This window comes from Podarcis cretensis (assembly GCF_951804945.1).
Source record: "Podarcis cretensis genome assembly, chromosome: 6".
Taxonomy (NCBI): Eukaryota; Metazoa; Chordata; class Lepidosauria; order Squamata; family Lacertidae; genus Podarcis; species Podarcis cretensis.
This window is the reverse complement of record NC_137175.1, coordinates 77,342,482-78,471,182: the sequence shown is the minus strand read 5'-3', so window position 1 is coordinate 78,471,182 and position 1,128,701 is coordinate 77,342,482. Positions and strand designations below refer to the sequence as shown.

The window sequence follows — 1,128,701 nt, the reverse complement described above, 5'->3', positions numbered from 1 at the left end:
GTAAATACCTTAGGGGTGTGTAGCTACAAAATGGAGTTTGATGTGTGAAGTGAGCTTCCTAAAAACAGTGAGCCCACCCAGGAATGGCTGTGTGAGGGGACACTGTTCTTTGCAGCTCAGCCTACATAATCCTGGTAAGAGAATATTGGCAGCAATGCCATTTAGATGTTTGGGAATTGGATTTAGTCTCTATAGTCTTTCGTTGAGAAAAGCAATGACAAACCTTGACAAACCTAGACAGCATCTTAAAAAGTAGAGACATCACCTTGCCAACAAAGGTCCGTATAGTCAAAGCTATGGTTTTCCCAGTAGTGATGTATGGAAGTGAGAGCTGGACCATAAAGAAGGCTGATCGCCGAAGAATTGATGCTTTTGAATTATGGTGTTGGAGGAGACTCTTGAGAGTCCCGTGGACTGCAAGAAGATCAAACCTATCCATTCTGAAGGAAATCAGCCCTGAGTGCTCACTGGAAGAACAGATCCTGAAGCTGAGGCTCCAATACTTTGGCCACCTCATGAGAAGACTTGACTCCCTGGAAAAGACCCTGATGTTGGGAAAGATGGAGGGCACGAGGAGAAGTGGACGACAGAGGACAAGATGGTTGGACAGTGTTCTTGAAGCTACCAGCATGAGTTTGACCAGGCTGCAGGAGGCAGTGGAGGACAGGAGTGCCTGGCGTCCTCTGGACAACAGTCTTTCGTTCCCCAAAACAGCAGGTTGGTGCCTTTCTCCTGACCTGGCTTGAATTGGAACAGCAACCCTAGCTGCAGCGTGTGAGGATTTGTGTGTTTCTGGATCAAAGACTACAGGTTTCTTTTGATGAAGCAGAGACCATGTTACTTCTCGCTTTCCTTTAAATGTCAGCTTTCCCATGTTCCCCAAATGACCGTGTGCAGCCTTCCCCAACCTGATGCCCTTCGTTTCTTGTTGAAATCCAACTTCCATCAGCCCCAGTCAGGGAAAATGGGAGTTGTGGTCCAAAACACCTGGAAGACACCAGGTTGAGAGAAGAGTGACTCTGTGTAATGTTCCAAGCTGAATGAACTCTGTTGGATAAGCTTTGTTTCTTGAAGTACAAAGAAACCTTTTTGAAACATAAGGGACAGTTCTGCTGAAAAGAAGGAACCAGGATCGCCTTTTCTAGGAAATGTTGCAAGAGCTCTACCTGCTGCAATCAGGTGCACATAAAGTCATAAGTATTTCCTCTTCGATGGGTGCCTGTGAGCTTCAAGGATGCATCATAATTTTAACAGGGATGACTTACTGAGCACTTACAGAAGACAATTGTTGCTGACATCAGTTCGTAAGTTGCTATAGCAGCTGTTAGCCAGAGCAGTCAACACCTTCCCCAAACACATAAGCAATGTACCCTGTGGCTTATTCCTCTCCTGAAGACATGCCACAAGGCAGTGGAGGTTTAGGGTCAGTTTTCCTTCTCCTAGATGGGCTATCTTCCCAGGTTGACGAGCCACATCACTTCCCCCTACAGCACATGCAGAAACTGCTTTCTTGACTGTTGGGCCTACTAGTGGTTGCTCAATCTGCCAGATCCTGTTTACACATGCAAGGAAAGTCCCTAACTCACCAAGGATTTGAGACCAATCATCTGATTTAGCTGGAGTCAAAGCTGTTTCCCGGGGTGTGGCCACTGTCCCATGCTGACAGCTTCTAGGAGCCACAAGTGAAAGATGAGTGGGGACCATAGGTGAACAAACTACCCCAGAAGGAGTATGGCACGCCCTCCACCAGAGTTACTAAAGGTAAAGAGACCCCTGACCATTAGGTCCAGTCGTGACCGACTCTGGGGTTGCGGCACTCATCTTGCTTTATTGGCCGAGGGAGCCGGCGTACAGCTTCCGGGTCATGTGGCCAGCATGACTAAGCCGCTCCTGGCGAACCAGAGCAGCGTACGAAAACACCGTTTACCTTCCCGCCGGAGTGGTACCTATTTATCTACTTGCACTTTGACGTGCTTTCGAACTGCTGGGTTGGCAGGAGCAGGGACCGAGCAATGGTAGCTCACCCCATCGTGGGGATTCGAACCACTCCCCTAACACTCCGTACACCCTGTGTGAAATATATATATAACAAACTTGCAGAAGCCCATGTTTCCATATACTTGGGCTTCTGCAAGTTGGACCTTATGAGCAGTGCTATTTTTCTAGAAAAAGAGGTGCCGGAACTCACCATGACCACCTCCCTTGTTCTCTTAGAATGCCAATGGCGCCCACCTGAGAGGTGCTGGAACTGAGTTCCGGGAAGTTCCGGCTGGGAAAAAAGCCAAGTCAAGAGTATGAGCTTCATGTGACATCATCATAACTAAGGTAAGCTGGATGCCTCATCCCATGATGTCAGGAACCAGACTAAAGGTTATTGCTCTGGGGAAGAATGGTGGGAGCCCCCCTCTCCCTCTGCTCAAGGGCCTAATCCTGAAGCTCCTCTGGAGCAGGAGGATAGTATTGACCTAGAGCAATGGTTCGTGGAAGGACACAGTTTGGGAACTGACTGTTGGGCTGAGCTGGGAGAAGAGCAACCAAGGGGAGAGGAAGAGGAAGAGAGAGAGAGATGGTTGCTTCTCCCTCACTAGAAAGTATGTATCCCATGAGCCTGAGAGCCAGAAGGCTCAGTGGTGGAGGGATCACATGGTGAGGAGACAGGAAGACGGAAGTAACTAGAGGGAAGTGGGAGGAACTCAAATGGGACCTGCACAGTGAGAATGGATGCTGGATGTTTGTGCTGGGTTCAATAAACCTCTCTGTTGCTGCAAAAGACCGCTTTCTCTTTGTGCTGTTATCTACAGAGAGGGGGAAGCTAAGCCTTGCCGGGCAGCCTGACACATAAGTAGAGTAGATGTCCTCCTCCCTGTTAAGTGGGGGAGGTTGCCTCTGTGCTGTGCAAGCAGGACTCTTGGAGTCAAGATGACTTACTTGCTAACCCTGCAGAATGAGAAGAGCTGGGCGTGTGGCCACTGTGTACAAAACCTATTATCTCTCCATCACTTGCCATCCTGTGCTGCAATCGCTCAGGTGATACCAGATCATTGTTTCCAAGGGAACAACACAGGGCAACTTGGCTTTCTGTCATTTATATCCTGATATTCAGCCTCTGCTCTGCTGGCTCCAAAATCAGTTTCATTGAAAGTGCTTTGAGGCATGTCCAGCCAAGTGTCACTATGTCTTAATTTTAGGACATGACTGCCAAGAGGTGTGGCTTGGAAACACAAGGAAGCCCAAGCAAACCATGCTATATTACACAAGTTTATGTTAAGTTACAGCACGGATCAACAGCTGTTGTTTCAATAGAGTCACCCAGTTGCTTCTTATAAAGATGTGGATTATTAATATAGGGTTATGAATGCATTGGTAAGATTACAAAGCTGACTGAAAGAACCCAGTTTGACTTCCTAGTCAGAACTGGCCAATTGTAACTGACCCTGCAGGGGGGCCCGGCCGCACCGGGTGCAACATCTGGGGGTTAGGGTTAGGGGGCGCAAATCCACGGGTTAGGGGGCGCAAATCCACGGGTTAAAGGTAAAAGGTAAAGGTACCCCTGCCTGTACGGGCCAGTCTTGACAGACTCTGGGGTTGTGCGCCCATCTCACTTAAGAGGCCAGGGGCCAGCGCTGTCCGGAGACACTTCCGGGTCACGTGGCCAGCGTGACATCGCTGCTCTGGCGAGCCAGAGCCGCACACGGAAACGCCGTTTACCTTCCCGCTGGTAAGCGGTCCCTATTTATCTACTTGCACCCGGAGGTGCTTTCGAACTGCTAGGTTGGCAGGCGCTGGGACCGAGCAGCGGGAGCGCACCCCGCCGCAGGGATTCGAACCGCCGACCTTTCGATCGGCAAGCCCTAGGCGCTGAGGCTTTAACCCACAGCGCCACCTGCGTCCCAATCCACGGGTTAGGGGGCCCAAATCCACGGGTTAGGGGGCGCAAATCCATGGGTTAGGGGGCGCAAATTACTTGCCTTGCCCCGGGTGCTGACAACCCACGCTACGCCACTGGCTCCTGTTGCTCGGTCCCTGCTCCTGCCAACCTAGCAGTTCGAAAGCACGTCAAAGTGCAAGTAGATAAATAGGTACTGCTCCGGCGGGAAGGTAAACAGCGTTTCCGTGTGCTGCTCTGGTTCACCAGAAGCGGCTTAGTCATGCTGGCCACATGACCCGGAAGCTGTACGCCGGCTCCCTCGGCCAATAATGCGAGATGAGCGCCGCAACCCCAGAGTCGGCCACGACTGGACCTAATGGTCAGGGGTCCTTTTACCTTTACCTAACCAGGCCATCTGATTGGATTGCTGCAGCCACTCTGCCCAGTTTCCAACAAATATAATAAAACATCAAAGATTGAAAACTTCCCTATACATTATCCTGCTGGTCCTAGTACTGTCCAGCTCTGGATGCTGGAACCAGTAACGCCAAGATCCCCACACTCTCAGCCTGTCTCAGGTTGTCAGAGGCATTTTCCTGCATTACAGTTGGTTGGGCCAGATGACTCTCAGGGTCCCTTCCATCTCTACAATTCTTCGATTCTCTCTGCTACCTTAATTTGAATATTGCTGTTCTCATCCCCCTAAATAGTACTGGTTTTCTGTATTCCAGATATCAAAAGTCCTAGTACATCTGAGGAAATGAAAGAAATGGCAAGAAAATAAGGTACGACTAGGAGCAACTCCATATGAGAGAGAGGTTTCGCAGGGACAGCGGAGGGAGAAATAATAACATTGTGAGCTCATATAAAGTTCTCTGTAGCTGCAGAAAAGAGCACATAATACATCAACAGTTTGTCCTGTGCTCATGATATTGACCAGATTTAACATAATCTGAAGCCCAAAATGTAGATTCTTTAAGAGGAGAGCTCCTTCTGTCAGCGGATTATAACAGATTGCTAATTATCTGTACACATGAATGCCAGTAATTACTACTTCCTTGTCCTGGAGGATATGAGGTTGCCAGCAAGCTATGCAATGAGGCAACGATGATTGGTACAAACAATAGCGAATACCTATAATCATTATTGTGTTAGCGTTTTAATGGCCATGGATGGAAGGCAAATTATGAAAGGGGTCTCCTGTGTTACCAGCAGAGGAAGAGAAGTGATGCACAGGGTAGGAATGTTCATCCTATTTCAGGGTTTGTCCATTTCCCCCCTCATCAAGGATGTGCTGTGGTTCTCTAGAGATTAGCAGATCAAGTTGCCTTATATCCTGTGGGATAGCTCAGACAGCAGAGCATGAGACTCTGAATCTCAGGGTCCTGGGTTTGAGCCCCACGTTGGGCAAAAAGATTCGTGCATTGCAGGGGGTTGGACTAAATGACCCTCATGGGTTGCAATCTGTATGTGAACCAGGAAGGGGCTCCTTCTTATCCTTTGCATCAGACATCAAACATCTTGGGCGGCAACTCTCCAAATTCTGAAGAGTTATAACCATGCTTCCTGAGCTTCTCTGAGCTGTTTGTGTAGGGAAGTTGTAGGAAAAGAGAAGACCTGCTTGCATTTGCAAGAGAGAATGCCACTTGTCGCTCAGCAAGACTTTTATTTCTACAGATGCAAAAAGAATTGCATTTAATCATATAAAATCTGAACAATACAAAAGGAATATTTAAAAATCAGCATATGAATAATACAAAAGTTGATCATAACATTGATGCTGGTGTTTTGCTTTGGATTATTACAGACGTAAGAATTAACATGCTGAACCAGGCCAAGGTCTACATAGCCAAATGGACTGTTCCCATTGGGGCTGTCAACAACCCGGGGGGGGGGGGAATGGAGCTCTCCTCCCCTCTTTCTGGCCACTGTTGCCAAGAAGAGAATAGGATGGGTAGCTCAATCAGTTAGAGTGTGGTGCTGATAACTCCAAGGCCGCATGTTTGATCCCCGTATGGGACAGTTGCACATTCCTGCTGTGCAACTGCAGGGGGTTGGACTGGATGATGCTCAGAGTCCCTCCCATCTCTACAATTTTATGGTTCTATGTATTCAGGGACAGGTGGGGGGTGAGGCTAAATAGCAAGTGCTGTCTTGTGGAGGAAGACCACAAAAGTCCCTTTGGACATTGTTGAGGATTGCAGATTGAAGGCAAATAACACAATGCAGGTATGTGGGAAGCAAAAAGAAGAAGTCATCTCTTCTGTGCTGGATGGCTGGAGTGAGCAAGCATCAAGGAAGAGGATGAAGAACAGAGAACGAGGCTCAGGTAAGGGGCAGGCAGGCAGTATTGCATTTAGACTGCAGAGCCAAATGGATTCTAAATTCATAAATCTGTGCTTTGACAGCTATCATGATTAGTGTTACATGTGAAAGCCACTCCCGACATAAGGAGGGGGGTTGCGGGCTCACGTCCCCATCTACATCCTCGCAGGGTTGGCTGCAGCCCCGCGGGACTAGGGGATTCCCAGGCTATTAGTATTCATTATTCATTGCGCCAGCCAAATGGCTGGCGGCGGGGGCGGGCTTACCAGGGGGCATTTAAGGTCGGGGCAGCCCGTGCTCGCCCCTTTTCTTCCCTTTCAGCTGCTGCGGTTTCCCACCCACCCACCCTCTAGGTTTGCATTTGGACTTTGCTATGGGCTTCGGCTGGTCGCCACAAGGGGCCTGGTAGGAGTTTTTCCATTTGGCTAATTGGCTGTATTTTGGAAGCCACTTGGTTTTTTCGCCTACCTCATAGCAAAACGTCACAGCACCTTTGGTTTTGGCGGTTAGGCATTGGCAGGGGGATTATTATGCAAATGAGTTGGGGGGGAGGAACGCCATCACCTCCCCCAAATGTTGAAGGGTAGTTCGTTAAAGGACTCCGGGGGGCGTCGCCTCGTCCGAAACCTACGGAGGCTAGGGCCGAAAGCGCGCCCCCGAGCGGTAACCTCTCGGGGAGCGCCTGGGGATGTTCATCTCGGGGGCTCCCCCTGTTGGTGCTTAACCCTTCCTGGTCTTATACCGGTTAGTCTGATAGGGCCAATGCCTAAAGCCAATACTGCTCTTACCTGTAATCAATAAAGTTGTGGCCATTTTTCGCCCGTTAACCTAAATTCTGGTGTCCGGTGTCTTTATTTATTCCATCTGTGGGAGGGGGCGGGAATCGCCATGCAAACATCTTTCTATTGCTAACTGTTTTAGAACACTGGCACTGAGTTGTAAAATGTGACAAAACATTTGCAGCTTGGGACGATCCAAGGTCTTGCCAATAGCTGCTGGACTAGATCAGTAATTTAAGGACAGCAAAACCATGGGAGAAAACATTAAGAGAGTAATGTGATTAATTTGGGGGTTGTCATAATTAAATATATGCTGTGCTCCAGTAATTGTTCACTGATGAAAGAGCTCCCTAGCACAACTCATGTCAAGAAATGTGACCACAGATTGTGTTCTACCTCTGAAATGAATGGAGCAGTCTGCAGAGGCGAGAGATCTGTGTTTATCTCCATGCAGCTGACCACACAGGCACTGCAGTCTTAATCAGACATGCATTCCAAAGCAGCCAGTAGGGTTTACTTGCAAATAAATGTTTGCAGGGTTGCAACCTCAGCGTGGTAGAAAGAGCGTGTTGATTGTACTTGCATTTGTCAAGTTAAGGGGAGTACTAATGAAGCCTCTGTAGTACAGTGGTGCCTCGCAAGACGAAATTAATCCGTTCCGTGAGGCTCTTCGTATAGCGGTTTTTTCGTCTTGTGAAGCAAGCCCATTGACAGCTTAGCGGATTAGCGCTATTAGCGGTTTAGCAGCTTTTAGCCGATCAGCTGATAAGCGGCTTATCAGCGGATCAGCTGATAAGCGGCTTAGCGGCTTAGGAAAAGGGGGGGGAGGGGAAAAAACCCGCAGGAACTCGCAAGACATTTCGTCTTGCAAAGCAAGACCATAGGGAAATTCGTTTTGCGAAGTGCCTCCAAAACGGAAAACCCTTTCGTCTAGCGGGTTTTCCGTCTTGCGAGGCGTTCGTCTTGCGGGGCACCACTGTACTTAGAATTTGTCTGAGAGTGAAATTGTAAATCCAGCCTTAAATTTAAAGTAACAGAATAACTGATTAAGATGGCATCACAAAAGAAGGGGGAGAGTTTCTCTTGCCATGGCTTGAAAAAGAAACCCTACCAATATCCAAAGGTTGCTCAGGTACATCAAACATGGTCAGGACTAAAGATGCATTTCAAGTCAACACACTCACATAATTGCATCTGCCATATTTGGCTTCATTTGTAAATTAGTTTCCCTTAGAATCATTATCAGACAACTTTCATGATCAGTGTTAATGCCTTTCGACAAGTAGTCGGTACATCCAGGTAGACAATTGCACAGAGGAGGTTGGAAATTTCTGTCTGGGTAGAAAAAGAGCAGAAGCCATTTTCATTCTTCCTCCAAATGGGAAACCGATTTTAAGAACTTCCAATACCTATTAGCAGAGCTATTAAAAATGCCAGGTTGCCACACAGGTACAACAGCAGCAGTATCACTTCAGTTTTCACCTAGAAAGGAAACAAAATTAAAACAATGAAAATTCTGCTTAACAGTTATAAGTTTTTGAATTTTATTTCCGCAGTTTGTACGCAGCTTAATCACAATCTCTACATGATATACAGTTTGAGATCTTCCATGAGAAAAATCTGTTCACTATACAGTGGTACCTCAGGTTAAGAACTTAATTTGGTCTGGAGGTCCGTTCTTAAGCTGAAACTGTTCTTAACCTGAAGCACCACTTTAGCTAATGGGGCCTCTCACTGCCGCTGCACCGCTGCTGCGCGATTTCTGTTCTCATCCTGAAGCAAAGTTCTTAACCCGAGGTACTATATCTGGGTTAGCGGAAACTGTAACCTGAAGCGTCTGTAACCTGAAGCGTCTGTAACCCGAGGTACCACTGTATTCCTTTTGAACGGCTCATCGATGTTCATAAAAAAGAGAAGACCTAATAACTGTGGCCTGGCAAGTTTGTCAACACCATCTGGCTGCTTTTCCCCCTTCCTGAAGCAACTTAGCTTTTTTAGGCTTCCTCCAGACTTTTTTTTGGGGGTGGGTATTATTCTACAAAATGCCATTGATGCAATAATACTGCATTAGTGGTGGGTTTATACGGGACTGTCCACATGCCATTCCACATTATTAGTTTTTCTGTGATGCTGCCCCAATGTTGTTGGATTATTGCTGTCCGGAAGGGCACGCCTGTGCTATAGCGCAACAAAAGCAGGAAAAATAAATAAATAAATAAATAAATAAATAAATAAATAAATAAATACCAGAATATTTGTGATTGCAAGGTTTCAACAGGAAGTTGCAGGATGCACACCGACTGGAAACAAAGTAGTATAACTGCCCCCAAACTTTTGGAGCTGCACATATAAGCAGTCCAATACTCTCATGAGCACAAATCATAATGCATGCATAATAAAAATAATGCCTGGAGGGTTCCTTAAAGTGGGGCAGAGCTAGCAACATTTTCAATATTGTTTGGTTTTCCCAATAACCTTCTGGTTTGGAGCTTCCACACAAGTAGAAATCTAAGAAAACAAAACACTGATAATGCCTGCAAGAACAAAAAGATTACCTTGGTGTTTGAATCTTCATACATTTCTGTAAAATACAAAGCAAAACAAAAAACAGGAATGTTATTAATTCCTACTTGTGTGCTTTGTTAAGAAAATCTTTTTAGACATAGATCCGAATCAAGCTTCACCTTTCTTTTTCAACCACAGAGTTACATCCATCAGGATAGCAGCTAAGACTTCCCAGGCCACAAAGCCTCCCATTGTTTTAACCATCCATTGGCTAGGAGAGCTGCTGAGCATTCGCAGTCCCAGAAATATGGCAGCAACTAAAGAAAGAAGAGGTGAGGCATTAGACCTTTCCATGATCTGGTGCTTCCAAGTGGAAACTTAACACCACAAGCAGGTTGCTTTAGCAACAGGGTTGGGACGTTGTTGTTTTTAACATCAAATTTTCCTCGCAAAGATAAAATCTGAATCAAATGGGGGGGGGATTTAGGGGTGGCATATCGGCATCCATGACATTGTGTGAACATTGTTGCATGAATGAGGAACACTGACACCCACAGCATCTGGAAGCACCTACAAACGCATGTGGAAAAGTAGCCTGTTGGAGACACACTGGCTGGTTATTTTTAATTAAAAAAAAACTAGGCGTAATATTCAATACATTTAGTCCCCCAGCTACAGGGGGCAATGGTACAGGAGAAGTTTTATCACCACCCCTACCGGGTTCATAAAGTGTCCCTGAAATCCTGCCTCCTTGAATTTTTATATTTTGGGTAGTGTTCAGCTAACACCTTGCGCACGTGGAATGACTTCCGCTTGCACAATGGGAATGTTTCCACCTCTCTCTGTGCATGCCCTGCACCCTCCCCAAATCTGCTCGGGGTGTGTGTGTGAGAAAACTCCAGAACAAAATTAGGAGGCCCATTCTACAGGAAAGGCCACAAGCCTTGTACAAGCAAAAGGTCTTCTACACAGGCAAAGACTGAGTTGAATACTGCCCTATAAACATACATTGGGGTTTTTTTACCACTTAAAACTGTCACGCCTTTCCATAGTCCGAAGATTACCCCCCAGTCTACAAAATTTGCAGGGCTCCCAAAAAATAAGTAGTAAAAATACAGTTATACCATTATCTCTGTAATATGGATATACAGTATGTCCTGTCTGACTTTGGCAAACGTTAACCTGGAGCCCTTGCAACAGAAATGGCCCACTTGTACTTAGGTTTCTCTGGACAATGCAAAGCTAGAATCTTTCTTGTTCAAAACAAAAACAGAGATTCCCTGCAGCCTGATTTTGAACACACGTGTTTGGAGCTACTAAGTCATGTCGAGTTTTGCTTATGTATATTACCTGCTATTGTGTTCCAGGTATCTACCTATTGCTGGAGTTTCTCAGTATGTGTCCTTAGGACCAGGGTGTTCACATTCCACTGCAGCTGCTGACCTGATTTTACTGAGGTGGGTGGCATCTCATTCTGTGCCGCATCACCTTAGCCTTGCGCCTTTCTAGACTGCCTTCCGCAGTGGGAATCAAGCACCCTACTTGTAAGTTACAACAGAAGCACCCATCCACTTACCTGCCAAAACTTTGATGACTAATGCGTTTAGCATGTGAAACCAATTAAAAATAAACCTCCTGTTGGTGCAATGCAAAACACTGTTAGATATCTTTGCGCTCCCAAGGAGTAAACATCAGCTGGTTACATCATGCCTACTCTGTCCATTGCATTCTCTTCGTGTCGGAGCAGACTTTGAGAGGGCAGTAAGGTTCAGTTCTACTAAATAGGAGGTGGAGAACTCATCTAGCACACCTATGGCTGCCACTGGGGGAAATGGAGCACAGCAATGCTGCTGTTAGCCTATTGAAACACGTTCAGAGGGCATGTGCCACTGACTACAAATTGGTGGGGTGCAATAGCAGCGAATGCTGGTGCCTTCAAGTTCTGCTTGAGGACTTCCTATAAAGTATCTGGCTGGTATCTGCATGAAACACAATGATGAATGAGATGGCTCTTTATTCTGCTCCAGCAGGTCTCTTTTTATGCACACCATTGTATTCAGTTCACATTCCAGATTTGTTTTCTGTAAGTCCTAAAGGCACTGCACCAGAGCAAAGCATTATCTTTCGGCAAATGCAATAGGGGTTGGTTTGTTTTTACCGTGAGCCAGAAAACAACAAGGCACTGGATGTGGTCAACAACAGCGGGCCTAGCTAACAGGCTTGAGTTACACAGCAGTGATTCTGACAATGCTGTCAGAGGGGGGCAGAATTAAAACCACTTATAGTACATCTCACAGGGAGAGCGTAAGGGAGAGAGCATGCAAGACACCTACTAGTCCCTCTTCCCCAACGTACATATGCATAGACACAAAGAGCTCTCACACGGATGGAGAACCTGTGGCCCTGTAGACATGGTTGGACACCCAACTGCCATCATCCCTAACCACTGGCCATGCTGACTGGGGCTGATGGGAATTGAAGCCCAAGAACTTCTGAAGGGTCAAACAGATTCCCCAACTCAGATTCACCTTCCACATTGGATGCCAAAAAGATCTTGTAAGCTGGCCACCATCCATGCCCTGTGCCAGGAATTCCATTGCTACTCCTGGCACACTGCACAGTTGGCAAAATACAGAGCTATGGAATCAGGATCTCATTGTTATCTAGTTCTAGAAGTGCCAAGGCCTTGCCTTCAGCCCCATTAGCTTTGCCTAATCCCAGATATGGTTGTGAACTGGTTTTGGTTGTAATAAATAACAAGATGAAAGGGGAGGAAATTATTAAAAGATGATCCAAAAAGAACTCCCTTAAGAGAATCAAGTCTTATTGTCTTAAGACAGTCTTTAAAAGAATATTTCACAATTTTTTAAATAAAAAATAATTCCAGTAGCACCTTAAAGACCAACTAAGTATAAGCTTTCTAGGTATGAGCTTTCGTGTGTATACACACTTCTTCAGATACTCTGAAGTGGAGGTTGCTACAACTTTATAACTGTTGATGACTGTTAATGATGGCAGTTGGTTCCACAGGGAAGGGCAAGGGATTTTTAAAGGGATAGATGACCAAAATTAGCTTCAGCGTGTATAATGGGACATGAATCCAATATCTCTATTCAAACCAGGTCTCTCCATAGTTTTTAGTTTGGTAATGAGTTTTAACTCAGCAACTGCTCTTTCAAGTGTATTTCTAAAATTCTTTTGCAATAAGATAGTTACTTTAAGATCTTGTATAGAATGTCTTGGGAGACTGAAGTGTTCTCCTATTGGTTTCTCTGTTTTATGATTCCTGGTGTCAAATTTATGTCCATTTATCCTTTGGCGTAAGGATTGTCCTGTTTGTCCAATATAGAGAGCTGAAGGGCACTGTTGGCATTTGATGGTTTTGGTTGCTCAGTGGCTATGCAGGTAGCTCACAAAACAGGTGCCAGAACACCCCTAAAAGGTGCCAGAACTCCGTTCCTGTGAGCTCTGATTGAAAAAAAGCTCTATGAGAAATAAATGGCTAAAAATAACACTTGTCTGTATTTACAATTTTGCTCAGCACAATTAAAAATCAAGAAAACCCTATAATTTCAGTGCTTCTGAAATGATAATGGGAAAGGGTAGCTTCTGCGAACCTCCCTGAGATCTTACGATGAATATATTTTTACTCTGCCACAGGCAGTTCTGAAGAAGCTAGCATCCAGCTGTCACTGTGCTGAGTTACTGATGACCAACACATTGTGGTATGCAGCTCAGAGCCAAAGCAGCTTTTTGAGGAAGGCTGTTCTGCCCATTTAGCGCATAATGCCTCTGCAATTCAAGGAAGTATTTATTTATTTTTTACCTCATTAATTACATTTGATGTACTGACCGGTTATCTTGAAGAGATGGTCGGAAGAAAGCTATGGCTGGTTGAATCAAAGAGAGAATCAGGACAATGCATCCAATAACAGCATGGGCTCCTGCACTCTGTCAGAGAGAAAAGGGTATGAGTCCTATTTACGCTTTGCAAAAGCCACCTCTCCTTTAGAAAAGGCTGCATCTTAATTCTTCTTGTAGGAAATCCTTGTTCACATTCAATGTCCTTGCAAAGGGACCGTGGGGCAGCAAAGAACATTGTATAACGAAAAAGGAAGCTGCCACCCATAGGTAGAAGTGGTCAGTCGGCTATTTCTCTGTACAGTCACTCAGGAAGGTTTGACATCTCTTAACATGCCACCATTTCCGGGGCATTTTTAGATGACATTTCCTTTAAAAAACAACCAACCACTATTACTTAAAACTTAAACTGCAATCACAAAACACACAATTACGAGTAAGTCCCAATGAACAGTTCGGAAGCATGCTTGCTTATGAGTAAATATGCAGAGGATTGTGCTGAATCCAACACTTTCTGCACCCTCAAGATACCATGTGGGTCCCTGCTGCTAACTCAGAGGTGTCTTGCAGTATATGTGTGTTGCACGTCTTTTTGGCTTTGGCTATAGGTTGCTGGCAATCTGCTTTGGAAAGGGGTAGCAAATTGGACCCTGCTCTATCATCAGCCTCCTTCATCACCCTTCATCAAAGTAAGTTGTTCAGCAGGGATCTAGGCGCTGTAGAAATCAAGGAAAGCTAAACTTACTTCACTCCACCCATTTGCTGCCACAAAGCTTAATATGAAAGCGATTGCCGTTGCCACGACAGTTAGCAACATCATCAAAAAGTGGATCTGAAAGGGAAAAAATGTGCTTAAATTAGATTGCAAACCAGCGAAAAGTGAAGGATTAACTGGTCTATTGCCATTATATAGAATAGATATGTATAAAGCCATTTTTATTTTTTATTTTTAACCCTCATTCCCCCTCACAGAACAGCAGTTCTCAAAGAGGTACCCCGGATTCCTTGGAAGAAGCCATGACAGTTGAAAGTTGAATGTTACTGCCTTAAATATATAGTACAGATGGGGAAACAGTCTCTCAGTGGCCTTGGTTCCTTCTTTAAAATAGCCAATTCACTTTCACCATCTACAGGCAGAACAGGGTAAGACTCAAAAGTCTGAGGGCTTCTAGAAATCTGGGGAAGGATGAATCTTCCCGTTAGGGAAAATTGCAGCAATAATGATGAGTGCTTTGCCAAAGATACTATTTCTATTTCAGAAATAACAATATATCCTTCAAAAAATGGCAAAAAGATATTTCAAATTTTATCTAGAATGGGAAAAGACCAAGGATAAAACATAAGATACTAACAGACTTAAGAGATAGAGGAGGCTTTTCTCTCCCAGATTTGAAATTGTATTTTGAAGCAGCATGTCTTGTATGGATAAGGGATTGGATAAAATTGGAAAAAGAAGAAGAGTTAGAAGTTAGAACTTAGAAGGACACGACACTAGATTTGGCTGGCACTCATATTTATGGTATGGGAAAGGGAAAATACATAAAGGTTTTTCAAACCATATAATAGGAAAGTCATTAATAAGAGTGTGGGAAAAATATAAAGATCTGTTAGAGTGGAAAACACCATGGTGACTGTCACCCACTGAAGCATTTTCAGCAGAGAGGGAGTTGAGGGAAGTCCAGAGGAGGGGAGGGAGAATAATTGTAAATAACATGATGAATGAGATTTGTATCATTAATTGTTATAAAATTCAATAAATTAAAAAAAATCTGAGGGTTTATCCACACCTCCATTTGCTCTGCCTCTTTTCTCTGGAGAAACAGTAACTTTACCGCAGAATCAGAACAAATAGCGGTGGTTGGATTGTGGTTACTGCTGCTGCTGCATTGAACTCAGAAAAAAACACCTGAAGATGTGCACACACTTCTATTACGATCTGTGCAATCCCAAAGCTTGAATGCGATTTCGCCATCTGAAACTACTCTAGTCCCCTGTTTGTAGGGTCCAACCTAACAGTCCTCTCTACCCAACCATAGATCTATTAATGTGCGTACCTGAAACCAAATATCTTTACCCAAGAGAGGTTTCTTGATGGATTTCTTCAAGTACCTGGCAAATATCATTCCCACACTGCCTGTGGTCATCCAAGCGATCAACATGAGGGCTCCTTAGAACAGAAGCAAAGAAAACACATGGAGACAAAGAAAAACCAAATTATCAGTGGCCTGAGAAGGAGCAGCTCCATGGAACTTGCTTCAGCTGCTCCCCGCCCGAAAATTACAAGGTTTTCATTAAGTGTTCAAGAGTGTGTTTTTGTGGGGGGGGGGGGAGTTTTCCCTCCTCTGTCCCAATCTCCTATCCTTTTGTGTTCTATCTTTTAGATTTTAAGCATGAAGGCAGGGGCCATCTTGTTTCGTGATTGTTGTGAGTCACTCTGAGAGCTCTTTTCCATTGAAGAGGAGTTGCAAGTACCTCAGATAAATAAGTGTACAGTGTGTTGTGTCTCACAAACACATTGGTATGCCCATCATTCTTCTACGCCAAAGGAACACAAGAAAAATAGAACGTATATTTACTAATAAAAATAAATATATGTTTGGCAAAACTCTAGGAGCTATTCTGGAAGATGTACCATTTCTCTAGTAAACTGACATGTACTTTATTTTGTTTTTACAGGCGACGTAGGGTACTGCACCACCCATGTTTATAAGATAAAGCAGCTCTCAAATTACTCAGCAAGCAGCGCGATCCTTAGTAGGAAATGGAAAGAAGAAGGTGTCCCAGTTAAAGAAGATTGGCAAGTTAAATTAATGGAATATGCTGAAATGGCAAGATTGACATTGATTTTAAGAGGAAGAGACGACAACGAGTTTAAAGAAGACTGGAAGGACTTTGTTGCATATATACAGAAGCAATATACACAGGTTAATACATTAGCAGGATTCTAGAAATATTTGTAAGGAAATATGAATGGACAATAAGTGATTTTAATGACTTTTAAAAATTAAAATGGACATGCAGGATGATGATAAATCGGGTCCTCCCTTAAAGAGGGCACGTGTTGCGGTGAGATCTGGCAACCAAACTCTGTGTTGTGGGTGGGTTTAATTGAATAGCCACAACACCCAATTGGTAGGTCCCTAGATGCTGGGTTTAATCAGGCCAATGGATGCTGGGTTTAATCAGGCAAGCTAAACGGATCAAGGGACCTATATATACCCATGCACGTGACTCAGAGCTTCCTCTTTTGGCGCGTGCATTCGGAACACCCACCCACCTCTCCCTATTTTGGGGGCTTTGCGCTTGACCTTGCTATGCCGTTGTGTGTCTTCTGTCATTGGGACAGGGGCACGGCAGGAATTTTCCCCACTTGGCTGATTGGCTGTTGCCATTTGGGTTTTGTGTAGCAAATCGTCACAACTCGTAAGGTTGCAGATAGGCTCTGGTTCAGGTGATAGGGATGTGAAGGGTATTCCATTAAAGGAATCCAGGGACTTGATGGTTTGGTCAACCCCTGAGAGGGGGTTGTGCCTGTGCCTGAGTCCAGGGGGACATTTGGGCGGCAGAGTTAGCCCGTTCCCGGCTTTCCGCTTATCCGGGTGTTCACCCTTGGCTGACCTATGCTGGAACCCTGGGTCAGCGCTACCTGCATGGCAGGGAGCTAGTCGAACCAGAGCCTATGCAACCAATCACTTTCTGTAATCAATAAAGTTGTGGCATAAATTCTGCCAAAAACCAAAACCAAAATTTGAGTCATGTGTGAGTTTATTTAGGCAGGAGGTTTCTGGGTCTGAACACACAATGGGTGGCGCTGTGGGTTAAACCACAGAGCCTAGGACTTGCTGATCAGAAGGTCAGCGGTACGAATCCCCGCGACGGGGTGAGCTCCTGTTGCTCGGTCCCTGCTCCTGCCAACCTAGCAGTTCGAAAGAACGTGAAAGTGCAAGTAGATCAATAGGTACCGCTCCGACAGGAAGGTAAACGGCGTTTCCGTGCGCTGCTCTGGTTCACCAGAAGTGGCTTAGTCATGCTGGCCACATGACCCGGAAGCTGTACGCCGGCTCCCTCGGCCAATAAAGCGAGATGAGCACCGCAACCCCAGAGTCGGTCATGACTGGACCTAGTGGTCAGGGGTCCCTTTACCTTTATCAGAACTTGAGTGGAGGGACAAACAAAGACACAAAGCAACTAATCCATCCCCACTAAACTGAGCTCACTTAAACATGTACGGAATCTATCTACAAGACCAAGAGCCACCAGGAGCATCTCTCACAGGAGGTACTGCAAGAGGTGGAATGGAAAGAGACTTTGGGACTCCACTCTCAAAACAGTTACTTACCATGAGCTTTGATGATCAAGGGTCTAGAACTGGTCCCACCTACTGCTGCAAAGCTTGAAATGTTCACCTTCTGATCAGTAATAAAGGGTGTCCTGGGATGTTTCCGTATCATCCCTCCAAGTGTTTTTGTTTTTTAAAAAAAGAAGAAGAAGAACTAGTTATCACAGGGCCTCTTGCTATAAAATGAATTCCTGCTTGAACAAAGCTATCGACAGTATTTAAAAATCAACAGCTCTTTGTAGTCAACAGGTCTCAAGTATACAAGAAGGTTCTGTAGAGGCATCGTTAAGGAAGATGATTGGGTCTTCCTTTTTTAATTTTTATTCAAAATTAAAACAAAACATATTATCCAGAAACATATCATCCTTATTTTTTTCCCCATTTTTCCTCCCACCCTCCCACACAAAACCCACCCACCCCCACCCCCCGGCTTCCCTCAGTTCCAATCTTTGATTTCTCTAAGTATGCTGTTTTCAGCATGTTACACAGTTGTATAGATCCTCAAACTATTTAGCTGATTATCATCAATAAAAAAGTTTGTGAATGTTAATGATGACTGGGTCTTCCAAACTTAACACTTTATCATAGTAAAGTAGATAATACTGATAATGCAAAACAAGAATAAAATCTTCAGGAGAGGAACCGCATATGGGCACCTCAGCCCCAGGCTACAGGTGCTAATATTTGCTTCACTAAGCTATGGACTATTTCCAAAAAATATCCAAAGTTACACTTAGGGCAAGTGTGGAGTATGGTTCTAGCACCACCACACTCTCTGGTGTTTCCATTTCCACAACTCAAACTGTTTATACTTTTCAGAGCTGGTAGCCTAGAAATTTTGGTCTAAGCATGATCAGCTTTGTAAGAGAAGCACTGTGCACAACCTAAGTAGGTACTGACTTGTATGTTAACCAAAACTGTGTTTAAATCTTCAGTTATGAGAAGGCAAGGTTATTTATGATTCAGAACGAATCATAAATTGTTCTTGTTTTTAAGCTAGACTTTGTGCTTTTAAAACCCTAACTTTGCTTGCATCTGATGAACCCGACCATCTCCTTAACCAAGGGTGGCCCTTCAATGAGGCAAGGTGAAGCCATCTGCTTTGGGTGGCAGATCTGTGCCCCTCCCTGACCGTGGTGTTAAGTTGTGGGTGAACATATCAGATGACACAGCGATTCTTCAAACAGCTCTTGTTTATTCAGAGGCCAGAACAGAACTGAGCTGAAGGGCTCAGTCAACCTGCTTATATAGAGCTCCAGTACACATAATTGTAACAACTTTCTAAAACTATGCAATCACTGAACGTCACTTTCGATCCCTTATTTGCATAACTATCTACAGTATCCCCCTGCTGGCCCAGGGTGAGAACTTCAGTACATAACAGGTGGCACCACTGCCAGCTCCACCACAGTGCTGCTGCCGCCCTCTCACCTGCTGCACCCTGCTTGCCGACGCTGTGTCAGGGTGCCATTGCAGTGGTGAGGTTGGCGATGGAAGCACACATGTGACAGCAGGGGCCGGGCAGGAGCTCAGATCAGCAACAGGGCATTGCTGGGGCATTTTGCCTTCAGCAGCAAAATGTCTCAGGCCAGCCCTGTCCTTAACAAGGCACTGGTAGTTCAGTTTCAAGCCTAGGACCCTCGTACCTATGGGGCCGCCTCTCCCGGTATGCCCCACGGAGGACCTTAAGGTCCATAAATAGCAACACCCTAGAGGTCCCAGGCCCTAAGGAAATTAGATTAGCCTCAACCAGAGCCAGGGCTTTTTCAACACTAGCTCCGGCCTGGTGGAACGCTCTGTCTCATGAAACCAGGACCCTGCAGGATCTGATTTCTTTCTGCAGGGCCTGTAAGACAGAGTTGTTCTGCCTGGCCTTTGGCTTGGAGTCAATTTGATTCCCTCCCCCTCTTTCTTTTTTCCTTTCTCCTCCTGTGATGAGGCTGCATTTTAATGTTTTTTATGTTTTAATGTTGTATTTTAATCTTGTTTTTAAGTTGTATTCATTCAACTCGTTTTTATTATTGGTTGTTAGCCGCCCTGAGCCCGGCCTTGGCTGGGGAGGGCGGGGTATAAATAAAAATTATATTATTTTTATTATTATTATTATTATTATTATTATTATTATTATTATTATTAAGCCTTACTTCAGATTAACATTCCACATATGGTTTTGTATCCTATCCTCAAGTCAGCAGTCCATGGCCACTGAGCGTGCTTACCCTAACGAGTTGTTTGCAGAGGAATCCCTACCCTTTGGGCTTTTTTCTGTTCTTCCACAAAACTTAGCATTCCACCCAAGCTTGCTGGTAAGTCCTGTTTCCTTCTTCTTCTTTGCATAGGTAGGTTTTTTTTTGGGGGGTGGTATATGAGCAACAACACTCCTAGTCTGAGGATTAGGCAAGAATCTAAGATCTCTTTGCATCTTATAACATGTTTTGATTGAGTACCATTAGCATTCTAAGTATCTGCAGACGATATTGGAGCGATAAAAGCCTTCCAGCTATTACAAGTAAAGGCATTTGCTACAATTAGGCTCTTTAAGCCTTGAGCTCCAGAATTCTGTATGCAGTTGCTATTGTAAACACTGTCCCCATTTCCAGTTTCTATGTGGAACTCACCATCAGCGTGCGATGGCCCAAAAGCCAGAAATACGTAATACAAACTGTCAGTGCTTCTTGGCTGGGTTGATATGGGGTTTCTCGAGATGAAAGAACACCTGATAATTCCCTCGCTGAAGGATGTTGTCAGAACGTCCACGTTACCCTAAACACACACACCACACACACACACACACACAGAGCAAAGCTATCTGTCACAGTCATTTTGACCATTATACATAAACTTATAGAACTAGACACAGTAGTAATGAATAAACTCATAATAATCAAGTAAAATAATGTGATGCTATTATAATATCTCTGCCTTTTCACCTAATTGTGGAGATACAATCCACAATTTTGTGTATCTGCCTTCTTCCTATAATAAAGAGCTAAAAGGGGATAAGTTTATACAAATCCTGAAGATTCATCATTATTGCACCTCAACCCCCCTGAGAAGAAAACCTACCGGTATATTCTTTCCCATTCTTTGAAAAACCCACCACTACAACTCAGGATGAAAAGGCACTATTCCCTTGTGCTATTCCAGTTTGACTAGTTTGACTCATTTCCAGCATCAGACAAAAGGATCGAACTCTGGGTGTTTCCGGCATAGGCTTCAAGCTTACTGACTTCCCTGAAAGGGATGATCGTCATCTAATCTTTGCCCTATTAAGCAGAGATCAAATCATTTCTGCCAATGGGCCTTTAGATGTTGTCTGACTGCAAATCCCACTGCCTGCGGCCAGTTTTCGCGGTCTGGCATTATGATGAATTTGTATTGTTTATTGTCTGTGGATATATATTTTTTATGTACACCACATAGAAATACGAATTAAGTAAGTGGTGTAGAAATGCCTTAAATAAATAAGGATGACTTTTAAAATTATCCATGGCGGTTGGGGCTGAGGAGAGCTGTCATCCAATAAGAAATCATGGGGCACAGGTTTCCCACACTCCTGATAGTTCCACACATCATACTTTAAAAAAACAACGGAGGTAGCAGAAGACATTTCCAGTACCAGAGGCCTTGGGCTGGGACGACTACGTCCAGTTGAGAAGGCGTGTTGAACCTCTATGCGATCTGTTCCATTCTTACCACAGATATAAACATCATCATCTCCCTGGGAAAAGATACAAAACAGTCTCCTGTTATTCAGAATGAGTGCACGCTATATTTGTTTATTCTAATGTTACTAGCCCACGGAAAATCTGCCAGTTTAGCTAAGGGTACCTTATGTCCAAGTGTACCTGGTTTGAGTATGGGATGCATATTGCAGAAGAAAAGAAGAAGCTTTGATGACAATGAATGGAGGTGGGGAAAGGGAAGGCAGGTATGTGATCTGATACCCTGGAAAGCTACTGCCATTCAGCGTACAGAAAACTAAGCAAGATGGACCAATGGTATGATGGTATTTGGCATCTTACTATGTTCCTACATTCATGCTTGCTCTGGTGTCCATAAATGCTCTATGCTTTCATAACCACAGGGATTGCTTGTTAAGTTGGTGGTGAACATATCAGATGACATCTTGTTTATTCACAGGCCAGAACAGAACTGAACTGAAGGGTTCAGCCAGCCTGTTTATATAGAGCTCCACTGCAACGCAACTGTAACACTTTCCAATCACTGAACGTCACTTTCAATCCCTTATTTGCATATGTGAACCTGAGTGAAAATATCTACAGTGTCCCCCTGCTGACTTTCAGCGACATGTAACGCAATACAAATAGTTTTTCTTACTTGTTTTTTTTTTAAGGGTTGCTTAATGTTTAGGTTTTTTTTAAAAAAATAGCGCTTTCAATTTTTGCAAGAACTAAAATCTTGCAAATTTGTATGCAGAATCAATGCAATGTGAACACCTGTGAAATTATGTTGAAAACAACACAATTTTAACTTGTTCCTCTCTTATTACCTTTAGCTTTACCTTTGTCATGTTTGCTGCACCTAGGGCTACATTTTTTAAAAAAATTGTGACATGGCTGCAAGCTTTGTACATTAAAGTAATATAGTTAGACCCTAAGCATCTTTTTTAAAAAAAAATAAAAATAATTCAGTATCTCACCATTATGGTGTCATCAGAAAAGGCAATGGCTACATATCCGTCTGAAAGTCCACTGATTTCGAATTGGAAAGCATCGCTCCCTAATGCTGCAGATGACATGAAGTAACAGTTTGGGTTGCTTGGGCTGCAGCCTGCAGGGTTACTGAAACAGAACTTGTATTTGCCACACCCTTCCTCTGTGGAGATCTGCAAGGAAGAGTAGATACCATCAATCATCAGCAATAAACATGGCTGTTAGTTATATCCCTAAAATATTAATTCCACCTCTAAGATAAGACTATGTTCACCTGTCTAAAGGTACATGATAAATAAATGGAATCCTGTTTGAATGTGTGTTCAGGGGTACATGTAAGTCCCAGGTAAGTCGATAGATTCATTGCAACCATAATGAACACATTACACACAGACACACACACCTGGAGTGCATAAATGCTGCCAGGCCTTCTTGCATTTGTTTTTAGCATGCTTTCGATACACAATCCTTGTGACATTTCCACTGGAGGGATTCTCGGAGTTTGCCAAACTTACAGCACCCTTTATAGCACAATTCCATACATTACCTAGAAGCGAGCCTGGGTTTCGGACACAACGACTGTCCTCTCCAAAAGAAACATATTTAGGTTACTTCTGACATGGAAGAAATGGGCTTGGATGAAGTGGGAAACAAGTCACATTAAAACAAAATGCAAAGATCAAACACTTACTGTTGTGGAGGAGAAGGTCTGTGAAAGAAAAGAACATTGGTTACATAAAAAAATGGTTAAGGAAAAGGATTTTACTTCTCAGCTTTTCCGTCAAAAATCCTGGGATTGAGGAGGAGATTGTGAGCTATCTATATTGTTTTAATTGTTGTACCCTGCCCTGCCAGGAAATAAATGTCAGGGGAGTGTGTATGGTGTTAAGTTGTGGGTGAACATATCAGACGACACAGCAATTCTTCAAACAGCTCTTGTTTATTCATAGGCCAGAACAGAACAGAACTGAAGGGTTCAGCCAGCCTGCTTATATAGAGCTCCACTGCAACACAACAGTAACCACTTTCTGTAACTATCCAATCACTGAACGTCACTGTTAATCCCTTATTTGCATATGTGGACCTGAGTGAAAACTATCTACAGTATCCCCCTGCTGGCCCAGGGTGAGAACTTCAGTACATAACATATGGCACTTGTTACTCCATATGTCTGTATCGTATGTATAGGTTGCTGGTATTTGGCCTTCAGAGATGTGGGTTACAGTCAATGTAGTTTTCAGGCCAAAAAAAGGTTGGTCTCCTTTGTGCTTATGAGTGTGGTCCCCCCCCCCTGCAGTTTTCAGCAATAGAATGTTTAAACTATTGACATGACCTGGTAGTCCTTACACCAAAAAATAGAGTTCTCTAAGAATAGTTTAAATGAAATGCACAGTATTATTATTACATGCTTGTAAAAAAAGGTGGCCAGTAAACCAGATTAAAACTTACTGGAACAAGTGGTGAACTGGAAGACACGAGAACTTGACTTTGAACTTGAGTCCAGTATACCGAAAAATTATAGACCGCTGTTGCTCTGAAAATGGTGGAATACACAGCATGTAAATAATTTTAGAAAGCATTGACCAGGTACAGCCAACCAAGTCTTCCACATTGCACTATTCTATTTTTCAAATATAAAATTTGATTTATTATATAGCCTGGAATTTGTGGATTTAACAGCTTCAGTCTACACTGTTAATACCACCACCACCCACCCTTTACCCAGGGTGAGCTATAATAACTTAAAATTCAGAATCAAAAACAATTAAAACAGATTAAAGTCATGGGAATTATGCATGCTGCTTATTGTTTTCACTGCAGCAGTTCCCAGTGCCAAAGAGCCAAGCCACAGTGAAATTTAGAAAAATGCTTGGCCCTTCTGCAGCAGAGACATGGATTCTTGTAGCCAATCCCAGCAGGATGTAGGCTTCCTAGTCTAGTATACATTTACAACCATAAAGTAATTTAAGACTTTGGGGGAAATTAAGGCATTAGGAAGTGCTGCTCCATTATACAGAGAAAACAAGCCTGTACCTGAACTCAACGTGCCCTACACCAGGAGCAGCAATCCAAATTGCTGTTATGTTTTGCTTCTTTGCCTTGTTTGTGTGACTCAGGGAAGAATTCTACAGTGGGGGGAAAAGAGAAAGAAAACCTGACGCAGAAGGAAATCAGGCACATTTCAGATGCTAAAAACAACTCAGAACAGTGGGCCCATGGAGTCCCTTGAGAAGCTGGGTGATTACAGAGAACCATGCCCCAACTCTAAAAACTTTCATTGCATACCCTTCAACTGTCCCAAATTAAGCGGGACACCTTAGGCTTCTGATTGGATCCCGGAATATCCGGATTTTGGTTCAGCTTTCTGGTGTGAGTCAGCCGAGCACCGGACCAAAAGATGCTTGTTTTTTTTATCTCGATCTCTGGTGCGAGTCAACTAACTCCTGTGTGAGATCAATTTTTTTTAAAAAAGGAGTGTCCGATTTTGATTAGCAGGATGTTGGACAAACAAGAACCATGCTGGCCTTGTAAACAAAATAATACTGGTATTGGGGTGATGGGGAAGTGGAGCAGTCTGATTAGTCACGCTGGGGGAGATGGGAAAGTGTCTCCCACTCCCCTAGGAACACAAATTTTACACCCCTGCCAGTAGTGCAAAGATGGGGATCTTGTGGCCCAGATATTGTTGGGCTACAACACCCACCACTCCGACCACTGGCCATGTGCTGGCTGAGGCTGATGAGAAATGAAGTTCAGCAGTGCTCAGAGAGCCAGAGACCCCTTATCGCTTATAGACAACAAAGATACACTCTTCTTCTTCTTCCCATGGGCTTGCTCTCCTGTGGAACTGGAAGGGGAGTATAAGACATACAGAGTCTCAGAGCTGCTGGGTTGAGGACTACAGTCATACGTTGGGTTGAAGTAGCTTTGGGATAAGTATTTTCGGGTTGCGCACTGCAGCGACCCGGAAGTAACGGAGCGCATTAATTCCGGGTTTCGCTGTTCGCGCATGCGCATACGGTCAAAATGATGTCACACGCATGCGCAGAAGCAGCGAGTTGCAACCTGCAGGTGCGCGGACATGGGTTGCGTTTGCTTCTGGATGCGAACAGGGCTCTGGAACGGATCCCGTTCCAGGCTGCGCACCTGAAGGACCAGGTGAGCAGCCTGGGAGCCATTTTGGACTCATAGCTGTCCGTGGAGGTGCAGGTCAATTCTGTAGCCAGGGCAGCTGTCTACCAGCTCTACCTGGTACGCAGGCTGAGACCCTACCTGCCCGCGGACTGTCTCGCCAGAGTGGTGCATGCTCAAGTTATCTCCCGCTTGGAATACTGCAATGCGCTCTACGTGGGGCTACCTTTGAAGGTGACCCAGAAACTACAACTAATCCAGAATGCGGCAGCTAGACTGGTGACTGGGGGCAGCCATCGAGACCACATAACACCGGTCTTGAAAGACCTACATTGGCTCCCTGTATGTTTCCGAGCACAATTCAAAGTGTTGGTGTTGGCCTTTAAAGCCCTAAAGGGCCTCGGCCCAGTATACCTGAGTGTCTCCACCCCCATCGTTCTGCCCACATCTGAGGTCCAGCGCCGAGGGCCTTCTGGTGGTTCCCTCATTGTGAGAATCAAAGCTACAGGGCAGAGGGCCTTCTCGGTAGTGGCGCCCGCCCTGTGGAAGACCCTCCCATCAGATGTCAAAGAGATAAACAACTACCTGACATTCAGAAGACATCTTAAGGCATCCCTGTTCAGGGAAGATTTTAATGTGTGACATCTTAGTGTAATTTTGGTCTTTGTGGAAGCCGCCCAGAGTGGCTGGGGAAACCCAGCCAGATGGGCGCGATACAAATAATAAATTATTATATTATTATTATCTAGAGGTACCACTGTAGAGCATTTTGAGCCCAGAAAAGAGTATTGGTGGTTGGGTGGGGGGGGGGAGAGGAGAAAATATCCATCTCTTTCTGCCAACTGAGGCCCAAAGCTGTGATTGCAGCCCTGACTTCTTCCCTTCTTCCTTCCTTCCTTCCTTCCTTCCTTCCAACCACATGTATTGTGGTGAGGGTCAAAAAGAACCATGAATATAGTTCTGTGCACCCAAGACACCTGCAGAGCTGCTGTTAGTCAATCAGCATTCCCCTCTCCACACCTTTTCACGGCCAACTGCATTTGAAAACAAAATATACCTTTAAAACATGTGTGGGGAATCTGTTTTGACCTTCTAGAAGCCGCATGCCAGACGTGGGCAGAGCAGGAGACAAAGGTGGGCAGAGCGATGAATGTCTACCATTGTAGAGTAGGCTAGGCTCTGCATTCACGCCTCTCTGTCCAGACAAGCCAGAGGCATCATCAGATTTCAAGGACACATTTCAGCCAGACAGGAATACTCAAGCCTGAGGAGAGTCCTGAGAGCCAGATAAAGAGGCCTTGGGAGGCCTAAAGTTTCCCATCACTGTTTTAAAATAATATGTGGTAGGATATAGCGTGGGATTAGCTCTTCAGACAAAAAAACAGACTATCCCCCGATCATATTCAAGGCCATAGGATAGTTCCCTCAGTGTATATGAGTCTCTGCTCTGCAACCAAAGCTTGTTTTTGCATCGCAAAAGCTGCTAACAAAAGAATTACACAAGCCCAAGCCAGACAAGTTACACATACCTGAATGTCGTTACACGCAAGGCCTTGAGAGTTAGGGTCTAGGATTCGAAAATGTCCCACAGCAACATCACCTCCAACTGCTCGGGCCTGGAGTAAAAATCCCTCAAAACTGGAATCGCCGCTTGCCGTAAGAGATACTGAGTAAGAAGGATGTTGTAAAAAGAGTCAGTTTAAATGTTTTGCCACAACAAATATTAAGGGCAAAAAGCAACAACAAATGAAAGTTGCATTTATTACTACCATCACTTCAGTGTGAGAACCTACAAGGGCTGTGTACACACACCAGGGTGTGTCACACAGATCTGATTTTAATTTGTGCACTTTTGTCTGCACCCAAGTGCTTTCAATTCAAATCTATCTTGATGTTTCCTGTCCACACTAGTAGGGGCTGATTGATGAAATGTATTTGTGTTCTGTGTTGTTCTCCCCTGCCTTTAATGACTTTTCCTCCAGTCCCCCAAAATTCCAGAGACTAGGGATCTGTACTCACTCAACTCTATCTATCTATCTATCTATCTATCTATCTATCTATCTATCTATCTAGTACATTTTTCTGGAGGAATGCAGGGGTACGCATGCCGCAAAACATTTTGTGAATCTTTGTACTTTAGCCATTTACTGTATTTTCTCCAATGTGAACTGTAAAATGGTGATTTTCTTCAGTCAAAATGATTGTACCCTTAAACATTTTTTTAAGAAAAAAATGACTGTATCTATCTATTCATCCATCCATCGAAGACCATATAACACTGGTCCTAAAACACCAACATTGGCTCCCAGTATGTTTCCAAGCACAATTCAAAGTGTTGGTGCTGACCTGTAAAGCCCTAAACGGTCTTGGCCCAGTATACCTGAAGGAGCGTCTCCACCCCCATCGTTCTTCCCGGACACTGAGGTCCAGCGCCGAGGGCCTTCTGGCAGTTCCCTCACTGCAAGAAGCCAAGTTACAGGGAACCAGGCAGAGGGCCTTCTCGGTAGTGCGCCTGCCCTGTGGAAAGCCCTCTCATCAGATGTCAAGGAAATAAACAACTATCTGACTTTTAGAAGACATCTGTTTAGGGAAGTTTTTAATGTCTGATGCTGTATTGTTTTTAATATTCAGTTGGAAGCCGCCCAGAGTGGCTGGGGAAATAATGTTGTTGTTGTTGTTGTTGTTGTTGTTGTTGTTGTTGTTGTTGTTACTACCACTACTACTACTATTATCCCTCCCTCCCTCCCATGGAATATCACAGTAACAATCTATAACCAAAGCCCAAATTCTGAACACATTTGAAAGTGGGCAAAATGGTCTCTTTAAAAAACCTACACACCTTATTTTTTTATTTATCACTAAACAGCACCCAGCCCCACCAGGTAGAAAGCCTACTAGGTACTGCCTCTCTAGGCTTGGCATGCAGAGATATGAGTACCTCTGATCTCCAGACCCTCCCTCCCGCTACAGTGTGGCTCAGAGAAAAACAAACTGTACATTTCACAGACAAGCACACATGGCAAAGTACAAAAACATGCCTACTTTCTTTATAGCAAACTGTAATGTGATTGAAATAGGAAACGCTTTCCATTGGACAAAGAATCCTTTTGTCTCTCCAGAGATGACTAATCCATGTGATCTTGTTGGCCAAAGATGACACACTTATTGCAGCTCTGAGCAATGATCCAAAAGAATCTAGCATGGCATTCAGGGCTCCCCCCCCCCCCCCCGCCGTTCCAACAACCATTCCCAAAAGACTGAGATTGTCAAAAAAGGAGAATCTAATGTGAAGGGCTACAGCAAAAAAGTGAGGCAGAGGGCAGGGAGACATGGCATCAATGCATATACATGCACACCCACAGAGCAATTTGGATCCTGTTCATTTCACATTTGGGCTTAAACCAGGGATAGAGAACTTGCTTCCCTCCAGATATTGCTAGACTTCAGTTCCCATCAGCCCCAGCCAGCATGGCCAATGGTCAGGAATGACGGTCAAAGCTATTTATGGAGTGCAACAGATTGCCCATCCTTGGCTTAGAGATAAAAAGTTATTTAACAAAGGTTTGATGTTAAGCAGAGACACGGGGGGGGGGGCAGGGAGAGTGGGAAGGAAGCACTTCCTAGAGTGGACCTTTGACCTCACTTTTGGTTTACATCGCAGTCAACAAATGGTTCTGAATTCACCTATAATTTCATCTCCTGGGGCAAATGAAGTTTGGGAGGTGGAGATGGCATATGGCGGTGCAGAGTTCTGTGCAGTGAGTCCGTGTCCAGGAACCATAGAGCTACAAGACGCACTGATTTTTCCATTTGAGTAGCCGAGGACTCCTGAAGAAAACACTCCCCATAAAAGGAAGAAGCTAGCCAACATTTCCATCTGTGAAGAAAGCAAAACATTTGAAACATTTAAGTGAGGATAACAGACGATTGCACAAGCAGGCTTAAAGGCAAATGGGGGAAGGATATCTCAATATCCTCTGTTATGGGGGTGGAGAACCTGCAAGCATGGTCAATGGCCAGCGATGATGGGATTTGTAGTCCAGCCGCACCTTGAAGGCCACAGGCTCCCCAGCCCTGCTCAACTGCTTAGACTTTTGCAATAAAATTAAGCTGAAAGGAAACACACTTTCAGATGATAAGCCACAGAATAAGACATTACCTTAGACAGCATGTATTTTGCATCCATGAAGATGCAGACAGCAAATGTCCTCAGCGCTGGACCTCAGTGTCCAGCATAGGCGCCGACTCCATGGGGCCTGAGGGGGCCCGAGCCCCCTCAAAAATTCATTTGGGGGGGCTCTGCCCCCCCAATAATTTAAGAAAAACAAAGCCACTCCCGATCTAGAGAGGGGGTGGGGTTGCGGGCTCTCGACCCATCAACAATCTCACGGGGCTGGCATCAGCCCCGCGAGAAGCGGGGATTCCCCCTAGCTCATTAATATTCACCGCCCACGGCGGCAGCCAATCGGCTGCCGCAAAGGGCGGGCCCTCACAAGTTCACTTAAGGTCGGGGCTCGCCCCTTTCGTTCCCCCAGCAGCAGCGGTTTGGAGGTCTTGGGCCCCCCCAATATTTTTTATAAGTCGGTATGGGCCCCCGCCCCCCCAATATTTTTTATAAGTCGGCGCCCCTGGTGTCCAGGCAGAATGATGGGGGTGGAGACACTCCTTCAGGTATACTGGGCCGAGGTCAACACTTTGAATTGTGCTCGGAAACGTACTGGGAGCCAATGTTGGTCTTCCAGGACCGGTGTTATATGGTCTCAGCGGTCGCCCCCAGTCACCAGTCAAGAGACCAGGGGCGCAATAATGCTACTTATGTGGTGTTCCACTGATACCAGAGACAAGGTGAATTACAGCAGCAGCAGCAGCAGCAGCAACTGTAACCCAGAGCAGTTATTTAGCAAGCTGGAACAAGCACATGCATTCATAGAGCAGCACACTTACAAGCCTCTGGGTGCAAGAAGCAATACACAGTGAGTCCAAAAAGCCAAACCTTCCACCATGCCAATGAACTGTTTTGGTTATTGTGCTGACATGCATTGGGTGGGGCTGAACAGGCAACGAGGTGGTAATAATACGCTATGCACTGATTTGCTTACTCCAACAACAAAGTTGTTGTACCTGGGAGACTGTCCTATACACTGTCATTAAGACCACCAGGGTCAGTCCTGCTATTAGAGTGATGAAGCTGCCTCAGGTGGCAGATGGTGGGGTTGGCAGGAGCCCCCAATTCATTTCCCTGAGTCCTGGAAGCAGACACTGCTCATTGCATGGGGAGACACCAGCAGCTGGGTAACCAAAGCAGAGCAGGGTGAGGTGGCCAGGAGGTTGTTTTATTTCACAACATTTATATACTACTTGATGGTAATAAAACAATAAAACTAAGAGTGAGAAACAGTGAAAATCAAGCATTTAAAACTAAAAATAATTCAAAACCGCATTAAGCTAGAATTAAATAAAACACACGACGGCTTCTACATGTCAGAATAGCCTTGCTTGAACAAAAATGGTTTTAGAAAGTGCCAAAGGGAGATACAGTGAAGGCGCACATGGTTGAGGTCAATGGGCAGGGAGTTCCAGGGTTTACACTAAAGAAAGAGTATAATATGGCAGCTGCGACAGGGCCAGTTTTGCACTGTGCGATGGGTGTCCTCATGTAATTTGTTTTGGGGGTTCCCCCCCCCCAGCATTCATAGGATGCCATTGTCCGCAAAATGTCAGTCCGTATTTCCCTACTCCACCCCCGTTTAATCTGGATTTATTACTTTTTCCAGGAAAAAAATCTGTTTTTCTTAAAAGGTAAAGGTAAAGGTACCCCTGCCCATACGGGCCAGTCTTGACAGACTCTGGGGTTGTGCGCCCATCTCACTTAAGAGGCCAGGGGCCAGCGCTGTCCGGAGACACTTCCGGGTCACGTGGCCAGCGTGACATCGCTGTTCTGGCGAGCCAGAGCCGCACACGGAAACGCCGTTTACCTTCCCGCCGGTAAGCGGTCCCTATTTATCTACTTGCACCCGGAGGTGCTTTCGAACTGCTAGGTTGGCAGGCGCTGGGACCGAGCAGCGGGAGCGCACCCCGCCGCAGGGATTCGAACCGCCGACCTTTCGATCGGCAAGCCCTAGGCGCTGAGGCTTTAACCCACAGCGCCACCTGCGTCCCTGTTTTTCTTAAAAGTTAGCAAATTTCCACATTACACAGAATTCCAGGAGTGGTGCAAAGGTGGTGAGGTCAGGGCTCGCATAGGTGCACCAGTAGGTGTGCAAGATTGGCTCCATCAGCATATCATCACCGCCCGGCCCCATCCCACAGCTCACACGAAGCTCTTAAGTACATGTGGGCGGTTCTCTTCTTAAACTTATCAGCTTTCAATTCATTCAGCATTTTTCATTGTTTCTGAGATTAAGACTTCAGGAATAGAGCCAAACCACTAAAGTCTCCCGGCTGCACGTATCTCACGTAACCCATCCAGCCTTTTAAAATAAATAGCTATTTTTCTTCCAATTAAAAATGAACTTTGTCACAGGGTTCTGTTGCTTATTGATTTCTGGCACATGAAAGTGAAACTTCAGACAAATATGAGAGCAAATTAAGGACCTGGAGGTTAGGGTGGGACAAAGAGAGAAATAGGGGAAATAATAATAATTTTCAAGTTTGGCATTTTTAAACTAAGGATGACTATTCAAAGCTATCCATAGTATCCTGGTCTGTCCTGCTCAATACTGTCAACACTGACCATCAGAGGCCAAGAGTGGGTAGCCAGGAGGAGCAGGGCAAAGTCACTTGCTTGGCTTCCCAATGTGGAGATTTGCGGCTGCCAGTAAAGGAAATGGCAATGTCAGTGGGGTGCAGGCGCAACGGTGGAGTCAATCTGCAATTCCCTGTGTCCACACCGCACTGACCTCCCCACCTCTCTGCTCTCCCTTAAAGGTAAAGGGACCCCTGACCATTAGGTCCAGTTGTGACTGACTCTGGGGTTGCGGCGCTCATCTCGCTTTATTGGCTGAGGGAGCCGGCGTACAGCTTCATGGTCATGTGGCCAGTATGACTAAGCCACTTCTGGCGAACCAGAGCAGCGCATGGAAACGCCATTTACCTTCCTGCTGGAATGGTACCTACCGTATTTCTCGCCCTATAGGACGCACTTTTTCCCCTCCAAAAATGAAGGGGAAATGTGTGTGCGTCCTATGGGGCGAATGCAGGCTTTCGCTGAAGCCTGGAGAGCGAGAGGCGTCGGTGCACACCGACCCCTCTCGCTCTCCAGGCTTCAGGAAGCTATCCGCAAGCCTTGGGAGCCCGGCGGGAGTTCCCGCCGGGCTCTCCAGGCTTGCAGGCAGCAGCCTGCAGCCCGAAGCACGAGGCACGCTCCGGAGCGTGCCCCGTGCTTCACGCAGATGTCTGCAAGCCTTGCGAGCCTGGCGGGAGTTCCCGCCAGGTTCGCAAGGCTTGCGGGCAACAGCCTGTTCTGGGGGCTGGGGTCGGGGGAAGCTCGGGCTTCCCCCGCCCCCAGCCCCGCAAGCAAGCTCCGGGAGCGATGGCGAGGGTGCGCAACCTGGACATCACTCCCGGACTCATTCAGAGGGCTGGGGTCGGGGGAAGCTCGGACTTCCCCCACCCCCACCCCTCAAGCAGTGATTTCTGTGCTGGGAAGCTGGGTAAGGAGCTCTGCTCTGCTACACTGGCAGCTACTGACAAAAACTCTCCAGGGTTTCAGATAGGGGTCTCTCTCTCTCTCTCTGCCCTACCAGGACATGCCAGGGATCGATCCTGGGACCTTCCACATGCCAAACATTTGCTCTACTGCTGAACCTCAGTTCTTCCCTTTGCAGATAACTCACCACAGAGCTCTTAGATCATTGATGTCCCTCTCAGATCAGATACTTCTCCACAGAGGCAGTTCAGAGATACCTACAAGATGCTGGGCGCTATATCTCTCAGTGATTTCCACAGACAAGTCAGTTCTGGTTTAAGATCTACTATGACCAAATACCTTCTCATTTAAACCACCCCTTATGAAACTGCTGGCCCTTGTTAAGTGTTAGTAATACCTGAGGCACTCAGCTGTAAGTCGATGCATTATAAAGGCAGATATCCATCACCTACCTTTCACCTATTCCTAAGAAGCATCTCTCTGCCTAACACTTCAAGATTTAAACTTTAAGTGATACTAAAGTGCTCCTTCAACAAAGCCTAGTGTGATTTGCTTACTGTTCTTCCACCCTCAGTAGTGGCACTTAAAGCTGCCCTTCGTTCTTGGAGAAAGGTAGAGGCACAAATGTAAGATACACAAAGTGATAAAATAAGTAGCTGCTACCCTATACATGTCTACTCTGAAGTAGACTACAATGAAGTCCCAAGTACAGCAGGCATAGCCAATACTGTGCTCTGCAGTTTTTGTTGGACTGCAATTCTCATTACAGTGGTAACTCGGATTACATACACTTCAGGTTACAGACGCTTCAGGTTACAGACTCCGCTAACCCAGAAATAGTACCTCGGGTTAAGAACTTTGCTTCAGGATGAGAACACAAATCGTGCTCCGGCGGTGTGGCGGCAGCGGGAGGCCCCATTAGCTAAAGTGGTGCTTCAGGTTAAGAACAGTTTCAGGTTAAGAACGCACCTCCACAATGAATTAAGTACTTAACCCGAGGTACCACTGTATTCCTGACCATTGGTCATGCTTGCTGGGACTGATGGAAGCTGTAGTCCCACAGCACCTCAAGGGCTAAGTGCCTGGTGTATAGGATTGCAACCTTAGTTACTTTGAGTGCTGGTAGCATCCATTTATTCCCCCTAAAAGAGTGCTGTGTTCTTTAATGCTTGGTGCTAGGCAAATACAATAGAACACACAAAACTGACCTGTAATGAAATTAGCAAAATTAGGACTGGGGAACTGGGAGGTGAGAGCATAATATAGATGTGGCTAAACTGGAGTCTGTAAGGGGTTCTGGATTCACCTTTAAGAATACAGCGGTACCTCTGGTTACGTACTTAATTCATTCCGGAGGTCCATTCTTAACCTGAAACTGTTCTTAACCTGAAGCACCACTTTAGCTAATGGGGCCTCCCGCTGCTGCCGTGCTGCCGGAGCACGATTTGTGTTCTCATCCTGAAGCAAAGTTCTTAACCCGAGGTACTATTTCTGGGTTAGCGGAGTCTGCAACCTGAAGCATATGTAACCTGAAGCTATGTAACCCGAGGTACCACTGTATAAAAAGAGCCTATGCACTCTCCCAAGTTGTGATTCCCTGTACTTCAACAGTGGAGGCATAACAAAGTCATTGTGGCTAGTAGCCACCAATAGCCTTACCCTTTCAAAGTCATCTAACTCAGTGCCTATCACTACCATTTCCTGTGGAAGCAAATTCTAGACTTTGCATTGCATAAACCACTGCTTTCTTTCATCAGCCAGGTACCATTTCCTCCACCTTGGAAGAAATGCAGCACTAAAATAGGTGAAGGGTGCTTTGTATGAGTGGGCAGGCACAGACCTAGCACACTTGCCAGGATTGAAGCAGCGAGCCACTGTGCTCTTGTGCTTTCCATTCTGTACAATGGGCAAACTGAAAAAGTGAGAAGTTATTTCCCCATAATGACATCTCCCATGCCTTTTGCACGAGTAAAGCCACAGGCCCCAGCTCGGCCTCATTCACACAGCATTTTCAAACATATGAGCTCAAAGGAGCAAAGCTAACAAATTCCACATGCCAGCAATCTATAGGTATATAGCGAAGAGGCCAGTAAAATTGCATCCAGGGGTGCAACACACACCTCTCATTCTCTGTCTCGCTCCCCACTTCCTACATCCCATTAACTGCACAGCTAAGAGTTGCGAGGCAGGCAGCCCATTCAACAGGTGCAGATTTCATCAACCCCAAAATGCACTAACTGGAAAAGCTTCACCTAGTGAATATCAGGAATATAGGAAACTATGTTCTCTTCCTATAAAGATCACTGGTTCATCTCATTCAGTATTGTCTACACCAGCGATTGTGAACCTGGTCCCTACCACCCACTAGTTTCAGGATTCTAGGTGGGCAGTAGAGGGTTCTACGGCACGAGCTGAATCCTCCTTCCATGAGCACTGGTGGGTGGTAAGGAAATTTTACCATTGAGAAAGATGCATTAGTGGGCAGTAGGTATAAGAAGTGAAGAAGAAGAGTTTGGGTTTGATATCCCGCTTTATCACTACCCGAAGGAGTCTCAAAGCGGCTAGCATTCTCCTTTCCCTTCCTCCCCCACAACAAAGTCTCTGTGAGGTGAGTGGGGCTGAGAGACTTCAGAGAAGTGTGACTAGCCCAAGGTCACCCAGCAGCTGCAGGTGGAGCAGCGGGGACGCGAACCCAGTTCACCAGATCACGCTCTTAACCACTACACCACACTTGCTCACATATAAAAAGGTTGACTACCCCTGGTCTACACTGACCGGCAGCAGCTGTCCAGAATTTCAGACCAGAGTCCATGGGCGTAGCCAGGATTTTTGTTTGGGAGGGGGCAGGCCTTTTGTTAGGGGACCAGACCTTTGGTGGAAGGGGCAAAACCTCAGTTAGCTATGTATTTTTATTGATTTATAGGGGGGCAGCTGCCCCTCACTACCCCCCACCCCCTTGGCTACACCCATGCCAGAGTCTCTCTCTCAGCTCCACCTGGACTGAGCCTGGGATGTTCTGCATGCAAGGCAGACGCCCAAAGCTTGCCAACATTTCAGTCTCCAGCCCTACCTGGCTAGGTCGAGGAATGAACCCGGGACCTCCTCCTACGTGAAAAGATGCAGCCGTGCAATGCCTCTCCCTCGAAGTCAGCTTCTTGAAGGCACAGGAGCCTTTCAAGACGGAAAGCGTGGCAGACTTAGGCGCATTCCGAATATTCCTGCTGCGGCCACTTTGCAGCCCAGCCTTGGGAACCTGCGCACGAGCCGCCTGCCTGCCTGCTGGATGCCAAGTGGAGCCTTTGCGCTCGCCCCTCCCTGGCTTTAAGACCACGCCTGGGCCCTCTGCTGGCCAGGGTGGGCCACTGCCTTTCCCGCGGAGCTTTGCTTATTGCTGTGACCCGGCGACACGCGTTTATCAATAAGGCACGCCGGGCGGGGGTGCCTTTATCTTCACGGCCACTCGGGAAACTTTAATTAGACATAAAGGGTTGGATCCGGACGTCAGCTGAACTTGGGTCCCCTTGAGTTCAGTGGGTCAAGTTAGTCGCGAAGAAAAAGGGAAGGAATCGAGATGTTGCTAGACCCACATTGAATGGTCCCGGAGACATCAAGTCGCATCTAGGCTAAGGGTGCAATCCTAACCCCCACATTGTGTGTGTGGGGGGGTTGTTGTTGTTTATTGAATGTATAAACTGCCCTATATGCAGGGGTCTCTGGGTGGTTCACAGAATAAAATCAAGATATAAAACCACAAAATGCATAACAAAAATAAAAACAACAACCCAATAGCGCCCCCCAAAAAACACATTTTAAAAGGGCATGGGATGTAAATCAGATCAACCAAAAAGGTAAAGGGTAAAGGGACCCCTGACCATTAGGTCCAGTCATGGCCGACTCTGGGGTTGCAGCGCTCATCTCGCTTTATTGGCCGAGGGAGCTGGCATACAGCTTCTGGGTCATGTGGCCAGCATGACCAAGCCGCTTCTGGCGAACCAGAGCAGTGCACGGAAACGCCATTTACCTTCCCGCCGGAGCGGCACCTATTTATCTACTTGCACTTGGATGTGCTTTCGAACTGCTAGGTTGGCAGGAGCAGGGACCGAGCAATGGAAGCTCACCCCGTCACGGGGATTCGAACTGCCGACCTTCTGATCGGCAAGTCCTAGGCTCTGTGGTTTAACCCACAGCGCCACCCGGGTCCCTCACAAAATACATAATAAAAATAAAAACAACAATCCAATAGCCCCCCAAAAAACCCACATTTGAAAAGGGCATAGGGTGTAAATCAGAGCAACCAAAGGCCTGGTTAAAAAGGAACATTTTTGCCTGGCGCCTAAAGGTGTATAATGAAGGCGCCAGGCGAACTTCCCTGGGGAGAAGGGATGGGGAGCCACTGCAGAGAAGGCCCGTTCTCATGTTGTCACCCTCCGCACCTCTCGAGGAGGCACACGAAGAAAGGCCTCAGAAGATGATCTCAGGGTCTGGGTAGGTTCATATTGAAAGCGACGGTCCTTGAGGTTTCTCAGCATGGTTTTCTCCCCACGCCAATCTCCACCAAAGAATGCTACCAGTTGGGGAGGGGGCTTCACCATGGTGAAGGAAGGTCCCAGTGCCACAGCAGTTCCCCCTTTAGTGGTAGCCAGTGGGGAGCCTCAAAGCAGAGATTTTCTGTATAGGGCACCTCCACTGCTATTCCCAATGAAGTTCACTGTTACCTTGTTCAAGTTATGAAAAATATAAACGAGGGAGGGAAACATTTGTCTTAGGCTTGTGTTGTACATGCTCCACCGATATGTGAATGGCAAATAGTTCCACAAAGACTTTTGTGGTTTGTGCAATTTGCTCCTACCCTTTTAATATGCTTGTTTCATCCCACTGCTGTGGGGTTGGGAAATATTCCATTCCTTTTATCCTCTCTACCCAACCCTCAGGCTTCCTTGCCTGACCCAATGTGAGGTAATATAGCCTTCCATATGCCTAGGTAAAGGTAAAGGTATCCCTGCCCGTAGGGGCCAGTCTTGACAGACTCTAGGGTTGTGTGCTCATCTCACTCTATAGGCCGGGAGCCAACGCTGTCCGCAGACACTTCCGGGTCATGTGGCCAGCGTGACAAGCTGCATCTGGCGAGCCAGCGCAGCACACAGAACGCCGTTTACCTTCCCGCTGGAGCGGTACCTATTTATCTACTTGCACTTTGACGTGCTCTCGAACTGCTAGGTTGGCAGGCGCTGGGACCGAACAACGGGAGCGCACCCCGCCGCGGGGATTCGAACCGCCGACCTGACGATCGGCAAGTCCTAGGTGCTGAGGTTTTACCCACAGCGCCACCCGTGTCCCCCTTTCCATATGCCTAATTACTTCCAAGATCAGAATGTTTGTCTAAATCCTACTAGAATGGGCATGGGTAGTGGGCAAGGGGTGGGCACCATAGCCCCAGGTTCACAGCTTTCATTTCTTTTGAAAAAGTAAGTTTTCAGCATCTGTAGAATTCAAGGTGAGGCACAATTTACAGGCACTACAAGTCTCATTTTTGTTTTGTTTTGTTTAAGAAGCTAGCCCCCTTTGCAGTGTTTCACTTTGCTCCCCACCCTCATCCACCCACCAAAAATTCCTGTGGACACCCATGAATGCAATACAAACAGCCCACAATTTCACTCAGCTGTGCGTTTGGAAGCTCCTCTCAGTCCTTCTAAATGTGGGATGAGATTTCTTTCTGCAGTTTAAAGGATGAGGCTTTAAAGGCCACATATGCATTTTGGATAACGTCACATGAACATGGAGTAAAAACCTAGCACTGGAAACACAATAAAATAGGACTGCAAACATAATCTCTGAGAAGACATGCTCCGAGGTGAGCATTCTCAATTGTTCTCTGGTGTGGGAGATGTCCGTTCGGGAGGTGCAGAATCAGCTGCATGCTTATTTGCTCAGCTAGTTTGCTTCTCCCATGATAGCTCCCTGAAGAGGTTCAATACAAGCATGGATGGCCACCACAGCTCCTGTGAGCAACACAGATGCCTTCCCATGTGCCCAAACAAGCCTTCGGTTGTGCATGCTTGCATGTGCTCATGGCAGATGTTTCCAATGGGCCCACAAAAGTAGGGAAGCCCTGGTCGGGAAGAAATTTGCTCTTGCAAATTGGCCCTAACATTCAAGTACAGTGGTACCTCGGGTTAAGAACTTAATTTGTTCTGGAGGTCTGTTCTTAACCTGAAACTGTTCTTAACCTGAGGTACCACTTTAGCTAATGGGGCCTCCTGCTGCCACCGCCGCACAATTTCTGTTCTCATCCTGAAGCAAAGTTCTTAACCCAATTTCTGGGTTAGCTGAGTCTGTAACCTGAAGCATCTGTAACCAGAAGCATCTGTAACCTGAGGTACCACTGTAAATATTTTGTGTGTGTAGATGTATAGAGATGTATATAAATACATGTATATAAATGTATTTATTTAGTTATGAAAATATTTCTATATATGTTATAAGTGTAGGATTTGTGGGGGGGGGATTCTTTCCCCCCCAACTATAAATGAGAAGTTTTTGTTTTTTTAAAAAAGAACTGTATATTGCACAACCTAAAGAAAATCTGATACATGAGTGAGTGACGTCCAGGATAGCATGAGCAGGCTTCCCCTTCCTCCTGCAGCCCCCACAATCTGCTCCAGAGGATTGAGAAATCTGCTAGATTGGCTTTTGGGCCTGTGGGGGTGGGGTAAAGGTGTGTGGGGAAGAGAAACCAGATACTGTATTGCACAAGTGGAATTCCATTTCACAAGTGGGGAGACGTCACTGGATACTGCCCATAATTAGGAATCTCAAATACAGACAACTTTTGACAAAGTGCTGCAATATACTTGGTGGTGGTTGTTGTTTTAAAATGAATAACAATAGAGCTACAACAGGGATTAGGGAAGAGTATAAGAATAGCCTGTCCAGTCCAGCATTCTGTTCCCATTGTGGGCACCACATGTCCATTCAACACCTGCAAGCAGAACATGAATGCATTAGCCCTCTCTGCAACCTGGACTCCATGGCAAGCGGTATTCAGATGCATGGTGCCTCCAGTGCGGGAGATCATAGTCATCAAGGATAAACAACATTTGTCTAATCCCCTTTTTAAAGCCATCCAAGTTGGCTTGTGGTTGCAAATTCCATAGTTGTGACTATGTGCTGTGTGAAGTGGTACTTCCTTTTGTCTGTTCTGAATCTTCCAGTATTCAGCTTCACTGGATGACTCCAGCATCTTCTAGTATTTTGAGAAAGGGAGAAAAAGGCCTCCCTATTCACTTTATCCACAACATGCTTGGTTTCAGACACATCTATCATGTCCATCCCCCGTTACCCACCTTCCCCCCCCAAAAAAAGCCAGAAAATGTTAGGATCTTTCTTCATAGGGCAGTTGTTCAAGCCTCATGATCACTGTGGTTTCCTTATTCAGAATCTTTCCAGCTCTTCAATACCTTGTTTGAGATGTGGCAATTAGAACTGTACACAGTACTCCAAGTGCGCTTGCACATGGTGAGATAACATTTCAGCTATTATGGTCACCTAGAGTTTTCATCTTATCAAAGCACCAACATGAACAAATGAAATAGTAATCAACTCTTGAAAGATTAAATATCCCTTAATACAGATGTAATGGAATTTATTCCTAACCTACCTGCATGCTTCTATAACCCACAACTTTCCAAACTTTTCAAGTTGGTGACAAACTTTTTAGACACGCATCATTTCGTGACAGTAATTCAGTTTTCCTCGCAAACCGGAGGTTAAACTAATCCTTTTCCAACCCTGGGCTGATCGCAGAGAGCATTCCTGTGACACACCTACACACTGCAGCTGACACACTAAACATGTCACAACACACGGTTTGGAAAGCTCTGCTATAGCCAATGGCCACAGTCCTACTCAAGGTTAGGTGCAGGGATACTTGCATTTACTTCAACTGGCTTAAATGCATCTACCGCTGTATTGAACTGTGGCCAGTATGACCTCAGCTAAACTCCACACAGTATGATTTTGCTCTGCAGATAAGCATTAGCAACACTGCTGAAATAATTAACCTTTGTGCTAGCTATAGTATGGCTCCAAAGTAAAAATAGCCAATCAGATCTGCAGTACAAACACATCATATTTTTAATCAGGCAAATCAGCATATTCTCCTGCAGTGCTGAAGGTATAACTGGCTAATCTCACTTTAGAGTGATTTATTGCACTGAGATAGTGGCACAGTTGGATATGAGACCAAACCATATTCTAAGTGCACAGAACAAGCACTGCTTATATGTCATCAGCGGTCTGAAGCCACTGTGTTCTTTGACAGGATTTTACCAATAATAACGTGGGCATATATTGGACCACCTGAGCTCTGACTGTTTGTGTTTCCTTGCCAGAACTGGTCTAGAAGCTCAATTTCACTCCTTTGTGACCAGATTCTCCCCGCAGAAGAACTGGCTTTGTTGTCAAGCTGAAATGAAGATGCTCCCTGACTGGACCACCCTGCCGAAGGTAGCCTGGGAACATTTCCACTCTTCTTTTTGTTATTTGAATAACATTGCAGAATCATCACACAAACATAACCTCCCTATCGGACTCTCTCATCTCCTTCCATCAGTGAAGGAAGATAACAACAACACTGCAACCTTCTCTAGATAGAAAGCAACAGTTACAAGCTCCCCCTAATTCAGGCTGAGTCTGGGTCATGGTAACACACTGACACTCACCCAGCCCTCCTTGCCCCATCTTTATTTGGGTTTCCATAATAGTTGCATTTGGTCTATTGGTAGAATCATAGAATCATAGAGTTGGAAGAGACCACAAGGGCCATCGAGTCCAACCCCCTGCTAAGCAGGAAACACCATCAGAGCACTCCTGACATATCATTGTCAAGCCTCTGCTTAAAGACCTCCAAAGAAGGAGACTCCACCACACTTCTTGGCAGCAAATTCCATTGTCGAACAGCTCTTACTGTCAGGATGTTCTTCCTAATGTTTAGGTGGAATCTTCTTTCTTGTAGTTTGGATCCATTGCTCCGTGTCCGCTTCTCTGGAGCAGTAGAAAACAACCTTTCTCCCTCCTCTATGTGACATCCTTTTATATATTTGAACATGGCTATCATATCACCCCTTAACCTCCTCTTCTCCAGGCTAAACATGCCCAGCTCCCTTAGCCGTTCCTCAAAAGGCATCATGTCCAGGCCTTTGACCATTTTGGTTGCCCTCCTCTGGACACGTTCCAGTTTGTCAGTGTCCTTCTTGAACTGTGGTGCCCAGAACTGGACACAGTACTCCAGGTGAGGTCTGACCAGAGCAGAATACAGTGGCACTATTACTTCCCTTGATCTAGATGCTATACTCCTATTGATGCAGCCCAGAATTGCATTGGCTTTTTTAGCTGCCGCGTCACACTGTTGGCTCATGTCAAGTTTGTGGTCAACCAAGACTCCTAGATCCTTTTCACATGTACTGCTCTCAAGCCAGGTGTCACCCATCTTGTATTTGTGCCTCTCATTTTTTTTTGCCCAAGTGCAATACTTTACATTTCTCCCTGTTAAAATTCATCTTGTTTGTTTTGGCCCAGTTCTCTAATCTGTCAAGGTCGTTTTGAAGTGTGATCCTGTCCTCTGGGGTGTTAGCCACCCCTCCCAGTTTGGTGTCATCTGCAAATTTGATCAGGATGCCCTTGAGTCCATCATCCAAGTGGTAATAGAAGTGGAGAAAGGGCGGTTGCCCTGTGCCCCCTTTTGTAGGCTTTCCAGAGGAACCATGATGTCAGAACCACCAAATGTGCCTTGTTGGGCCTGATCCACCAGGGCAGGGGAGCAGAAACATACAATTTTCTTATATGTGCTGGAACAGGCTTCCTCAACCTCAGCCCTCCAGATGTTTTTGGCCTACAACTCCCATGATTCCTAGCTAGCAGGACCAGTGGCCAGGGATGATGGAAATTGTAGTCTCAAAACATCTGGAGGGCCGAGTTTGAGGAAGCCTGTGCTGGAAGCTGCCCAGAGTGGCTGGGAAAACCCAGCCGGATGGGCAGGGTATAAATGTTGCTGTTATTATTACTATTACTATTACTATTACTATTATTATTATACCTCTCTGAGCTGAAGCAGGGACATAGAAGAGCAGCAGGGAGGCGACTGCAAAACACCTTCGCTAGGAATGCATTTTTATATTTCAGAAATATATACAGGATAGAGTATATCCAGTGCTTTTTTCTGGGGCTACGCAGGGGCACGCATACCCCTAAACATTCTGTGAATCTTTGTACTTTTGTCCATTTACTGTATTTATTTTTCCTGATTTGAACTATAAAATTGTGATTTTCTTGAGTCAAAATGAGAGTACCTCTAAACATTTTTTTTAAAAGAAAAAAAAAAGGACTGAGTATATCGCTGTTAGGCAAGAGCAGAAGTTGTCCACTTCGGTCTCGAAGCTAAAGGCTCTGCCTTGTTTCCTAACACACATTCCCAATTTCCTTCCAAAACTCTCTCTACCCGCGCTGGAGAGTTCGCTAAAAAAAGACGCGGAGGAGCAGGAGGAGGGAACCGTGTCTCTCTGTTAAAATAATCCCTCTTTGTTCACCCGCAGACAAGGCACTCTCGCGGCTCTGTGTCCTTCCGCACGCAGCTAGAAGCGGGCGGGTTTGTTGGTTGGCTGGCTGGCTGCCTCTTGCTCTCGCGCTCCCTCGCCCCGCCCCTCGCCGAAGGTGATTCGGCGCGAGGCCGGGGCCGGCGCGTGGGAGGGGCCGCCGCCGCCGCCGTTGTTGCCGTTGGAAAGCGGCTCCTTTTGTGTTTTCCCCCACAATGCACCAGCGCCTCCTCCTCCGCGGGAAAGCAAAATGGCGAAGGGCTGCGGTGGAGGCGAAGGGCTGCCCGTGAGGCTGCCTTGAGCTTCGTCCTCGTCCAGCCCAACCCCCCTCCCCGGTCCAAGGGTCCTATAGAGCCCCCAGCCCACCCCCGTGAGGCGGTTGGTTCGCGAGGAGCCCGGTCGGCGGGAGGCTTCTCTCGGGAGGAGCGCGTTGAGCTCACTTGATTTCCCTGTATGAAGCGGGTGGCCCCACCGGAGAGACCGAATGAGGTGGGTGAAGGGAGCGGGTAGGGTAGCTGTGGGGGGGGGGGTCCCGGGAAGGGAAGCCCCCCCCCTCGGCTGGCGCAGAGAGCGGGAGAAAGAGCTGGGCTCCGTCTCCCCTCCCCTCCGCGCCCTCAGTTTCCTCCGCTGGCTGGATTTCCTTTCTCTGTTCTCCCCAAATCCGGTTTTGTTGGGTGGAGGGAACCGACATCACGAAGGCCTCTCTCTCTCTCTCTCTTCCACCCTCCACTCCGACCTTATTTTTAATTGCGCTTTGTTAAAAGAAGGCGGGGAGGGGTGTGTTTGGGTGATATTACTGGCGACAGAAAAGCTGTATTTGTGGGTTTGAAGGGGCTTCTGGTTGTATTTCCCCTCCCCACCTCCCAGCCTGGAGACCAAAACAAAGGCGAGGGCCTCCCGGGTGGGGGTGGGGAAGAGGGTGGCACTTTGATAGCTCGTGGCGACCTCGACTCCCAGGGAACGGGGAAGTTTCCTGGCTTTGTTGATCCGTACCTATGAACGAGCCCGCGGCGTTTTGTTGTTTTGTTATGATCGTCGCTCTTTGCCTGTGTAGATGTTTATGTGGTGTTTAGAAAATGAGGGGGTCCGGTAATTTTAGACTCTGGATTTGCAAAAAAAACAAAACAACCCCCAATAAAGATGGTATTGCATATTATTTCAAAGGGTGTTCGTTACTCTCCTCTTCATCCCATGTTTATAGTTTTAACACATTCCTGGTATGTTAGAGCAAAAGAAGTTTAGCAGCCCTGAGATAGATAAATGGCCACACACAGTGAGTCTTCTAAAAGAGGCCCCATGGAATATGTGTACTCTGTATCCGTGGGGCTTCTTTTAAAGGACTCACCCTGTGTGTGTGTGTGTGTGTGTGTGTGTGTGTGTACACATGCACACACGCTTAGGCTCGATCCTCATGATGGGCAAAAGATTCCTGCATTGCAGGGGTTAGGACTAGATGATTCCTTGTGGTCCCTTCCTACTTGTGATTAATTGCAATTTCTGTCCAGCTGCTGTTTGCTTAGTGGTCTTGGTTGATGTCCTTCCACTGTCACTTCGCTATTGCAAAGTATTTTATGTTTTTTCTCTCTTTGATGTGGATAGCACAGATTACATTATTCTGGTTTTCAAATGTTACTGTGCCACTCATCTCAGTGTTTTGGTTGTTTGTTCCTTATGTGAAAAGCAGATTCAGTTCATGAATTAAATTGAGGGTGTCCTCTTTTCTTTGGGGGAAAAATCAGTTTCACAAGCTTTTAACTCATTTCTGGGATGCTAAATTCTCCACTATGACTGCCAGCCTCTCTTTAGAATTCCTGAATTCCAGGTACTCTGTGGCAGTATGGTGGAATTGGAGCAGCAGTATGTAAGAAAACTATCTTGAGAAAGTGTAGATAAGTGGGGCATGGCAACCCTCCTGGTGAACAAAGGTAATAGGTGTATATATATATCCCACCCTTTCTCTGAGGAACTCAAGGCAGCATACATAGGTCTCTCCACACCCTTTTATCCTTGCAGTAACCCTGAAGATGGTTAGGCTGAGTAAGTACAGTGCGATCGCATCTTGCACAGAGGGTAAGTTTTGGGGATGGTGCGCACACACAAAAATACATATACTCGAACAACCCCCTTGGAACCACTTCCATGCAAGCAATCTTACCTTCTGGAGCTGATGCACCACATGGGTCTTACTCCAACAAGCAAGGCAGAGAGCTTTTAAGTTGTCAGTCTTGCTTACCAGACTCTGGGAGGCTCTCAGAAGATCTCGTGAGAGGCACCCATAGCCTGGTAAGCAAGACTAAGAGCTTAAAAACTTTCCACCCTGGGGAAACCCTGTACAAGAAGAGCTTTTAAGCTCTTCAGCTTCCATGCATTTAAATTGTGTGATTTTAGCCAGCTGGCCTTCAACTGCATAAAGCTGAAATTGCATGTGTTAAATGTATGTTGCAGGTTACCTGTACAGGCAGTCATTGTGACAGCCCAATAACGAAGCCTCCACTAACACTATACAATGAAAAATGTCAGTTATTCTTTGGTGAAGAAAAAGAGAGAGCCAGTATTGTGAAAGAGCAACATATCTCAACCTTGGGGCCCCAGATGCTGGACGACAACTCCCATCATCCCTAGCTAGCAGGACCAGTGGTCAGGGATGATGGGAGTTGTAGTCCCAACAACATCTGGGGACCTAAGGTTGAGAAAGGCTGGTTAGAGGTTAAGAGTAGTACGACTTTGGAGAGTTGGATTCAAGTGCTTCTTCAGCTGTGAAGATTACTGGGTTCCCATGGGCTAGCTCAGGGGTCGGCAAGGTTTACCTTCCCTGGGCCGGTTCACTCCAGCTGAGATCCCACTGTGGACCGGATTGTACACGTGTGTGAGTGCGCACGCGATTTCCGGCACCGTGGAAGCAAGTCCCCGCACCGTGTTGCACTGGTTTAGCGCAGTGGGGAGGGGGCTCGCCGAGCAGGTGGCTCGATTCGAGGGCAGCTCATGGGCCATTTAAACAACCCCTGTTGACCGCTTGTGGCCCATGGGCCTTAGGTTTCCTATCCCTGGGCTAGCTAGTCACTTAGTCTTTGCCTAATTTCTTCACAAGATTGTTGAGAAGAAGAATTTGGATTTGATATCTTGCTTTCTCACTACCCTAAGGAGTCTCAAAGTGGCTAACAATCTCCTTTCCCTTCCTCCCCCACAACAAACACTCTGTGAGATGAATGGGGCTGAGAGACTTTAGAGAAATGTGACTAGCCCAAGGTCACCCAGCAGCTGCATGTGGAGGAGCGGGGAATTGAACCAGCCATGTAGGGTGCCTTGAGCTCCTTGCAAGAAATATAGTATATAATTAAATGATTTAAAATATATTCCAGGTAGTTGTTATTTATCTACTGGAATATTTTGGTAATTAATCTCACTTGATTTAACAAGAGGTTGCGGGGACTGCAGGCTTACTGAGGGCACATTAGCATGGGACTGGGTATTGGGGAAGCATGTTTTTTCTGATATATTAATTGGTATATTCAAGCTAAGTGCACCCCTGCATTGTCTTTCTGCATGTTCGCACAACAAATGAAAGAAATTGTGGATTCAGTGATAGTGATAAAATCAACACATGGGAGCTTGGTTGCTTGTGAAGCCCACAAACGAGGGGGAGCATAGCAGCCTCCAACTTCTGTGTAAAAAAGTAAGATAGTCACTTCCTACAAAGTTCATTGCACAGCACACAGTTCCTTACCTGCTCTATTTAGCTGTTTATTTACACACTTATTATATCACTTTTAACTACAGTAACCTCTAAGTAGTTTACACCCACACTGTCCTTGTTGTCCACCTTAAGGGTTCTAGGTGGAGGTCTTCCTAGCTAGAATACACACAGTTGTTAGAACTAGAACTGCCTGGGACTGAACATGTTATATTATATGCAAAAACATGAAATGTACCGTATTTTTCGCTCTATAAGACGCACCAGACCGCAAGACGCATCTAATTTTTGGAGGAGGAAAACAAGAAAAAAAAATTCTGACTCTCAGAAGCCAGAACAGCAAGAGGGATCGCTGCGCAGTGAAAGCAGCAATCCCTCTTGCTGTTCTGGCTTCTGGGATAGCTGCGCAGCCTGCATTCGCTCCATAAGATGCACACACATTTCCCCTTACTTTTCAGGAGGGAAAAAGTGAGTCTTATAGAGCAAAAAATACAGTAATACAGGCAACCGCCTTTTTGTGCACATTCAAAGAATGTGGGGAACCGGGTTTGCGTCTCCGCTCCTCCACATACAGCTGCTGGGTGACCTTGGGCTAGTCACACTTCTTTGAAGTCTCTCAGCCCCACTCACCTCACAGAGAGTTTGTTGTGGGGGAGGAAGGGAAAGGAGAATGTTAGCCACTTTGAGACTCCTTCGGGTAGTGATAAAGCGGGATATCAAATTCAAACTACTGCTGCTGCTGCTGCTGCTGCTGCAAAGCACAATGACATATGAATGCACCTCACTTTTCAGTCCAAACTTTGGAAAAGGAAAAAAGAAAAGCTATACTCTGTTATCTGTATGTTTTCTTTATTTTAACTTGAAAACTAGTGGGCAGGTTGTCCCAATCCTCAAAATCCCTTGTGCATCTTACCAAAACAAGAGAGGGTCTTCAGCTCTTATCTAAGCCTTACCTCCTCATTGAAGCATTGACTTCCTTCTGCAGAACAGAAGGATTGGTGATTGCCATGTTCCATTCCTCATTACCTCACAGCTGCTTCCTGGCTGCTGTTCACATTCCCTGGAGCATGTGAAGTGGTCATTGATGGGCAGTTAACATCTCATCTACCTTCAGTAGCCAGCGACCATTTGCATGGCAGACAAGTTGAGTCCCCAACACTTACTTCTATGTCTTACAGCATGTAGAGCGGCTTCATTGCTGGGTCCTCATTATTAAGCGGTTGAAATGGGACTCTGAGCTAGCCCTACTCTGGAAGCAGGGCTGTGGCATCCTGTAGGTCTACTTGAAGTCCAATAGAGTCAGTTGCAGCAAGCCCTTCTCAGAGCAGCGGCAACTCAGAATTTTAACCTTTTCAAGCTTACCAACTTGCTCGAGCAGAAGAATACGTGCGGGAGCAAGCTCAACTTGCTTCGTGCAGTGGCGCTTTATCATCTTGTGTGCACAGTGTGAACATGTGTAAGTCTCAGTCTGCTGCATCTGTGTGTCGTGTTTTCTGATAGTTGTGGTGTGCAGAAAGGGGAAGTACCACCTTCTGGATTACCAGCATCAGTTGGTGGTAGAGTAGGAGGAAATGGGGATGGGGGGAGACCACTTCTATTGCCATGATCTGCTCTAGACTTTGCCAGCTCTGTTTCTGCCCCCAGTTTAGTCATGTCCAGCTATCTCTGCAGTATTTTACCATTTTGCTTCAGTGTTGCACTATTGCTCTCCTGTTTTGTTTGCACTGAGCTGAGAGCTAGATTGCAGTGCCACTGATCAGCTATGAACATCTACTCCTTATGCAGTTCTTCCAAGCTACCAACCTCATCCTGGTGCACTTCTAGTTCCATGTACGTTTAGAAATCGTATGTATTTAGAAACCAGTGTAACAAGCTTTGTGTTCTTGTTTGGAGAAAGTTGGGGGTGTGTGTATATATATATATATATATATATATATATATATATATGTAATTCAGCCAATTATATGAGGTCTAGCTGAATGCAGATATCTATCAACTGTGGGAGCAGAAGCCCGCTTCCCTATGTGGATTTCCTATACAGTGGTACCTCGGGTTACATATGCTTCAGGTTACAGACTCCACTAACCCAGAAATAGTACCTTGGGTGAAGAACTTTGTTTCAGGATGAGAACAGAAATTGTGCTCTGGCGGCAGCAGGAGGCCCCGTTAGCTAAAGTGGTGCTTCAGGTTAAGAACAGTTTCAGGTTAAGAACGGACCTCCGGAACAAATTAAGTACTTAACCCGAGGTACCACTGTAGTTTCTCCTTCCATCACTAAGAAAGTAATAGCGTATTAAAAGGAAAATATTATTCTCTCATGTCATCGATGGTATGACGGAAGATTACCTTTTTTACTACTGTTTTCATAAGCATAACACTTGACAATCACAAAAACATCATAATTTGCTTATCTTAAAAAATGATTATACAAGTATTAGTGGTATATTGACTTTTCTTAATGATGATATTGCCTTTTTAAATTATTGGGGTATATTTGGGTATTGGCAACCAAATGCAAGTTTGTAGTATTAATATAAATTTAGAATTGCAGTTTGAATATCCTAAGTAGCCATGGCCAGTGGATTGTCACTTGGTAAAAAAGTAAAATGGGCCTTCTTGGTGATAGCACCCACTCTCCAGAACGCTGTCTCCAAGGTAATTGGGATGGAAGCAGCAATGATCTCTAAAACATATTCAGCAAACCTTTACTCAAAAGTAGACCCATTAATTTCAGTGTTTGTTCTGAATAAAACTTAGCTGAATACCACCCTATATGTTTATCCAAGCTTTCCTGGACTCTTGATTATGTTCTTTTTTAAAGGGGTTTTATTTGTGATACATGTTTTGCTTTTTTATCTAGTTTTTAGGAATTTTTAAATTGAATTTTGTATTTTTATGTGGACTGCTTAAAATACTGTGGAGCAAGCCCCATTGAACACAGTGGGGCTTCGTACAGTCATACCTCTGGATAAATATGCTTCAGGATAAGTATTTTTGGGTTGCGCTCCGCGGTGACCCAGAAGTAACTGGGTGCGTTACTTCTGGGTTTCGCCACATGCGCAGACGGTCAAAATGATGTCATGAGCGGAAGCAGTGAAACGCGACGCACAGTCGCGTCTTATGTTCTATTCAGGATGCGAACGGGGCTCCAGAACAGATCCCGTTCGCATCCTGAGGTACCACTGTAGTGAACATGAGTAGGATTATAATAATGCTAATTTTATTATTTGTAGCATACCCATCTGACTGGGTTGCCCCAGGCAGTATGGGTGGCTTCCAGCATATATAAGAACATAATAGAATGTTATGTTCTCTTTTAACACAATTCTGTACTTGTCAATATTGTTGTTGTGTTGTGTACAGCTGGTTTTGGGGGCTCTTCTATCAGTAGACATTTTCAATGGATGAGTTCCATCCCTCTATCCCAGTGTTCCCCAGTGATTATAGGGAAGATGAGGCTAGCCTAATTCACTTGTTAAAATTTGGTAGATAAATTATTGGGTGCAGGGGAACACTCTTTCATTAATACCACATTCTCCTTTTCACTGTGTGCGGAAAGTTGGAATTCATGATTTACCTGGCACTGCATCCATCCCAAGATTTAGAAGCCAAGAGCAGTGTTTGCTCTATTTCCTTACAACTTTCTGTAAGTGTCTTGGTTATGGTTTTGTGTTCCGATGTGTTATGCAAATACTCACTTTTTATTATTACAAATGGCACCAAATGACCATTTTACTCGTTAGTTGTGCAAGTAATTCAGATGACACCCTAAAATATAGGCTTAGCATGTGCAAGTTTCACTGCTTACGGATCAGTACTACTTGAGTATTTGGAAAGTACTGCAAAGAAACAGGTTGTAAAGGAAATTTCAGAGGATTATATTGGCAGTAGAAATGGCAGAACTCTGATGTTTACAGCTCAATCTTGACATCCAGGAATATGACCTACTTCCCCAGCCCTGAATTTTGATATTGCACTAGCTACAATTCCCCAGGAAAAAGGCTAACTTCATCTTTCATATTCATATCTCAGATTTTTCTTCAGATAAGTTCTGCTTTCAGTCCCACTCCTATTTTGAGTACTCTCTTTTTTCAGTATATTAACTTAATTAGATTGTATTTATTTGCATTGTAGTGTCACATGGCTTGTAGTTTTCTGATGGCTTTTAACTGGAGGGTTGCAAGGTGCAAAGAGGGCTTTATATTTTTACTACAAGAAGAAGAGCAAGTGACAAATTATTCATATTAATTCTACATTTATTTTTGTTCTTACTTTAGAGACTCTACGGGGGTGGGTAATTCAGTGGTCCACAAGCGGTCTCCTTTACGCCGAAACCAAAAACCACCAACGTCCTTGACCAAACTGTCCTCGCGGGATGGACAGAAAACCAAAAAGCCAGTGTGCAAATTTGAAGAAGGTCAAGATGTCCTAGCTAGATGGTCAGATGGCTTGTTTTATCTTGGAACTATCAAAAAGGTAATTTGTGTCCAACATCCTTGTAAAATTATCATACTTCTGAGGCTGTGCCACCTAAACACTAACATTTATTCTCCTTTTCAGATAAACAAACTTAAGCAGAGCTGCTTCATAATATTTGAAGACAGTTCCAAATCCTGGGTTCTCTGGAAGGACATACAAACAGGCAAGAACCTTACTTTATTTTTATTGACACTTTGAAATTTCAGACCTCATCTATTTCCAGTCTTGTCCCAGTGAGAGACCCCACGGGAGGGAACAGAATAAAGTTGAAGGCTTGGTCAGGGAGTTTGCGTTAATAGACACTTTAGGTCCCTTTTTGACAACTCTGCATTGATCTTGGATGGGCAACATTTATCAGCATTGGCCTTAAAGCAGGCACAGGCAAACGCCAGCCCTCCAGATGTTTGGGACTACAGTTCCCATCACCCCTGACCACTGGTCCTGTTAGCTAGGAGTGATGGGAATTGTAGTCCCAAACACCTGGAGGGCCGGAATCGATTTCTTATGCCTCTGCTGGAAGCAAGACCTGGCTGAGCCATCTGTATGGCAATGTCCTGTTTGAGGAACTTCCCCAGGGAAGTGCATCTGTTTCTGTTTAGATGTAAACAGCTGGCCCCCAAAATATGATTAGCTATTGCAATCATTTTTACACTGGTCATCATCCTGAGCTTTTATAGGAAAGAGGCGAAGAGGGTGATATAAAAATCAGTTTAATAATAACATGTAGTTTTATTCCGCGAGCTGGCTGGCGGTGTGCAGCTTCTCTCTCCCCCCCCCCCAAGATGCGGGCAGGAAACACCCCCCAGATCGCTCCCCACTTGCTGCAGCATTGAGGGAAGCCGCACTTCTGCCAAACGGATGGCTGGCGGCACCCTGCTTCTCTCCCCCCCCAATGCCACTATCGGTGTATTGGATGACCCCAGTTTTTTGACGTGATTTTTGAGTCAAAAAGCCTCGTACAATATACAGAAAAATACGGTAATACAACTGGTATCCGTTTCGTGTATGTATTTTATTTATTTAATGTAAGCTATAACTTTTTATTGTTTTAGGAGCTACTGAAAGTGGGGAAATGGTCTGTACAATATGCCAGGAAGAATATTCAGAAGCACCCAATGAAATGGTTATTTGTGATAAGTGTGGTCAAGGTAAAGTGAACTTCTTAATGTGCAGATTTTTTAAGAAAATCAGGATTGTATTACACAGTGTCACTCAGCTGATGGCAAGGGTTCCATCAGCAAAAGAGGAAGGGGATTTTATTTTTTTATCTATGTATCTGTTTATTTATTTAGCCAATTCACTATTCCCTCTACAGCCTTTCATATGCTCTTGAAGCTACTCCACAGGTTCCCTTAATATTCTGGAGCAGATTGCTGGAGGCAGGGGTTTGCAGAAAATTGCTCCCCTTCCTGTTTTGCTGATGGAAGCCTTACCATCAGCTGAGTGACACAGTTAAGTTAGTGTTGTGTCCACTGTAAGTACATGGGGTGAGATTGAGTGTTGTGCCAGCGGACCTGACAGGTCTTCCTCGTCCTTCTCTTCCCTTCTCCAGCTGGAGGGTCCTCTAGCCCTTCAGAGCAGATTTGGTGTATGTGTGGTGTGTGTAGGAGAGGAATTGGAAGTTCTCTTGTAGGTCTGTTACATAAGCAGGCTGGCACTGTTACATGTCGTCCTGTTGATACGGTTGTGTACAAATGGGATATGCATTGTACCTCTTGACATAAAATACATTTGAATTATAATGTAAATCAGAAGATGGTTTGGGTTTTCTTTATTGTCACGTGCCATTAAAGGTTAAGGTGGCAAGGGTGTTTAGTAACCTTACTGTAATAAAAATTAAAAAAATATTTTTAAATTCAGGTTATCACCAGCTGTGTCACACACCAAATATTGATTCAAGCGTGATAGATTCAGATGATAAATGGCTTTGCCGGCAGTGTGTCTTTGCAACAACAACAAAGGTAAGTTATCCACTTAGTGAAGTGACTACAGTTTAAATTTGAACTTGATTTTGTATAGTAGTGGTCGCTGCTTCAATCTGTTTTATTCCAGAGAGGTGGCGCACTTAAGAAAGGACCAAATGCCAAAGCACTGCAAGTCATGAAGCAGACATTGCCTTACAATGTATCCGACCTTGAATGGGATGCAGGCCATAAAACAAATGCCCAACAGTGTTATTGCTACTGTGGAGGTCCTGGAGAGTAAGCATGTTGAAACTCTTATGAAAAGATTTTCTCTCAGATTTATTGCTGTATATTCTATTAAATGCCAGTAATCTGTATGAGAGCTGAATGCTGTGTTCTGTTCCAGAAATATTACGTATATACCGTATTTTTTGCACAATAACACTCACTTTTTTCCTCATAGAAAGTAAGGGGAAATGTCTGTGCGTGTTATGGAGCAAATGCCTGCGGGTGGCGGGGGGGGGGGGAATCTGCTGCAGTCATGAGCAGAGGATCTATGGTTCCCCTTCCTTCCCTCCTCCGTGGTTACAAAGCATGGATCCACATGGATCCTCAGGATTTTTGCATTGGGCTACTCCAAACTCACTGTCAGATCACATGTCTGTGGCCACAGCATGAACCACAAAAATCATATATCCACTATTTCATTTAGAATATTATTTTTCTTGTTTTCCTCCTCTAAAAACTACGTGCGTGTTATGGTCTGGTGCGTGTTATAGAGCGAAAAATACGGTATTTATAAGGCAATTTTAGTACAGTAATGGCCATTGTATCAGCGACCCTAGGCTTTCATTACACTTTCTGTTCAGTTTTAAAGTCTGCATTCATAAAAATAGGATTGTTAAGCTCACGTTCCTACACGTTTAACTTGGGAGCAAGCTTCATTAAACATATTGGGCTGTATTCAACTAAGTCCTACTTGGAGTAGAGCAGACCCACAGAAATTAATGAACCTAGGGTTATGTTGATTACCTTAGGTGAGTCTACTCTGAATAGGACTAGCATTGAATAGCACCCAGTGGGAGTTACTTTCAAGTAAACATGCATAATATTAAGCCACACATTGGAGTAAAATTATGATAAAATTTCCTTCAGCTTTTTGCCCGCTAAGTGTCACTTTTCCATTTACTGAAATGGAATGGATTTCATCCAGATCTGCCATGCAGAACAGGCTTCCACTCATCACCTTTCTTTCTTCCCACCTACAGCCTCCTATGGGCCCTCAAAATCTCCTACGGGAGGTTGGGGGATTCTCCAGAGCAAGTTTTTTTGGGGAAGGGCTGCAGTGAGAAGGAGAGAAAGGTGAAATCATGTTCTGTGAGCAGAAGTCTGTTTGCACAAATTTGGATTCTGCCCCATGTGTTTGCACTTCAGTAGGGAACACGTAACACATTCCAATTCAATTCTTTCCTTTCTTCCTTCTGTTAACGAAGCTGGTATTTAAAGATGCTACAGTGCTGCAAATGCAAACAGTGGTTTCATGAGGCTTGTGTGCAGTGCCTCCAAAAGCCAATGCTGTTTGGTGACAGGTAAGGTGTATTTTCTTGATCCTACTTGTGTTTGTCAGGGTTTTATTCTGGGGGGCAGGGCAGGGCAGGGGGAGAGACAAGGAAAGAATGCATTTATACCTATAGCATCATAATACTATTATTTTCTGCACACTTGCAGTTATGACATGTGGTGACGTTCTTATTGCTGTTCCTGATTAGGATTGTATTAGTCTATATTTTTATTTGTAATTTGTTACAGAAAGACAGAATATATACCTAGCTATGTATTTAGTTAGCCTGTATAAATAAAGTTACCTAGATAAAGATAGTTATCTTAACAATTATATTTATAATAACCGCTCCTTATGCAAAAATTCAGTTTTCCAAACATAAAGAATTATGCCCAAACCTCAATATAAACGCCACAGATTTAGATAGCCAAACAACCTTTTCCGTGCTTTGTTGGTTGACTGCAGCCATTTTGGGCAGAAACTATGGAGGGAGTGGGGAATAAGACAAATGAGAGAGCAGGAGAGATCAGACAAATCAGTTTTTCCTTTGTCTCTCTTTTGCTGGTTGGCTGCAAGCATTTCAGGAAGAAACCATAGAGGGTAGGTGAAGAGGTCAGACAAATCCAGATTAGAAATGTTCCCATAAGAATCAATATGAATCATGGACTTGTTTTGTGAACGCTCACTTAACGAACAATTTTCAGGGAATGCATTGTGTTTGGTAACTGGGACTTGCATGTATATAAAACAAAGGAAGCATTTTAAGTTCACAAATCTAGATAACTATTAATTATTTGCTATGCTACTAAGTAGCATGTATTGGCTCCTTTGGGCTTTGAAGTCATAGACATCGTGAAAAGTGAATATGTTGCTACAAGTAAGTACCTTCTCAGCAATTACTTTTTTGGTTATTTATTTTTATTTTTAGGTTTTATACATTCATTTGTTCAGTTTGTAGTTCTGGACCAGAATACCTCAAACGTTTACCCTTGCAATGGTAAGTACAATGTTGCACTGGAGGAAATCATTCAGTAAACTAATAATTCAGTAAGTTGTTTTTAGTTGGTTCTCATAACATGCCTTTCGCTAATGTTTCTGGGGCAAGGGCCCCATTGACTCATGATCAGGCTTCTAGGGGTCAGATGTCAAAGTTGGCATGTCCAAGGAAGGTGCAACAGTTTTAAAGGTTTTTCTAAGGGACATATTTGGGGATTTTGTAAGGTCACAAAAACGTTTTGGCAGCACAGAATTGCAGTAGGGTGCACATGAGAGTAGTCAGTTAAAATACTTTTTAAAAAATGGGTTAAGGGAGGTGACGTTGAAGGATGACAAAAAACTGGGTATCACAGCAGGGCACAGATTAGCTACCCTTGCTGTAAACAAAGCACAAATAGTCCTCTAGTAAGTTTGTGAACAATTACTGTTATTAGTGTATTCCTCCTCTCTGGCTTCATATTGAGAAACAGAAATAAAATGTCTAGTAAGTGGTCATTCTTAATAAAAAGGTAAGGCTGTTGTCAGTTTTCTTGGTCACCAACAGGTAGTGCTGTGCTGTGCTGTGCTGTGAAATATGGCATGACAACAGACTTCTGCAAGCTGCTAGGCCATCATATCAGTGTTGGAGGGTGAGAAGGGATGTGGTGGAGAGAGAGGAAGGCTCTCCAGCTGTAGTTTGTTGCCCTCTTCTGTTCTTCTGTTGCCCTCACTTCCTACCTCTTCTGCTGAATCTCAAACAGTGTCATTGGTGTGAAGAAGACAGTATGAGCAGGGGAGGGGAGAGCAGGGAATGGAGAAGGGGGGTTGTCAAGGGAGCGGGAGGTAGGCCTGGCTGGCAGGCAAAGCAAGCTGGGGCATGACCCCAGTAGTTTATAAAGTTTATAAAGTTGTAAAGTTCCTTAATGTAGCACAGTATGCTGGCTGATTTATGAAGAGTCACATCACTACTTTAGCCGGGTGGGGTTCATACCTATGACATTTTAAAATTTCCTAATTGTTTTTATTAAAACCTTTTGAATTCTAGGGTAGATATAGCACACCTATGCCTTTACAACCTAAGTGTTATTCACAAAAAGAAATACTTTGATTCGGAGCTTGAACTCATGACATACATTAATGAAAACTGGGATCGACTCCACCCTGGTGAGGTAAGTTGTTGAAATGCTATTGGTCATCAGGTCAAACTATTGTGATCAGTAGACTTTTAAAAAATGGGCTAGTCCATTTACAGAATATATCAAGGGTATAACATTCTTGTCCTAATGAAATGATAGCTGGTTTTCAGAGGATTACGTTAGGGTTGTAAGCGAGGGACTTTAACATGCACACCAGTAGCTACAAAAGGCTGTCATTTAGCACATTAAGCCATAGCTTAAAATAAACAATGGTTTAATGTAAATGATCACTATGTTGGTGCACACTGCCTGAGAGTTCCATTGTGGTTGCTGCACCACAGACAAAGCAAACCAGAGTGTGTGATTTGTTTCTCTTCAACAAATCAAGAATGGTGACCAAGAATTGTCTTTGGCTTACCACTCATTGTTTGTCTGGAAAGAAACAAGTGTGTTTAGACAACATTACAAGCCAAACACTGTAGGAACTTTGCACTGCTCATTCATAGTAAGCCACAGTTTTAAAGAGTTGGTTTAAACTGGTTGTGGTTTCATATGAGATGTGATCCAGGCCAGTAAGAAGCTCTTAGTGCAACTTGTGGACTGCATCGTGGCCTAATTCCACCCCCACCTTTCCCTCTACTGTAATTTACCAGTTGATCAAGCATTGTTGCCCAATGTGTTTTCTCATCATTGCGCCACATCACTGGCTGCTCTTGATGTATTGTGTAATGTTGATTTTTTGCATTGTGGTTCTAGTTTTGTTTTTAATGTTACATTTCTGTTAGCTATCCTGAGCTCTCATGAAAGGAAGGGTGGGGTATAATAGGGAGGGGGAGGTTTATGAACGTGATCAAGTCATGGAAAAAGTTGTAATACCGGTTACAGAAAAGAGTGAAGAGAATTCAAGAAAGTCAGTGCATGAGTTGGTAGCAGCTCCATAGAATCATAGGTTTTTTTGCAGGTACAGCCTGATTTCCATTATGCACAAAATTGAATGGAAACCGTGACAGTGGCCTGAAACATAATTTTATGTACAGACAACGACCGATAAATATCCGCCTGATTGACAGTGCCAAACGCAGAAGTGACCTGAAAAATTTGCTAAACATACCACTAAAAGGGCCCCCCCACTCTGCCAACATGCGTGGGGGCTGTGGAAACCCCACATGCAAAGTGGTCAGCTCTATTGTACAAGATGACAGAGATCCCACTACACTATTAGAAAAAAACCCTAACCGCTTTATTGCATTTATTTGTGTAAAATGTGTGCCACACAAATCTGGCATCATTTTCTGTGCGCTTACCTCTAATAAAAATTGTTAACTCTATTTGTAAAATGCTTGTTTCCTGTCATTATAATGATAGTTGCAGTAAATTCAGTACCAAAAATAACAGGCTGGATGGTGATTACTTTTCCCTGATTGCACCTAATCTAGAAAAGATTGAGGATTTCAAAATTATTTTTAATAACAATGTTTTAAAAATTCATAAATGTACCATTAAAAAAACACTGAGACAGAATAATGCACTATGCATACAATCTCAATAAGACTTCATTCTCCTCTCCTCCCTCTGTAGCCCATCACACTCCAAAAAACAATTCTGTTATTTAGCTGCTTTGTTTCATTGTACCTGATACAGAAGTAGCCTGTTGGTAATATGTAAATAAAATAAAGCATGTTATTTTATTAACATTTATTGCTTTATTAATAAAACACTCCTAAACATGAATGCTATGCTTAGTTGTTTGAACAGATGTGGAATTTAGGAATTCTCCCTACAATTTCCATACTACCTTGTTAGGATGTTGAAGTTATTCAGCATACTACTTTTTCAAATTTCATTGTCTTAATAGTCAAATGCAGTAGGTATTCTAGAATATTACTCTAGAATTCCTAATGCATGTAGGAATTCTAGAATACAAATACACTTTGTCTCTTTGAATGGCTGAAGGTAATAATTGTGATTAGAAGTTTTACTGTAACTTTTAGTAGGTTAAATCACTTCTTAATACTTTACAGCTGGCAGACACACCAAAATCTGAAAGATATGAGCATGTTCTGGAGGCATTAAATGATTACAAGACTATGTAAGTTGATAGGGTTTTTATACACTTTTCTCTTCTTGATTTTGTCCTGAGGTTTCTTTGAAAGATTCCCTAAAAACATGTCCATGGTAGCAGCAGGAGGAGGCACTGCAAAATTGTTTAAAGTCAAATCTGTAGTTATTGAGATACAAGTTAGGTGTTTAGCTGTCCTTTCACTGCATTTGAAGGGAATTAAAGAAGGGACATAATATTGGTACTAGTAAGTTAAATTGGGGTTTATGTGTATAGTCAAAGAAATACTTGTAGCTTCATGTTCTGTGTTTAATGTTTAACAATGTAGGTTTATGTCTGGAAAGGAAATAAAGAAGAAAAAGCATTTGTTTGGTTTGAGAATTCGAGTTCCCCCTTGCCCCCCAAATGCTGCTTTTAAGGCTGAGAAAGAGCCTGAGGGAACTTCACATGAGTTCAAAATTAAAGGCAGAAAGTCATCTAAACCTGTGCCTGATCAGAGGTAAATCATGATTTGTTCTCTATTGGAGTAAATAAATTATTTGGCAAATAACTGGTAAATGGTAAACTGGTAAATGATACTTTTAAGTATCCAGATATGCAAATATTTATTAATTCCAGATTAATTACCACTGATTTCAGTGGCAGTTTGCAGGAATTATTGGGGGGGGGTGTTCTGTAGGATATCTTCAAATAGCACTGGTTAATATGTTACGCTTTCTCTTTGAAACTGAAGTTTTGCTTAATAGAATTAGTTTAGGCCTAGAATATTAACTGTTGTGTATAAGCTAATACTATAAAATGTTGCTTTATAGTAATAATCCTTATATAATAAGCAAATTAAATCAATTGGTTGGGTTCATATCTGCTCAGAGAACAAAATGTCCCTCCTGAAGATGTCCTCCGTGGAATCTGCAGTATTAGGCAACAGTTGCCCAGTCTTAAATTTCTGTTTCTTGAGCAAAGTGACATGAGACATAGCATGTTTAGTGGTGGCAACCTGCCTATGAAACTCCTTCCCAAGTGAGATTCAGTCTTTCTCCACTCTAGAAGGTGAAAGACAATTTTATTTGTCCAGGCTTATTAATCATTGGATAAATTATGGTGCCGCTGCTGCTATTTTTCTGTTTTACTATGACTTTGTGGTTTTAATGATGATTTATTGATGTGTAATTTTATTCTTTCTCAGCCACTCTGAACTTCAGATTGGAAGAAGGGCAGGATATAAAAGTACCATATAAATAAAGCTTAAAGTCTGACCCAGATTGGGTACTACATCATATATTTCTAGAATGTTTCCCCATGTGAGTTATGGCCTTTATCACATTGTGCTAGCCTAAAAGTATATCAGTATGATGAGGATGAAGGGCTCCAACAAAATCCTCCTGGTGCCAACGCTAAAATTCTTTCCCCATAGATCACAACTAACAAGAACAGCAACCTCTGCATTTCTGCTGTTTACATAGGGCAAGACCATGAAGAAAGGCTCTTCTTCCTTTGCTTGGATATGTGGTAGCACTGCTAATGGGGATGCTTCTCTTTGGCAATAGCCATATTCATACATAAAGAAAGAACATAGTTTAAGACTACATGAACAAGTCTCTGTGCAGCCAAGCAAAGCCTCAAGACTAATAACACTCCCAGCTCTCCTATTATTCAAAGACATGCATGCATTCCTGCAGTGGTTATCTTCTGGGTCCTATTAGTGTGTAACAAAAAGTCACAACGTGAGTTTCTTATAGAGAAAGTAATCATGTTTGATAAATGATGATGGTAAAAAAATGAAATCATAAATAATACTCAAACATGCATTCTTTTGGGGTATCTTTTAAAAATGACTGTGGACGTCCTTGTAGGGAAGTTACTAATGGTGTAGAACGAAAGGGGAAGAAAAAATCTGTAGGCCGTCCACCGGGCCCATATACCAGAAAAATGATCCAGAAGATGTCTGAGCCATCTATTTTAGTAAGTGGCATTTTCATTTACTCGCTGATTACTTTATCGACTTAAAAATGGCCAATATGTTAAACAGTATTTAAAAATAAAAAGCTATATCTCCTTGAAAAGGCAAGTATTTGCACAGCCTGAAAAGTTCTGTTCTTTTTTTTTTTCCCCTTCCCCTTGGGAAAAGGAACCTGTTGTAGTGCAAGAATCTCCTCCTTTGGATTTACCTAGCACTACTGGGTGAGTAGGGGAAATGTACTCTTAAATTTGTATTGTTCTTGCTTGGCTAATGTCTGATCAGATCAGATTTTAATATTTGATTACTTTTATCACATGGCAACATGAAATGGCTCAGATCTGATGGAACTGCACATTCATCCAATACCTCAGATGTGGAATCCACAGGTGCTGCCAGTACAAAAGAAACTACCTCAAACAGTATTTCCAAGCATTACAGGTACACTGCCATTTGCTTTATGCTGTGTGAGTGAAATGGTGGATTGCAGCTATTACTGGAAAGGTGACCCAATTATATGAAACATGTTGGCTCGGATTCTAATATAACTTCTCTCTGGAATGTTGGCAAGTCTCAACCATGGGGGGCTGCTGGAGGAAGAGGAGGTAACTGCACAAAATAGGGTCCCAAGAAATTAGAAAGGTCACAGAAATTTTTCCATCCCTTTCTTTCAGCAGTCTCCTGTTCCACACCCACCATTTGCCATTTTGTTAAAATTCTTTTACCACCCTTCATTCTTTTCAGGGTTTCAAGGTACAGTGGTGCCCCGCAAGACGAATGCCTCGCAAGACAAAAAACCCGCTAGACGAAAGGGTTTTCCGTTTTTCGAGGCGCTTCGCAAGACGAATTTCCCTATGGGCTTGCTTCGCAAGACGAAAACGTATTGCGAGTCTTGCGAGTTTTTCCCCTCCCCCCTTTTTCTAAGCCACTAATAGCGCTAATCTGCTAAGCCGCTAATAGGGATGCTCCGCAAGACGAAAAAACCGCTAGACGAAGAGACTCGCGGAATGGATTATTTTCGTCTTGTGAGGCACCACTGTAGTATACAGTCGTAATACAAATACAGTAATAGAACAACCATTGCAGTCAATCAAATTGGCTTGAAACAGAGTAGCAAACTACCTGATACTAGAAGAATCGCAACGGTTGCCACCAGGTAGACTGTTCTAGGGACTGTCTCAAAGTTTGGGGGTGTCAGCAGTGCAAGTCCCGTGTTGTTTTTTGAGTACCATATCTGATAAGGAAGGCACATGGAGGGGAAAAGATCTTAAAACACATACAGATTGGTTTGTAATGGGGCTCAAGTTGTGCAGGATATAGATATATACCCACACATATACAGAAAACAAGAGAAAGTAGAAAAATACAAACAAGAAGAAGGAAACGGATATACAAAGGGTAGACTCCCATTGTTCAGGGTTTTATTGGTAATTACCGGCATCTTGAATTGGGCCTGGAAACAAACAAGCAAGCAGTGATATGTGTAAATCGATGCTTTATTTTGCATAAACTGAAGCTTTGATCACCTTCAAGGATAGTCCCTTGGAGGATAGCAATACAACAGATGTATTGCTATAATCCAACAGATGTATTGCTATAATCCAACTGGAAAATTACTAGGCCATGGATGCAAATTATATTATGAGGGTGGAGCTCAACTATTGCTATCCTCCAAGGATTTCCACTGGTGCAACAGGACATTTCCCCACAACCCCACCCTGTCATAGGTTTGGGGGAATCCCTGGAGCAGATTTTGGGGGCGCACAGGGGAAGAACATTATGTAAGGAGAAATAGTTGCTCTGAAGGAAAGTTCACTTAAACGCTATGTTGAATACCACCCTCAACCTTAAATTATTGTTTCTTATCTTCCGTAGTTTGTCTGAATCCAGGAAAAGGACACGAACAGGAAGAACTTGGCCAGCTGCAATCCCACACTTAAGGAGAAGAGGGCGCCTTCCACGTAAAGCACTCCAGATTCAGAATTCCGAAATTGTGAAAGATGACGAAGGCAAAAATGATTACCAGTATGATGAACTTAATACAGAAATACTTAATAACTTGGCAGATCAGGAGTTACAACTTAATCATCTTAAAAACTCCATTACCAGTTACTTTGGTGCAGCAGGTAGGATAGCTTGTGGTGAAAAATACCGTGTTTTGGCACGTCGAGTGACACTCGATGGAAAAGTGCAGTATCTTGTGGAGTGGGAAGGAGCAACTGCCTCCTGACTGTAGTACTGAACATGTTTGCTGCACTGTTTTATTTATAGGCACTGTTTATATAAATCAGGAGTGCAGAAGGAAACCAAGTTAGCCTTAACATTTCTTTCTTAACAGTACAAAACATTGTGCTGAAAATTCTACCATTTTTTAAATGAGGCTGGATTTTTTTAAGATAAGGATTTAGATTGTTTAGGGCGGGAATCTGGGATTTCATTTGCTTTTAAATGTGCACGACTTCAGAAGAGACTTGTCTAGAGAACATTCCATGTGGGTAGAGAATATTTTCTGTAGCTAGAACAAATTTTTAGTAAGATTTCGTAATCTTTTCTTACCCAAATGTTTGCAAAAGTGTATTTCTACTTTGACAACCCTAGATTTTCATAAGGTGCAGTGTATATAATTCCTACTGAGGACTGTAAAATATTGAAATCTTTCAAGCAAAGTGTAAAAAAATATATTGAGCTTGTAAATTGCTCTGTGACTAGACTTCATTGTCTTTTTAATATATTCTTTGCATGTGTGTATATATACACATACGTGTGCATGTGTATATATGTGTGTGATTGTGACCTATGCAATATAAATTATGGGATTGGGCAGCTTTTGACTATATATCCCATAATTCTTTTATCAGGAATAGTTGCAGTATTTACACAGCAGCATTTCTTCTCAGGCTTTAATGGGTGCTGTTGTTTGCCACATACTACAGAATATGTGTCAAATGAGTGCTGTGTGTTTTCGCAGTGAGTGCAGTCGTTAATGTCATATGCCTTCGGAAAATAATTCAGGCTGCAATCCTCCACATAGAGGCCCAGTGAAGAAAAGATTTGGTATACCTTTCAGGTACACATAATCCCTCCCTGTCTCTCCTGTGCAGATTCCCCTTCCTTTCAGCATTAAGATATGTTTCAGCACTACATATACATAGTGCTAGAGATCCATGTATAGTTGCCAGGAGTACTTTTGCTATACCTTAGCCAAGGTTAAGAAATATGGGAATAATTTCATCTATTGTGGACCAGGTTGCTTTGAGGCTGCAAACCTGTACACACTTACCTGGGAGTAAGCCCTAGTGAGCTCCATGGGACAAACTGCTGAGCAGACATGCTGAGGATTGTGGTGTAAATCTTCTTGATCTAAGCAGCCTGGCTGCACAGTATTGCAGCCTCAGTTAATGTTGGAGAAAGTTAGCTGTCTGACACAAATCTGAACTTGAAAATTTGAACATAAACTCTGGCTAGGAGAAAAAAGGATTTGTGACACATTGATTGTAAATTTTGTCTCCCAGTTAATTAAAAAGTCTGCAGGAATCACAATATTCCTTTTGTATGTAATGTTCTGTAGTCATGTTTGATAAACATAGTTGGAGCAAAGTGTTTAATTGCACAGGGTCAACAAACAGTATGTTGCCACTTGAAGTAACAATACTGCTTTTATTACAATATTACCTCTTCTGTTCTTATAAATATGAATCAAGTTTTAAATGAGTAACTTTATTTTACTTGTAAAATAACAAGTGTTTTTGTCGGGGCTAGATGTATTTTCTTTATTGGTTTTGAGTTGTTCTTTGTTTTTTGTTTTGCCAAAGAGTGTAAACAACTACTTTTTCTGATGGTTTCTCATTTTACTGCCTAATGGTTTACTGTCAGACACGAGCTTGCCAACAAAACAAAAAATATGACTTTAAATAGTGAGAGGCTATATGGCTAAACCTAATTGTACTAAAATTGACTTAAAAACAAAATGCTGTTATGATTGTTAAGGGAAATAAATATTTTGTCACCACCTTATATAGCCAAAGGAAGCATAGACAAAATATGTTGTTCTGTGCTTGTGGCTGGCCAGTAAACTTACAAGCTTTACAAAGGTGATAATTTAAGTATACTTTTCTTTGCCTTCACTAGAAACATGAATCTCTTTTCCCTTCACACAGTCTTGGCTATTAAGTTAAAGTTGCCTTGCCTATAGCTGCAATATTTTGATAAGACCCAGGTTACTTTTTGAATGTTGGTCTCTTGGGACAATGCAAATTGTAGTTGTGATGTTAACAGCCAGATTTCCATTAATTTTCTTTTCCACAATCTTTGTAATTCACATCAAACACCAGCAGTATTTGCAGTAGGGCTTCCATACAAAGACAGCAGTTGGAATTGAGTTGGGGAGAGAAATTGACAAACTATCAACATATTTTTAGCTGTTTTTGTTCTCATTTTGTCACAGTGGTTGACATGTTTGTATTACTGAAACTGTTCTCACGTTTTTAAAATCAACATTAAATGTGTGTATTTTTAAGAAGTTGTTCCTATTTTTGTTATACAGGTGTGAACTGTAGTTATATCTTAAAAGCCTGAGTTAAGTGTGTTTCCTTAAGTAAATTCAATGGGACTTTATAAACATGTTCTGGATTTAAGCAATGTGGATTGTAGCCCAGTCCCAAGGTTTCCTACTCCAATCTTCAGTGCAACTTTCTTCCAAGTGATTTAGGCAACAGCACAATCCTAGACATGTTCAGACAAGTGCAAATGCAGGAACACAGCAGCTTGGCAATGCAGTCTCCTTTAACTCAGTGGGATTGATTTTGGCATAAATATGGGAATGAGGCTAATTATCTGAAGATTGCTCCTCCCTTTCTAGGGTCTGAAAGAGCATTATTGCATGTTGACTACTATATAACCTCCTTCAGCTTTTATAAACTGCAGGACATAAAATTTGGCAGTGTAGATTACATTACAAATGTGAGAAAACTATTTAGACCACTAAATAATAGCCCATTCTAAGCCACCGAGTCAGATAGGTGGATAATGATGATGATTGTTGTTATTATTTAATCTTTAGATTGAGTAGTCCACAATTCAGTATTGGTTTTAGCACCTGTATGCCATAGTTGAGACCACATTAATTTGATCTATTTCTGTTATTAGTTCAGAATCTCTAGTGAGACCCTTTTAAAACAAACTAGTGAATTATATTCTGCTGTACAAAATTTGAATGCTTGTTTGCGTTTTTATAGTTGTATTCTTAAAGATGTTATTTTTGCATAGTTTTGCTTCATTAATTAGGTATTCTCAGTAGCTTCCAGATAACTACTGTAATTTTAAATGGTCTGCATAAGTTGCAGTGCTAAAAATAGCGACCCCGCAATTAGCAAGCAGACGGAACTAAATCACCCAGTATCAGTTTTTATGGAGGCAGCTGCTATACTTTGTTTTGAGGTCATAGCATTGGAGCCCGTCCTTCCGTGAAATAAATGTAACCAGTGTTTGCCCGCTCCACCGGCAGAGGCCATATGAACAAATTGAGGTGAGAGGGAAAATGGCACAGGAATTTTATATTGCCAGGGGTCACAAGAACAGCTTTGTTAATAATGCAGACATTAGTACTAATCGTGCCTGGCTGTTATGGCTGTTCAACCTTTCTCCTATTTCAGATGGAACTCCTCATATGAGATAGAGTCATTGCTCCCAGTTTTGTCTACTAACAAATTAAACTGTGCTGTTGATAGCTTACTACACCATGTAGTTGCTGGACTATAGTGCTTCAGAAAGAGAATATCCCATTTAGTGCAGATTTTTGAGTGTAGAAAATATTGTCATGAGTCCCAACCTGAAATTGGAGATGGCACAGCCCACAATCACTGTTTGAAAACTAAGCCATGCTTGTATAATACTTGATTTTATAGCAGCCTGTTTTGTATTATTTGCCCTAACTTCAAAGACTAAATGGAAAAATTATTTATCTATATAGCATTTCTGCTTGCTGCTTACCTTCTTGCTATAAATCAGTTATTCCACTTGTAAAAAAAAGGGGGGGGGAATTATTAATCAGATTCTGTTGCCAAGTACTGCTATGCTTGCTTACTTGGCAGTAGTTAAAATAAGTCTGGTTGCTTCATGAGTATATAATGATCGTGCATATTTGAATTTTCTAAATTTTGCAGTCTGAGTAACTGGGATGAATTGATAATATACAGAACAGGGATGTGGAATCTATGGCCCGAGAGCCAATATTGTGTCCCCAATTTGGCCTGCCAGGCAATTTCAACTATGACCTGCCCTGGGACTTTAGGTGAAATGGGTAAGAAATCAAATAATAAACACTGAAGACACATTAAGTTTAGAATTCCTTTATTAAATCCATTTCACAGCCAGAAATTTATCCATTTACCGTCGTGTTCATTTTTACTGCTCTGTTCATTCTTACCTGTGGAATTGCACACACTATTCTGTAGCATTATGAAAATGTACAGCACAACCATGAGTGCCATAGTAGGCAATTTGTTAAGTCCCCAGCAATGTGGATGGTATCCAAATAAATTAAGTTCACTGATTTTAATAGGTCTGCTGAGGATGACTGAGAATGGGTACGATGTAGTTGGCTATCACCCTATTTTATACACATGTTAAGTTTTGTTGGAAACCAGAACTGTAAAGGACAGATCAATTGGCATTAGCATAAACCGAGAGGTAGAAGGCTTAGTCACAGCTTTTTGGTAAAGATACTTTTTAACATTACAGTGCTAAAAGATCGTATATTTTGAAACCTTGGCATCCACATTTGCATGACATATTTAATACTATGTTGCCTCAAATTGGGAATAATTCTCATATAATTGGCTTTAAGACTTCGTTTCTGCTGATATTTAGTAGATAACTACAGCCAGCTAGAGATCCCACTGCTGCAGCCTCAAAATGTATAGCTATGGGTCACTAGTACTAAGTCTCATTTAAATCAGCCCAATTATTTGACCCATTGGTATGTAAAAAATATGAATATGGGCAGAAGAGGATAAGCATAGATGCTGCCACTGTAGCAGCTGTAAATAACTACTTGGTCTGCTACCTGTAACTTAATATGCTTATATGTTCACATAATAATTTTTACATTTATAAACTGGTAACAATTTATGTATCATTAGCCACACCAGTATTAACTTTATGGCAAAAGTACCGTATGTGACATCTAATACTGTTGAAAAATAGGTTCAAGTTCACAAAAATTATTACCTGGTGGTTCAAAACCGTGAGCTATGTTTGAGGTGCATTTCTACACTTACCCCCACATAAGCTGCTTAGCATAATGGGAATTGAATTAATATCTGCATATCAACTTCAGCAGCTGACATGTTATTTGTGTAGTTTCAAGCAAAACAAACAAACAAATCCAAAACATGTTAACCATGCTAAGCATGGAATATATACACATATGCATGTTCAGAAATCAGTTTGGGACATCCAGGTTTGCTGGATTGGAGCCATCTCAGCATGCAAACATGCATGGCATTTTGATGAGCAACTGTTAACTGCTTTAATCAAAGTTTGGAAACTCACACTGTAACCCTTAGCCCATTAACTAGGAACCAAGTTCCACTGCATAATAGGATTTGCTTCTGAGTATGTATTCATAAATCACAGTGCAAGTTTTCCAGCTATTTTTAAGTTGCATATTTAAATTTTCATGCTAAAATTTAAAAGTGAAAACTTGCTGTTTTTTAAAAATCACAATAAGGGAAACTGGGCTTTTAGCTGTAAGTCAATTTCAGCTACCCTACCCAGTAACCATGAAAACTGGAGCATTCTATCTACATCCTCTCTCACATATTCAGAACTACAGTATCTAGGGCATAGCTGTCAACTTTTCCCTTTTCCTCCGAGGAATCCTATTCGGAATAAGGGAATTTCCCTTTTTAAAAAAGGGAAATGTTGACAGCTATGAATTCTAGCCTTCTAAATGTTGCTGTATGACAACTCCTGTTATCTCTAACAATGGAGTATACCGGCTGTAGCTAATGGGAGTGAGACATTGGCAAAGCAACAGGTTGACCACCCCTCTGGTGTATGAGGGGAATGTGCTATTATAGTAAACCTGGTTTGAAACACATTAGATGTGCCTGTGTATAAAAAAATCAAATGTTATTAATTTGTGTGGTAGAATAAAAGCGATTCACAAAGTCCCCCAAATTGGACATAATGAGTCCTTTTACAAACATGTATGCATGTAAGTGGCTACATGGCCTCAAAACTGGTTGCTAATATGCCTAGGCACTTGCAGGGTTCGTGTTACATAAATAATCCAGAGGGGAAAGCTGGTGCCTTTCAGCACTCTTGAGTTTGTGTTTTTGCAGTTTTGAATTATGAAGGCTAGCTACAACAAACTAACAAACCCTGATCTGAACTTAAAATTAATTCACAAAGTGAGGAAAATTAAAGAATTTGGAAGCAATATACATTTTAGATGCCAGTTAATTTTTGTTGAATAAGTTTGTTAATTAGTACAAATAAGGCACAAGAGTCTTCACTTACACCCATTTAAAAATATTGTCTAAATAACAGCATAGTTTGCTGTAGCAAATATTCCATTTAACTGACATATCCAAGGCAGGACTCAAATACTAAATACACAATTCAATTCATAACTTCATGAATCTTTTTTCTTTTTAAAATATTACCTTTAGGCTAGCAGTCATTAAGACATAGTATCAAATATTGGTAAATATAAAATCTGAATTTGTTGCAAAAAAAATTGTGCAGTATAGATGGCTGAGGAGATTCAGGCAAGTTTTAAGTTATCCACCATCTTAATAAACCAAGTTATTGCAATTTATTGGAGCAAAGAAAAGCATTCTGCTCATATTAAAAAGTCACATACGAATGTTAAAAACTGTTCATTCAAAACAAGCTGGGAAGAAACATCAATCTCCTTTTTCTTTAGCAGTGTATTGCATTTCCCTCTGTTTAATGCTGTTTAAGACACTGGTGTTACGTTCTAGTTTTCCTTTTATCTTCAAAAAGACTCTTCAGCATGTAAACTTGAACAGCTGACACCACCACCATTATTGCAAGGTTGACCATGGACCAGAAGTTTACCCTGTCAAAGTTGCTTTCTTGTATGTTTCTATCACGAGCTTCAAATGCTTTGAGCAGGGTCTGAATATGGATACTTTTGCTTAGCCTGGACTTCACACTGTTGACCGATTCCTGATAAAGATCAAAACACTAGTTTTAGAAAAATAAAAGAGAAGCACACAATTCAACACAGCAGACTCATCTACAAAATATAGCAATGACCTTGTGAGCCCCAACTCCTTGCCACCGTGCTTAGTTCCAAAGCCTCAAAATGAGAACTTGCATCTGTTACTTCCAAAGCTGAGATATGTACACTTCCCTTTCTTTTCACACGCTACAGAATTTAGGCTATATATTTAATCAATAATACACTTATCATAATTAAGGCCACTAGAGATAGTTGTGCAGCTTTCAATAGGGTGATCATTACCAGATAGTAGTAGCAGAGGAGCAAGTAAATTCCAAGCGTACAGAGCCATTCACTCCATAGCTTTTTAAAAAAGGATTGTAGATACATACCAGAATATCTTCTAGCTTCATATCCAGAAGATCTGTGCCAGTGATATACTTCTTCCAATCTTCCTCTTCATCTCCCATGTTATCCAATATCAGTTCAAAGAAAATAACCTTATCTGACAGAGTACTGAATGTGTTGTCAAAGCAGAACATATAGTCACCATCCTCTGTTTCCACCCTGTAAACACAAAAGACATTACACTTTAATGAGTGCAGGAAGGGAAGAGGGAACAGAAAAATCCCCTCCGGTGAAGTCCCATTCGTACATTTCAGGAATGAAGTCTTAATTACTAAGCTCTTAGAATGCCACTAAAAATGGTTTAACTAACATTGAATGAAATCATTTAAAAACTTACGTATGGACTCCATCCGATTTTCTCTGTTCAAAAACCAGTGCTTCACCTTTTGGTGATAATAGATGGAAATCAATATCTAAACCTGCTCCATCGAGAACCTGTAAAGTCAACAAACAGTGTATATGAGCAAAGTGTAATTTCTGTTGAAAAAGGCAAACCTAAAATGAATAAATGTTTAATATTCAAATCTTACTTGAAGACAAATCCACATGAATCTATATGAATACTGAGATGTTTTCTAAGATTACTACTATGTATTTTAGCTTTTCAGGAAACTATAGATACAGTTGGCAAAAGTAGTTTGTTTAAAGATTTTTTTACCCTGCTCTTTGGCCAAAAAGTATCCCACAGCAGCTTAGAGATCAATAAAAATCAGGACTATCCCTGCCCTCAAGCTTACAATTTAAAAAGCTGTGACACAAAAGGAAAAAGGATGGGGAGGAACAAAATAGCAAACCAGCTGGAATGGAAACAGTTCAGGAACATAAGTCAAAAGGAGGTGGGTGATCTCTCAGCAGAGCTGACTGAGAGCTGCTTCCCATTTCTCTATATTGTAATTTTATTCAATGCATTCAGATAGTGCTTGGTACTTCAGTACTCACTCACAACCACACCACTAAAGAACAAATGGCTGCATTCATAGACAAGATGTTTTAAGAAAGAATGTCAGTGTACATAAGACCTTACACCTTTGAGTAGCAACTGTGATCTCCAGGAACATTTAACACAGTTTCTAGATTACAGTTTGAAGACCTCTTCATTTTTTTTATGAACATTACTTGCCTTTGGAAGATATGCTGACAAAAAGGATGAAAAGCAAGTAAAAATAAATGCACTCATTATTACAGTGGACGCTCGGGTTGCGAACGTGATCCGTACGGGATGCACATTTGCAACCAGTGTCTGTGCACGCGCAGGTTGCGATTTGGCGCTTCTGGTCATGCGCAAAGCGTGATTTAGCGCATGCGCGACCACTGAAACCTGGAAGTAACCCGTTCTGGTACTTCCGGGTTTCGGTAGTCTGCAACCTGAAGCGGCTGTAACCCGAGGTATGACTGTATTATTATTTACTTCCCAATGTGATGATGGAAACCTCAGGCTCCTCTGAATGCAGCCCTCCATGCTTTTCTATCTGGCCCTTGGGCCTCTCTCCAAGGCATGCCCCCTCCCCACACCCCTAATTTCTACATCCATACATCATGCTCCATTAAATACCACTACAGGAACATGTACCAGTTGCATTCCATGCAACTAGAGCAGAAATACTGCTCATTTCCACCTTGTCTCAAACCTCCATTCAGCACTATTTCAACATATTTGGCTTACGTGGCTCTAAATAAATTTCAGAAGTCCTCTGGCTAAGGTCATCAGATCAAGCTCGCAAACCAGTTTGACCCAGCCTTTCATGACATTTATCTAGCCTGTTTCCTCCATGTAAAAAAAAAGAAAGAACTGTCATTCTGAAGCTAGAGGGAAGTAATACTCACACGGCTTTCTTTCTGGCCCTTCAGAACTACAGTGGTACCTCGGGTTACAGACGCTTCAGGTTACAGACTCCGCTAACCCATAAATATTACCTTGGGTTAAGAACTTTGCTTCAGGATGAGAACAGAAATCGTGCTCTGGAGGCGTGGCAGCAGCTGGAGGCCCCATTAGCTAAAGTGGTGCTTCAGGTTAAGAAGTTTCAGGTTAAGAACGGACCTCCGGAACGAATTAAGTACTTAACCCAAGGTAGCACTGTATACACTAATATTCTGATCCTGCAGGTATATCCAAATATTCAGGTTGGTACTTTGAGGCTAAAGGTGACTTTCATGCCATCCCACCCCATCTTTTATAGTTAAAGTCCTGTTTTACTTCATGGCAACAGAAAACACAACATATGGCTTTCCTCTTCAGGACCCAGCATTACTACCTCTACCGGACTATGGAAAAACAAAATGCAAATTACAATCCGAAGCACGCTTCCCTGGACATAAGCCTCTTTGCATACAGTGCTAACAGACACAGGTCTGCATACTGGAGCCCCAAACAATACCTCCCAGGAGTGATGGTGGACGGGTCTCCTTCCTCGGTGGTTTTAAAGCAGAGATTGGCTCGCCATCTGTCACGTATGAGATTCTCGCCTTGCGGGGGGGTGGACTTGATGACCCTTGGGGTCCCCTTTCCAACTCTATGATTCTATGTGGCTGTGCAGCAAGTAAGGGAGGTTCAGAAAAAGGCACACACATTTTTCCTTTCTGGCATGCAGGGCGTTTGTGTGCGTTTCCACTCGCTTTGCAGCCGAGGGAATGGATTTTCCTACGACTCGAACACGCGAGCTGGTCCTCGCCCGGACACGAGATTGCACGTTGGGCGCGGGTGCCCGCGTTCACACGTGCGCTCCTACCCCAAGCAGTTGAGGAAACTCGGAAGGGCACCGGTTCCCTCCCTCACCTGATACTCGATCTCCAGAGAGGCCTCCTTCTGCATGCTCTGGAAGAAGCACTCCTTGCGGCCGGCGGGCAGGGTGAAAGTGAAGTCGCTGTCCAAGGCGGTGGCGAAAGCCGAGGCGCCCGGCGGAAGCAGCAGCAAGAGCAGCGGCAGGAGGGAGGCCAGCAGACATCGCCGCATCTCCGCCTCCATCGCCGCCGAGCCCTCGAAACCCAGGAAGCGGGAAATTCCGGAGGAGACGGCACCTCCTCGCCGTCCGCTCCCGCTCCCTCGCTCGACTCAGGTCTTCTGAGGCGAAGAACGAGGCTGGGTACCCACAATGCACGGCGCGCCGCAGCTCCGCCTAGAGGAGGAAAAAGCGCGAAGGGAGCGACTTCCCCCCGTTTTGAAAAAAACGCGTGCCCGCCGCCGCCGATAGGAGGGTTCTCGGCCGCCGCAAGGCACTGCGGGAAATGTAGTTGAGGGCAGGGAAGGAAGCTGAAGGGGCGAAGCGGGGAGGGCGGGGAGGAGGGACTTCGACTCCCGAGAGCTTTAGCGCGGAAGGATTTAAGTAGCCGCTTCGCCCGCAACCGTCTCCTCCCCCTACCTGTCAGGTTACGGCCCGCGCAGTTCGAACGCAGGAGAGACGGGTCGCCCCGAGGGCCGCGATTCGGAACGCGCGAAGCGACAGGGCCGCACTGATTGAAAGAGGCGTTTCCTCAGAGAGGGCCTGGTAAGCAAGGGCTGCCGCTCTGGCTGAAGGGATTGAGTCCGGAGCGGAGTGCAGTAGCTAAACGGTTAGGGCTGGTTATAATGGGGAAACCAAGGGGACGGGCCTTCGCTTTGTGGGACGGCGCGAGGCCTATATGCTTGAGGGGGAGAGGCGTGGAGGCAGTGTTGCTAAGCAACGCGAGGCGCTCTGGCCTGGAACCCGCGCGGCTGAGGCGGTTCCTTGGAAAAATGCCGCCGCCTGCTAGAGAGAAGGGTGGGCCCTGAGGCGAGAAGGTCAGCCTGCCTCCGGGGCAGAAGCTGTGCAGGGTTGGTGCTCTCTGGGACTGGCAGAGTGGAGAGCAGCAGCAGCAGCAGGTGGGGGCCGGGGAACAAGACTGAATGGCTAGAAATAAGTAGGTGAGGCCTGAGGCTGGTTGGTAGTGATTCTGGACTCCAGCTCCCATGAGCTCCAGCCAGCGCGACCAACGTTGGGTCAGGGGTAATGGGAGTTGCAGTCCAGTAAAACATCAGGAAGGAGAGGCACAGCTTTAGTGCTTCTCAAGCTTGGCTCCCCTCAGCTGCTGTTGGACTACAGCTCCATTCACCCCCCAACCCCTGGTCCCTGCTAGCTAGTAATGATGGGATTTGTAGTCCCCACAGTAGCTGGGGACCCAAAACGCTGCTAGTAACGGGTCAATTTCAGCTAGGCAAAGGGGAGTACTGGAATAGCACATCACACATGGCAATGCTTTGCCTTGGAGATGCCAGAGTACAATGTAAGGGTCGCAGCAGACCACTGAAGAGCTGGGTATAAGAAATGAGCTGTTCTATATGCTGTAAAAGGCAGCATTGCAGTCGGCAAAAGATTGGGTCACCATTGGGTGGTAGGGTAGCGGGGAGCCTGTTATCACCCTGGTGTTCTTGGTCTCCCAACACCTTTGTTTATGGAAATGCACCCTCAAAAATTTGGATTTAAAATGCTCTTTTCAGAAGAGCAAGGAGCAGCTAAGCCATGCAAAAAACAAACAAACAAAACCTTACTTGAGTGCTGCTATCGCTTTCTGCAAAATACAGTTTGCAAGTGAATTTAATTCTCACCCCTTGCCTTCCCCCAGAACAATTCAATTTCCAAAGTTAACCTTACTTTTGTTTGTGCTTGGAATGCAGAGGTACAAACCACAGTTCCTTTACAAACTTTATAATCTTATCTGAAGCTTGTTTGCAAATAGTGTTTATGAGGGGGATTTTCTCCCCTGAGGGTTAGCTGTGTTTGTCTGTTGTGACAAAACAGCATTGACTTGTGGCACCTGCAAGACTAACACATTTTATCATGGGGAAAGGGTTTGAGGACTGCCCTCTTCATCAGATGTCAAAAGTGTAATCTTAAATTGGTGTATATAGGCGCACTGTGGTGCAAATGGAGAGGTCTGAGGTCTGAAATGAAATGTAAAAAGGACAGTGGTAATTACGTGAAAGTAAAATAGCCAAAATGACAGTAGACAAAGCAGTATTGGAGGAAGCCTGAATTGATCTGGCCATTGTGAATGCCTGGAAGGGGAGAGTGTGAGGGAAGTACATGTTCAAGAGGCCAACTCCAAATTTGCAAACTGGTTGCAGGAAGCATTATATCACGATTCTGTCATACTGTAAAGCCGAAATCTGAAAAAGAGGGCTATTTTCTCTGTCTTTTTAAAGGGGTTCTTCTTCAAAAAGTGGAAGGTGCTTTATTGATATGTTTTTCGTAGTTATCTTTTACATTAGACAAATGTATAATATCAATGGAACGTAACTTATGGACTTCTCATGACCACGATACGGATGAGGAAGACTTGTTTGCAAATGTTGTGTCATTAAGGAGTCAGCTAAAGAAAACAGAAAGAAATTTACAAGACTTAGGAGAAGAGCTTTATGTATGTGTCCAAAGGTAAAACTTACTGTGTTTGTTTACAAATATATTTGTTGCAAATTGTCCTAATTTTGATAGTCTGTTGGAAAAATTGCTGCAAAAATCAAGGGAAGGTATTGATATTTGTTTTTTTTCCCTCTAGTACCAATTCATATGATAATTCTGATGACACGCTTGAGATTTTAACCATGGAAGATCTCACTGATCCTAGTGAATTACATAATTGTTCAACTCAATCTTCTCTGAGCAGAATGCCTTGGCATAACAGGGATTCTTCAAGGAAACACAGGAACAAAGTAATTATTCAGAATTTGATGAACATTTGTTTGTTCTTTCTGGCAGTTTGTATATAATATTTTTATGGAGTTAGTTTTATAGGTCAGTTCATAATGTTAATCATAAAAAAAATAAGATAAATGAATCACTTTGGTTGGTATTTGTTGCAAATATTGTTCTCTGCCTTCTAGTGTTACTCGCTGTCTTTGGATAAAAGCCTGGAAGAAGAAAATGAAATACTAAGGGATAAATTGAATATAGTCCGCGAAAAAAATGCATCCTTGACTTCTCAGAACCATCATCTAATGAATAAAATTGAAACAATTAACTATGAACTGAATCAGTCAAGAGCACGGGTAGGTATTTGAATAAGATAAAATTTTGAGGCATTCTGATTTGCTAAAGATTTTGTTGTTGTTTAGTCGTTTAGTCGTGTCCGACTCTTCGTGACCCCATGGACCAGAGCACGCCAGGCACTCCTGTCTTCCACTGCCTCCCGCAGTTTGGTCAGACTCATGTTTGTAGCTTCAAGAACACTGTCCAACCATCTCGTCCTCTGTCGTCCCCTTCTTCTTGTGCCCTCAACCTTTCCCAACATCAGGGTCTTTTCCAGGGAGTCTTCTCTTCTCATGAGGTGGCCAAAGTATTGGAGCCTCAGCTTCACAATCTGTCCTTCCAGTGAGGTTTCAGGCAAGTTTCAGCGGGTTTCAGGCAAGGCAGATCCACCATAGACCACTGCTTCACCCTAGCCTATTTAATTGATAAATATGCCAAAAAATCCCGCGGGGTGCTATATGCAGCCTTTATCGATCTAAAGGCTGCCTTCGATTCAATTCCACGTGCAAGACTCTGGGATAAATTGAGCACATCAAGTATAGACAAAAGACTATTATTCCTGATCAGCTGTCTATATAAAGACACGGTGCTGCATGTAAGAACTTCGTTAAATGGCCATCTTATAGGACCAGTTCCTGTCAGCAAGGGGGTCAAGCAAGGTTGCATCCTGGCCCCAGTTCTATTTAACTTTTACATCAATGATATGGTTAACTGTTTGTCATCTCCGGACTTCCACGCCCCCAAACTGGCTGACAAATCAATATCAGTACTTTTGTATGCTGATGATGCGATACTCCTATCTCGAACAAGAATAGGCTTAAATAGGCTCATAGGTGAATTTTCAGCATACTGTAGGAGAGAGCAACTGGCAATAAACTATCAGAAAACCAAAATTATGGTTTTTGCAAGGAAACACAGACAGTACAGCTGGAGGATGGATAACCAGACAATTGAACAGGTTAAAGCCTTCAAATATCTGGGTATCGTGTTCCAGTCGACCGGGTCCTGGGATGTCCATCAAAAATGTGCCAAAGAAAAAGCAGCTCAAAGTATTAAGATGCTGTCCCGCTTCTTCTACACAAAGGGGGGCAGATACATCCCAGCAGCCCTTGAAGTTTTTCAAGCAAAACCTTTGGCGCAGTTACTGTATGGGGCACAAATCTGGACGGGGAACCACTGCTCCAGTCTTGAAACTGTTCAGTCTAAATTTCTAAGGCAGATATTCGGCGTCCCCCCCTGTGTTCCAAACGCAGCATTACGACTCGAGGCCTGCCTTCCATCTGTAGAAACTCAGACTTGGCAAAGAACATTCAACTACTGGCTTCGTCTTAATCTAAACCCACCTGGTCTACTGCCTCTAGTAATGCAAGATTCTCACAAAAGCAAGTGGTTCAAAACTGTGCATCAAAAACTCCTTACATGCGGTTTGCATTCACAGTCCCTACTATCAATGGGCCTCATTAAAGCAAAGAGTCTAATTGGCCAGCGCCTGAAAGACATTGAACGGCAAAACAACCTGACCATCTTAAAGAAACTGTGCCCATGGTATACCTACTTTCCCCCTTCTCATTTTGACTCCCCAGCCTCATATTTGTCTAAATTAACCATCCCAAAATACAGACGTGCCTTTACATTGGCTAGATGGGATGTTCTTCCTTCTGCCGTACTCGAAGGTCGTTACCAAAAGACTCCATTTGAAAAACGACTCTGCCCATGTGGAGATGGTAACACGGAAACAGTGTCCCATGTCCTTCTATCCTGCCCTATTTACAAAGACCTAAGGAATGAGATTATTACTCCACTTATTCTCTCCAACCCCGGCCGTTCACCAGACATTACACTGTATTTTCTCTTATCTGATACGGATAGTCAGATAATAGAGAAGGTCGCGAGGTACATCGAGAGAGCTGTGAAATTGAGGGCCACCATCTGAGCGACAGACTTGTTCATCTGACGGACCCCCTTTTGCCTGTTCTTTTCTTCTTTTTATTCTTATTTTTATTTTTATTTTTAATTCTTGTCTAGCTGTGGCCTGTTGGCTTTGCTAATAAAGTTTTGATGATGATGATGATACGTTTGATCTTCTTGCAGTCCATGGGACTCTCAAGAGTCTCCTCCGGCACCATAATTCAAAAGCATCAATTCTTCGGCGATCAGCCTTCTTTATGGTCCAGCTCTCACTTCCATACTAAAGATACTATTAAAAGATACTACTAAAGATACTGCTAAAGATACTATTCTAATATAACTTGAGTTAAGGAGCTAGTTCTATATTCAGGAGTATGGGGGTTGTGGGATGTGAAACACAGGAGCAGTCAATTACAACATTCCTAGAGTGTACATGTTTAGACATGGGGAGGGATGTTTGTCCAGCCAGCAGGTAAACTTCCTGGGACAGACTTCCTCCGCATGTGACTAGAGGTGGGTGTGGCCTCACCTGTGCAGGTAATGATAAAAGCACAGGGCAGGGGCAGCCAACTCTCTTCTCTTCTCTTCCTTCAAAGAAGCAACATCTGCTAAGATGCCCTCTTGGCTCCCAGCCAAGAGAGGACAAAGGGACTATCTTCTTATAAGATAGATTCTAAATGTATATTACTGTATTAAGCTGTCTGCCTTCTGGGATCCAATTGTGAACAGAATGTGAGTAAACTCTTTTTATACTTTTGTAAAGGACTGTGTTGTGTCTTCTATTTTAATAGGGAACAAAGGGGAAATTACCAGAGTGATTATTATAGAGGTACTAGCGAACCTGAGCACACGTTACCGTTGTGAACTTAAATAAAGGGGAATGTCTTACTCTGCTGATATTTTGGGAACTTGTTAGCAGAAGTTGGATAAGGATATAATCAGGCAATATATCCTCTCCTGCATCCCTGAACATTCCCACAGGGGTGACAATCATTAAAACATGTTATGAAAGTAAACCTGTGAGCCATATGTTCAGATCATGAAATTATTACTTCAGGGGTGTTACCCAAAAGTTGTATTGCACAAAGTTAGAAGGCAATTATGCATATGTGGATTTGCAGCATTATGCATACATGATTGGGAATTGTATGTTACATGTTCATCTCATTCACAGCTTTTATTCTAGGCTTACATTTAAATCTTAGGTATGTGCCAAAGAAATCTGTGAAGCAATAATAACTTGTGAATTTTTACAGTTTTATTTTATAGTATGGCAATTAATTAAGTGTTGCTTTCTCTGCATAACAGGAAGGATTGCATATGTTAAGAAATTATAAATAATGTTGCTCAAGCATCATCCACCACCCTAGAAATATTTTAAGCATGTGAAGGCATACTTTGAGCCCTACTGTTTGAGGGAAAGCGCTTCAGATATCCAAATTCTTAGATAACCCCTCTTCCCTCAGGCTTATCAAATACCAGCTTTCTAGCTAACATTAGAGTAACACTATCATTTTGGGGGACAGTTGGAATCCTCAGTTTTGGGGAAGAAATGTATAAATATTCTGTTCTCAAATTACTTCCCAACCCCTTCCTAGTAGTTATGTGTGCCTTGGACTATGTAGATAAACAAATTTCAGATCTCTGGCTCATTGTTTTGATAATGAATGTTAGTGAGTGATTACTAATTACTAACAAACTGGGTAGATATAATGAAGTGAGAATAAAATACAGAAAATATTTTCATTCTGGTCAATTACATATAATTGAACAGTATTAATTTCAATGATTGGACTATTTGTAATTTTCTTTAATTAAAAAACCACCACAGTATAGCAGAGATAGCTTTTTGGGAACTAATGAAGGAATAGCCTTCTCCAAAAGAAACTCCTATTCAAATGGCTGTGTGTGTGACTATGATGTTCAGAAGTTAAGAGACAACTCATTAATGGATTCTCCTTATTGTATTTATATTTTAGATATCTTTCCTTGAATCTACTTTGAGTACACACTCTGTCAGCATCCCAATGTTAGAAGAACAGATAGCAAGTTTGGAAGCAGAAGTTCAAGCACAAGATAAAGCTCTAAAGTAGTGAACCCTTTGTTTTTTATTTGTTTTTTTCAAATCTTCAGGGTTGGTTCATCCATTTTTTCAGCATGGGTCTCAGATGCACATATGATCCTTTTCCTTGCCACGTGAAGTAATGAGAGAATGGGGCTATATAATGCTTGTTTGAATGTGGTACCTTCATCCTAAAATAGATAGCCTAGCTCACTTATGGCACCTCATAGTGAGGGTGAGTAAAGAGTCTTGGATTTCATGTGATTTATCTCCTAAAAACAGGAGTGTTTATGCTATTTTTTCAAATTTGGAAAACTCACAGCAAAATTAGAATTACTTGTACACATCTCCAACCTCTGACTTAGAATTCTATTGACCTCAGTGAAATTAACTCATTGCAAACAGGTTCATAGTGTTAGGCAGGCAAATGCAATTAGGTCCAGTTAAGACACAATGGTAAACCATGGTTTTTGACTACACTTGGTTGTAGCTCACCAAAGCCATGGTGAGCTGCAGGCTTGTGTACTCTATTCTTCACCTCTTTCACAGTCCAGATGAGGAGATCAGAAAGATCTGCTGTGTTGCTCTGATCATACTTTTTTCTTATTATTGTTATTCAAAAAGGTTTCCCCCCATACTTTCCATAGTAGGACATAAAACACCATAATGGCTTAAAAGCATTCAACATAGCACGATAGTTTTAGTTGGCTACTCAGCACAGCTTTAAATTAACATAACAAAATTCTAAATTGTAATAATTACTCACAAAACTCCTTGATATTTAATAAATAATACAATGATATTTCCTTAAACCCATCAAATTTAACTATGGTATCATTCTATTCTATCCCACCAAACAACTAAATTGATATTTGTTATATTTTTATTTTCCCCAATAACTTATGCAGATTGATTGCATCTTGAACTTACTGTTTTTCCAATAGAAATTAAGTTCTATATTTATTAGTTTTGATCAGGTTTTTCGATTTTTAAAATCTCTTGTTAGGAGAAATAAAGGAGAAAGTTTGTGGCTTGCTTGCTTTGGGCAAAATGCTTAGTAAAACTTGTTTGTTCATTCAGGCAAGCACTTGGTATAGCTAACAAGATCCAAACCATCCGTATATACCCACCAAAATACTAGTTTGAATTTAAAAAACCTGATCTGTAGGATACCTGATTGGCCACTTCTCTCAAATTTGTGTGCTAGAGGAAGGGGGAAATTCTCTCCATTACCTGATGATCTTAACCAGATACATTCATGTTATTTGTGTGTGTGTACACATGCACACAATTACGCATACACATCTGTGAGTATTATGTGTTGTTTAAAATGCTGTTTTCTGATTTGTTTTTAGAGAAGCAGAAGATAAATTAGAGGAAAGCCAGAAAAGGCTAATGGAAAAAGAATATTCTTTCCAGAAGCTGAAGGAGGAATATAAAGAAATTAGATTTGATTTAATTGAACAATGCAAACAAGGAAAGAGGTGACAAATTACATAAGAGCTTGATTTTTATTCTGATAGCTTGATGACATATCTCCTTGCTACAAATTATTTGTTTTAAGATGCTTTGTCTTATGTTGAACAAAACCCACAACATTCTTTCAGAATTAATCCTAATTAAATAAGAAAAAAATTGGAATGACTGGCAGTACTGGTACCATGTAATATAGATGTATATGACTTTTTTTTTACCGTTAAACAAATTTTTAGGCTGGTTGATTTTGGAACAGATTAAAACAACTTCTCAAATTGAATAGAAATAAGTATTTGCAAGAATGTTTTCTCAATTATATTACATTTAGTAAATCCTAGTTTAAGCATTTCAAACCTTGATCCAAAAAGGCCTGAACTGAAATATAGTTGCCTATGCATAGATACATCAAGGCTGTTAAGAGGTCATTTCCTCCTGGAGAGATACTGGAAGTAGTCTGTGGTATATGAGTGCTATTCAAATAAATAATTGCACAAGTGGAACTACTTCACTTGCACAATGGGACTATCCCCCTTCCTCTCACAGGCACTGCATGCTATCCCAAAACCTATTCTGGAGGCTTGGTAGACCCCTCCCCAGAACAAATTTAAGAGGCATGTGGGGAGGGGGAAAAAGACTCCTTGCACAAGCTGAGGTTATTCTACTGGTGCAAGAAGTTACTTAGCACTACTTTTGAGTACACCCCTGTGTGTTTCTACCCCTGCCCTATTCTGCTCCCTATGGGGAGAAGTGAATGACTGAACCAATAGATTCCATATTAAGTTGACCATTGAGTCTCCCTTACAGTGCAGCATGAATGGATCAGGGAGATATCAAGTTAAAGTTATCTTCTCCTGGTTTCTTCTTGTGTCAGGAGCAAGGAAGGGACTGCATAAAAGCATGTTCCTGAAGCCCACTCCCAATTTCCAGGAAATAAATCATGTCAAAACAAAACCCTAGAACAGAGGTGGGGAGCCTTTTTTTATGTGAATGGCCATTGAGCCATGGGAAAAGTCAATTGGGTTGGAGCCAGTGGTAGACAGAGACAAAGCCAAAAGTGGGTGGTTTACAAGAATACTTAATTCGTGCTCTGTATGTGCACAGGAGATGGTAGTCAAGGTGCAATTTGAGTTCCACTTGCTGCTTTGCCTTTTGTGCCCTCCTGTGTGCCAAGTGAAGCATGCCAGCCAAATTGTTGCTTGGCTTTCAGCCCACTCTTGGCTTCCCAGATGATATAGGCTGAGGGACAAGTTGTGCCAATGGACAGGCTGAGTGGAGGAGCCCAGAAGGAGTTAGAGAGATGAGTGTCCGGCTGTGGCCCAATGTTCACCACAGCCAGAACCCAGAGTGGATCAGATGTTGCTGTAGCCAGAGTGTCCCTTTCTGGATGAAATTGATCAGCAGGGTGAATAGGACTCATAGGCTGTGAGTTCCCCAGCCTTAGACAGAGTAGATCAGGGTTCTTGCAGCGTTCCCTGATAGCTTTAACTATGTTTGCATATCCCCATTACCTCTATATATCTGTCAGTGCTGTGGAAATAAATTAGCAGTGCATAATTATCATAGAGTTTTATGTTTTCAGTATTGCAGGGAGTATTTATTCTCATATTTTAGATGTGATGTATTTCACCTTTCTTTAGTGGTTGAATCATTTATTGCTTGGAAAATGATGAAGAAATAAAATGCACCCAGTCTGCTTAATTCATTGCTGTCATTCAGCGAAAGGCATACATGTTTTTCTCAGCGTTCAAACTGGAGAACGCTGTTGTGCTTCATGACATTCAAATGCTTAACTGTTCCTATGAAGGAAATGCTCAGCAAATACTAATTTTCACTGTTAATGCTCCGATGAAATATTTACATCTGTAAACCTTGTCGTGTAAAATATCTATAATGCCATTTATTAAGGTGCAGTTGAATGAAACTAAAGGCTAAAAGCGAATGTCTGTTACCGTGTGTTGTTTTTTTTACAATGTTTTATGTTCCAAACCTTTGATATTGTGAGTATAATATTATACCATTACTTCACTTGGTTTGTTTAAAACTGCCATACCTTTTTCATTTAAAGAACTGAATGTCAAAGAAATGAAGCTTTGTTTAATGCTGAGGAGCTGACAAGAACTTTTAAAAAATACAAAGAGAAAATAAGTGAAAAACTGGAAAAGGTAAGATTTGACTAGAAAATGTCAATCATTTTAATAGCGTTTGATGTGTATTTGTCTCAGTGTTAAGATCCTGTCTCAGTGCTATAATTATTCATGTTCTTCTAGCATGCTCCTATGTCTTTAACTATAGCCTGACCAGCAGAAATCATCTTTGTGCCAAGAAGAGCATAATTCCCTTAATTTAACCACCAGGTTCACTGTTAAGGGCACAGGAGCACAACCTAGTCCTGGAGGGAAGCAACTCTAGCTAAAACAGCCCATTCAGTTGCATTGGAAGAAATGGTTTTCTTTACACATATTATGAATAGTTGTAGTTTTAGACAGCTTGTAACTTTAATTACTGCTGAGCAAATTCAGTGCTGACATAACCTTTTGAGTCTTAGTACCAATAAAATTTGAATCAATATTATGTCATAGCTACAAAAGCAAAATTATATTTATAGGCAAAGGCAATCCTGTGCCTGCTCCAGTGATATCTTGGAGGTCAGGAGGTGGGGCGAACCCTTCATTTACATCAAATAGCAAAATAGTATCATGCAGCACCTGAAAACCTTTTTGTCCCGGCTTTGGATTATACTAATTCAAATGTGTTGCCAAGATGCCATTCTGATGCAATCAATAGCAAAGTGGCAAAAAGTAAATTATCTGGTTGCTGTCTCCTGACCTGGACAAACACAGAGACCAATTCTTTGATCTTTGCACATCTTAGGTTCCAGTTGTATTTATATAATTTGGGTAGTGGGAACAATGGGACAGAACATTTCTATTCCCTCCCACACCAGTGTAGATTTTCACTGAAGAAGATTCTGAAAACAGGACTGTAGCCTTAACTTTTCCCCTCTAATAACAGATTAAGTATTGCTGATAACTGTCTTCTTTTTACTCAGGTTCAGGAAGAAGAGCAAACTTTAGAAAGAAATTTAATGAATTGTGTGAAAGAGAAAGAAAAATTGCACGCAAAATGCAATAGCTATAGGAGTGAGCTTGAAAGCACAAAGGAACAAGTGAGGTAAAACGTTTCACCTTTGACACCTCCACATGGAAAACATTGATACATGATCATTTTTTTAATGGGTATTTGGTTCATGAAGTACTCCGACCTTGAGCTAATGTCACAACACTATGTGACCAGCTCAATCTATGTGACAGATGACAAAGCAGCAAAGCTGTAATGTGATTGATTTTTCCAAACAAAGTTTTCTCAACCCATCTCACGTTGGGAGGGATCAGTTTGACTGCACAGTGGAACAACTGGATGACTGTTTAGTCCAACAGTCGGCATGTATTTTTACTAGAAGTGATTTGTTTTCTCAGTTCTTGTCTGTTCTGCCACTAGGCAGCAGCCACAAGGTCACTCTCAAGTGGGTGGTAAGTTTGTCCTGTTGAGGCAGGAAACAAAATCCATGGAACCTCTGATTGACCCTTCCCTACAGTGACACTCCCCCCCACCTTGATGCTTCCTTCCGATAGAAATCATAGGTTTCGTAATTTTAATAAGAAATCACGGATTGTATCCAATGGTGGCTTGATGCTTCCAGCAGTGCAGCACAAGGCACCCCATCTTCATATTGTTCTAAAGAAAGCAAAAGTCTGGCCTATTTCTCAAAAGCTTTTTTTTTTAAAAAATCCATTCTGTAAGACAACAAATGCAAAAATAATTGAAGCCCCATAGATTTCAACTTATGAAACAAGAAACTGAAACACAATTTTTCTAGCTTAAAATGGCTTATGGAAATTGAACTTAATACTGTTGAGATGCTCCAGCTCATTATCTGCTTCACTTTTTTTATTTATACTCAGATTTTCCTTGTGATTTTGATCACCCTATATTTTTGTTTTAAATTTTAGTTTTTAAATCCATGGTGTTTGCAGTTAGAAAATATGCAGAATTAAATCCAGAAACATGCTAGTTTTTTAAAAAATAAAGTATTTCTGGTGCAGTAGATTTTTTTGCCCCCCCCCCCCCCCCCGTTGAACCTTTCTCCTTTTGTATTTGTTTAGACAATTAACTGAAGAGAATAGTATTGGAAAAGAAAATCTAAGAGGTGTGGAAGCCAAATGTGCTGAAATGGAAGTGCAACTGAAGCACTCTCAGCAGAATATCCTGAAGCTCGAAAATAAACTTCAGGTCCAAGACACAGTACTTGAAGAAAAGAATACCCTATTGCATGAAATTGCTAGCTTAAAAGCTCTTGTTGCACAGCAAAATGATCACCTCAAGTTGTATCATCAAGAAATTGAGAATTCAAGAACTGAACTAAAAACCTTAGAAAATATTATTTCCCAGTTGTCTCATAGTTCACCAAGAGAGGTACAGTAACCTTTTTATTTTTTGTTACTGTCAGCAGACTAAATATACACTGGATGAAATGCAAAGCCTGTGTGTGCAAGGGAGGAGCACTTCTATTTATGCACAGAGGAAGGGGCAACAATGTCTTCTAATAGTAACCCGCCTGTCATTTATGCAGGGCATTTCACAGGGTCCTCAAACTTGGAAGTGAACTGTGGGAGGATACAGAGGGCAGCTTCTAAAAGGGGAAGCTTTATAAGCACCTCTGCATACAAGAACATCAGTACCCCAGTGTTTGTTAAAGTTTTTATAGTTCATTATTGAAGAAGAAGAATACATTTTAAAGGGGCCGCTGCTTGAATAGAACATTCATCTAAATTCCAAGCACTGGACTGACTATTGCTGTGTTAAAAGAATATAGAGTAACCTGTTTTATTGGATCTTGCACCGGAACAGTGTTCATTGATTTCTACTCTTATTAAGGGTTGTTTCAAGCACTGCAATCTATCTACATAGTAAACACATTGATGTCAGAATTGGTTTGTTAGTTTGGATTTTGGTTATATAGTCTAGGAAGCGATAATTGAGCAATGACTTGTCTCCAGAATAGACCACAATTTCTTCCTTGAAGAAGGAAGTACCTTGAAGTAGCTGCTGCTACTTCACATACTCATGTTGAGTAACTCTTCTCATTGTCCCCTGAAAGGTTTGCCTCAAAGGAAATATCCCCACGTTTCTCATTTTTACCTAGCTTTGTGTGCTACACATCCTTCCCTTAATTGAATAAAGCTTCTATAACTCTCAAATAGAGCAGTGCACCCTGAACAAGTTCTTAGGATGCATTACATCAGTGGTTGCAACCGATGCAATTGTCTGAAAAGCAATCTGCTAATCAAGAGGCAGAGATGATGGAATATCAACCACAATCCCAGTCCCTTGGTCACACAGATTTTGATTTATAATCTTGGCATAAGTGTGAAAGCTAATAATGGGGGAAGTAGATCAGAAATGACAATGGTGGAGAAAGCTAAGCAATTTTCTTTTCCCATCTATGTCACATTTTATGTTACTTTTTAAACATCGGCCAAGTTTTGCAGTACTGAAAAGTGGCTTGCAATTTGATGGCCTGTTGCATAACCTTGGGTCTTCACTAGAGTTAAGCACTTTTAATTCCTGCCAGGTTCACTGGAAGAGCACGTGCTTAATCCTAACTCTGTTGAGATAAGGAGAATTTAAACATTTTTAGTTTGGGTTGGGTGGTAGAGATTAAAGTTCCTCAAATAATGACCGATTATGCCATAAACAACATTTTTATATGTCTTTCCCCCCTAAACTTGCAGGCTAGTCATTCCATGCATCATTCTAAAGAAGCATCATGTCCCAATTGCTGTGATTTAAGTAGATCCCTGATAGAAGAGCTAAGGTATTATATTTTAAGCTGAAGTAATTGCGTGCATTTGTAACAAGTGTCAAAAAAGAAAGGAAGAATACAACTGCTCTCCCTTCTTTCTTTTTCCTAGATTAAAGCTGACAATGAAAGAAGCATTGATTCAGCAATTTCAGGCAGAAACTATGACCAGTAATCCATGTCAAGATCTCTTTGATGAAAGTGAGAGACAAGAATTGAATGGTCTAGAAATTGAACCGGTAAAATTGACAGGAAACCAAACAGGTATGCATACTATAATATACAATAGTTGAAACTGTACAGTTTCTTCTGGTATGGATTGTTGCTTCAGAACAATCTGCTGAGCAGTAAGAGCATGCACGCCTGCTCCTGTAATTTAAAGATTTTATAAATCAGTACCCTTAGACACATGTGTTTCTTTTGTGAAGAGAGAAAACACCAACAACTGGAACTTGTCGCTAAGCAGTTTGAAAAGGTCAAGCAAAGATTGCATGGACAGTTAGAAGAACTACGTACTAAACTGGAAAAATGTGAAGCTGAAAATTCATTTTTAAAGGAGACCATGGCCCAGCGAACTAGTCAGTTTCAAACAATACAGGATGAACTGTTGGAGAAAGCTGCAAAATCTAGTAGCTTGGAACGAGAAGTAAGTAGAAATGAAGAAGTCTGTATTCTTAGGAGCTCTCTAGAGCCTTATCCAGTGCTGCAGCCATGTGTTTCCTCCTCCTCTCCTGTCCCCTCCAGCCCACTGTACACCCTTAAAATCAGCGTTGGAGGGTATGGAGACCTTCCAGAGATTCTGGAGGTGCGTGTTGGAAAACAAGTTCTTTTTATGTTGTGAACTGCCCTGAGATCTACAGATGGAGGGCGGTATACAAATTTAATAGATGGTGATGATTATGACAACAACAACGATTTTGCTACTGGAACTATAATACTGTAATAACATTTTTTTTATTTATACTCCACCCATCTGACTGTGTTGTCCCAGCTGCTTTGGGTGGCTTCCAACATATATATAAAAATAAAACATGACACATTAAAAGGCTTCCCTATACAGGGATGTCTTCTAATGGTTAAAAAGTTACTCATTTCCTTGGCATCTGATGGAAGGGGGTTCCACAGGGTGGGTGCCACTATCGAGAAGGCCCTCTGCATGTACACGTACAACGCCTTGGGTACAACCCACAGTTTTTAATTTCATATAGTTCCTACTGTGAAAGGCTATGCTGTTTCTGGAGGAAATATCATTGGAGGAAATGACAGCATACAAATCAATATGGCTAATTTGACCCAACATCCCCCAACGCCTCACACACACAAACAAAAGTCACTGCAATCAGCTGTATGCAACCAACCATGATCTGGGCCCTCCAATCTCTTGCACCGCCAACAAAATCAATCAACCTATTTATGTGATGCTAACACAAAAACTCCGCACATACAGTATGCAATAGAATGAAAAATCACTAGCCCCCTTCTTTCTCCCACCTCCCTCTCCCCACTTCTCTCCCCAACCTCACAATGCCTATGATGGCAGTGTTTCACACCCAATGTAAACAACCCATAGAAAGGACTCTGAATTGAAACAGATATGATATACGTACCTTTGTTATCCATGAAAATCTTTTAATAAAAACATTTTTTAAGGCCCTAATCATATAGTGGCACCTCTTTGATTGTTACAGGAAAAGCGCCTCTGCAGCACCCTAAAGGTGTAATTCATCTAGAGATCCTATCCTTGGAACATTCCTTCTTTCACAGTGATAGTTCCTCTTGGAATTGGATTGCTGAGGTTGGCACCTGCAATCCAGCTTAGCAGCTAACTAGATGATTAGACAAAGAATGCCCAAAGTACATTGTAGTGTTTGTGGCATAGTCCCACAAGACCCAATGCAGTACAGTAGCAATATATTTTGTTCGCATGTCATGCCAGGGAGCGGGGTGCAATCCATTTCATCCGTGATACTTGATTGTGGGAAATGAAAAATGTCTAGTGAAACAATAGAGCATTCCTGGGTGATGAGGTGACTTGTGAATGTGCGTTGCACAAAGTTTTTTTCTTTAAGGTGTGGACAGAAGGAGTTGTATTATCACTGACATTTTATGAAGCGCATGTGACATTCATGGAAACACTTTTAATAATTTCACCATTGTTTATGCTAAAAATCTTTCTTATTTAGCCTGTGTGTTCTCAGTTTATATATTTTCTTTGTAGGCAGCAAGGAAATCCTCTAGGCTCTCAGCCCTTGAAAAACAGCTGGAAGAAAAGACTCTTGCTTACACAACTGCTGCTGAAAAAAATACTGAGCTGGAACGGGAATTAGTGGTAAAAGTCCTATTACCTATTCACAGCTTCTTGGGATGGAAGGAGATGTATTTACATATGTAATTTTATATCAAATACACCAACAGGCATTAGCGTTTTCAGAGTTTATCTCTAACGTGATTTTTAGCAAGCAAATTGTTTTACTTTAAGTGCTTTCAAACAGTGCAGTACAATGCAATTTCTGTTTATACTGTTTTTTAGATGCACTTTGGTTTGTTATATGACATAACGTGGCACTGAAAGATCCATATAATTTTCCACTGAAGCATTAATTTATGCAGCTCAATAATGAGGTTGTTTTTCCTAGGAAGTGAATGCTCAGCTTCACAGCTTAGAAAGAAACTTCAATGAGGAACGTGGGCACTTAGCCACAGTGCTTAAAAAAACAAAGATGATTCATCACGAGCATCAGAAAGAATTGGAAAAGCAGATTGAATTGGTAAGCTTCTAATTTGTATAGTATTTTTCCCCCAGTTCCTAAATATTTTGGTGATCTCTTAATAAAAGATTGAGTGTCTCTCCCATGCTGCCTTTGTGCTCGATGCATACATATAAGATCAGTCACATGTGAGAGGCCACTTGAAATTTAAGTGTAAGGAAGTAGCTTCAGGTGGCAAGTTGTTTCTGAGAGTTAGCTCAGATTTTGCCCTGGTGTTCTTTCCAGCTACAAAAATAATTCTGAAGCAGCAATAGGCTGCAGACATTGAGCTGAGTGAAGGGAAAGCCTTCCCAAAAATGTTCATAAAGGCACAAACCTACTTTCACTGATGGATGATTTGTTATCTCCCCTGCACTTTCAAGAAGCAACTCCATCAAAAAATGAAAATGTCATCGAGGACTTTCAGCTCTCTCCCTAAATTCAGCATACCACAGAACTTATAGCTGCAGAACATTCTTTAGTAAATACCTCCAGACATACAGTTTTACTCAGAGTAGACTTACTGAAATTAATTAACATGGCTTGTTTAGGCCCATTAGTTTCAACAGGTCTACTCAAAACTTACTTGAATGCCACACATAAATATATTGTTAGCGACCCTGTTATAATGAGTATCATGTCAATGTAGCCAATATATGTAACCAATTGTTGCAGCTATATTATTTGTCATTCTCTAACAAATACTTTATGGGTCAATAACTAATTCTTCTTTTTAATAGCTTGAGTCTCGACTAGAAACGAGATGCCAGCAATTCCATGAGCAGGAGAACACAATGTCACTTTTACAGCAAGATATCTTATGTAAACAACGTCAGATTGAATCACTAGATCTAATGCTAATAGAAAGCAAAGAGGTATCTTTTTTGTCTTGTTTTTTGAGGGCTGCTTGCAAAATACTCAGGGGTTTTTTTTTTCATATGGTCATTCCCGGTGCTGTGTGTTGTTGCTTCAGAAAGTGCTGCTGGCATGCTCTGTGGCAGCAGCAAAATCTTAAGATTTCCTCAGGGAGGGGAGATGAGTTTACACAGTCCTTGCGCAGGGCTTCTGCTGTCAGGATTTATTAGTTCCATCACTCCTGCTGAGTTTATTTTTCTTGGTGGACTAGTATTTTTTAAAAGTGAACTGTAAAATCATGTTTTAAGGTGGTATGTTTTCTTCTTTTGATGCTGTATTCAAACAGGAAATGGAAAATCAGAAAACCAAGAAAGAGGAAGCAATAAGGATATTACAGAGCCAATTTACTGAGGAAACAATCAAGGTATGTACACTTCCTTTTCTTTTTTGTCTTCTTGTGACTTCTCATGTCTTGCAATATTTTATTTCATAAAATTTATACACCTCTGATCCTAAAAAAAAAACCTCAAAATGATTTACAAGAAGTTTAAGCAATAAAATCAAGAAACGTTTGCTAATGCATTTTGAAACCTGCAAAAGTTAACATACAAACAGATTAAAATTGACTTATTAATTTAATTAGCTTCTTAAGCATCTTGGTAGGCTTTCTGTTCCTTTCTTTGACCAAAATTTTAAAATATTTATACTGAAGGCTCTCTTTCCCATCAATTAATCTCCTTATTTCATTATGAAAGGGAAGAATTTAAGAGTGAGTACCTTGAAATGATTTTTTCCTTAGGCACCAAAGCAATGTTTGAGCTATTTAAATTTGTAAAGAAAAACCCCTTGTGATTCTATGTTTATACTTATATCTGTTATGGTTTATTAAACTAATCCTTAATATTATTATTTTCCAAAAAATTATTGGTTTTCACAAAATTATAAACAAACAAACAAATAGACAAACAAACATAAATCATAATCTTATTAAAATTACTCTTATTAACATTGTTAAGTGACTTCCTCACTTTCCCTTGGTTGAATTTCAATGTATATCCTTTTAACGGTTTTCCAAATCAAAGTTCTTATAAACTTAATCAGTTAACATCATTCTATCATATCAATTCAGCATTAAACATATTAATTCATCACTTAACTTGAATATAAATCCTGAGCCGATATAGTACTTGCAAGCTATTTCCAATTAATTTAACTTAATGTATTTAACTAAATAATCATTAAATTTCGTCCATTCTTCCTGATCTCCTCCTTCTGGTTGCAGACTCTTCTGCTCAGGTCAGCTAGCTCCGAAAAATCCATCATCTTTATCTGCCATTCTTCTACAGTTGGTACTTCTTGCATTTTCCACTTCTTAGCTTGTAAAATTCGAACAGCAGTTGTGGCATACAAAAATAGTTTAACATCTTTCTTGGGCAATTCCAGACCAGTTATTCCAAGAAGAAAGGCCTCTGGTTTCTTTATGAATGTATATTTCAACATTTTTTTCAATTCATTATAAATCTTTTCCCAGAAGTCTTTCACCTTGGGGCAGGTCCACCACATGTGAGAAAAGGTTCCTTCCTTTTCTTTACCTTTCCAACATAGATTATCACAATTATGATAGATCTCTGCTAGTTTAACAGGAGTCAAATACCATCTATACATCATTTTCAGTTAATATTATTATTTATATAGCATGATCACAGTACAAAACACTATACATGCTAACAATCATCACAGGCAGGCCTCTGCCCCGAAGAGCTTACAATCTAGATTTTTAATCATGGAGCTGGCAACAAAAAACGGGGAGGGAAGAAAGGCAAGGATGATTAAGAATGAATATGAACAAATGTACACATACATTTATTTTCCTTATGGGCTAAATAACCAATAGAGTTCCAAACATAATCACATGATACTTTTGCCCCATTTCCCACAACCCACAGAAAAGAATGTTTGAGGGAGAGAATGAGACATCCTATAACATTCTGTCTGTATAACCTACAGACAAGAATCACAACATTAGGGTTCTTGTAATTTTAATTTATTGCACTGATGAGATTATGCCAGGGTTATTTTTGAGTCCCTGGAATACTGCACTGTGAATCCTGATGAATTCCTTCTGCTGCATAGCTATTAGAGGTGCAGGTGAGCTACAGCTGAAATGTTTCTTTTTCTCCGAGGTATAATAAATTAATAAGTACTGCACCACATTCAACTTTAATTTGTGAAAAACATTTGTGGTGTGGGTGTGCAAACATGCAATTACTTTCTTATGGCTTCATTTTAAAATGTTGTGCTGTTCAAAGATGTGCTCAGATATTGTTATTTTAAAGAACTGGTTTACATTTCTGCCAGTATATTAACTAAAACTACATTGGCTTTGTACCCATAACAAAAAGTAGCATATTTTATTGCAATTTTAGGTTCTGGGGGTGTTTCAGAAGAGCAATTCTTTCCCAAATTTTATCTCCCTTTGATTCTCATTAGGTCAGACAGCTACAAGCCGCACTAGATGACTGCAAGGAAGATCTCGCGGTATATTTAAGTAATCTCGAAGAAAGTAAAGTGTTATTTGAAAAACAGCTGGCAAAGAAAAATGACGAGGTAAACTTTTTTGATGCCTACGTCATTAATGCCTACATTAGAGCATTAATGTGTGCATGGGCCATTTTTATGTGAGCACATTTGTGCAGGTTCATCCACCTGTGAGTGCTTTCAATTTTATGTTTCCAAAATCTGTCATAATGTTTCTCATTCAAATTAGTGAGAGGTGCTTGCTGGGGTGTATTCATTCTATCTGCTGTTTCTTCCCCTCACTCAGTACTTTCCCACCCTCTGCGAGTTCTGGAAACCCTAGGTCCATTGTGGGTGTGCACATGGGTATTTGTTTATGCACAAGACAAAGACATTGCTCTTAGATTGTTAACAACTTTGTGTTCTTCTGGACATTTTAACTGTCACCCCTCTTTCAGATGGTTCTGATTATGTTAATGCTTTGCAGAGGAGGTGGGGGTGCTTTGCTTAGAATTGTACATTACAATTTGTTTAGTTTTAATTGTTGTGTTTTATATATTGTGTTTTTATATCGTAAGTCCTCTCAAAATTATTTTAGTAGTAAGTGTATAATAAATTTACACACATACACACTTATATTATATTATATTATATTATATTATATTATATTATATTAATATTCCGCCTAAAGGTGGCAGACATGAAGTTGGCCATAATCATGGTAGCTCTATGTGGTGGCATTTGAATCTTTGTTCAGAAAAAAAGCTTTACTTGAGAATTGGCTTAATTGTGGAAAATATTTTACTCGTAGGAAATGTAAGGAAATACGGAAGCATTAAAATCTTCAGTGTGACTTAGGATAGAAAGTGTGCCAGCAGTATTCAGATATAATAATTTAGGATGATTTATTTTAAAATATAAGTAGGTTTTTCCCAAAGTTTCTCCTTTTTTTTTAGATAGATAGAAGCATGTTTTTAAATATAGACCATACTATGTGAATTTGATTTTATACTATAATGAAATTCTGCAATGATGTGTGTTTTAGTAGTAGCTTATGTATGTTGTCAGGCTGCTCTCCTATGAATGATGAAATGGGAGCAAGTTGAGAATGTATCTCAAAGTTAATACTTCATCCTTTTTATTTGTTTCCAGATACAGCGGTTGCACAAAGAAATAAAGTTGAAAAATAACAATCTTCAGTCAACTAGTGAACAAAACTTCATTCTGCAGCAAACACTGCAGCAGCAGCAGCAAATGTTAAACCAGGAAACCATTAGGAATTGTGAATTAGAAGACAGCCAAATTAAGCTCCAACAGCAGGTACATAGTGATCAGTAAAGGATTTATATTGTCCATGTTACTATTTGATACACTTTCATGTACCGTGTATATTTGGGAAACAAAATTATGTTATGGCATATGCTGCTCTTGAAATTGCTTTCTCTATCAAAATAGTTTCCTATGAAGTGTGAGGGGCTACTGTTTGAGGAACACGTGCCTAAAGCCCTGTTGGCCTTATAGAATTAGTTTGTTTATTTAGATATTTGCCACTGGATGTGGTCTATAAAGGCACAAGTGCAGCATAGGTCTGTACACATTATATCCTGCCGTCAGATTTGCAAAATTCACATACACAGGATTAGGCAAATGGCACAACTTTTTTTTCCCTGAAGTTTGTAAAAGCTTATTTGCATACTAATAGCCTGTTGCTATAGTTACAGTACAATCTTATGCATGATTATTTAGAAGTCCCACTGTGTTTGTTGGAGCTTATTCCTTAGTTAAGTGTTTTTAGGAATGTGCAAATATGCACTTCCCTGCTTTAGTTTCATTTTGTTTGAGTGATGTTTTACAATCCATATAATGCATTGTGTCCATTATATGGAAGCTTTATACTTTTCATTGATACCAATAAAAATTGACTTTAGGGTAGTGGTACCACTTGAGCAGTCTCCAAGCCATCAGTTCCACAGCAGTCTTGTTACATTAAAATTAACTTCTCTGTTGCAACTGGTTTCTGGTAATTCTTCAGTAGTTTTATGCCTTAGTTGCCTTTTGACTGGAGAATTATGCTCTATACCTGTGAATCAGAAGGTGAACGGACAGTAATTTTTTTTTAATTGGACATGTATCTTGAAAATTATTTCCAAAGGAGAGGAACTTTATCCATTGGGCAAACAGTAATCAAAGGCCTTTAAGATAAAGCTAGATACACAAACTTGCACATGTGTATATTTGTTTGTGGTTTCAGGGGATGTATACCTGCAAATGCTCTTTCTTGGCTTTCTCTCTAAACTTTGGATAAGTAAATAAATATTGAATAGCCTAACAGTGCTGTTCTGTGTATGTCTACACACTTACCTCTATTAAATCCTTTTAAAAATAGGTATTAAAATTAGAGCAAGAACTTCAAAAACAGAAGGAAATTATGGAGGAAGAGTTGAGAAAAACTACCGAGAATCTCCATTTAGTCTCTGAAGAAGCTGATTTGAAAAGACAAAAAATAGCAGAACTCACGGGCACAATCAGGTAGGTTCTCTTCTATACTGCATATATCATTACTTTTAAATTCTTTTTCTGAATGTATCATCTTTTGAAAGAAGAGGATTCCAGAACAGAACTTTTTAAGCAAGTTAGTTCAAACATTAAGGGCCTGGTAGCTTAAGCCCACCTTCCTCAACTTGCTGCACTCCAGACTTCAAGGACTACAACTCCCATCAGTTGTGCAGGCTGGGGCTGATGGGAGTTATGGTTCAAAACATATAGAGGGCAACACTTTGGGGAAGGCTGGTATAAGCTATTGTGCTGTTGCAGACCCATCTTACTTGGAGACAGATACATAGTTCCAACTTCTTAAATACTCAAGTTCAAACTCAGTGTGCCGTAGATCTATATTTTGCTCAGAATAGCATGACGAACATGCTTATTTCAGTTACTGATTGAGATTTTCTAATTCTGCTTGTTTAGGCAAATTAAGATAGAGATGGATCAATGTAAAGATGAGCTAATAGACATGGAGAAAGAGTTAGTTCACTTAAGACGAGATGGTCACGCTAAAGCATCGCAGCTGGGCCACTTGGAAATGACTTTGGAGGAGAAACATGAAGAACTGCAGAAAAAGACGCAGCAAGGTAATCTCTTTACTGTGCTTTTTCAATGCAAAGGCCACACATAACTACTTTGAAATGAATGTGATGTGTTTCTCAAGGATAATACACATTGGAATGGTAAGCCTACATGAACGAAACTGACAGGGAACAGGGCTGTAGAATCTTTGCAGAGCTGTCTAATATGTATGACTAGCACAGATGCTAGCTTTTTCACTGCTAGAACACAGTCGTGAATTCAGTATGTAGTCCTCAGTCTACACACACACACACACACACACACACACAAAAAAAAAACACACACTTAACATCCTTTTCTGCTTTCCATATGCACTACAGTGAAACAGTTAGAAGATAAATTGCTTCAAGCTGAGACACAGCAAAAGGATTCTGAGCAGAAAATAGGAACACTGGAGACTGACTTGCAGAATGCCACTGGGAAGCTAAAAACTAGTTTGAGACAACTGCAAGAACTTCGGAATATGCTACAGGAAACACAGTTGGCTCTGGAGGAGAAGTATGCTGCTATCGAGAATTTAACAGAAGAACTAAGGTAGGCTGAACCCTTGTTACTGAGCTTCATCACCATTGTGAACTAGTACTTTGGAAACCTTATGCTTTATTTTTAAATTTAAATTGCAGAGATTGCAAGGATGAACTTGAGAACAAAAGGCAAGAACTCCTTGAGATGGAAAAGATACTAAAAGAAAGGAATTGGGATTTGAAACAAAGAGCAGCTCAGGTTAGAACTTTATCAGTATAATTTATGAATTTGGAGAAGCCTCATACATGTTTTGGGGGCCTAAGTGATAACCACAACTCTGTGGTGCATAATTTCATACATGGTAAGCAACTTCTAATTCTTGTTTAATGTTTCTGCCTTCTCTCTCTCCCTTTTTAGGTTACACAGTTGGATATGTCAATTCGTGAGCACAGGGGAGAATTGGAACAAAAAATAATTAAATTAGAAGGAAATTTGGAAAAAGCAGAGTTGCAGATCAAGGAATGCAACAGACAGGTGCTTTGATTATCTGTTGTTGGAAAAAAATTATTGTATTGAAGTCAAATGTAACCCTTACTAATATAATAGCTTGCGGAGTTTTGAAGCATGAAACAGTATATGGGCTGTGTGTATCTTAACTAACAATATAGTTTTTTAAACATAGCAATACATGTTGTGCCATTAATGTGCATAAAATTATAACAGTTGCACAAGTAGAACAGTACCATAATCACAAGTGAGTTACAAGAAGGCTCACAGCACATGTTACCTGCCTATACACAATCAGTGCATCAGTGGGACAGACAAAACAGTTACCTGAAACACATTGGTGCTGCAACATTCTTTTGTACCAACCACATAGGTGACCCCCTTTTCCTTTTATTGGTGTCAGCAGTTGCAGGCCCTGCCCATTCTGAGGATGCCTTTTCTGAAACTACATATGTATGAGGGTAAAAAAATGGAAGGGAAGGAGCCAACTTGAACCACAATTAATGAAAATACTATTGCATTAACTAAAGTGGAAGAGTTAAATACTGTCACAGAATCTGCACAACTGACCAACTGTAGATTTTAAACAGAAGTTGTAGAGTAATTCCCATAGTGTATATAAGATGTGCTGTGGGGCTTTTGTTACAATTCCTAAAATAGATAATTCTCTTAATAAGTAATCCTGTCCTACACCCTGTTGCCAGATTGAGAGTTTAGAGAGCAAGCTACAGCATTCCAAAGGTGAACTTCAGGAGAAAGAGTTGAACATCCTCCAACAAGATCAAGAGATAAATCGTCTTAAAAAGGAAACTGGAAGAAAACAGGAAAAAGTAACAGATATTGAGAAAGTAAGTTTTTTATTTGCATAATGATTTTTGTCTGTGACTATAGTCACTATCTGATTTTTTCATCAGCCTAAACCATAAAGGATAGAGAGAAATGCTTCCTGTTCATAAGGAGTTGAATCCAGATTTGCTCTTCTGTAAACAGAAGGCTCCTGCTGAAGGAAGCAAGGGGTATCTGAATTTTTATTTATTTATGAATTTATTATTATTATTAATTATTGCTGAATATACACACACACCTCTCTCTCCCATTCTTCACAGCAGATTTTTATAAGTGCAAGGGCACTTATAAGAAGTAATTAGCAAATATTACTTCCCATGCAAGCAGCTTTTTGTGCTCTTAATCCATCAATTTGACAGTAAGTGTCTATATAGGATTGTGGCATTGTTTGTTTCCCTTCCTCTCATGGTGGTCTTTTAAGTCTCCTAATATGCTACTGATTAGTTATCATAGCGAGGACAGAAGGCTACCTAGATAATGGATCTGATAAGGCATGGCAGCAGAATGGTATGTTAAAAATGGGGGGGGGGGAGGATGTAAAAATGCTTATGTTTTGTTAATGCACATTGTTTACCCCTTTTAGAAGGTGGAGGAACAGGAAAGGTTCATGGCAGAACAGCACAAAGAAATACTTGATTTGGGTCAGCAGCTGAGGCTAGAACGTGAACAGATGAAAAAGGTCCATTTGGAGCTACTGGAAAGTCGCCGTCAACAGGCTCAAGCTCAGAGAGATGTGGATAGGCTCTCTCTTGAACTGGAAGAAGTGAACCACCTCTCGCATGAAAAAGTAACCGTTTTTCATAGTTCTTCCTGTCAACAGAATTGGCCCGATACAGGAGTGTTCCTGTACCCAATTCAATGTGTATTGGGCAGCAACAGCTTCCTCACTTTAATGGGGGTTCATTGGTTCCCTGCAAGCAGAAAGGGAAAGGAGGAAGGAGGACTATATACTACATGCTTAAATATATTGTTGCTGATATTATTCATTTCATAACTGCCTTTTAGGAAAGTCGTACAAATCATTTGGCAGAACAACTAGGGGCAGCTCAGGCACGGGAAGCCCAGTTAGAAGCAAGAATGCAAACGGAGATTAGGAGGCTCTCAGCAGAAATACATTCACTAAAGCAGTCTTATACGTCAGAGGTAAAAACAAAATTGCTTTTACCAACATGTGTTGTATTTTTAGATGTATTAGAACTGAACAGTTAATTTTTATCTTGGAATTTTAGAGACTGGCCGTAGGTTTTGCTTGGCACCTTGGTTTAAAAGGAAAACTTTTGATTCTGGCATTGCAAATAAGGGAGAACATAGGAAGGTCCATTGGCCAACCTACAGTGATTGGCAGTGGCTCTCCGGGGTTTTAGGCAGCGTTCTCTCCCAGCCCTACCTAGAGATGGTGGGGATTAAACCTGTGACCTGCATGCAAAGCAGATGCTGTACTACTCAGCAATAGGCCTTCCCCAATGCTTCAGGACCATTCATCTTTCTCATCCCTTCCCAAACGTAAGTTTAGCTACCTTCATTAAATTACTAAATCAACACTGATAGACGTCACTTTAACAGCAGAACATTTGATTTTGGGGACTGTCATTTGAATTCCGTAATTATGTATCAATTGGGACATTAGCTTAATAAGGCTGTTTGTTCCGTGTCTCTATTATAAGTTTAAATAAACGGATCATAAAGTTTTGAATATATTTTGTTGTCTTACCTTTATCTCTTCAGAAACTCTTACATGAAACAGAGGAAACAAAACGGAAGGAGTCGATATCTAAATCTCATCACCTTTATGGGCAGTTGCAGCAGCTGAAGCTAGACCTGGAAGATGCGCAAGGCACTGTCTGTAATCTACAAGAACAGCTTCAGTCCAGAAATGACATGATTGACGCAGCAAACGAAGCTCTGCTTCTCAAAGTGAGTAAGCACAAGAATGTGTTTTCTTGACATACAAGGCAGTATGGCAAAAAAATCTCCTGTACAAGGAGAAATTAATAAAATTATCCAACTTCACTGATACTTACTACCAAAGATTATTAGCAATTAGGCTTTTGTGAGACTTGAGGGCCAAAGATGGTCCTCCGAGCCTATTTGGCTACTGAGACTCTCCCCAGACCACATCCTGTCTCCCCAGAACCTGCCTCTCAGTGGCCGTACTCTGTATCTTCCTAGAGTACCTTTGCTTGGCTGGAATGTGTCCTTGATGGTGCCTCTTGCTTGGCTAGATGGAAAGGTAGGGGTGTGTGCAAACCTCTGGCTTTTGCATGATAGAATCCAAAGCTAAGAGTTCCATCCATTGCTAAGAGTTCCATCCACTTTTGCCTCTAGCTCAACTCGTGATGGGTGTTCAACCCCAGGGAATGCAACTATGGGACTTAAAAATTTCCCCTGGTTTGGAGCCTGACTAGACATTTTTAGGGGGTGGCTGTTGTTGACCTATGTCTTCCCATTTCCTGGATAATATCTAGAATAAAAAATAGGAAGCCCAATCATGTTCAGTGTCTTCCTGCCCTCTGTAGATGGCAGCCAATGAAGGGAAATGCTGAAAACATTGTCACCGAATGCAGTGCTAAGCTAATATGAAAGACATAATATTTTCTTAATAAAAGTGTTGAGTTATTTGTTTTTGTTACATTTTTAGGAATCTGAAGTAACAAGACTACAAGCTAGAATTGCAGGTCACGAAAGAACAGAAAGCATCAAGCAACTATCAGCCCCACAAAGCATATCCACTCATCAATGGTTAGATCAAGAGCCAGACTTTGACAGGCATTCTCAGAGAAAATCTGCAAGCGCTAATGATCCAAGTTTTAAAGATGATGGAAATCTATTAAAACCGAAAAACATTTTTACAACCAATTCTTTGGTAATTTGTAGGAAGCCAAAAGACACAATTCACGACTCGCCAAAAAGTCCAAATGAATCCTCCTTTGATCCTTTGACACACATTGTGGAAGAGGATGAGACTTGTGATAGCAGTGACTTCCAAACTCTTAGTGGCATGCTAAAATATATCAACAAAGAGATGAGTTCTGAAAATTCTCCATAATTTTCACCTGATGTAAAGGACAATTCAAGTATGTATTTCTGTACCATAGTATTTCTTAGGCAAATAGGAGACAGTGCACTTTGTCTGGAGTTGGGGCAGGGAAATGATAATATTGTTTCCTCTTTGAGTTACATTTTGTGGAGCAAGCATGACTACTAAGATGTGGACAGACTTTACAAATGTATCAAGAGTGCATATAGGGTCCCCCCCCTTTTTTTTTAAGGACACGAGCTCAATCAAAAATAAAAAGCATGATCCTTTGCAGAAGTAAGCAGCGGCGTAGCGTGGGTTGTCAGCACCCGGGGCAAGGCAAGTAATTTGTGCCCCCTAACCCGGGGCAAGGCAAGTAATTTGCGCCCCTAACCCCTAACCTGCCGCCGCTGCCAGCTTCTTGCTGCTGCCTGGACTGGTCGGGTGTGGTTCTCTCCCACGCTCAGCGCTGCGCTGGGCGGCTGCTGCACTGTCCCTCCCCCAGATAGTCCCTCCCTCGCTCTCGCTCCGCTCCGCACCGCAACGCACGCCTGGCACCCTCCATCTCCACAGTGGGCGGCGACCCAGCAGCTCGGATCGGATTCGCATAGCCAGCACTGTGAGAGAGAGTGAGTGAGCCAGGTAGGGGCAGAAAGCTGCGAGTGTGAGCGCGCCCCCCCCAAATGTTGCGCCCGGTGTGGCTGGCCCCCCCTGCACCCCCCACGCTACGCCACTGGAAGTAAGTTCCACTGTTCAATGCTTACCTATCAGGTGAGTGTGCGTAGGAGTGCAGCCTAAACCTGAAAACCGTTTTGAGGAATTTTCTTCTGGACTAGTTTTTACCTGATTGTAATTGCAAATAGAGCATTATGAATAATGTAATGGAATGCTTTTGATAGATAATAGGATATCATCAAGTGCATAAGTTCTGATTTAGACCAGTTAATGCTGTATCCCAAGAGGTGTCCAAAATCATTTATGAGAGCTGTCAGGGTAGGGATGGATCTCTCTGGGTTTGTGATAGTGAGTAGCATGTCATCCACAAATAAGACTATCTCTTGTTCCCTAACAGCTGCATGGATACTGCTGATCTCACTACTGTATATCCATGGGTTGCACAGGTCAGAGGTTCCAAACACAAATAAAAAATTAAGGCTTATTCCATTTCTTACCAGGAATGAGGGGGGCGGGGGAAAGTATCCTATTTGTAAATTACCCAGGAAGACCATAGGATCCTATCAAAGGCCTTCTCTGTATCAAATAAGGGGAGGGCAGTTGGGTAATTATTATGCTTGTTCAAGTACTTAGTGTGAGACCAGTAATTCATTTTAACTAGAACTTGAGGTCTGCATTAATTTCACATTAGTTAATGCCTATGTTAATATCTGTTTCAGGCACAAAGATTGTGAAGTAACAGTGTGCTGGCAAGCAGTCAACCACAGATGGATTTATTGTCTTCATGAATATAATGATGTGCCATTTTATACATACCCTGTATATATGTGAGAAACATAGTGACTCATAATCCCTTCCTATTTATCCCAATTCTATTTTTTTATTACTGCTTTGAAGTAATTTGTACAGTAATAAAGGTGTGGTGTGTTTTTTTTTCTCTTAAAGAGAAATCTGAAGGATCTGGATTTTTAAAAAAACTATTTTCCTGATACTTGAATATTTCATCTAAATGTATTATTATTGAATTAATAAACAAACAATACACATTGTGTTACTTGGCTTTTCTGTTACATATCCACTACTATAGTTACCATGTGAGGGGAAAAATCCATAAATTTGTCCAATTTTTATTTTTTTAAAAAACTGAAAGGCACCAACTTACCTTGTGAATTTTGGGATTGTGTTGTGTGGATAAGTCCTTCCTTTTGTTTTTCTGAACCCAATGCAAATTAATATTATCGGGTGACCCACAGTTATGAGAAAGAGATCAGAGGAATGTATCTCTGGGCAAGCCATGCTATTCATAATTCTATAAGCCTTTCATGTCTGCCTCTCCCTTAGCAATAATGTTCAAATCAAGGGCTATTACATATGCCCTTTTGCTCCTAACAAGCCCCCTTTACGCATGATGAATCTCTTTTTTAAATACACGGCATTTTAAAAAATCTCAGCAGGAATATCTAACAGAAAACAGATATTGCAACACATAACAGAAGGCAAGTTGTTTCCTCTTCTAGATGCTGAATGTGAAGTGTTACATAGCGCATGTTTACATTGGGAAGACCAAGAAACCCCCAGCCCGGCCTGCCTCCACCATACATTCTTTGATAGCCTTGACGGTGTCTCCCTGCTGTGGAACCCCTTGATATGTTTCTGCTAGTCCTTCAGTGTCCAAGCAGCCATCAACACCAGTACTGCCTGAAACAAAGGATAGCTTCAGCAAGAATGTAATTTGGCCACAATGTTTGTGCCCAACAATGATAGTTATAGGAATTGTCAAGACTGAAGGCCCCAATTGAGTTTCTTTTAAGGAGGCAACTGACTTTGAGTTGCCTCAGATCTTTTGAAATTAAAGCACCTATTTGAAGGATGCATGCAATTTGCAAATACAACTTGGGCAAAGTATTGTCCTCTAGGTTTTGGTATAGTTGATCTCCAGTCCTGTTACCTGTTTAAATTATAATAACCCACCCTTCATATTTTGTTGTTCAACTTTTCAGTTTAAAAACTGCTGAAACCTTGAAGCCTAACTTCCCTACAATGCATCATCAAGCCAGATTATGCGACCTTTATATATAACCATGCCCAAACATCTATTTTTGTTTATTGCTGTCCATACGGAGATTATCTTCTTAGCTCTGTAATGCATAGGTATGCACCTTTAGATTTGCTGACACGTAAAGTCCTGTGGATAAAAGCATTCAGGGGAGTATTAAGCTTTTGTCCTGCAAAGCTACCAGACTATCCATAGACTGTCTAAGGGAAACGTTCCAGCGCATCTGCTACCATCCACAATGGCTCAGAAAACTGTGCTTATCACAGGTTGCTCCTCAGGAATTGGGCTGGCGTTGGCTGTAAAAATGGCCACTGATGAACAGAAAAGATTCAAAGGTAACACCTCTCTTTAATTTTGCTCACCTGTGTTGCTGAACATTACCTAGTGTGAGCTATGCTCAGTAGTAAAGCTTTACATAGCACGACTTGATGCAACTTTGCATCCTTGCAGGCTCTGCAATTTAATTTTAGAAACAAAAGGGTAAGGGTTTTTCTTTCTTGGAGAAGCCAAATGTCACTAGCCTCCATTATTTTACAGCCTGGTCCTATGCTTATTAAAAAGTAAGTCCCACTCTGTTCAGTGGGGCTTGCTCTTAAAGCTACACAGGAGCTGTTTATTTTGATCTATATGTTTAAATTAGAACTGATGGAATATTTCTATTTTTAATGTCAGCTGATTATTTTTCTTTCTCTTTTCTTAAAAAACAGCCACAATCCTCTATCCACTTGTATGGAAGTATGCCATTTTTTAAAAAGAGAGAAAAACCAACTGGTTGCAGTGTTCAGGAAGTGGAATTCTATACATGTCTGTTCAAAAAGAAGCCCTGAACGCTGCAACCAGTTGGTTTCAATGGGTTAATTGTGTGTTAGGTTCCGACCATGCTGTTTTATTTTCTTCTAATCTGGAGCCTCTATCAAATGGAAATATAGTTGGGTTTCTATGACCTTAGAGTGTGGAGCTGAAGGTTTATGTAATCGGTGTTTAATTTTCATAACCCTTCTGAAAGGAAAGGCTAAATACTGCTGTTTGTGATATTTATTTTCCTCCTTTTTTTTTTGCAGTTTATGCTACAATGCGGGATCTGGCCAAACAGGATAAACTGATAGAAGCTGCAGGCAATACTGTTGGAAACACCTTAGAGATTAAACAGCTGGATGTGTGCAGTGATGAATCTATTAAAATGTGTGTCAGTAGCATCCCAGGAAGGCGTATTGATGTCCTAGGCAAGTAATAAATACCAATGGAACATTCATTTTATGTATATATTTTAATGTAATATTTAATATTTGTTACATTTCTATCCCACCAATCCTCCAAAGAGCTCAAGGTAGTTCTCTTCCTACTCATTTCATCCTCACAATAACTGGCCTGTTCTGGGAGCTCCTGGTTGTATTACTACCCTAAGGTAAAGGGACCCCTGACCATTAGGTCCAGTCGTGGACAACTCTGGGGTTGTGGCGCTCATCTCACTTTACTGGCTGAGGGAGCCGGCGTACAGCTTCCGGTTCATGTGGCCAGCATGACTAAGCCGCTTCTGGCGAACCAGAGCAGCGCACGGAAACGCCGTTTACCTTCCTGCCGCAGCGGTCCCTATTTATCTACTTGCACTTTGACGTGCTTTCGAACTGCTAGGTTGGCAGGAGCAGGGACCGAGCAACGGGAGCTCACCCCTGCCGACCTTCTGATTGGCACGCCCTAGGCTCTGTGGTTTAACGCACAGCACCACCTGCATCCCAGTTTATGGAATACCCTCCCCATAAAGGCTTAACGGTACCTACATTATAGTCTTTTAGGCAGCCAAGGAAAAGATTTTTATTCCCCTTTCAAGTTACACATTTCATGCTCTTAATTTCCGCCCCTTGTTTTAAAATGATTTTATGCTGCTGTGTTCATACTAGCATTTTGATGCTGATTTGCAATGGTGCTTATTGTTTTACATTTTTTATTTATTGTTGTAAACTGGCCAGAGACCTGGGTTAATAGGTGGTCCCACACGTTTGTTGCACATGAAAAGAATAAGAGCAACTTGAGTGGCAAGTGATGGCTGGTCGTTGTTGTTGTTCTTTTGCATTTATACAGTTAGCAATGCCGGCATGGGACTCATTGGACCTATTGAATGCCAGACCATCAAAGAGATGCAAAACGTGATGGATACAAACTTCTTTGGGCTGGTCCGACTGCTGAAGGAGATTTTACCCGACATGAAGAAGAGAAAAAGCGGCCATATCGTGATTATTAGCAGTGTCATGGGAGTACAAGGCAAAGTAATATTGCATCTAATTAGTTACTGCAGCGTGTATTGCAGTTTAATGATGGCTATGCTCTGATCCCACAGATGGAGGTAGTTATGCTTCTGAATGTCAGTTGCTGGAAACCGCAGGAGAGGACTCTTGTAATAGGCTCCCGGTTATGAGCATCTAACATAGGCGTCTGGTTAGCCACAGTGAGACCAGGATGCTGGACTCAATGATCCAGAAGGCTCTTATGTTCCCATATTCAAGAGCCATCTCATCCTACATTTTTGTCCCATTTTAAGTGGCAACACTAGCTTTAGATTTGCCCTTTGTGCTTCCCCAGAATTACCGTATTTTTTTGCTCTATAAGACTCACTTTTTCTCTCCTAAAAAGTAAGGGGAAATGTGTGTGCGTCTTATGGAGCTAATGCAGGCTGTGCAGCTATCACAGAAGCCAGAACAGCAAGAGGGATTGCTGCTTTCGCTGCGCAGCGATCCCTCTTGCTGTTCTGGCTTCTGAGATTCAGAATATTTTTTTTCTTGTTTTCCTCCTCCAAAAACTAGGTGCGTCTTATGGTCTGGTGCGTCTTATAGAGCGAAAAATACGGTAATTCTGCCTCAGCCAGTGTTTGAAACTCCCATTGTTCTAGGACGGCGCATTTTGCATCAGGGAGTTTCATTAGCACAAGCAGTTTCTGAGCTCTGGGCGCAGAACTGCACCCAAGATTTCAGATTAAAATTGCAGAGTGGAAGGGAAGGAGGACCTCTTTCTGTCTCCCCACTTCCAGCTACTCATGGAAGACTGGAGAAAAGACCCTCGTAGAATATTAGGGGGGTGGGCAGGAGAAGGACTAGATCATGTGAAAAATGAACATAATGTTTTAGCTGCAGTTCATTCATTTTCAGCTTTATGTTCTTGTTACAAAAATGTGCCTAGACATTCCATTGTTGCGCCCATAACCTAGATTTAAGATGCCATTTAGTTCCTAGCTTTCATACCTCAGTTTTTAACACTGGCATCAGCTGAAGTTTTGCTAACGCTGAAACATCTCAGCCCTGGTTACTTCTGCTCCTGATTCAGCAGAAAGTGATTTTTGTGGCTTTTCCTCCCTCCCTTATTCAAGTAAAGGAATGCCAGATATCTGGCTTGTGGTTTTCGGGCAAGAAACAAGATCAATGACGACAATGATTTTAGTCCTATAGGCAACTGAGCTGCAATCTGCAGCTAAAGAGCAAAGTCTGCTCTTGCAACACAATGCCCTTATTTGTGGCATTGTAACCCAGAACATTGTGTCAATGGAGTTGTGCCACAGTGTGTAGCAACAGCAAAGACTGTACAGAAGTGTTGTGTCAAGCCCTTCTGGGAGAAAGGACTGGGCTGGAGATTTATGGTGAAGCAACGGCAAGACTGAAGTTTACTTGCCTGCGTGTTATCCAAAATGTTATCTGAAACGCTTTCGGTTTGCATGGACTTAGAAACATTTGCCTAACCTAAGGGATGGGAACCATCTGGTGCCTTTCCATCCCCTTTCCTGAAAACTGGATGCGATTTGAAAGAAGGATGGCATGTGCATTCATCCCATTTAGTAAATGAGCTTTGTCGCAAAATCTTTTGGGCAAGAGGTGAAAGAGGGGCAAAATAAATGTCCGTTCGTTGTTCCTTCTTCTGGGCCTTGACAGTGATTCACTCTAATTTTCATTAAATAAAAAAGCATTTGTAATGCTGACAGCCTAAAATGATGTTGATCTGATGTTGTGTATAGTACACAGGAGACTCTTACACAATGGTTTCATCATCAGCCCAGGGTATGTTAAGATTAGCAACTCACTATTTTTTTAATTTTTTTTTAATCTATAGGGATTTTGTTCAATGATGTTTATGCTGCATCTAAATTTGCGGTGGAAGGATTCTGTGAAAGTTTAGCCATACAAGCACTCAAGTTTAAACTTAAGTAAGTATCAGCCTGGCTCATTTATTACTTTAACTTAAATTTACTTCAGTGCTGCTAAAGCAGCTGTTTAACTTCACCCCAGGAGGTGCACTCCATTGTTTCTTGAGACAGATGGATGTTGACTGGCAGAGTGTCTAGGACAGGGGTCTGCAAGGTTTACCCCGCCTGGGCCGGTTCACTCCAACGGAGATTCCTCTGTGGGCTGGATCGTGCACGCGATTTCCAGTGCCACGGAAATGAGTCCCCGTGCCGTGCTGCGCCGGTTTAGTGCAGCTCGCGGGGACTCGCCGATCAGGGGGCTCAATTTGGGGGGCAGCTCATGAGCCAGTTAAACGATCCCCTTAGGTTTCCGATCCCTGGTCTGGAAACCACGTTATACCACTCGTATACAATCTTCAGGTCGTATAAATCTTTTGCCTTTTACTAAAGATGTCCAAGGGTGAAATGCAAGATGCAAATGCAAGAAAACAAACTTGTCGTTTTGAATGTTCACTTCTGGATATGGATTAAAATTAATGCTAAAATCAAGCATGGCTTTACTCTTTGCCAATTTATGCCCAGTAACTAAGGGTTTGCATCTACCATCTTATGCGTATAGTAGTTGACTTACACAATATATCCTTTTTCTTTATTTTCCCAAACAGTCTAAGTTTAATAGAACCAGGGCCCGTGGTTACAGAGTTTGAAAGAAAAGTGTTTGAAGATGGGATGAACATGGATCTTTCGGCTGCAGATAAAGAAACAGCAGACATGTTTGTAAATATTTACCTGAAAAATTACAAGCAAATTTTCCAGACCCTGGGACAAACAGCTGAAGACATAGCAGAGGTAATGCATTGGAAGGTTTTTGTGGAATTTAAGACTGGGTTACATAATTATGGTTCGCCAGCCTTGAGACATTATGCGACTGGCAATTGCTCAGCATCAGCTTCTGATGAAATTACAATCCAATGAAAGTGGGGGGAAGTGACAGCCAAGTCTAAAAATATCTGTACTCACAAGGCTCTGTTAATGTGAGTAATAACATTTTAGCCAGGAAGAGTCTAGCCAACGCCAAATGTAACTAGGCAATGGGCCAACCTTTGTCTGAGCATCTTACCGAAATCACTTGCATGTTCAGGATGAGCTCAAGTGGATAATATCTTCATTGCATATCTTTAGGCGCCAGGCAAAAACATTCCTCTTCTCCCAGGTTTTTGACTAATTCACAGTCTATGACCTTTTTAAACGGTGGTTTGTGTGTGTGTGTGTGTTACTATGTTATGTACCCTATTTTTCCGTGTATAAGATGATGTTTTTTGCCTTAAAACGTTAGGCAAAAATTGGGGGTCGTCTTATACACGGATACTGAATGCAGAGTGGGGTATGGTGGCGATTTTCTGCAGCAAGTGGGCGGGCAGGGGATCAGTTGTGACCCCCCAAAAAAGCTCAATAACTTTAGCGATTGTTGGCGATGACTGGCGAAAACACATTTGGTGGCAAGTAAGTGTGCGGGGGATTGGCGTTTGTGGTGGTGAGTGGACGGGAGATTGGCAGTGGCCAATAACTTTGGCGATTGTTAGCAACGGCTGTGATTGGTGGTGAGTGGGCGGGTGATAGTGGAAGCTTCATTCCATTTCTTCGGTCTCAATTTTTCCAGAAACAAATAACACATTTGAAACCAGGAGTACTCTATTACTGGTAGGGGACACTTATCTTGAAGGAATGTTCTGAGAGTGTCACTGATATAGCAGTTTCAGATTAAAAATAGTCCGAGGTGTGTGTGTGTGTGTGTGTGTGTGTGTGTGTGTGTGTGTGTGTGTTTAAACTGTTCCTGCTCTTCCAGTAAGCTCACTTGCAAAACATCATTGCTGGAACAATGTAAGCAACCCAAACAGCAATATTGAGTTAAACTGCTGATTTTATTCCCCAGAGTTTTTTCTCTTTGCGTTCTCCACCCCCACTTCCAAATATATTTACACACATACTCAGTCTGGTGCAATTCCAGAATGTTATCATGCCTTCTCTTCTCATCCTTACAGCATACAGTGAAGATAATTCTGGCCGAAAATCCTCCTTTTCGCCACCAGACCAACACATTATACACTCCAATTACAACACTGAAATATGCTGATCCAAATGGAGACCTGCCTATCGATACCTTCTACAAAATGGTTTTTCAGCACGATAAGGTTTTCAGTGCGAGTCTTAACTTCATTAAAATGCTGCGTTGGAAAAGCAGAAAAAGCTTTGACTTGGGAGGAGGAAGATCTTCCCAATGAGCAAATGGGTGATTTCAGCTGCCATGTGGGCTGTTTCACACACTTCCATGTTTCCTTATGTGTAAGTGCTTGTGTGGGATGGGAGACATCTGAAATAGCCCTGGCTGAAGCTACAGTCCTATACACAATCCTTACTTAGGGGCAAGTCCAACTGAAGTTGGTGGGGCTTACTTCTTTTTTAAAATTTAACAATCCAATAAAAGCCACATTAAAAACATTCCAAATTATAAAATAATCAAACAGTCCAAATATTATGCCAATTTATAAATCTTTGTTTGACTTCCCATGCTCTTAGGTCAGGGGGTGGCGATCATCTCACATTTGTTCTGCTTCTAAGTTAGTCCTGGTGATTCCCATAAATCAATCCGATGTTAATCCTTCGTTCATTTTTCACAGCCTCCGAGTTCATCTAGCAAGCAAGTTAAAGTAAACAATATGTTCCTGTGTGGGTGTTTATTTTTTTCCATGTCTTTCGCTTTTGTTTCTTCATGACTGAAATTATAAGCTACATGTCCCAAAATGGAGGAAATCTGGCTTTCTGCCAATTGTACCAGGCGTTATGTCCAAATCTCTTCGTTTTAAGTCTGTCCATATACTATTCTGACCACCTCAATATTTTTCCAACACATACTTTCATTTACCTGCAAAACTGGGTAGGCGTAATGTGAAATCTATTGAAAGATCAAATAGTGCTTTAGTGTAAATGATCTGCTTAAGGGCAACATATACCACTTTAGGCTAGCAATGGGTGTGTACATGTTGCACTTCTAATGTTTCCCCATGTGGGGGGAATCGTTTACATGGAAAAGTAGCATGTCAGGGGAAAGGGTTTATCATGCCTCACAGTCTCCCTAACAGACTATGTTTCTATGTGAAATGGTTCCTGTTTTTAATTAGAGAAGTATTCAAAGATGCAATTCTTCTCACCAGCAGCCTGAAAGCTCTACACTTTATGCATAAGAAGAGCCCAGCTGGATCAGACTAAGTTCCAACATGCTGTTCCAGAGCTGTCAGGGCAGCTTATCCAGAGGAAGGATGAAGCTACAAAAAAGACACATAGTATCTTTAAATGAAGCCTTTTGGATCCTAACATATCTTTTACCTGCTTACTGCATATAACCCTCTCGTGCACAGCAAACTATGTTGCTCTATGTCTCATATGCTTTGCTCCAACCAATTTTCAGTTTCTTTGTTCAAGCTTCTCTCCTACTCTATTTTAAATATACCCATAGCTGTCAACTTTCCCCTTTTCTTGCGAGGGATCCTATTCGGAATAAGGGAATTTCCCTTAAAAAAGGGGGAAAGTTGACAGCTATGAATATACCTCCCACACAACATACCATATACTCATATCTTTGTGAGGATTTCTAGATGCTGCCTCTACAGAAAGTACAACTGTTTGCTGGTGGCACTTACAATAAAGGTCAATTCACATAACAAACTTCTTAGGATCCTGGGTACATACCAATTCCAAAATAGCTAACTGTATATAATTTACTGTGTGTACAGAAAATGGGTAGAAGACAAATTGCTTCAGCAGAGATTGCAAGAAATGTTGTAGTGGTTTGTAACCTAATCCAGCTGTATTCACACATTTTAAAAGCATTTACATGTTACTTGTGGGTTCAGAATGTGGTTAGAAATGTACATTCAGCTGAAAGAGATGTAGTGCACTCTTGAATGTCTAGGTTTCACCTGTGGTTCTTGATGCAGTGTTTTTTTATATGGCTTTCCTTAAACTGGATTTAGAATAATCTTATCCACCAAGTTAGTAAAAGTCAAATGTAACCATTCTTGTACTGAAGACATTTTATGCTTTTCAAATATTTCTAATTGTTAATAGGTATTAGATTATTAATCCTGAATAAATCAGCATTCAGAAGGAAAAGCAGCTGATGAGCTGGCAATGTATGCACCAAACAAGTACACTGTGTTGCACAGTGCAGTGTATGGGGTTATCATTCAAGGAAGAGAACTGTTTGCACTGCTAGCTCTAAAAAATTAAAAACTGCAGTTTGCCTAATAACTCGACTCTACTTTTAATGGTAATAATATTCACATGCATTGCTTCTATAAAAGATACCAGGTTTCCTGGTACACCTTTTATACCTTATTATTATTATTAAATCAGATGTGGGTGCCTAAATGCACACATGTGGGTAAGGAACAAACACACACAGCAGAGACTATGACATCTTTTATTGTACCATTATTAAATGCCACTTTAACCCACCACCAAATACTACTTTCTCCAACAAATACAAAGTAGTTTTCTGCCTGCTCATTTTCTCCTAACACCATTGTGGGATAGATTAGGCTGAGAGGATGCCCAGCCCATAGTTATCTTAGTAAAAAGTTCATGGCTTTAAATCTTGGTAACAGCCATACGTAATTCTTCATGGGCACATGCAGGGTTGTGTTTTAGGCTTCACTAGTCTAGGTCCACCTTCTTTTCCCATTTAGATTTCCACAACAGAAGACAAGAGAAATCATAGAACTGTAGAAGCGACCAGGAGGGTCATCTAGTCCAAACCTTGTGCAAAGCATTAATCTTTCACCCAACTTGGGGCTCGAAACTAAGAAGAGTTTGGATTTGGTATCCCGCTTTATCACTACCCGAAGGAGTCTCAAAGCGGCTAACAATCTCCTTTCCCTTCCTCCCCCCAACAAACACTCTGTGAGGTGAGTGAGGCGGAGAGACTTCAGAGAAGTGTGACTAGCCCAAGGTCACCCAGCAGCTGCATGTGGAGGAGTGGGGAAGCGAACCCGGTTCCCCAGATTATGAGTCTACCGCTCTTAACCACTACACTACACTGGCTCTCTAGAATAGAAATACTGACTTAAAAATAAATAAATCACACAACTAAAAGGATACACCATAAAGGTAAAAGGTAAAGGTACCCCTGCCCGTACGGGCCAGTCTTGACAGACTCTGGGGTTGTGCGCCCATCTCACTTAAGAGGCCAGGGGCCAGCGCTGTCCGGAGACACTTCCGGGTCACGTGGCCAGCGTGACATCGCTGCTCTGGCCAGAGCCAGAGCCGCACACGGAAACACCCTTTACCTTCCCGCTGGTAAGCAGTCCCTATTTATCTACTTGCACCCGGAGGTGCTTTCGAACTGCTAGGTTGGCAGGCGCTGGGACCGAGCAGCGGGAGCGCACCCCGCCGCAGGGATTCGAACCGCCGACCTTTCGATCGGCAAGCCCTAGGCGCTGAGGCTTTAACCCACTACAATTCCCATCAGCCCTGACCACTTGGTCCTGCTAGCTAGGCCTGATGGGAGTTGTAGTCCCCCCCAAAAGGGCCCTGGATACCCAAGTTGTGGAAGGGGGGGAAGCAGCCTAAAGCACCAGTGAGGGGACAGACAGAAAGGGGTCCACAACCGCGCCCAGACCCACGCACCCCGTTCGAGTACCACAAAGCCGCTTCCGGGCCAGACCGGAAGCGGAACTGGCGGCGTGAGGGAGGAGGAGAGTGGGTGAGGAAAGCGCAAGGAAAGCGCTTCCGGCGGAAGTGCCGCGCGCCGCAGCCTTGTGTGTCGGCTGCCCCTCGCGAGCCTTTCGGCAGCCTCGTTCCCTGCCGCAACCGTCGCGCGGCGCGTGAGGAGGGAGGGAGGGAGGGAGCAAGAAGTCGGAGCCGCTGCCGGCGCTACGCGGAGCCTCCTCCTCCTTCTTCGCCGGCGGCGGGTCGTCTGTCATCCCGGCTCCCCTCCCCCCCCCGACCCTCTCTCTGAGGCGGCAGCGCTGACGGTTCGCCTCCGGGCGCCTGAAGGGATGTTGTGTTGGCGGAGGCGGCGCCGGTGGTCGCCGTTGCTGTAGTGAGGCGGGCGGCTGTGGAGGAGCCGCCCGGGGCGGGACGAAGAAGGGGTGGCCGCTTCCCGCCGAGGCTCCCGTGTCGCTCTCGGTCCCGTTCCTGGCAACCTCGGCGCGGGGCGGCAGTTGGGCCGCCCCTGCCGTCTCCGGCCCGGAGCCCTTCCCCTTCGAGGAGGCGCTGCCTGGGCGGCCTTTGACGGGGCTTCCCCGCCATGGCTTCTTCCTCCGGGAACGACGACGACCTGACCATCCCCCGCGCCGCCATCAACAAGATGATCAAGGAGACGCTGCCCAACGTGCGGGTGGCCAACGACGCCCGGGAGCTGGTGGTCAACTGCTGCACCGAGTTCATCCACCTCATCTCCTCCGAGGCCAACGAGATCTGCAACAAGTCAGAGAAGAAAACCATCTCCCCGGAGCACGTCATCCAAGGCAAGGGGCAGCCTGCTCTCTTACCTCTTTAGTGCCCAACCGGAACAAAGCCCTTCACTTGCCACCCTCTGGTCTCTTGCTGTGGGGTAGCTCAATCGGTACAGCATCTCGATCTCAGGGTTGTGGGTTCGAGCCCCACATTTGGGAAAAAGGTTCCTGCATTGCAGCGAGTTGTGCTGGGTGACCTTTGGGTCCCTTCCGACTCCACGATTCTGTGATTCTCCGTAGGCTTTCTGTTGCTACAACTTCAGAAGTGCATCCAACCACCGCCACACTCTTACAGTGTGCTGTGTAGCAGAGAATTACAAAAGGCTAGATTGCCTGGAGGACTCTGGTGAGCTGTAGACTAGATAAACATTTCACCCCTTCAGGCAACTGCGTAGCATTTGCTGAGAGCTACAGCTTCATTAAGGTCTAGAAACGCAGGTCTTTGTTTGTGTCATAAACTCCCAGGCACGTCTGAGAAACTTGCTGATGTCAGTTGAACTTCCAAGTAAAGTTATTTAAAACTCCTTGCGAATTATAGCTATTGTTTTAGTAAAGTGAGCACTTTTTGTGTTTAGCTACATGAATCTGAGTTGAAGTAAAAGCCTCTTGTTTTTTGGGTTTTTTTTAGAAACAGGATGTAAGAGTTTAAAGAGTATTATGAGAGGGGAGTTCGCCATTATGCAATTGTTCTCACACGTGTTCATTTTTTCCACTACTTTTCATTTAGCTAGATTTCTAAACCACTGTTCATCAATTAAGGCAAGCAATCCTAACCTCACTTACCTCAATAGGACTTACTTCTTTATAGATGTGGTTAGGATTGAACCTTCAGATCCCAGGGTAGTTTACAACAATTACACCAAAACAATAAAATACAATATGTTAAAATCCCAGAAAATATTGATTTTAAAAAATTATTTATTGAATTTATATACTGCCCAGTACCTGCAGGTCTCAGGGCAGTTCACAGGATAAAATCAGAATACAAAACCGCAAAATACATAATCAAAATAAAAACAACTACAACCCAATAACCCCCTCCAAACACATTTTAAAAGGCATAGGATGTCAGTGACATCAATTATAGCCAACATTACCATAGATTCCTTGCAGTTTGTTGGAAACAACTTTTCCTCTCTTTATTTCCTTATCTAATTGTTTCCATTTTATAAAACAAGAGGATTTTAGTCAAATATATATAGTTGCTCTTTCCTACGAAAAAGGAGGGCAAATTTCATTAGGCTATTACTTTGTTTTATGTTACTTTCCCTTTAAAATTCATGTTACTCATGTTCAGTTCAGCATTCAGAACAGCAAAAGTGAAAGTAGCTGGAGTCTTGGTTTCATTCAGCTGTTGCTTAATGATACTACTTTCAGCATTAAGAAATGTAATATGCCTGAAATGAAAACCCTGTTTTTAGAGTGTAAGAGCAGTACAGCTGGATTTGATCAAGGGCCTGTCAAGTTCAGCATCCTGTTTCCCAGTGTCTTTGGGAAGCTCTTGAGCGGAATATGAAGATAATCATCATTTCCCAGCAACTGGTATTCAGTGATATGCTGCCTCTGGGCCTGGAAGTAATATATGGTTGCCAAGGCTAGTAGCTGTTGATAGCTATAGCCTTTTGGGGTATTACTGCTTCATCTTGACTTTTGTGCAGTGCTGCACCAGAGAAGTTCTGCTTGCATAATGACACATTCGTATCAGCTATGCCCCCACAAAATCTGCTCTGGAGCTCCCCTCAATCTGCTGGAACTGATTTTGAGGTCACACAAGGAGGGTTGAAAGGGACAGGAGAGAGAGAGGAAGTTCTGCTACATGAACAAAAGTCTGTTACATGGACAGAGCTGTAGCACAGGAAATAGCTCTTAAACTTTTTTTTATTGTAATAGGAAGACCCTAATACGGGAAGATACTTTGGATGATATACAATGTTAAGTCATTCTTAGAGCAGACCCACTGAAATCGTGGGCTTAGAAACATTTGGATATCACCCTATATTGAGAGTTGTGCCACTTGTGTCCCTGACATAGGTAAATTATGCTAATTTCTAAAGTTCTTTTGCATAATTGCAAACTGTTGTTATGGGAGAAACAATGAGAAATTATGGGCACTGAAACAATGACCACTGGTTAGGCTGCTGAGTTTCATCTGGCTGTTGTAGAGCAACCTTTCCCAACTGATGCTGTACCAGATGTTGTTGGATTCCAACATCACCCCCAGCCAGCAGGGTCTGTGGCGAGGGATGAAGGGCAACCAGCTGGGGAAAGCTGCTCTATAGAGCTCCATCTGTTTTTGAATGCTTATCTTCGCAACTGAAAACACATATCCAAAAATGAAAACTAAAGTCAGGATGTTGAAATATGAACCCGATATCAAATTCTGTATTTTTTTTTCTGGTAGAACACACAAAAAGGTCTGGATTCTTCTGAGTACAAAGTTAACGGGCTTGTAGAAAACTACACAGGGCCCACACACATTCAGTAAGTAATGTCTCCAACTCATCATTTTGTGCTGGGTTGGATGATCGATGAGTAGAATCGAGGTTTCCATATATAGGTGCAATATACACCATAGGTTTCAGCACGCGCTACTGGATCATTACCTGATCTAACATGGGTTGCAGCAACAGCACTGCCATCATACAGATACATGGTAAAAATATTAAGGGCTTCCACACTGATGGTTTGGTTAAAGGAGAATCCCAGGTCTGAAAAGGTTAAAAATTGGTGACTTATTTAATTCACCTTTAAGATGTTCCATCGTCTTGCAAATAACAATTACTACCTCCTAAGAGAGCACCCCAGGGGATAACTGATGCCATGGTGGCCGTATACATAGGGTTCTTTCTAACTTCTGGCCACAGAAACATTGTTATTTGACCACTTACAGAACTAATAATCATAGAATCGTAGAGTTGGAAGGGACCACGAGGGTCATCTAGCCTAACCCCCTGCACTGCTGGAATATTTTGCTCAACATTGGGCTCGAACCCATGACGCTGAGATTAAGAGTCTCACACTCTACTGACTGAGCTGCAGGGGTGAGGAACTTTCAGTCTGCAGACCTAATTAGCCGTCCCAGGCCTCCCCATTTAGCCCACAAGGCCTTTTCGACCAAGCGATGTCCATCTGCTGCACACCTGACATCAGGTGTGGGAGAGGTAAAGTGTCTGGACCAAGAAAAGGGTTTGTGGGTGCAGCTGATTGGGGTCATCTGCAAAGCCCTTTGCAGGGTTATTTGAAATCCTGATTATCAGCTGGTTGGGCCTCAAAGTGCGGTGTAGGGCTTTCTGCAGCCACTGAGCTTGTTGGGGCTTGAAGAGAACCATGCACAGCCAAATCCCTGACAATCAACTGAAAATGGCTGGCACTAGGGTGTCTGCACTTGTCTATCCCGTAAACTGTTTTTCACTCTTTCCAATGGTGTTACCACTAAACCACAAACTCGAGCAAATTGGGCCACTGCACTTTCAGTTTTGGTTTTGACTTTTTATATTCACTGTGCCTGGCTTAAAACACCAAGACAAGCTGTGCAGTATCTCTCTGCAGGTTTGGAGCTTATGCTTCCTCCCTTTCAACTGCTTGCTACCACATGTCGAATTCTATACTATCTTTGGGGAAAGTTCTTTGTATCTAGCTTAGTCATTTTTGTTTGCATTTATCAACACATCTTTGGTAAACTTAAGTCTGACAGTGCTCAATGTAGTCACTGCTGTTAATTTCTCTTCTCTTTAAATTAGAATTTTTAACTCTTTATATGTTGGATATAATTTGCACACCATGAAAATAAGGAGGGATAGCCTTAGTTGGTAGAGTCTGAGACTTTTAACAGTCTCTTAATATCAGGTTTGTGGGTTCAAGCCCCACGCTGGATGAAAGATTTATGCATTTGACTAGATGAGCCTGTGGTCCCTTCCAGCTCTACAATTTTGTGAATGTGTTTCTATGGAGTGATCCACCCATTCAGCAGTGCATTCCTTTAGGTTTGCTACTACATGGTTTAGAAATAAATATTTATTATATCCCGCAGTTCCCAATCATTCTCTTGGATCCACACATGCTTAGCCTCAACACATCAGGCATTCTCAGGCCACTGTCATGTTTCCCAGTGTTAAACATCTTGTGTGTAAGTTGAATCCAGACTTTCATGGAAGGGACTTAGATCCAGTGGATGCTGCAGCTGGAGGAAGACAATTCGCTGCTGTCACTGATTTCCACTTCTCTTGCGAACCCTCAGCATCGTATCCCACTGTTTTGGAGGGTTTCTGCAATCATCCAGAGCAGATTTTTAGGGGGCTGCATAGGGAAGGGAGATCTGGTGAATATCAGCCCCCTCCATTTGTCAGCATTTATTTTATTTTTTAACATTGATAGTCCACCCTTCATGAAAAGACCAAAGGGCAGTTTATAACATACAACATGATAAGCAGTATATGTCAGTACATAACCTAATATCCATACAATACAAGAAAACCAGAACAGTTATATAAAAACAGTTCATACTAATAAATAATACATAATTATTACTTCTTATTACTCATCCCAGCATTGAACTCCACGCCTGTAAAATGCAGTGTTTCATGGCATAAGTTATTTTTGCTCTATTTTTTGCTCTATAAGACTCACTTTCCCCCCCCCCTAAAAAGTAAGGGGGGAAGTGTGTACGTCTTATGGAGCGAATGCAGGCTGTGCAGCTATCACAGAAGCCAGAACAGCAAGAGGGATTGCTGCTTTCACTGCACAGCGATCCCTCTTGCTCTTCTGGCTTCTGAGATTCAGAATATTTTTTTCCTTGTTTTCCTCCTCCAAAAACTAGGTGCGTCTTGTGGTCTGGTGCGTCCTATAGAGCGAAAAATACGGTACCTACTTTTCTCGGGTGCAATTAGGAAACATAATGCATATCTAGTAACAAAAGCCTTCTGAAAAAAACGGAGAAATCAGCAGAATATCTAAAGTGCAGAAACAGTATACAAGTACATATACTTATCTGTACAAAACTAGCTGTTAATCCCTTTGCCCAACCTCAGAAAATGAGAAACCCAGCTCTCACCTGGGAGCTTTCCTTTGCTCTCAGTTTCTCACTTTGGGAAATCTTCACTTCCTTGCTTCTCACTCAGAACCGTTCCACCATTAGCCTACCATTTTCATCGGGCACTTGCCTCCTGTTGCGCCCCATGAAGGGGAGGCACCAGAGGGGTAATTTCCTGTGGACTTTCCCCCTCAGGGTGTTCCTCACTAGCAACAGCCTGTCATTGGACAGCCTACTGCCTGCAGAATGCCCACCTTCTCTCTCCCCATTTTGAAAAACACCTCAGGTTGGGTAGTCTGATTTGCTTGCCTTTGTGCAGCAGCAGCCGCTAAACAGTACCATCTCATGTACCAAATTGCTCGTAAAGTAGAAAAGGCTTCCCTGTCAACTTGCATATATCCACACCATACATAGTCTATAACAGATTGTTACTCAGCTAGTAAAGGAATAGAAGTCAATAATACGTCACTTGCAAGTGCTGCCCAGTATAAGGAATTGTTTTTGAAAAAAGGTAAAGCTTGCTTAAGTGAAGCTTCAGATCATATAAAAAAATTCATTCCAGTAGCACCTTAGAGGCCAACTAAGTTTGTTATTGGTATGAGCTTTCGTGTGCATGCACACTTCTTCAGATACCTGATATCTGAAGATAGCTGAAGAAGTGTGCATGTACACAAAAGCTCATAACCAATAACAAACTTAGTTGGTCTCTAAGGTGCTACTGGAAGAATTTTTTTTATTTTGTTTCGACTACAGCAGACCAACACGGCTACCTGTAACCTGTAACTTCAGATCATATGTTCTTTGTCCTTTTAAAAGAAGTGGCCTGACTTAGATATGCCAATCTGCGGATTTCTGTAGTCCAAAATTACTCCCTCCCTCAGAAGGTAACACTATATAGCAATCATTGTATGTTTTTTGTGGTAGTGGCAACTGTGTCTGATAGGTTAAGTTGGTGTCTTGTTGCCTAAAATGCTTGAATTTTACTAACTAGAAACCTTTTTTTACCCTAGCACTTGAAAGCTTAGGTTTTGGCTCCTACATCAGTGAGGTAAAAGAAGTTTTACAAGAATGCAAAACCGTAGCACTAAAGCGAAGAAGGGCTAATAATCGTTTGGAAAATCTTGGCATTCCTGAAGAAGAGCTCCTAAGGCAGCAACAAGAGTTATTTGCAAAAGTAAGTGAGGAAACAATATATGCAGTGCTTATATTTCCACATTTAATTGTGGAAAGATACAGTTTGTGAAGATGAATCAGCTAAGCATCCTAGACTTGGATATTGCATACAAATCTAAATTTTGGAAATGACTTGAGTTTTCATTCTTTGAATATGCAAAACTTGATTCATTCAGCTTGGGTATAAATGGATGTGACTGTCTCAGTATGTATTAGCTTGAAATAGCTACATCAAATAATGTGTCAATGCAAAAATATAGGGTTGCACCTGAACTTTGTATACTCAAGTGAAATCAATGGGACTTCAGTTGGTTATGACTAACTTAATTCTCATTTATTTCTTTGGGTCTCTTTTAAGTACAGATAATTTTTGGGAACTAATTTGGGCTGTAATCCTGTGCACACTTATTTTGGAGTAAACACCATTTGATTCAGTCAGACTTCCTTGGTGTCCTTTCCGCTTCAAAATCAGGATATCATTAAAAGCCTGTCTCCCAAAATCCATTTCTGACAAGGGTTAATGTAATTGAAATGGTATAGGTTTTGGGTTCTCTCTGATTAATTCCAGATTGCAGAATCTATCTGGAGTTATACATTAAGCATACCTGACAGCAATCCAAATGGCTGGGATTAAGGGTTGGATTAGGTGAAGGTGTCCCTGTGTCCTGCTCTCCTTGCTCAGCTGGCCTCTTGCTGGCTGCATGAGTGGGCAGGTATGGCCCCTGCTAGTTGTATCCCTGCCAGTGGAAATCGCTAAAATTGAGTGTTCTGAGGGAGGGGCTGAGTTGGCTGAAAATTCACTGGATTCCAAGACACTCTGTGTCATGTGATGGCATCAGGTCCATTCCAAGTCCATTGGTTGAGCCTGCCTGAAGCCTTAGTTGACAGAACTGTTCCTGCTTTTAAGCCCTTCTTGTACTGAGAAAGGAAGTTGAAATGGGAAAGATGCAGGAGTCGAGAGGGAGAGGAGCACAGTCCCTCTTCTCCCCACAGCAAAAGAGAAGTTGTGGAGGGGAAACCAAATCTGACTAGTACAAACCCCTTCCTCCAACCAACCTGAAAAGTGCAGTGGGACAGGGGAAATGACCTCTTTCCCATTCTCCCTGCATTGTCTGAGAAAGACACTCTTCAATCTAGGGCAGGGCTTCCCAAACTTTGGTCTCCAGCTGTTTTTGGACTACAGCTCCCATCATCCCTAGCTAGCAGGACCAGTGGTCAGGAATGATGGGAATTGTAGTCCAAAAACAGCTGGGGACCCAAGTTTGGGAAACTCTGCTCTAGGGAATTTTAGCTCTTCCTAAAGTTCTGTACCTTTGGAAATACTTTTTCTCATAAGCATCCCTCATTTGGAGTTTGTGTCAAACCCAGCAATATGTTTTTTTAAACACGACGGGAAGTTCTCAAGTGTGCAGCAGGGTTAGGCAACCTATGGACCCACGGATGATGATGTTGTTTCACTTGTGAAGTAGTGGTCCTAATTTCTTCTCTCGAAACAGATCACGAGAGGATGCCATAATGTTCTTGTCTTACCTCTTGCACTGATCTCCCCGTGCGCATGTGTGTGTCTGTGCACAACTGTGTTAGGTCATGCTATAGACACTGAACTTACGGTTTTGTGTCCCTAGGCTAGACAGCAGCAGGCAGAGCTAGCCCAGCAGGAATGGCTACAAATGCAGCAAGCGGCCCAACAAGCACAGCTTGCTGCTGCCTCGGCCAGTGCATCCAACCAGGCAGGCTCTTCTCAAGATGAAGATGATGAGGACGACATCTGAAATCTTTTGGGCTGAGTTTCAGTCCCCGCAAGGAAATAGTTTTCGCTGGTTTTGCTGTGCAGGACATGAATGCTTACCCGTCACTTTTGTCTGCATCTTGGACCGGCCGTTGGTATTTTAGGGATGTCTGCTGTTGTGTGCTGTACATGTCGAAACTGTCTCTTTGAACTCTTGAAGACTTAAGGTTCAGTATCATATCAACTTTGGATTTTTAATGGTGTTTATGGAAATTTTAGATAGCAGTGTGTCACTTATTTGATCAACAAACAGTGTTACAATAAAGTTTATAAAATATAGCAAAATTTATACAGAGGCTCTAAATTCACATTTGCATTTCTCTTCCCTTTTAACCATAGAATCTTCTGTAGAAATTTTTAATTTGGGTTTTGTTTTGGTTTATTGGAACGGAGCAGCCAAGCAAAGGGTTCGGCATAATTGAATTCTTTGTCTTCAAAAACGATATATATATGGGCAATATATACTCTGTGCTCATATACCACCAATCTTGAAAAATGATACGTTTTTGCCAAACTAGGAAAATGTATGTTTAATAGTTGTACAGATTGAATTTCTTTTGTATAGAGGTGAAAACAAACCCAATACTTTATTATGTCATCAATTCAGTGTCATGAGCAACATTAATATTTCATTTCAAATATTGTCTGCTTTGAAGAATTAAATCTGTTCCTGTTTCACAGCCATTTAATTTTAACTTTAGGTGGTATTAACATGCATCGTGCATGTTCCAAGTGTTCAAATGGAGTTTGGTGGAACAGAGTTGTTTTAATTCTGTTTTGACTCAGAATGCTGAAATAGTCAGGTCTATGAAAGCAAATATTGGAACTAATAAGCATGCTTGCAATGAGAGGAATCTTCATTTAAATCCAATGTACTTTTTTTTGTCAGCACAATATTAACACGACGTTTTCAAGACTAGTGTACCAATAGAGAAGTTTTATCTGTGAAACTGGCTGCTTCTACATTAGAAACTAGTAGGGTACTAGTTCTAAGTGTTGCAATTCCAAGTTCAGTTTGGTGACTGAGCCCCAAGACTGACCAACAAGACCTAATTATTCTGGGGCATTAGAGGTGTGGATTTTATATATATAACAATGCTTAGATTGTTATTTGTGTTGACAATAAGGAACAATAGAGTCCTTTTTAGAATCTGAAAATATACTTGAAGATACATCAGCATATTTTTCTGGTTCTTGCTTGCAGGGAGGTAGAATCTCATGCATTGCATATTAATGCATCATGCAACATTACCAAGACTGCAATTTTTAAAAAACTTTGTAGCACAGCCTTGATGGCTATAGAAAATTATGCAAGAGCTGAGAATGAATGGAGAAAGTCTTGTCTGTGAAGCAGAGAGCCAAACTGAGAGTCAAACTACGATCTTGAATTGCAGTTAGTTGAGTTTTATGGCTTCACCTGAAATAACTTGCACCCTTATTTATACACTGGTAGCTGAGAGATAAATTAGTTTGAATGTTAAGCTGAAACACATTTGTTCAGCAGGAGAAGTATTGGGCAAAATCTGGTGAAAGATTGTCTTCATTAAGGTTGAAGTACCAAAGGTAGAAACACTAGGCTAGTAAAACCATGTTAATGTGCAGTGTTGGCTTTCCTAATTTGTACTGTAACACCCTTGCCCTTCCTATTTGAAATAAGTCTTCTTCTTTTTTTAAAGAAAGATATACATTTTCACACTTCTTTTCTGATGCAGAATTCAGGTTAATATTTTACTGCATCTGGTATGTATCATAATATGTTTGAATCCCTGTGACCTTTCCTTTGGACATTCTTGTGCTTTTTCATATGCTGTATTCCTCAAGCAATAAAATTCAAATGTGTTTTTATATTCCACGTTTCAATATCCAACTTTCACGGTTTGTCATATAATAGAGAAACTTAATTTTGTTCTGCCATGAACCAACTTTGCAAACTTCACGGGATCAAGATGTTCTCACCAAAGAGATGCCTATAATCGTCCTTCGTGTTAGGGCTGGTTCTTTTCAATTTGCATAATTTTCTTCCAGGGACAGAACATATTCTGTCTAGTCACATCACGTACAGTTTGCTCGTAGATCCTGTACCATTTCAGCACATTTTGGACTACCATGCTAATCACACTTACCTGGGTGTCAGCCCCAACAGGACTTCCAAGAAGACATGGTTAGGAGTGTGCTGTTTTTTAAAAACAAATCTGTCCAAGTAAGTACTTTTTAATTTTTTTAAGGAACCACATTAATTTACCGTACTTTTATAGTTTGAGATGACTATTTAGATATTTTGAGAAAGTGTTATTGATATGATTTACTGGCTATGATCCAAAAATCCAGTACATATATGGAAACTTCCCCTGATGGGAGCTTCCAGTCTTCTCCATGATAAATTTCTGGTATGCAGAAAGATGTATGTGCTGTATTTTCATCTCAAGCAGGATTAAATTCATTGTGTATAGAATGCAAGATAGATCACTTTTTTCATGTCAGTTTTAATGGTTTTTTCTTAAATGCAACATGTCAAATAAATACTGGATTTGTGAATAATTCAACAAGTATATCAGCTATTGTATAGTCTTGCGTTAAAAGAAAATTGCAATAGAAGCAAGACAATGTCAGAGTTGGAAAATCTCCAGTTTCCGCCAAAGTAATCAGCTCCTTACGTTTTGTGTGCAAATGTTCTCTTTGGATCCCCTATTTAAAATTTCCTTTCTGGTATTAATTTGCGCTGCTTTAAAAAAATTCCCAGCTTCTGGAGTTGAATGTATGAAAACGGGCATTTTTGGTTGCGGAATTCCAATGCTTGCGACTGGAAGAAGAACTAGAAGTATGCTAAGAGCACAGAAAGACCTGCACGGCCCAGAAATCGCAAAGTAAGAAATTATAAAAGATTCTGAAGTTATTTTCCTACACTACTCCCAACCTCCATCTTAAGTAATGTTAGTGATAATTGCAGTGATGCTATTGTGTGGTTTGGGCTCAGGTTAGTAGCTGTTTCCACATCCATCTCCAAAGCAGTTTATTAATAAATTGAGTTGGGTGTGCATTTAATATTTGCTGCTTGGCATGTATAACAGCTTTTCTGGCTGCAGTGCACTAGGCAAAGGTTAATGCAAGATCAGTCCCAGGGTGGTGATGGCGTAATTAAATGTTCCTAAGCATGCTTTGAAATGAGAAATTGAGGCCTGGGAAGGTGTGGAAGCATGACTCTGCCTTGCATGGGAGAAGACCTTGGCTGGGATCCAAAATGCTGCGCAAGTACTTCCTCCGTGCTCAGAGAGGCCTTTGGACTCGCTATCTTTAAACAGAACCTCTCCCTGCCACATGGCAAACTCAGGACTTTCAGAAGCGGTTTCCTTTTTGTCTTCAATGGGAGGCTCCTGTTCAAAGAAAGCAATAAAAACAACTCGGCAACAATCCTGCTGGGTGTGCCGAAATCCTTGGGTGTGCCTGAAGTCACTCTTTGGATTCCAGCCCTTGTCCTGTTTTCACACAGGAGGGCATTTTCTCTGCTTAATGTCGGAATATGTGCATTGCCAAGCAAGCAACCTTTTAACAACAACAAAAAGCTTTACCCCAAATCAAATGAGATGAATTCTCAATTTAATTTGCTTTGTTTTCCTTCCGTTCCCTGCCCAAGCCTTGAGCCGGGGTAGTTTGTAGAGAGACAGACAGGCAGAAGCGAGGATCAGACTTTTTTACTTAATATAAAAAATCCTTGCTGGGTCAATCTAGCTTTCTGTCTCCTGCAGTGGTGGACCCCATTTCTCCTGAAGTAGAGTAGTAATCTTAGCAAGACCAGAAATTTGTACCAAAGGAATGCTGTGTGTTCTGCAGTGCAAATGTCACCACAAAGAACCAAGCGAGACATGTTGTGGACTTCCTTTATCTCCTTTGCAGAAAGCAGCTGTTTTATGCGTAAGGGTGGGTATATAATTTTCAGCACAGAAACAGCAAGAGGGGTGGGGAAGAGTTAAGCAGCCCCTACCCTGCTTTCAGCTTCTCAAGAGTGGCTCAAGGAAAATCACACTCAAATCCATGCATTTAAACATAAATAAAATTTAAATTTATTTAGTTCTTCGATATATGGTACATGTTATTAACTGACTTCTGTTTCTCCTCCCCCGTCTTGTTTCTTTTAAAAGTAATCAGCGAAGAAGCTCCACCTAGTGATCAGCCTGTGTTTTCAAAAGCGATGAACTAGAAAGTAAGTGTGAAACTAGGGCCATACGTTTCTTTCCTGCTTTGAGCAATTGCCTGCGACACCTGCTACACATAAATTTAATTCCACAACGTCATGCTGTAAGTTCATTGCTATAATTAATATACAAATAACACTGTGCTACTCAGTGAGCTGCAAGTACTTGATTAGCAGTTTTCTGGAGGAAATGCTCAAGTATGTCTGTTGAAAAGACCAAATGCTTTCATGAAATATCTTGACTCGCACAAGCTTCCTGAAGGACAAAATTGTTTGGGGTCATTTTGTGGATGTCTTGAGTGCAATTAGTTCCCGTCGAACACTCGAAAGCTACTGGCCCAGTGTTGTTGCTGCAAAGGTTTAAGTTACAGGGTCTGCTGCACAGCAAAAGTGATTGGTTGTTATAACTGAGCCTCCAATCTCCCCAGAGGCTAACTCATAACTACTGTCATCTACTCATGCGAGAAAAATTATTTTGTGTGTTTCAAATTTAGTTATGTTTGGGAGTGTGGGTGGTGGACAGCTGTAAGAATGTTGCCCCACTAGGTACCACTAGGTGGTGCTCATGCTTAACACAATAATTTATTGCTGCTGCCTGAGAAATAGTGAAACTTTCTATCTTAAGGAAACTTTCCTTTAATTATTACAAAGGTTTGATTATTAACTTTAAAGAAAAACAGGGATATTTTTTCATAATAAGTATGAGTATTTTAAAATGTTACGTGCATTAATTTCAGCATTGATTTTAACAATGTAGGGTCCAGATATGTAAAAGATCGACTCATTTTCTACAGGCCCTCTTGGGTGTTAAAAGATTATCAGAGTGGGCCCAATTGGTAGTTCCACCACTAAATTTGTTGCGAATGGAGGTAGAAGCCCTACAGTTATTAAATTTGTTCCCCACAGAAGTGAGTCTGGACCCTTCATTATGAGCTTTTTTGGACATTGAATGATGGGTAAGAAATTGAAATTTATCCGTATTTCACAAGATTTATATACTGCTTGATGGTAATAAAATGTCAAGGCAGTAATAATAATAAAAAGCTAAAAACAACTATTGAACCATAATTAAGATCAGTGATAAGCTGGTGTCCAGGTTGAAACACACGTCCACATTCTAGGCAATAATGAAACAAGCAATTCTATATTTATTGTTCATTAGAGGTTTGGAGCTATGTCACTGCCACCCAGCCTTCCTGAATGCATTTTGATACTTCTTTAAAGCTGAAATCTGCATCAGAAACACTGAACAAAGTCCAGGGGATTGTGGGTTGAGCAATCTTACTTATACTTAGCGTTCACCAGTTCAGAGAGATAGCACTGCTATGTTGGTGGAATGGCTTGCCAAATCCTGTGCCCCTTAGTTTAGGCAGAGAGGGTAAAAAGGAAGAACAGTCACAGAGGAAACAGAAATGAAATATATATATTTGGTAGAGAAAACATGTTTACAAATATGTATCTACTTATGAATCTTCAGGCACACTACTCCTTTTCCTGCATTGCCGGGGGTTGGACTAGATGACCCCTGAAGGGTCCCTTCCAACTCTACAATTCTATGATTCTATTATTATTTTGCAAATTAATATGGAAGTGCAATGGAACAGACTTATGCGTGAGTCCATATGAAAGTGACACAGACTAGAATTTGACTGATCTGGCTATTCTTACCCCAGAGTGGCACTCACTTTATTTGGTTTCTTGATCCGAGATCTACAATATAAGACGGGGTATAAAAAATTAAATAAATCAAAAATTCAAAAAAGGATTAGTGGTTACTGACAGTCAGTTAGATTAGCTGTCTCCCTGTACATTTGCATAATATCTTTGCACTTATGCACAGACATCTTTGGCCCCTAGCCTATGTATTTTAAATACATTTTGATTTTCAAATAAAAATTTCCTAATAATGAAGAATCAGATATATGGCTAGCATAGCTTATGGGACAGGATACAGTATTGCAAGAGTAGGCTTCCGCTAGCACAACAGAACTTCATCTGCCTCTCCTCTCCCCTGCAGCCCCTCCCCCCATGCACTCCCAAAATCTTTTCTGGAGTGTCCACCAAACCCCCAGAACAGATTCTAAGGGCGTCAACAGCATTGGACACATTCTGTGTCTTTGGCCGCATTGCAAAAACATCCAAGGCTTATACTGGACATCGTTTGCCAGCCAAACCACTGTGATCTATTTACTTACTGATCTATAATTGCCTGCTCCTCATTAATGCATTTTCCTGAACTTTGCCTCGGCAACTGGGGATTTCCATCATCTCCTGGGGAGATTTCTTATAACCATACCACATGCAAATCCCTGCTTTCTGGCACAAAGCTATAAGCAAATCATAGCAAGAAATGTGCGCCGATTATGCTAATCCAATGTTGCGATTGACATTTTGGCCTCTAAACTCCTCATCCATACATCTACATCAAACATGGCAATTACAAAGCATGACAGCTGATGTCATGCTCCATATGCGAACCACTGTTAAAAGAACAGTTTAAAAAGGGATTGTGCATTTCAAAGCCAGTGTTGTGTGTGTGCTTTTGCTTGAGAAACCTGGGAGTACAGCTAGATCTAAGAAAAGGAGGAAGAAGCTATATATTTTTTCCACTTTCAGCAGTAGTTCTGTGCATTTTATTTATTTAAAATATTTGCAGGCCATTATTCATGACCAAAATGGCATTGCAGAGCGGGTTACACTATTAAATCCTTCAAACGCCAACATGAAACAAAAAATAAAGCAGCAAAAACAGTATAATTTCATCAGAGCAAGCTTCTAATCCAGTAATGACAACAATATCCAGGCACATAAACAATGTACTTCCAGTTCCTTGATTCTCAGAGAATTATATCTTATCAGCAGGAAGCATACTTAAATTGTATCATCAGGATTTTGAGATTCCCTTGTTATGAATCATCAGATTGTTATGGGAAGATGAGGGGCATTTTCAGCTCCCCCCTCCCCGTAAAATGGTACCTTTCTACTGTATGCCACTTTTATCTGTTTTAATGGTATGCTATATGGGTTGTGAAAAAGGACTGAAAAGAAGCATGGTACCCCACACCCCTCATTTTTCCTCCTAGCACGGGGAAGGGTTGAGGTGGCTATGCTCTCGCCCTGCTTCCTTTTCTCTGCAAACAACAGGAGCTGTCCGCATCGCCTGCGCTCGTGAGCAATGTTCCACTGTAAACAAAAGGTTGCCAAATAATGGCAGCCTCACAGAAAGAATAATCAGCGTGTATCCTGGTGATAACTTGCCCCTGAAAAGCTGCCAACGTTCAGATGTGCCAGAACTTTCCAGAGTTTTCGTTTGCAAGGGGCTAGAACAGCCAGTTTGTTCAGTCCCAGAAGAAAACGGTTCAAACAGAAAGGTGAGGGACAAGGCTCAGAAGAAATGAAGATGGAGCCTCAGCAGCAGGGAGGAAAACAATCCTTCTTCCTCCCATCTAGTAGCAAGCGAGAGGTTGTGCGAGCAAAGACCCCTTGTTTAAGAACGCTTTGAAGACCAAAGGGAGACCGCACCTCTTTAGAATTGACACAGCTAACACATTTTTTTTAATGCACTTCTACAATGTCACATCAGGGGCTTCAGTTATTCTTTTTTCCTATTTTACAGAAGTATTGTTGTGGTACTGATTCTTCTGATCTTTTCTTATTTTAAAAAAATATTCTTCCAGTGTAGGTGTGCTTGAATCTGTGGCATGTTTCCAAGGGATTAGCTTCCCCATGCATATTTCCTTTAATTAGTCTGCACAATGTGTTGTTTTTCTTAGAGGTCTTCCTCCCAAGTTAACAATGTCCTTGTTTTCACATTCCTTACTTTATGAGATTTGATCCAGTCCTCCATGGAGATGCTGTACAAAAATGCAACTTCCTTTTTTTAAGGGTGGTAAATTTCACACAAGACTCGTGATTCTTTTTTACCATTCACTTCTCTCTCTCTCTCTCTCTCTTGCTGCATCTATTATTTATTCTCTCTAAAAACATGATTTGTCTTGCTTTGTTTTATTATTATGGTTTATCCATACAAGCCTGTACAGTGGCACCGTACAGAGTTACATGGGTTTCTACCAGGGGTGCTGCTAGGTATTTAAAAGATCTGGGATGGTACAGGACAAAGTTTTGCCTCTGGGAAGATTCAGGTGGCTGGGATCTCTTCTTTTAAAAAAATAATATTTTTTAAAGTTTCAAGAATTACAGAAAGAAAAAATAAAAATGCCACATTAAACAAAAGCAAAACAACACATCACAATATATATAAAAAAGAAAAAAAAACAGAAATAGAACCCATTAAACAAAAACAAAAACACAAAGAAAAATGCATCAAATCTCCTCATTACTAATCTTTCATTAGCTTATTTCCTTGACCTCCTCCCACCTCCCTTTTTTGTATTCTAGGTCAATTATCCATTTCAGCAAATCCTTTCCCTCTTTTAAAATTTTTATCCTGTAAATTGTCTTAATATAATGTAACCTTACTTTTCCTCCTTTCACCAATTAACAGTCAGTTATTCCCAAATCCTTTATATCATTCCTGCTAAAATCATATAATATTATTCCAACATCCTTCTAACAGATATTAATTTTACAATGTTTCTGTAAATAGTCTTTAAATTTCCTCCAAATAACATTTCTGCTAAATCCATAAAATATCAATCCATCAATTATCTATCACTCATTAATTTTGCAATATTTCTATATATAAACTTTAAATTTTTCAATCTTCTTCCATCAACTCCTCTCCCTGGTTTCGGATTCTGCCAGTCCTTTCTGTCAATTCCATATAGTCCATCAGCCCGGAGATCTTATGTCCGAGGCTCTTAACTCTTTTCCAGGTCCCTTCTGCCGATCTCCTTCATATTCTTTGATGCTAGAGAGCAAATCTCGAGAAAACTCCATCTTAACAATGTTTTTATTCCTTTTGGACAGTTCAGCCAGATTTCCATAGTTGAGGCTAGGGTCAATAAAGTATTTCAGGTCGTATTTCAAGATTCTTCCAAATCCAAAGGCCCCCAAACCTTCAATCTCCTCCAAGTCCAAGTCCATGTCCCAAAAATCAATTAATCCCTGGATAGAGGGATCATTCTGACTTTCCTTCTTCAGTCCAAACCGGGAACCAATCCTCAAAATCTGACTTTTTCTATATTCAATCATAGAAGGCCTCAATTTATAGTCCTCAATTTGCTTCTGTAAAACTAAGGGTCCTACTTGTGTTATTTTAGGTTCAAAAACAACAACTTTCTCCTTTTCCTCCACCATTTGTTCTGCCAAAGTAGGTTCCTGTGCCAAGTCCTGAATTATTTCTGTGTTGGTGCTCTCTTCTCGTATCAAATTAGTCACTTTCTGTTCCAAGTTATCAACTTTAAAAGTCGTGGCATCTGTCTTTTTATTAAGCTCTTCCAGCGAATGACTTATTTTACATAATAGAGTCACAATATCTTCTATTAACATTTTGAATAGTCCAAGGTCAATCACTGGTTCTCAGAATCCTTATCTTGCAGCTGGAGATCCGCCCCCCCCCGTTACACTCCTGTAACAGTTTCAAAAGCTCCCTCTAGAGGGAAACAGTCTCCACTTGTATGAGTTCTTTCAAGCACAGCTCAAGCAAAAGGTACCAGCCGAATCCCAGGTTCACAGGTTTCTTCCACCTGTGATTTCAATGGGTCTCCGCCTTCGCCGTGGCGGTCAGACCCTGTTTTTCACGGAGTAAGTTCCTCCCGATTGGAGGAGCTCAGCCATCGCCGGAGGCGCCAACCCGGAAGTCCCTCTCAGGTGGCTGGGATCTCATTGGCATGGTGTTTTGTAGTGTGCCCAGCCACCTTGTAAGCACCTTGTAAGCAGTGGCTGAAAAAGGGGAGGAAGAGACTTAAGATCTGGGGTGCACAACAAAAGTCTTTGAGCTTGTGCCCCATTGGGCAACCCCCAACAATGCCCCTGGTTCCTGTCCCCCAAGGAGCTTAAAATCTAATAGATGATGGGAAGGGGAAAGAGGAAGGAAAGTAATGACACTGGTAAGGATGAATGAAAATAAGCAAATATGGTAGCTATTCAGAATGTGGATTAAGGGAATGAACCAATGACCACAGAAGAAGTGGGTTTCAAGAAGAAAGCCTACATGAACATTTGCTGGCATCCGTCTGCCTCAAGCAACAATGGAGTGCTCTTCCAGGAGTGAAGTCAAACTGCTGCATTAGCACGTTGTGATCTCTCCTAGGCACAAACCTGGGAAGTGTTTATGGAGGTTCTGGGCTGCCCAGACGACAACGACCCACATCTTGGCCTCACTGATGTGGTTCAAAGGAAATCCGAGGTCCTGGGCTGCAGCAGTTGCCAGAAGGAGGTGAACAAGGCGCCATCCAGGTGTCTTAGGGACTCCACTCTGGATTTGTGTAGGCTTTACTTCTTAGCCTTTTCTTCTCCTAAGACATGGGTAGGCAAACTAAGGCCCGGGGGCCGGATCCGGCCCAATCGCCTTCTAAATCTGGCCGGTGGACAGTCCGGGAATCTGTGTAGAATGAATTTTGAGTAGAATGTGTCCTTTTATTTAAAACGCATCTCTGGGTTATTTGTAGGGCATAGGAATTCATTCATTTCCCCCCCCTCCAAAATATAGTCCAGGCCCCCACAAGGTCTGAGGGACAGTGGACCAGCCCCCTGCTGAAAAAGTTTGCTGACCCCTGTCCTAAGATATCCAGCAAGGCAAAACAAGGGACTTGGAAAGCGGTTGGGTGATGGATTGGTTTGAAGTTTGTGGCACAGCTACAACTAGGCCAAATTGTGGCACACATTGGGCTTGTTGGAAATATGTGAGTTGCCTTGAAGAGAGGACAGCCAGTCATTAAGAGTTCAGGATGGGGGATGGGCATATTTTACTTGAACCATTAAGCTGTATGACCCAGCTATGCCCCACTGAAGCAAATCACACAACTTAATTTTAGCAATTGACTCATCATCATCTAATTATCCAATCATGCTTGAGTAGTTCACAAGTTTCTGTTATGACTCAACCTACCTGTCATTTGTTTTCCTATTTTGCAATCTACCCCTTGTTTAAATGCACAGAGTAAGCGAGGTGGCATCTTTCCTCAGACTAGCAACAGTTTGGAGAAAATTATCTGAGAACTATGTTTTTGCTTATGGACGTCTAGCAATGAAAAGGTGTCACTGAAGATGTTTTTCTTGTAAAAATTTCGTTTGAGAGGATTTCCCTTTCAGTATATTTTCTACCAGTTTGCCAGAGGTGGTGCTGGGCAGACAAGTTGCTTTTGCTTTCCCTTTGCCAACTGCAGTATACATTGGCTACACCTTCCCTTCCTTTCCCTTTTGGATAGCTGCAAGGGTTCTCAAGAAGTGCCCATGTTCCAGAATTTACCTCTACACTACTGCTTGAAAGTCAACTGCACGAACGCCAACAGAACTTTCTTCAGACAAATCTCGCTATTTTTCTTTCAGAAATCCAACATGGGAAACAAAACTTGCTTCCCCATATATGCACTTTACCTTTTCCGCAGCCCCACCCCCTCAAATATATATTTCTGGTGCTACCTCTGCAGTTTAGAATTTAATGGACCTAAGGTACTCATGTCTATTTTCAATGGGTCTACTCTAAGTAGGACCAACATTGGGCACAACCCAAAGAGTTTCTTTATGTATATAAAAAGATTCGTCCTATGGTTTGCCAACCCTTTCCAGTGTTCATCAATTGCCCTCTGGTATCTCAAATTTCTGGAGGCTATAAGTGTCCCACTTCTCTTCAGAAGGTCACAAGAGGCCCAGGATACATTCCTCTACATTTAAGTCAATGCCAGGGCAGTATCGTAACAAATGAGGTTAATTCGAGGCTGTTTTAATATGGCTGTTTAAGATACAGCACCTAAGCACGTTCTACTTAATTACCAGTCTGTTCACATGGCTCCTAATTACTGTATTTTCTAATTTGCTCATTAAAGAATCTCACTACTACACTGTTCCTTTTTTGTTTTAAGAAAATGGAAGTGCCCAGTAACTCACCTGTATGAGACAATCCATACTACTTAGTATTTTGACCCCCCCCCCCCGGAAGAAGCGTAATGCAAAGAATTTCCACTAACAGTTAAAACCATTATTTCTGATCTTCACGCTTTGTGTTTCCTGTGGTTAAAAGCAAACAAATATAGGGGTGCTAACTGTGCCTGTGTGACTCATACAATGCCAGCTTTGATTTGTTTTTACTTACTTTTGTATTAGATGTTACAGTTCCCCTCGCCTGTACCACATTTAGATAAACTGAGCATTTAGGGATAAGAGTTTGTGACAAGATTTAAGAGTGTCCATGAAGGGTATAAAAATTCTTTTAAATCCACAATAAATTATTTCAGATAAGTTGCCTAAACCAGAAATAAAATTGAGAACACAGGCCATAAAAATGAATGACCAATACCACCTTCAAGACCAATCTTTAAAACTGGGTGTGTGCAGGCAACAGATTCAAATCCCCATGCTATCATGAAGTTCATTAGAGACCTAGCATCAGTTGCTATTTCTTAGACTAACCATTGCACAGGATGGTTGTGCAAAAGCAAAGTTTTCAAGTTATCATATTGCTTCACTTCCAATCAGTGCATATCCTGTAACTTTTAATGCTGAAATCCTGTAACTTTGCATACTACAAATGTGCCGTGGGGGTGTTATCCTGCTTTCATTGCACAATAGTCTTTTCAGACAGTGAAAACGTAAAATTGGGAAAGCATCGCAGAACAACTAATGAAGCAGAAGAAACCCACCACTAATGTGCTGTTATTGTATCAAGAATGCGTTACATCTGGAGAGCTGTTCGACAGTGGAATTTGCTGCCAAGGAGTGTGGTGGAGTCTCCTTCTTTGGAGGTCTTTAAGCAGAGGCTTGAGAACCATATGTCAGGAGTGCTCTGATGGTGTTTCCTGCTTGGCAGGGGGTTGGACTCGATGGCCCTTGTGGTCTCTTCCAACTCTATGATTCTATGATTCTGTGGAACTGAATGTTTTGAGGTTTACAGAATGAGGTTACATTCACACAAACAGTTATGCTGTTTAGCACTCTAATTCTCATGAGCCACCAAGTCACTCCATGCATTCAATTAGTGGTCCTACTCATGTTTCCCCCACTTGGCAAAAGGAAGATGGGCTGCATTTGACATTACTAAAATGGTGCAGATGCGTAGGGAGTAGCATAAAGAAACCACTTCCTATTCTATTCATTCCTTGAACAGAAGGACTGGCCAGACCTGGAAGTATAATGAGTGCAAACCAAAAAGTGTGCACTCCTACAATCCTCATTCACAAGTACAAATGTTGAACAGGGGAAGGCAGGAGGGTCTACTTTCTCTCAAACAGTTATTGCTGGAATAACAATGTTTCACTGCAATCAAAAGCAAACTATAGTAATTTGTGAGGTGGCTTATAAGGTATGGGTGGGACGCGGGTGGCGCTGTGGTCTAAACCACAGAGCCTAGGGCTTGCTGATCAGAAGGTTGGCGGTTCGAATCCCAGCGACGGGGTGAGCTCTTGTTGCTCAGTCCCCGCTCCTGCCAACCTAGCAGTTCAAAAGCACGTCAAAGTGCAAGTAGATAAATAGGTACCACTCCAGTGGGAAGGTAAACGGCGTTTCCGTGCGCTGCTCTGGTTCACCAGAAGCGGCTTAGTCATGCTGGCCACATGACCCGGAAGCTGTACGCCGGCTCCCTCGGCCAGTAAAGCGAGATGAGCGCTGCAACCCCAGAGTCGTCCACGGCTGGACCTAACAGTCAGGGGTCCCTTTACCTTTACTTTTATAAGGTATACAATGATGGAGCTTTTTTCAAAGTGGGACTTCATCCCTGGTATTACGACTATTAGATGAGAAGCAGGGACCCTGCTTATCTTAAGCAATGCACTGAGTGCACTGAATTTTAGATTTCACTGGAGGTAGTGTGACTTCCACACTCAAAACAACAATTAGCAGTCAACATTTTTGTTTCTTCACTTTGCTCCAGCAGCTACAAAAAATTCCTGGCCATCTCGTTCCTCCTTGAGCTTGGCAACTTTTACTGGAACCTATTCCAGACCGAGTGTTTCTAAGCATGTGCAGAGTGACCTTTCTTTCTGAAATGGAAGATTACTAGCTTCTGTCTTTCAAAAAAAGAAAAAAAGACCAACCGATGCATTACCCTTCAAAAATGGCTAGAACCTGTACTTCTTGTTCTGAAATTTGGCCAAGGGCTTGGTTGAAAAAGGCTGCCTACCTTCACCTTGAGGCATTATTGCAGTCCCTGACTGTGCTCAGATAAAACGAGGTGGCCGAGTTTAAGGTGGTCGTAGCATGGATTTTACCACTCAATGTTTGGAATGCCCCTTTTAATTAAAACAAGAACCCCAAAGCACCTAACTAGGGAAGCTGCAGGGCAGGCAAGGGTCTGTGTGCTAGAACCTGGATGTCACAGCCAGTACCATCATTAGGCTAACTAGGCATCAGCCTTGGGCACAGACCTCAGAAGGGCTCAGTATTAACTTTTGAGGGGCACAGTTCTGCAGATCCTCCAAGTGGCCCTATTTTCCTGGATTTACAGAAGCCATCCCAGTTTCTAATTTGATCCTGGAATGTCCTGCTTTTCCTTAAAGGTAAAGGTACCCCTGCCCGTACGGGCCAGTCTTGACAGACTCTGGGGTTGTGCGCCCATCTCACTTAAGAGGCCAGGGGCCAGCGCTGTCCGGAGACACTTCCGGGCCACGTGGCCAGCGTGACATCGCTGCTCTGGCGAGCCAGAGCCGCACACGGAAACGCCGTTTACCTTCCCGCTGGTAAGCGGTCCCTATTTATCTACTTGCACCCGGAGGTGCTTTCGAACTGCTAGGTTGGCAGGCGCTGGGACCGAGCAGCGGGAGCGCACCCCGCCGCAGGGATTCGAACCGCCGACCTTTCGATCGGCAAGCCCTAGGCGCTGAGGCTTTAACCCACAGCGCCACCTGCTTTTCCTTAGGATGTCCCTATTTTTATTGGAGAAATGTTGGAGGGTATAGAGTTATGCGACTCCCAAGCCAAGGAGATAAGTAACTATACAACTTTTAGAAGACATCTGAAGGCAGCCTTTTATAATGAAGTTTTCTTAATGTTTTACTATGTTTTTATATATGTTGGAAGCTGACCAGAGTGGTTGGGGCAACCCAGTCGGATGGGCGGGGTATAAATATTATTATTATTATTACTACTACGGGATAGGACCTCCCTTTTTCAACGGAGGAATGTTGGAGTGTGTGTTTTATACGGATTATTTTTGTTGCCTCTTATAAATTTCTGACAATAGTCCATTTTATATTTCGAATAATTTTATCACTTTTAAAGGAATTCAAACAAAGACGTTCCTTTTGAAAACCGAAGCTAGTCTTTTTTATTATTTTGGAGAGGGGTGCAAGCCGTCGGCCTTGCCGCAAAAGAGCCTGCCACCTGCGCTGCTTGGCGCGCTAAATTCCTAGGCGCAAAGAGCGGTTTGCTCGCGGGAGGAGCGCAATCCGCGCCTCGCCTGAAGCGACCCAGCTGCCGCCTCCTCTTACCTCCGACTGCCGCGCCTCCTCCCGGCGCTGCTTTGCGCGCGGAGGGCGCGTCCCTCGGGCGGGAACAGGAAGCGTGCCGCCCAAGCCACCCCCGACGGAGCCGCAGCCTCGCCTCGCGTCTTGTCCCAGGGCCTCCCTGAGGAGCGGCGGTGGCGGTGGCCGAGCCCGCCCCTCTCCCAGCCTCCATCGCGGCTGCCCGCCTTCCTCCTCCTCCTTCTCCTTCCTCCTCCTCTCCCAATTCCCATCCCCAAGCAAGGCGGAGCTGGAGATTGAACCTTCGGCTGCCGCTACCGCCGCCACCTCTCCGCCCGTCTCCCAGGCGCCCGAAGCGAGACTGCCACCCCCTTCCCTCCCGGTGCTTCTTTCGAGGGGGCGACGCGGGGGCAGCAAACGAGGGGCGGCGGGGGTCGCGCCTTCTCCGGCGGCAGCAGTAGCCGAAGCCGCAGCAGCGCCCTGACGAGAAGCGCCACAAAGGAGCGCCAGCGGCGGCGGAGCTTTGCGCCGCCTGCGGAGTCGCCATGAGCTGGGGCACGGAGCTGTGGGTGAGTAGTCCGCCCTTTCATTGTGTCTGGTGGTTGGGAGGGCGGGGGGGGGGTCGGGTCCACGCTCTGAGGGAAGAAAAAAGAGGGAGGACGGCTTCGTTGGGGGGGGGCGCTCCTTTGGGGAGGCGCCGTGCCGGGGATGCGCGCGGGTGGTCGGGGCGCCTTTGTTGGAGGAAGTGTTGTGGGGAAGCGCCTGAGGGAGGTAATGGGTACTGAGGGGAGGCGAGTGGGGTTTTTTAGGGGGGGCGGGTCGGGGAATTTCCCCTGGATAGCCGAGCAGAAGGCTTAGGAAGGGGGGGGGGACACACCACACAAATCCTCATTTGTAATTTTCTTGGTGGAGGCGACCCCCTTATTCCTCTTCCACCCCAATCTCCCCTGCTGGCGTGTAAAGCGGGGTGCCCCTCATTTCAGGACACTGGGAGCGGGGAAAGGCGAGTGAGACCCCCACATCGGCGCCCCCTCCTTCTCTATGGGCGGTGCGTGGCTTGCTCTGGTTTACTTGCCATGCAGGCCCCCCCCCCTTCTCTTTCTCTGTCTTTTTTCTTAAACAAAGGAAAGGTGTTCGGACACAAGCCAGCAGTGGCACATTGAATGCACGGCTTGGTGAGATAAGCCGGTGGCTCGGCGCGCAGTTTGTGTATGTAGCGAACCCCTCCCCTCCCCTCCCCCCCCCCCCCGCCGCTTAAGAAAATAAAGGTGAAAATGACTTTCAGGTTTGATTGCTTCCCTTTGGTGTGAGTCAGCTGCGCCTTGGATCCTGCTTGAAGAGTTTCAGACAATACTGGGCAACTAGGGAAGGGCTACGACGAGAAAGCGATGTGCTGGGGGGGGGGGAGTCGAAAAATACGAGGCGAGGGGCTTTTGCTGAGGGCGCTGCAAGCTCCGTTTGGAAGACAAGTTGCAGATCCAGCCTTTATTTGCGTTCATTCGAACTCTAGGGCTAAAGTCAGAGGAATTGCAGTCTTATTGTTGATGCAGGTCAGGCAGGCAGGTCTGAGTCACTGGGAAACCCATATATTAACATTCTAAGACGCTGCTCCTTGGTGCAGAAAATTTTGTGCATAGTACTACACTGCTTTCTGACAAATCCTTGGGTGGGTCGAGAAGCAAGCAAGCAGCTCGTTTTGCTGTTCAGGAGCACGCAGTTTCCTTTCTTGAAAATCTCATTACTTAGAGCTTGCTGATTGCGACAAGGGTAGGAAAGCCAAGGTAAAAACAGCTCCAAGGAGCCAACAGTATGACATAGTGCCTAAGGCACCAGCTGCCACTGGTCCGTTGTACAGATGAGCACTCCCTCAGTTGGTTCAGTAAATGGAAGGAAGGTCATGGTGAACTTTTGAGGTTGGGGAAATAATTTTGAAGCCCAATTCTGAACCATATAGTGGCTGGTGCATGACAGTCTTCAACAAAAATGACGTAGAGCTATTAAAAATAGGTTTTTGTTGTGTGTATGGGCTATCAGCAAGCCCTGTCATTCAGTGCTTTACGCTTGGCTCTAGCTTAAGGGGTACTTTGATGTTGGCTTCAGTAGACTACAGAGATTTTCCCGTCACCATCCGCATTATATTACAATAAGCATTTTTACAAAATTTTGTATTACATCAAGTGTTTATACACACCGTTAGCAAAATAAGGACACAGAAATACTGTATAGTCGTACCTCGGAAGTAGAACGGAAGTCCATTCGACTTCCAAAATGTTTAGAAACCAAGACGCACGTTTAGAAACCAAGCTCCTGCAGCCAATCGGAAGCTGAGTCAGACGTTCTGGTTCCCAAGAATGTTCACAAATCGGAACACTCACTTCCGGGTTTGCGGCGTTTCGGAGCGAAAACGTTCAAGTCGCAAGAGTAAGCTTCTTAACATTTTATAGCCTGTTGGTGTCATGTTAGGTTATAGTGTTTTCGAACCTGTTGGTTTGAAAATAAAATACATATTTTATGTGTATGCAGGCAGCAGCAATAAAGCTTGAAATGTGTCTGTTCATAACCCCTCTTTTTGAGGGATAGGTAAAGGAATCAGGCTAAGCATTTAGAGGGACGTGGGTGGCACTATGGGTTAAACCACAGAGCCTAGGACTTGCTGATCAGAAGGTTGGCAGTTCGAATCCCCGTGATGGGGTGAGCTCCCGTTGCTCGGTCCCTGCTCCTGCCAACCTAGCAGTTCGAAAGCACGTCAAAGTGCAAGTAGATAAATAGTTACCGCTCCGGCGGGAAGGTAAATGGTGTTTCCGTGCGCTGCTCTGGTTCGCCAGAAATGGCTTAGTCATGCTGGCCACATGACCCGGAAGCTGTACGCCGGCTCCCTCGGCCAATAAAGCAAGATGAGCGCTGCAACCCCAGAGTTGGTCACAACTGGACCTAATGATCAGGGGCCCCTTTACCTTTAAGCATTTAGAATATGGCAAGCAAATCTGCAATCCTAACCCTTTTTGGGAGTTAGCTGCAATGAACTCAATAGGAGTTGCTTCTGATTGATTACAGTCTGATTGACTGGATTCTGCCATTATATGCTACTTGAAGTAGCCCTAGGTATCATCTTTTTTACTGTGTGTCTCTTTGTGTGTACCTGACTGCAGTATAGTACATAGTGGCAGGCTTTATTCAGAAGAAACAGTGCAAAACATGTACTGTACGCTTTTGTTCTTTACTATGTCATTTACCAGATTTTTCAGGTTTTCTTATCGTTTTCTCATTTTCTTGTTTTTCTGGCTTTAAAGCTGACCTGGAAAATCCTTTGAAGACACAAATAAAAAACCTGAACTTTCAGTGCATTCTAAAACACTTGGTTTAGTCTTAAAATTGGGCCTACGTTTATTCCTTGTCTTTCTTTCTGTATGAAATAAACCTAAGCCTATGACTTTTAAATTGCCGAAAAAACCATGCTTACCATTCCTCCTGCTGACTTGGTGCCATTTGTTTCATGTTGTCAGACCCTCTTGACCTGTGTAGATGATCTGCTGATATGTTCCTTTCTAAAACCCTGTCCTGTCTTGTTCTATGCCTTCTGAGTCGTAACCGTTTCTGAAGGGGAAAGTGTGCCATTTCTCTGTCAATATATATTGCTATTGGGCTGTAGTGCAAGTAGCAGCAGCTTCTTCTTCTTTGGCAATCACTCGTAGCCGTGTAAGATTGTCTTTCATAAACACGGTTTTAACAATGAGTCCGTAAGTGACTGTGGAGGCCAATTCTGGATCCACACGTCCTTCCACAGTGGGGACATTGGTTTCCGGGCAGGAGTTGATCACTGTGTGGATTTGCCAAGCGTGCCTTCCTCTTAGCACATTTCTCCCTTGTGTCCTGAGTTTGAGTGTCTTCAAAGCCCATGACACCTTTGGTAAAGGCTGTTCTCCAGTTGGAGTGCTCACAGTCCAGTGTTTCCCAGTTGTCGGTGTTTATACATTTTTTTTTTTAGATTTGCCTTGAGACAGTCATTAAACCTCTTTTGTTGACCACCAGCATTACGCTTTCCATTTTTAAGTTCGGAATATAGTAGTTGCTTTGAAAGACGATCATAAGTATCACTACTATTCTGGCATATGCAGTAGTAATTGGAACCAGAGAAAAAATATTTATGCAAATGCAACAAAGCATAGCCAGTAGAAATGGGCATTTATTTACATTTGTATCATTTTATTTATCACCTACTCTTCACCTGTTATGGTCATTAGAAACAGTTTTAAAACTTAAGCAATCACAAGAAATAGGGTGGGTCCTGAAAATATATACCTCAAGTGCCAGAGGCCAGGGTAAATGAAGCCTTTATAATAGAAAGCAGTATCGAATCTGCTAGGTGAGTTTACCATCTGTAATACCCCCGCCAAATGCAGATTTCTCCTGCTGCCAGTGCCACTGCTGCTTTTGTGTGCAGTGGTACCTTGGAAGTCGAACGGAATCCAAAACATTCAGAAACCAAAGCGCGGCTTCCGATTGGCTGCAGGAAGTTGCGAACACTGCAGGTTGTGAATGTGCTTCCTGCATGGATCACGTTCGCAACCCGAGCGTACTAGAATATGGAGTACTGGCCTTAGCTGGAAGCAACCATAGCTGGAAATACTTGTGCCTCATGTGACAGTTTTGAAACCACCCGGGTTCCTAGCCTGCTTCTTCCATGTTCCAGCACAATGGAGTTATAGTAAAAACTTTCCACCCATATTAACCACTGAACCCTTGTGTACTGGCCAAAGATTGAGGCTTCTGGCACAACATGTCATCTTTGATCTAATTTACCGTATTTTTCGCCCTATAGGACGCACTTTTCCCCCCTCCAAAAATGAAGGGGAAATGTGTGTGCGTCCTATGGGGCGAATGCAGGCTTTCGCTGAAGCCTGGGGAGCGAGAGGGGTCGGTGCGCACTGACCCCTCTCGCTCTCCAGGCTTCAGGAGAGCCCCAGCCCCGCAAGCTCGGGGGACAGCGGGGAGGCGCAGGGCGCCATCCCGCTGTCTCCCGACGTGGTATGGAGGCCGCCAGCGGGGAGAAGCCCCCTTCTCCCCGCCTCCAGCCCTGCTAGCTCGGGGACAGTGGGGAGGCACAGCGCGCCATCCTGCTGTCTCCCGACGTGGTATGGAGGCTGCCGGCGAGCTTCCCCCTCCCCCAGCCGCGCAAGCTCCCAGAGTGATGCCGAAGCTGCTCTGGGACCCGTTCTGGGGGCTGGGGGAGGGGGAAGCTCGGGCTTCCCCCGCCCCAGCCCCGTGCCTGGGGGGGGGGGACAATAAAAATGTTTCCCTTTATTCCCCCCCCCAATCTAGGTGCGTCCTATAGGGCGAAAAATACGGTATATCATGGTAATATTTAGTCTTTAGCCCTGAAGACAGTTGCATTAGCAGGTGTGTCTCATTAATTTATGATGGGGATCAGCATGTGTATCTGGGACAGCATTGGAGATCTAAAGCAGAGTAAAGAAGAGAACCAGTATGTAAAAGTAATAGCTTTTCTCAAGTCCTGCTGTGAAAATCGTAGAATTATGGAGTTGGAAGGTACCACGGGGGGTCATCTGGTCTAACCCCCTGGGGCTCTCTTTTGCCCAACGTGGGGCTCTTCCGCTGCTCCAACACTTTTATGGGAGATGAACAAGAAAAAATCCACTGTGCACCTGACAATTAGGATCAGCTCCTGTTTGCACAAATAATGATGAATTAGACATTTGAAGGATTGCAGATTTTGATAACATTGATGGCAAAGGAAGACGTCATGAATTGTGGTGGCAGACAAGCTTTCAACTGGGCTTATCTTTAAATAACTGTCTAGGGTGTGATTGCAATGAGAACTGACAAATTTCAATTTGTATCTGTATTTCTAATAGCATATGCTATTGTATATTGTAGATTAGTGGGGGGGGTTGTTTTTTGTTTTAAAAGCACTTTACGAATTTGTTCTTCTGGCTATACTTTGTGCCTCATAACATTACTTATAAAACAAGTGCTTCATGTGTAAGGATTTACACTGTGTGCTCATAATACTTAAATATTTTTGTATCTTTTGATACAGAATTGGAGTCTGGCAAGTTCCAAAAATGATAATGACACACTTCACAGCTGACCTTTGGAAAGCTATAAATCTGTTTCTTTATAGTGCAGGAAAATGGCTTCAAGGCTTCTTTTGAGATGTGTGTCCCCACAGATTATAGGCACTCCCTGAAATAGCTTAATCTCTGGTGTGTTGTACACACTTGCTTCCCCCCTCCCCATGACCATGTTTTTATTTTTGCCTTTATATGCACCAACAAATGATGTATATTCATTACCTCAATTTGACTACCTTATTTTGGGAGGAATTCAACATTTGCTAAGGTGAACTTTCCACCAGTGCAAGCGTTTCAGCTTGCTAGACACAATGATTTCATCTCTCCTCCCACCTCCTCTCCTGGCTCCTCCAACCAATGGGGGGGGGGCAAGTGTGGGGAGGAGAGGGGGCAAAAGTTCTTGCACAGGGCTCCTGGTAACCGGACTTCTTACATGAATTCTGCGCTTTGTGATTAAACAAATGATTGAAAATTAGCTCAGGGGCTTAACACATTTACAGTGTATTAAAATGCACGCCTGCTCAAAAGTAAACCCCACTGATTTCCCAAGCAGTGTTAGAAATTAGCCAGGCGCCAGGTGCATTTTGCAACTGGCACGGGTCCAAATGTGACCAGAGATGGAGATCTCTGGATGCGAGGTTGAGGACTGACATCTTCATCTGGCTGGTTCCTTCATCTTTCTTAAGCAGGTCTGCCGAACAGCTTATTTACTGCATGTAGATTCCCACCTTTTTCTCCAAGCAGTACATGGTTCAACCCCACCCCACCCCCAGTTAATCCCTATTACACCCCTGTGAGGTAGGTTCAGAGGCTGTGGCTGGACCAGGGTCACCCTGTAAGCTTCACAACTGAATGGGGATTTGAACCCTGACCTCGTCCGACACTCTAACCCAGGGGTAGGCAACCCGCGGCTCCAGAGCCGCATGTGGCTCTTTTACACCTTTGCCGCGGCTCCGGGGCGGATACTAGCGAGGGGAGGAGGCGCATTGTGCGCCCCGACACTCCCCACTGTGGCGGGCGCTGTACTGGCTGTGATGTCGCATGGGGGCGGTGTGTGCGTTAGTCACGCACCGTCCCGATGTCACCTTCCCGCCCGCCCGCTACATTGTAAGGGGCATGTACGCTGGTCACTGCATTGAAAGGGGGCATGTACGCTGGTCACTGCTTTGAAGGGGAGTGAAGAACACACACACACAAAAAGGTAACTTGTTAATTTAACGTTTATTTCTATGAGGAGGAGTAATTCTGAGGGGTCAAACAAAGAAATAATTTAAAAAGTGACAAAAAAGTTATTTTTATAATGACGAGTTTTGCAGCTCCCAGTTTTTTTTCCTTCGGAAACGGGTCCAAGTGGCTCTTTTTGTCTTAAAGGTTGCAGACCCCTGCTCTAACCATTGCACCGCACTGGCTTCCTAGAGTTATTCTGCTATGAGGCAGCTATATAAATTAAGTAGGTAAAGAAATAGGGTGAAAGCAAAATGCCACTTAAAGAAGGATCTGAAATATTTTCCTTGAAGCCTGAATTGGTTTTATTATGTATTGTTCTATTTGATGTTCCAATGTGTTGCTAACCGCTTTGAGATTTTTTTTTTCTTTAAAATATAAAGCGGTATAGAAATGAAATGAAAAATAATAATTAATGCCATTGCAAAAAAGGCACTTAGACAGGGACGTTAACCTAGGCTTAAGGTGACACAGCATCCTTTGTAAATCCTTTGTAAATTGCCTCCATGTTGGGGCATCTGAAAGGGTCCTGAGGAGACCCCAAAGGAATCCACCCTTGACTTGTAGCTTAACTTACATTTTGCTAGTCCCCCCCCCCCCGCCCCGGCAGTGTATTTGGAAAAGAAAAATGCAGCAACTGTAACTCTATCTATTAATTTCTTTTGGAATGCTCTTTTGTGCTTAAGAGTAGGAAGCTGCAATGGAATGTGGTTGTGGCAGATAGATTTCTCGGCCACGTCTTGCAAAACGTTATGACTCTGGACTATGATGCAAGGTTTTTTTTTGTGTGTGTGTGTGTGTGCGCGCACTCTTGAGTGAGTGCCTTACCCTTTCAACCGTGTTTCTTATTTATTTCATGTGGATGCTTTCAGACTTGAGCTGATTCTTAGATAAGGGCTTTTTCCTCTGCAAGTTCCGTAATGGAACCGACTCCCTTAGCTTCAGTGCTGTGGACAGATAACAGAAAGCCCACAGAAATGTTACCAGTTTTCCTGCTCATACCGTAGAGGCAGCTTGAGTGACAGGTTAGGTGAGTTACTTGCCTGGAAGGAATTGTTATTGCCCACAGGTGAGTTGGCTAACTGTAATGCTACCTTACTCTAGAATGGCAAAGTTTGTTGAGGCATGAAAATGTAATGGGGGGGGGGAGCAACTTACTAGGCCAATTGCTGTTCCAACTGAATTTTGTTTTACTTCACCCTGTTAGTCAATATTTTTCCAGCAGTTGTCTGAGTCCATGAACATGTGTTTCCAGGGAACGTGAATCACTGATCCTGAGGGTTTTTGTTTTTCTCCGTTAGTTAAATCTTCCAGATTGACAGGGATATTCCAGTGGTTTTCAACCAAATTGTTCTAACCTATCTGCTGAAGTAAAAACTCTTCAATTATAGTTTATCTAGCTCAGTAGTTCCCAGAACTATTTGCAAAGTGGACATGGTATTATTTTTAAAATAATACCATCTGTCCCCATTTTTACTTTACTAAAACCACGTAGCTTCATTTTTTGCTTCTTTTTTTAAAGTTAGATTGTCTACACTTAACAACCCCCTGCTTCTTAAGAATTAAAAGATTTCTGATAAGAAGCTACCTGTCAAAATATCTGGCATATTTGAGACCACTGAAGTGCAGTTATTCCATCACAGCTGGGGGTGAAAGAATGAGGGAGGCTAATATCAAATTAAGCTTGAAACCATGGCATAGCGGAAACACAAATAATACATTCTGACAGCGGGATTTGTGAGTGTTGGCTGGGATCCAAAGGGCCACACAAAGTGTTCTGGATGTGCACTGAAGCTTTTCAAACTCTTCCCCCACCATGATCACCCAAGCTCTTTGTATGCTCTGAAAAGCCAGTTCTGAATGCCGGGCAACCCACCTGAGCGGTTTTCATTGCATTGCGAGATGTTCCATCCGGAAGAGGGGGAAATTAGCAATCCCTTCATGTCTAAGGAGGAGCCTAGGTGGTGGTTGTAATGGCTACTACTCAATTTATTTATGCACCATTAAAATCGCATAATGGTTTACGGGATTAAAGCCAGTTCATCAAGTAAAATTATAAATGCTTAAACTGGCAACAGCAACAGAGTATTTCCTGTAGGCACAAAGCAGCTTGATGGAGGTTGAGCACCCAGGTGGCTGTTCTGGTCCATGGGATCATAGAATTGTAATGTTGGAAAGAGACCCTGAGGATCATCTAGTCCCACCCCCACCCCCCCGTCCCCTGCAATGCGGGAATATGCAGTTGTCCCATACTGGGATTGAACCTGCAACCTTGGTGTCATCAGCACCATGCTCTAGCCAGCTGAGCTATCCAGGCTATGCAGGTCCCTTTTAGAACTTTGTCCTGGCATGGATCAGCTAACTGTGGGTTAGACAGAGGGATCTTGTTGCATTTCCATGCTGCGCAGCGCTAGCCCTTTCAGCACTGCACAGCAAAGAAGTTGACCGGGGACAGGGACACGGTTCTCTTCCTCCACGGTCTGCTCAGTATTTCTGAGCTGTGTGTCAACTAAAGGGGAACCAAGTTTCTGTGTGTGAGAATGGGATGCGAGCTTCGGCTTCACCCACTTTGAGGTAAGCAGCCTCCAACCTCTTTCCCCTGGGAGAATGGGGCCATTGGTGGCTGTGGAGAGACTTTATCCCTCCTGCTTTAGTATGCAATGAAACACCGTGTCTGTTCAGTTCCCTGCGAATTTGGATACAATAAAGGAACTAGAGGCCCCTCGACTGTCCTCAGGTCCAGTATTGGACCACTTTGACCGGATATCCCCAGCCGATGTGGACAGACTCCTCCAAGCTGGAAAGCCCACCCCCTGTCCTCTTGACCCATGCCTGTCGTGGCTGATTAGAGAGTGTGTCCAGACGAGGTGCGGCCCCCCCAGGGGATATCATCAATTTGTCCCTTGGCACCAGGACATTCCCAGGGGAATTGAAGGAGCCAGTTGTGCGCCCGCTCTTAAAGAAAACACCATTAGATCCTTTAGATCTATCCAATTACTGCCCAGTTTCGAATCTTCCATTCCTGGGTAAGGTGATTGAGAGAGCAGTTGCTGGACAGCTTGGTGGGTTTCTGGATGAAACATCGACCCTGGATCCATTCCAATCCGGCTTCCGCTCTGGTCATGGGACCGAGATGGCTCTGGTTGCCCTAACAAATGATCTCCGTAGGCAACTGGATCGAGGTGGGCCGGGGCTGCTGATTCTTTTAGACCTGTCAGCAGCCTTCGACATGGTCGATCACGAACTCCTGGACCACCGCCTCGCTGACATGGGGATCCAGGGCACAGTCCTTCTATGGCTGTGCTTGTTTCTCTCTGGTCGGGGACAGAGTGTGGCGCTTGGGGGCGGGGACTGTCGTCGCGCCGCTCCTTGGTGTGTGGAGTGCCGCAGGGTATGATTCTCTCCCCAATGCTTTTCAACATCTTTATGCGCCCCCTCGCCCCAGCTTGTCCAGAGTTTTGGGTTGGGCTGCCATCAGTATGCTGATGACACCGAACTCTATCTGTTGATGGATGGCCATCCTGACTCGGCCCCAGACACACTGATCAGATGTTTGGAAGCTGTGGCTGGATGGTTACGTGGGAGCCGGTTGAAGTTAAATCCTTTGAAGACAGAGGTCTTTTGGCTGGGTCAGGAGGATATGGGACTGGGGGGGCAACTCTCATCTCTTACGGGGGTGCAATGAGTGCCAGCACTGTCCGTTAAGAGTTTGGGTGTAATATTCGACACCTCCCTTTCCATGGAGGCGCAGATTGCAGCTATAACAAAGACGGCATTTTTTCATCTCCTCCAAGCTAATCAGTTGGCTCCTTACCTCTCGCGCCCTGACCTAGCCACTGTGATCCATGCGACAGTCACCTCCAGACTGGATTATTGTAACTCACTCTATGTGGGGCTGCCCTTGAGACAGACCCAGAAACTCCAGCGGGTGCAGAATGCCATGGCAACACTCCTTACGGGGTCTTCGCTGCGATATCGCATTCACCCAGTGCTATACCAGCTGCACTGGATCAGGTTGAAGGTGCTGGTTTTAACCTTTAAAGCCCTATACGGCTTAGGACCCTCGTACCTACGGGACCGCCCCTCTCCTGGAATGTCCCACGGAGGACCTTACGGTCTTCAAACAAAAACACCTTGGAGGTCCCAGGCCACATGGAGGTTAGGCTGGCCTCAACCAGAGCCAGGGCTTTTTTGGCTGTGGCTCCGATCTGGCTCTGTCACAAGAGACTAGAGCCCTGCGAACATCTTTCTGCAGGGCCTGCACAAGACAGCTGTTCTACCAGGCCTTTGGCCAAGGCACAGCCTGACCCCCTCCTTTGGTAATCCTCACAGAACTCTAGCCCAATGGTTGCCATTAATTTGATTTGAACTGATTTTATAATGAATTGATTTTAGAATGCTGTATTATTTTATTGTTGTTAGCCGCTCTGAGCCCAGTTCCGGCTGGGGAGGGCGGGATATAAATAAAATAATTTATTATTATTATTATTATTATTATTATTATTATTATTATTATTCCAGGCTTTGATTCTGCAGTTGTATGTGGCCAGCAGTAGCAGTGCTTGGATAGAGTGTGTGCACATTACCTGCTTGTAAGGTTCCGTGTCCATCAGCTTCCCTTCCCCTCCCCTCCCCTTCTTCTGCACCGTGCATGTTTACCCTTGCACCATCTCTGTGGGAGACATTGGTACTAGCTGTTAGAATCATAGAATTGTAGAGGTGGAAGGGACCACGAGGATCATCAAGTCCAACCCCCTGCAACGGAGGAATCTTTTGCCCAGTGTGGGGCTCGAACCCATGACTCTCTGAGTCTCAATCTCAGCAGAGCTATCCATCCCAGTGAGAAAGGATTGTTCCGCCACTGCAGTTTAGTGAAAACGGCATACACTTCAGAGAGAGTGAGACACGGGAGATACCCTGGTTACTTGTAGGGAGATGCTGTTGGGGACTTGTCTGACAGTACACTTGAAGTGGTTTGGAGTTCGCAGTGTTCTCTTAATGTTTGTACAGAATGCTGTCTTTTAGTGCATAGGGACTCGGGTGGCGCTGTGGGTTAAACCACAGAGCCTAGGGCTTGCCTATCAGCAGGTCAGCGGTTCGAATCCCCGCGACGGGGTGAGCTCCCGTTGCTCGGTCCCTGCTCCTGCCAACCTAGCAGTTCGAAAGCACGTCAAAGTGCAAGTAGATAAATAGGTACCGCTCCGGCGGTAAGGTAAACAGCATTTCCGTGTGCTGCTCTGGTTCACCAGAAGCGGCTTAGTCATGCTGGCCACATGACTCGGAAGCTGTACGCCGGCTCCCTCAGCCAATAAAGCAAGATGAGCGCCGCAACCCCAGAGTCGGCCATGACTGGACCTAATGGTCAGGGGTCCCTTTACCTTTACCTACCCTTTATCCAGTTTTAGTCACCAAAGTTTCCACCTTCTGAGCTCTGCAGTATGCATAAGTTTAAGCTGCAGGCATATATAGCCCATGCTGTTCACACTGGCTGGAGCTAATGGGAATTATAGTCCAAAACATTTGAATGGCACCAGATTTTTAAAGCGTCACATGCTGTTTATTAGTGAGCTCTGTTTGGTGCCTTGGCAGAAAGTTTGTGTACTCATCCTTTTGGGCAATTGTCATTTTTTCCAGCTCTATAAATCTTGAAAAGGAGGGGCGGAGGGAAACAGAAGGGTATAATTAAATGTGCATCCTCCGTACTGACTTTTATTGCCCAGTGCAATTGGTTCCCCAAAGTACAGAATCTTGGCTGATCTTTGTAGCTGTAGTTCCCTCTATAATAAGTGTTGCTCAGCAGCAGCTGGGTGATCCTTGATGAAATGAAGGCTGTCAAACAGCAGTATTAGGCACAGGGCTCCTCACATTTCCAATCACCAAAATGGTACCTCATTAAAAAAAAAGTTTGGTAAATGAAAGACGTTTTCTCAAATGCATAGATTTTCCATAACTCTGAAACGGGTGTGGAATCTGCAGTCCTCCGGATGTTATTGGATTGCAAATCCATGTCTCTGACTGTTGGCTATGCTGATTGGGACTGATGGGAGTTCGAGTCCAACATATGAAGGACTTCAGACCCCTGGATCTCTATTCTCAAACACTGCTTACTTGCTCTTGTTTTGTATGCTGTGAAATCACACTGGGTATTATTGTTCTACGAATCAAACACTTCCTTTGTATGATGCTCTCGTAAAAGACACATTGTAAAACATCAGCCATTGAAAATATCTTCTGTTTCAATAAACTGGTTTATTTTCTGGTACATAGTATTTGCTCTTTAACACTTCTGCTTATCTGATATTTGCTGAAGAGAGAGGGAATGTGGCAGAGGTTTGGGCGCAACAAATAATGCTCCGTGAATGTTCCATTCAAACTCTAATGGATTTGCATGTTTCCACCATTGTGAGGCAAATTGCCAACTGCTAATAGAGGAGGCCATTGATAACTAAATTATAAATATATAAAGCACTCTCGAACATATTTATAGCATTAACTATTACATAAGTAATAAGACTAACTCTACGGTCTTTGTACTCTTGGCAGCTGCTACCCTGTTTCGATGCTGGCATAATGTAGTAACAGGGCTGTTCAGCCAGCAGCAGAGTCTACATCATTGCAGTAGCTGCAGAAACCGCAATTTACACTGACAGCTAGCACAATCCTGGGAAGTTCTATCACTAGTAGTTGAGCACAGTGTTGCATGCTGATTGCGCCCACATTACTGAGCAGAAAAGGCACAGAGATCAGCAGCTACAACTACAATATACAGCTGTCTGCTGCTCAGTGGGAGAGGGCAATGTAAGAGGAAGAGAATATTGGTCTTGGGAGTCCTTTCAATGGAGGTGTAAATGTGTCTCCGGCAAAGCAAAGCCTATCCTAAGATGGTCCTGCCAGCATCTGTAATTTTGGGACATGCATTTCATGGGTTTGAGTTTATTTGTCACTGTGTGCTTAAAGACCACATTAAAAAATGGACATACCGTATTTTTCGTCCCATAGGACGCTCCGTCCCATAGGACGCACCTAGTTTTTTTGGGGGGAAATAAATTCCCCCCCCAAAAGCAGGTCGGGGAAACCGAACCAGGTCGAGGAACAGCAGGATGGCGGCGCTGTGCCTCCCTGCTGTCCCCCGAGCTTGTGGGGCTGGCCGATGTCTGCCCAGCGCGAGGGGCGCTCTGCTTCAGGGCGCTCCACCCACCGGGCGGCAGGCTGCTTTCCGCAGCGTGGGGAGCCCTGCGGGAACTCCTGCAGGGCTCCCCACGCTGCGGATGTCTGTCCGGCGCGCAGGGCGCTTTGCTTCAGGGTGCCTTGCCCGCCGGGCGGCAGGCTGCTGTCCGCAGCGTGGGGAGCCCTGCGGGGAACTCCTGCAGGGCTGCCTAGGCTGCGGATGTGTTCCCGAAGCGCCGGGCGCTCTGCTTTCAGGGTGCCCGACGCTCCGGGAAGCAGACTGCTATCCGCAGCCTAGACATCCCTGCGGGAAGTCCCACAGGGCTGCCTAGGCTGTGGATGTGTTCCCGAAGTGCCGGGTGCTCTGCTTTCAGCGCGCCCGGCGCTCCGGGAAGCAGACTACTATCCGCAGCCTAGACAGCCCTGCGGGAACTCCCGCAGGGCTGCCTAGGCTGCAGATGTCTTCCTGAAGCCTGGAGAGCGAGAGGGGTCGGTGCACTCCAAGCTTCAGCAAAAGCCTGCATTCGCCCCATAGGACACACCCAGATTTCCCCTTCATTTTTGGAGGGGAAAAAGTGCGTCCTATAGGGCGAAAAATACGGTATTGGCTGCATGAGCACACACAGCCTCTGTGCTTGTAGGCTCCTTTAGTCTGTTCTATAAGCCAGGGAAATCTTCTCTGTGCCTTGGGGACAAATGTATGAAAATGGAAGCACACATGTATTTGTGTGTGTGTATGTAGTTCTGTTTGAGTCTGTTTGAGTCTACAGAGTTTTACGTTGTGCTATTAATAAATCTTTGACTAGAACACCGTCTGTGTTCGACAAGCTTAAGCCTGTTTTAATCAATTGTACAAATACGTTAAAAGTAAGCAACTCATCCTACAGTTGTTGTTGTTGGGTTTAATTGGTGGCAGCATAGTTAATATCACAGCAGTTGATTAAATATTAAATGGAACTTCTGGTTCAGGCGTTATGTATGCTGACTTAGCTCCACATTAAGAAATGGATCTACTGTTCAAAATACATGATCGATACAAATTTGCTCAGCGTGGATTAATGTACCACTTCCTTTTCTGTCAAACCTGTAGACATCTTCCAAAACAATGTTAAGATGGGCTGCCAAAGAGAGGCAGATGAGAACTCCCACTGTGAACCAGGAAAGTCTTAACACATTTAGATAAAATGGAAAAACTGATAGTTAACCGTGAGCATTAGAAGTCTGTGCTCTCCCACGTATTACTGAAATCTGTTGGATAGGAAATTAACCCTGTATCATTTGTGTCCACCAGGTTTCAAGATATAGCACCAATTTAAATTTGAGGAAGCATAGCCCTGGTCACTACGTACTCCTGGTTAGGTACCCTGTTCAACAGTTGGCCTGTTTTTAGTTCTGTACCTGGTATCTGTTTTAATTATATTGTTTTATATATTAATGGGATTATTATTAATTTGTTGTAGTTTAAGGAAAGGTGTTTGAATCTCCTTAAATTATGGATAGGAGTGAATGATTGCACCTTAGCACTCCAGTTGGATATGGGACAGGTAAGGAAGATAATATCATGTTTCTGTTTCTAGTCCAAAGCATAATCTTAACATATTTTAAGGAGCTGTTTATAGTCTCTGGGCAGATGTTGATTTTGGTAGCAGTATTTTCCCACTTTGCTTTTTTGAAGAATGAAGAAAGAAAGAGATCCTTGGGACTACTAACGACACCACATGTCACCCGTGTTTGACATAGCTATTGATGTCCAAATGGGGGTGGAGTGGGGGATCTAAAATGGGTAATCATTTGGCCTGGTGGGTCAGAAGCCTGCTAGCCTACCATGTGCTTGTGGGTGAGACTGGTTGGGAAAGAGATGGGTAGGACTACAGTTAAAGAAGCCAGCTAAGACATCTGGCTGTAAAATACATGCTTGATTGGTATAACTTTTTGCAATATTACATGAGCAGCCATAATAATAATAATGCTTTTGTGACCTAAGGAGGCTGGCATACGTTGACTGCAGTGATTCACTAGCTTGGTGGGTTACAAGTTTCAAAGCCTGATATAAGACACAGGGGGAGTTGGGCTACATGTCTGCTCTGTTCTACTCCTGATATATTAAGCAACTTCAACAGCACTGGGGTGAAAACAGCAGCAGCTGGAGTCATTTAGGCCAATATGGAGAAATGGTATTGTCTGGTTGCACCACATGGTAGCTTAGTTAGTGTGTACACACACAAGTCCTGCCTATTGTACTCCTCACTCCACCTATAGATTATGATGGGAGTATTGCCAGGCAGGCCAGTATAATGTAGTAATATTCTGCTTGTGTGCCTAGAACTTCAGGCATGAAATGGTTTGCAACATCTATCTGGGTAAGGCTCAGATAAGGCCACCCAGTGGGATGTGAAACTAAGTGGATTCAAACTCTCACACATTCAAGTCTACAACACACCACACTGTTATATGCATTGCATATAAAGCCATTGCTTTTTTAGGATGGAAAAATGAGGTTCCTACCCGCATCCATTCTAAAGAGCTTTATTTTTTTTTAATTAAGAGACCATGCTCAAGTGGAGTTGGGAGAGCAAACTTATGACTTTTTCTTTTCTTAAGGCTTACTAAATGCTTTAAAATCATCAGACTAAGGAATGTGGAAGATGTATTGCTGTATTTAGTCCCAGAGACTAAGAAATATAAGGCACTTACTTAACTTTGTGGCCCAGGGAGGATAGAACACCATTAACGTGACTAATACCATTGCAGCTGTTAAAGTGACCCACCCTGTCCCTAACCGCTGGGGTGAAAATGAGTTTAACACTTCTGGATTGCTTTGTAAGTCTCTTTTTTTAAGGGGGGTCATTAATTCACAATAACGTGGGGATGCCTCTAATATTTATGTAGGCACTTGCTGTCATGGTGTCAAATTGATCAGAAGGTCGGCGGATCGAATCCCCACAACAGGGTGAGCTCCCATTGCTCGGTCCCAGCTCCTGCCCACCTAGCATTTTGAAAGCACGTCAAAGTGCAAGTAGATAAACAGGTACCGCTCTGGCGGGAAGGTAAATGGCGTTTCTGTGCACTGCTCTGGTTCGCCAGAAGCGGCTTCGTCATGCTGGTCACATGACCCGGAAGCTGCCTGTGGACAAACACCGGCTTCCTCGGCCTATAGAGTGAGAAGAGCGCCGCAACGCCAGAGTCGTCCGTGACTGGACCTAATGGTCAGGGGTACCTTTACCTTTAAGGCTGCAATACTAATCCATTTACCCGCGAGTAGGCTCCATTGAGTTCTGTAAGTCTTACTTCTTAGTAGACATGGTTCGGCTTACAATGTGAGTCCTGCTTAACTCAGTGGAACTGACATCTGAGTAGACATACCTAAGATGGCGCTGTGAATTTATCTCTCTTGGAAACTCATGGAATAGTGAGTGACACTAAATTTTTCTGTTATGTTTGCTCCAAACTAGGATTGTATATACAGTGGTACCTCGGGTTACAGATGCTTCAGGTTACAGGCGCTTCAGGTTACAGACTCCGCTAACCCAGAAATAGTACCTCGGGTTAAGAACTTTGCTTAAGGATGAGGACAGAAATTGTGCAGCAGCAGCAGGAGGCCCCATTAGCTAAAGTGGTGCTTCAGGTTAAGAACAGTTTCAGGTTAAGAACGGACCTCCAGAACGAATTAACTACTTAACCTGAGGTACCACTGTAATGTAAATGGAAGCTAGATGGACCAAATAATAGTTTCTTCAAGTGAGCCACTTGCTAAGATCCACCCCTCAAACATCCCTTTTCTGTCCAGATATATAATAGACCAGTAGGCTGGTAAAGTTTTGGACACATCTTCCAGACTGTCTTATATAATTCTGTGCTCCGTGACACCTACCAATGGATAGTTTCATGAACGGAAGCTATATGAAATATAGCTGACAAATAGATGACTAGCTTTAGTAATTTATTTCAGTTTCAACTAAACCCTGGAAAATCTTGTTCAACAAACAATTCAGAATTTGACAGCTGCCAACGTGGGTTAGTCTTTTCATTGTCTACTAAATATGCTTAACACATTGTTCTGATTTCTACAACAGACTGTCCTTGCTGTTAAAAAGTTAGTAAATCAATACGCTTGCTTGACTGCCCTATCTGGGAATGTCTTTAGATGCATATAAAGCATACAGAGCCTTTTTCATAACAACCAGTGTTATGAAAACAATGCAAGGTGATCATACAAGGCTGTATAAAGTACTGAACTTTGCTTCTGAGTAGTAGCTGAGAAGAATGTTACATCATACAGTACAGATTGTCATTTACTTTTCTTTCAGTTGTTATTTACTTTTCTTTGCTTAACGGGGCTTCATCCTCAGTGATGCAGTTCTAATTAAGAAATGCTGCTGTCAGCTACTTTGATGTTCGGAATAAAAGTGCAGATAGGGTTCTTTTTTTAAAAAAAGAGGATGTAAGAAAAGCTGCTGGATTGGACTATCAGGGGTCAACAAACTTTTTCAGCAGGGGGCCGGTCCACTGTCCCTCAGACCTTGTGGGGGGCCGGACTGTATTGGGGGGGGGATGAACGAATTCCTATGCCCCACAAATAATCCAGAGATGCCTTTTAAATAAAAGCACACGTTCTACTCATGTAAAAAACACCAGGCAGGCCCTACAAATAACCCAGAGATGCATTTTAAATAAAAGGACACATTCTACTCATGTAAAAACACGCTGATTCCCGTGGTCCAGATTTAGAAGGCCTTAGTTTGCCTACTCATGGTCTAGTTCTTCATCCTGCTTTCACAATCAATTAGCTATGGAAAGTCCTCAAGCAGCACATTAGGGCAATGGCCCTGTCCCTTTGTGGTCTCCCAGCAACTTGTGTTCAGTGAAATATTACCTCTGATCCTGAATGTAGCACTTCAGCAGCCTTATTCTCCATGAATTTATAGTGATTCCCTTTTAAAGGCATCTAAACTTGCGGCCATCGCTTCATCTTATACGTGCTGTGTATAAAGAAAGCGCTTCTTTTTAATCTGTCTTGAATATCCTACCATTCAGTGACATCAAATGGTACCCTATTATCAGCTTTCTTCACAACATGCATAATGTTATAAATAAATCTGTTATGCCTTTCCTTACTCATCCTTTTTTTTTCTCTCAACAAAAAAGCCCCCAAACATTTTAATTTTCCTTGGTTGCGTCAACTTCCCCAATCATTTTGGTCACAATTTGCTTTTGGTTTTAATTTATGTTGCTGAGCTTGTTCCTGTTGGAAAGCTGGGGTTTGTAAGAGGTGGTGTGGTTACTGCCCTGGCTTCCTTGCCCCCGTTGCTAAACTTGGGTGCTTCGACTTCTATTCTCCTGCAACTTCTGCTGCAGACAAGGAAGTCTGCAAGATATTTTGGAAACGTAATTGTTCAAAAAGTAGAAATGCCAGAAATATCCCTAGTAAGTTTGCAAGCAAAGCCGAGCAACGGGGGAAGAGTGTTTGCAAAGGCACCAGCTGTTGGAAAGGAAACTGCTAAATATAGGAATGCTGGTTAGGGCTGTGCAAAATTTTGTGGGTGAGATGAAGGGATGTTGTTGAGGTGTGTGGGCAGGGGAGCGAGAAGGGCTGCAGCATTTCCAATGACTCAGCATAAGCAGAGTCATACTTGGGGAAATACCTTTGCATTACTAGGGCTATTGGTGCGGACAGAACAATTAACATGTCCAGAACTGCTCTGACACATTCCCCTTAGCTTGCTGGAAATGCAAATCAGAATCTCTTCTAGCTTCCCCAACCCAAGCAGTGGGGTGAGAGAGAGGGAGGAACAGAAAAGCATGCAAGGCAAAGGCCTTCCACACCCACTGAAACTCACTCCTTGGTCAGGCTGTGTGTGTGCGTTCCCACTTTGCCATTGCTCAGCTTCTTCCCAAACAACTGAGCTGCAGGGGTTAAATCTCCCCAACTCAAACTTCTTAGCAGCTGGTACAGAAACAGCTGATTTAGGGCCAGGAGGGTAGTAGTCCTCCCACTCAGGGTGCTGAGCCGAGGGGGGTGCAAAATTGTGGTACCTCCATACAGTGGTACCTCAGGTTAAGTACTTAATTCGTTCCGGAGGTCCGTTCTTAACCTGAAATTGTTCTTAACCTGAAGCACCACTTTAGCTAATAGGGCCTCCTGCTGCTGCCACGCCGCCGGAGCATGATTTCTGTTCTCATCCTGAAGCAAAGTTCTTAACCTGAAGCACTATTTCTGGGTTAGCAGAGTGTGTAACCTGAAGCGTATGTAACCTGAAGCGTATGTACCCAAGGTACCACTGTAATTAAGAATATGCATTTGGGGGGCGCCAAATTTTGGCCTTGCATAGGTCACTATATTACGAAAGATTATCCAAGATGCCTCTGCCAATTTTCTTCTTTCTCTTTTATATGCTGTAAGTGCAGCAGTGCTAACTGTGGCACAGAGAACGACACCTCAGCCCAGTAAAGCAGAACTCAAGGCTACTTCGGGAGGAGAAAAGAAACACTGAAATAACTCTGCCAATTTTTTAATATTTCTTTTTGCTGGAGGAAAGAGAAGAAGTGGAGCTCTGCAAGTGTGGAAGCGGCACTTCTAATTCCTTGAACCAAAGATTGTATTAAATGCTTGACTGGGATTTACAAACATACCAGCTTTTCTTAGTACAATGGGTTGATGAATGTGATATTTTGACCATTTGCAGCCCCTTTTAGCAGAGTTTACATCAACATTTTTGCAATTTATTTTTTAAAAATGATTTTGTTGCTCACTTTTTATTTTAACTTTCAGACCGCTCAGGAATTGGTGTATTTGCTCTTATTCCCAGCTAGTAAAGCTTCTTTGCCACTTAGGGAGGAAAAACCAACAACATTAAAACTGGCATAACAGATTCTTAAACTCTTTTGTAAGTTCTGTAATTCCCACAGGTGATTCAAAGGGTGTTTTCTCTTCACTCTTGACATTGGTATTAAGAAGATTAGCATGTGTAAATAGGTTATGAATTTCTCAGTATGCATTAAGGGCAATGATGATTTTCAGTTTTCACCACATTGTGGCTAAGATGTTAAAGGCACATTCAGATACTGACCCCAAATATTCTGCCTGGAGATAAAATTGAGAGTGGACCTCAGTGGTCCTTTATAATCCCTTCTCTGACTCATTCTGGAAAGAAAGTTACAGGTCAGCTGGAAGGTTCTGTGTTTTGTTTAAATACAGGCATCCTGTGTTTGTTTGAATGTGTTACTTTCTTCTCACCCACCCCCATGGAGGGAGCATAAAACAAGATGCACACTTCTCATCTTGGAGAGCCAGGTAATATCTGAACAAGCGCTAAGAACTAATTACTTTTGAGAATAAATCCAAGCCACCATTAACTTTGTCTCAAAACAAACTCTGTTATGCAAGATGTAGACCTTAGTTGTCAGCAGTTGCAGCACTGATATGGATCATTTAACAAGTTTCTGACCGAGAAATTGTTGTATTGTGGCACCTTTTTTATTGAGATATGATTTCTCAGAGTAAGTTATATTGTTCAGCGTGGCAGGGGGGAAAGCTGACTCCAGGAGTTTTACCACTAAACAATATAACTTGTGTAATTTTCCGTAGTGATAGCTATCCTCTGAACAACGTGAAGGAAAATTGTGAATAATGAACTGAGAAACTATGAGCAAACAGCATAAGAAGCCATTCCTGATTTAGGATTTCTTTCCAAAGCTGACATTTTGGAAGGAGTTTACAGATCTTACTCACTTCAACGTAATGTGTAAAATTACAACACAATGATCATCACAGTCTCTCAGAAAAAAATATTTTTTTCCTACCAGACAACTTTAGGACCAGAACTCTGTGTAGCTGACCTGGTTTTCAGCTGGCAAGGCTGTGGTTCAGATATTCTGTAACAGGTGGTGTCATTGGGGGTCAGTCAGCAGATTTCAGAAGAAAACAAAATGTGAATTCAGCTGGCTTTCCATAATAGAAGGTTTTACATAAGTGCTTGACAATGACTTACCATTGGGCTTTTTAGAGAGTGCAAGTTTAAACAGGCAGACCTGGAGGGAGTCCTCTTAAACATATAACTATCTTAACTTTGAGAAGCCTACATAATACAGTTGTTTACACTAGTGACTTCTGGATATTTCAAGCACTTAGTGTACAAGGAAAGAGAGAGAATCTGGCAGCGAGGTTTCATTTGTTGTGTCTTAGATCTAGAAAAGTAGGATTTGACTCATGAGAGCTGGTACGGTACAGAACGATTGTACAAATACAGTGGTACCTTGGGTTAAGTACTTAATTCATTCTGGAGGTCCGTTCTTAATCTGAAACTGTTCTTAACCTGAAGCACCACTTTAGCCAATGGGGCCTCCTGCTGCCGCCGCACCGCCAGAGCACAATTTCTGTTCTCATCCTGAAGCAAAGTTCTTAATCTGAAGCACTATTTCTGGGTTAGCGGAGTCTGTAACCTGAAGCATATGTAACCCGAGGTACCACTGTATTGAATACTAGCAGGGACTTAGTGCCCAGTGCTGCCAGGGTATTCTTAGAAGCCTCAGAGTTGTGATTTTTAAAGGGATAATATAATTTGTGGATTTTGACCTGTCAGGTAATGTGTTATTACTTTGTATTTTATTCTGTGAACCACCCTGAGATTTCGTGATGAAGGGCAGTGTATAAATTCAATAAATAATAATAGTAGCAATAATGTCAAAAATCAGGTCATGTTACACACAGGTAATGTTTGGTCTACCATCTTGATTCAGAATGGCACCTGGCACTCCCCATATCAGTTCATGCCAAATTTGGCAGCTGAACCTATGCCAGAAAACAGGTGAAGTCATGCCAAAGTGACATTTCACTCCAAAATATTGATTCAGCATGGTGCCTGGCGTCCATATGACATTGAAGTCCACCACCCATGCCTCGGAAATCCCTATGCTGAGTTTGGTTATGATATCCTGACAGTCACCCAAACACATAGAGCACAAACAAACAAACCATTTCCCAACATATATTGTATTTAGTTAGATGCGAATTTAAAGGCCACTAGGGAAGAAGGTGCCAGGGCTTTTAATTGCCACATTTTGAATGTTTTATTGAAGTCAAGGAACAGGATAGATCTAGAAACCTATCTTAGATATTTAAGAAGTCAGTACTTGGGCTACTGCACACTGTTTCTGGATTGGTCATCTTGAACAGGAGCACCCATAAAACGTTTTCTGAAGTATCCATGTGACCTACGCAGATCCAAGCTTCAAGAAAAACACATTTATCAAAAAGTGATTTGCAAAACTAAAATGTTTTTCTTTTCTGGAAAACTTAAGCGTGGGGTATTTCATACAGACGTTTTTGAATGAAGATGGAGCTATATAAGGCAAGAGTGGCAGCCCTGTGTGGAGTGCTGATATAACTTACTGGTTATATTTGGTGTCATTAAGGTGGACGTCTTTCTGCCAAAGACATGTAGTGGGACACATAACCAAGTGTACTAACTTAAGATAATAGGAATACCGTTTTTGGTGGTGGCGCTGTATTCTGTTCTTAGTCTCTCCTGAAAGGAGAGTCTTTTTGGATGGGCAGATGTTGGTATTTTGGAACGCTTTCAACATAGTTACTTCCTATGACAACAAGTGAGCCATAAAGGGACTGTGCATATTAGTTCCATGTGTACATTTTCAAATAGTCTAAATTGTGGAACAGTGACTCTTAAGCGTGTCCTTTCCAAAAAACATTAAACAGCTACAGAAATGTAAATTCTCAGTACTTCCTTTTGAATGCTCCTCTGCGATTCATTATAGGCCTTAGTAGACTATGACTCTCTCTTCTGGTATGGAAGCGTTGAGCTTCATTCTGCTTGAAAGCTGAAGTTAAATATCTGCTAGGGCTCATCATCATAGCCCAAGAGACTTAATAATAATAAATGCAACATTAATTAACAAGTCATACAATTTATAGTTTTATTGTTAAGAATAAGTGTTGTATTAGCTGGGGAGGTGCTATGCTCTAACTCTGGCAATAGCAGACAAGAATAATTAACCATAGCAATATTTTCCACAATTTCTTTTTCTTTCTCCCCCCCCCCCCCCCCAAATCCTGTCTTTGGTACTCATCGAAGGCACCCTTCACATGCCTCACGCTGATTTAAGATTCTTGGAAAACAGATACTTCAGTCACTATGTGTTATCAGTTAGTGAATTGCCCATTGCTGTTTGCTCCAGCACTCAGAATGTATTGCAGGTGAACAGACCACTTCTTCAGTGCTTATTTAACTTAGTTCCCAAAGGAACATGATTGTCTTCTAAGTCTTAAATTCCTTGAGGATTAATGTTGGGGACGACGTAAAAAAGGGGGCCAAAAGCCACACCTGCAAAGGTTATCAGCCATCCAGGATCATAAATACTCTGCAGGTGTACATATCCCTGACATTCTTTATAAGTCCTTTCTTTTACCTGTGACAACTGAGGTACACAATGGAAAAGATTAAAAGGATCAGGCCTAGTGGGTTAGATAAACCTAGCTGGATAAGAGTTAGAATTAGATAAACCCCATGAGAAATTCTTCCAGAAATAAAATATCCAAGCTTGAGTTCCTAACTGTCTTGGGTTCAGCTTCATTATTAGGTTCTATGGAGAGTGGTAAATACATATATTGCGTGCACTTTGGCCTAACTGTCATCTTAGGGATGTGTACAAACAGGTTACCACTGCTTATATTTTTATATTATTGTAATAATAGGGAAGCTTTTAATGTTTAATGGGTTACTGTATTTTAGTGTTTTGTTGGAAGCCGCCCAGAGTGGCTGGGGAAACCCAGCCAGATGGGCGGGGTATGTATAAATAAATAAATAAATAAATAAATTATTATTATTATTATTATTATTCGATGATTATACTTGGTCCCTGTTCATTACCTTGCTGCATTTTTTTTTTTGTATCAAGTGAAGGTTGAGATCCTTTTTGAAGACAGCACTACATATTATACATCATAGCAACCTTACATTGACAAGAAAATGAATCGTTGCAGCAAGATCATCCTTATCCTGATAGGGTGCAGTTGGTGCACCAGATGATGTTGGTGGAAGCTGCTTTGTACCGCAGATACCACTTGCGTAGCTATAGACAAAGATTGATCACCACCACCATAAAGGGAAAATGCAGCATTGTTCAGCACAGGCTGAACTCCTACGTCCTGGTTAAGAAAAACAAAAACAGAAAGCCTTGCACTTATAGTACTTCCTTTTGAAACCTACAGGGAAGCTCTTAATATTCAATTTTCATATAGGATGGCCCTGTGGTTCCTTCTGATAGTTTGAGAACCTCTAGTCTTCCTACATGCATTAAAGCAATACTCTGCACTTGCAGTTGCAAAATATGCCAATCCCTGTTGACTTTGCTTTTATATTCTATTTCAGTTTGTGGTTGTAATATTGATAATGGGTATATTCTACTTCTACTTTGCCATGCTTATTTCCTACATAGTAGAAAACTTGTGTGATAAGATACCACCTTCTTCTGCTCAATGGTAATGAATGCCATGTTTGGCTGTAGGAATTCTGAGACATGTTTTATATTGCCAGTGTCTCAACTCTAATATGTGTATACCCAGTCCTCCTTCAGTCTAATCTGGGGGTGGCCAACCTGTGGTCCTCAAGCTGCTGCTGGACTTCAACTCCCATCAGCCCCAGCTGCATGGCCAACGGTCAAGGTTAATGGGAGCTGTAGTGAGTCAGCATCTAGAAGACCACAGGTGAGATGCTTCTGGTCTAATATCTCTAATCACAGGGGATCATGGAATCTGTTTGGTGATAAAACTGAACACCAGTTCTGAGAGTAGGAAGTGAACCCTAACAAATGACAAAGCCACTACTGTACACATATTTCATCTTGTGATATTATCTCAATAGTTACCTTGGGCATGGTGCAGTGTAGACTGATCTTTGCTTTGCTGCCAAGTGAGCCTGGTGACTTCAGCTTCTAACAAAGAATATAAGAGGAGCAGTGCTGGATCAGACCAAACAGCTATCTGGGCCAGCATCCTCTTTCTCACAGTGGCTAACAAGTTGCCTCTGGAGACCCCCAAAACAGGACTTGAGGGCAATAGCCCTCTCCTGTTGTCCCCCAACAACTGGTATTCAGAGGCAAAGTCATGAGTTGAGAATTCTCCTGGATTCTGAGAGTGACAAGGTATGAGATTTTACTCCGTTAATCAAATTTGTCTTCATCAAGTTGTGCTTTGGGATCCAGTGGCAGGAAATTACCGTAATTGCTTACATTGCCTTCCCCCAATTTGCTTGAGTTCTGTTTGTGAGGAGATCTAGCAATGTTTTAAAAAATGGCACTTGACTAGTTTTCCACAGACCTGGCAGCTTTTCAGAACAGTGAACTAAGAAGTCCAAACTAGGACAGCAAAAGCATTGTTCTTGTGTTCACGGCAGGAAGCTTGTTCTAATGTCTCTGACTGTTGGTTCAGTTCCAGAGCACCTTATTGGAGTTTCAGTGCAAGAGTGAAATAGTCAAAGCAAATGGATAAAGCAGAACAAAATGCAGAATAGCCAGATTCTATTAACTATTAACTTAATGAAATGCATTATGATGAATGGATGAGATAGTTATTTCAAAGCTGTACATGCGACGTTACACCTTCCCCCACCCAAACGTTGCCTTGCCTACTTCGCTGCGCATACTTGGACTCATTATTTAAGATCCATAGTGATGTGCTAGTACCGTATCACACAGCACAGACAAGGCTGTTGTCCAAGAATGGATGGCGCTCTAGCAAAAACATGGCCATATTTCAAGCTAGGTTTTCACTTACATTGTGTGATGCAGATGTATCACATCTCTGTGTGGTTGAGGCCATGGATTTACGGAGATGCTCTGTTGTTCTTCTTCCCCCACCCCCAAAATGCTTAATCGTTTGCACAGAACAAGGTTCCTGGATTATTAACCTCTTCAAACTAGAAATGCTTAATATTATTGAAGAGTAGAGCACTCCAGTGGCCAAGCTGGTCTTTACGGATCCAGTGTTTTGAGTTTGTCAGCAGCACATCTTCACATTCCTTCTCATTGATGCAGTGTTCGTCTACATACTTGGGTTGCAATGAAGAAGTAGATGAATTATAATGTGGTTGGGATGTAATATATGGCCATATTTACCCAGTATGCTGGATATGACTGAGAGGATAATAATAGAAACCTGATAGCCTTCATTCTTTCTAAGGCTGAGTTTTGGCTTCCATTTGCTGCCTCATATCGCTTTACCATCTACCATTGCCATTAATTTTTATGTATCGTCTAATCTTCAGGTGTTATATATATTGCATGTAATGTAAAATGGCTTTAATGTCAGTCTGAGACCATGCACATGTTTTGAATATCAAACAGTTAATTACTAGGTTTGCTGAACATTAAAGCTAAAGTTGCAGTTGAAGCAATCGTCTTAAACAAGGCAAACTAATAAAAATGAAATCAGCTTGAAGCGCAAGTTTCAATTATGGGCATGCTTTTAGAACTAAGCCTCTTGGCGATCATGAACAGTTCAAGTGTAGTCTTTGTGCACTGAAGCGTTGAGGTTTCCCTTTGTCTCATCTTCCTCTTCTCTGTGGCCCAAACAGTAGCTGCAGAGCCTTGGTTTATTTACTTCATGTGTAAGGTTTGCTCCTCTCTGTTGAACCCATTCTGCTTCACCACACTGTGGCGTATATATTGGGGCACATTGAGGCCAGGAGATAAGCATAAGTAGAGTTTGAGGGAGGCGACAGCCACAACTCTGCCACAACTGTAGGGCCTGGGTGTTTTTTCTAAAGTGGGGGGACACGGGTAAGAAGGAGCTATCTGCCAAAGTGAACTCCACCGCCATTACTAAGGAGAGAATCCAGTAGGGACTTCGTCTGAGCTCAGAAAGAACTACAACGGTGTTTCCCAAACTTGGGTCTCCAGCTGTTTTTTGGACTACAACTCCCATCATCCCTAGCTAGCAAGACCAGTGGTTAGGGGTGATGGGAATTGTAGTCCCAAAACAGCTGGAAACCCAGGTTTGGGGAACACCACAATAGAAGGTTCTTTCATGTTCAGCTATCTGAATCCTAGAGCATATTTCAAATATGTACTATAATCTGTAGTAATTCTATGTAATATACAGTGGTACCTCAGGTTAAGTACTTAATTCGTTCCGGAGGTCCGTTCTTAACCTGAAACTGTTCTTAACCTGAAGCACCCTTTAGCTAATGGGACCTCCTGCTGTTGCCGCGCCACTGGAGCACGATTTCTGTTCTCATCCTGAAGCAAAGTACTTAACCCGAGGTAATATTTCTGGGTTAGCGGAGTCTGTAACCTGAAGCGTATGTAACCTGAAGCATATGTAACCTGAGGTACCACTGTATATTGCACTGTATATGTAAGTGCTGTGTGAGAGAATCCAGCAACCAGGTTGCTCACTTGGGTGAGAAGGTTTGAGCATATAATGCCCATCCTGGCCTGACTGCACTGGCTGCCAATTAGTTTCCAGGCCTGGTTAAAATGCTACCTGCTCCCCTATAAAGCCACAACGGCTCGGGACCACAATACCTCAAGGACCACCTCTCCCCGTATAAACAGACCTGGACCCTGCAATCATCATCTGAGGCCCTTCTTCATGTGCCTCCTTCATGAGAGGCCCAGAGGGTAGCAACATGAGAAGAGGCCTTTTCTGTGGTGGCCCCTCACTTGTGGAATGCTCACCCCAGAGATGCCCGCCTGGTGCCTTTGTTATGTATCTTTAGGCGCTAGGCAAAAACACTCCTCTTCTCCCAGGGCTTTGGCTAATTAAACAATCTATGGCCTTTAAAACTGTGTTGGGGGGCATGTTTTTGTTTCTAAGTATGTTACATATTTTTGTGTTTTTATTTTGTAAACTGCCCTATGATCCTTGGATGAAGGGCAGTATAGAAAATTGATCAATAAATAGAATAAAATAAATAGATACACTTGGGTACAGAAACCTCCAGTGACTCACTATGTAGGATGGACATTGGGTTGCTGAACTAGAGATGAGAATTTGGTCCCTAGCAAGGGGGTGGGAAGAATATGGCTCTTCCAGGGAACAGGGGAGCTAAGTCAGCAGCAAAAGAGTAACAGAGCCTGGGATTAAAATATATACTGCAAGCTCCACAGTTCAGCTCCTTCAATCTTGACCCCTGACCCCCAGCTGGACCTCGTTTTCAAAAGATGCTGAACTAGATAGACTGTCAATTTCATTCAGCAGGACTGCTCTTATGATTGTGTCTTTCTAAAAACAAAAAAGCACCTTCTGTATTGAAGTACCGTATCCTAGTATCTGTTTTCTTTGTGTGATTATGTTTATATTTTCAATTCACTAAATGTGTAGAAGACAGAACGTAGCATCTGAAAACAATGTGGGTGGGTGTCATCTTGTTCAATTTAGATTTTTTCCCTGGCTTGTGTTTTACAGGATCAGTTCGACAATTTAGACAAGCACACACAGTGGGGCATTGACTTCCTGGAAAAATATGCAAAATTCGTTAAAGAAAGGATAGAGATTGAACAGAATTATGCAAAGCAGTTGAGGTAAGCTTTATTTTACAAGTTCCATTACCCTTCAAACTTCTATTACCTTTTAAACTGTTTTGGTGTTTTTCGTTTTTCATTTCCTAATTATATTTTTAGTTAAAAGTAGTTCCCGTACTGTAGGAGAAATCGAATATGCAAATATTGTTGTCCTGGAAGAATAGCCATACTTGTTCCATGTAGCTAAAATCACTTTTTCTTTTCCATCTGAATTAGTTACTCCTTACTACAGATTCACGGGCAACATGATTTTTTATCCCCCTGTTGCAGCAAAAGTAGAGACATGTTTGTCATTCAACACAAGCTTGCAAGTAGCATAGCATGCTTTGCAAAGCAGAGATGGACTGTCTTGATCAATATGCATTGAATGGAGGAGCCCCTTAACTGTGTTACACTGATGACTGGTGCTGTGGCTCACATTTCTTCCATTATGGTTTCTATGGGGAAGGGTGCTCAAAAAACCTCTGAATTAAAATTCGAGTGCTCCCTTATTTTCTTTTAAGGCTGTAAAGCTTATCTGTATGTAAAGGCGTAAATATGCTCGCATCCAGAATTGCTTTGCTGCATCCACTGCAGCTGCTTTGTGTTGCTGAAGAGGCAAGCTGTGTTGTTTTTGTGCTTCCATCAGCATGTGGTGCAAACATCAAAGAAACCTCAGCATTTTCCTCTACTATCTTCATTTTCATTTGTGGGTAGGCACCACTGGCCACCTTTGGAAAGCAAGGGGAAATCCTGTTGCTCTAGTTTTTCTAGCCAGTTCCCCTTGCATGTACTGGGAACTGTAGACATGTTTCTCCTGGGTGAGTTGTTAGAGGCACCGAGCAGTGACCCTACTCTGGAAGAAACCCTTCTGCAGTACTGCATGGAGACAGCCTCCCCCTGAGTCAAAACAGTAGTGCTGAAGACTTCTGTTAGTTTTATGTAGAAGCATAGAAGGTCTGCAGGGAATCTTGTAATAGATTATGGAGACCCAGTCCTTTAATATGCACAGCAAAGCATAGAACAGGGGTCAGCAAGGTTTACCTTGCCTGGGCCGGTTCACTCCAGCGGAGATCCCCTCCATAGGCCGGATCGCGCATGCGCCCATGATTGCGTAGAAGCGATTTCCTGCGTCTGCGCAGATGTGATTCCCTGCACCGCGAAAGCAAGTTCCCGCAACGCGCTGCACCAGTTTAGCGCAGCGGGTGGCTCGGTTCAGGGGCGGCTCGTGGGCTGGTTAAATTACCCCGTGGGCTGCTTGTGGCCCATGGGCCTTAGGTTGCCGACCCCTGGCATAGAATCAAATTATTTGACCCATTGAAATGAATGAACGACATAGTAATATTGATTAATTTCAGTCTGCTCCACGAAAAAGAATGAGTTGACTACTACCTATCATGTCTTAGCCAATGAAGCTTCAATATTTTTTTCTTGTTTTGACACCTGCAGAGGCTGTATCTGTATTATCAGAATTGCAGGAAAAATAAATGTAGGGCTGCATAATAAAGTGTGTGCACTGCTTTTCTTTACCAGTTTATTGAGCGGCCTTTTGGCTGTGAACTTTTCCACATGGAACTTAGCCGATATATTTTAAGCCTCTTTTCCATGAACAGTGTAAACAAGTAATCTGCTTACATGTATTATTTTCTGTGCGGGGGTCCATAGGTAAAAAGCGACAACTGTTTTAAGTGTATGCGTATCTTAATCTTTGGTGTTAACTGGTCTACTATATATGCATTTTTTAAAAAAGACTTCACCTATCAGCTTTCAAGTAACCTGGGCTTGTAGTTTCTTCTGAAATCGTAGTAATTTGGGATGTATGCCAATGTGCTCTATTTTTACTTCAATCTTGTCTTAGAAGCTGGTAAAGAAAATCGGGAATTCCAAGATAAATAATGGGGAACAGTCTTGATTCTCAGAAAGTTCTGGATCTGAGCCTCAGTTGCTCTTACCTTCTCTGTCTGCATTCAGTTGCAAACAGGACCTGAGCCCATTGTGGAGTTTTTGTTTTTGTTTTGCAATTATCCATTCTAATCCTAGTTATCAGCTGTTGTTTATGATTAAAGTAGCCAGTGTTGATTTAAAAGGGGAAACAGTTTGTTCTGTTTACTTCCTCTCTTGACTACAGCTAAGTGTTCTAAAGGCTAACTTACTTTCTTCTTATAAGCAACTGTTGTTGTTCTTTGCACATTAATACTCATGTCCTGAGTGCAGCTTCGTTGAGCTGTATGTATAAACGCTCATCTTCATAATAACCGAGTGGCTAGGAGACAAAAGTTTTGCGAATTTGCCTGACTTTTTCTCTCTGAAGAAATGAGTAATGTGTATTCCATATTCTAGATTTCCAGTCAAGGGCAATTCCGTTGTAACACGATACAGCAAGGTATCTAGAGGGAATTCCTTGATTTGGAAGCTGAAGAAAGTTGTTTAAATGGCTTGATTATCTTCTGCAGTGGGAAACTATGTAATTGTGCACAGCCAAATGAAGATTTAGTTACCTAAATGACTATATTTAGAAACTTGGCAAGCTGTCTGGATGCTCTACTAGTTTGAATTCTAAATTGGAAACAAATGGTCACGATGTGGGCCCTTGTTTCTGAAGGCTGTTCTTCTTTAATTGAAATTGAAAACATAAGATGTTGATTATTATCCAAATGTAGATGTGGCAGACTTTCCTTGAACAACTGTGCAAATGGACTCTTATTCAAAAGAGTTTCTGTGCTGAAAGTTATTCCTCCCCATTATTATTTACAAAAGTTTTTATCGGAGGTAGAATGCCTTTGTTTCATGAACAGAATGCTGCAGCTAGCCTGGTGACTGGGAGCAGCCTCTGGGACCATATAACTGGTCCTAAAGGATCTTCACTGGCTCCCAGTACGTTTCCAAGCATAATTCAAAGTGCTGGTGCTGACCTTTAAAACCCAAATGGCCTTGGCCAAGTGTACCTGAAGGAGCGTCTCCATCCTCATTGTTCACTGAGGTGAGGTCCTCTTCCGAGGGTCTTCTGGCGGTTTCCTCACTGCAAGAGGTGAAGTTACAGGGAACCAGGCAGATGGCCTTCACGGCAAGTGGCGCCCTCCCTGTGGAACGCCCTTCCTTCAGGTGTCAAGGAGATAAAGAACTACACAACTTTTAGAAGACATCTGAAGGCAGCCCTGTATCAGGAAGATCTTAGTGTTTGACCTTTTACTATGCTTTTATATGTGCTGTAAGTCACCCAGGGACGCAGGTGGCGCTGTGGGTTAAAGCCTCAGCGCCTAGGGCTTGCCGATCGAAAGGTCGGCGGTTCGAATCCCTGCGGCGGGGTGCGCTCCCGCTGCTCGGTCCCAGCGCCTGCCAACCTAGCAGTTCGAAAGCACCTCCGGGTGCAAGTAGATAAATAGGGACCGCTTACCAGCGGGAAGGTAAACGGCGTTTTCGTGTGCGGCTCTGGCTCTGGCTCTGGCCAGAGCAGCGATGTCACGCTGGCCACGTGACCCGGAAGTGTCTCCGGACAGCGCTGGCCCCTGGCCTCTTAAGTGAGATGGGCGCACAACCCCAGAGTCTGTCAAGACTGGCCCGTACGGGCAGGGGTACCTTTACCTTTACCTTTTTAAGTCACCCAGAGTGGCTGGGGAAACCCAGCCAGATGGGCTGGGTGTTGTTGTTTAGTCGTTTAGTCGTGACCGACTATTCATGACCCCATGGACCAGAGCACACCAGGCACTCCTGCCTTCCATTGCCTCCCGCAGTTTGGTCAAACTCATGCTGGTAGCTTCGAGAACACTGTCCAACCAACTTGTCCTCTGCCGTCCCCTTCTCCTTGTGCCCTCCATCTTTCCCGACATCAGGGTCTTTTCCAGGGAGTCTTCTCTTCTCATGAGGTGGCCAAACTATTGGAGCCTCAGCTTCAGGATCTGTCCTTCCAGTGAGCACTCAGGGCTGATTTCCTTCAGAAATGGGCCGGGTATAAATAATAAAATTATTACTATATTATTATTATCATTATTACATGCAGTGCGCAATCCAGCCAGAGTTGGTTCTGAAGACCCGTTGATTTCACTGAGAAAGTTAAGCAAATGTTTAAATTTCTTCCAGTGAAACCTAATTAAATACAGTGGCAGGAGCAAATTCTTTTTTCCGTGGAGCCTTCTGGGAGCTAAGGCAGGGCACCACTGTGAAAAAGGCCCTATTTTTAGTCACCATTCAGCTATGAAATGGTGCATCTGATTCATTACTATGTAACAGTACAAAGTGAAATCCACTAATTAGTAGATAACAATAGTACTAGAACTCTGATCGTAACCATTTAAATTAGATTTGTGACCATCACAAACTAGAAATCTTGGGTGAGAGTTCCATATGAAGTTGAACCTGAACAAGCAAGAATAGTACAGCTTCTATCCGAATTATATTTTTTTTAAGTGTTCAAATCAAAAGATTCCAGGGCAATGTACAACATTAAGAAGACGTTTTACAGAGCATAATACTAAAAACATAATAAAAACCATAATACAAAAATAATAATAAAATAACCATAACAACAGTCTCTGCCCCCCACCTCCGCCCCCCAGCTTTAACAGGCCATAGATTATATAATGGCCAACATCATGGGTAAAGAGGAATGTTTTGGCTGGCACTTAAAGATATATAATGATGGTGTCAGGTGGGCCTCTCTAGGGAAAGCATTCCACAGACAGGGAGCCACCACAGAAAAGGCCCATTCTCATGTTGCCACCCTCTGAATCTCCTGAGGACTTAGAGAAGGGCCTCGGGTGACAAGCACAGGGTCCAGGTCGGCTCATATCGGGAGAGGTGGTCTTCATAAAGTATTGAGGTCCTGAGCTGTGTAAGGCTTTATAGGGAAGTGGATGGCATTGTGGTCTAAACTACTGAGCCTCTTGGGCTTGCCGATCGGAAGGTTGGCGGTTCGAATCCACGTGGCAAGGTGAGCTCCTGTTGCTCTGTCCCAGCTCCTGCCAACCTAGCAACTCAAAAGTACACCAGTGCAAGTAGATAAATAGGTACCGCTGCGGTGGGAAGGTAAACAGTGTTTCAGTGCGCTGTGGCACTCCTCACGGTGCCCCGTTGCGCCAGAAGTGGTTTAGTCCTGCTGGTCACATGACCCAGAAAGCTGTCTGTGGACAAATGCCAGCTCCCTTGTCCTGAAGCGAGATGAGCGCCACACCCCATAGTCAACTTTGACTGGAAATAACCATCCAGGGGTGCTTTTCGCCTTTGCCCCCTTTACCTTTAGTGGTCAACACCAGCACGTTGAAACTACTTGGCGGCCAGTGCAGCTGGGCCCAGATTTCTAGTTGTCCTGGTGGATTTTTATGCATTGCAGCCTTTTTAGGAATTTAGTGCCAATACTACCGTATTGCAAAATGGCAGAACCTGGATTAACTATCTGCATGGCAATTAGTAATCTGCAGTTGTGACCCTCCCCCACTGTCAGTCCAGTCTGTCAGGGAGTATGCATGTGTGTGCTTTCCTGGTAAGTATTTTCCATTCTTATCTGCAGCACACCAGAAAATCTCTTCAAAAGACTCTCTTGTGCAGTTGCCTGGTTACAGCATTATTGTTTCGTCTCCTGAATAATAATGAGTTAGATTTTAAGCCTTCCCACTTTGCTCAGCTCTGTGCAGCAGACATAGAGATTAAAGATGGATAACGTAACGTAGAAAGGTATGGCTTTAGGTAGCTTAAGAATGACATTTCCCTCTTTTGGGCCAGATCTATCGTCGTCTAACTTTAGTATATGTTTTCCCAAAACAAGCGATGTAGTCCAGTATCTAAAAATTCTTCAATATATTCAGAGTGCTGCCCCATGTCATAATAAATTAATATTTATATTTGGTAATGTGATTTTTATTATCAAAATCTCAATACTGAGACTTCCTGAAATATGGAGGGAAGCATCAGAATCATGTGCTTTGTCATAACAGTGTATCTAGTAGGTGGGGAAACTGGTGAGATAATAAATACCCAACAAATTCTACAGGGACACATTTCATAAAGGTAAAGGTAAAGGTACCCCTGCCCGTACGGGCCAGTCTTGACAGACTCTGGGGTTGTGCGCCCATCTCACTTAAGAGGCCAGGGGCCAGCGCTGTCCGGAGACACTTCCGGGTCACGTGGCCAGCGTGACATCGCTGCTCTGGCCAGAGCCAGAGCCGCACACGGAAACGCCATTTACCTTCCCGCTGGTAAGCGGTCCCTATTTATCTACTTGCACCCGGAGGTGCTTTCGAACTGCTAGGTTGGCAGGCGCTGGGACCGAGCAGCGGGAGCGCACCCGCCGCAGGGATTCGAACCGCCGACCTTTCGATCGGCAAGTCCTAGGCGCTGAGGCTTTAACCCACAGCGCCACCTGCGTAGGCTGTAAAGCAGGGGTCAGCAACCTAAGGCCCATGGGCTGGTAGCGGTCCACGAGGCTTGTTTAACCAGCCCATGGCGACTCTCGCTGCCCACTCTTACTGGCGCAGCGTGGGGACTGACTTCTGGGTTAATGGCGCCTGTGCGCATGCACACGGGTGCTCCTCCAACCCGGATGTGCGCCGGAAATAGCGTGCGCACATGTGTGGGATGGAGAAGCGCCTGTGCGCATGTGCATACACTATTCCCAGCACACTTCTGGGTTGGAGGAGCGCCGGAAATAGCACGTGTGCATGTGCACGGGCACTGCTCCGACCCGGAAGAGCACATGTGCGCACATGCTCTTGCCCATCCTCCGACGGACGTAGTGTCGACCCACCCATCCTCGGATAAGGTTGCCGAACTCTGCTGTAAAGGATTGTGCCTACCTCCCCAGAACCCTTTTCACCATGGGAATGCTTTCAGCTGGGGTTGTCAGCCAGCTAAAGTTTTTTTAAAACTGATTTATCATTTTTGTCTTTGCCAGTTTGTCAATTACCTAGAAATTTGGGGGGGCGGGATGGGAAGGTGGCGTGGGGTGGGGAATGGAATAGAGTATCCCAAAGGAGGGTGGCTGCCTAGCTGAACAGGAGCACTCCTGTTCGGAGGTAAGGCTACACTGCAACATTCTGTTGCCGGTTGCTTTGTGTTAACAAAGCCTCTACAAAGGTGCCTTTTGAGATACTAAAGGACGTGTTAATATAATGTATGACTTAATGAACAAGAGATACTACTTAAGAAAGGTCTTTTAATAGCTGAAAAATTGTTACCCTTACAGTAACGTATCAGAACCCAAGGAGCCTTGAAAAAGAAACATAAGTGTCCTTAACATTCAGACTCGCTGATTAAAATTGTCTCCTCCCCCCCAACCTTGATTTATCAACAGACTAAGCTGATTAAAACTTGCATTCCGAGTTACACCATTAAGGAAGGCAAAAAACCTAACAAGCTCCTTCTAAAAATAACTTGCTTTTGCAAGTAAAATCACGGCTGCAAAATGCACAGGCTGTTATGGCTCAGTGCATTATTTGTGTAAGGTAACTTCCCTGTTGTATAGTACTGAAGCATGAAAGTATAATCTGAATTTTTAAATGCACAAAACTATAGCCCACTCAAATTGCTGCATAATAGTGAACTCTTTACTACATGCACTCAACGATGACTCAAACCTTTGGGATGCTGGAATACCAGCTGAGAATCGTTTACATTTTATCCAGTGGTGCACCTTCAGTGTTGTTAGGTTACATTGGTCCTGTTTAACAGGGCTGTCTTACACATATATGACGCAGCGCCCCCCCCCCAGGTTGCCCAGTCCCAGGCGCACAGGAGTGCGGAGCCGCCCGCCCGCCTCAGCATCTCACTGGCTCGGTCGCCCCCGAACTTGCTGTGCAAAGCGGCGCTCCGACCAATGGGTGGGCTCTTCCCCAGACTCAACTTTCCGGCCCCGGACTCTCGGCCTGGCGCCCCTGAGAGCCCGGAGCCAGGGTGCCCTGCACCCCTAGCGCTTATGGGTAAGACGGGCCTGTTGTTTAAGTTGATATGTTACAAGTGCATGGTTTTCTTCCACACATGTGGAAGATGGAGTGTTTCATTCACTCAGTTTTTTCTTCAAATGAACGAAACAATATACCGTATTTTTAGCTCTATAACACGCACCCGACCATAACACGCACATAGTTTTTAGAGGAGGAAAATCCGTAGGCATGCCACCCGTAGGCATTCCCTCCATAACACGCACAGACATTTCCCCTTACTTTTTAGGAGGAAAAAAGTGAGTGTTATGGTGCAAAAAATACGGTAATTTACCTTCTATCCCTGGCAAGCACATACTTGGTTTCTTGAACATTAAAACTAGCCTATTCTTTCCAAGCCGTTGTTGTTGTTGTTGTTGTTACAGCAGAGTTGGTGCTTGTTTCCCCCCAAATAGCATTAAATTGGAGCGTTGTCCTACCTCCCCCTTAGTATGTAAGTGTGAGCATCCAGATAACCTTATTGTCTGTTCCTTATGTAATATATTTGGAACCCCTGCCCTTATCTTATATTTGACATTCCTGTTGAGCCCAGTAGGATTGGGTTTGTGGCACCTTACGCTGACTGTGGACCAACTAGGTTCTCATGCTTCTGGCTTGGCTGTGCTAGTTCTTGGTCAGCTGCACAAACAAAGCGATTTGTCAGAAATTCAGAATTTTCCTGGGAAAGTACTGTCAAGTTTGTAGCTATTTTCCCCGAGGATGAAATTTAGTAAAATGCTATTTCAGGACTTTGGCATGTTTGTGTGTGTTGTTGTGTTTCCGGATCTTATAATTCTGCTTGCATCCGTTCTTGACATCCATTCCGTTTTGATAAATTCCAGAAAGTCTTGCTTGTATAGCTGCACCTTCTTTGCATTACTTGGTTGTGTTTCCATTATCTATATTGCCCTAGAAACTATTTGGCACTTACATAATGCCACTAAACAAAAGTGTGATTTGTGGGAGTCTTAGCTTTGGAGTGGGCCTTCCATACTGCAATAGTAGGGTTTCCTAAATTTGTCATAGCCAACTGACTTCCCCTTTGGAAAGAAAACCAATTTACTCCCATATGGAAAAAGGGAACTAAACATCACTGTTTGCTGTGATGTATCACACAATTCTTTCTTTAGTGTGACCTAAACAAAGCTTTTAGCTTTACATTTCATATACAGTCATACCTTGGTTTTCAAACAGCTTAGTTCTCGAACGTTTTGGCTCCTGAACCCTGCAAACCAGAAAGTGAGTGTTCCGGTTTTCAAACGTTCCTTTGGAAGCTGAACATCCAGCAGGGCTTCCACGGCTTCCAGTTTGCTGCAGGAGTTTCCTGCAGCCAATCAGAAGCCATGCTTTGGTTTCCAAACGTTTTGGAAGTTGAACAGACTTCCGGAATGGATTCTGTTCAACTTCCAAGGTACGACTGTACTAGTAGACACAAGTGCTTTTTGAAGAGATGGGTTGAGAACCCAGATCTCTGGTATAACAGAACACATTTTCATCAACATTCTATCATGGCCTCTTAAACTGAATGTGTTAACCATATGTTAATGCTTAAATCAAACCATCTTCCATAGTTTCCCTTTGTGGGGAAAGTTTCCTATTGTCATCAGCTCTTGCTATTTTTAAATAACTCAAAAACCTCTTTATTTCTTCGTTGCTAACTTCTGTGACTTTTCTTTCCCTGGGATTATGTGAATGTTGTAGTGTTTAGACGCAATATAACTTTTATATACCCAATGAGAATAGCAAGAGAGTTTGACTTTAAGGTTTGATAATAAAACCAGGATCCGTAGTGGGACTAATAGCCCAAGGGGAAAGTTGTACAGAAGTTTAGTTCCATTTCTTTAATGCATCGCTTGGGGAAAGAAAATAGATTTCCTGCTGAAGAACATGAAATATATACATTATTCCTTTGTGGGAATATTTGTGGGCAGTGAACTAACTTGAGGCCTCTGGAATCCTTGGAATTCCTGCTGAACTCTTTAAAATGTATTAAACTAGGCATTCTGTTACTGCTGCTGCTCTTTAGCATCATCTAGAGAATAGCCTATTCTGCCTGGCTGAAACAAGGCATCTTTTTACCATACTGGAAAGAAGTGTATTATAATTATCCATTAGAAATTAATTTGCAGTGTCTATAGGACAATTCTCATTCTCTCTCTCTCTCTCTCCCTCTCCCTCTCCCTCTCCCTCTCCCCCCCCCCCCAAGTTTTTGGCCCCTGTCTTTGTTTTAGTCTTTCTACTCTGGATAAGCATAAGATAAAAACAATAGGTTGGCTTTGTATCAGTTGCTCAGCGGTGGAACAATTTTCACTCCTTCCTGCTTGCAACATTTGCGAGAATTCAGGCACCCATGTTTATTAGTACCAAGGGCATTGTGCATTTATTTTGTCCAGAAATGGATAGATATTAAAACATGCACCTCACTTTGATGCTTTTTGTCAATCACTTCATTCTCCTCAACTTATAATATTGTAAACAGGAAAATAAGCTTCTTTTCTGTTTTGGTTTCTGAGAAGAACAAATTGTGGCTGTTTCATTATCATAAACTACATCTTTAGAGTGTGCTCCCGGATCCTTGTTTCTGATAAATTATTTATTGTCAAGAAAAACATCTTAATGCTGTGAGGAATCGAGGTATATTCTGACGGAGGTGCTGGCATTCAGAAATGATTACATCACAAGGTGTTTATTGAAGTAGGTCCTCTTCAGAGGAGATATGTGAACTGTAAACTGAGGACAAAGGGCTGTTTCCTTATTCACCTAGTTTTGAGACTGATCCTTAGACAAATACTAACAGAAATTTATTAATGTCCTTATTTAGTAGAACACTATGTTTTCTTCCCTTAATAGAAATCTGGTGAAGAAGTACTGTCCTAAACGTTCATCCAAAGATGAAGAACCCAGGTAAAATGAGCATTAGTTTTCTATTGTCTGTCAGGGGGAAAAATATCACAGTGTTCACAGTGTCCTAAATATTTTTACACGTCTGTGTACCTTTGTGATAGGCTGGTGTGGTTTTTTTACCTCCACTTGCGTGGTAATAAGCTCAGTTTAATTCAATAGGACTTACTTGCAAGTAGACCTAGTTAGGATTGTTCCATTAATTTCATACCAGCTTACATCAGAGTTTGGTTTTTAATGACCAGATATAAGGGTTCTGTATTCAGAAATCAGAAAGCGAAGGCATTATTAACACTTTCTGCACTGCTTTCCAAAGGATGTTGAATATTTAAGTTTTGAGATCATGTTTAACTATTCTGAGAATCCCTAACATGTAGCTTTGCTGTGAATTCTAAGACTTGGTTCTCACACACAGCAGATGAGGAAGTAAATTAGACTCTGGGCTGTACCACGTATTTTAGGTAGGAAGTAATGGTTGAATGCTCTACCATCCAAAAGAAATTTCATATGCAGAAAACTGGCATATTGGGAAGAATGCTAGAATTGTTCTCCCTTGACATCTAATTTTCTTTGTGGAGTTAATCAGTAGTATTCCGCGTTACTACTCCTCATGAGTAGCCCCACTGAAGTTAATGGACATGGCTAACTTAGGCTGAGAAATTTCAGCGGATCTGGTCTGAGTAGGACTTAGTTCAATATCACCAAGTGTTTCATAGGGAGAATCGCCAAACCACACAATTTTCCATCCGGTATATGAAATAGGTAAAGCCCAGAAGTCGTTTTATCTCCTCATTTTTGCTGTTTTGCCAACTAGACCTGAATTCATTATTTTAGCAATGTTCTTTTTGTTGCATTTCTAGACACCAGCCATGGCACATTAATTTTCTTTAGCTCAAAGCCAAACTTAAGTATGGTGACACTTTGCAGTGTCAGCGCTCCCTGATTAAAAGGCGGTGAGTTGAGTGCTACGAAGTGTTGTTTTATTTTTGGAAAAGGTTCCTTTGTGAAGCTGTACATTGAAAACTACTATAGAGGAACACTGCAAAGCTGTATGTCCTTGTCAGTCTTCACTTGTTGGGTGGAGTAACTTTCTCTCTATTCTGTACTTTATATAGTTAACAGTCTTTCAGCATAGTATAAGGGAGAAAATAGCAAACACTCACCACCACCAACCTACTAACATTGATTGCTTGGCCATCCTTAACACGGGGGGCGGGGGGAAATGAAATTTAGGTTATTCCATTATTACCAGTGTGGACAGCACAGGAAGCATCATTTTTTTTCAGATGCCCTGGTCAGAGATTGATCAAGGCTGATTTTACAATTGAAGGCCGTCATTGAAGGAAGACGGTATTCACTGGGTTACAAGAGACAGAATTTGGTCATCTAGCCCAAAATCCAATTATCGATGAGATTTAAGTTTCATCAGCCAAACACTATTTCTCACAGAAGATCATTTTGAGCCCCTCTGCTTCATTTTAACCTTTTTTTTAAAAGAACAGCACAAAACACAAACCTAGATGACAGGACTTCCAGAAGCTGATATGGAGCTCAAGACCTGAACCTTTGAAAGAGATGGCAAACATTCCACAGGCTTATGAGGTCTTAAACAAAAATAAAAAAAAATACAGTGACATGTTTGTTTGTTTCTCCCTTCCATACACATTTTCTCCCCTTATTTTTTCCTCCTTCTTCCCACCCTGCTCCCCCCTTTGTTTTAGTGCCAGCAATAGTGTGGCACCCTTTCCCTCCAACCAAAGAGGTGAGCAGGCCAAACAGGCAGCTGTCTTCAGAGCTGGTAGCAAACTTGTTCAGTAGATCCATCCACCGGGGTGCATAGGAGTGGCATGGTTGGCATGTTCCACCCTCAAGATCAAGCAAAATCATCTCTGCAACAAGTTCAGCTTCCCAAGCCTAGGAAATTAAGTCCTTTCCTAGGTTCAGTCCTTCTTCCATTTCGCATCTTAGGAGATACCACTATACTGCAGGGCTTTCCAGGTAGTGTTCTTTATTCTTTTCTACCTTTTGAAATCTGTTTTCATTTTTTAAAAAAACAAACAACCAATGTGCGTGAAGAGAAGTGTATTTGGGGAATCTCCACTGTGCATCTTTCTGCAATTCGTTTTATCAAGGTTGTACCCCACGCTAACTGTGACATGTTTTATGGTCCATTTATGGAACAAAAGCTGTAACTTCCGGATAAATAGAAACATGACATTTGTTTCCCTCCTTCTTCTTCACTGTGTATTGCCAGGTTTACCTCATGTATAGCCTTTTATAATATCCTTAACGAATTAAACGACTACGCGGGACAGAGAGAAGTAGTAGCAGAAGAACTGGGACATAGGGTATATGGAGAACTGATGAGATATTCCCATGAACTCAAAACAGAAAGGAAAATGGTAAATCACGAGGGGTTCACGATTGTAGAATTTATGCGATTATTCTTTTCACTGTTATCAAGGTCTCGTCTGTTGGACCAGCTCTTCTTCGGTGTAGTAGTGGTGCACAAATTTGAATTGCATGGTTTTTTCCATACTTCTGTGACAAGAGAACAGTGTACCACAAAAGCACGCATGCTTCTGAACAGAATGAAAGGCCACCCAATTTAATAAAGTGTTGCTTGCTATGTTATCTTTTAGAATGTTGGTGTTTGTGCAGTCCATTCCTCCAGGTGCCTGCTCAGAAGCCAGTCACACTGCAGCGCATTAAGGAATAACGGCTTGTCCCTTACTTGAGTGTGTTTTAGGATTGCAGCCTTTTTTTATACTTCGATTGTATGCCTCCTCAGGTGTTATGGAGAGTTGGAATACAAATGACTGAAATAAATAACTTTGTGTTTTTGATTCTGTGGACAACTGTTGTCTGTTGTAAAGGCATTTAAAGTACAGTCGTACCTTGGTTCTGGAACGCCTTGCGACTTGAACGTTTTGGCTCCCGAACGCCACAAGCCCGGAAGTGAATATTGCAGTTTGCAAACCTTTTTTGGAAGCCAAACGTCTGACGCAGCTTCCGATTGAGTGCAAGAAGCTCCTGCAGCCAATCAGAAGCTGTGCCTTGGTTTTTGAACCTTTCTGGAAGTTGAACGGACTTCCAGAACGGATTCCGTTTGAGAACCAAGGTACGACTGTATCTTTTAATTCTCACACATTGGTCTGAGAATTAAAACGTGTGTCACAGCCCAGAGCCATGCATTTAAGGGAGCTGCATGTGCATCCGCTGGTCTTTGCCACTGTACACCAAGTTATTTTTATTCAGATGATAAAGTCATGAGCCTGGGCCCTTGTAGATTTGAATGTTGCTGTCTGGTGCTTGGAACATTTTAGGTGCTTTTAGAATAAAACGCTAACCAATGATACTGTTATGAAGATGCTGTTGAGTTTTAATAGTTTGACTCCATCAGGCACGGGAGATGCGGCATCAAAAACTAAAAGACAAAACCCTGACTGCACTCATGGTGCAGTTTCCTTGTGCACATTTATAATGTCACCATAGAAATAGGGTAATATTTTCAAGTAGAACTGATGTTTGTCCAGTTGTTTCACTTTAACAAAATGGGTGGAAATCCATTTCTTCTGCTGTATTTCAGTAGATTGGAGAGCAGTGGAAAGTGTGGAACGTTTTTCTTTTGGAGGAAGCAATGTGCATTGTGGTTTGCTGAAACAGGTTTGTTTCCTCCATGCAGTAGCGAGGAGGAAATAAACAGACCCAAGTAGGTTTACTTTGAGGTGCAAACTAGGCCACTGTTGTTGTTCGGGTTTCTTTAGTACACGCAAGTAAAAGACTGTAAATGCCATATCAGATTTTGAAAGAAAAAGAAATTAAAACCCTCTTGTTCGTAATTTCGCAGCACCTTCAGGAGGGGCGAAAGGCTCAGCAGTATCTTGACATGTGTTGGAAGCAGATGGATAATGTAAGATTTCTTCTCTCTTCTCGCCCCTATCTTTTCCTGTTTACTTTTAGGATTACAAAGTTTGGTGGGCAATTGTTAAAGAAATTAACTGAAAATTAGCTTTGTTATCATTGTTATCTTTGTTAAATAGACCAGATAGATTGCTGTGTTTGCAGAGATCATAACAGCCCATAACTTCTAAGTGTGCAACCTATTGCGCAATTCAGTGTGCAGTTCAACAGGAATTCTGCCTTGAAGGATTTACAGACTTCATCTATGTCAGAATTTATTGAAAATGCCTCCCAGCTCTATGATTCTTAACATGGTTGCTGAAATCAGCCTCCAGCACAGCAGAATGGAAGATTTAAATATATGTTGCTATCGGGATCTTTTAAAAACAAGTGAGGATTTTGCAAGTGTCTTTTATTAATTAGGCTTGAATTATAACTTCAGTTTTTGTTTACTTTTTTTGTTTTTGGATAAAAATCTAAATGAACTACGCAAGACAAAACCTCGTTTTTGTTTAAAAGTTGTCAGTCATGGTATACTAATAGAAATTAGTGGGATTCTACCATATTAAATAGTTCAGTGAGAGCAAGTATATGAGTGTTTATATGGGTATACACATGTGAACTTTAGTGTGTCTTTTTATAGTATTTTGTAAAAAAAAAAAATAATAACATGATGATGTTACCATTGCAGAGTAAAAAGAAGTTTGAGAGAGAGTGCAGAGAAGCAGAAAAAGCACAGCAATGTTTTGAGAGACTGGACAATGATACTAATGCCACTAAAGCAGATGTTGAAAAGGTAAATATTATTATTATTATTATTATTATTTTCCTATAATGGTATTTGCATTTTTTCAAATAATGTTATCTTTTTAAAACTTAATGTGCCAGCCAATGGGACAGTGAATCAATGGCTGCATTCAGACATCATGTTTTGTTATTTTCCAAAGATTTGGAGGATCAGGAACAAATTCTGTGTGCATGTGTCCCAACACCACCACCTTCATAGGGCCTAGTTTATTAGAACGGTTTCTCATCTGATCAATTCACAGTTTACTGTTACATCTGAATTGCCAGAGCATGGTTTCTGCAATCTCTTCAAACCAGAATCGGAAGCCACAGTTTGCTCTTGGTTTGCTGTTCTCTTTTGGAGGGTTTGCCAAAGCCATAGTTTGCCGATTCAGAAGTAGCAGAGAACTGTGGCTTGATCGACCAGGACGTTTTGACCAGTGGAAGTTGCAGTTTTCTGGATGGTATCATCTTGGTTGCCACTGCTGAAAAGAAAACTTTAGTGGCTGAAATAGGAACTTTCAGCAAAATGGGGCTGTGTGCCATATTTGTTGTCGCTTGAAATGAATGGAATTGTACAAAGTAATGTTGGTGAGACAGTCACATATTGTCTCTCTTTCTATATGTGTACATGGCAATTCCTTATTTTTGGTCATTTTTAAATGTTTTGTTTGAGAATAGCATGGAGAGATATACATGCCCAGCTTAAAAGATGCTTTTCTCTAAATAAGAACAAGCTACTACAAATGTTTTGGAGTGGTTATGAATGTTTATAAAGAGAAGTTTATACACCTTAGGTTGTATTCAAAGTCCTGGGGTTCCTCCAATCCACTGAAGCAGATTTGGGTACAACACAGGGCATACACAGGGGAACAAAGGGTGGAAAAGTCATTCCGCTCATGCATTTATTTAGTTGAATACTGTCTACTGACCCTGCAAATGCTAATGTAAGGTAAAGGATACAAGGGCATCTCCAGGGCTCATGAAAGGTGATGGCATTTCACTTACAATGACCATGTTGCTAAGTAAGATTTTGTTTAAACAGAAGACTTCTAGAAAACACTGTCATTGAACTGTCTCTTATTAGGCAAAGCAGCAATTAAATCTCCGTACACACATGGCTGATGAGAACAAAAATGAATATGCTGCCCAGCTGCAAAATTTCAATGGTGAACAGCACAAGCATTTCTACATTGTCATTCCTCAAATCTATAAGGTGAGTTTTAGATCTAAATTTTGTTTCGATTTTTCTTTATTACATTTGTATACTTCTGCTGGGTGCCCAAAGTACTTTACAATTTTCAATATTAGGGGGAAAAACATTATTTAAACTGCTGAAAGTGTGACAGTGACTTCTAAGCTCATCCACACTGCTGCTCATCACATGATTTCTAGGCACAGGTCAGAAATGTTTTCCTTTTGTTCCTTCGCTTTCCCCAGGAAAACCCACTGTTTAGTGCTGAATCAAAACAAACATCAGTCTGAAGAAAACTCAATTGACATTTGTTCCCATTCAGTGCTAAACAGCCACTTTTCCTGGGGAAAGTGGCAGGAAAAACCTTTTGGACCCATGCTTAGATTTGAGATGGTTTGAGAACACTGCTGTGTTCATAAAAATTATAAATGTTTTATCAGCACCTTACATAGTTCTTCCTTAATCCTTCACTGTTAATTTACATTAAACTATGGTTATACAATATTTGAAAAGATATTTACAGTAGCATATCATTTGTCTTGCTTCCTGACATTCCCTGTTGTTTTTAAATGAAGTAGATTATTGATTTCCATTCATTTGCTGCTCCTGTATACTTATTTTTAACTTTGCAGTATTCAGTTGCTCCCACAACTCCTTGGTTCTAATTTCCTTGACACTTAAAATTTTTGCCATTGCTAAAATATGTAGTACTTTTGTTTGATATATTTGTGGAACAAAGCAACCATGCAGATAAGGGTTGAGATGGTGAGGGGAAAGAAAAAAGAAAATAAATCCTTTATTAAGTTACTATAGTCCCAAAATCATTCACCTTCTGGTACTTCCACTGCAAATGATGAATATCGCCTTTTCTTTCTACACAAAACTAGCAATTACTTTCTCTGGTTTTCTTCATCATTTTGAACTTCCATGGTGACTGTGGCCATATTATCATTATACACCTTTAGGCGCCAGGCAAAAACGTTCCTTTTTAACCCGGCCTTTGGTTGACATCCAACACCCTTTTAGAATGTGGCTTTTGGAGGTGGGGGTTATTGGGTTATTGCTTTTGGTTTGATGTTATATGTTGTGGTCTTGTTGTGAACTGCCCTGAAACCTCTGGGTATGTTGTTGTTGTTTAGTCGTTTAGTTGTGTCCGACTCTTCGTGACCCCATGGACCAGAGCATGCCAGGCACTCCTGTCTTCCACTGCCTCCCACAGTTTAGTCAAACTCATGCTGGTAGCTTTGAGAACACTATCCAACCATCTCGTCCTCTGTCGTCCCCTTCTCCTTGTGCCCTCCATCTTTCCCAACATCAGGGTCTTTTCCAGGGAGTCTTCTCTTCTCATGAGGTGGCCAAAGTATTGGAGCCTCAGCTTCACGATCTGTCCTTCCAGTGAGCACTCAGGGCTGATTTCCTTAAGAATGGATAGGTTTGATCTTCTTGCAGTCCATGGGACTCCAGCACCATAATTCAAAAGCATCAATTCTTCGGCGATCAGCCTTCTTTATGGTCCAGCTCTCACATCCATACGGTGGTGTATAAGTTGAATAAATAATAGTGGCATAGATTGCAGCTATGGAGAATGTTACCCAAAACAAGTAAGCAAACAAAAAACAACGCGTACATCATCTGGCCCATACATCTCTAAGCATGTGTCATTGTTTTTTAAAATGAGTTTGTATGTTTTGTGGAACTTGTGTTCCTTTTAAAAGCAAAAAAGCCATCACAGCTACCTTTTTGCAAGCCAAAGTTTCTCATTCCTTATATTAATTTTTTAACTCGGTTTCCCTCTGTTTATCCTTTGCTTTTGTTGCAATCTGTTCAAGGGTGTTCTCATTTGATGAACCAATAGAAAAACTGTTTGTATTAATCTGCACCCAGCCTGATATATGCCACTTACCCAAACATTGAACTTCCCTAGTTGTGTCCCATATTAAACATTCCTTCACTAATAAGAGTTTTTGTTCCTAAACAAAAGGACTCCAGCTCTACAATAGCTCCATTAAATCCCCCTCTTTCTATGCCTTACAGCTTACATTTTTAGGTTCCTTAGCTCTTTTTAACATTCCATATAAATACATTGTTTCTGCCATTATTGAATAATTTGGCCTGAGATTTTGGAGCAGGAAATTTTGGCAGTGCACAGACTTTTATTGTATTGGTTCTCCCCAATAAAGACAGTTTCAGGTTTTCCCCATCTTCATATCTGTTTCATTAGCATTATGTAATTAAGTTCACACAGATCCTCTAGATGTTTTCTTTAGCATTGGGTTATTGGCAAGGGAAGTATAAAGTTTGCTGAGGGGCACCTACACCCTTGTGCAAATTAAGTGAAACAAACAATGTAGTTTACTGTACAAAACTCACATATACCTGTACAAAACTCATACATTAGTAACGGATATAACCTCCGCTATTTTTAAGCAGCATTTGAACATGGTTTGGCATGGAGTCTACTACCGTATTTTGTGCCCCATAGGACGCACCGGCCCATAGGACGCACCTAGTTTTTTTGGGGGGAAATAAAGAAAAAAAATTATCTCCCCCCCAGGTGCGGGGCTGGAAGAACCAGGTCGGGGAACAGCGGGAAGGCGTGCTCCGCCTCCCCGCTGTCCCCCGAGCTTGTGGGGCTGGCGATGGGGAGAAGTGTGCTGAGCCCGGGACTGCAGGCAGCTCTGCGCAGCCACCGGGAGCCGAGCGGGACTTCGCGCCCCGCTCCCGATGGCCGCGCAGAGCTGCGCTGAGCCCGGGACTGCAGGCAGCTCTGCGCAGCCATCGGGAGCCGAGCGGGACTTTGCGCCCCGCTCCCGATGGCCGCGCAAAGCTGCGCTGAGCCCGGGACTGCAGGCACCTCTGCGCAGCCACCGGGAGCCGGGCGGGACTTCGGGCCCCGCTCCCGATGGCCGTGCAGAGCTGCTCTGAGCCCAGGACTGCAGGCAGCTCTGCGCAACCCTCGGAGCCGGTCTCCTGAGGGTTGCGGAGAGCTTCCTGAAGCCTGGAGAGCGAGAGGGGTCGGTGCGCACCGTCCCCTCTTGCTCTCCAGGCTTCAGCAAAAGCCTGCATTCACCCCATAGGACGAACACACATTTCCCCTTCATTTTTGGAGGGGAAAATGTGGGTCCTATAGGGCAAAAAATATGGTAGTTTCGAACAGTCACTGTTGATTTTCAGATCTCTGTACCACACTTGAATCAGAGCCTGAATGAGCTTCTCCATAGTCATACAGTCTGCAGCACGGAGGCGACTTTTGCATATAGCCCACAAGATTCTCAATGGGATTTACATCTGGGGAATTCCCTGGCCAATCAAATACCTGTATTTGCTGCTCTGTCATGAATTTCTTCACCACTTTCAATGTGTGAGAGGGGGCTATGTCCTGCTGCAGTATCCCAGTATCGTCAGGATACCTCTTTTCCAGCTCTGGAATAACTCTCTTTCGTAGAACCTCAATATATTGTGGCGAGCACGTCATTCCTTCTGTTGGCTGCAGGCTTCCGACACCATAATGATCAACTGATTTTTCGTGTTTGTTTTAAGTACAGGATTTCAAGTAAGATAGAAAACATCCTTTGTTTCAATTAATTTGCACAAGGGCATACATTGTAGTAGATGGGGCATCAAGTGGCTGAAAGAAGTTACCTCTTCTGAGCTCCCCCCCCCCCAAAAAAAAAAACAACAACCCTGAGTAGCTACGTCAATGTGCTTCACACCTGGTGGTTCTGTTGTTAAATGCCAGGTTAAAGAACAATATTCCTTGCCAAGAAACTTATTTGCCTGGCAGCCAGATGTGAGCTACAACTCCTCGTGTTGGGCCAGAGAGACAGAACTGCTTGTCTTGCAAGACTTCAGGGATCATACCTGGTCCGCCTCAACTGCTCTAGCTCAGCACTTCATGGTCACCGTGACAAACATGGAGCTGTCTCAATATATTGTGGGGCCAACACATATAAGTCATCTCCTCAGTCTGGTTTTTGCAATGGAGCAGATGAGGTAGTTGTCGGGGGAAAGTGTGCATAGGATTTCAGCCTCTGGTTTCTTTCTGAGGTTCTTAACCACATCCCTCAATTGTTTTGGGTTTTTTCTTCATCTTGTTTAATACAATACCGACAAGCCATTGCAAATGAACAAAATTCCACTGGAAGGCTATCGTAACATTTACAAGGAAATACTCTGAAGGAAAATCATGTTTGCTTCATAAACATGAGCAAATTTTCAAGAAAATATTTGTTACAAGATGATATAGAAGCTGCAGCAGTAAAGTCTGCATTCCGTACATGTAAAAACGAGCCTTTTATTTATGATGTAAAATGAATCTTCTATAGATGACAGGTAGTTAAAACAACATAAAACATTTATAAACAATAGTTTTTCTCAAGCATAAAAAGAAATAAGTAAATGAATGAATCTATTACTAACTCACTATGAAACTGAAAGTGGAATCTTTTCATTGCCTTGCAGATGCTAAAGAGGGAAGGGAGCCCTGGTCTTATTTTCCTAACAGGAAACCGTGGTTAGGTTAACCTAACCATGGGTTCAGTTAAAATGAACTTTGGTACACTCCTATGTCACACCAAGCCTAGGTAAAGGTTCTTTATTAAATGATCTGGTACAGGAAAGCAAACTCAGCAAATTGGTGATGCTTTAAACAAAGTTGGGAGGAAATGTAGCCCAAATATACGAGTATCTATATAGTACTGTATTGTCATAAGAATACTCAGGCTTTTTCTTTATAATTGTAGCATCTTCAGGAAATGGATGAACGAAGAACCATCAAACTTAGCGAATGTTATAAGGGGTTTGCAGATTCTGAGCGCAGAGTTATCCCAATAGTCTCGAAATGTTTAGAAGGAATGACTGCTGCGGCAAAATCGGTTGATGAACGCAGGGTAAGTTGACTTTATTTTGTAGGATTCAGATTATCAGTGTAGAACTCATTGCTTTGGAAGTAAATCTAACTAATTGTGGGTCTGCTCATGTCCTACCACAACTAGGCAAGGAATTAGGCAGATCAAACCTATGAAACTTGTTTTCCATGAAGGCAAACCAACAGAGGGTTTATCAAGTCTCTTGCGTGCCATAACTCTCTGGCAGACAGCTTTGTTGGGTCATGAGACCTAGGGCAAGTAATTGTGGAAAGGAGTCTGTGTTTTATTCAGACTTTTTTTTATTTTACCCATTCTCTCTTTAACCTCTCTCCCTCTTCCTCTTATTAATATATGATGCCCGAATAATAGATTACTTTATTGATTATAGATTATAGATTACTGTTGGTTATACAAGTCTGTTCTTGCAGACTTTGTTGTTAATCTTGATATGAAATTTCTTCAGCGGTCTGAGTAATCCCAGGGATTGGGACTTCACCTTGGCAGCTTATGCATTTCCTGGATGGAGGTAGAGTGGTGCCTCGGGTTTCAAACACCTCAGGTTACAAACACTTCGGTTTACAGACTCCGCTAACCCAGAAATAGTACCTCGGGTTAAGAACTTTACCTCAGGATGAGAACAGAAATCACATGCTGGCAGCACGGCGGCAGAGGGAGGCCCCATTAGCTAAAGTGGTACCTCAGGTTAAGAATGGACCTCCGGAATGAATTAAGTTCGTAACTAGGGGTACCACTGTATATACAAAAGTTTCATTTCGGATGTGATGGGATGTGGAGGAGCGGGATGCTCATGGCACAAGCATTGTTTGTTCTCTCTGCAAATGCCCTGTAAATGCCCTGTAGATGGTAGTCTGCAATTTCCCCTCTGTAAACGGACTTAATTCTTTCTGGAAGATCAGTAATTTCTCCTGCTGTTTTAAGTTACTCATTTTTCATCTGCTGCATTGGTAATAATATCATTTCAGTTAAGCCATCAGCTCTCTTGAGTAATCATTTTTTTTTTATAAACATTGCATCTCTCCCATCAAGGACTCTCAAATAGTAATAGACTCCTTCAAGTCTGGTTTTGAACCTCCTGGAGACTTTCCATTTGAAGATTACAGTCAGCACATTTACAGAACTGTTTCTGACGGAACAATCAGTACACCAAAGCAAGAAGGGGTGAAAATCGATGCAAAAACCACCGTGGGCAAGGCTAAGGGCAAGCTGTGGCTTTTTGGAAAGAAACCAAAGGTACAACTTTTAAAATATATTTCACATGAGAACACACTCAGGATTTGTGGTTAAGGGATCAAATGTAGTCCTTTGGATCAAAATAATGTCATTTTGACCTTATATAATTTTAAAAGACAGTTTGCATAGCCCCAACTGTCCATTTAGGAACTTGGTTTTTGGTATTATATGTCTGTTTTGCTCCACCTCAGCTATAGTATTCTAGCAGCACAGGAAACCAGTACAACTGGGGTAGCAAAATGCCGCACAGTAACTTAGCTGCTGGCTTTGCTGGAGCAATTACAACAGTAGTTAGTGACCAGGAACTGCAAACTCCTGGTAACATGTTCCACCAATACTCACGCGCAGGTCTTGCGAAGGAACCTGCTGCAACTATTTTGACCAGTAATAGCATCCTCTGTGGCTTGTGTATCCTCTGTATATGTTGGAGTTTTGCTATTGTGTTGAAACTGGAGGGAGATCAGATCAGTTGATTCTGATGGGTGTGTCAATCATCTCTTTAATATCAGAGATTCAGCCGCCTTTTGGCTGTGGTCCATTTAATTGTTTTAGGTACTGGAGGAACTTGCATCCTGCCTGTAATGTGCAATTTTAGAAACTGATGTTTCCATTCGAAGCGCATGGTTTTGGCAGGTCAGTTTAAAGATATTGAAAGGCACTTGAAGGTTAAAGCAAAGCAGGTGATAATATTGCTTTGGACATAATGAAAGAATAATGATGTGAAGGCAAATTGCACCTTACCTTTGCAGAAGTTCTTAGTATAGAGAGCAACAAATAACATAAGTAATATTCTTTTTTAAAAACAACACTAATTAAAATTTCATGCAGTGTGTGAAAAAATTGTGTAGAACACATGAGAACGGAATAACCTTCCTTTTCCAGCTGTGCTGTACATCTCCATTACCTTATGAATGCCATTCCTTAAGTCTTCCTTTCTGCCCATACGATTTGAGGATATAAGAATTTTAACATTAGAAGACTTAGAATAAATTTTACTGGGGTGCTTTTTTTTGTAGGGGATATGTTTTTATTCTTTCAAAAAGTTCTTAGATGTAAAACAAATAAATCTAAAGCCTGTTATCTTTCAGCAATGTGTGTTATCTGAAGGGTGGTTCTTGGTGTTGTTTCGAAACTCGCATGTAAAAGGACATTTTAAACCATTTTAACATCGTAACTTAAATATTCTCCCTCTCTTACTTTTTAATTTTCTTACTGTGTTGTATATTTCTGATGGTGAAAACAGCAGAGAGCCTTGTGATACCTTAAAGACCCAACACATTTATTATGCCGTCAGCTTTCTGATTATAATATCTGATGGTGGTTGTTATGGGGTGGGGGGAGACAGAAGGGGGGGGGGGAGACAGAATTTTCAGTTCAATGTTTGCCTTATCTGTTCCTTTCTTTATTTCCGCATCAGCCGCAGTCCCCTCCCCTTACCCCTACTAGTTTATACACGTCCAGTACTTCTAATGGTTCCCAGTATTCCTTATGCTCGATTGAACAAGTCCATTATTGCATGAGTGAGATAAAAACAGGGAAGCCCAGAATTTCTTCTTTCAGAAGCCTCAAAAGAGGGGTAAGTTTTATGACGGGTTTTAGGTGCATGATAGTGCTATGAGCAGTGTGCTTGTGGTGTGTGGCTTTTCCCAGTCTTCTCCACCCTCATCATAAGGCTGAAGATCCTATCAGAGGTCATTGTGCTTTGTAGCTCCTTGTTCAGAATAGCTGGCTCTTCGAAGGGTGCTGGGTCCGTGTTCTCACAATTTTCTCATTCGCAGCCATGACTGTGTTTAATGCATAATATGTTTGGGGGAAGGAGAAGCCAGGCCATTTTAAAGAACAGAACAATAATTAGTTTGCTCTTTTTTCTAATGATAATAATAATAATTTTATTATTTACACCCCTCCCATCTGTCAGGGTTTCCCCAGCCACTCTGGGCGGCTTACAGCTTGTCTAAAAACATCAAGTGTTAAAAGCCTCCTGATATAGGGCTGCCTTCTAACATCGGTATGTGGATTTCATCAACACATTGTCAATTTATTTGCAAGCTGCCAATTCCAGAAAAAGCACACACTATAAGAGCAGCTTACAGTTGGATGAAGAGCAACAGCGTATCACAAAATCAACGTTCGCAGTCACAGTTTCATAATGATAGCGATAATTAACACTACCTAGCAAATATATCGGTGTAAGTTTTAATCTTTTTTTAAACCAGAAATAATAATTAAAATTAAATAAATAACAAAAAGCATATACAGACCACAAATGTAACAGCGTTATTCCTCTCTCAGCAAAACCAGTAAGGGGCCAGATGAACTTTGAAAAGTTTCATTCTGTTCCTAAATGCCACAGCCATTAACTGCTAAATCCACTAAAAGGTAGCTCAGACCTTTTGAAATTTCTATAATATTTGTTCTTTCTTGTAGTGTGTGCAGCAGAGCTCAGGCGCAAGGCAGAACCACAGGGTTATTTTTCCTTATCTTTTATGAACTGGCCCCCTAGTGGGCATTTGAGTTCAGTTCTTTCCTAGTCAACATTCTGCACATGCACCCACTGACAATGCCCCATTATCAGAGCATATGGGTTTTGTTGTTCGTTTGTTTTTTAAAAAGCATGTTAGTAAATGGCTCAAATTGTTAATTTAACCAGTATGTTAAGGCATCTTCTGCAAGTCTCTGCAGGCCGTTTCGTGTCGTAGATGACAGATTGCATCGGCCGATTTAAAACACAGTTTATTGGGGGAAGTATTTCAGAAAAGTAAGCCAGTTTAACTGATAGGAGTACATATACCTAAAATGTTTTTTAAAAAATTTATTTCAATGTAGTATGATTTTTCATGCAATGTACTTTGACTCAAAACATTTAATTTAGATTTGTTTTCTTGGGGGCTTTGGGTGGTTTTCGTTGGTTTTGTTTTTGGTTAAACTGCATTCCATTCCTGGATAACTGCTAAATGCCACTTTTTGAGAAGAATCAAGGAAGTATACTTAACTAATTTATTCTGGCATATTCTGCAAAGTAGCATTTGTTCTAGGGATCAAGTGACTGCCAAACATTGATGATTTTGTCATGATAAATGAACCAGCAGTAACTCCTTAGGACTATAAAATACAGTCTTTTGTATATGAGAAATTGATTTTTTTTGGCTGTTGATAACCAGAAGCTGAATGCATTTGCCAATATACAAATATGCCAATATAAATTATAATTAGGAAAAATCACACCAATTTGATTGCAGTTTAATACTTTATACCAGTCTTAGCTGGGGCATGTTGTTCTAGAGAAGCAGATCATAGTCCATAGATATCCTAAGCAATGCCGGTTAATGATTAGAGGAGTTCTCTCTGTTATGGGAAGGCAGTTCCTTAACTTGTGGATTTTAAGTTGGAGCACCACAGCATGGTAACTTCTCTTTTCAGCAGTTTGATCTGTGCTCCTAAAGATTTTAACTCTACGCCCCAGAATTCTTAATTCTGCATTTGCAATATATTCCCTTTATCAGGAAGTTTTAAATGTTTGATTCTTTATGATGTTTTATATATTCTGCAAGCCGGCCAGAGTGGCTGGGGAAACCCAGCCAGATGGACGGGGTATTAAAAAATTAATATTACAATTACTATTATTATTGCAAAAATTGAGAGTTGCTTATATTTTATTACATTTCCATACCTTGTTATGTGCTCAAAATTCAGAGTTTTGGATACGTTTTTGGTAAGGGAGAAAGTAATTTTGGCAAGGGTTATTTTTGTTGGTAAGGAAGAAGTGGAGACAGCTGGAGTTAATATGTTTTCAGGATGTCCTCACAATCCATGGAACTGGATATTTAGCCAGATTCTGCACTAATATTAGATCTTACGCTCAAATTGCACATCCATAGACATGCAAATGCGCACAGGCCAAGCCATGCTCAGGACACAGAACATGTGTTAATGATCAGGACCATTCTTAGCATAATAACTTGTTAGCACAGCAGCAGAATCTGATCCTCAATGAGCTGCTTTGGAAGTTGGCTGAAAATGCTCCTGTTGCACTTGTTCTTCCTTTCTCCTATCGATGGATCCTGCTGGATATATTTGCAATTATGTGTTACTATTTCTTCCTTATAGACGAGGAAGTGGCTACCAATTCTTTTTGGCATAGTCATGGAAAATTAAAAGGTGATGGGATTGAAATTACCGTATTTTTTGCTGTATAAGACTCACTTTTTCCCTCCTAAAAAGTAAGGAGAAATGTGTGTGCGTCTTATGGAGCGAATGCAGGCTGTGCAGCTATCCCAGAAGCCAGAACAGCAAGAGGGATTGCTGCTTTCGTTGCGCAGTGATCCCTCTTGCTGTTCTGGCTTTTGGGATTCAGAATTTTTTTCTTCTTGTTTTCTGCCTCCAAAAACTAGGTGCGTCTTGTGGTCTGGTGCGTCTTATAGAGCGAAAAATACGGTAAATTTCATTTCAACATTTTCTTATCATGTTGTAAATTTGATCAAATTACTACCAGCAGTTACTAGCCTGTCACGTTGCATCCCTTGAAATATGCAACCAAATCTTTTTTTCCTTTGGTTTAAAGGAACAAGTTCAGGCCAGAGGTGCCTTGTGAAGTGCACACGTATTATCTCTCACTAGTTCCTTGCCAGAATCTGCAAATAGAGATTTTGGTGTGAATGCTATTGGCTGGAAAATCTTATAGGGAAAAACAAGTAGACCTGGAGACCATTTGTAATTTAGCTGACCTCTTACAAAATCCCTGGAATTTAGGGGTGTGACTGAGCACATATAGAAAACCCAAGGTTCAATCCTTAGGGATTTCTAGCTAAGAACTTTTTTTCTACAGCTCCAGTGGATTTGAATTAAAAGAAAGGAGATTCCAGCTAAACATTAGGAAGGATTTTCTGACAATGAGAGCTGCTTGACAGTCGAATGGACTCCATCAGAAGGTGGTGGACTCTCCTTCCTTTGAGGTTTTTAAGCAGAGGTTCAGTAGCCATCTATCACAGATGAGAGTCTTGCATTTCAGGGGATTGTTTCTATTCTCGATAGGTGCCTGCTACGTCATGCTCACTAGTCTTCAAAATTCCCATAAGCAAGCCTGCTGTTTGGCGATAATTAAAATGGGATTAGATTAGTTCTTCATGTAAGCAGTCGGGCTATTGTCTTGAACCAATGGCCCCACCTCACACGTAGAGCACCAGTTTGTGAGGGCTGGAGCTCTGCTGCCTTCCGGTGACTTGTAATATCTGAGCAGGTATAAAAGAGGTTCCTTGATATAGAAGAGCATAAATAGGCACTGCATGTTAAACAGAAGATGTTACTATCATGCAAGATGCTATTTCTCTTGGTGTAATTTACTATTCATACTATATAAGCAAAATAATGGATGGAAAGCTTCTGTTCATTCCTTGCTCTTGCTACCATATGTGCCCTCCAAAAAGCCTCTCTTTGGGGAAGTGGGGAGGATAATTGCTGCAATTTGGTCTTGATTTCCTGTCACTTCTTCCTCGCCCCTCAACTCCATGCCTTGCCTACGATATTTAAGATGGTCTTCCAAACTTCCAGTGAGACCTTACTGCAGGAGGAAGAAGAGGGTGGGATACTTTCATTCTAGGACCTTTCTTAAGTTATCTTAGGATCCAATCCATAGTTTTGCTGGTAGGGGCTAAATTTGTCAAAGCCTCCCAATCAATCAGTCAATCAATCAATCAATCAATCAATCAATCAATCTTTATTACGGTCAGAGACCAGACAGCAAAACCCCCCACTTTCTAGTACATTAGTGTTTTAACAGGCTTTTTAAAAGGCTTTTAAAAGGAAAAAGAAAAATATTAGTAGAAGTCAAGAGTGAAATGGTTTATGGATAACCTGAGAAGCAAAATATTTCAACTTCTTCTGCCTGCATAAAATATTACTCAAGACGCTGGAACATCATAAACTCTTAAACGGCTCTCTGCTTCATCCATCAGGAGTCCCATCTAGCAGCAGCTGGGCATACAGAAAAGAAATAAAAACTAATGAAATCTTCATGGGCATTTAAGTCTGAATTGTTGACATTGTCCATCCAAATGTAATAATAAATACAGCTGTATGCCTTGTTTTTTATTTAATACAAAAGAGCAGAGGGAAATGTAGCAGATGTCATTTGGTAGAAATCACGACATGACACACAAAGCTAGATATGATGGATAAATATTTTTATTGTTTGTTTATTACTTTTTTTAAAGGAAAATTTCCAAATCTTTACACATGGGACCTTTTAGTGCTTCAGTTTGCCAGTGAGACAAAAAATACTGCAAGTGTTGGTTTGGATATTGGCCCCAGTTGTGAGCTATTTTTGTTTGGAACTTAATAATTCTCCCTCTCCCTCCTTCTCTCTCTCTCTCTCTCTCTCTCTCTCTCTCTCTCACACACACACACACACACACACACACACAAACACACACACACAGGATCCCATAATTGACCCAAGTTGTAGCCAAATGAACAAATTGTGTGCTTGATTTCTGTTATCTTTCTACCCTTTGAGGGAGGGGGAAAAACTAGAAATTGGGCAGATCACACATTTCTATGCACAAAGCTACTCCTTTTCTTCCCTCATCCTCATAAGATAATCACCAGATTCAGAAAACCAGTTTAAGTGTGCAGTCACGATGACTTTTTAAATGAGCAATCCTGTATACCACACAGCCAACCTATACCACAAGACTCAACTGTAATCATGGTGTGATCCATGAACTTTCCTAATCACAGTGACTTAGCATTTCATCTAGTTTTGCCAAGCAATAACTTCCAAGGATAATTGCTAGGATAGAGAGCAATCCCCGGGATCCCAAGTCTAAAGATTTGTATCGGTGCATCACCTACAGCAGCACTTGCAAAACTGATAGCCTCCAGATGTTTTGGAGTCCAGTTCTCATCAGCACCAGCCACTAAGGCCATCCTGTTTGGGGCTGATTATAGTCTGAGACATCTGGGAGGCACCAGATTGGCAAATATTGCCCTACAATGTTTAGTGCAGTTGGTCTACAGCTCTGCCATATGGTCATATTACGTGGTACACCCTCTTAGTCACAAAGCATGTAGTTGCTCCAAATTTTGAGACTGGGTTCCAATGTATATTTTGGGTGTGCCTTGGCTTATGCCTTCGTTGTGGCTTTCTTTCATTGTGGCACAAAAGGGTGCTGTTTTGGGGGGAAACCTCCAAATGCTGCTTGGATAGATAGAAGATATTGCACAGAATTTTGAGCCTTGGCTTTTCATCGCTCGGTATGGTCCAAAGCAGTTTTCACAATTGATTGTTTCACAGTTCCTTGTTCTAACCCATATTTCAAGCATCCTTAAATGGAGTCATTTATAAAACAAATCATTGGCATTTTCTGTTACCACATCATAATACAAGGTTGCTAATTAAGAACCTTAATAGGAAGGCTTTTCCCAGTGCTTTTCAGCAAAATTGGATACTGCCAGAATAAGATAAGACGCCATCTGTGTCTTTTTTAAAAAAGATATCGTGCCCCAGAATCAATCTGTGTATGTCTTTTTACCCTTTCCCCGTTTTTATTGGTGATTTAGAAATGATATGTTTCGTAACGCTTGAGTATATAATAAAGTATACACAGTCATATGTAGAATTATAGACTACAGTGGTACCTCGGGTTACATACGCTTCAGGTTACACACTCCGCTAACCCAGAAATAGTGCTTCAGATTAAGAACTTTGCTTCAGGATAAGAACAGAAATCGGGCTCCGGCGGTGCGGCGGCAGCAGGAGGACCCATTAGCTAAAGTGGTGCTTCAGGTTAAGAACAGTTTCAGGTTAAGAATGGACCTCCGGAACGAATTAAGTACTTAACCCGAGGTACCACTGTATTACTCTATAATAGCCTCCAGTAATAAATATTTTGATCTAGAATCACTTTGATTAGAAAGTGTTGAAGATTTTTCACATGGGCTTTTGGGAAATAGTCTTCCAGTTATTCAGTTGCAAAAGTGTTGTTTCCTCTAACTATTCATTTGAGCCTTACCGGTAACTTGAATCTGTTTTTGAGCAAGGATGATGGAAGTCCTCTGATTGCCTAAGAAGATGGACTTCTTTGGCCACGACATTTCTTTACATCAGCCATATCCACCTTAATGACAGTTGTGTTGGCCGGCCAGCTACTTGCCCAAAAAGATGAAACCTAACTGTGGAAACTAGGAAAAACCGGGTTTCAGAACATCATAAAGCGTTGCTGTTTTGCTCCCGGAGCTTCGCTAAACAAGACTCTGTTTACAGTTAACCAGGTCATTGCCATTGTCAAACGCTTCTGCTTTGTGTGGTGTTCCTGTGTGCTTTGTTGTCGTTTCCTTCAATGTAGAAATACGTTAAAGAAATAATAGTTCAACAAGATTATACTGTATTGCACCTTTTCAAGCCATAGGCTGTCATCCCATGACTTGAATTGTGGCTGCTCTTCAATTCTGCAGTGCCTTAGACAATAGTTAAAATGTTGGGAACTTTATGGGGTTCTATTAATTAAGGTTAAAATATCACACACAAAATCTTACTTGGCATCAAGCCCCACTGGGGATTATTCCCAAATGAATATGCAAAGGATTGGGCTGTAAAAGATGCAGATATATATATATATATATATATATATATATATATATATATATATATATATAAATCTTCCTAAATAATGCTTGGTAGCATGAAAATAATACCCTGTTTCTTTCTGTTTTCAACTGTACCGGTCAGTGGTCTGTGAAGACGGTAAGGCCTGTGTGCTGTAAACTTCATAACAACAGCATGAAAGTAGCTTATTGAAATCGTGTCCATCTCATAGTTGCTTTGAGTGAATTGGTATTCAGATGCGTATTCTTAGTCACTCTTTGTCTCATTATCCATTTGTGCTTGGTGTGAACAAAATAGACTCCTGACATTGCGCAGAGGAAAGGAATTCAACCAATAGACAAGGATGTACTCCTGTTTTGCCTCCATAAAATGAGAGTGATACAGTACCTACTCAATCCAGAGCTTCCTTTTTCTACAAGGTGCTTGTGAACGAGGCCTACAAGGGAGTCAGTCCTGTGCATGCCTGGAGCTATACTATCTGAGTCTTATATTTTAAAAACATTTCATTTAGTCCATAACTGATAACCATGGTAGTTATCGCAATACCGTTCCTGAAAGTCTTTGTTGAAGACAGCAGAACCTGATTCCCCCCCACCCCACTTAACACATTCTCTTACACATGCAAAGTAGATGGATTTTCATGGCCAGGTAATAACAAATGAATGTACTAAGCGGTCATCCTCTGAGTAGACCCACTGACTTAACTTAAATCCATGGCCAGGTAATAACAAATGAATGTGCTAAGCGGTCATCTTCTGAGTAGACCCACTGACTTAACTTAAATCCATGGATTTCAACAGCCATACTCTATTGTGGCTTAGCCAGATATCACTCACTATTATTAGGACTTGGTCAAAACTGCTGTTGAAAACTTTTAGCCAATGATGGTGGTTTGTTTAAAATGAAGTCGCCTGGCTGTTTACAACAATCACTGCTATTTAACAATAAATGAAAATAAAGTAATTTAATAGATTAAAATAATTCTGATTAGCGTAAAAAGGCAAACTTTTCTTCTGAGCTTAAGTTGTATTGATCACAGGAGAAATATGCCTCAAAGCTTTCCTAGTTTCTCTGATGTGTATAGCATTGTTCATTGATCATACTTTTACATAACTTCTTTATCCTTATTTGTAAAATCAGCAATTTTATATAACTAAATTCTACAACTTAGTTAAGTGTTCACAATAGGTGTGGCAGACAGAATCTGGAGAGGAGGATTCGAGATAATCTGTTTCCTTTGGTAAAGGAGGCATGAAACATAAATAAGATGCCTATATTTATCCCAGTACTTAATATTTACATATAGATTCGTATTTTTAATTGTGTTCAGTACAAAATAATTTCTGTGGCAGGAAGCTGGTGGCAAATTTTGCTCCTTTATTGCAGACAGTTCCATTTTATTTCAAATAAGGTTTGAAGGTAGAATTATGGCAAAAGTACAATGGAAATGAACAGTTAAGGGGTTAAGTTCCATTGATTCTCATGGAAATTAGAAATGCCTATTTTTTGCGAGATTGTTTCCATAGTTTCTCCTTTGTGTATATTGAGTGAGGCCTTTATTATGCTTAAAAATAAAAGACAATTATGTGAGAGCAAAAGTTACCTCTTATAAACTACCTTGAATGACACAAACCTAAAATCCCTAATGCAGCTCATTGTTCTTAATTAGAACAACTTAATATAATACACAATGCATGATAATTTTATAGTTTTGCATTTAAAATCATGATTTATGTAGGAGCTGTTTAGCACAAGTTCAACACACAGAGCAATGCTTTTAAAAGGAAGGCTTACAACTCTGCTGAAAAGAAGATTAGTATGAGATTTTGGAGGGAAATTAACTTAATAGGCCTTATTGTTTTACAGCCCTTTGAAACAGATTCTCTGAGCAGATGGCAAACCGTAAACACAAACAGACTTTTGAATTCTTGTTTAGCTTGTAATTACTGGTTGGTGCTATAGTTAACTTATTAAATGTGCTCAAGTAGGTGGATTTGTGAGCCTTTTCATTGAAACACCCTGTTTGTAGCTCAGAACTTGTTAATTATAGTCCAAACCAACTAATGTTGGATGTAGTAGGAACTTTTTGCATTGACTTTGGTGGCAGCAACTTTACAAGACTTCGGTAAATTGGAGGTAAATCGTCACATTTGCTTCTGAGCATGTCTGCATTGATATTTGGCAGATTTTAGCAAGAGAAATCTTAGTTGGCCTATTCAGTGCTTTCTTCTTCTAGAAAAATAGGTGCTGGTACGCACTATGAAATTGTTACAGTAAGTTCCACACTTTTTAACAACAAAAAGTGGTGCCAGTACTGCGAATCCTTGAGTACCCCCTGGAAAAACAAACAAGCACGATGGGCCTATTTCTAGTGAATATCAGTAATAATTCTTAGCTGTATTCTGAACCAAGTGGTAAAGGGAATAAGTTAACTTCTGATCCATCAGACTTTCATGTAGACTTCATGCTGCTTTTGATATATCCTGTGGTTAGAGGATAGAGGGAATAAACTTAGATACAGTATGAAGATGCTGTGATGGCTACCACAAGATGTAGCGACGGGTACCAACTTAGATGGCTTTAAAATGATTAGAGAAATCTGGATGGCAAACTGCCAGTGGATGATGGCTGAGCACTGCCTCTCATCTTGGAGATGGGATGCCAGTTATTGGGGAGAGTTTTCAAAGGAAGCTCAAAGTGGCAAAGCAGCTTCTCTCTCCTCCAGATTTCAGCGTGATGGAAGAGAACCTCTGGGAGGTTGGCCTGTCGCCACAGCAAGCTTGGAGAATGGAATTGTGGAGCGTTCTCAACAGGATAAAGAGTTGCGTGCAACTGGGAAACCTAATAATGTATTCTGCTGTTTCTAAATTGCAGAGCACTTTGTTGTCACCATGTTTGCCTATTTTAACGCCATTGAAAATGAGTTAAACCACAGTTTGGCAAAAGGGACTTAAGAAATGGAGTATTATAGGCTTGGTTATGCTACAAGGCCTGCTTCCCTCCTTGCAGCCTCTCCCCGGTGCTGATTTCCCCTCCCTTATCATCACAATTCCCTGGCAAAGAGATTAACAATCATTACTCCTAACCAGGATTTCCCTTAAGTCAGGTGCCCATTTTAAAACTGACATTTCAGATCCCTGGGTTAAGCAGTGCTGAAAAGTTTTAACTTGGGTGCCAGTTAACTTTTTAGCCGCTATTCAGGTGAAAGGGAACTTGCTCTCACTGGGGAGGAAAGCCTCAGGATGGCTTTCAGTTAGCAGGGAGCCAGCACTTCATCTGTGCAAAGGAAATGCATTTTTTAAAAAAATGTATGTTGTGGCAAAAGGTTTAATGAATCCAAGCCACCTCTAGGAATGATGTCTCCTCCCAAAGAATTTTCAGAATTTGAATAGATCTATGGGATAACTACCCTGAGACAGTTACAGATAGGTAGCCGTGTTGGTCTGCCATAGTCAAAACAAAATAAAAAAATTCCTTCCAGTAGCACCTTAAAGACCAACTAAGTTAGTTCTTGGTATGAGCTTTCGTGTGCATGCACACTTCTTCAGAAGAAGTGTGCATGCACACGAAAGCTCATACCAAGAACTAACTTAGTTGGTCTTTAAGGTGCTACTGGAAGGAATTTTTTTATTTTGTTTTTACCCTGAGACAGCCATCCCTGCACTTAATGTGCACAGTTCAGGGATGTTTTCAGATCTGTTTAATAAGATTTTGGTTAAACCTCCGGGTATGCAATGTAAGCCACTTAATAACATCCCTGTTGCTAGTGCTTTGTTGTTGTTGTTGTTGTTGTTTAGTCGTTTAGTCGTGTCTGACTCTTTGTGACCCCATGGACCAGAGCATGCCAGGCACTCCTGTCTTCCACTGCCTCCCGCAGTTTGGTCAAACTCATGTTAGTAGCTTTGAGAACACTGTCCAACCATCTCGTCCTCTGTCGTCCCCTTCTCCTTGTGCCCTCCATCTTTCCCAACATCAGGGTCTTTTCCAGGGAGTCTTCTCTTCTCATGAGGTGGCCAAAGTATTGGAGCCTCAGCTTCAGGATCTGTCCTTCCAGTGAGCACTCAGGGTTGATTTCCTTCAGAATGGAGAGGTTTGATCTTCTTGCATCCATGGGACTCTCAAGAGTCTCCCCCAGCACCATAATTCAAAAGCATCAATTCTTCAGCGATCAGCCTTCTTTATGGTCCAGCTCTCACTTCCATACATCACTACAGTGGTACCTCAGGTTAAGAACTTTGCTTCAGGATGAGAACAGAAATCACACAACAACAACGGGGCGGCGGGAGACCCCATTAGCTAAAGTGGTACCTCAGGTTAAGAACAGTTTCAGCTTAAGAACGGACCTCCAGAACAAATTAAGTTCTTAACCCGAGGTACCACTGTACTGGGGAAACCATAGCTTCAACTATACGGACCTTTGTCGGCAAATTGATGTCTCTGCTTTTTAAGATGCTGTCTAGGTTTGTCATCGCTTTTCTCCCAAGAAGCAGGCGTCATTTAATTTCATGACTGCTGTCACCATCTGCAGTGATCATGGAGCCCAAGAGAGTAAAATCTCTCACTGTCTCCATTTCTTCCCCTTCTATTTGCCAGGAGGTGATGAGACGGAAGAACATTATTATGCCAGCTTTTAATACCTCTTTGGATATTCACAGCCTGTTTCCTCCCCACCCCCACCCATTGTTTTCCATCCCCAAGTTCCTTACGGGTTCTCTTAATGAAATTTTGCCTTCTCTCTGTGATGAGGCTGGCTTGACATTTAGAAGCCCATATAGATCGGTAGAAAATCTCCTGAACTGGAAATTTGGCAGCTCTAATAATGTTCAGATCCAATAATTTTGTGCTCTGCTAGTACTTTCGGGCACAAATAGTTTCATGTTGTCCCAGTAAGCTCCCTGTTGAGAATACCATGTTGGATATTTCTGGCATCGCTGCTCCTTATGACATTGATTACGTCACATTACTTGTTGGGAAAGGGGTTTCCGTGTTCCAGAAGTTCCTCCCTTCCTATTGGAAAAATTGGTGGGGAGCCACTAGGTGGCGCATCGGAAGATGGCTGACAATAACATCTCTCCGACCCACACGAGGTAATTTGGAGGCTATGATGGGGGTAATTAGCCTCCTTAACCCCCCCAGGATTATGGGGGGGACGGCCCTTGCCTGCTGTGCCCTATACCACCCCCGAATTTGTGGGGGTGGGGGCACTAGGCACAAAGCCCTCCTGTGGGATTTTCGGCACTCCTCGACGCCGTCCCCGATTCGCGCCGCTGGTTGCAATGATCTTTAAAAGGAACAAATTTGGACGTGATTAATTGCACATACATCAAGGAAAAAGGGGAGTAAATACTGCTGACAGAAGAGATCTCTGATAACAAGATAACAATAAAATACGAGAAGAACGTCAAGATACGGTAATGACTGAGGGGGGAGGGGGGGAAAACCTGCCTCTACCTTTTTATGTGACTTAACAAGAATCCCCCTCCCCTAATGAGTCAGAAATTAAGGACTTAAGCTGTGGATTTAAGGCTGTGTGGAGATAAACTTTCGATCCAAAGCAATGTTTCAAGATGAAGCTGGAAAGCTAAGAGTTTTGGAGTGACGCAGTCAGGAAAAAATGCCGTTCGCCATTTTGTGAGGCATTGTGGGAGCTCTTGGGTCTGGGAGGAGAAAGAGAGAAATAGAGTTGTTTACACATCGTGAATCAACTCCTCGGTGGGACTTAAGAGCGACAAATGCCAAAATTTACGATGGAAAAAGTGATGTTATCTACGAAGGAGATATATGGAAACCATCTGAACTTAGTGGAGGAACGGGAAATCCACACAGGATTATTACACTTGCTATCGGCTTAAGGAGACTAACAGAAGAGATCGTAAAGGAAAAAGAGAAATTATATGAACAAGATATGATGTGGCAACACCAAGATAAGACTGGATAGAATTATGAACTTTGTTTGGACTGATTGGGACTGATTTGGACATTAACGCAGTAATAAGATGATCTGAATCCCCCTTTGGATCTTGAAGTATGGGTTCCCCCAACAAAGTTTAAAAAATTGGCTTTGTAATTCGGAATTTATATGATGTGATTTAATTTGATGTGATTGGCCAGTTAATAAAAATTATTTTTTAAAAAAAAAAGAAAGAAAAATTGGTGAATAATCTGTGGGGATCGTCTTCAGTGGTGGGGAGGAGCAATGTGAGCAAGCTTTATCAGGGTTTGAGGTTCTAGGGGAGCCTGGGCCGATGTAAGTTACTTTTTACGTGGTTATCAGCCACGTTTTACATCTCCTAATACAACTTCTTCATGATTTGGTTTTTTAAAAACTGCCCAAATTCCCTGTAATTCCCAGTTTGGTTCTGACTGCCCTTTTTATTAACAATAGAAAATCCCAAGGCGATCTATGGAACTTGGCAATGAAAATGTTGCTCTGTTAAAATCTTAATAACTTGGAAATGTGTCTGTCAAAAATCATGTCAAGACTGAGAGTCTTGTCGCACTTCAGATTCATTGTGCCTTGTGATTTTGAGGGGTAGATGTCTTATCAGAAGCAGTAATGTTTGTTACAAGAGGCTAAACATGGCTACTTTTACCATAATTTACCCTAAACCTGTCTAGTCTTGCAACTGCTTGTTCCATAACGACCAGAGGTTTTCCAGCAGTGTCACCAATTGAGCCTACACTCCCCTCATTCAGGCATTTGAAATATTTTGCAGGGTTCCCCCCCCCCCACAAATTAAAGATCCTTTTTTCATTCTGGTTCACTAGTATATTTCCACACACACCCCTTCTGAGTATATTGCCTCTGAAATGGATTTGCTTTCCCTTCAAGATTATTTAACACATGGAAGAACTGTTTATAATCTGTAACATCTTGAAAATCTCAGATTGAGGGGGGGGGGGAGGAATCACAGACCATCAAGAAAATAATTCAGTCTGATGTGTGCATCCCCTGCCCCCGCCCTGGAGCTATGCTTTGCAGCATTGTGGTGTTTAAAAAAACAGTTCTTCCTCCAGTGAGGAAGTCCTGTTGGTTATGTGTGAGGTGCCAGCAGAAATGTAAGTAGCTGCACTTTCTGAGGGTTGTATTTTCACTTGGTTTCAGGGCCCTGCTCAAGAAGATTTCAGCCACCTGCCTCCAGAACAAAGGCGGAAAAAACTGCAGCAGCGAATTGATGAACTTAACAGAGAACTACAAAAAGAGACAGATCAGAAGTAATTTTGCTTTTCTGTTATTGTATCTTGACCTTATCTTTACTGCTCTTTTCCTAGGCATCGAGATGTCTCTTCTGCAAACATCAATTTGTCTTTATTTTTCTGTGTTGTTCATGAGTCCTCTCAAACCCCATAGTTTTGGGGGTGTCCTGAGTGTTAAGAAATTGTACTGCTTTCTCTTCCTCCCTCCTCAGTTTCATTGTTGCAAGGAAAACAATTTTCTGATTCGATATACTTTTTTTTTCTTTCTACAGAGATGCGCTCATCAAAATGAAAGATGTATACGAGAAAAACCCGCAAATGGGTGATCCGAGCAGTCTTCAGCCAAAGCTGGCTGAAACTATGAGCAACATGGACCGCCTTCGAATGGAAATTCACAAGAATGAGGTTAAAATCTATTAAGACATTTCGAAAGAAGGCTGGTATAAGATTTCAGATGCCTCTTGATAAGGAATCCTCCAAAAAATTCTGAAAGGGTATTCATAATGTGGGGAAAATCCTGGTTGCTTTTGCACTCCATCCATTTACAACAACTGTCACTTTAAAGCCACCTGGCTTTAATGTTTCCAATTTAGTTAAAAAGGAGAGATTTGTAAAAATCCTATGGCAGCCCTTGCCTGTACCTTTAGAGATGTTCGAGCCCTGAAACAAGAAGCATGTAGCTATTCTCTACAGAACCAAATAGCCGGAAGAGCACTGGTTTGAAAATATTTTTGCAGATTCAGTTTTTCTGTATCTGTGGTACCAGAGCTGACAAATCGTACACTTATGGGTGTGGATTGGGAGACTTCCTGAACAGATGAGTGAGTTAAGAGAAACTGAAGAATTTTTAATATAGTACTGGCGGCGTGTGGTACTTGTATATACCCATCAACTGCCCCCCCCCCCCAAGGGACATCCCATTTTTTTCTTGCAAGAGAACAGCAGCCAAAATGGCCGCCACAATCTCCGGCTGCACTTTTTTCGGGCATGGCACCACAAAACGCACATTTTTTGGGTGCTGTGTCCCAAAAAGCCCCTTTGGGAGGAGCCACGAACTTGTATGGGTCATGTGACTTGTGCAGGAGTGCAGCCCGGGAAGATGGTATCCCAGTTTTTGTGCCCCTTCATATTGCTTGTGGTGAATTTGGTAACTCACAGTTCCAGAATATTGCTTTAGAATACAAATCTGTTTTGAGAACAGTTAAGATGTGTGTTTGGTCTCTTAAGCATTTATTTTTCTACTGGTGCCAAATGATCTCTGTCTGTCTGTCTCTGTCTCAAGGCCTGGCTTACTGAAGTTGAAGGTAAAGTAGCAGCAAGAGGAGACCGTAGACACAGCAGTGATATCAACCACCTCGTAACCCAAGGACGAGAGAGGTCACTATATTTATCTTTTAAACTAAGTTCACTGTCTTTGCCACTGTCGTTTTCTAAAACAGCAGTCACTGCATCCATCTAGAATTTGATTAAACAAAAAGTATTGCCTTTGCCCCCAGGACCTCCCCAAACCCTTTTCCACTTGGTTTTCTGCCCTCTTCCCTCTCTTTCCTTACTTCCCAGAGATCTAGCCCAGGGGTGGGGAGTTGGAGTCCAGCAATAGCTAGAGGTTGATGGGTTGCCCACCTCTCATCTAGGCACTGCAGTTGTAATTGCTGTGTTACACAAAAGCAATGTTTTTGTTGCTGGAGCTGAAAAGAGAAGGTGGAATTGCAGATAAATTAGGACTTCCTCTTCAAATCTTGTCTTCACCTCTCATGTAACACTCTCTCTCTCTCTCTCTCTCTCTCTGTGTGTGTGTGTGTGTGTGTGTGTGTGTGTCCAACACACGCACGCACACACACACACACACACACACACACACACAGATGTGTGTGTGTCCAGCACATTTTAGTGTTCGTTTTGTACACCTTTTGAATTATGACCGTTTGAATGCTTGAAATTTGAGTGATGAGTGTTTAAATTTATAGGCTTTCCCTTGGAATGCTTTTTTAATTATTGTATCTTTTCATTGATTGCAACACTTTAAGATGAGCAGTATCCATTTTTAAAATGAATTATTTGCTTAAAGAATTGCACCCAACTTCAGATAGTTTCCTATTCCCTCCCTTCTCCTTAAAAGGGCCGGTGAGGTATTTAGCTCTCCTTAGCTGCAGTTAAGGAACAACTGCTCTTCACCTTTTTGTAACTAGCAAGGTGAAACTGAGGCTTAGACAGTCCCAGCAATGACCCAAGGAATGTGACCTCTGATTTAGAAAGCTGTATCAAAAAGATGAAAACCACACATGTACAATTTGTATTTTGGGTAGCCGATGAGGAACAGAGCCCGTACCTTATCTTTTGCCAACAAAGCAAACTTCAAGGACTGTGAATGTTCTTGCTTCATGAGTACAGTGGTACCTCGGTCTAAGAACACTCCTGTTTAAGAATCATTTGGTTTACAAACTCTGCAAAACCGGAAATAGTGTCCCAGTTTGAGAACTTTTACCCTGGTCTAAGAAAGGAATCCGAACAGTGGAAGGGCACCGGCAGCAGGAGGCCTCATTGGCGAAAGCGCGCCTTGGTTTAAGAACGATTTTGGTTTAAGAACGGACTTCCGGAACAGATTAAGTTCATAAACCGAGGTACCACTGTATTAGCATGCATGCAGTTGTCTTCTCCACTCTCACAGCCATGCATGGTTCTGAGGAGAAAATGATAGCAGTTGCATAATTCTGTTCCCATAGACAGAGCTTTAAAAGAGTGTTTCTGTATTCTGCCTATTTTGATCTAATAGGCTCTCTTCTGAAATCAGAGCTCCTTCTTCATCTAAGGACTGTCCTTGGATTCTTATCTATACTCCCTGCCTACGCCTGTATTCATCCGTAGCAATAAGTATGTATGTCAGGGTTTGCCATGCATAGTTACTGTGAGCTGAAACAGAGTCAGCAAATGTTATGATAAGCGTATGGGAAATGTTGGTGTTCTTGGTTTGCAAAGTGTGAAGGTTCCCTTGTCTCAACCATTGCATTGCAGCCCTGAAGGGAGCTACACTGATGATGCCAACCAAGAAGTTCGAAGCCCACCCCAGCAGCACGGCCCCCATAACGAATTTGACGACGAGTTTGAAGATGACGATCCCTTACCAGCCATAGGACACTGCAAAGCTATCTATCCTTTCGATGGTAAGATTAGCTTAAGGGAAATATATTTACACACACGCAAAAATGTGTGTGAATCCTATATATGGCAATTACCTTTTGCCTTACCTAGATAATAATTGTCTGCATATAAATGATTCTAGCAGCTGGTTTTGGTTCTGGGAAATCATGCCATAAATCATTTTTGTTTGACGGCAGAAAAATGCGGCAGCGTGGTAACAAAACAAATATGTTAGATTAGAAAAACAGCCATTGGCGTGCGTTCAGCTTTGCAACAAGAGACCATGTTTTGTCTCCTGGCCTACAATTGGAACATATGCTCCGCTTCACAGATTTGATGTATCCTCCCATGGGTGGAAAATGAGAGCCGAGGGAGCTTGCATGTAAACCCTGCGAGAGCTGTGGCGAAGATTTTCTTATTGTGTGCGTATGTGTGTATCCCCGTTTCCTTCTAGGTCACAATGAAGGCACTCTGGCGATGAAAGAAGGGGAGATTCTGTACATCATAGAGGAAGATAAAGGGGATGGGTGGACTAGAGCCCGGAGGCAGAACGGAGAAGAAGGATACGTGCCAACATCCTACATCGATGTAACTCTAGAGAAGAACAGTAAAGGTGCAGTAACCTATATCTAACCTCCAGCCCGTCGGCTTAACAATGAACATTCCTTAAAGAATCCTGAAGCACACAGATGGATGGAAAGTGTTAAGAGCATTCGGGAAGCCTTTCAATCTGTTGTTCACCATGTGAGCTCGTCCGGGGATGTCTGTACTGAAGCTGGAAGAACGTCTGCCTTTCAATGAGTTTCTTGACACAGCTTTGGCCAGTGCCATGTCCATAAGTCTTCTTTCTCTGCCTCTGTCTGCTTCAGGGCTTCTAAGCATTATCCTACAATCAATGGTTAATCTGTTATGATTTTGATGGTTTATTTTTTGGGGAGGAAAACCTTTTACTGGCTTAAATGTTTTTTTAAAAATTGATCACCATTACTATTATTTCCATGGCATCAGTGTATACAGTCCATGAGCCAACCCCTGCCCCCTTCCCAAATCCACCCCCACCCAAAAAAAAACAAAACATTTTCCAATACCCAGCTAATAACTATAAGCCCAGTGCAGTGAAAATGGCCCTGCTGCAAATAAAGTGGGCAAGCAGATCTGCTTTTGCTTTTCTGAATGCAAGCCTTTCTTCCTTGTTCTCTTGCCCGGTTCTGCATTGTGCATGGAAAACGGCTGACAATCCAGTGCAATGAGGTGCAGTTCAGAAAACAAAGAAACCGTTTCTGCTGCGAATGTACAAGCCATTGCTTAGGTGTAAGAGGTTGCTGCTAACGTTTACAAACATGCATGTCGCGTACGCATTATTGCAGTTTTTACTTTGCAAAAATCAACGAGCGGCACTTTCCCATCCTACAAAGGATGAATGTGGAAGGTAGCTGGGGATGTGCATAGCTAGTAACTGGGGACTCCGCAGGCGTGCAGCATTCTGATGTGCCCCTCTTTACTTCGTTCCTACCTGTTAAGAACTTTGAATGTAACGTGGGTTGCTGAAATGACTTCCTTCTCCTTGGGATTCCTGACGAGGTTATTCTGTCGGTAAAAGGCAACTTCCTCTTCTCTTGCACTGACACTGAAAAAACATCTCTCCTGGGAAATATCTGATCCAGGAGTCCAGGCAACGCTGCATCTCAATTTCATGTGCACAAATTCGGTGTGGACCACCCCATTCAGTCCACCAGAAGGAGCATATCTCATATGTGAAGGAAGGTGGGTGCTGATGAGCTCCCCTTTGCTCAAATGAAAATCCCTGTGTGCACATTGGAGCGCCTGGGCCTGGAATAGATCGCTGGACTCTGATGATAGTTGCTGATGCACCTCTATAAGTAGAATTTTCTAAGTGCTACTAGATAACCTGTACATTTTCACTTGGGCTGGGGAGTTATTCTGGTAGCAAAGTTGCACTAATTTGCTACTGGATGAACTGCTGTCTGGAAGCTAGGAGTGCTTGAAAAGGCTTGGTGCCATTACCTGTGCATAGGATTTATTTTCTAACCATTTAGAGGGGTTATTTTATTTTATTTTTTACTTTATTCTATGAGCACACTTCTCTCTCTGAAGGCCTCTGGTAATTCTGTTCTTCTCTTTTTTCCTCTTGGACTGCAGGTTCCTGAAGCGGGTTTCTGAGAAAATGGGCGAGATGTTGAAGGAGGTTACATGCAGCTGCTTTTTTTTTATTTTTAGGGGGGTGGGCGAGGGAAGGAAGGGAGTAGGGAGTTAGGCCCAGCAAGATGGGCAAAAGCCAGTTGCATGAAGGCATGCAGGCAAACATGACTCACTAACCATGTTAGCATCCCTCTGTGTATTCAAAATCGTTACAGTAAAGCCACAGCTCCATTTCAGCAGAACCAAACCACCTGAAAACGCATTCCTTTCGTGGTTCTGAAAAAGCCCTCCTTTTGCTGTCTGCCCGTTGCATTGCCTATTGGCTGTTTCGGCTGCCTCATTTTCCATGCCCATTTTGAGCTGGCATTGAATTGAAGCCATGTCATCCTTCACAGTCTCTGCCTGTGCCACCTCCATTCTCGCCCTAACCTCCTCCTGCATGTCTAGATACGTATCAGGACTGCCTGCCTAATGTTTTGTATTTCCATAGCTCTTCCTCCTCTTCTGCATTCGTAGCAAAACCCCACTTTACTGTAGTTCTGTTATCTCCAGCACTAAAGTTTGTTTTCCTTTCCATTTCATTTTCCACTTAATGCTGCTATTGTTACCTTTTTCTTTTTCTTTTTTTTTCTCATTATGACCATCATCATTACATTCCAGTTCTTCTTTTGTGTTGCGACTGATGTGCAAAAACCTAACATTCATTTTGATTTGGGGGAAAGGAACGTGTCCCAGCAGCCCATCTTCAGCACCTCAATAACCTGTGAGCACTGAAAAGCCTGAGATTTAACAGCACAGATTTTTTTTCCACCACAAGACAAAACGACTGTTTTCAGAAGTGCTTGCCATTCAGATGCTGCCTTAAAACTCTCGAGTGCCTAAATCTGTTGATTGCCAACACTTACCACTTCAGTATCCCACAAAGGGCTCTGAGCCTCTGCTCCGAATGACCTCCTGCATCTTTCTACAGTACTACAGCTGCTGGTAGCCTTGGCAGATGCTTTCTGGGCCTCTGCCTCAACATGATACATGGTGCATTGTAAACTTTATGCATTGGAAGCAAAACACATGTATCGTTTTCATTTTATGTCTAATGAATGTTTTTAATAGGATTTTTATGGAGCCTTTTTTTTTTCTTTCCTTGATTGTCTCTTATTTCTTGAGTTGGCGGGGCAGGGTTGGGTTGGGGAAAGACTCCAGTTTCTAATTAACTGCAGTGCTAGTCTGTTTCCAAGTGACGCTTCATTGTAAGGACCATTTGAAAAATTGGAGTGATACTTTGTAATGATCTATGTGCACTTTTACTTGTAAACATTTGAGATTTGAGAAATGTTTATACATGTAAATATAGTTGTCTGCAGCACACACCCCATATTGACCACGTTGTTTTGTCTGCCATTTGTGAGTTCTGTTAATGAAATCATCCCTACATCTAAAATAAATAGGGGAATCTTAGAATATGGGGAGTTGGGAGGGAGGGAGGGAGGGAGGAACCATTTAAGTTAAAAGCTTCATTGATCCAGCTTTTTTTGCTGTTTGTGGTAATGTTAAAAACAAACCAACCGGTTTTCTAGGGGTAGGGTGGGGGGTGAAGCAATATTTGGACACAGCAGTGCTGGATTCCTTTAGAACTTTTTTCAGTGTTATTAGGAATTGTACTACCAGTAAAACTAAAATCTGTGTGACTATTGTGGTCTCTTCTTTTTATTATTAAGTGTGCCACTATTACGCAAATGACATAGTGTATTTGCAGGGGCGGCGGCGGGGAATTAAACACTAAAGGTTAGATTTTTTCGGATATTGTAAACAGGGTTATTTATATGATGTGACCTCTTTACTCATTACTGACAAAACTACATTGTATTAGTCATTCAGCTTTTGGGTTTTTAAAAGACCAACCTAGTGGTTGTTTTTTAAAAAAGAATATTATTATTTCAAAGTTAAATATAATGAGAAAATGTTCTCAATATAACTTGCAGCCAAGAGCCCTGTAGATTGTGCCTAATGAACTCATGGGCTTCTACTAAATAACTCATAGCAAAGGACTAATAACCGTTCTTTCATGCTACTGTTTTTCTAGGAACAGGATTTGTTTCCTCAGGAGATATTCTTTCTGTGGTATAAGGCACAGTGAATTTATGAGGGTTATTACATTTAAAGGGAGGGGGGGAATATTTGTACTTGCACAGTTAGCTAAAATCATGCTGAAATTTTGAACATGATGAATTGTCTTGAGTCTTACAACTTTCCAGTAATTTTTAATCTTTTGTGCACGTGTTGATTTTTAAATGTTTAAATGCTTTGTTAAAAAATAGTGGTTCTCTTGAAAATATTTTCATGGAATTAAAAGCAACCTTTTCATGGCCCGGACAATTTCCTTGTCTTCTGTTGCAGGCGAAGGAATAGGTGGCTTTAGGTGCCGCCCCTTTTTAATGTTAACATGCTCATGCTTAGAAGAAGGCAAGAGCATTCATTTGGTTAGAAGGACAAAGCCCCCCATTTTCCTGTTAGCAGGCCCAGTTCAGACAAGCAGATTTAATCCCTGGTGCCAAAACTAAGCCCCCAAGTTACCTGAACAATTCCTTTACATGATCGGTTAACTTGCAGTTCTATAACCCTTAACTTAGTTCCACTTGAATTTCTTCACATGCTTTAGGAAGGAGTTAGAGGATGGAGCAAGCTGAGGGGCAAAGAACCTCTAGTAACATCAGAGCCTTTCAGCATGCCTGGGTAAGTGACCATATATAACAAATAAGCAGCATTGTTTTGTCTGGTATGCAGAGGTGGGTGGAGTACAGAATTCGGGGGGGGCAGCAGCTGGTGGTTGGGGAATTCGGGAGGATGGAATAGCCTGGGACATTGTCATTGGAGCTTCTGTGCAGTTCCACATATGCAGAAAAGAGCTTTGCAAAGTTTTTGGAGCAAGTGTCTATCCAGCCCCCTCTCCCTCTCCCTTAATCAGTGCCGTCTGTATGTATGCCAAGGAGTTGCAGCCAGCATGCTTGCAGATCAGTTACATTCTCCATTTGAGCCCTGCTTTCCTTGGTAGATCTTTGGGCAGCTGCCTCCTTCGTCTTCTGCTGGCTTCAAAATCCAGAGCGGGTCTTTTGTGTGCTCATTCCTTAGCTTTCTAATGCCAAAGAAGTGGAAACTTGTGTCAGAACTTTGTGACTCTTGACTGGGAAGCTGCAGATTAAGACATGCCTTGCGATGATTGCAGGGCACGTGCTTGAAAGCAATGAGGAATGCACTAGAGTGTGAAAGCTATCCAAAAAAACCTTGGCATTATTTTGCTTTACTTCTTTCTTTTTTAAGTGTCACATTTCCCAACTTCGCTAGTTTGGTAAAAAGCTGTGGGCAGCAGGCCATGGTGGAATCGAGTGCCTTTTTTTAATTAAGCCTGATTGTTTGGTCTGTCTTGGGATTCCTGTCATGGTCACCACCATGCGTTCCAGCATACAGGCAGAAAGATAGATGGGTGTTTTTTCTTTGAGCCATTGTTGGACAAACTGGTTGCAGGGAGAGAATGTTTTTGCCTGTATAGTTCCCTGATACTTTATGAGGGGGAAACGTATATACTTTAAATAAACAATAGTGTGGCTGGTGCTTTATGAAGTACCACAATCCAAAGTAGTCACCTTCCCTCCCAAGCCTTTGTCTACTCTTTTCTCCATATACTCTGCAGACGGCTTGATTCGGGCATCAGGGGATCTGAGAAATGTTACATGATACAAGTAATGAAATACATTTGTGGTAACAATTGTGGACAGAGGGCACTGAGGGCTCTCAAGGCAGGAGAGCAGAACATAAAAGCAGTTTTAGCCAAGGAAGGGGGCCAGAATTACAATGCTGTATGACGTGGTGAACTTCCAGATGCTGCTGGATGCAACTTCCAGCACCCTTTATTTTGTAAATTAGTTTTGAAGGATTTTGTGTTACAAAACAGACAGGGGTACATTTATCATTACCACTTCATTTACATTTAGTGATACTTTTGTTGTAGACACCTTGTGACTGGGAAGAAAAAAGTGTGTGGGGGGGTACTGGTCTTTTGTTCTGTTGCTTAGTGTTGTAGGGGTTTGGGTCAGCATCACTTGGGTAGGTCTTTGTTTATTTATTAATTTTTCATTGGTATTGTGAGAGATTAGGGGGGTCCTGAGCTTGCTTGGTTGCAGTTGCTTGTGTATATGTGGGGGGTCAGGTTAGTCATATTGATTTGTATGATTTTGCAGGGGGATAGGTCATTGTCCTGTGTATGTGATTCAGGGGAACCATACTGGGGTGAAGGCATCCTCCTTTGCTTGTCCCTGTGCTAGTTTTAAGTTTGTTGTTCAACTTTTCTAATAGAGCAGTTTTTGCCATACATGTTGGTACCAGTGGTCTATGTTCATTCCTGATAGGTCCTTGCAGTGTCTAGTTTTGTTTCTGGCTGCTGAGAGCAATTCCATCATCCTTTATCACTACCCTTGCTGCTTGGGACTGATGGAAGTTGGAGAGAGAAGAAAGTTCTGGAGCAAAGATGAGCAGGTCAGTTCTGGACAGCTTGGGCCCCTCAGTTTATCCACTCCCATTTCACAGAGGCAAAAAACAAAACACTTCCACCATGAGATGCTTTAATTCACAAGCACATGTACAAGTTTCCCTATCCATTTTAAGGGATATCATACAACTGATACCTTCTGCAAAGCCATTCCTGTAACTTCTAGTCTTACTTACATTACAGTTTATTAATAACATTTTTGATGCAAGACTAAAAATACTCTAATAAAACCACTGTGTCAGCAATACTTTACGTAACAGGACAGTGTCTTTGTTGAGCGAGAGATAAAGATATCCGTAATAAATAAATAATGATTTCTTTGTAAATCAGTAGTCAAATCTTATTAGGCAACTAAATTTTTAAAAAAATGCACATGGTGCAATTTACAAATCCCGAAGGTGCTGCAAATGAAACTGCATACAGCAAAAGTATGCAAAAACGATTGGCAGTGGCAACAAGTACTCTCACACCCCCTTCAGCAATTCTCTATCGATTATGACCCAGAAAGCGCTACCCTTTTTCTCAAGGAGCCGTGCATGTGAATTCACATTGTGATCCCTGTTTTGGCTGGAATCACTACTGCCAGTAAGGAGAAACAGTTTTTAAGAATGTGCCAAACAAAAAGTCTGTCAGGGAATACAAATATTCCTGTAAAATACTTTTCAGGAAGTACTTCCTCCCCACCCCCCAAAAGGCACCCTCTTCTTACTCTGAGGGGATAGGGAAAGGCAAACATTTGATGCAGGCCTGTTTTACAGTGTATTTTCTTTAAGTTAAGTAACTGAACCAACTATATCGTTGAGTGTCCATTGAGCATTTCACTGCTCAATCTGTTGTTTTGCTAAAGGGGGTTCTAATTTTCGGGAGAGTGCAGTTAAGATCTGGCTGAATTTCTCGTATCTTTCACTTTGGTTAACTTGTGCTCCTTTGCTGCCCCAGAGCAATCTCATCTGAAATTCTGTTTTGAAGATCTCATTCATCTCGTCATCTGGCTGAAAACCTGATGGGAGGAAATGGAAAATAAATTACTGTAAAATAGCCTTCTCACCATGAAGGCATCCAAGACAAGCACCTTTTACTGCAACAGACTGAAAAGGCCAGCTCAGAAGTCTGGCAATGCTTCTATGCAAGAGCATCTGTAGAAGCAAACTTTGTGATCTGGTGATAAACCACGTTGTTACCTTGCAGCGCTGTGGTAGGAAAGCAGGGTGTCAGAGTGACATCGCTGAGGCGGTTTCGCCCCAGTGAGGAAGCAGCTTCGCAACCCAATCCTTCTCCTGCTTCTCCACTGGCTTGCACAAGGCTCCGTTAACTGCTTAGTTAAGGGAAGCAGCAACCACCGTTCAGCAGAGCAGTTTCACGGAGCTGCCACCTTGGGCAAGCTGGTGGCTCCATAAAACTGCTTGGCTAAGGCAAGGACAGCCACGCTCCTCAACAGAGCAGTTTAAAGAAGTGGAAGAACAAGCAGTATAGGCGCCTCACCGAAGCAGCTTGTTCCTCCCTCTTTACTGGTATGAGGGCAGTTTCACTCAGTGGTATATTGCAGGTGAAGCTGGACTCAGGAGCAGTGGCAGTTTCACCCACAATATACCACCTGAGTGAAGCTGCTGTTGCAGTCTTCACATAAGGCAAAGGAGCCGCCACTGCCCCAGCCACCACACACACCCCTCCAATGCTACGCCACTGGGTCAGATTATCATCCACATGACTGCATCCCTAGGAGATGCTCTTCATATCAAAAACTAGCCACTTTGAGGAGGGTACCCAAAGTGGAGGGCTGCCTCCCATCCCCCCAGTGACCAAACTGGATAAACAAGGAAACTAGTTCTGGACCTGCCAATCTCATCCCATAAAGCTTTTGCCATCTTAAAAACCTATTCATCCAACCATACTTTAAACCTGGTAATGAGAAATGTTTCTCATAGATGTATCACCTACAACAAAGCCTAAACCTCAGCTTCTTAGGCCCAATTTGAAGCTGTCGTGCTATATAACTAGTCATGGCAAGTACCTAAAAAGGGCAGGCACTTTGTTCCTCAGTTCAATCAACTTGCAAGGCTTGGCTGATTCCAGCTTACAACACTGTATAGACATGGGCAACAAGCACAGCGTACACCAAAGCTGCTACTTTATGCAGACTGCAAATACCAGGAGCTGCGTTTGATGCATACCCATCCTGCAACATCACTCTGCAAGGGAAGATCTAAGAAACAAGACCTGTTTTCAACAACCCTGAATGTGATTCCCTCCCCCCTCATTTCTGTGGAATTAAACAGTGTGCAGCAAGTACATTCCCCTCCTACCTGCTAACATCCTTTCCGCATTTGCGCTGTACAGGTCAGCATTCTGCGCTATCAAGCGAGCAGTTGCCAAGTGTTTCAGCATTATTTCGCAGCTTTGGTCTGTGTTCTCCCACACGTCCATTCCATCAAACACAACAGCCTGGCGCTCCAAAAGCATAACAAGAGGCATCAGCAGGGGGACAGTGACCACATTTTGTGGAACGCAGGTTGCCTCTGAAAAACAAAAGGTAAAAAACAAAACATTTTGCCCCCTTGCTAGCTAGAGGAACCAGCCTATCTCATGTCATACACAAGCAGGATTTCATTAATTTGCTGGCTACGCAGTTCTGTAATATGACCACCAATTCGCCCCAGGCAAAATGCTGCCTGATGCAGATACAACCCCTTTCGTTGGTTCCTTCTTCTCTCCCTAACCATGACTTGTGCTCTTTGCTTGGCAAGTGGATAAAAAAGTTGACCTGCCCGTAGGTTTCTTCTTGTTGCATCACCAGAGAAGCAAATTAGATGTTCAGTGGAAATTATTCACTGTTCCTGAAGATCTAATTCATGCACTGCACATGGATTATTTTGTTCAAAGCATTTCAGTGACAGGGAATGATAGAATACCCCTCCTTCCTGAGTTATTTTTCCCACACAACAGGAATGAACCATGAGTAAGGCAGGATGTGGTTACATCTAATGCATTTTGTCCGTTACCATGACTTTTAGGACTTGGGCTTTCTCCCGCACTCTCCATTAATGCAATAACAGATGTGGCCTATGGACTTGATTAGACTCCACTGATGATGACAGTGATAAATGTGATGCAGCTGCCCTAACTTACCTCTTCCTTCATGCAAGGCTTTGCTGAACGGCTTTAGCTGCTTCTCATATATAATGGCTGTTTGTGTGTAGCAGTGCCTCAGAGCGGTCCACGTTTGCTCTAACCTTGTGACCTGTAGAGGAAGAATAACTAAACTGTCAAGCAGTCCCTGAACAACAAAAATTGAACATGGTGCAACTTAAAAGAAGGGGTATTTCATACAAATCAGCAACATTTGGCTGCTGTTCCATCAAGTGTGCAGTTTGCATCCTCAGAGAGCAGAAGCTGCCTGTGGGAAACTGCCCTAACATGCTGTATGAAGTGGCAGACTAGAACATTTGCTTGTTAGCTGAAGCCGTCCCAGCCACCAGCCCTGCTAGGTGTTTAAAAACAGCTCATCCCAGCAAAGGGCTGCAGCAAATCTGCAGCAAAGGACTCCCTTTTAACAGTAAGCTTGGTTGGGGCCCCCCGACCTATTCTACTCATCAGATGGTCAGGGTTTCCCAAATTTTGGCCTCCAGCTGTTTTTGGACTACAACTCCCATCATTCCTAGCTAGCAGGACTAGTGGTCAGGGATGATGGGAACTGTAGTCCAAAAACAGCTGCGGAGCCAAGTTTGGAAAACCCTGTAAAAACAGTTCTTCCCAGGTATCCAATCTGATCCCAACAAAGGGGTATAGCAAATGTGTCACACTTTGGAATGACTTGTTTTTTAGCAGTAGGCTTGGGCCCTCCCAAGTCAGCAGTTTAACTCAACAAACCCTCCAGCCTGCCATTTTACTTGTGAATGGGCATTACCCATAAGATCTAATGAGCTTGGCTACAGTAAAGCTAATACCTGTATAAATGATGAATTTGCATATCTGGAAGTGGATCGCTGATCACCCAGCATATTTCTTAGCGCCTATTAGGAATCCTTGTGCATCTTGAACTACAATTGTAAATGCTATTCTGCGGTGCCGGAATAAGAAGCACTGTGCGCAAGGATGGGAATGACATCTACTCAACACTGGCTCAACCTCTAGCACTAGGTTTACTCACCATATTTTAGTAAAGATACAAACAAATGTTAGCAGTAAGGAGGACAGCCATAAATACAGTAATGTCGCAGGACTGCAAACACTGGCCAACCCCACTTGATGATCAGGGAAGCTGGGACTAAATCTGGAGAATCATTCCAGACAGTAAGGTGGCGTGTTTTTTACCAGCCCTGTGGATCATTTTTACCTACCAGTGAGTAGCATTGAAATCCGTATGGATTTTTTGCTGCTCTTCACTCACAGGTCTGTAGCTCTTAGCCTACAGTTAATTCCTTATACTAGAAAAGGCTTCTTGATTATAGTTGAGGAAATCCAGGCTTACGTGCTACTTATTAAGGTTAGTAAGTCAGCTATGAACCTTGCTTAATGAGTGAACCTAAACCACAGTTAGTAGACGATAGTTAAGTTGCTGCGATGGGTTCAGACATAATGCTAAGCTGTGATTTAATAAACAATGGCTTCGTTTTGTGTGTGAAGCCCTCACGTGGGTGCAATCTTACTGTCTGCAAGGTGTCCCAGGAGTCATAGGATAGATTGGCTCTTCCTCTCTGATATTGGATGGGTGGATCCAATGTTGGAGACACCTCTTTGGTCAAGCCAGGGTGTTGGGAGGAGGAGAGTCGGGTATTCCAGAACAGGAAATGAACAGAAGAATGCCAGAACCTTATCCAATGCCTTGCTCAGCACAAAAGGCAGTTCCTCTTTCCCCACACCTTAAGATTGCATGCTATAGTTTAGTGTGGGGAATTCCTTTTACCTGAGGCATTTCCAGAGCTTTCATTATAGCTGAAAATGCATACAGATCCCCCATGGAGTCTTTGAGTTCCACAGCGACCTGGATGATCCTGTTTAACGTTGCAACTCGTTCTTCTAAGTTTCCTGTGCAGCCGAGAATATCAACCGCTATCCCTATTGCCATGGTGTTGTGTCTAAAGGGGGAAAGAAATCAGAAACAGTCTTAAGATATCAGGAGAGCCATGAGATTTCAAGCTGCCCATGGAACTGAATCCAAGCACAAATATGACCTTAAAGTACTGTGGTGACGTCATGCAGCATGCATTTATTTATAATAAAGCAGGAGATCTGAAGAAAACAAGTGCTCTCTGTTCTTAGAGGTTGCACAGCACACTCACAAGCAGGAACTTTCTCAGAAAGTTCCTTCCTTCCTGAGGAGCGTTTCTTAAAGTGTGTGTGTGGATATAGGATGAATTTTTAAAATTATTGTTTTTATGGCTTTAAGAATGCTTTCCTTCTTACTGGTCCCCAAAATAAATTGTCCAATTAATTATTTAGCCGATCAAAATATTTAAGTCAATTAAGTGACTAAAAATTGCAAATATTGTTACAATACATTTCTGTCAATCTACCACAGCGTGACAAATCTCTATGTAAGAGGAAAATACTCATTTAGAAGGATCACACCAGAATAATCAATCTGCCAGCTTTCATTGGCTTAATTAATGGTTTATTATAAATGTGGAGATGGCTCCCTCTTAGCTCATTTCTTTGTGCATGCAGCAAACCATGATCCCTGGGCTTAGATTTACATCCAAAATTGGAATTGTCATCTGTTCCGCTCAATCAAACCAAGATTGGCTATACTCTATGGTTTGTTTGAAGCATGCTAATCCAGGAATCATGGTTTGTTAACTCTTGCTTGCACTGGGAAAGGAGTGCAATGGGAGCCCTTTCCATGTTTACAATAAGCCATTATCTATGGTTAACCATGATGTGGGAACATAGCCATTGTTTCAGTATGAAAACTAGCCAATCATCAACCTAATTGGCAGCTTTTCAAAATCTTTGGGGCTATTTAAGCAAGCTCCAGCAGCGAGTTTGAGAACATTCAGAGTGAATTCTCTCAACGCCTAACAATCATTTTGACAATACTCTCATCGTAGCTACCCTCCCTTTCAAGGAAGAAGAAAGGGGAAAAGGAGACAGTAATGCCTGTGACCAGGCATGACAGGGCAACAAAAGAATGCCAGCCCAGTTGGAAGGGCCTGGTAGGAAAGAACTTGCCAGCCCCCATGCTGGCAGCAGAGGTGCCAAGACTGGCAAAGCAATTTGAAGATGTCTGTGACAAAAGCACAGGAGTGGATCATCTCGTTGCTTGGCAAGAGGAGCAGGAGGAGCTATTTGCCAGTCAGACCATTGTGTGCAATGGGTCTCTCTGATCTGGAGCAGGAAACCATGGCAACCACATGGCTGGCTAAAAGCTCTAAACCACTGCATGCAACTTTTTGAAGAAGAGGGGCGGCCTGGTGGCTTTGAATGCAGACAAGATATTATTTTGTAGGCCTCAAAGGAGGCTTTCAAAGTCCTTGGAGAGATGTTTTGCACTTAAGATTCTGGGATTATCTGTGTTGGCGACATGTGGGAACATAAGGCATTTAGCTTTTCAGGTCGTGCTACAGATCTTTATGGACTTTTTTCCTGCTTAAGAATATCTTCCATTAAAAAAAAAAATTCCCTTGATATCATGGTTTATTTACAAAAACCTGTGCACAGTTCATGATTAAATGCTTCCCAACCCACCCCTGCAATGTTGGTGTCCAGAAGCCTTTAAAAATATAATAATAATAATAATAATAATAATAATAATAATAATAATAATAGGTTCTAATTTTTCCTTGGATAGTCATTTTGTAAAAGGTGCTTAGCCTCTCAGCAGCCCACCAAAATCACACCCTATCACTGGGAATCTATTAGTATGCCATCCGTTAGGAATCTATGCCATAATAGATAAATAGTGGGAGGAAAGGCAGAACGGACAAATACCTTTTTTACAGAGAACAACAATGAATCCGACAATTTTCCTCGGCAGCCTGATATTTTCCGCAGAGCCTACAAGGGGAAGGAAACTTGTAAGGTAGCAATAACAGCGTTTACCTTTCAATTATGTCGAGGCGCAGTTGGTGTCCATACGGCAACGTAATAAGTTCCAGGCCTGAATTCACTCCCATGATTCTCCTCATCTCTTCGGAGACCTCCAGTATCCTAGCAACCTGTCAAGTGCAGCAAGAGTGCGTACGGAATGAGTCAGGGTGGAGACAAGGCAGCCTGAACATTAACCAACATTTATGCTGAAAACCCACAGCAGCCCCAATTGCTCCTTGCTGCTTTACATGCCAGAGCAGCTACCATCCAAAGGCTGCCAGCTTGCTCAAGCAATTCATAAAACGTAAAGCAGCTTCTCTCTCCAAGGGACACACGATTGTTCCGTTCAAACGCTTCATGGGGATCCAGTGTTGGTTATACAGAGCTCCTGCTAGAGTTGCCAACTTTTCAGCCTGCAACTGCAGCTGTGCTTTTAATAGCTGCTTTTATCAGATGGTGACGCTTGCCTCCACACTGTGAAAGGATTCACCTGTTGATTTCTACACATGGGTACTTTTAAAGGGGCAAAACCTCCCCACCCCCAGTCAGCTGGCAAACCCCCAAGCTCCCCTTTCCTTGCTGTTCCTCATTCCACTGCAGCCCATGAACCTCAAGAGTTGTTCCCCATAGACAGAATTCCACTGAGGTTTCCTTCCATGGTCCTCGCTTGGGTGGAACGGTTACCGAGCTCACGGTTCCTTTCACATCTTAACACTTAATTCTTTTTGCAATGAATTTTTGCAAAGGTCAATAGACTGTTTCTCTAGTTGAATTAGAAACTTTTTAAAAAGCCAAGCAAATATACTCTGAAGTTTATAGATTTCTACTGCATACAGTTTAAGCTATAGGTTTGTTTCAGCTGTGTTGGGAAACAGTAATCAACAAAAATTGTCCATTTGAGCACAGCTTAATCCTAGCAGGTAGTCCCAGGACATGGTATAGGAAAGGCACACAATGGGGTGTTGTCAAACATCCCAAGGGCTGGCCTTGTTGAAGCTACAGAGGTACTACCAGAGAGCCCTCTGTGTGAGATCCTAAGTTTCATCATGGAAGGTGGGTTACAAGCATAAGAAACAGTGGCATGGCCTTCTCATTTACCCTAACTACAGGTGGAGAGGGAGGCAGAGAAAAAGCCAAAACAGAAAGGCAGCAATCTCTAGGCTTGCCAGTGGAAAGGTGAACCAATCAAGAGATCAATCTATGTTTGTTAGGATTTGTTTAACCTCCCGCACAGGAACACAGCACATTTGTTGCACTAAATGACATGAAGCAAAGCAAATGCACCTCAAAAGGTGAATTTAAAGCGGTTTATTAAGGCCTGACGTGTTTTAAGTCAGACAGCTCTTCTTCAGGGCTAAACGAACCCCTAAGGAATTGGGTTTGGCTGCTGGCGGCTGTCTTGATTAAACTGTTGCCCACAAGTCAACCGCTTTGAAAAGCACTTGGGCCTTTCAATAAACTTCAAATTCACCTCCTTCCTGCATTTTTCTAACCCTTCTGCTAATTGTTGCCATCCACTGGTCTCAAAAGACAATGGAGTGTGCCTCCAGGGGTAAAGTCAAACCACTAGAGAATCACAGCACCTGCTGTGGCTGCAGAGACCTCTAACTCATAGCTGCTGCGTTACCAGCACCAAAATGACCTCTCCAGGGCAATGCATATGGAAGTCCTGGGCTGCCCAAACAAGTCCTCCCTCTCAGCCTCACTGATGTGGTCCAAAGGAAAGCAGAGCAATATGTTTTGGCACCAGATTGACTGCAGGAGTTGCCAGAAGGAGGTGTACAAGGTGCCACCCAACTGCCTGAGGGACTCCACTCTGGATTTGTTTAGGGTTTACTCCTTAGCTTTTTCTTCTCACAATGATGTCCCGCAAGGCAGAGGGTTTCTGCTAATAGGAGCCATATTATACACAAATGCAACCCCACCCATTCAACCCGCATCAGTTGGAGGTGACATGACCCTCGCTGCTAACAAAAGGGGCATGCCGGTGAAATACAGTGGTACCTCAGGTTACAGACGCTTCAGGTTACAGACTCCGCTAACCCAGAAATAGTACCTCAGGTTAAGAACGTTGCTTCAAGATGAGAACAGAAATCACGTGGTGGTGGCGGCGGCAGGCCCCATTAGCTAAAGCGGTACCTCAGGTTAAGAACGGACCAGAACGAATTAAGTTCTTAACCCGAGGTACCACTGTAAAGAGGTGTATGCACAATTGTCTTTCCCTTGGTGACCACCATGTTACTGTGATTTGAAGTCACTTGTGCATAAGTGAGGTCCTGTGTGAGATCGTCTGGGTTAGCCATTCAGCCCCTTCCCAAGATCATCACCAGGAGATATGTTACAGCAGCAGGCCTGTGACAGCATTGCCAGCTTTATCACCAACAGATAAGACAAGAGAAGCATCTGGCACATTTTACAACATCCGCCAGAAATCTTTGATGAGTCATAATGGCCATCATATTTTACAGCATCGTCGAAGTATCCAGCATCATCCTCATTCGGGACCTCTAGCCCCTCTGGGCTGCAGGCAGGTGGCACTAAGTGTCATTAGTAATATTATCCTCACTCTCTCTAATAACGGGCCCCAAATGCTACTTGGTTTAACCAATCTCATCTGGAGACCCTCCTGTGACCGGGGCAAATGCAATGTCAGGAGACAGGCAATTCCTCTAGTGCCCGGTTTAAACTGAACATAAATATAGATTAAGCTCTCAGAGTGGAGTGCTCTAAGTAATGAGGAGAGTGCCGGAAAGGTCTTCACCGTCCCTCTTGGTGCAGTGGACTGCAGCTGATGCCAACTTGATTTACAGAATCCTCAAAGAAGCTGTTGATTCTAAAAAGCCTGTAATAGCTTTAGGGGGAAGCATTGAAAGGAGTGTCACTGAACCGATGACAGCAAGAGGGGAGATAACGCTGTGAAGCTGTGTGTAGATAATGCCATTTGACACCTGGGTGGTATCAAGCAGGGGTTCCAAGTAATGGGTCATTCTCACAGAAAGTGAGCGGGGAAGATGTGCTGCAGCACAAAAGACTGCTTTTAATCCCCATCTCCCAAATAAAAACAAAGCTTATCCCATTAACTTAGGGTGTTTCCATAAAGCAAGCTCACCATCCAACTGTTGCCTCTAAACGTGAAACAAAACCTAGAAGAGGTACTTGTGATCACAGTAGCTTGAAGTGACTACTGCAGGTTTGTATACAGCTGTTGCCATGTCTTCCCACCCTGCCAGTACATTTGGATAAGCATTCATCAGCATGGCTCTTGCAGTATGCAACGTGACCAGCCCATAGAATCACAGAATTGTAGAGTTGAGAGGGATCCCAAGGATCATCTAGTCCAACCCCTTGCAATGCAGGGATATCAACTAAAGCACCCATGACAGATAGCCATCTCCTCCAAGGAAGGGAAGTCCACCATCTCCTGTTAGAATCTCCTTTCTTATAACTTGAATCCATTGGTTCAGGTCATACCCTGCAGAGCAGGAGAAAGCAAGCCTGGACCATCCTCCACGTAACAGCCCTTTAGATATTTGAAGATGGCTATCATATCTCATTTTTTTTTTTAAATAAATCTAGACTTGTTGTGGCATTCCTAGTGGTATCACAAGGAATTCTGCCCTCTGCAAAATCCTGCTGCTTAAATTGGCAAACTCGAGAGCTACTCCCAAGTATACCCCAAACAATTGCCAGGAGGATCTAAATTCTTTGTTGCTACAAACACAGATAGCTTCACTTATTTCAAAGACAGCTCCGCTAGAGGGCAGAATTAGCATGCCAGGAATCTTGGATCCAGCTGCAGTGGAGTCTATGTAGTTATTAGCTGGCTGGCTGCATCCTGGGACAGATACACGGGGAATCGAAAGTGATTTGGGCTTTTACCAAAACTCAGGTGACATCAATACTCCTACAATAAATGAGCATTCCTCTCTAGCTCTTGCAGCCTCTTCTGCCGCTACAATGCACAAAACTATTTCCTGGAGCTCTGCTGATTAGCACGACTGCTGTCTCCTGGGCCATTCTGCCTTTCACGGAAACACAGCCATCTAACCCCAAGCTCTTCTCTCAAGACCAGAAATCCTTTAAGTTTCATCAGGCAACATTGAGATTCCCACCACCTCACCCCAAGCAAACAATATGATAGCACTCCTCTTATGCAGACTTGCAGTCAGTTACTTGCCCAGAAGGAAGAGTTTTTACCGTATTTTTTGCACCATAACACTCACTTTTTTCCTCCTAGAAAGTAAGGGGAAATGTCTGTGCATGTTATGGAGGGAATGCCTACGGGTGGCATGCCTACGGATTTGTATATAGGGCATCCGCTTCCCGACAGTCACAATTCCTTCTGGGCAAGTAACGTGCCAGAAACCACTAGCCTTGATCTGTCCATATATGAATGCAGCCACAGTCAAATCATCAACGGCACAAACCAGCTGAGCTCAGAGGAGGCAGGTCTAAATTCAGCTCCCTTCTGCCTCTCTAATTGCTATGATTTGATTGAGGCTACGCTGTTCTGGCTGCTAAGTCGCACCTGGAGTCAAATGTGCTGCATTATGCTGTTCTGCATTGAGTGTGAAGAAGCAGAAATCAAGCACCATATATTTTGTGGCTCAAAAAATGCCTTTCACCAGAGATGAGTTGGTGCACAGGTTACATGAACCCTCTCCTGCCACACTGTCCTGCTTGTGTTAGGGTCCGTGTTGGATTACTACAATGCACGTGTTATGCGAAGCTGCTATTGAACAGCATTTGAAAACTTGCCACTGGTCCAAAATGTGGCAGCAAGCAGTGGAACCGCCAACACAGTAATTTTAAAGAACATACTATACACATGTAAAGCACAAGAGAACCATGGGAACTGTAGTTTCCCCTCATAGAGCTATTACCTCCCAGCACCCTTAAACTACAGTTCCCATGATTCTTTTTTTTTGGGGGGGGGGTCATGTGCACTGGATGTACTTTAAATGTATGGTGTGGGTTGGCTCCTTGTCATTAAGGAGGATCCATCACAATGAAATGCCCTTTTCCTAGGTTACTGGTTTAGACAAACTCCTGGTCTGATCTAAAATGGCTATTACTCTTGAAAGGACACTTCCCTTTAGCCTTATTTACCGTATTGGCCAGAATATAAGACGCACCTGCAAATAAGCTGCACATTTAAAATTCAAGGCTTATTTGTGGGTGCAGCCCACCTCCTGGCACTACCTCCCCAAGCCAGTGCTGGGGGAGGCTTGGGAGTGGTGGGTAGGCGGCAAGCCACTGCCCTGCACTCCCGGGGTGTTCTATGGGGGGCGTGCTGCTTTGCCAGCGGCCTCCCCTCCTTCCCCCTTCCTTAGGTGGCTAGGGGAGGCTTGGGAGCAACGGGCAGGCAGTGCGCTGCTTCCTGGGGGGGGGGGGAGCTGTGCATTAAGGTCACAAATAAAAGCTGCACTTTAACTTTTTACGGCCCAAATTTGGGGGGAAAGTGTGGCTTATATTCAGGCCAATACACTACTACTGCTTTTTTTAAAAGAAAGACAGTTTACCTTGCAGTCCATTTTAAGAATATGCAGAGCGATTCTCTTTGAACTGTTGTTTGTGAACAGCTCCTTCACCCTTTTCAGCATGGCTGTCTCCAAGGGCTTGTTTTCCGAGGGAAGGAGCTTGGACTCGAAATCGTTAGGCCTGAAACTGGAGAACATCTCAAGAACAGGCGCGACAAAGACGCTGCTCTCTTTGCACATCTCCGTCTGTGCCACGAGTGGGTCCGCAGCGCTCAGCAAAGAATCATTGTCGCCCAGGATCAAGTAGCTCCTTTTGGAATGCCTGGATGAATGTGTCCCATTCTCCCTCGTTGCCAGATGCTCTACAAAGCTGTCCTTCTGGCATAAAGGTTGCTTTGTCACCCCGCAGTCTGTGGGAAACGCTGCGTTCAATTCACAATACAGTGCCTCCGAACCGTGCGGTGGCCTCAGAAAGGGGACTTTGCTGGGCTTGGGCGGAGGCCTGGGGTACAGCTGGCTGTCAGAACCCCTGAGAGCATCGATGAGCTGCAACTCTGAGGCAGCTCTCCGGAACATCTGAGGGCTCAGTGCGGGCTCACTGCCTGTCCTGAATGCTGGCGACTTTGGACAAGGGCTGGTTTCAACTTCAGTTCCCTGAGATGGGTACCTTGAACCTGGAAGTTAAAAGGAGGAGGCAACACAGGTTAGGAGGTATCAAATGGCAAGGGAGCAGCGCTTGTCAGGGAGACAGAGAAGGAAGAAGACTTCCAAAATCTAGAGTCACATGCCTTGGCAAGAAATGGCAGGCTTTCCTTCCCATCACAGTCATTGCACAGGTGATGGGTGAGCGAGGTGTTGAAAGGCCACAAGTGTGGCTGACCTCAGGAGTCACTCACACAAAAGGGTATTACAAAGCAATCTACCCCTATCAGGTTTTCACACACTGAAGTGGCCTTGTGAAAGTGTTCACTCAACAAATTACTGGCTGGTTTTTGAAGGGTGGCGCATGCAGGCAACATGCAGCCCCCAGGCCCATCTTGCCTCCTCTTCTGTGCACTGCAACGTACTCACATTCAAGATCTGGAGTCCCCTGAAGAGCACAGAGGGAGGGAGGGATGCACAAACCCTCTCTGTAATGTCCTGGAGCTGAACAGAGAGGCATACTAGGCTCCCTTGTGCCCTTACTAGAGGAGCTGAGCCAGAGTGGAAAGGCATGATTTTTGCACCCCTCTGGGCCTGTGCCCTTGGCAACTGGGCCAAACCCTAGGTACGCCCTTGTCTGGAGAGGCAGGAGGGTTCAGAGAGAAAGAAATAGGGTTCTGTCAAGCCAAGCAGGCATTGCTCTTCAGGCAAGTGCTGCACTCTTGCACAAAGGCATCATTTCCATGCTGGACTTTTCATATCTGAACATAATGAATATGTCACCCCTGGAGCCAATTCTGTGCACTCATTATTTCCTTGGTTAAAGTATTTGTTTGTTTGTTTGTTTTTCTATCCCACCCTTCATCAGAGGATTTCAGGGCAGTTAACACAAATATACATACCATAGTTACAAACCAAACAATATATTTGGGATGCATTCTTCCCAATGCCACATACTTAAGATGCATAGTTTAGAGACAGTGAAGCGTAAAGCTCCACCAATATACAGGTCCTCCCCCCCCCCCAAAAAAAAATCAGAGATATACAGAGCAGCTGCACTGTCACATTATTCTGCAGTGAGTATGATAATGTACAGTCAGGAGTGGAAAATCTCCAGGGCTTGGAATAGGAACTGGTTTGTAACCGAATCTGATGGGTAAGAGCAGAAATGAGCGCTTGTGACTCACAAGAAATAGCCCCACATTTTGCACGGAAAGAACATTTTCCGAAAAGGGAACCTGAGTGCACAAGGAGTTATGACAGGAATGGATTTCAGAGCATAGCTCATGTAAAGCTAATTGTTTCCAGAAGGCAGGAAAATACCTACAAAGACCTTTAAGGCACATGAAAATCCCGTCATTGTAGATGCAAAGCTCCAGGTGGCATATGAGATTTTGCTGAGGGCAACTTTTGCTAGATGGAAAAAGCAGGGGGGAAGGAGGAGGGCAATGTCCCACACTCTCCAAAGTCTTGTGAGGCAAGTCCAGCCAACACTTCCCCCTCTTGTTTGGTTCTTCAAAATTGGGGGATCGAAGAAAAAGGCAGGGATTATGCAATGAATGGGTGGCATGTACTTTACGCACACACAATGTGTTTGTTGTTTTCTTGTGCCCAGACAATAAAAAGTGTACAATTCCCCAAGGACATGTTTAAAACAGAAGCTCAATGAACAGCAGCCCACTGCTGCAACACCCTCCGTTTTGCTCCAAACACATAGCTCAAGTGACACATACTGATGGGCAGGTAACTTTCCGACTGGTGAGCCTTCAGGGGGAATCTCTTCTCCTGAACATGGTCCAAGCAGGCTGGATGGCTACCGCTTTTTTCCTTGTTTCTGTAAAGGGGAGGAACGTCACAATGTTAATTAATGTTAATTTTTAAAAAAATGTAAGTTCTCCTTTACACTTCTGCACATAGACCATACTCTGAGCCGTAGGCTGCACATCCCTGCTTGATCTCCTCAATTCCAGGCCGCCAGGCATCTGACTCTCTTGACTGATGATCCCAAAGCACAAAACCATGAAAAATTCTGTCCCCACCACCATGTCTATAGACATTCTCACTCTGAACCCAAGCCACCCTCACAGGATTGTTATGAGGATAAAATGGGGTGAACTTTGTGAGCAAAAGGAGTGATATTAATGAATGTGGATTTAGTTGATTTGCAATGCTACTTAAAAGCAGTGCTAGGAACAAGGATGTCTGGATCTCTAGAACCGTAAACAGCTGGAGGATGGGGGGAAACAGGGAGATGGACTTGTAGCAGCGTGGGGGTGCCTAACTTTTCTCCCAGCAACAGAAATCACTGCCACAAAGCTACCAATAGGCTCATTCGGGTGGGGGGGAGAGATAAAAACACAGGCACCAGCCTTTTCCCCAAAGCACGGCTAATAGATGTTTTAAGAGCAAAGGGTTGATAGATTTTAAAAGAGAACCAGGCAGGGAGAAAAGGTTAAAGAGCCCTTCCCAAGTAGTAGTAGCATTTATTAAATTTGCATACCGGCCTATACCTGTAGATCTCAGGGCAGTTCACAACATAAAATTACAGTATTAAAAAGTAAGGCTTCCCCCAGCCATTTCAGACAAACCTAAGCTGTTTTAGGCTTCTTTTTAAAAAAAGTCAAGAAACCCAGCCATGGATCTTCCGCACGGATCCATGAATACAGATTGGCAGACAGTTGCTCTTCAACATGGAGTGTGATGGGAAGGGATAGAGCTTCCTTGATCATGTATACTCTCCTCTCCTCCCTTGTATAATTAGAGCCACATTCTGGTCTCCTGAGTAGGGCATCCATCTCAAACTCTCACAGATGGCGCAAGACAGTCGTACCTTAGAAGGTTTCCTCGGGCTGAATTCTGCTCCCTGGCCTGCCGAGTGCACATATTAAGGCTCAATCTTTTTGGAGTTTCCACTTTTCCTTCCGGAATGCTGCCCTCCCTTTGCAGGGCTGGGGAAGTGCCATATTTTTCTTCCAGACACCTCAATGGGACAGTCCTGTTGATGGGCTGAAATATAATTGCTCCGCTCTGCTTTGAGATTGGCCGGCGGTTCCCCACATAGCACCGGACCAGGCCAGGGATGCTGTCGAAACTTTCGTCCTCAAATTGGTACTGAACACGGCAGTAGGCTTCGTTGAGCCTCAAGATGGTTTTGTTGATCTTGAAGTGCTGAGAGGTGTTTTTCCATTGACAGGTAAGGACAAAATTCCCAGGGCTTGAGAGAGAGTCCCTGATCAAGAAATCTCCATCTCTCTGAACAAGGCTTTCAGACACCTTTAAGAGAAAATCAGAATGAGATTAGCCACTATTGGACAAGTGTGCCCTTACTTTCTTTTACTGAAAGCCTCAGCGTATATTTTAAAGTTACAATGCTTCGTTGTAATCTATCACAAAAGTTGTTGCATTTAAATAAAATGGCAAAACATTTAAGATATATCCTAGAGCAGTGTTTCCCAAACGTGGGTCTCCAGCTGTTTTTGGACTACAATTCCCATCATCCCTGACCAATGTTCTTGCCAGCTAGGAATAATGGGAGTTGTAGTCCAAAAACAGCTGGAGACCCAAGTTTGGGAAACACTGTCCTAGAGTAACCATTCCCACAACCTGGTGTCCTCCAGGTGTTTCCAGATGTTCATCATCCCTGACAATTCACTCTGAGGCTGGTGTGAGTTGTAGTCCAGCTATAGGACTATACCACTATTCAACATAGTCAGCTAAGCCACAGGCCCTTCTCCTTTTCTGAGGTTCACATACAATTTTTCCATCTCAGTGATACAGAAGACCTGGCACTCTGACTTCTGGTATTGTGCTTAGGCTCCAGCGCCTGACAAAGATAGTTCAAACTGCTACTTTTAAATTTGGACCTTGCAAAAGACTAAGATCAGCTTTGCAGCCCAAATTCTGATTAACCTAGGAATATAAGTAGAATCCATGCGATACCCTGTCATGATGAAGTTAAATTCCTACCCTTGTTTACATCTGGAAACAAGGCCATGGAATCCTTTGTAGCAAAACGAAGCTCTGGTAGGCACCTGGGACCCCAACATTAGGAAAGGGGTTCCTCATTCACAACTCTGAATTACTGGGCACACTGAGATCTGGACTGGAAGCCAAGACACCTCCATTCCTTCTTGCTAACACTGAGGGTATGGACACATTACAGGCTTAAAACACAGCTAGGTTTTTCCTTTTCTCAATTAGGATGGAAGAAATGGAAAAATGCATAAAACTGCGGTATTCCATAAGGAAAGACAGGATAGACATGGGTTGTGGGTAGCATCATGTGCTACCAGTGGTGGTAGTGTACTGGATGCAGAGTAAACATGAGTGTGCATGCAGCCTGAATAAGGATTGTGAATGGCTCTCAATAAGAACAGCTGAGTGCCATGTGGTCATGTACTGTACTCAACTGTGTACTGCTTAAGTAGTCAGAGAGTGTTTCATTAGCCTTAGCATCCCACTGATTCACTTTGTTTTCAGCTCAGATGAGGATACCTGCTGTGTTTTCAATCCACCTAACACAGCTAATTATGAAGGCCGTAGCCTACAGGAGCCCAAACCACAATAAACCAAAAACAGTTTAAGATTCCACACAACAAAACAAAGCCTTTTTTAAAGCTGCTACAAAACAAACATAAAATACGCTTCTGGAATTTTTACGGGCACACCAAACTGTAATTTGCAAAGGCAAAATAATAATAAAAATCATGATGTGATCAGAACACAAAGAGCTTTCAGCACCCCAAAGCTAAAAAGATGCAGAGCTGTGTGACTACACAATGCGGTCAAAGCCAACAGAGCTTACAGTGGCTCTCTCTTTCCAGCTAGTCTCCTATATTCCCAACATGCTGCATGTCAGGGACAAAATAGGTGTGACGTTAATTGTGTGAATATAAATTAATATACAATTATTTAAAAGAAATATAAGCTGCTCAAGCAGCAGGAGGAACACTGGTATAGTGAAGGAAAGTTTGATCCTTTTTCCCTTTGTGTTGGTGCCCACTCCAAAACTGCTACTGGTGTGTGAAGAACTTTGCACTAAATACATCTGTCTGTTCCTAGCTTCAAAGATGGGATTATCTTCCTGGGATAAATTCCTGTTCCTACTAAAAGACATGGATAAGTATTCTGCATCCAGGACAGTGAGGTTTCCTGCTTGCATACTGCTTAAGTGCATTAATACTAAAATATTAATGGAAATGCTATTGATTACAACAGAGATGCTTGACTTCCTTGTGGCATCAATATTTGATATTTGAAATGTTTTTCCCCCTTGAAACAACTTCTGAAATCTTAATTGTACGTGCAAGATTTGTTTCTTTGCTATACAGTTGTAACTTGGAAGTCAAACGGAATCCGTTCCGGAAGTCCGTTTGACTTCCAAAATGCTCAAAAACCAAATCGCGGCTTCTGATTGGCTGCAGGAAGCCGCAGAAGCCCCGTTGGACGTTCGGTTTCCAAAAGAACGTTTGCAAACCAGAACAATCACTTCCGGGTTTGTGGCATTCGGGACCCAAAACGTACAAGTTATAGGGCGTTCGACAACCAGGGTATGACTGTATAGTCCAGGGGTTGTCAACCTGGTCCCTACCGCTCACTAGTGGCCGTTTCAGGATTCTAGGTGGGCAGTAGGGGGTTCTACGGCACAAGCTGAATCCTCCTTCCCTCGAGCACTGGTGGGCGGTAAGGAAATTTACCATCAAGAAAGATGCATTAGTGGGCGGTAGCTATAAAAAGGTTGACTACCCCTGACATAGCCAAACCAGCACAATAGCAAGTGGCTGTGTCAGAATAAATGCATTCTGAATCTGAGTGAGGCCTGCTGTTGCTTGTCCCCAGCAGAGGGCGAAACTAGACATAATGGCCAAAAGCACCAACTGTGGCAGGCTGCATTTCACCACCTTCTCAAAATGGCTTGCTGGAACAGGGCCTTCTCGGTAGTGGTGCCCGCCCTGTGGAACATCCTCTCATCAGATGTCAAGGAGATATACAACTTTTAGAAGATATCTGAAGACAGCCCTGTATAGGGAAGTTTTTAAATGTTTGATGTCTCACTACGTTTCTATATTTTGTTGGAAGTTGTCCAGTCAGATGTGTGGGATACAAATAATAAAATTATTATTATTATTAATTATTCCTAATCTTACAATCACATAAATGCAGCTTCCTCCGCACCCACAAATTAATTCTGATACTCCCTCTTTTTCCAATTACAATTTTTTTTTAAAAAAGAGAGAGAGATAGTTAGAATGGCAACTACGGTAACGACCAGGTTTTCATCCCATGAAAAAATGTGCAAATGATGGCATTTTGTATGTATTTTACTATGGTGGGATTTTTTTCTGGTAAGCACAACTTTGGAAAACTCGCAAATACAATTGGATTCACTCTGTTTTCTCTAAATTGTGCCCATTGTCATAAAGTATCCTCCACACAACCAAAACCGTAGCTGGGCTCAGCTACCATCAAGGTAGAACTTTTTATTTAAATTGGCCCTAAAAGTGACCTCATCAACGCCTTTCTTCAGTGGGTTCAATATACTGGCTTTCTTTACCATTATCTGGCACAATTACTCATAACTCTAATTTTTTTAAGGCTCTCGTCTTTTTCATCAGACAAGCTTTAGCCAATAAGCATGTACATCACATGGCCACCAGATTCTGCTATCTCTGAATGGTTTCCAGGGCTGATATCCACAGGGAGGCTCATAACTCCAGAGGTCTGCACTTTGATGACTAGCTCATGCTGTTTCAGTTGCATTAGATTAAAATAATAATGTCTGCTTTCAGACAGATGTGGAGACGCATGTAAATATGGTGAAAACAAAGAAAAAGCAATGTGTTGCTTAATGCTGTAAAACGGCCTCCCATGTCCTGATTCCAAAATCATCATCATTATAACATCATTCAGTTTCCAGCAAGGATCAAGCAATTTCTGTAGCTAGAGCATATATTATGTGCTCAAAATCTTGCTAATCAGAAAACCCGATTCCTGCAATCAGGGATAAATGAAATAAATTAGAAATATCTGGCTGATTTTTACATAAATTTAGTCACGTTTTCAAGTAACATCGATCCCTTTTCTCCAGGATAGGACTGACAGGGAGTAAGAAAGGAACAGCAAAAATATCGAAACTGTGAGAGCTATCACCTTGCTTGTTGTTTTTTATAGTAAAGATTCTCAGAATAGATTGGAGTGTCAATTTCTGTGCCAGAAAGGAGACTTAGTGGTTGTGTGGCCAACTCTCTCATAGCTATATTCCCAGCTATGCTTAAGGCGTTGCCTGGGAGTGTATTTTAGAATTGAACCTCTGGTGATATAATTGGGTTCAAAAACTAACTAAATGACAGTTCCTGCAAGTCTCTTTAAGATAATCTTTATATTAAATAAACAAGCTGAGGGATAATTACAGGGAGAGTAAAATTGGGGTCTTGCAGGTTTCCTCCGTATCATTTGCGACCGCTCTAAGTGGGTAGCAGGCGTGACTGAACTGGATCTAGGCTCAGAGTCAGGACAAGGATAGGTTTCTGCACTTCCCTCTATATATCCAATTCCTCCTCCCATAATAACATCCTCAGGACGTTCATAATAAATTTGAACCGATTTGCAAAAACGTTCATAATAAATTTGAACCGATTTGCAAAAAAAAACAACAACAACACAGGTGATTGTGAAAGACTTGAGATAGAATTGTGAAGTACCTGGATTTAGCAAGCAAGGAAGAAAGAACAGGAAAAGAAAACCAGCTGGCAGAATCACCCAACTGAGAGAGACCGAAAAGGGACATACCTGCCGTGGAATACGTCCATGATACCAGGCATGGCTGCGCAGATCTTCACTGCTCAACTGGAGCTCCTCTTCCAGCTCTTTCTTGAGTTTTTCTGGGGAACTCTCCATGCCCAGCCTGTCCATAACATGCTTTTCCTTGGAAAACTGCAAGAGGGAAAGAGAAAGAAGGCTTGATCACCCCAGGCCTGACGGAACCCCTTATCTTGCTCAAAACTTTCATTCTGCCCCATGTGCCATGAGACTCGCAACAAGCCAATGAAATCCGCACGCCACGTTTTACGAGCCTTTGATCCCTAAGCAGTATTTGTGGAAGCTCCTGCCAGGTGAGAAGCTAGGTAATGATTACATGCTGCAAGGTGATATTGTAAAATGTCCCACCTGGATGCTTGCGATAATAACTGGCGTGCCTGCTGAGTCATTTCTGTACCTTTGCAATAATAACGCTTTATGGAGAAAGGAATAAAAAGAAGATCCCAATTTGGGAGAGCCATAATTGCTCAGTCATCAGCCATGTGCTTTGCATGCAAGAGGTCCCCCAGGTTCAGGGCTGGAAAAGAATTCCTGTCTGAAACCACTGGAGAGCTGATGTCTGTCATTGGACAATACCAGCTCAGTATAAGGCAGCTCCAGCACAAAATTCTATGTTTTACACAAGTTACACATTATTGCTAAACGATTATTGCCAAAAAAGAAGAAAAAGGTGCATCAAAAATTGATTCATATGACCCTGCAAAGTACACCATAATCACATTGTTTTCCTTTGTGACACCTCCTGCAATACCTTCAGCAACAATTTAGCTCTCTCCCCCCTAATCACTTACGGCTGGTTCGGACCCAATCAGCGTATAAAATAATAAATGGGCTTGGGTATATTTCTGTTACAAAGCTTAAAGTCATATATAGCACAGGGTGTTTGTGTTTTGGCTTATTTGTGGATGATCCTTATCGCTTTTACTTCCTGTGAAACTGAGCCTTGTCAATTTCACTTTCCCACTCTGGACTGCAGAAGTCAAACAGATAAAGCTCAATTTTCCAGCAAAGGAAACTGCCTTATACCCAGGCATACTACTTGTGTGTCTACCCCAGAACTGTCTACCTTGACTCTAGAGTCTTGGACTTATGTCTTTTCCAATTTCTTTATCTGGCAATTCCAAAGACTGAATCCAGGAATTGTACAAATAACACACTCTACATTACTGAAGGTAAATAGGTACCACTGAGGCGGGAAGGTAAAAGTGCTTCCATGTGCTCTGGCTTCCTTCATGGTGTTCCATTGCGCCAGAAGATTAAAAGCAAGATGAGTGCCACACCCCGTAGTCAATTTGACTGGACTTAACCGTCCAGGGGTCCTTTACCTTTTCCTTTACCTACACTACTGAGCTATGGTCCATCCCTAGAGCTCACTCCAAAGTGCCCCCTTTTTAAAAAGGTGGGAACAAATAGAAGCCAGAGGGGGTTACAGTTCTCTCTCTCTCCCCTCCACAATAATGCAGCCCCCTATCACCTATATCCTGTCCTAAGTGTAGCAGTGTTCAATATTAGGGATTATTAGGAAAGAAAACACATTTGGCTTATTGTATACATTTCTAGTCACAACATATTTTTAAAAAAAACAGTGCAGAGCAAATGGCAACCCAATGCTACCGTGTTTAGGGATTTTATTTTATTTTTAATTAAAAAAAAAACTACAGAGATACAGGATACAGTGGTACCTCCGGTTGCGGACAGGATCCGTTCCAGAAGTCCAGTCAGATCCCAAGGTTTCCACAACCTGAGGACCGCTTCTGCGCATGCGGCAAAACCCAGTAAAATACCTCCGGGTTTGCTGCGCACACATCCTGAAGTTTACGTAACCAGAGGGTTACGTAAACGGAGGTACGGCTGTACAGATATATAAAACTATTTGTGGTGTGGGCACAAATATGTTTCTCCCCCTCTCTGGGGGGTCATCCAATGAAAATGATTGGCAGAATATTCAGAATGGACTCAAGAACACAGAGACAACCCATAATTCACTTACAAAATTTGTTGCCACAAAGAAAATATGACCCTGAGCCACAGTTGTTGGGACAACACTGGGAGATGTGCTGAAAGCGGAGCAATCACACAATGCCAGTTCATTCAGTACACAACTTAGATGAGACTGTTCTCATTCACATTCTCAACACACCACCCTCACTGTGTCAAGTAACGCGCGCTCTCTCTCTCTCTCTCCTCATCTTCCCTTTCGACAGGGCTCTGGCTGAAATATCCCCACAATTCTTCTTGGCATGATGTCAGCGACCTGTCCAATGAGAGATTCTCATCTCTGGCACTCTGATTAAGGATCAGCTGCTTTGTTCTTCACGAACACAGAATTAGGAGACGCAGGGTTAAATTAAAAGATGTGGGAGCTGAGCTTAATCCCTCATCTTTGTTCTCTCCCCGCCAGTCTATGCCTGCTCCCTTAGTTCAAACAGACAGCTCACAAGGCTTCAAGCAGCATTTTAATTAAGCCCAGCTGGCTCTCTTGCTGCTATTATTGCAGATTTTGTTTCAAAAATAAGGTATCCGTTACAATGATTTGTCCCCTACTCAGACATATTTGCTTTCTTTTCAATCTGGACTGTTTACATTTTGCTTTGTAGGCTGTGACCTGGTCCCAAAACACAACCAAAAACTGAAGAAACAGAAAGCTCTCTCATCAAATCAGTGACTGATGCAAGAAACTGGTCCTGTGTTTCCCAAGACTCTGCTAGTCACACACAGTAAATAATAGTAAATTCCTGGGCATGCTACAGCATTATTATCACATGGTCTGATCCCTAAAGCCATTTGCACAAGCAACACTTAAAAATAATTTTTTTAATGGCCATCAATTTAACAAAAAGGCCATGTGCACTCACTCCCCTCCCCCCGCCTGGTCCTCTTTTCTAAAAAGAAAAAGAAAATATTGCCTGTCTCTAGCCTTAAAAGGTACTTTCACAGTGTCTATCACTTGTCTATACACACACACACACACCTATATCTGTATCTATAAATCTGGGTATCTGCAGCAGCTTGCTGGTTGCTAAATAAATCCTTGCTTGCTCCTTCCAAAAACAGCAGCACGCATAAAGCGATGCAGAGTTGGAGACCCCATTGACTGTAGAGCATTACCATGCAACAACAACAGCAGAAACATTCCCCTCACAAATGGCTGTGCATTTCTTCTTAGTAACTTGGATGAACCCCAAGGCCTCAAAGTGATGTGACTACATCTCTGCAGTACTTGAAAAAGACCAAAGGGTGCAAGTTATCATCCTCCAATCTAGGTTTTACTATGAATGCTCTGATCTTGAGAGCTCATCCTCCATTGTATGCACTGTAGGAGGCATTTGCTACAGACTTCCTCGTTGTGCTGCTCCCTTGTGCAGCTAGTCTATTAAACTACCGGCAATTGGCCATACCATTAAGAGAGCATTGTTCGAAGTGGAACATTGCCAAGAAGAAAGACTGTTGTTCTTAGCTGACCTTTTTAATGTGATGGGAGCCAAGGCTGGCTCTACTGTTGATTTTCCTCTTGTGTTTTGCCTTCAAAGAGCAATGCTTTAAAGTCAGGGGTCAGGGAGAGCATCACCAAATGATAGCCGTTTATATACATGTATGATGCAGGTTAGGAGCCCACCAGAATTTAGAAATACTATTTCACATCACTGGATATTTATTTCTACCAAGTTAACTTTGACCTGAACTCCCCAAAAAGGGGTAGATCACTGCCAGTTTTTGTATGAGTAGATTGCAGTCTCTTGGAAGTTGGCCGTCCCTGACTTAAGTCATAGTGCCATCATGGCTGCAGGAATAAAATGGGTCTTCCTTTTACTAACCTGATGGTAAACACATTTAAACATATTTATTTACACCATTTTGTTGTAAAAAAGGATTAGTATTTCTCTCTACATAGTAAGAATGTAGTGCCTCATCACAATCCTGGATTTGCATGAAGTCAGGACAGTAAAAAGGAGCACAAGAGAAGGCTGGTTTCACAAGAGCAGTTGCCATGGTATAGGAACAAGAGAGAAGGGACACTGAAATGGGGTAAGTGATGGTTTAAAACAACAGCAGAAGTTTGAGTAAAGCAGAGATGGAAAGGACTGGGAGGAAAATGGAGACGACGGCCACCGGAGATAGAAAGACGACAAAGTCCCTACCAGAGAAGAATGGCAAACTGGGGAGGCCTGGCCAGATGGGTGGTGTATAAGTAATAATAATAATAATAATAATAATAATAATAATAATAATACTATGCCAAAATGGCAAAACTGACTGGAAAGCTCAGGAACCAAGAATACCCAAACTTTTATAAAGAATGGGAAAAAATTATAACTTATCTGGGAGACCACTGTAAGCAGATGAAAACATTAGCAGGATTATAACAACACTTGTAATGTTGCAAATATTATGGACAAAATGGAGTGACATAAAATATGGATTACTTAATAATATGCAGTTGAATGGGTTGACAATAGGACCCATGGAGGGGAACGTGGGAAGTCCAGAGATTCGGATGAATCTCTAAATATGGATATGCATTTTGTATTGTTATAATTTTATACTTGTAAAACCAAATAAAAATTATCAGTAAAAAAAAAAAAAAAGCACAGAGGATAATGGTGGGTAAGTGCTATGGAATATTTGAGTGCTTTGCATCCTTCTCTCACACATAAGGCAGCCGAGGAACGGAAGCAAGAGAAGCTTGGGTAAAGTGAGAAGGGAAAGACACTGAAAGGGAGAAAAGTGGCTGTTTTGAACAAGGCAGAAGGTTGAGTAAAGCAGGGGTGGAGAGGCACTGAGAGGAAAGTGGCACCTGTAAAAAATAGCAGAGGTTTGAGTAAAGCTGAAAGTTCACATCATATCGAGCTGATAATGTTTTTTCTTCTCCAACATTCACATTATAATCTGTGGTGCAGAGACAATAAAGCTGAAGGTACAATTCTCAACAGTTCCCTTCTTTTCCTCTGTCCCCTCCCTTTTCAGTCTTGTGTAAATCATGCCCATATTACACATTACTGTACATTACATTAGATGCATTCACATTACATTGCGTGTACAAGTTTTACCCTCAAGAAAGGAATCAGCCAGGTAAGCAATTGAATCAGCCTTGAACCAGCAACTGACCCTGCTCTAAATGTCAGAGCTCAGCCTTGGAACATCTGAAATGATGGGAAACTGCTCCTGTACAAGGCAGCTTAAACCCAGGCACCTCTCGCTTTTTAAATAAAACACTCCAATCTCATAACATTCCAATCACGTAACAAATACTCCAATCTCACAACAAGTTTCTTCACCCCACCCCCAAATTATGAATTCGGCCTCCCAGATTTAGAAAGTCTCCAGATTGCCACTATTTTTCAGGAGGGCTTCATACAGATACCAAAACATGAACAAAGGGTTGCACAATTTAAGTGCATTTAAAGCACTCCAGTGGCCTACCACAACAAATCCACTTAAAAAAAAAACAAGCAACCCAGCCAGATGTGAAGGGTATAAATGATGGTGGTGGTGGTGAAAGTGTTATGAAAGTGACAAGGAAATGCACTGTGGGGTGTGTGGATGATTAATGGGAACCCGTTTTAATGCCCTGTAAGCAAATCAGGACAAATGCAGAATGAACGGCCACTGGTGTATGATCACCCTGTAAACAAAACAGAACAAATGCCCAATAAAGACCAGCCATTGTACAACCAGTGTGTAAGCTTTATGCAAGCAAATCAGGAATAAACAGGTCATCTGGAGGAACCCTTCACTGAAAATAAGCTCATTTTATTTTGTGTTTGTTTTTTCTCACAACGACAACAACAACAAAGCCCCTGGTGAAATAAAAGAAAACAAGACAGTGACTTCAATTTTTTTGTACATCATCTCTAGTTTCTCTCTCCTCATTAGGGGAATGCATTAGCAATCTTCTCCATCTGTTTCGTAAAGTATTATTTACATCTAGCGTACCTAAAAAATTAGTGTGGCTTCCTGCTCTCTATAATTAAAAAAAAAGGAAACCTGAAACCCTGATGAGATTTTGAGTAAGCTGTTTGTGCAACATTTTGATGTCCTTTGCCTTCCTAGTAGGCTATCAGCCTTTCCTGCTGCTATGCATAGAGCCCTGCCAGGATACACTGAAATTAACCCCAGGAGCTGCCATTCAAGGGCTTCTCACTTATGACAGGAAAGACCTCCGTGAGCAGATTTCACATTTATGATGAGACAGAATGCAGCATATTTAGAATATTCTGAATCTTCCTAAACGACAGATCCTACAGATGCCCACTTAGGAACGGCTTGCAGTAAAAAGTAGCAAAATGCACAAGGCAAGTAGGCCAAGGAGCCTATTATAATTTAAATAACAAAATACAAGAAGAAACTGAGCATAATATAAGGTTGTAGGAGCTGCCCTAAAAGCTGCTCCAGAAGCTGAAGCACGAGCCTGTCATGCTCATCTTATCGTGATCTTAAAGCAGTTGCATTGGCTGTTAATAAACTAACACACATGGTTTTAGTCTTGTCCTATAATGTCCTAAACAACCTGAGACCAGAGTACCTGAAAGTGTATCTTCTCCTTTACTGCCCCCCATGATTGCTACAATCAGCTGATAAGGCTCTCCTGTACTGCTGTCTGTGGAAGTGTGATTGACATCAACCAAGCAGAAGGGCCTTTTCTGTGGTGGCTCCCTTGTTGAGGAAACATCTCCCCTCAGAGCTTAAGCAACTGCCCACAATGATGATATGTACCTTCTAAACACACCTCTGTCCTCCCAAGCATTTGTTGTTGCTTCACTCTAGCAAGTCACCATACTTTTAAACTCTTCCCTGAGTTCCAAGGGCTTTTTAGCTGTTGTTATTTTAGTGTTAGATGTGTATTTTAAAATTGATGTACACTACCTCATGTACGCAGGTGGCGCTGTGGGTTAAAGCCTCAGCGCCTAGGGCTTGCCGATCGAAAGGTTGGCGGTTCGAATCCCTGCGGCGGGGTGCGCTCCTGCTGCTCGGTCCCAGCGCCTGCCAACCTAGCAGTTCGAAAGCACCTCTGGGTGCAAGTAGATAAATAGGGACCGCTTACCAGCGGGAAGGTAAACGGCGTTTCCGTGTGCGGCTCTGGCTCTGGCTCTGGCTCTGGCCAGAGCAGCGATGTCACGCTGGCCACGTGACCCGGAAGTGTCTCCGGACAGCGCTGGCCCCTGGCCTCTTAAGTGAGATGGGCGCACAACCCCAGAGTCTGTCAAGACTGGCCCGTACGGGCAGGGGTACCTTTACCTTTACCTTTACCTTACCTCATGTGAGGTGGTACAGAAATGTTTTCATAAATAAGCAGCAAAAAAAACCAAACCAACCCCAAATAAGGGTAGTCCAAATGACAGCTTATGCCCACAAGAGACACAAACAGCAACCTGCTTACTACAGGTCATTCCCCTTTGTACCATAACTGCTGCACTGTCTCTGCACAGACAAGAATATAAAATGATGTCACATAATTATGAATATTCATTTGGAATCCACCCTGACTGTTGTGCTGCCAACTTCTAAGAGAGATGGGAAAGAATTTGTGGTAGAGGCTCATGAGATCAAGATCAAGACCTTAGAGGATTAAAGACAAAGCTTTGGGAGGGTAAAGGGGTGGAGCTCATGCTACAAACATGATGCTCATCTAAGGCAGAGGGCAGCCAATGTGGCACCTTCTAGGAGTTACTGGATTATAGCTCCAAACATCCCTGACCACTAGCGAACAGGCATGGGCTGATGAGAGTTGTAGGCCACAACACCTGAAAGGCATGTTGGGTATCGCTCATCTGAGGTGCATGGCTATTCCATATGCTTTCAAAGTCCCCTGCTACCATGCAATAGGTAAAGGTAAAGGTACCCCTGCCCGTACGGCCCAGTCGTGTCCGGCTCTAGGGTTGTGCGCCCATCTCACTTAAGAGGCCGGGGGCCAGCGCTGTCCGGAGACACTTCCGGGTCACGTGGCCAGCGTGACGAAGCTGCTCTGGCGAGCCAGCACCAGCGCAGCACACAGAAAGGCCATTTACCTTCCCGCTATAAAGCGGTATCTATTTATCTACTTGCACTTAGGGGTGCTTTCGAACTGCTAGGTGGGCAGGAGCTGGGACCGAAAGACGGGAGCTCACCCCGCCGCGGGGATTCGAACCGCCGACCATACGATCGGCAAGTCCTAGGCACTGAGGTTTTACCCACAGTGCCACCCGCGCCACCATGCAATAGGGCCTAGCAATATTGGTTGGGCATGTAGAAAATAAAAATCTATCCCTTGCAATCTTATTGGACTACAGTGGTACCTTGGGTTAAGTACTTAATTCGTTCCGGAGGTCCGTACTTAACCTGAAACTGTTCTTAACCTGAAGCACCACTTTAGCTAATGGGGCCTCCTGCTGCCGCCACACCACCGGAGCACAATTTCTGTTCTCATCCTGAAGCAAAGTTCTTAACCTGAAGCACTATTTCTGGGTTAGCGGAGTCTGTAACCTGAAGCATATGTAACCTGAAGTGTATGTAACCCGAGGTACCACCGTATAACATTTCCTCGGCATCAAAGCTTATACTTCCAAGGCGGAAAATCAGGGCAGGGATCAGGTCTTCTAGGGCTCACAACCAATAATAATATACAAAACTATCTAAGCTCCACAGCATCCATCAAGCTTCACAACTATATTCTTAGCGTGCTTCTATTTAAACTAATGTACTGGCTCTGGTCAGAGCTAAGATCCTGCCTTACAATCTTGTCAGCACAGATCTAGCTGAGATTCCTGCACTGCAGGGGGTTGGACTGGATGACCCTTGGGTCCCTTCCAACTCGTATGATTCTGTTATCCATTTCAACTTATATCCTCAGAGAGCAAAAGTTAAGTTGCCATCTCTGGTCCTCTTTTTCTATGCTTACAAATGCTTTAAAATAGAACTTTATTGAACATGAAGCAGCAGAGATCTCTAAAGTTCTGCAGTGCATAACCAGCCTATTTTGAAGAGCTGGGAGCCTCTCAAATAGAATCTTATTTCTGAACAGGGCCAGATGGATTTCTATATAAAAATAATGTCCCCCCCATCATCCTGTTTCCCCAGAGGACATGTGGATTGGGTCAATGGAATGTTACCATGACAACATGCTGCATGATTTTAGGTATTAGGCCATTGTGCCAAGATAAACAACGTAGTCAAGAACTGTAGCTCTAATTCTACTTTGATAATGAACACTAAGTCTCAAAATTCACATGGAAGTTTTTATACCAGCCAGGCTAAAATAATGGCTTTTACAACCTTAATCATGACCTTAAAACCCCTTCTTAAGCGGCGTGTTTGAACCAGCAGCTTTCTTTCCATTTGCTCTTACATCACCCCGCAGTAAATTCCTAAGTTGCTCTTCTGCGAATTGCAGTCTACTCCACAAAGAGAAACATAGGGGACTCCTTGTGAGTAAATGCCTTCCAAGACAAGTTGACATGCTGGCTTTAACAGCTGCATGCACAGCAAAAACTCAACATGTTTTCCTCAACATCAAAATATAGTAGCTTGCATGGGCATAGCCAGGATTTTTGTTGGGAAGGGCAGGCCTTGGGGGGGGGGGGCAGAACCTCAGTTAGCTATGTATTTGGATTGATTATGATTGATTTAGGGGGGGCAGCTGATAGCAGGGGCAGCAAACAGTGGTGAGATAATATGCTGGGTGGTTTGCCCTGTACCCCCTAAACTAGCCAGCTGCACTGAGGTGTGGTCTAAGATTCTGCCCCATTACCAGTGTTGAAGTAAAATTCTGTTTCCAGTCTGGTCACCTTCTGTACATTGGAACAGAAGAGGGACACTATCTTGCCTTTTGCCTCAGGCAGCAAAATGTATTGAGTCATGAAATACTCCCTGCCACCCTGCTTGCCCTATCACCATTCCCCTGTTAGGGGCCCAGGTAAGCCCCACTCCACATCACAAAATGCAGTGTACACACACCATTTGAATGGCAATGCCCATCAACTTTGTTGAGGCCTGGCCCCCTCAAAATATTTTATGGGGTACGGGCAAAGGGCCTTTGATTCCCTAGAGGTTGGCTCCTATATCCCCCAATGCAAGTCTGTACCCAGACTAAACGATGCTGAATCATAACCAGGATTGCCCTCATAACCAGAGTTTGAAACCAGGATTTGAAGATAGTTATGTAAACCCTGGTCATAATGAATTGATCACATAATGAATAGATCACAAACAATTAAAACCACAACAGGAGGGCAAAATTCACAAAGGGAATATATGAGTCTATGGCATGTTTCTGACCTCCTAACTGAGGGATGGAGTCACTGTTGGTTATGAGCGTCATCTTTTGACAGTGATTAGTATTAATAATAAAATTATTCTTAGAGTTGCATACTTAACAAGATCTGAGATTTTGGTAACACAGTGCTTTAAAAAAAATGTATATAAATATATTTTGCTAGACCCTTTTCATGAAACTCAGTAAAAGGTATCTGATAAAAGAAAGTACATTGTGTAATGAATTTCTATATTAAGTGCCTGTGTATTATTTTTAGTCATATAGCATATCACTTTCAGGTTCCCGTAAAGAAAAGCAGAGATGTTTTGAATGCTTTATGTAATCTGATAACCAATTTGTAAATAAATCCTTCTTGCAACTACTGACTTCACATTTTCTTTATGATGCAACCTTCTGTCTGTTTACAACTTCAGGTTAGCAGGCAGCCTAAAGTTTAAAACAGAGGTTATTGAATAATTCAGTCTTAGTAAATTTCAATGCATGTTGACCTGATCTGCATGCATCTTCTAATCTAGACTATTGTTATTATTATTTTATTTATTTATTCAGACCTCATCTTTTTCCCTGATGGAACTCAAGGCGGCTTACAGATAAAAACAAACAAAAAAATCATTAAAATACAATTAAACATTAATAGAATTAAAACTATGTACATATAGAAAATTGGTTGAAAACATACCAATAATTACAATAAAAGCAGCACAAAGAAAAAGCATGAATCAGGAAATATTTATTCATCCTTCCCAAATGTTTCAAAGATCATGACCACATATCTAAATATGTTTTTAAAGGCATCTTTTAAAAGGAAGTATGTTTAGAAGAGTTTATCTGGAAAGAAAGGATGCATTTAAAATGTTATACTCATGAGTTTTCACACAGATTTTAAAACAAACATTGCAGATTAATTGTGGAAATGGCATGGAAAGGACTTGTGGGTAAAAGAATGCAATAATTACCCAGACTGAAAATAAGACTATTTTTTCTTATTTATCATTTCAGCTACTAGTAGTCCTTATACCATTTCTATCCACAAGCAGTTCAGAGTGGCATACCTGGGGATTTTCCACATTTTATCTGCGCAAAATCTTGTGAGATAGGGAGGGAGAGATTTGGCTAAGATCAGTCAGCGAGCTATGCGGCTGAGCAGGATTTTGAACACAGGTCTCTGTGGCAGACTCCAACATTTTAACCACTACACCACAACTATGCCTGGACAACAGTGTGTAACATAAAAATGTGACCTTTTCTTGATCTGTAGATAGAATATACGTGTAAGTACAATAGTGATATCAATCACACACACTTCCTTAACATTACAGACCACCTACCTTGACACCAATAATGGCCTTGCGGTGATAAAAACAGCAGAGAGATGCTATGAGCGTTTGAAGAACATTGGAATCTTTCGGCATTTTCAGATCTTTTGTCCCGCAGACCAACAACCTCCCTTGGCACACAAGAGGAATGGTCCCTCCCAGCTACTTCCAAGAGCTCCCACTGAGTTTAGCTCCTGCTTTGCTGGGTCTTCTACACTTCCCCCCGCCCTCTCCAACCTCATATTTTAATCCCAGGCCGTTTCCTCAGTGAAAGCTGATCCTGTCATCTAAGAAGGTCATCTCCCGCTTGCTTCCAGCAATGGATCAGAATCATCATGGGACTTCATTCAGCTTGCCAATGAAATCCTAACCCTCAAAGAGAGGGAGAGGAGGGAGCGAATCTCTGTTTGGGAATCCCCCAGATTACAAACCACATATCCCCAATCCAGCAAAAAAAATCATCACCTTGTTCTTCAGCACGTAATAGATTGAGTCATTGGGCCCAGAAAGGTTTCCAAGTCCAGTTATACCTCTGCAGCCACACACTAAAAAGCAATGCCCATGCTTGCATCAGTAACATTGCTACGTACACGACTGATAAACAGGGTTCGGGGGTGGGGGGAGAACAGTTGGTTGCCTAGGGGGTTGCATGTCTCTGTTACTCATCATCTACGATGTTACATCCTAGCGCACAGGTAACCAAGGGAAAAAAGTCGAGACTGTTTGTCTTGAAATAGGAAGCTGCTGACAACCTGTCATGCAGCAACAACAGAGAGCAGCCAGTAGCATCATCACAGCAGCTGCTAGCGTCATAGAAGCAAACGCAGCCTTCCTCTATTTAATTAGAAGATAAGTCGGTCAATTGCCAGATCTGGTGCACACAATTATGCAGCCTTCTGGAAAGCAGCACTTACTACAGCTTTCTAGGCAGCCTTTGGGTAGGAGGCAACTGAAAAACCACGGGATTGTTGCCATCGATTTCAATTGAAACAGGAGATTCCAGCTTCTGGAGTGGGTGGGGGCAAGTTCCTTTGAAAAGACAAGTTAAGCCAAACTTTGTCACTGGCAGACCAGAAATAAAGTTCAGTCTATACCCTATGGTTCTGGACATAAAAAGCTCAACACAAATAAGGATTATGCAAGGCAGCATGCACTTTTAAAACATATCCCTTTCAATGCTTTCCCTTAATTATAGGTTGCATTGCAGAATCCAGCCCACAATGCACCATGAGCAGAAAGTGGGAGGCCTGTAGAAAGGAACTTGCAGAGTAAAGCGTCCCAAATGTGTCAAGTTAGTGATCCAAGTCATATACTGCAAAGAATGAACAACATACATATAAAAACAAGCACACGGTGCATTCTCAGCTGGAAGAAAAGCCGCTCCAAATCTGCAATACAATGGTCAGAACTCTAAGCAAAACTCACCTACTAAGTCATGTCAAATGACATTTTGGTGCAACTTCACACCATCTAAAATCCTGTCCCAATGCTGAGGCAATTAATATAGAACTACAGTGGAACCTCGGGTTAAGTACTTAATTCGTTCCGGAGGTCCGTACTTAACCTGAAACTGTTCTTAACCTGAAGCACCACTTTAACTAATGGGGCCTCCTGCTGCTGCCGCGCCGCCAGAGCACGATTTCTGTTCTCATCCTGAAGCAAAGTTCTTAACCTGAAACACTATTTCTGGGTTAGCGGTGGTTAACAGTGGTACCTCAGGTTACATACGCTTCAGGTTACAGATGCTTCAGGTTACAGACTCCGCTAACCCAGAAATAGTACCTCGGGTTAAGAACTTTGCTTCAGGATGAGAACAGAAATCACGCAGCAGCACGGCAGCAGCAGGAGACCCCATTAGCTAAAGTGGTGCTTCAGGTTAAGAACAGTTTCAGGTTAAGAACGGACCTCCAGAACGAATTAAGTTCATAACCCAAGGTACCACTGTAGTAGATAGGAATCCTCCAATATAACTAAGAAACATTAACATCGTAACCTCATACATTTCTATTCAGAAGCAAATCCCGCCCTCAGGTTAAGTGGCTACAAGACTGCAGCCTAAAAGGTAACGGACCTATCCATGCATTGAAAAAAACAACATGTGGTTCAGTCCTTTCTGGACTCTTACCATTTCAGAGTAGAGCAAGGATTTGCATGTTTGAATACACTCCCATGTCAAAAACCTTTGCCTGTAGAAAGTTAGCATGCTGTAAATAAAAGAGTTCTTGCATAGCATCGTGTATCAATTCCAGTTTTCTGTGCTTAGATACATGTGACAGCGTTGTTTTAAAATGTGGTGGGAACATTCCAATGTGATTTCTAACCAAACATCTGAAACAGAGTACAGGCCAGAAAATATTTTTTTGAACATGAAAGTTCCACAATGCAGGCAATATGAAAGAAGTCATCTCCCCGCTCACTCTTGACATTATAAAAAGTTACTGGAATTCTCCACCACAATATGTTTATTATGAGGCAAGCATTTAAATAGTTTCAAGTACATGACCAGCCATATATAGTTTTGAAAACATCCAAATGTTTAATTTTAGGTGTTTAATTTTAGAAGGAACCAGAAATCCATTGCCAAACAGATGCATAACTTGTCCATAATGTGTTCACAGAGCAGCCAGACAGGGGATGGATTATGGGAACAGCTCTCTTCCTAACAGCCTTATTCTATAGTTTCGGTAAAGAATATTTTTTTCCTGTTGTTCTGACTGTATCTGATGGAAATTCTAAGTGCAGACAGGGTAGAAGAGCTTTGCTGGATTAACTAATCCAGGCTTCCTCAAACTCAGCCCTCCAGATGTTTTTGCCTACAACTCCCATGATCCCTAGCTAGCAGGACCAGTGGTCAGGGATGATGGGAACTGTAGTCTCAAAACATCTGGAGGGCTGAGTTTGAGGAAGCCTGAACTAATCCAAAATAAGAAACACTGCAACGAAACTGAGACGATCTAGTTGGATAGTGATTTATTATAATCCCTAAACCTGCTGTGTCATCAAACAGATGCTCAGGAAAGCAGATTTTGATTATAGGCCTACTGGTGATGTGATAAAAGTTTTGCTGATGCTTGCAGGGACATTTCTTTGCAAGTATAGGAAACACACATCTTTTTTTGGTATTTTCATATTCCATCAATGCTCAGCTCAAAAGAGTCCTGCAATAGCTTACAAAACAAAAAGTGTTTTTCAGAACAGCTAAAAATGACAATAATTCAATAGGATGGTCACTTAGGCATTGTAAAAAAAAAGAAAGACGTCACAGATTTGCATAAATGTACACCTCTTAAGTTATATGGACAGATGCAAAATTAAAAATAACTGTTTTAATTTAAACAGAAATACAATGCATCTCACCATTGTGGAAAAGACTATGACCTTATATAGAGATCTCAGAGCTTGTTTTTTGGGAAACCTTTTGTGAGCAAGAGCTGGTTGGACCCTCACTCATCCCAATTGTGATCTTTCGGCAGGCCACAATAAAGCTGTTACAAACAAGGTGGCCATTTTTTTCAATAGCAGCTCAAAAAAAATCACTATAATTTCCTAAAGACTTCTGCTGTGAACAGCAAACAGGACCACTCACAATAGTATGGTTGATGTTCTTGTTAATCTCAGTTTGTATTGATAATTATTAGGGTCATATATTATGAGTGCTATTTTCTGTCCCTGTTTCTCTGGTGTTTCTCTTAGCTGGAGTCCTAATCTGCAACTAATTTGTGATGGTTGGTATCTGTACTATTCCTCTGTTTTGTAATTGTCATTGTGACAAACGCAAATAAAATCGATCAATTCTATTCTACTCAGTTGGCTCTCCAAATACAGGCCCATTTTTATGGTTTTTTATCTTTAAAACTGACTTGGATCAGGACAACCTTTCAAATAGGACTGTCCTCTGCAAAGCTGAACACATGACCATTCTACATCTCAACTGTTTCCACTTAGTGCCTACTTTATTGATCCAATTGCACACAAAATGGATTGGGCTTCTGCATCAGACGAAATCCACTGAGGGCATTTTGCGCACAACACTGAAAGTGTATCTCTGCATTTCCTGTCCCTTTAATGTGAATGTAGAACCAACCTAGGATAAGTCACTTTGTATTCGATTTAAAAGTAGCTCTCCTGCTTTTTATCCCATGGGAACCATATACACAAATGGGAACAAACTGCCAGGGAGGTTCAAAGGTCAATTTTAAGGTCATGAGCAAAATAACAAAGCAGCAGTTGTCATATATTCCCTAAGCCTACTAATTGTGATGATATAGCTGGTTACTGAGATTCGTCTGGCAAGCAGTTGGTGTAGGAGGTTTGTTGTCTCTTCACATAAAAATAAACTGAAAGTGTATATTGCATGAAAGTACAGCATCAGATCTACCCAACAGAAAAGCTCTAGTCAGCACTCAGTTATAATCTGCCAGAATACGGATGTAACAGTCAGAGGAAAGCATCTGTTCGTAGATTCAAGCTCAAAGTGGGTGAACACTAGAAACTATTCTAACAACACACCTCATATTAATGCGACCATTCAGAATTAAAACAGCACTTACATAGCTGCAAAAATCAAGCTACTTATTTTAAATACAGTGGACGCTCGGGTTGCAAACGTGATCCATGCAGAATGCACGTTCGCAACCCGCAGCTTCGCAACCCGCGTCTGCGCACGCGCAGGTTGCAATTCAGCGCTTGTGCGCATGCACAAAGCACGATTTAGCACTTCTGCGCATGTACGACCGCCGAAACCTGGAAGTAACCCATTCCAGTACTTCCAGGTTTTGGCAGTCCGTAACCCGAAAAAACACAACCTGAAGCGGCTGTAACCCGAGGTATGACTGTACAGTCAAAGCCAAGTGACTGGCATGTGAAGTAAGTCAGAAGATGAACACAAAGGACTTCTAAATCTCACTGGTTTCAAATTTAAAAACATGCTTCCACCGAGATCTACTTCAGCAAAATCTAAATTGCATCTTGGCAGGTTGGAAGCCAGCAATGTGCTATTCCATCCATGTATGCATGCACTAACATAGTCTTTTGCACGTGCCCAGTTTTTGTAGCATTCACATGGCATTTCTGCACATTACATAAACGATATGACTCCACCACTGAAGTCTTGCACCACTCCTCTAAAGAACTGCTGCCACTGCTTATAGGGCAGCAGAAAACAAAGCTTTCCACAGTGAAGCTCAACACAGACAGCAGTTTTTAAGTGACTTAATGGTGGTATGAGAAGCTTTTCTGCTCATAGTGCACTGTACATGAATATTCTTTTGTCCCACTGCTACCAAATAGAAGGTTCCTGGTGCAAATGGATGCCGCTTCCAGCTTGCGACATGTCGGGTTGCCAATTTCCACTGGTTGCCCTCCCAACTCTCCCCACCTTGTGAAACAACGCAACACCACACACACTCTGCAACATACTGCTCAATTAGTGTCCTCTGACTTTGTAAGGACTCGCATCACAAACTGGTCAACTTATGTCTATCTGCAGCCTTTCACAGGATCAAATCATCATTTTCTCCAGCTCAATCCTGTTTGCTCTGACTAGCAGTATCTCCCACCCTTGTTCATTGGATCATTTAAATGGAGATGCCAAGGATTTAACTAGGAACCTTGAAGATGCAAAGCATGAGTTTCATCTTTGAGCCTCAGCCATTTCCAAAATAGTGACAGCCCAGAAAAATATTTTTAGTTAGAGACCACGGCTCAGCTGTAAGAAACATCCTTTGCATGCAGGAGGTCCTAAATTAAATCAATGGCATCTCCAGTTAAAAGGATCTGGTTAGTACGTTGTGGGAAATACATTCTGAAACAGGGCCAGGAGGCCGAATCTAGAACTGGCTGACCCTTCACAGGCCATTCTGACAGGAGGGCAGGGTAGCTTACCTATCAATTACCTGACACTGTATGACACCAGATGAGTCAAGGTTCAAGCCCTGGGTGCAGGCAAAGCCTTATCTCTGCTAAGATGGAGATCAGCCTCTTCATGCTCTTTGAGAGTAAAAGGCAGCAGTACAGGTTTGTCTCTGCCCCAAATGGCCATATGGATCAAATTCACAGACCTGGAAGGCATGGTTAGGCACATGGGCTGCAGGTTCCCCACTACTGCTGCAGAACCATTTCCATCTCCGATAAGCAACACTGGGCTAGATAAATAAATGGTACAAGGACAATCCCTAAATTCCAAGCTATATATATCTTTGTGTTATAAGGTCGCAAAGGAAGTTTTCATTCCCAAGAAGGCAACTGCAACTACAAGAAACAAATGGGTGTTGCCCATGCTCTAGGAAGCAATTGTTCTTCTATGAAATAGGGTGAATATAATCTGGACAATACATGTAAAAATGTATTGACAAAGCTTATTTTATGCATGCTACTGCTAACTAAATGGCCCTGCTGCATGGAGGAACACAATGCACCTCTTTTGTGTTAAGAGTCTGAATCTAGTATCCACATGGCAAGAAATTACACTCTGGCACCCCCCTATGGATAACAATAATATGTTGGGAGAGTTTGTTTTAAAAACGAAACACTGCAGTGCAGCTCCTTTATTTTCCTTCTTTTGAGGAGCTGAGAAACTTGCCAAGGTTGAATCTCCAGCAAAATGGTTTTGAGTAAGGTGCAAAAATGCCTCATTCTACTTTCAGAACTTTTTAGTAACCAGGGTGCCCCAAATGTCAGCTTTCTGAATTGCCTAGAAATACCTTTGCCACCTAGGAGTGCAGTTTTTATCTCTCTTCCATTCCTAGGTTTCTTATCCACTACTTCTTGGGCATCTGCACTAATTGAAGGATATGCAGATCTGTGAACCTGTGTCTATTTAAAAACCAACCAACCAACCTGTATTGAGAGAGAACTGACTAAACATAATGTGAAAGTCTTGAACCAACGAACCGTACACATACTAAATTTTGGAGTTCTAACCCATATCAGATGTACAGTTTAAATAACCCTGTGAGCTAGTCAGGGCAATCAATTACTGAGGCCCAAGAGTTGCGGTTCTCAAGGGTGTGGTAGAAGATAGAAAGTGAAACGGGAAGATTCAGTGACAATCAAACAAATATTTAAACATTTCAGTATTAGTATTATCAGTATGGGCTGGATAACAATTATTGTTAAAGCAGTTATTTTATATTTATCCTTTTCCAGAGAATCTGTCCAAGTCCAAAGTGAAGTTTAAGCAGAGTATCTCACATTTTAATACCAGATAACTTGTTTTCTCTTTTGTATCAATGGGGGGGGACGACATCATTCTACTTGTCACACTAGAGGGCAGTGTATTACCACAAGGAACATTGCATAAGTGGATCTAGCAACAGCTAAACCACAGCGAGTTATGTTCAACCATTTCAGTATAAGTCACCTGTCAATTACTGCCTTGGTCTGCCATTTTCAGAAGTTGAAATAAGACTGAGCAGTTAAATTGAAAATTAAAACAAACACACACACACACACACACACACACTTGAACGTTTGTGGGTATATACATATCCCTTTTTAGATTAATAGGGGACTGAGGGGCAGATGGGGCTCATCAACTTGGGAAGGTAGCCCCATCTAGAAGAAGGAAAATTCTGATTCTAAACTTCTGCTGCCTTGTGGCTATACTTATTTGTGAGACTTTGGGAGTAAACCCTGAGGAAAAACCTGAACCCACTGCCTTGTGGGACATCTTTGGGAGAAGAAAAGGCTAAGGAGTAAACCCTACACAAACCTGGAGTGCTGTCCCTAAGACAGTTGGATGGTGCCTTGCATGCCGCCTCCTAGCAACTCCTGCAGCCAAGCTGGTGCCAAACATTTTGCTTTGCTTTTCTTTGGAGCACATCGAGACGGGGGGGGGGGCGGTCTTGTCATCTGGGCAGCCCAGGACCTTTATACACACTGTCCAGGCTTGCACCCTGGACAAGTGGGATGGACAACCATAGCAGTGCTTAAGGCTACCAGCATCACAAGGAAAGGGCAGGTAGTAGCAGAAGCATTGTCATGCCTGCCTATTAGAGTTGCCATATTCTGAAGACCAAAAAAAGAGGACACATTTGTCAACTTCTACTTTTAACTATGGATCACTATGACAACTCTCATTTTATATACTCATGCTTGTTTAAAGTTGTTGCCTCCTAGTTTCCACCATCAGTTACCTTCATGCACTTTAAATATGTGTAGGGAATCTAAATGGTGCAACTGTGGATGATGTGCAGATTCCAGAACAGGCATGCATCACTCTAAAGCTTGATAAAATGAAATTTGGATAGGATATCCTTATTACAAGAATGTGATGTTCCAATATTTGGTTTTAAAAATAAAACAGTGCTTGGTCATGTTCATGTATTTATGTAATTGGTTATTTCTTTATTTTCTAACGTCACATCCACATCACACATTCAAAGCACTCTTATAACACTTTGACAGCCATGGCTTCCTCCAAAAATTCATGGGAACTGAAGTTTGTAAAGGGTGTGAGAACCTTTACAGAGGTACAATTCCCAAACTGCTCTGAGTACTTACTCTAGAAGAGCAAAATATAAACTACAAATAATTTAAAACAGTTAACAAGGTGTTCTCTACTAAATTTTCAAAGCCATTTGTGATTCACATGAAGCACCATTCTTAATAGATTTCATATGACCCTCTTTTAAAATCTAATAATGCCAAAAAGACGAGCTTCAGAAAAAGCCAACCTTCCATGTCCAACAGAGAAACTGTTTCAGTTTATCTTTTTTGGCACAAACATTAATCTGACATGTGGGTGTGTGACCCACAATGGCAAGAAGATTAGTGCCGGTAACCGGTCACGAGTGCAATCATTGTCCAAAGAACCAATGAGTTGTAAAAATGTGCTTAGCTTTAATTTGGCAAAAGTAATAAAAGCAATTGCTCTCAGTTCTCTCTTGATTTACCACCCAATAAATGTCACTAGATGAGTACCAATGTTTCCTACAGGGGAGGTCGGCTCTATAAAACACCAGCCTGGGCTGCAAAGCCATGCGGATCAATGTTTCCCAAAGGAAATGCAAGGGCAGAACCAACAATGAGTGGCAGGAACTGGGTGGGTGGGTTACGAGGCTGAGGGTGGGTGGTCAATGGGCATCAGGGACAATTCTTATTTTTATTATTCTTATACAAATTTAGAGACCACTTCACAGCATAAAGCCATCAAAGTTATGTCCACGGTAAAAACAAGAGTACACAAGCTCTAAGAACAATAAAATCAGTTCAGCAAACTTCAAAACAATAAAACTTTCCAAACAAACTCAAAAACAAAAACAAAACAATGGGTGGCATTCAACGTCAAGCTACTGTGATTATTCCATCTGCCCGAGCGTTTCAGCTAAACAGAATGTGACATACTGAACAATCCCCACACATACACATATGCTGTTTTAGGGGTTCTTGTGAACTCCCCCCTCCAAGCCATTTTGGGGTTGGGGGCACAGGGCAGAGAAAGGAACCCCCCCCTGTTCAAGCAGAAGGTCTTGTAGAAGACCTCCATGGTGGGGCTCCTTAGGTGAATGCTGCCCAGCTGAACAATTTCATCAGATATTAAACTGATCTTCCATAATGAATGGGTTTCACTTCAACAGGCACCTAAACATCACTGTCTGATTGCAGCTAGTAACTGATTCCAGAGAGCTGGAGCTGCAAACCTAAAAGCTCAGTTTCTAGTATAGGCCAAGTGCACCTATGGAGAATATGGTACTCTCAGCAGCACCCCATATGAGGAGTGCAGTTGCTGGCCAGAGACAGAGTAGGCAAGGTGGCCTCTTAGATATAAAGGTCCCAAGTTGTTTAGGGTTTCAAATGCTAGAAGCAGAAACTTGAACTGCTCCCCATAGCATGTTTACAGCCAGTGTAGCTCCTCTAGCAGAGGAATGAGTAAACGTAATGTCAATGGAGCACCACAGTCAACACAACCTAGCTTGCTGCATTCTGAACCAGCTGCAGCTTCCAAGTTAAACTGCAGAGAAGTCCCACACAGAGCAACTGCATAATCCAGCCTTGAGAGCACCAATACCAAAATCACAGGGGCCAAGCTATCTCTATCCAGAATCAATGTGTGAAAGAAAAGCTTAGAACGGAAGGTTCCATCTGAGAAAGAGGGCAAGGCTAACACGTAGTTCTTCTTCAACAAGATACAGAATTCTACCAGTGGGTGTCTTGGGTATTATCACAAGGACCATATGAACTTCATGATTGGTTCTTCTCTGCACACAGTTGAAAGTGAATTCAGAACTGTATCATGTTGCAAGGGCTTAACACAACTTTTCCAAGCTGTAGACAGTAAATTTGCAGTCCTCACTTAAGTCTTTCCTTGGTAGTATCATTGTCCCTGTTTTGCTGTTGGGGGAACATTTTGTGGGAGTGACTTTTTAAAATATTCCTTGCATGTGCACTAGAGATCTTTAGATTTCAGAAAAAGAAACCTGTTATGATCACTTTACTGGGAGCAGATGCTAGATAAAACCAAAGGCCTTTCTAGTCCAGCATCTTCTGTTTCCCAGAGTGGTTAACCAGGTGCTTCTGGGAATCCTGCATGCAGGAAACAAGGGCAATAGCATTCCCCTGCTTGTAATTCCTCAACAACTGGCAATTCGAAGAGTTACATCCCTACAGGTGCTCTGAGCAATGCCAGTGGGAAAACTAAGAACATGCCTTCTGACTGTAATCGCTGGGGAAACTGTAATAAATTCCGCAGTTCTATCCCATCAGACAATCCTCCGCCAAGTCATCTATAAAGAACTATTCTTCAAAGCTTGCGCCCAACATCAGTATTCAACAGTAATATTTCCTTTTAAGGCAGTGATGGGATTCATTCTTCCACCTTCCTTTCTCCAGATCCATGCACAGCAGAAACAAACCTTCTTCTATGCAAAACAGATTTTCAGTGCTGACAGTGGGTGAGGAGGGAAGCAATGCCAGAGAGCTTCTACAAATTTTATTGCAAACGCTCCGGTACTGTTCTCTTCTGCACTCACAGCTGGCACTGTCTTAGCTGCTCTCCCCCACAGAGACAAGGCATTTAAGCTGCTCATGTGCCGTCTCTGGGAAAGGCAGACAGTGAGGAAATCCTCTAGAAGCCAGTTTGCCTTTCCATATTATTAAAAACAAAACAAAAAACAAAACCTCTAAGGTGCATCTGACTATTGCTATTATTCTGCCTTACTAAAAAGCATTTCTCTTTCATGAGGAAATACAGAATTTCTTTCACAGCTCCTTGCAAGCAGCCATCCCAAAGAAGATTGGCCTGTTTTCACTTGGGGAATAAAAGCCCAACTCTAAAAGAGCCATTTAACTGTGACCAGTTTCATCAGAGCTCACAGAACAAAGGAAAAGCCCTCGTCATATGGCCACTTTCTCAGTACTGAGACTCCAGCAGATCAGTACATTTGCTTGTTCCCGAGACTGGTTTTTGTATAATTAGCAGCCTCCTTTTTTAATCCACAGAATGACCTAATGCATCAATACTTTAGAGGTTATAAAATGCATTCATTGGCATTCAGCTATTAACGCTAACACATACGACCTAAAGAACCATTAAGAATTCTGCCTCCCCAAGAATCTATGCAACAGGAAAAAATGAGTAGGCTAAAAATACCCCTCCTCACATGTCCCTGAGCAACATTAATTCCTTCTGCTTTCACTCTCCACTGCTGTATCCAAAGCAGAGCTCTTAATTTACATCCAAAAAGCAAGACTAATAATTTGCTTCGGAGACACAGAGAAGTGTTTGTCAAACTAGAGGAAAGCACAGATGATGAAAGGTATTGTTCAAAATGAGACTATAAATAAGACTATAAATAGAGTTTAAATGGCCATCATAACTCAGCACTGTTTATTGCATAGACACATGCAGGCTGTAATTACTTTCTTAAAAACTGGAGAAACTTTTATCTTCACTCAAATAAGTCTGACAAGATCACACTTTATCCACTGAAGGCAGATGCCATGACCATTTGTTTAGTAGTAACATTGGACCAGCAAGTCGTTGCATTGTCCCGCCAAGATGTGGAAGTGAATCTTACCCATATTTCTGCTGCTGATAAGCAACCCGGAAGTGGGCCAGTAGTGGTGGCAAGATTCCTAGGCATTTGGCAGGACAACACTAGCTTCTAAAGTGGCTTAATCCTATGAAATGCTACTATGTGATCCTATATCAGGTCGGTGGTGAAAAAGTTGCTTGGTACTAGTTGTTTTGACTCTTCTGCCATTGTTCTACCACTAACAGAAAATACTGAAGTATTTCTACTAGCGTATAATCTCCATGCAATCTTAAAACAAATTGCAGAATGTCCCCGTGCTACACAGAATTGTAAAATCGTAAAGTTAGAAGGGATGCTGAGGATCATATAGTCCAAGCCCCTGAAATGCAGGAATATGCAGCTGCCCATACAGGGATCGAACCTGCAACCTTAGAGTTGTCAACACCTGCTATAATCAACTGAGCATGCCACTGCAATCTTTGAGCTGAGTTCATCCTCATCCCTCATTTATGGAAACAGGAACCCTAGTCAGAGAAAACTGAGACACAGAATGTTATTGTTTATACCCCACTCATCTGACTGGGTTGCAATGAGCTGGGACCTAGAGAATCTGTATTACAGGACATCTTCCTATGTTTTGAAATATAAAGACGACTGAGACTGGCCAATGCAAGAGTTGAACTGATGAGAAATTTAATTTTTATAAGTAAAAAACATTGAAAATGATGAAGTTGGGTTCTTAAACTTGCAGTACAAATTTGCAAATATTCCTTTGCTTTGAATTCTTTATTCTCACTCTGCTAGTTATGGGAAAGGGGAAAGCGCTTTTCTAGGCCTGGCCTACAAACACTAGGAATCCTATTCAGGGAAGTTCTCCCCATCCCTCTAGTTATTGCCTTCAAACTTCTGAACAGATCTAAGAGCAGGGAAACCTTGCTTTTAATTTAAAAAAAATAAATTAAATTAAAAAGTAAGTTGAGATACAAGTGACAGCACTGTACCTACTCCTAATTTTTGCACACGTATGGTACAGCTATAGCATCCACACCAGATGCTGCAAAGCTTGCCATGTGCCTGTCCCAAGGTTTATCACTGCAAGAGCTTTTACTCTTCCTGTCACATGCACAGAATTAGTCCCAAAGTGGGTCAAACTAGGAGGAACTATTGCATAGATATCCTATTAGTTACACTTGAGAAGGCTTCAATAGCTAACTTCCAAACTTGGGTTTGGCCTGGTGGGTCAAAGTCTGAGACCCTCTGACCTATAGCTTTAAGCAAATGAATAATTTACCCAGACGTCTGTGAAATCCATTGATTGCACATATGCGACTATAAGCCCGTGCACATCCTCTCACGCCCTTGATGTGTCATGAAGACATCATTCATCCATGCTATGGTTCCTGCTACAGGAAGCTCTACAGAACATTTTTGGGACACCAGCAGGCTGGAAGGGAACCCATCCCATCTTAATGTATTTGGAATCAGTCCAAACCACATTCTTCAACACCCCTGAACGTAATCTGCCGTGTGTAAAAGACACAAATTGCTGCAGTGAGACTTTTCTGCAACCAAGCAGGACTGTTGTCTAACAGTCTGATCTGTTCATGATTACTTGGAATGAGTGGTGCTTACTCCCAAGTAAGTACACAGAGCTACAGCTGAAGGCCTATTTTTATGACCAGCTTCTTATCGAAGTTGTTTATTTCTATAAAAAGATTACTGGAAAGGAAGAGGTGAGATAACCAACAGACAGCCCAGAATGTGATTTAACTCTGAGCTCAAGGAAAACAAGCAGACTTTGTGCTTCAGTTGCAACTGCACTTCTTGTGCAACTTTAATACAAAATGAAGGGAGAATAAAAGTTAGCTACTTAAAAAAAACACCTGAGTACCCTCAGGATCTGACCGTGCTATTGTTTGACTGTCAACACTAATTCCATCCCATTCAGAAAGGGAGTTCAAATAACATATGGAACCTATTTATCATTATTGGGCTATCTATCTATCTATCTATCTATCTATCTATCTATCTATGAATTATACACACACACACACACACACACACAGTACTATGAAATTTATATGTAAATGGTGAACATTCCCCTAAAATGAATGGTTTTTAATCTTTTTTTCTGGAGAATACTCATTCTCACACACTTTTTTGGGGTAACTGAAACTGCATTGCAAAATCTGAAGGAGTTTGTGCTCTGGTTTAATAGCTATGTACATATAAAACTGGAACTGAATAATTTAAAATACTGACTGAAATAATTTTCTCCATCCCATGTTTCAGCAACATTCCCTAAGCCAATGTTTGTCTGCTTTCAGAACTCTATTAATGACCACCACATATATATATATATGAGACAGACAGAGAGAGAGAGCACACAAGCCTATGACTGAGTGTATGCAAAACTAATTCAGAGTTGAAATAAGTTGATGCTCTGTATCTCAAATACACAAATCACGAGAATGACAGAGTGCTTCACGCTCCACTGCCTGGACTGTCCCTCGCTGCCTCCAAACAGGGAATGTTGAACATTTGAATACTTTCCATTATATGAAAATATGCAAACTCTCCCTGCAGTTAGAAAACTAGCACATAATGGATATGTTTGCTATGAGTGGCAAAAAGCAGGTATCTGCAATCGCTTAAACACATACCCCATGCCAGATGTTTCAATTGGAGAAACATTTAATGTTGTTGCAGCAGCTTTCAAGTATGAGGCAGTAGCTTATCAGCCTGTAAGGCCTAGGAAATTTTTTTAAGGCCTTTTACATGATGGCGTCACAATATACGAAAAATGACTCCCTTCTAGAATTGCGCCTTCTAAAATTTTATTTATAGAAATAAAATATATCCCACAGTGGCTTAAAACATAGGCAAGCAATTTGAAACCCTATAAAATATCAAAACTATACACTATTAATGTTCAGCAGAATTAAATCAGTATTTAGATCAATTTTGATATGGGTTCAGTTCTGGCCATGGTCATTCTGATGGATGACCTTTACAGAGAGTAGGGCCAAGGGGAATGAGTGCAATCTTGCTCCTGCTTCTCAATCTTTCTGCAGCTTTCAATATCACTGACCAGAGGTTTTCAACCTTTTTGAGTCCACTGCTCCCTTGACCAACTACATTATTCCTGTGGGGAAACATGCTCTGAGCCCCAGAAGCCCTTGCCTGTAGAGCCAGCAGCCCCTCACCCCTTTTCGAACACCCTCCCTTGTGGAGTGTTCCCTCAGCCTCCTCTCCTCTCTCCTTGGGAGTCCTCCGGGCGGCTACCAACCCAGTCTCTGAGCTGCCCCCACCCCAAAGAGAGGTGCCTCCTCCCTAGCCAGCACCAGAGGCTTCTGGGGAGCTTGAAGCCAGGGCTGTGCACACCTTTGGGAGGCAGAGACGCAATAGGGCATCAGAGAAGGAAAGAGGGACAGAGACCAGTGTTGCCTGTGGCACCCCTGACCGTCATTCAAGGCACCCCAGGGTGCTACGGCTCACTGGTTGAAAACCGCTGCCATTGACCGTGGTATCTTCCTGGACTGGCTCTGCGGGAAGGGAATTAGAACGCTGTGTTACAGTGGCTCCAGTCCTGTCTACAGGACCAAGTCCAGAAAGCGTTAATAGGAGAGTGCTTTTTGACCCCTGGTCAAAATGCTGTGTGGTGTGGTGTGGCTGTGAACTATTCAATCCCCAGTGCTATCTAGCTGTGGCACTGGCACTATTACAGATGCCTCACAACACCTGTTCCACACCTGTAAGTCAATCTTTTAGTGTGGCAGCATCTACAACTTTGGAACTCCTTGCCTACTGACATCAGGCAGGTGTCTTTCCTGTATTCTTTTTGGTGCCTGCTTAAAATGTTTGGTTTTTGGTTTTTGTTCAAGCAAGCCATTCCAGACATGTAGAAGCTTACGTGTGTTTTTAGCTACTGTTGTTTTTAATCATCTTTTGACTGCTTTCAAATAAACTATTTTTATCAATAATTTTAATGTTTTATTTTAATTTTTTTGTAAAGCCATCAAATGGCATATAAAGCTTGTTTATATAAATATATAAACAAAATGTATTTTTAAAAAAAGTATAAACATAAAAATAAAATGTTCCCTTTTCCTACGTAGGTCAGTATTTGACTCTACTCAAAGTGCCCTGTTCCCAATGCAGTTTGTGGCACTAGGGATCAAATTGCAGATGCAAGACCATGAATACTGGAATATAATCAAAAGAAAACGAAAAAGCCCTTAGTGACAGTGCTGATTAATTACCAAGGTCACAAAGTGACCTTATCTACTTTCTACTTGTTTGATACAAGTACTGATTAATTACCAAGGTCACAAAGTGACCTTATCTACTTTCTACTTGTTTGATACAAGCAACTCTAATTAGCTACCCCTTTTTTCCTTGAGAATCAAATCACCATAATACTGTGGAACAATGAACCAGAGAAGAGATACACTTGCAGTTATTGGCATTTACTAATAAGATAATGAATTTTAGCCTTTTTTTTTTTTTTACAGGGACTTGGAAGTAATTAAATAATATTTCATACCTTTACATACTCCATAGCTGGGTCCATAGCATTCTGATCTCTGTAAAGGAGAAGTACAGCAATGAGTACAAAGGTTTTGTCTGATTTAGAACAAAATCAACATTTTATTTGCTTTTTGGATCAAGTGGCATGAATAATGCAACACACTACACGCACAAGTTGAAAGCTTAGGAACTGTAGAGCATCTGTTTATTTATCTGCCATTGTTATAATTCACATACTATGTGCATCATGATCATGTTCATCTTATCGTATTCAAAGGCAGAATTAGAATCAGTTTACACAACCACTTTAAACGACTGTTTACAATTCATGCTCACCTTTTAGAGAGATGATTATATGAGCATGCCATGGCCAAATAGGAAAAAAATACTGAAGACTGCATCTCTCTCATTTATATCTCTTTAAAAACCAGATGTAAGGAGATGTGAAACTGCTCAAGTAAATGAACCCATACTATCAAAGGCACACATCAGAAAAATACAGAACTGTACCGTGTTGTAATAATAAAGGGAAACCATCACAGAAGTAGTCTCTCTCACTTTGGGGAAGGGGCCATTTAAGTTGACTATATTGCTTTCAACTTACTGTGTTGACTGTGGGTTTTATATAAAGCATGGGATGGTATTAGTTCTATTCAAACCAACAGTGAGCTATGCCAAAAGTTACAAATGAGATGTGGACTGTACCCATAGTCTTAATTCTTCAGAACAACAAGAACTAGAAATTAATTGCATACACAGGCTATCATTTTACTGCATTTTCTACCACACTTTTTATCACATATCTACACTTGGAAGAGCAATAAAATCATTCTTAACACTTGGCAGTGAGATACAGATGATCAAGCTACTTCAACGATAGGTTGTCCAAAGGAAGCTTGGCTTACTACAGTCATCCTGCCAAAAATAACAAAAGTATTATAACACACCCTTCCAATGGGCAACCCAGTGTGCCGCACCACAACATCTTGTGTTGTGAAAGTTTCATTTGGATGTTCAAATTAATCTATTCTGGAGTAAAAATGAAGAGGGCCAGCTGTGAATGTATTTGTTTGTCTAAGGCGGCAATGTAAGTAAATCCCACTGAAATCTGAGGGCCTTATTTTGCGGTAAACACATTTAGGACAGATTGTGCTGTATGACAAGCATCTTCTCAGAGGACGTTTGTTAAGTTGATCTTCTGCTTGTAACTTGATATCCAAGTTCAAAAAAATTTAATGGGCTGCAATTTACTTTCTCTGGAGCCAATTTGATAAGGAATTCTGTTTTCCAGTCTCTGCATTGTTTCAGAAAAGATTATTTTAAGCTCTCCAAAATACTGAGGTCCAGTATTCATGCTCATCTGAGGTAAATGACATGTGCACAGCTTCTGTCCTGGCTGGGATACAAAACTAAGGTAGCAGCAGAGTAGAGTAAGGTACCAGTTCAGAGTAGAAACAAAGATTGGACCAGATTAAATACAAATGTCTCCCATTTGCCCCATGTGTGGGCCCATACTGGGGAGTAAGAGCATGTTTTAGCTCCTGTCCACCAGTGCCGTAGGAAGGGGGGATGGAGGGGGCAATCCGCCCCAGGTGCCACTCTGGGAGAAGTGACAAGATGGCCCCTGCCTCCCCCCAGCTGTAGAGCAGCCAAGGGCGCCCGCAGTCCATATGGGCGCCGCTTGTGCAGCATCCGTACGGAATGCCACACACGTGCAGTCCGTACAACTTGCACCGCCCCAGGTGCCGGAGAAGGTTGCTCCATCACTGCTGTCCACCCAGTGCACCTGACCCATTTTTGTTGTTCCTGGATGTCACTGGATTGTATGCAAGTCTTATTCAAGAAAATAAAGAGAACCTGCTGGATCAGGCCAATGGCCCATGTAGTCCAGCATCCTGTCCTCACAGTGGCCAGCTGGATACCCGTGGGACCCACAAGCAAAACTTGAGCAGAGGAGAGCTCTCTCCTCCTGCAGAACTGGTACAGTGGTACCTCAGTTTACGAACTTAATCCATTCCGGAAGTCCGTTTTTAAACCAAAACCATTCTTAAAGCGAGGCACATTTTCCCTAATGAGACCTCCCACAGCCAGTGCCCTTCCACAGTTCGGATTCCGTTCTTAGACCGAGGTACAGTTCTCAAACCGGGACACTATTTCCGGTTTTGCGGAGTTTGTAAACCAAATTGTTCTTAAACCGGACTGTTCTTAAACCGAGGTACCACTGTATTCTGAAGCACTGCTGCCTCAAACTTTGGAGGCAGAGCATAACCATCATGATGAGCATCCATTGATGGTTTCATGGAGGATAAGGCTATCCTCCAATAAACTCCTTTAAGTTACTACCGTATTTTTCGCCCTATAGGACGCACATTTCCCCCTCCAAAAATGAAGGGGAAATGTGCGTGCGTCCTATGGGGCGAATGCAGGCTTTTGCTGAAGCCTGGAGAGCGAGAGGGGTCAGTGCGCACCGGCCCCTCTCGCTCTCCAGGCTTCAGGAAGCTCTGTGCAACCCTCGGGAGACCGGCTCCGAGGGTTGCACAGAGCTGCCTGCAGTCCCGGGCTCAGCGCAGCTCTGCGCGGCCATCGGGAGCGGGGCGCGAAGTCCCACCCGGCTCCCGATGGCTGCGCAGAGCTGCCTGCAGTCCCGGGCTCAGCGCAGCTCTGCGCGGCCATCGGGAGCGGGGCGCGAAGTCCCGCCCGGCTCCCGAGGGTTGCGCAGAGCTGCCTGCAGTCCCGGGCTCAGCGCAGCTCTGCGCGGCCATCGGGAGCGGGGCGCGAAGTCCCGCCCGGCTCCCGATGGCTGCGCAGAGCTGCCTCCAGTCCCGGGCTCAGCGCACTTCTCCCCATCGCCAGCCCCACAAGCTCGGGGGAGACAGCAGGGAGGCGGAGCGTGCCTTCCCGCTGTTCCCCGACCTGGTTCTTCCAGCCCCGCACCTGGGGGGGGGGGAAATAAAAAAATTCTTTATTTCCCCCCCCCAAAAAAAAAAACTAGGTGCGTCCTATGGGCCGGAGCATCCTATGGGGCGCAAAATACGGTAATTTACAGTACCATTTATTGTTGCAATGTTTTAATGAAATGTTTTCTTGTAACAAAGCTCTATTTTGAGCTATCCCCTGAGATTTTTCCTTTTGAGAGGAATTCATGCATGTGTGTATCAGAATGGAAGATGGCAGAATCCACAAGGACGTGGTCTACAGGGAGATGGCCTCAGGCACCAGGCCCTTTGGCAGACCAACTCTGCGTTACAAAGATGTCTGCAAATTTGACACGAGGGCTGGCTACGTCAACCCTGCCATGCGGGAAGCCCTTGAAGATGACCACAGCACCTGGAGATGATCAGTCAGGTTGCGTATCCACAGCAGTGACCAGAGGAGGAATTACCACTGGGAGGAGCGCAGAGAGAAAAAATGCCATGGTGCATCTGCACAACTGAATGCCTTCATCAGCCCCAGCTACAAAGAAACATGTCTCTCCCATATCGGTCTGTACAGCCACAGAAGACGCTGTAATCTTCCAACGGTTTGACCTCACAAAGGCACACTCCTCCATTGTCTCTCAGGGCAGACAGAGGACAGATAGATGCCTACCTACCTACCTATATAAGCCAGGCTTCCTCAAACTCGGCCCTCCAGATGTTTTTGGCCTACAACTCCCATTATCCCTAGGTAGCAGGACCAGTGGTCAGGGATGATGGGAACTGTAGTCTCAAAACATCTGGAGGGCTGAGTTTGAGGAAGCCTGATAACAAGCTTTTTCATATTGACTTGCCATCTATCTCCCCACCCCACAAACCAAAGACAGCTGGCTACAGGCTTGCGTACGTATGCGAAAACATTCCCAGAGCTGTGCCTCATAAGGTTATCAGCTACAATCCCCCCCAATTTATTTCTCTGCAAGCAACATATTAAAGAGACCAATAAAGAAAACAAACCGTCACTGTTACAGTCTCTTACCACCAATTCTAATTAGCCATGTTTATGGGGTCACCGGAGATAAATCAACAGGATTACAACTGTGCTCAAACACAGCTGCTCATTGAGACCTTGAGTATCAGTTGCAGTTGAAAGCTTGTTTCGCTGCCTTAATAAGCCATCTTTCATCTGGCATTATAAAAAGTTCCTAGTTAAAAGGGATCTTAACTTTCTGTAAGAACCTACCTACATCACTACCTCCCTGGGGTATCTTTTGCTGTTTGCTTACAGGCTGCTTTCTACTTGCATATATGATGAAATCAAGTAAGCCGTGGGGCTCACACAAGTGTAGAGTTTGCACTGTATGTTTGGCTTCCCAGTCATCAGATAAGTCTTATTTCCATGTCAACAAAAGAGCATTTGATGTAGAGAGTAGCTCATTAGCATTGGAAAGGAAAAGATGTTTTGTTCTTTAGAAGATAAGAGAACAATTATAACAAAAAGCAGCTTCTCAATTGAAGAACAGCATCAATTTAGGAACTATTTGGGGTGACATCACAGACACTCAGAAACTGCACACTAGAGGCAAAACAACCCAATGTTGCTTGCCTTTAGAGCAGGGGGTCAGCAAACTTTCAGCAGGGGGCCAGTCCACTGTCCCTCAGACCTTGTGGCCGGGCTGGACTATATTTTTTTTTTGGGGGGGGGGATGAATTCCTATGCCCCACAAATAACCAAGAGGTGCATTTTAAATAAAAGGACACATTCCACTCATGTAAAAATATGCTGATTCCCAGACGGTCTGCAGGCCAGATTTAGAAGGCGACTGGGCCGGATCCAGCCCCTGGACCTTAGTTTGCCTACCCATGCTTTAGAGTGCTAACCTTTGGGTGCCTTTTTTTTTTTTTGTATAATTTTTATTAATTTTCCAATTTTAAGACAAAACAACATACATCGACAAACAAAAACAAACACACAGATATGATTTCATAACCTCATTTTCATAAGCCTTCTTTCTCGGACTTCCCCATACCTTCCCCCTTTTTGCATCCTTATTTTACAGTTTTTCAGCAACCCTTTACTCCAATTAATTAAAACTTATTATCTTATTATCTTTCTCGATTTCATCTTATTTCAACAAACAATTTCCGCTGCAATTCTGTATCTTCCTTTCCCTTGACATTTTAGCACTCATCAATATTGTAACAGTTCTTAAGATAAGCTTTAAACTTCTTCCAGTCTTCCTCCACCGTCTCTCTCCCCTGGTCACAGATTCTGCCAGTCATCTCCGCCAGTCCCATAAAGTCAATCACTTTCGTCTGCCATTCTTCCAGTGTGGGAAGTTCTTGTGTCTTCCAATACTTTGCTAGAAGGATCCTTGCTGCTGTAGTGGCGTACATAAAAAAAGTCCTATCCTTCCTTGACACCAATTGGCCGACCATGCCCAAGAGAAATGCCTCTGGTTTCTTGTGAAAGGTACATTTAAGTACCTTCTTAATTTCATTATAAATCATTTCCCAAAAGGCTTTAATCTTTGGGCAGGTCCACCAAAGGTGAAAGAAGGTACCTTCAATCTCATTACATTTCCAGCATTTATTATTGGGCAGATGATAAATCTTCGCAAGCTTGACTGGGGTCATGTACCACCTATAAATCATTTTCATAATATTTTCTCTTAAGGCATTGCATGCTGTGAATTTAATACCGGTGGTCCATAACTGTTCCCAGTCAGCAAACATAATGTCATGACCAATATCCTGTGCCCATTTAATCATGGCTGATTTAACTGTCTCATCTATTGTATTCCACTTCAGCAACAAATTATACATTCTTGATACATTCTTAGTATTGGGTTCTAACAATTCTGTTTCCAATTTCGATTTCTCCACCTGGAAGCCAATTTTCCTGTCTTGTTTGAAGGTTTCCATTATTTGGTAATAATGGAGCCAATCTCGTACCTTGGACTTTATTTTCTCAAAACTCTGTAGTTTAAACTCACCACTTTCTTGTTCTAAAATTTCAGAGTATTTTGGCCATTTGGATTCTATGTTAAGTTTCTTCACCTCCTTAGCCTCCATAGGTGATAACCACCTAGGAGTTTTATTTTCCAACAAATCCTTGTATCGAATCCAAACATTATATAGTGCTTTCCTAACAATATGGTTTTTAAAACCCTTGTGAACTTTACCCTTGTCATACCATAAATATGCATGCCAGCCAAACCTATTATCAAACCCTTCCAGATCCAGAATGTCTGCATTCTCAAGAAGTAGCCAATCTTTCAACCAGCAGAAAGCTGCCAATTCATAGTACAGTCTTAAATCCGGCAGGGCAAACCCCCCTCTTTCTTTTGCATCAGTAAGTATCTTAAATTTTATTCTGGGCTTTTTGCCCTGCCAGATAAATTTAGATATATCTTTCTGCCACTTCTTGAAACAATCTAGTTTATCCACGATTTGTAATGTCTGAAACAAAAATAACATTCTAGGCAATACATTCATTTTAATCACTGCGATTCGGCCTAACAAGGAAAGCTTCAGATTCGACCATATTTCTAGATCTTTCTTTACCTCTGTCCAGCATTTATCATAATTGTCTTTAAATAAATTCACATTTTTAGATGTCATGTTAATCCCCAAATATTTTACTTTCTTTGCCACCATTAACCCAGTTTCATTTTGGAATCTCTCTCTTTCGACATTTGTTAATTTTTTTTCCAAAACTTTAGTTTTTTGTTTGTTCAACTTGAATCCTGCCACCTGACCAAAGAATTGAATTAACTCTAAAACCCGAAGTCACAGCCGACACTGAGAGAAATTAAGCTTCATCAAGCACAATATTCTAAATTGATAAACCAGGAAATAGAGTGGAAGATTAAATTAATGAAACAAAAAACCTTTGAATCGGCGAACAAATGTGGAAAACTGCTAGCTTGGCACTTGAAGAGGAGACAAAAACTAAATACAGTTACAAATTTAGAGATTGAAGGAAGAAACATTCAGAACCCTGTGGATATTAGAAAGTGCTTCCAGAGATATTTCAAAAAATTATATACCCAAGGGCCACAAGATGAGAATGAGATTAAACAATTTTTGGAAAAAAATGGACTGCCAAAATTGTCACAAGAAAATAGATCAATCCTGAACTGTAAAATAACACGACAAGAGATGGAGCAAGCCATTCAAAATATGAAATTGGGCAAATCTCCAGGACCAGATGGGCTGACCTCCAAGTATTATAAGACATTAAAAGACTATTTGATACAACCACTGATGGATGTTAGCAATGAAATTATGGAGGGGAAGAGGGCGCCAGAATCGTGGAAGGAAGCTTTTATCACATTGATACCAAAATCGGAAGCTGAAAAGACACAACTTAAGAACTATCGTCCCATCTCTCTTCTAAACGTGGATTACAAAATTTTTGCAGATATTATGGCAAGTAGATTTAAAAAAGTTTTAAATGAAGTAATTCACAAGGACCAGGCGGGCTTTCTCCCAGGTAGACACCTGTTTGCTAACACAAGGAATATTATTGACATTTTGGAACTTTTGCAAACAGACATAAATACAAAAGCAGTGTTAATTTTCATAGATGCGGAGAAGGCCTTTGACAATATCTCCTGGAAATTTATGAAGGGAAACTTAAAAGAAATGGGAGTGGGACGGGGTTTTGAGAATGGGATTGATGCAATATATTCAGAACAAAAGGCTAAACTGATAGTTAACAATGTGGTTACAGAAGAGTTTAAAATTGAAAAAGGAACACGACAAGGCTGCCCTATTTCCCCTTTGCTATTCATTTCGGTTCTGGAAGTGCTCCTGAATATGATTAGAGGGGACAGGTTGGTGGAAGGAATTCAGGTCGGAGCGAAACAATATAAACTTAAAGCTTTTGCAGATGACCTAGTTTTGACCCTGCAGGAGCCAGAATCTAGTACGAAAAGAGTATTACAATTGATTCAAGACTTTGGTCGGGTGGCGGGATTCAAACTAAACAAACAGAAAACCAAGGTATTGGAAAAAAATTTGACAGTTACAGAGTCGGAACGGTTTCAGAGAGAGACAGAATTAAATGTGGTTAAAAAAGTAAAGTACCTAGGGGTAAACATAACAGCAAAAAATCTGAGTCTATTTAAGGATAATTATGAAAAATGTTGGTCAGAAATTAAGAGAGACTTAGATAGTTGGACAAAATTGAAACTTTCTTTGCTAGGCCGAATTGCTGCTATCAAGATGAATGTATTGCCAAAAATGTTGTTTTTGTTTCAAACACTACAGATTGTGGACAAGATGGAGTGCTTCCGGAAGTGGCAGAGAGATATCTCTAAATTTGTCTGGCAGGGCAAAAAGCCCAGAATTAAGTTTAAGATATTAACTGATGCGAAAGAGAGAGGGGGCTTCGCCCTGCCGGACTTAAAGTTGTACTATGAGGCCGCAGCTTTCTGCTGGCTAAAAGACTGGCTACTTCTCGAAGACACTGATGTATTGGATTTGGAAGGTTTTAACAATGCTTTTGGTTGGCATGCATACTTATGGTATGATAAGGTTAAAATCAATAAGGCCTTTAAAAACCATATTGTCAGAAAAGCAGTGTTTAATGTCTGGACAAAATATAAAGACTTATTGGAAAATAAAACTCCAAGGTGGCTATCACCTCTGGAAGCTAAGGCCCGAAAAAGACCCAATATGGAGGCCAAATGGCCAAAATATTGGGAAATTTTAGAAAAAGATGGAGACAATTGGAAATTGCAGAGTTTGGAGAAAATGAAGGATAAAGTGCGAGACTGGCTACATTACGCTCAGATTAAAGAAGTTTTCAAAAATGACAAAAAGTTAGGGTTCCAGGTGGAGAAATCGAAATTGGAATCAGAACTGTTAGAACCTAAGACTAAGGTACTTTCAAGAATGTATAACTTGCTGTTAAAATGGAATACACAAGATGAAATGGTTAAATCGGCTATGATAAAGTGGGCACAGGACATTGGGTACAATATCATGTTTGAGGACTGGGAAAGGTTGTGGACCACTGGGTTGAACTTCACTGCATGTAATGCTTTGAAGGAAAATGTAATGAAAATGATATATAGATGGTACATGACCCCAGTTAAACTTGCCAAAATATACCATTTGTCTGATAACAAATGCTGGAAATGTAAAGGGAATGAAGGAACATTCTTTCACCTCTGGTGGGCGTGCCCTAGAGTGAAGGCCTTCTGGGAAATGATATATAATGAGTTGAAAAAGGTATTTAAGTATGCTTTCCCTAAGAAACCAGAAGCTTTTTTCCTGGGTATTGTCGGCCAGAGGGTGATAAAGAAGGACAGAACTTTTTTCCTGTATGCAACAACAGCAGCAAGGATACTCATCGCCAAGCATTGGAAAACTCGAGATCTACCCACACTGGAAGAATGGCAGATGCAACTAATAGACTATATGGAACTGGCTGAGATGACCGGCAGAATCCGAGACCTGGGAGAGGAAAGGGTTGAAGAAGACTGGAAGAAATTTAGAATTTATTTACAAAAATATTGTAATTTGGTTGAATGTTAAGAAGGATGCCAGACTATAAATAATTGAGCACCACTAAAATAGATGTAATCTGGATGACAAGTGTGATGGAGGGAAACATAAACCTTTGGGAGAACTATTAGACTAAATTAAATGAACGGGATTTAAGAATTTAAACAAGATGATAAATTGCTGGTAAAAGTTTATAATGATGTAAGTGGGAGCGGGAGACGTGAGGGAGTCCAAAGAAGCTTTGAAAATATGTTATGATACATGTTATATTGTTTATTATTTTTGCATTTTGTATTTAAAAAACCTTAATAAATATGTTTTTTTAAAAAAAAGAATTGAATTAACTCTTGTCAGAAACAGCAGGAATTAATCACTTAAATTTCCTCTCATGCAGGTTAAGCCAGGTTCCCTTTTCTTCCCCCCCTGCTCCTGCTTGCTGGAGGGGTAGTTAGAGTTCAATGCCAAAGTTAAATAATTCAAAAGCTCAAAGTTACTTTTCCTTCAATTGCAGCTTTCCAGTTCCGTTGCTTTAAAAGCCATGCAGTCCGGGGGGGGGGGGGGGGCAGACTTCCTTTATTTACCATCCCCGTTTTCAGCCAAATTTCAAACGTTTTTTTCTTTATAATCCCAGTAGGTTTCCCAATCCTACTTACAGGTATTTCAATTTCAGTCCAGATTTCAGGAAGGAATCGGCGCTCTCCGCCTATGGCGACGTGGCTTCACTTCACGGGCTGGGTAGCGACTCTCAGCACTGCACAATCCCCCGATGCTCCTCCGGAGCCTTTAAAAAGGCTCTTTTGCAGTAAAGGGGGGCACAAATGGTGCCCACCGAGTCTCCTTGTTCACAAGCTTCCGCGCCTGTGATTTTAGGGGTCCCCGCTTCGCCGTAGCGGTCAGACCCGAACTCGTGAAGCAGCCCTCTCTCCGGAGATCGGGTAGAGAGCCGCCATTAGGCGCTGGCGCCGACCGGAAGTCAGTCCACTGTCCCTCAGACCTTGTGGCCGGGCTGGACTATATATTTTTTTTGGGGGGGGGGATGAATTCCTATGCCCCACAAATAACCAAGAGGTGCATTTTAAATAAAAGGACACATTCCACTCATGTAAAAATATGCTGATTCCCAGACGGTCTGCAGGCCAGATTTAGAAGGCGACTGGGCCGGATCCAGCCCCTGGACCTTAGTTTGCCTACCCATGCTTTAGAGTGCTAACCTTTGGGTGCCTTTTGGAGGCATCAACATTTCCCTCTAGTTTTAAGCATCTCTCTCTCTCACACACATACCTCTGACTTGCAAATCCTGCTACTAAATGAGATATTTCTATTCAAAGCAGCAAAGACATTACTGTTAGTATGATAGCATACTGCAGTTGTGCTGGATCCAGAGAACTCAGTTGTAAGCCCTATTTAGCATGAAGTCTTGGTGTGGTGCTTCAGTGCTGGAAGAAGAAATATTCGCCTTCCATACATAGAAAAATTGATTAACAATTTTCACTCCATGTCCCTATCTGAGCTGACAAAGTTTTGATGTGACTGCAAAAATGAAAAATACACAAACACTAAAATGAGCCTTTCTTGAGACATATGTCCCATAGATGGCAGCCCAGTTTATTTGTGTTCATAATTTATATTGTTAATGTACAAGATGAGAGCATTAATAAAATGAAATGAATGAAACAAATTTGGAAAACTATGGTATCCTTTTATTGAATTTGCATGTAAAAAGGGAAAACCATTTTGCACCACCTTGAATGCATGGTAACCTATGGAAAACTGATCTTGGTTAAATGCAGTGCTTTTTTCTTTAAAAAATGTTTAAGGGTACTCTCATTTTCCTACTCATATTGAAATACTGCTTCTCAATGAGGTCAAACTTAGATTCACAAGAAGTTTAGGGGTATGCGTCCCCCTGTGCATCCCCCCAGAAAAAAGCACTGGTTAAATGTATTATTTTTACGTCCTTCTCAGTACTGATTGGGGATGACTGACCTGGTGAACTGTACAACTGCTCGGTCTGCTGTCAAGGTGCAAAATGTCAATGCACAGCTCCAAGAACCCTGCTCTCCCTTCTTATGGTTCTTTATCAACTTGAACCACACAACCATTCAAATAGAGAACTGCAAACAACTAGGGCACATAACCACCACGTGTCAGTGGAATTTCAGAACCCCTAACTTCAGCAGGATCATGCATAAAGAGTTACATAAGATTACATGTGCAAGTGGCTCATCACAAGACTGATCCAAGAAAACTTTTTTGCATCAAGTAAATTTAGTTCACATTTCTACTGGTTACAATAATCTATAGCATTTTAGCACTGCATTTTGCACACAATATTTGAATACAGTCTTTGAGAAAATATTATGAAAATGATTTATAGGTGGTACATGACCCCAGTCAAGCTTGCTAAAATTTACCACTTATCAGATAATAAATGTTGGAAGTGTAAAGAAAATGAAGGTTCATTCTTTCACCTCTGGTGGACGTGCCCAAGGATCAAGGCTTTCTGGGAAATGATATATAATGAAATGAAAAAGGTATTTAAATATACCTTCTTGAAGAAACCAGAGGCCTTTCTCCTGGGTATGGTTAGCAATGTGGTGTTAAAGAAGGATAGAACTTTGTTTCTGTATGCCACAGCAGCAGCAAGAATCCTTATTGCCAAGTATTGGAAGACACCAGATCTACCCACTCTGGAAGAATGGCAGATGAAAATGACAGACTATATGGGACTGGCAGAGATGACGGGCAGAATCCGGGACCAGGAGAAGGAGACAGTGGAAGAAGATTGGAAGAAATTTAAAGACTACCTTAATAAATACTATAAGATTAGTGAATGTTAATAAATACTATAAGATTAGTGAATGTTAGATTGACAGGGGTTTAAAAATAATGTGGTTTTCAGAGACCTTGATTAAGAAAAGGAATGGAATTAGTAAAAAACTTTTGGGAAACAAGGGAATGGATTTGCTGATTGGATAATGAAATTAGAATACAAAACGGGGAGGTATGAGGAAGTCGGGGAAAATAGGTTGAGAAAATTAAGGTTTGAAATTATACTTGTTTTTTTTTTATTGTTGCTGTTTGTATTTGTATGTTTTTATTGGAAATGTTAATAAATATTATTTTTAAAAAAATGAATACAGTCTTTGAACAGTATTTTCACACCAAAAATAAAAGCTAAAAAGCAGTTTCCTTTAGGTTTCAAATAGCCCCACCTCTGTCATCTACCAAGCACTTCACAGCTGGACTCCAATTCATTATCAATGAAATGAAATGAAAAAGGTATCTTAGGCCTCTTAGATGCATAAATCTCTTGAGATGAGAATGCATTCTTTGGCATTTGGTATTTGTCAATTAAGTTAACCAACACGTACACTCCTCGAGTACATGGCATGTGCTCATTTCACAAGTAAAGAGTTGTCCGTGTGTGTGTCAGTCACTAGTTCAGGAGATCTGAAACTGAGTAAGGGTGTAAGTGTAAAACAAATTTGAAAGGCTTCCCCTACCCAGACTTAGAATCACCAGAGCAAAATGTGAAAGCTAAGACACAGAGCATTGCAGTGAAGCTGGATCTCGGAAGCCTTTTTAAAACAGAAGAACCAAGTGTTTGGGGGACAACTATATTGTTCATTAAGTTCCTTAAAATACCATTCAAACCTGAACTGTGCAAACAGAACTCCTATAGAGCTTCAGTACAGCATTCGCTGCCAGCAGCTTCTGAACTTACTGCAGTTCTGGGGCAGGCCATTACAAATCGTTCCTTGGTGTCACTGTGCTTATTTTTCCCAAGCTCCCAGCATGCAGCTCTACTCCTCCTGTACACAATCTGCATGTCAGGGGTGGTGTGGGGAACAGCAGGTTTGGGGAACACCAGGTGTTAGGATGTTTGCAGTTAAGGTGCAGAAGGACTTTGACTGGACTTACCGGTACATGGCCCGACTTGAGCATTTGCCAAACTATACCTGTATGTGCAACCAAGACTTCAGGAATACATTAGGATTCAAACGCCAAAGCAAATCCCAACAAGGTCAACAGGGTATCTTATCCATCTACCAAAGAAGAATGCTGGTATGTCAACTCTATATACCAACATTGCAACAGACCACACTGTGCTCATAGGAAACTGTTTGTGGCTTCCAGTTCTCTGAAAATTCACTTTTTTTTTAGCTCAAATGCAAAGAAGTGATCTCAAATGCCAAGATGTCAGAATGGAAGTTAATCATGCCTGCAGGATCCAAGTTATGCTCTCCCTCAACCCCTCCCCATTTTGCTCCTCTTTTACATCAGCAATGGACACAGCGTTACCAAATGGTGCTGCAACAGTAATTTCCTGTATTGGCAGGGAGTGGGAATAAATGACCTTTGAGTTACCTTCCAACTCCAAGATACCAAATCAGATGAGGATTAGGCAGTGGCGTAGCGTGGGGGGTGCAAGGGGGGCCGGCCGCACCGGGCGGAACATCTGGGGGGTTAGGGTTAGGGGGCGCAAATCCACGGGTTAGGGGGTGCAAATCCATGGGTTAGGGGGCACAAATTACTTGCCTTGCCCCGGGTGCTGACAACCCATGCTACGCCACTGGGATTAGGGAAGCTTGGCATGGAGTCAAAGAGCCAGGAGACAAAGCCTACCAAGCAGTCTTGAGTTACTAATGAGCCTGCCTTCTATTTTGTTGAGGTCCAAAGCAGTAGAACTCCCAGCTGATCTCAAAATAATTTCTACCATTCACTTTCAGCTGCGACAGAGCTTCCTAAGCCATAACAGCAATATAGCTGGTGCTTCCATTATCCATGTAGCTGATGAACATTTGCAAAGCAATGTGCACATCAGCGCTCTCAGAACTAAACAAGCACTGTGTGTTTCAAATGCTTATACCCCCTCCTTTAACAAGCATGCTTGCTCCTTTTAAATAGCCATAAATCTTTCCAGGACAAAATTATCAACAAGTTTATTTCTCTGCATTCTCACAGCAGACGTTCTTTGCTATGCACTTTTGAAATACTTTTAAATACTTGAGTAGCTGATACTGAATGATGACTTGACTGAGCATCATGTGATAAGAAAGGAATTTTTAAATAAAGAAAAAAAAATTGAAATCCGTATGCATAAGTTGCCTGAAGGGCACTGCACATTCCAGAGACCTACTTGCATTTTTCTTCCCTGCTTCTCTCTCATTTTTAATGTCTTTGTAATGCGAGTTAAGTTCTGTTATGCATTCACTTTCGCTCTAGGGTGCCAGTGTATATTTGTATTTAAAAATATGTATCATGATTTTGCAACCAGAGCATTCCTGCATTATAGCCAAATAGAATTTTTGCACTACATAATCAACTCTACAGGTTTACTGTGAGAGTTACAGAGCCAAACAACAACAGTTGAAATCAGGACACTTGGTTTGGTCAAGCCTCCTCAGGAACGTGCTCAGAGGTAGATTTCAATAAAACTGTAATGTACACAAGTTATAAAGCTGAAAATACTCTGCCATAGCTCACAAACCATATGTGTTCTCAGATATGCCAGTAACAAAAGCTTCTCTCAGGAATGATTTTACATTCTGCAGCTCGGGACACATCCCTGAACAGAACGTGCATGTCTGCTTCATGTGCTTGGATATGGATTTTACAGAGCACCAAAAAGGAAAACATATGAGAGCAACAATGAGGAAGCTATCACGTCCCCATTTCAAATATATTTTGGAAAAGACAAGTGTCAAAATATAAACATCACACTAAACCGTTGATGCATTTTGATGATTCAGGTTATTATTTCTTTTGTGCCTGTCTTATTTATTTATTTATAATAATTTTATTGTTTATACCCTGCCCATTTGGCTGGGTTTCCCCATTCACTCCAGGCGGCTTACAGAATACATAAAACTTAATAAAGCATCAAACATTAAAAACTTCCCAATACAGGGCTACCTTCAGATGTCTTCTAAAAGTTGTATAGTTCTTTATCTGCTTGACATCTGAAGGGAGGGTGTTCCACAGGGAGGGTGCCACTACCGAGAAGGCATTTTACATTTACTATGTAAAATAAATTTTATATACCACCCTTTTCCATAAAGGTCTCAGAGTAGTAATACAAAAATATATAAAAGGCATATATCTGAGCACTGGCAGCAAAAGGGAGATTTGGCCTGATGTGTCAATAAAGGCAACTCAAGGCAAACCTCTGCATCTCAAACATTCTAAAACTACAAGACTGCTTTGTTTATACTGATGGTGAAAGTGGAAAAGCAAAGTTGCACCAGCATAATGTTCACCATATAAGCTTGCAAATGCCAGATACTTGGGACTGTTATTTATTACTTCATATATGCTTAGGAATGTTCTTCATTACTTCATATGTTTCTTTAAAGAGGAGACATAGCTAGAACAGTGGCTCAAACGGTCTTTTGTGTCGCCAGGCGAGTTTTTTGGGGGGGCATCCTAGGCGTTTATGAATTAAATTTTAAGACACACTAAACTTAGGGCACACTATTGTGCCCAGGAAGAGTTTGGAATTATTATACTGGGTTAAGCAAAATCTATGCCTGCCCTGTTCCCAATTTCCAACTGCCAAGGCTGCACAAAACACCACTGGTTATGTACAAGCTAAACAGTCACCTGCATTTATAATAAACAATATGCTTAAACAGCTACATTCTTGCTTGCTTGCTTGGGGACATAAGTGCAATCTTTTACCCCACTATATCAACACACTACAGTAGATTGCTTACGTGAAAGAAGGCCTGTGAAATCCAGCAGCAGAGCATTCTTCTTCTGATAGTATCTCTGCCTATTTGTACCATCCAGTAAAATAGCAAAAGTTAGACAAGGCAATAAGTTCATAAACCAGCTCAAACAAGCAGCAACCTTCTGATAAGGTTGCTCTACAACAACAATAAGCCCCCTCCTTAGGGCATTTCTTTCCATGTGATCTCAATCAAGACTTGCACAGCATGGCCATGCACCCTGCACCACACAATTGTACTCCATGACAGCTCCTCCCAAACACCGTTGACGTGGTAGAGGACGGTCTGAAGAGGATATATCTAATGACATGTGTAGGCTCTATCCTACACATGCCAATCATGCAGCTCATGGAGACAGCTTACAATCCATTCAGCTGGATTTCCCCCTTCAGATCTTCCCCTGACAGGTTGACAAGTGTGAGGGTGGGGGCACAGGCAATAGCACACACAGGGTGAGCATGTGCTAATCTGCTGTCTCTACACAACTGAGATCACATGGAGGGAAACACAGGGGTGGGTCTACTATGAAATTAATGAAGCTTAAGCTTCAGGGCACCTAATCTGGGAGGAGCCCCAGAAGCAACTTTAGTCCACATTGCTTAAAAATTTGGTGTCTGGTAGACCCAATATAAGTCGCACTTGGATGTTTACAAAATGTGTCTGAACTCAATCAAAGTTCATGTACGTAAGTTGACATTCAACAACAAAAAACCCCCATATATTTACTGGTAACATTGAGAGTTCTAGTATCTGGACTGCCTGTTCTTCAAGCCCTTTTCAAAGCCAAATTATAAAGTTCAAGGAGAAATAATAGCAAGCCATTCTTTCTTCTTTACAGTGCAGTAAATGTAGCACCGTATTTTAAAAGATGTATTATCACAGATCTATACAACTATTGTCCAAATAGGTCTCTAGAAGTCAACCAATTTCCACACCCTTCTCTCTCTCCAGCATTCATCATCTGAAGTCTATCCACCTGCATGGAAAATAGGATTAACACAAACCACTCAAGAGATGATTATACACAGCTACTTTATAAAAGCTTCTAGAGCCAAGGATTCCACAACCTTCCCTTGGTGACTCAATAGCTGTTGGACTGTGGTAAGCAATATTACTGAGGAAGACCTCACCCACCACTGTCCCCATTATAGTACTTTGTGGCTACCGTAATTTAAGGAAAAGTTGAATAATGAGTTCCATGGTGAAGAGATACTTGGCATTAACAATCCAAGTACCGAGTTAGCAAACTAAAAAGATACTGAAGTACCTCGAAGTTTTGCGTCATTTGCAAATAAAGATCCCCTCCATCACTTTCACCTGAGTAGCTGGTAAAAATGTTGAAGGGAACCAGGTCTAGAACAGAGCTCTGCAGTACTCAGTTTGAAACCAAACTTCAGTTTGATGAGAAACCATTGGTGATCCCTGAGTACAGTTTTCCAACCAACTTTGCTGAAATCAAGGTAAATTACATCCACCACATTCCCATAATCAACTACACTACTAACCCAAAGAGAGGCGGGGGTATCAGGCAGAAATTACACTCAACAAATCCATACTAGGGTTTCTGCTAATCACTGAATTGTTATGAAGATGCTTACAACAAAATGCTTATTGGGACTTTATGTTCTAGCACAGTGGTTCCCAATTAGATAATTACTGAGGACCCCCTATTTTTCAAAAGCCAAGCCACGGACCCCTTACTTTTGAAAATTTTGATAACTCTATGGTAGTTAGCTCTACAAAGCATTTTTTTGAACAAAATGTGGGGTAGCAAAGGATTTTAGGTATACTAAAAAACACGGACCTTAAAATTTGTGATATTACCATGCAAAAATGACAAAAAATTAGTTGGGGGAGAGGCAAGGGATGGGGCCGCGGACCCCCTGGGTGCGTTCCGCAGACCCCCAGGGGTCCCTGGACCCCTAATTGGGAACCACTGTTCTAGTATCTTCCTTGGTAATGAAGTCAGATTGACCAGCCTGTAATCTGCTGAATTCTCCCTCTTCCTTTTTTTTTAAAAAAGATTGGCCATCAGCCTGTTTCCTGTCCAGTAGAGTTCAAAGTATAACGTAAGGAGGCACACATCCCTCTGGATATCAGATTACTACCCCTAGAGTTTTCAGTGTTCACTCTCTGTTCTAGAGAAGGGTCTAGATGAGCAGCAAACCATTCATAAAGTTGTTTGTTCTGTCTGAATGCTGCTTTCTGCAAACCCCACAAGATTATACTAGAAATGGCCATCCCACAATGATACACACATCTGCATAAATATCCTCAAGGATGATAAAGCACAGCCTTAGAGTTTTTCCTCACAGTGATGGGTTGCAGCCTGGGCTGGGCCTAAGCCCTTGTGGAATGTACCCATCTTTTCCGACCTTGCTGTAGGGTGAAGCGATGACACACCCAACCTAGTCAGACTTCAGGTATTCAGAGACTGTACAACTCAGTTACAAAAGCTCTCAGGCGGCAGTCTTCAGCCTGTAGCATCTTAGCTCCTGGACAGTCCAAGAGCAGCTGCTGTAGTCAGTCACAGCAATAGGAGCAGCTGCTGCACAGCAGTTGCACCCCATGTGCTTCCAATGCCAGGTACGCCAGCGGTTTGCCAGGACTCAACTGCCTCCATCGGTGCATGGCAAGGGAGAAAGTTTTGTGGATTGTGCCTTTTGCTGCTAAGTTTTGGAATAAATATATGCAACATGGTGATGTCAATGAATTCTTCTAACTATGCTTTAGTCAGAGTAGATCCACAGAAATTAATGGGTCTAAACTGGCCGCATCCATTCATTTCAATGGGTCTACTCAGAGTATGGGTCTACTCAATGGGTCTACTCAGGGCGCAGGTGGCGCTGTGGTCTAAACCACTGAGCCTAGGGCTTGCCAGTCAGAAAGTCGGTGGTTCGAATCGCTGCAGTGGAGTGAGCTCCCGTTGTTCGGTCCCAGCTCCTGCAAACCTAGCAGTTCGAAAGAACGTCAAATGCAAGTAGATAAATAGGTACCGCTCCGGCGGGAAGGTAAATGGCATTTCCATGCACTGCTCTGGTTTCGCCAGAAGCGGCTTAGTCATGCTGGCCACATGACCCAGGAAAACTGCGGACAAACATCGGCTCCCTCGGCCAGTGAAGCAAGATGAGCGCCACAACCCCAGAGTCGTTCACGACTGGACTTAACTGTCAGGGATCCTTTACCTTTACTTTTTCTACTCAGAGTATAACTAACATTGCACACAACCCAGTCTTTTTATGCCAACTTCACTTTCCTGACCCCCAACACAGAGAGACCTAGCAGTATCTCTAATGAGACAGAGCTCCCAATGTGTCAAATCAAAACTAAATATGTTTAACCAAACAAGACATGCTGTTGCAAACGGAGGCCAAAACAGACAAAGAAGCAATTTATGTGACAGATGCCTGCTGCTTTTGTTTGAGAGATGAAAGACGGACACATCTGTTAGTCTTTTTTTTTTTTTTAAGGCTAAAAAGCATTTCCCTTGTTAATAGCAATGCATAAGAAAGAACAACTGGGCACTGCAAAAGGAGCACATTGCTACAGTTACTGCTAAAAAGGATGAGCATCAAATGTAATATTGGTTCCTCTCAGGGCTATGCATAGAGGAAAGACAGCCAATAGATAGATATGGTCGTTTTAGGCATGGGCAGGGCAAGCAAGATGGTTTACTTTTATTCTGCCACTGTGCCTGCAACTCACTTTAAAAAAAAAGTTCAAGTTATTTACATATGAATGGCTGCTATAAGCAAACAAATAAAGCAACATCTGTAAAAGGACAGCATATTTACTTATGATGAGCATAAACAAATATGTGTTCACCTATGCATTACAATATTTTAAGCATCACTAGAAATACCAATAAACTTAGGTAGCACCCACAGCAGGTTTAAAATGTAACATGATTTACCTGTGGTGGAAGTTCTCACTCTTGTGGTTTTTCTGGAAATACTCCCCTATAACACCTTGCATCAAAGGTTCTTGGGGTCGATGTGCTTTGGAGTAAGGCAAAGTCCCCATGTGGCTAAAAACATCACAGGGTCCAAGAGGAATGGTTCCTTTTTTCTTCCTCGGAAGAGTGCCATGAATGGAAACATCTTGACAGGTATGGGAGCGGTGGTCTGCCAAAGATGGTTTGCTGCTCAAAAGGTCCATAGAAGATGCCAGCGAGAACTCATGGCTCATCTGCATATTTCTTGGGAGACTTGCAAATTTCCCAGCTGCTATCATTGTTAATTCTAGAAAACAAAAGTTGTGCATGGTGGAAGTTAGAGAAACACCAAAGCTAACTTCTTGGATCAGGATAGGCTAAATCATGGATCAATTGTTTCTATTCAAGTTGCTCATGTATATTAGATTCATAAAGGGAAAAAGAAAGAGTATATCCCTAAAATTAAGGCTTTGCAACTGAGAGCTCTGAAAGCAAGAAAGGCTGCTACAAATATACCCAGTTTTAGATTCTCGTGTCCTGGCTTTCACCACAGTAGCTGCTGTGACTTCCAAGTCAACATTGCACTGGCAAGACTTTGAAAAAAATTAGATGGAAGAGTGCAGTTGGAATAGGAACAACATGGGTAGCTGCTGATAACCCCTCAGTCATCCCTGATAGCTATTTATAAAGGTAACTGAAAATTCTGTAAAACAAGAGGAAAATCTGTCAATGGCTACTATTGCTCTGATATCCAATGCAAGAGCAGCTCAGCTCACCAAGTTGCAATTGTATACTGGTCTCATCCACTGGCACAATATCTCACACACTGCTTTGCCAGTACAGTGGTTTATAGGGTTGGCGCAATATGCATGACAAGACCCAGGGCTGGAGACTCAAAACATACACGCGAGTGTTCGGAAGGATTTCTGGAGGTTAGGCTGTTATTACCGGCAACATTTATCTTTCTAATTGTTTTTTAACCCCAAAGTTTTTAAGCAGGTCAAACATCAGCCAAGAATCATTAACTACAGCTAAGCTGTCAGAAAAGACTGATATTGTACAGACTATCCTCAATTTAAGAGATTACAAATCTAAGCTCAGCAAGGGGTGCCATTTGAAAAAAAATATCTTTAGTGCTGCAAGAAAGCAGCTTGAGAAGCAAAGGTATGCTCATGTATCTAAATGCCTGCCAACAAAAAATGCACACACATGCTTGGATCGTGAGCTCCTGTGAGCAAAACTCTGCTCATGGGACTTGCCCTCCAACGTAAGCAGGGGAGGCAATTTTCAGATTCTCTATCCCCTTGAAAATCTGTAGGGGCCCTTCCAGAACAATGAAGTGGGAATGCAAGGAAAGGGGGAACTGGCAAAAAGAGTGTCCCTGTCTTCTACCTGTAGGAGTCTATGCTGGATCAAAAGACCTTTGACAAATGGAATGAGACTTTCTCAAAAACCTGCAGCCAAGGAATTGCAGTCTTACAATAGATATAAATAGGGTGCACAAGTAAGCAAGGACATAACAGAGGTGTCAGTTGCAAGCATCCAAATGCCAACACAAATCAAAACATCTGAGTGAAATGAATGGAGGGCAGGGATAGTTGTGGGCCACACCAAAAGAAATAATATCCATTTTATGCAACTGTTAAAATCTGAGTTCTGGGCTGGGGGGAAAACCTGTAGCATTTATCCCATGGTAAAGTTAAGTGTTCTCAGTGTAAATGGTACAAATAGGTCACAAAATTACCTTCTTGTATACTTTTCTCATACATGTCTCCTCATCTCTACTATTTGTAGCTGCTGCACTCTATTTCCACTTACCTAGGAGTAAACCCCATTGAACTAAATGGGACATACTGCTGGGTACACATGTACAGAATTACACTGTAAGAGGGTTATTCATATTCTGTGTTATTCCCCTTAAGGTACACACTCCTGCAACACTTTATCCTAAAAACACCATGGGTGGAATTCAATGTCACACTATGTTGAACGTCCCACCTGTGCAAGCATATTAGCTTGCCATGTGAAATTATCCCCCTTTCCCTGGTTTTCTGGGGGTTTTCCTGAGTCCTCCTCCCAACAAGCCAATTTCAGGGGTGTGTGGAGTGGAGCCCCTTTGAGCAAGCCCAAACCCTTGTATGGGGCTTCTACCAACAGGGTTTGTTAGGCGAATCCTGCCCTATGGTTTTATGTAACCCTTACAGGAGGCTCAAGACGGAATCTTCCTCCCCTGGAGGGAATTCCCCATGCAAAACAATATCCCAGCATGAAAACATCCAAGACATGCTTACTAATACAAGCAACCAGCATAAAATGTTCACAGGTATGGCTTTTTGCTGAGCCTAAGCAGTTGTAGAAGTTGTTCACTACACAGCTGGGAGATCTCAAAATTTCTTAAAGGATATAGTATTAAATTCAGAGATGAGTATTGCTGAAAAAGCAGATTTGCTAGGAAATATTCTTTTCTTCTTTCTCTGCCAGTGTCAGCTCAGTCAACCAGCTTCAAAGGTTGGATCAAGATGCTGGAGGGGTTTATTACAAAAATATATGGAAACAAGTTTTGCATGTCTTTGCAGAAGTGCGATCAACTACAAAGCTTCAAACTCTGAGAACTAAGGTCACTTGGTACAATTTTTATCTAGGAGTTCCATGATGTCCCCAGTTAAAGCTACCAACTTTTGAACCAGCCTCCAAAATAACACCATTTATCTCCATGCTTTACAACTGTTCACACTGATTTCTCCATGCTGCTATTTAAAAGGCACAAGTGATATCACAGGGTTTTTTTCCTGATGAGTTGGCAACCTGGTGATGAATCAAGGTGTGGACTGGGAAACCCACCAATGTTGGTTGAGTAGACATGCTTATACATTCTTTTCACATTATTATTTTCATCAAGAAAATGACTACAAAAATAACCCTAGGAAAGAGTTTTTTTTCTGTTTTCCTTAGAATGTTAAACAGAATAAATGCAATGTAAGGAGCCTGTTGGATAATGATTAATGTGTGTCATTGTTAATCAGTTTCGAGTCCATTCAGGAAACCAGCAGGTATGAAGTACTACAGACTCATGTCAGTCATCAAAACTCTGGTTGTTGGGCACACCCACAGGGATAGACTGGAGTGACATCACTGCTTAGGTACTACAAACCACAAGAAAAGTTATGAAGCAGACTGTTAAATCTTCTTGAATGCCAGTACTGTGGTTCAATCTACGCTCATTAAAAGTTTGCAAAGCACAGTCCCAAACATCCAAGTGAGATCATTAGTGTCCTTGCCCTCCTTATCTTCTTTGATTTGACTGCGTCTTGGCAAGGTTGTTTGAAATGAAGTTAAACATGCCATCACACCCTTTTGAAAGTTTTACACCAGTATCAAGGGCTATCATTTTGTTCACTCTTGTCCTCAGGGAGCAAAAAAAAATTTTTAAATTCTACATACACCATATTTCCTGTTCCACATTCAAAAATTCCAAGGCAGGGATGGTCAACATCTTGGGGGTGGGTGGGGTGCTACTTCCTCATGAACGGTAAGACTTCCAATGAGAGCTTCCCACTTACTGATCACACAGTGATCAGGGCAGGACTTTGGGGCAGAAAGCCAATGCCTCACCAAACAGAAGAAAGAGGTGCTCCCAAAATGCACAAGAGCTAGCTAATAATAATAATAATAATAATAATAATAATAATAATAATAATAATTTATTATTTATTATTTATACCCCACCCATCTGGCTGGGTTTCCCCAGCCACTCTGGGCGGCTTCCAACAAAACACTAAAATACAATAACCTATTAAACATTAAAAGCTTCCCTAAACAGGGCTGCCTTTAGATATCTTCTAAAAGTTTGGTGGTTATTTTTCTCTTTGACATCTGGTGGGAGGGCGTTCCACAGGGCGGGTGCCACTACCGAGAAGGCCCTCTGCCTGGTTCCCTGTAACTTGGCTACTCGCAGTGAGGGAACTGCCAGAAGGCCCTTGGCGCTGGACCTCAGTGTCCAGCTTATCACATTTTGAAGCGAATTAATACATGCTACCATCAAAAGAGCATCCCCGCATAAAAAACATTAAGTAAAGAATCTAAAATTACTTAATTGCAGCACCGAGAACATGTGTGAACCAAGTAGCTAGTCCAATGGTGGAGCATCATTGAACAAGTGTACACAGAGCTGACCTGATCAAAGTTTGGAAGAGTGAATCTTTATTATTTCAGCCTTGCATCTTGCAGACACTGCTGGGTCATGAACTTGGATAATACTGGGATCTAGATCAAATAAAAATGGGATTCGGCTGTGGGACAAACAAACAAACAAAACCTTGAAACGACTTAAATTGCATCTCTAGAAACATGTTCTCTTATTAGCTGGGGGAATGCCTAAAACCATAACAAAAACAGATTCCAAAAACAACAAAGTATTATTTTAGTTTGCTTCTTTTGTATCTTTTCTTTTCAACATGTCACAGTAGAATTATATCTGCAGCATGGTCATTAACCCTAAGGCTAGTTTTGTTGACAGAAAGCTACAAGGAAGAGATAAAAGTTAAAACCTCAAAACTCACAGAGAAACAGGTTGTTACACCAGCAGTTAAGTTTATAGTCTGTGGGTAGAAAGTTACACTTAGATCTGGAAGACTTGGGCTGAAATCTATCTCCACCACAGATGCATTTGCCAGCCAATCCACTTATTCAAACTAAACATAGTCTGGCACTGCTGGGACCCTGAAACTTGAGAATGCAGATTGGGGGTTGTGGTAGACATCACATTATCACTGTCTCCAAACATCTAAAACTTCTTGCCCACAAAGCTACCACATCAGGGAGCATGGTTTTGGCCTAACCTTCTCCCAGATGTGCTTGTTTTTAATCTGTGCCAAGAGTTTTTATACATGAAATCACCAAAAACATCAAATCCCACACACCTGAATTGTGAAATGGCACAATGCTAAGGGCTACTTGATATTTCTGAAGATGTAGATTGGAGGAGTCACTGCCTGCAATATGGGAATAATTATATTAAAGGAAATGATGTGGAGCCAAACACAATAAAGGTAACTCATTTGCAATTAAATTTGTCGTTGATAGGGAAAGGGAAAGAACGCGTGTGTGCTGGCGATCCACGCGGCAATTCCCAGACCAACCGCGGGCCAGATCCAGAAGGCAATTGGGCCTGATCCGGCCCGCGGGCCTTAGTCTACCTACCCATGATCTAACTGTTCCATGAAGCCTAATGTGTCTCTGGCTCCAATTCCCTACTATGACCTGCTTCAGTTGTACCATTATTAGGGTAAAGCCAAATGGCTTTCTATACTGATCCTAAACATATTTGTTTCAACTGAGCCTCCAAGTGAAAAATTTAGGATCACAGAATTTTAATGAAAATATATATTCTGAAAATCATGAGCTCCCTACAGATAAATGACATTAAATTTTTGAGCCATTATTCTTTTGGATAATCTGTGAGGACAGATTAACTGTCTAAACTTTACTGACCATATTCTGGTCTATATATACCCAGGCTCTAGAGATCAACTTCTCTTCCATATTTTGGTCTAATGAAGATGCCTGTGCAAGAATATTAGTTAATATTTCTATCAACAGAAAAGGCTGAACAGCCTGACCCAACCTAAGTTGGTTTGCATTTCTGTTTTCACAGGCACAGTCTTCCAATATACATAGGCACTGCAATGAAGAAATCCAGGGCTTGCTTTTTCCTTTTTTTTACAAATGAACCTTTGAAAAAGAATACAAAGGGGCTGTGGAACACACAGCCTGATAAAGATAAAAGATTATCTGGAGGGAATAAACACACCAAAAGCAAAAAGTCTGCTTAATTCCATCACCAACAAGTGTGTCTGCCAATTGTCAAAACTCCAGATATCAAAGGGTTCCACCTTTCTCTAAAGAACACAAGAACAACCCTGGACCTTTCCAGCCCAGATCTAGTCCAGCATTCTGTTATTACTGTGACCAACAGATGCCTATGGGAAGCCCACAAGCATAAGAGGAGTACAACAGTTCCCCCCAGAACTAGTCTATGGTGCTACACCTTTTTTATAATTAAAAATGCTGACTCATCTTTAACATAATTATGAACATCTGAATGCGCATTGGAGCAGCTTCCCATGACGACAGCATTGTGCTGAATCAGCGGGATGAGCATGGCAGCTTCATTTCTACCCCAAGCCAAAAGTGAACACATTTGTGGGGGTAGCTCTTAGTTGCCTGAGCGAACTCTTTTTCTTTCTGTCTTTTTTTTACTCATTACTCATGCCGAGCCAGCCAAAATCATAAGAATTAATGATTCATTTTCCAAGTAATTTTAGAGCCAATGCATAGCCACAAGCAATCTATCTTACAAAAGGAAAAGCCAGAGCAGCAGCACAATACAAATAATTGTGTCACCCAGTGTGGGAACTTTTATTGTAATGGTTATGAATGTATTTGGTGAGGCTTCCTAGGCAGGTTAGGGCAGGAGCAGACTTCTCTCCCATTCGTACGCAGTCACATTTTTGTCTATGCTACCTCTGCCCTCCATTCTCCTCCAACGCCAGTATCTCAACCCCAGGACACCTTGTCATTGAGCTCTGGCGCTAATAAATTTGTGTATCTTCTCTGGTGTTGCACTGACCAACAGTACTGAGAACCAACAGAGAATACACTTTTAATCCCACTTTTATTTTGGGGTAGCTCTTTTCTTGGGAACTATACAGTGGATCTCTGGGGAACCTCTCATACATCAATGACAGGTTCTCCTGTTGTGCTGTTATTGGCTACAATTGCTCAATTGGCATTTCAGCTTTTCCCATCCACCGACTAGAGCATCCTGGGGAAATATTCCTCTTGAAGAACAGACCTTAAGTGAGGCAGAACAAAATACCTGATTGCTAAGCTTGATGAAATCACACCACAGCCCTCCCAGGTAATGAGGGTATGCCAAAAACTGCTTTGACCAATTCTGCACCCTGAAGTGAAGCCTTTTCTTGCCTTGATAAGATCAAGTTTTAGAATCACAGTTCTTAACACAGCATGGTGCAAAGGCCTTTTCCACTGGTATCTCCATATGCCTTCTGCAGTTGCTTCTAAAGTCAGGAGACCATCCAGAGTGGGATTCAACATGCAGAGTGGGAACACAAAATCAGCAACCCCTCTCCCTACAAGCCTAAGCACCTTTTGCTCATTCATATGGGTGTTAAGATCCCTGAATCTAACTGCCAGCTAAAGTGACAATTTTATTCATATCTTAATTGTTTTAAATAATTGTTTTTACTATTATACTACTTTGATGTGAGGCTACCATGCAGGTTGCTGATCAAATTACATGGTCCATCAACACTGGAGCAATTGGAGCTCCCAGGAAAATTACTGGACCTACATATTCTTAATATGAATTATTCCTGTCTATGGGATTCTATATGACTGTCACATTAAACCATATGCATCTCTTGTGAGAGTGAATTTAAAATACACTTCCAAATAACATTATACAGTCAAAAAGCAACTAATACTATTTAAGAAGCTTCCTGCCACTTTTACTGAAATACTATCATTTATTTTTAATCCATTGATTGCTTAAAAACAGGCCCTTAACTTAATACGTTCTGCTGACAGCTCAAATAAGAGCTAATAAGCAGATTTCAGAGAGGAATGCAATTCATGATTTAGCTCTTTTGATCATATTATATGACTCTTTGTGAAAGGTTCCCTCCATATTGAAGGAAGGGAACTACATTTAACCTTCTCAAATAGCATGTCACTCAGTAACATGTCAAGATATTTTACAGCAGGGATGATCAACCTTTCAACATCAGAGCTCCAAAACCCTTAATTCCTATGTAGAGAAAAATGAATTTGGGGCAGATGAACTCCAGTCACGCCACAGGGCTGAACAGCTTAAAAAGCTGCACCTTCCAAAATATCCTCTTTTATACAACTATGAAAGTACAGGATCTCTACTGCTGAAAGGTTGGTCATCTCTGGCTTACAGTGAGAGCTCTCTAAGTCTTACCAGTTAACAAGCAGCAAACTCCTCAGTCCAGTGGATGCTTTCTCAGCTGTTTATTATCAGATTTACTTAAAGGTAAGGGCAGATTCTAAAAGGACCGCTATGTTAGTCTCTTGCAATAAAATCAGACAGAACAGCCCAGTGGCACCTTGAAAGACTTAACTCATTTACTGTGACATAAGCTATTATCTGCCTTGTCAGATGCATGACAGAGATCATGAAAATGCTAAGCAGACAAAACAGAGGCCTGGTTTGCACATAACACTACATCATGGTTTGTTTAAGCTAGGGATTGCTAAAGTGTAGTTTTCTAGATGTTGCTGGACTGCAGTTCCCATAACCCTTGACCATTCACCAAGTTGACTAGGGCTGATGGGAGCTGGCACTCAACAAAATATGGAGGGCCACAGGTTCCTCACTCTTGATTTAAGTCATGGTTTGTTTAACAAACCACAAATTTCCCCACATGATTATATTCTAGCTTGTTTCTCCAAAGTTTCTTTTGTTTTCCAGCCGTTCTCACCTTTTGCCTTTTATTACTTGTTGAGCCTCTGGAGTTGAGTGGCCAACAAACCATAGTTAACAGTGCTGGGTTCCTGCATAATGCCAAGCAATAAGGCAAACACAGTTTCATAAGCAAACAATAAACCATGGCTTCACACTGTGGTTTGCTGGTGGTGATTGTGGTAAGCTTCTGGGCAGGATTCTCACGTAACACTAACCCATGATTTAATAAGGTATAGCTGAAAAAACAAAGTTTACGGTTATGTGCTAACCAGGCCAAACAGTCATACCTCAACAATCTTCACTAGCTTCATTCTCACTAAGGTGGTCAAAGGGGAAAATTTGCCATGTGAATCCCCGCAGGAAATATGGCAAGATGCAGCCCAGACACAGGCTAACCACCTCCATAAGGACAAGCAAGCTCTAGTCCAGAGGTGGCTAACTTATAGGCCTCAGGATGTTATTGGAATACAGTTCCCACCATCCCTGGACATCAGCTGTCTGGAGGGGCACATGTTAGTGACCCTCTACCCCAATGTTTCTCAAACTTGGGTCCCCAGCTGTTGTTGGACTACAACTCCCATCATCCCTGACCACTGGTCCTGACAGCTAGGGATGTTGGTAGTTATAGTCCAACAACAGCTGGGGACACAAGTATGAGAAACACTGCTCTAGCCCATTAAAGACTATGGCAAGATGTGCTAAGTCTTTAAGGTGCCACAAGGCTTTGCCGTTTTTACATCCAAGTATGCATAGTTGATATTGCAACCTTAGTAAGGATTCAAATTGGACCTAAAAAAAAAATAAACCTAGTGACCAACTAAAAAAGGGGGGGGGGAGTCCTCTGCCTCTCTTCTGCAACTAGGCAGACTTTTTTCTTTTCTTCTGCATGTCGAGTCCATCCATTGTCCTCCTACCATTCCGTTACCATGATTTCTGAGAGTTGTCATGGATATGCATGTGAACTTTCCCAGACAAATAACTTTCCTAAGAATAAACCTAAACACCTTTTTTTTGAAATAATGGACTTATAGGGAAATAAAGAAAATGAGAGAGAATGAATCCAGCCCAAAGTGGTTTATTGATGTAATCAAAGTATGTTTTTATTTACTCATCCAATTAAAACAGCCTAACTATGTAGTTAGCAAAAGTGGAATGTATTTCAGGTACAATCCAGAGTTATGGACATCCTTAAATGTCTCCCAATGGAATACAAGAACTTTAAAACACTTAATTTTGACTAGATTGGACACACCATTGTCATTTTTCTCATTCCCTGCCCCATCCCCTAATGCTCTATTATACCTTCTCACGCCACCCTTGCAATGTAGGCTAGGCTGCGAGACCCAGAGATCCTCTTGATTACTGCATCAAATGCAGTTTCAGTTTTTGCTTTGAAAAAAAATATTAAAAATTGAGTGGAATCTTTTCTCTCTCTCCCTCTTTACCAATCTCAAGCCATTTCCTTGCCTATCTAACCCAATAGCTCACACGGGCTCCACAGCCTCTCTGTCTCTTAGTAGCTTAAGATTCACATCAGTTCTTCACAAAGAGAGTTCAGGGTGAGTCATATCCAGAGAAGTGGGCTTTTCTCATCTCCCTTCCTCCTCTCAGGGACAAACACAACCAGCTATTCATTCCTTGGCCAAACAAAGCAGGAGAACAATGTTGTCAGCAGAGTTACACAGGCAGCCCACTTCTCACTCTTTACTAACTTTCCAAAACAAATTAGTTAGGAAGCCAGACCCATCCTAAAGTCCTGCCTTCACTTAAGCCTTGCCCATATAACACCACCAAGGCTTCCTGAGCCGTTCAACAGTAAGGTAATTTTGGTGCAAATCAGTAAAACAAGTGAAAGGGTTTAGGTTAGGGGGAGAAAAGCAACATAAATTAATTCCAAACTATAAGAATAAAATTCTATTTGATAGGACTCCTAACTAAAGAGGTAATTTTTTAAAAAAAGGCCAGCACATTTTATAAACTTACTTTAAGAGGAATGTTTTGTACTTCAATGCCAGTTGTGTCTGCTGAGAGAAAATCAGCTGGGATGTATAATGGGCAAATTCCATCACATTCTTACTACCATAGTAACCTGTTTTTTAAACAGACACACTTGCCTTTTACAACTCAAAATACGCAATTGCTGGCAACTCTTTAATAAAAGCTCTCTATTATTAACATCTTTCTAGTCCAAAGGAATCCCTGATCAAATTAAGCAAAGCCAACATAGTGGAGAGCACAAGCATTAGTAAACATCTTAAAGGCATCTGAATAAGCAGCTTAACCCTTGCAGAATACCGTATACACTGGAAACATTAGAAACTTGTATACTGCAGAGACAAATGAGACAGGTTGGCACTGAAAACTACAACAAAGCTGGTGATAATTATGATTATTGTTTTCTGAAGCACTTCATGGTACTTTACAAAATACAGAAGGGCAGGTCCTCGCCCACAATGAGTTTACAATCAAAAATTCAACACATGAAGACAGAGAAAGGAGAGTGAAGTGGAGGTGAGGGAGATGTGCTTGCTGCTATTACACATATATAGGCTTAGGCTGCAAACACACAATACTTTTAAAGCACATTCACACACACCCAGAACAAAACACAAGCTTGGGAACTGTAGTTTGTTATGCGTGGTCAGCATTGTAGCTCTGTGTGGGGCTAAATTACGGTTTCCAGGATTCTTTGGGACATAGGAACTGCACATAGTTGGTCCCGTAAGACACAGGAAGTACAGTACTATATACCTATACACTGATGAACCACAGAAAGAAATTTAAAAGCTCTTAAAAGACCATCTCCAACCGCCTATGCTAAGGAAAGATAACCCACCAACTTTGACTCTCACTGGTAGTTCCATCAAGGCAGAATGTTACAATAATAAGACAAGTGGATTAAGGAAGGGGGGGGGGGGAATCCGTTATGAATATTTTACCATATTATCCAGGATAATCTTTGACAACTGCATTTTTTAAGTCATATTATACATTCATTCCATACACACACACACCTTCTTTACATCTTCAGACTCTAACACAATTAGTAAACCACATCATGTGTGCTGTTTGCCAAATGTAAGTCAATAATCTTAGACGTTTGGGTATTTACCAGTTATTTGACTTTGTACATTTAAGTTAGCTCCATTCAAGGGTCTTTATATTAATCTTTGGGGGGGGAGGGGGAGAAATAAACATGCCATATCTATATACATGTATCAGCCTGTATTCACAAGCACTAAACCATTGATTATGCTCTTCACTTTAATGCCCCATCAACATGACTCTAATGTGTGATGAAAAACCCAACCTTTCGCTCTCCCTACTGAGGTTATGGAGGGAACTGTTAAGTAATCTGCATTCAACAATCTTGTGTAGCCTTTCCATAGAAATCAATTTCGTTCCCCAAAAGCATTCTCTTCTAAAACCTAAGTAGGCAATTTCAGAATGGAAGCTATTCCTCCTAACTACACTGGTACCTCGGGTTAAGAACTTAATTCATTCTGGAGGTCTGTTCTTAACCTGAAACTGTTCTTAACCTGAAGCACTGCTTTAGCTAATGGGGCCTCCTGCTTTGCCGCCGCTGCACGATTTCTGTTCTCATCCTGAAGCAAAGTTCTTAACCCGAGGTAATATTTCTGGGTTAGCAGAGTCTGTAACCTGAAGCATATGTAACTTGAGGTACCACTGTACAAACCAACCAGCATTCCTCTTGATGTAGTAGCCCAGGGCTAGGCAACCTAAGGCCCATGGGTCGGATGCGGCCCAATCGCCTTCTCAATCCGGCCCGCGTGTATTTACATACGTAGAATGTGTCCTTTTATTTAAAATGCATCACTGGGTTATTTGTGGGGCATAGGAATTCGTTCATCCCTCCCCCCAATATAGTCCGCCCCCCCCCACATGGTCTGAGGGACGGTGGACCCGCCCATGGCTGAAAAAGGTTGCTGACCCCTGTAGTAGCCAGAAACCCTGAGCGAACTTCATGGCGAGTAGGCAAGTCTCGTTGGATCCTGTAGGACTTACTTCTGAGTAAACATGCAACATGGGCCTGGACTACACACAGCCTACTTTCCCCTCCCTCCACAATTTACTCCCGTTAAAAATAAATCTAATAATAACAATAAAGTAATAAAAACTCCAGCAGCATGGTCGAGCTCCGCAAACCTTAAATCAACTTGTTGCTGTTGCATCGAACGGAACTTTCCTCAAAGGAATACACCGGGGTGTATTTTTTTTATTATTATTATTATTTTGGAAACCAACCACCCTGCTCAAGTTTTCTTTCATCGCTCTACAAAACCAAAAAGGCGCCCCTCTTACCTCAGGGGATGCTGGCTCGCGGCGCTGGAAGGGAAAAACTCGGCAGCCGCGCACTACTCGCCCCAATTTGGGCAGCCGGTGAGACTTAGGACGCCGCCCCGCTCGTCGGGCGCGGATCCTCCGCCAGGTTCCCTTCGGGCTCCGTCGTTCACCTTCAAGCGGCTTCGCCGGGGCAGGAGCGCTGCATGGTTCCCCGACCGCTGAGCCGGCGGTAGTGCGGCTGCGAGGCGAGAGTTTCGCAGCTCAGGCAAGCAAGCAAGCAAGCAAGCCGCCAACCAACCAACCCCGGGCGGCGCGCGCTGCAAACTCAGGCAGCTGCAGGCACGGCGGCCGAGCCCCACACGAGGCAGCGCCGGCGCTCCGGGAGTGATTGAGAGCCGCTCCACAGCCACACCCCTGCGCCGCCGGAGCCCCCTCCAGAGGAGCTATTTACATACGGTGACCTCCCGTTGCCCTTTGCCGCGCCGAGAACTTTTCCTTTAGTCCTCCCCATAATTCTTCCCTTTAAAATCAGCTCCCTGAAAAAGTCATGATTTACTACTTCCTAAAGGCAACCTTTTTTTTTTTAATTTTTTGCCGCTAGGTCAGGCCAGGCTGTTAAGCGCAGCTGATTTCATTAGCTTGAGCCCCTCCCTTGACTGGCATCCAATCTTCCCAGCCATAGTTTGTGGTGGGTGGTTTTTTTTCTTCTTCTTTTTGGTCTTCTTGTCAAAAACTATTCACCGTGTCAGCCAAAAGGGCCGCATACCAGCAAATAAGCATGCTTAATTAAAACAGCAGGTGAGGAAAGCAATAAACAAGACAGCCCTCTCGCCCCTGTGTGATTTCATCCTTCGCCAGGCTTAAGGAGAAGAGAAATTTATACCACCGCCCACCAAATGTGGATATCCGACGGGTCAAACTGAGCTGCAATACTGGCTGCCTCTGAACGGTCATATTATTGCCACGGTTCGAAGCAAAGCCGGCCCTAACATTGGGCAGAATTCAAGTGGTCCATCTATAACAGCGCATATACCTGAAGGAGTGTCTCCACCCCCATTGTTCAGCCTGGACACTGAGGTCCAGCACCGAGGGCCTTCTGGCGGTTCCCTCACTGCAAGAAGTGAGGTTACAGGGAACCAGGCAGAGGGCCTTCTCGGTAGTGGCACCCGCCCTGTGGAACACCCTCCCATCAGATGTCAAGGAAATAAACAACTACAGTGGTACCTCAGGTTAAGTACTTAATTCATTCCGAAGGTCCGTACTTAACCTGAAACTGTTCTTAAACTGAAGCACCACTTTAGCTAATAAGGCCTCCTGCTGCTGCCACGCCGCCAGAGCCCAATTTCTGTTCTCATCCTGAAGCAAACTTCTTAACCTGAAACACTGTTTCTGGGTTAGTGGAGTCTTTAACCTGAAGCGTATGTAACCTGAAGCGTATGTAACCTGAGGTACCACTGTATCTGACTTTTAGAAGACACCTGAAGGCAGCCCTGTTTAGGGAAGTTTTTAATGACTTGATGTTTTAATGTATTTTTAATCTTTTGTTGGAAGCCACCCATAGTGGCTGGGGAAACCCAGCCAGATGGGTGGGGTATAAATAATAAATTATGATGATCATCATCATTAATTAAAATATTTATCACAGGAACCACAGAGGTATATTTAAGGCAAGGTGTAGGTGGTTCAAGGAGGTCCAAGGTTAATTGAAAAGGGATCCCAACTATACCGAAATTACAGTTCAGGAATACTAGAGATCTGTAGAAGAACTAGAAGATTGCTGTTTGGAGCGTGTCCTCTTTACTGTCAACATCTGTTCTCCCTCCCTCTCATTTCATTCCCTTCACAACTAACTTCTGCTCCAAGGCACAGCAAGCAAGGCATCACAGTCTGTTTCTGAGTCCTAGAGTTAAATCTCTCCCTCTCCTTTATCAACTAGCCTCCTGACCACAAAAGCAGGCATTGTTGTGGGGGCCTCAATCCCCCTGGTCCATCTTGGGGGAGAAGGGCTGTGGTCCCCTCTCCCCCCTTTAGAGTCCCAGGTGTATCAACATGGCGGAAACACCGTCTGAATTTTCTGCATGACTCTGATCTAAATAACTACTTTATGAGCGCACAAGGACTTTGGCACACCCAGGAGGATATTTTACTTTGAGAAGCCAGTCAGCTCATCCCTTCCCCAGCCCCTATCGTATCACAAACTGCTTTAGAAAGTCTCCTCATTTCCAACAGGCATTTGCCTTGCAGCATGAAAAACTGCCCGTTCCAAAATTCAAGTGCTTATAAATCTAGTTGCTTGGATCCAGCAACATGCCCAAGGCATGTTTTGGTAAACTGTTTTGGTAATCATGTGGAAAACATGATTATATGACTTAGCCAAGAGGGACTATCATCATTAGTTGCCATTCGGACTGAACTAGGACTAGAGGCATACCTGGGCTTGTGTGCGCATTTAGCAAGGCGATGTATTGGCACGAGTGCAAACCCATCTCCATTAAAAAAACATGGCATAATTCACAATCACAAATCGCAAATGACCCTTAAGCTGGGCATTTAACAATGCAATCCTATAAATGTCTACTCATCAAGTTTGTTGGGGTTTACTCCCAAGAAGCTAGGTGCATAGGACTGCAGTCTAAATCTAGCAAGCCAACTTCAGACAATACCTCATTTGCCTTCTCACTTCTGACAAGGTGCCAGAAATAAGCCCCACTTAAGTCAATGGCCATTGCTCTCTGGGGTCTTGGGCGGGCAGCCCCTCTGCCAGATTGCTTGATCAGGTGCCTTTTCCAGTAGCACCAACTGTGACTTGTTGGGAGAATACAACTGGGCAAGACAGCTGGCCAGCAACAAACAAGCATCTAACCAGCATCAGATCAGGAGGGTGGCAATTGCTAGACAGCACCATCCATACACAATGTCCAGTGTCTGCCACCTGAAGAACAAACCATAATACTTAGCCACAGTTTGAAATTGGCTTAGTTCAATAAGTCACAGTTAACACTAGCCACAGTCTGAGCTTGTTTGCACAGAATGCTAAATAATGGTTTAGTACAGTACTTACCGTAGTAAGCGGGCTTTGGGCTTAGAAGCTCCTCTCACATGGACGTGAGGAGGAAATCTGAATCTGTGGCTTGTCTGTTTACCTAACCACAGTTACTCACTATGTTGAAACCCAGGTAAACTGTGGTTAGTCTTAACTTTGATTTAGGGAAACATGCCAACTTCAAATGACAGTTCACGATCTTTCCCTAAACCATTGTTTGCGGTTTGGATAAATCATGGTTAATTTAAAATGGAAGCAACTGCTTCCATACTCCCTGTCATACATGTGCTGGTGGAGGGAGAGTACCTGAAACTGAGGTAGTTTAGTGTTTTGTCTTAACCAGATCATTTGTTAGGCATGAGAAGTTGTGGTTAGCTAAAAACAGCAGAAAATGCTTCCAATTTCCTCTAAGCCATACTGGAGGAGGAGGGGGTTATATGGGCCTGAGGTTTGTGTATGTAACACTAAACTATGGCTTAGTGTTGTATCTAAATACAGTATATAAGTTTCCATATATGTATATTTTGTTATTTTGTAAAACTATGTGAGTACACTTTTTTAAAAAAAGCCTCTCTAAGAAGAAACCATTAATTTTGAGATAAGACAGCCACAGGCAGCCTCACCCAGAAATAGAAAAGGGACTTTCTTTCTTTTTAATTCTAGGAATTACTGTACAGCCTTGTTTATTCATAAGGCATGGAAGAGATATAAGAGTCTTTCAGATAGTCATGCTTTCTGATAAAGCAGAGGGTAAAGTATACATTACATGGAGAATGTACTATTAATATATAATGCAAAATAAGATAAAATTAGAATTTTTAATAGCCCTTTCTGATAAGAAAAGTTCTACTATCTTCTCATGTGTTACTCTTTTTTGCAAATAGTTCCTGGAATAGCACTCATCTATGTGGTCTTGCAGGAAGAGAACTGAATTCGGTTCTGGGTTGAAATTACGGTACACATCTGCCATGACCTCAAGTATGTGGCTTTGGGCAAATTACCGTATCTGTCAGCTTTGTTTGAAAAGAGCATAATAGTGACTATCACCTACCTCGCAGGGTATTGTGAGGACAATCAATAAAGTATTATGGGGAAGGGGAACAAAAGAATGAAAGAAAGCAAAATAAAAGTGTCTGAGTTGTTAACTAGAGGCTTTGGCAGTGTTCTATCAGTCTTCTACAGCCCAGAATTACAAGGAACTCCAGTGCATATTGTCCTGTACCGCATGGGCCTTATTTTCCATTCAAATAGCTGTAGACTTAGTTTCTAATGATTGATTAACACACTTACCCAGCTAGTTATCATTGTTCTGTGGTGGAGGGAGCAGGCAGGCATGTGCACCTTATTCTAACTAAGGCCTAAGCACAGAAGTCCAATTTGCATGATCCTTCCTCCTCATTAAAAGGAGGGAAACACTGCATGAATTAGATCCATGGACTGGAGTTCACCATATGAATCTATGAATCAATTCCTTTCACCATGTGAGTATATGAATCAGTCCTATGATATAATCTCTGTGTTTGGTTTCTGGGATTAAGCTAAATGCCTATCAATAATCCATTCTTTTATATGTTTTGAACATTTATATACACCTCATAATCTAAAAGAATTTGTGTTTTCAGATTTGCTTCTTCTTATTCAAGGGACGCAGGTGGCGCTGTGGGTTAAAGCCTCAGCGCCTAGGACTTGCCGATCGAAAGGTCGGCGGTTCGAATCCCTGCGGCGGGGTGCGCTCCCGCTGCTTGGTCCCAGCGCCTGCCAACCTAGCAGTTCGAAAGCACCTCCGGGTGCAAGTAGATAAATAGGGACCGCTTACCAGCGGGAAGGTAAACGGCGTTTCCGTGTGCGGCTCTGGCTCGCCAGAGCAGCGATGTCACGCTGGCCACGTGACCCAGAAGTGTCTCCGGACAGCGCTGGCCCCTGGCCTCTTAAGTGAGATGGGCGCACAACCCCAGAGTCTGTCAAGACTGGCCCGTACGGGCAGGGGTACCTTTACCTTTACCTTTACCTTTACCTTTACCTTTACCTTTACCTTTACCTTTACCTTTACCTTTACCTTTACCTTTACCTTTATTCAAGGTTATGTCCTCTTGCTACCAGTTCCTCAAAACTCCCACACTGCCTAAGAGTTGCCTCTCTCTTTCTTTGAATGTTGACATTCTGCAGCTGTGTTGTCTTCTGTAATCCCCAAAAGTTTTTCTTAACATTGTTCTATTACTTTCTTTCCTTTGTCTGAGTTCATAAACTAGGAGCTCAAAGGCTTTCCTGCTACTACATTGGTAATAATTCTGCCTTAGTCAGCAATTTATATTTCTAAATAAAACAATGGTTTTTAAACAAATATTGTTCCATAACTTTTGTCAGGAGTCTTGACTGCTTTTTAGATAACAATATTTTTTAACAACTTCTATTCCAGAACCTGTTTGTGTTTTCATCTTTCTCTTCATTGCAGAAAGCTATTCCAACAAATGTTTTCTTCTCAGGCTATAGCTAAATGACTACAATCAAATTCAAACTGTGTAGATCTGTTGACTCTATCTCAAGGGTACCATGATCACAATGATTATTTTAAAACAAACTGTGGGTGAACATAATAATTGTGTCAACCAGAAATCTTAAGAGTCAAGGGTATGTGAAAGGCACACACTAAGCTGGCTGAGACATACAAATCTTGGCTTTGTGCCTGTGTGCTCCATCCTCACGCTGCCTCTTCCTGCCTCAGCCTGCTCAGATTATATCTATTTAAACCGTAAAATATAGGATACAGCATAGACATAAAATCAGAAACATTTTTTAAATAGCATCAAAATAAAACCAAAACCAAACCAGCGAAGGGAAAGCAGTAGTACCAAAGACCTGCAAAGCACTGAAGTGCTTAAAAAACAACAACAACAGCTGTAAAACCTGGAAATCTCATAGTTGTAGAGTTGGAAGGAAGCCCAAGGGTCATCTATCTAAACCAGGCATGGCCAAACTCGGCCCTCCAGCTGTTTTGGGACTACAATTTTCATCATCCCTGACCCCCTGGTCCTGTTAACTAGGGATGATGGGAGTTGTAGTCCCAAAACAGCTGGAAGGCCAAGTTTGGCCATGCCTGATCCATTCCAACCACCTGCAATGCAGAAATTTTAACATGTGGTTCCCCAGCCAATTTGAAACCATACCGGACCCTGCTTAGCTTTGCAAATGTGCTAGCAGTTTCATTGCTGCACCACTCTTCACCTGGTGCTGAAAAGTACCACAATGTAGACACAAAGCAAGCTTCTTTGGGGAGAAAATTCCACAACCAGGGCACAAATGAAAAGGTTGTTTTCTTCATAGACACACTCATCCAGAATGCAGATGGCTTCTATTAACTGCAGTTTCCTGCTACATCTGAACCAGAAAGCCATGGTTACCAGGTTCACAAGCAGTCAGAATCTGAAACCACAGTTTGAACTTGACTTAAGATCCTGCTTTGTTCTGAAACTAGTAGCCATGATTTCCCAGTTTGGACATAACAGGAAACCCATGGCTAATGGAAGACTTCCTGGGTTAATATCAGTGTGCTGAGAAATAAAGCTCTTTTTTTGCTTATTTTAGAATTCCTCTTTTTTGCTGTCTTTTCTTTCGGACTATCAGGGTCATTGAACAGTAGATTGTTTTCACTTTAACAGGCTTCTGCCTCATCATCAAACTTGTCACAGAAGTGAGAGCAGCTGAGAGGCAAGGACAATTATTTCAAGATAACAAGATCCTGACAGCTGTAAGAATGTTATAAATACAGTCACTCACAAGGGCAGTAAAACAGATGAAACCACTGGAGAGTAGATTTAATTCACCTCAGGTGTCACCTTTCTCCTATTCTTTCATCTTCTTTGCACCTTAGCCTAAAATATTTATTGTCTTTCCTTAAGTCTTTTTTTTTTACCTGAATGATCTAGAATTGGATCAAACACTCTGTTTTAATATTTCCACCAGACACTGTCTAAAAAAAAAATCAAAGTATCTGAAGATTATAAACTGTAAATTTTAAAGAAGAAGTATTGAACTAAATATGGAACATAGGCAGAAATTACCTTCAAAACATTCATCTGCAAAGGAAAGAGGAAGCTCCAGTGGATTTGGAAACAAAGGGATGAAAGGAGGGCAAATAAAACTTATCGCTAAGAACATAAGAAGAACCTGCTGGATCAGACCAAATCCTGTTCTCAGTGGCCAACCCAATGTCTATGGGAAGCACACAAGCAAGACCACAATGCACCAGCACTCTGCCCAACCCTGCCATCTCCAGCAACTGCTCTTCGGAAACCTGGTGCCTCCAGCAGCAGAGACAGAACACAATCATCCCACCACTAGTGGGATCACAATCCATAGTTTAACTGTGCATGAAGAAGTACATTCGTTTGCCTCTCCTGAATCTTCCAGCATTCAGGTTCAACTAGGAAGTTAACTCAACATTTATTTATTTTTAATGGAAACTATACTGGGCCACTTCACAAATTCAACTGGCTTGAGGATTACCATGGTTGATAGTGTAAGCATAAATAAGGCACTTTGCAAACTGGGTGCTGTGGGATGAAAGCATCCCAAATGCCGAGTTAAAAAGGGTCAATGCTCACAAGGGCTATAGAACTGTGTGATGTCATATGCCTGAGGCAGTTATTTCAATTGGTACAGTTAACAGCAGTTAAGGAAAGTCTTTTAACAGTTTGAACAGCAGGTATGTTCTGTTGTGCTGCTGCCTGCCTCAGAGTTAGTCTGTATTTATCTTGGATGCACATCTATGTAAGATGTCTTGGCAACATAAGCAACGCCTATCTGCGTTGTGTATTTTAATCTGCAAGTGCAAGTATGCTAAGTAAAATGTATTTGTTATTTAAACTTTAAAAGAGAGCACCTTGCGTAGTTTTTGTACGAGGGAAAAGGGAACTAATTAAAGGGTCAAACGACCCGGGGAACTAGAGTTTAAATGGGAATTAGAGTGTAATTCCCACAGGTGTGCCATACCCAGGCCCAAGCATACATAGACTTGAATGGCACACTTTCCTCCCACCCTTAGGGAGCAGGAAGAACCATATGCATTGGACCTAAGTACAAGACGATGGCTGGAGTGTCCGGTTTATGTAATGTCTTATATGCACCATGGGGAGAAGTGACTGTACCTGCTCCTTCCACTGCAGAATGCCAGTCCTTAGTTATGACAGTGTGTAAGCTGAGCTTTTGCACCTACCATGCAACACACTTCTGTTATGTTTTTTGGGGATTCTCCAAATCTTAGCTGGCCTTGGTAGCTAGCCATTATTTGTGGTTCTCTCAACCCTACCCTACCTGAGTCTTCTTGCATACTGAGAGTATTCAAGGGAATGGGAGTGGAAGGGGCAGCTATTAATTTTGTAGTAATATTTGCAAGTGTTCAGAAGTAGCAAAAACCCCCACATCTTGTTGCTTTCAATCACCTTAAAAGGATGACATATAGTAGGGTGTATGTTTGTGGTTTTTTGTTTTTAAATGATTCTTTTTTTAATTGCCCCTTTTTCCAAGTTCCAGAGGAAAGGCAACGGAATAACCTCTCACCTCATGCCTGGATTTGGAGGTGCTCAACAAAAACAATAATTCCTAGTTCTGCAAATCCTGGAGCCATGTGTGAGACTGCATTCCTACCAATCCCAAAGTCTGCTGCATATGCCGGACATATCAAGGGGAGGATCTGTCTCTTCCATGCATCACAAAAAAGAGATCCCTCCCCCAACCTCCAAATCTGTTTCAAGCAGTAGTCAGCATGCTGCCTCTAGCACAGTGGTTCTCAAGGGGTGTAGTGCACCACACTGGTGTGGCAGGAGAGGGTGGCAAGTGTGGCAGGAAGATTTGAGGACAATTAACATTATATTTGAGGAATGATTCATGTTCTTATTTAGCTGCATTGTTTTATAGTTGCTGCATGTCCCATGATCATATTATAAAGTAGTTGTGTTCTATGTTATATAAATTAGGCACTGCTAGGAATTCTTTCTTTTTGTTTTGCAATGTATTTCTCATCAGTAAGAAATCCGGAGGGGCATGAGCAAATTTTTATTCTGAAAGGGTGACCCAGAGGAAAAACTACTGGGTCTAGGAAGAACAGAAGCAGGACATGAACGCCTTCCATTAATTTGTGACCCCATAATTGACACAGCAAATCGGGGGCTAATGCCCCCAAATGCAACCTTGTCCGATTGTCTCCAAACAGGTGAAGAAGAGTTTGGATTTGATATCCCGCTTCATCACTAACCGAAGGAGTCTCAAAGCGGCTAACATTCTCCTTTCCCTTTCTCCCCCACAACAAACACTCTGTGAGGTGAGTGGGGCTGAGAGACTTCAAAGAAGTGTGACTAGCCCAAGGTCACCCAGCAGCTGCATGTGGAGGAGCGGGGACGCGAACCCGGTTCCCCAGATTACGAGTCTACCGCTCTTAACCACTACACCACACTGTCTCTCCACCAAAGTTTTGTGCTCATTTTGTGCCACTTTGTGCTTCAAAGCCCACATTTTGTGCCACCACCCCCCAAACTGAGTAATCAAACATTCAAACCGGGGTCACAAGTAAATGGCCCAAAACCCAGCCTTGTCTGATTGACTCCCAACCAGTCCCAAGTTGTGTGCTGGTACATGAAGGCAACAGCCCTTCACGGTTACTTACCAGCATATAGTACCCAGAGGCCTCCTCCACTTGGTTATAATGGTTAATAGCCTTTGATAGGCCTATTTGTGTGAATTTGTGACATCCTTTTCAAAAGAGTCAACAAAGCTAGTGACATTCACTATATCTTATGACGGTGAGTTCCATAAAGTCAGGGATGGGGAATTTATGGCACTCTGGGGTTGTTAGACTCCATAGTCAGCAATGATGGGAGCTGTTCTTCAACATCTGGGGGCCAGAGGTTTCTCATCTCTGTGAACATATTGTGTGAACAAGATTTTTCCTATTTGCACTTACAAGAAGCCCTCAAACATAAAGGAAATGCCTAGTGGGTGGATTTCATGCAGGGCAGAGTTCATTAGAAGCATATTTGAAGATACCCAGAAAGAAGATAGAATAGTTCTCATTTTTTTAATTTCTGAAAAACCATTTATTAAAAAAACAAAACAACCAAAAAAACCCCCTCTCTTACATAAATTGTGCCTGGCTCAATTTATAAACTCACTCTGGAAGTTAATTCAAGTTAATATAATGAAAGATCTCATGTTGTCTCAGCAAAATGGCTCCTTTCCAAAGTTCCAACATAGCAAAAGGAGATTATTTAGGATAAATTGCTTTAAATAACATTTGGAGTTGTGTAAGAATTCAGGAGCCTATGTCTCAATTCAAAACAGTTTTTTGGCACACTTATAGAAGAGTAAGTTCGTATAACATTCTGACATCTGGCACTCAGTAGCTGTTATACAGAAGTTCGTTTTTGAAAGTTGCTGGTATAATTCAGAACTGTAGTGGAACACATACATTTCGCAGAAAAATTCTATTCAATAAATTATATTAATATGCAGTGCAAACATGATAAAAAGACAGAGGCCACAATCCATTAACAAATGAGTCATGGCTAACTTACTTATTGAGCAAAACAACTTTCTCAAGAAAGAATCATTGAATTGTAGAGTTAGAAGGTATCCCGAGGGTCATCTAGTCCAACCCCCTGCAATGAAGCAATCTTTTGCCCAAAAGATCTCACCTGAGACTCCAGGGGCCACTAGCAGCCAGAATAGACAATATTGTGCTAGTTGGACAAACAATCTGACCTGATATAAGGCACCTTCCCATGTTTCTGCATTTGTGGTCTGGTGACCATAAGACTGTGGCTCAGAAAATGTAATACATCAACACAGTCTTAAAATACACTAGTTAAAAGCAGTTAATAAATGGTACAAAATACCAGTTCGTTGAATGCACACATTGGTATATCTTATGATTTTTCAGTGGTCACATTACTATGAGTACAGCAAAAGAAACACCACACTTCCTCATGAAACAACCAAGTGCAACATAATGATGACAATTACTCGGGTCATGTGATCATGTATCACTCATATAATTCTTCAAATCATGCAGCATTACTTCCTATTAGTTTTCCATTTCTTCAGATTAGTACTTGCAAATGAAAATAATGAAATGCAGGAGGACTTTGCACCATTTCCAGAGTTAAGAATGGAACTATTGCTTTCAACCCAGGGCTACCGCCCCCATCCCCCAAAAATGGAATTGGACTCTGGGTCACAGTTCCTTTCCATTCACAAAAGGGCAACTCAAGATTGAAGCTCTGAGTGTCATAATGGCAACCTTATAGATATTCCCACTATTTGAAGGACGACTGGATCTCTCTCTCTCTCTCTCACTGTATGGAACTTCGAATAAAAAACATGCTATCTTGCAAGGATAGAAATTGCTTCAGTTTCTTCCAGGAATACAGCGGTACCTCTGGTTACGTACTTAATTCCTTCTGGAGGTCCATTCTTAACCTGGAACTGTTCTTAACCTGAAGCACCACTAATGGGGCCTCCTGCTTCCGCTGCATTATTTCTGTTCTCATCCTGAAGCAAAGTTCTTAACCTGAAGCACTATTTCTGGCTTAGTGGAGTGTGTAACCTGAAGCGTATGTAACCCGAGGTACCACTGTTATACAAAATGAGCAATAGCTTTTGTGAAGACTCAGTTTGTGATGTCCACAAAGAAGTGGCTCAGTAGGGTTCCAAACAGAAAAAAATAAGGATACAGATGGAATCTTCAAAGGATAGGGTAGTAGAGTCATTTGTCTCCTCACCCCACCCAAAATAGAACTTCCTTAACGACATACAAAAGCCAGATCTGTTTGTTTACATTTTTGGCAACTAGGTCTATGCGTTCAGCTCTTCTAAAAAAAAGGTAACAAGATGGTCTAGAAGTCTCCAGTTCTGATAGCTGTGAAGGGTAGCCAGAAGACCACACAGGTACTGATAGAATATTTGGATGAATAATAATATGGAAGAGTTTGAAGTGGAATGTTCTGTCAGCTGGCAAAGCTACTAGAGGGCTTGGCTCCAGTCTGCAATCTGCAAATCAGAGCCAATCAAATACACTCTTGCTGTGATAGTGAGGATTTTAAACATTATCAGAAGAACAGGCAATGATCACTACTTTGCTATGAAAACCTGATTGTTTTTGAAATGCTGCAATTGTAGCAGCATGTTGCTGTTGCTCTTGGATTTGTTTCAAATGAATCAGCATAGCTACCTGAAATTTGTTGAGAGATTTTACATTCCAGTTCAGTATGGATTTGCTGAAATAACTGGGTTCAGAATCAGTATGATTTTTTAAAATCTATTCATTTTATCCTGTAGTATTGGAAAAACTTTACGTAGAAAAAAATTAAATAAATATATTTTGCAAACAGAAGGATAAAAAGCAACAATAATTTGATGCTCAAGTGTAGTTCAAGTGCTAAAAGCAAGCATTCCCAGAGTAACTGATCATGCACTCTTGCTCCTAGACACAGCACTTTATCCATAGCAGACACAAAACAAAAACTCTTCACAATGGGCTGCAGACCAGATAACAGCTTCTCGTCCACACTATGAAAACAATAGCCTGTAGTCACAGTTAACTGACACAACAGATCTATTTAAAAGCAAGATTCCCAGGCCCTTTGAATAGGATGAACCTATTCTTTCACCAGCAATGCTGTGAAACAAGGCAAAGATGTAGTTCAGGATCTTAGTTCTACAACTTGCAGTTCAGTTTGTGTCTAAAAAACAGGAGCAGAAATTGTTCTACCTCTTTTCGTAAAGGTGGAAACCCTTCCAGCTTCTGAGTTCCCTCCTCAGTTAACACTAGGCACTCTCATTTGCACATGCTACATAAGATGTTCAATTAAGGAAACTCCCACACATTTATCAACAAACAAGGGACTCAGCATGCACAGCAACGACATATCCTATTCTCTAGCTGTGATTAAGAGATGAGGAGTAGGATGTGGAATTGCGAACTCCCCAGCCCCTCCTTTTTCACACATATTTTCTCACCATATTCTTGAGTGCCTTGCCCGAAAGTGAGATGTTTGATGCTGCTGGATGAACATTATAAAGGGCAGGAAGATCTTTTTCCATACTGGTTTTACCACCACTTCCTGCAATACTGTTGGAACAATGTCCTTTGTTCCCCAACCAACTCAGCCTACCCAGCGCTGGCTTCCTTAATCAACCAGAAAGGACAAGGATTGAGCATGCCAAGTGATGAAGCTCCCAACTTCAAGAATTCTGTCTACATCCACAGGCTATGCAAACCAAGAAGTATCCGTAGAAACAGGAGAAGCAGCTGCATCTGGTGCTGCCCTCAATTTGGAGTCAAGGCAGAAATGTCTATCAGAGATGTTGACTACAAAGTGCTTCGCAAATAAGGCACAACAGGCAACCATCTCCTCTCAGGAGGCACTTGGAACAATTTTGCCAGACAACTCTGTACGGACAAAATGGTGCCAGAAAACCAAGACTTATTTTCTACCATCACTGCCATGAGATGAGCTCTGAAATGAGCTTTAGCCCAACTTCAGTCAAATTCATCATGCATTTTCCTTTGCAGGAAGTGAAGTTTCATTGCTCAGGGAGCCTCAGAAAACTAGGGAGCCACATGGGCTCACCAAACAGAGAGATCACTCTGGAGTGAACATAGCAACTGCTCATGTAGTTTCTCCATTCCAGATGTTAGCAAGCGCTTTGATGGGACTGCCAGCATTACATTGCCCCAGAGCCAGCAGGACTTAATCTGGACTGGATCTATTTTTCTCTAGGGGCAGATTGTTCTAATAAGCCCTCCACTCAGTAAGCCTAAACCCTGCCAGGCAGAGCTCTATCCATGCCAAGGGAACCATGTCAAACTTCTCCACCCATGATCACCATCCTGTTCAGAATATAACACCAAATCAAGTATATGACCAGCCAAATGAAAGAGGCCGGATATCAATCGAGACAGATATTGTTGTCATGGAGACCATGAAATCCTGATCTGCAACAGATGCGAGGGCCTCAGCAAGGATGCTTGAAGTTGCCGTTCCCGTTCTGGTTTTGCAGAAAAGCCCACTTGGCACCCACTGACATGCTGTTGGGAAAATGATGATGATGATAATTGATTTATATGCCCATCTGACTGGGTTGCCCCAGCCATTCTGGGCAGCTCCCAACAAAAAATAGTAAAAACACAATACCACACACTAAAAACTCCTCTAAACAGGTGTGCCTTCAGGTTGAACAGGGCTGTCTTCAGATGTCTTTTTAAAAATCACATGGCTGTTTATCTGTTTGACATCAGCTAAAGTGCCTTCCACAGATTGGCAAGACTACTGAAAAGGCCCTCTGCCTGGTTCCCTTTAACTTCACTTCTTGCAATGAGGAAACCACCAGAAGGCACTCAGAGCTGGATCTCAGTGTCCGGGCTGGATGATGGGGGTGGAGATGCTCCTTCAGGTATACAAGGCCGAAGCTGATTGGAAGGAGGTAGAGCTCTCAGATGTCTAACCCCCTTATCCTGTAACAAGCCAACATAATTCACACTGCCACACTTCCTGCAACTGCCCACACTCCGAATGGTGCCATCTAGGCCACACACACTGCCAACCCTCACCACTCGATCAAAGCAAAGTTTTAGTAAGACTAAAATACAAGGCAAATTGCTTCTGAAGAAGAGTTTCAGAAGCAGCATGGCAGCACATTACTGAAAGGGGGGGGAATAAAAAAATTCACCAGGGCGGCCCATTCATATATATATATATATATATATATATATATATATATATATATATGCAAAGTTTTCAAGAAAAAAATATATGAAATCACAGATCGATGGAAAAAGAATTTGATGGATAAATAGTGCCTACAAAGCACACACTATCCCTTTTGATAATGGCTTTAATTGCAGAGAGGCATTCATTTTCTCATATTTCTCTTATCGCCCAGGACTCCTCTGTGATTATGTGTTTTGTTTTTTAAAAGTTCTCCTCTGCATTCCTGAGGAAAGCTCTTGAGTTTGTTGATCCTAAGCTGGCACTGAATCTGCAGAGGATGTCAACATTCACATTTGTTCAGGACAGTTCTTGCATGATAAGTCTCTTTTCTGTGCTTTCCTCTGCTCAGCTTCAATCGCCCCTTTCAGTAAAATAGAGGCAGGGACGAAGTAATGCAAAAAGAAGGCTGATTTGCTGGTAAGGACTGTTAATCCACAGTTTGCACAATCAAAACACTATTAGGAGATGAATTTGCTGTGTCTTTCAGAATCACAATCATCTTTCCAACAGGATGCAAAATAAAGTGTGTAACTTGTATATGAAACCTATGCATCAGAATGTTCATGTGCATTACAAATGCCTCTCTTCCCCACTATCGGCTGTCAGACACTTACTTTAAAAGCACAAGAGATGATTAAAAGTGATTTAATCTTAACTGTTTACCTTAAGAACATAAGAGCATTGTTCTGTGCTTTAAACTTGCAACAATCAGCTGATCATTGGCGCTTCAGAAGGCAGGTGTGCAGCACTTCTGAAATGCTCCCTGATGGGCTGATCGTTGGAACTTCAGATTGTGGACTAAGTAAACCACAAGCAATAAAGATAAACAATTGTACAGTTAATATACCATAAAACGACTGGATTATCTGAGAAACTGGATTTTCCCTTGGGGAATCTATCCTGGTTCTTCTTCAGGGAAGGTTACAACATTAAAACACATCTCTGAAGGTGAAATAAATTTAAAAATTGTCCAGTAGCACCTTAGAGACCAACTAAGTTTGTTCTGGATATAAGCTTTTGTGTGCATGCACACTTTTCAGATACTTTGTTGGTCTCTAAGGTGCTATTGGATAATTTTTTAATTTCAACTGTGTCAGACCAACACAACTACCTACCTGAACCTCTGAAGGTGGACGAACTACAAAGAAGGCCCCAATCTGCCAATCTTAACTTTCCAGAGTGTCTGTAAGGAAGGAGATGATCTTTCAGACATTTGGGGCCTGAGTCATTTAGTGTTCAAATGTGAGTACCTTGAACTGACCACGGAAATGAATTGGCAGCCAGTAACGAACTGTTCATTTTAAATTCACCAATAAGACTGACAAATTAATTTTAGATAGAAACTACTTCTTACCATCTTTTCTTTCTGTTTCCTTAAGGAGCAAGATATTAGAAAGGATTTGATCCTTAGCTCCCATTTTCTTCAGTTCAGCTCTTGTTAGGTGGAGCAAATCCTGGAACCGGCCCAACAAAAAAGTAGATGGATGAGAAAATATTGACTTTGTTCATTTTTTAAGAAATAATATTCTTTTTTAAAAATGATCCAACATTTTATGACAATAAATTAAAAGCATCCAGAACATAATCCCATAACATAACAAACACTGCTCATTTTTCCATAGGTACTGCTAAGAATTAACACCTATCAAATGAATGTATTGCCAAAATACAATGCTATCAAAAGGTTGTTTTTCAATAGCTAATTCTTGTTACTTATTTGTACCACCCTCCTAACCATTTGAAAGCACTGTGAGAAACTCTTTTAGTTCATTATCACTTTTCACTTTTTTCTCTCTCTCTGTGCCTTGTCTCTGAGGATCATTAAAAGACACATTCTTTGGAATTTACTTTGAGGAAGGAGTTCTTAACATCCAGGTCTATTGGGGGAATTTTTGTTTGTTTGTTTACAAGAACTGGCATCTAAGCTGTAGGGCCATAAAACACAGACCACACCATTTAATTACTGTCAGTGTATGGCAAAGAACCACCTGCAAGCAATTTCTATTTTAAATTGTGCCATGATCTGAAAAACCTAATTGTTCCCACCCAGCCACCCAGAAGTTGGTGGACTGGACAAAGGAGCTGCCAATTCATTTAGGAAACATCCTCCACTTAATTTTCTTAACCTCCATGACCTGTAAAAAGCTGGAACATAATGGTAGACTTGCACATTTGAAAATGTCTAATTATTTAGTATTATATTTTAATATAAAACCTTCGTGTGGCACAGGGTTGGGAGCAATCTCAGTAAGGAAACAGCTTCTAAAACTGTAAGATAGTTCATAGATAGAAGAATGACCTCAAGCACTGAACAAATCCATTGTATCCAGGATGCCACACTAGTCAACCAAGGAGGAACAGTTAATTCCTACCTTCCTACCCCCTCAGGCAAAGGTTCTGGTCTATTTAACTATGAAAGCACTTCTGTTGTGCATACTGTATTATCTTCCAGTTTGCTGTCTGTGTGAACTCAATCTTTCTCTTCTTCAGTTGTATAGTGCAGCCTTTTTGCGTGCATCTCAAAGAAAGAAACATTCTCCAGTCCAATGCTGCACAATGTTGACTGCCTACCTATTGAAAAATGGAACTCTCTGGTGAGGAGGGATCACTTGGGAAGACAGGCGAACTAATATCAGTGTACTGGAAGAAGCAAAGATCACCAGTGTTGAAGCAATGATTCTTCAACATCAACTTCGTTGGACTGGTCATGTTGTGCGGATGCCTGATTACCATCTGATTACCGCAACTGCTCTATTCCAAACTTAAAAATGGAAAGCGTAATGCTGGTGGTCAACAAAAGAGTTTTAAAGACTGTCTCAAGGCAAATTTTTAAAAATGTAGTATAAACACCAACAACTGAGAAACACTGGCCTGTGAGTGCTCCAACTGGAGAACAGCCTTTACCAAAGGTGTCATAGGCTTTGAAGACACTCGAACCCAGGACGCAAGGGAAAAACATGCTAAGAGGAAGGCACATGGAAGGACATGTGGTTCCAGAATTGGCCTCCACAGTCACTTATGGACTCACTGTTAAAACCATGCTTATGGAAGACAATCTTACTCGTCTACGAGTAATCGCCGAAGAAGAAGAAGAAAAAGTGTGTGTGTGTCCCACCCTTCAGAAGCTAGTACTGACTCAAGGCTATATCCGAAATCATTTTGTCTTTAATCATCAGTCTAGATTATCAGACTACATTTCCCCAAGAAGTCGTTGGCAATCTGAACAGAGACACAAGGGAAGCAGCAGTCAGAGGGGAATGGAAGTAGGTGTAAACAGGGGAAGAATGTGTGATTATTTTCATTGCAGTCACATATTCTTCGTCTGTTTACACCTACTTCCATTCCCCTCCAACTGTTGCTTCCCTTGTGTCTATTCTTAGATTGTAAACTCCTTGGGGTTAGGATCTGTCTTCTTCCTCTCATTATTTTCTAAGGTTCATGTACATACATGATGCTATATAAATAAGCAAATAAAAATAGCCCCAGTTTATGTACAGCACCAGATGGGCACTGTCCATTGTCTCTCTGTTTGGGAAGGTTCTACAGCTGGGGTGGGGAACCTGTGTCCCTACAGATGTTGTCTCATCATTCCTGACCACTGACTATGCTAGCTGAGTCCAGCAACATCTGTAGAACCAAAAGCTCCTTGTCCCTGTTCTACAGGACAGGGCAGATAGCGCTGTTAATAAATCAACTCCATTTAACAGATTAAAGCAGATAAAATCTCTCTTGCTCAAATCAATCCTTCTTTCATGTGATTTTAAAGACTGCAAATTGCATCTGAATCAGCTGCAGGGCCACCAGAACTCAGGGAAAGTGGCATGAGAGCACACCAGCAAAAACATCAAGCCCTAAAACACAAAAATAGTGTCATGTCTAGGACAACCACATTGGCAGACATCACACTACAGTAGTTGGGTTTACTCACTAATAAAGTTTAGAGATTTTCTTATGGGAAACAAACGGGAGGGTTACAGGATTTGAATTACATTATATCTGGTGCTGGGGGAAAATAACGATAAGTACTGATCCTGATTTAAATGCCTACTCTGGAATTGACCACCATTTACATGTGAATAATGTTTGATTTTCCTTATACAACCTGGTTGCTTGAGCTGCTGAGCTTTAAGAAACATGCTTCCACTTACAGAAAATGTATTATGCTCTGCTTCATGCCTTGAGATTTGCCTCTTTTGTCCATTACCCAAGCAAAAATTTTTCTGCCTGTTATGCAAAAAAGAGAAAACTAAGGAAATTATGGCTTCTTGGCATCAAAACCACTTGTTCTAGCCTGCTTACATGCTAAATATGTTACACACACATTTGCCCACAGGCTGATGTCATATGGTCAGCAACGTGTCAAAAACATCGTTACAGCCCACACTGCTGAGATCACAATTTTTAAACAGACTTGAGGGCTGGAGGAAGCTCAAGGCAGGCATGACATAAAGCAGTTTCAAGATTACTCCAAGTACATGGTTCCTTTATTACTAGAAATGTTGAACAAGCATTCAAGCAAGAAAAATGACAGCTCTGTTAGCAATATTTTGGAAGCCACCAAGGATTACAACTAGACCTACATTAGACCACTGGTCTGACTTGAAATAAGGCAACTTCTGATATTCCTATAACATAAAGAAAATTGAGCTGGGAAGTCCTAGGAAGCGAGCACAATTCATTCCCTATAATTCTTCCTGTTTTCTCATCTCCCCTTCCATTTGCATTTAACAATTTCTAGTAGTTCACATTCGTCTTTCTCACTGGGAGGACTTAAGGAAGTACTAACCAACGCTTCCTAACCAAATCTATATATCTGTTCAGCTCGCCTGCCCCACCAGGGGTGTACAATGATGTCAAAATCACAGCCTTTAAACATCACTTCCCTTAAGCCTGTTAATTAAAACAAATTTTGAAAATAAATTACTATGCAGTGAAACCCCACACTAAGCCCTGCAATTCTCTTACCCTTTTGCTTCATCCAAGTTCAGAAAAGTTAAACCTTCCAGGCATGTTGCAAAGTCTACCTTTACCTCAATCATTAAAGCATTTGGGCCTTGATCCAGCAAAACATTTATAGACATGCTTGAAGTTCATCAAGTGCGTATATGGGGTACTGCTGACTCAGTTGTTCGCAAAGAGGCAAGTAAAGTAAAATGAAATGAAATGAAATGAAAGAGGTAGTAGATGCATGAATCTAAGGGGAGCACCAACAGATAGGCATCACCAGAGCTTGCAGAGCTCATTTCAAAAAGGAACAAGCTCTAGTTCAAGTTCAAGGTGTCCAAAAATGAACTAATTCCAGTTCAGATTCGTCCCTTTACAAAACAAACTAGTTCAGCCCATGTTCAATTTGCAGTTCAAGGCCATCCAAATGATCCTCAGCACCCCCCATCACATTTTGCCCATTCTCGGAACAAAATAAAGCAATATTCTGAAGAGTGAGCAATTAACCCATCAAGCTCTACACAGAGTCATTGTGTCTCTCTATGTGCAACACGCTCTCCAAGAACTACAAGTCCCAGATTTCCTTAGTTCCTGCTGGTCTTTTCTGTGCATGGGCAGGTAGAGGCCACATCAGAACACAGCAGTAGGCAGCACCATCAGTAATTTAGGGGCACTGAGATAACATTTACAGCTCCCCGGAATATGTGTGAGTTGGGGCCTGTAGTTTCCTGAGTTTATAGGAGAATCGACCCTTGGTCCAGGGGCAAGGGAAGAGCAGCTAAATGTCATTTGACTTTATTTGCCAAAGATGTAAGAAGTTTTAACAAAAAATAAGGACCCAAAGAAGCTCAAGGGCAGACAAAGGATTTGGGGATGGGGTCTTGTATTTACAGAGTTGCTCCAGGCCCAGATGAATTACCGTATTTTTCGCCCCATAGGACGCACTTTCCCCCCTCCAAAAATGAAGGGGAAATGTGTGTGCGTCCTATGGGGCAAATGCAGGCTTTCGCTGAAGCCTGGAGAGTGAGAGGGATCAGTGCGCACTGAACCCTCTCGCTCTCCAGGCTTCGCGCAGATCTCTGTAAGCCGTGGGAGCCCGCGTCGGCTCCCACGGCTTGCAGAGAGTTGCCTGCATGCCGAAGGCTGGGCGCGCTGAGCTCAGCGCACCCAGACTTCGCGCGGCTCTCCGCAAGGCGCAGGAGCCCGGTGCTGGGCTCCCGCGGCTTGCAGAGAGTTGCCTGCTCTGGGGGCTGGGGTCGGAGGAAGCTCGGGCTTCCCCTGCCCCAGCCCCGCGCCTGGGGGGGGGAATAATTTTTTCCCCTTTATTTCCCCCCCAAAAAAACTAGGTGCGCCTTATGGGACGGTGCGTCCTATAGGGCGAAAAATACGGTATGTTTGGGCACTGTATTCAGATCCAGTATATCCCACAGCACTTTCTCTCTCTCCCTCTCCCTCGTGACCTCATGCCTTGATGCTTTGTGAGCTTCCAAAAGCATTTTGCTGGTTGGAATTGCAAAGCCAGGCAAGGTGGACTTTGGTTTCCTCCAGCAAGGCAGTTGCAATGCTTATGTGGTTGTCTGAGCCAAACCTTGGTTTTCCAAAGCTCCTAATTATTAACATGTTTTGTGTCTCCTGACTATTTTACCCGCCACCCACACACTCCTGTTTTATCCAAAGATGTTAATGTCCTGTACAGATCAATTGGATTCAATGAATTTTACTGTATTTTAGGTTTATTAATGTAAAGCTTTTCTTTTTTTTAAAGTATGTGGCATTCAGTATGAGCCCTGCCCTTCTTAGTGTGTTGAGGATTGCAACCCTCATGCTTGACAAACTTGCAATGCAGATCTGCTGCAGTTTGTATAAAGATTTGCTGCACTTTTAACCTTGGGACAAAGAGAAATGCCAAAGGAATTGGAGGATTTACAGAAAAGAGCACATACTGAACAATGAATGAAATAATAAACAATAGCTATCTAATCTCCCAGGGCCAGCTGCATTTGCTCTGCTATTAATGTGCTAAAGAAAACCCAAAGGCAAATCTAATAAATACAAGAGCTCTATGGCTTGGCCTCACAAAACTCTGCTTTCTATATATACTTAACTGTTTCGTGTCAATGCTCTGTGGAGCATTTCTTCCCACACTTGCAGCTTTCCATATCCAGAGCAGATAAAGGTTCTTTCTATCTATAACTAAACAAGCTGATCTAGCTGTTCACATTTTGCAGTCTGTTCCATGCATTTCAGTGGCCATGTTTGTTGCACTTCACAGACAACAATCCTCGACTTCAAGAGCAGTAAGAGAACAAACCTCTAATTGAAAGCATCCTCTGTTTTGGGAATGGGAAATGTTTTTCATTCTGAGGTGAACCAGAGACAACTGTGGATAGAGAAATGAATATAAATTTTATATTTGTACAGTAGGATAGTTTCTACACACTCATTCATGTACTCCTCTCTATCCTCCATGCAGTCAAGCAAGAGGCGTTATCAGATTTTCAAGGATGTCATCATACTTCAGGGTTGGGGACACATGTGGCCTAGAGAGAGCGGGTGTGGCTTAGGACGTGTGGGCTGGGGAATAAATAAATAATAGCAACCATGCGATCCCACCAGCATGGGGGTAATGTGTTAACCCCTTCACCTGCACACTATTTTCTGAGTTGCTATTAGCTCAGCTAAGCAAAGCACATGGGAAACCACATTTAACTGTTATGAGTTTGTGGGTGCTATACACCCTAAATTCCCTGGCTCCAGTAGGTGTTAGAATCTAATCAAGACAAATGTTTAAATATAAGCCAGGCCAGTTTCCTGACCAGGAAATCGCCTTGGGTGAGAGGCCATTAGGAAGACCTAATGGCAATAAGCCAAAAGAAGGCAATGAGCCATTAGGAAGGCAGAATGAGGGGGGGCTTTGTGCCAGAAGACAGTTGGGTAGGGCCCCTCCTTCAGGTGAGAGAGATGGTTAGAAGAACAAAAGCCAGGGTTTAGAGTTTGAGTTGGAGGGGTAAAAGGTTGCAGTCTGGTAAAGGCAATAAGCTGGAGAGAGGGTCAGAACATGATGTCTGATGGCTGGTTGAATCCTAAGCTGACTCTATTGGGGTGTCTTTGCTGTTGCTATGATGTGGAGGGGTTCGCGACACCCCAATAGGGTCAGCTTCCTTCACACTGCCACACTGTCTTGTCTGAATCAGCAATGCACACTGCTGCTATGATTGCTTGCTTGCTTGCTTGTTTGTTTTAATGTGGTAGACCCTGTTCACATGAGCACCCGCATCACGTCCGTTTTGGCTCACTGTTCGGTTTATGCAGTTTTGCATACGTACGCTTCAGCTGTGAAGAAGGCATGGACATTTCTTTAAAAGAAAAGAAACACGAAGTAGGTTATGCAGTTGATTCTCCCAAACACCCAAAAAGAATTCACACTGTCCACATTAGGCTTTGACATGTGTGACAATAAAGTCACACTAAATTTGTTGTGCGGACAGAACGCAAATTGCCAAAAATCTTCAGGACCAAAGGCTGAGAAGATACTGTTTAAGTGAACTATAAACATCAGATCACTTTATTCCTTTGTTTTTACAGAATCCAGCCAATCCTATTCCTCTTTCCTTCTTCCACTGGTAACCTCCAGCAGCAACTAGTTGTGCTATACCAGGGGTAGGCAAACTAAGGCCCGGGGGCCGGATCCAGCCCAGTCACCTTCTAAATCTGGCCCGCGGACGGTCCAGGAATTAGCGTGTTTTTAGATGAGTAGAATGTGTCCTTTTATCTAAAATGCATCTCTGGGTTATTTGTGGGGCATAGGAATTCGTTCATTCCCCCCCCCCAATATAGTCCGGCCCCCCACAGGGTCTGAGAGACAGTGGACTGGCCCCCTGCTGAAAAAGTTTGCTGACCTCTGTGCTATGCTGTAGCTTCTGCCTTAGAGCAACAGCTGATAGGATGAGGCATTTTTTTATGGGAGCTCATGGGAGAAACTGCCACAAGGATTGTTATTTTCACTGTAATTGATGAGCATCATTTAAGCACCAATAACCAGCAGAGAGGCAGTTAAGTAACAGAATAATGTGTTGCCATTCATGGGCCTGAGGCTCAGTCCCTGCCATGCAGGGATGGATCTGCTAATGGAGACCATGAAGATCTGCTGGCAGTCAGTAGACTGCAGCATTCCAGAAGAGGGGCTGAAGCGTGCCATTAAGCCCTTGGTACCATGGATGCCCCTATTCCCTCTGCCAGTATGGACAGTGATATTATCCAAGCAAAGTGAATAGGAATGCACCAGACTCCCTAGTGCTACCTGCACAACAGCAGGCTCACACAAGAGGAGATGCAGAAGCCTCAGCATTGAGAAGAAAGCACAATACCAACACCCGTGCTTTGACTCACTGGGCAAAGGGGAAGGTGGAACACTAAGAGACACTGAGCCGATGCACTTTTACCCATCATGCACTGGCTCCAGGGCTTCAACGCTGGTTAAAACAAACCACAGTTTCCCTGTTATGCCTGAAATGAGAAACTATAGCTTTACTGTCAGTTTACTAACCACATTTTAATCCTGGTTTCAGATCCTGGTTAACCACAGCAGAAGAGGATTTGGGGGAGCACGACTGGTGCAGTCACACTGGGCACTGAGTCTTGGGGGCAACGCCAGGGACCCCACAAATATGATTTACAATAGTTTTGCAAGAGGTGGAGGGGCGCCGGGTTTTAGCATTGTACAGGACACCGCTGAAATTTGAGACCCCAAGATCCACCATTGGGCAGAGTTTCTAGTGTTGGATTTATTAGGAAATGGATTTGCTTTAACTGAGATCAAAGTGCTAAAACCAGCATATGAGGAAGGAGAGAGGGAAGGCATGAGAAATGAACTCGAAAGGCTAACAGTCATTCCCAGCTTCATATGAAACCAGTATCACTGTATCCGAACTGGCTCAATTATAACTTGTTTATCACACAGTTGCAATGGTTGCCCCATACTGCAGTTCTAAGAGCTGACTGAGATCAGTGATGCAGTTAGGTAATAGGGGGAATTATTTAGATGGCAATGTGCTTTCCAAAATGTGTACTTCTTCAAAATGTGGTGGCACAACTCTGCTTGAAAGAATGTACACATTTTTTAGTGTTAAAAAAATAAAATTGTGCCTGAATATAAAACATTTCAGAATCACTGGAGTAGAATATTGCCCATGATATAATTCAATAAGATTCAATATCTCTTCTAAACAAAAAGTATCTGAAAAATGGATAAAATATCTTTATGCCCCTAGTCCTGGACATGCATACCAAAAAGTTTTTTAAAAAAACAACTGGCCATAATGTAGCAAACCATGCTAAGTGGATTTAGACAGACATTTTTCAAGTATTTCTGTACGCCCTGAAGCTGAGACAGCATCATACTCATCAGAGCTCAGCATTTGCTGCCAAATGGATAAACCCAAAGGCATGCAATGCATTTTCTTCCTACACGTCACACCAGACTATAAATTTGTTCGAAATGCACTACAGAAATTGCCTTGGAAACATTTGGCAAAAGACAGCAGATTTTAGGCTGCAGTGTGAGAAACGTTTTATATTCTAAATAAAGCACCGCTTCCCCCCACAGGAGATTTGATTAGGCAGGAACAATAATTATAAATGGGGAAAAGAGCTGTAATAAAGCCAAATCCCTAAATTAGAAGCACTTCCAAAAATGGAAGGAGAAAAATTGGCTTCTGAAACTTGAACTTCAATGGAATAATCAAGGCCCCTGGAGCAGAGTTAGTCATTCAGGTTGTTATATCCGCAAAGAGAAGTGAAAGGCACTCGGAGGGTTTGGTTCATTATTGAGACCTTTCCTTGTGTCTGGTGAACTGTGAAAATGCCTTTGTCCATACTGCAGATGTGCTGGATGCAATAACTGCACTGAATCTGGATCTGTATTTCAAGTTCCAGTGCAATGTGTAGGTGCAGATTGTGCCCTCTTTGGTACACTTCACTATCTTACCCCAAGATCACTTTAGACACTTCTTGGCCTCCTTCAAAAGATAGTGCAGGGCCATCCGCAATCACAGTCAAACTGAGATTAAGGTAGAAATTGAATGTGAAATGAGAATGGGAGAAGAAATTACAGGAGATGGGTAAAAATAGTTTAAGAAGCATGTGGGGGTAGGAAGGGAAAAATATATAAATGAAAAAGTCTTCTCTACTTAGAACCTTTGGATCAGCAAATTGTGCCTAAAACTAGGAGGCTGAATCATAATACTTGGAATGCAAATATCTGTACTTGGCTTGAGGAAAGCTGAGGTATAGAACTCCTTGCCACAAGGAAGATGCCGTGGCAAAGAATTTCAAGGTTTTCAAAGATGAATTCTAAGATGAAAGTGATGTCAGTAATTGCCAGCTGATTATACCAAACTCTACCTCCATGTGCCACCATTTTGTCACAGATTTGCCTCAGCACCACCATTTTGTAACTGGTGGGCGTCGGTAATCTTCAGCTATCTCAGGTGGACCCTGGCAGTAGAAAGTTTGAAGATCTCATGCTTTTGAGATCCTCTTGGAAGGCTGATGCTCTGAACCCCTCCATTGTAGGCTCATGTTGTATATATGTGTAAATAAACCATATATTATAAAGACATCAGTGCCTCATTATTTTCCAAAAGGAAACACAAGCACTTGGTAAGCACCTGAAACTGTCTGGAATCTTGCACTGCTGTGGAGACTGGGGGTGGAGTTTAACAATATTGTTACAGATTTGGGGTAACAGGGTTTGGGGTTGCAAGGGCACCCATAATTGCTAAAGTTAGTGAGTGTTAAAACTTATTAAAATGGTAGAATTTAGATAATATTTGGTGTATTGAAAGGAAGATGCAGGCCAGTGGAAAAATACAGGCTAAACTCCCTTTTCAGTCCAGGGTCTCACTTGGGGATAGTAGCTGTTAAGCATAACAAACAGTGTTGATATCCCATCACAGGAAAATCCTTGAGTCTGTGGCAATGGAGGTTGCCAAGGTTATGCAGAGTGATGACGTACGGTTACAGGAAAATGGTCATCTTTTAAATCTAGACTTGGCATAGCAAAGGGGCAGGGCAAGCAGACAGAAAGGGAGGCAAGCAGACAGAAAGGCAAGGTGTTCTGGGAACAAGAAGAAGGAAGCAGAGAGAATTTCATGCGACAGCTGAAGGTCCGAACCATCTTCGCAGGCTGGCTGAAGGCAGGCTGGGACAGAGACACGGAGATGCCTTGGAATTAGATGCTGCCCTACTGTAAGGAACAAACCCCTCTTGGGATGTGGATGCTATCAACTCTGCACTCCCTCCATTGAAAGCTTCCAGTGTAAAATAAACCACATTACTTAAAGTCCCCCCTGCGTCTTGATTCCCAACGAATACACGGCCTGGAACTCCCTGGAATTTTGCTACAACTCAACAGAGATTGGGGGTGGCGCGCAACCTTCGTAGAAATAGCACACCTTAATTTCAACTGCAGGCAGTTTCATTTTCTCCACAACAGGGCCTGCAATTGTTTAATTGCCTCCTTTAAAAAATGCCTTCCTGAAGCACCGAGCCTTGCCCCAGTGGAATTGTAGTGTCATGAGGAAGGGAAAAAACACACCTCTGGGTCAGATCTTGGCAGGTACAAACCAGCAAAGTGCTGCTCAAAGCAAAAGAGACTTGCCTGTCTGCATTAGCTGAGGCGCTGAAAATTTGCATCCATCTGAGGCAGCCTCCCCTTTTGTTTGCTCTTTCCACTTATACTTCATAACCATTCAGCTTGCAGAAGCTATTTCCATCTGAATGAATCTCTCCGCTTTATCTGAATAGACTACTCTGTTTAACCAGTTGCTTCTCTGAGGGCTCAAACTGTCACAGACATTACACATACTCTTCAGTCTGAAATGAGACAAGAGGTTCCCCGCTCCTCCTCAACAATAGCCCAGATCAGCCTGAACGACTACTTTAGCTTCTGCTTACAAGTAGGCAGAGGCCATATCAAATAACTCACCAAACAGCCCATCAATAACCCCATTCATACTTTATAATCCCCAAACTTACTTTGTTCAAATCATTGTGCGGAGCTGCCATAACGAGGGGCCATTAGCCACGATCCTGACAAATTGTTTGCCACACAAAAACTCTGGCCATTTGAAAAGATACAATTCACATGGTCTGTGGTGAGCAGACTCTGCTCTCAGACTTGAATATGCAGCTCATGCCCACGGTTTCTCTAGATCATATACTGCAGAGAAGCTTGAGGGTGAAACACAACTCAGGACCATGTTTTGGTAATGATACCCTCTCACAAGCAACTGCCTCAGCATTTCAAACACCCTTTGGATCAGCAAGTCCACTTCAGAATTAAAATTAAGGCTGCAATTATTATAAAGAAGTGCTTCTTACGAAGGTATTGTGTTAGATGTTGCCCGTTCGCCCCTCCACCGGGCGAACTCCCCCCTCAGTCATGTACGAACATGACTCTTTGCTGCTACACATTTTGGTTTCCTGGTGATATTCTCAAAGCTCTATCATTAAAACAACACAGTTAAGTCATCTCATCTCACCCCCAGCTGGAACTTTGGTGTCTCCTGTTGGGCAGGAAATCTGCTAGAAGACTCACCATTGTTCTTCAAGCTCAGATGAGTATTTGCGCTAAACCCTGTCTGTGGTGCCTACCCCCTTTTCCCAAATGATGACACAAGAGACCAGAGTATGGGTTCAAATTGGCCACAACTTTATTGAACTTCAGAAGTGGGAAACTTGGCACAGGCCTTGGCAGGTAACCCTCTCAGCCCGCCTGGCTGAGGATATGCAGGCAGTTGAGGCCCAGTGAGAGGGGACTGCAAAGCGCAAACTTACACAGCATGCCCTTCCACTGACCTTGTCCGGGGAGTTTGACCTACATGCCGCCGCTCTAGGGCCAGGGACTCCCGGTTTGCCCTTTAACGGGCCCTGCACGCGCCGCCGCATGGGGAGGGAGCATGAATGCATCCCCCCCAACTTGATGTTAGACTAAAGGCTACCTTGCCAAGGCCTAAAACCGCCAAAGTTGTGACGAAATTGCTACGGGGAAGGCGAAACCTGCCAATGCAGGGAAAATTCCTTCCCGGTTTTGAATATAGCAACCATCTTACGACCGCAGCAGCGCCTGCTGACTTGGAACGCAAAATATTAGCCTGCAAAGAAGAAATTGTTAAATTGAAGAACGCCGACCTAAGCTGAAATTAAAAGGCAAGAAATATTAATTGAGGGAGGGTGGGTGGGTGATCCCAGAAGGAAGAACAGCAAAAGAGGCTTGAGCTCAGGGGTCAGCCTCTTTTCCTTTGGCCTTAGGCCCACCCCCGGCCGGCTGTCCATTGTCCTCCCTGGCCGAGGGCGGGTCAAAGGCCAGCTCAAGCAGGTGGGTGGCACCCACCCAGGTGAGCGTTGCTTGGTGCCGCAAACCCCGCCCACCTGTGGGGAAGGGAGGGCAGATATTGTAGCATGCTGGAAATGGCCTGCTAGCGGTTTGTGTCAGGGCCTGTCAGGCAGAGTGAGGCAACTGCTTCAAGTGGCAGACGCTGGTGGTGAAAGCCCCCCCAGCCCAAAATTCGAGCCATTTTCCTGTCTTGGAAATCAGTTGTGCTGCTGGATTGGAACTGGGATTGTTAACTTTAAAACAGCAACCTTGCTGTGTGTGTCAAGGTAACCAGGCCTGAAACACACATAGGCCGGGATTTTCCTTTGAAAAGGGGGTGTAAGGACAAAGAATCAAGCAAAATAGAGGTTCAAAAGCTCTGTTTCCTAACCAGTTTTACACAGCTAGGGCTTCCTCTCCCTAATGGAAAACTACCCTTGAAAAAGGGAAATTGGAATTTGTAGAGAAAAGAGTTATCCTACCTAAGCAGACTAAGCAGACATATACTAGGGATGAGGTAATACTCAGACTCAGGAGCCTGGCTGGGGATCCTTGTGGCAAGCAAAAATAGGAGAAAGGTGAGGTGCTGAGAGAAGGAGATGCTGCAGATATGTTGCCTCTTTGGGTTCGCTGTGGAACCACTGGAACAGAGTGTTATGTGACAGAAAACTAAGTACATGTTAGTGGCTTGAAATGCAGTGAGGTCATTTCCCCCAACTGCATTTCAAGTTGCTTTCTTATGTTCCTATGCAAACCAGGGTGCAGGGCAGTCTTCACCTGATACGCATTGTTTCATCCCTGCGCTGAATACTGCAGCTTCTGTTTTCTAATCAGATGGATTAAAGCTGGTTTGAGGGAAAGTGCATCCAGCAGGAGTGTTACTCAAGAAGCTACAGGATACAGATGAATTCTGGCTAACATCATGTGTACTAAGTTCAGACATCAGTGGTATGTAAATGGTAATGTGTACAAAGCCTAAGTTGGGTCCATTCATTTTACTGGATCTACTCTGAGGAAAACTTAGTTGAAAATATGCACAGCACCCAAGACTAGTCAAGTTGTTTTGACATCTGAGGCAGATATGGCCACAAGGACCTTTCCTCCTTACTGGCAGTTGTTGTTATCCTTTTTGTAAAGCATTTTGAGGTTTTCTTTTAACAATCAAGTAGTGTGAATTTTTTGAAATGAATAAATATTCTTATTAGCTACCTTTTCATAATACCAAAAATCTGCCTGAAGTGGCCACCTCCCTCTGTCTAATTGGGTGCATCCTTTCATCACATTTCAAGACTCAAATTATGCCCCCCACAAAAAAATATGGAAATATTGTGTGATTCAGCCCCACTTATGGAATAAATGCCATAGGTTATATTATACGTGGTGGAGGGGGATTTCAACCTGCTGTTATGAATCTGCTTTGGACTTGCCTGCTTCTTCCTTCCACCCTCTTTCTCTTCCCTGCTCCAATTTCCCCTCTCACTGCCTAGTTTGTGCTAACCACAGTTTGCTGTGACATCCAGACTGGGCAAACTATAGTTTCCACATGCTACAGTTTACATCCAAGCTGCTGTTTGAAGTGAATTTGAAATTCTGGTTTGGATTCAAACTATTGCTCTGGGTTTGAGGGTGGGTCTGAGTGGCCTTTCAGGATGTCTTGTAAGCCAGAGATTTTGAGTGTGAATGGTTCAGGGTTAGGAAGAGTGCAGGAATCGGTTTGGCAATAACTTTGCCTGGACATGTCCCTGTGCTAACTGATGGTTTTTAGCTCAGCGACTACCTTTGTGAAGGAGCCTGAAAGCTGGTGTAATGATTCATATTTTTGCCCTCCGTCTGTTCTCAAGAAAGAGGACAACCTAAGCCCTTACATTTTTAAAATCAGTATCTGAAGAAAAGATCAGGACAAAGGTCAAAGAGCTTGGAAGATTTCTTGGGTAACCTTTGGGGGTCTCCCAGCCAGTGTGGTGTAGTGGTTAAGAGCGGTAGACTCGTAATCTGGTGTCCACATGCAGCTGCTGGGTGACCTTGGGCAAGTCACACTTCTTTGAAATCTCTCAGCCCCACTCACCTCACAGAGTGTTTGTTGTGGGGGAGGAAGGGAAAGGAAAATGTTAGCCGCTTTGAGACTCCTTCGGGTAGTGATAAAGCAGGATATCAAATCCAAACTCCTTCTCTTCCTCCTCCTCCTCCTCCTCCTCTTCTTCTCCTCCCATACCAATCATACAGGGTAGATGGTTGCATCCCTCCCTCATCCGTTCTTCGCACACCACAAAACCATTCAGCAACATCTGCAGTCTAAAGTTCCCTTAGAATAAATTATTTTAACACCCAGGAATGTATTTCAAAGGCTACTGAAGCTTAAGAGGAAAACCTCCCTTTGCCTTTAGGGAGCTTTGGAGAGGATTATAGATGACTAAAGCATTGCAAACAATTGTCTCCTCATTTCAGATGAACCAAGTGCGGTAGCCAGAAGGCAGGAAAGCAAGGTAGGTACAAGACATTCAAGTAACATTACATGCGCCACAAAATCACTCCCTTTCCACATGCCACACCAGTTTGTCTGCTGAGGAACAGAGGAAACAGACTTCCACCTGCTGAGACCGCTTCTCCCAAAGGGTCTTCTTTGTTACTGGCTCTCCCAGAATTGCGAGCAGAGAAAAATATTCAACGTTACCTGCTGCCTCTAACTGGAGACAGCAGGGATTGAAACTGGCATCTTCTGCATACAAGCAAGCAGAACTAGGTTATTTCTCCTGAGACACACACACCCCATGCACCTTGCCCTGGAACCACCCACACAGCACAGAGAATTCTGTAGAAAGTCCTAAAGGGTCCACTCAGTTTGCAGGGGGCATCAGAGCTTTGTTACACCCCTCCATGGGAGTCTACCCGAGAACAACCAACACTCCCTTGTGGTTCCACTCTTTTGTGGATGATCAGAAGTGATGTGCAAGTTGTCTTTCTGGAAGAGTTGTCTGCTGTTATGTATCTGCTCCTAGAGGAACCACAATATGCCCTTGAGGAGCCCCAGGAGCACAGCATTGAAAATCCACTAACTTACTGGCGAAGGTATGCTTTCCTGTTTCTATTCTGTGATAAAAGAGTCCTTGTCTGTCATCTTGAGGAAATGTCCTCCAAGCCTTCCATGACAGGATGCAACCCACTTATAGGCCAGAACATACAAATGCCATGTATGAGACCTACTGCTTTTCAGACCCTTCTGGTATAATTGCCAAGACTGTGCTGTCCTCTGTTGCCTTAGAGTCAAATCTGAGCTCATATCCTTTGCACATTCAGCTTCCAAAGCAATGAAGGAAAAAGCATGTTGTTTTGTAATATACAAAATGCAGAAAGAACTAGCAAAAATGTTTTTATTAATTCAAGATAGCAGTGAAGTGTTGTCTATTGTCATGCCGCCTTCAGAGGCTCAAAACAGAAAAGGCTCCATTTTCTCCCTCCTTAGAGATGAAACAACTGAGCAGAAACTGGACTTAGCTGCCCAGGGCCAGTGCAAAAGCAGAAAGAAATGAAGTTTCCAGAGCATAAGAAGATGGTACCAAGGATAAAGGTAAAGGTACCCCTGCCCGTACGGGCCAGTCTTGACAGACTCTGGGGTTGTGCGCCCATCTCACTTAAGAGGCCAGGGGCCAGCGCTGTCCGGAGACACTTCCGGGTCACGTGGCCAGCGTGACATCGCTGCTCTGGCCAGAGCCAGAGCCAGAGCCAGAGCCGCACACGGAAACGCCGTTTACCTTCCCGCTGGTAAGCGGTCCCTATTTATCTACTTGCACCCGGAGGTGCTTTCGAACTGCTAGGTTGGCAGGCGCTGGGACCGAGCAGCGGGAGCGCACCCCGCCGCAGGGATTCAAACCGCCGACCTTTCGATCGGCAAGCCCTAGGCGCTGAGGCTTTAACCCACAGCGCCACCTGCGTCCCAGGTACCAAGGATAGGTCCTCATAAAATACTGACTAAAATATTTCCAAATTAGGAGGCAGGCTGTAAAACCTTTCTTGTCCTAAGATGAATTGCTATTGTTAAGGAAACAACTGGGGTGGTGATACCACCTCTCTGTGCATATGGCCTTAGAATTTTGCATTTGTATGCAACCCCCCCCCCCCCCCGGGAACCGGGAACGATCCGCTATGAGAGACTGGTGAAGAGACACAGAAACTTTGACAGCTGTCAAAGTAGCTGTCAAAGCAGGAAAATAAAAAAAAGAGAACTTTGTTACGATGGCTTTGCTGGTTAGATTTGTTACAATTTGGACATAAACTATTGGAAATAAAGGCAACAAGTTATTTGACTTTTGGGTCTGATTTTGAAAGAAATTAAGTTACCATACTCCCTCTAGAGGGAGGCTGGGACATTGCAACAGTAGCAGCAAGTGGAAAAATACTATGAATTTGAGCAGGATCTGTTATCTCTTGGGAAAGCTGCAAAAACGAAGCATTATTTTGTCTACAGAGGTTTCTATACTAAAGGAGACAATGGATTTATCTATTGAAGAAAGGAAGGGACTTGACACAAGTTATGTTCCTGAATAACAAAAGCCTCTGTGGAGAACAAGAAGTTTCTGAATTAGAAGGTTTCTGCAGCAGAACAGGAAAAAGTAACCTGAGGAATAAGAGCTGGACCAAATTTGAAGCCGGAGTATTTGGAACATCCAGACTTTAAAAGGACCAAGAAATAGAATTTAAGTTAGACTCTTAAACATAGAGTTCTGGATGGAAGAACAATGACTTTTTCTGAGAGTTTTTTCGAGATTGGACTTTCTGAAATTAAAAGCTATCAAAAGACGGCAAAGTGGAGTTGAGATATAGACGTGGATACACCAGGCTGGCAGTAGACAATGGATGAACTTTGGGGATTGGAACCGGGGAATGGGGGGGGGGGAGAGATTTGGAATCCAAAGGCTGTAAAATTATATATTATTTCTTTCTTTACTTTTTTCATGTTTGTTGTTTGAAAATAGGGGAATTCGTGGAAGGGAAATGGGGTCGATCTTAGGGAATTATATAAAATATAAGGAGAAATGGTTCATTAAGATAAATAAGATAAATTAATTTGGAATAAATGGGTTATTTAAAATTACAAATAAGGTTTTAAAATTTGGGGTAAGAATCTGTGGAATCAATTTAAGGGAAATGGAATACAAGAGGGTGAGGGGGGGGAAGTCCGGGAAAGATGCCACTGAAACCAAGTGTAAATCATATTTGTTTTTTCTTTCTTTCTTGCTATCTTTCCTTTTTATTCTGGAAAATTGTTAATAAATATTATTAAAAAAAAAAAAAAGAATTTTGCATTTGTATTATGCTTCAAGATGCCATAATAAAAGCAAAACCTACAAGGATCCCCACACCGTCAGCAAAGGAGATGTCTGGAAATCTCAACTGGTACATTGCTTTGAGTGCAGTGGTACCTCAGGTTACAGACGCTTCAGGTTACAGACTCCGCTAACCCATAAATTACTGTTATGGTACAATATAACTCTACCTCACCATGTTCAGTAAAGATCAAATTCCCCCAAAAGATAAATACAGTGGTATCTCGGGTTACATACGCTTCAGGTTACATATGCTTCAGGTTATAGACTCCGCTAACCCAGAAATAGTGCTTCAGGTTAAGAACTTTGCTTCAGGATGAGAACAAAAATTGTGCTCCAGCGGCGCAGCTGTAGCAGGAGACCCCATTAGCTAAAGTGGTGCTTCAGGTTAAGAACAGTTTCAGGTTAAGTATGGACCTCCGGAATGAATTAAGTACTTAACCAGAGGTACCACTGTATGTCAGGGAACCTGAATACCACCATACAGTATGAAAGGTCCATGCAAAATTCCAGGAGCCTAGGGACTAACCTTGTCTCTTGAATCTAAGCAAGGTGTCATCTTGACAAACTAACTGCTTTGTTTCAAATGGCTTGCATTTTACAAGCTGGTAGTATGTTTTCCATGGAGTGTTCTTGCTAGTGCTAGTTTCCTCTGAACTATGAAAAGATCTCAGAAGCTATCCATGATCTCATGCTTCCTGGAATTTTCCTAAATACATAGGAAAGTACACAGTGGCTCTTGTAACTTCACAGCAAGAAGAAAGACCGAACAAAAGAAATGCCCATCTCTTGATGAAGCAACGCTGTAAGAAGTACACATAGTTCGAGCATGAAGGTTGCAATCGTGTGCAGTCAGGATGGGGAACCAGTGGCTCACCAGATGTTGTTGGACTCTGACTCCCATCAGACCCAGCCAGAATGGAAAATGGTCAGGCGTTATAGGAGCTGTAGTCCTATAATATCTGGAATACCACAGCTTTTCTATCCCTGGCAGTGAGTCCCATTGAACTCAACGGGGCTTGCTTCTGAGGAAGCATGTATCAGATTGCACTGTTGATTTCTTAGGCACATACTGGGAAAGCGTCTTACAGATACACCTAAAGTTGTTACGTGGTAATGTGACAATATGTGTTTGCAAATACGTGTGTCGTACAAGTGCACTTGTCAAGGAGCAGTGGGTAACTTGGTGGCAAACCCACACTTGTCTCTGTATAATGTTTGCAATGCCCCTAAATTCCCTTGTTCTTCCATGGTTGACATGCATAGTTATGCACAAACAGGGCCAGCCCACCAGGCAAGGCAAGGTGACCACCTCAGATGGCAGGTTCCACAGGAGCAGCAGATCTGGCGTTCAAGACATGCAGATCTGCCAAGGAATGCAAATCTTTAGATCTGCCACTGCCTCAGCAGCTGCCCTCCCAATGCTACCTCTAAAACCGTCTCTCGGAAGACACTGCTTGTCTCCTCCCACCCTTGTTCCTGATGTAGATCTTCGCATACTCATTCTTCCCTGGCAGGGGGCATTTTGTGGGTCTTACGTCAGCCCTGTGCATAAACTATCCCTACTGTTTGTGCAGATAGACAGTACTGCAGATAGAAACATAGCAGGTGCTTTTCAGATCAAAACTTAAGAACTTCTGATTCTGTCACCCAGTTCAGTTCCCACTCATTCCTCTTAGCCAATTAAATGGTGAAGCTATCATGATAAATTGCTAAATAAGCTTTGTCCAGGAAATGTACATTTGCTAGATTGGTCTTTCACTCCTGGTTGCTTGAATCAAATGAGATTAGACATATTTAGGAAGCAGCACTAATCTGATAACTATTTCAGCATAAAGAGCAACCAGCCTTCAGCAAAGGCAGATGGTTAGGGTGTTGTACAATTTGCTGTACAATTTTATTTCCTTTAAAAAATTATTCATTTGCAGTATTTATATTGGCCACCCAATAACATAGTTATCTTGTCTGCTCACAACTTCTTTTAAAGGACTTCTTATAGAGGGTCAAATCATACATTGTTTAAATTCTGACTTCTTCTGGTGTCTATAATTTTGTGTTCACAATAACAAGTAAACCTTTGTAGGTTAAAATTAACAGTAAGGCAATGCTGCCCTGAAGGCCCCAATTTGTAGGAAACAAAATGTTTGTTTGTTTGTTTAATTTATACCACACCCTTGTTACCAAATGAACCCCAGGCAGGAAACACACAAACAATTTTAAAATCTGCTTCTGTAAAGATCCAACTATTTTTTTCCTTAAAAACATAAAGTTGTATAGAAATGAACAAATACCGTAATAATAATGATGTCCTGCGGATTCGGTTGGACCCCCACTCACATCAGCTGTGGCCAGCATGGCCAAAGGTTAGGGTGGGATGATGGTAGCTGTAGTTTGACAACATCTGGAGAGAACCAGGGGAAGGCTGCTTTATAGCTTGTCTTTTGCTGATGAAGGGCAAAGGAAATCAAGGGTAACTGTCAATGAGTACAAAGCATTTTAAAACGGGGGATTTAAACCAGAGGTTTAAAAGACATTGGGTTGTGTCCAATGTTAGTTTTACTCAGAGTAGGTACATTAAAATTAATGGATTAAAATTAGTTGGCAGTTTTTAAGCAGAGGTTAAGAAGAACTAACATTGGACACAGCCCCTTAATTATTCTTATAGTGTAAAGCTGAAGTCTAATGCAAGAACGAAAGCAAAAAATCAAACTATTTTTTCCTTAAAAACATAAAGCTGTATAGAAATGAAACAAATAATAATAACAAAATATAGTAAATATTGTGTGGGATGAGAGTTTTCATATTCTCTGCTGTTTCACGGTACACCATGCTGCACATTTTCTACAGAAAAGTGATCCAAGCATTTTCATTTTTTAAAAAATAACTAAAATATGGTGCAAAGATGGATGCCCTTGACCATTTTAGATACCTCTTTGTTCAGACTTTCCCTCACCAGATGATTGGAGCTGATGAGGATTTTCCTAGCTTAATAGAAACTGACACAGCTGAAGTGTAATCGGCAAAATCTTGTTATGAACAATAAGGTGATTTTGAAAGCTGGTGGTTTGCCATTGCTGAGATTGTTGTTGTTGTTTAGTCGTTTAGTCCTGTCTGACTCTTCGTGACCCCATGGACCAGAGCACGCCAGGCACTTCTGTCTTCCACTGCCTCCCGCAGCTTGGTCAAACTCATGCTGGTAGCTTCTGTAACACTGTTCAACCATCTCATCCTCTGTCGTCCCCTTCTCTTTGTGCCCTCCATCTTTCCCAACATCAGGGTCTTTTCCAGGAAGTCTTCTTTTCTCATGAGGTGGCCAAAGTATTGGAGTCTCAGCTTCAGGATCTGTCCTTCCAGTGAGCACTCAGGGCTGATTTCCTTAAGAATGGATACGTTTGATCTTCTTGCAGTCCATGGGACTCTCAAGAGTCTCCTCCAGCACCATAATTCAAAAGCATCAATTTTTCGGCAATCAGCCTTCTTTATGGTCCAGCTCTCACTTCCATACATTACTACTGGGAGAACCATAGCTTTAACTATACGGACCTTTGTTGGCAAGGTGATGTCTCTGCTTTTTAGTCTTCTAGTAATATATAAAGCTTACTATTGTTTTCCCCACATTTTAAACCCTACCTTTCAAAGTTCCCCACAGCTAACGTAAACTATTGTTGGTCTTTTTCCCAGGAAAGTGAGCGTGGCATGGGGTGGCTGACTAACTCTGACTCAGCCACTTCCTTACTTCCCATGAACCGCTTACCACAGAAGGTGTAGGTCTGTTTACATATGATTTATTGTATATTAATGTGCAAAATAGCCACCAGATGATCTACCAGCTTCAGAAAAATGGAATGCGAATGATGTTTTCTGAATATAACACAACCATGCAATTTAGAAGCAGCTTCTCTTTCTAAACTGTACTCCAGCACTGACCATATTTGCCAATCCTAGCCCTAGGACAAAAGGTGAGGTTTCTGCTGGGAATACACTTAATAAATCTACTTCCTTCAAGCCTATGCTGCACTTCATCCCCTTCTTGTGGCACCTAGCATTCATTGCCATTCTCTGTGCTTTGAGGAGTAAGGTTAGTGCTGTGGTGAAGGACTGATTTTTCAGAGAACAATGATGTGCGCAAGGGCAGAGCAATACCTTTAAGAGAGACCATCCAAGCTCACAGATTCAATATTAAAATCTTTCCACTGGTGATCATCATCATCATCATCATCATCATTATCATCCCTTTTCACTGGGGAACAGACCTAACTCCATGGAAGAAAACAAGCTGTGTGCAAGAGTTGCACCGAATTCAGTACAGTAGATGATGGGAAAGAGCTTTGCTTAAGACTTTGGAGAGCAGTTTCAGGTGCTCTTTGGGTCTTACATTTATCATGCAACACTAGCAAGAAATAACTTACATGCACATTCCTGTTCCTGTGATTTGTTTCCTTTAGTAATACATATTTACTAACCCTATCTCAATTTTGCCTACACAGTAATCCAGATGACAAGGAAGTAATTCATAAATGCAATAATTTATATGTTGCGTCAACGTTTTCTTCCTTTCTGTTGCCGAAGGCAAGAAGGGATTCTAGTTAGCAGAATCATGTGAGGTACTTATCTAAGCCATAATAATGTCTTAGATGAGACTCCTTAAAGCAGCATTTTAAATCTCTCGCATTTTAAATCTCTCACAGACAATGTAGCTCAGCAAAAAATCCTCTTGATATGCACCAAACAATAATTAGCCCATTCATTAAATTTTATAACCCAGAGACTATTGCATTAAGTATTAATAGAAAAGAACACACAACCGTTCTTCCTGCTCAATTGGCTATCATTTCCCACTGATATATCCTTGTAACTGAAATGTCCTCTTGTTGAAAGACATACCTTGAAAAGTCCTTCCCAACCAACAAAAGATCAGACCTACTCAGATGTCAACAACTCGTGAATCATACTGTGAGGGCTGAATTCTTAAAAATATTCCCCATTCCAAGCAAATTTAGAGATTTATTACATCTTTAGAAATACTTAAATGCATAATTTAAAACACCATTGCTGTTTTTCTGCTATGCTGTAGTACATCTAATATAACCTTGATTATGTATCAGTTGGGTCATGTTGAACTAATAATTCCTACCAGCAGTGGAGGAAAAAACCTAAATGCATAAAAATTCATATAATATATAATGCATACATGACTAAGTGCCAGTAAGAGCCTGATCCTATATGCCGGTGAAGGGGAGCCCTCCAGATATTGCTGAACTACAACTCGCATCAACCCTAGCTACACGGCCAATGATCATGGGTTGGACTCCAACAATATCTGTAGGGCCACAGATTCCTCAGTCTGCTATACATGTTTACTTAGAAATAAGTCCCACTGAATTCATTGGGACTTACTCCCAAGTAAATGTGCATAGGCTGGCAGCTATGTGTCCTTATCTTATTGCATACTTGGAAATAAGGTCTTCTGGATAGCTCAGTTGGTTAGAGCATAGCGCTAATCATGCCAAGGTCACAGGTTCAATCCCCATATGGGACAGCTGCATATTCCTGCATTGCAGAGGGCTGGACTAGATGATCCACTGGGTCCCTTCCAACCATTCTATGTCTCTAAGTCCCAATGTAACTTATTACCAAATGCCAGAAGCCCTGCTGTGCTCTCTGGTTCAACGCCAGATATGATGCTGGCATGACAGATGTGCTGGCAGAACTCTCCTGTTATGCTGACAGAACCATTCTGCCTCTGCAGCAGCCAAAATAAGGCAGAGATGGGGGTTCAGATAGGGCAACAGGGGAGGAGCATATTCCTATACTCCTTTCAGGCTACATCTACATTGCAGAACATTCTTCTAGACACAGACCCTGGTGCAAGAAACTTGACTCCATTGGGAGATTTAAGAGAGAAAAGCTTGTCCCACTTCAGTGCGAAGGTCTATAAAAAAATTAAAGAACTGTCTCCATGACCAAATGTCTCCTCTTGGTTTACAGATTCATCTGTAACTTTTAACAAATCAGAAAGTCAAGGAACACATGCAACCTCTCTCCTACGCATGTCTTCTCAGAAGACATTTTATAACCACTGGAGAATCCTAGATAGCTAAAACCTCCCCCCAAATAGATGGATGACCTGATGAAGTAGTCTATATGCTTTCATAATACGGTTAATTAATATGTTACAACAATGAATGTCAACAGCAGATAATGCAAGTAATTCCTGCCACTCACATTCCTGTTCCTATACCCTTGAAACTGAAATATCCTCTTGTTGAAAGACATACACTGAAAAGTCCTTCAATCATTCATGTTGACATTCCAAGTCAAAATTGGTTAATGTTTTGAAATTCACATTTTTTCTCATCTGTTGGACATCAGTGAATAGTGACGACCACCTTCAGGCTAAGATCAACATTCATATTAGGGCTATACCTTTATTAGCACAACCAAAATGTCACAAATTATTGTACTGTACAAGTTCTCCTTAATTCTTCATCAGGCTAGATGTAAACAAAGCAGGGGGTGGAGAGACAGAAAAATTCGCCAGTAGTGTAACCATATCTGCCTGCATTCATCTTATGACAGAGTGCTGGAGGAGATGGGGACCTTCAAATAAGGTTTTGTTAGACACTATACACGAATGCACAAAGCCTGGAGATGCTTTCAGACTGTCACTATACTGGCAAATGAAGACCCCACAATTAAAGATGATTTGCTGCTTTTTAGCAACAAACTTTTTGTGATGCAGGAATTGATAGCAAAATGCATTGCAAAGTGTGGGATAACATTTGCTTGATGCAACAGTCATCTAATCACCCCTCAAGCAAATTTAGAATTGCTGATAATCTGGAAGCAACAATTGTGGGAAGAAAAACAAACTAACAATGGCAGTTCCCCCATCTCCGGAAATACAAAACCTAACCCTTACAACAGTCCATTTCCATCCTTAGGTGAAACACACCGGTACCTCATTGGGTGAAAAACAAAATTAATCAGAAGCTTTATATTAGAAGGTATGGAGATTAATTTTAGATAGTGTGTTCTATTTTATTTTTTAAGTAATTAGAATAAAATTGGGTAGCTTTACCTAGCAGTTTGAGGGATTGCTCCCTAAGGAGAACAAAGTTTCATCTTCAGGTAGTGCAAGACTCTATTCTTCCCATTTAGGATCACCAATGTGTCTCTGAGTTTTGGGACATTCACAACAATATCTGGGACTGCTGACATTCACCAAATTTTAGGCACTGATATATTATGCAACAAACTCTGCCCTTCACAAAATACTTTTGGTTATTTAATCAACATCCATTGCTCGCTAATATTTCTTTTTCTAAAAAGTCCAAAGGAACAATGTGAGACATTATTTCAGTGTAATGTTAGAATGTAGGACTATGCCATGCTTTCAGAGCATAAGAACGAAAGTGGCCAATTCACTTCACAGAAAGAGGCCTTTGTTTGGGTGCCATCTGCAGAGGGAGGCTTTGAAGCTCTGTTTTTGAGCTTCCCCACATTGTTGCTTCCTCAGAGTGATGAGTTTGAGGCAAATTCTGATATATGTCATCCTATCAGGGAGAATGTAACCGAGAGGTTTATACTGCTCAAGGGTAATCAGTCACAAACGCAATTGTTGTGTAATGGAGATTGGAATGAATGCCCCAGTAGGTGAGAGATGTAGTTTCTTCTTAATCTGAAAACTGACTGTAAAAGGGACATTTACAGTGGTACCTCAGGTTAAGAACTTAATTCGTTCTGGAAGTCCATTCTTAACCTGAAACTGTTCTTAACCTGAGGTACCACTTTAGCTAATGGGGCCTCCCGCTGCTGCTGCACCACCGCCACACAATTTCTGTTCTCATCCTGAAGCAAAGTTCTTAACCCAAGGTACTATTTCTGGGTTAGCGGAGTCTGTAACCTGAAGCGTATGTAACCTGAAGCGTCTGTAACCCAAGGTACCACTGTATATTCTAAACTAAGGTCCATATGCAACACTGCAGCTCTGCTGCTACAAGGGACTTCTTGTGAACAACATAACTTCCTCGCCCTCTCCTGTTGCCTCTAGTCCCCCTGCGCCCTCTCAAAATCAGCTTTGGAAGGTAGAGATACTCCGGAGCAGATTCTGGGTGTGTGTAGTGGAAGCTGTCTGTGGACAAATGCTGGCTCCCTTGGCCACTAAAGCGAGATGAGTGCCGCAACCCCCAGAGTCAGTCGCAACTGGATTTAACAGTCATGGGCCCCTTTACCTTTTTTAGTGGGAACCACCATAGCCACTAAAGGTAAAGGTAAAGGTACCCCTGCCCGTACGGGCCAGTCTTGACAGACTCTGGGGTTGTGCGCCCATCTCACTTAAGAGGCCAGGGGCCAGCGCTGTCCGGAGACACTTCCGGGTCACGTGGCCAGCGTGACATCGCTGCTCTGGCCAGAGCCAGAGCCAGAGCCGCACACGGAAACGCCGTTTACCTTCCCGCTGGTAAGCGGTCCCTATTTATCTACTTGCACCCGGAGGTGCTTTCGAACTGCTAGGTTGGCAGGCGCTGGGACCGAGCAGCGGGAGCGCACCCCGCCGCAGGGATTCAAACCGCCGACCTTTCGATCGGCACGTCCTAGGCGCTGAGGCTTTAACCCACAGCGCCACCTGCGTCCCTACCATAGCCACTAGAGGGCTGTAAAAATTTTTGTCCCTGGCTTTTTAGACTTGTCTACCCCTGTATTTGGGACGCGGGTGGCGCTGTGGGTTAAACCACAGAGCCTAGGACTTGCCGATCAGAAGGTTGGCGGTTCGAATCCCCGTGACGGGGTGAGCTCCCGTTGCTCAGTCCCTGCTCCTGCCAACCTAGCAGTTTGAAAGCACGTCAAAGTGCAAGTAGATAAATAGGTACTGCTCCAGCGGGAATGTAAACGGCGTTTCCGTGCGCTGCTCTGGTTCGCCAGAAGCGGCTTAGTCATGCTGGCCACATGATTCGGAAGCTGTACGCTGGCTCCCTCGGCCAATAAAGCGAGATGAGTGCCGCAACTCCAGAGTCGGTCACGACTGGACCTAATGGTCAGGGGTCTCTTTACCTTTACCCCTGTACTTTATGAAACCAAAAGGAATGCATTGGTTGCTAGTTGTGATTCCCACCCCCCACCCCCAGCTCTCCTACCACACTATTTGAGCAACTATTTGGTTCTTTATATACAACTCTATTATCACTAGCACCAACCAGTGGCGTAGCGTGGGTTGTCAGCACCCGGGGCAAGGCAAGTAATTTGCACCCCCTAACCCGTGGATTTGCACCCCCTAACCATAACCCCCAGATGTTGCGCCCGGTGCGGCCGGCCCCCCCTGCACCCCCCACGCTACGCCACTGGCACCAACTAGTGAAATTAACTGTAACTGCACTTCTTACAAATACCAGATTCCATGTATTACACTAGAGCAGGCTTCCTCAAACTCGGCCCTCCAGATGTTTTTGGCCTACAACTCCCATGATCCCTAGCTAGCAGGACCAGTGGTCAGGGATGATGGGAATTGTAGTCTCAAAATATCTGGAGGGCCGAGTTTGAGGAAGCCTGCACTAGAGACTATAGGAATAGTATTGCATCCTAAATTGTATTAATGATTCAGCACTACCATCAAGAGAATGTTTTAACTGCAACATACTGTACATTCCTTTTTTAAAAAAAGTTTTGAATTTTCAGACTATCTTCTGCATTTATAGAGTCTCTCCTGTCCTTCTTGGTCTTTTATCAAGTGTGCCAGTTAAAGCATAGAAAGGACATTTCTTCTTAACTGGAGGAAACATTCTTGCATTAAAGTTGATCATTTTAAAAGCTCATTTTAAAAGCTCATTTTAAAAGCATTTAAAAAACATTCTTGCATAAAAGTTTCATTTTAAAAGCAATGTAAACATTGGCAAGCATCCAAACCACACTTTAATACAGTAGTAGTGTTAACTGGAGGAAGTAGAAACAGGCAGTAGAATCGGTGCAGAGAGATCTCTGGGATGATTTCTATGATCCTGACTGAACAGATTGACAAGGGATGCACCAATGGTGTGCACATTCCACACCATCACTACACCACCTTGAACTTCACACCTCTTCCACGTGATTCCATTATGCCAGTGGTTTTCAACCAGTGTGCCATGGCACCTGAGGGGTGCCAGGGGTGCCGTGGGCAACACTTGCCTCTGTCCCTCTTTCTTTCCTTCCCTCCCTTCCTCTGATGCCCCCTCACATCTCTGCATCCCAAAGGCTTGCACAGGTGTTTGTTGCAGCAGCCCTGGCTACAAGCTCCCCAGGCGAATGGTGCCTCTGGGACTGGCCAGGGGGTGCTTCCCAGGCCCCTGTGGGGCAGTGTGAGGAGGCACCTCTCTTTGGGGCAGGGGGGGCGCAGCTCAGAGACCGGGGGTGGCAGCTGCGGCTGCCCAGAAAACTCCCAAGGAGAGGAGGCTGGGGAAACACTCCACAAGGGAGGGTATTTGAAAAGGGGTGAGAGGCTGCCAGCTCTGCAGTCAAGGGGTGACATAACTCCTGAGCCCCACAGGAGTTCCGCAGAAAGAATGTAGTTGGTCAAGGGAGCTGTGGACCCAAAAAGGTTGAAAACCTCTGCATTACGCAAACATTGCTGTGGGATCCAACGATGAGGAGGCAACAAGCGCACTGCCCTGGCAATGGGCAACTGGCTGGCAACTCTTTTTTCCAGCAATCACAGGCCCAGCACACTTTGAGCAATGAACGCCTTGGATCTGTTATTGTTTCAAATGATTGCTGCTGCTGTTGCTCCTGCTATCTTGCTACTCTGTAGTAAAGCACCCATCTGCAAACTTTTGTTTTGAGAATAGCGAATGCAAGCAACTGAAACTTTAATTTATAGAAAACAACACAATTCTTATCTCATTGATATGGCTGTGTTTTCTTAGGTTTAGTCACATTGCTCAGACATCTGCCTAGCCTGAGCATCCTGTTTACATTAGCAACTAGGCAGTTCTAATAACAGAAATCCCTGCTGGATAATTCCAGGTGCTGTGTGTGTGTTTCATATGCTCATTTTGCAAAGAGAGGCATTGTGTTGTTGTCAGCTGGGAAATCAATTTCATCACACTTAACCTTCTAGCAGAACTGAATGCGGCTTGAATATTTTTTTTACACATGTGACTAGGCTTCATAGAAAAGTGTTAATTAATAAAAGACTAGGTCAAGAATTTATTTCATCGGACAAAGTTAAGAAAAGAGGTGTGGTGATTTATGCAAAGGAGAGCCTGTCACCAAAACTCTTATTTAAAGACGAGCAAGGAAGAATTTTGGCAATTGAAATACAGGCCCAAGGAGAAAAGTTTTTAATATTAGGAATTTATGCGCCGAATGAGGGGAAATCAGAATTTTACAGGAAACTGCATGAGACAATTCTGGACTATCTGGACTATACCAACATCATTATGATGGGAGATATGAATGGAGTGGTCTCTACAAATATGGATAAGTCACAAAATCAAAATTTAACAAATGACGGCAGACTACCTAAAACTTTCTTTGAACTAACTGACAATATGGATTTGATTGATATATGGAGGACAAAGAACCCCTTAGGCAGAGAAGGAACTTTCTTTTCTGAAGCCCACCTGTCATGGACAAGAATCGACCAAATATGGATAACTAGAGGACTGGCACCTAAGACTAGAAAAGTGGAAATCTGCCCAAAAACCTGCTCCGACCATAATGCTATGAAAGTGGAAATGAGACTTATTCCAACCGGTTCCTTCAGATGGAAAATGAATGACACCCTATTAAGAGATCAGGAGATTGTCAAGAAGGCCCAAAAAACTTTAAAAGACTATTTTGAAATAAATTTGAATACTACGGTGGAAAAAAGAACAATCTGGGACTCAAGTAAAGCAGTTATGAGAGGGTTTTTGATACAACAGAACACAATAAAGAAAAGACTTTGGAATGAAAAAAAAGGATAAGATTTTAGGCAAGATAAGAGATGGTGAGAAAAAATTGAGATCAAAACCTAAATCACAGGAGGTTCTGAGAGAAATTAAATTTTACCAAGCACAATACGCTAAATTGATAAATCAAGAAGTTGAGTGGAAAATTAAACAGATGAAACAAAGATCATTTGAATCAGTGAATAAGTGTGGGAAACTGCTGGCATGGCAGTTGAAAAAGAGACAAAAATTGAACACGGTTACCAATTTAGAGATTGAAGGGAGGAATATCCAGAAACCAGAGGAAATTAGAAAGTGCTTCCAGAGATACTTCAAACAACTTTATATGCAAGGGCCGCAGGAAGAGACTGAGATAGATCATTTCCTAAAAATTTATGGACTACCAAAATTATCCCAGGAAAAGAGAACAATCCTAAATGATAGAATAACGCAACAAGAAATTGAGGGTGCCATTCAACTAGGCAAATCTCCAGGACCTGATGGTTTTACCTCCAAGTATTACAAGACATTGAAAGATTTTTTGATACAACCACTAATGGAGGTCTGTAACCAGATCATGGAGGGGAAGAAGGCACCAGAATCGTGGAAAGAAGCTTTCATCACATTGATACCTAAAGTGGAATCTGAAAAGACTCAACTTAAGAACTACCGTCCCATCTCACTCCTAAATGTGGATTATAAAATCTTTGCGGATATTTTGGCAAGTAGATTTAAAAAAGTGTTAAATGAAGTAATTCATAAAGATCAGGCAGGCTTTCTTCCAGGTAGACATTTGTTTGATAATACTAGGAACATTATAGACATTTTGGAACTTTTGCAAACTAATATTAACACAAAAGCAGTGTTAATTTTTATTGATGCGGAGAAGGCCTTTGACAATATTTCTTGGAGGTTTATGAAGAAAAATTTGGAAGGGATGGGCCTGGGACGGGGGTTTGAAAATGGAATAGAGGCAATTTACTCAGAGCAAAAAGCTAAATTGATAGTTAACAATGTGGTGACAGAAGAGTTTAAAATTGAAAAAGGAACACGACAAGGTTGTCCCTTATCCCCTCTGTTATTTATTTCAGTCCTAGAGGTGCTTTTGAACATGATTAGGGAGGACCGGTTGGTGCAAGGAATACAGGTTGGAGTGAAACAGTATAAATTGAAAGCCTTTGCAGATGACTTGGTAATAACATTACAGGAGCCAGAATCTAGTACGAAAAGAGTTTTGGAACTGATATATGAGTTTGGTCGGGTGGCGGGATTCAAATTGAATAAGCAAAAAACTAAGGTTTTGGTAAAAAATCTGACATCTTCGGAAGCAGAAAGGTTTCAGAATGAGACAGAGTTAAATGTGGTTTAAAAAGTGAAGTACCTAGGGGTTAATTTGACTGCTAAAAATTTGAATTTATTTAAAGATAATTATGAAAAATGTTGGTCAGAAATTAAAAAGGACTTAGAAATTTGGTCAAGATTGAAACTTTCCTTGCTGGGTCGAATTGCAGCTATAAAGATGAATGTATTGCCAAAGATGTTGTTTTTGTTTCAAACTCTACAGATTGTGGACAGAGTGGAATGTTTTGGAAAATGGCAGAAAGATATCTCTAGGTTTGTCTGGCAGGGCAAAAAGCCCCGAATAAAATTTAAAATATTAACGGATGCAAAAGAGAGAGGGGGGTTTGCCCTGCCAGATTTAAAGTTATATTATGAAGCTGCAGCTTTCTGCTGGATGAAAGATTAGTTACTTCTTGAGAACACTGATGTCCTAGATCTGGAAGGGTTTAACAATGCTTTTGGTTGGCATGCATACTTGTGGTACGACAAGGTAAAGATTCATAAAATGTTCAAAAACCATACTGTCAGAAAAGCAATATTTATTGTTTGGACAAAATATAAAGACTTATTAGAAAGTAAGACCCCGAGATGGTTATCACCAATGGAGGCTAAGGCCCGGAAGAGACTCAATATGGAGGCCGGCTGGCCAAAATATTGGGAATTAATAGAAAAAATTGGAGACAAATGGAGGTTGCAGAGCTTGGAGAAATTAAAGAATAAGGTGCAAGATTGGTTACATTACGCCCAAATCCAAGAGGTTTTTAAATTGGACAAAAAGATAGGATTCCAGGTGGAGAAGTCGAAATTAGAGACAGAACTGTTGGAACCAAAGACTAAGGTACTTTCAAGAATGTATAACTTGCTGCTTAAATGGAACACACAGGATGAGACTGTTAAATCAGCCATGATAAAATGGGCTCAGGATATAGGGTATAACATTATGTTTGAGGACTGGGAAAGGTTATGGACCACCGGAATAAAATTCACGGCATGTAATGCTTTGAAGGAGAATATTATGAAAATGATATATAGGTGGTACATGACCCCAGTCAAGCTTGCAAAAATATATCACCTGTTTGACAATAAATGTTGGAAATGTAGAGAGGCTGAGGGGACATTCTTTCACCTCTGGTGGACATGCCCTAAAGTGAAGGCCTTCTGGGAAATGATCTATAATGAACTAAAAAAGGTATTTAAATATACCTTTGTTAAGAAACCGGAGGCCTTCCTCTTGGGCATTGTCGGCCAGAAAGTGTTAAAGAAGGACAGAAGCTTTTTTATGTATGCGACAACAGCAGCAAGAATACTCATTGCAAAGTACTGGAAGACACAAGACTTGCCCACACTGGAAGAGTGGCAGACGCAATTGATAGACTATATGGAACTGGCTGAAATGACTGGCAGAATCCGAGACTTGGGAGAAGAAACAATGGAAGAGGACTGGAAGAAGTTTAAGGATTATCTACAAAAATATTATAAGTTGTATGAATGTTAAGTATTTGCACGATTTAGAAAATACCAGCTCCAGCAAATAGGCTTTGTAAAATAGAAAATTAAGTTATAAGTAAGAAAAGGTCAAAATTTAAGGCGATATTTTGTTTAATTTTAAGGTATGAGCAATTGATAAAAATTAGTTTAAATTTAGAAGAATAATATTTGGAAAGTACAAAATAAGGTATGAAATAAGGTAATAATTTGCTGACATTCTGATTGTAAATAATGCAGGGTAGGGAGACGCGAGGAAGTCCAGTTAGTTATATAAGAAAAGCTATATTGAATGGTTGGTTATATTTTTCTCTTTTTATTATGTATTTTGAAAATTTAATAAAATATTTATAAAAAAAAAAGAATATTTTTTTTATTTATACCAAGTTGTATTTGCATCAACAGCCTATGGGGTTACGTCTGGCTTTTACGATCACAGGGATGATTGCAATTGAAGCTGCCTAGGATGTATGGATGATGTTACACAAAGCAGGGACTGAGCGGGTTCAAGGAAAAGTGAAAATAGAAGTGCTAGGCTGTACTATAGACAGAATTCAAATGTGAACTCATTCCCATTGCTATATGCATGTGGCAAGAAATGGTGACATCTGCTGAATTTCTGCCAGGCAGTGGTTAATTGCACAGGGCCATTCGGGGCTGGGGCAAAAGTGCCTCCTCCTATTGGCCTGTGAAGGAACATCTGTGTGCACCCCACCAGTGGGCCAGTCAAGATGGAAGGAGGAAGAGGAAGGCAGGAACGCACTGCCAGAGCCATGTGCCTGGTCTAGAGCACCTCGCTGCAAGGACAGGAGGGTGAGGCAACACAGCGGTGCTCCAAGCTTCACGTTTCTCTGCCTTATCTCTGCTCCCACGTCGGGGCTAGTTTGCAAGGACAGACTCCCTTGATTAGACACTAGCTGGCAAAGGGACTGAACGCTGGCCAGTCCACCAGAGAGGCACAACACTTGCCCTGCCCTGGGCACTGGCAACCCACGCTACGCCCCTGGAGGTGGCAATTACTCCCCAGGGTTTTTAGCCAGGGAAATTCCTAGCCCTACTTGGAGCTGTCAGGGATTTAGCCTGAGACCTTCTGCATGCAAAGCTGATGCTCTGTCACTAAGAATCCCTCGTCAACAAAAAAGACCGTGGTGTTTTTCAGGGAGGTGGAGGCAGGAAGAGCAAAGCTTAGAATTCGTTTCATGTGAGGTGGGCGGGCTGGAAGAAAGCACAAGGACAGAGTGGGAGAGACACACAAAGGAGGCATTGAAATATATGTTGGCAAACAAAGACAGCGGAGAGGAATACATTAGGTGACAAGTTCACATAAAAAGTGCAATTTAAATGCTAAGTGTTGTTATGAGTTTGCGGGTGCCAAACCAATATAAATTCCTGCACCCAGTAAAGTGTTGGAATCTAATGAAAGCTTGGGGTGTTAAACTGGGTGCCCGACACCTAATCCCTGAACTCAGCAAGTGTTAGAAGCTAATCAAGGCAGGCTAGCTTATTGTGTTCAGGTAATCGTTTGGGTTTGACCGAACTGCGGGAGGCAGTGGAAGACAGGAGTGCCTGGCGTGCTCTGGTCCATGGGGTCACGAAGAGTCGGACACGACTAAATGACCAAACAACAATGATCGCTTGGGTGATGGGCCATTAAGGAAAGACAAGGTGATGAACCATTAAGAAAGCAAAGGAGAGGGGGCTCTGTGTGAGATGGCAAATGGGTGCAGCTCACAGACAGCAAGAAGGACAAAAGCCCGACTTTTGAAAGTGTTGTGGGTGATCTAGAAGTAAAGCTGCAGGCGGGAAAACCAGAGAGGCAGAGCACAATGTTTGAATCCAAGGCCATGGCTATGGGAGAAACAAGACCCTCTTGGGGTGCTAATGCTGTGAACCCCTCCATAGTAGGCTCATGTTGTATATATGCGTAAATAAATCACATACCCTAAAGGCACCACAGTCTTTCCAAAAGGAAACAGGAACTCTGAGTTAGCGCCTGGAAACCTTGGAATCTCGCACTGCTCAGAGATTGAGGTGGTGTGCAGTATGAGCAATCGCATCAGTGTATGAGCAGAACCCACTTCCACCCCACCCCCCGTGGGGAATCTCTCATTAGCTGCAACCCCTCAAACCGCCTGGCTTTTCATGGGCAACTCCTTATGAACATTGCACAAAGAACACGGGACACAGACTTTCCCATTTACCTCCAAGTTTGTGACAACCTGACTTGTGGCTATTTTCTAGAGTCCCCCCTTGCTGGCCATGTCTTTGCTTTCTGGCCACCTTTTAAGCTGGCAGGGGAAAGCTTCTTTCTCGGAATTCCTGAGGCAGTTCCTCCTAGCCCCTAGCTTTTTCATATTTACCACAATAATAACATTGTTCTTTGCAGCACAATCCTACAGAGGGGAAACTCCAAAGAAAGCTCCCTGAATTTGCTGGGGCTTATTACAAAGTAGGTGTGTAAAGAATGACAGCCTTTTATCTATTGTCAAACTGTCACCGCAGGTTAACAATTCCTTGTTGTAGCTTTTTCTTCAAGCCCCCAAAGATTTCAGCCATTGTCTCTGGCTGCTGCCCCTAACATCTAGAACTCCCTTTCAGAACAACATGCAAGGCTCCCTGCCATCTCTTCCCTAAAATCCCTTTTCCAAAGCCTCCTTCTCCATTAATGCCTTAGGGCATGCACACATAAGCAGCTTTGAAATGCAACAAGGCCGTTTCCATCTCCCCCGCCATGTTTCAAGTTGTGTTTTAGGCTACTGGGCGTACCATTGCCTGATCTATTTCCCCATGCTCGCAGCCCTGCCAACCCCTATTTGGCGAAACTGTCATCTGCGTGTGCGTAATTTGCACATGTGCAATGGACATCTAACAGGTAAACAACCCAGCTGGACCATGGCTTATGTTTTTGAACTGGGTGGAAGATGCTTTAAGGGAAAACACATCAAAAAGCAGCATTTCCCAAGACGCTGCAGGACACAGATGGTCTGTGGCTAAGGTCATGCCTTCTCAGCTTCAGACACGGGTGGTGGGAGCCCGCTGGAGCCAGGTTAAGTGGTAACATGTACACAGCCTCAGTCTGTGAACAGTACCTGCTCATTTCCTATGGTATGGCTCTCCCTCCTTCCTCTGCTATCTCCCCTCGTGTCTAAATTTAGATTGCATGCTCATCAGGAGAGGGACCGTTTTTCTTTTTGTTTATGTTATGCTGTAATGCCCCACGGACGTTGACATTGAAAGCACTTATATAGAGAAATAGATCCATGAACAAACAAATAAATGCACAATAAAGTATCAAATCGATGCCTTACACACACACACACACACACACACACGAACTAGACTTGTCTTGCCAACTCCATTTGCTCTCCTGAAATAAATACTGGGCTGGATTCCCTGTCAGATTTATGCTGTGCCCTGCGAAGATGCAATCGAGTGGAGAAAGTCGCCCAGATTGTTTGATCACAGATTATTCCCTTCTTCCCTTTTTCACATCGCTGATCCAAATGACTTCCTTTTGCTCGCCGCAGTGCACCACTGTCTCCACCACAGTCCTTGTTTAGTATGTGCAAACCGTTCACCGAGTGCATGGATGAAGGAGGGGAAGGGAGAACGCCGCATTAGGAAAGCATTGGAGAAAAAAAAGGTAAGTTTTTTCCCAATTTGCTTTCAGCTGCAGTAGCCTTTGCTGCTATTTTTGGAGCTTGGTTCTCATATCTTTTTGTGCAAAGTTTTTTTGTTTTTTTTTAATGTAACGGCAGGGTGAACTTTAGTCTAGCACATTTTATGCAGGTGCGTTTTAAAGGACACCAGAAACTATTTTTTACTTCCTCTCCCCCTTGCCCTTCAGCGGTGGTCTTATCATCTTCACTTTTGTTTCTGCCCACCTTTCCGGGACAAAATGTAAAATATTGATCAAAAGCAGCAGGTTAAAGGGAAAGGTGTGACAAAGCAGATAGATGGTACAATTTGCAGAAAGGCTTGAAGGCATTATAAGGAGGATCTGAACCCAGAGACTGAATTATGATATGAGGCTCAGCTACAAGGCAATATAGAGGAATGCAGGAATCAGGTGTGTTCCTACCAGATCCCTACATTCTACATATATCAGGGGGTTTCAGGCTGGTCCTCAGCCCCTCTTCCACAAAGACAACAAGGATGACTGTACAGCCCTTGTGTGGGTGTAGAATGCACAGCAGACTTTCACCAGACTTGGGGAACAGGCACTGGTCTTTTTTGACACCTCCTTTTGCAGTGGAGGATAGTCCATTAGGATGAATAGGGCACTGCGCTACCAACCTCAGTCTGCCTTCAGCCAGCCCCCACCTGCTTACTTTCTTACTTCCGTCCCATCCAGAGGGTGACATTGGCACTGAGCTACCTCCTCCTTAGTCTCAGTGCTGCTAGAAGGAAGATTGAGACAGGGCCAGAATTAACTGGGCTCTGCCTCTTATTGGCTCTTGCTCCCCCTACTGTTAGGCTCCTGCTTTGCATCCCAATGGACACCAGCCACGACTGTACAGTGGTACCTCAGGTTAAGTACTTAATTCGTTCCAGAGGTCCGTTCTTAACCTGAAACTGTTCTTAACCTGAAGCACCACTATAGCTAATGTTGCCTCCTGCTGCCACTGCGCCACCGGAGCAAGATTTTTGTTCTCATCCTGAAGCAAAGTTCTTAACCCGAGGTACTATTTCTGGGTTAGCGGAGTCTGTAACCAGAAGTGTCTGTAACCTGAAGCGTCTGTAACCCGAGGTACCACTGTACTGAAGTTTAATGGCAGAGACCACTTGTGTTGTATGCCAAAGGTCCCATGCTTCAATGCATTGTTTCTGCAATTTAAAAGGATCTCAAGCAACAGGATGCTTGCTGTGACCTTGGGGAGAATTCACCCTGGCCAGATCTGGGCTAGGTGGACTAATATTCTGATGCCCACACTACGCATTATGGGCTTCACCACATCTGAGCATCATTTGGGTGTTAATCCACTTTTTCCGCAATTGAATAAGATTGAAATAGTCCACACCAATATGTATTTGAATTTCTATACAAGGAGCAACCACCATCTTTCCTGTTCACACCACAGACGGTATTACTGTTGTTGTTCGCCCCTACCTTCTAAGTTGTTGATTTTATTATGCCAATTAGGTAGCTGAATGCAGACAACTGTGCACATACCTTTAAAAAAATTCCTGCAAAAGTCAGGCAATCATAAATGTTCAGCACACATTTGCAGTTTTCTGGTATATATATGAATGAGATAATCACTCACTTTTCAGATTGCTGTTGTAGATTTTTAAAAATGTGTTTTGCTTGTGCAGTTTTATAGTTTGGGGCAAATCTTCCACAATAAGAGAAGGATGAAACCCCATGGGGATGGTAGGATTTACTGGAAACAGTTTCATTCACTTTTTTGAAAAAAGAAGAATCTAATTCACTGGCTCTCATTGGGCTCCTAATCTGAATTTAAGATGCTGGCTTTGACTATCTATCATCTATCTATCTATCTATCTATCTATCTATCTATCTATCTAATTTCCCACCTTTTCCCCTGGAAAGTTTGGGAGCAAAATATCTCAGATCCCTCCATTCCCCCACTCCGTAGGTGCCTGCCTGCTACTTTCATTTAAGTTTAGGTCTCCTAAAGATCCTACTGCTATCTGATGTGAGTGACCGAGAAGGGGGATTCTCAAATGTGGTGGACAGTGAAAATATTCTTTAAGTGGGCCTTTTACGAATCTTGATTCCATTGGGACTCAGCTACTGTCTCAATTAGCTTATTAGCTTGTTTCAGATTTTGAGGTTGTATTTTTTTCTTTCTTGATTTGTATTATACTAACGTAGTGTAATCTACGTTAAAAGTATAAATCAATAAAATAAAAATAAATAAACAAAATTAAATAGAAGAAACAATTAATTTAGGCCTGCAAGAATCTTTTAAACAACTATCTGTCCTGTCCAACTGCAACCATGGAATGATTTAATCACTTGCCTCATGCCATTTCCCCTGATTAAAAACTAATCCCTGAATCTGTTTCTTGACTGGTAGAAGAAAATGGATGGCTACCAGTAAGATATCAGTTAGTTTTCCTTTACAGGGATCATACAAAGGAGCAAATAACAGCTTCAGGGAAAGATTTTAGTTGGGTCGTCTAGGGTACATGGGAAAAGTCAAGCCTCCCTCCTACATACACCATGGTCCCAGTGCACACACACCCTGACAACAGCTGTTAGTTTTTAAACAACTGGTCTTCTGTGTAGCATCTGGGGTTTGCCCCTTTGTGGCAGAAGAGAGGGATACAAGCTCCTAGAATAAGATTCTACCACCTGATCTTCAGCATTAACTACTAAAGCAAACTGATCCTGCATGTTCACTGGGAAATAAGCAGCACTTTATTACACGGGCCTTATTCACTTCTGTAAGAAATTGTAGGGTCATAACCTTAGGCACAAATAGTTTATTAGAAGCAGAGGTTGCTACTACCCACTCATTTTCATGCAAAGGCTTGATCCTGTCTTCTCCTGTCTCCCCCACTCCACAGACCTCTCCTTTCCACATATAGTATGTCTGGCTAGACATAGTAAACATCCAAAGTATTTAGCCAAAATTACAGTGGGTTCACATGTTCACTGACACACTGTTATACACATATGACACAATCTCCTATTCACTAATTATAAAATTCTATCTCTGTGGCATCTTGCTAGGTTGTTGTTGTTTTTTGTGTTGGTTTTTTTAGCCAATTTTATTAGCAAAGCTTTAAAAACCAAGGTACCCATCCCTGTAGGCTAGATTTTTCCATGTAGCCACTGCCTCTAAGGTGATATGTCACAGATAATATGATGCCTATTCTCACACACCCTCAGCAATTCCCAGAGCTAGCTCTTAAAAATCCCTGTGAAGAGCCTTGTTAGTGTCTCCAAAAGAGATACATATTTCTCACATGGATGGAAATGGGCTTGGAATGACTGGCAGGCTCTGGGACTGACAGACTGGGAAAAGGTGGGAAGCCTCACACTTCACAGTAGAAATGAAAATTCTGTTTGCCTTTGTAAAACAAAAAACCAGGAGTCTTTATTCTTCTAAGCACACAGGCAGATTGTCTTACAATGTTTACTTTTCTGCTCCCAACCCACAAATACTTTAAAGTTTATTTATGTCTGTGTGCGCCACACTGCACAAGTGAGGGTAAGGTGATAACAGAGATTAATGACCTTGCTCCATGGACCCCTTGATCAAGGAACTTCTGAAGAAGCCTTGGCCCTCAAGATAGTGTTGGACTCCGCTTCCCATCAGCCCCAGCCAGTATGGTCAATGGTCAGGAAAGATGGGAATTTGTCCAACAACAACGGCAAAGACCATAGGTTCCCCATCCCTGCTCTACACATTTTCAAACCCTGTTCTAGAAAAACTTGGAGTTCAATAAGAACATACTACAACTACTACCATCTGGCTGAGGCTGATGAGGGTTGCAATCTAAGAAATTTGAGGGCCACAGGTTTCCTATCCATGATATACCGTATTTTTCACCCTATAGGACGCACTTTTCCCCCTCCAAAAATGAAGGGGAAATGTGTGTGTGTCCTATGGGGCGAATGCAGGCTTTCGCTGAAGCCTGGAGAGCGAGAGGTGTCGGTGCGCACCAACCCCTCTCGCTCTCCAGGTTTCAGGAAGCTATCCGCAAGCCTCCCGCGTGAGGCTTGGGGCGGCAGCCTGCATCCCGAAGCACGGGGTGCCCTCCGGAGGACGCCCCGTGCTTCGGGAAGGTGTCTGCAAGCCTCCTGCGCCCGGCGGGAGATCCCGCCAGGCTCGCAAGGCTTGCAGGCAGCAGCTTGTTCTGGGGGCTGGGGTCGGGGGAAGCTCGGGCTTCCCCCGCGCCAGCCCCGCGCCTGGGGGGGAAATAATTTTTTTTCTTTATTTCCCCCCCCAAAAAAATTAGGTGCGTCTTATGGGACGGTGCGTCCTATGGGGCGAAAAATACGGTATCCCTTTCAAAAAGTAGATGGGAAGCACAGATCTGCATGGCTGTCCAACCAAAGCAAGGCTATTCTCTTGAGCATGTGAAATGTGGGGAAACTTTGGCTCTCCTGATGCTCCTGAACTACAACTCCCATCAGCTCCAGCAATTGTGGCCAATGGCCAGGGATGATGGGAGTTTCAGTTCAGCAACATATGCAAGAACCAAGATTCCCCATACCTGATCTGTCTAGGGTTGCCATATTTCAAAAAGTAAAATTCCTGACACCTGCAAAATTGTTGAGCATTTTTTAAAGAAATCAACAAAAATTGTTAAGCCTTTTTTGGGGGGAACGAACACAAATTATTGAGCTTTTGAGGGCAAACCTACCTCCCCCCATGGTGACTTAAAGTTTTTTTGAGCTGTTTCTGCTGCTTTTTCCATCACATTGGGGAGACTCTATGATAATTAAAGTGGTATAAAATTGACTTGTGTTTTCAGTGAAGCTAGGGCCTGAGTAGGAGCTGCTCTCCAGAGTTTCAGGCACAGATATTGCCTATCTTTGTTAGCAGAGACCCTTTAATTGACTTAATATGGGAACACTTTCATGCTCATCTTTAGCCCTCTGCCAGAACTTCCTTCTCTCCTTTTATCTAGGGGTGCAGAAGAGAAATTGTGTCATTCATATAGCTGGTACTGACCATGACAGTCATGCAAAGGGGTGGGGAGAAATGATTTTTGGGAAATAATGTTTATTGTGCATTCCATTTTATTTTACTTCCTGCAGTGCCATCTACTGGTGAATGAGAAATAAGGGGTATGCTTTAGCATGAAAATCTGGAAGAATTCACATTAATGTTTTTTTGATGTAATCAAATAAAAATCCCCAACTTTAACTGGCAGTGTTACACTTAAAGATTCCTCAGAGGCTGGTAACTTGAAATATACTCAGAGTCGCAAAGTGATTTCATGCTCTTTATTCAGCTCATAGTGGTGAGGAGGAATGAATGTCCCCTCAAAGTATCTGCTTTATATACATTATTTACACAATGGGCTGCACATGATTGGCTAATTCCGGAATTCTACTGGAAGCCAATCAGGTTGTGGATTCACTTCAATCTGGAGCATGATTGGGTGGTTCCTGCCAACCAATCATACTGCTGCATTGTTCTAGGACCAATCAGACTGCTGCATTCTGAATCCTATTGTTCTAGGACCAATCAGACTGCTGCCTTTTGGATCCTATTGTTCTAGGACCAATCAGACTGCTGCAGTTTGGATCCTATTTGACTCAGTACATAACATAACTGATGCAGAGGGTGCCTGTAAAGTTTATTCTGGAAGTAAGGTATAGGTATCTTGGGCTAGATCAAGGATGTTCATCTTCAGTGAAGCATCTCTCGAGGCTGCATGGAAACCTGGTAGAAATATAATCTCAAAACCCAAGCAGGTTCATATGTTTGTTTCAAGAAAAATTATTGAAGTGGAGGGGTGACTGATCAATCAATTCCACCCCACCCCCACAGAAAAGGTAGATAAAATTATGACTTACTGAATTGATGTCTCTTGGCAAAAGGTGTGGGCAAAATGGACTGCCAATGATTCACTGTAAAGAGAGGAAAGTTACTGGTGATGAGTGAAAGTTATTTCATGCACTTTGGAAAATAGTGGCCTTTTAAGAAAGGATCTGACACACATACAAAAATAACTCCTAAATTAGTGCATAATTTTACATGGAATTGAAGCATGAAATGATTGAATTGCTTCCTTAAATGACCGACAGTTTTAGGAAGTGTTTAAAAATAATCTGCATTTAATTTAAAAAACCCAATCACTTCTAGCAAAAAGATTATTGAGAATTATTAATCTTTCCATTGGTGAAGAGTTCTGTGTAATCAAAGAGCTTGCATATTCTTATGCCGCAATAAATTAGTCCAGTGAAAGGCACTACTTTATTATTCTCTCTCAGCAGTTCAACATTTTTATAAAAAAAACTGGAAAATACAGGCGAACAATTGCTAAATATTTTCAAATGATATTTAAAGACACAACCATAATGAAAAAGGAATATTGTAAGATTCAACAGGCTTGAAATGATCCGATCAGCAAAATTATTTACTAGAAGCACTAGATGGTTCAATTCCCACACTGAATAGATATAACCCTCTTTTTATTTAATGCCCAATGAATTTAGTTACTCTAGTAACATAGTAAAAAAAAGTATAGCTACATGCTGCTCTGGTACACAATAAATATTTGTTTTAAGGGTGTCCTTGGCAGCTCTGCCCTGAAATAATGAGTAGTATTGATTTCAACTGAAGTTCACACTTAATATGGAAATTAGTTGCATGAGCTGTTTAAAACTCGCAAGGAAAAAACAATAGCAACTTTTCTTTGTGGCGCCACGACATAATTCAGTTTTAAAAGAGCAATGGAACACACCCTTTCCTGCTGCGAAGGACGGGACGAAGTCTTTCTGTGGGTCGTATAGCGAATGTACAAAGAATCCAACAGGTGGCTCCGTGGCGCAATGGATAGCGCATTGGACTTCTAGAGGGTTGAAGGGATTCAAAGGTTCCGGGTTCGAGTCCCGGCGGAGTCGCAGGGAGAATTTTTGTTTCGTTTTGCTCCGCTTTTCTCGCCTACTTTTTTTTTGTTTTGTTTTTTTACAGAAAGCAGTTCCGCGTCTTAAAATCGGATAAATATTTGCTGAGGCGGCGAAAGCTTGCCGTGAAGGCCAGCAGCGCCAACCCTTTCCTTTATCTTACACAGCGCCGACTCCGGACTTCCCCTCAGCAGGGAGGCGTTGCCTTAGCGAGCCGGCCGAGTCTGAGGGGAGAAAAGGCCGCGGCCAGAGGGGCGAGGGCGGCCGAGTTACCTCAGAGCGCCAAAAGCCCGCCTTCCCCAGAGCCAAAATGGGGCGGATGCCTCGCTGCGCCCGGCTACACTCGGTTCGTCCGACTGCCGGCATGAGGAGGGAAACCCTTACGAGTCCCCGCAAAACTCGCCCTTGGCTGTCCGCTTTCTCGCCTGCCTGCGCCGCCATTGCAAGGCTGAGGGGGGAAGGAAGAGCCGCCTCAGCAAGGCTAGCCTGAGGCAACTGCCACTGCTTTACCCGCGCGGCCAGGGCAAAGCGGAGCAGGAGTTTACCGTTTCGACAGCATCTACCCCAAAAGCCTAGAAGCAGTTCTTCATTTCTTTTGCTTACATTATTTTTTAAAAATAAAAATATTCGCCCCCGCAGCTCCAAGGAGCTCGCGAAGTGGCGCAGCAGGTGGTTCTTTATTATTTATTGAATTTACTGTATATACCGCCCTTATACCCGGAGGTCTCACAGGGCGGTTCACATAAAAGGATCACCATAAAAACCACAAAATCAAACTAAAAATAACAGCCCAATTACACCCCCCCCCCAAAAAAAGAGACACACATTTTTAAAAAGGGCATTCCTCTTCCTAGTACCTCACAACGACCTTGTGAGGTAGGTTAGGCAGAGAAAGCGCGGGGAGGGGGGGACATGTTTGACTCAAGGTGGGCTGAGGGGGGCGGGATATGAACTCTGGTCTCCCACCCAGGATATTTTTTTTTGTATGTGAGCAAGTGGCCCTCATAATGCCACTTCAGAAGTAAGACCTGCCAAGTCTTGCTCTCAGGTAAGAAAAGGAAGGAAAGCATGCATGTGAACAAAGAGACGGGTTACAGAAATAGGGCAGCTTGATGCTGGTGCGTTTTTTATCCTATTTAAAGGCTGCTTTTGTTCATTTCTCTCAGTTAAAACTTTTTGGCAAGGTCTGTGTGCACATTCCAAGCACATTCGCATTTCTGTCTCAGCGACGTCTACGCTGGCTTGGTCTTGTGCACAGAACGGAAGATGGCAGGATCCCCACGGGCGTCTGGCTTTAGGGCACTGGCAGGCCAAAGATGTCGGCAAACATGACAGGAAGGCTAGCAACATCAACCCCACCAGTGGGAATAATCCCATCGCCTGGAGAAGGCTGTGTCAGGTCGTGTATCCACAGCAGTGACCAGATGAGGGATGACTGCTAGGAGGAGCGCAGAAAGAAGAAACGCCATGGTGCATCTGCAGCAGCACAACCGGATGCTTTCATCTGCCTCGGCTGCGACAAAACACGTCTCTCCCGTCTCAGTATCTGCAGCCACAGCAGACGCTGTAACTCTCCAACGGTTTGACTTATCCTGAAGGCGCACTCTTCCATATTCTTCCAGACAGATGCCAACATCATCAGTTCTAGAGTGCCGCATGCAGAATTAGCGCTGAGGACATCAAGGTTAGCTTGCCTTGCTAGGGGCCACGGAAATTGTGAGAAATGGATTGCAATCCTTATTTAGCAGCTACCACTTGACCTTCCCAGACCCAAGGGAGAGAATAAAAGCTCTTTCAACAGGCTATTTGGGCAGACAAGCCAAAGCTGTGGATATTTTCAATGGGAAAGGAGAACTGAAGCTGGCACACTAAGTGGGCCCTCTTTTTATTTATAGATATTCTAAAAGAATCTCTTTGTATGAACAACTTTCTGCTAATCAGACAGCTTATGTAATGTCCCAAATATTCATGAGGTTCAATGAACAGTGTTGCATCACTGCCTGTGTGGAGGGATAATTTGGCGATGTTAAGCATTTTAAAGCAAAATGGAGTCATCACCGAGAAGTACACTCTCAACCCATCTGGGAGAATAACAGTAAGACAATAAAACAAGTCCTTTTACAGTTTTCTGTAGAAGGGTTACCGCAAATGCGTTAAAAATACTTGTGAAGTCTGACCACTATTTCTAGAGTTCAGGAGCTGGGATAGTTCGCTAGCAAAGCCCTGTAAGTCACATCAGGCTTACAGTTGAACTAAATACAAATAGAATACAACGGTAAGCAGAAGCTAACATTCCCAGATGGATTGTACTCCTTCCACAGTAGTTTCAGTGCAGGTACTACAAACCAGTTTATCACATTATCTCCCTTCTGTCTTAGGTTGAAACGGCTACACAGCCTCTTCAAGATGTGCTGCAGGTAGTGCAAAGTCCATCCCATGATCTCAAAGAAGGAACCAGAAATAAGAGTAATCTATCAGGCCCAATGACCAGGGGACGGACACGACTGATCCAGATACTTCAGGTGAGGAAATTTCTTCTGAGTGGAAATTACTTTGTGGCCAGTGAGAATCTCACTAATTGGGTAAGGAGGAGGCAGGTATTCCTCTGGAAGGGAAATGGTTATTATTTTACTTTATTTCTGACCTTTCTCGTTGTTTCATCAACAGAGTTTGACCTTACGAAAATCATTTACCCACCGAAAAAAATGGGAAAACAAATGACTCAAAAAGTTTTGCAGCAAGTTGAAGGCTGCCAAGAAGGTACTGGGATCACATTGCTCACTGCTTTTGATGTGAAAGACTAGCACGGAGAGTCAATGTGGTGTAGTGGATTAGGGGGGGCCAAAGTGCTAGATACCACTCTTACTTGTGACATGAAAAATCTTTAAAATTCCTGTTAACACCATAATAATTCCTAGTGTAATGTCATTTTGTTTTGAGCTGAAATGAGTTGTGTGAACAGCCCATTTAAAATGTTTCGATCATTATCCCTTTTAAATATGAAGTCTTACCTTGAAAGAGGGTACTATCTTTGACCTTCATATTCACATTCATATTCATTTATAGAGCTCGGGTCAGGATTCATCTGAGTCCCATCAATTGAAGCCCTGTGCAACAACTTCTGCAGTGAGGTCTTCCCCCTCTTCTCCCCCAGGCCCTCTCCCCAACTGGTTGGGGTGGGTGGGTTGGGAGAACACCCAAAACAGCACTTCAGGAGCAGGAAGGAAAAGGCAGATCATTTTGTCTGGCAAGCTGAAATGTGCTGCCAGAATGATCAGAAGACTGTGATATTGAATTCCTACCTTTTCCAGAGCATACCTTCACAATATTTCCATAACAAAATAAATTTTCTTAAATTCATTGGTGAACATAATGCATTAACGTCACCTGATCGTGAATTCTTAGAAATATTTTAATGGGGAAGCACACATAGGTTTTACACTTTTCTATGCCAACATCACAAATTTTCATTTTAAGATTTTTAAGTTTATATTAGAATTGTCATTTTTTATTTAATTGACCCATAAATATTCAGAATGCTTAATCTTGCATACGTTTATCTTTTTCTTTCTGAAGGCTAGTTCCATCATCTTTTATTTATTTTATTTCACAAAATTTATGCACTGCTTGTTTGTAAAGAAAACCTCAAAGCGGTTTACATATTTCAATTCCACTTCCAAGATATTGTTGGAAAACTAGGACCGGCCTTGTCCTCTTCTTCCTGATAAGATAAGTCCAGTAGTTGCAAAATCTTATATATATAATCTTTAACAGGGAGTTTAAGTTCAGCCCCCCCCCCCCCAAAGCTATGTGCGGAATTTTTTCTTCTTCCGATACTTCTTGCCTGCTGCGAGGGCTGATTTTTCAGCAAGGATGTCTTGATACTTCCTTTTATTATATCTGAACAAGAGAAATAATGTTATAAAGTATGAATAACATACATTAAACATATGCAGGTGCAAAGTAACTTTAAGCAGTGTAGTGACTATCATCAGTTATAGACCAAACCAAAAAATAGATTTGATTTAATTTAATAATAGCCATTATTGTTGGCCATGATAGAGAAAATGAACCGTGGTATTCAATGCTGGTGCATTTGAGTACCAGAACAAACACCAGAAGAGAGCTGTTGCCTCATACCCTCCTTGTGAACATCCTGAAGACATGTGACTAACCACTGTTACAAACAGAATTCAGGACTAGAAGGACCCCTGGTATGATCCTACTAGCTACAATAAAACTGAGAAAAGATTTTAGATGGTTTTTTAGAATAAAACTAGTTCCAAGAAACTTAAAAAGGGAATATTTTTATAGCCAACAGCTTAGTTTTATATTAGTATAAAAGCTGCTATGCTATGATGCCAATTCTACTAGTCACAACTGAAATTACACTCATTAATTGATTAAAATTAAACAGAAGTACTGTTTTTCATACACCCTAACAAGAGATTGAATGGGCAGCCCTGAACCATCATGCAAGTCCCAATCAGGCACAGAATCTCAATATTGTCTCCAACATAAATACCTTAAAACAGGAAGAAAATGGGCTCTGTCTTAACAGGCACGCAAGATGCCACTACAACATGCAGTATGAACCGCAATATGCAATTCTTACAAAGACAGAGGCTGGAATCCAATGTTGCATAACTAGATGCTTGTTCAAAGGGGATTCACATTCATCTCTGCACTGCAGCTCCCCATTCACCCTCAAAATCTGCTCCAACCTACTGTACCAGATTCTGATGGCACTCATGAGGGGAGGAGAGAAAAGTGAAGTTCCACTGTGAGCATAGGTCCATTCTGCTTGCACACTGGGAACACCCCAAAGAGATGAAGTATCTCTGCCGACTTTTCAGGATTGTCTTTTTCTCCTGCATCCATGAATATGCAGTTTTAAAAATAAAGAAACCTACCCTGCTTTTCTTTATAAATACACAAAGCACTTACTCACGTGACATCAAAGCAATAAAAACACAACCCCAAAATTACTTTAAAAATGTAATATATAGTAGGACTAAAAGCAGGATAAACTAATTAAGTTTATAGGATGGGAAAGTACACTTTAAAAGGTATCAACAGAACACCTAACCATAAGAGAGAGGCAGCTAACCACAATCTCTAGGGAGACAGTTTCAGTATAATCTGAGCACTGAAATGGACAAGGCCCTGTGCCACAAATTCCAACCGACTATGCTTCTGAAAGTGTTTGGGATGCATAGCAGGGCCTCCGATGTTAAATGCAGAAGAGCATATGGGAGTAATGTGGTCCTCCAGATATTGCTAGTAAAACCTTAACACATTCTTTGACATCACCACATTGCTTGTATAAAGTTTTCAATTGAAATTCATTCCAAATACCTTCTAAACTCAGAATCTGCCAGAAGTTCTTCCACTATGTTCTTCTTCCTCTCTTTCTTGGGAATTCGGGCATGATAGAAGTCTATTGGAGAATCCACAACCGTTCCAACCTGAGAAAAGAAAATAGAAGATATTTTATTGTTACATACACTTGAAGGGCTATTTTTACAAAAGAGGGGTCACTGGACAAACAAAGAGCAGTGATGCCCAGTACATACTACACTCTGAAACACAATTGCTAAATACATACAACACAGTGAAGAACTTGCAATATCCAGAAAAGGTTTTGATATAAAAGAAAGAAAAGCAGCATGCTAAGACACTTTTATTGAGCATATCTTAGGGGGAGAGTCATAAATCTAGCACACAATTAAACATGTTTACAGAATTTAAGTTCAAATAATGGTGCAAGTTCAGCTGAATCCATTTGACTCTTCAGTATGCTTATCTGTAGTGATGGACAGCATTGTGGAGCTGTAATATCCCAGAGGTCGAGTTGCTGCTGCATAGTGGGGTGGGGGTGGGGGTGATGTCAGCGCAATGCAAAGACACTGGCAGAGCCACCAACTCCCCTCCCCTTGTGTGTCGCAGGGACTCAGCCATCAGGAGGTCTGGTGAACAATGCAGCCCCACCATACCATCTACTTACTATTGCTTATATGTGCTCTGGACTCTAGTAACTGTCTACAATAAAAAGATATACAAGGAGTGAAGCTTTGGATGCAGCAGGGAGCCATGCACTTTCTTTTTCGAGCACTAGCAATGAAAAAATTGAACACAGAAATGTTTTGCGCATACTACATTTGAAAGTCAGGAGGCAAAAAGCATTATGCTGAGCAAATGGAATGCAACTGTGAATGACTGAAGGAAGATATATGCTGGAATAGAATAAGCCCAAATTTTGGACCATATTTTAATGCAGTGTTTAATTCTTAAGGTGACATGCACATACAAAATTTGTTACCTAAGGAAAGTAGATAATGGTCAGTATGTTCCAAAGTATGCTTAACTTCAGCGTGGTGTAGCAGAAATCCAAAACCAGTTGAAAATATCTTCTCATTTTCTTACCTGGAAGTATTTGGGGAGACCTTCTCTGTCATTCTTTTTATAAAATCTCTTAGGATCTATGGCTGCCCTCATCTTCAGAGCCTTAAGGTCATTTTTCAATTCATCAGTCATTTCTGGGGCTTTCATACCAAACCAACCATTGCCAGTTGTTTTCTCTCGCTCTGCCTGTATTCAACACACCAAGAAACAGCAGTTCAATATTTGTCCACTTGCTAACAACTGCATTTTCATGCAATAAAGTCAGCTAGTTAAGAACTGCAAGCAAGCTTTATGATTAAAAGTGTTAGAAGCTGGACATATAACAAAAGGTTATCCTAACGTTTAGAGCTTTACATTAAGGCAGTTTTCACAATATTCAAACATTTTCCTTGTATTTAAACAGGCTTCAATGAATTTTTTAAAAAGCAACTGTAACTATCTAAACCAACATTATTAGTTTACCAAGGTCTTCATATGTTATTTTTAAAGTAAAGAAGCACTTTAGAGATTATACGGGTAAGAAGTGGGTAAGGAGTTTAAGTAGTGTGTGAATGTGAATGAGTGTGCACGTGTGTTATCCGCATATAGATAAAGCTTTGGATTTCCTCTGACAATGTTTTGATAATACAGCTTCCCACCACCATCCAGCAGTGGACATGGAAATACAGCATCTATGGGCTGAAGTCAGACTCTGTTATTACCCTTTAAACTTTAATTAATGTTTCAAGTTAATACATCTCGGTTTCAGTATTACACTTTAGTACCAAATTAACCCAATAACCCAAGAAGCTCCTGTAATATTAAGTAACCCACACTTACAAGCTGACATCACCATATGCGCAGTATCACTCTTTCCTCATTCATTGTAGCCATATCTTCCACATGAAGCTTACTTCCTCCTCTGTTCCCCCAAATATCCAATCTTAAGCTTTCACCTTTTTGTCCTCCTCTAAGCTATTGCCTCTCACTCTTGCATGGTTCCCCACACCCATCCTAAAGCCCCCGAGTCCTCTTGTCTCTTCAGGAATCATAATCTCTTGGCAAGCCCCTTTCTTCTGGCACCCATGTGCTCTTAAGTCTTCTTCACATGCTGCTGTCTGACTTCACAGGCTAAGCTGTAAAAAAGACCTACTGATTCAGTGTTGCAGTTGTCACATGCAACCACATGAACATTAAGGAGCACTTGAGTCTGATTTCGCTGGCATTTTACTCAAGGGCTGAAGAGTGCTTTTAAAATGGAAAAACCTGTTATTATCAACCTTCTACATCTTTCATTTGTCATATTTTCTGTTCTTCTTCCAAGAAGTTCAGAACAGCTTATATGTCACCACCCTTTGGCTGATTAAACATTCTATGGCCTTTTAAATGTGTTTGTGGAAGAGGGGTTATTGCTTTGTTTTTTGTGTTCTAGTTTTGTATTTTTATGTTGTGATCTTCGGATGAAGGGCGCTATACAAATTAAATAATAATAATCCCATTATCTAATCATTGTACGGCAGACTAAGCTGAGAAGTGAAGTGACGGGTGCTTACATGCCCTCAGAGAGCTATAAAGTCAGCCCAATTCTTGTAGCATTGAGCATTGCTCAGTGATCCTCTACTTACCCTACGTTGTTTCTTCAGCTGGTGGACCGATTCTTTTAAAGGTGGAACAGATTCCTTTTTTTCAAAATCTGGAGTTATAACACTCTTTTTCAAAAGCTATAAGGGTATATTAAAGTAGCATAATTACTACACAGTGCTAAGCAGACAAAACACAAAAGAAAATTTAGGAAACTTGAAAACTGCAGTTACAATAAAAGTTAAGCTCCCTAAGGACTAGGTCAGGACAAAAAACTGAGTCACAGGAAGGTTACTGATGACAGTGGCTCAATAGGACTTGTAGAAATCACAGAACAGTTCAGAAGTTAAGCTGAGAAAGGAGCATCAAAGAAAAGAAAATGTGGAAAATGCAGTTTTTCTGGCAAAAACAAGGAGTAGATTCCTTCAATGTTTTACTGAGGGCTTCCTTCTAACCCACGTTTAGCACAACAGTGAACATTGGGTACTTTACCTCATCTTTCTTTTTCTCCTTTAGTGGCACAACTCCATGAAAGCCAGATTTCTGCTTTCCTGCATCAAAACTAATATATGAGCCTCCAAGGTTTTTAACATTTAGACCAGGATCAATGCTGCTTGAAAATGATAAACTAGAAGAGAAAGAAATGTTAAATTTACACTCACTTTGACACCACCCTCTAAAGCTTATTACAGAAAAATATTTAAATGAGCAAACCAAATCAGTTTTGAAAGCACTGACACACACCTATTAACTCCTTCCTATAGGAACCAAAACATGCAAACAACTCTTTAACTGAAGTTTTAACTTTTCTCTAAGGCATGCGAGCTGCAACAGAGGCTTTCAACAGAATATACCAAGGTTGTACACTCCCAACACAAAGCTCTTAAAAAGCAGCTGAAAAGCATATGGCAAATCCACAGTCAACAGCCTAGTTTACAGTAACTTTTAAGCAGCTTTTTTGCCCCTACTCCATAGTGACTATTCCCTGGAAAACGAGAAATCATATATCAGACAATTCATGTCTGCCACTGCTTCCATTTTCTCAGACCTTGTAAACAATAAACAATTCTGCCCCAGATACATGCGTCTAATAATACTGCTTAACATAAACTATAACTAAGTTCATTGAGAGAACTTACATTTTATTATTTTCATTTATTAAATCTTCCTCCTCATCTATAAATTCTTCTTCACTGTCTTCCAATTCAGAGGATTCCTCACTTTGTTTATTACCTTCTGTGTCCTTCTCTTCTAAATACCATGATCTGGTGGAGTCCAAACCAGGAGTTTTATCAATTACAAATAGTTCTTCACTATGTGATTCATGTAAGGTGGTAGTGGTTTTTTTACTAGTATCTGTCGAATTGGCAATTGTTTCTACTTCATTAATTTCTTCTATATCACTGTTTTCAGATTCTTCACCCTCATCACTTGTAAGAAGTGACACAGTCAAATGTGATTCATGGCCTGTTTTGGTTGTATGTGAAGATGATTCAGCAACTGGTTCATCTTGCCTTCCATCACTGTCTGAACTTGCAACAGAAATCCTGCAGTCATCACTGTTGCTTTCTATATTTCGTGACTGGATAATATTCTTTTGTGGGCTATCTATTTTTGATGGCTTGCCTACTTCTATTGCCTCTTCTACTTGATACTGTGTAACCTTTCCAGTATCCATTTTTGGGGGTTCCACATTGCTTTTGTTTTTATTAGCAGTTGTCTGTTTCAGGGGCATACTAGACTGATCAAGTTTTATGTCATCATATGGAGAAATGTCCGAATTATTTTTTATAGGTGACTGGTTTTTAGTTACCTTTATGGATTTTTCTAAAGTTAGATCACACACTTCCTCTGTGCTCTCCGCAATTTCATATACATCAGCTAACATTTGTTTTGTGACAAACTCCTTGATATCTTTCTCCTGTCTTATCTTTACCTCCACACTGCCCACAGATTCACAGTTCCTCTCATTTGTCTTGTCTTTTTTAGGTGATTTTTTTGTGCATTCTCTTGCCTTTCGTGGGGGGCTGCTTGACACAATCTGTTTTGGATCATTGTTGAGAACAGATTCATAATGGCCCTTTGTTTTACAGGGGCTAGGTTTCTCATTTATCAAAAGAGTTGAGAGAGATGAGGCTTGGTCTACATCTAAATCAGAATTTGTAGGTTGCTCTGAATCAGAGATTACAATAGTCTCAGATTTTGTTACACAGTCAGTCAGTTTTGCTTCTTCCACCACAGCTTCACTTTTTCTTTCAGGCTGAGACATTGCTTCTTTGGACAATCTCAGCCCCATGCTCCTGGTTATTCGTTTAGACTGGACAGATTGCTCTGCAGAAATACCGGAGCACCATGATTCTGTATCAGAAACTTCTTCAGCTTGGGCCTCACACACTGGTGAAACAGTAGTCTTGACTTGCCGAATTCTAGTCATTCTTGCAACACTTGGAGTCCGTACTCCTGAAACAGTGGAAGAACATGATTCTGCTTCAGATATGTCATCATCTTCTTGACATCTGCTTCCTTCACTAAGAGGAGCTTTCTTGCTCTGCCTGCTTTTAGTGGGCGTCTCTGGTGGACAAGGAACTACAATTTTCCGCCTTCTTGTTATTCTTATAAATAAAGGTGTCTGAAGACCAGACACAGAGGAGCAATTTGATTCTGCTTCAGAAATATCCCCATCAGCCTGCAGTTCAGCAACTGAGTCTGCCAAATTTACAGCCTTTCTCCTATTCAGAGATGCCTGCACTTGCGGAGGCTCCTCCGCATCCATTTTTGTTTCAGACTCCTTTGTTTTCTCAAGAGGAGGCTCAGGAACAACTTTTGCAGGGAAATTCACTTTACTTCTCCTAGTTGTCCTGACAGATGTGCTGCCTTCCGTTGAGTCCAGCTGAAAGAAAGAGAATAATGTTGAATAATATGTAAAAGCTATTTCCACAGGCAAAAGCCACATGAGAAACTCCACTCTCAGATTCCAATGCATTGTGGCTTTTTAACCTATTAGCTATTGTTAGAATGAAACAACATTACACGAATTGTCACAGCAAGTCATCTTCTTAGTTTTACCTTGCCAACAAAAACCATTTATAAGTTTTTTGATAGACAATTCAAAAGATAAGACCCCCAACTGTTTGCTTTAATGTACTGTAACTCTCACTTGGAGAAGAAGACACTTACACATCTGCTTAGGGCATAATTCAGCAGCAGTTTAGGGTTTTACTAAAACACCAGAAAGCATCATTATGCCTGAAGGACTCCCGTGTTCCCATTTTGACAATGGCTGTGCTATTTAAGTCCCTATGGCTGTAAATGTTATGGGAGCATCATGTATCATGCAGTTTGCAGAAGCTAGATCATCAACACATCTACACTGTATGGCAACTATCTAGCTATAGGCAATTCTAAAAAATACTGCTACGCTTACCTCACAAACAGACCCATAAAATCAACAAGGTACAATCTGCTAGCAAGTACTGCCAGGCCAAGACATTTTGCCGCTTGAGGGAAACAACAAAATGACAATCCCTACTTCTATGTATGGAAACCACTGAATCTTACCTCAGCGCTAGCAATGGGACAGCATCCTCCGCTATATGTGAGGGCAGCCAGTACCACAGCTGGCGTATCTTGCAGTGGGAGCTCTGCTGCCCAATCTCTCACCTCTGTACCCTGCCCCTTCTAAAGGCAGAGGGTGGTCCTGCCTCGAGGGCTTTCCCTATGGGGTGAATGAGCCCCACTAAGAATAAGCCATAGGCGTGCAGCTGAGATATCCGTGTCCTCTCTGCAATGTTCTCCTTCAGAGAGGCAGCAGCCAGTACGGTTGCACCGTATCTCTCCAGCCCCGAGCCCATCTTAATATCCATCATGCAAAACACATATGCGCCGCCCTGCTCCCCCCCCCCCAGTGAAGACGAGTGGGGGGGACACCACTTCAAGGCACGCACCTCTGGGAAGGGCAAGGGCCCTTTAGCAGGAGCCCCGCGGCCGCCGCCATCAAGGCTGCAGTGATCCTCCGCAGTGGATCCACGGCAGTGCTCGCGGCGCAACGGTCTCCGGTCACGCGCACGGAGGCTACGCGCGCTCCCGGGCGGACTGAGGGGTCTGCGTATTCAAACTCCAGCGCGGGAGTTGCGGGGCCCGGAAAGAGAATCGCTCGGGCCGGCTGCCCCTTTGTCCCCCCGACTCTCCCTAGATCTCGCTCCGCTCCCTTCTCACCTTCGCTTCTCCAGGGTGGTCCCTGCTCTCCGGCTCACTCCGCCGCGCTCCCCGCCGCGTGGCCACCATCTTCTCTCTTCTTTAATACGCATGGGAAGGAAGCCACTTTCAGCTCGCTTCCGGGTTGGTGTGCTCTCCTAAGTTCTCCGGGTGAAAACTTTCTACCCCCCGAACAGTTCCCGTTAGCGGCACCGGACCGGAACGGCTCGCCTAGATCGCCGCACACATGAGCTTCCCCCGCCCGACTCTTCCGTTTTCTTAGTTGCTGTCTTGTGTGTTCTTGTTTTAGCGTACATTTTAACTATGGGATATTTATGTCTCAACGGTTTTGTGTATCTTGATGGTCTTTATATTCTGCCCAGAAGCCTCCTTTGGCATTGGGCTGTATATAGAATCATAGAATTGTAGAGTGTAAGGGACCCGAGGGTCATCTAGTCTCACCCCCTGCAATACAGGAATCAAATAAAAATAAATAAAACAAACGATTATGACAATAATGCTCTCTTAGTCTGCAGACAGGAGGTCTGTTGAAGGTGGGGGTGGGAATTAGAGCAAATTTCCTTCAGCAGGGTAAGGGAAATTCTGATAAAGGAAGGGGAAAAGCTTTTAGGAACTGGCGCCCTGGCTTGTCCGTTTCCTGAGAGCGGGACTGACAGTTTTCTGTTTTTTATCTGCAACACAACTTCAAAATGTTTTCTGAGCGAGGGCTGCTGCTTAATCACCGCCATACCTTTAGCATTTCCAGACGTGCTGCTTTTGACCTTTAAAGCCCAAATGGCTTGGGACTGGGTTACCTGTAGGACTGTAAGTGCCTATCTTAACCATAAGATCCACTTCAGAAGCTTTGCCTCTGTCACATGAAGAGAGGCAGGTAACCCCCACCCCCTGGAACTTTTAGTGGCACCCCACTAAGGGAGCAGCCCTTGTAGGGAAGCTGTAAAGGTAAAGGGACCCCTGACCATTAGGTCCAGTCGTGGCCGACTCTGGGGTTGCGATGCTCATCTCTTTATTTGCCGAAGGAGCCGGCATACAGCTTCCAGGTCATGTGGCCAGCATGACTAAGCCGCTTCTGGTGAACCAGAGCAGCACACGGAAACGCTGTTTACCATCCCGCCAGAGCGGTACCTATTTATCTGCTTGCACTGGCGTGCTTTCGAACTGCTAGGTTGGCAGGAGCAGGGACTGAGCAACGGGAGCTCACCCTGTCACGGGGATTCGAACCGCGGACCATCCGATCGGCAAGCCCTAGGCTCTGGTTTAACCCACAGCGCCACCCGCGTCCCTGCAGGGAAGCTTAGTTTGCACCAATTTACACCTTTCTATTGATAGGTAAAGACCCAGACAGTTGTAGCATGGACCTCTTTTAAACCCAAAACCTGTGTTCATATTTGGAGGTTTAATGAATTTTGTTTGCTGTATTTATGTACTTTTTGACTTTATGGGTTTTTAATATTTTATAATTGCAATGTTTGACGTATTCCAAGCTATAAAAAGAACATTGTTATGGAACAGCCTAGAGAGAAGATTAAGAAAACACCTGCTCCCTCTCAGCCGGTGCAGTCACTGCTTTAAAAAATTGTAGTGTGCAAGCACATTACCAAATGGATCTGACACATGGAAGATCACAGCACTTAATTCCTTGACGCAGGAGGGGCTGCAAATCCTGTAAGCAGCTCTGGGATTGCTCCTGGGATCAATTATATAGTGCTCTGCCTATCCCACCTGCCTGAGCACAAGAAAATCTGGGACTGGTAATTTTTGAGATAACTTGATACAAAGAGGGGCACAACTCTCTTCCCCATAACCTATGTCCTACTGACCCTACAGCTGCTGCTGGACCCCCATCACCTCCAGCCAGCACAACTATTGCCAGGGATGGCAGCTGTAGCATAAATAATATCTGGAGAGCTACAGATCCTCATCTCTGGTAACTTTTTAATGTATTTGCTTTTTTGATAGTTTTCTTGTCTTGTGTATTTTTGTTGGGAAGCCTCTGGTGTGTGAGACACACACACACACACACACACACACGAGTTAAGAGTTCAACATTAAACCAACAATGCCATATAACAGTGGTTTCCAATTAGCTAATTATTGAGGACTCTGTTTTTCAAAAACCAAGCCATGGAGCTTCTACTTTTGAAAATTTTGACATCTCTATGGTAGTTTGTGTTATGTGAATGCTCCCACACTGTGCTTTTTTTTCTAGGGGGATGCAGGGTATGCATACCCCTAAACATTTGGTGAATCTGAGTTTTGCCTCATTGAGGGGCAGTATTTCAATATGAGTAGGAAAATGAGAGTACCCCTAAACATTTTTAAAAGAAAAAGCACTGCTCCCAGATCCCCTGGGTGGGTTATGTGGACACCCTGGGATCCGCGGACACCAATTGTGAACCACTGCCTAAAAGACCTAGCTAGGATTTTACTCCTTTGTAGTTCTCATTGAGGTGGTAGACTTGCATCACAGAGGTGCTTCTTTTAGACAAGGATGACCAGCTGTTCATTGTTTTATGGCAGAAAGGTTTATGGAGGTAGAAGAACAGAGAAAAATAATGTTCCAGAAAGGAAAAGTCTTTTCTGCACTTAGAAGGAATTTGCATGAAGGAAATTTAGCAGCATTGCTAGTGTTGCTACTCTTAGTGTGGATTGGTAGTTACGCGCAGAAACTAAGGTTGGTATAGTTTCAGATAACTTACTCCTTTTGACTAGACTCAAATATATCTGAAAACACAAGACAGGGCTGCCATACACCTGGCTTTTCCCGGGATTTCAAAGGCGGCATTGACATCCGGGGGAATTTCCAAAAGGCGGTGCTTTGTCCTGGATCTTAGCCAAATCAATTAAAAAAAACCAGAGTGTCCTGGTTTTTACTTTTTGAAATATGGCAGCTTAAGATTAGAGTACAATATGTGTTGAGGAATTTGGTTATGTCACCTATTTGGTTATGTCACCCATTTTAATACAGTATTAAAATGAACAAAAAAGAAGTACTAAAAAGAAGCGCTGGATGGGGTAGAGCCTTGACTCAAACTGAGGCCTGTCTGAAAGGAAATCTTTCTCTTGGCATAGTGTCACCAAAAATGTGTTCTGCTTCCATATTTGGGATACAGTATGTGTATGTTTTCCAGATAACATGCATAGTTTAAAATCTGTTTTAAAGTTTTATTTCATCTTCTTATTTTATGGGAAGCATTCCATCTAGTGTTCTTCATGCTGGCTGGAGAAAATCCAAACCAAAATCTGCAGTTCCTCACTCCCTAACTCCAAAAAAGGACAACATAACCTGCAATATTATTTGAAAATTTATATAGAGATACACACAAAGAGGAGAAACAGTTACCAGCAAATTTCTGTAAAGCAAGGGTTTTTTTTAATCAACAATGATTTTCAAACTAGTAAAAGCTCATTAGGTACAGAAGTTTAAATAAAACCAGTTAATTCTGAAGCAGACTACATACAACTGCAGCTGTCTACATCTTTTGTTTTGCAACCCCAAATTTCCATAAACAGACATCCTGCACATTCAGTATTTTTCACTATTTTTAGCAATATCGCCAGAATTATTTGGATATTTATGCTGCAAATCAAAGTTTACGCCAGAATCCTGTCTGAGAAGCTTTACTTAAAACATTTTAGGACCCAAACATCACCACATGCTTAAACCCCCTTATTCAAAAACTTTATAAAAACTTGAGAAGTTTGCCCACTGGAATGGATTAAAGTACATAAACAGGATATGATAGACAGTACAAAAGCATTTACTCTTTCTAGCTACCCATTATGATGCTATTTTTAATTAGAATGTAGAACTCTGGACTTCAGATAAAAGTTTACCACCCCTCATGAAACCTGTCATTAGTGCATTAAATAGGTATACATATACAAATACAAATGTTAACCTTCCTCAAATGGTGTAAAACCTCCAAAATGTATTTGGCTATACACTAAATGAAAAACTAGAAAACTGCTTCAGTTATAGAAGTTTTCATAGGTTAAAGGCAGTCCAGAACACTGAATGCACCAAACTAGTTGACAAAAACAAAGGGTTGATGTTACACAAAGGGCTTGCCTACACTTTGAACGGGTCCAAGTGGTTTTCCATTTGCCCAGCCACTTTCCCCAGGAAAACCTGCTCTTTACCACTGAATCGGAGGAAACTTCAATCCATTGAAAACCCAGTTGACGTCTGCTCTGATTCAGCAGTGTATAGGTTTTCCCAGGATAAAGTGGTGGGAAAAGCAAAAGTGTGGATAAGCCCTTAGTTATGCTTTGAGTGGACCTGCTGTAAATCATCAGGATTTAAGTCAGTCATGAGTAACAAATTCCATTTATTTCAGTGGCTATACGCTTATTCAGTCTGGAACCAACCCAAACTAATTTTCGTTTAACTATGACAGCTCTGATTTTCAGACAGAATTGGGTCTCCTGCTTTTTGGGGGGACTACAACTCCCATCATCCCTAGCTAGCAGGACCAGTGGTCAGAGATGATGGGAATTGTAGTCCAAAAAGAAGCTAGAGACTCAAATTTGGGAACCCCTGATCTATACTGTATGTGATGTCAAGGTTATATATAAAGCCAATCATCTTTCTATGGGTCTCAAAATGTAAATCATGCTTTAGCACTGGCAAAATGAAACTAGGTAAACTTTGACAAAGTTAATTATATTTTTGACCAGTGCTCTCCAATACAGAAACACCCATCTCCGTGGGCGTATATCAAGAGAAATGTAGTACAGACATGATAGAAGAAAAAAGTTACATAATACAAGTATTACACTGTATTATGACAGGAGTGGTGGGGAAGTACATTCATGAATATATTAAACAATTTACTTGCATACCCTGAATTTTACATCTCTGGTTTAAAATCAGAGTGCTCATTCCACCAGTGTTCCCAAATTTACTCTGCTGTCCGCTTAGCAGCAATAAGGTTTAACAAGTTACATTACTCCTTGCAAACAGAAATATTTCAATCAAAATATACCTAGTCAAATTCTGTTTATATTAGTCATTAAAATATTTCAAATATTTTTATTTATATATCATCTCTAAATCACCCGAACAGTTAATGAAAAATAATATTTCACAAGTGAGCAAGCTGAACTCAACACAAAACACCCATGTATGAAATAAAAGGAAATTGATAGAGAAACATGGTATTAGCCTCTTACTCCAATATGTAATTTGGGCTTCACTGACTACTTGATAATAAAACATTTTGGTCTTTACAAATTCCAGTTTGCATCTTGGTGCAATGATATAGCAGAGACAGGGCCTTTCAGATACAGGTTAATGCCAAGGTCCATCTTAAGATGCTGGGATTCTTTTAGCTTGCAAGATGTAGCCTTTGGATTTGATGACTCCTCTGCTCTTAACAATGACTGAATATCGCAGAAGCCACAGTGGAGTCCATTCATGCACTTGGCAATCTGGGATACTTTCCTGAAGTGTTTCTTGGAAGCTTGCTTCGGAAAGGAGTTCTAAGGTTAGAACAGAGACAGGAGAAGGTGATGATTAGCAAAGCTTTTAGGAAATTGAGCTACCAGCATTCAAAATACCAATCTGAATGCCAATCATACTTGAAATATGTATACATGTAATTACAATAAAGCAAATTACACTATATGGTTGAAAGTCCTGATATTTGACATGCCAGAACATCACCAAGACCAACACTCCAGAACCTTCTACAGTTGTTCATTACTTGACCTTTTATAATATGTTAGTTTGGACATTATTTTAAAAGTCCAGGTTTGTTCAAACTAATCCAGCACTGCAGGATTTATCTCCTGGCTTATTGCTATGCACATCTTTGCTGCGGTGTTATCTCTACAAATGACTTTATGTTTTGCCTGCTGAATGAGTTCCTTGACTGCATTAAGTCCAAATCAATACCAGTTTTTAAAATCTCCAAACATACAAGTGATATAAGCCAGAAATTCATTGTTAAAAAGGTGGGAATAATGAATTCTTTGCTCAAATGATAACAGGCAGTGCACCTTATGCACATGTTGTCCTCAAACATTGGGCTGAGCTATTCTGGCTTTGATTTAAGCTGGCATCCAGAAAAAGTTCTTTTTGTATACATTGTGCCCTGCACAGAATATGGAACTAACTCTGTGATAATACAGCTAATTCTTAATGATCATAAAATGGCAAAGCATAAATAGACCTTTGGTCTACTCTATCAAGGCAATTAACAGGACCTTACCTTTTGGATCATTATGAGTCAAAAGCTGGATATCAAACTCTTTAGCAAATGCAGTCAGATCTGGTGGCATCACACAACAGGATGCAAGATTCACCTGGTTACTGCTTGGTTTCACCTAGAAAAAATTAAAAATTTCAGCTTTCCTTCAAATATAAGCTAGCGCTATGGTGTTTGCCTTACATTATATTTAATTAAGTGACTGCACATTTTTTATGACAATGGAAAGCTGCTCCGTTTTCTAAATTAAAAAAAAAAAAGCTTTACATATCAAATATAGCGATGCAACTACATGCTTGCCCAGCTGGCTATAAAGTGTCTATATTGTACTCAGGTTTAAAACTGGATCTGATTTCATAATATATTCAGCAAAACATATTAACAGAAAAAGCAGCAGATCCAGGTTATTTCAGTTGAATAGACTGCCTTTTACCTGCGCCCACAAGAACAGTTGCTCCAACAGTGCTTTATCTAGATCAGAAGTCCCTATGGCAACAATCTTTTTGTTTTGAACTAAGTTTTCAAGCTCTGCCCAGTAAGGTTGTAAATATTCTAAGGAAAGATTAATTCCGTCTTCGGTTGGAGGAGGAGCAATTATCACGGAATCTAACTGGTCGACACCAAGGGCAGAACATGCTAAAAAAAAAGAGAGAGAAACTTTCATGCTTAAATAGAATAAAAATGATTTACAGGAGGCTTTAAGAAACACGAATCTACTTGTCTTCTGATCACTTATTCTATCTCCTTGTATAAATGTTCAATTCCCTGAATCCACAAAATCCCTGCAGATACAAATCAATTTTACAAGATCAAGCTAAACTATTTTTGAATTACAAGAAAGAACCTATACAATAGGTATTTGCAGCAAAATATGCTGAAAAGAGAGGAAGGAAAGCAGAGTTCTTAATTGTTCTGAACATACAATAGTACACCAAGGAAACCACACAAAAGGGTTATTTTCAGAGTTTAGCTATCAGAAAAACAAAAGACTAATTTTTGCTTGAATTGAAGCTTGCTCTGCAATGCAAAATCTGGATTTCTTCCAGTTCTTAGTAAGTCGGTGTGCACTTCTGGCCTACTAAAATTAGGTTTGAAAAAAGCCTAATATTAAAGCCAATAGGAGCCCCACTCCTCCAAAGCCGAAATGTGGCATGGTCAATTGTGAGGGTCACTGCTGCCATACCCCCTTGCTGGAAATGCACCCTCGCCCAACTGCACTTAGGTTAGAAGTCTTATTGTCTCCAATGCAAACATTCCCCCCAAACCTAATTATGTGCGTGTTGTGTGCTGTATATGTAAGCATACATGTAATATGTGAGGTATGTTCAGGTATGTATGCATGCACTGGTCAGCCCTGCTCACATTCCATTTAGCTGCATCTATTATTTGAAAGATGGACCCTGAAAAGGAAACCACGAGAAATGCAGCCCCTCGACTGAAAGTTATTCCTTCCCCGCCCTCATTTCACTGTCTGCCAACTTTGTTCAAAGACAGTAGGGAAAAGGTACAAAGGTCAATAGATGTTTAAAACATTCATGACTAGGAAAAGCTTCTCTGTTTCAGAGCCAGAACAGGCTTTAAAAAGAAAAAGAAAAGACCCTGCAAACTTTGGATATGTTCAAATGTAAGTTGCCAACTTACTCATACTGACTGCTTCTCTGATTGATGAAGTGTTTGATCCCGCGATAAACAATTTTGCTGAAAATAAAAGACGAGTTAATAAGGGAAAGCAACACCTGCAAATAATGCAAATTCCCAACTGTGTGTTTCTGACCATTTAATAGCACATCAAATCTGCACAGATGAATGACCAAAACACTGCGGCCGAGGACATAATTTGAATGCAGAAGGTCCCGTGTTCAAATTCTAGAGTCTCCTAGAAAGGCTGGGAAGAATTATGCAGCCTCCTCCTTTCTTTATGTTGATGTCTTGCACAAATACAACTTCGCTATAAAGCAACAAGAACAACAAAAATGCAAGAAGTTCCCCTCCCAAAAGCAATTAATTCCCAAGAACACCAATTGTTCCAATTCAAAAGTCTGATGTATATTACACAATGTCCGCCTTTCAGAGACTGAGTTAAGGGTTATTTGCTGCTCTAGGTTATTTCTAGGTTTATAGATTTCTAGGCAAGCCTCCCATTCAGATGAAATGCAAAACAAGCTTATAGAAAGGTTAGATTTCAAAGCAATTTGACTTAAGACATGTTTGCTCAGGTCCTTTTGGTGAACAGCGGCCCACAGATTATTTCTCTACATGTGAAGACAAGGAATTTTTGCCAATGAGCTCCTGACGCACTGGATGAGTTAAAGAATGGCAGAAATGTTGTTTTATGTTGTTAGTCCAGGGGTTGGAGAACCTTTGGTCCTTCAGCCAAATCCCATCAGCCCCAGCAAGCATCACTGATGGCCAGGGATGATGGGAGTCGTAGTTCACCAACATCTGGAGGGACAAAGGTTCCTCACACTTAGCCTTAGCCCATGGCTCAGCCTAGAACATGGTGATGAAAAACCTGCTTCTTGATTTCACTTACAATAGATGTTTGGTTTTTTTTTATGGTAGGTACTCTCAGAATCATTGATGGAACTGAGATTGCCTTATCAACTCAGATAAAAACCTTGGTTCAAAGTAGTTCATTAACTTGTTGTTCAGGAAGCATATATGAAAGATTATTGGCTGTGCCTTCAATACCAAGCCCAAGAGAGACCCAGGTTGGCACACACCTCTCAGCAAGATTTACTCATATTTATGTAGCTATTTTTGAACTAACAACTGTTTTCATTTTCAGGATGCAAGGATAGCCACTATCTATACAGAGCACTAGGATGGTTCCACAACCCTTCTGCAACTGTGCTGTAACCTAGAAATGTCTGCCCTCTCTTTGAGAAACTTCAGAATTGCCCCTTACTGAAGGAGACCAGAAGGAGACCACCTAACACACCATTCTGTATCCAACAGCCGGAGGCCTCTGGAAGCTTACAGGCTGATGTGTTATGCAATTGGCCATTCCCTCACATTTGTCCCAGTTCTGTTTTCATTTTACTTCCAGCATTGCAACAGTGGCACCAGCTGCTTTAAGGAAGAAAAGAAAGAAAAAGATATGCATTGCCTGAGGCTATGAGATGATCCTGAAGATTTTTGTTGAGTACAGACTTTGGAAACAGCAATATGGATGCAATGATATATAAGCAAAGCAGTACCAAAGTTCTGGTGGTACGCACTTTGGATACATCTGCAAGCCCAGGGCTCATGCACTCTCCCCTCCCTTCTGGTGTGGCTGTGAGGAGGCGATCAAGCATTTATGCTTCTATTTTTTATTAACCACAGTATCCTTAACTGGGGTCACTCTTAACTATAGTTCTCCAGAGCAAGCCAGATAAACAAACCTGCGGTGTGCGCGTGTGTGCAAGCCAGAGACTTGCAAAGGCTTGGCCTCATAATGCTAAATCATGGTGCAAACGCAGCCTAAATGCAGATGAACTACTAACTGTGCAATGCTAACCATGTTTTCTCAGAAGTAAGCATATTAAATTCAAATACACCCAGGTAAGCAGGGTTTAATGATCCTTTTTTATTTCTGTGATCTCCTTTGGGAGAGGACAATTGTCTGAAAAGCAGGATAAAAATATTAAAAGGGAGTAAATAATATTGCTTTGTCCTATGAATTAGTCATCAGGTTGTTTAGTTAGCAGATCCTCCTATGAATTAGTCATCAGGTTGTTTAGTTAGCAGATCCTCGACTGCAATCCTTGTCAGCAGAGTGACTAGAATAATGCAGATAAGGGTCCCAAGAGAAAGTAAGTGATGATACTTTACTGAAGGTAATTGAACAAAAGCAGCATATAATATGCAGAGAAACGAGCTTTGGTCTCCTGGCCAATGGCAGACTCTGCTGCCTTTCAGCTCTACAGCCCAATCCATTCATAACACAGTTAAAATGTGCTATGCTGGACCTCTTACTCAATTCCCCAACCTGTTCAATTTAATATTCCATAAGTCCCCAGAGGAAAGTGACTCTCTGTAGCTAAGAAGCTGGTTGACTAACACTGGCCCCTGCTCCATCCCATCTCTCCCAATGAAGTCAACAAACAAATTATACCTGAAACTTTCAGTTCTTCCCTTTCTTCAGGATTGATCTTTTCTATTGCTTGGGCTAGAGTACATTCAAGGGTTTCAGGCAGCTCCTGCAAATAAATACGTTGACAGTCAGAAGAAGCTTACCAGTATTGGCAGCTAAGCACATCTTGTGTCATTAGAGAAGACATATAAAAAGCAGCCTTGAGCGTCACCAAAATTCTGTTTTCATATGGGGCGGGGAGGGAGAGCAAACAACTCTGCAGTAGATGCTTGAGACAAAAGTCCTGGAATCCCCCTGTCCAAGGCACCCAGTTGCAAAAGGCCTGGTCCACACTGCACAGCTGGAGGCCGCAGAGGGCAAGTCTGACAAGCACCTCATCAAACTGCGTGAAAGGCAAAGCACATCTTCAGTATGGAAGGCAGATTTGAAGCACTACACATATTCTGAGAGTCCTCGTTTTATGTTATGCCTGCATTCAGCCTCAAAAATGCAGGGCATGAAATAAAAACACATGCAACAAACAGTTTTAAAAAGAAAATAAAAACAGTCACGGGGTTATGTTTACACAAACCATTCAATTACAGGGCCTCTGGTCCCGTTCTAATTGCAAAATGGGACTGGCAGGAGTGGGTCAGCAATAAATCACATGGAGTAAGCGAAATTAACTCTTTATTAGAAGAAACAAGGTCTGCTCAGTAGTGCCAGGCCTCATAAGCACAGCAACTCTTCTCGGTAAATACTGTCCCTATGAGACAGTTGTGGAGAATCAATGTCTCTGTCTTGCCCCAGCTGCCTAAGTCTCCTCCTCTCCCAGGTCCTTCCCAAGCAATCTGAGACTCTGCCAGTGTGCCTGTTTTTGCTCTTCCCTCTTCATGCTTCTTCTGGTTCTGGGAGACCAGAAGGGAGGGGAACTTGACTCTCCCTGCTCACTAAACCCTGTTACCTCTTCAGCTTCCAACACCTCTTCCCAATCTTCTTCCTCTTCTCCTTCTGACGACTCATCGTCGTCCCACCACCAATCCCTGGGCTCTGAGCCTTCTTCCTTGGGGGTTCCCCAGCTGGTGCCTCCCACCATTCCTCTGTGTCCATTCAGTCCATGATAAAGTGCTGCTTTGGACATTTAAACCCCTAAATGGCTTGGGATTCCAATTACCTAAAGGATCGCCTCTTCCCACAGGAACCTGTCTGGACACTCCATTTGCCCTCCAAGGTCCTGCTCTGTGGCACAAAGAAGCATATGGAGGGCAGTGACCATGTACAGTGGTACCTTGGGTTACATACGCTTCAGGTTACAGACTCCGCTAACCCAGAAAGAGTACCTCGGGTTAAGAACTTTGCTTCAGGATGAGAACAGAAATCGTGCTCCGGTGGTGCAGCGGCAGTGGGAGGCCCCATTAGCTAAAGTGGTGCTTCAGGTTAAGAACAGTTTCAGGTTAAGAACAGACCTCCGGAACAAGTACTTAACCGAGGTACCACTGTATGTGTCAGCTCTCCACCTGCCCATCCCTACTCTTTGGAATGGGAAGGAATGCCTGCCTCTGACTTTATTATCATTTTGGTTCTAGGTAAAGACACTTTAATTCTTCTATGATAACTTTCATTATATTGTTTCTCTCTCCAGCAATAAATTTCATTTAACAAGGACAGACTGAGTTTGGGCCAGAGAAAAATCTAATTATTTGACTAGCATACTAGCAAGGAAACACAAAACATGAAAAGTCACTTACCTGCAATAGATCTGGGCTGATCTTTGAACTCCACTCATTTAAGGTTTTCTGAATGCAATCCCACAGCTGCAAAGCAACATATTCACTATTCAACACTGCTTGGTTTCAATTTTGCAATACAGTGCGAAAAGGAAATTAAACTTGCCTCTGCTGATCCCTATATCTTCTCTCTTATGTACACAAACAAAGCAAATTATATCTGGGTACATGGATAGAACAAAAATGTGAGGACAAATGTAAACAGGAAACAGTAAAAAGGAAAGGAATCCTATTTTTTCTGCAATTCACCATGCTGGTTTTAAAGTATTGCTCCCTTCTCCCATTAGGCAAAGCGGGTGGCCTGCATAAGGTCACATCAGGGGCCTAGATGGGAAATGAGAGGAACCCTCAAATAATGCAGCAGATTCATGACTTTTGGGGGCAAAGAAAAGGAGGAACAAGTCACCAAAACCTAAAGCACTGGAAAATTGTGCTAGAGGAGGGCAGTGGAGGGGTACAAGAATGTAAGGCTTGCTGTGGCTTGTTCCTGTCACAAAAAACAGTGGTTTATGTAACATATAAGCTAGAACCACAGGTATGAACTCTTGCTTAAGAAACTAAGTGTCTTTCTCTGTATCAGAATCCAGCAAACCCAGCAGTCGGCAATAAGCCTTCATCTAAAAATTGGCCAGTGGTTCACCAATAGACCACTGTCTTCTTTATGTCTCCTTGGACAAGTTTCAACTTCCTGTTCAACATCACTGTGATCTGAATTGAGAGTTGCTGATACTGAATGGAATGATCAATTAACTTTTTCAGTTAGCAAGGCATAGGGAAGTTTGAGTCCAGGTCTGAATGAGCAACAACTTCCATTATTATTTTTAAAAAGGGAAGAGAAGCAAAATCTAGCACCTGGTCTTGTAGTAGTGTATTTCTCATGCAAAGATCATTTGCAAAAGCTACAAATTCATCCTAAGTAAAGCTTTAAAATGGTTTGACTGATTTAATTGTTGTGAAACAATTCAATGAAAGGCAAATATTAAGCATGTTGTGGGCATGTTTAATTTTGCCAAACTTTCGGAATGAGAAAACTAAATGTGACTTTTAGTACTAGAATATAGTGAATTGGAAGCTACCTCACACTCTTTAGAATTTCAGAAAGGCACCTTATTAACTGAGATTCTGATACCATGTTACGGTATTTAAACATAACTCGTCAATTAACTTCATTGGTTAAGAGGCCAATAATAATTGGTTAAGAGGCCAACTAATAATTCTTTAATCAGTTAACAGCCCTCATATTTACTGTTCCCTGCTGTGATGGCTTTGGACAGTTTGTAAAGTGTAAAAAGCGCAGTTACAGAAATAAGCTTCAAATTTATTATCTGACTCAATTCCCCAGTGGTTTTCAAAGTTTCTAGCTTTGGGGAACCCCTTCCCCACTGAGTGGTCTGTGCTGAGGAATCTCTGAGCGGTCTACATCTTCCAAAGGATTCTGGGGTGTATTCTATGAGCCACACTCGGTTTTTGTAGGCTGCTGGCCAAATTTTTTGGCAGCCAGTGAATGCCATTTACCATCACCTGGAATGAACTGAGACTACGCCCTGTAACACACCCAACCCTTCCCTGCAGCTACACATTACAGGGCCAGACGAGTTGTAGTGCACAAACAGTCTTTTCAGAAAACCTGTCCATCGCTACTGAAATTCTCACTGAGGAACCCCCGTTTTCTGGCTTTCAGCTTGAAAGCCACAGGGTTAGAAACAATACTGTAGTTGTATGCAGAGAAAAAAAGATAATAAAATAGGAACCCATGCTTCTGGTAGGTATGTTTTACATGTGTCAGAGCAGTTCCCTTCAGGGAAGTACAGTATTATTATTAATTAGACTCGTTGGCCCTTTCCCAAGCAACACGCAACATATTTAAAAACATAAGCATAATACAAAACATTATAATATCAGCACATTCACACAAAAGCACATGAAATTCATAAAAACTACACAACTTCTCTAATAGCATACTAAGAACAACAATAAACTACACAAGCTGTGTTGTAGTTTACTATTATTACTAGTATTGCTCCCACCCTGCCTATTGTAAAAGTAATACTCACCTCTATTTTGATTTGAACTGAGGCTTTCATTATATTCAAGCAGGCTACGGGATAGCTGCCAAACATAACTTCATTACTGCCTCAGAATGGTATGGGGGCCTATAGTTTGCAGAACAATGGCTCCCAAGCCTGGTAATCCATGTTCTGAAACTAAGCTGCTGGCTTTATAGATGCTCAGTGCTAAGAACTGAACCTCATCTTTAGAATAATAATTAAAAACAACAGTACGGCAAGCCAGTTATCCAATAGATTAGCAATGTACTTTCCCAAGAAGCCACAAAGCAAATTTTAATTATTGCTACACACTCACTATACGTACTTTTGAAAGGGCGAAAAAAGGTTATTGTGATTTGTGGCTGTGATAAACTTTTCTTCTCATATCAAGGTGGAAGTATGATCTGAAAGCAAAAGTCCTCTAAATACCAACTGTTTTGAGTATAAATGGCTATTGTGGGATAGCTGAGAATAAAAGTAAGCTTGGGAAAAACTTTCCTCAAGCTAAGGATGACTACTTTGGGTTACAAAATACTATAATATATCACCTTATGGCACACTGGGGGTGAAGGAAATTGACAATTATAAGAAAATAACTAGGTCAGTATGATACATGAACACTTTAGTCCAGAAGATATCTTGTCTTTGAATAGATTGCATTAGCCATAATAAAATTTATTTATATTTATTACATATATTTAGGTGCCGGGGGGGGGGGAATGTTTCTCTTTAATCAGGCTGATTAAAATTCTATGTTCTTTTAAATGTATTTGTGGGAGGGGGAGTTATTGGTTTGTTTTTGTTCTTGTTTTTATTATGGATTTTGTGTCCTCGTTTTGTATTTTTGTGTTGTGAACCGCCCTGTGATCTTTGGATGAAGAGCAGTATACAAATTTAATAAATAAGTAATAAAACAAAAAGAAAATGATTAGAATGAAATGCAGTTTTACAGGATCATTTTTAGGCTGTTTAAAAGGGACTGACCCCCAAGCATAAGACCAATACAGCGCTGCCTGTCAGTATAGCCTGAAGAGGCAATACGATGCCAAACTAATTACAACAGGATTCCATATGTCAATTACAACCAGGGTGAGGCAAGGAAGTTTTTGCAGCTACATGCCACAACACAGTTCAAGATGCTCACATTTAACTGTTAAGCTAGACATGTATTTAGCTAACAAGTTTGGGGTCGTAAAAAGCCTAAACAGATTTAATGTAAAAACCTTTAGCACTACAAGGTGTTGAGTAGTTAAGTTAGGCTGATGTCAAAGGCATAACTGCCTATCCAATTTCCAGTAAGTTGCCTGATCAAACATGCAACAGCTCATCAAACTGCTAAAATGCTAGCAAGAGATTTGGAAAAAGTCGCTTGCTTATGATTCCGAAAAGTTTAGGGGAAACATAGCAGAATAAATTAAAGTGGAAGTGTATGCCCTGATGTACATGTGTATACCAAACATGTAGAAATGTTTGGGGAGTCTTTTCGCCTAAGTGCTTGTTAAGAGGGTTTTTAAAAATCATGTCCAAAATTTAGCAGAACAGCACTTGTTAAATTGTGATGGGCGTCAATGTTTTCCAAAAAACCCTACTCTTAAGGTTATTAAGAGAGACTAAGGATGCTTTGAGGCTATCACAATTTTTGAGATGGGGAATCAGTGACAAACCAGGAAGTTACGGCAGCGCACATTACTGGGCAACAAACCGGTTTCCAAACAAAATCAGACTTCTTGCAGCAAGGAAAGTGATAACAATTGCTTGGTGCGACGTCATATAACCTGCCTACAAACTTTGTGCAAAACAAATCAGGGGAATGCTCTACAAACAGGTTGTTTGCCTGGAAGCAACCTGTAAGGCATTGGACAAAAACACAATACAGTGGAAGAAGCAAATTGTTTTTGCGCTGAGGAAAATACACAGCAACATAAACAAATATCTACTTAACACTGACGCTTCTAAAAAAGATAACTCTCCGTGGTGGGATTCCAACATTGCTCTGAACCCACAAACTCCCCGGCTAAAGCGGAGCAGAGAACCAGGAAATCAATAAAGCTTTAATTCCCCTCCACCCCGATTCAGACAGAGACCTGGATTTTAATACCAACACATTGTTTTCAAATCATCGTCTCCGTGCTGTTTGGGGTCTTCCTCTTCTTTTCAACGCGAGAGAGACGTATAACAGCAACTAAAATCCCAGTCAATAAAACCAACGTGCTTTGGGAACACACATACCCAGCGCTGCTTCCCGCTGCTTTTGCCACAGAAAGGAGACAATAAATAACCCCTTTCAAGGCTCCGCGACGAGGAACAAAAAAACGCCTGTCAGCCCCCATATGTATTATTTATGAGGGAGCGGTCGATCCCAGCGGCCTGGCTTTGGTGGGGTATTTTTTTTTTTGGGGGGGGGGAGCTCATCCCGCGCGGAGAGCAAGAATCGGGACCCGCGCCTCCGCGTTCTCACGACCCAACAAGAGCGGGTCGTCAGAATGGACCGTCCACGCGTCTCCTCCCCGCTTCCCGCAGGCTCACCTCCTCGCTGGGGGTGGCCGGGCACTTCTTCCTCAGGCGCCCCCAGTTGAGCAGGTTGCCCGTCTGCAGGTTGAGGGTGCCCGCTTGCCCCAGCAGCACCCCGGCGCTGCCGCTCTCGGTCCCCATGTGCGCTGGCCGCCTGCTCTCTCCGCCCGCTGGAAGCCCCTGGCCGCCGGGTCCTGAGGAAGGAGAAGAGGAAGGGACTCGAGCCGGGCAGAGTCTGCGGCGCCGCTCTCCTTCCTTCCCTCGCTTTCCCTTCAGACAAGGGACGGTGACTCAGCAGGAGGGGAAAAGTGCCTTGTCACCGTCCCCGGTCACGTGGCTCGGGACGGACACACAGAGAGCCACAAGGGAGCGGGGAGCGCGCGCAAGGGGCCCTCCCAACGGCGGCGGCCAACTGCTTTGATCCCAGCTGAACCCCACACAACACATAGAGGGGAGTTCTTGCTGCCAGTGCGCATGCCCAGCAGTCAGGAGCATGTGCCGTGACAGCTGCGATGCGTGCTGCCCTCACCCGGTCTCTCCGCCGGGAGCGTGTTTTGGAGCAGCGCCCCCTGCCGGTTACCTTAAGGACCTCAGCCCGTAGTAGACGCTCCTTTCGCGCCAACACACGCCCCACAGCAGCCGTGCATAACGAAGTCGTTTTCTCTCTCGCCCCCCTCCCGCGTAAGGGCACCTTGCGTTGAGCGACGTGGGGGGGGGGTGTGCTTGGCTACGGAAACTCGAGCGCCAAGGCGCCAGAAGGATGCTCACGACACGATCCTGGACAGACCTATTTACATAGCTGTCAACTTACAGATTTGAAAATAAGGGACCAGCAGCCTCGAAAATAAGGGATCAGCAGCCAAAATAAGGGATTTTGCTTAGCCTATACAGAAATCCGGCACTGATGGATCCATGCTGCTTTTGCTGCCACTGACTGTGTTTTGCAGGGGGTTGGACTAGATGATCCTAAGCGTCTACAACCCCGACCAAAGAAGAGTGGCAGACAAAACTGATGAACGACGTCGAGATGGCAAAGCTTACAGGCAGAATTAGAAACCAGGAAGAGGACCTCTTTAATAAAGAATGGGGAAAGTTTATAATTTAGTTGAAAAGCTATTGTAAAGAGTTACATACATTAGTAGGATTGACAGAAAACTTGTAGTAAAAATTTGAACTATGGATGGACAAATGATTTATAAAAATAGAGTTATGAAAGGGATGCAGAGGGGGAAATCACTACATTAAAATGCTGCACTGTTTGGAGGGTATGCTAAGCAGCACGTCGGGGCTGCCATCGTCCTGGTGCAAGGAGTTCCATCGGCCCTTCCCCGCCTGAGAGGGGGGGAGGGAGAGAGACTCTTGCCCATGCCACCCGCGAGCCCGGCGTGAGGCGGTTGTGGTGCTGCCGCGGCCACTGAAGCACCGCCCTTCTGCATCCCTCCCCACCCCCTCCTCCCTCAGGCTGCCTCCTCAGCCGCCTCCGGCTTCCCCTAGCAGCGCGGTGGAAGTCTCGCAAGAGAGGGACTGCCTGCCCACCCGCCGATACCCGTCTCCTTACGACGCACCCCTGAGGGGGAAAAGGGAGAGACGGAGACGCGGCAGCTGCTCCCCCCCCCCCCCGCTGCTTCCCCCCCGAGCCAGGCGAGCATGAAACCCGGGAAATTTAGGGGACATCATCAATAAGGGACAGCAGCAGGACACGGCACTGGGATAAGGGAGTTTCCCGCCAAATAAGGGACGGTTGACAGCTATGCGTTTATTTTCGAAAGGGTGTCGCAAGCTGAGCACAATTTGATTTCCACAGACCGCTTTGTCAGGGAGGGTAGAAGTGTAGCATTGTGTAGCTTGGAACTCATCAGCATGGCTGGTTTTGAAAGCTGTGATTCTTTAAATTATGTGCCGAAAAATTAACTGCATTCAACAAGAGATAAAATTACTGAATTATGAAAGTATTCAATGAATCCAAAGTACCTGTCTGAGGAGCAGGTTTCCTAATGTATCATTGTGTGATTCGATGCCCTGGATTTGCTTCTTTCCCAGAGTGGTGGTGGGACTGGAACTTTCAAGCTGCAATCTACATATCTGCTTGGACCTAAGTCCCACTGAACCTAGTGGGTCTTACTCCAGATAAGTGGGTGTACGATTACCACTTTGATCACTCCCAAGTAGCATTGATCAACTTCCTTCCAACTGTCACAGAATTGTATTCTGTTCATTTAAAAAAAAACGCTTCAGGGACAATACTGTTTTAACGTGTTCAAGTCTATAGGCATCCTACTTTACATGAACAAAAGTCTACATATTATGTGATAAGCAATGAAAACAGCACAGAAACATCTATCCCTTTCCCATGCAAAAATAAAATCTCAAACGTCCTGAACAGTTCTGTGTTCACTCCAGAACGTAGCACGAATCAGTCCAAAGTGCCTAATCACTGGCACTCAGTTGTATCCTCCATGAAAATGACTCAGTTCCAATATCAAGATTTGAAATATTATTTAAATTTCCCTTTTCCTTTGTAGCTGATCCTTACAAAATTGCATGCTTTTAGATGCTGAACAATAGCATATGAATACTGTAATAGAGAAGGCATAACATATGAATGCAAGATGTGAGGAGTTCTATAACATTTTGTATGAAATCCAAAAACTGACTTGTAAATCATGCCTAATTTATTTATATTCCCCTTTTGGAATAAGTAATCCCCCTTTTGTGTGTATTCTATGCAAATAATGCCTTCCAGTATTTGGAATTTGCTGCTGCAAGCTTCTATTTATCACTGTCCATTGGACTCCAATAATGCTTAACTAAACCTTGGCAACATCCCAGAAGGCTGCATGGAAGGGATGTTAAAAAGCAGAGCTTAAACACTATTCTGATCATACACCAAATCTGGCTACATCAGTACTAGATAGTTGTTTTCTGGTAAGCATGAGGCACAATTAAGGACCCAATTCTGTACTTGATTTCCCTTGACTTGAGGGGGCTATAGGATGTGCTGGCAGCTCCATGTTGGCAGAACTGGAAATATGCTGCTGGCACAAAATGTATGCTGGCAGAACTGGTCAGAAGCAGAGGTTATATTTTATTTGGTCTTTATCAAGCATTTGTTCTGATTTCTTTGAGGGACTTTTTATATGTCTTCCCATTAATCATTTGTTAATTACACACGTCTCAATGCATTTCACCTAACTGCAAAAAGACAGCTTCTTTTTTTAAAAAAAAGGATTTATTGTGCAAGGGCAACAGAGCATTTAAATCCACCTTAATTGCACAAATCTGAATTTCCTAGTACTGTATACATTCAAATCCCACCTGCAAAATACTGGGCTGTATCTAATGCTAGGCCTACTCAGAGTAAACCTATTGAAATTAATGAACATGACAAACTTAGGCCTATTTATTTCAGTTGCTCTACTCTGAGTATAGCTTAGTTGAATGCAACCCACTGGCTGGAACTACTTAACATCCCAACCTGTGCCATATGTTTACTGTGCCTTGTTTAATGTTTTTGTAACTGATAAAACTCTGTAAAATATTCATAAAATAAAAAAGGAGATAAATATCTGGTTAGACTGATATGACAGTTGTTTCTAGGCTTCTGCACCCATGCATGTTCATTGTGTTATGCCTGTTTCATCAAGTGATGATTTGCATCTGTGCATGGAGTTGCATATTCAGCTGCAAGTATTCAAGGCCCAATTTGGACACTTACCTAGTCTGCAGTGGCCTTAATGGGATGGAGGAGCAGACAGGCCTCAGTCTAGAGCACCTGACATGGATTCCAATCATGCAGGTGCTGAGTCTGCATTTGGGGCAAAAGCAGACAGCTCAGTACTGTTGCAACGGTTGCATACAGCATTGCCTGCAGAAGAAGGTTCAGTCCTCAGCTTCTCTAGGTAAGGCTGGGAAAGAGCTCTGTCTGAAACTCCAGAGAGCTACAGCCAGCCAACGTGGCTGCCTTGAGTCCCATCAGGGACAAAATACATGTGGTGATGATGATGATGATATGACATAGACAACATAGAATCTATGTCAGTTGTGTGGGGAAACTTTCACTCTCCAGATGTTGCTGAACTACAACTCCCCTCATCCCTGGCCGTGGTTGCTAGAGCTGTAGTTCAATAACATCTGGAGGGACACAGGATCCCCACTCCTGGGCTATGAGTAGTTACAGCATCTCCACTAGTATCCAAAGGCATGTTGCTTACCACTACAGTGGTACCTCAGGTTACATGTGCTTCAGGTTACAGACTCCGCTAACCCAGAAATAATACTTCAGGTTAAGAACTTTGCTTCAGGATGAGAACAGAAATCGCACGGCAGCAGCGGGAGGCCCCTTTAGCTAAAGTGGTGCTTCAGGTTAAGAACAGTTTCAGGTTAAGAACGGACCTCCAGAAGGAATTTACGGTAAGTACGTAACCAGAGGTACCAATGTACTGTATGGGGAATTGCAGTCAAATACATAACTATGCATGAGTGCTAATGAAGGGGTTAAAACGACAGAGCTAAGTCACTCCCCCTCTTTTCCATGAGGAGGAATTCCTGTTTCTTCTCTCTGTGGCATTTTAATTGACCAAGGAAGGCATGTCCAAGCTTTGTTGTAAGCTTAAAGCGTATGTTTGAAGCCATCTTTCTGTATTTTCTACCCAAGAGTATTCTGCCCGTATCCTGCTGCTTCTTGGATAAATGCATGAATCTGACCTTTGGAACATTTTGTAAGGAAAGCGTTTTAAATTTACTTAATAGGGTGTGGTCTGTTGGTTGCAAAAGGCTGGAGTGCTGTATTTGCAAGCTGGCAGGATAAAAGCGTCGAAAAACCTGTATTCCTAACTATACCACTGCTTGATTTTTGCATGTTTAAACTGGGCTATTGGGGGCTCTCTCCTGCTGGAGAGTGTGCAAGGTCCCACATTTTGAATCCAGACAGCCTGCCGCTTCTTTTGTTATTTAGCCCCCACACGCGGGTCACAGGAATTCGTATTCACCACCACAGCTTCCTCGGTAAATGTTTGAACTGAGGACTGATTCTCAATACGAGGTAGCAGAGTTGGGGGTAAATTTGTAGAGGGGAGGCCTTTTATTCTTCTCGACTAGGAAGCTCATTGGGTGATCTGGGTTCAGCCAATGTATCTCTTTCCTTCATTGGGTTGTTGTGTGAATATGTTGTGTAAAATTCGCCTCCGCCCCCGAATTTATTACCCAGGTGGCAAGCAACCCAGGAGGACTAAGGGAGGATAAAAAAAGTGTTGTTGTGTTTATTATATTTTCTAGTTCTTGTTTGTGAGCTGCTTCGAACTTTTCTGAGGAAAAGCGAGGTATTAATACGTATTAAGCAAGCAAACACTCGACCAGACGTGGGTAGTCACGTGAGGAAACCCAAGGCACATGGAGAGGCCAGGTGGACGTTCCCGCGCGTTTCTGTGCGCCTCGCGCGTGGCGCAAAGCCGCGCCCAGCAGCAGCAAACCCTCGCCGCCCCTCCGGGTCTCTGCTTTCCCCCTTTTTGCTGCGGAGCTGCTGAGGAGCTGAGCGCACCCCGGCTGCATGCAGCAGCGGCGGCGGCACCTCCTCCTCCATCCTTCCCCCTCCAGGGGATGGGGCGGGAGTAATGGATGAAGGCGTAAGCTGGCCGAGCACCGCTGCCCGCCCCGGTCTGGACGCGCCCTCCACCTTCTTCCCTGCAGGGCTTCCTCCTCCTGGGGCTAAGGAATCACCTGACCGGCCGGAAGACCGGCCGGGGGCCCCCCAATTAAAGTGCATCCGCGGCGCAGACGGGAGGAGGAGGTGGTGGAGGAGGAGGAGGTGGCGCCGCCGGCGGCGGTGCCGATTGCATCCCCTACGCCGGCAGCTGGAGTCGGGGCCGGGCGGCCGCCTGCAAAATGGGCAGCAGGATTACTTTCTTCGAGGTGGGTGTCCCCCGCGAGCCTGCGCTAGGGAGGAGGAGGACGCGCCAGTGGGGCTGGGGAGAAACCCCCAAGGGGACCCAGGGTTCCGGAGATGCACGGAAGAAGGCTGCGCCTGCGCCCTCCATCCTTGGGCTGGCTCGCAAAGGGTCCCTCGCCGGCGGGTGCCTTGATGATGATGATGATGATGATGATGGGCGGGGGAAGGAGCAGCAACTGCTTTCTCTGCATTGGAGCCAGCGGGAACCCAGCACTGCCGCTGGATCCTTAAACACGTTGTCCTGCTGCAACCACTAGGGCTTGTTTCCTCTCCAGCGTGCTTAGGGGGGCATGGCCTTTAAACCCCTCCTAAAGTCTGAAGACCTAGGAGGACCCACTTTTAGACCAAGCGTGCACTTGGAGACCCACCTGATATCTAGTGTTTGCCATTGGTTGGTCCTGTGTCCTCCTGACCCATCAGGCTTGGGATGGGGGAGGTACAGGGTGGGTGGGTTGTGTCTTGCCAGCAGATTTTCCTGTCCTTTCCTGAGCAGGAACCTTGTCCGATGTTTTGGGGTTTTGTAGGTGCTGGTGTCTCCCATAGGGAAGCCCAAGAGTTTTATGTCTCTTTGGGAAGAGAATGACTTTTCTTGGCATTTTGGTACCTCCTGGGTCCTGGGCAGCCACTTTGCCATGGCACAAATACACTTTGCATGCCACAGCAAACATACCTTTTTCTGCTCTGCGAAAAGCTTAAAAAACCCTTTACACTAAAAGAGTGAGCCAATACATGCATGTTGGCAGGCATGGGACTGTATTCATGGACTACAGATTTCAGGGAAGGGCCATAGCACAGTGGTAAAGGAACTGTTTTGCTTTCAGAAAGTCCTAGTTCAACTCCCAGCATCTCCAGGTAGGGCTGTGAAAGACTTCTCAGAACGCTGGAGAGCTGCTGCCAGCCAGTGTTGACAATACTGAGCTAGATGGACCAGCCTCCTTTGACTATCCAGATTTGTGTAATAACTATCTCCAGGCATCCCTTTCTTGATTACCTACCTACATGGCTGTCACATCTTCCTACTAGTAATAGCTGCTGCACTAACTTTTGCCTGTGATTGAAGAAGAGATGGTTGCCACCTTTGACAACCTAGTTTTCTAAGAACAACAAAGGGCTTTTATTGACAAGAGATGGGAACATTGGGTTTGGAGGCCAAACGCACCCCTCTAACTGGCCTTTCAGACTCTTTGCAGGCCATGCTCCTTGCCTAACCCAAACCCATTGAGTGCCTCTGCCTGACAGGTTTCCTTGTGCTGTGCGCATGCCTCTTTGCTTGCCTGACATCAGATGTAGGGGCGGGTAAGTGTAGCTTGGCAGAAAGGGCCTCGCAGGCTGAAAGGGCTAGATCCAATTGGACCCAATCAGACGTTCCCCTTTGCTGCTGCAGCCAGGCAAAACAATTCAACTGATCAACTATTCTGGAGAGAATATGGGTGTCTCAGAGGAGTCTCTCCACGTAGCCCTGTCTTCCGCTATCGAAGGAGAAGCTGTGCCCATGCGGAGCACTCCAAAAGGAAGTTGGTTCGTGCCAACTGTTTTACGTTTGACAAATTGGGATTTTCGTTAACATTCCTTGGCGTCGCAGCTCCTTTGCCAGGAGGTAGGGATGACTCTCAGGCTGTCGGTTACCAAAGTTTCTCCTATGGTTTATGGCTTGTGTTTTGTCTGGGTTCAAACCACACACTAATCCCAAACATGGTTTTGTTTAATGCGGTGCTGAAGCAATCTCTGGTTGCTTGTTTTGGAAATCGACGAAACTACTGCTTTTCAGCAAATCTCCCAATTTTGTGCTTTGTAATCTTATACATGCCTTCATTAGCATGGTAAGTGTGCTACAATGGTGTCTTTTGTGCTTATAAAAGGGTTGGGTATATTATGACTGAAAATAGAACATAGATTTTGTTTCAGACTAAGGTGAAGGTGAAATTGCACTGGCCACAACGATGGCAACTTCCTGGAAGACTAAACCGCCACCTGCCCTGTCAGGTTTTGTGTTGTGCAATCTGAGCTGCATTTGAACATATGTAATCTTAATTGAGCATGGTGATTTAACAACTTAAGGTGTTTCAGAAAAACAACAATAACATCCTGTGGCCAATCTTAAAACAGTGAGTTTGTTCTCAGCTTCTAATCTTGAAATACTTGTATAGAATATTTTTCAAAGCACCTAAACAATATTGGAAATTAATTGCCTGCCCTACCCCTGCCAACCTAGCAGTTCGAAATAACGTCAAAGTGCAAGTAGATAAGTAGGTACCGCTCTGGCGGGAAGGTAAACGGCGTTTCCGTGTGCTGCTCTGGTTTGCCAGAAGCAGCTTAGTTATGCTGGCCACATGACCTGGAAGCTGTACGCCGGCTCCCTCGGCCAGTAAAGCGAGATGAGCGCCACAACCACAGAGTCGGCCACGACTGGACCTAATGGTCAGGGGTCCCTTTGCCTTTACCTTTACCCCACTTAAAAAAACAAACTACTGGTATTTCAGGCCTTGATCCAAAGAGAAGTGCATACTACACATTTGTACTCAGAAATAATAACAGTTGGCAAAAACACTGGAGAACAAGAAAAATTCACAGGGCAGTGTTTCATTTCAGTGTGCACTTGCACATGAGATATTTCATGTTTTGGACCAACGCTGTGTCCATAGGTGTTCTACAGATAGGCATAGTCAGTACCTGTGAAGAAAAAATTAGACACGAGAATGCACAATAATGAATCAACAATGAACCATGCTTTGTATGGTTTTAGTTTTCTTTCAAATGTATTATGATTTTTAATTACCTATAGTAAATTGCCTTGAGACTGTTGTTTAGATGGTGATGAATGTTGTTGTTGTTGTTGTTGTTGTTTAGTCGTTTAGTCGTGTCCGACTCTTCATGACCCCGTGGACCAGAGTACGCCAGGCACTCCTGTCTCAAACAATTGTTAATCCCACACTTTCCATTACAATTTCCCCAATACTTTGCTCCTTAATTTTTTTTGGGAGTGGGTTTGCTGTGCAAGAGCACCAGATTAATTGCACAACCAGAATTTGTTGGCACACCACTGAATCCCACCTACAAAATAGTGACGGTCTGTAAGCACCCTTTATGACCAATATTTGGGCATGTGCCTTGCTTCGGGTTTGTTTGTTTACCTTTCTGTAGCTCAGAAAGTTTAGATTCTTTTACTAGAGAAAGATAAGTTACCAGGATATTTAACAAGCACCTGTGATCTGCAAATAAGATACACAGTCCTGAATTACCCATAAAAGGGATGAGCCTTTCCTCTCAACTAAATAATGCAGACCAGTCCCATAATGTGTGGAATCAAACCCATCAATAATACATTGAATAATTTTTTGTCAAAAACATTATGAGCAGCAGCACTTAACTTGAGTCACCTGTAGTGTTTGGAGCTGTCTAGATCAGGACTCTGAAATCTTATACAGTCATACCTCTGGTTACGTCCGCTTCATGTTATGTTCTTTCAGGTTATGTCCTGCGGTGACCCAGAAGTACCAGAAAGGGTTACTTCTGGGTTTCGCCGCTCGTGCATGCACAGACGCGCAAAATGACGTCACGCGCACACACAGAAACAGCAAATCACGACTCATGCGTGTGCAGACGCGCTGCTGCGGGTTGCGCTCTTTTCATGTTGCGAACGGGCCTCCGGAACGGATCCCGTTCGCAACCAGAGGTACCACTGTATTCTGGATAGCACAATATAAAAATTAATAAGCATGTATCTTGCAAAGAAAGCCTCTCTGCAGGAGACCTGGCATAACCTCCAACCAACCCAGTTGAACACAACCCATCAGTCATGTATTGTGACTTGCCAGGCCCTTGACAAGTGCCCTGTTTTCGGAGTCCAAACAACCAGGAAAAATAGGAGTCTTCTAGAGGCCTGGTGAGTTGCCATATTTGGGCTGCATTTTGGCATGGGTAGGTCTGCTTTACAGAGTCCAAAGGCAAATTATGAGAAGTACTAATATTAAATGAGCAGGAATTCACTGTGTTGGCTTCCTTAGAGGGCTTTTGCATCCACCCTAGGCTTGGAAATAGGTCATTCCAGTGCATGCATTTCTTTCCGAAAGAAAAGCATTTGTACTTGACGAATAAAAAGCAAGCTCTTCCTCAATAATTTATCCCCCCTGCCACCCTAACTGATATTAGTGGGTTGTTGTTCTTGTTTTGCTGAGTTATTTGGAAAGCTGTTTGCTATCATTGGTGGGCTAGAGTTATTGGAGAAATAGCAGTTTTAAGCGGTGACAGCTATGCTGAGTCATGTAGCTTCTGGGACCAATAGCAACTTCGATTTTTTTTTTTTTTTAGAGAGAGAGGTGGCTCAAATTGTGTTTTCCAAAACAGCAGTTTTAAAAAATGAAGACACAGCCAAATTTCTTACACCCCTGTCCTGTGTAGGAAAGGGCTGTTCCCCTGAACTGTGCCAACGCGAATGGCTTCTAACTGGTTTCCCCCTGTGCCAGTGAGGTACAAAACTAGGCTGGTGGGATGCTGGTACCAGGTAACCCGTATTCCATCAGGACATTGCTGGCGCATGAGGCGGGAATTTATAGGCAGATCTGGGAGCATGTAAGGGTTGGTTGGAATCGTATGCTTTCTCGGGTTTCGGTTCCATTGCTACACATGGCACAATGCAGAGAGGGCACTTGGGAACCCAAGGCAAAGAGAGTCTGGGTGTGTGGGTGGATGTTAAGATGCTTGTTCCACACTGTGGCATTGTTTTATAAAGTTTCCAAGCAGCAGATATTGCAGTGTAGCTTAGAACAGGAAAAACCTACTACTGCATACCTATGGAATTACAATTGTGTGATCTAGACAGTCTACAAAGGGACAGAAAGTGAGGAGGAATTAAAGAACCTTTTAATGAGGGTGAAAGAGAGCACAAAATATGGTCTGAAGCTCAACATCAAAAAAACGAAGATCATGGCCACTGGGCCCATCACCTCCTGGCAAATAGAAGGGGAAGAAATGGAGGCAGTGAGAGATTTTACTTTCTTGGGCTCCATGATCACTGCAGATGGTGACAGCAGTCACGAAATTAAAAGATGCCTGCTCCTTGGGAGAAAGGCGATGGCAAACCTAGACAGCATCTTAAAAAGCAGAGACATCACCTTACCAACAAAGGTCCGTATAGTTAAAGTCATGGTTTTCCCAGTAGTGATGTATGGAAGTGAGAGCTGGACCATAAAGAAGGCTGATCGCCGAAGAATTGATGCTTTTGAATTGTGGTGATGGAGGAGACTCTTGAGAGTCCCATGGACTGCAAGAAGATCAAACGTATCCATTCTTAAGGAAATCAGCCCTGAGTGCTCACTGGAAGGACAGATCGTGAAGCTGAGGCTCCAATACTTTGGCCACCTTATGAGAAGAGAAGACTCCCTGGAAAAGACCCTGATGCTGGGAAAGATGGAGGGCACAAGAAGAAGGGGACGACAGAGGACGAGATGGTTGGACAGTGTTCTCGAAGCTACAAACATGAGTCTGACCAAACTGCGGGAGGCAGTGGAAGACAGGAGTGCCTGGTGTGCTCTGGTCCATGGGGTCACGAAGAGTCGGACACGACTAAACAACTAAACAACAACAACAACACAAAGGGGCACCTTTGCATATACAGTTGTGTGCTTGCATGTGCATCGTGTGAGTAGTGATCCCTGCACAGTCAGATGGTCTTTTGCAGATGTTGTTCCACTCGATAAACTTTTCTTCAGTGGATGCTCATCTAACTATTCCAGTCAAGCATCTGTTTGTATTTCCTCCAGTGCTGCTGCTTGGCAACAGACAATTGCAAAGAAATAGTTCCCTGGCATGGTTTATTGCCAACTCTGGCAGAGGAATTTTGATCTGGAAATAGACTTACATGGAGAAATGCTTGGAAAGATTAATTTGACTACTAAGAAGGAATCAGGTGCTTGGGTTATAAGGAGAAATTAATGCTCTTGCTCTAATTAAATCAAAAGGAGGCTCACTTACACAAGCACTTTATAACAGCACAGGCATGATTAATTCATTTTGCACTGCTCTTATCCTAGCCTGCTTGTTCATAGATTGCAAAGTAAGCATTTTTCTCATGAGTGATTTTTTTTGGGTGCGGATCAATATGGTATTTGGTTGTAAGTACCAAGTAGGACAATCTAGCAACAGGAAAGGGCTGGGATCCAAGTGGCTAACCATAAATGGGAAGAGGTGGTAATTAGGCCCACACGTGGGTGGCGCTGTGGGTTACACCACAGAGCCTAGGACTTGCCAATCAGAAGGTCGGCGGTTTGAATCCCCGCGATGGGGTGAGCTCCTGTTGCTCCGTCCCTGCTCCTGCCAACCTAGCAGTTCGAAAGCATGTCAAAGTGCAAGTAGATAAATAGGTACCACTGCGGTGGGAAGGTAAACGGCGTTTCCATGTGCTTCTCTGGTTCGCCAGAAGCAGCTTAGTCATGCTGGCCATATGACCCGGAAGCTGTACGCCGGCTCCCTCGGCCAATAAAGCGAGATAAACGCCGCAACCCCAGAGTCGGTCATGACTGGACCTAATGGTCAGGGGTCCCTTTACCTTTACCTATTCCTGCAATTGCTCTTACAGCTTTTAAACAAATGTCATTTTCTAGAAAAAAGAAGTTCCAGAACTCACCATGAAAACCTGCCTTGTTCTCTTAGAATGGCAATAGTGTCAACCTGAGAGGTGCCTGAGTTCTGGCGAGTTCTGACATAAAAAAAAAAGGCCTGTCTATGAGCATTTGATAAATTTAATTATTTCAAGGTTTATTTCCCACTTACAACATTGAATACTCAAAGAAGCATAATTTGACTTAGCAGTTCATTGGGAAAATACGTTGTACAGTGGTACCTTGATTCTCGAATGGCTTTGTTGTTGAACAAATCGGCTCCCGAATGCTGCAAACCCAGAAGTAAGTAAGTATCCCGGTTTGCAAATGTTTTTCGGAAGCCGAACATCCGATGCGGCTTCCGATTGAGTGCAGGAAGCTCCTGCAGCCAATTGGAAGCCGCACCTTGGTTTTTGAACGGTTTCGGGCGTTCCTGGAACGGATTGAGTTCGAGAACCAAGGTACCACTGTATGCTGTACTAAAGAAATGTGGTTTAATTCACGAGGGGGGAAAATACCACTCCTGTAACAATAGTATACATACAGTGCAATCCTATGTAATATGGTATACATGTCTTCCCAGAAATAAGCTCCGTTGAATTTGCTTCCTCAGCAAATAAAATTTCAGGGTGGGATGCAATGACATATCAAGCTGATGTAAAAGTCAAGGAACCACCTGGAACGTGGTGGAACCATCTGGAACATGGTGGTGACAAGATAGGGCACTATAACACCTCTGTGCTAGCATTGCAGGGGGTTGGACTAGACGCAATGGTGTCCAAACTTTTTTCAAAGAGGGCCAGATTTGATGAAGTCAAAGTTAACCTTTTTTAAAGGATTTTACCCCAAAGTTGAAAGTTGTTGAGCTTTTTTTAAGATTAAAAGGATTATGCCCTCGAAACTGACTTTGGACATACCTGGACTAGAGGGTCCCTTCCAACTCTACAATTCTATGAATCTATAATAATTAGCACTAGCAAGGGCACTGTTACACCAAGTTCATATACAATGCAAATACAGCTGGAAACAGTGCATAGAATGGATGAACTTCCTTACACCATTCCAGACACTACATTGGCACAACAGCATGTGCTTATTTCTTCAGTGCTGCAGGATCCTTAGCACAGCATGGATAATTTCATGGATAATTTTCATATATCATGAGAAACCGGTTTCAAATCCATATTGTGATACCGGTTTCATAGTTTTTGGCCTGGCAATATACTGCGAATCATGATGTGAATTAGAGCAGGGCAATAAATTGTCCAAAACTGGTTTCAAGTCCATGTCATGACACTGGTTTCATGATTTTTGACCTGGCAATATATCACAAATCATGGTGTGTGTGTGTGTGTGTGTGTGTGCGCGCGCTATTCAAAAATCACAAGGGGGGACGGACCATGAAGCCAGCCAATGCCTCTACATAGCTCCATCCTTATTTCAGACACTGTGATATATCAGTATTTCGGATTTTTTGTCTGGTGATACGTCATGGTGTTGAAAACTAGATATCTCCAAGACCTAATAATTTCCACTTGCCAGTTAGGTGCCACTCTGTTGTTATCCTACAGTGACTCTGTGGATCACAGTTAACATTCTGTGAAGCTAAAAGGCTTATGTACACCCCCTGGTTGCAGAATATGGCTTAGCAACCAGCTTAACAACTGTTGGTCAGATCACTGTTTCCTGTTCACACAGCTACAAGAAGCCGTCACGGCGAGATTGTTCTAGCTGATTTATTCACTTGGTATTTTCTCTTAGGTTGAAATCCTTGATTGGAAGACAAAGCAACAATTATGCTTTTTGGAAAAGGTAAGTAATCATAATGTTATTACTGCAATTTAACCAAATTTTGAGTGATCCGTGTGCTTTAGTTATATTTTCTTAGTAATTGTTTAAAGCATCCTGCTTGAGATGGATCAGCATCATTTTCCTCCATATCACAGATAGGGAAGCTCACCCTTAATTTCCTGTTTCCTAAAATGTAAAAAGGAACCGATTAGCTTGAAAAGCCTTTTTTTGAATGCCTGCATGCTTATAGATATATATTTTTTGTTACCTAGGTTGAGCCAAATGCTACAATAAGTGATATCAGGCTAATGTTCCATAAATTATGTAAGTATGCGTATTTTTCAAAAGAATCTGTTTAAAAAGTGAGGGAAGCTTTCCAGAAATGCTTGAATTATATGTCATTGCATGGAGCCTGAGCGCCACTGATGTCATACAAGCCATGTATCTTCTTCTATGTACTTTGAAGCAATTCTAGTAAACCTGTACAAAAAAGTAGTTATCCCCCCCCCTTCCTTGGTTGCCCTTCCACCAATTTGGTAATTTGCTCATATTTGTAAATTCAGAAGTTCTCTGTTTGTGGCACAGACATCCCTGCCCCAGTGCTAGGAAACTGAGTGGATTATTATTATTATTATTATTATTATTATTATTACTATTATTACTATCATTATTATTATTATTATTAAAGTTGTGCGATTTTTTTTGTCCCTACAGATCCTCAGTGGTATCCCTCAAGGCAGTCTATAAGGCTTGATCCCAGTAAGTATTATATAGTGAAGTATTATTCTTATTATTTCATTTAAATACCGCTTTTCTTATCTTGGAGCAGTTTATAGTGAAATGTAAAACCCCATTACAATATTGCTGTATCCTCCAAAAGATGTATTAATGTTAATTGGTAGCCACAGAAACTATGAAACTCCAATAACATTAAAGGATCTGTCATCAAGAGACCCCTTCACTGCCTTGCCGTGGCGAAGGGGCTTGAATAACTCAGAGAAGCTATGAGCTATGCTGTGCAGGGCCACCAAGATGGACAGGTCATAGTGGAGAGTTTTGACCAAACGTGATCCACCTGGAGCAGGAACCGGCAAGCCACTCCAGTATCCCTGCCAAGAAAACTCCATGGACAAAGACAACAGGCATGTAAAAGTTATGACGCTGGAAGATGAGCCCCTCAGGTCGGAAGGGATCCAACATGCTACTGAGGAAGAGCGGAGGACAAGTACAAGTAGATTCAGAGCTGATGAAGCGGCTGGCCCAAAGGTCGCTCAGTTGTGGATATGCCTGGAAGCAAAAGGAAAGTTGAATGCTGTAAAGAAAAATATTGCATAGGAACCTGGAATGTAAGAACCATGAACCTGGGTAAGTTGGATGTGGTCAAAAATGAGATGGCAAGAATAAATATTGACATCCTGGGCATAAGTGAACTGAAATGGACGGGAATGGGCGAATTCAGTTCGGATGACCATCATATCTACTATTGTGGGCAAGAATCCTGTAAAAGAAATGGAGTGGCCCTCATAGTCAACAAAAGAGTGGTGAAAGCTGTACTGGTGATGTATGGAAGTGAGAGCTGGACCATAAAGAAGGCTGGTCACCAGAGAATTGATGCTTTTGAATTATGGTGCTGGAGGAGACTCTTGAGAGTCCTATGGACTGCAAGGAGATCAAACCTATCCATTCTTAAAGAAATCAGCCCTGAGTGCTCACTGGAAGGACAGATCCTGAAGCTGAGGCTCCAATACTTTGGTCACCTCATGAGAAGAGAAGACTCCCTGGAAAAGACCCTGATGTTGGGAAAGATGGAGGGCACAAGGAGAAGGGGATGACAGAGGACGAGATGGTTGGACAGTGTTCTTGAAGCTACCAGCATGAGTTTGACCAAACTGCGGGAGGCAATGGGAGACAGGAGTGCCTGGCGTACTCTGGTCCATGGGGTCATGAAGAGTCGGACACGACTAAACAATAACAACAACAATCAAGAGAAGTCTATAATCCTGCAGTTGTAGATAGACCAATGGCTGCCTCCATGTTTATCGCATGTATGCTTGGGTAAAACAGAGCTCAAGGGATGGACCAAGGACTTAACCTGGAAGAGGCAGGCCATGCAAGCTGAGAATGTCTCTTGCTGTCTTATGTCCTTGTTCAGACCTCTGTGCAAAATGAGAACGGTGATGCTGTCAGGCCAGCGGGTCCTTTTCTGGTCTTGGGCGACGCCCAACTTTACTACCATCTGCAGCTGGTCTTGGGCAGGACAAAACCATGCGTGCATATATAAAAGGGCAGTCATTCAACACTTACTGCTACACTTTTTATCTCTTCAGCTATTCAAGCTACTCCAAACAATGTGCTTATGGGAGAGGCCATAGTTCTATTGCTTTGCCTTTCTCAGAATCATTAGTCAACTCTTGACATCTTGTGTTTAAGGTTTTTTTTTGGTATTGGGACTGGGCAGTACCCTTGCCTGAGCCAGTGGGGAGCTGCTACATGTGGGGAGTAGTCAGTTGTACACTAGACAGGTCAGTGGTAGGGCTGATCAGTGTATCTTTGTATCTTCCCAAACCGGTTTGAAGTCCAAATCATGATACGCGTTCCATAATTTTTGACCTAGCAATATATCACAAATCATGATGTGTGTGTCTGTGTGCTATGCAAAAATCACAAAAGGGACAAACCCTGGAGCCAGCCAGTGCCTCTACATAGCTCCATCCTTATTTCAGATATATCACAATGTTTAGCTGGGGATTAACCACAATGTTGAAAACCGGATATCACCTAACCCTAGCTGTCAGTAAGGCCGTATATAGTTCTCACACTCCCATGCCCCCCGCTCCGAGTGAACATGGAATTTAATTGGAGCAATAAGCTCCTTTTCAGCCAAGGCTGATTGCCATAAATGCAAAAGTGTTAGTAGGTCAACTGGAAATGCAGGCTTTTTGATTAGGAGTCATATGCTTCAGCGTTCCTCTTTGGCTGTCAAGCACCTTAATTTTTTCCTCTCTTCTTCTCAGAAGGAAAATCACTGAGGGATGAAGAAGCCCTTCAGCTGCTCCCTGTTGGCACAACCGCTACGCTCTATTTTAAAGATCTAGGGCCCCAAATAGGATGGACAATGGTGAGCTTCAAAGCCTCGAATGTTTTAATGTTTGCCTTAATTAATCCTTGCATCACTTTCTCCTTGTACTGGTGATCAAGTCCCCAATTGTGCTTTGGTTTGCCAACTAGCACAATTGGTAGGAGTCTTTCCCCAGCCCTGCCATCTTTTTCTTTCTCTCTCGTTTGCTCTCCCCTCCTTTTTGTGTGTGTCTGATTTATAAGATGGTGCGGTGAAGAATCCAAGGGCGGCGGCGGGGGGGGGGGCATAGAATTGCCACAAATACTTGGCAGGAAACACATCGCAAAGCAGCAGTGGTTGCTTGGCAACATGACAAAACACAGCTTGTGGAAGGCAATGGCAATTAGGGGGTGTTGCAAGAAACAACAACACAGGGATCAGGTTTTCCTAAATTAGGGCAAGAGACCCAGAGGCAGGCCAGCTGCCCGTCCCAGTCCTATTGAACAGGACCGTCAGCGACAGAATAGTGACCCTGGTTCCTTCTTCCTTTTTTTTTGACTGAGCCCCGGTGCCTGCAGAAATTCAACAGGTGAAGTGTTTCCGAGACATAAGGACATAGATATTTCCCCAGTTGACTTCTGTCTGTCACACCTGTTCAAGACACACATTGGCCTGATTGGAAAAGATAGCATGGGAGCTTTTACAAAGGCAAAGCCAGAATCTGTGGGAACAGGAAATAATGAATTTGCTATTCAAAGCTCCCCCCCTCCCCTGCCCCTGCCCCAATACCTTCCTGCTTCCTCTTTAATATGCCCTGTTATAGTGCTAGTAACTTACAAAGCTGAAAGCAGTAGTTTGAAATGTGAATATTATATGTATATAAATAGTATAATTCACACCTAAGTTCTCTACTGCTGGGCATAACTGTTTCTCATCCTCCAAGCTTCTTCTCATCTGGACATTCCTGGACAGATGGAGGCGTCCTTGGCTGGGTTCCAACATAAGCACATGCTGTGAGAGGGGACATGGGGAGAGGGGAAGGAGGGGAAGCGAAGGAACTAGCAATGTGTTGGAATCCGTGGCATTAAGAGGAAGTAAGTGGCTCATGCGAAGCCAAATTTAGGACTAGGTGTCTTCTGCCTTTCATCCTGCCAGGATAACCCAAGTTATACAATCTCTGTGAATTGTGCAGTTGGAGCGTTTTTGCATTGTTAGTTGTCTTATTCTACTTGCACTTTTTAGAGGAAGGATAAGGCACCCAAAGGCCTGATGGCTAGATATTCTGCTCTGGTTGGTTTCTGAGTTTTCACCAGAACTTGCAATTCACGTCTTCGGCGACACGAAGGCTGCAGAATTCCTTAAGCAGCAGCTTAGATTACTCACACGCCAAATTCTCAGTCCCTACCCCACCCTACGAAAAATCATGCAGGACCTTGTAAAGCTGCCTGACTTTTGGGGGCGTTCATCCAATCCATGCTATATGCCCACTTCAATGTGGTTTTGCATGGATAGGGATAAACTGCTGGTAAAAACTGTGTGTGTATGAAATAGCAAATGCTTCTTTGACATCCGTACTGATTGGAATAACAGCATACAGTGTTGGCGTAAGGAACCAAGCCATGGCCAACATATTGACTAAAGCAGCCCCCCATTTTTTAATTGTTTCCCCCAGGGGCCCACTTGAAAATCTTTTGATGCTTAGGACCCTCCCCCCCCCCATAAACCTAGACAAAAATGCCTGTTCCTCCCCCCCCCAAAAAAAACAGACAAAATGCCTGCCTCCCCCCAAAACAGACAAAACCCACCCGTGAAAAACAACAGACAAGAAAGCAAGACAACAACCTCCCTCAAAACAAGCAACCTGCCCACCAATACACACGTAAATAATAGGGCAAGGGGCCTTGACAGGTGCCATTTCTGAGGGTCCCCACAGGTGCCATACTGGGGACCTCGGTTTCCCTTTCCCTGGCATCCAGTGCTGCTGAAAATTGCCGTGGTAACCACCTAACCACCTCTCTCTTTTTTGCAGGTATTCTTGATAGAATATACGGGCCCATTGTTCATCTATTTTGCGTTTTATTTCCGTATGCCTTTTATCTATGGCCTGGATGACAGGTTTCCCTCGAGCCGGCACCCCGTAGTTAAGTAAGTCGCACTTCTAAGGCCGGAGGATTTAATTCTTGGGTTTGCCGCAACTTTATTCCGAAATGTCTTGCCGTATTTGTCTCTCTAGCTTTCTGAAACGCTTTTATCTTGCTGTTTCTAGCCTGGCATGTATCTGCCATTCTTTCCACTACATCAAAAGGTTGATTGAAACAATATTTGTTCATCGGTTCTCCCATGGGACTATGCCACTGAGGAATATTGTTAAGGTAAATTTGCCACACAATCTACTCACAGCCCTTCTGTAAAATTCAGATCTGGCCGCCACCTTCAGCACGGCAGTCACCAAACCCTTGGCACGGCTTTCGGGGTACGGTGCTGCCTCCTGCCACTCACAATGTTAACATCGATGTGACCTGTTAACATTAACACCTCACTACTGAAACTTGTTTTTTCCGCATTACCATTTTTATTTCTTCCATAGTTTTTTCTCCGACTGTTGCTCTATAACCACTTAATCCCTTCTAGCCAAGCGCAAAGGCCCTCCTTGACAGTGTGAGTTTCCTCCGCTCAGTGCTTTGCATAGCAAAGGTCCCGGGTTCAATCCCCAGCTTCTCCAGCTAGGGCTGGGAAATCTGGGGAAGCCTCGGCCAGTCCTTGTTTACAGTTCTGAGTTAGATGGACCAATGGCCTGGTGCCATATAAGGCAGCTTCCTATGCTCTGGAGCGTACTTTCGGCTCCATCTAGGGAGCTAGTGGGCTTATTGCAGCAAACAAGCTGGAACTGGGCTTGACACTTGATGTAGGCCTGTTGTTGAAAATGACAGCCCCCCTGTTGGATTCCTAGGGGCCCAGTTCTTTGTGGGGGGGCCAATAATGTTTTTTTGGGGGGAGGGGAACTGGGACCCCCAATGTTAAAAATATGAGGGCAAGCATGGAGCTGAGCGTGGCTTCAGTAGTTGACTCCTCCACCTGCCACTGCCACCTGCCATGAGGGGAAGAGGAGGCCAATCGTGGAGCCCAGTGTGGTGCCAATGGCTGGTGGCTCCTCTTCCTGTTGTGTAAGGGAAAAACAGGGGAAGCAGCCCTAGGCCAGTGGCAGGAGGAGAGGAGTTAGAGAGGAGGAGCCACAGGCCACTGAAGCTGTGCTACCGCCATGTTCAGCTCCGCCCTCCGGCTCCTCCGTTCTGACGTGCACATGCGCACCATCAAGGCCCTCCATCTCCCTTGCAAGTTGGCGTCTCTGCAGCCATTGATGAGAGCAGAAAAACACACCGCATGCTGATGTCATTGCACAGTAAAAGCTATTTGAAAAATTGGCATGGGACTACTGCGCTGTCCTGTTGCGTTGCCTAGTTCATTCCAATTTACTTCCAGGTCACCTTCAATAACCCATAACGATTGCCACACATAAAGCAGCCTCTCCCAGCCACTCTGCCACATTCCTTCCAGCTTTCACTCCTCTCTGTCCCTACATTCCTCAGTGTTGCCACATGGCCTGAGCCCTTGCACCTTTCCCTTGCCCATGTTCAGGCTCCCTACACCCCACTCTCTAGGGCTGCTGTTTTCCTTCACAACTTGTTTCCCCAATAGTCTTGTCTTCTCAGTTGCTTCCTTGTTAGCCTTCTCCACCTGAAAGAGGAGACAGGACTGTTTTTGAGAATGTGAAATTTGAACTGCAGCAATAATTGTCGGTGAATGCTGTACAGTTTGGAAAGTTGTTTTCTTTTATTTATTTTTTATGTTGGTTGGTTATGTTGGTTTATGTTGGTTATCTCCCACACACTTACCTCCTGAGACATGACCCATGTGGTCCTTGCCCAGACTGACAAGTGAGAAGCAACAGGGATAGAAGCTATTACCATCTTACAGTTCCCATTCCCCAATTGGTCCCTTCAGTCCTGATAATGTTAGTGGGAATTGTGATATCATCATGACATGATCTGTGGCTTCCACTGATGTGCTCTGAGGTACCACCCTGTGAAGGAAACGTCTGGTGTTTTCTAGCCCATAGACATGTTCTGCATTTTCTGCTTTTCTCTGTGAGCACACTCTGGGTTTAAGCTCTGATCTATATAGCATGCTAGGGCCAGTCCTCACATTAAAAATGAAATGAAATGAAATGAAATGAAATGAAATGAAATGAAATGTGGTGTAGCCCTTGGGGAACTGAACCATTCAGAGTGCTTATGGGGGATTGAATTATTTGAATGCTCTCCCATGCTAAAAACTCCTTCAAGGTGGAAATAAAACACACCTGGGAGAAAGTGTGTGTACTACCATTATATACTACCTTTCATCATCTAGTGTGGTGCTTTTTAAATTATTAAGTGGAGAATATATATTATATTTCACCTACAGTGTGAAGTGACACTATATCAAAATGGTTGTTCCTTGTGTCTTTATGAGTCTTAAAGACTTGGATGAAATTTTTGAATGGTAGGTGCAGAGCGCTTCACAGAAAATCTGCCTTAGCTATCTTAAACATACACTGGAAGCAGAGTATTATTAAATAATTCCACCTAGATAGCAAATAAGAATGGTTAGACTGTGCATTTGAAATACAGTTGGTTAAGCTGTTCTGTCAGGTGGCAATTGGAAAAAACTTGGCTTTGCGTGAATGCCTGCCTTGTTGGTGTTTCTAGGCCTGTATCCTTTGCATGAGTTCAGTTTGACTATTCTTTCTTGCAGTGCTCAGTTCTGTTTCAGAAATAACTTCTAGAGAGCCAGCTTATAGCACCCACAGGACCTTGGTGATTTCAGAAAACGTGGGACCGCTTCTGGGCTCACAATCTGAGCTGTTGGTTGACAAACAGTGCCTACACTTGGGAGTTTTTTGTCTTGTCACTACGTTTTGTTTGATGGTGTGGGCCATGTAGGAAGGCCATGTTTGGAGATGCTGGTATTACCAGAGTGCATATCGCATGGACGTTGATGTGTCTCTGGTGGCAGCCCAATTCCCAAGGCGCTTTTGTTGTAGACTGGTGTTAATATCTGAACTCAGCCATAGAATCAGCAACACATAGTGCCTTGTTCCAGCAAATCTACCCGTGCTTATAATTAGTTAAATTTTCTGACAGCTTGTATAAAACAGCTTGGATAAAATACTTTATTTGGCCTGGGCATGTGAAAATTCTATTTAGGAAATGCTATGATATATATTAAGGGACGCGGGTGGCGCTGTGGGTAAAAGCCTCAGCGCCTAGGGCTTGCCGATCGAAAGGTCGGCGGTTCGAATCCCCGCGGCGGGGTGCGCTCCCGCTGCTCGGTCCCAGCGCCTGCCAACCTAGCAGTTCGAAAGCACCCCCGGGTGCAAGTAGATAAATAGGGACCGCTTACCAGCGGGAAGGTAAACGGCGTTTCCGTGTGCGGCTCTGGCTCGCCAGAGCAGCGATGTCACGCTGGCCACGTGACCCGGAAGTGTCTCCGGACAGCGCTGGCCCCTGGCCTCTTAAGTGAGATGGGCGCACAACCCCAGAGTCTGTCAAGACTGGCCCGTACGGGCAGGGGTACCTTTACCTTTACCTTTATGATATATATTGTGTAGAATGGCTGATGGAATTGCATAGAACCGTTAGCAGCTCCTGTTAATATGGCTATATGAAGAGAAAAGTTAGTGATTTTTAAGTAATGAAATGGATCCAAATGTACTTGCCATGGCAGTGATGAAATGAATATTTTCGGTTTCTTTCTTCTTAGATCTGCTGTATCCTGCCTGTAACCCCACTTAATATTTTAAAGACAAATAGTAGCAAGGATTATTCATGTTGCACATGAACATGTTCACCTATATGGTACCCAAGATTTCTGTGATCTTTCCATGCACTTTTTCTTAGTTTTCACTTAAGGCTATAGACCTCCTTGGTTAGGATACAACTCTTAAGAGTACAGCTCTCTGGAATGTTTGTCGAGGTCCTTTTGATGGTGCTTTAAGTGCTTCTAGTAAACCCCTATGCTGAATGACAATGCATCTGAAGAATAAGTTGGCTAGTGGCAGCTGGCCAGTTATTTTATTACTGCTATCAATTTCAGGTGAAGTGGAGATCACTTACTCTACAGTCTGTTATTCAGACTGGCTTATGTTATTATGTAGTTCACATTAATTACAGCATTTACCATTCGATCTGGTCCAATGCAGATACTTATCCTTAAAAAGTATTTTTATTCTGTCTTGGAAGAACATCAAGATTGGGTGAGAACAAGCATAGCCACTGATGGCTTGCCTATACAGTAGCCGCTTTGGTTATTGTCAGGACCTAGTAAAAAAAATCTCTCTGTATCTTCTTCTAGCATACTCACCTGAGAGATTCCACAGTGTGGAACTGTCTACAGTTACGCAATGCAAAATGAAGGCACGCATAATATTTTTAAACCGGTAGATGTCCCTAGGAAAAGGGATTGATTGTTAAACTACTCTGGTAATTATACAGCTGTACCTTGGATGTCTGGGTTCCAAAGAACGTTTGCAAACCGGAACACTCACTTCCGTGTTTGTGGTGTTTGGGAGCCAAAATGTCCGAGTACCGGGATCCAAGGTACAACTGTTGTTAAGCAGTCACAGCACCCTTAACAAAATTACAGTTCCCAGGATTCTTTGGCTGTTTAAAGTGGTTTGATGCTGATTTACCTATAAAGTGCAGATAGGGCCTTAGGACTTCTTGACCTGGCCTTTCAGATGTTAGAATCATAGAGCTGGAAGGCAACCTGAGGGTCATCTAGTCCAACCCCATGCATTGCAGGCGCCATTGTTGGACACCTCTCACCATCACTGGACATTGGCCATGTGGCTGATGCAAGTTGCATTCCAGCAGCATTTGGAGGTCTCTGAAGTGAATGAGCATTCTTCTCCCAATGATACAAAAACGCATTAATACAAAAAGCACCTGCCGCAGCTGCATTAACTATTGAAAAAATATTTATAAAAGGGGACATCACAATTATTAAAGCGATGGGGCTGGGTAAATGAAAACATAAGGAATAGCAATGATACTCTGTGGAGCTTTGTTGCATAGGAATAAGAGGCTTTTGGCTGTGGCTGCATTTAAGAAGTTGGCCTGTGATCAAGGCCCTGCATTGCCAAGTTTCACACCAGTATTGGGGACCACTCACTTTTATTAGCTGCTGCCTCAGTGCATTAGGCTATGTTAGCATTGGAAAAGAAAAGAAAAATGTGTATTTGGGCACCAAGTTTCTTTCTGCTATGTGTAGTTGAACATTATTACAAGAAGCCTACCTTGGTCTAAGTTAAATTAACGTTTGAGAAACTGTCCATTCGGTTGAAGACTTTTAAGAACAGTGGCTCATTCACATTTCATGGGATTTCCACAATTCCCAACATTAGCTGGGAAAGCCCATGGGTGCCTTCTGCACAGAGAAAGTTCCAGAGTAAAAGACATTACAAATTGGGGCTCGGGTTCTCTCATTAAGTGCATTATAAACGCGAGTAGAGAGCTTAACTCTGGGGTCAGAAGCGTTTAAAAGTTATGAACTTTCCTCTGTGCTACAAGCAAATGAACATCAAATCCAGGCTTAACAAATAACTGTAAGGAAAATGTTCTCATTTTAAGAGCTATTTCCTTAAAATTTCTCCTCTGTTCTGAAATTTATAAACGTTGGGGTTTTTGGCGGAATGTTGTCAAATAATGGGCAGGTCCTGGTTTTTGTTTCAGTCAGAACTCTCCAGAACTGAGTTCTGGCACCTCTCAAGTGGGCGCCATTGCCGTTCTAAGAGAACAATTTTTCTTGAAAAATAGCACTGGGCAATAATAATTGGAATGGTCTTCTGTTTAGTAGTGAAATAGCTGATAGGAAGTGGGCTTGTCTCAATAAAGGGAAGAGAAACATAAGGCGTTTCCATATACTCTGTTCTTAGGCATACATTTTTGTGGGTGTCTCTCCTTCAGGGTAAGAGCAGAGAGAAAGCTTTGTCCCTCTTCTCAACTGTCTTGCTAATTTAGGGAGCAATTTTGTGTTCCCTGGACTGAGGGGCTGTAGGATTATGATGACCTCCCTCTCTGTGGGAGATCCACCGGGACCAATGGTGGAAAGTTAAATGGTAGAGCCAGAAACTGAATTCTTCCCAAGACAGGACAGGGAAAGGCCTTTGATTTGCCAAAGCTGCTGTTTCCCAGAAAGGGTAAAAAAACAAAGGCCAGCCCTGGAACTGGTGGACCAGTTCCTCACCTATTAGCGTCAACAGGAGAGAATTGAAAGTGCTCCCCTCCTCCTGTTCTGGATGGCGCAAACCACACAATCACTTTAGGATTGCTCTGTTGGCTTGTTCCATAGAACTTAATAAGAACCATTGAGAACAGAGACATTTCTTGCATAGCCCCTACCTAGGATTTGCTTCTTAGCCACATAAAGGTGTCACAAAGAAATGAAACACGGGAATTGGTATGGATATGCATCACAAACGTACATGGATTAAATCGTAGCAATAGCCCGCCCCACATAATGTAAAACATTAACACAAATATAAATGGCTTCCCCCCTTTTCCTTTTTTTTGTTTTTGTTTTTACAGAATTGTTTCTATTACTGGGGATTTGCTGCCTGGCTTGCTTATTATATCAACCATCCTCTTTACACACCGCCCTGTAAGTAGCAGCATAACAAACATTTTACTTTTTATTTGGTTTTAGCATTTCATTAACGGTGCTAACCGAGAGCTAAATTGAACCTTCCCTTGTTTTTGTCTTGCAGCTTATGGACAAAAGCAGGTCAATCTCGCTTTGATCATGTTCCTGGTGAGTAAGTTGCAAATATAAATACTACATTGTAAGAAATTTCCTTTGTTGTACTTTAGATAGTATATGGAATGGGCAAATGCAGAGGTACAAATGGCAACTATATTCCTGACTGCAGCTTAAAATGCCAGTTTCAGTAGAGAGGAAGCTCCCTCCCTCCCCTTTGTCTGACGGGTTTTATAGAATCTGGGATGCGGCAATTACATATAAACTCATTTACTACGTGCAAGCAAGGGGCAAAGGATTGTAGGAAAATAGATTTATAGAGATATGGGTGACTTGCTTCTTTTTGGATTGACAAATTTAAATAATTTAATAATAATAATTTTAATTTAGTAATTTAAATAATACCATGTGCACCATTTATTTTGGTTTGAAAAATGATTTTTAAAAGAAATGTTGCACACACCCCTTTTCATATAATAATAGGTTATAAATGCAAAATTAAGTAAACTGATTGAAATGGTGCTGAAATCTTCCAATGAATTAAACCACTGATGCCACTTTAAGGGGGATTTTTATAAAGGGACACAGTGTGCGGGGAGGGGAGCTTTATCCCTTCCGTCCCCAGCTATGATCCTGGTGCTTAGTATAGAGTGGGCTAATGAGAACATTGTTGTTTTACTAATCCTCATAATTGTATTTGTTCAGAGCGCTCTTTATTTAAAGCAGTCTTTGTCTTAATTGTCTTCATTTCTGTCTCATTGCAGACATGTGAAGCTGGAAACTTTTCTATCCATGTTGCACTTAGTAATTTGAGAAGAGATGGTAAAAGTTGAGTGCTTAGTTTCTATTATTATTACTGTTATTATTATCATCATCATCATCATCATCATCATCATTAATTGGCTTGAGTTAGGGTGGGCTTTCAAAGGTGTAAACTGACCTCCCCCTCAGCATTTATTTATTTTGGTAAAGATCATTAATACTTCTGCAATCCTTGAGGTTCCTCCAAGCCTGCTGATACCTACTAGTCGGTGCTGTTTTGGTTACAAAAGGCTTTGCATCAGAGAATTAGTTCATATTAGTATATTGGATTAAAGCTACAATTATTCTGGGCAGACAGTCCACTGCAGGAACTGCCTGAAGGTAGTTAGTCAGCATAGGTTATTGGCTAATGACATTGCCATTTAAAAAAAAGATTTCCAAATATGCAAGGCAAGGGAGCAGGAAAAAGGACTTCTACTCTAAACTGTCTAGTCTTACGGAGAGCGAAAAATGATTCCTAGCTTAGCTCATGATAGAATGGTCCTTTTCATCCCATCCCACAGCTGATCATTCTATAATCCAGAGAAGAGCAGACTTCAGACTTGCGGGAGCTACTTTGGGTTTTAGCAGAACCCCTATATTTACCAACTAGAGCCATGCTGTTAAACCATATACTATAGGGAAAATGTGTCTGTATACAGAAAGTACCACTAGTTTTACATTTCTGTGGACCTTTTAAATCAATAGGATCCAAGACCAGTAAGATCCCTTATCCGACGAAGAATCCTTTCACATGGCTGTTTTATTTTGTGTCCTGCCCTAATTATACTTATGAGGTATGTATGTTTGACAACTGAACGGACCGCTAATGTTTAGCTTATGCTTAAAGATTGGTGTAAGATTTTGCTTTCATAGGGGAGTGTAAAGAAATGTTCAGGATTCCATGGGGGCAACTTCTGGGATGAGAAACTCAGTAAAATGAATGTATTTTATTACCCCACCTTGGATACAAAAGCACAGCTGAGTTGCATCTCAAACACATCCTTTACTTTGAGACAGCGTTTAAGCTGCACCTCTCAGTGAAACTGATGAAAAAAGGGTAAGATAAAGATTGTTTTTTAAAAATTGCCCAGTGAAAGAGCTAAATTAGTGAGATAATGAATTGGAGTGTGTAAACAGGAGTATTGCAGGAGGTTGTTGGGAGGATTGTGCAACTATCCAGGCCCTATTACATTTTCACGTTGTGGCAGAGCTGGCTCTACTATGAATTAGGCCAGGCATAGGCAAACTCGGCCCTCCAGATGTTTTGGGACTACAACTCCCATCATCCCTGACCACTGATCCTGTTAACTAGGGATGATGGGAGTTGTAGTCTCAAAACAGCTGGCGGGCCGAGTTTGCCTGTGCCTGAATTAGGCCGTGTGACACAGCCCACCTTTGCAGTACTAGCAAAGGATAGAAAAATTACCTGTTATTTAGCTGCTTGCATTTTTGTGTATGTGTTTGTGTGTGTGTTCTTTGGATTTTGTGTGGGACATCAAAATATTCTGAGTTCTGTCTCTACGTCATATTGACTTTTGCGTTTGGAGCATAGGAATTTATTGTTTGGCTTCATTGTCTTACTTGAGACTTCCAGTGTCATTTGCTGCAAAGGGATGTTGCAGCAGAGTGTCACTTTTGTAGGAATATAGACTTTATGGAGCGAGCAAGAGTGGGGAAATGCATTATGTACCACGAAAACAGATGCAGTTACTATGCAGATAGCGACAGCATGTGTGCACATATATGAGTTTTCCATGGAGAACTCCCTTCAGAAGCAACCACCTAAAATTCAGAGAGATTTTTAAAGGATGTCGGGAGGACGTTTGTGTACATGTACCTGTTTTAAAAGCTCTCATACCGAATGTAAAGAAGTGTTGGGGGCAGCTTCTGAGGCCACTTCCAGATTATTAAGCATTCATCCTCATTGTTTGTGGGGAGATTGTATGACATCATATCAAACCACTGTTGTCCCTGTTTCCATAACACAAAGTCTTTCTTTAAAAAAAACTTTTTTGTACATGAGTGTCAAATCCACTTAAAATGTACAACCTGAATTTACCCGTGTGCGATTGAATCCCACCCGCAAAATAGTGACTCCCTGGAAAATGCCCCAAACTGGGAACATTCTTAGGAAGAAAAATATGAGCACAAAGACTTGGTTAGGATAGGGGTACAGCTGTATAGGCCATAGGTCTTGGAGGTGAGTGACTGGCTAACTGGTTGCATAAATTTTGACTGACCAGGTTTACAGGTGTGTGAGACTGACACTTACATTCACTGCCTCCATTCTGTCTCAACAGAAACTAAATGCAGTGTTCTAGAATTCTAGACTCATAATTTTAATTTTTTTCAAAATTGAAGTGTGTATGTGTGTCGGTCTGTCGAGGTTGCAAAAACAACACTACAAGGGGGCTGTGCTTTTGTGGATTCTGGTCCATATATCCAAACGGCTCCAGTTACTTATCTGGTTGTGTGCATGATTTTATTTCAGTTGTTTTATTACTAAGGTTTTTACAAGCTGATATTAAAAAGAGATGCGTTTTGTATGTATTTTTTAAAAAGGGGACTAGGTTGTTTTAGCAGTTTTTATTGTGTGAAATAGTTTTGCATTTTCTTCACCATTACAGCTGGGGACATGGATTGGTTTTACTATCATGACTCAATGCGTTCCAGGTGAATAAGATTCTTGGTTTGAAAATTTTGGGCTAATATTCCAGCTACAATATTTCATAAACGTTGACCTCTCTCTCTCTCTTTTCTCTTTCTCTTTCTCTTTCTCTCTCTTGCAGTGGGACTCTTCACCTTTCTTTGTTTCATTCAGATGTCAGTCTGGGCAAAAGATAAACACTGCACCTATATACGAGAGTTTAAGGATTATCCTAGTCTTAGAATGTCTATCATTCCTTTCTTACTGTAAGAACAAGGTTGTTGGGTTTTTAAAATTAAATTATCAGAAACAAAGTGGATGAGGCTGCATAGACACAACCACAGGCAAAGAAAATAAGTTAGGGTATGAAGATAATTTAGGCAAGGTTTCCCAGGAGCATGCAGAAATTACTATCTAGTGTGGAATTCCATGGGCTCAAAATCTACATAGTGGGGTTGGAGAGCTTGGGGGGGGGATTTCACATCTGGCAACCAATGCGTCCCTTTGGTTTCAGATAGTACATGGGTAGTACATCTACCCTTCAGGTAAGACCAGTTACTGTTTACTACGGTGGACAATAAAGTCACTGGATTGGGACATACCACAGCTATCCCCAAGTGGGCGGGACCCAACTGCAGATGAGCTGATCAAAGTACCGAGTGAAGAACTGTGCGACCAAATGCTGCATGAGCTGACGATAATTGGTCCAGCTTGTAATGCCTGGTGAAGGTACTTGAGGAAGACCAAGTAGCTGCCTTACAAATATCAAGCAGCGGAGCATTAGCAGCGAAGGCCGCTGAAGTAGATGCTGACCTTGTTGAATGAGCAAATAGATGTGTTGGCTGGGGCAGCTTGAGGGATTCATAAGCTGGGGAAATGCAAGCCCATATCCATCTGGCAAGGGTGGAACTTGAAACCCTCCTCCACAGAGATGAAGGGTGGAAGGACACAAACCAAGGAGTCCAGTGTTATAATTTCTTGCGTTCAATGAATGTACAGATTTAGTGCCCGATGAACGCCTAAAGAATGCCAGGCCTTTCCCCTAGGGTGCTTTGGATTAGGACAGAAAGTTGGAAGAATTGATTCCTGTCGGACGTAGAATCTCGAAAGTACTTTCGGCATGAAGGTACAATCTGTGCAGCACTACTTGTGGAAGATGCAGAGATGTTTCACCTACCTCCCACAATTCTTAGCTCCTTGGTAGCGTGGTGAGAGAATTACCCAATCCTGTGGCTTCATCGTCCACCATAGTAAATACATTACTTCTGGTAAATGAGCCACCAGATTCATCTACCCATGTACCAAAGGGGCACATCGGTTGTCAGATGTGAAATACATTGGCATTATTTTCAGCATTCCTACTCCGCTAATATCTTCATGTATTTTTAAAATTTGTGGGATTCAGTATTGGTTGTATCTTCTCCCCCAATCCTCATGTTGTCATCTTTAGCCATGAAGGGTGTTCAGAGCTAACTGTTTGGCAAAGGTATTATCCACCGTTGCCGAAAGAATACGCTTTCTGTAAAAGTCTGGGCCAGGCCCTGTGGCAAAAAGGAAGCATGAGAATTGGGTGTGAAACAGTCTGGAATTCCACAAACAGATAAGTTTTGAGGGAGGGCAGTTCTGGATGATATGTTTATTGAGCGTTCATCCTGATTTGTTTCCAGGGAGGTTAGATGATGTTGCATCAAAGCAATTATTATTGTTTTCCCACTCTTTCTGGTGTGTTTCCCTTCACTTTCTTTATTGCAAAAAAAGTCTGACTTTGGGAAAAAGTGGGGTTGTTGTGAAAGAGCTCCAAATCTGCTCTAATTGTGCAACCTGATTTCCCTAGTACAGTATGTGATTGAATCCAACCTGAAATAGCAACAGCCTGGAACTGCCCAGTCTCTGGACGAATTGTGCTTCAAAGCTGAGGCATAGAAAGCGCTGTGGGCAGCTTCAAATCAAGCATTTGCTGTGGGAAATACTTTTACAATGTGAATGAAAGTGGTACACACACACACACACACACACACCCCGCATTGGGAATGAGAACATCATAGTTTATATGTTCAGAATAATCATTTGAAACAGACCTGTTGGGAATGAACCATTTCAGACTGCAAGGTGAGAGTTGGCTATGTGAATGTTTCCATTGCAAGAAACTCCCAGATTTATATAAAACTTGAACATGAAGGGAAAAGGGTTCTTGTGTGTCTCTTGCCCTATTTAGCATGCTCTTGTTGTCTTAATGGATGGCTGATAGTTGTATTTTGTATTAGATTTTAATATTTTGGGACTTGATGCTATGTTTTGGATCAGCTGTTTTTTATTTATTAATTGTGGTTATTTTTGTATTGGTTTTTATTTAGTAAGTTGACTTGACAGGGTTTTAACTTTAAAAGTGGTCCAGAAATATTTTAAATTATTACATCCAGGGTGTCCTGTTAAATGGAAGAAGCATTCAAACATTCACCACCCTGCAGTCTGAAGTGATGCAATACCAACAAGGCTATCATGCGATCATTCGACTTGCATTTCTCATTCTTGGAAAACACTTCATGCTGTACCCTGGTGCATGCTTACTTGAGAGTAGGGATAGCAAATCAGTTAGTCTTGGTTCTCTCAGTTTCTCATGATTGTAGTCTTAAATTCGGCCCCCCACATTTATGCAGCATTTTGTGAATTTTCTGTTAGAAAATATCCTCCTGAAAATGCTTCAGCATTTTAATATGAATTTCTGCTAGAAAACACATTTTTGTATGCCGTTTTGACTAATGCACACATTTTTGCAAGCAATGTCTCCTTAATATAATGCATTTTTAATGTTATTTTCACTAATATTCATTTTTATGCACACTTTTAACTACTGTATGCATTTTTGTAAACATTGGTTGGTTGAAGAATTGCATCACAAAATTTGGATAAGTGTGAATTTTTAAGGGTGGCTATGTTCTGGTTCTCATAGTTTTGGAAAGCGTAAATTTGGCTTTAAATGCAAAGTGAATTGAATTTGCCCCCATAGTTATTATCAGAGTAGGCTCAGGGATGCTTCCTTTTAAGTAGACATGCATAGGAGTGGATTGCCCATGTACTTGCAAATGTAAGTAGAACAATTGGTACTTAACCTGAAGAGTAGATTTGTGTTGCCAGCACAGGACCACTGGTTGGGCTATGGCTTTGCCCCTTTGATGAAGGAAGGAGTGAAAATTTAGGAAATGGATGGCTCCTTTGTCCTCAGCATTGCAGACTCACTAAGCACAAGTAGTCCATGGAGTCTCATCAGTTAATAAGCAAATAACATACAGTAATAAAGCCAAATTCCTATGGAACAAGAACTTTTCCTAACTGTCTGAACTATTAAACAGTGTTGCAGGCCATTAGAGGGTGGGGCCCCAATGGTCCCACACTGGCAACACAAATCTACCATTCAGGTATGTACCAATCGTACTATTTCCTTTTGCCAGCATGACACCACTGGTTGGGACATACCAAAGCTCTCCCAACTAGGGTGGATACCACTGCAAAGAAAACACTGTGAGGAGGCCTGTTGGAGGACCCTTTGGCCAATGGCGGTGTCAGCTGACAACCAGGTGTCTTGTCTTAGTGTATGGTAAGGGTACTGGGAGATGCTCAGGTGGCTGCCCTGCCGATTTTCAGTAGGGAGGCATTTGTGAAGGATGCCACCAGGACGTCTGCTGCCCCAGAGGAATGTGCTGTCGGTTTGGCAGGGACAGGTAGCCTTTGTGCCTCATATGCCGTGGTAATGCAGGTGCAAATCCATCAGGATCGTGTGTTTGGGGTGACTTTTCTACCTAACATAGAATGGTGGAATGATTGCCAAAGTACTTTGGTATGGGTTATATAGACCTTAAGTACCCTGCCTACATCTTAAGGCAGAGCTTTCCAAACTGTGTGTTGCTGGAAAGGGAGCAGATGGCCCGCCGATTTGCTAGTAAAACTGAATTACTATGTCGTGAAATGATGCATATCTAAAAAGTGTGTCACCAACATGAAAAGTTTGGAAAGCTTTGGTCAAAGGAATGCCAGGCCTTTTCAAGAGGGTGGTATGGATTGGGAGGAAATCTACGTAGTATCAGTTCCTACTGTAGGTGGAGTTTGGAAAGGACATTAGGCAGGATCAGAATGGAGGATGTCTTTGTCTTTGTGGAATATGCAGGGGCGTTGGACCACCAATAGGGTGTTAAGTTCAGATACTCTGCAGGCAGATGTGATGGCCACAAGGAATAAGACCTTGAATGATAGCGTGCAGAGTGGTAGCTCTTTACTGGTGGCTCCAGAGAAAGTCAGTGGGGGTACAAAAGGTAGCAGGAAAGGGAAAAGCTATTTTTAAAAAGTTGTTTTAAATTTGAAAATGAAGGTAAGCCGATGAAGAATAAATCAGAAGAGAAAAGGAAGAAAGTGTCAAGAGGAAAAAAGGAGTTAAATCATGGGAGCCCAAGGAAACTGTGACTATCTTCCTCAAAGGTAGGAACGAAAACTTCCTAAATCTCCATCCCTGCCTTTATCAAAGGGTCATAGCCTAACCAGTGGTCCCATATTGCCAAAAGGAAAGGTGTGGAGGTGTGGTCCTCTAGTTACTCTTCATATAATCCAAAATACAAGGAAATGTGGAAAACATTTTTCCTTATTTTGTGTTCAATGCATTTTAAGAAGGCTCTGTGCAAATCAAATCAGTAAATGAATAAGACATTATGTTACAAAGTTTTAAGAACTTAATTTTAAGACTATCAGCAAAGGGACTCTGACTGTTTCTTGATGAAGTTTATTCCTCTAGAAATGTACATAAATTTTTGCAACAATTTGTAAAGAGAATATGCAATAAATTCAAACTTATATTTTGAATTCTGTCGAATTAATTATAGCAATAGAAGACACATTGCGACTGGTGAGTGAAGTTTTAATATTTCTTTAATACCCAATCTTTTTCAAGTTAAAAAAATGCATCCATGATAAGATAAAAAACCTCTTGTTTCTTTTCACACAGACAATAGGTAAATGTTTGTTATACAGCAAATTACATCTGAGAAATGCAAATCACATTTAATGACTTTCAGGATCTGCTTCAAGTTTGTTTCTTTATTCAAAGCTATGTTGGAATTATAGCATTGTCCGTCTTAATGCTCAGTAGAGGAAATCCTGAGCTAGACCTTCCCAACAGAAGGTCTGCAACTAATTCCATGGTTGAACTGCACTTAATTTTATGTATCGCCTAATATTCAACTGAAACATACTCCCTAGTCCTGCCATCAGAGCAGCTCTTCATGCTAGCCCTTCCAGTATTTGGAGAGCGCTTTTAGATCTTTGCCTCTTGAGTCACCCATCTGTGATGTAGTTATTGCTGGGAGTGGCAGTCGTGTATCTATTAATATATCGCCCAGGACTGGTATGAATGGAATGGCGGTTTCACTCAGCGTTGTATCACTGATGAAATCGCCTCCGCTCCAGAGTCCCTCTGCTACCAACACCCAGTGTGCCAAGGGAGAAACATGCTGGAGGCAGAGGGACTCTGGAGCAGTGGTGGTTTCACCAGTGATACCACTGCAGAGGGAGAAACAAGTGCCATCAGCAAGGCACCAATACAGCTTGTTCTTCTCTCGGCTTCTTGAAAGTGCTCGGCTGAGGAGCATGCAGCTGCCCTTGCCTCAGCCAAACAGTTTTGCAGAGGCGGTGATGGTTTGGGCGTTCTCTTTTAAAGTGCTCCCATTCCCCCAGCTGAGAGATCTTCAAAGATGGAGGAAACGCTGCAGACTGAGCCTGTCAGGTTGGCAGTGCTTGCTCCATCTGTGGGTGGGTGGGCGAGCTGCCTCCTTTACAGGAGGAAGAAGTAGCTCACCCTTGCCTGCAAAGGCAGCTCCCTCAAGTGTAATGGAGTCCTTGCCTCCGGCTTGCACAAGGCAGAGGTGGGCAGGGGGACTCCTTTAAACTTCTCTGTTCAGGGGCATACAGCTGCCTGCCCCGCAAGAGAGACATTGAGCTGTCTCAGCTGGGGGAGGGGGAGCCTTTACACCCCCCAGCTAAGTGGCAGGCAGCAGCCAGTTGCATTGGCCCTAGCCCGGCGAGACACTGGGGTGAAAGTTTCTCCCGGCACCTCGTGGGCTGGGGCCAATGCAGCTTGTTTCAGCATCGCAGTACATCACCAAATCACAATGTTCGGCTGGTGATACATTGTGATGTTGAAAATCTAACATCGCTCAGCCCTAGTTGTGTAAGTTACTTCTCATTGGAATGGTTAGGTTTTTAAACACCCAGTGTAGTCACTCAAAAAGGTGTGATGTCTGTGTGGTTGAAAGAGCTCAACACCCCAAACCCATGCAAGGAGCCATTTCCTGGCAGCTACTCTCCCAGACCATAACTTAATTAAACAGAAAGCTATTTATTTTTTTGAAAAGTTTTACCTTCAACAGAGCCCCACAGTGGTTATATAGCACTGAAACATAGAAAACAATACTAAAAGGTTATTGATCTAGAGATTAGAGCAGCTTGAATCGAACCTCAGCTAATGCAATACTCCTAAGACATAAATCCTTTAAAAAAAGATGTCAGAATCAATAGCACCTTGGGGGAACCTCTTCTAGGTGATTTCCTGTTGACTTCACTAAGAGCTGCATACAACTACAAGCTATGGTTGGGCTAAATCCAAATCTCCACCTGTTAAGATTTTCATGGTGGGAAAAATGGCACAACTGTGAACTCCCCCATTGTACCTTTTAATTAGGTTTTAAGTAGGAGTTAAGTAGTATCAAGAGTTGAAAAAGAACTGTCAACAGCTGAGGGCAATATTCCAACTTAAAACTAATCTAGTAAAAAGTGAGTCACTAATGTAAAGAAGGCTGTGAGAGACCAAATATTTCCTGTTCATCCATAAAATTTTGTGATTCTGTTGCTGGTAGTGACAGCCCATCTTGTGCTTGACTGCTGTCAAGTCTAGATTTGACCCAGAGCATTAATGCCACAGAACAATAGAGACTTTAAATAAACATGTGTGCTTGTTTCTCTTTTTGGTTCAGAGGCAAAGCACATGCATCCTTAAAAAATTTTTTACGAACACAAAAGTGATTTTGACTAAACTTAGTATCTACTCATTTGATCCCATCAGTGTGCCAAGCTAAAGTTCCTAATATTACATTCTACTTTGCTAAAAAAAATATTTAAGAAATGCACATGCAGCTTCACAGGGCAGAGCCCTCCACAGGCAGCTGTCAAATGTTAACGCAATATTTAAAAAATGCTTAACATACATTCAAAACAACCCATTTATAATACTAAAAACTGCTTTAAAAGCCCAGCGAAACAATTTTAGTAAAAATAGACTGAAAAGCAAAGCTGGTTTTTTTTGTTCTGTAAAAGCTTAATGAAGATGGATCCATTCATACATACTTCCTTTGCGGGCGAGTTCCAAAGATGCAGGGAAACCACTGAAAGGGGGCTAAAACCTGTGCTGGTGAGAAGCTTATTCAGGATTTGTAGCGCTCTGCTTGGGGAGTTTGCTTCACCTGTGGCAGAACTTCTCTATGCAGTTGTCGTCCGATAGAAAGCAGGGGTCACCTTCACCTCTCTACTAGCTCCCGCTGCACGAGGGTGGAGATGAATTTCCTCATCCTCCATCTGTTGTTTAGCAAAGTTGACAAAAACCTGTGGAAGGAAACCGGGAAATGCATAATCAGAACTGCACTTGCTAGAAGGAAGTAGGGAAATCCAGAATGTCTGTGACAATATCAAGAATAGAGGTGATTCATGACTCCAGTGTTGACCTTGGAAAGATCTCTCCACGTCCCGCCCCCCCCCCGATGTTCATCTCATGCATGCAATTTTCTAGATCAGGACTGGTGGCTAAGCCCAGTACCTCTAAGATCAGGACCCACATGAACTGCAATCACCACCTGAGGCCCTTCTTTGTGTGCATCCCCAAACAAAGTTAGGAAGATGGCAACACAAGAATTGGCCTTTCCATTGGAAAACAAATAACCTGTGGCCAACCAGATGTTGCTTTAGAGCTGGAGTGAAACATAGGGGAAATAAGCTCTCCTCCTCCAATTAGACTCATGCACAGGCTAACCTGGCAGAAGTCACAAGACGTGGCGTGATTGACAAGGCAATTCTCATACAACGTGTGCAGAAATAAGCCTGCTTCTTACTAACAAGAACTTTCAAAAAGCACACATTAAATACATGTAAGGGTTTTTGTGAGAAAGAAATGGATCTTTTTGTTCTGCAAAGGAAGAGCCATGTCTTGTGAAGTGAAGGCCATTATTATGACAAGTGCATCACCTTAATTAGTATAATTGGTCTGCAATGCTTGGTTCTACTGAAAATGACTGACCACCAATATCTCCTCTTTAAATCAACACTTTCCTCACTTAATGCCACTCTCTATTTTCAGATGAATGGAATCTGGAAGCCTTTTAGAAAGAATTGCCTGTTACTAAAACATACTAGGCATTGGGGGGTGGGTTTCCTAAGTGGCGGAGGGCTTGCATTTGTTGAGTTAGGTCCCCCTCCCCATTTTTAGCATATATTTTTTTACCTGATCCAGGGTGGTTTGTGTGACAGAGTATTCTTCAATATTCAGGTTGTCCTTGTTAGAGAGAATCAGCCGGAAGATCTTGGCCAGCGAATATGCGCATATCTGGTACTGGAGCATGTTATGGTGCTTTTCTCTTTGTATGCTGCCAGGGAAGTTCACTTCTATGAAGTGTTCAGCTAGGCTAAGGTCTGGAGGCAATCCAGGTTTAGAGGCCTTTATTTTCATGCTGATAATGTATCCATCTCCATATCTGTGAAATACCCATGGTATATGAAGTGACGGATTTACTACCCCAGTAAATAATATTCATCCATCAACTACACTAAATTACACTAAATCAATCAATAAACATAAGAAATGAATCATCAGCTTACTTGTACTTGAGATGCTGGATGGTGCCCAGGCATTTGAAGGTTCCCTTAACCATGATGGCTAGACGTGTGCAAAGCGCCTCACATTCTTCCATGCTTGTAAAGAGAGAAAGCTTGATGTAAAAAAGGCCTGTAGTCCCACTTACTCATATTGACCCCAGCCAGTAAATGCTCCATTGCATTGTAACTTTGTCAGGATGCTCAGCCATTATTGCAGGCTTGCTGCTGATAGGGGTCTAGAGAGAGCCCCTAACATTTGTGAGATAACCAGCCTCATACAGGCAACTCCCCATTCGTGCATGTTCATGGCACATGTGCTGGTTTCAGCACCGCAAGGGGGCTGACTGACATACACGGTGCCTTGGAACGCAACCCCCATGCTAATGGGGAGTGCCTGTATAACCAACACACTTAAGTCTAATTAATTCACGAAGAGGTTAATGCCATAGTAAGCTGTCCTGCTAGGCTTAGCTAAGTTGCTCTGTCCACTTGGGAGGAAAGTATTGCTTCCCTCAGTCTGCCACGTGAACTCCAGTATGTAAAGAGGTCTGAAAAGAGGTTGCTCCAAGCTTAGACTGCTGCCTGCATTTTCTGACTGCTGTATGGAAAAGCACATGAACTGGACCTTCAGAGAGTTTGTAAGTAAACCATTTTTAACTTTCCAAATGTGTGGTCTTTTTCTATGATAGGGGAAATGGTAGATTTCCACCTGCAAACTGAAGTAGTACAGTGGTGCCTCGCAAGACAAAATTAATTCGTTCCGCGAGTTGCTTCGTCTTGCAATTTTTTCGTCTTGCGGAGCGCGGATTCCCCGGGTATTAACGGTTTTACGAAAAAGGAAGCAAACCCGCAAGACGTTTTCATCTTGCAAAGCAAGCCCATAGGGAAATTCCGTCTTGCGAAGCACCTCGAAAAACGGAAAACCCTTTCGTCTAGCGAGTTTTTCGTCTTGCGAGGCATTCGTCTTGCGGGGGCACCACTGTACATTGCTATGAGTACTGTATCACATGCTTTCTCTGAAGGTTTACAACAGCAGCAAGTATTTTTTTTAAAAGGGTGTTAGATTCCCATACTGATTTTACATGGGGAGGTTTGTATTACCTGTGTGACGTAAGGACCACAGCTCTTCCGTCTCTGATCACACTGACAATTGAGTTCCATAAGAAGCGTCGGGACTGAGGGTCCATTCCTGTAGTTGGCTCATCCTGTGAGATGTGGATGATAATAATGATGTGGGTACCCTGAACAAAATACTGCAGCATATGCCCTATACGTAACCCAACAGCATTTCCTGCTAAGGGCTCCAGCCAGCCTGGAACAGGAGCTTTGTTAGTGCTATTTGGAGCTCAGTGAGAGAAGGACAGATACACCTTTTTATTTTATTTTTCACACTCTTGCAAGGCTCAGGTTTGCATTTTAGTATTCTTACTCTCACACATTCTAAAAAATGCATTTTTTCATGTGTTAGGATGAAACATGCCCCCAAATTTAAAGTGCAACTTAACCTTCCAAAAATATCAGAAACACCATTTGAAGTGGTTCAGCAGAGGACAGCAAGAAAATCAGGGCACTAAATTTTGCAAAGAACCACACCAGGCAAGAAAACAAAATTGGAGTCTGGCACTGTTTGGGGTGTTTCTCAGAGAAATTGGTGTTTTTAATAGTGTGTTGTGCACCGTCTTGATATCTTACGACATGGTGACATAGAAATTACTTTTAGAAGTAAAGTAATGTGCCCACCACACGGTGTACAACTGGAGTTTTTCACAACCTTACAGAATTGCCTTCATCTAAAGTGGCTACTTTTTACCTGGCCTCCTTGCTGCAAAGTGACTTACCAGAAGGACTAAAGGAGGGCAGCCTATCAGCGCAATGGCAGTGGAGAGCTTGCGCTTGTTCCCACCGCTGTATGTGCCTGCCAACTGATCTGCATACATCAGGAGACCAAGCTTCTGAATTCCCCACTCTGCAACCTGCGGAGAAGGGATAAAGGAGGTCAAAGGACTAGTAGTTACTTAAAACACAATGGGCTCAATCCAGTCCTTGATGGGAGCAGAGTCTATTAAGGAATGCAGTTATTGGGTTAATTCTCCAGAATCCACACGGAACTCTTATTATGCACTGGTAACGCAAGAAAACTGCAGATTGGCAGGATGGATTTGCAGAATTATTTTACCAGGTGCAAGGTTGGCACGTGGAAACAACAGCAGCAAGGTGGCGTGACTAGCCAGACTGGCTACCTGCAACTTTCACAGGAGTGAATGCATATCTGTACTGCAACATAGATAAGAATGTGCTTGGACATCAAAGAGCCACCCAGGGATCTAACATCATACGTAACTCCCTTTTGGGCCTGGATATCTTGGGATGAAATTCAAAGAATATATAAACAATTCTTGACTGATCAGCAACCATGGGATTTTTGGGTTTTTTTTTTTTTAAGCATCATACTTTTTTAAAAAATTGAACATTGAGGAAGAATTTGTCCTTACCTTCTCAACTTCTGCCGCTGGGACACCACGCAGATTGGCATAAAGACGCAAGTGCTCTCTCCCCGTGAGCAGGTCATCAATCGCATCAAACTGTGGACAGTAGCCCATGTTTTGATGAACATCAAATATGTGAGTCAATATGCTGAAGGAAAAAACCCCACCATTATAAGATAAATTGCACAGAACAGGAGTTACCATGTAGTTAAGAAGAAATGCATGCTAACAGTGAGCTTATTTACAATATCGCCAATTTTATTCCATTCCTGCCATGTAGGATAGGGGAAAGAAACCAAAACAAGCTCACCTCAGGCCACGTGTATCTTGTAGGAGCTGGAGGTGTTGGGTGAGCCTACTTCCCTCTCCAGCCACCAAAAACATAATACGTGTGTGTATGTGTGACTTTTTCTCCTGCCCTCAGCCATAGAACAGGGAAATATTGCTAACTGGCAATGCAATGACAGTTACTCAAGTTACAGGGTGTTTTTATTCCTACAATCAAGCGGCATGTAAATTTTCCTAAATAAATACTGTATTTTTCGTACCATAGGGTGCACCGGACCATAGGGCGCACCCAGTTTTTAGGGGGGGAAATCAAGAAAAAAAATATTTTCCCCCTCCCAGCCCCAAAGAGCAGCGTACAGGCTACGCACAACCTCTCCCTGCCGGAGGGGTTGCGCGCAGCTATGGCACAAGCCAAGGCAGCGAGCAGGATGGATCCCGCTCGCTGTTTTGGCTTCCCCTTTAGCCCCGTGCAGCCTCTCCTTGCCGGGAGACGCTGCGCAGGGCTTTCCTGGGAGGTGGGGGGATTCCCTCACCTCTCGCAAAAGCCCACAGAAGCCGCGCAACCCCTTTAAAGAGATCGCGGCTTCTCCTGGCTTTTCTGGGAGGTGGGAGAAGGGACTGATGCAGCCAGTCAGTCCCTTCTCCCTCCTGTGGAAAAGCCTGCAAGAGTGCACAGAGCTTATGTGCGGCTCTTGGGGGCTTTTCCCGCCTGCCTCCCCCCTGCATTCGCCCCATAGGACGCACACACATTTTCCCTTGCTTTTTAGGAGGGAAAAAGTGCGTCCTATGGTGCGAAAAATACGGGTAATTTCATTGTTCACTGGGCTGGGCTGACCCCTTCTGGCATTTTTCACGACATACCTGTGACCAGCAACTACAGCATCTCCAGATGTTACTTGAGTGTCTCCAGTCAGCATTTTGAATGTTGTTGTCTTGCCAGCTCCATTCACACCCAAGAGACCAAAGCACTGGATTTTAAAGTAATCACACACTTTGTTAATTCCAGAAGGTTGTAAAAGTGAATCACTTCAAAAGGCTTTACAAAGTTGTTTCACAACCCACCTCTCCGGGACGAATGCCAACACAGAGTCTGTCCACTGCTGGTATGTGTCTACCTGCATAAATCTAGAATAAGAGGAGGAATTGTTTAAAATAATAATCTCTTCTATTAAATCTACAGCTAAAGGAATATTTTGGAACCTGGCATCTACCGCTTACAGGGACAAGAGGGTACAACATAATGGAAATTAGCATACCATCAGCAAAGTTAAATAAGAGAGTTCTAGGTAAAAACTGCTAAAAGCATACATATGGTCTCTAACAATTTAACAATCTTACTGATGAGTATGTCAAGGTGAGTAAGTTATCAAGATTTTTTTTTTTATGCAAACATCGACTTTTTGTTTGCACATTTAGAATATTCTTCATATTTTTCATAATGAAGTACAGTAAACGGAAGTTGCAAGGAGTGATTCAGAGGTAGTGTCAACAGAAAGCCAGTAAAATGATGCTTTACAGTTATGTGTTAGATCTTCAACAATGGAGTAACAGGAAGGAAAACAATACATTCCAGATGCTCCAAGGGATGCAAGCAGCTTCAGACTGATGATCAAAAGTCAAGGAAATAAGGGTCCAGGATGTCCCAGCCCCAAACAGAGGTTTCATGCTGGGCATACTGTCTTCCATTTCCAAGATAAAAGTAAAGCAAACACACTTTTTGAAACGCTGCCTGGAAGAAGATTACCTTGGTCAGTTCTTGTAATTTCAAAATATCCATTCTGCTGCCTCCATTCAAGATTCGTTGCCTTTCCTCTGCAACATCCTCATCTTCATCCATAACGGGCACCATCGTGTTTTGGGCAAACCTGAAGAAGCCAGACAGAACAAGTTCCAGGTGTGAAGAGCAGCCTTCATATACATATTGAAACACACATCCCACACTCAGAACAGTACTTTAGAAGGCAGATGCATTAAAACTAACTAATTTCATACATATGAGACCTTTACAGGCCAAGAGTTTTCCAACATACCATCCTGTAGAGAAGAAACTATGTTGCGACAGAAGATTCAGAACAAAATAGACGACGCCCTGCACCGCCAGGGCAACCATGTTTTTTCCAGCAAAATCCCAGTGAAACGGGTTCAAGACATGTTCTTCCCCTTAGAGATGAAACCAACCAAAATCAACCTGAATTACTACCAAAATAGACAATGTGCTTCATCGGCAGCCACTGAAGTAATTGTTAATACCAAGACGGACTTTATTTTACCATTATCAATGAACTATTTTGCAATTTCTCTCTAGGTGTTTCCTCCTAATGAATATGCTATGCAAAAACCCCAACCCACCTCAGTTATGCTGCCTCAGATAGAGAAATAAAATAATCTATCATTTTTAGAAGGGCCAAATGCACACAATTTTGTATGCAGTTTGCTAATATATGATATAACTCATTGTTTTATTTTCACTAAATTCGGAATTTCAAAGTATGGCTGTGTTTTAATTGGCATTTTCTTCCGGAAAGTGAAAATTAGGTATGCCCTTTAAATGTGAACTGGATCAAAGTTCTGCACCCTCCCTACCCCTCCAGGGTGTATATTAAGTTCTGAAAGGGCCAGCTCCGTGTTCAAAAGCTTACTTGGGCATGGGGCAAAACAGAACAATTGCACGTTCCATCTGTACTTACCAAACCGAGCATATACATCAGTCACAGCTTGGTTCATGGCTAAGTCAATGAGTCCACGACCCAGGCAGAAATGAGGAAATACTAACAGGATATTTTTCAATGTTTTATTGAACTGCAGCAGAACCTGCAAGAAACAGAAATACACAATATGCTAGCGCTATCCAGATTTACTCAAGAGTTCCTTTATAATTTAAGAAAACGTTGGGAGTTAGGATGAAAGGCTACACAATTCTTTACCTTACTAGCTTTTATTGGCAAGTGAAATAGGATGCAGTAATTGCCGTGTAAATGAGGATGTGCAATTGGGATGTACCAAACAGGAAATTTAGGTGGCAGATGAATGCCCCCACCCCTTTATCCAGTGCTACTGGATTAAAGGAAAAGTGGACCTATAAAAGTGGATGCTGTTTTTGGCTAATCCCCCTTTAGAACTTCTAAACATCTTACGCTGGCCACAGCAGAGAGGCTCATAGATAGCAAAAGTTCATGGCAGTTTCAGCAACTGTTTCTAACAATATCTGACTTGGCACACATCTGCACATAAATACCCTTGCTGGATCATAGGTTAAAAAGTACAGTACTCTAGTCACAATAATGTCTATGACGAAAAGTCACTCACTGGGTTGTTCTCAAAGAGCTCCAGGACAAATGTAATGGCACTACTGTTGATACCAATGAAGAGGTTAATGCAAGACAAGGCAACGTAGGCAGTGCTTGGGATGCTGAAGAAGCAGGACAATGGGTACATCATAGGAATTATGGCCCATCTGCATGCAAAAACAGCAAAAAGTGGGGTAATAAATTATCTGCTTGGTGAACAAACTATGCCTGACCTTCTCTGCTTTTTTATTTTGCTGGTGGTGAGAGGTCCTGGGATAGGGAAGAGGTCATTTCTTGGCCACCCTTTTCTTGGGTGCCCTGCCACGCAGTTGATTCCAGAGAACAAGTGTGTTAACACCTGTAGCTAACTGACTTGCCTTCAGAGAAGAAGGCTGGTGCAGTGTAGACCTTTTGGGATCCCTATGAAGGCACTTCCCCTTTAATTCTGTACTGCATACCTGGTGAGTGATGTATTATTGGGTGGTAATCGGAAGTGTGTTTTGGTTGCCTGAGTGAGACTCTGTGTTGTCATGTCCAAGAGCGGGCGAAAGAGTTATAAATTATGCTAGATGCTGCTATGCATTTTTGTAGATCCAACATGTGCTCTTTTAATAACTTGTTGGCTTGGCATTAGTTATCTGTATGGTTGAGAGTGAGGCTTGGATCTGTAAGATAGCTAAGGATATACATTCAGATCCCCCACTATCTGCCCACTTGATATGCAAAAATTCACTTATTCACACATAGGAAAATACTCCTTATTCCATTGGAAATCATGGTCTTTTTATGCAAACACTTGCCTAATAAAGAATTTCCACATAACATATTGTGTTACTATCAGTTATTTCTAGTTGCTAACAATGCTGTTCTGTGGAAGTTTATTGCATTTTTTCAGGTGATTTTTATCCTTAAGGTCAACTTTAAGACAATACTTTTTAAAAAATTAGGCCGCTTTGAATCTGTATTTTATATTTGACCTTGCTTTTAATATAGGTTGTAAACCGCTTTGAGACTTCGTTTCTGAAAAGTATAAACTGGTATTTAAATAAATGAAACAAGCACCCACTCAATACAACAGATACCCATATTTTGAATGTGTCTGGCTTTGTTAAGAATTAATGAAATTACCTACCCATATAGAAGCAGCAATGTGATAAGTGCAGGAAGGTTGCTTGGGGACGTGTATGCTTTCTTTTTGAAACCAATGAATATTCCCACTACCAAGCCAGCACTCACTGCATAATTGACCTGGCACGGGGGAAGAAAATGAAAAATCATTACAAACAAACAAAACACCTGGAAATCATTTGGAGCCATATCCCCAAATTTTGCACCAGCTTTTCCAATATTTTCCAGGATGCTTTCTACTGTGTATATTATTCTCCTGGTGAAACAGGAAAGCTGCCCAGAAATATAGGCCTTAGCTGGAAAATCATTATCATCAATCAGCATATTATATATTATATATTATATATTATATATTATATTATATATTATATATTATATATTATATTATATTATATTATATTATATTATATTATATTATATTATATTATATACTTTAGTTTGGAATATTTTTGTTGGGTCTTCTTTAAAAAGAAGGTGGCAGGAAGAGACATATGTGCATATCAGGGTTGGCTAACCATTGTTGCTCTGATGGGCTGCATTCACCCTTGACCAACCTTGAGGTGTGGCAACCCCACACCCCTTCTCACATGCACACAGGCCCCCTTCCCAGCTGATCAGTGCAGATCAGCTAACTGAGTTATCACCTCCTTATCAAATGTCTGACTTTAGGAATGAGGAAGAGGGCGATTTGTTTCACCACTGTGCCTGCTTTTATTTCTTCTCCTTTTTGCCACCACCACCAAACTTGGCAGCATCTTAGGGACCAAGAAAAAAAATTGCTTAAGGCTCCCAGGCTGGAGGTTAGCTGCACTGTCCATAATGGGCAAAAGATTTTTATATGGATAAGTGCTAGAATGGGCTCCGGCACCTACAGTAAAGGGTCTTGTGGCATTGCTGGGGCAATCAGTGATACGATTCAACATCCAACAACTGCATAAATCACAATGAAAATTTAATTTATCACTTCAAGGTAAATAATATGACATGGATTGGGCTGATTTTATCTGATTAGAAAGAGCTGGGTGTCCGCTGCAACAAGGTTTTGCGGAAAGGCTGCATGATAGTATTTTACTGGGCTCATTGGAGTCCATTCAACAACATATGTGACATATATATATATAAGGAGCTGCCTTATAACAAGTCGGGCGATTGCTCCATCTAGCTCAGTACAGTCTACACTGGCTGGCAGCAGGTCTCCAGGATTTCAAAGAGGTATATCTTAGCCCTACTTGGAGATGCCAGGGATTGAACCTACAACATTTTGCATGCACTACCACTGAGCTGTGGCCCTCCTCTGTACTTTCTTACATCATGTCCATTGACTACTTACAATGTCCCAAAGGAAATTGGTAAACCAGTAAACAAAAGGCCTCACACCGCTGACAAACTGGAGGTGCTTGGCTTTGGTCATCCGTTCTTGGATAAGGTATAAGACAAAGCTTGCTGGGATGAAAGACATGGCAAAGATCACACAGATGGCAACAACAGCATCTACCGAAGTGGTCAGCCTGCAGGGAGAAAAGTAGGCGGGGACAGCTAATGATCAAGTGTTGTATTATTATTGTTTTAAAAAACCAACAGCAACACCTCGATGTACGTACTGTCTCTGAGGTTCTCTCAAGATCTCACAAGATTACATCTCCAAGCATGTGGCAATTGGTGAATATAAGCCCCCTCACATCATCTGAGCAGCCAGAAGCAACGTGGCTAGGATGCACGCCACTGAACAAACAGAAGTAGTGGTGTAGCGTTCATGAGCACCTAATAAAATGTCACTATATATGTGACAAACCTGCCCACCCACAAATAACTTGAAAAATGTGCCATTGGGTTGCCACACCAGCAGTGAATCTAGGTGAAAACCATATTATTTTTAAATAAGTAAGAGGAAATATAGATTAAATGTAAAAAATAAAGTATGGGCTGGCATTTGATGACACCGGGAAAACCCCCCTGCATACATGAGCAGCACCAATTCCACAATAAACTCCCACCTGAAAGCACCCTCTGTCATCTGTTCACCCTAAACCTGTTGCTAAATGAAAGGACAGTTTCTAACTAAATTAAAGAGTAGCTTGATTTCTGCACTATACTTAGTGAAAGTATCATAAATATTTTTATCTTTCATACAGGCACATTCCAAGTCACGGTACCCATGCTAGCAAGAAGGGAGGGAAACATAACAGCAAACTTTTCTTGCTTACACAGTGACTTCAGAGAGCTGCTCCTTCGTGAGGTTCAGTGGATGATTGATAGCAGTTATGCCATATTCCTCGGGGTCTTTGCCAGTCTGCAGATTGGCTCTCAGGATTGCATTGTTGGCTATGTTGAGAAAACTGACCATGGCATGCCAGCCTTTGTTGTTAAACCACACCTGGCAGAGGAAGTTAGCTCATTAGCAACTTGAGCAAGGCAAGTTCTGCCTCTTCTTTATTTCATCACCTGGCTATATAAGTGGAAATGGGTCAAGATCTCAGAACTTTGCTGGAGTGGTACTTCATATGTCTTGAAACAGGTGGCATTCGTCCCAAAATTTAATGCTTGCCTTTCCCTCTAAAAAGCAAATAAAACCCCCTTTTCATATCTTAAATAGGGTTTCCTTCTTTCTTTCTTTCTTTTTCTTCCTTCCTTCCTTTCTTTTCAGTTAAGGTAATACAACAAAGCCACTGTTCCCTTAGGTGTGAATGTTAAATGCCAGGAAAGGGAAAACTTGTCCATTTTTGATCAGGGGTTCCTCTTGTCCCATGCCTAGAAAGCAATGGGTTTGAGTGGTTTTCCACTTGCCCCACTCCTTTCCCAGGGAAACCTCACTCTTTAGTGCTCAACTGGAGCAAATGTCTACCTGGAGGAAGCCCAAATTGCCATTTGCTCCAACTGAGCATTAAAGAGCGGTTTCCCCCCGGCGAAAAGCACAAGAGGAAGTGTTGATAAGCCCTAGGTTTTGCAGGATCCCATAGTGCATGGATGGGAAACCTGTGACCCTCCAGATGCTGGGACTACATCGGCCACAGGCAGCAGGGCCGGTGGTCAAGGAAGATGGGAGTTGAAATGCAACATCATTGGTAGGGACACAGGTTCCCTATCCCTGATATAGTGCTTCTAAACATTGAAAGGTTTAGTCTTAAATATAAAAAAATACCTTAATATTGTATTCAGTTTCCATGTACTTAAGAAAATTTGCCATTTCTTTAGAGGCAGCCATTGTTGCTTCACCCTAAATAGCAGAAAGCAAGGGCTAAATTTTTCTGCAGTGTAAACATACTTTAATGCCTATAGACACGGGGTGGGGGGAGCTTACGATTACATAAAATCAGAACAATCCTTGCTTACCCCTGTTATGTTCATCATCTGACCAAGATCTCTCAGGAAACCAACAATCTGCTCTCCAGTGACATGCAGTATTGGAAGTTTTCCTCCAATGGAGATTCCTCCATATCTAAAACACAAAGAGGACATGACCATCAATTGGTCATGGAGAACTCCATCTTTCTATGAATAGATTGATATACTGAACATTTCCTTAATAATAAATGTGTCTTTCTTACAGAAAAGAAGTACATTACTCAATGTTGAGCGTGGAATATAATTATAAACCAGATAACGACTAGGTTAGTCATATCATGCTATCTGTTATGCTTTAGCAAAGTCTTTAGGCTTCAAAATTCAACAGAAAACCTACAGTGCCTTCCTACCTTTTCTCATTGACCCAGTATTTGCTCTTCAAACTGCAAAAGAAAATGAAAATATTATATTCCACACAAAGTCGGGTTCTTTCAGATTCAGGGAACTGCTGAATAAAATATCTGGGGACAATGGGCCGTATAAGAGTGTTTTCAATAAAAGTATTTTCAAAGCGCAAGGACATTTGGCTTTGCAATGGAATTTCCCCTCCTCATCTCCCCACAGATTTGGGGAGGACATGGGCAGGGAGGAGAAGTTCCATTGCACAAGTGGAGGTACTTCATTGGATGCTGCAGAGTGTGACTTCACAAGAATGTCTAATCCTTACTCGGATGGCGAGTGATCTTACCCTCTATCATTGTTCCTGACTACCACTCATTAATCTGACCTTCTTGTACAGGTACAGATGGATTGCCCAGAGATAGCCTACGCATGTACACCTGTTCTATGCTTTTTCTGTGCAGACGTTGGATGGCCATCTGTCATGGATAACTTAGCTGAGTTTCCTGCATTGCAGGGGGTTGGACTAGATGACCCTTGGGTCCCTTCCAACTCTTTAAGTGCGCATAACAAAGCTTGAAAAGCTGTGATGCTGAACAGGAACAGTGGCAAGAGCATCACAACACCAAAGCTGCTTTTAATAAAAAGCAAGAACAAAGCTGCTGTGGCTTCATTAAACATATTTGTGTATAACATATAGTTTGCCCTCACAACCCAACCTTGTGCAGTTAGGAGCAGCAAAGTTAATTGGAAGCAATGGGTTTGCTGCTTGCACACCTAGCTCTGCACAAAACCAGGGATGGTTAAGCTGTGGCCTTCCAAATATTGTCGGACTACAACTCCCATCAACCCTGACCACTGATTGATAGTTGGGGCTGATATTATAAACCACAGTTATTTTATTCAGTGTCCTAACGAATGGAGAACTGAACAGTGGGCTGGGTATTCAAAACTATTCAAACCATTTCAAGGTAATTGTTCAGAGCCTCAGTCTATACAAGCTGCCGTGGATTTGTAAAAAAAAGTTTCCAACCTGCTTCTTATGAGGGTGGGATAGGTTTTCACCAGGAAATCGGAAATATTTCGATGAGTGAGATCCTGAAGAATTTCTGTGCTACGCTGAGCTCTCTAAAAGGCAAAGAAAAGGACAAATGGATTAAGAAAACAACTGTTAAATCCCTCATGGTTAGAATTTGGCAGTTCAGAGAGGCAGGCACAGAAAGAGGTCACACTTCAGTGATTGTTAATTTTGATTTACAGTGAGAAATGGCTCCTCTACTGAAACCATAGAACTGCCCTGACTACTTGAAGTTTCAAGAGGAACTTCTGGTCTTATTCTATATCTTGAATTCTGATCACATAAAATATCAGCAATTTGCAATCAAAAGCCAGGCAAGTTTCACTGAAGGCTACCAAAATATTTGTAAGCTTTGATAAACCTCACCCTAAAAATGTATGCAAATGACATTCAAAACCCTAGCAATGGATCTTCTCGATTGCGAACTAGTGTCATTTCAGCTTTGGGGAATTAAAAGACAAGAAACAACTCGGCAGCTAGCAAAAACAACCACCCAATCACAAAGTATATGAATTTAACCACAGAGTGGCAGCACTACCCTTCATTGGAAGACAAATGAGACTATGCATGAGGGTTTTTTCAAAGTAACAAAATATGACCAACAAGCTATTTCAAGAAGAGCATTGTGAAACTGATTTTCTGCGCAGCCCTGTTTTCTGGGAAAAAAGCAGATAATGAAACCTCAATATTCAGTTTGGCAGTTGCCCAACAAGATTATTAACAAATGAATCTCTCTCTTGCAGCTTAACTATTAAAAGTGATATTACTTTTCTAAATTATCTTTACAACCATCGTGAGAGGCAAATCTCTATTCTATTTTAACAGATCAGGACACTGAGGTAGAAAGCTTGGGACATACTCCAAAGGTGAGCCCACAAAAGCTGAATAGGATTTGAACTCGGGTCTCCCAGATCCAAGTTGCATTTCACAAGCACATTGGATCAACTCCACAAAAAGCAAATCCACAATAAGCTTCTTACACAAGGTGTAACTGAATAAGAAGAGCCAGCTGGATACAGACCTGAGGCTGACAATGGCTTGTTGTCATAACCATGGTTTAATGTTACATTTGAACCAGAATTATATAAGGATACTCAACAGGACTCCCTTAAAATCCATGTACATTTTGCTTGTGAATCGGTCCTTCATGTATTAAAAGGATTTTCTCTTTATGTTTTCAATATATGATAGGTAGCGTACTGTAGAATTTGGTGCAAAACTGGGTTCTTTTGGGAGCTTTTGGTTATAGAAGAGTGGCCAAAAGAAACCTGCATGTTCCCAAAGGAGTGTCTCAAACTTTAAAAAATATCATAGCTGCTGCCCTTCTACTGTGGCTCCCCATATCCCCACGTAAGCTGTACACCGGCTCCCTCGGCCAATAAAGCGAGATGAGCGCCGCAACCCCAGAGTCGGCATGACTGGACCTAATGGTCAGGGGTCCCTTTACCTTTAAAGACGAATGTATTGTAAATGCAAAATTTGGTGTGTGTGAGTTTTAGCATACTTTCAATCCACCTGAAATCAATTCAGTGGCAACCACAGTGCTTCAAACAGGCAAATGCCAACCAAGCAGTCTTTCTTACCTGTGGGGGAGGAAGTCCTCCAGCTCCCAAAGGACACTCCGGTAGCATGGTGAGTTTCTTCCGAGTACTGCATTTGCAGGATGGTGAGGGGTTCTGGGGATGCCACGTATTAGTTTGGAAAAGGGCAGCCATGTTATAAGGGACAGCCGGTGTCCTCCAGGCAGTTGATGCATTAACGCAAGGGTAGTTCCTACACAAGGAGACAAGAGCACACATGATCTCATTAGCAATGTTCATATCAAACGGGCCATGCTAGATCTCGGAAAATTTGCAATTATATATCTCGCCTTTACAGTACCAACCGTTAAAAAGGAGCAGTTTCCTTAAACACATTACAAACCCAACTCCATGTATCAAGTATAGGGCTGAGCGATGTCAGGTTTTCAACTTCATGATATACAGTATCACCAGCTAAACACTGCAATATATCACGATGTCTGAATTGCTACTACTTAGGAGTCTAAAACGGATCCATTTTTATTTTTAAAATATTGTTGCAAGTGGTATTGTATAGTACAGAGCAACAAGGGCACGACAAGAATCGTGAGAGAAGTGATGACTGACTTCATGAATTTTCCCATATAATGATTTTTTTTATATAATGATTTTTTACATAGCACAGGCGCACATTGTGATTTGTGATATATCGTCATGTCCAGTGTTACAAAACAGTTACCACAATGTGGACTTCAAACCAATTTTGGACGGTGTATCAATACATCGCCCTGTCCTAATCACCTATCCTGTAACTAAAGGGCTATTTATACTACAAGCCCATACAACCTGTTTGGGGCACATCTAGGCCAGGGATTCTCAAGCATTTTAACATTAATGGAGCTATTGTGGACACCAATAGATATTGTGGAGGCAACCCATGTGTGGAGCGACCCCTAAGTCCTTACACAGAACCATTCCTTTCTTTGTATTTCATATTTTTATTCTCTTAAATTTGGGGTGCTTTGCTGTGTTTCTCTACACAGAATAGGGGACATGAATTCAATTGTGGGTCTGACTTTGTGGAACTCCCTCACAGCTGAGATCAGAAAGGCCCCTTGCCCTGCTGAACTTAAGGCACTTTTTATTACAGGAGGTATTTTAAGTAAATTGCATTATGCTTATTTTAGGTTTGCCCTATTATATATATACACACTGCCCATCTTACTTGGTTTTCCCCGCCACTCTGGGCAGCTTCCAACAGAATATACAAAAACACAGCAGAACATCACACACGAAAAGCTTCCCAAAACAGGGCTGCATTCAGATGTCTATGGAAGGTTGTATCTCTTTGACATCTGATGGGAGGGTTTTCCGCAGGGCAGGCACCACTACCAAGAAGGCCCTCTGCCTGGTTCCCTGTAACCTCACCATGTCATTTGATTGATGAATTTATTTCATGATTGTTCTGTAAACCGCTCTGTGACCTTCTATGGTGAAAAGCAGTTTACAAATTCGGAAGTAAAATAATTAAACTAACAGACAAAATCCCCAGTTTTGTCACTGATGACAACAACATTCTCGGAGATTTTCACTGGCTGGGAAACTTCCGAGGCCAGTTCCCTACTGTTTCAAGCACTACTGATGCCACCCTGCAATTGAATAGATTAGATTAGTAGAGAGAACAAAGTGACTTACTGAAGGGTCTCTCTCTTCAAGCAGCGATTTCCAAATCCCGGTTTATTTAAGAAGGCGTCAATAAGAGAAACCATCTGCTCACTGCCAGGCCGCTCATTGCTAATGAGATTGGATGAGATTTAAGGTTATAAAAAGATGCTGACTGCAGATGCAAGACAGTGGCGAATTAAAATCGGCTGATCACACAGGTAGGGTCAAGCCACAGGATATGTTAATGATCAACTGTCCATTGTAGGATAAGGCATACTAAGTGTAAAAGGATTATAGGAAGACAAGGGCATTTTCGACCCATGACCAAGGCACTGATTTCTAAATGCAAGGTGAAAACCACACATACATCCATTCCTTGTTAACAAGAAGACAATAGTTTTTGTGTCGGAGAGATAATTCCCTGTGCTGTACCTTGTCCATTCATATCTCCTGGCTATCCACACATTTTCCATATAGTCTAATGCTTTGGGCTGGTTCAGAGAGTCTGTATGTATTTTGTACTGGTTTCATACAATCTTTCCATCCTGCTTTCCAGGTGGAAAAATTATGGAAATGGAGCACACACATGTATACAAGTGACACACATCAATATGGTGTGTGTGCCCACAGGTTTTTTCATGTTTGAGGTTATACAAACTGGCCATAAGTGACAAGCATTCACATTCACCCAGACATCACCTGTCTGCATATTTTTGACACTGCAATAACTTAGCTATTTAGAGCAGTGTGGATGGACAGAAAAAGAAAAATATTGAGCAGCAAACCCAGTGTCTTGTTTTCATTACACAGAAGCCAAAGTATCTCAAACAAAGCAGAAATTGTACACGGCATTTTAATGGATCTACTGAATTAGCTAGCAACAATCCTAGAAGGTATGGCAGTGCTACTGTTACGCCATAAACATGACACTAGCTAGCCAGGAGGAAGATGCAAAATCTAGGCTGGAAGAAAAGATCAGTCGTGATCTGAAAAAGTCTGAGAATGACTTCAGCAGCTAACTACGGACTACATTTGCATGATTTAAACCGGAATGAAGCAGCAGGGAACTAGAATCCACTCAGCAACAAGGCACCACAAGTGCTATTTGGGAACGAGCGAGGAAGGTCTTTTCTGACCTGAAGAAAGTGAACTGGTGCCCATAGATCCAAGGGTGGAGAGTTAAACTGGGGTATTCACCAAATGGAGGAATGATTACTGTAAGTATCAGAGCCAGCAGCACAAAGCTGGCAGGTAGAACAATCTGCAGGCAATATGGAAAATGTCAGCCACTGGCAGGGTTCACAGCACACCAGCGGTATCTAAGTACCACTCAGATAACACAGAAGCGCACTGACTAACAACACAAGTGGACACTTGTGCTGGAAGTCCACATAGGTCTGATAACACTACATGTCATACATCAAAGAATAAGAGTCAAATCTGCATTTTATAACTCACGTTTTTCTTTAATCGTGCCAAATTTAAAGAGAATGGCAGCATAAGCTAATAGCATACAGTATTATGCTATAGCGGGACGCGGGTGGCACTGTGGGTAAAAGCCTCAGCGCCTAGGGCTTGCCGATCGAAAGGTCGGCGGTTCGAATCCCCGCGGCGGGGTGCGCTCCCGTTGCTTGGTCCCAGCGCCTGCCAACCTAGCAGTTCGAAAGCACCTCCGGGTGCAAGTAGATAAATAGGGACCGCTTACTGGCGGGAAGGTAAACGGCGTTTCCGTGTGCTGCGCTGGCTCGCCAGATGCAGCTTTGTCATGCTGGCCAGGTGACCTGGAAGTGTCTCCGGACAGCGCTGGCCCCCTGCCTCTTAAGTGAGATGGGCGCACAACCCTAGAGTCTGTCAAGACTGGCCCGTATGGGCAGGGGTACTTTACCTTTATATTATGCTATAGCACGTTATGCTAATAGCATATTAGTATATAACTAGAGATTATAAGAATGTGGGAACATAGGAAGATTATAAGAATGTAGGACCAGAGGAAGACCCCTCTTCACAAGTCAGACCATTGCTCCATCAAGCTCAGTACGGTTTACAATGGGACCTTCTGCACACAAATCAATGTGCTCTGCCAGAGCTATGGCCTCTCCACATATATGAATACATGGAGTTTTCAGTACCTATGGAATACGACAATTTTGTTCTCTGTTTTTGTCTGTATTTGGATACCTTGTTCTCCACTCAAATCGAACTTGCACAATTGGGCTTCTCTTACAGAAGCGTGTTGTTTTCTTAATTGTAATGGGATGCATCATTGACAGTAAAGGACAATAGGCCACCTACTCAAGTGGATGTCTCTGTTCTAAGATCTCATCATTTAAAAAAACAAAAACAGCTACATTCTTGGCTGCTGTTATTAAAACGTGCAGCAAGTTGATAGCAGAATTTATATCATCACCCTGATGTCAATAGCAAATTAGTGGAAGTACGTATGTATGCTGCTCTGGGTAATTCTGAAGACCTGGTATAATTTGTTGTGAACTGTATACACCCAATGAAATTAATTGACAGAAGCCGGCCTTAGCTTGATTTGTATCTGGAAAGAATGTTTTAGGATCTGGTTTATCGGGCTGCATTTTTAAGTACAGCCCAGTGATAGGCTTATAATGTAGTGAGGTGCTTTTACAATAAGATTGTACTTCTTTCTCCCCTTAAGCCTGTTATAAATGCAGGTGTGTGTAATTGTGAATGCCATATGGAAGAAACTAGGCATGCGCAGAGTTTGTCTGAGGCCCAGAGCGGGAGTCTTGTTAGAATAAAGTTCTAAACTCAAACAAAAAAGCCGGGGGTGGGGCCCCTGGCCAGCTTAGCCCTCTCAAAAATGGGGGCAGTATACTGGGCTGCCCCCCACCCCACATGGGCCTGGAAGAAGCCCTTGTGACTGTAATGGAGGAGCACATACCTGAGCAAGGAAGTCTTTAAAGCTACGTGTACTGTGGTGGAATCGTTTGATGAAAAGTGCTTTGATCTGCTGAAAGGTAAGTTGGCAACCTTTGTTCTGCCTCGATCCTTTCCCGCCGCTCCCATCCCCTTCCTGTGCCACAGGCATCCGAGAAGTGCCATTGGCTGCTGGAGCAGTCTGGTGGGCTCCCTCTTCTTGTCCAGCAGCACCGTTCTCCTGTGCAGCTCCTAAAGTTTGCAGATCAAAGTTGCCATGCCAATTTCTTCATTTACATTTACATTTTTTGCCTTGCCATTCATGAAACTGTTGAGTTTCTCCAGGGTTTGAACGTTTAGAAAACACCACTTCCAAAGTGGCATGATAATAGCGCAGCTACACTTGCAGCAGGAAACGTTTACAGATCTAATAGAAAATAAACTCAGCAAATGCCTACCGTACTGGTTCAGGTCTTCCCCATTTTCCATCAGTTTGTGAGCTGATGAGCTACATCTGTTTGATTCTGGATTTGCATCGCTATGGCTAAAATAAAAGCATGGCCCCACTGGACCTAGAACCGATGCTCAAATAGGTTCCCTAACCCTTTCATTGTTGAAGAATGCCCTCACCTGGAAACCTCTAGAAAAACATACCCATAGCTTAAGATCATAATGGTCTGGAGTTCCCTATTCCTACCCTATCAATGGCTAGGGATGTAAGAAGGCATCCTTCTAGGGAATGGAGCTGGGACTTTCTACAGTTCTGCCACTGATCTACAGCCCTTCCCACACACTAGTGGCTCTTGTTTTCAAATCAGTAGTCTATTAAGATGTGGCAGATATTTAAATCAACTTTTTAGCATGGTACTAGATGACAAGAGAGTTTACCTGCATTCTGTATTCCATGGTCAGCCTCTGCTGTAACCTTCAAGAAAACCTGCAAGAGAGATGCATAAATATGTTCTGTGGGGACATGAGGGTCTTGGAGCATCCTCTTCCCTCTGCCCCACAGTAATGTAGGCAAAGAGCTTGAATTTACTGGAAAACAGTAGAACCTACTGTACCATTAAGGTAAAGGTAAAGGGACCCCTGACCATTAGGTCCAGTCGTGACCGACTCTGGGGTTGCGGCGCTCATCTCACTTTACTGGCTGAGGGAGCCGCTTTACAGCTTCCGGGTCATGTGGCCAGCATGACTAAGCCACTTCTGGCGAACCAGAGCAGCGCACGGAAACGCCGTTTACCTTCCCGCCGGAGCGGTACCTATTTATCTACTTGCACTTTGACGTGCTGTCAAACTGCTAGGTTGGCAGGAACAGGGACCGAGCAACAGGAGCTCACCCCGTCGCAGGGATTTGAACCACCAACCTTCTGATTAGCAAGTCCTAGGCTCTGTGGTTTAACCCACAGCGCCACCCGTGTCCCCACTGTACCATTAGCTCCCCATAAATCCAGATAGGATTCTTGTTGTCTTAAGAACTCAGACACACGCTTAATATTTACAAAAATCTTATTACTGATAGGGTATAAATGTCCATCCAAAATTATGAAAGAAAAGGCGGGAGGGACAGAGAGCAAGAACACTCCACAAAGTTAACAACCTCTTCAAGGGGCGTGTCGGAGATCCCAAAACTGCTGAGTCCCACATCTGCCAGGGTTTCCTCCAATTCCCTGAAGAGACTTGCATATGCTCGCTGTTTGAAATTCTTACTGGGTAGAAGATAGATAAGTTCCTGACCAATACTTTCTATTAACTTGGCTTCTGGAACATGGTGGTGGATCAGTTCATTTAGTTCATTCACATCACCTGCAAAGAGGCAGAACAGAGTTTGGAAAAAATGAATGGCGAATTGCTTGTTTGTTTAAGTATTTACTTGCTTCCGACCTTTATATCCCAGCTTTCCCCAAAGGAGTTGAAGGTGCCTTCCATTGTTCTTCTCCCCCTCCCCATTTTATCCTCATAACAACCATGTGATACAGGCTAGGCCTTGAAGGTTATGACTGGAATAAGGTCATCCAGTAAGCTTCATAAATGAGTCAAGATTTGAGCCCTGGTCTCCCACATCCTAGTCTGACACTGATCACTACACCATACTGGATCGACAGTTGTTTGGATTTCAACAAGCCAGTTAGGATACACAGGATACACAGTACATGTAGAGGCTTACTAGAGACTGTGATCACCATAGGAGCCAACTCCTTGGAGCCAAGGTCCCTTTGCCCCCCTCAATAAAATATTTGAGGGAACCAGGGGCCCACAAAGTTGATGGGCATTGCCATTTGAATGGTGTGTGTGTGCTGCTTCTTGTGAGCTATTATGTGGGGCAGGACTTACCTGCCCCCCAATATTTTATTCATTGGCACCCCTACCAAAAAACACAGGAAGATCTCCCCTGGGTCAGAAGTAGGATCCACCTAGCATCCTGTTTCCGAGGATGACACCTCAGAGAGGCCTCTTAAGAGGGGCACAAGCAAGGCATGAACGCCCTTCCCAGTTTGTTTGTCCCAGCTGCCTCTGAACATGGATACTCCATTTAGTTATCATAGTTACAGCCCATGGAGGTATAAGTAACTCAATAAACATTATCATAATGTTGTGCAATGAACAAGTCGGCCAAACCCTGTTCTCACCATCCAGTTCCTGTTCCACAGTTTCGGCTTTGTTTGTGGGCACACAGCTGGAGCAGGAACATGAGCATTTGGATCCCAGGCTGCAAGAGGTCTAAAATCAGATAAGCAAGAGGAAGGTGAATGAGGAACAAGTCACATTATCAGCTTCAATGTGATCATAATATGCACTAAGTATAGTGTTTATCAGGAATGATTGCTGATCAGGCTTTCCAAATAATTGTTTTCAACCTTTGTTGAACCAGCTATTCTTGGGAACTGCTTGACACTTCGGTTGGGAGTTCCTAGGAGTTGGCAATTTTGTAGGCATGCCTTTTATAGTGTTCCTTGTATTTTGCAGTTCAAGGCTGCCCTATCGTAAGTCACATGCAATTGTTAAAATTACCTTGTGGACAATGGTGGAAAGGTGAGCTGGAAACCTTAAGAGGGAAAAACAAATAAATACGGAGAATAATAAGGGCTTGTGTAACCTTTGTATTCAAGTGGTACTGCAATGTATGCTGTTCTTGATTATGAGTGAGGACATGAGAACATAAGACAAGCTGGCTGGAGCAGGCCAGTGGCCCATGTTGTCCAGCCATTGATAGCTTTATCCTCCATGAATTCATCTTATCATTTTTTTTAAGCCATCCAAATTCGTGGCCACCTCTGCTACCTGTGGCAGCAAGTTGCACTCTTTAACTAAGCTCTCCTTATTTCTGTCCTGAATCTCCCAACCTTCCTCTTCACTGCATGTCCACGACTTCTAGTGTCATAAGTTAATCCGTTCCTGAAGTCCGGTCTTAAACCAAATCCATTCTTAAACCAAAACGTGCTTTCCCTAATGAGGCCTCCCACCACCAGTGCCCTTCCACCATTCGGCTTCCATTCGTAGACCAAGGTAAGGTTCGCAAACTGAAACACTACTTCCGGTTTTGCAGAGTCTGTAAACCGAATAGTTCATAAACAGGGCTGTTCATAAACTGAGGTACCACTGTACTTACCCTTCTATAAACTAAAAAAATCTCAAATGCTGCAACTTTTCCTCATAGACAACCCCCCCCCTTATCATTTTGGGCATGCAAAATGATTTGAGGAGATGCAGACTAGAATTCACTGTCTGGTCTAACTAACGTGAATGAGCTTTCTTTATATGATATATTAAACCAGGTAACACAGCCGATTAATTAATCACTGTTAACAACCAATACATTACAAAGAAAGGTAAGTTGTCTTATTGCTCAGAAACAGCTTCTGGTTTACACATAGGAACTTTCAGATCAAGGACTTGTTTCATCATAGCATTTCTTGTTCTTTATTTTAGACTTTTAGTTTTTGAAAACACTGAGTTAGAGCTGCATGGTCTTTTTTCAGCATATTATCATCTTCTTATTTTCAACTTCCCCTCTCCACCCAATTGTCACCCACTTTTTCTGTCCCAACATTAGAGCCTCTTCCACTCAACTGCCCTGCGTTCTATGGTGTCAATGGAGTAGGAATTATAGAACCTCACTGGCAAACCTTCAAGGGTGCGGAGCTGGAGAGAATTCTGAACAATTGCGGACAGGAAAGCTCATCTACCTGTCCCTGATTAATCAAAGTGCCTCTTGTTCCCCCCCCCCCCATTAAGCAGAATGTATACAAATAAAATGTCACTCACAGTGTACTGTATTTGAATATTGGGGGATGAATAATGCTTACAGGTTACTTGTGCAAAATGGTGCCAAACACTTACAGCCTCCTTTCCTCCACTGTCTTGGATGTTTTTCATCTTGCGGACTAAGGTGAGATAGAAGCCTGTGCCAAAGGAATTCTTTAGGAAAACAGGGGATCCTGAGCAGTGCAGCCTTCCCTGGGAAATGATAGCAACCCGGTCACCAAGGATGTCTGCCTCATCCATGTGGTGAGTAGACAGAATGATGGTTCTCCCTAAATGGGATCAAAAAGTAGTAAATCACCTGTGAAAACACTGGCTGCAGGCCTCTTGTCTATTATATAATCAGACATTACTTAATAACCTTAGGGAGTTAGCATGCAAAAGCTTGACAGTCAATAACACGGGACAATTATGTAAAGCTGAGAGGCTGGGGCAGATATTCCACCCACCCAAGGGGGAAAAATATCTAAGCATTGTCACCGCTACTAACTATCAACAACTACATAATTTGCTGAATTTAGCCAAAACAGATACTCAGTGCACCGCATATGCAGAGCCTATAATCTGTCAATCTTTGCTGCCTTTTCATTTGAATGGGAAGATTCCTTCATAGTTCTTTAGAAAGAATGTATAATTATTAACAGGTAGATGGACCACAAATTGCAGCCTTAGACAGTGAGACATCAAGCACAGTCTGCTTCGTCTGAAATCCACGGTCCTTTTCTGTGTATACACACACAGAGAGACTGCTATCTTTACATCATCAAGAAGCTTTTCATCCTGAGGACAAATTACCTGAACGATACTTCAGCAGGAGGTCCCAAATGGATCGTCTGGAATACGGATCAACTCCTGAAGTGGGTTCATCTAGGACAACCACTTTTGCTTCGCCTACAAACGCGATGGCGACGGACAGCTTTCGCTGCATGCCACCTAAGGAAAACGAGAGAGCAGCTAGAGTCAGCTAGAGGAAAGAGACTGCTCTTCAACAAGCAATAATCAAATATTTAATGTAACAGACGATTTAGCGCTTAAAGGCTGACATGTTAAATGTAGGATAAGCTTTTTGTAGACCAGAGACCACTTAAAAGCTTATGCCGCAATAAATGCATTAAGACTGCAAGGCGCCACAAGACTCCTGCCTGATTCTGATACAACAGGCAAAACACTGCTGTTGCTTTGGGATTTCTTAAAAAGCTATATTCTGCTTTACCATATAAAATATGGTAAGCAACTCACAAAGAAAACGACAAAGAACATCAACATGCAAAATAGGTTGAAAGCAAAAGCACATTTCTTCAATCCTTCAGAGAAATTAGATACCTGAGCATAGAATATCCCAGTCTCAGGAATGGCTCAGACTATGTGAACATCACATCCTTTTCAGCCTTAGGATAAGCAAACAACATGCAGTCACAGAGGGAGAATACTCCTCTGTTATGTATCAGTGAACGAAACCATATGTGGGGAAGACCCTCTTATAAAATAAAGTGATGTAGCTTCATCAGGTGGTGGGCTTCTCATGCCACTAAGAGGTGCAAAAATATCAGCTATTTAATCATGCACTCTACTTTTTAACTGTACTTTTACTACAATTTTGCCAATATGTGCTGGGATGAACATGGGTGAGGTTAAACAGAGCATCTAACTCTGCCCTCAGAGGCAGCAGTGAATGGTTAATATTCAAGAGCTAAAAAGGCGCACAGGACTTTGAGGGTTCAAACCTTTGGATACCTGATAAGTTTTGAGCCTCTTCATTCCTTTTATGTGGAAGGCCTATGTCCTCCAGCATCATTTCCATTTCCAGTTCTGCCTCCTCTCTGGTTCTCCCTTTTAGCTGGGCATAAAACAGGATGTGTTCTGCAACAGTAAGGCTATAGAAAAGAAACAGTGCTGTTTTAAGTTGGCCAAAAGAGACAAAGCATGTTGCACTATTATACTGTAGAAACAAGACGCAAAAGCTTCCACCCACAGAGAGCTGAAGCCAGTTTGACAGAGAGGCCTCTGCTGTAAGCTCATCTGGCACAAGGTTCCTGAAATGATTCAGAAGCTTGCAAACCTTGTTTATCCAGAGGTGACATAAGGGAAAAGGGAATACAGTACTATAATGTCAGAGTTAAGCTTTTCTCTAACCACTTATATCTACAACCTAGAAGATTTTGTGAGGGAGAGAAGAAGTAACAGTCCGCTGGAAATGCAACATCATCATAGAAAAAGTTTTGCAGGTTCAAAACGGATTGGCTCTCTTCTTCCCTCAAAATGGTAACAAACACCCATTAACTCGCCTCTGAGTTGCAGAGTGATGTACAGTGGTACTTCGCAAGACGAATGCCTCGTAAGACGAAAAACGCACAAGACGAAAGGGTTTTTCGTTTTTTGAGTTGCTTCGCAAGATGATTTTCCCTATGGGCTTGCTTTGCAAGACGGAAACGTCTTGCGAGTTTGTTTCCTTTTTCTTACAACTGTTAATACCCAGGGAATCTGCGCTCCGCAAGACGAAAAAATCGCAAGACGAAACAACTCGCGGAACGAATTAATTTCGTCTTGCGAGGCACCACTGTAATCCTTTTGAGTCTCAGTGTTGACATTTTGCCTAAGTTCATTCCCACGAGTGTGAATTATGGTCCTAACTAAAGCCTAAATAATTATCACAGAGCAAAACTAACACAAGCAGACTTTCATGTTGGGGTTGCTTGTATCATTATGTGTCTGCTAGGCGAACAGAAGACTTGCATCAGGTAGTCAGAACAATTACAGCCTTTCAAGTTAGGAAACACATTACTTGGAAGCAAGTTTGAAGCAAATCCCTGGCAGCACTTACTGATTGAACAAGATGTTGTACTGAGGGCACATGCCTAGACTCTGCTGTATGGAGTCCAAGTCCGTCTGGATGTCTTTCCCACCAACCAATATTGTTCCAGATGTAGGTGGAAACAGACCGGTGAGGATAGACCTAGCCAAACAACATGAGAAACAGGTAATGTTTATCAATAATTATACAGCTGTTATTTACAAAAAACAAAAACAAAAAACCAAAGCAGTATCAGATAAGTTGAGATAATGTCCTGGGGCACCACTAGGTGGCACTTTTGTCTATAGACACGTTTTGGAAAAAATGCAAATCTAAAGACAGCTTTACAGATCTGCTTGCTGAATCTAAACTTAAGAATAAACAAGTCATACGCACATGCACACATTTATAGGGGGAGAACAGCATTAAGTAATTATTATTAGTACAGCATTAGAACAGCATTAAGTCACTATTATTAGTTCTGCTGAGCTATATCATTAAAGGAATACTGAAAGAAAAACGGTTTAAGTTTTATTTTTGATAAAAACTATCAGAACATAATGACGGAGAGGAGAATGAGGCCGAGGAGGGGCTGGTGCCACAGCACATAGACTGTTGAACACGCCCCCTCGGAGGCACCTGGTTGGGTGCCTGCCGATGGGCGTGGGCGCCAGCCAGGTGAGTGGGGGAGGCAGGAGGCTACCGCCCCCTGCTAGGGGCGGAGCTCGGGCTCCCGCCCACAACCACTCCCCTCTCTTCCAGGGAGGAGAGTCTTTTCAAATGGAAGTTTATCTGTTCCTTGCAAATGCAACCCTTGGAACATTAAAACAAAAACATTTCATCCTGGCTCTGCAACTGGAAGTAAGACTGACTGGGCCTAGGAAAGGAATAAAAAAGGTAAAGGACCCCTGACAATTAAGTCCAGTCGTGAACGACTCTGGGGTTGCGGCGCTCATCTTTCAGTTTTTTGCACCAGTCTGCATTTTTTTTAAATGAAAAGTCATCAGTGAATATCTTCTAATATGCACACATTTGTGTGCAATTTTGCCTACTACAGAAACCCGCAATTTACACGGTTGTTATATTTTTGGGTATTGCACCTAAAGCCAAAATCGCATATAGTCAAAACACATTGGATTTCCAAAGTCACTTTTCCTGGAACCCTGTCCCCTTTTGAATTATTATTATTTTTTTGCCATGCACATAAAACTGAATGTTAACATGTTGCCAACATGCACATTTTATGCGCTCTTTGATCTAGAATAAGTATTATATATATATTTGGCACACATTGCTTAGATGAATAACTACATTGCAAAATTCAGAGAAGTGTGAATTTTGAAGGATGGCTGTGTTTCAGTTCCTGCATTGTTTTGGAAAGGGCAAATCAGGTTGTTTCACCTTAAAATGTGAACCACATCTAATTTCTCCCCCATCTCTACCCTTGGAGTGGTGGCACTCGGGAGTGGGGGGACAACAAGCAGGCACAGGATAGGGGAAGCAGCCTTTTTCTTGCTGATCCTCCCCCCTTTCAGCGCTTCCCACCCCTGAATTCCCCATTGATCTTGTCAAACATGGGATGGGGCACACACATTTGCAAAGATAATGTCTGTTCCAGCCCAAGAACAGAATCCAAGAGAACATAATGTGCAGCTCATATTGCAGAAAACCCCCAAAGTACAAGCCAAGTGACAAGAAAGGAAAGATGGAGCAGATCTGCAGTGTCCACAGTTTTTGAAAAACTGACCTGGCCACAGCATATAATAGCTACTCAGGAAGAAACCTGGGGGCAGTAGAAACCGAAAGCCAAGGAAATGTTTGTCCAGACCCCTGAGAAACAATGCACCTGGAACTCTCCTAGGCCCGAGGGGCATATCAACTTTGCTGACTTCATTGCTTTTTCAGTTCTTTCAGACTAAAGACTCCCCGTCTCTCTGAGCATATTTAAGAAGACCTGACCCCAGGAAAAAAATGCTGCTCTTCCAGAGAGACATCTGCTTTTGTTTCTCCTATTACTTCCACTTTTATAAGATAGGCATTTCCTTCTCCCGAGGTCTTGGAATTATCCCCCCACCCCCGCACAAGCCAATGTGATCACCGATAAGGGTAATCTCGTGTTTATAATTCACACTAGTTAAGACGGGAGAGTAAGAGCAATCCTCTGTAGGAAACGACAATTACCTTCATTTTAAGCAATATTTACTGCTGTATCTAAAACCAGAACTGCCCCAGGAAACAATATATTGCTATGTAAATTTACAATACATGCAGAAATTAAAATAAACCCCAATACCTAACTATGTGCCTGGGCTGCAAAGCAGAACAGGTTACTAGGAGAGTTACTAGGAGAGTTGATTAAATGGACCAAATCACTATGACAACAACAATTGGCATGCAATTTAGAGGGGAACACACACACATATCCACATCTTCCATATTGTTCTTAGTTATGCCTACCCAAGTATAATTGTCAGCAGCAATAAGCATTTAAGGTTATTGTGTCTATCTTTTGAGCCACACACATTAGAGAATTTCAGATTTGTTTATGAAATGAAGAACCATTCAGTGAAATTAACAGGAACTAGCATCAGAGCAGAGAGATAAATGCAAGCTCAGCCTCCTGTCATCTCTAGTGATGTTAGTGAATTTTGTAACTACTTGGCTCAGCACATGAGGTTGTCCATTTTAGAATGCTCAGCTTTATTGTGAATTGAATACCATTTTCCTGAGAAGTTCTTCTCTGGCTCAGAACGTTTAATGAGATTCTGCTGACCAAGCGCCCCAAACCTACTGCACTTTTAAAAAAAAAAGTTCATTGCTTACTCTTCATTAATCATGTGATGATTACTGCAAACTACCAGATCACCTGATAAACAAAGAGCAGTTTGTTTAGTGAGAATCTATGAGGGTCAATCACTTTCCTTGATTGTTCTTTACATGCATTTGGTTGTGGTTAGTGTCCCATATCTAGACTGAAACCCCTCTCTTGTTCTCAGGTGTGTTTGTTGGTGATGATAGTGGCAGTGGTTGAACTTTCCATCATGGCTGGTTCTCCACTGGGGCACAGGAAACTAAATTACAGTCTCAAGGCCAAAATGATCACACCTGCATACACACCAATGCCAACATGACAAGTCTGGAGAGAACGCTAAAAAAACACACACAAATATTTTCTGAATACAGAGACCACTCTGAACCACCAGGAGCTCACTTATCAGCAGGTTTACCCTCCTCCTTCATCCCACACATACTACCTGCAGCACTTCATTTCAGAAAGTGTTTGCTGAGGTTACAGGTGTGAAATGTATCTTCACTCTTCAACTCTTATCTGTAACTGGAGTTTTACAAGCCACACCTTCTTTTCCCTCCCTCTCTTTTAAAAAAGGGCATTACAACCTAGTTTTGTCTTATTTTCAGTGAACTAAAATTACGACTATAACTTAAGAATAATAGCAAAGGTGGCTATGCATAAAACCTGTACCTTTTCAAGTATAGTGTGTGTGTGTGTGTGTGTGTGTGTGTGTGTAATGTTAGTATATAGCATAAGAGGCCAGCATCTTGATGAAACTAAGCAGGTCTGGATCTGCTAAGTGCCCAGATGGGTGGCCACCTGGAAACGGTGTCTGCCACCTTGGGTTCCATGATGGAAGGAAGGCAGAATATCAAGTGCAAGAAAAAAACATATATGGAATTAGCAGCATGATAATCTTATCTCAGACTGACTCACATAGTGGTTGTCTTCCCAGCTCCGTTGTGGCCAAGAAAAGCAGTGATCTGACCCTCATAGAACGTAATAGTCATTCCGTCAACAGCTGGCTTAGAGCAACCGGGGAAGATCTTCACCAGGTTCTGAATACACACGCCTGGGACCAGACCAGAAGGCTCCTCTTCAAAGTGCAAGTTTGCTTGAAACAAAGATTAAAAAAAAGATTAAAAAATTAAAAATTAATGAAACAACTGCAGAGGTGAGCTGTAGAGGTGTGTGATCACAGCTCTAAGACAACACAGCATATTATAATTGTTAGAAAAAGCAGTTGCATTGCAACACATTCTGGTTCACCGTCCCCCTAACGGTACACTTTCCCCCCCTGGGTTGCATCATGGTTAGCCCACAAAGAATCGGACCTGAAGTGATTTCTGTAGAAACCATCAGGTCAGAGCTAACAATAATGGTCATGGGCATTTGTTGCTGACGAAGCTTTCATGGACCTTCTACCACACTGAGGATCGCCCTTGGCCATTACGAATATTCATAATAGAACTACTTTAAATTGCTCCACTTGCTGGTATAGCCAACTATGTGGTAAGCTGAGAACCAAGTCAAAATTTCTGATAAGAGACTTATGAGAAGGTAAGTTCTGAGAATTCCCCCTCCCAAACATACAAAGGGCATTTTTTTTCAGCCACCAATTGAACCCCCAACCCCCCTGAGGGTGCAGGGGAGCACAATCTGCAAACTGACCAGCAACTGTGCACAATAGTTCACTACAGAGTCACAGCCATGGCACAGAGCAATTTAAAGTGGCCTCTTATGGTGCACAGGAGAAAGCAGCAGGAGGCCTTTATCAGCAGTGACAACAAAATCTGGCATGTAAATAATCCATCTGTCCACTTGAAAACTTTATTTTTTTCTTATTCCACTCCTCCCCACACAAAAAAGGGAACAGAATGAGATCACCAGAGTTTAGAATAACATTGTTTTCTTTTTGTCTTGGTGGGAGAAACTCACCCTTGTGCAGGAGGAAAGATCAAGGCCTGGGTTTCCCACTGAATACAGACCATCCAGAAGACTGAGCTCATAAGACTGCCATTTTAAATGCCACCATGGGGACTGTTTTATTTTGCTTAATTCTGGGCCAAAGAAACAGCCTTTGAAGTAAACGACCCCCTTGGGCATTTGAGATGATGTAAATCAAGAGCCTTTTGACTTGTGTTTATCCAAGTTACCTTAAGATTTGCAAGGGGAGTTTCCATAAGGGTTTGCTTACTTAACTTTTCAGGATCAGAAGAGTTATGTTAGGGTGCAGTCAACTCAGTCCAGGCATGTCCCTTTCTACTAATAAGGTATTGTTGAGAAATGTATGTGACTCTCCTGCCCTATTTTTTTGTTTTTTTAAAAATACCTTCCTTCCACTTGCAGTCTGAAGTGACCTAATGGGACACAGGTTTACAACCAGGACTTCATGTGGGCTTCTGATGACATATTCAGCATTCAGGTTTGATGGGCAAAACTTGGGAGAAGAGAGGCTTGGATCCACCCTAAGCTACCAGACTCAGGCTGACATAGCAAGGCACCAGAGTGCCTTTTCAATCACCTATGATGGGCTGGAGACATGAGAACACAAGATGTTTTGTGCGTACATTTTCAACGCAGGTATTTGTGTTGGTGGGACAGCAGTATATTTTTAATTTAAAATTCATTACTTTTTTTTAGCAAGAAAACATGGAGCACTGCAACATGGATAGCTAGTTTTAGTCATCAGTCATCTGTGCAGGATATTTTTTAAGTTTCCTGATACTACTGCTGCATAAAGTCCTTGGATTTAATACTACAAAGATATATGAAAATTTCTAGAACATGGAATTAGCTTTCCCCGTTCAAAATACAATAAAGGAAGCTAAGAAGATATACAATTCAATGGATGCTGAATTATGTTCTTTTCAAAAACACATTCATCACACAAGCTGCCTAAAGGTCACAGGTTAGAAAAGGGAATGTCAGTTATTTATTCTAAGGCAGGCTAACTTTTGCAGAGTTTGGGGACTTGCAGCAATCTGGGGAACAAGCCAAGAAGGTGCTAGGAGGAGATGTGGTAAAGAGATCTTTGCTTCTTGACAGACTAGATCTTTTTGAAGGAAGACCCCTGCTTTCATTCACCCACCATCACACAGGATGAACCCAAATGACCTGGGGGTTCATTCAATAAGTTTGAAATAATGTGTGCTCGTGCTCAGTGCTTGAATCACCAGCTTTTCACCAAATGCAAAAACTCCAGTTCTGCAGAAGGTGACTCCCGGTGTCCAAATATTGCTTCAGAGGGTCAAGCTTGCACAACAAAGAGAATCAAGCAGAAGTCCCGTCCCCCCCCGGCCTGTATCACGTCAGTGTGCATACTATGTCTGAATGCTGACCCATTTAAAAAGGTTTATAGATGTCTGAGAGGAAGCTAGACCGAACTGTTCACCCTGATTGTGCTAGTTTTGTAGGCCAACCTCCAATGAAGAGTTATTCAGACTGTTTTGTTGGAATTGGCCCTCCTGGGACAATAAAGTGAGATGCCTCTACTATGCTACACCCACCTGGAGCTATTCACACACCACCACATAGGCAGACAAATGAACTGGTGACAAAGAAGCACATCAAATTTCAAATGTATAACACAAAAAGAGTTGCGATTACTCCGCTTCTCTCTCTCCTTACTAGTCATTTCATCTTTGCCTTTTGCCTCTGCCTCAGGCTTCCCCTGCTTGATGTACTCTGGTTTCCTTTTGTGTTTACATTTGTTTTCTTTACCATCCTTCTTCAACGGGCTGTCTGTCTGGGTTTTCCCTCTGTCGGGTTCGTCATCCATGGACTTTCTCATCTCTTCTTCTTCAGCCTTCATGTTGACGCTGCCTTCCTTCTCTGAACCTTTGTCTAGGTTAATCAGAAATCAAGTCATTTTTAAAAGGCAACCACTGCTGTCAGTCTTGAGTACACACTACACCTTTATAGCACATTTGAAGCATACTTCCCCACTCAAATAATTCTGGGCATTGTAGTTTGTTAAGGGTTGCTGGGCAGTGTAACTTTTTGAGGGGTAAACTACCATACCCATAATTCTTTGAGAGGGGGTGGAAAGGTAGCTTTGTGAGGGATAAACTACAGTTCCCAGGATTCTTTGGTGGAAGTACTATGATTTAGACGTGCTTTCAATGCATGGTGCGGATGTGATCTTAAGTTTCATTTAAACAGCAACATTTAACAGAAGACTCTGTGTGTGTGTGGTGTGTGTGTGTGTGTGTGTGTGTGTGTGTGTCACGACCACCAGAAGGCACATGCCTAAATAGTGAAGGCCATTTGGTTGGGTATAGGTCTTTTAAAATACATAGAATTGTTAAGTAAACTACAAAACGCCAGGAACGTCTTGGCCCTTGTCTAACAAAGCTTAAGGAGAAGCATTCTATGCGGTTTAAATCTCTTTTTTTTATAGCTCTTCTAGAGGACTTCTAGAGGACTAGGACCTTAAATGAGAGATTTTAAAACTTCCCAATAGGAAGTTTTGTTCCTAAATCACAATGACTGCAAGTGAGACTCAGAAAACAATATTAAATTGGATGCGATTCTTACTACTACAGAGTGTTTCCTATTTCACTATGTATTGTGTTCACAGAGTACTTACTGCCTCAGTGATCAGGGTGTGCTTTGCATTCCTGTGATGTTCAAGTCCTTGCTCTGTTAGCTTGTTACACGCAAGTGGCAAGGTGAGCCAATCACTTGCCTCATCTCCCAGTGTCACAGCACTTCTTGCATTTTCCCTATCAGTGTATTTGTGGCCACTGTCCCATGGTAGGAGGGGGCACCTGCACTGATACAGGTTTAACCCAGGTGTTTTATTGGCCGCCAACACATGTGTCGAATAAGCAGGTGAGGCTGTAAAACACCAGGCAGATGGTGATTCTAAGGACATGACATGGATGCACTACTCTGTTGTTAAAAGATTTAAAGCAGCCATTATCTGCCTCAGGTTCCCCAATGTCGTTGGACTACAACTCCCATCACCCCTAGCTAGCAGGAGCAGTGGTCAAGGATGAAGGGAGTTGTAGTTCATCATTATTCGGGGATCGAGAAAGGCTGAACTGAAGCTGGCAACATTTTTAAAATAATGCCTTTCAGTGGGCTTTGCTGATGCTCTCAACATGAAGATCCATGCTGCTACTGCTGATTACAGTGATGCCCCGCAAGACGAACGCCTCGCAAGATGGAAAACCCGCTAGACGAAAGGGTTTTCCGTTTTGGAGGCGCTTCGCAAAACGAATTTCCCTATGGGCTTGCTTCGCAAGACGAAATGTCTTGCGAGTTCCTGCGGGTTCCCCCCCTTTTCCCCCCTTTTCCTAAGCCGCTAAGCCGCTTATCAGCTGATCCGCTGATAAGCCGCTTATCAGCTGATCCGCTAAAAGCCGCTAAACCACTAATAGCGCTAATCTGCTAAGCTGTCAATGGGCTTGCTTCGCAAGACGAAAAAACCGCTATACGAAGAGCCTCACGGAACGGATTAATTTCGTCTTGCGAGGCACCACTGTACTTATTTCATTTAGGAATTGCTTCCTAAAACAGATCCCAGAGCAATTTACAGGAAAAACATATGAGCAATTGCATATATAAAAGCAATGACAGATATGGAAAAGCAAACAAGAGAAATGTTGAAAGGACAAAAGAGAGGATCAAATGGTTGTGCGCTAATTTCTAAGTCAGGACTGTGGGCTGGATGTGGCCCTCCAGGCCTCTCTACCTGGCCCTTGGAACTCTCTCCAAGCATCACTCCTTATTAGGCCTGTCTTGCACCCTCCTGGAGTGTTTTTGCTTTACTGGATTATGTCCTTTAACTCTGATAATGGCTCTTCATTGCCTGGGTGGAGGAGAGTTTGTTGTGTGAATGCATGTAGCCTACTGCACAAAGGTAGCAGTTGCATTAATTGTTCTGCCCACCTTACCCCCACAACCCATCAATGCCTTAAAAAGCTTTGCCTAAATCTTCCTCATAGTATATAGCCTTGCAAGGTTGCTTTGATATGGTGCATCCTGGAAGCTGGAAAACAGAAGCAATGTCAATAGTAACAAACAGATGCATCCTCTGTTCCTCTGAATTCCTCTCACAGGACATCTAGTGGGAAAGCTGTACTTTCAGCTGAGAATGCAACAAAAGCAAATCCACTTCCAAGGGGGGCAATGTTGCTGCCCTTTTTCCCGCTCTGACCCTAACATGTGCCATGACTGGGATGGTGCTGGTGGGAGAGGTTTCAGGTTGTTTGCAGAGGGGATTAGCCTCCTGCTGGCCCAGAAGTACCTTCATCTGCTGAGAACCAGATTCAAACAGCCTGTCATAGCCTGTGAAGTACTATGGTAGCGAGAAACGGAACAGCCATGCAAATAACAGATTTTCTCCTCCCTTCTCTGTAGTATAGCAACTGTTTGTCACTGTGGTTTTGTGGATTCATATGACTATTCCCAGGGACCCAACGGAGGACATAACACCTGACCAGGTTCTTCCTTGGATGTATCAGAAATCTGAAGAGCTGCTGTGTCAATGAGATGTTGCTAGGAAGTTAAACCCAAGCCAGGAATGCAGATGCATCAGCACCTTAAAGGTTATCAAATTTATCATGGCATATGCTTTGTGGACTTTGCTAAATGAACGCAGTATCATCCAGTTACAGGTGTATATATATATATATAAGCATCATTTCTCTCTTTTTTTGGGGGGTATAAATGTAAACCATGAGGTCAAAGGGAAATGAAATGTAGAAAAGCCCAAGCGAGTGGTAATTCGGGGTGAGGGGGGGAATACATCCTGGCATTGATATGTCAGTTAACACATATAATGTGCTCAAAATCCTTTGTCTCGGTTCAGTCGATAAGTGATAGCACTAAACCTCTTGGTGTGTTGTAATTCAGTAGTTTCACAATGCAGTCTTCGTTTGAAGTTCCTTTGCTCCATTGCTGGCCATGCTGAGGCTTGAAATTTTCACACTGGCTTTTCAATATCGCAGTTTCTGATGTCAGACTTCTGCCCATTTATTCTTTTGCACAGAGGCTGGCCTGTTGCAGGAGGTCTTTCTGGCAGATAATGGCATGTATCACAATGGAAGATGATCACATGAATGAACTTGGTATTGTTGGCAGATTAGACACTGGGCAGAGTTGGCATATAGGTCTGATCCCTGTGCCTGCAGCTCCATTTTGTGACCTGTTGTTGCTGTTTTAAGGAGGGAGGTTCTCTGTAAGCAAGTACATGCCCACCTCCAATGGTATGTGAGAAAGAAGTGCAGTTGTCCAGCATGGGCTCTACATAGATCACCAATGATACTTTTGAAACTACATGTACAAATATTCAGGTTCACACTTCATGCATCTGATGAAGTTGGGCTGTAGTCCATGAAAGCTTATGTCATAACAAATGGTTAGCTTTTAAGATGCTGTTAAGTCTCTTGTAGGCTTTTGCTAAAAATGCAGGAAACAAATCTGCCTCTATGTGTCTTGGATGTGTGCATCAGTTCCCAAACGGTCAGGATTCAAGAACACGCCTGTCTCAAATGGACTGAAGCACATTGCCTTTCTATTATGCATCTCTTGGTAGATGGGAGAGCATCCTTCTCCATGCTGCTGAAAAAAGGCAGCATCAGAAAGAGAGGACCTGGATCTTCCAACATATTTGCATTGAGAAAATAGGTCGTTTTTGAGTATCAGGCTTAGTTCAGACCACTTGCAAAAGCGTTGGTCACATCTGCGTGTTGGACCAGTTTTAGCCCTTGTTTGGGGACACGTCAGAAGTATGGTTTCACTTGGGGTGGGGGGCAGGAGGGAAGGGAGATTACAGAATATTTCCAGGAACAGTGAAATGCTATACCTGATGTTCAGAGTCACTCCAGTGCCAGCTCAGTTAACATCAGAATCACGCTACTTCCTTCAGCAGTTGCCATAATAGTCCTTGTCAACTATCTCCAGACAGATCAGTAAGAGAGACATGATTTGCAGGCCGCCAGTTAATCTCAGCATAATTTAGAAAGATTTCAGACAGAACCCCGACTCGCTCTCCGGCAACACTTTTAATAACAGTGGGCCACTCAGAGTTCAAAGCCACCTGCTAAGATTCCCACTGTAAGCCTGTGTCTAATCTTTACAATGGCTCCCATAATGAATGCAAGAGAGCATTCGCCTCTAAACGGATCAGCGGTTCTCAAGTTATTTCTGAACACCAGTTTTTCCACATAACTCACCATCCACAGTTGTTGTTTTCTCAGCCTTTGGGTGCCCTGACCCTAGCCAGTAAGACTGCTGGAAAGGGAAATACCAAGGCCGTGGTATCCCATAGTCTCCTGAAACAAAAACAAGTTGGTAGGGTGCATAAACCTCTTTGTGTTTTGCCATGGGGAAGAACCCATCTATGCAAATCTTACGCTGCAATAATTACTTGGTGTTTCATTAGCAGCAAACATTGCTGTGCACTAGAAGTTCAAACAAAGCACAGCCACCCACCACCGTCTTGGCTATAAAGTTTTTTTACATAGGAAAAGGGACAGAGGGAGAATAACCACATTCCCGATTGTTTTTGTTTTCAAAACTGAAACTCAATTTAATTAAGGAATTAAGCTATTCCCCAGACCAGGGATTGGTTGAATCTTTAATAAGCAGGCAGTGAAAGCCTGTACAGTATGTGTTCTGCCTAAGGCAAGGTTTGAAACAGGGATTTCCTAGCTCACTTTCTTAGCCACTACATCATCAGTTACACTATTACTCTGCATTCCATTACACTATGAAGTGACTTGATTCCTGTGGGGAAATCCTACCCTCAAAGTTAATTTCCAAATTCCAAAGATTAAGGGGCCACTGCAGATGAAACTGTCCAGCTGCCTTAAAAGATTTCATTCTATCTCTCTTTCTGCTGTGTCGGTGGCTCTTAAGAGAACTATCCTCCTGGTGTGCTGTGTAGCAGGGCACCAGAGAAGGAGGAACAGACCTCCTTCCCTTTTGTGCTGCTCCTGCTTCCAGTCAGTACATTTTTAACAGGAAGGGGGGGGGTCTGGGAGGGATGATGTTTTGTGGATCAGGTGGGAATTCTTCTCCAGCTCAGATTTTAATCCCTAGGCTCATAACACTCACCTCTTATTTCGGGCTATCTTTAAGAGCTCCTGAAGCTCATACCCAAACCATGACATAGCAAGCTGGATCTGCGTCTGTACTAAGGATGTTTTCTTTGATGACCTTACATAGGGGTGGGAAACTCCCCGCCTTCCACCACAAGCCAGCCAATCATCACAATGACAATAGGTGATCTATTTTTGCCTGTGCAGATGGTCAGCTAACTGTAGCCACTTCCATAGCTCTGTGTGCAGTGCTTTGCAAGTCCCAAGAACCAGTTCACAAAGCACTGTACACACAGCTTTGCAGGTGCAGGCAGTCAACCCCCCTGCAGCCCAGTGGTGTCTTTATCTTCCCCGCACCCTGTGTCATATATGATGTCATGTGGGTGTTCCCCCCCAAAAAAAAAAATTACCTCGTGGGACAAATAGGGAGGGTTTGGTAAATGAGGAAATGAGAAGCTTATATCTGCTTCCACCATGGATAAGATATGAAAATGCTATTTTAAAGTTCCTTAAAATGGAGTAGATTACAAGTCTTTTACAGAAGGGGAAAGGCTCTGAAACAATCCGGTGGTAACCAGCGTCATTTTTAGAAACCCGTATAAGAGGGAAATCAAGGGTAAGGTGTGAGATTACCTTGTTCAGATAAGATCTTTTGTGGTGCTTTGTTTTAGCTTTGGAACACATATAATATGCAGCAGGACAAGTTTCTTAAAATGCCATATACTGTACTCTTCTGAACAAAAGCAAAAGAATATAAGATCATATGATATGTTCTCCTGCCAAATTGCAAATAGTGGCCCAAGACTTACTTTGCCCCTTTGCCCTTGTGCATAATTTGCCAAAATGCTGACAGCAGGGACAAGACACCATAATGTAAGGGACAGGGACCAAAATTTTATATTCAAGGCTATAATCATGTTTATTAACTGCCTTTTTGCAGTGGTAGCTACAGAGAGCCACAGGACCTAGTGTTTGCACTAGGTTTCAACTAGTTGGCATTGAACATTCTGAGATGCTATTTATTTGATTTATCTTAATGTTCAGTTAAGCTCTAACTTTAAAATCCAGTTCTATTAAAATCACTCTTTAGCAGCAACAGTGTCCATAAGGCTACCTCTATTTAAAATGGGCAGGGAAGAGACATTGCCATACCTGGGAAGACATTATCCAAGTACCAAGCAAGCAATCCATAGATAAAACCATCCAAAACCATCATCTCCATAGAGAACAAGAAACTGTATTGATCTCCTTCTAGTGGGCTGGTTCGGATGTTATCCCACTGTAGCCCAAGGCCTTGCTCTTCATAGCGTGACAAGTATTCTGTACCAAACCCAAATGCCACAGGTGAAAGGAAGCTCTGGAAGAGGAAGAGGAAAGGAGGGTGTCAAGTTACCTTGAATGGGGGGGGGACTCTTAGCAATGAACATATGGCAGACAAAGGAATAAAAAGGGGATGGGTAGATTTCCTTGATTAGTTTTTCCTGAATGATCCACTCCACTCATCTTCCAATATTTTAAATTTCAGAGTGTCTGTATTTGCATTATCCCGCCCCCCTTACAGATAAACATTAACAACTGTGTACATTAAAACATTGTTGTTGTTTTTAAGCTAATGGAAAGCACAGCAATTTTCCAAGACATTTTCAAGCACCCCTAAATTGTTGGAGAATTTTGCCTCTCAACCCCCTACAAAAATTATTTGGTGAAATCCCCCCTCTCCATTTCCCCACCCACAAATATCAATCAATCAATCAATCAATCAATCAATCTCTTTTACAGACATAAAAAGCATATCGTATACATGGATCAGAACACAACACAGTTAACAAAACATAGTAGGAGATACTTTAGGATAAAACTGTCCATACATCATGAAGTACGAAGATGGTTCTTAGGACTTGTGGTGATATAATTTAATAGGTAAAGGTAAAGGTAAAGGTACCCCTGCCCGTACGGGCCAGTCTTGACAGACTCTGGGGTTGTGCGCCCATCTCACTTAAGAGGCCAGGGGCCAGCGCTGTCCGGAGACACTTCCGGGTCACGTGGCCAGCGTGACATCGCTGCTCTGGCCAGAGCCAGAGCCAGAGCCAGAGCCAGAGCCAGAGCCGCACAGGGAAACGCCGTTTACCTTCCCGCTGGTAAGCGGTCCCTATTTATCTACTTGCACCCGGAGGTGCTTTCGAACTGCTAGGTTGGCAGGCGCTGGGACCGAGCAGCGGGAGCGCACCCCGCCACAGGGATTCGAACCGCCGACCTTTCGATCGGCAAGCCCTAGGCGCTGAGGCTTTAACCCACAGCGCCACCTGCGTTTAATAGTGTCACTCAAAAATCTTGCCACATTCTCCACAACGTCATTACTACAACAGTTCATCAAATAAGATACCCTGGAAGAGTCAGTGTGAAAAATCCCCTCCTTTGATAAGGGGGCCAAATATTTTTTTGCATAAAATGGGCAATACAAATAAAACATGTCTGATGGATTTGGCCTGTTTTGTGCCACAAGGGCAGTATATTTCAGAGAGTGGGGTTTTCGAGAATCTACCTTGCAAAACTGCAGATGGTGGCATTAAATCTTGTGAGGGAAAGAGCTCTGCGTAGGTGGGGATCGTACAGCTGGTGTAAATATGGAGTGTCCTGGCCAAGCGAGTGTGTAATTCCCAACCCCAATGGGGAACAGGTTTTGTTGGCTGCACGGCAAAGGGTTTGGAATTCAAACTCTAGTATTCTACACTTGATTGTCTGATATGCTTCCAATTGTGGGAGCATAAGCAGTGACTCGAAGGGCAGTGCCAAAGAATGCTCCAAAGAAGGGCAGTGCCAAAGAATGCTCCAGCTACCGCACAATTGCACTCATTTCACACGCTAGCAAGGTTATGCTTAAAATTCTACAAGGCAGGCTCAAGCAGTATACGGACCGAGAACTCCCAGAAGTACAAGCTGGATTTAGAAGAGGCAGAGGAACCAGAGACCAAATTGCAAACATGTGCTGGATTATGGAGAAAGCTAGAGAGTTCCAGAAAGACATCTACTTCTGCTTCATTGACTATGCAAAAGCCTTTGACTGTGTCGACCACAGCAAACTATGGCAAGTTCTTAAAGAAATGGGAGTGCCTGATCACCTCATCTGTCTCCTGAGAAATCTCTAAGTGGGACTAGAAGCTACAGGTAGAACTGGATATGGAACAACTGATTGGTTCAAAATTGGGAAAGGAGTACAGCAAGGCTGTATATTGTCTCCCTGCTTATTTAACTTATATGCAGAATTCATCATGCGAAAGGCTGGGCTGGATGAATCCCAAGCCGGAATTAAGATTGCCGGAAGAAATATCAACAACCTCAGATATGCAGATGACACAACCTTGATGGCAGAAAGTGAGGAGGAATTAAAGAACCTTTTAATGAGGGTGAAAGAGGAGAGCGCAAAATATGGTCTGAAGCTCGACATCAAAAAAACAAAGATCATAGACACTGGGCCCATCACCTCCTGGCAAATAGAAGGGGGGAAAATGGAGGCAGTGAGAAATTTTACTTTCTTGGGCTCCATGGTCACTGCAGATGGTGACAGCAGTCACAAAATTAAAAGACGCCTGCTCCTTGGGAGAAAGGTGATGGCAAACCTAGACAGCATCTTAAAAAGCAGAGACATCACCTTGCCAACAAAGGTCCGTATAGTTAAAGCCATGGTTTTCCCAGTAGTGATGTATGGAAGTGAGAGCTGGTTGGAACCCAATACTAAGAACTTATCAAAAATGTATAACTTGCTGTTGAAATGGAATACACAGGATGAAACGGTGAAATCAGCAATGATTAAATGGGCACAAGATATTGGTCATGATATTATGTTTGCTGACTGGGAACAGTTATGGACCACCGGTATCAAATTTACTGCATGTAATGCTTTAAAAGAAAATATTATGAAAATGATCTATCGGTGGTACATGACCCCAGTCAAGCTTGCAAAAATTTACCACTTGCCTAATAATAAGTGTTGGAAATGTAATGAGACTGAAGGCACCTTCTACCACCTTTGGTGGACCTGCCCAAAGGTTAAAGCTTTCTGGGAAATGATCTATAATGAAATTAAGAAGGTCCTTAAGTGGACTTTTCCTAAGAAACCAGAGGCTTTTCTCTTGGGCATGGTTGGCCAAGTGGTGTTAAGGAAGGATAGGATTTTCTTTATGTATGCCACTACAGCAGCAAGAATTCTACTGGCAAAGTATTGGAAGATGCAAGAACTACCTACTCTGGAAGAATGGCAAACAAAGGTGATCGACTTTATGGGACTGGCCGAGATGACGGGCAGAATCCGTGACCAGGGGAAAGAGACAGTGGAAGAGGACTGGAAGAAATTTAAAATATATCTTAAAAACAATTGTAAAATTGAGGAATGTTAAGATGTCAGGGGGTAAGAGGTAAAGAATTGCAGCAGTAATTAAAAAAAACTAAAGGAAACTTTATGAAAGGGAATTAAGACAATGGACCTAAGGGTTGCTAAAGAACCATTAAACAAGGATGCAGGGATGGGGAGGTATGGGGAAGTCAAAAGAAAGAAGGGTATGAAATGATGATTTTGAAGCTATATTGATCTATATTGTTTTTGTTATTTGTCTGAAAAACGAATAAAAATTATTAAAAAAAAAAAAAAGGAAGTGAGAGCTGGACCATAAAGAAGGCTGATCGCCGAAGAATTGATGCTTTTGAATTATGGTGCTGGAGGAGACTCTTGAGAGTCCCATGGACTGCAAGAAGATCAAACGCATCCATTCTTAAGGAAATTAGCCCTGAGTGCTCACTGGAAGGACAGATCGTGAAGCTGAGGCTCCAAGACTTTGGCCACCTCATGAGAAGAGAAGACTCCCTGGAAAAGACCCTGATGTTGGGGAAGATGGAGGGCACAAGGAGAAGGGGACGACAGAGGACGAGATGGTTGGACAGTGTTCTCGAAGCTACAAACATGAGTCTGACCAAACTGCGGGAGACAGTGGAAGACAGAAGTGCCTGGCATGCTCTGGTCCATAGGGTCACGAAGAGTCGGACACGACTAAACAACTAAACAACAACAACAAGCAGTGACTCAAGTGATAGGCCACAGGTTCTGATTTTGCTCTCAATGCAACCTAGCAATTTGGAGTGGTGGGATTCTGCCAGCATGTGGAAAGTTAAAGAAGATAGATCGAATATGAAATGTAGGTTGAACCAGAATTTTATAGTGGTGAGCCACACTTTGGTTTCCAGCAGCCTTTGCCCAGTTTCCAGACAAATGGCTGTATATGGCACACAATTTGGCAGCGCCAGGAGTTTGCACATAAATTTGGATTGGAAGCATTCCAACGATTGCTTAACTGCACCAATCCATAATGGAATGCCGTACAGGAGTTTTGGGGCTACTTTGGCGTTGAAAACCTTTAGTGCAGCTGGGATGAACTGGTTCCCTCTGTTAAAGAAGATACAGGTGATAGCCAGAGCTAGTGTTAGAGTATCCACTCCATTAAGTGCAAGCTTACAATGGTATTTACAGGAAGCATTATATTGAAAGTGGATGCCTAAGTATTTAAAGTTTTTTACCTCTTCCAATGGGTTTCTACTGATCTCCCACCTATGAGGCTTCCAAGATGTTGAGAAAACAAGATGAAATTATAAAACTTTTAAATGACACAGTTTAGAGGGCACTGTGGTTTCTATTGAGTAGGGTGGTGGTAGTGGGTGAAGAGGATTTCTTACCGCCATAATCTTTAGCTTAAAAGTCAGCCGGTCCTGCCAGGCAAAGCAAACGATGTGAGGCAAGTATAGGGTAAAGTAGATGACGCCACTGCAGGCAGCTGCCAGATTAGCCTTGGAGAAGAAGGTGCTGAGCAAGAAGCACTTCATGATGCTGGCCGTGGTGAAGGTCAACAGGAACAGGAACAGGAGGTGGGGGTTGCTGTAATGAAGCACTCTGCCATACTGCATTGAAAGAAAGAAAGAAAGAAAGAAAGAAAGAAAGAGAAAGATCCAGTTAATCACAGTCTCCATTGACGGCATGGCGGAGACCAGAACTCATCTCTGCTCATTCATTGCTGTCCATCCTCTCTGCCTAGGCATTTATGTCAGAGTCTATTGGAAAAAGAAGGGCTGGGGTGAAACTCAAGTCAGTAGGTCTGATATTCTACCTTCTTCCAGACAATAAGATACATGAAGGGTGTATCAAGCTCTGTTCAACAACTGTGTGTGTGTTTTGTGGAAGGATGCACCTGTATGAGAATTTCTTTAAGTATCCTATGTGGTCATGCAACATATCCAATCCTTGTAAAATGCCACATCATAGTAACAGGCAGCTTAAGCTGTGCTGTTTGTTCTGTGCTGTGCATGTCATCAGTGTGGCTTCATCACACTTCTCCTTTCATGCAAGGGTGTTGCAATATTGCTGCAGCAGGTTGCTCAATGTCATAGAGTTGGTAGTAAAACCTTAGCTTCAAGATCAGGCATTTTGGGTAATGCAGCCTCCTTTAAGATCAGGGCATGGTTACCAGTAGCTATCTTGCAGGGAAGGTAGCCTGCCATGGATTAAAAGATGTCAGGATGACCCTGCACACTCCTAGATAGGCACTGGGTGAATTTCTCTCCAGATGTTGTTGGATTCCAACTCCCATCAGCCCCAGCCAGCAGGACCAATGCTCAGGGATGATGGGAGTTGTAGTTCAACATCATCAGAAGGGCCACAGGTTCCTCATCCCTGTACCGAGAACTGGGTGATAACAAGGCAGGAGTACCACCATCACAGGGTAGAGTTCAAACACAGCAGTTCAGAAGACTTGTTGTCCAGATTTCTGGCTCATCATTAAGGCAGCACCCTCACTTGCTCTAAGTGCAGTTCAAAAGCACAGGTCTAGTCTAGCATGTGGGTGTCTCGTGGACTGAATCATGAATTACAAAAGCAGCTGCCTTTCAGTAATCATTAGCCCATTGCATGGATTGTTGCTATTCAAAAAAATATCAAGTTATCATTGCTCCTCCCAGCATAAATTGTGCAGCTGCCCTCTGTTGGTCAAGGGACAATCACTTTGCTATGACTGCAACTCTATGCATGTCTACTCAGACATCCTATTGAGTTCAATGCGACTGTTTCTCAGATAAGCATGTACAGCATTGCATCCTATAGCAGTCAAATAGATAGTTCAACCAGACTAAAATTTTACAAAATGTGAAAAGTAAGAGATTTGGAATGGGGCTAAAAACATGTTCCTCCACCTCCCTAGTTTGCTTGAAGTGTTTTTATACAAATTCACACACTGCACCTTTGCCTGAAAGCAGATGCTTAAAAATAAATAAACCAAAAAGCCAAAATACTGAATTTTCAGAGCATATTCTGATTATGCATGTTATCTCTTCTCCCCAGATTACAGTTCTCTGAAAAATAGGGTCCATGAAGAAGGGAATCACCTGTCTCTTTAAAAGTTGCTGTCTTTTAAAAAGCTGAAATAGTATTTTGCTGCTAAATGACATTCAAATACCCAGAACCATGGAGATCTCATGAGGGTGGCTAAGATCTACCAGGATCCTTTGCACTGCTAAGTAAACCAAGGATGATCTTTATGAATCTTTAAGGACCCCATTACAGTGAACAGTTGGACCTCAACTGAATGTTAGCTTTATCTAATCAAGTGGGACAGATAATTGTTCTGTACTTTTAGGCCTTGTATATCTACAGCTATTTTTTGACAAAAGTTACAAATGACAATTGACCATCATTGTTGTTTTATCCCACACAGGAAGTGTGCTTGTTCATGTGCAGCAGTAATTATTAAGTATAATTATGCTTGTGCAAGGAAGAATGACACACGAAAAGTGGCAGTAATGGAATAGCACAATATACAGTATGAATTACTACTGGTATGATATCACTGCTGGCATAAACTCCTATAGAGGAATGTGTCGGCCTTTAGCGTATCTGATTATATCACCAGGGGTCTATTGCCAACAACCAGCTCATAGTTTGCCAATATGTCAGATGTCAGATCCCCTAATGTACTCTTCAAAAGATACTGCCAAAGCCATTCTCTTAACAGCAGTATTTGGCAACGTACATGTGGCACGTAAGGCATTAACTACCGTATTCTAGAGAAGAAGAAAAAGATATATTGGATACACTGATCTGAACTTGAAGTGGGAAACAACCTCAGTCCAGGGGGGAAACACCAGATATAAATAACATCAGCCCTGCTGGTGAACTCAAACAAACAATAAGCACCAAATTAATGTGGTGTCAAAGTTAAGTGCTAACTATTGGACTACATACCTAAGCCAAGCTACAATGTCAAAGCTGACACACCATATCAGTTCAGGTAGGCCTGACAGAGGAATAATTGAACAGGAGCAGGCTTTTCTCATAAAAGTAAACTGTGCTTTAGCAGTAGTTGTTTACAAATATTTGTTCTTTAGTAAGCGCTAAGATTCTGGCATCCAGAGTCATCTTTATCAGGAAGGCTTTGTCTTTTGTTTTAGAACGCAGCAGATCACAAAGCAATCATAATAACATAGAACTCTTATAATAAACAAACAGCAAAAGGAAGCAGAACATTAAATAAATAAAGAAATCCTTAGGGTCACCAGGAAAAAACAAGAGCGCCACACCCAACAAGAAGAAACAGAACAAAAAAAGCCAAGCCAATGGGTATACAGAGGTATGTTTTCATGCTGTTAAGTAGTTCCCAATAGGACAGAATAGTTCCCACTGCATTTTCAGCTTCGCCTTTGTCAGGAGAAATTTCCCAGGCACTATTTACTCAGAGGCATGAAAGGTGCACTCCACCCACCAGCTGCCAAGATGACCCGTGACTTAAAAGCAAGAGTTCCATCTTCTAATGAACTTAAGAATAGCTCTGTTGGATCAGGCATTGGCCCATCTAGCCCAGTATCCTGTTCTCACAGTGGCCAACCTGATGCCTATGGGAAACCCACAAACAGAACCTGAGCACAACAGCACTCTCCCTTCTTGTGTACTGCCTCCAAGCATGAAGGCGGAATGCAGCCATCATGGCTTGTAACCACTGATAACTTTATCCTCCATGAATTTGTCTAATCCTCTTTTAAAGCCCCCCAAGTTGGTGACCTGCAGGAGTGAGTTGCACTGTTTAATTATGGGCTGTCCTTTTTCTGTCCTGAATCTTCCAACATTCCACTTCACTGGATGTCCATGAGTATTTTGAGCAAGGGAGAATCCATTGGGAACTATCCTAGAATGCTCATTGGATAACATTCAGCATTTATATAAAGCTTTTGGAGAATTCAAAAATTTCCTTGTTGTGCAACTCTACAAGGCAGATCAATATTATTATTTCCTGAGAGAATCAACAGTCTGGATAATTTTGTGTGAGCAATTAAGCTGAAAGGTGGATTCTGGTCTTTTATGGCACCCTCTGCGTTGCGCATATTTGCAGTCACTAAGAGGGCCATTCTACATTTTGCAAAGCAATGCCCAGTTATCATGTCTGGTGGACGTTAGAAGGCCGAGTAATTCAGAGAGAAGGAAAGAAAGAGGTTAAGGGATGGGCTGCAGCTCAGTGACGGAGCATGCAACAGGTCCCCCAGGTTAAATCCACAGCACCTCTAAATAGGTCTGGCAAAACAACTGCAAAAGTTTGGCACAGCTTTGGAGGTTATCCAAAATGTGGGGGGTTTGTGGTTGATTTTCCTGAGCAAAACCCCTGTCTGAAACCACCGCCAGTCACTGAAGACAACACTGAGTGAGATGCACCAGTGGTCTGACCTGGCAGCATCCTATGTAAGACTTTGCAGACCAAATAGAGGAATGCGGAGAAGCTTATTGAAAAGATCAAAGCAAACGCCGAGGGACACACTTGAGTGGTATGACTCTGTGTGCCCCCTCCCGGAAGCAACGTATTTTTTCGAACCAAGCGAACAGCTGGTGGTTGTGACAAATGAGTTAGAGGGTAGATGCCTCACAGTAAGGTTTAAAAAGAAGTGAGAGAGAGACTTAGTCAGTGAGAGAGAGAAAGAGAGAGAGAGAGAAATTCCTGCTTTCTGAGGCCTTGAAGTGAGCAGCAATGTTTAGAACGTGACCTGTCAAACCTAATCCAACCTGAGGCACTGTCATGAAGGCAATCTTGCGAGTCTCTCAGGAGTAAACATATCTATCTCTGTCAAGTGCTGATGCTGCCTTTGGGGGCTACCTAAAGGAATGTGCCTGCTGCTACGTGCTCAGGAGGCTGATCCTTCCAGCATGTCTGTCTGTCTCTTTTTTGTATAGCTCCCATTATTCCTTGGTAGTACCGGCAGCGTGAGTGCAAAATGGCACGTATGGGCCTTGAAAAAGAAAAACGCTCCTCGCCTGGAGGTGATGCTCTTACCGTAATGAGAGTCGTCAGGAGAAACGTGCTCACAGCCATCATGATGAAGCTGTCTAGGAACCAGGTGAACCAGACAGCCCCACTAGTGACCCCCCTGTTCTTCATGGCCTCTTTCAGCCTCATTTCTTTTTCCAGCACAATACTCTTTACCGTCATGGAGACAGAGTAGATCCAAGCAAGCACCATGAAGATGGGGAAGGCACGATTCAGAGTAACCATGAAGCTGCCCAGGAAAGAAATAAAACAAAGGTTAAAATCATACCGTCTCCAAGAGGCAGTGCGAAAGGGACGCACGGATTGAAACTGGTCTATCAGCCGTTCCTTCTCTCTAGGGAAACCTCCAATGTTTCCCATGAGAATTCAGAGCATCCTCAAACTATGCTTTCTAGTTTTCAGGGGAAGTCGTGAAACTTAAGTTGGCATAAAACTGGTGTGAGTTCACAGCGTCACGGGATCCCTAAGACAGTGCAGTTTCATTATTAGGAAAGTGGATTTAAAAAATGGATTTCGCTTGAACAGGAAATGGTGCCCCATAAGGATTTATGGGTTCTGCCTTTTTAAAAATCGCCCTCCTCTGTTATTGCAGACAGTTCATAACCCATATAAACCCCCAATATATTTAAGATTCGGTAGAGTTGGCAATGGGTCGCGGGTGGCACTGTGGGTTAAACCACAGAGCCTAGGACTTGCCAATCAAAGGTCGTGGTTCGAATCCCCACAACGGGGTGAGCTCCTGTTGCTCGGTCCCTGCTCCTGCCAACCTAGCAGTTCGAAAGCACGTCAAAGTGCAAGTAGATAAATAGGTACCACTCTGGCGGGAAGGTAAACAGTGTTTCCATGCGCTGCTCTGGTTCGCCAGAAACGGCTTAGTCATGCTGGCCACATGACCCGGAAGATGTACGGCAGCTCCCTCGGCCAATGAAGCGAGATGAGCACCTCAACCCCAGAGTCGGCCACAGCTGGCAACAGCGCCTTTCCCCAGTCTGCTCGCTGCTATTTCCACTTGGTGGTTGATTTATCTTTGTCTAAGGTTTTTCATTATGGGAACAGAAAACACCTTCTGATTCGAACCTGTCTCCTTGATCCTTGCCCATCCTGGCTAATAAAAGCAAGCCGGGAAGGGTTGGGCGATGGGCTCTACGGGGTGGTGAATGCTTCCCTCTGTGAGGGAACATTCCCAGATCCGCTGAAAGAGGCGGTCATTAAACCGCTTCTTAAAAAACTATCTTTAGACCCGGCCAGTATGGCCAACTATCGCCCAGTCTCAAATCTTCCATTCTTGGGCAAGGTGATTGAGCGCGTGGTTGCTGAACAACTCCGGGCACGCCTGGAGGATGCGGACCATTTGGATCCCTTCCAATCGGGATTCAGGCCTCACCATGGGACTGAAACTGCCTTGGTCACGCTGGTTGATGATCTCCGGCGAGCTAGGGACAAAGGTGAGAGTTGTTTCCTGGTTCTGCTGGATCTCTCAGCGGCCTTTGATACAATCGACCATAACATCCTTCTGGACCGTCTAGAGGGGCTGGGAGCTGGGGGCATTGTTATACAGTGGTTTCGCTCCTTCCTCCTGGGCCGTGTTCAGAAAGTGGTGGTGGGGGATGAGTGTTCAGACCCCTGGGCCCTTACTTGTGGGGTGCCTCAGGGTTCCGTCCTCTCCCCCATGCTTTTTAGACTGGGTGTCCATCAATATGCAGATGATACCCAGCTCTACCTCTCTTTCAAATCAGAACCAGTGAAGGCGGTGAAGGTCCTGTGTGAGTGCCTGGAGGCGGTTGGAGGATGGATGGCGGCTAATGGATGAATCCTGACAAGACAGAAGTACTGTTTTTGGGGGACAGGGGGCGGGCTGGTGTGGAGGACTCCCTGGTCCTGAATAGGGTAACTGTGAACCTGAAGGACCAGGTGCGCAGCCTGGGAGTCATTTTGGACTCACAGCTGTCCATGGAGGCGCAGGTCAATTCTGTATCCAGGGCAGCTGTCTACCAACTCCACCTGGTACGCAGGCTGAGATCCTACCTGCCCGCGGACTGTCTCGCCAGAGTGGTGCATGCTCTAGTTATCTCCCGCTTGGACTACTGCAATGCGCTCTACGTGGGGCTACCTTTGAAGGTGACTCGGAAACTACAACTAATCCAGAATGCGGCAGCTAGAATGGTGACTGGGGGCTGCCGCCGAGACCACATAACACTGGTCTTGAAAGACCAACAATGGCTCCCAGTACGTTTCCGAGCACAATTCAAAGAGCTGGTGTTGACCTTTAAAGCCCTAAACGGCCTCGGCCCAGTATACCTGAAGGAGCGTCTCCACCCCCATTGTTCTGCCCGGACGCTGAGGTCCAGCGCCGAGGGCCTTCTGGCGGTTCCCTCATTGCGAGAAGCAAAGCTACAGGGAACCAGGCAGAGGGCCTTCTCGGTAGTGGCGCCCACCCTGTGGAATGCCCTCCCATCAGATGTCAAAGCGATAAATAACTACCTGGCATTCAGAAGACATCTTAAGCAGCCCTGTTCAGGGAAGTTTTTAATCTGTGATATTTTACTGTATTTTTGGTTTCTATGGAAGCCGCCCAGAGTGGCTGGCGAAACCCAGCTAGATGGGCAGGGTACAAATAATAAATTATTATTATTATTATTATTATTATTATTATTATTATTATTTTGTGAGCTCTGTGTTAATGGCAATCTCAATTCAATGGAACAAATCAAATTAAAAATGGAAGGGGGGAGCAGGTCTAAATTGTTCACAGGTGTATCAACGTCTGCTGGAATATTCTTTCCCTGCAATGCACAGGTAGCAATCTTGTGCTGTGGCTGAACCCACACTGACTGTGCCAAAGCCCTGTGATCAATTACCCATCTCAAATACCTGATCTAGAGGCAGATCCTGCCCTTTTGCACAGCCATGCCTCCTCCTTGAGGATACAATCAAGTCAGCACATGGAGATGTAGCAATTAAAGGGGGGGGAATAAACCTGTATCATATGTTTATGGGATTATCTGCGTCTGTTTTGTCTGTGCTGCTAGGAGAGGGGGTGGCATCTGGAGCCAAAGATAAGATCATGGCAAGACAGATCAAGTCAGAAACAAAAGGAACGCAGAGGCAGAATATTTCTCACCTTGGCTGCTAAGTGAGGTCGCTACTGGACAAATGGAGAAAAAGAGTGTTTTTGAGAATTAATCTAGGCCATGCTATTTGTGGCAGAGAAGGGATATATTTTGCAAGCTGGTGCCTCCCAGACAGACCCTTGTGTTTAAAAAGGAAACAGAAATAGAAACTAGAGACCACAAAATGCTGCCCTTGAGGATTCTGCTGTTATTGCTTCATGATAAGGCTTCCCTGCCAAACTTCACTTTCAGAGTGCCAAGCCGCCGTGTATTTCCCCTGTCCCCCTACCAATATCTTGTCAAATAGCCAGCATGTTGCAGCTAGTATGTTGGGCAAGGAATGGGGAGAGCTGGGTTTAAATTCTCATTTAGCCATGAAGCCCGTTCACTGACTTTCAGCCTATGTTGTCTAGAGAGAGAGAAAATGAGGGTGGATCATGAGTTCCTGGGATAAAAGATGGGATATCAATATGATAAGTATATAAACAACATACAAATGACACCCAACTAGAACAATACTTGTGACTTTACTTTCACATACTTCAACCTTACAAGGAAAGTAAGAAATATTGTTATATTTGCAGGGAGATGCTGCTATACAGTGCACACACTGAGTTGTACTCAGCATTAGTATACTCTGAGTAAACCCATTGAAATCATTAAATATAACTAACTTAGGTCCATTAATTTCAGTGGGTCTACTCTGAGTAGAATTTAGTTAGCTCCAACCCATTGCTATCCTGACAATGCAATCCTACACATGTCTACTCATAAGTAACTCCCACTGAGTTCAACTCCCAAGTTAGGACCTCAACCTGATTCATGCCACTTTTTTCCTGCATGGAGCCAGTATATTTACTGGGGAGGGAGCCATGCGAGACTGTATTTCCATAATCCGTCATGACAACAGATACACAAGAGTGATTTTTCACATGTGATGTTGTAAAATGAGCCTATGCGGCATTTTCCCCAAACTGAGGTGCCTTCTAGGTAGGAAAAATGCCACATATTAAATATATCTTTTACCTGGTGGAAGGTTGTATGCTCAGTGCAGTATTGTCAATGCTTAATTTAATTTAATTTAATTTAATTTAATTAATTATTTTTAAAAATGCATGAATCTAAAAGAATAGTGTTTACATTCAAGAATTATGCTATTGGGTCTAACCACCAGAGGGCTGTCTTTCATCAGAGGCAGGCACTTCATTCACAGACAAGCAGCTACGGCAGCACATACCCAGCATACTATGATTTAGAAGAAGAGACAGCCTTGAAGCAACTTTGAAAGCGGAATTATAAAAGACGATGTAAGTGGGATCTCGTCTCATTATGTGTTGGGCCTACGCTATTAATCTAGCTCTCGTTTTACATGAGCATTTCCCCATTGTGAAACCAGTTTAAAAATGGCATTAAGAGCCCTTCCCTGTATGTAAAGAAGAGACCTGGGGGTTAATGATGATTGATGATAAATCAAAGGAATGCGAAACCTTTAGAAAAAGCTAGACCCTGGGCCTGGTCTCTTACCCTCTGTAATCTGAAAAAGAAAGTTCATTCAGCTTCTAACCTCAGGATTGCTGAACTTAATGGATAGCTGAAGTTGAAGTAAGAGGCTGAAGAATTTGATATTGTTAGGTTTTTGTTAGGGGGCGATACACAAAACTCCAATGCTGTATGCATGACTATGACCCTACCACCCCCTACCCCATTCCTGCGCATAGCAGCACAAGCAGCTGAGCCTCCACAAAACCCTGCAAAGGAAGATGCTCAGATACTGTAGCTGCAGAACTATTCACAATGCTGATCTTTCAGAGGTGTGACATTTAAAGCTCTTCATTGTTTGGAGGCTTTGGTATCTGAGGAATGACCTCTTCCCACATGTCCCTACCCAAGCCATCATCTGAGGCCCTTCTCCGAGTGTCCCCGCCTAGCGAAGGCCGTGGGTGGCTATGAGAGAAAAGGCCTTTTTAGTGGCAGACCCCTTTGTTTTTTGTTGGCATCTGTCTGTCAATGGAGTGTGCCTCCAAGGGTGAAGTCAAACCACTGTGTTAACTGCACCTAAGTGACCACCCCAGGGCACAAGCCTGGACAGTGTGCATGGAGGGTCAGACAACAAGACCCCCCTCTTGGCCTCACTGATGCGATCCAAAAGGAAGCAGAGCAATACGTTTGGTACCAGCTTGGCTGCAGGAGTTGCCAGAAGGAGGCATGCAAGGCACCATCCAACCATCTTAGGGACTCCACTCCAAATTTGTGTAGGGTTTACTCCTTAGCCTTCTCTTCTCCCAAAGATATGCCGCAAGGCAGCAGAGGTTTAGGATCAGTTTTCCTTCTCCTCAATGGGCTACCTTCCCAGGTTGACAAGCCCCAACGGCAGACCCACCCATTGTGGAATGCCCTGCCTAAAGAGGCCTGGCATGGTGCCTACTCTTATATCTTTCTGGTATGGGGTTTTATTTCTTTGCTTCCTATTTTGAATTACCTGTTTTGGTTTTATTCTTGTGCTTGATTTGTTGCTTGTACTGTAATTTTACTGCAACATTATTATCTTCATGTTTATCTGCTCATAGACTGTTTGTTGCAGGGGCAGGGTGCTGATAAGTTATTCAAATTTCGTTTATCATTTATTACTTTTTTTACTTTTACGAAGGAGCTCAGGATGGCATATTATCACTCCCCACTCGCATACAAAACTTCAAAACAGGCCTGTGGGGTATGTAAGTCTGAAAGGAAAAGACTGCGAGCTTAATAGCTGATCAGGTGTTTGAACGTGATACGGACAAGGAAGTTTTTGACCCTCTCTCTCTCTCTCATACCACTAGAACTCAGGGAAGATCCTGTGAAGCTGAATGTTGGAATATTTGGGACAGACAAAAGAAAGTACAGTGGACGCTCAGGTTGCGAATGTGATCCATGCGGGATGCAACCCGCAGCGTTCGCAACTCGCATCTGCGCACGCACGGGTTGCAATTCGGCACTTCTGCGCATGCGCAAAGTGCAACCGCCGAAACCCGGAAGTAACCTGTTCCGGTACTTCCAGGTTTTGGTGGTCCACAACCCGAAAAAATGCAACCTGAAGCGGCTGTAACCCGAGGTATGCCTGTACTTCTTCACGCAGCCCAGATAAATGCTGCAGTTCGGTCCCATAAGGAACAGTTATAGCATCCAACTTGGGAGGTCTTAAAAGAGGATTAGACAAATCACAATGGTTATGCTTCTGATAGTGTGGCTCTGAGTGCCAGTTGCTGGGAATCACAAGTGAGGAGACTACACTTAGGCCCTGCTTTGGGGCTTCCCGCAGGCATCTGGTTGGCCACCGTGGGAGCAGGACAACAGACCTGATGGGCCATCGACCTGATCTAGCAGGCTCTTCTTGTGTTCCTAACATGGGTCTCCCTGATTCTAGTCAGACACGCTGTCGATTTCACCGCACTGGAATCCCCAGTGGCAGCTCCACAGCTAGGAGAGTCTTTGGCTCCCTGATTTGCAAGGGCATTTCTGGGGCACAACCGCCCACACAATATCTGTGGCTGCATGAGAGAAAAAGTGAACAAAATCCTGCTAGGTCGGTCAGTGTAAAATGTTTTCCAGAGATAGGGAAAGCCACTGATTGTTTTGGAACACTGTACCGTTTCACCAAACCTTCCTTCAAGTTCTTGTTAAAAACCAGAGGAGTTTTTAAAAAACAAAAGCTCTTTCCCCTCTCCTTTTGTTTTATGGCAAGATTCAGACAGCTATAAACTCTAACTTCTCCTGTACATTCCTGCTAATGAATCCATGGATTGTTGTTTTCCCAATGGAAGTTATCCTAGACCTAAGGTCTCCTTGCTGTTCTCTATTTTAAAGTTTTAAAACGCTCCAGTGCTTTGGTGGTGTTGTTTTTGTGTTCCAGCCTCCTTATCTCAGACTTAACCAGGGCAGCAGCCCATCCCGGACTCCTTGGGGGTGGGGAGGAGATTTGCCTAATACCTTCATCCTGGATTTCTCCAGCTTTTCAGCAAGATCAAAGGCAAAAAGCAGCCAATCCCCCTGTAAAATCCAATCTGCCACCCACCCAGCCACCCAATTAGTTATCAGAAACAGATCACTGTGGCTGCTCTTACTCACACATCATCTACAAAGCATGGATAGGGCATTTGTTGCAGGTAGATCCCCGAAGGCACTTCAACTCCAGTCTGCATCTTGATGATTCCATGCTCAACCATGTCTTGCAGATATGCAAACCCTCCCCAGATGTAACGCAGATCATCCACTGGGTCAGCTCTTGGGCCAGGATCCCAGTACCTGTGAAGACATAAAAACATTACTATATGCAACCTAGAAAGCTGACTAGGGTTGACATTACAATTGACAGAGCCTCAGACTTACACTATTCAAGGTTGAAAAAGTGGCAGCTCTACCTTGATGAGAACTACAGATCCCCGCCCAGCTAGGAACTTGTGTGTTTAGCTTAAGGCTGGAGATAGATCTAGGTCACTGTTGGTGTTTTATACTTTCCAAATTGGCTTTTCAGCCATTGCTTCTTTGTCTCAGAATCCTAAGTGTAACCTGAAACCCGCAACACCTAGCAGAGATTAATTCAGCCAGTCTGCAGCCTCCATTTTGAGACTGAGCCTAAATGCAAACAGTATGGCTACAATACCCAGCCAATTTTTAATGTACTCTTTGTGTTTTCTTCTCCTATCTCCTATCTCCTCCCCCCAGCTTTGTACAGCATCCAACCTGACGAAGAATTCTGGAGAAAGCTTGCTCACTATTTTGTAACTTTTTAAGTTGGTCCTATTCAAGTTATTTCCCAATATCTTGTTTTTTCCAGCTCTTCCTATGAACTAACACAGCTATCTTTGCTTTTTATGTTACCATAAATTATGTTACACCGAGTAAATCAGGCTTTCAAGGCTTCTCTTCTGTTACCAGTCTACACAATTTGGGGTCCAATTCTAGATGTGCATTCCACACTGTACCATCATATAAAGGATGGCTGTATATTATCAAGCATCTGCTCATCTGCCTCATAACACCCTCTGATTTAGGGATTACCATTAGGCAGAATTTGGGGTGGCAAACCCCCAAAGAGTAGCAAAATATCATTTATCTAGCTTTTTATTATAATATTTTCACCACCGGGATATTCCGTCTTAGTCACTGAAATGTCTTGGCTGCTCTGATTTATATTCTGACTCCAGCCAACCTGGGCCTAGTGCCATAGCCTAGGCAAGGCAAGCTTGGGCCAGGCCTTCAACACATTGCGAGATGCGAGACTACCATCACCTGTCTTTGATTTTGTTCGTTTTCTCCACTGAATCTATATCCATGCGAATCTTGAATTTGACATGAGGCGGCAGCAATCTGGTTTTTGGGTCCAGATCAGGAAAGATGAGAGCAGCCCAGAATTTATTCTCCTCCAGAAGAGAAAGAGCACGGTGAGTCACGTGGGTTTCATCAGCGTAGCCTTCAAATTTATCAAGAGCCAAGCACTGCAGAGAGTAAAAAGGTAGAAGACACATTGGAGTAGGACAGAAGGACATACGCATTACATAAGCACAAATGGGTTCACTATAACTTTTTTGCTTCTTACTCCAAGGCAGGGATAGCTAACATGGTGCCCTCTAGGTGTTGCTGGACTCCCCATCACCCCTGACCATGGGATTTGTATTCTGCCTGATGGTTTATTCTTTTTATTTTTCTGTGGGTTTGGGTCCTGAAAAATGACTAATAAATAACTGAAATAATTGAATAAAACCAGTATCTTGAAGTCACCATATTGGTTATCCCTGCTGTAAAACAACATCAACACAACACATTGAAGCCAGTTTGAAATTGTATTGCTGATAGTTTCTTGGTTGGGAAATGCATGAGACTTGAAAACAATTTAAAATTTTAATCTAGACACGCCTTAAGACTTCTATGCCTATTCTCATGCTAAAGTGATATGTAAAAACTGGTGATTAAAAGATAAAAGGAAAGACTGAAAAGGCCAACTTAAGAATATTCCACATCTAACATTTATACTACCATCCTGTAACGTTGGAGACTGACAATGCAACCCTACATACTTCTAATTCAAAAGAGAGCCCCCCCCCCAAGTTCAATGTGGATTACAATGGGTGTAGGATTGCAGCCTGAATGGAGTAATTGTAGGGTGAGAGTTGGGAGCCTGGTCATTAAAGAAATGTCTAGCCAGGAAGAACACCAAAGCAAAACCTTCATCTCAGCAAACAGAGGGAAAAGATAATGTGAGCCCACCACCTGGAAAATAAGACTGGGAGAGCAAACAAAATCACCAGGTAGAGACAAGAGGAAAGTGTCTCATCAGCACATCCAGCAGAAAGAACACACTGCAGTGAGGAGGCACCAAGACACAATTCACTATGGGTAAACACTTCACTCAGCCTCCACTTTACTCTGCATGCTTGGAAAAGTGTAAGGGTTGAAATCATGGGCTGTGGGTGAAAACTGGAGGCGTTCTTAGCATATATGCCCAGTAGGAATGAGCAGGAGGGCTGAGGATGCATCTGAAAACGTGTCTTTCACAATGAATACATAGAAATGATGAAATATGAATGGAACCATGGCAGCAATCCAGAGGTAGACACAGTTATTGGACTGGAAAATTGTCACAAACTTTTATTATTATGTAACAACCAGCAGAATCTATTTAAAAGTGTTAGGGGTGATGAAGGGATCCCATTCCACACTTCTTATATAGTCCATCCCTGCAGAAGACACTATGTGTACGTGGGATATACATAAAACACATTTCCCCTGCTGAAAGAATTCTGGGAACTGTAGTTCACCACCCCAACAAAGCTATAATTCCAAACACCCTTCAACTACAGTCAACAATCATTTTGCCTGGAGGTTCCATTCCTAGATACAACGCATGATGGCAGGGCACACATAAGTGTGCCCTGCCCCGTACCACCTTTTAAGGGACGTGTTTAGTGATATTTTCTGTCACTTCCGGGTTCAGCGCCATGCGCGCATGCGCAAACACACATCATTCAGAGACACATTAATTGGTCATTGCCTGTACAGTTCCCAGGATTCCTTTGGGGTGTGTGCGCTTTAAATGTATCTTTATATCTGCTGATATACTGACATTTGACCACACTCCTGTGCATTGTTACAGAAAAAGCAATTGGGAACTGCAAACGTGGCATGGCAAGTATTTAAAGAAACACACATAACCATATATTTGTATTTTTATTGAGCTTCCTAACTCCGAAACCAGTGAGTTATTATCATTGTCTCATCTTGGCAAGTAAGTAGGCAGCATTCAGTTCCTAAACGGACTAGGAAGAAATGTGTTTAATTACCTCACCTCATAGAATGCCACACAAAGCCAACTTGTTTGATCTTATCTTCTATCTAGATGGTCTTTTCGGCAAGCCAACAACCAACAATTACTGTACATCAAAGTGCTTGCAGACAACTTGTGATTTAACAGGCAGACTTCTCTGAAATGTAAAGTCTCCTTTGTTTGGCCTTGTCATCTAAAGAAACTTTTCTTATGTTGTTTTAAATGGTGGGGGAGGGTGGGGGAAGCACCTCTGAATAGAAAGGATCCTGTTTTAACTAAACTGATGATGTTCCAAAATATGCCTTACTTAAAGGATATGTCAAGGCTATATCGCTTTTTAGTGGATGATCAACAAAAAGCGATGTATTATAATTATGCTCGTATGTAAAAAGGAACATTGTACAGTTCTATCACTGAAAAGTGGACATTGATAACAAAAAAGATGACAAAAACATTGCCCCAAATTAATCTGTATTGATGCAAATCAGGAAAGTAATAACTATAATATAAACAGAAATACGTCTCACCATAGTGGGGAAGACTGACCAAGTGACAGTTGTCAGGATCCTGCACAATCAGAATCCTTTGAAGAAGAGGCACAAGATTTCATGAGGACATGGAAGGACCCATTAAAAGTCCTAAAGCTGACCAAAGTGCTTTAGGCTCACGGATGTCTCACCTGAGCCCCACTGATAACCCATCTGAGCACAGGCCAAGGCCTGGCCTGACCCTAGATGCTCAACCTTTGTCACCTGCACTTCAAGAGGAAAGGCAGCAACAGATTCAATGGGAGCCCAGAGTCTCCAGAAAGTTATGCCACCAAAGGTCTCTTCAAGTAGAGAGTTCCACTAAGAAGGATGGAGAAGACTTTGCTGTAAACAAAAATGCAGCACATCACCAAGAAGCGGAGTAGCTGGCAGTGAAGATATATGCCTTATATATCCTCCTCTGGATGCTTGATGGGTTAATAGCCCGTGTTGAGCTTCTTAGGGTCCAGCCCACTTACTCCCTGGCTGCAGTTCTTGCTCCAGCTACATCAGTAGGTACTGGTCATAGACACCTGTGGTCCTGCTCAGTATACTGCCCAGCTGCTAGCTGTTGGTGAGCAAATTCATATCCCTTTCTTTTATATAGTTATCTTTACACTAGACTTGGGCAGGACACAGCCTTTCAAATAAAGGACAGTCTTCTATGCAGTCTTACCAAATGCAACTATGATTTCCTAAAGCCTTTATTAAAATCCAAAATGGCTGTGAGAAGATGGAATCTAGGCCGCAACTGTGATGGGGAAGGTTGCTTATCTCCCCCCCCCCCCAGGGGGAAAAACTGGTTTTATGGCCCAGAAGGAAACAACACTGTCCTGAACAGAAGACCCCATGCATAACAGTAGTAAAAAGGTAAAGATAAAGGACCCCTAGATGGTTACGGTAAGTCCAGTCAAACTTGGATATGGGGTGTAATAGTAGCAACAACCAGGATCCAAATAGTTACTTAAAGTCAGACTTCCCCATCCTGGTGCTTCCAAATGTTTTAGACTCCAACTCACATCAGCCCCAGTCAACATGTGCCATGGTCAGGGATGATGGAGGGGAAGGCTGCCTTAGGCCAGAGTTGGGGAACCAGTGACCCTCCAGAGGACTACAATACCCATAATTCCTGACCACAGGCCATGATGGTTAGGGCTGATGGGAGTTGGAGTCCAACAACATGCAGATCAGACCCCGCTGCTATAGGCACACCATTAGGGCCGGCATGCCCAGTAAATTTTTGACTTTAAACAACAACAACAAAAACCCTTACTATGCCACAGGCTGGGTGTTGTTTTTTTTTTAAAAAAAAGTCTTCTCAGATTCAAAAAATAGCTTGCCTCTTTGTGTAGAGAGGCTGCTGTTCAAAAACCAGAAGCCCAAAATCCCCTTGAGCATACAGTATTGGTGGTTTAGTTCAAGGATAACAGCAGCAACAATATTAAGTAACTGTAGGCAACTTATTATTTCACAAAAGCATCCTTCTTCGCAAATAAAATTGTACAACACTACTACAATACAGGTTTTTCTTTACTGAACGTAAAGGAAACTTATGGATGAACCCTTCCCTATATATTTTTCAGTTGTAACTAGAAGTTAATTAAAACAGCCACAAAAATACTTAGTGTTTTTTATAGCACTTAACATTTATAATTCGGTAAGGAGAAGCCATCAAGTAAGACGGTCAGTAGGCTCTGGACCCTAGCAGGATACCATTGCATGCTCAGTTTTGAAATGCATATAAATGAATGCCCAAACAGAGATTGATTTAAAACTGCTTAGTTAAACAGCTTAGGTTCCACCTTCTTCAACAACATAGACACATACAGGGTGTTTTCTAAATCTCTTTCTATTGTAAGCTTCAAGGCTCTGGATCACTTTTTTGTATGCTTCCCTGAGCTATTCAGAGTGGCAACACAGAAATCCAATAAAATCAGTTTTTTAAACAAAATGTAAGTGTGTTGGAACTATCAGAGCTAGCAACAAATGCTTACAAATAATTGTTCACATCAAGTTGCTTTCTCCCATTATCCAAGTGAAGTCTGCCTCGCCCAAAGTCTTAAGTCAGAAAGATATGGGGCCCATAATTAATGCCTGCCAAGACCTCTCTTTAAAACCCCTGGGGAAGCAATCAAGCCATTGTTCTACTCAACTCTCATCCTGCTCCATGCCAAAAGTTCACCTGTGTAGCATACTTTTTGCTTCGTTAGCAAGACCTCCCTCCTCCCAAACCCAAGCAAGATCAATGCCCAATAACTGCGGACCTTCCCCCACAAAAAAGAGTACCACAATTTTACACATAAGAAGTGAGAAGCTACACAATTCCAAAATAAGAGGACACTATCAGCAGACTATTCATATAAAGTGGTACCTTGGTTCTCAAACGCCTTGGTTCTCAAACACCGAAAACCCGGAAGTAAGTTTTCTGGTTTTTGAATGTTTTTGGGAAGCCGAACATCCAACGTGGCTGTCAGCTATTGTTCCCAGGGCACCTGCACCAATCAGAAGCTGCACCTTGGTTTTTGAACATTTCGGAAGTCAAACAGACTTCCGGAACGGATTAAGTTTGGCGCTTTTGTTTTTGCTATTTATTTTGTGTTTTTGTTTTTGAGGCTTTCTCGGTTAATTTGTTTTTGTGACCATGTGGAACCCAGTTCAACTACTGATTGATTGTGTGACTGAGGAAACGGATAAAAGTCCCCCATCCAAACAATGACTACCATCAGTGCAGGTAAGAAAAAAAGTTAATTTTAATTTTTCTCATCTTCCATACTGTTTTATTCTTTTTATAGTACATTACATTGATTACTGCTTTCATTTTATGGATCAATGGTATCGTGAGATAGAAAAATTCATGTTAAATTGCTGTTTTAGGGTAGTTTTTAAAAGTCTGGAAAGGATTAATCCATTTTGCATTACTTTCTATGGGAAAACACACCTTGGTTTTGGAACGCTTTGGTTTTGGAACCAACTTCCAGAACAGATTAAGTCTGAGAACCAAGGTACCACTGTACTTGCTTTTAAGCCAACTCTTCCTTCATACATCACATGCAATTCTCCTTGCCCCCCCCTTTTCCTTTTCAAATCTAAACCAGCCTCCCAAGCAGTAAAACTGGGATCCAAGTCTTAACCCTTCCCTCTTAATTGGTTTTCAAACTCCAAATTGCTTCTTTGGACCCCATGGGAGAAAATGTATGTTTCTGTTTCTTTTTCCCAATGGGACCAAGGAGATGGAATTGGCCAGGGAGTAATAGGATCTGGAAGTTGGAAGACACAGAAAACTAGACCCAGTGAGACAATTCTAGTCTAGCCTTCCCTTAGACATGCTTGGTTTTGTTTGTTTGTGAGCTCTTCTCATGGTGGAGGTTTCCATCAAGTAAGTCCTCATCTGAATTAAAATTGGAGGCATATTATATGCTTATACCCAATGTTTGGTCTCAAGTGTATTACAGTAAGAAAAAGTAAAAGGTAAAGGAACCCTGGATGGTTAAGTCCAGTCAAAGGTGACTATGGGGTTGTGGCGCTCATCTCACTTCAGGCCGAGGTAACCGGTGTTTGTCCGCAGACAGCTTTCTGGGTCATGTGGCCAGCATGACTAAACCACTTCTGGTACAACGGGACACTGTGACGAGTGCCAGAGTGCACAGAAACAGCCTTTACCTTCCTGCTGCAATGGTACCTATTCATCTACTTATACTGGTGTGCTTTCGAACTGCTAGGTTGGCAGGAGCTGGAACAAAGCAACGGGAGCTCACCCTGTCACAGAAATTTGAACCGCCAACCTGCTGATTGGCAAGCCCAAGAGGCTGAGTGGTTTAGACCACAGCGCCACCCGTAAGAATTACCCTTCCCACTACAGTGGAGTCAACCCCCCATGCTTCTGTGTGCATCACTGTTGGGTGCACCTCTGGGCTCGAAGGAGCAGGCCTAGGCAGGTAATTCATGCAGACACAATAGTTATTTTCCTCTGAGGTCAGGTAATTTTGCAGCGGCCTTGCGTCAGAAATGATCCAATCACACTCAATATGGATCTGTGGCAGAACTACAAACCCTGATTGCAGGGAAGCAAGACCAGAGCAGTGAATCATGCCAAGAGGGATTGGGCAGCCTCCTTTCCTTGGCTTCACAGAAGCCCTTAATTACTGAATTAATTTATTTATCATGCTCCCATGTCTCTTGATCGAAAATCACCACACTGGTATTCCAGAGGGTTTTTTTTACTTATAGCTGCATGCTTATTCCTTCTTTGTCTTTTAGAATTTGCATTGTGGACTGTAAACTTCAATTGAAACTGCAAATACATTGTTTGCCCAAATCAGCCCCAATGCCAGCTCCCTAGATTATGACCCTGAACAGCACACACACAGCCTAAAAACTCTGCTGGCTGGCTGGAAGGATTGAAAGCTACTGCTTTACTATAGGAAAGAGATCTTCCAAACGTTGTCTGTGTGTCCTGTATGCTTTCTATTAATTCTTATTTTCTAAATGTTAGAGCATTGATGTTCTAATACTGTCATGAGCATCCATCCTCCTATTGAAAAAGATACCAGTCTTACCTGCAGGTACTCGTGGACCATATGCAGAGCCTGGTTGGCAACACTGAAGACATCCCTCCAATCAAAGTTCACCATGCCTTCCCTTCTTCTCTCTGGTGGCCCATTGTAGAGAAAATTGATCACATCTTCTGCAGTGAAACCTTCAGAACCCAGCTGCTCATTTAAGAAGCCTTTCACCGTAGGGTTTTGCAAAGTGTCCTAGGGAAGAAACATTAGGTCTAATTTAACATATTATATTTGTGCATGCGTTTGTATTCTATCACCTGGGAAACTGCAACCTTGGTAACTCCAAGGGAAGAATTACCTGCCACTAAGCCTACATGGATAATTCAGTCTGGGGAAAGGTCAGAATCAGACACCAACCATCCACACAGGTGTAGAGGAACCCAAACCATAACCCTGCCTAGGTCTGACCCCTTTGCCCTAACCAGCTACTTAGAGGCTAAACCTTAATTGCCCTTGTGTTCACTGGCTTTGAGGTAGATAGAACACGTGGGTGTGGCAGCATAGCCCCTTCTCCAGACCAGTCATAACCAAAGACACCCAACATGGGCTGCCATATATCCGGAATTTCCCGGACATATCCAGAATACAGCAGTCGGAAACCGTGTCCAGGTGGAAATCACTGAGATGTCCAAGGGAAAAATGGGCGTATGGCAACCCATGTTGGAAGTTTAGGTTTTGGCGAATTAGCTCAAAAACTTCATATATATTTTTGAGTTCAACAACTTTGGCAACACTATATTAGCCCTTGTAGCTAGAGTTAGCTCAAGACATAGTGCTGTCTGAGGCAAAGGGACAAGATACTTCCTCCCATTTGAAGTACAGACTCTGAACTAACAGTTGACCCTTCAGGTATGACAGCATCGTCCATTGTACCTGAGGGCAGCAGGATAGCTTGGGAGTCCCATTAGGAATGGGGGATAGGAGAGATTGCTGCCACCCCAGCACCTGCTGTCTGAAGCAATCACATCACTCTGCCTAATGGATTCCAGTTCCCTTCCCATACCAAGTAAGGTATCCTGCACATACCCGGATCATGTTCATTTGCACACTGTCTTGAAAGAAGCTCCACACTTGGGGTCCCACTTCCTTCCAGGCTTTAGTCAAGAGTCTGAGGCGCACAAGTTCCTCAAATGTGGAATTTGCCTGAGTTAGGAAGTTGCAGGAGGGAGAGGAAGAAAGAATCATAGGAAAAACAGAAGATTTGGGGATAGTCTTAGACACCAGCTAGTCCAAACCCCTCAACCCAGGAAACCCAGAGCTACAGCATCCCTAAGCAATTACTGAACAGTCGAACATTAAATCCGTATTTCTGCTGCCTTCAGAATACAAATGCCTATTGATAATGTGGCAATATTCATGTGGCAGTAATGTGCCTTGGGAACGAGACCCTGGCCCCTAATATCACCAGTGGCTTCACCTGAACATTCACATATTGAGTGGGAATATCTGAAGGGAGATGTTTTCATGTGTTTGGCTGAAGGCACTTGAAGCCCTTCTGCAGCCAGAAAGTCAGAAAGCAGGGAGGAGTCTAAGCATGTTCAGGGGAATGCACAAATAACCCCCCTTTCAGACAGCCCTGCCCAATCTGCAAAAGTTGGGGCTGGGGCTGGTGAGGACAAGTTTTTGTGGGACAGCGGGAGAGGCATGCATTCTGCACCCACATTCTGTACATTATTCCCCCCATACTTTTGAATAATGCCTGAACAGGGATAGTGAATTCATGTGAAACTTAAGAACCTGCACAGTTACTGTGATATAGATTGGTGCTTTGTTATTTAATTACTGCAACTGGTCTCTGGGTGGGCCAAAAAACATGGGATATCAGTGCAGTAAAATAAATTAGAAAGTGGCCTTGTGTATTATTTACAGTGGTACCTCAGGTTACATATGCTTCAGGTTACATACGCTTCAGGTTACAGACTCCGCTAACCCAGAAATAGTGCTTCAGGTTAAGAACTTTGCTTCAGGATGAGAACAGAAATCGTGCAGCGGTGACGCAGTGGCAGCAGGAGGCCCCATTAGCTAAAGTGGTGCTTCAGGTTAAGAACAGTTTCAGGTTAAGAACAGACCTCCGGAACGAATTAAGTACTTAACCCGAGGTACCACTGCATACCAATTCTGCTTCATTCCAATTTTTGCAATCCTGGGTTTGCATCAGCAAGCGGAAAAAGATCTGCTATAGTAGCTACATGGATTTCTTTTTTAAAAAAAAACCCAAATTATAAGTATTAGAGAACTAAAAGAGGCTGGGCTTCCCCCTTTCCTCCCCAGTCCTGAGTTCAAAGGCCACGTTACATTTTCTCGAGGGGGAAAAAGGTCTGTTGTTGCCTGCAGCAACAGCTTGGTTGCCACTTGTTCAATGGACCTCTCTTGCAAAGCGCTCAAGTTATAAACTGCAGGTGCATAGGTGTAGCAGAGAGAAAATAACTTACATTCTTCAGTATCTCGTGAACGGCAGGTGAATCTGGAGCAAAGAGGATTTTCCCCATCAATAATGGTTTCATAGCCCTCCAGGCTATTTTGGTTAAAGGATTTGATTCCATAGTCTGGATCAATGTGTTACAAAAGGGAGCTGTTGGAGGAGAGGGAGGGGAAAGGAGATACGTTATATAACACTGGCCCAGTTTTTAATTGTTCACGACATTCTGCAGGCTAGCCTTTCCATCTTACCAACAGAAAATTGCAGCTACACCAGTTTCTAGGAACTCAGCAAACAGAGCAAAAAAGGTTCAGGTTGCATCTATGCAGCCGCCATGCCTTTAGTTAAAAGAGCAGTGTAATACTACTTGACTGAAATCTAAAGGACAGAAATTCCAGGGTTTATTGAGCTCATTTTACAGCAGCAGTGCAACGGCAGCAGCAGAACTAAGCAGCCTTTTCCAAAACTGGTGCCATCCAGGCGGTGGTGGTGGCCTCCAGGTTAGCCTTTATCAACCGTGGGTCCCCAGATGTTGTTGGAGTACCACTCCCATCATCCCTGGCTGCTGTCCTTGCTGGGTATGGATGATAGGAGTTGTAGTCCAACAACATCTGTGAACCCAACAGTTGAGAAACGCTACTCCAGATGATGAGGGCTGTTCACAAGGGAATGTGGCCCGCTGGAAAAGGTTTCCCACCCTTGTCCTAACATAGCAGGGGTGGAAAACCTTCTTCCACCTTAGGGAAGCACTCCCTTCTGGTCAGCCTTCTGGTCCACAACAAGGTGAAAGTGGACGGAGCAACAAAGGTCAACTTTACAGTAGCTGAGTTTCTACACACACACACGCCTCCTTTCTTCCAAACCACGAGGACCTCTGTATTGTCCATTCAGACAAGCAAGAGGCATAATCAGAGCTCAAGGACACATTCCAGCCTGATGCAAAGCTAATGAGACTGTGGCTATGGCCTCAGAAGATTCCTAAGAGCCAGGTCAGTTTTTGGACTACAACTCTCACCATCCCTAGTTAGCAACACCAGTGTTCAGGGATGTTGGGAATTGTAGTACAAAAGCAGCTGGAGACCCAAGTTTTGGGGGAAATGGGGCTAGATAGACCGGGAAGGCCACATTGGAGTTCCCCACCCCTGGCCATAATGCCAATTTTGGAGTCTGTCTCACTGAAGCACCTCTTTCAGGTAATGTAGGCAAATCTTAAAATGACAGCAACCTTGCATTGCTAGCAAACACACACACACAAGTTCCTGCCCTAATGATTCTAGCTGCTTTATGCCTTTGCATGGATTAAGTTGTTAGGTGAAATTCCTGAAACAACTACAGTGGTACCTCGGGTTACATACGCTTCAGGTTAAATACGCTTCAGGTTACACACCCCACTAACCCAGAAATAGTGCTTCAGGTTAAGAACTTCGCTTCAAGATAGGAACAGAAATCGGGCTCCGGTGGTGCGGCAGCAGCAGGAGGCCCCATTAGCTAAAGTGGTGCTTCAGGTTAAGAACAGTTTCAGGTTAAGAACGGACCTCCGGAACAAATTAAGTACTTAACCTGAGGTACCACTGTAATGGCGTAACAGTGGCATTATCAATCTTAATCTTATAATACAAGCCTACATGAAGCACAGCCAATGGGGTGGGGGTGGGGGACTTACTGGTTGTGTTGTCATACACATAAATGGATTCCTTCTTCGTGGAGTCAACCCCAAGGAAGGCCTTGTAATTATTGTCTTCGTACCAGTTGAGAGAGATTATTCTGGAACCACCTCCCTCTGGGTAGCCACAGAGAAGATCAGATAATGAACTCATCAGCTGCCATAAGGACACAGGCTCCCCATCTTGCAGAAGCGGTTGTAGGATCGATAAAAGGTCCTGAACACTTGGCCTATGTGCCAGCTGCAATGAAACAAAGCGTTTTTAAATGAATGGTTATACTAAGAACAGAAAGGAATAATAAAGCTGAACAATATGCCCACTGCAGCAAACTTGCCCTCTTCAAGGCTTTTTGCTTTTTTAAAAGTAACAAACTGCTCCTGCTCTCTTCTACTCTAATTAAGGACATCTTTGGCTATGCCCCTCCTAAATACAAAAAAGGTGCTGAACTGGTATTATGGTGTTTGAAAGAAGTATTAAGCTGCACTGAGGCAAGATGCAGGTTTGATCAGGAATGTGAAGACTAAAGATAGTCACATCTGAGTGCATTACTAAGGGCTGCTTGTTAATCATCATCAAGTGGGCATGCAGAGATAAGCAACGGAATCTGTAGACCAAACCCAAAAGGAGGTTTGGAAGTCAGGCAAGGTATGTAACAGCAGAGAATGAGCTGAAACAGCACCCTCATACATGGAGACAAAGAGCAGCGTATTATCAGATGTCCTATATAGGTTCTGGATATATCAGATTAGAGATCACTGTTAGTCAGTCTGAAGCTGGATTCAGAAATGTAGGTTGTACAGTGAACTTCACCACTTCAAACTTCAGATGGTGAAAACCATTTTGGAATTCTACCTCATGTGAAAATAGTGTGCTCAAATGAAAAGCTAGTGCACATCAGAGGGTAAGATTCTAGCCTCGTCTTCTTCCTGCTGAGCTAGCTTTTTAGTTGCAGGTTTGTTTAACATAGAGGAATATGTAATCAGTTACCAGGACACTGAAGGTACAGATCTGTATAATGCATGGTTTCTTAAGTCACAGGCAGCCGGAACAAGCATTAAGGAAAACCAGTGGGTGAAATTATTAAACTGCCCAAGCAGTTGGCATGTTTAAATTCACTGCATAAGGATGCCTGCCTGTGTCCAACGCATGTTTAAATTCACTGCATAAGGATGCCTGCCTGTGTCCAACGCAAATTCCTTACAAGTTCCTTACTCAATTTTTATGCCAGTTGCACTCTTTTCCATACCCCACAATGCTAAAGTGTTACCTCTTGCACGGCTTGGGACACATTAGAAAGCACTTGTCCCCACATTTGTAGATCAGCACCTTGAGCATTGCCGTCTAACACGGTGGGAAGCTGTAAAAGAAAGTGAATGCTGGTGAGACATGACCAGTATCTACCTAAATGCTTTCAGAGTCAGGAGCTAGATTGTGCTGGCCTCCTAGGCTGTGTTTCCAAACCCCCAATGCCTTGGTCATCCGAGTTGCCCTTTTCCAACTCTCTACAAGAAGACAATGCCATTTCTCTAATCAGGGAAAAGACCCCCTTAGGGCCAGCCCTACTACAAGGAAACATCCTCAGGCAAAAAATGATGAAGAGAAAGAAATAGATTTGTATGGCCTGCCCTGTGCTTCGTAAGCTAACCTGCTGTACTTGGCCCGAGTGGAGGAAGTTTCAAGGTAAGATGCAATTGTCCATCCCGTCAGGTTGTGTACATGGAATGGGGGGTGGCTCCACCTTGTTCTTCATCTCAGGCAGCAAAATGGTTTGGGTTGGTCCTGAACACCCTAACACACCCTGAACACAAAATTCATACAAGCTCAAATAATCATGACTTCTTGTTGTTTAATCTCAACCACAGAATTCCTAGGATCATCATCACGAAGAACTTAAGGTAAGAGCTGTTCAACAATGGATCAGACTCCCTTGGAAGGTGGTGGACTCTCCTTCGCTGGAGGTTTTAAAGCAGAGGTTGGTATGTCCATCTGTCATGAATATTTTAGTTGTGATTCCTGCACTGATGGAGATTATTCTCAGGGTCCCTTCCAACTCCACAGTTCTATGATTCTATCAACGATGCAATGCCTAAGGAAAGCACGATGCCTTTCCATGTGTCCTCATGTTTCCTAACTTGGAAACATTTTAGATTTTACTTGGAAATCTACAGAATTCCTAGGATTTGCATACAATGCCTAGACTGATCAGTTTTCATCTGACTTTGTTTAGTACATTATCTATCCACGAATGGACAACATTCTGCAGAGTATCTAAAGTTTGTACTTTGTAGCACATGCATATTCATCAAATCTCATGGTTTACAAGCAGGTTACTGATTTCTACAAGGGCTGCTTTCAGCATAGGATGCCAACTCATAGCCCTGATTTTGCCACTGTCCCAAAACATGCACCACTACTGCTTCTGTTTACTGACCGTTAAGCCAGCAAGCAATATGTGATGAACTCAGGATAACAGCAGCAGGACCATGATCAGATGATTGAGTTTGTTATGGAAACAATGGAAACAGACCTGATTCCATGCTTGCCACCCAACAATATAGCTGTCCTATTAGGGGACAAGCATTTCTAGATGTGGCAAAGTGGATTGGACCCTGTGGTGCTGGCCAAGATCTTGCGACATCTGAAAGACTTCCACTTCTTTTCCTGGATGTGCAAGAAGAAAGCATGAGCGGTGTTGCTTTTGTTCCCACCCTGCAGGCTGTGGGGAATCACATATTCCAAACATGATCCACTCCCTTTTTTCCCTGCAGGTATCGTCTTTCTGGCTTGCTGAAATTATTTCAGAATGCATCATTCTGTGGCATCACACATACCATAGATTACAAGGGAGGCCTCTATAGTATTCATGGCCTGTCACCTTATGAGAAAGTCCAGTCAGACCAGGAAATTTTGCGGTGAGTGATTTTGCAGGGCAAACAAGGAATTTTAAGAATTTGCCTAATCCATATTGCTCTCTGTTCATTTCCTTGCTCTGTCACACACTCCCACACTCCCACCAGTGACTTGGATTAGTTAAAATATTCAACCATCCTTTAGAACATCTCGGAAGAATTTGATTTTTCATGTGACCACAGCTAGAGGCAGCAACACTCCTGAATGTCAGTTACTGGAAAACACAGGAGGGGAGAGTGCTCTTGTGCTCGTATCCTGCTTGCTGGACACTGTGAGAACAGGATGCAGGATTAGTTGGATCATTGGCCTGATCCAGCAGACTCTTTTCATGTTCATATAATGAGGTATATGGTATAAGGCTTGGTATAAGGCAGCTTCCAAAATGACTGAAGAGTTGAGGTGATGGCCAAATTGTGAGCTCATTTTGAGGCCCACCAGTATCTGTGGTCAATTTCTTCACAGTAGCTCTGCCGATGCCCTGCCTATCTTACCTCAGAGGTTAAAGATAGGAAATCAATGCCAGAATTACTTTCAAACCATAACAATGAATTCCCTTCCAGGGGGCAACAATCGTTCACCCGAGCGTAGGCTGAGGTAAACTCTGACACCAGAGTATTTGCTTTGCAGGCAAAGTTCAGATTTCATATCCTTGGGGCAGAGTTGTAAAAAGCCCTAAATCAGATTGAAAGTTGAAAAGGTTTGTGCGGGGACTAGCTATTCTGCTGAAGGCATCATTCCTTCCAGGCAGCAGACTAACACAGAATGGGAGAAAAGCACAGATCACTTTCAGGCTGTCAGGGACCTGACAAATTGACAGTTTTACGGTGCACACATGCTGGTATTTATAACCTGTCGTGTACAGTGAACAGGAACGCCTGTAACCCAAACAGCCCCGAGCTACTGTTGATGTTTTCTCTGTAGCCTCTGAAGGCAGAACGATGGAGAGATCATTAAGACTCTGCTATGCCTTCCGCTCACCTGAAAAGTTTTGCAACGCACAATGACATCCAACATAAACATGAAAGCAGTCCTGTGGATACGTTTTGCTCTGCCCTCCTCACATTCTGCCTGGGCCTCCACATAACAGCCTTGGCTGATTCCCACTGCCCACATTTTCCGTCCCTGGTACTAGTCTGCTGAACACTTCTGGAGGAAATCTGAAGAATGTGCTGACTCTGACATTTGTAAACACAGCCTTTCCTCCTTCAGCTCTACCCTTTGCTTTGCCAGAAAGAAAACACACACACACACACACACACACACACACACACACACACAACTGTACTATTCTCTGTGTGAATGTGTAGTGAACACTCCAGTCATATAACCTTCTCCCCAAATCTTCCCCTTCACCCCCACATCAATCTGCCGGCAAGATCTTGCAAACTTTTCCCAAGGAAAAAGATCTAGTAGAAATCCCCCTCCATCTCCCTTCTGACTCCTTACTGACGGGGGCTTCATATCACAATTTGGGGCCAATTTTTCTGTGTGTGCATTTCATGCATTCACTTCCATTCACTTCTGTTTTTACAGTCATGGATATTCACTGCTGTCTGCTATTTGCTGTCCACAAAAGCCCATGCCTAAGTGGGCGAAAGTTAACAGAATGCCTCTGCTGCATTGTCATTGTTTTGTCCCTCTGCAAAATGGTTAGAGTGTTGAACATGGGAAGACTAGGTTGCACACAGGTGAGGAGCAAACAGAAGTAGAGGCTGTTATCATTAGAGGCCACTAACTAAAACATCATTCATCACACACATGACAAACTACTCACTTAAAAAGAATAAGCTCTAACAAACTTCCATGCCAGAAGTGGCTGCCAAAATATAACAGGTTATTTTTACTCATTGGATTTTCCACAGAAAGAGGAAATCCGGATTAAAAGTTTTCTGAAGGTATGAGCTATTGTATTGATGATTACAACAACATCACACAAAGACACTGCAAAAAAACTTGTGTGTGTAAGCAGCACCAGTTCCACAATAGTCACATCTGGACGCACCCTGGCTCTTCCTCAAACCGTAAACCCACCCCAAGTATTCATTCCACCAGCCCAACTCTCATTCCTTCTCTGTCTCCCACCTGTAGTTTTGCAGCTCTTGCCCTACCCTTCTCTCTCTCTCTCTCTCTCTCTCTCTCTCTCTCTTTAATGTTTAATTTCCCCTCCTTAATAAAACCCTTAAGGGTTTAACCACATATCATCTTTCAGATACGTCGCACACCAAACCTCCTTGAATTCAGGGAATGAAGGAAAGGCTGGTAGCAGGCGGCGGCAGGGGGTGGGGGACGGGACAACCCACATCAACCACAATTACATCAGCAGATATACGTGAAGGGGCAATTAAGATATAATGGCGGTGTGCACATGTGTATTTTTCAGCAGGCCATCCCTGCTGAAAGAAGGGGGAAGCGGAGTGTCTTATGTTAACTGTAAAAGGAAGGGAGGTACTGAACCCTTCCCCCTTCCGTTCTTTACCTCCCCATAGTCTAATGAGTAAAAATAACCCGCAGTCACTGCTGGCATGGAAGTTTGTTAGTGCATTTTTAGTGAGCAGTTTGTTACATGTGTGGCACTCAATTCCCAGCAATCTGAACAAATCACAGTTCCCAGGATCCTTTAGGGACAGCCATGTGCATTAACAGTATGGGGCGGGTGCCTGCACAACCCCAGGGCTCATCCAGACTTCATTTTGTGCCACATGTTCTAGGCACATCTACAGGATTTCCAGGTCCAAGTCCAAGTGGATTTATTTTATTATTTTGTCCCACCGCTTTCCCAGGGAAAACCTAGTATGAGCAAAATTCCAGTTTTCAACCACAAATGCTGCCAAACCGCATCTTGACGGCTCACGAGAGCAAGGCATGCTCAAGGATACCAAAGATAAAACTCTGGCAGAATCTCAAGTGTGAAATGAAGGGCAAACAAACAAAAATGTGTCCTGGAAAGGGACCAAGTGTAAGAAGATGTCATAAATGAATTCAAAATGGCAACAACCTACTATCATGTAGTCTAAAGGTAAAGGTAAAGGTACCCCTGCCCGTACGGGCCAGTCTTGACAGACTCTGGGGTTGTGCGCCCATCTCACTTAAGAGGCCAGGGGCCAGCGCTGTCTGGAGACACTTCCGGGTCACGTGGCCAGCGTGACATCGCTGCTCTGGCGAGCCAGAGCCGCACACGGAAACGCCGTTTACCTTCCCGCTGGTAAGCGGTCCCTATTTATCTACTTGCACCCGGAGGTGCTTTCGAACTGCTAGGTTGGCAGGCGCTGGGACCGAGCAGCGGGAGCGCACCCCGCCGCAGGGATTCGAACCGCCGACCTTTCGATCGGCAAGTCCTAGGCGCTGAGGCTTTAACCCACAGCGCCACCTGCGTCCCTATATCATGTAGTCTAGAGTTATGTAAAAGTTTAAGCAATTAAAATGAAATGATAGCAAACCAAGCAGTTCTTATGGAATCACAGAATGGTAGAGTTGGAAGGGACCACAAGGGTCTTCAAGTTCAACCCCCTGCAATGCAGGACTCCTTTCCCCAATGTGGGGTTCAAACTGACTGAGCTATTGATCGCCTGCCCTGCAGAAAAATGCTGCAGGATGGCATACACCTCTTCAGGACTCCAGCCAGTCCGCCGTGCCCGCTTCCAAGATAGCCATTCCTTTCCACAGGAATCCTTAACCAGGATCCCACAGGACCCCTGCCATGGTGCTGGGCCACAGGTATAGCATACCTAAGGTTCCTTTTTCTCAGAGACCAGCAACATAACAACATCTAATCATTTTACCTCTTCCTCTGGGACAAATACAGCAGCAGCACTACTATCCAAGCAACACGAATTTTGAAAAACAAGACAAACGTAACCATATCTAAAAAGATCATCCAGTACTCACCAAATGGAAAAGCTTGAAGAAGTCTGTGTTGGCGTACAAAGAGTCCTCGACCTTCTGTAGGTCCTCCTGGGAAAGGGCACACATTGCCTGGTGCACAGCTTGGAAGCCCCCTGGACTGCTGAAGATAATGAAGCGATTCAGCAGGGCCTGGCTACAGGCAATATCTTTCAGAGTCAACTCTGGGACGCCAAAGGCAAACTGTAGGCAAAAGACAAACCATACAAGATTAGAACCCCCCGACCTCGGAGCATGGGAAGTCTGCCAAAAATTTATAATTTGGCACAATATTTGGACTGTTTGATTATCGTATAATTTGTATAATTTTGAATGTTTAATGTGGTCTTATTGGATTGTTAAAATGGAAAACTTAATAATTTTTTTTTAAAAAAAGAAGACAAACCATACGTATTCTTTATCAATGTGGTGAATCGCTGTCAATTCGCTTCAGTGCACAGCTCAGACCTTTATTTATTTGTGTTTGTTTTCAATACTTATATACTGCCCAACAACAAAAGTTCTCCAGGAGGTTCTGTATTGGGACCTGTGGTGTTGTTTTTTTAAACTTGCCCTTAAACCAGTGCCATTTTTCTAGAAAAAAAGTTGCTGGAACTCAGCATGAACACCTCCCTCATTCTCTTAGAATGGCAATGGCGCCCACCTGAGAGGCGCCAGAACTGAGTTCCAGCGAGTTCCGGCTGGGGAAAAAAAGCCCTGCTCTAAACAATATGGATTTAAGAGTAACGGTGAAGTAGTCAGGTTTGCTGACTATACTAAATTGTTCAGGGCCATCAAAACAAAAAGAGATTGTGAAGAGCTCTGAAAGAACCTCTTCAAACTGAGCAAATGGGTGGAAAAATGGCAGATGCAATTCAATGTAAGCATGTGTTGCATGCTGAGGCAAAAATAAAATAAAATTTCACATATAAGCTCATGGGGTTTGAACTGGCATTGACAGACCAGGAATGAGGCCTTGGGGTTGTAGTGGATAGCTTGATGAGGACCCAGTGTGTGGCAGCAGTGAAAAAGGCAAATTCCATGCCTGGAATCATTAGGAGAAGAACTGAAAATAAAACTGCCAATCTCATAATGCCATTATACAAATCTGTGGTGTGACCATATTTGGAATACTGTGTGCAGTTTTCGCCACCCCTCACCTCAAAAAGGATATTGCAGTGTTGGAAAGGGCTCAGAATGGCCCTTTGAACAAAATGATTGAGGGGATGCAGCAACTCCCCTATAAAAAAAAAAGGTTGAAATTTTGTAGTTTATAGACAAAAGGCAAGTAGGAGTCGACGTGATAGAATTTATAAAATTCATGGCGTTGAGAAATCCGCTCCACTTCCCAGTGGGGAGGACTTGCGGTGGACCACGTGGCCACCCACTCCCCTCCAGGGGTGGGGGCAGAGTCCCTTATCACCCAGAGGTCCAGACTTGTCATAGATCCAGCCAGCCAATCAGCTGGCTGGGGGGCATGGCCGTGACCCATTTAAACCAAGGCTTGAGCCAGATAACTTCCTTCTGGTGCACTTCCTTGATCTCCCGCCTGCCCTCCCTATTTTCAGGTCTTGCTATGGACCTCGGTTTGTCGCCATTGAGGGGCCTGGTAGGAATTTTTCCACTTGGCAAATTGGCTTGGGACATTTGGTTTTCGCCTACCTCGTAGCAGTCGTCACAACTTTGTAAGGTTTGGTGGTTAGGCATTGGCTGATCTTATGATGGGGAGGGGAGGTGTGGCCATCACCTGCCCCTCCAAGCTTAAGGGTATTCCGTTAAAGGAATCTGGGGGTGTGGATCTTGTCTGAAGCCCAGGGTGAGGCTAGGGCCATGCCATGACCCTGTCGGGAACTCAGGAGGAGCTCGAGTTGGTTTGCACCGACAGGGCTCCCCGTACTGGTGGTTGACCCTTACAGGACTCCCTGCATGACAGGTAGGAGTCAGATATAGTCAAGTCAATTCCAATGCCTAAGCCAATGCTGCTCACATTCTGTAGCCAATAAAGTTGTCGCCTAAATTTGCCCAATAATATTAACCTAATATCTGTGTCCTTGTGTCTCATTCATCAACGAGGGGGTGGCCTCGGGGTCTCGACATGTGAAGTGCATGGGTAACTTCTCATGAAATTGAATGTTGAATATTCAGGACAGATAAAACAATGTTCTTCTTAATGCAGTACGTAGTTAAACTATGGAACTCACTCACAGGGGAGTCAGTAATGGCCATCAACTTAGATGGCTTTAAAAGAGAATTAGGCAAATTCATGGAGAAGAGGACTGTCGAAAGCTACTAGCCATGATGGCTGTGCTCTGCCTCCACAGTTGGAGTCAGGAATGCTTCTTAATACCAATTGCTAGGAACCACAGTAGGGGAGAACATTCTTGTGCTTGAATTCTGCTTGTGGGTTTCCCACAGATATCTGGTTGGCCACTGTGGTAACAGGAGGCTGGAGCAAATGAGCCACTCGCTTTATGCAGCAGGCTCTTCTTGTGTATGTTTACAAGTAAAAAGAAAACAAAACCATAAGTACAATATGAAAATAAGCCTAAAACAGAATAAAAACAGCAGCAGAGGGATGTGTACACACACATTAGTTGCAATCCATATCTATCCTGTAGTTTTTTAGGAAATGCGATCTTTTGATACGTTTACCCCTCCCAAAAAAGCTTTTAAACCAAAAAAAGGAAAAAACAATGTAGCTACTATTTAAGCCAATAATGCACACGCAGTCTGACCTATCTGTCGTTAAAGTTTGTACAATGGAACTTAAAGGTACTAAAAATATATTTCAGATTAAGAAGCTTGGGAAAATAAAAGGGTCTGGCACCTGGTCCCCCGCCCAAATGATTACTGCAGCCAATATAAATTATGTAGAATAGCAAACACTGCAGGATAAATGGTGCGTAGTAAAATAAATGATGCAAGCATGCATAATTTTCAGTGTCTGTACAGGTCATAGACTATTGCTGCAGAATTTGTATTACTTTTGGCTAAGATTTATTATTATTTTTAATGCGTAATTTGGATGAAACACGAGCAGCTATCTTTTAGATTGCTGGGGAGGCGGGCGGAATAGCACTAACAATTATTGTTTTACTGTTGGTTTTTCTCTATGATGTTTTTGTTTTCTGAAATAATTTGCAGCTGCTGTGATTGCCACAAATACACTTTGGTGTAGAACAGCAGGATAAAAAGCACTGAGATCAATAATAAATAACATCTGTGTTCCCTGTGATGGATGGGCCAAGGACATCAGAAAACAACCTTGTGTTAGGACGCAGAAATGAAAACAAGATTATACATCAGCTTACTGAAATTAACCACAAGCCCATAAGATGTCCTTTATGTGCAGAAGCTACATCAAACAGAGGCCCAATTCAGAAAATGTCCCAGAACAGCAGAGTTAGAAAAATGTTACACCTCTCCATACAGTTTTCCTGGTAGTTCTGACTACAGCCAACCTTCCCCCCGCCCCACACACACCATTTTTCTTCTGGGAGTCAAAAGCTGCCTGTTATCTGCCCTGCAGCCTCAAAGCAGCAGTTGAGAAATACATTCCAGTAATTTTATCAGCGTGCCATTGTTCACTGAGCACTTTTGAGATGAGGAACAAAATATTTTCTCAGTTAGGTGGCCTCTAGATTAGGTTTAGCTTTCATGAGCAAGTGTGTGTCATTTCCTGCACTCCCAGGGTGCTGTGAGGTCAGCGCTTCAGCTGTGCTCAACCCTTTGCAGAAAAAAGAGGTTCAGATGCTCGTAAACAGGCCTAAGTTTGACCAGTATCCTCTTTTCATTCTCCAGAATGGCATTTAAACAGGAGGAGGTGAACAGGATATATGATTAACAGTGGGCAAAGCAGCATCAAAGCATCCCATGGTAATGACATCCGTTCACAAAGCGTAGCTCCAAGAGCAGCTTCTGGTCAACTGGAAACAGGAAGTTGCTTCGCAACTAGAAATATGCACTGTACGTTCAGATGCATTTCCAGATGAACACCGGACAGTCTTAAAAATTGAATTGCAGATGGCATGGCTTTGCTGCTACAGAATGGGGGTGGGGTGGGAATACAGGACTGAATGACGGCATGCTCCCTCTTACGTGAAAAACATTGCACAAAGAAAGCTAGACATTAGGAAGAAGGGTTCTAGCCTACCCGCACCCCTGGCATACTAATTTTCTATCTTTGGGGATTTTCATGTGAGCCTATTGAAACATGCCACCTCCTCACCCCATCTTTAGACTAGGCTGCAGTCCGTGAAAATGTTCATTACTTGGATGGCTGACTACGTGTAGATGAGCCCTAAGACTCACAATGGAGATTTGCAGACCTGGGTCAGCAACCCAATGGCCACTTTGACAAGGGAATGGGATGTAGGTTAATGTATACTTTGTATTAATGAGGGTTCACACTCATTAGTGTGTACAAGCACACTCTGATAAATTATGATCAAGAACTCCGCTTCACTATTCAGGTGCTGAAATACGTTTGATTTTTAGCCAAGTAAGCACCCTTACAAGAATACATGATGAGATGGCCAACATACTATTCTTAGGAGAACTCAACTGCGGTTTCTTTAGTGGGGGTGTTAAGACTGTCTTGCCATTGAACACACTGGTGTCTTTGTGATTTTCAACACCCATCAAAAGAAGACTGGTGAGTGTCCAAAGTCACCAACACTGAGCCCTGCAGGATTTGTTATTTGTTAAAAGAGCGGGAGAGATAGGATTTTATTTCACTGAAACCACTTGTGCTGGTAAAGACTGCTGGCTTTCACATCACACAGAACCTAACCTTTTTTTTTTGCAGGCTGTCAGGGTTAAAAAAAATAAAATGCTTTCTTCTGTGCAATTCAGAGAGCTGCCAGGGAGCTTCCTACAGCTCCGGTCAGAACCCAATCAGCTGAACAATCCAGCAACTGATCATGCAAGCCACCTACAATTTTCAAAACCCCAAAGGAGTGAAAAGTGAAAAGCAAGCTCATTAATTCTATCTCCTGCTGGCCACAAACAGCCACACACATTTCCCAGATTTGGGCATTGTACAGCAAAAATGAAAAAAGGGGGAAATAAAGAAAAAGGGATTGTGCCCAGACAGCTGGAGTCCTTCCCTCCTTCTCCCTGCACTCTCACACGGTCAGAAAGGCTTTCGTTCCAGAGATCTGATTCAGCCCGCCTCATTCAAAAGTGCAACATTCTTCTCACAGCTCCCAAGCCACAAGGACAGAAGGGGGCAATGGCAGCCTGGACTGAATCACACACAAACTATCTGCGAGGAGGAAATGCTGGGAGATAACCTGGGATTGCAATTTTCCACCAAAGGATTTTTTTTTTTTTTTGGCCGAAGTGCTATTATTTTGGTGAGCATTCAAGACAGGAGATCTGTCACCCGAGGGTCCAGTCTATTCACCTGGAACAATGCCCTGACAATGCCCTTCCACCTCTGCCCTCACTGACATCAGGAGTGGTGGATTTTCAACATTCCTCCAACATGGGCATTGGGGTCCCATTCACACTTCTATTGAGATAAAGTGATGCATAGACAACCACAGAGGGAGCCCAAGCCAGGTCTAGTCATGGATGAAAATTTCCTTACTGGGCATGTATCCATGACTGAGCATCAGCCTCTTCAGGCCTCAAAAGCAATAAAGGCAACTTCTGGTAATATTTGTGCCTTAGTCATGGATTGCTTTGGAAGAATGGCCAAGTATTATGTCTCATTACCAAGCCAGTGGTTAAAGATTTGCTACAAACCAGGATGTGAAACCAATAGGGTAGTTTAAGGTGGTCATGACTATATTCAAGCTAAGTCTATAGCTTTTAAGTTACTCAGCAGCAGCTGCCATTTGAACTGTAGACTGAGCAGGCATACATGTCACCTGCTGGTCAAAGTCTTTCCCACTGCTAAGATGTATTTTACTTTGTTTAAATTACAGCACTTATTTCTGCATTTGCATCCACACATATAAATTAGCATGTGCAAATTTTGTACAAGCTTGTACCCTCTCTTGTGGGGGGACACAGTTCCTCTTTTGGGGCAATGCATTTCCTCTTAAGTGATCGCCTAGAAACTATTGTTTAAACAGTGTTTGCAAACCATAGCTTGTGTTCCCTGTGGCTGTGTAAACATCTGCTCTGACCAGCCACATGACTGAGGCATGGCTAAAACATTTTCTCCATCCACTCAGCTTGCATAGTGAAAAGCAAGTCTCCTACACACACTTTTTGGGGGGCAGAGAACAAAAATAGGCAAGATAAGCTAAACTTTATGGGCTTCTACTATACACCTGGGATCTTAGCCAGGGTTAAGAGAACAGTAATTGGTTAGCACTAACCATGGTCAAACCTTAGAGTCAACTGATTTATTGGGTTGTCAGATATGGGCTCTTTTATTCTTGAGGCTACACAGTCCTACATATCTTATTAAAAACATTATCCTGCATGCCTTTTGGGGGGGGGGGGCTGCCTGAAGCCTATAGGAGAGATGCTGCTCCATGTACCACCTTTTTCCCAGATGACAGGAGTGATGGTCAGGGACTGAGTCTTTTCCATTATGGCATCCGCTCTGTATAATTCACTTCCAACGAAGGCCCACCCAGGGTCCCTGTTCCTTCATTTTTGAGGACTGGTGAAGGTGTTCTTACTCCAGAAGGCAATTCATTAATGATCTGTAGGTGTTCTTTGACATTTATAACTTATTCCGCAGTATAGTTGCATAAACCGTTGCTGGCTGTCAGGATCATGGGAGCATAGGAAGGTGTCTTATACAGTCAGACCACTGGCCCACCTAGCGCAGTATTTTCTATCCTGACTAGCAGCAGTGCTAAATGGGTTTCAGGTGGGTGTCCTTTGCAGTCCTACCAGGAGATGCCGAGGATTGAACCTGGAAATTTCTGGATGCAAGGAAGATGCTCAACCACAGAGCTACAGCCCTTCCCTTCAGAGCTTTTGTTTCTAGTTTTTTCATTCAAGGTGGCTGGCTTTTAAGCAAGTTTAATTGGTTTTAAAATTGCGTTATTTTATTGCCTATGCATTGCCTTAAGAACCTATGGGTACTGACAGCAGAAAAATACTGTAAGAATATTTACATGAGTGCGTTTGCTGCAATATTTACAAGACTCACCTGTTCAGGTCTGACTTGAGCATTCATCAGGTGGTGAACCACCATGTCAGGAAGACGTGCATCTTCACGCAGAAACTTAGTTAGGTTCTCCCCATTTTTCAGGATGTCCTGGATTCGTATGCCTCTTCCTGGGTGAAGAAGACAAAAAGGACAAGAGGCCTATTAAGAGTTGGTGCACCATAGTGGCTTTAAGAAAGCCAGTACAGTGGTTGAGCTTGAGCTAGAACCACAAATCCATTCCATGGCTTTAAGGAAACCACTTGTCAGAGCTGCCCCTAGGTCCCAGCTCACAGAGGACCAACGCGAGGCTGTCGTTATGTACAAAAGTCTTTATTGAGGTTCAGTTTCCATTTCAAAGCCGCAGCGCGCAGCTCTACGTCTTAAACCCTAGACCGGCGAAGTCCCGTCTGAATCTCCTCCCCTCTGACACCAGTTTAAGATCCTAGCCCTGCTCCACCTTTTCCGCTGCTTTCTCCTCCTCTGGGTCCTCCTGCCCGCTGGGGCATCCCCCTTTCTGGACTCTTCTGACGCTGAGTCGCTTAACTCCTCCCCCTGCCTCCGGCGGGCTTTAGGACCCGGTTCCCAATCCTCATTCTCTGCTGTCCCGCGCTCCTGTACATTTGAACTTGCCTCTCGCGCCAACCCAGTGACCTTCCTCCTGACCGTTACACTACTTCTGTCACTGCTTCCCTCTTCCGGGATACTGGCCGGATCTGACCTCCCCTCCGTTGTCTGACTCTCCGATGGAGGTGTGGTCAGCCCTGCCTTATCTTCTCTCCCTGGTGGGGAATGCACTGGCCCCGATCCTTGGGACTCTTCCCCCCCACTCTGCTCTGGTGGGGAAGCTGGTCCTGATTTCCAACTACTGCTCTGGGAGTCCCTGCTGCCCCCTTGCTCCTGGGGCGTTCCCCTTGGGAACCCCCTACCCCTGGCCACTGGCGCCCCCTTCTGTGAATCTTCCGATTCGCTGGAGAGGCTCATGGAATCCCTCGGTCCACTGTTCTCTTCTCCTACGCTCCCCTCGGATTCTTCCCCTTCGCTCTCCATCTCCTCTCTTCCCTGTGCCTCTGCTCCTGAGCCCCTGACACCACTGTTTCTGACTCTTGGGTGCACACCCAACTCCACTGGCCTACCTCACAAGATTGTGGTAAAAAATTGTGAGATAATGCATGCCAAGGGCTTTGAAGGCTGCGTAGACACTATACCTTTAAAGCACATTCAAAGCACACCCTCAAAGAATTCTGGGAACGGGAGTTTGTTAAGGGTTGCTGGGAATTGTAACTCTGGGAAGGGTAAAACTACAGTGCCCAGAATTCTTTGAGGGGAAAATGTGCTTTAAGGGCAAGGGGTTTTTTGAGCAGGAACTTGGAGGACACTGAGTCCCTTACCTTTTAAAAATTAATTAATTTTATGTTTGGGGCGGGGGCTGGAATGGATATACACCAGGCATAGGCAAACTCAGCCTTCCAGATGTTTTGGGACTACAACTCCCATCATCCTTAGCTAACAGGACCAGTGGTCAGGGATAATGGGAGTTGTAGTCCCAAAACATCTGGAGGGCCGAGTTTGCCTGTGCCTGATATGCACCCAATGCCTGAGCCAAAAAAATCTGTAATCAATAAAGTTGTGCCCTTTTCTAATCCAAATCATTGTCTGCTTGAGGTTATTAATCACATCTTACATTTAGACACTGCCTGTGTGTGTGTGTGTGTGTGTGTGTGTGTGTGTATGGCACTGCGACTGGGCCTGCAACCAACCAATAAACAAACAAACAAATAAAACAAACAAACAAACAAACAACTTTCATGGTGAGTTCCCCCACCTTCCCCCCCCCCGAAAATATTGCCTATTACAATATTATTTAAAGAAGTTACAACTGAGAAGTTACAACTGAGGAGTTGAGACATACATAGAACAAAAGTAATAAAGATAGAGAGATTAATTTCCCAGAGCTGTTGCTCTATTCCTCTGCCTGCATTACACATCGGCTTTGTCTAAAAACACTAGTACTCAAACTAGTGGGGTTGGGTCCCCTTGGGAGAAAGTGGGACATCCGAAAGGGGAGATAAGATGCTGAAACAGGCTTTCTTCTCCCCATCAGCCAAGGTGTGGGTGAATCATGCCCTCTAGCAGAGGATCAACACTGAATCATGTGGGGCTGACAGCTCCCTCAGTTGCCCCATCATTCTCAGCCAAATTTAGAAGAAACGTCCGCTTTGTTCCAACGGTGCTTCCTGATATGCCGTTTTAGGAAGCGCCAGAAACGTTTTGCTCTATTCCGCTGCCTAATGCCAATGCAGGCCCTATCCACATCAAAATCGCTGCACAGCAGGAACCATGTGAGAATTGCTCCACACTCGTACTAGGTAGTGCTGGATTGGGAGAGAGGCAGGAGGTAGAATAAGTTTGAAATGGAGGGCAGGGGGTGAACTTAAGAAGTTTGGGAAATACTGGCCTAAAAGAAGTGCATTCATTTAAAAACAAACAGTGTTTAAGACTCTTTATTTTATTTTTAAAAAGGTGCCTGAATGTGAAATGACAGTTGTATTGCACATTACACAAGAGACTTGGCATTTGGACCACGCTTGTTTATTTTTCTGAATGTTGAATGGGGTTGGCATGCTCATAAAATGCAGGCCTGGGATTTCAAAGAATGGAAGAAAGTTCCCAAAAAAGGCCTGGAGTGTGGCCCTGGAACTGTGAGCTTCAAAGCTCTTGAGTGTTTTGTAGTTTGGTGTGTGTGTGTCTCTGTCTGTGTCTGTCTGTCTGTGTGTGTGTGTGTGTGTGTGTGTGTGTGTGTGTGTGTGTGTGTGTGTTTTCAGTCACTTACTCAAGGAGAAATGGTTTTGTAATCTCTTTCTTCAGTTCACCTCCCAAAGACCTGCTTCCTTGTAGGGAGTCCCGAATTTCTCCAATTAGTTTCTCATGACCAGGGCTGGATTAATCATTATGCTAAGTAAACTACAGAGTAGACTTCTCCCAATCAAGCAGGAGAACCTGCTGTGGCCTAATTTTCTAGGAGCTTTCCTAGGAGCCTGCTACTTGCAATTCTTCAAAAACCTGCAAAAAAAGGCTCAGAATATCTGCATCTGCTCTCTCATCAGAGTGGACAGAGGTAAGCAGCCAAAATCTCTGACAGAACTGAAAGATTAGTAAGAATCTGTTTTCACATTCATTTTCACCACTGATCATAAGCCTGCAAGCGGGTCAACAACCTCTTTAACAAGAAAAGCATGTCCTTAGGGAACAGTTGACCAGACATGGACTTTGTGCTGGTGCTCAACCAACTCATGAAGGCCTATGCAATTTGTGACCCACCAAGCAGAATGCAGCTCACCAGCTTTACCTACCCAGGGGCAAAACTAGACTTTATTTCACCTGGGTCAAAGACCTAATTTGGCGCTCTCTGCATGCACATTTGCTTACACACTTGCACACACACACACACACACACACACAAACACACACACAGGCTGGGAGCCTCAGTGGCTCCCCTCTGGAGGCTTCACCCAGGGCAAAAATACCCAGCTAGCTCCCCACCCTCCGGTAGCTACGACACTGAACCACCTACCCTTTTTCTGCAGTCCCTGCAGGCAGCATAAAGTGCTCTTTGGCTTGATGAGTTACAGTGGGGTCTCCTGTAACCTGCATTGTGACAGCGTGCTGTAGAGTTGTCTGGATTTGATGTGTCACTGAGCCAAAAAATCTAACTTGTGGATGAAGGCTGCAATCATGGGCAACGGGAATGGGGAGCCTGCAGCCCTCCAGACTCAACCCCAGCCAGCATAGTCAAAGTCAGATATCATGGGAGTTGTAGTTCTACCACAGCTGGAGAGCTTCAATTTCCCCATCCCTGCTACACACACACACACTAACCAACCTAAGCCCAATAGCCGTGTATAGAATTGAACCGAAAAGAAATTACTGTGTCCATTGACCAAATGAGTGAATGGATTACTGCTGTACTTGCACAAGCTGTTGGCACAGATGAAGGGGAGTGGAAGGGTCTCAGGTTAAGAGCACAAAGGGCCAGGAAGTGTAGGAAGTGTGGCTCAAAGAACACTGGGGAGAACCAGACTTTCACCACTGACCAAGAGGCAAAGTCAAGCCCAAGTGAGAATCTGAGCCCATGTGAATTGTGGAAGCTGGGAGCTGAGACAGGCAGGTGGATATGATAGCAGATGGGAAGGGAAGCAGCAGAGACCAGAGGCACCTGGAGTGAGGGACTGGGAGTCTCATTGCTGTGTCACTGGCAAAAACTGCAGGTTAATCAAGTTGAAAATGTGTGACCGCTGCTTATCTTCTGAGCAAGGAAATAATTAACAGCTTTTCTCCAAATGACAGAACTATTATTACCTGCAATCCTTTCGGGATTTGTCCTCATGGTTTCCATAAACTGGGTCATGGAGCGTAGTTCTTCCCAGAGTCGGCCCAGTTCTGTTGCGTGTGCATTCAGCAAAAGTTCTTGAGCATCTTTGTACACTCTTGCTAAACTGAAGGAGGTGGAGGAGCAGGAGGAGGAGAAAGACTGCTTAGCGTGGATTGCTGCATTTCCCAAAGGAGGTCCATATCATGGTGGCAGGCAGCATTGCTGGGCACATGTGTGGAGAAAGTAATCACAGCAGCCAGTTGCCTTTCCCATCAGACTGGAGTCCTCCAACCTGCGGGTGAGCTATGCTACGCCTTTCTACTTATGCCCACCAACAGGGCTATGGAAAAAATATGACATATAACCCTGAGGACAAGATAGTGCCCCCTTCTTACATTTACAAGCAGGGTGACTGGACAAGCAGTTGACTCTTAACTTCAACCCTGGTGATGGGGCTGTGTCCTTCACCTGACCCCATTACCATGATGGTCCCATCCACACCATAAAATCAAAAGAGATTAAAACCACATTCTCCACCAACCCCAAAGAATCCTGGGGACAGAGCTACAGTCTCAACACCCTTAACAAACTACAGTTCCCAGGATCCTTTAGGGGGAGGCCATGTGATTTAAATGTATGCTGTGTACGCAGTGATACCTATATTTATAACCTGCCCTTCGTCTAAATCACAGAGTAGGCAGCAACAATATTTAAAGTCACCGATAAAAAACAATAAGAGAAATAAGCCTGTGTCACATCAGTTCTACCTAGCCTCCTATTTACCAGTTTTTTCACAACACAAAATTGGGTCACACTTTGTGAGCTCATCAGGGGGCTGTTTTTCATGCAGTCATATATCAGAGGCAACGTTAAGGAGCACAGAAACACAGGAAGGTGCCTTATACAAAATCAAAGCACTGGCACATCTAGCCAAGCACTGTCCACACTGCCTGACTGTGGTTCTCCAGGTTTTTAGACAGGGGACATTCTCTGTCTAATTTTGGGGTTCATAGTTAATTGGTCTATTCCCCTGGAGATGCTGAAGACTGAACTGCCAGGAACTTTCTGCAAACGCCCTACCACTGAGTTACGGCCCTCAGCTACAATTTCACAGTAGAACATGGAAGCCTATAACATGGGCAGATTTCTCCCCCTCCCCAAGATGCAAGAGACGCTGTCAGCTTACATAGAATTATTGTAGTTTGATACGACACCTGGAGACTCTCCACGGGTTGGGCTTTTGAAGCAAGGATTGTTCATATTACAGAAGATGCCCTGTAGCCATGGCAGAGTTCCTGCAGAGGGCATCGCCTTGTTTGGGAAGTGACCTTGATATGAGAAAACAGGAAGAAATAAACATAGCTCAAACTGCTTACATAGATACTAACCAACTGAGCTATCCGGTGGCATATTAGATTAAGGCACATCAGTTTTCTTAAAAGGTTAATTGGAAGAGCACAACCTTCCCCAACATGGCCCCTCCAGTTGTTTTGGACCAGGCATAGGCAAACTCGGCCCTCCAGATGTTTTTGGGACTACAACTCCCATCATCCCTGACCACTGGTCCTGTTAGCTAGGGATGATGGGAGTTGCCTATGCCTGTTTTGGACAATTCCCATTGACTCAGCTGTGTTAACTGGGGCTGATGGGAGTTGTAGTCCAACACTTCTGGAAGGCACCAAGTTGGGGAAGGCTGACCTAGCATTTTTTTATTTATGCATTTATTTATTTAATATATACCCTGCCCCTCCTCTCAAAGGAGCTCATTCTGTGATGAACACCTCCACTTAATTCCTGCACATGATAAGCTAGCATGCCAGAGCTGATATGTGCTGTCTCTATAAGCTTGGTGTCTATTTATTTTTGAAGGAGGGGATTTTTCAAAATATGGAGTTCCACACTTGCACTCTGAAGCAGGACAGATCAGGCACCATTCTGCGGCGTGCTTTTCCTACACATATGAATTTATTTTAACTCCAACTTCAATAAAATTATAGTGAGTGCCCCTTTCATTTCAGCAGGAGCATAGTAAAGTCTATGCTGTATGGTTCTTAGAGGCAAAATGGATTTTGGTGGAAGGGGAAATATTCCAGTGTTTTTCTACATTGGGTTTGGTTGCAAAAGTTCAGATTTATATTCTCTTAAGTCTGAATATTTTTGCTTACCATATGAATTCTGTTTGAATTAGGAACTTTGGGGTGGGGGGAGGCATAAAATTTGGTAAGTTGGCATTTAACATTGCTACCTTAACAGCAAGGCAAGATTTAAGTTACTAAAAAGTATTCTGCCAAGTGAAATTTGAAAACATTTCAAACCATACTGTAGGTGCAAGCTAGAAATGTGTGCAAAACTTTGTTTCAGCTCCAGTGGTTTGGAAAATATTAGCTTTTGAAGTGACTAAAGATACAGGCAACACAAATAAGAAGAATACAATGCTTAGGGGGAAGAGTGCTTTCTCTAGAATAGGGAAGTTTTTAATATCTAATGTTTTACTGTATCTTTAATATTTTGTTGGAAGTCACCCAGAGTGGCTGGGGAAACCCGGCTAGGTGGGTGGGGTATAAATAATAAATTATTATTATGGTTCACTTCCACAAATAGTACATGGTTAAAAAATCAGATTGACATCTCCTTCCCTTTAATAACAAACCAGACTGCATTCTGACCATGGTCAAAGACAATAGGCTGGTTAGTGAGCTCAGCTGGCATGTACTTTGCGCCAATTATGTGGAAGGGAACTCTTTCAGGCGCAAAGAGATGCAGTGATGAGGGTAAAACCACAACAGTAGATTAAATGGGCAGAAAGGGACAAGCGTAGGAGTCAAGAGCAGGATGATTCATCCACATTAATCCTCTAGACCTAGTGTACTGGTGCAATATTATGGGAGCTCTAGCAAAGTATGTAATTACTTCCATCAGCAAAGCTCAAAAACATTATATCATGCCCATTGTACCTTTCTAGTAAACATTTGCTATCAAGGCCCAAGCTACAGGCCATGGGAAGATTGATAGGCTCCATCAACCTCTTTTTCCAAAGTAACAGATAGGCAATGGTAGGGAATCAGAGCAGGCACGGGGCAAATCAAATGCCATCCTAATGATGCCACCTAACATGTTCTTTCAACATGCATAGTGCTGGGGAGCTCCAGGTTGGTGGCACTCAACCCTTACCCCACAACATGCAGGACTGGCTCAAGATAAACGTTGCTGTATCTGCTTCCTTGCTTACCAGCAGGTAAAAGAAGACCTAACTTGTTAGCATGTAACAGAAACCTAGGCCGCTTTGATTTATTCAAAGCCTAAGCAAGGAGTGTTGCATGCCAAAAGTTGTTTCCATTACCAATGATGCTCTTACATTCATGTTGGCGATAGAGTGGATTGGCGCTCCTCAGCCAGACAAGGATAAGAAACAAGGACATAGGCCACACAAGTTCAACCAGAAGACGAAGCTGAAAAAAAGTTGGATGAGTTAATGATGTAATCTGAAGACATTGTGACTTTCACCAATCACAGAAGTGTCTGATAAAACATGACTCTGCCATCCCAGTATACAACAAAGTATTAATATGTGGCTGCTTGCAGCTCCTTGGCTCCTCCCTGGGTCTTTTTGCTGGTACACTGAGCTAAGTTAAGCCAAGGTTTGGGCTTAGCATGTTGTCTGAACCCAGACTCGTGGATAAGCTCTCTTTGTAGACTAACCATAAGCTGTAACCAAGGTTTGTTTTTGGTTATAGCTTATATTTATTGTGGAGAGAGCTTAACCACAAACCAGGGTTTAGATGACATGCCAAACCTGGCTCAGATCAGCATGGTGCAACAGCAAAAAGGTCTGGGAAAGAACAAAGCAGCTGCAAGATCCACTCTCGAAGACTGTACACTTCCACTAAGCGATGGTTTGGCTTAGCTTGATGGGAGAACAAAGTCTATGAGACAGCTGGAAAGGCTGTTCAATAGCTCAGTCTTGAGTGACAGACCAACCCATGACACTGGAGGCTACTCCATTAGGACAGATGGGAGAATGCTCCATGAAACTCAATCTTGATTCCTTCAAGCCCATCTGCCTTCTTACATATAACCAGTGCCTCTCCTTTGTCTTGGTTTTGCCATTGTAGATGTCAAAAGGAAGGAGGATGGGGACAAAAGGTAGAATGGCTTGGCCATGCCTGTCACGAGCTCTGGCTCCACTTCTCACTGGCTCTGGCTCAACCTACTGTTGGACTGCCTTCTGCCCCATCAATAAGCAACATTAACCCATGGTGTACACCTAAAATATAAAACATGAACGGGAGAAACTGGCTGCTGAAAACATGTATATCTCTACAGGGTCACTCATCAGAAAGCCATACTTGAGTGCACTCCTTGTTTAGAGCATGCCTAGCACTAAACCTGTGTTTGTCACTGTATAATGCACAAGATGGCCCTCAATACATCATCACAAAAAAGCAGAAATGGCTTTGAAAAGGATTTTAGCTTAGAGCATCCGCTTTGCATGCAGGTTTCAGGTTCAATCCCTGTCATCTTTAGATAAACTAAACAAACTCATAGTTTGAAACATTGGAAAGCTACTGACAGTGATTTGACTATAGGTATTATTGGTATATGTTTCCTAGCTTCCAACTGTAATATAAAGATGAGAATTGTGCCTGCATTTGAAAACTTAGTGTGGAATTTGCTATTTTCAATTGCTCATACGCAAACTGCATATTACTTAAAATGTGTAGCTACTGCCACCCTACCCTTCTGCTCCGAGTCACTAGGTAATAGATAGTTAAAACAGATGACCGATTTGTCATCCTCATGGTTATGGTTTTCCCAGCCCATCTCTAGATCACTGGTTACTGCCTGTGGAGGGTGTGTGCAATGACTTCACACCACTATTAAATTACTGGAAGACATGATCTTAAGGAAGCGATACTCTTCCCCATGTATATTAAATGAACAGAGCAAGCCTTATGACACACCGGAAAAGGAAGTGCTCTGCATTCCAAGCACTAGCTTGTCAAAGTACAGATATCTTTCTCACCAGCTTTATATATGTTGAGTTAAGCAAGTTCAGTTCTGTATACAAATATTATCTTTGCTCAAAAGTTGATAAGGATGCAGGTGTATAAGCTTTTAGAGCTATGCTAGCCTTACATAATCATTTCACCCCCTCATTCTTGAATATTAAAAAGGTTATTATATTAACACTAGTCCATTAAGGGTTAGAAAACAAATGAATATTCCACAAAAATAAAATAGTTCAGTGTCTGTCTTTGAGTAAAACTAGACATGACACTGACTGTGTAAATGCAACTGGATCTCACTACAGTTATTTTTGCTCCAGTCAACTCCTGGTTAGACTACTGAAATCTGCTCTATGTGGGATTGCCCTTGTGGTATCCAGAAACCGCAAAATGCTGCCACAAGGTTCTTAACTGGAATAAGAAATTCAGAACATAGTATGCCCATTTTTTGTCTGATCTATGTTGGTTGCCAACATGATTTGTTTCTGGTGCTGGCTTTAACTTTTCAAACCCTAATTGACCTGGATATCTTACGAAGCACCTTATGTTCGTCCCCACATCTAGCCTTGCTCCAGATCTGTCTACCATCTGACCATAGGTGTCAACTTTTCCCTTTTCTTGCGAAGAATCCTATTCAGAATAAGGGAATTTCCCTTAAAAAAAGGGAAACGTTGACAGCTATGCATCTGACCTATGTGGAAAGCAGTTACAAGGATCAGGGCCTTCTCTGGTGGCATCCGTCTTGTCAAATGGCATTCCAGGCGAGAGTCACCAAGCCCTGACGCTGAATGATTTTAAGTGTCTGTTGAAGATCTATTTCTAAAAGAAAGCTTTTAGCTGACTATTTATTTTGTCTTATTGAGGCTGTCCCTTGCCGACATTTTTATTGCCGTTTTACGAGCTTCTTGTCTTGCTGTTTGTGGAATTTTTGTAGAATTGGGTCAAGTGCTGTTTCATTAAGACTTCTCCAATGCGATATTGGTGTGCTTTTGCTTTATACATTGTTATGTACTGAGTTGAATAGGATCCAGAATGCAGCAGTCTGACTGGTCCTATAACAATAGGATTCAGATGCAGCAGCCTGATTGGTCCTAGAACAATAGGATCCAGAATGCAGCAGTCTGATTGGTCCACAGGAGCCACCCAATCCAGCTCCAGGTGGAAGGGAATCCGCAACCTGATTGGCCTACAGGAGAATCCCGGAATTAGCCAATCACATGGGGCCCATTGTGTAAATAATGTATATAAAGCAGACCGTCTTGGGGAACTTCCATTCCTCCTCACCACTATGAGCTGAATAAAGAGCATGAAAGCCACTCTTGACTCCGAGTATATTTCATACATCATTATGTATTCTATTATTTTAAGCAGCAAGGTAAAAGAAAATAAATGTTCACATTATTTCTTAAATTAAAAGAAGCCACAAAGTAGTTTGAGGGAATTAATACACAAAGCTGCCACGACATTTGGCAAACCATATTCAGATCTTTGCCTCCCCACCGACACATAAATGATAATTACTCATGCTAGGGTTATCTTGCTACACTGAATACCCACTAATTACCATTCTATGAGTTCCTTAACCACAACACTGAAAAGTTAGACCAGGCCTTGAAACAAACCAGTGTACAATAAGGTTACAATGCCACTGATATGCTGCCATACATGGGTGGTGAGGTGAGCTGTCCTAGAATTATGGCCATCTGTCCACATTAAAGGTAAAGGTAAAGGTACCCCTGCCCGTACGGGCCAGTCTTGACAGACTCTGGGGTTGTGCGCCCATCTCACTCAAGAGGCTGGGGGCCAGCGCTGTCCGGAGACACTTCCGGGTCACGTGGCCAGCGTGACAAAGCTGCATCTGGCGAGCCAGCGAAGCACACGGAAACGCCGTTTACCTTCCCACCAGTAAGTGGTCCCTATTTATCTACTTGCACCCGGGGGTGCTTTCGAACTGCTAGGTTGGCAGGCGCTGGGACCGAGCAGCGGGAGCGCACCCCGCCGCGGGGATTCGAACCGCCGACCTTTCGATCGGCAAGCCCTAGGCGCTGAGGCTTTTACCCACAGCGCCACCCGCGTCCCTTCTCTGTCCACATTACTAGAGAGCAAATACGGGATCTTCTGGATGCAAAGTAAACTCCACCACTGAGCTATGGCCCTTTTGCTGTGGATGGAAATCTGGTGGGTTGACCTAAGGTCTAAGATGCAGCCTCATCCAAGGCATTCTTATGCAGAAGTATCTCCTAAAAAGGTAAAGGTAAAGGTACCCCTGCCCGTACGGGCCAGTCTTGACAGACTCTAGGGTTGTGCGCCCATCTCACTTAAGAGGCCAGGGGCCAGCGCTGTCCGGAGACACTTCCGGGTCACGTGGCCAGCGTGACATCGCTGCTCTGGCGAGCCAGAGCCGCACACGGAAACGCCGTTTACCTTCCCGCTGGTAAGCGGTCCCTATTTATCTACTTGCACCCGGAGGTGCTTTCGAACTGCTAGGTTGGCAGGCGCTGGGACCGAGCAGCGGGAGCGCACCCCGCCGCAGGGATTCGAACCGCCGACCTTTCGATCGGCAAGTCCTAGGCGCTGAGGCTTTAACCCACAGCGCCACCTGCGTCCCTAGAAGTATCTCCTATGTAGGTTTAAATCCTATGCATACTTACACGTTCAGCCCAATAGAATTTAGTAGCAATTATTTCCAAGTGTCCATCATATCAATAGCATAAGTATGCATTAGGGTTCTCTTCAATTCAAAACACACTTATTAAGGAGTAGGTCCCATTTAAGAATGTGGGACTTACTCATTAGCTATCATGGCAAAAGATTGTGCTGTTAGCCGCTGTTTTAAGAACTAGTCAATGCCTGCTGTCATGCTCAACAATCCCTCCCACCTTCTCCTTCTCCTTCTCCTTCTTCTTCTTCTTCTTCTTCTTCTTCTTCTTCTTCTTCTTCTTCTTATTATTATTATTATTACTTTACTTCAAACTATGATGAGATGGGCCCATCAAGTTTCACACATAAATCAGATTTTTTTTTTTTTTAATTGCAGCAATGTTTGCCCGAGGCTTTCTAATCTCCTCCACTCCACCCACTGGAAATGCCTCAGCAAGTGTTTTGAGTTTGGGGGCTTTGAATGAAAGGACCCAGATGTTCTAACTGGAGACAGAAATCCTTCTTCCCGATGCCTCAGGATGAAAAAACAAAAGAGCAGTGTTTCAAATTGCCCCATTCAGAATCACTTCCTCTTCGCTGTGTTTCTCACGTACAGTAATTGGAATGCCCTCATATAATATAAACCTTGGAGGCTCTGGCGCTGTGAAAGGTGCTCTGAGCTTTCCCGCCTGATTCAGCAAAATGCCAGAACCCAGTGACTTTTCTGGATCGGATCCAGTATCTTAAAACATCTCAAGACACACACAAAAAGGTCATCTTGATGAAAAAATAAGGTCAAGGCCAGGAATGTGAAATGTTCTTTTGGAAGAGGGGAAAGGAGGGAGGTTAACAGCTTGAGGCTTCTTAGAAATGCTGCTTGTCAATGCTTTCCACACTGTATCACCAGGAAGCATGATCAGAAATCCTGAGCAATCTTTACAAAAAAGAAAAGAAAGATGGCTCCCTTCCTTCTCCACTTTTCAAGTTTCAACTTTGTTTTTTTTTTTGTGTGTGTGTGTGTGTGTTCGTCCATGCCTTCCAAGCCCACACCCCAAGCCCACTAAATGCCACTCCATAAAATGGTTTAAGATCTCACGGAGCTTGAGACTAAACAATACTAGAAACAATCATTTTGCAGAATTCTAAGCTGCCATTGGACACCACTATTAAATACGTGTTGAGGCCTAAATGAAATTTTGCACAGGAGATCCATTATTGCAGAGATGGGCAGAAAGTAGGCAAGATCAGCTCTCTGCGTGATTTGTAAGATACTACAGAATCATAAGACTTGGAAGGGGCCATGAGTCCAACCCCCTGTAATGCAGGAATCTCTTGTCCAATGTGGGGCTCAAACTCAGGACCCTAAGATTGACAGTCTCATGCTCTACTGCCTGAGCCATCTCAGCTGAAGCACCAAGGATTTCCAATGTGCTGTTTTTAAAACGACAGCAACAACCTTTTCTTTTTATCTTTCCAATTAGGCTGCTGAAACGAATAACTATTTGGGGGGCAGGGGGTGACTAGGAAAGGATCAGTTCTGGTACTGAAATCAAATTCCTGAGCATCTGTTCTGCTAACTTAACTGTAAGTCTTCTCCAAAATAGCCAAGTTTATTGGACACGTGGAGCTGACATACTGAGCCAGAACCTGCATCACCTAGTCCAGGACTGCTCTGCTCTGGCACTGATTGCTGCTCCAAGGTCTCAAACAGAGGTCTTTCCAAGCCCTGCTATTTAAGAGCTGTTGAAATTGGTGATGCCAAGGAACGACTCAATCCGGAATCTGCTATATATAAAGCAGAGATGGGAAACCTATGGCCTTACGGATTATTAGCTGATTGCTCTCAATGGGGATCTGGATGCACATAAAAGAATGCCTATAGCTCAGTGACTCCCAAACATTTCTCCCTGTGGACCGCTTGGAAGTTTCTGAGAGTCTTGGCAGACCATGGGATGATTTTGCTGCCTGTTGTAGCCATTGTAATGTGCTATTGCTAGATGCTCTGTGCTTTTCAATTGCTTCTTTTCTTATGTGTTGTGCTTTATTGTATTACCATTTGAATCCCACACAATTAAAATCAATATGGATATTCAGTGTGAGGGATCGAATATCCACCCCCTGTCTTCAGTTACAAATCACAAACACACTGCAGGCCCTCTAAATTAAAATTGTGGACCACTGGTGGTCCACATACACCAGTCTGGGAACCCCTGATCTAGCTAGCTCCATGAGACTCAGGTGAACATTGTGATGTGGACAGAGATGGTGCATGCACATGCTCTCCCTCTGTGTGTGAATTTCCTTTTCTGGAACAGGACACATTTGTCTACATTTGCAGTTGAGGGTTCTGTAATTTAGCCCACAGTCTCATGGGATGCCTGCTTTTGAGTTGAGGTGCTTTTGTAGCAAGTTCCTGATCTTTGAGGAACCAAAGCACAATAAAAGATTTCAAGTATTTTGGACATTTGCTTCCTGTAGCAAAAGTCCATTTATTTTTATCTTCACAGTACTGTGTGCCACTAGATTCTCATGTAAGCATAGCTGGACCTCAAGGGGAAGTGAATCCTAGTCACCACTTCCTCTGTTGGTGGGGGCTGGTATTCTTCCTCATTGAGACTTTTAGTGACAAAACAGTCCAGTATGTTGAGTTTGTTGTTGCTGTCAGAAAACTCAACACCATGAACCTGATCCTAAAATCTACTTTGTAAAAATATTCTAGGAACAGAATGCATTAACTAACTCAGCACATCTCAGCAAAAGCCCTGAGCAAATGAACTGATTTTCCCAAAGTGATTTTAATTTCTCTTGAGCAAACTAAACACAGTCTCTCTCTCCTTCCCTCTGGCTTACCTTCTGCCTTTTTCTCAGTATCCAGTTTTTCCATAGCAGAAGCCTGACCTGTCTGAGGAAACTCATTCTTCTTATGCATTGGCAGCATCCCAGACTTGGAGAATAGAAATCCTTTGCTGTTATCTTCTTGCAGACAGCTGAATCCTGAAAAAGAAGTGAGCTTATAAGCAGATGTTCCTGAATGGCTGCAGAACTGCAGGCTGGATTTCATTTTGTTTTGTCAAACTCAGCTATGAACCAAACTCCAGCTGAGCCAGAAGTTGGAAGCTGATAGTACGTTACGCAGCGAAACTGTGCGATCTGGAATGGCCAACTCTGCGCTTGTATCTGTGTGGTGTCAGGAGTAGGATTAATAACAAATTGCTCTCAAACTTGGGTCTCCAGCTGTTGTTGTACTACAACTTCCATCATCCCTAGCTAGCAGGATCAATGGTCAGCCATGACAGGAGTTGTGGCCCAGCAACAACTTGAGACGCAAGTTTCAGAAATACTGTCTGCCATACCGCTTCTAGGGTTAGAGACTGTAATAATTGGCTTGTTGGATCAGCTGAAGTCTATCTAATCCTACATACTGTTCCCTTTTCTGAAGCCAACCAGATACCTGTGAATGCTCACAAGCAGCATGCTCTCAGAGTCTAGTCTGAACATAAATCTAGGGGAATATTTTTCAGTGAAAAGGAATGGTGTCCCATGGACACCTCTGAAGGGATGATGGGAGTTGTAGTCCAGCAATATCTGGAGGGCTACAGGTCCCATCCCCCCGGCCTAAGGCTGCAATACACAGTTGACCTAAAGTAGCTACAGAAATCTATTGAGAGTACTTGTTTTTGTGGCTGGTCAGGAAGGAATTTGCTAAACTGCTGATCTAGGAAAGTCCCAGGGATCTGGCTGACCAAAAATTGGCTCCTATGAATTAGAATAATCTTTCAGCTGTTTGTAGGACTCTATGCTGGCTCTTAAAAGTGCTGTAATACCCACCAGACATTTCTTTTCTCTAGTAATGATCACAGAAATCCTGCTTAACTTTTTTATGCTCATGTTGATCAATAATCATCCCTCCAATTGCTTGTTCTAGATTTGCAGAGTAAATCCCTGTTCACAACCCTTAAACTGCTAGCTCACCACCCCCTCACTTTTTCACCATTATAGTGCCATTCAAGTAGCAAGGGCTGGGTGGTCTCCATCCATCTATATGCCATCTTTATCACCACAGACACCTTTTCTGGACATCCTAGATGACAAATCTTAAATTGGACCATGGGAAAACATATTTTCCTCCCGACTGCTCTTGTGAAACAATGTTGGGCTCCCGAGAGAACAGCGTTCAGATTTGAGGCATGGCAATCTGAATACGTTAACTGTGTCTTCAGTAAATCAAATGTAAAGGTAAGTTTAGAAAGTGTGTCTCCTCCTTCAACAGACTGTGGCCGCATCTGACATATGGGATTAGACAGGACAAAGATCTTCCTTAATTAAATTGTAAATCTGATTTGGAGAAGTGGGGGCTGGCTTGTTGCTGTTACCACACACCTAGGCGGTGTCTGTGACCTATTTCTGCTTTGGATAAAACAAGTGGGATTTCTAAGCTCAGCAGTGCCTGGGTTTGTTTGTTTTTAAATGAAGATGTAAATAAAAACATCCAACGAGGCACCAAGTATTTGAATTCACTACTTCCTAATTATACTGGGCAGGTAGCCCAGCAACTTACACAAGATGCTGATTTCACTTCAGTAGATAGTTTTGATATCTATTTTGTCTTTGGAGATGTCTCTCCCTCGCACACAGATACATATTATATCCCACTTCCCAAGATGTCTACTGTAAGCATGTGTCATAATTTGCTGTGACTAACTGCTAAACCTAGGATATTTCTGACCAAGTTTCATGGGGCAAAACAATTCTAGGTCAGGGGTGGGGATTTTGCAGCCCTCCAGGTGTCACTGGACTTCAAATCCCATCAGCCCCAGCCAGCATGACCAATGGCAATTAGGAGAGCTGAAGTCCAAGAATAGGTCCTCCATACCCTCCAACATTTTTCCAGTGAAAATAGGGATGTCCTATTATTATTATTATTATTATTATTATTATTATTATTATTATTTTGCCCCAGCCACTCTGGGCACCTTCCAATATCAAACATAATAAAACATTTAAAGGGCTGCCTTGAGGGGTCAGGTAACTCCATATCCTCCAACATTTCTCAGATGAAAATAGACGGCTTCTGTAAATCCGGAACTGTCACTGAAAAATAGGGACATCCCTGGGCTAGACACTCAACGTTGACATTTTGCACAAACTGCATGCCATAGAGTTCCTGCAATATTTGAAGACCCTCCTCCAGTGCACCATTAACAAGTGGCATTTTACTAGTATATAGTAGCAATTTAGCATTTAGAAAGCCATTTTTAGAAATGAGATTTGAGTCAAGTCATTCTTGGCTCAAAAGCTTTGTGTGAGGCAGAGTGGCCATTTACACATTTCTTGCTTGGAGGGCGAGTTAGACCACCCAAAAAAACAAAAAACAAAACCCCACACAGGTTTTCATAAAATGTACAACTGCTCATTTATCTGTAAAGGTGAACATTCTGAAACTATTTCCATAATTTAAAGATAAATACAAGATAACTCACCATACTATGGAAGAACAGAAAAAGAGCTCTGCTGAACCAGGCCAAAGGCCTAGCAAGCCTAGCAGCCTTTTATCACAGACGCCTGTGGGGAAACCTGCAAGCAGAGCTTGTGTGGAAACTAAGTACAGTACTAATTCTCTCACCTGTGACTCTCAAGCGAGTGATATTTAAAGGCATAGCTCCTTCAACAATGGAGGCCATAATATTGTAACCAAGTCACCTGTGAGCCTCACTTCACTGCCAAAATGGTGCTGTGAGGGGTGACTTCAAGACCGTACTTATCCCTCCTTAGGGTTCTTTTTATCTTTACTCCTCACTTGGGCCTGATAGCCCTTCAAACAGAATACTCCTTTTCAGTGCTTTCCTCCCCTCCTAAAAAAATGTTTAGAGGTACTCTCATTTTGACTCACCACTTTATAGTTCAGATGGGGGGGGGGAATAAATACAGTTAATGGACAAAAGTACATAGATTCACTAACTGTTTAGGGGTATGCGTACCCCTGCATGCCCCCCAGAAAAAAAACACTGCTTTCAAATAGAAGGCTGTCTTCTGTAAAGGGATCGATTCCAGCTAGTGGGCTGCATGCTAAAGTCCCCCCTTCTTCACAGATCCTCTTGGGATCTCTTGCTAGTTCCTCTGCCCTCAGAGGCTCAGGGTAGGGGTGGCCTGGGAGAGGGCATTCTTTGTGGTGGCTTCTTCATAATACAGCTTCCGGAAGATTCCAAAGATGCACCTCTTTATCCTGCCTTTTGACACTTGAGGTGTATATATTTTTAGATCCCACCTTATTTTTTTAATTATTGTAAGTTGCTTTAGACCATTTTTAACATTGCTTTGATGTTGGAACCCATCGTGGGACCTTAAGGCAAAGGGTGAGAAATCAGTAAATAATCATCTGAACCTGTGCCTTAATTAGGGGCGGGATAGATGTGGCCTTTCTTCCCAACTTTGTGACGACCCCTTAGTTTGTTTTTGGAAGTCTATGTAGGCATGATTCGGCTAAAATTGTGAGGAAGCAGAGAATCGGGGCTTGTACATTCATTCATTTATTTACCTACCTTCTCCAGCTCCCAATATCTAAACATAGTTTGGAGGTGCGAAAACATGGGGTCAAATGCAACATTGCGCTGATGTAAATTGTTTGATTTGGTTGTGCATTTTTAATGTTTTATTTTATGACTACTTTTGTTATGCTGTAGTTATGTATTTTTTCATGTTGTAGGCCACCGTGAGTATGGTGTGGAAAGGCGCCACACAAATAAAATTATTTATCTATATGTATGCATGTAAAATGAGAGTAACCATTGAGAGCTTGTATTTAGTGGCTAGAACTGAGGAGAGCTTGTTGTTATATCAGATTGGGGCAGCAGAAGCAGCACCTGAAACGTTTGTGACCTTCATGAATTGGAACAAAGATGCCTCTTGTTTTCACAACTGAAGGCAGGGGTGGGACACTTGTGGCCCTCCAGATGTTGTTGGACTCCAATTCCCATCAGTCTCAGCCAGAATGGCCAATGGACAGGGATGATGGGAGTTGCAGTCCAACAACACCCACAACTTTCCTCACCTTGACCTATGGGTAGCATTTTGCTAGGTTAATGTTATCACTGACATGTAGCTAGCCAGCCAAATGGGCCCGAGGGCATGTCTTCATTCAGCCATGTCTGCATCCCATTTTGGCATAGGGAAACTATCACATGTTTTTAAATGATTGACATATAAAGCTAAATGTGGTTCAGCAGGTAATCTGTACTGCTCTAGGTCACACATGGTTTTAGGAACAATGGGGTGAACTTCTCCAGTACCAGAGGCATGAACAGACCATCTTCAAACATCATGCATCCTTTTCAGATGAAGGAATACTGGCATTGGAAACTTTTCAAACAGCTGTAACACAGTGACATGGTGACCTGTAACTACTAGCATCTTTTATTCTAAAGGTTCAGAAACTAGTGCGGAAAGGTTGCCAAAACCACCTGGATTCACGCCATGACTTGGGTCCAGGATGCACTGGGCAGCTTTTGGCAGCCACTACCCTTACCTTCTCAGGTATGCTGTACACTCAAATGCTAAATTAAATTCATCAAATGCTATTAATAAATCATAGGTGAAGACTAGAGAGAATTGTGTCTTTCTCAACGGGGGACTCATATAACAAAAAGTGGGGCAGCACTTTTAGGATTCATCCCAGGGAACTATACAACTGGCCCCATCCAAAAGCTGTTTGTGATTACAGCTTGTGGATCTACTGTTCCAAGGACTGAAAAAAGAGAGAGATACAAAAGTCATACTGGATGAACTCTCTGGATGTGTTCTTGGTATTGAATAACATTGGTACAGTATTGAAAAACATTCATCTATGGATTTCTGAGATTTCCATCTAGTTGGCTAGGCTCTTTTTTGGAGGACGTATACAAAAGTCAAATTATGAGGTAGAGCAATCACCAAGGTATTTTAGTCCTATGCCCAAATTACGTTCCCAGGACCAAGAAAATTTCTTTCACCAATTCTGTTTTAGAGGAATTGCTGCTGTTAGATGAGGTCACCATAAATAGCATCTAATAAATATGTAGATGATCAGAATCCATTCTTTGTATTTCAGATCAAACTTGTTAGCTATTTTGTCTATTTAACAACTTATTCAGAGGGGTAAGACAGAAAGGCGGCCTATAGATATAAATACATAAACATGACTTTTCCTGGTCACACCAAAGCGTACAGATATGTTTTTAATGTTTACCACTTGCATGATGGCTGATTTAACAGCCTACAGTGCTCTTATCTTTGTTTTATACTGCGATTTTGCTTTTATAAATATATTTTTATTCGTTATCAGATTTAAGAGCAGCTTATGGTACCTTATATGTTAAAATCCAAACACATCCAGTTTTGACACTCATCGTATTAGAGAAATGAGGGGTCTTAAAAAAACAAGTGCACCAATTAGGAATACGACAAGAAACTGTTTTCAAGCTTACCTCATTTGTGATGAGATCTCCATCAAAGGCATTGCATTGCTGTGAGAACTGAAAGAGGTTTTGAAAGGAAGTCCAGCATGACTGCAGAGGAATGCATCTCAGGAACAGTGAGCACTTACAAAATAATACAGCTCAGTTGTAAGGAGATTGCTTTAATCCTCAGCTTCATGTGGGGCAGCTCTGTTTTCAGAGTTTAAGCACCATTGCATTAGACACAAACACTGCATAGTGCATACGTTGGAAAAAGTTCGGACTTCTTATAATATTTATTTGTAGATCTAAACTAATGTTGTGTTTTAACAAATATTATTTGAGGCTATGGCTTTAGGAGCTCTCTAAACCCCTGGAGGGAAAGAAAAGAAAAACCCAAAACCAAGCACGCACACACATTTGTCATGACTAATTAGGTCAGGAAGTTATAGAAGCCAGTACCCCGTCAAAGTCTCAGAGGCACTTGGTGAGTTCAGTGTTAAGTATATAGAATGTAATTACCATGCAAATCTGACAGCGGTGGCATGTTGTGCCAGCTCTACAGCACACAAGTTCTAAACACACATTGGCACTCATGTTCCTGCACAGCTGACGTAATGGCAATGTTAAAATGGCAAGCGAACTATGATAACATCTCTGTGTTGAGAGTTGTCTGGATGTAGCAGAGCTAAAGGAACCTGAGACCCTATTACAACAGTGTTAAGACTTGACCTTCTGCCAGTCATTTCCTTCTCAGCCTAACCTACCTCACAGGGTTTGTTGTGGGGATTAAATGAGCACCTTGAGGTCCTTGGAGGAAAACGTGAGATATGAATACATTAAACAAACAAAGAGGAGCCCGGAGGCTGGGGAGTCAATCCTGGAGCACACCAAAGTTGGGAAGATGGGATGGAAAAAATTGAGCAAAGCAAAAGGGAATATTATGTTCAGTAACAAGACAGAAAACTCAAGAACTAAGTAAATGGCAAACAACAGGTTTCAGATACTTCACCAGTGACCCTTTCTCCCAATGGACTGGACTGAAAATCAGAGCTCTTCCTTTTGGACAAGGCCCCCTTTTTCATGTATTTTCTTTAATATTATTTGCAGACTTCCTTCTGACTTATTAATGTGGCTAGACTGTAGTTTACAGGCTGGAAAACTGGACTATGGGTGCAGGAGAATGGGATTCTAGCCTTGTTTCAGACCTTTCCTGAAGCTTAGTAAAGTCACTCTACTTCTGTTAAGCTTTATTTACCTTCTTACCATGTACACAGACAGCTTTTTATACCAGCATATTCACCAAGCAAGGGGTAAGGAGAGTCTGAAGTTTACAGTTGGTTGCTAGAATTTGCTTTTCCCATCAGATGCAGGAGAGAGATGTGTTTTGCCATCTAATGGGTGCATACTTAGGAGAATATATGCTTCAATGCGTGTTTCCTACAATAAAGCCTTTAAATTTTAGTCTAAATTCTGTTAGTGTACTTTATGTGATTTTGATTTAAATATAGTTACAGGGCAGATTACTCTGAATGTACTAAGGGTTTCAACTGGGACGCGGGTGGTGCTGTGGTCTAAACCACAGAGCCTAGGGCTTGCCGATCAGGTCGGCAGTTCGAATCCCAGCGACGGGGTGAGCTCCCGTTGTTCGGTCCCGGCTCCTGCCAACCTAGCAGTTCAAAAGCACGTCAAAGTGCAAGTAGATAAATAGGTACCGCTCCGGTGGGAAGGTAAACTGCATTTCCGTGCACTGCTCTGGTTCGCCAGAAGCGGCTTAGTCATGCTAGCCACATGACCCAGAAGCTGTACGCCAGCTCCCTCGGCCAATAAACCAAGATGAGCGCCGCAACCCGAGAGTCATCCGCGACTGGACCTAATGGTCAGGGGTCCCTTTACCCTTTACCTTTACCTTGGGTTTCAGTGTTTTCCTCTTCTAGCTACTGTGCTTAATAAAGGTTACACTGTAGAATACAGTACTCTGTTTTTCAAAAAAATTTTTGGCAAAACTGCTGGCTCTTTGGTGACACAGCCCATTGATTGACACAAAAGCCCTGTCTTTATATGGGATCTTTATATGGGAAATAGTATTTTTGAAATAAATTTCACTGAAGGGTGTAACTTAGCTGTAACTACAATCTGAAAGTGTAGCCCATACATTCACACTATATGGATATTATATAGTACATTGAACAGCAAGAGGATTTCAAGTCATAATAAAGGTAATGTTTTCAGCCGTGAAAAAGTACTCCAAACTCACTAAAACTAACAGTTGGTTCGTATGAATCTTGCACATTAACCAACCATGCACATTTTAATAACTTAATCTTAGTGCAGAAGAGTTTGCAACAACTGGAAAGTCACAGAATGTCAGTCCCGATTATGATTGGTGTCCAATCAGTAGTGCTTTGAGCTTTCTGTTCAAAGCTGCTTGTTGAGGAAATGCAGTGTTGCATGGAACTAACCCTGTAATTGAGAAAGGCCAAATAAATTTGAGTCAGTCACTATTTCCCCCCCCCCCCCGGAGTGGGGAGTAGTTTATTAACTAGTCATACTCCATTTTCAACAAGGCCTTTTGGTTGCATGACAATCACATTGACATGCATTATCTGATTGAACTACTGCAGATATGCAATAGCATCAGAAAGCTGACTTGATGTGTGTGATTGAGTGGTTGTCATACTGCTTCAATTGAACTGATGCTTAAAGAATTGCTTCAATCTCTATCAGGTCCTGTGTGCCTTATGGTATTCACATTCTCTGCTGTTTCAGGTGTTTTGCATGTTCAGAGGGCCTTTTTAAATCTTAGTTTGTGAAAACAGATGGCAAATATTCAGTGTAATTCCTCTGCCAAGCTGTAGTGCCACCCTCTTACTAAAAAAGCTCCTGGGAGAGGACTGTTACCACAGGGTAACGTAAGTTGCAAATGCACAGCTTGAGAATGCTTTTACATCTATAATTAATTTTGGATGTGCTCAGGTGGTATCAGTCATTCAGAATGCATTTATAATAATAATAATAATAATTTATTATTTATACCCCGCCCATCTGGCTGAGTTTCCCCAGCCACTCTGGGCGGCTCCCAATCAGTGTTAAAAACAGTACAGCATTACATATTAAAAACTTCCCTGAACAGGGCTGCCTTAAGATGTCTTCTGAATGTCAGGTAATTCTTTATCTCTTTGACATCTGAGGGGAGGGCGTTCCACAGGGCGGGCGCCACTACCGAGAAGGCCCTCTGTCTGGTTCCCTGTAGCCTCACTTCTCGCAATGAGGGAACCACCAGAAGGCCCTCGGCGCTGGATCTCAGTGTCCGGGCTGAACGATGGGGGTGGAGATGCTCCTTCAGGTATACAGGACCGAGGCCGTTTAGGGCTTTAAAGGTCAGCACCAACACTTTGAATCGTGCTCGGAAACGTACTGGGAGCCAGTGCAGATCTCTCAGAACCGGTGTTATGTGGTCCCGGCGGCCACTCCCAGTCACCAGTCTAGCTGCCGCATTCTGGATTAATTGCAGTTTCCGGGTCACCTTCAAAGGTAGCCCCACGTAGAGCGCGTTGCAGTAGTCCAAGCGTGAGATAACCAGAGCATGCACCACTCTGGCGAGACAGTCCGCGGGGAGGTAGGGTCTTAGCCTGCGTACCAGGTGGAGCTGGTAGACAGCTGCCCTGGACACAGAGTTATTTCATCAACTTACCTTGGTGTTCCACCTATACCCCTTCCTTGACCAATATGGTCTGGCTAGTTACACATATTCTTTACATAGTCTAGGATAGACTATGGTGAGATGTGAGATTATTTATCTGTAAAGGATCCACAAGCTTCAACCCATGTGAAAAGTGGCACACAGGTAGCTAAATGGTGGTAGGTGGCTACCAAAGAAATAGTTTTTTAACAGCAACACCCAAATTATCAACACTTCACAAACATTACCACCTGGTATCCTTATCTTTCAGGCAAAGTCCTTCTGTTTTCAGATGGCTTTTAGAAATCATTTGCATTTTATCTCCTGTTGGTTTTAAATGCTGATTTTATCCACTTTTATCATTTTATCTGCTGCTTTTTAAGCATCCTGCTTGGCCACTTCTTTCTGCCTACTTCAGAAGTGATAAGCCATTTAGGGCTAAAGCGGGACAATATGTATGGCCACATCTGTCTTGAGAGTACCAACTTCTTAAACGCAGGTATGCAGAAACAAATTATACCAAATGTATCAGCACAGAAGGAAACAACATACATGCTACAATGAACTACTGCAGCAATCTCCACAAGCATAATCAGGCCATTACATCATATCAATAACCCCTTTCCTCCAGAAGAATACTGTTTTTCATCAGTATGTCAGGAAAACCTGCAGCCTACCACAGACAGGCTGTTTACCAGCATCATAAATGATGCTCTCCCTCTGGCCGTACTGAAGACTTGATGGTTGGGAGGGCCCCCAGAGGCTGGATAAAATCTTGCTGACATCCACCCCTTTTCATTTTGAAATATCTGTTTAAAAGCAGATTTGTTAAAAGAAAGTTACCCCCACCATTTACTGTTGTCTTTTAAGATTTACTCATAACATTACCAGCATTTTAATGTGCAACAGAAATACAAACCCATCTGTACAGAATAACTTTAAAGAAACTTGAGTGTATATATTGATACATGGTATATTATATTAACATGTAAATGGCTCTATATACAGTAAGATGAAGCATAATAGAATACATGGAGTCAGTGAAACATTAACATGTTAATGTATATTTTTTAAAGCAACAGTGTACATATAAAAACAATTTTTAATACAGAGTGAAAAACCACTCAATGCACTTACTAAATGCTGGCTTTTTGGTTATTTTTATCTATTTCACTAAATCTCAGACCTATATTCTTCATCTATACCAAGCAATAAAAGGAGCTTTCTACAGTAAGGGGGAAATGATAGCTTATTAGTAACAAGGAACTTCCACATTATTTTCAACTGAAAGGCAATAAGCCAGCTAGGTTTTGTGCATTTAAACCACTTGGTAACTGGATGAGAACACTTTTTAAATATCTTTATAGTAAAGCTTAATAATGCATCTTTCCTGTACAAACAACTTTTAAGCAACAACATAGATAGTAAAAAAAAATCAATTGGTATATAAAACTATATATGTATATTCACACACAATATACAAAGGCCATGCTGGCCAGTACATAATCTATTCAGGCGCATTTCATTGCACAGAGTCAGGGGGAGGGAACTGATTACAGACACTTAGAGCACTGCTTCAAGCTTTGGTTTATTCTTAAATTAAAGTAGCTGTATTTCATATACCCTGCAGTCTTGACAAATCATTTACTCTGAGAAAGTGGCTACTTTCATTGCTGCACCCATGCATAATAAATTGCCTTTCACAAGCAATAGTACAATTCCACACATGAAATTTGATTATAGGGCTTTTGAATGTGCCTCCTTATTAACTTTTTCTATATTTGGAATGCATTTAAATACTCTCCGAGAAAAATCTAATGAATGAAAAAAATAACTTCATGGTTCTTCACAGCTTTTTTTCTTTTCTTTTTTAAACACATCCCATATTTTTAAAAGTCTATACAGGCATATATAAAAATAATTCCAATATATGGCACGAAGATGAAATCCTCTACCAAAAAAAAAAAAAAAAAAGTTCCCCATTGAAAGGTTGTATAGCAGTTGTTACCCTATACAAAGTGAGCTTCCCTGTGTTCTAGTTCTTGCATCCTCTTTGGCCTTAATCTCTGGTAGGTGGGCTTCAAGTCTGTAGGGGAAAGAGCTTCAGAAGTGGGTTTTTGTTGCTTTGCATGTTGGCCAGAGGAGCCCAAGGAGCCTTGGACAAGCCCAGGGTTCACAACTAGCTGTGGAGTCTCATCTCTGACGACTGCTGCACATGGTTTGGGTGCCAAGCTCTCATCGCTCTGTTTGGCCTTACTGATGGGTGGTGGCTTATAGAATGTCCCTGGTGGTGGTTGCAAAGTTCTCGGTGTTCTGAAAGCAGCAAGCGTATTAGAGTCTGAGGAATGCCCTTCTGCTGTTGCCCTTGCAGCCCTGACAGGTACCGTATATGGCTTATTGGGAAGTATGGCATTTACTGAGTTGCTAGCAAGGTTGCTATGTGTAGTTAAGGCACTTGAGTTTACAGAGTCATGTGTTCGGTTCTCCTGGGGTATATTAGTCACAATCATTGCTGTCCTTGCAGTCATATCATACTGCTTATATTGCTTGTCCCAAGTTTTCTTCAGAGTCTGTGGGTCAAAGCAAGAAAGCCTACAGCCGGCATTTACAGCTGGAAGTGGCTGCGTCTCGGAAACTTCTTCAATTACAGGACTTCTGCCAATATTTTCTGTACTTAGACCTGCATTTCGTGAGTTTCTCTCATTCAAAACACAGGGAGGAAGCATTTGACCTAGAGGTAAACTCACAGGACGAACAACTGGCTTTGTCCTATGAGTGCGTAACTGAACTTTGGTTATTTGACGATTCGGTCTTAAAAGGTGACTGGCTTTAACACCATCTTCAACTTGAGGGGGAGACTGCTCATTATCTGGATCTGAAACTGCAGCCACAGCATTGCCTAAGGAAGAAAAACATTTATTTTGACTGTCAGTTTGCCATCAGAAAGCATTAACTTTGAATAACATTAGCCAGAAATCAAACTGGTCTCTAAATGCAACTAAGTATATTTTAGAAGATCACACCTCTTAGAGAACAAGCAGAGAACACCAATATTGCCATTATATTCAAGACCATATTAATTCCAGGCTATTTTTAAAGTTTGCTTTTAATTTCTTTTTGTTTTTAACTTTTTATGATTTTATTGTTTGATTTTATGTTTCAATATTGTTGCAAATGGCTGTTATATATTTTTATGATACAGCGGTATTTAAATCTTTTTATAAATAAAATAAAAAGTGCCAGACATACTGTTTCAAACGATTTGACACCTGCAAGCCACAAAGAGACTTTTCATCTTCCTACCCCATAAGGCAGACTAAGGACTTGCAGAGTCAGTTTAAGTAGAACAGTTTGCATTAAAGACTGCAGCACCCAATCACCCTGATTTGTACCTGTATCCATACCTACAATTTAGGATTATAGTACTATATAAGCCATGGAGGAAGCTTCCATTTAAAGAGTTCTGGATATGAATCAAAAAGAGATCTTAGTCCTATTTCTATCAACTTTTTCACAAGAACAACCCAATAGTTAGGATAAATCAGCCTGGGAGGAATCAAAGGTCTCTTCTGGGAAAGGCAGGAAGGAAGCCTTTTTACAGACCTCAGGAAAAAGCTAATATATTGGGCCAACAAGTATAAATATACTGCTTTAAACAGCTGCTTTGGATTTTTATCCCTCTCCATATTATTCTCTTTCAAACAGAGTGAAAAAATGGTTGTTATCCCTCACTCACAAGATTATTTACATTAGGGGCATCATTAGTATAATGAAAGGAAATTAGCATTTGATAAACGTCTATTTATGTAAAGTTATGAAGTGGGTGGGGAGTTTTCCTCCTTCTCTCCCGATATTAGAACCCAGGGACATCCAATGAAGCTGAATGTTAGAAGATTAATGAGACAAAAAAGGAAGTACTTCTTCACACAGTGCATACTTAAAGAATGGAATTTTCTACCACAAGTAGGCTACGAACTTGAATTGTTTCAAAAAGGGCTTTAGACAAATTCATTGGGGGGGGGATAAGGCTGACAATGGCTACTAGGCATGTATGTCATAGCTAACCATGACCTCCAGTGTATTTCTAAACACCATTTGTGGTATGCTTATGAACACCAGTTGCTGGGAATCACAAGAAGAAGGAGTGCTATTGCACTCATGGCCTGCTTGCAGGCTTCCCATCAACATCTGGTCAACCACTTTGAGAAAAGAATGCTAGATTAGATGGGTCCTTGGTCTAAACCAACAGGTCTCTTACTATACTCTTACTCAGGGATTAGCAAACTTTTTCAGCGGGGGGCCGGTCCACTGTCCCTCAGACCTTGGTGGGGGGGACTATATTTTGGGAAAAAATATGAACGAATTCCTATGCCCCACAAATAACCCAGAGAGGCATTTTAAATAAAAGCACACATTCTACTCATGTAAAAACACTCTGATTCCCGGACCATCAGCGGGCCGGATTTAGAAGGCAGTTGGGCCACATCTGGCCACCGGGCCTTAGTTTGCCTACCCATGCTCTTATTCATAGGCCTATATATGCCTTTGTCTTGCACAGTTCTTAATTACATACATTTTATCTACTTAAATAAAGCAAATTAGCTTTAGGTTTCTGTTACTTGAGGGAACTCAAGGCATTTTTTCACTGAAAAACAGTTTCCTGTTATGTTTGAACTGTCAATTATGATTAATGTTGTCTAAACGAATCAGGATATGGAAGCCAACTTTAACCCATGGCTTCATTTTCAGGCTTGCTTGCTGTTAGGATGTAATGGGAAGCTATGGCTAACAGCAGTTTCCTGTCTTGTTTCCCTTTTCTTGTAAAGGGTTGAGTAAAACATCTGCATGTAGACAGATGAAGCTCGTTCACATCTCCACTTATTGAACTGAGACCTGACTTTCCAAACATGGCCAATAACTCAAAAGCAGCATAACCACCCTTTGAAAAGGCTTCATAACAATGTGCTTTTTAAACACACGCGATGTGCTGAGACAGTAAGCTGTCAACTAAGAATAGGCTTCTTTTCATTGCACCAACAGAAGTCATAATAACGAAAGGTTTATTTTGTACCTGAACATACAGGAACCTGAAGGATAGCAAGATAGCTGTATGAATACTTGCAATTCAGGAAACTGACCTGGATCTTTTGCTGGTGCAATGTGGTTTTCTAAAACTGAGACAGGAGAGGGTTCTGAAGGAGAATTCCTTCTACCAAGACTCTGTTTAGTTCCAAGTTTGGAGTTCCATTCTAGGAAATATGAACACAGCCAGCAACATAAATAGTTAAATCTCAACAGGAAAGCCTAATGTGATAGTGACTATAAGCCCGATGCATTTTCAATCTGCTCTATGGATTCCATAGCAAATGTCAATACAGTGGTACCTTGGGTTAAATACTTAATTCGTTCCGGGGGTCTGTTCTTAACCTGAAACTGTTCTTAACCTGAAGCACCACTTTAGCTAATGGGGCCTCCCACTGCCGCTGCGCTGCCAGAGCATGATTTCTGTTCTCATCCTGAAGCAAAATTCTTAACCCGAGGTAATATTTCTGGTTTAGTGGAGTCTGTAACCTGAAACATATGTAACCCGAGGTACCACTGTACTTGTCCTTTTAATGAAGAATGACATGCAGTGAACACGTGAATAAAAGTTCTGCTTCATTTTTCTATCCATCTATTGTACTGTAGAAATGCAAAACACTAACCTGTCACTAATGCATCAGAATTCTGGTGGGTGTCTTTGCCGCCATCTGGTTCTTCAAATGATATACTAGCCTCTGAATCCTTCCTCTCATTTTGGACCAACTGGATGCTCTGTCAATAACAGCAATATTAAAAATTGGCTGAGTACACTAGCACAAGTTCAATGCAGTAAATGAAAGTTATTGTTTCACAGCAGACACTCACTTCTTTCACAGCAGCACAGGGCGACGTTTTTCGTTGCTGATATGGATCTCTATCTTCAGCTGTTAAAATACTTTTAGCGCAAGCAGCACTGTCTTCTAACCGAGGTGCAGGTGATAAAGGCTGCGGCGAAATATCAAAGATCTTCTCATAATAGGTAATGAGGAGCTCAACTACCCGGGCCTGATATGGATAGTCCACAAGTGAAGAGAGAGAAAGGGTAGCATCTGTCTGACGTGGCCTGATCAGAGTTGGGCCAAATATAATACCAAGGTTGCTGGCAGACATTTTATTTTCATCGGATTGCTCAGTAACCCTGCATAAAAGAACAAAATCCAGAGAGGCTTTTTGAACATTGGTACGAACCCAACATGGTACATACGCTACAAAACCAACACTACCCAAATCTCCACATTAATTTCACTATCATCATCATCATCCAATTAGTGTTAACAAGTTGAAAAAGAGAGAAGGAAATATTAAGCCTCGTTAATATTAATATGTTCATACCACCAGCTAGGAACACAACAAAAATACTGCTTGCTACAAGAAATACACAGATCTTTACTGTTAACAAATAAACCCATGCTTAACGCATATTTCTGAATGTATATGTACAGGCTGAGTTGAAGTTCCCTTACCTGTACAGATGACCTAAAAGAAACTGGAGTGTGTTATAGTTTGGTGCAGGCAGCTGTTTCAGTAGATCTTTGATTTTAAGAATGATCCTATTCAGTTCAATACACACTGACTGTCTTTTTTTGGACCTGGGGCTCATCCGTTTCATATCCAGTTCTTCATTAATACTTTGGCTCTCCTTTGCAAGGCCAATGAATTCATTATAAAGCCGAAACAAAATCAAAGGTTCAGGGAGCTGAGGGAAAGAACGTCAGAAATTTCAGACTTCAATTTTAGCTCAAGTCAACTGTTTCCTTCCTATTACTTCCTGATGTCTAGTCTAGTTCCTTTTCTTTTTTGAGAGGCTTCTGAGCTTTAGTTTTACTGATGTCACTTAGTCTCTGTGTAAGTAAGATACTGCAAGCAAATGAGGTGGTATTTATTGATAAAGTAAGAAACCCAAATTATTAACAGAAATGTTAGTTTTTTAAATTGTTCACTAATAGTATATATTTTAAAAAAACGAATACAGCAACAAGAGTCCCATAGGTAGTGACACTAGTCTGTCCTTTTACAACATCAAAGAGACTGGCAAGTCTCCTCTTCTGTATACCTACCAGACATCCATAGATAGGGTATAGAGAACAGAGAGAAACCAGTCTTTTTCAGTAAAGTTGCTGCTAAATTTAAACTACCCCATCAAACCAAACCCTTGTAATTGATTCAAGAATATAAAATACCCTTTTCATATTGAGTATAGGCAAACAGTATTCTCACTTGACCTTCAGCAAAGTTAGGTATCGCCTGTGGCCCATGCAAAATGTCAAAACAGCTTCACTGGCAAAAAGGCAAGTGCTTTCAGCCTATTACAACTTGCTTCTCAAGGAACATTTTCTGAAGGATTAGAATGCTTCTTGGGTGGCGGAATCAACCTGCTTCAACATCTCAGCTTGTTAAATAAAGGTAAAGGTAAAGGTAAAGGTACCCCTGCCCGTACGGGCCAGTCTTGACAGACTCTGGGGTTGTGCGCCCATCTCACTTAAGAGGCCAGGGGCCAGCGCTGTCCGGAGACACTTCCGGGTCACGTGGCCAGCGTGACATCGCTGCTCTGGCGAGCCAGAGCCGCACACGGAAACGCCGTTTACCTTCCCGCTGGTAAGCGGTCCCTATTTATCTACTTGCACCCGGAGGTGCTTTCGAACTGCTAGGTTGGCAGGCGCTGGGACCGAGCAGCGGGAGCGCACCCCGCCGCAGGGATTCGAACCGCCGACCTTTCGATCGGCAAGCCCTAGGCGCTGAGGCTTTCTCCCCAAAATCCACAGCCAGTCAAATTTGTTGCCTGATTTTAGTATTGCTGGCTTTAGTGGCACAACAAATGCAATTTAAGACAAGTGTTTTCTCATAGTGGCCCAAAATATCTTAATTACAAGTTTCCAACAGATGTCTAGGATCAAGTCACACAAAAATCAGCTTCGCAAGCAGACCTCAACAAATTTCCACTATATTTTTAGTAATACAGGAAAAAGAGGAAGTATCCACATTTATTCTGGCATTCAAGGTTCTCATTTATTTTGTTTTCAAATATTATTTGTATTCTGCTTCTAGGTGGGAGTTCTGGAAGTCTCCCATTAAAACAAATGGTTAAAGTACACTCCTGCTATGCTGTGCAGCACCTGACACCATAAGTGGAACTTTCAGGTTTTACTTAAAAAGAAGCTACAAAAATACAGCTCAGTTTTTTTAAAAAACTGAAGCTAATTTGCAACCTAGCATTAATACAAACTATTAAAAATCTAACATTTATATGGTTAATACGTCGGAATTAGGACCCAGCACTATGTCTCCCCATAAGCTAGTAGGGAGCAATTTCATTGGCTCAGAGACAAAAAAGTTTAACCATTTTAGGAGTATTACTTGCCCCTTTTCCCTATCCACTGGGTGCAAGTAACAAGTAAGCAGCAGCTTCAAAGATGAATCCTCCCACCAAGTGTTTCAAAATTCAGACATATGAAAGACTAAAAAACAGCAAGCCTCCCATTTATACTTAATTTGCTAGTCAGATGAAACAAGAGAATTATGCATATTTACCTGGCGAAGATATAATTTAAGAACATTACTTATGTCATGTGCATAGAGTTCAGATAATTCCACCAAGTCCTTTCCATTTTCAAAAGCTTGACAAAGCTTTTCAACTCTTGATTTGGCTCCATTCACACGATATATACCCTTTTATATAAGAAAAAGTTGTAAGTACTTGCAAAACCAAAATGTAAGCTATTTTAAAGACAGGGGTGTTGATTCATCTATTCACTGAATATTTACCTTTACATTTAGGGCTCGGCTTTCAATTTCAGAGGTGCACTTTTTTATGATGAAGGGGATGCCATCTGGGGAATTTTTAGCAGCTTGCGTAAACTCAACTCCAAATAGATGAAGTCTTCCATGGAGTTTTTTGTGTCCACACTGAATAGCTAAAGTCTCCAAGCACTTCTTGTGACAGGCAAGTGAACACTAGAGGAAATGTAACAGAAATGAAGGTCCTTTCAAACCCTGTCCATAATGATAGCAGAGCAATAGCATCTTGTCCTAAAACTTAAAAGGGGAAATAATTTTTAGATCGTCTGAGTCCAATAGGCTCTTAAAAGTGGGGCCGATCCAAAATACAAGCATTGACCTCTCTGCCAAAGCTTCATTAATCACGACAATAAGGAGAGGGCTCAGTTTTGCTCATGCAGCCTTAATCAACCAAGATGGGCAAGGGCCAGTTGACTTATGTATAAACTTAACAGGCATTTGTGTTGTACTTGACATTTTTTCTTCACATAGTGCTTATCTCTACACAGGAAAACATGTCACTACTTCAATCCACTTGGCAACCCCCAAAGCTGCATTTTTTAAAAATCACAAGAACCTATAATGGACTTCCCATTTAACATGTAGTTTGGGTCTTAAGTCTCAATGAGCTCCAGGTTGAAGCCTGGATAACCTAGCAGCGTTTTTTTTTTGGAGGGGGTGGGGGTGGGGGCTTTGAGCCATTCAATTGGTCATGAGTGAAGAGGGGAGCAGCAACTTGGGAGTTCATCTAAGGCGCAAAATGCCCTGACACCAGCACTGGCTGCTTCAAATCAGTTACCTCACATCTCCAGAGCACCTCATAGTGAAAGAAGCCCTTTAACCTACAGAGAGCAAAATTTTCACATGATCTGACAGCAGCAACACAGCCTCCCCCAGGGAAGCCAAACAATGCTTGAATTTCTTACCTCTTCACACTCTGCTCCATGAAATACCACCAGACTATCACATTCTCTGCATTTAGATGGAGCCCTCAGCTTCCGCAGTTTGTGGGTTTGTGCTGCCTTAGATAAAATCGTGTTTCGAAAAGGTCCAGGTGAACTGGTCATTTCAGATGCTAGATCATTCAAACCTTAGAACACAAATTCTGTTATTAGCTCTTTAATGTACTAAGGGGGGGGGATGGCATAATAGAAAAACAAGTTCTTTATAAACTGAAATATGTTTATTGGTTACATAAACTACACCCAGGGGTCACTATTGTAAGAATATACAATACACAGGCTTGCCTGTGGGCCATTTTGACAGGTGAGTGGGGCCTCCATCTGTCACTCCTTTGCAAGCAGTGTCAGCAGTGAAATGGTCATTGACTGTACAGCACTAGCTCTGACTTGTGTATTTAAAAAAGTGTACCAAGGGAAATAAAAAAGACATCTTTGTGTGGGTACACACACACACACACACACACACACACACACACACACTTTTCTACCTCCTAATATATTTGCATGTTTCCATTCAGATACTCTGAAATGAGGCCTTAACATGAAACCATAATCCTGAGCATGCATGTAGAAGATTGCAGCCTTAGAAGGGCTGAGGAACAATTTGAATCATTTAATAATTATATGGAATAGCTCCCAATCTTGTACTTCTGTTTTTGGAAAAAAAAAAAAAAAAACCTTTGTCCAGTCATGCATTTCTACAAGCTCAAACATATGGTGGGCTTTGAAGTTTCCTGCCAATGCATCATGCAAGCCAGAAGAGAAGCTGCTTACTACTTTCCACTCTGCTATCAAGCAGGCATTTAGCAGAAACATTGGCATTATAACTAAGCAGTTAAGCCTAAATTTTTCTAAACTGGAGAAAAGAGTTCCAGTTCTTAGTGTATGTTAAGCTGAGAGGATACGCTAATCTACTTCTTTGATCCGACGAGGCAAACATTCCAATTATCTCTGGTTCCCTACTCTCTTTTAACAAAACTCAGGGAAGGGCATCCAAATATGATTAATACCATGAAGCCTACTTGCAGCAAATTATTAATTCAATTATGAAGATACATTACCAGAGTCTGAAGGTGAAGGTGGTTCTCTTTCATCAAGATCATCTGCAGATGACATGGTACCAGTAGATGGTGTCCGGGGAAGCCTTCTTTTAAAGTCCCCTAAGAAAGAGGCAAGGCTTTTTTCAGACTTTAAAAGAAGCCACCTATTTAATTCTATCTATATATTTAAATTAAAATTATATACTGCTTGAATGTAAGAAAACCTCTAAGTAGTTTACAAAATATATGAAATAAAACATTGAAATTCTTTACAAAAGCAGTTAAAAACAAGTATATAAAGGCATTCAAAAGATTATTATAATTTGACTAGGCCATAAACGCCAGGGGCTAAAAAATCCCACTATCTCAGTGCTACTCTCTGGACTCTGTCTCATAGGTAGGACAGAAACCACTGTATCACAGTGCCCCCTATTCCTATGGTAAGTGGTATCAAAAGCCACAGAAAGATCAAGAAGCAAGAGAAAGGGCAAACTGTCCTTGTCCAGCTCTCTGTAAGGTCATCTGTTAGGGAAATTCAGTCCTATGACCAGGTCTGAACCCAGATTGAAACAAATCTAAACTATCTGTCATCCAAGAATGCTAGGTGATACCCTACCACAACTCTCTCCACTATTCCCCATCCCCAAAGGGGGTATTTGCAGCTGGTTGATAGTTATTCTAGTCCATGAGGTCCAGGGCTGGTTTCTATAGGAGAGGCCACATCCGCAATTCATTCAAGGCAGAAAGTATGACCTCCTGCAACTCCATCTCCTATATTTAATAAGCCAGGTGGGACAGGGGTCAAGAGGGCATGTGGTTGGGTGTGTGACCATCAGCACCTTGTCCACATCAGCTGCCTGCATAACCTGAAACTGATCCCACAACATATCACTGATCTTGGCATTGGGTACTTCATCCGGAACTGCGACAAATGAAGAGTCAAGTTCACTCGAAAGTCATGTGACTTTATCCTCAAAGGATGTAGTCAGTTGGTCACAGCAGACCCACAATGGGAGTCAGTAACTTTCAGACAGTTCACAATAAAACTGTCAACCAGCTACTAGAGGAGGTAACGCAAGCTACAAAATTAGCATTCTTTGCAATCTGCATTGCCACATAGTAGGCATGATTATGAGCACTAGCCAGTGTTCAGTTGGATTCAGAATGAGACTTGCCCCACTTGCGCTTTAGTCTTCACATGATTTTCCATAGCCCAAAGCTCCCCAGAATACCAAAGATTCTTCCAGAGCATTCAGGAACTCCTCAGGTTACATCAGCCTCTGAGGGTGGGCCATCCAAACAAGCCCACCACCCTTACAGGGAGGGAAACTGTCACCACTAGTTCGAACTTTACCAGATAATGGTTCAACTATGACAAGGTTACACACACACATACCACCCAATCTATGGCCCATCCCTTATATCACTTGGCGGTAAAAACAACTTCAAGGTTGTGCCCTGCGTAATGTGCTGGACTGATGACCAGTTGACACAGCCCCATGGCTGTCACCAAGACCATGAAGTCCCAAGCTGGCTAGATCAGAGAGTGGGGCAATGAAAATGGAGGACAGGGGCCAAACATCTATCCTCTGCCCCAGATGGTAGTCTGTCAGTCCACTCCAGTTATGCCTTCCCCTGCCCACTGCTGCTGAAACTGGAAATTTCATCCAATAGATACTATTTATTAGTGTTTGAAAATTAATATTCTCTGTACCTGGGCTTGCAGATGGAGAGTCTACAGACCGTGATTCACTGCTTCCTCCCGCACTTTCAGAATCACTGCACATTCCTCCACTCTGGTTACCAACTGACCAGGATCTGAATGGTGGGGGGCCACGCACAGCTGTAAGAAAAGAAAAAGAATGAACTCAAATGGTAAAATAAAATATTAAAGTCAACCTTGTACTATTAAATTACAAGCATTTCAACAATTCTCTACTTTTGCTGCTTGGTTTGTGCTGGAAGCAGAACAGCTTCTAGTCATATTTTATCCGGTTTGCCAAAATAAGTACTGTTAAAATAAAAAATCAGTGAAAAATAAAACAAAACAGAAAGCAAAACCCCAATAACCTAAAAAGTTTTAATTTAATTATGATCTTTTGTTTATTACAATAACCATCTGAGTACTGGCAATGGGTTACTGTAGTGACCTTTAAAGGAAGACTACTTTACCATGAAGATTTAGAAACCTACTAAAATATTACCAGAGACATCTGTGGTGCTTGATGATCTTTTTTCTCCAATCTTTTGAGATCGATGACAGCTTGGATTTGTGATGTCTTCTAGTAACTGAGCGGGAAAATCTCCTGAGCACTGGGATAAATTTCCTTGTGATGCATGGACATTGTTTGATCGTTTACTGAAAACCCTGGGGAGAGGAAAACACATTTTTATTTTTGGAAATATCCACCCCCTAGCAGGCTCCAAGGCTCTTTGCCTGCCCCCATCTCCTGAATCGTTCCCACAGGACAGTAGACAGTAGATGGAGGGGACAGGTTAGTCCAACTAGAGCATGTCCTGAGTTGGATTTTGTGCTTTTTTGCCTTGTTTTGAAATGAAGTGAGTGTATGTGTTTGAACAAAGAACAAGGGCATATAATATTTATTAGTTAGTTGTGGGACTCTCTGTGGTAGGATGAAATTTGTTTCATCCAGTATTTTATTTTCAAATGTAAGCTTTTGGTGCTTACAGCATTTATCCATCAGCAGAGTAGATTGATTCAGTTTGCAGTTGAGGTGTAAGGCATACCAATACTGCACCGGACTTTTGTAATTAAGTTGTCAAATGCAACTTCCACTGCCTTCTTATATTTGCACCCTAATTTTAGATAATAATAAAAAAAAATCCACAACATCCAAATACAGAAAGAGCTTATTAGTCATGTTCAGCAGCAGGAAGTCTATGCTTAATCAGCTTTTCTCCTCTCAGCACAACAGAAGCTGCCCATGTCTCCCTAAGTAATAGCCTTAACAACTTAGTTATCAATCATAATAGTAATTTATCACGAGAGAGCTCAAAACAAAAGACTAAAATAGGTCCTCTCTTTGGATGACTTAGTTGAAGTGCATGTGAAAGCCCCTTTTATCTCTGGAAATGTTGGAGCATAGATTTAAAACAAATTAATGACAGGCAGGAAGTCTACAGACAAGTATCCCAAGACTAACTTTTAATTTATTGGCTATTATTACCTCAAGCTTTAAGTTAAGAACTTTTGAAAGAGTTACATTTTCTTATATCCAGCTTTTTTGAAACGGAAAACATAAAATGAGAATTTAATCAAGTTCCAAAGCTGACTTAATACTGATATTAAATGTTGCAAAAAAAAGTTTTTATAAATAAAACATTTCCAGGCTTTTTATGAATGTCTTGCAGAGGTTAAGCAGTATAAGAGCCCAGAGGCCTAACTTCGAATACTGCTTCCATCATTCTACCCTCTTATCTCCAATACTCAGACAGGGAACGTTGCTTATGTAATCTAAATGGCACCACCCATGTTCAAAAGAGGAGGTTATCAGCAAACTTCTGGAAACCCCAAGGTTTAATGTACAATATTTTTTAAGACAAAGTAGCCTTTAGGGGTGAACCACCAAAACATCTCAATGAGGACTGAGCATCTTCAACAGCCATAGAATGTTGACTTTCTGGTGGGAGGAGGACGACTGGAAAATGGGGAGAGAGGATGTAACAGAATGCAGTATCCTGACCAGGAATTTTTCATGCTGCAGTATTTTTTGTTGCAAGTCCCACTTGTCCCAAATTCTCGTGCTCAGCAACAAGAATAGACATAGTGATAAGCATCAACTGTTGCCGCAAATGGCTGAACAACGAACTTAAGTGAGAGCTAAGAACTTGTGCAAGCTGAGGTACCTTCTCCATATCTTTCTTTTTTTGGCTAAATGGGGAAAAAAATCCTCAGCAAAAAACAACAACAAATACTAAACTCTGCTCTACACTATGAAAAGTCACCTGTCTTTTAGGACCCATTTCCATTCACTTTTCAACAATGCCTGACTTATTAAAGTAACAAGTTCTTTCTCTCTTTTATTTTCTATCTACATTCCTCTAGCATTTTGTTCACATTTGCTGCCAAGTAAGCGAAGATGGTATCTGAGCTCTCACCCTCCAACCTGGGAGCTCTGAGTTTCAAAGGAACCCGATTCAATGGGAACATCATCTTTTGGCAAATTCTTCACAAACTCTGAGAACTTCTGTCCTGGGTCATAAAGCTTGGCACTCTCACAGAGGGACTGACAGTTAACTGGTAGAGACACAACCTGGGCATGCTGCATCTGGAACAGGTTAACTGTTGCCTGGGTGGAACAAAAAGATATATGAAATAGAGTTATTTCAAGAAACAAAGGTTTGAAATATTCCCCACATCTCTTAAAACTTACAAAAATAGGTCACAAATGATTTTTTTTCAGGTATTAAAAAACAACAACTAGCCTGTATGTCACCTATCACAATTACAGCTTTCTGTCATAGTTTGCTCAACTTTTCTTAAACTTCTCCATTTCCTTTCTGTCAGTATACTTAGGTTTCAAGAAAGCATGTGGATGCAAGATGTATTTATAGTTAAACCAATCTCTGTTTTGTGAGACTGATGGATAGAAGTCAGTGAAAGTGTGAATTTTGATTGCCTGTAGTGGTACTGGGTTTGGATCCAAAGAAGCATGAGTGTAATTCTGCTTACACAACAGGTTGTTCCCACCAAAGTTTGCTTAAGCCCCCTAAATGCCTGAAAAACCCTTCCTAGGGTTTGGGAGACCCTCTAGCATAGCATGGGATGTAGGCACAGGGAGCTGTAATGCGAAGAAGAACTGGTAGAACTCATAGAAGCCACTTTGCACAAGTGAAACTGCATTTCACTCATGAAAGAATTGGTTTAGATAGAAACCAACGTTTTTTGGAAACTTTACTTAATCAGCAAGACTAAAAAAAGAAAGAAAACTATAAAATGTTGAAAAACTAAGTCTCTCGGTATTCAGAAATCTGAAGAGAGAATATAAACAAATTGCAGTGTTTGTAGTTGGTACACAGCAGTCTGACTAGAAGCCTCAAGCTTCCATACTGTATTTAGAAATGTGATATGGACCAGCCTCTCATCCAAGATGCTGCTTAGGTTGCCCCCCATTTATTATAAAGTTAAGGATAAATATGCAAGGCATAGCTGCAGAACAAATTTAATGCTAAAATTTAATGCCCTTCCATTTCGGTATCATCCACATTTACAAAAAAGCTGTGTCCTTCAATTCAACATAAGTTGATGCATGTCTTAACAGACAGAATGCATCGTAGTACAGTTCATCCACTAAAGTTAAATAGCAAGTATGTATACAAAACAGATTTATCATCTAAGATTCTAGGCCTTTCTTCCCAAAGACAAATGGACACTTTATACTAATACACAACCTCATGAACTCTTCTGCTTGTTTTCCTTTTGTCTGCCTTCCATGAATTGCTTGCTATAATTAAGCTGTGGAAACTTATGTTATCTAGATAGATATTCCAATTTATGAAATAAATAACTTCATGGACAAACCATTCACAAACATCTTTTGCCACATGTTGTGTGAAGCTTGTCTAGTTTCATGAGATGTTTTGCAGCACTATTTAGCAATTCAGAGTGCTTGACATCATAGTACCAGGAAACCACTCAGTTCTGGATAGATTTCAAAAATGGGGTGCTAGGAACAATAGTATTCTATTTAATCTACTACAAACTATTATCAATCAATTCACAGAAGCTTCAAGTCAAAGGTAAGGCTGGCCAAAGCTGCAGCTGTATTTCCCCCCACTTGCCACTTTATGAGGTAAGGCTCTGAATGTTGGCTCACTGTTGTTTCAAGATAAAGGAACATGAAGAGATTCTCTACTTAGTACCAATGCACATAAAGAAAAACCAATGAAACTGGCATTTCTGATCTCCGACTCACAGTGGGAAAAGCAGAGAGCAGGGGGTGCACAAGACAAAGGGTTGCTGCAGCTCTTTCAGCACTGTGGAAAACCATTGTTCCCCATTACCTCTGAACTAGGCAAGTGGCTCTGTTTAGATAGTTCTCCAGACTACTTTTAAAAATTACTAATATATTGAATGAAACAATCATAGAGACACCATTAAGACAGTTCTGCAAACCACGGGTATGGAGGATGAGCAATGAGTCATGGACTTGCCTGTTTCCCCTCTCTGCATGGCTTTCCTATCAGTTTCCTGTTTAGCATTAACCATGATTTTGTCAGGGCATCTGAACTGGCATGCTATAATTGCAGAGTCTTCCAAAGCAGAATATGAAACCATGGTTTGAAGTGGGTTTCCAATCTTGGGTTGGAGACCGAACACTAAGCACAGCGTTCTAATTCAAGCAGCTTGGCAAACTATGGTTTGTGCTAAAACAATAAATGTAGAAGAAGCATTTCTACTATTACACCACAGCTTATAGGCTGGCCCAAATAAAACCAATATGATTGCTTTAGTCAATATACCAGCAGTGTTGGCCATAATGCTTCAGAGATATATATCAAATCATTTTCACACATGATATTCCAACAATAATGATTTTCTTCTAGTCTAGAACACAAGGAACACATTCTTACAGCTTTAAGTGTGAGGTCACACTGATAAACAAGTTCCCGTAGCTGGGTTAAGACATCACTTTTGAAATTTTCTAGATCATTTCGTTTTTCTTCAACTTCAGCCATGCTGGCTTTTAAATGTTCATTGGCTTCTTCAGCCTACAACAAATTAAACATGTAAAGAATGAGTGATGGTGAAGAAACTTCCTATTAAAATACCTGAAGAAACCCTACCTTTAGCAGTCCACAATAAAAGCACTTTATAATTTCATAAGTACCAGCCAACATGTCCTATGAATCACATATTTCCAAGAACTAGTGTAACACTGCATTTCATTGCTAACATATCTAAAGAAGTTTTCTTACCTTTAGGAGAGCCTCCTCTTCAAGTTTTCGTTTTTTCTCAAGTTTACTAACATCTTTAATAATACCCCCATTGGAGGTCAGATGCTCCTCTTCAGCACGAACAGTTGATGATTTTGCCTTTTCATATTCATCTTGCCGCTGAAGATATAATAGCTTTGCTTTTTTAACTGTGGATTCCAGTTCCTGCTGCTCATTCCAAAAGAAAGCATCTCAATATTAGCAGTTTCCATGTTGAAGAATAGTGAAATGCGACACATTATATTCTAACTCAAAGCTTGTTAATCATCATCATCATCATCATCTTCCAGACATAGAGCTGTGGGAATGGTAGTATGGGAAAGCATAGGAACTGGTGGCCTTTATGCCATAAATGTGAAGAAAATTGTAACTAGTGGGTTTTCTTTCTTTTTAAAAAATATGTAAACTTTTTCAATGAATTACAGTAAGTAATGTATGCTGAATGCCTATATTGTATGCTCCGCAGGCAAGTTTGGAAGTTTAGAATTTCTATCTGAAACAAAGGGTGATGCCCCACATAGTATGAGTGAAGTCTTCTCATGCAATGGGGCTTCTCCTCCTGCACCTCCCTAAATCAGCTCCACAAGTTCCCCAAATCTACAAAGCAGATTTTGGGGAACACAAGGGGATATTGGGGGAAGAAGATTTCCATTGTGCAAGCAGATGGACATCCCTGAATGCCCCCCCCCCCCGCAATATATTATTTTCAAATATACCAACCATTTTCTTTTGTTCTCGTTGCCAAAGCTCCTTGATCTCCTTCCTTTGTTTATCCAGTTCGCTTTTCCTTCCAAGGAGTGGCTACATGAGAGAAATCCAATGACTGTGTAAGGAAATGTCAATGACTAAAATATATATGCCTGTGAGCTATGCGTGTAAAAACGCTTTTAAATAGAATTGGTTTTACCTGAACAAATTTATTAGTTTGGAGAGCTGATGCCGTTTGTTGCCAGAGCTGACTGTTCTCTACATCATTTTGGAATGCATTTATGAATATTGATTGGAATGGCATGTAATCCTGTAGGCCAAAACATGTAAATTAGTAGAATATCCTTCTAGGTCAAATTCTCCCACTGATTTAAGTGGAAAAAGTGCTTTATACAGATCCGTGACAAAATTAAGTTGTTATATTACATCAATACCCTTACGTAAACCTTCATTCTATTAAGACAAAATGTTCAGTTAAAAAAAACCTAGTTCCAGAGTTGCACTTGTAACAATGCATAAAATATTGTAAAACAAAAGAAAAAAGTTTTCTTAATTTTTCTTACTTTCAAGTAGCAAAAAAATAAGCCAAAAGAATATTCATCAGAATTTAAATAGAAAAAACTACAAATAAAGGAAACAGCAAAGAAGAATTCATTGGAACTTCCATAATCAACAGAAGTGTGTGTTATTAACAGTGCATTTTTATTAAGTGAACACTCACCTGAGGGCCAACAATAGCTTTAGTTGTTTCTGCCATTTTTGCCAGGCTTTTAGCACATTCCATTTCTGTAGGGAAGGAAGACCAGTTTCACGTAGTGAGTGAGAGCAGTAAGAGCAAGCATAAACTTCTCTGTAGTCTTCATTTAACAGTATACAGACACTATTTTGCTACAAATATTTCAGTCACAGGAAACAGGCAACAGTTCCATTCATTTCAGTGAACAGCTACTAATTTAGAAATCACATTACTGACAGTCTGTAGCACAATCCTGACAACAGATTTAATTCCATCATGACAAAGCTCATTAGGTGCCAGAAAGAACCACTCACCCAAGTTAAGCTTTTTCTCTACCCATGCAACTATATCCTTCGTGTATTTTGACCATGCCTTAGCATAGGACAGAGCTGATTCAATTCCATTATCGTTCCTTAGGAGAACGCTATCAATCTCTTCAGCTCTAAGGTGCCCTGAAAATAAAATGTCAAATGCAAAAAAGTGAATTTTAGACATGACCACACAGCAACAGCACAGCTTGTATCAGCCAACTGTGGAGACTAAAGCAGCTCTGATCTTGAGATTCTCTTTAAATGCTAGTTGACACTAAATTGAACTGACAGGGCTTTTAGAACAAATTAAAGGGTCGCAGAATTAAATCTTAACAAATCATATGGCCAACATAAAACTTTCTTCTGTAATGAACTAAACAGGAAAAAATGTATAAATAAGCTGAAGTTCATGCTACAACTTCCAATAACACAGAGGTTTTGTGATTTCAATGGGGCTAACTTCAGTTCTAAACACACTTCTGTTAAATACCAATAGTTTCCCCCATAGTAAAAAAAGAAAAGAAAGAAAATTTTAAAATTTGATTATTTCTACATTATTTCTACATGTCTAAAAACATAACAGAGACCAAAAACACTGTATGTAATGCTTACCTGTCCCTTGTACGTCATCCTTTTCGTGCAGTGATCCCCCGGAATCCACAGAAAGATTTTCAAAAGACTAGCATTCAATAAAATGCAGCCTGTTAGCATCAGCTAAGCAAACAGATGATTAAACACTCAACATATACTAACTATGTGGCTTTTCAATACTAACATAGCAAGAGAATGGAGTAGAATGCACTCCTGCCCAGTAACTCCGTTCCCTTTTAAATCTACAATGGCTGAAAAAGGCAAGACAATTTAGGTACTGTAGTATAGAAAGCCTTTCAATGTGTCAAACATTTGCCTTTTAAAGCTTTGATGAAGCTGGTTACTTAACAAAATTAAGTTAACTATTCCCCCTGAATTCCCCCTGAACTATTCCCCCTGAAAAAAATGGCTAATTTATGAATGAACTTGATGCATAGTCAAAGCATGACCCCAAGTGTATTTTAAACTTTGCACAATATTCCTGAAAACATATTTTCAATTCAATAGCACAGTACCCTGTCCATTCAAAGTGGATGGAAAGGAAGCATTGTTGCCATTTTTCTCCAACAGAAAGAAAAATGCCCAAATGTCCATTATGGTGTAAAAGCGAACAGAACCTCCCCCACATCCAAAAATAATTTTTAAAAAAATGGAAAGGAAAATACAAAATTGGACAAAAAAGGTTATAAAATGCCCATGGGTAACCTTACCAACATGCACTACAATTTAAAATTAGACTTTCTAGCTCATATGAATCTGGACAATGATAACAGGCAAAGTCTATTAGGCATAAGAAAAAGCTTTAAAAATGTTCAGAATATAAGGCGGGCACAGCGTCATTGTCACAAAAATTCAACACGTGTTTGTTGCACATGTACAAACACATTTTACAAAGCATCCCAAGAGCAATAAATATAGGTACAAGTAAAAGTATTATATTTTCCCAGGAAAAAATGTACTGCAATTTCTATGCTTGCACAACAGATGCCAATTTTGGCAAAATGGTATGTGGACTGGGTGCAACAAATGAAGCATGAACATGCCTCAGTGGAAACAAAATCCGGTTTACATACAATGTGCCAATTGCTTGCAAGTTAAGCATATTAGAAATGCTTAACTTCAATTACACACCCCTTTCAGTCAATCAAGGAAGCTCTCAATGTGACAGAAGGTAAAAAGATTAGCTTCTCCTCTACCAACACACTGGAAAACTGGCTGGCAACAGGTGATATTTTCAGAGAGCTGAAGGTGATATGATGGAAGCATCGCTGCATGCTGTATTTTTAGCACATTCTCTTTGGGTGCTTCAAAAAGAGCCAACATAAAATTGCAAAATTTGTTTGATGAAAGATTGCAGTGGGACAAAAGAAATGAATGAGAGGCAATGCCTCCAATATTACCTTCAACTCTTAAAAAAGTAGCCTATTAGGAACATGATAAAGAAAAAAGATGGCTGCCTCATAAGCACATAAGGGTAGCCATCAAGGGTAGACTTCAGTAATCTTTCGTAATCTGGTGCCCTGTGCAAGGCCAAAAATTAGAACCCCCAAATGGATCTTCTCAATTTTGCACTCCCTCGGCTCAGCACCCTGTGTGGCAGAACTGCCTGCACCACCCTATTAACACTTGTTTAGTAAGATTTTCTGCCAATGACAGAGACCACATTGCTTATACCATTCCTCTAATGTTCCTTGAGACTTCCAGTTTAGTTTTGTGTCCCCCCCCCAAAAAAAAAAAAATCAGTTGGCTTGCTGCAACCAAGGTTTTCAAGCGATATCAATAGGACAATACAATAAATGAGCAACATTTTAAATTAAGCCTAGTAAATTAGTTAACTCTGGTAACTAGTGCAAGTGGTACAACACAGGTGTAATATGCTTTAGCTACCTGGCCACCCATCAGTTGGGTAGCCATATTTTGTACCAGTCAAAGCTTCAGAACTATTGTTAAAGGCAACCCCACATAGAGTGCATTATAATAGTTTAGCCTGGATGTCACTAGTGTGCATGGATAACTGAAATAAGATCCATTTTCTCCAGACAGGGCCTCAGCTAGCGAGCCAGGCAAAGCTGGTAAAAAGCACTCCTGGCCACTGCTAGCACCTGAGCATCCCCAGTTAGCATCATCCATGTTCACTACCAAACTGCCAGCTCTTCAGGGGTCCACAACCCCACTTAGGACTAGTTGCATATCTCTATCTGGAGGAATCTGTTTCCCCAACCACAATATCTTCATCTTACCTGGATTAAGCATTGACTTAATTTACCAAGTATCATTAAAGCAGCTGAAGCACAAGCAGGGCTTGAAAGTTACTTTTTCATCTAATACAATTTGACACAGTAATTAATTTGCAGCTTCCTACTTCGGGTCTGCTTGGCCCAAGCACCTTAACTACTGTACTTTTGTGTAAAGAAACTCCAAAGAGAAGCTACTATAAATTAGGCCTTATATATATATATTTACATCTAGGAACTACTTATTAGTTCTTAGAAAACATCAGTTTTAGATGTTCATTAGCGTATTTCTACAACAACAACAACAACAAAACCATTTTAAACTGATCCTGCTGGATAGTAAAAAAAATAATGCACTCTTCTATAATATTACTAAAGGCAAAATGTATTTTAACAACTTAAAAAAAATATTCACCCTACCTGACTTTGTCGAGATACGGGAAGACCCAATGTTGAGCTATTATCCACATCTCCCATAAGGAAGTCTGAAACTCTGCCATGAGAACCAGAAGAAAATTCACTCATGCTTTGCCCTGCTATACAAGAACAAAATGTCTACCTAATACTCAGAACAGACAACCACATGGGAATGTTCAGTGTTTATTTAAGGTGTCCTCTGCCTGTAAAAGGTAAGTAAAAAATAGATACAAAACCTAGATGTGGAACTATTTTACTACAAATTATTTTGAACACTGGTAGTTCAAGATTTGGTTCATTGAAATTAGAGTCAACCAAACTGAGAAGGCAAGAGTATATTTTCCAGCCATTGGGTAGACATGGAAAGCATTCAGCTGTCATGTTAAACTATGGCTCAGTGAGATATGAGCGAGCCTGGCTACCTCCCAGGCTCATATGCTTCCCCTCTCCTCATGCTGGGCTGCTGGGAGGAGTCTGGAAGCATCTGCTTTATGACACTGTCTAGCGCCATCAGAACCCAGAACTGTGATTAATATTAACTATGGTTGAATAAACCAGGTTCAGAGGTCACAGTTTGAAATTGGTCTGCTTGAAAGTAATCCAAGTAAACCTCTTCCAAGTAAACCTCTTGTACAAGAGGAGGGCAGGAGAAGCACGCAAGTGTGTGTGGGAGACTATGCTCTTCAATATCTTGCATTAGCATGTTTCTACAACAACAACAAATTCATTTTAAATCATTGTTCAGTAAGATGTCCAAACACAGCCATAGTTTCTTAATTTCCCCTTAAGGTACCTTCGCAATTACTGGAGCAAATAGGCAGAGCTACTGTGGGAAATGATTATGAAGAAGCAGTCACAAGAAAGGAATGGACCAGAACACAATGAAATTAAGTTTCTCAGCTAGAGTACTTTACAAATACCCATTCTTTCTCATGTTGTAAGAGCAGCATCTACGTAGTCCAAAACAGTATTGGCAGGGGGACAAATAAAGTACAGACCAACAAATAGACAAAAGTGTCACATTGCAGCAGAGTTCAAAGAAGGTGAAACGAAGGTGCTTCAGGAAACAAACCGAACAGTTATCGTAATTATTTTTTACTCACATGTTGCCAAATGTGAATGCCAGTGTGTCAATAGAAGAGAATATCTCACTTAGGACTTCTCGCTTGTTTTCTTCATTAACTTCCTTGAAGTTTACAGCTAAGGAAGAAAACAAAGAAGAGTAGATTAATCAGATTTTACTTTCACAGGCCATGAAACTGCTTCCAAGTCAAACCACAGGGCTATCTATATAACCTGTTGAAGTAATAATTATGGGGAACATAGAACATCTATAAATTTGACAGTAGCATCTAGGTACCCAAATATTCATTAAATGCAGTATACCGATATTATAAATTCTATCTCAGTATCTCTGAAGCCTGCTTTCTACAATTTTAAACTACATTTACCTACCATGAGACCCTCTTCAGGAATGCCATGTTAAAATGACTATGTGTGAAAACTGACAATGTAAAACAATGTTAAGTTTCTGCACTTACAAAAGCTGCTTAAGGACCTGAGAATTCTCTACATCTCATGACAAGAAGGGAAGTATAACAAGTTCCCTTAGCAAAAGACTTAGATGTGGTAACTGTTTTTCAGAGATAGGAAAACAAAATATAATCTCCGTAAAGGAATAATACCCCATAATAGATCAGACTAGTTAGGGCTACACCAGACAAGATTATGGAAATCTTTTTCTTTGCAGGAATTACAGAGTAGGATGGGAAGAATGGCTCATTTGGAGTGGTACTGCATCACAGAGGGAGCAGGATCAATCCTTTTCCCTTGTGCTATTTACCCAATAGAAATCATACAACCTCTTTCCTAGGCATAAATTTCTATTCATCCTATTCCTTCTATTCCTTCTTTCCTATGCACTTAATCAATTCTTGCAGATTTTTAATGCATTAAATGCATTTAAACTGTATCATTTCCCCTAAACTATGCATTTTGTCTACATTATTTCCCTAAAATATGTAGTTTTGCATGTTTTCAATTCACATACCCCTAAAATACACATTTTTTGTACACATTTTCCCAAAAATATGCTTTTGTGCATATGTTTTGAAGCAAAACTGCATGGGAAAATTCAGAGAAGTGCATAATCTGACTGATAACCACATTCTGATCTACAAAAAAAAGTCTGGGACTGGCAATTAGGGTGGCTCATTAAAAATGTGGACCAAATTCATTTTTTCCATCTGTAATCTCTATTTCTCAAGCTGCTATTTGCTCTATTGTGGAAAATGTAGAGGCACAGTCAGTGTCACTCAAAGCAGGGTAAACAGTAGCTTTGGTGTGTTCAGTTTACATCCCAATCATTTGCTATTGACCAAAATTTTAAGGATACTAGAGATGCAGTCCCAGTCCTATCACCTCATCTAGTTTAGCCCTGAGATTCATTACTACTAAAATGTTGATACCTAGGAAGATTGGCACATATGGCACTCCTCAAAACAGTTTCCATTTTTCACAGATAGCTGCTTGAAAACAGTTTGTTTGCAAAACAGTGGGGGCTGGGGGTGGGCAGCATACACTTAGAATTAAGGAACAGGGTTGCTCTAAGCACATGCTCTGCTCAGGAATTTTATTTTAATACCATAACAAAGTTCACAATCCTTTTACACAAGAGTTCGCTCCTGATTCTCCCCCAGCAATATTTCTTCATTTCAGAAGCCTAATTTAGAAGGGAGAATGTTATTTTTATGCTAGTGCTAAATGGGAATTGGAATCCTTACTGATCTATCTCAAACCATTGAGTGATCTACCAGCCGATCTCCATGTACTTTCTCCCACTTCTGCTTTGCAGAACCTCTTACCGATCACAGTAAAATGAACTAATTGGAATCAATTCCTAATCTTCAGTTCAATTTTAAAAATGAAGTATAGAAGAAAAATCATTGGAAGTATAATTAGAAGTTAGAAATAGTAAACTTGTTAGAAAGAAATTTATTTGGAACAAGATCATGTAGCTTACATCATGAATTGTGCAAAAAACCTAAAGTTTCCTGCCAGGTGTGTAAACACAAAAAGATAACAAATATACTAAGCCGGATATTCCATTAGACTTCCTCTGTGAAAGGAAGAGTTTTTCCAGTAAATTGATACAAATTAACTCTCTAGTAATTATACAATACTATGATAAGCTAATGAGCTACTTAGACTACATGGATTTTAACAGTTAGACAGACAGATATTTTAGGTGTGGTGGAAGAGGTTTCATCATACATTCTAAGTCCTGAAAACAATGCCTCGGCATTCAATGAATATGCGCCAAAATCACTTCCGCTAAACTTTAGGATGTATGTTTGAATTCATCATAAGCATTTTAACAAATGAGTCTTGAACTAAGCAATCCTCTATTGCACTGATCATTATTTTCAGTAAGAAAAATGTAAAACTTTCAACATGCCAGGTATCATCAACTACTTTCAGTTTTGTTAAAATTGCATGCTTCCCTTGTATAATATTCAAGCAATAAGCCTTCTCCTTGAGAAAAACGTATATATAACTGCACATTACAATACTCCTAACACAAATATAAATGAAGATTTAAATTTACATTAGGCAATTGGAGAAAAATTCTGTCAGGAAATCAATTTCCAAACTTCAGACAAATGGTTAACTATGAAAATTAGAAGGCCAGGAAATAAAGCAAGAAAATGCAAAGTATAATATACAATGCAAGTTGTTTAACTATTTTTCTCTAAATATATGTTGCCAGAAGAAATGCACACACTTTCCTGTTCTGGAAGCAATTCTTCATTGCTCCATTTACGACACAAAACATTTTTGGAAGTCATTAGCAGTGAATTCAGTAACTTAGTTCCATTATGTTTATTTAGGATTGCAGCCCTATGTTCATAACCTGAAATTCCAAACAAGATAAAGATTGTACATTTATGTTTTCTACAAACAGGCAAGCAGACAAATGTAAGATATAAAGTGCAAGATTCCTACCTTCTTCCTGAAACACTTCCCTCCAAAGATTCCTATAGCCTTCCTTTCGGCCATTACTGGCACACTGATATTACTTAACATCAGCTTTGAACAGAGTCTTTCCCCAGGACATCCTGGCTGCACACAATAGCACGGACAACAATGAGTAGTAGTACTGTTTCTATGTCTGGAAATGGCAACTATCTTTGCCTCTACATTTTCAAGTGAGCACACAACTTTACAGAAATGGGAAGGATTAATGTAAACATATGGCACCAACCACCATTTAAAGAAAACAAAACCACTATTCAAAGACTTATATAACAACTTGGCATATCAATCTAAAGGGATACTTGTCAACTACGTAATAAATTTTCTAACTGTATATTTTTCTAAATATTCACTGATTTAAATGTATGCGCTATAGAATACTACCAGGTTGCCCTTTTTTCCAGGGCAAAGACACCAGAAACTTGAGATTACTGCACTTTGCAATTGTTATGTAACAAGTGTTTGTTAGTAAAGCAAATTCACATTTCTTTAGCTGACATGTTTGAAGTTTCTTAAAAGCTTCAAAATTTCGGAATCCAAGATGTTAAAAGTCTTTACATTTCCCCTAATTACATATGATTGGGGGTTGTTGTTTTTTAAAAAGTAACAGGATGTTCAAAGAAAAAACAGATACAAGTGGAGAGTAATGAAAGGGTGTGGCAGGGCAGTGGAATTGCTAATTTTGGAACAAACCACAAGCTTCATATCATGTCTCCAAGGCCTCGTACAAGACTTTTCACTTAACTTTTGCCTTGTGATTTTAAGCTTTGGATCTCATGCCAGTCTCCTGAAAAATTTATCTCCTCATGGTATTGCAAAATGAATGCTCTCGGGAATTGCAATTTAGTTAACAATCACTATCGTAACTCTCCCAGGCCTCTCTGTTTTAACACAGTAACCACAACACTCACTTAGGTAACCAAATGAAAGTACAAACACACTTACAGGAGATGTATCAGTTTTTTATAGTTACATTATGCTTATTATTTTATGAGAACAATTTATAAATGCAAATGGCATTTCAAAAGTGTTAATGCTGGGGCCCCAACTAAAGATAAATTTTATATGGATAATTTAAGTAGTAACAATAGGAGTTTTATCACACGTAGCTAACACAAAAGAAGTCTACCTTGCATGCTTGAAGGCAGGCCCTGACTTCAATGTGACTAATTTTAAAACTCCTTTAGGAATATAGATCCAGAATGTAGACTGTATCCTTCAACAAATCTGCTACAAATGAACAGAACTGGTTGATTATGTGTAACTTTGTGTTTTTACATTGTAAACAGCTCTATGATCCTCAGATGAAGGGTGGTATAAAAATTTAATAAATAACAACTGTTATGGCTCTTCATCTGGTCAGCTAAACAACAAAGGATGCTGCCTTTTACTGAATCAGACCATTGGTCAACCTAACTAGGGTTGCCATTTTTTGAAGAGCAAAAAAGAGGAGACATTTGCTGACTTCTACTTTTAACTATGGATCTCTAAGACAACTCTCATTTTAAATACCCCTACTATATGTAGGCTATAGAAGCTGTGATATACTGCTAGTAGCAATGTTTTTAACTCTAAATAGCCCACTGGACTAGAGAAGCAGGCACCACAACTACAAATACCCATGTGACCATAACACTGGCCTACAGCCGCCACTCTTCATTGCCCCGGGTAAGAGGACACAGGCACGCTGCAGAGTGCCCCCATTCCATTCATGAAAAACGGCAGAGTGGGAGCATGAGACGTGGGGCTTTTAAAATTGTTTTTATTTTTATTTTTTAAAATCAGGTTACTATAAACAAAAATAAAAAACAACAACCCCCCAAAAAACTTGGACATTTTGCCAAATTTTAAAAATCTGCCCAGACAGAAATTTTAATCCTGAAAAAGAGGACGTGTCCTGGAAAAAGAGGACATGCAGCCAGCCTAACTAACTCAATACTGTCCACACTGACTGGCAGCAGCTCTCTGTAGTTTCAAACAAGGGATGTCTCCAGACTTACCTGGAGATATCAGGGATTGAACATGGACCTTTCTACATGCAAAGCAGGTGCTCTACCAGCTGACCCTTTTATGTTTCTATTCCTAAACAGAGTAACATCTGAACTTTCTAGAGCTAGGCAAAAGTTTTGGCAGAAAGTCCACCCCCAACCCTCATAATAAAGGCTTAAAGATATGTAACTCCTGCCATCTTACTCTGTTGCTCAGCACCTACACAACGAAACACAAGCTTGAGAGCTGGTCAAATGACATCTGCAGCAGGAAAGGAGGGCATGTTATGTCACTGTACAGATGAACTGTTATTTTTAAATTCTCTGTGCAGGACAACATATGGCACAATAGTAGCCTTGGCATTGATGTAGACTGTACTGAAGATGGTGCAGAAGACAGCAATGAGGTAGTCACGGTTTGAGGTCAAAAGGGATTGCACCTTGCAGCAACAAGGCTATAACGGTGGTAGGAGCTGCTTTCTTGGCTGTGGTGGATAGTATGGCGTGAGGTGGTTTCAAAACCATTATTGTCACTGGGTAGTGCCAGCAAGGCTCTCTCTACCCTGAAAAAGATCTGCTTCAGTGGTAGCATCATGACAAGCATTTTCATCCCTGATGAAAATAAGATTCACAGTGCTAGGGCTAATGAATTAAGACTATTTTTTAAGCAGAGATGAGGAAACGTTTGAGGGGCCCAAAGATAAGATGTGAAAGCCTGACAGACACACTCAAAAATCTGGAGGAACAGTAAAAAAAAGTTATTAAAGAATTTATCTTTTGGAATGTGTGAAATGCTTTAAGACACTTTTTACTCACTCCAAAAATACTATTTTTATGTAAAACAGTACACAGCATTAGAGAACAATTATTTCTTTGTGTTATAGACATATGCTTTGAGTCTCAAATATTCAAATGCAAGATGCAATTCTAAACCTAGAACACATGGTGCCCTCAAAGACATGGTTGGATTGCAACTTTTATCACCTACAATCATTGGTTCTGTTGTATGGAGCTGATGAAAATTGCAATCTAACAATATCCGAAGGGCACCATATTGGCTGCCTATGATTTATGGGGTGATACTATGTTCACGAGAGGAGCATGCAGGACCTTTTTTGCTTATGAATTGCTGCATGCTTTGTTCTGGTGACCTTTAACATCTCCTGTCCCTTTGGCTGGCCCCTCTCTTGTGATCAATCTTTCCACCTCTCTCCCAATATCTGTGACATGGACAGCCTGCTACAAAATATCACAATCCTATATGCATGTCTACTCAAAAGGAGTTCAATGTTGGCAACTCAGGCATTTACAATATTGAGGTTGCAATCCTCTGTGTACTTACCTCTTATTTCTGAGTAAATTATTTGGCTGAGTGATTTAGATGGTGCAGCAATAAAACTGCTATGCCAGAAAGTATGATTTTATGTTAAGTTATAAATTTTATGTTTTAAAGCAGTAAAATAAGTTTTGGCACTGTGGGTTCAAGCACAGACCCTAGGATTTGCCGATCAGAAGTTCGGCGGTTCGAATCCCCGTGACGGGTGAGCTCCCGTTGCTCGGTCCCTGCTCCTGCCAACCTAGCAGTTCGAAAGCACGTCAAAGTGCAAGTAGATAAATAGGTACCACTCCGGCAGGAAGGTAAATGGCGTTTCCGTGCGCTGCTCTGGTTCACCAGAAGCAGCTTAGTCATGCTGGCCACGTAACCCGGAAGCTGTACGTTGGCTCCCTCGGCCAATAAAGCAAGATGAGCGCCGCAACCCCAGAATCGCCCACGACTGGACCTAATGGTCAGGGGTCCTTTTACCTTTACCTATTGCATATATTTAATTTCCCCCCTAAGTTTCCATCCCCCCAAAAAAAAGTACTTTCATGACTTCAAAATGTATGGAAGTTCTACTTATGTTAAGTCAGTGGCAGATGATGTCATCTCTTCTCTCCACCTTCTTCCTCTCCACCTGATACAGCTGGAGGAAGGGAAGATTGCTCTTGCCAGTGGTCTTCAACTGAACTTGAAGAAAGCTTCCCCCATCCTCATTCTATCACTCCATTTCAGCTTCCATTCTATTTTTCTCCTCCTGTTGGGCTTCCTCCAATGACATGATTTTGGCACAGTGCTGTATGTGGGTCCAAGGACCACAGACTGACCACTGCTGATCTACACGAATCCTGTGTTGTTTCGTAGTTCTGATGGCATGATGGAGACCCAATACTGATGGAGCTCCCTAGATATTCTGAGGCAGGCATGCTATTTTGGCTGCAATGATAGTAGTAAGCCTCTAGACCAGGAGCTAAGAGCCAGTGGCCCATGGGGTAGATGGAGCCCATGAAGGCTCCCCATATGGCCCATAGTATTCCCTTGCTCCCAAGCAATTTGGCTTGAAAAAAGCCAACAGAACCCAACAACAGAACCCTTCCCAGCTGCAATCTTCATTTTTAAAAAATCCCCCACTGACAACTGGATTTGAATAATGTGTTTAAAAAGTGAAATCTAATTGCTATGGGAGGGGAAGCAACATACTGCATGCATGTGCATGGATGTGCATTGCAGGGGATTGGACAGGATGACCCTTGGGGTCCTTTTCAACTGTGATTCTATGTGCTCCATGTACATATGACGACATATGTACTCTGTCAAGTCTGCCCTGTCTACATAGGTTCTACCACTTTTGTTTTGACCGTACCCACTGTTGGCATGTGCCTCTAGCTTGAAGGTTAGCCATTAGATATGTGGCTTTGAAACTGTAAGGTTCCCTACTCTTAGTCTAGGGTTGGGTTGGGTCCCCAGCTGTTTTTGGACAACAATTCCTATCTTCCCTGACCAGTGGCCCTGCTAACTAGGCTTGATCAGAGTTGTAGTCCAACAACAGCTGGAGATCGAAGTTTGGGAAACCCTGGTCTAGACCCAAGAAAAGGAAAGAGCTGTCTCAATTTCTCCAGGATCAGCTAAAGGGGAAAACCAAGTCTGAGTATCTTGCAGAGGCTAGGTTGAACATGCTTATTAAATGGCACTCTCGAGAACTGGCTGATGATCAGCAAAGCTCCTGAGAACTGCTATTTGTTAATAATAGTAGTCTCACAGTTTCACAACAGTTTCACAACATAGTTGTTCTTACACTTGTGGTTTCTCTTTCCCGTCTTGAACCCTAAGTTATGCAACAACTGTTCCTCCAAATAAGCTGATAAACCCTGTACATCTAGCTTCAACCCTACACAACAATATACATACAAGTTACCAGCATATCACATATTTCAAATACAAGGGGCGGCCATTCCACACAGGCATTCTGTTCCCAGCTACTGTGTGCTTCAGCGGAGTGTTCCTCAGCCCATTACACCTTGCCCTGCCCCCATTCTGCCCTCTTCTGAGTACAAAATAACCCATGTGTTAGCAATCACGCGCCAACTGGACGCGTCTTCAATGGTCGACACCTGTACAGACATAAATCTCACTGCCTTAAATGAAAACATGCAACACAAATAGACTGGTACTTTTAATTTATAGCAGTAAATGACCTTTATCTCACTGGGCAATTTGAGTGTATTGGTCTGAGTAAAGACCTGTATAAGCTGAAACATTAAACAAAGATCCCTCCAGAATCACTATGAACAAGCTAAGTCCCGCAGTTCTGTTGTAGTACAGAGCTGTTTAAAACAGTGTTAATTTAACTTTGTAAGCCTACAAAGTTTGCAGTCTAGCATGCACCTGCTGTGTGCTAGCAAGAGAGGAATAGCTCTGTTCCTCATTTAGCAGTCCCCCACATGTCTGAGGGATTGGTTTGGGATTTCCCTCCTCTGGCAAATTATATGGTTGAGTGTCTCTGGAAGTATATACAGGAGAAGTGCTAACAGCAACATCTGTATTACATCACAAGGCAACTTTACTTACTATATCAAGTTGCAAAAGTTCTCCTTTTCCTTACCTTTCACTTTTGCGATGACTGTTCCTGCAGCACTTAGAATATCAACTGAATTAAGACATTGGTGCTTGCTAATGATTGCCTTTAGCACACGCAGGAGTTCGCCCAAACGTTCATGAACAACATGATGCAGACAATCTTGTTTTTCTGAAAAGGAAAGAAAAAAATATTTAACTATAAAAATCTACATGAAGCACTGCAAATATGTTTTACCTCTGATATCATGAAAGTTTAGTCATGTGGACCAGATCTATTTTGCCTTCATAAACTAGTTCCTGCTTGAAATGTGTAAGAACAATTGTTGCATTTCAAACAGAGCATAAAGAATCATTTGGGGTACAATTCTACAGTTCTTTGGAAAGGCAGCGCAGGAGTAATTGGAGATATCAGATGTATTATTTAATAAAAACATTTCTATCATTTTTAAGAATCCCAAAACAGCATTCAACAGTAAAAGAATGCAACAAAGAAAAAAAAACATATCCATAAAAAAATAGAAGACCATCATTACAGTACTATAGTCATTAAAAACTGGCATCAATGGTGAGCGAAAGCATTGGGCAAAGAGGAAAAATAAGCAATGGACATAGATCATTGTTTCTGCCTGCCATACTGCAGAGAGAAGTTCATTCCACAGCACAGGTGCAACCACAGATAAAGGCCCATATCCATGTTGCCTCAAAACGGAACTCTGCAGGTTGCAACACAACCAACAGGGTCTCTTTCAGCCACAGTAGTGATATAATGAGTCTATAGGGTGGCGGAAGCAGGGAGAGATGCTCTTTCAGGTAATCTTATATTGAGCTATTTGGGGCCTTATATGTTAATAAAATAACCTTTAACCCAGCTTGCTAACAAACCAGCAAGCAGTGCAGCTCTTTCAGCACATGTGTTATACATGCTGGGAAAGGCCCCTCACTCAGCAACCAAGCCACTTCATTCTGGGTCAGCTGCAACTTCTAAACCAGCCTTAAGGGTAGCCACACAAACTGGCGCAGTCTTGAGGTTACTAATGTATTGGTTCTAGTTGGCTAAGCTAATCCTATCCAGAAACAGGCATCACTGGTGTACTAGTTGAAGCTTGTGATGAGCAGTCCTCACCACTGAGGACACTTGGGCCTCCAGTGAAAGCAATGGAACCAGAAGCATGTACTTGTGGGTCTGGCACTATTCCAGCATAAAACTTTGCATCAATCAGGCTTGAGGTCATTTAAAGAGGTAAGGTAAAGGTAAAGGTACCCCTGCCCGTACGGGCCAGTCTTGACAGACTCTGGGGTTGTGCGCCCATCTCACTTAAGAGGCCAAGGGCCAGCGCTGTCCGGAGACACTTCCGGGTCACGTTGCCAGCGTGACAAAGCTGCATCTGGCGAGCCAGCGCAGCACACGGAAATGCCGTTTACCTTCCCGCTGGTAAGCGGTCCCTATTTATCTACTTGCACCCGGGGGTGCTTTCGAACTGCTAGGTTGGCAGGCGCTGGGACCGAGCAACGGGAGCGCACCCCACCGCGGGGATTCTAGGTGCTGAGGCTTTTACCCACAGCGCCACCCGCGTCCCCATTTAAAGAGGTAGCAGTATTTTATTAATTGCTTAAGCTGTTAGCCAGAACAATGGATCAACTCCTCACTACACAAAGACACTGAAAAAGTAAAATCAAAGGTGTAACACTCACTCTTTCTCTATATATATACATTTTTATATATTCAAGGGGATATATTCAATAATAGGGTTCTTGTACAGCAGATATGTAGAAGTAGGGATTTTGGAAGGCACAGATAGTCATGTTGCCCTACTAAAAGGGACTTAAAAAGCAGTACCAGCCAAAGTGTTATCGTTAAAAAGAACTTGGATGCTTTACTGAATTATGTTTGTTTTATATGGATTTCCTAACTTTAAATTGTTTTCAGCAGTTTCTGTACATCACACAGAGAACAAGAGTTACTCAGTGTCTGCTAAATGGAAAAAATAATGTTGAAAACTGCCTATCCAGATACAAGATTTTGTAAACAGATACTGGCAAGGTCCACCAGGCTAAGGCCCAAAAATGAGCTTCTTGAGCTCATTTTGCTCACCTCAAAGGGAAATGCAAGTATCAGAAGCTCAATAATTCTCTGCAGTTCTGATTAAAACCAGAGCAAGAACCCTGGCTAAGCCCTGCTTTGAACAACCACTTCAACCCAACCCGTGCAAGTACCCTTTTGCCCTAAAGAGTACCCTGCTTGTGTTTGGAGGAAGGGAGAATTCCCAGTCAAGCAGACTTCCTCAAACCAGCCCCCTATAGAAATTGCAAGTTGGGAGGATGCCGTTGCACTCAGGTCCTGGTTTTGAGCTTCCCATGGGCATCTGGTTGTCCACTATGAGAAGAGGACATTGGACTAAATGGGCCACTGGTTTGATACTGAAGAATCTTACTGTGTTCTTGAAACACCTATTGCAATGCCTTTCGGGCTGCTTTCAAAGGATGCCACAGGTCAAACTGAGGGGGCAGGCAAAAATTGACATACTCAATTTAGGTAAGATAGTGCTTCTCTAATTGTTTGGCCTATTTGTTTGGAAGGGATGCCCTTGGCAAACCTGGACTGGGGGTACCCCATATCCAACAGGAGAACCTCTTTCCCCAAAGGTCACCTCCAGGGACGGTAGACTTTTGACCCAACTCCCAGTTTTCCTAAAGCTCTGCAACTCATAATTCCATAGTTGCTTTGCCTCCATTTCTCATTGGAAAGAGGCCTAGAATTAGTATCAAATCATGAATCTCTGGATAATAAGCAACTATTGCAATAGTATATTGCAAAATAGTTGCAATAAGCAACTATTTTACTTTTAAAAGACAACTGAAGGTGGCCCTGTTTAGAGAAGTTTTTAATGTTTGATGCTGTATTAATATTTGGTTGGAAGCCACCCAGAGTGGCTGGGATAGGGTAATAATAATAATAAATTATTTATCATTATTATTATTAGCTCTGCTTTCACCTGTCATTTTACTCATCAAGAATTGTGATATTGACCTACTGTCTTTGGTCAGTGGTAGGGCTTCTCTGAGGCCATGGGTCTCTGCAGGTGCAACCATACCGACTCCTGCCATGTCTTGACATGGGATAAGAAATATAATTATGCATATTGAGGAACTTACTGTTTTAGAATCAGACTGTTTTATTGTTATTGGCTTATAATACCATGCATTGAAGAACAGTGTAAATAATAATTTATATGTAATAACTAGTATGGAAAAAACTAGACCTGCATTACAACCAACAACTTTAACCTGTTCAGCCAGACAAAACTTAAACACAGCAAGATAAAATATCTTCCTGAATGAAACAAATTATGGGCATAGCTAAAACAAATGGGAATTTGAGGAAATATCTGCAATACAGAAATTCTAGTTTTGAAACTTTACCTGCATTCCAATTTGCTTTGCCACCATAACCCTTTCTTTTATTCACAAGTCTAGATTTAGCAAGGCAAAACGATGACCTTCCTGAATGAAACTTCAACAGAAAAATCACAAGCAAAAAAGACAAAACTACTTTATTAGAGTAAGCCAGGGAGGAACAGGATGATGAAAATTCCAACTCTGAATAAATTTCCGCATATTCAGGTCCTAGAACAACAATTCAGCCTTCCAATGTTTGAAGCTGAAACATTACGATATAAAACATTTCCCATAAATACTGCCTTTATGGAAATATTATCATGTAGAAAACAATAAATGCTTTACCACACAAGTAGTGTACTAGAAAGGCATTGACCTTTTCAGTTAAAATATCATGAAATTTTAGTAAGGTTTTACACATCAGATAGCAAGAATCAAATGTCAGTTGATAATCTTAAAAACTTGTTGAGATGCTGCAATTATTTTCCAGTTTCAGACACAGAAGCCCCAAGTTGGTGTTAAACACACAATTTACCTGCTTTCCAATTGGAATACCTTTGTCTAACAAATATTAACTTACAATAATGGCCTCACAGTTAATAGATTCCACCCATCCAAACACAAAATAAAGTTCCATAATCAAGCTTGTCAGCTTCAACACAACTTCCTGCCAAGTCAGTTTCAATTACATTACATGCAGTTGAGAAAAGCACTGTTGTATAAGCCAGGTCTTCTTTTGCTAGACACTGTTTATGAGACTCAAACAATCCAACAATCTATCACCCATGGATGATGTCAAAAGGGTGTGAGTCCAAGACCCCTGTAAATGAGTTCTTTAAAAATATTTTAACCAAATTAATAATGAATAATAAAAATGATTCAAATGTAATGTAGAATCGTTGCTGGAAAAGCCTCTGAGAAGGTAGACTTGAGAACTGCAGTTCTCACCATACCCACTTTTACACTTTTGCCTCACCTAATTTTGCACTTCAGCACACACACACACCCCAGGGTTGACCATGGGTCAATGTGTCCCCTGACCTGAAAACAAATAGCCACTGCTTTTGCATCTCTGACTTTTCTCAAACTTTTCTCATTTCTAGTGCCTACGTAAGAGCTCTACTCTCAATATGATCTTACCAGGCTAGGGTGCAATAACACTTTTTGGGTGTCAGAAATTATGTTCTCATTAATGTAATCTAAAAATAAATAGGGTTTTTGATCCCCAGCCCAAAACTATTGGTTCACATTGAATTGATTTTTAACTGTAAACCCAAAATCTCTCTCCCTTGTCATATTGTGGGAATAGCAAGTATGCATAAGCAAGATTATAGAGTTATCTCCTCTAAGCCAGTGTTGGATGTGTGGGTGAAATTGAACTCAAAGCTACTTACTTCACAGCCACGTCTGTTACTTTCAGATCTACCATACTTTTCTGTATATAAGGCAAGGTTTTTTTAATGATAATATACCTTTTAAAATTGGGACTCGTCTTATACATGGATAGTGCAGAGTGGGGACAGGGGATTGGTTTGTGCCACGAGCAGGAGATTGTCAGCGATGATAGGGTAGCTGATTGGTGGCTACGGCAAGTGTTGCTGTCGATTGGTTGCTGTAGCGGCGATTGGGCAGACGATTGGCGGCTTCTGCACCATGTTCGTTTAGCAGCGTTGGTCAGGTGGGGGTGAGCAATCTCCCCCCAGAGGGACGGAGATAGGGGGGAGTCTTATACACGGGGGTAGGGGTTATACATGGGAAAATATGGTATGTCCTGATTCAGAGAACCTTTCTTACTCTCTGCACCTGATCAGTCAGCCATGCTGCATTGCAACCTATTTTCAAATTTAAGAGCACATTGACAAACTTGTATTACAGGGAGCCAGGTATAGGAAGAGATAGGCATATGTATAGATGAAAATCTCTACCATAAATGCACATCCTCTCTGAACGTTTGAGATTTTTAATGTAAACCTTCAAATTTTAATTCTAATTTGGTTATTACAAAGTTGAAATGTTCAATATAGTCCAAGTCACAGCACCTCAATTTTCTCTCCCCGACCCCAATCTAGACATGGGGGGGGGGGAAAAGTTTGACATTATAAATCAATATTTAAAAGGAAGAACAAACGCTGAAACTAGAGCCTTGAAAATATTAATACACGGAAATATAATTTTTCTAATAACTAAAATAGCACTGGGACAAATAAAGTAATTAGCAGATCCTTTAAAGAACAAAATACATAAAACGATCCAGGTTGATTCTGCATTTGAAACTCCCCAATGAACATTGCAGACTTAGCAAAAATGATCAAACAATGAATTGTGTTGCTGCTGTCTGACACACAGATCTGCAACTATTGGAAAAAATCCAAGTTTAACTCATCACACAATTTCCCCAAGGGAAAGAACACACTACACTATACTGAATGTTCTCTAGAAAATTAGGGAACATACACTCACAACAAAATTGACCAGAAAGCCACCTGCATTCTTTTCCTGTACAAATGATACAAATAATGCTATAAATACTTTTAGATTAATGGAGAGTCATGAAAACGCTATCAGCTGCACATTACTGAATACTGATGGAACTAAAATGGAAAGGAATCCTAAGCAAGGAAAAGAGTGTTTATTTTATTTCTCACTGGAGGGGGGGAAACAAATCTGAAGATGTACGTACATATTTCCGTCTCACATGCATAAAAGCTACACTATGCAGAAAACCATCAATTAATAATGAATTTGTTTTAGAAAGTGTACCTGGATCTGGAAACTGGTGCTTTATTAATAACTGGCCTTCTGTATAAAAATCCACATTATAGTTCAAAACATTTAATTATTTTGTAATACCACAGTATCAAACTGAATAGCTGACTATTTTGACTAATGTGTTATGTATAAATAGTAGTTGTAACTAGATTTTGGAATAAAAGTGACTGAAAGCCCCCCAAATAGTTGCTGGCATCAAGATGTTCTATTTGAAAAAATGCTTCGAAATAACTTTGAGAATTTTCAAACTGGAAGTCTCACATCATGTGTACATGAGGCAGAAGCCATGAGGAATATTAAGTTGAAGTATGTACCTGCACGATTACGTGTGCAAAATGCAATGTGTATGAAATGTGCAAATTTCCTTTCAGCAACCCTTTCACGCTTCTCACCATTGTGTCTCAGAGAGTGAAGGGTGAAGGGTGAAGTAAAACCATTCGAGAGTTACAGCGTCTGCTGTGGCTGCAGAGACTGATATGGGAGAGACGTGTTTTGTTGTAGCGGGGGCAGATGAAGGTGTCCAGTTGTGCTGCTGCAGATGCACCATGGCGTTTATTCTTCCTATGCTCCTCCCAATGGTCATTCCTCCTCTAGTCACTGCTGTGGATACACAATCTGATTGTCTCCAGGCACTGCAGTCATCTGCAAGGGATTCCCACATGGCAGGGTTGATGTTGCCATGTGCCTTCATGTCTCATGTGCAGACATTTTTGTAACAGGCCTGGTGCCTGAAGCCAGCTCCCTGTAGAGCACATCCCTGGGGATCATACCATCTTTTATTCTGTTGACATGACCAAGCCAGCCTAGATGTCGCTGAGACAGGAGTGCAAACATACTGGGAATGTCTTGCTGAGAAGTGGCTAAAGAGGTCAAAGGCCTTCATCAGGTCTATGAAGGCAACATGCAAGGGACATCTCTACTCTTAGTATTTCTCCTGTAGCTGATGCAATGAGAAAATCATGTTGACCTCTGAGCTCTAAAGACACATTGACTTGGGAAAGGACCCTGCCAATGAGTGACTGTAATATGTTGAGATCTACACAAGGAAAGGCTTTCCCCACAGTACTCAACAGGGAGATTCCATGGTAGTCCTTATAGTCATGGAAGTAACATTTGTTCTTGTAGAGGGTCACAATGCTGGAGTCGCACATGTCTTGTGGCACGGATCCTTGTTCTCAACACTGCAAGAGGTGGCTGTGGAGGTGTATCATGAGGAAGGAACTGAAGCCGGCTTTCAGGACTTCTGTTGGGATCCTGTCCTACCCAGGGGCTTTGGCCAACAGTTGCTGGCATATTGTCTGGCAATCTGCTGGACATCGCTCCTTGCCTCTTTTTGCAGGACACACGCTTGTAGCTCACAAGAGCCTAGTGCTTTGCAGCAATAACAGGCTCAATGTCCTTTAAATGATGGGCTCAAACCAGCCAGGGATCTGTTGCTCTCTTTTGCAAAAGGAGGACATAGCTGTGTTGTAGGTTGCCTCTTTGATGTAGTTCTGCTTTGCTTCGAAGGTACTGACTCACTTTGAAGTTTTGCTGTTATAACACAAAATAATCTTGACAATACCAAAAGATTTGTCTTTTTGTTGCAAACACTGAAACACTGAAATTTGGGCAATAATTTGGAAACTTATAGTACTAATAGTGTATGGAGCTTCTATACAGTCACCTATTTGGTTGCAGTAGCACAGCCACAACTTAGCAGTTTATAATATACAGTTTATGCTTTGCATGTACAGTGGTACCTCGGGTTAAGTACTTAATTCGTTCTGGAGGTCCGTACTTAGCCTGAAACTGTTCTTAACCTGAAGCACCACTTTAGCTAATGGGGTCTCCTGCTGCTGTCGCGCCGCCGGAGCACGATTTCTGTTCTCATCCTGAAGCAAAGTTCTTAACCTGAAGCACTATTTCTGGGTTAGCGGAGCCTGTAACCTGAAGCGTATGTAACCTGAAGCGTATGTAACCCGAGGTACCACTGTATAAGCAATGCCCCAGGTTATATCACTGGCATCTGTAGCTAAGAGACCCCAGGACCAGCTGGGATCAAAACTTGGAGGCACTGCTTTTCTTAATACTGTATTACTTCAGGCTGCATATTTTAATGTTCTCCTACCTGCACAAAGCAAGTTAGCATAAAACAGAGATAGCTGGGGTTGAACACCTTTCCTTAGAATGCTAGGTTTTGTGTGGATGGGTGAATGGATGTATGTACTTTATATGGAAGGCATTCAAACATGTGTTGCCCTCAGCTGCAGAATAACTATCCAGGAAAAGTTTTACCACCCAATTCTGATAAATGTTTAAATTGACCCTAAGATAGTAAGGTTTGCAAAGGCTCTGATTGAGCTATAAAGAATGGGTTTTCACAGGGAAAGCCACAGAGCAAAAAAAGGGGGCATTTGGAAACAGAACTTTAAAGCACAGACCATGCCTGGAAAGAGGAGAGGAAAGGTAAGTGTGGGTTAGCCCTAAGATGATTCCCTCAAGGGCAAAAGATGAGCAATATCAGACACATATGACAGAAGACATGAGGGGCAAGGGCTTTCTAAAGTAATGAAAACTTAAGTCTTCTGTACTAAATACATTCTTCCCTTTAGCTCTAGCATACTATCACTAAGTCAAAAGCTACCTTGTAATAACATTACCAGATCAAAACATCCTAAGTCTCAAACAATAAGAGCCCTATTGTCAGGAAGAAAACTTCAGGAAGCTCTAATCCTTTTATTTACTTGAACTTTCAGTTACTGGAACATATTTTACTTGAGTATTGAGTGGATCATTTTGGAAATAGCCTACCTTTCCACATGAATTAAATATATCTAACAATCAATTGCGTAACAAATGATAGGAAGCTGACAAATATTATATGAAATGGGAATCACTTCCAACACATTTAATTGTATTAACAAGTGGAAGATTTGTTTGTATAAATGAGGTTAACAAACTTTTAATAGACATTTTCAATTTTTTATTTGCAGCCAACACACTAGTGAGCTTATTTCACAAGACAAAACACAAAGCTGTATACACCTACCAAAAATTTATTTAGAAGCCTGAGCAGTTTTAAGTTTGGGTAACTTGGAGTTACTCAATTGCCCAGTTATTAGTAGACATCAGGGAGTTCTGTACAAGATTATAATTAGCCAATGAAGTTCAGCCTAAGTGCAAGAAAGTCTACTGGATCATGAAAATGTTTAATGTTTAATTGTCCAGCAAATGGTCCAAAGGCACACTACAAAAATTTCCCAATTATAACAAGTACAAATTATATTAAAATCATAAAGTAAAACTACAAAATCCATCAATAACAAAACTAGCAAAACAGCAGTACAGATAACTGCAATGCAATAAGAGGGAAAATATCCACTCAATCAAAGACCAATGCATTGATGGATCAGATAAAAGGACCATTTAGTCCAGCAACATGCTTCTACAGCAGCCAGATAGATGCCTCTAAATATTCACAGGCATTGTAACTGCCTTTTCCACACAACTGGTGCTCAAAAGCTGCTTCTGAACATTTATGAATTATTTCTTTACACAATTTATATACTGTTTAACTACAAACATTTAAAAGGGATGCACATAAAATAGGGAAAAAATATTTTTAAACAGTTAAAAACTTAAAACCAGACTTTAATCGAAACTCCTATTGAATTTTTTTGAAAAGTATTGGTAGGGACTGGAAATTCAACTGAACTCAATCGGAAGGGAGTTCCACAAAACTGGGCCACAATGCTGAACACAGAGATTCTCATGAGTACAATGTTTCTGAGCCCCGGGAGACCACTAATAGTGGCTCCCTTGAAGTTTGGCTGGTACAACACGTGGCCTGAGGGCAGCCCTTCACAACATTTGGCATTCCCCCAGGCCCCAGCAACACTTGTGCTGCCTTTCGTTAAGTCAGGCCTAGTTATCCTTCCAATCTCGGTGCCTCACTTTCCTGGCTTTGAAAAGTCAGCATGTGGACAGGGTGTCAAATTTTGGGCTCTCCGGCCCTGGTGTGCAGCACAAGACAGTGTCAAAGTACACTTACAGTCCACTTGGTATGAAAAGTTGGATCAGCCTGTTCTTCGACCTTAGTGATTGGGCAGGGATGTAAGGGTTTAGGCCAGGTTTCCTCAAACTTGGCCCTCCAGATGTTTTTGGCCTGCAACTCCCATGATCCCTAGCTAGTGGTCAGGGATGATGGGAATTATAGTCTCAAAACATCTGGAGGGCCGAGTTTGAGGAAGCCTGGTTTAGACAGTCCTTGAGGTATCCTGGACCCAAGTTGTTAGGGTCTTGTAAATTAATGCAAGAACTCTGAATCTGAATGTGAATTTATTTAAAGACAACTATGACAAATGTTGGACAGAGGTAAAGAAAGATCTAGAAATATGGTCAAATTTGAGGCTTTCCTTGTTAGGCCGAATTGCTGTAATTAAGATGAATGTATTGCCTAGAATGTTATTTTTGTTTCAGACATTACAGATTGTGGATAGATTGGACTGTTTCAAGAAGTGGCAGAAAGATATATCTAAATTTGTCTGGCGGGGCAAAAAGCCCAGAATAAAATTTAAGATATTAACTGATGCAAAAGATAGAGGGGGGTTTACCCTGCCGGACTTAAGATTGTACTATGAATCGGCAGCTTTCTGCTGGTTGAGAGACTGGCTACTTCTTGAGAATACAGACATTTTGGATCTGGAAGGATTTGATAATAGATTCGGTTGGCATGCATATATATGGTATGATAAGGTAAAAGTTCACAAAGGATTTAAAAACCATATTGTCAGGAAAGCATTATACAATGTTTGGATTCGATACAAGGATTTGTTGGAAAATAAAACTCCTAGGTGGTTATCACCAATGGAGGCTAAGGGGGTGAAGAAGCTCAATATGGAATCTAAATGGCCAAAATATTGTGAAATTTTAGAGCAAGAGAGTGGAAAAATTAAATTACAGAGTTTTGAGAAAATAAAGTCCAAGGTACAAGATTGGCTCCATTATTATCAAATATTGGAGGTGTTTAATCAAGACAGGAAAATTGGCTTCCAAGTGGAGAAATCAAAACTAGAAACAGAACTATTAGAACCCAATACTAAGAACTTATCAAGAATGTATAACCTGTTGTTGAAGTGGAATACACTAGATGACACAGTCAAATCAGCTATGATTAAGTGGGCACAAGACATTGGTCATGATATTATGTTTGCTGACTGGGAACAGTTATGGACCACCGGCATAAAATTTACGGCATGTAATGCCTTAAGAGAAAATATTATGAAAATGATTTACAGGTGGTACATGACCCCAGTCAAGCTTGCGAAAATCTATCATTTGCCCAATAACAAATGTTGGAAATGCAATGAGACTGAAGGTACCTTCTTTCACCTTTGGTGGACTTGCCCAAAGATTAAAGCCTTTTGGGAAATGATTTATAATGAAATTAAGAAGGTACTTAAATGTACCTTTCATAAGAAACCAGAGGCATTTCTTTTGGGCATGGTCGGCCAATTGGTGTCAAGGAAGGATAGGACTTTTTTTATGTATGCCACCACAGCAGCAAGGATCCTTTTAGCAAAGTATTGGAAGACACAAGAACTACCCACACTGGAAGAATGGCAGACGAAAGTGATTGACTTTATGGGACTGGCGGAAATGACTGGCAGAATCCGTGACCAAGAGAAAGAGACGGTGGAAGAAGATTGGAAGAAATTTAAAGTATATCTTAAGAACTGTTGTAAGATTGATGAGTGCTAAAATGTCAAGGGAAAGGAAAAAATAGAATTATAGCTGCAACTGATTGATTAATTAGCAGAAGAAATTGGAAAAGAAAATAAGTTATTATTTAATTGGAACGAAGGGTTGTTGAAAAAATTTAAAACAAGGATGCAGAGAGGGGGAGGTAAGGGGAAGTCTGAGAAAGAAGGTTTACGAAAAAGAGGATTTGAAATTATACTTGTTTATATGTTTTTGTTTGTTTATGTGTGTATGTTATGTTGTTTTAAATTTGTGTTGGAAAACTAATAAAAATTATATATATATATAAAAAAACAAGAACTCTGAATCTGGCCCAGAAGTGTATGGGCAGCCTGTGCAACCTTTTGAGAACCAAAGTTATGTGTTGTCAATGCATAGAGGAGTTGATTAACATGTAACACTGATTTCTGCAAAATAAGATCCCATTATATTATCTTGACTCACATATCAAAAGAAGACCTTATAAAAAAGCAACCTGTAACTGACCAATTATCTCTGGGAATTTATTTATTTTATGCAATACAATTTATTTCTTACATATAAATTCCACCTTTCTTCCTAAATGGAACCCAAGGTGGCATAAATGTGATCCTAGGAAGGTCTGCCATTCCATCTCTTAAAATGTACCTGAAGCTGCTCAGACCTGTCATTCTTACTTGTCTCACTGAGTGAAAAACTCATTACAATATTTATGTGGGACAGCTACAGGCCAACAGGTTTATAAACACCACAGCACTTCTATACTGCAGATTTGTAGCTGCAGGTTTAGGAACTTATTGTTGCAAGCATCTTCCAAATATGGAAATTTGCAATGATTTGAGTACACTGAATTAACAGGTGTCTCCTTTTCTCACAGTGTGGAATACAGTCTTGAGTACCATACGACCATTACTTCAACCAAAATGTAACAGCAATAATTAAGGGTTTTTAAGATACAGCAAGAGACAACCTTCTACAGTTAAATGTGCTGTCAACTATGGTTTATCCTTGAAAAATGCCTTATTCTTAGTTTTCCTCAAGCAATTCAGTATTTCAGTAAGGCAACTTGTCAAACACCAGCAAGCCAGTTCTTCCACATTCACATTTAAATTTACGGAGCAACTCTCCACTGGGGAGGAAGCACTGCCACAATGCTGCTTTTCATCAATCTATTTCAAAATGTTCTATGCCTCATTCCTTTAACTTCTTGAATTTTATATGCCTTAATATTCCAGTCTCATCCAACCCAGATGCATTTAGGCAAGCTAAGCAATATAATATCCGATTTAGCAACCTCTCTCTAAAATTAGGCTTTTAAAAATGAGTGCTATTACCAAGGAGTGATTTCTGGAATTTTGTTTACCTGATGTGGAGTGTTCAGAAATTCTAATGCAAAAGAAACAGAAAGCCATTTTGAAGCTTCATTAGGGAACAAAGCTTATTTAAGTAGCTATCTACGTTCAAACTGTAAGCAGTTTGCATTTCCTCACAGTTCTTCACTCACATTTTTATAGTATTATCGGCACCACACAACAGTAGTCAGTCATCAACTGTCATATAGTATAACACCGTTCCATTATAGATATATATTTTTAGCCAACAACTTATAGAACAATTCAGTCAGTTATACATACAGCATTTCCAAGATTTCAGAGTCCTGTTTTTCTCTCCCTAAGGAAGCACATGAAGCACAGCAATCCATCAGGGTGAATGAGAGGTCTGTACATGTCTTCAGTATCTTCATCCAATCCTCCCTCTCTCACCTTGATATAACAAAATAAAAAAATTCCTTCCAGTAGCACCTTAAAGACCAACTAAGTTAGTTATTGGTATGAGCTTTCGTGTGCATGCACACTTCTTCAGATACCTGGACTTCCATTTCATGCGGCTCAATGTGGTGCCTTCCATAGTTCCAGTTACAGATAGGTAGCCGTGTTGGTCTGCCATAGTCAAAACAAAACAAAACAAAATAATATAATAATAAAATACCGTATTTTTTGCACCATAACACTCACTTTTTTCCTCCTAGAAAGTAAGGGGAAATGTCTGTGCGTGTTATGGAGGGAATGCCTACGGCTGGCATGCCTATGGATTTTCCTCCTCTAAAAACTACGTGCGTGTTATGGTCGGGTGCGTGTTATAGAGCGAAAAATACGGTACTTCTTGGTATCTGAAGAAGTGTGCATGCACACGAAAGCTCATACCAAGAACTAACTTAGTTGGTCTTTAAGGTGCTACTGGAAGGAATTTTTTTATTTTGTTTTGACTATGGCAGACCAACACGGCTACCTATCTGTAACTCACCTTGATATAAGTTATTGATCCACCAGACCATGCAGCAAGCAGAGAAGGGCTGTATGGGGACACAGAAGTTTACAGATCTCCCTCCCACTGACCCCAAGAGCCCCAACTGCTGTATATTCATGCATGTAGGGTGTCCTCTGTGGGCAGGCTTGTACTCTTACTATTTTTGAACAGCTTATTTAGACTTTGAACTGCTACTTGCTTTCAAGTAAAAAAAAAAAAAGCTCTACTGAATAGGTTAAGGTTTTCAAGTATTAACCTGTTTTATCAAAAGGCTGCCAAAATCCAGAAACACTAGTTGGTCTCATGGCCAACATTAAACTTCAGAGTCACAAAAATCTGACTCCCAGTGCCAGAGTTAGATAGGTGGTGCTCTTTTTAAAAGTAAATACAAAGCTCCATTGCTTTCAAAATGGTACAGCTAACCATATATTCACTTTTCACCCACAGAACTTATTGCCAGAAATTCGGGTCTTCAGCTAGATTGAATCCTTTAAAAAATTGAGAATGGTATCTAAAGAACAGTAGATGCCAGCAGAAAAAACTTCTTGCTGGAGAGGAGGTTGTTGATTTTCCTCCCCAAACACAGCCCTTTGTGCCATATTGGGAAGCCATCTGGAGTAAATTCAGTCTTCAGAAATACATTTTTAAGGGCTCCCATGGGAAAGGCAGGACATTGTATATACAGTACTGCATTGTAATCTGGATCATGGCCAAAGTCATTTTGTGTGTGTGTGTGTGTGTGTGTGTACACACACACACACACACACACACACACACCCTCAACAAAAACATATGTATATGCCCAACAACATTACTACATAAATTGTTAATGAGGAGCTATAATTGTTATTAATTTTTTTAAAAAAAATATACTTTCAAACTCAACATAGTATTCAAAAGTTAAATACAAGGTAAAGTATAAAAAGAATCAAGTCACAACACACATACACACACACGTGTGTGTGTGTCAAAATTAATGTTTGAAATTAATATTTGAATTTTTTAGCATTCTAACCTGTCATCTGTCCTGTACTTTCCCATTTTCTAAGCAACTGAATAAATGAAAAGGCTATTCTCTTCCAGTCTACCTAAGCAAAGACCACACAACGCAAGGATTATGGGATTACAGAGTGTTAATAAAGAGGTGGACTTTGCTTTGTCAACCTTAAGTAGTATCTTACTGCAGAGGTAGCCCAAGATATTTTGCTGCCTGCAGCAGAAAATATAATGCTGATAAGAACAAACCAAATAAATGAAAATTTGAGGCCACTTGTGAATATGCCAACATTTGCTACCTGAGGGGGTTGCCTTAACCTGCCTAAAAGGCTTTTTCTATTTACTACTTTGCAGCAAAAACTTTCAGGGTCTATGCATAATACTTTGTTTTTAAAAACACTTCTGACTTTTTATATGCAGCAAATGGTCCAAAGGCATAATAACTATGGTATCTGAAGTTTCATTAAGAAGTTTCAAACTAATTGACCTATTACTATTTTCATATTCAAAGCATGATTAGATTGGCTGACAATTGGCTAACAATCCCATTTCAGGTAAAACAATGCTGTGTTCTTGACCTGCTCTGTACATTTTGTGGCTTTATAAACCAGAGCTTCACACATTTGTGCACAACCACTTTGAACTTTCTTTCACACAAGTGGGAAAACATGGCTTAAAGGTGGCCTCCAGATCTCAGCTTGTCTGGAATTAATTAATTATAATCTACAATTTTCACAAAACAGGAAACAATGGTGAACTGTGCCTTCCTGGTTTGTTTCTCTTTTTGAAGCAGCAGCCTCAGGCTAGTCACCCACATTTGTTACATGTAAAAGGTAAAGGTAAAGGTACCCCTGCCCGTACGGGCCAGTCTTGACAGACTCTGGGGTTGTGCGCCCATCTCACTTAAGAGGCCAGGGGCCAGCGCTGTCCGGAGACACTTCCGGGTCACGTGGCCAGCGTGACATCGCTGCTCTGGCGAGCCAGAGCCGCACACGGAAACGCCGTTTACCTTCCCGCTGGTAAGCGGTCCCTATTTATCTACTTGCACCCGGAGGTGCTTTCGAACTGCTAGGTTGGCAGGCGCTGGGACCGAGCAGCGGGAGCGCACCCCGCCGCAGGGATTCGAACCGCCGACCTTTCGATCGGCAAGCCCTAGGCGCTGAGCCTTTAACCCACAGTGCCACCTGTTACATGTAGTTTGCTCCAAAGATATCACTAAGCAAATCACATTGTGAGGTATCTATCTTATCTATCTCTCACCTTTTTCTCCAGACTGGAACTCAAGGCAGCTTACAGATAAAACAAACAGCTAAAAACATTTTTAAAATCATTTAAAACTAATTAAACACTAATAAAATTAAACAATATATTAAAAAAATCTACTAAAATACAGATAATAGCAACTATAATAAAATCACAGCACCAGCCCTTTCCTTGGAAATAGATAGTTCCTAAAAGCCTTCAGAAATAAGAAGATCCTTCACCTGCCAGCGGAAGGATCAGTAGGGAAGAACTTCTTGAGACTTCAAGCAGCAAAATTCTAAAATAACACTATTCTAACTTGATAGCTCATAGAATCATAGAGTTGGAAGAGACCACAAGAGCCATTGAGTCCAACCCCCTGCCAAGCAGGAAACACCATCAGAGCACTCCTGACACATGGTTGTCAAGCCTCTGCTCCAAAGAAGGTGACTCCACCACACTCCTTGGCAGCAAATTCCACTGTCGAACAGCTCTTACTGTCAGGAAGTTCTTCCTAAAGTTTAGGTGGAATCTTCTTTCTTGTAGTTTGGAACCATTGCTCCGTGTCCGCTTCTCTGGAGCAGCAGAAAACAACCTTTCTCCCTCCTCTATGTGACATCATTTTATATATTTGAACATGGCTATCATACCACCCCTTAACCTCCTCTTCTCCAGGCTAAACATGCCCAGCTCCCTTAGCCGTTCCTCATAAGGCATCGTTTCCAGGCCTTTGACCATTTTGGTTGCCCTCCTCTGGACACGTTCCAGTTTGTCAGTGTCCTTCTTGAACTGTGGTGCCCAGAACAGGACACAGTACTCCAGGTGAGGTCTGACCAGAGCAGAATACAGTGGCACTATTACTTCCCTTGATCTAGATGCTATACTCCAATTGATGCAGCCCAGAATTGCATTGGCTTTTTTAGCTGCCGTGTCACACTGTTGGCTCATGTCAAGTTTGTGGTCAACCAAGACTCCTAGATCCTTTTCACATGTACTGCTCTCAAGCCAGGTGTCACCCATCTTGTATTTGTGCCTCTCATTTTTTTTCCCCAAGTGCAATACTTTACATTTCTCCCTGTTAAAATTCATCTTGTTTGTTTTGGCCCAGTTCTCTAATCTGTCAAGGTCGTTTTGAAGTGTGATCCTGTCCTCTGGGGTGTTAGCCACCCCTCCCAGTTTGGTGTCATCTGCAAATTTGATCAGGATGCCCTTGAGTCCATCATCCAAGTCGGTTGATAAAGATGTTGAATAAGACCGGGCCCAAGACAGAACCCTTTGGGTTAGCTGTATGCTAACTTGAAGTATCTCAACTTTGAGGATTCAAATTTAAGGCTGTCTTAAAAAATGTGTATCCCACCAAATCCCAAGAACTTGTAAGAGTCTTTATTTTACAATTTTAATTGTAAAAACATAACACTGCTCCTGTTTGATAGTGTACCAGTTCCCCCAAATTGTAACAATCTTTCCAGCAGCAAGATAACACACAGTATGCTTTTAAGTAAACTAATAATAATAATAATAATTTATTATTTATACCCCGCCCATCTGGCTGGGCCTCCCCAGCCACTCTGGGCGGCTTCCATAGAAAGCAAAAATACAATAAAATATCACACGTTAAAAACTTCCCTGAACAGGGCTGCCTTAAGATGTCTTCTGAATGTCAGGTAGTTGTTAATCGCTTTGACATCTGCTGGAAGGGTGTTCCACAGGGCGGGCGCCACTACCGAGAAGGCCCTCTGCCTGGTTCCCTGTAGCTTTACTTCTCGCAATGAGGGAACCGCCAGAAGGCCCTCGGCGCTAGACCTCAGCGTCCGGGCAGAATGATGGGGGTGGAGACGCTCCTTCAGGTATACTGGACCGAGGCCGTTTAGGGCTTTAAAGGTCAGCACCAACACTTTGAATTGTGCTCAGAAACGTACTGGGAGCCAATGTAGGTCTTTCAAGACCGGTGTTATATGGTCTCGGCGGCCGCCCCCAGTCACCAGTCTAGCTGCCGCATTCTGGATTAGTTGTAGTTTCCGAGTCACCTTCAAAGGTAGCCCCACGTAGAGTGCATTGCAGTAGTCCAAGCGGGAGATAACCAGAGCATGCACCACTCTGGTGAGACAGTCCACAGGCAGATAGGGTCTCAGCCTACGTACCAGATGGAGCTGGTAAACAGCTGCCCTGGACACAGATTTGATCTGTGCCTCCATGGACAGCTGTGAGTCCAAAATGACTCCCAGGCTGCGCACCTGGTCCTTCAGGGGCACAGTTACCCCATTCAGGACCAGGGAATTCTCCACACCTGCCCGCCTCCTGTCCCCCAAAAACAGCACTTCTGTCTTGTCAGGATTCAACCGCAATCTGTTAGCCGCCATCCATCCTCCAACCGCCTCCAGACACTCACACAGGACCTCCACCGCCTTCACTGGTTCTGATTTAAAAGAGAGGTAGAGCTGGGTATCATCCGCATACTGATGAACACCCAGCCCAAACCTCCTGATGATCTCTCCCAGCGGCTGCATGTAAATGTTGAAAAGCATGGGGGAGAGGACAGAACCCTGAGGCACCCCACAAGTGAGAGCCCAGGGGTCTGAACACTCATCCCCCACCACCACTTTCTGAACACGGCCCAGGAGGAAGGAGCGGAACCACTGTATGACAGTGCCCCTAGCTCCCAGCCCCTCAAGACGGTCCAGAAGGATGTTATGGTCGATGGTATCAAACGCCGCTGAGAGATCCAGCAGAACTAGGAAACAGCTCTCACCTTTGTCCCTAGCCCGCCGAAGATCATCAACCAGTGCGACCAAGGCAGTTTCAGTCCCATGATGAGGCCTGAATCCCGACTGGAAGGGATCCAAATGGTCCGCTTCTTCCAGGCGTGCCTGGAGTTGTTCGGCCACCGCTCGCTCAATCACCTTGCCCAAGAATGGAAGATTTGAAACTGGGCGATAGTTGGCCATCGTGGCCGCATCTAAAGATGGTTTTTTAAGAAGCGGTTTAATAACCGCCTCTTTCAGCGGGTCTGGGAAGGCTCCCTCACGGAGGGAAGCATTCACCACCCCACGAAGCCCATCGCCCAGTCCTTCCCGGCTAGCTTTTATAAGCCAGGATGGCCAAGGATCCAGGAGAGAGGTGGTTGGCTTCACTCGTCCAAGCAGCCTGTCCACATCCTCGGAGGTAACAGATTGGAATTGATCCCACTCAACTTGACTAGACAGAACTCTAGCACTCTCCCGCCCCGGCCCTGCTCCCACGGTGGAGTCTACTTCTTCCCGAATCTGAGCGATTTTATCTGCAAAAAACTTTGCAAAATCATTGCAGGAGAACAAGTGTTAGACCAAGTGGTGAGAGGGATCTCAAAATGCTATGTAAAGAATCATCAAATTTTATTGAAAGGCAAGACATGAGGTCCACTTCTTTCCCGAAAGTACTGTGGAGTACTGCAAGACAAGTTTTACTCTAGGCTTATCACACAGCACTCCTGCAATATTTAACAACAAAGCTGTGGCAGGCTGCCAGTTCTGTGGGAAAGACTCACTTGATTGGTCCTGACCAGGTGGCTACAGGCTTTACAGATGCACCATGGGATAAACCCACACGAAAGTGCCTCCTTTAGCACTTTACTTAATTTTTAAAAATGAATCCTCTTCATAACAGCTTTCCATCTGCAAAGAGTTTTCCAGATTCATTGTAATATTTAACAGCTAAATAACATCCACAACAGAGGTTCTAATGTAAAGAACCTCCTGGATGAAACTGTCTAAATGAAGAACATTCAGGTGGACTTTCAGTAATATTACAGCATATGGCTGAAAACCACCATTTAATTCTTTACTCATTTATTTAGAAACTGCTTTCAGTATCACACACCTAGGCTGGTGTAAAGTTAACACAATATTATATGATAATATTTATCATATAAAACATGAAGAGGTGCAACTACAGGTTACTAAAACAACATTTAGCTGCTGTATTTGGTATAATTAATCTTCCTGAACAAAATGCAGATTTACATTGTGATACTCAGTAAACTTAAGAGGTGTTTTATAGTATCATTCTACATATGGCTGGCCTATTACTGACGGCATATATTTAAGTTTTGCATACCACTGCATGTCTTCCCAGGGACAGTTAGTGGAATGGAATAGTCATCACTGGTGCTCTAGATGAGTTATATCTTATCCTATTTTGAAGGCATGTAATGCCACAAAAATTATATATAGTAAATTATCTCCTACTCAGCTTACTGTTGACATGAAATGCCAGCCCAAATATTTATCCAAGTAATGTTTCCTAATTTGAGGAAACAGCTGCATGGTCAGTGTCAGGTTGAGTACACAGTAACACCACATACTAGATCTACCTACTTATAGTTTTAATGAAGGAGCACCAAGATGGAAGTGTTCCAAGTTATTACACGTCCTTTGAATTAATGTTAGACAGTAATAAAAATGAGTGAGAGTCAAAGAAGACTTCACCCAATTTCCAGTATTCAAAACTCGTAGGTATAATCTAAGTAAAATGAAGCACTTCCAAATCAAACCAGTTTCAATGGGCAAGATAAGCATGTACTTAAAAGTTCTTCCTGAAAGCATTTTGCTTCACCCTTCTTCTTCCCTAATAGCAAAATCCTGTGAGTCTACTCAAGTACCTGTCACTGAGCTTAATAGGGGTTTACCCAAGCTAAGCGGATGTTCCTATACACTGGCAGAGGAAGAAGAGTGCGGGGGGAGCACACCACCCCCAGCAGTGCGATCCCGGTGGGGTGCCATCGCTTCTGCCCAACTGCGCTGTGTGCCACGCCCACAGGATGTGCGCCACACCCCCGGGACGCACGCCGGTCCCACCCCTGCCTGCTCTCCGCCCCCCGGTGCCGGAGCATGAAGCTCCGCCACTGTTCCTATAGGATGTTCCTATATTTGAAGACAATGCTAACAGCTATACAATCAAATTTCAGAGAGATTACTTACCACCCTTAATTATTCACTCAAAAAACTGCATAAAACATACCTTAGATGCTAAGTTCTACACAGGTCCCTGGGATCTGTTTGCATGAATGGTGGCAAACACCATTTTAAAATTAATACAGGCTTTAATATATGTATACATACAGGAATGTAATATTCCTAAGGAAATTGTTTTACTAAATTACAGAAGTCTCCCAAGTGCCACATTTTGTTAAAAGGCCTCAGTGTACCAGTTTCAGATTTTTTAAAAAAATCTGACAAATTCTGAAAGCTAAAAATATGGCATTTTGAATAAGAGTAATTTTCAATGCTTTTTCATGCATCTTTTGAAAAAAGTAAAGGGAATGAATGGTGTAAAATTTACTGTATTTTAAAACTGAAAATAGGAATGAGTCAAAACACTGCTAACAAAGTTTCTTGCATTAATAATACTATTCTAGAATACATTTTAAGTTAAAAAAGTATTAAAAGTTCCACGGGAGTTGAGTTTAAATGCTTAACTACACTTGCTCATGAAACATACCCCTACCAACTGTTGATCTTTGACACTATAGCAACAAGTGAACATTTGTTCAGAAGGAATGCAGAGTATGCGATTGGGGGAAGGGGAGGTGGTCACAATTTAAGTCAGCTAGATCGTTAGACTTAAAAGTTAATTGGAACTCTAAGCTATCATTTATTGCATGGATTTCGCAGGTAATTTTGATAGTACATAGATTTAATCTGAACCATTTAAACATAGCTATATTATTCAATATACTCTTGAAATTATCTGAATACGGAGAATGTGGGCCTTCAACACTTGAGGCTAACACTGATATTTTTACCTAAATCTACATCAACTTAAAATGTATTCCCAAATAATCCCCTACCAGAGATCCCCAAACGTTTGCTGGCAAACATTTTTTCTAGTAGCCACAATGGCTTGACACTCATGTTTCTTTTCCCACTTGCAGTAAGGTTCTTTTGCCAGGTAATTTTGCCTGGGTTTTTACAGAGGCTTGCTGGGAAGGATGTGCAGGTATTTGTGCCAAGCCTTGTACGCACCACACTATTGCAGAATCTCAGTCTAGCCTGATAGTATTTTTGGAAAGAGGCATAATCAGTCTCTCAGAACTGTTCACAGTTATTTTCCAACATGTTAATCCAATAAGAAAGTATATTTAGATGTTCTCTCCACTGGTCACCAAACATAGGTTTATGGTTACCACTGTAACCATATCTGCAGGTGCTGGATATATCAATAAAATTCCTTTGGCCTGGAGTTTCCCTCTGTCAAGGAAGCATGCGTGGGATGCCCCATATTACCTTAAAGACACAGACAGGCAGAAATAAAGCTTCAAGCACCATAAGAGAGCTACAGGAATTGAAGAAATATTCAGAAGTCTTCACTTACTAGTTATCAAAAGGTCTGAAGAACAGAAGTCATGGGATACATAATGGAGCAATTTTCACTGAGTCATTGGAACTTGTGGTTGCCTCTTGCAATTCAGTCACATGCAGAAATGACTTTATCCGCTCCTAGTAAAGGTAAAGGGACCCCTGACCATTAGGTCCAGTCGTGACCGACTCTGGGGTTGCGCGCTCATCTCGCTTTATTGGTCGAGAGAGCCGGCGTACAGCTTCCGGGTCATGTGGCCAGCATGACTAAGCTGCTTCTGGCAAACCAGAGCAGCACACAGAAACGCCGTTTACCTTCCCGCCGGAGCGGTACCTATTTATCTACTTGCACTTTGACGTGCTTTCGAACTGCTAGGTGGGCAGGAGCAGGGACCGAACAACAGGAGCTCACCCCATCACGGGGATTCGAACCGCCAACCTTCTGATCGGCAAGTCCTAGGCTCTGTGGTTTAACCCACAGCGCCACCCGCATCCCTTATCCACTCCTAGCAGCATTCAATAAATTTAATAAAGCACATAATGGTAGCTGTACAGAGCCAGCCACACATACAGAAAGCACATGCAACAATACCAAGCAGTCCAATGGTCAGGTGAATTTTAATCTTGGAGTGGTACCATGTCCTTACTCAATAAAAATCACCCAATGTATCAGAAGAGCCACAGAATTAATTTCATACCCAGCAACGATTTGATTAAATTTCTGCATTGCAGGGGGTTGGACTAAATTACTCTCAGGGTCCTTTCCAACTCTACAATTCTATCGTTCAGAGCTTTATATAATCACTAAACTCTAGATTGCACAACACTCTGTTTTTCAAATTGGAATTCTAAGTAGCTGTCATTCGGTGTCTGTGTCCTACTCAGCATAATCAAACCCTAAAGAGAGCTTTCCAGATATTATAATATCTGAAACACCTATAATGATATGCAGCCAATCCATACCATGTAAAAGTCCTGATGATACTGGAGGGTGTCTGGTTTACTGATAACCTAGACGTCTGTGACTATTACATAAAATATGATTTGATGAGCCATAGTTTTACCTCATTGTTTTATAATTATTGGTTGTGAGAAAAGTGTTAATTTGCTGATTTATTTGTAATTACATTCTCTTGGAGAGGCAATACTATGCTTGGTACTTCTGTGGAGGAAATTCACAGGCATACACTACACCCTAGAGGAAACAACTCTTAAAAAGCACATAGTTTAAAAGCACATAGTGAGAAGGGATGGGAGCAGGAACCCTCCAACAATGATCTTATAGACCTACAAATCAGGACTTTCTTTTCCCTTGCTTTAATTCTTCATTGTGGCCCAATTATGCCAACCCCCCCCCAAAAAAACCCCCTGAGGTCAGGTTCCACACAGCTTCAAAGATTTTGATAATCTGGGGTTTCCCCTCATCCTTAGAAGCTGTCTTATATGAATCAGGCTATTGATCCACTGAGTTCAGATTTGTTTATGCTGACTGCCAGCAGATCTCCATAGTTTCAGACTAGGGACAATCCAAGCTATACCTAGTGATGCAGCAGATTGAACCTAGGTCCTTCTGCATGCAAAGCAGGTGCTCTGTCACTGAGCCACGGTTGTTTCAGGTCATATCACCAATGCCATGGCTACAGAGTCACTGGAGATTAGGAGTACTTTTTTAAACGGAAATGGCCTGGTTCACACATAACACAAACCAAGGTTTCATGAACAAACCACAAGTTTATCCAATAAGTTTTCCAGCAAATGAAAAAAACCCATGGCTTGTTTCTCTTAAATTTGAATTATTTCCAAGCAGCTCTTACCACGTGCCTTTGTAGCCTTGGTGAGTGCCTGGGTGTCAGGTGGCCAAACAAACCATGGTTATTAAGGAAGGGTTATATGTTCAGGTTATGCAAAACCATAATTAAAACAAAGCAAGATTCATAAGCCAACAAACTACTGTTTCAGTTTGTGCTTTTTGATAGCTTAACTCTGGTTTGTTTGCTAAGAAACAAATAAGGGTTTAATAAACCATAGTTTAATAAATCCTGGTTTAGCGCTGTGTACCAGTTCACACTGAAGCAGAGTGATCAGTGATTTTACCTTTTTTAGTATGCATATTAAGTTAACCAAATAAATGCATAATGCTGCCAAAATGACCATGATAGAAACATATTGATCAGCATATAAATTAATTGAATCTACTTGCATACCCCATGCTCTGATGATGATGCTAAAATTTTAGGAACTTTCAATGTAATTACTTTAAGAGTTTTAACCTGCTCCATACTAAAATCCTAACAGCATATAAGTTTTAGCTGAAAATGTCACTAGATTAAAAGCTTAATTAAAAACCATTAAATCTTTAAAGGTTAATGGTTAAAAGCACAATAACTCCCTGTTCTTCCACTACTACTCAATTCTTTCCTTTCTCAAACGGCTCAATCTATTCAAGAGCCCTCACATTTAGCAGCAGTGACATGAATTGACCAGAATATTAGCCATGGATATGGACAAAGCTCTGCTTAGCTATAAAGTTCATAAGGTGGTTTTAATCAAGTAGAGTAACTATATCCTGCTCCAAATTTACCTGACCCAACTACAACTTGTTCTGAGCTTCCTGGCAGAAGGGTGGGATACAAATGTAACTAAAACAAATTTAGGAGTATTTTATTCCAAGTTTCAGGGAATACTGTCATTTATGAATCCACATTCATAAACTGGCATTTCCATGCATAAATTGGCATTTCCTTGTTTGTATTATTAAGCCCACCTATTAATTTCAACTTCAACATTAGTAACTGGTTTTGAGCTATTTGGACATTAATCAGTATGGTGGAAAAAGCAGTGATTGGGGTTTCAAACAATTCCATGCCTCTACAATATAGATCACCAAGCCAAACAACATTATTCAAAATCATACCTTATGGAGTATGTGTTAAATATGACCACCACATATGCTCAATTTTACATCACAAAACAGCAAGGCTGTAAAGTCTATGGCAACACACACCACCCTCCAAAGTATTCTTCACTTTCACTATCCACAACATGATCCACAACACACCCATATCAAAGCAACTGAGTCGGAATCCTATTCTGCCTATCTATAGCCTGTGTGAACATATACAACCAAGGATGGCAATTAGGCAGTAGTAGTGACAACTTGTACTTACTGAAATAATGGAACTCCCACCAAATCCTCAAACTTCATCAAAATCAAAAGCCATACATCTAAAAGGTTTGGGTGACTAGGAAAATTTGGACCATGTTCACTAAGTAATGCCTAGCTATCATTTGTACTGATCTGCCAGAGCCAAACTCAAGAGAATGCACAGGCTGCATTCTTTATTTGAGGCCAAACATCAACTTATGAGTTCAGAGGCAATGGCCAGCAGAATTTATCACTACTTCCACATCACCTTCTTCTGTCTATGGAAGTTATGCAAAGGAGTGGGGCAAAAAGATGAAGTAAGCAAGACATTCAGCAACCCTCACTTTGAATTCTTGCAGTCCCCCATTTCAGTATCTCCAATCCAAATAATTTTAACCTCATTTTACAACCAAATCCACACCATTACTGGACCAAGCAGGAAATTCAATGTATTTTTGAATATTTATCTGTTGGCACTGCACAAGCATGTACAAGTAGGGCTCACAACCAAAGCTGCCCTTCACATAAATAAAGGCACAGAGACACAAACTTGCAGTTAAAAACCTATAAGCACAGGATCATGCATTTTCTCACTTAAATTTTCTAGGAGCTACAAATCTTCTGTGTTTACATTTTAGTACCATGACTCGTATGTCAAGACTAGGTTATGGGTATAAATGCTGCTTTAGGATACAACACAGAGAATTCCTTTTGACAGCACTATTTCCCCTAAAGCACAGAAGTCTCCTAAATGGAGAACTGTATGCTGACTAACAGAATCTCTGACATCCTAAAAAAGCGGGGGGGAACTGTTAGGAAATAAGTCTTAATGCACAGAAGCAAGTTTCATACTCATAGTGTATTGTTTAGATCTCACTGATGCCTAACAATCTAGATCTTGCTCTCGACACAATGGGATAGTGTTGTTTGCTGATTCTGCAACCAAGCCCATGTATAGGTATGATGGCTTTGTGTTCCTTTAAGATGTAAAGCTTAGAAAAGTTCTGCTTTTAAAAGCAGAAGGATAAATACCGTATTTTTCCCTCTATAACACGCAGATTTTTTCTCCTAAAAAGTAAGGGGAAATGTCTGTGCGTGTTATAGAGCGAATGTGTGGTCCCTGGAGCCCTTTGTCCCAAGTGCATGGCAAAAATCATATTGCGCCGTCAGGGAGGAGAGGAGGCTGCTGCTTTCCTGCATTCTGCCTCAGGGTCTTACTGCCCACCCTGTTCTGTTTCGGTTGCTGTTTGCTCAGACGGAACAAAGAGCAGTGAAATCCCCTCCCCTCCAGGCAACCCCTCCCCTCCAGGCAAGTAGAGAGGAAAGCAGAGCATCCCTGCTCCAGTGGTGCTGCTGCTGCTGCTGCGTCTGGGGACTCGGCAGGCAGCGGAAAACATGCAGATGAGAGAGAGAGAGGGAGGGCTGGCTTGAGTGGGTGGGTGGACTTTTGCCTTCCTTCCCCCCCCCTTTAAACCCCTCTCCTGCATTGTTAGCCAGCTGCTTCTCCGCACACCCCTCTCGTGCTCCTTGTCCCTTCTATATTTTTCCTTCCCTCCCCACTTAAAACGTGGTTACAAAGCACGGATCCACATGGATCCTCAGGATCTTTGCATTGGGTCACCCCAAATTCACCATCAGATCACATAGCATGTCCATGGCTACAGCCTGCCCCCCAAAAATCACGTACCCACTGTTGCCTGGGGCTGCAATGGTGCAAAAACGTGGTTACAAAGCATGGATCCACATGGATCCTCAGGATCTTTGCATTGGGTCAGCCCAAATTCACCATCAGAGCACAAAGCATGTACATGGCTACAGCCTGCCCCCCAAAAATCACGCACCCACTGTTGCCTGGGGCTGCAATGGTGCAAAAATGTGGTTACAAAGCATGGATCTACATGGATCCTCAGGATCTTTGCATTGGGTCACCCCAAATTCACCATCAGATCACATAGCATGTCCATGGCTACAGCCTGCCCCCCCAAAAATCACGCACCCACTGTTGCCTGGGGCTGCAATGGTGCAAAAACGTGGTTACAAAGCATGGATCCACATGGATCCTCAGGATCTTTGCATTGGGTCAGCCCAAATTCACCATTAGAGCACGTAGCATGTCCATGGCTACAGCCTGCCCCCCCAAAATCACGCACCCACTGTTGCCTGGGGCTGCAATGGTGCAAAAATGTGGTTACAAAGCATGGATCTACATGGATCCTCAGGATCTTTGCATTGGGTCATCCCAAATTCACCATCAGATCACATGTCTGTGGCCACAGCATGAAGCACAAAAATGATACATCCACTGTTTCATTCAGAATGTTTTTTCCCTTGTTTTCCTCCTCTAAAAACGATGTGCGTGTTATGGTCAGGTGCGTGTTATAGAGCGAAAAATACGGTATACTTAATTCAGTTGGATGAGGCAAAGCTGCTATAATACATTGGCAAGAAAGTGGGACTTTTGAATTCAAACAAAAGAATAAGGGCACACTTCTTGTTGATTTGTTGACAGCAGCATAAGAAGTGAGGAAAATGTATCATTGTTGCTCAAAAGCAATCTCACTGGGCATTTGGCAGATCTTCTCAGAAATTTATTCTGCTAAGGTACAGGTCTATAAAGCACAATGCTCGCTTTGAATCTACTACAAAGAAAGAAAGAAAGAAAATATTCCTAGAAAGGAATTCATGCCAGGTTAGCTGGTACCAGCTTCTTATTTACCTATATTATGAATATTATGTTCCATTAAGTACTGAAAACCTACTTGTCTGAAGGATTCAGTTCTTACTCCGCAGAGGATACAATGAATTTCTGTTGGATTTTTTTCCTTATTTCAAGTAAGCGCTACTCTGACCTACTTCACTCATTTTACAGAGCAACTGTTTAAGCATTCTCCTGAAATAGGCTATGAATTTATTTTAAATGTATTTTGTAAGAAAAACTGATATTCAATTTCAGCTCAAACAGGAACGTAAGAGATGTTTAGCTAGTTACCCACAAGCTAAATCAGTATAAAATCAGACCTTCTAAATCAGGGATGGGAAACCTCAGGCCCAGCAACCAAACACAGCCTTCCAGGCCCCTCTGTCGAGCCCTCAGAACTTTCGCCAGGTCACACACACCTCCCCAGCCCTGTTTTGCACCCTCATTTGGTGTTTTTACAGGGCTGGAATGTGTTCATAGAACTCCAATAATGTTTCTTGCTTGCCTAGATGGAGGGGGATGTGCGGGTGCGAAGAAACTAGCAAATTGTTCAACGGTATTGCTTCACTCATTTTTGCCTCTTGCTCCACCTATCAATAGAAATGGGCCCAAGAAAGCTGACCAAAAGGAAATGTGAATCTACGGATGAAAAGGTTTCCCCTTCCCTAGTCTTAATCATACTACTGTACATCACCAGTAGAGCAAGTATAATCAGCTTGCTTCTTACCCATTTACATCAGAATTCAAAGAAGAATGGAAGTATCTTTCTCTATCCACCAAAACAATGGGAAGATTGGCATAATTTAGCTCAAAGGTATGAAACAGAATCCTAAGAATTCAATGGGGCTTTGCAAGCCATCTAGTCCAAACCTCTGCTGCTTAATCAGGAAATCCAAAGCTACAACACTGCCACCAGTCTTTTCGCCACTGCTTAACAAACGATGGTGCCACTACCCCCTCAAGAAAAAAAAAATCTATCTCAAAAGAAGTCGGTGAGTCTAAACATTTTTCCATTTTTACCAGATGCCAATTTTTAAAGTTTTTTTTTTAAAAAAAGGGAAGTTTAATTTTGTTTATGACGTGCCCATTTACAAAACAACTTGCTCAATGTTTCACAGAGGAAGTTAGCAAAGAAAAAACCACAACTTCCTGTATACCGCAAAATATACTCAAGAGAAGACAGCCACTGTTCCTTCTAAACATTTCTTTGCTCATATGCTAGCAAGTAAGAAATTAGTTACAAAAATACATTTCAAACTATTGGGAGTTATTGAGAAGCAGCTGACACACCTTCTGAAAGAATGGCTTCTTTCAAATAAAGTAGAACATCTGCAAATTTCCTGACATCATTCACCAGTTGCATGATGTACTCTGGGTCCACAACAGTGCTGTCATAGCAGTCCGAGTTGGAGCTAATGCTGCTCAAAGAACTGCTCTTGGTGCTGCGCCCCATCCCCCAGGTTCCTGAATTAGAGATGGTGAAGAAATTGGAGGTAGACAGTTTGGTTAATCCTAAACCACGCTTGTTGCCACCACCGTTCTGTCGCAACATCCCAGCCACTGCAATGCTTATGAAATTTCCAGAGTTAACATTCAGTGTTGCTTATGGTCCATCTGCCAAGCAAAATAGTGTCCTGAGGGAGGAAAAAACAGAAACAAATATGAGTCAGTTGAAGAGAGAACAGGAATACAACATTATTTAAATGCTAAGTTGTTGAATATACCTTTTTCATATTAAAAATGTTATTCTATTAAGACAATCCCACATACTCAACATACACAGCCCACATGCAAACTCTTAAAATTACTAAAGTATATTAGTAGTAGCAGTAGTCTGTATTTGAAAATATATTCCACACTGCATTATCTTAAAATGTGCTACTATTATCAAGCCATTTCCAGATTTGAAGCTGTATACCAAAGCACAAAGCAACTTGATTTCAAAACTTTTCAAAGATATAGGGAGCACAGTATCACTAGAATTAAAGGGGTGTGTGCATTTTTTTTTTACCCTGCATCTTTAGTACTGAAATACACATTTCAATGCATTTCACCACCAAAACAAGTTAGGTTACTTCACCTGCTACAGTTCTAAGATGTATGCACTACAGATTCACATTTTGCATCTGTGAAAAAAGTTGATATATAAGGCAAATCCTCTGTTTCCACACCCTATATATCCTATAGAAAAACTGCAGAGAGCAATGATTGCATGTTTCATGGAAGCATGAGCACTGGCCAAAGTGGAAGCTTTAGCAGGTACACGATATGGGTAACGTATTCTCATTACAATGTCAATATTAAAATGGTAATAATGTGAAGGAGTTATAGTAATAAGAAATTGTGTATTTCACATAGAAAATTGTAATATTTGAATCTTTAAGCCAAACCTCTGAGGACTTCATTTACACAAGTTTCAATTAATCAATTTCTATGTCACAATCAATTAAGTCCAATTTTCTCCCCAGAACACCTAAATAGATACCGTTAAAAATGCAAGATGAAATACTACTGCTTTTAAAAGCAACTTTCTATTTTTGAAATATAAAGTGATTTATAAATCTTAGTTGCTTTTTGAAGAGATGATTTGGTTTGTCAATAGCCGATTATAAAACACATTAACTTGATCAAACTCTTTTGCTGTAATCTATGCCTCTCCCACAGCTTTACAAAGCAAGCAATACTTGAAACTGTGATTTGGCTGAAAAACACCGATCAGTTTGGGTTCACAAATGACTTTCATTAATTTACTGGATAAATAATTAAACAAGAAATTAGGATTAAATCTGAATTCCAGACCTTTTAGTCAATAGTTTTAAGCAGGACCAAGCCAGATAACTGACCACTTCCACTAAGCATTTCATATAAACATACCTGCAACTAGTCTTCGTTTTAAAGCAACATGCATGATACTACATGATAATACACACTGAGAAGCGGTCACAAATTATGAAAACCAACCATGTCAACAATGTAACCTGGTTCACTGAACCCTATGGAAAGAAGACCATACTAGGAGAAGTTCCCTTTAAACTGTTATGCAAAAGCTTTGTGCAACCTTCCAAAGTTGCCATATGCAGAGTTGTTCTGCAATCTTACCCTTCCACTTAACCATTTCCTTCTCTTAAAACATAATGACTAGTAGTGTGACAAGCAGAACTTGCTATACACAGAGAACTCTTGTGGTTTTGTATTTTGGAGCCCTGACAAGCTGCATTAAGGATCATTCTCATCTTAAAGCGTTTAAAATGCTTCATCACAGGCTTGTTATCTGGAGCTCACTCTCACCCCAGACACTTAAAAAGATGACAACTATTCAACTATTTAGTTTTGAATATATGCACTTGTTTTAGAATCTTATGGTGTCAACTGCACACTGCATATTAAATAACATTTCCATGAACAGCTAGGCTTTCAGGACTTACTTGCAACTATTACATCATATATTCTTTTGAGATATGGATTTTCCGTAAAACTTTCATCTAGATGTTTTAAGATTAAATACATATACTCTTGAATTACTCCCTTATACTTTATCAGAGAAGAGCACAGCTTCACTCTTGACAATATATATTTAATTGCACCGAAAGAAGGAAAGCAAGTCCCTACATTCCCCCAACAACCTATAACGTCCCTAAATTATTATTGGGGTCAACCCTCTATGCATGTTCATGCATAAATCAGCCCTGCAGGCTACAGTGGTCTGACTCCAAACCAAATGCATACAATACGGCTGCCCAGTTCCCATAACCATGCCCAGAGTTACTAGTGGACAGATGGGGGGGGGGGGTGAGTGGGAAGAGGACGAGAAGCAGCAGCAAAAGTTTCCCTCACCAGGGCAAGGCAAGTTACAGCCAATAGAAAGGGGGAGAAAAACTAAACTGAATAATTGTTGACAAGCATATTGTATGAGCAGTTGGAAACATATATATAAACCCACCCGTTTTTAGCAAGGGAGGCGCCCGAGCTCCCCCACCCCTTTCAAAGGAATATCTGGCATTCCTGGCCAGGCGCGGGCGGGGGTGCGCGCGACCGCAATCTCTCACTCTCACTCCCCCCCCCCCTTGCGCACCGCTCCTCCCAGCTGCAAAAGGCAGTCCAGGGCCCCCTTTCACCGGCCCATGCCTGAGCAGCCACAGCTGCCAAATCGCACGTCCACCTCCTCCTCCTGCTGTCCATGCCCAGGATTTAAATACAATCGAAATGAAGGAGACGCTCCGGCTACAAAACACACACGCGGCTGGGGGGGGGGGGGGAGAGAGAGAGAGAGAGAGAGAGAGTGTGAAAGGGAGAGTGAGCGGGGCTGGCTGTAACTAAATAGTAACTGAGCAAACTACGTGGTGTAAAATAGGGCGGAGGGGGGAGGGGAGGGGAAGGGCAGAGATTTGAGGGGTGAGGAACTGGCTGGTGTGGAAACACGCACCCGAAACGAGGGCGGGGAGGGAAAAAGGAAATTGTCAAGAGCGGGGTGTGGTGTGGCGGGGTGTGTGTGTGTGTGTGTGTGTGTGTGTAACACAACCCCCAGAAAAGCCAACTCGGAACCTGACTGGAGAGTTTGGGAAGGGGGAGAAAAGAAGCGGCGGCGTGAGAAACCTCCTCTCCTCACCCCTCATACGAGTCTCCCTCTCTCTCTCTCTCTGCTGCCTCACTGCATGTGGGGACGGAGCGCCCTGAGGAGAAAAAATAAAACACACACACCCCTCAGGGGAAGGGGAGGGAGGGAGGGAGAACTGACAGATGTTGGCAGCCGACCCAATCCCCGTCGCGCGCTCCCCCTCAGCCGAAACCGCCCGTCCTCCTTACCCGGCAAACTTGAGAGGAAAAGCTGAGGTGGGGGGGAGACGCGAAGGCAGCTCTCAGAGGCGTCGCCAGGTCGCTGCCGGCGGCTCCGAATCCCCGGGGGCGAGGAGGAGGAGGAGGAGGAGGAGGCGCGGCGGCATCAGCAGCGGCCGCCGCATCCCCTCCGCTTGCTGAACTCTGTCTCTTCTGCTCGCTCACACACACGCTGCTCGCTGCTAGACTGGCCAACGCCGCCACCCGCACAACACAACCGCTCCCAAGGCCCCGCCCCGCGCCGTAGCTCTCGCATGTGCCCTCCTCCTGCTCCGCCCCGCTTTCCAAGCGCCGCCTCCCATTGGGCGGCTAAGCGCGCCCGGGGGCGTGGCTCATGCCAATCGGGCAGCAGGTACCGGCGAAGAAGGCGTGAGGGGCTTTTTCGGGAGCGGGGGGGAGGGAGAGGGGGCCTCGCTCGGCCCCACCCACGTGTGAGCGCGAGCGCCCGGCTGGTTCTGTGTTCAAATTTCCCCTTCTTCTTAGGAGGTGGAGGGAGGAAGAAAAGGGAAAAAAGCCACCACACGCTCCATTGGCTCCATTTGACCAGGGAGGGACCCCATATTCTGGCACATGCCTTGGATAAATCTGTCCCGTTTGAATTTTGGGGGTGTTTTGGGTTGTAGGTCATTTATTTATTTATTTATGCATGCATGCATGCACGCATGTTGATAACTATCCTGCAAGTGTTGATAAGCTTCAGACTTTCCTGCCTCTGCAGGACAGGAAACACAAAATCGGGTGGGTTTCTTCACTCTGCCTAACAGGAGGGCCCGACATAAGTAGGAATGAAGCTACCTGGCCTATACTGTGCTGAGTCTCACCATTAGGACTGCCTAGTTCAGTATTGTCTACTGTAAACGACGTTTCCTGGCACTCTGGCACTCCTATGGTGTCCCGTTGCGCCAGAAGCAGTTTAGTCAGGGCCACATGACCCGGAAAGCTGTCTGCGGACAAACGCTGGCTCCCTCGGCCTGGAAGCGAGATGAGCGCCACAACCCCATAGTTGCCTTTGACTGGACTTAACCATCCAGGGGTCCTTTACCTTACATTGACTGGCAGCAGCTCTCTGGGTGTTTCAGGCAGCAAGTCCCACCCAGTCCAGAGATTGAATGTGGGGCATTCTGCATGCAAGGCAGATGCTCTGCCACAGAGCTACAGCCCTCCCCTGAAGTCTGATGGCTTCTGTTTTCTTACTGCTGCCATGCCAGAGGTGACTCAGCATGTGTATTTGCAGGGGTGGCATGGGTTGGGGTAGTAAGATAATCCAGGAAATGATATGGGTGCTGCCAGAAATGTACTTCGACACAGTAGCTGAACCCTTCAGGGGTTGCCAGGCTTCATAGTAATGCTGGCACATGGGAAGCTAGCTAGCCTGGACATCTGTTGAAGCACAACAGCAAATACAGTACAATACTGAATGTGCATTTGAATGCATGTTATCTACAGAAACAGCACCACTACATTATGTAGCATTAAAGTATGGCATGTCTATTCCTTATGACATGACACACTTTGGACAACCCATTGTGCCATATTTTGATTCACAGCTGACAGACCATCAGAGCATCTATAACGTTCCCTAGGACTGGGTATTCTCCAGTTGTTGTTCAACTCCAACTCTCATCAGCCCCAGCTAGGGTTGCTACCTGTCCCTAGAAAAACGTGAATGTCCTTTTTTGGAGAAAACTGTCCCATGCCCTGTTTGGACTTCAAATGGGTTGCCTTTTTTCACGTATTCAAGCTCCTCTTCCTCCTCAAAACTGTGCTGGCAGAGGGTGGGTCATGGAGAGTGAGGGAGTTTGCAGTGCATGGGCCTGCTATAGTGGTCTCATGTTTTCTGCAGGCAGGGGGGTGGCCAATAGGTCGGAGAGCAAAAGAGGGGGCTTGCAGGGGCCTCTTGTCGGGGTCTGGTGCAGGAGAGAGCGCTTTTGCGTGGGCAGAGAGGGTGGGGGTTGGTTGGACTCGGAGAGCGAGTCCCAGCTATATATGCAATGTGCAATATTTTTCTTACAGTTGTAAATCATAGTGCTTTTGTTCTTTTTTATTGAATAAACCACTGTAAACCCCGTGTGCCATTGCAATGGGTTGCTCTGAAGTCATTTCTGCACTATGTAAAGTAATTTTTAGCCGCCCCCCCAGTCCCCTATTTTGCCTGACCAAAGGTAGCAACTGACAGCCAGTAAAAATCTGGGAAAGTGGGAGGTGGGGTTCAATAACATAGCTTAGGGTATGATGGCTTAGGGTATGATTGGCTAACCCTGCTGTGGGTGCACCAATGATTGTGGTACGTAACACCTAATTTTAAAGCATGTAAGGTTGCTTTGGTAGGTCTTCTTTGGCTTTTGCTGCCTCCACTTAAAGCTGAACCGTGACCAACCCATACCTTTTAAGATCCTGGTCTTCTCTCAAGAATCTGCAATTCTTCACCCTGAGCATAACTTAGAGACATGAGGGGAATCTTTACACCCTTCAGCTTTGCTGCATCAGACAATAATTTGGTTTAACTTCTCAGCAGAATTTAAAACTAACTTGCGGACGAAGACAAAACCTGCCATTTGCACTCTTTACCTTTTTCCTATTGCTTTCAGTCTGCTTCTAACATATTTCTCACTCGTTCATTTTCTTTTCATGCTGTGGCTAAGCAATATGCTCCACTAGGTGGGCTTTAATTAAAGGCACTCGTTTCCCTGCTCAAAGAGTTCAGCTGCAGCTGGGCCCTCTTGTCAGCCAGGTGATTGCTTGCATCCAGCCATATCTTAAGCACACAGTAGTTCATCTGTAAGCCCAGTTTATCTGAGATGCCCATGAAATACTAGCCCCATACAGCAATCCGAAATGCAGAAGTCAGTGACAGAGGGCAAAGGCATGCAGGGGGAAAGTGTGAGTTGAATGGAATGGGTCTTTGGTAAAAGGTCAAAGGTTGGAACAAGCTGACCACCTAAGCAGTGAATAGTGGGCCTGTTTAACAACAATAAAAGAGAGTGTTTGTACTTTGGGGGCTATTACATCAGCATTTGTTGGCTATGCTGGTCATACATCACTGGAGGTTAGATGGGTGAGGATTGCTCCACAGTTAGTCTTGCTTGAAAGAAGCCTTCTTGAAAACTTGCTTCTCTTTAGCCAAGAGCTACTGGAAACACATGCTCTCATAACCTTTAGAAGAGTCAGAAAGGCATCTGAGGGCTGAACAGTAGGTTCTTTCCAGCTGAAAAAGTAAAGGCATTCTATGGCACTGCAGGATCTATCAAATGCCATGTGGTATCATTATACAGATGGTTTAAAATACTGTACCTTTAAAAAAAGGAAATAATAATAATAATAATAATAATAATAATAATTTATATCCCGCCCTCCCCAGCTGAAACCGGGCTCAGGGCGGCTAACAACAATAAAATAATACAACATTCTAAAATCATTTCATTAAAATTAATTCAACTCAAATTGATGGCAACCATTAGGCTAAAGTTCTGTGAAGATTGCCAAAGGAGGGAGTCAAGCTGTGCCCTGACCAAAGGCCTGGTGGAACAGCTCTGTCTTGCAGGCCCTGCGGAAAGATGTCAGGTCCCGCAGGGCCCTAGTCTCTTGTGACAGAGCGTTCCACCAGATTGGAGCCACAGCCGAAAAAGCCCTGGCTCTAGTTGAGGCCAGCCTAACCTCTCTGTGGCCTGGGACCTTCAGGATATTTTTGTTTGAAGACCGTAAGTTCCTCTGTGGGACATACCAGGAGAGGCGGTCCCATTAAAGAGCATTAAAAATGCATTAAAGAGATGAGCATCGGGGTTAAGGTACTCTAAAGTCTAAAACATTTGTGGACCTATGAAATATTATCATATATTACTATTAATTATTATATAGTATATGGTGCTTTAAAATACCTTAAAATATCAGTAAGCGTTTCTGCTATTGGAGCCATAGTGAGCGTGAGATTGTGGGTGGGTTTGTATTTGGTCAGCAACTCCCCGTGCATCATCCGGAATTCTGAAATTTTAAAGTTTTAGACATATCATGCTTTGAGCAGACCCACTGAAATCCATGGGAATTGGGTTAGCCACAACTACCTGAATTCCTACTGATTTCAGTGGTTTTACTCTAAACATGACTAAGTCTGGGTCCAGCCAATAAGTGGAAGTAACCTCCAATGGATTTTAGTTGGAAATGCTTTCAAGCAAGTTGCTTTGGTTTGCAATCCGAAGCGCGCGCGCACACACACACACACACCCCGGAATAAGCAGCACTAAAGTCAGTGGGGCTGACTGCCAATAAGGCAGTAAGATATTTGTGTTTGCTACCCTTGAATATATGCTGGACGTTAAAAGCCCCCTCCCCCCCCCCCCTTCTGCAATGATCTGCTTTACTTGTAATTTCAAGAAATATGTATAGTTCCTGGGTAAAGTAGAACATTGCAAAAACAAGGCATTGAACTGTTACTCATTTTACCCATAAGGCCAAGGACATCCCTAGACTTTGTCCTCCTTAACAAACAACAGTGCAGTACTGTTGCAAAGAGGGCTGTATGAAGCTTCCAGAAAAAAATGCAGTCTTTTGCAGCCTTCAGAATCAAGGCAAAGCACAAGTTTCAAAATGTGCCATTATTCCGTAAGGCTATGCTCATTGGTCTTGAAACCTAGCGCCACACTCCTGCATGGGCTTTGCACATTTATTAGTAGTTAAAGAACAAAACTAATGTAGGTTAGAATGTGGATTATTTCTATATCTGACTAATCATACTCATTAAAACTAATGGATTTAAATTAGTAATGATCATTGGTTTCAATGGGTTTTCTCCGAGTTTGACTTAGTAATATGGTTACTGTCTTACTAGCAGCAACTTTTTTTAAAAAAATATACTGTATTTCACAACCCATAGTAACCAATGAGTATTAGCTGATTTTAACCATAGTTGACCCTAGAATAAGGTCTAGGGTCAACAGGTTAACATTTAGTAGTTAATCCATTTTTTCTTTCCTCTGTACCTCTTCACTAAATTAAAGGACTTTTTTTGGGGGGGGGTAATGCATAAAAAATATGATTGCCTTGTTGTTAGCAGCTGCATGCACAGAAATAGCGAACCATTGGAAAGTCCCAGTCCTGCTCTGTTGAAATAGTTGGATGAATAAAATTGGGACTGTCAGAACTACTGACTCAACATTGAAGGGTTGTGGGAGGCATATCAAAAGGCAGTAACTTTGCTTTGACTTTGTTTCTTCTCATTATGTGAGCAAATGCCTGCCCCTTTCTGAACAGCTAGCCTGGCTTCCCAGGGATGCCGGTACCTGCAACCGTGTTACGTTTGAGTTTTGGTATGTGACACAGTGTTTGTATTGAGAATGCTCTTTGTGCACCACTTCTTTGTGCGTTATTTCTTAAACCAAATGTTGTTTGTATTCTCAAAAAAATGGCAATAGAAACATTAAATTAAAAATAAAGCTTTTGTAAATATATAAACCCATCACAGAGTTGCAAGCTATCAATTCTGCCAATAGTAAATCTAGAGGAAGAATGAATAAAGGCACCGAATGCAGAAAGATTAAAAAGAAATTGGTTCCTTCGATGGATTGGTGCTATAAATGCCAAAATGAAGTGAGAGTAAACAAATGTAAAATAATTCCATGTGTGGTCCATGGTCAGTGGTAGAGCACATGGTTTGCATTGCAGAGGGTCCCAGGTTCAATATCTGCCATCTCCAGGCAGAGATAGAATAGTCTCCTGCCTGTAACCCTGGAGAGCTTCTGCCAGTTGATATAGACAATGCTAAGGTAGATGGTCTGATTCAGAGTTTCCCAAACTTGGGTCTCCAGCTGTTTTTGGACTACAGTTCCCATCATTCCTGGTCCTGCTAGCCAAGGACTGATGGGAATTGTAGTCCAACAACAGCTCAGAGCCCAAGTTTGGGAAACCCTGGCCTGACTCAATATAAGGCAGCTTCCTATGTTGCTATGTACTGCTTTGGGATCCTCTGATTCCCTATCCTTGTGAAACTGAGCTTGCACAACTAATGGCTTCAGCAGCAATTGCAGTATCTGATCTCCAGATTCCTCCATGTTCCAGGATGTTTTGTCCCTGTTGCAAAGTTTACTTTTTAAGATCAATGTTTCAGAGGTAAGGAAATGGCATGAAACGAGAGCTATGGCCTTACCAACTGTGTTTTGGTTAGTATAATTGCCCAAGTGAATCCACTGCTCATCTGTCCACCACATGAATGACAGAAAAACATTCCTCATCGCCCTTTATCCAGCAAAACTTTCATCATACAATACTATGAATTTCTGCCAGTTTTTCAGACATGTGCTGACAGCCCTACTGGATTTCATAAATATTCCATTTGGATCTGACATTTTGACCACGAATGTATCTGGATACATGAGGAACTTTATGCAAAGCTTTCAGTTGGGGCACTTAAGTAAACAAGAGGCTAAGAAGGGAAGCAGAAATGTAGCTAAAAGCTGCACATGGTATTTGAGAAATTTCAAGGTGGAGCTAAAAGGAATTCACCAAATCACTACAGAAATGCCATGAGGTCCTCAGCTTCCTGATTTTCTGCCTTTATTTGTCCTCTGCCCTTATAAGTCCACTATAACAGCAGGTGGGTTGGGATCTGCTACTGGATGACAGAATGACCTAAGGTGGGTGACGGCAGCAGCACGACAACCATACAAATACACAGCAAGAAAATAGGAAGTGGGTCCCCAGATGCATATCTGAGCTAAAGACGGGTCCTGAGTCTGCAAAGCTTAACAACTATACAACTCGTGATATGACATCATCACCCTGTGCCTGCCCTTCCAGCCAATGATATGAGGTGGAAGGATGGGAGTTGTACTGTGCAAGTATGCTGTAATAGAGCAGGCATGGTCAAACCTGGCCCTCCAGCTGTTTTGAGACTACAACTCCCATCATCCCTAGCTAACAGGACCAGTGCTCAGGGATGATGGGAATTGTAGTCCCAAACCTGCTGGAGGGCCAAGTTTGGCCATGCCTGTAACAGAGGTTTAGAGGAAGAGATAGAAAAGAGTGCAGCAGCAGCTATGAATATCTTATAACGTTCATGCACTAGGATGGATCTTTATAACTTTCTAATAGCTATTCATCCCTCTATTTGAATTTATCTAGTCCTTTTTCATATTCAGCTATCCTGCAGCCCACTCTGCTGGTTCTGGTAATAACAGTTCAACCACGAACTGTGTAAAATAAGTCAATGCTCTCTGTGATGGCATGGCCTGAAGGCATGCAGCCTGCCCCATGAGAAGGGAGAGAGGCAAGTAAACTGACTAACTAAACCAACCCTTCTGCCTTCTTAACTTAACCACATCAGAAAAGGAGGTACTGATGGGGCAAATTTTCCAGATTTCAGTTCATGTTTCCCAAACCCAGAATAATTGTATATGTTTTTAATACATTTCTATAATTTTTTCCTTTTCTAAAAGTGAAAGAGTTCTAAGGAATGTAACATTTAGCAAAGAGTGCCTTTAAACAAACCTTCATTTCATCTGGAATTTCACTTGATTAGAGGAAAGTACTTTTTCACACCCATAATTCATTGATGGAATTTGCTGCCAGAATAGGGTGGCAACGACCACTTGGTTAGGTAGCTTTAACACGTAATAAGTCTATCAGGCACTAGTTATGAAGTAAGCAGGGGTATTCTGATAAACAACAGACAAATAGAGTTCAAGGAAAATCACCTTTATTTCATAACTTATGGTCCCCAGTCCAGACGGACTGATTGACACCTCCTACAGTTATACAGACTCCCCAGATTCAGAGGCAGCATGCTGATAATCACAGGTGGAGAGAGTGCTGTTGTTACACTCATGTCCTGCTTGTGGCCTCCACAAAACCTACTTTGCTATTGTGGAGGCAGGAAGCTGAACTAGATAGTCTTGCAGTCTGATTCATTCAGCAGGCCTCCTCTTACATTCTTAATATTTATTTCTGGATAATGAAATTGCATCCAGTTGAATTTGCCCTCATCCACATGTGTTTGCAACACATCCAGCCAGTTTGTTCCAAAAAGGTTTTTTAAAAGATGAGAGGTCCATAAATCTCTTCGGAGGAATGGATCCGAACAGGCATCGTGCTCTGTTGTGTGTGCTTAGGTTTTCATACGTTTTTGCATTCCACAAAAGCAGATAAGGGATTCCAAGTCCATCTAAGCAATGGGGCTCTGTTAGTAGAAAATGTTAACGATGCATATTAGCACAGGGCATTGAACGGGAGCTTCAGCATTAGTGCAAGCAAAATTCTAACCAGAGAGAAACGGCTTCCCCACTGACATGGGTAGGAGAAAGTTCCTGTACAGCTGTTATTGATTTCAATGGGGCATGTGCAGGAGAACCTCCCAGTGAATTATGCCACTTTTAAAAGGATGTTCTTTTATTTTTCCACGTAATTATCACCGAAGCAACCAGCCTGTCCCATTTAAGCAAAAACAAAATACAGAAAGCAAGCCACAACACTGCCCCTCTATTTTGAACATTAAAAACAAAACAAAATTGTTTGGAGGCTGTGTACTTTCCCTGCACCTGCACTATGCTGGAGTGAACATCAATCTACAAACATGGGACAAGCCGAAAGGCAAATCCTCCCCTCTCTGCTCACTCTGTTGCCCCCCCCTTTTTACACAAAAGGAAAAAAACTGGTTCTCAGGAGAAGGGTGGGGGAGGTCAGGACAAAACATGCAGTAAGAAGTCTTGTTTTTTATGCCAATCTCAACTATTTTGTTTGGCGTTCAGCTGCACATTCTTTGCCAGCGCTCAATATTATGCTGCAACAGGCACAAATAGAACAGTAACTAAGGAGCAGACTAGCATGTTAATATTTCAGACATCAGGGGGGAAAGCCCATCTTTGATCAAATGTAGGAAGTTTCTGTGATGTACTCAAGAGTATGTCTATGCATTTGTGGGTCTCCTATATAGCACTTTTGTCATGCAGAAAGTTAGTTACCTAAGTTTCAGAAGGGACATTAGTTCCTTGGGGGGGGGGGGGGGAACCTGATATCCATCCAAACATTGCTGTGAAGGCAGAAGAGCTTTTAAGTCCAGTCACACATAAGCAAGGTTTATGTACCAATAGGTTTTTTTTAAAAAAAAATCAAATGTTTCAGTAGAGATCTGGTCTACAAGCCAGTGCTGTGTAGTGGTTAGAGTGTTGGGCCTGGGAGACTAGGGTTCAAATCCCCACTCAGCCATGAAGCTCAGTGGGTGATCTTTGCTCAAGCCACTGCCTCTCAGCCTAACCTAACACAGTGTTTTTTGTGGAGATGAAATGAAGAGGGGGAGAACAATGCACACCATATTGAGTTCCTTGGAGAAAATGGTGAGATATCAGTGTAAATAATATAATAACAATAAGAATAGAATTCTACACACAGAAATACCATATAACTCTCATTACTTTCAATGACATTTAGGGAGCCTGAGTACAGGACTGTAGCCAGGATTGAAATATAACACAGGCCTCTTGGAGGGAATTAGGGCAGGGTTGGGGAACCAGCGTCCCTCCAGATGTTGCTGGACTAGTTTCTTTCACCCCTGACTATTGGCCCTATGTGCTGAGGCTTATGGGAACTGGAGTCCAGCATTTCATAGAGCTGGAAGGGACCGCAAGGGTCATCTGGTCCAACCCCCTGCAATGCTGGAATATTTTGCCCAATGTGGGGCTTGAATCCAGGACCCTGAGATTAAGCACCTCATGCTCTACCAGCTGAGCTATCCCAGGTCCATAGGGGGTGCAAAAACTGGAGGCTCATGACAGCTGCTGTCCTAGATTCAAAGAAGGAGCATGGACATCACTTCGAACCAAATGGTTGTACCTTTGAGGAAACTGGTGACATACAGAGATTCTAAAATGATGTCTTATGGCTTCAAAGCTGAAAGCTGGCAATAGACCACAGTAGCTTGAAACTTTCACTTACAGAACACTTGTCCTTTAGCAGTTGCATGACAGGCAGAATTTCAGCGCATGATGCTTTCCCATGAATAAAGAGGTGTTGTGACCAAAATTTTACCAGTTGAATTTCTACCCGTGTTGCCACTATTAAAGACTCCGGAAAACCCAGTAGAGGGGAAATGCACTGCCTTTGAGTGGGGAAGAAATCGATTTCCCTTTAGGAATAAATTGGAAAGGAGGGCTACAAGGAAGGACTTGGTTCACTTCAGGCACAGGCAAACTCGGCCCTTCATATGTTTTGGGACTACAACTCCCATCATCCCTGAACACTGGTCCTGTTAGCTAGGGATAATGGGAGTTGTAGTCTGAAAACATCTGGAGGGCCAAGTTTGCCTATGCCTGGTTCACTTAGTGCAACATTCAAACCTTCCTTATTACAAGGTGTTCTGTATACGCCCTAAAGTAAGTAAAGGAACCCCGATTTTTATATATCTAAAAATGTGGTAATTAGTCATAAAGTCACCCGACTTCAGCTTATAACCCAAAACGTCCAGAGTTTTTATTATTCTCCTTGATGTACTGAATTCCATAAAATGGATGGCATGCTGGGTGAAGTATTTCCCTTGATAAAGCATTTCATTCCATGTCCCCCTCCCCAACACTTGCCCCACTAAGGAATGTAAACTAAATGAGTGATTAGCTTCCATGTCAGCCTGCCTACATTTTGATCTCTGAAACCAAACAAAAACCCTCGTAATTTTTCTTCGCAGCACAACTGCCCGCTTGGATGACTGCCAGTGCACTGAAGTGAAATCCTGACAAGTCAGAGGCATGGTGAGCTGGTAGTTCTCGTGTGGGACTGAAATGGGTGTCCAACCAGTTCCCCATGGGGTTGTACTTCCCCCAAAAGAGCACAGGTACAAAGTTTTGGAAGATCCAGCATTGTCACTCAAGCACCAAATGTCTTGGGTGGCTCAGAGTGCCTTTGAAGGAGCTTCAGCTGGGTTGCCAGCTGCAATTATTCCTGGACAGAGATAGCCTTGCTATGGTGATTCATACTCTGGTAAATTCCCAGCTGGATTTCTGCGATGTGTTATATACCTGGGACTGCCTGTAAGATGCCCTGGAAGCTTCAGTTAGTGCAGCGCTTGCTTAGCTGTCAGAATTTTGACTGGTATATCCAGCATTGCTCATATTATACCTGTTTGAATTCCATTTGCTTCTGAGCCCAAGGTGCTTGGGACTCAGGTGCCTGAAGAAATGCCTCTCCTTTTATCACCGTGTCTTAAGGTCTTCTGCAGAGGCCTTTCTCCAATTCTTTTCTTCTGCGATACAGTGAATGATCTGGGGCCACCTACTGCGCTTCAAGGTTGATTTGAACTCTGGTCTCACATGTCCTAATCCAACACTCTAACCGCCATGCACCAAAGGCTTTTAACAGAGATACATTTTGCAGTCACAGAAGAGAGAGGGCCTTTTCTGTGTCCCAACTTTGGAATGCCCACCCGAAGACGACCTGTCTGGTGCTTTTTAACATCACCAGGCAAATATCTTCCTACTTGTTCAGGCATTTGAGATGGTATCTTAATTAAAATTGCCTCCTCTGCTCCTTAGAGTTATGTTTTTATCGTGCTGCTTATTGTCAGCATGTAGTATTCATAAGTTATCTGAATAGTTTCACACACAGTTTTGTACACCACCCTGGAAACTTCTGCTTAAGACAGTTTAAGAGCAAATACATGGTTTGCAGCCTCAGACATATAGAAATCTTAGCTTCTGGGTAGGATTTGAGATTTATTATACAGTAGTTCTACAGAAAATCGTCTTTGGCAGCAGATCCCCCCCCAAAAAGTAGTGGGGCTTGGGAACCCTTCGCTGTGTATCCTCGCTCCTCTTCCTGTTGAACAGAGGGCAGGAATTCAGCAGAGCACAGCGTAACTGAGAAATATTTGGTCTTAAGATTATTGTGGAATGTTATCACAAGGAGTCATTATATCCCCACAGCTTGCATCACCACTCTTTGCACTGTAGAAGCTGTGGGTTGATTGTCTTTTATTTTTTTACTTGATTCAAAAAGTTGTTACACTGTCTGTCAACAGGGTAAAAATAAAAATCCCAGGGAAAATTATATAATGCCAGAGAACACATCCTGCTTTTAATACACTCTGTTTTTCGGTGATCCGTTTTCTTCAAGATAACACTGCATTAATATTCACTGATTAGGGAAAGAGTAACAGCTGACATAATGTGATGCTTCTGTTCTCTGGTGCTTAAGTACTTGACAACTTCTAAAATGCCAAGGCTTCAGTGCTCCCATTCCACCCTAGTGGTATTCTTTACCCGTCAAGTAAGTGACCGAATATGCTGCATTTCAGGATTTGTCCAGGATTCCCCCAAAACATTTTTCTAGCTGCCGCTGGTTTTATGGATATTTGCTTTATATTTGACTGCACCTTCTGTGTATATCCTACATCAAGATGAACAGAATGAGTTTTAAAATTAACAGCAGCAGCAGCAGCAGCAACAACAGAAAGCCGTACACAACAAAAATGTGCATTTGCTTCTGCTGTCAAACAATGGGCTAACAATTTTGTTGAGACATCAATGACTCAATTTGCTTCCTGCGAGTTTCCATTAGCAAACAGGAATCTAGATTACTTTTGCCAGGAGGCATTACAATGCTATCATTAATTTGTGTCGCACCCGCACATCAGGGCACCAATCAGCTTTTTAATATTTTTTTTTTTACTTGGAGAGAATGTTCAGCCAAGTGGAGTTGAAAGGGTATCATTGCAGCAGCATTAATTGTGAAGGCTTGTTGTGGTCAAAGGAAGAGAAATCTCTCTCTTTTTTAACCTGAAAGCTCTCAGCAGAAATTGTAGCTGTTTTGCAGAATGCTCATTCTTCTCTCTCTGCAATAGTCCTTCTACCCAGTCTGTGGGACTTCTGAGCCTCAGTTACTTAACTTGGTTTACCTCCACAATAATTATACGTTTTCTGTGACTGCTGAATGGTCTTATGTGCACAATATTTGTAATGGAGGTTCTCTTTCCAACAAAAAAATTGGGGCTACTGGAAACCTGGAGAGCTTCTACCAGTTAATCCTGAACTAGATGGACCAACGGTCTGATTTAGTATAAGGGAACATCCTATGTTCCTTTGAGCAGTTTGCGGAGAGAGCACAGATTTGTATATAAATTATATAAATAAATATGTAATGATAAGCCACTGTGTGCATGTGCATTCAGCTGCAACAATCCTGATGAACACAAACCAGGATAAGCAAAATGTATTAGCTAAAAGGGAGAAGGAACCACAGTCGGCGCAGACATAAGATTGCATCGGGGTTAACAATAGTAAAACAAGAAAAGAGATGAAGTGAGTGAGCCCATATATAACCAACAGCATGTGAAGTTAGCACGAGATCTTAGTGCAGGGGTGGGGAACATTTGTCCCTCCAGGTGCTGCTGAACTACAATTTCCATCCTCCCTGGCCATTAGCCATGCTTGCTGGGGCTGATAAGATTTGTAGTTCAGTAACATCTAGAGGGCCAAGGGTGCTCCACCCCTGCATTAGTGGCACTGAGGATGTAATCACACAACATATATTTTCTTGGGATAAGAGACACAGACTATGTGTGGAGCTTTCTGAGATCTTCTAATGTACAAGCCTTTCCAGGTGATAATTTTATAGCACAAAAATTGCAACATTTGTTGAGTTGGATCCAGCTACCTTGAAGTATCTATAGGGATGTTTTGCTTTCAGAGGACTTAATCTGTGATGTTTTGCCAATGGGGAAAAGCAGCACCCTTCTGTCTACTAATGTATGAGCAATTTTATTTTTAATCTTCTTTCTCTCTTGTAATGTCCTGGAAGTGATACTGGGAGTATCTCAAAAGGCAGCCTTGCTTTGTCCTTTCTGCCCCCTGACTGTCTCACTACTTTCTTTCTTTTTGAAAAACCTTGCTTGGTATGCAAATATGCATAATCAGCATTGTGCATAAATCAGCACATGTAGCCATGACTGGGGCTAAAAGGCCCATTGTAAGCTTGGTGGGCAAATGCTCCACTCTGGCTAACACCAGCCTCCTTTATTTTTAACCATGTTGTTGTCGGGTATCTATCTGTCTCAGTTGACAATGGAGGAGTGTGCCTTTGGGGGTGAAGTCAAACTGTTGGAAGGTTACAGCACCTGCTGTGGCTGTAGGGACTGATGCAGGAGAGACTTGTTTTGTTGAAGCTAGGACAGATGAAGGTGGCTGGTTGTGCAGCTGCAGCTGCACCATGCTGTTCCTTCTATTCGCACTCCTCCCAGCAGTCTTGGTATGAATGCACAACCTGCTTGTCTGTCTGTCTTCAGGCACTGCATTTGTCGGCAAGTGATTCTCAAACGGTGGGGTTGATGTTGCCAGCCTTCATGTCACGTTTGCAGACAACTTTGTAACACAGTATTGGTTTGCCAGTGACTAAAGCCAGCTCCCTGTAGAGCACGTCCCTGGGGATCCTGACATCTTCCATTCTGTGTACATGACCAAGCCAGCGCAGATGTTGCTGAGACAGGAGTGCGAACATGCTGGGAATGTGGGCTTAGGAGAAGAGCATATCTTTGTTTGAGACACTGTCCTGCCATGTGATGCCCCAAATCTTCCTGATGTAGCGCATGTGGAAGGCACTGAGGCGTCGCTCCTGGTGGTTGTAAGCTGCCCACAACTTACTTCCATGAAACATCATGCTCAACACACAAGCTTGGTAGATCTTCATTTTGGTGCTGGTCCAAATGTTAGCACCACATTTTCCCACACCCTTTTGAAGAAGTGAGCCATTGCCATAGCTGCCTTGCTAATAAGCTTGTCCAGCTCAGCGTCGACGAGAGGTTCTTGGCTATGGTGGAACCCAGGTAGGCAAAAATGTCTACCACCTCAAGCATGGAGTGCTGGTGACATCCTGACCCAGGAAGTACAGCACTGTAAAGAGAAGTGCTGGAGCATGTGGTTGCTGCTGTTACCAGCTTCATTATCCTCAGTGCTTTTTTCTAGAAAAAGAGGTGCCGGAACTCACCTTGTTCTCTTATAATGACAATGGCGCCCACCTGAGATGGGCCGGAACTGAGTTCTGATGAGTTCCAGCTGGAAAAAAAAATGCCCTGATTATCCTCAATGCCTCTGGTCCCCAAATCTTGGAATATACTATATCAAGGATGGGAGGCAGAGAGGCATTGGGCATAATGAAGGTGCTGGCAGCAGCTGCCTTGTTCTTCACAGTACTGGGCTGAAAGAGTGTTGGCAGAAGGAGTTGTGATGCTTTCAGCACCACTGCCAGACTTCACAGTTGCCTTCCACCGCTACCCCTATCACTTCTTGGTAAGCTTGGGAAAGGCAGAGGGGCACCGAAGAGCCATCAGAGGCACCATGCCCAGTGCCCCTTCTCAAACCTAGTGCCAGGCCTATTAACATTGGCTAGGGTATCAAGAAATAAATATAGCTGGCTGTTATCTCCTTTCTCTTGGAGGCCCCCTAGCAATGGCCTGCTTCATTTTTGTTCAGGGTGGAGTGGAGTGGTGTTCAGTGGTGCTACACTCCCTTTTGTTAAGTGTGCTTTGTTGCTAATGAAGGCAGGAATCATTTTCCCCACCCCTCCACTAAAATCTCAAGGATGGCTATACTGATTCCAGAACACGTCAACTATTTTCATTAGATTTTCTGCTTACATTTTAGAGGCATAAACTAATTCCCCAAATCTGCATTCCTTTTTATCAACATTTCCTCTGATGGTAGTGGATGTTGCACGATTTCAAGAATGTGAGGCCCCTAATCCACAATTCACCACAAAGCTCAGTCATCCAAACAAACCTTTTTTGTGATCCTTACCTTTCCACTAGCAAAACCTACCCACTAAAGACTTGAGTGCATCGTTCTAATGATTCCAATTTAGTTATTGGTACAGCTGCTCTAAAATTGCTTTGCAAAACTCCAAGCATTTGATTGTGCAAAGTTCCCCAGTCTTTCAACATCTTATCATGAAAACTTTGGAAATGTATATAATTCCTTTTAATACAACAGTTTCCACCTCAGGTTTATGACAGGTCTATTAATCAGTCATCACTGAAGGTTTGGGAGCTCCCATTTCATCACAGCCATTCCTACATCTATCAGTCAATTATCTTTATTTCTTAGCATCTTTTTAATTATGTTTGACTATGGATGACGTAGGCTAGGGGGCTTCACCATTGCAAGTGTACTAGAAGCCTGAAGCCAAAGAGCAGGCTGCTTAGGAAAAATCATATGTACAATTCAATATCTTTCCCACTCCCTCTTTGCCCTCCTTACCTAGCAGTCACCAGTGCTGTAACCTGGTGATGGTAGTAACAATGGATTGTAAGAACTCTCGTCTGGTAATAAATAATTATTTTCTAAAGAAGGTGATTGGAGGAACAGCTGCAGACATTCCTGGATAAGACTGATTATCTGGATCCATGTCAGTGTGGGTTCAGGCTGCTCTTTCTTCTCTATATCTCAGCAGCTTTTGGTACTATTGACTATGGTATCTTCCTGGACCAATGTCCTACCTGCAGGGTCAGGTAAATAAAGTAATATTGGGAGAGGGCTCTTCAGCCCCCTAGTGTTTATGCTGTGGGCTGCCACAGGACACTATTTTCTCCCCAAAGCAACTACTCTATTCCAAACTTAAAAATGGAAAGTGTAATACTAATGGTTAACAAAAGAGGTTTAAAGACTCTCTCAAGGCAAATCTAATAAAATGTAGTATAAACACCGACAATTGGGAAACACTAGCATGTGAGCGTTCCAACTGAAGAACAGCCTTTACCAAAGGTGTCATGGACTTTGAAGATGCTTGAACTCAGGACGAAAGGGAGAAACATGCTAAGTGGGAGGCACGTTTGGCAAACCCTCACCATGATCAACTCCCATCTGGAATCCTATGTCCCCACTGTGGAAGGACGTGTGGATCCAGAATTGGCCTCCAGTCATTTACGGACTCACTGTTAAGACCGTGGAAGACAATCTTACTTAGCTATGAGTGATCGCCAAAGAAGAAGATGACTACTTTCTCCCCAATGCTATGAAGCCATACTAAGCCATTAGGCGTGGTCGTTGGGAGTTTTAGAGCGGAGATGATAGCCAACACTACTTCTCCATTACATCTGAGTCAGCGGGAAAGTCCCGGACTGATACCTTGATGCAGCAGTAGGCTGCATAAACTGAGATTGAATCCTGGAAAGATGGAGAGCTTATAGGTACATGGCTCTCATATTTGGGAGAGGGGTCCATTGCTTGTCCAATACTAGAACCCAAGTTCTAGTATTGTGAGGGAGGAAACTTCTTCATATCTATTTTCTCCATACCATACATGATTTTTTATATCTTCTCCCCACCTTTTTTCTAAGTTAAAAGGTCCCAAATCTTTCCTCAGAGGAGAGTTGCTCTAACTTCAGTTACTGGTTTGACTATATGACTTAGTATTATATGAGTTGTAGTTATTGTTTTAGTGTGAACAACATTCCAGTGTAGAGGAACCATGGAAAGCAATAAATTTTCTATGCCCCAAACTTTCTGCTTCAGAACTAGAACCTGTCAAAGCAAACAACAGAGTACACATCTTGCTTAAGAGAGAGGTCTTCAAGAAAAGGACAGGAAAACCATTATTCCTATATGCAGTAGACACTGCAAACCTAAGCCTTTTTTTCTGACTTCAGGAGAGACAGAAAAACCTGTAGGTGCACTTTCATTATTCTAAAACATTTTTTCCTCTTTCTTTACAAAAGTCAGGCTATCTCACAGAAGTTTCAACTTGATTCACTCCAACTGGATAAGTGCATTATGGCTAATAATCAACTGAAAAGATGAAACCAATGGACTTGGAACACTGACAACAGTTGGGGTGAGGGGAATGGAAACTTGGGAGGAGGGAGAGTGATATTGAATATCCTGGAAAAGGACATGGCAGGCTGGGGGACACCCTGAAGAGAAGAACTCCGCCCTGAAACATTTTGTTGCTTGTCCCATGTATTTCCCTTAATAAGGAAATCAACTTAAATATGGCTGTCCCAGTATCTATGAAGCTGATTTGGATGAGGGGGAAAATGTGTTGGTAACAAAATATGATTGTTGCTGAGCCCTGCGTATAATTTAGGAAGTTAAGTATGTCAAGCACTGTATATAATTTAGGAAGTCTAGCCAATGGTAAAGTTCACTGAGAGAGAAAGAGAGACAGATAAGGGGACTTCCACAGCGCAAGGCAGAACAACTAAGTTCAACACCTAACAACAAAATGGAAAACATTTAATGAGCCAGAAAGACACAACAATGTGCATATGATACTTACAAATAATTGACAAATTGCATTTAATTTACGTTGTTGTTCAGCTACAGCTGGTAGATGTGTTATGGAGCTCACACTTTGACTAGAGGCCTGCAACCAATGTTTCAGCTGGGAATTATGCCTAATGTCCATCTGCACACATACACTCAGCAGGCCGGGGGAGAATCCCCTGCCTCCATGCAGTCTCTTTCAGCAAACTTCCGCATCCTTTCTCACACCATCTTAACCACAACCCCATTTCCCTGTCTCTCTCCCTCCTGTTCATTATCCTGTGATAAATAGATTCTTCTAAAAACTGGCCATGACTAGAAAGAATGGCATTCCGATTTGTAACTTTCAAGACACTTGCTGAGCAGATCTTGAGCCTTGCAGCATCACTACAACATACTTACACAGGAATCTTGACCACCGCCTGAGGGAATCAAAGTATTATTTTTGAATAGATTCTTATAAAGCACTTCAGAATTGAGGCTGGTTATTATCTAGATGATTCATTACCATTTTATTCATTAGGGGACTAAAGGCAGAGCGACTCATTGTGAAGCAAGCATGGAATACTGTCCCCAACATTTCCAATGAAGTGCTAACATAGGGTGAAGTGGTGCTTAACCCTTTTGTCCATCCATCCATTATTTCCTTCAGAAAGTACCCATAGGTTGTTTTCAAACCTATTCCCCCAGCTGGGATCTGAAACCAAAAATATAGATAATGTAGTGACCAGGGAAAATAGATATGGGTCAAACAGCACACAGTTTAAATCTCACCTTTGTGATGAAGTACTACATCTCAGTTTCAGCCCACCAATTTTGCAAGGGACAATCAGAGGTCAGGGGAAGGGTTAAGCACCTGCTTCCTACCCACCCACCAGCAAATCCCCAGGGTGGGTGGGTGTTGCATAGTGACAGGATGGGAAAACTGTTTGATTTATAATGTGAAACTCTGCCATTAATAACACTCGGTTGATTATCTTATACATAGAGAGACAGTTACAGTGAAAAGAGGTGAAAAACACAGTTCCTAGGTGGTAAAGTCTTGTAGAGTAACCAATAACAGGAAATGCGCTGTGGCTGAGTTGCTAACCGCTTAGAAATCAAGGGCCTGGATTGTGATTAGGCAGCGAGGCGTGCAGAGCAGGTAACACTCAAAGAGTGTTTTCCATGAGGAAATATGGATGCCTGGGGGCCACTGCTGGGTTTAATGAAAAACAATTACAGAATTTGCAGGCAGGCATTTTGGTGGAGATAATTTTCTCACTTCGTAGCCACAGAAAACAATGTAACTAAGCTAGGATTAAGAGGGGGGTTTGTGGCTATTATCAGCTCTGTCGGAAGAAGATGAAATGGTTACTGTTCAGGTGGGAACAGATCCATTTCCCCCCTTTTTTTTGCACTGGAAAATAGATGGCTTGCACTGACTCTATGCAAGCTCCAGTAAAGACAAACCAGGACACATTCCTTCCTTCCCTTATAGCCAGCCAGTGGTTGCTCCAAGCACATTCCAGATCTGCTAGGATACCTTAATTGTCTTCACCTGGATGAGCTTGCCAACATTCCTGTGAGCTATTACAACTCCTATGGAGTGGAGCATGCTTTCCTTGTTTTTCCAAATCTTCCACTGCCAAGTCTCAGTGGGAGTGATACACGCCTACGTTTACGTACAGTTTTGCTAATTCCCTTATCTGCTAATGATGTACAAGGTTCCTTCGTGAAAGCGCTCCCTTTAGTGAATGCTCACAGTAATAGTTTCAGGACAACCCATAATGAGAGATCAGAACTGATAACAGGGAAAGAGGTGAAATATGTGACTTGTTGCAATACGACGCTAGGTATTGTGTATTGTTTTTAAGCAGTGCTTTTTAAAAATTAATTATAGCTATTCCACACAGGTTTGTCCAGAACAAGAATCAATGACAGTTTTTAATTTCCGCGGCTTCAGTCTTCACAACATTTAATTCAAATTAGTGTGGAAAAACGAACGAAGCAGTTTAAAGGACCCTAACCTTGGGGAAAAGGTTGGGCAACTTTTTTTGGGAAGGCTATGCCGTTTTTTTCAGGGCTTTCTTCCCGAACACAAATTATGTAGGAATGCCTGGAACAATTTCCCCACCACTGAGTTTGATTGTGTAATTATGATAACCAAAGGCAGAAGGCACCAGTGAAGAAAAAGAAACCTCTCCAGAGGTCACACTACCATAGCTCCTGGGAAAGGAGAATCTGTTCCAAACCATAGTTCCATAGACAGTCTCAAGTTCATTTTTCAGAATATGATCATGAAAAACCACACAGAATAACCACACTTATAAATAGAACAGCTGGATCACAAACAGGAAACACTCGTGTCTTTTACATGCTTAATGGGGAATAAGGTCCACTGAACTCAGTGAGCCTTACCTCTGAGTAGGCACAGGCAGGAATGCATTTACAGATGTTTTGAAATCATTAAGGAAAAAATGCTGATATATATTCAAGCAGTGTTCTCTTTTTAGAGATTGCAACAGCTTTTATAACATTTTTTCATTAATGTCGACTCAGAACTAAGTCCCACTGAGTTCGATGGTCAGATGATGATGATGATGATGATTAACTAGCGCATCCCATCAGTCCAAGGATTTCCGTTTTTGCAATGGTACTTCCCCCCCCTTCCCCCTGTGTGTGTTCTACAACTCCCCCAAATCTGCTCTAGAAGAAGGGGGGAGCTCCTAGAACCAATTTATAGGGTGCACAGTGAGAAGAATGTTTTGTTGCAGAAGCAGAAATCCTCGTGCTGGTGGAATGTTCACATGGTGCAACAGAGAATTACCTCCAGGTGGCTGCATAGGACTGCAGCCTAAGAGGAGAAAGTGACGCAATGAATATAAAGGCAGTTCCTATGACAGTCATGTGCCCTCTTCAACAATGAGTGGGAGACTGTCCACCAACTGCTGACCTTGCGAGCCCTCCATAGATTACAATGAATCAGTTTTATTTATCTGTGCCATTTCGTGTGCCATCTTCCTGCCCTTAGGACCCCTGGACAACAACAACAGAAATCTTAAGACAATTTAAAATTAAAACAATTAAAACAGCAGTATCAAAACACAAATGGTAAAACCACCAGAGAAAAGAACAACAACAAAAGCACGACACCGAAAACAATTCTCCAGCAGCATATTATGCTGGGATAGCTCTGTTGGTAGAGCATGAGACTCTTAATCTCAGGGTTGTGGCTTCATGCCCCACGTTGAGCCAAAGATTCCTGCATTGCCGGGGGTTGGACTAGATGACCCTCATGGTCCCTTCCAACTCTACGATTCCATGATTCTGTAACATAGTGTGGCCACTTATGGATTGTCAAAAAAGGGGACTAAAGAGGACTTGGATTTGCATCACATTTGCACATGCTGATTTTTATGTATAGATACAAATAATTACTGTGATTTAAAAAGAACTATAATACATTTCACCCAAGTGGGGAAGCAGACCATGTGATCTGTCTGCTGCTCAGGTGCTAAAGGTTGGCCTTGCCCTGCTGTTTCTTCTTTTGGGTCTTTATTTTCAATCTAGTCTTTGAATAGAAGCTGCCTTCAAATAAGAGGGCTGTCCTTGAATTCACAGGCCTGCAAATATAGGGCTGCCTTCTGTAAATAGGACACATGCTTGCCATTTAATACCAAGGTTCTCCTAAGACATTTATACATTATGTTTTCACCGACCAATGAAAGGCAAGCAATGATTCATTCAGGTGAACCTCCCTAGGGAGGACATTCCAGGTGGAGGACATTCCTCAATGAAAGGTGCCACAGTGTTTGAGCCTGGTGGATTGAACACAGCAACTAGCAAAATTTAGCTCGGGGTTCCCAGACACTGTCAAACAAACTATTTTTCAGACGGGCAATAATATCTGATTGCCAACATAATTATTTTGCCATATTTCTAGGTCACTTTCTTAAAATACTGCCTGTTCTTTAAAATTATGTAACTACTGGTGACCTTATTGTAAGGAGTAATTAAACATTAGAATAAGCAGCTGTAAAATGACACATATTTTTGATAATGTGTAGCTTCGTGGTGCACAGTGAGACAACACCGATGAATGTAATGCCTATTACATGAGCACTTGGGTAAATGAGGTCAAAAATACTTTGTCAGCTAGCATAAGTGAAGGGAACAGAAATTCAAGAAAACCAAGACCAGCAGCATAAATTTGAGTCTTGTGAAGAACTGGAAACCCAAACACAGCCGCTGAAAGGAAAGAAAGAAAGAAAGAAAGAAAGAAAGAAAGAAAGAAAGAAAGAAAGACTCAGAATGTGTTTGAGCCTTGAGAATGTGGAAAATAATATTTTAAATATTATTTGCTGGCCTTGAATTGAGAAGATAGGTGGGCCTACCTATGGGGCCAAAGACCTCCCATTTGAAGGCAGATAAAGATTTCAATAGAAGATTATCTACAGTCTACAGTCTCAAGCTCATTAACTTCATCCACATGAGCAGCATATACCTTTTAAAAAAGTTTTTGAACTTCTTAGGAGATGAGGACGTGTTTTGGGACGTTACAGAGGTGAGCCAATCAGTGCTGTGCATTATTGGCTTCTGCAACAGAGTTCCAGATCTGGTTAATTGCTCTCAGTCCTGGACAGAAAAACCATTTGACAAGAATGCAGTAAGTGCACTTCCAGAGCAGCTTCACTACTCAGAATGTGTACATCTGTACACATCATTTGTCACCATAGACAAGACTACCAAGTCTAGCATGACAATATTGTGCAGAAATGCAAGTTTGCTGTTAAACTATGCCATTGAACTTTTGTTTGGCAGCCTGGGGTGTGGGTGCAGGAACAGCAGGCTGTGCATACTAACCCACAATGTAAGGTTCAGGGCTCAAGCCAACACTTGTGAGTGGCCCTGATCCAACCCAGGATGGTCTGCGGCAAACCTGACCCAGATCCAGAACCTGAACTGATTCGGGGCTTTGCTCAGTTATAAAGTAGAGAGTGAGGAGATTGAGACATGTGTCCCCTTCTTTCCCCCTTCCTTCCCATATGTTTAATTAAGGTTTTAAACCCTAACTAAGCATGCAGTCAGGAGTGGTGAAAGGAGACGTGAGCCTCATGGCCAGGATGGGGGAGCTACCTGCACATTTCCTTCCATCCCTTGCTGCCAGACCACCACCAACCATTTTGACAACCTCAGATTGTTCTGGGTGGGCCCAGTCCAACCTTGGGTGATCCAGAGCTGCCTCAACCTGTTCAGGCCAAATCTGCAGTTGGCCCAAATTGGCCCAGTTTGATTCGAAACCTGGGATTTAGCTGGAACCTGTGTGCAGCCCTAGCAGGAAGTGTGAGACCCCTCTTTAGGAGGCCAGATATGCCACTTTTTTGTACTAGAAATAGAAAATCCGCCTCCCTCCCTCTACATTGTAAGAAATGTTCTAGTCTACTAGCTTTTCTAAGAGAGCAAAAGAATAGGGATGCCCACAAGCATTACACAATTATGAGAGCAGCCCTGCAGGGCATCTTTAAATAACATGATGCAAAGCAAAACAACCCAAAGTTACTGACAGGATGGGAGGGGGAAAGAACTCTGTGTTCATATTTCACCCCATTTAAGAGAAATATAAATTCTGGTAAGGTTTTTGTTTTGTTTTCACCACTAAGGTTTAGATAACAGAGGCTGAAGTCCTAAGTGCACCTGCAGGAAAGGAAGTTGGTGGGTCTCACTTCTGAGCAAACAGGGGTTGTACCGTAGATGTGAAGGCAGAGAACTGCTGCATTGCTCTATAATACATTTACCTAAAAGAGAAGTGGATGAAATTATTGCCTTCAGTCAACTCTAGAGAAATGGCCAGTTCCTAACTGGGGCAGAAAAATTAAACCAAGTGTAATACGTCAGTTCCATACAAAAAGAACAGAGGAAGTCCATCACCGAATTACATTTCTAGGGTGTGTAGAAAGAAATTAAGGATATTTGCAATTCCATTTGAACACAGCTTGATAGCCTCAAACTCCAGACTAAATGAGTTACACCCACTAAATCCTGAAAGAGATGGTTACAGAGATTAGCAGTGCCCTAATGAAACCTTTTGATGGCTACTTAGAGGGGAGGGGGAGAGGGATAAAAGGCAAAATATACATGTCATTCCCTTAGGAAGGAACTTCAGTAGGGTGGGACCAGGAAATAAGGTTCCTAAAACATTGACACAGTAATGTATAGTTTTCTTAGAATACCCAGAAACAAATCTGGGTAATGCAGAATAAAAATGGTCAAAGTAAACCCATAATGGAAATGTCTCCTCTAACTTACAGTCACTTACATATAATACAAATGGGCAAAAGAGTAAAAAGAAAAATACTCTAAAGGATTACAAAAAGGTATTAAAGATTAAAAAAGGAATATAGGAAAAGAACCCCCCCCCCCCGAGAGAGAGATGGAATTCAAAGAGAGGCACAGCACCTCCAAACCAGTGGACACATTACTACAAAAAGGAAATGGTTTTGCACTTAGCTAACAACAGATTGTTCTGGTAAACACTTCTGGGACGGACAGGAAGGAAAACACACTGAATGGGTAGCATGACGACATTGTGCTGAAATGTAAGGTTGCGGTTGAGCTATGTAAAGCCACGCAAATAAGAAAAAATATTTCACACAAAGGTATTTAAATGAGAAATATAGGTGCTAAAGTTCAGCCTTGAATAAAAGTCCAAACCTTATGGTGGCGTATACATGATATGGCTCTGTAAACATTACAGGCAGCTAGGTTGTGTGTCCCCCCCCCCCCCAATTCAGGAAAACTCATCCAAACACAGAATTTCAATCAGTGGTGGGAGTGGGCTGGATGCAGAGTAAACGGCCTTGAGCTCTGGGTTGTTGTCACGTAGAAGTCAAACCAATGTATGTAGTTTTAAAAGTTGAAGTGGAGGAGGGAGGAGGGAGCCTTGCTCACTGCTTTTCCCAAGCAGCTCTCTCTCATAGTCACGTTTTTCCTAGCAGGGCTCCAAGACTAAAAGCAAGCCCAGCTTGGTAGGGCAGTGCTGGGCAAAGGCCTATGGGAAAGGGGAGCAGCAGTCTACTTTTGTATCCATTTATTTAAGGCTGCACGCACAGCATACATTTAAAGCACATCACTTCCCCCAGAGTGCTGGGAGTTGTAGGCCTGTGATGGGTCAACTACAGTTCCCATAATTCCTTTGGAAGAAGTATTGGGCTTTAATTGTCTGGTTTCTACACAGCCCACATGTCCCCTCTAGGCAGCTTGAGGAGGGAGGTTCCTTCCTTGCCCTAAAATCCACTGTGTTTCCCCATGAAACCCAAGCCCCCACTATGTGCCACTGTTTGGCACAACCCGCGCTCTGCGTCTAAGACATATCCCTGTAGCTGTAATGTCTTGTTTGGATGTGAATGGAAACCCTGAAAGTTTGCATTCTGAAACCCTAGGTCATCTCTAGCAGGGCTGGCCCTACCATTAGACAGTGAGGCAGATGATGACCGTAGCACTTTGCTGATGGACAGAGCTGCAGGTGCTCCCTTGTAGCTAGCCTGCTGCCCCCAGGTGCCATGGAAGATGCTGTCCCTTCGCTGGTGCTGAAGGTTTCATCAGCTTCTGTGTGTACTGTGGAAGGGGGCACCATCTTGTCCTCTTACTTAAACAGCAAAATGCTTTGGGCCAGCCCTGCTCTCTAGCAAAATAATGAGATTCGGATTGGCACAGAAGAGGCTGTCTGTTGCATCTCTGAATGCTTCTCCTTCAGCCAGGAGACATGCTCAACACTCACACGAAACACAGAGGGTAAGGCCTTCTTATACGTTCCCATTCTAGTTACAGATAGGTAGCCGTGTTGGTCTGCCATAGTCAAAACAAAAAAATTCCTTCCAGTAGCACCTTAAAGACCAACTAAGTCAGTTCTTGGTATGAGCTTTCGTGTGCATGCACACTTCTTCAGATACACTGAAACAGAAGTTTCCAGACCCTTCTATATAGTGAGAAGGTGGGGAGGGGTATTACTCAGAAGGGTGGTGGGAATGGGTGATTGGCAGATAGCTGTGATGAGCCTGTTGACGACTCTTAACGACTGCAATAGGTCTTACAGGAAAAAGCAAGGGGTGAAAAGGTGAAAAATGGCTTTGTCATGTATAATGAGATAAGAATCCAAGGTCTTTGTTCAGACCAGGTCTCTCCATGGTTTTAAGTTTGGTGATAAGTTGCAATTCAGCAGCTTCTCTTTCCAGTCTATTTCTGAAATTCCTTTGTAGTAAAACAGCTACTTTGAGATCTTGTATAGAATGTCCTGGGAGATTGAAGTGTTCTCCTACTGGTTTCTCTGTCTTGTGATTCCTGATGTCCGATTTATGTCCATTTATTCTTTGGCGTAAGGTCTGGCCTGTTTGTCCAATATAGAGAGCTGAAAGACACTGTTGGCATTTGATGGCATACACAATGTTAGACGATGAGCAATTAAATAGTCCCGAGATGGTATGTGTGATGTTGTTGGGGCCAGTAATGGTGTTGTCACAGCTATCTGCCAATCAGATCAGGCTCATCACAGCTATCTGCCAATCACCCATTCCCACCACGCTTCTGAGTAATACCCCTCCCCACCTTCTCACTATATAGAAGGGTCTGGAAACTTCTGTTTCAGTGTATCTGAAGAAGTGTGCATGCACACGAAAGCTCATACCAAGAACTGACTTAGTTGGTCTTTAAGGTGCTTACTGGAAGGAATTTTTTTGTTCCCATTCTAATTATTTAAAAATCAAGTCATCTGGTGCCATCTAGTGACACTAAGTGGGAATTAAATGGTTTTTGAAATAATTGCCATCAGCCATGATTTCCGGCAGCTCCCTGATGGTTGTTGCTGAGCAACCTATGCATATTTATTTGGAGATGTTCCCTACTAATTTTAATGGATGTGTTTTCAATATGTTTTGAGCTATTTGGGAGGGTTAGTTCTGAGAGATGGCATATAAGTACTGAAAATTTAACTAATAGGGCATAAAGGTAAAGGTAAAGGTACCCCTGCCCGTACGGGCCAGTCTTGACAGACTCTGGGGTTGTGCGCCCATCTCACTCAAGAGGCCAGGGGCCAGCGCTGTCCGGAGACACTTCCGGGTCACGTGGCCAGCGTGACATCGCTGCTCTGGCCAGAGCCAGAGCCAGAGCCAGAGCTGCACACGGAAACGCCGTTTACCTTCCCGCCGGTAAGCGGTCCCTATTTATCTACTTGCACCCGGAGGTGCTTTCGAACTGCTAGGTTGGCAGGCGCTGGGACCGAGCAGCGGGAGCGCACCCCGCCGCAGGGATTCGAACCGCCGACCTTTCGATTGGCAAGCCCTAGGCGCTGAGGCTTTAACCCACAGCGCCACCTGGCATACTCCCAGCTAAATGTATATAGATTGCTGTTAGGAACTTACTTAATGGGTCTTACTTCTGAGTAGACATGCATAGGTCTTTGCAGTTACATTTATACTCTGAACATTTAGTTGACTATATATACATGACCCATTGAAGTCAGTAGACTTATTCCCAGATATTCAGAGTAGGCCCATTTAAATTTCTGGACCCAACTTTGTCATGTTAATTAATTTCAATGAACTTACTGTGAGTAAAAATTCATTGCATACCACCCGCATTTTTTATTTGCAAATATAACAAAAAGAAAGTAAAACAAACAAAGTACCATTGATTATTTAATTTCTATACTACCTACTTTATTAAAAACATTTCTAAGTGGTGTACAAAAAACAGAAGCAACAACAGACAACTTGAACAAAATGTTACAAAAATACACATCTGCATATAAAAATGTTACAAAAATACAAAGTTACTAACATCTATAAACCAATATCAATTCATTTTCCTTCTGACACATCCTCCTTCTCAGCCCCTGGGTTCTCACCAAACAAATTCTCAAAAGTCTCAGAACGAGAAGAGTTCCTAGAAACAGCGGACATCCCCCTAGTCTCTCACTCTAGACTTGCTTTTTATGGGCAGGCCCAGGATGGATGGTACTTCCTCAGGCTGCCCTCAGCTGTGTCCCATTCAGCTGCATTCTCCATACCCATTTCCAAGTGCAGTTGAGTTTCCCAGGGGGTCCAGAGGATGGGGGAAAGGTCCCCCTACACTCACCGCTCTTTCTTCACCCTCTGTCTGCTCCTCCTCTTCCAGCTTCCACAGTACTAGCTGATGTTAACAGGAAGAATGTCCCATCAATCCTGAAGTGAAGGTATCAATTAATATAATCAGTCTAAATCTAAAGGTAAGGGGACCCCTGACAGTTAAGTCCAGTCGCGAACGACACTGGGGTTGCGGCTCTCATCTCACTTTACAAGCCTAGGGAGCCAGCATTTGTCCACTCCGCGGACAGTTTTTCCGGGTCATGTGGCCAGCATGACTAAGCATCATCTGGTGCAATAGAACACCAACACCAGAGCAGCGCACGGAAATGTCATTTACCTTCCCGCCAGAACGGTACCTATTAACCTACTTGCACTTTTTGGAGTGCTTTCAAACTGCTAGGTTGGCAGGAGCTGGGACCGAGCAACGGGAGCTCATCCTTTCGTGGATTTGAACCACCAACCTTTTGATTGGCAAGCCCAAGGCTCAGTGGTTTAGACTACAGCACCACCTGCATCCCTTAAGCAGTCTAAACAGGTACCTAAACGAAACAGACAGTTCTAAGCAATGCACTCAAATGTAGAAAGGGCAGTAAGATCATTGGGTAATACAGTGGTACCTTGGGTTAAGTACTTAATTTGTTCCAGAGGTCCGTTCTTAACCTGAAACTGTTCTTAACCTGAAGCACAACTTTAGCTAATGGGGCCTCCTGCTGCCGTTGCGCCGCCGGAGCACGATTTCTGTTCTCATCCTGAAGCATAATTCTTAACCCAAGGTACTATTTTTGGGTTAGCGGAGTCTGTAACCTGAAGCGTATGTAACCTGAAGCGTATGTAACCCAATGTACCACTGTAAAGGTAAAGGGACCCCTGACCATTAGGTCCAGTCATGACCGACTCTGGGGTTGCGGCGCTCATCTCGCTTTATTGGCCGAGGGAGCCGGCATACAGCTTCCGGGTCATGTGGCCAGCATAACTAAGCCGCTTCTGGAGAACCAGAGCAGCACACGGAAATGCCGTTTACCTTCCCTGCTTGCACTTTGACATGCTTTCGAACTGCTAGGTTGGCAGGAGCAGGGACCGAGCAACGGGAACTCACCCCGTCACGGGGATTCGAACCACCGACCTTCTGATCGGCAAGTCCTAGCCTCTGTGGTTTCACCCACAGCGCCACCCGCATCCCACTCATTGGGTAATAGATGGTGGCTATTTCTCCTTACAGCCTTGCATTATTTATTATTATTATTATTATTATTATTATTATTATTATTAATGTCCTTCATCTGAAGATTACAGGGCAGTTCCCAACACAATATGAGAACACAAAATACATTAAAAAAATAAGCATTTTCCCACAAAGACATTTAAGAGGACATAGAATGTTAATCAGCCAAAGGCCTGGTTAAAGAATAATGTCTAAATATATGCAATGAAGGCACCAGGCAAGCATCTCTGCGGAGAGCATTCTCGCAAATGGGGAGCCACCACAGAAAAGACCCACTCTCGTGTTGTCACCCTATGGACCTCTCACGGGAGAGACATATGAAAAAGGGCCGCAGATGGTTTGAGAAATGTGTGATATATTCAAAAAATAATAATATCAACACTTGTTGCTCTACCCACTTTTGCCCCTGGCCCCAACTACCCCTGGCCTGTGACCCTAGGAAGGATGGTCAGAATGAAATGTGGCAAGAAATGTTTCCCATTAGATCAACAAGCCCCTTTACTCAACAGTTTGGAGGGACACAGGTTAAGAAAGCACAGTGTAGCCTCAAGCAGCACTGTTGCTGCTTCAGACATGCAGTGAGAATGGCTGGGAGGAGGCCTGTCACCATTTGTTAGTAAACCGGCACATGCCTACCCATTGCCACTTCTGGGCAAACACTTCCACATAGGATGTGAGCCAGGACACATGGCAGACTGTTGTATAGTCAGCACCGGATGAGTGCGGGACAAACCACAGTTAATACAAGTATCATCAGTCAGGGAGGCTGACCATTCGGATTGTAGCAGATGCGGATGGGGAATATAAATTGTTGCTTCCCTGCTGCAATGCTAAGGAAAATCTCTCTTCCATACACTCCATCATTTTTCCAATGAAAATAGGGACGATGCCCATTCTATAATGATAATTTTACTATTTATACCCCACACATCTTACAGGGTTGATCCAGCTACTCTGGGCAGCTTCCAACATATATAAAAACACAATAAAACATTTTTTAAAAACCTTCCCTTCAGACGGCTCAGCGGTTGGACAACTCCATACCTTTCAACATTTCTCCAATGAACATAGGGACATCCTAAGGGAAAGCGGGACATTCTGGGATCAAATCAGAAACTGGGATAGCTTCTCTAAATCAGGGACATCCCTGGAAAATAGGGCCACTTGGAGGGTCTGCTCTTCTAAACCAGACATTTGTTTTTTTTGGCGGTGGGTGGGTGAAGTTTCCTCCACAGATCATTTTCTGCTGATGCAAATATAAGCTTTTCCGTTCTTAAAGTGCAGCACACATTTTGCAGTGTACCACTTAGCAAGTCTTTCACGCTTGGATCTGCTGGGCCCTTGTATTTTTCTTCTCCAAATCTGCATTTGAAGCACTAGCCTTGGCCTGCCTCTCTGTGCAACAATTTCACAACAGCTTTTTAAGATTAGATGGCATAACTGGCATGGATAGCGAACTAGATGTTGTCAGGCTCTGACTGTCCTGGCTCCCACTTGCTGAAGATGATGTTTATAGATTACTATAAACCAATGTTTAATGTGTTTGGATTACTGTGGTACACATGCAAACTGCCGAAGGCACTTCATGCAATACACATGGTCAGTCCTAAATACATCTATCAAAAACACAGCGATTCTTCAAACAGCTCTTGTTTATTCACAGGCCAGAACAGATCTGAACTGAAGGGTTCAGTCAGCCTGCTTATATAGAGCTCCAGTACAACATAACTGTAACAATTTTCTAAAACTATCCAATCACTGAATGTCACTTTCGATCCCTTATTTGCATAACTATCTACAGTATCCCCCTGCTGGCCCAGGGTGAGAACTTCAGTACATAACTAACAGTAGGTAGAACCCTCTGTTCCCTTCTCTTTTGGCTTCTCCTAGTGCTTCTGCTTCCTGAGGGGTGGCTGAGACTGGTGAAACATCCATCCTGGGTAAGCAGAGCTACTCCCAGTATCTGATTGCATCTCAGGAGTGTCCGAAAGATGCTCCAACAGCCCTGGAGAGGTAGATGGGGATGGAAAGCGAGGTGGGGCTTGCAGCTTTATTCACAGGGGTGGATAATGCAAGAGAGCAGGCTGCAGGAGCTACCTGCCCTGCAGGATCCTCACTAACAGACTGCCCCACTCTGTGTAGAGGTCCCTGTGAGATTTTGACTAGCTTTGGCCCATCTGAAGCTGATACAGGCTCGTCTTATCTTGAGCCCAAGCAGAGCGTCGTCACACAGCAGAAGGATAAGCAGTATGTGCTACATTCTTAATTTTTATTTACACTCTATGCTGAGAGAATACAAACATGCATCTTGCCTCTGTGAGAGCAGAGAAGCAACACCTCTCGGAAACAAAGAACACCGAGAGAACAGTGAAAAACAGGAAACCAGTGAACGTCACATCCAGTCGCCCATTCCCATGGGAATCCAACAGTAACTCTGACTGTGGAATGCAAAACAATGTCTTGTGACTGCAGTTGCTGCTCAGTGAGGGAAATAGAAACCAACAGTCCCCACATCCCACTGGAGATTTCCCCTGGGTGCTCGGCCAGTCTTCCATCTGCACTGCCCTGACTTGGCCAGCCCATGACACTAGCCCTAGTCAGCCCCAGCCTGTAATGGCCAATGGTCAGGGAAGATGGGATCTGTAGTCCTGCCTTCCAGGACTACAAATACCATCTTCTCTGAGGGACTACCTTGTCTTAACTGAAGTCTACAGGAAGTGCACATGACCGGAACAGTGTATGAGTGTCCCTTCTTAGGGCATTTGTCACAAATAAATTTGCCTTGATACCAGGCCTGCTAAGTTCAATGGAATGTCTTTGCAAGTGTGCCAGCAGCGCAGCTATCTCAGATACAAAATTAGAAAACTATGTTGTGAAATGAGTCTCCACCAGCACAACATAGTATTTTATTCTCACTCCCCCCCCCACCCCTGCTGTGGGATTTTATTAATTCCTCACTTTTCTTTTAGCATAATGTTTTTTCTGCCAGCTTGTCTTCCCACCTCCTCTACAGGCTTGGAATCCTCCCTGTTTGGGGCATCCTTTTTAAAAATAAATGTCATATTTTAGAAGTTAAGCTCCTTGGGAGCTGTCTGTGTTTTGGTTTATGAAATTCTGTGAAACACCATGCTGGTGCTGTCTAATTGATATACAGTAATAAAAAGTCTGACATTTATAGGAATAGGAAGCGTGGGCCACTGTTTCTACTGTTCTTATCTGAACCGCCAGCATCATTCCCCAAATACAAGAGGATGGGGAAATAAAGGGTAAGAGATGCATTTAGGGGGGAAAGTAGGCAAAAGAACTCTGGCTTTATAGATAGACTTTGCTAATGTATTAATAGGTGAGAAAAATCTGCTAATACTGTGGTATCCTTCAGTGAATCAAGACAACACGGGCTGGAGAGAAGACAACAGTTTTTCAGTGCCAGAGGCACTTTGATAACCCTGCTCATTGTGTGTACACAGTCCAATGCTGCCTCTTATAAAGAGGATTTGGGTTGTTTAAAATAGTAACAACTTTGATCAGAGGTAACAGTGGGATGAAAGACATGGCCCACAGCACACCATGGAAAGGGAAACCTCTCCCAATACCACTCTCAATTCTTGTAAGGCGTGTCAATAATGTTCAAACCAAGCAGCTTCTGGGTTCAAAACACCTTTGCATACATGAAGAAATTCTGCCCTGCTCCACAAATTCCACACCAGCTCTTAGGCATAGAAGGAAACTAAATTAGGTGCAGATGTGGGGGTGTGAACGGCATGCCTTTGGGACTCATTATGCTGTGGGAAAAAAGCTGGAAAAATTCCTCCTACGCTGACTGGAAATGACACAATACCGTATGCCTTGAAGCAAAGGCATGAAGATAGCACTTTCCCCTAGGTTTCTTTCCTTGTTTTATTTTGCTATTACTGTACATACATACCGTGTGGTGTGAGACTAAATATGATCTATTATCCCTTCCTTTCTCTGATCAATGAGGGAATGTAGTATCAACAAGAAGATAGGAAATGCTTTCATTGAATCTGGCTGTCCAACATTTGGCTGTTGGCTTCTGTCTGTCTTGAAAGACAATGGAGTGCTCCTCGGGGGGTGAAGTTGAACTGCTGTGTTCCCAGCACCATAGTGACTACCCTGGGGCACAAGCCTGTGCAGCAGCGGTGTGTGGTGAATTCTTTTGTAGGGAAACAGTTAGGGCCAGAGGCGCCAGCTTGGGAGGGGCCCAGCGTCCCACGTGTGAGCATTGTGCCTCCCTCCCTAATCTGGGCAGAAGCATCCCGGGCTTTGGGAAGGAGGCACAAGACTTTCGATAGGGTGCTGGAGCCTTGCTACTTTCTTCCCAAAGTTGGGTTGGCTTTGGGAATGTGGCGGAAGGGCTCTTGGATCCCTTTGGAGCATCGCGCCTCTTTCCTTAAGCTGGGCAGAAGCTTCCCAGGCTTTGGGAAGGAGGCATGAGTCTTTAATACTCTAATTTACTGGAAACATTTAGGAGACTAGTCCGGTCCTCCTAGCCCACTGACTGCACACCACTGCTATGCAGTGTGTATGGTAGTCCTGGGCTGCCCAGATGACAAGACCCTCCCCCTTCGGCCTCACTGAAGTGGTCCCAAAGCAGAGCAATACGTTTGGCACCAGCTTGACTGCAGGAGTTGCCAGGAGGAGGCATACAAGGTACCATCCAACCATCTTAGGGACTCTACTCCAGATTTGTGTAGGGTTTACTCCTTAGCCCTTTCTTCTCTCAAATATATCCCACAAGGCAACAGAGGTTTAGGATCAGAGTTTTCCTTCTCTTCTGCAGGTTGATGAGTCCCATCTGCCCCTCACTTCCCTCTACAGCACTTGCACTAACCACTTTCTTGACGGTTGGACCCACTATTGGTCTCATTTGCTCAATCCACCAGAGCCTGTCTTTGTCTGCAGGGCAAATTCATGGCTCACCAAAGATTTGAGACCCAGTTGAAGCCATTTCCCAAGTTATGGTCGCTGTCTCATGCTGACAGCTTCTAAGATCCACAGGTGAGAGGTGATTGCAGCGCGGGGACCAAAGGTGGACAAACTACCCCAGAAGGAGCACAACGTGTCCCACATCAGAGGTACTACCGCTCGCCTAACAACCCCATACACCCAACATTTAAACTTCACAATACATTATGAAGCACTAACACAGTGCTTCCCAAACTTGCTACTCCATGGATCACCTGAAAAATGCTAAGGGTCTTGGTGGATTTTTTCTGCCCATTGTAGCAATTTTAATGCACTGTTCTAGATGCTGTATGGTTTTTAACTGTATTTTTACAAGCATACTGTGGACCACCTGAATGATACTCGTGGACCACTGTTGGTCCAACGACCACAGTCGCTCTTATCTTGTCTTCCTTATTTCGACCCTTGCTGGATGTCAGCCTTCTGCAATGTAACCTGTTTCTATCCCTTCCATGTTGCCTTGGTGCAATGCAACAGTCATTTCCAGATGGGCATGTTGGAATAGGGGAGAGAAGGGAACCCAAATTGTTTAGCATGGTTAAAATGGATTATTTATTTACACCAATCTCTCAGTGCACACCAGGTCAGCGTGTAAAAAACAACAACCCATTGAGCTGGTTGGTGATAGGAAAAAAATTATGTGATGTAAAACATGGGTTTGCATAGTGCTCATCCTCCTTTCCTAAAGGATGCCCTACAAAGGGAAGATATGGAAGACTTCTGAAAATTGTGTGCATGAAGGTCATTTTCTCCATGTGCATAAGAATTAAGAATGAAGAGGTGTCTCCTGCAGCAAAATACTTGCCTGTCATAATTATCTTATGGAGCTTGACTCACCCTCGCCTCAACTTCCAAAATGAAGCTGGCAGCTAAAACTTTGTGCCTTCCCTGATGCTCATGGCATGCCCCTCCTCTTGAATTTTCTATATTTTCTTATTGTACTTCATGGATGATTCTAATATTCTTTACTCCACTTCTATTTGCCTGGCTTTTAAACCCTTTCCACTCACTAAAAATTATTCTCCCACGAGTGTTATTACTCAAAGACCAAGAGATACAGCAACTAAGATGTAACTCTTACAAAGCACTACCAACATCTTGAACCGGCTCCAGGGATTAATCAGAAGACAAAATTAATACGCTCCCTGTGGGAAACCTGTCAGAAGGCTTGTTCACATGAAAGAGACACAGGACCTCAGGCTAACTGCAGAATGCTATGTCAGTTTAGCAGAAATGCAAGTTTCATACAGGTCTCCTAGACACACTGGGATGGAGCAATACTGCACAGGCCAGGTTAAACATGCATAGGTAAACAGGAATGGCAATTATCAGAAAGGGGAAGTAAATTTAAGATCATTAACATTCATTTGTTGCAGGCCCAAGATGTGGGCCGTCCTATTATGCTAAAAGATTGGGAAAACTTATGGAATGTAAATTTGAAATTTACAGCCAGCTATAATATAAGAGAGGACGTGGGTGGTGCTGTGGGTTTAACCACAGAGCCTAGGACTTGCCGATCAGAAGGTTGGTGGTTCGAATCCCCGTGACGGGGTGAGCTCCCGTTGCTCGGTCCCTGCTCCTGCCAACCTAGCAGTTCGAAAGCACGTCAAAGTGCAAGTAGATAACTAGGTACCACTCTGGTGGGAAGGTAAACGGCGTTTCCGTGCGCTGCTCTGGTTCGCCAGAAGCAGCTTAGTCATGCTGGCCACATGACCCAAAAGCTGTATGCCGGCTCCCTCGGCCAATAAAGCGAGATGAGTGCCCCAACCCCAGAGTCGGTCACGACTGGACCTAATGGTCAGGGGTCCCTTTACCTTTACCTTTATAATATAAGAGAGACCACGATGAAAACGGCTCATAGGTCACTCCTTCCAGATTATCAAGAATGTATAAAAATTTGTCGGATGCTTGTTGGAGATGTGGAGAAAATAACAGTGACATGATCCACATGTGGTGGACGTGTGAAAAGATTAAGATTTGAGGGGGAATATACGATGAATTAAAAAAGATGATGGGAATAACCTTTACTAAAAAAACGGAGGCATTTCTATTAAGTATTTTAGATAAAGAGATCCCAAAAAAACTAAGAGAGGTATTCTTGTATGCAACCACAGCGGCTCGTATACTTGTGGCCAAGGGATGGAAAGATCACAAGGCTCCAAAAATAACAGATTGGCAAATCAAATTACAGGAATTGGTGGAGATGGCTCAATTGACTAGCAAACTCAGAGGAAACTCAAAGCAAAAATTTGCAGAAAAATGGGATGGTTATAGAAGATATGTTCAAAAATACAATAATAGTTTTGACTCCGTGCCAGCATTCGAGTGATAAAGGAACTAAAAGGAGGTGGACAACAATTAAGGATTTATTATGTTTTCAGAATATATGGGTAAATTTATATAGAAATGTTTATTGTTCTGTGTACATTCGATTGTAAGATAAAATATATGCTAAGGGACTTGACAGGAAGTCAAAGTTGAAAAAAGATTTTGGAAGCTAAAAGGGGGGGAAATTTACTTTCATTATTATCATTTTGTGTTTGGGTGTGTAGGTGTCTGCATATATGTGTGTTTTTGTATGGAATGTTTGGGAGGAAATAAAACGGTAAATAACAAATAACAAACTAAATATTGATGTATGTAATTTTTATTTCTTAATTATATTTAGTGGTAGTATGGTTGTATTGTTTTTTGTAACATAAATTCATTCAATAATTTTTTTAAAAAAACACAACAACATTCATTTGTTACCATGTCCCCCAATACGGTATCAGCATCGTTTCAACTTAGATGTTATAAAACTGTACTACAAGTCCCCACATGATGTGCTGCACATTTTCTGTCCCAAGCTCTGCCCACACAAAAGCATTTTTATTTTTTTTTGCAATAGCAGACTGCCTACAGATGGCTTGACCTTAATTTGCTGGGAGTGTCTCCTTCCTCAGCAGGTTATGGCTCACTCTAGCATTACTGGGTTCCAAATGAGCATTACCTCCCCTTTCTGGAGGCTTCATGTGGAAATCCTGGGATCCCAAGCATGGCACAAAGACTTTCTCGTGATACCCACCAAGACCTCCTATTCCACACAATTTTTATTTGTAAATGTGGTTTTTTAAAGCTCATATATTTTGGGAATTTGCTTGAATTTTTCCATTGCTTTGTTGTTCAGGGGGTGTTCAGTTTTTCTTCTGCTAAATGGGTATTTTGTGGTGCCCATGACAGATTTCAAAATGCACCCACAGGCCCACAGGGGTTAGGGACCCTTGCAGGAAGTCAACACTTCTCTAGTAGTTATGATAATCCTGGTTCTCACTTTCCTTGATTGCCTCCCCGCCACCTTTTCTGCTTCAGTCTCCTTTACTCAGAGCCCTGCATGTCTTTTATTTATTTATCACATAAATATAGAAAAAACACAGTATATAATAACAATATCCTGCCTCCTCTGGCACATTGCCTTTGGTTATGTTTACAGCCCTCTACCAGTTTCAGGGCAAATCCTGTGCAAAGCTCTAAATGATGTGAGAAGCCTCCATGAGTAGAGAACTTGCCCTTCTTCAGAACTACATCCTCAATATTACAAGATGAAGGGCAATGCCCCAGAGGAAGCAAAGCTTGGCAGCATGCACTCACACTCATGTGCACATTTCTTTACACACAGGTAAATGGAACGCCCAACCTCGGCTATAATCTGATAGCATGTGTATGATTAAATCATAGACAGTATTGCAAAAGCACAGCTGCATTCAGATGCAATGGCAAATCATGCTTCCTTATCACTTGCAAGGGAATGTGATTAAGAAGCTTCCCTTCCTAGTTAGGAAGGTCTCAAGCCATAGTTTCGTCTTATTTTTCTAAAAAAAAACACAGGGTGAGGAAATGTGAAGTTGTTGTGTGTGGCCCTCAAAAGTAGGAGTCTGTAACTCCATTTTTGTTGCCACCAAGGACATTTCCCATAACTTTACTCAACTTGCAGTAGCTAGAATAGTGAATGCGGCGATGCCTGTTTTCTAAAATGGTGACATTGCAAAAATGGTGCTTAAATCTTCCCTTGGGGCTTGGATACACTCTAAACAATAGACACAAATCTATAGTTCAGTTAACACTCTGAAGTTTCTGTAATAAAAAGAATATTTAAGCGGCAAGTCAAAACACGAAAGATGGACAACTCCTAACAATTATGTCTATGGAAGAAAGCTTTGAGCAACCTAAGTATGAAGAAAATAAGCTATAAACAGAAATGTTTGATTCATACAGGAAATGTTAATCAACTTTCACACTACCAAGTCTTGGATTCTTGGGTGTACAATACTTAATTAATTACTTTTCCATCTTTCACTGACTAAAATAAAGGCAGATCTCTGGTTTTATTGATGAAGAGGTTGTGATCGAAAACTAATGATAGGTAAAGATAAAACACCCCTGACAATTAAGTCCAGTCGCAGACGACTCTGGGGTTGCGGTGCTCATCTCGCTTTACAGGCCAAGGGAGCCCGTGTTTGTCCGCTTCCACAGACAGTTTTTCCAGGTCATGTGGCCAGAATGATGAAGAGGCTTCTGGCGAAACCAGAGCAGCACATGGATATGCAGTTTACCTTCCTGCTGGAGCAGTCCCTATTTATCTACTTGCACTTTGACGTGCTTCCAAACTGCTAGGTTGGCAGGAGCTGGGAGTAAATAGTTAATTCCTTTTATTGGCATTGCTGGCACTGAATACATTTGCTTCTCTTCCAGCACTGCATCCATGTTATCATCCTGAAGAGCTGTTTTAGGTAGTTGAAAAACTCAGCCATCTTTTTTGCTCATGAACTCATGACCTTTAAAGCCCTAAACAGCCTCGGTTCAGTCTACCTGAAGGAGCGTCTCCACCCCCATTGTTCTGCCCGGACATGGAGGTCCAGTGCTGAGGGCCTTCTGGCGGTTCCCCTGCTGCGAGAAGCCAAGTTACAGGGAACCAGGCAGAGGGCCTTCTCGGTAGTGGTACCCGCCCTGTGGAATGCCCTCCCACCAGATGTCAAAGAGAAAAACAACTACCAGACTTTTAGAAGACATCTGTTTAGGGAAGCTAGCAGGCATTAGGCCCCTGAATCAGATTTCATTGAGTCCACTTTCCCCTTGACCCAAGGAACTGAGTGCCTCCAGGCCTACCTCCAACAGCATAGGGAGAGCACCAGGCAGGATGCCTGGAAGAAGAAGAAGAAGAAGAAGAAGAAGAAGAAGAAGAAGAAGAAGAGTTTGGATTTGATATCTCACTTTATCACTACCCTAAGGAGTCTAACGGGTAACAATCTCCTTTCCCTTCCTCCCCTACAACAAACACTCTGTGAGGTGAGTGAGGCTGAGAGACTTCAGAGAAGTGTGACTGGTCCAAGGTCACCCAGCAGCTGCATGTGGAGGAGCGGGCCCCAAACCCAGTTCACCAGATTACGAGTCTACCGCTCTTAACCACTATACCACACGGGCAGAAGGCCCTGTCTGCAGCTAGAGGGCTGGCCCTTTAAGGACTACAGTTCTAAAAAAGGAGGCATTATTTTATTGCATTTGTTAGTTCCTTTTCTTACAAGACAACTCAAAGTGACTTGCATTAAAGCCAACAACAAAAACCAAATAGCACAACAATCCAAGAGAGGCTGGGAGATGTGACTAGTCATAACAGCTTGCTACTGTCTCACTTTAACAGTTACAACCGTCCTAGCATCCTGCCAGCTCCCTCAGTTAGTGTGAAGAAGGGAAAAAGAGCTTCCCACACTCTTAACTGAGACTAACTGAGCAACAGCCTCTCCCAAGCCATGTTTAAGAGCAGCAGAAGTGGCTGGGGAGTTCAGATTTTTAAAAAAATTAAAATTATTTTGTAAGTTATCTTGTTACTCAGTATGGTATTTTAACATGATTTTTAAATGTATTGTGATATTTTACGTATTGTGACTTTGCTGTTATTTTTATTGCTCATAGTTTAGTAATGGTTCACTGAAACTGTTGGGAGTGATTTTCTGTTTAATTATTATTCGCTGATATTCTTAGAGTTAATATTATTGTGTGCTATTATATTCTAATGGATTATTGCATATTACCTTTGTTGTTGTTTAGTCGTTTAGTCGTATCCGACTATTCATGACCCCATGGACCAGAGCACGCCAGGCACTTCTGTCCTCCACTGCCTCCCGCAGTTTGATCAAACTCATGCTGGTAGCTTCAAGAACACCATCCAACCATCTCATCCTCTGTCGTCCCCTTCTCCTTGTGCCCTCCATCTTTCCCAACATCAGGGTCTTTCCCAGGGAGTCTTCTCTTCTCATGAGGTGGCCAAAGTCTTGGAGCCTCACCTTCACGATCTGTCCTTCCAGTGAGCACTCAGGGCTGATTTCCTTAAGAATGGATATGTTTGATCTTCTTGTAGTCCATGGGACTCTGAAGAGTCTCCTCCAGCACCATAATTCAAAAGCATCAATTCTTCGGCGACCAGCCTTCTTTATGGTCCAGCTCTCACTTCCATACATCACTACTGGGAAAACCATAGCTTTTACTATACGGACCTTTGTTGGCAAGGTAATGTCTCTACTTTTTAAGATGCTGTCTAGGAGGTAATGTCTCTACTTTTTAAGATGCTGTCTAGGAGGTAATGTCTCTACTTTTTAAGATGCTGTCTAGGTTTGTCATTGCTTTTCTCCCAAGAAGCAGGCGTCTTTTAATTTTGTGACTGCTGTCACCATCTACAGTGATCATGGAGCCCAAGAAAGTAAAATCTCTTACTGCCTCAATTTCTTCCCCTTCTATTTTAATGTCACATTTTCAATTTTGACCTATTTGTATTGTTATGTGTGATAGGGACGCAGGTGGCGCTGTGGGTAAAACCTCAGTGCCTAGGGCTTGCCGATCGCATGGTTGGCGGTTCGAATCCCCACGGCAGAGTGAGCTCCCGTCTTTCGGTCCCAGCTCCTGCCCACCTAGCAGTTCGAAAGCACTCTTGAGTGCAAGTAGATAAATAGGTACCGCTTTATAGCGGGAAGGTAAACGGTGTTTCCGTGTGCTGCGCTGGTGCTGGCTCACCAGAGCAGCTTCGTCACGCTGGCCACGTGACCCGGAAGTGTCTCCGGACAGCGCTGGCCCCCGGCCTCTTAAGTGAGATGGGCGCACAACCCTAGAGTCGGACACGACTGGCCCGTACGGGCAGGGGTACCTTTACCTTTACCTTTAAGATGTGTGATCTTTGTTGTATATTTTTTCAGCTTCTCAACTGCCTTGTTTATAGCAATATAGAAAGGTGGGGTACAAATTAAAAGTGAAATAAAATGAAATGAGTGGGGGCTTAAGCAACTACAGTTACCCTTCAAAATCTTGGGAGCCTTGGAACTGCCTTTCCTGCTAAACAAGAAAGACTAACTAGCCCAGTTATTCATTTTGCAAGACTGCAAACATGAAGAAAGAAGAGAAACATGTAGAACAAGTTGAATCTCTTATTTAACCTTAAATGAGCCTATTTTGTTGTGCAACTGTAAGCTGTAGGTATAATGTGTCTGGGGTGGGAGGGGGGTTAACAGGATACATATACAGCTTTCCAAATGGGAGATAACAACTACAGTACTGTACAGTATTTGTCTTCATAGGGATGCCACAGGAAGGTGCAAGTGTAAAGACACATGGTAAAGATGTATGTGCCCGCGCAATATAAAAGGCATCCATACACACAAACCCACCTGTCACACAACAATGGGCATTTTCCTCGCCCATAACGGCGGGCGCCCGCACTGAAGTTCCAACCTCGCACCATAGTATACCTGAAGGAGCGTCTCCACCTCCATCGTTCTGCCCGGATGCTGAGGTCCAGTGCCGAGGGCCTTCTGGCGGTTCCCTCATTGCGAGAAGCAAAGCTACAGGGAACCAGGCAGAGGGCCTTCTCGGTCGTGGCACCTGCCCTGTGGAACGCCCTCCCATCAGATGTCAAAGCAATAAATAACTACCTGACATTCAGAAGACATCTTAAGGCAGCCCTGTTCAGGGAAGTTTTTAATCTGTGATATTTTAGTGTATTTTTGGTTTTTATGGAAGCCGCCCAGAGTGGCTGGGGAGACCCAGCCAGATGGGCGGGGTACAAATAATAAATTATTATTATTATTATTATTATTATTATTATTATTAACCCTGGGAAGGTGGAAACTTGCAAGTCTTCCAGCTGTTGCGACTACAACTCCCGTCATGCCCCACCACTGGCCATTCTCGCTGGGTCTGCCGGGAGTTGTAGTAAAAAAAACACACACACAAAATAATGGGGTTATCCGCCGTTGCGTTGAGAGAATCTGCTTCACTAAAAAAAGGAACCCACTTCACTAAAATAATGGGGGGGGGGTTAAAAAACTAACACTCTTCGTACAACACACGACGCGTCTATAACGGCCTGAGTAGCGGCGACCGAGCTTGACTAGCCAGGCCCCAGCGCAAGCGCTCTTATTCCCTCAGAGGCCGCTTGCCGTCTTTGCGCTTAACCAGGCCGGGCGCCTCTTGCTCGCCTCCAACCAACCAAGGTGGTGTGAGGAGGAGTCCGGCCCGAGGCGGGCCTGGAGAGGAGTGAGAGCGAGGGCAGGGCCTCAGCCGCTGCGGCCTTACCCCTCAGCTGACAGGCGCCGCCTCTTTCTTTCCCCCCGGCATCCTCCGCGCTGCGGCGAGCCTCTTCCCCGGTCAGCCGCTGCCGCTGCTGCTGCTTCTCGGGCTGCGCTCGCCGTCGCCTCCGCCGCCGCCATGGCCGCCTACAGCAAGTTCCTCACCGCGCGCTACTCCACCATGGCCGGCGCCACCGCCGCTGCCTGCGCGGTGCTCTGCCTGCTCAGCAAGCGGAGGAAGGCGGCCGCCCTGCACGGGTCAGTCGGGGGCGAGTCACGGGGGGCCGGGGGCTTTGGGTGTGGGGTGTGTGTAGGGGGCAGCCGAGAGAGTACGTTCCCGGCTGTCTCCTCCGCCGACAGGATAAAAGGAAGGGTTGGGGTGAATAAAGTGGCCCCCGGTAGTCGAGGGGGTGATTTAAGACCTTAAATCTTAAAGGGGGTGGGAAACAAAGGGAGACTCCAGAGGGAGCCTTGCCGGGACTCCGTAGGCGTGGCATTTTTAGTGAACATTCAGAAACTATTCCATATTGACCGAGTCAAAGCCGCACTGTGCCTTGATCCCTGTTGCTTTGCCCAGGGGCTCCGAAGTCTTTCTATGCCCTCTTTGTTACCTTGACATCCTTTTACCTGGAGGGTTTCAACCCGGGAAAGCATGTGGCTCTTCCTTTCTCGGGGATGGTTAGAAGTGGCACACCTGCCGCACATTGCACATGTTGCACAGGTATCGAGGGTCCCTTGGCACACCTGTTGCAGCAGGTAGATCTCCAAAATAGGTGCTGTGCAACAGCCCCCCCCCCCCAGCTTGAGTTATCTTAATGATGCTGTGTCTCTTATCTGGGATAGGTACCAGATGTTGTTGGCCTCCTGACACCCATCAGGGCGGCGCAGACAAGGGTCGTGGGTGCTGGAAGTTGTAGCCCATGATATCTAGTGGCACACCAGACCCTTGGCTGCGTTCAAACACCTGAGAGATTAGCTTATAGGAGAACGTAATATTAATAATTGGTGTTTACATAGCATTTTAGAGTGCCAGAATATCTTCACATGCACTGCTTTGGTTACTGTGACAGCAACTAGCAAGCTGGGTCAATCTGGGGGCTGAAGCTTTGAATTCCTTGCCATTGCACTGCACAAAATGTGACAGTAAGATAGTACTAATTGCTGAACTTCTGCCTGTCACACAGTATTTAAAGAAGTCCTACTTAAAGAGATGGAAACACTAAGGTTCAGCTGAGAAGGGAATTAAACTTTGCAGTGCTGTTAGTGTTTAGACAGACACCCCATTTCTCCCCCCGGATGCTACTGAAGTTTGCTCCAAAGGCTCCCTTTTATTCAGAAAACAAAGACAACTATACTTTTCTTTGGATACAGGAAGCACTGTCACCTGGGTTCTTTAAAGAGGCATGTGCATTTCCTTATGGGCACTTGTTAGTTAGCCTTCATAAAGCACAGGTAGCTCTGGATTTTCCCCTGTAATTTCATTTATCTAAATTGCCCAGGGCAAGATTTCCCAAAGAGAAAGTTGCAGAAGCACAAGGAGTGTGTGTGCAGAATGTAAAGACAGTGTGTAAGCATGCATGAGTTCAAAGGGGGGACGGGGACCTGTGATTCTGGATTTTAATTCCCTTATGAATATTCTGAAGAATGACTTGGCAGATGTATTCAGTTTAGGAGATATCCTAAATGCTTGAAAAAAAATGCAGCTTGGGAGAAACAAAGACTAATATTTATATATGGTATGCAGGCTGGCAGCTGTCATAGGGATAATAAGATAATAGTTTGGGCAGTGATATTTATAAAATACTTTTCATTTGGTTTCAAAGTTGCACGTGTGTATAATCAGAGTGATAGATCACTCACTCGTATCTAGATCATGTTTGTGTCACTCCTTTCTTTCTTTCTTATTGTCACTTGTTATCCAACGATCTCCAAGTAACTTACAACATTGTTAAAGACACAAATCAATATATTATACCACAAAACAAAACAGAAGACAGCCCCTATAGGCACAGAAAGTTTTGACAACAAAATAATAACAAACGTTATTGTAGACTGTCAAAGCCTGGGAGAAAGGTTGGATGCAATTGATGCAAAAGTTTCGTAACTATTGGGCAATGATCAGTTTTATTATAGCTCAAACTGCTTTTATGTCGTCATACATTTTATATTCTGCACAATACTATGTTGCCTTGAGGTACAGTCCATAAGGCAATGTTTGAAGAGAAGTATTATACAGTATATTGATATGCTATGAACAATATTTTATCCAATGTTAAAATACAATAGTAGCCATCTTTTGAAAGTGAAACACTTAAGACCTTAAGCATTCCCCATCCCTGCCCCCTGGTGCATCACCGTGATATGCAAAAAAACTGATGTCCATGTGTCTAGGACATCATATCTAGGAACAAATTTCCTGTAGACAGTGGTCCTAAGAAGGGGATAGCATTGAATAAAATAACCTTATTTCTACACCAGAGCCAGTTTGCCAAGCTGATTTAAGTGCCAAACTGAAATAACATGCAATCAGATGTTGTAATACAAAGTCCAAAGTAGGTTGCCATATACTTGTTTGCATCCTCTCTTCGGTAACAGACTCTTCTGCTTTTAGAAGCTAACAAACTATTATTACTATTATTATTAAATAACATTTAATTGGGTTTCATAAACAAGGAACATAGGAACAAAAATAATAAATGTAGGAAGAATAAATAGACCAAATATTCTCATGCCATTTGTATATCACAAAAATAGCATAATAAATTTGCAGTAATATCTGCAACATATGGTTCATTATTAGTGGTCAGTGTATAAGTTCTTGGTTTGTGAATTGGTTTAAACAAAAACAAAGGAGGGAAAAGTGGAGGTTGGAATTCCCTCAATTAGTTCGGTTTCTAATTGGACCCATTGTTTTGAGGTATCATCTAAAATAAAGTGGATGGCATGTCTTACTTGGTTAGCAATAAAATATAGTTTCAGGTTTGGGATACCACAGCCTCCTTCCACTGTGGGGAGGTACAGGAGTTTGGCATTTATTTTGAGTCCTTTGCCGGAAAAAAAAATGAATTTAATTTTTTTCTGCCACCTTCATATCTGGTTGAGTGGGATCCAAAGTGGGAGTCATTGGAATAGAAATCACAGTTTTGGTAGGATCATCGTTTTTACCATTGCTAAACTGTTTCTGAGGGTAAAATGGGTGTTGCTCTATTTTTTTCAAATTTTGAAGAATTGTCTGCCATGCGGGGGGTTGTTTTGTTAATACAGTCTACTAAGGTTTCTTGTTGCAATTTTTCCTAAATAGCTAAGCGTTGTGTGACAGAGTCTAATGCAGGGGTCAGCAACCTCTTTCAGCTGTGGGCCGGTCCACCATCCCTCAGATCATGTGGTGGGCCTATATTTTGGAGAAGGAATTGAACAAATTCCTATGCCCCACAAATAACCCAGAGATGCATTTTAAATAAAAGCACACATTCTACTCATGTAAAAACACCAGGCAGGCCCCCAAAATAACCCAGAGATGCATTTTAAATAAAAGGACACATTCTACTTGTGTAAAAACACGCTGATTCCCGGACTGTCCGTGGGCCTGATTGAGAAGGCGATTTGGCCGCATCCGGCCCACGGGCCTTAGGTTGCCTACCCCTGGTCTAATGCCTGTGTGTTCTGTGAATGCTTTTTGCATCTTAGGTGGTACATTGAAGCATAAAACTTCCGATTTTGAGAAGTTAACCTGCAGGCCTGTTAGTGTTGCAAAGTTGTTAAGATCTTGAAGTATGGCTGCTCCCGTGTTCAAGAGGTCAGGTGGGTCATAGTAATTAAATCATCAGCAAACAGCCCGATCATGCAGTTTATTTTTCAGTTTGGACTCTCTTAGTGTCTGGTGGTATTCAGAGGCATATAGCTAATGGTTCTAAAGCTAGGATGAACAAAAAGGTAGAGGGTAAACAGCCTTTCTTTGTTACCTGTCAAATCCTTACCAGGGATGAATTTATATTGCGTATACTATTGACATATACTATTGGTGTACTGTGTGTTTTGTGTCTATGGACTGCAGTAAAGCTGTGTGTGTCTTTATTCTTACTGTGGCAGAAGATGCAGTGTATTTGTTTCAAAATGTGTATAAATTTCGGGTCAATTGCAATTTAGATAGAACTGCCAGCAAGTAGTCCCATTCTAGGCAGTCAAAGGCCTTGAGAATGTCCAAAGCCATGACTACCAGTGGGGAAGTTGTCCATACCACATTTGATTATGTTTAAAAGTTTTCTGATTGGTTCATTGATGTTTCAATGGGGGACAAAACCAGCTTGGTCTGGGGCTATTTGTGCAAAAATATATCAATCCTGTTGACTAGCACTGATGTAAAGATTTTGTAATTCTGGTTAATCAGAGATTGGCCAAAAAGATTCTACCTTCTGCTGGTTTTCAAATGGTTTTAGGATAGTTGCAATCTTGGAGTGGTACCATGTTTTGGGGAGGGGTTCCCTTCTCATTAGGTTGTTAAATAGGCAGCCCATAATGTAATAATGTTTGTTTTAATTGTTTATAAAACTTGGAAGTGAAGCCATCAGGTCCTGAGCCTTTATGTGGTTTTAATTTTTTTAATAAGAGTCAATTTCTTCAAGGGAGATGGGACTAACTAAAAGGTTTTCTTATCATGAGTTAGTGAAGATAATGGGTAAGTTTTCTAAGAAATTATGGATATCAATTTTTATTTGGGGATTGTGTGGTATATAATTTAGAATTAAAGGAGGCAGCCCAAGTCGAGTGTGTTTGTGTGTGTGTCCATCATAAAAAAATAAGAATCGGTAGTCAAAATCTGTGCCAACTACTTGGTGGATATCACCGATCCCATCCTTCGGAGAGCTTTCACTATGGCACGGTTTCAAACATTGCCAACTGCCTACCTGACCGGTAGATACACAAAAACCCCAGTAGAACATCGTTTATGTCCTTGCCTTATGAAAATTAAAGAGGATCTTACACATTACTTCCTCTATTGCCCCATTTACTCGGGCTTTAGAGACGCATTGCTGCAAATTATACCCAACTCTATAACCAGTCCTGAAGATAGAGTAAAATTTTTGTTAGTTGATGCAAACCCGCGCATTACCCATGTGGTAGCGGTCTTTGTGATGAAGGCCATGAAAGCCAGGGAAAGATTTATAGACGACAATGTAAAGACCCCTTCATCGTCTGTTTAACTCGCTGCTTGTTTTCCCTCCTTTTCTATCTTGTGGGAAGAAGGTTTTGTTGGCATAGTATGTAATGAATTTTAATATTTTTAACTATTGTAGTGTTGATTTTTGTGCACAGGCATGGTCCTCACAATAAACGGATTTGATTTGATTTGGTATATTGTGAGCCATAAATAGTGAAAACGAACTGCTGAGTGTCAGTTCTTATATAGAAAATGGCTATTTCCAGTCAAAATAATAATGGACCCAAGTTGTCAAATCTAAGGCTAGGTATCCCTCCCATAGCCTTTAGTACCCCTACCACACTACCTACAAATTATTGATCTGGATTCAGGGTTAGAAAGCAAGCACCTTTTCTGCCGCAGAAGGGCTATCATACAATGGCTGCCCATAACACTAAACTTTTGTTTACCTGACACAAAGGTTTAAAGAGACATGTGGGATCTTCTCTCCCTTGAAGAAGATAAGAAACAGCTTGAGAGGAAAGGATGTGTGTTGTTTGTTGTCCTTCTGGCTGGAGGAAAGAGGCACTTGTTACTGGTGAAAAGATTTGTAGGTGCCTACATTAGGACACCTGTTCTAATTTATTCATTTGTTTACAATGTTTCATCCCAATTTGATGATGACTTTGATTAGAATGTTGTGCAATTTATTGTTAAGGGCTTTATAGTCTGTATTACCAACTTTCCTGACAAGAGTTTGATCATGATTACCAAGTTCCGTTGGTGTTAAAATGGTGATGCAAACTCAAGCAAGCATATTGACCTTTCCCCTACTGAAAAGAATTTTGCTTGGTTATTACAGTGTAGGAAGTTTGATATTGGTGAACATGAGTCATTCAATAAACTTTACTCTTTGCCCCAATGGCGTTGGGGGAACAAGGTGAAAGTTGAGGACAGACAACCTGAGCAATACTGTTGTGACCAGCCTGTAAATAGTAGCATTGCATTGTATATGTCCTTGAATGTTTGCAGGTTGCATGTTTCTGAAGCCATTGGGTCTTTCATTTCACTAGAAAAGGGGTGGGGAGCCTCAGGGCTGTGTGTCTGGCCCTCAGGACCCTCCCTAGGCCATGATCTCTCCCTGGGGCATGCACCCTCTTCTATGGCCATAACCCCCTCACTGCCTTCACACACCCCTTGAGTGATGGTCCTTGAACTGGAATGTGTCCTTGAACTATCCATACTATCCATTGCTTGCCTGAATGAAGCGTGTATGTGCGGGTAAACCTGACTTTTGTGAGTCCGGAATGTAACCTACCAGACAAAGGTAAGAGTCAAAGCCATTCCCCCCCGGAAGGGTTTTATGCGGGAATTTGGCCCTGCAGCTGAAAAAGTTTTCCCACGCCTGCATTAGTGCTAGATGTTTCATGTAAAGATCAAACTGTTTAGGACTGTCATATTTCAAAAAGTGAAAATAATCCGGACACAAAAGTTGGGAGGGGGTTGTTGAGCTTATGGCTGTATGGTAACCCTAGAACCGTTCTAACTGGGTACCTGTGACAAAGGATTTCGGCAAATACTTCAGATGTTTTGTGGAATGGCGTGAGACTTCCTTCTTCCTTAAGGCACATGAAAACTGAGTCAGTGAAAGGTAGAGTTCATGTCTTGTCTGCTATCAGTAAGCTTAGGCCTTAGCTGACACCTTGAAGACTCTGTCTTTTTTCTTTTTTAAGTGACGGTCACATTCCACTTCTCTCAAAAGAACATAAAAAGTGTCCAACTAGGTCAGACTATGGCTTGGCTTGCACAATGTGGTAATGCAAACCATGGCTGACTGGGACTGCATGTGTGTGCTGGCTTCTGGAGCAGAACTCGCATCCTAGTCCTTTTAGCTCAGCTCAATTCATTTTATTTATTTCATAAAATTTATGCACCGTTTGATTGTAAGAAAACCCTCAAAGTGCTTTATGAAAGGTAAAACAGGAAAATCGGGGGGAAATTGCAACCCTACTTTAAAACATACAAAAGTTAAATACTAAAATAGATTAAACATTCTCAGCATCTGGGTAGGCAGGCACTGAAAAGAGTGCAGTGATGGTCACTTATTGGTATCAATAGGCAGGGAGTTACAAAGTGCAGGTGCTGTCACACTAAACCAGAGGTTTTCAACCTTTTTGAGTCCACGGCTCCCTTGACAAATAAATTCTTTCTGAGTCACCCCTGTGCGGCTTGGGAGCCCAGTTATGTCACCCCTTTACTGCACAACTGGCAGCCTCTCACCCTTTCTTGAATACCCTTCCTTGTGGAGTGCTCCCTCAGCCTCCTCTCCCCTCCCCTGTCCTTGGGAGACCTCTGGGCAGCCGCTGCCACCACCTCTGGTTTCTGAGCTGCCTCCCTCCATCCCAAAGGTAGGTGCTCCTCACACTGCCCCATAGGGCCTGGGGCTTGTCTGTCCATTCCCAACAGCAAGGACTGGCTGGCTGGGGTCGTTTGCCCGTTTGCTTGCTTACTCCGAGGCCGCTTCAGCTCCTGGCAACCAGCACCCCCTGGCCAGCCCAGCGGCACCATTCGCCTGGGGAGCTTGTAGCTAGGGCTGCTGCAACAAACAGCTGTGCAAGCCTTTGGGAGGCAGAGATGCAAGGGCATCAGAGGAGGGAGGGAAGGAAAGAGAGACAGAGGCTAGGGTTGCCTGTGGCACCCCTGACCATCATTCAAGGCACCCCAGGGTGCCACAGCACTGTACTAAACAATTGAGTTCTTACAAATGCAGAACGGGTGCTGTGTAGCACCTGCAGTAGTGCCCGTTCCACCAATCAAAGCAGTTGCATGATCAGATGTAGGGTGGGGCAATCTCGTAGGTAAAGCTGTCCCAAGTTGTTAAGGGCTTTATAAACTAATACAGTGGTACCTCGCAAGACGAATGCCTCGCAAGACGAAAAACGCGCAAGACGAAAGAGTTTTCCGTTTTTTTAGTCGTTCTGCAAGACAAATTTCCCTATGGGCTTGCTTCGCAAGACAAAACGTCTTGCGAGTTCTTGCGAGTTTGTTTCCTTTTTCTTAAAGCCGCTAAGCCGTTAATAGCCGTGCTTCGCAAGACGAAAAAACCGCAAGACGAAGAGACTCGCGGAACGGATTAATTTCGTCTTGCGAGGCACTACTGTAGTAACACCTTGATTGCTAAGCCAAGGTTTGGCTTTGCATGTTGTGCAAACCTGGGACTGTGGTTAAGCTCTCTCCTCAATCACTACCTGCCACTAAAAGCAAAACTCAGCTACTGCTCGTGGTTAAGGAGGAGAGAGCTTAACCATGATCCAGGAATTTATTTATTTTTTATGACGCATTCAGTCAATGTAAGCTAAGAGGACTGGAGAGAAGCAAAGTGATTGCAATCGCCTCCCTACAAACCCCGTACATTTGCACTAGTCATGGTTTGGCTTAGTATTATGTGTGGATGCAGTCCCAAGGTCCATCTAGTCTAGCATTCTCTTTCTTGCAGTCAGGTTCTTTGGGGAAGTATACTTGCAGGCCATGAAGGCGACTGTGGTCTCCCCTGTTGTTTGGCCTCAGCATCCACTCTCAGTCACCATTTTTTCTGAGCTAGTAGCTAGATTCTTTGTAGTGCTGAAAAGCACTCCTGCATTTTCTTCCTTTCACAGTCTCTCCCAAAAGAGTATCATGAGACTTGACTAGCACAGAGGTCTTAGAACATAACTTGCACAAAGGCCTACTGTTCGCTCCTGTGGCTTAATGTTGCATAAATGTGCGGCTCTGTAGCCCAAAGGTTGTATTGTGCAGTGGAATACAAAGAGAGAACAGGATGATACGGAAGGAAGGGGGGGCACCTTTCCTCACCTCCTCCTCTTTGAAAGGGGGCCCGAGGCGATGACCTCGACGGCGCCCAGCTCCTGAAACCTCACACTGCTGCACAAGCACCACACTATACCCCTTAACTTTATAAAATTATATTCTTCCCTCCGGACTCCATGATGCTACCCTCAGCGCCATAATCCTCAAACCGACAGGTCACGTACACAGGAAAACCTTAATCCTGTCAGATGGTCCAGTCAAGCCCTTCCTCCGGGCAATGCTAGGTAACGGGCGATGCATATCTGTGCCATTGTCTTGCCATCACCTGTACTCAGGAAACGTTTATGCATATCTCTTTAATCTGTGTAACTCCTACCTTACTGAACTGATGATCTGTGTAACCCCTACCTTACTGAACTGATGATCTGTGTAACCCCTACCTTACTGAACTGATGATCTATGCAACCCCTACCTTACTGAAGTAATGATCTGTGTAAACCCCCACCCACTTTCCTGAAGTGCTGATCTGTGTAATCCCACCTCTTGTGATGTATTCGTGACGTTTTCTGCACTGTATTCTGGGACATGGAGGGAGTTTCAAAAACTCATGTCACCCCTTTCTCACTGTTCAATCTCGCCTTGAACCTGTTGCGCAATAAACTTGGATCTTCTGCTGTTTGCTCCTGTCTCCGGCTGAGCTCATTTTCCTCCGCAGGGACCCACGGACTTAGTCCGATGAGCTGGGTGGCAGAGCAGCCTCGCACCCAGATTTTGCCGTAACAAGGAAAAAGGGGAAGATAATGCAATTGGGGTGAGAGTCAAGATATTATAGTCAGGACTGCAGCTTTTTCATTAATCAGTTAGAATCAATGATTTAGAACAGGTTGATCAACTAAAAATGCGCTCCCAGTCAATTCTTAATTCAAGTACTTATAAGAACTGCAGGTGCCAAGTGCTGTCTTGAAAGAGCCATTCCTTCATGTATGAGAAAAAATGTGTTTGTTGTGGACATGCGCAAATCACTGAAAAAGAAAGCTTTGCTTTTATTTAGAACTATTTTTGTTGTACGTAAATTTATTGAGATTTTATCTATTGACTAAATTCAGTCAATTGACTTAAGGTTTTTCTTTAGCTGCCTCACAGTCCTTGTTACAGTGGTTTGTGTATTTTAGTACATGGTTTTCCTAGCTTTTTAAAGTGTTTTAGAAGCCTCACAAAAGAGGTTTTTGGAGAGTAGTAAGTACCCAACAAGGACAAAATATTCCCATAAGAAACAGTTGAAGGAATTTGCAGTTGTGAGCAAGTGTCTTGTGTGTACTGCCTGCTGGCAGAACAAAGCTCTTCTAGGCAAAAGGTAATGTACATTACCTTTGCACTTTGATTCCTGTACTTGGCATGCTACACAGATGGAAAAGGAAATGTGGTGGAGCAGCCAAAGGTGTACATTGGCTATTGTAGAAATAAAATTGTGTTTCCTTAATATTAAGGTAAAGGTAAAGGTACCCCTGCCCGTACGGGCCAGTCTTGACAGACTCTGGGGTTGTGCGCCCATCTCACTTAAGAGGCCAGGGGCCAGCGCTGTCCGGAGACACTTCCGGGTCACGTGGCCAGCGTGACATTGCTGCTCTGGCGAGCCAGAGCCGCACACGGAAACGCCGTTTACCTTCCCGCTGGTAAGCGGTCCCTATTTATCTACTTGCACCCGGAGGTGCTTTCGAACTGCTAGGTTGGCAGGCACTGGGACCGAGCAGCGGGAGCGCACCCCGCCGCAGGAATTCGAACCGCCGACCTTTCGATCGGCAAGCCCTAGGCGCTGAGGCTTTAACCCACAGCGCCACCTGGGCCCCTTTTCCTTAATATTAAAAATGGCTAAAAAGAACTGCATAACAAATTGCAATGGCCAGTGCCAGAAACAGAAATGAAATGTTTTTGGGTTCTTGTTTTTTTAAAAAAATGAATATGCTTCATTTTGTGGAAACCTGGAATCATACCTAGGCAGCTTCCTGTCTCAACACTGGTATCAAATGCAGTGTCTCCTTGCCCCCCTACCAGTCCAGCCACTGGCACTCAGGGTTCTACTTTCTACCTGGCTATAGCAACTTGGGTGGAATTTGTAGGAAAAGGAGAGGGAATGCCTCCACTTTGTCAATCCTCCCTCCTCTCCCAGGAACTTTCTAAGAAGAGAAGGGAGGGGAGAACAATGGTAGCAGAGAGAGTGACCCGATACCACCTGCACAAACAGTCCTGGGAAAGGGCTGTGGGAACATCTTGCCACCTTGATTCCAATCTCTGGGAAGGATTAGTTGAAGGAGACCCTTGGGACTTTGGGAACCCTCACCACTTTGGGTCACCTGTCTTAACAGACATAGCCTCTGATCAGCAGTGATGTTGCATAGTGTCACAAATTGCAGTTGCTTATAGCTTGCGCTGCATGCACCCATGCCCAAATTTAGATGGAGAAGATGGAGTGTCTGGGACCAGCAGAAATGGTCCCACATAGTACTGATCCTGTATTACTTTATGAAGCAACTGAGCCCTGTGTTGCTAGGGTGGTATGTGGTGGGCTTCACTGTGTTGCAGGATGTATATGAGTTTCAGTGTGGAGCAGTGTTTTAGGGGTGCTTTTGGGGATCTCAGTGTAGGGTAGAGTTGGTGTTCAATGTAGGTCAGAGTTTGGGAGCGTAGGTTGTGGACAGGGCCGGATTTAGGTTTGATGAGGCCCTAAACTACTGAAGGTAATGGGGCCCTTTATATGTCAAGCTGTCCTTTGTCAACAACAAATTGTCATTGTTTTCTGTGTTGAATATATGCTATATGGTAATTTATGGACCTAATAGGTCCATACACAACACAAAACACTGTTGCTGTATGTAGGTTTTATTTTATTTGTTTTTTATCTTATATTTTGGAAATGTACATCCAGTTTCTTCCCCTTTAAATTTTTTGGGGGCCCCCAAGAGAGTGTGGCCCTAAGCTATAGCTTGTTTAGCTTATACATAAATCCGGCACTGGTTGTGGGGTGTGGGCACCTCTAGTGATTTGATTTCTTGAGCAACTAAACACATGACATCCAAACAGAGGTTGGATGGCCATCTGTCATGTATGCTTTAGTTGAGATTTCTCCATTGCACAGAGATCCCCTCTGTGTCCCTTCCAGGTCTATGATTCTATCTCACATGTATGCATTGCCGCAGTCATTCTCTCACCCCACATGTTGTGAAATTAAATACTGGAAGAGAATGGCAATTTTTTCTTGGCAGACCTTCCTTGGGGAGGGGAACTTCTGAGTGTGGTGTTCACTATGGGATGTGGGCATATGTATATGGTTGCAGTATGAGTGGGTTGCATGCATGTGTGTCTATTGTAGATGTGGTTCTCCCATGACAATTTGTTAAGTTCCTAAATGTTTCCACAGACCCAGAAAGGTGGTTGAACCCTTTTGTAACCACTGTACCACTCTGTGATACAGTTTTTCATGATACAGTGGTACCTTGATTTAAGAACAGTCCTGTTTACGAACGATTTGGTTTACGAATTCCGCAAAACCAGAAGTAGTGTCCCGGTTTGTGAACTTTACCTCGGTCTAAGAACGGAATCTGAATGGTGGAAAGGCACTGGTGGCGGGAGGCCTCATTAGGGAAAGCGTGTCTCGATTTAAGAACGGTTTCGGTTTAAGAACGGGCTTCTGGAACAGATTAAGTTTGTAAACCGAGGTACCACTGTATGTACATAGTCATTGGACATAGCATCTCTGTCTGCAAACACTTGCAGGATTTTAGCTTTACTTTTTCTTTCAGCCATGTGCAACACCTTTTTCTAGAACTTTTTTCATATATTTTAATGGGGCTGGAAAACCTGAATAATTTGAACCACTGATCAAAACTTCACGAAACCAATGGCATTCACTCCCACGGGAAGCAGTGATAGGATGGCTTTCAAAGATGGGATGGCTTTAAAAGAGGATTAGGCTAATTCACAGACAATAAGGCTGTCCATCATCATCATCATTTTATTTGTATGCCGCCTTTCCATAGTTAAAACAATGCTCAAGGCTACTAGCCATGATGGCTACTCTCTGCCTCCATGGTTAGAGGCAGTAATGATGGAAATCCCAGGAAGACAGTGTGTTGTTGCACTTGGGTTCTGCTGGGGGGTTTCCCACAGGCATCTGGTTGGCTGCTGCGAGACTGTTGCTCGACTAGATGGGAAATTGGTCTGATTAAACAGGCTTTCCTCGCGTTTTTTAAAATTGGTACCAAACTTCCAAGTATTGTGCCCTTTGGTAGAATTATAACTTCTGGCTCTCTCTGGAAACTTAGACTAAAGACCCTTTAATTGAAAAAAAAGGCCTTCCAACAGCTATACAGTGGTACCTCGGGTTAAGTACTTAATTCGTTCTGGAGGTCCGTTCTTAACCTGAAACTGTTCTTAACCTGAAGCACCACTTTAGCTAATGGGGCCTCCCGCTATGCCGCTGCCACACGATTTCTGTTCTCATTCTGAAGAAAAGTTCTTAACCCAAGGTACTATTTCTGAGTTAGCGGAGTCTGTTACCTGAAGCGTATGTAACCCAAGGTACCACTGTATCTTGATTAGCAGTGTAACCTTATATGTGCAGTACTGTACTAAGAAGTAGATTCTACCAAGTCCAATGGGGATTTCTCCCACCTACGGGAGTATAGGATTACTGCCTAAACGGGAGTAAAGGATCTCATTGTGTTCGTAACTGAGTTGCACATTGTAGGCGACGTTGTCAGAAATAACCTGTGAACTGGTGCCACACCTAGTGAATCAGGTTGTACTAGAATGATTAACTATGCGTCTTGTACTTTTAATCCTTTAAAGAGTACTGCCATAATTCCCCCAGGGAGGAATTTTAAGTTACAGCTAGTGCTGTTCTAGCCTAACCTGTCTGTCCCTGCGCATCATGCTCATACACACATGTGTGGATGCTGGAGTGGGGGCAACACCAGCAGGGTGTAATTTACAGAGATAGTAAATGTCCCACCCCAACTCTATAATCTTTATATGGAACACATAAATGCTTATAACACGTGAACAAGGGCTGAGACATCAAAGGAACTTTCAATGCTCAGTGGTCCAAATTATTTTTCTCATTAATAACGTTGATCTTTATGTGTGTTCTTAAGTAATTTATAAACTTCCCTTAGGTATTCATCAAAATCTTTGAGCATTCTATTGTAAAGGCTTCTTTTGGATCATAGCTCTTGGATAATATATATATATCCAGGGCAGGGGGAAATATGGCAATAAAAATTACCTTTCTGCAAAAAACCCAACAACTCGACAGTGCTAATTTATGCTTTCTGCCCCCACGACCCTGAACACAATCAGGAGACCAACTTACCAGCCACATTGTGCCCTTTTTTGCCCTGCAAATCTCACCTATTTAGGCTGATAATGCTTATCTCAAGACTTCCAGTGTAGGACCAGAAATATTATTGCAGCTGTTTATGCCAATTTTGTAAAATTAGACACTGAAGCCCATATGAATCCTGTGGTCGCTTCTGATAACTGTCCACCTGAAAGTGTGGGGTTCAGTTTTCAGGTTTTAATACCTTTTTAAAGAATAGACTCTTTCCTGGTAGTAATGGGAGTTGTAAGGATGTATAACTCCTCCCACTCCAGCCCAGGAGCAAATTAGAGCAGGGTGTCTGCAGTACATGAAGACAGTAGAAATAATGTCATGAAAAAGTTTCCAGTAGAATATTTGGCCGCTTTAATGTTGCTAGCTTTTATGCTGAATAATTGAATTTTATACTGGAATTACATACCATGACAAAACAACAAAACCACCAGGGTGGCAAGGGGGAATGCATAAACGATGCATTTCTCCTGTGGTTGAAAATCAACTTCTGTATGCGTTGTGCTAAACTGCTTTCATTTCCAAAAAACTGCTGTATATTACTACTCTTACTCTACCTAGTAAAGAAACAATTTAAGGTTTTGGTATTTTTATATGATGTCTTTTGAATAACTCTTCTTCTGAACCAAGAAAGTAACTAAAATAACTCTTCTGTTTGCAGAAAGAAAAGTGGAAAAACATTACCTGGCAATGAGGTGAGTCTTACTAAATTTGGCAATGTTAATGCAGATCAGGCATCCCCAAACTCGGCCCTCTAGCTGTTTTGGAACTAGAATTCCCATCATCCCTGACCACTGATCCTGTTAGCTAGGGATGATGGGAGTTGTAGTCCCAAAACAGCTGGCGGGCTGAGATTGGGGATGCCTGGGATAGACTGCTTGCTTACTCATGGGTTGATCTGATGAGTGCTTTAGCCCGCTGCTTCTTGAAGTAGAACCTTCTCCAACTAGGTCCTTTTCAGCATTTTATTGGGTGTTCATTGGCCAGCAAGAATCTTATGCGGCAACCTGGAACATCCAAGTTATTGGATACATTCATGAGTAAGCACTGGTGACTACAGGCAAACATTTTCCTCTTTGAAAAATGGAAGCTTATGTAGTTGTTGTTGTTTAGTCGTTTAGTCGTGTCTGACTCTTCGTGACCCCATGGACCAGAGCACGCCAGGCACTTCTGTCTTCCACTGCCTTCCGCAGTTTAGTCAAACTCATGCTGGTAGCTTCGAGAACACTATCCAACCATCTCATCCTCTGTCATCCCCTTCTACTTGTGCCCTCCATCTTTCCCAACATCAGGGTCTTTTCCAGGGAGTCTTCTCTTCTCATGAGGTGGCCAAAGTATTGGAGTCACAGCTTCAGGATCTGTCCTTCTAGTGAGCACTCAGGGCTGATTTCCTTAAGAATGGATAGATTTGATCTTCTTGCAGTCCATGGGACTCTCAAGAGTCTCATCCAGCACCATAATTCAAAAGCATCAATTCTTTGGCGATCAGCCTTCTTTATGGTCCAGCTTATGTAGTATTTGGCAGATTTAGGGTTCCAACAGCAATTCGTGTAGAATGGTTTGGCTGTTTCAAAGTGACTAAAATACAGTTGTGTGCATGGCATCTAATACTGTGCTGTCAGTTGACCAATATGGAATGCAAAAAGAAAACAGCAAGATAATTGTATTGTGTTATCTTTTCATGTGCAGAAAGAAGTCAAGAAAGAACGAGCTGTAGTAGACAGAGTATTTTTTGCAAGAATACGACAAATCCTGAGAGTTATGGTCCCTAGAACATTTTGTAAAGAGGTAAGCTGCAAATGAAGAACAATCAACCTGTCTAATTATGTTGCTTTTACCTGTCACCGTGATTCTAATAATCTGATCACTTTCTGATGTCATTTATATCAAACTATTTTCCATGCAGCCTTTTCAGTTAAAAGAATTAAGTTGGGCTCAGAGTAATGGCTTACAATATGCATTTAAGCCTCAAATTGATGGGTTTCAATATACATTATTTCTCATATATCTGATGACTTAAAAATAGTTTTTATTGAAGATTTTTTTGTGTTACTAGCAAATAAACAAACAAACAAAAGTACATATAGTGTCTCTACTTTCAAATAATAGGCTTTTTCACAGTTTGTTTGCATTCAGCACAACAAGACAATGACTTATCCCAGTAAACAGCATATGAATTGATATGGGTATACAACCCCCCCCCCCGTCCCACACACATACAAACAAACCCGACTGCAACCAACTGAATATAACCAACGAAGCTCTGGACCTCCAATCTCTCGCAATGCCAACAAAAATAAATATATATATGTAAAGAACCTACTGACGTGATGCTGACACAAAAACCCTGCACGAACACTATGCAATAGAACTAAATATCATTATTCCCTCCCCACAATCTCTCTCCCCTATTTTCTCTTTCCTTTCTCTTTTCCCCCAACTGCATAATGTTTATGACACCTTATTCATATGTCATTAAGAACATCAAGAAAATTGGGAATTACAGACCTGCTGTGAGAACTGAGCCTCATAAATATGGGACAGATCAGTGGCTATAGTTGAGATTTGCATAAGATGGTTTCCATGATTTTTCTTTAGCCTGGCCTTCTGTTTAATCCAGGTTAAAATGTTTCTCGGCTTTTTATTTAATTTCGCAGCATTGCGTCCAGATTTGCCCTTCCAAGAATGAAAGGGTCCTTCTATTCCAGTAGGGAAATCCAGTGAGGGGAGTGGGAGACAATTTGTGCCAATACCCCTTCTACCTGCAGCCCCCAACACTGCCTCCAAGACTTTTCTGAAGGGTCTCCCAACCCTTTAGAGCAGCATTGTTCAGGGAGTGGGCGGAACAGCTTTTTCCAGTGCACAGGGAGAAAGGAAGTCCACTAAGACTGTTTCACATAGCATCTCATGGGTAGAGATTTGCCTAGAGGCAGTCTGGATCCAACACATAGACATTTACTGGCTTTTTTCTTAAAAGAAACTTTTAATGAGTCTGGTGAAGGCCAACTGAAACTCAGGGGTATGGGAGCCACCAGAAGTGTCCAGTCAGAGAATCTTAGTGATCAAGGTGGAGCATAAGGAATCAGGCGGTCCTTAAGGTATTTTGGATGAAAGTTACCATATTTTTCGCTCTATAGGACGCACTTTTTCCCCTCCAAAAATTAAGGGGAAATATGTGTGCGTCGTATAGAGCGAATGCAGGCTGTGTGGCTGCGCAGTACTCCGTCTCGCTGTTCTAGCTTGGGGATGGCTGCACAAAGCCTCCGCAGGGCAGCGGGGTGAAGGCACCCCGCTGCGCTCCGAAGGCTTGCAGATAGGCGCCTGAAGCCTGGAGAGTGAGAGGGGTTGGTGCACACCGATCCCTCTTGCTCTCCAGGCTTCGCTTTGCTGGAGAGGTGCTGTATAGTTTTCCCTCTCTGCGCAGCACCCCTTCAGCGAATCGGGAGGAGAAATGGAAGGGGCTCCGTTTCTCCTGCCGCTTCGCTGAAGGAGCGCTGAGCAGAAAGGGGGATAATTTTTTCCCCTGTTCTCCCCCTCCTATGGTCCGGTGCGTCCTATGGTCCGGTGCGTCCTATAGAGCAAAAGATATGGTATTTAGGGCTTTGTGGATTAACACAAGTACCTTGAACTAAATGACTAAAATTTGTGCCCTGTCCTTTGTAATTGAAGAGACACTCTAGGCTGTTTGCAGAAAACTCATTAAGGAATGATCATCTGTGAACACTGACAACTCACTTTACTTTTACTAGACAGGTTATTTGGTACTTATTGCCATGATGCTGATACTTCGCACATACTGTGATATTTGGATGATTCAGAATGGAACTGTTATTGAAAGGTAAGCATTTCATATTTGCTCCTTGTATGATATACTCGTGTGATGTATAAGATTGCAATAACTAGGGACAAAGGTTGCATAAAATGGATTGGCAGTTGACTTAGATGTAAAAAGATAATGGGATGGGGAGGTAAATTATTGTTCCTGCTGTGAGAATGAACCAAAAAGAGCCTCTGGCTCTTATTTTTCTTCTCCTTCTCTCTTGTAGCTGTGTGGGAGAGAAGCTGTGAATTCTAAATTAACCACAGTTTGATCATGACTTGTTCTTACTAACAATAGTTAAAATAAATCTCAGTTTACAGAGTTCAGAAGTCATGGGGAACTGTGACTAGTTTAAATTCAAATGCAGATGTTTTCAGGTTCTTCTCACATGGAGGAGGGGAATGCCTGGGCTCGAGACTTGTCACAGCTCATTCTGGTAGCAGGAAACCATGCCTTCCCTCTGGCCCTGTTTGCATATAATAGCTTATCATTGTTTAGTGCTATATTTCCAAGCTGGAACAAGACTAAGCACAGCTTCATCACCCTCCCACATGAACCTGAGTGAAACTTTGGCTTGCATAATCTCCTGCTCTCGTGTGTTTAGTTTCACTTTTTCAGACACCTGGTTTTGCATACGAATCAGAGACTGTGGTTTAAAACATATTAATTAAATATTCCAGATTTATCCACTGTGGCTTGAAGCTGGCTTGTTTTGAAGAATACAAAACAGAGTTTGTTTTAAACCACAACAGCCAGTTCCTACACCACAAGCTGAGATTACATGACAGGGAAATTAAACGCTGCAGAAGTACTTGTTTCAGATGCTGGGGGAGCACAAGTCTTTGCTCAGGCTTGTTCTAGATTATGCATCTCTCACTAAACCATGGTTTAGTGTGTTGCGCAAAGGGGACTGATACATCCATTATGCAGTCAGTGGCTTAGCTCATACGTCTCATTAAACCATTGTTAAAAACTTAAGTATGCTTAATGGGAATGAGTAGCATGCTGTGTGTGTCTGCTGAACCGTTCACCCTCGTTCATCTTCGTTCATCGACTTGTGCTGCCACCACACCACTGCGAAGAGAGTCAGGGTTGTAGAGAGTCAGGGTTGTTGTGATGTCTGAATCTGGTTTCTTAGATTGTCTTTCTCCAAATACAAAGTGTGAGCAATAAAGCGTGAACAAACTACGACACTGAATTTGGACGTCATGACAAGCCAGACCATCTTGTTTCCCAACAACATGGCATGAGCAGGAGACTGTTCAGCATCATGCTGCACATTCGCATTACAGCATAGTTTAACTATAGTTTAATGTAACAATATCCAATATGGTCCATCCTCCCCAGATATGTGGGACTACAACTCCCATCATCCTTGGCTGTTAACTATGCCTGGTTGGAGTCAATGGAAGTTCTGATCCGTGACATCTCAAGGGTGTGTGTGTGGAATGTTAGCTACTGATTTAATGTGATGTGTGAACCAGGCCAACGTAGTTATAATTGTCACAAGTGAAAGTTCAATCCAAGCAAACAATTAGTTTTCTCTGATAGTTGATAGGATACTGGTAGTGGGGAGGGACCAATTTGTGGCAAATTTCCTGTTGTACAAAATATAATCCAGGATAATTTATTTCTGTGGGGTATAATCTGCAAATAAAATGCAGTCTTGTAGGCAGAAGTGATATTCAGAGACTTTCTGTGTTTTAAAAGAAGAGGAATGTGCTTGAGTTTCGGTTTCTTGTTTGGGTTTCATAATACAAAAAATGAACCAATTGTACACAAAATACCATTTGACTTTATTATTTTTATCTTGCACATTTAGTTCTCTGCTAAATCGGTTGTATGTCTGTCATGTCAGCAGTAATGATTGTTGATATAGTGGTACCTCGATTTTCGAACGCCTCCATTGATGAATGTTTCAGTTTTTGAATGCCGTAACCCAGAAGTAAATGCTTCCATTTTTGAACGCGCCTTGGAAGTCATGCCACGCAACTTCCATATTGAGGCTTCTGTATTGAGTTTTCAGTTTTTGGATGTTTCAGAACTCGAACTGTCTTCTAGAACAGATTACGTTCGAAAACCAAGGTACCACTGTACACTGTAAAAAGATATAATGGTGGTAACTCTTCAGTCATTAGCAGAGCTGTTAAATTATGTACATTTTTTCTTGCAGTGCAATCGTAAGCAGGGATCTGTCGCTATTCAAGAAATCCTTTTTTAAATTTGTAGTTTCCATTCCACTGGTAAACAGATATTGTTAATATTAGCATGCACCTGTTACATTTATGCTGTGATAACTGATGCATAACTGAAGCAATTAGCTTTTTCCTTCCAGTTTATGTCTTCTGAAATTTAGTTTGAATGACGTCAACTAAATTGTACAGTTTATGGTGCTCCTGTGGCTTTTCCATTTTTTTATTTTAATTGCTTCAGAATGTATGGTCTTAGAAGTTGTACTGAATGGTGTCGGTTATCTTCACTGTTGCTTTCTACCTCTTCCAAAATAAACCCCTTTGCCTAGGTAGAAGAGAGAACAAAGTAAATAATTCCCCAGGCTCTCTTCAATTCTCATTCTAGATGAGAAGGCATTACCAAATGGTCAGAACTTCTCTGTCCTCACTACATTTTTAAACCCTTGTCGCCATTCACCTACCCATTCCTGACCTTGCCCTCTCCCCACCCTCCACTGTTTTTGGTTTCTCCTCACATTTTTTGGGGGGAGGGAACACACCTTTCTTCATTTCTAATCCTCCTAATCAAAACGTTTGGGCTCAGTGGGCCAAATGCTATTTATTTATTTCCAAAGGAAACGAAACTGCCTCTTCAAGTGGTAGCCCATTATAGCTCCTTCCTCCCCCCATCCCGGTGTCCTGAGGTCATTGGGATGCATATTTCTTTGTGAACAGAAGCTGAACGATAGAGAATGAGGAGAGGACATGAGGACATAGTGATAAGTTGGGCACCTGTACATCGTGGAGGGGTGGAATTCAACACTGAGCTTGTTTGGTGACAGCCCTATTGTTTCCTTCCATGGAGAGAGAAAGCTTCCTGGAAGACCCGCAGCCTTCCCCATGTTAACAGCCTCTATAGTTAGTTGTTTTAGAGCTGCAGTGGAAACGCAGAGAAGGGTTTCGGTAGACCAGCTGTTGCTTTGTTGGCAGATGTGGAAGCGCATCTGTATGCCTGTATGGTGGAACTAGAGTCCTGCTGCTTTCTTTGTTGAACTTCTTGTCCTGTGTTCACCTTAAATGGCTTTCTACTTTGCCTTCATGGAACCATTGTGGGATGGGCTTTGCTTCCCTTACGCCTAACATTTTGCATGTGGTGGTTTGCAGTGCTATCATTGGCCGCAGCAGAAAAGATTTCAAGAGGTACTTGTTCAACTTCATCGCTGCTATGCCTGCTGTAAGTGTTGACATCGCTTTTGTAAACGTGACCAATTCCAACTTCTCAGATGAGCTCCAAAGTTAGCTGTTGTGTTTTAAAAATTGAAATGGCATGGGTTTTTTAAAAAAAAAGAAAAAAAAACTTGCACATGCATCTAGGGTCATAATTAATACCAAAGGGCTGTAAGAAATATATAATGCTTTAATTTAAAGGCAGTGAGATAAATTTGACTCCAGTTTAAAGGTTGAGGGTGTGTGTGAAATACTCCACATCCAGAGTATTTAGGGGTATAAGTAATTTTTTTTAAATGCAGACAGCAGCTAAGATGAAGAAATGTTAGCTATTCATGTTAGTTTATATTCATCCCTCTACAAGATTTTTAGTTAAAGAAAAATGTACATAAATATGGTATTGGCAACTGGTGAGAAGTGGTCATTAGAGATCCAAGGGGGGCAGGAAAGAAAAACAACTTTATGAATTTTCTTTTTTAAGAAATAGAAATAGATACCTTCTTAAGTGTATTTCATCTTTTTCCTAACATATGACTCTGTTGGCATTTTTGGCCTCAAGGTCAGATGAGAAAGTGCTTTTTACAAGTGTTAGAACATTTTGTAGAAAAATGCATTCTTGTTCTAGAGTGTTGTGACTGCAAAAAATATAGACAGGCATTAGTGTATACAGAGCAGTTAGATTAATAACCCAAACTTGGTAGATAGCCTCAACAACCTTTCCACCCTTCTAAAATTCATAAATAGCATACTGTGTGTAGCTCCCCCCATTAAACAGCTGAATGACATCCAATAAGCCCTTATCAAGAAACTGAGTTTATTTGTAAATCAAGATAATACCCATATACCTTTTCTCTTGTTTGATCTGCTTGTTTAAGAGGTCTACATTATTATAATATGAATATTATGATAAAACATTAAAGTAATATGTTCCAACATAAATATAACTGAATATGTTCCAACATAAAAATAACTGAATAGTCCTTCCTTCTGATGAAGTACATGCATTTTCAGCCTTTAAAAAGTGATATCACTTTGTGGCTGCAGGATTTAGACTAGGGATGCCACATGTAGTTGATGGATCAGATTAATCAATTTAATAATATATTTAAGAGTACTTGGACTTGAAATAGTGTCCCTAATTCACAGATGAGCAGATTCGCCATTTGCAGATGGCAAGTGTCATCTTAAAACAGCCGTTCTCTCCGATATGTGAGAGAAGAGGGGATGATTCAATGACACCTGTGTGCATCATCTAAAATAAAAGAGCATGGCTTGTATACAAAGGTTGTGTTCTACTAGTGGAAAACTTCACTGCTCATTAAAGAGCTGTTTCTGACCTTAGGGGAAAGTGCTGTATGAGAAATGTAGCCCCAAATCCCAATATAACCTCTTGCACAACCAACCATAAATAAATAAATCATAAAAACAAAACAAACCCCATAACAGACACAGGAAGCTTTGGCAGCACACTGGTAACAAAACAACACCATTTGAATCCAGGAGTGGATCATCTTTGGCCCTCCAGATGTTGCTGAACTGCAACTCCTATCAGCCCTAGTAGACATAGGCAGTGGAAAGTTTTCTATTTCCTTACATGATATTTCGTGGAAATGGCACTAATACACCTTCCACTCAGTTCTCTGGATCCAAGCCGGTGTTGTTGTTTATAACTATTTTGAACACAAATTTATGTAGGTTGACAACACGATCCCATGCATGATCCTCAGAGGTAATTCCTACTGAGTTTATTGAAGCATACTTCTGAGTAATCTTATATGGGATTGCAGCCCAAGATTTATTCAATTGGGCGATGATCCTGGTTTTCAACATGCCATCTGAGCTAATCTAAGGTGGAGGGTTTCATGCAGCTTAGACTTTGCCCTCTTACTGATGCGAAGAAGCAATCCTTATTTAACTTATTTGAGTTTGTGTAACATTGTACTGCTGCTGTTCATAGATCTCCCTGGTGAACAACTTCTTGAAGTACGGGCTAAACGAGCTTAAGTTGTGTTTCCGTGTTCGACTCACCAAGTACCTATATGAGCAATATCTTCAGTAAGTGACTAATTTCCCTCCCTCCAATATTTTTAATGATTTAATATAAATTTAAATTTAAACCAGTCTTAAATCATGTGCTTAATTGTTAAACATGCTATCAGTTATTTATAAAATGCATGATTCAGTAGAAAATGCCACATTAATCTAACTCGCTGTTTTCCACACATTTTAGGACTTATACCTATTACAAAATGGGGAATCTGGACAACAGAATAGCCAATCCAGATCAGCTGCTGACACAAGATGTAGAAAAGTTTTGTAACAGTGTAGTAGACCTGTATTCAAACCTTAGCAAGGTAAGATTAAAGAGGAGCCATTCTTTGGTAATCCCATAATCTGCATAATTAAACATCATTTTAATATTTGTAGGATAGAAGTATATTAATATCAGCGTGTAACTGTTTAGCATAATCATTTGCATTAAGTCCAGCATAATCATTTGCATTAAGTCCAGCATAATCATTTGCATTAAGTCCAGCATAATCATTTGCATTAATTCCAGCATAATCATTTGCATTAAGTCCAGCGCATTACCTGATTGAGTCAGCCACATCAAAGATAGTTATAGTCCACAAATTATTAGGTACTACACTGCAAATGTCTTCAGTGTCTTTCATTTAGGGCATGTAGTTTCAGTTGAGCTGCTGCTTCTTTCCACACATTCTGTTAAGCAGCTTACAACACCATGTTTGCAATCTGTAGCTTCTTGTCTGCCAAGCCACATCAACGCCCAGTCGGCTGTCTCTCTTGTTTCAGTCCTCTCGTAAACTTGAAAGACTTTCTCGGAGACAGTTTGTAGACAGCTGTTGAGCAGATGACACAAACTGAATAGATAGGCTGAATAGATAGGCTGATGCATGTTATTGTCTTAAGTTTTGAACTCTTCGTTTCCTACCGTAGATTCCGGCGTATAAGACGACTTTTTAACCCCAGAAAAGAGGTTAAAAAGTCAGGGGTCGTCTTATACGCCAGGTATGGGCAGCATGGAGCTGAACCCACCCCCCGCTGCTGCTGTGGTGGCTCTGAAGCAGCGGCGGGCTCCGCTGCACTCCCGGCGGCTTTCTCCCAGCATGGAGTCCGCCCCTCCCTGCTGCTGCTTCGGAAGCAGTGGGAGACTGGCTCTGCTCCGCGCCAGGAGAAAGCTGCCCAGCGCGGAGCCCGCCCCCTGCACTGCTTCGGAAGCAGCAGCAGGGGCGGCGGGCTCTGCTCTGCACCGGGCGGCTTTCTCCTGGTGCAGAGCTGCCCAGCATATTAGGCGACTAGGCTTAGAAGACGAAACCCCAAATTGCAGCTGCCAATTTGGGGGGTCGTCTAATGCGCCCAGTCGCCTAATACAGCGGAATCTACGGTAAATCGAATGGTGTTACGTATTGAACTATGTCCAACCACTGCTTAATAAATGGAATGTCTGATTTCTTGGAGAATGAATATAAATCTTATATTTCAGTGTTGTGTGGGCTAATTTAGCTACGTTTATTTGCAGAACATGAGAGTTTGTTTAGAAGTTGTGTACTTTTTGAAAGTTGTGTGTGTGTTTTTTTTTTTTTTTTGCCTCATGATAACTAATATTAAACCTTCTCTTAACAGCCATTTTTGGATATCGTTTTGTATATCTTCAAGCTAACAAGTGCAATAGGAGCTCAGGTAAGATCACATTTTTCGCCATGTACAGTAATTGTTCTGCAAATGACGCATTTGTTCCATTGCACAAGCAACGTATTATCAGGGAATTTTCTATAGATCTAGTATTCAGAAACATTTGGAACCAAAGCACAAACACAAACACTCCAGGCCATTTTATTATGCAACTGCTCTTGAAAATTTCTCAAGTCAATGCTGACGTCACTGGAAATATGTTGAAAGATGAGGGGAAGCTGCAGTTGAAACTTTATAGGCTAATTTTATAACATACAGACAAACAAGTTACCAGCGTATACAATCCATGCTCTCTTGGAAGGTGATAGCATCATAGCCAAGCTGTTGAATTTTCATTGGCTTCCATTTCTGAGCAGATCTAATGGTTTGCCAATAGTTCGACGTCACTTTTTGTGGAAGTGTTTGTCCTGAAAATCCCTTATCCAGTCTGAGGTAGATACAACCATGTGAAAAAAGAAATTATCACATGTCTGCATTCTTTCCAGTGTGTGGTTCAGCTTATATTATATTATATTACCAATTTTCCCAGTGCCTCCTGCAGCCCGTCCTGCATCTATTGGTCTCATCAGTATATTTCTTTGAGAAATGTTTTCTGCAGTGTTCATTTCCCCCCAGAAAGTTAACTTTTTCCTTGAATACATGTTTACTCAGAAGTAAATCTCACATTAAGCATGGATAGGATTTCAGCTTTAGGTTAGGAAGGATTTGAATATATTGTTGTCAATATAAAATAATACTGTCCTAGCATTCCTAAAGTCTTCTTTACTGCAGGGAGCCATACATACAGATACTTTCAAAACTTTCAAAACTCTTATTCAGTTTTCTTGTGTTCTCCTCTACTTAAGATACTTGAGGGAAAATCTTAAGTAGGGGAGCACTCAATGAAATTGAATGAGGGTTTTGAAAGTTTTTTAAGAATCTGTGTATATAGCTCCCTCGAAGTATTTTAAGTAGGGGAGAACTCAGTAAATTGAATGAGAACACTAGTCTTGCTGAGCTTTGAATAAGGATTTAAAAACCTAGTTGCCTAGTTATTGACTTCAAAGGGAAGACTTGTGCATAGCTTAGCTTTGGAAAACTCTGTTTGGAGATCAGTAGTAGCCCAGTTTGCTCATCACATTAAACCGTAGATTAAAATGACCTACTGTTTGGTGAAAATGAGCAGCATGCTAGTGCATACTATTTGTTCACATTAAACTATAGCTTGTTTTAAACTGATTTAACACGATGCTCAAACCAGGACAATGCACCGTATTTTTCGCCCTATAGGACGCACTTTTTCCCCTCCAAAAATGGAGGGGAAATGTGTGTGCGTCCTATGGGGTGAATGCAGGCTTTCGCAGAAGCCTGGAGAGCGAGAGGGGTCGGTGCGCACCGACCCCTCTCGCTCTCCAGGCTTCAGGAAGCTCTGCACAACCCTCGGGAGACCGGCGCAAACTTCACGCTGGTCTCCCGAGGGCTGCGCAGAGCTGCCTGCATCCCTGGGCCAGGGGCAGCTCTGCGCAGCCATAGAGGGCCTGGCGCAAAGTCGGGCCGGTCTCCCGAGGTCTTCACAGAGCTGCCTGCAGCCCCAGGCTTCGTGCAGCTCTGCGCGGTCCTAGGGAGACTGGCGCGAAGTTGCACCGCTCTCCCGAGGGCTGCGCAGAGCTGCCTACATTCCGAAGCCTGGGGTGCGCTGAAGAGCGCGCCCAGGCTTCGCGCAGCTCTCCGCAAGCCTGCGGAGACCGGCGCGACTTCCCGCCGGGCACGCTAGGCCTACGGATAGCAGGCTGCTCTCGGGGCTGGGGTTGGGGGAAGCTCGGGCTTCCCCCGCGCCAGCCCTGCGCCTGGGTGGGAAATAATTTTTTTTTCTTTATTCCCCCCCCAAAAAAAAAACCTAGGTGCGTCCTATGGGGCAGTGCGCCCTATGGGGCGAAAAATACGGTAATTTTTACAAAGTAAAGGTTTACAAGATGACATGAAATAAATCTCTTATAGGCATTAGTAAATCATAAAAATAGAACTGGATCTCTTTGGGTGCACTCACTTGTTAGACATTAATTATAATAATTGAAGTAAATAAAGTAAATAAACTATTTTATGCTATTAATTTATTCTAATCTAATAAATCATAATATGAGGTGTGCACACCTGAGTTCTTTATGTTCCTTAGGAAATTGTACTAAATGTCACATTTAATCCTTTATTATGATTTTCCAGCAGTTCATCGAGAGGTTCTGTGTAAATAAATGTTACTTCATCAGTTAAGGTTGCAAAATGCTCTTTGCATGCAGCTAATCCACCAGTATTGAATGGGACAGGTCTGCTTGCATGGAACTTGTGTGTCATTGGAGATTTCAACTGTAGGCAATGTTCTTAAGTATTTTCTGTGCAAATATGTCTTCAATGTTATACCCTTTGAACAGTGTGTGTTTTATCCTTCTGTAGATAATTGTCCATGGGGGGGGGGCTTATAAATGTCTTTTTCACACGTACGTGTGAAATGTTAATGTTAATTAAAATGTTAACTAAAATGTTAATTAAAAAAATTGTGGTTGCTAACCAGTTTGTTCTGGAATTCTTGTCGTATTTCCTGCATATTTATAGGGCCCTGCTTCCATGATGGCCTACCTGATTATTTCAGGCTTTTTCCTTACACGTTTAAGAAGGCCCATTGGTAAAATGACTATCACGGAACAAAAATATGAAGGAGAGTACAGATTTGTCAATTCCCGGCTCATTACCAATAGGTATGCATTTGTTTCAAGGCAAACTGGGGGGTCATAAAGACCAACTAAGAAATAAGATCCTTTCTGTGTTTCTTTATTTTCAAAAAATTGTTAACTTGCACTTATCACAATCCCAAGATCAGCTGTTCTCCTGAATTCCTTGTAGTTTTTTAAAAAATTCTGAACTATTTAATGCTTATTATTGGGCCATTTCAAAGAAGAGACAGTTTTCCTGGATTGATATTGTAGCAGCTTTGAAGTGTGGCTTACAGATGGCATAGTCTACATAGAATGAAGTGTTAGGGTAGAGTAGTGCTTTACTATGCAAATGGCGGGGATCATGTTTTTGAATTCTCCCATGTGCTATTTGTTTTTTTGTAAATCTTGCACATAGAAACTTAGCCTAGCAAGAAGAGAGGTTCACCCTTTTCTATTCTAATATTTGACTTGCAAGGTTTTTTGTGAGTGTTTTGTGTGTGTTTTTACTGGTGTGGGGGGGCATTCAAAATTGTGACCACCTACCTGCAGACAGAAGTGGTGGGGGTGGTCCCTTCTGTCGCCCCTTGACTCTTTCACTAGATTTCTGCCTCATTCTGCTGGACAGGTAGCTCACGTTTGATTTCTAGTCGCTCTTGTTGCAGGTAGTCCTTGCATTTTATCATCATTCTTCTTTTCATTTCCCTTTTTGCAGTGAAGAAATTGCTTTCTATAATGGGAATCAAAGAGAAAAGCAAACCATTCACAAAGCTTTCCGCAAACTGGTAAGTTAGCATGAAACAGAATGGTGTGTGTATGGCTCTTTGCAGAAGAGCTAGAGGGATATCTTAATGAGATGATCATCTAATGAAATTATGTCATTTTAAAAAAAATCTGTATTTTCCCCAGACACAGTGCATAAATTACGTTGTGGCATATATTGCTACAGGCTATATTATTGTATTGCATGTATTTCCTGCCTTCCATAGAATTCACTTTGGCATATATGATTGTCCCCCTGCCCATTCTGTCCTTGTAACAGCCTTGTGAGATAGGCCAGGTTGAGAGATGGTGACCTGCGCAAGGTTACCCAGTAACTGAGCTTAATGGTTAAATGAGGGGTTGATTCCTGATCCCTCAAGTCCTAACCCAACACTGTAACCATTAAAAAGGATGCAATCTGCCAAGCAGTCATTTTGTATCATCCTGTTCGATTTAGTGACCCACCCCAAGGTTGCTTACATAAATGAATGTTGTGAAGCAGAAGTTGCTTAGTGACTTTGTACCCAAAGGATTTAGCAAGGTTTGAAAGAGGATTAAGTTTTCCACAAAAGAATAAATGGGGGGGGGGGGGGAGGAATAGTGTATCTTTATCATTTGGATGGTATGGCCTTCGACTTGCTGTAAACATGTTTGATTTAAAGAAAAGCTGCAGGAATTTGGGGGTTACCGTATTTTTCGCCCCATAGGGCGCACCGGCTCATAGTGCGCACCTAGTTTTTTTGGGGGGGGGGGAAATAAAGGGGGGGAAATTATTTTTCCCCCTGGGGCGAGGGAGGCCCGAGCTTCCCCAGCCCACAGAACAGGCTGCTATCTGCAAGCCTAGGGAGCCCGGCGGGAAGTCGCGCCGGTCTCCCCAGGCTTGCGGATATCTGCCCGAAGCCCGGGGCGCGCTGAGTTCAGCGCACCCCAGGCTTCGGGATGCAGGCTGCTATCCGCAAGCCGTGGGAGCCCGGCGGGAACTCCCGCGGGCTCCCAAGGCTTGCGGATAGCTTCCTGAAGCCTGGAGAATGCTCTCGCTCTCCAGACTTCAGCGAAAGCCTGCATTCGCCCCATAGGACGCACACACATTTCCCCTTCATTTTTGGAGGGGAAAAAGTGCGTCCTATAGGGTGAAAAATACGGTATATTGGAATATGGGCAGAACTGAACAAGACAGTGGCAGACCTGTGCTTTCAAACATGTATTACCACCCAACCGCAGTAAGTGATAGGGGTGAGATTTCCACCCAATGAAGGTATGAGTCGGGGTGCTGGGCCCTTCTGCTTGCTGCTTCCCCAGCTGGGCTTTAAGAGTGGAAGTGAGCCTAGTTGGAAAGAAAGCAGGCTAAGGAAGTGCTGAGCACCCACCCATCATAACTCCATGGGAAATTATGCTCCTCACAGCCATCCCACTGCCGCACTGATATTCAGTGCTCTCTCTCCCCACCTCGGTGTCTGCACTGCCTCACTCCACCCGGACCTTTTTCTGAGGTGGTATGCTTAGATTCATTAGTTTTACTTTTAGCAGACAAGTTGCCTGCAGCAGTTTTTTGTTTTTTGCATCCAAGTTGCTAAGGCACCAGAAAGTGCTTCAGGAGGTGTTTACCCATTCACTTTAATGTACCTCATACAGCTCACACATCCCTCTGAAGCACCCTATCTTTGGCCAAGGATTTGGGTTTGTTTGTTTTTAATCCACTGCACAATCCTATCGTAATATTGTGCGTGCAAATACATATTACCCTTTCCCATGTGTTTTCTTAGCATTACTTGTGAGAAGGCTAGTCATCCTTTTTAAACGGAAGTTGGGATTTTCAAGCTTGCCAAAAGGGGGATATTGGATATGGAGTGCCCAACCTTGGTGGAACAATTCCCTCTTGTGCACTGTAGTGTGTTTCAACATTTGTTTTCTTATTGCTCCTAGAAATGTACATATATTTTAATGCTGGCTTGGCAGAGAAGTAGACTGTTTTAGAAGCTATCGATTAAGTGCTTTAAATATATAGAATCTCTTGAAATAATTCTCCCCCTTTTTCCCATTTCAATAGGTAGAGCACTTGCACAATTTTATCTTGTTCCGGTTTACTATGGGCTTCATAGATACCATTGTTGCCAAATGTAAGTGTGCATAACTTCTCCGAATGTAAGTGTGCATAACACTCCTCGCCCTTTTGTGTGATAATTGCACCGGAGGAAAAATCAATTGCATTAGTGGTTGGGGCGCGGGGAGTTGGCTGGAAGTCACTTTAGGTTGTCCTTGGCAAGATAGAGCGACTAACAAATTTATTTAATGATGATGATGATGATTAATAATAATAATAATAATAAGAAGAAGAAGAAGAAGAAGAAGTATAATAACCTCACTCTTAATTTGTTGACTTCAGTGGTGCACTTAGTGGTGTACTCAATTAGATGGTACTTACTTCATCAGCCAACTCTGCTGTGTTTGGGCACCCTCCTCATTTTGTGGAGTAGATCCCCTTAACTTCTGCCCCAAAGTCCTGCCCTGACAAGACTACTGGTTAGCTTAGATCCAAAAACACCTTGTAGAAGCCAAAGGGCACTTCTCCGCTATCCCATTTCCACAGATAATCCACTCCTTTGTAGCACCTCTATCATGTCACATCAAAGACAGTCCTCTCCAACCCTCGGAACAAATGTTTGGGGTTCTTTAGTCAGGAGTGGGTGTGTGGAAAAGTAGCCTAGCACAAGCGTAGTTCCACTCACACTTTCTTGGATCCAAACAACTACAAACCCAGCTGAAATGAGTCTAACAGGTGGGTTTGACGAGAAGTGAAGAATAGAGTTGCATGCTGCTGCTTAGTGTTGGCTCCATGTATCTTCCTCAGAATCATTGTAACCTTGTATTCATAGCTGTCTTTGAAATAAACTTCTAAAAAATATTTCAGACCTTGCGACTGTCGTTGGCTATCTGGTTGTTAGCCGTCCGTTTTTGAACCTGTCTCATCCTCGCCATCAGAATAGTACCCATGCGGAACTTTTGGAGGTAAGCAATAAGCTTCTGAGCTGAGTTACAGTGGACAGCATGCAATTTGCTCACTTACTCATGATCAACCCCGCATTTTGTCACTTTAAGGATTACTACCAAAGTGGAAGAATGTTACTGAGAATGTCTCAAGCACTTGGCAGGATAGTTCTCGCAGGCCGTGAAATGACACGGTTGGCTGGGTAAGACCATTAATATGTACTATTGCCATTATCTTCCCAATAATGTATAGCTGTCAGGGTGTGGCTTGTTGTGACGTATGAACCTGGACTCATGGTTTGTTTCTATGCAAGCCATGAATGGTAAGCAAGGTTTCTTTTTGGCTTACCACTTGTGGTTATTTGGAGGAAACAAATCATGAACCGAGGTTCAGACATCGTTACAAGCCAGGATCTGGCCTCTTCCCAATGGGGTGGGGAGGAGTGGAGAGAGAACTTTTTAACAGCATGCATTAGCATATTCCTTGTTCACCATGTAAATCATAGTTAATGGAAAAAATAGTTTAATGTGATTTGTGAACTAGTCTAATTTGTAAATATAACTTGCTTGCATTATTGCACCTTCATTTTAAGCTGTTTTGGTAATTTAATTAGCTTTTTGAAACACTTTATTTTTTGAAGAATATTTAGTAATGCCTTTTCAGTTTAATAAGGTGTCCTTTTTTTAACTTCTAGGTTCACCGCTCGAATTACAGAATTAATGCAAGTTCTGAAGGAGCTCAACAGTGGCAAATATCAGCGGACTATGTTAGCCCAAGAAAAGGGTAAATGGTGGACTTGATGTGTCTTTAAACTCATAGTCAGACTTGTGCACTTTCTAATGCATGCTTTTCTTTTTCACTTAAGATTCAGAATTGGAAAAAGCTGTGCCACTGATACCTGGCTCCGGACGAATAGTCATCGCAGATAATATTATCAAGTATGTAAAGTATCTATTCTCTTGTTAGATTTTCTCTCATTGGCCTTCTTCAGTTCTACACACTTCCACTACACTACACTCCACACTCCACACTTTTACAATTTTGTTTTTAATTCAGGCTCACCGGTCTGTTTCCACTATGCAGGACTCTGCGAATGTGCAGCTCCCCCAACCACTTTGCTCTTCCCTTGTTTATTATCGTTTTTTATTTCCGGACCATGGTTACCTAAACCAATATTTGATTTAGAGCGTTATCTAATCCCAGACATGGGGTTGAGCACTCCCTGTGCAGCCGAGGTTTGTTCTGAGCTAACCTTGTCCTAGTTCAGTGTGGCATGGGAGCAAAAAGAACCGCAAGGAGAGATTTCGGCAGTCATTACCAGGCATGCTGTGGCAAAAAAGAAAGAGAGAGAGAAAGAAATGTTAACCATGTAAGATTATACCAAAGGAGAACTTGAATGCAAATTGTACAAGCTTGCAGATAACTTACATAATGTGTATAGCCTGAGATCTTGGGAGAGCTGCAGCCAGTTGGCACAGGCAATTACCAGTCAATGATCTGCAAGTGAGGCAGTGGAAGTGCTCGACCCGTGCCTTGCCTCGGTAATGGACTGAATGAGAGCCCACAAACTGAAGCTCAGTCCAGAAAAGACTGAGGCACTGTTAGTGGGTGGTTCCCTAGACCAGATGAGTGGGAAGTCACCTGCTCTTGATGGGGTTACACTTCCTCTGAAGGAGCAGGTTCATAGCTTGGGGGTACTCCTGGATCCTTTGCTGTCTCTCGAGGCTCAGGGGGCCTCAGTGGCCCAGAGTGCCTTCCATCAGCTTCAGCTGGTGGCCCAGCTATGCCCCTATCTGGACAGGGATAGCCTAACTACTGTTGTCTATGCTCTGGTAACCTCAAGGTTACTGCGATGCGTTATACATAGGGCTGCCTCTGAAGACGGTTCGGAAACTTCCCCTGGTGCAGAATTCAGCAGCCAGGTTGCTCACCAGAGCAAGACGGTTTGAGCATATTACACCGATCCTGGTCCGACTGCAATGGCTACCAATTAGTTTCTGGGCCCAATTCAGAGTGCTGGTTTTGACCTATAAAGCCTTAAATGGCTCAGGACCGCAATACCTCAAGGACTGCCTCTTTCCATATGTACCTACCCAGACCCTGAGAACATCTTCTGAGGCCCTCCTTTGTGTGCCTCCTCCTCAAGAGGTTCGGAGGGTGGCAACATGAGAATGGGCCTTCTCTTTGGTCACTCTCTGTCTGTGGAATGCTCTCCCCAGGGAGGTTCGCCTGGCGCCTTCATTATATCCTTTTTAACTAGGCCTTTGTGTGATCTGTTTGACATCCTATGCCCTTTTAAAATGTGTTTTTTTGGGGCGTGCTATTGGGTTGTTGTTTTTATTTTCATTATGTATTTTGTGGTTTTATATCTTGATTTTATAAATTCAATAATTTTTTATTATTATAAATATATTATTTATTATTATCATCTGTGTAAGGCAGTTTTGGACTAGGTTCACGCTTGCCCACATTGATCATCTGATTGAAAGCATAGTAGTTCGACTTTACATCACCCACTACTTTGTTTGTTTCATGGTAGGGCTGTGTCTGTGCATCTTCAGAAAGTATGATCTCTTAGTATTAACAGCAAAGTATCTGTTTTTTTCCTTGCAGGTTTGATCATGTTCCATTGGCAACACCCAATGGCGATATGTTGATTAGAGACCTCAACTTCGAGGTATGTCATGACGTGAGCGATTTCATCTTGAAAGAATGGGATACATCCATGAGGGAAGCAAATTTCTTTCCCATCCCCTACTCTTAAAAAACTTCTCTGGAAGGTCAGGTCAGGGGACTCTCATAAAACAGTGTCAGAGGGCCTGTGTTACCCAAAATTGGGTGGAGGCACTTTGCACTAGCAGAGCTCTGCCTGATTTGGGGTGATTCCTCCTCTCCCAATGTCGTCTCTGTCCCACCAGAGAAGCTTTTCTGGGGCTGTGGAAGGGCAAGAAGGAATGGTAAAGATCCATATACTATCAGCTACCTGTTTACATAGAGTTTAGTTCTAACTTCAAGCATTCAGTAGGTGGGTAGAAAAATCTAAACTTTCTCATCAGAACATGTGAGAATAGAACAATATTGATCAGGAACCCATGTGGTCAACTCATGGTTTCCTTAGTTTTAACCTTATAGTCCAGTCCCTATGGTTTTTAACAGTGTTTCTGTACAGTTAACAAGTTTTTTGTTGTTGGCTGTAAGTATTATTGACTGCTCTGTGTGCAAATCTGCTGCACCAGTCAAATCACAGGGATTATATGTGCATTATATTGCATATTAACAAATAATAAACCACTAGGTGTCACTGTCGGGCGACTCTACAGTGAAACTTTATTATAATCACATGGGAGTTCAAGCATTTTCTTAAACATCTAGAATAGTCCTGGATATAAGGAGATGCTGTACTAATTATAAAATGGGAAAGTAAGCCAATTTATTCTTTCATATATGCCTCCTCTTCTTAAAACCAACCCAAAATGTGTATACTCAGTAGTCCTCTGAATTTAGTGGTATTTTCTTTTTAGTAAGTTCACTTAGGGAAGTAGTCTTCATTTGATTGTAATTTCTTGCATCCTCAGATTCCTAGTTAAGTAGTTGCTAGCTTTTAAAGTTTAACTAAAGACTTCCAGTTGTTGAAACCGAGCAAAGGTTACACAGAGGAATTTGACTTTTTAGCTTAAAAGAACACAGTGGGTTCGGAATTTGTCTTAATTTTTTTTAATTTTTTTTTTGGCAACTCATTTGAAGTTTTCCATTTTGAGTGCTCACGCTTTAAAGAACATTGTGGAGCAACAATTTTATTCAGTGGTTAATACAGTATAAGGAGACCTGGTTAATACAGTAGGTTGAGCTGAGATACAAATAAAAACTAAGCAGTTACCCATATTGCTCATAGTCCTTTTTTCAAAATATTTAAATACATGATTTGCATTCCAGGTACGATCCGGTGCAAATGTTCTGATTTGTGGGCCAAATGGGTGTGGAAAGAGTTCTCTCTTCCGTGTCCTTGGTGAGGTAAGTAAATGCAGGAGTAAGTATACCTTTAACATCAAAAGGCGCAAAACACAATTCATTGAATTTTATTATTTGTTTTATCTTTGCAGTTGTGGCCCCTGTTTGGTGGCTGTCTGACTAAGCCTGAGAGAGGAAAGCTGTTTTATGTTCCTCAGGTAAAGCCAACTGCCATAGCCTTTGGCATTTCTTGTTGCTTTTAAAAATGTGTATCAAGTTGCCCTGATTCCTGGCAATTTACTTTCAGAGACCATATATGACTCTTGGAACGCTCAGAGACCAAGTCATCTATCCAGATACCGTAGATGACCAGAGAAGGAAAGGAATTTCTGACCAGGTAAAACAATGTCCCAGTTATTATTATTATTTTGCTGTAAAAGCTGAAGTTCACTATAAACTTAGGTAAACATTAGAAACAGCAGGAAAACCAAAACTTTCATACAGCATTTGACAGTATAGCTGTGCTGCTTCTTTTTCGTAAGTAAACTTCATTTGATTGAAGCCATGGCCAATTCATGCAACCAATTTTGTTGTAGTTGCAGTGTGGTGAATACTATAGCATCTGGCTGAAGTTAAACACCACTGAAGTTAAACACAGGGTACATGAGAAAGGGGGAAAGATGGATAGGCAAGTTCCATTATAGTAGTTGGCATGTGTAATACATCTCCTTTAGCGCTATTGGGCCTTAAAGGCAGATGAAGCAAGATAGCTCCACATGCAGCCCAAACTAGTAGTGGCATAATGGCTGCTGCTACATCCTTTATTCTCGTGGTCCCTGTGCTCTGCTTTCCACTCAAGATGGGAGTCAAGATACACAAAGGGGTCGATTCCCCACTGCTACGTCCCTAATTGGGGAGCCCAAATGCATGTGAAGCAGAAGTTCTGATTGCTTCCTGTCCTATCTCAATGCCAAAAGGTGAGAGATTTAGTGCCATTCCACAGTGCGAATGGCTTTGCCCATCTCAGGGGAGTGGGGGGGGGGGAGGTTCAGGAGAAAGTGGCGGCCAGGCTTCCTCTTGGCAGTAGTGTTAAAGGCCGAACAATTTTTAGAACTACTGTGAGGTTGGTTTTTGTTTTTTGGCATAATGAGCAGCGTGAACTTCCATTCAGCTTCAGTGCATGGGATGGACAGCAATGAAAAGTAGTCACTCCAGTTTGCTGGCAGGGCTTGGTGTTGTTCAGTATGTGATCAAACATTTTGATCCTGACCATCTCAACATCCTTTGGAGGTGGAAATAGTGGAGAAAACTGAAATAAGTCATAAAACAAGTACATTTTCAAGCCCGTTGACTTATGCTGTTTTGCTTCCAGGTGTTAAAGGAGTACTTGGACAATGTCCAGTTGGGTCAGATCCTGGACCGTGAAGGAGGCTGGGATAGTGTTCAGGACTGGATGGATGTTCTCAGTGGAGGAGAGAAACAGAGGATGGCCGTATGTGGTCTTTACACTGTTGTTTTATAAAATGTTTATATTTTCCAGCACCACACTGAGGACTAGACACCAATTGTTTTAAGAACAGCTGTCAGGGACAGGAATGCAGAGACTGAAAAGTGGGTGAGATCACCTCTCCCTTCTCCTGCCACTGACAGGGAAGAGGGAGAGAGTGTTGATTTACAGCCAAGCTATGAGGAAGATAATCAGGCAGAGGCTAGCAAACAGCCAAGTTATGAGGATTTAACAGAAGCAGGAACAGAAATGGGGCTGATTGCGGACATTTCATTAGACAGCATAGATGATCTACATTCCCCTCGAACACGAAGGTCTTTAAGGGTACAAGAGCATCATATGCAGAGGAATTTGTCCAAGGGAAGACTCCGTAGGAGCACACGTGTTGCTGGGAAAGAGGGAAGGAGGAGGAGTCAGAGTGAGCAACGTCATTATGGTGGCAAGACGTGAATTCTTGTCTGTTATCGTAGAGACTGAATAAATAATAAAGCTATCTTGTTTCCTCTTGGCTCCTTGAAACTATTGGGAGGGGAGCGGGGGAATTCCTCAGGCCTGGCAGCAACAAAGCTGTTGTCCGATATTAAATATGAGCAAAATTGTCCAGTTTTAAATATGAATACAGTTGGAGGCAGCGGTGCTTCTGAATGCCAGTTGCTGGAAACCACAGGAGAGGATAGTGTTCTTGTGTTTTTCTTTTGGCATATCTGAAAGAACGGTGGCTTAGGAAGGTTTATTTCTCCATGTGAGACTCGGTTGAGCATCTTGCCCAATATTTACTCTGACTGATAGTGGCTCTCCAGGATCTCAACCAAGGTTCTCTCCATCACCTGCTTTCTCACCCTTTTAACGGCAGGAGAAACCTAAAACCTGTGGGTCTCCAGATGGTATTGGACTCCAGTACCCATCAGCCACAGTTAACACTGCCAGTAGTCAGGGATTATGGGAGCTGTAGTCCAGCAACATATTGAGGGTCATATGTTCCCCACCCTGGCTATACATGCAAAAAGTGTTTACTGGAGTGCCACATGCAAAGATCATAAGGACGCTGATGCCGTCTTGAGGGTTGTGGGATGAATTTGTAGTTCTATGCCAGTGCTATAGTTTGAATTACCATATATACTCGAGTATAAGCCGACCCAAATATAAGCCGAGGCACCTAATTTTACCACAAAAAACTGGGAAAACTTACTGACTCAAGTATAAGCCGGTTCAGCACACCACAAACCTCCTGGTGGGCCGGAGTGTGTGTGTGCATGCGCGCATGCACACACGGCAAAGGGGGCTTGTCTCTCCCCCCCCCAAGCCCCTCCTGTCCTCCTGCCTACCTAGGGTGCTGCTGAGAGGCAGAGGCTGGTAGCGGCAAAGGTGGAGGAAGAACAAGCAGCCTGAAAGGGCTGCTTTCGGGCTGCTCGTTCCTCCGTCGCCACCACCAACAGCAGCAGAGGTGGAGGAGGAGGAAGGAGCATCCTGAAAGGGCTGCTTTCGGGCTGCTCATTCCTCCTCCTCCCACAACAGCCTTTGCCACTGGAAATGCACTCGGGTGGGACCCTCACTCGAGTATAAGCCAAGGGGGGCTTTTTCAGCATAAAAAATGTGCTGACAAAGTTGGCTTTATAGTCTAGTATATATGGTATCTCTTCCATATAACATGACATATTTATTTGGCTAGTTAAAAAGTTCTCTTGTATGCAAAAAGTTAGTTTGGGTATACCATGCTTAATAAAAATGTAAATGAGAAATATGTCACAATATCGTGTGTTAGATCTTTTGCATTTGATTTTGCATTGCAGATGGCCAGATTGTTTTACCATAAGCCCCAGTTTGCAATTCTGGACGAATGTACCAGCGCTGTTAGCGTTGACGTGGAAGGCTACATCTACAGCCATTGTCGGAAAGTATGTATGCATTCATACTTTCTGTTGTTCAGATTCCATTGGCTGTTTGCATTGTCAGTTAAACTCTAACTTTGAACTGTTCTAACAAGAAGTATCAATAAGATTTTATTGCTATAGTAGCCCTATGATCATATACCTAGATTGGGTCAACCATCTCCTAGACTAAAGCACAGGATACTCAAAACATGCCTGGAGCAAGAAGGAATCCAAATTAGCAGATTTATTACTTGGAACTTTCTGCACATTTTTGGTGCATTGGATGCACCAAAATTCGCGATGGTATACATTCTACTGTGTGATAAGTAAAAGTCAGTTTGCCAACGTAGAGTTGCAAACAATTCCTTAGAAGGCAGGTCAAAGTTTAACTCTCTTAAAATCAAATTCTGTTGATTGTCAGTGAGAAAGATAGTGTGCATCTTTAATTCTCCCCCCCCCGCCCAAGTTGTAATGAATGGTACTTAAAAATTGAGTCCATATATGAGATGTGATATGTCTAATAGCGATACCAAACCGCATGAGAGCCATGATTAGAACAGAGAGTCATTTTCTGAAAGCAGCTGGGGACGGGGATGCATTTTGCATTAGGGTCACAGGGGAGCTTAACCATCTGGCACCCCAAACCCCTTCCTAGAGCAGCTACTAGCTGTGGAGCTGAAAATTTACAAGCAGCAGAATAAATGTGTTATAACCTAGGCAGGGGCACTCTGCAGTGGGGAGCTGGTATGGAACGAAAAGGGTCCACACCCCGACCTCCAACACCGTAGCCCTCTTCCAAATTGCGCCCCCTCTGCCCCAGCAGTTGCTTTCAGAAATAGACTTTGGGGTATCAAATCACAGCTTCCCTGTACCATGTAATGTGGAGCTTTTGAGAGTTTAGTTTCTTTGGATGAAGCTTAAAGCTTACTTTATCTTACATTCTGTCACTCTAGGTTGGTATCACCCTCTTCACTGTATCTCACAGAAAATCACTTTGGAAACACCATGAGGTAAGATTTATCTTGTTTAGACATAAGTTGCGTGTTTTGATGTCTGAAATTCATACCTCGCTCGTTAAGATATACCTTGAGTTCCTACCAGCTCAAGTGTTTTCGATAATAAGACAAACAGTTTCACAGCACTTCTGCAAAATTACAAAATAATTGTGCCAGCTGAAGCGTATTAATTGTTTAAAACATTTATAGCTCACTTTTCCTCAGTGAGCACAAGGTGGTTAATAGTGTAAGTTAAAATAGTAATTAGCCGTTTTAAAAACATGAAGAAAGCCATTAAAAAATGAAAGGAGGAAAGAGAGAAATTTTTAAAAATAGCCATAAAAAAATGATGAGCTGTCGCTATCCCAATCAGATAGCTTTCTTGCAAATAAAAAGTGAGTCCCCATTCCATTGTGGCTACCCTGATGATTAAGATAAAAGAAAATATACACACCTGACAGTAATCTTTATATAACACAGTCATTATCTCCAGCTACTTGTCTCGCTTACTATAACTTACTTGAAATTCTATGCAGGTGAGTGTGTAGACAGGTGGATGAGGGGGAAATGGTTCTGTTTATCCTTTGCAAGGCTGCTGCATTTCCATGCTGACAGCAAAAGAAGGCACTCAGCTGGTAAAACCAAGCTGAACAGAGAGGTTGTGCAAATCTGTCTGGTAAAAGATAACTTTCAGCAGGGTAGTTCAAAAGGCAAATCAGGCTAGTAACTTCCCTGGCTTAGTTACAAGGCTGATAAAATGCTGGGTCTCCTAAGTGCTTGAAGTGTTTCAGATAATGTTTTCACCTTCACTACATACATGTATGCTATATAAACCTACTCACAGCTCAGGAAGCTGAGACACAGTGAGGGTGATCAGGTAAGCAGCTGCTCTGAGGAACTGTTATATGACTTTCCTGTGATAGTTGGCGGTTGCACATAGCTAAAATGAAACCATAGTTTAAAAGGCAATAAGCACATTCATCCCGTACCTAATTTCCCAAAGCAGATTCCTCCAGGATTTCATAAGCAATTTTAAATATGCAAAGAATTCACCATTCTTTTTAGCCATTTGTCTGCATATTTCAGTAGTAAAGAGTTGAACACGTGGTCAGAGTTATGAGACCAAACTTCAGCAACCGGATGACTTTATCATCACAAAATAAATAGTTGGAGCTCCTGTCAATGCCACCAGATGGAGGTATAAGACATGCAACATTTTACAGTGTTCTTTCCAAGCAGCAATGTGGTGATAGGAGTTTCTGTAGACAACCCTTATTAAAACAGAGAGTATATATTAAAATCAAGTTAGCTAATATGTATTTTTCCTTCTCCTCAGTTCTACCTTCACATGGATGGAAGAGGAAACTATGAGTTCAAGAGGATTACTGAAGATACAATTGAATTTGGTTCTTAAAAACAACAATAATGCATAAATCTACAACCTACTTCAGTGACTGAAAACAGCACGGGGCATAGAAAGGCACAAAGTACAATGTAATTTAACAGATGGCTCATTCTTTAAACCAATTACTAAGTGTAGGATAACAAAGTGTCCAAAACAAGCTGTCGAGGCATTTATTATAATGTAGGATATTACTAATTTGTGTATATGTTGGTTTAAATATTACTATGTACTAAGAATGTCCTTATTCTTGTGGTTTTTAAAACCTGCCTAAATTAAATTGGGCTTAAATCACTGTAACTTTGATTCATCCTGGGATGTAAACATTCTGAAGTCAACTAATTCGACTTCTGTTTGACCTTTGCTTCCTCTGGGGAAGAACCCTTATTAAAGTTAGGGTCGCTACCTCCTCTGCTCCCAGTGCAAAGAGACGTGAATTTCTGTGTCATATCCGGATGCATCATTTCATTGTACTGAATATCATACCTTTTTTCAGGGCAGTACTAGCCTGTTCTATTTCATCATTACACAGGACAGCAAGCTTTTCCTTTGGCCAAGGGTGGGTGAGTCTTCTTTGCAGAAGCAGTGGGAGAGAAGTGAACCTTGGACCTACATTTCTAACTGCTAAGATCTGAGTTTATTCCAGTGAAGATCTCATTCTCAGTCTCTGTCCACAGCTTCCCACTGCTCTTTTGGTCCCAGTCTTCTATCCGGCTCAAAAAATAAAATAAAATTCTATTCTGTTGTTGCCTGTGCTTCGTGCACTTCTGGGAAGGGAAGTGGGGGGAAATGAAGAGGAATGAGGAAGCTGGGAAAGTTGGAGAATAAAGAGAAATAAAAAGTTAAACATAGGAACTCACATCTGTATTTCAAAACAGAGATCACCGATGTTAATATTTAGAAGTGGGTCTGATCCATTTGATAGCTTTGGGAAGCTGTGCACAGGTTCCTAATAAAACGCCAAGGGCACCTGCCCCATGAATTCAGATTTATTTACTTTTACAGGGTGATATGCTTTTCTTTCTGGGGTGTGTGTGTATGTTCCACATTCATTGCCTGAGACACAGCAGTTCAAAGCCTTTCAGAACTGTGTCCTGTTATGTGATCATTTTTGTGTGTGTTTGCCTCTTAGGAATAACTTCCATGCCAACTACCTAATGCTTAATGTTACATGACCAGTTCCCAAACTGATAATAAGCCAATCGCAAAGTTATAGATGCTGGCAAGACCACATATAACTGAGGCTTTAAGGAGTATCAATTTTCCAAGTGAAGCGATTATTGTTGCTATATGATGTTATGGGATCATTCCTTAGAGGTGGCCCCGTATATGGGGCTGGGAAGACAGTGCCTAACTAGTCTGGCTGATCAATAATATGCCATTTAGCCCATAGGAATTTCTGAAAACCCATGGAGTATGACACAGGTCTAGGTATGTGTCTTTGTTCATGTGATGTAACATAGAAATACACTACAAGAAGGCATGCACTACATATGCAAATAAATGTGATCGCTGTCTTTCTCCCTCCACCCTTTGCTGTAAAATCAACATAAGTTGTCAGTGACCACACACCAGTCTTGAATATCCCCCTTTCACAGTAAGATACCGCCTGCCAAATTTTTGTTCTCCTCATCCTGCTCCCAATACGGTGCTTGAGTCCACTGTTTATAAATGCCATTTTTCTTTATGTATTTTATATGAATAATCGGTGGAAAGCTACAGAAGGATCGATCTTGGAAGCAGCTTAAAAACTGAACTAACTTTATCTGTCATCATTTCAATTTTTTTCTCCATACAGTTGTACCTTGGAAGTCGAATGGAATCTGTTCCGGAAGTCTGTTCGACTTCCAAAATGTTCGGAAACCAAAGCGCAGCTTCTGATTGGCTGCAGGAAGCTCCTGCAGCCAATCAGAAGCCGTGGAAGCCCCATCGGATGTTTGGTTTCCAAAAATAGTTCGCAAACTGGAACAGTCACTTCCGGGTTTGCGGCATTTGGGAGCCCAAACATTCAAGAACTAAGCTGTTTGAAAACCGAGGTACGACTGTATTTTGTATGGCAAGGAGTTGCCCTTCTGTACTCCCACTTTTGTTTGTTTGAACAACTTGGGCAGACTGCTTCTGATACTGGTTGTGATAGCCAACATGTGGTTACTGCAAGGTGATCATGTTGCAAAGGCTGATGTTAAACTGATTCCACAGATAGATCTTCTAGCCCAGCAGTTTCAGCTTAGTGATGATCTGATTCAGAGGTACATATAACCTATGAGAATCAGGTAGCTCTGCTGTTAGTGAAGCTTCCTTTTCCCAAATAACACCTGCCTTTCAAGTTGATATTATGTAGTGGGTGTTCTTGAGAGGGAGTGGTTTTCTTGAATGCATCTGTTTTTTAAAGAACTGCTATAATTTTTTTAGAATGGAAAATGCAGCTTTTTCAATATTTGTATTCTTTTTTCAGAGACGTCCGCACTAAAATTGAGTAGTAGTAGATGAGGTTTTTTTAAGAATATTGGTTTTTTTTGTCACTAACTAGCAGAAAGTACCCATTATTTATAGAACATCTTTTGCAGATAGCCAAAAGGCGTTGCAGTTTGAGACTTAACACTGAGCACAAGGGCTGTTTATCTGCTCTATTTGATAGACAAAATTAACTTCAGTAACCATTAACCAATAAAACTGATTCTTTGAATTAAACACCAGATACAAAGTCCAGGGGAAGTCTGTATTCAGAAATGGTCTTGGCTTTTGCGACATCTCAAGTTGCAATATCCCTACTTTTATCAAGTCATCAAAAATAGTCTGACCTCATGAGATAGTAAGTATATGAATGCAAAATGAACCAGAGCAGTGCTCAAAGGAAGCAGTGTTTGAGATTATGCTTTTTAGTTGAAGAATTTTTTTGAGATGTGGTGAGTAATCATTCAGAAACATGGTTCAGCTATGAATTTGTGCTATAGTCTTGTATGTCGATCGCTGCTTTTATGATTGCTTGAACTGGAATTGTTGGGGTGATGGGAAGGTCAGCACAAATGAAGCAGGTCCATGTCTTCATTCTGGTGGTATTTGGTACTCTGGTGATCATAGATGGCTCCCATTTTAATGGGACATAATTGCTGTACTTTAATATATTGTAGCTTGTAAAGCCCTTTGAGAGGAAAGACACTATCTAAATGTAAGATTTTTCTATATAAGTGCCTCTGGAATAATAAATCTGAGACAAAGATCCTTGGCTTTTTGAAAAAAACTGGTCTCATTCTGAACATTTTTAAAGCTCATAGCAAGGCCAGCCAGCGGTGGTGCTCTTCAGATGTTATGGACTGCAACATTATTCCTTACCGTTGGCCATGCTGGCTGGGACTGTTGGGAGTTGTTCTCTACAGCTTCTAGAGGACACCATGTTCTCTACCCAAGCTTTACAGATAGGTGTCCATATCCCAACAAATTTGGGATCAGTAGCTCATATTTTAAGAGGCTGGTGCCTGGTACAATCACAAACAATCATACTTTTAAATCAAGCTATTACTCATAAGTCGGAATTGCTACCATGTTACTATGGCAAGCATGTCTTCCATCTACCACAGAGTTAAAATCCCTTCCCCCCCCCATGTGTGTGTGTGTGTGTGTGTGTGTGTGGAAAGAAAATTTATACATGAAAGGGGTGCTTGTGTATCTTATCTACACCCAATGAAGCCATCAGGGTACTGAGAATCAGTGCTTTTTTTCTAGAAAAAAAAAAGGTGCAGGATCGCTGCCCTGTCCCTCCTGCTTCCGTGCACAAGCAGGAGGGACAGGGCAGCTCCGTGGACGGGCAGATCCAACCTGCAGAGAAGCTTATTCCTTGCGTGTCAGCTCTGCAAGCTGACCTGTGCCTTCTGCTTGCTTGCGCAAGCCAGAGAAACAGGGCAGCTTGCAGATCTAAGGCGGGGGGGGGGGGGCTTCTTCCCTGAGCATGTCAGCTGTTAGCCCAGGAGGTGTTATTTTCAGAAGCCACAATGTATGTAAAAATTGAGCTTTCTAGCACACTCTCCCAGTCATGTCACCTCCTTTGGGTGCAGCTGTTCAAAGATTCTCATAATACATTGGATGACATGGTAGTTTTCTCATCAAATATATTCCCCATTCCTTCAAAGGGGGCTTGTGCTGGGAAACATCTTAGTGGATTTGTTGAAGTCAAGCGTAAATTTGGTAAAGCCATGGTTGATCCTCAGCATCTTGTGTAGGGATGTACTAGACTAGAGCAAATAAATAATTAAAGAAATCATTTTTATATTTGTCCTTTCAGTTATAATTTTCTAGTTTTTCAGTTGATTTTAGTTTTCTAATGCTGGTAATTTAATGGAGGTAGGGTTGTCTGGGTGCCATTGAAATGTCTGATCCAAGTATTCTGCTCCAAGGCATTGAATCTGCCAAATTTTAGACAGATTGGACAAAGGACCTCCATTTAATGGGTAATTTGTAAAGGACAGACATCCTATAACGAAAGTGTTATACAGAAATGTTTGCAGCCTTTTGTCATCTCTGAAAGTTGTTGTTCCACCAAATGAAATGTGCAGCCATTTTCTGTGGCGGTGATTAAGATGGTAGCTCCCATTTCACAAGTTGGCTCAAAGGCTAACCAGTTGGTTTGTAAAGTCATGATTTTTCAAGGACAAATTTGGTTTCTTCTGCTTTGAAGAGAGGTTGCAATGTTTAAGTGATTTATGAGCAGCAGATTTTCAAAAATCTGATTGAGCATGATGGTATTTCTTCATTGGTGTGAGCGAGAAGGGGAGAGATACCTCTTTTAAGATAGACCTTATTGGTGCTGGATGATGAAGAGTATTCTAGTAATGTTCTCCTTGCTACCTCATCAATTTGTAGGCCAGCTCTGTGGTGCTACAAGCTGCGCACAAGTTTGGCCTGCTCTCCCAACTTGGTACTCTTTCCATCTCCAGCAGAGTTTCTAACTTCCTTAGAGTACATTTTTTCAAATGGTCATTATAAGGATATACTAATTTCTTCCAAACCAACATACTCCTGTAAGCATTTTTTTAAAAGAAAGCCACCAATGCATCAGACAACGGCCCAATTAGCTATGGTTGGCTTAGCAGCTAACTGAGCATGCAAGTCCTCGCAGTAAAAATTGCAACTGCTTTGCTGTTCACATGATCATCCTGCTACTGTGCTCTCTGGAGCCAAACCATGGTTTGGTTTAGCATTATGCACAAACCAGGGCTTGTGGCTTGTCTCACTCCTGATGAACAGTGAGCTGCAAGCCACGAACAGACACTGGCAACAGCTTATGGTTTGTTTGGAACAGGGCAAGCCAGGAACCTTGGTTCAGATGTAGCGCTAAGCCAAACCATAGCTTGTTTCCAAGTAGTGCAGCAGCAGGATATGGGAAGGAGGATGAGGAGCTGTGATTTTTATAGTGAGTTATCCACACACCCAGTCTTTCTCACTTAACCATGGTTTGGCTTAGATATGGGCAGAATGACAGCCACATCCCCACTCACCAGGACAGGGATGTGGTAGGGTGAGGCAGCAGCCAGCATCATTGTTTCACAGGTGCTTGCCTGTCTCCAAATTGGACCTCTCCCATTGCCATCTCATCCTGTCCTGTCCTGTTGCTGGACATGTGCTAGGGTGGCTGGGGAAACCCAGCCAGATGGGCAGGTTAATAATAATGATAATGATAATGATAATGATGATGATGATGTAATTGGTTCAGTTCAATCATACTTGCACAAAAGTACAGCTTAGTAGTACTTTTTTCAATTGCAGTTGCTATTTTGATTTCCAAGAGCTAGTGATAAAATAGCCTGATATTTTAAAACACCCAAGGTGGAGTGTGCTTTGATGTGCTGTGGAGTTGTAGGCCAACGAGTTCTGTTTAAGAAATACCAGCGTCATGACACAATTATTTGCCTTTTCAACAAGGTTGCCTTGTTTAAAGCATTGACGGGAACCAGATACCTTGTTTATAAAGGGAATTTAATAAGGCTTTTCTCTCTCCAGATATCAGCCTCGGCATGCAAATGAAGGCAAGATTATCTTTGCTAATGACCACAGGAATGTTAATATACTCTTTGTTGTCTCCCGCCAAAGTTCCTCCGGCTTGTAAAGTGAAGCCTACATTCCCAGAATCTAAATTCTAGAGAGGGGGCCAGGAAGGGGAAAGGGGCAATGCATTGTATACTCAAACTTTACTGGAGCAAGGATTCAGGCACGCAATGGCTACAGTCAAAGGATAATATGATTGCTGAACACACATCTAGCTACAGATAAAAGATAGCAAAGGGTAGCTGCAGTGAGCACACACCATCCATCTTAACACTGGAGAATTCTGGATCTGGATCTTGCTCTGATACAACTGCATACAAGACTTCCCACACAGCAAATAATTTTTCCTGGAAGCAGCAGCAGAGATGGCACCTATACATCTATTCCACTTCTTGCAGCAAGGAGATGTTGCTTCAGATACTGCCATTTTGTTTCTTTGTTTGTTTGTTACCACGTGTACTGTATCTCACTCACCCTTTAGAGCATTCAGAGTAGCTTCCATGAGGCTCCCAAAGGGTTCCTGCCTAGTCACAAAACACAACCACAGCATCTGCCCTCTACCATTGCTGTGAGAACGCCTGGTCTTAGAGCAATGGGGGGGGGGGGGCTCAGTATGTTGCCATATTAGAACAGAAGCGGCTGAAACTCGTGGCATCTTCTTCTTACCAACCCAGCTCTTGCTAGATGTGAGAAGCCAACTCCCATCCACTGCAGACAGCATGGACAACGGTGTGGAAGAGTACGAGCTATAGTCCCAACAGTATCCAAAGGACCAAATTTTTTTCAACTGATATATACCTATAATATGGCTACAGCTACACATTCATTGTAAAGTAGCTTGATGGCTTTTTTTAAAGGGGGGGACCACAAATATTAATGTTCAAAGCTTCAACATGAGCAGTTACGGAAGGTCAATTGACTGTGTTGCCTTGCACCTAAGAAGACCTAGGGACAACCCCTGGTGAGGTCATAGGGCGGGCCCTGGTAATTTCTCCCCTCTGTGCTCCTCATCCCTGAGCCCTGGAGACAGCATAATTGGGAGAGGGAGGGTAGCCTCCCAATCCCTCAACTACTTCCCACCCCAAAAAGTGTCTTCTTAGTGGTGATGCCATGACTAACTCTCATTGGAAAATCTGTCGAACACTCTCTGTTTTTAGATGGACTTTGAAATTTAGAAATCTTCCCTTTAATAATTGTGACCTATTCTGATGGCTGCAACAAGGACCCGTGCTATATTTTCTGTCATCTTAGAGTTGGAATCTGCCCTGAAAAATGAGGCATAACATTCATCTGAGTACCGCAAACATAGAGAAAGTACCGAGGAAATAAAATGGGATCTAATATGCCTATAAAAGTTACAGTACAAGAAACAGGGTTGCTATACCTCCAGGGCTGACCTGAAGTCTCCAGGTTTGGCTGACCCCCTTTGGCAGGAAGAGGGCTTCAATCTCCAGGTAGGTGAGATTGCCTTTTTCATTTTATTAGGAAGACTACGTGTGCAGCTTGAGAGCTTCAACCTGGCAAAGAGCTGTCTGCAAAGCCAGTTCAACTGATGCAAGGGAACAGTTCAGTTGTACCAAGTCACGAGAGATCTGTGAAACTTGAATCGCCCCAACCAAATCAAAACTATTTGGTCTAATAGCATTTTCTGTACCATGCGCCGGCTGAACTGGTCATCACTTCAGCATCAGGATTATGAGGTAGGTGAGAGATTTAAGCAACAGAAATGCAGTAGCCTTCTAATCTTGAAATGTTTGTGTGTGAGAGAGGTTTGTGCAACGCCATAAGCTCTTTGTCCTAAATGGTCACATGAGCCATGTTCCAACTTAAGCTCATAATCACATTCTTTTCATTATATGCATTTTGGCAGCAGCCTGTCTTTCATCAACTGTGCTAGTGACACACTAATTAAACTCTCCTGCTCCTAAACAAGGTTTTAGATTTATATGAATGCCAACATGGAAGCAACAATTAGTTATTTAACATATCCAAGGAAATAGAAAGTTCAGCATTGCAAAACATAGGTGTAAAATAGCTTGTTTAGGGTGTTTTGTATCAACAGGTGCAAGCATATGCTGTTAATGCATTGCTTCCTCTACTTCATCTTCAGGCACGTAATGCTTTGTCACATCTCTGTAAACAGCCTTAAACAACTCCTGGTTTTGCAACTTAGGCCATCTTGCACCCTGTGTTCCTTCTATAACTAGTGCAAAGCCTCAGTTGGTCTGATGTCCCATTCAGTCAATGGGACTATGGTAGCAAGAATCATAGCAGTGTTCTTGTAATTTGGCAACCCTGCAAAGAATCTGACTTTGTTCCTCAAGGCCATGGAGCACACACACTCAATGCCCAATATTTACAGCAGTGCTATAAACCGCAGTGGCCAATGGATTGTCCTGTTGGTGACAGTATAGTTAGTAGAGAAGAACTACTGTCTCCTATGGAGATACCACTACTGATACAGGGTGTAAGCAGGGAGCAAAGCTTGTGTCCATTTGTTTTTAGTGTGGGGTGACTGCCTGGTTATTTGTGCAGCTGGAAAACCTGCTTTTAAAAAATCTGAATAGGACTGGACGTGTCCCTTGTCAAGGAGAGATCTGTGGCTGGATGAACTTGTACTTTGGCCTGACTTTGTTTAAGGCAGCTTCCTCTGGCATTTTATTGTTGGTACTCTATAAATTTTTATTGCAGGGTAGTTAAGGTTTGGGGAACTGTTCCTTTGGGTCAGATGTACTAGGCTTAAAAGGGGAGGGATTGTCAGTGGGAGGAACTGGGGAAGAGCTGTTCCACTTTGCTCTTTTTTTGCTCTAGAAATAATTTGTAAATATACACATCTGTTTGCCTGTGCATGATTTCTCCCAATCTCTGTGGTGTCCCCTGCTGCACCTCAGGTTGGTGCTGCTTCAGTGCCAAAAGCAGAGGTGGCTCATAGTGCAAGGATATAGAATCACAGAGCTGAAAAGGACCACAAGGGTCCTCTAGTCCAACACACTGCAATGCAGGAATCTCAACACGGCATTCCCCATCCAATTTGAAACCTTACTGGACCCTGCTTAGCTTTACATATGTGACAGCAGTTTTATTGCTGTACCACTAAAAAAGGGAGAATGTACCTGTCAGGGACTCAGCGGGAGCGCAGGGAGGAGAGGAGATGGAAAGCGAGGGGGAGCAATCCGAGGGCAGCGTAGGAGAATATGACAGCAGCTCGATAGATTCCATGAGCCTCTCCAGCGAATCGGAAGATTCACAGAAGGGGGCGCCGATGGGCAGGACAAGGGGCGACCCAAGGGGGACACCCCAGAAGCAAGGGGCCAGCGGGGACTCCCAGAGCAGCAGTTGCAAATCAGGACCAGCTTCCCCACCAGAGCGTAGTGGGGGGGAGGAGTTCCAGGTGTCAGAGCCCACACATGCACCACCAGCGAGAGAAGATGAGTCAGGGTGGACCACGCCTCCATCAGAGAGCGAGTTAACGGTTAAGAGGAAAGTTGCAGGCTGGGCGCGCGCGCCAAGTTCAAAGGTACAGGCGAGCGGCACAGAAGGTAGCCCGGATAGGGAACCAGGTCCTAAAGCCCGCCGGAAGGAGGGGCAAGAATCGTCAGGGTCAGCGTCAGAGGAGTCCAGGAAGGATGAGACCCTAGCGGGCAGGAGGGCCCAGAGGAGAAAGGAATTTAGGAAGAGGTGGAGCAAAGCGAGAGTCTTAAACTGGTGTGGAGGGGGAGGAGACTCAGACAGGACTTCGCCGGTCTAAGGTCGGGACGTAGAGCTGCACGCTGCGGCTTTAAAATGGAGACTGAATCTCAATAAAGACTTTTGTACATAACTACAGCCTAGCGTTGGTCCTCTGTGAGCTGGGACCTGGAGGCAGCTCTGACAGTACCTAAAATCCATCTGTTAATCATATCACAGCCAGGTTTGTTATTCTGGTTCTGTTCTATTTTCTATTTTTATTATATGTGGTTCTATTCAATGCTAGTCCTACTTTTTTGAAGTTAATGGGCATCACTAACTTCAGTTCATTAATTTCAGTAGGTCTACCCAGAGTAGAAATAGACTTGTGTACAACCCATGCATTTCCACAGTAAGCCTGCAAGTGGAGCCATTGTTGAGATTAAATGTACACTAATGAGTAGTTTATTGGCATGCCGCTAAGCCATAATCATTTAGCATCTGGCGATGAAAAACCCTCCCTCCATTCAAGAAACAAGAATTTTCCATTATTCCCATTTACCTTTATTTCTGTAAAAATTAGATATAATAAGTTAGTGCAATATATACAAAAATAAACACCCATTCATAAAAATCATAAATATAACATTGATTGTACGTAGTAACACAAAGAATGTCAAATTACATCAACTTTGTTTATAGACATACGCCACTTTAAATAGTTAATTTTGTCTCTGTCCAGCAGTTAATAAGCAGTATAAATTTAAAGTGCTAAATCCTGATACATAACAGGTATGATATCCTGTACGTATTGTTATTTCAAGGTGGATGCCGATAATGTTGGTCATCAACTTTGGGGAACTTCAAAGTCAGTTTCAGAACTTTCAAACTTTACAGCACGTACCTGGATCTGGCACATTCTAATGTTTTATATTGATTCACACTGTAACGCATTATATAAAGTCTGGCAAGAGTGTAAAACCCTTTCCTTACACTTACAGCATCTGATAACCCGTACCAGCTAATGTACCCAGAACCACCGATCTAAATATACACCCAAAGTGCAAAAGAAACAGTAGTATTTTCACCATATCTGTCAGTTAACACATTTTAAAACAAGTTATCACAGTTGCTGCCGAATAAAACAGGTTTTTAAAATAGTGTTTTAACTATAAATGTTTCACAGAAACAACAAATGCCCCTTGAGTGAAGGGTCTGTGGTCATTGCTTCCACAGGTAGGAGAATTTCTTAGGGAAAATCGTAGAATTGTAGAATTGGAAGGAACCACAAGGGTCATCTAGTCCAACCCCCTGCAATGCAAAAATCTTTTGCCCAACGTGGGGCTTGAACCCACAACCCTGAGATTAAGAGTCTCATGCTCTACTGACTGAGCTGTCACCTTTGCAGCAATAACGCCGATTTGTCTTTAGTGTTTCTCCCCCTTATGCATTTAGGGGCACACTCTCTTTTTTTGTTGCTGCAGGCTTTGATCTTGTGCATTTATATGCAACCACAGATAAAATAATAATTAGAGCGATGACTCCAACCGCAACAGCTGCTATTATAAGAATTACTTCTAATTCAAGACCTGGAGAAGAAGAAGAAAAGACACAAATTCAGTTCAAGGACATGCTTTTCACCCAACAGCTATTGGCTATGTTTTCAGAATAAAACTAATCTGGATTCCAAACCTGAAATATGTTGAGCTGTTTCTCTTGAAGGCTAAAATCTTAAGAGTCCTAAGCAGGGCATCACATTAGTTTAATTATATGTCTGTAACAATCATATATAAAGCAGGGCTGGTGTTTTAACATTGGGATACACAATGTGGTCAATGGAACTGAACCCTTCTCTAACATAGCTCCCTATGTTTGTTGCTTAAACCAAGCAGCCCGCATCATTCTTGCGACATCTAATTGGTCTGTAGTCCTCAAAAAAGCCCACATCCCTTTAATGTGGAATCAGTCCTTCTGACAAGCATGATGTATTTTTTATGAAACTACTTCATACTTAAACAAACAAACAACATAGATTTGCTCCAATGCAGGACTCAAAAGTTCGTTAGAACCCACCTACGCATTCAGAACAATGATGTGATACAGCCCTTCTAGGACTTCCAGGTCCTCCACATTTAAGGCTTCAACCATATGCACATTGACATGGCAGCCAAGTTTGATTGGGATTTGCTTCTGATTAAAGCTTACAAAGAATTGTGCTACATAGTTAACATATGTATGCCTTAGATGTTTTGCATTGGGAAATATATATGCCACAAAATTCCATACTGGGATGGTGATACTTCTGGATATGAATTTGGCTCTTAGGGGAAAAGTGGACAGTCCTTGTGAAAGAAAGAAAGTGACCAGATGAAAACACAATTTTGGGAAAGGAAACTACTTCTGACTATCTGCAGTGCCAACTTTGCAGCAGCAAGAAGTAGGTAAAACCCTGAATGCACCTAGAGATCACTGGGCAACAGCTTTCACAGAAAGCAGTCTAAACTGAAATCCATCAGCAAGGGCTTAAAGTAATTTGATAGGAATGATTTATATACCAAAGTTTGTGGTGTCATGATACATACCATCCAGTTCATCTCTTCTAACACTAGTACATTTTACACTGCTTTTTTGACTGCTACGGTCTGTTGAGCGTGATGGAACAGTAGCTTGAACATAGAAGCAGTAGTTCTTCTCTTTGTCGATACGGATTTCAAAGAGGTTGCTTTTTGTGTTTTCCTGTTTCTACAATCAGAAAAAAAGTATTTGAAGATGTATTTGCAAGTAATGTAGTTCTTCACTCTGAATACAGATTAAGCAAGTCCAAAGTACATAGTAGGTTAAAGGCTCAAAGGAGAAAAGGTACTTTCATCTTAATAGTCATATCATTAAATTTAAAAAAGTGGTTGTAGGAACAGGAAGTTAATAGTTGCATGCTGGTGGTGGTTGGAGACTGTTGAATTTTGTTGTACTGGGTTTGTTTAAACTGATTGTTTCATTGTAAATTGAACTGTATGTTTAATGTTTAACGTTCATAAAATTGTGCATTTGTTACTAATGAAGGTAGCCTTCGAAACACCATTTTCTTGAAAGAAGCTTTCGACATATTTCAAATACTTAAATAAACTAGGTTAAGATAAAGATAGATCTGTTTGTAAATGTATAACAAATTTAAGGAAGAGTATTAGCATCAGCCTCTACTTTTAAGTACCTAACATTAACCTTTTTGCAATATGAAAATTTTAACATCAAAAACAAAAGAAGATAAATATATGTTAACTTTGGTCTCCTTTAACTTTTTATGCAGAGGCATAAACATTATGGATTAAATAATAGAGTTTGCAGGGTTATGCCATTCAAATACAATATCAGGGCACGATAAAATATGAAATAAGCTAAAAGCAGCAGCTCTGCAAAAGTAGTGTCCAAATAAAAACAGACCAATACTAATCTGAAAGTCTGTAAAGATAAGAAGGTATTTACTTAGGGCTAGAAAAGCATAATAAGAACCTAAAAAGATTCCTGCTGGCACCCATTTAGTCCTGCATTCTTTTCTAAGCTTATATCTATGAGAAACGCAAAAGCAGAACCTCTCCCCCACTTTGAGATTTCCAGCAAAAGGCATTCAAAGGCATACTGCCTCCAACTGCAGAGGAAGAACATAGCCTTATCCTCCAGGAATTTATCTGGCCATATTTTAAAGCCATGCAAGTCAAGGGTCATCACTACCACTTGTGGGAGCAAATTCCACCAGAATAGGCACCGGGAAAACTTCTTTTGGGACAGCATTCAAAAAATTAGGGTTTTGCCGCTGAAAGCCCCTTTCTTCAATAGCACCACACTTCAGATGGCTGGGGGACCTGGAGAACAGCCTCTGACCAGACTATTAAAGTACTGAACTCTTTTTAAGGCTATAGTTCATTTCTTTTAAGTAGAAATTTAGTTTAGATTGCAAGCTTGTCCTTTGTACTTATTGTAAACATTAAGGAAATTAAAGACTTGGGAGATTGAAAACAGATGCTCACCTTTCCTGTACTTTGATCTTTCCAATAGTACAGTGTGTATTCTAGATCATCTTTGAATATGTCCCTAATACTTCGAAAGCTTCCATTTCCTTCAAATCTGTAAGGCGTTAGAGGATCTGCTATCTCCACTTTCAAAGTTTTCTCTTTTTGTTCAAAACTTTTGATTGTTGGCACGCCAATCTCAGCTAGAAGAGAAGTGGTTTTTGTACTGATTAAAAATCAACTCCGAGCAGGGTTCTTTTTTAAAAAAATTAATTTTTTAAATTAATTTTTCTGTTTTACAATTTCAAATAAACATTTTACAAACTTTAAAGTATCCAATGACTTCCCTTCTTCTCTTTCCATGGTTCATTTTACATATTATACATCCCTGCATATTTTACTGTAACCATTCAAATCAGTTTTCCACTTTTACATCCATCAAGGATTATTTACTCTGTTGAATTTATTTTAATGCTGCCAGCGTTTTCAACTGTACACAGTTACTTTCCATATACTCAAAATATGTTTTTCAGTCTTCTTTAAACATCTGCTCTTCTTGCTCTCTTTTTATGTATGTTAGATCTGCAAGTTGTGCATTTTCTGTCAACTTAAGTTGCCAATCCTCTTTAGTTACCTCGCTCACTTTCCATTTTGGGGCTAAGAAAACACGGGCCTCAATTGTTACATACATAAATAACCTTTTCTGGCACCTGGGAATTTCAGTCCGGTTTATCCCCAGCAGAAAGGACTTCGTAGCGTAAAGTTACCAGACGTCCCCATTTCCCAGGGACAGTCCCAGGATTTGCAAATCAGTCCCCTGACAAAATCCATCTATTTAGTAGGAAGTTGAAAAGTGTCCCCAGATTCATTGAAAAAAATCTGGTAACCTTATCCTAGCGGATTTTATTACCAAAGATCCACAGTAAGCTTTCAGGACTGTGCTGTAAAGCTTTGCTGTGCTATATTCTCATGGCATAATTAAGGAGATGTCTTAGGGGAGGCCTAAGCTCAACAACTCTGGCTTCCAAAAAAATCTCAACTTTTGCTTCCTAAAAAAAGTTCAACAACTCTGGTCATCCAATGGGTAGATCACTGCCAGTTTTTTTATAGTGGGAGTAGATCGCAGTCTCTTGGTAGTTAAGACAGCCCTGACTTAGGGCATTATAGAGAAGGGGAAGGGGAAAACTTTTTTCAGCTTGAGGGCCACACTTTATCATAGGCAGCCTTCCAGGGGAGCAGGAAGTGGAGCAGGCAGAGCAATTTAAACAGTGTTCACTTTTCACAGTAGGCCACATTTCAGCTACACAAAAATAAAAGGTTTCTACTTGTCCACCTCTCCCATTCAGGAAAGTGAGAAGCATGATCACAATTGAAGGACACATTTTCACCAGGCAAAAGCACTTGAGGGTACATAGCAGAGCTGGTGTGGGGAGAATCTGCAGTTAGGTCTAAAGGGTGACATTTGGTCGCTGGGCCTGAGGTTCCCCACTCCTGTCACAAAACTTGACTTGAAGACTGATTTGCTTGCCGTACAAGCACTTACAATGCAGTGCACCACAGTGTGCCATAAATAATAATGTTATTAGTAACAACAGAAAGAGAGAAATGAAAGGCGACACTGTTTGGCGTCTTTTGTATGGGAGGGAGATCTTGGCTATGGCTCCTTGCTCCATGGGCCCAGCATGTTGGTTGGCATGCCTGTCTGCGTAAGAACCAATGTACATCAACAAGAATCCTACGATACAAACTCTGCAAGCTATGGTACAAAACGCAGGGACCAAAATGGTATCCCAGGTAGGATGGTCTAGTGAGAAAGCACACGTTATACAGCCACTTGCGCGAGTTAGTATCTCAGCATTATTTAAACAATATGTGTGTGCTGTGAGGGCATTGCCAGTTTAATTGAAGCAGAGGAGGGGGGAGATGTTTAATCTTTCCCTCTGCTGCACCATTTTTCCTACCAATAGTGCTACACACGGAGGAAAGAGGTACAGGGTTGTCCTCAGTTTTTCTTACCATGGTGCAAGCAGCAACCGCAGCAAAGGAAAAGGCAATTTTGACTGGGGAAATGGTGCAGAGGAAATATTCTCACCATTGCTGCTCCCAGTCAAATTAGCCTTGCCTTCCTACAGCTGCATTTAATGCATGGATTTCCTGCACAACTAATGTTTTGTTCCTTAACCGTGAATTTCAGGGCTGCATAGCAGACAGATAGGATGCCTTCTCTATATAAACTTTTATACAGGTCTGGTTCACGGACAAGTATATCAACACTTTGTAAGACTTAGAATCTGTGTGCAGAGCCCCATGCTGTGGGGGAAAAACAAAGAAGAGCTAATATATTTTTACTTACTTTGGGCGTAAGGTATGAACTCTGAAGACACTTCATAAGGTGGGATATCAAAATCATCAGGGTCCCTATTTGGCACTTCGGAATATATGCGAGCAACGTAGACATCTTTTACATCCTTCAGTGCATTTGTAACGTCGCATTCAGTTGCTGAAGTGTGAATGCATATTTTCTTCCGAACTAATCGGTCCCTGTAAAGATCAAGAGCATACTGCATTAGCTAATATTTCATAGAATGAATGTATTTCACTATAATGAAGTTTGTCTGTTTTGTAAACAGGTCCAATCAAATTAACAAAACCAGCTGTGAGCTTGTCTGTGTATGTTAATATGCAATGAAGAGTATAATTAGGGAGATAAAAGTTTCATGCCTGTGAATTAATAGGAAATAGCCACTTCCAATAACTTTACTTATAGGACAACTTTGTTAATTAAAACACAGTAGGTAGCGGGAAAATGCATAGCTTTGATATCTTTGTTGATACTGGAACATAGGGAGCTGCCTTATACCAAGTCTGGCTAACAGTCCATCTAGCTCAGTATTTGTTGACAATGATGGGTAGCAGCTTTCCAGGGTGGCAGAGGTGATATTCTCAGTTCTACCTGGAAATACCAGGATCTGACTTTCAAATGCAAGCCGTGTACTCTCCACAGAGCTATCATCCCTTCCTGAATTGTTAATCATTAACAACCTTAGTGTAATTCCTAGATATTACACATAACTAAGTATGAAATTGCATATTAGCAGTGACAGGTAGCTAACTACAAAGGTCTGAAGTAAGTGCAGCACAGTATTTATCAAAATTAGATCATTTCCCCCCAGAAATACCATGTTGATCATGAAACAGTTATTTTACATAAGGCACAATTCTGGGCAACCTTTTTTTTTATTTCAGTGGGGAATATACCAGTGTGTTAAGTGGTGATACCTGGCTAACTGCAGTAATATCAGAATGTACACCTCATCACTGCCGAAAGTTAGCAGAAAGCACCACCATACAGTCCTTGTCAGATACAAAGTACAATGCTATTTACATCAGTATTGTCTGACCAGCTCTCTTTCCTTAAAAACAAAACAAAAGCAGCACCCAAAGTAATCATTTTAAAACTTATCGATCTTCATCATCTCCCTTTGCTTAGCTGATCTAGTGGAGAAGAAAAACAGTGTTCCCCAAGGCACTTTGAAACTCATGCAGAGTCTAGAACAAGGTTGGGCAACCTGTGGCCTTCAAGGTGTTGTTTGACTCCAACTCCCCATCAGCCGCAGCCAGCATGGCCAATAGTCAGGGATGATGGCAACTGTAGTCCAGCAACATCTGGCAGGCCACAGGTTTCCCACTCCTGGTCTAATATTAGCAGTTGTACCCAGTTCTGCTGCTGGGATACCATAGTTCAGTTATGTTAGAGCATGCACAACTTACTCGCAGCACAGTGCATATTACACAGATCAGCGATAGACTGGCACAAAGCTACTACAATTACCATATGGTAGACTTTCCTTCATGTGCAAGCACTCTTGTTAAAGCTAATCCCATGTAAACTGCTTTTTTTTTTTGCCTTGGAGGCAACAGGAGGATGTGGAGAGAAAAAGAAATTACCAGTCTACTTAGGAACAAATTCTACTTAATATGCAAACAGACTAATTAGGCCTTGTGGTAATCAGGAGAAGAGGAACATAATTCAAGCCTATGTAGCTGGATATCTTTTTTAAATGGGGGACTAGAAAGCTTCAGATCTCAAGTCTTCGTTCTCAAATCTGCATTCAACTGTGGCTTTGCTTTTCCTTTTGGGGGGGCGAAGGGTGGTAAGAGAATGAATTAAACTGCAGCCTCATGCAAAGTCAGTGAAACCAATTGTTCTTACTTTCAAATAACTACACTAAGACCAGGCTAGACGTGTGGTAGCAATCTCCATGTTTATGTTCAACATACCCATCTATTTCAACTGTATAAAAATAGTTGACTGGCTTGGGCTCCCATTGTAGTATTGTCTTAAAATTGATGGATGACCAGGTAATGTTGACTGCTTTCATTACTTCAGAGTTGCCTTTAAAAGTAGAAATAGAACAAGGATTAGTCAGGCAATATATGGCTTACCCCATGGCCCACAGTTCTTTCTGTGCAACAAATGGCTAAGGGTTTAACTACAAAATGTATCAGTTTATCAGTTTCATGGCCACTCACAAAGCTTATAGATGGCACCAAGAGTCCCAATCTCTCTCGCGTGACTAGTTTCCAGGGTTGGACAGGAGTGACTGTTAAGTCAGTCCAATTCTGCATGGTCGATATGCCCAAAATATCTAAGTACTGTATTGCCGTAGTCTTTTTGCTGGGTGACAACTTCCACAGGGCAGTGTCCAATGCTTCCATACTGCTGGCACAAGAGATTTGTGCTGGCAGAAGAGACCCTCCCCTCCTCTCCAAGCCCCAACCCTGACGTGCCCTCAAAATCAGCTCTGGAGAAGATTTTGGAGAGCATGTGGGGGAAGAATAGAAAAAGGATGTGCTGCTGTGCCAGAAGAACCCATAGTCCCCCGCCATTGGCCATTCTAGCTGTGCTGATGGGAACTGGGAGTCAACACCAGGAGGGCCACAGGTTTCTCATTTCTGACCTGAAATTTTGGCAGAGGAAAATGTGGACTCACACTCTCATTCTATTTATTCATGACAAAATAAAAAATTCCTTCCAGTAGCACCTTAAAGACCAACTAAGTTAGTTCTTGGTATGAGCTTTCGTGTGCATGCACACTTCTTCAGATACACTGAAACAGAAGTCACCAGACCCTTCTATATATGGTTAGTTAGTCTTATAAGTGGCTGGATGTATGGAGCCTCCAGCTGTTGGGGAGAAACAATGGGAGAGGGGTATTGACTTCATGCCCTGCTTCTTGTGAGCTTCTCTGTAGTATCGGATTGGCCACTATGGGGAACAGGATGGTAGTATCAATGGACCTTAGCAAAATAACCCCTTTTCAATGCTGAATATGCAGAGAAGGTTCATTTACTTATGCTCCACTTCCAGACAGATTTCTTTTCTATTCAGGGACATTTATATGCTCCTCACAGCCTTAGCTTCACAACATTGTTTATTATTCTGGGAACAGTCTGTAATTTTCCTCAAGCTTTAAACCCATTCTAATGCTTGACAAAAATGTTTTATTAAGAGGGTTCCCAAGCTTCAGAAGCAATAATTTAGATTTTGGTCATTAAAAACTGGCAGATTACATTCAGCTATATGGGCCATCAATCTTATTTTGTTATGCATGCTTCTATTCTTGTTGAAAAACAAATTGTAAGAAAAGTAATTCTACAAACTAAAACTATACATAAACTGAATTCTGTTTACAATGAGTATGTACTCCTTAGTATATCCACTTAACAATAATTCTTTATAGAATAGATGTATCAATACCCAAATTAGAAAATTAAATAAAAACAAACAAACATATACACTATTCAGAAAATGAAGAGGAAGGTATTAGGAGGTAATGATCAAGTTTAAGTGTTTTGTACTGGGGTTTTTTAATGTAGTAAATTGCTATGTAATTAAGAACAAAAAACCTCAGGTTTAGAGAACTGGCAGGAATGGTTTCCTAATACCCTTATTAGATCCAGCTAAAGACGACAACACTGTGACCTAATTAGCTTTAGAAAGTGAGGCAAGACAGCACAGATATTTTGTCAATAAAATTGTTGCAACTAACAGTGCAAATTGTTTAAAATATTGATCTTGAATATTTATTTCAAGACTTACAATATCAAGATTTCACTAATCATTTCCAGACAAACCCATTATAACAAAAACAGCTCAAAATGTCCACTTCTGAGGCATCCAACAATCAGTTCATAATTCCAGTCTGTGATGTATGATGTATACAATTAATAATTCCATGAAATTTGCAAAAATTCCACATTCCACTGTCTGAACAATACATTTATTTTATAGCATAGTACCCCAGTATATCTGCTCCTGTGATATCCACAAGAACCAAATTCACACATCACATAGAACTAGACAAATACAGTGCCATTAAGCCACAGAATCGCCAAATGATTTCAGGCAGAATATGGTCTTGTAGAAAAAAGTTGGGAAATGGGGTGGAGGAAGATGTCTAGCACAGGTGCTTACTGTGGGATCAGTGCTGCTAATGCATGCATATTTTATACGTGACATTAGCATCAAAATGCTAGCTCTTATTCCCCACTCCAACTGGATTTACCTTTTCCACAAAATCCAATGAAATAAAAAACACCTGTTGCCAGCGACCCATTTACAATGTATGAATAATCTGTTTTGAGCCTCCATCAGAAATGCCTGAAAACCTGTACCTCTTTGTTATTTTCCTTTTAAAGGTTCTACCGGGGAAACATTAATACTGAAAGGCTTGCATATCTACAAATGTTGTCCTTGAGCATCATGAACATCCCTCGTAATAACTTAAAGTGACTATATTTCCAAACACAGCCAACACACTCCATACCTTTCACACTATTTCATCCTCCCACTTTGGGAAGAGTAATCTTTTAGCCAAAACCTAAGCTTAGTACCCTGGGACGCAGGTGGCGCTGTGGGTTAAAGCCTCAGCGCCTAGGACTTGCCGATCGAAAGGTCGGCGGTTCGAATCCCTGCGGCGGGGTGCGCTCCCGCTGCTCGGTCCCAGCGCCTGCCAACCTAGCAGTTCGAAAGCACCTCCGGGTGCAAGTAGATAAATAGGGACCGCTTACCAGCGGGAAGGTAAACGGCGTTTCCGTGTGCGGCTCTGGCTCTGGCCAGAGCAGCGATGTCACGCTGGCCACGTGACCCGGAAGTGTCTCCGGACAGCGCTGGCCCCTGGCCTCTTGAGTGAGATGGGCGCACAACCCCAGAGTCTATCAAGACTGGCCCGTACGGGCAGGGGTACCTTTACCTTTACCTTTAAGCTTAGTACCCAGGTAGCTCCAGCTTGGGAGGCTAGGACCCAAACCAATGGATTCAAGTTGCAAGAAAGGAGATTTGGACTAAACACCAAGAACAACTTTTTGACAGTAAGAGCTGTTTGACGGTGGAATGCACTCGCACAAGAACAGACTCTCCTTCCTTGGAGGTTTTAAAGCAAGAGATTGGACAGCCATCATGTCACGGATGCTTGGGTTGAAATTTGTGCACAGGGTCCATCTCCTAGGGGCTGAGGTCCCTTCCACCCCTATAAAATATTAGAGGCTCCACTCCAAGTTGATGGGCACTGCCATTCAAATAGGTATGTGTGTGTGCTGCATCATGTGATCGATTATGCGGGGCCCAGCTTACCTGGGCCCCCAAATATTTTATTCAAGTTGGCACCCCTGGATTCTTCCATTGCAGGGAGGTTGGAATAGATGACCCTGGGTGACCCTTCCAACTCTACGATCTGCATATAGGATTGTGGCTTCAGTCTGCCCAAACCAGAACAACAGTGCGCACCCCTTTAATGCACAGCCCCCTCTGTCCGAGGTACTATAAACAAGAGGGGGAAAGCTCGGCTGGAAAAACGGCGAAAAAAAATTCTTCCCCATGCTTATGCAAGTCCATGCACGCAAAAATCCAGCGGCGTCCCGGCTGGCTCCCTCGGCGGCGCAAGACTGCGCGCCCGCGCAACCCGGTGAGGCGAAGCGTTCCAGAAAAAGGAGAACGAGCGAGAGAGCAAGAGCGAGAAGGCTGCGACGGTCTCGCGCCTTCCTCGACTCACCTGAGCTGAGGCGCGCCAGGTAGAGCAGCGCGCAGAGGAGAAGCAGCAGCGCCCGGCTGCTATTGGCGGCGCCCGCCATCCCTTCGAACGTCCGGCGAGAGGGGAGGGAAAAAAACCCAAAAAACCGTTGCGCGACCGAAACGCGCGTGGTGTCCGTGTCGCGCGCGAGCAAAAAACAATCAGGCACGGAAGCGAGTTTCTCCTCACTCTCTTATAGTACCGGCTCCCCCCTCGGGAAAGTCCGGGGTTAGACGGGGAGGGTTGGCTGGAGTGTGTTCTGCGTGAGTCACCCGGTGGCTGGCTGGCTGTGATTCAGCTCCCACACCCCCGCGGCGCAGACGAGAGGGCCGCTCCTTCCTTCCTTCCCTGCCCCGCGCCGCGCGTAGGCCAGGTGAGGGAGAGGCCGCGAGCGAGGCTTCCCGCCTTTTTCCCCTGCCCAGGTGCCTTGGCAAGGACGGGCGAAAAGGGAAAGAAAGCGCTGAGGGAGATGGCGCGGGGGGGGGGGGGGGTGAGCGAAGTAAAGCGGCGCCTTTTTTTTTTTTTTTGAGGGAAGAGAAGGAGAACTTCCGACTGAGGCCGGGCGCTTTGCCTAGCCTGGAGCAACCCGCCCCCTGTAGTTCCCCTTGAACAAGCTGCGAAGGACACGACCTCGGCGGCGCTATAGAAACGGGCGCGGCCACTCGGCATCTTCGGCTTAGGCAGTCCTAAAATTAACTGCAACAGGGGAGGGGGGAGGAGACATCTAGTCCAACCCTCCCCTCGCTAATTTCTTCCCCTCGAGTGGGTCCAGCACCCAGGGAGAATTTCTTTTCCATATAATTATTTTTTCCTCCCTAGAGAGGCTTATGAATGAAACCTGTTGACCAGATATAGCGCAACTGAGTCGTTGGCAGCAGGTATTTTGTTCACCCAGGGGCGCAGCGATAAAACTTGCTAGTGCAACTTGCGAAGCTAAGCAAGGGCCTGATATGGTTTCAAATCGGAGCGGGGACGGTGTGTTGAGACGATGACTTTTGGGGGTTCCTTCCAGCTCTACTATTCTGTGATTATGTGGATTTTTCTGTGGTGGGCAAATCTGGATTCAATTATTTTATTTTTATTTCTTTTTAAATTCAATAAGAAATTTTATTATTATTATTATGGTCATTTTTCATACAGAAAGGTTATTGACATAAGCACATACAAAATGCAGAAATACTAATGAATAGGGAAAAAACCCCAAATGGAATAATAAAATGAGAATACAGAAGGGAGGGGGAAACCATAAAAGTATTTATATACAGTGGTACCTCGGGTTACATACGCTTCAGGTTACAGACGCTTCAGGTTACAGACACCACTAACCCAGAAATATTATCTCGGGTTAAGAACTTTGCTTCAGGATAAGAACAGAAATTGTGCACGATCCCATTAGCTAAAGTGACCCCATTTAGCGACCCCATTAGCTAAAGTGGTGCTGAAGGAGGTGAGGACAGGTGACCCCACCTAGGCCCAAAGTCACCCCCCCAACCAGGCCTCAAAACTGTCCAAAATTCCTTTTCTATCTTCTAAAAATCCACAGCTAAAGTTTTCCTCTGTTTTCTCACAAGATGCTGTGCAAGGGCAAACCGTTACTTTTATCACTACAAGAGAGCTTCAAAAAGGCTAATGAATAGGCTCTGTTCAAAGCAAGCCTGAGAACTGAGTCTTATCTCATTCAGTTGCAACATCTTGGACATGCTGAACCACAAGGCTCCTCAACCCACCCCCCTTTGGCTTCTCACCCCCTTTCCTGGGAAAAGTCCAAAAGAGTCCAAGACAGGAGCTTTCTGTTCATGCTCAGAGGAACTCATGGGGCAGGACTCCTGAAGAGGAGGAGAAAGGGGAGGGAACTGGAAGGGCAGTACATGCTCTGTGCAAATGACTGTGAACCCGTGCTTGTTTTGTGAATCTGTCACACTTGCTCCTTCTACCAGTTCATGGATGGTAGAAATAAAGCTTTTTCTCCAAAACTATTCCTTCAGTGTCTGTTGACTCCCACTCCCTCTCCCGGGTGCAATACTTTTTCCCACCCGAAGGCAAAGCCTCATAAGGCTACAGTGCTTCAGGTTAAGAACAGTTTCAGGTTAAGAACAGACCTCCAGAACAAATTAAGTTCTTAACCTGAGGTACCACTGTACTGCTATATCACAAAAAGTATCAAAAGTGGTACAAGGAAAGGGGAAAGAGTTTGGCATTTTGAGACCCATGATGTCATGTGGACACTGCAACAAGCTTGTACGTGTGAGGAGCACCAACCCCACAATAACAGTCACCTGGAAGTACCTGTACTTTCTCAGGACTCGCTCAAATGGTAATTTGGCTGTATGTACATAGGTGCTTTTTCATTTCTTGCAGTATCTCCAAGCTGCAAAAAGCAGTAACTGAGGAATTTCTCGCTACTATGCAGCCAGTTGGGACGCGGGTGGTGCTGTGGGTTAAATAACCACAGAGCCTAGGGCTTGCTGATCAGAAGGTTGGCGGCTTGAATCCCCATGACGGGGTGAGCTCCCATTGCTCGGTCCCTGCTCCTGCCAACCTAGCAGTTTGAAAGCACATCAAAGTGCAAGTAGATAAATAGGTACCACTCCAGCGGGAAGGTAAATGGCGTTTCTGTGTGCTGCTCTGGTTTGCCAGAAGTGGCTTAGTCATGCTGGCCACATGACCCGGAAGCTGTACACTGGCTCCCTCGGCCAATAAAGCAAGATGAGTGCCGCAACCCCAGAGTCGTCCGTGACTGGACCTAATGGTCAGGCCATGGACTGCAGTACCTGTTGGGCAAACCCTTGAAATTTCATGCCAGTAAGGGCATGACTTCCCTATAGGGCTTTGTAAAGAGAGCATTTATTTCATGGATTTGGGGGAGAAAAATCTGGCAGTATTGTTGGAAGGGACATACACTTGTTTGTGATTTTGTGCGAATAGGTAGTAGGATGGTGTTAAATTTGATTTGAATATAATAAAAAATGCAAACATGTAAGGTGTTATCTTTAAATATCAATGTCTGTGAATCTAGAAAAACTGCAATTTTTTTTTAGCTGCACAAAACTATGAGATGTAATAGAAGATAAGTATCCGTTAAACAGGCTAATTATGATGCAAATATTTTCTGTTTCAATCCAGTACACAGGTGGCTTCTGAAATCCTATTGAACTTTGCTGAATTCATTTCATATGGTGCCATTCCAGAAATAAAAGACCTCTGAGAAAGAAGTAGAGAAAATGTGAAGATTTCCAAGTGAATGTTCATTCAAAGAATTAGGTCTGTGAATTTATTTATTTATATATATAGAATACCTATATATTGCCTCATTGAAATAATGCCTTTAAAATACTGAGATAATCATTTTAGCTCAGCTGCTGCTAAAAAGATACATGGGTGTTTAACGATGTACATGCGTGGAAGATAAAGTGCCACCATAAGGCAGCTTCATATATTCGTTAAAAGTTAAAGTTAAAATAAATGCAACACTTTACCATAGAACCTATGCTGAAGGAAAGGGGAAATCAAAATAATTATAGGAAGCTTCTTTAGATTCCAATCTAATAAAAAGTGAGTTAAGTAGAGTTAAGTAAAGTTTAATTACTGGTATGTGTGGGAGAAGAAAGGGAGACAGGTAGGGAAAAGATCTGCATTCTTGGTATATATTCTTCCAAGTGTTTGGTACATTCCTTTGAAGGCTCAGCACATTCTTTAATGTAAAATTATTTATAGTCACTTCAGCATCATTTTATGGGAAAGAAAACATTAATGGATCATGCCCGGTCAGTCTTGGTATGTGCTCTTATTTTACTGCTTTATAAATTCAGTTGTGCATAAAATTTTAATATAATCCCAATTAGCATAAATTTGAGATTAAATTTCAGTATGTTAGCTAAACACTGTGCTTTGCACTGCATTGCTCAGTCAGAGTCTTGCTAAGAAATATTTTTAATACACTATGAATGCAAAATTGTCACTTAGTTGTGAGATGTCAGTCTTTAGTTTGCTGTAGGCTGTAAGTCAGTAGTAGAGCATCTGCTTTCCATGCAAACAGTCTCATGTTCAATTCCTAGCATCACTAGGTAGGGCTGGTAGAGACTCTTGACTGAAACCCTGGGGAGCTGCTGCCAATCAGTGTAGACAATATTGAGTTAGATGGCCCAATGGCCCAACTCTTTATAAGGTAGCTTACTATGTTTACTTCAGTTACCATGGCAGCTACAGGCAGGAAAACCTGTGTTGAGTTTGTCAACAATATATCGAGAGGTGATCAAACCTATGCCTAAATCATGCCAAAGTCACATTTCAGTCTACCATCTTGAATCAAATTGGTGCCTGGCATCCAAATGTCCGTGAAGTCCAGCACGCACACCCTAACTCATGCCTAGTATCTTGAGAGGCATCTGAACCTATGGCAAAAAAACAGGCAAAGTGTCAACTTCAGTCTGCCATCTTGATTTAAAATGGCATGTGGAATCTAAATGGTATCAGAATTCACTGCCTCTGCCTTAGGGACCTTTGTGTTGAGTTTGGCAATGAGGCAAATTGAAGCTATGCTGAAAAATGGGCAAAGCCACACCAAAGTGATTTTTCAGTGCACCATCTTAATTCAGAATGGTGGCTGTTGACCAAATATCAACAAACTTTGCCACCTCACTTCAATAACCTTGTACCAAGTTTGGTACCAATGTTCAGAAAGGCGGCAAAATATATGCCAAAAAAATGTGAGGTCACAACATAACCATGTTTTGATCTGCCATCTTGATTCAAAGTAGTTCTCAGAATCCAAACAGTGACAAAGTCCACCAGCCCCACCTTGAGAACCCTCCAACTAGTACACCCACATTGTTGTTGTTTAGTTGTTTAGTCGTGTCCGACTCTTCGTGACCCCATGAACCAGAGCACGCCAGGCACTCCTATCTTCCACTGCTTCCCACAGTTTGGTCAGACTCATGTTTGTAGCTTCGAGAACGCTGTCCAACCATCTTGTCCTCTGTCGTCCCCTTCTTCTTGTGCCCTCAATCTTTCCCAACATCAGGGTCTTTTCCAGGGAGTCTTCTCTTCTCATGAGGTGGCCAAGGTATTGGAGTCTCAGCTTCACGATCTGTCCTTCCAGTGAGCACTCAGGGCTGATTTCCTTAATAATGGATACGTTTGATCTTCTTGCAGTCCATGGGACTCTCAAGAGTCTCCTCCAGCACCATAATTCAAAAGCATTAATTCTTCGGCGATCAGCCTTCTTTATGGTCCAGCTCTCACTTCCATACATCACTACTGGGAAAACCACATTACTTAATGTAATATAGTTGTATCAAGTTTTATGGACTCCTATGGGGTAGTCTTTGACATTGCCAATAATGTCTTCTTCCACATGCCTGTGCCACTTTAGCTGTGTATGGGAGTGTTGGTACTACTGCACTACCAGACCCATGTTACTGTAGTACAAAAAATAAGATCTGGGGCATTCTTTACCCACTGTCTGGAGCAGACCCTGACACTTAGTTTGAATTTTAAAACCTGATGCTCATTCCCCTCTTTCCTACACTTATAGATAACAAGGAATGGTTTTGGTTTTTTAAAGCTGGAACTTCTGTCCCTGCCCACAGTAGTCTTATGAGAGCAGGTCTACCTTTAACAGGGATGGTGAATTCTATGTGCTGTTAATGATTGATGAGTTCTGTTTCTTATTATTATAGCATCCGGACTCCCTCCAGCAGTCCAGTACAGTGGATCAAGGGTCTGGACTGCTCTTTTATTTTAGATAATGTAGTTAAGGCTGCAGTCCATAGCCTATCATGTACCAGTACAGATCCGAGTCAGCAACTACGTCTGAAGCCCAACTGAGCTAGGATTTACCAGTTTTCATGTCAGTGTAGACTTAATGTTAAAATGTGGCTAAAAACACAGAGGATAAAGCAGTTTTAAGGGGGGCCTTTCTGAACAACAGTGGAGGAACAGCTTATTCCTATTGTCTGATCCCTTACCTATATCAAAGTCTTTGAGTGCTGTGTGTGTACCAGCAGAAAATACATACTGATTAACACAAAACGATTGGTGATTGAGTTAGGATAATGTGGCAAATATTCTGTCTTAATTATTTTTAAATGCAATGTTATGAACATGTGATGCAGTCTCCCTTAGCCAAATTCCTACTACTATGTTTCTGATTCTTTCCGCATACAAGATATACTGTAATAGCTATCAAAATCCAGGCAGCCCCACAGGTAGAAACTGTTCAGGCCTGGACTTGCTCTTGTTTCTCCAATGATATAGTAATCATGAGTATGGATTGCTGGCACGATAAACTACATTCTCATAAACATTCCAGGTTTGACCATATACCGTAATAGGAAAGCATTCTTTAGTTGTGACTCGGAAATTGCTCACGTAACTCACAGATATGAAAGAGGAAATCGTCCGTCTCTCTCTCTCTCTATATATATATCAATGTTGTTCTTTATAACCTGCTTTTTACAACCATTCTGGAAAAGTGACAAGTGTGAACATGCCCAGCAAAATGTGTGTATATGTTAGGGGTAATGTGAGTTGAATGGTCTCTGTGCATAACCAGCCATTGTGCACATTCATCAGGCCTCATGGAGAATGTGTACATAAAATGCCTGAAATGATATGGCTTAGTTAATGCTAGCCTTTCTCTGTGTGACTGTGCACTTGTATATGTGATACCAAGAAGGAATCGTGGCACTGTAAACTTGCTAGGGGTGGATGAATCTGTCCATTTTGGCTTCTCTCAGTTTCTAATATTTCCAATCTTGAATCCAGTTCTTCATATTTCTGCAATAATCCTCATGAAAATTCACCAGCATTTAAGTGTAAATTTCTACTAAAAATCGCATTTTTGTATGTATGCAGTTTTGAATGTTATCACATTTTTGCAAGCAAATCCCCCTAATCCAATGTGGTTTGTATGTAATTTTCACTAATACATGCATTTTTCTGTACACTTTCCCCTAATATATGCATTTTGTAGTCATTATGTAGATGGGCACTGCATCAGGCATTCAGAGAAGTGCAAGTTCTGAATAATTATTGTGTTTTGGTTCACACATTGGTTCTGAAAGTGTGGATTAGGGATTTTCTCACTAAAATAGAACAAAATTGAATTCGTCCCCTTCATCCAGTCCAACATACCTGTTCCATTATGCTAAATGTGCAAAGTAGGGCTATTGAGGGCAATGTGTCTGTATTCAAAGTTGGAGAGCAACAGTAATAGTAGGGACAATGGAAGAAATGGAGCAATGCTTTTTCTATTATTCTAGTTCATATATTGTCCTTCATCTATAAACCAGGCTGGGTTGTGGAAAGTTTGTGCTTTTAGGTTTTTCAGAAATGTTTATAGGTGTAGATAAACTGGAAAAGTTGAAGGAATGATGCAGAGAGAAAATAGGACAGCTACCTAAAGTGATAGCCTTATCACTGTTTTAAAAATATTTCACTCATAGTGTGCTTCCCAAAGTAACATGCTACCCAAATGCTCATGGGCACCAAACAAAATATTTATTCCACTGTTACAACCTGTAGTTTTCTCTCTTCAACCTTATGACTAATACAAAATAATCTGGTGCACACAAATAAAGACTCAGGAAAATAAATTGATGAAAGAAGCATTTTCTTTCTTCTAAAAGAATCCTGTAAAATGCTGTTTTCATGAGGACTATTTCAAAGGTTTACACACAGATTGGGAGTTTAAAGATATGCAGTCTTGAAGGAAGTAATCAACCCACATTGTGGTTTCTCCAACAGCTGTAATCTTCCTTGTGATTATTACTAATTGCTCTTTCAGTTTTACAAAAATAAAAATAGACGTGATACCCCATAAATTACCCAAACACATCCACATTAATCTGTATACAGTTAGCCATTCTTCTAACTCTTTCCTAGCTACTTAGGTACCTACTGAAAGAGAATAGCAGCTATTTGATCAAGCTTCTCCTGGCACTATGTTCCAATATTGTTTCCTATCTAGCCTCAACAATAAAAGGACATGAATATAAAGAGACATTCAGAACAAGATTTCATGTGGTTTCTGACCACAAAGTTCCATCATGAGAATAAAAGAAGTAGAGTGAATATTTAGTCAAAGTCAAGAATACCAGCAAAGATTAGTTATTTATTTTATATCCTACACTGTCAACATGCGTTTATATTCTCAGGGTGGCTAGCAGGGTAGAATTTACTATGAAGTCCACAGTTAGATGAAGATACAGTTATTAAAGGTAAAGGTAAAGGTACCCCTGCCCGTATGGGCCAGTCTTGACAGACTCTGGGGTTGTGCGCCCATCTCACTTAAGAGGCCAGGGGCCAGCGCTGTCCGGAGACACTTCCGGGTCACGTGGCCAGCGTGACATCGCTGCTCTGGCGAGCCAGAGCCGCACACGGAAACGCCGTTTACCTTCCCGCTGGTAAGCGGTCCCTATTTATCTACTTGCACCCGGAGGTGCTTTCGAACTGCTAGGTTGGCAGGCGCTGGGACCGAGCAGCGGGAGCACACCCCGCCACAGGGATTCGAACCACCGACCTTTCGATCGGCAAGCCCTAGGCGCTGAGGCTTTAACCCACAGCACCACCTGCGGTCCCTAGAATTTACTATGAAGTCCACAGTTAGATGAAGATACAGTTATTAGGACCAACCAAAAGTCACAAAAATGTGACAGAAGTCCTAATCAGGCAAGATGTTATGTGAAGCAGGAGGTGATGGAATGAGAAGAAAGGAAATATAACAGTTAGGCTAGATGTCATAGGCCTGAGAACAAACCGACCTCATTGCTACAACATCTAACTTTATTTTTGTACCTTTGTTATTTTGTTGTCTTTTCTCATTCTGTCACTCCTTGCTTTGAGTAACATCCTGACCATTGAAGTGATCTAGAAAACTCAAGTTTTCTATTTTCAAGTCCTATTTTTGTGACTTTTTGGTCGGTCATAATAAGAGTTGAATGGTTTGCCAATTTTGTTTCTCTCAGTTTCTCATATTTCCAATCTGAAATTCAGTTCTAAATCACATTTCTGCAGCTTTTTACTTTTAAAAAATCATCACAAAAATACATCAGCACTTTTGTATGCAATTTGACTAATTTTCATATTTTTACAACTAATGTTCTCTGATATAATGCATCTTCTATGTTATTTTCATAAATATATTTTTGTCCACACTTTCCCCTAATATATGCATTTTCTCTTGTAAATATTGTTTGGCTGGAGGACTTCATCACAAAATTCAGAGGAATGTGAATTTTGAAGGATGATTGTGTTTTGCTTGTCATTTCAAAAAGTACAAATTCCTCTTCCATCCCTACTTATAATAAAGGCATTACCCACTATGGACTGCAGCTTTTTCTTATGGACCAACACAACCACCTTTGTTTTTAATTAGAAACTACTATTTGCATTTTTCTCTCATAGCATATCTACAGCAGTGTGTCTGTTAGACATGGTACTATTTTATTATTTTACTTCTTCAGCTTTGGAAATGGTTTTATGCTAGCTAAATTAAATTGTAATGTATTATAGGATTTTGCAGGGGCTTTCTTATTAGTTTTAGATTATATGTTGTAACATAATGATATGCAATGTGATTTATGTTTTATTGTTATACTGCTGGTCCAGTTTATAAATATTTAAAATAAAATAAATACGGTACACACTTTTGGGTTTTTTAATCATACTAGAGTAATTGTCATGGGTTCCCCCAAATAATTATGGGAACTGACATTTGCTGTAGATGTTGAAAAATCACTTAGAAATTGTTGGCACCTTTCACAGACCTACAGGTAATTACCAAGCTGCTCTGGGAAAAAGCCTTGCCATTTGTAGTGTTTGAGTAGCATCTGAACATCTGAATGCTAACAGAATACAGCTCCTCAGGCTAAAGTGCTTGGTCACTGATACACCGAAAGAAGGTGCTTGACAATAGGGAATGCATACTCTAATGTGTCCTTCAGTTCAGATTGCTGTTCCTTTGGATCTTTAAAATACTAAAAAGAAAAAGAAAACAGAAGGAGTTCCCTTAAACACGAACAAACTTGGAAATATGCATTTGCCCTTTAATATTGACCAGAAAGTGTCACTACCACTCAGGGTCTGGTTTTGAAGGAGCACTTGGAATCCACACCACCCTACTCCTGTCTAGACTAGTTATCTCTAATATGTGCAAAACTATGTCCTAGTGCTTGAAAGCCACTTCTCTTTAGTCTAATCCCTTGGCCCTTTTCCTCAGCATTTTTTCATGTCACTGAATACTTTGTGGTTTGGAGCTTTTTTCCTTTTCTTTTCACAATGTATTCTGCATACAAGTTCATTTCTTCTTTGCTTAGCTACCCTTTTTGAAAAGACTTCCTGTAAATTACAGTGTATTGAAAATATTCATGCAAGGAGCACTTTGCCTTGTTTGAGTAATTTGGTTTACAATATAAAAAACGCAAAAATACATAACATAGTAACAACAAAAATGATAACCCTCCTTCTAGAATTATCAACCTTTTCCAGTACAGGAGTGAAAATTTAATTTATTTAGCTGCAAAGGCTTTATAGTCACCATTTTATAATGCTGCTTGTTGTTTGGTTTGACTATGGTACCCAAGAGGCAGAATGTGGTCTTGTGAATATGATACATAGATAGAACATGCCAAATGATCTATTGCTTGCTTTAATCCAGTTGCAGGATTCTGAAATGCTTGAAAACCTGTGACATCCTAGGTAATTTGCTTTTCAGAAACGGATGTGAATTGGCATCACTTTTTTGTGGACACGGCAAAAGCTGGAGCCCAGCATTAGTAAAAATGTTGTCTTGTGAAATTGTGTCCATGTGGGCTCGATGCCAAGAATACAACAGTGGCTGCAGTGTTTTTCTTGTTTCCCCTCTCTCTCCTTATTACATTGCTCCTTTTGATTAATACGCACTCCCACTGTGGAGTCAGTATTCCTAGGCTCCTCTTGTCTGATTTTCCTCTTTGCAGGGTACTATTCTGGGAAATTGTTTAGCTGTACACTGGGCAGAGGGCAGAGGGACAATGTTTTAAAGAAATGAAACCACTTACAGCTAGGGATGGGCAGATTTGTCCATTTCATTTATCACTGTTTCTAATTTTTTTGCATTACATCATCAACATGCCTTCTTTTCAAGTCTTCATGAACATTCACCAGCAGTTTAGTCTCCTAACATACACATTTTGATATGCAATTTTACCAAATGCACACACTTTTGCAAAGCAGTTTCACCTAAAATAATGCATTTTTCTGTGTTATTTTCATTTATATGAGTTTTTATGGGCACTTCACCCCAGTATATCATTCTTGCCCACAAGAGAACTGGAGAACTGCTATTCAAAATTTAAATAAGTATGAATTTCAAAGGGACAGCTGCATTTCAGTTCGCATACTGTTTCAGAAAGTGTGAATTATGTAGGCTCACCTTTAAATGTGAACTGAATTAAATTTGTCCCCTTAGAACCCAGTCTTATGCACATTCCTTTGCAAGTAAGAACACTTCCACAATACAGTTTACTGTGCACTCAGTGCTGCTTGTGCCTGCAAGTTTTCTGCATATTCTACACAACATCATTGTCATCATCATCATCATTATCATCATCAAAATGCTTTCCCATATCCCTCCCCATTTAAATTCAGATCCACTCTTTCCATGGGTTTTGTTTAATTGCTGGATTTTCTGCAGAAATTGTAAATCTGGATTAAATGGGAAATCTGGATTAAATGTGCACTTGAGCAGCTTTGGGTCCGCAATTAACAGCCACTTAGGGAATCACTTCAAGTGTGAATTGGTTTGCAGCCTAAGGCAAAACTGCTCAGGCTTAAATAAATGAAAAATCGAGCTGGCAACAAAGCAAGCTTAATACAGCAATAGGTTTTGAGAACCTATGGAAGGGCAATGATACTTGTCCCTATGTGGTTGCACTATAGATTTGTATAATGGCATTATGATATTGGCAGTTTTATTTCCTAATGATCCATAGCATGGAATTTACCTTCTTCCCAGCCACCAAACACAGGGTCAAACTATGGAGCTCAGTCCCCCAGGATGCAGTGACGGCCATCAGCTTGACACTCAGCTATACAGCAGCAAATAAAACATTTTTAGTGTGTTTTAAGTTCAATATACAATGTGACACTGGATGACGATGGAAAATTCAATGTACCATGCTTTAAAAAAGCATTTTCAGAACGTTTTTAATATGTGTGTAGATTCCACCTTGGATGTCTTTAAAAGAGGATTAGACAAATTCACGGAGAGGACTCTTAATGGCTACTAACCATGATGGCTTCACTCTGCTGCCACAGCTGGAGGCAGCCATGCTCCCAAATACCAATGGCTGGAGAGGAATCTTTCATGCTCATGTTCTGCTCCCTGGTTTTCCACAGGCATCTAGTTGGCCACTGTGAGAACAGGATGCTGGACTAGATGGGCCATTGGCCTCATCCAGCAGGTGATTATTGTGTACTTATGTACTGGTTTGTTTTAAAAAAAGACCTGTTTGAACAATGTAGTTTTCAGAAGATGTCTCAAATAAGGCAGGCATAGATACTGCCAAACCTGTACAGATTGGGAGTTCTACAGCATAGGGCCTGCCACACGAAAGGCTTGTCTCTGATGAAGGGCAACCAAACTTAAGGGATGGGGGGTGAAGCCATATTGCCTTCTGTTTCTTAATCCAGTATCTAGTGATCTGTTGAAAACCTGAAATGCAAAATGCGGGGTTTTCCTTTTTATACATATGTCTTCGACAAATCACTTGTATGTAGAATGTTAAATGCAATTTTAGGTATTTAATTTTATTTTTAAATAATGCATTTTGAAGCTCATGTTTCCTTGAAAGCTAAAATAATTATGTTTAAAGTTCCTCCTTATGCTGTCTGTTTACTTGGCGAACTTGCAGACTGTGTAAACACCTAGGGTTTATTAAGGAAATGACACAGTTTATTGCTGTGTGCTATGGCGATGTTAAAAACAGATGCTGTGAGCAGTCATAAAATGAAAGTATAGTTGTGCAACATATTGCAGATTATCAGTGAAGCAACCTAGGTGTGTTATAATAATTCATTTGATCTTTTGCAGGAGCCGAACATGATTTCTGTGTGTACTGAATGCATGCATTAATATTCTTGTTTCTCAGGTCTTGATCTCATATTGATCTCAGTTTCTCTGTTGCTGATTTAGAAGTTGCTCTGTTAGCGTAATCGCTATTGTATTTAGATTTATGATTATAGTTCTGCAACTCAAAGACTCTCATGTTATGCAACTATAGTATCTGCTTCTAGTTTGGCACTATATGCAAAGAAAAACCTGTATGAACATCTTGGGCTGTATGAACAGCCCTTGTCCTGGGGCTCTTTCAGATTGTTACTATTCTGAGTCTGGGACTCAGTTGGAGAGCAGCAAATTGCACATTTATAGACGATTAGGAGGTCTTGCATAGCAAATTCACCCCCCCCCCAGATTGGACTTTTTGTTATCAGGAAAGTGAGAGGACAGTGCACTGGAAAGTGTGGGATCATCCAACCTCCCCACAAACAGATCAGAATGCTTCTTAAATAGCCAGTGTTTACTAATCCATCTGCAAACAAATTGAGAAAAATGCTCAACAAAAAGGTCATGTGCTGTGAGATGTTCTGCTGCTGATACCATTGCTACTAGTTCAGACCTGCTTAGCTTTTTCATCCCCATTTGCTAGCTGCAAAATCTGCCTTCCCAGATACTGATCCTTAATATCCTCCAACATTTTACAGATTTGTGTCTTTGTAACCACCACACTGTTACAACATTCACATGGTAGCTGCATCTTAGCTGAAGGCTTCTCTTTGCCTGCTATCCACTGCATTCTTTCAACTCATTATAGTCTGTCTTGCAAGTGGCTTCAGAAGCAAGTGGCATTAGTACCCCACAAACGGAATATTATTTTAAGAAACATTGGAGAAATGCATGATCTAAAGCAAAAGAGGGAAAATCTTTTTCAACCTAAGAGCCACATTAATTTCTGGAAAGCCTTTTGAGGGTTACATGCCAGTGGAGGGCAAGGAGAGAGTGAGTGAAACAACAAATGTAAATTTTACCCTTATCTAGTTTCTTCACACACCTATTTGTTCTCCATCCAGACAAGCAAGAGGCATTATCAGAATTCTGGCCAGGCATTCCAAATACATTATAGCCAAGCAAAAACACTTTGATTCAGGGAGTTCTGACGGCCCTGGAAGGCCACATTTAGCCCCCAGCCCTGAGATTCCTCACCTCTAATCTAAAGAAAGCAAATTTGTCTAAGTAGCAGGAATGACCCCTTCATGGATCACTGCCTTGCCGTGGCGAAGGGGCTTGAAGAACTCAGAGAAGCTATGAACTATGCCGAGCAGGGCACCCAAGATGAACAGGTCATAGTGGAGAGTTTTGACCAAACGTGATCCACCTGGAGGAGGAACCGGCAAGCCACTCCAGTATCCCTGCCAAGAAAACTCCATGGACAAAGACAACAGGCATATAAAAGTTATGACGCTGGAAGATGAGCCCCTCAGGTCAGAAGGCGTCCAACATGCTACTGGGGAAGAGCGGAGGGCAAGTACAAGTAGATCCAGAGCTGATGAAGCGGCTGGGCCAAAGCCGAAAGGACGCTCAGTTGCGGATATGCCTGGAAGCGAAAGGAAAGTCCAATGCTGTAAAGAAAAATATTGCATAGGAACCTGGAATGTAAGAACCATGAACATGGGTAAGTTGGAGGTGGTCAAAAATGAGATGGCAAGAATAAATATTGACATCCTGGGCATCAGTGAACTAAAATGGACGGGAATGGGTGAATTCAGTTCGGATGACCATCATATCTACTACTGTGGGCAAGAAACCCGTAAAAGAAATGGAGTGGCCCTCATAGTCAACAAAAGAGTGGCAAAAGCTGTACTGGGATGCAATCTCAAAAATGATAGAATGATCTCGATACGAATCCAAGGCAGACCTTTTAACATCACAGTAATCCAAGTTTATGCACCAACTACTGGTGCTGAAGAAACTGAAATTGACCAATTCTATGAAGACTTACAACACCTTATAGAAGTGACACCAAAGAAGGATGTTCTTCTCATTATAGGGGATTGGAATGCTAAAGTAGGGAGTCAAGAGATAAAAGGAACAACTGGCAAGTTTGGCCTTGGAGATCAAAACGAAGCAGGGCAAAGGCTAATAGAGTTCTGTCAAGAGAACAAGCTGGTCATCACAAACACGCTTTTCCAACAACACAAGAGACGACTACACATGGACATCACCAGATGGGCAGCATCGAAATCAGATTGATTATATTCTCTGCAGCCAAAGATGGAGAAGCTCTATACAGTCAGCAAAAACAAGACCTGGAGCTGACTGTGGCTCAGATCATCAGCTTCTTATAGCAAAATTCAATCTTAAACTGAAGAAAGTAGGAAAAACCACTGGGCCGGTAAGATACAATCTAAGTCAAATCCCTTATGAATACACAGTGGAAGTGAGGAACAGGTTTAAGGATTTAGATTTGGTGGACAGAGTGCCTGAAGAACTATGGATGGAGGCTCGTAACATTATACAGGAGGCAGCAACGAAAACCATCCCAATGAAAAGGAAATGCAAGAAAGCAAAGTGGCTGTCCAATGAGGCCTTACAAATAGCGGGGGAGAGAAGGCAAGCAAAATGCAAGGGAGATCGTGAAACATACAGGAAATTGAATGCAGATTTCCAAAGAATAGCAAGGAGAGACAAGAAGACCTTCTTAAACAAGCAATGCAAAGAAATAGAGGAAAGCAATAGAATGGGAAGAACCAGAGATCTTTTCAAGAAAATTGGAGATATGAAAGGAACATTTCGTACAAAGATTTCCATAATAAAGGACAAAAGTGGAAAGGACCTAACAGAAGCAGAAGACATCAAGAAGAGGTGGCAAGAATACACAGAGGAATTATACCAGAAAGAAACGGATGTCTCATATACCCCAGGTAGTGTGGTTGCTGACCTTGAGCCAGACATCCTGGAGAGTGAAGTCAAATGGGCCTTAGAAAGCACTGCAAATAACAAGGCCAGTGGAAGTGATGGTATTCCAGCTGAACTATTTAAAATTTTAAAAGATGATGCTGTTAAGGTGCTACATTCAATATGCCAGCAAGTTTGGAAAACTCAGCAGTGGCCAGAAGATTAGAGAAGATCAGTCTACATCCCAATCCCAAAGAAGGGCAGTGCCAAAGAATGCTCCAACTATTGCACAATTGCACTAATTTCTCACGCTAGCAAGGTTATGCTTAAAATTCTACAAGGAAGGCTCAAGCAGTATGTGGACCGAGAACTCCCAGAAGTGCAAGCTGGATTTAGAAGAGGCAGAGGAACCAGAGACCAAATTGCAAACATGCGCTGGATTATGGAGAAAGCTAGAGAGTTCCAGAAAGACATCTACTTCTGCTTCATTGACTATGCAAAAGCCTTTGACTGTGTCGACCATGGCAAACTATGGCAAGTTCTTAAAGAAATGGGAGTGCCTGATCACCTCATCTGTCTCCTGAGAAATCTCTATGTGGGACAAGAAGCTACAGTTAGAACTGGATATGGAACAACTGACTGGTTCAAAATTGGGAAAGGAGTACGACAAGGCTGCATTTTGTCTCCCTGCTTATTTAACTTATATGCAGAATTCATCATGCGAAAGGCTGGGCTGGATGAATCCCTAGCTGGAATTAAGATTGCCGGAAGAAATATCAACAACCTCAGATATGCAGATGACACAACCTTGATGGCAGAAAGTGAGGAGGAATTAAAGAACCTTTTATTGAGGGTGAAAGAGGAGAGTGCAAAATATGGTCTGAAGCTCAACATCAAAAAAACGAAGATCATGGCTACTGGTCCCATCACCTCCTGGCAAATAGAAGGGGAAGAAGTGGAGGCAGTGAGAGATTTTACTTTCTTGGGCTCCATGATCACTGCAGATGGTGACAGCAGCCACGAAATTAAAAGACGCCTGCTTCTTGGGAGAAGGGCAATGACAGGCCTAGACAGCATCTTGAGAAGTAGAGACATCACCTTGCCAACAAAGGTCCGTATAGTTAAAGCTATGGTTTTCCCAGTAGTGATGTATGGAAGTGAGAGCTGGACCATAAAGAAGGCTGATCGCCGAAGAATTGATGCTTTTGAATTATGGTGCTGGAGGAGACTCTTGAGAGTCCCATGGACTGCAAGAAGATCAAACCTCTCCATTCTGAAGGAAATCAGCCCTGAGTGCTCACTGGAAGGACAGATTGTGAAGCTGAGGCTCCAGTACTTTGGCCACCTCATGAGAAGAGAAGACTCCCTGGAGAAGACCCTGATGTTGGGAAAGATGGAGGGCACAAGGAGAAGGGGGCGACAGAGGACGAGATGGTTGGATAGTGTTTTCGAGGTTACCAGCATGAGTCTGACCAAGCTGCGGGGGGCAGTGGAGGACAGGAGTGCCTGGCGTTCTCTGGTCCATGGGGTCACGAAGAGTCGGACACGACTAAACGACTAAACAACAGCAGGAATGAATAAAAATGGGGGGGGGGAGCGAGCTAAAAAGGAATCACTGTAGAAGAAATGAGAGTCAAGGCCCTAGCTTTAATACTTATTTATCATGTCATATGTTAGTTTCATTTGAGGAAAAATTCTGCGCCTTCATTCTGAAGGATATGGAACATTTCTGGACATTCTTGGACACGTGGTGCTTCATTGAATGGGTTTTGCACTGGCAAGGTAGTTTGAACTTTGTCTGCATAAGGAGCTGATCAAATTCTAAAAATGTCTATTTTACCTTTTAATCACTCCTATTAAAAACCATTCAGTTTAAATCAAGGACTAGAGACTTAAGGAATGGTGTGTTCTTTGTTCCCATTTTGGAAATAGATATACAGTGGTACCTTGGTTTACGAATTTAATCCGTTCCAGAAGTCCGTTCTTAAACCAAAGCGTTATTAAACCAAGGCATGCTTTCCCATAGCAGTGGGGGACTCAGTTTACAAATGGAACACACTCAACAGGAAGCGAAACATGTCCTGCTTCCAAGGCAAAGTTCACAAACCAAAACACCTACTTCTGGGTTTTCAGCGTTCTTAATCCAAGTTGTTCATAAACTAAGCTGTTCTTAAACCAAGGTACCACTGTATTTGTCTATATACTTGCTAACCCCTTTGCTTTGTGCTTGTGTCCCTGCCACCCTTGCTGTATTTCATAACAACGTATTTGTTGAGCCGTTCTTTGTTTCTCTTGGGAGTGTTTCTCTAACCGGATTTCAGGGCGTCTTTTGCTGACACTGACATTCTCAAGTTTCACATTTGTTTAAACAGGAAATTTAATGAATCCCATGCATTGCTGCATCTTTAAATATAAAGTTACCTACAGACAGCCAGAGCAGAATTTTGATGCAAAAATGTTTTTGAGTGAAAGGAGAAATTGGTCCATCTCTGTGTAAGATGCAGTGCGACTTCAAACCTAGACATACTTACCTGGGAATACGTTCTGTTGAACTTATCTCCCTTTGGCTGAGTTGCTGCTGCATTCTGAGATAGAAGTGGGGGAGGTCAGTGCAGTGCAAACACACAGGCAGGGGCACCAAATTGGCTCCACTGGTGTGTTTGCACTGTGCTGAACTCACCACTATCTTGCCCCTCCTGTTCTCTGTCCTGGTAGACCTCAAGATCTGAGCCAGAGGGAGGTTAGATGAGTGTCAATCCCTGACATCTCCAGTTAAGGCTAGGAGAGGTCGCTGTCTGAAATCCTGGAGAGCTGCTGCCAGCCAGTGTAGACAATGCAGGCTTGGAAGGTGAATCACAGTATAAGAAAAGCTCCTGTTGTGTTTTAATGTCTTGTTGAATGTTTGTTAATATCTTTCACTGTTGTGACCTGTTGGGCCCTGGGGACTTATGACAATAGGTGGGATGAAAACTTTATAAATAAACAACTAAATTCGTTTTAATTTTTTCATGAGCTATATAAACTTGCCAGCTGAAAATAACTTATTACATCTGATTAAGTAGATGCTAGATAATGAAAGCTTATGCCATTCTACTCTATCCTGGGAGTGAGCTACACTGAACTCAGGGGACTTACTTCTGAGTAGATATGTCTAGGATTACACTTTAAAGTGCCATAAGACTCCTTGTGTCTAAGATACAATATAGAACCCTTGCCTTGACTTTGTTTCCCTGGTTGCAGCTGTATTCCAATAATAAAAAAAATGAAAAAATGGATTATGGATAAACAGAGTCCTCTTTTTCAGAGGTTTTATCTGTAAAAAAAATTAAAAATCTGAAGGAATACATGTCCCCTTCCTTTAAACTGATGGTTGTATTTCAAATTCTCTGACTATATCCAAAAGCAGAATTGAACTCAGTATGTCTAAAAAAACATATGGCTGGGGTAATTCCAAATATGTTGTCACCCACACATGGAATATCATTCAGCCCAAGAGTTGATGAATGGAAACTGAATATGTGAGTGATGAGCACTTCTATGATAAATTAGAGTTGCCTTTTTTCCCATGGCCTGAACCATGGCTGCACCTGGGTTAATGCTAATTGCAGCTCTAAATCTTGTAATAGCTTACCCTTTATGACCTAATCCTTTCAGTTGTAACCCTGCAGCCTAGTTATTCAGGATCATTTCTGTTGACTTTAATGGGAAAACATTGAGTAAAAATGTTGCAGAACGCAGACTACTTCTCTTGGTCTAAGGTTGGGATTTCACTAATATAATGCATTTTTTGTATGTTATTTTCACTAATATATATTATTATTACACATTGCTTGGCTGGAGGGTTCTGTACAGCAAAATTCAGAAATGTACAAATGTCAAAGAATGGCTTCATTTCAGTTAACATCTTGTTTCAGAAAGTACAAGTTAGATAGGTCCACCTTTAAATGTAAGCTGAATCAAATTTCTCTCCCATCCATTAGTCTAAGGAAATTCCTAATTCTTCTTCAATCCCAGTTTCCCAAGTTTAAAATATTAATTAACATATCTTTTTAAAATGTAACTACCCGGCCAGTCTCTCCTAGCTCAAGCCCCATTTAATAACTGGAATTCAACATTATGCTATTATGCCTGCACAATTTCATTTGGGTTGCCAAATAGAACATTGCGTTCATTAGTCCACCAACTTTTTTCTCTGACCCTGCCCACCACTGGAAAGTGGCCTAGAAGCAAACATGACCTGGGGAAAGAAAAAAAATTCCTTACCCCTGCAGTGTTGTCTGTTGTATCTGGCAATTCTCCAGGGTCTCATCATACAGAGGTCTTTCCCAGCACATACTATCTGATCCTTTAAAAAAAGAGAAAGAGAAAAGGATAAATCTTGTGTGGCAAGAAACCATGAGTCAATCTGCATTTAAAAAAAATGTATGTACTTATTTACATTTAAGAAACTCAGTGCAGTATGGCTCTCTTCTCCCATTTTATCATTAGAGACACCGTGTGAGAAAGCAGCTAGCCCAAGTCAGCCAGAAAGTTTCATGGATGAGCTGGAGATCTGAAGCTGGTTCTCTTGGCATCCTAGTTCAAAACACAACCATGCCTGCCTACAAAATGGACTTCAATGGGACTTCCGGGTTAGCGCGATCTGGTTAATGGCGGATTCCCTCCGAGCTCCGGAGGGAATCGGCTCCGCTGGAGAAGGATTCTACCGCGACGGTGACGCGGGGACCCTCAGAAACCGCAGGCGCTGAAGCCTGCGGACTTGGTGACTCGGCGGGCACCTTAAGCGCCCCCCCGACCCACGAAGAGCCTTTTTAAAGGCTGCGGAGAGGGTACGGGGAGCGGCGTGGTGCTGTGAGTGGACCGCTACTGCAGTGGAGCGTAGCCGCGAGCCATGGCCAGAGACCGCTGACTTTCTTCCCTGAAATTCGGACTTTAATTAACCCGTGAGTAGAATGGAATTTGGACTTTAAAATTTTTATTTTTGAATTCGGCACGATCGGGGGATGTGCTAAAGGGAAGTCCGCACCCCCCTGCTTACAGAAGATTTAAAGCAAGGATCGGAGAACTAAGGTGGAGAGTTCTTTCTTTTTGGTGTTCTTTTAAAAGATAATATTTTCATGAGTTTGACAGAAGAAGATTCGTGCTGGAGTGTAAGAGTGGAATTTTGGAAGCTTTTGTTTAAACCCCCCCTCTCAGACCCGGGAGTGTCCTGTATGTGAGCTGGAGAAAAAGGAACAGGAGTTTGACAGCTGTCAAAGGAGCTGTCAAACGGGCAGTGAAAGTTAAAAATTTTATTATTTAACACTTCTCTGGACTAAATTTGTTACATTTGAATTAAAGAGGTTGGGAACAAAGTAGTGAAATAACAAAGTAACGGACTGTTGGGAAAGGACTATTAGGTAACCAGAATCCCCCTAGGGGAAACATTGAAACACTACAGTGGCTGCAGATGGAAAATTACAGGCAGAGATAGAAAGAATGTTCTTTCTCGTGGGAATTTTGCAGGAGCAGACTACGGCTATGAGTAAACAACTTATAATCTTGAATTCTAAAATAAGTGACTCTGCTGAATGCACAATGGACTTGACCGGAAAAAAATCTGCAGCTGAATTAGAAGAGATAACTTTGGAACAGGAGGAGAGGGAACAAGGAGTGGAGCATGTACAGATGGAGAGTACCAACCAGAAGCCTACACTGTTAGAACGTAAAGAAGAAGACTTTTGGATTACAAATCTGCGAAAGATGCGAGAGAGGAGGGAGGAAGCCCCCGGAACACTTGGAATACTTGAATTTAAAAGAAACAAGAAATATGATTGGGGCTTCCTCTTTGAGTATGGAAGATCAGTTGACCTTTCGCAGCAGTTGTTATCAAGTATTTTGGATGGAAGAAAATCTGATGAGACTGAGCTAGAACTCCTTCGAGACCCGATGACCAACAAAGAGGGCTATCAACAAAATCGGCAGAGAGAGACTGACAGAGACTTGAAGGCCTCAGATGTGAGGAATCCAGGCTAAAAACTGTTTTTGTGGACATTCATTTGGGAAGGGACAGAAACCGGGGCGGGGGGGAGGGAAGAATAGAACTTGAAAATTTTCATGATTTTTGTGTTTGATTATTATGACCTATTTTTAAGATAAAAGGGAAACCCGTGGAAGGAATTTGGGTCGACCTTAGAAAAGGATTTAATATTTATATGAAAATTGGATAAGTAAAATTTGGCCAAGTAATATGAATCAAGTATTTATTTATTTTTTTAAAAATATACTTATATAACAACAATATGTAAAGGATGAGAGATATGAGCTTGCTGAGTTAATTTAATTAAATTAGGATGTAAGAAGGGGGGGTGGGGGGAGGTCAAGAACTGGGGTTAGGAAAGTAAGGACATGAAACCTTATATGTGTTGTTTTTGTTTGTGTGTGTCTGTGTTTATAAAATGTGAAAATCCAATAAAAAAAAAATATTCTAAACAAAATGGACTTCAATGAGGCTACCTCTCAGCACCTCTCAGCTGATCGGCACTAAGAGGACCTCCTTTGAAGATGCACTCTAGCACCAGTATTGTGATTGGTGCTGACCAGTAATTAGACCCATGGGCTGGAGATTCCCAGGCTCTGCTCTACCTATTACATGAGAATGGCCATAATCACCACTTATCAGCTACTCTTCCAAAAGAATTTACAACAGGAGATGGAGAATTAAGGGGTAACATTTATGTATTTTACTGCTTCTTTTGAAAGCTATTAGCATTTATCTTGCGTACATTGTGCTACAGCATGTGGTATAATGAGTTTTATTTTATCAGAATGTTCTGTAATATGGTTAACTAAACGTGTTTGTGCACACATAGTTTTTAGGGTTGCACACAACATGAATCCTGAGATAGTTTTTTTAGCCGCTTACCAAGGCTGAGGATGGTGGAGCTGGGAGTCATGATGACCAGATATTAAATGACTAAGCCATTACAACTTCATTCCCTTTTGCCTTCTGGTGATAAAGTAGAACCCACAATTATTCTAGTTGCAATAAACACATCTGTTCTCACCTAGCTACATCATAATTGCATTGAGTTCTGCAATTTCTACATTAGTTTTCAGTTACGTTGTTGATTCATACTATGTTCCTCTCTGGGTTCTTTGTCTTTACCTTAAGGTTCTGGTATAAATTGGGACATATTTGCCTTTTTTATTGAACTTAACTTATTACCTTCTGTTGTACCAAATGGGCTGCTTGCTTGGTGGAGCCAGGTACTAAGATCTTATGGAAATAAGGCAATCCACCTTTAGTGTGATAAATGCATTGTCACTTCCCATATGTTGCATATACTCAATATGTTTTCCACAGACATGCTATGGCTTATATCTTCGGAAACTCAGTGTTTCCATCTTCATATAATGCATTCATTACAGCACATAATGTGATTGCACAATCCGCAATATTAGAGTTCAAGGACACATTCTTGTCATGCAAAAACACTTCAAAGAGGGTGTGGCCTGAGGAAAGAGGGTGTGGCATAGGGTTGAGGTTCCCCACATCCCCGATCCAGCCTTAAGTAACGTGATAAACTTTTTTTAAAAAAATGGAGATTCTGTCTTTGTGATAGGAATTTTATGGTCTTAGATATATGGTAATGTTCATAACAGCACATATATAGATCAGCACAGGAAGACCAACCTGGAACCATTTTGATTCCTAAACTGAGTAAATGTTTTCTCTGCAAGGTCAAAGTGGGAAACCTCCCATTGTCTTTTCCTTCACAAATCCTGTCTTAAGGGTATGTCTGTGTTTGAATAGGGTGTGAGCCTGTGACCTGGTCCAGGAACTAAGTATTTATCATTACAAAAGGCTACCCAGGAAATCCAATCAAGTAACCTGCCAGACAGGAGATAAACAACGACAGGAGAAAAACAACATTCAAATGTTCTGTTTTAGACCACCTTTTTGTGATGTAGTTGTGATGTATCTGAGGGGTGGTCTTAGGTTACACCCCTTCTGTGATGTATGTATGATATTTCTAAGGGTGGTCTTGATCTACAGGGGGGCAATTTCAAAAATCTTTATAAGGCCTTGCAGGCCATTTTTCTGGGTCCCTCCTCTTTCCTGCGGGTGAGGGGAGCTCCCTGTTGCAACAGATCAATAAAGATCAATCTTACTAGCTGCTTTGCTTCTCAATATTCTCTGGTTGGCCTCTGTTATTCTCTCCTACCAATAGGGAATCTATGTAAGGACTCTATATGGGCTCTTGGATACCCCATAAGGGAAAAGGGCAATTTCTATTTACAACATCTTATGAGGACAAGGCAGGTCTCTGCTTTGGAAGACAACCCTCCCTCCCCAAATTGGGAAGAAAAACAAAACAGCCTGTATGTTTGGCCTGTGCTTAGAACACATACTGGTTTTGTTGTGTCCTATTTTTGTTAGGTTAAAAGTTTAGTTTGTTCTTTTGCAGTCTTGTAAGTAGAAATTACTCTTCTTGAGCAAATATAAGAAGTTGAATGCAGCTGGGCGGAAAGCTGCTGGAGAAAAAGGGAGGGGAGAATTCCAGAAAGGACAGTCTTATCAGTCAGTCATCAGTAGTGCTGATGTGCCTTGAGGCACCCGGTTGAAGTTGCCTTGACATAAAACAGAGCTGTGTCCTTCTTAGGAATTTGGCATGGTGCATGAGCTGGTGTAGTTCAGCAGCTATTGAACAACATGGAGACTGTAGTTTTGCTCTTCCATCAAATAAGTGATTACCATGCAATTACTGGACAGCAATGTTATTGGAATGCTCCAGATTTTCAGGGAGGCCAAGGAACTTCAGTTTGAGGTGCTTCGGTGCATACATGGAAGCTCAGTGGGTGGGCCTTTGCATCTCACCACAGTGCACACTCACAGCAGACCAAATAGCAGCAGAAACCTTGCAGGATAATTCTTGGGCCAGCGTCCTTAGATAAGGGGACTCACAAACTGTAGGATACAATCACATAATAATGAGATGACCAAACAACAAATTCACTGCTATTGTAAAGGGTTTAGCCTTTGGTTTTGTTTTAGAGAGCCAGTGTGGTGTAGTGGTTAAGAGTGGTAGTCTTGCAATCTGGTGAACCGGGTTCGTGTCTCCGCTCCTCCACATGTAGCTGCTGGGTGACCTTGGGCCAGTCACACTTCTCTGAAGTCTCTCAGCCCCACTCACCTGACAGAGTGTTTGTTGTGGGGGAGGAAGGGAAAGGAGAATGTTAGCTGCTTTGAGACTTCGGGTAGTGATAAAGCGGGATATCAAATCCAAACTACTCTTCTTCTTCTTCTTCTTCTTCTTCTTCTTCTTCTTCTTCTTCTTCTTTTTCTTATGAACTATTGGGTGAATGAATATGATTTAAGACTGTATCATCAATTATTATTATTATTTATTGCACTTAGTACTTTCACTCAAAGCATCTTTCAATATAATACCTAAAACCAATATAAAATTAAAATTGTATTTTTGACTGGTAAACTGCCACAAAATTTGGAAAAGTGCAGATTTTAAATAACAGCTGTGCTTCAATTCACAGGCTTAGAAAATTAGGTAGGTTTGCCTTAAAGTGAGAACAATTTTCTCACGTCACTACTCAGAAGTAAATTGCATGGAGTTCAATGGGACATACTTTCAGCATAGTAAAAAAGCCTAGGATTGCCATAGTGTTTAGGATTAGCCTCTGTGACCACAACACTTATTAGAAATTTAAGTTCCATTGGGACACTTAATTTTGAATCAGTGTGCTTACAATTGCACAGTTGTGTCAACATAATGAATCATGCAAGTGAGAATGTATCTTCAAGAGCTCTCCATTTGAAAGATAAACAGAGTAAAAATGTCAAGTTTGTTTGTTCCTGCTGCTCCCTGCAGATCCACTTCAAACCTTCATTTTTCACAGACGAAAAGCAAACAGAATTTGTCCTCTTCACTGGTTTCAACATGATCAAATGTTCTTTTGGAAGCCTGGAGTCCTTTCACATTTGGGGTGGGGGGCTTCTTTGCAGAGGTAGCTCTGTTTGATGTAGCAAGAAAATGAAAACAAATGGCAGCCAGTGAGAAAAACATTTCCCCTGCATGATTTTAAAACTCCCTTTAAAGTCCATTCCTATGATCTGCTCCATTTCCTGCACCAAGTCTTGGGCATAGGGCTCTCAAGGACTTTTGACCTTTTGCTCCAGCACTGAGCAATGGCTCCCTGTACACACACTCTCTCTCTCCCTCTCTCCCTCTCTCTCTCTCTCTCTCTCTCTCACACACACACACACACACACACACACAGAGCGCACACAGGTGTACTATGCACTTCTTTGCATATAACTTTTTGCGCATACGGCTTTCGAAGAATGGATCCAGTCAAGTGTACAAAGAGAGAAAGCAACTACAGTGAGCCCCTCTTTCTTTTCTGGTATTGAGATAGGTAGATTATATCATTTCTGATATTGAGATAAGTAGATTATACCTCCTTACCCTATTCCATTCAGCATGACAGTTTAATGCTTTAACAAACTGGTGTTATAGCTCTTTCCTAGATCACTGCCCCACACCTGGCAGCCTCTCAAGCTTTACCTTACAGTGTTTACTACAGTACTTGTTAGAAATACTAGTCATACTTAAGGGTATTAGCCCATGTTTCTTTCTGTAGTACAGCTGGAACGTCAATTTTTTTTGCAGTTTTCCAGTATAATTATGCTGTGTTCAGAGAACCTGTATAGTTCTAGGCAACCAAGGAAGCTAATTAGGGTGCTGTTTTATAGATTTTTGAAGGTGTTAGAAAGTGTATTGGTTCAGAGGAACAATTAAAAAATCTATATCATAGAGTATGCATGCATTAAAAAATGATGCATGGAATGACAAGAGTAAAGAAACAAACCCTGTTTTGCTGGACCACTGGATTATTTCAAAGAAGTCAGCAAAACACGTTTTCTTCCAAGAAACATGGGTCATAAAAGTCATGATGAGTAGAATTCCTCTGTAGAAGTAGCAATTCTGCAGTGGTAGCTGTCGTAGTTTTTATGAATGAGACCTCTTTTTTCCTGTAACAGTAGACATCCTATTTTGACTTCGAAAAGGGAAAGGGATGTGACTTTAAACCACTCCATTCACTACATCACTGTGGCTCTCATATGTTCTAAATTACTCTTCCTGAGCATAATGAATAAATAGTGTATATATGTAATTAGAGTTTTAAAAAGTTATAGTAAAGTAAACAATGACCTTGAACAAAAAATGCAGCAGTTCAGCTGAACTGTACAGTATATGCATTGATTTATAGTCGTAGTAATCTGTCCACACCTGTGCTTCTGCTCCCACTACATGCTAACTGTGGATTGGTATAATTCAATTTCCACACCTATTATGACACTACTGTTGTTCACGTCTTTCCTGCCCATAAATGAGTGTATGTCCGTCAGGTACTTGGTGGTGGTGGTGGTGTGTGTGTGTAAAATATACAACACTTTCTGTTTTTAAGTTCTGTAGCAATTGCTGAACAGTCTTTATTTTAAGCATAGAAAATCTGTCACCGAGTAGCAAGTGCAAGGCATAAGCTATACAGAGCTCTTGATGTAGCCCAACAGAAATTTAGTTGTGCCATCTTTTCTAAGAGTTAAAACAAGCTAGTCTCAGAAAAAGTTCTCTGTAACATGAAAGCCTGGAAGTTTCCTCTTCAACAGAGGTTGGTCTAAAAATACATATTTATTATATACCTGTTACTTCCTTGGGCATTAACAAGATAACGTATTTATCAGAGGATGTTTTCCTTACAGAGATGCTTCGAGAGTCAGGCAGGTATTCATTGTAGGATGAGTGTTCTTCATGTATAGAAAATGCCAACTTGTATTTTAATTTCTCCTTTATTTAATTCTGATTTACTCTTTCTGGAGGAAATCCAATAAATAAATAAAAAATGTTGCCAGTGTCCCATTTGCAATATCTGAACAGCCCATTTATAATATTAAGGAATCGTCTGGAAGCACACTATATTTCAAGTGACATCCTGAATCTTCTCTAGGAATTATATATCTATACCTGATATTAAAGCACTCTGCAGTTAATGGAGATTTTCATAAAATACAAATATTAGTGTTTACTGTTGCTTAGTAATGGCATTTGGAGTGTGGGAAGTATCAGTGACAGAACAATGCTGAAACCAGCTGTATCAAAACTAATCACAGATTGATGAATCAGATAGCACCTCAATTATGTGCTAGATAAGAGAGATTTTATTTGCTTGTATCACAATGATACATGAACTCTGAGACTCTTTGAGGAGTACGCACGTCACTAGAAAAAGTCTGCGAGCTTTCGGCATTAGTAACATCAAACACTACCAGGAAAATGATTGTTGCTTAATGACACATTAAACGAGTGCTCACAGTTTCACTGGAAAAATGGCACTGCCATTAGCCAAAGATTGTAACAGGCTTCAGTTTCAGATATAGCTCTTGTTCAATATGCTTGCACAAAGAAGCTCTTCAGATAATCTTTAGGTTTAATAGACTCATATTGCCAGACCCAGTTCATGTGCTATTTTTTAATAAGTGATGAAATCCTTTGTTATCTGTGGATGAAGCTAATCTTCTCCAGCATTAGAGAGGAGCATGTTAGAAAGATTGGCGCACCTGATCAGGCAGGTAATGCCATGGTGCAGCAAGTGCCCTTCTACAGCTGAGCAAGTTCAGGGACTTGCAAAGTCTTTTTTTAAAAAGATATTAGGGTGTTCCTTGGCACACCCAGCATTCCTCCTACACATGCCTGTGCACCTGAAAGACAGCAAAGGCAGCAAAGCACCTGGTTTACCAGCACACTCTTCTTCTTTCTGGCAAAGAGCTGTTGTGGGTGAATATTCAGTAGCTGGGGTGCTGCTGCCCTACCTTGTCTCATATTAAAAAACTAGCCTGAACCACTAATCTCCACAGTAGCAGGACTTCTAGCTAAAACACTGAGTTAAATAGTAGCAATCTGTTTCCACAAGTGCTGATGTGGGAGAGACTCTTGCATCTGTATGCACCTATGCATCTGTATGAACTTAACGATATCTGGGTTTGAGGACTGAAGAAGGTATTGGTTTATAGAAAGTGGAATTGTTGGGTGCTTTCTTGGAGTGGATGTTTTGAATAATTTTCTATATACAGCTGACAGACCAAGAATCTTTTTTCCTCTTCCTTTCCTTCTTCCCTCTTTCTTCTTTCTCCCATCCCCTTTTTCTATGCCTCCTCTAGGTTTGTGTTTTTATTTTGATTAGTTTCTTTTATTTTTTATTTAAAAAATTTGATATTAACCTTTGTATATTTTATTTCAAACTTTAATAAAATTTATTGGGGGGGAATGAAACCCGGGATAATTACTGTTAATCAGTGCAGTGTACATAGTACATAGTGCTCAGTTAGAGGTATCATGTGACTGCCTTGGTGTATAGCAGCTTCCAATAGTCAATGCATTTAGGACTTCTGGTGCTAATGTGACATTTTATTGATTTATCAACAGTTCCATTTTTGACATGCTTACTTTTCCACATATTTGCAGTCACGAAATTAGTTTCCTGCAACATTTTGTTGTGGGGCTCCACACATTTGCTTACCAAAATTAGTACAAATTTGTTTTGTCCTAAATGCTTCCAGATATCCCAAGAAGGGGAAAGATTCCATTCAGACACCAACTGTTGGTTGTTAGCTGAAAGCATGTACCTGTATGAGACAATTGTTTGTATGGTTAGATTCCCACTCCCCTCACAATTAGCAGTGAAATTTAGAAGCAGCCTTATCTTTGCAGGTTTTTTCCACATTATGATAATCCAATATACGGTATATTTTCATCATGATGTTAAATTCATTCACAGTCAAACCTTGGTTGTCAAACTTAATCCATTCCAGAAGCCAGTTCGGCTTCCAAAAGGTTCAAGAACCGGAGCATTTGCTTCCTGGTTTTCATCGTTCTGGAGCCGAAATGTTCCAAAACAAAGGCATTCGGGAGCCAAGGTTTGACTAGATACCACTTCTGCATAATTGTGGAATTGTGTACAGTGGGATTTTCATTGTCTTGTCTCTTCCTGGTACATTAAACACATCTGGTAAACCTGACTTATCACAAAAAATGAAAAAAAAAAAAAGCTGAAGCAGTGATGACACCATGGGTGCTGAAAGCATTTCCTCTTTCTGTTTCTTACTATGCAAATTTCCAAACTAAATGACAGCCCTGACCTTCCTGTGGTGGTTACAGTATCTGATAAAATGTCGCCTCTTTTTTCCAGTAGGATAGGTGAAAAGGCAAACCTACATGCAATGCATACACAAATATCTAAGACCATAAAATTCCTATCACAAAGACAGAATCTCCATTTTAAAAAACTCCAAACTCAGCCCTCCAGATGTTTTGGGACTACAATTCCCACCATCCCTGACCACTGGTCCTGTTAGCTAGGGATGATAGGAGTTGTACTGCCAAAACATCTGGAGGGCTGAGTTTGGGTGTGCCTGCCTTAAGAATTATTTAAGCCCAGGCTTCTATAATAGCCACTCAAACTGTGGTCAGCAAGAATTGCCTCCAAGCAACCAGATGGGAAAACTTTTACAAGCACAAAATAGGAAGTTTTGTTTCTTATTTTCAGGTTGTTGATGGGGCCATAAATGACCAACATGGGTTAACATGTTTTTGTGGATTTGCTAGCAAGGCTGCCTTGATTCTGCATCTCCAGTTTCTTTAATACAATTTAAAGCAAGCATTGCGTGGTTTTGAATAAACAGAAGCTTGTATTCCAAAGCCAAAAATTCTGCTTGAGATTTTTGTATAGCATGGTGGTTTTTCTTAGCAGGCTTATCAGATCAAACCAACAGTCTATGTAAATACGTTTGTTGATACTAGTTCAATACAGAAAGGAAAAAGGCATAATTTATCTCTTTTGTTTTTATAGTGGGTTTTTTAAAAAACAACAACTAATTCTCTATTGGCAGCTTCTTCACTTGGAATGCAATCTTATGAACGTCCACACAGAAGTAAGTTCTATTGACTTCAACAGGGCAATCTTCTAAAGAAATGTGTATAGGACTGCAGCTTGGACTGAGGGTGCAATGCTACATTAGGCATTGGGCCAGCTATGGGACTATAGGGAACGATTTAAGTGCTGCGCTCTACTGATGGAGGGCGAAGCTCGCTAATACGGTAGTGCTAATGTCACCACAGCACCCATGATACACCCATGAAAAAGTGTGACAAATATTCAGAAATGCTCTCTAGTCTCTGCTACCTTTTTCTTGATGACACATGAGGCCCTTCTTCATGTGCCCCTCAACAAGAGGTTTGGAGGGTGGCAACACAAGAATAGGCCATTTCTGCAGTGGCTCCCTATTTGTGGAATGCTCTTTCCTGAGAGGCTTGCCTGGTGCAATTGTTAAATATCTTTAGGCACCAGGTAAAAACTTTTTCCTATAACTAGGCCTTTGGTTTTAACTATCTGTGGCCTTTTAAAAATGGGTAGAATGTTTTTAATGTTGTTCTCTTTCCTCTTGGTTGTAATGTATCTATGTTGGGTTTATTGTCTGTTTATTTGATTAGTTATCAATCACTTTGGCATGCCCTGGGCAAGATAAAGCAACTAACAACTTATAATCATCATCATCATAATCAAAAATAAGCCACATGCAACCTCATCCAAGGAGTTGTGCAGGAAAAAATTTACAGAGACTTCCCCAGAAATATGACATTTTGCTGGTTTCTGAAAACCAGTTGAGCATGTGTCCCGGAAAATAGTAGAATCAGAATTGCTAACTTGCAGAGTGACATCATAAATAACTGTAATACTATGTGTAAGCTGTTGTGCTTGTAAAAACCACAGTGTATCTGTATTTCCAGAATAAAGCTTAGCCTTAAACAATATACTGTAACCAGTGGACCAAAAGAATGTGTCCAGCCTGCCTTCATACGCATGCCATTGTCATTGCTTTTCTGGGAAGTGAGACTCATGCTATTTTCAGTCGGGACATTTTTTTTTATTAGCAGCAGTAGTTTATTAGACCCATTGGGTCCCGTTTGAAAAAGGATTCATGCTTAATTAATTAAACATACACTGCACAAACACATTGCCCTGGTTTTCCCTCTCTTCGTGAATTTCGCAGATTTCCCCAATGCTATTTTTGTTTTATTTTTTATTTTTTAATGCAATGGCAATTTAGTCAACCACTGTCATCATCAACATTTGATTTTAATTGTATGCTAACTGGATACTCCTGAAATGTGTACTTACTTTAACTCCTGTCTTATTGATCCACTGTTGTGGTGATTATCTTAGCTATTAAACATTGTTAACATCAGTGCTATTTTTCTAGAAAAAGAGGTGCTGGAGGCCACCATGAACTTCTCCTTTGTCCTATTAGAATAGCAATGGCACCCACTTGAGAGGTGCTAGAGCTGAGCTCTGACTGAAAAAAACACGCCCTGGTTAACATTCATTGTTTTATTGTTAACCTTTCTCTCACTTTTTTGCCCCTGTGACTTAGCCAAATGCACACAGAAGTGCAGTCCTTGTCTTATGTCTTAATGTGGATCTATGATATTTATTAATGTAACAAAAATGGGCTTGTATTTTGTGAGTGTTAACATGTGAGTCTGATGCATATATTTTTTGTAATAACATTATTAGAACTGCTACCAAGAATCAGACTACATATCCCTACTCCAAAATGTCTTGTGAGTGGTTGATAGAACATTTTTGAGGGACCCCTTACTGACATCCATTTGAGTGGCATCCAAGTATCTATGTGCTGTCAGTCCTTTACTGAGTCCACAGCTACCGGTAATTGCTGAACTCTCCTTGCCACCCATCTTCAGGGGGTTGTGTGTTCCAGTCTCATGCAACCTCCATTCTAGCTACACAGCAAGAGGTAAGTAACCAGCTCTTCTTGCAGCACTGACCCCTTTTTCATAAATGTGGTGGAAAGAAGAGTCAGTGCTGGATATGATGTCTGAAATGAAGACCATTCAACAAAAAATCTGAACTTTGGGGCAAACCCACCATGGATAAAACCAAGTGTCCATTTCTTTGCAGCCTTTCACTGGAAGGATGTAGTAACTTCACGGGAAGGCTTGTTGATAAAGCCAAGAGAAACATAGATAAAGAAGCATTATTCAAAGCTTTAAATCAGTGATGACTGACTGTAAACTCGGACTATTTTATAATATCTTGTTGACTTAAATCCTTCTGGCTCCATAGATGGGGACATTTTATAAGTGTTTCTTTTAGTTCCCTTTCTTTTTCTCAATTATTATTTGTCTTTATAATTGCTATAAAAAATCTCAGTAAATACATGTGAATCCCCAAGCTCATACTTAGTTTTGAGAGTTCATATATCTCATCTGCAGAGAAATGTGTCATATTTGGACTCTAGGTTTATTCTCTCTCCCTCTCTCACTATGTTCCATGTTACTAACTTTGCAGGTACAGAAGTAGTAATCCCAGCTACAAGAAAGCTTAATCACATTTCATGAAATTATGTCTACAGCCAAGTTTATTTCGTACTTGTCTGTTTCCTGTTCAAGTTCAATTTCTCATATTGACGTCTATTGCCAGCAAGGGGTGATGAGGCCGTTTGAGAATTATGTCATAAATGGGCATACCCAGGTGTCAGAAAGTGAGCAACTTCATCCAAGTGTAATTAAAAATTCCCCAGGTCCAAGAGCAACACCCACACAGCTGGGAATCGGGCAGGGTGGGGGGAGTTTCCAATGGTGCCAAAGGGGGTCTTTTGGCTCTTTGCCACACTTGGCGGTGACAGTGATCTCTATTCTGGTCATGGTGAAGGAGTGAAAAGACAAGTGTCCACTGCCTATATGCTGCCTTCCCTGTAACTATTAGGTTTCCCATGCCTGTAATTAGTTAAGGAATAGCAAGATACACAGCTGCATTCTATGTATTGTCTTAGGGATGCAGGTCTAAACCGCTAAGCTTCTTGGGCTTGCCGATCGGAAGGTTGGCAGTTTGAATCTGCATGCTGGGATGAGCTCCCATTGCTCTGTCCCAGCTTTTGCCAATCTAGCATTTCAAAAGCATACCAGTGCAAGTAGATAAACAGGTACCACTGTGGTAGGAAGGCAAACAGCATTTCTGTGCGCTCTTGCTTCCGTCACAGTGTTCCAGAAGTGGAACACTGTGGCCACATGACCCCAAAAGCTGTCTGCAGACAAACACCTGCTCCCTCAGCCTAAAGCGAGATGAGTGCTGCACCCTATAGCCACTTTTGACTGGACTTTACTGTCCAGGGGTTCTTTACTTTTGCTTTACCTTTATTGTCTTATTCGGCGCTGAAGACAGCAACAAGGACTTCCACAGCTGTCAGAGATATTATTGTGAACCGTTGTCTTATGAAATGGTTCAATGGGTGTCCAAACAACACATCACAGCAGTTAAATAATAATAATCCACAAAACCCTATTTTCGAATACTTCACGCCAGTCTTTAAATCTTTTATTTGATTGTTAACCATAACTGAATATTATGAGTCACTACACCAAAGCAGCTGGAACCATCAAATTTATGACAATAATAATAAAACCTTAGAATCAGTACAAAGGATCAGTGTCCCATTTCAATATTTTCAGCAATGAAAAGCAAACAATCTTGGTCAACCTTCCTTTTATCAATCAAAATCCCTTGACTGTCAATAATTCTGGAAGGGTTTTCCTGCCTTCCCAACAATGCTCAGGTTTTAATTTTTTTTGCAGTGTAACACCAGTTTCACTTTAGTTAATTCATTCAAAGTGATATTTCTATTATTGCCTTTTAAGGAATTTCATAATATGTGTTTGGAACTAAAACCAAATCACCTTTGGAACTGTAGTGGTGCATGAGTCAAACATCTAGGGGAATAAGTACTGTTGGTTATTTGTATTAAATGTTGGATGAAGCAACACAGTCTCTCAGAGCAAATGGGGGTTTGGGCATCATTATCTCCCTTGAACTTTTTTTTAGGCAAGCATATAATAAATTTCAGCTGGAAAAAAACCCTGACATAATTTCCTCTATTTCTGATCCAAAGCCCACCCCACTCAGTCCATTCCCTCCAATACAAATCCAGATTAGGTAATCAAAGCAAAAATTGCCAAAGATTTTGGGCTTTGCCAAAAAGCAAAAGGAAAACCCCAAATATTATAATATATACGCTTATATGGAAATGACATGCCATTACAATGAAGTCACAAGAGGTAAGAAATTTAATAACAAGATACATTTGGTTGCCATAAATTTTCTCAGCAGAAAGCTCATGAAAATTACATAATTATTATGTTTGTTCTCTGCAGGATCACCCACATGAATTTTCCATTCTTAAAGTAGTACAATATGTTGATTTATCATAAACTGGAAGTTTGTTATTAGAAGGCATTGTCCTGGGTGTCATCCAGTGCTGCTAGTGTTGATTTAAGTAACAGCACTTTTTTTCCGGTGAAAAAGATGCCAAACATAATCTGAAGAAAGAAACATTTAAATACGCATGCAAACTATTCTTGAACCTAGTAAAGATGAAATACTTGGCTTTTGATGAGTTTAATCCCACTAAATCTAGCTAACATTAGCTGTCATAGCAATCCAGACCCAATATCTGCCATGATGAGCAAGTTTGGAATAGGTGGATGTTGGGCTATCCAAGATGATCTGGGGTTCTACGAGGGCTGCGCTAGCATAACTCTATCATGACTCAGCCAGAGATACACTAATTCAACTCCTTTAACCCATCTGAGCCTGGGCTATGCTGTTTTAGTCAGTGGAACTTAAGCCAAGGGGATTTACACCAGAAAAGGGATGTTCTAGGTGTGTGGTGGAGCAAAGATAGAATTATTCTAAACCTCTTCCTGCTCAGTCACATGACCTGGTAGCCTGGTGGAACTTAAGCCAGCAAGAAAGGTAGTATAACTCAAACTCTTTTTTAAAGGCTTGTTTTCTCCGCCAGGCTCAGGCAGGCTCAGCCAGGAACAGAGTTTGGAACAGGGGTAACTCAAGCCAGTGTAAGTTTCACCAGTTTAGGATTCCTCTGTAAGGCTGCAATTTTATACATTCTTTTTCTGACAGTAAGTCACATGAAACTCAATGGAGATTACTTTTGAATAGACCTGTAGGGCATCAGACTTGGTGCAACTATGTTTAGATAGCTTGGGGTCCATTTCAAACTGTTTCATATCCCAGGACTGTGATTCCTTTCCTGGCTCAGCTATGGAACAGGACTAGTAGGCAGGTTACTGAAGACACGGTGTAGTACATGTTCTTCACCAGTGATGGCCAAACTTGGACTACAGTTCCCGCTGGTCCTGTTAGCTAGGGATGATGGGAGGGCCAAGTTTGGCCATCACTGTTCTACACAAAAAACATGGCGTTAGGAATGTTAATTTCTTCCCCCTTCATTATTCTCTCTGTTATCCTTTTTAGTCAAATCTAGAAAGGACCAGCAGTTTCAGTCCTGGAGTCCATAAAAGACAGATGATCCATCAACTGAGAGAAAATGAGATTGCTTGCTGTAGATGGTTGGACTTTGTTTTAGGTTCATAGCATGGGAGTGTTTTTGGATGGGATGCCCAGGGGTCAGCAATAGCCAGAGTTTAACATATACATCAAATTTTCTGCTTGATATTCCCCTTCCTGGACAGAGGGACCAACAGACTGTCATCTGTACTTTTCTAAGCTCTTGGACTGACTAAAGCAATGTGGTTTGCATGAAGACAGTTTAAAAATTACAGTCATTGCAAAATAAGACTGCTTGTCTCCTGAGAGAAGCCATAAGGAGATGATAGCAATGACTGCCAGAAAATTTATAGGCTCTGCTTGTTACTTCCTTCTAACTCTTTCTTCCCACTCTTCACCCCAGAGACTGACAGCAAAGGGATAGCTGTCAGCTGGGCTGTGTACACATTCCTGTTTACTCTCCATCCAGAGCACTCCTGCTGCTGGTTTGTCCATATTTATCAAATAGTTTCTTGAGAAATACTGCATTTTGATGCATTTGCTTCATAACAGCTCCATCTGATTAAAAAACAAACAAAAGAAAACTACATGAAGACATACCACACCCACCCTCCCCTTCACCGACTGGTGTGGACAGACAGCAGGGAACTTGGAGATGTATTCAGCTGTACTGATATGTACAAAGGCATACAAATGTGTTTTGAAATGCAACAGTTTTAACTCAGCTTGTTGCGTTTTAACTCAGCAATGAGTTTTAACTCCAGATGGGCAACACAGTCAGATGGGTAGGATACAAATAATTGCTGTTGTTGTTGTTGTTATTGCTGGAAATGGTCACAAACCCACAATATCATGAGTACTTGTAGAACACTCAAAACATATTGTCTTCCAGACTTTTCTCTTATGCAAAAATGTACTACAGTCAAACCTCAGTTGTCGAACTGCTCCGTTTTCAGACGTTTTGGTTCCCGAACGCCGAAAACCCAGAAGTAAATGCTCTGGTTTTCAAACATTTTTCAGAAGCCAAATGTCCCACGCGGCTTCCACTTGAGTGCAAGAAGCTTTTGCAACCAATCAGAAGCCGTGCCTTGGAAGCTGAGCATTTCAGAAGCTGAACGGGCTTCCGGAACAGATTATGTTCGACAACCGAGGTTTGACTGTACAACACATGACCAGTACCTCACATGTTGATTTATCAATATGCATTATTTCATGTTAATCCTCTCAATCATTCAGATTAGCCTGAGAGATATTGACTTGCCCAAGTCACTCTCCCTGCTGAGCAGAGACCTGAAACTTGCAGTCTGCAGTTGAAACCCATCATACTATTGACTCCAGAATCTTTCGATGGTGTATGAGGCAGCAATATTCTTGGGAGGTTAAAAAAAAAAAACCTTAATAGTTTTTAATCAGAAATATTTTTAGAACTAAGGAGTTTATTTATAACTCTGGCTGAGCAGAGAATGATAGTGTCTTGGAGTATGAGTCTACCTTGTATTGAGGGGGAAAAGCTGGCTGATGGAAATTTGCACATCTGGAGGTCATCATACTCTAGTCTATGCTATCCAAACCACACCTCCTCAAACCACATGCTGAATGGAACACATTGTCCTGAGAATTTTTCCCTACAGAGGATAGTCCTCTCTGTCACTGCTGGATAGAAGTCTGAGGGGGCGATTCACTCACAACAGCAGGACTGCAGTAGAGTAGGAAGCTTGTGAATCACTCCCTTGCAATGCAAAAGTAACCAGACCAGGCTGGCTTACTAAATCACTATCCATGAACCTTTTATTCCAGAGTTATCCATGAGGTAATTCTTGTCTGTAAATCACCCTGGTGATTTTATATTGAAGGGCAATATAAAAAATCGATAAGAAGGAGAAACAAACCAACAAACAAGCAATCTCACAAGCTTTAATTCTGTTTAATTTTATTCTTTAGTTATTTAGACCACTTGTACAGGGGCAGATTTAGGCCTGTGTGAGCAGTGCACATGCACTGAGTTTAGGGGGCACCATCTCAAAGCCCAGTAAGCGAGGCGCTGGGCCATGGGAAGGAGGTGGGAGATCTTGTGCCCCTCGCAGAACCGTCCAGATTGCGCCCCCTAGCCATGGACAAATTAGCTCTTCTTTCTGCCTCTCCTCCAACTCTCCCCTCCACCCATTCAATTCATCACACACTTCACCTTGTAATTTTTTCACAGAAAATCCAATATTTAATTTATTAATTCTTAATAAAAGGTTTCAGCAAAGAAAATGACATTGTGATATCATTTGACATGTTTTTTATGTAATTCAGTTGTAAAACAATACACAGATAGGCCTAAATGAAACATACAAACAATATCATGCTGATTTGTTCCGCAATGATAACTTTACATTATAATACTGTATGATGTAAAATGGCATTGCTTTTGCAATATCTGTGTAATTTGGTTGATATAAAGTAAGAAAACTATTATTAGTATTATTCACAAGTCACAAGTTACAAGTTCTTATTCACAAGAGTTGTTATTTGAATTCTTTTTTTAAAGTCAAGTTAGGCCAACTCTAGCTTTAAATAGCAATCTCCTCAATGAAGTCTGATGTGATTAGAACTTTATTTTTCTTGCTTTAATAAAAGAAAACTCAGTAATAACTTTATTTTTCTTGCTTTAATAAAAGAAAACTCAGTAATAATTTCATCAAAGTCTGTTATTGATGCTAGTTCATACTTGATGGACAAGATCACGGGATTTGTTAGTCTGGTTTCATTCATACTTGATCTTAAGTAGTTTCTATGAGTTTTAATTTATTGAAACTATGTTCACAAGATGCTACACTTACTGGCATAGTGAGAAATATTCTCAGTGCTATTTCGATATTGGATGGGTGGGTGCCAGCCTAGCCAAAACCGCTGCTACCAGAGTGACTCCACCTCCACCGGAGCAAAGTGGGGCTGTGCTGTCCACCTGCCCAGGGTGGAGTCTGGCTGGCCAATGTGGCCCTTGGTTCATGCCCCCAACAAGCTGGCTTGTATGCACATACAAAAGACCTGTTCAAAAGACCTGATCAGCAGGTGCAATTTTACACTTTGCAAGTCTGCAGTCATCTTCACAAAATGTCTGTGTCTTCCATGGTGTGTTAAGAGTCAGCAGCCCTGTGGACAGCAGAAAGATGTTGCAGGAGACAGTGATAGAGTGGACCATTTGCTGCCACAGAACAAATCTTTCAGAAGTAATAGTGTTTGTCCTCTTGCTCACCTCTGCACTGGTAGAAGCTGGGTGAGGCTAGGGGAAGTTATTAAATTGGATGCACACCAGGCCCCTTCATTCCAACAGAGCAAGACTGCTCCTGTCCTGCCTTCCCCACTCAGCTTCTTGGCTTGTGCTACTACCTTAATTGCTACCTGCTAGCCTACGTAATAGTGACAGATAGCACCAGTAAGTAATGATATATGTGGACCTGGAATAACCCACCTCCTTTCATAGCTTCTAGATCCTCCACTAGAGCAGGGCTGGGAAATGTGTTGCCTTCTAGATGTTGTTGGATTCCAACTTCCATCCACCCCAGCCATAATGGCCAATAGTCAGGTATGTTGGGAGCCAGAGTCCGCAACAACTAGAGGGTCACAGATTCACCAGCCCTGTGGCAGAAACAGGAAAGGTGTCAGTTCACATGAACAGGGCCTGACTTTGTTCACCAAGGTGATGCCTACAGTGAGATATGTATATAACTACTCCATGGCATGTGTGTCCTGTATATGATCCCATCAAAATTTTGGACATTGTTCTGTGGCTGCTTTAATGTTCCTTTGCTATTGCATGTGTTAGTGAGGTGAAAGGATATAATCTGTGTTCTGCTTCCTAGATTCTGTGTGTTCTGGAGTGCCTAAAAGTACAAATCTAATTTGTGTGCTTGTTTGATAATTGGGGTAGGCTGGCTGGCTTCCTTCCTTAATAACTCAGAGTGTGTGAGTGAGAGTGAGTGACTGAATGTTAGACAGTCATTTTGGAATGGTTTAAAAGCAGTCACTGGCAACTGTGGAATCTGTCATTAGAGGTTTGGCTCCTTTTAAGGTTTGGCTGCAAGTTCAAAATCATTGAACGTTTGGTTCCAAGCTGAAGTTGCAATCATGAGAGCTGCTTCCCATATTACTGTTCCATGTTTCTTGGGAAGTGGCCACAAAATAGATGGAGATGTGCATCATCTGTTTAATGTGTAAGGAAACAGTTATGAGTCTGAAGGTATGCCTGCCAGGATCGTTTATTGAGGAATCAGATCCAGGAAAGGCTTCAACACTTGATTCTGCAAATTCTATAAGCCAGTCCTAGCTGTGTTGTGCTAATACAAACAGACTTATGGGCAGTATAACTCGCTCATGCGCACGATAGATGATTGGATTATGCTGTCAGCTTGATTCTTTAGGAATGTACACAGAACTAAAGGTTGCTTTATGCTTTGGTTGCTGCTTGCTTTAGACGTGGCATCTCCATGACTACTTGGCTGAGCATGCTATGTGTTGACATGTTGCAATTGCTCGAACTGATGATTATGCTCTTTATTTTTGTCAGCTTTTAAGGGCATCCTCAGATCACTTGCGCATGGTAGTGACCAAATTCCTTTTTAACTAATAAGGGTTTGTGAAACATCACATAACTGCCATTACTATTTGTTGCTATCAACAATTTCTGCAAAGCCCACCTTGACAAAACTCAGCCCTATCCAGTTTTATTTTACCACACCAAGATACCACAACAGTCATCTGTTCTGTCAGATTTCTTTGAATATATGCATTCTCTGATTTGCTGTGGGACAATAAGTTGGCCAGACTCATGGGCTTGAAAAAAGGAATGTTAGTCATCAGGCTATTCCATTTCCATGGAAACTAAATGTGGGATGATCTTTCTTAACTCCTACGAATGGGTCAAAAACAGATACAACCCCATTTCCCAAAAGATGTTGTAATAGGTGTTATTAAGGAAACAGAAGTCAAAAGCTGCAGTTTTCAAGTGCGATTAAGACAGGAGGTCACTTCTGGACTACTTGTTTAATGAGATTTCAGCCTCATTTGTTTGCAGAGAGATTATGTTGGCTATTTAATGAGCATTCATCCTGATTTATTTGTGGGGAGGCTAGATGGCATTGCATCAAAGCAAGTGTTATCCCACCATTGCATCACCTTAACAGAAAAAAATACAATCTTTGCTTAAACTGTGATCCAACTATGTTCAAGCTGTACGTTTGTAAATAAGCTCAAATATTACAAATGCCAATAGCTCCTAGTGACATGCTTCCACAGAAAATCAATCAGGGAAGTGATACTAGAGGAACGTTTCCACCCAAAAAATGAGTGGGTGGTAAGTATAACTTATTTCACTGTTTAGAGGGAAGCTCATACTAAAAGTATGTAGCTTTAAGATTTTGCCTGAACTGGTGGGGAAAAGTTGTTTTTAAGCCTCTGGCAGTGCTGCAGTCTTCACACTTCTAAACATCAGGAACCATGTCTGTGTTTGTTTGCTTACTCACTCAATTTAGCATGCAAGGTTTTCTGTAACCAAGTTATTTCATAGAACAGAGTCCTCTGCTACATAATTAATTGCCTAGAACCTCCTTCCACAACCTAAAAAGAAACAAGTAATGCCATCAGCCTGGTAGCTGAATACTGCCCACATTTTGATTTTGTCAGTGTATAATAGGTATGATATATTTTTAAGTGGGTTCATGTATAAGAAGGAATTTGCTATCCTCTTGAGAAGTTGTCCTAGCATACAATTCAAAATGTATTGATACAACTCTATAGTGCCAATGTACTTCCTCATTAATACAAAATGGCAATCACTTATTTGAAGTGCAATCTCATCCTATTTCAGTATGGCTGCATCTATACTATATGTTTAAAGCAGTATCATACCACTTTAAACGGTTTAAATGGTTTTCCCCAAAGAATCCTGGAAACTGTGAGTTGTTAGGAGACCCAATTCCCCTCACAGAGCTACAATCCCTGGAGTTCCCTGTGAAGAGACATCAATTGTTAAACCCCTTTAAGAACTGAAGATCTTTGAGGGGAATGAGGGTGGTTTATTTTGTCTGGCTGTGTGTAAGAATAGACGGCAAAGTCAGAGAAGAAGTTCCATTGCATAAGAGTAAGAATGAGACCACACCTTGGGTAGAAGCATAAAGTTTCACTTTGGAGGTGTAGCAATAGGGTTTGTGTCTAGTCCAGCACTCTTGTCTGTGCTCATCCCCTGTCCTATCCTGCCCTGCCCTGCCTTGCAAATTGCAGCAGCACTGAGAAAACTGCCATCCTGGAAAAAGAAATTACAGGACTACAGTGGGAATCAAAGTTGGCACATGGGAATGTACAGCAATGGTTGGGAGGGTTGGTGGGACAAAAGACCCTCTTTGAACTTTTGGTGGCCATTAGTTCTTTATCCCAGAGTTCAGATACGGTGAACTAATCAAGTGCATAATGTGGTTGTACACATGAGTTTGGACTTTTCTTTGATCTTCAAACACAAATTCCTTATGACTCAGCTTTCACTTTTACTAAGTCTGACTTATCTGTGGTTCTCTCAGTCTCCAGGTGCCGTGCTTGCTTCCCGCGCCATCCTTATTGCCCACAGGCAATGAGGATCCCACTGCATGTTCTAATTCCATTGATGAGATGGCAAGAATCTACCCCAAAAGATCATACATCTTTTGGAGTGACCACACTACAGGAGAAATAGTATATGAGCAAGTCAGTCACAGACTGGAAGCTATTCACTCAAATTCTTTCCAGCACTGGGGTTTCCCGCAAACCACCAGGATACAGACTACAGCAAATCTTTTCTTACTAAGGTTAGCCTGTCATCTTGTAAAGTGAATATACTGAATTTTATGGAGATGGCTATGTTATAATAATAAAAATTTTAATTTTATTATTTATACCCCACCCATCTGACTGGGTTTCCACAGCCAATCTGGGCAGCTTACAGAATATATAAAAAATAATGAAACATAATAATTAAAATAATTTTATGTTGCATTAAATAGCAGCAATTAAATCTATGGTGGATGAATGAACACCCAATCCTTTTTACCACTGATAACACCAAGCAGTGACTTTTTGCAATTGTTCTATTCTGGTCTTTTGGATGTGCCTACAGAGCACAAAAGTAAAGTGTTGCAGTGCCACAAAGCAAACAACTTGGGCAGCATGCACCCCATACATTTAAAGCACATTGCAGCAGAACCAACCCAAGAATGCTGAGAAGGGAACATGGTGCCAGGAGCACCGGCAACACATTTAGGAGCTGTAACAGATACAACTTGCAAGTTGTGGGAAATCTGTATGCCCATGAGAATGAATGTTTGAGACTGACATTGAGTGGTATCTAATTGGTGCCCAACCTCCCACACCACTTTCCACCCTGTGGCGGAGCCTCTCCGTCAGCTCCCTGGGACTAGTTTTAAGGGTGTGGGGACACTGAGCTGCAGCGGTGAGGAGGAATTGGCAAAAAACACCTTCCCTTTTCTTCCACTAACAAAGGCATATTCTGGAACAAAAGGTCTATTGTGGAAGCAAAGGCAGCATACATCTTCCCACCCAGTATATGTCAAATCTTCATCTCACCTTTTCACCCTAGCAATTTACTATAATTATTACTCTAGTTCCACAGAATCATTTCAATAGTTGCTTGTAGTCCACAATTTCCATTAACTGACTCAGGAATCCCATTTTTTCTTCATAATTTCCCCAGTTGTGTAATCTTTTCCAGATTTTGCAGCATGAGAAACTTCATGGACTTAACATTTTTTTTAAAAAAACAAACCCTGTTGTTCAAACACATCCATAAGTTTTCTGAGCATGATGCAGCTAATAAAGTGGAAAGTGTAGAAGTTTCTTAGCTGCATGCTAAGGCTGCAAATACTGTACTGTGGTACCTCTGGTTAAGAACTTAATTCGTTCCGGAGGTCCGTTCTTAACCTGAAACTGTTCTTAACCTGAAGACCGCTTTAACTAATGGGGCCTCCTGCTGCCGCCGCACTGCAGCCGCGCGATTTCTGTTCTCATCCTGAAGCAAAGTTCTTAACCCGAGTTACTATTTCTGGGTTAGCTGAGTCTGTAACCTGAAGCGTCTGTAACCCGAGATACCACTGTATATGCACACCTATCTCTGTGGAACTTACTTCCAAGTAAACATGCTTAGGATTGCATTGTGAAAGAACATTTTGTATATCAGCACCAGTGCAGTAAGGCTAAAATATTATGTACACCCTAATCTCCAAGTAGTGAGAGATTTCTGGGGACCCAGTCCATTGGGTTTGGTTTCCTCAAAATAAAGATTTGATTTGATTATATTTAATTTCTATCCTGCTTAATATATTTAAAAGAACTCTAAGCAGTGTACCAAAAAACTGAAGCTACAATCGACAACTTAAATAAAATGTTGCAAAAATAAACAACTACATATAAAGTGTTCCATTAGTACAAATTTATGAATATATAGAAATCCATATCAATTCATTTTCCTTCTGACACACCTTCCCAGTTCCAGTTACAGCAGATTTGGTAAGTTTCCCAGGGGGTTCAAAGGATGGGGAAAGGTACCCCCTCCACTTACACTTCCATCTTCTGTTCTCTCCTCTTTCTCCAGCTGGGTTGGTATATGCCCCACAGATTTAATGTCACTGCATTGCAGTGGACACTTAATTTGTTGTTATCAACTGGACAATTAATTTGTTGTGATCAAACCAGATTTATATAATCATCTAAGTCAGTGATTCCTAAATGGTTTGCCAGAGCACACTAATGTGCTGCAAAGGAACTGTTGGTGTCCCATGAGAAACTGGTTGATTGTTTTAAGGCCCCTGTTTGCTCAGTGTACCATTCCAGGATAGAATGTCCATCTACTAAGCCAAGTGGATGCAGTTGAATCATTCAGTCATCTCCTATAGAGGTCTGCACCAGAATTACCCTCAGAGGAGGCTGCCCACTGCATCTCTACATGAGTTATTCTCTGAGCTAGCCTCCTTCCAATCAGGTGTGGGCTCTGTATTGGGTAGATAATTCTAAAAGTGAGCCATTGAATAGGTGTCACCAGTTTTAATTAGGGAAAAAAATTGCTCCCCAGCTATTGGATGTATACATCATTCTGAATATTATGTAGGCATAGACAGTCTTGAAAGTAATGTAGCTCTCTGCTGAAATTAATCTTGGAACATATGGGTTTTCTTCTTTGTGGTTCTTGATTGCTCCCAAGACAATTGCTTCTAAAAGAAGGGAAAATGAATCAGAAAACCAAACTGTGGGATTAAGAACAGATTTTGCAGAACTATATTGCTCCTAAGTAACATGCAGCAATACCACATTATCTTTGGGTTCTGCTTTTTCGTAATTCAGCCCACATCCTTTACGCTGCATAATCATCTTGCATAATCTTCTTGGGAACCATGCTCAGTAAGCAACCTTTCTAGTAAAACTAGAGAAGACAGGGGAAGCCACATTTTGCTTAATTATGTGTTTATCCCAATCATATGTGAAGTGGGGGATGGGGCGATTTTTAATGTCAAAGGGGGGTGTCTGAGTGAGGGGATCTGAATTCTCCCCCTCCCACTGCCTTACCCAACTACCGTTCATCACTCCAGGCACCTTTCCCCTGGCTCACTTCTGCTTTGTAACTGGGGTTGATGGGCTGGGAGATCAGGTTTCTCTGGCTGGGTTCACGCTCCTGTTTACTGCATTTCCAGGGCTGGGTTTTTAATTCGTGTTCACATGACATAATCCAAAGCGCCCATGTGTCCTGTATTTTGTTATAAGATCCTATGGTTTGATGCATTGTTTCTCAATTCAGCTTCACACTGATTAGAGTTCTTGCGCCTTTTCTATTTCCCCTCTAACCAAGGTGTTAACAGTTAGGGGAGAAGTCCTATACTGTCATACCTTGGGTTACAGATGCTTCGGGCTGCTTGATTTCAGGTTGCGCACTGCGCCGAACCTGGAAGTACAGGAACGGGTTAACTCCGGGTTTCGGCGCATGCGCAGAAGCGCCAAATAGCAACCTGCACGTGCGCAGACGCGGTGCTGCGGGTTGCGGACACTGTGGGTTGCGAACATGCTTCCCGCATGGCTCACGTTCGCAACCCAAGCGTCCACTGTATAATGTGCTGGGGAGGGAGAGAGAGAAACACAACTCATGCCACTCATGGGTATAGCCAGGATTTTGGTTGTGGGGGACCAGAACCTCATATTTGTATTGAGTTTTGTTGATATTTACTGATGGGGGGGGCAGCTGCCCCCTGTCTCCCCCTGCTATGCCCATGCTGTCACTCTAAGAGAGTGATGTGAACCCAACCTCTTTCTGCTGTTGACCCTTGTGGGGCATGGGAGCTCTCTGTGCCCACTGGAGCTCTTGTGGCCATGAAAAAACTTCACACTGGCCACAGTCTGGAGAAAATTTCCAGATGACCCTCAGAGTCCCTCCCAACTCTACAAATCTATGATTCTATGGCTCTGTGCTGTTGTCTCCAGGATCAGAGGCAGCATACCTTTGAATACCGATTGCTGGAACCACAGTCAGAGGGGACTATTACGTTCATGCCCTGCTTTCAGGCTTCCCAGAGACCACTGTAGCAAATTGGATGCTGGACTTATATTATATTGAACATATCATATGTTCCTATATTGATTTTTTTTTATCTGGTGATTACTTAACACTTTATGCAGAGTTTGCAAACTTGACTTTCACTATGTGAGATGATATAATGTGACAGGAAACTTCTACCAATGAATATCAACTTCAACTTTGATGGAAATGTACTAACCTAATTTGAGACTGGGCATAAAATAGGCCTCATTCTATGATAGGAGTGTTGATGCACTTTTATCTTCTGCTTTCCTGATCAACTCTGTTTTTGATAAACTCTTAAAATTGGTAGGAATTCAGCCAGCATTGGCAAATTCCAGGATTACCACTACCACCACCAGGTAGTTGCATAGCATCCTCATAAACAGGATGCATGATAATATCAATCTTACTCTGTGGGTGAAAGCTACAGGCAGAGGGTCCAGAGGTGGAGCTAGTGCACCCGCCATGAGCGGCGAGCGTCCCAGGGGGCACCACCCACGGCAAGCATCCCAGGGGGGTGGGGGCGGTGTCACCCCCCCACCGCACCCCCTTCCTCCACCAGTAAGAGGATCAACTCCCCATGAAGTTTCAGCTGCAAGTGAGTGCAACTCTATATGATTCTCAGTTGTCTGCTTTCATCCAATTTCTTCTCACTGTATTGTTGTTGTTGTTTAGTCGTTTAGTGTCCGACTTTTCGTGACCCCATGGACCAGAGCACGCCAGGCACTTCTCAAATGGCGGAATGCAAGACCCAAATGTTACGCAACTGTTGTTTTCATTGCAAGTACAGAGTAGGGAGTATGCTCATATCTGTTTAACTAAGATTATTTTCAGTTGCATTCAGCTAAGACTTCTTGGCTATGTGTGTGATTTGCAGGAGTGTCACTCCCAGATGACCTCAACAGTAAATTGCTGTCATAGTTTTGGAGCTGTTTTGAAGCTATTGAGAAAGACTGCTAATTCTTACTGCTAATTAAATTATTCCATTGTGCAAATAATACCACTGCAGATAAACTTGCACAGGTTGCTCGGACCAGATTCTATGTAGTGGAGTACACCAGAAGGAGGGAAATGACAGTTTGTTACATCAGGGGGAGTTTTCACGTATAAGACCAGACTACAAATGAAGCATGGTGTTGAGTTCATATTATACCAGTGCTTAAAGAATGTCACCTATTGCTAGTCTATTTCCAAATACAGCTCAGTGAATTTTCTTCTGACTTTTTTGTCGTCGTCCCCCGCCCATCAACCTAGTTGTGTATTGAGATCATCAGGTGAGACTCACCTCAAAAATGACCAGCTGCGGTTAGTTTAAACTTGTCTTGTCATTGTCATTGTAAAAATCAAGCAAGCCATAGTTAATTCCCTCTGTCGCAGAACCGTAACACCCATTACTCGTGACGGGACGACGAAAAGTGAGGCCGGGAAGGCTGGCGCCGCATCAATTTAGGCTGCTAAACACGCCCCCTCGCAGGCACCTGGTTGGGTGTCTTCCCGTGGGTGTGGGCGCCAGCCAGGTGAGTGGGAGGCAGGGGGCTAACGCCCCCTGCTTGAGGCAGAGCCCGGCTCCCGACCACAACCACTCCCCTCTCTTGCAGGAGGAGAGTCTACCCATTACTGGGAGGAATTTATTCTGCTCTTTGTGGTATGTGGCGTGGGGGACTGTGCACCATCCAAGTCCTTAAGCAGAAGTTCTAGATTTTGCTATCAATATATTTCGTTATACTTGATTGCTTTTATCCATCCACCATAATTTGTTTATCACCATCATCATTTGCAATTTCCAAATCAGGCAATATTCTTGGGAGCATTTTCTTTGCATGATGTTGCCTTACAGAATTAAATCATGGGAAATACTGTGGTAAACATGCCCTGCTGTGGTTATTGTCACCAGATTTTCCTGGGATGAGTCTCCTTTGGGTATTTTTTTAAAAAGATGAGATGTGTGGCATTATTTTCTTATGCTTCTCTGATTCATTTTGCTTTATGTTTTCTGCGTGGCTTTCTCACTTTTCTTCTTTCATGTTGAATTGCCTTTTGCAGCATAGAGTGTATTCAGCTGTAACTGTGTTGACTTTGTGAAATCAAGTTTTGAATACATCTTCCTTGAACCATCCATCGCTAAAACCACACAAATGCCTAATCTTTTTTATTATTATTACTGTGGCACTCAATGTCTTTCACTACCATCATCACCACTGTCTGTCACTAATTGAATTATTTTTGTTTATTTTTTTAAAAAAAGAGAAATCATGTGTCCAGTATAGTGTAGAGAGGGGCTTTCTTCTGGTTCAGCAGCTGCTACACTTTGCCACAGAGACAGGGCTTTGGGCTTGAGATCATTCTAGTAGACTTCTCCATCATTCCTCCTTCCACCAGTTTAGAGTAATCCCCTTAGTTAGTAAGGGAATTACTAGAAAAACCGATTTATTGGTGGAATGAACAAATCTCAAAAGCTAGGAGTTTGAATGAAGGCCCAGCTCCTCATCTTTGTCCCTCTTTAGGTAGCCTCAGCACCTCTTCCAGTTTCCTAATTCCATTTGGCAGCATTTTCCCACAACTGATTTCCATCATTCCCCTTGTATCTCCTACACCTTCCTGCTCAGACCACTTGACTGCCACTTGACTGCCCTGGCCTAGAGCTAAGGCAATTAACAAGCCCCTGTGGTGCTATCATTTTCTTAAGGGCTCAGCTAACTAGTGATGGCTGAGCAGGAGCACCTTTCTCATGGACCTCACTGACGCTTGCTGGTGTGAAATAGCAGTGGTGGTTTGTCAGAACTCCATGGTTGGCCTCAAGAGAATCCTGAAGGGTGGGCTACCCTACTGCCTGCTCTGTGTACCCACTGAAAAATTTCATTGATGCTATTAGCAGCTTCCCTTTTAGAGAATAGCCAGTGGCAAGAGAGAAACAGAGATTAAGAGCTTTAGGGAAGAGGATTTTTTGGACTGTGGCGTATGCGCACATGCACACAAACAGTGCATCATGGTCCCAGTCCTGTTCACCACCATAAAAGGGGGGAACCCAGCTAAGTTGAATATAATTGTGCATATTTACATACTGTCTGTTTTGGCCCTTAATTTAACAGTTAGGCTAAATGAATGCTGTTTGCTTCTCTTTATATCTTATATAGCAAAGCAAAGCAAAGCAAAGTAAAAAAAAAAAAGCTAGAGACATACCTAATTTTTAGAAAACTGAATATTCCGTGGGGGGGGGGGGGTTTCACGGCACAGCATTGTTTGAAATATTTTAATGTTTTAGGGATTTATTTTTAAAAGGTCCTTTGGAAAATACTAGAGGGTAAGGACGAGCCTTGATTTGATGAAAGTGGAGATGACTCAAATCCTTCCACACATTCACCTCTCCACCTCAATTGTCGTCTTATGTTTCCGTTTGAACTATCCTCTTCTCTTTGGGTAGAAAGATCCAAAAGGCAAAGTAGAGGAAGAATGCAACTGAAAGGTTAGAGGAAATTGAGGGGCCCCTCGCTCGTCTACTCTATTCTCTCTCCTTATTATGCTGTTGTCCCTCAGGAGAATGAACTGTGTGACTCAAAGGGTGGCAACGGGGGAATCTCTCTTTGTGCATTCGTATAATTGTCGGCAACTCTGTGCTCAGTCTCTAGATTTGTCTCCAGATCTTGCTTCTTTGTGATGACATACATTACATAATTTCTAAGCTAGGTCCCAACAGTGGGGGAAGGGGGTAGGAATGTGCATAGCTTCACCATCAAGCTTGAGATAGTGAAACTTCAGAACCTGGAAGATTAAAATTCAGTATTTATTGCATTTATTTTATGCATTTATTGCATAAAATTTCTATACCACTTGATTGTAGAAGTAGTTTACAAAAAAGATGAAACAAGAAAACCACCACTAAAAATTTTACAACCATAATTTTAAACATACAGAATGTAGACAAAAAACAAATGAAAACTTGCACAACCTTTCTAAGCATCTGGGTACCTTGTCTAAATAAGAATGACTTCAGCAGTGAATGTGCCTGCCTGATATCTATAGTCAAGGAGTTCCAGAATGTCGGTGCTGTCACACTAACGGATCAATTTTTTACAAATGCAGTGCAGGTAGTATGTGACACCTGTAAAAGTGCCAGTTTCCACAGAACAGAGCAGTTGAGTGGGACCATATTGGATAAGACGATCTTGTAGGTAAACTGGAGATTTGTGGGTTTTTTAAAGTAAGTTTCTCTACCACAGACTGAGGCTCAATGGTAGGGTTTAATCCTTGGCTTCTCCAAGTAGGGCTGGAAGAGACTCCTATCTGAAACCCTGGAGAGTCACTGAAACCCTCCTAGTCACCAAGCTAGATGAATCAAAGGTCTGACTCAGTATAAGGTAGTTCCGTGGTGTTCCTAACAGCAAGGACAGGACAGGGGTTGATTAGGAAAAGAATTGATTGGTTAGAAAAGAAGCTGAAGCTGAACAACCACACAAAACATTTTACTTTCTAAGAGCTTATAAGATAGTTCTGCCTTTTAAGACTTCACACACACACACACCACACCACACACACACACACCACTGAAGACTGGAGAATGTTAGATGAAGTGAGAGCCTTCTAGGCTAGCCCTGCAGCGCTTATTAAGCAAATAGAGAGTGCTGGGTGGAGTGAAATCACTCTAGTCTTCCTCCAGATCCCTTCCTCCCACTCTTCCCATCTTGGCATGCTCATTACATGGTGTTTCAAAATTGCAACATTTCAGAGACACTATCTGACTTTCAGAGAGACTGTTTGGTGCTACAAATCTGCACAAATATCTGCAAATTGATTTAGGGCAAACTGGGCTGCCCTGTAGTGATTTGTTACTACTTCAGCCCAATCCAGTTGTGGGTCTGGGATTCAGCGGAATCCAGTGCACAGCTCCGTAGAGTTTAAGAGAGAAACTACATTCTTATCTGCAACTACAGCTATGTAACATTCCTTTATGGGATGTAACAGTGACGAAGTTTCAAACCTGGATTCTTGGAAAAGGGTTGACCAAGTCAAAGGTTGCTAAGGGGAAATGAGCAATTATGGCAGTGTAGGGAGGTTTAACTATATTTTTCTGAAGAAATTGTTTTAAGCAAGGATGGTAAGAATGAGTTGGGAAAGAGAAGATTTGAGAGAATTCATTTCTGCAATGCTGCTTTGCCTTGCTTTATATTATGTAGATTGCCTTGATAGAACTCTGTTCATTTTAGTACAATTGAGATTTCAAAGAGTTCACTGAGAAGTATCTCAGAATGTGAGGTGAAAGACATGAAAGCAGAGATTACAGTTCCAGAGCTTTCTGCAATTAATCTGGAGGTTTGGTTAGTGCACATGTAGAGACAGGGTTTGTGGTTAGCATCTGAGATAAAGAGAGCAGGAGTGTGCAACAAGATACCCTATTATTTGAAAGAGAACCTGAACTTTTTCTTGCATCACTTTAAATTAAACTGACTGGTTCAGAATACCAGAAAAATGCTCCCATCCATTTCATATTTGCTCCTTGATTCTTATGTCTTAGACCATTTTCACATGACACCCCTACAATGGCAGTAGTCCTTGAAAAGACTTCAGTTGCCAAGAGTTTCTAGTCTGCAGCTCTAACATATTATGGAGCATATTGGGATGACAGAGTAAGATGAGAAAATAAGGAAAACCCTTTTCTTCAACTTGCTCTTTGCTCCTAATCTTGTTGCTGCTGTCACCACTGGAAAATAAGTAAGGGAACGGCCTTTGGACTGGCTCAAGAGATTAACCAATTTGTTTCTGATTTATTCTGGAAACAAATCAGTTCACTTCCAGGTCACTTTTTGGGTAGCAGTATATATTACACGTCTCTTTTTTCAAAAGAAAATGTACTTCTGCCATTCTGTCACTTGGTTTCTGAACATAATTCCTTTGCTTTGTTCACAGATACCATGTATGGCATGACTGTTTTTGTTGTTTTTGGTATCTTATTATATTATTTATTTTAATCAAATAACAAAGAAAACCATTCTGAAAAATATTTGTGCCTTTTCCTGGAACCTAAGGACTTGGTTATTATCATAAAGTGGTGTTTTACACATTATTTAGGCTGCATTGGGGGTAACAAGAGTCTGACATATATTGCTCTGCTTACATTATAATTTGTTAAGTTAACAACACAAACCCCTTCCATGCAGTCTGGCAAGAAAAGAAAGGATTTCAATTCTGCAATTTTCTGGTGATAGGTAACCCTGTGCCAAATATCATTATTGCTGCTGCCAAGGGATGGCAGAATGAATGCTTCCACCAAAGCAATCTGATAAAACTTATTGAAATGTTGAATCAAATGCATCTGGGCTTTTCAGAAAGCATATAAAATGAATTAAACAAGCTACAGTTTGTTGGAGTGAACATTATGGTAACTAAACCTTTGTATAAACTATAGCTTGAGTTCTTTTGGGGGAATAACGCTTGAGAGTTCAGCGTTTGGTCATTTCAAGCGGAGGTTCCCATAAAAAGTACAGCATAATTCAATGTCAAATTAAAGGACTGTAACCACATACCACAAGCCTGAATTGCTGCCAGCTAACTTCCTACAAGCTGAATATATGTTGCTGAAGAGATGCTAAAGTAATATTTAGCTTGGACAGTGTTTTTGTTGTTGCTCATGCACAATTATTGAATAATGATTGTGATAAGCAGTGTTGACTGCAAGCGTTTGGGTCTAGTACTCCTTTGGGGATTGCAGCTGTGTAAACTACAGAGCACACCAAACGTATTCTGCTAAGGCATGATCACAGTAGATGTATCATTGTGAGGGGAAAACTTTGGGGCAAAGCAGACTGGATTTCTTTTAGAGGAAAGGAAATGGAGGAAAGAATACTCATCATACCTCATCATTCAGGGCACCTCCAGATTCATCTGAATCTGTACCCTTTCACCTTTTCAGCCTCTGGACATGCCCTTAGTCCAAGCCTTAGCAGAAGGGATCTAATTCTGATTTTTATTCTGTAACACTGCTTTCTGCCTCTCTTGTCACCAGTGAGAACCATTGGGTCTTTCGTTGTGTCTGTCTTAGACGATGGTCACATTGCACCAGACATCCAGCTCATTCATCTCTTAGAGAGGCCAGCAGAATTTAAGTGTGCATTATTTTCCTTGGGCATTATTCAGTATAAACACCTGGTTCATAGTGACGCATACCTGCTGACGCCAGTGTATGCATTTCCTGCACAAATTGAATGAATGATGCCGAGTCTCTCCCCCTCCATGTTGCTTGAGTCCTGCCTGCTGCCAGAGTCTGGAGTAATTACATGAAGGACAACACAAGGAATGAGAGGAACAGGAATGAGAGCATACAGTATTCTGCATGTGTGGCTGCTCACTGCCCCACTCAGTAGGAAACTCCAAGGAAGCTACAAAAGCATCTGTTCCAAGTGTCATGGCTTTTAGTGTTATAGCTGCTGTAGGCGAACCTGATTTTCATCAGGACTATGGTATGTGGGGAATGGGCGACTGATCCTTTCCTCCCACACCAAAGTGCCAATTAAAATCATCTCCCACAACAGCTACTAGCCTCACAGGGTAAGCTCCCATTAAATATTGAATTTTGGGTCTGATAGCTACTACATATTGCTGATGGATTTTTATTAGGGCCCAGCTGATGGAAGAAACTGCTGTTCCCTATGCAATGTGTTGCAAATAAAAATCTCTCCTACTATCCTCAGCAGTTCATATACTACGTTTAGTGTCACCTCTGGTTTCCGGAAGAGATTTTTTAATTATTATTTTAAGGACTAAACAGGAGGCCAGGATAGCTAAGTAAAATTTCTACATTCTGGGACAGTGTTCCACTGTATATTATTGTATCATTAGTTGCCTAACACAGAGGTTACAATCAAATTTTATAATTTATAAAATTCCATCCAATACCTGGGTGAAGAGGAAAGTCTTAACCTGGTGCTGAAAAGAGGTCAGTGTTGGTACCAGGCAGGTCTTACTTAGGAGAGCATTCAATAGATAGGGAGCCAAAATGGTTTTCTGGCATGTTGCCACCTTCCGAACAATTCTCGGGCAGGCGGGTGGCAATTAAGAAGGGCCTCAGATGACACATGTTGAGGTCTGGGATTATTCTTGTCAGGAGATGTGGTCAATAAGGCATATAGCAGGTGCGGGGAACTTTTAGCCCTCCAAACATTTCTTTATTTTTCTTTATTTGATTTATATACTGCCCTTCATCAAAAGATCTCAGGGCGGTTCAGCAAGCAGGACCAATAGTGAGGGATGATGGGAGTTGTAGTTCAGCAACATCTAAAGGGCCAAAGGTTGCTCACATCTCCTTTATGGTTTAAAACCAGCACCTTGAATTGGTCCCAGAAACATATAGGCAACCAGCGTAGATGTGCTAATACTGGTATTATTAAGTTAGCTCACCTAGTCCCCAGCAGCAGTCTGGCCACTGCATTCTGCACCAGCAGCAGTTTCTGAACTATCTTCAAGGGCAGTCCAATACATAGCACACTGCAGTGATCCAATATATAGGCTACCAGAGCATAAATCACTGCAGCAGTCTGTCCCTGTCCAGATAAGGGTGTAGCTGGGCTTCCAGCCAAAGCTGGTCGAAGGTACTTTGCTGCCACCAAGGCCACCTGTGTCTCAAGTGACAGAAGAGTTCCAGCAGAACCCCCAAACCTCTTCCTTCAGTGGGAGTATGATCTCATTTTGAACAAGATGAACTTAGAGGAACCACCCACGAATAGCATATCAGTTTCACCTGGATTGAGCTTCAGTACCAATTGCTAGTGGAAGGACAGCAGAATCAAAACAGGTATCCCAAATCAAAACTGTTTTTGCTGAGTGTGTTCATATAATATTAATAATAAACACAAGGGATAGAGTACATGTCAAACACCATCACATTAATCACCTGCTAATGGGCTGCCCCAAAGTATCTCGCTGCAGACCACAGGAAACAGGATGTTGCAGTAGCTTAACCTTTCGCGTGTGTTGTGTTCAGTGGTGGAAATCACACGATTAATGTCTTAAGGGGTTGAATCAGTTTATGGGTACAAGCCATCCCTTTCCTATGAACTCCAGAAGCAATTGAGGGTATTCCACTAAAATACATATTAATGTGAGTAAGTGAATATAGAGTTCAGTGAGTTCATGAGTTGTCTGTGGTGTTGTTTTCCTGAGTTTTCCCCAGCAGTTTATGGATGACGTAATTTTCCCATGATGTGAGCAGCTTGCTTCTGTGCTGTAATAATCGCCATAGGGCCCTGCTATAGGTCAGTGATTGGGGGTTTGCTCATTATGAAGCAGCACAACATCCTGTTACCAAAAATACATTTTTTTCTATTTAAAAGCATGCTACACTGACTGCTGAAAATAAGAGTTTCCCCTTCTGAGGTTCTTAGCCTCCGGATAGACTTCCTGTGACAAGGATTGTGCAAAAGTGTCACTCCATGGTTGCATACACGACAGCTCTAAGAAGAAGCAGAAATAGAGTTAGATTTGTTTTGCAATTCTTGCAAAGGGGAACACATTCTATGGGAAGCTTGAGCTTTCGTGCTGCAGCAAACCAAAGTAGTTTCTCTTCTTAAGCAATACAGAAATGTTCCCTTTCATAAAGACTTCTTAGAAACATGTAGCGGATCATACCAACCTGCACTGCTGTTTCAGTGTTTGGTGTCTCTTTTCTATACTGGGTAGTTAACTCTTTGTTATTGTGAGTGTTAAACCTGCCCATGGTGATTCCAGTGTCTGGAGCATGTTATTTTGCTTTGACAAACTCCTAACCCTGGCCCATGTTGCTACTGCTGCCTATTTACTTTATTCCATCGAACTCCATGGAAGCCATTGAGAACTGATACAGCTCTTCTCTGCATATCACCCGTGTGTTCTTCTTCTTGGCTATGCAACATTAAATAATTGGTAACTATTTCTCGTAAGCAGAAATCTCATTTTCTGCCTTTTTACATCCTTGGCTGCTTGCACAGCCGCTGTACTTTCAAAGCACATTCAAAGTGCATTGTTTCCTTCAAATAATTATGGACACTGTAGTTCATTAAGAGTTGCTGGGAATTGTAACTCTATGAGTGGTAAATTACAGTGCCTAGTATCCTTTGAGGGAAAGAATGTGCATATGTGATAAGGTGTGTACATAGCCTTTATATAGGTAAAACATAAAGCTCAGTTAGTTCAAAACACCACAAAAATGTATCAAAATGCAATAATTGTTTTAATGCTGAAAACAATCTATTTGGAATGAGTAATCTGGAACTGACATAAGGTACAAATATCCTTTTGTATCATATTCTGGGTGCTTTCAAGATTCCCATGGAAGTGACTTGTCTAAACTCTAACACAACAGCAAATAATTTTTTTAAAGGTTGAAGGGATGGGATTTTAGGAAAGGCTTGGTCTGGAGTAGAAAAAGGAAATATCACTCAACACACCCACCAACCCAATAAACCCTTTGGAACAGAAGCCACCTGACACTGCTCCTAAGAGAAAGAGTGAGACAACTTTCACAGAGAAGAAAATTCACTGGAACAGTTCCTGATTATTTTCTTTAACATTCCTTCCACACTGTGATCCCTGGTAAAGTCACTCCCTGATTGCGAACTACACAGCTGTCAGTCACAAGATGAAACCCACTCATCTCTCTCTCCTTCCCCCTAGGCTAGTGTTTTCTTTTCATGGAGAGCTTGACAGAGCTTCAGAAATATATCAAACTTGGCCAAAACAAAAATTTTTAAACACCCCACTAAGGTAGGCCTGAAGCCTTGAGACCAGCCTGCTTCACCTTTGATGATTTTGGACCTGTCTTGTCATGTATTTGGGAACAGGCCAATTATCTCTGAAGTGGGAACATTTCCCTCAGTGCCCCTTCATTCCCTGTTCTTCCAGCAAATGAGATTGTTGTGACTTAGCCTATTTTTCCACCCTCAGACATGAGGAAACTTTCTTAACTACCAATCTTAAGCAATACCTCCCACTCACCAGAACTGGGCTGCAAACTATTTCATGGAGAAGTATAGAAAATACTGTCTTTTGCTGTCACCTGCTGGGGAGAGTCTGTCACCACATCAGCTGTTTCTTTAATTCAGGACCGATATAACATTTGGGGTGTCTGTTAACACCTGTTTATAAGTAAAAGCAATCGCTTTAAATAGCACATAGTTTAATTTCATCCATGAACTCATATTTGCTAAATGCGTTTGGAAGAAAAAACAGTTGCTTCTGAATGAAGGGGAAGCAATGTTTACATAAAGGGCTATGCTCTCTGCTTCTTAACTATGTTTGCTTTCTTACTTAATAAATAGCCACTAGTAGCTGAAGCTTGTCCAGTTCAGCTGCATTCCTTTGAAATGAACACATGACAAGTATAGGTGCTGGCTGTTGGAATTTCTGTTCCATTATCAGGCAAGAACACTTTGTCCCCTTTCTATTCACAACTGAACAGGGATAAGTGTACGCCCAAATATATTTTAGCTGTGGTCAGAGAGCCCGCTGGTGCTTGGTTCTTGCTGGGTGGCTAGCTCGTTTTGGCTTCTTTCCCAGGTCACTTTCTCATGGGCACCTTTTGTGTAATAAGGATTGCTCTCTTTTCCTGCCTTCCAGGCTTATTAAAAGACAAAGCAGCCTTAAATGCCAATGCTGAAATTTGCAGCCCCAGGGGAGTTTGCTGGCCAGTTTTTACAAGCCATGAAACAAGGCACACTCCTCTTAGCATCTGAGGCACAGAAGGTAAACTTGACAGCAATCTTTTATTTTTTTAATTTGTTGACTTTCTATCCCACTCTTCCTCACAAATTAAAACAAACCAAAATATTCAAAAACAGTCAAAACATTCGCTTAAAACATCTTTAAAACAGTAGCAGTTAAAAGTTTTTTAAAGCAGTAGGAATTTCTTTTAAAAAACACCATCATTATATGTGCTGATTACTTTTGTTTTTCCCTTAAACTCCTCAGTTTAAAACATCAAATCCCTTGCATTGAAAGTCCATTAATTTCATTGTGCCTCCTCTATTATTTAATTGGATATCACCCTACTAGATTTATTCTGGCGTAAGCTTTCATAGGCCCAAGCCTACTTCATCATCATGCCAAAGAGTGGTATCCACTAGCCTGCAAACAGAATAAATACCTCAAATAAGACAGGGTTTTGTGCTGTGCCACCTATGCTGTGATCCTGGTAACCCTATGTGTAGAAGCAAAACAGCATCAAGGTTAACATACACTGCATATATTGTTTGCCTGTGACTTGACCAAACTGCGGGAGGCAGTGGAAGACAGGAGTGCCTGGTGTGCTCTGGTCCGTGGGGTCATGAAGAGTCGGAAACGACTAAACGACTAAACAACAACAAATCACCCTGCAAAACAATGAAGCCTCCTTCATGTGTTACTCACACAATAATGGTCTCCACGTGTTGAAGGGGCAGTGATGGTGACACCACTGGCCCTGTCCCTCAACATACAGATGATGAGCAACTGCACCAGGTTTAGACATCTACACACATAGACTTCCATTCAGCTGATCACACAGGGTCTTTGCTGAATGTGTGGACTCTGGGGATAGGACAAGGGAGCCGCATGGCATTGGTGTTGGACAGCACAGCCCTGCTACCTCTTCAACACATACAGCCCCCTTCATATCAGTGACATGTGAAGGGGATTTGTATCTGCTTATATGGCAGTAGAAGGGAGCAAGAGGGTACACATCTGCCCACCAAGTAGCTTTCTCCCTACATGCTCCACTCCACTGTTGGACCCTTGGAAAGAAAAGCACTTTTCACATCTACTCTCACCCTCAGAAAGACACGTTGTGCCTTCTTGTCCTCTCTCAATATTTGTTTCCAGTGCTACCACTGTTTACAGGTGCTCTACTAAAACTCAGATCCTGGACATTTTCTGAGGCTTAACTGAGGCTGTGTTCACACTCCTGTTTACTGAGCACTCACTGCATTTCAGTGCTGGTTTTTAATCTGTGTTCACATGGCGTTATCCAAAATGTATATGTATCCTGTATTTTGTAGTAAGATACTGCTGTTTGATGCATCATTTCTCAAACCAGCTTCATGCTGACTGGAGTCCTGAAACCGTTGTCTAACTAAGGTGTGAAAACATTGGCATAGGGTAAAGACATCCCTGGCCTTTCAAGGTTCCCCTGTGTGTACACATAGAGAAACAAGTATGACACTGATGAAACTGTGCTGATGTGAACAGCTCAGGAGAAAAGAATTGTGAAAGTCACCAGGGTGGGGGACTTCAGTGCACTCTAAGTCGCTAATGTGAACGCAATCTTTATTACTGCATTGTCCTGTATAGTCTTGTATCCAGAAGAACTGTGTTCAAATCCCTGCTTAGCCCACCACAGAGATGCAGTAATGGGTAAATCTGTTCCTGCTGATGTTCCTGTTTATCATTCTGTTGTTAATTTGACAGCCAGTGTTTTGCAGTAGTTCTAGAGTTGTCCTGGGATCAGAAAGACTTGAATTCTAGTTCTTACTCAGCTATAAAGCTTACTGGGTGATCTTGGACAAGGGTGCTGATGTGCCCTACTCTACAGAAGACAGTTCTCTATTTGCAGCACTTTCAGAGAACAACCCTCTGTTTGAAGGAATCCAAGACTGTGCACTCCAAGTCTAATGTAGAGATAAAGAACCCTAAGAAAGGAGAGCCCATCAACTATTAGCATTTAGACAGTAGACTGAGCAGCACATACGGTAGGTCACCTAGTGACAGTTGTCTCCACCATAGGGAGATGTATTTCTGTTTAAATTTTAGTAATCATTTCTAAATTTGCATCTCTACATATAAATTAGCATATGCAAATATTATGCAAAACCATATCTTCTTTTGCTTCCTTTTTTGGCCATACATTTCCTAATTTCTGGCAATGCATAAGTGTAAGTTAGCAATATGTTCTGCTGCCTTAGGCTGATGCTTGGTTTTACTATACCATTCAGACACCTCTTCATCCTTTCATTTATTTACACACACTCATAGTGATGCCCGGAGCAGCTTGTCTCATCCTGCAGCATGGCAGGGCTCACCATGGTCAGACTAATTTACTTTGCAGGCTAAAACAGGGTCAGCTCCAGATATGCTGCTGTAAGATCTTTTTGAAGAACGGACATGCTAATAAAGTGATTTTTTTTTTTTTAAGTAGCCGCCTACTTTATCTCCTGCATCTTTCAATAAGCCACCTGATAACTGATGTTAACAGGTATGATTGCTTACTTGTTCAAACACAAATCTTCTACATAAACCTTTTGAGTTAGTATTAGCCACACCTAGACATACAGCTTGAGACAATGGACAAATCTTTTAACACTGACATTCCGTGTTTGTACAGGCAGCTCCTGCAGAGTTGTTCATTCTTTTTTAATCATAAAATCTGTCAGTGGATATTCACTTTTCCAACTTCTGGGACTTCCCCTTCAGTTTCTGTCAACATTCCCCTCAATAATGTGAGGAATCTACATATAACTTGATGAAGAGTATGCATGGTCATAAATGTGAAGGTGCTGCAAAACACAAGTCTTCCAAGCTCCACAGACAATAGGTTGTTGTTGTTGTTGTCTTCTTCTTCTTCTTCTTCTTGTCATCATCATCATCATCTTGATATATTAAAACTCCAGGCTGAACACAAAATCATAAATGAAATACAACCAATACAATTATAAATAATTGTAAGGAAAAACAAAACAACAAACCAAGTACAGGATCTGAAGTTACCATTTGTCACAGCCTCCATATATGTCTGACATGTCTAACCCTGTTCCAATAAATTAAACTCTAAACTACATTAATATTAACATCATGTATTTTTAGCTGGTTGGATAGTTTATTCCTTTCAATTTTGTTGTATTTCTGTTCTATTGATGTATGTTATTCTAATCTTGCATTATGGAATTTCAGTCCTTATGGTTATTGCCTTGAAATCCAGTTTTGGATGATGGTGTGATATATACATTTTTAGAGCCACAAACAAACAAAATTAACACAAGCATTGTTTGGAATAAAAGAGTCTTCAGAAGTATTTTCCTGGAGCTTATCAGGTCTCACAGAACAAGTTGTCTGTTGTTGGACTAAATCAGTGTTTCATACATTGGGCATGTTGTTGTTGTTATTAAATTTCTCTTTCCCCTGGCATTTTATTTACAGTCTGAATCAAGTGCTAATTTTATTATAGCACAAAAGTACTAAATTACAGCATAAAACATATCCTAATGTGAAACACATTGAATGATTCTCCTGCCACCTAACATTAAATTTTAACTTTAGGTAAGTGTGTATAGGATTGCATCCAGTTTCAAGGAAATGGCCACAATCCAAGAAAAATCAAAATCAATGAGATTAAGGATGTCCATCTTTGTGCTGGAGCTTCGGCACTGTATTAAGCATCAACATAAAAAAGCTTGTATTTTTATTTGTCCAGATAATGAAACTACTCTATCTTTAACATCTTAGAGCACCACCACCAGGTGGAAGAAGGTATTATATGTGTGTTACTAAAACATGCTAAAATATTAAAATATTTTGTTTAAAATACAGTATCAGGCAATATTTTGCTGAATTGGGAGCTACAAATAAAAGTCCTTGACATACTATCATGAATCACAACTTTGTGATTTTGAATACAGAAAAGTAAATAATCTAGAAACCTTCAATCTTTTAGGAGAGTTAAATCATAATATAACCATGTCCTGGCTTGAAATATTTGTTTGCATCTTCATTTCACTTGGTTTATTATTAACTCAAAATCTGCAACCACAGAAACTATTCTCTAGGTACAAACTAGAGAAGGTTGAAATGAATGGGACTTGAATGCTTAACTGTGGGTGATTGTGCATTTCAACAGAATTTAGGCATGTTTTTCTGGATGTACCCTCAGTCATGAAATCTAAGGTTAATTTTAATGCTCCCCCAAATACTTCTTTGCAAAGTATATTAATTTACAAAGGTTTGGTTTCTGCTTAAATTGAACAGGAGATTAGCATCTTATGTTACATGATGTGCCCAGCTGCTAAAATGTAATTCATACCAAATAAAGCAGTTTGTGGCCAAGTGCCTTACATATTTTATCTTACAAATCTTTTGTATTTTCAAACTTTTAATTTCATCTTAAATTTTACAGATTATTACCTGGGTGTTAAAATCTGTAGAATGATTTGTGCTATTATAGCTGCAGAAGCAACTCGTGTGAGGCAAATGTATGAAGTCTGTTTTGCTATGGTGCCTGTTATTTGCAATCTGGTTATGGAAAGTTACTGCTATCAATGAGATGTACAATTTTGTGCTGCTCCTTAAAATACTAGCTGGACTTTTGAGCACTGCCTCCGCTCTGCTCCCTTCTGTATACTGTGGAACTGCATTATGTTGTGATGCTGTGCCACATCTGGAAATGGTGGCTCATGCTAGCTCAGTGGCAGTGACTAATTTTGGTATATTAGTACAAATGTGGAGAGAAATCGGGGGGGGGGGAATAATTATTATTGTTTGGCTAATTGAGGTAATTTCTAGGAGACAGCTCTACGGTATGTAAATATTTTTATTCTAATCTACCCCAGACTGCAAGATATTTACAACGTAGATACTTAAGATGGAATAGAATCCAATCACTTGGCAGTGTAGGGAGGCCAAATTGAATAAAATACTGCACACATTAAAGCAACTACAATATTTGGCTACCATTCTGTTGCACCTCTCCTTTTTAGCTTCTGGAAGAAGCAGCTTGTACAGCCACAGGTGGCTAGAGCCTCCATTTCCTTATTCATCACCTTGGTCTAGAAATGCGAGTTCACCAGGTTCTGCCAGCAGGAAAAGGGTCCCCAGTGCCATCATCATTACCTTCAGTGACAGCAGCTGACATATTCCACTAAAGGTTCCTGGTGAACTTGTGGAAGTAGAAACCGTCCCCCGTCCCCCCCGCGCGCCTTTGTTCACTGGCATTTTATTTGTCCTGCTTATCTTGTTCTGTTTATAGCACTACCCTACAGTTCTCCATGTAGTTAAGTAACAATTTGCACACATTGCATATATTACAAAGCAGCTAGTAGTGTTCTGTTCAGTGCAACTGCTACCCAGCATGCTGTTTTGGACATTGTTCCTCAGATTCTTTCAGAATGTCCCTATTGGCTGGGATTCAATCACATACTGCCAGGTTCAGGTTGCACAATTAAAGTTTATTCAGCATTCTTGTGCATTGTTTTCTCCTGGTCTAAACCCATAAATTGATTGCATGAAGGGTCTGTGCCCACCTGAGGAATTATTATTATTATTATTACAGCTACAAGACACTCCTCAACACACTCTGCCCGTGAGTGCTTTGAGCATCCATAAATGACCAGGTTCAAAGGCGGCAACCCTACGGGAAGGACGGTTACCAACCTGTGCAACTGCTTGCCAAGTTGATGCTGTAACAATTAGAAGGCAACGGAGCCTTCTGAGAGTTGTTGGGGACGGGAGCCAAAAGGGGTGTGTGAATCTGAGCAAAGCACTATGAAGCGTGTGGGCAAATGGGAAAATAAAAAAGTGCTACGGAGAGTCGGAGGCTGCGCCCTGGCGGTTCTTGTAAAAAGAAAACATTTTCTGAAGATGCAAGGTGGCAGCTTCGTTTCGTGTTCCCATGAAGAAACGGACTCCAAAATGTATTCTAAAGTGAAGTCTTATGCCCTGGCTCTTCACAGCAGTGCATCATTTGCCCTTTCCCCCTTTTAGCGCCTTGACTTTATAATCCTAGAAACTTGGGGTGGTTCTGGTTAGCCGTGCGCCCGCGCGGACGGTTTCACGTTGCCTTTTAAGTCCACCTCGAGCTCCTCAAAAGAAAGTTGACGGCGAAGGAGCGCCAGCTGCCTTGAGCACGGCCAAATAAAAAAAGAAAAAAGGGGTCGGGGAGTTAAAACAAGGCGGCGCTTGCCCTCAGGGCGCCGGGCTGCGGGAGGGCGGGTGGTGAGGCGACGGCGGGGAAGGTAAGAAGGTGGGTGGCTGACTCGTCGTCGCTAAGAGCGAGCAATCCGCGCCCAGCTTCGTCGCCGCCCTGCCTTCGCAAGTCTGGCTTCCCGGGGCTGGCAGAGCAGGACGGAGGAGCCGCCCAGCGCGGCTGCTGCCCTAGAGGGGAAAAGGCGGAGGCGGGAAGGAGAGCAGCATGGCGTGCTACAGCGGGGAATACGTGGTAAGGGGGCCACCACTCGCAGCCGGCAGGGCGCTCATCCTGAGGGGAGTCGGGGGGCGGGAAGGCGGCGGCGGCGGCGGCGCTGAACAACCTCAGTGGCGGGAAGTCTCCTGAGGGGGGGGGGGGGAAAGGCGGTTTCGGCTGCCGCTGCTCCTCCTCTTGCTGTTTCCACAGGCGACCTCCGCCTGCTCCGAACGGCCCCCGACGGAGCGGTGAAGATACCCCGCCAAAACTTTCCACTTGAAATTCACTTTTCTTGCTCAAGACTCCCATGGCGGCGCGTTTTCCGTGGGCTCTGCCGCCTCCTAGGCCGACAGGTGCATTGCTTTTATCTCTCCCGGAGTGAAGAGGCCTCCTTCCAAGCTTATCTTTTTGTCACCACAAACGGCACATATTAAGGGGCCGCCACAGGAAATAAAGTGCGAGGGGGTAAAGGTTCAGAGCATTTCTGATCTGGGCAAACTTCTGTGACGGTTCTCCCTCAAGAATGGTTCCACAATAGTGTTTCTCTCTGGAATCTGGCAGTGCAAAAAAAAAAAAGGCAAATCTGCCCTGAAAGCATTCTCTAATGAAAGGAAGCAAATCAAAATAAATAAATGTCACGTAGCTGCTGGCTGTGTTTTTTTTATACTGTGCCAGCAAAATCAGCCCTAGTTTTATCTGTCCCAGAGGAAGCTATCTTTGGAGTGTTTTGTTTTGTTTTTTTGTTCGGCATCATATATTCGGGAAACATGGGGGAAGATAGATGCCGCCTGCAAATGATGTTGATGCAGGTAGCGAAGTTTTCCTGACATGTAATCAGATCATAGTGTAAACACACCCATCTGAGAAATACTACACACCTCTGTGCAGTCATGGGTTTTCATACTAAAGTGAATGTAAATGTGTTTGTATTTGCCTAGAATGGAAAAATAAAGTTCATTAAACTGTACTGTGAGATAAAGTTTCAGAGAAACATAATATCCATACAGTAGTTTACATTGTTGAGTATTGCCCAGTGAACAGGAGCTCAGAACCAGAGTGTGGAAATAGATGTTGTGCCAACACAAGTTCAGTTTCCCATTTAGGTATGTCTATACAGTATACACATGACCGGAAGCTGTACGCCGGCTCCCTTGGCTAATAAAGTGAGATGAGCGCTTCAACCCCAGAGTTGGCCACGACTGGACCTAATGGTCAGGGGTACCTTTACCTTTACCTTTATACAGTATACAAGAGTGAGAAAACTAAAAGAGAAAATTTGTGCTGCCATTACTCCTGTCAGGCCTTGTGACCTGTAATATTTCCCCACATCTTCAGAGAGGTAGGATACAACCATGGATTGAAGGCAGGCACTGGATGAATTGTGAGAAATGGACTTGTGAAGTGAATGGCCCTTAAAGACACACCTTTTGTCTCTGGGTATTTATACCAGCTAACTACTACATCTATCACAATTTCCCCAGGTATTTCATTACTTAGAGACAATGCATGCTTTTAATAGAGTGGTGATTGGCACATTATGCAGAGACTAAATTAAAGTCAGTGGCAGAGATTACCACACAAGAAGACATGTTGGCTACATAAACTTCTCTGTGCTCTGCCTCCGCAGTTGGTGGAATTCCAGTTGCTAGAAACTACAGGACGGGAGAGTACTCTTGTGTTTGAATCCAGATTGCTGGTTTCCCATGGGCATTTGGCTGGCCACTGTGAGAACAGGATGCTGGACTAGTTGGGCCTTTGGACTGATCCAGCAGGCTCTTCTTATGTTCTCTAATTTTTAATGCAGCATAATCACATCTAAATATGCATTGTGTGGTTTCATTAAATACACGGAAGGTGGAGAGCTTAAAAGCTCTTTTTGTGCAGGTCTTTTCCAGCATGGAATGCTCTCACAAGATCTCACTTAAAAGCTCTCTGCCTTGCTTGGGCAATGCCAGCTTGGCATATGGCTCCAAAAAGGTAAGAACACTCACACAGGGGCCATTTTCCAAAGGGGTGGGTCAGATATATACATTTTTGCATATATGTGCCATCCCCGGAACATGACTCCCATGCAAGACACAGTCATACTGTATATCTATTATATATTGCATCATTATATATATTTAAAATTCCAGGTTTCTGAAGATGGGTTACCTGAACCAAGAAAGTGGAGACCGTTGATGTATAGGAAATGCACAGACCCCATTTGGTTGATGATATTCTTTCTCTTTTGGTCAGGTTTGGTAAGTACCATAGTATTCCTGATGAAATGGGTGGTATCCAATGAAACAGTTCTGCTAACACAACTTTTGGCTACACAATGGAACTTACCCTCCCTCTCCTCTCCCTGTTCACCCCCATATTCAGTAACTTGAATATGCAAGCAAAGGCACAACAAAGATGGGTCAGCTGCATATTCCGGCATTGCAGGGTGTTGGACTAGATGATCCTTAGGGCCCCTTCCAACTACAATTCTATGATTCTGATTCTATGAAAGAAAAAGACCTATCCAAACAACTTGTTTTTCTGTTGTGAGGAGGCAGGGAGAGGGTTGTTGACAGACAATGGGAAACCAATCAGGTAGTATCCTGGGCTTTTCAGTTTTCACACATATGCGTAGATATTAAGTGTTGAGCTCATGGGAATAAGTGCTAAGATGTGTCCTAGAGGATTTCCCCAGGGAACCACTGTTATTATTTATGAAAAGCTCAGGCTGAGTTCTGTGTGAGTTAACCTCCTTGCTGTTGTGGAAAGAAGGAGTTCTTGACAGATAACAGAGGCCTGCTTTGGATTCCATAACAGTGTGACAGATTTCATATGTATTCTCATAGATGTTTATAACTGGCTACGCTATAACAGCTGGAGCTGCAGAAAGACTTGTGTTTGGATATGACAGCTATGGAAACATATGTGGTCGGAAGAACACTCCTGTGGTCGGTGCACCATTGTCGGGACAAGATATGACGGATAAAAAGTGAGCATGTTCTTATTTCAAAAGGCTGCAGTGTTATCAAAAGCTATAGCAAATAAAATCAGGCCTTTGGCTGATTAATATTCTATTTCCTTTTAAATATGTTTGTTTTCATTCTTGTTTTTTGTTATGTATGTTGTGTTCTTGTTCCGTATTTTTATGTTGTGATCTTATGCCTTGGATTAAGGGCAGTATAAAAGCTTAATAAATAGTAGTAATAATAATGATAATAGTAAAATGTAATCAGTCAGGAATACATAAACGATGCCTAAAGTAATAATTGTAAATGCCAATATATTGACTTCAATAAGGTTGAGATATCCTATATATTTTAGCTGTTTACAAATTTATTAATTATTTACATCCTGCTTTTCGCCATGTAGGTCTTAGAGTGGCTTACACCAATAAAAGATGCAATATATGACATTTAAAATAAAAATGAAACCTCAGAAATGTAGAACCTCAATAATTTTAAAATCTCAAATTATATTTTAAAAAAAGGATTCCTCGCTCCCAAATCACTGAAATCCCCTAGGACAAATATTGGGAACCTGAAGCCTAGAGACTGAACGTGGCCTTCCTGGTACTTCTGTCTTGGCCTTTGGCCTCTCTAAGTAAGACATGCCCTTATTCAAGCCACAACCACCCTTAGCAGGACACAACTCTCATCCACACTGCTCCAGAGTTACCAGAGTGCTTTTGTCTTGTTGAAATATGTCATTGAACTATGATAACACCTATTGCTTGCCTGGATGGAGGGATGTTTGTGGCTTTTGTGTGGCTGTGCCCACAGTTGCCTCTGGCCATGCCCATCGCTCCCAGATGAGAGAGAACATGTTCCTTGGGTGTAAAAAGGCTGTTCTAGGGTGTAAATATTACTCCCTACTGGATCAGCAGTAGACTTGACCTTATATTTTTACTGCAATAAAACTGTATTGTGTTCAGGGAAAAAAAAATTATTTATATTTCGTAAAATTTATATGCTGTTTGATTGTTTTAAAAACCCCTCAAAATAGTTCACAAAAAAACATCACTTTTATGTGCTTGTAAATTTAAAAATTGTTTTGTATAGGAAAAACAGGTTGTTGGAGAGGCAAGGTGAAAATTTAGTTGTTTGTTAATGCGAAGTTTTCTTGTTCTCTCCTAGATTTGTTTTCTTTTTGAATTCATGTGATTTGGAAATAAAAAATCTCAAAATTAATTCAACTGCATTGTGTGTATCGAGTTGTCCGCAGGAGCAGCTTTCTTCCTTGGAAGAAATTCAATTTTTTGCAAAGAATAATGGTATGTGGTAAAGTTCATTATAGTCTTTCTTTCTTTTGTAATAACCTAATCAGTTAAAAAATTAAAATTGACTTGACTTGACATTACATTACATACATATGAAAGGGACAATATTAGATAGACATGTGGTTGAAATGTATGTTTGCCATCAGCTTGATTATAGTTGTGTAGTCATGTTTTAAAGTTGCAATCATATATATGCTTACATAGGAGAAAGTCCTATTTAACTGAATGGGGTTTACTTTAAAGTAGATATGTGTAGAATTGCACTGTTAATTTGTTCAACCACTTAAACTAGTGCACACTTATTTTTTGCTCCCCTTTCCCAATGTATATACCACTGGAAAAAAGAGCATTCCACTTCTATATAAATGCTAAAAACAATAGTACACTACAGATTCAAAAAGGCAAACACACATTTAAAATAACATAAAAAGTACAATGGCCAAGCTCCAAGAAGCTACTTTAGACGCACCAAAGGCTTAAGGTTGTCAAATGGAATTTTCTTACTCATTTCCCTGGAACGACAACCCCCTGTATGCAATTGCACTGTCTGCTTTCAAAACTCCTCTCAGTTTCAAAAGCAATTTGGAGAAGAAACATGTGCAAAGGTCTCTTTGGCATGCAGAACTACATGCTTAGGTTTTGGGGGTCTTTTTTGTATTTTGTCACACCATTATTATTATTATTACCTACCCTTTACCATAAGGTCTCAAGACTAGTCACAGCAATTAAAAAAGGTGCTGTGCTGATCCCGGGGGGAAGGTTACCGCAGGCGTAGTCAAAGTCCGGTCCTGGGTCACTAGCCTGGAATCAGTCCACAAGGAGCGGGGCGAGGTCCGAAACAGGAAGCCGGGCGGGGACAGGAGCACTGAAGAGTCAGGTCTGGGTCCGGGCATGAACAGGAACTCAACAACGACGTTGCTCCCACAACCTGGGACCGGGCCGACTGGCCTTTACCTGTTCTGAGGCTAGGGGCGGTCCCGGCCCCCAGGAGACCCGCCTCTCTTGGCCTTAAGGCGAGCACTCCTCCTGGGAGCAACCAGTTCCCTTCGCCTCTCTGCCCTGAGTCTCTGCAGTTCAGGAGAGGCTAAAGGGTTACTGGGCCCAGGGGGAGACTCACCTGCAGGCACTGAGTCCTCAACCACCTCTGGAGCCAGAGTGGGATCACCTGGTGCCTGCTCCTGAGGATCTAACACAGGTACAGGCGCTTCAGAATCCAGGCCCTGCCCCAATTCAGCCGGCCCTGGAGGCGGGGACTCCTGTGCAGGCTGGGATTCCTCTGGTTCAGCCTCTGAATCGGAATCCCAGGCCATCACAGGTGCATTAAAGAGTAAAGGTAAAGGTACCCCTGCCTGTATGGGCCAGTCGTGTCCGACTCTAGGGTTGTGCGCCCATCTCATTTAAGAGGCCGGGGGCCAGCGCTGTCCACAGACACTTCCGGGTCACGTGGCCAGCGTGACAAGCTGCATCTGGTGAGCCAGCAGAGCACACGTAAACGCCGTTTACCTTCCCGCTAGTAAGCGGTCCCTATTTATCTACTTGCACCCGGGGATGCTTTCGAACTGCTAGGTTGGCAGGCGCTGGGACCGAGCAACAGGAGCGCACCCCGCCGCGGGGATTCGAACCGCCGACCTGACGATCGGCAAGTCCTAGGCACTGAGGTTTTACCCACAGCGCCACCCGCGTCCCTAAAAAAAGGTGCCACCTTTTTTTAAAAAAAGGTGTCACCTAAAAAAGGTGCATTAAAAACATTTAAAAACAAATTACAGTGACAAGAATAGGGTAGGTCTTAAAAATATATATATCAACTGCCAAAGGCCAAGGGAAAGAGGTGAATCTTTAGCATTTGATGAAAACAATGCAATAAAGATGTTGGACACACCTCTTTGGGGAGGAAATTCTACAGTGTAGAGCTGCCACAGAGAATGCTCTCTCCCAGGCCACCCCCTCATCACACTTATGAGGGTGGTGGAACTATCAGGAAGGCCCCTGAACCTGGCTGAAGGGTTGTTGTTTTTTTATTGCATTGTTATTCTGTTAACTAGAAATACCAGGAATTTGAATGGGGAACCTTCTGCATGCAAAGCATTTGCTCCAGCACTGAACTATAGTCTGCCCTTTATCTCTAATGCATCCCTCTCCAAATGTCCTTTGGTTGTGCTGTGGTTATTTCTCCTTTGTCCTCTTTAAAGGGCAGCAATTCGCTGTTTGTTTGTACTACTTTATCCCATTCATATGACTTGTATCTTTGTGCCTATGATATTCCCCAGCCCCGACAGTATTTCACTGAATAAATGTTGAATAATAGCAGTTGTTGTAATAGTAGTAGCACCAACAGCAGTGGAAACCTTCAGTTTTTAGATAATATTCCTCCCATGTTTTGTATGTACCTTAAGAACTATATAATGATATTTATTTACAGACTTATATAAACAGTTTAAAAATACTCCCAGGGCTGCTAACAAAAAAATAGTTAACCAGATACAAAATACAATACAGTGGTACCTTGGGTTACAGACACTTCAGGTTACAGACTCCGCTAACTCAGAAATAGTACCTCGGGTTAAGAACTTTGCTTCAGAATGAGAACAGAAATCACGTGGTGGTGGTGTGGCGGCAGCGGGAGGTCCCATTAGCTAAAGTGGCACCTCAGGTTAAGAACAGTTTCAGCTTAAGAACGGACCTCCAGAACGAATTAAGTTCTTAACCAGAGGTACCACTGTACATAAACATTAAACAGAAAAACAGTCAAAGCAGCAGAAGCGTTAACAGCCATTAAAACCATCAGCTAAAACTACTGAGATAATATGCTTGAAAGCCTGGGCAAGTACAAAGGACTTCACCTGGTGCTGAAAATACATCAAGTTTCTTGTCAGGTGATGGGCAGAATGCGCCACCTCTATGAGGAAAGCTCTTCACTTTGAGGGTGCCACAACTGAAAAGGCCCCCTCTTTAACCATTGCACCCCTAACTTTGAAAGGTAGAGGGATTGAAGGAGAGACTTTGAAGATGCTACTATCTTTTGGGGAGGTCATTGTGTGATTGGAGTAGGTGGTTCTTTAGACACCCTGAGTCCCAGGCTACTTAGGAATTTATAGATAAGCACCAGCACTTTGAATTTTGCCCAGAAATTGACCAACATCCAGTGTAGTTGGCTAAATTGATCTCAGTATGCCTGATTAGTTTATATTAAAGCAAATACAAAGAAAGAAGGGGTGCAAAACCATTTTCAATATTTTCCCTTCCACATTTTTTCTACTCCCCTACATTGGTTCAAATTGTCAGGAAGCCTGATTTTAGTATTTTGACAATTCTGAATACTGATAAGATAGAATCCAGGCATTCTTTGCATGACAGTTTTGTTATAACGCAGCATTTTTGCCAGCAAAGGGATTGAAGATAATTCAATTCTTCCCCCTTTTTTTTGTTTTGTTTTTTGGGTTTTTTTATGAAGTTAAACAACTAATGTTTTTGGTCTCATTCTAATAATTTTAGTTTAGTTCTTAAAAAAACCCCAGTGTCTTAGTAAGCTAAAATAATGTCAGCACTCACATTTTTGTGATGAATATATTGCATTAGTAGCAATTTACAGCAGTTCCAATTTTAAAATGTTCCAATTTACCTAAGAAATGCTGCAACATTCCCTGCTGAGGCTCATATCCCATGTACAGATAGCAGTGATAATGGTGCGATCATATATAGGACATTAATGATTTTTAAAACCTGGCTGCAAAGCATTTCCCATATTTAAATTCTCATGTTTACATTGTCTGTAAGGACAATGTAAACATGAGAATGTTAGCTCACTGGAAGGACAGATCGTGAAGCTGAGGCTCCAATACTTTGGCCACCTCATGAGAAGAGAAGACTCCCTGGAAAAGACCCTGATGTTGGGAAAGATTGAGGGCACAAGAAGAAGGGGACGACAGAGGACGAGATGGTTGGACAGTGTTCTCGAAGCTACAAACATGAGTCTGACCAAACTGCGGGAGGCAGTGGAAGACTGGAGTGCCTGGCGTGCTCTGGTCCATGGGATCACGAAGAGTCGGACACGACTAAACGACTAAACAACAACAACACATTGTCTGTGCCTATCAGTACTTTGACAGATTTTAAGCTCCTAACAAATTATGCTACATTATTGTAGCACAATGGAATTACCTTCTCTCCTCTGCTCCAGAGGGTTGGGGAAACTCCCAGAATAGATTTAGGGGTGCATGGAGGGAGGAGTGGGGTAAATGTTTCATTGTGCAAGGAGAAATCATTGCACTGATGGAATGTTCACCTAAGCTCTATGTTGAATACATTCCAGCATGATTCTCAAAGTACCTTAGTATGGATCTTAAAGTTTTGAATAAGAAATTGAGGGGGGAAAGGTGCCTAACATATGGCTTCATAATGTCCTGATTACTTTTGTGGATCTGAGTATATCCATCCTGCAAACTTTAAATGTGTGGTTGACTAGATACATGTTTTAGAATGTGATAGTAGAAGTAACTCTTAGAAATAAATCTATTATATTAACAGAATACATTTAGAATGATGAAATAATGAGATTTAGATTGTCTGTTAGGTCCCACAAAACATTCCAGAGGTGACTTACATATAGCAAATATGTATTTTAACTGGTGTTTACCCCAAGAATCTCCTGATCAGACTGCCGCTGTGTGCTCTATCTGGGACTACTGTTGAAGATTGCTCAAAAGCTGCAGCTGATGCAAAACTCAGCTGCTAGATTGATTTTGGGTGTTAGCCACAAGAAGCATATAACACTAATTGCCTGTGAGACCCATCAGTTCACAGCTTGTTTCAAGGCTAAATTCAAAGGACTACAGCCCACCTTTAAAATCCTTTAGAGTTTGGGTCCAAGATGCTTAACATAGCATCCCCTCCCATATTTATTTGATTGCGATTAGCAATCCAACACATTTAGGTTAGTGGAGAAAGCTTTTTTGGTAGTGGCCCTGCATTATACAACCAATTGCTTACTGAAATTTGTGAGATTCAGATCCTTGGCCTTTGTAAGTAGGCTTTAAAGACATATTTAATTAGACAAAATTTTAGTAACATGCCTATTTTGCTTTAGTGGTTGCTGTTTTCTTCTTCTACTAATTGTTTAATTTTTTATTGCATCTTAGTTTCATTGTAAAGTTCTTGCTTTGTTATACTGTGTGTTGTAGTGGAAGGTGGGCTATAAATTTTCTAAATAAAGCTAAGTTGCATTCACATCCTTTCTAGTTTCTTTAAATGATAACCAGAATGTTTTTTTATGTGGGTTTGTTCTCTGTAGGTTCTTGCCTCTGTGTTTACAATTTGAATGTTACCAGTTGTACATATAGTTTCAAAACTGCTGAGCTTTGTCCTGCCTTACCAGTTCCGCCAAGGTAAGGAATAACATGAATAATATTTTGCCTAAATGCTAGTTTTTCATTCAAAGCAATCAACTACTTGTTTATTAATTTCCGAGTTTCAAATCTTGGGGGGAAGATACTGCAGTTTGAATATTGTTTCTAATTTCTGCCTGTTTCTTTACTCAGTAATTCACTCAAAGTAAAGAGGTGCACTCAGAGACGGCATAGGACTCTAGCCCCAGTCACCTTAGTCTTTTGTGAGGAAGGGTTTTTCCTATTCTCTCCCCATATAGATAATTATATCTCATTAATCAATTTAATAAAGAAATATGAAATTTAGAAGATACTCCAGATCTAAACGTCCCCAAGTAGTCCACGCATGCAGAAACCTCTATAATGCCAGAAGTTAAAAGACTTCTCTTTGGCAATACATTGCCACAGGGTATATTGTAGGTTCAATGAGTACATGGTTCCCCTTCCTCCCTAAATTTAACACTGTGTTTGAAATGCTAAGCCCAATGTCTTGTCTGTCTGTTTTAACCTTCTAGTGTGTCTTTCCCATTGTTTAATCGATGTGTTCCACGAAATGCTAAGTGCTATTCCCAGTTTGCTTCTGTACTGATAAATGTGGTTAATGAAGTGGATATTTTTCATCGGATTCTGGGTGGGATTATGGCAGGAAGAGATACAGTCATAGGATTGTGCTTCCTTGCACTAGGTAAGCTAATAGCTTTATTATATATATATATATATATAATATCATTGCAGCATTTCATTTAAGAAGTGAACTGCATTTATTATAATTGTAGTTGAAGTTACTGAGTCTTATTTAGTATTTTGCACTATATTGCATGTACTTGTTGGTCAGGTAAGAGTTAATTGCGATAAGAGGTGAAATTTCTTGAAGACCTCTGTGGAAGAATATTCTCTAATACTGGGTTTAGTTATAGAATCCAGTGATGTCTGCCTGATTAAGCAACAGATCTCCACTTGTACACTAGGACTTCCCCTTCCTATCCTACACACTCTAGGCTCTTGCATGTCCACCAAATCTAATCTAGCTGTTCCCCAACCTTCTGGAGCAGATGTTGGGGATGTAGAAGGGTTGCAAAGTAAAGGAGAGGAAGGAGTTGTGCACTTTCACACCTAGAAATCTGCGTGAACAACATGGATGCTACCCTCTGTCTTGTGTGGAATTAATATGACTCAGTGGATTGCAAGAGGCATTTGAGTTTTTATTTTAAATGATTATTGCAATACAGAAAAGACATAAAGTTGCTCTCCTAAAGCAGTCCTTTCAGAATTTACTCTTTATTGCTTTTTCAGAATTTGGCAGTCAATAAATTCAATGTACATTATTAATCCTTCATACTTATAACCCTCTGGTACTGTTGTGAGCGATTAATAAAGAAGATGTGGGAATTATATAGGACAGTATTTTGCTTAATATCTAAAAAGCATTAAGCAGACTGCCTCAGTATGAATGAGCAGCTTGTGAAGAACAGAAGGCTGATTGTGGATTTCTAGCACGATCAACCAAGAATGAATATTGCACATAGTAATGTGGCACTGATTTGGATGGGGCATTGAAGCAGCCAGAATGCCAATTCTGTATGGCATCAACAAACATAGAAAGCAGGGTTACAAGAGCTGTCAAAATTATTAAAATCAAAGGCTGCAATCATGCACACAGTAAGGCTGCTTAAATTCATATGGGTTTATTGATAGTTTGGCAGTGATATCTGCAGGAGCGCTGTGAAAATCTCTAGTCACATCTAAAATTCCCATGTAAACCATTTAGGCTGCAATCCTGTACAAACAACTCCCCGTTTGCACTTGGGTTGTGTTCTGGGTCATTCCGTGTGTAAGCCTGTTCCACTTCCCCTTCCTGCCCCACTCCAGGGCCCAAAACAGCATGCGTGCTGGCGGTCTTGCGTCAATTTGGACATGCGCAAAATGGTCACTGCCTGTACATACTTAACTGGATTAAGGCTGGTTAAACTCAGTGGGGCTTAATTCTGAGTACAAATGCATAGGATTGCGTTAGTAGTCAGCTTGATTAACAAGTCAACTATAGTAACTTTTTTTTCTCCACTTGCAGCATTCTCTATAATAATCATGTTAGCCTTCAGATTCATCAGCGTGCTTGTGATCCATATTTTTCTTACACTACTTATCTTTGGATTATTATGTGAGTATTGATCCTTTGAGTATTTTCATATTTTTGTGTGCATCTATATCTATCTGCTAGGATTCAAATTACCATGTGCAGTTTCACATGTATGGGGAGGGCTCTTAATTTCCCTCCTTAAATGCCTCCTCTTCAAAAGTGCCCTCAAATTTCAGGGACCCTCTAGAACAGTCTTTCCCAATTGGTCGTCCGTGGTAAAGGTAAAGGACCCCTGACAGTTAAGTCCAGTTGCGAACGACTCTGGGGTTGCGGCGCTCATCTCGCTTTATTGGCCGAGAGAGCCAGTGTACAGCTTCCGGGTCATGTGGCCAGCATGACTAAGCCGCTTCTGGCGAAACCAGAGCAGCACACGGAAATGCCGTTTACCTTCCCGCCAGAGCAGTATCTATTTATCTACTTGCACTTTGACGTGCTTCCATGGTACATACCCATTAACTATCCAGGAAATTCTGTTACATAACTTTGAATCAGCAAGAGTTTAAAATCAAAGGCCCATACATCAACACTTTATTTCAAGCTTGCGAGTATAATTATATATTTTTAAGGCCACCATTTGATGCCAGTCTGATTTTTCAGTTTCATGGGTGCTGCAGATAAGGCAAGTATACCTAGGTAGTTTGTGTCTTTCAGATGAAATAAATAATGCCTGTATTCCTTTATTTGTTCTAGTTGTTTCAGGAATCATGTGGTGGCTGTATTATAATTACACCAATGAGCCCAGCATAGAATTGGAAACAGAAAAGGAAAACATGAAATTATTGTTTGGATTTGCTATTTTATCTGCAATCATTACGGTAAGACACTTATCACATAGTCATTAGCATTTTGTGGGAAATTTGTTAGCATGGGGTAAGGTGGGGCTACCTCAGATGTATGTGATAAACAACTGGAACGCTACAGGTAATTTAATATTTTTGTTTGCAAAAAGCACCTCATGTCTCCATCTGCACTGTTGCAGGTCTCTGGTAGACAGAAATCAACAACTTCATTGGCCTGAACAAGCCACTAGAGCAGGCATAGGCAAACCTGGCCCTTCAGATGTTTTAGGACTATACAGTGGCGTAGCGTGGGTTGTCAGCACCCGGGGCAAGGCAAGTAATTTGTGCCCCCTAACCCGTGGATTTGTGCCCCCTAACCTGTGGATTTGCGCCCCCTAACCCTAACCCCCAGATGTTGCGCCCGGTGCGGCCGGCCCCCACTGCACCCCCCACGCTACGCCACTGGGACTATAATTCCCATCATCCCTGACCACTGGTCCTGTTAGCTAGGGATGATGGGAGCTGGAGGGCTGAGTTTGCCTGTGCCTGCACTAGAGACCCCTGAAAAACTTTCTTCTCCAACCGCCACTCAAACAGTGAAGACTGGGAGTAGTGGGCCGCGCATGCTTATGTACGCATTCTTGCATTTCACACCTGCAGACATGTGGAGGCACATAGCCCCCTGCCCCAGCTGATCTATGCAGATCAGGCAAGGATTGTGGTTATCACTCTCTCTCCACACACCAAATGATCCATCTGATGACTGGAGAAGGTGTGATTTGCTTCCCCATCAGGGTGCTTGGCTGCCTACCCCAGTGCTAGGACTACTTTATTTTTTTCCACGTTTTGCTGCTGTCAGTCAATGGGGCCAGAAAAAAATGCTTGGCAGAAATAAGTAATTATTTCAATGGGACCCGCACGCAACTAGCTTGTTCTAGACTCAACTCCGCCGTATTATATGGCCTAGTGTTGAATGTGAAATGACACATGCCACAATTAATGGAGCCATTTGCAAGTTCTAGTTTATGATTTTCAGAATTCAGTAGTTTGGTATGTTTATATATTGTTGATAGTATTACAGTAGAATTAAAGATCACCATTTGCTATGCTTATATTCATGTTTTGTTGTAGTAGAGGAAAAAGTATAGAGCTGCTGCATAGATGGATTGTAGCACTGTGTATTAGGCATCTGTGAGACATCTTCAAATTAGATCAGTGTGGATTTGGGGGTCTTAAGAGCCTGTAAAAACATGTGAGAATCTCATACACTGGCATACCCTGTTGCTGGCACAAGGTGGCATGCTAGGAGAAGCTTGTTCTGTAGTTTTGAGTGTACCTTTGCAATTTTTTTTTAATTTTTTTTTTTTTGCAGTACACTGTTAAAAGCTGAACCTTTTGCTGCACAAGAAACGGTTCTGCAACAAGGTGCAATTTTGTGTTCCAGTAGTATTATTTTTTTACCCATAGATCTGACAGGCCTCTTTTATTTTATATCTCTGCTTCTGCTAGGGTTGTTCTGTAGGAACTAGAAAAAAGTTCCTGAACCAAGACTGAATGATCTTAAAATCTTAATATTTCTCCATCCCAAATGTTGTTAATTTGTTAACTGAAAATTTTTAACGTATTATTTTTCCTTTTTTGTAGGTTATTCTCATTCTCCTGATACTGATATTAAGGAAGAGAATTCACCAAACTATACAGCTCTTTCATGTTGCCAATAAAATTATTGGCAACGTCCCTTCTTTGTTCTGCCAGCCTATTTGGACGTTTACAATACTTCTTTTCTTCTGGGTGTACTGGGTGGCTGTGTTACTTAGCTTAGGAACTGCAGGTTAGTAGACTTTTTTCCCCTGTGATACTAGGCTATATCAAGTATTTTCTGTTAAATATACACTTTTTGATGGTGAAATATACACATGAACGTGAATGTATAAGTGTGTTTTTAATTTTTTTGTATTTTAATCATAGTTCCTGATAAGTAAAAGGTAAGTCGTCTGGCACATTACTGAGGATATAGAATCCAATCACGTTAGATCCTAAAAATAATATTTGGTTTGTGTTGACTTTGTAAAACAGCCTTGTTTTCTGCTACAAATGCTGTACCTGCTTGGCTCTGTTTTAAGAATGTATGTTGGATATAGTTGCCACAAAGGTGCTGATGTGTATCATACAACCATTTTAGGTATCAACTAGAATTTATCCAACTCTTCTTAAAGCATGTTCTGGGCCATGTGGTTTTATTTCCTGTTTTGATTTGCTGCTCTTGGCACCATTATAAAGGTCAGCATTTCTTGGCAAAACTGTTTTTAGTTTTTCTTAGACACATTTTAAGGAGACTTGGGTAGTTGTGACCTTGAGTTAGAAAGGCAAAGTTGATAAATCCATGTTGTAGCTTATTGTTGAAACAGCACAGTACAATAAATGTACAGTGGTTTGATTTAATGCACCACACCTGCTAAAGAAATATTTTGCTTCTGCTGTAGAAAAAATGTGGAGAGAATAAAATGTGTGCAGATGGCAAGTAAAGTAATGAGGAAGATTACAGCACAGTAGCCTGATTTGCGTCTTGCAGCAAGTCAAGCTATGGCTTACTGGGACCACACAAACATGAAGGCTTCTAGAAGGGGAGCTTGCAGCCACTTCATTCCTTCCATATATTTATTGTTCGCTGGCCATGCTGAGCTGAACTCAAGGTTTGGTTTAGCATGTCATCCAAACCTCAGCTTCTGTGTCAGTTCTCTCCTCGCTATCCCTGAGGTCTGCCTGCAAATGAGGCCAATATAAGTGTCAAATCAGAGGCAAGATGCTAGAGGCATCATTTCCCTTTCTGTGGAGTGTCGAAAAGGGTGCCCGTTGTTCTAGCTGTCAGTTTATATCTGTTAATATCTGTACAATTTTAACACGCAAGCTACAATCTGCTTTGTAGAAGTAAAAACAAGAAAGAGTCTTGTGGCACCTTCAAGACTGACCAATTTATTATGCTACCTTATTGTGTCTGCTTCAAAAGACTAACATGGCTGCCACTCTGGAAAGTATGTACAAGTTGTTGCCAAAAGATCAACTTTTGTTTTCCTTCACCTTTAAGTGACAAGCGAGCAATTATCAGATTTAATTTGGCCCTGTTCAAGCTGCTGCAGTGCAAAACATTAGCTTGACGTAATTGCTGCAAAACTAATTCAGTTGACATCTGTGTGTTTTAAAAGTCTGCACATAGAACAGCATTCCTGGACAAGGTCACAGAGTCGAGTCTCAGAATTGCTCCTCACTCAGCAAATATTTCCATTAAGTACTCATTGTGCTGTATCAGGTGTCAATAAATTCCCCTACTCCATCTGCAAACATGCGTTGGCATGAGATAGTGTTAAATTGCTGGTATATCCCTGCCCATTAATGTTAAGTGTTGCAATTGTGTCACATACAAAAATGAGTCCACTTTCCTGCCTAGAACTGTCTGCCCTTTACCAGAAAATTTCTTCACCCTGCTTTTCTAGTCCAGGTGACCACTTTCAGGCTTCCTTGAAGAGTGGAAGGCCTTAAATAAAATAAATGTTGGCACAACCTTCTACTTATAAAGAGTCCTGACAGGTTTGAACAGCATTGAAACGTTGAATTCCAGGCCTATCATTTCCATGCAATAAACTAAATCATTAGCAAATATTTACAGAAGGCTATCAAAAGTACAACATTCTAAGTGGAATGCAAGTCGTGCTGTGACAAACATTCCATCTGCGCAAGCATTTCACCTTGCCAGAAGGAATGACCCCACAGTTCTCTCCTGCATACTGTTCTCCTGACCACTCTCCCAAGCCAATTTCAGGGAACAAACGGGATGTGGGGAGGAAGAGGGGAGCCCTGTTGCACAAGCAAAAGTCTTTGTACAGGGTTTCTTCTGATGGGGGTTGCTGGGTGAATCCCACCCTCTGCACATTGTGGCTTGTAACTATTGTTTGCAAATATGTGCTAATAAGAAAACGTTCTGGAGAATAATGTATAACTGATTCATTAGCCATCTTCAGGTGCTCCAATGTGGCAACAACAGCCCAAAGTCATCCATCTTCCCACTGCTCTCAGTTGGGCCAGTCCACCAGGGTTTATATATTTATAATTCTTAAAAACCCATTTAACAACAAATCAGCTGAATATTATATATATATAAAAAAATCAATCATGGTTAGAATAGTTGAACTAAGGAAAAGTACATTAGATTAATGTCAACATTTCAAAAAAATAAATTTGTTTGTCGAGTCATTACATTTTTGTGTGTGTCTTGAATTTGCAGGCAATGCCCAAGTTGTTTCAAGAGGTCAAGTGGAATACAATATTCGGTTTGGCATTCGATACATGTGGTGGTACCACTTAGTTGGGCTTATCTGGACAAGTGAATTCATTCTAGCATGTCAGCAGATGACTGTGGCTGGGGCAGTGGTTTCTTACTTCTTTAACCGGTATGTGCGGCATTTATCTTCTTGCCAGGAGTTTTATTTCTTAGTCTTTATTTTCAATCTGTTGTGAAAGAAATTGTTTTCTTAAAAAGCCACGGATGGTTGGACTTTGAAAGCTAAGGCTACAGTCCTACACTCATTTATTTGCCTGGTAGTAAACTCAGAAATTACTTTGAGTAGATATGTATTGGAATGCAAAGTTGGTTATTCTGACATTGTTAGAGAGGAACTGCAACAAGAGCCACTGTAGCTTAGTTCAGTGTTTCCCAACCTTGTGCCTCCAGCTGTTTTTGAACTACAACTCCCATCATCCCTGACTAGCAAGACCAGTGGCAAGGGATGATGGGAATTGTAATCCAAAAACAGCTGGAGGCACAAGTTTGGGAAACACTGGCTTAGTTAACAGACTGTAAACTAAGTACTTTTTATTTCAAATGTGAACTAGAAAGAACTGTGAACTAAGCAGTTCTTACTTCGAATGTCACTACGGTATGAACTTAGTGGCTGCATTTGAACATAATACGCAACCATAGCTTAGTGCTATGTGAGTGGTATTCGGGCTCATGCACTCTCCACTCATCTTCTCCAGTGTGTCTGTGGAGGAAATCACAAGTATTTGCTTCAGTTTTCGTTTAATTGTAATCTTTCACTGTATGGTTAGTTTTATCTGTTGTTTTTCTTAACAAACCAGCTTCAAACTATTGTTCACGATCTTGAATTGATTAGGTAAAATCATAGTTCAAACTAACTTTAGTTCCTGATTGACAAACAACAGTTAGTGGGAAACTGAAGCAGATTGTTTAAGCTACTGTTTAGTGTTCTGTCCAAACCAGGGTAGTATTTTATTTTAGGCAGGCTACTATCTCTCAGCCTTGGTGTGGAATAATGAAACTGAACTACTTTGCTGGCTTGTTGTAATGATTACTGAGATAATGTGTGTGAAACATGTTGAACTCTCTAAAGTGATACCTAAATGCTTTGTAAGCGAACTGTGCACCACAGGTCTCTTAATCACGTATCTATGAGAGTAACTGTGAAGGATAGGGCCATTGATGTACGTTCTAGAAGTACCAAGGCAGCTTTAGCCAGTGGATGAGATCTAACATAACATTCACACAAGGAGTCAGAAAGCTGATGTTGTGCAAGCAGAAGCACACAAGCTTAACTGTCATGTTGCACAACCCTTATTATTATTATTATAATATATATTTCATAAGTGCAAGACACCTATTGGAATCAGCGGAACGAAGCTTCTACTAGCTGTTGTGTGAGCAGGCTGCCATAACTGGATACCCCATGCCTCCGGCACCAATAAAACTGCAATTCAAGCAGTATTTGTTCTGTTTATCTCAGAATGGACTGTCTAATAGCCGGAATTCAGTCATTCCAGAATAATTCATGTATTGGCAATCATTTGTAAGCTGATTTTCCACTTCTCTCTCCTTTTGTGAAGGTGTTAATCAACCTTCAAATTGTTTGCACTTCAAAGCTATAATTTGTGTCATTCTGTACAAATATTATCTTTAATGACCTCTTAACAAGAAGTTACATTTTGACAAATAGTTTATTTAAACCCTTTATTTTCGTGAAATTAGCAACTCATCCTCTATTACATTCATAAACTTTCATTTTCTACATGCCATACATAATACTGTTCTTCTTGCAAAGTGATATGTTCTCAGCTGTCTGAATTAATTTAGATCCCATATGAGGGTAGCTTGTGCAAGCAATTTTTCATACTTTAAAAACCTGTCTGGCTTGTGCAAGCTTGTCTCTATGTGTGAGGCTGATTTGTTGGGTTATGCCCATTGTCAGTTTCATTTTACATATGATTCATTCTTTAAATTTTGAATGTTCCCAAATGTTAGTGGTGTAATTGCTGCTTTTTTAAATCCCCACTCATATAATGGAATGAGTGCTTATTTGAGGAATGTTGCCTTTGGGAAGAAAGAATGCTACTGGCATTGTCAGTTGTGAAGTAAGGTTGAGAATGGTAGGTGTTTTTAGAATATTCTTGGAGGTATTTGTATTCATAGTAGTTCTTCCAGCACGTTTTTCTCCTTAGGAAAATCACTGTGTGCTGATTTCAGTAAGAATTTGTTTCAAAATATTGCATTTGTCTCTCTACAACATATGTACTGGTCTTACATCATACTGTTGATGACAGACTGGGCCACTAGGGGGCACAAGAGGCACATAGACTAAGCCAAGGCTCTGAATCCACCTCAGAGCCCATATGGGTCGCCTCACAATATTTCTCAAACTTGGGTTTCTGGCTGTTGTTGGACTACAACTCCCATCATCCCTGAACACTGGTCCTCCTAGCTAGCGATGATAGGAGTTGTACTCCAACAGCAGCTGGGGATTCAAGTTTGAGAAACACTGCCTCAGGGGACATGCCAAGAGGACTCTCCCTCCCTCCCTAGCACCAAGGGAAGATTTTTATTGCAGATGAGACAGAGGAAGAGAGAAAAAATAAACAAAATTCTCCTACCCATGGTTTTTCCAAAAGGACAGTGTGAGAATTATTATGACCCTTTTGAGGGTTTTAGAGGCTAAGGAAGAAAGAACACACTGTGGTATTTTGGGAGAGAAACTGAGGCAGTGAGAGGGAAGATTTTGTAGTCCATGTGCACCAGCACATGGCACTTTCACTTATAAACCATGATTTAGCAAACTAGGTCATATAGAAATGACTATAAAAAATAGTCATTTCTAACACTGTTATATTACTCCATTCATCCAATTTGACCCCAGTTAATAGTATAGGTCAGGGTTGACTTAATTCATGCAAGCTAGAGATATTGATTTCACCAGTCCTTTCCCAAGGGTAACAAGCATGCCTTCTCTCCTCGCACTCTCCCCTTCTGATAAAGTGCACCACTGTGACCTTCAGAATGGCTTTGTTCCTTTGGCGCATCTCTCAAAGCAAGAGCCATCCGATGAGAGTTGGTGTTTGTCTGCTCTACACTGTTTTCTCTCTTATAATGCTAGATTATGTATGCTAGCATTGAAATTCATGTATTTGCCAAGGAGAATGAGCCACCCTACAGTGTCGGTCCCTCTTCCTATGATTTGCTTTGCCAGCACATAGAGGTATTTAAACCAATGCAGCAGACTAATGCGTGTAGAAAGATGAAGCAAGAATGCTATCACACGCTTTTGGGCAGTAGTACGGTATGTCACAAGAGCTTTGTTTATCACATTGCGTGCAGAGCCTTTCCCTTTAGCTAGTAAGCATTTACAGGAACTAGAGCAGCCTTTACCTCAGCAAACCTGCTTCCTCACTACACAAAGCAATCTATTAGGCACTTTGCAGTCTCTCCATAAGCGGAATTAAAAGTGGGGAGGGTGGAGAGTTGTTTCAGCTGGATTAGCTTCACAGGGGTCGTCTGTTTGACCTGAAACTGTACTTTGCTTTCTTTTATTTTAGATAGAAGATGCATTCTTTAGAGCTGTTCATAATTTAGTAACAGATATACAGCTTCCTCTACCACCTACACTTTTATGATTTGTGAAAGCAGAATTCAGTATTTTGAAATCTGCCTTTAAAAAGAACTTCATATTGAGAGGTTGCATTTTAAGCTTCAGTTTATGATGAGTAAGGATGCAAATTCGGTACCTTTAAATGAGTGGCAGCGCAGCTGAGTGACTAATAAGTGGGTATGAGCTGAAATCCCAACTCAGGCCTAATTTCATTGGTTGACACTGGGGAAGTCTGTAAAAATGGTAATAATATTCTTGCTGTTATTTCATGTTTATTTCGAATCAGAAATATATAGAAGGCAGCAAAGGATTGTTGGAGTGATAGTAGTGGGAAAGAGATGCATTGCTTGCTTCTCTTTCCACTAAAAAAAATACAGTTCCTGAAAATTGCTAGACCATGTCTTAAGATTGTAAAGTTCTCTGATGCTATGGAATGAGATACCTCATACTTGTATTTCACAGAGGAAAGGGAGCTTCATTTTACAAATTTTTAAATATATTTTTATTATGTAGACAAATCCACAGTCAATTTTGTGAGTGTAGATTATTTTATTTACCGTATTTTTCGCCCTATAGGACGCACTTTTTCCCCTCCAAAAATGAAGGGGAAATGTGTGTGTGTCCTATGGGGCGAATGCAGGCTTTCGCTGAAGCCTGGAGAGCGAGAGGCGTCGGTGCGCACTGACCCCTCTCGCTCTCCAGGCTTCAGGAAGCTATCCGCAAGCCTTGCACGCCCAGCGGGAGTTCCCGCGGGCTCCCAAGGCTTGCGGGCGGCAGCCTGCAGCCCGGAGCATGGGCGCCCTCCGGAGGACGCCCCGTGCTTCGCGCAGGTGTCCGCAAGCCTTGCGAGTCTGGTGGGAGTTGCCGCCAGGCTCGCAAGGCTTGCGGATAGCAGCCTGTTCTGGGGGCTGGGGTCGGGGGAAGCTCAGGCTTCCCCTGCCCCAGCCCCGCGGCTGGGGGGAAAATATTTTTTTTTATTCATTTCCCCCCCAAAAAATGAAGCGTGTCCTATGGGCCAGTGCGCCCTATAGGGCGAAAAATACGGTACTTTATAACAGCACAAGGGACAGGGCACATGCCACCATGAAACTATCTCAGCAAGCAGGAATTCAGCTCAGAAAATTCATGTTGTAAAAGTGTCTGCAACAGCATCAGGGGTATCTTCTTCTCTTAAGAGTCCTCTTAACAGCTGTGTGGTACTGCCCAGTTGAACTTAGCCCAATGCAGTAACCATGTACCTCCACTGCCCAGTACTAACTCAGCATTCTTATTAGATGACTTCAATTTTTTCTCTGCAGTTGAGTGACATTGTTTGGGTTGATATACCAGTTGATGACATTTCCTGAGCCATATTAGCTTTACCAGCTGTCTCTTATCTTGCATCTTTTGCATTTTTGGTTCAATCTTAGATAAAAGGAAAGTCTTTGTTCTGTTTTTTGACCTGCTTAGAGCCCATAAAGCCACGAAACATTATCAGAGCCTGTTCTCTTCAGTTTTCCTTGGCTGGAACCAGGCAGTTGAAGAATTTGTTATAGACTTATCCAAACACACTTCAAAATTTACCATTTGACTACATTAATGAACACACTTTAGGTAATCTTACAGTAAAAGGTAATCATATGAATACAATTCCTTCTTGTGCTTTCAGTAAGAAATTAATTATTAATAAATGCATAATACTTGCTTTTTTGCATGTCAAATGCTTGGCTAATATATTTTTAATATATTCTACAGTTATATTTTCTCTAGGTGTTTCACATGTAAGCATTTATGAAGAGACATTTGATTAAGCTAAATTCAAACCGAGATAAAGATCTATTTCAGAAACATAAGAACGATGACTTTTAGAAAGTATGTCAATGTACTTATTTTACATAGAAATCCAGCACTTACCCCCAAACTGTTCCCCTGGCCTGAAGAGCTGAAATGAATGCATACCATTTTCCTGGTATTTCCTATTGAAAATAATGTGGTGCATGCATATATAAATATAGCCTTATAGCTGTAGTGTAGCTATTACTGTGGAAAGGCTGTAGGGACTGTATTACTATGATACCTACCTAGGCTGACGTGGCTATGTCTATTTAAATTCCTGCTTAGGTGAATATTTAATAAAAATATATTTACAGAACTTCAGTTTCATACTTCACCCATTGGCTCTTGTTCTTTTGCGAACACTGCTCCTATTTTGTAAAGGTCATGGCAGAAAACACTTGAAAAAGTGAACATTTTAAAGTGTGATTCTCATTTCATTCATTCTTGAGGCTTGTTTTGGATTCATATTAATGCAAGCTTGAACTCAAATAATACTTGAGAAGTTCTGTTAAAATTGTGTCCTGTGATTCCCATTAAGCTCACCTTCAAAACCCAGCTCACAGAAATCTATGGTTTGATCTCTTCCCCCCTCCCCATCCATTATAATGCTACAGTCAATCCTAAGCAGTAAAGTCCTCATTTCACCATTAGCAGTACTGCATACCAGTTTTATAGTTTTTCAGAAAGGAGGCCTAATCTTATATTTAATAACTGAAGAGAAGAAGAATTAGAGTTTATAATGAAATGGCAAATAGGGATTAATCAGATTAGTGTGGGGGGAAAGAGATTAGCTAAAAACTGTATACTACAAATTTCATACCGGCTTTTCCTTGTTTAGAGCTCTATTAAAATCTTCTCCAGTTTTTAATTATTTGTTTACTTACAATAATTAGACTCCTAATAAAAAATGTTTCCAAGCGGGACACAGCATATTAAAAACAGGATACAATTCACTAATCTTAAGGTCCTATAGAATAGAATCAAAAGCAGAAGCACTGTTTCCTGAATGCTTGCCCGAGTAAAAGCGTTTTTAATATGGCATAGGCAGTTGTAGCATATCAGGAGATAGTGTGTGCCATAACACTGAATGCCCTCTTATGTGTCCTTATCTATACATATGTGCGTTTCTGTTCTCACTGGGGGCCACACCACTCTTTTTGCTGGAAGCAGCAGATCTGTTTACTCAAAAGATGGGTTCTCCTGTGCCCATCAGATTAGGGAAAGTGGTGACCATGCAAATTTCCCCAAGGCTCTACTAAGCATGTGAAACTGCATTTTCATTCAGGGAATTTTATGCGTGTGAAGATTAATTTCCATAGAGTATTCCACAGTGTATTATTCAGAGAATAGGATTGGATAGCACAGTTGTTTTGAGTGGTTTGTAGCCCCCAGCACTGTCACATACATAGTGGAGCTTCTGGAATGGCAGGGTTGAGAACATGTAAATTATAATGGCCTTAAATATATATGCATCCAACTTGATGGCACGTGGGCTCAATTCAGTTTTTCAAAGGTCAGTAGATACAGGACTTCCATAATAATTGGTTAACAAACTATGAGATGCCGATCCTAATAGCTATATTGTGTTTCGTTTTATTATCTGTGTAGTTTTACATGTTGTTTTTTCGTTCTAGAAATAAAAGTAAACCACCAAGTCATCCAGTCCTGTCTTCCATATCAATTCTTTTTTGTTATCATTTGGGAACAGTTGTGAAAGGGTCCTTTTTGATCACAATAGTGAGAGTCCCAAGGATTATTCTATTGTCAATTTATAGCATCCTGGAAAAAAAGGTAGGCTTGTACTTTAGTTTTGTAATGCCATCATATAGCAGTTAATGCATCAAAGAGCAGAAAGTAATGATATCTGAGCATCATTTCCCGCTCTTGTATTTATTTTTTACTTATTTATTGAGCTTTATAGCTCAGTATCATCCCGATTCCAAATGTTCACATCAGGTTCCAAAGTTCAAGACACAACATTTCCATTGTGCAGTCTTAAAAGTCTCCACCCCTTGATGGCTTACCTGTAAACTAGGGGTGAGGAACCTCTGACTTGTGTGCCTAATTAGTTCCCCACCCCTGCCTTCATCTCTGGAAACCAACCTAAACAGACAGATTTTGACAAAAGAAGTATTTAGGGTTTCATGGATTAAAACTGGAACTTTGAATTATGACTGTGAAGATAGTATGGAGCTAGTGGAATTATAAACACTAAAGTAATTCATTTTCCTCACACACCCTCCTTAGGCACTAAGCTGCCACATTCTGAAGAAGCTAAAGCTTCTGAATAGTTTACAAGCACAAGGCCATTTTGAATGTTGGGGACTGTTCAGGAAAAGGCTGATGGCACAAATCAAGAAAATGCAATGCTTATTACAGGAATTAATTTTAGATTTAATTTCTAATTCCCAGCATTTTTATTTTTAAAATATCCTGAATCCTTTAAACATTTTATTTACATTAAAATAATAAAAAAATATTTTTTTGTTCTGCTCATCTCTGTCACATAATGTAGTTATTAAAAGAGCTTTTCTAGCTTTTATTTTCCTCTTCTAAAGGAGAATAAATAGTATTGAATGACAGTGGCTTTTGTGATCTGTGCAGAATGTTGTAATAATGTAATACATAATTACATAATAATACATTGGAGATCACTGCATAATTGTAAGACTAAGTTTCCCAGAAAGTCTGTGTTATGGGAATTTGATCTACAAATGAAGGAGACAAGATGCTGCTAAAATGTCTGGATCATACCAGTGTTTCAGTAAAAGTTCTAGTGATCTTTCCTATACAGAATGTCCTACTTTACACTGAGACCCTGTTTTCGGGTATCAATCCCAAGAACATAACAGGCTATCTAATACGCTGCTGCTGCTTCTGCTTCTGCTGCTGCTGCTAGTATAAACATTTATTTACTGCCTGTCTGAAGATCACACCCAAAATTATGTTTCTTATGGTCCACAGAGCTCCATGTACTGTACAACTGTCCTATAGGTTTTGCAGTTGCAACAGCTTTCTGTTGGAAGGAATTCCCCTTCTCCCCCCCCCTTAAGAAATAAGACAATATGTAGCTGCCTGGGTGTCAAGCTGCAAACTACCGTATATTTGCTAAACACACAGCATTAAGCCTTTCTGTTTCTCTATTTTCTAAGCAGATGGAAGCTTAACCAAAATTATTCACAGGCCTGATCTACATGTCTTGTTAAGGCACAGTTTGTCTTAAACCATAGTTTAATTGTGAATGTGCCTCCCCCTCATACATGGTCCTGCATTGTCTCGAGGAAGCCATAATATGACTTGTCATGTTGTCCGAACCCATGGTATGTCTGTTTCAGACAAAACACAAGAAATGCGCCAGGACTAAACCAAGAACATAACACAACAGAGGTGGTAACTACATAGCTGATGCAGAAGTACTTCACACTGCTTTCTGACAGTGGGTGTCCTGGAAAAAGGAAAACTTAATTTGCAAATATGTTTCTGGCTTTGACAACTAATTAGTGCTGTTCCCCACTGCAGAAGAATACATGTGCAAGATGCATATTCAAATGCTGCTGTTGCTGTTTCTGGTGCCTAGAAAGAGGCCTAAGATGCTTAAACCAGGTATGTTATATCAGGTGAAGTTTTGTATAGATACTTGATTTTTTTACTGCAAAAAATCTGAATGAAAATTGAGGTTTTTAAGGAAAATACTTCAAAAGTTATTTAATTTTTACTTGCTCAGTTTAGCATTGGTTCAGAAATGCTAATTCTGTTGGTCACTATCACAGCTGTATATTGTGACTGGCATGTTTGTCACAAAAATAAGCATTATCTACTACTATGGTCTTTGAGGAGTAAACAATTGTGTGCTTGGTTGATGCTACCACATGAGATTTTTGTGCATGCTTCGCTATCCTTAGAGTCTGTTGGCTCTCAAAGCAGCTACAAGACAGATTAGTCCCAAGTTAGAGATATGACAATTAGTTTATACTTATCAGCAATCTCTATCTTCATATGTCCTTCTTGTTTTTTATTATGTTAAATCTTTGATGATATAAGTTATGAAAATGCATTTTTGAATGGGTGTTTATAGGATAACTGGGTGGTTTTGCTACTTAAAATTATGCTTGAAATTATTATATAGAATGTTTTCTTAATGTTTCCTTGACACAATTATTTTATGGAGTTACGTAACTTCTCTTATCTATTTTGGGCTTTTTTTAAAAAAAAAAAGAAATGTGAAATATTGTATAATAAATAATCTGTAAATGCAAAATTGTAATTTCATGAATTCAGTCTGCTAGTCATACTAAATATTTAGTATCATCCTATTTTTGATGGTTTTAAGAAAGAACAATTAAGTCTAATCGGAAACTTCTGTAGGAAGATCTCTCTTATAGTCAGTCTCCTAGTTTTCCTCTAATTACCATCCCATTTTTTCATACCTTGCTGTTGTGGATTTTTATTATTTATTTATTTATTTTGCAGTAGTGGTAAATTGAGGTTGTTAGGAATTGTAGTCTGGAGGATCTGGAGGCAGCATGCTGGTGAAAGCTGCACGTGGATATGTGTCTCATTGAATAATTAATTAAGCAATTAAGCAATTTTTATTCTCTCTCGCCTTCAGCAAAACTGGTCTCATGGTAGCTACACACAACTCTGTGAGATAGGTTAGTTAGGCTGAGAGAGAGTGGCTAGCTAAATGCCACCCTTTGAGCTCTGGAGTTTTCAGCCTAGGTCTTCCTAATCCTCACTGTGCTATTGATTAAAGTTCAGTAAGATGGCACACAGATTATAAATGATGTACCATGCTGGAGCTGTGGTGTGTTGTCCCTGGATATAGGTAGACTACTTATGACAGGGTAGGCAGACTACAAATAGGAATAAAAGGGTGTCTGAATGAGCTGAACTATTATGTACCTGGGTTGGAACAATTCTGTATGTGGCGTGGATTGAGACCAACCAGATTGTATGAGCAAACCAAAGAAGCTACCATATTTTTCGCTCTATAGGACGCACTTTTCCCCTCCAAAAATTAAGGGGAAATGTGTGTGCATCCTATGGAGCAAATGCAGGCTCCTTGGCTTCAGCGATAGCAGCGCGAAGCCTCCGACCCCTATCGCTCTCCAGGCTTCAGGGATAGCTGCCTGAAGCCTCCGGAGCGTAGCGGGACCTCGTGCTATGCTCCAAAGGCTTTGGGTTCCTTTTGCTGAAGCCAGGAGAGCAAGACTTTCCTGGCTTCTGCAGAGAGGGAGAGCTGCGCAGCCCCCTTCAGCGAAGTGGGAGGAGAAATGGAAGGGGCTCCATTTCTCCTGCTGCTTCGCTGAAGGGGTGCTGAGCAGAGAGGGGGAGATTTTTTTTTCTTGTTCTCCCCCTCTAAAACAAGGTGCGTCCTATGGTCGGGTGCGTCCTATAGAGCGAAAAATACGGTAAATACAATCACGTCTGACCAGCTTGTTTTTGGCTTCTTTTAAAAGAAGATTTTGTTGCTATGGCTCTCCTCTTTTCACTGAGCTCATTTTTAATAGAGTCCTAGAATGGAAGACTGAATTCAGCTGTTACACAAAGTTGCAATTATTCTTCAGAAGCAGGAAACTTTAGGGCTTGGACCTGTGCCACAGGGCTTTTCTCATGAAGCTAACAGGTCAGTTTTTCCAAGACCCTTGACATTCATTCTGTGTTGTGAAGTACAGAGGGATGTTTTTCCCCCCAAGTACTTTTTTTTTTTTTTTGTCTACTGTGCTATTTCAAAATATGTAAACAATCCCATTCCTTATTTATCTGTGAGAAGTATAGTCTTTGGTTCCCAGGCACTGGAACATAGGGGCTGAATTTCTTCTAAAAGGGAGTTGTAGGATAGTCACTTATTTATTTATCACCTTCCACACAGATCTCAAGGCGCTGTGCAAAATACAGTAAAAACAGCTGAATAACACACACACACACCAGTAACACCCCAACACGGGAAATAACAGCAGATATATCAGAGACCTATTCATCCAGCTAGGAAAGCTTCTTAGAACAAAACTGTCTTCAGTTGTTTCCAGAAAGTTCAGATAGTGGGCGTCTGTCGTGTCTCGACAGGAGTGCTGCTCTGCAGAACAAGGCCCTGCTCTGAGTCTTGATGGAGTGGGTTTCTGGTATCTTTAGAACTTGAAGGAAAAGCTATATTGTAGACCACAGTGACTTACTAGGTATATAAAGGATTAAGTAGTCTCTCAAATGCTTTGGGTGTAAGTGTAACTGAATTGTCTGTGTTCCAGACTTGCTAGTTTGTACTGCCGTTGCAATTTTGGTTATCTTGGTCTTGGACTTGCGGTGAACATATGAACTAGCAAAGGATTTAAGTCTTTAACAAAACATGTTAAAATTGTCAAAACAACAAAGAATCTTGTTAGTTTGTTTCGACTACGGCAGACCAACACGGCTTCCTATCTGTAAAGAATCTTGTGTTATGTTAAGGACTAACAAATTGTTTTATTTGCTATGCTTGTTAGTTGCTTGTTACACAGAGGTGTCCAAGAGACTTAAAACATGTTTAAAAACATTATAATATTGACACATTCGTACTAAAATGCATGCAATTTATAGAAAACCTACAACAACATCCCTCCATATCAGCTGCAGGAAGGTGTGGCAGCACAGTAAAAGCAAATACATCATCATAGTAGTCCATCAACAGCCTGGTGGGGAGGAGTGAGTTATGTTTTTACCAGGCACCGTAAAGATGTCAGTGAAGGTACCAGGCAGATCTCAGTAGGGAGAATGTTCCGCAGATGGGGGCTGCAACTGTAAAGGCATAAGTTTTCATGGATTTCATTTCACCTGATATAAGTCCACAGAAACATATTTCAAAATAAATGCTTGATCTTTAAAGTGCCACAAGGATCTTAGGTTTTTTTTGCTGCAACCAATGAACTCTGTCACCCCTTTAGAAATTGCTAAAGTAGTCAGCTACCAATAGAATTCATGTTTGCAAGTTACGTTTCGTTTGATTTTTCTTCCACCTCCACTGCTATATTAAGTGCAATGATGTACATTCATTAAATCAAAGCCCAAAACTTTCCTAATTATGAAAAGAAAATTCAAATTTGGGGCATAAATCTTAGTCTGAGCGACACTTTTTGGCAGATGCTGAGGAATTTTTCAGTTTCAAAAAAGCAAACTAACTGTAATGTATTCAAATCCCAAATAAATATGGAAAACTATAAATTCTTTTGGCAGAATCACTTTGCTTTCTGCTAATCTCTGTTAAGAATGCCAATATGAGATGGCTTTTTAAAAAATAGTTCAAGAATGATGTAATTCTTTTTCTTTTTCTCCAAACAAAATACGACTGCTTTCAGACGGCTGAAAAGAATAATTGTACACAGTTTCACACATTCCTCTTTCATTTATATACCCACTTTGTACTTCAGTAACTAAATCCTTGAGGAATGCTAGGCATTGATCTTCAGAGATTTAAAGAAAACTGTTTAATTTGTGGTAAGAGGTTTAGCTGTATTTTTTTAACTTTGTTAACCATTTCAGTTAAGAAGAAGTTCTATGGTTTTTGAAAATTAGGTTCAAAGATTATGCAAGATATTTTTCATAGAATTATGGAATGCTTTTGTCAAATCTGATTTTGAAGTAACTTTGGCTGGGTTAAGATTTCTACCTTCTACTTTTCTTTCTCCTTCCTTCCTTTTTTAAAAAAAACTAAACCAATTTACATTCTAATTACAGAATGCATACACAGCAACAGCCATAAATGGGACATACTTTTGGACCTCAGCAGAAGATGCTGCTGTTATTTTATCAAAAAGTTCAGCTAATGCCACAGCAATCAGCTGCTTCAGTGACTTTGTTATATTTCTAGGAAAGGTAAAACCTTATTATCACTGTGCCATTGATTATTAACTGAAAATACTGTCTTGTCAATATTTTTTGTAACAATGGAATTCGAAAATCTCAAAGCTCAGTTCTCCTCGCATGGCAATTAATATTGCTCCTTACTTGAAATCTCCCCTAATCAGTACAGTATAATATATAGAAATAAATTAGGATTCATGAGTGATCTTTATAGAGAAATAACAAAGTTTGACATTTTTAAGTAAACAGGGAAGTCCTGTTTGAGTTGGGTTGGGCATTCTGCAATATTGTGACTTGGCATTATATGAGTTTGAGTTGCAGTGCCTTTCCTTTGCGCCCTCCCTGACTTCCTATTTTGTGTGAGTCAGAAGGGCAAGCACTAGGAGAAAACTAATACCCCACCTGAAGACATCTTAAGAATACCTTACAGATAAGACCAGTGGTCCCTTTGTGCACACTGTAGTTTCTCCAGTCCTGTTGTAGTAGCAAGCTGGCGAATTGTTGTGATGTTATAACTCAGAGGGAATCAGGCTGCACAAGGAGAGGAAGGAGATAATCGCACAAGCATGAGGCTTGTTCATGTAATGCCAAACCATAATTTGCCATTACATCTGAAGCAAGCATTGGAAAATGGTGCTGCTTTCCTCAAGCAGTTAATAGTCTTAATTTAAGATAATATACAGATAAGAATTAAAAAGAACAAAGCATACAATTTTGCAAGAAGAGGGAAGGTTTGAAATAAGACATTCCCTGTAATCTTTTGAATGCAATAATCTCTAAATGCTAAATACACTTAAATGTTTTGGTCATCTTTGGTGAGTGAAGTCTGCAATAGCTTCTTCTGAAATATAGTCTCAACATTTATTTTCATACAGGTGTTTGTGATATGTTTCACAGTTTTTGGAGGTTTGATGGCATTTAACTACAACCGTGAATTACACGTTTGGGTAGTTCCACTGCTGCTGGTTGCTTTTTTGGCTTATCTCATCGCCCACAACTTCTTATCAGTATTTCAGACAATAGTGGATGCCCTGTTGCTTTGCTTTGCTGTTGACAGAGAAACAAATGATGGATCTGCAGAGAAACCTTACTTCATGGACCAAGAATTAATGGTAAGCAGTTAGACAAAACTTTAGCTTGGGCAAGTAAGCAGGCACTTCTGTAGGTCTGTTCACACCCGGATAATCTTTGCCATGTCTTTGGCCACAGAGGTGGAGATGAGCCTGGTCTCAGTCACCTTCCTGGGGTTGGGGAGAGCTTCACTTAGAGGAGATGGAATTGAAGTTGCATCAGTGGTTCTGCCTCTGCCTTAAGGCTATGCAATAACAGTGAGGTGGGACTCTCTTCAAGCAACCCATTAGGTCCCTCCCCAGCATCCAGACCAGCTTTTTCTAGACAGGGTTCAACTCCACATTCTCACTCCAGTCCTTTGGAGTGAGAGCAGTCCTCCCAAGAAGTCTCTACAGGGCTTATGACAGAATCAGATTGGGTTTACATCCAGATAAGTGTGTGTAGGATTACTGTCTTAATATGATGTGCAGTACAATCTGGTGCACGTTTACTCAGATAATCCCTATTATGCTCAGTAGGTTTTACTCCCAGGTGTTTGTAGGATTAAAGCCTTAAACAATTCCTTCTATTGTTGACCGCATCCTGTGATGTATGTATGATTCTTTTAGGGTGGTCTTTGGCTAAGGGGTTGGGCAGTTTCAAAAGTCTTTAAAGGTTCCTGCATACTTGGTTCTTGGTCTCTCTTACCTCCGTGCAAGGGGAGGAGAGAACTCTGTTGCAACAAAAAATTAAAAATCTGCCTTGCTTTCACTTCATCCTGCCTCCGTCCATTCATCTATGACCGATCATGGACCAGGGGGACTCAGTCCCTTAGGGAGTTGGGCAGCAACAAGTCAACCCCCCCCCCCCCCGTTTTTCTACAACACATCTTAAGGTATAAAAGCTAACAACATAATCAGGAAACCAGTCCCACTTATTTTCAGTGGGTCCTCCTGCTAATATCCTTAGCATTTTATCCTTAAGTACCAATTCTATATGTTTATACAGATAAAATCACATTCATTTTAATAGGAGTTCCTGATAATTGTGCTTAGGAGTATAGTTTTAATTATATATTTTAAATATATACCAACATTTCTTGGTGTGAGAGTATGCAAGTGTTTGAGTAAAAAGTTGGTCCAGTAGAACATGAAATGCAAGGCCAACAGAACAGCACTGATATTTTCCTCAACTATTCTTCTATCAAGAGGTCTAGAAAAGGACAACCAAATTGATCAGGGAGGTGGAGAAACTCCTTGATCGTAACATTTGGGGCTTTCTAGTGTAGAAAAAAGGTGAGTTAAGAGGAGACGCAATCAAGGTGTATAAATTTATGAAGAAAGTGAATGAAAAAACATCTTTCCTCCCTCATAACATTAAAACTCAGAAATATCCAATGAAGTTGAATATTGGAAAATGTAGGATGGGAAAAAAGTACTACTACACACACTGCATATTTAAACCATGGAATTCACTTTGAGAATGTGAAAGGCCACCTGGGTGGCTTTAAAAGATTAGACAAATGCATGGACAGTAAAGCTATATTCTGCCTCCACTGTTGGAGATAGCATGCCTCTGAATGCCAGCTGCTGGGAATCACTAGTGGGGAAAGTGCTATTGTGCTGAAGTCCTACTTTCAGACTTCCCATAGGCATCTGGTTGGCCACTGTGACAACAGGATGCTAAAATAGTTGGGCCGTTAGCCTCATCCAGCAGGTGATTCTTATGTTCTTAAGGGCAGATATTTTCCTTTTGCAAATATCTGTATTACCGCAGAAAACATCAGCTTTGGCTAAAAAGAATCAGAAGTAGGTTGTCAATCAACTGGTTGTTTTGTTCTTTGTAGAACTTTTTGGATCAGAGCAGCAAGTTTGCAGAGAACACACACAGAAATAAAAATATCCTTCATAACAAGGAATATGGCACAGAACTTCAGCCTATGGTAAGAAACAAGTAAATGCCATAATATATGGACATCAAATAACAAGGTGTGTTTTCTTTGCAGTACAAATGTATTTTATACTTTGTGTTTCCAGTACAGTACTTCTAGAGAGGGGAGGAGGATACTTTTGGAAGAATTATTCCTAATTTCAGAGTGGGATATTTTGCTCGTGTAAGCAGAACACTTACACTTGGGACGCGGGTGGCGCTGTGGGTTAAACCACAGAGCCTAGGACTTGCTGATCAGAAGGTCAGCAGTTTGAATCCCTGCGACGTGGGTGAGCTCCCGTTGCTCGGTCCCTGCTCCTGCCAACCTAGCAGTTTGAAAGCATGTCAAAGTGCAAGTAGATAAATAGGAACCGCTCTGGTGGGAAGGTAAACGGCGTTTCCGTGCGCTGCTCTGGTTCACCAGAAGCGGCTTAGTCATGCTGGCCACATGACCCGGAAGCTGTATGCTGGCTCCCTCGGCCAATAAAGCGAGATGAGCGCCGCAACCCCAGAGTCGGTCACAACTGGACCTAATGGTCAGGGGTACCTTTACCTTTACTAAGCAGAACACGCTTTAGCACCATCTTTCTGTTTGAAAGCCAAGCATAGTGGGTACATGAGCATAGTGCTACGTTCTGATATGTAATCTTCCCAGACCATATTAGGTATATACTGGAGGATTAGGCTGCCATGGCCTGTTTCTTCAATGTCGCTACATTCTTCCATTGAATAATGTAATTTTCCTTAAGCTGTATTCTACATATTTACCATAAAAAGGAGGGATACTGTCTGCTTGTGTGTTAATGAGATCAAGTTTTAAAATCAGCAACAAAAACAGCACTAACCAATTGCTGTTTTCCCTTTTACATGGGCATCTTTAAGGTAGAGCACAGATAAAGTATATAATATGTAGTTTCTCCTAAAAATAGTAGCAGCATCTTTAAAATGTTTCTGACATAATTTCACTCTAGTGTCCATTTAAAAAAATATAATTTTTGAAACAAACTAGTGTATCTGTAGCATAATTGACTTGAGTTTTTAAAAAATTGGGGGTTTTTCTGTGCATGGTTTTTACAGTAGCAGCCATCTTTTTTCTGCCAAAATAGTTTTTGCCAGGAAAGAAAAACTGCACGTAGTGCTCATGTTGTAAGCCCTGACAGAGCTTAGGCTCTTGCATATTTTTTCTTTTCAGAACTTTCTGGTGCGTGGAAATAAGCCAGTCAGGCAGTCTGGAAGTGTGGTTTTAAGTTTATTGTGTTTATGAATGGCTGTACTTGGCTTTCTCATTGTATGTGGGTCTTTGCGTATTTTTGCCAAAACAAAAGACACACGTACGCCAGCAGAATAATCTGAAGTATTATTTCTATGCCAATCTTTCTCTTTTTATCTCTTCATATGCTTTGTGTTGCTTTACAGACTTTGTCTTACCATTATGACTAATCCAATGCACTTTTCATTTTTCCTAACTATAGGCCAGAACTTGAGATGGTTCTAAAAGTACACAACAGAAACAGCAAAATTCAGATAAAAGTGAAGGTTACCAATATTTTGAGATAAATTATCTCCTAAATCAGTTTGTACCTCTTGCACTGGAAGAGATGATCAACTCACTCTAACTCTGAAAAACTAAAAAAATCAATATGTATGGTTTTATTGAAATAGTATTTAAAGACGTATTATACTAATTATCAAATCTGCTGTAAGTTTTTTGCACTTCGACATGATAAAACTGTCTTTTTGGTATAAAGCCCCTTAAGAAAGCACAATGAAATTGATTCAGCAACTTTTATATAAAAGTAACTCACAATTTACGTGCATTTAATTTGTGTGCATTCAGTTTTATGCACTTGGCAAAAAAAACTGTAGAAAAAAATAAAATGGGGTTGGTGTCTGAGGAAAAGACTTTGGCAATCCCACCTGCCATTGAACCCAATGTGTTTTTATTACACTTGATTTTGGCTTTGCATCCTATCCCTGGAATGCAGGCACAGCGTAAGTTGGGAGTCACCTGTATACAATGCAGCCTGGATAACATCTAAACTGTGAATAATCATGTCATAGATTAAGAAGCAGTGCTAGTTAGAGGGTCCCCTATGGTAAGGAGTACGTTGTGGAATCATGTTATCTAGGAATTTTTGGTAATGTTCATATGATTAGGTTCCTTCCATTGCAGTCCTTTATGGAGAACATTGTGCATGTCCTAAATTAACAAAACCATTGATGTCCTGAAGAACAATTGTATCCTGCAAAGGAGAATCAGTGATCAGTCAAGAAGGCAAGTCTTTAACAACAAAGACCAAGAGGTTGGGAATATGTGCTGTATGCATTCCTTTTATTTTGGCATCCTTCAAGGGACAAAGCCTCATTAAATTAGACATATTTATAGGCGCTATCTGGGTAAGTAATTGCACTATTTCTATACTGTACTACTTCTATACTGTTCCTTTTTACATACAAGAGTATTTTATGATAAACTTATGTTCCATTACATCAAATGATGATCCCCAACTACTAGTAGTCTGTTTGCTAAAAGAGTAGTCATTTTCTTTGTGTGCAGAGGGCAAGATGCAGCCTGACCCTCTACTGGTTTGCATATTAAGTTATGTGGCACACAACTCAGACAAGCCCTTATTTCCCCAAAGAACATCTGCACAACAGGCCTTTCCCCCCTTTCTGAGCAAAACCACCTCTTTATAGTCTCAAAAGCATACTGCTGGCTGCAAGTAAATTTTGCCTTGAATCTCTCTGGATTCTAAACTTTTGGCAATGAACTCTCTTTTTACAAGTAAAAGTTATAAGCAGCAAGGTAGAATCAACATGAGTGCATTACTTCCAATCTCCAGTGAATTGTTTTGTTGAAAAGGAAAGAATATGTTTTGGATAAGTTATAAACAAAGGGACAGTTGTAAATGTTTTCTGTAATTTGAATTTTGTATTTAATAACACAAGTTATCACATGCCTCCAAGAAAACAAAATTTATTTATAAAAAATACAACAAGATCGGTTTATGATGAGAAATGTGGCAATAAATACAATTCAAAGAAAAGGCAATTCTACATGGATACATTATGGCACAGGAAATAAAAGTCAACGCACCATCAAAACATGGAGACTTCTGTGGGCTCAGAATTTATACAAGCTCCCTTTTTAAGCAAGACAGCTCTTTTTCTATAAGCTTGGTCAATTTAGATATTGGAATGGAACACACACAATCACAAATGCACATTTATTATGTCTACTGTGAGTTTAGAGGTTAGCAAGCAAGTACTTATGAACAGACAGAAATCTTGCAGGTAATAAGCCACAACCTCAGTTTTTGTGGCATGGTCCACAATTAAGTCTTACAGTTTTCCACATAATGGAACTGTAAATAAAAACATTTTTTTAAAAAGGAAAGGGCTGATAGAGTATGTAAAATGCTCATTTCAGAACAAGGTTGTAAAAAAATGCATAGTTTTTATTATTAAAAGACTTGGCTGTATAAGAGAACTCCCCCTTTCACAGTATTCCTTTTTACTTCATATGCAGTTGTTATGCTGTAGACTGCAATTGTTACAGCACTAAAGGCAACTAGAGAAGGAAAGGGCAGAGAAAGGAAAAAGGAATGTTATGTAAGGCAATTATTTCCTTAGGTACATGAAGCATAATGTGTAAAGAAGACGGGTAACAATTCCACAAGGCTAGTTTCGTTCTTTACTGAATAAAATAATAAACTAATACTGAGCTTTTAAGGCAAATCTAATAATCAATGCCCTGGTCACTGTACTGACCGTGATAATCTCTCTGATATTCATCTTGGTATTCGCCGTGATAGTCATCTGGATATTCTGCCTGATAATCGCTATCGCTGATTTCTGACCCATTAGTTCCTGTTCCTTGACTTCCATTATGAATGACAGGTTCTGTTGGTGCAGCACAATACTTTGGATCATATACTTGCCGTCCAAGCCCATAAACGCTCATCCCTTTCTGGGAAGCCACTTTGTTGGTGCCCATTTGTAGTGAAATAGTGGTGTTGTCCATGGGTTGTAATGTGAGCTTCTGGTCATAAATGTCTCGTCTTGTACCTGGTGCAAGCATCCCTGCCTAAAAACAAAGGGTTTAAAGCAGTTTGAACAGCATTGGGACTTTTAAAATAATAATGAGTGATGGCAGGAATGCACGTGTGCATAACATTTTCCAGATACTAAGCTACTCAGCATGGAAGTCTCCTAAGTGAGATTCAGCAAGCAACAGACTCCTCATCCCATCACAGAAATCAGAATAAAGCACATTATACTACAAGGAAGAAGCTATGGGTGCATGCTGAGGATCTTCACAATTTTGTATGTGTATTGCAAGGATGAAGAGCATCCTAAGTGATTATAAACTGGGTAAGGAATTTCACAGCCTCTTTTATTATTCTGAGCTGCAGGCTACATCTTACCCCAAAGCTATTTAACTTCTATATGAAGCTGTTAGGAGCAGTCATTAGGAATTTGCAGCACAATGTCACCAGTATATGTTGATATCTATTGTGGGTTAGCAGGTCTCAAGTTCAGGAACTGGGTCATATTGCCTTTTCTGAATAGGGTTGCACTCCCCTTGAAGGAGCAAGTTTGTAGTTAGGAAGTACTCATTGAATTGTGTTTGTCAGCAACTGCAAAGCCCCCTTGCACAGCTTCTGTCCTATGTGTAAAGCAGACTGTGCTCCCACACATTAGCTGATGCACATCTTGACCAACCAGGATTTACCTCTGTGTAAGAGGGCTGGTTTCAGGGAACTCTCATGCACTGGAACCCAGCGCTAAACAGGGCTGACCTTGTACATCAGCTGATATGTGGGGTCCATCCAGTTTGATCTAGGTGTGAAAGAGCTCACTAGAAGAAACTCATGTACCTGAACCTGCCAAGCTTCAAAGAGGATTACATTGGACCAGCTGCCACAATGAAGAAAAGCTTCCTTTTAGCAGCACCTTGCTGCCATAGATGCTCTGAAGCCTCAACTTTCATAGTTCTACCCACCAATCATATTTGGCCCTTTAGGAAGATCCTGGTAAGAATCTGGCCCACGGATCAAAAAAGGTTACTCCCCCTCCCCCCAAATGCTACAGATTATATCATTCTAATGCAAATATGAAAGTAACTTTTGCTTACCTGACTAGCCCCTTTGTTAGTACCCATCTGCAGGCTTATTGTTGTCTGGTCAAATGGTTTATCAGTTTGCATCTTTGGATCATAGAGATGTCTCCTAGTCCCATAGGCAGTCATGCCTGCCTGGCTGGCACATTTATTGGTTCCCATCTATAAAGAGAATGAGGATCACTTGAAGAAAGGAGTTCTGATTGAGAATTACCATAAGTAAATGTACTATACTAGGCCAGTGTATTGAAGAATGTAACATATATAAGTTGTGATGGTGTGCTCAGTGCAGGGAGTTCCTGGTTTGAATAAGTCTGTTTCCTTCAGACAGCTGACCTTAGAAGGTGAGAGAAACAGAGAGGAGACCTTCAAATACATGGTAGGAGTATCCTGCTCCTAGAGCTAACAGCTCTTCTGCAGAATGAAGTTCTTAGGGCTGGGCATGGGAAATGATCCTTTAAGAGGGGACATGTTACTTAGTGACTTCCCTACCTTGTCTGACGGTTGCAGACATCACATATTGTCTAAATAGTATGGGAGAGCAGTCGTGGTACACATGACACCAACAACCTTGGGAAATGTTTGTTAGGCATGTTGTAATCAAAGATCTCTGTGGCAATATTTTTTTCAGAAATGCAGCCTCTTCCAGAGCTGGCATGTATCAATAGGAGGAAGTTGATGGAAGGAATGGTTTGAGTTTTCCAGGCACTGGAGAATTTTGAACTGCAGTGGAACCAGACTGCTGGTGCTTAATATTGAAAAGGTTGTAGCATAGCTTTTAAACAGACTTGTAAGAGGTGGGGTGCATGGATTTGAGGTAGAGAAAGGGAAGAATTTTGCAATGAGTGTACTGAGGAACTGTTTAAAAGGACTGTAGAGGTACCGTATTTTTTGTCCCATAGGACGCACCTAGTTTTTTTGGGGGGAAATAAAGGAAAAAAAATCCCTTTATTTCCCCCCCAAAAGCAGGTCGAGGAACAGCGGGATGGTGGCGCTGCACCTCCCTGCTGTCCCCCGAGCTTGTGGGGCTGGCCGATGTCTGCCCAGTGCGAGGGGCGCTCTGCTTCAGGGCACCCCGCCCGCCGGGCGGCAGGCTGCTATCCTCAGCGTGGGGAGCCCTGCGGGAAACTCCGCAGGGCTGCCTAGGCTGCGGAGGTGTTCCCGAAGCGCCGGGCGCTCTGGCATGTATCAATAGGAGGGCTGCTCCCGCAGGGCTGCCTAGGCTGCGGATGTCTTCCTGAAGCCTGGAGAGCGAGAGGGGTCGGTACGCACCGACCCCTCTCGCTCTCCAAGCTTCAGCGAAAGCCTGCATTCGTCCTATAGGACGCACCCAGATTTCCCCTTCATTTTTTGAGGGGAAAAAGTGCGTCCTATAGGGCGAAAAATATGGTAAATAAGCAAACCAAACATATTTGGAAAGGAACACCATTTAAAATATATGCTAATTCTAGAAGCTTCCGAGTTGAGATGAAGTTGGCTGGTGCTAAATTAGAATCATAGATACAGTAGATAGATCAGAAATCTGGTGGAAAAGAAAGAATCAGTTGTATACAGTTATCCCTGCATCTAAACTACAGAAAGGAAAACAAAGGGTTTATTAGAGTCAACTCAACTATATTAACTTCAAAGGATCAACAGAATGGGTTCCTTTATGCTCTGGTTTGGGCTCCTTAGAGGTGTATCTGTTTGGTCCCTGTGTGAAGCAGAATGTTGCAGTATATGAAACTTTGTTACCCTCATCTTATGTTCTTAAGATTTCAGCTAAAAAGAAATATCTAATACAAAAAGTACTAAGATGATGTGTGACTGCAGAGAGGGTTAGTCAAGCATTGTTACAGAGAGCCAACCTGAAATCTTCATGGCTGTATTCTACTCTACAAATTACATTGAGTGGTGTGGTAGAAATTGCCTCCATGGTTGTTCCTATACCATACCAGTAACACGTGTAACTTCAGCTGTGTAATTACAGTGCCAATCCACCTGATTACATGAACAGAAGATTCACACGTTTCTCATGTTAACAGGTAAACCAGATCTATGATGGACCAAAATAGAGCAATTCTACTGTGACCTACCTTATTCTTCCTCATGTATATAGCTTCCTCGTGTTGTTGCTGCTTACCTGGAGGGACAAAGTGATGGCGAGGTTGAAGCTATGCAGATGCACCAGAGGAAATGCCAGATTGGCTCTGCCAGGGCTTTGCCCCTCCAAGTAAGCAGCAGCAAGTGCCTCTTTCCGCAGGCTATTGCTGTGGCTCAAAGCCACTCCTGCTGTTTACTAAGCATAAATAAGTGTCCATTACACCTTAAAAGGTTTTCCTGTGTATACTGATTTACAACACAATCCCATGGATTCAGAAAGCAGCCCCATTGAGTTCAGTGGGTCTTGTTCCCAGGTATGTGTGTACAGGATTGCAGCCTTAGTGAACTTTCAACTTTTCTGCTTACCTGCAAACCAATCACACTTTGTCCAGCCTTCAGTTTTCCTGCATCAAAACTTCTTGCTTGCTTTTCTGCATATTTGACACCAATATCGATTGTAGTATGAAAGCCTTTGGTTTTTGCCTAGGAGGAGAATAAAATAACAGCATTTCTAATATACATTTTATTTTCGTTGTCCTTGATTTAACAATTTTGTGTTCAATTTTAAACCAATTAATGCAGGGGTCAGCAAACTTTTTCAGCAGGGGGCCAGTTCACTGTCCCTCAACCCTTGTGGTGGGCTGGACTATATTTTGAAGGAAAAAAAATGAACGAATTCCTATGCCCCACAAATAACCCAGAGATGCATTTTAAATAAAAGGACACATTCTACTCATGTAAAAACATGCTGATTCCCGGACCGTCCGTGGGCTGGATTTAGAAGGCGATAGGGCCGGATCCGGCCCCCGGGCCTTAATATGCCTACCCATAAATTAATGGATCATTGATTGTACAGTTTCAAGAGCTACCTGGCAACAGAGGTGAAGGCATGGATAACATCCCACAACTTCTGCAGGCCAAGCTTCATATTTGGTTTTACCAAGAGTAATATAATATAGCTGCTAGACGGCATACCTATTACATACAGTGGCGTAGCGTGGGGGGTGCGGGGGGGCCGGCCGCACCGGGCGCAACATCTGGGGGTTAGGGATAGGGTTAGGGGGCGCAAATTACTTGCCTTGCCCCGGGTGCTGACAACCCACGCTACGCCACTGGTTACATACATCCCATAGTTGAAGTATTGATCCTTTTAGATAGTAAATGTTGTAAGAATCCTAAAACACTATGCTTTATGAAAAGGTACCGTGCTATAAAATGGTTAATTACAGTTAAGCTATGAAAATGCATGGAACTCACATAGATCAATGTAATGCACTGGACTGCATATGTCATTATGTACATACCAGACCTGCTAGTGCCACCAGGGATGTCTGAACCTGGGTCATATTTCCGTTTTCAAAGAGATCATTTGCTTCAAATATATCATGTGGTTTCATGCCATATTGTTGTATGGCTTTTATAAAATTTCCAATGTTCTCCAGCTGAAATTAAATAAATGCATGATGGTCTTAGTGCTTGATATCGTTGCATAAGGCAGAACTAAATACTGTATGGGAAAGTATGTAATAAACTTGGAAGATTTTTTTAAAATAAAGAAAGCCACTTTGTAATTGGTTTCAAGCAATTTGGGGTGGGGGCACACACTGGGGCTGCTTAAACCTTTACCTGACCTGTTCTCCACTCTAAAATTCCCCCTTTCATTCCTACTTCTCTTTTTAAAGTGGCTGCAGGGGTGCCGACTTATAAAAAATATTGGGGGGGCGGGGGCCCATACCGACTTAGAAAAAAATATTGGGGGGGCCCCAAGACCTCCAAACCGCTGCTGCTGGGGGAACGAAAGGGGCGAGCCCCGGGCTGCCCCGACCTTAAGTGAACCTGTGAGGGCCCGCCCTTTGCGGCAGCCGATTGGCTGCCGCCGTGGGCGGTGAATATTAATGAGCTAGGGGGAATCCCCGCTTCTCGCGGGGCAGCCCCGCGAGATTGTTGATGGGTCGAGAGCCCGCAACCCCACCCCCTCTCTAGATCGGGAGTGGCTTTGTTTTTCTTAAATTATTGGGGGGGCAGAGCCCCCCTAAACGAATTTTTGAGGGGGCTCGGGCCCCCTCAGGCCCCATGGAGTCGGCGCCTATGAGTGGCTGTCAGGATTTTCTTACACATACTTGCATGTTTTTGTTTTTTGTTTTAATTCTATTCCCCCTGTTTCTCAAAGGAGACTCAAGATGGCTTAAACAATAATAACAACTGAATAAAACAATCTCTTTTAAAAATTCCAATGCACATTCAAACATTAATAATACCCAGTCTGTTTTAACAAATTTCAGCAGCACAAAAGTGAAATGGAACTCGGCCAGCATAAATTACAAAATTAACCAAAAGTTTATTTAAAGAGTCAGAGCTTCAACAGCTACCAGAAGCAGTATAGTGATTGGGCCTTAAATTCAACATTCAGCAAGGCATTCAATATAGTAGGTGCCACAACATAAAATACCCTGTCCCTAGGTGACAAGACACCAGCCCTGCTTCCTGAGGCTGAAGGATTTGGAGCAGAGCCCAGATGACGATAGGGAGTGTGCAGAGAAACGTGGAAGGAGGCGGTTCCTAAGGTGCCCAGGTACCAAGTGCCATTATGCACACAATGCGGAGATGGACTCATAGGTTCAAGATTGTTTTAAGCACTTGAAGAAGAAGCTTCCTGCCTTTGAGCTATAAATGAAATCAGCAAAGAATATAGGCCGATAAAGATCTGATGGTTAGCACACACATTCTTAACTCCTTAATTTTGTTTTACTTTGTTCAGATCTGCCAAACTGGCAGGTCTAGTTTTATTCTAGTTTTCCTACTGTATGCCAGCAGTTGTTCAAATCCAGTTTTCAGTGAGAGACAAAGTTTCTCAAGAAGGCAAGTGTTCTACTATGACCTTTCCTGTCTCAGTATCTATTTTCAATTTCATTTTGTATTGCCCATTTATTCTTTCCTGATTTGTGCAATATGGGTAATTACATTTGTTCCTGTAGTTCTATGGGTCATTTATTTGGAAAGCAAATACAATGGACCAGATTCCTTGGACAATTAATAATTTAAAAGTGTATACAGTGGTGCCCCGCAAGACGAATGCCTCGCAAGACGGAAAACCCGCTAGACGAAAGGGTTTTCCGTTTTGGAGGTGCTTCGCAAAACGAATTTCCTATGGGCTTGCTTCGCAAGACGAAAATGTCTTGCGAGTTCCTGCGGGGGTTTTTTCCTCCCCCCCCTTTTCTAAGCCGCTTATCAGCTGATCCGCTAAGCCGCTTATCAGCTGATCCGCTAAGCCCCTAAGCCGCTAATAGCGCTAATCCACTAATGGGCTTGCTTCGCAAGACGAAAAAACCGCAAGACGAAGAGACTCGCGGAACGGATTCTTTTCGTCTTGCGAGGCACCACTGTATAGCTGTAACAAGGGGGGGGGGCAGAATAGAAGGGCATTTGCGAAGAGAAAAAGATTTCACAAAGCCTAACGAAGTTGTAATCAAACCCACCACTTCTCTAGTTTCTACAATAATTGTCTAGTTTCTTAATATTCTACTCCCATAATATAAATTACCAGGTTTGGTACTTTCAATGGTATTCTAATAGTAAAAAGAGAAGCTTTATACTGTTTAATCATTAATGCTTGCAAGGTGAACAATTGCTGTTTCCTCAAAAATAAATCTGTAAAGGCGAAGGTGTTGAAGGCCTCACTGTGACAATAACTGTCATTAAGCTTTCATTCATGCATATTTTCTCTCTCCTTCAGAGACAGACACTATATTATTTGAATACAGTATTTAAATTAGTTTGTTTACCTGATGCCAGTTTAGTTTGGATTGATTGATTTTCTTTACTGATCCCGGGTGAAGTTTGTTGATAAGCCTGTAAAAACCAATCAAGTAAATAAACTGCCTTTTTTTCGCATAGCCACCACCAATTTTAATCTCCATATTACAGCACTACTAATGCACAGATAAAAACCAATATATAGTTGTACCTTGGAAGTTGAACGGAATCCATTCCGGAAGTCTGTTCGACTTCCAAAACGTTCAAAAACCAAATTGCGGCTTCTGATTGGCTGCAGGAAGCTCCTGCAGCCAATCAGAAGCCGTGGAAGCCCCGTCGGACATTGGGCTTCCAAAAGAGCATTCATATATAGGAACATTCACTTCTGGGTTTGGGAGCCAAAACATCCGAGTTCCAGGGCATTTGAGATCCAAAATACGACTACATATTTTATTCGCACATACAGCTTATTTGGAAGGCAGTTTGCATAATAGGCATGCTGGTAAACCCACTTTAGAAGGGACTTGAGCCACATATCTGAATGTCCTCCTTGGGGGGCGGGGAGGAAGAAAATGAGAATGTCAGGAAAAACATGCCATCTTGTGCGATGAGTTTGTTACATTTTAAATACCTATAAATTTTAAATACACTCATAAATGGAAATGAATGATTCATGGGGGGGGGGGGTATGAGTGAGCAAACCCATTCACCCTTTCTGCCCTATCTCATTGCAATCTGTTGCTTTAAGCAGTTTTTCCCTTGGCTCACTTCTGGAGTTTGAGCTAGGCTGGTGGAAAATTGCTTGAAGCAGCTGAGCACAATGAAGTAAGGGAAGACAAAGAATGTTGTTTCTCGCTTCATATGCTGCTTTTTGTATCAAGGGCAGATCTCTTTCTTAACATGTGAACAGGCCCTTAGAAACACGATTAGATAGGCTCAACAACTTTGGTTTCCATAAAAAGAGCCAACAAGTTTGTGGACATCCAAGAATTTTACTTTTTGAAATATGGCAACCCTAGCAACACTTAGTAATTTTACTGGAAACGACAGGATGGGAGTGTTATTCTGCTTGGATCCTACTTGCAGGTTTCCACAGATATCTGGTTGGCCACTATAAGAACAGAATGCTCCACTAAATGGACAATTGGCCTGATCTAGCAGGCTCTTATGCTGATTTTAATTGCTCTTTGGCAGGGAAGGTTCTGGTGTATTATCCTATTCCCTTTTCAGTGTTGCTTAGAAGACACAGTAGTGATACCAGTGCTATTATTGTTTGTGTTTTGTTTTTTAAGAGGAAGAGAAAAGGCAGAGCGAAGGAGTTCCCAGATATAATGGACAACGGTGTTCTTTTATTTTTAAAAGTCATATAGAAAATATTTTGCTAGGTGCAACTTTTATTTATTTATGCAAGGGCAGCTGCATCTTCCAACATTACCTGTTCTATACACCTGTTAATAGATAGCAGCCCTGCCCTCTTTTGTGTATTGTAATGCTAAAAGAGAGAGAGAGAAGTGGGCATATCCAGGGAATGGCGAAACAGAACCCTGCCTGGGGTGCAAAATCACCCCCGAATTCTCCGACTTGAGGAAAGAGTTACTTGTGTGCGGTGAGAGGCATGACAGGCAAGTTCTTTGGATTGCAATTGCCTCAGAATAAACTGAGATGGGGGGAGGGTTAGGGGTGACAGGATGACTAGTGTTGCCACTGCTGTCTTCATGCTCACTACTGACAGGTGCTTTTAACTTCTCCCAACTTTTGCATGCAGCCCTCAAAGCCCCCTCTCCACAGGGGACCCAACTAGACCCTGCCTGCCTGCCTGCCTCCCTGCTTGCCAGTTGAGATGGAGGGCTCAGCTGGTGGCTACTGCAGTAAAGTGATGGGGGTGGGTGGTGCTGATAAAGTTCTCTACAAAGGGTGCAAGGGACCCTAGTACGTCTTTGGGTATATCTGGTAAAATAATAATGGGGGGAAATCACAGTGTCCTAGAATTAAATGTGGATCTTATTTCTGAAAAAGTTGGCTACTGGCCTAGAAACTAAAGAGCTCTGCCTGAAATAAAGCATGATGTGGCTTACTCGCACAGTATGATGCCATCCTTTAAACCCAATTGAAAGTTGGCTCCAATGCTCATGCCAGTAACTTCTTCAATCCAATTGCGGAGATCTTCCTCTATCTGTGGATCATATTTCAAAGCAATCTGCAATACAAAATAATGATCAATTCAACACTTTATCTGATTTTAATAATGCAAAATTTATATTTGATTAGACAAGGATATTTTATAAAAGCATCTGAAAATGGATCCAATGCTATCCCAGAAATCAGCGTCACTAATTAGTATAAAGTATTACAGTATTTATCTTTCTAAACCCTAATGATAATTTTCCGCTGTTCAAATAAACCAAAGGGTTTTTTCGTTGGAAATCTCTTGTCTAATGTCTATTCTATTCATAAGCATACTCTGCTGATGCAAGTATTCACTGAAATTCTACATGACCTTCCTTGTATGTCATTCTGTTCACTTAGCAGACCACTTGCATCACAGCTGATTCATAACATATAAATTAACAGTTCAGCACTATAGCAACAGTAAACAGTAAAAAGAAAAAAATACATTCCAATACCAAATTGTAAAACCACTTTTGCATTATATTACCCCATTCCCATTCATTTATCATTTGGAAAAGTACAATGTTAGACACAAGGAGGGAAAGAAATAAAATCTGGAGCAAATCTGAGTCAGAGAAAGCAGTTAGCAATGCAATCCAATGTATGTTTATTTGGAAATAAATTCCATTAAAGTTCAGCAGGGCTTGCTCCCAATTATGTGTGCACAGGATTGCAGTATAAGGGTAAAAAAGACTGTTCTTTCCACTTCTAGTTGTATATGTAGATACACCTCAAATTAAAGAAAAACCTAACATACCAAACTCAAATCACAGATTTATTACTCTTTAACATACTTTTGGGCAGTTAATAAGCAGAGTTGCTTGCTGATGAATAGTAAAAGAAAATTGCCCCCTCTAGTCCTCACACTGATTATTCTAAGTTGGATTAGGAGAGGTAATATTTTACTCTTTTACTGATATTCCTGCTTAACAAGGAGTGAGATATGTATGTTCTCCAAGTCTCTCAGAATCTGTAGGCCGTGTGTCGAGCCAATATTTCACAGTAATACACAGTGTACTCTCTGCTTGTATGGTGTTGCTACGAAACACAGCAACGTGTGAAATGATGGGTACAGCATCTAAGAAACGTGTTTACTTTTTGCATTCAGTTTTGAGACATCAATAAAAACAAATGTGGCTCTTGTTTCAATATCACCTTAATAAAGCAAGAACATTACAGTACAATCCCTACAGCCTTCCAAAGGCCACTGAAGCATCACTCTACTGGCAGGATGACACTTACACTATTGGAAACACCTTGGAGCGCCAGGAAAAAAAATTCTGGGTGTGGATGCCCCACCAGCAATGTTCCACTGGTGCAGAGGGTCAAAATGGGGCATTCTGGGAGCAGCTATGGATTCACAGGATGCTAAGCCTCCTTCCCCTGACGTACCTCCTACAAAGGTCTGAAGCTACAACAGCACTAAGACTGGTATGGTAATTTCCCCTCACTGAGGTCAATGGGCAGGAAAAACCATCTTGGGGGAGTTTTGCTGAGAAAGAGGGCTAATAAATATTTTAATTAATGATTTATTTATTTATTTTTTAATGGGGGGGTTCATGTCTTAGGTGGAGCAAACCAACAGAGCTATGGATGTGGTGGTTCTTCTACATGGAAGCATAGATTCACTGCTTCTGCTGAGAACAACCTGCACATACAGAACTCAATATCCGTTTGGCACCTATTAGGAACTTTCCACAACCTGCTCTCTACACATGCACAGATATGGGGGACACCACTGTTCTATCTATGGTATCTTTAATTAAATCCCAGACACAGTAATGCCCATCATCAAATGCAGTAATATTCACAATCGACACAGCATACAATCAGAAGGACACATATTGTTCTTTAATTTTAATTCTAATGGTTTAAATCAATGTTGTTAATCATCCATTTGTCTCAAGAGACAATGGGGTGCGCCTCCAGGGGTGAAGCCAAACTGCTGTGTTAGCAGCACTAAAGTGACCTCCCCTGGGGTGCAAGCCTGGGCAGTGTGTATGGCGGTCCTGGGCTGCTCAGATGACAAGACCCCAGCCTAACCCTTGGACTTGCTGATGTGGTCCAAAGGAAAGCAGAGCAATATGTTTGGCACCAGCCTGCCTGCAGGAGTTGCTGGAAGGAGGCATACAAGACGCCATCCAACCATCTTAGGGACTCCACTCTGGATTTGTATAGGGTTTACTCCTTAGCCTTTTCTTCTTCCAAAGATATCTCGCAAAGTAGTGGAAGTTTAGGATCAGAGCTTTCCTTCCTACATGGGCTACCTTCCCAGGTTGATGAGCCTCATCTGCCCAATCAAAAAATAATACAATATGTGTGTATAATATAGTTTGTTGCTTCTGAGTTGATACCCTTTTTAATAATTTAGAGATTGTTAAAAGAGCATGTTATCACAAGAGGCTTTCAGAGAAAGGCATTCAGCTGTTGAGCTGGAGAGCACAAAGGGTGAGTAATGTTTCTATCCAGACCATTTATTACCAAGGAATGTCATCAATTTTGTTGTTTCTGCCAAGTCATCATTTTTCAATCTTCATTTCTCAACCTTCCTGAACATTTGAAACATGATATTTCCATAGTGAGACAAGGAGTAAAATACTCAGTACCTTGAAATGCTTCTTTCCTCACTGTGCTCCAATAGCCCTGGACTTGCCACATGACACGTTACCAAGAACTCCAAAAAACGTTTACTACACACATGCAGACAATGCTGTATTTGTATTCCCCCGCCCCACCATTTCCTTCACAATATCACTGAACTAGGTAGTTTTTGGGCAGACCTGCAGTACTCATCTGTAAAGGCAAGTAAGTCATTTGTAGCTCTAATAATAATTTCATCAGATTTTAATATTCTATCATGTCCAGTACTTGTGTAGTAATTGCTTCTGTGCTATAAGGTGTGTTGTTCACATGATAAAAGGCTACCTGTATGATTCTGAAAGAACAAATAATTGCTATTCTCTGAAAGATTACAGCATATTACATTATTAAAAATATAGAAAGTGTTCACAAACTATGTACCTATCCTAAAAATAAAATAAAATAATCTTCCACTCATAATATTACAGTTTCTAAACCTCATGGCTGCACAGATGTGATTGACAAGCCAGTTTCAGACTTTCTTCACACATTAAGACCTAAAGAAGTAGGGATTGAGAGTCACTTTCCTTGGCCTGTCATTGCCACATTCTACATACACCAATCTATGACCTTTGTACTTTGGACCAAAGGTCTGAAAAGGAACAACTATGTACATAAAGCTAGACATATGTAGGAGCTAAAAACAGTTTCTACTCCTGCACAGTTTAAGTTTCCCATAACATGGGTCACCAAAGCACATTCAGCTGTATGTGCCCAGATGTTGCTTTTCAGATCTTAGAATCATAGATTGTAGCGCTATAAGGGACCCCAAGGGTCATCTAATCCAACACCCTTCAATGCAAAAATTCTGCCCACAGCCTTGAACCTCCAGGGTGGACTCGAACCATCTAGTTAACAGCCAGACACACTGACCCACTGCATCACTGGAGGATGTCTTCCCCTTTATGGGTTAAATTCAGGGGCTGGGCCAGTAGGGTGACCAACACTGCAGGCGAGGCCAGAAGGAACAGTCCCACTCACTCCTCTTCCATGTATTCACTGTATGCTGGGAGAGTCTGAATAGGACTAAAGAATATAGGCAATTTTACTGGAATCTCAAGAATCCACTGGCCTGCCAGTAACTGGGAGCAAGAATTCAATGACCTGCACAATCTCCATTACCACCAAAGCCAGAAAAAATAAGTAAAAAGGGCAAAATAAGTTATGCATATAAGAAGTACAATATTTGTTCAATCTGTACAGTCTAGCTATTCTTCACATGGAAATTGTGCAGAATTTATTTTTAGCTCAGGCTACAAAGCTCAGGCTTCCTTTTTCTTTTTTCTTTTCCTTTCTCCTCCTGCGATGAGGTTTCAATATTTTAATGTTGTATTTTAATTTTGTTTTTAAGTTGTATTCATTCAATTTGTTTTTATTATCGCTTGTTAGCCGCTTTGAGCCCGGCCTTGGCTAGGGAGGGCGGGGTATAAATAAAAATTATTATTACATGCAGCCCTGTTTATAGGACTGGGCTTCAAGAGAAAGCAGAGTTGGAGGACTCTCTTCTGTTTTCATCCTGGAGCAAAGTTCTTAACCCAAAGTACTGTTTCTGGGTTAGCAGAGTCTGTAACCTGAAGCGTCTGTAACCCGAGGTACCATTGTACTTTGCACTTACAATCATTCACTCTAAAAATGAGCAGGTGCTCAGGTCATAGCTGTCAACTTTTCCTGTTTTTAAAGGAAAATTCCCTTATTCTGAATAGTATTCCTCGCAAGAAAAGGGAAAAAGTTGACAGCTATGGCTCAGGTATATAAGCTTAGAAGTTGCAAGACTGGAAATGGAGCCACAAAACAGGTCTGCAAGTTGCAGAGCTGGAACTGGCACAGACAGTGCTTTTATTTTTTCTAAAAAAATGTTTAGGGGTACTCTCATTTTCCTACTCATATTAAAATACTGCCCCTCAATGAGGCCAAACTTAGATTCACAAAATGTTTAGGCGTATGCGTACCCCTGCGTCCCCCCAGAAAAAAAGCACTGGGCATAGGAACTAATCATATGTGGGAAAATGAGATTTAATAAACAAGAATAAAGAATAAATTAAAAGTGTCCAAAGCTGTAATCCTAAAGTGGTGGTAGGGAACTGAAGTCAGATGAACTACTATTTAGCAAAGGTCCTGTGGGTTTCTTGCTAGCATGGGAGAAATGCTCTGGTATGTTTCCATGCATTCTGCATTTCTTTTTTCTTTCTTTTAAACATCATTTTCCTCCCATTTGGAAAAATGTTTTCCCATTGGGATTTTTTTTTAATGCCCAATTTGGGCAATTTAGATCAAAGAAATTTCCCAGACCTCCCCAGCATGCACCAAATATTCTCCTTTTTTGGCCCAACTGAAGTTGGACCTCCTATGCCAATTGGGCCAAGGTCTCATAAATTTGCAGTGTCAGGGAGGGGGAATAAAATATATCCTATGGCACATGGGACATATAACTATAGCTGAAATGTAATTGAAGTCACTACCTATTAATGTTATACATATAAAGACAAGCCTTTTGTTTTTCTAAACTCTTGCCAGCTCTTAAATTAGTTAATAGGAAAAAGGTAGGTGAAAAGGGTAGTAACTGACATAACAAAACAGTTATAATTACATTTATATATATTAATATTTAAATTTATTTTAAGGGGTGTTGCTGTTTATTAACCATTCACTTTTTATAAAGTTTCCAAGAAGTATGGGTACAGACTGCATAAATTCAGGAACAGCTATAAGGTATTGTACAGAATCACTATAGTATGACAAAACAACAAAACAAAAAACAACATTAACTTTATCCTGCTACATATCCAGAGGAAACTCAAACTGACTCAGGAAGAGGATGTACAGAAGCAGTTATTACAATATCCAGTGTTCATTAGGAATAAGGTTAAGACCACAAATGTTTTGGAAATACAAATAATACCAAAGTTATTTTTTTGTCTCTGAAGGTTTCACATGATCTAGAAACATAGATAAGGGAATACCATGTATTTACCCATGAATGTTTATATCTGGCTCCCTGATCCACTCTGTTTTGACTTCATAAGTTTTTCAGCCAGCAGTACATCCCAGACCTTGGTTAGGAAAGGATGTTTGGTTCAGAAAAAAATGCCAAACCAGTTAAAATAAGCCACAGTTTGTAAGCCAACAAGTAGGTTGGCATGGTGCAAACTTACTAGTGGAGCCAAGCTGGTGCTCATGCTGGTGGTCTGCACCACACTGACCTCCTCACCCCTCTCACCCCATTCATAAGCAGCAAGCAACTAGCCTGCCAGGAAGTTAGATTAAAGGCTTCACACTCACAGGTGAGGTGCTTCTGCACCAGACTATTATTATTTGATTTTATTGTTTTTAATTGTTTTATGCTGGGACCAACCAGATAGAAGGACAAATAGAAATTTTCAACTGAATAAATTAAATAGACAGGTAATATTGCTCAGGCTTCTAGTAATTCATTACCTAGTACATCATGTAAAATTAATCTCTGCTTTGGCAATGAATTGATCATAATTCTTTCACTTTTCTGCTCTCAGCCTTATAGGAGCCACATTTATTCTGATTAGTGCTACAGATTCTTTAAAAAGCTACTGAATCTTATATTTTTCAAAGACAGAAAGGGGTCATTGCTTTTTGTAGAAATATGTTGTGGTACAATGTTATGATCTTGCACACTGCACATAAACTAACCTTACTAGTCTGCAAAGGGCATCAGTTAGAAACAAAAATAATTAAGCAGTACATGGGTACCTCAATTTAAGAACAGCTCTGTTTACAAACTATTCTGTTTACGAATTTTGCCTCGGTCTAAGAATGGAATCTGAATGGTGGAAGGGCACTGGCAGTGGGAGGCCTCATTAGGGAAAGAGCGCCTCGGTTTAAGAATGTTTTCGGTTTAAGAACAGACTTCTGGAACGGATTAAGTTCGTAAACCGAGGTACCACTGTATATAAATGTCTTAAATGAAGTAACAGTGAAAATACTATTTGAAAATTAACATGTAGCAAGTGGGACATATACCATGTACCATGTCAGCAACACAGGAATATAGGAAGCTGCCTTATACCAAAGTCAGACATTGGGCTGTATCCAAATAAGTGCTATGTGAACATTCTGGCAGTACAGTGGAACCTTGGTTCTTGAACTTAATCCATTCCGGGAGTCTGTTCAACTCCCGAAACTGTTCAAAAACCAAGCTGTGGCTTCCAATTGGCTGCAGGAGCTTCCTGCACTCAATTGGAAGCTGCGGAAGCAGCGTTGACGTTCGCTTCCAAAAAACATTCGCAAACTGGAACACTCACTTCCTGGTTTGCAGCGTTCGGGAGCTGATTTGTTCGGGAGCCAAGCTGTTTGGGAACCAAGGTACCACTGTACAAGGATTTCTGCTTGTGTAACAAAATGTACTCTTCCCGCCCCCGCCCCCCCCCCATATGTTCAAACAATTCCCCTAACCTCTCGGGTAGATTGGTGGTGGTGCAGGGTACATGCAGGCAGCGGTAGAAAGAAGACCTTTTGTGCTGTTGAGACACAGTAGTTGAACACCGCTCAATATTTTCTACATCTACTGTCAGTGGCAGTTTGGGTTTCAGACAGCGGATGTTCCTAGCTCTACCTAGAGATGCTGTGGATTGAACCTGGGATAGTCTGCCTGTAAAGCAGATGTTCTACAGTACCATTAATACATAACCCTAGCTCATCTTCCTTTTTAAACATAAAGTGTTCCTTGAAACTCAAAAGCTATTTTGCGATATCTTTTTAGTCCTTGACATCACCAGTTGATAACCCATCCTTTACTTTAAGTAGTTCAAGGTGGTGAACATGGTTCTCCCCCTCTTCATTTAATCTCCACAGCAACTCTGTGAGATAGGTTAGGCTGAGGGGCAGTGACAGGCAAAAAGTCATCCAGCAAGCTCCATAGCCATGTGGGGATTTGAACCCTGGTCTCCCAGGTCCTAATCCACCAGCTGCTACGCCACTCCGATCTGTTAAGTTTTTCAGGTAAATAAGTGTAAATTACCGTACTGGTTTTGTCATCTACCTTTCAATTTCTTAGCCATCATGCTACATTACTTAAAGCTATTCCCCAGTAAGGTACACAGGGACCTTCTCAAAAAAAATTTGGAACATAGTGCTGTAATTAAACCCTGTTTCTGCTAGGCCAAAAGTCAAAAAAATGGAGAAACGGGTCAGATTAACTACTGTGTTGTGCACACAGTTGCAGTTAAGTGTCTAGCGGTAGGTAATTAGTGTATTAACAGGTATCATTCAGATCTCATTACTCATTAATTGCTGTATTCTACATTCTAGTCTAGCTGCTTATTCTTAAGAAGTTGGTCTGCCCTTATATAAATAACAAATGTTAAGAAGTGGTTATACTCCATGTTTTTCTTTTCCATACTTTATAGTCCCTATTTAAATGCCTGTACACTAAACCCAAATATCTATACCATCTGAATTAGTAATATACCCCAGAGCAAATCATGAATAGCAGGGAGGGTCTGCACCATATCCTGGTCAAGTCTTTGTCTCTGTGCCAAGTTTTGCTCCAGGGAAAATGAAAGTCTTGTTACAAAGGTAGCAAGTATCCTGCAAAATCTATATAGACCTCTATATCTATGAGCAATTACCTCCGCATACATCAAACAACAGAACACATAAATTGTTTAACAGACGTCATGAGGCTGATACCCGAGAGGGAAAAACATTCATGCAATGTTGTGTTCCTGCTCTTTCCATAAATTTATTCAAAGGTAACATTGTACTGTGCTTTGATGTTATTGTCAATTGTTTGTTTTTTGCTGCAGTGGCATATATGCATTGCACATACACAAAGAACAGTTCAAATACAATGAGATGGACAAAACCAAGTACAACAAATTGATAGTAGCACAATCAAAGTCCCACTTGAGCAAGCTTTGTATACTCTCTTTAATAACAACAAATGTTTCAGTAATATTCTGGTGAAGTAAAACATAAACAATAAATTTTTGTAGCAAACATGAAAAATCTCAGCAGATAACAACTTCATACTTGCAATTTACTGATGTTTTTAAATGTGCAGTGTAATTTTGGCTACATTCTTGAAACCACCCACTCAAGAGAAATCTGAGTGTCTATTATAGAGCTATTCCAATTTTTCAGCAATACTGTACAGCCTTTTTATTTTGAAAAGTAATGTTATTTTATAGCAAAGACGATTTAATCAGAAATCTCCTACACATTCTGAAACCTTGAACAAGTTAAATAAAAACTGGTGATACTTCTCCAATTTAACAACATTCCTCTGATTGACCTCTTAATTCCACCTGTCTAAATAATGAGAGAAGGAAAACTGTTGCAAGTCACCTTCAAGACTTGGTGATACCACCGGCCCTCAAAGGGACCCCATTATTAATTCATCATTTAATGCATATATTAGACCTTTAGAAGTGGTCATTTGGGGATTTGGTGCAATGTGTCACAAGTACTCTGATCACCCCCAGCTCTATTTCTCCTCTGCACTGGAATCAGTTGGAGCTGTGCAAATGCTTAATCTGTGTTTGGAGGCAGTAAGGGGTTGGATTACCTTAAATGGCAGTGCTATAGATTAGTGCTTTCTGGGTCTGGGAATGAACAGTGTCTTCTGGATAGGGTTGGACTCTCCTTGAAGGATCAGGTACAGTCACAGGGCAAGGGCGGAGAAGAGAGATAGCTTGACTAGAGTAATCCATACTCTGGAACTTTAGACTACTTTAATGTACTCTACATGGGATTGCCCTTGCAGGTGGATTGTACACCACAGCTAGGAAAAAATACAGCAGTGAGGGTGTTGGTTAGTGTACCTTTGAGATACTGTGTAACACCAGTCCTTGAAGAACTGCACTGGGGCCTGTTTGCTACTGAATGCAATTCAAGGTGATAGTTTTGAGGTAAAGGTAAAGGGACCCCTGACCATTAGGTCCAGTCGTGGACGACTCTCGGGTTGCAGCGCTCATATCGCTTTATTGGCCGAGGGAGCCAGCGCACAGCTTCCGGGTCATGTGGCCAGCATGACTAAGCCACTTCTGGCGGACCAGAGCAGCACATGAAAACACTGTTTACCTTCCCACCGGAGTGGTACCTATTTATCTACTTGCACTTCATGCTTTCGAACTGCTAGGTTGGCAGGAGCAGGGACCAAGCAACAGGAGCTCACCCCGTCGTGGGGATTTGAACCGCTTACCTTCTGATCGGCAAGCCCTAGGCTCTGTGGTTTAACCCACAGCGCCACGCGCATCCCAAGTTTTGATGTACAAAGCCCTAAACAGCTTAGAACCCAGCTATCTGAAGGAGCACCTCCCACTGTCCTGTCCACACCATCATCAAATAAGGACCAAGCTTCTGAAGCACGTAATAAAGCCCCCTTGGTGGTGGAACAATCTTCCTCCTGAGGTTAGACTGACACTAGCATAAACTAGTTTTTGGTGCTAGTTGAAAACATTTCATTTTCACTATGCCTTTCACTGTATCTGCCTATAGCTGGGGTGATGTGTACATTGAATTTTAAATTGTAAACTGCTGCTGTTGGTTTAATTATGTTGTGGCCCATAATGAAGGGCAGGATAAACATTTTACAAATAAATAAAACAGGACAGCCTCTTGGACAGAGCATGATGCACAGGCATGAGACAAAGACAGGAATTGTTCATTAATATGTTTCTGTGATAAAAGAGAGGAAATGGACTGCTAGGAAAAAGGTAGGATATCATTTATTTGTTAATCATTGTAACACCTCCACTTAATTGCTATTACTATCACTAATAGCAATGTTTATTTCAGTTCTTGTTGACAAGCAAGACTATGACTTTGTAAGTAGAATTTTATCTTAGAAGTGGCCTTACATCTCATATTTTTGTGCATTTTGATATCTGGTATCTTTACTCTCTTCATGTTAGTAAGGAAATACAAGGTTTTTTGAGGGATTTTTAGTCTGTATTAATTGTGAAATTGTTCTGCAATCTTTTATAAGGAAAATGATGGATAATTACATATTTATGTGTTGTATGAGTAATAATGTATTTGCATCTTTGTTTGTTTTCATAAGAACACTTTTTGTTGTGAACTGCTTTTGAGAGTAGTGTACACAGAAAAGCAGTATACAAATAAATTGACTTACTGACATTTGGCATTTGGTCCCATTTATAACAAAGCAGAAAACTTTAGTTATTAGCAGACAGATCTGTGAAAGTAGCTACATAACAATTTGAGCTGATTCTCTATTACTCATTGTTGAATTCCAGGGTACTTAAACATATGTGTCCAGCTGGAATTTTGCACTCTCTTGGGATAGAAAGTAATTGAAGAAAACAGAGGCAGGAACTTCGGCAGGCAGTTAGCAAATGTTTAACTGCCTTTACCTGTCATTCCTATCATCAGCAGGCACCTTCTCTGACACGTTTTAAACATCAGCTGAAAACTTTCCTATTCCGCCAGACCTAAGCAGGCAATGAAGAGTACATCGCCGACAATGGTCTATTGATGTTTGTTTTCAATTTTTTTATTTTTAACTTCTTTAAATCTATTTATCATTTTATTGTTTGGTTTATCAGATATTTTGTATTTCAGCAAACTTTGGGGCTCAGCTGAGCCTGTGGATTCCTCCTTCTTATGTATGGGTGATGTAATTTTAGCTACAGAAGACCTGACACAGAGCTTGAAAATCGGAAATACAGGAAATTATGATGATAAATGCAGATGACCGAACAGATCTTAGAAGACTAGGCAGAGTGGGAAAGACCAAATAAAATATCAGGACTATCTCAATGAACTAATAACAGCATTGTATTAATATCACACAGAATTTAAGAGACTGCAACCCAGATGTTTATTGTCCAATAAGGTTCAATAAGGTCCAATAAGGTCCAATAAGATGTTTATTGTCCAATAAGGTTGAGGGACGCAGGTGGTGCTGTGGGTTAAAGCCTCAGCGCCTAGGACTTGTCGATCGAAAGGTTGGCGGTTCGAATCCCTGTGCGCTCCCGCTGCTCGGTCCCAGCGCCTGCCAACCTAGCAGTTCGAAAGCACCTCCGGGTGCAAGTAGATAAATAGGGACCGCTTACCAGCGGGAAGGTAAACGGCGTTTCCATGTGCGGCTCTGGCTCGCCAGAGCAGCGATGTCACGCTGGCCACGTGACCCGGAAGTGTCTCCGGACAGCACTGGCCCCTGGCCTCTTAAGTGAGATGGGCGCACAACCCCAGAGTCTGTCAAGACTGGCCCGTACGGGCAGGGGTACCTTTACCTTTACCTAAGGTTCCTGATTAGTGATGGGTCATTATTCTTTGGGCCACACCAAAACACTTTTGACTAGGTTTTAACTCTAACAGTGGGAGAGAGAAAAAACTAGCCAGTGCCTAAAGCTTGTCAGATACAATGCGCTGGGCACTGCCCAAAGGAGATTCTCATTTTGCTTTTGCTGAATTGCTTTTACAATATTCCCTTAATTTTAAGAGCAGTTTGCCATGTGGTAGTGTGGTTTTGTAAATCGAATACCTCCAACCTTTGATGGGCTTAGAGAGCATATATTATATGTTACGTGCCTTGTTTTTGAGAAAAGGCCACATTATAGTTCTCCAAATTGTAGCGATAATATAGAAGGAGCAGTTATCCCAGATAGTAAATAACCTACTCAGTATTAGAATGGCCGATGCCAGTCAGACACCTGGTAATCCTAACTTGTGCTCCCAGTTTATTTAACAAAACATTTGTAGTAGCTTAACAGCCTGACTCTATGCAGAGCTAGGGGTGCTTAATCTCATTGAAATTAATGGCTTTAGCATATCATCCAACATTTCTCCAATGAAAATAGGGATATCCTAAGGAAAAGCGGGCCATTCTGGGATCAAATCAGAAACCGGGACGTCTTCTCTAAATCAGGGACATCCCTGGAAAATAGTGACACTTGGAGGGTCTGCTTTAGGCAAGCCTAAATCAACACAGGATTGTATTGTTAACAGGGGTCTTTCAAAATAATTTTTGGCTTTGAGTTCTGCACACTGCCCTGACTATTACTTTAACATGTAAATTCCCTAATATTTCTAAATTGTTGTTATGCCATAAATTACCAATATCTGTTGAGCTTTTCTATTGTGTCAGCTAGTTCAGATGAGTGAATCCTATATATGCTGTGGTCCTACTCAATCTGTGTGAATACTAGGGCCAGTTATCATCAACCTTTTCAGACCCAGGGCCCATGTTTAACTCAAATATGCATTTGGGGAAGCATTTCTGAATCTTTTACCATATATTTGTATGATGGTAGTGCTCCTGTTACGACAAACCTTGGATCAGGCTGTGACCCCCTAGTGGGTCTCAGCCCACCAGTTTAAGACAAGTGCTAGGAAAAATTACTATTCTGATATAGGCTTGCTCAACAATCACTGAAGAAGGGCTGGGATTGATTATATCTGGACTTCATTCTCTACTAAGGAGAATTGGAAAGGAAAACCTTCCTTACTCCCACTTATCTTCACTGTATTTTCCTGTTTTCTCAAGAATTTTTAGAAACCTACTATGGAGGAAATCCTTTTGTCTATTTTTAAATAGCATGTGTCGGTATGATTGGTTCTGTCACCCAGGGAGGCAGCAGCAAAGAATATTCTAATCTTGCACTGTTTCAAGGGATGGGGAAGGAGGACTTATTTTGACTTTTCTCACCTTCTTCTCATCCCCAGATTAGCATTATCATATGAACTACAAACCTTTATTGCCCTTATTTTTCAGGAACAAGATTACTACCAGATTCTAAGACAAATTTTGGAGCTAGGTGGTGGGAAATTTAGGCATATTTAAATAATAAAGAATAACCAAATGCGACAACCCATAGGGAAGAAACAGTGTGGCATTGTTGTTTTCATTTTGTGGTTTTATACTCTGATTTTATCTTGTGCACCACCCTGAGACCTGCAGTAACAGGGCTGTGTATAAATTATTATTATTATTATTATTATTATTATTAAACATTGCCTAAAAAAGAAAGTGTGAATACTTGCCTCATTGAAGTATGAACAGTAAGATGGAAAAAAGGAAGCTAATTCTTACTCTGGGAGTAATAAATGATCAGTAGAAAGAAACAGAACTTTTATAACTTTAAATGCACCCACATCCACTATAGCTAGTAAGCAAGAAAACTTCTGTTTAATACTTTGTCATCTCCTCTTCTGTCTTTTTCCTTATTCCTCCTTTGGGAGCAGAAACAAGTTTATTGGCATAGGCATAGCCAGAGAGGGTGGGAGGCAGCTGTCCCTCCCAATCAAGTAAATAAATAAAAATACTTAACTGACCAACTGCATCACAGATAGCTTGGTTCTGCCCCTACCCCACATAAATCTTGACTACATCAATGTTTCTTGATATTAGAAAAATATTTTAAATGAATTACAACTTTGTGATGTGATCAGACATATTACTTAACCAACATCAGCTCTGCAAGGTCCCAAAAATAGAAGTAAATAAAACAGAAATAATAAATAAATTGAAGCATGTGTTGCCTCTCAGCTGTGTTTATTTAGTCCAAAGTAAATCCCAATATCTTCATTTTAACAGCTTTCCAGGATAAGTGTGCACAGGATTACAGCCTCAGTCTCTTATCTGTAAAAATGGGATCCATGAAGTTGTGAAACAGGATCAAGTTCTGCAGTAGCTTAAAAATGCTGTGCAAATACCGGTAGCTACAAGCCCTTTTAGGAACAGTTTCTGTTAAGTCATTGCAACTTTGTTATAACTAACTATAAATGTAGACTGGACATTGGAAGGTTTGAGTTAAAAGAAAGGCAAATGTCACATAGACTATAAGACTCCTTCATAAAAATAAGTTCCATTTTAAAATAAGAACCACAAAGTTGGAAAGGCACTCAAAGTTCACTTAGTCCAACCCCTTCTAATGCAGGAAATTAACTGCTACAATATCCCTGTTAGATGATCATCTGCCTTAAAAATTCCAATACTGTAGAAAGTTCACCACCTTCCTAAGCAGGCTGCTCCAGTTTAAAACAGCTCATACTGTCAGGACTTCCTAAATCTAAGTCATGAGTTACTTTCTTGTAAAAGAGTATATAGAAATGTTGTACTCACACTGCCCATTAAGATCCCTATTAAAAGCCACCTATCAAGAGGAACAGCTTCTTTTTACAAAGCATCTGACAAGTTACTTTAGTGATATATTTATAGAGTGCCATAACTAGTTTGGTGTGTACAAAGGGGCTTTGGACATGTTTCTCCAACATCAGTTCCTCATGGCATATAGCAAACTGCTTTTTAATATAAAAAGGTTTGGAGGTTAGCTGTACAAAGGGGGGGAAAGTCCAATATTCTACTGAGCCTAGCTTGTGCTCCAGGATTCTAAAAGATATTAATGATAACAGCATTGTAGTTAAAATTGTATAGAATTGTTTTAATTATATAGCCTGCTGAAGAAACTAAGTCAGTAACAGAATAGCACAGAATATGCAGAATGAAAAGGAAAGGGACTCTGGCCTGCCTAGTCCATGCCCTCTTAACCTTCATCACCTTAGCCAGTCACTCTGGAAGAGATGAGGGAGAGACGTATGCCATAAAAGTTTTATATTTATTTTGTTAGTTACCCTGCCTTTTTCTGTTGAAAAATAATTATGTGCCTCTCTAGAAAACACTTCTATAAGTTTACTTATAATAGACTAATACTTGCTATATTTCTGTAGTTCAAAACCTTTAAAACTCTTTAACAAAAACCTAAAATAGCACACCTTCTTGGATATCAGGAATCAGGTGTCTTTCATTGGTAACAAATGCCCTACAAAACTCCTGGTTTTCTTTCCAGTAGTTGCCAATAAGTAAATAAATAAAACGGAGCCAAATTATTCCACAACAGTAAGTCAGTAACTCAGACTGTAATAAAATCTGAAATAGTTGCACTAATTGTTTAGTACAACTATTCTGGTTATGGCTGCATAAATCAGGCATTTGAACGGCTATATTAAAAATGAACTGCTTTCTCCACTTATGCTGTCAAGGAGTGCAGTGTGCAAGAAATTATTGCTCAAATATATCCTGCTCACATCTATCAATATTGCAAAAATTGATGTCTGTTCCAAATGACATCACAAAATTCAGCACAAACCTGTAGCACCACATTTAGAATGCAATCCTAAACTGCATTTTAAACCCTATTTAATAAACCCTATTAAATCAATGTGACTTAGGCTGCAGTCCTATACCCACTTACCTAGGAGTAATAGTTACTGAACTCAATAGGACTTACTTATGAGAAAAAATATATAGAACTGGGCTGTTACTTACAAATAGATATGCATCAGATTAAGATACATGGGACTGGGATGCATACCAGAGTAAACATTCAGCTAAAGTATGTGAAACTGTCTTAGAGCACAAAAATAAGTGCATAGGAGTCATTCAAAGCTGAAATATTCAGCTACTGCTACATTCAATTATTTCCATGTATGAAATGTTCCCTTATTACAGTGCTGTTTTAGTGTACAGATGAGGTGCCACTAACACATTTTCAAGATGAAGAGGAGTCTTGGAATATTTTATTTCCCAGGGGAGTTATTGGAAACTAAACCCCAAGCCGCAGTAGCTTCCTTTGTGTGTATCTTCCCCCACTCCTCCCCACCACTTTGGACTTGAGTGCAGCAGTGTGGAGACAATGAGCATTCTGTGCACAACGCCCACACGGATTGGCTGGGCTCCCCCCAATACCCCATGATGTAATGTGTTTGGAATGTGCCGGGACTTTGAGTTGGAGGGGGGGGGCAGGGGTGGCATTTCTCATCTGTTTCCCAGACCAAGTGGGTTCAGTAAATTAACACGATGGACCTGGTGTGCATTTGCCGAATCTCACTACCTTTCTCATACTTCTGTTTAGCATGGAATGGATTTTTTTTTAAGCCTGAGAACCAACGCCATTCCCATCTCAGCACATCTCTGTGTTTGGGAAAATATGACTGCATACAAGAGTGTACAGGAAATGTGTAGGTGAGGAGATAGTATCAAATATAGGTGCTGAGGGGTGCTAAAAGACTAGCCTAACAGAGGTGTGGATGGGAACACTATATATCGGGGGCAAACAAGGCAGAATTCAGAGAAAGCTGCAACTGTGTCCCATTTCCCATTTTGTTTTAATCATCCTTTCTCCACAAACAAGTCCATACCTTCACAGCAAGAGTCATCCTTGGTGGCATTTTAATCTGACAACTGCCAGTGTTTTAAAAGTGACCTCCATTTCAGAAATCAATCTGCCCTCTGTCTTTGGTACTGGTCTTTTAAATGCCGTTATAGGGATTGGTTAACAAAAACAACAACCTAAAAGTACAAACTTCCTCGCCCTCGCCGCCCAGTCCTGTTTTGAGAGGAGAGCTCTGCGTCCACAAACTTGTTAAGGGGCAATCAGAAGAAGTAACCCAGGGAGGGAGGCAGGGAGACCGGGAGAGTGCGTGCACCAGCCATCCCCTTAGCACACCATCCTGCCTGGCGCTCGCTAGCTCTAGACTGGAGCCACGTAGGCTGGAATCACCTCGCGCTCCCCCTGCTGCTGCTGCTGCCGCCATCTCCCGAGCCTGGGTGGGTCCCGCAAGCCGGGGCGTGCGGGCTCCTAGGGAAACGAGGAGGTGGAAATCTTTTAAGGCAGCAGGAGCAGCAGCAGCAGCAGCAGTTGCACACTCGTGTGTGTCTCCCCCCCCCCACCGCACGTCAGAAGGCGCAGTCACGAGCGCAGAACTGCGCGTCCCGAAGCCACAAACCAGCGTTCTTCTTTGTTTGTTTCGCCATCCAGCCCCCCCCCCGCTCCCGCAACCCCTCCTCCTCCTTTTCTCTTCATTAGACCCGAGCTTGTCCCGCCGCAGTGATTTGCTAAGGAGGAGCGGCTGGGCTGGCTGGCTTTCGCCTCGGCCTCTGCAGCTGGGCGAGAAAGAAACAAAGTCTCTCTCTTTCTCTCTCCCTCTCAAGTCTCTCTCCCGCACACACCCCTTGGGCCTTCTTCCCTCTTAAGCGGGAGGAAGAAAGAAAGAAAAATTACACCCAAAACTTTCCCACACGCGAAAAAAAAAAATATATTACCCTCCCCGCCTGCGCGCGAAGTTAAAGGGAGGGAGGGAGGGAGAGCGGGCCATCATCATTCCCCATCCAAGAGGGAGGCGAAGCCAGACACTTCTCCCCGCGACCGAAAGGAGCGAGGGATGAGGGGAAGCGGCGCCTGACAGTCGGTGTCTCCTCAGGCAGGAGGGGAGTGCGAAGCCTCCCTCTCGTCTCGTGTCCCCACCCCCAAAACCCCCAGGAAAATAAAATGGGGAGGGGGCGTGTGGGTAAAGCCGGGGGGCTCTCCCGTCAAGTAAGCGAGTTCAGGGTCCGCGGGGGCTTCGGCTTCACCGCCCCCCCCCCGCCAGCCGCTTTTTGTCTCTCTAGCGATTTCTTTCGCGGTTGGAAGCGAAGGGCTTTGTTTCTAACCCATTAAACATAAATAAATAAAATAAAATGGGGTAGATGGGGTGCGGTGCCGGGAGTGCCAGCCTGTGATTTACCTCACGCGTACATCCGAGGACAAGGGGGTCACACGTCGTCTTCTGAGGGGACGAGGGGGGGGGGAGAGAATGGTGGTCTCGGTGAGGGGGAAAGTGGGGGCTGCTTCCAGTCCTCCTGCCGAGAAGCAAGGGGGAGGGGGGCTCACTCGTCCTACGCAGCCGGAGTTTGGGGTGAGGTGGGGGCTTCGTTTCGCTCGTGCCCCACAGTAAACGAACTCCCCCCCTATTACACACACGGTTTTAAAACCGCAAGCCTGGGGTAACACCTTCGCCTTTCACGCGCCCCCACCCCCACCTAACCCCGTGCATGGTGAGGTGATGATGGAGCAGGCAAGGGAAACGAAAAACGGCAGTTGGGAGTTTGGTTTCTCTCCCTCCCCCCTCCCCCCCCTTCGCCCGAAAAGTTGTGCGTTGGGGGGGGGGGCGCGTCTGTTTCCCTGACCCTGAGGAGAGCGAAACCATTCTCTCCCCTCAGGAAAAAAAGGGGGCTTGTCGCCCGCGCGTCCCTCCCGGTCCACGAACAAAAGCCGAAGGAGGCGCTGGGATAACCACCATCTTCTTCCCCGCGAGTCCTACCTTGTTCTTGACCTCGGCCGAGAGCCCGTACGAGGGGCCCTTGTTGAAGTGGGTCATGGCGGCGGGTCGGTGTCCGTGTGCCTCACGCCTTGTGGCGCCAGAGGTGGTAACGCTCTGACTTGCCTATTATTATGCTGCTGCTGCTGCTGCTGCCTGCCTGCCTTCCTTCCTGCGCTCGACTGGGCGGCTTTCTCGGCGCTGCCTGAGCTCCGAGAGAGCGAGGGCGGGCCGGGCTCGTAGGGGGAGAGGGAAGGAGGAAGGGAGGGACGTGGGCCAGGCTGCCTGACAGGGGAGCCCCGCCGCGGAGCTGCCGGCTGCAGAAAGTTCTAGTCCCTCCCTTGTCCGAAAGGGCGGCCTCCGCCGAAACATCCATTTCCCTTCACAGGAGCTGAGGCGGCGAAACGGCCTAGGGGGGGCGGTAATTATAACGCCCCTCAGCTTCTCATCTGGGCTCGTACCACAGACGAGGGCAAACTCTTATCCCCTGGGTAGATCACACTCCAATAGAAACTACTCTGGTTTATACACGGAATAAACTCCATGCAGCTAAACCAATAAAATAAAATAAAATAAAATAAAATAAAATAAAATAAAATAAAATAAAATAAAATAAAATAAAATAAAATAAAATAAAATAAAATAAAATAAAATAAAATAAAATAAACACTCACAGGCACACGACCTTAGATACAACCGAAATGGATTGTTTCCCCCAAACTTTGGTCCTTAAAGCTGTTTTTTTGGGGGGGACTACAATTCCCATCATCCCTGACTCCTGGTCCCACTAGCGAGGGATGATGGGAGCTGTAGTCCTCAAACAGCTGGAGACCTCTAAGTTTGGGAAACACTTGATTGCTCCGACGCCCTCCACTTTGGGCAGCTATATTTGAAAAGTTAACTTGGATGCTTCAGCTGGCCCAGAATACAGCTCTGAGGATGTTGGTGGGACCAGGATGCCGAAGCAGCTGCACCTGTGTCATGAACTGGCTGGATGCAGGGGGTGGGGGGTGGGAAGCACCCGCTGGGGGACCACCCCCCTAGGATAGGAGAGCTACATCAGTTGCATAGGGAACCCCCAGATTGAGAGAGGATAAGGTGTTCTCCTCTCCCCACTTGGTTGTTTTTTTTATGAAATTGTCATTTGAAATGTTGTAAGCCACCCTGAGTGGTGCTTTTGCATCAAAGGAGTGGGATATAAACATTTTAAATAAATATATACCCCAGGGTAAAACTCTGGCCTAATCATGGTGATAGTTGATCACATCTGAGTCCACTCAAAATGACAACTACTCTGGGATAAACTCTTCTCAAGGTATATTTCAGCTACCTGCAGTGAGACTATCCTTTCATCCTACCACATAGTAGGCACATATGATAAAACGGTTGTCTATGTGCATCATTCTGCCACATCAGTTGGTAAAATAGCTTTATGGGCATCTGAGCATGTGCAGGGTGCTTCTCCCCCTATTGAATAACAACAGTGCACCCACCAATAAATTCCTACAAAAGCAGCATTCTTTCTTTTTCTTCATATACCGTATTTTTCGCCCTATAGGGTGCACCGGCTCATAGGGCGCACCCAGTCTTGCGGGGGGGGGATAAAGAAACAAATTTTTATTTCCCCCCCAGGCGCGGGTCTTGGGCAGGGGAAGCCCGAGCTTCGCCCGACCCTAGCTCCCAGAACAGGCTGCTATCCGCAAGCCTGGGGAGCCCGGCGGGAAGTCGCGCCGGGCTCCCAAGGCTTGCGGCAGGCTGCCCGAAGCCCGGGGGCGCTCCACTGCACTCCCTGGGTTTCGGGCTGCAGGCTGCTGTCCGCAAGCCATGGGAGCCCGGCGTGACTTCCCGCCGGGCTCCCAAGACTTGTGGACAGCTTCCTGAAGCCTGGAGAGCGAGAGGGGTTGGTACACACCGACCCCTCTCGCTCTCCAGGCTTCAGCGAAAGCCTGCATTTGCCCCATAGGATGCACACACATTTCCCCTTCATTTTTGGAGGGGAAAAAGTGCGTCCTATAGGGTGAAAAATACGGTAATTTAATAAACACTCTTAACCATTATACATTTAGCAGAGGGCATTTGGTGGGTTAAGAGGCTATTGGAAGTTCTGGGATTTAGGGAAGGTGCTATGAGGAGAAGGAAGGCTCAAATGAAGGAGAATATGTGGAAAACGTTATTATGAAAACATATTGGGAACTGTGTACTAAGATCACGGAGCCAGGGGATAGCCAGAGGGAGAATTGGCAGTTATTAACTACTGGAGCATAAACTGCTCATCGTTTTTTGCCAGAAAGGGGAGAAACATCAAGATCAGTAAAGAATCTCTTGCCATTCAGAGCTTTGTAGCAACGTTATGGAAAAATAACATGCAGGAAACTTTGCCTTAGGAATTTGAAATAGCCACTAATTTCTAACACATGGTGCATGAGAGATACAGATGCTTGTTAAAAAAGAAAAGAAGCCATTGCTGGACTAGATCAGTGGCTGTGCTGATTTTCTCCCTGCCTAAACATCACTTGAATCTAACCACACACACACACACACACACACTCTTCCTGTAATTTAGTCTTCAATTATTTTATCCCTTGGCTCCATCACAGGGAATTGTGGATATGTGGGATGACTTCATAAGAGGAGTAGCTACATTTGCCCTGGCAGGGTTTATGTGCTTTTGAGAAAGAGAGAGCGAGAGAGATTGACAATGTCATTGCCTATTATTGCATATCTTTGGTACAATAAACACATTACCTGCTGAACTTCTGCCTGCCATAGGCACAAGAGGCAGAATGTGCATGCGCACACATAACATATGACAACTCCTACAAATGTTTTGTAGATGAGTGGAACTTAGAGGCAGCGTACTGAAACATTAGCCTATCCAATCACTGGGACAATTGTGCTCCATTGCTAGAGTGTCTCCTCCCACCTCTTGCCGGTGCAACAGCCACTATGGAAAGTGCGAAACACACTGTATGAATATTGAAAGGACATCCTGAAACAGAGACTGGTCACAAGAAAGCACTGTATTTTAGAACATTTGGGGGAGGGGGAAGAGATGAGAGACTGTAAGGGGTTTGTGGCTGTTGCATTTTTGCTTTTTTACATTGCTGTACACATCAGAGGATCGAGATGTTTTCACCCAATGTGCAATACCAGGTTCCTTTTCCCATGCCTGCAACCCACCCCTCAAACGCCAATTCAATGAAACTGTCATTTGCACATGCATTGTCTTCTGTCTGAAATGTACATACTTCAGCTTAACAGCAATATGTTTTCAAATCGGATGGATGTTGGTTTGAGGAGAAATGAATCAAACAGTGGTATTTCTTTAAAAGCTGCACTTTTAAAGGAAGTGTAGGATGCATATGAGTTGTGGCTAATGTCATGTGTACTCAGCTTCAAATACCAGAGGTGGGAGGGCATTGAAGATGGGTGTAATTGGTAATGTGCGCAGTCTAAGTCTGCTCTTTCCTCCTTACGTAGGTGCAACAAATAGTGCCATAACACTACAAAAGACATTAGGCTCCGGCTTGCTAATTGAGTTGCTTTTAGGTTTGAGCTGTATTTTGCAGTTAAACATGAACAGAGGAAATGGGCAATATTTGGGGTAGAATTCAACAGAAAAAGCAAGAGGAGCTCCAAACACAGCAGGGCTGAATTAACACATTAATACTGTTAGCATCTAAAGAAGGAGCCACATAAAGCCATCACTCCAAAGTCTAAAACAACTGCAGGAAACCTGTGTCTCTCCAGATGTTGCTGGCCTACATCTCACATCATCCCTGGCCATTGCCCATGCTGGCTGAGGCTGATGGGTATTGCAGTCCAACAACATCTGGAGGGCATCATGTTCCCCACCATGGCCTAAAATTACCTAACTACATCATAGTCTCAACTTCACAATAAAATGGGATGGGGGTGGAGTCATGTACACCACCTTGAACACCCCTGGAAGAAGGGAAGACGAGATGCCAAAGTGATCAATAACAGCGACAAAATAAAAGGTGCTATGTGAAGGCTGCTCCGCTGATGAAGGCTCAGATGTGCATATCCATCAGCATCATTTTAGATCACAGGCAGCCCCCTAAGAGCCACTCAATAACAGAGACCAGTTATCAACACTGGATTGCCATTGTAACCCCTCTGGCATGCACAAAGCTTTGTACCTGCAGAAGAGGATCTGCAGATCTATACTTTCAATCTGAACTGGATTTCCTTCATTTTTTATTAACACTGATGGATTTTATGCATGCAGAAAGCAGAGCAATGGGTGTTTCTCGCTGCCCCCCCACCCCCCCACCTGAAATCTGGAAAGGAGTTAAAAATCTGGTGGGCAGTTACCATGTCTCTACCACACATGGAGGGCTGTTGTACTGAGGTGTCAATTATTATTAATCTCACTGGAAAGACTCATATTCCCAGAAATGAGAGAACAGCCATGTCATTGTATGGCTAAGACTTTCTTTTCTTTTTAAAACAGAGAACCACAGCCCTGTCTTTCATATACTTAATGGCAGCATGCTGGTACAAACCCTTGGAGATAAATGTTTCTATACTCATGTAATTTCACTTTAAGTACTGTAGTGGACACAGTGTCTAGCAATAGCTACTCTCTTCTTTCTTTCCTTTTTGGTTTTTGTTACATTTGTTCTACTAGGTACAGACTTTCCCAGCTCTCATTCTGCAAACTATGTTGACAGATTTCTCTTTTCATCATTTTGTCCCAAAAGGGTTTCATCTGCTTTTTGAATGACTGTGGATGCTGCGAGGCACCTGTGTTTCTCTCATGCTTGCTTTGTAGCAAATAATAGATGATGACAGATTTTCTTGGCAGTCATCACTGGATCCTAAATTACGCTTATGGATATTTCAAAATCGATGTCTGGACAGACTTCTTCTTCTTCTTCTTCTTCTTCTTCTTCTTCTTCTTCTTCTTCTTCTTCTAAAAAAGCTATGCTCACAAACCCCAGAATATAAATGTGAAGTTGGAAAGAAGCAAAACAAAAAATATAGGTTTTAATATAGATAAGAATTATAGTGGCTGATAATGGCTAAAATGAAATTTCATATTAAGGATCAGTTGCTTTTTGTATTGATAGCATCTGATCACAAATTCCCAATGTTTAAAATGAATTTGGGCTGTGGGTGACTTACAGAAAAGAACTAGAAATTAGCACAGTCTAGTAGTGGTTCTCTATAATTATGAACACTAGTCTTCATTTAAAACAAAACATTCCAGCACTAAAAGATGTCTCCTCCCTGTGTGCCTTCTGCACCCAGATGAGTACCATCTTTTAATTTGGTAAAATACTGGACTCTTTTTACAATTACAGTGTTCCATTAGAGTGGTAAGGTCACCATGCGTGCAATGGACGGCACAAAATTCAAATGTATATGCTTTGCATTTTTGTATCTTCTTTAACATTGAAATGCTTTGTAAAATATCAAGCACCAATCACATAATTGCCAAACATATGTTTCCTATTCCGCTTTATTCTATTACAGCCAGGTAGGTTTTGGATATCATTGCTGCTACAAGAGCAGTATTCTTTTGAACATGCAAGCTGCTAAAAGGTAATTTACCCTTCACTTTCTCCCCCTACCTCCAGAATACTCCTCTTCTCTCACTACTTCTTTGCTCTGGTCATTCTCATTTCACTTTCAGGAAGCTCTCGTCAACATTATACTGAAAAACTTAATTGAACATCGCCCCACCCAAATACTGTATCTGTACTGAGATCCAGTAACTGAAAACTTCCAAATCTAGTCCAGCTCGAAAGTATACTTAAGTGTTGTACTCATTTTGTGCCACAAAGTATGGGTTTTGTGATACAATCCATAAGTGTTTATTTACAGCTCATCGGGGTTTGTAGTTTTTGCCCCCCCTCCGCAAAATAACATTGTCTGATCTCCTCCAGATCTGTACCAAAGTTTCGTATGGCTTTGTGCCTTGCTGGGAAGCTGGAAAAACACTTATGACTAATGCCAGTCCCAGTAGGGCTTGAAAATTTTAAAGATGAGAAATTCAAGTTCCACTTGCCAAGGCACAGTCAGAAGTGGACTTTAAGAGTCCCAACTGTGGCCTCAGACTTAAGTGTTCCACACCTGGGCAGGTTGGCATGCCTCGGAGAAAATGACCTGAAAAGGAAAGTATGGTACCTTTTTTCATATGTGGTGGACATGTAAGATAGCAAAAGCTTTCTGGGAAATGATTTATAATGAATTGAAAAGAACACTGGAAACAACTTTTGTTAAAAAACCAGAAGCTTTTCTTTTAACCTGGAGCTATGGTGGAATGCCCATGATACCTTGCCTTTCCCCTCTTTTTCCCAAGCTTAAATTTATTTATTTTACTTTGCTTTTAGGATGACTGTATCAGGGTCTGTATCCTGAGTTCTTTAATCAGCTAGCAATGCTCCTGTCTGCCACCGACTACTGAAGTGCTGCCATCACTGAAAAATCCGTTTTAGTGGCACATACTTCATGGCAACACATACATAGTTGATGCTCATCCCACTTCTCTGAGCGATGAGAAGTTCAAGGACACAACACTAGGGGTTGGCTGCCTTTGAAAGGAGGTGACGTTGTAGTTGGGGGGGGTGGGTTTTTTGTTTTTTTTGTAATACCTGGTTTTAAATTCTATCTCCCTCCCTAGGTTTGAACATAGAGGGAGACACAGCTTAAACACTAAAACTGACACCAAAGCCCACTGCTCCCATATCGTATCTCCAGGGTGATAGCTAGAGCCCCATGATGCATATGGAGCCCAAATTCAGCTTTCTGTGTGTGTCCCCGCCCCGCCTGTCCATGACTTAAAACGACATCCTGTCCTTTACACACAAAGATTTGGATTGCCTCATCCTTAGCTGGGGGGGGGAGGTTTGTCCCCTTCTATAATCAGTTTTCCATACTCAGAACATTCCCAGAATCATCCTGCATCAAAAAGCAAACGTGTAACTATTTAGTTCCCATAGCTCTGTGTATCACCTTCAGTTTGCATCCACCAAAAGGATGTGCCTGGCCAGTGTGTTCCAAAAAATTTCATTGTTCTGCATGGGACAATGACAATAAAGATATCGTATATTGTAGAAAACTTTAAGCAGTTCTATTTCCCCATTAACCTTCCCCTAACCCCCAGGGACGCGGGTGGCGCTGTGGGTAAAACCTCAGTGCCTAGGACTTGCTGATCGTAAGGTCGGCGGTTCGAATCCCTGCGGCGGGGTGAGCTCCCGCCGTTCGGTCCCAGCTCCTGCCCACCTAGCAGTTCGAAAGCACCCTTAAGTGCAAGTAGATAAATAGGTACCGCTTTATAGCGGGAAGGTAAACGGCGTTTCCGTGTGCGGCGCTGGTGCTGACTCGCCAGTGCAGCTTCGTCACGCTGGCCACGTGACCCGGAAGTGTCTTTGGACAGCGCCGGCTCCCGGTCTCTTGAGCGAGATGAGCGCGTAACCCTAGAGTCAGTCACGACTGGCCCGTACGGGCAGGGGTACCTTTACCTTTATCTAACCCCCAATATTACAATATTTCCTCCTTTCTAATCCAGTGGTTTTTCTTGCTATACTCTGTAACAGGATATGTGGAGAAAAATGCATTTTTAAAAAAAGCTTTGTATGTTTAAGGTTCAAGTCATATTTCAATGCTTTCCCCCATTAACCATGAGACTAAGACATTTCCTTTTATAGGCAATGAAATCTGAGATTAGTATATTTTCTGTGCTGAGGCCCTGACCAAAAAGAAAAAAAGTACTGAATGTTACAAAGCTAGTGATAATATCAAGAGAATTGGCACCAGTAAGAAAAGCAGGCATCCCACTGGTGATGTTTTGTCACTGGTAATAAATGCGAACGGAACACATTTTCTTCATTAGATCTAATCTGCTCCTGCTGGTTTTTACTAATGAATGAAACAATACGTTAAGAGAATGAAGGTCAAATGTGAGCTGTATAACATTTTCTTCAAGCTAGACAGAAGAGATAGTTTCCTATCTAAAAGTCACAAGGCAGGGGAGCCGCCTGCAGAAATTATTTGTGGCCGGGAAGAGTGATGCAGCTAGGTGATTTTGGACACAGATCTTAATGGCCTTATGGGGATCCCCTTAAGAAAATCCACATGTATTGCTTTAGTTACAAAGCACACCGTTGACATTATGCACCCACCCACCCAGAGCTGTGATTCCATGCTCTACAACTGTGTGTCTGCATTCCTGAAACATGGGGGTGCGGTGAGGTGGATAAAGTTAAAAACCCGATTACAGTATAACCAAAATCAATACTTTGAGAATGTGCACTTTCAGATTTTAAACTCACTTAAATCTTAGCGCCATCATGACTTTGAGAATAAAACAGACTTTGGCTTTGGGGGGCGGGGGAAGCACCATTTTCTGGAGAGTACAAAGAAAAAGCCCTTCTCTAAGGAGAGAGATAGTTAGCAGAGACAAAAGGCCAGAGTTTTAGGAGGGAGGGACAGAACTGCAGTGGGCAATGAGGTAAACAAACAGGAAAGTGTCAGTTTTGCAAGGTGGAAGGGGGCAGAGCACAAAGTGGGCTGTCTGTGTCTGGCTCTCTCCCCAGCATAAAACAATGTTTGGGGTCTCTTGGAATCTGAGGCTGCAGCAATGGAAGGAACAGGACCCTCTTGGGATGTGAATTGCCTGCACTCTCTCCGTCTCTGGCTATGGTTGTATATATGTGTAAATAAACCATATATCCTAAAGACACCACAGTCTCCACTGTGCCCCATTGTCCGAAAGAAACCACAGACTCTGGGAAACGCATCTGGCACCCCTGGAATCGCTCACCGCTCAGAGATTGGGATGGAATGTAATAATATATTTAAAATAAAAACAATATGATAAGCATCTGTAACAACATACATGCCTGTCTGGCCACCCCAAGTCTATAATGCTTTTAAGAAGGAGGAAGCATGCTTCCTTCAGGGGCCCTGGCTTGCCCATACTGGCCCAGGTGGTGATGCGGGGACTGTTTTCCATAGCTGCCACTCTTTGGATGGTCATGGGGGTGGGGGCTGGGTTGCAGGGTCCCGGACTATGGCCTTAAGGCCCATTCCTGGCTGCACCACTGACCAGGAACCAAAAAAATCCTCCAGAATGGAAGGGTATGATTTACCTTGGCATAATGACACTAGCTTACTGTATTTTGGATTGCTCTGCGAGTCACACTTTGAAATCAATGGAACTTAAGTAAACTATAACTAGATTCCTGCATTTCAGGGGGGTTGGACTAGATGACTCGGGGTCCCTTCCAACTCTACAATTCTATGATTCCAACTGAAATCTCATGGACCGAGCTCAGTGGGTCTACTCTAAAGATGATGACGTCTGGATCCAACCCTTAAATCAGTTTTGTTGCTTTCTGAGCTCTGCAAATTTGGATTCTAAACTGTAATTAGCTCTGTTTCCTGTTATTCTATGTAATCTAGAGTCCTGTGTAATCAAATTAACCATTTTAAATATATAATGGTACGTGGTTTTTTTCTTTGTGAACTTGTGATAGCCAGGTTCTTGGGGAATCTTTCAACCGTGTAGGGATCCATAAAGAAATTTCAAGCCCTGGGGGATTGTGTTTCTCCAGAGTATTAGTCAACATTTGATATTCAGCTTGTACAAAGACCTAAGAAATCCATCCCTCATGACACAACAACATTGATACCAGCTGAATTTATTTACTTACGGTTGATTGGAGGGGACGGGGACATCTATTGTGAACTTTGTATCCCTGATATTAAACTACCTGGTAATGGAACAGATTTGGGGCATTTCATTTTAGGGAGGATTTGTCAATTCACATTTAGACCAGGCAGCTGGAAACCACGTCACCCAAATCTCCAAGCAGTGTGAGACTCCGGGGTTACCATGCTCTACCAGTGTGGTGTAGTGGTTAAGAGCGGTGGACTCGTAATCTGGTAAACCAGGTTCGCTTCCCCGCTCCTCCATATGCAGCTGCTGGGCGACCTTGGGCTGGTCACATTTCTCTGAAGTCTCTCAACCCCACTCATCTCACAGAGTGTTTGTTGTGGGGGAGGAAGGGAAAGGAGATTGTTAGCCGCTTTGAGACTCCTTAGGGTAGTGAGAAAGCGGGGTATCAAATCCAAACTCTTCTCTTCTTCTCTCTCTTATCCAGGGTTTGGTTTCCTCGGAATGAGGAATGGCAGAGACTGTGGTGTCTTTATGATATATGGTTTATTTATACCTATATGAAACCTGAGCCTAGAGGCTCATAGCATTAACACCCCAATCGGGTCTTGCTTCTCCCATAGCCACAGCCTTGGGTTCAAGCAGAAATCAGGCATGGCTCTGTCTCTCAACTGCTCAGTCTGCAGGCAGCTTCCAGCTTCTGGCTCACGCACCTCAACTCTCGCCTTTGTCTTTCTATCTAACAGACAGTTGAGGGAGAGGGTCCACCCATTTGTCCTCTCGCACAGAGTCATTTCCTTTGTTACCTTAATGACCTACCTTGCAGGGTTGTAATGAGATAATGCCGATATGAAGTGCTCTGAAAACTCTAAAAAGCACTATATAAACCCCAAGTATATTAAACGTGAAAAATAGCCACTTTTATTATATGGCTTGTTCTAACCTTTGTGTCCTTACCGTGTGTCACAGTGAAGTTCTGATCATCAACCACTATCGCTAACGCATTCCAAAAGGAGAGAATGATTTGTCTTCAAATGAGATTCTGTTGAAGTCAGGGGCTTCAACAGCTAGTGATAAATGTGATCCAAAACACCTGAATAGCTGCCACACATCCTCTTTTACACTCCAGCTGTAGTGAATCATTTCCTTTTCCCATATCCCAACAGATAATTTAATTCTGCAGCACAGAATGCAGGCAAGATTAGGACATTCGCCCAGTTTAATTGCCAGCTCGATTTGCAAGCAAGGTCACAATTCACAGTGCCAGACTTTAGTTGGACAGTGTTATGACAGAGCAGGAAACATTAATCACCGGAGCCAGCAGAAAATTACAGTTTAAAGCAATACTCATTAATCCTGTTTGCAGGGATTGCCCCTTTCCTTGTTTTTTTTTGTTTAAAGAAAAGGTATATTCAGCTGTACTGTCAGGTGAGGCATAGCTAGGAGGTGGCTGCAGGCAGCAGACATTAGTGACTGACACGGAAGGATTACATCCTTAATTAAATTATTTTGTTTTCATCTGCTTTCCTTCAGCATGCAACTGGTTTGCTACAAGAGGAAATGTGAAACTCTTTGTGGTACACCACAGAAACCTCACTATGCTGATGCCCTCCACCACCACCCCCTACAGTGAAAACCACCCATGTCCTCTGTTCCCCTTGTCGCAACAGCTGATTGGCTGTGAAAACCAAAACGGTGTGGTGGCTTTTCTTAACATTTAACATACCTTCTTTTTGCATTGCTAAGGGAAGAAGAAAGATCTCTTAGGACAATAGAACTGCAACCCTGTTCCAGTTCTTTCCCCTGCACCTCTGGAAGAGAATGAGTAGTCGGGGAATATCTGCACAAAATTTTGGTGGCCATCTAATGTGCCAGGAGAAGCAGGAGCTTCCCATTCTGAATCCCACTATCAGGTTTGAGCCCATTGTGCGTCTTGTTTGAGATGGTGGCCCAAGGATTGTCATGACACCAAGAATCATCGGAGATTGAGCCCTCTGATGACAGCAGCCCTGGGTGGTGGTGGGGAGATGCATTCATCCCCTCACCCATCCCATGCGGAGATGCTGTCACTGGAACCAGCATCTTATCTCCTAAGCTCCAAGGAGACACTATAGATCTGTGGAGGAGCTATCCCTGCAGTTTCAAATGCTGAGGTCTAGAACAAGCCAGCAGCTGCAGATGAAGGCGCTGCCCCTGGCTACATTCAGAGTTCAGGGGGTGGAGCCTCTAGTCAATGAGCAGCTAAGTCCAGGCTAGAAAGATCTGATAGCTAAGCCAGGACACTGCTGAGACAACTTGCACCTCGTACCCCAGCTGCTGGATCACTGACCATGGTCCTGAAACCCATGCCTAGGTCCCTTTACTGAGGTGCCCTGCCTCACTTTCTTCTCTGCCCGGAACCCTGGGACCTACTGACCTTTCCCTTGCTTGGGCCATCAAGCAACTGTCAAGGTGGTCACTTCCAAGGCTCAGGACAAGGGAGTTCTGCATGGAGTCAGCCTTTGTGCCAGCACACAATCCGGGCAAAGAAGGAAACTGCCAGGAGACCTGCTCTTGTTGTCTGCAGATCACTTTTGCTTCTTCGCCTTTGCCCTGGCATCTATCCTCAGTTCCCCAGGAGAAGGAAGCAACTCCTCTGGCCACCATTGGGAATATCGGTGACTACAGTCTAATTATGTAATCAACACAGTACTATGCATGCTTATTCTGAACTAAGTCCTACTGAATTCAGTGGCGTTTGCCCCCAAGTAAATGTGCAAATGATCACAACTGCCATCACTTATCCCTACACTAATCTTTTATCTTCCTTGCTTAATTTTAATCTAAACCTACAACATATTTAGTGTTCATGGGTAAAACCCAGAATAAGGTAAAATATTACCGTGTTCCATGCAGCAAAGCATCGCAATTTTTAATTCAATTTTTAACCCACACTTCTACCAAGGAGTTCATAGTGTCAGAACCCAATTCGTATTTTAACTTTCACAACAACCCTGTGAGGAGTCAGTTAGGCTGCAAGAGAAAGGTTGATCCAATGACATTCAGTGAGCTTTATGGCTTTGGAGTGTATGATATTGTTTTGACAGCTATAATATTTTTTCCATTTATGTTTCTTAAAATTTAATAAAGGTTAATTTAAAACAGTTTTTGAAAAAGAAATAAAACAACTCAAGGATCCAGAATTATAGAGTACCTGTGATTGGGGAGTATTGTGTCAATTCAAAAACAGAAGGTAGGAGCCAAGAAAGGAGGACCTCAGGATTCTTCTTACTCAAGCCTTATTCCATACAAAAATTGTCCATAACATTTAAGAGAATTACTGGGCTAATGCTAATTCAGCTAAAGGCCATCATTATTATACCCACATTGCAGGGGTGGGGCTGTGGCTGAGACAGCTTGGGTTACATCAACTCTGCAAAGGAAGCCAGTGTTGTTATCCCCATTTTGGATGGGGTACCGAGGAGTTAAGAGTAGCATATTACAACCATGAAATACAGTCCACTGTTGTTAGCTTGTTATGCTGAGCTGGGCATATTGTGAAGTTGACTGTAGCAACTGTGCAATTCGTTAAAGGTGGGAAGGGACGAAGGAAGCTAGGGAAAGGATTTGGGTTCCAGCGGCGAGTGGGAAGGCAATGTCTGGATTTCAGGTCTGCCTTTAGATAAGAGAGCAGATTTACGAACTGTGAAACAACTGAAGGGTAGACCAGGAAGACAAGTTTCTCAGAGGCCTGGGCAGTGCTTAGTTATAAAATCTACCAGAAATGATGGTCATGTTTGTAGTATTTACTTTGCTTCCCCTAGAAAAACACCTGAGGACACCTATGATGCTTCCCACCCTCTGGGAAGCCCACCTGGCACCAACAATGCCATCTTTTTGATGCTAGGCCAAAACTTTCTGTCATTTGCAGGCATTTGATAGTTAACCTTTTCTTCTTCTGTTTGGCTTTTGTAAGTTCACTGTTTTAATGGTGATCAGATTAATGCAGCTGGAGAAAAGGGAGTTTCAATTGTGGGAAATTAGTAGAGGACCACTTTTGGCATTATCTTGCATGCACTCCTAAATTTGCTTTGAGACCTTTGTGGTATAAGGCAACAAACGAACAAACAAACAGAAATAATAATGGCAAAGCTGGATTCCTTTGGAATTCCCCCACCCCCATATACCCCTTTAGCTAAAATTTCAAGTGTTATGAAGCTTCCACTCTCAGTCCTTGGTCTATTTCCCCCATCATAATGTTTATGAACTTTAATTTAGAATAAGAAATATCTATCTATATATACACACCACCCGAACAATACACAAAGCATCTTTGCTGAAATTCCTGTCCTTCAGTTTACTTGACAGTTTAATTAGAGGCTGACGGTGTTCCACAAGTTGGTAGAACGCATGTTGCTATAGTTCAGCTATCGTGCTTGTTTCTGTTGTTTTCATTTTAAAGGTTGGTCCTTGCCAAAACCGGATATTCCAGTGATTAACTTTGATTTATTTCACATACCAGCGTCAGCCACTAAGTGTATATCATCATTCCCTCTTAATTTATAGCAGAATGCAAATTCTGCTGTGTCGGCTTCTCTAAAAAAAAATCCATTAACTAAAATAGAATCCAGCAATTTATCGTCACCAGTTCTCTAGGATGAAAGCAAAGATGGTTGACAAGGACGACTCCTGAACAGCATGTTTGTGGGTAGGTGACAACAAAAGTGGCACTACAGAAGGGATTTTGCTTTCCCCTTAAAAACCCCAAAAGGAGCACAATCTCTTCTCAGACTTGCCATACCTGCTTATGATGAACAGCTGCTTTAGACTCGACAAAATACGGAAAGCATCTGTCTCAAATGGTAACAGCTAAGATTATTTTTTTCACACCACTGGGCAACTTATATGGAACAACATTGGTTTTGGAACAACTTTAGGCTATTGCTCTGGCCTATGAGCTTTTAACCACACATCTTTGCTTATTCTTTAATGCATATAGAAACAAAATATGGTTATGTACAAAGTAGAATGTGAACACTATTCCAATTAAAGAACTGTCAAAGCGGAGTCTTTTTCCCCACTATCCCCCATGGGGGATAAATTAAATTAGGTTGCAGCTTATGGGTATAGAGAAATGGCTCTGCTGGGGAAAGAAATAAGCGCCTGAAATTGATTAAATGGGTTAATGATTGAACTAAATCAAGCTGCTGAAATGTTTCTTTAAAAATGCCCCTTCCAGCCGTCATTTAATCAATTGATTCTCTTAAGTGTCAGAAGCACAAAGCTAGCAATGGGTGCCTATGATACTGCCACAGGAATGCATCTATCACCTAAAAGGCATGCACTCCCTTCAGAATTTTATTAGGACATTTAGAGCAGAGCAGGGAGGGGTGGGAGTTTACTCAGAATGTGCCAAAGGCAGTGTGAGAGGCAAGTGGGTCCAATATGCTACAATTCTCAAGCTTTTCCTGCCCTAGCTCAACCTAGTTTTGCTTCATTTGCAGTCCTGCTGTCTGTACAGAAAGACTCCAGGCGCTTGTATATCACACGCCCATCATTTAAGACTCCATTTTATGCCATGTAGATGCAGCAGCTAGCATGCAGAAGTTAGATAAAGAGACCTGGGTTCAAATTCTTACTTTAAGATCACTGGGTTATCTTGGGGCAGTCACTATTTCTCAGCCTAACCTTCCCCATGGGGTTATCGGAGAGTAAAATGCGAAAATTCTATATTCACTGCCTTAAACTTGTCAGGCCAGTTTCTTCTGTGCTGTCCAAGATAGTCTGCATTTAAGAATGGCAGATCTTTCTAATGGTTATGATCAATGAACCAGTCTAACCTATAGGTCACCTGTTGATGAAAATAGTTTTGCTTGACTCACTTTCTGTAATTCTTTGCTTTGGTCAAATTTGATGGGGAATAAGCTATTTCCGTGTGCGGCTCTGGCTCTGGCTCTGGCCAGAGCAGCGATGTCACGCTGGCCACGTGACCCGAAAGTGTCTCCGGACAGCGCTGGCCCCTGGCCTCTTAAGTGAGATGGGCGCACAACCCCAGAGTCTGTCAAGACTGGCCCGTACGGGCAGGGGTACCTTTACCTTTACCTTTAAGCTATTTCTCCACCTAACAGCCTTCAGATTACCATTTCAATACTTTTGAAAGAGACCTTCTGAAATCAGGTTTCAGCCAGCGTAAATCGTTAGTTTTAACAGAAATTTCTGGCACTGTCAGATCTGTAAACTCATAATTGTGTACATTGTTTTCATAATGTGAAGAGTCTTGGCGTGTCACATAGACAGATACTTGCAATTCAGGTAGGTAGTCGTGTTGGTCTGATGCAGTCGAAATAAAAAAAATAAAAAAATTGTCCAATAGCACCTTAGAGACCAACTAAGTTTGTTCTGAATATAAGCTTTTGTGTGTATGCACACTTCTTCAGATACTTGCAAGTAAGAGTCATATTTGTGAAGAACTAAATTCAGTCCTTGGATGCAAATATTCTTAGCATTTATATTCCTCACTGACATGTTTTCAGTTTTTTATTTCATTAAATCCAGCAGATAATTTATTTCATCATATTTTTGGAAGCTTCAAATGGGGGATGTGGAAGAATTAATCTTGCATAAAGGAGAAATGTAAAGGAAAGAATGATTGTGCAAAGACTCGTGGCTAGTCCTGAATGAACAGACTAAAACACAATATCCAAAGTTTCTGGCATTTGTTGCATTGGAGAAACCATCTGTTGCCTTTACCAAACCATACTCTCTGAAACAACTTTTCAAGTTAGCAGAGGATTGGGGTGGGGGAATCCAATCTTGTTGGCACTTTTTGCTGGAACCTGCTCTATTACTTAGCTACGAACACAACAGGAATATCCTGAAGACAGAAGAATTGGTTTGAGATGACGTTTCATGATCCATTACTTTGAAGCATCTTTTCTCTATGGGGCTCTGAAGGAGCTGTTATGTAAGACGAGAGATCTTTGCACATGTGAAGTTTCCATTAAGGAAAAGAAGAAGAGGCCCAGAATAAGCAACCTGTGTCTGCTGCATCATCAAAGCTTCTTTCAGTGCCTGCAAGTGAGGTCTCCTGGCGGTATCACTTCCTGAGTGCCGCTGCAAACAACACCAGAACTGAGCAGCAGGTTCAGGGGAGTGAGCATCCTGCTGGGAATGCTTTTTTCTTTTGCAAGTTGTTGCTGACCCTACATATCCTCTTTGATGAGCATGGCAGAGAAGAAAACTCCACAGTCAGGCCAGGTGGCATTTCCTGACTTGATCTGTACTCCCAAGGTGTGTTGCCTGTCGTGGGAGGTAAAGTGGGAGCCATACGGAGAACTAGGTGGGAAAAGGCTGCACATTTACTGTGTAAAATCATTCCAAACGTCCTGGCAGAAGGACAAAGCACTGTAACACCCAGCTGGTCTGTTTGGTTCCCATTTTTTTGTAGCAATTGTCTTGCGCTGTGATAGACACTGTATGCTTTTTTAAAATTGCATTTTCATTGCTCCCCCCGCACTTACATTGCATTTTATTGTAATACAATTTGCATTCCATTTGCACTCATTGTAATACAATGAAACACAATGCAAGAGATGAAAGAAGCAATAAATGAAATTTAAAATCAATATATTTCTTCTAATGTGCCGACCTGTGCTTTGTTATGCAGGCAGTAACTGGGCTGTCTCGTCCATTGTTAACAATTTAGTGTTAGGTTAAGATCTTTCCTCTCTCAAGGTTATGGTCGATCGAGGCATTTGCACCAGATTTGACTTCAGAATGTGCTTTGGCCTTGGCTTTTGGTTGCTGTACGAAACAGCCTGTTCCACTAATGGATCTTCCTTGTTCCACTGGCGATGAGATGTTTTCCCAACTTTAGGCGAGATCCATCTGTTCCAGAGTCTGTTAATGTGTTGACACCAGATAACTTTTGAAAACAAGCTAAACAAGTCTAAACAAGCCAGGAGTGGCTTCCAAAAAACCCTGCAAAAAGGTTGCAGGCAGGGCAGCAGGGTTGACACCTGCCTATGAAACTGCAGTACAGATCAAAGTAAAGACTTTGACTTTGCAAATTAAAAAACTCAACAGAAACATGCATCTTGCCCTGGGCAGCCCTACTAGGGTTGCCTTTTAATATACCCAGACTGTCAGAAAAACCATTAAAGAAATTGCAAAACATATGCTGCAGCATTCTTTGCTGCTGCCCTACCCTAACTAAGGCATCTGACACCTATATCAGCTTTATCTCTCTACCACCCTGCCTCAAAGTTGCTAAGGTTGGACTACCTGAGTTTTTAATGTCATGTCCCTCCCTACTTTGGAAAAACAACAACAACAACAACAACAACTATGTTATGCATTGAAAACTGACAGGGATTCCCAACTGATTGTTTGCTGACAATGAGGCACCAATGTGCAAAGCAGGGTGGGAAGCAGGGGAGTGGCATTTGCAGGGGGAAAGCTTTCATCGGACCCATGGTCTCCTCTGCAACATTTCCACCTGGCCGCCTCCCTTTCCTCCCTTCCTGCCCTGCAAATGGAGAGAAAATAGAGGGCTGGAGAAGGGTGAAGAGGAAAAACAGCAGGCAAGGGAAGGGTTAACTACCCAGCTCCTATTTTCTTGCCCACAAATGCTTCTGCACCACAGCCATTTCTCACATTTTTAGGAGAAGACCCCGCTGGCTATACTATGGCCCCATGAATTGTCCTCTGGAAACATCGTGGAAATGGGCTTTTTCAGTTTTTGCACCAACCCTCTGGAAACCCTCAAGAGATTCAGGAAACTTCATTGCTTGGATGTTTTAGATGCTTGTTAAAAACCTAGGCTTGCTTATTTAGGCCTTTACTGATGTTTAAAAGGCTTATCCTGTTTAGCAGCTGAGATTGTTCTTAACCGATGGATTTTTAAAAATCTAGTTAGTTAGTTAGGATACCTGAAAACCAATTACCGGTAGCTGAATTTTCCCCTTAAAAGGTGAGGATATAAATTAGATGATGATGATGATGATGATGGAGGTGGTGGTGATGATCTGCTTTAGTTGTAACTAGCATTAATGGACCAAATGGTCTAGTTTAGTATATAGGTCTTTACTGTTAGTTTGAGCAAGTGTGTCTCTCCACTGTCTTGCTGAAATCCTTCAACTCAGGGATAGAGAATCTTTGGCCCTCCAGATGTTGTCAGCTTACAACTCTCATCATCAGCTGGTTGGGGCTGATGGGAATTAAGAGTCCAACAATATCTGGAGGACCACAGCTTCCCCATCCCTGCTTCAACTGGAAATGTGGGGGACCGATCCAGAGTCCTCCAGCCACCTATGTTTTCTATTAACACTGAGCTATGGGAGTTGTTCCACATGTAAGCAAATGCAGTGCAGCAGCATCTTTTAGACCACAGAACAAATTGAGTGTCACAAAAATCTATAAGGACCGTGCAATAAATATTCCCAGGGAATGAAAAGAGTTTTAGCCATAACAGGCAGTAAGTACATCTTCTTTTATTTACTGAAACAATTTGCAAGGCTGCAGGAAGTCCTGATAATATAACCCCCATTTGAGTTACTAGGCCAAAAGCTAGCACACATAAGTCGAAGCCAGGGTCAGGTCATTCCCAAGGATATTAAGTGCTGAGCCATACATTTTGCACAGAATTCTTCCCAAGAAAGCGTTTTATCCCTTTAGGTTCCATGTAGAAGCCATTAAACACATTAATGGCTCTGCAGCAGCTAAACCGGTACACAAGGTTACTTTTGAGTATTTGATTTATTTCACACCCAAGCCAAAGGATAAAAATGCACTAGAAACCAAACACTGTTTTCCACAGTAAGGAAATCTGAGGTCTATGTATTCACACTGGATGGGAGTATTTGTTAATTTCTTTTTAAAAATATATTTCACATTTTTATATCCTGCCCTTCATCCTACAATGGAGCACAGAGTGGCTAACAGCATAAAACAATGCATTCTTCACAAAACCATTAAATGAACTAACAGGTTCTCATCAATAAAAACAGCAGCAGCCAAGAGCTCCATAACACCAGTTAAACCTCCAAGGCCTAGACAAATAGGTGAGCTTCCAAATTCTGCCTAGAGTGGAGGACAACCTGATTTCACCCAGGATGAGGTTCATAGAATCATAGAATTGTAGAGTTGGGAGGGATCCCAAGGGTCATCTAGCCCAACCCTCTGCAATGTAGGAATCTCAGCTAAAGCATCCATGACAGATGGCCATCCAACCTCTGCTTGAAAACCTCCAAGGAAGGAGAGTCCACAACCTTCCAAGGGAGACTGCTCCACTGTCAAATGGCTCTTACTGTCAGAAAGTTATTGATGTTTACTGAGAATCTCCTTTCTTGTAACTTGAAGCCATTGGTTCAGGGCTTACCCTCCAGAGCAGGAGAAAACCAGCTTGTTCCATAGGCAAGGTGCTGCCCCTGAGAATGCTGTCTTGTGTGACCATCTTCCTTGTTGCCAACACTGATGGAACCATGAGCAGGGCCTCTCCCATTGAACATAAAGTCCAGATTAGAAAGTACAGTGGTACCTCGGGTTAAGAACTTAATTTGTTCTGGAGGTCCGTTCTTAACCTGAGGTACCACTTTAGCTAATGGGGCCTCCCGTTGCCGCTGCGCCGTCGTCGTGCGATTTCTGTTCTCATCCTGAAGCAAAGCTCTTAACCCAAGTTACTATTTCTGGGTTAGCAGAGTCTGTAACCTAGCACTTTGAACTGTGTGTGGTAGTTCACTGGCAGCCAATGCAGTGAAGATCAGGCGATAAGATTCCTTCTCACTGCTCTTTCAGTGGGATTTTGCATCAGCTGCAGCTTCTGGACTATTTTCAAGGATACCTGTAGTAGCCTATACAGGTTATTAGAACATAGATATTCAAGGTTAGACTCTCTTGGTCCAGGAACAGTGGTAGCTAGTGAAACATCCAGAGCTGGGCATCAGCACTCCTTATCACTGTAGTCACTTTGGGCCCCAGTGACAGCTTGGAATTGATAAGAATTGCCAAGTTACATAGCTACTCTTTCAGTGGGAGTTTTACCCAACCCAGGGCAGACCATATTCCTAACTCCTGAACTTGGGAATGCCTGACCCATAACATCTCAATCTTCTCAGAATGCAACATCAGTTTACTGGTCCTCATCTAGTCCATCAGAGTCCAGACACAAGTGCAGCACCTGCACAGCCTTTCCGATGGAATGGAGATACGGAGCTGGGTAGACCTGCATGTTGGTGGCGCCATGCTCCAAATCACCAGATGATGTCTTCCAGTAGCTTCATGTAGATGCCAGTTCCTCTACCGAAATGAAAACAGAGCGTTCCCAAAATGTGAACCAGGCTTCATGGGATATTAATTGAAGCATACCTTTTGGCCAAACTGAAGAGCACCTTCTGATAAAGGTTATTTCCCTTATCAACCCATGTATCAACAGGCAGCACAAAGATGAATACTTATAGAGAAGCAGGATTTTAACATTTTTTAAAAAAAACCCTACACATCTCAACAGTTTGCAAACCACAGGCACCTTTACTTCTTCGTATCAAAGCTATCCCTCTCCATATTTTAACATCCCTCTAGAAAAAATGATCAAAGTCACAGTTACTATAGAAAGTAAAAACTATCACTCTCTAGCAGTGATGTATAGGATTATTGTTCGGCTTCCTCGAGTTTCATTTGTGCATCATGTGGACCTTTCCCACTTTTCTGTTACTCTCTTCAATGTATATGTTTCTCCAGCCAAAATTTGTTCATCGATGTGACTCAGTATATGCAGATGACAGATGTGTTTACATTGCCTTATATACAGAACAACATATATAGTTATGATTTGCCAGATGGGTGAAAAAGGCTGCAACAGACTTAGCAAAATCTAGTCTCCCACAATATCTATTTTCTAAAAGTGTTTGATATTAAATGCCATTTCCCATTTAAGGGAGGGAATGGTTTCACGCGCTAACTAAACATGTCTTGAACTTTTAAACATAAAAACCTACATATACTTAAGTTCACTGAGAAAGTGACATTTTACCTTTTTTTGGCATCATTAACGCTCATTATCCACACATGGGGCTGCAAAGTGGGCTAAAGAGTCTCACTGCTTCCTAATGACAGTTTCCTCCCTGTAATTCAACACTGTTAAAAGATTTAATGCTCGGCTTGGAAAAAATCTGTCTCCCCCGTGCACATGCAGTTCATCTGCTTGTGACATCCGCTACCTCTTTATTTATCTTAACAATTAAACACAATGCTTTAGAAAGCTTACTTCAGAACACAGGGCCAACTTTTGAGAGGCCAAAAGGAAAAATGATACTGGATTTAATGCTATGGGGTTTCTTTTTTGGAAAGGCTGCAGAACGAAAACTGTCCTCAGGCCAAGTTAATACGACCATTTCCTTTATGCTCAAAATATTCACTAGGGATTTTGCTGCTTGCATACAGGAAACAAGGGCTGTGGTACCAGAACAAGATTCTGTTTCTTATAATTTAAGGGGCATGTTTAAGCAACTGCTCGGTGCAGCTATGGCTCTAAAGCCACTGCCCCGAATGGCCTTTGAGGAGAGACCTCAGGATCCCAACACACCACATAGTCTTACACCAGAAGGCAAGTAATGGGTAGAGTGAACAGGTCAGGGAGAAACTGCGTGCAAATAAATACAACCCATTCCAGTTCTGACTTGTTCCACATGGAAAAGAGGGCAGAAGGAAATGTGGAATGTCAACATCTGGCCAAGGCCAGTATCTTATCAGTTGGAATTCTCCATATAAAATCTCAACGGGATCTCATTGCAATAGACTAGAGTACCAGCCAACATCCTCGCCTTTAGTGACTGGGGAAAATCTTGTGACAGTAGGTGAATAAAACATTATTTTGTGATCGGGAATGAGATGAAGGCAGGGGACCAGCCCTACTTCCATGATTCCTAGGTGGTACCTTAGGGATAAGCCAACATCAAACATCAGTTTCATGTTTTATACGTATATGAAGCATGTGTGTATATGTATGTGTGTGCATACAAAACATAAAGTAAAAAAGGAAAACCAAAACAAAGAAAATTGAAATAAATACTTATATCCAATGAAAGCTGGGGAGGGGGGAGACTTTTTCCCCCTACTGTTTTTTACAGTGCCATGCACCTTGATGGACACTACATAAATAATCCACTCCGCTGTGCAATTTCATCACAAACTAATATTCTTTCCCCCCTGGCATATTACTCCATTTACCTTATTCCCTGACTCATCAGAAAGGGGCTTTTTTAAGAGATGAGGATGAAGGACGTCAGTCCTGGAAACCAAAGTGACGCAACAGAGGTAAAGTTGAGTTCCTGACGGCAACTGGAAAGAGAAGCATAATCTTGTGGCGTCCAGCTATGCGATACTGGGTGGTACGCACATACGGTCCACTTTGGTTTTTAGAAATACACTAATGAGTCTTGCTTGACTTGTGTAAACTTATGAAGGACCGGTTGGAAAAAAACATCAGCATTGGTACTAGAACACATTGAGCTTGTCCTTTCTTGTCACACGATTCGCCCAAGATAGAGAGACTTGGGATACTTTTCTTTGAGTGCAGGCCACTGGACGATGAAATAATCTGAAAAGTGGTAAAGGATCTTCCCAGACAGAGACAGGTTTTCCACGCGGCAGATGCTCTCGACGTATACAATGGTTACGCTTTTTATCCCCAGCATCCTGAGCAGGAGGGCAGATGCGCATATGGGAACGCAAGTTCCTGGGCCATTGCACAAAACCTAAAAAGAAAAAATGCCGGACAGGATATTAAACTTCAAAATCCCACTATTAATGGAGAGCGCAAGGATAAATCCCACCAGTCATACAGGACGATAAAAAACAAAAGTGAAAGGCTAATGCAATTTCAGACAAAATAAAAAATGATTATTGGAAGAAACAAAATCATTGCCTTCTCCACTGTCAAAATTTGGGGTTTTAAGGTGCAGAGAATCTATTACTATTCTGTAAACTGCAATCTATGGTGACGAATAAATGAAGATGGCTTCCACTGAGTCAAAACAGGGCTTAGATATCAATTCGCAGCAGTTCTCTGGGAAGAGGGCTTTCTGATCCCAGCCATCTGACACCCATTTTTATATAACAACAAAATGCCTTGTGGCACCTTAAAGGCTAACACATTTATTATGGCTTAGTTTTCATGAACCAGAGTCCTGCTTCATCAGATGCAGCTGATGTTTTTTTTGCTGCAACAGGCTAACACAGCTACCCTTCTGGAAATGGTTATGTTTTGCTATTTGTCCAGGCTTTCGGCAGGGGATAGGTGCATTTAGGAGTTTTAGGGCATTTTAATTATTGTATACTGGATGTTGTTTTATTTCGGGTTTTGTGCTGCTGACTGCCCTGGGTACTCTTCAGAAAGAAAGGGGCAGGATACAACTTGAACAAATGAACACAAAACCTTTAAACAGATACAGAGGACTGAATCTTGACCCAAAAGTGTAACTTCCCCACCTATGGCCTTTGAGAGTGAGTCCACATCTGCACCATACAATTAAAGCACTACTAAACCGCTTTTAACTGTTGTGGTCCCCCCCCCCCAAAAAAAAAAAATCCTGGGAAACTGTAGTTTGTTAAGGGGGCCAAGAGTTGTTGGAAGACCCCAATTCTCACAATTTCCAGAGTAGTTTAACAATCCATCTCTCCTCCCACGGAACTTGGGAATTGTAGTTATGTAAGGGGAATAGGGGTCTCCTAAAAACTCTCCCCACCTTTAACTAACTATAGAATTCCCAGGATTCTTTGGGGGGGGGAGTCATGATTGCTAAAGGGATTCAACAGCGCTGTAAAAATATGGTGTAGATGCAGCCTGAAAGAATGCATATTGCACACAGGTAAGTAGAAATTCTCAAATAAATTCCCAGGGCAGGGGTGTCATTGGACCATTCCTTCCTTTGTTACTACCCTGCTCTTACTTCACTCAGGCAACAATCCCAATTCCACTCCTATCCTTGTGATGATCCTTTCAGTAACAAAGGAGCAAACCAATATGGTACTGAAATGCTCGGGAAGGGGGGCACCCATTCTTCTTGTCCTACCGTCCTTTCTAGGGCTAGGTGATTGGAATCCAACTGTGGAAATTAATTTGATTTTTCCCCCCTTCATGGCTGCTGGGCTGACTTTGGGGGGGCTCTTCCAGCTGAGGTTCTGTCATACATATACCCTGCCTTGTTCACTGATTTTTTTCAGAGGGCCCGGTTTTTAAACTGCTCCTGTTTTTAAAATAAGCTGTCATGCTTTGGATCAGGGTTTTTCCAAACTTGGGCCTCCAGCTGTTTTAGGACTACAATTCCCATCATCCCTGACCACTGGTCTTTCTAGCTAGAGATGATGGGAGTTGTAGTCCCAAAACAGCTGGAGAACCCAAACTTGGGAAACACTGCTTTAGATGAAGGCTGTCATTGTCTGTCATGTCACAAATTAAAAAGACAACCCCCCCCCAAAAAAAATGGGGTGGAGGAGACAGCAGAGGTAAAGCACAGCTCACAGGTGGCTGGGTACCCATTTGCCCCAGCCTGGCTACAGATCTGGGTGGGAAAGTGACAAAAATTCCCCTAGAATGGAAAAGTAGCTTAGGGGGAGGGAATTGTTGGAGGGGACAGGAATGATGTGAGCATGTCTGTGTGAAAGATGGGAAGGTACATGAGAGCCAACCACTTCAAAAGTGCTAAGAGCAACTGGGGCCCCCTGCCTTGAGGCCTACAATCTGTTAACAGCACCATAGCATAATTACAAATGGCAAGTGTGCTACCACATACTAGATTGAGGAGAAAGAGCTAAACATGGGAATGCCGTTTCTGCTAGTACCCTATCTCCCCTCACATGTGGTCCTGTTCGGCGTGTTGGATATTTGATGGGTTTTGGTTTTTTCATCCTGCTTTTACTGCTAGCTGCCTAAAACTTCTAAATCAGATGGGGTTCTACAGAAATATTAAATCAAAATGTGTGCCTTAATGTGCGCCAAGGAAGCTTACAGTTCTGAGAAAATTATCAGGGAAAATAATAATGTGCTGTGGGACTATCCAAGATTTCTGTGGGGAGAAGAGGAATTGCGAATGTGGTCAGCATGAGTCATCCACGAATTTAATATAATTAGGCTTTGGAGAACTCTTTTCGTAGGCTATTGTGAAGATGAACAGCTAATAAGAGAAAAAATAAACTGCAGGAGTCTGCTTTAAGAATTTCCTCCCCTCCCCCTTGGCTTATTCTCCCATTGAAATAAATAGTAACTGGTTCCCCCATTAGGGTAGAAAGGCATCTTAAAATCTGCAATAGCAATTTGGGCATAGTTGTTCTACAGTTCTTATTAACTGTTCAACAGTTTTAATTCAAGAGAGAATCACCTCACAAATTCTGTGTTGGCGGAACTGTAATGTGTCCCTTACGATGTTCCATTTTCACCCAGATACAACTTTCCATGAGATTAGTTCACAGCATTTTGACCACCTCTGTTTGAGGTATTCTTGAGGTGTCAACAATTGTCCACATCCAGCCCCCCCCCCGAGTACTAATTATCCACACACTTCCAACTGCCAGCCCACAAGGGAAAGAAAATATGGAAGAAGCAGAGGCCGTAGCCAATTGTTTTGCCAGAAATCCACTATGGTGTGTGGGACCGGCCTGCTCCCCTTTTTCGCCTCCAATAAGAGAATGTGTTGACCAGAGCTCTGTACTTTTAATCAGGACTGTAACCTTTAATTAATTAATCAGCTGGTTCAAAAAAACTTTTGACTCATTGCGGAGAACACATGGCCTTCTAGATATTGTTGGTATCTAACTCCCATGAGACTGAGCTAGCATGGTGAACAGACAGGGATGCTAGAAATTATAGGTCAGCAACATCTGGGGGGTTACAAGTTCCATGCCCCAGTTTTAAATCAACTGAAAAGACCTCCCCAACACATTTTAATATACAGTGGTACCTCGGGTTGCATACGCTTCAGGTTACATACGCTTCAGGTTACACACTCCACTAACCCAGAAATAGTGCTTCAGGTTAAGAACGTTGCTTCAGGATAAGAACAGAAATCGGGCTCCGGCGGCGCGGCGGCAGCAGTAGGCTCCATTGGCTAAAGTGGTGCTTCAGGTTAAGAACAGTTTCAGGTTAAGAACGGACCTCCGGAACAAATTAAGTACTTAACCCGAGGTACCACTGTACACACAGGCCCCACTATCCAAATGTTCATTATATGAAAATTCATTTATCCAAACAAGAGCAGTTAGTACCCAAACCTCGCTATACACACTGCAGATTCAGATATCCAAATAGCCAGACCTGCCTGTAGTACTGTAAACAAATAAGCAACCTTAAACAAGTCTCACTTTTTTGTGTTTTGCTGGTGTGTGCAGCTGTTTCACCAGAAATCATTGGGGAGAGAGGGAGTGAGACACTGGACATTCCTTGTTTCCCTTCTGCAAGGTTTCAGAGGGTTTTATTGAGTTTCTTCATCACTTTGCGGTCAAAATTCCATGGCCGGGAACACAGTAGAATTTTTACCATAGAAATTAATGGAAATTGTTGACTCATTCTGCGAACGCTTACCTAACAAACGATTTCCTGATAACGCATTGTGTTCAGATAGCAAAACCTGAGTCTACTTCCCTAAAATTGGCTAGGTCCACATTGGAAGAGGTACTCTCCCTTCACTTTCACAGAGAAGGGAATATAGCCTAAGATGGTGCCTCCAAAACCAAGCATGTATCCCCCCATAAAACAAGGTGATAAAAAAGTTTAAATCTTTAAAACAAATTGCCTGAGCAAATTTATACATTATTCAATTTGTTGAATCAATTGATTAAGTTTTCTTTAAATGGGCAGTAATTGTACTTTCATAGAACCGTTACGATCCAGTGTTCGTGTAGCAGAAGGTTTCCCTGTGCTGAAGAGATTTCCTCTGGGCTTTGTCTATACTGTATTATTTTCTTTCTCTATTCCATTGCAGGGATTTCACTTGCCTTTCCCTTCACATTACAAAGAGTAACAGGCTGTTGTAACAAAAACTGCAGGTCTGCACTGAGCTTTTCTACTCTCCCTCACTCCCACAACTAGCTTAACCTACCCTGAGCCCTTCCATCATTTCAATGTGCTTTTAATTGGCTGCTGCCGGTGAAATGATTGAAATAGCATCAGGGTACAGAGCAAGTTGAACTAGACCCTACCAATGGAAGGAGCCTGACACAGGACTCCTGTTTTCTGCGATACTTATGTTCTTTGCAATCTGCAGTGCTAACCACAGAACATAACACTGAAAGTCCTAAATACTTGAGAGCATGTGCCATGGAACAGAGTGGGATTTCCTTTGGAATTAATATGCATAGGGATTGCACTGTATAAACACTCACAGGTTAACTGCAAGTAGCAACCCACAAACAGGACCGAAATGCACAACTGTATATAGCAACACATAAACACCCCCCCCTTTCCTGTGAGCAAAGGAGAAAACAGATCCAGTTGATGTAGGCAAAATGTATGAAGACAGCAGAAACCATTCCTCGTCCCCCTCCCCCCAGACTTGGCATCCATTGAACTTTGACACTTTGCAGATGAAAGCTGCCTCAGTCTACTGAATGTGTAAATCTGTGCGAATGACATTTACTAGTTTCCAATGCAGAAACCAAGCTCCCAGCCTTGCATGGATTAAATGTCAGCCAAACTGGCCATAGAAGGGAGAAAGCCACTTTTAGGCCACTTTGGAGATCTACTTTGGAGATCTCAGGATGTTCCCAAGCTAAAAGAAATGAAAACAGGACTATGATTCCAGACTCTTGGTGCAAACCCACACATTTTGAGCATGCAGCCGTTCTGCTGAAGAAAGGCTTAAGGACCTTATCAGAGCGGAAAGCTGTTGTAGACACTGGCCTTTGTAAGTCCAGCAATGGTAGTGTAACACACTGTATTTCCATGTTCCTTGCCAAAGCCTGCTTTGTGGCCAAATAACCGCCTGAACTTTGGCAGTGATTCGCGAAGGCACCTAACAGCATCTTTGTCCTCCCTTATTTGCCAGTGCTTTACAAAACAAAGAGCAATTATAAGGGCCTTTCCCACATGGAACAGTTGGCATGGCAGAACAGCTATGATGTTAAATTAGTGTGTTTGAAATCCCTGCTTGGACACTTAAGGTGTAATCCTGCCATGTTATTCACACACAGTTTTAATGGGGCTTATACATGAGTGGCCCCTTTACAGAGTTCCAGCCAAGTGTTTCCAGGAAGCCTTAGGCAACCCACTATACATGTATGTGTGCCTGTTTAATTAATTAACAGCAGGGGAAGAGTGCTCTTGCGCTCAAATCCTGCAACTTGGTTATACTGAACTTTTGATGTGACTAAGTAACAAGAGGGTTAGCTCCAGCTAGCCAGACCTCTGCCTAAACTGCCTCTGCTGCAGCCACTGAGAAGCTTTTGAGAGCCCTGGCAGCTTTGTAGAGCAGGGTGAGAGAGAAGATGAGTTGCTTCCATTGCCTAGTTGGAATGTAAGCAGCACAGAGGTGGTTGCAACTGATTTATAATGACAAGGGGTGACTGTAGAGATAAGGAAGCCTCGCCTCATTTGCCACTCCTTCTCTCCATACACCCTTTGCTGGGTGAGGCAGGGAGGTGGAGTAGGTTTAGACTGCAGAATTATCTGGTTTTTCCAGATGTGTGATGCAAGGATGCATTGGAATCACAAAAATAGAAGGACACCCCCCCACACACACACTTTTAAGATTCATGAAGGCAAAATGATTGACGGCCAAGACTGATAAAAGGCTTATACTGTGGCATCCTTACACTGGAGACAAATAAAGAAGTGAAGGCAAGTTTTTATTGTTGGACGTTTTACTGTGGTTTTATAATTGTTGGAAGCCACCCAGAGTGGCTGGGGCAACCCAGTCAGATGGGTAACATATAAACAATAGAAGTGTTGTTTTATTACTACTACTACTACTACTACTACTACTACTACTACTACTAACCCGGGCTATATAAAGTGATTGCATGAGCAATTACTTCTTGATACACAACATTCTACCTTTACACTTACAAGGAAATGGCGCAGGCAGGCAGAGCCTCACTTACTGGTTTTGCTAGAATCACAGGAAAGCTGCCCTATGTTACACAGCCACCCATTTTGTGCTCTTCTGTGGGGTACATTATAGCTTTGTGGATATCCAATGGCCCCATATTACTCTGAAGTTTTGGGGCAGGCATTGTGGTATGGGGATAGATGTGGCAAAACTGAGTAAGCGATCCACTGCTACATGAAATCCTAAAGCTTCAAAAGATTATTTGCATGCTGGAGACCAGGAGACAACCATAGGACCTCTTTACTGCTCATTGCTACATGGAGTCTTTCATGCTTTTTGACGGTCCATGATTCCGTGTGCCTGCTTCCCAACTTTTGTTCTCCTCTTAAGCTACTTGACGGGCCATGCAAACACCAGTTAAGGAGTGGACCATTAGTAGATGTATTCCCCTAACCAAGGTGGAGCACAAGAACTTAAGAAGCTGCATTACACTGAGTCAGATCACTGGTCCATTTAGCTCAGGACCAACTACACTAGGAATGGGCAGCTGGATTCTTATCTCCCTCACCCACTGCAGACCAACTGATGGGTGGGAGGAGCCACTCACTTGTTGGTCACAGGGTGTCATGACATCAGGTGATTGACAAGAGGCAAGGTTCAAAGGAGGTTGCTGCAGTTACTGATTTGTCTGCTAGAGCAACCACATTGGAAGATATGGATTTAGTGTGCCTTCAAAGAGGCTCCCTTTTAATGGACCATCAGCTGAAGATGTTTCTAAAATTGGAGCATGTGCCCCTCTGCAGAGAAAGCAGCTTGTATTCAGAGAGCTTGGGGAAGCACTCTGAATACAACCTGCTTCCTTCTGAGAGAGGAGTGCACCATTTAAAACACAGAACCTTTTTTTCTTTCCAAAGGAAGCCTGCACAGGCCCTTGTGCTGTGCTTCCCAAGAGCCTGACAATCAGCTGACTGTTGGGTGCTTGGGAAGCACTGCCCCAGAGGTTTTGGGTTTGCTGAGCACAGCACTTCAGCCAGCTGATTGTGCCTGCAAAGCCCCTTGCAACCAAGCCTCACCTTTACCTGCCCCTCACCTGACATCAGGTGTAGGGCAGGTGGGCATGCATGGACAAAACAGCCTGGCAGGATAAATGGAGCTGCCTGATTCAGTTACTGAACAAGCAAGAAAGGATTTAAAGAAGAAATGTTCTGGCTTGGAACTGTGGTTTCACCACTGGATGACTCTGAACTGTTATTTTACTTTTCTTCTCAGGCAGGGAACTTTGAGGACAGAAGAGAGCATTGGGAAGCTGTCAGACGGATCAGACTCCTTTTGTTTGAGCTGCCACTTCTTTTCCTCCTCAGAGGTGTTTACAAGGGCTGCCAAAATTATCCTATGAGAACTGAAGCACATTCCCTTACTAACTTCATGGCCCATGTTGTGGGTCCCTAAATCTCTAGGGAGTTAGGGACCCTTCCGAACATAGGTGCTTCCCGTTCTGTGAACCAAGCTTTCTTGTCCTTGGCTCACCATACGACAGTGACGCCCCTCCTCCTTTCTTCCCTCTACTCTGCTCAGTGTTTTCTTAATTTCCTCAACTTTCACTGTTCTGTTTTCTTCTGCTTACTCTTTTGTTTCAGCTGCCTTTCCACTTATACCTGAAGCGCACGGAGACAATTTGACCTCCTGGAGCATTTCCTCTGCTGTGCCTTCACTGTCAAAACAGTCACAAGGTTTTGGGGTCTAGCCACAATAATGCATTCTATGCATTTGCAAGTGTACACCATACCATTAAAGTGTTGCTACATCATTTTAACATTCATGGAGAATCCTAAGAAATGTAACTTGTAAAGGGTGCCGGGAACTGTAGCTCTGTGAAGTAAGCACCCTTAACAAGCTACAGATCCCAGGATCAGCTGCGTTTTCTTCCGCAGCCTCAGGTGGAACGGCTGGCTGTTACCTCCATCTGGCTTCCCAAGAAGATTGCACAGCAATTATTTCTGGTCCAGCCTTGCAAGCAAGCCCGCGACAATTACCAACCCACAATTTCAAACAGCCTGCCTGCCTGCTCATATAGGTTTTTAAAATTAAATACAGCCCCTTACAAATTAAAACAAATCCTTTAATTTCATACCCTTACAAGTTGTTGGCAAAAGAACAGTTGCTCTGGGACTGGTGGGGAAAGAGACGTCTAGCACCTCTGCTTTGAGGTAACTTCAAATAAGAAATTCTCCCCCTACTTTCCTTTACAGCCTGAATGTAAAGCACACACCCCTTTTTACCCAAACTGACACAGGCAGCTCAATCCTAAATATGCTGACTTGAAAGACAGGTCCAGCTGTGCTCAACGAGGCTTGTCCCAGGCCTTTGGTTTACAGTGGAATAAGCCCTGTTCAACACAGCGGGGCTTATTTCAGAATAAACATGCATAGAGATAACAGTGCAATTCTAATCACGTTTACTCAGAAATGAGCTCCACTGAACTCAGTAAGACTTACTTCCAAGCAAACAGGCTTAGGTTTGGGTGGCAATTCACATTTTACTCCAAAGGACTGTTCGCAGCTGGGCTTTGCGGTGGAAGGTGGTCTTCTCTGTTCTCCATGCCTTCTTAATTTGGCAATGCTTGCTAAGCTCAGATCCGGAAGCCACTTTCAATTAATGAGGCCAAACCAGAGTAACTACAACACGTCTTGGAACAGGGAGCCTGGGAATAAACTTCTCCCTCCAGCATTTTTCAGTCTGCTTCCTCCTATTGCTCCTTCAACCTTCGAAATTCCAAGAAGAGGAGTTAAAACCAGAAAGTTGCTTTTCGTGATTATGGGGGAAGTATCTCAGCTGTGGAAAATAATTCAATGGCAGCTTCTGCAAGTACGAAGGTAAAAGTATTAACAGATTGATTCATGGTGAAATACGAAATGATCATAGGAGAACTGGGTAGAATATGTGAAATGGATTGCTTGTATTTTTAAAAGGTTTATGCTGTAGAAAAGCTGCATGGATGTTTTAAAGAAAAGACTCTGGATTTAACATTTGGTTGCCTAAGGAGAAATTCATACTTGGCACAGGTAAGTGCCTATTTGCAGGTCTGCTTTAAGCACTTCCTGAGGCTTGTGGTTTTCCATTTTAGGCCTGGTACCTCCTGTTTGCTAGAAACCTCCTCAGGTGGGTGAGAGGTGTCAGAATCACAGAAATTACGTGTAAGTAGACTGTTCAGATCAACACGGGACGCAGGTGGCGCTGTGGGTTAAACCACAGAGCCTAGGACTTGCAGCTCAGAAGGTCAGCAGTTCAAATCCCCGCGACGGAGTGAGCTCCCATTGCTCAGTCCCTGCTCCTGCCAACCTAGCAGTTCGAAAGCACGTCAAAGTACAAGCAGATAAATAGGTACCGTTCCGGCGGGAAGGTAAACGGCGTTTCCGTGCACTGCTCTGGTTCGCCAGAAGCAGCTTAGTCATGCTGGCCACATGACCTGGAAGCTGTACACTGGCTCCCTTGGCCAATAAAGCGAGATGAGCACCGCAACCCCAGGGTTGGTCATGACTGGACCTAATGGTCAGGGGTCCCTTTACCTTTACCTAGACTGTTCAAATCAACAGTTGATTCAAGTGCTTGGTACTGGCCCTCTTTGACTGTGCTGTTTCGGTAGGGTGGTTGCCCCAAACATTTGCACCAGCATGGTGGGAGGCTGTGCCACAAGACCCTATATTTTCTTTATGTTAAGATGCAAGAAAAGCCAAGTAGGCTGCCTTTGGGGAAGAACAGCATGTCAATGATAAGGACAAAAGAGTTCTGTTAAAAAGTTAACTCTAAAATATGATAATTCGCCAACAGAAAGGGGAGGTTCTCTTTGAAAAATGCACATAACCAAACATGTATTAGAAGCAGCTCCAGAACTGGCCCTATTAGATATTTTCCAAGCATATATATGAATGCAAGCAGCTGCTTTATAGTGAGTAAGGCCACTGGTCCGTCAAACCCAACATGGGCTTTTCTGACTGGTGACTGATTGAACCTTATCAGCTGCACCACTGAGTTATAGCCCTGCAAAACAAAGTTGTTGGTTTTTTTTTTTTTTTTTTTAAAAAAAGACAGTGTGGAAAATAAATAAGTGGAGGATGCCAGATCCAAAAATCAAAACACAATGATGGAAAGACTGAAGGAGCTCAATTAAACACACACTTTCCCAGGGACAGTCTTCAGGTTCCTCAAGCACATATCTGAAATTGCAATCTGGAATCCTTAAGTCTTCAAAGAAGGCTTATCTAGGTACCAAATTCTGGAACAATGTTTTAAAGGGCAGGAGAGGAGGCAAATAATTTTGTCTGTCTGTGTGTGATAGCTGTCAACTTTTCCCTTTTCTTGTGAGGAATCCTATTCGGAATAAGGGAATTTCCCTTAAAAAAAGGGAAAAGTTGACAGCTATGGTGTGTGTGTGTGTGTGTGTGTGTGTGTGTGTGTGTGTGTGTGTTGCCTTTCCTAAGTGGATTGTATTGCTTGTTTTCACTATTGCTCAAGAAAGATGCCCTAACCCTATGCCACTAGGGTTACTCACTACATGAATGCTTACATACATAAGGGTGGGCACATCCATTGCTAAAGCTACAATATGCAGTGCTAACAGAAACCAGTGTTAATTTTTCTTCCGGAGTGTTACTGCTCCAACTACGAACTTTTTAGCAGAAGTAGGTTGCAAATAAATGGAATTCCCCACTGCATAAATACAGTTATTGAATACAGGCCAAAGAACATTGGTCTGGCACCAGCAAGACCACACTCGGAATGCTACGTTCATCCATTCATGTCATCCCCATTGTCAGGAGAACCAAGGAACAAGGGCAGGGGTAGTAGAGAGGAACCAGAGAGATACAGGAATTCATGGGGTTTAAGGACTTTAAAATGGGGGCATTGCTGATCCGAATGCCCATTTGCAATCCAGACAAATATGCAGCAAGGGTCACTTAACTCTGAGGTCAGAATTCACATTACACATATGGAAAGAAGGATCCAGAGTGTCTCCTCAGAGGATTTTTGCCTCTGAGAACTCCTAGCAAATAAGCTGCAGAGGGAGAGTCATGTCTGTGGTTGCTCCTCCAATGCTTTTTTTTTCAGCATGAGGTGAAGAACATTTCATTTCCCCAGACTTTTCCATCGTAAAAAACAACAACCTTTCAGTGTTTTTCAATTGCTTTGTACTGATGTCATTCTCTGTTGGTTTTTTTTTTTTTTTTTAATTCCGTGGCTGGTTTAATTCTGTTTTAGATTTCATGTTTACAAGTTAATTTTTTGTATCTTATGGTTTTAATTATTATTATTATTTACTTCTAAACCACCTAGAGAACCTTTGCTACTGGGTGGTATAGAAATACTGCAAGTGAGTAGCCAGACTGTTCCTTCTTGGTCATGCACGTGGCAATGCAGTTCTATGAAGCCAAGAACTTCACCTCATGGAGTCCCACACGTACTTTGGCTTGGTGATGACTGGCGCCCATTGGGACTGACAGGGTGGAAGGCAGAGACGACAATGGCAGGTGGAGCCAGAACCAATGACAGCCCCCCATCTCCCTCCCTGCTGAATTCTGCAAAGGCTCCTCCTCTGACTAAGGAGGAGGAAACTGACAGACAGGGCCACCTCCTAGACTAGATGCAAGTTAAGAGGGCAGGGAGTTAGAGACTGGCTGAGAGGGTGCCCATCCTATTATCTACAGCTGCTCTGCATCCTGCCCTCCATGTGTATTGCGGGTGGGGAGGCAGATTGCAGGACTGTGACTAATGTGTGCACTTAAAGCCATGCTTAGGCAGTTTAAACTCAACTCTCTCTCTTCCCGCCCCCACCTCCAATTTCTCTAGCCAAAAAAAGAGGCCTGACAGCTTGGATATTTCCAAAGCAGATATCCAAAGGAATGCAACCTCCGTTATTGATGAAACAAAGAACACTCAGACCTCTCTCATGCTATCAGATATTATTGCTTAGGTAATTATCAGCCACACTGTGTTCTTTCTAAATACTGGAGATCGTATCGCAGCTTCCTCTCCTCTCCCCCTCCGGTACTCAGGAGGGCACTGAATAGAACCAGTTGAAACTGCATGTTCAACGCTATTAGAAGGTAATGGTCTGAAACCATACACAGAACTGCTGTACGCCACATTTATTTCTGATCTCCTTAGTGCTGGAGGTGCGTTAACTGGTTTCAGGAGAGCTTCCCCGTTAACAGTAACAAAAGCAACCCTGGCTGCAGGCCTCCTTCCAAAAATACTAAAGCTGCACAAAAAATAATAGGGAATGGTGGTCTCAATCCAGAACAAGTTAGTCCAAGTCCCATTTAAATCAGTGGGACAAGTAAAGTTGTGCTGAACTTTTAAGTTCCCTTGAAATGGATGGGATTTAAGCATGACCGCCTCTGAATTGGGGTTTCATTTTTCTGCCTCTAATGTAGGAGCTTTGCCTTGTAGGTATGGATTACTTCTGTTTATATTTTCCTACATTGGCTGTTGTTGTTGTTGTTTAGTCGTTTAGTTGTGTCCGACTCTTCGTGACCCCATTGACCAGAGCGCGCCAGGCACTCCTGTCTTCCACTGCCTCCCGCAGTTTAGTCAAACTCATGCTGGTAGCTTCGAGAACACTGTCCAGCCATCTAGTCTTCTGTTGTCCCCCTTGTGCCCTCCATCTTTCCCAACATCAGGGTCTTTTCCAGGGAGTCTTCTCTTCTCATGAGGTGGCCAAAGTATTGGAGCCTCAGCTTCAGGATCTGTCCTTCCAGTGAGCACTCATGGCTGATTTCCTTAAGAATGGAGAGGTTTGATCTTCTTGCAGTCCATGGGACTCTCAAGAGTCTCCTCCAGCAGCATAATTCAAAAGCATCAATTCTTCGGTGATCAGCCTTCTTTATGGTCCAGCTCTCACTACCATACATTACTACTGGGAAAACCATAGCTTTAACTATATGCACCTTTGTCGGCAAGATGATGTCTCTGCTTTTTAAGATGCTGTCTAGGTTTGTCATTGCTTTTCTCCCAAGAAGCAGGCGTCTTTTAATTTCATGACTGCTGTCGCCATCTGCAGTGATCATGGAGCCCAAGAAAGTAAAATCTCTCACTGCCTCCATTTCTTCCCCTTCTATTTGCCAGGAGGTGATGGGACCAGTGGCCATGATCTTAGTTTGCCATTATATTTTCCAATTAAGTTTCTGACTTGGTTGCTTTGCAGCACTGGATTGTATATCTAGGCCAGGGGTTGCTAACCTGTGGCCTTCCAGATGTTGTTGAATGGCACTTTCTACCAACCCCAACTATGGCCAGTGGTCAGGGAGGATGAGGACTATAGTTCAGAAACATCTGGAGGGTCACATCTTAGCCAGCCCTGATATTGACTGAAATTAATATGGGCTGTATAAAGAATTCAAATTGTTGCTTTTTGGTTGTTGTTCAGAACAATTGTTATGATCCTGCCAACTTTAGATATGTTTAAGTTTAATTGATTTCAGCAGGATAATTGAACATGTTCTTAACTCTCTCATACTGAAACCAATGGGATTACAAGTGTGCTCAGCTTAAGTTCTGTCATGCTCAATATTAACAAAATGAACATTACACAGATGCATCCACTGCAGCTTATAGGAATGTCTCATGTTAGCAATTTGCAATTCTTATTATTGGCACAAATATATTTCTAGTCGACTTGAAGGCATTTCTCCCCCTTGAAATTATACGTGAAGGGCAAGAGACCAAACTTTTCATACTGGGTGTTCTGCTCTGGCCTTGCAAAGGAGCCCTGGGGTGACGTGGCAAGGTCAGGTCAGTTGTTGCAGGACCAAGGAGAGCTCCTAGTCATTAAGACATCTGGGGCAAACTGATGGATGACCAGCTATATTTCTCTGCAATACCCGAATTGGAGAGGCTATGCAAGCGCTGGAGCAGCGCCTGAACTTGCTGGTGGGCTGGATGAGGACCAACAAACTGACTCTGAATCCTGGTAAGCCGGAGGCACTCTGGGTGAGTGGTTCCCAAGTCTGGATAATTGATCAGTTGCCTGTTTTGGCTGAGGTTGCACTCTCCCTGAAAAAGCTGGTTCATAGTCTGGGGGCTGCTCCGGCTTTGGCTGATATGAGAGCTGCAGCTGTTTCTTAACCGAGACAGCCTGACTGCTGTTGCCCATGCGCTGTAACTTCCAGATTGGATTGCTGCATTGTGCTCTATGTGGGGCTACCCTTGAGAATGGCAGGTATGGTTTTCTCAGGAGGTCTAATCCATCCAATGTCAGAACCAGGTCTTTAGTGTGGCAGCACCTATCTTTACAAATCGGACAAAGTGTCATCGCTATTGTCTTTCTGGCAGGCCTGTCTGGGATAGCTCAGTCAGTACAGGACGAGGCTCTTAATTTCAGGGTCATGGATACGAGCCCCAAGTTGGCCTTCTTGCCTGCCGAGGACACCATATCCAGCTGTACCCATCTTTAGGTACGTCTTCAAGGAACAGAGGTTGAGAACATAAGAGGAGCAAGACATCTAGCCCAGAATTCTGTTCTCACGGTGGCCAACTATGAGAAATATTGACCTGCCCACATTAGGACTTTACACAACAAGGGTGATATCCAATGCCCTTGTTGTGTTAGCACAAGGATCTATGGTATCCTTCCCCCCCTGCACACCCCACATCTGTTCCAGAGGGTTGGGGAAAACCCTACAGATTTAGGAGGTGCATGTAGGGGACAGCAGGGAAAGGAGGTGCATTTACAGATTTAGGAGGTGCATGTAGGGGACATTCCGTTGTGCAAGGAGAAATCATTTTGCAGCATTCACCTAGCACTACTTTAGATACAACCCCAATATTTTTGTTCTCCAATTTAAAAAAAGCACATGAGACAATACACACCCGCACACCCGCATACACACACAGAGCAGTATTTTGTCAGACAAGTTATGGATGGAAAACCCCCACAAGGCAACTTAGCAAATTCTCTCTAGCAGAAGAAATCTACTTAATAATAATAATAATAATAATAATAATAATTTTTTCTATGTGCTCTGTAAACTCCAGAGATCAGGATAGAAGAACCAAATAATATACCGGAAAGTAATCTAGGTTTGTACTCTCTCCTTTAATAAAAAGTGGGGGGAAAGCCCTAATGCAAATCATGCTACAAAGGAACAATACTTTATTATCCATTCTAGCATGCTACAGAAGCGCTATGAACTTAAGACATTTTGAGAGCTGCGGAGAGAATGGAAAGTCTTAGCTAAGTGTAATAAAGATCGCCTTTCATCACTGCGTGAGCGTTTCTATAACAATTGTATCTGTTTGCTATGGTGGAACTTAGCAAGACTGTGAATCCGGCACCTTACACTGCTTGCTCATTTCCATAATGCTATATTTATGGACTGAGGGTACTCCCTACCCAATCCCACCTTAGGGTGCCTAGCTTGGCACCTTTGGGAGATACGGTAACCAAATGGTGTTGTAGTCAGCCTTAAGTGAGACAGCTGCCTCCAGCCTATCCAGCTGTAAAGAAGCATGAAATCCATTAAGGTTAAGGAAGCCAGATGGAATCCTTGCCTCGTCACTCTCTCACACAGAGAAGGAAGGAAAACACTGGAGTGCCTTAGGTCAGTCGGTAGAATCAAGAGGCTTCGTCACTTCAGGCAATAGGATGCAGGGTTTGTGCATGTACAAGAATGCTGTCTTGGTGGAGAAAGCACTCTGTGCATATAGAAAAACAGCCTGTCATAGAGAAGGCTTTATCTAAATGGACAGATTCTTGCAGTGCTATTTTTTATATAAAAAAAGAGGTGCTGGAACTCACCATGAACGCCTCCCTTGTTCTCTTATAATGGCAATGGCACCCACCTGAGAGGTGCCGGAAGTGAGTTCCGGTGAGTTCTGGCTAAAAATAAAAAAAGCCCTGGAATATTGCTTGCTTTTTTTTTGAATTTATTAACATTTAAGCATGGGAAGAGTGTCCCCCCTTCTTCAGATCTCAACTATGCCAAGCAGCCTTAAGCAAGGTATCTTACCTGAGGCATTAACACTCCCTTTACATCTCCCTACTGCAATTTAGGGATTACAACCCTAGGTAGGTTTCAGGGCTCCCATCCAGGTAATTTAGTCAATATATATGAAACTCAAATGGTGCTAAATGCCGGATATAAATATCACCGTTGTGCAGTTTTCCCAGACGTTTATGTCCACCTCCTCCTTGTGTGAGGCATGGAGTTGGGAAGTACTGGAGAGAAGGGAAGGGAATAACAGGACACTTTGCTTATAAATTTAACATAAACATGAGAGGTTACCATGGGATTGCTGCAGAACAAAACTTTTAAGCACATAACCTTTCTAGGGGGGAGGGATGGAGATGAAGGACTTTAGACCCAGGAGCACAATATGATGCTCCAGACATTTCTACCTGACCCCTTGGGACTCGGCCTAAGCCACACCTCCTCCCCAGGCCCCGCCCCTTCTCTCTGGCCCAACTCCACCCGCTCCTTGTCTACCCCAAATGTTGTATTGAATGTATACTGAGTTGGGATAAATTCACTTTCCCAACATGGCACCCGACGCCTAGGTTAGAAAATGTGACGAAAACCCTTTAAAAGAGAGGGGAGGATAACACCTGAGGAAAATACCTTGCTCTGAAAAGGGACTGGAAGTTTGTCACTGGGAGAATGCACAAAAGCAGTGATCGGATGGAGGAGCCCATTAAAAAGGAAATGAGTGAAGCACTGAGGTAGCACATCTTCTCTCTTTTATACCCACATGGCTAAATGCGGTTATACTGGGAGAGCGCAGGTTGGTAAAAATCTTCCTGTGGACTAGCAACTTGGGTAGACTTATTTGGCCAGTTGCTTTGATGGCACAACAACAAACTGCTACGCACAGGCAAAAGACAGAACGGTAGAGCGGCGAGGATGTCAGACTGATCCCCACTCAACCCTGAAACTCGCTGGATAACCTTGGGCCGGTTACTATCTCTGTGCCTAATCTACCTCACAGGGTTGTTGTGAAGGGAAAAACGCAAGAGGCACATATGCTACTTTGACCTCCTTGGAGGAAAAAACAAGCTTTAAATGTAATAAACAAAACTCTGCGTGTGATCTACTTGGAGTGCGGTCTTCCAGAGCCTGCTGTGCTGTGCTGTGTCTACAACCTTGTGCCATAGCCAATTGCTCTCGCTGCTTGTTACCACCAAAGCCGTACTTGCGGGCAAGGCTGCTTGACTGCCACTTATTCCCACAAAGTAATGTTGAGGGCAGCGTTTGCTGTATTTGCTTAATCTCGCATTCCTTGAGCTCCTCGGATTTCTTCTTGCCGTCGAGAGGAGTTTGGGAGGGCACAAGAATCTGCACAATCAGGTCTTGTTAGGCGCAAGTGACTTTTTGAAAGCATTCCGAAATCCCACTGCTTCCCCATTAGAAGTACAGTAGAAATAGAAGAACGACAGCAACAACAACCTGCCTACACTGATTAACGCCTAGTGTGTCCGCAGATTCCAGCACGGCAACCGTGTCATTTGGGCCTCATTTGGTGCTTTTCTTGGTGTTTCCTATTTTTAACACTTTTGAAGTTGAGCTCCGTGGCAGATGCCTTTGACAGATGCTGTCAACTCGGAACGCCAACTTTTTGTTCCACCCCCTCTGAAGACTTTTTTAACCTTTGGGACCTGGTGGTCTGCCAAGGATGTGGTGCTCTGCGGCTCAGTAAACGCAGTCTCACCCAAGCAGAGTTAAATATATGTTGTTGTTGAGGCGGCTTTCAAGCTCAAAGCTAGATACTCTGCCTGATAAATGTCCGTGTAATAATATATTAAGCCTCGCTGTACGATCAATGGGTTGTGCGCTGTTGCTCTTAAAAAAAGATGCAATACCTCAAAGTGTTCAGGGAGAACCTTATCAAACAATACACAGCTCTCCCTTTCAATTGTTATCAGATCCTCTTTGCCAAGACACTTTAAAAGAGGCGGCAGTTAACATCTCTAACGTCGGTTTTACAACAGAAAGCCATTGGCGCCGCCTCCCTTACAAATGGATTAATTTTTCTCCAGCTATTTACATTAGCTGGTTTTCACCTTCAAAGCCTTGGGTAATCAGAGTCAGAGATATCTGAAGGACAACTTATACCTGTATCCACCTGCCCACACCTAATGACTAAGAATGGAGGTCCTCTTGGTTTGCCTACCACTGCAGTCGGTGAAATAAATCACAGGGCCTTCTCTGTGGTAGCCCCACGACTCTGAAATTTGTTGCCAGCTGACCTCTGGAAAGCGACCATACTCCAGACCTTCAGAAGCGCTTTGAATACATATTTGTTTTGGGTGGCCGATGCATCCTTTGGTGCTTTTCTATTGGTGCCCCTTCTAGCTGAACTACAGTGGTGGCAGTGGTAGTGAACCTATGACCCTCGGAGTGTTGTTGAACACCAGTTCCCATCACTCAGTAGGACCAATGGTCAGGGATAATGGGGTTTGTAGTTCAGCAACTACAACTGCAGGTTCCCCAGCACTAAACGAGATGATTTGACTCTGCATAAGGCAGCTGCATGTGTTCAGATGAGCGCTCAAAAGCATCTTGTATACATTATTTCAGCAATCCTAACCAAAACAGTCTTGCAAGCCCTATACCACAGGCATTAAGACAGGAGTGGGAGGAGAGAAAGAGCCGATTGCTTACAGCCACCTATAGAAAATCACAGATGAGGAGAGATTTGAACTGGGGACTTGTGGCCACACCCTTAGCCACAATGCACTGTACTTCACAAGCCAGTCTACAAGTCGCTCTAAATCAAAGCACCTGAGTGATGCTGCTGTGGCTGAGCACAGAGTGTATTCAGTTTCACTATGCACTGGCAAAACTCCATTCTCTTGCAACGAGAGTCCCTTTTTTTTAAACACACACACACACACACACACACACACACACACACACACACCCTCAGAGGAGATTTCAGTGCAAAGTCCATGAGGCCCTCTGGCACCAGCTCTGTATTTTTTGGCACTGCTATTTCAAGTGAAAAAGCTATACAGAAGTTAAACTATCGCTAAGTTACCCACTGATACCCTTTCTCCTTTGACTTTTTCCACATCATCTCCTCCAGCAATGTAATGGTCTATTTGATTTTTCAGACAATTTCCCTTATGATGGAAACTCAATACAATTGATGCTAATTAAACGGAGCCATCGCTGTAACAAGGCAATGTCCTAATGTACTCGTCGCATAAAGACGGTCTGTTTCATTTGAATTAAGGCATTTTGCTTCCTCTTTAATGAAAAGCAAAAAATCAATGTATGGGGAAGAAACGGGGAACAGGGATGGGCTCACTAAGGTCTCTCCTTTGTTTTCTTTCATACTCTGGTTAGCAACTAGCTTTACGGGAGAATCACTTTGAAGTCAGGAGAGTGTTCCACCCCCTATGACTTTGCAATGGACAGTCAACAAGGCCCACTCTGTTCCCGCATTGCTCTTCTGGGGGTGGGGGTGACGCCAGATAGAAAGAAAAGTTAGACAGAAAGAAAAGTTACCTTGAAACTAACTTTTTAGAACCTTGTTATTACACATGGCACAAGCTTCTCCTAGCAGACTATCGAACCTCATCTGAGGTCCAATTTAGCACTGTCTATAAGGAAGCGTGGGACACGTGTGGCGCTGTGGGTTAAACCACAGAGCCTAGGACTTGCCGATCAGAAGGTCGGCGGTTCAAATCCCCAACGCGGGGTGAGCTCCCGTTGCTCGGTCCCTGCTCCTGCCAACCTAGCAGTTCGAAAGCACGTCAAAGTGCAAGTAGATAAATAGGTACCGCTCCGGCGGGAAGGTAAACGGCGTTTCCGTGCACTGCTCTGGTTCGCCAGAAGCGGCTTAGTCATGCTGGCCACGTGACCCGGAAGCTGTACGCTGGCTCCCTCGGCCAATAAAGCGAGATGAGCGCCGCAACCCCAGAGTCGGTCACGACTGGACCTAATAGTCAGGGGTCCTTTTACCTATAAGGAAGCTTTGCCATGTGCCAAAAAAAAAAAAAAAAACCAAACCTTCTAAAGATTTAGGGCAACAATCCCAACACCAAGGAAGCAGACTTCTGCTTGTGTGAGAGGAGTTTCCCTTCATCTTCTTTCCCCTACAGGTCCTGTGGCCCTCCAAATCTGCGCTGCCTGGTCCCCCAGCTGCCCAGAGCAGATTTGTTGGGTACCTTGAAGAGAAATAATCCATTCTAAATAGGGTGCCCGCTCTGCTGGCAGGTGGGCATTGTTGGATTTCACTTTTAGTCTCAAGGTACCATCAGAAACACTTCTTTCTCTTTATTACAGATGAATAGAAGATAATAAGAGTTTTCATGCTGTATAAACAGGAATGTTGAGTCTACTTTGTTGTTCACTAGAACCCCGTGATCCTACCAAGCAAGGCACCAAAGACACCTATTTAGAATGAAAGAACGGGGTACTTCTGAGCACAAGAAATTTGTTTTTAGTAGAAAAACTGAGGTGAGTTCACAGTCCTTTCAAAAACTTCACTCCTGGTTAGCCTTCTTATTGCAGCAGCCTAATAAAAAGTTACTTTGTTGTTGCTATTGTTAAAACAATTTGGAACCGGAAATCCTTGTTATCTGGCCGCAAATCACTGCAGTGTCTTCTACTAGATCCTGATCTAACTTCTGCCACCTTTGATATAAATCAGCTAGACAGACTGATAACACCCTGTTTTATGAGTACCCACTGCCACATTCAAACTAGCCTAAAAATGCTGCATTGCACAAGAGAGCTGCTTAAAGGTTGGAGGACTCAATCGAGGGAAGTAAACCCTGCAGGAACCAGTCCTAAATTTGTATGCATATTTAGGGGTTTGTTATCTCTGAATAGTTATTTCCTTTTGGAACAGACAAGGCATTTCTTCATTATTTGTCTGCAACAGTTGTTTTACATACCAAATCCGGCTTGAGTCTGAAGGTCAAAGGGAGAGAGTAAAACATGGAACGCAGAGTCGTCAGCACAGAGGAGCTCCACAACTGACGGACCTCCCGGCTTCTGGGAATGCGGTGGAGGGTGAACTTGGAAAACAAGGGAATAAATGGACAGATTTACACCAGATGACTCGTGACCGTTTGCACATAGTTCCATAAGGCGGCTGCTATCTTTGCTTGCTGCACACCTCCCATTCACAAAAAAAGGAACAGATACCAGAGATGGGGCTCTTGGGTTGGGCTTGTGGCTGTGGTCTCTAGATTGCAACCTATTTCCCTGTGCCAAAGGAGCGAGTTCTCCCTTTGCAAAAGATGCCCTGACCTTTCACAGGATTTTCACCCCTCCCCTGCAAGCAGCATCCGGCACATGCTTTTAAACACATGATGAATATGAGTGCAAGACCCGGACATGGCAGCACAGATGCATAAAATCACTTGGAAAATGCAAGCAAATGTCTCTCTCCTTACTTTTCAAACAGTGCTCAAAATGTGCAGCTTAGGCAGCACAACAACAATTGGCTTATTGCTCCGCCTAGTGGACAGTAAGATGAATTGCTAGCAACAGATGCTGTTGACCTGAAATCTTCTGAGCTTCCTATTAAAAGTGTTCTGCTCTAATCTTACCTTGCAAAGCATCATCCCAATTTCCACATCACTTTGTGTCATATGTTAGGACACTGGTTCATACACCTTTTTGGCGAAGTTAGTACAAAACTAATCCCCAAGCTATGCTTGACTTCACAATGATTACTAAGGTGAAACAGCAACGGAAGTTGCAGCTCAGACGTAATGCTAACCATAATTTAGTGTTGCAGAAATGAGCCTCAGGAACCCTCATGCTTGCACACTCCTCCTTACACCCAACAAGGAAGACTTTAGAAGCTTTTGCTTTTGCTTAGTGTGTCTATCAAACTCTAACCTATAGTTACTCTTTTCTACGGTTGGTTGAAAAAAGCCAGCCTAAACTATGGTCTGAGCCGGCTTGCTTCAGCTAACCACAGCTAAGATTAACCAGTTTGTCCAGGCTTAAAAATTTCTATACCAAATGAAGAAAAACATAGGGCACAGAAAAAAGTAATAACAAAACTGCATCCATAAAAAAAATACATTGCAAATGGATAGATTAAATTAATACAGGAATGTAGCTGTGTGACCCCGTCAAGGAAGGCCTGGACAAACAGGTGAGATTTCAGCTGCCTCTTAAATGCCAATACTGTAGGTGCTGGCCTGATGCTCACCGGAGAAAGCCTGCAAAGGGCAGGTCCTGCCACACTAAAGGCTGTGGTCTTAGCAGACGTAAGACCAACCCTGGAAGCATATGGCACTACTTAGGGGTATCTCTCTTGAGCTTCAAAGTGACCCAGCAGGACTGTAACAAGCAGGCATTCCCAAAGGTCCCAAGTCATTCAGGGCTTGATGACATGCGAATAGCAAAACTTTAGAATTAAGTCTTGTAGCATACTGGCACCCAGGGCAACTATTTCAGCACAGGATTTATGTGCTGTTGATAGGGCGCCTCCTCCAACAGCCAGGCTGTAGCATTCTGCACTACCTGTAGCTTCCTGGACCAACCTTAAGGGGAGTCCTACATAGAGCGCACTGCCGTAATCCAATCAGGGGGTTACTAATGCCTAGACTACTATAGCTAAGGTATTTTGATCCAGGAATGGCTGCAGCTGTCACACCAGTTGATCTGGCAGAAGGTAGTGTGGCACACTGGTTAGGGTGCTGGACTAGGACCTGGGAGGCCAGGGTTCAAATCCCCACTTGGCCATGAAGCTCTCAGGGTGACCTTGGGCCGGTCACCACCTCGTGCCCTAAGCTACCTCACAGGTAGGTTCCATCTTCAAAGAAACTGCCTTTTTTTTTTAAGTCATCAAAAAATGGAAGATGCCTTGGCTGCTAGTGCTCATTCGCACCCGAAGCTGTTTTGTTGTTTTCATCTTGCATGTGCTAAGAATGTTGAATCCTTCATCTTTGGAATGTCTTGTCCAAACAGAAAACACGAGCAGGAATTTTTAGTGACGTTGGTGAGAAAAATGCTGCGAAGCCCACAGCCATAAGGAGGCCATCCCAACCTGTTTTATGTGGGTGAGATGTGGTGGTGCGATTTACCCCAGTGGGTTTATTTTAGCTCATTTTTACATTTTTTTAAATATAATTTTTAAATCTGTTGCCCACAACAGTTCCTTAAGAGAAGCAGCAGACCACATGCAAGGATCGACTCCCTGCCCTGAACAAATTACCAGTTCTATAGCTTTGTGTCAGCAATGGCTGGATTTGTGTGTAGCTCCCCCTCGTTGTGAACCTCTCCAGGAGGCAGCTTCTCAGCCTTGGGGATCCTGCCATTCCTCATCCATGCCTTGGGGATCCTGCCACTCCTGCTGACTACAGGATTCCCCTGGAAAGGGTATAGGTAGGCATCTTGTTCCACTTAAGCCTTGTTCAAGCAACAAGGCTTGCCTATGCTCCAATGCCTTCCTGTATCCTTGGATTCCTCAGAGAACCTCTCCTGGTGCCAACTTAAATAAATAACTTTATTTGAACTGAAGTTTTATGCAGCTTAATCTTAAAAACCTCTAAGTAGACTTTGTCAGCTTTTCAGCACCAGGGTGAATGTTTCTATTCTCCCAGGCTATGGACAGAACTAATGGTCTGGCTGTTTGTTTGTTTGTTTGTTTTATGGTGCTCATTCTCATGTTAGGCTAAGTGGTTATGGACGCTTCTATTTTGTATGTTCTTGTTTTTGCAAATTGCTTTGGAACTTCTTTTTGGTTGTATGAAGCAATGTGTAAATCAAACGGAAGAAACTAAACTGAGGAAGTCCCACTGTATTCCGTGGAGTTCATTCTTAATAATAATAATAATAAGATGAAGAAGAAGAAGAAGAAGAGGAGGAGGAGGAGTTTGGATTTGATATCCTACTTTATCACTACCCTAAGGAATTTCAAAGCGGCTAACAATCTCCTTTCCCTTCCTCCCCCACAACAAACACTCTGTGAGGTGAGTGAGGCTAAGAGGCTTCAGAGAAGTGTGACTAGCCCAAGGTCACCCAGCAGCTGTATGTGGAGGAGCAGAGAGGCGAATCCGGTTCACCAGATTACAAGTCCACTGCTCTTAACCACTACACCACACGTGTGTAGGGTTGCAGTCTTACAGGGCAAGCCTATATATGTCTACTCAGATTAAAGTCCTATTGAGTTCAATGAGACTTACTCCCACATGAGTGTAATAGGACTGCATCCTTAACTGGTTGGTGGTGCAGTCCTGTACCTGCTTCCCTGGGAACAAAACCCACTGAACTCAATGGGACTTAACTTCAGTGTAGATGTGCACAGAAGTGCACCATAAACCTCACAGAAGGGACCACAAGGGTCATCTAGCCCAACCCCCTGCAATGCAAGAATCTTTTGCCCAATGCGGAACTTAATCCACGGCCCTGAGATCGAGAGTCTTCTGCTCTACCAACTGAGATACCAGGGCAGATATGTATAACCACTATGATTTCTTTAATCAAGTGGAAGACCTTATATAAATTCAGATGAACAACATTTTGAAATCTACTTTTTATTCCATTTCATCATTTCCCCTGATAATATTGCTTGTTCTACAGGGATGGGGGCTAAATTCCTTCTTCCAGTTTCACGGAGGAGAGTACAAGCACTCAAACGAAAAAGAAAGAAAGAAAGAAAGAAAGAAAGAAAGAAAGAAAGAAAGATATGCCCTCCGAGTAGGAACAAAAATTCTGCCTCAGAGATCTGAGACAGAACAGTGATGTGGTTCAACGACTTGAGTTCTCAGCCGAGTCATAACCCTTAGAACTTGATAGGTACTAGATCAGACGACAACACCCCCCCCCCTGCAAAAAAAGCAATCTCATATTGTAATAAATGTTACAAAGTTAAAGACACTTTAGTGGAGATAAGCCCAACCCTGAAACCTCAACCCAAAATAAAACAAAACACGGCATAGAAGCATGTTAACAATAACAAAATTTAAAAGCTTCAGAAGCAGGTCCAACTGAAACAAAGTTTTCGTTTTCCTGAGTTTGGGTTACACAGAACTTGTTAAGATACTTAAAAGGAAACAGATGTATGTTGACATGCATTTATAAAAGATCCTATCAGATGCCACCTTTCTTTCTGGTACTTTTGTTAATAATTGCATGTAGCAAGAGATTAAAGAGAAATATTTCTTTGTGTTGTTTTCCCTGCCCCTCCCCCACCCACAGTTTGTCTTCATTGTGCAAGATGTGCTGGGAATTGGCTATTTCCCATGCTGAACTGATTATAACAGAGTTGCTGGCTAAGCTGTAGTGAGGAAAAGCTTGACCATGTTTCATACATGTGCTGAAGTCACATACAGAGCTAGGAAAGGGCATGTAACATCCCGAGCATCTTAAAAAGCAGAGACATCGCCTTGCCAACAAAGGTCCGTATAGTTAAAGCTATGGTTTTCCCAGTAGTGATGTATGGAAGTGAGAGCTGGACCATAAAGAAAGCTGATCACCAAAGAATTGATGCTTTTGAATTATAGTGCTGGAGGAGACTCTTGAGAGTCCCATGGACTGCAAGAAGATCAAACCTATCCATTCTTAAGGAAATCCGCCCTGAGTGCTCACTGGAAGGACAGATCCTGAAGCTGAGGCTCCAATACTTTGGCCACCTCATGAGAAGAGATGATTCCCTGGAAAAGACCCTGATGCTGGGAAAGATGGAGGGCACAAGGAGAAGGGGACGACAGAGGACGAGATGGCTGGACAGTGTTCTCGAAGCTACCAGCATGAGTTTGACCATGCTGCAGGAGGCAGTGGAAGACAGTAGGGACTGGCGTGCTCTGGTCCATGGGTCACGAAGAGTCGGACACGACTAAACGACTAAACAACAACAAACATCCCGAGCCTACTAGGGCTTGTTAGGCAAGCACACCAAGGGTTTAGGATGCGGCTACCAGCAGCTATGCCAGCACAAAGCATGGCCTTGTCTGGTGCTGCAGCTGCAGTGTAGTAGAACTGCAGGCAGATGTGCTTGCGCAAATGGCATTGGCAGATGTGCCACATTTTTCACTCTACTCAATGGACAGAAGACCCTTATTGATATGAAATCCTTCTCAGGTACAGGGAAACAGAGTTCATACGTTTAGATCACTTTTACCACTGGTTCTTAAACCTGCAGTCCATTGATGACCAATGATCCCTCATGCATTTTCAGGCGGCTCCTAAACTGTCAATGGAAAGAGAAAGAAAGGCTGGAGGTCTCTTTAAACTTTCTGCCACATCCTGAAGATAGGCAAGCCCTTTTTTCTGGGAAACGTACAAACTGAAAAATGAAAAGCAACTTGTCTTTTCAAGCAGACATTTTAAAAAGAAACCTTTGACTGTGTGCACATTTCTCCCTTGTGTACAAGAATTATTATTATTATTAATGAGAACAAACAGTAATTGATTATAATCCCCAATTCAATACATGCTTATTTGGAAATGCCTTGCTGGTTTCAGCGAGGGATTATCTTAAAAGCAGGGGTGGCTAATCTTTTTTGGCCTGAGTGAAAGCCACATTCACCCTTGGCTAACTTTTGGGTTTGTGAGTAAAAGGTAAGATTCAATAAAGATAAAAGCATAAAGAGGCAATTCAGCAGGATAAATTGAGAAGCAAAGTGCTCGGAGCTACAGATATGGAGCCCAATGAAAATCATGCTGATAAGCGATTTAAGTCACCATTTCGGCACGTGAAATATAAACAAACAGTTATCAATAAAGATGCAACAACTTACCAAGGAACTGGAGGCGGTTTCAGCTCTTTGTTGTTCAAAAGAACGGATTTTTTCTTCACTCATTTTGTCTGAATCAGCCAAAACATAATGTCTAGGAGAGTATGTCTGGGACAGGCTACTAAGTAACCTCAAGATTTCTGTAGTGTGCCCGCCTGAAAAACACAAAAGCGAAGGTGGCTTGTGAGAGATCAGCGAACTGCAAGACTCTGATGACTGCAGCATCAACTGGAGACTGATGTGTGTTGATGACTGAGCCGGTAAAGATCAAACCCCATAGAGATAACTTTCATGTCATATCAAAGCACAATGCTTTTCATTTCAGACATTTCACATTTCCCCCTCTCAGTCAACTAATGTCTGAACTGCCAAATGTTTTCCATATGTATGTACTCCAACTCTAGTTCATTTCTGTTTTGTTAAAAGTTACGTTTACATGGCCAGTGGGTTTGGGCCTTCCTAAAAGAAAAATCATATACCGTATTTTTTCGCCCTATAGGACGCACTTTTCCCCCTCCAAAAATGAAGGGGAAATGTGTGTGCGTCCTATGGGGCGAATGCAGGCTTCAGGAAGCTATCCGCTAGCCGTGGGAGAGCTGCGTGAAGTTGCACACCCCAAGCTTTGGGCTTCGCGCAGCCCTCCGCTAGCCGTGGGAGAGCTGTGCGAAGTCATGCAGCTCTCCCACGGCTAGCGGAGAGCTTGCCGGCACCCAGAAGCTTGGGGCGCGCTGAGCTCAGCATGCCCCAGGCTTCGGGCTTTGCGCAGCTCTACGCTAGCCGTGGGAGAGCTGTGCGACTTCATGCAGCTCTCCCACGGCTTGCGGATAGCAGCCTGTTCTGGGGGCTGGGGTTGGGGGAAGCTCGGGCTTCCCCCGCCCCAGCCCCGCACCTGGGGGGGAAATTTTTTTTTCTTTATTTCCCCCCCCCCCAAAAAAAAAACCTAGGTGCGTCCTATGGGCCGGTGCATCCTATGGGGTGAAAAATACGGTATACAACATACTAGAAAATTGTTTTGAGGTTTGCAAACTTCGTTTTCCTACTACTACTACTAATAATAATTTTATTATTTGTACCCCACCCAACTGACTGGGTTTCCTGTGGCAAATTTACATTCTTTGTCTATATTTGCAAGAAGCATTCTACTAATGTGATGCTGCTGTTTGTTTTAGAAGGGAACCAATTATTGGGAATATATTAGGAACCTAAGAAGCTCCTTCATACCAAGTCAGAGAAACTTGGACGCCTTTAAAGGGGGTTGGACAAATTAATGGAGGAAGAGGCTGTCCATGCCTACTAGTTATGATGGCTGTGTACTTTCTCCAGTATCAGAGGTGTTTTGCCTCTGAACATTAGTTCAGAGTGGGGAGATTCCTCTTGCACTCATGTCCAACATCTGGGCTTTCATAGCCATGTGGTTATGGCCACTGTGAGTACAGGATTGGTACTAAATGAGCCTTTTGTGTGATCCAGCAGGGCTTTCCTTATGCTCTTATGATCGATCCCACTCAGTATTCTCTATGCTGATTGACAGCTGCTCTTGGAGGGTTTCAGAAAGGTCTCTCCTGGTTGTGTCTGGAGGACACTGAGGATTAAATGTGGGACCTTCTGCATGTAGAACATTGAGAAATACCCTTTACCCAGAGGCTGCTGCATTTAATAGTATAGTCATACTGTGCGACACTATTGAGACTAACCAATAGCTTACCCTGCTGCTACGCTGACTCCCTCCACAGAGCCAGCGCTGCGTGGTGGTGGTTAGGTGTCAGACTAGGACCTGGGAGACCAGGGTTCAAATCCTCACTCAGCCTGGGTGACCTAGGGCCAGTCAATGCCTCTCAGCCTAACCTACCTCACAGGGTTGTTGTGGGGATTAACTGAGGAGAACCCTTGTATGCTGTCTTGAGCTCTTTATGAGAAAAAGGTGGGTGTAAAAGCAATAAATAAATAAATATTCCGTGAATAGATAAATGAAGCAGGATTCTCATGCTATTCGTAGTTATCTTGAAGGGAGAACTTCAGCAAGGTGCAGCTTTCTCATCAAAGGCCTACGACAGCAGGAGACGCAAGTGGAAAAATATTCACCTATATAGCAATTAGATGAACCGCTGTGCATGGGTCTGGCTACCCAATTTACATCCTTTAAACTCAAGACTCTGTAGTCACACGGCCCCTTCATCCTCTGGCAGAGAGTAAGACATGCCATGAGTTCACCCACCTTGGTGTAGGCTTGGCCCATGAGATTTTGCTGCCTGAGATGATGGACAAGGTGACACCTCCCCACCCCCCACAGAAGCCATTCAGTTGGCTGTTCCACAGTATCCTCCACACCAGGCTAATTTGGGGAGCACAGGGCAAACTCTATGGTATACACAAATAAGAAGCTGCCTCATACACTTACTGGCAGCCAGACTCCAGGATTTTAGACTGGGTCTCTACCAGCCCTACCTGGAGATTCCAGGGATAGAACCTAGGACATGGGTAGGCAAACTAAGGCCCGGGGGCCGGATCCAGCCCAATTGCCTTCTAAATCCGGCCTGCGGACAGTCCAGGAATCAGCATGTTTTTACATGAGTAGAATGTGTCCTTTTATTTAAAATGCATCTCTGGGTTATTTGTGGGGCCTGCCTAGTGTTTTTACATGAGTAGAATGTGTGCTTTTATTTAAAATGCATCTCTGGGTTATTTGTGGGGCATAGGAATTTGCTCATTTATTTTTTTCAAAATCTAGTCCGGCCCCCCACAAGGTCTGAGGAACAGTGGACTGCTGAAAGTTTGCTGACCCCTGATCTAGGACCTTCTTTATGTAAAGCAGATGCTCTACCATCAAGCTGTGGCCCTTCCCAAAAGCTATCCTCTCACACCTTGCTGCTGCACACTCACAATTCATTCATTTATTTCATAAAATATATACACTGCTTGTTTTTTGTTTTCAAAACCCACAAACAAACCTGAAAGTGATTTTTTTAAATAAAAAGCTGCTTCCTGATGTGGTCATCTCATGTGACATTTTGATTTGTAAATTAATTAGCATTTTAATTTTCTGTCATGGGCAACTATGTGCTTTGGACCATCTCTGTAGCACCTACTCTTTATATAAGGAACAGCACATACTTTAAAAGCATATTATGACAGCTCCATGGGACATAAAGAAACATCCCTATTTCAGAGCAGATATTATTATCGTATTGACTGAGATGAGCCTGCGCTTCGCCTGCAAGTGTTCACCCGTGCATCAAATGCAGCTTGGTGCCAGCCATCCGCCACGAGGCTTACGCTACAGGGCAAAGGACTTCAAGGTGGTGGGACATCTGCATTCATAAACATGCAGCTGTCACAAATGCTGCACATTACAAATGCCGCATACAACTCCTGTGTTACAACAGCTAAGCTGGCTAATGGTCTGTTTCTGTGCACTGTTCAATGTGCTGGTTATGACTTACAAAGTCCTATATGGCTTAGGTCCTACTTAACTGAGATTGTGTTCCCTCCTACAAACCTGCCCGAGTTCTGAGATATTCCGGGGAGGCAGGAGGACTCTCCTGTGTGGGTGTCTGAGGGCCCTGCTCCTTCCTGCCACTCACCATCTGGCCCGGGGCGGGGCCTGAAGCCCCATAAGGACTGCTGTGCTCTGCTGCCCAGGAGGACTCTCCTGCGTGGGTGTCTGAGGGCCCTGCTCCTTCCTGCCACTCACCATCTGGCCCGGGGCGGGGCCTGAAGCCCCATAAGGACTGCTGTGCTCTGCTGCCCAGGAGGACTCTCCTGCGTGGGTGTCTGAGGGCCCTGCTCCTTCCTGCCACTCACCATCTGGCCCGGGGCGGGGCCTGAAGCCCCATAAGGACTGCTGTGCTCTGCTGCCCAGGAGGACTCTCCTGCGTGGGTGTCTGAGGGCCCTGCTCCTTCCTGCCACTCACCATCTGGCCTGGGGCGGGGCCTGAAGCCCCATAAGGACTGCTGTGCTCTGCTGCCCAGGAGGACTCTCCTGCGTGGGTGTCTGAGGGCCCTGCTCCTTCCTGCCACTCACCATCTGGCCTGGGGCGGGGCCTGAAGCCCCATAAGGACTGCTGTGCTCTGCTGCCCAGGAGGACTCTCCTGCGTGGGTGTCTGAGGGCCCTGCTCCTTCCTGCCACTCACCATCTGGCCCGGGGCGGGGCCTGAAGCCCCATAAGGACTGCTGTGCTCTGCTGCCCAGGAGGACTCTCCTGCGTGGGTGTCTGAGGGCCCTGCTCCTTCCTGCCACTCACCATCTGGCCTAGGGCGGGGCCTGACAGGCCTGACAGGGACGATTGCTGCCACTGCTGCTGCGGCCCAGGGGGATCCGGAGGGGTGCAGAGTTCTTTTTAAAATGTTTTAAAATTTTCCTTTTCCTTTTTATTTCTTTATTATTATTATTATTGTCATTATTATTACTGTATATGCAGGGATGGGGTGGGGGTGGGATGGATGTTTAGTTGGGAATTTGTTTTGATTTTGATGGATTTGTAATTTTTGGAGTTTTTTATTTGTATTGTTTTTTGTTTTTTGGGGTTTCTTTTTTGTTTTGTTTTCATTGTTTTAAGGTCTTATTTTGTTCTTAAGGGGAGGGGTCAGGGCTGCCGGGGAGTGTGTCCCAGCCAACAAAATGGCTGTGGCATGTTCCACAGGGGGGGATGCGTTGGGACAACCGATCTCAGTGATCTCGGGTAGGAGGAGGAGTTACGCTAAGACCAGACCATGTCATTACAGAGGAGGCAGGTTTAGTCGTTGTCTGAGGACTATCCCTGCCTCCAGGTCTGGTCCTGACCAGATGGATACTAGAATCAGCAAGGGATACCCACATGACCTGAAGGTGCTGCTGTGCAATGCCAGGTCAATGATTCATAAGACCACTGCCATCCATGACCTGATCATGGATGGGGGATTTGACCTGGCATGTGTAACAGAGACTTGGTTGAATGAAGCGGACGGGCCTGTTCTTGCTGCTGCTTGTCCACCAGGTTTCTCTTACGCACAGCAACCCAGGCCTTGTGGGCGGGGAGGGGGGGTTGCAGTGATTTTTAGGAAGTCATTAGTTTGCACCAGGCGTCCTATTGGGAAGACCCAGTTCTCTGAGTGCATGTTCTGGAAGTTGGGCAATAGGGGCAGTACAGGATTCCTTTTGGTGTACCGACCTCCCCGCTGCACCAAGGATTCCCTGCCCGAGCTGCTTCAGGTCGTGGCGGATGTTCTCCTGGAGACACCTAGTTTGGTTGTCCTAGGGGATTTTAATATCCATGCCGACACGACCTTACAAGGGGCCGCTCGGGACTTCATGGAAAGCATGGCCTCCATGGGGCTGTCCCTGAATAAGTTTGGCCCAACCCATAGCCGCGGACATGCCTTGGACCTGGTGTTTACCTCTACGGATGTTGGTGACCTGACACTAACTAAAAGTGAAACAAAAGAAGTGCCATGGTCAGATCACTTCCTGGTGCAACTGGACTTCTCCGTGACCCTTCCCCTCTGCAGGGAGGTGGGACCGATTCGGATGGTCCGCCCCCGCCACTTAATGGATCCAAATGGTTTCCAGAGAGTGGTAGGGGATGCTTTATCCCATGTTGATGGCCTTTCAGCTGATTCCCTGGTGGCCCGCTGGAATGTGGAGTTAACCAGGGCTATTGACTGTTTGGCTCCGAAGCGCCCTCTCCGATTGCATGGAGCCCGGAGAGCCCCGTGGTTTTCCACGGATCTGAGGGCAATGAAACAATCGTTGAGACGGCTAGAGCGCCGGTGGCGGATAACTCATTCTGAAGCTGACCGGACACAGGTTAGAGCTCAATGTCGAGCCTACCAAGTGGCGGTAGCGACGGCGAAGAAGACTTTCTTCACCGCCTCTATTGCATCTGCAGAAAACAGCAGCAGGAGACTTTTTCAGGTGGTCCGCAATTTAGCGGAACCACCTGCTACATCAGGGCCCAGTACGGGCCACATGATCTCCTGCAATGATTTTGCAAAGTTTTTTGCAGATAAAGTCGCTCAGATTCGGGAAGAGGTAGACGCCACCGTGGGAGCAGGGCCGGGGCGGGAGAGTGCTAGAGTCCTGTCTAGTCAAATTGCATGGGATCAATTCCAATCTGTTACCTCCGAGGATGTGGACAGGCTGCTTGGACGAGTGAAACCAACCACCTGTCTCCTTGATCCGTGCCCATCCTGGCTTATAAAAGCTAGCCGGGAAGGACTGGGTGATGGGCTTCGTGGGGTGGTGAATGCTTCCCTCCGTGAGGGAGCCTTCCCAGACCCGCTGAAAGAGGCGGTTATCAAACCACTTCTTAAAAAACCATCTTTAGATGTGGCAACGATGGCCAGCTATTGCCCAGTCTCAAATCTTCCATTCTTGGGCAAGGTCATTGAGCGAGTGGTTGCTGAACAACTCCAGGCACGCCTGGAAGAAGCGGACCATTTGGATCCCTTCCAGTCGGGATTCAGGCCTCATCATGGGACTGAAACTGCCTTGGTCGCACTGGTTGATGATCTCCGGCGGGCTAGGGACAAAGGTGAGAGCTGTTTCCTAGTTCTGCTGGATCTCTCAGCGGCGTTTGATACCATCGACCATAACATCCTTCTGGACCGTCTTGAGGGGCTGGGAGCTGGGGGCACTGTCCTACAGTGGTTCCGCTCCTTCCTCCTGGGCCGTGTTCAGAAAGTGGTGGTGGGGGATGAGTGTTCAGACCCCTGGGCTCTCACTTGTGGGGTGCCTCAGGGTTCTGTCCTCTCCCCCATGCTTTTCAACATTTACATGCAGCCGCTGGGAGAGATCATCAGGGGGTTTGGGCTGGGTGTTCATCAGTATGCGGATGATACCCAGCTCTACCTCTCTTTCAAATCAGAACCAGTGAAGGCGGTGAAGGTCCTGTGTGAGTGTCTGGAGGCGGTTGGAGGATGGATGGCGGCTAACAGATTGAGATTGAATCCTGACAAGACAGAAGTACTGTTTCTGGGGGACAGGAGGCGGGCAGGTGTGGAGGACTCCCTGGTCCTGAATGGGGTAACTGTGCCCCTGAAGGACCAGGTGCGCAGCCTGGGAGTCATTTTGGACTCACAGCTGTCCATGGAGGCACAGGTTAAATCCGTGTCCAGGGCAGCTGTGTACCAGCTCCATCTGGTACGCAGGCTGAGACCCTATCTGCCTGTGGACTGCCTCGCCAGAGTGGTGCATGCTCTGGTTATCTCCCGCTTGGATTACTGCAATGCACTCTACGTGGGGCTACCTTTGAAGGTGACCCGGAAACTACAACTAATCCAGAACGCAGCAGCCAGACTGGTGACAGGGAGCGGCCACCGAGACCATATAACACCGGTCTTGAAAGACCTACATTGGCTCCCAGTACGTTTCCGAGCACAATTCAAAGTGTTGGTGCTGACCTTTAAAGCCCTAAACGGCCTCGGTCCAGTATACCTGAAGGAGCGTCTCCACCCCCATCGTTCTACCCGGACACTGAGGTCCAGCACCAAGGGCCTTCTGGCGGTTCCCTCACTGCGAGAAGCCAAGTTACAGGGAACCAGGCAGAGGGCCTTTTCGGTAGTGGCGCCCTCCTTGTGGAATGCCCTCCCACCAGATGTCAAAGAGAACAACAACTACCAGACTTTTAGAAGACATCTGAAGGCAGCCCTGTTCAGGGATGCTTTTAATGTTTGATGTATCATAGTATTTTAATATTCTTTTGGAAGCCGCCCAGAGTGGCTGGGGAGGCCCAGCCAGATGGGCGGGGTATAAATAATAAATTATTATTATTATTATTATTATTATTATTATTATTATTTCTCTCAGTCCCGCCACTCTCACAGGCATGCTTGGTAGCGGTGTGGTATAAGGCCTTCTTTGTGCCTGCTCCAGGACAACTTTGGAACTCCTTGCCTAGAGAAGCTAGACTAGCTCCCTCTATCCTTATATTATATTATATTATAATGCTTGGTTGTTGTTTTTAATGTTTATTTCCGCTGTAAGCTGCCTTGAGTCTCTGTCTGGGGAAAATGCGGAATAAATTAATTTAATAATAATAATAATAATAATAATAATAATAATAATATAGCCGCAATGCACGTGGCGCCAGCATTTGTTCTCAACAGCAGCGAGAACAGTTCTGTAAGATGCTTTCCGGCTTTGCATCCCCCTCAGCTAAAACTAGTCATTTTAGCTGGTCGACTTATAAATTGATTCGAGGCTCCACACGGTGGTTCCCCGAAACTAAATGAACCTCAGATCCATGCAAACCTCTGTCCGCTGTATGAACTACAGATCCCAGGATGCCTCGCGCCAAAGGACGCTGTGAGGGGGGGAAAGCTTGCCGCTGTGCTTGCTGGGTATTGTAGTCCGGGTGGACTAGGCCACGCTTTGCTATACAAAGCGCGGAGCGGGAAAACTCCGCCGTCTTTTTCTTACCAGAACCGGCCACCACCAGGAGGCTGACGGCAGCATTACGCGGGACGTGCGCTCGCCTCGTTCGGAAGAACCGCGCGGCGAAGAGAAACGGCAAGAGCAAAAGGAAAGCTGCGATGCCCAGAGTCACCCAGGAGGATTCCATGGGGAAGACAGTAGCTAGGGCGGCGGACTACGGGAGCCGAAGCAGCTCAAAAATATTTAATCGTCGCCTTGCCACCTGTTTTCTTTTGGTTTTTTCTCCAGGCAGCGCCTGTAGGTAGATGCAGATGGTGTTTATTTCAAAAGGGAACGTTTCCTGGAACTAGCAAGCTTTTCCATTTTCGAAACAGGAATGTTTAGGAATGTGTAGGGTGAGAATTGTACTGTCCATAGTTATGCTGATAGTATGTGTTTTAATCACTGCTTTTTTTCCTAGGGGGACGCATACACATAAACTTTTTGTGAATCTTTGTTCTTTTGTCCCGATTTTAACTATAAAATGGTGGAAACAAAATAAAATAAATAAAATTAAATTTAAAAAATCCTTCCAGTAGCACCTTAGAGACCATCTAAGTTAGTTATTGGTATGAGCTTTCGTGTGCATGCACACTTCTTCATGCACATGAAAGCTCATATCAATAACTAACTTAGTTGGTCTCTAAGGTGCTACTGGAAGGAATTTTTAAGAATTTATTTTATTTTATTTCATTTCGACTACGGCAGACCAACACGGCTACCTACCTGTTACTATAAAATGGTGGTTTTCTTGAGTCAAAATGAGAGTACCCCTAAACATTTTTTAAGGAAAAAAGCACTGGTTTTAAAACTTGTTCCTAAATCCTTAAATCTGGAGAGGAAGTTCTGAGTTCAGCAAAAGATATTCTTACCTTTTTGGAAGGAAATTCAGTAAGGAGGACTAGAGAACCTGTGGCCCTCCAGCTGTTTATTTATTTTATTTTCTGTCTCACCTCTTTCTCACTTTTTGTCCTACTTTTTTCCCTCCAAGGCTCTCAAGATGTTGTGCATGGTTCTCTTCCTCCTCATTTAATCCTCACAAAAAATCCTGTGAGGCTGAGAGGCAATGACTGACCCAAGGCCACCCAGTGAGCTTCATGGCCAAGTGGGGATTTGAACTGTGGTCCTCCTGGTCCTAGTCTGACACTCTAACCACTGTTGGACTCCAACTCCCATCAGCCCCAGCCAACATGGCAAATTATTGGGAATGATGGGAGTGTGGTTCATCATAGGTTCCCCACAATTGACAAACACTGCTGCCTATCAATACACGTCTTTACTGTCTCACAGACCTGGTTAAAGTTTAACCTGTGCCCCTTTGCTGTCCTACATCCCTAATGTGTTTTTTTGCTATAGCCTTGTTCACCTTGAATAACAATAATTTCCCATCCTGCTTCTGTCCAAAGACAACAGCCTTATTGCAACATGATCTTCCGCCTTAGGAGTTTCCTTCCCTAGAGTTGGTTTCATGCATCTGGTGAATTAATAAGCTCTTGTCTCCCAAATTTCATGCCACAATAAAGCTTCAGTCCTAAACATACTATGCAGGAAGGGAGTAAAGGGAACAAAGTACTACAGTACAGGGGATCTTACTCCATGTAAATATAAACATTGGGCTGCAGAGTCTCTTAAGATGCCACAAAATTCACTGTTTTTGTGATATCAGGTGATCACAGCTGTTTTCAGGAATTTATGTTTCCATATTGCTCACCTTTCTAAGTAGTGAGTCTAGGCCTTCAGATTGTGGGAGAAGAAGCTCTATTGCCTGCCAGGTATGCAAGTCTGAAAACCGGCCAGGTGACATGTGATGTGATTTTCACAGTCATGGTATTACAAAAGCCAGGAGGTATCATGTTGCAGAATGCAAGCTGTACTTATTAATAATTATGTCAGTGTGCTGTACCTTGATGAAACCAAAGCATATAGTTAATCTGGTCATGGCTCCAGAAATTACCTTTTCACCTTAATGTGGACTCTCAAGACTATTTTTTGTATATTAATTTGTTTTGGGCAAGGGCCCTAAAAATTTGGTTTGAACCTGAAACTCTCCCTTGTCACCATCTGACAAAAATCATACACTGCCAAAGCAGCAGCAGGAAGTTGCCTTTGAAGTACTTTTTCATGACAAAAGAAACCACATTTTTGCATTATGGAACTTTTCAAAAGAAAGCAAAACTTTATATATTAAGTTCATTTTAGCTGTAGCATCCAGATTGGAGGAAAAGCTCTCCTAGAGTCAGTGCTGGATTTACGTATAAGCTAAACAAGCTATAGCTTAGGGCCCCACTCTCTTGGGCCCCCCCCCAAAAAAAATTTAAAGGAAAATACCTGGATGTACATTTCTAAAATATAAGATAAAAAACAAATAAAATAAAACCTACATACAGCAACAGTGGCAACTGACTTTAGATATCTATTAGGTCCACAAATTACCATATAGGATATATTCAATTCAAGTGACAATTTGTTGTTGACAAAGGACAGCTGGACATATAAAGGGCCCCATTACCTTCAGTAGCTTAGGGCCTCATCAAACCTAAGTCCAGCCCTGCCTAGAGTGCATTAAATCAGGTGGAGAACCTTTTTCCTGTGAAGGACCACTGAAGAGTAAACAGGGATTAGTGAGCTGGGAGAGTCGGTGGCAGAGAGAAGTTCAGAATCAGAGGCAGAGGCTGGAGCAGGAGAGTAGGAGGAGGGGGGGCCAAGAGGCAGAGATGAGTCAGGCTGGTGAAGAGTCATGGGTGTCTCCCCCTCCAGCTGCGACAAGCTCCCCTGCCCGCTGGTCTCCCAGAACCACAAGAGGCATGGAGAGTGCGGAGGATAAGTTAGCTTTACATAGGCACAGTCTCGGAGTGTTGGGGGAAACCCTGGAGAAGAGGGGACTTAGGTAGCTGTGGGGAGACAGGGACCTTCAGTCTCAGCAACCACTTCATGGGGACAAGACCTTTTGGAGATGAGTTGCAGATCCTGTTTTTTCTAATAAAGAATCCAACTTGCTCAGTGTGATTTATAGCTGGCTCACTACTGTTGGGTAAAGTGGTTATATTGCATAACTAGGATAGGGATGAGGTCTTTCTATCTGGCTCTGGAGACTCTGCTCAGGCCATACCCTGTCCTAGTACTGCTTTGTCCTAGTACTCTTTGAGTGTTTTTGTATTCCAGGAACATACCATTGAAGTCTGAAAATGCCTCCTGCTTCCTTGGATGGAGAACAAAGAAAAGTGTCTGAATGTGTTTGGAAACTAGCCCAACATACAAAGATACCTTTCGCATCTATTGCTCAGCCTGCTTTTGCTTCTGGCCCTGCCTGCCATGTGCTGCTGAGAAGCCTTACCCAAAAGGGAATGGCTGAAAAAGATTCCCTACCCCTCAACTAAGACTTTGGAATCCAGAATTCAAATCCTGATTCAGCCATGAAGCTTGCTGAATGACTTGGGCCTGTCATTATTTCACTCTAACCTATGTCGCAGGATAAAAAGATGTTGAGCTATGTATGCCACCTTGCAGTACTTAGAGGAAAGGTAAAGGTAAAGGGACCCCTGAGCATTAGGTCCAGTCGCTGACGACTCTGGGGTTCGGCACTCATCTTGCTTTACTGGCCAAGGGAGCCGGTGTACAGCTTTCAGGTCATGTGGCCAGCATGACTAAGCCGCTTCTGGCGAACCAGAGCAGCGCACGGAAACACCGTTTACCATCCCACCGGAGCAGTACCTATTTATCTACTTGCACATTGACATGCTTTTGAACTGCTAGGTTGGCAGGAGCAGGGACCAAGCAATGGGAGCTCACCCTATCGCGGGGATTCAAACTGCCAACCTTCTGGTCGGCAAGCCCTAGGCTCTGTGGTTTAGACCACAGTGCCACCCACATGGAGGTGCCCATTGAGGTGGTCCAAAGACCAGGAATGGAATCATAGCATCCAGAGGATCTTATGAAACAAGGTAGAAGGCCGCATGTTTCCCAACTCAGGATTAAATTAATACCCTTTGGAGGCCATGGTTTTGGAGTGGGGGAAATGGAAGAAACTCCTTGGCATAATGATTCTAGTACGCACTTACTAATAGCCTTTTGGAAGCTGGCATCAAGTGAGATCAGTTCAGCTGTTTCATTGCCAAATGCCTATGGATCTGACTGAGAAAAACTGGAAATAGAATGTGCTGAAAGAGCTTTCCATAACAGACAAGCTGAGTGGCACTGTCTATAGAAGAAAATGCTGCATATGTAGTAATTGAGAGGATTTGCTCATGAAAAAATTCTTTTGTTAGTAATCTGTAGAGTTTGCAAAATTCCATGGAAAAACAATTCTCAATTGCTTTTTAAAGCAGCCAAGAGAAGGGGGGAATCTAGTAGTACCTTAATTTTTTTAATTGAAAGTTCTTTTCTAAGGACTTCCCTCACAAATTTTACAAATGCCATTTCTTAACAACAACAACAACAAAAAGCCCCCAGGTTTTTTTTTAAAAGCACCTTTTCATAAATAAAATACGGTAAGTTTCTGTCTTAACTCACAATTTTGAAAGCTTGCAATATAATAGATAATAATCTTTATGGGGCGGGGGGGAGGGAGAAAGTTTGCAATAAATGGGAACCAACTTAGTGCCCTACATATGTTGTTAGATTCCGATTACCATCCACCCCAGCCATTATGGCCAGTGGTCAGATATTACAAGAGTTGTTGAAAACATGAAAAGCACCACATCGGAGAAGGTGGGGGTACTGATTTACTTCAATAGAGCTAAACCTATAATCCATGCTACCTAGCTCAAAATATTTGCATTTGTTTTAATCTTGCCTGAAGTGATGGGAGGGGTCCTGTTCTTTTCCCCACTGGATATTCCTGAAAAACAGGGTCTAGAAAACTACCGCTGAGTGTCTGACTTGGCTCGGAGTTCATTATGTTGCTACCTGTGGAGCATGTATTGGGTAGTGACCTGAGAAGGGAATACTTTTGCTTCCCTAAGTGGTTCTTTTTTTAAAAAAAATATTTATTGAGATTTTTTAAATACAAAAGTGCAAAAATTATAAACAATAAGACATGTGTCATAACATATTTTCAGAGCTTCTTTGGACTCCCTCACGTCCCCCGCTCCCACTTGCATCATTGTAAAACTTTTTCCAGCAATTTATCAACTTGTTTACACTCTTAAGTCTCATTCATTTAATTTAGTCTAATAATTCTCCAAAAATTTTATATTTTCCTCAATCTCATTTATCAACCAGATTACGTCTAATTTAGTGGTGCTCAATTGTTTATGATCTGGCATCCTTCTTAACATCCAATTAAATTACAATGTTTCTGTAAATAAATCCTAAATTTCTTCCAGTCTTCTTCAACCCTCTCCTCTCCCAGGTCTCGGATTCTGCCGGTCATCTCAGCCAATTCCATATAGTCTATCAGTTACACCTGCCATTCTTCCAGTGTGGGTAGATCTTGGGTTTTCCAGTGCTTAGCGATGAGTATCCTTGCTGCCGTTGTTGCATACAGGAAGAAAGTTCTGTCCTTCTTTATCACCCTCTGACCGACAATACCCAGGAGGAAGGCCTCTGGTTTCTTGGGGAAAGTATACTTAAATACCTTTTTCAGTTCATTATAAATCATTTCCCAGAAAACCTTCACTCTAGGGCAAGTCCACCAGAGGTGAAAAAATGTTCCTTCAGCTTCTTTACACTTCCAACATTTATTATCAGACACATGGTATATCTTTGCAAGCTTGACTGGGGTCATGTACCATCTATATATCATTTTCATTACATTTTCCTTCAAAGCATTACATGCAGTGAAGTTCAACCCAGTGGTCCACAACCTTTCCCAGTCCTCAAACATAATGTTGTACCCAATATCCTGTGCCCACTTTATCATAGCCGATTTAACCATTTCATTTTGTGTGTTCCATTTTAACAGCAAGTTATACATTCTTGAAAGTACCTTAGTCTTAGGTTCTAACAGTTCTGTTTCCAATTTCGGTTCTTACCTCACCTACTAGAAAGCAAAGGCCAATTGATTTAATATACAAAATTAATTGCAGATAACAGTTAATTATTTGAAAATGTAATGGTATTTTAATTTAGTAAACAGTTTGTGGAGACATGATGGAGTGTGTGTATTCTGTGGTCCCTAGGTGACATTGATCCTCGCTGACCATCAGCCATTCTGGCTGGGGTTGCAGGGGGTTGGGAGTTCAACAGCATTTGGTGGGCCACTTGTTTCTCACTCCTGATTTAATAGGATGAGGATGATCCTAGATAAGCCTTGGGCTTGTGCCTCGCTCCTCCTCTGGTTCAGCCATTAGGAGGTTGGAAGCTTTTGCTTTTCATTAACCACAGCTTGCTGTGTCATCTGTATCTGAACAAACTCTGGCAGAAAGACACTTACTTCAAGGTATAGTTTAAGAAGCTGGCTTGTTTCAACATACTGTAGTTAAGATTAATCATAGTTTAGGGTTAATGTAATGTTAAATTGTGGTTAATGCAGAAACTCTCCCAGGAGGAGAGGCACAGCTTGTCCTCATTACATTAAATCATTTTTTTAACTTTATGTGCAAACTGGGCCAATGGATAGAGACAATATTTTTCTCTATCTTATAATACTATTTGGTAACACTGCTTTAAGTTAGTTAGTAGTAGGTTCAGGGTAGGGAAAAGGAAGTGCATCTTCTCAAAGTGGGAATTCTGTAGCACAATATGTGGGGGACTACTAGCTTAAATGACTTTTGATGGAAATTTGATAAATTGATGAAGGATAGCTAATTAACATCTTTTAGCCATGGTAGTTAAGTGAAGACTCCATGTGCAGGCCAGACAGGATAGCTTATCACAAGAAAGTCCCAGACCTCTTACCCTGCTGCTAATATTGAGCACTATACAGCCTCAGAATTAAGAAGTCAAAGTTACATCAACGCTAGGCCATTTCTAATGAATCTTCATTATAACCATGTGAAGTACAACAATTTAGGGCTTGATCACACTTCTGCTTGTCCAGTGTCTAGAAAACGTGGGTCCAAGCAATTTTCCACTGGTCCAGTGCATTCTAGGCACAAGTCTGAGCAGTTTTGCCTTTACCCCAATACTTTCCCCTTGAAAATCTGCTCTTTAGTGCTAAATCAGAACAAATGGCAATCCACAGAAAGCCCAATTGCTGTTTGATCCAATTCAGCTCTACAGACTGGGTTTCCCGGAGGGAAAGCAGCAGGAGAAATGGAGGTGTGAATAAGCCCTTAGGTAAAATAGGTAAAGGTAAAGGAACCCTGGACAGTTAAATCCAGTCAAGGGTGACTATGGGGTGTGGCACTCATCTCGCTTCCAGGTCGAGGGAGCCGGTGTTTGTCCACAGACAGCTTTCTAGGTCATGTGGTTGGCATGACTAAACTGCTTCTGTCACAACAGGACACCGTGATGAGTGCCAGAGTGCATGGAAATGCCATTTACCTTCACGGGTCCCAGCCCCCAAAACAGGAGAAAACAAGCTTGATCCATCTTGCATGTGGCGGCTCTTTGAAGATGGCTGTCATAAAGAACAAAGAAATGGAGGAACAATTACTACAAAACTCCAACATGGGGGAAAAAGGAAAACGTGTCAGTTGCCAATCTAATCTCTATGTTTACGCCAACTTTTTTTTTTATTTTAAAAAACCAACTTTTCGTAACATACTTGTGAAAACAAGTTAATGAATGAATTGATTTATTTCGGTCATTGACGAGAATGGAAAACAGTTAAAGAACTCACTCACCTGTTCCTAAAACAAAAAAGAAATTGCACTGGGCCCTGCAATATCAGGTCAATGCATGTCGTGGGTGGACCAAGCCTCATATCCAACTCCTGGTTCCAAAATTGGATTCACACTGTGTCCTTACATAGAGAACATACTGTATTACATATTCAACTGATAAGAACAGATACTTTGATATTAGCCAGAAGGCTGAGAAGCAATTATAAATTGCTATTGGATGTGGCATGAATTTTAATATCTGTTTGCTTGCAGAGTTTAAAAAGTGGTATGGATTTCTTGCACCATGTCTGGAACGGTGAGAGTAAAGCACAGGATGTTATGATAACCTGGAAGCAGGTTGGGTGTGGCAGTTGAACAAAATACAAACAAAACATGTAAGGGTTTGTTAAATCCTCAGATTATGGCTATGTGATTATATATTACAGTGTGATGTAATTGCTAGGTTTCTGGGCCTGGCATGTTCTCTCTTGAGAAAAGCAACCTGACCTTATTTTTATTGGGAAGCAAGCAGAAGTGGCAGTGTTGCATTCTGAGAAGTACAGAATAACCACATATTCACAGCAAGGCTTCTGGGAGATTTTGGATACTCTTCAGACTGGAAAATCAGCCCATTATTGAGGTGAGTAGTCATAACTTGGGCTCTTGATGTTCAATTACATGGTTTTAAGCTGAAGTCTGCAAAAACCTGTGTACTTGGGAAGCACAATGTAAAGCTAGACCATAAAATGCTTGGGCAGAGATCACTTTTGGTATCTACAGTATCTGTAGGATTTTCTGACTTCTCTGAGCCTTTATGGAGAAACATAATGCAAAAGAAAAGACAATGCAAATGTGGCATCAATTACCTATCCCTATTTGCAGACTGAAAACAACAAAGTGAATACCAGTTGAATTCACTGGATTGATTTCCTTTCCAGACATGAGATGAGTATGTGGGCATTGGCAATTTCCACTGCCATTTCTGCTGGAATTCTTTGACATCTCTTTATATCATTGGCTACCTTGATATTTATCCACTTCACTATCTGCTGGGGTGTGTTTCTGAGCATGTGCCCATTATTGCATGCTCTTGTACAAAGCTGTTTATAAATGTATCAGTTGTAGAATTACCCAGGAGGGTGGGAGTGAGGGAAATGAGGAAAACGTTGAGATTTCTTTTCAGTTTAGTGCCTTATTGTGTCTCTCTCCTGCTTTTTTTTTTGTTTTAAACCACTGCAAATATATCTCGATTTCCCTTTTATCTAACCTATTTGTATCTGATGCCACTTGAATATGCAGAGGGTGCTGAGGCGTATAAAAAATGCACAAAGGCTTCACTCATCAATCCCCTTCCTGGCCATAGCCTTCAAGAATAATTTATTTATCTAGGCTAGTCTATACCAAAAATGGTCACAGCGTGGTTTACAACAGAAGAAGCAGAAAACCAGCCACCCTGCTTCCAGTAAAAATGCAAACAATTCTAGCATATTATCAGCATTAATATACATATAATACTATATGTATACGATACACCCAAGGTTCCCCAAAGTAACCAGCAAATATAAAGATACAACAGTGCTTATAAATGTACAAAAATACTTATTTATACTTTTGTATGTTTTAAGTTTTTAATTTTCCTTGACTTTATTGCTCCATCTTTTTGTAAATTGTGGTGTGCATCATGGTGTATAAATTTTATTTTATACACACACACACACACACACACACACACAGTGGAACCTTGGTTTTCAAGCGTCTCAGAAGCCGAACAATTCGGAAGCCAAATGCCGAAAACCTGGAATTCCTTCAGTTTCCAAACGCGCCTTGGAAGTCGAACGGCTTTCGAGGCGTGTTTCTCATTTTACCCCATAGAACGTGCTGACAGCCCATTGCACCTCGGTTGTCGGAAGTTAAACAGTCTTTCGGAATGGATTGTGTTTGACAACCGAGGTTCCACTGTAAATATAATATATATAGGTACAGACCATGAGCTGTGTTATTGATAAGAATTATATGATGATGTAAGCAGGTTAACTTGATAAAATGCTTTCTTTATTGGTATGTTCGGTGTTTTCTTGTATTTACCAACACAAGTATTTTCTAATTGATGTAATTCTAAACTTCATGAATGTGTAGACTGCCAGAATACAGATGATTGGTGTATTGAGTCCAGATCAATAAAGCTTTGGTTTGCATTGTTTTCCTTCTACCATTTATTTATTCAGACAAACTCTTCAAGGTAGATAATAAGATATATTAAACATAAAATCATATAAAAGTTACATTAAAAAAAAACCCAAAATACTGCCTAAGAACTAATCAGTAGAAACATTGCTACATTAATCAGAAACATAAAAATTAGATATTGAGGGCAACTCAAAAGCTCTCCAGAAGATGGCCATCTTAGCATGGTGTCCAGAAACCTGGGAGGGAGTTGAACTCTCCTTAAGGCTACGGGATGTAGGCTTGAATAAACATAGTTTCAGTGAAGTTTTGCCAAAGTTTCTTGTGCAAGGTTACCCTTTCCATTTAATAATTTTATACAATTTCCATTACCGAGAAAGTAATGCTGGCAGTATAGGTTATCTGTTTTTTAAAAAATTAATTTACTTTGTGATGTGTGTCTGTGTGTGTGCATGTGCATGCACCTAGAAACAAATTAAAATTCATTCAGTATAGTGACACATTTTGGGTCTGAGAATATTCAAGGCAGGCAGATACCCCTGTGAATCAAAAGGCAAACATATAGTGAGCTGCATTATTTCTAAAAGAGGATGGGGAGACAGCAGTTGTGCATGGAGTGAAAAGTCACTCCAGTTCAGCAAAGGTAACTCATAGTTAACAGTACAGTATTCAGCTCTGATTGTGCAAAGTAGTGTATCTGCCGGGGGCAGGGCAGGAAGCAGCAAATCTAGATCACGCCATGTTTTCATTTGGAATTAAGTTATTTGAGCGTATAAACATTTAAAACTTGCCCTGCTAATTCCAATGCACTTCATTTTCCATATGTTACAGGTATGGGCATACACCTATATATGTAGATAGATATGTAGATATGGGATTCAGACAGACAGACATAGCTGTATAAACAGGTATTATGCTCCATTTATTTTCATGCAGACATGTTGCATTTATTTTGAATTAAAATTACTTTAAAAAAACAAAAAAGACCTAAATTGCAAGATCTCAGATCTTCATTACTATTGTTTGTATTTGGGCAATAATATAGACAAATAAAAGGTAAAGGGACCCCTGATTGTTAGGCCCAGTCGCAGACGACTCTGGGGTTGCGGCGCTCATCTCGTTTTACTGGCCGAGGGAGCCAGCGTACAGCTTCCGGGTCATGTGGCCAGCATGACTAAGCCGCTTCTGGTGAACCAGAGCAGCGCACGGAAACACCGTTTACCTTCTCGCCGGAGCAGTACCTATTTATCTACTTGCACTTTGACGTGCACTGTGGCCTAAACCACAGAGCCTAGGGCTTGCCGATCAGAAGGTTGGCAGTTCAAAGCCCGGCTACAGGGTGAGCTCCCGTTGCTTGGTCCCTGCTCCTGCCAATATAGACCAATACACCCTCCAAATTACAGTTATGCTAAAATCTTGGTTTCTCCGCTATTTGCTACATGCAGCACACACTTCAGCCCCTAAACCAGAAGTTGCAGTTGAGCTCTGTGTGTGAATCTAGCCATTAAGGCTGTAATCCTGTACACACATCCAGATAAATGAACTTAATGGAAATTTCTTCCAAGCAAGGGATGCCTAGGGTTGTGCTACAAATCAATGTTAATAAAAGAGATAGATCTTCCCCTCTCAGCAAACTTACAAAATAGCAGATAGTGAGCTTTAAAATTGCCAAAATAGTTGCCCTAAGCAACACTCTTTACATATTTCACAGATCTGGAGTTCCCAACATGGTGCCCGCAGGCACAATGACGCTCCAGTCACCCTACTTGGTTCCTGTTGAAGTTCCTTCTTCTCCCAATGTTTAATTCGTTTTGGAATTTTACAAGTTTTTCTTCTTGGTGGTGCTGCTGCATTGGCTGGAAAACTAAGTATGGGCCTCCAGCCACCCCACCCACTTCCTTTCTTCAGAATGCCTTTTCTCAGCAAAAGCAAAGAGAGCAGGGTAGGTGGATGCTAATGCCTAACTATCCACCCGCTTGCCCATTTATTTATTTAAAAGTAAAGGAGAGCCCATTGCTACTTGGTAAGCAAAGGAATGAGTGTTTTGCCTCTTTGGCGGGAAGTGTCTGCTTGCTTTTTGATATGTGCGTGCACACAAATACTTGTTTGTGTAAAGCCTGTTTTACCTTTTGGGGGGGGTTGCTTCTTTATTTCTGTGTGGCTAGCATTTTGGGGTGGATTTTGCCTGTTATTTGTGATTTTCTGTGGTGGAATTTGCCTCTCTTTTGCAAGGGGGGGGCATTGTTGGTGGCTGGATTTTGCTTTTCTGGTGTGGTTTTGAGGGAGTGTGTGGTTGAGTTATTCCTGTACATTTCTTTTGTGATGGAGTTTGTATGGTTTTTGGACTGGATCTCTTTCTCTGAGCATCATCACTTTTCCTTTTGTTTTGTTGTCTTTTGCGTGGCAAATATGTGGTTTGGGATTGGGATTCAGTTCATAATTTTGTCTTGCACTTAGTTTCTTGGGAAGTCATTTGTGACAAGCCAGGTCTCCTTGGCAGCCATTTTGTGACTAGGCAACCTCCCCCCCCCCCAGCCATTTATTGGTGGTACCTATGACAGTTTCTCAGATTTCTAAATGTGCCCCTGATGCTGGATCCAATTAATTTTGACCATATATTTGTATGAGATGTACTGCAGGAAAGGCTTCCAACCTACCAGTTGGCAACCAGTTCTTTTGGCCAAATCCACACCATACATAAAACCAGTCTTATTCATGGCTCCCCTCCTCACTAAAGCATCCTGGGAAATATAGTTTCAGGGTCTCTGAACAACTTAGTAGTTCCCTTAACAATCTATAATTCCCAGGATTCTTGGTGATGGTAGGGAAGCCATGACTCTTAAAAATGGAATAAGTATGCTTTAAATGTGTGGTGTGGAAGTGACTTTAGTTTAGGTATGGGAACTTGTGGCCTTCCAGATGTTGTTTGACTACAACTACCACCATCCCTGTCCATTTTACCGAATGTCTTGTTTCAGCAGCGATATCATAAAAGCCAATTTTTGTAAGATTGCGAATTTAAGCCGCACTTTAACTTTTCACAGTCGGAATTTGGAAAAAAAGTGAGGCTTATATTCAGGCCAATACTGTATATAACCTTTAGATGACATTTGAAGGCAGCTCTGTATGGGGAAGCCTTTTAATGTGTAATGTTTTATTATATGTTGGAAGCCGCTGAGTGGCTGAGTCAAACCAGTCAGATGGGCAGGGTACAAACATTAATTAAAAATTATTTATTAGAATTAATAATAATAATATCAGACTAGGACTGGTGAGGCTGAGTGTTCTCAGCCTAAACTACCTCGCAAGATTGTTATGAAGATAAAATGGCAGGTGGGTGAAGGAAATACCATATACCTCAGGGGTGGGTGATGTGATGCTCTTCCGCCAGTGCTGGAATACAGCTCCCATCAGCTCCAGATGGTCAGGGGTGATGGGAGTTGTAGTCCAGCAAAATCTGAAGGGTACTACGTTAGCCACCCCTGATGCACACGGCCTTGTGGAGGAAATATGGGAACCTAAAATGTGGTGACAAATTGGCTTTGCCAAATGGGCATAAAACCCCGCCTATGAATCCCAGCTGAATCTCAAACAACAGGGGCGATAAGATTTTTTGAAAGGGTGGGAAACAAGCAGTAAAATTTGGGGTTGGGGCGCACGCATCCTCGACAGTATGGGGAGAGGGAAGCAAAAGGGTCGCCTTCTTCATAATACCTGTGAGAAATCTCCAGGCCCTCCCGGTCAATCCATAAGATGAAATATTTGGGGGGCGGCGTAGGGGGTGTGTGTGGATTTTTCTGAGTCCGTCTCCAACTCCCGCCTCCTGCCCCGTCTCCAAAGGGCGGGGCGCTTCCCACATCAACAACCCGCAAGCAAGTGCCCTTCGGTGGGAGGCAGGTGGCCGCCTCTGCCGCCTGCCTGCTTGCCTTTTGGAGCCGGCCGGCCGGCGAGGTAGGCTTGCTTCTTGCTTCTTGCCGCGGGCGGCCAGGAGGCGGCGGTGAGAGCGGCTGGCTGGCCGGCTTCCCCCTTCCCGCCCTGCGGCAACTGGGAACGTCGAGGCGGCGGCGGCGGCGGTTCGGCGGCCCCTTTAAGGCTGAGGCCGGCGTAACGCGATCCCGCAGTGGGCGCCTGTCGCGGCTGCCGCAGTAGCAGCAGCAGCAGCAGCAGCAGCAGCAGCGGAGGCCGTTTCCGCCGGAGAAGCCGCGCCGCGTGGGCGTGTGAGGGGCTTTTCCCCCGCCGCAGGGACCCGCCAGGAGGGATGGCAGGGCCGCCCGCCCGGCCGCGGTGAGACTTCAGGTGAGCAGCACGGGGGGGGGGGGCTGCTTTTCCCATCGAGAAACGGGAGAAGACGAGTCTGGGCACCGGGTCGTGTGTCGGGCGCGTAGGCCCCTTGCGCGGCGTGTCCGGGGATGCCGCCTTTCTCTCGGCGCGGCTGCAAACACTGGTGCGCGGCGCGCGCTTCAGGGCGAGTGCTATCGGGCTTATTAAAGGCAGAGGGGAGCCTTCGGGGCGCAGGTGAGGATGCGCGCCAGTCGCGCAGCGCCGCCGGAGAGGGAGGTGAAATGCGGTACCAACCTTTCCTTTCCGCGCACGACACACACACACACACACATATACACACCGCCCCGCTCCCCAATGCGTTGCGTGGCTAAGGGAAGGAGGAGAACCTGCAATTGCTGGATCGGGGGCGCGCGGGTGAAAAGGTGAGGGAGTCTCGGGGTGGGTGGGGGAGCGGGGAGTCTGCAAGGAGATCCCTCTTCTTCAGGCCCCTCTTTTCTTTCCTATTCCCAGCACCATGCCTGACTTTGGTTTCATCCCTCTCTTCTGGGGACTGAAAATGGGGCGCTGCTGGAGAAGAAACGAGAAAAGGGCAGGACCAGGAATCTGGTTGAATAAGGACAAAGATAACTGACGCAGAGGAGCCAGCGCTTAGGGGACAAGGTCCCTTCTGCAGCCCCAATAAAATATTTGAGGGGGCTGCCCCCCTCAAAAAAGGCGATGGACATTGCCATTCAAATGATGGGTGGGTGCCATGTCATGTGATCAATTGTGTGTGGTGGGGCCCACTTGCCCCTCCCCCATATTTTATTAAAGTTGGCACCCCTGTAAACAAGGAGAGAGGGCCCAGGTACCAACCTCAAATTGAGGCTTAGGCTGTGCTGCTGTTTCCCTGCTGTGAAAGTGGCCTGTCCGCTTTGAAACAATGCACCAAAGATTCGACCCAGACTTCTTACACTTTTGGACTTCAATGCTTTTAAGTACAGCACGGATTTATTTACATCGGGGGGGGGGGGGGGGGAGAGAGACCGCTTCCTGGACACTCCAAGTAGTAGCGGATAATGTTGATTACTTGGATCCATTCCAGCCAGATTTCTGACCTGATGTGGGGACATAAACAGCCTCGTCACACTGGTGGATGATGCTAGGAACGGACCAGGTTTGCATGCAATGCTGTTTGTTCTCCTGGATCGCTCAATAGCCTTGGATTCCATTGTTTATGGTTTCCTTCTGGAATTGGGAGCCGTTTCTAGAGTGGCAAGCCCAGAAATTAGGGCTGAGAGACACCTGCTCCACCCTGTGGCCTTTTGGGTGCTTCAGGATTCCATCTTATTTCCCATGCTTTTCAGCGTCTAAATGAAGCCATTGACAGAACTGACCCAGAGGTTTGAACTTGTTTATATCATGCCTTTCCTCTGAGGAGCTCATGGTTCTCCCCACTCACATTTTGTACCTGCAGTGTAAAGTAGTTTGGGCTGAGAGTTGATGGTTGGCCCGAGGTCATTCACCTGTTCCTCACTGAATGGGGATTTGAACCTCAGCCCTCACTAGTCTTCATCCAGCACTAAGACTACTACGCTACACGTTAAAAATGAGAGAAGGCACATCCTCCCACTTGCTGCTGGTGTTGCTCAAACTACTATTTACTGCTTCCCAAGTTTGTGCCAAAGGCTGCTGTGTCATCACCTGCTTGTCCCAGGGAAGCTGCGGAAGTCTTGAACAGTGTCTGGAGGTAGCATGAGATGGCTGAGGGCAAACAAGCTGGCATTTAGATCAGATAAGACAGGTGTAATGTGGGTGGAGAAATGTGATCTGGGTGAAGGTGTGTGTCACTGGTGTTGTATTGGGTTGCACTTCTTTTGATGGGCTGGGTGCATACCTTGAGAGTATGACAAGAGGTGTGAAGGCCATGTGATAAGAGCCTGCAACACCAATTCTGCACCAGCTGCACTGGCTCCTAATGCACTTCCAAGCTCAATTTCGAATGCTAGATGTTACCTTTTTAAAAGCCTAAACAGCTTGGGGTCAGGTTATTTAAAGGACTATCTGCAGCAGCCTTTAAGATTGGCTGTGGAGGCCCTGCTCTTGGATTTACCCGTAAGGTTTGTCAGGTTGTCAAGCCTTGTGGCTTCACAGGAACTGTTTCTGTTTCCCTCGTTACCTGCTTTTAAGTACAGTGGTACCTCGGGTTACAGACGCTTCAGGTTACAGACTCCGTTAACCCAGAAATAGTACCTTGGGTTAAGAACTTTGCTTCAGGATAAGAGCAGAAATCGCGCGGCGGTGGCACGGCAGCAGCGGGAGGCCCTATTAGCTAAAGTGGTACCTCAGGTTCAGAACAGTTTCAGGTTAAGAATGGACCACCGGGAACGAATTCAGTTCTTTACCCGAGGTACCACTGTACCCTTTAATAATCTGGTTGTTTACACCAACTTTTTACTGATTCATAATGCGCTTGTAATTTTAATCTTTGCTGTCATTTGATTTCTGGTTTTTATGTGCTTATTACTATGCATTTTATTTTTGAATCTGTTTTATGAGTGTTATTTTGAACTGCCTTGAGAGAATGCCATAGTTCTCAAAGGCAGTATTTAAATCCTTATCTATTATGTGGTATAATTTAGTGGAGCTGTAGAATACTTAGTGTCTGGTCAGTCAAGCCACACTAGTACTATCGTAGCCTATTTACTTTCCTGTGTCAAGCCTGTTACTGAAGTGCTGCCTTCAAGTTTCAGTTTTCCAAGTGAGAAAATATTTTCTATCACTGCTGCCATAATTGAGTATTGCCTGTCTGCTTTCTATATACTAATTCCACATGGGTCTTTTGATGCTAATCTCTTACTAGTTTTATATTTGTTTGAATCAATTCGGGGGGGGGGACCCTTCTATTTCTGTTTCTTTGTTAATATCATTCTCCTTTGCTCTTCTTATGTAAAAGTCCAGTACAGCTATCTATGTCTATATATGGGTACTTAGGAATAATTCCTACTGGGGCTTACTCTCAGGTAAGTGTGCGCATAGGCTGCTTTAAGGTTTAAAATATATGTGAATTTCTTCAGGAATTATATTGCTTCTAATCCGCAGTGCATATGGAGTTCCCCATAATTAAGGCATCTTTGGGAACCTGAAATGCTGGCGATAAGCAGGTGCTAGGAGATAATGTAAACAAAAATGAATGCAGTGATTATAAGGCAAAATGTCTTTTGAATATGGACAGTTTTGGATTGGAGCTGTTGGGATGAATGCCTTTGCATGAGGCATAATTATGTTTGGAGAGGAGATGATGGTGCAAAGAAATGATATTTGGGTAGTTTCCTATTTTCTTTGAAACCTGTTTGGTAGGGTACTTCCATTTGACTGGGCAGCGTGTCATGGAATTTTTTCTTGTCCTTTGAACTTTTCGCTCTTGTAATTTTATCCACAGGATATTGCTTCTCTTGATGCCGTTATCAGTTTGCATTGATGTCTTTGGTTTGGTCATAGCTTATTTGGTTGCCTTTTTCTTAAAAGCTGTGGTATCTCGGAGGGCCTTAGCAGTTTTGGACCAACCAGTTGCGTTCTAAGGGAGATTTGGAATTCAAGTTCTAAGGTCCATGAGTAAGACTTGTTATTTTTTTTTATTTCAACAAATTTCTATATTGCAGTGGCTAGGCAGTATTTCAGGGCGATTTACACAAAAAATAGTAGAAAGCAGTCCCCCCCCCATTAAAGGGCAACACTGATTGACCGCACCAGAAACTTTGGTGAAGAGATACAGCTTCAATTGCCATTAAAAAATGTATAGTAGCATTTTGGATGGGAAGGGAGTTCCATCACTGGGGTGCCACCACAGAGAAGGAGTCATGATATATCAACTATGATGGGCCCCCGGAAGTATCGTTTCTACAGATCTCTAGGCCTAGGCAGGTTGATACTGGGACAGGTGTTCCTTCAAGTATTTTGTTCAGGGTTTTGATATGTCAACAGCAACACCTTGAGTTGGGCACAGCAGCAGTAGCAACCAGTGCTACTCTCATAAAACTACTGTTGTATGGTTACAATAAGCCACCCCACTTGGCTCTTGGGCTGTCACATTCTGTACTAGTTGTAGCTTCTGAACAGTCTTCAAGAGTAGCCCCATGTAGATCACAGGATAATAAACGAAACTGGAGATGATCAGAGGGTAAGTTACTTTGGTGACTCATGCTGTCTGGGCATCAAGTGGCAATCCTGTTTCTAGGAGTATCCCCAGACTATGAACCTGCTCTTTCACAGGTAGTGCAGCCCTGTCTAAAACAGGTTGTTTACCACCTACTCATAGCATAGTTCTGCCTTACCAGGATTCATTCTCAGTTTATGTATACACTTAACAGTTTATGTATATATAATCTATGCAAGGACCTTGGGATGGAAACACCTGATTATTGATTATCATTGAATTAGGGTGTGTATGAGAGATGTTGTATCTATGAAAAGCAGTGGCCAAACTTGAAACGGTATTTTGAAATGGCTGAGTTTGACAATTTCCTATTATCTTTGTGTTTTGTTGCCCCAGAGGAAGTGCATGTTGAGAGGTCCAGAAGTCATTTAGAGGAGAATGGCCATGGACTATTTCAGTACATAAGTCAGGAGTGACAACCTTTACCCACCTAATACTTAATGACAATTCTGAGGCCTCGCCAGTTGGTGAAAATGTACTGCCCAGAATCAGATTTGTATCTCTTTTATTGAGCTGTTTCAGTCTTAGAAGATATGTGACGTGGTTCCTTGTTGCCAAGACCCCTTTCTTGAGTTCCATTATGGTGTTGAAATGCATGCACAAATGTTCAGCTAGATGGCTGTTTTGTAATAACTTATCAGCAAGGCTTGGCCAATTGTTAGCTGTTCGGGTTGCATGAAAGTAGCTCAAAATAATTGTATGATGATATGGAGTTGCATGAAAGTAGCTCAAAATATGATGATACGGAGTTGGAATGATGATATGGAGTTGGAATATTAGGTATAGGTTTAACATTGCCTTTGATTTTTGTGTAACTTTTACAGCCTAATCCTACTCATATTTATTTGGAAGTAAATTTGTCCACCGCTACTGGACTCTTTTTGAAACTTAAGTGCAATCCTATACATATCTACTCAGATGTAAGCCCCAGTAAATTCAATAGGACATGCACTCAGGTAAGTATATATAGGGCTGCAGCCTAATTATGCATAGGGTTACAGTGTAACAGTTCATTCATAAGCACTCTGGAACAAAAAAAAATGGCTGCTTTTGGTAGCTAGTTAAAAATCTGTGCTTACTAGAGATTCTAAGTGTTAATAATATTTAAAGGTATTACTGTATTCTATAGTTAAAAAATGGTACATGTCTAATGTTATTGGTGTAGTGTTGCTCGATAGGATTAGAAATAAGCATTTGTTCAAACAAACAGAACTGGTGCACAGTAAAGGTGCACAGGGCACTAACAAAATAAACTGTATAGCATCATTTTGCATTTGGGAGAAACAATTCAGGAGAGAAAAAATGTACAGAAGGCTGCTTCTGCACATATATTTCAGCTTCTGGTTTTATGGATCAACAGGAAGCCATTAGCTTAGGGAGAATATTGGTGGCATTAAGAATTTTGCTACTGATTATAGTTGGATAAAGGTAAAGGTAAAGGTACCCCTGCCCGTACGGGCCAGTCTTGACAGACTCTGGGGTTGTGCGCCCATCTCACTTAAGAGGCCAGGGGCCAGCGCTGTCCGGAGACACTTCCGGGTCACGTGGCCAGCGTGACATCGCTGCTCTGGCAAGCCAGAGCCGCACACGGAAACGCCGTTTACCTTCCCGCTGGTAAGCGGTCCCTATTTATCTACTTGCACCCGGAGGTGCTTTCGAACTGCTAGGTTGGCAGGCGCTGGGACCGAGCAGCGGGAGCGCACCCCGCCGCAGGGATTCGAACCACCGACCTTTCGATCGGCAAGCCCTAGGCGCTGAGGCTTTAACCCACAGCGCCACCTGCGTCCCTATAGTTGGATAGACCATGACTTTATAGTTACTAAATCAGCCCTTAGTTTTAAAAAGTAGACAGGATCCACTCAGTGACAATTCATGCTAGATCTATGAATTATTTTCAGTTCAATCTTGCCATCAGGTTTGCATGGGGAATTGGCAAAATGGTAAAAACAGAGATAGCTAAAAAGTGGTGCTCTTAGCACAGAATTGATAAGCATACGTCCCATATAAGGATATGTGCTCCAAACTTTGTTTTATGGTTTTGAATCATATACTTTGAACACAAGCTAAACACAATCATGTGTGTTCCAGATTTTGTTTGCTTTGCCTAGCAGATTAAATCAATGCACCTTGAAAAAACATTATCTCATTTGTCAACACTCTTTGGAAATTGTTTCTTAATAAGGTCTGTAAATTGCCCCCCAAAGATCCTCATTTGATTTCCTGCTGAAATTAGAAATTGTCTACAGAGTTGTGATCTAGTCTCTCGGGGTTATGGCTAATTAATACAACACTGTTTTGGTAGGCTGCACAGATCATGTCTGTTAAACATATTTAATATAAAGCATAGATACTCTTCCAAGTTATAGACTCTGTTTTTTATAGGTCTAAGCCTGGTTCTTATGCTTTTAATCTGCACCAGGGATTTTCAAAGTGTTGTAGGGAACCTTGGGCTTTTCTGGAGGTTTATTAAGCTTCACCAATAAGATCAGTAATGGAGGTTCCTTCACATCACTATTGATCCTACCCTGTAATTTACAACCACTCGAGAGTGTTGAGTGTATCCTAGGATGCACTTTCGGTTCATGCAGGACAACATTTAGCTGTATGAAATGTAGTTAACACTCTGTACCTCTAGAACAAATAAGCTTAGAAACTCGGATATATAAGTTAGACACCAAATGGCACCTTAAACCTAGGTTACGGTCGCCACAACGGAATGTCTACTCACCAGGGAGTTGGACTCGCTGACCCTTGGGATCCCTTCCAACACTACAGTTCTATGATTCTATGATCTCAACAACATCGCTTGCTCTTACAGCAATTCACTTGTCCTAGCATGCAAGGAGGAGGAAAAACACACAGTGGAAATTGAAAATGGTATTAACAATGGACTAAGGCAGAGGTTTTTTAAACCATGGTTGCCAACCTGGTGTCCAGTAATCGCCACGTGGTCACAATTGGACCTGCGCCAGTAGTAAAACGTGCCTGGCACTTGGGGAATTTCGAACACTGAGTCGAACGATGTGTCTCACTTCTCTTCGTTTTACTCAGTGTGCCTTGTTTCATATTCTACAAGGAAAAATGAGTTACGAGTGTGAGGTGATCACCAACGGCATTTGGGGAACTCCATTTGTATTTTCCTTGTCCAAACTACATGGGGACAGAGTGATGTGGCTGTAGGCTGTAGGTCTTGGTTTGTGAGCTCTGCTTCTCTCCTAGTTTATGTTCCTGGGAAAGTCTTGTGATTGGCTACTTAGCTAGTATTTTGTCTTCTGTGGCTTTGGGGTTTGTTGCCTTCAATCATTGATGGCCAAACTTGGCCCTCCAGCTGTTTTGGGACTACAGTTCCCATCATCCCTAACCATTGGTCCTGTTAGCTAGGAATGATGGGAGTTGTAGTCCCCAAACAGCAAGTTTGGCCATCACTACCTTGAATTCTTCTTTTTGTGTGTGTATTTTGCTGCTGTTAATTCACATCAGTATTGTGGGGAGACTGGACCTAGCCCTGGAGAAGGATAAGTTTCCAACTAGGGTTGCCATATTTTGAAAAGCAAAAGAGAGGACGCTATGGCAGCAATTCAAAGCAAATAAATGCAATTTGTCTCAAATTTTACCCCCGGAAAAGAAGGTGTGTTCTGGGAAAAAGAGGACACATGGCAACCCTAGTTATTACTTACCTGGGCACTCCTCTTCAACTCCCTTCCTTTCCCTCCCTTATGCTGTCACAGTTACAACCATGTAGCTGGCTGACTTGAAGTTATGATGGCACAATGATGACACTGCACTGTCATAACTATTACTTTTGAGTTATCCTGGTGTAGAGGATGTAGTGAAAATCATATCCCTTGCCCAGTTGGCATAACTTGAGAGGTCAGGGCCAATCTATTTAGTGTGTGTGTTGGTATTAGAAAGGTTTTAAAACTATAGTTGCAATTCAAGAAAGCTGGACTGTGAGCAGGGGACAAAGGTGTATGCAGCAAAAGGTGTTTTTCTTTAGGTAGAGCCCAATCACCCTGCTGGACACCTCCAGGTTTATGCATGCTTGCTTCTCTTCTACCCATGGCTGTTGAGAGTTGTAGCTTCTGTGTTTCATGTTGTTATTTAAATTGACATGATTGTTGCTTTGCTTATACTCCATTGACAATCCATGCCTGAATTAAGGAACTCTTCTCTCCCCCCCCCCTTTCTTCTCCCTTAACAGGCTGAAGAATGATGTCTGCCTTCAGTAAACTCAATTTGGGTGTTGCTGTTAGCAGTTTTGCTATATCTCAACTTCTCTTCCATGTGCTAAGTTCTTGGATTTCTGCACGTGTAACTTCTGGTTTTAGCAGTCTTGACCAAAAGAAGAAGATCGAATGGAATTCAAGGTAAAGTTTATAAACAATGGGATACAACTATTAATAGATTTTCAAAAACTTGTATTAATTCAGTTGTGCTTCCTAGCACACTTGCCAAAAGAACATATCTCCAAAATTCGATTGATCTTAGTTCCATTTTTTTGGTACCATAAAAAGACTTATTTTCTTTACACAAAAGCTGCTTTAGATGTTATATGTTGAAAAGTGAGATATAAATTAAAATAATAAATAAGTACCAATACATAAATGTGAAATTAAAGTGACTTGAGTTAGAATTTAAAAATATTAATGAACCTTGGTTGCCATTTTGACAGTGTCTTTAACTTTGTTTACATAGTGTGCATATTACTGAGTTGTAGAAAAATATATGTGGTTACTTAGGGGTGCCATCTTATTTACTGGACCTGCTTCTGTGCTTTTAAGAGCAGTCAGGTTGCATATAAACTAATGTAAGCTTTCTCTGTTACTTCAGCTCTGTACTAGAAAACATAATCTGCTGGGTTTTTACTGTTAAATGCACAAAAATGGGCAAACCTGAAGCAGTGTTGTCTTGTCCTAAATAAACTGATAAGAGCACAAGAAGTACTTTTTATGGAATTTAGTAGGAGACTTATAAGAAAATATTGGATGGTATCCTGTTTGCTGATTGCTTGCCTTCCATGAATTGACCACTGAGATGCAGTATACTTTTATTCTTAATTATGAAAATATACACACCAACTGATTTGTGATAGGCACATCTTGTCTGTGATCCTCCTGCCCCCCTGCAGATATCCTTTGCATTTTGTTGCCTAAGTGATATTTTGCAGTACTCTTGTGGGAGAGACCATTAACCTCATACAAAAATATAACTTTATCAGTTTGCACGTCACTTTACAGAGTTCAAGAGGACAGGTCCCTGCTCCGAGGAATTTCCGTTTTAAAATTTGGCACGTGGAAAACGAACTACTTTGCTGTTTATAAAATAGTTAGTGCTCTAAATGCATCTTTCACATTGAAAGTATTGCAGTTGAATGTGAGATCTACCTGTGGTGTAAGGAAAAATACTACTCCGTATTTCTAAGAGAATATACTTAGTGCTGCGCATCTTTCTCTGTTGGAGTGGTGCCAAATGAATGGATATTGGAAGACTGTTTACCAAGGAGTGGCATTATGACAGGCAAAGTTTCTGTTAGGCTTTTCTTAACTGAAGCCCTAAAGTGAGTGGAAGATAATGTTTGTTCAGTGTTTTATCTCTGAAAACACTAGCAAACAGGTGTGTGGTGAACCAACAAAAGTTTCATTTTCTTTCTGTAAATTTCTCTCTCTGAGCAGGGTTCTTATAGATGACGGTTCAATGCACTGAAATCTATGGCTCCATTCCAAAGATTTGCTGGACCTCTGTATTTTCAAGGCTTCTCCTTTGCTTTAATTTTGGGGATGTGGTCACAGAGCTGCTGTTGGTGCCACCAATGGCCTGAATGAAAAATCACACATAGTTTATGTATTAGTGTTAGAGTTATGCATCATGGTGTTGGAGTTCCTGTATGTGCTGTCATTCTTAAGTGAAGCTTAAACAACATTAGTTCAAGTTTCATATACCTGATGTGTTAAGCTGGCACAGTCATCTGCAGAGTGTATGAAGCACTTTGAACCTCGGGACACAAATGACAATGGCCAGAGATGGACTTCAATCTTTCAAATTTCAGCAGCACCCTGTGAGGCCAAAAATTTGTGCCTCCCACCTCTGGTCTTCCATTCTGCTCAATTCTCTACAGTCATAGTTGCGGCGCCCTGTTGTACTCCCTAGACTTGGTGCCCAGTATGGTAGAACTATAGCTCTGCCCTAAATCTGCTTCTGCAATGGCCTTTTGAAAATGAATAGTACAGTGGCACCTCGGGTTACAGGCGGTTCAGGTTACAGACGCTTCGGGTTACAGACTCCGCTAACCCAGAAATATTACCTCGGGTTAAGAACTTTGCTTCAGGACTAGAACAGAAATCGTGCAGCGGCGGGACAGCAGCAGCGGGAGGCCCCATTAGCTAAAGTGGTGCTTCAGGTTAAGAACAGTTTCAGATTAAGAACAGATCTCCAGAACGAATCAAGTTCTTAACCCAAGGTACCACTGTATATAATAACAGGGAATCCCCTTTTTGGTCTTATCCTACTCTTGTTTGTAGGGAGCCTGGTAGCTAAGGTCTCCCTCTCTCACTATGAAGTAAACTAGATAATGGCCTGCAATGGGTGAGTTCTTTGAAACTCATATCTGCCCAGCTTTTGGATGGCATTGCCGTATAATAAGCACTTTGAAACATTCTAATGTAGGTGACTCTCAACTCAAAACTATTTTCCTTGGATACTATTTTGCAATCTGTATTAATGTCAGGCTTTTCTGACTGAGGTTTAAATATTTTGAGAATTTCTAGAAGCATATAATTGTTGCACCCAGCTCCCCCAATTTTAAATCCAGTTCATTCCTAATTGGGTTGTGTTTTTTCTTTTCTTTTCAGGACGGTATCATCATTCCATGCCTTGTTGGTTGGAGTATTTTGTTTGTATATTTTATTGTACGATGAAGCTGTAAATGCTGACCATGTTTGGTAAGGCACATTCTTGCTTGTAAATCTCCTCTCCCCTTTTCCTTGCCCCACTCGACTGTTCCATTGCTCTTCACTCTGCTAGTCAAATTATTTCCAAGCTTAATTTAAAGCATAAGATATTTACCTCTACCAATTGTACAGAAGTTCTAAAGTGTTGTTTCTTATTTGTGTTGGCTATAATGTGGAGAATAATTCTGAGGCTCTGGATTATCAGAGTTGCTTATTGAAGTTGCCTTTACAGTGATAAAATTCCTGTAAGCTTCCTCACTGATACCATCATCACCACCTTCTGTCTAAATAAATACTGTTTACCGCTATGACCATTATTTACCCAGGTATTTGATGGCCGAAGGATGCTGCTCCTGGCAACCATGAAACCACTGGATAAGAGAATGTTACAATGCCTTTTTGTGTCTGTTTTGCTTGTGGATGTGTTTGCTGCCCTGGGCTCCTTTGAGAGGAAGAACGGGATATAAATTTAATAAGTAAATAATAATAACATGAGATACCACAAATAAAACGTGTGGATGAGAACTCTGTGGCAGCATTAACAATTAGACAGCCAATACTGTGCATACTTTTTCTTAATAAGGTGCTGATGCAGGTAGCTGAGGTTCAGCATGGTTTGCTGGTATAATCTCTGCTTGAAATTATAGATCCCTTTTTCAGAATCTCTGTTTGAGGCCACTTTGCTTCCTAAAACGTTTTGTAAAGATGACACAAAGCATTGCAAAACGAGGGTGGTCTTTCTAGAAAATTAATGTTGGTATTGATCTTGCATTTCCACTGAAAAACAGCAGAAGAGAAATGTGGCTAGTTGCTATTGGAAGCAACTCATTGGATTGTGTGATTTGTGTTCCCTTTACCTGCTCTTAATTCCACCTGGGGAGCATTACAATAATAATGGGTTAGATTTCTGTACAGGGGATGGGGGGAGGACTTACCAGATTTTAAATATATTGAGTAAGAAACTGACATAAATCTACTGACATAAACTTTCTTAAATGCCTGATTATTCAGGGAGAGAACTAGTTTCCTTTGTTAGAATAGGAATTCTTTGGATGAGCTTTGAAATAGTTTCTATCTTCAGTTGCCTGTGATTTCGCTAGCATTTGGGGGAATAAGAAGGTTTAAAGGCTATATTAAGTTATTCTTTCAGCAGCATCTATTTGTCTAATGCAGTAAAAAGTGCCTGATTCTTTCTCCACCACCGCTACTACGTTTTTAATAGCAAATAAAATGTAGGATTCCACTTCCTTTGAAGATAAAATTGGAGCTTCTCATTAATTTTGAAGCTTCAGTTTTTGTTGCTGGTTTTGAGGCGTACAGTAGTGTGTACAGAAATAATTCCCTTGTGAATTCATATTTTCAGCTAATTTGTGGAGTGGGACAGTAGTTCTTGGCACTGCAGTTTGTATGCCTTATCTGCATATGTCTGCTGAGTTTCAGTTTGTTCTCATACTTTCCTTTTTAAAAAAATAATCAAGCAACAATTGCCAGAAATCTGTGCAAACATCTTCACAAGAAAATTCAGCTACAACTTGCTGTTGGTTCGCTATCATGAGAATCAAGGTGAAATGTAATTCATGATGGGCAGAGCAATCTAAGCCCTCCCTCCTTATGCTGGGCTTGGGGGAGAGAGTTGAAATGAATAGAGGTATCCCTCTGTTCAGCTTTCCCAGGTAAGCTGGTTATTGCTGGAGTAACACTAGTGTCACTTTGTGCTCACTTCCCCCTTCTCCACAATGTGTGTGTGTGTTGGGGGAAGACTGCCTGTAAGATCCATGCTGGCAGCAGCCTGTAGAAAATGAGGTGTTGTGAAAGTGATGAGGGAATGAACCACCCTATATATTTTGGTTCCCAATCCAGGCCTATTTGTTGCTCTCGGTTGTGCACAGCAGTCTGCTTGCTCCCTTCCATCCTGGCTGCAGATGCTGTGATGGCCCCACAGCTCTGTACATCCCTGCTGTGGGTGTTGGATTGCAACCGAAACCTAGGATCACTTTTTTTAAGTGAGCACATTGTTTTAAGTGGAAACAAACTTCCTTCTACTTATTAGGCCTAAATAGTTTTATACAATTTACATTGATGCAACGTTTATACACTGTATAGAACCTGGACGCATGTGGTCTATCTACGATTGGAATTCCCTTTGCACACTCCTTCTGATGTTTAGTACAGCAAAAGTTTGCCTTCCATTTTTTTATTAGTCCGCCATGGTTTGATTTTAGTTGACTTTATGACTGATGATAAATACTGAAACACTGATGAAATTGAAACGATATTGTATGATCATGGTTTAAAATTTGCCTTCTCCCTAGAGAAGGCAGACTTAAGCTCCAAAGTCAGTTTATGACATATTTTCTTTTTTAATTAGGAACTCTTTCTTGCCATTTGAGAATTGGAACAATTAGAGGCAGATATAATTAAGTCTGGGAAATTGCAATCTAAATGTAGGTGAAAATTACAGGGGAATGACAAGCATGCTACAGCCACTTTTCTTCCTTTTATGTTGGCTACATTCTTCAGGTAAAAGGTTGCAATGAAGATTCACAAAACTTAGATTTATTTAAGGCTCAAATATAGGTCTTACATTAATTTGAAGCCTAATCCTCTGTCTTGTCTATCAGATTCATATGTTGCATCACTGGGGATCATTGTGTACATGTGAGATATATCTGTAGTGTGTCTCTCATAAACTCCTCATCATTCTCAATTGCTTTTGCCTGGCTAGAATGTGTCCTTGAAGTGTGATAATGCCTTTTGCTTGCCAGGATGAAGGGTGGAGAGATTTTGCAGGAGGGTGTATGTCCAGCCTCAGACTTTTGTGAGGCTGGAATGTGACTCTTTCTGAATCTGTTGCTCCACCCATTTTTACCTCTGGCCCCACCTATTCCTGGCATGTAGCCCCTGCATTTGTTGCAGATTTGTGTTTTATTGTTTATGCAAGTAAAGATGAACTACAAAGACAGGATAAAATAGCTTTTGACTCCCTGTGTCTCTTCTATGAGACAAGCAGGGGATTGTTTTGTACTATCAAACTGTATTAATAAAAAAGTTTTAAAATTTGAAAAAAACAAAACAAAACAAAAAAACCCCAAATGTTTGCCCATGCAGATAAATGGCTCTTGGGCTGGAAAAGCTTCTCCATCTCCATTTTCATCTATACATCTAGCCTAATCAGTGAAGGTTAGGAAGCAGAAGACAATCTACCATTTCCTGCGTACAGAGTCGCAACCCATCCAACCCTCATAAAGGGTGGCGGTGGCGGCAGAAAGATTGACAGACTGGTTTGGCCATCAGTCAGTAATAGATTAGCATGCTGCTTGTTGGCCCCATAAAAACTAGCAAAGCAGCAGAAAGGAAGAGAAAAAATGTCACAGAATGGCTCTGAAAACCATTGGTATAAAGAGGCCAAAATCATGTTCTATGGGTTGTGTTCTATGGCTTGCAAGTGAACAAGACTAGAGAGGCCCAAGTAGTTTTACTTTTTCAGTGAAGAGTGAAGAGTTTCTCCATCTTCCATAGTCCATACTCTTAATAAGCTATTTGTTGTCATCTGTCACGGTTAGTTAAATATTTCTTATTTCCTACACCATCCCAAATTGTGTGGGAGGGTAGAAAAGGGGGGATGAGGGCAGGCAGGGTGTTTTTCTGGGGCAAGGAGGCAAATATTTCCATATGTGTTAACTAATATACATATATGTAGTTGTCATGCACGTGTTATAACTTTTGCATCCTTTGTGTCATTGTTTATAGGGGTGAGCCTTCTACAGTGCAACTAAACCTTGCTATTACTTCAGGCTACCTCATTTCTGGTAAAGTATAAAACGTTATTTGTAAAGTTTGTTGTAACTTGCACCATGCACAACTTAACTTTTTACAATAAAAATATTTACCAAGGTATTAGCCTTTAGGAAACCCTGTTTCTTAGAAAGCAGAATTCACCTTCCTTGCCTTTTGTGTTGGCGGAGGGGAACATGCTGGTGGGAAATACGATTATATGCTTACCGACAATATTGTAATGTTGTAAGCTTATAGTTCCTCTGCCAGCTTCTAATACTCCAAGGCTGAATACAGCCAGTCATTCCTCTGAAGCAACAGGAATTACCCTCCCCTCCCCCCTGCCCCACTGCAGTAACCCTGATCTGGCACAAGTAATTTGATAACGGTAGCATTGCAACGAAGGGGAAGAGAAGCTAACTAAACCAGATGGCAAGCATCTTCTGGTCGGTTCAGTTTTGTTCCTGTGAAAGTTGAACCTCTCCCCCCCGCCCCCTGTCCATCTTAAAGGGCTGCAAAAAATGCATACGTGAATATGCATCTTTTCTTTTGGGCCCTAAAACTTATGGCAAAACCAAAAATAATTTTCAAAAGTGCTTTCGGCATTGTGGGGTGGGATTTATTATTAACTGTGGATGCTGTGCAGGGGTAATGGATAGCAACATCCAAGCAACCATATGGAATTTGAAACAACTTTAAAATTGGCTTGATTATTTATACCTGATGTTCATATTAGTGGGAAGCAGCACTGTCATATGATTAGGTGCCACAATCCAGGCTTGGGGCTCTATTTCCTGATGATATGCTGGAAACTATAACCCTTATACCACGAAAAAGGGTTGCAATCTATTTTATAGCTGCCCTTTGCCAATCCTTCACTTTTCTGATTGTCAGTAGTTTGACAGTTGTGCCCTCTCTCTGGAGGTGCCACTGCAGTGGGATGTTTGGACTTGGTTTTTTTAAATAGATTGCATTAAATATATCCCCAATGGAACTGGCAAGTAGACTATTATTATTTTATCATTTTAATTGATTTATACCAATATCTATCTAGTGGCTCTGTTCATGGGTGCTTTCAGTTTTATTCTGTGAAAGGAGGAAATCTCAGCACATTCGCTAAAAATGTCAGCAGCACATGAAGCATTTTCCCCAGCATAAGATTGAAATCCCCTGTACACTTTATATTGCAAGTCCTCAGTTTCAGTGCTATGACCTCCTAAAATTTCTTAAGGGAAACTACTATTGTATTCAATTTCTGCAACAAAATTATTCAACTCTCTGGTGCAGAAGTGCTAAACTTGAACAGCCTACCCGATAATTTGCATGTGCGCGTTTTGAGACAAAATGGTGAACAACATAAATGCCTTCCAAGGCTGGTCCTATCCACACATACACAAAATCTACCTGAAACAGTGGACACCTGCATTCAAGTCAGCACATGGCAGCAACATGGGAGTCATGGGAAAGCTTTGACAGGCTAAGTATTGTATAATGGCTACTCATGGAGAAAGGGTTTTATATAGCGTTGCTTAGGATGAGGTGCCGCATTGCTGTGTCACCATGCTATAGCTTGGCACTGGCTGGTGTGTATTGCAGACAGAGACACCCAACACTGTATTTATATTTCTGCTCTCAGCTTTCACTTCAGGAATTATTACAGATTGTTTGTAGCATAGATTAGGAGAAGCATTGTCACTTGCTGAGTATTTGCATGATTTGATACCTATTTTAATTCTTCTTCCTTGCCCCCAAATGATTGTCTATTAAATGCTTTAAGATGAAATACAATGATTGAAGAAAATTACTGAGACTTTCATTTCTCTCTCTTTCTTTTAGATTTGTTGCTTATTATTTTCTACTGGAATGCGATTGGGGATATATATTTTGTAATTCACCATTTAGTAGCTCTGTATGCTTACTACTTTGTACTGGTGAGTGCTGTATTGTTTTTGTAACAGCAGAGCAAGGAGCCATGTGGGATTCATAATTTGAACGTTATTAGTCATTTATAGAGTGCCATCCATGTGCATGGTGCTTTCTAAAGAATGAAAGGAGAGGTCCCTGCCCTAATGACAGAAGAAAGGGGTGGCAATGGGGGTGGAGTAAAAAGGTGAGGGATATTAAAATATTTGGGCCACACATACTTAGTTATAGGAAAATTTGGGGTCTAGGGGATCATAGCAATGTCTTCACAGAAATATAATTTTTAACAAATTTAAAACTTGCATATTACATAGTGTCTAACTGTTCCAGCAGCCAGTGTAAATATTTAAGCAGAGTTGTAACATGCTGATGGAACCTCACTCCTGTCAGCAGTTGTGTTGCAGCTTCCTATTTTTCAGGTGGCACCAGGGACCCAGTTACTTGGATTGGCTCCTCTTTGGTTCAAATGCCAGTGCAGAGAGCCTTTAGAAAGAGGCATTGATGGGGTTCAGATTTGGTAGTTCTACTCTGTTATTTGTGTACTTTTTTTTTTTTACTTGTTTGTAACTAACTAATTTCCCTCATGATTCAAAACTTCTTTTCTACAGAGCACAGTCTTATTTGGGACGATGTGCTGACAGTTTAAAAAAATTATGAGCAACCGGAATGTTTGTAAGCATTACATAAGAGCTTAGCAGCAGAGCCAATGGCAAAGGAAGGCTCATCTCCATTAGCTGAAGCCAGAGCTCTTGCAAACAAAGCTACAGAGGTCTCTGATAATGCAACTTGTTTCTGTTGAGTATGTGGTTTTGTGGGTTAATGGGTAAAACTACAATTTTGTCAGCAGATCTTAATTTCATATCTCATCAGATCCTTCTTGAACCATTTCAAGTACCCTAAAAGGTCACCAACCTGGGTTTGACCTTTCTAGAAGATATAATTCAGTTTTGAACATTATACAATTTTAACAACAGAATGCAAGGTGCATTAAGTACTTGGTGTACATAGGTGGTGTGGGAACCAAACTGAGGGAGTTTAAGCACTTTTCTAAAGTGTATTCTGTTTAATTATGTACATTGAATTTGGCATTTTGTAGAAATATATATAGTTTATTTCAATTTGTATATTTAATCTTGTATAATATTTTTTTTCTACTGCTTTTCTGAGACTTTCTCTCTCTATATATATTTCTGATTGTGATAATGCTTATTTTATCTAGGAAAGAGGACTGCTGGCATACTTTGCTAATTTTCGTCTGCTTGCAGAAATATCTACCCCTTTTGTGAATCAGCGGTAGGTGACATTTTCTTACATTAATAAGCTGTTCTTAACTTGCCTGTTGCCAAGAGTATGTATTTCAGGGACTACACAGCAAGACCTGTGTTTAGGTCTTTGCTCCGATACGGTTCATTCAGTAGGTAGTATTCCAATCCATATCAAAGTATATCAGAAATGGCAGTAGTCCACTTCAAAGGGTTGTTGTGAAGGCAAGCATGTTAAAGACTGTAAAAGAAAACAAACTTTGGGGGAGGCATCCAAGTAAGTTATACTCAGAGTATGTCCATTGAAATTAATATTATTATTTAGGCTATTGTTTTTATTCAATCTTGTCTTACTAGTTTCCAAACACAAATAAATGTTAACGGTAGTAGCCATTTTATATACTTCTAGCATTCCTAAGTTTATTTTATATTTATTCCACCTTTCCTCCCAAAATTGCGCAGGGAGGAAAGCAACAAAACAGCAAAACTACACCCACAATGTTTTAAAAACATGTGAAAACATTTTAAAACAGTCCCATATCCTCACAGTTAATAATTTCAAGGTAAAGTATATTTCAGCCATCAAATGCTGGGGTGAACAGGTATGTTTTTAAATTCTTCCTGAATGTTGATAATAAAGAGAGCCAGCCACAAGGACAAGAATTTCATAAATGGGAACTACTTCCAATAAGGTCCTGTCATGGCACCACCAACAGGGCCTCTGCAGCTGTTTGTAGGGCTGAAGATGGTTGATAGTGGGAGAGACACTCTTTTACATACAGATAAATTATTTTTGTTAGCCTATCAGAGCAATGAGGAACATTTTTAAATAGTGGAGTATTAACTTTCTTAATAAAATTTTGCTTTGTATCATTAAATTTCCCCCTTTTTGTAACTGGCATAAATCCTCTCAAAGCTGCTACGCAAAATAATGTTAGAAATTACCAATTTTCAGCCAGTTTTCATTTCTAAGCAAGACTACTATTAGTCACATAAACTGAGGAATCTTTACATACAAGATTGGAATTCCCTTATACAAGGATACTTGAAATCTACTCAGTAAACTGATACAATTTTGGCACTTGTATTCATTGTCAGGTATTGTGTATGTGCATCCTAATCTTTTGCAAGGTATAGCCTAATTTTTTCTCTCCTGGTGGTGCTTTTTGTTAAACCGTCACTTTAATAAATTTTGGCATACATCAAAGGTTTCAGTCAAAATCTATCACAAAACATGAGCAGCCTGAGCATTAACATGGCTGCATTTACACATTCCTGGTCAGCCGTAGTTTGGTTTACTGTGTCGATGTAAAGAGTGTATTCCACACTACCATACTTTGCTATCACAGCATTAATTAACTAACTAGTGTTCTGTTTAATACTGTTCCTGTACTTAAACAGGCAGCTTTATACATTAAAAAAATAATCAAGGTTCAACCTTACTGCTTAGAATTTGTGGGTGCCAATTCATTATATTGTATTAGTCATACCGTCACCCTCATTTGCTTCTCTGCGTATTTTTAGGTACAGTACAGCAGCCCTTGTGTTTCTTTCTAAGTCTTTTAAAATCTGGTTCTTGTAGTATTCCCTGATGCCATTGTCTTCCCACACTGTGGCTTAGACAGCAAACTGTGCAGTGTCTTTACATCCTCTGGAATGAAGGGCAAATAGGCTTCCCCTTTCTGCTATGTTAGAACTGTTCCAACACATTTTTTCTGGCTTTCTCTGCCATGTCCTTAAGAGATAATGGGCTCAAATAATTTAATTGTTTGTATTAGAAGGCTGCTGAGGCTCTCTGCAGACAATTGAGGGCCCAGTCTGTCATTACCATTGCACTGTAAGGAGGAATCATGTGACAGTTACTCCCATGCCACAATGTAATGTCTGAATCCTCAAACTGTACTTGATGAACTATCACCATGGCTACTTCCCATGCTGCTCCGAGATGTGGGGGCAACACTGGTGTGGGAAGAAGCTGTGGAGCTGACATTTCTCATGTGGTGCTGATGGTGGCGTTTTGTAACTAATACAGTGCTTGAAGAAGCGAAAGCTCCCATGCAGAGAACTTAATGTCAGAAGGGGGCCTTATTATAGGCTAAACTTAAAATTTAATGCAACAGCTAACCAGATAAATACTGCACCCTGTTGGCAGTTGCTTCTTTGAAATGAGGAATTGCTATATTTGTCAATATAAAAGAACCTCCAGGACTTCCACTTAAGTACAAGAACAGTCAACGAATGCACAGCCTTTTGTACGAAAAGATCTTGAAAGGAAAGTTCAGCTGTGATCTTGCTAATGTACTGAATACAAAATGCCTATCTGCCTGAGAGATTCATACTGAGACTTTGGAGATTGTGAAGCCTTATCAGTGAAAAAGGACATATTCCTCTTTTGAAGCAGTGTTCTAAAAATAAAACAAACTTGCTACTTTATTTGATAAATGTTTGCAGAAGGTGGCGAGAGAGAGTGAAGCATTTGCTATCCCATCGGCATTCATATATAGATTTATTAAATTTGAGAAGAACCAGATGGTAAATAATGTAAATTGTTGACACTAGCTCAGATATACATGTTTGTATCATTAACAAAAATGAAGTAGTCAAGTAATGCTACTCTGTCATATTTTTAACTTTTGAACTCAGTGACCTTTGCAAACAACCCAAGTATCCTTCTAAAATTGTCAACAAAAAGTTTAACAAGCCTGACATGTCAAGCTAGTGTGTACAGTATTAACCAGATACTGTTCTGAAATTGGAAGCAACATATTTGATTAATGTGTTGGAGAATATTTCTCAGCCAAACCAAATCCAAGCTTCCTTCCTTCCTATTTGGTAGTTCTAGCTTTTGGATCATTTTGCAGGAGCCTTTGTGGTTGGTGTGAAAGTTTGAACAAATGACATGCTCATGTGCATAAAAAATAGAATCATAGGTCTTTCCCACTTGCACTTTGCGAACCCTGACCATCTGTAAGTCAGGCTTTGTTTAAATAAACTTGTGGCAATGATCGAAGAGCCTGCCAGTAACCCTGGTACCATCCTGCTTCATGTTTGGGCCAATATGTAACCCTGTGGGATAGCTCAGTAAGTAGAGCATGAGACTCTTAATTTCAGGGTTGTGGGTTCAAGCCCCATGTTGAGCCAAAGATTCCTGCATTGCCGGGGGTTGGAGTTGATGACCCTCGTGGTCCCTTCCAACTCTACAATTCTGTGATTCTGTGTACACTGTGGAGTAGCATCTCTCGTACTCCCATGTCATGTAGCTCTCGTTAAGGAAAAATGCAAAAACTATTTGGGAGCATGGGATAGTGTAGGGAAAAGTATACCATTGTAAGAAAACTAGATTGGGGAGAGGTATTGGCAGAGAAATATAATCCGACTTTAACAGAGTGATGTGGAAATCAGCCAGTGGAGTATAGTAACAATGCTAACTGCTGTAACATAAGCATCTGCCCTAAATATGTTTTGTCTGCTCACATGTGGAGAGGGAGAGGCAAAGCTTTGATATTGTCTAGGATTTGGCAAGATGTGACTTTCACTTTTCCAGCACATGCCCTTTCTTGCAGGCCAAAATGGAGTAGTACGGAACTCTTTGTACTCTGCTTCTAGAGCTTTCATGGATTTCATTTCAGTACCAAGGTTCCATTCGTTTGGATCTGCCAGGAAGATAAAGGACATTGTGTTACAATAATGAAGGAACCACTTAGATCTGGAACAGAGTATTTCACAAAATGCAGCACTGTGGGGAAAAATATCAAAGTACACTAACATTGTATCTGGTTACAATTTGGTGTGTGTGTGTGTGTGTGTGTGTGTGTGTGTGTGTGTGTGTGTATATATATATATATATATTCATAACATTAGCAATTCTGAATATCTTTACAGATATCTTTGCAGCTTTCTAGCTGCATGAAAGTGATGAGAAATGAAACTATGATAAAAGTCAGAAATTCAGAATGCTTGTAGAGCTGATGAAATCTTTATATCCAAATCTGAGTCTGTATTCAGAGGTTGCACTCACAAAATTTGATTTAATTTCTGTTAATATTCTTTCTCTTGCAGATGGTTCTATGAAGTACTGGGGTATTCCAAGGCATCAAAATCTAACATCATCAATGGACTACTAATGACAATAACATTTTTCCTGGGGAGGATCATAGTCATCCCAATTTATTATGCCAAGGTTGCTGCTGAGGTAGGAACAGAAGCTTTCGACAGACTAGGACTTGCAGCTCAAAGCGCCTGGTTTATCTCCAGCATTATCTTGGACATCATGAACTTAAAGTGGATGGTCAGAATCACAAAGGGATGTTACAAAGTTATTTGTCTTATTGGACATGGAGAAGCCAAAGCTAATAAGAATGGCAAATATAACTAGAAGATTTTTAATGCAACAACCATCTATAATGGGAACTTTGGTTTCTTTGAAAGAACAATGCACACTTTTGCCATAAAAAACTCCTGTTAAGGGAAAAAAGGTATTACCTCTGTTCAATGTAGCCTTCCTCTTGGCGCACTGCCTGGGCACCCAGGGCCACTTCATTTGAAGACTTGTAGTACATGAAATGGGAAACAGTAACATGCTGCATATACAACCTTGGTAGTGTGTTCTAAGCACTTAATAGACAAACGAACCTGTAAAGGAACAAACTTTTCTAGCAGTACGTTCCTATGAATTCTCACTCAGGTTTCTTAGACTAATGTGTTTTTAATGCCTGTGAATGTCAGGATCTTTGGTTTACATTCTGCTAATATGACAACTTTCCTGGCATGTTTCTCTGCTTTCTTAATGTATGGTGTTCATAACTGAGGTTTCATCTTTTGACAACTTTTTTACATTTTTGCGAAAATTTTGCTTTGAATCTATAATCTTTTACTACGTTTTCTGCTGCCTTGTATGCATGCACATGATCTTTTCTAATTTATAGAACAGTTTTACATAAACACATACCATAGAGTTTAGGGGTTCTTTTTCTTTTAAATCAATTACTTGTATTGATTCTTTCTGTACATAAAGGAAAACTGCAGGTGTCCCCCCCCCCAGGTTTTTGTTTTTTTAAAATATATGTGAATTCTAGCACATGCTTGCATGGTAAACAGTATGGACGTAAGCAAATTCTTGCACCAGTGTTCCTTATCTATCATGGCTATTGGAACCTATCTATGTTTTTAGTGTAGTGTCATATAACAAAAGTGAACTACAGCACTGAAGCAGGAAAAAACTAATGAGTCTAGAACATGTGAATCTGTCACAAGAGCTACTGTGCTTGTTAAGAAAAGTTTAAATTGTAGCTAATGCATTCATTTTCACTGACATTCTTATCGCTCTCTTTTTTCTTTAAAGCAAGTTAAAAAAACATTGCTTTACTAAGTTGGAAAACCCTATTTAAAAATATATATACAGTAAATGCATTTTATTATTTTCAACTTCGGAGCAGCTCTACAAAACTGAGAGGTTGATAGTTTCTCTCTAATGATAGAAACTTCTTTCTTCAAGTGGCTTAGCTCTCAACATATTTGCAAGAGCATGTTGCTGATGAATACTATGTAAAAAGGAAACACAAGAACAGATAATGGCAATCTACTTGTTTGCATTAATTTTACAAATGTTCTCTGCTATAGTGGCCTCCACTTTTATGGTGTATTATATTATTGTGTTGATCAACTATTCAGTTGATAGGTCTTTGTCTGATTGTTATGAATACCATGTGTCATAATTTGCTAATAAGGTTGTGTTCATTTTCATGTTTGTGATGCAAATATGCAGGAGTATTGTAGAGAACAAGCTGTTTTCCTGTCCCTTTGTTTGTCCCTTTCATGGTCCCTAAAGTGTTAGTTCTTCCAATATTTATTTGTTAACAAAGCCTGGTGCAAAAGGTTATTTGTCTTACATAACAAATAATAGCCTGTGGTTACTAGTTAGTATAGGTTTTTAAAAGTGAGTTATTACAACATGCAAATCCCCCTTTTCTTAGAGTGCTTCTAACTCCTTATAGCTTGCTAAATGTTGTTGGATTCGTAAGATTATAATGACTGCTCTCAAAGGTCTTTTAAATTGCATTTTAAGTGTCATGACGATCAAGACAGTTTGGATCTGTTCTTCATATTAGTGTTATAATATTTTGTATATTTAATATAAACACAGAGGCCCTGTTCAGATACTCATGTTCATCCCTTGATAACTGTAACTTAAGTGTTGACTTGCATTTGTGAAAGATCATTGTAGACACCATGAATAAGAGGGATAGAAATTTCCTGTCACCTCAAATGTAATGTTTGTCCATGGTGGCACTTTACATATTCAGCCTAGGCTCCAAATTATGAGAGATCAAGTGATATTCATGCATGTGTCATTCTCTTTTCTGGAGGCTTTTTTGAGTGTCTGGATAAGAAGCCTAGAAATTCAAATCATAAATATATTCAATTTTTCCTGGTAGAAACAGAAAGTTGCTAACAAACATATTTTTATAGTTTAGACTCATCTTTTATGAAAAGACAGCTGTATAGGTGCAAGCAGTAACAATATTGGGTGCTGTTTAATCCTTCTAATTTGATTTGCCTCTTTTGATTGTAAACTGCCTTCTTTTAACACATTTGTTAACCATTACTTAGCTACTTTGGGTTATCCCTGAAACAAAATTGAACACATTTTAACTTTCTAAATTAAAAACTTTTGAAATAGCAGTCCAATATTATGTGTTAGAAGAAATCATCCACTTATGCAGAATAATGGAAGTAGCTTTGAAAGCTCTTCTTGCTTGTAGACAAACTTATCCTCAGGTTGCTGGTTCAATGAAGTGTTACCCACTAAGCTTTTCAAGGAACTACACATACTCTTCTTACTCATTTCAAGTGTAGCTATTAAGCAGGACCCAGCAACTTCTTAAGCCAGGTTGGTATGCTTTCCATCCCCCACCCAGCAGCCATAGCAGAGTGGTATTTCCACAGTGCGACAATCACCTGGAAATAGTGAAGGTGCTCGTCTTCATGTCCTTATCCCACATTTCTCTGGAACTGAGAAAATAACCCAGTTACAAATTGAAGCACAGTTGCTTATAGGGAAGTAGCAGGATCCTACTGAACTGCAAAGATCCATGTCCTTGAACCTGGCAGCTGGCTGACCACTGTCCCTTAACCAGACTCAGGATTTTTAAATATATCTATTCTTGCCCAATGAGTAGGCCAGCCCTAATTTGCTGTTGATTTTTCTGGGTTATAGATACAGGTAGGTAGCCGTGTTGGTCTGCCGTAGTCGAAACAAACAAACAAACAAACAAACAAACAAAAATCCTTCCAGTAGCACCTTAGAGACCAACTAAGTTTGTTATTGGTATGAGCTTTCGTGTGCATGCACACTTCTTCAGATTTTTCTGGGGGTAGGGGAAGGAATTTCAGTAGTTGCCCAAACAGTGTCATGTAGCAGATTGTGCTTGCAGAAGACCACTATTTATATATGTTGCAAATCACTTCAAAGAACACTTGCTTTGGGCTGGAAAAGTACCCTTCAAAATATTTTATCAGTATTGTTTGCAATTACTCTGTAATAGTGAATCACAATTGTGTTTTTGCATAGTTTCTTTTCCATTAAAGTTGCAATCCTGTATTTACATATACAGTAGGTCCCACTGAACTACGTGGCCCTTGCTTCTAAGTAGACATACATAGAATTGCACTTTAATATATTTTGGCTGTGTTGTGCTTTACATATTTTGGAATTTAAAATAACTTGATTTATTGGGGCGGATGTGGTATTGTGGTATCTTATCAGAAAGTACAAGATGCATAATTGGAGAGTCCTCTTAATTTCACTACTTATTTATTACAGTTATACATAAATCTTTTAAGCTGCTTTTTGATCCAGATATGCAATCATTGTGTAGTCTTATTTCTTTGTTTGGATTTAAGTTTCCTTACACAGTATATGCTATAGCATGAAGGAGTTGGAAAACTGAGGCATTGAGCAGCTTCTGTCATCATCCATTATTGTATATAGATCACTCTATAATGCCATCTTCCTTTCCTAATGTTAAAATATGTATCTTGGATCAAATGGGTTGGATCCAGAAGAAATCAGTTCCTGCTGATTTGAGGCTGAAGTTTAACTCACTTAACCTGGATTCAACTCATTGTGTTTTACAACACTGTCATGTACAGCTGGGAAACTTTTACACTCTCAGAAAAGGAGTGGGGGGGGGGAGGGGGGAGTAATACCGTAGATCAGGGCCAAATAATGATTACTGAGTTGTATTTGTCCTTCAACATTATATATTTTTCTCCAACATTATGATAATTCTTATGGAGAAAGTTGGTTTTCCTGACTGCACATATATTTGCTGTCTGCAAGAGAGAAAGATGGCATGAGGACAAAAGAGGATGGCGAAGCCAGGTTCAGTGGAAGCAAGTGCCTCCTTTATTACTTTTCCATCTACTCTAAGCCTGGTGGCTTGCATCTGGGTACTTAGGAGATTCCTTTATCCTCTGAGATAACAGCCAGGAATATTCCAGCAACTCCGTATGTGTTGCTTGATGGATGGTGAGAGTGGGGGTACGGCTTTCCAAGCTTAGAAAGCTGACTTTCCCTGCTGTGGGTAAAGGTGAAAAATACCCTATTGCCTCTTTTAAAATATGCTAGCATTTATAAATCACATTTTAAAGTCTAGCAAGTAACTTACTCAAACATTGATGTGGCCTAATGTATTGTAACTTAAAGGTTGTTGGTTTTTTAAGTCATTATTTCCTTGTTTAAAATATGGGTTAGAAGTTAAACCCAATTTCTTTTTTAAGGTTATAATCTCCATTTATCTTGGGTGACATATGAGTAGAAAAGGGCACCTATACACCCTATAGCTGCTCTGAGAGAAGAATTACTAGCAGGAAGCCAAGATCACAGCACCTTCTTATGTGAGGGTCTGCCTATTAAATAAGCTTTGGATTCAAGCCCTTTATTATCTAATACAGATTCCTTTGAGCTTTACTATTAATGCATTCTGATACTGTCCCCCAAAATATTTGGAGAAATAATACTGTGAGAGTTAATGCACCGTGTAATGAAAATAGTAATTCAGTATGCAGAAATAATGAAAGGTAATGTTACAGAAGCAGGGGAAGATTTTTTTGCTACACAGCAGAAACTTTTAATCAAGGCCAGTTGATTAAACATCCGAAGAACATGTGTAGGGTAGGGGCTTTGCATTTGTTTCTGGGACTGGGGACCCCATGCCACATTGCTGCTTTTAAAACTCAGATGAGTTTTTAAAAAGTTATTTGTGAACATTTTGCTTGCCATTTTAAAAAAGAAAAAGGAAACTTCATACATGTGTGCAAATCCTAAAGTAAATTGTTTGGATCTTGGTGAATTAGGCTGCAATCCTATACTCACTTACTTTGGCATAAGTTCCATTGAAATCAATGGGACTTGCCTTTGAGCAGGCATGTATAGGGTTGTGCTGCTAACTGCTTTGAAAATCCTTTGAAATATTTACTTAAAATATGCCCTTTTGATGTCCTGCTTGAACAATTTTAAACCCCAAGATGGAATAATAAATATATTCTCTCATACCTGGTTGAAGGTGAGTTTTGTTATTTTGTACTATAATTAAAATCACGTATGCTAGCAGCACCATCTTCTTTAACCCTGCAAGGCAAATGAGCCTGATGGGAAAACAAAGATCATTTTATATTCATACTACTAATCCAGTAATAGCCTACAAATCATGCCTGGGGTAACACTGGCATTATGAAGTAGACCCTTACGCTGGTGAATTCCAAAATACAGAAACTGAGAATATATGTAATGTATACCTATGCTTTTGACTGCCTAATATTGTGGTCTACCATTTTATTAAACATATCTCTGAGTAATCAAACTGTGGGTCAAATTAGGCATAATATGAAAGCTCCATGACTTTAATTCCTGACATTTTCTTTTTTTAAAAAAGGCAGAAGCAGAAACACTGATCAGGATTGAGCAAGGCAGGGGAGTTAACCTGTTTTGCCTGTCCAAATTTCTGCTGAATATGATCTCACACACGCCCCACAACTGTTTGCCCCAGCATATGGAAAAAAACACATGGGGTGATGTTTCTGAAAGTTCTTTATTTTTAAGTTGCAGCAAATATGTTCAGAGCCAGTGATTTCCAGCAGGGAAATACCATGAGGGCAGGTTATAACACCACCACCACTGTCTATTTTGGATCAGCCCACCCGCCCCTGGCCACAGCTGATTTTTTTAAGAAACAGATTTTTGAAGTTCTAACCATAGAACTCCAGCATCTCACCTAGTTTGACCCTCTTCCTGACAGGAACATGTTTGTGGGATTGTGTCTGTCAGTTATGAAATCTTAAGAGTTGTATCAAATTGTGTCTTGGAACAGTCTGATCCAGCAAAGTTTCTTTGAGAACAAAGAGTGGTGGAGGAGAGGTGATTTTTGCAAATTACGACATTTTCCTGCAGCTCAGCTTTAGGGACTGCAGCAGGGAACTCCAAGAGGAAATGGGGAAAATTGCCCCACCCCTTTTCTGATCCTGGAAGCATCCCCTGGATCAAAGAGTCTTCTTGCAGCAGAGGGACACAATCTGATACAATCTGTAAAAATTTACTACAAACTGAAGCAGATGTATAGTTAATGTAGTGTGTACTGCAGAATATATTTTTTTAAAAGCGGTTGCCACTGGTGCCCAAATTCTGAAGGAAAGTGTTCAGAAATCTGGTTCAAATAAATAGGTCACATTATTTTTAAGTTCATTTAAATGCTTTTTAAAAATACAAGAACCAAATTTCTGTATTAGTTTTCACAGATTTTTTTTCCAATCACACTACTGAAATAAGTATAATGAGATGCATTGCTGAGTTGTAAATCCATGCTGGAAAAGGGGTGCAATAGAATCTATGATATGGGGCCTTATTAAATCATAGCACAATGTTTGATAAAGGCAGCAGTGAAAAGTCCCTTACAGGGATGGAATAAAGATGATGGGCTATGAATCCTATTGCACTACATTGAAAGCCTGCAATATTCTTGATTTGATAGCCCCATAATGATAATGGCACAAAAGAGTGAGATAGCACTATTGACTTTATAGGGTGGTCAAACAGTTTGTGAACTTTAACATTTGCTTGAATATTTTTAAATGTTGCTTGTGATAGGCGTAGAAATGAGTTTGCTCTTCAGTGGTATTTGAAAGCCTTGCTGTTTGTGTAAATTTGTGTAGGCTGCTCATGTTTGAGGTATATGCAATAATGTCTAAGCAATAAGTTGCATGTGTATTCAAGGCACTGGTAAATAAGAATAAAGGAAGAGAATGCAGTATTTCTTGGAATTTCTTCATTCAAATTGTGTGTATTATGTTAAGTAAAACAGCCTACTCCTGTTATGACGAACAGGAATGACTTGGCACTCACTGCCAGCTTCTGAATATGGCTACTTTATAAAAAGGCTTATTTCCTGTGGGAAAGGAGTAGCCAGAATTTTCTTCTGCGGACAATTTTTAAAACTATTGTATATACAAGCCTCACACACTGTGAGGTAGAATGAGATAGCTGCCTCGTGTGGCAGAATTAAGATACTATAAAAAAGTAATAGCGACCAGCTAAGTAGATTTTTTATAGTGAAGTGTGAAAAGTTATCTTCTATATTGTGATATGCTCTTACAACCAAATATAATGCATTTGGTTACATAAACATGATAATTGTGGACCCACAACAAGAGTTGCTGTGTATCAATGCCCCTCCAACAAATCTGAACAGGAATCTTGTAGTGCTGCTTGGAACATGGGGGGGGGGTGAGGGGTGAGGAAAGTAATAGCGACCAGCTAAGTAGATTTTTTCTCCTGAAATGTTTTTCTGCTGTGCTATAGCACTAAAGTGGTTGGGTTTGCTGTATAGTGATAATGAGAAGATTTCTGAAAAGTGAAAATGATTTCCGTTCCATTCCTCTCCTGTGAAACCTCACTATACTGTGTGAGACCTTTTTCCTTATAGCAGTGATTAAGTGTGTCATCAGATATCCTTTCTGATCTTGCTGATTTTGTGAAAAATGAGAGGTCTGGGATGTGTGTCCAAAGGCTCTGGAAAGAAGATCTTTAATATCAAACAAGTTGTTTTGGGGTTTACTTGTTTTTTAATGTGATGTTATGCCCATAGTGTGCACAACCTCAGAATTGCACATGTATGGTACTTTTTTGTCTTAATAAGTCTGCCAGTTTGATTTTGTGTGTGTGCCATTTTGAGTTCAAAGTCAGAATACACTGAATACTCAACAGTTGTTTCCTCCCATCTATTAAGACGGGCCTATATATATATATCCCAGGGACGCAGGTGGCGCTGTGGGTAAAAGCCTCAGCGCCTAGGGCTTGCCGATCGAAAGGTCGGCGGTTCGAATCCCTGCGGCGGGGTGCGCTCCCGCTGCTCGGTCCCAGCGCCTGCCAACCTAGCAGTTCGAAAGCACCTCCGGGTGCAAGTAGATAAATAGGGATCGCTTACCAGCGGGAAGGTAAACGGCGTTTCCGTGTGCTGCTCTGGCTCGCCAGAGCAGCGATGTCACGCTGGCCACGTGACCCGGAAGTGTCTCCGGACAGCGCTGGCCCCTGGCCTCTTAAGTGAGATGGGCGCACAACCCCAGAGTCTGTCAAGACTGGCCCATACGGGCAGGGGTACCTTTACCTTTACCTTTATATATATATATATATATATATATATATATATATATATATATAATTGTATGTGAAGCATTTTTATCCTGCTTTTCAGGATGGTTTCCATTGCATCTAACAATAAAGAATATAACAGGAACAACAAATTAAAATCCATTCACGGAACTAAAATAATTACAACAAAGCAGCAACACTGAAAGCAGAGAACTTCAGTAAGGGCATTTTAGTTATAATCAGAAATCCAGGTTAAAACTTCATTCATTAAAAGTGCTTGCAAAAAACGAAGCAGAGTCATCCAAGTGTCCTTTAGGAACTAATTTTACAACTAAGAAAGTTGTATCTGCTGACTTCAGAAGGCAGGACACCTTGTGCAGGCCTGACCTAAGTGGTTGTTCCCTCAGTGTGCAGTGTTCATAATTTTTATATCATTTCTTGTTGTTATGCTACTCCATTATTCTACATCTGTGGATTTCAAATGTTTGCAGAACCTTCTTCCACATTTACTTGTTTGTTGATGAATTGTTGTGTGACTTCCACACAACCCCTGTGCCTCTTGCAATCAGTTCCTGGGAATGTTTGAGCCACATACATTGTTCATGTGGGATGCTAGTCAAGGCTGTTGAGTATCATTAACATACCATGCATGAACTGAGGATGTAATTCAGTAGGCAGAGCCATTATTCCCTCTGCAGCTGCTTCTACTTGCAAAGTTAGTAGTGGTAGGCAATCTTGTCATTTTGTCTACTCATTTGAACAGTCTTAATAGCAGCACTATAGTTCCATGTGGACATAATAAAGCAATACAATAATATGACTGTGTAACTACTGGCGTTTGTTTTTCTATGAGCCACTTAGTTCATTCTTTTTCTGTTCTCACTTGCTATTCTAGAATTTAGATCTGTATAGCAGCACTGAATAAACTGATAATTCTTTTTCATAGTCTCCAATTGTAGAAACATTAGGAGAAATGGATAAACGATTTCTACAGATGTTTAAAGCTACTTAACTATAAAGCTTAATTGTTTTGTGAATCTGAGAACTTAACGTGCCAAAGCAATAAGAGATGTGATACAATTAAATATTGCTTTACTGTAGAAAGCAACATTGTAAGTGCTTTTGTAAACAATATTATTGATTATACATATACAGACTAATTTCTGTGCGCTTAATGAAATTCACTGCAGTCTACACAAGCTAATGGCAGTTTTATTACCTGCCATAGTATTAAACTTGTTGCTGCTGCAAACTAACAGAGCACTATTTTACAATGAATAAAGGACACACACACAATAATAAATAAAATGCTAGTAATACTCTAAATTAAGTAGCTGGATTTTTCAGGGTTGTCAGATAGTTTCATTTTTCATTTTAACAGTTGGAAAAATGTGTTGGGTACCCTATCTGTTCCCCAGTTCATTCAGTGCCACTTGTAAAGCTAAGTTCCGATTAAAGGCCTGAGGTGGTGTTTTTCTTTACCTACCAGAATGGTGGTTCTTCCAGAATGGATCATAATTTTAATTGATCTGTCCACAGCACTGATGCTGAGCTGCTAGCGGAATAATATCTGAGATCAATATGTATTTTTGTCTGTTCAGTTATGATTTCCTTTTTTAAAAAAGTTAATTAATTTGGTGCAAGGTTTTGCATACTTTAGGACAGGCTTCCTCAACCTCGGCCCGCCAAGATGTTTTTTGGCCTACAACTCCCATGATCCCTAGCTAGCAGGACCAGTGGTCAGGGATGATGGGAATTGAAGTTTCAAAAAAACATCTAGAGGGTTGAGGTTGAGGAAGCCTGCTTTAGAATTTCACAGCCTTTCCATTACTGGTAGAAAAACTTCACAGATGGGCAACCTGCGGGCACCTGCAAACGACCTGCTATTGCAAGGGGGATCTGTTCTTCCTGCCTTCCGCTGGGCAGGGAGGGAGAAAGAAAGGGGGTGGCAACAGAAAGAGAGCAAAAGGAAGAAAGGAGGTTTTAGAGGGAGAAGGGTGACCTCACCTACTCTCTGTTCTGTCCTTAGCCATCACGGGGAACGCTGGGGTCGAAAGTTTTCAAATCCTGGCCGCTTCAGCACCAACAGGTGTCACACTGGAACAAAAAAAATTGCCACTCTTTTCGGTTTTGCATTTCTTAGGATTCAGCAGAGCTAAGGCGCAATTTGTCCCACCAAAGACAAGCTGCTGTTTAGGGGCGATGTTTAGGTTTCAGCCACGTCTGGGGAAATCTGAAGAAAGAAGGGGGGGTCGCATGTGGGAATCCAATAATTCCGAGATGTGTGCTCTTTAAAGGTAAAGGGACCCATGACCATTAGGTCCAGTCGTGGCCGACTCTGGTCTTTACACACACACAAATAGGGGACGGCGTGATTATCTATCCAGCATCGACTAGCAAATGAAGAGGACCCGATGGATTAAATGACTGACACGATAAAGCACCTTTCGCCCCATTGGTCACCACCAAGCCTTAATTTCCTCACGTGAAAAGGGACAATGATCGAGCTTACTCGCCTTAAACCGTTTTTGACATGGGAAGCTAAGCGCCATTGGCTAAACTGTGAGGTTTATAGTTACTCCATGGAGAAGGAAAGGCGCTCTTAGCATGCTCAGTGCTATTATTTACACTCCCCCCCCTTTCAAAACGAAGCCTGAAGGTTCGGGGGGGAGGAAAGGCGGGAAGAGAGAAACTGTTCTCCTCACGCCCCGAGCTCGCGACGGGAGAGAAGCGGCCTCTGCGGTTACCGTGGAAACGAGGAACCTTAACGTCTCTCGCATTTCCCCCCCCCCCCCCCTCGCGCCCTCCTTTCTGAATTCGCGGAGCGCTGCGTTCCAGGCCCCGCCCCCTCCCCCTCCCGCACGCGCGCACAAACCATTCTCCCCACCCGCTTCTTAGTTCAGTCCCGTTGGCCCTTTGAGCTCCGCCCTGATCTCGTAGCGTCGGCTCTCGCGAGAAGTGGGCCGCATCTCGTGACTGGGGGCCCCGAGGAGGTCGAGGAAACAGAGGTAAGCGGCGGTTGTCCTCTCCCCGTCACCGGTGAAATTCGGGTGTGTGGGTGTGTAGTGAGCTCCGCTTCGCTTTGTGGGCGGCGAGGCCTTCCCTCTGAGGGAAAAGCGCCCTTCAGGCTTTCCCCACTGAACGCATGAGCTGGGTATGGTGACCAAGGAGACCCCCCCCCTTACACAAGTCCAGCTCCCCAGCTCAGCTCATGGCCTCGGCCTTCTCAGGCCGCCCTGATCTGCCCGTGTTGTTGTGTGAAGGCTTGGATGTGGCTGGCGATGTGTGCTGCCCCACCTCCCTGCGCATACAGCTCCTCCTAATGCATTGCATTGGTGTATGTCTTAAAACCGTCAACGACCCCTGCAAGGTGACCCTGGGCAGATCCTTATAAAAGCCGGAAATCCAGGTTCTCATTCTGCGCTCCCCTCCCTCCCATCTCCTTTCCTACTAAAATACAGTACTAAAATTAGCTAAATCATTGATCCTTTGCCTGTCTTCACATGGCATCTCCAAACGCTGTCGGGCTGCCTCATCTTGGAAGCAGCAGGATAGAAAAAAGTCACAGAATCACACAGTTGTAGAGTCGGAAGGGACCACGAGGGCCATCTAGTCCAACCCCCTGCAGCGCAGGGATCTTTTGCCCAATGTGGGGCTTGAACCCATGGCCCTGAGATTCAGAGTCTCATGCTCCACTGACTCCGGTATCCCAGGTATGCAGTAGTTGTATTCTGGTTTTGACCTTTTAAACTGCCAGGTGCTGGACTGGATAAAGAACCTTGTTACTTTTTCAGCACCCGTTCTCTATTTAGAGTGAGAAAAAGAAATCCCCTAAGATTACCCTGTTTCTCCCCTCCTTTTTGAGGCCTTCAAGTCTGTGGTGGCTAGCGCCCAGAGATGGAAGCTTGAAAGGCAGGGAGAACAATGGTAAGTGAAGCTAGAGCCAATGACAAGCAGAACCAACCAGTTCTAGTTTTGTTCCCATCCTCCTTGATAAGTTCAAGGGCAACACAGACTAAGGCGGAGGAAGCTGACAGCCACTGTCGCCCATAAGACTGGTTGTAAGAAGGCAGGCAGGTGGCAGGCTGAGGCTGGTGGAACAGTGCCCCTTTTGCCTTAATCGACCAGTCTCCACTGCTTCAAGAACTATAGTTGTTCATGTACTTCAGGTAGCTTCCTCTGTTTCTGTACGTTTGATGCACAGAAAATTCTCACCATCCAGGTGAATGGTGGCTGTGACTACCTGAAAGCGCTTGGACATGGACAGGTGTGCATGTTACCAAATTCCTTTCTGATGTGGAAAATCAAGTCTGTGTAGTCACTGCATGAAATGCTCTGAGAGTGTCTTGCCATTGAATCCTTTGGCGAAGCCCCCCTCCAAGTAGGAATAAGACTTGAAGTACCCCAGACATCCCCCCCCCCCCGTAAATTTCAAAGATGCGTGTGGGAAGTAGGTAGAAGTGCAGTTTATAGTTCTTGGTTTATATTTACAAGCATCCCCACATTTATGCAGGGGTTATGTTCCAGCCCCCCATGTGCATAACTGAAATCACGTAAAATGGGGAGCACCCCACTTTAATAGGGGGCATGTGGTGAGGAGGAGAGAGAGAGACTCATGTGTGCTGCCAAGGCTGCTGCCCAATGCACCTTCCCTTGTTCGAAGCTGCTGCCTGGAAGTCACTCAGGGTCTCTGTCTGTCCTATTCCGAGCCTTCTCTCACTTGGGGCCACTGTCCCGAGCCTTCCCTCCAGTATTTAATAACCGTCACGCCATGCTTCATACCTGACCATAATTACTCACTTTCAGTCTCTGAAATTATTATTCTTAGCAAGCCACCTTTCTGGTTTTATTTCTTCATTTTTCTAGTAAATAATACACTGTATAAATATGCTTGACTTTGCATTTCAGATGCCCTGTCAAATCTGGTTTTAAGGACGAGGTTGTCATGGGTTCATCTGCATCTTCTCCATCAATTGCACTCCAAGCAAATGTATCAGAACAGCCTCAGGCTGTGCCTTCACAATGTCCAATGCACCAGAAGAACATGGAAGGTAATTGCTCACTCAACTAAACAAGCTAAGCATGTGAAAAATGATTCTAAAATTGCTTCAAAGAGGCTTATTTAACAATAAGAATAGGTTTCCACATTTTTGTTGGCCTGGTAAATATGAGAACTCCCAGCAGCCTTGCTGCTACAGAGGTGGGTGAAGTTTGCAAAGTTTCTATGTAGTTCTCCCCTACATAGTAGAGTGAAGGTTAGTAAAGTGAAGGGTGGTGAGTGAAGGTTAGTAGAGTGAAGGGTGGTAATTGTTCAGCCTCTGAGGTGGCTGAAATGCCTCAGCTATACCAGGCCAAACCAGCAAGGCTCTGCCAGTCTTTTCAGCTTGAGTAAGAAAAGGTGGGGTAGACAAGGGTAGTGTCTTTGGAGTCAAGGTGTCTGGACCATGCTAGAAGTGTAGGACCAAACCAACAAGCTTGGAGCTGGAAAGGGAAGCAGTGGGGTATCTCTTCCCTTGTATGAGGTTTGCGACAAAGGGAAACGGGGTCGCCGCAATCAACCGTTTGGCTTGGCTTCCAAGGCCAGGCAGTATTTGTGGACCCAGAGCTAATATGGCTGGTTCTTTAAGCCCTAAATGTGTGGATGTTAAAGCAAGAGAGGTTTTTTCCATTGGGATTTTTTTTTCCTCATTAAGAAGCTTCTGAATTCAGGCTAGACACTCTTATTAGCCAACATTAGAATTCTTATTCGATCTTCTCAATATGATAACTTATTTATTTATAAGGTTGCCTACCCACCTCTTCATCTTAAGTTTACAGCATTACAATATGCAATTATAAAACACGTAATACCATTCCAGATGAAGAGAACTGTATAAATTCAACAAAAGAGGCGGATCCCATAAAACAAAAGTCCTAATATGCAAAGTAAAGAGATGCCTCTTTAGCATGCCTTGAAAGCTGCATAATGAAGATGCTAGACACACTTTCTGGGGATGGAGTTTCACAATTTAGGGGAGAAAGCTCTCTCTTGAACTGCCATCCCTCACAATTCTGAGGGTGGGACAATTACCAAGAGAGCCCACTCCTAACACCCAAGAATAGTGATGGAGATGATCCTTCAGATATTTTGGGCCCAATCATTAGGACATTAAACATGTTGCCTGGCAACTAGTGCAGCTGTTGTAAAACAGAAGTTATATGAATTCTAAATGGAACCCTAGCTAGTAATCTAATGAGAAAAAACAATCTTCATGAATGACTTTTCCCTTGCAGCTACAGAAGAGAAATACAGGACATTTATTTTCATAAATTGAAATGTGAACCAAGGTCCCAATCCTAACTCTGGCTGGGCTTCAGCAGGGCTTAACAATATAGTGAAACAACCAACACAATCCTACCACTTGTGCTTGATAGGAAAAGGAGGTTGTTTTGGTATATCAGTGGCAGGGGATGTGCAGAAACGAGGGCTGGATCTTGCGGCTTGTTGAACTGGCTTAGGATCTATTTTGATCCTCCTCCTCCTTCTTTGGCGATCACTCGTAGTCGAGTAAGATTGTCTTCCGTGGGCTCAGTAGCTCTGGAACACCCTGTTACAGGACTTTACATTGGCTGCTGCCAGTGGCAACTTCCACCTATTCATGCTTTCAGTAGGTCGGGACCTCTAGCAGAACAGCCTTCCTGCCAGTGAAGCCTGGCATAGCCAGGCAAAGCTGTGCAGAGAGACATGCTTTCTTCATTCACCTGTCCCCGTGCCTCAGGGTATATTGTGCTGCAGTATAAATATTGACTTACAAAATACATTTCCAGTGACACTACATCAAACTGTATAAATAGAAGCATGAATAAAGTTCAAATTAAGGGCACAGTGAACTAGATCATTTGCCATTAAATTTATATTCTGCTGCACAAAATTATGGTTTGTTTTGTTTCAGGTTGTCCAATGAATATGCAGTCAGCTGGCAGTCTTAGTGAGAACCAGAGCTATCCTGTTCCTGCACATCAAGAAAGAGCATACGAATATGTGGAGTGCCCTGTGAAATCTCAAACACATGAGAAGATTGATCCTAGCAATATGGTAGCCTCAAAAGTTTTTTTCCTACTGTGCTGCTATCAAATATAAAAGTGATATTTTAACATTATTACGAGGCCAACAAGAATTCTAATATGTTTCTGCTGCAACTTTTAAGAGTAATGCCTAAAAACTTGGTATTTCATGTTGGAGACATCTGTTAACGTAACTGAGCTGAGATTACTTTGAGCTGTTTATCCTGTAGTGCAGAGTATCACCCTGTCTTCAGATTGAAAAGGCAGTCACCCTGAATATTGCTTTTTAATATTGCAGTATTGCATTTGGCTGCTCTCAACAATAGACAGTAGCCATCAAAATATAATTTTCTCTATATCTGCTGTTTATGAAATTGTCAGGCTGATAGCGTTACTTCTGTTCAGTTTATCATTTTTGCAAGCAAGTTAGAACATTTGTGACAGGCATAGTATTGTCTCTGTATTAATTTAAGGCCATTCTGACTGTAAATATAGTAATCTTGACTAACACCTGTAGAAAGTGAAAGCTTCAGCCTTTCAGATCCTGCCTTCCTTTGTTCTTCTTCCAGTAATACTTATTAAAACTAATACCATCTCTTCTGTTATCATTCCCCTTTGGACACCCTTTCCTTTCCTACCAGGGATATGTTCTTGGAGATTTGATGAGTTGTTTTTAAAATGCTAATCATCTGCTCAGTTTACTTACGTGCATTAACTTAGTTCCTTTTTAGCTTGAAACATCATACGAATTGAATGCAGGGTGGTATAGAAATGTTTAAAATAATTTTTTATAATTAGTAAAGGGCATCCACCCTCCTGGTTTCAGAGCCTTTGAATCTCTGCATCCTAAGGCTCAAAAAAGAAGGTAGTGTCAAAAGCCAACCTCAGAAGTATAAAGCATGAATAAAATAATTTATTTATAAATAAATGTATAGGGTGGAATTCAACAATCCTCTCTTCCATTTGCTCTGTCTGTGCAACTGTTCCAGACCGAACAACCTGCCCCTTCCCCTTTTCTCCTTTTAGGACAGCAGGTTGGGAAGAGGAAGGAAGCCTGTTGTGCAATGGAAGTCCTTGCACAGGGCTTCTGCTGCCAGGGCTGGTTTACTGAATCTTTCCCATAAAGTCTGTTTTTTAACAGTGCAGAATTCTTGCTTCCAAATGTTAAGTAACTCCTGAGTTGAACAGCAAGTAACCAATGTGTTGGGTCATTCAGAGTACTCTGGACAAAACACTCTTCTTTGAAATGTTTGACTAAATGAAACTTGCTCTTGTTAAAGGATGTCTTAAGTAGAGTAGGTGAGAAGCATACCTGGAGTGAGGGAAGTTATCACTGAAGATATGGGTCTTTACCGCAGAATATCCACTGTTCTTATTTCCTGCTCCTTCTTATTTAGATGCCAGCACCTAATCAGCTACCAGCCCCCGATCAACCATTTCCATTGTCTACAGTGAGAGAAGAGTCTACTATTCCTAGAGCGTCTTCTGAACAAAAATGGGTTTATCCCTCAGAGCAGATGTTTTGGAATGCAATGCTTAGAAAAGGGTAAGTGAATTATAAATTAAGTACAGCATCAGTTTGCTGACTAGCCTGCTGATGCAGGTACAACAAAAAGTGCATTGAAATCACCCTGCTCGTGCTTCTCATCCTCTCAGATTAACTGTAACCTGTCTCAGCACACCTGGGATTTAAGGTGGATTTATAAATATCCAGATGTTCATCCATTGCCTCTCCCATTGCTCTCTTCATTTTATTCACCCCCACTCCACCCCCTGAAATATATTTGAGGCTGTGCCTGTGCTGGCTTATTTATTTATTTGAGTAACCACTTGATGTTGCTTTCATTAAATATTAACATACAGGTGTGAACAGGGCCTAGTTAAGTTTACAAAGTCCTGTGTACACTTATCTGTGAGTAACCCTGTTGAACACAGGGACATAAGTCTGAGTAAATATACATAGGATTATGCTGTGAATCAGTCTGCCTGGAAGATATGCTTAAGCTCTCAACTTTACTTTTTTTAATAATAATAATAATAATAATTTTTTATTTATACCCCGCCCTCCCCAGCCAAGGCCGGGCTCAGAGCGGCTTACAAACAATAATAAAAAAAAGAAGAATGATTACAACTTAAAAACAAAAATAAAATACAACATTAAAATAATGGAACATTAAAATATTAAAATGTAGCCTCATCGCAGGAGGAGAAGGAAAAGAAAAAGAGAGGGGGGGGGGAGGGAATCAAATTGGCTCCAAGCCAAAGGCCAGACGGAACAACTCTGTCTTACAGGCCCTGCGGAAATAAATCAGATCCTGCAGGGCCCTGGTCTCATGAGGCAGAGCGTACCACCAGGCCGGAGCCAGAGTTGAAAAGGCCCTGGCTCTGGTTGAAGCCAATCTAACTTCCTTAGGGCCCGGGACCACTAGGGTGTTGCTATTTATGGACCTTGAGGCTCTCCGTGGGGCATACCAGGAGAGGCAGTCCCGTAGGTATGAGGGTCCTAGGCCGCGAAGGGCTTTAAAGGTCAAAAGCAGCACCTTAAATCTGACCCTGTACTCCACCGGGAGCCAGTGCAGCTTGAAAAGCACTGGGTGAATATGCTCCCATGGCAGAGACCCCATGAGGAGCCTCGCTGCAGCATTCGGTACCTGCTGGAGTTTCTGGGACAGCTTCAAGGGCAGCCCTGCATAGAGCGAATAGCGTATGAGCATTTAATTCTAGACATGACTATAATGCAGACTTCCTAAACTACTGGCAGTTGTGTGATTGAGCAAAAATGTGTTCAAGCCTTTTAGAAGTTAGGCAACTATGGTAAAAGACTAAAATGTGTAGGTGGTATAGCATGCATCTTTCAGCCCCCTGAAAATCTGCTCTGGCGGGTTTTGGGTACCCTTGGGAGCAGTGTGAGTTGGGGCTGTAGGGGAAATCACACCTTCTGCCTGTGGGGATGATGTCTATTTAGCAGAGCAGGAGGTTCCTCTGGATTAGAGTCTGCAAACAGAAGGAGTTGATGGAACCAACCCTTTAAACTTATGCTTTTTGACTGTGCTTTGAAGAAAAGGCCCACAATCTGTTACGCAAACATCCAGTTTAGCTGAAAAATGAAGAAGCCTACAAAGATTTACCATCACAGCAAGAAACAGGCAAGTAGTATATTACTGAAAGTTAGCGCTCTTGGCATATTTGAGTTTTGTGCCAGCTTGGTAAATAACATCTCTACATAGTTATTTCTTTGTTCAGTGGAGGAAGGGCAGAGAGATGGGGAACTTGATTTCAGTCAAGTAGTTCCCCCTCGCACAATAAAATAAAGACTTGGAACTCCACAGTTCCCCTCTGAGACCTCCTTTTTCAATATTGCTTTCTGTAGATGGAGATGGAAAGATGATGACATAAAACCTGAAGATATGAATAATATAATCAAGATTCATAATCAGAATAATGAACAGGCGTGGAAGGAAATTTTAAAATGGGAAGCACTTCATGCGAGGCAAGTACAGCAACAATTTATATTCACAGTTTGATACGGTATCTTGTAATAAAAGATATACAGGTGAGTTTTTGTTTTCTCAGTAATTCTAGGTTTTGTGCATTTTCGTGTTGAAAGGAAATACATATGGAAATGAGGAGTTGGTGCAGGTCTTTCATGATTAGGCTTTTTTTTTACTTTCAGAACTAATTTGTTCCTCTTTAACTTTCTGAATCATAGAGGTCAAATAACGCACAGAGACTGTTGAAAGATGCTTTGGGGTTCTGCAATTAGCATCTAAGGGTCACACTAGATGAGGTAGTTTTGTGAGTTCAATTAATGTGACAATTTTTTTGTTACATAAATAGTAGCCATGCAAAGCCTGCCACAGCCCTGACAAAAATTGCTTCTCTGAAGCTGTTTACAATTAAAGGGAGGTGTGTGTGTGTGTGTGTGTGTGTGTGTGTGTGTATATGAGAATGAGAAGTAAAAAAAGGGGGGGGGGAATCTGCTGTCTTTGACACAGAAAGGTGTGATCTCCACAGAATAAATGTCATTTTATAATTTCATTTTGCTGTTGTGAAATTGAAGTTAAGAAATGTATCTATAGTTGTATGGTGGACAAATTTAAGTCACAAACAAATACTTCTTAGTCCTTTTGACTGCAATTGTTTAGCCTTGATTGCTGATTATGTGTTTCTAAAATTGCCTTTAGGGAGTGTCCATGTGGACCAGCACTTATTCGGTTTGGTGGTAAAGCGAAGGAGTACTCGCCAAGAGCCAGAATAAGGTCTTGGATGGGGTAAGCTGTATAGAGCAGATTGCTTTCTATTTTAAAAACAAAAAGTCTTAAAATTTGGAATCTTTGTGTTTAACAGAATGGGACTTGAACGAGGCAGGTCTTTGTTAGGTACCTTAACTTTAATGTTTGCTAGATGTGACACATCTAATGATTGATATACAGTTGGACTACTTTTTAAAATTCAACAACATTAAGACTTTTATTTCTTTCTAGCTATGAACTACCTTTTGATAGACACGATTGGATTGTTGATCGCTGTGGAAAGGAAGTTCGATATGTAATTGACTATTATGATGGAGGAGAAGTAGATAAGAATTATCAGTTCACCATTTTGGATGTCCGTCCGGCTTTTGATTCCCTAACTGCAGTATGGGACAGGATGAAAGTGGCTTGGTGGCGCTGGACTTCATAACTAAATTTGCACGGTATGAACAGTTACACTATTTGGGCAAAGTGGTGCTGCCCTAACTTTGGACTTTAATAAAAGTTTATGGTGACTTAAGTCAACAGCATTCTACTTTCCATTGGAGGAGAAATTACATTTATTTAAACAAGCCTCTCATTAAATAATACAGTGTGTGTGTTGTCCAACGGTGTTGACCTTTCAGAAAAACTATGGAAACATGCTCAATAAGGAATACGGAAGGCACTCAACTAGTGAATGTAGTATATCAGTGCTATGAAATGGGAGTAGCTGTAATCTTAGTGGATGAGCAATTACAACCTTTTAACAGCGATAACATAAAACCTGAAAGATGAGTGCATAAACTGTTTTGAAATTATACCTTCTGCGGTAAAAAATAAAATGACATTTAGTCTTTTAAAATCCACAAAATCCTTTTTGAGTGACTTACATACTAAAATGTCCATAGATTTTATATTATACTGAGTGTATACGCTCTCAAGGTAACCATGATTCATGCACAACCATATGTGTAACTGACTCAGTTTAAAAGCAATCAGAAGTCATCTGAATCAACAGCATTCATATCCTGCCTTTTATATTAAGCTGAAATTAAGGTGGCGCTTGGCTAATTAAGTTGCTCTTCTGAAAAAAAAATGCACTTACGTTGGAGTGTGGTTCTGTATTTACCCTTTTAAGAAGAAAGGTGTCTTAAAACATATCAATGCCAAAGTTAGTTATGCAGTGCAAAAATGTATTGTTAATGGAACCGCCTTTAAAACATTTCATTTAGTTTGATGAATGTAGGCAAAAATATTGCTTTCCAGAGATGACAGCATTTGCCACTAAATCCAAACTTACACATAAATAAGTCTTTCAGCTTGTGTTGGAAATGTAACAACTGCTCCCAGGTTAAAACCTGAGTGTACCATTTCCCTGTTCAGATGGCTGCAGACAAGTCACTTGGCCAATCGTAGGTGCAGTTGAGTTGATAACCATTCTATACCAGTGCTGCTGGTTGTATCTAAGAAAACACAATAAATTTATGAGGATTGCACACGCAGTTTGTCCTTCTCACCTCCACTCCTTTTGGCTTTAAAAAGACAGAGCACAAGGACAAGCAAGGTGAGTGAAGACAGAGTTGGGTGATTCACTCTTGTATAATTGTTTGCAAGGCTGTTGTACACATCCCTTGCAAGAATATTCTTCAAGAGCCTTTGAATAAAGAAGGAATTATTCGCACAAAAAATAAAGATATAATAATAAGAATATTTGCAAAGAGGGATTGGGGGGGATGCTGCTAGGGAGAAAACCATTGATAGAATATTATTATTGTTATTAATTGAATTTATATACCGCCCTATACATGGGGGGTCTCAGGGTGGTTCACAGAATAAAATCAAGATATAAAACCACAACACACACGCGCACACACACACACACACACACACACACAGATTATTAGGATATCAAATAATGTTTTTGTTGAAGGATCTATATACTCAACATTATTCAGAATTGATTTGCTAAATTAAATCATCTTGGAATTGTGTTTGAAAAAGCATACAGGGTAGGTATAAAACAGCAAGGAGTATCTATATAGATATGTAGATGCAATAATTCTACCTCTTGACATGGTGAATGTTGCATCTTAATTGATGTTGTTCAAGGAATATTCGCATGTCTACAAGATGCACTTGCTGTCCAATTATCCATAGTTCTGGTGTGTGTACATTTATCTTCATTGTATATAGATGAATTCAGTTACATGTCAACTACTTCATAGGTGTGTCTTTGGTTTTAATAAACTATTTTTTACTTTATTGCTTGTCTGATTTTATTTTCTTGGGGTAAACACTTCAGTGATTTGGTGATACCTTAGCAATGCACAAAACATTAAAAGCCTTGGAGTTCCTTAAATGTTTCCATGCCTGTGGGCTTTTTGACTAAGTCAGTAAGGCTGGAACAAAGCATGATACATCTGTGCAGAAGCCTGCTTTAATTGCACATTGCTCTTGCTGGGTTGGGGAGATTTTGTGCAACCTGAAAAGTCCCCTCCAGGATTGCCAGGGTACAAAACCAAACTGCTCTCAAGGTTATGTGGCTTCCCCCATCATCTGTATGGTAGGCATGGATGTCTTCGAGGACAAAAACCTATATATGGGTTCCAGTATGAAATATTGGGCCAAATGCACAAACACTTTGAAACTGAAAATACATGCATCTGAATTCATCAGTATGGGCCATTTATGCACAGAAATGTAACATCAAAATTTCCAGGAATGCTTGCTATATACAGAATATGTATTTACTGAGTACCCATTTGTCAGAATTCATAAAAAATGCATTAAGCCAAACTTTCAGATTTGCCTCCTTTGCATTTTGTGAGGAGAAGCTGTTTCATGGCATGAATATTACCAGGAAAGACATTCTTTCAAATGAAAATAAGTTTCTTAAATTGCATTTTGTTTTGTTTTTAATTCATCATTTTACTCAGAATTTTCTGTGCCTTTTCTGTTCCTTTAAAAGGAGACACATGGATCATACTTTGCTTGCTTGTATTGGAACAAAAAAAATGCAGTGTTCTTGTTTTGGGCCTCTAGTCAGGTTTTTTTTTAACACTTTTAAGTTCATTCAGGAATATGTTAGCACCTGTGAGCCATTTGCTCAGATCTAAATGATTAACTCTACCTTGCAAAAATAAGGGACTTGATTTCCCCCCTCTGAAAATGACAGCTATGTTTCCTTTTGTGATGAAATAAAACCTGTAGTTAAGAATTTATGAAGATGCAGATGGTCTCCACTTAATCTGACCTTTCTCAAATTGTAGGTATGAATTAATTGCACAGGATGATGCTATTGTGACTGCATTAACACCACAAATGTCATGGTAGGCCATCAGATCCTTGCAAAGTTGAGGAGTCATAAGAAAAAGATTAAAACTCTGTTTACAACATTTAAATCTGCTCTGACCTTTATAAAGCACAGTTTACTTTCCAAAGAAATATGCTGCCTGACTGCATAATAGCAATTAAGCATTCAAATAAAACTTTTTCTTTAACGGTTTATCTAACATACTTTTGCATAGTTTTTAAATTCCTCAGACAAAACCCTCACAGTTTCAAGTTTCTGTGAAATGCAGAAGTTTGTGGTTTTAAAAATGCCTGTCTCATTTATTGTACAGCTTGCAGGTTAAGGGTATACATATTTCAAAAACACCATATAGGTCATGACTTCTGGGCATACAATATTGAGCTCTTATTACTATCATCTCAGCACTACTGCTCATCTGTTCTTGTTGCAAATAAACTTACCCCTCTGATCCTTTTGATTTCACAAGCAGTTTGGATTGTTTGAGCAGTTAGATAAAGGTCATTTAAAAAGAAAAAAAGTCACTCAAAATGTTTGAAAGGAACTGAAATTCTGGAGGTGTGAAAGTTTCTGCGTGTGGAAAGTCTGAGTGATACATTCCCCAGGTGGGAAGGATTAAGTAACAAGTGTGTTATCCTTGCAGCTTAAGTTACGAACACATTATATCTTTACCATATGGTCCCTGACATTGCCCCTGCAGACCCACATTAACATTTTACATTACATGGTGGTAAAAAGTGAATGTATTAAGTACCCTTCTGCTAAAATTGCTGCCTATGACACAACTATAAACAGTATTATAAAACTGGTTCCCCAATTCCACCCAACTGCAAGACAACTTGAGAGTCTTCCCAGGCTACTTAATATTTTCCCCCTGTCTGCTGTAGCAAATGTGATGCACTGGTGCTAGATGTACTCTCTGCTTTTTAATTGTGCTGTTATTGCTTCTTTTACTTCTTACTGAATTTATTGTATAGAACTCAAATTTTATTGTATTTTATGGTAAGAATTCACATAATCCATAGAATTCAAATTGCAAGACAACAAAATACAATATAAGAAATAAAAGAAGCAATTCAAATGCAGTTAAAAATTAAGAACATTTAATGTGATGGATGGGCCGTCGCCTGTCTTCAACTAGAAATCCATACACACACCACAGACCACCTGAATGAAGCTCGGTTCGCAGACCAGTTTAGGAAGTCTTGTTCTAAAACACAGACATGTTTGGCAGAAAGTGTTCTCTCAGTCTGCAGATGAGCTTAATGGCTGCATTTTTATACGCAATGAGTGCAGTCTCAGAAGTATGGCATCTACAGCTGAGTTGGATACCAGTTAAATACTTTGAAAAGGATGGATTTTTCTCCATCACATATATATAATGATTGAACAACCAAAGCAGACAATAAACATAAAGAGAACAATTACCTATAATAATATAGGTTCAACACAATGAGCTTTGTAATAAAGTATAAAAAATCAGGAGTGAATGAAATGGTTACAATTATTGTAAATGAGGTGTAAAAACACAAGTTGCATACTTCAGTAGGGAAGACCTTTTCCTTTCCCCCCTATTGCTGTAATATTAATTTCTGAACCTTGTATTATTCACTAATACGTCTTTAATCAGTCATTCTGACTACTGGGGATTAATATTGTTTCTGCTTGGGTCCTGAGACCTTGCCAACATTGGTGAGTTTTAAAGTGATAAAATTTCTGTCGAAGAAAGCGGAAAAGATAATATAATATAATATAAATCTATGCTTGAATAGTGCAACTGTGGATGTGCAAATATACTCTCCTCCCTAGCTGTGGGACATGTGTGTTTACTGCACCCTTTCAATTAAGCATCAGTACATCCCAACAGTATGGCTACAACAAGCCATATTCTGATGGCAGTCCCATTTATCCACACATATATTTTATATGTGAATTAAATCTGCAAAGGGCTAAGTTACAAGTGTTCGCATACCAGGAATTGGTAGGCCACACTAATTAGCTGGTATGCTAATAATAAGAACAGCTATTAATATTAGTTTTTTGTGAGCTGGATTTTTTAAAAAAAATAGAAAAGAGTTCCTACACAGTAAAAATGCAACAGAAGGCCAAGAATAGACATTCATCTTGAATTTAAATATTTAGCATTTTCACAAGCCTGTGACTACAAGAGAATGTATTACGTTTAGATGGGATTTAGATCTTTGACATGAAGCGGATATTTGCATAGTGTGACAAATATCAAACTGACATTATGCTGTCTCATTTGATGACTTCCAAATGTCAGAGTGCAAGAACTTGTGTGTGGGGACCTCAGTGACTTTAGATAGTGTCAGTTTAAAAGACATTTACATTGACTTATTATTTTTTAAAAAATATTTAAATGTATTAAATGTATTAAACAAAGCATTGTTAAGAAAGGAAGATGGTTGCTGGGGGAGTGGGAAGGGAGGAAAAGATTGTCATAAAAGAAGAAGGTGGTAAGTTTCAGCTAATTTTCATAGACGCCTTTCTGACAGGAGCAAGCAATACTTTGCTGCACTTTTGACAGCCTCTCTTCAACTGTTTCTGGCACCTGCCGCTCATTCCCCTATTAGTTTGTAAATATTTCATACAATATGTAGACTGCTGAAACATGGCCACACTGCTGTTTTTAATTGTTTTTTTTGCCTTAGTGAAGTGAATTTTTTGTGGGCCTGCTGCTTTACGTGCAATTATCTTTGCACAGCAGCAGCAAGGAAACTGTGGTTTTGTTAAGCACCCTTTCACTTGGGCAGCTGCGGCCATGGTACCTTGGAAAATGCTTGTTTGGATATATTTCCCACCTGACCCTAAGAGCTCATGGCCCGCCACAGCAACTATGAAGGCGACGTGGGCCTGTGTATTTTTAAGCACCCACAATAAAATACAAATATGTTTTGAGGGAGCCTTGGGAGAAGGTGCTGCTGATGGTTCCCTCCTCTGCCAGGGGACCCTGGCCGTGAGCTTATTCTGGCAGGTGGCTGTGTATAACCACCCTTTTATTTTCCCACAATGCTCCAGGATGACACTAGCTGAAAGCAGTGGTGGTTGTGAGGATTTTGCGCTGCCTTCAACCGGACTGCCGTACGAACAGAAAGTGTGTCCTTGATTTCCCCCTGCCCACACTCTTGCCGATAAGGCGCAATCCTGGGCCCTGCCCTGCCCACATATAAATCATGGGCGCAGCATATCTTGGAGCACCTAATTCCCCATGAACTCTCCTTGCTATGAATAACTTCACAGGAAGTATTGTCTCTATTTAGCTGACAGAGGCTTTTGGTGGAGACTTTCGAGATACGTTCCATATAAGGCTTTTTCTTTTGTAGGTAATTGTTTTGAGTCACCTCACATGATGTTACTACATGGGTTGGGTTGCCCTGTCAATTTTTGCCATGGATTGCTTTTTTAAATCTTTTTTTAGTTGCCACCTTTTATTTCTCTTTTTATCCAGCCTTTTGTCAAAGGAGCTCAAACAGCCCTTTTCACAACAACCTTGTGAGGTTGACACAAGATGACTCGGCCCCAACACCACACCGTTTGAACTCTGTGATGGAGGTGGGGCCAGGATTCGGACTCGGGTCTCACCCTGTTTTACGTGCAGTGCTCTAACCACTATGCCATGTTTAGGACTGAACTACTTTTAGCATTTCTTGGAATTGTTCAAGATTACTTATCTGTGAATTAAAGATTGCCTATTCAAGGGCATTCAGTGCCGACAGCAGGCCAGGAAGGTTTCAGATACCCGAGAAGAGTTACAAAGTACCATATAACCATAATTTTACAATTTGTGCACTTTCAGTTTATGTTGTTTCCCATGCACAAGTTTTGTTTAAAGGTCCTTTGTTAAAAAAAAAATTCTGAAAGTAATCAAACTTCACACCTTAGGAATGCAGAGCCTCTGGCTGTTCTTATTGTTAAATTTACAGTGCTTTGTCCCGAAGAAACGGGCTTCTTTTCATCACAATGTACACAACGTTGGTTATTGAGGTAACCAGGACTCAGCTGTCAGCGCCAGAAGCCGCATCCTTTGCCTTTGCCTTAATGAGCGAAGGAGGCGGAGCGCCCCCTTGTGGACACGGGACTCCTTTTCAAGCCCGTCCCCGTTTTCAATCCGGGCGGAAGGGGCGGCGCGTCTTTCTGCCATGTCGGACTTGGCTTTAGAGGAGCTCTCTGCGATTGCCGCGATTTACTGCGGGGAAGATGAATGCGAAGTGCTGGAGGTGTCAGGTGACTGTTTCTCAATCCTAGCACCGCTGGCTTAGTGACCCATAACCGGGAGGTTTTGCTGAGAACCTCCTAATCACGACTGATGGGAGCAGCTTTTAGCACACCTGCTTTCAAAAACAACAACAAGGCGGGGAGGGGAAAAGACCCGTTTGAAAAGCAGGGTTTCCCATAAAAACGAGGAGGGGGAAATTCTGTGCGGCTCCTGGAGGGCAGAGAAGAAGCTATGAAGGCCACAAAAGCAGCAAGCGGTAGATGAATGCAGCTTTTATCAGCCCATCAAAATCAGATTTACTTTTGATTCTCATTAGCAAAGATGAACTTCCCCCTTTCAGCAACCCCCTAGTTTCCCCTCCCCTTTGAAATCATTGCACAGTTTAAAAAAATAATAATAATAGGAATGCTTCATCTGTTGTCCAAGTGCCTGCTTCATCAGTTTTTATCCCTATGCTTTCCCTTAAAGAGTATCCTTAAGCATCTGCACAGCGCCATTGTCTGGTTGGTGATTTTTCCTGCTGTTTTGTACGCAGCCATGGATAAAAGGTTGCATTTGAGAAGGGTGTGAGCATAATTGAGAGAAAACTCCGGTGGAAGCCCTGGAGAGCAGCTGCCTGTCGGTGTAGACTACTACACTGAGCATAATGGATCCAGTGGTACCTCAAGTTACATACGCTTCAGGTTACACACTCCGCTAACCCAGAAATAGTGCTTCAGGTTAAGAACTTTGCTCCAGGATGAGAACAGAAATGGGGCTCTGGCGGCGTGGCAGCAGCAGGAGGCCTCATTAGCTAAAGTGGTGCTTCAGGTTAAGAACAGTTTCAGGTTAAGTATGGACCTCCGGAACAAACTTAGTACAGTCGTACCTCGGGTTACAGACGCTTCAGGTTACAGACGCTTCAGGTTACAAATTCTGCTAACTCAGAAATAGTACCTCGGGTTAAGAACTTTCCTTCAGAATGAGAACAGAAATCGTGCGGTGGCAGGGGGAGGCCCCATTAGCTAAAGTGGTTCTCACGTTAAGAACAGTTTCAGGTTAAGAACGGACCTCCGGAATGAATTAAGTTCTTAACCCGAGGTACCACTGTATATGGTTGCTTCCTGTGTTTCAACAAGCGGGAGACGCAGGCTAGCTTGAGACTTTCGATGTCAAGCTACTGTATTACGGGGCCTAAGTTCTTGAGTGCATGGTGGTTTTTAATGGCATAAATAAGCACCAATGCAAAAAATAAAATAAAAATCTAGGAGTAGATACACTAGGTAACTCTTGTTCCTGCTTGCTTACGGTTCTTCTTTTTTAAAAGTATATATATTTTTTTAAAGGATAAAATCAGTGGTTTGATTTCAGCCAGGGCACTTGAGACATTACAAGAACTTTTTTTTTTCCTGATTCACTGCCACTTTTCTGAATAGGCCCACAAACAAGATGTAGTGTGAAACAGAGGTTCAAAAACAGGTAAAACTAAGTTTGTTGTTTGTTGTGTGTGTTATGTGTGTACAGGCGCTGCCCTTTTTCTTCAAGTTATGCAGTGTTTCTAAAAACATTTTAAGCAACGTGCTGAGACATTCCCTTGCCTTTCTCTCCCTCCATATAAGTTCCTATTCCTTCCCAGAGAAACCCCTTTAAATAACAGACAGCAGCTGCAGAGGAGCAGCCAGTGGTCTGACTGCTCACGTAGGCAACATACATGATCCCAGAACTTCAGTTTTCAGAGCCAAGCGGATGTTGCCTTCCTGTGTGTTTTATTGACAGAGAGTGGCTTGATGGCGATATATTTTATCTTAGATGTATGCAGTGAGATGTAAGCTGATGCCCTCATCCAAAATAAAATACCCGTGAGACTTCTCTTGCATTCCTTTATCTGTACTTTATTGTACAAAAGGGCGATTGTCCGGGATCAATCAGGTGTTCAGGAAAGATCAAGTGCTTACTGAGTGAGCCCATTAAAAAATGTCCCTGAGCAGCTAACTTGAGCTGTGTACACACCGTACATTTAAAACACCTCCCCCCAAAATTCTGAGAGCTGCAGTTCCCAGCACCTTTAAACTACAACTCCCAGGATTGTTGTTGGTTTTTTTGCCAGGAGACGGGGAATGTGCTTTACATGTATGGTGGATACACAGCTCTGTTGATGATATTTGAGAGTCCCTTCCCTCTCTGTCATCTCCCCCCCCCCTCTCCATCAACTGATACCTTCTTCCTTTTCTGTCAAGCGGGGGCGGGGGAAGGAAATCCCAATTTCCTACTGGATATGTTTTCTCTCAGGCGTTTTTTGAATCTTAGCACAGGGGGAAAAAAAATAAAATGATGTAAGTTTTATTTATTTTATTTTTCTCCTCCCGGCTCAAATGTCTGTAAACATGCAAAGTGTTCCCATTCTGTTCCCATCTCTCTTGTAAGCATTGCCCTTGTAGCCTGCTTTTCTGTCAACACCTGCTGGCAAGCTGAACCAAACGCTCTCCGCTGCTACCAGTCGCCTCCGAAGACCCCAAGGCTGCTTTGCAGGAGTTTACTGTCGGACTGCTAAACATCACTAATGCACATTAAATATGCATCTATGTTCCAAAAACAGTTCAGCTGTTTCCCCCACTGCTGTGTGCTACAAATGTGTGGCAATTTCTCTGTTAAAACTCAGCGTCCCCTGCCCGCAGCATTGTAGCCTCTCAAACAGCCTTCCAGGGGACGTTGAGTCCTTCTGAAACCTACGAGGCGTTTTTGAATGAGATCAGTAATGGTAGGCAGACTTTTCCTTTAAAAAAGAGCTGGCCCATCTTTGCCACCTCTGTCTCCAGTGTGCAGCCATAGTGTGGTGGGTGCATTCTGTGCTGGTCTGTGCTTTGCATGAACTGAGCTTAGAAACCTCTGCAACAGACAGAGTGTTCCTTGGGAGAAAAGCGCATGTGAAGAAAGGGATCCCCGGAGATCGAAAATTTGAAAACCACTGCTTTCAGATACTGAGCCAGATTGGATGATCATGCCTCAAATGGTCATTGGATCAATTCACACAGAACACTTTCACGCCTCCCTTCACTCAAACTGTGGTTAAGCCAGGAACCTCCTGATTAACCATAGTTTCCCATTACATCCAGTTTGAGAAACTATGGTTAACTAGAGACTTCCTGGTTTGTTTACTTACACCAAGAAGTGGCTGCATATGCCCTCTAAAGAACTTGTTCATATTTTGACTTAATAAGCCACTATATCACCATCTGAATGTGGCCCATTGTGACAGTTTATTTTTCCTTGCTTCTGCATTACATGCACACCTAAAAGTTACCCTAAATAATTAATCCCAGTCTCTCTTATAATTAATGGTAGCAAATCCAGCTTGGCTTCTTTTTTCTCCTTGTCAAATTTTTGTTATAAAAAGGTTACACATCTTTACTGTTTCTAACTTTTGACATAGCAGAGAGTCTAATGGGTGTCAATTTTCTGTCACAATTTTTTTATATATATATCGTATATATATAACAAATTGTGATGAGTAAATGAATGACACTAGCCAGAATTTGCTTGACTTGCTAAAGGGAATTGTAGAAACTGGAGATTTGTGTTCTGTTTTCCAAGAGTAAGTTCTCCAGGTTTAAAGAGGGGATGGGGAGCTGCCGTTGTCTGGTGGGCTAGATCCTTATCTCTCCTTATCTCTCCTTGTGAGCCATTTTGACAGGTGATCTGGGCCATAGTGTAGCCATCTCTGCTCAAAGAACAGGAGAAGCTTGCTGTCTTTCTCACAACGATTGTCATAGGCTGCAAACAAATGCACATTTGATTTATTAACACATTAATCAACGAAGGTTTTGTTAATCAGGTGTCAAACCCTATCTTTGGTCTGGTTAGAATATATATTTTAAAAACTCTGTAAATAACTGTCAAAAGAGGATTATAAAAATTAGACGATAATATGCTTTGGGAATGCAGGCAAGACATTTTATTTCCAGCATCAAGCTGGAGATCTTTTGTGCCTCCCAGTCCTGCAAAATGTTCCAGTATGAGATATGTATCAGTTTTGCAAAACAAAACTAGTTTTGCTGCTGTGGATCCCAGGAGTGTCTTTGTAGCATCCAAATTAGATTGAATAATTTATGAAAATTAATTTATGAATAATTTATGAAAATGCTTACTGTTAAAATACAAATCGGCTGAAATGTTGCTTACCCATGTTTAGGATTGGAAAAAATCCCATACGCCTGATCACCGAGGCACTAGGCCTGGGCGATATATCAATATATCTCCCAGGACCGGTATGAGGAGCGGACCGCGATGTCGGCTTCACTCAGTGGTATATCACTGGTGAAACCGCCACCGCTCCTGAGTCCCTCTGCTAGTGACTTTCTATAGTGAGTGCTGCACGAGCATCAAATAATTGTTTGCTAACAGGCATATCTTTCTATCTAGGTTTTCTCTGACTCTTAAGATTGGACCCTGCTATTGCTCGATTGTTGCTTTTATCTCCATTTTGTATTTTGCACACTGCCTAGATGTTTCAAATATATTCAGCAGTTTGGAAATGCTAATCAACTGAAAAATAATGCCCGTTATTAGAGATGGTTGCATTAAAATCAAGGGACATGAATGGGTCAGAGTAGAAGATTGGTGGGTTTGGGGTGCTCTCCTTCCACTCGGTCTGTAAAAACATCCCAGTTTTCTGAAGCTTAGGAGTGACCCGCTCAACATGCAGCAGGCGTTTTATTGAAAATGATGTGTGAATGAATTTAAATCAGCTAATTAACAAAGGTCTGCTTTACTTTTTCTTGTCTGGCCTCAAAGATTAGTGTTGCCGATAGACCGACATAATTTACTTGTTCATCCACTCTCTCCTCCTCCTCTACGGTTTGCTCAGCTATCTTGTCATAAAACATATATTTGTTCATCAAAATTTGGATTTCTGCAGGTAACGCTCAGAAATGCACAATGAGTGGGTGACACAGAAAGCCAGCAAAAAGAAAAAAAAAGGAGGGGTAGAGAGGGAGCCCTTTCTAGCTGACACCAAACACAGAAAACAATTTGAAGTATGCCAGCACTAAATTTACTGATGATAAGCATGCAGCTGGGGGAAATGAGTGAGAATGTGCTGGGTTTCCAACTTATTAGCACAATAAATGTCAACAGAATGGTAATTTACTGCTCTCTATTTCAGATAGCACCTCTTGTGAAAGAGTCAGGCAAATAGAAGGTGCTATTACAGGTAGGTAGGGAGACTTCTTGTAATCCGCCAACTTCAGCTGCCAGCGGCCCTTCTGAGTCAGGGCTGTTATCATGTTCAGCCTGATATGTCAGTATTATTTTGAAATGTGCAAGAAAAATAACCCCAAAGCAAACTCAAGGCTGGTTTTGCATTGCAGGCCGGGGCGCATGAGGCAGGACAAAGAAGATAATAAGATAAAGGACATTGGTTTTGGGTTAAAATAGGCCTCCACTTTATTGATTGCAGGTGTAAGTAGGTTTTGGCGAAGGCATTGGGTATGTATCTCCTTCCTTTTTTTTTAATTTGCATTTTATTTATTTGTTAACATTCTTATATTACATCAGTAAATGTTGTCATATTACATTACAGGACTTACTATAATTTCTAACATGTATACAAAAATTATATGCAAATTTTATATACCTAGAAAGAAAATGAAGAAAAAAAAGAACAAAGAGAAAAAACAAAGTCATCTCCTCCTAATGGATTAATTGGCCGGGTTGACCCGGGATTTTGGCGTACATTGAATCAGTCCTACCAGGAGTGTCATATTGGAAGGTTGCTGTAGCCTAATAGCCCCTGTGTGGGCTCCTGGACAGAGACACCCCCTCGCGGACCCCTTTAGTAGGGTACCCAAAAGGCTAAGAATCCAGCCCAATGCCTTATCCGCCATCAAGTTATGATTGCTGGCAAAAACCTCCCAACTGGCCCAATTTGTCTGCAGGAAAAAAATATCCTTCCTTGGCTTCCAATACAGCAACTCTACAATTCTGTGCTTCAGTGAGTATTCCATGTGGACTGACCTGAAATCTGGACAGGACCAAATCTGATGCTCAGGGTGAAGGATCCAGTGCCAAACCCAAATGGATGGCTCGGGCGTGGCCTCTTTATATAAGAAATAGGTGGACCTTACCTGGAACCTGGGTCAGTCAGGTCCGCCGCTGCTGCCATGCCTTCCCCCAGCCTACTTGAAACTGGTCTGTTCAAATGGGGGATGCCCTGTCAGTTTGCATTTCTTAGTACAGAAAGTATTGATCTGATGTGTGGAGATCTTTCCTATTCTACTTAGTTCAAGAGTGTTCTGGAAGGTTTCTTTCTATGTGAAAGAAACAGGCAGAAGGTTTCTGATGTTTGGGTTATTCCTTCTGGAAAGCTGAGTACAGCTGGTTTAAACTGGTTCTGTTATCCTTTCTGTCAAGGTCATGCTGACTATAATAGTCAGGCCAGGAGGAGCCTGGGTTTCACACTTTCTCTTTCTGTCACATTGTTCTGGTGTGGTGTTCTGTTCTGTATGCTATAGTGTTAAGGTTCAGTCTTATTATAAGTTATAAGTAAGTTTAAGTTAAGTCTGCTGCAACTAGATTTCTTATGGACTGTGCCTATCCGGAATGTATTGGATTTGTGACCACTATGCTCATTTGCCTTCAGTAGCAGTAAAGCTCTGCTAGGTGAAGTACAATTGCCTCTGGGCTATTTTTTGGGAACTCTGCAACGTGTTTAAGTTTTTTCCTCCTCACATGATGTGCCCGGCACTCTGTGCAGCCATGGGGGGAGGCGCTGACATCTCCCAGTGGCTGCATGGGGTGGGAAAATGGCGTCAGCAAGTGAAACAGGAGACTAGGGTTGCAGTTTGATATGCTGTAGGCCAGGGTTGGGAAATCTCTTGACAGCAGTCCAGATCATGAGACCTTGAGGCCTCATGATTTAGACAATGGTAGTCTCTCCAAGATCAAACCGATCCATTCTGAAGGAAATCGGCCCTGAGTGCTCACTGGAAGGACAGATCCTGAAGCTGACGCTCCAATACTTTGGCCATCTCATGAGAAGAGAAGACTCCCTGGAAAAGACCCTGATGTTGGGAAAGATTGAGGGCACAAGGAGAAGAGGACGACAGAGGACAAGATGGTTGGACAGTGTTCTCGAAGCTACCAGCATGAGTTTGACCAAACTGCAGGAGGCAGTGGAAGACAGGAGTGCCTGGCGTGCTCTGGTCCATGGGGTCACGAAGAGTCGGACACGACTAAACAACAACAACAAAAGTCTCTCCAAGCTGTTTCCCCTTCCTGATGCTGCTCTGTGGTTGGCTTTTCTGTATTTGCCTATCAGTCAGTGCCTCTGTGTCCCTCTTGTTTCCTTGAAAGTGCCCATGGAAGAGAGGTGCAATGTCTTCCTCTTAGGGCAACACACTCTACTGAGAAGGAGACTCCATTTCTCGGCACGCTGTTCATAGTGCTCAGGGTTGTCGGAACCATTTCAGCTCATGTCACTCACTAAACCGTCTTCGTCTGTTGTTTGGCAGAGGGCACTGAAGCTTGCGAAGCCGTGTCAGCCGTGAGGAAGGGGCGGGAGGCAGGAATCAGACATAGCTCCATTGCCCATCCCATGAAGCCGAGGTAGATCTTGGGAGGTAGGGAAGAGACAAGCCACTTCAAAAGAACTCATCTGAAACTTGGGACTGCTTCGCTGCGTCTTTCAGATCTGTCTCTCCCAACCCCTTCAGAATGAATCAAGTTGACATTTTAGCAACTTTTTGAAGGAATGGGGTGAAGTGGTTGGAACACATCAAAGAAACGATGTAGTGAAGATCTGAAAAAAGAGTACCTTTCATCTTACACCCTAACTTTTTTCTGTTTTAGTAGAAGCAGATGAGATCCTTGTCCCCTCTTAATTTAGCAAAAGCGCCGCTATTGTTTCACGCTGGCTGCACTGCTGTTGGAAAACAGCACAGTACAAAAAAACCACATCCCGTTTTACTCCTTTTTCCCATTGCCTTTGATTCAGGCGATTAGTCTGATGACAATAATGAAACTCAGCATTTTTATAGCACGTTCCAAGTGTTCAAAGCCTTTCGTGTTGCAGTAATTCTTTCAGCAGCTGTCTAGAAAATAGGGCTGTAATGGCAGCATTGCCAGTTTAGTGGCTATGGCTGAGGGAAGATTTCAACCGGGAGCTTCCTGGTTCACAGTTTTAGTCATACAGTACAATATACACTTAAAATAGAAGAAAAAATTATGGTACTTTGAAGAACCGCTTGCAGGTCGGTCGTTTCTGTTGGCTTGGAAATTACGTATTTTCGAGCAAGTTTTGTGCATAACTAGGGTTTCAGTGGATAGTCTGGGATCTTGTGGTCTGGGATCTCTCCGACTTTATTCTGTACTGCCAAAATGCCTGTTGTTATGACAAGTATGGTACGTGTAAAGCAAAGGTTCATAAATTGCAGGGGTCTCCTATAAAGGGTACTGTGAACTCTAAAGACATAAGTTAGCTGGGATAGCTCAGTCAGTAGAGCATGAGACTCTGAATCTCAGAGTCATGGGGTTCGAGCCCCCCGTTGGGCAAAAGATTCCTGCATTGCAGGGGTTGGACTAGATGACCCTCGCGGTCCCCTCCAACTCTATGATTCTATGATTCTCTAAGAAGAACTGTGCTAGACCATATCCAGAGTCCATCTAGGCCAGTCAGATGGTTCAGAAAGGTCCACAAATAAGTCATGAAGTCAACGGTGCTTCCTTGTAGTATATTTGTACCCATAGCAACTGGTATTCAATTAGGGGTACCCTTTCTCTCAACAGTATTGTTCATTTATTTTATTTTATTTTTTAAAAATATGCTGCTCTATTTCCCAGTTGGGAAACCAGAGTGATGCACAATATAATGAAAACCACCAATGCAAAATAATTTACACCATCATTATCATTATCATATTTTTTTTAAACCCCTCACAATCTTCTAATAGCCATTGAAAGACAAATTTGTGGGGCTAGGCTTAAAACCATCTAAGCCATTCACATTTGGTAGTAGCCAGTTCCATAAACAGTCAGCCAGTTTTTGCCATTTGCCTACCCTTGGTTCTGTTTCAATGGCTGGAAACTGGCTCTTATATAAATATAATATCAGATAATTCTCCATCAAACCAAACCTTACAAGCTTCTAAGTGAGAGTCATCTTAATTGATTTTTCATTGTCTCCTGAAAATCTGTCTTCCTGTACTGTCTGAACATTAGCTGTAAGTTTTTCTTCTTCTGTGGGACTGGGTTTTATCTTGCCAAAGACTTGTGAACTTTCCCCCTTTCTGAAGCATTAACAAGAATTGTGCAGCATTTGACAGCGTTTAAAGCAAAAATTTAACGTTACTGTAAAGCCATCATTTTTTGCTCAAACTGCAAGTTAATGTTAAGCATACACTTCAAATTGCCTTCTTACCATTCTTTTTTTGTTTTGCAGAAAGCAGCTTCAGGCAACTGTGATCTAGATATAGGGGGATTAATACCCCCTACATAGGAAGTTGGGGATATTAATCCTTCTTTCTTTGCACTGTTTTCTCTTGAAAAATCGTCCTGCCCTATCTGTGTCTGAGGGTCTATTTGCTGTAAATAGTTTGACACTTAAGCAACATGACTTTCCTCGCATGAGAAAAAAAAAAAAATCAAAGTCTTGCTAATTCACCCTCAAAGAGTCCTGGTTGATCTTAACTAATAGTTCTTGATTAGATGGAATCCATATTTGTATTCCCAAGACTTATATTGAATTTCACCAACACTTAAACAGGCCCTTCCACATTGCTTTCCATTCAAGATCTATTGCTATGAATTCAGGTCCTGGATTAAATTCTTACACGTGTGTTAAAGCATTAATCTCTTCTTTAATCCCTAAACTAAAATGCTTAGGGTAACAATTGGCTGTAAACCACAGAGCCTAGGACTTGCCGATCAGAAGCTTGGCGGTTTGAATCACCGCTACGGGGTGAGCTCCCGTTGTTCGGTCCCTGCTCCTACCAACCTAGCAGTTCGAAAGCACGTCAAAGTGCAAGTAGATAAATAGGTACCGCTCTGGCGGGAAGGTAAACGGCGTTTCCATGTGCTGCTCTGGTTCTCTAGAAGCGGCTTAGTCATGTCAGCCACATGACCCGGAAGCTGTACGCCGGCTCCCTCGGCCAATAAAGCGAGATGAGCGCTGCAACCCCAGAGTCGGTCACAACTAGACCTAATGGTCAGGGGTCCCTTTACCTTTATCCCTCTGCAGTACAAAAATAATCTCACACCAGACATTTTATAGTTAAATGAAATATTAATAGATCATTCAGGTGTCGCCCCCCCCCCCGAGAGTGAGTAAAGCTTTTTTCTGAGGGTAAGAACAAACAAACAAACAACTGTTGCAAATATGTTTGTTGACTCTTAGTTGATCATTGCTTTTGGATGCTTTTTCAGAGACAGAAGGAATCTCGTTTAGGATTCAGACCAGCGCAAAAGGACCTTTGGGCGCAGATATATTGTTGAAGCTGTTGTTTCATTTGCCGATTGGTTACCCGTCAAGCCTGCCGAATATCTCTGTTAGCTCTGAGCAGCTTACAAGGACGCAGTGTGCGGCCGTGAAAGGGAGATTACTTGAGGAAGCAGAGAGGCATTTTTCACAGCCTATGGTACATGAGCTGATTCTCTGGATACAGCAGAATCTTAAGCATGCTGTCGAGCGAGCTGAAGCTTCAGTCTGCAGCGGAGAAAGTACTCTATCAACAGACGGACCTGAGGAGGATGGTGTCTGGATTGCCCTTCTGCGTTTAGATCATATGAGAGCGAAGGGAAAATATGTCAAAACAGTAGAAAAATGGTGTGCAGATCTAAAGCTGACTGGAAGACTGATGTTCATGGGCAAGATGATTCTGATTCTTCTTCAAGGAGACAGAAGGAGCATTAAGGTGCAGACATTGCTCTGATTTGCCGGTTCGGTTGCTGATAGCTCAGAGAACTATGTCAGTTCAAATATATTCAGGTTTTTTTTGTATGTTTGTTAGGCGTTTTGTGAAACTGGTTGTTTTATTCACAGCAATGTCTTTTTAAAGTTTAAGCTCTGTGTCCTGTCTGCCGCCCTGCGTGCCCTTTGTATTTAGAGCAGGGTTTCCCGAACTTGTATCTCCCGCTGTTTTTGGACTACAACTCCCATCATCCGTAGCTAGCAGGACCAGTCGTCAGGGATAAAGGGAATTGTAGTCCACAACTATCTGGAAACCCAAGTTTGGGAAATTCTGATTTATAACAAGATTTAGCATTGGGCTAAGAGGGTCTGGTCAGCCGCTAACTTCAACAGGGAGCTTATTTCTTAATTGAAGAAGAGCCAGCAATATTAGCCCCGCCCACTGATCCCCCCCCCCCCCCGGGAAAAGGGATCTTTTAATCCTCATTTCTCCAGAGCTGTATCTTGGCTGGCATTTGCCTGCATTTTCCTCACGCATGGAAGAAATCTGCTGAAGTCCATGTTGGGAAAACTTTGTGTCAAACTTCTGTGGCAATTCACACAGGATCTTTGCACGGGAGGAAAAAAAGGCTGGTTTTCAGACAGGAAGCTGGTGGGAGTCTGAGGCCTACTGTGTGTGAGATTTTGACCAGCTTCTGCCCATCTGAAGTTGATACAGGCCCGTCTTATCTTGAGCCCAAAGAGTAGTCCACATAGCGGAAGGATAAGCGGTATGTGCCACATACTTAACTTTATTTACACTTCTATGCTGAGAGAATACAAACATGCATCTTGCCTCTGCGAGAGCAGAGAAGCAACTCCCTCTCGGAAACTAAAGAACACCGAGAGAACAGTGAAAAACAGGAAACCAGTGAACGTCACATCCAGTCTCCCATTCCCGTGGGAACCCAACAGTACTCTGACTTTGGAATGCAAAACAATGTCCCGTGACAAGCATTTCGCTGCACAGTGAAGGAAACAGAAACCAACACTGTGGCCTATTCCTATTCTAGGAACAGATGGAACCAAATGCTAACCAAGCAGACTTCAGGTAAATAGTGACCATTGCACTTCCACATTCCTTAGAGACTAATGCATGTGATTATGGCTGCACTATGGAGAATATGGTGTTCTGTCTTCCTGCAACAAGTTTCTTCATAGTTAGTGTAGCAGAATTGTAGCAGAAGCCTGTTTTCTAAGATAGATTACATAATTTGGATCAGGATAAGCCAACTGCAAACCTAGACATAACTAGGATTTTTTTTTTTAAAAAAGGGATAAGTACATGTAACATAACCATAGAGGTAGGAAGGTTGAATGACCCTGTGGACTACTCATAAATGTTTGTTCTTTCAAAATGTAACTTCCTATATGTCTTACTCATTTAGGGATTTCTATACCGCGGTTTACTAAATGGTCACAGGTTGGTTTGTAAGTTATGAAGATCGTAAGTGCAGAATGTGAAACAGTAAAACAGCAAACTAAAATAATAGCAACAATGGGTTGTTATCCAAAGTAGCGCTAATTACATCCCTGATGGTTTTAAGAAGTTTGTGGGTAGCTCCAGTTAAGAACACCGGAAGACTTGGTGCATCAAATAATAATAATAATAATAATAATAATAATAATAATAATAATATTAATAATAATAATTGGCCAGCACAACTGAAGCATGTCACCAGAGTTCCCTCATGTATCCCATCATGGGTGTATATTTTCCATGCTTTACATGGAAACACAAGTGTAACACTGGGGCTACTTGTGTGTAAGCGCTTGCACTCTTAGAGTTTAGTAATCAGTTTCAAAAACTGTCCCTCTCCGCGCAGCCCTCGGTGCATGGCTGCCTTAATCGCTGGCAGAATCCGTCAGTGGGCGTTTCCGGAATTTCTTCCAACATAAGAGTTCTTTGACAGAAACTCTACGCCTAGATTCTCTACGTGACAGCTTCCTGTGCAAAGTGGGCGTCCCAAGAGGAGGTCCTGAGCTCTCCCCGCTGTTCTCACTGAAAGCGTCTCGGAGCTGTTCCTCCGACTCTGTTTCTGCTGAAACTCCCCCTCTCCCCCTGCTGGTTCCCTCCTCAGCATCCGAGGGTCTCCCAGCACCCTGGAGCCCCTCCACCACTTGGAGCTCCGATGGCAGTTCCCTGACACGCTGGTCTTGCAACTTCAGACTTCACCTGGTCTTTCACCTTTAGTCTTAAAAACCTTGAGATTTTGACCAGGGCAATGCTAAGGACAAACTCCCTCCCCTTTTTATTTTTATTTTTCAGCAATAAAATTTAATCAACAGGCTCTTACAATTGACGTTTCATGTTCTGATGTTGTGTGGTGGTTTTTTTTTTGTGTGTGTGTGTGTGATTTAGGAATATCTTCTTCTTCAGAAAACCAGCAAGGTGGATGTGGATTCGAGCGGAAAGAAGTGTAAAGAGAAAATGATTAGCGTTCTTTCAGAAACAAAAGCCCAGGCAGCACACAGAAGGTATAATTTAGCACTGTTTCGGCTAGAAAAGCAGCTTTGAATTGATAATTACATTCTGACACGGAAGCAGGCATATTCATGAAGTCTTTCTTGTACAACATAGGTTTCAGGCATTTGAAGTCAAAGAGTACTCAACGCTGGGTGAGCTGCAAAATGAATTCAAGGCTGCGGGCCTGGCAGAACTGTTCAGTGAGTTTGTGCTGGCTCGCTGGAAGTAATTCTGAAGCAGGCACATGTGGCTGAGACTAAAACTGTCATTGAACGTATCAAATGGATGCCGAGAGAAGGTAAAATGAAAGGTTTTGGTGGAGGACAGCTCTGAAGTGTCTCTTGCAAAATGTCAGGAAAAAGCTGTCTCCTTGGGAAGTTCTCCTCACACTCAGAATGGGTGATGTTTTTGATTGTGACAACTCTTCGCTGGAACACTTTGCGTATTAATGATATTTAAGAACCCGTAGGTCAGATGGGAAGCATGGGCAGCACAGAAATCACCCTATTCTTTGGGATCAGGGTGGATTGTTCCTCCTTTCTCCTATAATTAAATGATCTTTTAGAATAATTTGTTTCTAGCGTGACATTTTTTGGGTATGTTTATGCTACTTGGAAAGCTGTACAAGAACCCTCCTCCCCTTCTTTCCACCATATTTTAAATATGGGAATAAAGAAAAATGGCAATTGTTTATACCTCATCTCTAGCCTGCCTTTCTGCTCTAGGAGTTCCCAGAGCAGCTTAGGCTGCAGCCCCGTGCACAAACTCCTGGAAATAAGTCCGACCGAACTCAACAGGACGATTTTCCCGAATAGACATGTGTAGGATGGCACTGTTAATTTGTGAATAAGATGTTACATATCAAAGACTGCAGCCATTTTAAGTTTTATTTGCTCTTGTTTAGATTTGGGGAAATGAGGGGAAATAACTTCGCAGAGATGACTTCTTGGTCAAACCCTTTCACGCTCAGGTTTTCATCTACCACCATTCTAATTATGATTTTTTTTTTTTAAAAGCCTGTATTTCCCCAACAACTTATTAGCTCAGAGGTGGGGAACCTGTAGCCCTCTGAATGTTGTTGGACTCCAACTCCCATGAGCCCTCTGAGCAGCGGACAGGGATGCTGGGAGTTGTAGTCTTGCATTCTCTGGAGGGCCATTTTATAGCTACTCAGATCCTTATAGATGACTGTAGCATTCCTATGTCAGATGTACCACCGCCTCCAACAACATCTGGAAGGCTACAAATTGACTTCCTTTCTCTAGAAACCTGCATCTGGCTGTGGGTAGCCCTTAACAAATTGGGGTGCATCTCTCCCCCACCCTCTGCTTTCGTGATACAAAATGGTGCTCAAACACATACAGAAGGTGGTTGACCTTCTTTGGAGTTCATCAAGCTGTAACGAGCTTTGTGATTTTTTCTTCATTTCAAAGCATATGGTTGATGTCATTTCACTCCACACTTGCTTATTTACTGCGACAATAGTAAAAAAGAGAGGGGGAAAAAGAGTGCGGGGGGAACCTCTTTCAGTTTTCTGTGGCAGATACTTAAGCATTTCATCTACAGATGAAATTGGTTTGAAACGGCTCTTCGACATCAGATTTATAGCTCGTGTGTTTCAGATGGCAGCATCTGCCTTTGTGACATTTAGGAAACAACCATAAAACATGGATGTTTAAAAGAAAGGAGGGGTTGAACATAGCACAACCTTGGCTGGATCAGACTAAGGCAGTGTTTCTAAAACCTTTGATACAAGGGGCCCATTGCACCTCTGACTATGTGGTATGCTTCGCCTTCACACTTCAGGTGCTATCCTAATACTTTCATCCCTCCATCTCTCTGGCCTCATCTAAAACCCATTATCAGCCAGTACAAGTTAAATGTATCTAAGGCTTTTAAAAGATGCCCTTTCAAGAGATACCAAGAAGGTGCCACTGTAATTGCAGGCGAGATGTCTGGTACATGACACCAGTTGAAGATGTGTGAGGGAATCTTTGACCCTCCAGATATTGTTGAATGACAACTTCCATCATCCTTGGCCAGGCGTGAGGAGTTGAGGTTTGGCAACATTGGAGGGCTGCGGGTTCCCCATACTTGGTCCAAGGAACTACTTTTCTCCCCCAATGTTTCCAGATGAAGAACTGTGATGGGAGAGAGACTTTGTGCTGGCCATCAGGCAATGGCTTTTTCCACCTGCCTTGCCCCACCCTCTAGCCCTATGAGTCCTTCCCAGACCATGACTTTGAGAACGGCAGAAGCAGCTGGGAAGAGAGGAGAGGAGTTCAGGGGTATTCAGTTTTTAAAAATATATAAATTGTGCATCCTTGTTTCTCAACTTGACCCTTTTACATGGTTTTGTATGTGTTTTTTTTTGGTTGTGACTTGCTGTTATTTTTATTGACTACAGTTTAGGAATTCTTTATTGTAAATGGCTAAATGTAAACTGTTTAATAATTATTTGCTGATATTTTATTATACTGTTTACTATTCTAATGGATTATTGAATATTGCTTTATTTTATATAAGTTGATTATTCTAAAGATGTTTTCGTTACGACTTTTTTTTGTATGGGATCAGATTGTTATTAGGTGTGCGATCTTTCCTGTCAATTTGGTTGCTCCTTCAGCTTGTCACCTGCCTTGCGTATATTAATATAGAAAGGCGGTGTGCAAATTCAAAGTGAAATGAAATTAAATGTTGCCAAACGAGCTGCTTCTGTGCTCCACGTGAATCAAGCCCTTTTATATACGTACACCTATGTGATCTAGAATCATAGAATCATAGTTGGAAGAGACCACAAGGGCCATCGAGTCCAACCCCCTGCCAAGCAGGAAACACCATCAGAGCACTCCTGACATATGGTTGTCAAGCCTCTGCTTAAAGACCTCCAAAGAAGGAGACTCCACCACACTCCTTGGCAGCAAATTCCACTGTTGAACAGCTCTTACTGTCTACCACTTTTCGTGGCAAACTCTTCTAACAATACTGTTTAACCAGTGTACAATTTGCTTGCTCCATGGTGATAGTGAGCTTTAACATGGGTGATGCCCTAAACACTGTTATCATTGTTCTACTACATCGCTAGTAGTAAGAAGCAATATCTGTCAGCGCCATCTCTCCAACCTAGTGAATTCAGCACTTGGTGGCGGCTAGGGAACATAGTCAATGCTTTAATCACCGTTCCTCCTCACCATGCTTTGCTACAAACACAGTGTGCATGTGAGTTCATTCTTTCCCTCTCACACAGTTATGCACATTCTACAAATGCAGGGACAACACATGCACGCAACCATTTGGTGTATCTAGGGAAATGTGTCCTTGCAATTCTCTGACGAAGCTCTTGACTACCATAAGTGGCAGGTTCCTGCATTGTTATTTCAGGCTTATGTCATGATGATTAAACCTATTTAGCTTTGCAGTGTTCACATTCTGCCTATTTTAATAAGCATCCTTATGGTCATAAAGCTTTTACGCATACATGCATATGGGTCCTCAGACGCTGCACAGTTTGCTACTTTACTAGACAGAGGTTGTCGCCTCTCACTTATGTTTGTTTCATACGTGCGGATGTTATTGCAAAGTTTGCGGGTTTACGAAAAGAACCCGAAGAAGCTAGCACTGAGTGACTTCCATGGCCACTCCTGTCGGGAAATATCCTGTGGCAGAATGGATTGCTCAGATCCTTGCTCCGAAAACTTTGCTGCGACATTTCAGGAAAGCTTTAGCCTCTGCGAAAAGCTGACAACGACCCAAGTCCGGTCATGCAAATGCTTTGCATTAAAAGCAGCAATTGCATATGGTAGTTAACAGAAAAATATAAACTCTGTTACCAAAGCTGATGGTATAGTAAGTCACCCAGGCAGCTCTGAAGCCTCATTCATATTCAAACCCTATCGCTATAAATGGTGTTCTTGATGGTGATCCTTGCTGACTTTCTCTATTATTAAGGCTGGAGATGGAAATGCAGCTTAAACTCTTCAGCACATTTGGCGCAGCATTTGTACATTCAGAAATGAGTCACAACGCAATGATCCTGGGATCCTGTTGCAACCACCTTAAAACATCTCCTCGTTCACTAGGCAAGAAGGGTTGATTACCTGTTCAACAGAGCTTGATTATCTGTCAGGTCCAGAGATAATAACAGATGCTTTGTGCATCGATCTTCTATCACCTGCTTAATTTGTTACTCACTGTTCTTAAATTGTCTAAATCGACATATCAATTCAGCATAAGAAATGACTTGAGTTTTTCTGCTTAATTTGACATACTTTAAAAGAACATGCTGCTGCTCAGGCACCTGGAGAACATCAAAGTAGACGTCAACCTGATTCCATCAAAGCAAATACTCTTGCTTCCTCATCTATCAGCCATTGACAGTAAAGAGCATGCAGGTATCTTGCGTTCGGGCAAGTAACTGGCATCTTTAAGGGGGTGGCGGTCCCCTGTTGAAGGCTAATTTGCATGTGATACAGGCATCTTCCTAAAAGAAGAGTTTGGATTTGATATCCCACTTTATCACTGCCCTAAGGAGTCCCCCACAACAAACACTCTGTGAGGTGAGTGAGGCTGAGAGACTTCAGAGAAGTGTGACTAGCCCAAGGTCACCCAGCAGCTGCTTGTGGAGGAGCGGGGAAGTGAACCCGGTTCACCAGATTACGAGTCCACCGCTCTTAACCACTACACCACACTGGAGAAATGGGTAAGGTCCATTGGCATCATGGGGCAGAAGAACTTAGAAACAATGTACCAGGGTATCAAGCATTTCTTACCCAAATTGAGCAGATGGAAAGGGTCAGTTTCCCATCTTCCTTCACCATTAGCCAAGTTGCCTGAGGTTTATGGGAGTTCTAGTCCAAAATGTTTGGAGGGCACCAAATTTAGGAAGGCTGGTGTAGGCTACTTTTTCATTTCGAAGGAAGCAGTTGGTGTGAGGCGCAACTGATTATCAATGCCCCAGTGAAACCCGTGTGGGAGAAGACAAGGTGATGATTTGGAAGACAGGAAAAAGTTGTGTGGATTCCAAATGTATGAGGTAAACTGCACCTGAGTTTTTAAAGGGCTCCCCAATTTAGTCCTGAATGGTGCTTGGGTAACAGTGTTATCAGTTTGTAGGGCTAGGATTCAATGGGATGGTGAAACTGCAATGGAAGCTTTGTGTGTGTGTGTTTTTTAATGGATATGCTGATAGGGAATATGCCAGTGAAGTGCTTGGTCATAGATTATACCCCCAATAAGCTAAATAATGGAGAAACATTCCTGCTTTAACATTATTCTCTATATTTGAGCAACATTATAAAAGAGACTACAGGGTGCCCTAATATTGAGATAAGTCAGATTTTGAAACTAATCATTTGTAAATTTGAAGAGTAAAGTTTTCTGAAGAGCAGAAAACTCAAAACAACATAATAGCAAAAAATCACCACCCTCGTGGTGAGGGTGGGTGAGGAATGTTATTTATAAGAAGCTGTTTCTTGGGACTGTTGGGTAAATTAAAATAACACAACAATGCTGATGTTCGTGAGATTGATAGATCGTTGTAAGTTCTATGTTTGTCTTTGAACTTAAGCCAGTAATTGTCTTTATGACAATAAACTGTAATTATTGGAATAATCTCATACATTTTGTAGTATTGGGATGTATTTTATATCTTTTTAATGTTTCACATTAGTTGCATTGTTGCCAATTTGCAGTCCGTATATTTATGCTTAATTTTGTGTTATCTTATTCGGGAAATATGTATTGTGTAACTTAATTATGGGATTTATAGACGTAAATGGAACTTGAAATGAAAATATGCTAATAGCATTTTAGAGTTATTGTTCTGAGCTGTTCTCAGATATGTGCTCTTGAATCAATATTAGTTTGGCTGTCTAGCCTCGTTCATGGCAATATCCTCCAGCAAGAAAATGTGGTGTTTTTTTCAGAGAGAGAAGGAAAGGAGCGGGAGGGGGGAACTAAACAATTTGCCTGTAAAATAAGGCAGCATTGCATATTAATTTCTTTGTACTTTAAGAATAAAATCCTTTAATACTTTGGGTGTGGAACAATTATGTATTCATTGGCTTTAACCTTATGCTAATAAGGGAACAAAGCTTTAATTTCTTTCCTTTTTCTTGTTTGTATTTCTTGTGCATAATTTAATGCAAACAATCAGTTCATACATGGCATTAGCGTTCTGTTGATCAGTTCCACTGATCATGGTTCGTAAGCATTTCTGTTGCAAACCTTGATTATCTATGGTTTATAATTCAGAGGACGAAAATGAATTGTGGGACCTGATTAAACATACCTTGAAGGTGTGTTAATGGCTCCTTCTTTGGCCACTTTCCCCTCTTAATAGATACTGTGTTTATGGTGGGAAAACCAAGGTTTGCACAAATCCAGAATTTCATGTGTAGACCTTTCCATTCATTTGAAAGTGTGCTAATTGTCCATTCAGCAGAATGGGAAATCAAAGTGTTTCCTACCATGCATAGGAAATAATGCATTACAGGATTGGTGGGGAGGATAGCAAAGGTACAGTGGTACCTTGGTTCTCAAACTTAATCTGTTCTGGAAGTCCGTTCCAAAACCAAAGGCGTGCTTTCCCATAGAAAGTAATGCAAAATGGATTAATCCGTTTCAGACTTTTAAAAACAACCCCATAAACAGTAATTTAACATGAATTTTACTATCTAACAAGACCATTGATCCATAAAATGAAAGCAATAAACAATGTGCTGCAATCACACAATCAATCAATCAATCAATCAATCAGGAACTGAACTGGGTTCCACACAGTCACAAAAAACAAACAACAAAGAGCCGCAAAAACAAAAACGCAAAATAAATAGCAAAAACAGACAGACTTCAGCGTAACACTCAAAACGGAAGTGTGGCACTCAAATCGGAAGCGTAACACTCAAAACGGAGCACGTTCAGCTTTTGAAAAACATTAGCAAACCAGAACAATTATTTTCAGTTTGCAGTGTTTGGGTTCCAAGTTGTTTGAGTACCAAGGCGTTTGAGAACCAAGGTACCACTGTAGTTGACTTTCTGCCTCTAGCCTGTAAAATAATCTGTGGTAGCAGGTACCAACGGTAATTTGCTAGGTTTCTTCAGCATCCAGCTTTTGTGTTGGAAAAAAAAAAGAATTTCAGATGGAGCCGTAGTGAGACGTTGGCTTTTTTGCCCTTCATTAAGGTGGCCTAGTTTGGAATCTGAAGCACATTTCATAGGTAGTTAAGTCCCATTTAACTCACAGTGTGGTGTAGTGGTTAAGAGCGGTAGTCTCCTAATCTGGGGAACCAGGTTCGCGTCTCCGCTCCTCCACATGCAGCTGCTGGGTGACCTTGGGCTAGTCACACTTCTGTGAAGTCTCTCAGCCCCACTCACCTCACAGAGTGTTTGTTGTGGGGGAGGAAGGGAAAGGAGAATGTTAGCCGCTTTGAGACTCCTTAAAGTGAGTGAAAGGCGGGATATCAAATCCAAACTCTTCTTCTTCTTCTTCTTCTTCTGAATGAAGTTGCTTAGGATACCCTGTAAACTGTGCTATTCATGTGCCAGGCTATAGCTCAGCAGTAGAGCACATGAGAAGACCCCTGACATCTCTAGTGAAAAAAAAGTTCAGGGGGCAGATGACCACTGTCTGTTAGGGTAGACAAGACTAGATGGATGAATAGTGTGACCTCATACAGTGTGGCTTTCTGCGTTTCCTTTCCTTTCCATAAAACTTGTATCTACCCATTATCCAACATGTTTATCTGCTTTTCTGAAAGTCCAGTAAAGAAAGAGTGCTTGTCAGTTCATTTGCTGAACAGAGCAAAGCAGAAAACTTGGAAGCATGCTGAAGAAAATAGGGTTCTTATTAATGTGAATTTAGTCTGAACCAGAAGAGGCAACTCTTCTGAGGTCACAAGGGAAGAAGTCAGAAGGTAAAACTTTTGGATAAACGTTCTCACCAGCTAATGTATTCAGATCAGTCTGGGGCTTAAAGCATAGCTGCAGATGCCAGTTGAGAAGTTGGCACCTGCCAGGAGCATGGGAAAAATCCACAACGATTATAGCAGTCTGTTATTTCATGGAAACAAAACAGTATGGAGTGTTCATCTGAGCAGCTGGAAGAGGAGGACCAAGGATGAGAAAGAGCTGTGAGTAGAGGGGGGAGGCTTTCCTCATCCTCTGGACCCCCTGGGAAACTCAACAAACCTGCTCCACCTTGAACTGGGTGTGGAGAGTGAATGGAACACAGCTGTGGGCACCTTTGGGGAAGTGCCATCTTCCTTGGGCCTGCCCATCGAAAAGAAGTCTACAGTGAGAGACAAGGGTGATGTCTGCTGTTTCCAGCAACTCTTCTCATTGTAAGACTTCTGTGGGTGAGCTGAACATTTGTTTGGACCCTGGGTGAGAACCGGGAGGAAAATGAATTGATATTGATTTGTTTATATTAGTAACATTAATTGATAAGTGTATATTTCTGTAATAATTTAAGTCGTCTGTTGCTTCAGATTTCTGTTCACCGCTTAGAGGTATCTTTAATATATTAAGCAGCATAGGAGTTAAATATTCAAAAGAGAGCCAGTGTGGTGTAGTGGTTAAGAGTGGTAGACTAGTAATCTGGTGAACCGGGTTCGATTCCCCACTCCACATGCAGCTGCTGGGTGACCTTCGGCTAGTCACATTTCTCTGAAGTCTCTCAGCCTCACTCACCTCACAGAGTGTTTGTTGTGGGGGAGGAAGGGAAAGGAGAATGTTAGCCGCTTTGAGACTCCTTAGGGTAGCGATAAAGCGGGATATCAAATCCAAACTCTTCTTCTTCTTCAAATCCAAAAATTAAAAACATATGGGACTAGCTTGTACTGCTGGTGAATGCAGTTGTTTTCTCTTTCTCTCTCTCTCTGATAGAGGAGACATTTGTGCACCGGGTCTGTTGATCCACTGAAGAATTTTGTTTCTGTACATGAATTTTGTTTGCAAGACTGAAGGGTTAGGCTAAAAGCCCGAGGCATCTCATTAAATCCCGGTTACAGATATACTGTAGTCTTGGAGTGGGTATAAAAGGTAAAGGTAAAGGTACCCCTGCCCGTACGGGCCAGTCTTGACAGACTCTGGGGTTGTGCGCCCATCTCACTTAAGAGGCCAGGGGCCAGCGCTGTCCGGAGACACTTCCGGGTCACGTGGCCAGCGTGACATCGCTGCTCTGGCCAGAGCCAGAGCCAGAGCCAGAGCCAGAGCCAGAGCCAGAGCCAGAGCCGCACACGGAAACGCCGTTTACCTTCCCGCTGGTAAGCGGTCCCTATTTATCTACTTGCACCCGGAGGTGCTTTCGAACTGCTAGGTTGGCAGGCGCTGGGACCGAGCAGCGGGAGCGCACCCCGCCGCAGGGATTCGAACCGCCGACCTTTCGATCGGCAAGCCCTAGGCGCTGAGGCTTTAACCCACAGGGGCCATCTAACCTGACCTCTCCTCATCCCCTATTCACAGGAGCAGATTTTAGAGGAACGGGAGGTGGAGAAAATCTTGTTCTGAGAAGCCCTGTTTATGGAAATTTGTGCCATTGTTCTGAGGCAGGAAATAATAGCACTATAGACTATACCATTGTAAGTATGATGGCTTTCCTTAGATCAGCATTCAGATGAGAACACCATCAGTGGCAAATGAGAAAGGAAAAGCTGAAAGGATGGTTAAAATATCCTTATCAACCAAGATGATAAAAGTTGGAAGGCAAGTTTTGTGATGAAAGGCTTGAAGGTGTTAAATATGTTCATTCTGGGTTAATATGGAGACACCTTTCAAATATCTTTACAAGCATCAGGAGAAAGACAGAAGAATGTCAGAAGTGTCCATTGTGTCCTGTGCTATCAGGACAGGATAGAAAGCAGTGGTTTTAAATGAAACAGACCTTGGGGCATGGGACGTGCATTTTTTTTGGAAAAATCAGAATGTATTTTTATTAATACATCACCCAGCCAACATTAGTCTTCTGTCTGCTTTATAAAACATTAAAAAACCTTAAAAGGGGTAATAATAGATCTAAAAGCATATCACCACTAATGACAGATACTTATGCTATTACTTGCAGATTTAAGACGAATAAATGGGTGATATTAGTATAACTGCACAAGGGCACTTACTGGGTGCTGTTAGAAAGATGTGATACCATTAAAACAGCCCAAGCCTCAGGAAGGTCTAGAATTTTAGAATAGCTAAGTTTGATCCTACAAAGACAAATATCTTTTTAATAGTGTGAAGCTCTTCTGTTCTGGCAATTGAATTATCTGGCAAAATCTGGTTTTAGAGTGGGAAATGGCACCTTCTCTGCTAATGTGCAAAGCTGTATTCCCAATTCAAGTCAAAATATACCTTGTTTTCCGTCGGCATATGGGTGTGTGTCTGTGTTTAGGAGTGATCCTGCCCTGCCCAGTAAGCAAAACACGAGGACAGGATCTCTCCATTAGATGTGTTTAACTTCAGTTGCCAGGGAAACCTAGTATGAATTTAGCTTGCTTTAGCGCTTATGATCTGTACATCTGCAGTCTTTCAGAAAGGTTGACATCACAGCTATAAAAGCCTATTTTCAATAAATGTTTGAAGGATGAGTCATTATTGGAAAGTGCACGTTGGCTAGGAACAAGCATCTCATGTTCTCCGTTACAGACAGATCCAGCACCTATAAGAGACATCAGTGCCAGCAGTCTTTCAGTGGGTGATATTTATGTATATGGCAAATTCTCTCTCTCTCTTTCTCTTTCTCTCTTTCACCACCCACCCCTTGTAATGTAAAATTCACAACATGCTTAATAATGTCAACATTTTCATTCTTTTGAGCTGTTTATTAAAAAACAGAATTTCTCGATATTCTAATAACACTCGCTTGAAACGTATTTGGTACCCCTTTTTGTTGTTAAAAGGGCAGCATATTTCAAAATTGCCATGGTGCTCAGAATAATACATACAACCACTGGCCGAGTCAGGAGTGGGGTACCAGATGTTTTTGGACTGCAACTCCCATCAGCCAGTATGGCCGATGGTCAAGGATGAGAGCCGTAGTCCGACAACAGCTGGAGGGCCACAGGCTCTTCATAAACTATATGGAGAAGAGAATTTCAGAAGTCTCTTGCTTTCTGTAATTCTGACATAGTAAAATAAAAAAAACTAAAAATCTTCCTTGGTTCTCAGGATCCTAGGGACAACTGACCAACCCATAGTTGTGCATATCATGCCTGCAAGTAATTGCAGCTCTCAGTTCCCCTTTCTGGCTAGTGAGTCTGGCTTTTCTGCGAGTGAGCTGAGACACATTAGTGGTGGTGGCGGCTTAAGGGGAGTGAAGACAGGAGCAGCCTCTGTGGAGGCAAAACCGAGGCAATTTGCAAGGTCTTCTTCAAGGTAGAAGAGTCCCTTGGTCATGCAGAGCTGTGCATCCAGGAAGGAGTATTGGGGAGGATAAAGTAATAAGAAACATTCCATTCAGATTCAAGAAGACCGCATGCCAGTGGTATCAGCAGATAAATGTTTAGGCATGGGGAAGTCTCCACCACTAGTTTCCGCAGTGTTATGCCATCGCTCAAATATATAGTTACCAGAAGCTCAGGCAAGCTTGTGAGCTGTTCAGGGCCACCTGGTTCACCACTGCTGAAGAAAATGTTCAGAGTTTCCCATACTTGGGTCTCCAGCTGTTTTTGGACTACAACTCCCATAAACCCTAGCTAGCAGGACCAGTGATGATGGGAATTGTAGTCCAAAAGCAGCTGGAGACCCAAGTTTGGGAAACACTGGGCTAGATTCACCAGTTGGTCAGATGTGCCAGTGTAGGTACTTTGTATGGCAATGGGTGAAATTAGATGGAGCTAGGCTGAAGATGACTCAACTAAGGACCACTCTGAAGCCATCTGATGTAATGTGCGTATGTCTACATCTTGTGGGGAGGAACCTGATAGCCACATTCACAACTAGGCAACCTTTCAGGGGCCGTATTCCAGTAGTGGGCAGAAGCAAAAGCAAAACTGGGCAAAGTAATGAAAGGACGTTTTAACTTTTTGCAGGAGGTGTCTCTTCATATTTGCAGATGCCTTCTTTATTCTCCAAGCAAAAGAGCATTATCTGAGATCAAGGACACATTGCAGCCAGGGGAAAACACCCAAGGAGGATGCAAAGCCGAACTGGTGCAGGGGTGGTGTGGCCTCAACAGTGTGGGGTGTGACTTGGAGAGGGGGGAGCACTGAAAGCCTGAGGTTCCCTACTCTTGATCTACATTGACAAAACTGTCGGGTCTGAGACACAGTTTTCAGGGCTTTCTGGAGTAGAAGTGACTCACAGCGGTTACCCTGTTTGCTTCTTTTATATTGTCCGCAAGTGGTGTGCAAACACTGAAAACACTGATGGGTGACGAGGGACGCAGGAGGGTAGACGTTTGTTTTGACAAAAGCGGCGGAATGGACAGATTGGAAGCTTGCACCCTGAAAGGAGCAAAGGAGATCAAGGAGAAACGAACATTCACACATCACAAAACCGGCATGGAGAATGCCGGGGACAGTTTTGTGATGTACGAAAGCAATGCACGTGAGATAACCGCAGTATCAGATAGCCTCGGGATGACAAGCCTTGTTCTCTCCTGTTCCTTTCTTCTCTTTTATCTGTTGCTAGGACCTGTTCCCAGCCTCCCAAGTGAACCTTCATTAATTTTGCTGTTGCTCTGATAAGGCCCGAATCCCCCGCTGTTTGGGAAGACATCTTTTATGGCACAAAAAGATCTATAGGAAGATGATATTCATTGTCTTTAATTAAACTGGGAATTTCCGCTTGCTGCGAGTACTCTGGTGATATATATATTTGTGGCATTATTTCCCCTCAACGCTTTCAAATTTACAACAGAGAAATGGATAAATAACTTTTAGTGGGTTGCCATAAACAGTGTGTTTCAAAACAGCGGGATGCTCCCTTTCCCTGCCTCCTTTCAGTGGAATGAAAACAGCAATAATTTTTAACTAGAGTTGGCAGATCTGAATTAAATCCACTAATGATCATTTTCTAAACAAGCATTATTAGTGCACACAAAATGTGAAGCTTTGGTTTCATTAGCTTGTTTACAGAATATTACAAAACTATTGGCAAGGTGAATTATTAATTGAAATGTCTACTGTGTACTTAAGGAGCACAAATCTATTTGCCAACATTACCAAGGGGTGCATTCTAACATGGTTTTTATCTGTCGGGCGTGTTTTAAGTATCTGCTTGTGTGTGTCCCTAATCACAAATGACAACAGTTCCTACAGAGCCAACTCAACGCTAAGCATTTCATAATGCAGAAAACAATCATTATGATCAGGCTGGACTTCTGTAGCCTTAGCATCTTGTCTTTTACCTTTGTTAAGTCTTTTGGCTTGCTGGGGAACATTCAGATTCTATAGATCATGGGTAGGGAGCCTGTGTCCGACTAGATGTTGGATTGCAACTCTCATCAGCCCTGGCTCAGTCATTGTGAGAGAGTGGGACCCACATCATTATATGAAGTTATATTGCTATTCTGATTCTAAAACTGCTCTCTGCCGATGCTTACAAGATATCACAGTACAGATGAGTGTGGCTGCAAACATGGCTCATCACTGAGTTTTAGAAGGGGCTATCTGGTTGTGAGCAAGAGGTCTGGGAAAATACCCCAAAGATAATTAATAGCGGAGATTGCAATAATTCTTGTATATTTGTGTGAATGTGTTCAAAAAAGTAGGATGGGAACATGGATGTTCAAAGAAGAATGGTGAACTTTTCCAAGCAATTGGAGACTGCGCTTGCATCAGTCAACCTTTCCTCCGCCCTCTTCATGCCTCTCCCGGATCTGAGTGACAAAGAGGGGAGGAGAGCTCGTCTCAGCAGGAGGGGAAACACCAGTGATTCTTCACCAGCCTGACTCATCTCTGCCTCTTGGCCTCCCTCCTCCCACCCTCCTGCTCCAGCCCCTGCCTCTGATTTTGAACTTCTCTCTGCCACCGACTCTCCCAGCTCACTAAGCCCTGTTTCCTCTTCAGCTTCTGACACCTACTCCTCCTAGTCTTCTCCCTCTTCTCCCTGACCACTCATCATTGTCCCACCACCACTCCCTGGGCTCTGAGTCTATGTTCCTTGGTGGTGGTTCCCCAGCTGGTTCCTCCCACCATTTCTCTGTGTCCAACCAGTCCATCTCTGTGTCTCTCTGTGTCTGTCTGTCTGTCTGTCTGTCTGTCTGTCTGTCTGTCTCTGTCTCTCTCTCTATCTCACCCACCCACCCAACATCAACCTGTTCTCTCCAGTCCTTCAGTTATCTCTTTTGGAAGTGGCCGATCTAGCTAAATATAATAGGTGTGTATGCTTTCTGCTGCTTAATGTGCTATATATATATATAACATTTACCCACTATATAATTATGCAGAAATTAAAGTTTCTTTAGCCACTGTTCAATAGTATTTTAATTGGGCTGACAAAATTGCTTTTGGCTTGCATTAAAAGACATTAGTATCTTATTTCTAGTAACAAAATAGTAATCAATGCTAAATTCTAAAATGTAACCAAAGAAGGCTGTATTTTTTATTAACTGCAGAAAGATAATGAATCTGCCCTATATAAAGATTTGGAATAAATCTTCTGAGATGCTGGGGATGGTGTTTTAATTAAAGTAATCCTTATTTGCATCTAACAAACACTATTGCTACTTAGAAATCTAAGACCTCAGTGATGCATATTAGTGCATTACCTAAACAAATCTAATAGTGACTTAATACTTGTATTTGAAGTAGCAATCTGTCATAAATTAAGAGCATTTGCATAGTAAATTTACAGGTTGTTATTCCTTGTAGAGTTTTATATAATTAAGGGACACGATAAGCCTTAACATTAATAATTTTTAATGGTGCAAGGGAGCTGGGTTTTGATGTTAAAGTGGTCCTCACTTCAATCAGAACCAATTCTCCAGTCTTTGAGAATAATAATGATTGCAGACTCTGGGTGCTTCCCCGAAAGAACCAGGCAGGAGGAGGAGGAGGAGGAGGGAAAAATGCTTCCCTATAACTTGGTGCTGCCACAATTTTAATTTTTCTCTAAGCATCTTGGCTCCAAAATCTCCATTCTGCTTGGGAAGGGTACACTGACGTGAGGCTTTGTCTCCAATGGGAAGAAAGCAGCAACCATGCTTTCCTGGCTGTCCCTGATTAAAATAGACTACAGGAGTCCCCCATCCCGCATTTCTGTTTGGTGGGTCTAAGACTCCTGGACTGGGCATATGTCCTCCTTCCCACTGGGAAGCAATCAAGTAGTCCAGAAATGCATTCGCACCCATTAATATTTAGAACTTCTACCCAATGGTTGCACTGACAACCTTGGCAAATAGTTTGCAGACTTGCTTCACTTCCCTTGGTGTTTATAAGTGCCAAACACACAGCTCTTTTGGTCCCCAAGCATGGTTGCAAGGTACTTAGAAAAAATATTGAAAGGTCAGTATGCTTTGTGTTCTACGATTTGATACGAATATGTAGTTTTTGTCCCGCAGTTCATCTCTACTTGGTTGTCATGATATTAACCCACAAATTGCAATATTCAGAGTGTTGACTACTTTCTGGGTTGACTGCTTTCTTCTTCCCGTCTGCTAATTTGGGGGAGGATTCTGAATGGAGGTGGAAATTAAAAGTTCGCTTCCCTCCCCTGTGCTTGCTCGCGGGGAGACCTCAGCTACCAAGGTCAACAATTTGCAAACTTTGTGGAATTACGTGACAATTTCCTCTCATGATCCCCAGTTGAGAGAACTCGAAACAAGAGTTGTGAGTCTAATAGTCTGAGTCATAGGGTTAGGTCTTGGGGTCTATAGAGAATTTGTTTGAACTCTTGGCTTAATGCATTGACGGTTTTCCATTAGCAATGAATTACAGTAGTAATTTCATTAATTTCTTCACCTCTATAAGGGTATGTTAGTATGAGTTGCTTAGCCAAGCATCAAAGGAAACATTGCATTTCACCTTTAGCCCTTTGCAGTGTAACCAGGACCAGTTAAGAAGTAAATTAGTGTAACATCCCTTTAAAAAAAATTACTTTAGATAAGCAGTGAACATAATTTTTGTGTGTCTTTAATTTAATAGGGGTTTATAGTTTTATGCAAAAGCATTCACATTACATATGACCCTCTGGGAACTCTCCCCCCGCCACTCCCAGTCTGTATAATTTGGTGTCTAATAATCTGCTGTCTGTTAAATCCAGCACAGTCTTGATTAATGAATTGTGATGAATCAATGCATTCATTTACAGGTTTGGTCTAATACCCTGAAAGCCTATATCAGTGCTTGCCGTTATTCATGCAAATAAACTCTGGGGAGAAAGCACTGTGAGCAAGAGGGCTGAGGGAACATACAGACAGACACATTTGCCTTCCTTGGAGCCAAAGGGCTGAGCTACAACCCAGACACCCTGGCTGAATCTGCAAACGGACGTCAGTCTTTCTTGTAGAATAAGGTCCAAAGTACATGTTACAGAAAAATGCATGTAACAGTAGCCCCAAGGCTCATTTAGATCATTGGAAGCAGAGAATCACCCGGAGGAAGAGATACTTGATCGGCTCTCTGCCTAATGTATATGTATTTAAAGCCCTGTGATACAGAGAGCAGCCTTGGGGAGTGGCCAATTTGGAATGTGAAAATAGTGGGTAGGGAAAGTTCTAAGCTCACCATCACCTCATGGCTTCTCTGCTCCACTGGAAGCAGAGCCGGTTCTACCGTTAGATGATGTGAGGTAATCACCATAGAGAGAAGATGTTGGGGGGCAACAGCAGTATGTCCCTGGCTGTTCCTCCTGTGTGCGCCATGTGGCCTTCCCTTTGCTCTTTCGACTACTTGTCTGCCCACAAGTGCAGTGAACAGTCCTGTCAACAGTATTCAGCTGCCAGTCCAACCAGTTTCTGCACACGGAATGAGGTAACGGGGCCGCCATCTTGTCCTTTGTCTCAGGCAGCAACATGTCTTCGACTGGAAGTGTCACTTGTTTTAAATGGGCCATTGGGCTACCGTTATACAGGCAACTCTGTTTGCATGGGGGTCTCGTTCCGGGTCACTGTGCACATCAGCAGCGCACACATAAGCCCGCCATACCACACACACCCCTCCTGGGGCCCCAAAATAGTGTGTGGGTCGGCGGCCACATGCCAGTTGAACACACACAGAATGTCCACTGCCTGTACACACTTGCATGTGACATGTAGGCCTGAAGTATCAATAGAACTGTAAAGCTGAACTGTGAAGCAAAATATATTCCATCCATCAGCCATGAAGCTGCTCTGTTGTATGTTCTTGTATGTTCAGTGCTCCCCACAATTTTCTGTGGTGTCAAATGTCACTGGAGCTGACCATTGGCACACGGATTACCAGTGGCTTCTACTCATTATGCCTAGGTGCTACTTCCAGGATCAGAGGCATGAATGTTAGTTGCCAGGGAATAACTGTAGGAAAGGGCTATTGCCCTCATGTTATGCTTTTGGGCATAACAGGTTGGTCACTGTGGGAAATGGAATGCTGGACTAGAGAGGCCATTGATCTGATCCAGCCAAGCTGTTCACATGTTTCTTAAGTCAGCACCATTACCTGGTGTGCTGCCACTATGCTTCAAAGAAAGATAGGTACCTTGAGAGGAAGTGCTGATGTGGAGTCAGGTGATCTGGAACAAGCTACTGTGATTTTATGACCTTCCCACACACATGCCCTTGTCTGTCTGAACAACTGAGCCTCAAGTTCAACACTGCCTGCAGTCTTAGATTGCTGTCCAGGGCTTCCTGTCTCTCTGCATCCACCTCACCACACCCTTTATTGCTACCTGGTTCCCATGCCCTTCACTTTGGATTGATTCACACATGCATATACATAAGTTGATCTGGTTTATTTTTTTTAAAAAAACGATGATGCTCTAATGCCTGCATATTGCATGGGAAAATCCGTAGTGATGGGCAAACTGTCTTGTTCATTATTATCATCCTAATTGAGAAATAAGCTTCCAAGGAACCTCAGGGTTTCCCAAGTGCGATTTGCAAATCATCGGAGTACCATGATCTCCATTGTGATTTAGGATGAGTGAAATCCCACTCCAATTGCACTATACAACATCAATTTCCTTTACTTTTGGAGCAAGATTAATTTATGCTTCTGTATCTTCCGTTAGCTTTGATAACATACAGAGCAGATGATCCCAAAAGATATTGAACCCGAGGCAATGTCTTTTTAGATTTGTAATAATTACATGCAAAAGTTATTCAAGAGTGTGGCAATTAATGTTGATGAACTTTTATTAAATTCTGTTGTCGATTTGCAGAGATTAGTGGTGACATTTTTAAAGAAATACTTCCAAACTTGCAGTTCTTTGAAATCCCTTTATGATTTTTCCTGTACTAAATTTTTATCTAGCGGAGAATAACTGGGCTATTGAAAATTTGTTGGATTAAGACTTGACAATAACATTTTCTAAAACTGATGCGAGTCACAGTGTGATGTCATAAACGAGCATACCTATCAAATTCATTCAGATGATGCACTTCTACCATGGAAAATACAAGAAAGAGGGCAATCCTTGTAATGTACAGATCTGCTCAGTCTTTGTCCATGCACAAAAATATGCCTCTTTTTGTCTGTATACTTTGTTCTGTTGGTTTTGTGTCTGCATGCAGCAATGAGCCACTGTGTGGGGGAAGGAAACCTGAACCACGTATTTGGGGAAACTCCTACCAATTCTGTATAAAAAAGGTAAAGGTAAAGGACCCCTGGACGGTTAAGTCCAGTCAAAAGTGACTAAGGAGTTGCGGCACTCATCTCGCTTTCAGGCCAAGGGAGCCGGTGTTTGTCCACAGACAGGTTTCCGGGTTATGTGGCCAGCATGACTAAACCACTTCTGGCACAATGGAACACTGTGATAGAAACCAGAGTACACAGAAACACCATTTACCTTCCTGCCACAGCAGTACCTATTTATCTACTTGCATTGGCGTACTTTCGAACTGCTAGGTTGGCAGGAGTTGGGACAGAGCAACGGGAACTCACTCAGTTGTGGGGATTCAAACTGCTGACCTTCTGATCGGCAAGCCCAAGAGGCTCAGTAGTTTAGACCACAGCGCCACCCACCAATTCTGTATAACTCTGGATGTGTAGGGGTGGGCAAGGAAGATGCAGGTACCCTCATGCCTCTGAGCATGTCAGAGTTGACAGTTCTGGGCATTCGCCAGGGAAAAAGAGAAGTGCTATGTGATAATCTCTCTGTTCTGGGACCCAAAAGTTACCGTATTTTTTGCTGTATAAGACTCACTTTTTCCCTCCTAAAAAGTAAGGGGAAATGTGTGTGTGTCTTATGGAGTGAATGCAGGCTGCGCAGCTATCCCAGAAGCCAGAACAGCAAGAGGGATGGCTGCTTTTGCTGCACAACGATCCCTCTTGCTGTTCTGGCTTCTGGGATTAAGAATATTTTTTTCTTGTTTTCCTCCTCCAAAAACTAGGTGCGCCTTGTGGTCTGGTGCGTCTTATAGAGCGAAAAATACGGTACTTTAGGTAGGCCAATGAGATTTTTGGCATCATTGAAAGACATACAGAAACCAACATGCACACTATGGGTATCCAGAAAAATATAATGAACTACCCATCATTTCTGCTTCTTCTTGTTTTGGGGTTGCCATATTTTGAAGAGCAAAAAAGAGGACATATTTGCCGACTCCTACTTTTAACTATGGATCGCTATGACGACTCTACCCATGAAAAAGAGGATGTGTCCTGGAAAACGAGGACCTATTATAAAAGGCTTGAAAAGGAATCAGGAAGTGCCTTCCCTAGATTGTGGGTGTGTCACTCTAGTCGTCTCCTTGTCTGCCTAGCTAGATTTGCTTCTCTAAATGTCAAATCATTTCTATGACATATTCATTGGCTAAAACCACAGGAAGGTAGAGCAGGCTGGTTGCCGACAAAAGAAATAATGAGAAGAATGCAGGCACTTCTTGCCACACAATTCAGGTTCCACAAGGGCTAGAGATTTACGTAAACAGAAGAAAAGATAGAAAGCTGGGAATCCAGGGAATATGCCTCCCTGTGGATGCCCATCTCTCTCTCTCATACACACAGTGTTACATCACAAACTTCTTTCAACACGCTCCTTAGGTTGGCCTTCAGGCATAGTGGGCTGCCATTCAAGAAACCCAAATCCAAACCTGACTCAGGCATGCAGAGCTAAGTTGTGAGATTCTTTAGATTCTTGCCTTAATCCACAGGTGCATGGCAAGTTTGTTAAATTAACATTAATTATTTTCTATGTGAACCAAACTTCTGTTTTTATGCTAAAATTTCATTCATTTTTGCCTACCTCCCTGCACCACTGCAGCATTCCCCCTGCCTGAAAAGAAATTATGTTTGGGCTCAAATGGGCAAATTTCAGTAATTGATAGACAGATTTGGAGGTTTGGAGTTCCCTGCTGGGACTTTCTCGCTGTTATCAGTGCTGGAGCAAGAAAGTATTCAAATAGTGGAAGGACTGAAGAATAACATGAATGAACGAAGAGATCACAAATAATTGCTTTGCTTCAAATTGTCCGTGATGGATGCTATGATACTAAGTGAGACTTGCAGTTTTGATACTTTAGCCAGTTGAAGAAAAATGATGTTTGAAATTCTGACTATGGAACTTAGCCTTTTTAGTTGTCTGTTTAGCTTACATTCAGCAACTCCATTCCCCTCCACCCTCATTCATCTAATCCCCAGGTAACACAAGCTTTAGATGGTGTTATTAGGAGCACTACAATCCAGCTACTTTTCCTTCCCCCAGTGTTGATGTAGCAGAACTATCCAGACATTTATAACTTCAGATATTGAATCCCATCGAGTTCTCTTTCATATCTCTTTGCTTTCACCCCCTGTGCATTTCTTTTATATTGAATGCATATGAAAATTAGATTGTTTCCCTCCTTCTTCAGCTGTAGCTATATAGGGAAATATTTAATATTCATTTCCCCCCCAAATAACATAGCTTTTGTAACATCGCTATTACTATTTAGCTCCAGCTGAGCACTGGTGATGTCCTAAGCATTCCACACAGAACCAGGGGTGGGGAAAACATTCAATTCATTTTACATTTAAAGGCGAACCTACATAATTCACAATTTCCGAAACAATGTGTGAACCGAAATACATTCATCCTTTGAAATCCACATTTTCTCTGAGATTTGCAATGCACAATCGATATGTGCAGAAATGGATATACTAGGGTAAAATTTGCATAAAATCCATATATTTATGAAAGCAACGTACAAAAATTTGTTGCATTAGGCAAAATTGCTTTGTTAAAATATGTACATCAGAGAAATGTGTATATACAGAGAAATGTGGATGAGTTTTCACAAATACTTTTTTAAAAATCTGAGAAGTTGTGGAAATGTGGAGAACTGAATTTAAGACTGGAAAAATTAGAAACTGAGAGAAACCGAAATAGACACCCATCTCTACACAGAACATACATGTAATGTGGCAGTGCTTCTCAGACAACTCACAGCTTGTATTTGGCAGAGAAGACTGAGGTAGTTCCAGGACAGGACAAATACATTTTGCAGCCTGAAGTGAAGGACAAACAAGATGGCTGCCCCCCGTTCCATGTACAGAAACCAACTGGACTGTAAACTAATTCTTCAGTGCTTGCACTCACACCTCTGTCATCCAACAGAGGGCTCTGGAGGATGCAGCCCAGAATTTGCCGCCTGAGACAGTCACCACATTATGCTTAATGGTAGGGCCGGGCTGGAGTAGTTCTTACTGAGGTGTTAAACCTTTGCAGGCTTTGTCACTTCAGTCTTAAGCTGAGGGATTACTTGACTGAATGGATTGGTTCCTATTCTTTAGTTCCATGCCAAAGTGTTTATTGGGGGTGGGAATAAAGGTATAAGTGTTCTTGTCAAAGAGCGGTAGACTTTTATCTTCACCAGTGGCACCATATTTCCTTTTCCTCCATTGGGAAGAGTCCAGAGAGGACCCAAAACCAAGGAGAATGCAGACAGAAATTCAAAGACTTGCATCTACCAGAGGCCATTAAACAAGGTTTACGGTTACTACTTTATCGTCTACAGTGGTACCTCGGGTTACAAACACCTCAGGTTACAAACACTTCGGGTTACAGACTCCGCTAACCCGGAAGTAGTTCCTCAGGTTAAGAACTTTACCTCAGGATGAGAACAGAAATTGTGCAGCGGCGGCAGCAGCAGTGGGAGGCCCCATTAGCTAAAGTGGTACCTCAGGTTAAGAACGGTTTCAGGTTAAGAACGGACCTCCGGAACAAACTAAGTTCGTAACCAGAGATACCACTGTATATCTGTCTGTCTGTCTGTCTGTCTGTCTGTCTGTCTGTCTGTCTGTCTGTCTGTCTTTCTGTTTATCATTTATTTTTAAAAGACCTTTGACTAAAAGCAATAGGTGCAACTTCACTCATGTACAAAAATAAGCACATTTCATAACTCTGGATAGAGACATTATTTTGTTGCCACCCACCAGCCCTTACGTTGAAAAACCAAGTGGACTTGTGAAGACAAGAAGCAGTAACTGCCAAAGAAGTCAATTCCCCCTCACCCCCCCTAAAATGGACTCTAGGCTTGCCATATTTTGAAGAGCAAAAAAGAGGACACATTTGCTGACTACTGCTTTTAACTATGGATCGCTATGACGACTCTCATTTTACATACCGATGCAAAAGAGGACGTGTCCTGGGAAAAGAGGACACATGGCATCTCCAATTAGCCTTCCAAAAAGTTATAACACTGTTTTTGCCAGTAGAGCATCTATAGTTACTACGGTGTCTTCATGAACAATATGGAATTGCAGTCAGTTAACCCGAACTGGCGAGGATTTTTTCCCCTCCATCTATGGGACCTTTAAAAATAAATAAATGGCTGCAATGTAAGTAGCGAAGGAGATAGGGTAACTTCTGCTGCCACAACTCTCATAGCATTTGAACGCTGCTGTGACCTGCCGTTCAGGGGTGTGAGAGGCTCAAACAAACTTCCCCCCTCCACACAAGGGTTGTTTTGTGTCTTCCGTTTGTGGGAATGTAAGGCAGAACTCATCATAATAATAGGTGTGCAGCAAAGGTTCATAATAGGCTCATGCTTGTGCTGTTCCTTGCTTTGACTTAAGCCACGCTGAACATTATTCCGAAGTGCTTCCCTCCCTCCCTGCCCCCCCACCTCCACCCCCTGGTATTATTCAGTGGGTAATTATTAGACTTCATGCATAAAATGAATGTGACAGTCCAGACAGATGTATATTGTTGGCTGTGTCTCTCTCCTACTCCCCCCTCGGAGTGACAGCGGCTGAAATTTGCAATGATTACCATGACAAAGGCCAGCGTTTTCAATGTCCTGGAGGTCGCATTCTGACTGTGACATGCCAGCAGCAGCGGTTCATGCAGGCCACAGCGAGTGCACAAGCAGAATTTGCCTTTTTAATGCAGTCTCTCTAGGGTACTTGGTTTCACAATTGCCATTGGTTTTTGCAAGCTGCTAGGTCCTGTGGGGTGGGTTTGTATTGAAAAGGACCAGACCAGCAGTACTCCTGGCTTCCACTAGGGGCTGCTGTTGAACTTCCGAAGCAAGCACCTTTAAAAATAATAATAATATATATTTAAAAAAAATTAGAAGAACAAACTGACAGATCATTCTGGTGTCGATCAAGCCTTTCTGATGCAATACATGAAATCTTTTGGATGTACCAGTAATAAATACTTCCTTCAGAAATCTTCATACCCTGTATAGCTGTATGTCATACCCCAAGGAAAAGGAATACTAAGATATTACCGGCAGTGTCTAATTTTTGCTTGAAAACTATGGCGGGCAGGGAAGTGTGTCAGGGTTATTTCCCCATGAATAAAGTTTATCTTTCCCAAACAAATGAATGCAGGCTTTTAATTAATTTCAAAGTGCCTCCCATGACGTCTTTTTAAAAAGTCTAAGGCACTAATACCGTGACTTAAACTTGCATGATAAAGCCGACAAGCTGTTTTTAAAGGCTTAGCCCATGTTCGGTCTTATCTATAATCTGCACCTTATTGTGTTTACAGGAGAAAAATAACGCCAGTCCTTATTCTTTCCCCCTTTTTTATTTATTTCTTAAAAAGCCTCCCTCAATATGATTTAATCTTGGGTATATATTAAAGATTGCTACCTGGCTTGTGAAGGTGTTTTTTTTGTGTGTGACTTTATTGCTGCTTACTTATAAAAGGCATGCAATGGGTTTGACTTTGGTGTGTGTGTGTGTGTGTGTGCGTTTTAAAGTTTGGGCTTTCAAAACGCCACTGTGAAATTAATTATAATGACACTACTGAAGACAGCTTGCACTTTGTAACTCGAAGTGAATAGAAAGTGCCTGTACGCTGGTGAACAATGTAATACAGTAATATTAAAGATAACTTGACACCAATTATTTTTGACTGCTTCTTCTTCATCTTCTTCCTCCTGCTCCTCCTCCTCTTCTTCCTTCAGCTCTGCATCCAGGGCTTTATAACGTATGAAGAGTATTTTACAAATCCGAGAGATCTGAGCCCATTGGATAAGGCTAACTGCCAGCAAGGAAAAAACATGGTGCGTATTTCATTCGAATGACTATAGAAAATCAATCTGTAGCAACTCAAAATACCGTTTCATTTTATTGAAAATAAAGCTGTGCTCATTACCAAGTGTGACTTGGATATGTTTAATACAGAGGTGTTTTTTAAAAGAACAACAAACACGTAATAGTTAATATTGTTGCCACAGCTTCTACTAGCAAGCAACACACATGCACACAGAATATTTGAGTAATGGCACTCTACAAACTGTGCGACTTTCCCTTTTCTTAAGCTTTGTTATTTCATCAGGAGCGGTTGCAAAGAGGTCAGTTAATTGTAAGCTCTGACAATGTTTGGGCTCATGACAAGAGCTATCTCTTAATTGTATACCAAGCTGCTGGAGCACTGCAAAGGCTCTCTTTAAAGAATCTTAATAATGAGAGTGTTAATGGGCTGCAGCATTTAATTTACAGTACTGGCGGGGAACCTCTGGGCCCTGGGCCTCATTAGACTCGGAATACTCCCAAGGGTGGCTTTTTTTTTTTTTGGGGGGGGTGAACCACATTCACCTGATGTAAATTTTTACAGGAGCCATTTGTAGTGAAGGGATTGTTTACCTTCTCAATTTTGGAAACGTACGGAATATGGTCCTTTCTCCCCACCCCGCTGATTTATTGATTGCATCTGCAGGTTGGGAATCCCCTCAAATCTGCTAAATACGTAGCGATCTGGGAATTTCACTCTCAAAATATGGAATCCCCTTTGAGGAAGAAGTATGTGTATAATTCCTTTGTAGCCACATGGGATTTGTCATTTTGCTTAGGACGCTGCAGAGTAGGCCCCGCTCAAGCATCATCGATGGTGGCATGATCTAGGTGTGAAGAACAAACCCACTTAGATGCTGCTGCCCATCATTTTTCATATCTGTGGCTTCTCAGAATACAGAAGTTCTCCCCTCAGCGCTGGATTTAGGGTGGTGCCAAATTTTGTCCTTACTGAGGGCACTGTATTACCAAAGTCCACCCCTGCTCCCCTCATAAGAAGTTAAGGAAACCTATGGTACCTCAGAGGAGTGCGTGTTCATAGAGAACCCCAGTAGAGGGGTCTAGATGGAAGTCTCTGTCCAAAAGCCAAGGTGTAGAGCTGCCTTCAGTGGCTTGGGAACGTGATCTGAGTGTGATGTGGATGACTAATTATCCTAGGCTCAACCCTGTTCATCCCTCAGCCCCTCACCAGGGAGGCTAAGAGGAATTTACATGCAATACCAAGCCAAATCCTACCTACATTTGGAATCAATGAAGTTGTGGCCAATTTTAAAACCCCAGAACATTGTCTTGTCCAGTTTGTTGCTAGAGGAGTCTTGCTCTCTGGGTGTAAAATATGGATATGTTCAGCACTTCCTCAGATGTGGGGGACCTGCGGCTCCCTGGATATTGTTGGACTCTACCAGCCCCAACCAGGAGGGCCAAAAGTCAGGGATGATGGGAGGTGGGAATCCAGAAACAGTTCCAGAATCCAGAAGCAGGAATGAAGAGGACTGTTTGTACAGCCCTAAAAAGGTAAAGGTAAAGGACCCCTGACAGTTAAGTCCAGTTGTGAATGACTCTTGGGTTGCGGCACTCATCTCGCTTTACTGGCTGAGGGAGCTGACATTTGTCCACAGACAGTTTTTCCGGGTCATGTGGCCAGCATGACTAAGCCGCTTCTGGCAAACCAGAGCAGTGCACAGAAACGCCATTTACCTTCCTGCTGGAGCGATACCTATTTATCTAATTGCATTTTGACATTCTTTCGAGCTGCTAGGTTGGCAGGAGCAGGCACCGAGCAACAGGAGCTGACCCCGTCGCGGGGATTTGAACCGCCGACCTTCCAATCGGCAAGCCCAGGAAGCTCAGTGGTTTACACCACAGTGCCACCCGCATCCCATTTTTAATTTGGATCTGAGTGATGATGTATCAACAGTTCAGTGGTACCTTGGGTTACAGACGCTTTAGGTTACAGACTTTGCTAACCCAGAAATAGTACCTCGGGTTAAGAACTTTCCTTCAGGATGAGAACAGAAATCGTGCGGCGGTGGCAGGAGACCCCATTAGCTAAAGTGGTACCTCAGGTTAAGAACAGTTTCAGGTTAAGAATGGACCTCCAGAACGAATTAAGTTCTTAACCCGAGGTACCACTGTATGCATATTCTTTGCTTTGAAATAATTACTCCCCTTAGTCTTCCTTTGTGCTTTCTTTCTTAGCACCTCAAACTCTTTAGCCCAAATCTGATGGAGGGCTGGTTTGCACATGCATGCTCGTCAACTTGTGCTCCTCATATGTGGATGAGTCACCCCAAATAGGCTAGCCTTTCCCAACATGGCACCTCTGAGGGAAATCTGGAGGTGGCAATGAGAGAAAGGGCCTTCTCTGTAGCAGCTCCCCCATTATGGAATGCACTCCCAAGGGGAGGCCAGCCTGACCCAAACCTTGTTATCATTTTGGTGCCAGGAAAACACATTTTGGTTTTCCTGGACATTTGGGTGCTACAAGTGATATGATATTATATTGTTAAATGTGTTCTGCATACGCTTCCATGATTTTATCACAACATTTTCTCTTCTTGGTAATAAATGACTTTGGGATTTTAAAAGTGAGAAGTGAAACATAAATTTTATAATCCTAAAGCAGACTTCGCATTGCAGGGAGAACGGTCAGATCTTCTCGTGGCACCTCAAACCTCAGTGCTTTTCAAGCGGAGTCAGTTTGCAGCTGCAAGTCATGAGCTGTTCAGTAATCAAACCATGTATCACACGTGAAACTGACCATTATAGTAAAGCAATGAAGACATCTAGAAAGCTAGATGCTGCTAGATCAGCAACACTAAGAGGAGAGTCAAGTAACCAGTGTGCAGTTGTCAGGCTCTAAAGAACTTTGCTGCACAATAGACAATTTATCTGAATTCGCAACATTAAATGGGAAGTAAACGCAAGGTTAAGTGTTTGTGCTGACATTGCCATTAAACCTCATTTTGCCTTCAAACAAGAAATCTCTGCTTTTTCATGTGCTTTCATAGGGTTGAACAAACTTTGCAGATTTTTTATTTTATTTTTTAAAAAAACCATTCTGCTCTTTTGCTACTTCTCTTCATGCAATTAGCACAGCCTCAAACTAGAAACTAAACTTTGGCTCGGTTAGAGGGAAGGTTAAATACAGAAAATTGATAACAAAAATAGCGTAAAAGTTTCCTTTTCCAATGATGATCAGCAGGCAACAACTGGAGTTGTTATGATAGATTTTGAAGAGGAAAATAACGTGAATTATTTTTAGAACTCATTTGGAGAACGAAATGTTGTATAACAGCTTCTGTAACAGGGCAGGAGTGCTGCTGCCTGAAGACAGAGAGATACTGATCCCACACATCATAAACAACATTATAATGGTGTGTGGTTTGTAGGGAAGGAACGAGTTAGGTGGTTAGGGATAAACTGGCAAGGCTGTGGATTTAGGTTTACTTCTCAGTTCCTACCTCACTTGTAACTTTGCAATGAAAGATTCAGAAATTGGAGCCAATTACCATAATATGTGGTGGTTTGGTGGGAGCATGTTCAACATCAGACAGTTAAAAGGTTTTATTGCTATTAGGAGGTTGTTAATGCTCTTGATAATGTCTCCGGTTGCTTTGTAATGTCTCTTGTTGAAGTATAGAATTCTTTTTATCTTATTACATTATGCAGAAACTTAAATTCAAAAGATATTTGCAGGAACATTTAAAAGAGTGCATCAATCAGTTTCAAAGAAGGGAAAATGTTCTTAGAATAGCTTATAAAAGGATAACTGTCAGTTTCCTTTTGGATGAACAAAGGAACCAACGTTAAAAAAAGGGAGAGAGCACTTTATTGTAAAAGCACAGTGTGCAATTCAATCAATATTCCATATAAATATAAAGGAGAAGAAAGTTCATAATTATCCAATGACTTAAATGTAATTTATGTAATTCTTGCAGAAACAGCAAGGCAGAAAGGAAGAAATCTTCTTACCAACAGTATTCTTTGCCCTTGATGGAATTGGCAGTAAGCGATAACTTATATCTTTCTAATAATGACTTGAATAAATAACACACAGTTATGATTTGTAATAATATCAGTGACGAATGTAACAGTCTTCGCCAAACTATGATGGAACCCCCCCATCTTCATCACCATCTCCTTATTCCACTATTAAAACTTACTCTCTCTTTCATTTTCCCAGCTGTTACCTTCTGACAGTGCAAGTGTGTATTTAATCCCTGGAATACGAGGGCCTAAATCCATGACAAAATTAGGGCCAAACCACAATTTGTTGTTGCATTTAATGGGCAGTTGCTGTTTTTTAGATGCAAATAGCATCTGGGGTGGGGTGGCTGAAAACGATTAAAATTGCAGTGGGCACAGAGTGGAATTTTAACCCTTTTCTCCCCCTGCTACACTCCTCAGGGGGTATATTTGCTTTGGGATAGTGTGGGTGAAGAATCCACATTTGGCTTCCTTTTTTGCACTAGGGCATCAGATCACTAGAATCTGTGCCAGTTGCACAAACCTAAAATTCTGGGACGTGCTGAGATCCCTTCTGCAAAATACTAAAAGTCTGGAGTGCTGACACTGCTTTTTAAAGCCCATCAGCTTCAAAAGAATATATCTGAGCACAGCAAGGGAAGCTGTTTGTGTAAAGAAACCAAGCCCAGAACCCTTTTGGGGTATGGACCTACTTTCCAAGATCTTTAGCTCCCAATCTAGGTGCTTGAATGAAAGTTGTCTGCTTGACTCCAGTCTGGGATGGACTGGGAAGCTACCAAAAATCTAGCCTTTGAGAGTACATTGGTAGCAGTCTCTATCCCTCTTCATGAAAGCACTTCCATGTCCACACAATGTAAGGACAACATTTCCATCCCATGGCTCATGGGGTGCCACTCTAGAAGTCCTGATCCGGAAGTATGGCATATCAGGGTGAGAGGCTTCTCCTCGAATACCTGCATATACAAGTAGAATTTGCTGTATTTATTTGACCCTGCAGCAACTCAAATGTATTGTGTGAATAAGGGGGAAACTGATGCTCTGAACTGACCCTCAAAACATTATATGATGGGGAAGTTACTGCTGGTGTCAAATTTCTTTTGAGTTGCATAGATAGCCAACATAAACACAGTGAAGTGAAGATTGCACATTAGTGTTTGGTGGAATGTGCCGAGAGTATTTTGGGTCTTTTTTGTTTAAATGCATTCTGCTACAAAACATTTTGCTACTTTTCTTTAAAAAACACACACATTTTGGGCACACTTCCACCGAGTTATGCACTTTAGAATCCCATGAGTTTCCACAGGAAAGAACAAAGCATGTAGTTTAATTTGCTATAAAAACCAATGGGACTTTAAAAAAAGTCTTTAACTTTGGCAGGATTGTGTTTGGAGGCTGTATGCGTGTTTTTTTTTAAAGCCCTACAAAAGCAAATTATACGTTTTGACATTTCCCCCACCAACTTAATTTTGGTACAGATTTTTACTGCATATCTGTGATTTCCATCTATTTATACACTGTAATAATTTCTTTTCCTAAGCCTAGATTTCCATTAAACCTAATGGGATATTTGCTGAAATGAGCATTCAAATATTCACATGTGGATTTTAGACTCTCTCTCTCTCTCTCTCTCTCTCTCTCTCTCTCTCTCTCTCTCTCTCACACACACACACACACACACACACACACACTCATACACACCAAAACAAATTCTACACTCCCCTCCCCTTAAGCGCAGGTAGAACATGTAGTTGAAATACCAAGGGATTTCCTTTAAAATGCTTTACTTTTTTTTTTTTCAAACAATGTCACAAAACGCACCAAGGGCCTGATCCAGCCATATATAAACACTTTAAATGAAAGAGTTAAGCACACACTTAAAGATCTCCCTGTGGGGTTTTAATAGGCTTAACCTGGCTGAGTTCTGCCCTCAATCAATGTGTAATTGTGTGTGTGTGTGCATTTAAAAAAACAATATTTTTTCCTAACAGGTTTTTCACATTTTAAAAATAAAAATCACTAGTTAATGTTTCTGCTGCAAATAGCATTTCATGTGACATGACTCTGATAGTTAGCTTTCTTGCAACAAATGCGTTTGTTCGTGTTGAAAGTATGATTCTCTCATGTTTGTTTTTCTACTTTCCCCAGTAGGATGTCCAACAGTCCTATGAAATGTAATAGAATGCAGGCAGCCCAATCCTATACATGTCTACTCGGAAGTAATTCGCACTGAATTCCCTGGCACTTACTCCAGGTGTGTGTAGAATTGCAGCTGCGGTAATTTCACTTAAATGTCTTCATTTCACTTTCTCCTCTGCAGCCTGCATGCAGATTTCTGATCTCTGTTGTCTTTAAACAGGTACAATTGCCCCACACCCCTCAGAGGAATCGTGAAGTGATTTCCTTAAAAAAAAAAAAAAAAGCTTCATAAGTTATTGATACTCCCATCCCCCCCCAGAAAGCAATAATTCACAGGCCGTAAGTTCATGAATTGTACACATCTGTACAGATTCAGAAAATAAAGGTAGTTACCATAGCAACGGCCACATAGTATGGAACATGCTTGTGAAATTCAGAGCTTCATATTAAGGGCACCCGTCTGTTACATGCCCTCTCCTGCTCACATTACATGAATTTGTGCCTTGCTACAGTGTTTTTCTATGCAGTGTTTTTAGCATTTGTGTGTATCTTTAATTATAGCTTTTCCTCTGCCTTCCTTTGTTCTAAATTACTCTCTTATCGCTTGGATTTTGTATTGTGTAATTTTAAAATCAAAAGCATATAATCACAGAGCTTTAATGATGATGAAAGAATGCAGACAGCCCTGGAAAGACCTTGCACTCTTGCAACTGGAATCTGACTGAGCTCCCCCTGTGAAAAGCATCCGTTCCTCTCTGCTCCTCCCATCTGATTGAAAGCTTTCATTCCCAGCTATGTCCTGGCTTCCTGTCCTGCCCTGTACTTCTCGTTGAAAAGGGGCAGGAGAAGCGGCGGGGATAAACAGCTTGGCCGTTCTCAGCAAATGCACATCTCTTGGGGGAACAGATGCCATTGCATAAAGGACTGAGAACCGACCATTGTTCCTTTCTCATTAATACTTGTGGCATTTGCTGCATAATGATGATAATAGAATCATGGAATCTTAGAGTTGGAAGGGACCCTAAGGCGCATCTAGTCCAACCCCCTGCAATACGGGAATCTCAGCTAAAGCATCCATGACAGAGATGGCCTCTGTTTAAAAACCGCCAAGGAAGGAGAGTCCACCACCTCGCATGGGAGTCTGTTCCACTGCTGAACAGCTCTTACTGTCCCATGGACTGCAAGAAGATCAAACCTATCCATTGTTAAGGAAATCAGCCCTGAGTGCTCGCTGGAAGGACAGATCCTGAAGCTGAGACTCCAATACTTTGGCCACCTCATGAGAAGAGAAGACTCCCTGGAAAAGACCCTGATGTTGGGAAAGATGGAGGGCACAAGAAGAAGGGGATGACAGAGGACGAGATGGTTGGACAGTGTTCTCGAAGCTACCAGCATGAGTTTGACCAAAGTGCGGGAGGCAGTGGAAGACAGGAGTGCCTGGCATGCTCTGGTCCATGGGGTCACGAAGAGTCAGACACAACTAAATGACTAAACAACAACAACAAATCCTATCTCCTCTCAGTTTCCTCTTTTCCAGGCTAAACATACCCAGCTCAAAACTCATAAAGTTTTGTTTCCAAACCCTTGATCATCTTGGTTGCCCTCCTTTGCACATGTTCCAGCTTGTTAACATCCTTCTTAAATTGTGGTGCCCAGAACTGGACACAGTATTCCAAGTGTGGCCTGACTTAGGCAGAATAGAGTGGTACTATTACTTCCCTTGATCTGGATACTATACTTCTGTTGCTGCAGCCTAGAAATGCATTAGCTTTTTTGTTGTTGCTGCATTACACTGTTGACTCATGTGAAGCTTGTGGTCCACCAAGACCCCTTGGTCCTTTTCACTTGTACTGCTAGTAAGCCAGATGTCCCTCACCCTATATTTGTTCATCTAGTTCTTCCAGACTAAGTGCAGAACCTTACATTTGTCCCTACTGAAATACATTTTGTTAGCTTGCACCCAGTTCTCCAATCTGTTAAGGTTATCTTGAATTCTGATTCTGTTTTCTGCAGCATTAGCTACCCCTCTCAGTTTGGTGTCACCTGCAAATTGGATAAGCATCCCCTCAATTCCTTCATCCAAGTCATTTATAAAGACGTTGAACAACAACGGGCCCAGGACAGAACCCTGTGGTACCCCATTTCCCCCCAGGATGACGAGGAACCATTAATGAGTGCTCTTTGGGTTTGGTCAGTCAACCAGCCACAATCCACCTACCTCATTCAACCCACATTTTACCAGCTTCCTCGCAAGAGTATAATAGGTTACTTTGTCAAAAGCCATACTGAAATCAAGATACACTATGTCCACAGCATTTCCCTGATCCACCAAGTTTGTAACTCCATCGAAAAAATAAATTAGATTGGTCTGGCATGACTTATTTTTGAGAAACCCATGCTGGGTCTTAGTAATCATGCATCCTTTTCTAAATGTTCACAGACCAACTGTTGAATTATCTGTTCTAGGACCTTCCCTGGTATCGATGTCAAGCTCACCAGTCAGTAGTTATCTGGGTCTTCATTTTTCCCATTTTTGGAGAGGGGGACAATATTTGCCTGCCTCTAGTCTGTAGAGACCTCACCTGTTCTCCAAGAATTCTCAAAGATAACAGACAAAGGCTCTGAATTACACCAGCAAGCTCCTTTAGTACTCTTGGATGTTGCTCATCAGGCTTTGGAGATCTGAATTCATTTAAAGTAGCTGGGTGTTCCCTTACTACCTCTTTTCCTATCTTGGGCTGCAGATCCCTCCTTACATCAACTAATCTCTTATCACCCGGTTGGGTATCACTTTCTTTTTGGGTGAAGACAGAGGCAAAGTAGGTGTTGAGTCTCCCAAGAGCATTTCTCCATGTTCACCATACAGAGGACCTACCACTTGCTTGTTCTTCCTCTTACTTTGAACATAGCCAAAGAAACCCCATTCATTATTGTTCATTGGTCCTAGTAAATTTCCTCCCAGATCTGATTATGCCACTAGCCTTGAGGGAAAGGAGCACAAGTCTCCCATATATTTAACCATTTTATAAAAGAGGGAATTTCCAGCAGGTTCTGTTTGCCATGGAATCCATGCTGGCTGAGTCTCTGCCATTGTTTGCTAGTAAAGTTAATATTCTCCGTCTAAAGATTCCTACCACCTGAAGAAGAACTCTAAAGATTAGTCCTAAAAGGCACTCAGAGCCTGTCAGAGATTAAAAAGGTCAAAGAAGGAGTTCTAGAAAATAATGAAGTGTTTACATGGAGTCTCCTAGTTTTACATGCAGCGGGGTGACACAGAAAGCAGGAAATGCTTGTAATTGGCCTACAGAAAAGACTCTGCTGTTCCCTCTGACCTGTAACATCATCTTTTTTCATAGCTCTTCTCACCTCTAAATTAATATCTGCCACAATAGACTGATCCTCTCATATGGCTTTCTTTCGTTTTGTATTTTGCTAAACTAATCTCCCTGCCCCATGATGAACTTAAAAGCCAAGGCCAGATTTTGTGTGACGATACCATACGCTCCAACATTTCTCTGATGAAAACAGGGACGTCCTATTCCATAATAATAATAATAGTAATTTTATTTTTTATATCCCACCCATCTGACTGGGTTCCCCAGCCACTGTAGTGGCTCCCAACATATATAAAAACACAATAAGACATTAAAAAACCATCCCTATACGGGGTTGCCTTCAGATATCATCTATAGGTTGTATAGTTACTTATCTCCTTGGCTCAGAGGTTTCATAACTCCATACCCTCCAACAGTTCTCCAATGAAAACAGGGATATCCTAAGGAAAAGCGGGACATTCCGGGATCAAATCAGAAACCAGAATGGCTTCTGTAAATCCAGGACTATCCTTGAAAATAGGGACACTTGTAGGGTCTGCAATACAGGTTTCAATGCTGAGAGGGGCCTATATTGTTGTGCCTCAGAGAGCTGTAGGGAAAATCTTTTTTTTTTTTTTTTTTTTTTTGCAATTTTGCCCCCAAACCTCAACAACTTTGGATTTTATGTCAATGGGTAGAATGGGACAATATAGCTTAGATGCGTCTCTGACCAAACCTTGTACTCCACTTAGGAATAGGGACGTTGGCGGGGGTGGGGGGGGGGAGGATTTTCATTCTGCTTCCAATAAAACCTATATTATTTGTCTCACTATCCATGGAGGATGAAATCAATACCATTAACTTCAATGCATTTCAATAAAAGGGAAGCATCTAAAGCCATGCAGAAAATTCGGTAACAACTATTTCGGTAACGTTTGTGGATTAAAAAAGAAGAAGAAGCATGATTTCAACTACTGCTTATATTCACTTACATAATTTCTATTCCTGGCCCTGAAAACACATGAAAATTGTGGCAATTTCTGCTCCCATTTCCATTTCTGACAGAATTCTCTGGTACCCTTAGTTAATAATGGGTGCATCAGCCAATTTTTGATCTGTGTTGCTTTCACGGTGTTGTTCCACAAGTCTATCCTCCCCCTTTTCCAAATTAATCTGCATTTTTATTTATTTATTTATTTATTTTTAAATCAGCATAAAAATTCACATTTCAGCATGTATTTTAAACATCTTTTCTCTCAAAACACGCAGCCCTTGAAAAAACAGTAATCAGTATTTCAAATAACCAACTAAACAAAACTCTGAGATTGCCAACTGCTTCCAGATGCGGCTAAAGAGATAGTGACTCAAAAGAATGTTGTCTGTGAATAAATTTAAATGTAGAAAATTTCAGAAAGATTGGCAACTTCCCGAAATCCGAAGAAATAATTTTGCTGTCCTTCTGTAAAACAATCAGAACAGTGTTCAAGAAAATATAAATAAGTCAGGTCCATTAATTTCAATGTGCCTGAGTAAAGCTTAGTTGATGATGGACTATATGGAACTGGCGGAAATGACTGGCAGAATCTGAGACCAGGGAGAAGAGTCGGTGGAAGAAGACTGGAAAAAGTTTAAAGATTATTTACGGAAATATTGTAAAATTAATGAATGCTAGAAAAAAGGTGGAATGAAGCTATATGGCTTTGGCAGAAATGTTAGAAGGAACTAGGTACAGATAGATTGTTAATGCATTAAAAGGGAAAAAACTAGGTTACAATATGTTAAAATTAACTATAAGATAGAAAATAGATGAAGATGGAAAGGACTTGCTGAAATAGTTAATTGAAGTGGAATACAAAAAGGGAGGCGTTGAGGAAGTCAATGAAACAAGTGTATAAAAGTTAAGATCGAAAATATTGGAAGTGTTTTTAATTGTTTTTGTTTTGTTTTGTTAATTTAATGTTTTATGTAGTGTTTTTGTTTTTGTTTCTGTCTTTGTATGTTTAACATTTCTTTTTTCTTTTTGTAATTTCCAAAATCTTAATAAATATTATTAAAAAAGAAAGAAAGAGTAAAGCTTAGTTGAATACCACCCATGTGCATGCTCAGCATTTGATGGCTCCCAAACCAATACAGTGGAACCTCTACTTATGGATGTACAGTCATATCTCATGTTACGTCTGCTTCATGTTACGTTCTTTCAGGTTACGTCCCGTGATGACCTGGAAGTACTGGAAAGGGTTGCTTCCGGGTTTCGTCACTCATGCATTCACAGAAGCGCAAAATTATGTCACGCGCATGCGCAGAAGCAGTGAATCACAACCCACACGTGCGCAGATGTGTCGCTGTGGGTTCCGCTCTTTTCATGTTGTGATCGGGCCTCCGGAACGGATCCCATTTGCAACCAGAGGTACCACTGTAATTAGTTCGGGAGGCCCGTCTGTAAGTCGATCCGGGTTTGCTGGTAGAAGCGCAGGCGCATTCGGCGGCAGCGTGCTTCTGAGCATGTGCAGACAGCGGCAGCCACTTCTGCACATGCACAAATGGCAGAAGCCGCATCTGCGTGTGCGCGAATCGCGGCAAACCCGGTATTTACTTCCGCAACTTGGATCGGGCCCAAGTAGAGGCAGTTGTAAGTAGAGGTTCTACTGTAGATCTAGAAAATCAGTTTTCTCCAAGAGTGCCTGGTTCTGGTCTGCAACCACCAGCTCAAGAACCTTTCCCAAGAAGCTGCAATTAGCAACTGGCCAGTCATTACTTAGATTTTCCAAATCCAGAGAATTTCTTGAGGAGGTTTTTTATTTTATTTTAACCATTGCCTCCTTCAAGCAGACAGGGACCCCCTGCTCCGGCAAAGGAGGCATTAATCACCTCTCTGGCCTCGAGCCTTACTAACTGAAACTCATCCAACATAACAGATTCTTTTTCAGAGACCGCTGGAATCAAGAGTATGAGTGGCCTTTGGGGCTTTGAATCAGACTCTTCCTTATATACTGGTTTTGACAGTGCTATAAGAAAATCAGAGAGGGAAAAGAAGACTATGAAGAGAAGTATGTGTAGAAGAGAACATGGAATTGGCAGGAGATGAATAGTAAGGCAGCCCATTGCTGTGTTGGAGGTCTCAGTAGCACAGAAACTGGGCGATCATTTATTTTCTTTTCAAAACTCCTGAGGAATATATAGGACCTGAAATTGCAGGGAGATCATTGCCCATACAAATGAGATTCTCATCTGAGGTATTGTAGAAGTGGGTGGGTGGCGGGTAGGAAAACCACCCTTAACAATTGTACTGCTCAACCTTTTTTGTTGTTGTTGGGGCGCTTTGATAGCATTAGCAAAAATTTTAAGAGCTCCTCATTTTCAGCTTCTATTCACATCCAGCACATACTGGATTTTTAAAATGTAATTTGAACAAAAAAAGAGAAGTGTTGCTAAGCAACAGCCTCATTCAAGTTGGTATCTCAGTCAGAATTTGGGGGCCATCTTGAGGAACTTGTCTCTCTCTATATATATATATAAAAGTTGGGGAGGAGGAAAGGATTGCAGTTCATCGAAATGGGGCATTTGCAAAAAGCGGAATAGTTCAGATGAGCCAGAGGCAGTTCATGTCGTATTTGATCCAGGCTTGATTTAAATATCAGGTTCGATGTGTAAATTCAGCACAGCTCAAGGGTTGTTTTTCTTGAAGTGAAGGTGTTACGCAGAATGGATGGTGTCCTTTTTGTTCTTTACAAAGAAATCTGGAGAATTTCTGTAGCAAAGTGCGTACGCTGAATTTCCTTCAAAGTGCAATAGCTCTGTGGCGAAATTGAAGCGTTACTCAGCAACAGCTAGCAAGTATGGAACGTTTAAACAGGTGTAGCTCTTATCTGAAGTTTCAGGTAGGGTTGCCATATTTCCCGGACATAGCCAGAATATTGGGGTTTGCAGCAGTGTCTGGGCAGAAATTGGCCCAAATGTCTAGGGAAATCCGGATGAATGGTTTTGCCGATTTTTCATTAAAATAGCTCAAAAACGTCATTTTGTAATGGGCTTTTTTTATTTGCACAATAAAAAAAGCTTTGGGCAAAACTAAACAACTTTGCCAATATGGCAACCCTATTTCAGGGATGATCATCGACTGGGATGGTGGAAATCTCAAAACCTGCTCTTTTGTTAAACTTTCTTTCCTAAAATAGTACTACCTTTTAGGGAGCCCTCCCCAGAAAAAGAAAAACATGGTGTCAGAGCTGCCTCCAGGTCCCAGCTCACAGAGGACCAACGCTAGGCTGTAGTTATGTACAAAAGTCTTTATTGAGATTCAGTCTCCATTTCAAAGCCGCAGCGTGCAGCTCTACGTCCCGAGCTTAGACCGGCGAAGTCCTGTCTGAGTCTCCTCCCCCTCCACACCAGTTTAAGACTCTCGCTTTGCTCCACCTCTTCCTAAATTCCTTTCTCCTCTGGGCCCTCCTGCCCGCTAGGGTCTCATCCTTCCTCGACTCCTCTGACGCTGACCCTGACGATTCTTGCCCCTCCTTCCGGCGGGCTTTAGGACCTGGTTCCCTATCCGGGCTACCTTCTGTGCCGCTCGCCTGTACCTTTGAACTTGGCGCGCGCGCCCAGCCTGCAACTTTCCTCTTAACCGTTAACTCGCTCTCCGATGGAGGCGTGGTCCACCCTGACTCATCTTCTCTCGCTGGTGGTGCATATGTGGGCTCTGACACCTGGGACTCCTCCCCCCCACTACGCTCTGGTGGGGAAGCTGGTCCTGATTTGCAACTGGTGCTCTGGGAGTCCCCGCTGGCCCCTTGCTTCTGGGGTGTCCCCCTTGGGTCGCCCCTTGCCCTGCCCATCGGCGCCCCCTTCTGTGAATCTTCCGATTCGCTGGAGAGGCTCATGGAATCTATCGGGCTGCTGTCATATTCTCCTACGCTGCCCTCGGATTGCTCCCCCTCGCTTTCCATCTCCTCTCCTCCCTGCGCTCCCGCTGAGTCCCTGACATCCATCCCCCCCTCGAAGCCCCCCCTTCCCCCCTCCCCCTCCTCTGGCGTGGGTTCCGGGTGCTCCAATGCTGTGGGGGTGCATGCCGGATACCGGTCTTCCCCCCTGGCATGCTGCCAGTCCGTGACGGGTACATCGACGTCGCTCTCCTCCGCTTCCATCTCGTTGCCGGCGTGCTCGAAACCAGGATCCTCCCCCAACCCGTCCATGCCCCCTTGTTCCCCCATTTCCTCTGGGTAGTCTGCGTGCCAGGGCCCTCTGAGCAGTCTCCTGCGCCACTCCTCCTCGGGTTGAGTGTCCCACCAATAAGAGCGCTCCGCACCCAAGTCTGAGACCGACCCCTCCGGCGAGGTAGTCTCTGGAACCGTCTCCTCAACCGAGGAGAACCCCTGAAACGTACTGGCTGAGAGTGTGGGGGTGAAAAGATATTCGTCAAAATAATCCTCCGGCATGGGCCTGTGTGGGAAGAGTGCGTGGAACTCGTCTTTGAGGTAGTGCTCCTCCACCGCATAGTACGGCACCCAGCTGTTGGCGCTGGCCGGGGCACCTTCCCTTGCGATGAGATATTCGACTCCCTCTTCCCCCCATCTCGAGTCCAAAATCTCCGTCACCTCGTTGAGTGGCCCCGCCCTCGGCGACCCCCCTGTCATGGGTGCATCTCTAAGCGGACTGGGAGCTGTTCCTGGCTCCTGAAACCTGTGAGGTGCCTTGTAGGGCGTTAGCACCGATCTATGAAAGACCGGGTGCATTCTGGAACCCTCCGGTAGTGTCAAACGGAAAGCCACTGGGTTGATCTGTGCCTCGACTAGGTAAGGGCCCAACTGCTTGTGTCCTAGCTTCTTCTTAGCTAAGGACCTGGCCGGCACTGCCTGGGCCGCTAACCAGACCCAGTCCCCTACCCGTATGTCCTCCCCCACTCTTCTGTGTTTGTCTGCTTGCATCTTGTATACGTGTTTTGCTAGGTCTAACTGTCTACGGAGCTGTTCATGGACCTCCTGTAACTCCTCTGCCAATGCCTCTGCTCCCTGTGGCTCCCCCTCCCCCTCTTTCTCTAAGCCCGGGAAGGTCCTGGGATGTCGCCCGTGGTTGGCAAAAAACGGTGTCACCCCCGTGGACACGTGTTGTGTGTTGTTGTAGGCAAACTCGGCCAGGGGCAGATAGTCCACCCAGGTCGAGGGCTGCTGGTTGGCGTAACATCTCAGGTACTGCTGCATGACGGCGTTGACCCTCTCCGCTTGTCCGTTGGTCTGCGGGTGTCTTGCCGACGCTAGGTTGACCTTGACGTTCAGGATCCCCATCAGCTTCCGCCAGAAACTCGAGATGAACTGGCGCCCCCTGTCAGACAGGATAGACCGTGGCAGGCCGTGTACCTTGAACACGTGGTCTATGAACAGCTTGGCTGTCTGTTCCGCTGTGGCCACCTTCGCGCAAGGAATGAAGTGCGCCATCTTGGTGAACATGTCGACTACCACAAGTACTGCTGTTTTGCCCCTCGAGCTGGGCAGGTCAGTGACAAAGTCCAAGGCTACCCTCTCCCACGGTTCGGACGGGGTCTGTAGCGGTTCTAACAGTCCCGCCGGCGGTCTGTGTACTGGCTTGGCCCTTTGGCAGGTGTCGCACCTCGTGACGTATTCCGCGACTTCTCCCCGCATCTTGGGCCACCAAAAGTCTCTGGCTACTAATTCCACCGTCTTTTCCCTGCCGAAATGTCCGGCGCTGGGTGCGTCGTGTAGCTGTTGCAGTACTGTCGCGCGGAGTTCATCTCCCGGTACGTAGATGGCCCCCTTGCGGAGGAGCAGTCCGTCGCGTATCTGGAACTCGTCGTCCTTTGCCGTGCCGCTGCGCACCTCCTCCATCTTGGAGCGCGCGAAGGAATCTGTTCGCAGCTCGCGCCGTATCGCTTCCAGGTCTATTGTGGCAGAAGCGCATGCCCACGCCTTGGGTGCGAAAATGTGTTTGGCTGCTACCGGTGCTGCTTCCTCCAGATACTGCGGCTTCCTGGATAGCGCATCAGCCATGACGTTGTTGTCTCCGGGGATATATTCTATCCTGAAGTCGAAATCCGCAAAGAACTCCGCCCAGCGGATGTGTCTCTGGTTCAGGAACCGCGCCGTGCGCCAGTACTCCAGGTTCTTATGGTCCGTGCGAACTTGCACCGTGTGTTTGGCTCCGATGAGGAAGTGCCGCCACGCCTTGAATGCTGCATGAATGGCCAGCAACTCTCTGTCCCAGATGGTGTAGTTCTGCTCCGACTTGCTGAGCTTCCTGGAGTAGAAAGCACACGGCCTCCAATCCCCTTGCGGGTCTCGCTGCAACAGGACTGCCCCCACGGCTCTGTCGGAGGCATCCGTCTCCACCCTCATGGGCTTGCTGGGGTTCACATGCAGCAGTTGTTCCTCGGAAGCGAAAAGACGCTTGAGTTTCTGAAAGGACTGCTCCGCCTGGTCCGTCCAGATGAACTTCTTCTTCTTGGAGCTGAGGGTGTCCGTGATGGCCGCCGTCTGCATAGCGAAACCCTTGATGAACTTGCGATAAAAGTTAGCAAAGCCGACAAACCTCTGGACCTCCTTCCGATTGCGCGGGCTCTTCCAGTCCAGTACTGATCGTACCTTGGCGCTGTCCATGGCGATTCCCTTGTCGGACAGCTTGTAGCCCAGGAAATCCACCTCCGTCATGTCGAACTGGCATTTCTCCAGCTTGGCGTAAAGCCTGTGCTCCCGTAGTCTTTGCAGGACTTCCTTGACATCTCTCTCGTGAGCCTCCTGCGATTCCGAGAAGATCAGAATGTCGTCCAGGAAGCAGACGCACTTCTTGTATAGGAGCCCCGCTAACACGTGATGCATGAAGGCTTGGAAGCAGTGGGAGCCATTTTGTAAACCGAAAGGCATAACCCTATACTCATAGGTGCCCAAGGGCGTGAACATGGCCGTCTTCCACTCGTCGCCCTCCCGCATGCGTATAAGATTGTACGCCCCTCGTAGATCCAGCTTGGTGAAGATGCGTCCCTTTCTCACCGTCGCGAGCAAGTCGTCGATCTTGGGCATCGGGAAAGCCGTGGGCTTGGTTTTCGAATTTAAAATTCTGAAATCAACTACAAGCCTCTTCTGGGGCGTGTCTTTTTTCTTCACAAAGAAAACAGGACTGCCCCCCACTGCTTTGGATTCTCGGATGAATCCCCGCTTCAAATTGTGATCTATGAACTCCCTGAGCTCTTGCAGTTCGTCTTCAGACATGGAGTACAGTTTTCCGGTCGGCAGCGTTGCCCCCGGCAGGAGGTCAATCTTGCAGTCGTAGGGTCTGTGGGGAGGCAGCTTGTCCGCTTCCTTCTCGCAGAAGACCTCCAAAAACGCCTTGTACTTGTCGGGTACAGCTTGCAGCATGCCCAGTTGTAGCTGTGGGTCATCCTCTTGCCCCTCGTCCTCCTGGTTAGTCATGATGCAATGTTCTGCGCAGTAGGAGGAGCAGAAGGTCAATTTACGCTGGTACCATGCCAATGCCGGGCTGTGCCTGTCCAACCAGCTCATGCCCAACACTATGGGCGTGTCTGACAGTTGGGTGACGTTGAAGCTGATGACTTCGCGGTGATTTCCAATGCGCATCACCATTGGCGGCGTTTGCTGTACCACCTGTCCCCCCAGCAATTCTCTTCCATCGACTGTCACTACTTTCAGGGGCATCGTGGCAGGCAGGAGCGCTATGCTATGTTGCTTGATGAAATCCACCCCCATAAAGTCTGCATTGCTACCAGAGTCAATGGTAATAGGCACTTCCATGGTGAGCCCATTGGGAAGCTGGAGTGTTGCGGTGAGCTGCACCACTGGTTTGGGCGGGAGGGGGTCTGTGGGCTGTAAGATTCCTGGGGACTGCTTCACTGATTCGTCTGGCTGGGCCCCAGCGGCTCTGCTTCCAGCCAGACTTCGTCGTTTCCCTGCTGCGGTTCCCTCTGCTGAGCTGCTTCTGTTACTTTTGCTGAGGCTGCATTGTGCTTGTGGAGCCTCTGGGGGCACTCTTTTGCCATATGCTGAGCACTTTCGCAGATGTAACACTTCCTGTTCCCTCTAGGAGGCTTCACCTTGGCTGCTCCTGGTGTGAGGGCTCTGGTCGCTGATTGAGCCTTGGCACCACCTATCTCCATCGGCTCCTCTCCCCCTCCCAGTGGAGGCGTGGATTGAGCGCGCGCTGAGTCTCTGGGGAAGAAAGGAGGTGCCCTTGCTGGCGTGCGTCCCCAACGCCCTTCATCTTTGCTCCAGGGACGTTCTTCCAGCTGCACACCAATCGTCAACGCCTTCTGGACCACTTCTTGAGTGCTCCGTGGCCTCTCCCCCCTTGCGATTTCGTCTTTCACAGCCCCGTTCAGCCCCTCCCAGAACAGGTCCCTGACGGACGCTGAGTCTTTTTCCCATCCCAGCGCGTTGACCAATGCAAAAAAGCGGGAATGATATTGCCTTACAGTGGCTCTGCCTTGTTTCAGACCGTGAATCTCTTTTCTAGCGACATCGACATCTATCTCCGATAAAAAACAATCGTCCATCGCCTTAATGAAGGCTTTTGCGTTTTGGAGGGCTGGATCATTATCTCTCCACAGATTGCGCAACCACGCTTTAGCTTCTCCATGGAGATGCGTTAGTATGAAGCCTACTTTCTCCTGCTCATCTCTAAAGTCCTTCTCCAGCAACTTTAGCGCAAAAACTACGTCTGCTCTGAAGTTAGGATATTGCTGCAGACTCCCATCGAAATGCGACACCAGGCTCCCCCCCCTCTTCCCGAGCCCGATCCCTTCTGATTTGGCTGCCAGTGGCCCCTGTTTAGTCAACATTTCCAACCTGTTTTGCAGATCCTTGCAGACAGCATCTGATTCCTCTTCTCTCCTCCTTGCCGCTCGTATTTCTGCGTTAAGTTGTACCACGGCTTCTTGCAAAGCTGCCAGTCGTTCTTCTGTAGTCATCTTGTGCTGCTTTTGTGAGCTCGCGAAGCACCAATCTTCGCCCCTCGCTGCGTCCTCTCACGTTGCGAGGTTCTTTGAAATCTGTGACAGGACTTACTGTCAGAGCTGCCTCCAGGTCCCAGCTCACAGAGGACCAACGCTAGGCTGTAGTTATGTACAAAAGTCTTTATTGAGATTCAGTCTCCATTTCAAAGCCGCAGCGTGCAGCTCTACGTCCCGAGCTTAGACCGGCGAAGTCCTGTCTGAGTCTCCTCCCCCTCCACACCAGTTTAAGACTCTCGCTTTGCTCCACCTCTTCCTAAATTCCTTTCTCCTCTGGGCCCTCCTGCCCGCTAGGGTCTCATCCTTCCTCGACTCCTCTGACGCTGACCCTGACGATTCTTGCCCCTCCTTCCGGCGGGCTTTAGGACCTGGTTCCCTATCCGGGCTACCTTCTGTGCCGCTCGCCTGTACCTTTGAACTTGGCGCGCGCGCCCAGCCTGCAACTTTCCTCTTAACCGTTAACTCGCTCTCCGATGGAGGCGTGGTCCACCCTGACTCATCTTCTCTCGCTGGTGGTGCATATGTGGGCTCTGACACCTGGGACTCCTCCCCCCCACTACGCTCTGGTGGGGAAGCTGGTCCTGATTTGCAACTGGTGCTCTGGGAGTCCCCGCTGGCCCCTTGCTTCTGGGGTGTCCCCCTTGGGTCGCCCCTTGCCCTGCCCATCGGCGCCCCCTTCTGTGAATCTTCCGATTCGCTGGAGAGGCTCATGGAATCTATCGGGCTGCTGTCATATTCTCCTACGCTGCCCTCGGATTGCTCCCCCTCGCTTTCCATCTCCTCTCCTCCCTGCGCTCCCGCTGAGTCCCTGACACATGGTCAAAGGAAAATTATAACTACCAAATCGTATTTTAGGAAGTATATGAGTATGCTTAGTTGTATAGGAGAAAGTGGGAAATTCTGTGTGTAAAAGAGAGAAAGTAATTTGTTTCATAACAAAAGTGGCTGATTTAACGTTACATTAAATTTTACAAAGTATATAGTGATTTCCTTTTTACTCAGTGAACTATCAAGGATCTTATGCCTTCCTTCAGAAGCTTCTGGGAATGTTGTGGGCATTGTTGGAGTAGCAAACTCTTGCATAAATTTGGCTAATGTATAAAAATACATTTATAGATGGGATTTTTTGGGGTTTCTTAACCACTAAGCAACCTGTTTGGACACACATACGTGCACACTGTTACTGAAGGAGTCCAAAGCATGTCATTCCATGCTGTCATCCCCATAGTTGAAGAATAGCAGCAGGGAGCCTGGGGAACAATACATCAGAAACACAATATGAAATGTTATCTGTGATATGAAATGTCACAGAGAAAACATGAAGGTTAGGCCTTTGTGCCCAAGCTACGTTGTGACTTCGAGTAATTTCCAACTTCATTTAAGCCCTGTTGCTCTTTCCAGCAATGGTCACCTCCTGTGCCTGATCAAAGATGTGGAGAAAATAATCCAATCCTTAATTGGTTGGGCATCCACCCCCCTCTCTTTTTTAGGCATTTCCTGCAGAATAGCCTGGTGCTTCTCAAGAACAGAACCCAGAATAGAATAGTACAAGTGTAATAGGCTAGGGGACGCAGGTGGCGCTGTGGGTTAAAGCCTCAGCGCCTAGGACTTGCCGATCGAAAGGTCGCGGTTCAAATCCCTGCGGCGGGGTGCGCTCCCGCTGCTCGGTCCCAGCGCCTGCAGTTCGAAAGCACCTCCGGGTGCAAGTAGATAAATAGGGACCGCTTACCAGCGGGAAGGTAAACGGCGTTTCCGTGTGCGGCTCTGGCTCTGGCTCTGGCCAGAGCAGCGATGTCACGCTGGCCACGTGACCCGGAAGTGTCTCCGGACAGCGCTGGCCCCTGGCCTCTTGAGTGAGATGGGCGCACAACCCCAGAGTCTGTCAAGACTGGCCCGTACGGGCAGGGGTACCCAATAAGCTAGGGGGAATGACCCTTGTACACAACAGTGTTGTTTCCTGGGAAGAAGTGTCAACAGGACCACAAGGCCAGGCTTCCTTTTGATGCCACCTCCACCCTCATCTGGTGCACCTAGCAGGAAGGTCCATCTCCACAGGTTCCTATGCTCCTCCTTGGCTTCTGCTGAACGACTGAAATCTGGGGAAAAGGCAATAGTTTCCAGGCTGGACAGTTCTTATTTCATTTTTTCGGCTAATACTCAGCTTGTATCATTCTGCACACTTTTCCTGGAGAGCCAGTGTGGTGTAGTGGTTAAGAGCGGTAGACTCGTAATCTGGTGAACCGGGTTTGTGTCTCCGCTCCTCCACATGCAGCTGCTGGGTGACCCTGGGCTAGTCACACTTCTCTGAAGTCTCTCAGCCCCACTCACCTCACAGAGTGTTTGTTGTGGGGGAGGAAGGGAAAGGAGAATGTTAGCCACTTTGAGACTCCTCCGGGTAGTGATAAAGCAGGATATCAAATCCAAACTCTTCTTCTTCTTCTTATGCAAATCAGAGAAGAGCTGAGCCCAAACGACTTGCTCCTTTTGTGATTCCCTCCTCTCAGTTTCTTCCTTTCCTACTGTGTTTGTTTCACATTGGCCTGGCAATGAAATTATGCAACTACTTCAGGCATCGGTACATAGTATCACCATGTTTATATCAGATTACCTTTTGGGCTGTGTAGAATGGTTATCACATTGCTGTGTTTACAAAATTTATAGTCTTGCATTAGGAAGCTCTTGATTCTGGGCAGCAGTGATTTCTCCCAATGGTGACTCTAGTTTTTGGGGAGGTGTTGGATAGCGTTTGGAGGGGATAGCGTTGTCAGGCAAGGAATGTTCATAGTGAGGAATTAATTTTTTATTGTTAAAAGTACACCTATCCATAAGTTCTGCGTCTCTCAACTACTCCCAGGTGTGCACCTGATGAGTGTCAGGGACCAGCTGGATGAAGAGGAGTGATGAGAGCCGCCGGCCCAAGAACCCCCCCGGGGAAGGCTCTACAGGTGACATCTTAGAGCCTGGAGCCTGGTGGTGGGACACTGAGGAGCAGTCAGCAGAAGGGACGAGCTGGGCTCTGATAGAAGCAGGAGACTTGGGTGATCAAGGGGGGTCAGGAGAAGGAGGGCCTTGGAAACTGAGAGTCACAGCATATGCACAGTCTCAGTCCTACTGACTCTGCTCCCCCTCCGACCCCTCACTCCAGGAGGTTCCTGCATGATGCTGAGCAATGTGCCAGACAGGCCCAGAGGAGGAGGCTAAAGGGGAGGGATATGCATAGAGCTTAGTTTCAGCAACACCTTCGTTGAATTAGGACGAACCAGGGACATTGCTGTATTGTTGTTTTTCTGCTAATAAAAAAGAAGGCATTCATAGAATCATAGAATCATAGAGTTGGAAGAGACCACAAGGGCCATCGAGTCCAACCCCCTGCCAAGCAGGAAACACCATCAGAGTACTCCTGACATATGGTTGTCAAGCCTCTGCTTAAAGACCTCCAAAGAAGGAGACTCCACCACACTCCTTGGCAGCAAATTCCACTGTCGAACAGCTCTTACTGTCAGGAAGTTCTTCCTAATGTTTAGGTGGAATCTTCTTTCTTGTAGTTTGGAAGCATTGCTCTGTGTCCGCTTCTCTGGAGCAGCAGAAAACAACCTTTCTCCCTCCTCTATGTGACATCCTTTTATATATTTGAACATGGCTATCATATCACCCCTTAACCTCCTCTTCTCCAGGCTAAACATGCCCAGCTCCCTTAGCCGTTCCTCATAAGGCATCATTTCCAGGCCTTTGACCATTTTGGTTGCCCTCCTCTGGACATGTTCCAGTTTGTCAGTGTCCTTCTTGAACTGTGGTGCCCAGAACAGGACACAGTACTCCAGGTGAGGTCTGACCAGAGCAGAATACAGTGGCACTATTACTTCCCTTGATCTAGATGCTATACTCCTATTGATGCAGCCCAGAATTGCATTGGCTTTTTTAGCTGCCGCGTCACACTATTGGCTCATGTCAAGTTTGTGGTCAACCGAGACTCCTAGATCCTTTTCACATGTACTGCTCTCAAGCCAGGTGTCACCCATCTTGTATTTGTGCCTCTCATTTTTTTTGCCCAAGCGCAATACTTTACATTTCTCCCTGTTAAAATTCATCTTGTTTGTTTTGACCCAGTTCTCTAATCTGTCAAGGTCGTTTTGAAGTGTGATCCTGTCCTCTGGGGTGTTAGCCACCCCTCCCAGTTTGGTGTCATCTGCAAATTTGATCAGGATGCCCTTGAGTCCATCACCCAAGTCGTTGATAAAGATGTTGAATAAGACCGGGCCCAAGACAGAACCCTGTGGCACCCCACTAGTCACTCTTCTCTAGGATGAAGAGGAACCATTGATGAGCACCCTTTGGGTTCAGTCAGTCAGCCAGTTACAAATCCACTGAGTGGTAGCATAGTCAAGACCACATTTTACCAGCTTCTTTACAAGAATATCATGGGGCACCTTGTCAAATGCCTTGCTGAAATCAAGGTAGACTACATCCACTGCATTCCCTTCATCTACCAGGGTTGTAATTCTGTCAAAAAACGAGATCAGTTTAGTCTGACATGACTTATTTTTCAGAAATCCATGCTGACTATTGGTGATCACAGCATTCCTTTCTAGGTGCTCACAGACTGTTTGCTTAATGATCTGCTCCAGAATCTTCCCTGGTATTGATGTCAGACTGACTGGGCGGTAATTATTTGGGTCCTCTCTTTTCCCCTTTTTGAAAATAGGGACAACATTTGCCCTCCTCCAGTCTGCCGGGACTTCGCCTGTTCTCCAGGAATTCTCAAAGATGACTGCCAGTGGTTCTGAGATCACATCTGCCAGTTCTTTTAATACTCTTGGATGCAGTTCATCTGGCCCTGGAGACTTGAATACATCTAAACTAGCCAAGTATTCTTGTACTATCTCCTTAGTTATTCTGGGCTGTGTTTCCTCTGCTGAATCATTTGCTCCAAATTCTTCAGGTCAGGCATTGTTTTCTTTATCGGAGAAGACTGAGGCAAAGAAGGCATTGAGGAGTTCAGCCCTTTCTGTGTCCCCTGTTTGCATTTCACCATCTTCTCCTCTGAGTGACCCCACTGTTTCTTTGTTCTTCCTTTTGCTACAAACATACCCATAAAAGCCTTTTTTGTTGCTTTTAACCTCTCTAGCAAGCCTGAGTTCATTCTGTGCTTTAGCTTTTCTGACTTTGTGTCTACAAGTGCTGGCTATTTGTTTGAATTCCACTTTGGTGGTTTCCCTCCTTTTCCATTTTTTGTACACATCCTTTTTTAATCTTAACTCAGTTAAAAGTTCTTTAGATAGCCACCCTGGCTTCTTTAGGCACCTTCCATGTTTCTGTCTCATTGGTATTGCCTGAAGTTGTGCTTTTACTATCTCCCTCTTAACAAACTCCCAGCCATCATGAACTCCCTTTCCTTTTAGTATTACTGTCCATGGGATCTCACCCAGCACTTCCGTAAGCTTTATGAAGTCGGCTTTCTTAAAGTCAAGAAATTGAGTCCTAGTATGCTTGGCTGCTCCTTTCCGCTGTATAGTAAACTTCAGAAGAGCATGATCACTCGCGCCTAATGATCCTTCCACTTCTACCCCACTAACCAGGTCATCAACATTGGTTAGGACCAGATCTAAAATGGCTGTTCCTCTTGTTGCTTCTCCCACTTTCTGGACAACGAAGTTGTCTGCAAGGTCAGTGAGGAATCTGTTTGACCTTATGCTCTTGGCTGAGTTTGACATCCAACAAATATCCGGGTAATTGAAGTCCCCCATTACTACTATCTCCCTTCCTTTTGCATGCTTGGCCATCTGTTCCAGGAAGGCATCATCTATGTCCTCCATTTGGCTTGGGGATCTATAGTAAACTCCCACAATGAGGTCACTGTTATTCTTCTCTCCCTTAATTTTGACCCAAATGCTCTCACTTTGGCTTTGAGGTTCTAAATCTTGGATCTCTTCACAGGTATACACATCCCTGACATATAACGCCACTCCTCCTTTCTTGTCTGGTCTGTTTCTCTGAAATAGATTGTATCCCTCCATTATTACATTCCAATCGTGGGACTTATCCCACCAGGTTTCAGTGATGCCTATTATGTCATATTTAGTTTGCTGTACCAAGAGCTCAAGCTCATCTTGTTTATTTCCCATGCTTTGCGCATTAGTGTACAGAGATTTAAAACATTGAAGTCCATTAGTCATTCCCCCGTGTCTCTTATTTAAGGATTTTTTCCTCCCACCACTAGGTCTGCGTGCTGTTTGCTCCATTTGGTCTATGACATTTGGATGATTATCTTCATCAATTGATAGACTCCTACCTTCAGGAGCACTGTCTCCCTCCCCCACATTAGTCAGTTTAAAGCCCTCCTGATGAGGTTTCTGAGATTTTTGGCAAAAACATTTCTCTCAACCATTGTGAGGTGCAGCCCATTGCTTGCCAGAAGTCCATCTTCAAGAAACTGCAGTCCGTGATCTAAGAATCCAAACCGTTCCTGTTTACACCATTTGCGAAGCCAGCTGTTCACTTCCACTATTTTTCCCTCTTTCTCTGGGCCACGTCGTTCAACTGAGAGGACAGATGAGATGACAGTTTGTGCATTTAATTGCTTCAATTTCCTGCCCAGAGCCTCGTAGTCTCTTTTGATCTTCTGGAGGCTATTGCTTGCAGTGTCATTGGTTCCCACATGAACAAAGAGGAAGGGGTATTTGTCAGTGGGTTTTATGATTCCTTGCAGTCGTTCAGTTACATCTTGGATCTTAGCCCCAGGGAGACAGCACACTTCCCGAGACATCTTGTCAGGCCCACAGATCACTGCTTCTGTTCCCGTCAGTAGGGTATCCCCTATCACCACTACACGCCTCCTCTTAGGTCTGGTCGGGGTTCTTCCATGAGCTGTCCGTTCCAAGGTCGCCTGCACATTCCCTGAGGACTGACTTTGCTGCTCGTCTTCATATACCTGATCGACTGTAATGAGGGAGAGATCCTCAAATGGAGTCTGCTCTTCGTCTTCCATGCTAGGGGAGAGGACCTCAAAGCGATTGTGTGTTTCTAAACAATCAGAGCGAACCCTGGGCCTCCTACTTCTTTGAGTCACGTTTCTCCATATATCTGGCTCCTGTGTTGGTGAACTAGCCTCCTTCTCAGGGGAGTCTCCTGTCTCCTCCTTGGTGGAGACGGTGTGCTCTGTTGCTTCCAAGAAGAGCTCCAGCTCTCTAATTTTTTGGAGCGTAGCTACACGTTCCTCCAGTTGCTGGACTTTGTCTTCTAAGAGGGCAATCAACATGCAATTGCTGCAGGTAAAGCTGCCTGCAACCTTTGGCAAGATGGCAAACATTGCGCAGGCGACTGCAGCTGTTCCCTCACCCTCCATCTTGAGAACGTGTCGTTGGGGGTGGCTACAGCGGTCCTCCATCATAAAAAGCTTGAAGACAGGACGAATAACTCCCCCCCAAAAAACCTAGGTCTCCCCCAACAAACGTTTGAGACTAGCTCTCCTAAATCTAAAAGATTGATCAAACTGCGCGCGCCGCTAGGCATGCGCCGCTGCCCTGCAAGCTCTGATAAGCTCCTCCCACAGTTAATCACCTGCCTCAACAGAAACCCTGCCCCCTCTGACCTTTGCACAGGGAGAGCAGCTAATCAGCCACAAAGAAACATACACACTAGAAAACCCTTTTTGCTCCTTCTTCAGCTGCTGCCCTGCAAGCTCTGTGCATTCTGTGCCTTCCGTGTGTGTGTCTGCCCTGTGGATGACCTGGTTCGTTGGCAGCTCCTTGACAATGAGGCAGTTCCAGCATCAGTGAGTCCCTGCCTCCAACATCATCTTATGTATCTCCCCCACCTGAGCTGTGTGGAAGCAGGTGAAGACTCCACCTACATGTAGCCTGTTTCTGCTCCTCTCTCTTCAATCTTCTCCTGGACCTGGGAGACAATGGAGCAGGAGAGATGGGGACAGGTGGTGGTGGTGTGGAAGCCGTTGACTCTACACTAGCCTGACCTACCTCTTCCTTCTCCTGCACCTGTTCTTCACTCTCCAATCTTGCAGCTTCTCCTGCTTGTGACTCTCATCTCCTGGCTGTTGCAGGCTCCCCCAGATCACCGATCCTTTCTTCCAAGACCCCCCTTCTCATCTCACCCCTCCCATGTTCTGTGCTGTCCCTGAACCTGCTCTGGAGGGTCAGGGGAATCCCAGAACAGATTTAGGGGCCTCATAGAAGAGGGGGGAGAAGGGGAGAGCATTCCATTGTGCACAGAGAGATCCTTCTTCAGGTTTCTATGGAAGCCGCCCAGAATGGCTGGGGAGGCCCAGCTAGATGGGCGGGGTATAAATAATAAATTATTATTATTATTATTATTATTATTATTATTATTATTATTGAGTCCAAAGAATGGTCTCATCAGTGCTAGGTGGAATTCAACCCTTAGTAAATTTTAGAAAGGCTTCGTGGTTAATGTAATTTCATAACCTTTGAGGAATGTTGGTTTAGAGTGTGCTCTTTCTTTTTAATGTTAGTATCGCTAAGCCAAGCTATAGCACAGTAAAGGAAGCCTGCCCTCTTTCTGGCAGCCTCTGGCCATTGAAAGCACAACTTTAATGAAGCTCAGATAGTTTGATACAAGGGATCCAATTTTATTGCCCTCTCGCTCAAGAACTCTCACCGAACTCAGCCTCTTTCAAACAATAACACATTACAGCACATTATAGGCTGCACAATGCATTACATAAATACAAACAAAATTGCAACTCACGCCATAAAACTGTCACTGAGGCCCCCCTTTTTCCTTCTTCCTCCTCACCCCCCCCCTTTTTGGCTAACTAACAGGTATTCATTGGGTTGGGAAGATTTATAAAAATGGGTAATCACATTCAACAGAGAGGCAGCCTTGAAAGAAAAGTTAATCTTTGCAATACAGTGGTTAAAAAAGAAAGAAAGGAAAAAGTGACCAGACCTCGCAGATGCTTAGAAAGAAACCAATTAAAATTCTGCAGCGTCTCTGCTTTGTAATGGGGGTGGTGCGGGGATAGGGGGAAAAGAGTAACATCCTTGTGTGGTTTGGCTTGCCAATTCATTTGCTGAAACAATTATACAATGCAAATATTTATGAAGCACTGTATAGGTTGTAATCTTTATTTCAAAACAAACATTGCCTTTCACTGTAGCTCCTTAATGCTATATGAGGGTGTGTTTTTTGGGGGGCGGGCGGGTCTGGTGTGTGTGTGTGTGTGTGTGTGTGATCTCATTTCAAACGATGAGCTTCCAGGGATGAATGCTGAGGCTCAGAAAATTACATCAGCTGCTAAATCTCTGGATGCATTCATGCAGGCTGGTGGCTCCCATCCAACAATGCACTGTATTGGACTTTGCTTTTAAATCAACAACTATGGCTGCCTAGGGGGCAGACTTTGGCCTTTCAGATTTCAGTGGCACCCTGTGCAAGGCCAAAATTTGGCACCTCCCGCCTTCCGTTCTGCTCAATTCGCTATGTCATAGTTGCACCCCCTGCTTTGGCTCAGCGCCCAGTGTGGACAGAAATGGCCACGCTGCCTTAGATCTACCTCTGCCTTCGATGACCACTGAAGTCCAATGACAAAACCCACTTTAATGGAGCTGGGTGGTCTCCTATATCATATTTCCATTGTGCCTCTTTGTTGTAGCTCCAGCGCAACCTGCATTAGGCTTGTGATGGATTTCTCAGTGGTTTGTGTCTGAATGCTGAGATGTTACTTCTCAAGTCTTCTTGCTATCCCCAAACACAGTGCAGAAAGAGAGGTTGTTTTTGTATGGTCAGGAGCATGTTTGTTTGTTAGTTTTCTGGAATGAGTCCTGGCATCTGCAGCAATTCAAGACTGCTGTCTTGCTGAGGCTGCGTTCTGACAATAAACATTTCAGACACTTGAAGATGGTGTGATAGAGTCATTATGATCTCCTTTAAAGCAAGCTTTGCAAGGGTTTGGCTTTTGTTTAGGAGCCAGTTGGGTTTGCCTGCCAAGAGAGACCTTTACTGGAGAGGGAAAGATCCTGTGAGTTCCGGAGAGTTCCAGAACGCCATTCCGGAGAGTTCCAGCTGAAAGAAAGCCCTGGGCAGATCTACTATGAAACTAATGAAGTTTAAGCTTGAGGGCCCCTAATCCCAGAGGGGCTCCAGAAGCGATTTTAGTCTAATTTTCTTAAAAACTTTGGGTCTAGTAGACCCAATTTGAGTCACACAGCTCAAATTGATTAATGTTGTTGTTGTAGTATGTATTTCAACAATCCCAAAGTTTGAGAGTCAGTAGCACAGATACTGCAAAGGTGGAGTGTTGCGGTAAATTATCAGTTCAAAGAATATTTGCACCTTAGGAAATCCAAAAACACAGAAGAAAACGCACCATCTAAAATTCAATGTGCAGAAGTTCTTTGGTCTATTGGTGAGCAACTTTAATTAGGTTGCATTAGATAATATCAAATGAGAAGGTAAGCTGTTGTGAAAAGCAGACTGAGGTGCTTTTGGGAGCCAAGGATCTCCTGAAGGGAAGAGTTTTGAGAGCCAAGGATAGCTGTCGAAAAGTGTTTCCAACAGACCTAGCTTTTCTTAAAGGCAGCATCTTGTTCACGTTAATCTGAATATATTTAATTTGCCTTCCCTTCTTTCCCCCAGGGTGCTATTGATAATATCTTAGTGTGCAAGGATCTCTTTTGTATGCCATCCCTTTGTGTTTGCAGGGAGCATTTCTTCCCCTCAGCTGTATTGTGGAATGGACAAAAACTATTATAGTGCTGACTGGTTCTTTTCCCCCTTTTACTTCATTTTCACTGAGTCAGGCAGTTTTCTTGGTTTCTTCTTTCCCTATTCATAGGATTGCTCCTGTGATACTTTTGTCTGTTGTGATATCTTGAAAAAGCCAATTTATGATGCAATGCTTAATATATACATTGATACGCTTAGAATAAGGAAAAAACAACAACCCAGCCTATCAGCAATATGCTGTAACTACTAATCAATAGGTTATCAGATAACATGTTAAGTTGCAAACGTGGCATTCTTGGTTGCAACTCAGGATTATCTCCATTATCCATAGAGATATTACACTTTAATGACCATAAATCTATTTGAATACCATGTGCATGTAACATACACATTGTGTCCGAAACCTTGAAAACATATTCAGACAGCATTACCTTACTTGTTGCATTATTGCCCTACCATCTTTTTAAAAATCCTCAGAAACAATGAAACAACAAATATGGCTTTGCTAAATCAAAGGCTCTTTCACAGTATTAGCTAAGTCCTGCTAACAGCAGACCCCCTTTGTTCCTGATGTAGATCTTCACCTATCCCTTTTTTCCTGTTGGGAGGGCATTTTGGGGTTTGCCTCAGGTGCCAAAATGTCTTGGGCAGGTCTTAAAGACCTACATTGGCTCCCAGTATGTTTCCGAGCACAATTCAAAGTGTTGGTGCTGACCTTTAAAGCCCTAAACGGCCTCAGCCCACTATACCTGAAGGAGCATCTCCACCCCCATCGTTCAGCCCAGACACTGAGGTTCAGCGCCAGGGGCCTTTTGGCAGTTCCTTCACTGTGAGAAGCAAAGTTGCAGGGAACCAGGCAGTGGCACCCACCCTGTGGAATGCCCTCCCATCAGATGTCAAGGAATTAAACAACTATTTGACTTTTAGAAGACATCTGAAGGCAGCCCTGTTTAGGGAAGTTTTTAATGGTTTATGTTTTATCATGTTTTTAATATTCTGTTAGTAGCTGCCCAGATTGGCATGGGGTATAAATAATAAGAATAAGAATAAGAATAAGAATAAGAATAAGAATAAGAATAAGAATTCAATGAAATATGTTGCAACTGCCTACCCTTACCCCTGCATTGCATGGGGTCAGCTGTCCAAAGAGCAGATTAAAATAAAAAAATACAAGGCTTTTACTTGGCCCAAGCAGGCCTTTAGATCCCAGCTTCTGTGGCAAACACAATGCTTTAAGCCTCAAGGCTGCTTTGCCTTCTGTTAAGACCATACTCCGGTGGCATAATGGGTCAGTGCATGTGGCTGTTAACCACAAGGTTGGTGGTTTGAGCCCAGCCAGAGATGAATGTGGGCAAGATTCCTGCATTGCAGGGGGTTGGAGTAGATAGATGACTCTCAAAGGTCCCTTCCAATTCTACCATTCTATGATTCATTTATATTCAGGTATCTAATATACATGAGAATAACTGATACTATACTAACAGAGACTAGCATGCCCTATGCACACTGGAATCTGAAAGAAGCCAAAATAAGGTACCTCTCTTGTGCATTTTCATTACACTGCACTCGTATTGAGTGATTATCAGGCAGCATTTCCATCCCCGCTGCTAAATGCCTGCTTTTATCCAGCATATTTGTTCTGCACAAACTATATTACTTTAATCTTTTTCTTCTTTTAGTGAAGTAATCAAAGAGCACAGATAGAAAACAAAGTGGTGGTAATCGGCTATCACTTCCCGTAGGTACAGAACAAATAGGGCCAAGTAGGATGATTAATAGTTTCTGAAACATAACATTATTAACAGAGCTTGTAAAGATTCCACATGCAATGTTTTGTTTTTAAAATAAGCACCCTATTATACCACAGCACAAGTTCGTCACAGTATTCGGTGACGACAAGCTGGATAATGAGGGAAGCCAGGAACAAAGGTTGAAATTCAGAAGTCAAATGGATATTTTTGAATAGACTCTGGTGGGGATGAAGATTTCATCCATTTTTTTTGCAGGACTAAAAAGAAAACAAAAGACAAAGCTTTGCACTGAGGGAAAACTGTGTGCTTGTGTATGGTGAAACTATATGCCCCTTTAAATGTCCCTCACTGGAAGTGACACAAGATATTTGGTGTTGCTCCTTTGGGTTCCAAAATGGTCAGAGAGATTTAAGGGCAGTTCAACACACACACACACACACACACACACACACACACACGTAGTGTAGGTATTAATATTGTGTAGCTTGGAGCAATTGGATGCATAAAAACTGATTCCTTTTGGAATAAAGCATTTTCCAGACTTATTAGATATTATTCCAAACTTTACTTGCAGAACTTCCTTCAAAACACAACAAAAACATCAAAGATATATCCAAACGGTTGTACAATATCTTGTGTATGTCCAGCATGGGCTCAGCATCTTGTAAGAAATAAAATAACTTATAATCAGGAGCTGAGAAATAATTATAATAAAATGGAGTGTTCAGAAGGGTACACATGATTACGATGAAAGAGACATGCAGGTTTTGTACTTAGCTGTTCTCTGTTCTACCATGAGAAACATTTCCTTGGTTTTCAAAAGGCTTTCTAAAAGCACCTGAAGCTGAAAAAGTAACTGGAACAACATGCTAGCTAATAATAAACCCTTCTTTCATAACGTTAACATTTAAATAGATCAAGGCTTCTATGCCAATTAAATGAACAGTTTGAAAGTGCACACTCTTTCATCCTCTCAATAGCGTGATGAATAAGGAAGGCCATCAATTGTATTGCAATACATATATAGGATTCAGGCCTAAAACCTTTAAGGTTTCTCCGTTGCTGCTGCTCAGTGAGAGTTTGATTTATTTTCACATCCTCCTGCAGGTCTCTTATTATTAATTCTTCTGACTATTTTAGTGGCATGTGCATACCCTCCAACATTTATCGGATGAAAATAGGGATGTCCTAAGGAACAGCAGGACATTCTGGAATCAAATCAGAAACCGGGATGGCTTCTGTAAATCTGGGACTGTCCCTGGAAGGGTCCACTTGTGTACAAAGCCAGGCTTAAAAATTGCAAGTTATGTAATGTGGAAAATGGACCAGTCAAAAGCTCCTCCTCTTTGTTCCCCAGGTGGTGTGTTGTTGTTGTTGTTGTTGTTGTTGTTGTTGTTGTTGTTCTTCTTCTTCTTCTTCTTCTTCTTCTTCTTCTTCTTCTTCTTCTTCTTCTTCTTCTTCTTCTTCCTGATAGACTTCTCAAAGATGGGGATGTAGAGTTTTCCTTGCATGAGAGAGAAAACACAAGCCCTGACATCGTTTTCCATTGACTCATCAGTTTTTGTCATAATGGAAATAACATGGTGGAGAAGAATTTGCAAAGCCTTACTAATTAGGCCTACTTGTGATTTCATTTTTATTTTAAAGAAATTGCAGCCCCACTTTCCCTTTAAAACCAGCACAGTTTGCACAAGGGGAAATGACAAAAGTTTTATCATTTATTTAAATGAATTTCTAATTTTTTTTTTTTATAATAGTCTCTAACCTAGTCAAAGATACAATGTGATGAAAGGAAGGTGGCTTTGTGGGTAGGGAAATATTTGGGATTCTATAAGCTATTAGGATGTGTTCTTCTGACACATTGAGGGTTGCATCCAGCAAAGTCATCCTATTAGTGCAAGTGCCTTCTCCTGCACAAGAGAACTTCTTCTCCCTTAGCTCTCTCTGTGCCCACTACACTTTCCCCGAATCCACTCTGAAGGATTGAGGAACCCCCAAAATTGTAGGGGGACCTGTGGAGAGGAGAAGAAAAGGAAGTCCTTATGCTAATGGGACAACTTCATTGGATGTAACCCGTTGCTTCAAAACGGCATGCTTTTCTGCATATAGAAAACTTTCTCTTCTCAAATATAGATTCTTGATTGTATCCCAATTCAACCTCTGGATTAGCAAACCGGAGCCTTGGTGTGGTTCAGAGCAGACATGGGGAATTTTCACTTTGTGGGTTGCTATCTCTGACCCAATCCCTGGCTTTTTAAAAGCTAGGTTTTATTTAAAATCTAATTGCTGTATGACATTTTTTAAGGGGAGGGTCACAGCAAGGGAGAGAATGATTAACACTTCCCTTCCTGTGCACTGTGAGCTCCCTTAACCCCCCTCCTGCTACACAGCTTTCATTGATATATATTTGGAGGCACATTTGGGAGGGTTGCAGCTGGGGAGGGAATGGTTAACTTTGGAGCTTTCACATATTCTCTCCTTGCCAGGGAAAGGTTAAAAGCCGCCTTGCTTCTGCTTGGCAGTCTTCCTTCCTTTCATTACAAAAGCTGTCTAAGACACCTTCTGTTTCTAAGCCCACTATTTTCCCCTGATCGCTTCAGGGAACTGGTTTTTAGCATGATTTTATTTATTTGACTTATTTGATTTCTTCAATAGATGTTTAGACTGGTCTTTGGGCAACCCCCCCCTCAGGTGATGCAGAATATAAACCCATAAAATCTAACAAGAATATCATTCAAAAAGAAGAAGAGTTCAGCTGGCTGAAAACCCCTCCTAATATTTATAGAGGTTAATTGGCCTCCAAGGGCTATGATGAAAACTAAGGTTTTAAGAGCTGTTTAAAATTAACAAGGGGTGGGGTGTGCCTGATCTTATTTGGAACTGAATGCCAATTGGGGAGGGGGCACCACTGAAAAGGCCCTGTGTATCTACCAATCTGTTTTTAAAGGTAGGTATCTCAACAGAGCCTCCAAAGTACAGTGGTAACTCGGATTAAGTACTTAATTCGGTCCGTACTTAACCTGAAACTGTTCTTAACCTGAAGCACAACTTTAGCTAATGGGGCCTCCTGCTGCTGCTGTTGCGCTGCTGGAGCACGATTTCTGTTCTCATCCTGAAGCAAAGTTCTTAACCCAAGGTACTATTTCTGGGTTAGCGGAGTCTAACCCGAAGTGTATGTAACCTGAAGCGTATGTAACCTGAGGTACCACTGTAGATCTTAAGATGTGGGGCAGATTGATATGGGTGAAGGCCATCCTTAAGATAACTTGCACCTAAATTATTTAGGGCTTTGAAGATCATCAAAAGCACTTTGATTTGAACCCTGTACTCCAGTTTAATTAATCTGGTATTGGTGTGACAGCTTCCCAGGAATTAAAGCTGATGTGGTGAACTTTAGCAACAAATATGTTTCTCCCCCAAACCAGACTTTTTGCAGTAAAGAAAGTGAGGGGAAAACGAAAAGTATGGGATAGCACCTGCTTGACACAACATTCCTGCAAAGTGGAATGCCACGTGCTTGGCACAACATCACACAACCTCCTGGCAAACCATTCATAATGAACACTCAATAAATAGTTGACATGGTCTAACCTGCTTCGTGCAAACAAATCAGGTCAGTAAACAGGTAATCTGGAAGCCCTAGTGTCCTTCCACATGGTGACTAGAAAATAAGAAAATGTGGAGGTTTTCAAAGAAAAACTAACCGGAATAATGGTCTTCAGTGGTGGGTGGGGTGTGTTGGGGAGAGGTTTACGAGCCACTAGTGTCGAGTATTGCTCTGCAATGGTTTTCAAACTGTATTCTGGGGAGCAAAGAGGCTTATCAGGAGTTCCTTAATGAAAAGATCAATAATGGGAGAAAGCTTTCCTGAAAGACAGCTTGCCCATCAGTACCAATCATACCTTGTGTTTAGTGGCCCAGGAGAGTGTTGATTGCACACTCAGTTCATCAGGTATGTGACGATGCCTTTCCAATAGACTTGGCCAGAGCTGCAGACATGCAGAGGGGTTCACTGTAGGCTAGTTTGATGTGGAATGGGTTCCTTGAAGGTGCAAAATCTGAAAAACGCTGGAGTACTTTGTGGAACAGAGGCCACAGGAGAAGCAATTTGTTCTCAGGATAAATGGCATATTTGAAATACGTAATGCAAGAGTGTGTACAGGAAATAAATAATCACCTACACTGCTGGTCTTGCAACTTTCTGAGAATGTATTGTGATACCTTAAATTACTGAAAATTGGCATGTTTTTAACAGACACTGGATAACATGTGGCATGTGGATTTTGTAAAAATTGGCTAGATGTTTAAATATCCATGACAACGACTGTAACAAAGGTTTTACCCAATTAATCTGATTTTCCATAGCTGTATAGATATGTATAGAAATACACTGCAATAAATTAATGGTATTGTTAGTATGCAGATATCATTGTACTAGACTGGCATATAAGAATTCGAATTCATAACTTTTGTTGGCAATTCGATTGGTTTTTGAATGCACATTTCACCCTTATTGCCAAAGTCTGCTGCTATCACAACTCCACTGGAACCAGCACTGTTCGTACACTGGGAATATGGGATGTACATTGAGTTTTTGTTTATGAAAATTTACCCAAGTGGCATGGCATAGGCATTCCATATTATTTGAAAGTGTAGTTTTGGTATTTAGCAGATTTTAGGTGCCAGTTATTGACAGTAATAATTCCCCCCCTCACCTTCAGCAAATGCTCAGAAGCTTAAAAATGACTCAACATGGGGGGGGGGGGATGGTGAAAGGAAATCTTAAGGGGGGCAACAGAAGTCAAAACCTGTCAGGGGGCTGGAAAAAAGTAATAACCAGAATCTCAGAGTGCTAGAGTAGTCCTGTGTTTAGTTTGAAAACCAGACAGATAAGCTGTTTGGAGACTGACCATCAAAGAGACTTAAGGGTAGACAGGAAATATCCCAAACCCATTTTGAGCAGTGACAGAAAAATGCCCTTCATTCATTTATCATCTTTAAAATGTCCAGCTACAAAACACAAACTAATTCCAAAGAGACAGCAAAAGAGATAGCTGCCATATCAGTGTTGAGTAACTGTAGTGTTTCACTGGGCTACAGATGGCATTTTGCAGGGTTATTTCAAAATGGTGCCCCTCCCCACTCCTATATAGTGCTTTTCAGAAGCTCCTGGGGAGGCGTGGAGAATCTCCTAAATAGCCCTCCTTAACGACATGTTTACCAATGTATAACTAGAGCTGGGGCATGGGGCTCTACCGTGTCCTACACAGAAATATGGTCTAGAAAGTGTGCTTTGGCAAGAAGGAAACATTGTTCTTACATATGAAAATTACCAAGAGTGTGGAAGAAAAAAGAGCAGGACAGTGAAACTGATGGTCAGAAAGCCCAGGGGGGTTGGTAGGAGGTTGCCTGCTGGGATGTGGTCTTGGGTCCAACAATGTTAGGTTGTTCCTGATTCTTCCTCCTTCCTCCTTTGTGCTTCAGAGCAGGGGTGGGGGAACCTGTGGCCCTCCAGACCTTGTTGGATGCCAAGTCCTATCAGTCCCATTCAGCATGGGCCTAGGTCAGAAGTTGTCAAGCTTCAGGGAATCTGATCCCCTTCCCTCATGGCTGGCAGCCAGAAATGGGAAAAGAAGAAGTTCTTACCATGTCATTTTATTCAATATTCACAGAGATAGACGGATGATGCCACCTTTCAGATAATGGTGTTGCTCTGAGTAAAGTCCCACTCCCTCCGTCTCTCCTATCATACGTCATCCCTGCACCGGCTGAACTGTGCTGTGATGGCCTGGGATTCAGACTCGGATGCTGAACCTGAGGGAACCCAGCCTGCACAGGAGTCCCTGCCTCCAGAACCAGCTGAGCCAGGGCTGGGGCATGAGCCTGAAGGGTCCTCACCTGTGCTGGATCCTCAGGTGCAGGCATCAACTGAGTCTGCTCTGGCTCCTGAGGTGATGGAGGACCCATTGCCTGCAGGTGCTCCACTCTCAGCCCTGTCAGAGGAAGCTGAGTTTGCCTCTGGGTCCGGTAACCCTCCAGCCTCTCCTGAGCTGCAGAGGCTCAGGGCAGAGAGGCGGAGGAAACTAAGTTCCCGCAGGAGGAGTGCTCGCCTGCAGGCCAGGAGAGGCGAGTCACCAGAGGATCGGGGCTGCCCTATGCCTTGGGGCAGATAAAAGCCAGCCAGCCCCAGTCCCAAGTTGTGGGAGCAACATTGTTGGATGCTAGTTCCTGAACCCTGTCCTGCTTACCTGCCTGAGCTCCTGATCTGCCCTGGCTCCCTGCTTGCATCCCTGTCCCTGACTTCACCCGACTCCCTGCCCTGCACCCAGCTTCAGCTGCTACAGACTGCCTTCACGTTGCACCTTTGACCACGGACAGGACTTGGACCTTGCCTCTTGAGTAACCCACGGGACCAGTTCATGTGCTTTCTGCCTCTGAGCTTTCTGTTCTACTACTCTCAATGCTTGCTGGGACCGGGGAGGGGTGTGGTCTGGCATGCTTTCCAAAGCCACTGAGTCTGTCAGCTGTCCCTCCTCTGGTGTTTCTTCTCCCTGCTGTTCCTCTCCCAATATTCCCCAGCTTCTCCCCTCTGCAGCCTCCAAACTATGGCTTCTATACTGTCCTCCTGTTCTCGGGAGAGTTCATGAGGTGGGGGGCAGTCCCCACCATTCCTCCTCAGTCCAGTCCCTGACATCAATGAAGAGATCTATAGTTTAGCACAGTCTGCCTAGAGGAACACTCGTTCGCCATCTCTGCCCAGAAGCATTTTTCACAGAGCCCTTGAATTTCCCCAAACCTATTTACGGAGAGGACGGAATAATTAATATGAAGGCAGACAACACTGTCAATAGTGCTGACACTCTTCTCTGTGTTTGGTTTTGTTTGCAACTGTACATACAGCCCGCAAAATTTCCTCTTTCAGGTGTGTGACACACCCCTGTTGAAATGTGGGATTGAGTACATGCTCAGTAAGCCACATCTGAAGTTCTCCATGCAGTCTGATCCAATGCAGTCTCACTCCTGTTTCATTCCGAATGAGTTCAGTGGGACCTACTGCCATGAGTGTGCGCATACGATGGTAGCACTAGTCTAATTTTCTCTAGGTGGGGTTTGTTAAAGCAGCTTTAGTTTCTCACCCTGGAGCTTTAGGGCTTATTGAACTTTATCCAAGATCTTATTATTTGATAGAGTTGGGATCTCATATAGTGGGAAAATACACCCTAGATAATGAAAAAGATCATCCACATCCCCCCTCCCTCTCATACACTAGCCCAACCAAGTAAATACATGAAAGAGAATCTCCATTACTAGTGAAAAATGGAAGCCCCCTTCCAAGTCTCTCTCAGAGCTCGCTATCACAGGAGTGAATTAAAATTACAACAGGTGCTATTCAGAAACTGTATTACCGCTAAAATGGGAAGAACTGGGGGCTTTGCCACATGGGAATCTGAATACAGATACATAAAGAACTAGAGTTCAGGAACAGACATAATGAATAGATTTTCTAATCTGTATCAGAATGTCTCTGGATCATTAGTGTTAGCTTCATGTCTATCTATGCAGTGCCCAGAGCCCTTCACAAGTCCTTGGATAATTCATTCAATAGGTGGAATCTCTTCTACATCCCTACAACTCATTTTTGCAACAGCCTCTGCACTATTTTCTCTTCCATGTACCTTATTTTTTATTAATTAGACGACAGAAAGGAGCTGGTCAACCAGGGGAAGCTGCGGACACTCTCCAGGTGTTGTTTGGCTCCATCTCCCATCAGTCCCAGCCAGCATGGCCAACAGTCAGAGATGAGGGGACCTGTAATCTGCAGGGCCACAGCTTCCCCATCTCTGCGGTCCACAATGGGACGAGAAAATAAAGGTATGCATGACCTATATTAATAATTACCTGGTTTTCATGACACAGTGTGGAAGTGTAGATTGGAACAGAAAACCAACGGTTGCACATGCCAACGCCTGAGCTAAAAAACAAATAACATGTGTTTGCTTCCTAATCCATTAGTAGTATGGCACCACTAATACGTGCAACTCTACTTGCCAGGTGATGCATCGACAGGAAATTAATAGACGCGAAGGCAGAAGCTGAAGCTCAGAAAGTTCATAAAATTTTGTCTCCTTCTGGAAGAGCGACAGACAAATGATTAATTTAGGTAGAAAAGAGAAAACGGTTCTTGAAGATACAGTGATACCTTTAGAAGCCTGAAATTAAAAACAGGTTGGTGGTCGTCCCGTCCACCCCTGCTTTAAGCCATTCTAGTCATCATTCTCCTAACTCATATCAGGGATGAGTTGACTGTTTTGGGAGGAACGTCCTTTAAGGGGGGGGGGGAGCACAGTTACACCAATGGTGAAGATGGATTCGATTGAAATTAATTCTGTATGCTGGGAGGCATGGGAGGTAGCTCAGAAGGGGACAGAGATACATTTGCTAACTGCCAAAAAGAAAAAAAGAGTTTGGGGGGATTTCAAGATACCTTTTGACATATGTCAGTCCTTGAAAAATAAGCCATCTAGGGGTGGAGTTAATCTGCAGTGGTGTATCAGAAAATGTCCTGTTATTACCAGCCCTGGTGAAGGGAGAATGCAATGAGAGAGAGAGAGAGAGAGAGAGAAAAAAAACTTTTTGAAAACTCATCAGAAAAGTACTGAGATGACAGCTACATTTTAATCAGCCTGTGTGACCTGGGCTGGCTTCAAGAAAAGTTAATTACACAACAAAAGGAGAATTCGAAGACTGGCTATATGACAGTAGCTAAATGAACATTCAGCGGCCAGGTCAGGATCAATAGTAACAAGCGAGTGGTTTATTTTCTTAATTTTGAACATTTTATTTCTGCTTCTTCCTTTGTGCGCAGGGTGGCTATCAACCATTGCGAATAAACAGGACCAGATAATTCCCTTCCATCTCACTTTGCAGTCTATTTTGTACCTTCTCCTGTACTTTGTACTGTCTTTTCCCTGCTCTTTTTATTCAGCTCTCCATCCACCCACGCTGCCCACAACACAAGAAGGAGCCAATGACTAGTGCACAACCTTTGACAACTGCCTCGTCTCCTGCCTTGTCAAATAGATGCCAGACTGTCCTCCCTTTTGACATCCCACTCGCTTGCGATTACTTGCAATTAGGGTTTGACATGTGTTGCTTGATTTACAATCAAACCAGTATAACCAAACTTTAGGACTAGTTCTCACCAACAGAAGGCGAGGGGACAACCCTGTAACTCTTCAGACTCCCACATGACTGAATGGTCATATCATACACCCCCACCCCCCTATGTACCACATCCCTATACATAACATTGGAATGCCAGTATAGTAGACTTTCTCTAGCTGTGGGTCCTGGGGGTGGAGTATTTGCTTGAGTTTCCATGCCCATACAGCAGAAACAGCTAAATTTAGAAATAGCTTCCTTATCACTAGGAAGAACATAAATAAACCAAGAACTGATCTTCTAAGACTGTGGTTCTCAAACTTTTTTCCTCTGGGCCATACCTTCAGAATGAGAATTTGCACACACCAACAAAGGGGGTGTCTATGGCCCCCATGATATACCCCAGATATACACTGAAGAGGCAGCTCAAATATAGCCAGCTGCTGGCGAGTCTATGAAACCATCAACATTTTCTTTAAAACGCTCAGGTATTGATTCTCTTGAGTAAAGATGGTAAATATTCACCATTCCTATTGCATAATGAATTTAACTTGATATTACTTCTGGCTTCCAAAATGGCTTTGGCTGCAACCCAGCACACTGTTAAACGGATTACATCCCAAAGTCAGCTGGATTTAAGTTGCCTTGTGCATAAGTTCAGAGCTCTTTGCTGAAATGTTTCTTATTCTCTTCTCTAGTCCATCAGTAGGAAAGAACTTTAAGCATATTTGCTTTTGACTGAGCAACACAACAAATTTTTAAAATTAGTTCGCCCCCCCTCCCTTTGGCAGTGCAGGCCCCATTTGAATGCTTGATTGGATACTCAGGTAGTGGTGATGAAAAAGAGGGCCTTTCACCACCTTGGGCTGGTTCCAACTTTTTCTGAAGACTTGAAAGGCTTGAAAGGCTGCCTATCCATTATATACCCAATAGGCCACTGTGGTCTGTGGGAGAATTTAACCTTAAAAGTTCCAGAAATATCCACAGTCACTCAGAGAAGGCCTTTTAGTGTGGCTGCCCTGTTGAGTTATGACAGGTGCTCTCTATCTGCACTTTCCAAAAACATGGGTGGCTCCTTTTATTGTTTTTCAATTAATATGCTGTGCCATTTTTAATTATGCTATGCACGATTGCGTTTTTATACTGTAAACCATCTCGTGATTCTCAGATGAAGGGTGGTATATAATTTTAATAAACAAAAAATAATTGTTTTTAGCTGTTTTTATTACATTGTGTCCATCACCTTGAGACACATATATAGATAGTGCTAAAGATGATGAAGATGATCATGATACAAACCTGCCCCCAGTTATCCCCTAATTATTTTCAGGTGAGATTATTGCTATATGAGGCTGGTTTTAAAGACAGGTGAAGTTTCTGGACTAGACCACATGAGATTTGTCTGGATCCACAGAGGTGAAGGTTAATTCTATGTCCAGGGCGGCTGTCTACCAGCTCTTCTGGTATGCCGACTGAAACCATACCTGCCTGGGAACTGTCTCGCTAGAGTGGTACTTGCTCTGGTTATCTCCCACTTGGACTACTGCAATGCACTGTATGTCACCTTTGAAGGTGACCCGGAAACTACAGCTAATCCAGAATGCGGCTGCTAGACTACAGGCTGGGAGCAGCCACCCAGAACCATATAATACCAGTCTTAAAAGATCTACATTGTCTCCCAGTATGTTTCTGAGCCCAATTCATAGTGTTGGTGTTGACCTTCAAAACCCTAAACGGCTGTGACCCTGTATATCTGAAGGAGTGTCTCTACCTCCATTGCCCGAAAATTGAGGTGTCCAGCTCTGAGGGCCTTCTAGCGGTTCCCTCACTGCAAGATGTGAATCTACAGGGAACCAGGCAGAAGGCCTTTTTGGTAGTGTCACCCGTCTAGTGGAATGCCCTCCCATCAAAAGTTAAGGAGACAAACAACTATTTGAGTTTTAGAAGACATCTGAAGGCAGTCCTGTTCAGGGAAGTTTTTAATGGTTGATGTTCTTTTACTGAGTTTTTAAGATTTTGTAGGGAGAGTGGCATATAAATATAAATATTAATTAATATCTATCTATCATCTATCATATTTGCAGTTAATATGATCATTTATGATGCTAACTCTGAACATGACTTTGCAAAACTATCGCAGCACTCTAAGTTGCGAAGCACATGTTCGAGGCTTCAAGTTTTATCATGGGACCGGGCTGCCTATCTTTGAGCCATGCTCCAACAAATGCTCAGCTGAAGGAAAAAATATATACGGGTGATTGAATCTAAGCTATCAGAGTATAGGACGAAAGTATTGTAAAGGCTGGATAGTGAGTCAAGCTCTTCCCCAGGAGAACCAGTAGCATGTTGAAGATTTATAAGGTGGTTCAATTCCTATCAGATCAAAACTGAAACCAGAAGCTAAATTGCTTCATTTTTATTATCGTCTTGATGCTCTATGGCTAGAAGCTGCAGAAATTCAGGAAGAGCCTCATAATACATCACCTGACAAAGAAACTTCCCTATAGAAATGCCCGAGCTTCCCAATATAATATTTTAGGCATTATTCTCCTCCCAATCAGTACTGCTTTTATTAAATACTCACAACTCCTGGCTAGGATCTCTCTTTTAAATCACATTTATTTTCCTCTGAATACAGAGGTAATCAGAATTCAGTCAAGTGGGCTGACTCTGTGAGTCCTGACATCAAAGGGCAGTACGGTTTGATTGATATCACTCAGATGGCAATATTGTTTGAAGAAATGTAGTCAGAAGGCTGGCAATTTAAAGGCTGTAAAAAGTTACAGGAGTGCAGTGTTCCATACTGATTTCCAGTGTACAAGGCTATGTCTTACAGGATTGGCAATCTTGCCTCTCCAACATATTTGTTGTTCGAAAGGACAGCAAGAAAGAAAATTCAGCAGCTGGTTTCCAAGGATGGCACATTAACACTACGGTAGTAAATGATTCCTTGTAATCCACGAGATTTGTGTGTGTGCCTTATTTGCATTTGTGCTTGTGTGAACTTAGTATATATAAGAAATGTTTGAATGTTGTGGGCAGAGGCAGACAATAGCTTTTATTACCCAGACAGTTGCAAGTTATTCATGGCATGTTCTTTTTCCTCTCTCTCAGATCTTGATCCTAACAGGTTTTGCAGCATTTGGTAATAGCTCAAAACCTGCAAAGCCCATTTAACTAGAGGCGTTAGTGGCAGTGGAACAAAAGAAATGATCATGTACACCGCAAATGCGTCTATATCTCTGGACTGCTCTGTTCATTGATGACTCCATACATAAATAAAACTTTTCTTCTCCCCCCCCCTTTCCCAGAACAGTTATCCTCTCTGTAGAAAAGGCTGCTATGGTTGCTCTGCCTAAATATGTTCTACTTTGATGCACTGTGTTCAGAGAAACAGGGGGGTTAATTTTTGCTGTATTACAGCTTTTTTTTATATTGCACAAACCCTGATTGAGTAATCCGCCCCCACAGGCAGAAAAGAATTTTAACTTCATGAAAACTCCATGCTGGAAAGTGCATGAATTACAGAGAAATAAGCAGAGATTGGCAAAACATTAAAAATAATAGAACATACTCATAAAAGTTGGTAGGTCAGGGTATTACCCTATTGCAAGGTGAGGAACATCAGGTTAAGGTGTGTGTGTGTGTGTGTGTGTGTGTGTGTGTGATGAATATAGGGGTAGCTTACATGAGTAAGGAATGTAAATCTAAACCTCTGGCTGCAAATGCAGACTTTAATAGTACAGATTCAGGAAGGAGCAGAACAGCAATTACTGAAGAAATTCACATTTCAAGGTGTTCTTGCTACTTAAATAATGGAGATAGCTAATAAAAGCCTGGCACTAAGGTAGTTTAACAAAGAAAGAGACTTGGTTAATAAGCTTCTGTCTCCTTGCCCACATATCTCTCCCTGTAATTATATATATTTGATAACAGCACGTTGTGTTCTATTTTAGCAGGAGGGCTGCGAGGCAGTTGAATGGATTCATAGTCCAAAAATCCCCAGACAGAAATATGTTCATTTTTTTAATTTAAAAAATATTTGTATGTATTTTGTTAAGGAAAAAGCCCACCACTTTTGATCCCTACCCCAAAGCATTGTATTTATTTTTTCTTGCGATACAGTGTTAAAAAAAATTCGCTCCTTCAGGGGATGAACTTGAAAAAGAGACAGTGATCTCACCTAACACTTTCCCTCTTCTCTGATGTGTCTCCTTTTATTCCAGTGGAAAGAGGTTGTATTATAAGGCTGCAATCCTAAATTTGCTTACTAGGGAGTGAGTTGTACTGAAATTAGTGGGGCTTACTTCTGAATAGACACATACGAGATTCCACAGCATCTCTCTTAGCTCTGCCTTTGCACATGGGTATTAAAAATAATACCTTGTTGTAAGACTTTGGCTACAGCGATGCTTGCAGGTACATGTTTGTTCGTTTATTTAAAGCTATGGTTTTCCCAGTAGTGATGTATGGAAGTGAGAGCTGGACCATAAAGAAGGCTGATCACCAAAGAATTGATGCTTTTGAATTATGGTGCTGGAGAGAATCTTGAGAGCCCCATGGGAAAGATGGAGGGCACAAGGAGAAGGGGAAAACAGAGGACGAGATGGTTGGATAGTGTTCTTGAAGCTACCAGCATGAGTTTGACCAAACTGCGGGAGGCAGAGGAAGACAGGAGTGCCTGGTGTGCTCTGGTCCATGGGGTTACGAAGAGTCAGACACAACTAAATGACTAAACAACAACAACAACAGAAGTGTTCCTGTTCAGGGAGCCATCCATTCTTTTCTTTGCATGATACTAAGCAGTTCTTTGGATCCTGGCCCCGTTGAGAGGTGATTCTGAGGCTGAGGATGATACGCAACAGCAGATGCCTGGCTTGTGAACCTTTTGAAGCTTCCGACTGACAGCAGCCAGAGGCAGAGCGCTTGGAGTACTCTGAGAGTACTCTGGGTCTTAACACACTATGTTTATTTTATTTCGTTTTCTGGCAAAATGGCTGAAGTCTCCATAACAGTGCCCAAAGCCTATTAGCATGAATCCGATTAGAGTTCCCATTCAGTGCCAATTAAATGCAGGTAAACTTGTTAACCTGAAGTATTATTATTGCTGTTTTGCTTTTGTTTTTGCTTTGTTTGTCTTCGACTGAATTGAACCGAAAGAAGTAAAGAGTTTGGAAACTCCTTTAGATGTCGGAGGGAATGTTTTGTTGCCCACAAACTAAGGAAGAGAGGCTAGCATGCAGCTTGTTTCTAATAGCTCCCTCGCGCACACTGTTTCTTTATTTAGAGTTTCTTTACCAGTATCAATTAAAACCCCGTTAAATCTGACACATCTTAACCTTGCGTTGGATCCAATTCATTGCTACAGCAGAACCCATATGGCACCAAGACAGTTTCAGGCATCAGTTCATTGCTTATGTAGAGTTACTGGCTGAAAGCCAAGCAGTAATCACTGCTTTTCTGTTAATAGACATGTTTGCTTTTGCAGTCGTTTCTATACACAGTGCTCTAGATTAATTAGAACAAAATCTGTCATCCAGTTAAGAAACAACTAAAACTAACCCCCCCTCCCCGACCTTGCGCTTCAAAACTAAAAGGGGAAATATGAGTTGGCCATAATGAAGTTTCATCATGCGGTAGTCTGGTTCCCTTTTGTTTGGAAATGTACATGAATATGGTTCGCTTCTAATAACTATAGGGAAAGACAAAGGCGGGCAAAGGAGTTCTGGGCATCATCACAAATGTACAGTATGCTAACGCAAATTAAAGGTCAACAGTGAACGTATGGTATGTGGGAAATTAGACCGCTTCTCAAGAACCCAACTTCTTTTCATTGCTTGTGTAATGTGCCTCCAGGAGACTATTGATGGAGCACAAGATGGGCCACACACAAGTCTATAGGGTGGTGAACAAGTTTTGCAGTCGCCACCAAGATCTTTCTCAAGGGTATTGTTTTTTTTTAATTTTTTGTGTGTGTTTTTAAACAAATGTAAATGTAAATGCAAATGCAAGAACCATTATACACTTACCCAGGAGTAATGGTGTTTGTTTCATCCACTGACATAAACTTACACATTCAACATTCAAACATATCACTTAATGTAACCTCTCCACTGAGAATGTTAAGCTGTTGATATAATGAGGTCTTGGTTTTTGGCCATTGACACAGTTAAGGAAAGGGCTCCACCTTTCTTGGTGGGTGTCTCTATTTGTTATGCCTTTAATTCCCCTCCTGTGTCTGGTGAGACACTCAGACATTGCTGCATCCCAGATATTATTTCCCCACATGTTCAGGGGTATTTCTGTCTGATTCTTCCATTGTCGAGCTATCGCTAATTGTGGTGCAGTTAGTAAGAAGCCTACCGGTTCTCTGGGTAGTAGGGCTAAGGCAGGATTTGGAGAAAGGGGTTGGCCTGTAATTGTGGATATAATGGAGAAGACTCCAAATACTTCCAAAGGTTTTTAACATGTGGGCATTCCCACAAAATATGAATAAATAGACCAAGATTTCTACAGCACTTCCAGGGCCATCAGAGGATGAGGCCTCCTATAAGTGAGCAGAGATCTCAGTTGTGATCTTCAATTGGGTGGCCTAAATCCAATTCTCAAGGCTATTGTTTTATGTTCCCCTACAATTCACAAGATTCTTTGAACAGGGAGGGATTTAGTAAATAAATCAAATCAATTTAGTGAGAAGGGACAATATAACAACTGGAATCAACTTTTGACTCTAACAGGAACTGATTTGTTTTGACGTGGACTGTCTCGATTTCTAACCTTAGCTTCCACTTGATATTTCTGTGAGTAGGTTGGCAGTAAAAAAGGCCAGAGAAAGAACTAAGGAACAATAAGGACAAGAAACAAAGGGCTGCGTTTCTTCTGCCTCAAAATAAAGGTAGCGTTCTCATGTGGCATATTTAGTGAAGAAAAGACAGCTTCTAACCAGTCCAATTGAGCTATCTAACACACAGCCTTCAAATTTTGGAACTGAAATGCCCAGTGGATGGATCAGAACTGAACATTGTAAAATGTACACTTTAGGGGACACACAGGAGGAGGAAAGAGGGAGTAAGTCCAGTTGTGAATTTCAAAAGGGACAAATGTAATGTTCTGCACTTAGGCAGCAAGAACCAGATGCACAAATCTAAGATGGGGGCACCTGGCTTGTCAGTAGTATATGTGGAAAGGATCTAGGGGTCTTAGTAGACCACAAATTTAACATAAGTCAACAGTGTGATGAAACTGCAAAAAAGCTAATGCTATTCTAGGCTGCATCAACAGAAGTCAAGTGTCTAGGCCAAAGTAAGTAATAATCCCTCTGTATTCTGCCTTGCTCAGACCACACCTGGAATACTGTGTCAAGTTCTGGGTGCCACAATTTAAGAAGTTGGAACGTGTGCAGAGGAATGGAACCAAGATGATCAAGGGTCTGGAAACCAAGCCTTATGAGGAATGGTTGAGGGAGTTGGGTATGTTTAGTCTGAAAGAGGGGAGACTGAGATATGATAGCCATCTTCAAATATCTCAAGGGTTGTCACATGGAAGATGGAGCAAGCTTGCTTTCTCCTGCATCGGAGGGTAGTAATTGAAACAATGGCTTCAAGTAACAAGAAATCTCAAGTAACTAACAAGAGATTCTGACTAAACGTCAGGAAGAACTTTCTGACAGTAAGAGCTGTTTGACAGTGGAACGGACTCCCTTGGGAGGTGATGGACTGTCCGTCACTGGAGGCTTTTAAGCAGAGGTTGGGTGGCCATCTGTCATGGATGCTTTAGTTGATATTCTTGCATTGCAGGGGGTTGGGCTAGGATCCAGAGTTCCTGAGCTGTCTATAAAACCAGGACTGGAACTCCTCCAGAACCTGTTGAACTACAACCCAGAAGAACATGGACTGGATTCTCTAACCTCTGTTTAGGGAAGTTTTTAATATTTAATGCTGTATTGTTTTTAACACTCGATTGGAAGCTGCCCAGAGTGGCTGGGGAAGCTCAGCCAGATGGGCGGGGTATAAAAAACAAATTATTATTATTATTATTATTATTATTATTATTATTATTATATAACATTGCAAACCAGACATTTCCCCTTTTTGCTTCTGTGAGAGCCGGTTCTCTTTTTCCATCTCAAAGTTGTTTCCAAAGGCACTGGAAACCCTGACTGCTGTACTTTTAGCTTTCATGCAAACTTAGTCAGAGCCAAGGTTCCCAATCAATTGCAAATGATGCTGGCAGAGAAACTGATGATGTATGCAGACTACAGCAGCCTGGGCCTCCCTCCCATTGTCGTCTGCCCAACTGTGCCGCTGCAGAAGGCCTTCGATTTCCGTGACTGTTTGCCATTAACCTAATTAGCCACAGGAAAGGAAGAAATCAAGGCAGCAGTTAATGCCCTTGCTTTTCATAATGTTGTGCTGTGTTTTTGTGTGACCTGTATAAAGCTATGAGCTCAGTAGTCAAAAGGAGGTCGAAGGAGGAGAGGGGAATATGGAGCAGGCTTCTTTTTTAGAAAAGCTTCTGTGAAAAACGAAATGCAAAGCAGTTAAGAGAGAAACTGGCTATGACTAAAACAGAGAAGCACCATCTTATTTCAGCAATGGCAGTAGGACAGAGGTTCTTGTTCCTGGGTTGTGTGGTGTCTATAAGGTAAAGGTAAAGGAACCCCTGACCATTAGGTCCAGTTGTGACCTACTCTGGGGTTGCGGCGCTCATCTCGCTTTACTGGCCGAGGGAGCTGGTGTACAGCTTCTGGTTCATGCTCTGGCGAACCAGAGCAGAGCACAGAAATGCCATTTACCTTCCCGCCAGAGCAGTGCCAGAGCAGTGCACAGAAACGCCGTTTACCTTCCCGCCAGAGCGGTACCTATTAATCTACTTGCACTTTGACGTGCTTTCAAACTGCTAGGTTGGCAGGAGCAGGGACCGAGCAACGGGAGCTCACCCCGTCGCGGGGATTGGAACCGCTGACCTTCCGATTGGCAAGTCCTAGGCTCTGAGGTTTAACCCACAGTGCCACCTGCATCCCATGCGCCACCCGTGTCCCTTCTATAGAAGTTACTTAAACACAAAGCCCTGCCCTCTTTTTTTCAGTGCAGTAATACATTCAAGGAAACACAAATATTTACTCTGGTACCCAGGGCTTTGCAAAACAAAACAAAACAAAACAAAACAAAACAAAACAAAAAACAAAACAAAAAACAAAACAAAACAAAACAAAACAAAACAAAACAAAACAAAACAAAACAAAAGCGAGACTTGCAGCATTTGCAACATTTCTGCAAGCAAATCTTAAGCCAGTTTTTGCTAAAATTGGTCTACAATGCATATGTAAAAACCTGGCATTTGTTGCATTGCATACTTTATGTTTCTCTTCTGAGAAAAGAAAAATGCTTAAAGCTGTGCCATCCGTCAACCATTGCACTTGTAAGTTTAGATGGCTGTATATTTATGGCTCATTCTGTCCTGCATTAACAACATTCATTCACTGCACAAGTACTAAGAAAGAGAGGATTAAAAAATGTGCTGGTGTGGAGGTCACTGGGCCAACCAGTGGTGACCGCTGCACCTTGGACTATATGTTGGACGTGGCAGAAAACAGCACAAGTAGACCAGAAACTTCTATAACACAGCACCCTCACTTGCAGCACAGGAATAACCCAAACAGAAAGGCAGCTTTTTTGTTGTGTTGAAGTCATCTTAAGAGCCAATTTGCCACTTCTCAACGTGTGTGTTGGGTGTCACTTCTGCACACTGGTGAAGTGGAGGCAGGCTGTCATCTGGGCGAGCTTATGTGCCACAGCTCAGGCGGTCCTGGGACCCCAGGAGCCAATGGGTATTCCATGCTGGTTCCTGGGGAGTAGGGCTTGTGTAGAAGACCTTCTCTTTCCACTCTCATATTCAGTCTCTGGGCTTCTCCATGGACCCTCCCTGGATTGCAGTAATCCTTGCTGTGGACAGTGTCAACTGCTCCTTAACGGGGCCAAGAAGGAATTTTACTCATGGTCTTTATTGGCCGGTTGACCAGGAGGCTTTTTGCCTTCCCCACATCAAGGTTCTGAGTATGTATTTATTTGTTGGCTACGTCAGTCTGTCACAACTTCTCCATTAGCAGGAGAGAGCATTGTGTGGGATCCACAGCTTACGAGGGCAGCCCCATAAGGGGTCTTGGGAGTCACCCCAAAAAGCTTCTGTGTCATGAACTGGGGAGAAGGAAGAGGAGGAAGAGGATCCCAGCAAGGGGTACAGCCAGGACTGGGACACACCAGGGCAAGCAGGAAATGAGGAAGGAAGTATGCACAGGGTGACGGAGGATGGCATGGAGATGGAGGTACAGGAACTAGAGCAGCAGGACCCATCACCAGAGCCAGAGGGGTCCCTGTCACCTTTAACACAGCACGCTCTGAGGCATAAGGAGAAGCAGGAGGGGTGCTCTAGGAGGCTGAGGCAGACAAGGGCCCACAGCCCAGCTCCATAACTGGCCAGGTGGGGCTTGCTAGCTCTGGGAAGGTGTGTGTGACTCCTCATCTGGAGTAGGCTTAGAACAGGTGAGGGTCACATGCCTCATCAAGCCCAGATGGTGCAGTCAGCATGCAAAGTATAAAAGGGCAACAGAGCTGAGGTGCTGTGTCTGCTCAACATGTTTTGATGGACCTTGGCTTGGATGCTCCTAGGCCTCAGTGGGACTATACTTTGGGTTTGACTCTGCACTGTTGGACTTCAGACTTGGTTCCTTGAATTGACCCTGGACTACATTTCCTCACCTTTGGACATTGGACATTTGGACTTGACATACTGACTTGCTGCCAGGTAAGCCAGGGGTTCTGTCCCAGCTGGGTGGGGAGGAGGCCGGTGATCACGCTCCCCAGTTGTTTGTGGACCCACATGTTTGGCATGTTCCATGGTGGTACCTACCTGTTTGTCAACTTCTCTGGTTCAACCCAGCGAGCAGGCTGCGTGGTGATATTGGCCAGTAGGCAAGCTACCCAAGGGATGCACTTTGCGGCACCAAATTAGGCAATGATGTTGCCAATAAAGTTATGACCCAGTAGTTTCTGGTTCATTATTGCTTTGAGACCTTACTTCACATGAATGTGCCTGGTACACAAATATTTTACATGAGGTTTTCTGCCATAGACTGCCTTCTACATTTCAGAAGGAGGTATATCAGTAGAGTACAAACTGTCAAAATGATCAAGCCTCATTTGTCTTTTAAGGAAGAGTGACTGGTCAGTACTTTGCTGGCATGTTTCTGCTTGATTTTTATCAAGTTTGACTATTGTGGCGAGTCCCTTGTCTCTGAAGCTAATATAATTAAATCCTATTAACACATCAGGAATAAAATCCTGTAATAGGCACACATGGCTTTGAAAAGCAGCTCATTCCTGAGCAGATTTAATATCCTTAAATTAAGCAAGTGTGAATAGGAGGATGAATCTTATTAAAACCTTAAATCTGATTATATTTGAAAATTATTGGTTTCTTAATGCAATAATTTATCCAATACAGACTAGAGCAAATAATATATCTTAGCCTCACAGAACTCCAGTCTGTAACAAACGACAAATGAAATTAAGTGTTTTCAGAAGGGCAGAAAGAAAGGTCTTTTAAAAGTCTTTGTGCATAATGAAATAGCTAAATAATTTTAAACAAACACTTTGGGAACTAAATGTACATGCGGATGACAACATAGTTTGGGTGGGTGTAGTTCCTTCTCTACAGAACAGGGAGTCTGAGAGAGTGAAGCTTTTTCCTTTCTTTTTTGTAATGCCATCCTGACCATTTCCTTGTAAACTTGAAAAGAAAAACTTGCAGCTTATGTTGGTAGAAGCGGATTCCTTTTCCAGAAGGCGAATGCAAATGCAAACCATCTGCCACACATTCTGCTGGTAAAGCTGTGGTACCAAACAATGAAGCAGCAGTCCTGGAATATTAAAACATAAATCTGAACATATGAAATATTAGCACTGAACTGATTTTAATCTTTTTTAAAAAACCAAATATAAGGTGTGTCCCCCCCCCCCCCCGCCCTTGAAATCTATCGCGTTCCATATTTCTAAGTCTGCTTTCCCACCTTCTCAGCCTGGGTTTCTTTACCAGCAAAGGTAAGCAAGTGAAAGCCACAAGATGAGGATGCTTTGGCCACCTGCGTCCTGTTACCACTTGTGGGGAAAAAGATGCTTACAGGTGCAGGAAACAGCAATGCCATCTTTCTATGCAGGTTTCGTGAGATTACCTGCTGCTTTATCTGTCTCTTCCTTCTCCTAACACCAGTCTGAATATACACAACTGCATTACTGTATGGGATTATCTGGCTCAGTACACTGACAGGTAGTGGTCCTCCAGGGTTTCAGGCGGTCGTTTTCCTTAGTCATACCTCTGGAGTTGCAAGAGGATGATCTTGAGAACGTCTGCATGCAGAGCATGTGCTCTGCTATGGAGCTATGGTCCGAAGCTCGTGTCATTAGCAACAACTAGTTTTGCTCTAGGGTTTGATTTAAATTTAAATTTGGGGGTGAAGTCTTTTTCATGCCTCTGTGTACATCTACGAAAGAGGAAAGGATGCATCAGGTTTTGGGACTAGTCAAGTCCCACCTTGTGATCCTGGTTTCAGTCGAGACTGAAAACACTGCCACCTTTCTAATCAGGGTTCCTTGCATTGACAGGATTAGATTCTGCAGCACATCTATGCTACAGCGAGATCAAACAGATGGAGAAATGTATCCTAAAAAACCAACAACAACCCCCAAAGTTTTAGCATTAAGCTTGTCAAGTGGAATGTTTGCATTCAAAAAGCAAAAAATAATGCCCATAAATTTCTGTGGAAATGGGGGAAAGTTAGTCTCCTAAACATAGTTTTATGACTTATTAAAAAGCATTCTAAACTACAGGTTGGAGGCAGAATGCAAGACTTGCTCAGTGTCATTTTGTCCCCCAAGGATGCTTTTATTATCACATTTCAGATTTGAAGACAAGACATCTGCTTCCATTCTTTCAGCATCAATATACACCTGGGATCCCTGGAATTTAAGCAAGCTTTATGGCTCTCTCTTCCTCCTCCTATCCTCTATTGCAAAGAGTTCAGGTTCATGGTACAAACAGACATAGCTCTTTCAGGGCTTCAGAAGGAGGTTCACTTCATATACTGGAGAGGGGGAAGAAATATATTTCCTACCACAATGAAGGAAATCAAACACCCCGCAGGATACGGAAGCCATTTCCAAATCCCTCCATCCCTATGATGAACAAGGACTTCGAATGTTTTCAGGCTGGGTTCCTCTGTCGTTTTCCATGGGTGAATCTACACACAGTCTTGCCCTTTGGGAAGGGAGGATGAGGGTGCCTTTGATTAATTCCCACAGTGATGAGCAGCAAAGAGAGTGCATATTTGGGCAGAAACTTTTAATCAAAAGCTGTGTGAAACAGCTAGTTGTACTTTGCAGAGGAGGTGTATAGAAAAACAAACGTAACAAGCATGGAGAGAAAGAAAGTTGTTCAGAATAAAATTTGTGGACCCAGGTGCACGGGAGCCAACGGGGATGTGCCATAAAGAAAATAAAGACCCAGGACAGCACTATTGGGATTCAATCAGGACACAACTTTTATTGATGACAGATGTCGGCAGATTTTGTGCGTATCCTGAAACCAGCCGAACAGCTGGTTGCTGGTAGGTAGAGGCTGACCAAGCTCACCCACCATGGTCAGTGGTAGGGGGCATTAAGGCCTATCAGCCCCAGAGCTGGGTGTCTGGATATGAAGCACCCCCCCCAGGCTCCCTGAAGGAAATACCCCATGACAGCAGGGTGGGGGAGCCACTTCCACGCTTCCTGGACTAAGGATCCAACCCAATGCCTTATCTGCCAGTAAGCTGTGATGATTGCTATGAGGCAGGTAAAACCGTGCAGACAGGCCCAGCTACAGTCATACCTCGGGTTGAAGTAGTTTCGGGATGAATATTTTCGGGTTGTGCTCTGCGGCGACCCAGAAGTAACAGGGCGCGTTACTTCCGGCTTTCGCCGCTCGCGCATGCCCAGACGCTCAAAATGACGTCACGCGCATGCACGGAAGTGACGAATTACGACCCGTGCACATGCAGACGCGGGTTGCATGTGCTTCAGGATGCGAACGGGGCTCCGGAATGGATCCCGTTCACATCCAGAGGTACCACTGTAGTCTGCATGGATAATTCCTCCCTGGCCCTGAATACAGCAACTGATGTACTCCCAGTCTGTGAACTTAACCGACAGTAACAAGGGAGGGAAAGGGGAGGGGATCCAATGTCAACTGAGGTCTGAGCAACTGGCTTTTATAGCTGGGGGAGCAGACCAGAGAGAGGAAGCTCTTCCTCCAGTTCACTCCTCAGCTGCGTCCCCTCATTTACTCATGAAATAGCTTAGTTAGAGCATGGTGCTGATAATTCCAAGGTTGCAGGTTCGATCCCCATATGAGACAGCTGCATATTCCTGCATTGTAGAGGATCCTCAGCTCTACAATTCTACGATTGGCTGCTGAGCCTCATGAGCAGTTGGTGCAGTAAGAGGAGCTGGAAGTGCACCTCTCCTGCTGCTTCAAAGCTGAGGAGAGGGAGCCCTGCCCCAACATGGCCTCCTTTCAGACGTTCTTCTTGGTTTGATGTTAGTTCTTGTGTCCTGACCCAGACTACACTTTAATAACTAACCCTTTCCAAGCTGGAGGATGCTTCCCACGCCCACAGGCTAAGCTATACTGAGCAGCCAATTGCAATATTCCCCTCACTTTTCACCAAATCATTTGATACAGGATGCTGTCAGGCATTTGCCAGACTTCCTCCCCCGTCCCCCAATTCAGTAATGCTTATGCCTTGGAATCCAGTCCTTAGTGTGTTGCTATCATTTGATTGATTAGTTGATGTTCGTACGGCAATTTGAACATGCAAAGTACCCACCGAGTGCTAACTATTATTATTGATTGTGTATCGGGAGTTTCATTGTATTGTATAATGTGGGTCGAGCAGGAGGTGACAAACAACATAATGATATCCAATTTTCGTCAAGTTTATTTATGTTAATAGGCTGTTTTATGGCCATCATTGACATTTCAGTGTTCGTCTTGCATCAGGTACGATGTATCCTTTGTTGCTGTTTATCCTCAAACTTAACATTAAGAGGCAGCAGTAGCCTTTATCAGCGTTATTCCATTAACTCATGGGTGGCCTGTGGCAGTCCAGATCCACCCCCCTAAAGTGGGCCAATCAGCTCTCCAGTGACCCTATCTCATTTTTATTTAGGGACGGTTGTTTATGCCCTTATTACATCAACACCCTACCTTTCCACCATGGAGCCCAAAGCTGCATGCGTGGTGGTCCCCATTTTATCCCCACAATGATCCTGCGAGGTAGGAAAGCCTGAGAGTGAGTGTGTGTGTGTGTGTGAGACTGGTGCAAGATCATTCTGTGAGCTTCATGGCTGAAAAGGAATTTGAACCTGGATCTCTCATGCCCTAGTTCAACACTGTAATTATTATACAATACAGTCCTGGTTTCCTCAGTTATGTAATGAAATTGAGCAATGAACCTGTGTTTATTTTGTATTACTATTTTTTCTGTGTTCCAGAAAAACATAGGAATACAGTGGTATTACGAACTTAATTCATTCTGGAGGTCCGTTCTGAACCTGAAACTGTTCTTAACCTGAGGTACCACTTTAGCTAATGGGGCCTCCCGCTGCCACCGCGCCACCACCACACGATTTCTGTTCTCATCCTGAAGCAAAGTTCTTAACCCGGGGTACAATTTCTGGGTTAGCGGAGTCTGTAACCTGAAGCGTCCATAACCTGAAGCGTCTGTAACCCGAGGTACCACTGTATAGGAATTTAGGAACGTAGGAAGCTGTCTTACATTGAGTTGGACCACCGATTCATATACAGTGGTACCTCAGGTTACAGAACTTTGCTTCAGGATGAGAACAGAAATAATGCAGCGGCAGCAGGAGGCCCCATTAGCTAAAGTGGTGCTTCAGGTTAAGAACAGTTTCAGGTTCAGAATGGATCTCCAGAACGAATTAAGTTCTTAACCTGAGGTACCACTGTAGCTTACTATTATCTATGTTCCCTGACAGTGGTTCTCCAGGGTTTCAGACCAGGTTGTCTCCCAGCCCTACCTGAAGTTGCTAGGGATTGAACCTGGGACCTTCTCCATTCAAAACAGATGTTCTGCCACAGAATTATGGTCCTCCCCTTATGAGGGAGTCAGATTGTCTCATGCATTAGCATCTGAAGAATACAATAGCCCCCACAAACTCACAAGTTGTGGGCCATCCCTGCAGTAGTTCAAGAACTTGCAGAAGCAGCATGCAACCCCCCATTTTAATCACCACACTGTTTGAAAAATCTGAAGATCAGCACAAAGACGAGACAAAGGCTTAAGAACAAGGAGCGACTCTCTTAACTGTTTATCCATTAAGCAAGGAATTTAAATCTCCAGAGGCGATGCAGAAAAGCAATCTGTTTTCTGAGTTTGGACCACATCTAATTGCACGACATCTCAAGCGTGAAATTCCACTTGACCCAACTAATGTTTTCGCAGCATCAGATATGTATGCCGTGGCAGAAATAATGTTCACAGTTCATCGTAGATGTAGAACACCCATGGGCCATGTCATGTGAAATCCAGTCTGCTCCGTTACAACTGGAGCTGTGAAGGCAAGGTGGCAACCTGTAACACCTGCCTGGCATTCTGTTCAGAATTTCTAGCCAGCAGGTGTGGAACCTGTGCATCACTGCCGGAGATTATATGGGGCAGGTTTATCTGCATGTTAGTGTTCTGGAGCTTTGCAAAGGCATTGTTCCTGGGTACAATGTGCAGTTCATGTGCACAATGACGGCTTCACAATACTGGACCATCAACATCCACGCACTCTTTCCTTCATTAACAGCTTGATAACTTATTTTGTCATGTTCCTCCAGTGTTGCTAATGCCACAGAATGCGATAACTCTGGCAGATTTATCCATTACTGACCGTAGAAGAAGCACAAAAATGGAAACAGATAAGGCAGAATGCTCTGAATCGCCCTCTCTTTCGTGTGGTTGGAGGTATCTAGGGCTCTAATTTTTAGGGAGTTTTATGTGTCTAGGGGAATCTGAATTCTCTAGAGTGAGAACTGAGCAGTTTGTGTTTGAGGCTATGGCGTTTGAATTATCTTGTGCAGATGGTGTTTGTGGGAAAGAATTGGATTTATCTAGAGTGAAGAATGCTTGTTCTCCGAAGCCGTGTGTGTCTCTGGTGTTTTTGTTTTGAATTCTTATTTAAATAATTCAGAGGCTTGGTGCATAGGCAGAGCTTGAGGTGAAGGAACTCAATGGTTTGTGCTTTTGTAGGCCTAGCCAGGCCTCAGTTGCAAGCTTCCACGCTCTGGAAGAATTCTGGGTTGCAGCTGATTTCTCTGCCAAGGGTTCATCCACATGTTTGATCGTCTGAAGGTCAAATCAGACATGGATCTAGGCAGCTGCATTTGTGACTGATCTGACCAAGCGTAAACCGAGAGTGGAGTACATGTGAATTGATAATCAAAATGGGTGCACAAGTGAGAGAGCTGAACTGCCCAGTCTTATTCCACGTGTCCTTCGCCTAAGACTCTTTTCTCCGGATTTATTTATTTGTTCTGTACTGCCCTTCCTCTGGAGGAGCCCACAGAGGTGTACAAAGATAGCAAAGTGAAAACATCTAAAAAGAGAAGCAAAGCTGCACTGTGGGGTGAAATGGGGAAGACATTTGGAGATAGATTGTTGCAGATGTGGGGAATCTATGCTGTCCCTGTTGTTTGATTCTCTACAGCCAGTGCCAGGAATGATGGCAGTTGAAATCCAATGATATTTGGAAGGTTGCATGTTCCCCATCTCTGAACTATACACTTGTAGCTTTTGATGTTAAAATCAGACCCCCAGCCTCCAATACCTGGGGCAGATATATTCTTAAATACAGTAAATATGGTGGTTGCATCTCGTTTTACCCTGAAATGCTCAGCCTTTTAGTTACCCCTACCTATAAGGATGTAGAGAGATAATATAATCGAGTTGTTAAAGCAGCAATCTAGTGGTGGTCATGACCTTTGAGTCCCTGGTTCATTTTTATTGCTAGGTGACCTGTGAGTTCAGTAGGTCTCCTGCCTATTTAATATGACGGTTCAGCATAACCAATGTATGCATGACAATCACACCCATCACTCCAGAAGCCCTTATCCTCACTGAGGCTACATTTCTTGCATTTTTGATTCTGAACGTAATTATTTTTGTACCATTTCCCATGCGGAAGCATAGATCTATTGCCAAATAGATACTTCCAATTTACTTCTTCTATGTAATTTATTTTTAGAAGTATGTAACCTTTGAACTGATTAATTTGTTACCTTTGGAACCGACAGTTTCTAGCTTGTTGGGTCAAGAAGGTTGGTGAAATTTGGCTCGGCCTATAGGCAGCTGAATTGCGTTAATTAATCTGCACAACTTCCTTTTTCTTATGACACCTTTCTAGTCCACATGAGGTCCTATGGCAGGCACATGTAAACTCAGCCCTCCAGATGTTTTGAGACTACAGTTCGCATCATCCCTGACCGCTGGTCCTGTTAGCTAGGGATGATGGGAGTTGTAGTCCCAAGACATCTGGAGGGCCGTGTTTGCCCATGCCTGTCTTATGGTGTGTATCATGTGAATCAGGAAGTGGTTTTCCCAGAGTTCCTGTCTTCAGCTACTACAATGAAAAGCCTCTATAAGCATCTCTTGTGTTTCAAAATGAACCTATTTTGGGGCCTGTAAGCTGTCTGGTAATGGGTTAATACTAGCAGGTTTTTAAAAACAACAAGAATTCTGTTATTGTTCTTTTTCATTTGCATGTTTTTCTATCTGCAGCATAAGTATTTTTTTAACAACAACAACAACAACATACAATACTATTAGAAAGAGATGCACTGTCACTAAATCAGTAGTGGCAGTTATTTGGAGCCAAGGCAACAATTTGCAAATGGTTTTATTGAAAATCAATATACCTTTGTAAAGAATGACTTGTTTTTTAGGTCCTTTTATGTACATTGTTAGCTGCAGAATGCTTCTTAAAGTTCTGTTTCTAGGCCTGGCTCCTATAGAAGAAAATCATCTCCTCTAGTTCAGAATTCAGAGGAAGAAAGGGGAAAAAATCTAAATGAACAGAAATAAACTTTCTTGGGCAACCAGATAACTGGCGTGCCTTAGAGCATCATCTGCTGTCCATATAAGATGGCTACCTAAGATTGGATGGTTCTGCTGCTGACTAGACAGGACTGTCAATGGCCAATATAAATAAAACATGATATTGAACCACAGGAGACCCACTAGAGGTCATACTTAATAATCTGAAACTTCGCCAATGGAAAAAAGAAAGAAAGAAAGAATATGGTAGGAATCCTACTTTGGTCATAATTGGATCACTGGGTTGTCCCATGTCTTGTCTGACTTGTAAGCATTGCTGGGAGAAATCTCTGGCTCATCAGCAGGTTTGGTCAAATTCGGTCTGCCGTCATGCCCCATGGCTTGCTCCCTGCATCACCAAACAGGGGCAGACCTGCACCCATGTGTAGAATGGGGCAGGTGTTAGTTTGTTTGGCCAGCTCCGGCCCATCTGAAGCTGACACTACGGCTCATCTTGCTTTGAGCCCAGCAGAGCAGAATTCCAGTCAGCAGAAACAAAAAGGATAAGCAGGTATTGTGCTACATGCTAACTTTTATTTACACTCTATGCTGAGAGAATACAAACATCCATCCTGCCTCTGTGAGAGCAGAGAAGCAACTCCTCTCGACACAAAGAAACTGAGAGAACACTGAAAAACAGGAAACCAGTGTACGTCACATCCAGTCTCCCATTCCCGTGGGAACCCAACAGTAACTCTGACTGTGGAATGGAAACAATTGTCTTGTGAGAAGCATTTTGCTGCTCAGTGAGGGAAATAGAAACCAACAGCAGGTGGCTTACAGATATTGATAACCTCTCACTACCACTTAATTCCTTTCTTCTCCAATTCTGCAGCCTATACGGATTGTTCTGCACGCAGCACTCTCTTCATAGCCATAGGCTGGCCAGTTTCTCCTGATCCTTTCAAGACTGTATGTAGTGCTGTTTGGCCAGGCTTCCTTGGCACACACATTTTGGACACTTGTCTCCTCTGTTCCCACTCAAGGCAGACCAAGTCTGCATAATCTGGACAAATCTCCTGGTTGTGATCTCCCACAATGCATTCTGTGAACTTGGATGTTGGTCACATTACCCACCTCTTGCTACAGAGCAAAATCTTTTTCACCCAAGCTTTCTTTTCATATTCTCTGCCAAACACACTGGAGTTTTGACTCCCAGGAGGCCTTTCCTCTTCTCTGTACTGTTGAGAACTACATGGGTGTGTATGTGTGTGTGTGTGGGGGGGGCTTTGCCATTACTGACACATAAAGGTAGATATAATCTGTCTTGGCGAAGCAGATGGGTGTTTAGAAACAGAAAATTTCACATGGCTGCTTTTGACTGGAAGGAGCACATTGCACTTGTGGGGTAGATGATCATTTCTAACAGTGGCTGGATCTGCACACAGGAAAATAAATGCTGTAAATAAGTCATAAAATAGATCATTGTAACAAAAGGGAAAAAACCCCTATGTAAAATCACATATACAAATTTTTTGCTCTACAGCGCCATCTGGTGTTTACAATGGAGTTACAATGATATAACTGACTAAGTGTAGCTGAGTACTCTGGAGCATAGAACTAATCTGTTGGTAAGTTGCTTTCTCCATACACATTTGAACCCTCCAAGGTGGGTGAAGCCATCATTACTCTTCTGTTTATCAGCAGAGGCAGCTTCTATGATGAGGCACGGCAAGGCGACTCCTTCAGCTTGTGGGTACTTCCAGGGTAGAGTGGATGAAATCTAGCTATTTTCACATGTTTTTACCCCTAATTGAACGCCATTCCATTTCTGCATTAAACTGTGATTTTTTTTTAAAGAATCCTTTCAAAATATGTATCTAAATGCACATTTTTATGTGTCTTTTAAACGACAAAAAACGTCATTGTAATATTTGGAGGTGTGCGAAATGTGGAGGGGCAGCTAAATTCTGATCTGTACAGGAGCCCACGAGGTCCAGATTAGGTCACTTGCAAATAGAAATTCGGGAAGATCAACTTCTCAAATTAAGGGTAGCAGAGTAAGAGGCGTTCACAGCCTATGAGCTGTGCAAGAGTGGAATCCAGTGCCTTGCACCTGAATCCTGCTTAGTTTCAATGGGATCCATGCAGGAAAACAGTATGGATTATGCCCCATGTTAATTATTGTGTGGAGTGCCATTTTGAATTCCAACTACTGACACCCAAAGGTCTCAAGCTGGTCCTGCTTGTCAGAAGCTGTGGTTCATGTAGCGGAGGTGGTGTGTATTTCATTTTAAAAGGAAATCAATAAAACAACCTAACAAATGCCCACCTTCCTCTGTTTCAAATATTCTTTCCTGGCAGCAGTTATAGCTCCTGCTCCTGTCATCTTTTTGTTTTACAGTTTTGCGAGTGTAAAGGTTATATACACCACCGAGGACTGTTTTTCCTGCAACAAGAATTGCTGGTGTGTCAAATTAAGACAAGGGTGGGTATTTTTTGTTGTTGCTGTTGAAATGTTTGCTATAACCAAAAAGCTGACCTATTACTTTCCATTGCCAAAGGTGCCCTCACTTTCTCAGCTGTTTGTTTATTTATATATAAATAGCTTCATGGCGTACTAAGGTGTTGTAGATAAAGGAGGAAGAATCTTGGGTTTAGAATATAAATAATAAAACACATCCCTATAGCCTATGTATACTCTGTTAGTCATCCGAGATCACCTCCTGGCCTATCCTTTTTTTATTTATTTATCGAAAGAGGGTTTCTTCCAGTTTTGTGAACTAAATCCTCATAACAGAGTGGCAAAAAGTAATGAAAAGGGGGGGGGAGCAGCAAATTTAGAGCAGGCAGTTGAAAATCATATTTCTGAACATAACTCAAACTATCTGTAAAACAAGAACGAGACATTCATGAAGCACTCATTAAATTTGGCTGTGGAATACAGCTGGTATCCCTTTGCACACAAAAAACCTATTACACAGACATCACGGAAGAAAGGTTAGGAGGCACCCTATAGATGGGCATGGTTAGTAAAAGTAATCAGATCAAACATACTGTGTGGTCTTATAATATCTACAAGGTATACCACAACCTTCACAATACACAGTAGTTTTAAATGGAATGACCTTGGCTGCAAAAGTATTTACCTTCTATTTGGAGGCTCTCTTTTTCGTTCACTGAAGTAACTGGGTGTTTAAATCAACTAGATTGATACAACTCTAGCTGAAATCCCCTTGAGTGGCAGGAGTTTGGCTAAAAATAGAGCTTATATCAGAACTATCCATCTGTTTTGGTTTTATAAATTAGCAACTGGAGTAAGAGAGACACCTTCTGTACTTCCACCATCCCTTAAAAATATCTAGTTTTAATTGGGGGAAGCATCAGGTTTCATTGAAGGAGGAGGGCCATAGGACAGTTGCAGAGCATCTGCATTGCATGTCGAAGGTCCCAGTTCAGTCCTCAGCATCTTCAGGTAGGGCTGGGAATGTCTCCTGGCTGAAGCCCTGGAGATCTGGCGCCAGTGAAAGGCAATGAAATTGAGCTGGATGGACCGAGGGTCTCAGTTGTTGTAAGGCAGCCTTTTGTGCTTCTGTTGCATGGACTGCCCACCATCTTGATGCTCCAGTTTAGAGGGCTGGTGCTCTCTTTAAAGCAGAAGAAAACCCCAGGAAACAAACCAGGATAGGGGACATCTGGATCCACTGGAGATTCCAGGTAGGGCTGGGAATATGCCCTGGAGAACCACTGTTAGTAGATAATGCTGACCTAGATAGAAGTGTGAGGACTTGTTGTATGTTCTTCATTGTCCTCTTTCCTGAAAATGGTTGGTTGGTTAGTTAGTTGGCATCCATGTGTCTCAAAAGACAATGGGGTGTGCCTCCAGGGGTGAAGTCAAACTGCTTGCATTAGCACCACCACAGTGACCTCCCTGGGGAGTGTGTATGGAGGGTTTGGGTTGCACAGATGGCAATACCCCCCTCTTGGCCTCATTGATCTGGTCCAAAGGAAAGCAGAGAAATGTTTAGCATCAGCTTGGCTGCAGGACTTTCTGGAAGGAGGACTACAAGGCACCATCCAAACCATCTTAGGACCTCACTCTGGATTTGTATAGGGTTTACTCCTTAGTTGCTTTTTCCTCCCAAAGATGTCCCACAAAGCAGTGGAGGTTTAGGATGAAAAATGACAGCATAAGATATTCACCATGCTGTGAATTATATATTTCGAAACACAAATGAAAAAGCAAACTTTCATTTATAACAATGGCAGATGTCACAAAGTGTGTAGAATTATAGCTGGGGGGGGGGAGGGGACCACAATGAAACAAGGACCCTGGAGAGCTTCTCAAAGTTAGCAAAAATAACCGTGAGTCTCATAGCACCTTAGACTAACACATCTATTAGGGCTTAAGCTTTTGCAGACTAGAGTGAGCCTCATCTTATGTATGAAGTGTTATCCCAGGTTAGCAAATATTTCACACAATGGTGTATGTGGGAAGTGGGAATATTTGTAAGCCGTGTGGTCAGAGGGAAATGAAATGCATGACCGTGACAACTACATACATTTAGCAGCCCTGCAGCACATCTTGACTGCTGTAGCACCATAAACCACACAATTGCAGCAAGGTTCATACTGATACCTCAAGGGCAACTGCTTTCATTTGATCAAAAAGCAACCCACGGCTACCCTTATTCCTGTTCCCTTTTTTGGGGGTGGGGTGGGAAGAGTTGGAAGGGGGAGCAGTTTCTTTTAGAACCAAAATCTGTGTGCTAAAAAACCCCACCTTATTGGAAATACAGTCTGATGCGAATCAAGATGGGTTCACTTTACACGGGAGTCAATTTATTGGCCTTTGCGCAACTTAATTTTTTTCTTTACCTTAGAATGCCTTATCACTAGCGTCCAAATGTTTTGACAATTTGTCTTGAAGGTTAATAATTCTACAACTTTGTAGGTACTTTCTACTTTCCATAAAAATGTACAGTATATGGAAGGTTTCTGTCTTTTTTAAAAGTATTTTTCCAAGTACTTTCCCAAAACTACTCATGTTGCACATTCAAAGCTGACGCTGATATTTTAGAGAATGGGAAAGTTTGGACACACATGCATGCATCCCTGAAATTCTGTGAACCCTTGGCTCTATAGAGCTGATTAGAGACTCGAAGCGGAGTGGGTGGCGCTGTGGTCTAAACCACTGAAACCTCTTGGGTTTGCCGATCAGAAGATCGGCAGTTTGAATCCGCACAACAGTGCGAGCTCCCGTTGCTCTGTCCCAGCTCCTGCCAACCTATCAGTTTGAAAGCATACCAACAGGAGTGGATAAATAGGTACTGCTGTGGCGGGAAGGTAAACAGTGTTTCTGTGTGCTCTGGGACTCATCATGGTGTCCCGTTGCACCTGAAGTGGTTTAGTCATGCTGGGCACATGACCTGGAAAGCTGTCTGAGGACAAACGCTGGCTCCCTCGGCCTGAAGCAAGATGGGCACTGCACCCCATAGACAAGTTTGACTAGACTTAACCGTCTATGGGTCCTTCACCTTTTAATAGAAACTCGAGTTCATTCATAAGCTGACTAGATTACCTTGACCAAGCTATTGTGGCCTCAGCCTCTCCACTTGTGGACGAAGATTCCAGCCTACCCTACAGTGCTTTTTGCAAATGTCTAAAACACTTTGCTTAAAACTGAAGCGTACTACATGAATATTGGAGAGCCAGCTGTGTTATAGTGTGTAACAGCAATGAGGGATGTTCTGAACATTCAAATAGGGTCATCTGAAAAAGTGATTGCCTTTGTTTGAATGTGTTTGAGGGAAGTGTTTTGGCTCCACTTCCTCTGCTCCAAGACCCAGTTCCTTACCTGTGGGGAGGGTACAAGTGGTGATAGCGGCTGGTGCTCCAGGCCCAGTGAAGCATCTCTAGTCCCATCATCCCTAATATCCCTAAATCATTCCTTTCTGGCACAAATGATGCAAATAGCAACATTTTCATCCCAGAGTTGAAGGAAATGGAAATCCTCAATTCTTTTCCTACCTTAGAAAGATGCTCTGCTGCCCCCACAGGCGTGCTCAAAGCATGGGATGTTTACCCTGGCCCCAAGATTAGTTTCTCAACCTGGAACAAAGAAAGGTAGTTGGCAAAGTGATGAAGGTGAGTTCTTTGGGCATCCACAAGCCTTTTGTTGGTACTCAAACCAAGTGCTTTCAAAAAACATGAGTGTCCAAATTGGGGGCCTGTAAAAGGTGAACCCTTTTCATGTCAAATCTAGGGATGCTTCTACATTGTCCTGCAATGAGAGTATTGTAAGACCAACCAACCTACTATGGTTGAGTCCACTTCATCAGATGTAGAAATAAGCGTGTCACATTTTTAAAAACATCTTGCATTTTGTGCTTTCCTAGTTTTGACCCACACACTATATTTGCTTCTCTGTACCTGTGTGTGTGTGCCAGCTTGCATGATTCCATGCATCTGATGAAGTCGTCTTGAGTCCACGAAACCCCATGTCAATATGTTTTAGTCTTCCAGGTGCAACAGGAGTCTCTCTTGTCAATGACTGTTAAATGCTATTGGACCAGTGCCTATGTGTAAACCTGAAATTATTCCACTCTGTGATTAAACTTTGTGCAACACAAGACCTTTTGCACTTGTGTATGCATGAGCTATAATTCCTTCGGGGAGCTTAAAGAAGCGAAGGCGGAATTGATTTGTTTTTCCCCCCAGCAGGCAGAGCTGAGTTAAGGGAGAGATTGCAAGGCTTCTAACTTGGCTGGAAGGTACTAATTTACTACTTCTGCTTGTCTGCTTGCCATTATTTTGTTCTAGGATTCCAAGTGGAATCTCTGCTAAAGCATGAGAAGCTGACTGTGTAAGCTTGCCTATGGACAGCTTCACATCTGAAGAGCTGCCCTTTTCAAAGAGGCATCTTTTACTTTAAGAGAAGCTTTGCAGTCAATGTCTCACCAGCATGGTCATGTCAGGGAGCCTACAGAGCCAAAGCAGGGATAGGTTGTGGAAGCTGGGCTGCTGGGTTGGTTGTTGATGTCAAGGGTGAAGTCCCTCCTGACAGCTTCTGCACGCTCTGTACACTGTTCCCAGCTTTCCTTTCTTCTCTTGGATAAGGCAGCTTGGATGTCGCTGGGTCATGGGTAATGTCTTTTCCCTCACTGCATGTTATTTTTGAAGCTATTAGAATGGGAATATCAGCTGAGACTTATGAAACCACTGCAGGGAAGAAAGTACATTTGAACTGTGGTATTTTCAGGGTTAGTGGTCTGATTCTGGGACATGGATGGCGCTGTGGTCTAAACCACTGAGCCTCTTGGGCTTGCTGATCAGAAGATCGGCGGTTTGAATCCCTGCCACAGGGTGAGCTCCCATTGTTCGGTCCCTGCTCCTGCCAACCTAGCAGTTCAAAAGCACGTCAAAGTGCAAGTAGATAAATAGGTACCACTCCAGCGGGAAGGTAAATGGCATTTCCATGCACTGCTCTGGTTTCGCCAGAAGCGGCTTGGTCATGCTGGCCACATGACCCAGAAAAACTGTATGCGGATAAACACGTCAGCTCCCTCGGCCAGTAAAGCGAGATGAGTGCCGCAACCCCAGAGTCGTCTGCGACTGGACTTAACTGTCAGGGGTCCTTTACCTATACAAAGACAATCAAATCAACAGTATGCAGCAGGAGAAAAGAATGGGCGAAGAACCTGGAAATAAGCAGATCCAGGCACTAAATTCTTCATAAAGTTATATAAATATTTCTTAGACAGGACTGAGGGTTACAATTCTGGGAGAGGAGCTAAGGAGTGGCCAATCTTTTCCATCCAGGTTGATGGAGTGGCCCTGACTAGCTCACCAATCCCTCTGCTGCAGCCTGCTGGAATGGCTGCAGGGGGGCCAACCTGAATAAAATATGGGTGGGGGTAGGTAAGCTCCAACCCATAATCAATCACATGGCACGGTGCCCACATACCATTTGAATGGCAATGCCCATCAACTGGGGGGGGGCAGCCCCCTCAATTATTTTATTGGGGAGCTGAAGCTTCCTTGGCCCCTAGGAGTTGGTTCCTATGAATGGCTCTCAATACATCTGGAAGAGAAAGAAAGTGCGTATATGCTTTTAGGACGCACCCTATTCTTTTTGGTTTTTTATTTTATTAATAAACAAAATAAACGAAAGAGCAAGAGCATAAAGAAATGCTGTTAACAGCAGGTTGAAAGCAGCATAAGATTGATGCTGTCATTGAATTTGCTGTCCTAAAACATTAACCCCCCCCATAGCTGTTTTCTCATTTAAAGAACTCTCACATTCTTTTGATTGTAAATTGTTTTAATTAAATTAACCATTGTATGTTTACATTTTATGGTGAAGGGTGGACAATAGTGCTAAATACTTACTAAACAATAGTAAGAAAACCCACATCACACTAGAAAGGCAAGATAGGAGTGAATCACCCTTCTGGATCTTGCACTGGGAAGGAAGAGGAACTCATGTGAATAACAAACCAGAGAATTAGATCTTTTCTTGTGCTCTGAAGGAGAGAGAGAAAAAAATAGAGGCTAGCATCACAGTTGGCACATATGCTTTCTAGCTCACAGAGCAGAATAGTTGGTGACATAAACTGCATTTTTATGCAGTCAGAATGCATTTCTGTTTTAGCCACTGGTTACTTCTCGAGATCTTAACTTAATACTGTTACTAGGGGCAGCTGCATTATAGCACTGTTTACTTATTTATTCACGGTAGTGACAGCTTTGTATCATACAGCAGCTGCTGAAGCCCAAGCCGCTCAGCAAGGGCAAAATGCGATTTGAAAATGCTCAGTGGAGTTTCTTACGTTTTAATTTTTGTAGTGGGATACTTTTTATTTATTTTTTTAGTTTTCTGCTATCCTTTCCCCACCTAGGACTTTTGCTTTATGAGTGCAACACTAAAAACAACAACAAACAAATCAGCAAATATTTATGTGCAAGATTATCTTGAAAAATATATCTGTGCAGTGTGTTGTTTCTCAGTATCACACTGGGGGGGGAAACCAATTCAGGAAACGGTCTTCCCATCACAATAACAGATACCATAAATAGTGTGGGACAGATGCAGGCGCTGATTTCCTACTGCATTAACTTCTGGAGGGACAGCTGTTTGGCATGTTGAAGCAAAAACAGACTTGTGGCATCTGAAATTCAAGTATCTGATGCAGTGGACTGAGTCACCACTGCTTGAGCCATAAATGGCTTGAAAGTGCTTTATGTGGGCTGGCTTGTGCCATTTCTGTTTTTACATGAGGAGCAAAACACAAGAAGAGCTTTGTTGAATCTGGCCAGAGACCCGCCCCCCCCAAGTCCAGCATTCTGTTCGCCCATTGGTCAATCAAATGCACATCAGAAGCTTGCAAGCAGAACCTCAGCACAACAGTGAAATGAATTGGATCCTCTTTCACAAGGTTGTTGAATGAAAGAGCTGGCCATTCTCCCACCCCTCCCTTTTGTGGCATACTGTTTGATTCTCAAACCCCTTGAGCCTTGTACAAGTAAACAGGTCCAAAACGGTAAGCTGAGCCTCTCCTGATGGGTTTTCTTTCTCCTCAAGTGAACTCAGACTTGGTAGAAATCACAAATGAGCCTTGGCATTGCTAATGACAGGGAAACAGTTTGGGTGAAAGACACATTGACGGGTTCTAAACTTTGTGTCAGTCAAGAAGTATATATTTCTGCCCTTATTTACAGAAGTAAAACTTTTTAATGAACAGTTGGTGAGAGTGTCAGGAACAGCACTGGGTGCCAGCTTTCAAAAGTGCTGACAGGGATTTGCTGTTCCCCAGCTGCAACCTCCCACCACTCCTCAGCATCTAGCCAGTCCATGACACTGGTTTTAAATAATGCAGATTCATTATTGCTGTATCTGCATCTCATGAGCCACTACCCAACAGCAAGTAAGGTAAGAAGGTAAGAAGGCATTTATACAACAGCTCAGATGCCCAACTGCCCAACTGTGTACTTTCCAATAACGACTAATAATCATTTTTCCCAGTTGAAGCTGGAAGTTTCTTGGTGTTTTTTCTTTTTTGCAAGGGAACCTTATCCTTCAATTCTTCACCATGAGCAGCCAACTGCAATCTCTGTGAACCTAGACTGGGAATCACTCGTGACCATGAGAGGATAGATGATAAAGCTCCTTCATTAGCTTCTACCTAGAGTCATTTGAAACCTCAAACACTGGAAGGCATATTAACTATTAATACGTAGCATCCTCTTCCCTCCCCATCCTTTTTTTCTTTTTGGGTCTTATTTTATTTTATTTTTAAAGATGGTAAGCCAGAGGGCAAGGACTCAGTTGGTTTTATTAATCTGTAAGCCATTGTGGGAGCCTTTTCTGTCTAAAGAGGGGAAGCGTAAATGCTTTTAATACATAAGGAATAAAAGAGAGACCCGAAGTTAAGAATTCACTAAGCAAGAGAGAGAGAGCAATGCATGTGTTTCAATGCCAAAATAAGGCGTGTGCATTCTAGTTCAATATAATGGAGACAGTGGCTTTGTGCAGTTGTAGTGCCAAACCATTGCATGGTTTAGCACTGCATGCTGGAGCAGCTCTGTGCCTTCGGCTCACATGCTTCTTCCTCCCCTCCCCCTTTTGTGCTCCACCATCAGTCAATGAAAAATTATAGTGGTTAGTAGAAAAAACACAAAGACTAAATCCCCAAAACAACCAAGGTTTGTCCTAAAACTACAACTGTGAACAAGGGTCATACCATGGTTTCCAGTCCTGGTCTCCTGACAAATAATGAGTTTTCTGTTAACCGCAGTGAGTGGATTCCAGTCGTAGTGTGCAAGAGGAGGAGGCAAGAGAAGAGGAGGCATCATTGCCATTCACACATGTAACACTAAACTGTGGTTAGGTAAACCATCTGAACAGCTCTGTGGCATTAATAGTTTGTGACACCAACTTACTGGTTAGGGAGGAGGTGAACTTGCCACTTTTCCTGCTGTGAAACACAATCAATCCAAATAAGAAGAATACAGATACATGAAAGAAATGTTTAGAACCCAAATGTGTGCTGTTAAAATAAACTTTGGGGAATGGCAAAAATCATATGCTGTCTTGATAATTCCCTTAGCAATGTTTCCTACTAGATTATTGCCTTTCCCACCTTTTGCTCCTTGTGCTGTTTCCTTAACCCCTATGACAATGAGAAAAGACCAGGAACGTCTCTTTAGGGTTTGATTCCTTGATGAAAACGTACTGTCAAAACCAGTGGTTCTATATTTCCCCTGTCTCTGGATTTCTCTTAGTAGCATGAACTTGCCTGCTTTGAAAACCAGGTGGTTTCCTCTTGGGTCCCTTATTTCCACTGTTTCCCCCTCCTACCAGGAAGGGTCTGACTTTGAAACCTGTTTTCTCACTACACTGGAAATATCTGCTACACCCTGGGAATTAGCAGTACTAGTCATAATGTTTTTCTTTATAGCTATTTACAAATGTGTCCAAATAGTGCAATATAATCAGGCATAATAAGATTTAAATGCCTCTTCGGTGTATAGCCCTGCGGTAAGGCCATTTTCGTATCTCTTACTGGATTACATTACATTTATTGAATTTCATTTTAGCTTCTGTTTGCTGGTGTCACACGGTGTCTTGGAATGGGGAATCTGCTGTCGGTATCTGCCCAAATGAATATCTTTTTAATGATACTGTGAGTGTTCGGAAGTTCAAATGTAGCTGAATCCACAGCTAATGGGGTGTTTATTTTTTGTTTTGTTTTGGAAATGTGCTTTTAACAACTTTCAAAACTGGGAAGAAGGTGATGTGGAAAGAGCAACTTCCATTTTGCTGCACGACGTCAGACCAAAAGAGTGGTGGTGTTTCTGTTTACTTGTGAGGGAAATTGTACCTGTATATTAATTTGGCATACTAGTTACCCAGAACAATTAGATGGGAGGTCACACGTGCATGCTTGTCTGACTGCAACATCACTGTGAAACAACCAGCACAGATCATAGTTTTCTTTTACAGTGATACCTCTGGTTACTTAATTCGTTCCAGAGGTCCATTCTTAAGCTGAAACCGTTTTTATTCTGAGGTGCGCTTTTGCTAATGGGGCCTCCCACTGTGCGTACACCTCTGGTGCGCAATTTCCGTTCACATCCTGGGGCAAAGTTTGCAACCAGAAGCAGCTACTTCCGGGTTAACGGAGTTTGTAATCCAAAGTGTTCGTAACCAGAGGTACCACTGTACCTGACAGTAAAGGTAAAGGTAAAGGTACTGCTGCCCGTACGGGCCAGTCTTGACAGACTCTGGGGTTGTGTGCCCATCTCACTTAAGAGGCCAGGGGCCAGCGCTGTCCGGAGACACTTCCGGGTCACGTGGCCAGCGTGACATCGCTGCTCTGGCGAGCCAGAGTCGCACACGGAAACGCCGTTTACCTTCCCGCTGGTAAGCGGTCCCTATTTATCTACTTGCACCCGGAGGTGCTTTCGAACTGCTAGGTTGGCAGGCGCTGGGACCAAGCAGCGGGAGCGCACCCCGCCGCAGGGATTCGAACCGCCGACCTTTCGATCGGCAAGCCCTAGGCGCTGAGGCTTTAACCCACAGCGCCACCTGCGTCCCCTGTACCTGACAGTAGTACCTCCAAAAACAATATTTTTCAATGGAGAGAGCTCAGAGGATTCAGCATTCAGTATTAGGCAGCAAACTGTGTGATGAGTCACTTACCAAGTGATGTATATTTAAATATGGCTTTGATATCTTATGCTATTCAAGGAGTCTGTGCCATTGTGGGGGTATGGAGACCATTTCTCCAAAGATACCAGACATTCAGAATACCAGATACAGCCATAGTCAGTACCAGCCTTGGCTAAACCAAATTGCTTAGAGGAAGGTTTTACTGCCACAGTGCCAAACAACACAGACTTTTTCTGAATGGAAAGGAATATGCAGTCAGGTGATTGTGATAGATTTCATGCAACTTAGAGGGCTGAAGTGCAGTGCAAGCAGGTTGGATCTGAAGAAGCGAGCAGTATCCCATGGAAGCTTATACCACAATACATGTGCTAGTCTTTAAGGTGTCATAGGATGTTTTCATGTGAGTTAAAATAAGAGAGGTTTGACCAGGCAGGAGCTGATTTACACATTATGCTTAATGAGGTGATAGTTTTGATGGTGCAGTTCTAGATCATACCAGTTTGAATGCATAGGGGGGATATCGTGCAATTACAAACTCTGCTTCCATAATTTTTTATTTTTATTTTTAAAAAATCACATGCTGTAAAATAGCATTAGAGAGATGGCAGGAAGTTTTGCTGAAATCCCTCACTACACCCAGGGAGCTATTTACATGCAGGAATAGCCATAAATACGATGTCCCACTTACACTCCAAATGGTATCATCTAAAATTCTACCACTTTGAGCTGCAATGATGTGTGGAATGGTGCTAAGAAACAGACTTTGGGGAGTGAGCTACTAGCTATTTATGTTTTCATAGGGCTTGTCCACACTTGCACTTGTCCTGTGTCTACAAAGCATGCCTCCGAGTGATTTTGCCTTTGCTCTGCTGCTCCCCCCAACACTCCCCCACTCGTTAGTGCTAAATCAGAACTATCTGTAAAACCTGGCTGTCTTTTGCTCTTATTCAATGCAAAACCACGGGTTTTCCTGGGGGAAAGCTGTGGAGCAAATGAAACTGTGATGAGCCCATAGTTCCATGGTTGTCATTCAAGCTATAATACACCACAGGAGAAATGAGAGAAATTAAATAATAAAATCTCCAGATGTGGGACTTTCCTTTATCTCCAATATGCAGTGTCAGACTTGTGGAGCGCCTTCTTCGCCCATGGATGCAGGGATCTGCCAGGGCTCTGTTTTGGGGTACAAAACACACCTTACAGCTGGCATAACCTACGATTTGAGAACACGAAGTAAAAGAGCCTCTGAGCCCCAGTACTTGTGGAGCATTCCCAGACCAGAAAAAGCAACAGAAAAGCTAAAGGAAGATTGCAGCCCCTTTGGTTGTGTGAGCCAAATGACACAAAATATGAGTTTAAAAAGAATTAAAAATGGACACTTAGGACAGCTGGGAAAGCTGGTTGGGGAATAAAAAAATGTCTTCGGTTGTTTCCAGAAAGTGCAGCTAGTGGGTACCTGTCAGATCTGAATAGGAGCGCTGCACCTCAGAACAAGGGCAGCCATCCTTAAAGCCCTGCTCTAGGTTATTGACAATGGGCTTCTCATATCTTTGGAATGTGAAGGAGAAACTGCCCTGCACAATGCAGTGACCTTCTGATTTTTGGATGGGATTTGGATGCTTTTGTTACAGCACCGTCTGCCTCTGGCGTTTTTGATTCCAGGCTTCCTGCATTAGAATTAGACCCACAGCTGGTCCTGGACCCACAGCTTGTCTCTAAGCCTCGCTGAAACCTGACAGATTGTGACTTACCAATGCCTGTGGACATTTGGTTATATGACCTTTGTTTCTTTTAAGCTTTGCAACCCTTTAAACTGAATCTGCTCTGTATTTATCATGTGTGAACTGCTGGTTTCTTTAAAATCTAGGCACACTGTTTCATATATTAGTTGTGTCACTAACACACATCATAAAGAGTCGAGAATGCTTTTCTGGGACATATTACTGGCAGTACTTAATAACATACGTTGATGTATGCAGATGATGTATTCAAGTGTCTAAACCAGAAAAGGAGAAGTGATTTAGAGCACGGTTAAGCACACATGTGAATCTACTCCAAATCAAATGACGTACTTCGTTCTGTGTATTTAGGTAGTTGTGCCTCATCTGTAGGCAAGTAAAGTACTTGTCAGTCCGGCAAGTTTTGCTAAAACTGAACTCTTATGAAAGGTCTTTAAAAACCACCCTCCCTTGGAGAAAAAAAGTGAGAGCATTTAACAGCTAAATTATAGTGCTACGAACATTTTAAAAAATCTTAAGCTTAGCAGCATGGAAGTTTTCATTATGTTTTGTCATATGTTTTTGTTCCCTTTTTAAAGTTAGGGGAGGCGACAAGGAAACCTGTAGAGAGCCCAGTCTGAATTAAGTTCCAGATTGCTAAGAGGAGCTGAAGATAGTCTTGTTAATATGACAGCTAGTGACAAGTAGTCATGTTCATCTATAGTATGAAGGGAGACAGAGTGGGACTCCGGAATGAAAGAATGCCTGTGCAGAGACCTCACGCAACGGTATATTAAAAAGGTGTGCAGAAAACACATTTGTATTGAATGTAATTGCCTGTTACTTAATGCGCTTCCTTTTCTTCTTCCACACAGTTGCATTGTCCTTCATCACCACATATCGGAAAGCATCCTGAGTTGAGCCCCTGCCTCGTATCATTCTGTGAACAAATTATTTCTTGCAAGCTGTCTCTATGTTAATAACACGAATCAATCTTGTTTATGATTAACAAAGTTTAATGCTTTCAAGAGAAATGGTGTTAACTGTTTCTACAGCAGGCACGTTGTCTTCTGATTTTGACCTTTATAAGCTTTGATAAGTTATCTATAAGGAAATCAGCCCTGAGTGCTCACTGGAAGGACAGATCCTGAAGCTGAGGCTCCAATACTTTGGCCACCTCATGAGAAGAGAAGACTCCCTGGAAAAGACCCTGATGTTGGGAAAGATGGAGGGCACAAGGAGAAGGGGACGACAGAGGACGAGATGGTTGGACAGTGTTCTCGAAGCTACCAACATGAGTCTGACCAAACTGCGGGAGGCAGTGGAAGACAGGAGTGCCTGGCGTGCTCTGGTCCATGGGATCACGAAGAGTCAGACCCAACTAAATGACTAAACAACAACAAGTTATCTATTGGTGAGACATGAGATTACCATTAGTAGTGCAGTGGTATATTCTGAAGTTGGCTACATGCAGAGAAGGGTAACTAAGACGACCAACGGTCTGGGCCCGAAGCCTAGTGGCAAACGGTTGAAGGAGCTGAGTATGTTTAGCCTGGAAAAGAGGAGACTGAGAAGAGAGATGAGAGCCATATTCAAATATCTAAAGGGCTGTCACATGGAAGAGGGAACAAGCTTGTTTTCTCCTGCTCTGGAGGTTAGGATTCAAACCGATGGCTTCAAGTTACAAGAAAGGAGATTCCGATTAAACATTTGGAAAATCTTTCTGACCGTAAGAGCTGTTCAATAGTGGAACGGTCTCCCTCAGGAGGTAGTGGACTCTCCTTCCCTTTTTTGGGATTTCCACTGGCTGAGCTAGCATAACCTTAGCTTGGGAGTAATGCTGGTGTAACCCAGGCTAAACCCTGGCTCAGCTGGAGCCTGGCCCAGGATCTGCCTAATCCAAATGTGTCCATCCTGACAGTTCTTGGGTTTGGATTAGGCTGTTAATCTTGTAATCTGTCTATGAGCAATTTTAAACAATACTGTTAATGGCAAACCTCTCCATGCTTGGAATATGAAGATGGTGATCGTCTACAACGAGAAGCAAAGGAGTTAAAATTTCCTGGAAAACGGCTCTCTTGATGAAACCACGTTGGTGTAGTGTCCCTTAGATCTATTAGTTTTGACAACCTCAGTTATTCCGGTGCTTCTCATCATCTGTAAAGTTAACAAGGGCTGATAAGAGATGATGAGGCCCCATACCAGTTTGTATTTCAGAACTCATAAATATTTCACAATGCCACTTTCTTACAATCAGATACATTAGTTTGCTGAGTGTAGATATTGCTGAATATTTCACTCACTTGCTGGGTTTTAACAAAGGCACTGGAAGGATAAAACATTTTTTTAAAAAATCAACAGATAGCACCCGCAGGTTCTTCAGCATTGCTCCGTTGTTGCTTGCTTTCAAATGTGTGTGTGGTAATTTGAATAGTTGATTTATTTTAATCTCTAAAAGTGGTTGTCATCTTCTACAAAAGCACATTGCTTCAATTTGCAGACATACCCTATTTTAAACCATAGGTTATTTTTTGCAGCTCTGCCTACTAATTTCAACTTGAAAGCATCTAGGGGAGGGAGAAAAGACCAACATAACCTGGAGCTTAATTAAACTAATTTTGTACAATATTCAGTTTGGACCCACCAAGCTTATTCTTTTACAGAAGATGTATGATTAGCATTGCATTTTCGCAACTGACAGCTCTTAGCACCCCTACCCTGTCAATTTGATGCAAAAAGATTTTCTGTTTCCAAAAACATAAATATAGCACCTGTATTTTTGAAGCAACATCCCCCTTCCTCCTCACATTGAATAAAGTCTGGGCAAATTGGTCCAAAAGTAACAGCAATAAGGTTTTCTTCTCGCTTCTTTGGCTTTAATAAGATGGAGTGCACAAATATCACTTGATTAACAGCTGCAATATTAATTTCCCTTTTTGGTTGCTTGACTCACAGCGAGAATCATGTCAAGGCAGTGGAGAACCAATTAAATTGATTTTAATCTTTGTCAGGGAAGATAACATGCCTTTTTCTCCTCTTGTTTAAATAATTAAAGTTTCAGTAGGTATTATTTCAGGCTTTAAAGAAATTGGTATCTTAATGTAATGGAATTCTTCTAATTACATACTTAATAATTTTTAATAAGTTAATCATGGTTTTTCATTTAATGTGTATTTTGTTTTATGTATTGAGCTTGTATTTTCCTTTGTGAGACTTTGCAAAAAAAAAAAAAAATGGGGGGGAGGGAGGAAATTGGAAAGATTTTTGAGAAGAAAAAGTCTACCCTTTTTCACCCCTCCCCCTGTTTGCCTTTGTTTTTATTTCAAGCAGTACTCTTCCATTTCAAGTATTTCCCCTCCTTTGAAAAAAGTTAACTAGAGAAATTTCAATAAAAGTACTTAAACAGCAGAATCTTACGGATATATAATTGCAGTGAGACTTACTTATGGGAAAGTGTGCATGGGATCAGGCCTGCTGGATCAGGCCAATGGCTCATCTAGCCCATACCCTTCAACATTTCTCATAATAATAATAAATGATTTTATTATTTGTATCCCAACCATCTGACTGGGTTGCCCCAGCTACTCTGGGTGGCTTACAACATAAATAAGGTAAAAGGTAAAGGACCCCCGGACGGTTAAGTCCAGTCAATAGCAACTATGGGGTTGAGGTGCTCATCTCGCTTTCAGGCTGAGGGAGCCGGCGTTTGTCCGCAGACAGCTTTCTGGGTCATGTGGCCAGCATGACTAGAGCGCTTCTGGTGCAACAGAACATCGTGATGGAAACCAGAGTGCACGGAAACGCTGTTTACCTTCCCGCCACAGTGGTACCTATTTATATACTTGCACTGGTGTGCTTTCAAACATATATAAAAAGCTAATGAAACAGTAAACATTAAAAATACTTCCGTATACCTTCAGGTGTCCTCTAAAGATTGTATCTCCTTAGCTCGGGGGCTGCATAACTCCATACCCTCAAATATTTCTTTGCTGAAAATAGAGACGTCCAATCCTTCAAAATTTCTCCAGCGAAAATAGGGACTGCCCCTGGAAAATAGGGAGACTTGGGGGATCTGCTAACCCAGCACCCTGTTCTCAGAGACCAACCAGATGCCTATGGGAAACCTGTAAGCAGGACCGAAGCACAATCCCTTCCTGTGGTTTCCAGCCAGGCCGTCTTTAGCAGATGCGGCGCTGGGGTTCAAATATCCGCTCAGCGCCCCCAAATTACCACGGCTAGTGGGGGGTGGGGTGGTGAAGCTGCGCACTGCCAGCCATGGGTGTGTGCGCACAACTCTCCCCCATGCCGCTGTGGGAGACCAATCCCCTCAGAGGCTTGGGAGGGAAGCTGCGTGCCCACCAGCCAGTTGTTTGATGAGGCACAGCTGGCGGGCATGCAGGGAAAGGGGAGGCCGCTGGCAAAGCCGCGCAGCTCCCCCACTTGCTGGGCTGCTCCTGAGAGGCCGGTGCCCTGGCACAACGAACCACTAAACCGTATGGGAAAGACAGCTCTGTTTCCAGCAACTGGTATTCGGAGATTTCTACATCTTTTGTTAAACTGTTTGAAAACTATTTCCCCTTTTTTCTCATTTGAAATCCTATTTGATATGGGGAAAATCAAGTCCAACACTCCCGCTGCTCATTATTCTTTCCCAGCATCAGGTGCCTGCCATGATATTTTCATCTGATCCCCCCCCACCACAAAAAAAGCACAAATTTCAGATTACGTTAAGAATGACAAGCAAGAATTAAAGCTGGCTTAATTGACCAGTACAAAATCAATCAGTTGAGAAATGCTTGTGTCCTCCACGGGTGAAAATGAGGTTCAGTTGCCTAGAAAGACCACGCAAAATGAAGCATGAGCAATTTGTGAGAAATATTATGAATAATGCGAGAGTCATTTCTGCGGGAGTAGGCTAGTAAATATTTTATATATTCATTAGCTATGGAAACGGGAATGGTATTGGAACTCATGCAATTACTTTTTAAACAATTCATCAAATAAAACCATCAAATTAACAGTTTATCCACACATGGGGGAGTTGCCTGTTTTGTTTCAGACCTTGTGACTGTTTGGCCTCAATTAACTATGTTACAGCCGGGAGATCATTAGCGAAAATCCTCAGCTGCATTTTATGCATGTTAAAAGTCTGACTTTGCTGTGTGTGTTGAAAAACACTTGTGGATCTTTGGTTTTATAAGAGCAATGCCTTCCTATCACTCCCCCTCCCAAAAGGGTTCACTTAAAATAAACATTGGCTTCCCTGCTGGTTCCCTGGAAGAAAAAGAGTGTTAATGGTGAAAGTCTGTGTCTTTGCTGTTCAAAATGTCTACTCTTCATGCATGGGAATTTAGATGACTACAACACCATTCTAATACGTCTTTCCTTGTATGATGATGAAGAACTTTGCACTCCATATGACAATGGTATAGCCAGTGCTTTTTTTCTGGGGGGATGCAGGGGTACATATACCCCTAAACTTTTGTGAATCTAACAGGAGAAAAAACTAATTTTTAAATCATCAGTTCTGTTGAATAGCATGGTGAATCATCAGTTCCATTGCTACCCCCGATAGCGGCCTCATTTCCTATCACAGTGTTTCCTGAGTCTCAGATGGAAGCGAGCGTTTAATGTGTGAAGTAGGAGTTGGAATCTAGCACAGTGATTGGTCAGTTTCGTTGTTACCACCTCTGATGGCAGCCTCATTTCCTTTCATGGTGTTTCCTGAGTCACAGGCGGAAGCAAGCATTTAATGTGTGAAGCAATGTGGAATGTGGATGTGTGGTGTTTTACTGATGAGAGTCGGGAAGATGTTAGTGCACACAACCTCATGCTAATGTGGAAGTTACTGTGAGTTGTCAGCTGTGTAATATGAGGTAATGCATATTCTTTGTACTTTTGTCCATTTGCTGTATTTATTTCCCCCGATTTGAACTATAAAATGGTGATTTTCTTGAGTCAAAATGAGAGCACCCCTAAACATTTATTTTATTTTTTAGAAAAAAAGCACTGGGTATAGCAAACGTATTTTTTATTTCTCTGTTGATTCATGGTCTATCCTATGCTAAGAGATTGGGTCAAATAACAATACAGCTGATTACATCTTTTAGAGAAGACAGTATTGCACTATGACATGGAGAATGGTCTCCAAGGCCGCCCTTCTGCCCACTGGCTTTTCCACTGCTCTATGTGGTCTCTGAGGAGGGGAGTTGGTTGGTACTACTTGGAAGATTTGTTGTTGTTGTTGTTTAGTCGTTTAGTTGTGTCCAATTCTTCGTGACCCCATGGACCAGAGCACGCCAGGCACTCCTGTCTTCCACTGCCTCCTGCAGCTTGGTCAAACTTATGTTTGTAGCCTCGAGAACACTGTCCCACCATCTCGTCCTCTGTCATCCCCTTCTCCTTGTGCCCTCAGTCTTTCCCAACATCAGGGTCTTTTTCAGGGAGTCCTCTTCTCATGAGGTTCCAGTGAGCACTCAGGGCTGATTTCCTTCAGAATGGATAGGTTTGATCTTCTTGCAGTACATGGGACTCTCAAGAGTCTCCTCCAGCACCATAATTCAAAAGCATCAATTATTTGGCAATCAGCCTTCTTTATGGTCCAGCTCTCACTTCCATACATCACTACTGGGAAAACCATAGCTTTAACTATACGGACCTTTGTCGGCAAGGTGATACTAGGGTGTTATGGTTTGCAAAATCCTGGATTCCTGTTGAGGGGGAATCAGTAATACAAAGGTAAAAAACCTGTATTTTTCACCTTTCCAACTGTCTTTTCTCGTGGGAATTTTATAATTATACCATGGTTATTTTTTTATGTCAGTCTCCTGTAAATTCAACCAGATTATTTAGCTAAGGACCAAATAAGCAGGGATAGCAACGTGACAGTGGCGTGCAGTGAATTTTTTTGGAGGGGAACAGTTAGGGATAGAGGCACCAGCTTGCGAGGGTGGAGGGCAGGGAACACCCCAATGTCGTGTATGTGAGAATTGTGCCTCCCTCCCCAAGCTGGGCAGAAGCTTCCCTGGCTTTGGGAAGGAGGCACCAGGCGTTAATACTTTACTACTCTAATTTACTGTGAACATTTAGGGGACTGGGCTAGTCTCCTTAGTCCACTGACCACACGCCACTGACAATGTGTTGTTGCTGTTGCTGTAAAAAATGTGTTTCTATTTTGAAGAAAAAGTAGTTGTGAGGCCCTGTCTGGACTATGATTCTGATCTGGATGGGGCCCCTGCACTATTTTGCTTTTGAAACTGTTGTCCTGGCTGCTGTTTGCAGCGTAGAAAAACTTGGGGCCATATAAGGCAGTGGAAGTCTCCAATCTGGATCAACATGATCTGGATTGAGGCCATGCTCTTTAGGAGGAGTGCTTATTGCACTGTGTAGTTTATCCATCAGAGAATCAGCCAAACACTTGCACTTGCTAGTTTAACTAATATTATTCAGTTACCATCACTGGTTTGCCATTGGAAAACTCTCTGTTTTAAAACCATTTTTGAACTCTTGTTTGTGTGCTTAAAACTAAGTGGAAACTTGCTAAACAACCTATTTTATAAGATTTTTTTTTGTGTGAACTTGGTTATTAAGTAATATATCAGGGTCAGTGCAAGAACTTTTTTAATTTTCTTGCTGAATTAATCAGTTTGCCATAGGAAAATTTGCCCCTGTTCTCATTTTCTTTTCAGTGAAAAAGCACATAATTAGCTGGCTAATACTGTAAAATTGTTTTCAGATGCATGATACATCTATTTTATCTTATTAAAACAGTTTTATGTATTATCAGCTTGTTTAAAAGTTAATATAGTATTTTGAACAAGTATTTATCATATATGCAGATATACATGAATCAACTTTAATTTTTAAGATCATTTGAATTTATGTTTGTCTCTAGTACTTCATCTTTTTGTAATTCAACTTGGATTTGGTGATGTAGGACTACATTAGTGTAATATCAGTAAAGTTGAGTTTTCATTAGAGAGGAACCCCAAGCAACCAAATTTTGAAGTTCTCCTCAGAACTTGTGTATAACTTACAAAGTTTCAACAAAGGCAGAAGTAGAAGGAACCATTTTGCCAGCTGAAACAGTTATGAATTATGGCAGCCTAGGGATAGGAGAATCTGTCTGTTTTGGTTTCTCAAGTTTTAAATTCAGTTCTCCACATCAGTTTCCATTAAAAAAAAGAAAGAAATTCTCATGATAATTCATTAGCATTTTTGTACAAATTTCTCTTGATATACACGTTTTTAATGCAATGTGCCCAATATACATGTATCCACAAGCAATTCCCCCAGTATAATGCTTTCTCCATGTTATTTTCACAAACAGATACATTCATATGCACACTTTACCCTAGCATATGCATTTTTGTAAGCATTACGTGGCTGTTGAACTGTATTGCAAAATTTAGGGAAGTGTGGATTTCAGTGGATGGCTGTGCTTTGTAAAGTGCAGATTAGGTAAATTTGCCTTTAAATGAGAAATGAACCAAATTTCTGTCCCATCTCTATGGCATGCTGAAAGACTTGACTCAAGTCTGGCGTCTTGCCCTGAGCAAGTCTTTCTAATGAAGCAGAGGTCCCAGAGGATGACAGAATACATTCACCATGAAGGTTCTGGCCCTGTGCTATCATAATGATGTGACCAAAGCATGCCCTGTCTCCTTTCAGAATGATTGTCCTCCCGTTGCTTTTTGGATTCTTATTCTTCCCCATATTGAAGGAGTTTTCAGCTTGTTAGCATTCATGAAATCATGGAAATCCATCATGGGTGGGTTGCATTGAAGTCACCGTGACTTTGGCTTGGTGTTGCCCGTTGCTTCTCAGATCGCAGCTGTGGCTTGCTTTTATCAGCTTCAGACAATATGCTGAAAAATGCTGTACATTATTCGGTTCAATTATTGAAATTCTGGGGGCTCTGAGATGGTTCTGGAATGTCTGCTGCAGCAAAATGGTGCTTGTCCATTGATGGGCTCAGTTTAACATGCTGGTTCTAATCCCCTGGGTCCTGATGATCTCATGGAATGGCTCCTCACATATGAACAGCGGAGCCTGGCTCATTATGGGAAATGGGGCACTGTCCCACTAGTCTCTGTCATACCCTCCAACATTTCTCTGATGAAACTATGGATGTTCTATTCCATAATAATAACAAACAATGATTTTATTCTTCATACCCTGCCTGTCTGACTGGGTTGCCCCAGCCACTCTTGGTAGCTTCCAACATACATAAAAACATAATAAAAAGGCTGCCTTCAGATGTCTTCTAAAGGTTGTATAGTTACTTATCTCCTTGGCTCGGGAGTCACATAACTCCATACTCTCCAGTGTTTCTCTGATGAAAATAGGGATGGTCTAAGGAAAAGTGGGACAATCTGGGATCAATTCAGAAACTGGGATGGCTTCTGTAAATCCAGAACTGACCCTGGAAAAATAAGGACGTTTGCAGGGTCTGCTCAGTCTGTCGTTAGCCAGCCCCCACCTGCCTCCCTTCTTACTTGCATCCAGTCCTGGGGTCAGCACCTTCCTTAATATTGCCCCTTGTATTGTGAGGGACAAAACTGGAACTAGTTGACTTTGTGTGTCATTGGTTCTGGCTCCATCTACTGTTGGTTCCACAGCCTTCCACCCCACCAGTCCCATGGGGCACCAGCCACCACAGTTATATGAACCTTCTCAGCAGGTAAGGTTCACCTTTCAGGTGATGTTAACTGCTGATCCAGAATAGGTTTTTTTCAAATCAGTTCTACTGCTTCTTAAAGGTAAAGGTAAAGGGACCCCTGACCATTAGGTCCAATCATGGCTGACTCTGGGGTTACGGTGCTCATCTCGCTTTATTGGCCGAGGGAGCCGGCGTTCAGCTTCCGGGTCATGTGGCCAGCATGACTAAGCCGCTTCTGGCGAACCAGAGCAGTGCATGGGAACGCCGTTTACCTTCCCGCCAGAGTGGTACCTATTTATCTACTTGCACTTTGACGTGCTTTCGAACCGCTAGGTTGGCAGGAGCAGGGACCGAGCAACAGTAGCTCACCCCATCGCGGGGATTCGAACTGCCGACCTTCTGATCTGCAAGTCCTAGGCTCTGTGGTTTAACCCACAGCGCCACCCACGTCCCTCTACTGCTTTTTATCTCCTTGCAATACAAATTGATACTACTCCTTTTGACCCTTTATTCTAGGATTTTCCAGGCTAGGTGTAAGCCTACTTTTCCTGCTTCTGTCCATATAACCAGTGGTGTGGTACTATTATAATTCTGGTGGGAGTGGTTTGGATCTAGCAGAACTGCTTGGGCAGCCCTTTCCCAACCTCCTTCTCCCACTCCAAGACCTTACTGTGGATCTGTGGGAAGCAAGTTTTATCCTCCATTTTATTCTAATCAGCTGATCATTAATGACATGATATTAATTTGTGTGCGTTTGACGCAACTTATCCATGTACATCTGTGCACCTGTGAAGCTCCAAATACACATTTTTCAACAAATACTGCTGCATCTATTAAATGGATGCAGACTGAACTGCTTGCTCTGCTGGAGGTGGCATGGGATAAAGGATATTTGGCATAAGCATGCAGGGGAGGAAGCAGGGAGAGGAGACAACAGAGAAACACAAAATGGGAGGTGGAGAATCAGTGATAGCAGGAGATGTATGAGGAATGGGAAGGTGTCAAAAGCTTTTGATAGCTGACTGCCTTTGCCATTCTCTCTCTCTCTCTCTCTCTCTATCTCTCTCTCTCTCTCTCTCTCTCTCACACACACACACACACACACACACACTTACTTCCCCTCAACTGTATCATGACCATTTGAGGCTCATTGTGGAAATGGCTTTCTCTAGGAGTTCGTGGGTCCCCCTCTGGGACCACTGGGACTGGAGACAGTTGCCGACAGGTGCTTCTCACTGACTGAGAATGAACAACAATGTTATGTAAGGTAAAAACAGCCTGACTGGCCATTATTATAGTGCTAGCACACCAAGCCTGGACTGAGCGAATGGGACTATAATTATATTTTTGAAACTCAGCCAGCGAGAGAAAATGATGTGGGGGTAACACCCACTGCACATAGCTGTCTCTGCAAGTGCACATATGAACATGCACAGACCTGGGTAAAAAAGAGAGAGAGAGTCAAACATCACATGGCTCCTCCCACTTTGTTGTTATAACCACCCTTTATGTATCTTTCTTTGTCCTACAGTACAAAGTAAAATAGAAAAAAAAATGCATCAGAAATATAGTTGCCTACAACATAACTGCAGTGAGAATCTGTCCTGCAATTTACACATCCAAACATTTCTTCTTTTTAGTTTTGTACCTCTAAGCTAGGCAACTGAAACTTTTAAAAAATAAAGATGAAAGATTTATGAATAAAACATTGAAACAGGTGGTGGTTGAAGTCATTTTGTTAAGCACTAGAATACGGGGGAAGTAAGACATAAAGTGTAAAACAGAATGTGCTGTCCTCTTCAAATCTGTGCCTCATGCTATTCTGACAGAGTCCAAGAAACAGGTCATATTAAAAACAAACAAATCTGTGACAAATGGTTGCACAAAACCCAAACCACTGTTTTCCTAATGTGTAGATCCATCTCATTCTTGGATTTTGGTGTTTTTTTTTTTTTAAAAAAAAGACAACAAGTAGCTCACATTGTTTCACCTGCCTCCTTAAAACAGTTTCTCTCATGCTTTCTATTAGGGCTGTGCATCAAACACAAGATCCAGTTCAGACCCTGATTCAGAAAGTATCCCAAACAGACTCAGGTGAATTCAGAATCTTCCACTTCACCTTGGGTCTTAATCAGAAAAACAAAGTTCTGTGTCTCTTCATTCTCTTTTGGGAGGTAATTTTAAAAATAATGATAACCTCTTTACTTTTTGGCAGAATTGAATAAAATTTGTGGGCATTTGAAGTGGGGTGTATACAGTGGTACCTCAGGTTAAGTACTTAATTCGTTCCGGAGGTCTGTACTTAACCTGAAACTGTTCTTAACCTGAAGCACCACTTTAGCTAACGGGGCCTCCTGCTGCCGCCGCACCGCAGGAGCATGATTTCCCATCCTGAAGCAAAGTTCTTAACCTGAAGCACCATTTCTGGGTTAGCGGAGTCTGTAGCCTGAAGCGTATGTAACCTGAGGTACCACTGTATTTCAAAAGAATAGGGGCAGGATTTCCCCTGCAAAGATAGCCATAATAAACCATGATTCACTTGATGTCCCTGTTGTTTTGTGTGCAGTTTGTTTGAACATGTTGCATCTTAAAGGTGCCCCAAGATAAGAAACCCCCCAAATTTCAAGTTGTAAGTGCAAGGTTTTTGTGCTAGGCATCTTTTAAGATTGCTCTTGTGTGTTTGCGGGGGTAGAACTGAAGAAATTTGCTTTCTCATGTGTGATTTCGGGGGGCAATTTGCATGCGAAACTATCATACGGCAAAGAGGTGCTACTAACCCGCAAAATTTCAGAAGGAATGGTGCAGGGGCAAAGAAGGTACGATTAATTAAAATACATCTTGGCTCGGGGATCGCAAAACTCCATACCCGCCAACATTTCTCCGATGAAAATACGGACGTCCTTAGGAAAAGTGGGACATTCCAGGATCAAATCAGAAACTGGGATGGCTTCTGTAAATCCGGGACTGTCCCTGGAAAATAAGGCCACTTGGAGGGTCTGCCATGTTAAGCCTCGCATCTGACAATTCCTGGAGTATTTGCCTTGCATTCTGTATCTTATTAGCAGCTTTTAGTATGTGTGCCAGAATACTAATTACATTCCCTTGTGAACCAGCAACATTCACTTGGTCTTTTTGCTGCAGTAGCAGCACCTGTTGATTGTTCTGCCTGAGGACCCAACCCATGGATAAGATGGTACTTTGAGTGTTATAGATGTTTTTGAATGCATAAATCCACAGTGGGGGACAATGTGAGAGTCATCAAAGCAGAGGTGTTCTCACTAAACCAGGCCTCTGCCGGACTTCCGGGTTGGCGCCATCGCCGAATGGCGGACTCCCTCCGAGCTCCGGAGGGAGCCTGCTCGGCAGGGGCTGGGTTCTACCGCCCCGGCGACGCGGGGACCCTCAAAAACCATGGGCGCTGAAACCCATGGGCATGGTGACTCGGCGGGCACCGTTTGCGCCCCCCGAACCGCGAAGGAGCCTTTTTAAAGGCTGCGGAGCGGGTGACGGGGGGGTGCTGTGAGTCCTCCGCTTCCCCTGCCGAGCGAAGCCGCATGCCATTCGACGGAGAGCGCTGACTTCTTCCATTGAAAATTTGGTCTTTAAAAGAATAACCCGTGAGTAATTGGAACTTGGATTAAAAAAGGGGGAAAATTCTATTTAAATTCGGAGCGAGCGGGGGAGGTGCAAAAAGGAAGTCAGCCTCCCCCCTGTAGTAGAGGAGCTAAAGCAAAGGATTTGACAACTAAGATCGAGTGCAACCTTTTTTTTTGATAAAGTTATTAACTTCGCGATGGAAAATTATAACACTGGGCTGGAGGAGAAAAGTGGAATGTGAATTAAAATGCAACCCCCCCCGGAAACCCCGGGAGCGATCTGTAAGAGCGCCGGGAGAGGAGAAATAGAGGTTTTGACAGCTGTCAAAGGAGCTGTCAAAGTGGAAGAACAAAAAGTGAACTTTGTTACGAGGACTTTGCTGGTCACATTTGTTACAAATTGGATATAAATTGTTTAAAAAAAGGAATAATAAGTTACTTTGACTGTTGGGTGTGACCGGGAAGGAAACTGAGTTATTATAATCCCTCTAGAGGAGCTGTGGGACACTACAAGTATTGCTGGCATCAAATTTGAATAGGACTTTTTATCGCCTGGGAAACTGCAGAAATGGAACACTATTTTGTCTACAGAGGTCTACACACTAAAGGAGACAATAGATTTATCTATTGAAGAATGGAAGGGACTTGACGTAATGTTTTGTTCCTGAATAACAAAGCCTCTGCAGAGGAATTAGAAGCTTTTTGGAATTAGAACATTTGTGCAGGAGAGCAGGGGGAAAAAAAAAAGAGGAGGAGAGAGAACAACAAGAACAATAAGAATAACAAGAACTGGACAAAGTTGGAAGATAGTCTCCTTCCAAGATTGGACATGTGAAACCAAAGATGACCAAAAGATGGCAAAGACTAATAAAAAGACTAATAAAAAGTGGACTGGTGAAGGACTCTGGTTTTAGATGTGGGAGCTCCAGGATGACAGTAGACATTGATGGACATTGGGAACGCAACTGGGAAAGGGGGGAGGGAAACTTGGAATCCAAAGGGTGTTAAATTACATTTTATTCTTTTTTTTTAATCTTTCTGTTTATCTTAATCTGTATTGCATATTAAAGAGGGGAACTCGTGGAAGGGAACAGGTCGATTTTAGGGGATGGGAAAATATTTTTTTTAAATTGGGCCAATGATAATAATTTTAAAATTTGGGGTAAGAATTTGTTGAATCTATTTGAAAGAATTGGAATACAAGAGGGGGAGGGGAGGGGAAGTCCTGGAAAGATGCCAATGAAAATAAGGTTTTAAATTTGGATGTTTTTCTTTTTCTGTTATATTTGAAAATCTTTAATAAATATTAATAAAATAATAATAATAATAAAAAACCAGGCCTCTGCCACTTGTGTCTGGCAACTTGTAACTACCAAACACAGCCTAGCAGCTGTGTGATGTGGCCTCCACATGTACAGAATTCCACTAGACTGAACTAATGGTTGTGCTTGGCTTGGGTAAGTCACAACTTCTGCCAGTCTGAGCTAAACCCTCAAAACCATGGCTTTGGACTTCTACCTGTAGTTTTCACTTTCAGCATTGATTACTGTGTGTTTGTTCTATGCCTCTGTAAATATCACAGACCTCAAAACTTAAAAGGAGGAAAAATATGAACTTAATGAAAGCAGACAGTGACTTTGGTTAGGGACAGTGTATATTTGCATCTTTTCTTCCTTTCATTTTTTTTTTGCCGAGGAAAAAGTCGCTGAAGGCGCCTACCTTTGTTCAAAAGCCAACTGAGACAGAACTGGCATTCAGTAATTACAGCCAGTCGGTTTTCCAGGCGATTTCTCATTCCCCAGCTTTGTCGTTGCGCATCCCCATTTTTAACATTGTTCATTATATTCAACCTGCTGTTGTCACGGCAGAGCTTTAAAAAGGTATTCAGTGGGCTATCATGCTGAAGGACATGGAAAATGAAATACTTAGACGTGACTTGTGTTCTAATTGGCTCACCTTACTTTCATTTGGCTTGAACTGTAGAGGATTTCACAAAAGCAACAGAGATGGGCATTTTGTGTGTGTTTTAATTAGTCTCCTATGATAATTCTTGCTGCTTTTTAATGTATACTTTTACCTAGGGTTTGGTTTTGTTTTGTTTTGTTTTTTAAAAAAGAGCAATGCTTGTTTTCGCAAAACTACCTTGGTGTAATCAAAGGTCAGTGTTAAAATTTTTGAATTTGAAAAGTCATCATGTCTATTTTATGTGTCTGTGTGTCTACACACACACACACACACACACACACACACACACACACACCTTCCACCTATAATTTATCGCTTTTTAGTGAAGATCATTTTCTGGAAAACCTCTCAAATCTCACTGTAATAATTAAACATTTAAAACCTGTTCAGCTTCATGGGCCACAAATTGGACTCTAAAGAGATGAAAGGGAAATGAGCAAGATGATCTTGTAACAAGAGGCACAAACAGTGCAGACTGAATAATAATAATAATAATAATAATAATAATAATAATACTTTGGAAATAACAAAATGTCGCAGATGCCTCACCGAGACAAAAAAAAGCTGGAAGTATTTTGATTATGTCTTTCTTTTATTCTTACATCTTCAAAAAGCAAATTTAGCAGCTGATTGTTTAGTTGTACCTTAACACATGTGCAAAGTGAGATACTTGAAGTGGAATGAATAGTGGGAGGGGGAAAAATGAAGACAAGCTGGTGAAGACACACTTTTCAAAAATTATATAGCAAATTCCTCCTTTTTGTAGTCGGGCTAAGGGAACATCTGAGTACTAATTCCAAAGAGAGATGGATGTGTATCAAATCTAACACATATAAAGATGAGTGAAATCTGCCCCTCATTTCTGTTGCTGTTTTTGCCTTTCTGCCACGATGCCATTGCATGTTCAGGACACTTATTTGCAAAACTGGCAATATGGTTTTCATGTTGAGATCCAACTTACTGTGGTGTATGTGTATTATTATCCATAATAACTTTAACTACGTTTTATGCTTCCCACTCGAAGGCACAGTTTCCTCTCTAAATGTAGTGCCAATTCAAATGCACAATTAGTTTAACTGTTTATCTTGTGCATCAAATCACTGCTGTCCGCACCTAACTTAATAGAGTTGCTACCCATTTTTAGCCGGCAAATTACAGCACAGCCATTCTGTGCGCAGTGTTGTGAAATACAGTGGACAATTTGAGAAAGTTCCTGTTGAAGGAAAAGTGCATGCTTTTGAATGTCTTGTAGCAGAAAATGATGCAATGCAAGTTCTATCCCAAACCAAACATGAACTCCAGCACTTAGCTTTGATTACATTATTTTACATGAAGATGGCAAGCCTGTTGCCCTATTAGAGTGATTAGTTGCCAAATATTTCATGGCTGAAATTATTGATGAGCCTTTTAATGGCTCATTAAGTGGGAGCTAGAATCACTCAGATGTTGTGTTTACTGCTCTGGTGATGTGGGCAAGGCAGTAATTAGACCAGAAGATTTAAGATTGGTGATTGTAGTGAAATGACTCATAGCCTGTCCCTGTAAGAGCTGATTTGCTGGTCACCCAAGTGGACATACTTCACCCTGGTTATAGATTTCCTCAATGAAAGGCTAATTATCCATAGAGATGCCAGTCAACCCACACACACACATATACAGAGAGTGAGTGCAGGAGGGAGCGAGAGATATCGGTCATGGATGATCTTATAGAAGTTTATATTCAAGCGAATAAGGGCCTAACCACATCTCTGATATCTCTAATATATTTTTGAAAGATAAAGGTTGTCTATTCCAGGCTGAACACAGAGTTTAAACAATGTGATTTTTAATGTTGGCAAGTTTTCACTTCCAACGCATATTTAACCCCCTCTTCTTGCCATTCTGCTTTCTGTTATCTCCTCTTGAAACCGAATTTCTTGTGTCTTACATTACCATATGCCAATGTGGCCTGACTCACTTACCTGACATACCTGGGTATCCCCACCCCCAAGCCAACCAACTACATGTAGGATCGCCACTAACCCCGCCCCCCCCAGGTAAATTGGTAAATTCCACATGACAGATGCTTGCCTCAATGTGGTGATGAGGCAATTGATGGAGGATGAGCTACTGAAAGTTTTCTTGTTAGGCAGCTGAAAATGAAGTGGCAAGCCTATTCATATGTCAATCACTTGTGCCATCTGTTGGTGGCTTCTGATGGGATTTGTGGGGTCTAGATCAGGCTTCCTCAACCTTGGCTCTCCAGATGTTTTGAGACTACAATTCCCAGCATCCCTGAGCACTGGTCCTGCTAGCTTGGGATCATGGGAATTGTAGGCCAAAAACATATGGAGGTCCGAGGTTGAGGAAGCCTGGTCTAGATGAATATTTTCAGAATTGTTTCTGCTTTATCTCATTGTCTGACAAATCTGTTTGCAATAATTTCCACTACAGTGGAAGGATTTAAAAGTTACTTTTTAAATGGGATTGTTGCTGCAATTCCCCCCCCCAAGGCCTCTGTTACCTTTAAGACACACACACACACACACACACACACTCATCATCATCATCATTTTTGTTGCTTGCATTAGTTACAGCTGATTTTTGTTCATGATGCTAACATTTGCTATCTGGTCATATCTTATCGCACACCCTGTTAAGGAGGGGAACCTGTGACCCTCCAAACATCGTAGGACTACAATGACCAATGGGGTGTATGGGTTCTTAGGGGAAAGGTAGCAACTCTGGTGGGGGACATGCTGTACTCCGTCTGGGGTAGTTTGTCCACCTTTGATCCCCACCCTGCACTCAGCTCTCACCTGTGGCTCCTAAAAGCTGTCAGCACGAGACAACGGCCACAACATGGGAATCACATGCAAAGACAGGCTCCAGCAGATTGAGCAGACAAGACCAATAGTGGGTCCAATGGCCAAGAAGGCAGCTTCTGCATTTGTTGTAGAGGGAAATGAGGGCAGATGGGGCTCGTCAACTTGGGAAGGTAGCCCATCTAGGCGAAGGATCCTAAACCTCTGCTGCCTTGTGGGATATCTTCAGGAGAAGTGAAGATTAAGGAGTGAACCTTTGCATAGACAAATCCAGAGTGGAGTCCCTTAGATGGTTGGATGGTGCCTTGTATGTGTCTTTCCGGCAACTGATGCAGCTAAGCTGCTGCAGACGTATTGCTCTGCTTTCCTTTGGACCATATCAGCAACGCCAAGTGGGGTGGGGTCCTTATTGTCTTGGCAGCCCAGGACCTTCATACGCACTGCCCAGGCTTGTGCCCTGGGGAGGTGGGTGACGGGTAGGTGGCATCTGATGCCAGGTGTGGCTAATTAGGAAGAATTTTGCCCCTGTGTACTTTGTGAACCGTAGTCATCTGACTTACAGGGAAGTTGTGAAGGTGGAAGTGGCAAGGGCTGCAATTTACATTGCATCTTATCTACATGTTAACTAATAGGAGATTAGTACATCATGAGGGCCAGATTTAAATGGATCTTCTCAGACGCCAGTTTTATAGCCATGCTGAATTTCTGAAGGACTAGTGGTGAGACTAGATTTGAGTTAATAACAGCAGCTGGGAACACCCTGAGTACATATGTTTCAGAGTCGTTGAGGAAATTATTGAAATCAGAAAGTGAAAAGTCATTTTGGCTCAATAGTTAATTTATGAATAGCCATAAAATAAAGTAATGGCATTTTAAGAGCAAATAAATTATGTATTTTTAAACAGTTAATTTAAAAATAGTTCAATAGTATTTATATGATTAATCATTTCGGACTTAAATCTAATTTCTATTTGTTTTTCATTTTTATAAATGTCACAGCGTAATGTATTATGAACAATGCAGGAAACGGCAGGACAGACTCGTCATCTTGTAATGATTTCCTTGGTCATTTATAATTTACAAATGCTGTCACAAACTCTCCCTGATTTTGTTAGACATACATGAATTAATGGCCCAAAGTGGGGAATGATGACTTAAGGCTAGGCAAATATTTTCCATGGAAATAGCAACATTGTGAGTTGCCTTTGTCTTGGGAAAAGTGGAAGTTAATATGCTCTATCATTCTTCCATCATTTCAATATAGGCTACAAATACTGATGATCCTTCCTATTGACACTAAAATGTTGATAGGGATTATTGGATTTTGAAGTTCTTTATTATAGGGAGCTGTGGAAAATGGATCTTATTTTATTTGTTTTATTTTTTGAATCTATCTTGTCTTTACGAAACTAACCTGACTATTCTAAGCTTTGCTAGGTACAGCAAATAAATGTTTAAGGTGTAGGCATTTTCTGGTATTGCAGATCTGTTGGGCATGTACTGTGGGACAGCATTAATGATTAAAACGGAACTGTGGAACTTGTGCTTTGCCAAGAATCAACAGCAACTGCACCTATTTGGAAGCCCCAGTAGAGGAAAGGGAATTCTTTTTGACCACCTGTTCCATTTCAAGTTACCCAACTACATCAGAGGGCTGAAAAAAAATAGCAAATGGCCAGATTCTGTCAGAGAAGAGATGCTGTGTATCCCAAGCCATCAGGCCCCTCCACCTGACCCTTCCATCTCTAGACAGTCTTAAGCCCAAGCATCATTTTTGAGGCCCGGTACAGACTTACAACACATGTACTTATACAGGTCCAGCCTTACTATTAGGCAAACTGAGGCAGCCACCCAGGCAATGGATGCTGTGGAGTCTATAGAGTTGGCGAGGTATTGGGGAACAGAGCCCTGTGTGCCCCTGAATGTGTCCTTTCCCACCTTTAAATGTGGACTGGATCGAATTTCTCTCTAGTCCCTGCTCTCTACACCACACAGCATAGAGGGAACTGTTTAGAAAACTGTTTTATGCTAGCCCCGTCTGATTTCTGCTGCAGTACAATTCTATATATGCCCCCCCTGAGTTCAGCAGGACTTACTTTCAGGTAAGTATGTATAAGGCTTTCAGCTTTAGACATGTTAGAGATGAACATTTCAGACCTTTTTGTGTGTGTGTGCAAATATAGATATCCCACATGCTACTTGAGTATGGATTGCCATTCTCAAAATTTATCTATTTACTGCCCTTCACCCAAAGATCAAGGATGCTTTACAGTATAATACAGTCTGTTACTAGAAGCAAGCACAGCCAGTGGATTGCAGCCATGTTTGTGCTTTTAAAAACCTCTGTGCATCTCTGTTTCAGAGGTTTTTGACATTCTGGTATCTGTCACATCTTCTGTCTTGCCATATTTCCACAGCTGTGGGAATTCATTTCTCTCCAGCCACCTCCTTGTTCACTTTCTCTTTTCAGCCGGAAAATGGTTGAGACATTTCTCTAAATGTCAGCACTTATGAAAGACCACTTAAAAAAACAAAACAAAAAACCCCCACCCTTTATAAATTAACATCTTCCTTAGTTGGTACTGATGAAAAGTCCTTGCATTGTGCTCAGTTTATTCACTTGGGAGGCCAATTTATTTCACTAACTCTGCACTAACTGTTTGCATTGACATCTGGGTCTGCTCTGAGCAAGCATGACAAATTGTTTATTGAACTGTAAATGGGCATTGTCTGATTTTGAACAATAGCATTATCTAATTATGAAACTCCGAGCATCACTGTGGACTCATTTAGTTGGCTATAGAAACCCAGCTTACCAAACCTAAACACGCTTTCAGTCTTTTCTCTCTCCCCATCTCAAATGTTCTATCATGCGTGGAAGAATAGCCCTTGTTATCATAGACTGTAATTCTATAGACTGGTCTGTTGCACAGAAAAGGAACTAATATGGTACTAATCAAGACCTGTCAAATAACTCTAGGGTAGCTGAAAGGGGGAAAAGTGTGTGTGTGGGGGGGAGAGGAAATAATACATACAGAGGAAGATTCAGAAATGAGATGGAAAAGAAGGCACATTCCATATAAAGATGCTGCGATGACATTGTTGGCAGGCGTGTTCCAGTTGAAATGCAAGCATGGTTTCCAAGGTTGGCAGCACAAGTGAGTTGTACTCATTGTGATTCCTGCGCAATCTTTGAAAGGGGAAACAATCGCACATTCCTCTGCATGTGCGTTCCTGAAGTGGAGTCAGGTCACATTTCTCTCCATGCGAGAAATTCAAGAATAAGTGGTTCTCACTTACACATCCTCTGTTGCCATATCATAGGAAGCTGCCCTTAATAGTTTATATATTTCTTCAAATTTATTTCTCTCTTCTCCTCTCAGCTGAAAAGTCAGAGTAAAATACAGCTATGTGTTGAGTATAATTGATGCTTCTCTTACAGACTAAACAGAACCTCATTTCTTAAATGTATGCTCATGCCAAGATGGTGAATTTGGGGGCTCCAATTGGAGCTTGAATTTGTGTACTAATCTGACCTTGGCGAAAATGGAGTAGTAATGACTAAGAATGGGTAAATTTGTCAATTTAGGTTTCTCATTTCTCTATTCCTAACTTCAGCTGTCCACATTTCCACATCTTGTGATTTATTTAAAAAAACAACAAAAAATTCTCGTGAAAATTCAGCAGCAACTTATTGTCAGTTTTTCCTAATACAGTCATACCTTGGAAGTTGAACGGAATCTGTTCCGGAAGTCTGTTCAACTTCCAAAACATTTGGAAACCAAAGCATGGCTTCTGATTGATTGCAGGAAGCTCCTGAAGCCAATTGGAAGCCACAGAAGCCGTGCCAGATGTTTGGCTTCTGAAAACCGTTCTAGGTTTCAATTGTTTGGGAGCCAATTTTTTCAGGAGCCAAGGTGTTTGAGATCCAAGGTACAACAAGGCATTCGTATGCAATATTTGCCTAATATTCACACTTTTGCAAAGCAATTTCCCTTGCCTACTGCACTTTGGGTGGCACTTTAACTAAAATATGCATTTTACCCTAGTTTGTGGATTTTTGTACATATTACATGACATTGCAAAATTCAGAGAAATGTGAATTTCAAAGGATGGCTGTGTTTCGGTTCACATATTGTTTGGAAAATAAAAATTAGGAAGGCCCACCTTTAAAAGCAAACTGAATCAAATTAACCTTCTCATCCCCAGTAATGAGAAACTTCAACCCTTAAACACGATCACATGGATGTGAAGAGAAGGAAGTTCTTGAAAGGAATGTTTCTTGTCACTTCTGTTCCCTTGCAGTTGCCTGCACCTCTTGAAAATCCTCTCCAGATGTTTGGGGGACCTCACCTGAACAATATGGGAGGGGAGGGGAGTATGGGAGACTGCCCAGGGTGTGGAGAAGCACCCCAAACTGGGTGTGTGGACCACTTTCCAGTTGTCGCAACTCTCCACAAAAGTGGGTCATATTTACAGGAACACCTTTGTGTAATGACTATAGAGGCATTGAAAACAGAGCAACAGAATAAGGACAGAGCCACTGGGGAAAAAAAGAAATTGTACAGAAAGGACCACATTACATGCAACAGAAGAACCTGGAAGCGGAAAATGAGATTGTATGGAAAGTAAAACTTAAACAAATCTGTTTGTTGCTTTGCAACTTATTTTGTCTGGTGAGTTTTTCAGGTTGTAATCCTAGGCTCTTTTACATGGAAGTAAGACCATTGAACTCCAGGAAAATTAGGACTACACTGTGAATGTGCACATTGGTATTCATCTTCTGGCCAAATCGGTTTTAGGTTTAGTGTATATTGATTCTAAGCTGCAGCGGTGTGAAGGGCAAGTAATGGAGCTGCAGTTAAGCTACTTGTTTATTTTATTACATTTTTTTTTTAGAGGGGCATTGTCTATCGATTTCAGTGGTAGAGAGTGAAGCACTTGCTCCTATTGAAATCAATAGGATTTGAACTTGCTTAACCACTTGTTAAGTGGTTGTTACCAGATCTGCTCCTGTGTCCCTACATACATGTATATGAGTTTGTATGTTATACGTGAGACCCCCAAAAGCACTAATTTGGGGGCATTTGAGCTACTATTCTTGGGATCTTCAGTGAAGGCAGTTGTGCCTCATAAAAGGAATTGCATCGGCTGTGATTCAGAGGCATAGCATGGGGGGCTGGGGCGCACATTCTTCAGAATACCCTGCTGCCCTTACCTATCCTTTGTGGGAACATTCAGGGTGGCAGGAGAGGATATATTGTTTATTAATATCCTTCCTAACTTGCGCTAGCAAGTTCCTTTACTTAGCAGAGTTACATTCCCCTTTTACATGCATAGCAGGTAGCTGGTTGCAGGCTCGTGTGAGCCTCTCACTATTATACAATTCAGTCTGTCTCAGATTGAATTGTATGTTCCTGGTAAATTCCCTTGAATCCTTCTTAAAAGAATAAAAATGCCACAATCTTAGCCAAAGTCAATAAAAGAAGTTTACTTACATGAGTTCAGAGTTGAAAGTAGACTTAGTTACAAATGATGTACATGTGGATCTACCCCATATGGGGGGATGATCCCAGTGCTGCTGCTAGCTGAAAGCTAGCAGAGCAGTCCTAGCCAAAAAGCTGGTCAAACGAAAAAGGAAGTAAAAAAGAGGGAAGGGTGCTGTGTGACTCGCCCTTTTGTTACCTGGACAGGTTAGGTCACGCCCACCTTCTATCACATGCAAAAGGAAGGATGCTCCAGCCAGGAGGAACAGGAAGTGTCGACTGGCTGTACCAAACATTCCCTCGCATGTCTTCTCTAGCATCTCAAGGAATGTTGTACTTGACTGCCTTTCATGGATTACATCCCACACCCTTCAGCCACAAGGGCACCTTATTTGAATGGGATTATTTCATCCTTGCTAAAAGGGGCTGAGTTTAAACTTCCAAAAAAATTAAATCTAAATAAATAAATAAGAAAGTAGGGTGCTTGGTTTTATCAAGACAACTGGATATGCTGGTTGTTTGGCACATTCTGTCTTCACCACAAGCAACACTCATTGTTCAGAGCAAAGCCACATCACACAACTGGTCTTGGGCCACGTGCAGAGTTCCAGCTGAGCCGAACTACTCGGTAACACTGGATTGCACCATTTATTTCTTCCCTAAAGGTAAAGGGACCCCTGACCACTCTGGTCGACTCTGGGGTTGCGGCCCTCATCTTGCTTTATTGGCTGAGGGAGCCGGCGTACAGCTTCCGGGTCATGTGGCCAGCATGACTAAGCCGCTTCTGGCAAACCAGAGCAGCACGCAGAAACACCATTTACCTTCCCGCCAGAGCGGTACCTATTTATCTACTTGCACTTTGACGTGCTTTCAAACTGCTACATTGGCAGGAGCTGGGATGAAGCAACAGGAGCTCACTCCCTTGTGGGGATTCGAACCGCCGACCTTCTGGTCGGCAAGTCCTAGGCGCTGTGGTTTAACCCACAGCCCCACCTGTGCCCCTATTATTTCTTCCCTACTCTATTCTATATTCTAGGTGGCTCAGTGAAAAAGATCTATAAAATAAAACACCTAAATAGCAAGAAAGCCAGTAAAGCAGGCCTCTCAAGCTCTGCCCCAACTGCAAGACCAAAATCATCAGCATGTTGAAAAGAAGCTGTATATTGTGACAGATGGGGAAATCCAGCCATCTAAATGGCTGTCTGGATGCTGTGCACAGGAGCAGAAGAGGGCTGGGTTGCGGGTTGGGATTGCAGCAATAATCTCAACTGGCTACCATCCCTTAGCCAGGTATTCACTGCAAGTTCCATTGATCCCAGTATGCATAAGTGTGAGTGCAATTGGACACGGAACAGAAGTCTGTGTGCTGCTTTTTTCTTTTCTTCGGAGCTCTCCTAATCAGCTGAAGATTAGTGGAGTTTTATTCATGTACTGCCTCAAAGAGCTAATAAAGACCCTTCTCTCTCTTTTTCCAAATAGAGGAGGAACGGCTGCAGCTCAGCAGGGTACCACTTGGTTTGCAGGCAAAAGGTCCCAGAATCAATCCCTTGAAATGCCTGGCAGGGCTGGGAAAGATGGATGTTTTGAAACTTTGTAGAGCTGCTCCCAGGAGGCATAGACAATACTGAGCTGGATGGATCAACAATCACCATAAGGTGGTTTTAGTATGGTCTTATGAGTACTTCTGAATAAAGAAATCTTCCCCCAAGAGACCAAACAAAACACACTTAAGTCTTCTTTGTGGTGACAGGTCAGTACATCTCTCTGGCTGCTTACCAGAAGGTTGGTGGTTCGAGTCCACCCAGGGACCACTGTGGGCAGGATTCTTGCACTCTCAGGGGTTGGACTAGATGACTCTCGAGGTCCCTTCCAACTCTTCGATTCTAGTTATGAGTGCAAAAGTTACTTTTTTCCACCTTACTGGTGCCATGCAACCTGCTCTGCCCTTTAAACCCCAATTATTCACCTCATTTTACATTTCTTGCAAAATATGAAGCCTAAAGAAAATAACAATTCCAGCTGAGCATTTATTTATGGTTTTGCAACAAAATAATAAATACCTCATGTTTTGCAGAGATATACACAGATTCCCCCCTCCCCAGCCTCCCCCCCTTAAAGAATAAACAGTCTAGTCCGCCCAGCACAATGTTTACGAAAACCTTCTTGTTAGAACAACAACCCACGTCGGTTGTTTAAAACGAATGCAAAGGAAGTGTGGGATGCAAAGAAACAAAAGTGAAGTTTACCTGGCATAATAGAGTTTACAGCTCCTCTTGTCAGTGTCGGAAAGGCACTTACAAGAGAGGCCCAGCCGCAATCTTACAGGTTAATCCCTTTTTCACACTGGAGTTTGACTCAGATCAAACCTGGCACCTGAAGGCTGTCACTGACAAGGGGCTGTAAAGAGATGGACTGCCACTGATCTGGTCTAAATGAGCCAGTTGCACCAGGCTGATAAAAGCAAAGATTTACTGGAGTAGACAGACCTGAGCTAAAACAGGCGACTCTCTCTATTGAAACACTGTCTGTCACGTTAATCAGTCATCTCTGCTGTCAAGCACAGTCAGCTAAAACAATAGAACTCTGCCTGAGCTTTGGTGAGGAGGGAAAAATCTGGGGCAGATGTCAGATAATGGATACTGATACTCTGGTGCGATCTGAGGGGCTAGACCTGCAGCGTTCCTCCCTCCTCTCCCTATTCCCACTTTGCTTAGTTTTTTGATAGGATGTCTGGTTGAGCACTAAATAAAGCCATAAAGACTTTAGGGACAAGGTAATGATAATGAATTATGGGGAGAAAAAGTGCTTTGTCCAATTCTGATTCAATCAGAGAAATGGTTGGGTAATAGCTAAAACAATATTGTTTTTTTCCAGGTGGATTTTATGTGCCAATTTGTCTTTAATATTCTCTCTCCTATTATTTCTATCATGTTAGGCCAGAACTTCTTGAGCTACTCTAGCGCACAGAGTGATGTGAACTAAGCACGTCTGAAGCAATTTCTCTGTCATTACAACAGAACTACCAAAAGATGTAATGAAATACCTTATTGGATATATAGATACACATACTGAAAATAGGTTTAAAAAGTCAAGAAACCAGGGGAGGAAATGTTAATGGTTTCAAACATGTAACTTATATAAGTTCTGAATCTTGTTTTTGCTTTAATGGTGCATTTACTTAAAAATAAAATGAAAAGCTTAATGTTTTAAGTATTGGTGGAGCAGACTTCAATTCAGCACATAGATGGATTTAGTCCCTTGGAGTTCTGTGTTCAGTCAGGAGACAAGTTAACTTTTTATTTTGGTTTTCAATCATTATAATAAATTAGCTGTGTACAGATCAGCAAGAAAAGACTGCTCTAAAGCTTAGGGCACCTTAAAACTGATAAATTATTTTGATGATTTGATACTCTGTAAAGGAATTACATCTTAGGCATGTTAAGGGACAGGTAAGCAAAGTAGGATAAAAAAAATAAAACAATAATTTCTGGCATGAAGCTGAGTATTAAATATTCATTGTTTACTAAAGATCACATGTTCCTTTGCTCATATTTGACATGAGTGTCTATACCCAGGGTTATAGCTACAGAGGAACCTGCAAGTATCAAAAGGGAAGACAAGTAAAACATGTGATTGTACTTACCACCTTCTGGTGGTACCCTCACTGCGAGAGGTCAGTTTACAGGGAACCAGGTAGAGGGCCTTCTTGATTGTTGCACCCACCCTGTGGAACACCCTCCCATCAGATGTCAAGGAAATAAGCAACTATATGGCTTTTAGAAGACATCTGAAGGCAGCCCTGTTTAGGGAAGTTTTTAATGTTTGATGTTTTACTGTGCTTAATAATTTTAACTTGTTGGAAGCTGCCCAGAGTAGCTGTGGCAACCCAGTGAGATGGGCAGCATATAAATCTGTTGTTGTTGTTGTTGTTGTTGTTGTTGTTGTTGTTGTTGTTCTTCTTCTTCTTCTTCTTCTTCTTCTTCTTCTTCTTCTTCTTCTTCTTCTTCTTCTTCTTCTTCTTCCTGAAATAATCCAGGTTCCATGCCCTTGGAGAGGGCGCTTCGGAGCCAGACAGTCAATAGCCCTGGTCAGCTCCATATTCCAGCAAGCTACCAGAGAATCAGCTGAGATATCATCTTTTCTGCTAGTGTCATGGCCTAGTTATCCTTCTAGCTATGATTCTGGCCCAGCCCCACAAGGAGGGAAGCTACTACCGTATTTTTCACTCTATAAGACGCATCCGACCATAAGACCCACCTAGTTTTAGAGGGGGAGAACAAGAAAAAAAATATTCTCTCCCTCTCTGCGCAGCGCCGCTTCAGCAAAGCGGAAGGAGAAACTGAGCCGATTCTCCTCCCCCTTCGCTGAAGGGGCGCTGCGCAGCTTTCCCTCTCTGTGCAGCACCTCTTCAGCACTGAAGGGCTCCCTCTCTGCGCAGCGCACCTTCAGCGAAGCGGCAGAAGAAATGGAGCCCCTTCCATTTCTCCTCCCACTTCGCTGAAGGGGCGCTTCGCAGAGAGGGAAAGCTGTGCAGTGCCTCTCCAGTGAAGCGAAACCAGGAGAGCAAGAGGGATCGGTGTGCACCCCCCTCTTGCTCTCCTGGCTTCCGCAAAAGCAATGCGAAGTCTCCAGAGCGCAGCGGGAGCCCCCGCTGTGCTCCGGAGGCCTCGGGCAGCTATCCCTGAAGCCATGGAGCCTGCATTCACTCCATAAGATGCACACACATTTCCCCTTACTTTTTAGGAGGGGAAAAGTATGTCTTATAGGGCGAAAAATATGGTATTTTGGCCAAATGGTGACCTCCAGATGTTCCCATCAGCTGGCTCTTGACTACGCTGGCTTGGGGCTAGTGGGAATTGTACCCCAAAGGGTGCCAGGTTTCAGAAGGCTGGTTGAGACAAGTTCTGTACAGAAAAAGCACTCGTAGTGTGGTCTTCAGTTGTACTGTGATCCCGGCTTCACAACCAAATTGTCAGATGAGTTTGCCAAAGTGTCTTTGCCACCCCAAGCCAGATGCCATGAGACAGGGATTGTGGAGCCTCTTTCTGTCTCTTGCACGAGGCTGTGTGGCACTTGCTTACATTTTCGTAGCTGGAGGAGTTAGAAGGCAGCAGTAGAAAATGAGGACAAGAGCAGGGGAGAGAAGAGAAACAACACTCTGCTTGCTATCAGGCTTGTCTGTCAGTTCAGTTGTGATGGTGGTCTTGCTGCTCTGCAAATGTGATGTGCGAGCATGTTCTTTTGGCGCCACGTCTGACTTCACCTACCAAAAACTATTCCAACGGTACAGGAGCTCTTGTGATGGGGCCGTGAAAGTCGCTTACAGCTGAGTTAGCTATAGCATTAATTTAAGTTGATTCTCAAAAGAAAATCCGCGCTTTCTCGTGGCAAGAAGCCCATCAAGAAGAGGTGGAGGAAACGATCTGTCATAGTCTTTTATACAGAATGCAGTAATTAAGGTCTGAAAGATGTCCTTATCTAAAGACATAATGTGTTCAGACAGAGTTAACTGTTTAAACAATATCCCTTTGCCAACCATATTTTAAAATGACACTCTCACTAGGAACTCTTGCTTATGAAATCTGACAATCGTCGGATGGAAAACATTTGCTGCTTCTTATCTCAGGTTACAGTTGTTCAAACATGTGAATATACAGATCTGCCTTAGACTACTTGTACATCTAGACTAGCATTTTCAGCTGTGATGAGTAGCAGCTTTTCAGGATCTTAGGCAGAGAATTTCTCTCATTGCCTGGAGATGCCAGAGATTGCACTTACAAGGATAGAAAGTTCATCATCATCATCATCATCATCATCATGTCTTATATATGCTGTCATGCTCATGTTTTGAAACTGTGCTACACTAGGGCTCACTGGGAAAAAGCTGGGTCATTGGTTCAAATAACCTTTACCATGGATGCCTGAGTCTTGGGCCATATCCACACCACATATTTAAAGCACTCTAATACCACTTTAACAGTAATGGAAAATGCTGGGATCTGTAGTTTGTTACGGGTGATGACTTCACCAAGCTACATTTCTCAGAACTGAGAAACGTAGCTTGGTGAAGTCAGCACCCTTCACCAATGAACCATGTAAGGTGCTTTCTTCCTGTTAAATTGCTTGAGAATTCTCCTCCTTCATCTGTTGGGCTTTCCTTCCCACTGAATTAAGAACCAGCGCTCTGAATTTTTCAAACTTTGCCTCAAGGGGCCATCTTTTGAGTTTGCACATGCTTGTTTGAATGTGGTAAAACCAAATATATTAGTTATTACCAAATATATTAGTTATTAGTTTTTTAAGGGGAAAAAGGTGGTAGTACTGCATATCCTGGAGTACCCCGGAAAAAAGCACTGGGAAACATTTGGTCTGGAGATATATATATATACATTAATCCCAAGGGTAAAAGTGGGTGGAGCAATAAATGCAAATTTTACATTTACATAGGAGGCTTTATTCTACACACACTCACATTCCTCTCCTCTATGCAGGCATTCAATAGTCATTATCTTGAGTCCAAGGACACAGTGCAGCCAGGTAAAAATATTTGGGTCCCCACCTCTGTTTTGGGCCTATTTCAAAATATAGAAGCAGGTTCTGAACCTGCCTTAATTATGTAAATTTTGCATGTAGGTTCATTAAAAACCATAACTGAGGATGTTTCAACTCGTACCCATACAGAACTTGGCAACAATCAATTAAAAAGGGTCTTCAATAATAAAATTGTGTGAAGGTAGGAGTTAGCTCCTGTCCTGCTGTGTCCTGAGGCAACTATTGCATATATATTGTGACATTTGTGTGTGTGTGTGTGTGTGTGTGTGTGTGTGAGAGAGAGAGAGAGAGAGAGAGAGAGAGAGCTGCTTTTGGGTAGAAGAGACCTGTGTGCAGACCCTCCAAGTGTCCCTATTTTCCAGGGGACACTCCTGATTTAGTAATGCCATCCCAGTTTCTGATTCAATCCCGGAATGTCCCGCTTTTTCCTTAGGATGTCCCTGTTTTCACCAGAGAAATTTTGGAGGGTATGCAACCCCCCAGCCAAGGAGATAAGTAGCTATAAAACCTTTAGAAGACATCTGAAGACTGCTCTGTGTAGGGTAATTTTTAATTATGTTTAATGTTTTGTTACGTATGTTTTTATACATGTTGAAAGCTGGCCAGAATGGCTAGGGCAACCCAGTCAGATGAGCAGGGTATAAATAATAAAATTACATTTATTGTTATAGAATGGATGTCCCTATTTCCATCGAAGGAATATTGGAGGGTACGTGTGTGGTGTGTACAGGAAGGTTCATCTGCCTTCAATGTGAGGCAGTGGCCTATGGGCAAAAGAGGGGCTTTCATCACAGAGGACAAATGGGAGGCCTACTAGTCTCCACTTGTCCCCACAAGGAGTCTAGAGGGTGGCAGCTTCCCCCTCCATCTTGTTGTTGTCCTTATAGAATTCAGCAGGGTGGACAGAGATAAAACTAGAATTAGTAGGCCTGGCCTCTCATTGGCTCTGGCTCCACCTACTCATCGCCCTCTCTACTTTCCATCCTATCACCTGTGATGCATACTAGGCACCACTGTGAAAGAGATGTAGGCTGAGCTCCACATTTCGATTAGGATGGGGGGAGAGGAACCCTCCAGGATTTGTGGCTGTTCTTTGTGTTTTAGATTGGGCTGCTATCTGCTCCATTTTGCTTGGCTAAACATAAAACACATCCATGCTGAGGGAAGCTTAGAATTCTGTTGGACAAATGAAGGACAGGCAGCTGAGCTTATTGAACTGTACCCTTTTGTAAAAGACCTGGCTATACTTAATGATATTATTCATGCAGAATAATGACTACTCTTGTGATACGGGGGAAAGTCAAGGATGGAGAAAGTAGAGAAGTCAAAATAGCCACACGAACAGTGGTTTACCAATGGTCAGCTATTGTCATAGGAAGAATTTTAAATTGCACCACTAGCAATGTGGGCTTCGGAGAATAGGCTTTGAAATTGTTGTTTTTACCACCTACTCGGTGGCTGCAAGGGTGAATTTTGCCCGTTCCCACCCTAAGTCTCTTCTCTTATTTAATTGTCCAGAAACTGGAAAGAAGAGGAGAAAGATGTCCAGAGAGCTGGTGATGTGACCTTTGCTCTTGGTGTGATCCACACACACACACACACACACACACACACACACACACACACTCACGCCTTCGAATTCTCAGCTATGGTTGTGCATGAGGGTGAATAAAATTTTCTTTTCCTGCACCACAGGTTTTGATTAGTGGAACTGTTCTGGATGATTTACAATGTGAATAATGTTGCCTGTTTGCATCTGCTGGCAGAGTCAAGTGTTTCTCGCTGTGAAGAAATTTCAAATTACTTTTCAAATAAGATCACTCAAATCCAGGCTGACATGCTTGTCCCTGTATTAGCAAATTCATGACTTTTTATTGTTTTGTTAAAGCTTTGGCACCGCGCTGCTCATGTGATGGGGTGGGGGGTGGGGTTTCTGAAGCAATTTAAACAACAACAACGGCAACAATAAAAACACCCTTCAGTGCAATTTTATCTTTTAACTTACAATATAGCTTTATTAGATGCAATCGGTGCAGAATGTGGTGGATGTGTTGCTCCTAGAAAATGAGAAAAGTAAAAAAAGCATAAAATGACTACACATGAACCCATTGAAGTTCATGTACTTTTCCACATGTGCTGGGTGCTCTCTTTAAAATTGCGGACTGGTCTGTGAATATAACACACAGGGTATGTGTATAATGAGGACAAGCTCCGCTCCAACCTCATCTCATGAAATCTTGTTGCATGGTGTTATGTACTGAGTTGAATAGGATCCAAAATGTAGTACTCTGATTGGTCCTAGAACAATAGGATTCAGAATGCAGAAGTCTGATTGGTCCTAGAACAATGCAGCAGTATGATTGGTCTGCAGGAGCCACCCAATCCAGCTTCAGATGGAAGTGAACCCACAACCTGATTGGCCTACAGGAGAATTCTGGAATTAGCCAATCACACACAGCCCATTGCGTAAATAATGTATATAAAGCAGATACTTTGAGGGAACATTCGTTCCTCCTCCCACTATGAGCTGAATAAAGAGCGTGAAATCCACTCTCGACTCTGAGTATATTTCACATATCCTGGGTCTTTTGAGATTGTGAGCCCACTAACTCCAACAAGACTTGGAGAAATGGCAATAAGGAGCCACAAGTTGTCTCCTCACTGCTCTCCTCACTGCATGTACTGGTTGAGAGCACCATGAGAATACTTGGTTTTTCTTATGGTAGTGTGTTTTTCCACATATGTAAGTTCCCTCATCTATAAAGTTACAGGGTGCTGTATGCATGTAGTGCTTAATGTGTGACCCAACACCCTGTTGTGGCCCATGAGCTCTCCTGGCGATGCCTCAGGACTCGCGACATCCATAGCAGGGCTCTCCCGCTGCAGCTGGAACTCACTGGAACTCAGTTCTAGCACCTCTCAGGTGGGCGCCATTGCCATTCTAAGAGGACAAAGGAGGTCTTCATGGTGAGTTCCAGCACCTCTTTTTCTAGAAAAATAGCACTGATCCACAGTGTTGCTGTGCAGAGGGGCTGCAGCACAACAAAAGCAGGACAAAAAGAAACCAGAACATTTGTGGCATAAAATGTTACGGGATTTCATCAGGAAGTCACATGGTACATACCGACTGGAACTGAAGCAGTGTGACTGCCTGAAAACTTTTGTAGGTGTGAATGGTATTGAAAGTGCAATTGGGTATGACTGTACCTAACAGGATCATGAGCACAGATAATCATGAATGCAGAATAAAATATGGATTTCTGGAAGAGCCCGTTCTGTTTTGGGTGTGTGGTTCTCTATCTGTAGTTGCTGGGTATGTGTGTGTGTGTGTGGCAGGAAGAACAGACTGGCTGGAGGATGATAATTGATCAGGTCAGTCAGAGAGTACATGCTCAGTCATAGCTCAGTCAGAGAGCACAAGCGAATGCTATGCATGCAAAAGTTCCCAGGTTCACTTCCCAGTATCTCTAGGCAAGACTGAGAAAAAAGACCGCAATCTATAGGACTGCCAGTCACTATAGACTCTAAGGCAGGCACCCCCAAACTCGGCCCTCCAGATGTTTTGGGACTACAACTCCCATCATCCCTAGTTAACAGGACCAGTGGTCAGGGATGATGGGAATTGTAGTCCCAAAACACTGAGTTTGGGGATGCCTGCTCTAAAGAGCTAGATTGGCTATTGGTCTGACTCTGCATGAGGCAGCTTCCGATGTTGCAGTTGTGGAGCATTCCACATGACAAACTGCCAGTGGTATTTTTCTAGAAAATGAGGTGCCGAAACTCACCATGAACACCTCCCTCATTCTCTTAGAATGGCAATGGCGCCCACCGGAGAGATGCCACAAATGACTTGTGGTGAGGTCTGGCTGGGGGAAAAAAAAGCCCTGCTAGTTGCAAAAAGTTGTTTAGAGTTTATTCGAGAACTTAAATGCCTTTGAGAATGGCATTTGTTGTGTTCTGGTAGGTCATGTCTGAACGAGGGTTTTCAGGGCTTCATTGTGCTCATCCAGAACATTGAGTCCCTAGCAAGTAGCCCAGCATAGCATCACGCCAAACCCTTTGGGACCATCCTTGTCTTTCATAGCTGCATCTCTCAACATCCATATCTGTGTGCCCTGCAGTGTGGGGCTGGTAGGAGTTAGAATCATAGAACTGTAGAGTTGGAAGGGACCACAAGGGGCATCTAGTCCAACCCCCTGCAATGCAGAAATCTTTTGCCCAACATAGGGCTTGAACCCACAACCTTGAGTTGAAGAGTTTACCACCTGAGCTCTGCTGGAGTCCCACAACAATTGAAGGGCCATGGGGTCTTCTCTCCTGCCTTATTCGCTTACATAGGGTCTTCTGTTTCCTGCTTGTTGCTCAGCCTAGCGGGTAGTCAGTCTGCTTAGATGTCCCTCTCCCAAATCCTCAAGAAGCGTTATTAAGTATTTTTTTTCTTCTTTATCGCTGCCTGTGAATAAAAATGCAATATCTGAACATAGGACATGTTTTGAACAATCCCACCATAAAATATAGTTAAATTATTACAACAGAGCTTGTTTATTAAAATAATGTAGTGATTTTATTTCTCCATTCTTGGTATCTCAGTACCTGATATTATCCTAGTACAGTTTCCATGGAAACAGCATACACTGTTCCTTTTGCTTGACCTCAGATTCAAGCCCTGCTGTTGCTGTAGATATGCCAAGAAACACCTACACTTTATTATTATTATTATTATTAAAAACAAAAGTTATATATGCAAAAAGATATATATATATATATAAACACACACACAATTCATGATTTGCATTATGAGACAGATTTTTTTTTTATTATATATAAGGGATTGAGAAATTAACTGTTTCAACTATTTTAGGAGCACACCACATTTGGTTTGTCAAATTACTTGCATTTGGATGGAATCATTATCTATTAATGCTCTCGCCTTACGTGTTTCGTTTCTTAGATGTTTGATTAGGCTGAGAAAAGCTTGCTGTTTTAACAAATACATCTTCGAAAGTATAAAGTTAATGTGTTCCTAAATATGCACCAAGTTGTGTGGATTAGAGGCAGAGAGGGTAATGGGATTCTACCTGAACAAAAATTACATTGGAAAAAATTGTTAAGCATTCAGGACATTTTGTTAAGAGCACCAGTCGCCCAGAATTGTGAAAATATCAGGAAATACTGAATCTGAGCAAACCAGCAGTCGCCTGATATTTAATCAAGTGGGGAAAGGATGCTACTAGACTATATCTCTAGAATGGAATGCAATATAGAATATAGAAAATGTGCTCTGGTTTTGAATCTTGGTTCTCTTGCTTTGGATGAGACTAACATTGTTAGGGTTGGTTAATGACAATTTTCTCACCTGCCAAGCATGTTATGGGTGAACATGTAGACACTTAAAAATGAGGTCCTTTCTACATGCCAAGCAGATTTTGTGTATGTGCCAGTTGGCCAGCTGATTTTTGAAATTGTGGGGAGCTTTACATATAGTTTATAATTGAATGAGATGCACAGGCACAAAACCGTTTGACTCACCTAAAGTAGCTCCTTCAATCCCAGTCATAAAAATAGATGGATGGCCCAACTGTATGAGCTGTTGTGAAGACACAGATTTATTCTTGAAGCAGAGGAAGACTATGGCAACTTATGAGAAGGCCAAACTAGATGTGACACTATTCATGCAAATATAGTGTTGCCATATTTCAAAAAGTGAAAATCTGAACACAAAAGTTGTTGAGCTTTATTTGAAAAATCTCAAAAAAAAAGGTTAAAATTTTGAGCTATTTTAAAGGAAATTTGCCAAAATCAACACTTCCGACATTGGTTGCCATACGTCTGGATTTTCCTGGACATTTCAGTGATTTCAGCCTGGACACTGTTTCCAATGGCCGAATCCTGGCTATGTCTGGAAAATTCTGGACGTATGGCAACCCTATGCAAATAGCAATTGTGTTCATGGTGTTTGATCTAGAGTAAATACCAGGTGCAGGAGTTGTGATCTGGTTTAGGACTTTGGCTGGGAATGGGTTTTGTGAGTAGGGGACTTTTAGCAGTCCTGTTCTGGACCAGGCGTTCTGCACCTGCTTGTTTGCATTGGGAGACAAGTTTTCACTGGTTGCAGTGGAAGTTTTCTTCCTAATGCAGTGCAAATAACAGGTGTGTGTGAGGGGGGGAGGGAGATGTGACCTGGACTGGGACTGAAGTGGGAGCAGCGGGTCCCGTCCCCCCATCACCACTCTGATCCCAATCTGAATTGAAAACAACATGGCATGTCAGATTAGATGTGGATGCAAAGTGCAGATAAATATCAGATAGAAGTGACTTTCTTTAAAAGGACTGATAAAGGCCTTTTTTCATGTAAATCTACATTTCTGGGGAGTAGTGAATTGTATAAATGTAAAGGGACCCCTGGTCCAATGGTCATTGGGTCCAGTCGTGGCCGACTCTGGGGTTGCGGCGCTCATCTCGCTTTATTGGCCGAGGGAGCCGGCGTACAGCTTCCGGGTCATGTGGCCAGCATGACAGAGCCACTTCTGGCGAACCAGAGCAGTGCACAGAAACACTGTTTACCTTTCTGCCGGAGCAGTACCTATTTATCTACTTGCACTTTGATGTGTTTTCAAACTGCTGGGTTGGCAGGAGCAGGGACTGAGCAATGGGAGCGCACCCTGTCACGGGGATTCGAACTGCCAACCTTCTGATCAGCAAGTCCTAGGCTCTGTGGTTTAACCCACAGCGCCACCCGCGTCCCAGTGAATTGTATAGGATGGTATAAAACAGAAAATAGAACTAAACTCTGAAACAGCATAAAGAAGTCAAAAGTCCAGAAGAACAAGGAGGAAAAGCTTTATGAGTACACAGGATGCAAATGTATGACAATGAAAAAGTACAAATCTCCTACTGAGCAGGAAATTAGAGCAAATAAAAGTTGACAAGGTGGAAGAGGGAAAGCTTAATAGCTGCTGTTGTAGCTGTCACTAAAAAGATTATTGCTAATGCGTACTAAATACCTTGACAATAAATTAGAAGAGGGAAGTCTGGGCAAAGTTGAACACATTGAAAGTGTTCAGGTTACAGAGTGTTTACAAGTACACTTTGCTGAAAGAGCAACAGTAGTCTGGAGAGCAGCTGATTTAGCCTTGAAAGTATTAATAAAGGTAGTCATGGCTTTAAATAAATGATGTTAGATTTTTGCAGAAGACTGGTGTTAGTATGACTGCCCATTATGTGTGCACACTGCACTTATATTATAGCTATTGTCTCTGATAAACAAGTTTATAATATTATAAACAAGGTTTATTATTATAATAAACAGCTCAGGATCGCAATAGCTCAAGGACCACCTCTCTCCATATCAACCTACCCAGACCCTGAGATAATCTTCTGAGCTCCTTCTTTGTGTGCCTCCTCCACGAGAGGTCCAGAGGTTGGCAATATGACAACTTGCCTTTTTTGCAGTGGCTCGGCTCCCCGCTTGTGGAATGCTCTTCCCAGGGAGGTTAGGTTGACACCTTAATTATACACCTTTAGATGCCAGGCAAAAACATTCCTTTTAACCAGGCCTTTGGCTGATTAAAATATGTTCGTTAAAAAAAATGTATTTTGTGTTTTTATATTGTGATTTTATGTTGAGAACAGCCTTGAGACATGTGGGTATAGGGCGGTATACAAATTTCAATAATAATAATAATAGTAATAATAATAATAATAATAATAATAATAATAGCCTTCAATATTGCCTTTTTAAAATCTACAGTGATGCAACAGAGTTTGGAGGCAATTCAAATTCCATGTACATACAGGCATGAGAAAGTTTGAAAATCAAGTCAAGTCTTGTCAACATTTTTTTTTTTTTTGAGGGGGCATTTATAGCCCTCCTTCCCCAAGAGCTGCCGGAACTGAGTTCCGGCCGAAAAAAGTCCTGGTGATAACATTTTTATCTTCCATCTTGTCCTGAGAATCCTCCATCTTTAGATTTTGTCTCTCTGAGGGAGGTTTGTAGGGGATTGAAAATGTTAAGTGGACATATTGTCTTCTTCTAGCATGTGTGAGATGAATTTCTTGCCCTTTTCTAAAGATTTGGATTATAATTTAATGACCTGTTCTGAGCCCAGGGAAAAGATATTATCTTTGGCCAGAGGACAGAAGGCAACTAACTCTTACGAAAGGTTGATCTATTTAATAATGGATTTTTGGCTCTTTTGTTTAACAGCGTGGATTGATCTGATGGAAGCCTAGCCTTGGAAGCTTGTAGCATATAAAAAGAGTTGTTCTGAGCATGTGCAGAATCATTTATCCATATTATTACTTTGCACATATTCTGTCACTACATTAGGGAGGCAGGAATTCCAGGTGTGGAAGCATGGTTTCTAGGCAAGCTTGGAAGCGAAACATCTCTCTATTTAGAAATGGCATATTGGTTGATCCAGCAAAATTATAGTTCTCGAGGAATGGGCTGGGATACATAGGCTGTTGCTAGCGCAATGTTTTTCCTGATGGACTTCCAGTCTAGTTTAGATGTGCTAGTTTTTATTAGCTCTTACAGCAGAGTGTTTATTGCAGAGCTTTCCAAACTATGCGTTGCAACACGTTAGTATGTTGCAGTATGTAGGTGTGTTGGGCAAACGCTCCCTGAGCTCCTCCTGGGGCTGGAAAGGGGTTAGTTTAACCTCCAGTTTGCTAGTAAAACTGAGTTACTGTGTCACAAAATGATGCAAGTCTAAAAAGTGTGTCACCAACATGAAAAGTTTGGAAACCTCTGGTCTACTGCCTTGAATGAATCAGTGCTTTGTGTGCAGTTTAATAGACTACATAGCTGTATAATCTCAGGGCCAATGGGGCAACTTGTTGAACCCAACCTGTAAAGGTTCCAAGGGGTTGCTTGAGAGCAAGCAGGCAAATACCTCCCTGCTCGGCTGTGAAGCCTTGCTTTTGATGCAAAAATAAACTTTATCTGTCCAGAGCGCCACTCTCCCGTGGCTGGCTCATTCACTGGCAGAATCCGTGAGTGGGCAGTCCTTAAACTTTTCCCAGCAAAGTAATTTCTTGACGCCCAGTCTGCGCCTCCCCTCTTGGTGCGAAAGCTTAGGGCATGGGTAACAGAGGACCTCTCTCCTCCCCGTTTTGCCCAGGCAAGGTGTCCTGGCAACGCCTCGCCTCCTCCGAGCCCTGCAGCTCCTCTCCACTGGAGGCGTGGTTACTCTCCTCCGCTGAGGAGGAGCTGCTTCCCACAATCTTTGGGGGCTCTCTGTAATCCATCCGGCTTTTCCTCTCTCCCTCCTGAACCAATGGCAGTTCCCTGACACAACCCAATCAAAGTTTGTTGTTGTGACAACGCTGCATTTTGAGTGCTGGAATGTGACTTGGTTATTATGTTCAACTAATTCCTATAGAACTTCACTAGCATTTCCCAGATTGCCCCCTCTAATAATGTGGGAGCTTCATACTTGCCCGAGTCTGCTAACCCAAAATGTCCTAAAATTCACGAACCAAAACACAGCCACCCTTTGAAATTTGTAGTTCTCCAAATTTTGCAATGCAGTTCTTTAGCCAAATAATGTGTACAAAAATGCATGTAGTAGGGCATAGTGTGCATATATTTGTGAAAATAGCAGACACAAATGCATTATATTAGGGGAAATGGTGCAAAAATGTGTTTTAGTGAGCAAAATTGCTTACAAAAATGTGTGTATTAGGAGAAATTCACACTAAAATGCTGATGTATATGAGAAACTGAAATTCACATATTAGTTCATCCTTAATTTCAGCTGCCAAGTAATGTGAAAGACCTCTGTTTGAGACCCTGCAGAATTTCTGCTAATTCCTGTAGAATACTGGGTTTGATGGATGAATTGTCTGACTCGGTATATACAGCTCTGCATGTTAGCAAGCACAGGGAGTCATAAGGAAGCAGCAAGCATGTTATGCAGGTTATACATTAACTGAATCCAAGCTGAGAGCAGGATATATATATATTTCATGTATTTGTATAGTCCATGTCTCTGGTGCTTTAGAAAGAAGAGGGCCAGAGCTTAAAACTAAAAAATAGATAAATGTGTGACAAAAAAGTGAGGGGAGGGATATGGAGGCTGAGGTAAGCTGGGGAAGAAACTGATCCTTTCAATTACACACACTAATGCCTAGTTACAGTGGGATTTGGGGACTGCAGTGTGTGGTCCCAGTTTGGGCAGCTTGCAGAAGTGCTCCCATTGCAATATTTGAGGCATCACTTTACCTTTAGTACTAAAACATGCCAAGGCAGATGCAACAAAGTTGTTGCGGTAGCCAAAGCCACCAAATGAGTCCCACTAGTGCGATAGGGACTTTCCCCATCTCCTCCCCTGTGCCCTCCCCAAATCTGCTCAAAAGGCATGGGAGAACCCTAGAGAGCACACAGGGGGAGGAGAGGGGAGATTGTTCCATATGGCAGCTGATGTTCTTGTGCTGTTGGCACAATTGCCTTAGTGTGATCCCACCCATTGCTTAGATTAATGCCAGATTATTATTTTTTGGTACTGTTTATATCCATCAGACTCTTCTTTCAAGACGTGTATGATCATGATTCTTCTTCTAAAAGAATAACCAGATATTATTTGCTCTGAAGGCAGGAGAAAAGTTGAACCTTTCTGTTTTTGTTTATACTTTCCCCTCTAGGCTAGAACTTTAGTCAATGTACGTGTGTGTGTGTGTGTGTGTGTGTGAACTTATTGCAAAATCTTCTGCAAAATGAGACCAGAGGGTTCCCCGCCCTCCTAACTTTAAGAGCCGCTGCTCCCATACAAGCATAAATCATTCATGGGTCCCATCTTTTTAATTTCTAGATTATCCCTTGGCCCTTTCTCAAGAAATCTCATTTGCAATCATGCCTTCGACCACACACTTTGAGCAAGTATCTAAGTTCATGGCCAGGTCTGAATCTCTCTCTTTTTCCCCAGAGAGGTCACAGTTAATTCTGAACCCTTCAGAAGGTGTGAGAAAGACTTCAGATGCTGCTTTTAAATATGCATTACTTTGCAGTTCATCTTACCATATCTCATCTACTATCATTTCACCCAATTTAGTTTAGAGGTGGGCCTAAACTCTGCAGAAGTTCAGATCTGAATTCCCAGGTTCAGATCTTGTGTTTTCTTAGGCGCCCCTGGAGTTACTTGCTGTGCGCCAGAGCTAATCCTATCTCAACTTCCTTTAAGTTTGCTTCCCCATTAAACTTCCTTTCCAGCTCATGAATAAAAATACTCAACATCCCCAACTGTGCTAGGGAACGCACTGCTGCCACTGTCTTTACATCTTCAAACTGGTTACATATTCTAAAACTTTTCTTTCTTCTTCTAATACATTTTTAATCCACGTTGGGACCATACATTTTACCTTTCAGCAATCCTCTAAGAACTTTTTGAAAAACAACAAGAGAGGAATGTTTTGTTTTAAACTGAGCTCACCCCAAAGCCTTGCAAGTTTGGACCTTGTTTTTCTGTAATACTCCTGGAGTTACTTGCTTTGCTCCAGAGCCCCATATGTACATCACCTTGAGCTTTGGTGTATTTTGGCTGCCCCATTCATTTTATGGTAGCGGTAGATGCAGCAGAAATTTGCAGACAGACTTTCTCCTTCCATCAAAAGCCATCAGAAAGCCTTATTTGAATTTTTTTTTTCAGGCCAAGCTAGATGTTAAGTGTGCTAATATTTTTTTTTGTCATGTACATAGCAGTCACATGAAAATCTGAGCAAAAATGGCCTCTCCAAAGGGATTCTACAGTCATCACCTGAGGCCCTTCTTCATGCCCTTCCTCCGTGAGAGGATGGCAGGTATGAAAATAAACAAGTCACTTGTTCATAGATGCCCAGGGTTAGGATGGGCAGCTGGTCCTATGTAATGCACCTGCTGCATCTCCTGAAGGCCACATCTGGGAGGGTTTTTAAAATATTTCTACCAAAGCATTGTAATAGGAATGAGACAATAAAGGGAAGCACAGCATTTTTGCTAAACTCTGTGTGATGCTCACTGTGACTGACTCATTATGCACAGTTCCATGGCTGAAAAGGGATTAGTGCTCCTATGCGACCCCTCCTTGGACTTCAAGTGGGGCAGAGTTGTACCCATCTTTCTGCAGGGCCTGCAAGATGGAGCTATTCTGCCAGGCCTTTGGCCGGGGTCCAATCTGACTCCCCCTCTCTCTTTCTAAGAACTTGCATGAAAGTGCCCCCCAAGCTTTCTCACAGGCTCATATAAGATCAGTATAAACAGTTAGGCCTGGTGACCATTTAAGGTCCTCATTCCGAACTTTGCGGGTTGCCATCTGACTGGATTTCACTTTGATTCTGACTTGATTTTAAGATGTATTTTAATTGATTGTTTGATTTTATGGTAATGTGTCATATATTTGATGTTAGCCGCTCTGAGCCTGGTTTTGGCTGGGGAGGGCAGGGTGTAAATAATAATAATAATAATAATAATAATAATAATAATAATAATAATAAAAAAATACCCCAGCTTTCGACTGCCAGTCCTCAAAAGCAAATTCAAACTGTCCCTCTCAGCAGGAATGATACTGGCTGACTGATGCACAGGGTGTGTGTGTGTGTGTGTGTGTGTGTGTGTGTGTGATCTCCCAGATCATTTCATTCCCAGTCTCAGTAGAAAAACAGATTGGGATGCAAACTATTCTTGCAGCCCAAGGAATGATGAAATACATGGAACAGGAAGCCATGGCAGTCTCATGTAACATGATGCTTTCCTGCTTAATGTATCTTGTGTGCTGTTTTGTGGCTTTGCTGATCTGCGTACCAGCTCCGGCTGTTTATAGCGCCACATCATCTACAGGATCTGAACTATAAAATGTCGATTTAAATAATCCAATGGATGCCTCCTTATATCTTCCCAAACAACTTGCAGAATAATCTGCATTATTTATCCAACCCCCTTTTTGAAACCTGTTTTGTCTCCAAAAGCAGGGACTTTTATAAAGGAAGGGGGGGGGGGGTGGACCCCAGAACTGCACTATCACTCCCACTTGCAAAAGGGTGTTGGAATTTTAGGCTTCTTTGAGACTTAAATGTGCCTCCTGCCTTTGCTCTAATTAGTAGCAATCAGGGAGGCTAGCTGGGGGACACCTGGTGTCTCAGCGTCGTGAAGTGTTGCCTGATGGCTACAGACGTTGCCATATGTTCCCTATGAAATATTGCCATAATCTCTAGCAACAGGAATCGCTGATAGGAGATGAAAGATGGTTTCTTCCCTTCGTCCTGCTCTGTTTTTCAACATTTGCAAGGAGCCTGTTGATCAACTTAATTTCCTTTCCGCTGGAAAGGAAGCCCGGTGCTATAAAACTACTTCAGCTTCCCACAGCTCAGACCATTGGGAGCTTGGTGAGCAGGATGGATGAAAGCCCTTTGGAAAAGAATCAGGCAGCGCCTGGACCATACAAAAGAGCCCTCAGGAAGCCAACAGAAGCTGGCCACATGTGGCTTTAGTATGCATGCAACCACGGATAGAACCATCCAGCTGAAAACAGCTGCAATTGAATCACTGATCCACACTGTGCTTTTGGAAGACAAATAATTCCAGGCTGGTAGGACCTGATCCATCTGTTTGGGGTTTGTCCTTAGTCATGAAACAACATGTCTGGTGAATGGTCATCATCAGTATACAATTTTGTCAAGTGTCTATCAATACTCAGTATGTGTGTGTGTGTGTGTGTATAATATTTTATTATATTTCGTAAGTTTCACATAGACAGTCCAATACATAATAATTTTTTCTTTAGTTTTGTCAACTTCCCAGTTTCATGGTGTTTTTTTATCCTGCCCCTTTGCTGCATCCTTCTTTTATATCATAATCACAGTACAATAATATTTAATTCTTTCTGCTGCTCATAGTTCAAACCCTGCTTGCAAATTCATCACATTATAATATTCCCTTAAATAGTCCGAAAAAGGCTTCTGTTCTTCCATAAAGCAGTCATCAATAAGTTCTCTTATTTTAGCCATTAACTTTTCTGATGCAGCATAGTCCATCACTCTACTTAAACATTCTTCTTTTTTTTGGGGGGGGGGATCTTCATCTTTCCATTTCTGTGCATAAAGAATTCTAGCTGCTGTAGTTACGTACATAAACAACTTAAATCATTGGGGTGGGGGATGACTTCTGTCCCTATAATCCCTGGAAGAAACCAGTACTCGGTTTATAAAGGCTTTTGTTGGCTAGCCATCAGGAGCTAGCTGTGTGCTGGAAAGTTTGTATAGACTGAAGCTTGGGTTTGGTTGGTCTTCACAGTTAGAAAGCAAATGTTGTTCAGAGACAGCATTGCATACAATCATGTACATTTGCACAACAACATATACTTGTATGTCTATAGTTACAAATAAAAATACATGTTGCAAACAGATTCCTGAACATCGTGGAACTTTTCTGTTTAGTACAAAACCTGGAAACAGTTTTGTTTTGTTTTTAGGCAAGAGACACTTCAGGCAAAACTTTACCACTCCACAATTAACATTTGGGAGGTACTCCAGGGACCACAGGGACCATCAACTGCCCATTGCTGCAAGGAATTTGAGTAGATGCTGTCAAAGGTATGCTGCACCGGAGGGCAGTGTTAATGCAAAAATTAGATCCCCCAACATTCTCCTTCAAACATGACAGGAATTTGAATAAACAAATGTGCCTGGCCCTGGCTCATCTAATTTGGTCCCAAGACAGTGGCTTGCAGCAGGGATGGCCAGTTGCGCCTTCCTAATATCCCAATATCCAGCTCCCACCACCCTCAGTCAGCATTGCTAATGTTAAGGGATGAAGGAAGCTGTAGTCCAACAACACCTGGAGGGCATCCTGTTGGCTACTCTAGGCTTATAGGGACAGTGTGAATGTGCAACCTCCTGGAGATAAGCTCTTAGCTGGTTTGTTCCTTGCTGGTCCTTTCAGCTGTTTTGCTATGCCACAGTAAACCTAGGTTTGACTTAGTGTATCTTCTGAACCCAGGCTCATGGTTAAGCTCTCTGCCTGTTAACTATGAGCTGTAAGCAAGAGTGGCCCTGGCTGGGTATTACCTTAAGTCAGCGTGGTGTGAAAGCAGGATGGACTAGGAGGAATGCACCTGCACATTTGTTTAGTCCCATAGTTTGTTATGTGAACCGGGCCATTATTTGTAAAGTCCTTTGAGCATGTAGGCCACATATTACATAAATACGAATCATTGTTATTAATAAAGTTGTGTTTTTTTTTAAAAAAGTAAAGCCTTTTTTAGTCTATTAGGAGAAATACAATAATTAATTGGGGATTTTTAGAAGCCAATTTTTGTCTTCTGTGGTTCTCTAATACAAGGCTTTTTGACTTCATAATGAATTAGAGAATGTTATTGTTGTTATTCTGAAAGAAACAACTGGTTTTACAGCCTATTCATTGCTTTTGTAAGTAGTGGTGTTTTAAAACAGGCATCCTCCTCTTTTGTTTCCACCCCCCTTCCAGCTTTACATGAACAGCTCAAGCTGTTAAACTGTATGCCGGTGATTGATCTCTTTAATAAAAAGGCAGTTCCTTAGTAAGGAAAGTGATAAACAAATGGACTTGTTTGTCCAGTGCTTTAGAGATTATGGTAACTCTGGGGCATCGGTTCTGTCTTAACCGATAAGTTAGATGAAAGACATCAATTCCAACTTCCATATCCAGAAGGGAGACTGCTCTCCATGAACGGGGTGGATAATGGGGTGCATTTCTGCAACTGTGTTAATAGTTTTTTTAAAAAAGGATTTGGAAGTAAGGGAAGGAAATGATATTTCTGACGATTTCTTCAATATGCAACTATGACTCCCTTGAATTAGCCAGATGTTATTGTGTTTTATTGCAGTACGATTGCAGGGGTGGTGTGAGGACAGACCATGATTGTGTGCGCATTGTACCTTAGAGTCCAAACTGGGTCATTGGCTGACCCCTGTTCAGCGGATGGCCCTCTAGCTGAAGGGGCGCATTGTTTACAGATAAGGAATCATACGAAGGGAAGGCAGGCGCCTTGAAGCTGCCCACCAGCAGTTAGCACCTGAATTGCAGACTGAGCAGGCATGTAGGTCCCCTGATCACAATATTTTCCACTGTGGTGAAATGTGTTGCATTTTCATTTAAATGATAGTAGTTTTGTAGATCTGCATCTATCTATCTATCTATCTATATATATATATATATATATATATATATATATAAATTGGTATAAGCAAATTCTATGGGAATCTGTGCCTATTTTTTTTGGTAACATGTAAGTGCCGACTTTGGTGCATGGTTGTATAATCTCTGAAACATCCTCTTTCTTTCTTTCTTTTTTTACTGCTCCTTTCCCCTTAGGTTCTGCTCACTGCAGTGATGTAAATGGCGACGCTTCCATAATCTCTGCATTATGTGACAGAAACACAAAGTACATATTTCTCTGGCTGTTTGCTACAAAAAAGCCTTTTCTTGCTAAGGTAATGCCTGTTTCCATGGTATACACCACATTGTCCTTCAGAACCGCTTGATTAAGACACACGCTCCATACTTCGTGAATGTGGTCGCATTTTATAGCACTCTAAAGGAAAGCTACGGCAAATTGTCGTTATAGTTCTTCAACTTGTAATGCTTTTTTCATTATATGATGTGTTGAAAGATTACTGCTGGCTCTGTTTGGCAGTGCCAGGGGAATGTAGCAAAACATGCTTCGCTCTGCTGTTATGTGGTCTTGCAACCCTCTCATTTCTGTCGCATTGTAAACATTGTCTCTGTGTTTTCTTGTGGGCTCTAAGCTGGAGTCTACGCTGGCAAGAATGCTTTTTTTTTTGTAAACTCTGAAGTCAATAAGCAGGGAAGATGGCAGTCTTATGTTGCCTGTTGATGTGAAAAGTTGCAGAAGTTGCTGCAGAACGTGGTAGAACTGGGCTTGCTTACCTTTCGCTGAAGAGGAAATGGGTAATGTGCTTGTTTTGACCTTTAAGGCCCATCATGGTTTGGGACCAAAGAATGTGAAGGATTGCTTCTTCATATATATACCTACCTGAACTGTAAAGTTATCATCAGAGGCCATTCTGTAGATGGCCCTGCCAGGTGTGGTGCAGCAGTTTTCTGCTTGAAAGGGTCTTTTTGGTAGTGGCTCCTTGGTTGTTGAATATGCTCCTCAGCAAGGCTCACTGGGTGCCTACTTCAATGTCTTCTTTTGCACCAAAGTCCTTCCTTGTGCACACCTTTTAAAATCATAGAATTGTAGAGTCTGAAGGGCCCAAGCCTATGCAGGAATCTCAGCTAGTGATGGCCATCCAACCTCTGCTTAAAAACCTCCAATGAAGGAGAGTGCACTACCTTCCGACGGAGTCCGCTCCACTGTAGCTTTTAAATCCGTCTTGGCTCTTACATTTTATCATCTGCTCTTTGATTTCTTTAATTTAAAGCTTGTTTTAATGCTGCATTACATCTTATCGCTTTACTTTTTTTTTAAAAAAAAAAAACAAAACAATTTGTGGGCATTTTGGTTTGACAGCTGCCAGGGTGTTTCAATCTGTGGTTACATCCAGACACTGAGTTGCAAAAAGTACAACCAAATTTGAGAAACTGACTTGCTGCAGTCGTGCAAACAGTGATTTGTTTTTATTTACCATTTTTATTATTATGAATATCTATAAGCCACCCTTTGCCATGCAGTCCCATGGTGAGATACATACAGAATAACAACAACAACAACAACAACAACAACATACATTTTTAATTTTTAATTTTTCTTTATTTTTTTACCAACAACCAAAACCCACACAGTGAAACCCCCCAGGCGGCTGATACATTGAATATACATAATCAATAATAACATATTCAAATCAACCATATGTACAATTCTATATACATTAACACTCCTCCCTCCACAAGGTTTATTTAACTTTTAACATTTTAATTGCCTCAAATTGTAAATTGCATACATACATACATGCCACCCATCTGACTGGGTTCCCCCAGCCATTCTGGGTGGCTTCCAACAAATTAAAACACAATAAGAAAATAAAACAACATATGTCATAAAACTTCAGTTAAAACCATAACTTAAACAGCAATCAAAAATAAAAACAGCTCTGCGGAAGGAGGATCATCCCCTTTATGTTTATCCTACACCCCCAAGGTCTGTCGTGACCCAAAAAGGTGTGTCGTGACCTATTAACAGAAAACATAGAATGACTGAACCTCAGGGGGAGACATCATTCCACAAACTAGTTGAGGAGACCTGAGGAACAGATCAAAATAGGATGAGAAAATTAGGCTGAGAATGTGACTGGATGTGGATGAGAAATATCCAGTTAAGATTCACTGAAATCTGTTTCTTATTGATAAGGGGGTAGATACCAAACCAAGAAGTTCCCACTTCCTTTTTTTTAACTACTAGATTAAAGTTAGGCAAACCTCCATGGCTCTCATTCTTCAGAATGGTCCAACTCTTGGTAATTTTCCGTCATACTTGTTTTCCCTCTCTCACTGAATTAAATGCTGAGAAGAAGCCATATATGGCAGAAATGACCTTCTATTAAAACAATTTTTGGCTCCTATCTTAGGAATTTCAGAACTTGAATGCCTGTAGTAGACTCATTTGTAATCAGTCTAGCTGCCTGGAATGCAACAAGCGATTGAACTCATTTTCTAATTTCTAACACCAGCAAGAATAACTGTCACACAGCACTGGAAGAAGAAAAAAATGTTGTTATTGCTCAGAAGTCAGCTATTTGCTTCATTAAAACTGGCCTATTGCCTTAAATATATAGGAGAATCGGTTTTGGGGTATTATACAGTGTAGAAAACTGAGGGTGGAGGGTTGGGAATGCAATTTTATTTGCTTGGCAGGGGGTTGGACTCGATGGCCCTTGTGGTCTCTTCCAACTCTATGATTCTATGATTCTATGATTATGCTGGGAAAGGAAGCACTGTGAATCGACTCAGTCATTTATTCAATAATAAAGCAGTTGTAATTATGCAAGCATGTTATCTCTCAATTGATTAATAGGATTGGATTATTGTTAATATATCTAATATGTTAAATAATGGGCTTGTGATAACACATGCATGTATTTTTTTATAATTAATAAGGTCTATTAAAAATGACGAGGCCCAACCAACAGGAATGCAGTCTGTTTTGCCTGAATCTCTAAGCATTTTGTTCAGTCTGTCTAGAGATCCATGATTCTCAAATCCAGTAGGGAATTAGAATAGTGGCACATTCTCCTAGTTATTTGTTGTTGTCTCAGTTAATGGATTACATGCTTATATAATCATGGAGTAGAATGCTGTTATTCAGATAGCCAATGCTTTCCATTTCTTGGATTCTGGGGTCGTCCCCGTCCCCCCATTTTCTTGCTTTTTGTTCCCATATATCTAAAATACAGCCTATGGTCCATGATCTCCTGCTTCCTATATTTTATTTCAATCTGCTGATTTGCACAGCTGGGATGAATGTGATGTTTCCAAGGTCAACTGTCCATTGTTCTTTCATCTTTGGTACTTTCAGGAATATTCGGCATTTGTTTCTTTTTCTTACCCAGCATAAGTTCATGAAATCAAATTAGGAGGATTTTTTTCTGACATATCTACCCAGTAATAGGGCCGGCCATGCCAGAGAATGATTCTAGAGGTTAATATGAAATGTAAGTGTTTTGAAATATTTGTCACCATGGATAAAGTTAGGGGGAAGCAAATGTCTATCTGTGTGTAAATGGAAATCAAACCCCACACGCAGGACCCTCACCCACCCTTCCTCCTTAAAATTGGAAAGTGAAATATATAGCCAAGGGCATTTCAGTGAATTCTTTGACATCTTCTGTAAAGAAAAGCAAAAGCAAACCTAATAACAACAAGTAAGTGTTTTCACAGCAAAGTAAGTCTTTTGGAATGTTGATGTGCTATTCCTTAGGTATTTAGCTTCATATAGAGCAATCAATTAGCACGGCAAATATTATCATAGTAGCTCATTACAGAACGTGAAAAGGAAGACTCAAATAGTGTTTTATTTAAGGGAAGAGACATTGGGGCTCATCAAAAGGATCTTTGCAGAGGCTCATTTTGCATTCTGCAGTGACAAACCCGCTGCCACTATTGGAGTCTGCCTGCTATTCATAACTGCAAAGGGAATTTCTTATGGAGGATGCCTCTATGGTTGCTTCAATGACATTTTGGTTCTCAGTAGAAACACATTCAATTCCACATAGTAATCGTGCTTTAATAACAGCTGAAAATATGTTTTATGGTGGATGTTGATAACTCAACGCTTATCCCATATATAGAAATTCAGATAATTGGAATTTCTCATAGCCCTGGATGCAGTTGAGGCCACTGGAGAATACGTTGATATAGAAGCTTAAAATCAATAGACTGTGTTTTGGTTAGTTTTTAGAGGTCTGTTGTGTGCTTAATATACTATATTTGTATCATGGGTTCTGGTTCCTGTAAATCGGAGGTCTCCCTCTCTTGAATGAATGAGGAGATAAGCAATTGAATTTGAAAGATTCTTTATGCAACAGAAAAGCAATTTTGTTCCTGGTTATCAAAGGGCAGGAAACAAACTAGCAATTGAATGCTAAATATTTATAACCCTTGGGCTCCTGATACATCCTGGACCTATAACTGACATATATATATATATATATATATATATATATATATATAGTCAATGATAAAAGAGTAGCAATAGGGGCTTCTTGAAAGCTGAGTGACATTTGGCTGCGGAACTTTGCTAGCGGTTGAATCTCCCCTCGTTTCATCCACTCTCTGTGAAAATTACTCAGTGGGATTTCAATCTGTTGTTTTCCTCTAAATGGTTTTCTAAAGGAGGGGAGGGGAGGGTGTTACCATGGATGCTAACTTAAATATTAACTTGAGAAAGGATAACTGAAATGGTGTGTGTGCATGTGCGTCGATAGAAACCCAGAACAGAGCATGTATTCAGCTGAAACAGGAACAAACGTGACTTGAAGTTGACCGGCAAGTGCTGTAGTTGGGCTGCAATGCCCAGCTGTGACCTATTGTTCTCCTGCAGTGCAGTGTATAGCATTAGCTCTGTTTCTCCCTTTTAAACTCATCAGTGAGACTGGCTTTTTCCTTCCTTCCTTCCTTCCTTCCTTCCTTCCTTCCTTCCTCATGGCGTTATCAGGCTTTGCCTCATTTGGAAGAGAAAGCTGTATGGTGTTTTTCTTCCACATCTGTCTATTAACAGTCGATAAGCTGGAATAAAGACAAATAAAGGCAAACTTTATTAGGTCATGTATGCTGCCGGGTGCATTCCCTGCAGAAAGGAGGAACTCAAATGTGATGGATAGATAGATAGATAGATAGATAGATAGATAGATAAACAAATATATGGAGCAGATGATCTCATGATCTGGGAGAGAATGTTGCGTCTCTTTTCTTTCCTCTGGCCATGATGCTAGTAAAAGGGTTGTTCACACATTACTCTGAACACAGGTACACATGGATAAGTGTTTGTTTGAAAGAGTGCACACTCGTTCATTTGTACAGCTCAAATGTTGGTGGACACAGGTACACGGACTGTATACTCACTGAACATTGCATGTGAATTGCTGTGCAAGTATACAGTTCAACTGTTTGTATAAACAGGTACATAGATTGTATACTCGTCAAATGTGAGTGTACTAAAGCCAACACTGCTTTTATTCAGAAGGAGGCTTCTTTTAAGGCTGGTGGCTAAAAGAAGAAGCAAGCATGTTCAGAAAGGAGAGAGGGAGGATGTTGTCCACATGTTATGCTGACTGGGGTGGGTTGCTGCTGAACACAGTGTTTCTGTGACATATTTCCTGCAGCTATAACCTATAAACTGAGATGCGCAGTTGTGCAGAAAAATATATTAGTGATGCCCCTTCATCAATGGCTAGCAGAAAAACACCTAGGAAGGACATAGGAAGCTGCAAATATTTGGTTATCTGGCTCAGAACTAATCTGACTGGCGGCAGCACTCTGGAGCTTGAGGCAGGGGTATTCTGCATGACCTGCTTGCATGGTCCTTTTCATGGGGGAAGCCAGAGATTGAAACTGGGACCTTCCGTGTAGAGTTTATCTTTGTATTTGGCAATCACTCATAGCTGAGTAAGATTGTCTTCCATAAACACAGTTTTAACAGTGGGTCTGTAAGTGACTGTGGAGGCCAATTCTGGATCCACGCATCCTTCCACAGTGGGGACATTGGTTTCCGGGCGGGAGTTGATCACAGTGTGGATTTGCCAAGCGTGCCTTCCTCTTAGCACGTGGAGAGCTGACCACAGACACTTGGTTATTGGTGGTGTCATGTTGAGTGCTATCTGTGCTTTGTCTCTTTGTGGCTTCTAGACAACATGCTCATTTAATGAGCATTCATTCTGATTTGTTTGCGGGGAGCTTAGGGCATATTGCGTCAAAGCAAGTGTTACCCAACACTTTCCCATGGATTTTCTGGTCACTTTCCCTATCACGAAATATCCAATCTTTTGGGGAAGAATGTTTGTTGTGCAAGACCTCCCAGTCACCTATAATTTTCCAGCTTTAATTTGTTTGCATGTGGTTGAATCCCAACGGAAAATGGTGGCAGCCTGGGAGTCTACTACACTGAACACAGATACATTATTGAAAAGCTGGTCTTTGCTGACCTAAGACAATTAGCTAAAAACATGACAACTTGTTGAAGCACATTGATGTGTGTGTGGGGGGGGGGAATCTAATTTCTTTGTCATATTAAACTAATAGTGCTGAATCTTCATAGGTAGAAACTCCAGGTACTGCCATCATACAAGTTTGAAATAATAGCAGGAGTTAAAATGTTGCTTTAAAAAAAATCTTATTTATTACTTTATCTGATGTGGTAAGGAGCTGGTTAATAGCATATTTCTCCCCAGTCTTTTAAGCCCTGATTTGAGAGTGATTGTGTGTGTGTGTGTGTTTTTAAAAAAACTGAATGCACTTTGCTTATCCTTTATAAGTGGAACTTAAAAACAGAGCTGCAATTTTACTTAATAGCTATAAACCATTACTCTAATGGTTCAACAAATACCTTGGAGGATACACGAGAGTATTCCAGCCTCCTAGCTCGCCTCCCCCACCTCCCCGGCAAAAGGGCTTAATATTAAATAAATGCCACCTCCCATTGGGTACAGCAGTAATCCCCTGCTCATTTGAAAGGCGAAGGTAAGAACTGAAAGTGTTTTAGAATAAATGTTCAGGGACAGATGCAAGAAAATCTGTCATCAGATTATCATTTTATGCTGGAAATGGCAAATCCTTTCTTTTCTTTTAAAAAAATCTTTCCATTATCACTTCGAACACATCATGGTAAAATGCAAACGTAAATGGAGAGTTAGGCACACAAATGGCTTATATCTGACATATTGTCCTGGGCTGCAAGAATTATCTGATTCCTCACTCCTCCAAGATGTAGCTTCATCCTTGAAAAAAAGATTTGATGGTGTGTTTAGATTGACAATTGGAAGAACCAGAAAGACTTTGCAATTGCTCTATTAAGGCAATAACTTGAGCTTTTCGGATATTCTTTTCTCCCTACTTTAAAAGTTAAGTCATGACACCTCTTTAGCTATCAAAAGCTGATCTGTGAAATTTATCTGAAGTTAGCTGTGCATTAACATGGGAAAAAAAGGGAAGTGCAATTTCAGCCGAGTAAAAATGAATCACAAGGCTAAAGACTAGTTGCTCATGAAAAACAGGTAATTTATAATGTAGAAAGCTATGTTAATGTGTCTGTATGATTGCGCCAATACAACACCACATCTTCACTGATCAATATACTCTCTACATGGTAGTTATGAAAAACTGGATCTGCTAGACAAAAGTAGAACTTAATAAACATCTAAACAACTGAACTGACCATGGTTCTACAGTAAAATATAACAACAACAACAACAACAACAACAACAACAACAACAACAACAACTACTACTACTTTACATGCAGTATCTTGTAATCCTTACAACAATGCAGTCAGGGAGGTTGTCTCCATACTGCAGTTGTTGGGCTATGAGTGAGGGAGAATTACTTGCCTAAAAGCCAAATGGCTGGGTTTGAACCAAGGTCTTCCTGAATTTTGGCTCAATCTATCAGCCATTGCACTGCTCTAGCTTAAAGATGCACACAGGACATCCAAAAGAAGGATGCACTTAAGCTTGCTATGGTGGACTCTACATTGTCTGTGACGCAGAACTGGATGAAGGAGACCCATCAAGCAAGCAATTTGTGCATTCCCCTTTCCACACTTTTGGAAATGCATGCAAAATGGCTCACTCAAAAATGTAAGATAGAATGATGGATCTATTTTCTTCATGTTCTATACATGGAATTCTCTGCAATATTTGCTTTTGATTAGGAAACTTGAATGTTGCTTGCCAGAGTTTACTTAGTAATGAAGTGAAGCAACAAAACATACCGTAATCTCCCAGTGAATTGGAAATCACCATGGATAAAGGTACCTATTCAGTTCCTAATGCTCCACTCTGATTCCAGTTCCTCTTTTGATATGTTGCTGCACCTGTATTTGTACTCACAAACTACTGCATTAATATGTGTGTGTGTGTGTGTGTGTGTGTGTGTGTGTGTGTTCGTGTTCTCAACGAGAAAATGATAGCAGCATGGAGCATAACATTCAGATGGAAAAATAGCATCCTAAGGATTCTTCCCAATTGCGTAAAGTAATCTCTTTGAAAATGACACAAAAACTGTTCCAAGATTTCTAAAAATGCCTCACTAGGCACAAACACACATAATGAGCTGATAACATACCAATTAGCCTCTTTCTCAGGCTGAGAGGAGAGGGAAAGATACAGGAGGCAGAGGAGATTCTCTCTTCCTCCCTACTTACTCCCCCCACCAAGGAAGATCAAACAGCTAGCTAGCTTATTTTGCAGATGGATCAACAGATACACCAGCATGTGTCTCAACGCACAGGTGTTCCTCCAGGTTTCCTACCCTCCCTTCCTGAGCCAGCTTTTTTTTTTGTAAGATGGAAACAAATAATGAATCATCAACAGAAGCATGAGGCAAAGTAAAGTTATCTCCATCATATCACCAGAGAAAAACCACAGAATTCACCTTTTCCCCCATCATTTCATTCTCGGCTGTGTGTATGTGTACATGTACAATTACCTAGAAAGAAGACCCTATTCATTCAGTGGGACTTACTTATGAGTAGACTTGCCGAGGATTGAACTGTTAGTGAAGTAATACACACGATCATCTAACAGAAGGTGAGGGAGGCATAAGGCTACTATGGGTGGATCTACACACAGGAAGAAAACACTATAAATAAGTCAAAAATTGAATCGTTATATAAAAAAAAACCCACTATGGAAAATTGCAAATACCGGTAATTATTTTGCTCTTCAGCGCCATCTGTGTTGTATGTTTATAACACATTCAAAACACTGTTCTTTTTTATTATTATTAATGTAGCTGAATCCTATGTTGAGAATTTTAAATTCCTATGTTGAGAGTTTAAAACACCTGGCAAGGTTTGGTAATACCTGAGCAGGCATGGGCAACTGGGCCCTGGTCATTTCATTTGCCCCCTTGCCCCTTGTAGCCCTTCCAACATGTCCATCATAAGAAAATTAATGCATTCCAAAGATGTGAAAAATGAAGAGTTGGTTCCAGTTTCATTTGCTCAGAGCATGACTAGGTCTGGGTCCAACCCAAAAGTATTTCACACTTACATTCCCTCCTTTTGTACATAATATGTAAGGTAAAGGTAAAGGAGCCCTGGACGATTGAGTCCAGTTTAAGGTGACTATGGGGTTGAGCCGCTCATCTTGCCATCTGGCTTCCTGATTCCTATCCCTAATAATAGCATCATTCTTTCCTTTTTCTGTTGATGCCCCTCGTATGAGTCTGTTCTTAAGCAGATTCTGAGAGAAGGCAGCCCCATCTCCTCCCTTCAAGTTGACCTTTCCTACACAATATTTTGGATGAACCAGTACTATAAAAATGGGTGGTAATATCCGCCTATTCTTGTCTGGCTAGGCAAATATATTCAGCAGCACTCATATTCCTGGTAGACAAATGATACAGGTGGCTGATGCCATGGAATTCAACACTGTCCCTAGATGAACAGGGGTGGATTGCCTGTTGAAATACATGGCCTTTAATTAGCAGCCACAGTATTGAGAAAGAAACAGTCAGTAAATGGTTAAAGTGTTTAGGAACAGAAAGCCGAGTGGCCTTCCTTAGTTGTCCTATTAGTTTCTCTTTCACCTTTCCTGCTTGTGTCGGTTGTATCTAGAAATGTCTGGTGATATTAAGTGAAAGATCCAGTTTAAACTCAACAGCCGTGTCCGTCTTCAGTGTGGGTTTGACGAAACCTACTCTGCAATGTTGAGAACATATGAATGATGAGTTCTGATGAGGGTTCCGAGAGTTGGAGTGGCTTCCTGTAGCATTGAGACGAGCATCCATGATTACTGTTCCTCAGCCTTTGACACAGCAATGATAGGAAAGTTCATCAGAATAGCCTGAGAACAGTAGACTGTTTCATCAACCTGAGAGGTATCTGGCAGATAATTCTCACAGCCCTCATGTACCTTTCATGATCTCATAGGAAGGGACTGGTGTGTGTGTGTGTGTGTGTGTGTGTGTGTGTGTGTGTAGTACAGTGGTGCCATATCTGTTGGATTTGACTAAAACTGAAAAGCAGATTTATTTGTAAGAGTCGCTGCTATTAGTATCACTTTGGTATTTCTATAATTGAATACCACATTTAAATGGAAATTATTACTGCATTGGCAATCACAAAAACCCTGCCTGGTAGATTGTTACTAATCCCTTGTTATTTTTCCTAGCCTACAGTGGGTCAGTGAGATATAATGGGCCCAATCACTTAAACCAGGGGCAAGAGATTAGAAATGGGTATGCATTCTTCAGCTTCTCCCATCCTTTGAGTGAATCTCCCTTTCCTTCCTAAAGGAGATTAAACAATACATCAGCATGCTTACCCATGATTCATATGAACCATGCTCGCTGCTTAAGCAATTTGCTTAAGAAGTGTTTGAAGCTGGTTAAAAATCCTGGAAAAGCAGTGAGCCTAGTTAGCCTTCATGCTGGTGCTAGTAGGCCATGTATTCTACATACAGTCAGCAGTTCTCTATTTGAAGGTATCTTCTGGTTGAAGTGCAGTCTGGTCCAAGTCCTGCGGAAATTATAAAGAACTATACGGTGAGAGAGCAGGGGCTTCGATTCAAGGCCTTTGAAGTTGCCTATCAACAATGACTTCCTAGACAGCAGACTGAGATAACTTGGTCAGTCTCCACACTATACTACTTCTTTTAAAATTATAGTAAGTGTTTCTAAATCTGACCTAGAGTTAACACTAGCAATGCTTGTAGGAGACTCATCAAATCAGTGGATTTCGATTTACATGCTTTGATTTGAATGGGTCTAGAGTCTGAAATATGACATAGTTGCACATCACCCTTATAAATCAGCTTTACGTTTACATTTCTTTATTTAATTTATATACCACTCTTCCTTTAAAAAATCCCAGAGCAGTTCACAAACAATTTGTAAATATGTACCTCCTTTTGTTCTGTTTTTTTTTGGGGGGGCAGGGGGAGATTGATGCATAAGTGGCCACTCCTTTTGGTCCAGAAGTAGCTCTTAAAGTCAAGAGAGGAGATTTTTGTTTGCGAGAGGGAGCATACTCTTAACCCTGAAGGGTTTAGCCTTGATAAAGGAAACTTTTATGAATAATAAAGGTCCTGTTTTGTATCTGTTAGATTGATGAATTCATTGCTGAAAGGAAATTGTGATCTCATCCTGCGTCCAGATTCTGCTGTCTTTCTCCCACCACTGGCCCATGTCCGCTTCTATCAGTTTCCAAAGTATGTGTTACATGCATATATTAATTCTTGTAGACGTTGATATGGAATTACGTTCAGCAGAAAAAAAAAATAATCAGATGGTGTTGGGAGAGAGAAAAAATATTAATTACACTCCTTGAGTCAAGCCAGAATTCTTTCTGGCCCTACCAGATTGAAGAAAGTATCTGCCGATTCTGTGTGTCATTCAACCTGCTTTAAATTGCCCAGGTTATTTTAGCAAGATGTCTTTTACAAATTGAAGCATAAGATCTTCACGCTTTATATTGCTTTTCATGGGTTGTGTTGACAAGATGTATTGACAGGCAGCTATTGATAATGGGTAGAGATCTGGACTGTTCTGTGTTCAGAACTTTTTTTGTACTCTGAACTTTCCCAAGCAATGAAAAGTTCATTGACAGGATCATTTCCCTGTGCGGAGAATGTTCTGCAGACATGTGTGCTTTCAAAGAAATATCTGTTTATTTACAAATACATATAGAAAATAGGGAAGGAGGCAAACACCCAAATGGGAAATTACAGTCTTTAAGGCACTGAAACAACAGCATAACCCCTGGATCCAGTAACCATGACAAAAACTTGGGTTTTTCTTTCTTTTGCTAGATTCAAAACTGGTTTTCTTCAGTCAGCATCCTGGTTTGTGAGGTATGACACATACTCCAGCCTTGAAGTAGCCATCAGTCATTCTGGACCATCCACGCTCAGGACCTTTAGCAAATGCCCTCCACATGCTGTTGGATTCCAACTCGCCTTTGCGCTAGCCACTTTGGTCAATGATCAGGGATGTTGGGCCTTTGGTTCAGCAACATGTGAGAGTCACAGGTTTCCCCATCTTTGACGTAGTGCAAATGATGCTCATTTACATATCTGAACAGCATGCTTGCAAAAGAATCTTTGTGCTTTGAAAGAGCCAACAGAGTTTTTGAGCCATGCAATAATTAAACTCTATTCTTTGGACCCTTTATTCATAAATCTGTAAAGTCACCTGTACGGAACCTCTTAGCGATAGCTGAAATAGTAACAGAGCTTTTAGCTAGCTGCAGGCACAGACTCGGAGCATTCTTCCAGAGCATTCTTTCTAACATGGCTTGATGTAGCACAGTGCTTTGAGGTTCAGTTTGATCTACATAAAGCAGCAGTCACCCCATTTCCCATCTCATAGCTGAATGATTCATAGCTTATCTGATTCTAATCATGGCTGCCCCATGCAGAGCCACTTATCTCAAGCTGGATAGTTTAACTCACGCTGATAAAAATGCTGCTGCTTAAATGATAGCACTTAATTGCCCCTTGGCACTGCTGCCACACAGGGTAATTCCAGATGAATTCTCCAGAATTCTGGGAGGATAACAGCATCAAAATTTGACACCTCTGTCTGTGCCTAACTGCAGCAGTACGTTGGCCAAACAC

The 1,128,701-nt window shown here is 42.4% G+C and overlaps 22 protein-coding genes and 12 long non-coding RNA genes across 85 annotated transcripts; 19 read left to right on the top strand and 15 right to left on the bottom strand.

Annotated features, from left to right (window-relative positions):
* Positions 1–8,314: 8,314 nt before the first annotated feature.
* On the bottom strand, positions 8,315–36,395 carry LOC307218717 (putative ferric-chelate reductase 1). Of its 2 annotated transcripts, XM_079981474.1 has the most exons (17): positions 36,204–36,395; positions 29,170–29,362; positions 27,015–27,151; positions 24,388–24,479; positions 23,803–23,887; positions 23,045–23,062; positions 22,341–22,526; positions 21,297–21,398; positions 20,296–20,440; positions 17,678–17,791; positions 15,393–15,505; positions 14,084–14,170; positions 13,331–13,428; positions 11,054–11,112; positions 9,657–9,794; positions 9,528–9,553; positions 8,315–8,454 (listed from the first exon to the last, which is right to left on the bottom strand). In XM_079981474.1, exons 2-17 carry the CDS (start codon positions 29,360–29,362, stop codon positions 8,365–8,367), a joined length of 1,683 nt encoding a protein of 560 aa, XP_079837600.1. In that variant the 5' UTR covers positions 36,204–36,395; the 3' UTR covers positions 8,315–8,364. The 2 variants fall into 2 exon arrangements, 1 of the variants encoding a protein (XP_079837600.1); XR_013840030.1 differs by lacking the exon at positions 11,054–11,112 and having other exon boundaries at positions 8,343–8,454.
* Positions 11,091–12,245, top strand: LOC307219018. The gene is made up of 2 exons (XR_013840262.1): positions 11,091–11,623; positions 11,657–12,245. It is a non-coding gene; the product is annotated as an uncharacterized lncRNA (long non-coding RNA).
* Positions 36,396–43,931: 7,536 nt separating the features above from the next.
* Positions 43,932–66,003, top strand: MTF2 (metal response element binding transcription factor 2). The gene is made up of 15 exons (XM_079981430.1): positions 43,932–44,211; positions 51,691–51,889; positions 51,974–52,055; positions 52,945–53,040; positions 53,753–53,853; positions 53,945–54,093; positions 55,290–55,385; positions 56,286–56,354; positions 57,378–57,501; positions 59,490–59,557; positions 59,856–60,026; positions 61,381–61,489; positions 61,656–61,708; positions 61,824–61,925; positions 63,360–66,003. The coding sequence occupies exons 1-15, from the start codon at positions 44,207–44,209 to the stop codon at positions 63,712–63,714; spliced, it is 1,779 nt and encodes a 592-aa protein (XP_079837556.1). The 5' UTR covers positions 43,932–44,206; the 3' UTR covers positions 63,715–66,003.
* A 1,812-nt stretch (positions 66,004–67,815) lies between these two features.
* On the bottom strand, positions 67,816–74,164 carry TMED5 (transmembrane p24 trafficking protein 5). The gene is made up of 4 exons (XM_079981757.1): positions 73,859–74,164; positions 71,423–71,520; positions 71,070–71,244; positions 67,816–70,682 (listed from the first exon to the last, which is right to left on the bottom strand). The coding sequence occupies exons 1-4, from the start codon at positions 74,045–74,047 to the stop codon at positions 70,464–70,466; spliced, it is 681 nt and encodes a 226-aa protein (XP_079837883.1). The 5' UTR covers positions 74,048–74,164; the 3' UTR covers positions 67,816–70,463.
* Positions 74,165–74,266: 102 nt separating this feature from the next.
* On the top strand, positions 74,267–104,169 carry CCDC18 (coiled-coil domain containing 18). Its single transcript, XM_079981069.1, has 29 exons — positions 74,267–74,567; positions 76,291–76,469; positions 76,594–76,747; positions 76,919–77,083; positions 80,951–81,060; positions 82,389–82,517; positions 84,575–84,671; positions 85,559–85,680; positions 86,673–86,982; positions 88,302–88,384; positions 88,482–88,633; positions 88,798–89,015; positions 90,588–90,698; positions 91,006–91,137; positions 91,857–91,991; positions 92,318–92,395; positions 94,462–94,578; positions 95,641–95,808; positions 96,875–97,017; positions 97,456–97,619; positions 97,935–98,148; positions 98,238–98,337; positions 98,497–98,613; positions 99,291–99,434; positions 100,016–100,219; positions 100,438–100,575; positions 101,158–101,346; positions 102,071–102,506; positions 103,843–104,169. Exons 2-28 carry the CDS (start codon positions 76,324–76,326, stop codon positions 102,476–102,478), a joined length of 4,248 nt encoding a protein of 1,415 aa, XP_079837195.1. The 5' UTR covers positions 74,267–74,567; positions 76,291–76,323; the 3' UTR covers positions 102,479–102,506; positions 103,843–104,169.
* A 933-nt stretch (positions 104,170–105,102) lies between these two features.
* On the top strand, positions 105,103–114,504 carry LOC307218806 (retinol dehydrogenase 8-like). The gene is made up of 6 exons (XM_079981686.1): positions 105,103–105,514; positions 106,241–106,406; positions 107,263–107,438; positions 109,272–109,365; positions 110,010–110,193; positions 111,387–114,504. Exons 1-6 carry the CDS (start codon positions 105,418–105,420, stop codon positions 111,624–111,626), a joined length of 957 nt encoding a protein of 318 aa, XP_079837812.1. The 5' UTR covers positions 105,103–105,417; the 3' UTR covers positions 111,627–114,504.
* A 596-nt stretch (positions 114,505–115,100) lies between these two features.
* Positions 115,101–125,697, top strand: DR1 (down-regulator of transcription 1). Its single transcript, XM_079981790.1, has 3 exons — positions 115,101–115,871; positions 121,899–122,062; positions 123,687–125,697. Exons 1-3 carry the CDS (start codon positions 115,652–115,654, stop codon positions 123,831–123,833), a joined length of 531 nt encoding a protein of 176 aa, XP_079837916.1. The 5' UTR covers positions 115,101–115,651; the 3' UTR covers positions 123,834–125,697.
* A 14,027-nt stretch (positions 125,698–139,724) lies between these two features.
* FNBP1L (formin binding protein 1 like) lies at positions 139,725–218,359 on the top strand. 5 transcript variants are annotated; one of them, XM_079981498.1, is made up of 17 exons: positions 139,725–140,124; positions 169,460–169,575; positions 180,312–180,365; positions 182,617–182,764; positions 184,213–184,275; positions 184,957–185,061; positions 186,139–186,267; positions 190,989–191,135; positions 192,162–192,365; positions 193,783–193,941; positions 201,091–201,105; positions 208,073–208,182; positions 208,437–208,569; positions 209,447–209,541; positions 211,177–211,325; positions 211,757–216,192; positions 217,863–218,359. In XM_079981498.1, the coding sequence occupies exons 1-16, from the start codon at positions 140,101–140,103 to the stop codon at positions 211,933–211,935; spliced, it is 1,830 nt and encodes a 609-aa protein (XP_079837624.1). In that variant the 5' UTR covers positions 139,725–140,100; the 3' UTR covers positions 211,936–216,192; positions 217,863–218,359. The 5 variants fall into 5 exon arrangements, with proteins under 5 accessions (XP_079837624.1, XP_079837620.1, XP_079837621.1 ...); XM_079981496.1 differs by lacking the exons at positions 193,783–193,941; positions 201,091–201,105 and having other exon boundaries at positions 139,733–140,124; positions 211,757–211,915; positions 213,463–216,192; XM_079981494.1 differs by lacking the exons at positions 193,783–193,941; positions 201,091–201,105 and having other exon boundaries at positions 139,731–140,124.
* Positions 218,059–300,316, bottom strand: BCAR3 (BCAR3 adaptor protein, NSP family member). Of its 3 annotated transcripts, XM_079981302.1 has the most exons (12): positions 299,973–300,316; positions 287,120–287,447; positions 267,055–267,094; positions 238,939–239,082; positions 233,981–234,423; positions 232,884–232,984; positions 230,551–231,182; positions 225,041–225,156; positions 222,906–223,077; positions 221,129–221,240; positions 220,306–220,518; positions 218,059–219,002 (listed from the first exon to the last, which is right to left on the bottom strand). In XM_079981302.1, exons 2-12 carry the CDS (start codon positions 287,437–287,439, stop codon positions 218,821–218,823), a joined length of 2,475 nt encoding a protein of 824 aa, XP_079837428.1. In that variant the 5' UTR covers positions 287,440–287,447; positions 299,973–300,316; the 3' UTR covers positions 218,059–218,820. The 3 variants fall into 3 exon arrangements, with proteins under 3 accessions (XP_079837428.1, XP_079837429.1, XP_079837430.1); XM_079981303.1 differs by lacking the exons at positions 267,055–267,094; positions 287,120–287,447; positions 299,973–300,316 and adding an exon at positions 252,659–252,770; XM_079981304.1 differs by lacking the exons at positions 267,055–267,094; positions 287,120–287,447; positions 299,973–300,316 and adding an exon at positions 250,546–250,744.
* Positions 300,317–314,865: 14,549 nt separating this feature from the next.
* LOC307218943 lies at positions 314,866–317,243 on the bottom strand. The gene is made up of 3 exons (XR_013840165.1): positions 316,114–317,243; positions 315,875–315,942; positions 314,866–315,120 (listed from the first exon to the last, which is right to left on the bottom strand). It is a non-coding gene; the product is annotated as an uncharacterized lncRNA (long non-coding RNA).
* Positions 317,244–329,164: 11,921 nt separating this feature from the next.
* LOC307219005 lies at positions 329,165–333,173 on the top strand. The gene is made up of 4 exons (XR_013840247.1): positions 329,165–329,366; positions 331,525–331,562; positions 332,500–332,629; positions 333,015–333,173. It is a non-coding gene; the product is annotated as an uncharacterized lncRNA (long non-coding RNA).
* Positions 332,481–359,656, bottom strand: LOC307218969. 2 transcript variants are annotated; one of them, XR_013840207.1, is made up of 3 exons: positions 359,525–359,656; positions 358,635–358,688; positions 332,481–332,571 (listed from the first exon to the last, which is right to left on the bottom strand). It is a non-coding gene; the product is annotated as an uncharacterized lncRNA (long non-coding RNA). The 2 variants fall into 2 exon arrangements; XR_013840208.1 differs by lacking the exon at positions 332,481–332,571 and adding an exon at positions 358,387–358,500.
* LOC307218905 lies at positions 352,505–363,483 on the top strand. 9 transcript variants are annotated; one of them, XR_013840101.1, is made up of 4 exons: positions 359,536–360,563; positions 360,854–361,371; positions 362,066–362,209; positions 362,355–363,483. It is a non-coding gene; the product is annotated as an uncharacterized lncRNA (long non-coding RNA). The 9 variants fall into 9 exon arrangements; XR_013840102.1 differs by having other exon boundaries at positions 359,538–360,563; positions 362,084–362,209; XR_013840100.1 differs by lacking the exons at positions 359,536–360,563; positions 360,854–361,371 and adding an exon at positions 352,505–352,772.
* Positions 363,484–363,489: 6 nt separating this feature from the next.
* DNTTIP2 (deoxynucleotidyltransferase terminal interacting protein 2) lies at positions 363,490–372,023 on the bottom strand. 2 transcript variants are annotated; one of them, XM_079981320.1, is made up of 7 exons: positions 371,868–372,023; positions 368,792–370,542; positions 368,145–368,280; positions 367,697–367,792; positions 366,114–366,278; positions 365,046–365,155; positions 363,490–363,587 (listed from the first exon to the last, which is right to left on the bottom strand). In XM_079981320.1, the coding sequence occupies exons 1-7, from the start codon at positions 371,934–371,936 to the stop codon at positions 363,494–363,496; spliced, it is 2,421 nt and encodes an 806-aa protein (XP_079837446.1). In that variant the 5' UTR covers positions 371,937–372,023; the 3' UTR covers positions 363,490–363,493. The 2 variants fall into 2 exon arrangements, with proteins under 2 accessions (XP_079837446.1, XP_079837447.1); XM_079981321.1 differs by lacking the exon at positions 371,868–372,023 and adding an exon at positions 371,211–371,462.
* Positions 372,024–372,496: 473 nt separating this feature from the next.
* On the top strand, positions 372,497–381,725 carry LOC307218932. The gene is made up of 2 exons (XR_013840153.1): positions 372,497–372,671; positions 380,868–381,725. It is a non-coding gene; the product is annotated as an uncharacterized lncRNA (long non-coding RNA).
* On the bottom strand, positions 375,019–388,935 carry GCLM (glutamate-cysteine ligase modifier subunit). The gene is made up of 7 exons (XM_079981724.1): positions 388,498–388,935; positions 383,885–383,950; positions 382,179–382,263; positions 379,721–379,777; positions 378,513–378,715; positions 378,083–378,197; positions 375,019–377,351 (listed from the first exon to the last, which is right to left on the bottom strand). Exons 1-7 carry the CDS (start codon positions 388,621–388,623, stop codon positions 377,179–377,181), a joined length of 825 nt encoding a protein of 274 aa, XP_079837850.1. The 5' UTR covers positions 388,624–388,935; the 3' UTR covers positions 375,019–377,178.
* A 4,963-nt stretch (positions 388,936–393,898) lies between these two features.
* Positions 393,899–442,304, top strand: LOC307218799 (very-long-chain enoyl-CoA reductase-like). 5 transcript variants are annotated; one of them, XR_013840033.1, is made up of 16 exons: positions 393,899–394,389; positions 402,784–402,834; positions 403,086–403,137; positions 403,528–403,572; positions 405,828–405,931; positions 407,901–408,016; positions 408,138–408,243; positions 414,499–414,571; positions 414,678–414,721; positions 415,432–415,495; positions 416,177–416,265; positions 418,099–418,144; positions 422,987–423,009; positions 427,521–427,657; positions 439,793–439,833; positions 442,207–442,304. XR_013840033.1 is itself a non-coding variant. In XM_079981671.1 (14 exons), exons 1-14 carry the CDS (start codon positions 394,363–394,365, stop codon positions 426,631–426,633), a joined length of 969 nt encoding a protein of 322 aa, XP_079837797.1. In that variant the 5' UTR covers positions 393,899–394,362; the 3' UTR covers position 426,634. The 5 variants fall into 5 exon arrangements, 2 of the variants coding, with proteins under 2 accessions (XP_079837797.1, XP_079837798.1); XR_013840034.1 differs by lacking the exon at positions 442,207–442,304 and having other exon boundaries at positions 439,793–440,136; XR_013840035.1 differs by lacking the exons at positions 439,793–439,833; positions 442,207–442,304 and adding an exon at positions 436,417–436,519.
* ABCA4 (ATP binding cassette subfamily A member 4) lies at positions 424,426–528,661 on the bottom strand. Its single transcript, XM_079981002.1, has 50 exons — positions 528,242–528,661; positions 522,633–522,776; positions 515,492–515,585; positions 513,323–513,464; positions 512,124–512,260; positions 507,768–507,895; positions 500,654–500,851; positions 495,126–495,215; positions 493,858–494,098; positions 492,208–492,347; positions 490,802–490,918; positions 489,770–489,967; positions 482,655–482,860; positions 481,491–481,667; positions 474,283–474,505; positions 469,658–469,879; positions 465,089–465,293; positions 463,070–463,168; positions 458,514–458,729; positions 455,820–455,997; positions 452,123–452,254; positions 451,036–451,175; positions 450,097–450,234; positions 449,380–449,573; positions 447,669–447,759; positions 446,639–446,844; positions 445,927–445,975; positions 445,064–445,290; positions 443,289–443,413; positions 442,183–442,281; positions 440,551–440,740; positions 438,923–439,017; positions 437,901–437,933; positions 437,539–437,644; positions 437,348–437,422; positions 436,413–436,582; positions 435,539–435,716; positions 434,213–434,328; positions 433,100–433,247; positions 432,481–432,604; positions 431,824–431,953; positions 431,538–431,658; positions 430,856–430,918; positions 430,655–430,761; positions 429,512–429,653; positions 428,858–428,992; positions 428,121–428,224; positions 427,023–427,115; positions 426,649–426,898; positions 424,426–425,756 (listed from the first exon to the last, which is right to left on the bottom strand). The coding sequence occupies exons 2-50, from the start codon at positions 522,696–522,698 to the stop codon at positions 425,634–425,636; spliced, it is 6,981 nt and encodes a 2,326-aa protein (XP_079837128.1). The 5' UTR covers positions 522,699–522,776; positions 528,242–528,661; the 3' UTR covers positions 424,426–425,633.
* A 4,165-nt stretch (positions 528,662–532,826) lies between these two features.
* ARHGAP29 (Rho GTPase activating protein 29) lies at positions 532,827–641,297 on the bottom strand. Of its 4 annotated transcripts, none has more exons than XM_079981095.1 (24): positions 641,190–641,297; positions 594,520–594,863; positions 564,649–564,792; positions 555,809–555,905; positions 554,709–554,781; positions 552,076–552,142; positions 551,467–551,604; positions 551,138–551,202; positions 550,616–550,726; positions 550,429–550,509; positions 549,691–549,876; positions 549,346–549,483; positions 546,871–547,061; positions 544,956–545,119; positions 544,466–544,594; positions 542,773–542,871; positions 541,676–541,839; positions 540,738–540,926; positions 540,504–540,641; positions 538,439–538,671; positions 537,801–538,113; positions 537,599–537,707; positions 537,032–537,142; positions 532,827–534,792 (listed from the first exon to the last, which is right to left on the bottom strand). In XM_079981095.1, the coding sequence occupies exons 2-24, from the start codon at positions 594,779–594,781 to the stop codon at positions 533,903–533,905; spliced, it is 4,092 nt and encodes a 1,363-aa protein (XP_079837221.1). In that variant the 5' UTR covers positions 594,782–594,863; positions 641,190–641,297; the 3' UTR covers positions 532,827–533,902. The 4 variants fall into 4 exon arrangements, with proteins under 4 accessions (XP_079837221.1, XP_079837220.1, XP_079837222.1 ...); XM_079981094.1 differs by lacking the exon at positions 641,190–641,297 and adding an exon at positions 598,033–598,269; XM_079981096.1 differs by lacking the exons at positions 537,032–537,142; positions 641,190–641,297 and adding an exon at positions 598,033–598,270.
* Positions 641,298–641,306: 9 nt separating this feature from the next.
* ABCD3 (ATP binding cassette subfamily D member 3) lies at positions 641,307–685,819 on the top strand. Of its 2 annotated transcripts, none has more exons than XM_079981382.1 (23): positions 641,307–641,440; positions 656,174–656,207; positions 657,202–657,300; positions 659,262–659,350; positions 662,668–662,737; positions 664,688–664,785; positions 664,961–665,084; positions 666,376–666,432; positions 669,031–669,173; positions 669,844–669,913; positions 671,938–672,007; positions 672,799–672,896; positions 672,987–673,078; positions 673,571–673,659; positions 673,742–673,814; positions 675,490–675,553; positions 676,810–676,887; positions 676,977–677,042; positions 677,132–677,221; positions 678,197–678,316; positions 680,122–680,226; positions 681,156–681,212; positions 682,534–685,819. In XM_079981382.1, exons 1-23 carry the CDS (start codon positions 641,322–641,324, stop codon positions 682,609–682,611), a joined length of 1,983 nt encoding a protein of 660 aa, XP_079837508.1. In that variant the 5' UTR covers positions 641,307–641,321; the 3' UTR covers positions 682,612–685,819. The 2 variants fall into 2 exon arrangements, with proteins under 2 accessions (XP_079837508.1, XP_079837509.1); XM_079981383.1 differs by lacking the exon at positions 662,668–662,737 and adding an exon at positions 661,506–661,575.
* A 7,026-nt stretch (positions 685,820–692,845) lies between these two features.
* On the bottom strand, positions 692,846–704,740 carry F3 (coagulation factor III, tissue factor). The gene is made up of 6 exons (XM_079981702.1): positions 704,363–704,740; positions 700,590–700,704; positions 698,662–698,849; positions 696,327–696,511; positions 694,887–695,046; positions 692,846–693,893 (listed from the first exon to the last, which is right to left on the bottom strand). Exons 1-6 carry the CDS (start codon positions 704,439–704,441, stop codon positions 693,748–693,750), a joined length of 873 nt encoding a protein of 290 aa, XP_079837828.1. The 5' UTR covers positions 704,442–704,740; the 3' UTR covers positions 692,846–693,747.
* Positions 704,741–707,481: 2,741 nt separating this feature from the next.
* SLC44A3 (solute carrier family 44 member 3) lies at positions 707,482–804,253 on the top strand. 5 transcript variants are annotated; one of them, XM_079981363.1, is made up of 17 exons: positions 768,599–768,959; positions 769,749–769,800; positions 771,583–771,690; positions 772,279–772,421; positions 773,566–773,702; positions 778,996–779,089; positions 779,605–779,774; positions 781,158–781,247; positions 781,917–782,041; positions 783,650–783,836; positions 786,285–786,450; positions 793,383–793,539; positions 795,268–795,351; positions 799,456–799,593; positions 800,457–800,693; positions 802,478–802,573; positions 804,033–804,253. In XM_079981363.1, exons 1-17 carry the CDS (start codon positions 768,811–768,813, stop codon positions 804,042–804,044), a joined length of 2,145 nt encoding a protein of 714 aa, XP_079837489.1. In that variant the 5' UTR covers positions 768,599–768,810; the 3' UTR covers positions 804,045–804,253. The 5 variants fall into 5 exon arrangements, with proteins under 5 accessions (XP_079837492.1, XP_079837493.1, XP_079837491.1 ...); XM_079981366.1 differs by lacking the exons at positions 768,599–768,959; positions 769,749–769,800 and adding an exon at positions 707,482–707,641; XM_079981367.1 differs by lacking the exons at positions 768,599–768,959; positions 769,749–769,800 and adding an exon at positions 733,120–733,372.
* Positions 734,570–734,753, bottom strand: LOC307219008. Its single transcript, XR_013840250.1, has 2 exons — positions 734,660–734,753; positions 734,570–734,625 (listed from the first exon to the last, which is right to left on the bottom strand). It is a non-coding gene; the product is annotated as an uncharacterized lncRNA (long non-coding RNA).
* On the top strand, positions 743,803–747,663 carry LOC307218994. The gene is made up of 2 exons (XR_013840234.1): positions 743,803–746,091; positions 747,318–747,663. It is a non-coding gene; the product is annotated as an uncharacterized lncRNA (long non-coding RNA).
* A 1,268-nt stretch (positions 804,254–805,521) lies between the features above and the next one.
* Positions 805,522–834,611, bottom strand: CNN3 (calponin 3). Its single transcript, XM_079981683.1, has 7 exons — positions 834,404–834,611; positions 815,593–815,714; positions 813,547–813,613; positions 811,069–811,206; positions 810,131–810,247; positions 807,698–807,844; positions 805,522–806,647 (listed from the first exon to the last, which is right to left on the bottom strand). The coding sequence occupies exons 1-7, from the start codon at positions 834,458–834,460 to the stop codon at positions 806,300–806,302; spliced, it is 996 nt and encodes a 331-aa protein (XP_079837809.1). The 5' UTR covers positions 834,461–834,611; the 3' UTR covers positions 805,522–806,299.
* Positions 824,482–832,918, top strand: LOC307218972. The gene is made up of 4 exons (XR_013840212.1): positions 824,482–826,787; positions 826,883–827,156; positions 827,568–827,845; positions 827,884–832,918. It is a non-coding gene; the product is annotated as an uncharacterized lncRNA (long non-coding RNA).
* Positions 834,612–839,288: 4,677 nt separating the features above from the next.
* Positions 839,289–900,762, bottom strand: ALG14 (ALG14 UDP-N-acetylglucosaminyltransferase subunit). Of its 6 annotated transcripts, XM_079981764.1 has the most exons (6): positions 893,161–893,372; positions 884,769–884,920; positions 878,961–879,083; positions 857,253–857,779; positions 841,253–841,330; positions 839,289–839,348 (listed from the first exon to the last, which is right to left on the bottom strand). In XM_079981764.1, the coding sequence occupies exons 1-4, from the start codon at positions 893,300–893,302 to the stop codon at positions 857,549–857,551; spliced, it is 648 nt and encodes a 215-aa protein (XP_079837890.1). In that variant the 5' UTR covers positions 893,303–893,372; the 3' UTR covers positions 839,289–839,348; positions 841,253–841,330; positions 857,253–857,548. The 6 variants fall into 6 exon arrangements, with proteins under 6 accessions (XP_079837890.1, XP_079837891.1, XP_079837892.1 ...); XM_079981765.1 differs by lacking the exon at positions 841,253–841,330; XM_079981766.1 differs by lacking the exons at positions 839,289–839,348; positions 841,253–841,330 and adding an exon at positions 845,251–845,860.
* LOC307219021 lies at positions 853,486–1,051,568 on the bottom strand. Its single transcript, XR_013840266.1, has 2 exons — positions 1,051,518–1,051,568; positions 853,486–854,608 (listed from the first exon to the last, which is right to left on the bottom strand). It is a non-coding gene; the product is annotated as an uncharacterized lncRNA (long non-coding RNA).
* LOC307218829 (TLC domain-containing protein 4-B-like) lies at positions 907,202–933,510 on the top strand. Its single transcript, XM_079981738.1, has 7 exons — positions 907,202–907,340; positions 915,722–915,887; positions 918,369–918,458; positions 922,218–922,276; positions 924,078–924,172; positions 925,384–925,457; positions 929,486–933,510. Exons 2-7 carry the CDS (start codon positions 915,730–915,732, stop codon positions 929,799–929,801), a joined length of 792 nt encoding a protein of 263 aa, XP_079837864.1. The 5' UTR covers positions 907,202–907,340; positions 915,722–915,729; the 3' UTR covers positions 929,802–933,510.
* LOC307218871 (uncharacterized protein) lies at positions 915,877–940,807 on the bottom strand. Of its 15 annotated transcripts, XR_013840043.1 has the most exons (7): positions 940,077–940,807; positions 938,714–938,846; positions 934,983–935,057; positions 929,909–931,818; positions 928,901–929,079; positions 925,501–925,667; positions 915,877–917,334 (listed from the first exon to the last, which is right to left on the bottom strand). XR_013840043.1 is itself a non-coding variant. In XM_079981818.1 (5 exons), exons 2-5 carry the CDS (start codon positions 940,100–940,102, stop codon positions 917,227–917,229), a joined length of 378 nt encoding a protein of 125 aa, XP_079837944.1. In that variant the 5' UTR covers positions 940,103–940,166; positions 940,514–940,807; the 3' UTR covers positions 915,877–917,226. The 15 variants fall into 15 exon arrangements, 1 of the variants encoding a protein (XP_079837944.1); XR_013840042.1 differs by having other exon boundaries at positions 929,909–935,057; XR_013840044.1 differs by lacking the exon at positions 934,983–935,057.
* Positions 941,455–951,610, top strand: HCCS (holocytochrome c synthase). The gene is made up of 7 exons (XM_079981733.1): positions 941,455–941,478; positions 942,978–943,120; positions 945,002–945,144; positions 946,511–946,659; positions 948,484–948,607; positions 949,302–949,384; positions 949,598–951,610. Exons 2-7 carry the CDS (start codon positions 943,015–943,017, stop codon positions 949,794–949,796), a joined length of 804 nt encoding a protein of 267 aa, XP_079837859.1. The 5' UTR covers positions 941,455–941,478; positions 942,978–943,014; the 3' UTR covers positions 949,797–951,610.
* On the top strand, positions 956,647–970,850 carry RWDD3 (RWD domain containing 3). 4 transcript variants are annotated; one of them, XM_079981712.1, is made up of 5 exons: positions 956,647–956,903; positions 962,036–962,083; positions 967,291–967,778; positions 970,194–970,291; positions 970,395–970,850. In XM_079981712.1, exons 1-5 carry the CDS (start codon positions 956,819–956,821, stop codon positions 970,507–970,509), a joined length of 834 nt encoding a protein of 277 aa, XP_079837838.1. In that variant the 5' UTR covers positions 956,647–956,818; the 3' UTR covers positions 970,510–970,850. The 4 variants fall into 4 exon arrangements, with proteins under 4 accessions (XP_079837838.1, XP_079837837.1, XP_079837839.1 ...); XM_079981711.1 differs by having other exon boundaries at positions 956,654–956,903; positions 970,176–970,291; XM_079981713.1 differs by lacking the exon at positions 962,036–962,083 and having other exon boundaries at positions 956,661–956,903; positions 970,176–970,291.
* On the top strand, positions 994,783–1,036,931 carry LOC307218959. The gene is made up of 4 exons (XR_013840191.1): positions 994,783–994,845; positions 998,797–998,863; positions 1,034,407–1,034,583; positions 1,034,764–1,036,931. It is a non-coding gene; the product is annotated as an uncharacterized lncRNA (long non-coding RNA).
* A 42,905-nt stretch (positions 1,051,569–1,094,473) lies between the features above and the next one.
* LOC307218449 lies at positions 1,094,474–1,095,887 on the top strand. Its single transcript, XR_013839979.1, has 3 exons — positions 1,094,474–1,094,560; positions 1,094,638–1,094,655; positions 1,095,841–1,095,887. It is a non-coding gene; the product is annotated as an uncharacterized lncRNA (long non-coding RNA).
* Positions 1,095,888–1,128,701: the final 32,814 nt, after the last annotated feature.

Excerpts from the sequence above, each read along its gene's own strand:
- CCDC18 (XM_079981069.1), top strand. The coding sequence starts at position 76,324 with ATGGAACGTAACTTATGGACTTCTCATGACCACGATACGGATGAGGAA. Across the intron at positions 91,138-91,856 it reads TGGAAAAGCAGATTGAATTG|CTTGAGTCTCGACTAGAAAC; the intron begins GTAAGCTTCTAA and ends TCTTTTTAATAG. Across the intron at positions 101,347-102,070 it reads ACGAAGCTCTGCTTCTCAAA|GAATCTGAAGTAACAAGACT; the intron begins GTGAGTAAGCAC and ends TTACATTTTTAG.
- LOC307218871 (XM_079981818.1), bottom strand. The coding sequence starts at position 940,102 with ATGGCTAAGGACAGAACAGAGAGTAG. Across the intron at positions 929,080-929,908 it reads GAAGGCTACATTGAACAGAG|ATCCAAACGAATGGAACCTT; the intron begins GTAATACCTTTT and ends TCTTCCTGGCAG. Across the intron at positions 917,335-928,900 it reads TTGCCTCTCCCTCTCCACAT|GCCATTGGTGGCACCAACAG; the intron begins GTGAGCAGACAA and ends TTTTTCATTCAG.
- LOC307218829 (XM_079981738.1), top strand. The coding sequence starts at position 915,730 with ATGATGTCTGCCTTCAGTAAACTCAATTTGGGTGTTGCTGTTAGCAGT. Across the intron at positions 915,888-918,368 it reads AAGATCGAATGGAATTCAAG|GACGGTATCATCATTCCATG; the intron begins GTAAAGTTTATA and ends TTTTCTTTTCAG. Across the intron at positions 922,277-924,077 it reads TTCAGGCTACCTCATTTCTG|ATTTGTTGCTTATTATTTTC; the intron begins GTAAAGTATAAA and ends TCTTTCTTTTAG.
- GCLM (XM_079981724.1), bottom strand. The coding sequence starts at position 388,623 with ATGGGGACCGAGAGCGGCAGCGCCGGGGTGCTGCTGGGGCAAGCGGGC. Across the intron at positions 378,716-379,720 it reads CAGAGAAGCAGTCAGTATGA|CATGTTCTGCCCTTGGTGTC; the intron begins GTAAGTTGGCAA and ends CTTTTTTTTTAG. Across the intron at positions 378,198-378,512 it reads AACTGTTCTTGTGGGCGCAG|GTGAAACCAAGCAGTAACCA; the intron begins GTAAAAGGCAGT and ends AATTTTTTCTAG.
- TMED5 (XM_079981757.1), bottom strand. The coding sequence starts at position 74,047 with ATGGAGGCGGAGATGCGGCGATGTCTGCTGGCCTCCCTCCTGCCGCTG. Across the intron at positions 71,245-71,422 it reads AAATCGGATGGAGTCCATAC|GGTGGAAACAGAGGATGGTG; the intron begins GTAAGTTTTTAA and ends TTGTGTTTACAG. Across the intron at positions 70,683-71,069 it reads TGAAGCTAGAAGATATTCTG|GAATCGGTCAACAGTGTGAA; the intron begins GTATGTATCTAC and ends GATCTTTATCAG.
- FNBP1L (XM_079981498.1), top strand. The coding sequence starts at position 140,101 with ATGAGCTGGGGCACGGAGCTGTGG. Across the intron at positions 180,366-182,616 it reads TCCAAAGATGAAGAACCCAG|GTTTACCTCATGTATAGCCT; the intron begins GTAAAATGAGCA and ends GTGTATTGCCAG. Across the intron at positions 208,570-209,446 it reads TGGAAATTCACAAGAATGAG|GCCTGGCTTACTGAAGTTGA; the intron begins GTTAAAATCTAT and ends CTCTGTCTCAAG.
- BCAR3 (XM_079981302.1), bottom strand. The coding sequence starts at position 287,439 with ATGATAGCAGCTGGGAAATTTGCAAGTCTCCCAAGAAATATGCAGATG. Across the intron at positions 232,985-233,980 it reads GCCCGAGGAAACCTTCTAAG|AAACAAGGAAAAAAGCGGTA; the intron begins GTACGACTGTCT and ends TCCCCTTTACAG. Across the intron at positions 220,519-221,128 it reads AGCCTTGCATGAAGGAAGAG|AGGCAACCTGCGTTCCACAA; the intron begins GTAAGTTAGGGC and ends TTTGTTTTTCAG.
- DNTTIP2 (XM_079981320.1), bottom strand. The coding sequence starts at position 371,936 with ATGGTGGCCACGCGGCGGGGAGCGCGGCGGAGTGAGCCGGAGAGCAGG. Across the intron at positions 367,793-368,144 it reads AGGAGAAAAAGAAAGATGAG|CTTTTGAAAAAGAGTGTTAT; the intron begins GTAAAGTACCCA and ends ATACCCTTATAG. Across the intron at positions 366,279-367,696 it reads AGCTGAAGAAACAACGTAGG|GCAGAGCGAGAGAAAACAAC; the intron begins GTAAGTAGAGGA and ends TGTTGAATACAG.
- LOC307218806 (XM_079981686.1), top strand. The coding sequence starts at position 105,418 with ATGGCTCAGAAAACTGTGCTTATCACAGGTTGCTCCTCAGGAATTGGG. Across the intron at positions 105,515-106,240 it reads TGAACAGAAAAGATTCAAAG|TTTATGCTACAATGCGGGAT; the intron begins GTAACACCTCTC and ends TTTTTTTTGCAG. Across the intron at positions 110,194-111,386 it reads CAGCTGAAGACATAGCAGAG|CATACAGTGAAGATAATTCT; the intron begins GTAATGCATTGG and ends TCATCCTTACAG.
- DR1 (XM_079981790.1), top strand. The coding sequence starts at position 115,652 with ATGGCTTCTTCCTCCGGGAACGACGACGACCTGACCATCCCCCGCGCC. Across the intron at positions 115,872-121,898 it reads CCCGGAGCACGTCATCCAAG|CACTTGAAAGCTTAGGTTTT; the intron begins GCAAGGGGCAGC and ends TTTTTACCCTAG. Across the intron at positions 122,063-123,686 it reads AACAAGAGTTATTTGCAAAA|GCTAGACAGCAGCAGGCAGA; the intron begins GTAAGTGAGGAA and ends TTGTGTCCCTAG.
- CNN3 (XM_079981683.1), bottom strand. The coding sequence starts at position 834,460 with ATGACCCACTTCAACAAGGGCCCCTCGTACGGGCTCTCGGCCGAGGTC. Across the intron at positions 811,207-813,546 it reads CCAAACTAAACTGGCATCAG|CTGGAGAACATTGGAAATTT; the intron begins GTAAACAAACTA and ends ATTTAATTTCAG. Across the intron at positions 807,845-810,130 it reads AAAGTGTGATTGGTTTGCAG|ATGGGAACCAATAAATGTGC; the intron begins GTAAGCAGAAAA and ends TTCTCTTTATAG.
- HCCS (XM_079981733.1), top strand. The coding sequence starts at position 943,015 with ATGGGTTCATCTGCATCTTCTCCATCAATTGCACTCCAAGCAAATGTA. Across the intron at positions 943,121-945,001 it reads GCACCAGAAGAACATGGAAG|GTTGTCCAATGAATATGCAG; the intron begins GTAATTGCTCAC and ends GTTTTGTTTCAG. Across the intron at positions 946,660-948,483 it reads AATGCAATGCTTAGAAAAGG|ATGGAGATGGAAAGATGATG; the intron begins GTAAGTGAATTA and ends TGCTTTCTGTAG.
- F3 (XM_079981702.1), bottom strand. The coding sequence starts at position 704,441 with ATGGCGGGCGCCGCCAATAGCAGCCGGGCGCTGCTGCTTCTCCTCTGC. Across the intron at positions 700,705-704,362 it reads CCTGGCGCGCCTCAGCTCAG|GCAACTCTGAAGTAATGAAA; the intron begins GTGAGTCGAGGA and ends CTACTTTTAAAG. Across the intron at positions 698,850-700,589 it reads TATACAGTTGAAATAGATGG|GGACCGATTAGTTCGGAAGA; the intron begins GTATGTTGAACA and ends TGATCTTTACAG.
- LOC307218717 (XM_079981474.1), bottom strand. The coding sequence starts at position 29,362 with ATGGAAATGTTGGCTAGCTTCTTCCTTTTATGGGGAGTGTTTTCTTCA. Across the intron at positions 24,480-27,014 it reads TTGCGTGTAACGACATTCAG|AATTCTTCCCTGAGTCACAC; the intron begins GTATGTGTAACT and ends CCCCCACTGTAG. Across the intron at positions 17,792-20,295 it reads TGGGCCATCGCACGCTGATG|GGATGATACGGAAACATCCC; the intron begins GTGAGTTCCACA and ends AAACACTTGGAG.
- ARHGAP29 (XM_079981095.1), bottom strand. The coding sequence starts at position 594,781 with ATGTTGCGACAGAACGGTGGTGGCAACAAGCGTGGTTTAGGATTAACC. Across the intron at positions 550,727-551,137 it reads AAGCTATTGTTGGCCCTCAG|GATTACATGCCATTCCAATC; the intron begins GTGAGTGTTCAC and ends TTTGGCCTACAG. Across the intron at positions 540,927-541,675 it reads ATGGAGCAGAGTGTGAAGAG|TGTTCACTTGCCTGTCACAA; the intron begins GTAAGAAATTCA and ends CATTTCCTCTAG.
- ALG14 (XM_079981764.1), bottom strand. The coding sequence starts at position 893,302 with ATGGAATCCTCCTGGGTGACTCTGGGCATCGCAGCTTTCCTTTTGCTC. Across the intron at positions 884,921-893,160 it reads CCTGGTGGTGGCCGGTTCTG|GCGGGCACACTACAGAAATC; the intron begins GTAAGAAAAAGA and ends TGTGTTTTTCAG. Across the intron at positions 857,780-878,960 it reads TCAGACTCAAGCCGGATTTG|GTTTTGTGCAATGGCCCAGG; the intron begins GTATGTAAAACA and ends TTTTCTTTTTAG.
- RWDD3 (XM_079981711.1), top strand. The coding sequence starts at position 956,819 with ATGTCGGACTTGGCTTTAGAGGAGCTCTCTGCGATTGCCGCGATTTAC. Across the intron at positions 967,779-970,175 it reads GAGACAGAAGGAGCATTAAG|GAATATCTTCTTCTTCAGAA; the intron begins GTGCAGACATTG and ends TGTGTGATTTAG. Across the intron at positions 970,292-970,394 it reads GCCCAGGCAGCACACAGAAG|GTTTCAGGCATTTGAAGTCA; the intron begins GTATAATTTAGC and ends TGTACAACATAG.
- LOC307218799 (XM_079981671.1), top strand. The coding sequence starts at position 394,363 with ATGGGCAGCAGGATTACTTTCTTCGAG. Across the intron at positions 394,390-402,783 it reads GCAGGATTACTTTCTTCGAG|GTTGAAATCCTTGATTGGAA; the intron begins GTGGGTGTCCCC and ends ATTTTCTCTTAG. Across the intron at positions 416,266-418,098 it reads GCCCTAATTATACTTATGAG|CTGGGGACATGGATTGGTTT; the intron begins GTATGTATGTTT and ends TCACCATTACAG.
- MTF2 (XM_079981430.1), top strand. Across the intron at positions 53,854-53,944 it reads TCTTTGCAACAACAACAAAG|AGAGGTGGCGCACTTAAGAA; the intron begins GTAAGTTATCCA and ends GTTTTATTCCAG. Across the intron at positions 60,027-61,380 it reads AAACCTGTGCCTGATCAGAG|GGAAGTTACTAATGGTGTAG; the intron begins GTAAATCATGAT and ends ACGTCCTTGTAG.
- ABCD3 (XM_079981382.1), top strand. The coding sequence starts at position 641,322 with ATGGCCGCCTACAGCAAGTTCCTCACCGCGCGCTACTCCACCATGGCC. Across the intron at positions 672,897-672,986 it reads CCCATGCGGAACTTTTGGAG|GATTACTACCAAAGTGGAAG; the intron begins GTAAGCAATAAG and ends TGTCACTTTAAG. Across the intron at positions 678,317-680,121 it reads GAGAGAAACAGAGGATGGCC|ATGGCCAGATTGTTTTACCA; the intron begins GTATGTGGTCTT and ends TTTGCATTGCAG.
- ABCA4 (XM_079981002.1), bottom strand. The coding sequence starts at position 522,698 with ATGAGTTTCCTCAGACAGGTCAGGCTTCTGCTATGGAAAAACTGGATA. Across the intron at positions 474,506-481,490 it reads CCATGCTTTGTAGATGATGT|CTTCATGGTTACTCTGAATC; the intron begins GTGAGTAAGAGC and ends TTTCCTGGGCAG. Across the intron at positions 458,730-463,069 it reads GAAAACAACAACTGTGGATG|ACAAAGGTTCAGAGAAGGAA; the intron begins GTGAGTTATGTG and ends TGATTAACCTAG.
- SLC44A3 (XM_079981363.1), top strand. The coding sequence starts at position 768,811 with ATGAAGCGTGTGGGCAAATGGGAAAATAAAAAAGTGCTACGGAGAGTC. Across the intron at positions 779,090-779,604 it reads GCCTTACCAGTTCCGCCAAG|TGTGTCTTTCCCATTGTTTA; the intron begins GTAAGGAATAAC and ends TTAACCTTCTAG. Across the intron at positions 795,352-799,455 it reads GCCTAAGATGCTTAAACCAG|AATGCATACACAGCAACAGC; the intron begins GTATGTTATATC and ends TTCTAATTACAG.